Here is a 952161-nt window from a genome sequence, read left to right on the forward strand (position 1 = left end):
CTTTCCTCCTAGAGGCACTTTCCAGGCTATGGTGCAGAAAGGTAGTACCCAAGCTAAGTACAGTATTCTCAGTGAACTGGGGAGACTAAGCTAAAAGTTTGGGAAGGCTGAGGCAGCTGTTATTTGCTGGGTATAGTACTAATGAGAAAGGAGCTGTACATAGAAATTTCTAGACATTTATTTAGGTATATTCTAGAGTAAATAGCTAGATGCCAACCTACACATATGTGGAATGAAACTCAATGAAGTTGGGCAAAGACAACTACCAGAGACATGTAAGCTGGACCATTCTCATAGCTTCCACAGGATACAATATTTAACCAAATAGGGTAAAAGGGTTTGATGAATACTTGAGATATTTCATAGAGACCCCAAAAGAGCCATATGTTAATAGTAAGGGTAAGCTAACATTACAGCAAGAACTACTCTAGACTCATAATCTTATTTTAACAAAGCTTATTTTAGCAAAGCTTGAAAAGAAGCATCCAAAGCATCAAGGGGAAGCATAGGTAATTTAGCTGCCTATAAGAAAAAACAAGCCCTCTAACAGAAGAAAACAAGTCCAGATACATCAGTGTAATAATAACAACATCCAACACATAGTAAAAACACTCAAACAGGTATTCAAAGCAGGAAATCTTAATCCATAAGCAAAATAAAAGTCAATGAATGACCCAGAACTGACAGAGATGATGGAATTAATAGACAAGAACTTTAATAACTTTATTATTTTTTAAAGATTTTATTTATTTATTTGACAGAGATAGAGACAGCCAGCGAGAGAGGGAACACAAGCAGGGGGAGTGGGAGAGGAAGAAGCAGGTTCATAGCAGAGGAGCCTAATGTGGGGCTCGATCCCACAATGCTGGGATCACGCCCTGAGCTGAAGGCAGACGCTTAATGACTGCGCCACCCGGGTGCCCCAGAACTTTAAGAACTTTAAAGCAATATTATAAATATGTTTAATGACTTAAGGACAACATGAACACAATGAGAAAAAAAATGAAAACCATAAACAAAGAAAAAGATGAACCTTCCAGAGCTACAAAAACTATACTAAATGAAAATTTTATTGAATAACTTTAGCATATTAGACACTGCAGAATAAAAAAAATAAAAACTTGAACATAGCAGTAGAAACAATCCAAACTGAAACACAAAGAAAAAGGCTAACAAAAACTGAAAAGAGCATCAATTCCCTGTGAGACAACATCAAGCAGATTTTTTTTAATTATTATGTTAGTCACCATACAGTACATCCCTAGTTTTTGATGTAAAGTTACATGATTCATTACTTGCGTATAACACCTAGTGCAAGCAGTTTTATATGCATTCTTTAGAGTTACAGATAGAGAAAGTAATAGAAAAAAAAAATCACTGAAGAAACAAAGGCAGAACATTTTCCAAGCATGATCTGAGAAGCATAGCCAACCCACAGCAGGCTAACAACACACACACACACACACACACACACACACACACACACACACAGCATAATCAATTTGCTGAAAATCAAGGGTCAGGACAAAAATCCTAAAATTACACAGAAGGTAAACACACACACACACACACACACACACACACACACACTATTCACACACACACATTCACACACACACACATACTATAAAGAAAAAGCAAATTGAAAATGACCACTGACTTCTCAGAAAAGCCAAAAGAAATTTGCCGAAAGAAGAAAAAATATTGTCAACCTGAATCCTATAGCTAATGAAAACATCCTCAAAGATTAAAGGGGAAGATAAGGCATTTTTCAGACAATTATGACAGCTTACCATTAACAATCTTGAACTAAAAGAAGATATTTAAAGGAAGTTGTTTAGGCAGAAAGAACATGATAAAGGATGGAAAATCTGATCTACAAAAACTTCAAAAATGGTAAGTCTTGGAGAAATATAAAAGAATTTTATTTTCTAATTAAAATGTGTGTCTATGTAATGCAAAATTAGTAACAAAGTATTGCAGGGTTTATAATATATGTAAAATAAAATATATGTCCACAATAGTACAAAGGAAAGGAGGGAGGAAAAGTATAATACAGTTTTTACATTATATGTTATATATTTAATATTATTTAAAAGTAGTCTGTGGTAAATTAAAGAGGTATGCTATAAACTGTAGATAACCACTAAAAACTTAAATAAAATGGCATGTCTACTAAGCCAGTTTATGGGATAAAATGGAATACCAAAAATAATTAACAGAGAGGGAGGCAGACCATAAGAGACTCTTAAATACAGAGAACTGAGGATTGCTGGAGGGGAGGTGGGTGGGGGATGGGCTAAATGGGTGATGGGTATTAAGGAGGACACTTGTTGGGATGAGCACTGGATGTTATATATAAGTGATGAATCACTAAATTCTACTCCTGAAACCAACACTTCACTATATGTTAATTTGAATTAAAAAAAAAAAAGGCAGCAAGAAAAGTGGGAAAAAATAGAAAATAAAAAATTAAAAAAAGAAAGCCGGTAGATTTAAACCTTATGCTGATAATTACATTAAATATAAATGGTTTAAATACTCCAAATAAAAGTCAGAGATTGTCAGACTCAACAAAAAAGCAAGATCCAACAATATGGCATTGGCAAGAAATGCCCTTTAAATATAAATATGTAAGATGAAAATTTTTTTAGAGATTTGTTACACAATGTGAATATACTTAACACTACTGAACTGTACACTTAAAAATAGTAAATTTGGGGTGGCTGGGTGCTTCAGTTGGTTGAGCGTCCAACTCTTGATTTTTGCCTCAGATCATGATCTTGGGGTGATGAGACAGAGTTCCACATTGGGTTCCATGCTGAGCATAAAGCCTGCTTGGGATTCTCTCTCTCCCTCTCTCACTGCATCCCCTCTCCCCTACCCCATTTGCACTCTCTCTCTCTCAAAAAAAAAAAAGGTAAATTTAATGTTATGTGGGGTTTTTTACCACAAGAAATATGTATATTAGTAGTTTAAAAGGATAGAAACACAGCTAAACCATGGAAAAACTAATAATAGAAAAGGTAGGCTGTCTACCTTAATATCAGAAAATTTAGAATTAAAGTTGATTAACACTAATAAGGTACATGTCATAATGATAAAAGCGTCAATTTATCAAGAAAGTTAGCAATCCTAAGTGTATATGCACATAATTACAAGTCTCCAAATAAAGCAAAAATTGATAAAACTGAAAGAAGAAATAGACAAATCCACAGATATAGTTGGAGATTCAGCACTCTTAGTTATTATAAAATAAGTAAGTAGAAAGTAAGGATATAGAGGATTTGAACAACACTACCAGCTAAAGTGATCTAATTGATATTTATAGAACACTAGTCACACCAACAACAGGACACATATTCTTTTCAAGTGCACATGGAATATTCACCATTATAAAATACATGCCGAGTTGTAAAATAAGCCTCAATAAATTTAAAAGCTTGAAATTATATAGAATATATTATCTGGTATTAAATTACCAATCTCAGTTGAAAAACAGATAAGCTAGCTGTAATACCCCTAGATATTGGGTGGTTAAATACACACCCACATTACTAACACATGAGTTAAATTAAAAAAGTATTTTTAATAGGATGATTGTGAAAAGACAACATATCAAAATTTTGTGGGAAGCAGCTAAGTGGTGCTTAGAAGGAAATTTATAGCTGTAAATGTTATGATAGCTAAGAAGTATAAAATCATGAATGAAGTTTCCTAGGAAAAAAAAGAGCAAATTAAATTTAAATTGATTAGAAGGTAACTAAAATAGAAAATGGAAAAATGTAGTATAAGTATCCAACATTAAGCTTTAGATTGACAAGACTTCCATTTCAAAAGACGTTCATCTTGAGTAAACATATTGTCAGCTACTAGCAAAACCACCAGATAAAGGATTAGTTTGCCCTCACACATGAAGGTCCCTCTTTCAGAAAGCCCAGATAACCTACACAAATGACTACTTGAGTGACTCCACTTCTCACTTCCTTTGCTCTAATTCCTACTTTTATCCTTTAAATTACCCAATAAATATTGAACCCTCAAAACCTAGACATGCCACCCCCCCAACCCTAATAAAGGCAGAATCTCAGATGCTTTCTTTTTCTCTCTGTCTCTCTGTCTCTATGTGACCTCAGTGTGTGGCCCTCAGTTAGGCTGTGTACCCTCCAGGACTTATGAGTAATAAATCTTCTTCCTCAAAGTTCCCTGATGGTTTTTGCTGTTGTGCATCCCACAATCACAGTAAGAACCACAAGGACTGATCCAACCACAACATTGGCCTGGGTTGGGGAAATGTCTGTGGGGGTTCACTGTACAGGCAGGTGCCTCAGGCATTCCTAACTGATAACATCACTATCAACAGGCTGGAACTGACACAACAACACAGCAATAGAAAAGAATAAGTGAAACTAAAAACCAAGATCATTGAAAACATCAATGAAATTAATAAATGTCTAGTTTAAGAAAAAAAGTGAAGACACTAATTACCAATATCAGAAATGAAAGAGGGGACATCAGTACAGATCCTACAAATTTTACAATAAGAAATATTATTAACAATGTTAAGCTGGTAAATCCAAAAACCTAGATAAAATTGATAAATTCCTTGAAAAAAACATTACCAAAACTTGCACAAAAGAAATAAAAATCCTAATAGTCTTTTATCTATTAAAGAACTTGAAATTGAATTTATAGTTTGAAACGTTTCTTTATAGAAAATTTCAGGTCCAAGTAGTTTTATTGATGAAATACATAAAATATTTAAGGAAGAAATATCAATTCTACACAAACCCTTTCAAAAAAAAAAAGAGGGAGCACCTGGATGGCTCAGTTGTTTAAACATCTGCCTTTGGCTCAGGTCATGATCTTAGGGTCCTGGGATGGAGCCCCATATCAGGTTCCTTGCTCAGCAAGGAGTCTGTTTGTCCCTCTCCCTTTATCTCTGCCCCTCCACACCGCTCCTGCTCTTTCTCTCTCAATCTCTCTCTCTCAAATAGAATCTTTTTTAAAAAGTAAAAATAAAAGAGAAAGGAACTCTTCCCAACTTATTTTATGAGAACAGTATTTTCCTGATGCTCAAACCAAAGAAAGACATTATAATAAAACTATAGGCTAATATCCTTCAAGATTATAAATATAACAGTCCTTGACAAAATATTTACAGATTAAATTCAGCAAAATATAAAAAGTAAAATATATCATGAGCAACTGAAATTTAATTCAGGAAGGCAAAGTTGAAAACCATCATTCTAATTCACCATTTTAACAGACTCAAGGAGAAAAAGCATATGAACATCTCTAAACATGCAGAAAAGGCTTTTCACAAAATTCAACAACATTCATGACCCCCCAAAACTCTAAAGAAACAAAGAAAAGAAAAAACTTCTCAAACAGATTTTTAAAATCTATAAAAATCCCATAGCTAACATTAAATAGAAAAAGGCAGAACTCTTTTTCCCCAAGATCAGCTACAAAACAGAAATGTCTGATCTCACAACTTCTAAGCAACATTGTTCTGGATGTTCTAGCCGTGCAATAGGAGGGGGAAGAAAAACAGATTGAAAAGAAAAAAGTGCAATTGTCTTTATTTTCAGATAATGCTGTATTTACAAATCCTAAGAAGTATGGCAAATGCTACTAGACCATAAAAAGAAATGAAATAATGATAAATGTTACAAAATGGATTAACTTTTAAAACATCAAGGTAAATGAAAGAAGCCAAACAGAAAAGGCCATATATTTTATGATCCCACTTATTTAAAATAACCAGAGTAGGTGAATCTGTAGACATAAAGTAGATCAGTTGTTGCCTAAGGCTGGGGGAGGGGAGATTGAGGTGTGATGAAGAATAAATGCTAATGAATACAGGGTTTCTTTTGAGAATGATAAAAATGTTCTAAATTTAGATAGTAGCGATAGTTGAACAATTCTGTGACTATAGTAAAAACCACTGATTTGCACTTTAAAAGGGTGAATTTTATGGTATGTGAATAATATCTCAATAAATCTGCTAAATTTTTAAAAATCACTTATTAAAATATTAATAAGTGAATTCAGAAAATTTGAAGTTATACAGTCTATATACAAAAATCAATTGTATTTTTATATGCTAGCAATAAACAATTAAAAAATGAAATTTCTTTTAAGATAACATTTACAATAGCACCAAATAACAGAAAATAAGTAGAAATGTAAAAAATGCGTAAGATCTGTATGCTGAAAATTAAACACTCACGGGAAAAAATTAGGAAGACAATAAATGAAGAGATATATCATGTTCATGGATTGGAAAGCTCACTATTGTTAAGTCCCCCTCCCCCAACTGATCAACAGGTTCAACACAATCCTAATCAAAATCATAAATAACAATACCATTTACAATAAGGATTACCTTTAGGAATACATTTAACAAAGAGTTACTGAATACTGCACATTATAAAATATTGCTGAGAGAAATTAGAGATAACCTAAATAGATATACCATGTTCATGAACTGGGTAATTCTTACAAAAATCATTAAGATGTCAATGATTTCCAAATTTATTTATAGGTTCACTATAATTCTAAATAACACTCCAGCCAGGTTTTTGGGTTTTTGTTTTTAGGAAAAGTTGATAGCTAATTCTAAAGTTTTTTTGGAATATTAAAGACCTAGAACAGTGAAAACAATTTGGAGAAAAAAGAATAAATCTGGAGAACATACATTACCTAATTTCAAGACCTACTCTAAAGCCAGATACAGTAATCAAATAGGGTGTATATACGTAGACATATAGATCAATGGAACAGAAGAGTCCAAATATAGACCCACATGATAAACGTATAAGGTCAATTGATATTTGACAAACATTTTGAGGTAACTCCATACAAAAAATGAGTAACCCATTAAGGATGACCTTTAAATGCTCTCAGTAAATCTTGCTGAAACAGTTGAATACCCCTATGTAAAAAAACTGAACTTCAACCTCTTTCTCATACCAGATGTGAAATTAATTTGAAAAGCAGGCAGGTATAAAGGCAAAAGCTGATGTATAAAATTTCTAGAGAAAATTTTAAGAAGGAAGGAAGGACCCATGATTTATAATAATATTTGTAATTAACAAGGAAAATAAACCTTAAACTCATCAGGAAAATTAGATTTGAAGAGACACTAGAGGAAATCAGGGAAATGAAATGTATGAGTAAGGCTGAAGAAAATTTCCCTCCTTTTCACCCTATCCTAGAAAAGAGCTAGTTTAGTGTTGGTTGGTTTTAATGCTAAATAATTAATAGCAGTTGGGTCAAGCAATTTGCTGATCATTTAGAAACATCTGTTAACACTTTTGTAGAGAAATTATATATTCACGGTCAACCATATCTCAACACGTATATTTGTATGCATATTCTAGAGCTGTATATGAACATATTTATGTCAGAACACAAAATTGTAACAAAGATCTTAAAAGTCTACTTTTGGAGATATTTTTGGCACTGTAAATATTTTTTTCACTTGTGGATGCAAACCATTTGAAAAGTGAGCCAAAATTCAATTCTTTTTCAAACACTATTTTCAGAACTTGAAAAGAATGAATCTTGACATTTACAATGACATGGCTGGAGCTAGAGAGTATTAAGCTAAGTGAAATAAGTCAGTCGGAGAAAGACAAATACCACATGATTTCACTCATATGTGGAATTTAAGAAACAAAAAAAATGAGTAAGGGAAAAAAAGAGAAAGACAAACCAAGAAACAGACGCTTAACTATAGAGAACACACTGATGGTTACCAGAAGGGGAGTTGGGGGAGGTGGGTGGGGAGATGGTTGAAATAGGTGATGGGACTAAGGAGGGCACTTGTGATGAGCATCAAGTTTTGTATGGAAGTGTTGAATCACTATATTATACACCTGAAACTAATTTACACTACATATTAACTAACTGGAATTTAAATAAAAGGTTAAAAAAAAGAATTGCTAAGAAAGAGTATAATGTGCCCAGATGGGTTATTTTTACCTGAAAAAGAAATCATGTTCTTCAGAGTAAATGCTCCCACCCATCAAAAATTGTATGACGTTGTGTCAAATGATACTTCAAGTAGTGATCATTCTTAGAAATGCAAAACTACTTGTTTGCCATCTTGAATGGCATTATTTTTATTTAAATAACTGCTTTATCCGTCCCTTTTATATTTCTACAACTCACTTTTGGAAAATAACAGATTATTTTAGTCAAAACTTACTGAATTTTCTAGGTTATTAAAAAAAAGGGCCAATAACACTATATAAATACATCCTGGGGATATAATGTACAACATGATATAGTTAATATTGTATATTTGAAAGTTGCTAAGAGAGTAGATCTTAAGAGTTCTTATCAGGGGCACCTGGGTTGCTCAGTTGGTTAAGCATCAGCCTTCAGCTCAGATCATGATTCTAGGGTCCTGGGATGGAGCCCCTTTGTAGGAGGTCCTGCTCAGTCGGGAGTCTGCTTCTTCCTCTCCCTCTGCCCTCCCCCCAACCTGCTGCTTGTGCACTCTCTAATAAATAAATAAAATCTTAAAAAAAGAATTCTTATCACACAAAAAATTATAGCCATGTGTGGTGATGGATATTAACTAGACTAAAAGTCACAATAATGTTAATCATTCTGCAATTTGTATAACTATTGAGTCATTATGTTGTACACTTGGAACTAATATAATGTTTGGTCAATTATATCTCAACTTGGAAAAAGGAACAGGATTAAGAAGTCTCCAGTTATTTGAACATCTATAATTTTATTTTCCCATTATGGGAATGTTTATTGGACTTCCAAATTGAAAATAAGAGCAATCTTACTCCAGCTAATTTATGTCTCTGGAACAGAATAATAAACTTAGACCCAGAAAGGACATTGATAAGCCAACTTAGTCACTATTTTGTTTGCCTTTAGGTAAAACAACACCAAAACCTTCTTAGAAAAATAAGTCCTTCTTTTGTATGTGTCATTTATATTTAGAAAGTTGTAATTTTCCTTGTTAAGGAGAACAAGTGGAGTGTAAACCCCCATGCTGAGCCAGGCAGGGAAGGTGCTCAGATGCTGGTCCACCTGACCTTGCCTTTCCAAATCTGCCCTGGGCATGAGCAACAGGGATTCCACAAAGCCTATGCATCCGCAATGCTTCCAGGATGGGACAACCCCCTCAGGGATATCAATCTTCTTTGCTGACCGGAGGCCCATGTCTGTGGCCATGGCCATCAAGTCCCCTACTCATGGACCTTGGGTGACGGAAGAAGGAAGGGAGTGCCGCTGTGTTTTCTATTTCACTGCTCAAGGCTATAGTCCTGGGTGCTCTCACCTCCTCCAGCTGCTAAAATCCTTCCTTCCTCTAATACCCACATAAAAATGGCAGAACACACACCCAACTATGGAAAATCCAGCATCCTTCAATTTATCCAAGGATTTTCAGATCTTATGTTTCTCCTATTCATCTCGGCTCCTATTTCCCACCTCAAGTAGATCTTTCATTTCTTTTTCTTCTCCTTGAAGGTGTTTCCTTCTCTCTACGTTTCCTCAACTTAAACTCGGAAGATAGCCTTTTTTCTTTGATTTGCTTAAATACCTCAAACACAAAACAATTATGGCTTTTTTTTTAACTGAGTATTTGAAATTAGGAATGAAGATGGGTAAAGAAGGGGAATTATGTTTGTACAAATGGTAAGAAGACCAACTATCCCAGTTTACCCAGGACTGGGGCTTTTTCCTGGGATGTGGGATTTCAGGAGAGTTCTGGGTAAAGTGGGATGAAATGGTCATCCTAACTAAGTTTGACTGCTACAGAGACAGGACTCCACATGACAATGCTTCTGCTTTTACAGTTTATTGCAGGAAAAGGATATAGTCTAACAACAGCCCTAAAGTAAGGTGATACATCACAGTCAGAGGTTGCCCCACAGCAACAGGCCCACAGCGGCCAGGCACCAGCTCCCAGGGTCCTCCCTCTGTGGGAGCCAATGCAGACACTATTTCTCTGTCTCAGCTCAGGAACCACTGACTTTTGCGCGGAATACCTCAGAACCAGAATCCAAAATGTAGTCCCAGCTGTTTCCTATACCTTCTAGGCATTTTCTTGTTATATAACCAATCTAAATGGCAAGGCACACTAGGGACAAGAGGGTCTCATTGAGACAAAGTGTAGATCATCATTCTTACTGTTATCAATAAACAGTGCTGACAAGCTGGTACAAACTTAGTATTTCTTTGTAACTGTAGATCTGCTATCACTCAGTACATTCCATACATTGACCAGGGGTTAATGCCCTGCATGGACTTTAGTAAAACAGTTCAGGTCAATTCCAGGTCTGCTGGAGTAAACCCTCACAGCTCACATTAGATCAGCACAACAAGAGACTTAAAATAGAGTGGTAGGTGCTTTTATCATTATAAGTCTTTTGGCTTTTCCTGCCAAAGGAAGCTTCCGTTTGGCCTCTTCTTGGGCTCCTGCTTCCTTACCGCAAACTCAGCCCAGTTTCTGTCTTCACTTCTCATTCCCAACCCAGGCTTCCTGTTTTCCTAGCCTTTTTACTTTACTGCTCAGTATGCTGCACAGCCTAAAAATTCTTCATATTTTACTTTGCAAAGCAATTTGCTTCACTTTGCTGTACTCCGAGTTCTCACAAGCAGTGTCCCACCTCTTCCTCTTCCTCTTCTCCTTCTCCTTCTCCTTCTCCTTCTCCTTCTCCTTCTCCTTCTCCTTCTCCTTCTCCTTCTTCTTCTTCATCATCATCATCATCATCATCATCATCAGAATTACTACAACATCAACAGGAGTGGCAGTAGCAATGCTTAATATAGGCCTTATCCTGTCCCAGGCTCTAAGCATCTTACACATACTATCATATTTAATCATCACAACAGCGTTACGAAGTAGGGAGTATTAGTACCTCCATTTTAGAAATGAAGAAAGTGAAACAAAGAAGTTCAGTAATTTTCCCAAGGTCACTCACACTGTAAATGATGAAGCCAGAATTCTAAGCCACGCACTCCAGCTGCCACATCTATGCTTTATTTCACTGTACTCTCCAAAATGGCCCATCAGGCTATTTCACAGACACTACTCTCTAGTAGTATCCTGACACTTTTAATTAGTATTTTGGAAAATCAACAGCATAGAATACAAAGACTAAGTTTTTAATAAAATCACTTCTAAAAATACACCAAAAACTTGCAAAAGAAAACATTTGTTTTACAAACAACTGGTTATTATATATTCAAATATTTTTGAGAATACATCCATAAAACAAGGAAAGAGTGGTATGAAAAGGACAAATCAAAGAACATGAAAGAGTTAAAAATTAAAAATATTGCTAACATAAAATAAAATACACCCACAAAAGGGGGTTTGGAAGATAAACTTTATGCAATGTCCTAGAATATAGAGGAAAAGGAAGAATCAAACTATGAAAGAAGAGATAGAAGATACAGAGGATCAATCTAGAATGTTCAACATCCAATTAAGAGGAGTACAAGAAGGAAGAGACAGGACAATGAAGATGGAGAATCTAGGAAAAGTATTCGGAAGAGTATCAAAGCCGGAGAAAAGCACAATCGTCACTGAAAATAACTTATTATTAATGGAGACCAAAATGAAAAAGAAAAGACAGTTGTATAACTGACTGTTAGACTGGTACCACCATGTGACCTACCTAGTTAACCTAACCTCTCTGTGCCTTAGTCTCCTGATCTGTAAAAGGAGGGTAAAATAGTATTTCCCTCAAAAAAAGTGTTGTGAATATTAGTAAGAATTTTGGGAAGATGACAAAGTAGAAGTATCCTTACCCCATCCCACGAACATACCAAAATAACAGCTACATGTAGGTGACTAACTCTGAAGACAACCTGAAGACTATCAAAACAGACCTTCCATAGCTAATCACAGAGAGGAGGCCACATCCCAAAGGGGTGGTGGGTTAGAGACACAGTTGAGAACTAAACCCCCCAATGAGACTAACCACAAATGGGAGGGACATTACAAGCATGAGGAAGTGAGAGCACAGGTCTCAGCACTGGAGACCTACACAGGGAAGACAAGCCCCCATAATGTCTGTCTTTGAAAACCAGCAAGGCTTTTTTTTAAATAATAATAATATTTTTTTTATTATATTATGTTAGTCACCATAAAGTACATTCCTAGTTTTTGATGTAAAGTTCCATGATTCATTACTTGTGTAAAACACCCAGGGCACCATGCAATATGTGCCCTCCTTAATACCCATCACCAGCCTATTCCACCCCCCCCCCCACCGAAGCCCTCAGTTTGTTTCCCAGAGTCCATAGTCTCTCATGGTTCATTCCCCCTTCTGTTTACCCCCCCTTTCTTCTTCCCTTTCTTCTACTACCCATCTTCCTACTTCTTATGCTCCATAAATGAGTGAAAACATTTGATAATTGTCTTTCTCTGCTTGACTTCTTTCACTTAGCATTATCTCCTCCAGTCCCGTCCATGTTGCAGCAAATGTTGAGAAATCGTTCTTTTTGATGGCTGAGTAATATTCCATTGTATATATGGACCACAACTTCTTAACCCAGTCATCTGTTGAAGGGCATCTCGGCTCCTTCCATGAGTTAGCTATTGTGGACAATGCTGCTATGAACATTGGGGTGCCTATGGCCCTTCTCTTCACTACGTCTGTATCTTTGGAGTAAGTACCCAGTAGTGCAATGGCTGGATCATAGGGTAGCTCAATTTTTAACTTTCTAAGAGACCTCCACACTGTTTTCCAAAGTGGCTGTACCAACTTGCACTCCCACCAACAATGTAGGAGGGATCCCCTTTCTCCACATCCTCTCCAACATTTGTTGTTTCCTGCCCTGTCAATTTTTGCCATTCTAACTGGTGTAAGGTAGTATCTTAGTGTGGTTTTGATTTGAATTTCCCTGATGGCTAATGATTTTGAACATTTTTTCATGTGTCTGTTAGCCATTTGTATGTCTTCATTGGAAAAGTGTCTGTTCCTATCTTCTGCCCATTTTTTGATTTGTTTTTTGTTTCTTGTGTATTGAATTTGAGAAGTTCTTTATAGATCTTGGATACCAGTCTTTTATCTGTAGTGGCATTTGCAAATATCTTCTCCCATTCTGTGGGCTTCCTCTTAGTTTTTTTGACTGTTTCCTTGGCTGTGCAGAAGCTTTTTATCTTGATGAAGTCCCACAAGTTGTTTTTCTTTTGTTTCTCTTGCCTTTGGAGATGTGTCATGAAAAAAGTTGCTGTGGCCAATGCCAAAGAGGTTGCTGCCTATGTTCTCCTCTTGGATTTTGATGGATTCCTGTCTCTCATTGAGGTCTTTCATCCATTTGGAGTTTCTCTTTGTGTATGGTGTGAGAGAGTGGTCAAGTTTCATTCTTTTGCATGTAGCTGTCCAATTTTCCCAGCACCATTTATTGAAGAGACTGTCTTTTTTCCACTGGATGTTTTTTCCTGCTTTGTCAAAGATTAGTTGCCCAAAGAGCCGAGTGTCCATTTCTGGGTTCTCTATTCTGTTCCATTGGTCTTTGTGTCTGTTTTTGTGCTAGTACCATGCTGTCTTTGTGATCACAGCTTTGTAGTACAGCTTGAAATCCGGCAACGTGATGCCCCCAGCTTTGTTTTTCCTTTTCAACAGTTCCTTGGCAATTCGGGGCCTTGAAAGTGTTTTTGAAAGAATTCACTCCCTTCACTAGTGCCCAAGCAGTGGTTTCCAATACCCAAGTTCCTAATGGTTTATTTTCACTATTCTGCTATTGGATGAAACTTTCTTTAAATAAAAAAAAATATTTTATTTTTTAAGTAATCTCTGAATCCAATGTGGGGATTGAATTTACAACCCTGAGATCAACAGTCCTATGCTCTATTGACTGAGCCAGCCAAGGCAGCCCCCACCATTTACTTCCTTTATTGGATGAAACCTTCAACTCTTCATACTGTTTTTACTTGCTGAATTGACTAAATGTTTTGTTTTGTTTTGATATTTTATGATTTTTACTTTTTTCTTGGAACTGCTAGAATTAAGGAAAACCAGCCACACCATCAACTGTCAATTACCATGAGGCACAAATTGCTTTCATTGCTTAAGTAGACTCAAGATGGTAAGCTGTGATAAATGAGAAATAAACACTTGGGATGAGAAATATGATTATGCAAGCTGAGATCAATGATTCATTTGTTAACTGTGCATTTATAGACACTGATTTTTTTTAAAAGATTTTATTTATTTATTTAACAGAGAGAGAGACAGCCAGTGAGAGAGGGAATGCAAGCAGGGGGAGTGGGAGAGAAAGAAGCAGGCTCCCAGCAGAAGAGCCTGATGTGGGGCTCGATTCCAGAACTCCGGGATCACGCCCTGAGCCGAAGGCAGACGCTTAACGACTGAGCCACTCAGGCACCTCTGATTTTTTTTTTAATTAATGAGTTGTTTCAAAAAACACTGAAACAGAAGAAATTAAATTCCCAAGATACCTCTTTCAGATCATTATGCAAATATATTTGAAAACCAAGATTAAATTAATAATTTCCTAGAGAAAATACAGGTGATCAAAATTGACCCTTATTAGATGTACAGGTTTAAAGAAATGAATTTCCTGGGCTCTATCCCAGGTCCCGGAGAACATGACCTACGTTGAAATCAAGAGTAAGACAATCACCTGAGCCACCCAGGTGCCCTAATAAAGAGACAATTTTAAAAGCAGCAAGAGAAAACAGTTACATACACGGGAAACCCCATAAGGCTATCAGCTGATTTTTCAGCAAAATTTTGCAAGCCAAAGGGGAGTGGCATGATATATTTGAAATGCTGAAAGGAAAAACAACAACAACAACAAAGAACAAAAAAACTACACCAAGAATACTCTACCTCATAGTTATCATTTGAAATAGAAGGAGAGATAGTTTCCCATACAAACAAGTTAAAAGAATTCATCAACACTAAACTAGCCTTACAGGAAATGTTAAAGGAATTTAAGTGGAAATAAAAGGCCATAATTAGAAGTAAGAAAGTTTTGAAAGAGAAAAAGATCTCACAGGTAAAAGCAAATATATAGTAAAGGTACTAGATCAATCACTTATAAAGCCAGTATGGAGGTTAAAACACAAAAGTAGTAAAATCAGCTTTTTCAACAAAAATCAATCAAGGGATACACAAAATAAAAAGATGTAAAATATGACATCATATATATAAAACATGGAGAGGGGAGTAAAAATTGAGTGCTTTTAGAATGTACTCAAACTTCAGTGACCATCAACTTGATATAGACTGCTATGCATATAAGATGTTATATATGAGCCTCATTGTAACCACAAATCAAAAACCTATAATAGATATACACACAAAAAGAGAAAGGAATCCAAGCATAACACTAAAGAGAGTCATCAAACCACAAGGGATGAGAGCAAGAGAAGAAGAAAGGAACAGAGAAGACCTATTAAACCAATCATAAAACAAAATGGCAATAATTATACACCTTTTAATTACTTTAAATGTAAATGGTCTCAATGCTCTAATCAAAAGACACAGTATGATGGATGGATAAAAAACAAGACTCATCTATATGCCGCCTAGAAGAGCCTCACTTCAGACTTACAGACACATACAGACTGAAAGTGAAAGGATGGAAAAAAATATGCCATGCAAATGGAAGCAAAGCAAAAAAAAAGAGTGGGGTAGCAATACTTAGATAAAATAGACTTTAAAGCAAAGACTGTAGCAAGAGACATAAAGAAGGTCACTACATAATAATAAAGTGATTAATCCAACAAGAGGATAAAACAATTTAGATATCTATGCACCCAACACAGGAGCACCTAAACACATAAGCAAACATTAACTGACATGATGGTAGAAATTGACAGTAATACAATAATAGTAGGGGACTTCAACATTCCACTTACATCAATGGATAGATCATCCAGACAGAATGTCGACAACTGTGTAGTGACTATGAATGATACATTAGACCAGAGGGATTTAACCAGTATACATTCCATCCAAAAGCAGAATACACATTCTTTTCAAGTGCACATGAAACATTCTCCAGAATAGATCACATTTTGGACCATGAAACAAGCCTTAATAAATTTAAGAGGACTGAAATCATATCAAGCACTTTTTCCAACCATGATGGTATGAAATTAGAAATCAAACACAAGAACAAAACTGGAAGAAAAACAAACACATGCAGGCTAAACAACATGCCTACTGAACTACCAATGGCTCAATGAAGAAATCAAAGAGGAAATCAGCCTCTTAACTATAGAGAACAAACTGATGGCTATTGGAGAGGAGGTGGATGGGGTGGACGAGTAAAGCAGGTGATAGGGATTAAGGAGGGCACTCGCTGTGATGAGCAGCAGGTGTTGTATGGAAATATTGAATCACTATGTTGTACACCTGAAACTAATATTACACTGTATGTTAACTGGAATTTAAATAAAAACTGAAAAAATTTTAAAAAAGATGAAATAAAAAAATACATGGAGACACATGAAAATAAAAACACAATGGTTCAAAATCTTTGGGATTCACCAAAAGCAGTTCTAAGAGGAAATTTTATAGCAATATGAGCCTACCTCAAGAGAAAAGAGAAATCTCAATAAACAATCTTATACCTGAAGGAAATAAAAAGAAGAAATAAAGCCCAAAGCCGGTAGAAGAAAAGAAATAAAAAGTATTAGAGTGGAAATAAGAGGAAATATAGACTAAAAAAATGATAGGAAAAAAAATCAATAAAACCAGGAGCTAGTTCCTTGAAAAGGTAAACAAAATTGATAAAGCTTTAGCTAGACTCATAAAGAAAAAGAAAGGATTCCAATAAAGTAAGAAATGAAGACACAGAAATACCAATACCACAGAAATACCAATACCACAGAAATACAAAGGGTATTCTCCTTTTGTTATTTCAATACTATTTATTTGAATCCTTATTTGAAAAATTATATGCCAGCAAAGTGGACAACCTAGATAAAATTGATAATTTTCTAGAAACATACAATTTTTCAAAACTGAATCAGGAAGAAATAGAAAATTTGATCAGAGTGATGACTGGTAATGAAATTAAATCAGTAATCAAAAACATCCCAACAAACAAAAGTCTGGGACCAGATAGCTTCACAGATGAATTCTACCAAACATTTAAAGAAGAGTTAATACCTATTCTTCTCAAAACTATTCCAAACAATAGAAGAGGAAGAAAACTTCCAAATTCATTCTATGAAGCCAGCATTACTCTGATACCAAAATGAGATAAAGACACTACAAAAAAAGAAAGATACAGACTCTGATGAACATGAATGCAAAAATCCTCAACATAATATTAGCAAACTGAATTCAACAATTCATTAAAAAAAAAACATTCACCATGATCAAGTAGGATTTATTCCAGGGATGCTAAGGTGGTTTAATATTTGCAAATCAATGTTCTACTTCACATTAAGAAGAGGAAGGCTAAAAATTGATCATCTCAATAGATGCAGACAAAACACTGAAAAATTCAACACCCATTCATGATAAAAGCTCTCAACAAAGTGAGGTTAAAGAGAATATATCTCAACATAATAAAAGCCTTATAGGAAAAACCCACAATTAACACCATAGTGGTGAAAAACTGGAAGCTTTTCCTCTAAGATCAGGAACAAGACAAGGATGTCCTCTCCTACACTTTTATTCAACATAGTACTAGATGTCCTAGCTACAGCAATCAGACAAGAAAAAGAAATAAAAGGTATCCAAAGCAATAAGGAAAAAGTAAAACTTTCACTATATGCAGATGACATGATACTATATAAAGAAAATTCCAAAGACTGCACCAAAACCTGACCAGAACTGATAAATGAATTCAGTAAAGTTGCAGGATACAAAATTAATATAGAGAAATCTGTTACATTTCTATACATTAATAATGAAGTAGCAGAAAGAGAAAGTAAGAAAACAATCACATTTACAATCACACCAAAAAGAATACCTAGGAATAAATTTAACCAAGGAGGTGAAAGACCTGTACTCTGAAAACTGTAAGACACTCACGAAAGTAATTGAATACAACACAAACAAATGGAAAGCTATTTCATGCTCACAGTTGGAAGAACAAATATTGTTAAATGTCCAAAGCAATGTATGGATTTAATGTAATCCCTATCAAAATGCCAAGAACTTTTTTTTTAAAGATTTTATTTATTTATTTGACAGAGAAAGACAGCCAGCGAGAGAGGGAACACAAGCAGGGGGAGTGAGAGAGGAAGAAGCAGGCTCCTAGCGGAGGAGCCTGATGTGGGGCTCAATCCCAGAACGCCAGGATCACACCCTGAGCCGAAGGCAGACGCTTAACGACTGTGCCACCCAGGAGCCCCCAAGAACTTTTTTTTTTTTTAACAGAACTAGAACAAATAATCCTAAAATCTGTATGGAACCACAAAAGACCCTGAACAGCCAAAACAATCTTGAGAAAGAAGAACAAATTTAGAGATATTGTAATCCTAGATTTCAAGACATACTACAAAGCTATAGTAATCAAAACAGCATGGTAATCACACATAGATAGATAGATAGATAGATAGATAGATAGATAGATAGATAGATCAATAGAACAGAATAGACCCCCAGAAATAAATCCAAGCTTATATGGTCAATTAATCTTCAACAAAGGACGCAAGAATATACAATGGTGAAAGTACAGTCTCTTTAACAAATGGTGCTGGGACAACTGAACAGATACAAGCAAAAGAATGAAATTGGACCACTTTCTTACACCATACACAAAACTAAACTCAAAGTGGATTAAAGACCTAAGTGTTAGACCTGACACCATAAAACTCTTAGAAAACATAAGCAGTAATTTCTTTGATACCGACGATAGCAACATTTTTCTAGATAGATCTCCTAAGGCAAGGGAAACATGCAAAAATAAACTATTGGGACTACACTAAAATAAAAAGCTTTTGCACAACGAAGGAAACCATTAACAAAACAAAAAGACAACCTAGTGAATGGGAGATGATATTTGCAAATAATATATCTAATAAGGAGTTAATATCCAAAACATACAAAGAACTTATACAGGTCTACACCAAATAATAATAATAATCCTATTAAAAATGGCAGAGGACCTGAGTATACATTTTTCCAACGACAACATATAGATGGTCAACAGACACAAAAGATGTTCAACATTGCTATTCATCAGCAAAAATGCAAACCAATACCATGATGAGTTATCACCTTACACCCGTCAAAATGAGTAAAACCAAAAACAAGAAATAATAAGTGTTGGAGAGGATGTGGAGAAAAAGGAGCCCTTGTGCACTGTTAGTAGGAGTGCAAACTGGTGCAGCTACTGTGGAAAACAGTATAGAGGTTCCTCAAAAAATTAAAAATAGAATTACCATATAAACCAGTAATTCCACTACTGTGTATTTACACAAAGAAAATAAAAACACCAATTCAAAAAGATATATGCATAACTACATCTATTGCAGCATTATTTACAAAAGCCAAGATATGGAAGCAACCCAACTCTCCATTGATAGATGAATTGATAAAGAAGATGCGGTGTATACGTATGGTGGGATATTACCCAACCATAAAAAAGAATGAGATTTTGCATTTGTGACAACATAAATGCATGTAGAGGGTATAATGCTAAGTGAAATAGTCAGAGACAGATGAATACAAACGATTTCAATCATATGTGGAATTTAAGTAACAAAGCAAAACAAAATGAACAAAGACAAAAAAAATAGACTCTTAAATAAAGAGAAGAAACTGCTGTTTGCCAGAGGGAATGTGGGTGGAGAATGGTTGAAATAGATAAAGAGGATTAAGAGTACCCCTATCTTATTTAATAGTGTTGTATGGTGACATGTGGCGGTTACACTTATGGTGAGCATAACATAATGTATAAACTTGTCAACGATGTTGTACACCTAAAACTAATTCAATATTTTGAATCAACAGCACTAAAATAAAAAAAAAATTTCAATTAAACGGAAAAAAAGAAGACACTTATCTTCATGAACACTGAATAATGTATAGAATTATTGAATCATATTGTACACCTGAAACTAATTTAATGTTGTATTTTAATTTTACTTCAATGAGAAAAGAAAAAGAAAAAAGCTAGTTAACTATATCTACGGCAGAACAAAAATGTGAATGACAGCAAATGTGATGAATCTGAAACCATGGAGTCCTAAGTGAGGCAACACATTATTTTTCAAGGGCTGAAAGAAAATTGTCAATACAAAGTCTACAATCAGTGAAAATATCCTTCAGGGATAAAGGTGAAATAAAGTCCAATGTGCATGCACTAGTAAGAGCTCTTATAGGTAGATTTTCTCTAAGCAGAGACCCAAAGATCCAGGATACTTCCATCTTATGAGACCATCTTCAGCATGTGTCCTTGAAGGAGAAGGATATGGGGATATTTTTGTGATCCACCCCTGGGTATATATTCTTACTATTCAAAATATGTGGTCCACAGACCAGGAACGTTAGCTTACCTAGAATCCTGTTAGAAATTCTTGTTAGAAATCTGAGGCCCTACCCACACCTACTGAGTCCAAATGTGATTATTAACAAGATCTCCAGATCATTTATATGCACACACCATTTAGAAGCACTGTTGGGTATCAGTTTGTCATCTCTGCCACCATTCAATTTTGGCCAGACTGGTTATTTGGTACTACCTAAATGGACTATGTAGGCTCTTGAAATGTAGTCTATGTCTATGGCTAGGAGGAAAACAAAACAGTTTTGTGAACACATAATACTGAACCATTTTGTTCTTTTCCCTACACAGAGAATACACTTGCCTCTCCCTAGAGGGGATGACCCAAAGTTTTTTCCAGTCACTGCATCCACTGATACTAGTTTTCTCCAAGTGTCCAACTTAACTACAGTAAGTATAGTAGGCAATGTTCAGTTTTCTCCATCAGTTCCAGACGTGGCCCATCCTGCTACGGTCACCTATGATCTAAGAGAACAATCACCTACCCTCTTCACCACACACACAGAATGCAATGGTGCATTCAGGAAAACTGCAATAAAATCTTCCATTTGTAAAAAAGGAAGACCGAAGACACACAGCCATCACTGGTCCACATGAAGGAATCCCACAAAGTAGGTACGGTGAAAATTCCTTTATCTGGAAGTGGGGGACATCCTTAATGATGCTGTGGATTAGCTTTTGGAAGGACCTCCTGTTCATTTCCTTTTCTGTCTCCTCCTGATCTGCGAGGTTCTTTATGTGTTTGTTATTCTCCTCAATGACATCTGGAGAGGGGTTGGGGAATATACCCTTCTTAGGGGCTACACAACTTTCACAGCCTGCTTTCTGTAGGAACAAGCTTGTTTCAGATCTCAGCCAATAATCTGTGTACAAGTCTGTCTCAAAGTTTCTTTGACAATATAATTCCATCAGAATTTTAGGAGGCTCCTAATATACTTGCCTTCAGTCAGTGTCATGTGTCATTAACAACACTCAAATTCTTTCCTAGATACAGTCCTCAAATCTGTTTCTTTTTCTTCATTCTTGCCCACATATCTCTCTCACCTTAATACTAGGGAACTTGAAGTTATTAAGTGGGAAAACCATATTGTTAATTGGATCTTTGCTGTGAGGCTCACTCTGTACAGCTGAAAAATCTCACTAAGTCCATGCCACTTGAAGGCTTTTAAATCCCATGTCTCACCACTTAAAGTTAGCTTTTCAGTCCTTTAAGATCCTTAATCTTTGCATTCTCCCTTCTCTTTCCTATCTGCTTGCAAAATGGCCAATTACTCTGAATTCCTCTCTTTCCTGCAACATCTTGCCAAATGCATCCAATGACAATATTCTGTCCACTTACATCCTCTAGAGCCACTGGCTCACCGAGCACATGGCCTGCTTACAAAGTTATTACAGGTGACACTTCTGTCAGACATGCACAACAGGAACCTCCATCTTCTCACAGCCTGGTATCAGTTTTCTTACAGCCCACAACTTGACCACTGAGCCAGTGTTGCATGCATTAGCCTGCAGTACTATTTGCAGCACCAGTTTCTGAACTAATCAGGATTGGCAACTGCTGTATCGAACAATTTCCAAAAACCATAACATCCATTTCTCAGTCACACAAAGGTCATGATCCTGAGTGGCTTTTGTACAACTTGCTTCTCAAATCTCAAAGACCTAGACCTCTTATATCTTGTGACACCACCTTCAACACAGGGCTTCCAATGCTGTGATGGAAGGAGATGACCATCTGGAGGAATTCTGTTTGGAGTACAGGTGGAAATGGTGTATATTACATCGGCCTACATTTTACCAGAACCAGACACACTGGCCAAAACTAGATGCAAAGAAGCTAGGTGTAAAAACATCTTCAAGAAGCCTAGGAAGTTAAAAAAGCAGCAGCAGCTTGGAAAATATCATCTTTCTATGTGACAAGGATGAAACGGACACAAAGCAGATACAGATTGGAGCAGGAGATCATAATGGTCTGAAAATAAAGACTTAAAGAATTAAGAGAATTTCGTACAGTAGATACTATGATTGAGAAGTGAGATCGCATGGAAGACATGAAAAAGGCATGTATTTCTTCTATTAAGAAAAAAAGAAAAGCAATGAGAAGCCTCCAGAAAACCCAAAAGCTATAGAAGAAAATTATGCTCTGAATATGAAGGAAAATAAAAAGTTGTATGACATTGAACATTTGATGGCATATAAAAGAAAAGATGGAAAGAGGAATAGAAAGAGTATGTTTGTCCTCAAAGACGATCATAGTTTTGTTAAGGAAGACCCAAGGCCAGTGAAATGAACAGAGAACTGTAGAGACGGAAAGTTAATCCTAGAATACCACTTGAGTCGGCAGGGAACAGGGAATGGATGGAACAAAAGGAACATAAATATTGTTCATTGGCTTTCAATGCATAGGCTCAACTTGCAATGAAGCACACAATGCTTAGAATACAAATATTAACAGCTATGAAAATGTAAAGCAAAGGTGTAGTTAATAGAAGAGGAGATAGGTATAGGGAAATATAGGTATAATTAATAGGAGGAAAATACAGAAGCATTCATTTACATAATAGAGTTGTTTTGGACTGAACTGTTTCCCTAAAATTCATGTATTGAAACCCTAACCCCTTGTGTGACTGTATCTGGATAGGGTTTTTAGGGAGATAATGTTAAAGGAGTTCAGAAGGGTGGGGCCTTAATCTGATAAGGCTCCTGTCCTCCTAAGAGGAAGAGACCTCAGAGATCTCAGAGAAGAGGTCATGGGAGGACACAGTAAGGAGGTGGCCATCTGTAAGCTACAAGAAAAAACTTCACCAGAAACCAAACCTGGCAGAATCTTGATTATGGACTTCTAGCCTCCGCAACTGTGAGAAAATTAATTTCTGTTGTTTGAGACTCCCAGTCTGTGGTATTTGGTAATGGCAGCTCGAGCAGACTAACGGAAGAGTCAAGAGATTAAAGTTGATGGAAGAAGGGTAAAGGTTTAAAAACATAAAGTTATGATGAATCCACTAAATTCTACTCCTGAAACAAATATTACATTATATATTTACTAACTAGAATTTAAAAATTTGGGGAAAAAATAAAAATATAAAGTTATGAAGGTAGGTAACCAAGAGAAAAATTTTAAATAATTATCAAAAATTGAGACCAAAAAAAGTGGGATAAGTATCAAAATGAATGCTTATCTCAAGTAGGCAGAAGAAAATGCATTAGGAGGGAGGAAAGTAAATGGTCCTGCTCTCGGAGAATTTCCTCAGAGCTCTGCAAGGACATGGAGTCTGAGCATCCTCACCCAAGACAGACATGGTGATTGGCAGCTTCTAAGGTGTTATGCAGTGGTCCCTGCTTCCTGGTATTCATGCACTTGTGTAAATGTATCCCCTTGAATATAGTCTGCACCTAGCACCTTGCTTCTAATACATAGAATATGGTCAAAGGTATGTGGGATGTCATGAGGTTAAGTGACAAAGACTCTGAATTTCATCTGGCCATCTTTCTGGTTCTCTCTTGCTTGCCCTGATGAATGCCGGCTGCCACGTCGTGAGCTACCCTGCGGGAACAGTCAGTCAGAAAGTTGCTAAGGGAGGCCTCTAGCCAACTGCCAGCAAGGACTTAGCGACTTTAAATCTGATGGCGTGTGAAGACTTGAATCCAGACAACAAGCACAAGAGTGACACATCCTCCTCCGACTGAGCGTTCAGATGGGGCGCAACCCTAGACAACACTCACCTTGATTGCAAGCTCGTGAGATACCTTAATCCAGATAAAGCACACCTGAATTCTTGCCCCACAGATTCTGTGAGACGATAAACGTTTGTCATTTTTAAATTTCTAGTATTTGGAGTAAATTGTTATATGGCAATAAGTAACTAATAAAAATGTCTTTATCATTTGTAAACTTAAAATTTGATTTACTTTTCTCATCCAGAGTTGTGGCCAAAGTCACTGTACCATCCTTCTCACATCTGGGGTGTGGCAGAGACTGCCATTTGTCTACCACAATCACTCTCATGTTCTGTATTAACACAGTCTGATTATATTTACCACATTTCTCAGCTTCCTTTGAAGATGTCTATGTGATAACTTTAGGCTAAACAATCTAAAAGCAGATTAGGGGAGGGGGCAATCCGAGAAAGACCCTTAAGAGAGGACCATACCCAGTTGGCACATGTGTTTTGCTGCTTGCCCTTTCTTGCTTCATTCCCACGTGGGCCTGATGCTGGAGTCACAGCAGCCATGATGTACTGTGAGGCAACAAGAACATCCTATAAATGAATGAGCAGAAAGACAGGAGTCCAACCTGCAATGGCATCCTGGAAATATATACCAGCCCTGATCTGACTACTATAAAGCCACTAACTTGGTTAAGCCACTGTTTGCCAGCTTTGACTTTCTTGCAGCCAAATCTAGTTCCTAACTCATACACAGGGTCTTGTCATGACTGCTGCTGAGATATACATAGTGCAGCCCGAGCTCACCACTTTATTAAAAGCATTCCCTGTGCCATACATAACAAATCCAGTTATCTACTGATATCCCCAATGAAAGAGGATTTATCTCAAAAGAAACTTATTTTCTAATTTTTCTGAAGTTTCTGTTTATAATAAAAAGCATGATTATTCTAGAATATTTAGTATAGGGGAAAATAATAGGCTCAGGGACCATCAGCATACTGTAGCACAATATAACACCCATTATGGTCCTTAGCCAATAATTAATAAAGGATTAAATTATTTCAATGCACATCTTATGCTTTAAATATATATATATAACCTTAGGCACAGCAACTCCTCTTGCACTTTTAACCTAAGGAAATAATTGGTAAGTGGAAAATACAGGTGCCATCAGGGAACTTTTCTGATAAGCCATGGGAATTCCGAAAGACCTTTTAAATTTCTATTTGACTTAGAATAGCCCTATTCTGCTTAAAATCTTTGATGACTTCCTATTGCATTTAGAATTAAATACAAATCCCTACATTGGTTTTCAATCACAGCCATGGGGTCCAGTCCCTCTTTCCTTTCTCCCCACTTCCCTCAGTTTCTTTTCTACTCTTCCCCACTCCAAAGTTCTTATTCACTTCTTAAACAGAGCAGAACCATCTCCTTGTATGGTCTCTTCCCACCTAAACCACTAAATCTTCACCTTCCACTGCCAAGTTGTTAAGATATAATTTACCTCCCTTTTTATGGGTGCCAGCTGTTCATTTTTTATCCTGCTGCATTTCCTAAGATAACTCTGCTGGTAGCTGTATCATGCCATTCTTTCTTGCTCAGAAATACTATGTCCAAGCTCTCCAGGATGGTATTCAAGTTCTTTTACCAACTGACCCAACTCACCTTTCTAGGTAGACTCATGGCTGTTGTTAAATTGACCTTAATGTAAGCTGATCTCTTTGTGCTTTTTCTCATTATAAAGATAAAAACCATGAATATGTGGGTATGTTGGGAAATGTGATCGCCGATTGACCCATGAGCTGGACTGGGGCACTCAGAAGCTCCTCACTCCTTCCCCTGTCCCGGAATGTGGGTTCCACTTGTCTTTCCCACTGCCAGAGGCTGCTCTAAGGACAGAGCCTTGAGATGGTGATGTGATGTTGAAAACACCTGCATGGTGTACATGACTGAGCCCAGTTAGGGCCTGTTTACAAGCTTTTAAAATTTGGAGGGCAGTTGCGGGGATCCAATCATCTTGCTACCGCCAAAGACAAGCCTCGAATGTATGTTCCCTTTGCTATTATTAAAACTGCCACCAACCAAGCTGGAGTGGCCTGCCTCTTTGGTCTCTCCTGCCCTCTGTGTATGGGGCCAGGTTTCAGGTTACACCAGGAAAGCTCCCAAGAGGGCTGTGAAGCTACAGCTGCAGAACCCTGATGGGCCCACCATGCCAATGTACCTGTGCACACACATCATCTTCAGGTTAAGAAGAAGGTATATCTCGACAGTGGCTATGATCGTTCTTGGTAACTCTTCAGAGTTGTATTCACTATTAACAGACAACAATAAATCTAACCAATATCGATCATCTCTCTCTCTCTCATATATATATATATTTTTTTTTCCTGGAAAATGCTGTAAAAAGATGTGTATGAAGTGAGCCAAGCAGAAACCAAGAAATGGCAGAACATATTGAAAAGGGATTCACCTTTTGTCACAACTTACCGAACTCCCTCAATTGTTGCCATGGTTGCAACATCACACAGCAGCCTGAGCCTGCAAGGATCTGGGCACGTTCCAGCAATAACTCTACTATTTCAGGTTTTGCCAAAGATACACTAAGTACGAGGAGGCTTTTGCAACAGTCAAATGGAGCCACAAGGGAAGCAGCTGAGCACACAGAAGGAGCACTGAGAGAAGGGGCTTCAGGTGATCTCATCTGGTCCATGGTCTCTACGTAGGTAGATGATCTTGCTTAGGGGACAGCCGAGTGAAAAGAGAAGGAAGCTGAGCCCTGCATCTCCAGGGGGGGTCTTAACTTACTTGCTGTCTTAACCCCCAAATCTTGAGTACATGTCTAGAATACACTACTACCCTAATAGTGTTTGGGGAGTCAGGTGAAAATGCCTGGGTTCTGTCTTGGGGTCAGCACACACAGAGTGACTAAGTGGAAAGGAAACTCGTTCAAGGTCAGCAAGAACACCTCACTGAAATCTCCAAGAGGGGGCCCCGCTGCCAGCAGGAGGTGGGAGGGGGAGGGGAGAGTACTGAGTCAATGTGAACTAAATGCCAAGTAAGGAAGGTGCCCCCAGCTGCCATGGGGGTTACACGGGCGATTTTCAGGAATGCTGGACTCATCAATGCCTTTACATGCCTTTGTAGTAAATATTTATTATGCAGCTATAACCGGACACACATTTTGCTACACCCTAGGGTGACAGCAGGAAACATGAAAAGCCAGTTACCTGACATCATACAGGTCACTTCCTGGTTAGGGAAAAATTATTAAATACATGATTTACTTTGACAGAGTCTTGCCTATTCCCTAAAAACTATCCTTTCCCAGCCGCTGAGGCTCATTGAGAAAAGATTGCCTGACACACAACTAGCCCAGCTGTGGACCACCTTATGTAAATCATTTGGGAAGATTTCGTGTCCCAAGGCTCCCTGTTAAAATCTCATTTCCACTCAGGAAATCTTCTTTGGAGGCTTCCTCGTGGAGAGGAACTTATGAAAGACATCTGCTGTCTCTTGCCAGACTGCATCTCTCCAGGCTGACTGCTCAGACTTGCTGTTGTTGTTTGGCTTAAGAAATAGGACACTAGGTGGAACCTGTGTTCTGTCGGTGTCCTCTCACAACAAGCCAGCCACAGCTGCACGTGGCTTACGGTGTTCCATCCATTTCCCGGAGTTCCGCACTCGGTCCACCACTGGCCCCTGCCCTAGACAGAATGAAATGCAATATTTACCAAGAAACAGACGATGGCACATAAATGATAAGGTTTTCCCTGCATTCATTTTATCCCTTAAGTCAGGGTTTTGTCCCGTTATCCTAAAGACTCTATTTATGCCACCTTGTTCAGAGAGACCACCCACATGTGATGCTTTGAAAACTAAAAACAGGGACGTCTGGCTGGCTCAGTTGCAAGGGTGTGTCACTCTTGATCTCAGGGTCCTGAGTTTGAGCCCCATGTTGGGCGTAGAGATTACTCAAAAACTTAAATACTAAAAGCAAACAAAAATTGATGAAGATACCCTTAGAAAAGTCTCTTTTCAAGAATTTTGTCTCTGGGGATGCCTGGGTGGCTCTGTCAGTCATGATCTCGAGGTCCTGGGACGGAGTCTGGTGTAGGGCTCCCTGCTCAGCGGGGAGTCTGCTTGCTTCTCCCTCTCCTTCCACCTCCCCTCCTCCCCACTCAGGCGCTCCTAGCTCTCTCTCTCTAGCTTGGTCTCTCTCAAGTAAATAAAACCTTAAAAGGAAAAAAAAAAGTGTCTCTGCAGAACAAGGAGGACGGCCCTAGGGTCTCTTGGAGTTTTACCATGTAGGAATCGTCATTTCTGTGCAGATAGGCGGGGGCTCTGGAGAGACACGGGACCACCGACCCTGGGGACACACAGCCACAACCAAGAGCCCGCGCAGCACCTACCAGGGTGTGTGCGTGAGCTGGCCAAGGGAGAAGGGAAGCCGGCCTGAGGAGGAAGGTGGTCCTCTGCGTACATCTAATCTAGGACCATTTCCTTCGTGCTGAAGCGTCTTTCAAACTTAGGCGATTTCCTCCCCTCGGGCTACCTGCCCAACAGCCCGAGAAGCCAAATACCACACCCAAGGGGAAGGAGCAAGCCTCCTGAAGCGTCCCCAAAGCTCAGGGCAGGTTGAGGCCCCGTAAGCACACCCTGCCCCAGCTGCTGCCAGGCCACCTTGATTCCCACTCCTTTTAACGATCCTGGGTTCCTCTCCGCCCCCTCGGGCGAGTGCGGGTCTCAGTAAGGGCGGAGCGGGACCAAGGCGGGGTTCAGCCGGGAGGGGCAGGGCAGCGCTGACACCGGGCTCGGGCGGAGTCGGCTAAGCGCCCGTGGGGAGGGAAGGACTGAGCGGGGCTTGGACCCGGCGCAGGTGTGGAGGGGAGGTGCAGAGCACGGCCTGGGCGGGGCTTGGACGGGGTGCAGCTGGAGAGGGGAGGAGCAGAGCAGGGCCTGGACAGGGCTTGGACCGGGCGTAGGTGGAGAGGGGCAGGGCAGGGGTGCCAGGGGCCCGCGGACGGCTTCGCTCCACGCCCTCCTTACATCTCTGGTGGGAAGGTCCACAGTGGGGCGCCCGGGGTGAGCGAAGGAGTTTGGCGACTGCGTGGGCTTAGGTGTATGAGCCGCGCCTGCCTGTCAATCCGCTAAAGAGAGGCAAGTGCCCGAGAACCCCGTTGCACACCGTTTGTTCCTGGCAGCCTGGGGGTAGGTCAGCTCTGGGCAGAGGGTTGCCTTGGAGCGCAAAGGGAGATGAAGCGTCACGGAGAATGTTCTGGACACACTCAACCTTCTCCTTCCTCACCCTTCCAAGCAGCTCCTCAAAAACGCCCCCAACGCAGCGGTTCTCAGGGCGGGCTCCAGCGTGGCCATGGAACTTGTCAGAAACCCCAGATCTACAGAATCGGACTCCAGCGGTTCCCCCTCCCACCGATCTGTGTTTATTCATTGTCTCCAGGTGATTCTTATGCACGTAGGAGTGCAAACCGGCGCCCATAGAGCGCTATATGCAGAGAGCACACGCAGGGACTTCAAACACAGACCCACAAACTGGTCACACCTTCATGTGTTTCGCTTTTTACCAGTTTAACTAGCTATTTAGATGGAAGTCCAGATATTGCTGAGCTGTGAGTGTAGATAGCCATGCCCTAGAAACACTTTTCCCAGAAACTTGGATAATGGAGAACTTGAAAAGAGAATTCTTATGTCTCAAATCACTGTATAGGAGATTTGGCTTTCAAGATAGCAGGTAAACCAACAGAGTCACTGAGCCAGATGTTCTATTTCCTCCTCCCCCCGAAAATCACACGCGTGAAATATATTTTTCCAAAGCTTGGTGTCTGGTCTTTATTTTGTTCATGTTCTTTAGATATTTAAAATTTTAAAACAAATTTCTGAAGCTTCTGGGGCGCCTGGGTGGCTCAGTCCTTAAGCGTCTGCCTTCGGCTCAGGGCGTGATCCCAGTGTTCTGGGACCCAGCCCCACATCAGGCTCCTCTGGTAGGAGTCTGCTTCTTCCTCTCCCACTCCCCCTGCTTGTGTTCCCTCTCTCACTGGCTGTCTCTATCTCTGTCAAATAAATAAATAAAAAATCTTTTAAAAAAAATTTCTGAAGCTTCTAGTACAACTGGTAAGAGCAAATGTATATAACCCACTTTCTTCACTTGTTTGATCACATTATTTTGATTATTTCTCTGAAATGGGATTTCTTCTCTCCCCTCTTTAATGGCCTCTTTATGTTTGTTTTGATAGATGCATTTGATTGTCTATCTTAGATCTAAACTAGATGGGAGCAACATTCAAAATTCCAATCCATTCATGTTTTTCTTCCTCCCATGGTCTAGTCTATGTTTGTACTTCCCACAAAATTCCTAACTCGGGTTCTCCTCCTGTACTCTTGATTTTCCCCCTTGGCTGTGGTCTCTTTGCTTACCAAACTCTACTGCTTTTTGTAGGCACTCAGTCCTTGTCCCTGTCCCCTCCTAGTAATTACTTCAGGCATGTGTTCAGTGATGGCAGCCATCTGGTCAGGACCTCATGCTCTTAGCATTCTTGATTAGCCCCGTTTTACAGCTGGAGTAAACTCAGTGACAGTCATCAGCAAACACTGGGCCTTCCTGTCTCTCATATTTAGATAGATATGTGAGTTAGTTTGATAACTAATAAAGCCTTACATAAATAAAAACAGGGAATCAGAATTCATTCACTGTGTTGTGAATTGTTCTGAGTTAGGAAAAAATCTACAGGAATCTTTGCTCCTGAAATATTGATTGAGGAACTTTGGAATGCTGCAAGTCTGAGAAGAAGACACCAGGGGGCGTGAGAGACTTTTTGTTTCCCTCTGGTCAGCCCAGTCCCCTCGTTTATGAAGAAAGAGCACTCACTTCCCCTCCAATGCTATGTTTGTAACTTTTCCACCTGGGAGATCTGTATTTATGTTTTTTTCAGTTTATATATTTTCCTATTATGAATCTTGCTTCCCTACTCCCTTCCCTGTGTAAAAATCTATCTGGCTACATATTAACTGAAAATAAAACATCTGAGCCGATAGATTAGTATTAGTCTGTTTCACATAACTTACTCCCAAAGCAGTAGCTGAGGCCCGGGCATACATTATCTCCTGTATCAAGCAACATCCTTCTACTTCAGAATATTAGGATGTTCAAAAGGTGCCTCAGGGGAAAAAAGATAAGGTAATCTTACTCATGGAGTAGGAGGTATTTCCTAGAAAATACTTCATGGGAAAATAATCCCACCAGTAACTAAAATAAAATGACAGGCATTATATGGTTTTCAATAAATATTAGTTACCGGGATGCATTTATAAGAGGTGCTTTAGGATTCGACATTTTGAACCACATACATTCTGGGATGAAAAATACTTTTTCTGTCTTTTCTTGAATCATGTTGGAAAATTTCAAAAGTGATGTGGATGTTTCATTTTCCAAATCCTCAGTGTTTGTATAACAGTGAGTTTTATACCTGCCCCCTCCAGAGACTCTGAAGTCCTGCCTGCTTTGGTCGGGGTATTATCAGCTTAGGTAGTGAGAGCAGCTAAACTGTATCATGTAACAAATAGAGACAAATGACAAAGGTTCAGTTTGCTTCTGTTTTCATTGCAGATCAAACTCCCTGCCCTCTTTATCCACCTGCCCAGGCTGTCTTCGAACTTCTGGTAGAGTTATCTATCATCTATGCAACCTTGGCAGACTATGGGGGTGACAGTTGAATTGCCTTGCCCCACCTGCAGAATCCATCCCACCTGACCTCTCCTCCTTGCCCCAGTGCCCAGCACCCCTCCCCATGCTCTTCCAGTCACAAGGCCTTTGCACAGGCTGTTTTCAGACAGGTTGGCCTTCTCAGAGTCTCCTCTTTTTGCCTGAAATTCCCACTGCCTCTTCTTCATTCTGCTTAGAAGCCTCCTCTCCAGTCTCCTCACTGTCTCTCTCTTCTGAGCTCCATTGAACAAGATTTGTTCTAGCATTCATCACACCTTATCTGCATCCTAGCTAGGTAAATGAAATTATGGCTACATTAATGGAATCGTCCATGGCTGAACTTTTCTGCAGGTTTAGTATCCTTATATCCTGTGAATGATTCACAGTGTTTAACTTGACATTTAAAACTCATTCTTATGGACAGCAAAGAATTTAAAGGGAAGAATTCCAGATCGGAGTAATCACGTGAATCCGTCCTGTCTATTATATGAGGGCCTTTTGATTTCTGTCCCATATTTTAGACAGTGTTCCTGAATACATGGACACACTTCACTCCAGCCAAGCATACAGCAAGGAGCACACCTTCCTAAAATCTGCACTCGCTGATTTTCATCTTCTGATTCCACAATCTTTCAAGTACATACAAGCTAAATTTCTTGAGACTGATTTCAGAAGTAGCTTTGTAACAATTAACTAAGGATTAGGCTATTCCAACAAAAAACTCCAATACAGGAAGTAGAATTATGTCACATTTCTTCTCCTGGGTGTGTCATTTCTTTCTTTCTTTTTTTTTTTTTAAAGATTTTATGTATATATTTGATAGAGAGAGAGGCAGCCAGCAAGAGAGGGAACACAGGCAGGGGGAGTGGGAGAGGAAGAAGCAGGTTCCCAGCAGAGGAGGAGCCTGATGTGGGGCTCGATCCCAGGACTCCGGGATCACGCCCTGAGCTGAAGGCAGACGCTTAACGACTGAGCCACCCAGGCACCCCAAGAAAAGGATATTTTGAAACTGTTTTTCCTGTACGTAATACATAATCTCGTCCTCCCTCACAAACTCTTTTCTTCTGCAGTTTCAAAATAGTAACTACAGCTGCCAATAGAGACCCTTCCCCAGGGATTTTGAGGCCACTAATCAATGTCACAGCTGGAGGCAAAGCATTTGGCTGGGAAATATTTTTTGCATGACATACAAGATGCTCTGACGTAGTGGGGCAGCCAGAGGGTTAAGCTTGAGGAGTCAGGGAAGCTGGAGCAGAGTGAGGAGGTCACAGGGGGGCTGGGCTCCTCTGCTAGTTACTTTTCCCCTGCCTCCTTCCATTGGTCACCAACTGAGCTAGGGAACGAGGAGACTCCAAGGCCTCCACCAGCCTCAGGGAGCAGAGAGCTGGGCTGCTTGGTCCCACCTCTCTGAACTGTGCACAAGACCCAAACTTAAAGTGCATAAGGAAGAAAAATCTTCCTTTTGGATGACACCTTCCCCTTCCCTGGTGGTTCTTCACCTCCGGTGGGCATCAGAACCACCTAAATGGTTTGCTGAAACCAAAGACCCAGAGAATGGGCAGTTCTCACAGATTCTCCGATGATGTTGATGCTGCTGACCCTGGAGCCACCTTGAGAGCCACTGCTCTTCTCTGTCCGACCAATGTACTGTCTTTCCCTCGAACATTTACTCACAAGAGAGTTTGTTGCTCTGTGTCTCTCCTACAAACACACTGCTTCACTCCCAACATCTTTCTTCAAATGTCAGTTTCGGCTAATCGGAGGAAGGTGTTAGACTAACAAGCATATGGTTAAATAATTACTCTTGCCTAATTTTAGAGTAAATGTGTCAGGAGAATAACAGAAAGAACTGTAATATAAAATCATAAGTTTAACAGATTTCCTTTCTTTAGGCTGCAAAGCACATTTCATTGATAAGGGAATTTCATGAGCTCAGTACACTTACTGAGCATCTGAGCAGGTCTGTGCTGGGGTTACAGCATTTCCTTCCATCCAGACTCTCTTTTCCCAGAAAATCAAGTTTGTTTTCATGCACAGATATCAGTTTCCAAAAGGAAGGGCGCTTCTTCACATCCCACCCAGCATACATCGTCCATCAGGCCATACGGTGACTTCTTAGGAGTGAACATCTCCATTCCTGTTGAGTTCCTCCCAGACACTGTATAACTCAGTGGTTACGAACACCGTTCTGGAGGCAGATAGATCTGACTTGGACCTGAGAAATCTTCCAAACCCTCGGTCGCGTGTGTATGTGGTTTTTAAGTTACAAATTGGTGATGATGATTCTTAACTCCTGGAGAAGCACCAAATCCATGCTTTGGTTGAATTCCTTATGGTCAAGTCACTGAAGCCAAAGCCAAATATCACCATCATGCCATGGATTTCTAGAATAAAAGAAGAAGCCTGAATTGTTCTTAAAAAGTACCCATTAACTGTATCCGTTATGTATTGTCACAACACTGCTGCTCAACCCCAAACTTCAGGGGCGCACGATAATAAACATTCGTCTTTCACCATTCTGTTGGCCGGCCGGTGGTTGTGCTGCTCCCGGTCAGACCCAAATGATCTCAGCTAGGTTCGAGTCTGCTCCCTGACACGGCTGTGGTCCCCTGGCAGGCCAGCTGCGGCCTGCCATCCCCTCTGACATCTAGTCTCTGCTCTGAGTGGTCTCTCCTATTCCAGACGATGGTTGAGCTGGTTCTCAGGGCGTGGCAGGGTCCAAAGAGTGAGAGCAGAAGCATGCTGACCCGCGAAGTCTAGAGATTAGGCTTAGCACTGGCATTCTCAGTCACTCCTGCTGTGTTCTGTTGGCTAAAGTAAATCACAAAGCTCCCCAGATTCAGAGTGGGAAAATAGACTCCACCTCTCCAAGGGAGGGTCTTCAAAGTCACGTTGCAAAGGCTATGAATAAATGTTGGGGTAGAGAATTAGAGTCTTTTTTTTTTCAGTCAACATGTTACAGTAACAAGTTTTATTATTCAGATTTTATCAGTCAAATGTTATAAAAAAATTTTTAAAGATTTTATTCGTTTATCTAGAGAAAGAGTGCACACTCAAGCAGGGCGTGGGCCAGAAGGAGAGGGAGACAGACTCTTAAGCAGGCTCTGCACTGAGCACAGAACCCAATGAGGAGCTTGATCTCATGACCCTAAGATCGTGACCTGAGCTGAACCAACAGTCAGACCCTTAAGTGTCTCAGCCACCCAGGTGCCCAAATGTTATAAATTTAACATTAGGTGAAAGAAACAATAATTTCTTCACTGTTGGCTACTAGATTTCTGGTAGCTACCTACATTTTTTAAAAAAGATTTTTACTCACCTGAGAGAGAGAGAGCACGCACACACAAGCAGGAGGGAGGGGCAGAGGCAGAGGGAGAAGCAGACTCCCCACTGAGTGCCCCCGCCCCCCCCCCACAGGGCTCCATCCCAGGACCTTGATATCATGACCCAAGCTGAAGGCAGATGTTTAACCGACTGAGCCGCCCAGGTGCCCCTAGCTACCTATATTTTTCAATACTGGATAGAACCCATTTTTGCCTTTGACTGGTAGAGAAGCAAAGTGTTTGAGCAGCTCATTTTTAAGTAAATACTCTGTTCTTCTTTCGTTAGTTTTTATTATGTCTAGCTCAGAGATGATTTATCCTGGATGTTGCTGCAGAGTGATTTGGGAGTTTTTCCTGTGAAATTTTTAGTGGTAAGGTTAACATGCTGATTTTAAAGCATCCATAAAAAAGTTGAACAATTTCTAAAGAGTATTTTTCCTTAAAGGATCATGGCTTACATAGAATTTTAAAAAAAGAAAAAAGAAATACAGTTCTTACTTGTCACTTTATTTGATTTTAAGAATGCTAGTACACAAAAACAATTCCACAAAGTCTACAATTATGATATAATTGATAATCCTTATTATTCTGCCTCGTATTTTCATTTCAATTTGCACGAACATTTGTTGACTCAAAAAAGGATGTATCTTGAAGTTAACATACTTTCTTTCATATAATCTTTATGATTTTCATACTCAGCATAGTCTTACTATAATAAACATAGTTTTATGCTTTAACTGACTGATAGAATTCCAAACTCTAAATGCACAAGAGTGATTTTTGGTCAAGTTCCATGTAGAAACACTTACCCACATTGGAAAGTAAGTGCTCTATTTTAATATTAACAACTCATCCAAATGTCACACCATGTTTGGTTTTCTACAAACATGTTATAATGATTAGATATGATGATAGACTATGCAAGAAGATGACCACTGGTCATACAAGTTCAGGGATGCTGGAGAGACTGTTGAAGCAGGCTTCCGAAGTTGATGCCAAAGGCAAATGATAGATTTCAGCTGGACATGGAGACCAAAGCCGAGCTATGCATATAACTATACTCCCAAAGGGGTTTTGGGAGATTAAATGAGACAACGTATATAAACAATCTATGGCACGTAGTAGGTCTTCAATAAATGACAGATATTATTTTCCACTATTTGCGCCTTTTGTTGGATTTATACTATTGCAATGTATTTTGACCCCAAGGGAAACTTACCAACAAGCCTTCTTGAATCAAAGCAGACACAAAGTTAAGAATGGGGGAATGTTTGCGCAAAAATCTGGTCCCTTGGAGATTTTAACTGAATGTTGTATAAAAGGCTCTATCCACATTATCTTAGTTAACCAATACCTCCATGTTTCACTCTGGTGTGACTGTCAGTACTATGGCATTATGACAATGATTTTGCCTGTTTTAAGGCTATGTTGCAAATATGATTAAACCCAGAATAGGCTTTCAAAGGGTATGGGATCTGTAGAATTATTTATGATAATGTTTCAAAACCAAACAGATATCTTATTGATTTTGGACGTAAAGTATATACTTTTTACAGCCCATTCCAAGTTGAGAGTATTAGGATTCTAAGTAGATAATTAGTTTCTGCAAGTAGGTTGGATTGAAATTGAAAATATGACTAAATAGGCATGTACAACTTTGGCTACAGAAAAGCTATTATCCTCGGTATTTTGCTATTGTGTCCTACAGTCATTTATTACTTGAATATTTGTATTTCAGATTAAAACTTTAACAGTGTGCCTGCATGTGTTAAACAAAAGCAAAGAAATTAGTTTCTCATTCTTCACGCATTTGACAAGCAAGTCTACATCTTATGGATGATGAAAAGGTAAATTGGACTCTCTTCTTACCTTCAAAGGGCTTAGATTTCAGAGTAGTGATTTGGAGAAAAGTTACCTAAAATTTAGAGTAAAATCATGATGATCAGCTGATTGCTCCCCATGCCTGGCCTCCCAAGCTTTATCCGCACTTCATTCTCCCCCACCTTCATCACCCACTGGGTCATCAAACCTTGGAGTGGGTTTCTGGGATTGACATTCCAGGTAAGCAGGGGTGCCATTTCAGCCTGTCGTCGTCTTCTCTCTTGTGGATTGCTCTTTTTCCTGTGGATTCTGTCCATTTTTGCTGGCAGAATGTCAATGCTTCTCTTCTTGTTTTAATCTTGTGCTGCAGAGGCTCTGCATTAGGCAGTTGATTGTAACGGTTGGTGTGTTCAACTCAACTGTCTCACAGCCAACTTTTAGCCAGAAGATGGAGTGCAAGAGCCAAAGACGGAAATCTTGGGAAGTTTACGGCTGTCACAGATTTTCTCTGTATTGAAAGACTTGAAATGTTATTCTTTGCTGTGACACTTAGAACCCAAAGTTTAGCATCATAATAAGTGTAAAGTTAGGCAAGCTGTTAGGGGCAAGCTACCCAAATAAGTGTGTTTAGATTTAATAATGATTTAGATTTAATATGATTTAGATTTAATAATTTGTTGACAAGGGGGAAAATGTATCAAAGACCAGCATCAGAGAATGGGTTTGGTTTTGTTCTAACAAGCAAGGTACAATTAAATTAGTGCTGTTGGTGTTTTTTGTCTGCATGTCTGTAGGACAGATAGTCCCAAATCAGAAGGAGCAAGGTTAAGCCATTTTTATGAGTCATTGTTTGGACATAAAACAGATTTCTCAAATGTTAACAATTGACGAGTATGGTGAAGGGGTACACGGGAATTCTGTACATGATTCTTATCCGCGGGGCCCTTTCTCCAAGCTTGAAATTACTTGCAAGTCAAAAGTAAAAACAAAAACCGCCCAGATTTCATAGTTTATTCAGTCAACCAGACTTGGTATGATTTTATCATTTGGTTAAAAACAACAACTCTTACATTGCCTAGATCTTCCATCGTAGGGGAAAAAACAGTCAAATACAGGAGTTTGCCGACATCTACAGCCAATTGTGAAATTAAACACAATGAACATTAATTAAGGGAGTTGGAAGATTTGATGGGTCAATTATCAGAATTCCAAGTTTTCATTATCTTGGAAATTTGGAATCTTTCTGAGCTGGACACATGACAAATAGTGTCAAAATACTTGCATAGAGAGGCAGTGTTGGCTTTCTGTGACACGTGGAAAGGGTGAGGAGTCTGCTATTGGGCTTCTCTGCTTGTGTTCTAGAAAGAATCTTCAGCTTAGTGAGCCTGCTCTGTATTCATGACTCAGCCCCTGTCATTTCGGCGTGTGTCGGAGCACTCTGCTCCTTGAGTCTGAACTCAACAAGTGGGGGGCTGTGCTTCTCATATGGGAGGCTCGATCTATTCCAACACTCAGACTTTAAAGCAAACCAAGCCCCGCTCTTCAGCGTCTCCTCCAACACTACCAAAACAGGACCGACCATAATGAAGAAAACAGCAGTGAGTACTGTTTCTTGGAACCAGTTACCCATTTTTTTATTACTTGGAGGCTGGCTTAATCCATCTCTTCCTATCAAGCAACACGTGGATTATATTTTCCCCCAAATTAGGCAGAATTTGGCAGCCTCATATAGATTCTGGAAATGTATGAATGAGTTTAAAAGGAAGTGTTTTTTGTTGTTTTGTTTTGGTTTTTGCTTGTTTGTTCGGTTGTAGTTTCTGTTTTGTTTTGTGTCTTAGCACTTATTATTCGTTCTCTACCAAAAGGATATTGAATATTCAAGTGCATCTGAAATAACACTGCAGAAGTTGGAAGTTCGATTTAAAGAGCTGAGTTCACCTCTCCTGTGGTTTTAGCACTCAATATCACGACCACGCATTCAATCCAGTTGGCAGGATTTCTCCGAGTGGAGTGAGAGATATGGGTTTTACTGCACTCTATAAATATGACCATTTATTGGCCCCAACATATTTATGTTCCCATTCATTCAGTGCTCACTTAAACTGTCGAATTTGCTTGACCCAGTCTATAAATGTAAATTGCCTACATCTGAAACTCACCCCGGATGGCTTTTGAGCGTGCAGGAGTTGGAATCGTGCGACTTCCACAGACCAGACCAGGTCTCAAGGTAACCTGGAGGCAGCAAGTCGCCTCCCACTCTCCCTTTCCTCCTGCTCAGAAGCACTAAAATGCATATTATCCCAGAACCTTTAAATATTATTGGAAGGGCATACCAGATACATTAATAGAGGCAATAATCTTGTCTTGTTTTAAAATATTTTATTTGCTGGAGGAAGTCAGGAAGCTTGATCAATGTCAAAAGAACAAATATTAAACCTGTTTGCTGTTTCCTTTACTATAGGCCTAAAACTTTTATGTGGCATGGTAAGATTTGAGGAATACTCGTAAGGAATCTCAAGAATTTAACCAGTTCTGGTTGTGTCCATTGACACGGTTGTCCTGAGAACCCCCTCCTCCTTACAAGGCTGGAGTTGATTGAACAGGTTCCTAGGGAGCTAGGGGTTGGGAGTTTCCATTACTTCCTCCATCATCCACATTACAACTTCTTCATCCACACTGGTTAGAGAATGCTCTTTAAAGATCAGTTTCTGTAATGTGACTCCACTTCCCCTGGTTTGTCTTCTCTGTACTGGGGGGCTAAGCGCTCTCCTGAAACAATCCTTCACGCTGAAGGATTTTTTGAAACCACCTCCTTCACCTTATTTTCTTTAGGCATAATATTCTCATCATCTTAGACCTTCCTGTACTTTTCTACTTTCTATTTTTCTAATATTTTCTTCCCGGCCTCGTATCTCCAAAGTAAACTGACCTACTTCCAGAAATAAAATAACTAAAAATATGTGCACCTTATAAAATCAAACCAGCATGCGCCAAAAAGGAAATTGGTAACAAATTAAGAATGCCAGTGATTTGTGTATTTTTTCTAAGACATTTCATCTAATTTGTGTAACATTAGAAGCGGGTTCATTGAAAATAAAAGCTGGGAAAGGAATACTAACAGTGTTTGTATTAAAATTAATTGGATGACATTCTGCATAGGCTTTCTTTTTTTAACTCATTAGGAAATTTAGAAAAGTAGATGAATTTAAACCTTTTTTAGCTTATTAATAACATATTCATTTTAAGAGACACTATAATGCTATCAAAGAATTTAGCACAATACCTGTGGCACGTACCCAGACACTCAATAAACAGTAGTTATTAACTGATTGGGCTTCAGTCTTAGAGCTATTGAAGCATATTTCTTAACATGAAAACATTTGGGGGAAAAAAACAAACAACCCTTTCCTTTTAATTAAGTAATGAAGGCTAGCAAACTGGAGACCCTGCAGATAACTGTTACATTGTATAAGAACTCACCCTACCAAGCAAGAAGTATCTGAACGATGTAGAGTTTGTAAAGTGGCCTGAAATACTTAACAAATCTTAAGGAGTTATCAGGACGCTAACATTTTTAGGAGATGGAACTCATTACACATTTTTCTGCTCATTTGAATACTACACAATGCAGAACGTTCTTTATTCTTCCAGCGGAGACGTCTTGAGGAAATGCAGATGTGAGGCACTAACCAAGGACTTTTAAACAAATATGAAGTTTAATTCAATTGTTTCCTGAGAGATTGACTTCTTGCAAAAGCCAAAGAAAATCTCTTACTAATCCAAAAGGTACAAAAAGAAGGTTGAAACCATAAAACGGGGGAGGGCTTGGTTTAGAAAAGTTAAAGTCTTTGGACAGGGATAATTACCGGGAGACTGCGCTGTGAATTCCATCATTCCGCTTCTGCTAAAATAAGCAGCACAATGGTCCTTTTATCTTTTTATGTTTTTACCAGGAGACTGGTGAGGCAGCTTTGATGAAGGAAATTCCTATTTACATCAAATCTAAACACCCAGGATAAATGGGCTTTTTTCCCCCTATGACCGGGTCATAAAAACGATGATCTTAATAATGTGAAATCCCAAGGAACCTGTGATCTAAAGTGCCTTCTGAACTATTTTCATAAATAATATGAAACTAGATTGAAGGCATCTAGTTTCTTAGCCTGGATGTGAAACAATGTAATTCCTTACTACATAACAAGATTAGATATTTCTCCACCCTCTCTTGCTCTGGGGGAGGAGCCCACCCCACCCAGAAATTCCTCTTAGTTGTGAGAATCCCCCCCGAGTGTCCCCTTCTAAACTCATTCTTCTGGTACCCACAAGGCTGGTGCGGTTTCCTTGTGGCACCTCTAGCTCTCAGCAGTACCACCTCATATGCTCAGGACAGAAGTGATACCCCTCGTGCCCGCAGAAGGTGCTGGCAATGACACTGCCCCCACCAAACCAGGTGCTGAGGCAAAATCAAGACCACCGATGGTGGCACAATGGAGCTTCTCCTGCTTCGTCTGAAAGCTGCTGGCACAATTCTGCGCCTGGCTTACATGTTGATTTTCACATGGTGACATCCAGAAACAGTCTGTTCCTTTCTTGCATCTTCTCTCATTGGGAAACATCTCTCACCCTAAGTCTTTCAAATGAAGGTTTGTGCAGATGGGGCTGGGGCGGCTCTGGCTAGGAATTCCCTCCCTCTGAACTCACTCACTGTCTAAGGATTTCTTCCCAAGCACCACTTTTATGTTTTTTTAGACTAATCTTACCAGATATTTTATATCCAAGCTTCGATACCCAAAATGGCTTAATATTTAGGTAAGTTATGTTGGTTTTATTTTATTTTTAAAGATTTTATTTATTTGAGAGAGAGAGAGCAAGCGAGAGAGCACAAGCAGGGAGAGGAACAGAGGGAGAAGCAGACTCTCCATTTAGCAGGGAGCCCAATGCGGGATCAAGTCCCAGGACCCCGAGATCATGACCTGAGCCTAAGGCAGACGCTTAACCAACTGAGCCACCCAGGTGCCCCAAGTTTTATTGGTTTTAAATTCCTTACAATTAACACTTCAATTCAATATTGAGTGTTTTTGTGCCTGGCACATACACATGCTTAATAAATGTTTATTGACTGGGAGGCCTGAGCCCATTCTATGTCCCACACTGTGGGGACTCAAAGATGAGTAAGATTCAATAAAATGTTTGGGGGGATAAATTGAACATGGATCTGTGGGCAAGGCCACTTTCAGCAATCAGTTAGCTCTACTCCACCTTCCAACCATTTTGAATCAGCACACATTTACTGTATCTTATTCTAGATGGTCACGCAATTTTCTCCAACTGTTTTTAGCACATATCCCTGTCACCTCAAGTCCTCCCTCTATGGTGCAGAGATAGAGCTCTGACCCAAGCTGCCTCCCATTTTAAAGAAGACCTCACAGTTGTCTTAGGGCATTCCTGATGTTAGTCAGTTGGAGGGAGGTGGGGGGAGCAGGGTATATTAGTCTGCTCAGGCTGCCATTACAACATACCCCAGACTGCGAGGCTTAAACAACAGAAAGCTTGAGGTCAAGTGCTGGCAGGATTGCGTTTTCCTGAAGACTCTCTCCTTGGCTTACAGATAGCCACCTTCTTCTGTGTCTTCACATGGTCATGCCTCTGTGCACACCTATCCCTGGTGTCTCTTCCTCTTTTTACAAGGACACCTGTCCTACTGGATTAGGGCCCCCCTCTTGTGAACTTTAATTATCGCCCTAAAGGCCCTATCTCTAAATACAGTCACATTGGGATTAGGGCTTCAACCTATGAACTTGAGGGGGTGGAGATGCTATTCAGTCGGTAACAAAGGATTTGCAACATTAATTTAAGGGCTTGGAATTATACTCGGAAGTACCTGGCGGTGTCACAGGACTTCTTAACTGATACTCTTATAGTACTGTTCATTTCCAAGAGAACGGAGACTTGACATTGAAAAGCCTGCTTCAGGATCCTCATGTGATATCATGGGCAGGTGACTAGTTTCACAGGCGGAGGCTTTTTCTTTTAGTTCTCGATTCTTTCTTACTGTGGTAAAATAGACATAACATCAGTTTTACCACTGGTGAATTTGGTGCATACACAGTGTTGTGCAACTATCACTAACATCTAGTTCCAGAACATCTTCGACCCTGGAGGAAGATTCGTACCCATGAAGCAGTCACTCCCTTCTTCCCCCGCACCCCCGCACCCTCCCGCCCCCATAGAGATTTTCTGTCTCTCTGGATTTGCCTATTCTGGACATTTCCTAGAAATGGAATCACACAATATGTGCCTTTTGTGTTTGCCTCCTTTCACTTAGCATAATACTTTCAAGATTCATTCGTGTTGTAGCAAGTATCAGTTCTTCATTACTTTTCATGGATGATTAACATTCCGATTGCATGATATGCTGCATGTTTACCTGTTCATCAGTTGACGGACGTTGGATTGTTTCCACTTTTTGGCTATTACGAATAATGCTGCCATGAGCATTTGTGTACAAATATATACAGGGAGATAGGTTTTCTCTCCTTTCTTTTTTTTTTTTTTAAGATTTTATTTATTTATTTGAGAGAGAGAGAGAGCATGCTGGTGGGGGTAGGGGAAGGAGAGAGAGAGGGAGAAGCTCAAGCCAACTCAGTGCTGAGTGCAGAGACCAACATGGGACTCTATCCCACAACTCTGAGATCATGACCTGAGCCAAAATCAAGTGTTGGACACCTAACTGACTAAGCCATCTAGGCGCCCCCAGGGACTTATGTTTTCAGTTCTTTTTGGTATATTATTTTGAGAAACTGTCAAGCTGTTTTGTACAGTGGTTGCACCATTTTATATTCCCACTAGCAATGCGGAAGGGTTCCCATATCTCCACATCCTCTCCAATCTTGTTTTCTGGTTATTATTATTTTTATTATTGCCCTTCTAGCAGGTGTGACATGGTATCTCATTGTGATTTTGATGTGCATTTCCCTAATGACTAACGATGTGAGATATCTCTTCATGTGTTTGTTGGTTGTTGGAGAAATGTCTACTTAAGCCCTTTGAGTTTTTTAATTGGGTGGTTTGTCTTTTTCTTGTCGATTTGTATATATACTCCGGATACTAGACTCTTATCAGTTATGTGATTTGCAGATATTTGTTGTACGCTTTTGATGCCAGGTTAATTTTGTTTATGCCACCCTTTTCGATATTCCATCCTTACCGGAAGTCCCGGCTGGCTTGTAACTCTATATTTCCAAAAAGGAAATCTACCAATAGTAAACATCAAAATCAATATAAAAAAACTCTGGAGTTAAGGGTGAGGATGGGGAAGGGAGAGAAGTATGTCAAATGTTTAAAGTCAATGGTAGATGAGAAAAAAATATTTTTAAAAAATATTTATTATGTATTTGAGAGAAAGCAAGTGCGTGGGAGGTGCAAGGGGGGAGGGCAGAGAGAGAAGGAGAGGGAGAGAGGGAGAGAAGCAGACTCCCTTTGAGCGTGGAGCCCAAATGCAGGACTGGAGGTGGGGCTCAATCTTACAACCCTGAGATCTTGACCTGAGCCAAAATAGAACATCTGTCACTTAACCAACTGAGCCACCCAGGCATCCCGAGAAAAAAAAAAGAATTTAAAACATGGAATTACTTTGCTGAAAGTCGGTATATTAATTACAAGGAAAAAAGCCAGGAGGATGAAAGATGAGAAATTTAAAAGCAACAAGAAAGATCTTTTTTTTTCAAAATTTTATGACCATTTTTATTTTCAGATGAGGTTAGGTAACCACGAGGCAAAATAAAAAGAAATGTAAATTAGCATATTTGTTTGGGTTTGAGGTCTCATTTGTTAACACAAACACTTTAACTTAAAAGAACTTCTGGTAAACCAAATGTGAATTTTCAATACTACTCCTATTTATAAAAAAGGAAGGAAAAAAATGAATGAACCCAGTGAAAGCCATTCTTCCTAAACAGACTGCTGACTGGTGTACAGATGGTAAGAACCTTCTGCTCTTGCCGGAGCTTGCAGAACAACACTGTGGCTCTGGCGTCGTTTAGAACTGCCAGCCATGTGAAGTATGATTACCTCCATATGATTTGTGTCAACTTCAGTTAGTAAAGGTGTAAGTAATCATTTCTTTAGTTATAGGACTTTCTACTTGTACTTTTGAAGATATGTCAGCAGTTTGCATTTAAATCAATTGCATTTCATTCATATATACAGGCACAGACTGAAAGACAAAATTACCTGAAAATGTACTTCTGCAGTGAACGTCTATAGAATTAAGCTTTTTGAAAGGGAAGAGGGCACTCTTTCATATGTGTTTAAATACATTTTGGCAGATTGCCTGACATTTAGTTTTGATTATAATAAATTATTATTATTACTACTACCTATGTGTTATGATTTCTAGTTACAATTTCTCAGAAGAGACTGGTAAAATTAGTTTAGGCTGTCTATTAAGGACAGTGAGGGAATTTCTTTTTATTTCTTATGGAAGGAACAAGACCAACTTAATATCTCCCAGTAGCACCTCCCATAGAGAAGCTCAATAAGTATTTGGCAACTTATTTTATAAAATTTTAATACGACATCCTAGAGACACAAATTAAAAGTAAAAACAAGCCAGAGAAGAACAGAATGATTTAAAGAATCTGAGCCTTGAAGACAATCAACCACCGCACGAACTAACTACAAAACAGGACTTTTCTCCATTTTTTAAAAGGATTTCATTTATTTATTCATTTATTTATTAGAGAGAGCAGAGAGAGCACGATTGGGGGGTTGGAGCAGAGAGGGAGGGAGAGGGAGAGAGACTCTCAAGCAGACTCCTGGATGAGCACAGAGCCTGACACAGGGCTCGATCTCAGGACCCTGAGATCAGGACACTGAGGTCACCACCTGAGCTGAAACCAAGAGTCAGAAGCTCAACCGACTGAGCCACCCAGGTGCCCCAGACTTCTTAATTTTCAAGAAATAAAAGAACACAGCAATAAGAAAGACAATGAATTTGTTATGAACTCTGCTCTTCCAAGTTTACTAACAGTGTCTAAGTTGTGAAGTTGTTTGGAAAAAACATACTGAGTTGAAACTGTGGCACTACTAGTTTCACCCAATCAATTCGAACATGAAAATGCTCAATGTTGTTTTCTTAATAACAAAACACCAACCAATTGTCAGTGTTTTGCAGAGGAGGATAAATGGATAGTGGAAGAAGAGTATGGTATAGGTACTGTCTGGGGAAATGTACAATTGTTTTGCATTGCATTTGTATTTGCATTGCAAGTATTAACCCTCTAGACACCACTCTAATCCATAGGGAAATAACGATACGTAAGCATCTGGTGATTGGCATAGAGCTCACCGTCAATCCGGGGCTTACTGCAGTGGAGATTATGGGGACTGGCAGTGTGGTGGAGTAGGCCAGAACTTGGTGCAGTCCAGGCAAACAGACAATTTCTATCTGCATGGACTGGGCAAGTTGTCCTCACTAGTAAAATGAGCATAGTGACTATGTCTTCTTCATAGGGTTATTGTGAGGATTCCATGAGGCCATATATGTAAACCTCCGCACAGGGCCTGGTACAGAATAACCCCTCAGGAAACCTAGGTAATAGGATCTTTTAAGAAAATGACTCAACCTGAAATAACTGGGTCTTTCCTCACTTACTTCTGGTCTAACTTAATGCCATTCCTCTGATGATTTTTCTGACCTCCCGAGCCTCCTCACCCCTAGGTTATGTGCTTAAATTGACCCAGTACACCACCAATCACAGCTTCTATCAGACTTATATTATCTGTGTTTATTCAACTCTTTGTATCTCTGTCCAATTTGTCTTACCCCAGAGACCTTGAGCTCGGTTTGAAGGGAATGTCGGTGATGTCTGGATCCTCGATGAATCCACGGTACCCAACAGAGTACAATATACTTACTGTAAGACCTTAACACGTGTTGTTGAATGAAAAATTTGACATTGAAATTTTGTTAACATATTGGGTTGAGAAAAGTTGGTGGCTGGTGCGTTTAAAATACATAATTTTATGAAGCTGAAACTAACCCCCCAAAAGCAATGAAATTAATTGCAATCCTTGGAGAGAGGCTTAGTGAAAAGAATGAGGTGTCCATTGAGGATGGAGGAGAGGGTAGGTTTTTTTCTTTTGATTTGATTGATTGTGTTGGGCCGAGTGGAAGAACATTAACCACGTCTGAGTCTATGCATTTACCAGGCATACACAAGTGCCCAGTGGTTGTGTGAACAGCAGTGTCTTTGCTGTGAATGCAATTGTCTTGTGCTCTACGGTCGAGGACTTGGAAGGGACCTTAGTCACATCCCAGGCTCCACTTTAAAGAGGAAGAAACTGAGGCCAACAAAATGCAGTACTTCTTTACTGGTAGGGCTGGGCCGAGGTATCAGGTCTGCTGACTTCCAGACCGTGTCGGAAGGGTCACTAGTTCTTTTAAAAATAATCACTGCTGCTTTAATAGCATCAGCACCTGTTGTTTTAGCTTCCGCAAGGGAGAAGCTATTAATTTCTCCTTCATCAAAGCCGCATTTCGGGTCTGTCTGAACCTTGTTTGCTTCCTCACTGCAGCTGTCTGCACCCGTAAGGCCAAATGTTGAACGGAGGCACCTTTCTGCTTAAACCCAGTAAATCGCCAAGGCCAAATATGGAAAGAAAAAATTCGACACAGATCATCTAGACAGTGGCCAAATTTATAATGTTTTTCCTGTAGTCTCTCCATTCCACCTGGCGGAAGCCCGGAGCCCACCAGAGGCAGCCCCAGGCGTGCCAACCCTTCCACAGACATCCACGTTTGTGGTCTGTGACCAGTCGTGGCCAGGACACGAGCTGGTGGAAGCTGAGAGAGACAGTTAATCTGAGTGGCAATTTCACTGTCTGTAAAATGGGAAGTAATTATAATCCTTCCTTGGGGAAGTTTTAAGAATCAAATCGAATGCCGAGGATCTTCCATAAGCCAGCTTAGTCTGCTTTCATTACCATTATCGCTGTTCTTGTGTTAGCAAGGCCCAGATCGTTGACTTCTGTTTTCTCCCTCGCCTATCCCAGCCGGCTGCCCGCGGCCCCACGGGCGTCGGAAGGTGAAGGGCTCCAGGCGCCTCCGGGAGTCCCGGGGAGGAGGGAAGCCCGCGCAGCGCGCATGCGCTTCCTAAGAGCCGCCGGCCCTTAAGAGCGCCGCGCATTGCCACGGCGAGTCCAGTCGGAGCTGGCTAAGTGCCGGGTGCTGTGAGTGTGCAGGCGGCTGCCGCGCTCGGCTTCTTCCGCAGCCCCAAGGACTGAAACTTCGTGGGAGTCTCCCATCGGTGCGCCCCTCCCGAGGGAAGCGGCGGCCAAGGCGAGAGGGAGAGCCGGACGGAAGCTGCCCGGCGCCCGTGGGAGCGAGCTGCAGCCGGAGAGGCGGAGCAGGGGAGCCGGGGGCCAGCCGCCCGCTTGGACCCGCGCCCAGCAGCAGCCGCGGCCGCCGCCAGCCGGGCAGGCTCCCGGGGCTGCGGCGGGGGCGCGCCGGACCGTCGCTCGTGTCCCGAACGCCGGCGTGCGCTGGGAGGATCGGCGGTCAGCCCCGCGGGGCGCAGCGCTGCCCGAGCCATGCGGACCGAGTTCGGAGCTGTGGAGGCTGAGCACGGCCGGCCGATGCACTTGCTGCCCGGAGCCCTGCGCGCGCTGCCCGCCTTTTTGGCCCCTTCTCGCCTCCCGAGAGGGGAATAAAGGAGGGGAGACGCTCCCCGACTCGTGCGCGGGACCCCGAGGCTTAAACTCCGCGGCAGCGACCTGGCTTCAGGTCCGCAGCGGGAGTGAGCATCCCCTCGGGGATGCGCGGGGAGGCTCCTCTCGCGGGTGAAGCCTCCAGGGGCTGCGGGACGGCAGCTCCGGGACCCCTCTGACTCTACGCCCAGAGGGTTACGTCAGCGAGTGTCCGCTCTCCAGGCAGCCCCACCAGGGACCGGGCCGCCCGGCCGAGGGAGGGATGGCTTAGGACCCCTGCCCCGGCAGCCCGGCGTCGTCAGCTCCTGGACGTCGCGGCAGAGGGCAGAGGCCCCCTCGGAGAGCGCCGCGGAAGGGACGCTCGGGCGTCCAGGACCCGGCCTCCGCACCACTGGGAGCCGGCTCGCCGGGACCGCGACTTCCCAGAGAGCGCTCTGCGCCCGCTGGAGCCGCGCCGCCCGCGCCCAGGGTGGTGCCATGTGGGGCGGACGCCGCTCGCCCGCCGCCTCCCCTCGGAACGCCGCGTCGCTCCTGCAGCTGCTGCTGGCCGCGCTGCTGGCGGCGGGGGCGCGGGCCAGCGGCGAGTACTGCCACGGCTGGCTGGACGCGCAGGGCGTCTGGCGCATCGGCTTCCAGTGCCCTGAGCGCTTCGACGGCGGCGACGCCACCATCTGCTGCGGCAGCTGCGCGCTGCGCTACTGCTGCTCCAGCGCCGAGGCGCGCCTGGACCAGGGCGGCTGCGACAACGACCGCCAGCAGGGCGCTGGCGAGCCTGGCCGGGCGGACAAAGACGGCCCAGACGGCTCGGCAGGTAGGACAGGCGGGTCCGGGCCCGAGAGGGGAGGGAGGTTAGCTTCGCCCGGGCAGCCTGGGGACGGGAAAGGAATCGGGAGCACTGGAATTTCAGAAAAGGTCTTGGACCAGGAGGTGGTGTCTGCATCCTGGCCCAGCTGTTAACTTGTGCCAAGTGGAGCACCACTTCACTGCCCTGAGCCTCAGTTTCCCCATCTGCCACCCAAAGAGTGGGTTGGCTTGGATTTTCCGGAGAAAATCACATACGTCAGGCAGTGTGGGGTGCAGACACCGCCGCATTCCTCCTGGCCAGGGACCTCTGTTTCCCCTCCCATACCTCCTCTCTCCGCGGGCCTAACTTCTAGTAAGGGTGAGTGTCTTGATGGTACCCCAGGAAGTGGTGAGGGCGCGACCCCAGCGACAGCGTTGGTGGGGGGAGCTTCCGTCCATCAAGGCTCCGCAGAAGGCAGGCAGCTCCTCAGGGCCTTCTTGTGGGTGATGCGCTGTACCAGACCCCGCGGCATTCTCATCCTCTGGAGCACTTGGCTGCATGGCCTCTCTGGTTTCTGGACAGTTCTCCTGACCACGTCAGACTTAGTAGGTGTAACATTAGAGCAGTGCCCAAGCTTGCTCTTTGTGGCTTTGATTTTTTAAAATTATATTTTTTTTAAGTTGCCAGAGCTGGAAACATAAACAAATCCAGGAACGAATTTGATAGGTTCTACTTCCTCCATTCTTCAGAAACCTCACAGACTGCCTCCCTTGAGGGTCTACACGACTGTGTGTGTGTGGGAGGGAGGAGTTAGCACCAGGCTAGGGGTAGAGGTCAAATGGCAAACATGTCACAGAATGGGTGTCTCCTCCTTTTGCAGCTGGTTATGTTAAGGAGGAGACTTTTTACCAGCACCCTGAGCCAGGGTTTAAGCTCCCTGAGCTTTGGCGCTGTGTGTTTACAGAACTGTCTCAGGGGCCTGGTAGCAGGCAGCTCTCTTCAGTGCTGTTCCCTTTGCAGGCAGGCATTTTATGAGCAAGCTACTCCTATTGTTCCGCTGCCTTAAATCTGAGGAGTGGAGAACTGAGGGTAATCATTGCAGAAAAAGTGCCATCTTAAAGCTGGAGCTCATGGTTGCAGGGGTGTGTGGTGGCGGACTAAAGCCTGAAGAAATGAGCCAAAGACGGAACTGCTACCTTGTTGTATCTGCTAAGTTGGGCTCATTAGTGATCTCTACAAAGTTGGGTTGACTTTGGACAAATCAGGAGGCAGCCGACTCCTCATGAGGCCGTGTGATGTGCGTGGGTGCCTTCTTCACTTTACTTTTAAATCTTTTTTCCTAAAAATTCTGTTCCTCTCACTTCTTTTCTGCAGTCAAGGACCACATGCCTATCAGGCAGTGCAGAGAGTATGGGAGCGCAGCATTCCTTACCTCTGTGTGGTTATATACCTTCCCAATTAAAAATCCTGGAAGGAGAGCAGTTCTTTCTCCCCGAAACTCATTCTGTGGACTTATCCTGCTTTCAGCTAGTTTCTGCTGTCATGTTTGAAGTATTCTTTTTTTTTTTTTTTACTTTTGTTTGTTTACATCCTAATAACATTTAGGCTGGTATCTTAATTTAATGAAATCTTTATCACCTGCGTCCACTGCTCCAGGACGTTATGGCTAGCCTGTTATTAGAACAGTCCCATCATCCGAAGACGCGCTGTGCTCACTGCAGGCCCTGGAGCCAGTGCTCCCACCCACTGAACGGGCACCATGTAAATGTAGTATTTATTCTTCAGCATTGAAGGCTTAGGAAATCTTCAAATGTCAGCCTTCGGTGAAATGCCTGTAAAGTATGTTTTACTTCACCAGGGCATGATTCTTCCAGGACTCCACGTGGCACTATATTCTAAAAACCCTACGGTCAGGAATATCAGAGCCGTAGAAAGGAGCATAATTAGAAAGCCCGCTGCTCTAGCAGCCGTCCAAGGGTTTTTCACGAATTTGACCTCAGAAGTGTGGGAGAACTGGGCTTGTTCCCCAAGTGCTGCCCTGTACCACTGCCCTGGCCCTGGGCTTGGCTAGGACTGGGGAGCCCTAGTTCCTGTCCTTACGTATTTTCCAATCAAATAGTCGAGGCAACGGGAAGGGGCGCATCAAAAAACCGGTTCTTGGTAACATGGGGTGGAAGTTCACAGAAGCGGCTCTGAGTCCTTCTGCAGCCTCCTCTCTCCCCATTCTCTGCCCCCATCAGTCAGTGTGTCTAGCTTCTGAAAGCCCTAGAGTGTTAGCCCTATGGCTTCCAGAAGCTTGTTTCAAGTAACACAGTGTAAAAATGGGACTCACTACCAACTAGAGGAAAGTTGTTCTTTTCATCTTTCACATTATTTTTCAGAATACACCTCACGTGTTAAAGATGATGCCCACTGCTTTATGGTCTGCAGGCTTTCCCGATAGTTCTGCACACAGAACCCAGTGTTGTTAAGTCCAGGTGTCACTGCTGAGCTCCAGCCACCCTGGGCCCACCTGGGGGCCTTCTTGAGCACTGGGGGCTGCTCTTCTTCCTGGAACAAATGTCTGGTTGCTGTCAACATTTGTTCTTCTTGGTACATTGCTTCATGCTGACCTGTGGCCTCAAATAGCTTCCCCGTACATAAGTCACTCCACCTTTCCACTCCAGTGCGCGTGGGCCCAAGGACCAGCCCTCAGCTGGGCAAGTGAGTACAGAGGTGCTTTTTATGTCTTTTTTTTTTTTTTAACCCTTTTTTGACCTTTGTATCTTACATTATAGATTTGGAAATGGGCATGGCTAGACCTAAATTTTTTATTTCTTTTTTCAAAGATTTTATCTATTTAAGAGAGAGAGAGCACAAGCTGGTGGCGGGAGGGGCAGAGGGAGAGGGAGAAGCAGACTCCTTGCTGAGCAGGGAGCTTGACCTCAGGCTCACTCCCAGGACCCTGAGATCATGACCTGAGTCGAAGGCAGACGTTTAACTGACTGAGCCACCCAGGTGCCCCTCAATTTTTTATTTATTTGCCTGAGAAAAAAACAGTTCAAAAGTGGCAAAAGAGGTTTGCAAAGAATATCATTTTTGGGGGAAAAAAGACTTAAATAATGTAACTCATTTCGATGCAGATCCTGCACCCATCTGTTAGGGCAGACTTAAGTTTAAGCCACTGAGTTATTGTAGGACTCTTAGAAGTCTCAAAACATTAAATTCATATTTTTGCTAAATTGGACATTTGTCTCAGCCAGTGTTGCAGTTGGTGAGCCTAGCTGTGAAGGTTAACCATTTTGCTTTTGGGGGTGCTGATCTTCCCTGCCTATAGGGCCCTAGCACCTTTCCTAAGGGCCTGATAAAGGACGGTGCATCCTGTGGACTGCTAATAAGCTTGCAAGCCTGCCCAGCAACGGGAGGCCCCACACTGGTCGTTCAGTTCCGGGTGTGCACGTCGCTCATTTGTGGATCTCCGCTGCCGAGCACCGGTTCTCACTGCATTCTGAGAGTAAATCCTGATGATGTGTTTTTATCCTTTAGTCCCCATCTACGTGCCATTCCTCATCGTTGGGTCCGTCTTTGTCGCCTTCATCATCTTGGGGTCGCTTGTGGCTGCTTGTTGCTGCAGATGCCTCCGGCCTAAGCAGGAGCCCCAGCAGAGCCGCGCCCCGGGAGGGAACCGCTTGATGGAGACCATCCCCATGATCCCCAGCGCCAGCACTTCGCGAGGGTCATCCTCCCGCCAGTCCAGCACAGCGGCCAGCTCCAGCTCCAGCGCCAACTCAGGGGCCCGGGCGCCCCCCACAAGGTCCCAGACCAACTGCTGCTTGCCCGAGGGGACCATGAACAACGTGTATGTCAACATGCCCACAAATTTCTCCGTGCTGAACTGTCAGCAGGCCACCCAGATTGTGCCCCATCAAGGGCAGTACCTGCACCCCCCCTATGTGGGGTACACGGTGCAGCACGACTCTGTGCCTATGACTCCCGTGCCCCCTTTCCTGGATAGCCTGCAGACGGGCTACCGGCAGATCCAGGCACCCTTCCCTCACACTAACAGTGAACAGAAGATGTACCCAGCTGTGACTGTGTAACTCGGGGCGCCGGCCAGGTCCCTTTACGAGACCCAGGAGCCCAGGGAGGCTGTAGACTTGGAAAGGATTCTCTACGAGGAAGTCTGCCTGCCTTGCTGGTGCAGACAGCCCCGTTCTTTTGGATCGCTTCATTTGGCCCCCAAGTGTATGAAAGCGTCTCTTCCCGAATTAGCCTTTCTGGATACGTTTCATCCTAGTGCATGATCGATTTATGATGGAAAAAAAGCATCATTTGGAGATGACTGTGTTGTTGCCCCTGGTTGTGTGACAAATGCTTGAGGCCTTAAGTGCCCTTGAGGCATGGCTGTCAGAAGAATTTTGTAACTGGGTAGACTAAGGTTTTTATTATATCCTTATTAGTGTTTCTTTTTTTGTTTTTTACTGTACAAGATCAGAATACCTATTTTCTCCCTTTGACCTGGGGACGATTTGTATAAGCATCCAAGGTTCAGGGGAAGACGTAAAGAACAGAACTTTGATGAAAGGAAATCCAGTTGGAACTCCCTAGATTAGTCCTCCATCTCAGTGTTTCCTAGGCACATCTTAATTTCATTGTAAAAAGATATATATATTTTGTCTATTTTTGTGCTTTTTTTCTTTTTTGGTCTATTTTGTGCTTTTTTACCTTGTGTAGAGATCTTATTACAAAGTGATTTTCTACATTAAAAAGAGACTGAAAGAAATTGTATAGTTACTTAACTAATGACATTTCAGAACTCTGGGATTATTTTAAGCTTGGAAGTAGCAGGGGTGTAGTAATACTCCATTCATCTCATTCTCTATCGTATCATCTGATTTGCTGACTTTACAGTGACATCTGAGAAGCAGCAAGTAGATGTTTTTATATTGAAATCACAAACTGTCACCTGCTACTTCTCCGGGTTACTTTGAATTTTACCGTGTGGTACGGCTTGGCATTCGTTCTGTTCGGCTTTCGGACCCCATGTCTATACAGCACCGTGTGCAGGTAATTACTGTTACAGATGAAGATCAGCATTACTGCCTAGATCTGATCAAACGTTTTCTTGTTTTCCTATAAAAATTCAAAGAAATGCTTTACAAAGATACTTCGTCTAGCTTCTCAGCCATAATCTGAGACTTGGGATGAAATTTAAACCACAAATAGAATTTCCTTTGCAAATCATAAGGTTTCTTATACTCTTGTTATCAAAATGGCTTATTTTTCAGGCAGTGGGGACTGTTGAGTCAAGAGAAAAGCTTTTCAAAGAGATATTGCCTTTCTTTCCCCACAAAGTTAGTTTTTGTTTTCCTCTCTTAGTCCTCAACAAGCACTGCATTCATTACTAATGTTCTGAATTATGAAATTCGAGTGAGTCCGTGTATCGTTTACTTAAAAGAAATAAGTCTAAGTATGTGCAAGCAAATTTCCAACTGCTGGCAAAACTGAGGTTTGCAATTAAAACATTGTAAGGTACGGTCTTTCACACGTTTATATCTATATTTATCCGTCCACCCGTTCATCAGCTAGCTGCCGTAGTCTCCTCTCTATATCTGTCCATCATCTCGCGCCCTCTCATGACTGAATGATGTAAAACCATTGTTGGCAAGAGATATCAAGGAAGATGCTCAATCAAATTTTTTTTAAATAACAAAGGCAGGGGAAATCATTTTACTTATTAATAAATATTTTATGGTATGAATTCCAAGGGAGTTGGGTTTTTTGTTTTGTTTTACTTGGTAACTTTTCAGATGATCTATTTAGCCTGTTAGCATCATAAAATTGCTAAAAATGATAAATATTGCTTTCTAGAATCAAGAGCTTACCTTTAAAAGTAATCAATACCTGGGAAGTTTATATTCTAGGAGTGAGTGTTATTTTACGTATTCCATGGGAAGTGTTGACAACACAACGGAGACAGTCGTTTGGGATCATTATACTATGGGGCTAATGCATGTTCCATGCCTTCTCTTTGGGGGAGGAGCCTGATTATCTAAGGAAGTAAAATTCCTAGAAATGTGGAGGTGAAAAGGACCTCAGAGATTACTCAGCCTAGAGATTAGCAAACTTTTTTTTTTTTTGTGGGAAGGAGCCAGAGAGTAAATATTTTAGGTTTTGCAGGCCAGATGGTCTCCGCCAGCTACGCAATTCTGCCATTGTCACGCAAAGCTGCCGGAGGGGATACATAAACACATGAGTGTAGCCGGGTTCCAGTAACACCTTACTGATGGACACTAATGTTTGAATTTCATACTATTTTCACATGTCACAAAATACTTGATTTTTTTGTTTGTCTCAACAATTTCAAAATGTAAAAATCATTCTGAACTCTTGGGCCATAAAAACCAGGTAGCGGACCAGATTTGGCCGTTGGTCTTAGCTCACCCATCCCTCATCTAGTCCATCCTTACCTGATGCAGGAGTCCCTCTGTGACATTTTTCACAGCCTTTTCTTAAACATGGAGGGCTGGGAGTACTTGCTTCTCTAAGACTAACTTTTCCTTCTTTTCTCTGTGGTATTAAATATCACGATTAAAGCATAAGGGCACTTTAATAAATGAGCTCTTCACTTAGTGCTACCTGGTCTTTCCAAAAGTATGAATAACATCACTGAAGCACCCTCAGACCTTTTCAATTTTGGTGAAAACTCGAGAAGTTTAACTGCCAAAGTAAAAGTTCAGACAGCTGGTTTAAGGATACCTTCCTTACTATTGTGAAATCAGAATCTGTATGGTGTTTTGTACCCAGTAGGAATATTTTAATGTCTGCTGGAAAAAAAGGAGCAGTTGCAGATGGGAAAATAGTTTGCTGCTGTACATTTTCTTCTGTATCTAAACCTTTTGTTCATGATGGTTCTGGGGATTTCTGTATCCCTCTGTGGGGGGCAGAAAATCAGACCCTCTGGGGCGCCTGGGTAGCGCAGTTGTTAAGCGGCTGCCTTTGGCTCAGGGCGTGATCCCAGCGTTCTGGGATCGAGCCCCACATCAGGCTCCTCTGCTGGGAGCCTGCTTCTTCCTCTCCCACTCCCCCTGCTTGTGTTCCCTCTCTGTCTGGCTGTCTGTCAGATAAATAAATAAAATCTTTAAAAAAAAAAAAAAAAAAGAAAATCAGACCCTCTGATTGTAAAGAAGAAGAAATTAACCAGCTCTTTCTGTCCATTTAAGGGCCCCTGGGAAACTAAGCATCTCCTATCATTCCTGCTGTGTCTGGAAAAGTTACAATTTCACAGTAATACCAACGTCCAAAGTGGCAAGAAGACCATTAAGACAAATGCATGTGGGTCTGGCCCATCTACTCTGCGATACCCCCGGTTTCAGGCTAGTGCTCCACTTCTGATTACGTTCCTAGATGCATGACTAATACTTCCTGTCTTAAATGTACTTTGAGCTTGTTTTTCTCAAGATTGCACAGTTTTATTTCATGAATTCTATGGCTGATCTTTTCTCCTTGTTTGGATACAAATTCAGATTTCAGGTGCCTTCAGAAGTATTTCTTGAAGAAACCATGACCATCAGAACTAAGTTGGTGAGGAAAGATAGGGCAGAAGTCCACCAATGGACTGGACACAGGGGAGAAAAGTTTCAGTGGTGCTCACGGTTGGGGCAGGGAAGGGCTTGCCCTCAGCACTGCCCCCCCCCCCCAGGGCCTGGTAACAACACTCAAACACTCACACTACTCCCCGTCTTAGTCAGAGGCTCTGTTTCCTGCAAATTCATATTCTGTCTCCCTACCACGCAGACCCTCAGTGATTCATTTAAAAGCCATTTAAATGAATGAGCAGCATGCTGGCTTTCCATTGCTTCAGCTTTTCAAATGCTTAAAAGGAATACGTTTGTTTCTGTTTAAGGGACTTGGGCGTCCAGACTTCTCACTAATTTGGCCTGGGCTCCCACTGCCAGAACTGCCCCATTAAAACGTGTCATGTGTATTTCCCTACACTGTCCACTGCAAACCTCTGCTTGATCTATGCTCTTGGCGGAGCTTGGCGGAATTTGGGGAGAGGGGTTATTATGATGGGCAGAGAAATCCGACTAACCTGTCAGTCATTAGGATGGACAGGGAGTGGCCCAGGAAACTGCCCGCCTTCCTGGACTTGCTGAGTTCCTGCTAAGTAAATAATGGATCAGTGGTTACAGTTAAGGGAACTTTCTAGGATTTTATAATCTGTGATCTCCTCCCCATTCTGCTTCTTTCCCTCGCCTCTTGAGGAGATAAATCAAAGCGTCCGAGCAGGCTGTATAATCTTGAGTGGAGGGAGCTCAAGGCCGGGAGCCGGGCAGTGGGTCTGGACCTGGCCACGGGGGAAGGCAAACCCCTTGTGTTCAACTTTTAGAACCCCTTTCATTTTTAAAAGGAGCAGCCTAAACATTGCAAGGAGGAATAAATCATGCATACAAATGAGAACACCTTTCCTCATCACTCAACCTTAATCCTCCTTTTCTTTTCCTTTTTAGATGCTAGAGCCTTGAGGACAATTCCACCCGGCTACCCCTCGCCCTTTCTCTCTGTTTTTTTAAGAGCCGGAGATCAGCTATTTTCATTCAGCTTATTCATTCCAAAAAACTTATATAGAAAATTTCTTTGCCTTCTGGAGTTTTTTTCTTAAATTGAAAACATGAATGTTCCTGGGCTTCAAGTGCCTTGAAGGGGTTGAGTCGGGGAGAGATGACAAAGAGTTAGAAATTATTAACTTTTTTCCTAAAAATGAAAGATACTCTAGGTCAACATTTTTTAGTTCATGATTTGCATTTGCTTTTCTTTGCCCTCTGTTGTTCCGGATAGAATCCTCTATCAGTGAGAAACGGGAGAATAAAACCCGAGAGAAACAGTGACTCCTGTCGAAGAAGTTCAGTATTTTTGACTGTTAACTATAAGCGCACAGTACCATGACCGCATAACTTTGAGATAACATTACAGTTTTACAGAGGGAGTTGGCAGTGAGGGTCATTGTGCTTTTTACAGTTAAATCTTCAGAATGCCTTCAACATTTGTACCTCAAATTGAAGGAACTAGACTCAAATCGAGAACAAGAAATTTAAGGGGCTCTTCGGTGGCTTAGTCGTTAAGCGTCTGCCTTCGGCTCAGGGCGTGATCCCAGCGTTCTGGGATCGAGCCCCACGTCAGGCTCCTCCGCTGGGAGCCTGCTTCTTCCTCTCCCACTCTCCCTGCTTGTGTTGCCTCTCTCGCTGGCTGTCTCTCTCTGTGTCAAATAAATAAATAAAATCTTAAAAAAAAAAAAAACGGAACAAGAAATTTAAAGTTAATGCTTTAAAAAAAAAGCTTTTAAATGAGAGATGATAAAAGGGGTAAAAAGTGTATGGTGGCGGCCTTAAGATGGATTTTAAACAGAAAACTTGCATCTCAGTTTCAACCATCTTGAAGTGTAGGGCTTTCCATTTAGAAAAATCATAGGTTGCACAAGACATTATTTACTCAGTAGACATAATAGCTGCAGAAGACTGATTACCATCTGCAACATGTATATAAAATTACCACGTGTGTATACATATGTGTGCAGAATGATCACAGGAACATTTGAAACAGAAATAACTTATTATATGAGGCTATCTCATCCAAGACTCTCCTATCAATTCTTGACTGATTTTTTTAAAACCGGAGCTGGTTTGCAGCCCTCAGCTGTCCTCGTCTCAGCTGTAACTGGTTGTATCGAACTTCCTCTGGAGTTGGGTGGACCTAAGTTAGAACCCATCTCTGCCAGCGATGGTGTGGCCTTCAACGTGAACTTTCATGTCTCTGAACGTCAGCGTGCCTCTGGGAAAGGGCATCAGCAACACCTACCTCTTCGGGTTGGTGTGGAGAAAAAAGACATAACGTACCGCCCAAGCTAGCAGCGTCTGGTAGGTTTTTATAATACACATATAATTTAATTTCTTTTTTTTTTTAAGATTTTATTTATTTATGTGACAGAGAGACAGCCAGGGAGAGAGGGAACACAGCAGGGGAGAGGGAGAGGAAGAAGCAGGTTCCCAGCCGAGGAGCCCGATGTGGGACTCGATCCCAGAATGCCAGGATCACGCCCTGAGCCGAAGGCAGAGCTTAACGACTGCGCTACCCAGGCGCCCCTATAATTTAATTTCTTTTCAGATTTTTTTAACCTGCCCGATACAAAGAAATATGTAATTTATATTGACAAAATATGTCAGATATAGATAGATAGAACATTAGGAGGTTTTTCTTTTTTTTGTTTCAATAACTGGTTTTACCTGGGTTAGTCTATATTTCTAGTGTTTTTAGGTTGCCTAAGAGACTTGCACAGAATTGGCTTTCTCTGACGGTGAATCAATACCACTCTTTGTGATGCCCTAGGTGGCCTGTCTGATTCCTCTGCACTCAGGATTTCTCTCCTCTGTCTCCACTGCGTTTGGCTATACCTACGGAGCCTTCCTAGTCTGCCAGTTGGTATCTCTCTGAACCAACTGGTGTTCAGTCAGGAACACACACTGAATCATTTTCTGTGCACAGGAAAGCACACGAATTGTAAATGTACAGCTCAATAAACCATCATCAAGGTCAAGACACAAAGAATCTTGTTGACAGTCCTCTTCAAAGAGAAGGGTTCCGCTGATCTCTCTCGCCGGAGATTAGCTTTGCCTGGTTTTGAACTTCACACAAATGGAATCACACAACATGTAGTCTTCCGTGTCCAGCTTCCCTCACTCCGTGTTGTGATTGCTGTTGAGAGCAGCTGCAGATCCTTTTCATTGCCGTGCAGTATTCCATCATAGAAAAATACCATAAATATACTGTATTTATCCACTCTACTGTTGATGGATGTTTGGGTTACTCTCAGGCTGGGGTGTTAGGAACATCTCTAAACATATATTTTGGTGAACACAGCCCTCAGCTCTCTTGGGTGGAATTCCAGGAGAGGAATTGCTCTAGCCGAGGATATGTGGATGTTTGCCTTAGTAGATATGGCCATTGTCACACCAATTATTTGTAACAGAGAATTTGTAAAAAGCATGGGTTAAACAGGTGTTAGGGAACTGAAACAGCAAAGGGGGAAACTGAGGCAATGCAGAGCTAGTGATTAACTGAGGCAGTTACTACCCCTAGGTTCAAAGGAACAAAGGGAAGAAGTTGGGAGTGTTAGAATCCAGATGCTTGAAGGAAAGGCCCTGTCATGCTTAGAGAGGGGGCACCTGCTGACCGGGACCCCAGGAGGACACAGTGTGGTTGGTTCTGGGAATGCCAAATGTTTTCAAAGCGGGAAACTGGTGCCAACTGCTGCCAGGGTGGAGGTTGTGTCTGTGGACATGGACAGGTCAGGGGGCAGACAGGACCTTGCCCTTCTACTCTTCCCGCCTTTCAGGCTCCGTCTAGCGCCCCCTGTTGGCAGAGCCTAGCACGGCCAGCAGGCAAAGGGTAAGGGGCTTGGCTGCCCCACCACAACATCACAGGGCAGGGGCGGAAGCGTGGGGTTGGAAGTCAATAACCGGCATCTTCAAGCTGACACTGTGTTTTGTGATCCCAATGGCTCCTAGGACTTTCCTCTTCTTTCTGACTGTATGTCGCAGATCTGCTAATCTACTCATGACAGTTGTGTATCCAGTGGGTGACTGAATTCGGAGTACTTAAAATGTCTCATTTCAAGGCAAAAATAAAAGCTAAGTGTTCCATTGGAGTTGGGCAGCTGCATTGGTGGGGACTTCGCAGGCGTCTTCTGGGAGACCTGCTTCAGCACAGCCCTTTGAGGTAAATCAAACATGGGCCTGGGAGGAGGTGGGAGTTGGATTCGAGTTCCTCTTCCACCCGTCACAAGCCTATGTGACAAGTCAAGACACCTCTCGGAGCTTCAGTTGGTCAAAATGGGACTCAGCATCACATCCACTCGCGGGCAGTGGTGTGGATTAAGTGACATACTAGGACGGTGGCTACCTCAGCTTTCTCCCAACATGGGACTGGTTCTGTAGGCTGCTTTCCAGCGGCTCGGTTCTATTAAGTGACGGCTTTTTGGCTAAATTTTAAACTATCTTTAAAACCTCACCTTACCACACTCTTTGTTGATCCTTTGTTGTTCCTGTTTTCACGTTCTCCAATAATTCATAGAGACTGGGCTATGGGAACCGAGAGCGGTAGAAACCGGGGAGGGGACAGTGCTGTTCTCTGCTCCTTTCACACACACTGGGTGTGGATTCCTCTTTGTTCTCTACAGCACTTGCTGGCCCCCTTGCGTCGTGGTGCTTGGTGCCGTGTTGAATCGTGTACGTGTCCCCTTCGACGCCGAGTTTCTCAAGGCTAGAGACCAAGACTTCAGCTCTAAACGACGCCTCGGCGCCTAGCACGATGCCTGCGTCCAGTGCGCATGCGCGTGCGCTTTACCTCTGCAGGGTAGAAAATGTATTTGGACACAAAGATTCTAAGTATTCAAAAGGAATTTAATAAGAGACGTCCTTAGGCCAAGGCAATGCCACATGTCCTGAAAAGTAGCATCCAAAGAACTTGACATGATGTGGACTAGCACACAGATTTTTCTTCCCTTACAAAAATTTTCAAATAGCCATTCAGTTAACAATGGCCGAGACAGAATAGAAATGTAGTCCTGTTTGCTTTGTTCTTGGACCCTTCTCGTGGTGACCTCTGTAAGAATGATATTTGCTGCTTCTATCTAGATTTTTGTCACAGGTTGACTCCAAATATTTGGCCCAACAGAACTATGTGAGGATAGCAAAGTTTGAAATCACTAGCGCCACCTTAAAACAATTTCTCCTGATAACAAATTGGAAGGCTAAGAATGATCTATAGTGATCACTTTTTTTTTAACCAGTCCAGAATTTCTGTATTAGTTTTAATTTTAAGAAATTTTATATCCAGGGGCGCCTGGGTGGCACAGTCGTTAAGCGTCTGCCTTGGCTCAGGGCGTGATCCCGGCGTTCTAGGATCCAGCCCCACGTCAGGCTCGAGCCCCAAGTCAGGCTCCTCCGCTATGAACCTGCTTCTTCCTCTCCCGCTCCCCCTGCTTGTGTTCCCTCTCTCGCTGGCTGTCTCTATCTCTGTCAAATGAATAAATAAAATCTTAAAAAAAATTTTATATCCAATGAAAAATGTCTTAGAACAGAAAGACTCGTTTGTTGAATATCTAATGATCAATATTCTTTCAGCAATCTTTTATTGAGAAGTATCAGGAACTCATGTGATTCAGTGACTTCTCTTCTTCACAATGTACTTATAAGAAAGCTCTGTGATTGACAAGCAGTATTTAAGCCCACATTCATCTCCACGACTAGTAGAAAGTGAGCTAGAACTATGTTAGAACCTCATGGCTACAATTCACTTTGGAGCGCACTGGCATTCAGTGCGTGTTTGTGGCCTTAATTTGCCGTACAGTGGAATGCAGAGTGAGGGGCCCCACTTGGACATCATCCACAGGGCGCTTGGTTCCCGAAACGCATGCATATCTCTCCACACGTTAGGCTTGCTGCAGTCATTCCTAGGTTATCAGTCAAGAATAGGCTTTCCCCGGACCAAATCAGCAGGCCCCTGATCTTGGTCTTCCAGCCTCCAGATAATGTTTGTTGCTTATAAGCAAAATAAATGTTTGTTGCTTAGAAGCTGCCCAGTCTATGGTACTTTTGCTGTAGCAGACCCAAACTAAGACACCATCTATGCTGCAGGACATGGTGTCAGATTATATGTTCTTTTGTTTATTGTCTGTCTCTCCCACTAGAATATAAGCTTACTCTGTGAGGCGGGGACTTTGGTTCACCTCTACATCTCAACACATCTTCCGTGTTGGAAGATAGCTCGTATTCCAAAGGGCAGTGAGAAAGGGTGCCTGATGCCCTCCCCGCTGAAGCTCCCTGGGATGGGCAGAGCTCAAGATCGTTAGCGGGTCTCCCTTGACGTCAGTCAGCGCAGGACCACACCTGAACTGCACCACCCATTGCTCTTGCACGATGCCGGCCCACGGAGGCCCTGCTTTGGGAGCAGGGACCTTGGCATTTTAGCAGTGAAGGCCCCAGGTTCTCAGACAAATGTTTGGCTATGTGGCCAGGCTGATAGAGCCCTGCCACATTTTCCTTTCAGCGCACACAGTGGCCAGGAGCGGGTTTTCTCCTGTCTTCTAATATAAGAACTGCTTTAAGCCTTATACCCTTTCCATAGCGTTGTTGCAGGTTGCTGCCTTGCGAAGTTCTCGAGGTTAAGAAGGATTTTTTTCTTTTGTGTTCACGTAGCTTTGTGTCTTCTTCTCTCCCACAGAGCTGGCGTGTGTGCATGCATGATTGCGCACACATGCGTTTATCCACACACGATTTCAAGGGCCTCCTGCACGTGTGACTGAATCTCCCTCACGCACCAGTGCAGGTGGTTTGGGGGCACCCTCAGCTCCCCGCTCCCCAGTGATTCCCGTCAGCAGCAAGCCTGCCGGGGCTCGTCACTGCATCCACAGAAAGTGGGAATCCATTAGAACATTTTCCAGCTAAAGTATCCAAGAAATTCACTTGGAGGTGGTTTCTTTTACAGCTGAGTAAGGGTCTCCCCCAGCCCCGCTCTTCCCACCCCCATCCAATTTTAAATGTAATCGTGAGACGAATCCAAGGTCTTTTCCTGCAACCATCTTTGTAAGTAATTACAAGAAGCAGGCAGCTTCTCTTAAGGACACGGGGAAGGGGGGAAATGACATTAACAGCTTTGTTTATGGCTGAAGGCTGTTCTATCCACACCCTCCACTCAAAGCCATTTGGAAAGCAACAGGGACAACCATGGGTCCCCCCAGCCACGGGCAAGATGTGTTAGGTCAGCAGAAGAGCTCTAAATCAAATAAAACTTAATATAGGCACAATTGCCATTTTGAAAGTCGGGAGAAAATCAGGAACTTTCTTGGTAATTAGAATATTTCAAATCAAAACACGTTTTCTTTGGAGCAGGGGAGAGAGTACAGGTAGCATTCAATGTCGACAACTCTAATAGCGACTGCCAGGACAGACCCTGCCAATTCACGGCTCAGGCCAAGGCTGTGGCTCTTAGGGTCCTTGTGCAGCTTTCTTTAAACTTCCATCACTCTGCAGTCGAAAGTCAAGGACAGCACAGTTTCTGGAAGAGGCAAATCGCTGAAGGTGGAGCTTTGGGGCCCACCCTCAAGAAATGTAATTTTACTATGTGTATAATAAAATAAAATTGTATTTATGTGTATGGCCTATTTCAAGAAAATGAAAACTTAATGTTTATGAGCTGGACTGTGTGTGTTTGGTGCTTCTAGCCTTGGTGGGTGAAGGGATTTTATTTTGTCCTCTTCTGGGAAAAAATAAAGTGCAGACCTCACCCATAGTCCCAGTTACAGCAACGGCTGGCCTTTTCAACAATTGCTGGAAAGTTCCCTTGAAAGAGTCATATGTGGAATGGAATGTAGGCAGAAGATTAGAGGCTGGAGTGGGTTCCTGTCGTGTGCCCTGTTGCTTTGATATACATTTCAATCCCTCACATTATATATGTCTCTTACACAAACATGTTGAAAATAAATAGTGGAATCTGAATGATTTTTCAAAGAAGCCGGAGTCTTTGTCACAGGGAAAACTATTCTAAAGAGTATTGCTGTAGGCAGAAATGTAGGGTCTGCAAACTGTCTTCAGCTGCTAATGGCCTCTCAATGATTCAAGTTTATTCTGGTGAGCACAAGTGAAGGATGACATCTCAAAAAAATCACTGCCGCAGCAAAGGCAGATTTTGTAGACACGACCAAGAAATGGCAAAGGTTTAGAATATAACACTTTCCTATTGATTGTATTAAATCATTTTCGATTTTGCATGATTTAAGGAAAATAAGGCTGGGCCTATGCAGAGCAGAAGGAAGTCCTTCTCCGTTCTGCCCTAAGCTGCAGAACTCTGCCTGAAATGTGGCCCCGCCTCCTGTCCTTGCCCGCGCCTGCAGGTGTGGCCACCGAGGTCATGACTGCCTTAAAATGGCCAAATTCAGCTGTGATAAGATTATCTGGGAGGAATCAGAGTCAGCTCTGCGAATCTATAGTAAATCTGAAGTGGGCTGTGAAGACATTTTGGGGTTCCAGACGGGTGCCTCTGCAGGGAACGACCTCTCGAAAGCTTTCTTTCCTTTCTGTCCTCCACCCCTGGAGTCTGTCCTCACTGCACACAGCTGAAGCAAGAACTGCCCACACAAAGCCAGGCAAGCAGGTGATACACCAAGCCTGAGGCTGCTTTCCAGTGAGGAAGGGCCCTGCCTCCGTGCTTCCCAGGCCAACGTCTGGGTCCTCCAGCTCCCCTTTTACCCCAGGTGCAATGTGGCCCCTGCCGTGTGACTTGTCTATCCCAGGGAAACTTGACACAGTGGATGCTTACCTAAATGTGACTTAGGGTACCTTCCGGGAACAGGCAGGTGTCCCCTTACTCTCTTTAAAATAACGGAAGGGAGAAGAAACATCCTTCCTTCTACTAAACTCTTAGGTTCTGTGGCTGGCCTAAGAATTTAATTGACATAAGACAGACTAACAGGAGAAAAACGTACATGTTTATTTAATATTTTTACATGTACATGGGAATCTTCAGAAGGAAGATGAAGACCCCGAGAAGCCATTAGATCTAGAAGCTTATACACCTTTTCACACAAAGAGAGAGAAATTGGGAATGGGACCGGACAAAGGGGCTCTGGCTGGGGCAGTAAACTGTCGGACCGTCCTTGGGAAAGATACAGGGGAAACGAATGGAAGGTCAGGGTTATTTCAGTAGGTTCGTTTGTACAGATCCATCCAGCGTCCACCCCCTCTCTCCAGTGATAAGAACATTCTCTTCCCGGTGCAGGGAGTGTACCTTTCTCAGTGGCAATGTTATGACCTGCTTTTAGGTAGAAGGGGGAGGTCAAAGAGCCGTCCCTGCATCTGCTGTTTCTCAATGGCCTTCAATTCAAAATAATCAATATGTCAGAGAGGCATACTCTGGGTGGCATGTTCGGCACCCCTTCAGGGACGGTGTTGTCATTTCATGCTTGACAATAGAATTTGAACTGTTCACATCTCAGTTTGCAGGGAAACGGAGATAAACCAAGGGGAGTCCAGTAACTGATGGGAGACGCCCTTAGATGCTTGATTCTTTCCATTGTGTGGTCAACCCAAATTCATTGTGGCCTCTTGGACTCTGCTCTCATGAGGGGTCCCGGGACTGGCAGAGCTCATGTTAATCTACAGTGCACATTTTTCTGCGCTCCTCCATTGAACAGCGTTTCCTTGGCCATCGGCTCTTGGGGCAGAGCATATACATGGCCTGCACCTGCTGACAGAACCCCTGTATTACGTCCCAAGTCCCTACGGCAGCAACTGCTTATTAGTGCAAGAGAAAATTCCAAAATAAAACACGGTCCAATCATTTACTTTAACAAAAGATTTATTTGAAACAGGTTTGTGCAGACATATACCAGTCAACAGGATTGATCAAAGCCACAAATCACTACATTTTCCAAAACCTCTAAAAATACAAGTAAATGCCCTTCATTTGTATTCACTCCAGGAGGGAACCCAGCTCCGCTGTAACGTGCGGCTGTAATTTAACAACCAGAGGACATTAATAGGACGTGAAAATGGTAACACTTCTAGAGGGAGGGAACAAAAAAACCCACACTCCATAGACGCACTCACTACTCTGCTGGGAGCCAATTAAACGTGCCCCCACAGCCCCGCTTCCCTCTGCATAACCAGATTAAAACCTCCCTGTCGCAAACAATATTTAAGCAATCTGAGCACAGATGTGACAGCAGACAGGAGGGCACACGGCTTTGCTGGCATGAGAAAGACACCAAAAGATGTTGCCTTCAGACAGCAATTCAGTGACCTGCGGGAAGGATGACGCAGGCAGGCTACAGACCTGGCCACTCCTGGCGGAGCCCCCGCGGGCCCCACCCCTGCAGCTGGCTGGGCTGCAGCTGGTAGCAGGGCCCTTCGGAGGGAGGCTTCCTAGGGAAGCAGCCGGGCACACTTCTGAACTCAGCAATCACCGGCAACATGGGAGAAGGATGGTGGAGGAATGCACGTGTCAGCACACACACTCATTTTATTAATGACAAACCTGCAAAGTATCTACTTGTGCAGGGATCTTGTGGGAAGGAGAGAAGCCCTAGGACAGGGCAGATTTTCTTTTTCCACTTTTTAACTGGTGTTTACTGATCCATCTGTAGTTGCGTGGCGGTCTTCGGCGGGGGGGGGGGGGGCGGCGGGGAATGAATCCAACGTCATCGGAAGGAAGTGGGTTCACATCCTCACCTTCAGGCTGTCCCCCTCCATCTGGCCCCTTCTCTGCCATACGGAAGAGCCTGCCTATAAAAGGCTCTTGATAAGCTCTCTTGACCCCTCAGTTTCCTGGGCAGGGTTATTTGGATAGCGCTATTACCTCAACTTTCTTCTTCCTATTTCTGTCATAAATCAAAGCCACCTGACACTTCGTTCCTGACTTGTAAAAGGAACAGGTCTCCTTTCTTTCTTTAGCCAGGTCAAAAGAAATGCGGATGGGCTAATCTTGGGAGCATGTTTTTCTTGGTCTGGAGCCTGAGAGAAAGAGCAGAGTGGATGTCTCTAAGGCAACTAGGGCAAGAGATTGTCATTGAAAATGAGCCAGCCCGGTGTAAAAGAATCACTCTTTTGTCTCCCCTCACTCAGGGGAGCAGAGGTGTTTGTCAGAGTTAACAGCTATGGATTATGCCCAGGGTGGGGTAACAGGGTGAGCTCGCCCCTCTTTTCTGCCCCTTTTTGTTTCACAGCTTCTGAACACTATGTTGGCTCAGTAGCCTTTTCTTCCCGTTGAAGACTGCATGCCGGTTGGCCACACTCAGACCCAACAAGCTAAGACAGAGCTTTCCACAGAGTGCTAGTGGAGGCTTGGCATTCAATGAAGCTCTTGTAATGTCAAGGGAAATGTGTACTACGGGACAACACGGGTTGCTGAGAAAAACATAAATGAAGAGTACAACACATCAAGGTAGAGTATTTCAGGTCTATTCCTTTCGGGAATACTTATTAATACATTTTGGGGGACCTTGGACTCTCACCTCTACGACCCACGGGAAACCATTCTCACCATCCTCATTGCCCCTGAGGATGGGAAAGTGGCCAGGATGAGGCTAAATACTCTCCTCCAAGGCTGTACTGAGACAACAACTGTCTTCAGCCAATGGAGAACCAGCAACAAAGCCAACTGATGTATGCTTTCCCTCTCAGGGGGGATGGGTGTCCTTTTACTATCTCCATCATTACTAAATTTGCTAATACAAGCATTGGCATGAAGAAAGTATTTAACGAATATGATGGGGGATGCCAACCTTTACCTTGACCTGATAAATTCATTTCTTTGCCAGGTGATTATTTCGGGCTCTGCTTCACCACAGTTTCCCTGTTCCCATTTTTTATGGATCCCTGGAGATGAAGTCTACCTTTCAAATGCTGAGGCTGAATCGCTCCTTGAATTACCTTGGGGCATTGACCCTTGGCAGTAAGCCAAATGCCAGCTGAAATGTGTGCATTTCCTTCCCATGTTCAAGACCAAAGACTACCTTATCCTCTTGCAGAGTTTTGCAAACATTCTATTCAACGTATAGTCTAAGACATAAACCCCTAGGAACAGAAATAGGATAAGAAATTCTCTTCAAAAAATGAGATTAAGGGTCATTATTATAACAAACGGAGATTACAGACTATACCTTTCTTTTAAAAATATTCAAACGTAAAGCCTGTAATATATACATCTATATGCATTTTCAGACATTAGTTACTCATACTCTTTTTTTTCATTATTCACTGCTTCTTGACAAGTTATCACTGATTTTTACTGCCAGCTCCCTACAGCAAGACTTGAAGCCTTGTCAAGGAAAAGAAAATGTCAACAGAGTTCCCAGCCATGCTCTGCCAAAACTCAGGTTCACGTTTTAGGATATGACTCCACGAATGTTAAAGCAACAGCATATCCTTTCTCCAAAGCACAGGTTTTATATGCTCTACTGACCCCCCCCCCCAAGATGATCATATGTGTGCCAGGAGATGGCAGAACGTAACATGGTCAGGAAGTCCTGAATATTCCACAGATAGGCAGGATGGACACATCAGCCACACCCCAAAATTATGACCAAGCCCATTCTGATCAGCAACGAAGTGCTAACCTGGACAACCAGGCAGAAATGGTTGGTTTATTCTGTTCTCCGATCCCGCCTTTTCAATGAGCACTTCCACGGCCCCCCTTGATCGTCCGTGCTGGCGTGTAGTGGAACTCAGAGCTAACGCACGGAAGGGCTGCTCTTTTCCTTCTACAGACTCGGCGAGAACGGAACACACTCTCTTAAATAAGAGTCGGCAGGCCTCAGCGGAGTCCGCTACGTTTGCCCAATCCAGAGGCCGGCCCTATAGTGCTGACCAAGTATGGCCTGCTAGCCCGTATGTCACTTACCATGAGGCAGAGTGACATGTCCCATGTGGCATTTCCACAGAGCTGACAGCCAGAGTATGCAACTTACTCCAGTCCACCTTGCTCCCTGGGGAGGGGCCTGTGTGACACTCTGACCTCAGTTTGAAGATAGGACAAATGACACAGCCCCTGAGTTGGCCACGGCTAAATATCATACATCACACACAGTGACAGCTGCTCCTCCTTGAAGCCCAATTTAGTCATTTGGCCATCAGATAGCTTAATCGCATACGAGAATTGATAGAATAGAAAGGTATCCCATCTAATGTTTTCTTCTGTGTGCACATTTCATTATTGTAAACACTGTTAAGTCCAGTTGTCAAAAGAATCGGAAATTATACTTGAATCTCAGAAAATGTGAACTGTATTTTAATGTAAAAAATAAACTAAAAAATGAAAAGCCCCAAACAAAACATACGCAGACTGTAATTCACAAATCTAATTCAGAAGGCTTCAAGTTTAAGAAAGAGCTAAGTGTCTGACAAAGAATGAGTTTGAGTCCCCTTTGCAGAGGCTTAGTTCCAAACGAAACCAAAGAGTCAGGATGCCTAATACACATTCAATTCAAATTTTCATCTCTCCTCTATATTTAGGACATCTTCTCTCTGGGTGTCCAATGAAGACCTCGGTCTGGTGTGTTAATTCCAGGCACATTCCAGGGGGTTGTAATTCCTACATGATGGTCCTTCAGGGATTCATCTCACCGGGTACTCTAGTATTTAAAAATGGTTTACCACCTCGGGGAGGAAGGAATGGGAATTTTCTAAGCCTCACCTGTTCACTGCATTATTCTGCTTCCCCTTAAGCCCTCCCTGGATCCTGGTCACATCATAAGTAAAGGATTAGTTTTCTTTGTCAATGCAAAACACAGTTTAAGTTATTACAATGCCCAATGAGATGTGGATGCTCCAAAAATAAAGGATAAGGAAGGAAAGTGCACTATTGTTTTATTTCCCAATTTAGTGCAGCCATCCCCCAGAACTGTGCCATTTTAAGCAGTAACAGCTGTCCAGAAGTATTTATGTTAAGCCATCCAAAAATCTGGTTTGGCAACCAAAGCCGAGAGGAGAGAACGTGCCTCCAGGCTGGCCATTTATTAAGGGCTCCAGGTGCTCATATTCACGCCCGAGGGCACGCAAGTTCCGTCCAAATTTAGAAGGTGGGACTCCGCAGTTTGGGAAGTCAGTGACACAGCACTTCTCCTCCATGTCTTAGAGTCAGGACACTTTCTTTTCAGAGGTGCCTGTGTCTCCCACTGACTGGATAAGAATGGAAACCTCATCCATATAGAAAAGGGCATTTTGTTGAAATGTCTGGAATTCTTGCTGATTAAAACTGCATGTCAAAGTCTTGTCTAGCCTCCCGCGGGCATTCTCACAAGTGCCTGGGCTTCCGGGCTTGATTTCAGTATCTACTGGGGAGACTTGGCTAACATGTCCTCTCTGTCCTCCTCCCCGGGTCTCCGTGTTCCTCGCCTCTCGCTGTCCCCTTCGATGGTCATCTTCCTCCACCAGCCTCAGGGGCCCCTCCTCTCCTACTGGGTACACTCATTCTGCCTGATTTTAGAGTTACAGAGTGACAGGTGTGTCCCTTCGCTAGGGAGACATGCTATCTGTTCACTGGTTTCCCACAATGAAAATCCAAAATGGGCTTTGAACTCCCGCACAAACACGTGTGGGTCTCACTGAAGTAAATGCCCAAGGTCCAGTGGCCTGGAGGATGGGGAATGAGTATTGAGAGCCTGACCAGAGTGGAGCGCCGACACGAACTACCACACACTGACCTTCAGCCTTCTCTGTGGTCAGGAAGAGGCAGCTCGAATAGCTATGCTTCTTTTCCTTAGTCACGGGAGGAGAAGGGCGGTGGTAGAGGGGATATCTCGCATCATATCTGAATCTGTGTTAGGACAAGAAATCATGCACGTTTGGGTAGTTGCCCACCAGCTGCCATGCGCTGAGCACAGCGGTCAGCCATGCAGAAGGTCTGAGACGAGGGAAGCCCGACAGCCCGGAAGGCACCTGGGAAGAGTGCAGGAGAATGCTAGAACACGGACCCGCCTGCCGGGAGTGTGGCTAAGAGGTTCAGAGACGCATTCTCAGGGTTACCACCCTGATGATAGACATTTTTGTGACTTCACTGCAATCAAGAAGTTTATGTTCACTTCGTACAAACAAGACAGGAATCAAAGCAAGGTGTCAACCTGCCTACAACGGAGTTCACATGCAGCTGGTGGACTTCATCTGTGAGCGAACGAAACAGGAAGGAAGCCTGCCCCCACTCCAATTCCACAAGATGGGTTTCTCACGCAACATAAAACTCCCTTACCTTTCTCCCAGAACAACTAGTACGGATGTTTAAATATTGATGAAACAGAGCGTTTTTAATTTCACACCTCACAGAGCACAGTTGAATGCTTCATAACAACGTAAACAGAAGTTAGGCCAAGCACTGCGGACGGACCGGAAGGGGCAGAACAGCTTCCCCTGCGGCATCTACTCCAGGTTTGCGGGGGAATGTGTAACTAACCGGTTGGCTAAGGCCACAGAACTGGGTTTTATGGTGTTTTGGCTGCTGACACCAGTCTCTTCTGACAGAGATGTGTTAACACTGGGTGCAACAAACCGCATCTCTTTCCTGGGACCAATCAGGACGACTCCTGTCTTATTTCTTCCTCGATTTCTTTTTGGTGGTGTCATAAGCACGGACTATTTCTTCCTGAGTAACAGCTCCATGCTCTTCTTGAGAGAAGGCATACCCATCTGCAAGAGGAGCACACACGGGGGTTGGTAAGGAGGAGAATCAGGGAGCATGGGGGGTTTAGAAGAAAACGCTTTTGTGGGAGATGGCAGCTGACCTTTGCCACACTGGGCTCACCAGCCTCAGGCAGGTGGGGACCCGGGACGGACCTGTGGCTTGGAAGGGAAACGTGGGCAGAGTGTGGGGTGGAGCAGGACAAGGCCTGACCAGACAGGGCCTGACGGGTTCTGGCTGCTGATGCCGAGGCTGGGATGGGAGGGGTTTGGCCACCCTGCCGCTGAGCTCAGCCTGGGAAGTGTAAACAGTGGGTCACTGGTACATGTCTGTACTTTCCCAGTGCCCATCAAGAGGGAAGGCGACTTGCTCTGCTCCAGAAGTGTCTCAAGCTGCCTGAAACTGCAGGCTGGCTGGGCAATTGATGAAGCTATAAACAGGCCTGGGAACACCCACGCAACCCTAGTAGGGAAAACTGGCCATGGGAACGTGATGCTTTTACATGGGACTGATGTGGATGGGTAATCAGAAATTACAGAGGGTTTATTATTGTAGAAATAAAGGAAAAGTTCACAAAATAAAGTCAAGAGGCCACAGGAAGGCCAGTTCTTATAATCAGTTCCAATAATAAGAATAATACTAGCAGCAGCCGCCAACCACGATCAAATGCTCTGTGTATTGGGCCTGTTCTATGTACGATGCACAAACAGCTCATTCGTTCCCCCCAACAGCCCCATGAGACAGGTGATAGTATTCTTCCCATTTCACAGACGGGGAAATTGAGGCAGGGGTGATTCCCCCCCCCATGACTTGCCCAAGTTCACAGATCTAGTGAGTGGTAGAGCTGGGAGCCAAACCCAGGCAGTGCTTTTTCAGGACCCACACTCTTCCTGAATCTCTAGTTTGAGGGAGAGGTTCAACATTCAAAAACCCAAAGTAGGGCCCTCCTTCCTATCTGGTCCTTCCCACTGAAGGAGCATTTACAAGACTCTCTCTCTGTTGGCTAACCTTTCTGGGTCTGGGGTATGGAAAAGTACCACAGCTGGATTCGACTTTCTGACCCAAAGACAACCACAGTAACATGTCTGACAAGGGTAACTCCCATCCACGTGTATATATGACTAGTCAACGGACAGGTTAGTTCACCGTCACATTCTTTAAAGAGGAAAAAGAAATCAGAAATTGTGCCCATGTATCACCTCCTGGATTGCTAATTATTTTACTCAGACACTTGGCTCACAAAGGAAAGTTCCTGAACTATAAAGACATAGAACAGCCACGTGGAACGGAGTCTTGGTGGGGGTAGCAGAGAAGAGGCCCTGGTAGAAGACGCTCAGGGTGACTTTGCATCCTGCATAGGCTTGTAACCCAGGGTCTCTGACCCAGGGCTGGCGACCCCGCTCTCCTGGCCACCGCCTGAGGAAACCCCGGGGCTCAGGAGGGCCACACTGGGAGGTGAGGGTTTGTCTGCGCAGCCGGCCTGGGAGGCAATGAAGGACCTGGGCTAGATAGCAGGGGCTGGTGGGAGCGAAGCTAGAACTAGTGAAGGATTAGGACAGAAAGGAGTCTTCCACAGTGGGGAGATCTCCGTCTACTGGCTCACCACCATCTCTAACAAAACCAAATTCACCAATCAAAACATTGCACTGTGTGGCAGCTGGCAGCCGTGGTGCAGTCTGGCTGCCTCCAGGAGCCCGCAGTGTCCCTGGGCTGCGATGTAGGAACAGGCCCAAAGAGGGAGGCCCTGAGGGTGCTGGGTGAGGGGCACTTGAACTTCCTTGTGATGGCTTTCCACACAAGGAGCCTTCAGAGGCTTCACGGGATCTGAGGAGGAAATGCCTCCTTTCTCCTCCGTTCCTCTGAGAGCTTTTAGATTTTCCCGGGATGAGTTGATCAGTGAGGCCCCGGGGACAAGGAGCCGTCCTTTGTCTGGCTTCTGAGGGGCGGCTCCCTCCCTCGCCTGTGCTGTGGTGGCCCCTCTAAGACAAGGTGCTCTTTGTGCAGCTTTTGGACTGCAGTCCGAGACCAGACGCCTTTCCTTGGGATGTTTCAAAGCAGAATCTAGCAAACCACACTGTTTCCTCCAGTCACAAGGCTGTGTTCTGTGGTCAATGTGCATAATCTTTATTCTTTGGTCTTTAAAGGGAACATTTCTAGTAAACATTTGATGTTTTCCTGTGGGGGCCACACAGTGGTTGTCCTGTGGCCTGCAGTACCACCCCAGGTGGATGTGGCTCTGATCTCAAGCAGGGGGGCCCCTTCTACATGCTCTCCAGGAGCCTTTCTGGTGGCAGGCTGAGGACTAGTGAGCTCTCCACCCTGAAGGCGGCGTTCTCCTCCTGCTTTGCTTCCATCTTGGATCCAGGGGCCCAGAGTCTGAGGTAAGAAGGATGCTTCTATTCCTTGCCTGGCAGTAACTTGGCCACAGGACCATGGGTTCTTTAAGTTCTTTGGGTCTTCTTAGTTTACTGTTCTGTGAAACAAAGGGCCTGGGACCAGGTGAGGTCCAAGTTCCCTCAGAGCTCCCGTCCACCCAACGGGCACCAGGTTTCTCCATGGCTAAATATACCCAGGCCATAGAACCCTCTCCTTCATTCAGGGGTGATTCACACTCAGCACCAAAGGAAGAAGCCTCTACCTCCATACCAAAGAAGGGCATCTGTCACAACAACCCATCCAAATAGAACAGCTGCTACCTATCTTTTTTAGTGGGCTTTTGGAGGGGGTCCTGGTGGAGAGGAAGAAATGAAGGGGACTTGTTGAGACAAAAAAAAAAAAAAAGAAAAGAAAAGAAACATTTTTTGGGAGTTTCCTTTTGGGAAAGTTAGCTTAGCATGTAGAATTTCTTACTTCTCGGGCAAGTGGAAGGAGCAAAAGCCTTGTCTTGCTTCTTCTGTTTTTCATTTGCATCCCGCCTATGCCTACTGGGACAGAGACACAGCTGATAGCTGGAAGGCATCTGTGGGTTGTATTTGTCCCACTGGCACAAGGGTCTTCTGCTGGATTACTCATCCACTCCAGACTGGGAAGGGTTTCTGGGTATCTACTTGAGAGGACTTTCCCAATACCAAATCTCTCCTCTCAGGGTAAGCTGAGTACCCTGGGGTCACAACCAAAGGGCTTGTCCCGCAGTTCCCATTGGTTGCATCCACCATCTTGTTTCCAGAATCTTATGCATTAAGACTTTCCTCACTAGACTTTCTTAGCCTCCACCAAGACTTGAAGTGAACTCTGCAACTCATGAAGAAAGGAGGATGGCTTGGTAGGGTTATATTGGAGCAGGCGTATCTCCCTGGTTCAGATACAATATTTTCCTCTCAGAAACTGGGCCTGGTGGGAGTTAGGGCTGTAATGGGAAAAGCTTCAGTGGGGCAAGAGAGACTCTAACCACCCAACTAGCCTCCACTTGTCCAGCCTACACCCCCAGCCTGACAAAGATGCACCATCAGGTCACCAGCTTCCGCCTGATGAACATTTAGCCGCCATTTGCATCCAAATGGGGAGCTCAGAGGAAGCCTCCAGCTCTTAGCCTTTCCCACTTTCATTCATCTTTCAGGAAGTCCTGACAGCCAGAAAGTAATGGTGGGGGCCCGGGAAAGCCGTCCATGGACCCAACTCCTGAACTTCCCCAGGCTGGCTTCCCAGTGTATCTGCTTCCTAAATGCTCAGCTGCAGCTGGAATCTGGGGGCAGAATGGGGGTAGGTGAAAGGAGATGGAGGGGAGGGGAGTGTCTTAGTTGTTTTGTGTTCCCCTGATAGAACATTTGGTGAAGTCCATAAAACCATGTCATTTTTTCCCCCATTATTTTGTAATAGAACTCTCCTTAAGTAGCTCTGATAACATCTTCATGAGAGTTGAAGTTTCCTGTCTGGAAAAAGATTCCTGACCAACAGAAATGGGGACGACCATGAGGACAACAAGGAAATGAGACAGTAGGAAATGCTGATCTCATTTATGAATACTGTGTGTTGGTGTCCTGTAAGGAACTAAAAATGCTGCCAAGATGACAGATTTCCTTCCAGTTTCCTGGGAAGACAGGCTCAGGACAGCGGAAGGACAGACCCAGAAGGATAGCTAGGCGGAAGCTGAGAGGAGAACGCAGAACTTCTCACAGACCAGGACCACTCTGGTTGCTCCACGGCCTTCTCTGGTTGTTACTGACAGAACGTTTGGTTATCGATCGGTTTCTATTCTATTCTATTCTATTCTATTCTATTCTATTCTATTCTATTCTATTCTACTATTAGTTGATGGGTATTTTTAAAATGTGGTGTGATTTTAGAGGTTTTTTAATTTCTTGTACTTGTTCATTCTAATTTTCTTTTGTCCTTCAAAATCCCAAGTTTAGAAAATTTTTTTAGTAGTTGTTTTAAGACATTTTATGACTCTCCTGTAAAAGTTCTTACTCGGTCTTTGATCTTAATATATGTATCTTATATATTCTTCCTAGGGTTATTATGAAATATTTATTTGAGAAGCAACAGGGCTCCATGGCATGAACCTCACTGTTTACAGAATCAGTACTCATTTTCTCTGTGTCTGCTAGAAAGAAGCACTTTATATACATTGTCTTGAAGCCTCACAAAGACTGTGTAAGATGTGTACTATTTTTTTCCTTTTAGATGTATATTATTAGATTTCTTTTTTTCTCCCAGTGGAGGAAACAGAAATTTAGAGAAATATATACATCGCCCAAAGTTACTCAACTAGTGGCAGAAAAAAACCAGTAATACCTCACATTTATTGGACTCCATTATTGTCAGGTACTATTCTAGGCTCTTTGTATAAATGATCTAATTTAATTCTACCCAAAAACCCAGTTCTTACATCATCTCCATTTTACCTATATAGAAACAGAGAGGTTAACTTACCTAAGTGCACAAAAAAAGTGACAGAGCTGGAAGAGGACCCCCAGGCAGCCCAGCTCCAGAAGTGGGGCCCCACAGACCTTGCTCCCTGGACTGCACCATCAAGCCTCATGACTGGACCTCTCTCCTGGCTCAGAGAGACCATGGCTGCGAGGCAGATCACTGGGCCCCACTGGGCCAGTTACTATAGTGACCTGAGCCTCTGCCAGGTGCTCTTGGGGCTGAAACCTCCTACTCCCAGGAACGGCACACAAAGCATGTGAGGCATCACATGGAGCTGTCTGCCATGTTGGTATTCCATGTGGGGAAGCGAGGAGAGGGAGTACACCCCTTTCCTTCTCTCTTAGAAAATCTGTGAAGATCTATTGCTGGGTGGGGCTCAACTGAACCTGACACAGACCCCTCAATGCCTGTACTATGGATACAAAGATTCCTCACTTCTCCTAAACTGTTCTTGTTTCCTTCTGAACACCTCAAGGAGAGAAAGGGAAGTAGGAAGCAGTGTTGTTGAAGAGATGTGACATGCATGTGTAAGAGAGGGGATTCTGGAAAAAGAGGTGGGATTTGGAGGGGCAGAAGCAGGTGACAGATGATGACATGCCAACAGGCCTTACCTTGGGGAAGGCAGATGACCCCCTCCTGAAGGAAACCTATGCTAACAATGCTCCCCCCTCCCAAGCAGGGATTCAAGTGGCTGAATTGCTGAAATAGCCCCACAACCTCATGAGCTCTGCCACCATCTCTCTCTCATGGCCTCCTGCCTGCTCCCCTGGGTCTGGCGCAATTCCACCGACCCTGGCTTAGGTCTGGTCCCTTCAGCAGAAACCAGGCCTGGCCTCTGGTGTTGAGTGGGGCACCAATGCTAGATGTGGGGCAGCCTTCCTGGGAAAAGTACAGAGATTTTTTCCCCCAGTGATTGTCATTGTTTTAATTAATAAGCTTATATTAACTAAAACAGTGCATATTGCTATCTTTGGGGGCAATAATCTAAAAGTACGATCATTTCAGCCTTAGAACAAAATCCTATTGGGAGGCTGACAGAAGGATCTCAACTACGTCAGGATTTTAAGTTTCAGGATTTTTGTCATTCAGGCATTTGATGGGGTCCCAGGGAATTACCTACACTCAAGCCACGTTCGCATCGGGCCAAATACACAAATTCCCCTTCCAAATGTAGCACTCTGGCTTGGCAGCGGTTGGGGTCCAGCCCTGTCAGCACCGGCATGCTTGAACGAAGCCACGGCCTTCCCTGCGTGCCCGGGGTCGGGCTGACAGAACGTGACCAGGGCTACTTACGGGGGACACACTGCTGGATGGAGCCTCCCCGGAAGAGAGTGGGCGGCGTCTTCCTGCTGAGCCTCTTCAGTAGGCGGTCACGTTCATTCATCCTGTAGGCAGATCAAACGCAGTCAGTCCCGATTCATGTGCACACCTCTCAAAGGGCCTCACCCAGTGACTTGAGGTTGCAAAAATAAAATAGACAGGGGAAAAAGGCTTCCTCATGTCAGGAAAAATGTCCAGGTTGGCAAGCAGCTCTATTATGTACAGTAGATGCTATCTCGACACCTTGAGTGCGCTGCTCCCTCTTCTAAAAGGCGCTCTGTTTCCAGTCTGTCCTGTACAGAATGCCTCTCAACGCTGCCTTCCTCTTAATTGAAGTGCACTACAAGTGCCCTTTCATACCAGTCACACCCTTGGCTTTCCAGAAGGCTTCTGCAAGCAGTGATCTGTTTCTAGGGTAAATGTCTTAAAGCCTCCGTTCCACCTGCAGCTGCCTCTTCCTGAGCCAATAAATTACAAGGGCAAGAGCCTTGGGTCTCCAGCAAGAGACCGATTTCTTTCTGCACAACCTGACTGTTATTTTGAAACAGTTAAAATCAAGGTGAGTTTTCTTAGAAAACACAAGGATTAGGAGCTCTTCTTGCCTTTCCTGGAAATGGTTCCCTTCAAGTTTGCCACTACCGTAATGAAATATGGCACACAGCCGCTGTTTATTCCTATAAAGCAGAAAGGGAGTGGTTCAACATTTGCAAATCTATCGGTGTCTTAGATTTTATCCAGAAAGAAAAAATCAAAAATCATATTATTCTCTCAATAGATGCAGAAAAAGCATTTGACAAAATACAGCATCCTTTCCTGATTAAAACTCTTCAGAGTGTAGGGATAGAGGGTACATTCCTCAATCTCATAAAAACCATCTATGAAAAGCCTACAGCAAATATCATTCTCTATGGCGAAAAGCTGGAAGCCTTTCCCTTAAAATCAGGAACACAAGGATGCCCACTCTCGCCACTATTATTCAACATAGTACTAGAAGTCCTGGCAACAGCAATCAGACAACAAAAAGGGATCAAAGGTATCCAAATCGGCAGAGAAGAAGTCAAAATGTCTCTCTTCGCAGATGACATGATACTCTATATGGAAAACCCAAAAGAAGCCACTCCCAAACTATTAGAAGTTATAGAGCAATTCAGTAATGTGGCGGGATACAAAATCAATGCTCAGAAATCAGTTGCATTTCTATACACGAATAATGAGACTGAAGAAAGAGAAATTAGGGAATCCATCCCATTTACAATAGCACCAAAAACCATATGTTACCTTGGAATTAATTTAACCAGAGACGTAAAGAACCTATATTCTAGAAACTATAAATCACTCTTGAAAGACATTGAGGAAGACACAAAAAGATGGAAAAATATTCCATGCTCATGGATTGGAAGAATTAACATAGTTAAAAATGTCCATGCTACCCAGAGCAATCTACACTTTCAATGCTATCCCGATCAAATACCGATAACATTTTTCAAAGAACTGGAACAAATAGTCCTTAAATTTGTATGGAACCAGAAAAGGCCCCGAATCTCCAAGGAATTGTTGAAAAGGAAAAACAAAGCTGGGGGCATCACAATGCTGGATTTCGAGCTGTACTACAAAGCTGTGATCACAAAGACAGCATGGTACTGGCACAAAACCAGACACATAGACCAATGGGACAGAATAGAGAACCCAGAAATGGACCCTCGGCTCTTTGGGCAACTAATCTTTGATAAAGCAAGAAAAAACATCCGGTGGAAAAAAGACAGTCTCTTCAATAAATGGCGCTGGGAAAATTGGACAGCTGCATGCAAAAGAATGAAACTTGACCACTCTCTCACACCATACACAAAGATAAACTCCAAATGGATGAAAGACCTCGATGTGAGACAGGAATCCATCAAAATCCTAGAGGAGAACATAGGCAGCAACCTATACGACATCGGCCAAAGTAACCTTTTTCATGACACATCTCCAAAGGCAAGAGAAACAAAAGATAGAATGAACTTGTGGGACTTCATCAAGATAAAAAGCTTCTGCACAGCCAAGGAAACAGTCAAAAAAACTAAGAGGCAGCCCACGGAAAAGGAGAAGATATTTGCAAATGATGCTACAAAGACTGGTATCCAAGATCTACAAAGAACTTCTCAAACTCAATACATGAGAAACAAATAAACAAATCATAAAATGGGCAGAAGATATGAACAGACACTTTTTCAATGAAGACATACAAATGGCTAACAGACACATGAAAAAATGTTCAAAATCATTAGCCATCAGGGAAATTCAAATCAAAACTACACTAAGATACCACCTTACGCCAGTTAGAATGGCAAAAATTGACAAGGCAAAAAAACAACAATTGCTGGAGAGGATGTGGAGAAAGGGGATCCCTCCTACATTGTTGGTGGGAATGCAAGTTGGTACAGCCACTCTGGAAAACAGTGTGGAGGTCCCTTAAAAAGTTAAAAATTGAGCTACCCTATGACCCAGCCATTGCACTACTGGGTATTTACCACAAAGATACAGACGTAGTGAAGAGAAGGGCCATATGCACCCCAATGTTCATAGCAGCATTGTCCACAATAGCTAAATCGTGGAAGGAACCGAGATGCCCTTCAACAGATGACTGGATTAAGAAGTTGTGGTCCATATATACAACGGAATATTACTCAGCTATCAGAAAGAACGAGTTGTCAACATTTGCTGCAACATGGACGGCACTGGAGGAGATAATGCTAAGTGAAATAAGTCAAGCAGAGAAAGACAATTATCATATGATTTCACTCATCTATGGAACATAAGAACTAGGAAGATCGGTAGGGGAAGAAAGGGATAAAGAAAGGGGGGATAATCAGAAGGGGGAATGAAGCATGAGAGACTATGGACTCTGAGAAACAAACTGAGGGCTTCAGAGGGGAGGGGGGTGGGGGAATGGGATAGGCTGGTGATGGGTAGTAAGGAGGGCATGTATTGCATGGTGCACTGGGTGTTATATGCAACTAATGGATCATCGAACTTTACATCAGAAATCAGGGATGTACTGTATGGTGACTAACATAATAAAAAAACATAAAAAAAAAAAGCAGAAAGCGGGGGTGCTTTAAAATTGCCCAGGTAGGCCAGAGGGCTTTGATTTCTTATCATTATGACGTCACTTTGCTTGCCACAGGAGATTCCTGGTGTGTGGGAGTTTGCCAATGCCCTCTGATATGGGCTGAACTGTGTTCCCTCCAAATTCATATGTTGAAGTCTTAACCTCCAGTTACCTCAGAATGAGATTGTATTTGAAAATGGGGCCTTTAAAGAGGTAGTTAAGTTAAATGAGGTCATTAGGGTGGGTCTTAATGCAAGATGACTTGAGGAGAGGGGATTAGGACACAGACACGCATGGAAGGAAGACCATATGAAGACTAAGAAGACTATCAGCCTCAGAAAGAACCAACACTGCCAACACCTTGGTCTTGGACTGCCAGCATCCAGAAGTGTGAGAAAATAAATCCCTGCTAAGTCACTCAGTCTGTGGTACTTTGCAATGGCAGCCGTGGCAGACAAATCCATGATCTGCTGTTTGTGGGAACATGAGGGCACAAGAAGCTGCAGTTGCCTGCTGTCCCGAGCACCTCCCCCTGTCCCATGTCTGCAGGCCTTGAGCTCCTGACCGGAATTCACTTCCCAGCAACCTCAAGAGCCTCGAAAGAAGAACGGTGCCCAAGGTATTCTCCATATTCTCTGAGCAGAAGTTCACTTTGCACTTGAATTTCCAGAACATTTTCTGATTATGTTGGTTGAAAGGACAATGTTTAATTCATCACCAATTAAAGGTGAGCCTCAGCTAGCTAAGCTTGGCAAAATGTCTGAGGGCTGATGAGGAAAAACACTTTCTCTATCCCTTCACACTGGCTTTCCCTTCTCCCTCATGTCTTTTTCTTCCACGGGCTAAATTAATCTCACTGGGCCCTGCTGAGCAACTGCCCTGGCCAGCAGGCAGACAGGAGCAGATGAACGAGGAGGAGCCTGTAAGTGTGCCATGTGCCGTCCCTCGGGGAGTTTGCTGCCCCCTGACAGGCTGGGGCTCCCTGTGCTGGCTGCTCTTAGCACATGGGGAAGGTAATGAAGGGCTCTGCTCCCTGTGTGACCCAGCGCTGGTCAGGATGCCTCCATGGAAGGCACTTCCAGGCTCTGCCCAGGGTGTGTGTGAAGCGGGGGCTCCTGAGGGCTGGGCTGCAGCTCCCTAGGACAGGCTTTCCAGCCAGGTTGTGGTCAGGGAAAGGCACTCCCTCCCCAGGAACCTAGAGGACAGTCTCAGCCTAGGCTCTTCTAGCACACCACTCCTCTCCCTGGCCATCCCTGTCCCTCCACACTCAGGTCCAGAAGCTCTGCTTAGCGGTGGGGCGAATGAGAACTTCACAGGACCACACAAGTGGGAAATCACACATCTTGGTCTCTCAATGGGCAGGTGAGGAAACAGATATTCCGTTGTACCAAACACAGGGTGCCTTACTGGCACTGTTCCTGCCCCTGCCTTTGTGCTGGGCAGATGTCCTTAACCTTCATGAAATGATGGATGCTTCTCTCTTTTTTAAAATGAAACACTCCAAACACATAGAAACTAGTACAGTGCATGTCCACTAACCTGCTGAGCATTAGCAAATGGTAGCTCCACCATTTGACCCCTTATTTTAGAGGGACCCACTCTGTCCTGCAGCCCTTCCTTCCATGTGGCAAAGGGTACATAGGGCCAAGGAGATATGTCCACCCAGAGCCCATGTCTGTCCCCCAGCCCAGGTATTTGGGATGCCAGAAGTCCCTGTTGAGTGATACCTCTCCAAGCTAGCATCCAAGGCCAACCTGATCTCCTCACTAGCTCTATTTTCCTAAGAGCAGACCCTATAGCCAGTGTGCACTCTCCTAGGCTTGTGGGTGGCCAATGAGTGGTTTTTTGCATGGGATATGTATGGATGGGGATGTCCAAACACATGTGTGCAAACTCCCTCACAGTGTATACAAAGCGGGGGTCTGCCAACTCTTCTCCATGGCACCACTTTCTGGCTCCTACCCCCAGAGAATCTGGGAATCACAAAGCACCACAGTCATTTTGAAGGTATGTTAATCAAGGTATATGGCTATTTGTTAGCTTGACTTATAACTTCCACATAATCAGGCGTGGGACTTGGTTTCCATTTGCACTCTTGCACCAAGTCCTGTCCTGGTTGTGAGAATTACTTCAAAAAGATATTTAAATGTATTTATTTATTTATTTTTTGTAATCTCTATACCCAATGTGTGGCTTGAACTCATGACCTTGAGATCAAGGGTCACATGCTCCTCTACTGAGCCAGCCAGGCACCCCTACTTCAAATTTTAACAAAACAATAAAATCTCAAATATAAAGTCCCTATAATATTCCTCTCAGATCTCATTCTTTTCCCTTCAAGTATAATAAGGTTAGAAATAATCTTCTATCTATATGTCATACTTTTGTTTTACATATATAAGCAACACAAGTAATACTTAATCATGTTCTAAAATATGTCTAGGTAGTATCGTTTATTTTATGCTTCTTGTGTATCACATTTTTCTTTGCTCCTTTTCTTCTTTCTTATATTCTTTTTAATTATCTACTCATTTAGAGGACGAGTTCTTTGCAGGTAATCTGTCTTTCTCCTTCTAGATATTTTTATAATTACTCTGTCTTTGGTGTTCTGCAGTTTTGTTACAACACTTAGTGTGACGAGGTGCAGATTTGGTTTTATATCCTGCTCAGCTGCTCAGACCTGGAAAGTCACTATAACTTGAAAGTTTATTTTCACGTATGGAAAACACTCTGAATGCTGCCTGTCCCCAGTTCTCTGTTTTTTCTTATTCAGGGGCTTCTTACAAATAAAATTCTATCTTCCACATCCCTACATCTCTACATTTTCCATTTCCTTTCTTTCTTTGGCTTTATCTAAACTATTATTCAGCTGACTGGCATGCTTTAATTTAAATTAGTACCCTTTTCATATTTACCTTCCAGACCCACCTGTTTTTACATACTGCCTTACTCTTTGCTTTTTGATTTCTGTATCTTCTTTCTTCAGTATTTTATAGATTCTTTCAGACATCCCTTGCATCTCCTGTTCTTGTGGGGGTGGGGGGGGCGGCGACTAATAAATGTCTGCAGTATTCCATGACTCTCCTTCACTGTGGTTCATTTACTGTGTGTATTCTAGTTACGAAATCATTCTTCAGAATGATTTTCTTTTGCCTCTGCCAGGATCCTATGGGTTACATCAATTTTTATATTATCTTAGCTTAGTTCCTATAGCATTGGGAGTAGTCTAAAATTGGACCTCATGCATAAGCATGGGCTTCCAGTTTCTAGTGGGTAATTCTTTCCTCTGCATTGCTGCTTTGTCAATCTACTGAGTAAAACGTTTCTAGTTTCTGTTTCATTAAAATAGCAGCCGAACCAAATTTGCAGCATTATGCATAGGGTTCTCTTCTATCTCATGTGGGACTGACGTTTTATCTCCTCTCCCTGCATTAATCTCTGAACCATCAGTCGCCGAGCCTCTTATGTGCTCTGATGTCCCTTCTTCAGCTTCATCTCCCTCTTAGCCCACTGGCTTTTGTGTCCTTCCATTTTTGGCACCTAGGTTTCTGTGTGTTTCTTTTGAACTTGTTACATACTAAAAGCCTTTCTTTGTTCATATTTCACTGAGCATTTCTATGCATCTGGAAAAGTTCTGAATCAGTCTACCATATTGACTTTATCTGGTTTCTGTGAATAATTTATATTCCCCTGACCCAATTACTGGAAAACATTATGGCTACAAAACAAAGTCATAGAACTGTTCTTTCTCAAGTCTTGCCATCCTTAGAAACAACTCTTTCTGGAGACCTTTAAAATAGCAACACGTTTGACAAAGCTTTTTAATAAAAAGCGTCCTGGAGCTTATGAAACACTGAAGTGGAGATGTTTGAGCCACTGGCTTCTCTATGTGTTCCAATGTCAAAAATGCAAAGGAATATTATGGGGCGCCTGGGTGGCACAGCGGTTAAGCGTCTGCCTTTGGCTCAGGGCGTGATCCTGGCATTATGGGATCGAGCCCCACATCAGGCTCCTCCGCTATGAGCCTGCTTCTTTCTCTCCCACTCCCCCTGCTTGTGTTCCCTCTCTCTCTGGCTGTCTCTATCGCCTGCTTCTTCCTCTCCCACTCCCCCTACTTGTGTTCCCTCTCTCGCTGGCTGTCTCTATCTCTGTCGAATAAATAAATAAAATCTTTAAAAAAATGCAAAGGAATATTATTTTCCCAATTTCCCTTTTTCTTCTCTGTGGAAGAAAAAAAGCATTATGAATGAATATTATTAAAATTTCTCATGAATGATAATATTGAAAAAGCTCAAGATAGAAAGGGGTGATAATAACGTTTGCCCTTCATAGTATTCTGTAATCTACATATGTTTTGGAAGCTTTCTACTCACAAAGACATAGGAAAAAAGGTGAAGGAAATACAACCAAATATTTGGTTAATTTTGAATAATGGGAAGAAGAGAATAAAGGAGTATATATTAGCACAGGGGAGGACTATTTAAATCTATGAGATTTTAGTTTAAAAAAGGAGAGAGAATCCTCAAGAAACTACTGGCAAACGGAATTCAGCAGTATAATAAAAGGATTATACACCAGGACCAAATAGGATTTATCCCAGCAATGCAAGGATGGTTCAACATACAGAAATCAATCAATGTAATATAAGACACATTAACAGAATGAAAGAAAAATATCACATGATCATCTCAATTGATGCAGAAAAAGCATTTGACAAAATCCAACACTCTTTCATGATAAAAATACTCAGCAAACAAAGGATAGAAGAGAAATTCCTCAACACAGCACAGGTCATTTATGAAAGACCCATAGCTAGCACCATATCCAGTGGTGAAAGACTGAAAGTCACATCTCTATAATTAGGAACAAGACAAAGGAAGCCTGCTTTCACCACTTCTGTTCGATGAATTTGTTGGAAATTTTAATCAAAGTAGTTAGACAAAAATCCCAATAGTCTTTTTTGCAAAAATGGAAAAACTTATCCTAAGATTCATAGGGAACTGTAAGGGACCCCCAAATTGCCAAAATAATCTTGAAAAAAGAACAAAGTTATAGGATGCATACTTCCTGATTTCAAAACTTAATACAAAACTATGGTAATAAAAACAGTATGGCACTGGCATAAAGCTAGACATATAAATCAATGTAATGTGATTAAGAGCCTAGAAATAAACTCATGTATATCTATGGTCAAGGTTAGTTGGGTTTGGTTTGGTTAGGTTACCAAAATCATTTTATGAGGAAAGAATAGTCTGTTCAGCAAATGGTGTTGGGAACAACTGGATTTCCAAATCAAAAGAATGAAGTTGGGCCCTTACCTGCAATCATATACAAAAATTAACTAAATATGGATAAAAGATTGAAACATAAGAGTTGAAACTATATAAACCTTAGAAGAAAACAAAGGAGTTGTTTAATCTTTATAAACAACTACACATCTTTATAACCTTGGATTTGGCAATGGTTTCAGAAATATGACACCCAAAGCAAAGGCAACAAAAGAAAAAACACACTGGATTTCATCAAAATTAAAAACTTTTGCTCATCAAAGGACATTATCAAGAAAGTAGAAAGGCAACCACAAAATGAGAGAAACTATTTGCAAATCACTTATCAGATAAGGGTCTAGTATTCTGAATATATCAATAATCCCCAAAATTTAACAACAAAAAAGACAAACAACCCAGTGCAAAAATGGGCAAAAGACTTACATAGACATTGATCCAAAGAATAAACATGATGGTCAACAAGCACATGAAAAGATATTCAACATCATTGGTCATTAGGGAAACACAAATCAAACCACAAAGAGACAGCACTTAACATCTACGAGGATGGCCATAATTTAAAAACAAACAAAAAACAGAAAATAACAAGTGGAGAGGATGTGGAGAACGTGGAAGCCCAGCACGTTACTGGTGAGATTATAAAGTGGTGCAGCCACTGTTCCTCAATAAATTCCACACAGAATACTGCACCACCCAGCCATTCCACTCCAAGGTGTACATCCCAAAAAAATGGAAAATGGTCTCAAATAGATACTTGTGCAGCAGTATCTATAGCAGCATTACTCACAAGAGCCAAAAGATGAAAACAATCCAGATGTCTATCAACTGATGAATGGAAATAAACGTGTATATTCCATACAGTGGACTATTACTCAGCCATGAAAAGGAAACAAATACTGAGATGTCCTACAACATGGATAAGCCTTGAAAACATTATGGCAAGTGAAAGAAGCCAAACCCCAAAGGCCATGTATTACATGATTATATGAAATGTCCAGAATCGACAAATACGTAAACAGAAAAAAGAGTAGTGGTTGCCAGGAACTCTAGGCTGGGTAGGTGGAGAAGGGAAATGGGAAATGACTGCTTAAAGCATATGAGGTTTCCTTTGGGGAGGTGAAAATGTTCTGGATGTAGACAGAGGTGATGGTTGCACAACATTGTAAATGTATTAAATGCCAGTGAATTGTACACTTTAAGATGGTTAAGTGTGGGGCGCCTATCTGGCTCAGTTGGTAGGGATGCAACTCTTGACATCGGGGTCATGAGTTCAAGCCCCATGTTGGGTGTAGAGATTATGTAAAATAGTTAAGTTTCACACGATGTGAATTTTCCCACAATTTAAACGAAAGAAAACTCAAGTAAGCAGAAAGGAGAGGGAATGGGTCCTGAATTGAAGTAAATTCCCTCCCATAGCCTGAACTGTTGCTAATGATGCCATCTTCACATTTTACTTCTCTAACGGTGGGGGATGCTGGAAATAACTTTGATTGTGTCCTATCCTAGCTGAAGTATGCACGCCAACTGTGACCTACTGATATGAAAGGTAGATACAGCATACATTCACTAAATGTACGTGCACTCTGGGTGCCTCCCCAGTAATGACAGTGAAACTTAATATCATGGAACTCCATACAAGCCAGCTCTATTAAGAATCTGACATACCCTAAAGGTAGTGGTGCGCTCCTGTCTCAAAGATTGAGCAGTTTAGGAAGGAGTGGGGGAGCTGAGAAGCATTATGTTGGGGAATAAATAATAAACTCATGTCCACATTACTGTCAGGAGGCTCTTCCTGCAAAAATCACATATGCATAGCTGCCAAAGAGCAGGAACATGGAGAAGATAGCAAATAATTGCAAATCTGTTTTTAGATCTTGTCAGTAGTTACAGCTGCTGGGAATCACAGCTGACATACAGAGCCAAAAACAAATAGGTATTTTTAGAAACTTATTTTTCATTTACTGCTGGACCATATTCAAAACATAAATCTGACAGTTTCCTCTAGGAAAAAGCTAGTCCAAAGTTCCTTTCCTTCAGGTAAGGCTAAACATCTACCAATCTATCAGACTACTGAAATTCTAACCTATTTTTAAGGATCCCTAGAGAATGAGATTTCATAGCCTCAATTGGTAACTTATTTTACGCCTTATAATCTGAACATCAGAAACTGAGAAGCTTGCAGGCTCAAGTGCATTCCAGACCTACCTAGACCTTTGTAGGATCAAAAACTTTGCCTTAGTTAAACAGACTAACACAATGAGGGAAAATAATAAGAATAAAAACAAAATAGGTTTTCTAGCCTAAAATTCCAATAAGATAGGAGTTATGACCCTGGAGCTAGAAGCCCTTCATAAATTCTGTTTCATTAAATGGCAGTAATTATTCTCTTTTTTCCTTTCTGCCAATCCATACACATTCTGCTTTTAAAACATGACTTCCTTTCATTCAGCAATTCTGCTGCACCTGTTATGTGGGAGATCCAGTGCTGTTTCTGCCCTTATGAAGCTCATAGTTTCTGAGGTGATCTTAGTGTGTAGACACATATCATGGCAAAGGTGATGAGTGCCATGATGAGAATACATGGGCCTCAAAAGTGATCAAACTGAGGGGTGAAAACTCGGAGAAAGCTCAGGAAGGCTTCAAGAAGAAATCGCCACTGAAGCTGCATCCTGAACAACAGATAAGTCCTTGTCGATCATCCAGATGGAAACACAGAAGAATAGATTTAGTGGGAAAGACAATGAGTCCAGTTTAGGATGTGAGGCTTTGAGTTGCCTCTGGGACATTCAGAAGGCCATGGGATATTGGGTTCTAGAGAGGTCCAAGCCAGAGATGCCACTTTGGATTCCTCAGGCTGTAGGAACCCACGGAGACCAGGGAGGGTGAGGGGGCACCATGAGGGGTGACTCCTAGAAGCACAAACATGCCACCTGAGTGTTCAACCAGAGGGTTGTTCTCTCAGGGACCAAGTCATACTGTCTCTGCATTCTGCACAGTACCCACCCAGGGCTGAGAACAGAGGATGTGATTACATACATAAAATTGCATTTGTGCTCTGTATTTACTGATTTGGATGTTTTATTCTATCTTATTCTCGTGTGTCTCCACAGCCTGATTCTGCCATCATTTGTCTCTGTATCTGTCCCAATGGCCAACACTGGGCTAGGACACAGTGGGCTTTGTAATAGCAGCCAAGATGAATTCCTCTGTATTATTCTTTACAGATGACAGAATAGGGACATCATCTCAATTCTCTTCCAGAGGAGGAAACCTCCCTCCAAACTCTAGAAGAGACTGTGAGAAACAAAACCTAACAAAACAACTCTGTGGCCTTTATAGGTATAAGACATTGTATTTTGTTAAGAATTCAGATTACATGGAACAGTTGAAAGACAGTCTGGCTGAAGACTCAAGGTTAACTAACTTAATACAAATTTCATTAAAAAAAAAAAAAGATAGGTCCCTCCAGTCCTCCCTGGTCTCAAGTCTCCTCTGACCATCACAACTGGGAATGGGGGGAAGAAAGGCTTATACTAGCAAATGTGCTTATGTTCTTCTGTCCAGACAAAGTTTTGGAAAGGGGTAAGGGGTAAGCGGACTGTTCTGGGTGTTGGAAGAAATGTCATTCTCTTATAATGTGGATTAGGTGATTTCCTATCAAAAAGACAAGTTTGTCCTCCAAGGAGTTGTAGTACCAAATTAAGCAGTGAATTTGCAAGAGGAAAAAGCAGATTTGCAGCCTCAAGATAGATGGGATCTGTCTGTTGACAACCACCCTGGGTCAGAACATAGGTGATCCACATAAGCCAACCCTGCTGACGGACAGAACTGCAAGCCTTTAACAAAAAGAGGGGCAGCTGACATTGAAAAGATTTAAAAGCAAAAACAGATAACACGTGATTCTTTTCTAATTTGTCTGCTAGCAGGAGTGATAACTTAAATAAACCAATGCAGTTGGGAGGAAAGTTCAAGAAGAAATAGAAACTAGCAGCTGGCAACCACATTGTCCTTTCACCTAAAACAGCAACTTGGATGAAATTGGTAAAAATGGCTTCTCCTGAAAATTAGTACTGCATCACCATATCCCACTGACTTTTAAAAAGTTTTTTTTTAAACCATTTAAAAGACATTTTTGTCTAGAGAGACTTCTGCTTTTAGGAAGATGGGATAGATGTATTTTCCCTGTTCCTCTTGCTAAGCACAGCTGACAACCCTGGACATTATATATAAAATGAATAGAAGACACTAAAAAGTGGAGAGAAGAAGGAACCTCAGAGCATGAGAAACCTCAGTTTTCTTTTGGCTTCACAGATCCCAGACTTGGAACTGAAAAGCCTGGCAACCCAGAAATGCCATTGGGTGCAACCAAAAAAGCCCAGAAAAAAGCCCGTTTTCTCTAGACAGAGGAACAGGAAAGGGGCAGCCTAGCAAAACAAAAAAACTTTTAGAACATAATCACGCTACCCCACCCTAACACCACAGAAAAAAACCAAAAACCAAAAAACAAAAAAACAAAACCAACTGTGGCTCCACTCCCACTCATGCCAGCAAAGACCAAGTGGTGAGCCTAGACTTCCACTCTTATGAGGCTGCAACCAGGCACCTCATAGCCCTACTGAGGTGGTGACAGAGGAGACCAAGTAGGGACCTGGGATTCGCATCCTCACCAGCTGATAATGAGGTCTCTGGCCCCCTGTGGTGTCTGGAGAGACAACATGGGAAGAATGATCTTCTATCCCCCACCCAATGAAAGGAGGCATTCCTTCTCCTTCTCCTCAGCGTGGTGTCAGAAGAGGCCTAATAGAGAATCAGGACTTTCATCAGGGCCCAGTAGTAACAAGGACATACCCCTGCCTCCTGCCCTGTGTCCCACCTAACTACCCCAGCAGTGTCAGTGGAGATCGTGTGGACAGCAGGAACTCCCATCCTCAACTAGCAGGCTTCAGTGGAGATCAAGTAGGAGATCTGGATGACTTTTACTTGGCAGGATCCAGAGTCAGATAACATAACATCTAAGATGTCCACGTTTCATTTAAAAGTGACTTGTCGGGGAGCCTGGGTGGCACAGCAGTTAAGCGTCTGCCTTCGGCTCAGGGCGTGATCCCAGCGTTATGGGATCGAGCCCCACATCAGGCTCCTCCGCTATGAGCCTGCTTCTTCCTCTCCCACTCCCCCTGCTTGTGTTCCCTCTCTCGCTGGCTGTCTCTATCTCTGTCGAATAAATAAATAAAAAATCTAAAAAAATAAAATAAAAAAAATAAAAGTGACTTGTCATAAGAACACCAGGAAGATGTCCAAATGAATGAAAAAAGATCAACTGATGCCAACACCAAGATGACAGAGATGGTGGTATCATCTGACAAAGATATTAAAGCAGTCATGATTAAAAATGCTTCAATATGCAGTTAGAAATATGCTTAAAACAAATGAAAACAAAAGAAGCAAGCCTCAAAAAAAGAAATAGAGGATATAAAGAAGAACCAGTTGTAAATTTCAGAACTCAAAAAAAAAACAAAAAACAATAACAAATAAAAAGCTTGGTGAATGGGCTCAACAACAGGACAGAGAGGACAGAAGAAACAATTAGTAAACAGGAAGACAGAACAGTGGCAATGATTGAGTCTGAACAACAGACAAAATAGACTGAGGAAAAAACTAAGAGTCTCAGGGACCTGTGGGAATAAAAGAAGATATAACATTCATGTCTCCCAGAAGGAGAGGAGAAAGAAAAAGCACTCAAAGAAATAAAGGCTGAAAACTTCCCAAATTGGTGAGAGACATAAACCTGTAGATTCAAGAAGCTGCACAAATTCTAAATAAGATAAGCCCAGAGAAATCCAGCCCAAGATAGATTATAATTAAATTTCTGGAAACTAAAGACAAGGAAAAGATCTCAAAAGCAGCCAACAATAAATAATAATTTACCTGCAGGGAAAACCAATTGGAATGACAGTGGGTTTCTCATCAGAAACTACTGAGGCCACAAGAGGCATAATATTTTTCAAATGCTGAAAGAAAAGAACTGTCCACTCAGTGGAAATATCTTTCTGGAATGAAGAAATCAAGAGATTTTCAAATGGAAGGACCTAAGAGAATTTGTCATCATCAGAACTGCCCTACAAAAATAGCTAACAGAAGTTTTAGAAACAAAAAGGACATGATAAAAGAAAGAACATGGTAAGCAAAAATATGGGTACATACAATGGGCTTTTCCTTTCCTTTTGAAGTCCCCAAATTATGGTTGACTAAGTTAAAGCAAAAATTATAGACGGTCTGATGTGGCTCTAAATGTATATAGAGAAAATATTTAAGAAAAGTATATGTGGTGGTGGGTTAAGAAATGAAAAGGGGGTAAGCTTTCTGTACTTCACTCAGACTGGTAAAATAATAATACCAGTAGACTATGATTAGTTATATATATAATACATAGAACAGTAAAAAAAAAAAAAGGTATACTGTGAGGCACTTTCAAAAATATAATAGATAAATCAAAAAGGAATTCTAAAAAATGTTCTCATAACCCACAAGAAGGAAGGAAAACAAAACAGAGAAATGAAAACCAGAACAAACAGAGGACAAAAGATAAAATGGAAAATTCTACTGGATTCTATTCTCTCTGGAGAATTCTACCAAATACATTTAAAGAAGACTTAACACCAATTCTACACAATCTTTTCCAAAAAATCAAACAAGAAAGGACATTTTCCAATTAATTTATGAAACTAGTATTACCCTGAGAGCAAAACCATTTAAAGACATTAAAAAAAAAAAGAAAACCATAGCCAATACTCCTCATGAATATAGATGCAAAATTAAATGCAATTCAGCAATAGATAACACTAGCAACACCACATGAATAAGTGGGCTTTACTCCAGGGATACAACACTGGTTCAATATACAAAAATCAATCAATATAATCCATCGTACTAACGGGCTAAAGAGGGAAAAAAGCACATGATTGTATCAGTTGCTACAGTAAAACACTTTATAAGATTCAACACCCATTCATGCTTAAAAAAAAAAAAAAGGTAAAACCTCCTAGCAAATCAGGAATAAAGGGGAACTTCCTCAACCTGACAAAGAACATCTATGAAAACCCCACATCTAACACCATACTTTATGATGAAAGACTGATACTTTCTCCCTAAGATAGGGAGCAAGGCAAGATTGTCCATTCCTACCACTCTTATTCAGCATGGTGCTGAAAGTTATAGCCAGTGCAATATGGCAAGAAAAGGAAATAAAAGGAATATGGGTCAGAGAGGAAGTAATAAAAATGTTTCCATTTGCAGATGAAGTGATGGTCTAGAAAATCCCAAGAAATATAAATATAAATAAGAAAATACCAACACACACACACACACGCACACACACACACGCATATAAAACTCCCAGAACTAATAAGTGAGCTCAGCAAGGTTGCATGCTATAAGACCAACATACAAAAGTAGGTTGTATTTCTATGTACTAGCAATGAATTCATAAATCCTGAAATGAAAAATATGATGCAATTTATGATTGCTAAAAATACAAAATACTTAGGTGTAAATCTAGCAAAATATATACAGGACTTATACACTGAAAACAACATAATGTTGACAAAAGAAAGATCTAAATAAATGGAGAGACATGTCATTTTCATGGATTGGAAGACTCAACATAATAAAAATACTAATTCTTCCCAAATTCATATATAGGTTTAATGCAATTCCTATCAAAATCCCAACAAGATATTTTGTAGGTATAAACAAGACAACTCCAAAAAATATACAGAAAAGCAAAGGAGCTAGAGTAGCTAAAACAATTTTGAAAAAGAATAAAATGGAATGGCTCAGTCTACCTGATTTCAAGGCCTAGGATATGGTAATCAAGACAGGCTGGCATTGGTTGAGGGAAAGACACAGACATTAATAGACTAGAACAGAGAACCCAGGAAAAAGACCACAAAGACCTACCTAATTTTGGACAAAGGTGTAAAAGCAATTCAATAAAAGATACTCTTTTCCACAAATGATACAGGAGCAACTATGCATACATAGGGAAAAAGCAAACTCTCTATATAGGTTTCCCCCCTTATACAAAAATTAAGTCAATATGAATCACAGACTTAAGAACAAAATATACAACTATACAACTTGTAGGAAAAAAAATCAGACAATATATTTGGGATCTAGGACTAGGCAAAAAGTTCTTGGACTTGACACCAAAAGCAAAATCCATAAAGAAAAATTCATTTGGGCTTAAAATCCCCCCCTTTTTTCCCCCTGAGAAAGATTCTGTTCCAGAGGCCAAAAGGACAACCTATAGAGTGGCAGAAAATATTTGTCAACCACATATCTGACAAAGGACTAACAGTCTAGAGTATGTAAAGAACTCTCAAAACACAACAGAAAAAATCCCCAAGGAATCCAATAGAAAATGGGCAAAAGACACGAAGAGACATTTCATCAGAAAGGATATACAGATGGCAAGTGAGCACATGTAGGGAAATGCAAATTAAAACCACAACAAGCTATTACTACACACTTACCACAATGGCTAACATAAAAAAATAGTGACAAAAATGCTGGCAAGGATGTGGAAAAATTGGATCACTCATACATTGCTGGTGGGAATATAAAATGGTATGGCCACTCTAAAAAACAGTTTGGCATTTTCTTAAAAAAACAAACACATCACAACCTTGTGAATAAACTAAAAACCACTGAACTATATACTATAAAAAGGTAAAGTTTCTGTATTTGAATTATACGTAAAAAGAAAAAATAAGATCAGATAAACCTGAGCTAATGCGCAGCCCAAATTACCACCCCACAGAATGGAAGCTAAAAAATGGTTCTTATTTAAAAAAAGGAAAAAAAAAACTTACCTAAATATGCAAAGACCACAAACCCAGCAGTTGCACTCCTGGACACTTATCCCAGAGAAATAAGGACTTACGTTCCTGTAAACGAGTGTTTACAGGAACTTTCCTCGTAACAGCCCCAAGCTGGAAACCCAGATGTCCTTCAACAGGTGAATGGTTTAACAAAGTGTGGTACAGCCATACCATGAAATACTACTCAGCAAGAAAGAGGAAGAAATCATTGATAATGGGTAAGAACCTGGATGAGTCCCCCGAGAATTATGCTAAGTGAAAAAAGGTCACTCCACATTGTAAGACTCACGTATTAACATTCTTGAGATGACAAAATCATAGAAGTAGAGAACAGATTAGATTAACAGCTGCCCGGAGCTAAGGAGAGGGTAGAAGGTAGATTTGGCTATAAAAAGATGTGAAGATCCTTGTGGTGACGAAATGTTTCCTATTTTGACTGCATCAGTGTGGCTTCCCTGGCCATGATACTGTTCTATAGTTTTGTAAGATGAGGGAAACTGAGTAAAGGCTACAAGGGATCTCTCTGTATTATTTCTTAAAACCACATGTGAAGCTGCAATTAGTTCAAAAAGGTTTGAACAAACCAAAAAATGTATGCATGTCCTTCTATTTTGTGTTTCTCTGCAGTGTGAGGAAATGCTACCTCGCTGGGCTCCCCGAAAGGGGGTGGGAGACTCTTATCCTTCTCCCGCTGCCGCCTACCCCAGGGAGAGGCAGTCCACCCCAGGCGGAGCCGTCTGACCTGATTACCAGAGCAGGCGAAGTCCAATTTGAATGACAGCCCTGGCACATATGGAAACCATTACCTCATTTTGCGACTTGTAACGGGGTAGTGAGGCTCCCCTTATACAAGGCTGAGTTCCGTAGTCCAGTCTGAAAGCCTCTGAAAAGGTCAGGTCAGAGTCACGGGGCTGTTAGGAACAGATAAATTATCAGGGCACCTGGCTGACCCAGCGAGGCCCTGGTGAAATGCTGGGTGGGGGGCTGAAAAGCCCCCAGTGCGCAGCAGCAAGTGAGGAGTGGTTTAGGCTCCGTGCGTTTCCTGATGGGGCATTTGGGAAAGGACAAGGCCGAAGAACTCAGGGGTGATGTGCCAAACTGGCCAGGAAGAGGCAACTTACCAGGCATAAAGTTCTGTGAAAGTTCTATTTCTACCCATTGGACCTTGCCATTTCCCTGTTCCAAATCATACACTAAATGCAAGACCCTGGCTTCTTCTCAAGCCCAATCCCCTACTATGCTTCCCCTCCCTCCCTCTGCCCCAGCCACATGGCCCTTCTTGTTTCTTGCCATTCCCAGAACACTAAATCGCTTCCCACGTCAGGGTCTTTGCACTTGGCTGTCTCTCAGTCTGGGATGTTCTTCCCACGGTAGCTCTGGCCTCCAGAGCAGCCTTCCTCCGAGCAGCTTGCTGTAAAACCTCCCTGCCTCCTCACTCCCCACACCTACACCTTGCTTTCTTTGTCTTTGTCTCCCTTTTCACTCCAGAGTTTGTGTCGACTTTCAGTGCCCCACTAGAAGGTATGTTCTCGGAGGGTCAGTTCTAGCTATGTCTTTCGTTCACCAAAACCAGTGCCCAGCACAAGGAAGATGCTCAAGGACCATTTGTGGAAGGACTAGAGGGATGAGGAGATGAAGAATAAATGCAGGTGGGCCAAAGTACAAAAGCAAAGACAAAGATGAAAATGGCCAGGCCACAGGGCCCTCCAGTCTTTCTCCTTCCAAAGGCCGTGCGGGCACATTGTCATCCTGGGGGGGGGGGGAGGAGCTGGTGTGACCTGCCAGGATCTCGTCAAAAGGAGAGCTTCGCTGTAAAGAAGAGCGTTTCCAGGGCCACAGGACTACCAAGTCGACATTCTCATTCTGCCAAAGAAGGGTCAACACTTCTCAGACAAACAAGACCAGCCGAGAGTTACTTTCTTGTACAGTGGAAACGGTGCATTTCAGCTCAGGTCCAAAGTGCACCCTCACGTGAAGTCTGAAAACAATGGCCTCATTTAAGGGTGTTAAATTAATGAAACAAGGAGGCCCTTAGACTGATGTGGTTTTAATGCCACGGTGGCCTATGTAGGCAAACCAACATCTAAGCTTGTAAATACTTCATGGTTATGAAATTGAAACCTAAGGACAACCAATCACAAATCCAACTTGGCCTTAGGCGATAGCCAATCCATAATTTCCTTCATTTGCAGCTGCCTTGTCTCTACAAAACTCTCTCCCTGAGCTCCTTCCTGTTGGTGGAGGGCTCCTAAAACCACGTCTGGTCTGTTGCTTCTGATTCAAATTGATATTTGCTCAAATAGACTCTCTCAATTTTAAATATGCCTCAGTTTATCTTTTCACAAGGGTCAAGTATGTAAATGTGGCGAAAGAGGGAAGACACGTGCTTGGAAGGGTGGAAAGAATATTTATAAAAAGGCGATGATTTTTAAAGGGCTTGATGCTTATAGATAATAGCTGGAAATAGCACAGGGTGCTGGGAAGAAGCAGAGGGAAATTTACGCCAGGTATTAAGGACAGTTTTTTAACAATGAAACCTACTGGGTGAGAATATAGTTAACAGCTTGAAAATCAGCTGTGACTTGACAGAACATCTAATATTTGACATGAGGATAATGACTTGATAACAGAATTTAAACAATTAAATTCCTTGAATGTGAATTTGCCTTTATATGTAAAATGACACAAGTTTGCCTATTTGAGCTGAAGAAGATTTGGGTCAAGTTTGAAACCATTGAGATTGTTCATAAATACTAGTTTCTTTTAAAATAGCAAACTTTCTAGTTGGCCCATTAAGCTGCAAATTAATTACAGTAAAAGTAACCAGCCCCACACTTTGCTCCTTCTCTCCTAGGACCCCTCCAACACACACAGCGTCTGGGGCTGGGCAATAACGTCTGACTTTACCAATTCAAGTAAGAATGCAAACAGACAATTCACAGTTGGCCCCAGGGCCCCCCTGACTCAATTGTCGAAGTAAGGAAAGGTAAGCTTCACTACCGATTAACCTCCTAAACACTAATTAAAGATAATGAGGGATCAAGGTACCTGGCACAGCCTGACCTCTGTGTTCTCCCACAATTCACAAGAGTCTGATGGTCTGTGTGAGACTCACAGAGAGGAAGAGCGTAAAGTGGAAGCAGGTGTCTCCATCATACAGTCTCCCTGGGAAAAGTGCATGGCCCAATTGGTGGGGAATACAATAAACTCTTTTTATGAGAATTACATAGAGGAAAATATGCAGATTTTGGCCGAGGGTATTTGTTGATAGGACTTCAGACCATGAGTGAGTCACTCAAAGTTTGGCCCAGCCCTTGGAGAGAGCTAGAGGCCTTCAACAAATTATCTTTCAAATTAGAACACTTGATTCATGTTTTTGAGGGGCTTAAAGTCCATTCTGGAACAAGGTGAGGTGTGCGTAAGTAAAACATTATAAAGGGGTGAATGAACCCATGATCATCTATACTCTGGAGTACAGCCATGCCACCACCACCATTTGCAAGTATTCTCCTCTACCCTTCTTCTACCTCATTCCACGTGGAGCAGTGTAATATTATCATTTAAGTCCCAGGCAGAGGCAGACAAAGCCACTGGAAAAAGTAATCTCTGTGCATCTGAGCTTCTTTCCCTTTTCCAGTGAGTGTGTGGTAAGTAGAATGTAGCACAGGGCCTAGCCCTTCCTACCTGTGTGTGGCTGTCATTCTCATCACTCGTGAGTTAATGCCTTTTCCCAGCTCTGCATGCAGGCGCTCAAGGCCAGTGTCTTCATTCTCAGGGCAGAGATGGCCTCTGAGTCATGGGACACCGCAGGACAGATGGCCACCACAGCCCCTGAGGCTGGCACCCACGCTGAGTTAGCCAGTGCTGGATAGTCAGGGGGTTCAGCTGGGCCCTCCTCAGTCACTAATCTGAGTCAGGTCTCCATTAACTAGCTGAGCTGCTTTGGAGTCAGAGCTAAAATCTCGTTTTCCATAATCCTTTATGGATACTTACAATTCTGTTTCCTGTGGCCAAGTGGTCAGGCTAAGTACCTAAAAGTGTCTCTTGAAAAATGTCTGCTTCATCCCCCCCCCCAAAAAAAAATTAACCCACATTCTTCAGCAGAAAGTGTCTATAAACAGTGGGTTTTCAAATCAGCAATTTCCAGAGAACAAGTGTGCAATAATTGTTCAAGTGAGGCCACACCTGCCGGAAAACTCTATGTGCAACAAGCAGGAACCATACCACAGCTACCTTTTAAAATTTGTGTGTTGATTGTTAAGGTAAACAGAAAAGGAAAATTAACATTCAGTTATCTGGTGTCCTTTGAAGGCTGTCCAGATTGAGAACCAGACCTGGGCTGCAGAGGGCTGGGAAATGTGACCCCCAGCTCTACTTGGCTGGTGGCCATGGATTGTCTTGGCAACCCATTGAATCCTCTCTGGGTCTCCTCTTTAAAGAAGCGTCTTCAGAGTGAACATGAGGAGTGAGGCAACATCACACAGACTTGGCCAGGGTCTTCTTTCATTACTTCTAAAGCAGGATTTACTGAAAACTGATAAGCGTATGGATAGACAAGGCTGAAGGGGCTCTCCAGGGGTCAGGTCCTTGCCTTCTTCCAGGTAGAACAGCTGTTAAAGCTGCCTTGTATTTCTGGCAAACCATTTCTTTTCAAATTTCAAAATAAGGTGATTGTCCATGTCATTGCTTGCTCATGTTTTCCAGGTTAGAGAAGAGCTCTCATTGAAAAGGCTCACCTGGATCCCACACTGTGTGGCTGTTCTGACAGGTCTGGCCAGATTACCTTACTCTTGCTTCCTAGCAGTCTGTGGAAAGATTCATGGCAACGGATGTTGGGATGGCATTAAGAAAGATGTGGTAGAAAATAAAACTACATGGGGCACAGGACAAGGAAAACATGTTTTCCTTCTCTTTCCCAGTGGGGAAAAAACCTGTGGATTATGAATTTTTTAAAGAATGAATTGGATGTTTGCAATTAATTATTCATGTGTTATTACTTAGCCTCTCTCTGGATCATCCATGAAAATTGTGAAATAGTGAATTAAAACAATAATTTATCTCCAGTGTTAGATGGTGTGATTCCAGAATGGAGAAAGAGCACAGGACAACGCCAAAATCTAAGAGAAAGTTGTATCTCTGCTCTGGAAGCGATGTCATTTTTCTGAGATGAAGAACAACAGTCTTCAGGGCATTAGCGAATCCCCTAAAAATCGAACGCAAAATTGACATGTAGAGGGATGGGGCATAGCTTTCATCAGATGATCAGGAGCCTGACGTGGACATGTGACTGTTTCTACCAACAACCACGTCTTTCCTCCCTTGCTGAGGAGCACGCCTCACCAGAGTGACACCCTGCTACCCCAACATTCCCACACGGATGGGTTCTGGTAATCCAAACCTAAACCAAGCCCCCGTGGCATTTCTCCTACTGTAAGGATTTGCACAGGATGGCCCCTTCCCCTTGTAGAAAAACAGAAACTTGTGAACTGCTGGTCAGGGGCCAACTCTCCTTCCAATGGTGTGACCAAGGTTCATGTAGGGTGACTTCCCCAGGATCATCACAGGGGCTGAAGCAGACTTCGTATCGAGTGTTGGAGCAAAGTGAAAAGGCAGAAGGACACTGGGTCCTGGTGACGTTCCTGGCCAGGGATGCATCAACCATGACTGCTCTCCAGTAGGAGGTTCAAATTGGATAAGCTGGGACCTCTCATGACCTGAGGGGTGGTTTGAATTGGGGCCTGTTTTATTTGCAACAGGAAGCAGCCTCTACGGATACGAGATTTCTTGTTCCAAAACGATTACTAGCCATTGGCCCAAGGACAGACTTTAAGGAACCGAGAGTGTACGCCCAGGAGAGCAACAGGGACAGTAACCTGAAAGGGTAAGGAGAGGATGCGATGGGACTTGGCTATTTATTCTTGGCCTTGGGGCCTCGAGGTACATCTTGCAGTTATTTGTTGAAATACAGTTTTGGGATATAATTCATAACAGTAATCTAGGTTTTACCATCTTTTTCATTCTTAAAACCAGCATCTGTTATTTATAGCTGGTATGTTATAGGACAAATAAATCTATGTCATGTAAACAGCTACCCATTAGGTCTTGTGCGAGAAACTGCATTCCCCACATAAGCAGTGCCAGGAAGTCCCCAGGGCTGGAGGTCAGCCCAAGGGAGCATTACCCTAAATTTGCATATTTGGTTCCTGGTGCTGCTCTGCCAGGCAGTTAGTAACCTACAATTTCCTTTTCTCCTTAAAAAGGGTGTGAAACCACTATAAGAAAGCTTTCTTGTAATGTAAATCGTCCTAGAGCAGGGGATCAAATATGCATGTCCTGGCACGGTCCCTGTGGGACAGAGGCATTCTGGGGACAACTATACGTCATTTTTGCACAGACAAACTGTAGAGACCTTGGTGAAGAAAGGCCAAGTGGCTCTTTTTAATATTCTCTACTCATGAGATCTCATTCGATAGCTATTTCTAATTAGTCAGGCTTTTAATGGCTCCCTGTGGCTCACAGAATAAAGCCCCAGCCTCATCACGGGTCATATGATTTGGTCCTTACCTATTTGTCCAACCTAACCTTTCACCACCATGCTGGACTCCCGGCCCACCATACTGAACTTTTCATTGTGCTGGGAGAACTCTGCAGTTATTCCAGCAGCCAGAATCCCCTTTCCCTGCCTCGCTCCCTGCGAACAAATTCTAATTTGCACTGGGCTCTCCCCTCCCGACAGTCTCTCCATCATTTTCTTAAAGCACTTTGCACACTGTATTCCCATTCTCTATCTACTCATCTGACATCATCGCTTTACTCTTTTCCTGTTCATCACCTAGCATGATCTCTCGCAAAATGCAAGGCTCAATACATGTTCTTGCCTGGGTTAGCATCACCACAAAGGTTGACAAAGGACTGACATCTCTGAGTGATTGAATACATATGAGCAACCATGCGTGGAAAATTCTCAGAAATTCCACTTTTATTCAGGCTGACCCCTGATGCTTAGGAAGAGAATGCACCAAGGTTCTGTCAGAGAAATCTACTTTTATAATGTAACCTTCAACAACAGGATATGCCCACTCACAGACATTTAAAAAAGTCCTGATACTACTTGTCAGCAGTTTTGTACAAAATGTAAGAGTTTGGATATAAATGGGTAATGGTTTATGGAAAAAGAAATAGGGGCGCTTGGGTGGCTCAGTCAGCTAAGCGTCAGGCTCGGTTTCAGCTCAGGTCATGATCTCATGGGTCCTGGGATCAAACCCTGCATCAGGCTCCGTGCTCAGCAGGAATCTGCTTGAAGATTCTGTCTCCCTCTCTGCTCCTCCCCCCACTTGCAAGCACACATGTGCGCACTCTCTCTCTCTCTCTCAAAGTCAAAGTAAGTCTCTCTCGCTAAAATAAATAAATCTTTAAAAAAACAAAACAAAAAGAAGAAGAAGAAAAAAAAGAAAGTAGCATCATGTCCTGTCCTGCTCACAGATGGGTGGACACAGTTTTGGGAGAACAAATGATAAACCTCACTATAAATTCAATGATCAGGTTTTTCTTTTGTTGTGACTTCATTTTCTTTTGTTGTTCTTATAAATGGCAGATGTTCTTTTGTTACAAGTGGTAGAAGCAGATGAGAAATGCTGTGTATACACACACACACACATTATACACACACATCTCAGTTGTTAGAAAGGTGAAAGTATTTGCTGTGGACACTAACATGAACAGTGGCCCAGAAGGTGCGTCTCAGAGCCTGTGCAACGTTTCTAATGATGTCCTCAGTTGGACGTGCTCCAACAGAGCCATAAAAGAACAGAAGTCAGAAAACGAAATCCACGCATGGTTCAAGTATAACTGCTGTGTTCAAGAAAGAAATCAATGCAAGGAATCCAGCAGTGACAGAACGATGAAGTAAACTTGAAGGAATGATGTGGTTATGTCCTTTGAGAATACTACATAAAAAGGAAGAAGAAGAAAAAGTTGTCTAAAGGAACAATAAGAACCAAGCATCTAAAGTACACAGATGAGGACGTCTGCTGGGCCTAATGGAAGAAATCCCAGAAGAGCCTCAAGAAAACTCTTTATCTGGAATGAGACAGTGCACTTTTCCCAGAGACATTCCTCACAAAACAGCACAAATACAAATTAATTGCTTTTGAGGCTGTAAGTGTATTTTCATTTCTCCATACTGAAGAAACTGAAGGGAAAAACTTTGAGGAACGGCAGCAATGGGGTCTTCAGCCAGTTGACCTCGGACTGCACACTTTGCAGGTGTAAAGCAGCAGAGGCCAGAATGGAGCAGAAACATGTGGCTGCCACATTTCTCTGGGTTATCCAAAAAAAGCTCCCTGGGCTTCTACTCTGAAAAGTCACCGAGTCTCCAGTACTGCAGCACACAGCATATCTGTAGATGGCTGGTCAAAGAATACAACCAATTTGTCCAGCAACATGGCGGCAACCAGGCTTGCTCACAATCCAGCCCCATCCCTCTTTGCTCTCTCTGAGTGCCTCAGTGTTTTTGATCTCCTGCAGCCAATGAAAGACACTGCGTGAACCGAGGGCATGCAAACGGCTTTGTCTCCAGCCTGTGGCAACTTGGATATTTCTTCAGTTTTCAATACATGTGCGAGCATGGCAGGAAATGATAGCATGGACAATGATCCCAAAGTTGCATGTGACAAAAGCGCTGTCAGCAAGTTCCTGTCCTTAGCTCTTTTTAGAAAAGCAAATGCTTTCTGAACAGGTAGGATATAGCCAGGACAAGAAAAGGTCTGGGTGACATACCAAGGCTTTAATGAACAAAACAATGATCATTCTAGAAATACATGGAATATCTAAAATTTTTTCCATCTGAAATCTTGACTATTTGTGATGAACTGGGAAAAAGAAATCTATGGCAGAATTGGAATTTTTTATTCCATCAGTGATGGAAAGTTATATTTACCCATAAATTTAAAGAGGGCACATAAAACTCCTAAGTTATACTTTTTAATTTAAATGCCCTAAATTAAGTTATTCATTTTATATTCCCTTCACTAGATGTATAAGCGATATGAAACTAACTACATGTGCTTTACTTTCTCTGCAGTGTCTATCTTTACCGGAGTCTTCAAAGTTTTTGATGAATGTATGCATTTGGGTATTGTGACTAAACTGAAATACAGGGATAATATATGCTTTTAAGGTTACAGCACTGTTTACTATTTTTCAACCACTAGTTTTAAAAGATTTTATTTATTTATTCGAGAGAGAGAGTGAGCCAGCGAGAGGAGGAGCAGAGGGAGAGGGACAAGCAGACTCCCCACTGAGCACAGAGCCCAACATGTGGCAAGATTCTCAGGACCCTGAGATATGACCTGAGCTGAAATCAAGAGTCAGACACTTAAATGACTGAGCCACCCAGGTGCCCCTCCACCGCGTTTTTAAATTGCATTCTCTATACATTATATATTTTTAAAAACATTTAAAATAAGAACCTTTAAATATTTCACGTAATGTACATCAAACCTTAATATATTAAAAGCCATAAATGTTTTCAAGTTAACTTGCTTCTATAAAGATTTCAGATTAAAGTTTTTTATATTCGATCTTATAAATAGTTCACTTATAAGAAAGGTGGTATTATATATTGTTGCTTTTAAAAAAGCATTATATGTCCATTATATATAAAATAATACTGGTAATTAGCCTTTTCTGTTCCAAGTGTATTGCTTGACCATATTCCTGTCTGCAAAAGTCAGTTATGTAACAGGAGGACAATCAATATCACATGAGGCTATTTTAGAGAATTTTAGTGCTTATGTAAACCGTTGGCTGCTTCTTTATATGACTTGAGACATTTATAAGAAATGTAGGCAAATTTATCTTATTGATATAAATTATTTCTGTATTGGGGCGCCTGGGTGGCACAGCGGTTAAGCGTCTGCCTTTGGCTCAGGGCGTGATCCTGGCATTATGGGATCGAGCCCCACATCAGGCTCCTCTGCTATGAGCCTGCTTCTTCCTCTCCCACTCCCCCTGCTTGTGTTCCCTCTCTCGCTGGCTGTCTCTATCTCTGTTGAATAGATAAATTAAAAAAAATTATTTCTGTATTATTTCTATTTCTATTTAATGATGATTACACAATTATTTAATAATACATACTTATAGATTATTATTTATATTGTTTCACATATTAAGCAAATATATTATTACATTAAACATAAGAACCAAGGAAAATTGTCTGAGGTTACGAGGTGAACCATGAAACACTATTTTTTAAAAAGATTTTACTTTTATTTATTTGAGAGAGAGGGCAAATGGGAGAGCACAAGCAGGGGGAGTGGCAGGCAGAGGAAGAGGGAGAAGCAGAGTCCCCACTGAGCAGGGAGCCCAATGCGGGGCTCGATCCCAGGATCGATCGTGGGATCATGACCTGAGCCAAAGACAGACACTTAACTGACTGAGCCACCCAGGCGCTCCCATGCAACGCTATTAATATGGCAACTGATCTTTGTACATCAGGGCTTTTCTCAATTCAGCCAAAAGAAAATAGAAAAAATTTGGATAAGACATCTGTCCTCCGTAACATTTATTTCAAATTTCTGTCATTTTAAAAATCATCTCAATATTACTACTAGTTGGCTTTAAAACAGATGTATTAATTTTAACTGTTATAATAAATTCATACTAAAAAATACTTTTTTACTTTTTTGTTCTTTCATATATATATATATATAACTTTTTAAGAATGGGATTCCATGGCTTTCAAATGGCATGGCAATCACATATTTTACAATACTGGGTCATGCATTTCTCTTAGCCCTTTGCATGGCTCCTGGTGGCTGAAATCCTGCTCCCCCGTCCTTACCTACAAATTCTCACATGAGCTGGCCCCTGGGTGATTTTGCCCTGTACTTCGCAGCACCAGTCAGACCACCAGCTCTTCCTGCCGTCTGTGATATGCCTTCCCCAGATCTTTGTTGAGTTGGCTATGTGTTTTATTTAGGTCTCTAAGAGACATCTCGAGAGGCTTTCCTGACACGCAAACCCACGGCAAATCTCTGTTCCATGTTCCTCACAGCGGTCATCACTGATTCTCTTGTTTATTCACTGTTTGTTCACTGTTACCCTCCCTGGAATGTGAGCTCGAACACGGTGGGGACCTGTCTGTGTCATCTGATGCCACACCCTGACCTGGCACGTCCTCGGTTTTCAGTAAATGTCTTTTGCATGATGAGTAAATGACTCGTCCCATATTAAGCCAAACACTGATTTTATTTGCTATGAAGCCAACATGTTTACTCATTAGCAAGTGTGAATTCCCAATTACCACCACCTAAGGTGCCTTGAGCCAATCCTAATTGCTAGGGCAAGAGAATAAACACTGAATAACCATATTATCACTGCCTTGTTAGAAAGGGAAGACTTAATTGCGACTCACTGAACAGCTAAACCACCAACGCTCTAAGATAAGCAGCCGTCCCGCACCGGCCTACAGAAAGATTTACTCTTTTGTGCACTAGAGAGACACATTCGTTTTCTTCTGCTCTTATTAGTAGAGAAATCTCCCCAAAAGTTCAACAAATCTACTGCTAAATGCAGCAGTTCCCACTACAATGATCAGCTCTGAGCGATAACTTTTACAAATTCTCTGCGTTCTAAACTGCAAGGCTAATGATGTCATACTCACCTGTGGCCACATGGCCCTTAACTGGCTTTCCAGATGCCAGGCCCAGAGATGGCAACCACTGCGCCTTACCACAAAGACCACACCTGGCACCTGGGTGTGTGTGTTTAGAGTAGCGTTGGGTGCAGAAACACACCAAAAATAAATATGTCCAGCACTGGCTCTCGAGTTCTTTTTTCCTCAAAAAGTCCAATACATCCAGGGGATTCAGTAAGTCTCTTAAATGCACTACAGAAGCAACTTTGCCTGTACTTTTGGGCCGCTAGAAGGTCTATACTTCTTTCCTCAGCCTCCCTAAGGATTTAGGAACGGCCCATTGAGAAATGAGCAGAGGAATCTGGCTGTTCCTGGATTATGTTTAAATTGTAACTCGATTTCAGAATGGGTGTCCCTGGTCATCCGTTTTCTGCTGGCTGGAATGCTTTACTGTCACAGTTGGAGGTAGGGTGGAAAACCGAGTCACACTGAAAAGCAGACACTCACTGATAATGAAGTAGAAAAGTGATTAGCCAAGATCTCAAAACCTCCTGAAGAACTAATCTCTGTTTGGAATGTGAAATATCGCTATTCAAATGATAAGACCTACGGTGTGAAAAAAAAATTATTTAAAAATTTACCTCTGCATGTTTCTATTGTTGTTCAAATGGGTTAAATAAAACTGACTTTCAAAAAAAGCGGATTAGAATATTTCAGACTGCTTTACAAGGCATGCGACGAGCCATCTAGCCATCAGTACCAGTTACAGACATTAACCACTCCAGTAAAAATGATTTTTGCAAAGGGGCCTTGCTGGCAAATACAGAAAGCTGACATTAAACTAACCTGCCTTGATGAGAAAAATAAATTTCCTCAAGTCATCCCGGAACCAGAGTCTAAGGACGTGTTACCAGCACACTGAGGCCTGACACTAACCTGCTTCCACGCCCATCAGCTCACCTCCCCGCAACCCAAGTTAGACCACGGTTTCTTCATCTTCCAGAGCTGCATAAACATTCTGCAATCCTTTCAATCCAGCAACAGCCAGTGGGCACAGCTCCCGGGGTGTCTACGAGAAGTCCTTTTCTTGCTTCGTAACATACGACAAAAGGTATTTGTAGAAGTTTTCTTAAATTATTAAACACCCGTCCATAACAACAACAACAATAATCCCAAAGGCACTCAGGATTTACTATCCATAAAATAACAGAGAACCAATTACCTTCCGTTGACACAGGAGGCTTAGGCATTAGGTAAATGCTAATTAGGTGTTTTACTTCCTTAAGAGTTGACTTTCCTCATCCTCTCCCTTTCTTGGGCCCAGGATGCAAACAGTCACCAGAAATCCCCATTTGGGTAATCCAGTGAGCCTTTCTGTAATTTCCTGCACCGTTTACTCTCTTTGTTCTACTAATGCATTTCCTCACCTGTTCTGAGTATTTGTCAGCAAGGCGGCTGGTTTCACTGGGCTTGTGTGGGGGTGCGGTGGACTCTCGCACTGTTCTAAGAACGTTTCCCTGTGGTCTCAACCATCATGTGTGTCTTGGCCTTGCCCTGGCTTCTTCCCTACACAGGATTAAATCCACTCAATTAGTTTCTTTCACAGACCATCTTACTCTCCATTAAGGTGATTCTGGCTGGAAATCATCTTCCTCAATAAGGCTTTTCTTTCCTGAATCCTATCAAAGCCGCTGAGCGCCTTCGTGAACTCCTTTGTATTTGCTCTGAAGTGGACGGACTGTTCGGTTTCTGTATTCCTGTAGGGGAGGGCAGAGCCTCTGTGTTCTCTTTACATTTAGGGGTGGGTAAGGCACCAACATTCAACTATAATTTTCTGGCTTCCTTGGAGTTCTGCAAGTGATGTTATCAAACTGGCAGACTTTGACCTTTCCCTGCAACCTCCAGTCAGATTCTTGCCGTCAGGAGGCCCCCCCTCCTGGTCTCTCTGGGGGCTCCAGCGCTTTCCACGCACGCCAACTGAGACGCAATTGGAAATGGAACCACTTGGGTAGCTCTCAATACCCTGGCGTTGTGGAAGGAAGCCTGGAGTCAAAGATGAGGGTCTGGCCTCTGCCTTTGCTTGGGTGATGCTGGGGGTGGGGGGTGACCCCACCTCCTTGAGGCTGAGCCCTCTCTTCTGCATAGGAGCAAACTCATTCACAGCATGTAGTGATAATCATTGTGAGAAAAAGAAAATGGAGCATAACTTCTGTTAAGCCCATGGCATTAAAAACAAGGAAGAGAGGGGTTGGAGGGTGGGGGTGCTTCTAGGGAGTAAAAGAAACTTAAAAACACAGCAACCAGAGGTAACATGTGGCCCCTGACTTGATCCTCATATAAACCTAATAAATCCCTAAAAAGAGAGGGTTGGGAGGACCCAGAAAATCTGTTTATGGACTGGGTATCAACTGATACCAAGGAATTATTGTTAATTTTTGAATGCGATAAAGGCCTTGCAGTTACAGTGTTTATATGTAATAGCATAAACAAGAATAATACGTATTAACAGATAATACCTGTTAAAATGGATGATGTGATATTTAGAGCCATATCCTGAAGTATGTGAGGGTGAGATGCTGAGGATTTGTGTATATGCTTCAGCGAAACCCCAATGGGGCCAAAAAGGAGCCAAAAGAAACAGTTGCGGCAAAATCTTGGTAAGGGTTAAAATTCTGGGCAGAGGACATTTGTACTAGTTGTTCTACTGCTGTGTATGTTGAATATTTGAGTAACTGAAAGAAGTTTCAAAATGAATACATTAAAGGCAGCCCAGGCTGACAACCTAGTGGCAAGAAGTCAGAAACAACTTAGTCACGGCAGAGAGTGTGTCTGGAGGTGGAAGCATTTGTCCTCAGGACTGTAGGTCCCTCCAGGACAAGGGTCTGCCTCATTGGTCCCCGAGGACCCAGAGCTCAACCCAGTACCCACACTGTTGTCTAAAACCAGCCAACAGAGAAGGGCCAAGAGGCACCACCAGCCACAGAAAAGCAGGCCCAGCACAGAAAAGCCTGGGAGGGCAAGGGGAGGCGGGAGGCCAAAAGAGGGAGAGGAGGCGTTAATCACTGTGTGGCCCGCGTCCGCACTTAGTTGGACAGCTAATAGGAAAGGTTCTAGACCAGGGAGTGGCATGAGTAGGGCTGTGCTTTGGCAATCGGCTCAGCTGTGTGGAGGTGGAGGGAGGCAGGAAGGCACCACAGCAGCGAGATTAGTCAGGGGGACAGAGTGGCAGAGAAGCCACTGATCCCGGGAACGGTGCTGGCCTAGGGGCTGCAAAGGTGGCCTAGTTCGGAGTCCTGGTGTCTTGCTGAAAGTGGCAACAGAGAGGGGACAGGATGATGCCAAGAGGGTGTCTGAGGTGCTGCAGCAACTCATTACTGATGGGGACAGGAAACTCCGAAGGCAGGGCTGGTCCTCAGCGGGAGATGGCCAGCTTGGGCATAGACGTGCTGCGTACAGACGGTCTGGATGTGGGACACAGCCTGGCTGGGAACATGCCCTTCTTGGAGTGGAGTTAGTGGAAGCAGAAACCCAAGGCTGACTTAGGCAACTGTCAGGATTGTGAACTCTCCCCCATGCCCCTGACCCCAAACTCACTGTGGCTTCCTCCCGCTGTTCTGGTGTGTCTGGGGCTCAGCTGGGTCTGTGCCCTTCGCCCCAGCCAGGGGGGCGTACCATGATGATGCAAACCAGTGTGTGCTGTACTCACGCTCTGAGAGCTCTGGGAAAAACCCACATGTGTTAAAACGGCCAGTGAAACTTGCTATTCAGCTTCTATGCTAGGGGACAACATGGTGTTACCGCTTGCCGAACGTCTCCATATGCTATAGATTTAATATGTGTTATTTCCCTTAAACCTCCAAGTCACTTGATGATGAGAAAGCTGAAGTTCAGAGAAGTGAATAACCCAGCCAAGGTCACACAGCTGAGTGAGTGGCAGGGCTTAGAGCCCAACTCAGGTCTGTCTGTCCCTACGCTCTGTGCTCTTTCTTCGGCTTCATGACACAGTGGTGGAAAAAATGCAGCTGGAAGTGAAATAAATCTTAACCAGGTGTTGGAAGCAGACATTTGCCACCTGGCCTGGAGAGGTTTGCTAAAATGATGCCATAATTTCCTATCGTTTTAGGCTAATAAAAAACTTACAGATACTTTAGGGAGGAAAAGTGTGGGAAGGGGAAACAAAGGGAAGACAGAGAGACATGTGCTGCCAATAGCCAAAACTAGGAGGAAAAACTATTTCTCCTGAAATGATATAAAGTCTAGATTGGGGAAATAATATACGATCAAGCTGGTGTACCTCCTTTTTTGAGGCTTGCTTGCACTCATCTTTGACTCAGCATTTATGTAATTTTGACTTGGGAGGTGTGACAATACCAAAAAGCTTTTAAACATTATTTTAAAGATCAAAGGATTTCTCTTTAAAACTCAAAACATAGTGGCTATTTCTTGAGTTGCTTTCGCACCTCAAAATGTATCGGGGAGTTTTTTGTTTTTTTTTTAACATAATTGGTTTTTAAAAGAGCACCAGGTGAGTGAGGCCTGGTGTGGAGGAGTAATCTTTGGTGTGTTGGAAAATGGTGCTGAAGTGTTTCAGGCTCTGGCCTCTATTTTTCTACTGATAACACTCCATTAGGATCCCCAGACGGCTGGCTTGGACCCGTGGTCTGCCCATCTGCACAGAGGTAGCTTTGATGACATGGACGCTGCGTGAGCACAGGCTGTGGCACCCAGACACAGGAGTGAATCACATTTCCCTTCTGAATTCCCAAGAGACAGACGGGCTGTCTAGATTACCCAGTGTGCGCCGGCTCGGCCCCGGGGTCACAGAGCCCTTGTATCAGCATTCACAAGGACATAAAACCAAATAAGAGATTCAGTGATCGCTCACCATAAGGCAAAGACCAGTCACCCGGCTACCTTTACCAAGGGCACAGAGTAAACTATACTCCAGGGAAGCACTTAAGTGAAAGAGAATCCCATCGCCTTGTTGGTGAAAGCCAAGGGTAGCAACCAGAGCTCCTTGACCTTGAAACTGGAGAAAATCAGCCCAGGGCCTACCCTACCCCCTCATCCCCAACTGCAATGAACAGAAAGAAGTTTTAAAACAAAACAAGGGTCTCCTTGCGGTTTATTCAGATTAGGTATAACTGGAAAACTAGATGTTTTCATCAAATATATTCACCTTTCTTCTTGACTGTAATACCCAGAACGTCCGAACACCTTCTACCTTGCACCAAGGAAGGAAAACAATTTAAGGGGAAAAAATTCTGTTTGTCACCCATACATGACATCTTCGGCATTTTTTAAAATTATATTTGTAAAGGTATGTGGCCACCTGTAGATTTTCTTCCACCAGAGGAAAAAAAAATTGCATGAGTTACACTTTTGGAATAAAAAGGGAGAAAATATTACCAGAACATTGAAAGAAAGAATTCTTCCCTTTAGCACATTTTTTTTTAGACACGTACAAAGCACTGACATACATGACAGATTCTATTCTACACGCAGACCGGTAGGGATATCTCTTGGTCAAGATTTTTGGGGAAGATGGTTTGGGGAAAGCTATTCTGAACAATACAAATATTAACAGGTGTCTAGTGTTTGCGAGGTACACAGACAACATATCAAGAAAAATGTTTCATCAGGAAAAGACAAAATAAAAGACAAAATAAAAACATTCCTGTTCGCCACCTGAAGCATTTTATTTCCCTGTACTTTCTAGATATCTCATTCACAGATCTCGTCTTTTCTCTTTACCAGCTTGTTTTCTCTAAGTCATGAGCATAGGCTCATGTCTTTTGGAAGACAAGATTTACTAGCACAAAAGTGCAGGAGCATGCTAATGGAATTTTCATGTTTACCAAAATAATGTAAGAGTTTGGGGCTTCAACAAGATCAATAAAATGGTAAATTGAAGTGTTTTATTGAATGGCTAAAGGGTGTAGAGGGACACTTAGAATTCCTAGCTACCGTTTCAAAACTGTAATTGTAAATTTGGCACGAAAGTGGTTTTTTTTTAGATTAATGCATAAAAATTTTTGTTCTATTTCTTATGAGTACATTCCTGAGAAAAACTGCTAGAATATTTGCCAGTGACTTGGACCCAGGTTTTATGACTTGGCAGGGCGTCCTGAAGGGGCCCTAAGGAAGGCTTTCAGCACTGAGCTGCGTAACTGTCCTGTGGTTAGGGATGCTGAGGACACCTGGCGAGCAGAGGCCCTGCTCGCACTGGAAGGCGGGACGGGTGGGAGGACTGGCTCCCAGCCTACTCATCTCTGCGCGGGTAGGCGATGCTCATGTCCCATGCGTCTGTGAATCCGTTAGCTCTATTCTGAGGCCCTGAGATAAACAGCCCCCTCACACAGGCCGAGTGGCCGCCTGCCTCTCTCTCAGCATCGCTCTGTGGCTACTCTCCATGGAGCCGACACAACAGGCACGGGCAGGTCTGCACAGATAAGGCCAGTTCAGCCTCCCTTCCTCACCACCGACTCACTGGGCTTTTGCATTTCCAGTCAACAAATATTTACAGAGCTTTTACTATGTGCCAGCCTAGCAGCTAAAGAGGGTGCACAAGCACCTTGAAATGTTAGATGGGGGTGGGGAATAAGGAACAAGGAGGTGTGAGAAGAGAAAGTACTCAGGCTCTCTCGATGAGGGTGTCTCTAAAGCTTTCCAAGGAAGAACCGAGCTCAAGAGACCTCCGCCCCCGCCCCCACCCCCGCAGCATCCCGGGCTTACCCTCCCCCACCCCTCACCAGCACCAGAGGCCCACAGGAATCCAGGCAGGTGTGAAAGAAGCAAACAAAGGTGATAAACGAACAGTTGTGAGGCCAAGCAGGACAAAATCAGAGCAGCCGGTCACCACTAGCTAGTTTGCAAAGGGACCACCCAGAAAATCTGGGAGCAATTAGGAGGGAGAAAAAAACAAATGGTGGTGGTGGTGGCTGGGCATTCTTGGATGTTAGGAGGAGGGGATCACATGAGTAAGGCAGGACACTGGGACTAGAGGAGATGAGTCATGGGGTGGAGGGTTGGGGGGCACACTCCCATTCATGCACTGTCACCGCAACTACGAAGTTGCAATATTTACAAAGTGATCAGAAAACAGATTTTAAAATGCAGACAGTAGGAAACCACATGTAAACTCTAATTATCTTCTGATACTCATTGGAACATTGAAAAGTGAATTCTGAACAGGATAGGGGAGTCTTAAAAAATTCCATTCTTTTTATCCACAGTAAGGAGGGCTCCTACCCCCTCCAGCCAAACTGAAGACTAGCAGCTGACATTGTGCCTTCCGGCCACGGGTCAGACAATATGCCATGCTGTTCATGTTGTTTCATGAGCCCCCGCCCCCCTTCCCCCACATATTAGTCCTCTGTTGTGGACGGAGAGACCATCTCGCCGTATGAACTAGCTTGTCCAAGGTCACGTGGCTGAGCAGTAGCTGAGCCAGAATTCAAACACAGGCTGCGGATCCCTGTGGGTTGCACCACGGCCCTCAGTCCCACTACTGCCTCCGCACAGGCTGCTCCCTCTGCTGGAAACACGCTCATCATGTCCGTCCACTCACCTCCTCCAAGCCCTGTTTTCCATCCTGCTCCCCCGTGAAGCCCTCCTTCTCTCAAGCCAGCTGGCCTCCCGGATTGCTGCCTCCTCTGAATGCCTCCACGCTACCCATCCCAGGTCCAGCCCTGTTTTAACCTCCCTGGCCAGGACCAGTCCCTGGTCAGATGGAACATGGTAAAGCGCGTTCTTATGCCATGTGAGCCAAGGTTTTCTTGTCCAACGTTGGAGAAGAGTTTCAGAATTTGGCTTTGAAGTTCTCATTTTACTTAGACATTACCCATGATCTCTCAGCAGTTACTCTGTGTATGTGAGCGCTCTTGAGATCTAAGAGGCCCTGGGAGCTGTTTCCAAAGATGCTAAAACTGAGCGTGCTTATTAAGCGTAGCACTTACTAAGACTGATCTGCGTTTCGTAGAGTTTTAAGCCTTTGTTAATTTCAATTTGCGGAGGCTTCTCCCTATTTTTAAAGCCCACCAACACTTTTTTTTTTTTCAGGTCTCAAGAATTTTTGCTAAGTCCTTGAAAATCTAGTAGGTTCTAAGCACTGTGCCTGAAGCATCTGACGGACAGAGCAGACCTTAGCCATGTGCTTGCCCTGGTAACGGTTATCTACAGATCTGTTTCAAGCCTTGCCGCTGTCCCCACACACTCGTGGCGTTCAGCTTACTGAAGACAGTGATTTTTGTCCTGTTGACAGATTATTTTTTAGAGTGACGAGCACAGCTGCCAAGTAATGGATGCTAATGGACTCACTTGTTAAAAAATGTCATGAACAAACACAAAAACTACAACTTCAACTACGTACTCTACCACCCCTTTCCAAAAACATCTGCAGTTATTGAAAGTTATATTCCTAATACTTGTCAAAATTTGGACTCTCTTTCCTTAAAAAAAATGCTTTGTCTTCATTGCTTTGAAAGATGGTATGAATAAATGGAATACAAACGAGACACATAGTAGGAGCCTCTAGAAGTATTCAACTCATAGATTTCGGTTTCCCCAGCACTTAGCTACAGATTTCCTGCGAAGCATTTATAGGAGAGCTGTACTTATAATTTTCCAGACATGCTATGTGTCTAAGACAGCAACACGAACTTGCTCTTGGGTCCAGGTAGACCTTCTCTGCTGGTAGATGGGCTTTAACTAAATGCAATCTGTTAACACTGTAACAAAGGCGTTTCACACGCCTCACTGCTGGGGGCGGGGAAGAGGTGGCTGAGGTTCTCCCACATGAAAGGAGAGGGAACGACAGCATTTGTCTCTGAACCAGCCCGTACGGCACGCGATAGTTTTCTCAACACCCGTAGAAAATCATAATGCATTAAAAGGAAAACAAAAAGGCCCAGGTATACTTGCATGAACTGTGACCAGTTTTACGATTTACATGAATAACAGGCGTTACTTGGTACGCAAACCTTCATGGTAGATACTCATCCTTTAGTTGCTAATAATTGGCCCTGATATCAAAAGGCCTAGTTTTTAAACACTCTTTCGTAATATAACTAAACCAGAACTTTTCCACCTCAGGATAGTATTGCTACTATTCTGTTTACTACATGTGGGTTGTTTTACCCAGACCCAATAAAAACCCCAGCTTTACCCGGGGACAGGCCGGATTTCATATGGCCACTGAGAAAAATGTCATTTAAATCTCCCAATGACAGTATTCTTAGAGAATAACCAAAAATGCTTTAAACTGAGTAGTTTGTGCTCACATGGAAACCCGAGACGAGAAAAAGAAAGCTGGGAAGGAAGGGTAGGGAGAAGGGCTGGGAGGACCGGTGCTCCCCACACACTCGGCCGGTGACGACCCACCTCTTTCCATTACTGTCCCGAAGCATCGCCTTCCCCATCACTCTGGCCTTCGTCTCCAGCTCCTGAACCTCCTCCAGCAGCGTTTTCTTGCAGGTGTGCTGGGCCCTGTGTCACGAGAAAAAGACAAAAAGCACATGACACGTGAACCTTACACAGATGTAAAGACTGGCTGCTCCCTTTGGGACCATATCTGGATGCCCCTCGAGGCTGAGGCTGCAGCTTCGGACATCCCGGCACACTCACAGTCCCTGTGTATGGCCAGGGTTCCACCGCCATAACCTGGGAAGCATCCCAAGTCTTGCAGAACACACTTGGACCATGAACCTCCGAAGTTGCCCCACATCCCTCAGAGTACATTGCTTATTGCCGACCCCTGCCATTGAGACCACAGACTGGGGTTCACGGATAGTCATGGGTCTATCTCTAAAGCTTTTCAGGGCCTAAGAACCCAGAAGATGCTTTAAATCCTTCACTAGTGGATGTATGCCGGTCCCTCGGCCCTGGCCCCTACTGTGACCCCAGAGCCCTGGGTGAGCAGTGTGTTCTCTTTTTAGCGTGGAAAGAGCCACTGTCACAGCAGGAATGGGACTGATAATGCTGGAGGTCATGTTCTTCAAGCCGAACCCTGTACCTGAAATTGAGGGTCAACACAAATATCCAGGCACAGCTCTTCTTGCAGAGATTTACCCTTAGGGCCCATATTTGTGGGCCCCCACGGAGTAAAACAACTGATTTAATAACAAAAACAGGCCAGCCTCTCCACCGCAGCTGACCCCTCAGCCTGGTCCTGTCCCTCCCCTTGAACTGTAGGAAGAGCTGCCCGCACCCTTTTTCTGGTTAAACGAAGAATACCTTACAACGTTCGAATAAGTGGCTGATCTAGGGCCTTCCTAGAATTAAGACTACACACAAAGCTACTTATTGGAAAGGATACAGTTGAAGAAAGGCAGTTAGCTAGACAAGGGTATGAAGCAGGAAAAGAAAAACTCAAGAAGAAGAAGGCTCCGCGCTTAGCAAAACAGGGCAGTGTTCCTTATGATGAAAAGCTTTTCATTGGTTTCAGTGTAAACAGATGTGGAGATCCTGTTAAGGACCAGGGCTCAAGACAGAATAGGAGCAAACACGGAGCATCTCTGCAAGGGAGTGAGCACGGCGTAGCGGGACCATCCGGGAGACGTGAGCTGTTTGAGGGGAATCACGTACCCCCGCCCACCCTCCACCTTCAAGGGAAGAAAGTCTGTTAAGATAATGCGAAGTCATCCCCTAACACTCCAAGTTAATCTGTAATGGAGTATCAGCGCTAAGACACTGTGTATGTGCCTGCCATTCCTTCCCCCAAAGTAAACACCAGAACTTGGCCGCACAGGTCTTAACACATAATACCTTAATTACATCAAGCCGAGTCCGAGGACTCAGTAGTGATAACATACCACAGTTCAAAGCAGAGGCTGTGGAATTTTAATTTAAACAAGAAATGAGAAAACATTTAACGTTTTGCTGGAGACAGTCAAAAAGAAGGTTAAAATTTACACTGTTCCGTATTATCGAATATGCTGGGCCCTCACCTTTCACTTTCATGTCATGGGCTCACGGCGCTAGAATGGTAACAAGGCAACCGAGTGGCCCACCGCAGTCCAGCAGGATTCACCCTGGATATACAGGCCCCAGGAGAACACGTGTGCCCCTCCCGAGGATGAGTGTGTGCTCTGTTTCAGACCCTCCTCCCTCCACCTCTGTCCTCCCCTCCTTCCTTTCTCTTCCTCCCCGCACAGAGCAGGCAGGGCTCTCCAACCTCTGGAACAGCCCTGGGAGTTCTCTTGTGGGCTGGGTGACAAGGGCATCAACAAGAAGTAGGCCAGGAACAGGAAGGCTGGGCCAGTGGGCGCAGGGCACTGGAAATCTACACCTTAGGCCAAGGGAGACAGAATCTGGCCCACTGCATTGAAGCTGCCGGTTTGGGCTCCTTCATAAAATCACCTCAGAAGGAAATGATCTGAGGATGCTGATGCCACCAGGCACTGTGTGTGTTCTCGGTGGACCAAACTCATCTTTGTCCAAGGGTTACTCAGCAATTTTTTAGTATTTTTAGTATTTAGACTAGCTCCCATGACCACTCTATGAGAACGCTGGGGGGCAACACTGGGGATGATTCTGTGAGTCTTTCTGCGTGTGGCTCTGGGGTAGAAGCAATGTTAGCAATGTGACACTGCTTTCTCAACAGCCTTTACCTAATAAAGCCTTAAGTAGATAAATGATACCGCCCCCCACCCCCACCCAACAAAGTCCACCTGTGAAAAGACAGTTTTGAAGCATTAGCCACCGGCATGCAATTTAGGTCTCACCAGGAGCTGGGGTTTGGCTTGCTCTCAGTCACAGCTGTGACAATGTGAGCCCCATTACCCAGGAGCGGCTTATCCCCGGTGCTCCGGGGCTGCTCCATCTAACCCCGCCTCAAGAGACCAGATGACCGCAGAAGGGGCAGGTGGGGGTGCTTAGCCACGGTCGGGGTGAGGGTCATCTGTGAGCCCAGGTATAGCTGTGCACAACTCCAGGTTATGAGGGACTTTTAAAATAAATAAATTGGCTTAGGATCTTGAAATTTTCATCTTTTTTTTTTTTCCTGGAAACTGTTTTCCTTGGCTCTTTTTTTTGCATGATAAAGTAGTAAGTCAGAGGAAATGTTCAACTCTAAATGTGGATGAAAATGTAAATACAATGTGCTTCATATGAACTTCATTTAGGTAGAAAGTTGTTTTTTTTTTTAAATCAAGACTCATTTGTATACAGAAATTTCCTTTTACCTTTTATTTCCATTTCAGTGTCTATCTGGGATTATAATAAGGAAATGAAGTCGTTCCGGAATTGCTGAACGTATTGTGTGCTGGCTGGTAAAGTATAAGAGATACAGTTAGATAAAAGGAGGCTGGTTCCTGTGTTCGGTGGCCTTGAGCTTTACGTTATTTTTATAAAGCAACTTACGGATTTCTCCTAAATGAGAATAAGTACATGGCAGCTCACCTAAGAATGCTGTCATGGGTAAACATTTTGGAAGTGTGTAAGCTAAAGGATATTAAAGTAGTTTTGGGCAATTTAAACTTCATGCTCCTAATAAAAATACTCATTAGCCAGGTATCACATATAATCAATCAATTATTTTAGTAAAAGATGTGTTAGTTCGGTCCCTCGTGAGAATTATGATTAACAGGATAACAGAGTAGGTACTTTATGGCGTCCAAATCTGACTTAAGATAGCCTAGTCATGGATCTTCAAGCAGAAAACTCACAGACTTCGTGGAAAAAATGACTAAATTACCTCATGCTGAGTTTCTTTTTTTCTTTTTCTGATTCTGAACAGTCTAGGTCCTAAAATGGGAGAGAGGGACTGGGCAAAGTAAGGGGGGAAATGCAGAAAGAGAGAGCAGCTCACTTTGCTAAGCACTGCTAGAAAGACCCATGAAAAGGTGGGCCTGCATTCTGCTGGTATTTAAAAGCTCTTCCAAAATAGAGTTAACCATGAAAATGCAAAGCAAAACAAAAGGTCTGCAAGATTGGTCCAAAGCCAGACGAGAGATAGTGACCGCACTGCAGACATGGCCGCACATCGCTGTCACGGCACAAGCTCTTCGCGGGCCCTGGGCTTCCGGTTCACTTCATTCAAAAGTCTCCTGGGAAGTCCAAGGACAGCCATACTAGCACACCATGTTTCAATAAAGAGTTGACAACTGGAACCAAACGAAGGGTGGCTGTGGGCAATCAGGGTTCATGTTTTTGTTCAGTGTGTAGGAAGGGAAAACAGAACACATTCCAGGAAGCAGAAGCTCAGAAAGAGAAATCACAATCCCGCACGGTGGCCTCACCAGAGGTGAGCAACTCATAGTTGGCTTCCACTTCCTGGAGAAACCTCTGATTTTACTGGACCCAGAAACATCTATTTTAGGTTGGGAGTATAATATAAGATAAAACCTGGGCCCCACGATCTCAGGGAAAATTCCCAAATAAGCTTCCCAGATGTTTGTCTTTGAGGAGAGAGGTGACTGTAGTTGGGACATTAAATGTGTATTACAAATTGAGCATGAACTCTGGGTAAATACTGCCTGGGAGAGCCAATATATACCATCCTCCCTGGCTTCCCCAAATTAAACAAGACAAAAGTACATTTCTGTAAGTGCCTCTGGAATTCAGCAGGAGCCTTTCCAGCTCAGCCCAAAGCTGAGGTGCCGTCTGCTCTTGGGAAGGACTGTTTTCTGGGCCTGTCCCGGGCGGGAGGCAGCAGGTAGCAGGAACAGTGTCTGGGGTCTGCCTCTGCTGGCCCCCGACCAGCACCTCCTTCGTAGTGCATGGTCCCTTCTCCTACCTGGCTGGCAAGCTTCTCGGAAACAAGTGACTTTTACTCTTTCCATATGGTGGAGGTGGAGGCAGTGTCCTTTGATTTATCCTTGCTAAAATGTAAATGGTGCTAATTTTATAGTGCCAGGGAAAACCAAAAACAAGTCCTGTTTGAAGGAATAATTTGCCTCATTGGTGACTGGTAACTTTTACATGGAATGGACTGGAAAAGATCCAGAAGACTGATGAGGAGGTAGAGACATCGTAATCTGCAACCACTTTTTGAAATGGTAGAAGGATACTTCTGCTAAAGTCTCACTTGGCAAATACACAGACTCGGTAAACATTTTTTTTTTTCCATGACGTTAATCAAGATAGTTGAATTAAAATAGGCTGAGATTAATTTATAATCACATTCCTATTCTCAATCACTATAAATTGTAAAGTGATCTGATGTTGCCAGTATCATGTTGTATTTACCTAAAACTAACCTGTCATGTAAAATTGAAGAAATTCAGCAAGGTAATAGAGCATGCCACAACGGGGCTATGTGCTATAAGAACAAATAATAGAACTAGCATTTTGCTTCAGCGCATTTATTAGATTAAGAAAACATCTTCCCTGGTTATAATAATTTCATTTCCAAGGATTCCAATTCAGCTATTTATAGAATACAGTTTTAGCAGATAAAAGGGAAGTAGTGGTTAATCAAGCCATTTAATAAATTAGCACTTAATTTTTACTAATAGTTGCAAAACTTAGTGAAGAGGGAAAAAAAAAAACAACACCCAAAATATGTGCTATACAATTCTCTCTCTTCCTGTCTCTCTCTGCATTAGGCATCACTGGTTGTCAAGGTAATGCCAAAATGAAGACTTTTTCAAAAGACATTCTTAACTGTCAGGCAAGAACAATTCTCATTGAGTGTGGGAGGAAGGGGGAGATAAAAATGAAATCTGATGTCTTTTCCTGGAAGGTTTGGATTAAAGTCTCAATTCTCTACCTCAGGGCCCCAAAATAATTATGCTTTGCCCAAAGTAAAACCAATCCAGGAGTCTCAATTTTCAGGGAAGTTGGCAACTATTTGTAGGAGGAATCAGCCTACCCCAAACAAAAATCAATATTATCTCTTTTGGAGTCTTCCATCTCTTTCTCAGGGATGAAATTAAAATTAACATTATTTTGGAACTGAGTTGTTTTGCTTACCTTGTGCACAAGATATTTCGGAAACAATATATTTTGAAACACATAAGCAAAAATTGAGCATGAATTATTTCCCACTTAACCTACATTATAATTTCATCTTTGTAACTAATCTTCTCATAGATCTGCACACTGACACGCTAAATAAATTATGTTTGAAGGATTCCTACTGTGAATTATTGGAAAAATGAAGAATACTTCATTCCAAGTTATTTCCTAATTTGAAATGACTTACATCTACACAATTTTTGTTTAAGTCTGGGATTTAAAGCCAGGGTATATTTGTGACCGCTTAGCCATTGATTTTTAGATAAAAGGAGAAACGAATTTTGAGTTACGCTTCCTAAACCCGATGGAATGACTCTGTACTTAGAAACCCTCCTTTAAAATCATGTACACGCACCACACCTGTTGACCTTCACACAGCCTGTCTCGGGACTCCTTTTTTTTTATATTCTCCTATCAAGGTGAAGCACAGGTGAAAAGAAAAAAAGAAAACCACAAGCAACCAAAACCCCCAACACCCTTTACATCGGCTGGTGGCAGGTAGCAGGAGACCTGTTCCTTTCAGAAGTCCCACAGCATGAAATACCCTGTGGCCAGGGTTCATGACAGGTGACTGCAAGGACAGATGAGCAAGACTTAGGGTGACTACGTCACTTTTCACTTACGCTCTCCATGCTACGTCTTCCATCAAACATGCTGTGGGCACCAGAAATAATCCCAACCAGAAGTGTGCGGAGCTCAGGACCATTGTTGCCTGCGAGAAATAGAAGTGACACGTGTGTTAATACTTGTTCTTTCAAAAGCAGATGTAATTTAATCAATGTGAAACATTCCACGACACAAAAACGACAGACAGCATTAAATTCAATCACAGTGAAAACATACACCTGGGAAGGATCAAGAGGACCTGACGTGGTGAGTGCCTCTCTGCTGATCTCCATCAGCCTTGCCTCCTTTTATTTTAACAAGTGTTGTTGTCTCCCTCTGTCTATAAAGTGCTTTTAAGCCCCCTTCTGGTCAGAAAATTGACCCTAAAACCCTACTTTACAGAAAGCTGGAGGCAGACTCCTATCAAATGAATTTTTCTCTGCTAGGCTCCTCATATCCACCCCACCCCCCGTGCCCACCATCGATGAGTTCGTGTTCCTTCACTGCTCCTTCATTCATGGAACCAGTACCTGGTGCAAGGCAGGGAGATTCTCAACACCCAGCAGAGGAGAAGGGATGGTTATAGTCTTTGCCTTCAAGAAAACTAAAATTGTAAGTACACACACACACCATTGTGCAGTATAATCTACAGATTTTCCTTGACTTACGACAGGGGTCACATCCTAATAAACACAACATAAGTTGAAAATATCCTAAGTCAAAAATGCATTTAATACACCTAACCTACTGAACATCATAGAAAATTGGGCAAAACCATCTATTATGAAAGAGGGTTCCACAGTAGTGATGTGGAAGACTGCATGGAAGTTTCTCAAAAAATTAAAAATAGAAATAACCATGTAATCCAGTAATTTCACTACTGGATATTTACCCAAAGAAAACAAAACACTAATTTGAAAGGTATATGCACCCTATGTTTATTGCAGCATTATTATAATAGTCAAGAAATGGAAACAACCTAAGTGTCCATCCATAGACGAATGGATATGAAGATATCGTGTGTATGTACACACACAATCACTCACACACAATGAAATATTACTCAGTCATAAAAAAGAACTAGATCTTGCCATTTCTGACAACATGGTTGGACCTAGAAGGTGTGCTATGTGAAATAAGCCAGACAGAGAAAAACAAATGCCATAAGTGAAATCTAACATTTGGAATCTAAAAAAAGAAACGAACAAACAAAAAAAGTAAAAAAAGACCCATAAGTACAGAGAACAAATTGGTGGTTGCCGGTGGGGGGGGGATGGGCAAAATGGGTGAAAGGGAGTGGGAGATACAGGCTTTCAGTGATGGAACGACTAAGTCATGGGGATGAAATGTACAGCATAGGGAATGTACTCAATACTGTCGTAACAGTGTTGTACAGCGACACATGGTAGCTACACTATGAATAGACTTGTCAAATCACTATGTCGCACATCTGCAAATAACATAAGGTGGGAAGGTGGGTCACCCACACTCCAATCAAAAAAGAAACAAAAAACAACATTGAAAATACAATAAAGTGTCCGGTAGCTCATGTAATGTATCGAATACTGTACTAAAAGTGACACACGCATGGCTGTCTGGGTGTTGGTTATTTACTCTCATGGTGATGTGTCTGGCTAGGAGTGGCCAGCGCCCAGCATCATGACAGAGGACCGTGCCATATAGTGCTAGCCTGGGAAGAGATACAAATCCAAAATTCCAAGTTTGGTTTCTACCAAATGCGTGTCACTCTCACGCCATCATAAAGTTGAAAAATAGTTCAGTTGAAAGTCCATCTGAAGTCAGGGACCATCTGTACACTAGACAGGGTGGAATTTAAAGTGTATCATGATCACATTCTATGGGGTTTCAGAAGGCTAGAAGGCTGGTAAGACTTCTTAAAGAAGATAGAATGTGAGATGTGTGCAGAAAGATAAACAGGATTTCCAGAGCTAAAGAGGGGCAGAGGGAGAGCAATTCCAAGGGGAAGCCTGGATGACAGGGACTGGCAGTGAGGAGCGCAGGCTTTGATGAGATTTACTTGTTCCTGGCATGCTGGGTCACAGTTTTGGGCAGAGGGTTTCAAGGACTAGAGTTGCGGGGCCAACTTAAATGTCGGGTGTGGAGTCAAAAAGAGAACTTAGGGCAAAAGCAGAGGGAGGGACAAGTTTCCTCTGAATAAAAGTGGGGACTGGACAGCCCAGAGTTGTTGGAGTTAGGTTTCCAGTGAGCACGGCCAGGAACTTGGAGCTGGCTGGCCACTGGCAAGCTGGCCTGGAAGGGTGGGCTACTTAGAAAGGAGATCAAAGTGACAGAACCCTTTACATTGATTGGTTGGCTTCTCTGGAGGCCTCACCATGTGGTTCCACTGGAATAGATAGGCTTTACCACAACTCATCACAAAGTGGCACGAGGCTTTCCAAGGGCAGGTGCGCAGTGGGGCTGAGCACATGTGAGGTGGGGGACACTTGCAGGGACTTGGTAGGGCTGAGAATCAAGGGGGGCTCAGAAGAGCTCTCTTCCAGTGCGAGAGGGTGGGGTTCACCATGACCCCAGTGTGGCAGGCAAGCTTCAACTCAGTCTCTGGTTTCTACCTTCTGTTCTGGGGGGCTGGCCACACCCACGAAGCCCTTGTTGCTCCATCTGACTGCACCTGAGCAGGGCTTCTGTTTCTGTGCCTGTCCTCCCATCTCCTCCATCTGTCTGCACCCCGAATCCCTGGCAGCCCTGGCAAAGCCCACGCCTGACCCCACCTGTTTTGCCTCTGAACTCTGACACTTGGTACTTGGAACTTGACGACAATGAATCTGAGAAGGGAGGTCTGGGGTGGAGCCGAAGGACTTGCTTTCCTTTTCTAAACAAGAGTGCCAGCTTTCTGAAAGAACAGTTTTAAACCTCAAAACTATGAGAGTACACGGTGACCCATCAGTTGTATCTCTCCAAGTTCATCCTAAGGAAATAAGAAAACATGAGAAGCAGCAAGTACAAGAATATCCACGTAGTGCTGCTACCAAAGAAAGAAAGAAAGAAGTGTCCAAGAACAAGACTTGACTCTAGGGGGTACCTACACCCAATGGGCTTCTGTGTAGCAATGAAAGTGATCGAGAATTGTATTCATTGACATAGTGAAATGTCCTGTTATACTGCTAAGGAAAGCTCCAGGTCCTGACACCTCTTACAACAGACCTACCATGGCAATGGGTGGGGCGGGAGGGAGAAATGGCGTAATTAGGCCAAATCTCGAAATTGCACCTGAGATGCCATGTCCTGATGCAGTCCACCACAAGTTCTCGTGTCTAAGCATTAAGCATTATACATATAGCTACATATATCAATATAGACTCTAAGTTTTGTAAGTCCTACTATAGGATTTCCACACCTTTCACAGACACATCCTGGGACTTCGAACACAACGAGGGGTCCCGGCCTTGCAGGACTTGAGACTACCACCCCGTGGCATCGTGCGTGCTTACGTGCTTGGGCATAATGCATGGACTGGCACGGCAGGAGGGGTATGATAGCTGATTATTGTTTGCCTATCTCTTTGGCTCTCTCGATTGCCTCTTTTTTTCCTACAGAAAGCATGTCTTCCTCACATGAAAGAAACATGCAACTCAAGCCCATCCTCCGTCCCCCAAGTGCACCACAGGAAGGAGCTCCCTCTGCGAGTCCAGCCTTCCACCGACAACCCTCTTGCCTCTGGGGCGGGCCGTGTGGCCAGTCGGGTCGCAGCGCGGAGCTGGCACCTTGGGTTTTGCTCTCGGCTCTGCCTGCCCAGGGTGGTGCACGGTCCCCGGAGGGTGGACTCCTTCGAAGCTATGCTGATGGGGCTACGTCCTGAATCATCTGCCAGGTATATTTATCAAAGAGTGGGCTCATTGAAAAAGAACACTTTACAACAACAAGGTACTATGTAAAACAGATTATGGAACTAAGAATTTTAGCTGCTGAGGGAAGTCAGGACAATGAACTTTGAACTGCCTGTTGGAAATATGAAGCCCCTCTCAAATGAACAAAAGTTAGATAGAGATTTGCAACTATTGTTTTGTCATTGGTGTTTAAAACTTGGAGCTGGGAAGATTTCATGTATGTAACCTAGAGGTGTGTCTCCAGAAAGGTTTCTACACATTTTTACAGAATGACCTGGGTCCAAAGTCCTGAAAGCTTGTCTAAGGCCACAGCTTTAGGTATTTACATTTAATTACATTTTTCTTGTTCTCTCAGCATAGCAAAAAAAAAAAAATGTTTACTGAGCTGGGCTGAGTGACTTAAGTTACCCTCTGTCCTCACCCTTCCTAAACACTATTGAGTGAGGTTTTAAAAGCATCCTTTTGACGTGCTGTCTACTGGGAAGAACGCACCCCTCAGTTAACACATCTTTACGAGCACTGACCGGAACCACTCAGGTGCCAAATGCATAGGAACCCATTGCAGGTAAACTGAGGCTCAGGTGGGTGAAATGAGTTGACACATTAGGGCACGAACAGGTGAGAGCCCTGGCAGGACTGGAGGCTTGTCTGATTGTAATGAGCTGCCCAGCACAGCCGTCGAGTTAGAACAGGAGTATTAACCAGGGACACCCATCATGGGAGTGATCAGGGATTAGTGCATTCAATTGCTGCAGTGTGTTACTCATCTCACACACACACACACACACACAGCCCAAGTCCAGCCACCCAAGAACATGGTGATAGATGAGAAGATGTTTTGTTTTATTTTTTTAAAAGATTTTATTTATTTATTTTTGAGAGAGAGTGAGCGCACAAGCAGTAATGGGCAGAGGCAGAAGCACGCTGCCCGCTGAGCAGGGAGTCCGATGCGGGACTTGATCCCAGGACTCTGGGATCATGACCTGAGCCAAGTGCAGACACTTAACTGACTGAGCACCCAGGTGTCCGAGAGAAGTTTTAAAAAGGAAGCAGAAGTAACCAGAGGCAGTTAAGGGCAGTTTGAGCTCCCAGCATGGGGTGCAGGGGAAACAATGCTGACAGCGAGAAGGGGAGGGCTCGGCTGCCAGGAGAAGGAACTAGGATATGCAAGCAATGAACCATGGAACACTGCATCAAAAACTGTTAATGTACTGTATGATGACTAACATAACGTAATAAAAAATTAAAAAAAAAAAAAAGGAACTAGGATTTCCCTGTGCATTACTAAGTGCCAGGCCTACCCATTTAATCCTGCACAGTTCCCATTTCACAGAAGAAAATTTGAGTCTGCAACTTCCCCCAGGACCTGTTGCCAGATTCAAACACATGTTGCTTGGCCCCAAGCCCTACTCCCTCTCCCCAGCAGGAGAGGAATGAGGAGCTTCCTTCTCCCCCCATCCGCCTGTCCCGGGGTGGGAGAGAACATCTCCAAGTGCAGACTCGGCACCACGCTCCTGGCATGAGTCTGACTTCGATTTAACACCAGAAACCCAGGGCACTAAATTCAAAACGGAAGTAGAAGAAAATCTGGACAGCTTTCAATGTCACAAAAACCACAAAGAAAAGCTACCCCAATCCCTTCACTCCCACCGGGCCACAACGACAACAAAATTTACCCAAACCTTAAGGCCCATCAGCCTGGTAGGAAGAGTTGTACTTGACTCTTGCTTACCCCTCACCTTGCCTAATTTTTTTTTTTCCATTCAAAGGCCAAGGGAGCCCTAGTTTTGTTTCTGAGCTCTGGCTTTTTGAAAACCTTGTTTTCCATGAATGTGCACGAGGCAAGTTCACTCCACTCTTCTCCTTACAGGAGCCCTTTTTAGAAGGGCGGCAGTGTATGTTTGAACACTATTTGCTCTGGGTGACAGTGCAAGGGTGCACGTGTTTGGGAGCTGTGCACGCCTCCCGAGCCTGGGCTGAGAGGCAGGTGCGCTGCACAAATCCATCCACCACGGGGAATTCTCGGGGCAGGTGTGGAGTCTGCGGTGCAGTGGGAAAGAACTTCCCGTGGCCCCGTAAAGGACCGAGTGGGACCATATTCACTAGCCACAGGAGGGAGGATGCGAATTCAGGCTGAAACAGGGTTCCTTTCCTGTAATCGTGCGTGCCCACTCGTCCCCTGTACAAGCAGCCAATTTTAAGCTCAGAACCTTAAAGACATCTCTCAGTTGTTTTCCATGGAACATCCTCTGAAGATTACCTTGCCAAGCACTCTCTAAACGCAAATGCATTTTTAGAAAAACCACCAAGTGATCCCAGAAGCACCTCCATACGTGTGCTAACTCAGAAACTACCCCACATGCCTAATCCTGATATTTAAATGCCAGTCCAGTGGCATTTCCGGGTCCACCTGCCATAACCTCCACCCTGAAATCTGCTGCCTCAGCCTCCCTCTGACCTGCCCCTGATGGAGGGACACGATAAGCAACCACTTAAAAATATCATTCCTACTAATGTAGGGTCATTCGAAACAAAACGTGTAACACACACTCTCTTTTTGACAGTGGGCTTCATTATTTTCTTTTCTTTTTTCACCAAAGCATAAGATTGCCTTATCAATGGACACTACTATTTTGAAACCCTGAAAAGTTAGTGGTGGATGATTAACATAGTCACGTGATATGGGTTTTTCAAAAACATCCCCTTATGCTCTTAAAAAAGTATATTCGCCCTCCAGGAGGATAAAGGAATGCTTTCAGGGGGGTTATAACTTAAATACACGCAAGTGCACAAATCTTAAGGATTTAGTTCAAAGAGCTGTGACAATTGTCTACATCTGTATGACTTCATCTGTATGCGCAGACGGAATATGCAATCTCTGCCCTCACCTCAATGGGAAAGTATTCGTATGTTCCAATCTGGCTTCTTTCACCCAACATGATGCCTTTGAGATTCATCCATGTTCTTGCACGTATCTATAACTCACTTTCTAAAAATTTTTTTGAATAGTATTGTCATGTGAATATATCACAATTTGTTTAGCCAGTCTCCTATGAATGGACATTTGGGTTCTTTCTAGTTTGGGGCTATTATTAAGAATAAGGCTGCTCTCCACATGCTGGTACAAGTCAATTTTTGTGTACATATGTTTCTGCTTTTGTGGGGTACACACCTGGGTGTGGGGCTGCTGTGTCACATGGAAAGTGCAGGCAGACCTCAGAGATATTATGGGTTCGGTTCCAGACCACCGCCATAAAGCGAATATCGCAATAAAGCAAGTCAAATGAATTTTTTGGTTTCCCAGTGTATATAAAAGTGATGTGTAGGGGCGCCTGGGTGGCTCCGTCGTTAAGCGTCTGCCTTCGGCTCAGGGCCTGATCCCAGTGCCCTGGGATAGAGCCCCACATCGGGCTCCCTGCTCCGCTGGGAGCCTGCTTCTTCCTCTCCCACTCCCCCTGCTTGTGTTCCCTCTCTCGCTGTCTGTCTCTCTCTCCGTCAAATAAATAAATGAAATCTTTAAAAAAAAAAGTTATGTGTATACTATATTGTAGTCTGGTAAGTGTGCAATAGCATTATGTCTTAAAAAACAATGCACATACCTTAATTTAAAAATTCTTTACTGCTAAGAAATGATTACTGATCTGAGCTTTCAGCAAGCCAACATCTTTTTGCTGGTGGAGGGTCCTGCCTCCATGTCAATGGCTGATGACTGATCGGGGTGGTGGCTGCTGAAGGCTGGGGCAGCTGGAGGAGTTTCACAGAAGACAACAGTGAAGTTTGCTACACTGAGTGACTCTCTCTTTCATGAACACTTTCTCTGTAGTGTGTGATGTTGTTTGGTAGCATTTTACCCACAGTAGAACTTCTTTCAAAACTGGAGTCAGTCCTCTCAACCCCTGCTGCTGCTTTATCAGCTAGGTTGATGGAAGATTCTAAATCCTTTGTGGTCATTGCAACAATCTTCACAGCTTCTCCACCAGGAGCAGATTCCATCTCAAGCAACCACTTTCTTTGCTCATCCACAAGAAGCAGCTCCTCATCCATTCAAGTCTGATCATGAGATCCCCGCACTGCGGTCCCATCTTCAGGACCCACTTCTAACCCCAGTTCTCTTGCTGTTTCCACCACCCCTGCAGTGACTGCCTCCACCGATGACCCGAGCCCCTTCAAGTCCTCCAGGAGGGTGGGAACCGACTTTTTCCAAACTCCTGTGAATGTGGATATTTTGACCTCTTCCCATGAATCATGAATATTCTTAATGGCATCTAGAATGGTGAATCCTTTCCAGAAGGTTTTCAATTGACTTTGCCCAGATCTATCAGAGGAATCACTCTCTATGGCAGCAAGAGCTTTTCAAAATGTGTTTCTTCCATAATAAGACTTAAGAGTTGACATTATTCCCTGATCTGTGAGTTGCCCTATCAATATTGTGTCAGCGGGCATGAAAACAACATTCATCTCATTGCACATGTCCATTGGAGCTCTCGGGTGACCAGGTGCATTGTCAGTGAGCAGTAATATTTTGATAGGAATCTTTTTTCCTGAGCAATAGATCTCAACTGTGGGCTTAAAATATTTAGTAAACCACGTTGTAAACGGATGCGCTATAAACAGAAATGTTGTCGGACAGTCTTTCTTGTTCCATTGATAAAGCGCGGGCACACTGGATTGAGCATCATTCTGAAGGGCCCTAGGATTTTCGGAATGGTCAGTGAGCACTGGCTTCGACTGAAGTCACCAGCTGCATTAGCTCCTAACAAGAGAGTCAGCTTGTCCTTTAAAGCTTTGAAGCCAGGCACTGACTTCTCTCTAGCTGTGAGAGTCCTCAGTGGTATCTTCTTCCAGTAGAAGGCTGTCTCGTCTACACTGAAAACCTATTGTTGCGTGTAGCCCGTCATTACTATGGTAGCTGGACCTCCTGGGGAACCTGCTGCAGCTTCTTCACCAGCACTTGCTGCTTCACCCTGAACTTCATGTTACGGGGCTGACTTCTCTCCTTACACCTCATGGACCGACCTCTGCCAGCCTCAGACTCTCCTTCTGCCGCTTCCTCACCTCTCGCAGCCCTCACAGAATGACAGAGAGTTGGGGCCTTGCTCTGGGTTAGCCTCTGCCTTGAGAGGCTGGTTGTGGCTGGTTTCATCTTCTGCCCAGACCACTCCAAACTACTCTGTATCTGCAATAAGGCTGTTTCACTTTCTTATCATTTGTGTGTTTGCTGGAGCAGCACTCTTAACTCCCTTCCTATGCATTCACAGCTTGGCTGTTTGGGGCAAAGGGCTACGTTTTGGCCGGGCTCAGCTTCTGGCATGTCTTCCTCACTGAGCTTAATCACTTCTAGGTTTTGACTGAAAGGGAGAGATGTGCCAATCTTCCTTTCAGGTGAGCACTTAGAGGCCATTGTAGGGTTATTCTTTGGCCTAATTTCAATACTGTGTCTCAGGGAACAGGGAGACACCCGAGCAGGGGGAGAGAGAACATCTGGTTGATGGAACAGTCAGAACACACACATGCATGGATTAAGTTCATGGTCTTCCACGGGTGTGGCTTGTGGCGCCCCCAAACAATTACAAGAATGACATCGAAGATCACTGATCGCAGATCCCCATAACACATATAATCCTGATGAAAAAGTGTGAAATACTGTGAGAAGCACGAAAATGTGACACAGGCGCAAAGTAAACAAATGCTGTTGGACAATGGTACCCACAGACGTGCTCGAGGCAGGGTCACCACAGACCTTCAGTTTGTAAAAGATGTGATACCTGTGAAGCAAAGGCAAGGCGTGCTTGCATGCGATCGGCCTTAAAGAAATGGCCCCAGTGTCCACCGAGGCAGTCGTATGAGTGAAGTGAATGGATGAGCATTCCTATTGTTCCAAGTGTTCACCACATTTGGTAATGTCAGTAATTTCTATTTAAGTGGCTCATTGTGGTAGTGACGTTGTGCCTGTGGGGTCCACTCTGACAAACATTATCATCATCACGTGAACTACTCATGACAGAAGCCACAGGACTGGGGGCCTTTCCCCACTGACTGGCAGGGCAGCTGTGACAAAGTTAAAAGCTCCAGAAAGAAAACTCTGAAGCCAACACAGACTCCCCTCACCGCACCCCACCTCACCCCACCCAAAGGAGGGCACGTTATTTCAGGGCATGTAGAATGGGGTGATTTTTTAAAAACTTGTGGCAACATTTAAACTCTTACTTACTCCCCACCCAGTGAGGAGATACCATCTCGCAATTTCCCAAACAGGCTGTTTGGCAGAGAGCGGAAGGGGAGGCTTGACGTCCCTTGGGTTATCAACGTACCCTTTTCCAGGTAGCGGTCATTATGATTTCCCATTTTGTTCTTTAGCACCCCGTTTTAGGGACCACCAATTTCCTGAGATGGTTTTTTGGATGAGAAGACAATTTTTACCACTCTGCACGGGGCCTGGAACACGAAATCAAGGCAAGGAAATCGGCTATCGCTGCTTGGAAATGTGCGACTCATGTCCAAGGTGAGAAGAGGTCAGGTTTAACACTGGTTGCGTATAATTTTAAACATATGCAGCCTGTACTCTCTTCTACCCTCAAGAACCAAAGAAGCGACATTCACTGAAGATACTTGTAGCCTCTGTCTTCTGTGTCTTGGGGCAGTTGTCCTGCAAGGGGGATGGGGAGGGCTGCAGGGACACCATGGTACCAGTTGTGACTCTCCTCCCGTAGAGGTGGGCCTGCTGGCTTCCAGAAATTATGCTGTGGGTCTGAGTGTCTGTGGCATAGTGTTAATTTCATGTGTTTATAGATAATTTCAACAATCACTATTTCTTTCTTTTTTTTTTTTAAGATTTTATTTATTTATTTGACAGAGATAGAGACAGCCAGCGAGAGAGGGAACACAAGCAGGGGAGTGGGAGAGGAAGAAGCAAGCTCCCAGCCGAAGCGCCCGATGTGGGACTCAATCCCGGAACACCGGGATCACGCCCTGAGCCGAAGGCAGACGCTTAACGACTGCGCCACCCAGGCGCCCCCAACAATCACTATTTCTAGATTGCAATTCTCGTGTGGTTGTGCAGAAAGCCAAAAGAGTCACTGTGTTGTCACAGAAAGTTATCCACTTTCCTGAGAGAAAAATCAGATGCCTCACAGTTGCAACAACTATGGTAATTTAGAATATTAGGTTCGACTTTAAAGCTCAGTATTTAGGACAGATAGGAATAAAGACAGTCCATCTCACCTATTCACCATCTGAGGAATGAGCCCATGATGATTATGACTAGCTGGCCCCTGACTCTAGAAGGTTCAGAGACACAGGGACAGGCTCCAAGTATGGCTAAAGCTGCCCTCTTGCCCAACAGAGCCCAGGCTCTGGAACAGGGGAGTGTTGCTTTCACTTCAATCATTCCTTGTCCAGCCTGTGGGACCCCTGCTCTTCCTGTGGTAGAATAAGGAGGTGAGTGAAACCTCACTCCGCCTCCCGCAGAGGTGGATGAAAGCAAGGTCTCGAATCAAGAGCTTGGCAGAGGCACTGCTGAGGAAGGGCATCTGAAGGACCAGAGAGACTGAGCAGCAAGTGTTTCTTGAAAAGCTGAGGGGCTCCAAGGGCTTCTGTGGGCGGCTGGAGCGTGCAGTGTTTAAGAGCACTGTCTGCCAGCTTGAGCTGCCGTAAGAGCAGGCCACGACTGCGGGTGCAGACCACAGACATTTATCCTCATAGTTCTGGAGGCCGGACATCCGGGCTCAGGGTGCCAGCATGGCTGGTTTCTTGTGAAAGCTCTCTTCCTGGCTCGTAGAAGGCTGCCTTGTCGCTGTGCTCACATGACCTGTGTGTGTGTGTGTGTGTGTGTGTGTGTGTGTGTGTTATATGCGTGCACACGTGCAAGGAAGGGGAGGGAGAGAGAGGAGGCAAGCTCGTTGACGCCTCCTCTTACAAGGGTACTGCTCCCATCACGAGGGCCCCCACCCCCACCACAGGACCTCATCTAAACCTAATCACCTCTCGAAGTCCCCATCTCCAAATGTCATTACATTCAGCGTCAGGGGTTCAATATATGAATTTTGGGGGAACACTAACATTCGGTCTATAACAAGCACAGACAGCCTGCCCAGACGCCAATCCCAGTTCTGCCACTTATTAACTACCATGCCTCAGTTTCTTCCTCTGTAAAATGGTAAAAATATAATACCTCATTAGGGATACCATGAGGCCTAAATGAGTTAATAAATGTAAAGCACTGTAAAAGAATGCCCAGCATGGGATAAGTCCTATACACATTCCTATAACTACCTAATTTTTTTATGCTATTGATATAAGCCCAAATCTTACTTGGATATCCTGAAAGTGGACCATAGTGATGCGGAGTGATTCTGGAGTGAGCTTTGAGGGAGATCTGGGTGACGAGATTCTGCTCCAGCTGTCAGCAGGTTTACATCCCCCCCACACCCCCGCTCTCTAGTGGGTGGACAGGTGGCACCGTCTGATGCAGAATTCCCCAATTCAATTGCAAATTGGTTGCTTATTGGTGACTGGCAGCAAGTGTTCACAGCGAAAATAGCTAAATAGTGAAATAGCCAAATTCTGTTCTTTCTGCACAGCTATAAGTACCGTTCACTTGGGCTTACTGCCGATAGGGTGTCTTCTATTTTTAACTGATCAAGGTGAACTTCCTCTCATTACACCAGGCCAAACACTGCTCTTATCTCTACAGAATGCCACTGAGAGCACGGACTCAGCTGTCTCTTGACAATGATGAAAGATGTCCGCTGATAACTTTGTGCCTGAGCAGAAAAAAGAACAGCTGCTAATTGTTCATGAAAAATGTTCTCCATGTGGGTGCATGTCAGAAGGCTAACTATGGGGCCTGCCTGAGTCCTGGCTCAGGAAGCTGGGGAAAATTCTCAACCCCGACTGTGTCAAAGAGCCTAAGCCGCTCCCATGGGGCTGAGGAGTGAGCGAGGTCTCCCTAGTCCTACAGAACTGAACTGTTTTAGAATAAGCAGCCCACAACCATCCCTATCCTTCGCATGGATGGAAAGGAATTCAGAGCCGGAAGATCCTGGAGATCCTGTTGGCCTTTAGGTTTTTCTGTAGGCTCCTGGGTGGCAGGAACAACAAACTAAAAATATATAATCATTGTTTCACGTGATGATAAAAACTTCTACCCCAGGAGAGGGTCCTACAGGTACATAGGGCCGATAACCACTCACGTGGCCTGCCAGGAGTGACCCTAGGAAGGACTGTCTCCCCAGCTTTTGTACCTGAAATTAAAGGAGACGTAGACAATGGGAACTGCATCGTTAATAGAATGTATACACTCTCACACACATATAAAAGTCCTCATTTAATCACTCCTTTGTGCCTTTAAATAGAATACCTTTAAAAATGCTAATATGACCTGGAAGATTTGTGCAGTCTAAATTAGAGTAACAACCACAGGATACACAAGACACATCATCCTAGACCTTCAATCTCACCTAAAGATTTGAAAAACGCATCATTTCATGTTAAAACCAAGAAAAGAGGATAAGGGGAAAATGGCAGAGTAGGACGGCCCTAGGTTTGTCTCAGCCCACAAACACAACTAGATAACTATGAAATCGTCCTAAATACCCCAGAAATTGACCTGAAAACTGGCAGGACAAACTCAACACCTAAAGGTAAAGAAGAGGCTGCATCTAAGAAGCTAGGACGTGCAGAGACATGACTTGGGAGAGAAGAGCTTGTGGCCGTGCAGAGACATGACTTGGGAGAGAAGAGCTTGTGGCCACTGTGGTGGGGAGGGAGCCACGGTTGCAGAGAAGGGCAAGAGACAGATTAGCCCACAGGGGAGCGAGCTCACGGGAAACAAATCCCCACAGCAACTGGCCTGGAAAGCTAGAGGGCTGGAAACAATGCAAGGCCACAAGATATATCCCCGGGCTTCCCTGGGGAATGCTTGTCTTCTCTTCCCTCCACTGTCAGGGGTGTTCCATGAACAAGTTTAAGGAAAGTAGTGAACAGTCACAAAAACATATCTGGGTTTGAAAATAATTTGTACATTAGATGGCCAATCAGCAGGCATAGGGCATTCCCAGGAGTTTTAAGCAGAAGCTCCCTGGGGGTGGGAGCAGAGGTGGGTGCCGACAGGGAAAGCCCTTGAATCACCAAGCTTTCACTACATCTCACTTTCGCTCAGGTCCAGGCTTCGAGTGGCTCTTGATCACTGCAGTGGATCAAGGCATCTCTGCACCCTGTTGGGGTGGTCCTTGGGGTGCTTCTCAATCTATTTCCCAGAATGGAGATCCATGACTGGAAGGATTCTCAGGAGGAGAGCGACGTCTCCTGGGGGATACAGACACTGTGCCCCATTTCCTCACAAAGTCACAATGAACATTTACTGAGGTGGTGGAGTTCTAGAACCCAGTGTAGCAGCCTTGGGCTAACTCCTGACTGCTCCTGCAGGGATCTTCCTGGCCGCTGAATATGGTACTGAGGAATGAGGGCTTTGGATTCAGAGGGAACTGGGATAGAATTATGCCTCTAAGCTTCAGACCATGACACTTACACGGGGTTAATTAACCTCTCCGTGCCTCAGTTTCCTCCACTGTAGAACCAAGAAGGCAGCAGCACCTCCCTCCCAGGGCTGTTGTACCCATAACCCAGTTAGCTGTGTTCATCCACATTTCCTTTCACTGAAATCCCCAAGAAGCCCTGGGCTCACCCTTCAAAACTAAGTATGGCCTTCTTCCTTCCACTCTGCCTTGTGTCCCCCACCCCCGACCATGTGCACAGTGTCTCGTGCTGATCCTGAAGCAGCTCTGACTGTAAAAATGACCCCAGGTGGAGCAAATGAGCTCACTGGCTGGTGCGTGGCACCCGGCCGTCGGAGCCCCCGCCAGCTGGCCGCGGTCCACCTCTCAGCTGGCCTTCTCACGGCACAACAATCCGGGGACCCCTCGATGAGACATTTTCTCCAATATTTTCTTTAACTCTGACAACTGCAACTGAAATTTAGCAGCAGCGTGCAGCCCCCCAGGGACGCCTTCTGCACATTTCTCTCGCGCGCTCACTCTCGCTGTTACTTTTTACTGCTCGTCCACACCGAAGTTCAGATTTCCTTTTTTTTTAATAGAAAAAAAAAGTTCTTGCGGGGGGAAAAGACTTGATTTAATCAAGTTTTCATGGTAAGCAGATGAGTATTGCGAAATACCCATCCCAAGTACCAAATTAAGAAATTAAAATAATGCTTTCTACTCTTCAAGTGGATTTCTTCCTTTCACGGAAATAGGAGCTTCGCAGCAACGCCCAACCTGCCTTCCTCCCTCCAGCAGTGTTTGAACACTCACTCCGTGTCAACCTCGCCCTTACTCACGAGAGAGACAAAGATGAAGGCAGCACGCTCCTCCCCTAAGGCTACGTCCACAGGCCTCTGCGCACGTGGACAGAATGCAGCGCGTTGGGTTAAACCCCATATTCATCTCTAGGCATACGCTGCTCGCTGCCCTTATGGGCTCAAAGCACAACCTGCGATACCTCCAAACTCCCAGCGAGGGTATCCCAAGCAATATAAATGTATATTATTACTCTAAAACCAACCCTCACTTCTGCCCAGCCCTTCCCTATTATTTTCTATCTTTCTTAAAGACACCATTGGCCTCAGGCACAAGTGGGAGGTGGGTCTTTATTTGAGCTTCTACTCTCCTCCATGGAACACCTCTTCCTGGCTACTCCCATGTGTATTATTTCTAAGCCCCACAAAAACACCTGCAAGAGAGAAACTAATTGTTCCCATTTTACAGATGACGCAACTAAGACTCAGTGGTTAAGAGACCAGTTCCTGGTCACATGGTAAGGGTCTGAGTCGGAATTTGAGGCCAGGTCTCTCAGACTCTAGAGCCAGGACCTGCCTGTCCCGTGGTCTGAGAGTCATATTCGTAACAGACAATGGCTGTGCTGTCTACTCAAAATTGACTAGTATTTTATTATGATTTGTTCACACTTTAGTAACTTTCCTTTTAATAAATTGCAAGCCTTTATGTTTGTATAATTCAGCTTCCATTTTTAGCTCAGAAATCCTAGTCTGATTTTACATAAATTGTTTCATTGCATTTCTGACCCTTACCTTTTTCTATTCTGCTTGAAATGTCACATTTTAAAATGATAAATTTAAATACGGTAGATAATTGAATTATTTCATGGCAATGTTGTCATTTCCCCGGCACAGGACTGTTGTGCTGAGCAAGCAGTCACGCGTCTTCACTCAATAAAGCAAAAGCTGCCATATCTCGGTGCTCAGTAACAAGCAACATGGGGCACGTCTGCTAATGGATGGCCCCCAATCTACATAGGCTGCAGGAGCCAGGCTGGCTCAGTCAGTGGAGCGTATGACTCTTGATCTCAGGGTTGTGAGATCGAGCCCCACACTGGGTGTAGAGATTACTTAAAACAAACAAACAAACAAACAATAACTAGGCTGAAGGATCTGTTGGGATTTCATGGTTCCTCACTATTTCTCAGTAGGACAAGTCTTATAATGTTGATACCTATGAAGCGAAAATTAGATCTTGGCCTTCAAAGCATCCCGGAGGGCATCGAAAGATTAGACAATAATCATTTTTATAAAACAGAAGTATTATGAGAGAGGAGAGGAGGCCTCCAGCCAACTGCCCAGCAGTTCTCCAGAGATCTCTGGCTTAACTATACCGGCGTTCTTATTACTCTGGGGCTCTCCAGAGAGACAGTGTCTGGTGCAGGGATCATGGAGCATCTCAGACGCTCTCTAGGTTCAAACCCATTTGCCTAGAAGCACATGCTCGTGTTTCTCTACATGTGGCTAGCAGGGTATCCCCAGCTCCTCTCTGCTCAACCTGCCCCCGAGATGGAACACGAGAGAGGCTAGACATGCAGAATCCTGCATGACAGGACTAGAGACCTAGCGGTCGGGTAGCCTGCACATCAGCAGGGGGAGGAGGGCTCACCAGGACATGGCCCTGCTTATCGAGTTGCGAAACATCCAATCGTCCCTGCTTCCCATCACAGACACAAGTTGCTCCCAAGGCGACAAGCAAACCCTTAAAACTTGTAGAAGAAAATGGGGAAGAATACCCTTATGACCTTGACCAGCTTTTAGAAAATTTAATACAAAACAGCAGAAACTGTGAAGGTAAGAGATGAGTTCAACTGCATTACCATGGAAAACGTTGCATTAAAAGACACAAGTTTCAAGAAAAGTCACAGATTGAGAGATTCCCAATGCACATTCCATTCCTGGCTATATACTCCAGGGAAACTCATATATGTCCACAGACACGGACAGGAAATTTTGCTGTAGTATTTCTGGTAATGGCAAAGAAAAAAAAAGTAACTTAAATGTTTATCAATAGGAGAATAAATAAATTTGGGCATATTTATGTAACTGTAAATAGCATTAAAATGGATGAACTACAATTATATCACTATGGATAAACATCAAAAGCAGTTTTGAAAGAAACCCCAAAACAACCCAGTGTTGAAGAGAAGGGTATATATGATACAATCTATGTAAAGTTTCAAAACTCTGCACAACTCAGCACTGCACATTGTTTATATTTTCTATAGGTTTATATATACACAATACATGCATGGAAATAGTCAACAGTAAAGTCACGAGAGTATTTCTATCTCAAGGTGAACGAGATTGGGAGGGCCACCGGGAGCACTCAACAGTATGGTTAACATTTTCAAAAAGAGATGAAGAAAGTGACATGTTAATATTTAAGTAGGCTGGGTATTTGATTCCACGGTTTGCCCTTACACGGGAAGTTGCCACACTGTTGAGAAATTCCATTCTGAGGCCACGGTGGCAGCAGCATATGGCGTGGCTGAGTGTGGCCCGGTACAAAGTGCTAGATTTAAAGGCGGGGGAGGGGGGGTTGTCCAGGTATGAATTCACAAAGCTCATTTCCGTGTGTGATGCTGCTAGGCCCACATGGGGAGCAAGGGGGGCAGGCCTGTCCTCTCGCAGCTTCTGTTTGGCAGAGGAGGACAAGATAGACATGTCTAAGGCAAAGTCGAGTAGTCTGTAGGAGGCGTGCTTGTGTGGGGTTCGCTGGGATTCTATGAAGTTACAAGCAATGAGAAGCCCTCCAGCCAGAAGAAGAGCTGGAACAAAGACCCAAGTTGGGAGTGTGATGGGAGCACATTCTGCAAGAGAAAAATGTGCTTGGGTTTGGGCCATGTGTAGGGAGGCAGGCCTGAATGCTGGCCTGAGGGGTTTAGATTTTCTGGAGACAAGAGAAAGCCACAGCAGGCGTTTGGAACAGGGAACATTAATCAAGGCACTAGTTTGTAGGAGCGATCGAAGTGAGGGCAGAACCTGGAAGGCTGAAACGGGGCCTCTGAAGTAGCCCAGGAGACAAAGGACAGCCTCCAGGAGGAGGAGGAACAACAGAGGAGCTGGAAGTTTCTGGAGCATGGGGAAGCAGCAGGAGCCAGCAAGGAAGGGGAAGGTGGGACCAGAGGTTCTGAGGCTGACTGGCTCTCACTGGCTTTGGAGGGAGGCTGAGGAAATGAGGCCATGCAGCTTATAGTAAGATTAACACATGGACACTGATGAGCACGGCCATGACAATGAGGGGAGAGCATGCCGTGTGCCTGGCAATGGCCTCAGCCCTCTGCACACAGTGGCGCATTCCATCCTCCTGCAACCCTGCGAGGGAGGCACTCTTGTCATTCCTGTCTAACGGGTGAGGTAACTCAGGCGAGAAAGGTCACGGGACCCAGCCAGGGTCATGCAGCTGGCACATGGAGAGCCAGGGCTTGAACCCAGCCGTCTGACCCCAGAGTCCAGGCTCTCTTGCACGAGAGGTGGGCGGGTCTTACGTATTGAAGTATCCCTTGTACCCCTGTGATGGGCAAACCCCTTGATTTCTGGGAGCAAGAAGACTGAACAAACTGATAGGAAATGACCTCAATCTCTGTAAGCAGAAGGTGGAGTCATACATCCAGGACAAAGCCATCTGTGGCTACAGAGGCACAAGAAACCTTAGAAAATGCTACTTGGAGAATGGGAATTCAGATAAACAGATCTTACAATACCAATGAGAGTCAACTATTAGCATAAACAGAAGAATCTGATGCAGATACAAAGCATCTGACTTTCTCTAAAACCGTGGAAAAACCTAAGAGCACAGAGCTGAGCAATCAGATGGTGGCGAGGGACGGTGGAACTATCAGAACAAAAGAGGGCACAGAACTTAAGGACAGGAATGTACAATCACTTAAATAATTGATTTTTGAGCCCAGCTGGGAAAAGGAAAGACGAAAGCTGAGAGAATGGGTAAGAGAACATTCGTAGAGTATTTACTGGACATCAGCTACAGGGTTGAGAGACTGATAATGACGGTGAAGGTGGACAGCAGGGTCAGTGGGAATGAGGGTCCAGAGGCGGCAGAAGAACAAAGGATTGCCGTGAGCCCAGGGGAATCAGATGCTAAGATCTCGCAGAAGACACAGATTTCAGTGACCAGGTCAGGGAGGTGTAGCAAGGCCAAGGAAAGGAAAGGTGGCCACGGAGAGCCTCCCAGGCATTGAGGAGGTCAAAGGATTATGAAGACCTGAAAAAACAGAAGAATCATCTGTGTAAGTAGAAAACTTCCCAATGATGGAGTTGAAGTCAGGAGTGAAAAACCAGGGTGTGACTATGACGAAGGTAGAAGATGCTAGAAGGAGACACATGAAGTGGATGAGAGATGGCCTGTACAATGCATCAGGAAGCAGCATGTGGACTCCTCCATCCTGCTCCTATGTCTGATGGGAGACATGGAATATACAGCATATGGGTTGACCGGAACCTTTTAAGAAAGCAAACAACCAAAAAAAAAAAAAAAAAGCAAAAGCAAACAACAACCAGACAGTAGGTTGGATGCTTTAAAAGGAAAACGTTGTATTTTAGCTCCTGTAATGAGCCCAGTATGAGAAGAAGTTTATAGAGAGGAAAATGGATGGTAATTGGGCAAAAAAATAGGGGTAAAAAGAGTATATTAGAGAGATACAGAGTAGTTTACATGAGGCAAGCAAAAGGAAAGGAGAAATTCGAGTGGAGACGTATTAAATCCAATGTGTTGTCTTGGGAATGTACTATAGACTTCCTTCCGTGTACCCAGGACACTCATGACTTCTTTACAACTGTTAAGAAATGCGTGTATCTTCCCAGTGCGTTTGGTGAACAACTGGACTTTGAATCAAAGCCTGACTCCTCCTCTACTCTCCTCCAAGGCGCATGACCGTCCCGGGCTTCAGTGCTCCTGGGTGACTTGTGAAAGGAGCAGGCAATCCATTACGTGTCCTGTTTGCACCTTTGTTCCCATTACAACCGTAATTCAGACGAAACACACACACACGCCTGCATGTTTAGGCGTGAAAGTTAACACCATATACAGTAATATGAAATACTACATATGTGCACTGGGGTTAATTTACAGTTACTGCGGGATCTGTAACTTTGTAATTTCCTGGCTTTGGTCTGTATAGTTTTTCAGACTCGACATTTTATTAACTTTTTCTTTAAACCAGCTATCTGTCTTTTGGCTGGTATTCCCCAGCGTATTAGCTTGCATATTTCCAAGCTGAATATCATGTTGTAAAAGTCTGTCTATTTCCCCTCATCTCTCTCAGTCCATCTGTATTTTTTTACATCTAACCTCCTGGGTCTTTGCCTTTTTTGGCTCTGTGAATTTAATTAATGTACTTTTGACTTTCTTTACCAGGTCACTGTTGAAAATTTACATAAAACAGATCCAATTTTTTTTCATCATACCCTAATAGAAGCACTTCAGCTACATTTTCCTTTCCCATATATCTCAATTTATCTTTTCAATACAGCTTCCTTCACTTAAGAATTCTTAGATGGAATCAAACATGAACACTTTTGACTGTTCTTTCTACACAGAGCCTGGTACACTTGTGGCATTCTCCCATGTTAAAATCAGGTTAATATGTAAATAGCATTTGATGTCATAACGCTCTTCATACAATCATCCAGCCCTTCTTTTTGTCTTTGTTTTTCTTAATATTGAAGTGTCTGAGGGATTTCTTTGCTTTTGTAGAATTGTTCTCTTATATTGCTCTTGATTTGGGAGAGGAGAAGCAAAATATAGGTATTAGACTTCTTCCTCATTTTCTCAAAAACAAAACCAACAAGGTTACTTTGAACTGCTATTAAAAAAACAAAGAAACAAAGCCCTCCTAACTGACTGAATGAACAAATTCTAATGTATTTGAGATTTTGAATCTTAGAATGTTAGTTGCAAGGATCCATTATGTTCTTCTTCATATTTTTGCTGCTTATTCACTATGGCATTTAATGCCAATGATATATAAATTTACGTCTTTTTTATCTCTTTTTTCTTTAAAAAAACATTCACTAGTAAGCTATTGTCAGTTCCTTTGTTCTCCATATTAACAATGTGCTTTCTTCCTAGCAGAAACATTTTTATGTTTACACTCAGAGAAAGCAACATATATGCTAGCCACATTCTTGGAAAAGACAAAAAACTCAACTCTAAGGCAGTAACATCTGAGCTTCCACTTTGCCTGTAATTCTTACTGCTGATATTCTTAACAGGTTATAAATACGTTAAAACCAATAAAAGAGAAAATGCTGGATTCTATTCTTCTTAGAAACCCTATTTAAATACTTCACCTGATTTCTAAATTTTCTTTGATGATCTTTATGGGTTGAAACAATTCTAATTGTATCATCCCTTCCTTTTTGGCTCTTTAAACAATCTGAATTTTTTTTTAAAGATTCTATTTATTTATTTGAGAAAGTGAGTGAGTGAGAAAGCACAAGCATATGGAGAGAGAAAAGCAGACTCCCCGCTGAGCCGGGAGGCCGATGCTGGGCTCCATCCCAGGACCCTGGGATCATGACCTGAGCTGAAGGCAGACACTTAACCAACTGAGCCACCCAGGGACCCAAAACAATCTGATTTTTTAACCAACAGTGCACAGACTGAAATGTACCAATGAATACAACTGGATTGCCATGAGAAGGATCAAACTGAATTAAATCTATGGAATGCTATTCGAAAGACTTAAGAAAAAAGGGAGTTCCCTTCTGGTTGGCTTTCCACAGAGCACTGCTACAGTAAGAGCTGAGGATCACAGCGCTGTGCAGGGCAGACACAAGAACTGCCATAACCTACAGCCTCCTACGGTTTGGACTGTGACTCAGAGGGCCTTGGACAGTGAGCTGAGCATTGGACAGACAGTACCATCAGTGGGGCCAGCTAGAAAGAAGTTCCAGGATGGCTCCAGGAAGAAATAGCTTCATATTGTATAGGGGTAAATTGAGCCCAGCCTTGAAGGAATTTTCTGGAAGTTGGGGCGGGATGGGGGTGGAGGGGGCAGCCAACTTTCCAGCACCCTGCAAATGGTCTTCCAATGCTTTACCGTGGGATCCATTAGGGGATTCTACTCTGACACATGAATGTATGATCCTACTAAGTAATTCATAGATGAGAACGTAAATGAAAATCTGTAGGATTAGGTTCCCTCCCTTCTCCTTTTAAAGATGATTTATTATTTTTCTTTTAATTAAAGGACAACAGGAAAACATTTGTTTTGAGTCCCGATACACAGGCCCACCGAGGGGTTCTATTTCATAGAACTTCTCACTGAAGGTTCAGCAGGTCCTGTCTGCGTCTCCACAATGAATTACTTCCGTGGACACGCGGGCCCACAGCCTCCCCAAATCCTTCCTCATAATCCCCAACATCTGTTCTATGTCCAGTGCTGACCAACATGGGAATCGGCAAGTATTGGCTGTCAGCATCGACACAGATGAGCAAACTTGCTCACAGCGTGTCAGCTGGCCCTGTGATTTCAGCTGAACACGCCGGACATAAGCTAGGCTCTAGTTTAAACCATTTGTGACATAGAGGAAACACCTGTTTAGAAGTCATCCAAAATAAATGGTGTTGAGTAATTTGAGGGGTTGAGGTTGATAGCAGCAGTTCATTGCAGAGCACTGGGTACTTGGGCGCCTTATATACCCCAGATCCCTAGGGTTGAGGCTAACATGTACTTCTCCAATGTTTGGAGTGAGGATGGTCCATCTAAAGTTGGGTTGAATCTTATTCCTTTTTGGGTGACACATGGAATTTTATGAAATCCATAGCTTCAAGCTCAACCAAATGTCCCATCTTCCCTTATTTTGGACTCAAGCCTAATACCTATCATTAAAAAAATTAAAACATAGTGTGCTGTTTTTAATAGAATGCTAGATTTATTTGAGGAGAACAACATGACCCAAAGGAAAACTGGATCTTTGTATATTAGTGAATTACATTGTATTGTGAGCCACGTCTCCCTTTCTACCTAATCAAATGCCCGGCTGGGGAAAGTGACCAAACTCACTCACGTTAATCTGATTATCAGTGGAGGCATTCTATTTATTTGTGGTGTTGCTTTGTTCCAAAGGTATTCAGGGAGGAATAACAAAGAATATGAAACAAAAAGAAAAATAAGGCAACACAGTTTAACATGAAATACCAAATGGGACAACATGTCCTTCAGATATGCAGCCTGTCTAACTCACCATAAGCTAATATGGTGAGTTTAATGATTAACAATCTCCTTGAGTCCAAGTTTGCAGCATCTGATAATATATGTAAATAGCCTAGGATAGTACTTGGCACTGGAATTTTTACTATACTGCAAACTTCGGCAAAATCTAACTCTCTGGCATTGAATGCGCGGCTATTCACAGTCCAGCTCCTGTCTATCATCAAGACCCTGCTCTTGGCCTTTCATCACCAGAACCCTGCACTCCAGCCATGCCGAACTGTCTGCATGTCTCCCAATCCTTGATATTCTTTTTTTTTCTTTTTCTTGGCCTTTGCCCAGCTTGTTCTTTGCCCAGCTGACATGACCCATTCTGCCATTGCTCTAACTTTGAGAATGCTTCTTCCTCCCTCAAGATGCAGGTCAAATATCACTTCCTCAGCTTCTCCAGGCAGGATTATATACTTCCATTTTTTTGCACGGCTACCATCAGGCCCTGGACCCATAACTTGCCCTCCCTCATTTAATACACAGGGATGGCCCTATAAAAATCACATTATCCTCCAACTTACAGATGTGAAAGTTTGGTTCGGAGAGGTCACATGATCTTCCTAAGGTCACGCTGCTGGCCAGAGGTCAGAAGCCTTGTTTGCTCCGGGCCCATCGACCCTGGAGTGCCTGCTCTCCACTGTACCCTGCGATACTGCTTTATGTGCAATGTTCCGTTCTTTGCCTACCCATCTTCACTAGACTGAAAGCCTCCTAATGGTAGGGACGTGATCCATCCGTATCTGGGCGGCTGGTTTGTGCAGGTAGCCGCTCACTAGCAGATTCCCTAGAGACCGTGAAGGGGGACCTATTTTCCACACAGGCTGTGCACATGCACCATACACTTGATACCACCTGCCTTGCTGGGCTGTAAACACCTGGACAGGAAGTGAGAGCCTCGCACGTGAGTACCATGCAGGGAACACCTGTTTGTAAGTCTTTAGCAACGGACACTAAATGTTTTTGTCTGGATTCTTAAGGCTTCTTCGATCAACAGGTAAACCTTCCCTCTTGGGTGGCTTTCCAGCGGTTAGATATTAGGGGCCTCTCAGCACACGGGTCTGTTTTAGGCTGACTAGCTAGCAGCATACACTCTATGAAGTGCAGCGCGCCCACAGTCAGGCCAGCCCGCCTCGGCCCTGGCGGATACGGCCAGGATCCTGGCAATAAGTTCTCCTGGACACCTGACTCTGGTATTTTCAGAGCAAGAGCCCCACAGTGTAATCACAAAGTGGTTCCGGTTCAACTTACTGTAAGAGTCCCTGTCACTGCGGTGACTGCCGGGAAAGCGGGTCACATGACAGAGGCTCCTGTGACCTTAGAGCTGTGTGTGCAATCTCTCACGTGACTTCCGAGGCTTGTCTGACCGACTTGTTCACAGTCTAGCAGCTGGGCCTAGCTACTCCATGCCTCCGCGAGGGGCCACCGTGCACCACGCTTCCTGTCCTCCCTGGCCTGCTGGCCGCTGCTCACGGAGATGTGTCTGTCTGTGTCCCGGGATGGTCGGGATAATTGTTGCCATTTACTGAATACTCCTCTGGAGCCAGGCACAGTGCTAAGTGCATTACCATGAATTATTTTATCGCATTAACACAGCCAACGATAAACACAGTACAGTTTCCACCACCAGGATCTCCCTTTGTAGATGATATAAAAACATAGGAAGAGATCAGGTGACTTGTCCAAGGCCACGTAGACAGGAAGTGGTCTAGCTGGGAGAGCCTGTGCTCCAAACTGCCACGCTGCACTGCCTCTCAGGCAATCCTGGGTCTTATTAAAGCAAAGACCGTCAGTGAAAAGCAGGAAAGGGATCCAAGAACATGACTGCCAAACCAGGCTGGAAAATTGGGCTGGCCTCGCCATGTAATCTGGTATCAGGGGAAGAAGCTGAGTAAACAGAAGTCAGAGTAGGAGTTCATGTACAGCTCACAATAACGCACTGGTAATGGGAAACCTAAATAAGAAGATAAAAAGTGAAATTTGGGGGGCATTAAATATGGTTCTTTTCAGGTCTAAACCCCATGACTGACTTCCCCAGCAGGCTTTGAGCAATCAAAACACCCAAGACAAATCCCATAAGCATACCTAATTGAATAATCCAGATTCTGTTTGCTTGGGTTTTTGAAGCATCAAAACAGTTCCTTTATATGCTGACTTTGGCTCCCCTGCAGTTTTAATTAAGCCTCCCAAGGCTCGCAAGCATATTAAAATGAGGCAGAAAAAAACCCTGCGGCCTTTGATGCCAGTGACCACAAGGTGCAAGGATTCTGGTTTGATCTGCACTGGAACAGCTCGGGCTGATGCTCAGAGCCGACCCAAAGGGAGAGTTCTCTGTTTATTTTCCTTTGTGGGGAGGGGGCGGTGATTACTCAAGTGATGAAAAGGTTTCTTTCTTGTGGGAAGCTGCAACAAAACAGGCACCAGGGAATCCCCAGGCAAACGGGCAGTTCCGCTTTGACCAATCCCGAGAGCCTGGGGATGGGAGCTCTTCTGTCAAGGACCACACTGGGGCTTGTCCCTTGTTGCTCCTCTCTGAGAGCCATACGCAGCACCACATCCACTCAGCCGGCTGAGCCAATATACTTCAGGGCTTTTTTCCTGCTTTAGGGGAATGAAGTCACAGCAGGCCCACCCCTTCTGGGTAAGTTTATCACAAAACCCTAACTCTCTGGCTCTCCCCTATCTTGAATGCCGCTCAGGACTTCTTATCAAGTATCTTCTCCTCTGGGGTTGGCTAAGAACTTCAAGATGATTTCCCAAGTCTACCTGAGTTAGGTTCGTACGTTTCAAACAGGTCAGCTCACTCTCCCTGCTTCGATGGAATGCTTAGCACCACTGCCCCAGCCCACCTGTTTATCCAGCAGGCCGACCACCCAGGCCCTGTGCTCAGTAGTGTACTGGGCACTGAGACCAACGGGACACATTCTTCTCCAGCATCTTACGTAGACCATTTCTGTCTAGCAGAGGATAAGCTCAGAAATGATATAACAATGTACTCTGGGAAGGCAAGGGTGGCAGAGACCACTTCCGGTTGGTCCAAACCCAAAACGCACCCTAAAGTGACACGTACTGGACTAGTAAAGAATGGGTAGGGTCGCTATATAAAAAATGGCAATGAGAGGGACATTCAGGTGGAGGACCGGGGCAACAAAGGGATGCCACCGCAGTGAAGAGTTCCATTTGCTCATCACACATCACGTACGCGGACATTGTGAGGGAGGAGGCGGGAAAGGTTGGTGGAAGTCAGACTCTAGAGGCCCCGGAGCAAAAGGCTGAGGAACTGAGATTTTATCTGCTAGATGGTGAAGACAACCTTCATTTGTTATTCATGCAGAGAGTACTTTAAGGTCCATGTTATAAGCAAGATACCAACGTAACTGCTGGACACACAATGCAGAAAAAAACTCGTAAGTTTCCTCAACTCAAGGTGCTGACATTCTAGGGGTGGGAGGGATAGAAAATTAAACAAATAACACAACTGACATTCTTGTCATTCATGGCAATGAAGGAAAATATTTCGATGTGATTACAAAGAATAATGAGGGGTCCCAGGGCTTCTCTAAAGAAGTATCGTCTGAGCTGAGCCCAAAAGAAGGGTTAGAAATTTCCAGAAGAGTTTGGGCAAGGGGTTTGGAGTACTGAACATGGAAAGAACAGCACATGCAAAGGCCCTGAGTGGGAAAGACCTTAGTCAATGTGAAAAACTGAAAGATGAGACATACCACCGGACAGTGTTTCACGATGCAGCTGACAAGATGCACGGGGCTAGATCAGGCTGGGCCTTGTCTATCATGTAAAAGATTCTGGCTCTATATAAAATTCTAAATCATTAAAGGGTTTGAAAAAGGGGAGGAGCATAATTTCACACTGTTAAGAGAACATTCCAGATGCAGTGCAGAAAATAGGGAGGAACAAGATGAGAAGCAAAGAGCCAAGCTGAAGGTGGTAACCTGTGCCAGGGTGATAGCATGGAAATGAGGGTAAAGGGACAGACTGGGAAGATATTTGGGAGGAAGAATGGACAGGATTCAGTGCTGGATTAATTGTGAGTTAGGGTGAGGGAGGTGTCAAGGTGGTGGTCTGATAGGTAGGAGAGACTCACAGAGAAAAACCAATTAAGATATTCCTGCACTTACGGGCTACCATCAGGAAGGCAGGAGTAGAAATATAAACTGCAGGAAAGGTGTGAGAATTTTTGCTGAGGGAAAATGGGTAAGATTTGATGTTTGAATATAGAGTTTGCAGGAAGAGGATGAGGAAGATTCTAGGGTGACTTGAAGTAAAGATCTACAAACTAGCAGTTGGAAACAGAGACTACTTTCAACACTGGGCCAAAGTGTCCTGAGACACGGTCATAGGAATAATATTGGAATCTGGGTTTAGAGTAGATGAGACTGGCAGGGGAGAAAGGGAAGGGACAAGAGAGATGTGACAGAACGTTGAGGGACCCCTGTATTTCAGGGAACAAAGAAAGATGAGAAACAGAGGAAGACCAGAGGGTCAGAGGAGAGCTTCAACATGGCAGGAGAAGACAACGTGTCAAACGTTGCAGAAAGGCTGAGGAACAGCAAGACCAAGACTCATAGTTCCAGAGACTAGAAAGACATTTTTGACCTTGAGAGGAAAGGTTAAGTGAGTGCCAGGGGTAAAGGAATGTGAGGGACACAGGAGGGCATGTATAGGTTACTTTCACCAAGCTTGGGAGTGAAATGGAGCATAGAGTACTTTAAGGGGGGAAAGCCAAAGACGAGGAAGGTGTTTGGGGAGCTCATGTTAGGGAAATAGCCAGTGAACATAGAGAAATTAAAAATGTACAAGAAGTCCCAGGATTAGGCAAAGTTCTTATATTTGCTTTGTTTTGGGGGAGAGGGGAGTACACACTAGGTTATACTTGTCCACATGTAACAAAAAATTCAACAAACAGTGCTCAAACAACGAACATTTACGGACTGTTCTCCCAAAATCCGGACGTAGGTCCTTGCTCCTCTGCGCTACCAAGTCCCCAGGCTTTTCCTGCCCTGCAGCAACACCACCCTCAGTGTGGACTTTCTGTCCTCTTGCTCTGGCCTCACAGTCCCCAAATGGCTGCAGAGGCAAGGCATTCTATCCGCCTTCCAGGAAGGAAGAGAAGGTAGCTTCACTCAGCTCCACTCTCATGAGGGAAGCCAGTGGCCAAGTTTCCCTAGTGCTTGCCAGCCATTTCTGGCTCACGTGGCCACGTATCACTACAAGAGAGGCTGGCGATCCAAATGTTTGTCTTTTCAGCACCCTTCATGGGCAGTGGTAAGAAGGAAAGATTTGTTATTGGCATCTGAGTTAGCCACAGAGATGCAGACTATGATCTGGGGAAGAGGTAGTTAGCCTTACACACATAGAGAAGGTACCGTTCCTGAGAAGGGAAGGGAAGATGGGGGATACAGAGGTGTCTTGAGAAAGCGAAGCATGAAACTGGAGGTGGGTGAGATGCGTGGGTCATCAGCGTGGGACGTGAGACCGTCCTCTCAGCGAGCACGAGGGAGGGAGGAAGAGTAGAGTTACACAGTCTGGAGAGAATTTCAGGACATGGGAATCTCACCTGGGGCCAAATGACAGCGAGTCACCAGAATGGGGAGCCCACAGAGGCTGGCCGGCTCTAGCATGTGAAGCCTAGAATAGTGTTCTGCCACTGAAACACCACTGTTCGATATCAGTTTTCTTTGCATTACTAAGAACCACCGTTTTATTTTTCTTAAAAGCTTGGCTCGTGAGGTTGGTTCTAAAAGATTGGCTATATTCCTGAAATATTTAAGGCACTGGTTGAGGCACTTCTAGAGAAGGAAATCTCAATCACTACAGGCCTAATGTGAAGCAGGGAGAGAAAACGGAGGAAAATGGTTAACAATTTTCATTTGAACGCAGAAAAGTAAGCGGAACAAATAATTCTTCACATTCTTCAATGACAGAAATGATGTAATTTCGAATCAACTGAAAGGATTCTAATATCTCTTATTCAGAAGGGCATCTTTAAATGTGCATGTCTGCGGACTCTGCCTCTTCCTCAAAACAGGCCCCGCGGCCATGTGCTCTGGGCAGCCCGGAAGTGTGGGGCAGGCCGTTAGTTCTGCCAAGCTGGAGAGACTTTCTAACTGACAGAAAATGTGGGCTTGTAGAACTTACCGATTGTTTTCTCTGGGGTTTGAAACCATAACATTCCCATTCAGAGGAAATAGTCTAGGATGTTTATTTTTTCAGACTTCATGAATATTAAAAGCCCCATAATTGAAGCCAAAACATAAGGAAAATTAATGCAGTGATACCAAACGTGGGTGTTCGTTCTGCCTTCAAAGTAGTCTTCATCCATGTAAAATGTTTGAAGCAAGGGAAGATAAATGGTATACATTTACCACGAAATTAAATGTAGTTCTGGAGACCAAGTGGTCACAACTGGATCTGGGCTCGTGCCATCCCCCGGGATGGAAGGCGGCCTGAGTCAGAGACGCGCTGTTAGCGGAGCATACACAGACAAGAACGAGCAGACGTGTCCTGGAAATTCAGTGTGCCGTTTCTTTCTCAAAGGTTCGGATTTATTCAGCCCGGATACACCATGAACCTCTGAGGATTTACATATCTTGAATTTAATGTGAAGAACTAATAACCAGTGAGTGGCTTAGATAAGAGACCTTATGAATATTCAAACCTTTTAAATCTCGCAGGGCCAAGACACACATTTCTCAACAGGAACCCCTGTACGATAGCACGCGTCGTGTTGTTTCTTGCCCGATGCTGCTGGTGCAGGAGCGGCCCCACGGCTGGAGAAACACTAACTGGCATTATGACAAAAACAGTTCAGAATGCTGACTTAGACAGCTACCAAGCCTATTTCGGGACTGAGAACGATTCGGGTTCTGCAAAAAGAGTCACGATTTTTTTTTTTTTTTTAGAGAAAAACCAAACACTAAATCACTTCTGAAATGAAGGAGCCATTAAAATTCATTCAATAAAGGTGATAAAATGCAGAATTCTAACCTTTTTTTTTTTAATTAAATGCTTTCCCCAGTGTGTTGAGTAGTACAGGAGGGCTGTGGGAATCCCCATGCAAAGACCAGCCGTGCAGCTGGCGTAGGGGGAACAACACTGGCCTAAGGTTTACGCACTTGCATGAGAACCAATTGTGTAGCTGACACCCAGGAAAAGGGAAGAGGGAGTGGGCAGGAGGAAAAGAAAATACCAAATAAGCACACAGAGGAGAGAGGAGAGACAAGGAGAAGGAAGCCCACGAGAATCTAGGGAGTGCACGTCTCCTGCTGTTCCCGTGGTCCTCCATGGCTTTCTGGCTTCAAGACAGGTGCTGACCACCTCGTTTTTCTGTTCGTTGGTTCATTCTTTCACACTTTTTTGAGAGTTAACTAAATACAAACTGTATTAGTTTTGCAAGAATATAAAGTTTAACTTTTTTTGTGTGACTGGTAATAAATACTTGATTTTTATTTTCTGGGGCGCCCGGGTGGTACAGCGGTTAAGCGTCTGCCTTCGGCTCAGGGCGTGATCCCTGCATTCTGGGATCGAGCCCCACATCAGACTCCTCTGCTGAGAGCCTGCTTCTTCCTCTCCCACTTCCCCTGCTTGTGTTCCCTCTCTCGCTGGCTGTCTCTCTGTCGAATAAATAAATAAAATCTTAAAAAAAAAATTAAATAAATACTTGATTTTTATTTTCTAACTTTACACTTATTTTTGAGACATAATCCATCAATTACACGTTTCTCATTCATTCATTTGGCAGAACATCCACGGGACACCTGCTGTATGCCAGACATGGTACTGTGTGCCAGAGATATGGTGGGCTTATAAGGAGACACAGTTTATGCCCTCCAGAGCCTCCTGTCTACTGGAAAAGAAAGATAATCAGGGAATAAGTGCCATGGAAGTAACAACGGGGACAACCACATGCTCCGGGAGGTGATGGCAGCTGAGGCAGGAGGAGCGAGCCATCAGGAACTCTCCCCCCCATCCCACCCCAACATGAGCACTTTTCAGCAGAAGCTTGATGGAGGAGGAGGAGTGGATCAGGTAACAGGGGAAGGCATGCCACTGGAAGGAATATAGGGCACTGTTCCAGGCCTGGGCAGAGCCCCAAATGCTGGAGAGAGCTGGAACATTCCAGGGGCTAATATGGCGGAGTAGAGACAGCAAGGGAGAGCTGATGCAAAGAGAAATTAGATTGTGGAGGGTCTTTAAATCTTGTTAAGTATCCTGGACTACATCAAAATGTCAAGATGAAGCTATTACGGGGTTTTAAGCAGCAAAATGACACACTCCAATTTACATTTAAGAAAGATGATTTCACCATGGAAATTTCCTGTAACAGTTGAGCACTTTAGCTTGAAATCTTCAACTCTAAATCTTTTTTATACTATTAAGTGTACCTACAATCATACCCATATTAACTATTTTCATTTTAATCTTAGACACAAGGTATTTCTCTTCTTGTCCAAAGCCACTGTTTTATTCCGAACTCTTGATTCCACTTTTTTTCTCCTGAGTCTATTCATTACTCTTGCCATGAGCCCCTCCCTGCCTACTTTATCTTCCATCCCTCTGGTCCTAGAACAGTTCTTTCCCACGGAAGTGCTTTCCCACTTCTTAAATGCTGGGGGTGTATGGGGGGATCTCTATTTTCCTTCAGGAACTTGCTGATGGGAGTCATGATTATCCTTAAAGAGTCCCCCAAACTCTTTTGACCCCACCTCAAAGTTGACCTTGTCCTTTTGTAGCTTGAGTTCATTAGAGTTCATATTGTACTATGTTTTCTTCACTCATTCTTTGAGGACAATAACCACACATTTTTATATTCTCAGCACCAAGGTGAAAGCCTGACAAAAAGAAGACCTGCTATTTTTTTTTTCACCTGAATTTAATAAAAACAGCAAGCATTTGAAAGTCCTTGTGACTCCCCAAATGTAGATGAGAGATGATTCTTCTGCGGAATACAAGGGCTATACAATTTATAAAACAAGCACGATCCCATCTTTCCCTGCTTAGTTCTTAGTGAGAATTAATATATAACAGGAACGCAAAATACTACAATGAAAAATCAATTTATGATAGTGTTATAGGTTGAATTATCTCCCTCCCAAAATCTTAAGTTAAAGTCCTAAAACCTAGTACTTCAGAATGTGACTTTATTTGAAAATAGGGTCATTGCAGATATAATTAGTTAAGATGAGATCATTAGGGTGGGCCCTTAATCCAGTGACTGGTGTTACAAAAAGAAGAAATTTGGACACAGACATGAACACAGGAAGAACACCATGTGACCATGAAGGCAGGGACCAGGGTGATACTCAAGCAAGCCAAAGAACATCGAAGATTGACAGATACCGCTAGGAGACAGAGTCATGGAAAGACTCTCCTTCATAGCTCTTGGAAGGAACCCACCCAGCCGACACCTTGACCTCAGACTTCCAGCCTCCGGCTGTGAGAGACAAATTGGGTTAAGCCATCCAGTGTGTGGTACTTTCCTACAGCAGCCCTAGGAAATGAGTGCAGATATTAGGAGGTGGTCAGCTATTCAGAGTTGAATGGCTCGTGCCAAGCCATTAGTCACCGCGCTCTGAATGGGAGAGGCACGGCAGATAACAGCAAAGGGAGGGTAGAAACTGTTTTATGGGATGTACCCCATGGGACACTATCAATCCACCATCAACATTGTCACCCGAGTCTTGCAAAGACAAGGGAAAGTAAGTTGAAGGGCACCTTGCTGGCTAGTATTTACTTCCCCTGTTCACGTCAGCTACTTGGAAAAGAATTATCCTTTGACAATGACACAAATCCATCAATTAAAAAGCCAGACACTGAAACTATACCAACAAATTCTGTGGCGTTTTATGCAGCCAGAGAACAACTTCAAGGTCCATGCTAAAAATACATAATGATATCTTGATGACATTTTTGGAAAAATAAAGCCAGAGGGGATTTACACTGTTCAACCCTCTGTGTATAGAAAGAAAGATTCTATCATGTGTGTGATGTGCCATTAATGAGACTCCAGCCCGGGACGCCATCTCCACGAGTACGGTAACCCCAGGGGCAAGGGGCCTGAGGACCATCCGCCGAAGGAGACTCCAGCCCAGAGTTTGTGTGATCCCAGGCTACCCTGTCAGTCGATGGTAGGATGGGCTCTGGACCGGATCCGGGGGACTTCAGTCTGAATCATTTTCCTAAAATAAATGTTATCTGGATGCACATCAACATGGAGAGTCATTTTTCTTAACTTAAATATGGTAATGGTAAAAAGCAGAGAAAGATTTCATGCATTGTGCATTTCGTGCTCTTTAGCACTTGGACGGGCCCCGGTGGCCGCAGAGCGCGGCTTACCCTCGGTGTCTGCAGCGCCCAGAGACGCGCTGGCTTGTAGTAAGCGAACAGAATAAATGTTCACAGCGAGCGAAATAAAAGACTTTAATAAAATACTATTTTAGAAGACTCCATGAGCTGGCAAGAACACTGCTTCTGCTCTTGGCAGGGCTGTGCTGGTGGATCTGGTTATGGGAAAACTTTACTACACTGTTCAGCTAAATATGATAACTGCCCAACCTTTTCTGATGTGAGGAGGGGCACTACTTTTTATTCTGTGTTCCTACCCAGACATGTGTTTCGAGGTTGCTCCCTTGCTTTCTAAAGTAAACAGGGTAGCTGAGTCTGGATCTGTTTAACCCCACCTGTCCTTTCCCCTCAAGTTGATAATAAAAAGAGGAGATTCCAGTTCAGATCTAGACCAACATGGCGCAGAGCCCAAGACTGGTTCCCTATAAAAGAAGGCGTTCCCTGGGCTTTCTAACGGGCAAGGCTCTGTGTACAATTATGGGAATGAGGTTACAAGGATTAGAATTAGTGCATGTCACAGTCAGAAAGTGTGGCTGGCTGACAGTTGCCTGAGATGTGAACAGATGAGCAGCAAATGTGTGTAGCAGACCAAACCTCCCCCTTTTTGGGAAACCACACCCCAGCGAGGGATATTTGGACACAGGCAGGCATATTAGATGTGGCATACTAATTCTAATAGCAGACCAAAAAAAGAGTATGAGGAGTTGCTAACCCTTCTGCTTAATGCTTTCTGAAGGGGCTCCACTATTGCTTATTTATAACCTCTGAGCACTTGGTGGCCTTCCATGGATGCAACAAGCAGCTGCCTGCAGGAAACCAACTGCCCTGCCCGCTGACTGGAAACACATGCTCCCTTCTGTCATCTTGGGGAACAGTTGCGATTCCATAATGTGATGGGTGTCAACTTATTTCCTTCTATTGGTGGTTCACCGAAACTTCAGGACCTAAAGCTCTCATCATCCTGTCACCAGCCGCTATGAATGCCTGAAACAATTGCAATAATAAGACCAATCAGACTTATTCTTGTAAAATCATCCCTTTATTCTAAACTCCTACAAATTCACATGGGGCCCCTGCTCGGGCTCACTCAAGGTACTCAGACTCTGAATGCTAGAATAACGTTCTGAACGTTTAGAATAAAAACTCTTAGTGAGCACAGTGAACTGGCCACAGAGATTTTTTTTTTTAAATTACATGTTACTGATTAGGATGATGGACCCATTAGAATTTAAGAGTTGAAGAACTCTCATTTGATCACATGGCACACTTCTGCGTTCTTATTTTATATATCTGATATAGGCAATTGCTGTGCCAGGATTTTCCTATTCTAGTCTACAACTCTGAAAATGCAGCTAATTCTGACTCTTCACACTTTGGAGAGTAAGTTAATTCTTACTCTCCAAACCTGACAAGAGTGTCACTCTTCTTAGATTTCAAAAGTCTTAAGAAATTAAATTGTAGAAGGAAAGATATTCTCTACCTCAATAAATTATTTAACTTATTGGGGCACCTGGGTGGCCATTTGGTTGGGTGTCTGACTCTTGGTTTCCACTCAGGTCATGATCTCAAGGTCATGGGACTGAGCCCGGGGTCGGCCTCTGTGCTCAGTGAAGAGTCTGCTTGGGGATTCTCTCCCTCCCCTTCCTCCCTCCACTCACACGCATGCATACTCTCTCTCCCAAATAAATAAATAAATCTTTAAAAAATTACTTATTATTTCTAGCTTAGAAAAACTGCGATATACTTTTCGCTTTTACACACATATGATCAAAAAAACACCAAAAACTATATTTCAAACTATAAATATTGTATTGTTTTATAATATGTAATCAATCAAAACACCATTTCCTGGCTTTAAGGCTTAAATCTTTCATACCAGCACAAGATTTTATAAGTAAATAAATTAAACAGAACACATAAATATGAATTTACCCTCAGTTTTTCAAATATCTGATAATCTTTCACACATTTTAAAGGGGAAAAGGCTCAAAGCATGTTTTCCTTGATACTCACACTAGCTTATTCTGTTGGAGGTGAAGTCTTTTAGCCTTGCTGTTGAAATTCTTTAGATCTTATTCATTAGACATTGCTTTTATGGGTATGTGGAGAGGGAAAACAGGATAGAGTTACTTTTTGGGATACAAGGGAGGGGGACAACGTTTCTGTCCTCTGGATCCTTACAGTTTTGTTCTGAGCACAAATAAGTAAAATAAGAAAATGTTGGGAATATTCAGGAAAAGGAGTCTGTTAAAAGACAGAGGAAGGGCATCGCAGCTGGAGAAGGCTGGGGCCAATGACCACACTGTAGGACGGGGCCTCCTGTGACCACCACATTGGCCAGAGATGGTGAGATGCCAATGAGGCCATGCAGAGTAGAATGCAGGGAGACATGGCAGAGTTTCAGAGGTGGAATTACCAGACTTGCTGATGGATGAGCCCGGCAAGAGGGAAGATTCTGGCTCCTGGCTATGTGAGCTGGTAGACGGTGGTGCCATTTACAGAGGCAGAAACATAGATAGGTGAGGGGGTGTGCAGGGGAATGTGAAGATGTCTCATACATGCTCGGCTCAGGATGTGTGTGTGTGTGTGTGTGTGTGCGTGCGCGCCATCCAAGTTGGGAAATCTGGAAGGCTCTGGGTCACTGAGTCTAGCACTTGGACCACTGATTTAACCTTTCAGAGATTTAGTCTTGACACTCCTAAGTACATAGGTATTAGTGAAAGTCAGATGAGTAGATGAGACCGTTCAAGAAGAATGAGCCAGTGGCTAAGGACAGAACTTTGGGGAACTTCAGCATGTAAGTTACCCAGGAGGAAAGGAAGTCTAGAATGGAGAAGCAAAGGGCTGGCTGGAGTATAGACAGAATCCCAGAGAAGACGGTTTTAAAGAAAAAAAAATAGAAGTGAGTTTTATTTTGTATCTTTTATTTTTATATTTTTCTTCTGAGAGAGAGAGTGCGCTCACATGTAAGCATGGGGGTGGAGGAAGAGGGAGGAGCAGAGGGAGAGAGAGAAAGAGAATCTTAAGCAAGCTCCACGCTCAGTGAGAGCCTGACACTGGGGCTCCATCTCACGACCCTGGGATCATGCCCTGAGACGACATCAAGAGTCAGATACTTAACCGACTGAGACACCCAGGCACCCCAAAAGAAGTGAGTTTTAGAAAACCCAGGGGTGCCTGGGTGGCTCAGTCAGTTAAGTGTCTGCTTTCAGCTTAGGTCATGATCCCAGGGTCCTGGGATTGAGCCCTTCATCGGGCTCCCTGCTTAGTGGGGAGCCTGCTTCTCCCCCTCTCACTGCTGCTCCCCCTGCTTGTACTCTCTCTGTGTCAAATAAATAAATAAAAAACTTAAAGAAACCCAACAAACTACAGAGAGGTGGGTAAGAAAGAGATAGAAAATATTCTTTGGAATTGTAATTAAGAACTGGTTACAAATTGCTGAGAATAGTTTCACAGGAATGATGAGGGGAGTAGCCCGTTCTGACAGGTTAAGAGCTAAACTGAAAATGAGGAAATGGGTTGAATAAAGATGAATTCCCTCTAACAGCATGGAGTCTCTTAGGACTATGGGGGGAGGGGGGTAGGGGTGTAGAGAATCCAGAGGGCTACTTTACCTCACTGCACTTCTTAACTTAGAGCTTAGAGAATGCACGTCTCTACTGGACCATTTTCCTCAGCACAGTAATATATTAATTTTTTTTAATATCCTAAAACAAACATAAAACCCAAATAACTCAAATCTCCCGGGCATAGTGATCAGAATATAGTTAAAAAGGAGGTGGTACACCTCAGCTAAGAATCACGCCAACCCTTAATGTTAAAAGTTGTTATTCCTGGCCAATGGCTTTACTGTAATTTGTATAAGATGTAATATACATATTATAAGAAGTACACTTAAGTATTTGAAAGAAAAATATTTTAAAACTGAAATTCAAAATACAGTAAAAAGTTTGCAATCAAGATGATAGTCATAATAATAACCAAATAAAGTTTCATATTTAAAAATTAACCCCTGGTCAATTAAACTGTAAGCATAGAGCTTTGCAAATAGTAGATCTGCAATAAATGCTTATTGAAGTGCATTCTAGGACACCATTGTAATTGTGGGTAAATCTCTGAGTCCTAAAGCTATTTGTAGTATCATACCAACAGGTTAGGGAGCAAGACTTCCTGGGGGGGTACAGGAAGCCGATCTCACGGGGATGACCACCTTTTATGAATACCTATAGAGGCATTAATACTCCTAGGAAATGGACTAGCTCTAGCTTTCCTGTACCTTACTAAAGTGTGCGTGTGCGTGCGTGTGTGTGTGTGTGTGTGTGTGTGTGTGTATCTAATGATGTGTGGTTGTGTGTGTGTATAGCATTCATCAGATATAACTTTTAGAATATCTAGCAAGAGTTCAATGTCATGATGTGCCTATAGTCTCAGATCCTATAGTTTACTCTTGAAAAGTATTCACGAGGTCTTTTTTCCACCTGTTAGCTCAAGGCTCAAATACAAGGAATCAAAAAAAAGGAGGATGAGTCATTTGCCCTAACGCTGAATGCCTTAGCCAAGACTTTTTGTGTGTTTTTTGCCCACATCTTAGTCTTAACTGTGAGCTTACCTGAACATTTCCAGTAAAAAGGACAATGTATAATTTTGGAAGAGAATAATTCAAAACATGAATGGCTTCATATCTGGAAAAAATACACATTTTTTAAAATGTGAATTTTATTCACTTTCCAGGCAGCATTTAGTCCAGTTTTAAAAAGCAAAGTCATTATTTCTGATCTTAGCCAGCTCTGTCCTCTAATTCAGTCACTGTGTAAGGTCTCGAGCAACACAGGTACCCATACTGACTTTCAGGACGTACATGTATTAATATCCCTGCCTAAGAGGAACAGTGTTTTAAAACTCTTCTTCCTGCTGCTTAACTCCATCCCAGTGCCAAACCCTAGATAGCAATTTGCTTTCTTAAATAATTTTTTAAGAAGAAAACAAGGAAGTTAGTTTAAAATCATTGCAGTAACAAATATAGTACCCCTAACATCAGTTACAAGTGAGGTCCAAAGTGAAATGAAATGTCCGAGGATAAGCTGTTGAGATGGATGGGAGACAAGTGCCAATCATGATATTGAAATTCATGCTATTCTTGCTTTCACTGTGCCCAAATCTTCCCTGTACTGATTCATTAATTTTAGGGGGTGGGGGACTCAAATGTTCACAAATTAGAACAAATCTTTAAAATAAGCCATTGTAGGAGTGCCTGGGTGGCTGAGATGATGAAGCGTCTATCTTTGGCTGGGGTTCTGGGATCCCCGGGTCCTGGGATCAAACCCTCTGTTGGGGTGCCTGCAGCGGGAGCCTGCTTCTCCCTCTCCCTCTGTGGTTCCCACTGCTTGTGCTCTCTCTCTCTCTTTCTCTCTCTCTGTCAAATAAATACATAAAATCTTTAAAAGAAAATAAGCCATCGTAATATTTTCTCATGTAAACTTCTGCTCATGCCATTCTGATTTGAAAGCGGGCTCTCCTTTCAAGGTTTCCCTTTGACGCCACGGGCAGCACAGTTTTCACACTGTTGAATGCTTTCCACCACATTGGTCTTTTCCTCCTGTGGACCTGGCTCCTTGTGCAACAATGTAGTCACCAGCAAAAAGGAACTTTATAATTGGAACATCACATAGTTGGAAGGATACACAGTCCAATCAACAAATATAACATTTTGGCTTCTTCATTTCCTGTTACAAATTTCCCTCCCTCCTATTTTAGTGATTGATGTTCTTCCCAAGAAAACCTCCTATCTATCACTCATGTACCTCTAGCATCTTGAAGTATTTTGTGTTTATCGGAATATATTGGGAAACCTATCCTTCAGGCTCTACCAGTGCCTTTTCATTTCTAGAATGCTCCTTATCTGGCAGTCAGTTCAAGCCCATTTATGTGGTTTGGCCAGGATTTCCACTTCATAAAAGATGAATTCACTGAATCTAAAAACATATGTCCTTCTACAGATAATTACTCTCTTTAAACATCCGCCTTCTCTTATTTTCTCTCATCTTCTTTCTTCATGGGCAACAATTTTTTGAGGGGCCCCTAATACTCAAAGATTAAAAGTGTATTCTGTGCTTTTAAGAAATTTTAGAATTAAATAAGTTATCTTGCTCTATTACAACTCATTGCTATGAAATATCAACTAACATTTTACAATAATATATCCCATTGTGAAGAAATTATTTTCATACTTACTGGGGGGAAAAGGATACACGTTTCTTTAGATACTTATCAGCATAGTAGAAGCCATGTTATTTTTAAGCTTTGCCAAGACAGAATTTTCTAGCAAATAACTTAATGTCAGCATCTATTAGTGATGGTTTCTGAAACTATAGTGATTTATATGAATTCTGATTGGTATAGCCACCAGTTAAGGATATGTATCATAACACTGTAGAGTGATAACACAGTGTAGCCGTGAGCAGTCTGAAAGCAGTCAGACCTGGGGCTGAACCACAGCAGGGCATCTAATATCTCTGCGATACTGGCTAAGTTACTCTCTCTCTCTCTCTCTCAATTTCTTCACTAAGTACAGAATCTAAAACTGGCACTTCAGGGTTACTGTGAGGACCAGATACAATCAATGTAAAACAACTGGCATAGTATTTGGCTTGAATTAGACATCTACTAATCTAACCTGCAGAATTAGAGTTATAATCAGTTCTCTGCAGGTATAGAAAGTCTTTCAGTGGGGAGAAAGGAAAGGAAGGGAAGAAACAGGAAGGAAGTAAATGAGGATATCATGACGTCATCATGCTAAACGTCTGGAGTCGGCTTTGACGAACCGCATCCATCCTGCTGTCTGGGACAGAGGAGACCACTGCTCTGGCCAAGAGTTGAATTGGATGACGATCTCAAAGACACGGAAATTCTACGTACATGTAGAGGTCGCTACCGGGTATGGGTAGCTAGATACAACCCTCCCGAGCTGAGTACGATCTGTTGTGCAGTAAAGAGTCAGGTGCATGTGGGATTTAAGGAGTAGGGGGTAAGAGCAACTGGACTGAGGGAACGACACAGGTGCTGGAAAAAACACAGGAAACGCAGATCCAGGACACTGTCTGGAGCCCAGCACGTATTCCATATATGGTCTTGGAGTCCAAAACTAAAATAAGTTAACAAAAGGGATATACAGAAAAAAATGAGTACACCTTAATTAGAAATAAGGTGAGACACAGAGAAAGAGGAAAAGCAAATGAATTCACTCATATGGACAATAGCAACACTGCAACATTCTGTTCAAGGGTAGGGTTTCAAACAACTTCTGGAGCTTGTATGGGAAAAGAAAACAACTATGGGCAAGGGACGGCATGAGGTGCCTTCTAGGCCCCGTATGCTGCCAGCAAGTTACAGGTTGTGAGCAACTATCAACCTTTTTCTGAGCTTCAGTTGCTCACGTGGAAACAAAGGGCTTGGGATGTTCTCTAAGATTTCCTCTGACCCTGCTTCGCCACATGCCTTGAATACTAGATCCCATGACATGTTTGAAGTTGCAACCCTGTTTCCAGCCATCCGATCTAGAGGATTTTGCAGCAGTCAGGCTCACCAGAAGAGTAAGTCTAAAAGTTGCTTCGTAAGCAAGAGCGTGGCCTCTGAGAGCGCATGCATCTGAATTTCACGACCACGGGTGCTGCTGTGGGGACGGCCTTTCTTCTTTGGAATGACTCGTCTGAGGGAAAGCAAGACAACTTAAGAAGGGAGGCTGGGACTGGCTACCCAGCCTTGCACCTCAGACCTGCTGAACTCTCTACTCACAGTGAGCGCACCCCACTCCCAAAGCCCTGAGGGGCGCAGGCGAGTCTGGCCACAGACCAGGGTAGGAGCCTGTTCAAAGGCATATTTAGGATGAGTTATGTGACAATTGCCCACAACAACATTTTTTTTCTTTTTCTCTCACATTGTTAGCATTTATTAAATCAATGTCTCCATTTCCCTTCCTGTATTTTAATCTGACTCACAGTTGGTAGAAAAGTTTTCAAAACCAACCCAGAGCTGATAAATAGCACTGGCTTCATGTTACTAAAGGAACAGGGTTGAGATTGAACTAAAGCATGGGTTTAAGTAAATAATTACATAAAATCTATGATTTTATAAAGAAAAATTTCATGGAAATGTTTCATGTTTTTGTTTCAACGTTATGATAAATGGAGGTAATGCACTGGTAGTGAAAGCATAATTTTAGTCTTGGAAGGAAACTTTAGAGCTCATTTCGATGCACTAAATATTTATTAAAGCTTTCTTGGTGCTAGGCACTATGGTTTCAAAAGCAAGTCAGATGAAGTGTCTGTTTTTAAGTAACTGTACATATGTTAAGGAGACAAGATACAACCTGTACCCATGTTTGGTCTCTCCTGCACTCAAAGCCCTTCCACATGGCCCTGTTCTGCTCTGTTTCACAGGCCTGAGCCCTGTAGGCTGCAAGTTCTGGTAGCTCCAACTGGGTTCGCCCATGGGAGCTTCTGGCAAGAGATTAGAGAGCGGGAAGAAGGGATAAGCCAGGATTTCTCTCCTCTGCCTGAAGGTCTCCAGAAGTGGCCATGTTTGCCTTGGGGATTTTGCTCCAGCTGGACAGACCCATCAGGATTCCCATCAGTCACCCCGCTCCTAGGCTGATACCATTGCCTCTTCCCTTTGGCCTCCCAGCCTAGGGTGGTGGGGACTCCCTATTGTGAGTCAACTCTGTGTTCTCGCTCAGATCCTATTACCTCTACAACCAATTCTTTGAATTAAAATATAGTATTTTATTTTTTTATTTTTATTTTTTATAAGATTTTATTTATTTGACAGAGAGAGAGAGAGAGAGAGAGCACAAGCAGGAAGAGCAGGAGAGGAAGAAGCAGGCTCCCCGCTGAGCAGGGAGCTCAATGCAATGGCTTGATATCAGGACCCTGGTATCATGACCTGAGCAGAAGGCAGGTGCTTAATGGACTGAGCTACCCAGTTGCCCCAAAATATGCTCCTTTAAATAATTAGTCTAGCTTCTATATTCCTGGTTAGACCCTGATATACAGCAAAGCATAATAGACGTTCTTCTAGCAGAAACACTTAACAGCTACAGTAGGTGTGGAGAAAAAGATGAATTTTGCTGGGAAGTCTGGAAAACTCCACCCAGGTAGAAATTCCTGCCATGGTGAAACACTGACTAATGATAAGGGTTTGGTTCTTGAAAGGGGAGCCAAATCTTAATGGTTGAGGGAGGAGGAAGAAGGGCATTCCATAGGGAAAATAACATAACCTGAAGCCTGGAAATGCATAGCATGTCTCTACACAGGGTATAGTGAAAAAAGAGGTAGTGAACAGGGTACAGAAAGGTTCTACTGTGAGGCTCCTGAAAGCCCTTCCAAGGAGTCTGAGGTTAACCTGTAGGTAACTATGACCCTTAATGAGTTTCTAAGCAGTGACCAGTTCGCATTCAGGGTAAAGCATGGAATGAAGGAGGTTATGACATGGGGGTCAGCCAGAGTAACTGCTAGAGCTGAGCAGAAGGTGAGGAGGGCCACAATCATCATGATAGCAGTTGAGAATGGGAAGAGAAGTGGATTTGCAAGACATACTGGTGAAGAGAAGGATGGGATCAGGAAAAGATGGATGTGTAGGTCAGGGAGGAGCAAAAGCATAAGAGAAATCCCACGTCCCATGTTTAAGCACAGAGATAAATAATGATGTGTTAAGCACACAGGTTGTAGGAATGAGTTAGATTTCTGAGTATGTTGAATCTTAGGTGACCATATGAGGGCAAGTGTGAGAGATCCTTAGAAATGCAAGTCTGGTACTCTTGAAGAGGTGAGGGTTAGGGATTTAGATTGGCAATGTGAATATTTATATTTGGTTGGAGCACAGCAATGGAAGAGACGGCCACAGGAAGTGATAAGAAGTCCATGAAGGATGCAACTGAACTCTACGGAACACCCCATCTAATGGCCAGGAAGGAAAAGAAGAACCGGCAAATGAGGTGGAAAGACATGGATAGGAAATTAGGCAAGAGAGATAATTTGGGTGTCAAGAGAGAAGAGTTTTAAGAAGTAGAAGGTGGCCATGAATATATAACAGCATAAATGTCTAGTAAGATGGTGACTGGAACATCTTGTGGTCTGGCGCTGTGACAGTTATTTTGTGGGTCAACTTGAGGTTTAGGAGGTCATCTTCCTCTACCCTTCATTTTACAGTTGAGGGAACAGATCCGGCTAAACTCCCCAAGGACTCAGAACTGTGCAACAGTAAAGCTGGACCAGAACTTTGGCTTTTGCTGACCAGTCAGAATGTGTCCCACCCAAGAGTCCACTCTTCATGAGAAAAACCAAGGTTTCTCATGGAGAATCTCAGAAAGACTTAGTACTCTACATCATCGCCCTAAGTCAAGTCACTTCAAGAAATTCAGGTGCTTCTGTTGTTGTTGTTTAATTTGTTGGTCATTTTTTAACCCAAGAGAAGTTAATTCTTAAAGCCCGAACCTATTCAGCAGATCGAACATCCGAACGAATACAAAATCAACCTCTAATTGAGGCATTTGAAATGAACAGACCCTTCCTACTGCGTTGAGGTGTTAGCACGCTCCCACGCAATCTGGGCAGAGATCGTACCTTAACTTCATGGGAAACATACAGCTATCTTAAGAACCAGCAATTAACACTCTGCTTAAATGTTTTCTTTTCCCTGAGAGAAACTTGCTAGAAATAAATGAATTTCTAGTTCTATGAAAGGAAAATAATTTCCTGACTCAGATGAGAATGTACTTACGAATTTTTGGTTATATTTGACATTTTTTTTCTCCTCTCCTGTTTTTAAAGATGAAAGCAAGCATTACTATTTTATTTTTCACCATTTTCAAGGTATAGTCACATTTAAGCTCTAGGGATGGATTACCAATGGGGCATCCTGGAAAAGCACAGGCTCGAAGAGTCAGACAGCAGTCGGCACGGTGGTCTCTATGTCCACCGTTCCCTGGCTTCGCAGTCGTGGGGCAATAAGGACAACAGAAGGCGCAGTGGGTGCCACTACTCACCCAGGGCCACGTTGAATACAATAACAGATGTGCTCATTTAATCTACCTCTGCAATTACTTTACAAGGCACACATTTTACTCCCCTTTTAAGGCTGAAACTTAAGTTTGGATATCTTAGGAACTTGTTTAAAGGTCGTTCAGTTAAGATTAGGACCCAATTCTGACTGACCTCCAAGGTAACAGGACCCAGTGCTGGCGTTTCGGTGGTCTCACCAACACTCCTGCTTAGATTGAGCTGCTCCAGGGGAAGTGCCAACACAACGTAGCGTCCGGAGGGTATTATAACGGGGATAGGGAGGTGCTAGTGCAAAACCGAACCCTGATGAGAATTAGGACATAAACTGCAAAGTGGGATTTGCTTAGGTAGCATGCACCATGTCATCCCATCCCATCCTGACAGGTAATTTTTTAAAAAACAAATTCTCCAACAATTGCAGTACGAAATTACTTGTAAGATAGCTAATGATTATGATAATAGAGAATGAAGTGACACCAAGTTTTGGGACTCATTTGGCCCAACATTTGAAATCAAAATGTCCATTTTTATAAAGGTGGGGGAGACTGAAGTATGGGCTGGAAATGAACCTTTGCGTGTAGAGGCTTTGGGATGTTTCCACCTGGGCTGGGACCCTTTGCCCCACATCTTCTCACTGACCACATGAGTCCTAAACTGCCAAGCTACTAACTAATTTCTTTCAAACTCCTAACTCATTCCTTTATGCACTCCTTTAGGATTCCGAGGATAAATTCTAATGGCGCTCAGCACATTTCCTCCTGGGTAAGCCCAAATTAGTCCCCTCTCTCAGACTCCCACTGGGCTCTCTTGGTACTTCACAGAACGCTGGCTGAGAAAATCTCCTTTCAGTCCCTACAAATCACCCCAGTACCTGCTACTCTGACTGGGCCTGTGCCATTATTTATTACAGAATAAGCCCTAGCTGTTGAGGGTCAATTATTCCATTGACCAGGCATTACAATAATTCCTGGTAATTAAAAGAGGTACTTAATGTGAATCTGGGTGCATATTGAAAGAAACATTAGTCCTTTTGTCATCTTGGCAAGTCTATTGTTCTGAGCCAGGCCCAACCAATTAACATCTTTTGCCAATCCCTGTCAGCTGGAGCTTAAAAAAGGAGAGGAGGGGGGTCAGTCAGATGCTAATTTAGATACAATTGTGTCAGGGCTGTTTGGAGGGGACTGGCTCTAAAGCAGCCACCAGGGTTTAATGAAGCAAACAGCTTGGGTCCCAGTGACCCTGCAGGGGTAATTTTAAAAAGACCCCTCTGTGTTCCTGTGCCAAATAGCAGAGGGGCATCACAAGAAGCCCTTCCTTCAAAAAAAATGAAGAGAGGGATAATCACCCGTTTAATCTGCTCATTAAACAAATCTCTCAGGCGGACTTAACATGAATTAGCACTTCTCTAAAAAGGTAAAATGTGACATACAGCAGACAGTTCAGATAATTTGAAAGGTCACAATTCTTTATTATAAGCTCAGTTGTTGTTAATGTATTAATATTCGATGATACTGAGCAAAGACCGCCACCTTCATTCAAACTTGGGACAAAATAGTTATGTTTTCTTGACTGGAAGACAACAACAAAAAACACATTCATCAGGCCCCAGGACGGATCTAAGCACAAGTTAAGTACAGAAGACACGTTTTGTTCCGTGGTTTTCAAACCCAGGAATTAAGAAGGGGTCTGTTCACTCCCTCCACTAGCTTTCCACCTCAGGCAGGCTAGGCTCACACATGTGTGCTAGGAAGGTGACAGTCGGGCTTTAACGAGACAGAGAACCTCAGAAGCCCAGGGCACGCATTTCGGGGGCCACCTGGTCTAGAGCACCCCGGCCTGGACACAGAGATTCAAGGGGCCGAGGCCCCAGGAGGATTCCTGACTGACAGTGCCTGGGAGGCAAACTTCCTGGAAAACGGGAATCTTTGGTCCGCAAGCAAGACACCACACTGGCACAAACACGTCTCTCACAAATCTCCCAGTGTTATCTGAGGGGATAATTAGTCTTCTCTCCATATTTACTTAATCATGCCGGGGTGCCGGGAATGGCCTTGTGATCATGCTAGGATGGTGTTTACAATGAGGCATGAAGACTCACACGGTTCTCTAACTAGTCAACCTAAACCTTCACACAGGAAGCTCAGACCCACTGAATTGTTAATTCATTTGAAAAGAACAAAAGGCCAATCCCGGACCACTTTCGGAAGAAACATTTAGTATGTCCTATTATAAGGAAAAGAGTAAGGTGTATTTCAAAATAAACTGGCCCTAAAACAGAACCTTGCACACCAGTGTTCACAGCAGTATTATTCACAATGGCCAAAAGGTAGAAAACACAAATGTTCACCAATGGATGAATTAACAAACAAAATGTGGTATATGGTCATGGCATTCAAGACATTCTGCCTGGAAAATACGGCATCCAGGCATATTAAAGATTTGATGCTGAAGGAGTTTGAGAAAATGGCGGAAGGGAGGTTCTTTCTGACCTCCTCCTGCCCTTCTCCCCTGAAGCAGGTCATAAGACTCTCAGGTAAGAGGTGTCCTCCCTGTACCCAGAGTAAAGAATCATGGACACACTGGGAAGAATCCAAACACACAGGCCTTGCTAAATGTGCCCCAGTTTACCCCACTTAGCTCATACTCTGTGCCCCATCATATCTTTCCGATCTCCCACTCTTCACCAAACCTAGCATAGAAACATTCAGGTTTTACCATTTCTTTGGCTCTTTATCTCCTTATGATGGCTCCTGTGTGATATCAAACTTACATAAGTAAACTTGTATGCTTTCCTCCTGTTAATTGCCTAATTTTCAGACCCAGACAGGGACCCTAAGAGGATCAAGGAAAACTTGTTTCCTCTTCTACAAAACATTCAGTGGAGTAACGTTTTTCAGTCTTAAAAAGGAAAGGGATTCTGACATGTGCTACAACATGGAAGAGTCTTGGAAACATCATGCCAAGTGAAATCAGTGGGACACAAAAAACTGCTATCATGGAATTCTATTTTATATATGAGGTACCTAGTCTCAGTAAATTCTGAGGGACACAAAGTATAATAGGATCTGGGGACAAGGAGGAATAAGGAATTATTGTTTCATATGTACAGATTTTCTGACTGGGATGATGAAAAAATTCTGGAGATGGACAGTAGTGACGGTTGTACGTTATGAATATACTTAATGTCAATGAATTGTACACTTAGAAATGGTTACGATGATTAGAATATAAAATAAAATATGACACAGATGGTCAGTCATAATTATATTTTTTATAAGCTACATTATTCTGGGATCTCACGTCATTAAGGTTGTGAACTACTACCTGGAATAATTATTACTATCATAACATCGACATGTATTCAGGGTTTTCTTTTAAATAAACTAAGTAAACTATAAAATAAGTCAACAACTCCAATGTATATTTGCAAAGTTTTCATACTCAGCTAAAATGTATCAGATTTAAATAAAGATTTAATATGCAGATATTACTGGTAAAGAAATAACCTCAAAGCTCAAGGCAAGCCATGAATAAGATATTTAGTTTTTAAAACACTCCTTAATACTGTGTGCTCCTCTTATCATCCAAATAATATTTTCTACTCTATTGGCTTGTTGTTTAAAAGTGAACCACCACACACAAAAAATCAAAATCATTGAGTCAAATGTCCGCACTACGAAAGGGCCAAGAAACTAAAATGCCGTCCAAGTAAATGGAACCAGGATCATGATTGCCTGGAAGAGCTGTTCCTCTAAAGGCAAATTCTTTGGAAGAAATCAGCAGTCAGTTGGCATTTGAAATGTTTTCTCTCTTTGGAAGTTGTTGCCTGAACAGTAAGTCATGTCAGCTTTGACTCAGTCCCCTTGAGGCCTGAACCAACTGAAGCCTGAAGTCACCATTAAGCAACTGCAGCAGCCATGGGGCGTCTGGAATTTGTCGAGTGCACTGAGCCTTAAAACAGAACAGCTGTTGTGGAATGCTGTTACAAGACACCTACAGGGGACTCGAGGCCTCGGGGACACCCTGGTCTGTTCTGAATAGGGAGGCCAATCACTGCTTTGTTACTTCCTCGTGAGACAAAGAGTTGCAGAGATGAAAGAACTCAAGCGCAGGCCTGGACGAGACAACGCGATGAGTGAAACTATGTTCCACACACCCAAGTCACCATTACCACAACCCAGCGTGCTCAGAAGAGAGCTGCACATGCTGCGGGCACACGGGGGTCCTTGACTTTCAGAAATGATTGCAACCAGGACGTGAAAAGATCTGCTGTAATAGACATAGGGGCAAATCAGTGCATCTCAGCAGGAAGCCATCAGGCATGGAAGGGTTATCTCTACGTGAGGTTTCTAAGGTTGATCTCAGATCATGGTATTTATATAAATTATTTCAATGATGAGGGTCTGATAGGGGGACATACTAAACCACAAAGCTGTTTTGTTATCACAGAACCTTCATCTGAAAAAAAATCTGCCAAGGATATAGAAATAAGTCAAAGTCTTAGGATAAAAAAGCAATGCAAGAGGACAGTTTAACTCCTGGAAAGAACTGGTAAGATCCTACTTCTACATTAAGAGCTGCCTCTACCATTTCATGCTTTGGTCCATCACAGAACTCAGACAAAATGTCTGCTGGTTCCGTAGTCTACTGTGCTGGTTTAAGAGTGTCGTATGATGGGGCGCCTGGGTGGCACAGCGGTTAAGCGTCTGCCTTCGGCTCAGGGCGTGGTCCCGGCGTTATGGGATCGAGCCCCACATCAGGCTCTTCCGCTATGAGCCTGCTTCTTCCTCTCCCACTCCCCCTGCTTGTGTTCCCTCTCTCGCTGGCTGTCTCTATCTCTGTCAAATAAATAAATAAAATCTTAAAAAAAAAAAGAATGTTGTATGATGTGTGACGGCTGAAAGCTCAGGGGCTGAGCTTTGGATTAGACATAGATTTAGGATTAAAAAAAAAGGAGGTGGGGGTAATAAAGAAAGACAGTAATAGCAAAAAGAAAATTGGAAAACAAAAAATCTCTGAGGGGCCTGTTAATCAAGTAAGGTCGCTGTGTTCAGAAAATGTCATTGGTATTGTGCAGCTGAAAAGGCCCTTAGAAATCAACATGTCCCCGTCGTAGGGATTCACGAAATGGTTGCTGATTGGCTGAGTCAATAAGCTCTTATACTGGGCAAATAAAAAAAAAAAGAAGCAAGAAATAGACATCTAAGACCTCTGTCCTGGAGAAACCCACTGAGGTGGCCAAGATTCCAAATGATTGTTAGTAAATGGTTATTGAACTGGCAGTCTGATTATAATTTACCTTCTTTTCAAAGTTATCATTTCTTGGAAGGCAACAACACACCAGTTCCTTGAATGTTTTCTACCTGTTTAGACTGCTCATCAACAAAACCTATTTATCAAGGACCCTGCGGGAGAAACAGACAAAGGTCTGAGGCCAGGTCAGGGAAGCTCACCGGACCATCAGGTCACAGAAGAGAGCCTATGCTAAGGCTCTCATTTTGTCATCTCGATAATGAAGTAGAAAAAGGACTAGGAAAGCTAAGACCTGTGGAGGAAGTACTCACAAAGGAACAAAACTGAGAAGAAAAGGTAGCTAAGGGGAGGTGGGGAGAAGGAGGGAGAGCATTTTATACTGGAAGAACAAAAGCATTCCTAAGAAGGCAGAGAAGAATGGAGAGGAAGGAGTCCCCACTGCTAGGGCAGCAGGGTACTGGGGAGTCTCTAACATGGGATAGGCTGTGGAGAGCCTAGAACTGGGCAGAGTTACTTGAAGAAAAATAAGGGAATCACTGCCACCGAGTGACTACGGGATCTTAGAAAAGGCACCAGTTGTCCTTGTGTGCTCCACCGAAGGAGAGGCTGAAGCCAGGAAGACGGAAGCAATAAAGGATAAGAAGGTTCCAGTGGAGGGGAGGGAATGAAAGTCAATGAGGTGCGGAATCTGATCAACTGTGAACGGCAAATAGGGGAGGGGGCTATTGAGATGATCAGAGGCTTTGGGACACCAGTCAGAAGAGGAAGGACAAGAGCAGAGACATTAGGAAGGATGTATTTGGAAGGAGGTGAGGGAGAGAGAAGATAAGGTTTAGGCATGCAAAGCTGAAGGTTAGAACACATCAAGCACATGTTTAGAAAGTACAGACAGAGAGCAGAGATAACTGTCACCCTGTCACCAGGTTTTCCTGAGGAGTGGCAACAAAGAACAAAGAGGAAAGGACCAAGACTTGGGAACAAGGCACGGGAGTGCGCTGAATTGAGGTGGCTGTAGGCTTTCTTGCCAGGGCTGTCATTCATCATCCAGCAGCCTGGCAGGGCTGGGAGGACTGACAGAAAGAACATGGTGGAAGAGGTGGGAAGAGGACCCAGGGCAGCATGGCCTCCCAGGAGACTCTCTGGTGCCCTCCAGGGAAGCAGAAAGCAAGAGGCTAAGACTATGTATCAGCAGGAGGGGAGAACCTGGATGGGGATGGGCACCAAGTCTGGGGTTTGATGGCAGCTGATGACCTCCACATTCAGAGTTGTGAGGAAGCAGAGGCAACAAGCAGAAGCTTGGTGCTCAAGCTGATGAGGGCCAAGTGGCAGAGGGAAGGAACAGCAGGCAGAGCTCAGCAGAGGGGAGCAGGCAGGCTTTTCTTTTTTCTTTTTTTTAAACTGTTCTTTTTTTAAATGGTAGGAGAGACCAAAATATTAAAATACAAAAGGAGAGACAGAGACAGACATGAGCGAGACAGAGATATGAGAGAGAGACCATGTGGATGGGGATTAAAACAGAATCAAGGTCCACCAAGAAGTGACGGAAGACAGAATCAGGGAACAGGAAGAAAAGTTGAGTCTGGACAGGAAGAGAAAATCTTATTTGTTTAGAAATGAGTATGGAAGAGATAATGCTTAGAAAGTCTTCCTTTAAAAAAATTTTTTAAGTGGGGCACCTGGGTGGCCCAGTCGGTTAAGTGTCCGACTCTTGATTTCAGCTCAGGTCTCAACCTCAGGGTCATGGGTCCAAGTCCCACGCTGGGCTTCCAGTGAATGAGTGAATGAATAAATGAATGAATGAATGAATATTTATTTATTTAAAGTGCCTAAGGAGGTCATCTGCTGAAAGAGAGAGTAGTTAGACATTAAACTGGGGGCAAGAAAAGGTGGTAAATTGGCAGTAACGGAACAGGACCAAGGGACCAGGACTGGACACACACGCGCGTCTTCTTACAGGTGTCTGTGTGTATCCATGCAGGCATCTAGCTACTGAATACTCAAGAAACACCAAAAAAGAGATCTCACATCATTAAGATAATTTTTGTTTGGGTATATGAAGAAATTGTATCTAATAATTTGCTAGATGTTGAGGATAAAGCAAAGGACATCCCTGTAATCTTTTAGGAGTTTAGAGTTTACTGAGGAACGGTCCCGCTTTTTTTTAAGTTTTATTCATTTAAGTAATCTCTACACCTAATGTGGGGCTCGAACTCATGACCCTGAGATCAAGAGTCATGTGTTCCTCTGACTGAGACAGCCAGGCCCCCCAAGGGGCAGTCCAATTCCAACCGAGTATAAGGATAGGATAGACAATGTGCTATAAAAGTGACCTGTAATTATTGGAATGGTTGTGGAGAAGTGAGGGTATAAGGGAAAATTATACTTAACCACTGACATTTGAATCAAAATGTTAACCATAAGCAATTCACCCAGCAGAGAGTGTGAAAGAAGCACTTCAGCAGAGAAATGATACACGACGCATGTGAAACAAGGTGACACGCTAGCAAAGACACAAAGGTCTCCATTTGAAAAGTCCCCCAGGGGTCTGATTAGCATAGGGTCTTGACTGGCACCTCAAGGAGTTTGGGCATGCCTCCACAGGAAAATGGAGAGCTGTGGAGGACTTGACGCTGGGGCCATCTGTGGTTTGAGAAATCTCTCTGGCAGCAATGGCTCCCAACTTGGGCTGGGCACTGGATCGCCAGAGGACCTTGTACAAATATTAACTTCTGGACTGTACAGCCTGAGGTTCTGATTCAATAGGTCTGAGGTACAATTTGCACAACAGTGTTTTTAAATGCTTTCCAGATGATTCTCATTCATTTATTTCAAGACTGTCTATTTAATTTCTATTATTTTAAGCTGAGAATGCAACAGAGAATAAAATAGACAAAAATTGCCATCATAGAGCTTATATGTGTGGGAAGTCAAATCAAAGACACGTACATTGTAAGGTATATGAGAAGGTGAGCGGAGCTATGAATAAGAATTCAGCCTGGGAAGGAGGATAGGTGGGCGTGTTGCATAACACGTATACTGTGTTGTTGAGGAGGGCATTGGTGAGAATTTGAGTAATGACCTGGAAGGGGTGACAGTGCCAGGACACTCATTTCTGAGAAAGAAGGCTTTTGTCAAAGGGACCAGCAAGTTCACAAGCCTGAGGCTGGAAGATTCCTCAAATAGTTGAATGACAAGACCAACGTAGTAGAGAAGAATGCGTGAGGGGGCCGGTAGCAAAGGATGGTCATGAATGGCCTTATAGACCATGATGAGGACTTACTCTGAATGAGGTAAGAAGCCATCAGAGGCTTCTGAAGAGAGGAATGGCATGAGTGATTTAGGTTCTTAAAGGATCCTTCAGGTTGCTGTGTTGAGAACAGATTTAGAGGGGCCAGGATGGAAGCAGGGAGACCGAGTGGGTAGCGGTAGAGTTGGTGAGAAGCAACGGAGACTAGATACATATTGCAGGGAGAGCTAAGATGAAGGGAAGGAAGAGAGAAGCAGCCAGACTAGTCATGAGGTCAATGCTATGGTTGAGGAGACACTGACAAAGGTGGTAGGAAGGGAAGACTCATCAGAAAGCAACGTCAGGATTAACACTGCCATGCTTGAGGACCCCTTGCACAGAGGGTGACAGGTCAAGAATGAGTGTCAGGTTCCTGGTTTGAGTTACTTGAAACCAAGACAGGATTTACAGCATGAGTTTCAGTTCTGCTGTCACCCCACCCCCACCCTGGTGCATGCGTGTATGTGCGAACATGTGTATGTGTGTTTGGGAGGTGCATAAAGTCAGTTAATAATTTGATATGTTGATTTTTTGAGTGGCCTAGAGATCAGGAGACCTTTAGGAAGAAATGGCCAGTTGAAAAAGCTGGAAATTCACTCCCTAAGTATGGGCCTGAGGCTCAAGAGGTCTGAGCTGGAATAAGCAGAGGGACAGAAGATATTGCAGACCAGCACCTGGGACATCAACATTTGAGGGAAAATGGAGGAAGAGGACCTTTTATCAGCATGATGCCTACAGACACACACACACACACACACACACACACACACACACTTCGGAAAACCTTTTTTTTTCTTTTTAATGGATACTCTGTAGCTATGATGTGACAAAGTCTTTCAAACAAACGGTTATGAATGATTATTTCAAATACTCATGATCCAAAATATAAGTACCCAGACATGTAGTATTTATTCTTTGCCCACTGGATATGGGGATTCCTATGGATAGAAGCTGGGTTTCCTATTTCAAAAATGCTGGTCATTCAAACAAATAACCCAATCTGCTTGTACACAGTAATGTCCAATGTCCCCCAAAGCTTTGGGGAAGGGAGTAAAGACATTACTGAAGCTTCACAGCAAGTAATTAAAAAAAAAAAAAGCCAAATAGACCATTAGCATCTCACTCCACAGTCAGATGTCTTCTGGCTGGAATTGGGTTTGGCTTTGAAATACAGAGATAATGGTGGGAAAAATAGTTTCCTGAGGATCTGTTGAGCAATCTTTCCTTCCTGCTCAGTGAAATTTTTATTGTCCTTTTTAAAAACCCCATGCTCTTCTTTCATTTGATTGCCAAGAATTTTTTATTTTGTTATCCTTTTCCATAAATACTAGTGTAGTTACTGAACAGATCCCTAATCTACATTATTATAACTAAATTATTGTGAATTATCTTTACTTAGGAATCTTCCGATTTCATAGATCAGCTAGTATTTATAGGCTTGTACATATGACATTTTCATTCAAATTGTCTTTATATAAGTGTTTAAAAGGAGCTGTTCCCCTGAGCACCCAGTGATGAGCTACTGTCAGCAGAGCAATGATCATTTACAAATAATCACCATATATCCTGTTTGGAGATAGTTTCCCAGCTAACAGGCTACGGAGTGACTGCAGCTTCACTAATAAGCTCAGGAGTGAAATCTAATCTAATTTTGAAATTGGCCTCAGTGGCAATTTAAAGTACGCCTATTTACACCTCCCAGAAACTGACTTCTGAAACTACTCTGTTCCTGCCACTAAGATTTGTATATGAAAGTAATGGAAACATAATTAAACTTTTAAATTTCTCCTTTCTAGTTGATTCAGTTTCTTCTAAAAATCACATTTCAAAGTACATGTATATATTATACCTATGAGTTTGTATTCATAGCTGTGATAAATTTTTACATTAAGATATGCATCTACTGAGTATAAAATTTAACTCTTTAGGGGTGTCTGGGTGGTTCAGTCGTTAAGCATCTGCCTTCGGCTCAGGGTGTGGTCCCAGAGTCCTGGGATCGAGCCCCACATCAGGCTCCTTGCTCCTCTGGGAGCCTGCTTCTTCCTCTCCCACTCCCCCTGCTTGTGTTCCCTCTCTTGCTGGCTGTCTCTCTCTCTGTCAAACAAATAAATAAAATCTTGAAAAAAAAAGATAAAACTCTTTAAAGGCATATATACATGCATATAACACTTCTTTTCCCCACATAAGATGGGATTTTTTTTTTCTTTTGCTCATACACAGATGCTACAGGAGCTCCTTAAGAAAAATTCTCCAACGCCACGAAACTCCCAAGGCCCTTCCAGTTTGCGCCATTTTCCTTTTTCCTCCTCTTCAAACTAACTCTCAGCCTCCCTTACCCCAATTCTACTTACCAAATCCCTTGGCCCAATGCCATTCATCAGCACCACCCAGGCTGGCAGAATCGTGCATGAGTTTCTTCTCCCAGGTCTGCTGTTTTCAGCAAAGCTTGTCACTTCTGTGAATCGCCCACTTGAGATAGTTCTGTGCAATCCCAGCATTGTCTCCACTACCCTATTTCCCTTTGCCCCTCTGCTTCTCCTTTTTCACTACACCTGGGGCCACCTCCAAACAAAACACTAACCGTACTACCCATTTGACTCTACGATGGGTCATGCCTTAGATACAGTCCTATATCAAATGGGTAGTTAGCCCTTTCTCCCACCCAGATCCAAACTCCATGAAGACTCACTGATTCTCTTGCTTCTTCTGTATACCTCCTACATTAGCAGCTAACATGGTGAGAATAGAGTAGTTGATTTCCCTCACAAACCTCCTCTTCTCACAGTGTTTCCTGTTTTGTACCACACTGTCTCCCCCTTGCTCAGATGAAATATCTACAGGATATCTTGGATTCTTCCCTTTCTCTAAGCCTCTCATCCAATCCCTGTGCAAGCTCTGTATGTCCTGAATACATTTCTCTCCCTCCACCTGCCACCCCACTCCAAGTTCTCACTGTTGAAACTGAACTGTCTTGGAGGCCTCCCTGCCTCCCTTCTTCCCACCAATTTCCTATGTAGCAGCAAGCCGACCTTTTAAAATGTATATCAAATCATGCAATTTTCCTGCTTAAAACTCTTCAGAGACTTTCCATCCCATTTAAAGTACGATCCAAGTTTCTTATTTTGTCCTCTACAAAGGCCCCCAAGGTCTGGCCACTGCTCACCCCATGCTCTCCTTTCCTGCCACCCTCTCGTACTCCCAGTCTAACCAAATTGACCGCTGCTCTGTACTTAGAACACACCTCTTTCTGCACCTTCTAATCAGTTCCTCTCTCCTACCTTGGGGACCATGGGATCCTGCTTCCCAGTCTGATCTCAGCCAAGATGACGGCTCCCCTAGATGCCTCCATTACTACTCTATCGGAAGGAAGTATACAGTCACTTTTTGTAATTCTCTGTATAACTATGATACAGTTTTTCCCCCTGTTTATATATTATTCATTAGTTTCTGCTTGACATTACCAGAATGGAAACTCCACGAGAACAAGGCCCTTAGTCTTCATCCTGGTTGTATCGCCAGGTCCTACAACAGTATCTGGTATCATAAGCATAAATGAATTTGTGCTGAATGGCTACATACAGAGTTTTTGACCAAAAAAAAAAAAAAAAGCTCCAAAACCATTTCTGACAGGTTGATACAGTGAGAAGAATCCCATAATAAGTGCCATTTACCAAGCAACTGTCACAGGGACTTTACCAGATACCTTCATGTGTTATCTCACAAAATCCTTAATAAATTGGGTCCTGAATCCTCCATTTGTCAGACATGCTCAAGAGATTAAGTTGTGGCATGTGCCACAGCAAGGGGCAGCTCCCTGAGCAGGGCTGAAATGGCGGCCCTTCCTTACGTAAGCTCGCGGTGGCACATTGGTGGGCCGTCCCAGAGGTGTCTTGGCTCTATGGAGCACCAACATTCAGATGAGGAACTGAGGAAAGTGAGCATCGTGCTTCCAGTAACAAGCTTCCCCAGACCTATATGAAGGCAGTATCTGATTAAGATGTCCAACACGTTTGATGGAAATAGTCCCAAACCCGGGCCTACCTAATATTAACTACCACTTAATACTTAGCGCTTAATACTTAATGCTTTCAGCCCCAGGTAGTGTTTGAAGAATACTTTCAACTGGGGGTCACTTAGTGATCTAGCCCTCATTTTTATGCCGGAAACAACCAGCACACAAAACAACACCTCTGTGCTTTGCACTGAGGCAATCTAGCTTGTGACCCTGTACAAGACACCTGTGACATTGAACGGACCATTGCAGAGGAGAGGGGAGTTTCCTGCGCTCAAGGAGAGAGATCTCTGCACAGGCACGCACAGAACTTGCCTGAACATCTCAGTAACGCAGGTGGAAGAAAGCAGAAGGGTCACTAAGGGGTGCATGTGTGAAAACAAAGTTTTCGGTCAATGTTTCCATTGCCTTTAACTTATTTTCCACAGGCGTCAAGAAAATTCCACCCCTAAAGCCAAAATGAATATCACATAACCAAGGAGATGCCACACGATGCCAACATAGGCTCTGCATGGTAGGCCACTCAAAGCAACACACCCTACTAAGAAAAATAAGAGAAAGATTTTAAAAGGCCACACACCTCTGTTTTTCAAAAGGATGTGAAGCTTCAAAATTGAGCAAACAACAGCAAAATGCCAGATCAAAATCAATGTCAGATAGGTTACCTTGGGATTTTTTTTTTTATGTCTTTCTCCTTTTTTGGCCTTTTCCCAGCATGCTACGCTTCGGCTCTACCTGGAGAAACATTCATAGACTTAAGTACAGAGCCAGAGACTGTGGTGTATCCCCTCCACAGTTAGAACCCACCACAGAGAGCCCCGAATGTGAATTCTATATAGTTTTTAACTCCTAGACGTAGCGGTGGGTAGTAGCAGGGATCAAATGGTTCAGCTCTAAGAAACAACCCAGTTTCACTTGGTTCTGAATTCTGTAGGCTTTAACATGACCATTTTTGAGTGGTATAACTTGGCCCTAAAGAAACTTCAAATACACTTTGAAGAAAAACCACAGGGTTTCCTGAGTGAGAGCAACGTACAGGATCTATTAAGACACATTTTTCATTAAATGAAAGTAAATCTCAAAGACAACATGGCTTGCATTTTCAGCTTCACTCTTTGGCTTTACTCAGTCGACTCAGGAAGAGAAGCAGGCTACTTCTCAAGCAATGGGAGTCCATTTCCCCTTCCCCAGCCCATCGCACAACGCGAGCTCTCTTTATCGCTGCAGACCCTCAACCGAGGAGCTCTGCTGAGTTGTCAAAATGTGTTCCAGGTTGTCACTTGGCAAACATGACTTAACCTGAGAGAAATGCTTTAAAACAAATTTTCATAACATCTGCCATGTCATTTTTAAGCAATACCTTCTGTTTCCACAGAACTTAAACACAGCTTTGTTTTTAAAAGCTAAATTTCATAGGACTTTCTTCAGCTCTATGGGATATTCACTTCTGGCAATAAAAGGCTCCCACTAGGAAAAAAAAAAAAGGTTCTCAAATGTTTTAGCATTTCTGCTCCATGGACTTATGTTTAAAATCAGTCTGTCCCACAAGAATCGGGGAAAAAGAAATTCTGCAAAGTGTCATCTCAATCCCCCAAATGCACTTCCACAAGAAGTCTGAAGTCTGATATGCATCTTTAGCTAAAAATGCACCAGTTGTGAGGGGGTCTGCTGATCATCACGACAGAAGTATCAGGGAGAGGAAATAACTGTCTTCATTCTTCCGGTACATCCTAGTTTGCGGGTGCTTTCATTAGAATGAAATCACAAAGCTGAACACAAAAATTTAGAACATTTACGGTGGTGAGCATGCTTTCCATCCATCTGGTACTATGCACCAGGTGGTCCATTAGGTATTTAAAGAGATACAGAGGATGAAAAGATCTGTCTCCATTTTCCAAGTAAATTGAGTTGTAGACAACTATAAAGCGTGGGCCTAAAGATATATAGTTGGAAGTTGATTATTTTTAGCTGGAAATGAAGCCTTTGGTGTATATGATGTAACATAGGGAGAAAGTTCAAAAAAAAAAAAGAAAGAAAAAGGTGAGCAAAGGAGCCTTCAGACCATTTCCATTTAAGGGATAGGACATGGAGTAAGAAAGACCAATGAGATAGAGTAAAGCCACAGTCAGGAGAGATAGGAAATGATTATGTTTCAGAAGCCAAAAGGCAGAACTTCTAGAAGCAATGAGTGTAGAGTGTTGCCAGGAGATCAACCACTACGAAGGTGAAGAAGAGGTTACTGCATTAGGGAGGAAGGATGTGAAGTGGTGTTGATAATATCCAACAGGAAAAGAGCTCAGGTTTGCATAAAAAACCATGGTGAGCCTAAAATAATAGTCCCCTTAAAGAATATTTTATTAATCTGCCATTGAGCTTCGAGCAAGTGTGAAGAGTGTTATGATCAGACCACATCTCAAAGACTTCTTTTTTTTTTTTTTTAAGATTTTATTCATTTATTCGAGATAGAGCGAGAAAGAGAGGGACAGAGAGAGAGCTCACAAGCAGGGGGAGCAGGGGGCAGAGGGAAAAGCAGGCTCCCTGCTGAGCAGGGAGCCTGATGCAGGACTCAATCCCAGGACCCTGGGATCATGACCTGAGCTGAAGGCAGAGGCTTAACCGACTGAGCCACCCAGGCGCCCCTCAAAGACTTTTTATAAGAGAAGTGAAGTCATTTCTTAAAGAGTCCTGTAGACAAGACAAAGGTGGGGGGGATGGTGATTTAAACAAAACTGATTCACATAATGCTCTCCCCAGGGAATTTTCACCTTTCTGAAGTCTTTAGGCCTTTTATTATTTTTAAAAAATCATTTAAATTATATATATGACAAATGATGATAAAACAAATTTAACAGCAATGAATAGACACTGGTCTTGGATGGGAAACAGGGAAGAAGACCAGAATTGAAACAACAATAAGCAACAAAAACAAAACAATAAAACCAACCATTGTCTGAAGATGGTATACAAATAGCGCTTAATTATTTATAAGAAGGAAGTCTCTCTTATGTGGTGAACTTGAATAGTTTGCTTCCTGGCAATGGTCTTCAATAGGTCATAGAAAAAAATGCCATGTTAAAGTGGAGAAAAAGAAAGCTTCAGAAGCAGTATTTTCACATAAAATTAAACATGTGGAAGGAAATGCACCTACAACAATAAAATTTCCATCTATAAGAAAGACACCATGAGCCCACACACTTTACACACCACTGGGTGACCAGCCCGGCACCAACACTTGAGTGCACTGCGTGAGCCAAGCGATGCTTTCGGCTCCGTTCTGCACACCATGCCCGTATGTGGTTGCCTTCCCTTTGGTTTTAAGCTTTTTCTGAGCTTGGTAAAGGCAAAAAAAAAAAAAAAGACATTTTCCTTGTCAGTTTCAGAAAGTTTATACAAAATATCTATGGGCACACTGTAAAAATTCTTTGGCGAGGAAAACTGCAGTGCTGCTAACTTGTTCATCTGGGAACTGTTTTGGTCCTGACCGAAAATTTCAGGACAAGGAATTTTATAGCAGCCCAAAGCTATTTCACTTTTTTTTTTTTGAAGATTTAATTTATTTATTTGAGAGAGAAAGTGCGCATGAGTGGGGGCGGGGGGAGCAGAGGGAGAGGGAGAAGCAGACTCCCTGCTGAGCAGGGAGCGCAATGTTGGACTTGATCCCAGGACCCTGGGATCATGACCTGAGCCGAAGGCAGATGCTTCACTGACTGAGCCACCCAGACGCCCCAAAGCTATTGCACTTTTTAAAGAGAAAACAAGATGGAATGCTTCAGTCTTTATAGAGTGTTCATTGTACTCTGCGTAGCTCACTTGTGCTACCTTCGGTGAGCAGAAGGTTGTCTACCTGCCCTGTAGATGCGAATGTTCCCCCGAGGTTTGGGACTCGGTTCTTTTTTTTTTTTTAATCTCTTTGCCCACCTACCTATCTACTCCCATAACTCGAACAACCATCCAAATAGTGGTAATTTCCAAGTCAGGATAGTAAAATAAATGTCTTACATTTTTTACATTTTACATGTTTTATATTATACATTACTCAATGCATAAGCAGCAATGGAAATGTTTATTCAAAAGCATTCTGCTGAGATTCAAAAACATATTGATATAGTTATCATTATTCCGCTAAAAAAAAAAATCAAGCTAAAAAGGCAAGCTGGGAACCCTCAGTAGAAAAAGCAAAACTTAAGGAGAAGAGTTATGAAAAGCCAAGCCCTGCCTGGTGGGCTCAGATGGCTGGGCATGCGACTCTTGATCTCGGGGTTGTGAATTCGAACCCCATGCTGGATGTAGAAATACTTAAAAATAAAGTCTTTAAAAAAAAAAAGTGAAGTCTTTGTAGGGCAGATGGGAAGCAAGTTCCCATCTCAGGGGGCTGTCCACGGAAACACCCACTTTGATTTGTGGCTGCCTTCCCGTTCCTTTCGACTGAATTTGTTATTAATGAAAGCTGGATTGAGGAAAGTTTTTCCTTATGTGATGGTCATGTTTTTAAGTGTAAGCTTTTTATTGAAGTACGATAATATATACGACAGCAAGGTGCACACATCATAGGGGTGCACCTCAAGTGACTTTTCATTTTCACACAGTGAGTACGTGGACACGGCACGCAGATGAAAACCCAAACCCAAATCACCCAGAAGCTTAGCAGAAACCTCCTCGCGCCCTTTCCGCTTTGTACTCATCCTCCCTGCACTCAAGTGCAACTACCATCCTGCCTTCTAAACACCACAAATTATTCTGCAAGTTTTTGCACTTCCTACAGATGCAGTCACGCGGTGTGGATGTTCTAGGGACCTCCTAGACTTCATGGAGAGCTGACGAATATACGGAAAAATGTTCTGTCTGCTAGTTGACTAGATGTTCTCAATGTGTAAGTTGATTCCCCTTTTCTTTGTAAATGTGATTCTAGAACGAACCACCAGCAATACCACATACACAAAGTCTAGGGAACGCTAAGGGGTTAGAAACTGGAAGCCTCATCATATTTTTCTCATTTTTCCGCTCCCATGGCAGTAACTCTGACGGTCCCTCCGGAGAAGGCCCGGAGTTTCAGAACATTTGTCCCACAAGCCACTCAGCAGCTTCCAGATGGTGCACAGGCTCTGAGCTGCTGCTTGGCATGGCGTTCCCTGCAGTGGCCCAAGGAGGCACTCTGCCCCGGGAGGGTGAGCCCTCAGGGCCTTCCCTCTCTTGCTGTTGGCCTTCAGCACATGTGGAGCGTGTACAGCCATGCGTGGCGCCAGCTGTATTTCACGCCACTAGTCTGGAACTAGTGACCTGTTTACAAAAGGCAGACTGCACTCGCAGATGTGACAAAAAATAGGGAGGCCAACAGGGTGGGCAATACATGACAGGCACTGTATATAAAGCAGAGGCACAGAATCCCCTTCTAATTATAAAAACACATAAAACATGTGCAGCCAAATCCAGCTTGAGCCAAATGCCACCACTTCCACACTAAGAATCTTCCAGAAAAAGAGCTGATTTAGATTTATGACCTAATGCCAGTGACAAATGCTTTATTCTACCATCACCACCCCCCACATTCCAACTTCTGTTGTGGGGGAGTGGGTGCCACATTAGGTAATTTGGAAATCTCAATGTCATTGTTGATTAGTGACAGGTATATAAAAACATAGCCCTTCCCTAAGAGGTGATATAACATCGCCAGCCAATTTCAGAACTAGCTACTGTGATATTCTCAGAGGAAAAAACTTCCTTCAGACCAAGTGTAGCTTTCAAGCAATGGCGAATGAGCAGAGATAGCCAGCGATGTGCTACCTTGGAAGACTGCCCTCTTAAATCAGTTCTTTTCCCACGTCATCTTTGGCAGGGTTTTAATTCAGTTTCTCTCAGGAATTTTGAACCTGCAATTCCCTTTGCTTTTCTTTGAAACATCCCTTCCTTCAATAGGCATCCTGGTTAACACAAGTTAATATTGGATTATCACAGGGCAAGAGAGAATTGTATGGGTCGAGGTAAATAAACATATCATTAAGGAGTAACGCATGGAAACAATCCCCATGACTCAGTAAAAGGCCAATTTTAAAAGAGAAGAAAAAAATGCCTTGACTCGACAAATACCCTCTTCTGATCGAATTCCCCTCCTATCAGGTTGTGCCTGTTTTACTGTAAGAGAAACCAGACTAACAGAACGAACAGGAAGAAAATGGCATCATGAGAAACAGCGGGCCGCTAAGATTGTTGTGGGTCAGGGCTGATCTCTTCAGGCTGTGGGTGACTCTCCCACCAGCCACCACTGTCTGTTCTGTTAATGAGCTGGAAAGGGCAAGCGATGTTCCTCAATTACCTCAGACCCAGTATTAGCCTTTACACTCCCCTCCTGAAGGAGCATGGCTCTCATGCGGGGTGGAAGGATGGAAGGATGGAAGGAGAGAAGGGCAGGGTCCAGGAAAGAAACACAGGAGAAAGACGCAAACGGAAGGGAGCCCTGGGCAAAGCAGGAAGCGGAAGCAAGAGCGGGAAAGTGTGCCTGCTCCAATGCCCTTGCTGCAAAGACCAGGGCCCAGGAGAGACAGACAGGCAAAGGCCACAGGGCCAAGTCCCTTTCTTCTCCTCAGAAAGTTCTCTTGGTCTCGAGGAGTAAACACTCAGCAGAGTGGGGAGAGGGGTATGAGCAGACATAAGAGGAGATGAAGAAGGGATCTGAGAAGGCGCAAGGGCGGAGGTCAACAGGCAAGAGAGAAGCAGAGGCATTAGGGCAACTGAGTTCTGTTCACCAGGATGCTCTGACTTGGGCCCTGTTCCTCAAACATCAGACATCTCAAAGCATGCTCAGGATTTTCTCAAGCCAAGGTGGGGAGCAAGAGCTTGGAAGTGAAAGTAGCCATATCACCTGAGGAAACATCAACAGAGAGAAGCGTCTTACCACAGCCCCAGCTCAGGTGAGCAGGTCACAAGATCCCACTCCCTTCCAAGGAAGCCGACTTGAAGCGCGAGCCAAAGCAGACCCTGATTCTAAAATCATCCTCTTCCTTCCATAAGCTGCTTTCTGAGAGCCTGCTAATGAGCAGAAAAGGCTGGAAGAGACAGGCAGGCAAAGAGAGTGGGAGCAGAAACAGGGGAATGGCACTTCTCCGCAAATAAATCAGTCCCCGAATATTGGGGAGCTGGGTGTGTGGGTGATGAGTGACAGAGAGTGAAATCCCGAGATAATGTTTTTTTCCTCCAGCTCTGTTCAATTGCCGTCCTCAAGCCCCAAGGACGGACGTGATTTGCGGAGTCCCTTTGCAACACTGCTGGCCAAGGGAGTAGAGGCCAGCCCACTTCCGCTTGTACTGTCTGCTGAAGGCCGCCCACCCTCCCAGACGGGGCTCCTCACAGCAGGCAGGAGCGAGACACCCACTGCCCTTTTATTAACCAGTCTCCCACGATGCTGTGCAAGCAGAATACTGAGGGCGGGCTAGACAGACAGGCCTGAAGAACTTGATTCTCATCTTTTTTTGCCTCGCCCCCTCCCCCTCCCAAGGGAAAGCCCCGTGTGTACAAAAGTGAGGAAATAACCAGAAATGAAAACTCCTTGCTTTGCTTCCCATCGCTCTCAGCCAGAGTTTAAATCCATCCTAAGCTAAAAGCAGCATGTCTGCCAAGACTGTCAGTCAAGGCCTCAAGGACTTGCAAGATTTTTCTGTGTGTCCCCTTGACTTACACATGCAGGCTGTGTCCAGGTTAATGGGAGTTCCATGTGGGTACAGGAGACCACGAGGTGGTCTCTGGGTTTACCCATAGTGGCCTATAGGGGAGGACTTTTCTATAGCCTTTTAAAGAAGGAATAAAGTCAAGAGAAAGGGCTCTCCACTCTTCCCCAGAATGCCATTCAGTGTTGGTAAAGCTCAATGACCAGTAAGTCCCCTTACAGGGCACAGGGCAGGGCACAGGATTAAGGACACTGGCCTGTCAGCATTTGGGAGGAATTAATTTCTGTTCACCGAAGGCCTCGTCTATGCCAGTCCCTGCTCTAAAATTCCCAACAATCCAGTGGGTGAGAGACTTGTGTACACATTAGTTTGTAATAGTAAAAAATGTTTTTTCATAACAAAATTATGCTGAAGGCTCTAATTGCACAGAAAAGACATGTAGCACTCAGGGGACGGCGTGCTGGGGGGAACACAAAAAGTGGGTACTGTGGCTTCCTGAGGGGTGAATGGCTGCTGTGAGGAGCCCCCAAGGCAGCCTGAGGTCAAATCTCGGGTCCCCTCTTGAACCCATGATCATGGGTAGGCTCCTCAACTTCACCAGCACTTGGTGTCATGTCTATAAAATAGGAATTGTAGTGAAGATCAAATACATAAAACATTCGATAAGGCGCCCAGCATTTGGTTAGCGATTCTTATCATCATCAGCATTGGCCTAAGCACAGAGGCATTAAGGAAAACATTTCTAGATAAAATTAAGGAATATGACTCTTCTCAGTATAGCCCTTCCTTCAGTGAATAAGGGACTAGGGACTCATGGCTGATTTTTAAGCTGTAAAGCAGATGTTTCTTCGGAATAAATAACATTCAATGAGCTTCTAAAAATGACAGTATGCAAACCATCTTTTCATGGTTAGGCGAGCATTTTTGCCACGCCACATGGGGTTTAGTAAACATTAAGTAGAGATGATTGCTCAGCCCCCCCGAAACAGTTAAAGAACACGAAGTGCCAAAAACCAAACCTATGAACATATTGCAGGTGTGGGGTACACACAGGAGTTGCTCCTACCCTAGAGAACTCAATTTTCCCTTCCCTGTTTCTCAGGGACTCCGTTTCTCAGGGAAAGGGGGACGTGAACAGGTTATTTATTTGGAAATGTGGACAGCCTGCGTTGGACCACTGTCCTTCTCCTTTAACCCCTTTGGAAATCTGATCTGGACGGATTTAAAGAAAGGAGGAGGGAACAGTCAGGCATGCTTAATCTTTTCAAATAATTAAGATTTTATCTATGTCTCGCACAGCCTCTCCTGTTCCCCTTGGTTTGGCACTTAACTCTGCATTTAAAACCTCCCTAACACGATAACGATAATGCCATCTTCTCCCCGTCATTATCTTGTGGTTGCAGGGCTATCTGACTGATCCTCAGTCAGGTTGTCGCGGCCGCTGGCCCCTGCATTCCTGCCCAAACCCCGCAGGAAACAGAGCCTCCGCAGCTGCCGGCGCTGAGTTACACACATTCCTGCCCCAAATTGAATTAACGAGCATAATTTAACTCAGGCGATGTCCTCCCTGGCTCCCTTCCTCTTTGCCCCACTGGCCAGCCTGTCTTCTCCCTCACACCCTCCCTGGAGATCTTACTGGAATGGACTCAGGCACTCTGCTAGCATGGACAGAACCCCCGACTTCTTCACCTTCCGTGTCCCGTGAAGCACATGGGGGCTCTGGGCAAAATGCAGATTCTGGTCCAGCAGCTCCACACGTTGGGGCCTGAGACTCAGCATTCGAACAAGCCCTCTCTCTGGGGAGAATGACGCTGCCTGTCTGGGGGCCACACTGGGAGTAGCAGCTTTACCCAAGGACTCACCTGCACTGACTAGAGAAAGCCAGGTCCTTAACGAGTAATCGAAAGGCAAATGCTAACTTCTGATCTGTCCGCTCAGTCTGATGTCATGGGAGGTTTACCAAAAGCATCCCCACAGGGGATCTGTTTACCTTGTCTCTTCTCCCCGTGTGTGCACAAAGAAAACAGAGTGAGTCAAACCACAAGTCCCATTAACTCCTACACGCAGCCCTACACAAATTCCAAACCTAGGAGCTAAAGAAAGTGTAGAATTGGAATCCTGGGACCCTTAACTTTTACACAAAAAGCCAAAGTAACCCCACCTAAGAAACTTCAGCGTGGATGTGGTTAGATGCAGGAGGTCTGTTTATTGCATTGGGCAGACCAACGAGGAATTTCCTGCACGCTATGCCAAAGTCGGAGTGCAAGGAACTTTCTCTGAAGTCTGTGCAATGAAACCAGCAGATCTCTTGTGTATTCACACATTGTATACCTTTGCTAGTTATCCCTGGCAAAAATCCTTCCAAATTCTACCAAGTGTGGAAAAGGATTAAAAAGGGAAGGAGAAAAACATTCCCCCTAAAACAAAAGAAAGTAAATGAATATATTGGAAAACCACGTCAATGGGTTGGATTTTGTTCTTCCTGGATACGAACACATGTAATACCGCCAAGCAATAAATATCCTTAACCTTGGACCCAGAACTGTCTGCCCAGGTCCACACAATAGAGAATGGCTTTCATGTCCAATTTTGCCCAGAAAAGTAGATTTGGGAAATTTTTTTTTTGAGGAAAGATTGAATTTATCATGAAATATTTTTTACCGAGAAACCAGTAAAATGAACCACCCTTTTACCCAAACCACAAAGACTGCAAATTCCTTTGCTAGAAAAGTTGGCTGCTTCTGTTGTAAAGATTAACTTATGCTGAAAGTTTCTGGGGGCATGCAGGGATAGATGAGCTTGTTTTCCGTTTAGGGGTACATAACTTGTAACGACAAATAGTAGCTCCTGGGAGAGGAAAAATGGTAGCTGATCAATACTTCTCCCTTACTGTAAAGGTTCTTCCAGCAGATGTACATGTATTAATCTGAATGTATTGCAGAAAGATCTTCACAATGTCTACATTCTGCAAAAACAAAGCTCTTCTGGAAGTTTTCACTACCACTTACAACCTCATTGTCAGGATTATAAATGGGGTAGCAACTTCCCTTGGTTTCAGGAACTATGTCGCTCAAGCCGAAACTGCCACAGTCTTTTAATTAATACGACGAAGTAATGCTAATCACATTCTCTCTCTCTCTCTTTTTTTATTTGCTTGCTCCTGAGAAAACCAAGAAATTACACTTTTTAATCTGATGGACTATTTCCCATGAAGCCAGTGTGCTGAGAGGCAACCTTCTCTGGATCAGCTGCTGGATTTTCTTGACGCGCAAGGAAAAGGAAGATTGTTATTTGACTTGCTGTAAACAATGGCAAGTTACAGGTAATTATCTATCTATATATCATTCATTTCTGATTTTAGGATCATCTGAGATCTGACTATCCATCACAGCCCCTCTGCCCCAAACAGGCCACGCCGTGGACAGTCCCTCGTCCCTGCAGCTTCTGTCCTGGATGATGCCGCCTCCTCTTTACCATCCACATTTTTTAAAGATTTTTTAATCTATTTACTTGAGAGAGAGCACAGAGGGAGTGGGAGAAGCAGACTCCCCACTGAGCAGGGAGTCCGGGGTCATGACATGAGCTGAAGGCAGACGCTTAACCGACTGAGCCACCCAGGTGCTCCCACCATCTACATTTTTAAGCATACCAAGCTCAGGTCTGCCTTTCCCCCACACTCTAGTCTTCTTTAAGTTTTCTTACAGGGAAGTCTCTCGCTTTGTCTCTGCTCATTACTGAGTATGATAATAGTGTGACTGTACTTCTTGAATGTATTCCGGGTACCTGTTAAGTTAGGCAAATTTGTCTTCTCACCGAGAGAAGCTGTTCCAGAAAAGGTCTAGGATTCTCCTCATCGTTCTCCATATGGAAGCCTAACGGAAAAGATGTTTCTCCTTCCTGTTATCTGCAGGAGAATGTGGGTACTGCCAGGATCGTTATAAAGCACATTTGGGTCATTTGATAATAAATCGGCTAGAGAAATTATCCATAGATAGGAAACGGCTGGTGCAAGGCAGGAGACCAGGGCTGGTCTGTCACATGCTCACACCTGCACTTTGGGGACCTCAAGGATTAGTCGCAGGAGTGGAGTCCAAAGTCCATCATTAGCAGAGGCACACAGCTAACGGCCGTGGTGCCAGGTTGCGTCCTGACCACACGGTCCCAGGGTAGCCACCATGGCTTCCACCAGCTTTCTGAGCCTGGTTCCCAAGCCTTTCCATACATCCTGTGGGCTGCATCATTTCCTTCCACATATTCCTTTTCTGTTTATCAAGTCAAAGCCAGTTTTCTTTTCCTTTGTTCACTGCAACGAGGACCCTGACTAGTATAATTAATTAAAAAAAAAAAAAGTTAAGCATGTTTGGGTTATAGCCCCCAAAAGGCAAGGTGAAGGCTAATGGCCCATAGAAGAGCCTGCTCTCCATCAGAAGACTTCATGTAGCGTCACCACTGGAGATATTTTCCTGGTTTAGAGAAGAATTTCTGAGAAAGAGACACTAGCAGGGAATAAGAGTTTAAGTTTAAAGATTTTTTTTTCCTCATGGAAATGAGCCATAACAAAAGACAATATCAGAGTCTTGATTCTTTGAGTTTCCTTAAAATCTTGTCTGCAATGCCAAATCCTCTCTCTTCTGCTGCCACTTCAACATGTCCTATAGACCAGGTATGTGTACAGAGCATGTGTGCTCTATTGGAGCAAATCACATAAAATACCTGCTACGAGACTGGTGGGACACTGTAGATCCTGTAACATAAGTCGACCGGCACAGGTGAAAATCTCAATGTGCCAGGTGGAGCTCCAGCGATGAGGCGGAATGGAGGGAAGGGAGCCTAAACGTTGCAGCCTGTGTGACCATGGAGGGTGGTGATGGCCCCGGAGAGGGGAGCATGAGGGAACGCACGGGAGCCAAAGGAAGTCAATGAGGATTTCAGAGGCCAAGCCTGGGTATGACACAGAACTAGGCAAAATTATTTAGGTTCACCATATGGTTAGTACCGTCCTATAATATTATTCGTTAGTTTTGATACAAACTGTACAACAGAGAACAAGGAACCCAGCCCATCAGAGGGAGCCAGACTGGCGATGACTGGGGAGGGGGCAGCTCATCTGGCTTGTATTCTAGCCCTCCGCTCCCACGTCAGTCATCTGTCCCCTCAAAGCTTACTGAATTGTCTTCTACATGACAATGAGTGTGCTGTCCTCAAGTTTTCCATCCCAAGGCAAGAACCGAAAACCCAGTTTTCTCCAATGCTGAGTGGAAGTGTGTGGTTCAACTACCAACCTTTTGCTTACAACCTATTTACCGAATTATTTTCTTAGGTGATCTTCTAAGATTGACACGATTTCAGGTCTCGAGGGCTGTCTCTCTGTGTACAGTAGAGGCTCTGTTAGGACGCCATCAGAAAAGGAGCATTTTCCCCTTTGATAGCAATTGCATGTAATGAATAGTGTCCTCATGAGCTCTTAATGAACAAAATTACTTTCCAAGCCACATCTGAAGGGTTGAGGGGCTTGTAAAGGGCTTCAGAATTCATGGAGATAGTGATTTGAGTAGTAAACAGCCCGAGAAGGGCTTTCTTGGTAAAACTGTGATCAATAAACAACAATGTAAACTTAAGCCATTATAAGCAGCGGACAAAAGCTTAGAAAAACCCTTCCTCTAAGGAACAGGGGAAAAGATCTCCTGGAGGAAGGTCCTAGTGAAAGGTGACTTGAGTTAAGAGACAGGGAAGAGCAGGGGTGGCAATGACAGAGAACTTCGGAAGGAAAAACAGTCAAGAACTAGTTTTAAAGAAGGCAAAAAATATATAAAACTAATGAAGATAACCAGCTCTCTATGAAACTGAAAGCAAAATGACATGGAGAATTCCGAAATAACACAGCCTCAAACACACCACCTTGTCAGTGAGATGTTCGACGGTTACAGTTCTGAAGCTCATTTCACCCCACCCAATTCAGAGGATGAAGAGGTAGGCTCTGGAGACCATCTGAACCCAAACTGCGAATTTCTAGAACAACCACCATCCAATCCTGCAAGGACATAAACAACATCGGGGGCTAAAGGAGTAATTCCATTTCTTTAAAAGATAAAAGGTTGTTTTTGGGAGAAAGTGTCCCTAAAATGGCATCTATCACTAGTAGGTGACGATCGGTCACTAAGACCTGTGTCAGAAGGACATCAAAAAGGCTTGAGCAGAATTCACGTTCATGCCGTGTATGACAATACTATCTTCATTAGGGCACTCCACTAAGTGTGAGCCATCGAAAACACGAGGGAAGAAAGGTTTAGTTTTTCTTCTAACAAAATGAACAAATCCCCAAGTAGACAATTTCACTAGTTATCTAAAATTGCTTCTTGATTTTATATTTCCTGTTCAAAACAAACTATTCTGACATAATAAGCTGTTTTCTAAAATCATGGCCATCTCAGATTTTTAAAATCTCATTTAGAACCAACCAGTTTATATTACAGAAAAGTACTACAATGCCCTAATGCAATTCTCTTTGAGTGATGGAAGAATTCAGTGTGTGTGTGTGTGTGTGTGTGTTACCGCCCAGACAAGGGCTTTTTTTTTTTTTTGGTTCATTTTAAATGATTTAGTAGTCAGATAGGTTAACACAAAATAACACTCATATGTCCTCTATTTCCTTTTGTTTCTAAGAATTACTTTTCCCACATTAATCATAAAAAGGTAAGATTCTGACTTACTGTCTTACAGACCTTTATTCATGGTCAATTCTTCTCTTTCTTGATGCCATATCTAGGAAACTTTCTCAACCACCTTGCAGTTTCCTTCAGTGAAATGTGAAAACACTCTCCCTCCCTCGCCCCACCTGGCCTTCTCCATCACACTCAGACTACTGGCGCTGCCTGTTATCAATCATCATTCCCTCCCTCATTCTCTTCCTCCCCTCTGCTGCTTCTGGTTTTACTGGGTGTAGAATCACTTTACTTACTGCTTTTCTTTCCTTTAACTATGATGCTGTGCTGGAGATAGAAAAGTTTCAAATCGTATACTTTTTCTTTTCAAGTAATACCACTTTACTTGATGCTAAAACTCTATGCCCCCACTCGGCTCTTGGTGCCAGATCCACGCATGCTTTCAATCTCTCTTCTAAGGCAAGCCAGGAGCCTGGAATGTTCCACCATCTGGCTGAGGACCAGTCCCCCCACAGAAGGTCTATTTCTTCCATGAAATCATCCCAGATTTATCAGAGGCCAGCTGCCACCTAAACTCTCCCTAAACTTGACTTTTTTTTTTTACCAAAACCTCCTCTTCAACTATGCATTTATATCTATTACTCCAAACATATCAGTCCTTTCAATATAATAATGAAAATGCCACCCAATGATGTAATGGGTTAGAGAACTGAAATTTCTCCCAGATGCACTGTCTTCATCAGTTTTATCTCCCATAATAAGACCACGGGATAATGATTAGCTTAGCACTTCCTTAAATTACGTACTCAAGAATCTATTCCATTTTTGCCATTCCTTTACCAGCAGTTCCAAACCAAACACTTGTCATGAAGCAATGTGACCTTACTATCAAACTTTTAGAAATACCAGTATCAACAAATACTATAAACCAGATATCACCCATGTAGCTAAAATAGCTCGAGTACAATTTTAACTGGAAGTGTTCTAAAAATCTTTTAACTGGAAACCATTCTTTGGGTGGGAAAAATGCATGGTTTGTGCTACTGGTTTTTAGCACACTTAAGAAAAAAGTGCTAATTCATTAATCTACCCATCACTTCTTATGTGCGGACCCCTGCTAGGCGATTTCCAGATGTTTGAGTATGTGGCACTTGCCTTCGTTATCAATTCAGTAAACAGATATTAAGAACCTATTGCACAAAGCCAAATCCATTCCCCAGTTCTACATGAGAGGTGTTTCTTTCAATTTTATTAATTCGCTCATTTAAGTATTTACTGCATGCTAAGAAAGAGGGGAAATAAGTACCAAGGATATATTGAAGAGCATTCACGTTCCTTACAGCTTGCAGTTTAGAGGAAGAAAACGGACATAAACTATGAAATCACATAAATGTACTTAAAATACATTTTTAAAAACTGCGGCAAAAAAACGTAACAAATTCATCATTTTTCAGTACGTAGTTGAACAGCATGAACTATGTTCGCATTGTTGGGCATGACATCTCAAACTTCACCATCTTGCAAAACTGACGCTCTGTTATACCCATTAAACACTCCTTCCTCATTTCCGCTCACCGTCCAGCCCCTGGCAACCACCATTCCACCTTCTGTCTCTATAAACTCGACTTCTCTAAGTAACTCATGTAAGTGGCACTATATTGCCCTTTTGTGTCTGGCTTATGTCAGTTAGCATGACGTCAAGGCTCACCTGTATTACACCACATGATGGGACTTCCTTTTTTTAAAAAATATTTTATTTATTTATTTGACAGAGAGAGAGCACAAGCAGGGGGAGCAGAAGAGGGAGAAGGAGAAGCAGACTCCCCGCTGAGCAAGGAGCCTGACGCAGGGCTCAGTACCAGGACCCTGGGATCACGACTAGAGCCGAAGGCAGATGCTCAACCCACTGAGCTACGCAGGCGCCCCAGGACTGCTTTCCTTTTAAAAGCTGCATAATATTCCTTCGCATATATAGATCACCTTTTGGTTATCCATTCACCTATTGGTGGACATTTGGGTTGTTCCTCTTTCTTGGCTGTTGTGAATACTGCTGCTATGAACAAGGGTGTGCACATATCTCTTCAAGAGCCTGCTTCACATTCTTGTGGGTATATGCCCAGGAGTGGAATTATGGGGTAATATGGTAATTCTGTGTTTAATTTTTTTACTTTATTTATTTAAGCCATCTCTACACCCTATGTGGGGCTTGAACTCATAACCCTGAGATCAAGTGCTGCGCGTTCTACGAACAAAGCCGGCCAGGCATCTCTCTGTGTTTAATTTTTTGAGGAACCTCCATACCACTTTCCACAGTGATACATCTGTTTTACATTCCCACCGACAAGGATTTCATTTTTCTACATTTTCATAACACATGCCATTTTTGTTTTTTAAATAGTGGTCATCCTAATGGGTGTAAGGTGTTACCCTGCATTCACATGTAAACTTTTAATTGTGGTAAATGCAACAAAGGAGAGGTAAGTCATGTTAAGGACATGTGTCCTAGGAGAATTTAACCTGGTGAGGAATGCAAGGAAAGATACCCTCAGGAAATAATGACTCATGTGCGGTCTGAAAACTAGGTAAGCATCAGCTAGGCGGAAGGCGGAGCCCAGGCTATTCAGGAAGCAAGGGGCGTAGGTGCAAATGCATTGTGAGAGTACAGTGGATCCTGGCCAGGAAGCAAGAGAAGACCAGTGTGGGCAGGGTGAGGAGTGAGGACAGAGGAACAGTACTACAGGAGAAGAGGTCAGGGCTTGGCAGGGCCTCAGGGACTAGGAAAGTAACCTGGAACTTTCTCCTGAGGGCAACAGGAAGCCAGGGGGACAAGTACATCAGATTTGTGTTCTGAAAGACTGTTTTGACTACAGCAGAGCAATGGATCCAGACAGACCGGATGCTAAGTAGCTAGTCAGGAGGCTACTGCAATAGTCCAGGCAAAAAATGCTACAGCACCAACTAACCGGACAGGATCAGAACTGGAGAGAGGAAGATATATGTTAGAGATATTTAGGAGGTAAAAATGACAGAGAGCTTGTATTAAGCATCATGATGGAGAGAAGGGGCCTGGAACTCTGGAAGGAAAAGAGGACAAAGGGTCACATGATCTTAGAAATGACATAATAATCCTACTTAGAAACTCCCACTTATTGCACACATTAACCATTTGTTAGGGGCAGATCTAATTTATTTTTGGTGCCACAAGTTATTATTGCTCAGCTGGTTGCAGCATGACATAAATGTGACCAAAGTCCTGGATCCTGACCTCGTCCCTCCCACAGTCAGGAGGAAATGTCTGGGGTATTAGCCAACACTTTGGAAAAACTACTTAAAATCAGACCCACACTTTATAAATCATGGTTTATAAACTCTGCTTAAATCAATTAATAAGCTTAGATTAACAGCTTGGTTGTCCGAGATTTTATTTTTTAGGGAAAGCCTTGTGTAAGAGCCAAGACCCTTTGAAGTGCAAGCGACTGAAATGAAAGTCAGGGAGGCCCCACCTGGATGCAGGGAAGGGACTGGGGGACCAAGCTTCTCCCAGGTCCCAATCCCATCTGAGGCTGGGTTTCCTTACCTCTTAATCTTGCTTGCACTAAATTTAGCTTTGGAGAATGCATCTGGGTTTCCCAATCTCTGTTGGTCAAGAGCTGTACCGTCCAATAGAGTGGCCACGGGCCAGAGGTGGCTACTGAGCCCTTGAAGGAGGTCTGGTCTGACTTGAGATGTACCGTAAATCTAACACATGCACTGGATTTCAAAGATTTAGTACAACAAAGACCATCAATTATCTGACTAATAATTTCTTCTAACGTTGATCACAAGTTGGGCTACTTAGATTAGTGAAACTAATTTAATTTTTTTAACTTTTTTTAATGGAGCCACTAGAAAAGTGAACGTTATCCATGTGTGTCCCATTCTATTTCTATTGGACAGCACTGCTCAGGACCATTCAACACTGACGCTTTGAATTGTTGGCTGCCAGGGGAAAAAGGCCTCTCTCAGAAAAGCTTCCATTTCTTAACATTCCTGTTTCAAACAATTAGTTCTACCCAAGCCTGTTTTCTTGTTCTTGGGTGGGGAAGAAGGGGAGGGAGGCTACAAGAAGTAGGCAATGTCCCTTGGCACTCAACTTGGAGACACAGTAGGAAAAGTTCACAAGCTGCTTTTCTACAACATAACAACGACTGCCAATTTTCCAGAAAGGAGAGTTCTATCTTCACTTAACCCAGTCAGTTTTACCTTTTGTGTTTGTGACTTAGCAATTTCTTCATTTTCAGAAGTAACAGAAATTCAACTTGAATGGTCTTAAGCAAAAATGGGAATGTATCGGTTTATGTGTATCTAGAAGTTCAGAGAGATCCCTAGCTTCAGGCAGAGCTGGATCCAGCAGTGCGCTCAATGCTGTCCCCCCCCCCCCCCAGGTTTCAGCTTTTCCTCTGTGCTCTGTTCATCCCAGCCAGTATCTCTCTCTGACAGCAGCCACTGGCAGCTCCAGGCTGACGTCATCCCTATATAACAAACCCAACAGCAACAGTGCTTTCCCTTATTAGTTTCCATAAAATAATCCTTGAGGGGCGCCTGGGTGCCTCAGTTGGTTAAGCATCTGCCTTCGGCTCAGGCCATGATCCCAGAGTCCTGGGATTGAGTCCCACATCTGGCTCCCTGTTCTGCGGGGAACCTGCTTCTTCCTACCGCTCCCCCGCTTGTGCTCTCTGACAAATAAATAAATAAAATCTTTAAAAAAAATCCTTGAACTGATCCTAAGTGAGCTGGTGTGGGTCACCATGTCCATTTCTGAATCAGTCATGGTGGACCCCGACATGAACATCCTGGCTGACCAGTCCTGGCTGGCAGGTCCAGACCCAGAGGTGGTTCAGAGGAAGAACTAAGTACATGTTCCGGAAGAAGGGAAGGGATTTAGCGGCCGTGGCCGGAAAAACAGTTAATGGGTATAGGGCAGGTGGTTGGTGACAAGACGCTCTTGCACCCAGGATGCAAAAGGCATGTTCGCCAGGACTGAGCCGAGTGCGTGGGGCTCGCCTTCACGGCACGGCCAGAAGTCTACACATTTAAACGTGTCTGCCTTTCAGTTTCTATCCTTTGTTACAATCAGGTTGCAGTAATTAAACGACTAAAACAAAACTGATGAATGAATGTGCACTATAGGCACGGACACAGGTCACCTACATTTCCCTTTTCTTGTCTTTAGCCGAAGGAATGCCAAGCGCTGATGACAGCTGGTGAATCGCGGTTCAAAAAGCATTAGATCTCCTTGACAGATTCTGATATCTTACGAGCCAGAGGCCACGAGAGTCACTGAAGAAAGAGCTAACTTCCTTTAAATCCTTTCACTATTTTGGTCTTCTTGGATTCTGGCAACAGCAGCCTTGCTTCACTGTTTATACAAAATAGGAAAGGCCTGGCATGGGCTTAATAGCATGCTGTCATTCTATTTAGTCTAACCTACCCTCTCGTGCCAGGTTATCTTTCCTTGCACAAATCCTTTATCTGCTGGCCTTTCTCCGGCCACTCTCCATCTCTTAAATCCAACAAACCTAAAGAAAGATGTCTCTGGGCGGGAGCGTTACGGTCCCCCGCTGTGGTCACCAGACGAAGCCATTTTCCTCTGCAGATGTGGGGGAGTAAACCCCTGCATAGAATCTCTCAACCCTGCACCGCACATACACATTTCCACATGTTTGGAGAAAGGAAAAGTTCAAAACCACATCAAACATACTCCGTGACCGCGGAGTATAAATATTACAAACAAACAAAATCAGCATGTAATGTGTACTTTAATTTGCTGACAGATATTTAAAAAAATTAACATCCGAATGAATGGCAAATGCCAGCACCACAACAAAACCTTTCACCGAAGAGAAAAATAACTCACAATCAAAGCCGCCTGGCCTCTAATTAGCACACAGCATCCTTGAAACGAGAGGCCAAAATAAAATAAACTGCCAAAAGAAAGAGAATGGTCGTGGTGGGTGGGTGTGTGTCTGGGGGGGGGTGGGGGGCAGGAACTGAAAAATTAGGGCTTTCCACGATATACTAAAAAAAAAAAAGACATTGTCTGAAACCTACTTTCCTGGGGTTCAAGGCCAGAAGACTGCAGCTCAAACACAAAGTATGTGTATGTTTCTGACTCTACAATTATGTTTAAAAAAAATTTTTTTTAAAGATTTTATTTATTTGACAGAGAGAGAGAGCACAAGCAGGGAGAGCAGCAGAGGGAGAGGGAGAGCAAGGCTCCCCACTGAGCAAGGAGCCCACAAGGGGCTCGATCCCAGGACCCTGAGATCATGACCTGAGCCCAAGGCAGACACTTAACAAACTGAGCCACTCAGGCGCCCTATTTTAAAAATTCTACTACACTGCAGGGTAAGTGTCTTCAGATGCAAATTAATAAAAGCAAAATTTTAAGGAGATTCGACTGACACTCAACACCTGGCTTGTACCAAGCATCAGCCTGTGGGCTCTTCATAATGACCAAGGAGTCTAGCAGACTTGGCAAGTCCCAGCTACTCCACTTCAGAGCCTGACCAAGGTGCTGCTGCTTTCTTCCCAAGCCTCCGTATCTTCCCACAGCTGGCAGATTATCAGGTGAGCTAATGCCTGATTCACTGCATAACTGTAAATATACAGCATATTTATATGAAGGTGCATTTGTCTGAGACATAGTAAGTTCTCAATAAACAGTACCTACTATTATTTACATGCCTTCTTTTCTTCAATCTCCCTATTAACTCCAAAGACAGATACTATCTGAGGTTCAGAAAAACACAGTCACAGAGATTACAAACAATGAACTCAACTTTACGTATTTATTAGGCGTTAGGTTAACTGGGTCCAAATCCCACTTTCAGTGCCAGGATTTGCACTGAAGAGGAGAGAGGTTTGATTCCGGTCACTGGAACCCAGACCGCTTCTGTGGATCCCGCCAGGCCTGGCACAGAAGCGATCAGGAGGAAGAGGTGCTGGCCCCATTCCTGCCTGTAGAAAGAATCTGAAATTGCTTTAAGGAGCTCACACATTTTTAAAAATGTACTTTCCCCCTTGTTGGGAAATCAGAGAAAGGCAAACAAAAACAACTTGGCATGACATGTAACAACTATGAAGGCCATGTTCTGAGGGAGCTGTTATTCGATGCCTGAATTTTCTGATTTTAGAGCCCAAGTATTTATAGGCCTGGGAGAACTCATCTTGACATCCCTGATCAAGCGAAGGTTTGATTTTCTTTTCATTATCAATAAAGAATTTTTGGTTATAGTTTTAAAGCATTTCAGTTCTAGTGATTGTCTCTGACAGGGATTAGTGTGGGGAGCCTTTAAGGATGGCAAACACACACGAGTGGGGGACCCCTGGATGTGGGTGACAAGAGTTAGTGATACAGGAGAAACCAGGGAGTCCTTCTTAATTTTGCTTATATTGTTACTTATTCAGATAATAACGTCATCCAGAAACACAGAGAGTCCATCCTATTATTACACAAAATGTACAGGTTTAAAGGCCAGAATGAAAACTGGACTTCAGCAAATAATTTGGCCAAATTCAATAAACAAGAAAACAATACGAAGAAGATGCCAGAAAGTTATTTCAAGCCAAGAAGGAAGTCTCTGTCGATGGGACTTTCTACCTTATCCAGTTGGCCACTCTTCACACAAGCCAGGCACAGGCTTGTGAAGTACATTATCTGAGGAAAATAGGACCTACTCTATTCAATATGACTGTGTTAAAGATAATTCCAATAAGCTTACAGTATTCACGTTAGGTGTTTCTGGGATGTTATTACCTAAAGCACTAATAATTGTGACATTAAAGTAATTCTTTACCAAATATTTTATTTATTTATTTATTTATTTATTTATTTATTTATTTATTCATTCATTCATTCATTTTTAATTTAAATTGTACTCACTTAACATACTATTGCACTATTGGTTTCTGGAGAAGAATTCAGTGATTCATCACTTACATACAACACCCAGTGTTTATCATTCCTTAATATCCATCACCCATCTATCCCATCCCCCCACCCACCTTCCTCCATCAACCATCATTTTGTTCTCTATCATTTAGAGTCTTTTATGGTTTATTGCCCTCTCTCCCTCCCTCCCTCCCCTTCTCATATGTTCATGTTTTCTTTCTTAAACTCTGCATATGAGTGAGAGCATATGGCATTTGTCTTTCTCTGTCTGACTTATTTCACTTAGTATGATATACTTTAGCTCCATCCACGTTGTTGCAAATAGCAAGATTTCATTCTTTTTGATGACTAATATTCCATTACATATACACCACATCTTCTTTATCCATTCATCAGTCAATGGACATTTGGGCTCTCTCCATAGTTTGACTATGGAGAACATTATGGTTGATAATGCTTCTATAAACTTCCGGGTGCATGTATACCTTCAAATCACTATGCTTGTATCCTTTGGGTAGTAGTGCAATTGCTGGGTCGTAGGGTAGCTCTATTTTTAACTTTTAGAGGAACGTCCATACTGTTCTCCAGAGAGGCAGCACCACTTTGCGTTCCCACCAACAGTACAAGAGGGCCCCCCTTTCTCTGCATCCTCGTCAACACCTGTTGTTTCCTGTGTTGTTAATTTAGCTATTCTAAAGGTGTGAGGTGGTATCTCACTGTCGCTGAGCATTTTTTCATGTGTCTGTTAGCCATCTGGATGTCTTCTTCGAAAAAGCATCTGTGAAGATCTCCTGCCCATTTCTTAATAGGATTATTTGTTTTTTGGGTGTTAAGCTTGATAAGTTCTTTATAGATTTTGGATACTAACCCTTTATCCAATATGTTGTTTGCAAAAATCTTCTCCCATTCCATAGGCTTTCTTTTAGTTCTGTTTATTGTTTCCTTTGCTGTGCAGAAGTTTTTATCCTGATGAAGTCCCAATAGTTCATGTTTGCTTCTGTTTCCCTTGCCTCTCGCGATGTGTCTAATAAGAAGTTGCCACGACCAAGGACAAAGAGGTTGCTGCCGGTGTTCTCCTATGGATTTTGATGGCTTAACAGTACCATACTGTCTTGATGACTACAGCTTTGTAATATAGATTGAAATCTGGAATCGTGATGCCTCCAGTTTTGTTTCTCTTTTTTAGGATTGCTTTGGTTACTTGGGGTCTTTGGTGGTTCCATACAAATTTTAGGATTGTTTGTTCTAGTTCTGTGAAGAATGCTGGTGGTATTTTGATAGGGATTGCATTAAATGTGTAGATTGCTTTGGGTAGTATAGACATTTTAATGATATTTGTTCTTCCAATCCATGAGCATGGAATGTTTTTCCATTTCTTTGTGTCCTCTTCAATTTCTTGTTCTAAAGGTTTTGGAGTACAGATTTTTTTACCTCTTTAGTTAGGTTTATTACTAGGTATCTTATTGGTTTTTCGTTTGTTTGATTAGTTTTTGTTCTGTTTTTGTTGTTGTTTTTAACCAAATCTTTAAATAAATCTATAAGCACCCAACTTCGAATATTGTATAATATGCAATGTTAAGCCTTAAGCCTCTTTTTTAAAAGCACCTATTTCGTTGCTTGACTATATGCTGAGGACTATAAAAGAAACATCCTACCGTCTACGTGTGGGTGAGGTGCCTTTCCTGTGCACCCGCTACTTACAGAGGACAGACAGCACACACATGGGTGCTCCTTGCAAAGCTAGCATGGATGTAGGGTGGAGGGGACTTCAAGGCTGGCTTCATTTCGTGGCTCAGCAATCACACAAGAGACTCTGGTTGTTTTTTGTCTTTAGAGCACATGTTTCATGGCAACAGCAGGATTCTGGAGAAGGCTTTCCTCCACGTGTTTGAACTGCTCTGGCCATCAGAGTAGCGACTACAAGGGAAGGCCATCTCTTTGATGGACTTCTTTCAGGAGCAAACATGCTTCCATCTCAGAAGCCCCCAGCGAATATCTCCTGTGTCTCCTGCAGGGTTTCTGAATCACTTACTGCAGCAGGGGCCAGGATCAAGCTCTCTCCTAGAGTCAGGGGTGGAAATGACTCCCCAAAGGTGCTGGGCCTCTTACACAAGGTCTGGTATTTGCCAATGAACTGGGCCCCTTCGGAAAGGGTGGTGGAGGATGGATGCTGGGGGTAAAACAACCATGTCCCAACCAGGAAAGTTAACCCGGGAAAGTCCCCTCCTGGGCCTTGGGCCAGCCTACAGAGATGTTCTGGAACCCCAGCTGAGCAAAGATGGTGGCCGATGGAGCCGTGACCCTCTTCCCTCTCTTATCTCCCAGAACACATGCCACTTGGAAACAAAACCCCCTCTCTTTTACATTTGGTGTGGAAAATACCTGGGCCTGAGATCTTACCAGGCTGTGAAGTCCAGGAGAAAGCAGTCGCTTAGGGAAGATGAGTAGTGGATCGCTTTGACCGACAAGGGCCCAGCGACAATTACTCCTCCTTCTGTGTACTTTTAGTCCATTGGGATTTGCACTGTGTATACACAAGTGTGGGTATAAAATTCAAACATAAACCCATTCCTGTCTTTAGGATAAAAAAAAAAAAAAAGCCTGTCATATGCCAGAAACTGGCTGGAGCCTGGAGCTTGGCACTGCACAGAGTTAGCAGTTTGTAGGCTTTGAAGTGAACGTTTTTTCCCCCTCTTTTACTAGCAATGAAAAGAACGTTAAAGGAAAAGCACCAAAGTTGATGAGGAATATTTTTCCATGGTGAACGATGTAATGTCTTTCAGTATAATTCTCTATTTAGAAAGCGAGGTGCCTTAACGCAGTCACTGGCGGTAACTGACATGTCTTACATAACCACTGCCCAGGAGACGTAAATCATCTGTGAATATTTTAAATATACCATCTTCTCCTAGAACACTCTGCATGACTCAAACTCTGTGATGGAGTAATATTTTAGGTGTTTTGGAGCTGTGGTTCTCAAACGTTTAGGGAGGAATAGCTTGGAGGTTTAATAAAATTCAGAGGTTGGGGCTACACACCCAGGGACTGCGGTTCTCTCTCGCTGTGTGTGTGTGTGTGTGTGTGTGTGTGTGTGTGTGTGTGTGTATTGCAAGAACATATTTTCTGTTTGGGGAGGAGGTGTTTTTTAACAAGCAACCCAGATGATTCAGATGCAGGTGGTCACTGGACCTTACTGAGATACATCACATCTAGAACCTATAAAATGTTAAAATTCTTTGGCCAAAAGAATTAGGAGTTGAAGTCACAATATTTCTATTTATAAAAGCTCAAAAATAATTGGTTACTCCAGAAAAAAGAGCAGGCGTGTTTTCCATTTCCCTCGGGTTTTCTTATTATGTCGGTACCGCATTCCTCTGAGATAATGAGGGTAGGTAATACTATTCTGACTTTGCTGATAAGGAAATTAACATAGGCTAAGTGATTTACCAAAGGTTACAGAGCTAGTTGGGGCAGGTCTCTAGGCTTTTACACAGACGTTGAATGAGATGGCATCCCCTCAGACACTCCCCAAGTCAAAAAGCCTTGAGAAACACATGAAGAAAATAGAAGTATGTTTCCTGATCCGGTTTTAGATAAAGTTTTCCTCATCTCTGTAATCGAATGTTCCCCTTCAGCAGGCAACTCCGAGCTAAATGAAGTTTGTAATTTTCCACCTTCAAGCACTGGCTTTGGGGACCCATTATGGAGACACTTGTAACCTACCCATGGTTATGCTATGGGGAGAAAGAAAAACAGATGGTCCCCTATGGAAAAACCTCAGCACATATTTTCCCTGGTAGGGGGCTTTGGCATTAGCCAGGATAGACACAACTTAGTTTTTAATTCGCTTTAGATCTAGGTTGGACCTAGAAAAATGGAAAAACAAGGTGTCTCTTAAAATCCCACAAATGTTGTGTATTTTCAGGAAAGGGAGTCTACAGAAGACTTCTTTGATTTCAGAAACTTCCCCTGGGACTTCCGGGCTCACTGTCTAGTTGGGTTTTGTGTATCATATCATGAGGTGCTGGAGGGAAGATAAAGACCCTTTGACAGTGGAAAATCACTCTCATCTAGAGCCTTCTCCTGCTTTGCCCTCGAGGGAAAACCTGCCTTCTCCCTCATGAGAAAAACTCCAGATATAAATGGACGAGACAAAGAAAGAAATATTTAACCAAATCCGTTAGGAAACCCCAGCAGAAACAATGCATCTTTTCAACAGTTTAAGATGTTCTGAATAGACGGGATGTTTTGTGTGGGGCGTCTGTCTCAGACTCCCGAGTGAGAAATGCCGTTTGCCATTAGACACTAGTTTAATTCCAAAGCTCAGAAGAACCGTGTTCATTTGCCAAAATCCTATTGCTCTGTGAACTACAAAAAATGGTTTATACAAGTCACTAGAAACATATCATCATCATCATCATCATCATCATCATCATCATCATCATCATCGAAACAGTCTTTTCCCAGAGTACCCCTCACACTTCAGCATTCGCCAACTATCTCAGCTCAGGCTGCTATAACAAAATACCACAGACAGGTGGCTTATCTACCACAGACATTTATTTCTCACGGTACTGGAGGCTGGATGTCTGAGATCAGGGTGCCGGCGTGCTGGTGAGGACCCTCTTTTCGGCGCAGACATCTAACTTTTCATTGTATCTTCAACAAGTTAGAAAATGAGTGAGCTAGCTCTCCAGCCCCTTCTTAGAAGGGCACTAATCCTCTTGAGGACCTAATTACTTCCCAAAGGCCCTACCTCCAAATACCATCACACTGGGGGTTAGGGCCTCAATATGAGAATTTGAGGTGGGGACACAAACACTGAGTCTATAATATCAACCTAGAACCAGAGGAATGACCGTGGCTAGGTACTATTTTCAATAGTACCCCCAAGGAGCCCTGTTCCTGCCTGTACCTGAGCCCAGCTCCCATCTTTCTTCACAATAGCCTGTAATTCCTTCTGAGGCAGCAAGAAGTCTTTGGGAGACCTCCGGCTAGTTTTGGCCACTCTCCATGTAAGGGCTTCTTCAAAAGTGTTCAAAGAATGAACAAACCGTTGGGCAGCAGACACCAGGTGAAAGAGTGTTAGGTTGGCTCTGACACTGTTTTCTGACACCCTGTGCCCACTAAGAGGTCTCCCCTGGAGGAAGACGAGTCGATCATACACAGCTCTTCACACACACAGCAGAATAGCCACTCAGAAGTTCTGTGACATGAAAACTACATCAATCATCTCATTCAACGTCTAATGAGAACCTCAGTCTCAGCCAGCTATGTTTGGTTTCAAAACAACGTCATTTGCTTCATGCAAACCAACCAACCAACAAGAAAGTTAGAACGACAGAAAATACTTAAAAAGTAAAAAAAAAATTATATCAAAGTGAAATGTGATTTGACATTGCGATTTATTTGCTTTGAGATGGTTGGAATACCTCGTTAAATGTGTTGGAAAAGTCCCCATTGACAGAAATTTCACCATTAAGCCGAGCCCTCACACCACACAGACCAGTGTCCAACTTGGATAGTGACTACGTGGCACGTTAGTAGTGTCTGCTTGGCAGATCTGGCCTCTCTGCCCTTGGAAAGTAACTTGTTGCTTGGGGTGACAGTCAGGAACCAGCCTAGCTCACGCACCTCCCACCGGAGTTGCTGCTGCACGTGCCCACAGAGGGGGCGCACTAGAGCATCTCTGATGAGGGCCCTGGGAGGGGCTTCCAAAAGAACGGGTTTCCTTGGCCTGTCACACACAGACTGATTCCATTCTGCCAACTGTCACTCTCCTCTCACCTAAGAAACTGTCTGCAGCTATCGGCTGTTGTCCTGCACCATAAAATTCCCGGATAGAAACAGTCAGGAGGCCACACCTGCCCTCGCCCACACCTCACCCAGAAGGACGAGAACGAGAAGCAGATATTCTAGGCACCACAGCCTTGCCAAGTGATCATCGTTGTTGTGAATACTTGTCTTGGTTTGTTTTTTGGTGATGAATCACATTGCTTTAAAATATAACCGATTTCCTTAAATTCTCTACAATCTTGATTCATTCAATGTGCTATAATTTCCGCTATCACTTGCGTTTGGAAAAGAACTGGAAAGTGTGTTACGGGTTTGTCCTCATTCCTTACAGTGTAGCTGCATTAGGGGACATGCATGCCTACTTCTGTAGCACATGTCTGACCCGCCCAGCACCCGCACTTGAGGAGGTCTGGGACACCGTGGGGTATGTCGGCTACTGATTTGCCAAGGGAACAAGGCAAGCGGTGCCACCCCTAGATTATCTCATATGACACAGCTGCTGCATGTGTATTTAGAGTAGACCCAGGAGTTTGGGCATATTTCTGCAGAGCAAGCAAGGCTAACATAGTAGCCACATGTGCCGTGCACAGGCCTGGTCCTAAGATATGCATTCTTGGGGCAAGAACACCAGTGCAAGCCCCTGACCCATAGGCCTTCTTTTCTCATCCTTGGTTCTGTTCCATACCATGAGCTGTGGGTATATAGATGCAAATATCCAACTGGCCCAATGAATGTGTCTTGCAATTAGCTGCCCCTTGGGCCAAGGGTATTCACAAAGCTTGGATCTGGGGAGAGGACCAGCAGGCCTGGGAAGTAGGCTTTTGTGGCTATTGGGGAAGGCAACTCAAGATCCTAGGAGCCCAGGGAACAGACTAGAAGTAGGGTTCTGGTTCTGTGTACCATGGGCTTCTCACCCTGTGAAGAGGAACATACCCAGCCAAGGCCGGCCAGCTCAGAGGCCTCCAAAGCACAGAGCCTGGGGCAGCCACTTGCTGGGATCTTAGGGCAGTGCTGGATATGGGCGGGCCCTAAAATGGGGGTCTGTGGGGTGAGCCTGGAGTGTCTGGGCCTACTTAATTTATAAAATGAGGTGGTTCAGAACCTGGAATTGTCAAACTCCTCTCCAGACCTAATACTATAGGGTCCTATGATCCAGCTTGTCACTGTTGATGGCTCAGTCTCAAACACTGGGTAAAGATAATACAAAAGAAAAGAAAATAGTAAAAAAATTCAAACGAGTGTATAGGTCTTCAATCTCAGCCTCTCTAATTCAAGAGATGAACAATGAGATATTCTGGTTAATCAATGATCTGGCTAATGGAGTTGTTAGATTTCTCTTTCACAGGTGACTAATAATCAGAACATAATAATACACTTAACCTCATGACTACCATCAACATAATCATTGGATGGTGAACAACTCAAAACATCTCCAGTTTTCCAAGGGCCACGAACTACCTAGACACATCAGAACTGTGTGTAATTAATACACAATTCATTATGGAAATGTGGACGTGCTGGGTAGGCCAGCAGATTTAAGTTGACAATCTCCAATAGTTAAAATTTCAAATGCCATTTCTGTGGACAAGGCAACCTCTTCCAGGTTCTCTGATTTGGTCTGTTTCCCTCCTGATGAATTTTGATGGAAGCAGGCCATACCAACCTCTCCTAAAGTTCATCGGTGTCATAAGATACAGAAAGCCCACACACAGAAAGCATCATTGTCATGAGACAGGGAAAGCCCACTCACAGTGAGGAGCACTGACCTGTCCTTTCATATCTGGAGCAATGGGAATGGTGGGCCAGATGGTTGAGTAGACGCCAAAAAACACCAGCCAGATCAGCATGCTTCCCCAGACAGCCAGATGACTGAACTGCAAAAGGAAACACAGACTCAGGCAGGGCTTCTGTGTCCAGGCCAGCTTTCTTCATGGAAACAGTTTGACTAGTCACCTGTCATTAGAAAGTGCCATCTTGTAATTATCTTGTCTTAGAATGTTACACAGTGAATTTAAGTAGCTGGAGGCCCCAAACTACCCTGAAGATCAAGGTGCTTTTGCTGCCTCAGCAGATTTTCTCCTAGATCCATCGCACAGTTTTAGCTGGACCCTTGCTGGTCTTCACCAGTGTTTGTTCCAACTTGGAGCTACACAGACCAGTTCTTCTTAATCCAGTAAGAAAGCACCAGATGGACAAAAAGAACAAGATGTTCTTACTTATTGTTTTGAGACTCTGATTATTCTTTTCATTTTCCAAAGACCTTTTTACAAATCTGGGCTGGATATTACATCTTAACAATCCTTTAAGCATCTGCTAAGTTGTTAGCTTTTTCTCCCTTGTCCTCTGAATATGATGACCCTTGACTTCTTCCTTTCTTCCTTACTCCATAATATAATCCATCATCAAAGTCTGTTAGCTTTTCAAAAATACTACTTCTGGAATCCGTTCATTTCTCACTACCTCTTCCTGTAAGAGCCCAGGCCAAGCCACCATCACCTCTTGTCTGAATTAACTGCCATTATCACCTGATGGATTCCCTACTTCCACAATCATCTCCAAACTCCTCCCTCATTTTCCCAGCACAGAAGTAGGAGCCTATTTAAATGGCAGTGATAGACAAACACGAAACACGGGTTATGATCTTGAAATGTGGCACGTCACCAAAATGTCTAAAATTGGGGAATGATTAAATGGCGGGATATCAATCAAACTTAATACTCTTTAATCATGAACAAAGATTTTGTAGAAGTATACTTTAAGGTGTGGAAAATGTTCATGATCTATTTTTAACTGAAAAAAAGATCACAAAACTATATGCTCTGTAAAGCATTATCTTATTAAAAATATACACGGGGAACAAAGTCTGTAATGTTATCCAAAAAAGTGTTAACAGTAACTGTCTCTTGTTCATAAAGTTATGGAAATTAAAAATTCTCCTTTTTGTCCTTCTGTATTTTCTGCCTTTTTTTTTTTTTTTTTTACAACGAGCATATACATTTGAAATGAGAGGACTGTTAATAGCTTAGAGCTGTTGGGAAGTGCCAAGCAAATGAATCATCAGAAAACTGTGGATTGCAAATTTGCCCTGATACAGATCAAATGGCAATTTTTACATGCAAAATTTAAATGAGATAGCTAGATACTGCTGATTGGTTTCCCAAGGCTTAAAAAAAGATCCATGCCATCAAAATATCTATAGCGGGTAGTGAAACTTAAAGGGAAAATTAAAGGGAAGCTTCAGAGAGAACTTACTTTAGTCCATGCTGTGGTCTCCAAACCAGCTTTCAGACACACAGTGACAACAACATACTGTGAAAACAAACAGGAATTGGAGAAAATATATTATCCTCGGTGACTTATTATTACTTTCCAAGAGAAATCCCAAGTCTCCACTCCAGAGGCGGTGGGAGTGACTTTTGTGCTTTTCTTAGCTTGGAAAGATTTGGGCAAAATCACCTTCTTCAGTGTTGCTTTTTTCACAGATGAATGTGAAACTGTCATTTGAAGAATGGGGTGACCTGGTAATCACCTGTCCAGAAATCTTGACTCTGCAAAATCTCCGCTAGGAAATGAGGTAAGCATTTCACAACCATTTTGAGCCTTAAGGAATCTAAACTATATAGTTGAAAGATTTAAAACTAATATAAAGGAAGGCCTTATAGAAAGGGTTTCCAGAGACAGAGCCCACATATATACCACTTAAGAACAGTTCCGTAAACAGAGAGATAAACTTACCGTGTAAACAATATTTCCAACAAATAAATAGTCTGTGGCATGGCCACTGGCCAATGCAGTATCTGAAAAACAAAGAAGTTATTACTAACTTCTGGGGAAGAGCACTGCGATCTGTTTTGTTCTGAACATAAAAACAGAACTTAGAAACATTTATCAAATTGTAAGGGAATTTAAAAAATTGTATCATCTCTGATTCTAATGCCTCCTTTTTCTAACTGTGAATTTTTTTCATCTTCTATTTTCTCCAAATGAAGCAAACAAACAAAATCACATTTCCAACAAACTGAACCAAACACTTGATCTGTATTGAAATTTACATTTTTATAAAGATTAAAATCTCCCTTTGTTGGGTTAAACAAAGGGAAGAGTAAGAACATAATAATCTATCTTTATTAATAGCAGCATTAGACTTTTTCTGAGTGTTCTTTTACTGTTTATTTTTAATTTTTACAAATTAGAACTATGGGCCAATAAAGGAAGATAACTACATGAGTGCAAATCAATTCATAATTATTGAACTCAGAGAATTTGGAGGGATATTCACTATCCATGTTCTCATATGCAATTGCATGAACTTCTGAGGTCTATAAATTGGGGGAACGCAAACAATCCAATGAGAGACATCTAGGAAATACAGCTAGAATTTTGAAGCTTTAATTTTCTTACCTCTTCCATTTTTTCCTTTTATGGATGACTGTTATAACGTATAAAACAATCGCTAAGGCTGACCTCTAATAGAATTATCTAACTTCCATCAGCTAGCCTGCCGTGAAAAGTCTGGTTATTATCCTGAGGGGTCAAAGCCTGTTTCAGCATCAGGAATGGTTTCTTTGGATGGCACTGCTAATCTCCTTTTATTCCCTTTTATACTCCAATTCAGATCTGTGGCCAACAGGCTGAGTATTATAGGGATTTTTGTGTTCAAATTTCCAACCCAGTAGCTGCCATACACACATATTTGAGCTGGCTGATTTACCCATCTGCTTGTGGAGGAATCTGGCTCTTACTAAAGATTCAAGATCTGCTTAGTTTTCTAAAACATCAAATGACCAAGTAGCATCATAGGCAGAATCTGGTCATTGTGAGGCCATAGATGGAGCTCTGGGGCATGGCCTTTCTCCTGATTCTAGATAGGTGTATTTGTGGATATAAGGAAAGATGAACTGCACACTGACATAATGGGCTGTATTAGCTATACACCTAAGTAAGGGACTGCTGTTGGGGACCATACGAGTTATCCAATGAGAACAGAGAGATGGCCACTGACTTACAAAGGAATGATCTGGAAATTTAGGGGAGACACTTGAAACTTAGGCAGAATTTCATTAAAAGGTAAGAAAGGCAAAAGTTCAAAACACCTGTTCTTCCACTCTTGAGCAACAAAGAGGAATGAAACACTGAAACATGCTATAACATGGGTGAACCTTGAAAATCTTGTGCTAAGTGAAAGAAGCCAGTCACAAAAAGCCATCTATTATAGGATTCCACTTCTTGAACTGTTCAGAAGAGGCAAATCTACAGAGACAGAAAGTAGACCAGTGATTGTCAGAAGGTGGGAGTTTTTTGGGGGGCAGCAGAATGGGAAGTAATGGCTCATAGTTAATGGGTTTTCTTTTGGGGGCAATGAAAATGCTCAAATATTCATTAAGGTGAAAGTTGCACAATTACATGATACATTAAAAACTGTAGAACTGTACCCTTTAAATGAGTGGATTATAAGGTATGTAAATTACGTATTGATAAAGCTGTTATAAAAAAAATCAGTTCCTCAGTCACACTTAGTCACATTTCAACCTTCGATGGCCACACAAAGTTCCACTGGACATTGCAGGCCAGAGAGGCTATGCTGGAGGAGGAAAGAAGTGGTAGGAATTGGCACATATTTTGAAGGTAGAGATGATAGGATTTAGGATTTGGATGTGGGGTGGAAAAGAACATGAGGAATCAAGAGTGATTTAAGGTTTTTGCCTGAGTACCTAGGTAAAGTGATATCATTTACCTGATTCTTATCATATTAATATAGGAATATTGATTAAAAGAGTGACACATTAAAACTTGGTACTGAGTGATCAATATTTTAAATTCACAATAGGAAGAACAGATAACGAAGAAGCATGATGTTATTAAGAGAGGAACAAAAGCATATAGAGGAAAATGAGGTGGTGAGAAGGAGTCAGGTTAGTGGGGAAAAAAGTCCCGCAATGAGTATTAGAAGACCATATTCCAGCCCTGCTCTCTTGTTCCAGCTCTACCATTATTTAGTTCCTTAAAATGTTTGGTTCTAAGTCTATTTCCACATTTCTAAAATGGGGATTTTACACTAGATACAGATGATGATGATTGAATTATCACCAAGGTTCCCCTAAGATAGAAAATTCTATGATAAGAGCTGCATTCTTTGCTGCTATGTCAGCCCCAGGTGTGTAATGGTAGAAGCTGGAGAGTTTCAGATCTCTTTCCCGTTCAGTGTATCTCAGCGGGTTTTCCTAGTCTCAGCCCATGTTCCTGAATGGAGAACAATGACCTGAGTGTCCTGAAGTTCTCCCTACACTAAAGCCCTAAAGGAGTCCAGAGTCAATAGTCAACGCTGACCGGATGCAAGAGTTAGAAGGGGTGTGAGACCAAACTGAAAATCAAAGTTCACAATCACGGTTTGACAACTTTTTGAATTTCCCTTTAGTACTAATGTTTCAAATGTTGACTGATGCAGGTACTAAAAGAAATGAACTATACAAAGCATTTGTCTAATATGAAGGGCTTAGAATGTGTGTCAGATTTTATGGACATAAACAGAAAATTGTTAAGCATCATAAGAAATTCTACATTGAAAAGAGAGAGCATATGATTCTATGACTCACTCTATGAGCACTTTACCTATATTCATATACCTACTAATGTATGTGATGCATGTAATACTCATATATTACATGTCATTAGTGTTATTAATATGTAATAATACTATATGTAATACTCTTTTGCTATTCTAACAACTATATGAGATAGTATTATTATCTGCATATTTCAGATGAGAAAACGAGGGCAGCAAAGAGAAGTCAAATGACATGAAAAAGGTCATGCACTTAGTAACAAACTGTAAATAAGGGTTTGTTTTCATTACTAAGCTAGAAAAATAGATCCCAAAGAATAAAAGAAAATTCCAAGAGGAAACCAAAATTATTAAAAGGTACTCCTTTGAAATACCAACACCTGATGGGAAAGAACTTCCAGGAGAGCATTAAGGAGGACAGGTGATTAGATTCCTGTGACAGAGATTCTGGGCAGCATAGGTTGTAAATGAGGCGCACAGACCTAGGGGGCAGCAGCAACGCCCTGAAACCTGAGTTAAGTTTGCACAGCAGCAGTCCCGAGTTTCTCAACCTTGGCACTGCTGACGTTTTTCCAGATAATTCTTTGTTGCACGGGACTGTCGTGTGGATTGCTGAACGTTTGGCAGCACCCCTGCCTCCACCCAGTGTATGCTAGGAATCCCCACTCCCTAGCTATGACAACTAAAACTTTCTCCAGATGTTGCCAAATGTCTCCTGGGGATCAAATCGTCTGGTCTAAGAACCACAGCATTGGAGGTAAGACAAAGGAGGAACTGGAATATCCAGAAGTGTACAGAATATACTGACGTGAGAGTGTCTAATATATGAAGGGAACCTTCTTCTCTCTAGCCAGACTAGAAGAGAATGCCGTGATCCCCGGTTGTCCTACTATTGACAGGAAGAAACAATGGGAACCTTTAGTACAAAGTGCTGCCACTCACAACACCAGATGGCCTTTAGAAGAGAGCAAACTCCAGGATTACTTGTGGGACTGAGAGCTCACTTATGAGGACAGGACCTCCATGAGGACCCTTAAGACTACTGAGTGCTCTGCGGGCAACTTGGCATGAAGGGAAAACAGGGAAGACTAAAAGACATTTTCCAACCATAGCTTCTAGAGTTTTATAATGCATTAATTTCTACCTTGTCAAGACGGTAAAATGCTCACTGGCAATAAATACAATGTTTACACTTGAGGTCATCTGAACACACTTAAAATAACTTTTAGAGAAGACAGGATAAACCTTTTATTTCTGTTCATCATTTTGGAAGGACAACTCAACATTGCCTCTTAGTTTTCTGCTAGGAAGGAGTATCTCCTGCCCCACTCCAAACTCACACCATCTGGAAAGAATTTATTCCTTGAAGGAGAAGCTCCTAAACCAACTTGAGATTCTGGGATATGCCAAAAGTCTCGAAAAGAGAGCATCCTTTAGACAAAGCACAAGCCATCACTCTGCACACCCTGTTGGGGAAATTCCCATGGAATGGATTGTTCTGTTACGGGTTATATTTCAACTGCTTTAGAGGCAAACACCTGTGGGCCTCATCTTTGTTCCATCCTGCCAATAACATACTACTGAAGAAAAGATCAGAAGTCCTAAGAAATCACTGTGAATGAATGCAGCAGTATGCTACGGCCTTCTGATAATTCAAGTGTGGAAAAGCCCATATAGACTGGCCAGTGTATTCCTGAAGCACGGTGCTGACAAATTATTTTTTCCACTTTGCTTAAATTTAACAGCACTGTTATGATTCTGACGATCCACTCAGGAAAACAATCTTTCCTGCAGTTTAGCTGTTTTTATTTTAGTCAGATATTTAAAATCGCAAGTAATTTTTCTTTTTGAAAGGGAAAAAGTAACCCCCAAACCCAGGTGAGTGGTAAAGTTCCCCAAGCCAGCCTTCAGAACATTATTTAACCACCATCTGTATAAAGGGGAGTGAGAACATTACTTCGCACAAAGCAGCAAGGGGTGGTATAGTTGGTTATTTGGGAGGAAGGGGGCAGTGAGACGGGAAAGGACAAAGCAGGCAAAAAGGAAATCAGCCTGCGCTGAGGCATGGAAGTGAACCTCCCTCCCCCCAGCTGGGTGGAGGGCTGTGCTGCGAGACGTAGGGTAGGACCCTGGTAGTGCGCGGGCAGGGGCCAAACCGTGCAAGGCTCTCAAGGGGTCCCTCATAAGAGAGATCCATCAAAAGTGCCTGTGGAGAGATGTGATCTCACCAAACCTTTGTTTTCCTATCTTAACCAGCATGAAGCTAAGCACTCCCAACAGAAACCCGTCATTAGCACACAAAGGCTTAACCGAGCAGGAAAGAGGTAAGAAGGATTAAGCGGCCTATTGCACCAGAAGAGCTGGCACTGAACTGAACTGGGACCACGCAGCCTTCTGCAAATCAAGGATCAAATTCACCCAGATGAGAGATGAAATGAGAGAGGAGGGCATTGCCTCTCCCAAAAGTCCGTAGGAAGATTTCCATAGAGTGAAAGACCTAAAAGAGTAGGAAAAATTCCCCATCTACTTTGATGAAACAGAGTCCCATTTAGAATGATTTACATGTGATGTAAAACCCAATATAATGTGGTGTTTACTATAAACATCGAAAGTGTTAAACAAAGTGACAGAGTTGGGGACACTGTCCTGAGTAGTCAGCTCATTCTCTAAGAGGCCAATATCACGCTGCGGCTTCAGGACCCAAGGACCCACAGCCGCCGTGTCACTGTCCTTCTAGACTTACATTATACGCAAAATCTGCTTGGATCCAGGGGCCAACATAAAGTAGGATTAGCCAAATGTGGTTTAAAAAGAGTCACTAAAACAGACTCTTGTGAACAACTGTGACAAAACCACTCGGACCCTCCACACTAGTAGTGATAGTCCAAGATGGCTGCATGCAAAAACCTCTCTGCAAATATTTGTGGGAAAACCCACGATCTGTAAGGAAAGTATGTCTCATTTTCTAAGCAGACGGAATGATCAAGGAACTTACTTCAGAATATTCCAAAGGGCTAGGTTGGTGACATTTTATAAAGACGCCATTTCAATTAAACGCTCATTAAAAGCATTACATCATGACCCAGCTAAACCACAAAAATGCATCCAGAAATGGCTCTGACAAAAAGCAAAATCTGAAGACAAAGTTATAGCATGGTCCCATATGGTCAAAGACAGGATTTAACGATCAAGAAAACAGATGGGGTGGATTTATATGTGCATTTTTAATGAGGTAAGAATCCACGGAACACCTGAATTACAAATCACAGGCACCTCACTCACATGTGACTCAGGAGGGAGGACTGAGGTGGAGGGTACCATTCCCTTGACATCCAGGCACCTGCCAAGAATTCTGGCTGGAGAGCAGATGCCAAGTTTCTCTTGCTTTCCCGTTCCCGCCTTTGGCTCTCAGCAGCTCTGGTTGAGAGCAGCCCTTATTCCAGAACATGCGTGGGGTGTCTCTTTCCCATCTTGCTCTCTGGGCCTCTCAAGACTGCAGACGTTTGAAGGAGGCCTACACCAACCAGGTATTATTCGATTAGTATCAAGAGGGAAGAGGTATTCGAAGTTCTAAGTAACTCATTTACAAACAAACTTTTACAACTCACCCTGGTTAAATGCCTGGACTGCCTGGACTATAACTGAAACTATTCTTTTTCTTTCCAATGCTATGTATTCATGAAGAGAAAATTTATTTTTTCCTTTCTCTGTAAAGAGTGGTATAAAATATTGGAAAGAGTTTGTAGAAGGTAGAGTTTATACAAGTGTTAGTGATTATAATTACATTCATAACCAGTGCTGGGTTAAGTTCCTGGTTATATAAGCCTTTTTGCTGGATTTTCTCCTCTCTACTGCCATTACTGATGGATAAAGCGAAGGATACGGAACTCAAATTTCAATGTTTCTTTTTTTTCACTTTTGTTTACTAAAAATGGATTTTAAAAAGGTAGTTTAAAAAAAGGGTGGGAACAATGATGAAAAGTGAACTTGATTGCCAATGTCAAACAGCCACCTGTGTGGCCATAGACATATCTCTTGTTCTTGGGAGCATAGTTAAGTAATATTCCCTAGCTCCTTGTACCCAGGTGAGGCCCTGTGACCAGTCCTTGCCAATCAGACATCAGCAGAAGTGATGGATCACTTCCTGCCAGAGATGGTCAAGAGCAACCACTCCTTCTCCTGGCTCTGTCCCCTACTAATGTGAAGGCTGAGAGTACACTCAGGGGTCAGGCATGAAATGGAGGCCCACTGTATTGAAATGGACCCAGAATTAGTTTTAACAAGGTATGGTAAGATATGTAGACATGGAAATGACTGTCGGGAAGGAAGAAGTTTATACTTACTGATCCCTAGAAACAGGAGGCAGGGATGCCATGCAGGGCCACAAGGGGAAAGCACCGGAGTCAGTAAGAAGGCAGAAGAGGAAAAGGAAGAACATGGTTCAGAGCCTTTACTGGGGTTTTCAGGGGATGGAATGGACAAAGCAGGGTAAGTATGTGTAAGCTTAGGATTGGACAGTGTGAATAATTTCAGCAGGCTCTGGGTTATAGTGGTGATCCCTAGTTGTCTGGTATCTGGCCCCGGGGTGATTTAGGGCAGGGGGAATATTGCATTGGTGAGTGAGAGTTCATAGAGGAGATGGTTGGGGGTGTGGCCTCCAGAGGGGTTGAATGAGTATCAGAGACATTCTTGCAGGCGAGTCCTTTGCTCTCCCTCAGAATGCGGAATGCGGTAGCCCTGGGAGGGGCAGTCTCTCCAGGATCAAGGCCCCAATTATCAGAGCATCAAAAATGTGGGAAAAAATATGGAACGTAAGAAACTATGCTCAATGCACTCCTCCAATTGACGGTGACATGAGTAAGAAATAAGCTTTTATTGGGATACGTCCCCAAGATTTGGGGGTTGTTTGTTACAGGTTATTCCCACCCCAGCTAAGGCACCTCAATTCAATTTCCTGATAAAGTTATAAGGGTTAGTGAAATCGGGGAACTCTGGCTCATTCTTCTTACAGCATTACACCAACCTGACTGTTTCAAATACATATACACGGGGTTTATTAAAAGAGACACTGAAACTTAGGACATATTTAACGGAATGAAAACAATGGGCCTCTAGCCCAATTCTGTGTTTCCAAACACCGGGCTACAGATCTGTGAGGCAGAACAAAATGTCCAAGCTTTCCCTCCACAGGTCATCGTGTTTAAAACAAGCCCAAATAAAACAAAAAGTGTTCTGAATTTGGAAACTTGGTTTTATTTTAAGTACATTTCAATGGGGTTAGCAATGAGGTATTTAGATTTATAAGCTGTAATTTCATTTGTATGAAAATCTAAAAAACTTCCAAAGTATTCCATCTTTCTAGTTTTTAGTGAACAAGCCCCCTTCAATTGACTTACATATTTCAGGGTCTTGGGAAGACCCTCCAGTACTCTGTCCCCCCAGCAGGGGTTCCAGATGGCAGAGGCCACGTGGAGTAACCACTCCCCTTTCTGTCCCATTTATCATTTAATGTTCATCCCTAGGTCTTTCCGTTGATTTCAGATCTTTTCAAATCTGGGCGCAGTAGGGTAGTAACTTGTAAAGGGGAGCAAACATTGTCTTACTGTTTCTCCTACCTTACTTGAAAATACAGCATTTTGTTGGGAAACTTTGTGGCTGCAATAGTACATTCTCCCAGCAGGCCCAGACTCTAGGGCCATCGAGTAGGTTAGGGCGGTGCCCACTAACGCAATACTGGCTCCCTGCGGGATGCCCAGAAGCCACTGTGGGCCTGGCACAGAGAACAGACTCATTTAGCTGTTCCTTTTTAATGAATAAATAACTGAATTTAAGAAGTTGCAGTCTCAAAGAACAATGGCAGTCTTGCCCAAACTTAGCTGAATGTGAAGCAAGGCAAGTCATTAGGATTTACGTGATATAAAATTGCTAAATTTGCAGTACAAGGTACAGATCAGAAATAATTCAAGCTCCAATAACCCATTAATGCCATAAGCAGAGACAAGAAGGCTGCATTTCATCTTATACATGTGCAGAGTTTATAAAACTGATCTTCTAGCAGCACGTTTATTAGAAAGTATGAAATAGCCTTTTCCAGAAATCTCAAAAGACCTTGCTGCTTAATTAGTGCCAACAGAATAAGTATCCCTATGGTAATTTTCCTTCTGAAGAGGGGTGGGAATGATTTCCAGGGTGTGGACTGTGAAGAATTGAGAAACAAATGTTTTGAGGAATTTTTTTCTGCTGCTAACTATATGCTCTTTCTCGTCACTCCCCTCTAAAATTTCATCAAGAAAAAATCTGAAAATTTCCTTTTTTTTAAGTCAAAACTGATTTTACTTCCTTTTGCCAATAACCACATTCCACTTCAAGGAGGATTACTCAAATATGCAGACTGGATTCCACCAATGGAAAACCTGAGTGTGCCCTGACACCAAGGGTCTTGATGAATTTCGGTCCCCCCAAAGGTGACATCTCCAGTTTTAACCTAGACTCACTTTCAGATCAAAGGGTGGAAGCTGTAGACAGCTCATGGGACTGAGCGTAAGGTTGTGATGGTTGGAAGAAATCTGATTTGCTGAATTGCCTGAGTGGAAAAATTTATTTTGAAACTTGAAATGAATCATCACAAACTCCATCAGCAAAGGAGTGCTTTGAAAGGTCTATCCAAAACCACGCAAAAATAAGCAAAGCAAAATTCTTGGAACCTTTCTAAGGAATGAACGATGGGCTCACACCTTCTCAAAAATATTTCTTCCCAACAATTATGTGCCCAAATTGAACAACACTGGTATGTAAGCCTCTAAGTCTCTCTTCATGGATAGTGGAGAGAGAAGCCCCCAGTAAAATTCACCATCTTTGTGACGTAATCCACAAAGTGTGGAACAATGAAATGAGGGACTCTAAGGACCTTAGCCCGTCAAACCTCCTTTAGGGCTCTGGGTGTGGGGCAGAGTCTGGGGGACAGCTTCAGGTGGGACTTAGGGGTGGACAGAGGCACTCCTCTGTTATATCAGGGTCCCCCAGGCCTTGAAAGTGCCTCAGTTCCCCTCAAACCAGTGCCAAGTTCCTGTGTTTCTTTGGGGGTGGAGTGATACATCATTCTAAATGGTGATTCAAAGTGTAACAAGAACTCATTTAGAGTTAAGACAGTAAATCAGCACACATAAGCAAGTAATCCAAGCAGTAGCCATATCCCTGTCTTCTCAAACTTGCAATGTTTCTTGATTTCCACCACTGACTTTCTTTCTCCACCCCCACCCCCCAAAAAAACTCATGCTTTTGCCAAACATTAAGTGTTTTTCTACACAGCAGTCTTCCTACCTCTCCGACCCCTCAGAGAGAAAAGTCCCCACCTGGGTTTTCCTGATCTGACCCTCATCTAACCCTAGCCTCCCAGCCCTCCTTTCCAGCCACTCGCCGCCACCCCACCCCCCATGCTGTAGCTGTCTCGACTAGGGGTGCCATTGCTGACCCCAGAGGGGATGTTGGGAATATGCGAAGACAGGTTTTAGATCTATTATAGTTGCACAAGGATAGGGAAAGGAGGGAAGGTTACCGATATTCACTGTCCAGCATCCTGAAATGCTCATCAGGGGGCCAGACAAAGTCTGGAATCCAGGTCCCCCTAGTCTATATTAGGAAATACTGCCCATGGCCTCTTCAGGTTCTTGTGTGTCTGCCTGGTTGGGCCAGGAATGCTCTCTCCCCACCCTTCCCCACACCTGCCCTGCCTCACTTGATCAGTCCTTCCTAATCTTTCAAGAACATAAATGTCACTTCCTCAGAGAAACCTCTTCCTTGACCCGCTGGACAGGGCTGTGTCCCTGTAGCACACTGGCCACGAAGCAGTGATATATGCACCTTCTCATCCTCAGCTCTGACCTTCCGGAAGCTGCTGGCGGGCAGGAGAGGCAGAACTTCTATGTGTGCACTCTCGGGGTCTGGCACCTCACAGATAGCCTGTGATTCTGCTGAATCAAGAGGTTCTCAAAACACGCTCCCTCCTCGTCAAGCACATTCCTGTTTCCTGGGTGTAACTCTCCTTACACACTCCCTGCAATACCTGGACACACACCTAGTGTTCTTCCCTCTAGCTCTCCTACCATTCGCCTTACCTGGACAGGATACATTTGTTCCCCCAAATGGATCTGATCATGACACGCTCCTTGATTTAAAATTTAGGCTGACTCTTTACCTAACATCTTAAGTCCTAACTTTTTTTTTTTAAAGATTTTATTTATTTATTTGACACAGATTGAGAGAGAGAGAGAGAGAACACAAGCAGGGGGAGCAGCAGGCGGAGGGAGAGGGAGAAGCAGACTCCCCACTAAGCAAGGAGCCTGATGTGGGCCTTGATTCCAAGACCCTGGGATCATGACCTGAGCTGAAGATGGACACTTAACCAACTGAGCACCCAGGTGCCCCTTGAGTCCTGACTTCTTAACCTCACATTCAAAACCCTGAGCTGTCCAGTTTTCACCCACCTTCTCAAACCTTTTCCTGTCTTCCACCCTTGAAGGGATCGACTCCTTGCAGCTTTCCACATCTGCCCTGAAATTCCCCACTTTGTTCAGCTCTTCCTTCCATTCCTACACATTTGGATCCTACTTGAACTTCCAGGCTAAGGCTGGATGTTACCTCTTCTAATAAGTCATTAATAATCCCAAATGAAGGGCAGTTTTCTCTCCGCCCTCTGAACTCCCATAGCACATTATCTGTATTTTACTCGAGGTGATTATTTTCTACTTTGTACTAGAAATTTCCATGTGTGAATCTAATCTCCCTACCAGACTACAAACTCTTTGACAGTAAGACCCACATTGATTCATTCACCTATCACCCTTAGAATCCACCATAGTGTCTTAGACATAAATATTACATGAATACAGTTAATGAACAATGATGCAATCATTTTTGCTACACATTAACAGTGAGAATTTAGGAATTAATTCTAAAATATTCATTTTAAAGGAAGTCAACTAATGACCAAGAACACCAATGGCTTTCTGTAATTCTCTGCCAAATATAATTAATATTTGCAATTTATTTCATCTCACAGAGTTTCACTCAATAGGTTAATGTTTACAACACAATTAAAAGAAAACCTCTACGCTGAAGGCTTCATACATATATGAAATAATGGCCTGATGAGGATAGTGATGATAATACACACTGGAAAAACTTATCCTCTGGGCTGCCTACTAGGCAAATCGCCAAACTTGAGGGAAGCAGATAAGGGTGGCAGAAATGTACCTGCAATTCACTTGGTGTTATCTCTCAGGTAAATTAATAACTTTTGGGAGTCTGTCTGCTTTTAAACACAGGCTCTTTCAGGTGAATGAGCAGATTTCCATCGTGGCATCCAGGTAGACTATAGCAATTCCACCATACACAGCAAACCACACTGTCAAAGCATATAATCCTAACTCCAGGATTGGAAAACCATCGCCTCTACTGCAGAATGGGCCACATTAGTGCTTTTTGAAGCAGGCAAGTGAACAACCATCTTATAAATCTTCTGAGAGTCCAAAGGCAAGCACTTCGGAGTTAGGACCAGAGTGCAATGTCTAGAAAAGAGGGGTAAGGGGCCTGAAGATGGTACTTGTGGTCTAGTCCATGCTAGTCCCTGTGTCTTCCTAAGTATGGGCTCAGGGATAAGAGGACAGCTGTGCAAATTGTTCTTACGCTCATCAGACAAATTGCTTCCCATCCCCAGTCCATCCTGCTATAGTGATGGCGGCTTCTATCACCAAACTGGCAGAGCTTCTAAAACAAGCCACATTCAACACTCTTCTATTTGTAGCCCCTACTCACTCGAAATCCATAAAAATCCACACTGAGTAAAGATGAAACACAGGAGAGCTTTAGAGTTCAAAGAAGACGATTTTGCTAGAATGCCCCTTGTGGGGGGTGGAGGGCTAGAAGCAGAAAATTTTATTTCCTGATCTAGAGACTTAGGGACCCTTGAAGGAAAAGGAGGTCGATGAAACTCAAAGAACAGGTCATAGGGTGTAATAAATTGGCTGTGTATGCATTTTCTCTAACTGTCAGTATTTAATAGGTTAAAGAATATCAGTGAGGATGAATCATTTCTGTTTGAAGCACAAAACAGATTGACACAGAAACAAAGAGGCTTGGAAGCTTTATATTCTTTGGTTCTCTGAACAATAAAAGGCCTTGTCTCGTCAACATTTGGAGTCATTTTTCCCAGGGGGATGATTACTATTTGAGCGGGATGAAAGAGTAGCATTCTCATGATCCATTTTCCTTTCCTCAGACTAAAAGATGTGTCTCTTTAGGAGGCAGCTCTTTGGACGCATTAAGGAGTTTGAGCGAATACAGGCAGCCACGTGTCTCACACGTCCTCTTCCAGCTGGAGGAAAGACTAAAACCAGCCGAGAGAATCAGGCCTCAAACTTTCAAAGTTTGCTTGAAATGTGTATGTCAAAGAAAGGAGACGCTTTCAAGAAACTAGGTGTAAGGTTAGATCCTCCCAAGATTTGAGTGATCCTGCATAGCTGTATGTGAGGTTAGAAAATGAAAGCCCAAGTAATTAACAGAAAATGTCAAACTCGCGGACGAGAGGCATCGATGTTTCATTACAGTACAGTGCTTGGCTTCAAGATCCTCAACTCAAACAGTTATTAAAAATAAAGTGTAGAATTCCTAGCATTTAAACTCTCCAGGCAACTGGAAAGAAAATGGGCTCTCAGAGCCAGAATGGATGAAACCTACAAGCTATAAACCTGAGCCCTAGCTCTCATTAGATTTTAGGTATGTTTTTCTTCTAAAATGTGTTCGTGTGATCTCTCAGTCTGCAGAACTGGGAAAAAAAAATTTGTGAACAACTGGCACCAGAGGGACTGCAGAGCTACTTGCTGACAGTTGAAATCATGAAGCCATTACCATGCTCCAGCGCTTTCATGGGAAACCAGAAGAGGATGAGGGAGTGGACCAAGGCGTTGATGCAGTGACCCCAGAAAACCTAAGGGAAAACAAACCAAGGGAGTCAGGAGCTGCCCACAACTCTTGACCTCTGTGCAACTCAACAAACGCCTCATTGTGAAGGATACTGGCAGCGGGCTACGTAGCTCCAGAAGCAGCGTATTATTCTTGAAGTTAAAAAAATACCGATTTCCTCATTTTTACATACAAATGACTGGACTATCTCCAGATAATATTACCTTGTTGCAAAGACCTAAATATATATGCACAGATACATAGACCAATACACAATCTGCCCACATCCAAAAAATGCATTATAATCCTTTCTTTAGAATCATAAAAAAAAGACAACAGACTTTTACAATCATCTAGAAAGAGAAAGGTATTAGGTCAAAATTGTTAACAAGAGACAGGAACTGTGGACTTTCTGAAAGCATTAAAAACACTTTAAATGTAGATTCTTACAAGGCGCTCTGACTTTCGTTCTGCTTTTTAAAATCCCTCCCGAGCAACTTGTTAATTTCTAAGAGTTTGGTTAATATCATGCACGTTTAAAAATTCTCTTTAAGGACTTGAAAGGTCAAACAGAAGAACACAAGTTTAGTTCCTCCTAAATTATAGTTTCATAAATGCATTTCAATGATCTTTTTAACTACTGAGATGACAGAACTATTACACTAAAGCCAGCTCAAAATTATTCAGAAAATCTACAGATTGTGCTGGGGATTGTCATATAGTTTGATCCTAAATAGTGGTAGGGAAACAAAAAAAAAACAAAAACAAAAACAAAAAAAAGAAAAGAAAAGAGAAAAAATTGTAAGCTTTTTCTGTTTTTAAATGTTCAGTTTTTTTCTTCCTTCTCCCTGACCTTCTCACCCACCCCCTCAAAAAAAAAAAAAAATTCTCAGCTCTACTACCTTTTAAGTGGGTCCATTCCCTACCCTCTTTCCATCTTACAGGGTCTTTGAATTCAAGCTCTGTAAAAAAACCATGTTTATGTAAAGAATGCAGAACCAACAGGCCATGCTTCCCATTGATAAAATCATAGTAAACAGGGGCTGATACAATTTTTCATTCGAGTCTTCCTGTGTATGGAAGACACTAGAACCAATAGGATCCATTTTGTTTTTTCCAGGCTCGAATGCGCCTATTATGCTCTCCCCAAAATAAGGCAGCTCTGAAGGAAGACCATCAGTAATACCTGGGTCAAAACGAAGGCTTCAGAGATTGTTCTCCTACAGAGGACACCCCTTGGCATCCTTACCAAGGCCCCAATGGCTACCCAAGCAAATCACGCACGCGTCCCATGCCCAGGAATTTCACCGACCTCTGTTAAAATGTTTCAGTGAACCTCTGTTTCAACTTCCTAATCCCCTCCTGCACAAAAATCTAAGACAGAAACATGGCAATACAGGCATCCTGCACCGAGCCAGGCACATGTCTTTCCTTCTGGCCAGTGGCCCTCAACCACTCTGCCCCCTAGCTATGACTGGCAGCCCCGTGAGATTCCCTTTGCCAGTCCTGACTGCGAATCCTGGCAACACGGAACCCAGCTTCTGCTTGGCCCTTCACAGGATTGCTTATGCCTTTTAGGTCTAGGGGCTTTCTCTCCTCTGATTCTCCAGTCTGAAAAAAAAAAAAAAAAGGTACCTAGGACTGACTTGGTTCCTGTGTTGACATTTGGCCAATTTTTCTCACTAGCGAAAGAAACATTTTCTTTTAAAGGAAAAACCAAGCATGGTGGAGAGAAAACTCTGTTAGGCAAGCTCCCAGCCCACCTCAATGCAGGGCTTTATGAAGGGTAAAGGGGAGTCTCTGATAGCTGATCCTAAAGGCCCCGGGGCCATGGGTGCTGCTGGCCACATGTGGACAAGAGGAAAGGAGTCGACAAGCAGGAACTGAACGTGCAACATGGAAGCTTCCTTTCCGAGCTGCCATCTTGAATTCACTGCCTTGCTATACTGGGAGAGGGCAGGGGTCTCACGTCTTCTCGAATGTTCTCTCTAATGCATTAGCTCTCTCCCAGGCAGATAACTAGAGCTGGAAGACATACAGCAGTGCTTATGCCCTTCTGAGCTGACAATTGTGCAATAACACTGTGTACCTTTGTGTTGAAGCCTTCCGCGTTCTGGGTGATTTTGTAGAGCTGTGGGAACCTGAGCATGCTCTCCTGGGTGCAAGATCTCTCGAAGATTCCCAGCGTGAAGGGTGGTAGTGCGGTGAAAATCTGTATGGAGAACAATAAGCCATTAAAAGAGGACGTTCTGATTCGCCTGGCTTAGGTGTTTCCGTTCTATGGAATGATGACTTAATTTTAAGTCAAGTCCGAACCTGAGGTTCAATGATTCACAACTCCCCAGACACCCTCCAAACAAAGAAAGTGCATGAAAGACCATTTTTAATTGTTACTTTAATCAGCATAAAATGAATCCATTGGACATTAAAAACAACACCATAAATATTCGATTAGCTAAGAAATCATGTTAAATTAACAACTACCTTCCTTTGTCAAATGAGCGGTGATTTAGGTGGCTTTGTGAAGTGTCGTGCTTTCCGTGAGCGTCGGCTGAGGCACAATTTTACAACTTCCCATCCTGATCTTATACTCAGATTTCAGGAAGCACGATGTACTTCATCCATTTATACATCTGACAGACATTTATTGGGAATGAATTATGGGCCAGACACTGTGATAAGCACCAGAAATAGGTACGGAGATTTAAAGACAGAAGAAGAAGGAAAAGAAGCAGGTCCCTGACCTCCAGGAACTCCGTCTACTACAGAGGTGGAGACGGGCAGCCGGCAGCAGGCGTATAAATAAACACATGAAACACAGCGCTCTGTAAAACTACTCATCGGCGTGAGGATGGAGGAGGAGAAGGGAGAGTCAGGAAAGGATTCTGGGACCAGAGTGCCTGACCTGTAAGGTTCCGGACCTAGGGGATTTGGCAGGAGGAAGAGGGATGTCGGGGAGAGGGGCACAGGAGGAAGGACTCCCCTAAAACAGGCCCCCCTCACAAAGCTTCAGGTCTGAACACATGTGGTACGTTTGGGGGTAGGGGTTGGACATCCAGGGTGGTGGCTGGCTGAGGACAGGGCACAAGATAGGGCTGGGAAGGAGCCAGCAAGTTCCCATGACAATGAGTTTCTTGGGCAGATGGTTCCTTCTGAGACTTCTACCTTTACCTGTAATCTACAGGGGGTGGACACACCCTTGTGTTTTGGAAAGAGAAAGCCAGATTCTGAAGAAGAGGTTTGGAATAAATACGTCATTCCAGCCCAGAGGGTACAGCAGTCCTGCAGGTCATTCTCTTGGTTCTGGGAAGGGCTCGGAGACTGGGTCGCTCGTTGTTTAGCATCAGCTTCGAGCAAATCCATGCCCACAGACCCAGCAAGCCCTCAAGCCCGTGGGAACTGGACGTGTGCCTCTGAGAATGCTGTGGACACCAGTTACTGGGAGCCTGAGTCCAGATAAATAAGCCTTTTCCAAATCTCTTAGGATAAAGCAATCAGAGATGTGGTGGAGGAAGGCCAATAAAACTTGCAGGCTCCGCTCTCACCCTGGAGCAGAAAGGAAAACAGCCCTGGGTCGTCAACGTTCTTCAGATTTCAAGGATAAAAGGATCAAGAGTGGCCATACTCATCTCTCTCACAGGAATACGAGTGGTCTGTTCAAGGGAGGTACTCCTAACAAACATCTCAGAAGCTTTGCACACTCTTAGTACATCAACTCACCCTTGTGCTATCGTGCACACTTGATACTGCCATCCTTACTTTTTTTCCTTTTTTACTTGACTTGCTATCCACTTCAAATCGTCCCAACCTTCACCAATGGCCAACCGCCCGGTAGGACCTACCATATTTTCAGCCTGCTTACAACATACCACATACACATACATATACTCTTTGGGGATCATTCTTTGTTGTTACAGAAACAAGACATTATTACACATTTTTCTTCCTCATATTTCGCTCACAAAACAATGCATTATGGGATGCCCTTCAAGTCCACTGGGTCTGACACTACACAATCTTTTTCGTGCCCACCTGGTAATTCATAGTAGGAATGCACCGTATTTTTTAAGCTCTTCACTACAGATAGGCATTCATTTGTTTCCATTTCTTTGTTCCAAAAACACTATATAATAAACATCTACAATATATTATAACATATATACGTTATCTTTTATTTATATGGGAAGGTTTCCCAGAAACAGGGCTGTGGGGCAAAAGGCATTTATTTAAAAATTTTAATTTTAAAAACAAGATGCTGCTTGGTTGCTTTCAAAAAAGGTTTACCTTTCCCTTCACACAGGACAATAGTAATCTTGTCCCTGCTTCCCTATCAACAATAGGTGTTATATTTAATATTCTCCAGACTAAAAAAATCAGAGATATTAACTCTTACTTTAAAAAATTTACACTTCTGGGGCCCCTGGGTGGCGCAGTCAGTTGAGCGTCCAACTCTCGGTTTCAGCTCAGGTCATGATCTCAGGGTCCTAGGATTGAGACCCATGTCCAGCTCTGCGCTCAGCACGAAGTCTGCTTAGAGTTTCTCTATTTCCGTCTCCCTCCGCCTCCCCACTCCCTGCACTGGCTCACACACACACTCTCTCTCCCTCTAAAATAAATAAATAAATCTTTTTAAAAAATTTACATTTCCCTGACTCCTGGTGTGTTTGAGAATGTTTTCATTTATTTGTTGGACATTTGGATTTGCAATTTTGTGAACGGTCTAGTCAAGTCCTTTGTCCATTTTCTATTTGTGGTTTATCCACTTTCCTGAGTTCTTAGAGTATAACGGATATCCATTCTGTCTTTATATTATAAAATGCACTCTGTCTCCTGGCTTTCTTTACAGTTTCTCTTGTCATATAAAAGCGTTTACTTTTTATATGGTCAAGAAGAGCTTTGAGTGTCCAATTATGGTTATGAAAGTTTTCAGGAGTTTCTTGCAAGGAAGCTTACAGTTTTCATTTTTCACATGTAAGCCTTAACATATCTGGAATTTATTTATGTATGTGATATAAGACGGGAGTCCAGTTTTATTTTTTTCCAAATGAAGAGCCAGTTGTTAGAACACAACCAATGCAAACTTTTCCCATTAACCTAAAATAGCACTTTTGACATTTATTAAATTCTCACATATTACAGATCTGGAATCCAAAACTGGAATTTACTTTTGGATTCCCTAACTTATTAGTCCAGTTTCGGGTCAGCATCACATTGACTTGGTTACAACAGGTTTGTAGTATAGTCTGATGGTCAGTAAAGAGAAGTTGACCCTTACAATTGTTCTTTTTTGTACTTTACATGTTTATTCTCAGGTATGTGTTAATTCCATTTATACTTCGATATCATTTAATGCAACTCCCTCCCCTCCACCAAACAATCACGGAGGTTCTACTTGGAATACATAAATTTATATATCAATTTAGAGGAGTTTTTTTTTTGTGTGTGTGTGTGTGTGTGTGTGATACAGTCTTCTCATACAAAAGAATCATATGCCTTTCTATTTGTTCAACTCTATTTTGTATACTTAAAAAGATTTTGGACTTTTTTTCCTATTTGGTACTATAAAAATTATTCCTATGCAATGTATATGAAAGTGATTATTATACCTTTGCATTTCCAAGTGCTCATTGCTAGAGTTTAAAAAAAAAAAACTATTGATTGCTAGGATAGAAAAAAGCTATTGTTTCTTATATATTTATTATGGATCTAGTCACCTTATAAATTCTTTTATAATTCTAGTATTTACTTACTGGTATCTTTTGGATTTTCTAGATATACAGCCATTTATGAACACATTTAAAAGGCCACTTTTTGTGTGCATATTTGTATAAGCAGAGAAATCATTTTTTCTAGTATTTGTAATAGTTATTTTCTTGGCAGTTGCTGAAAATTCCAAAAACAATGCTGAATTATATAGTGATTTCAGGCATCCCTGACTAATTTCTTATTTAAAATGAAATCATTTAAGAATTTTACCATTTATGGCAAGATGCTTTTCTTTCTTTCTTTCTTTCTTTCTTTCTTTCTTTCTTTCTTTCTTTCTTTTTTTTAGTAGTCTGAATTATAGTTAATTGGCTTCTTTCTTTCCTATTTTACTTAGAGTTCTAATTTGGGGAATGGCAGCTGACTTGCCTCAAATACTTTCTCAGCATCTACTGATGAGATCAGGTTTTTCTTTTTCTTTTGTTGATATAATGATATTTAGAAATATTTAAAAAGTTTGAACCTCCTATATTCCTGAAATAAACCCTACTTGGTCAAATATTTTACTCTTTGGTTGAACTCTATTTGCTGCTATTTTATTTATAATTTTTATAATTCTGTTTACAAGCGAGGTTGGCTCACAGTTTTTTCTTCAAATTATGCTGGCTTCATAAGATTAAATGGGATAAATTTTTGAAACAGTTTAAAACACATTAAGAGTTATCTCTTAATAAAATAAGAGATGAAATATAACTGAAATCCATCTGATCACAGTGGTTCTTGTAACCATAAAATAAAATGATGGAGAAATTTGATTATGGAATAACGAGAATCCAATGGGATGGCATTCATTCATTATTCTGAGAGATTTAAGAGTTTCAAGTCAGTTTTAATGCTATTTAATCTGCTATGAGAAATGATGACTCACTACTTTAGCTGGCCTGGGGAATCAAATATAAATATAAAGAGTAAATACAGAAGAAGAAAAAGCAAGACAAGCAAGACAGAAATACTGTTTGGAGAAAATGGCAAGAGGAAATCCAGCCCAGAAGAGGGGTCACTGGTGAACATCTCAGATGTCCCAAACTGCCTCTTGTACCATCCTGTACTCTGTGCAGTGAGGCTGGAGTGGGAAAAACCTACTAAATAGACATTATTGGAACAGCAATGGCAAAAACTGGAATATGGACTCACATGCATCAGTAATAGTATTGTATCCATGCTAAACTTTGGATTTCAATCACTATACTGTGGTTAGTTAAGAGAATGGTCTTAGCATCTATGCACCAAAGTATTAAACAGTAAGGGGGGCTGATGTCTTATTTTCAAGTGGTTCAGAAATGAAGTGTGTTGGTGTGTGTGTACCAGGAGGGCCCGTGGAGGTGTGTGCATACACACGCATGTCTATGGTGTGCACACGTGTGCCCGCGGGGTGTGTGCACACACATGCATGTGTGCGGAGAGACAATGCAAATGCGGACAAAATGTTAATAACTAGGAATCTAATACAGGAGTTCTTCATACTCTGGCTGCAATATTTCTCTAAGTTTCAATTTATTTCAAATAAAAGTTACCAAAACAATATCTCTTTTTAAGATTTTATTTATTATTTGAGAGAGAGAGAACACGAGAGAGGCACAAGCAGTGGAGAGGGAGAAGCAGGCTCTCCACTGAGCAGGGAGCCCGACATGGGGCTCGATCCCAGGACCCCAGGATCATGACCTTAGCCGAAGAGATGAAGGCAGATGCTTAACTGAGTGAGCCACCCAGGCACCCCCCACCCCAAAACAATTCCTATGGGAACAAATTTCCACTTTCTCAAAAGCTTTGACCCTTTTGGCATGATTGAGTTCTGGAGACCAACACCTTTTTAACACCACTTCATAGACCCTTGACCATCCCAACTCTGCCACCACTGGTTGGCATCTCACTCTAACACCTGTTCTGTGGACCTGTAGTGACATAGGGCCATTTCACCTTGCAATTCACTTCTCTATTGCAATATTCTCTTTTCTGTAGTCTGGGGGACACAAAGAGCATACCACACATTCCCAACTCTGAGATCAAAGTTTATCATGGGTCCTAAACTTTCATATGCACAACCATGACTAAAAAAAATGTATTTAAAATTTTGGGTTTTTTTCAGTATCTCTGAGAAACTCTGATGGGGCTTAGGAATCTGCATCTTCAAACAAATCCTGGTTATTCTAAGTGGTGTGTGGACCCTGCTTTGACCAATGCTGTCCCCTAGCCTATCAGCATCTTATGCATAGCAGGCCCTCAATACAAGTTTGTTGGATTAATTTGAATTGCCCAAGGCTGCACGGAGCTAAGAAAAGAAACCAGCTGTCATGCCTGAGCATAAAAGTAGGGCTAGCCTCCATGCCTCGTGTGACCAGGTGACTTGTATTCCAGTTCTTAGCTCTAAAGTACAGTCTCACAGGTCTCGGCTTCCTATTTATAAATATGTATATGGGCATGGATTTGGCCCTTTCTGGCACTAAATCATTATGGAGCAGTCAGCATAATTTTAATAAACTCAAAATAGTTTTAAGTTCTGCAAAGTTGACAATCTGTCTGAGGGGAGGTCCCTGAGCTTCTATCCATGTGGTAGATGAATTAGAGTAGCTGTTTTGGCACAGTAATGAACGGGCATTGATTCAGCCCTGCTCGCACTATGGTCACCTTTGCCTTTTGAGCCTAAGTATTAGCAACAAATGTGTTAGCACACTCGGTCGTGGCACAGTTCCTAACTGGCCAACACTGTTTAAACTCAAGACTGAACTCAGGCTCAGTGGCCGCTTAGTCTATTCATTTGACCTTTTTAACTTGTCAAGCTACACAGGGCTGGAGCAACCTATCATATGCAGCATTTTATACCCAACACCTAGAATGGTAGATGCTAAAAAATAAAAATAAAAAATAAAAGACTGAGTGGACAGATGACTTGAACCTGCAGCCACAAACGTGTATACAAGCTGTAAATATTTATAGCACTATGATGTATCCTGTATGTCTGGTAACTGCCACCTATACCGACCCCTGATGGCTGCTTCTGACTATAAACTCCCACAGGGCAGGCAGTGTCAGAGTTAGTGTCCAAAAGACATGGGAAAGTGCAACTCGAAATGTTGCATGCTGGATCTCTAAAGCACCAGGCTATAAGCCCCTTAGTTCTCGCTGACCAACAAAAAGCTAAGTAGCTACACTTCGTCATTTTTGGCTTGTAGTTTATATTTATTTCTAGATTTTGAATCCACAGTAGTGAAGTAATGAAAAAAGAACTCTAAAATCATGAAAAATACCGAACAAGCTGATTACCATTCACCATGGGAGCTGGAAGTCAGCATTATTTTAGCACTAGCAGCGGAAGAAAACATTCTTCCACAAGGACAGATACTCTTTTAAGAAGGACAAAAAGGACAGTAGATTACATACTATATATGCGTGTCTATGCTTAGGAATTCTGAAATAAAATTATGAAGTGAAATGGGTTGAGATGTAGCTCAGAAATTTTTACTTGAGCTAAAAACATGGAAATGTTGTGCAGGCATTTAGTAAGGAGGTAACAAGGGTCTATTATCAAGATATATGGGTTAATAATTTCATGGGGTTATTCAAGAATGATCTGCTATGATTGAAACCATGTGTGGAGAGCTTGGGCTTCTGCAGGATGTGTCGCAGCAACAAAGGCTGTAAAGATGTATTTGTGCCGCCTGCTATGTATACAGATGATTGACTTAGATACACTTCCCAGACATAAACAGTAAAGGAATGTCACTGAAGTTCCGCATGCTATCTGATAGAGATGGAGAATGCTTACCACATTGTACAAGCCGATGCACCAACGTTCAAATAAAATCTGCCCAGAAAATCCATTAACAAAGGCGAACCAAAGCTGAAAGAGAAGAAAGTTCAAGAAGTTTTATATCAATATTGACCTAAATGTTTCCATTCACTGAAGAAGTAGCGGGGGAATGCGGACCACCAGCTGGACACAGCTGCTGAGGGATAAAGAGCCACAGGACGTGGCGGTCATTCTTTCATAAAATATAAGTTCCCAATATCACACTTACTGATATTTTCAGGGACATTTATACTGAAGGCATACATCGATTTGGTAATGTGCACATATTTACAGAAAAGCAACTTATATTTAATTTATATCAAACATGTTTTGTGGCAATACCTTCTCATTGACTGGAAGAGTCTCAAATTCATGCTTTTTTTCCCTATAAAATTGATTTGATAAATAGGATTTATCTTTGTAGGACTTTCAAACAGATAAAAACCATAAATAAAAAACAACAAAAGCTCCTTTCTAGGTCATTTGTGTGCTTAGCTCATAAAATATCGACCTTCCTTAATCAGATGTCCACCACCTCAGTGAAGGTCAAAACGCGGTAATATGGAAGGAACATGCTCAAATCATCTTCAGAAGTAACGTGGGATGTATAAATAAATAAAATGTAGACAATTGTTTATGTCTTCAAGCAGACTATAATTCTAATTGATTAAGCAAGACTGACATAAAAACAACTGCGGAGCAAAATGCCATGGCATAAAAATATTTTAGAGAAGGAGACATCAGGAAGCATAATTAGAAGATGTGGAGCAGGAAGAGTGCAACAGAAGAGGGGCGAGCCACCACAAGGATGGACAAAAACCTGATTTAGAAGGGAGCAAATATGGAAAAATGAAATACAACATGCCGCTGCTTAAAATCATCTAAATTTATGGGGTACAACAGGATTCCAGTGATTTGGAGGTAGACTGTAAAGCAACCTGTGTGAATCACAGAACCCACCTTAGTGGTAAAAACCATGACAGACTGAATCTATTACTAGAGTAGAACTACAATGGCAGCACAGAACAGCTACCCCATGATAATAAGAGCTGAGATCAGCTCTGCTACTGAAATTTTACTGACTCCAAGTCAGTTTCTTGAATCCACCAGACTAAGCTTCTTGCGAAAGGAACTGTTCCCTACTCTGCACAACTGTACTGAGTGTGATACCTAGTACAGAGGATTCACCGAGCCCCAGTGGGATCATATGAAACACACCTCAATTCAATTGCCAGATGAAGTTTTCCCAAGCACAGCTTTTATTAACTCATCCCCTGGTTTAAAAAAACTACTACGGATCTCTCCTAAACCTAAGATAAGCTTGCTGACCTTGCTGACCTTCAAAAATCCTTCCACACGCCAACACACTCTTAAATCCAACTGTCTCCTAAGAGGTCCCCATGAGGCATGGCTGTTCTCAGTCAAGAAATATTGATGGGAGACTAAGATTCAGAAGTTTGTGCTGTGTTCTGCACTCAGAATATTTTTTACAACACCTGTTCAAATATTAGCTGTCCCTAAAACAACATTTCCAATCACACTGCTTTCTAACCAGTAGAGGCCTTGACAATCAATACTTCAACCAAGCTTTTAGTTCAGTGAGAGCCTGGATCCACATCTGACTTATTTCAAGAGTTGTAACCTTATTTCCCCCCAAGATTGTGTTATACTTCTGTATCCTACTCAAACAAGTGAGTGAACACTGATAAATATCTAGTGAACACTTAACTATTTTATTGCTTAATTCAGTTAATTCATCGTCTTTTTTTGAAGGTAGAGTAGTGATATTTCTACAGCTCTCCCCCCTCCCCAACTATCAAGTTAAAACAGCAAAAATAATTGAAAATAGAAAATAGCTACTTTCAATGAAACTATGGGATAGCCTTTATTAAATACAGATCACACAGAATGGAAATAACAAACACAAGATTAGCTCAAATAAGGGGTACTACTGATAGCAGATAAAACCTACAGAATAAAGTTTTCCAGGAAATAGGGGAAACAATCCAAGAAACAGCTGAACCAACTCTGTTTAAAGGGTGAAATCTAGAAGCAGGGCCAAGTCATGGCTGAGGTCCCTTGTCCCATTCAGCATAGCAAGCAAACTGAGGTTGAGGGGCAATGTACACGCATATGCCGTTCCCCCCAAGAAGCAGTGAGGAGGATGGCAGGGTAGAGTAGGGAGCATAAATGACCATCAACTGGGCAGACACTGATCAAGGGAACCTGAAAAGAAATACATGCAAACTCATTTAACAGAAAACCCATAACATACACACATTCAGTGTGAGATATACGACTCCCCCCAACTCGCCAGAGGAGAAGAAATGGCGGTGAGGGAGGTGCTTATTGCTGCAAAGCGACAGGTGATCAGTGCGGAAGAGGCAGAACATTTGATGACAAAGTGTTCCGAGACAATTTTGCAGCCCCTCTTCCCTAGACATCATCAGAAAATAAGAAGGAAAACACAAACATATATGTCTATGAAATAATATGATAGATGACTAAATGACAATGATACGAAATAATCTCTACAGAAAGAACCAGGTCACAGGGCAGAAGAATATCTTGAATGCTCTTGACAAGCACAGAATTACTCAAGAAAATATGGCTTTTCATTGAAACAAGAGCTAAAATAAGATGTCTAAGATATCAAAGAAGGAAACAAATAAGAAATAGTCAATGGAATATTACTCAGCTATCAAAAAGAATGATTTCTCAACATTTGCTGCAACATGGACGGCACTGGAGGAGATAATGCTAAGTGAAATAAGTCAAGCAAAGAAAGACAATTATCATATGGTTTCACTCATTTATGGAACATAAGAAGTAGGAAGATCGGTAGAAGAAAGGGATAAAGAAAGGGGGGGTAATTAGAAGGGGGAATGAAGCATGAGAGACTATGGACTCTGGGAAACAAACTAAGGGCTTCAGAGGGGAGGGGGGTGGGGGAATGGGGTAGGCTGGTGATGGGTAGTAAGGAGGGCATGTATTGCATGGTGCACTGGGTGTTATACACAATTAATGAATCATGGAACTTTACATCAAAAACTGGGGATGTACTGTATGGTGACTAACATAATATAATAAAAAATATTATTATTTAAAAAAAAAAGAAATAGTCAATGTTGCAGATAAAAGGCACATAAAGGGGGATAGCTCTCGGAACTGATACTGCTGACACCACACTTAGGGATAGGGAGGGAGGGCTTGGGAAAACAAATGTCAAACAAAGCACAAAAGGTTAACAATCATTTTAAGAGAAACTGACAGGCTCTCAAAGATAACCAAAAAATTCCAAAAAGGCGTAACTTAAAAAAACAAACAAACAAACAAACCTGGAATAGAAAAAAATGTTCAACGATATAATAAAAGAAAAATTCTAAAATACTCTAATACCTTACTCAGCCAATAGGGAGAGGAACGTTTGTCCCCAGGAAACAAAACCACAGATAAAGATTAACACCTACTGGTACCCTGATATGTGAATTAATGAGTTAAAATTTTATAAGATTGCTATTTTAATATATTCTGGCAGAAAAAGCAGCTAACCTACAAGGGGAAAGATCAATTGGCTTCACGTTTCTCCCCAGTATACAATACCAGAGGCCAGTGGGAATGTTTACAAGTCCTTAGGGAAGTAACACAGGACAAGAATTTCAACAACAGATAGAAACCAAGGAAACATTAAGAGCTAAAAACATGACAGAAAATGTAACGATGGAAGTAATAGTGTGTCTGTTGTACTAATAATACAGAAAATTTAAAATTTTCAGTGGATTAAAAAAATCAAAACATATACTATATATAAAGAAACATGTGAAACCCACATGAAAAAGAAACACTATTTGAATAAGATCAAATTCATAGCCCTGACTCACAAAGCCCTACAGACCAGGTCCTCGCCTGCTGTCCAGACAGCGCTGCTTCACCTTCACTGAGTTATAATAGCCCTCTCTTGGTTCTTTGCAAGCACCAAGGATGGATCTATCTTTATTATTCTGTACCCAAATATGAGGCAATTTTATCAACAGCATGATACAATATTTAGAAAAAATTATACGGTATTTTGGTCTCACTCTAAATACTCAAATGAATTATAGATGGCTTGAATAGTTAAACATAAAAAACCAAACTCAAAGCAATAGGAGAAAACAGGGGGAAAAAAGCACTTTTGTATGTAAAACTCTGTAGACTTTAAGTTCAGAAATTGTACCAAAAGAGGGCTAAATTTGAAACAATTCATTTCTATAAAGAAAAATGTTAATAAATTTTAAATAAAATAAATAGTGCAAACATATTTGTAATATCTAAAATGACAAAGGATTAACTTCCTTAATATATAAAGAGTTCCTACAAATGAAAAAGAAAATGCTCAATAAGCTGATAGGGAAATAGGCAAAGAATATACGCAATATGATCACAGGGGGAAGAAAAACAACTTATAAATACAGGAAATCTCACTTTTTATGACATACACACAGAGAGGGGTATCATGAGCAAAGACTTAAAGTTTCATAACCTGGGGAAATGGCTACCCTCATACCCAGATGCTAGTGTAACACTGTCTACAAATATGTTTAATGTACTTTTCCTTTGATTTAGTGATTCCATTTTTAGGGAATACGCTAAATGATATCTTATAGTTGTAATCACATAGTATTCAACATGAAAATACAAGGACGTTTACCATGGCATTCAGAAGGATAAAAAAAATTAGGACCCACATGTACACAGATAGCTAGTTAAATGAATTATGGTTCATCTGTAACAATGCAACACTGTGCAGACATTAAAAAAGAGTAATATAAAACCGTAAGTGCTGTAATACAAAAGTCTTACAGATACATTAAAATGAAAAATATCAAGGTATATGTTGAATGGTCATGACCGTGCAGAATAGATATATATGCTTTTACAGGACAACATTCTGGAAGACATATGAGAACCGTAAAATTCATTATCTTTAGGCAGCAGAAGTGTTCTTTAGGAGGTAGTATGGAGTCTCATACCTCTTGTACAATTTTGAACTTTTCAAAACATGTTCCTGTTCTATTTACATAACTGCTTCAAGCAGTAATTCTCAACTGGGGTTGGTTTTTCCTCTGAGGACACTGACAATGTCTAGAGACCTTTGTGAGGGTGCTATTGGCATCTTGTGCATAGAGGCCAAAGATTTGGCTGCATATCCTACAAGCCCCAGGACATCTCCCTACAACAAAGAATTATTTGGTCCAAGATGTCAATCAATACTGCTACTATTGGGTGAAAAATACATTTATTAGGTCAACCTGATAAAACTTAGAAATCTCGGTGTAACAGATGTTTATTACAAGCAAAAGAATATGTGACAGATTGCATGAAGGCATGCTTCTATCTGTGTTGACAGGCTGTGGGTTAAGAACGCTTCACTTCTTTTAGAGTAACTCTGGCCTGGCCTGACCTCATACATACAACCACAGGCTCTAGTCTTTAGAGGCCATGGTAGTACCGCATATGAATCCAGAACTTCACAAATTTAGATCCTTAAACCGGAAATAGATCTTATTGCTAATGAGAAATTATTCTAAAGCCTGAGTGAGTTTCATGTAACTAAGACACTCATGTTGTGGAAAATACACAATAGGAGAAAAAAATCTGAAGAAATCAACCATTTCTTTCCCAGCATTAACCTCTGCTCCAAGCAATCCTGAACCATGTAAAATATTTTAATTTTTACTTCAGATTAACATCCTTGATTAGCTGAATGCTGGTATATTTCCTCTAAGCAACCAGTGCTCTGATTCTGTCCAAGTTAGTACTGGCTTGGCCACATGTCTCTTTAAAGATTTTTGATATGTTTGTACTAATTTTTATCAGTTGCAGGTGGTGCTGCAGCTTTTTTGAAAAGGATAAACAAGCTTGTTCTCAACATTTCCAATTCAATTTTAATCTTCATTCAAATGATCCATCGTTAGACGATCAGACCTGTTTTCTTCATTGGAAATATTTGTAGAGAAAAAAATTAAAACCAAAATAAATGAAACAAACAAACAAAAGTCCATCTCCTCATTTCAAAATCCACAAGCTGGTTTTCTCTAACATTGTAAACACTCAAACTTGATTTCATTTTGGCAAGAGTTCCATAGGTGAAATGGAAAAAAAGTATGAGAACACACTGTATTTTTAAATAATTTATACAAACGTAGTTTTTATTTTATTCATGAAACAGGTACGCAATGGCTCCCTGACCCACTATAAAACAGACTTTCACACTGGGTAGCCATCTAGAAATGTTAATTCATATACAAAAAAAAAAAAAAACCCTCCCTGGCTCCTGATCACGAAGGTCAGCTTTGGTGGACCCCAAGCTCCCAGCTGCATACACCCAACACACAGCCCTCAGTGCAAACGCACAGTGCAGTTACTCGGACCACGGCTCGCTTAGAGCTGCTACACTTCACTCTTCTGGATTAATGGGGAGAAAGATTCCTCTGCCTTCACTTTCTTGTTAACTAGGAATGCTATTAAATGCATACAGTCAAAGCGGAGGGAGCCAAGTTCTGCCTGGCCAGCCTCAGCCTTGGTGAGTTGGTGGGAGGACCTGCCAAGCACTGACGACTTGCCAAGCTCCTGGGGTTTTTGGTCCTCAAATGTAGGGCTGTTACGAGCAAACTGACTCAAACTTATTAAATGGCTTTTCCTTCTTGGAAAAAGATCCTTCTTTGCTTTAACTGCTGTCTCACTGCCAAAAACGCAGTAACCGTTTTGGCTAATTGCAGACTCCCGTCTAGAGGTCCTGGCCGCATTGCACCATCTCAGCGGGCCATACCTGCTGCCACTCAGAGTCTCAACTAACAGCCTACATACTTAGATGACTGCCTCATGTGGGGAAGGGAGGACCTGTTCCTCGATTGACTCTGTTCTTCCAAGACCCAGGGTAGAGGACTGAGGTGGGAAAGTACCCTATAGGGGATAATTAAATAAATTAGCCGTATGGTTTCTTGCTAAAGCGTCAATCACATCATGATCTACTGATTTGCATGTCAGGTCTGAGCTGATTAACTGGCATTACAGATATCTGTTTAAAAGTCAAAGTGCTACAATCTTTCTGGAATTTGCTCTGGCAATGTGTATTAGGATAAAAAATAAGCATATACTTCATCGAAAAGTCCTATTTTTAGAAATTCATTCTCATAAATGTAATTACCTGTATGTAAAAATCTACCTTGTTTTTCAGAATGGGTAATAGTGGAAAACAAAACAAAGCAAAAAGCAGAGGGGAAAAAGCCCCTGAAGTTCTTTATTAGGGGGTCAATGAAGCAAGTCTGTAAAACAGTAAGCACTTATCTTTTGAAATGTTAAATCTATAGGTATGTAAAGCAATGTATGCTAAAGAAATAATACTAGATTGACAAAAGAAAAGACAAAATAAATAGGTAAGTTGATAGATAGGGAGGTAGGTAGACAGGAAATCAAGGGAAAAAATCAGGGACGCTATTCTAGACAAAGGGTTGTCAGAAATAATAAGGGTAATAATAATAATAATAACAACAACAGTAGTAACAGCAAGATACTCTAAAAACTTCCCCCTCAAGTGTCTTCAGTCCAATAAATTATGGGATGTAGTGGTCAGCATTAAATAGTGACTACTGTAATAAATGGGCAGGGTTTCAGCTCTAAAATCTTTGGAGAGTTTTGCCTTAGTAAGTCCTGGACAGGTACGATGCGCTAGCAGCAAACACCACATACTTAGAAAACTGGTAAGGACTTTTTAAGGCAAACAAATAAACAGAAAGTTATGGAGTAATGTGTAGAGGATCCACTTTTAAAAATTAATTATTTTTTCAAGTAAGCTCCACACCCAACGTGGGGCTTGAACTCACAACCGTGAGTGCAGTCCAGGTGCTCAACAAACGAATACATGCAGAATATTGGCTCTTAACATTAAAGAGAAAAAGTCACTCAAATGGAGCACAGGACAGATCACAGATTTGACCAAACACATTTCATCCTAGTTTGAACACGTAATTGCTACGTGAGCACAGGCAACTTCCTTAATCCCCTAACTTCCATTTTTATTTATTTTTTTTAATGAACAAATGGAAAGAAAGCCACATACAGCAGAATGGTTATCTTGGTATTTTTGATGATGATAAAAGCTAACGTACATTCCGTGCCAAGAATCTTCACAACATTCCAAATGAATATCTCATTTAAATCTCATAACAATTTAACAAGTAGGCATTGTCCCCAATTTTCACAAATGAGGAAATCAGGGCACAGGGAAGATCACAGATATTATGGCTGGTACCAAATAGGTCGTTGTTACCACCAGACCCTATATAACACGTGAATTTTTTAAAAACATCAAAGTTAAGGTGATTCAGAGTTGAGTCAACATTTACGGCCACTAATTTACAACACTGATGTTTTAAGATTGTAATGTGAACAAAATACTTTACAACTATAAGCACATAAGCAGATCAAAAAACTTAAGAAAACGACCCAAATCTTAAGCCTCTAATGCCATGTAAGGAAGCTACCGGATCCTTTTTGCGTTAGAGTATAAAGTGTTTTTGGAAAACAGGCTCCAAAAGCTTCCCCATTTTGCATAATAAAATGCAGTCACTCTGATTTGAAACATTTTCTTGCAATATTGTGAGCTAAAATATTATGATCTGTTGCTAATATAGTTGAAACCAAGCTAGGAGACAATCAAAAGCAACCCTCTAGCCTTTCGTTATCCAAATTATTTGACTAAAGGGACAACACAAATACTAATGTGACAATCTAAGTCTTGTTTCATGGAACTAGAGCTTCAAAAATATAAGATAGAAACTGTTCATGAAAATAAATGCAGCATATGATGTACACATACACATTTCTTACTTTCTTTTCCATTAAAATCCTAAATGATACAAAATATTAAATCTTATAGTTCAAAAGTCATAAGAGTTTAAATAAAGAAAAGTCTAGTAAACACTTTTCAAGTTTCTTTAATCACTAATTTTTCAGTGCTACAGAATTCCCCACCTTTTTATGAAATGACGTGTTTACCCAATAGAACATCAGGTGAATACAAAATCGTGGTTCCTTCCCATAAAAGACCATAATACCGACCAGATGGCATATGCACAATTCAATTGATTTTTAATAAGGAATTCTTGGCACTATAGAATGTAATCACTCCAAATTATGTCAAGGACTACTTACATTTTTTTATAGTTCAAGGCTTAAACTCTTCAGTCTGAATTCTGTGCTACAGGGTTAGGGAGCAAAACAGCTCTGGAGACCAGTAATGAAATAATGAGCCTTTCATCTGGAGGTCATTGGTTAGGATCTGGTATCGTTCATTAATGACACAGTTGTTCCAAACTGTGGTGTTAGAACAGCGGCAGGGGGTTTATTATAGAAGGAGTGGCAGAAATATGTATAAGATCATTTCATTTATGGACAAAACCTATGTCAAATATTCAAAAAACATGTGTTTTATAACCAATAAAGTAATGCTTTTAACATATTGACGATAAGATTTAGTGCCTGGCTCCACAGGCCTGGGTCGTAAGAAGGCAAGTTTTGATACTGTTTCTCCATCCTCTTCAGTCACCTGATGCCTGTGGCCTGAGCAAGGTGTGACATTTTCTTATTTTCTTGTTCTGGAAAGCGGGGAAAAGGTCTGCCTTCTGTCTCAGAGGAGAATTATGAGGAAATAATCATCCATATTTTTAAAATTCAGTTATTGAACTATTTACTAAAATCCTGCTTCAAGTTATGCTCTGTGCTATGCCTCTGAGTTACAACGATGAAGCGTATACCATCCTTGCCCTTAAAGAATTCGGTCTGGCCGAGGACAGGTTTGGAATGCATCAGAGGTATGAAAAAGTTCTTTGGGAACACAATAGAGGGAGAAATGGGTTCTCTCTATAGGAGCAGCTTTTCCAAAGGTGGTGGGTACTTGGAATTTCAGATTCCATCAATCAATTTGGTGGGAGCGGGGAATGGGCATTACAGGTAGGGGGAACAACTTGTACATAATTATAGCAGATGTGGATTTCCAGGTGGCTAGAACAAAGAAAATGAAGTGAGAGGAGAGGCCTGGGTCCAGACTGTGAAGGACACTGGACAGGTGTTCTTCAAATATGTGAGCAGCTACGCATGTATTGCCTAAATGTACCTTGAAATCTGAACAACTCTCTCAATAGATTTTTATTTATTTATTTTATTGTGGCGAGATATATATAACTTAAAATTTACCCTTTTAACTATTTTTAAGTGTAAAATTCAGTGGTATTAAGCACATTCACACTGTGGTAAAACCATCACCACTATCTCTAGAATTTTTTCTTCATCCCAAACTAAAACTGTTCCCATAAACAACTCCCCATTTTCCCTCCCTCTTGCCTGTGGTAGCCACTCTTGTACTTTCTGTTTCTGTGCATGTAACTATTCTAGTCATTTCGTGTAAGTGGAATCATGCAGTATTTGTCCTTTTGTGTCTGCCTTGTATCTCTCAACATAATGTTTTCAAGACTCATTCACGTTGTAGCAATTATTAAAATTTCATTCCTTTTAAGGCCACATAATATTTCATTGCACATATAGACCACATTTTGCTTAGCTATTCATCCACTGATGTCTCAACTTGGGCTGCTTCCATCTTTTGGTTACTGTAAATAGTATACCTATGAGCCCTGGTGTTCAAGTATTTGTTTGAGTCCTTGTTTCTAATTCTTTTGGGTATATATGCAGAGATAGAAGGGCTGGGCTATAAAGCAGTTTTATGTTTAATTTTTTGAGGACTTTCCCACCTGCAAGGCACAAATATACAATTTCTCTACATCCTCACCAACACTTGTTATTTTCTGTTTCTTTCTCTCTTTCTTCTTCTTCTTCTTCTTCTTCTTCTTCTTCTTCTTCTTCTTCTTCTTCTTCTTCTTCTTCTTCTTCTTCTTCTTCTAATAGTAGACATCCTAGTGGGTATGGATTGGCATCTCACTGTGGTTCTGATTTGCATTTCCTTAATACACAGAAATGTTGAGCATCTTTTCATGTGCTTCTTGGCCATTTGTATACCTTCTTTGGAAAAATGCCTATTCAAGTTCTTTACTGATTTTTGAATTGGGTATTCTTTTTGGGTTGTTGGAGTTCTTTATATATACTGGATATTAATCCCTTATCAGATACGTGATTTACAAATATTTTCTCCCATTCTGTGGGCTGACTTTTCATTCTATTGGTAGTATTTTCTGATGCACAAAAATTTTAATTTGAAGAAGTCCAACTTATCTGTATTTTCTTTTGTTGTCTGTACTTTTGGTGTCAAATTCAAGAAATCATTGCCAAATCCAATGCCATGCTTCTCCTCCATGTTTTCTTCTAAGAGTTTTACAGTATTAGGTCTTTGATCCACTTTGAGTTAATGTTTCTTTATGGTATAAGGTAAGGGTCCAATTTTCTTTTGCATTTGGATATCAAGTTTTCCCAGCACCATTTGTTGAACAGACAATCCTTTCCTCATTGAAAGGTTTTGGCATCCTTGTCAAAAATCATTTGGCCATATATGTAAGGGTTTATTTCTGGGCTCTCTATTCCATTGCTCTATAGGTCTATCTTTATGCCAGTACCGCACTATTTTGATTACTGTAGCTTTGTAGCAAGGTATGAAATCAGGAAGTGTGATTCCTCCAACTTTGTCCTTCCTTTTCAAGATTGTTTTGGCTATTTGAGGTCCCTTTAGATTCCATAAGAATTTTAGGATGGGTTTTTCTACTTCTGCAAAAATTGTCATTAGGACTTTGATAGAGATTGTATTGATTCTGCAGAGTGCTTTGGTCTCAATATATTTTTAAGGTAACATAATTTTTTTAATGATGAGGACAAGTAGTTGTGAAGGATATTTCTGGCATAATGTAAATATTAACATTTAAAAATAAGTTTCATTATTCTTTAATGTACCCAATGGATTCTAAGTACTACAAGTGCATGCCCATTATAACCCCCTTTTAAGAAAGCCATGAACAAACACATAGCAGTCAGAAAGTTTATATCACATTTTTGTCTTGAACTTGCTTTCCATTACACTTTACTCAGATATACTTTAACCCTAATTTAGTGTACTTTTGTTTTAAAGTCTTATGTTGATCACCCTATCATACTGCACAAGAATAGAAATCAAAATTAATTTTCTTTTAATTCCTTGAGGCTGTATAGCTCTAAGTGATAACAAGTTCTTCTGGATTCAGTTTTCATTACAATTACTAGTAGTATACAATTGATAAAAATATACATTTGATAATCATTAAATCATAAATAAAATTTTGTTGGAAATACATCTTTTTAAAAATATTTTATTTATTTATTTGACAGAGAGAGAGCACAAGCAGGGGGAGAGGCAGAGAAAGAGTGAGAAGCAGGCTCCCCACTGAGCAGGAAGCCTGACGCAGGGCTCAAGTCCAGGATCAGGACCATGACCTGAGCCAAAGGCAGACACTTAACTAACTGAGCCACCCAGGCACCCGGAGATACATCTTTTAATGAGATAAATGTTGCCAAGTACTCCCTCTGCCCATGAGTTCATGTAACTGTGGAAGAATATGACCTATTACTAGACTGAGACAGGGTTCAGCATCATTTATATTCTATAGATTTAAGTCCTGACAAATCTAATTCACATAATAAATGAGCCTATAAAGTTTTATTAGAGAAATATCCACCAATACTTTGGATCTCTGAGTCATTCGCCAAAAAAACAAACAAACAAACAAACAAACAAAAACCAACCAAAAAACAGTGTTCTAATACTAAAGTTACTGGAAATAATCTACCTGCTGACATTTTGATTAGGGCCTTTTTAAAATTTTCTGAGAGCAAAGAAACAAAACACATTGACATGCAAAAGTTTTTGTTAACTAGTCACCAGAATAATTTACTTTTTAACTTCTAGGAAGTATGCCTAAAGGCTATACCAAGAATTGTCAAGTGGGGCGCCTGGGTGGCACAGCGGTTAAGCGTCTGCTTTCGGCTCAGGGCGTGATCCCGGCATTCTGGGATCGAGTCCCACATCAGGCTCCTCCGCTATGAGCCTGCTTCTTCCTCTCCCACTCCCCCTGCTTGTGTTCCCTCTCTCGCTGGCTGTCTCTGTCTCTGTCAAATAAATAAATAAAATCTTAAAAAAAAAAAAAGGATGTTTTCTTTAAAAAAAAAAAAAGAATTGTCAAGTAACTTTCAATATTCCTCTGTGTTTTCATGTAATAGACCTTTATCACCCAATACAATTAGAGCCTTGCCGTGAATATGGTATCTACGTGAAATATGGGAGAGTTGCCTTCTGTGTTCCTCACTGAGATTCTCTCGGAACAATTCCTCAGGAGCCATGTGTCACTGACCACTGTGTGGGGTAGAAAAGGTAGGGTTTTATTGTTTCAATAAATGCTGTCTCCTTGGTTTGTGTCTAACATCTTTTTGTATCATGGAGCATGCCCCACAGTGAGATTCAGAAAAGGTGAGATGTATGCTTTTCTTTCATAAAGGAGTAAATGTTATCTATGGAGAGGGAGGTAGGAAAGAGTCCCTGGAAGTGACCTCTGGGAACAGACTCCCATGGGAAGTCTTCATACGCTCCCAGGGGTACTTTCTGCTCTAGAACATGTTTTCTCAGGGCAACTAGGAGGCCAGGCAACTGCATTTAGGCAGGAATGTGGCACAAGCCAGTCACCTTTCTGGCAGTTTACCTAGAAAAGTATAGGAGGCAGACTTGAGAGTGATGAAGGAAAGGAATCACCATTGGAAACAGTCTTAGAGAGAGATCCTGAGAGGTCCTGTTTGATGGAATTAATATGGAGTAACAGCCACAGAGGATTCTGAGAGACCTCTGAAGGGAGACTGGAGCCACAGTCATGACCATGAGTAGAGGTGAAGGTTGGTGCTGAAAGGGTGGTAGATGAGCTCATTTTGGGGGCATGTGAAATGTACAGTACCTGTGGGCTCTCCAGGAAGAAATTCAAAGTGCAAGGTTGATGCTCAGGGGTAAGTCTTAGATAAGAAAAATGTATGCAACATTAGTAAACAGACAATAATCACATCAATGGGAACAGAAGTCATCCAGTGAGGGAACCCATACAAGGAAGATAGAAGAAAGCAACATTTTTAGATCAGGGGCAAAGAAAAGGTACTTTGCATTAAATTTTATAAATGGTACTTAAAGTTTATAGTTCATTTACTTTAACACTAAGTAAATATGTATTCATGTGCCAGGCACATCTGGAAGTCCCACCCAGAGACTTCCACTTACACATAATGACCAGAACAAGGTCCCACAGCCACCTCTGGAACAGTCGCAGAGAGTGGCTACAGGAAAGGAGGTTACAGTTAGGTCAAGTTAGTCTGACAACCCTGTCTGTCCCATCAGAGCAAAACTATATGACACAATAAAAGCTAAAACCATGCCATATTTTGTAAAAGCACCCACTGACTTGACCCTTTTTCCCTAGATGTTACATGCAATGTTTCTGGCCATGAACTCTGGCCCTTAGAAATGGCATCTTCTCCAAAGATCCCAGACTGAGAGCTGCTTCAGTAGGCTTAGCTGTACAATCCCTGAACTAACTAAAATGGGACACAACGTCAGGAGCAACACTTATTCTTCATTAGCCCCACTAACCTGGCCCAGGCCTTACAAAGTTGTCAATATAAGGCAGAATGATGTGGTCAATTAAACTTAGAGGTTCATGTGGAATACCATCCTTGAACACTTTTTACTTTTTCTCCCTTCTTTTTTTTTGCTCTCAGCTTTTATTTTCAGAATGAACAAGTAATATTTCCTTAATAAATTCATAGCAATCAAGATCCTATGGTAGTCATTTTATTGCCCTATGCCCAATTATGGCATTATTTATATTTAGAATAGAACATTATTTATTTAATATAATTTTAAGGTATTGATACAGCTAACTTGTCCATTTTAAGTGTATATATTTATGATTTCAGAATAACAGTTTAACTACTAGCAGAAATATATTTTCAATCTTGCCAAAAGGCCTAGAATACTAATATAGAGTACCAGCAGTTGCTGAAGATACTAATTACTGTATGGTACATGTTTTACGAAGAGTTAAATTCTCAAAATATTCTTTCTTGCTGCAGATACTTGTCAATCTTAGACTTCCACTAAATAAGCTAATACATAATTTAACCTGAATGTTATATACAACACAATTAATTGTTAACATCTGGGAAAAATTCCAGAATTCATTCCAGAGAAGGTCCTCCTAGTTACTATCTAAGTCTGTATGAACATATATAGTATTAATGATGTGTTCTTTATACTTGGATGATGTAAAACTCTCTTTCACAATAGAATCTGAAGAAGCAGGTATAGTGCCTGTCGTTATCCAGATGTGCTAAGAAGTTTGCTATTATTTTCACGTCTTTTTTGGGAAATTCTTCCAGGAGAGGAAAAGTAAATGTGATAAACAACTGGAAAAGCTGTCACTTGGCCAAATTATTATAGGCACACATTAATTTTATTAAAATCTGAAATGTATTAAATATTCAATATTTCGACGTTCGCATTATTGGTTGAATGTTAAAACATGTAAATAAGAAATAAAAGAGCTAATTACAGAAAGACTAAAAGCACATATTGGAACATCTAAGAAGAACTTTCAAAAAAAGAAACCCAGATAAAATGGAGAACTGGGGGAAGAAAGAAAACTTCAAATTAATTTTATGTCCCCAAGGAGACCTAATTAATATATTACATCCATAGACTAAGATCAGAATGTTACTATAAAAGTAGGGAGAAAAAATGAAATGAAGGACTTGCAAATTAAAAAGAAAAAAAAACATTAAAAAAAACCCCAAAGCCTCAATAGTGAGGGGCTAGAGGTAAGTCAAGGAATCTCCAAGAGGGCAAAAGAGTTAAATTACAGAAAATATAAGGAGACTGGGAGATAAATCCAGAAGGTTCAATACATAACTGTAGAAAGACAAATTGCAGAAAATAAAAAGGAGGATATTACAAAACTCTATATATAAGAAAATTTCCCAGAGTAAAGAAAACCAGTCTCTAGGTTGAAAAGGCACATGAAAGAAAGGACACACACACACACACACACACACACACACCCCTTTGCAAATTTTGGAACACTAAGCAAAGAGAAGACAGAAAAATATTCTGGAGTGTAAATACAAAGAACTGAGAATCAGAATTGCATTGAGTTTCTCTTCAGCCAGCCAGAAGGAGGCTAAAGGACAGAGAGCATTCAGAGAGAAAGAATTTCAGCCTAGAATTTTATACCCAGCCAATCTACCAAATATAATCACAGAATAAAGACACCCAATGTCTCAAATATACTGCTCATGTAATACTTCAAGGATCCACTGATGTAGTGCTTCAGGAAAATGAGTGAAGAAGTCAAGAATGACAACAAGGAGTTCAGGAGGCAAATAGCAGGAGCAGGAAGAAAGTCTAGGGAATAGGGAGTCCAGGTGGGGCCGGAGGGAGAGGGGGCTTTATAGGGAAAGAGGAAGTGGACAAGAGGTTCAAGAAAATACATAATATAATGGAATTTCTGGAGAGTATTAAAAGTATGTGGAATTCAGTTACGGCAAGAGACAAAAAGAACGGCTTTTTGAAACTACGGGAAAAACTGAAACCTGAGTAAGAAAGGAAAAATAATCATAATACACTTTTGGCTCTTCAGTGAACACTATTTACATATTGTTAAAGAGGTTAACATAGATCCCTGAATTAACTAAAATGATAGCTGTAACTATATTGGAAGGGAGTAGGAGAGAGGTCAGACAGTAATGTATGGGAGGGAAATCCTTACTTGCCAAAACAGGAAGTTGAAAGATAATGTCTGAAATAGAGAAATCAACACATAGCACAAGGCACATTACTTAGAGATAAGCAGATAGCTTCCAGAAGAAACATCTAAAAAAAATTTTCTTTTGGGATTATGACTAGAGATACAAGTAGGGGTAAGGATTACTATTTAAAATGTCTGAAAATATATACATACACATGAGGTATAAACATGTGTGTGTGTGTTTACATGCGTGCATGCGTGCGCACACACACACACACACACACACACACACACACACACTATGCCTCCAGGTCCTAGGACTTTCAAATAAACTACATATTTTATTTTGATTAAAAAATTTAATATAATTGACTCTATTTCCCAAAACATTTTATCAAATTATCAACTATCTGGTCCTGGTTTTATTTCTGCACTGACATTTGGATTATATTTCTATTTTTCTATTGTCAAGGTTATGCCACTGCTACTGCTCTGTATTTCACTGCCAAATGCCTTCCACACTCTAATTATCAATTTAAACTCATGTTATTACATCCCACTCAGCATAGCTTATATAATTAAGAGGGAAGAAACCAGGAAAAGAGCTGCCTCTTAATTAAGACGACAGAGTCTTTTAATATAGTATGGATATTTTTTCTTTTAGGGGAGGCAAATAGCAAAAATTTTGTATAACTCTCTATTAAATTCATCCCTTAATATCCTTAATTATAACATTGTGCACAAAATTTATAGAACAAGTTGAAAACAAAATGATGAAATAAAACATAACCATGATTCTATCCTTTAATATTTACTTTCCAAAGATTTGGCAAAATTCATCAACAACTTAATGGTATTAATATACCATAATCATTTCAATAATTGTTTTCAAAAAATCAAATGGTCAACCTAGGAAGCAAATGTCCTGCCTGCAATTCAAGGTTAAACCTGGCTTCTCCTGGAGGTGTGCATTACCCTGTTCCTCTCATTGAGCCTTTCATTCATGCCCCTATGTTTGAGATTTCTGGAAATTTACTTAATATTACAAAGTCACATATTACGGCTGCTGGAAAATGGATTCATGAATTAGATATCAACATTTTAAAGCTGGTTAATTGATTCAACTCATTTTATTGAATGCTTCCTAGAGATACAAGGTGTTTAAAAAAAGACTGACACATTCTCTGGCCTCCGAGAATTTTTTAGACTGGGACTGGGCCCAAAAGAATATACCACTAATTTCGTTACCTATAACGCGATAAATGCTGTTAAGGACAGTAAAGGCTGCTAAGGACACGAAACAAAGATTTCTTGAGAAAAGACCACCTAAGCTGAGGGTTGAGAGGTAGGTGGTAGTTAGCTGCAAGGATCAATAGGGAAGGTCAGCATTCTCCATTCATATTGCAATTTTTAACTTGCTATCTAAAGAAATAGAATCTTGTGTAAGTTAATTAGCAATAAGTGTAAATTCAGAAACAACAGGAAGCCTCATTCAGAGAAAGTGCTTTTCCCATAACAGTCCATACTGAATGAAGGTCACAGCCTTAGATAGCCTACTCTGGGGCAATATACTAATTATGGCTCTACACATATGCACATCCTCTCAGATTCTCCAGGGTTTTGATTCTGGTTACAACTCACCACCGTTTGATCATTTATTGGACACACATTTATGGGGCACCAACTGTGTACTAGGCTCTACTCCAGGTACTGGAGATTTAGGGGGAGAGATAGATCTTTGCCTCTAACGCAATTATGGACCAGTGGGAGACACAGGTAATGCAGAAATAAACCTACAAATTAGAACATCAGGGCTATGAAGAAAATAAGCAGGGTGATATGAGCTGGAGGTGATAACAATCAGCCTTTCAAAGAGGGATGGAATGGCTCAGAGAGAAAGGAGAGTTTGGTCTATTCACACAATAGTAAAGAGGGCATTTGGTCTGAAGCTTAATAAGTAACCGGGAGAATGGCACAAACAGCTGGGGGGGTGGACAAGAATAGGTTCTGAGAAGAAAGAATCAACAGCTGTCTTTTAGACATGTCAGGTTTGAGAAGGCAAAGCAATGTAGATTTTAAATAGGTGATGGGGATTAAGGAGGGCACTTGTGATGAGCGCCGGGTGTTGCATGGAAGTGTTCGATCAATATACTATACACCTGAAACTGGAATTTTAAAAAAAATTTAAAAAAGAAAAAAAGTTATTTTTAAATAAGAAACTTCATTTTAAAAAGCAGTATTCCACTGCCTAATAATTTAAAAAATTTTAATTCCAGCATAGTTAATATACAGTGTTATATTACTTTCAGGTGTACAATACAGTGATTCAACAATTCTATACATTATTCAGTGCTCACCATGGTAAGTGTACACTTAATCCCATTCACCTATTTCATCCACCCCCCCTCTGGTAACCATCAGTTTGTTCTCTATTGTTAAGAGTCTGGTTTTTTTGTCTCTTTCACTAATACTTTAAAAGCTAATATTATTTCATATACAAGCCAAGTCATTGTCAAAATCTGGTAATTTACAATGTAGCATGTGAGTAGTCACTGGAACCATAAATTTTTGAAATATTACATGTTTTTCATGCCTCGCTTTTACCTAGGACACAATCCTTCCTTCTGAGATTTCAATTCCTTAGATCTCTTTCAACTTTTTGGAAAATCTCTGGGCTCTCTGAAAATATGGATTCCCAGTTTGGTTCTCAAGAGATCTCTTTGTTTATAAGGTCACAAAGGTTTCTAAAAGTTAAATCATGGGAATTAAAGTATAGATATCTGAAGGATTTTTTAAAAAAAAATTTCAAGTAGAAATATGCTTTAAATAGATATTTCAGGTATAAAAAAAGTCTTTTGGGAGCAAAGAAACTGGCTTGAACTTGGGTTCAAAAAAGGTTTATGTTTTGTTCAGAATGTTCTTTTCTTGCTCTTAAATTAAGGTAACTTGTGATTCAAAGTTCTCAGGGAAGAATTTATAAAAGTGCACTCATGTGCACAGCTGGTGTGGAGCCTCAGAACCGCACTCAGTAAATCAGTGGCTTACAGCAGAAACAGGGACAACAAAATGCAAAATATTAAAAGGAAATTTAACCTTTGCCCCTTCCTCTGTGCATGTGTGTAAAGTGATTTTAGGGGTCCTGCTGCTTTGCCTATTCTCTCTGTCTTCTGTCTTCTGCAGAATATAGGAAAAGAAATGAGCAGTATGAGCAGAGGGGTTTTTTTTTTTGTTTTTTGTTTTTTTTTTTTAAGGAAAGAATAACAACTGTAAAGGAATTAAATGGTCTAAGTCTCGCTCAAGGGAAATATGGCAAAACATTTACAGTGAGAGGTAATAGACACTTTTCCATTCTCTGTTTTCCACATGGATTTATTAATGTGACTAAGTTAATTGTCTATTTGTTTTTAAAGAATTTTTAGTTTAAACATAGAGATCAATAGAATAGAATTGGGAGTCCAGAAATAAACCATCTTATGTTCAATTGGTTTTCAACAAGGGTACAGAGACAATTCAATGATGGAGAGAACAGTCTTTTCAATACATAATGCTGATGCAACTGGATATCTATATGCAAAAAAATGAAGTTGGACATCTATCTCACACTATATACAAAAACTAATTCAAAATAGGCAATAATCCTAAATTTAAGAGCTAAACCTACAGAACAACTAGAAGAAAACATAAATACATTTTTTTGTGTGTGACCTCGGGTTAGGTCATAGTTTTTAGATAGGACACCAAAAACGTAAAAGACAAAAGAAGAAAAGTTGGACTACATGAAAATTAGAAACTAAGCTTCAAAGTATACATTCAAGAAGGTGAAAAGACAACTCACAGATAGGAAGAAATATTTAAAAATCACATAGCTGATAAGGGATTTGTATTCAGAATACATAAAGAACCCTTACAACACAAGAATAAAAAAAAAACCCAAATAATTCAATTGGCAAAGGAAAAAGAGGCAAAGGATCTAAACAGACATTTCTCCAAAGAAGACATACAGATGGGCAACAAGCACATGCTCAACATTAGTCATTAGAAAAACCCAAACCCAAACCACAATGAGGTACCACTTCACACCCACTAGGATGGCTATAACCCAAAAGAATGATAGTAAGTGTTGGTGAGGGTGTGGAGAAATTGGAATCCTTGTATATTGCTGGTAGGAATGTAAAATAGTACAGCTAATTTGGCAGTTCCTCAAAAAATTAAACATAGAGTTACTTCATATATGATTGAGCAATTCCATTCCTAGGTATATACCAAGAGAACTGAACACATAGCTCTATACAGAAACTTGTATATGAATGTTCATAGCAGCATTACTCATACAAAAAGTGGAAACATCCCAAATGTCTATCAATGGACAAAGGGATGTGGTAGATCCATACAATGGAGTATTATTTTGCCATAAAAAGAAATGAAGTGCTAATACATGCTACAACATGGATGGACTCTTGAAAACCTTATGCTAAGTGAAAGCAGCCAGACACAAATGCAAGATACTACATAATTCTATGTATACGGAATGTCTGGAATAGACAAATCCACAGAGACAGAAAGTAGATTAGAGATTGCCAGAGGCATTTGGTGGCAGTGCTGGTGGGGTTGAGGGGTGATTAGTGACTGTTAATAGATATGGGGTTTCTTTGTGGAGTGATAAAAGTATTCTGGAATTATATAATGGTGATAGTTGCGCAAGTCTGTGGATATACTAAAACCCCTCAATTGTATACTTTCAAGGGTCAAATTTTACGATATGTGATTATATTTCCATCTACAGCTGTCTACCAGACAGACATCTCATCGGAGCAGCTCAAATTCCGCATAGCTGCAGTGATGTAGAAGGAGAAATATAAGATTCGCCTGAGAGAAGTCTCCTGTAATAGTCCTGATTCTGCCCCTAAACAGCCATGTGACTTCAAGCAATCTATAGAACCATTTCCTATGCCACTCTCCTTTGAAATAGGGATGGGTTGGGCCTGATAATTTCTATGGGATCTTTTGAATTAAAAATGATGTCTCTATGCAGTATATTCAGATCACTTCACTGCGGGGGACTTCAAATGTAAATGCTTCAAAACTTCATCTTAACCATGATCCAGTTAGTTGGCCCAACATCTCAAACATCAAAGAATTGTCAAGTGGGTTGAACTCTTACTTTATTAAAGACGTAGAGATGATATAACTTTAATCTCCCCATCTAGTTTCTTTGTAACCCCAAGTCTCTGATGGCAGGCACACTAAACCACCTTACATATTTTTCTGTTTCATCCATTTTCCAAATCTTTCCAGTTTCTGGGCTAACTCTTGATAATCAAGTTCTTGGGTCCATTTCCATCTTTTTCTACCATTTTGAATGTCCAGCCTTTACCAGAATTTTGGCTCTTTAGCCTCTTCCTATAAATACAATTTCTTCCAGAGATTTTTAATTAATTAATTACGTTTTTAATGAAATTTATCAACTTAAACATTTAAAAAATATTTAGATAGGTTTTCCTTCTTTCTTAATACAACCAATGATTTAATATATGTTCTTTGTGCATATTTCATTGTGTTTTGCGCTTAGTATTATTATTGTAGGGCTTTGTAAGATTGTTAGTTTTTTAAATTTAATTTCATTTTAATTCCAGTATAGTTAACATGTAGTGTTATATTAGTTTCAGGTGTACAATATAGTGACTTGATAATCCCATACGTCACTCAGAGATCATGGGAAGTGTACCCTTAATCCTCTTCACCTATTCACCTATACTGTTTTCCACAGTGGCTGCACAGTTTGCATTCCCACCATACATCTTAAAAAATAAGGACTGTTCCTCAATTCTCTAAAAGGAAAGCTGTTTCCTTCCTAAAAGTAACCTATACTTGTAGCTTCCATTTCGAGATCAACTGAGTCTTAACCTCTACAACCCAAATGTAACTAGGATGGTATTAAAACTATTCTCTCTGACCCATTCTTTCCCACCTAATCAACCAATTTTAATGGCCATTTTAAGTCCTCATGATCCTTTACCTCTTTGGAACATCAGTATTGACCTTTCGGGGTCATCTCCTTCTTGGCTGCTGTGCTGAGCTACTTGTATTCCTCTAATTTTTTTAGTGTCATTCCTTTCTGGTCCTTGCTATTTCCTTGTCATAGGGCAGACCCCTACCTACATGGGAATATTGCACGGCTGGGTGCTGGGCCTTCATGTCTTTCCTTTCACCATTCCCTGTCAGAGATCATTTACTCCTGGAGCCCCCGATGTCCCTCTATATTGAAGTCCTTCAAACTGTGTTTCTGACATCAATCCTTCACCACCCCTGGGCTGCTGACCATCTTCACGTATCACTGCAATTTTAAAAAATAATTAATAGACCTAATGGTGTAGAAAAATTGAGATTACAGAAAAACTACAGAAAAAATGAGCAGAAAGCACAGAAGTCCCACCCTAACCACACATACCTAACACAGTTTCTCTGATTATCTTCTATCCATGTGGCACATCTGTTGCAATTGATGAGACAATACTCATATATAATTAGCAACTAAAGTCCACAATTTAAACTAGGGAACACTCTTTGTATTATAGAGTTCTGTGGGTTTTGACAAATCCAAGATACCATATAACATCCCAGTATCACGCAGACTACTTTCATTGCCCTGAAAAGCCCGTGTTCCACCCCTTCATCCTGTCCTAAATCCCACCCAACACTGCAATTTTAACTCCTCTAAAGGCAACTTGTCACTTTTTACCCAACCAGATTTCTCTCTAGATGTCCCCACTGGAAAGCTTAAAATCTCGAGTTCAAGATGCCTCTCCTTCTTGCTCCCTTCTCATTTATTCTCTTTGTGGTGCGTCTTTTGTTTCCTCTACCTTTACTTTTCTTTGTTGTTCTATTCTACTGTAAATTGTAAAATGTGATTCAAGCAGGGAATTTATTCACCTATTTGTACAGCAGGTATCTCTAGAGTCTGAAATAAAGTCCGTCTTCAAGCAAATGAAAAATAACCTCCCATTGCATCACCAGGAGCTTGATCTTGTGATCTGTTCTCCAAAGTAGCAAGTGCTACATTATGGTAAGTGTATATTGCTACTGTTGTTGAGGTTAAAGTGTTTGCATTTCTTCCCACTTTCTTGTAAGTATTAAGAGATATGTGCAGTGGGTTAAGTAGTCCAGAAAAAATGAATCCCTATATTCCCAATCACTTAGTATCTATAAATGCCTTCAAATCAATGTTAAGAACTTAACAGTTGTAAGAGCTGTAGCCTTCATTAAGACAGTAACTTAATATTTCCACAGTTTCAAAATTAAGTGCCACATGCCATTTTATAAACATACTTTTTACTTACTTTCTGAAATGCCAGTATGGTTTTCACTATGGAATACCTGTGGAGACTGTAACCAAATGCATAGCTTAAGATTTCAAACATGTGACATTAAAAAGTGTTTCAAGCATGTGGAAATTTCAAAAAGAAAACTTGCTTTTGAATAAATTATACATATCACAGTTCTTTTATAACCAAATAAAAGGTACTACCTCATTATCCTTAAACAAGGGTAAATATGAAAAAATAAGCTACCTGTAAATATCTACCTCTAAAGCAAAGTCGGAATCTGCAGAAAAATGAATTCAAACAAGAAGAGATATTTTAACAAAATCCGTAGTCAAACACATGGACCGAAAATTAACAATCAAGAAAACAGAACCTGGCAACTAAATGTTTAATGTCCATGAGTTGGACAACTGCTACATTCTGGACCTAAGACCTGAATAATTTGGAACTATTAATCAATGCTAAAAATCTGACGGCAGTGTCTAACTGTTTAACACCTCATTTTTCTCCTAAATAAACATCTTAAACCTCCATTAGCTTCTGCTTTTTCTTTATGCTAGAAGTTCCTTTGGGTAAAGGCTATGATTTTAAGGTCGTGGAATCCATTTTTCTACACATGGAGTAAGGAAGTCATTTAACAGGACCACCAAATCCAGACTGTGGCAGCTTGGTGGTAAGGCCACGTTCCGTTCAGAGTATTTCTCCCTAAGGAGCCCCCTTTATAGTGAAGAAAAATGCCGGCCAATGGAATTTTTGCCTTAGAGGAAAAAGGGTTAAAGTTCATTTTTAAGGATACTTTGAGATTTAGAATGTGTTTACAGAAAGTTCTTGACAGTTTTTGGGACCCAATAATAATGGAGAAGCTAGCCACATATACTAGTTCTATAAATGGAGACACGAGCATTTCTATTTCGCTGTTAGATCATACAGTTACACAGTCATAAAACTCACCATGTGAACTGGCTAATATCATAGAAGATTAAACTCCAAAACACATGGAGCTTAGAGCTCAAAGTTAAAATTAGTGTCCCCATCCCCTGTTAGAGCAGGTAGCTTCTGAGTTTTATAGCTTTCCAAGTAGGTACCACTTATTTCTATCTTCACACTTTTTGTATAAGTTGTAATAGTTACTAATACTTATTCCCAACCAAGAATCTTCTCCATGTTAATATCATGCAAGTGACCATTCCTCATGCCCTCCAGGAAATGATTATAAATTAAGACAAGCATTTTTTAATATCCTAGCAAAATCTGAAAGGCTAAGTTTAAACAAAATGTTTTGCCAAAGTATATAGTGCACTATGCATACAGGCAGTCACTACTCCAAGAGAATATTAGTAATGTGTTTTTTCCCCTCAAAAAATGAGTATTTATGCTTGCTGTGGATAATTCTCTATTTTATCTTCTGATACTTGCTGTTCTCCCTAGTCTTCCAGTGTGTGTGCTCTTACATAAGTTAGGCAAGGGTACCAATGACAGTGTGCAGAGCAACAGATGTTGACTGCATGCGGACAAACACACACACACAGAATGAGTACATCATCACTAACAGGAGTCCAAAGATCACAGTACCAGGGCCAACTCTAAGGAAAACAGTGGGTAGTACTGCAATGTATTATCAACAAACACATTTCAGGAGTCTACTGCAGCTCCACACAGAGAACCTAGGAAAGCCTTTAGGTAAAAAGTAATATTGGAGCCGGCTTCTGAACGATGGTAGAATTTCAATACTAAGAGCAGGCAAGCAGCATTTTGGGTTCAGATGCTTATACAGACAAAAGCATGAGAGCAAAGCAGTACCTATATTCTGGGTGATAATTATCCAGTGAAGAACTGCAGCTAAGTAAGACTTATATCTGGGCCAAGTCTTCACAAATATACTATTTAGTAATATACATATACACTTTATATAGTACAGGATATCCCATAAAACGACAGTATGAACCTCCATTAAATTACTGTGCCATATACTTACTTGTACCCCAAACACTGAAGTGTAATTTTTAAAAAAAGATTTTATTTATTTATTCATTCACTTATTCATTCATTCATCTGAGAGGGAGGGAGAGAGAGAAAGAGAGAGAGAGTGAGAGAGTGGGGGAGGGGAATAGAGAGAAAGGGACAAGTAGACTCTGAGCTGAGCATGGAACCCGATGTGGGGCTGGATCTCATGACCCTGAGATCATGACCTGAGCTGACATCAAGAGTCAGATGCTTAACCAAATGAGCCACCCAGGCACTTCTCAAGTGTAATTTTAATGTTCAGTTTCAATTATATTATGAAGCTCATTTCAGCAATCTATTACATTCCCATCATCTGATGTAGCTGAGGCCTGTGGGAAGTCAGTTAATTAAAAAAGTAGTCAAGCCTGACAAATAAATTTTTCACTTTGAATACATAAATGTCGATTCCTTCACCAAAACTTGATTCCACAGTCAAGAATGGCTCTCCTGGTTCAAGTTTTCTCCATCACACTTAGATACTACAAACTATCAATAATATTCAATTACAAAACACCCAGTTTCAGGGTTTTTTTAAGTGAAGGGAAAACCTGAGAGGCAATCTAAGTGTAAATCATTCATGATTTTTTAAAAAATTCACCAGTTTTTCATTTGTCTGACTAATTGGTTTAAAAAAAAAAAACCCTCACCTGTGAGTCTTTCCAAAGCATACAAATTAGTTTTCATTAAAACAACACAACTCCCTGACTTTCCACACATGTATCTCATCACTTCGTATAATAGTTTGTACTATATGGCTATAACCACTCACACTACTACTAAGGAAGGAACAACTGAACGGACACATGGAATGAAAGGGAAACAACTTCATTTTTCTTCCTCACGACTGGAGGAGACACAGTTTCCATGTGGAAGATTAGAGGTTTACTTTTATGATGAAATTAAAAACAAGCCAAGTTTGGGACACCTGGGTGGCTCAGTTGGTTAAGCATTTGACTTTGGCTGAGGTCATGATCATGGCGGTCCCGGAATCAAGCCTGCATCAGGCTCTGCTCAGCAGGGAGTCTGCTTGTCCCCCCCACCAAGTTCATGCTCTCTCCCTCTCTCAAATAAATAAATAAAATCTAAAAAAAAAAAAAGCCAAGTTTCAGATTTATCTATTGCTAAGTTAATATCTAGCATCTAAGCCTTCTACCTGAAGAATAAAATCACAACTGGCACACACTGGATCACAGAATTCCAGTGGTTACGTTTTTCCATGACTTCCCAGTCTGCTGTTTTCAGTCTGACTTGAGAAAAACTTCTCCAGTACAGTTAGCTCTCCGGTGCCTTTGCCTCCTCTGGAGGGAGAGGACAGAGACGACAGGAGCGGCTGGTCTGCAAGGTGTCGGGGAAGTTGCCGCTACAGAACCATGCCCAAGTACCGCATGTGGATCGCTTTTTCTGTTTCGCTGCAATTATTCATCGTGCAGATTTGTAAAGACAAGTTCTAAAATGACGTATGCTTATTTTTAATAATGGGAAGTGTCTCCAGCGCAAGGCAAAAGTTTTAAAAGTTCTATTATCCACATAATGAACCTGTAATTAATGTGGATCGCACTGTTAATATTTAAACAGTCAAGTAACATTTGTTTGTGTCCAGCTACTTAATTATCTTCAAGTTTCAAAGTGTCTTTTTTTTTTTTTAATATCCAAGTACTCTGGCAAGGGGAAGGAAGACTATCCAGAAGCAATTCCTCTCTGATCGTTCTGGAACTCTTCGCCATCTTCACGAGTGTCCCACCCACAGACAGGGACGTGGGAGGTAGATTTTAAGAGCAGCACTGGGTAAAGTTTACCTGTATGAGCTTCCAAAAGAGTTATGTGTTTGGCCAATAGGTTAGAACGATGGAGCAATACTGCAGCCTTAAAGAATTTGGCTTGAAACTGAGAAACAAGGGGATTTTTATTTGGGTCAGAACACTAACACATTCTAGGTGAGCGTGTCTGGACAGCCTACCAGACATGGAGGATGTCCTAGGGAGAGATGCCCTGGGCTCCACAGCCAGCCCAGAAGAGAGAGCATATATTCCATATGAACCTAGAAAAGTATGCATTGTCCAGAGGTGAAGCACCCAGAGAGGCAAAATCCCCATCCAACAAATTGTAGCTCTCTTTCCACAAGGCAGATCTCTTTTCTGGTTGTAACTATCTGTACCTTATGGAACAACAGACCAATGGGCTCCTATAGACAGACATCAGAAAACCAAGCAAGATTAGGGCTTGGATTTAGGTCCCATGGCTGAATGGGAGTATAGTTTCACCCAGGGTCAAAATCTCAACAATTCTTGGACCTGAAAGATGCTTTTTGCTACTTTTGTACAGGATTAATACAGATTTGGGCAACTTATAGTTTTTAAGGAAACTCTTAGAATCATGAGCCCCTGTGGCTACTGAAACCATGTCCTAGTAATGCTCTATGGCTAGTCTTGCTGTTGCTTTCTGAGAATTTTACAAAGGTAAAAATTTTCCAGCATAGACGGAGATGGGGAGGCAGGCAAAGTATGGCTTGGAGATGGAAAACCACAACACAACTGTGACAGCTGGGGCACTATTTCTTAGCATTGAGACACACACACATTTTTTGTGAAATGCTCAGCTCCTTGGATCAGCAATCTCCTCCCTGGGGACAAGTTTTTAGGGAAAAAAATCCATATAGTGCCTCTAGGTGTTCAGAAACCTTCTACATAACCCCTTTGAAGTCAAAATGAGTGGCTGTACCTTAAATCATATGCAAGACTTTGGAAAATCACTGGAAAGAAGATTATATTAGATACCAGGGCTTGATTCAAGTGACTGTGTGGTAATTTCCAGTGTATCTTTTCCTTGACTTCTTGGGATTGACCTGTGATCCAATTTGAGATTCTAGGATCACATACCAGTGTTTGTTAACTGTCTTTATTCCCCTTCCCGTTAGTAAACAACAGACCTGAGCTTTGTTCTGATCAGCTTAGTGCAGATGCCTGGTCCTCATTCTTACTGTATTGAAAAATATTTGGTATAGACAGGAGTTAGTGCTCTAGAATCAGAATGCCTAATATAAAATGTTGGCTTGGCCATTGTTTGACCATGAATGAGTTACTTAACCTGTGCATGCCTTGGTTTCCTCATGGAAAATGGGCATAACGGTAGTAAACATTTAAGAGGGGTTGGTAAAGCACTTAAAATGGCGGATGGTACATGAGAAGTCTCAGTAAATATTAGCTACTATTGTGACTGTAATTACTACAGAATATAGTATAGTCATCAGTGGTGCCTGGGTGGCTCAGCCATTAAGCATCTGCCTTTGGCTCAGTTCATGATCCCAGAGTCCTGAGATCAAGCCCTGCATCGGGCTCCCTGCTCGGCGGGAGGCCTGCTTCTCCCTCTCATACTCCCCTTGCTTGTGTTCCCTCTCTTGCTGTCTCTTTCTGTCAAATAAATAAATAAAATCTTAAAAAAAAAAGTTTAGAATATAGTATAGTCATCAGACAATATTTCACCTTTTTAACTTCCTTGAGAGAACGTATTACATTTCCCTAAAGATCTGGAGGCTCTATTGGACATGTCTGGATCTTGTTTTCATGCAGAACAGTCGCTCAGAGGAGTAGACTGGTATTTGGCACTTAAGAACATCCTCATGCCCTAAAATGGCTTCGTCTGGCATCAGTAAGAGCAGCTGAAATCCTTGAACTAGAGAGCTAAATTGAAAGGAATCCTTAAAAAATACAATTCAGAGAAAAAGTCCCTTGGTCTTCTGAGTATATTTGTGGTTGGGAGCAGCTCACGTGGATTCCTTGGTGCAGGTCCCATTTGTCCACATCTACCCTCCAATGAGGCAGACTTGTTTACGATTATTTTCAAGTGATGAATGTCCATCATACCCAACGTAATCATCCACCAAAATGGCGGTACTTAGACTCTGGAAAGAGCTCACTTGCCACAACTATCCTAAGAGGTTGGTTAAGTCCCATTTTATAACTAGGACACCAAAGGGCAGAGAGATTACACAACTGGAGTATGAGTCAGAAGTCATGCCTCCTAGTCTCTCCCTTCTAAAGACTAGCCTTTGTAATACCCCTTCCAAATCCTGTCTTTAACAAACAGAAATCTGATATTATTTTCTAAGCATTTAAAACTGCTTGATATACTCTTTTTCCACTGAGGACTGGACACACGGTTAAAAAAAATGTATAAAAAGAAACCTTTACCCTCTGTGGGCCAGGTAGACAAGAGTCACATCAAAGTATATGATTGCTTCGTGGCTGTGTGCACCGAATCACCAAATGTAGATACCTCCCACCATGTTCCTCTGCCTCACCCCAAAACATACACAGAAAGCAGAAGAAGTTCTTAGAGAACCAGGTGACATTTTCCACAAATAATAGATGTTTCCCTGAGGGAGTTTCAGAGTTACATGAATTGCTGATCTCTCTGTGCTAGGTGTCTTCAAGGGAGAATAACTACTATTGAAACAAACACGGTTTGAGATTAGTCTGGAAGCTCATTCCATGACACATGGAGGCCAACAGTCATGTGTATCGACTGGAGAGTCTCAAGGGTGAAAGCACCTTGTGCTGAGGGTAATGTAGTCTTGCCAAATTAAACACAGAAAATAACACAGGTGCTAAAGAATTCTTGAAATGAAATTAACCATGGAACACAAAAAGGGATTTGTTACTATTGGATATAGATCCAATCTGCATAAATTAAGCATCTACAGCTCATTCATCTCTACCTGGGTCAGATTTACAGGGTACCCTTCCCATGGATAACCATTTGCAATTCAACAGGATGAGTTTGTCAATGTTACACTGTTTTTCCCTTTTGAATGTACTAAAGTATCAAGACCTTTAATTTTTTATGAATGCAGCACGGAATGTTTAACACTTCAAAAATGTGCCCTTATGAGTGGCACTGAAACAGCTAATAGCCCTTGGAAATTGCACCCATAAACAGTCATGCTGTCAAATAAAACTAACTTGGCTCCTCTAAAACTCAAAGATACAGTAGAAAATAGAACTTAAACTGGATAAAACCTGTAGTAATAAGGCAACCTATACATCAGATTCCTAAAAAAAAAAAAAGTGCATGTGTACTTGATAGCCTATATAGTTGCAGATGAAATAGTTTCCTTCGAGTTAGTTAACGCAGAGCTTTATTTGGATTAAAGCTTCTCTTAAACACACCAGTTACGATGATCAATTACCATTCAAGTATACATTTTCCAGTACACATTTTTAAACTAAAAGGGAAAAATTAATATAGAAGAACTCAATAAAATACAACCCGTCTGACTGTAACGGGACCTAAGCTGTTCCAGGTATGATGTCCATATCTGATGAGCACTGTGCCTGAAGCTCAAAGAGTGAAATATGAAATTTGTGACTGATGCACACTTTACCTCAGTGTTGTTTTGATTATCCTGCATCATGGTAAGTTTGCATTATTACTTGGGTGTGTTCCGAACTCAGCTCATGCAGAGGTATGAACCACCTAGTGTCTACTACGTTTCTTGAAGAGATAGTTCATGAAGCCTTGGTAAGCGGGGCGCCATTTTGCAGAACTACTTATTATTTATCTTTCAGGGAGGACTATTTGTAATAAATATGTACTGCTGACAGCAAAAGGTATTATAATAATGTAAGATTCCCTAAACGATGCTTTTCCCATAATATCCTGATTTTTGTTGCGATGGCCTAACTTTTGTCTCTATGGGTTTTCTGGGTGATTTCGCTTTTTAATATGCATGTCAACTCTAACTTCTAGTTGTCTTTTCCCTAAGCCCTGTCATTACAGCATCTACTCACACGTGTATAAATGGACATTTTCTGCATATAAAACCAACCTACCATTTTAGAACATTAAAAAATATCTATAAAATACATAGAAAAAATCATCTATACATTTACTGACTCAAATTTAAGTATGAATATATTGGGGTTATTCTTGTCTGTTTTATATGCCCACATATTTGCACAGCTGAGTTTATGTGGTATAAAACACTGTCACTATTTATCTCCACAAAGCTTTCTCTTGGTAATTAAACATGTTCGGTAATCAGATTTTTAAATACAGATTTATAGTAGCCCAGTAACTGCAAATCAAGTTTCAAAATGCTTCCTAACCATATTATTCTTTTTTTTAAAAAGATTTTATTTATTTATTTGACAGAGAGAGAGAGAGCCAGAGAGAGAGGGAACACAAGCAGGGGGAGTGGGAGAGGAAGAAGCAGGCTTCCAGCAGAGGAGCCTGATGCAGGGCTCGATCCCAGAACGCCGGGACACTTAACGACTGAGCCACCCAGGCGCCCCCATATTACTCTTTACTCTCAAAAGGATTTGACACAAGCTGAGACCAAGGGCGCAATTTGGCCAAAGGGCACAGTTTTAGGGTCAGAAGTGAAGCTGTGAATAGGCACTTGTATCTGCAAGTACGTTTTAGTAGTTTTATTTTTGTATTCTTTTTGGATTTGTTATTATCGTCATTATTTACATTACCGTGCTAGGCTTTTATCCCTGCGGCTGGTTATGGTAATGATGCCCTGGGGCCTCCTTCCATCAGGAGGAGAAAAAAGCCTCCTGTTTTGACAGCCAGGTGAGGCTCGGGATGGTGTGGGACAGGTACAAGGAGACCAGAAACCGCATGGGTGCAGTTCAGCCACCCAGGGCTAGAGCTCTATGGAACCAGATTTCCCTTCCCACAGGACATTTGTGGATTCATCTGAAAAAAACTCCACTAATGATCACACCAAGGAGACTGTACTGTTTGTAGGCACTTGAAGGACTGATGGTCCCTTAGCAGCTGTTAATTATTTTCCAGAGAAAAATTAAAACTGCTTTCTTTTATAATAAGATTTACTTTCTTTATTAATTTTATAGTGTTTTTTTCCCTCCCTGGCTCCATGACTTTAAAGATCTCTCCTTGAAAATCTTCCCAGTTTAAAAGGAATCAAGTTAAGACAGGCCAGGTTGCTATGTGGTACAATGGCCATTCAAAGTGAGTATGAAGAAATATATCCCTTTGGGCCAGTGCTGAAGATTAAGAGAGAGACAGTCACCTAGGAAGCCGGGCCTATTCTCCAGTCTGAGAACAGCTCTTCCCTGCTAGGTCCTTAACTAATTTTATCCTCTGGGAGCCAATGTGGGCATTCCTCACATTAAAAGTGATTTAACATGTATCCCACTCTCCCATCTCAAGTCCTCAGGGCTCATACACAGTAAAGAGATGGTCCCAAATGTTCAGAGGCTGAAAGCAACACACAACCTTCTTATTGAGCGATTTTTAGTACCTCCAGGTGGTAACTAGGTCACAAGCACACAATTTAGCCTCCGATCCTAATAAAGTATTCATAAGAAACCCGGATCTCATTAAGTGATCACAGTTCTTACATACGTCAGGGAAATATTGTCCTGTGAACTCCAGATTTTAGTTCAATTTCACAAGTAACTGTAGAGAAATGCCTTTTCTATCTACCAAGTTTTGAGCAGTCCCTTTTCCCAAACATTATCTAAGTAATAAAACACAATAAAGAACCAGAAACAATTCTAAACTATTTTAAATTATTATTTTTTCTCTAACTTGGGCCACGAAGATTGAGATAATTTCCTTTTCTATTTATTAACGTGTCTATTCTAGTAGATGTTAGAATATTTTTTAGCAAGCTCCAATTTTCCTCTTTGTTTTATAAAATACTTGCTAATAATTACAGGTTAGGTTGACCACAACCAACAAGGGAAAAAAAATTCTATAGGTTTGACACTTGGAATAACAGTTCTTCTCCCTACTATATTTCTGAGAAAAGCTCCCCTAAAAATCATTCATCCCCACTAAAAATATACATCTAACACAATCTGTGTCAATGTGCTGACAATCTGTCATCCTAAAGCAATTCCTTCAGCTGTCATTGAACAGATAAGGAAAAGGAATTGACTAAATATACTAAATGTGGGCACAGAAGGTGTTTGCATTTTTGAATAGCGGTTTATGATTTACTCTAATATTCATATTTGAAGGTTAAGGAAATGTACAGAAACATAAGCATTTTAACTATATTCTTACAACTCAGAAATAATGAGGAATATGAGGCTCTGACAGCCCAGTGATACGTAAATAAACTCCTGCCGCCATACCTTTGAGCCCTCTAACCTTGCAGGAACGAGAAAACAGAGTGGGAGAAAACTCCTTGCTGCTGTTCACATATGCACACGTAATGTGCATGCCTGACTTTTCCAGGCTTGAGTGTCTCGAGGAAGACTAAGCTTCGTTTTGTCAAATGTTCTCCAGGTCTCTACGGTATAGAACCGATATTCTGATCACAGCCCTACTTGTTGAATCAAAACGTGGGCATAGATGGATGGATCACCCTTAGCAGGCCTACCCAAAAATAAAGTGTGGGATTACAAAAAAGTGTGGGATTATGGGAGAGAGGATGTGTGTATATGGGGTGAGGGGTGGCAGAGAAGGGAAGGAAAGGGAGAAGCTCAATATAAACAAAAGACTTCTGATAGATGTGGCACTAGGCCTGATTCAAATATCTAAGAGCCATTACTAGAATATCTCTCTGCTTATTAAGATATAACTTGTATACAGTTCAATTCCCCTTTTTAAAAGTGTACAGTTTTAGGAGTTTTGACAACTGCATGCACTTGTGGAGCAACAGGAAAATCTGATACTTCTTGATCATCAGAAAACTAATGGTTTCGGTGTCATGGTCAGGTCCGGGGCGGGGGCGGGGGGGAAGGATCCCGGTGTATGGAGGGTAGATAGCGTTCACGGCATTGGGCAGTGTGCCCGGTGCCTGATCACTACACCTCATGGTGACAAGGTCCTTGAAACTAGGTTTCTTTCCAATGACTTTATCATCTGTACAAAAAACTCATCCGCATCCCCAAAAGTGACTGGCTCAAAGGAACACGACCCAAAAGATAAAGAAACTTGTTGGCCTGATGGGACATTCATTAATTTGCTTGAAATAAAAATTGGTATAACTAATTGTTTTGGGGATTATGGTAACTTAACGAGTTACTCCCTCCACCCCCAAACTTTGTGATTCAAAACAATGACACCATTGATTCTGCTTACAGATCTAGAACGGGGCAAGGCTCAGCAGGGATCGCACATCTCTGCTCCACTGCTATTTCTAGGAGACTGGGGGCTGGAGTCCTCTGAATTTTGCACACGGACACAGCTGGCAGCTAAGACCTTGGAGAGCCTGTTGGCCACAAAGTTTCATGTGGCTTCTGCATGTGACCTGGTCTTCCTACAACAGGTTGGCTGGGTTCCAAGGGAACCTACCCTTGGAAGTCACCTGGTATCTACTGCTTGAGGCTGTTACAAAGGTCCACGGAGATGCAAGGGAAGGGAACACAGTCCCCACTGCTCAGTTAGAGAAGTATCAGAAGCAGTTTGTATGAAGAGCATGGGACTTAAAAGACATATTGGTGTAGCCACCTTTGGAAGATATAATCTGTGGCTCTTTTATGAGCCACCAAGATGAACAACAACAAGAATGATCTTTCCGAAGTGCAAGTATCATCACATCACTCCTACTGTGCTTAAAATGCCATGACTCACACATATCCAAGGCTTAACTGATGTCATCCCAATTTTCTCTCTCACACTTCCCATACCCAACCTTCAACCATTCAGAGCTCCTTGCAATTTTGCAGACTCACTTGTATACCCTCTTCCTAGGGAAAGCTTCCTTCTTTGCTTTTCTCTGTTTACTCTGAGCCATGCCCTTCTGTAGGATGTTCTTCTTGGAAGAAGCGGCCTGCACCTGTGTTATGCCAAGAAAAGGGACCTGTATTCTCACCCTGCCTTTGGCCCCCGGCCAGTTGTCTGACCTAGGGTTTTATTCAATTACCTGAGCCACAGTTTCTTCGTGTTTCCATTCCTTCCCCTTGAAAGATGTTGATCTCAAGGGCACTCCTTAACAAAATCCCTCATGCTAAACAACAGCTGAGTCTCCTTTCCAGGGAACCCAACCTGCAACGAACAGTTTGGAATGATCCCAGTCTTTTACTACAATGAAAAGTAAAATGCTTACAACTCATGCCACTGACAATGGGCTAATCTCCCCCAATATATAAAGAACTCCTAGAAACTAAAAAAAAAAAAAAAAAAAAAAAAGAGTGGAAATGGCAGTACTTATCAAAATTATTAATGCATTTACCCTTTGACATGGAAGTCCCACTTCTGGGAATTTATCCAACACTGAAGCAGAATTTGTTGAAGGAAAATGTTGAAGTTGGAAATAACCCAAGTGTCCATCAATAGGGGACTGGTTAAATAAACTATTTACCTAACCGAACACTCTACAGTTGCAAGAAGAATGAGGAGGCCCTCAGCATTAATGTGGAAAGTCCCCTGGGATATATTTTAAGACACAAAAGGAAGGGGCAGAACAGGTGTCTAGAATGCAACAGGTGTCTAGAATTTTGTGTAAGAAAGAAAGGCATGATGGTGAATGATCACACAAGCTGGTGTCTGCATGAACAAATGCTGGAAGGATGTACCAGGGACACCTCTAGAGGGAAGGGGGCAATGATGAGGACAGACCCAGAGATAGGAGATTTTATTTTGTTTAATTTTCACTGGGGTTTTAAAGTCTAGAACCATGTGAACACATTACCTTTTCACAGCAAGGAGTGTTTGTGGTTTTTTATTTTATTTTTTTTGTTTTGTTTTTGTTTTTAGAAAAGAACCAAATAAAAACAAACCCAGATGACTGGATTAAGAAGATGTGGTCTATATATACAATGGAATATTACTCAGCTATCAAAAAGAACGATTTCTCAACATTTGCTGAAACATGGACGGCACTGGAGGAGATAATGCTAAGTGAAATAAGTCAAGCAGAGAAAGACAATTATCATATGGTTTCTCTCATCTATGGAACATAAGAACTAGGAAGATCGGTAGGGGAAGAAAGGGATAAAGAAAGGGGGGGTAATCAGAAGGGGGAATGAAGCATGAGAGACTATGGACTCTGAGAAACAAACTGAGGACTTCAGAGGGGAGGGGGGGTGGGGGAATGGGATAGACTGGTGACTACCGTAAGGAGGGCACGTATTGCATGGTGTATTGGGTGTTATACGCAACTAATGAATCATTGAACTTTACATCAAAATCCAGGGATGTACTGTATAACATAATTTATTATATTATGTATAACATAATATAATAAAATAATAATAAATAATAATAAAAATATTATTATGAAAAAAAAACAAACCTCAGATCTATTTGTCATTAATTTTGTCATTAATTTTGGTGGAAAGAGCAAAGTAAGAATTATGAATCCAATGTAATATTTTTTCCAAATGACCCCCTCTTGCCCTTCACCATCTATGTAAAATATCTTTTACCCACTCACTTCAAATGCCAGTTTAATCATAAACCAAAGATCCGGCTGTATTTGGTTTTTGTTTGCTCTCCTTGATTCTACTGATCTGCTCATGCGTAGTCCCCGACTGCTTTTATTGCTACACCTTTGTACTACGTGTAACATCTGGCATGACAAATCCCCTTCATACTTTTATTTTTAAGATTTCCAGGCTATTTTTTTCATATATTTCCTTATTATCTTCAGTATTTCCTTGTTTAAATAATCACTTCGATGCTTGTATGTGTATATATGCATGTGTATGTCTCTGTGTGTACAGATTTCTCCCCATCCCAGAGTGGGGCAGGTCTTTCTGTTTATTCACATTGACTTTCACAGTGGGACTTGTCTTATTGTAACTCTAATTTGCTTAAGTTCGTTTTGAGTATTATGTATTTTTGATTAATATTTAACTTAAATCTTTTCTGACTCATGGTAGGCAGAAAAACTTGATTTTAATTATCATTTTAATTTTGTCCTTCAGAATTCACTCTACCAACAATAAAGACTTGGTTGTTTTAAGGAGAATTTGTTTTTTTTTCCCTCAGTTATGCTCACTGTTTAGAAACCACTGATTATCAACTCTTGATGTGGGCAGATATCACTTGTGAGATTAATGTTGCGACAGATGCCATAGAAGCAGGAAGAAAAGGCGAAGCAGCAGTGAACTCCAGCTAGAGGCAGGTGGACCATGGTGTTGGCTATAGTTACAAGAGTAGCCGGCGAGGAGAGGGAGGCAGGCAGAGGCATCCTGTGAGAGCTCCTCTGGGAGGTACCCCAGGTATTTCTACACAGACAGATTTCTATCGAACCACACAAACAGAGGAAAGAAAAACAAAACCCCAAGAGCATGTGTACATACATGGTTCCTGTAAGTATATGGCAGTGCTGATTCCAGGAAGCACTGGAAAAACAACGGTCTCAGGAGACCGGGGTAAAAACAAAGGCCATATGCTTGGGTGGGAAGAAAATTCCATAGCTGCTACAGAACGTCCCTGTAGCGAGTATTCCCAATCTTTTCAGATGCATTTAGGGTTCATGCTACAGAACGTCCCTGTAGCGAGTATTCCCAATCTTTTCAGATGCATTTAGCGTTCATGCAACAACATATTAGGAGTATGTAATGTGAGCTTTTAAAATTTCCAACAAGAATGACCAAGTCAAATGCATATTTTGCATCAGCTAATGATTATGAACAGATCAAAAACAAGAGAGATACCAAAGAGAAAGACATTTTTCACAGCATTACATTTTGGCTAAGTTTCTCTGGCTAATCTCCCCCCACCAAAAAAAAAAAAAAAAAAGGCAGCATATACAAAATGCATCCAGCTTTTATAGATTCAAAATAATCTCAGGAACAGAAACAGCAGTGAGTTCAGGAAAACTTATTTTCCACTTTCATATCAACACATACTAGCGGCCAGGGTATACTGACTGCACTGTTGTTTGCTCTTATGGTGGAGTGTTCCAAAGCAGGTGAGCTTCAAGCACCCTGAAGGCTGGCATAATTGCTAGAATTCCTGGATACTTGAAGGCTATAGTCAGCCCTGGTAAAAAAAATACCCAAGATCAGCCATAGCACTTTACCCACCTGAAAGTACTGGCATTATCTTTGTGGACAGCACAATTCCCACCTGCTCTGTACGCATAGAGACAGAGACTTGTGTTTTCAGGTAACCAGCAGGCACCTGGAGGAGGTGATCTTTTTGGACTCTAACACAGGGATACGTCTTGGTCTGGCCCAGCCTGGAGGACTAGCTTCAGTCAACATGAGATGGCTTGGCTTTGAAAGAAACGAGCGAAGCTCATACTCTGGGAGCAGAGGAAACTCTCTCACATGGAGTCCTTCCCGCAAACCCCAACAGAGTGCACTGTTTAGGGCCTGGAGTTTTAAGGGACAAGGACATCAATTTCAGTGTTTCATTTAAATGCTTTTGATGGAACTCAGGCAAAGTGTGAGAGCATCAAGGATTCTGGGCTAATTAATGAAATCTGTAAATGCCATTCTGGGTTGGGAAGAACATCAGGCCACAGATGATGTTAGAAAAACTATTTCTCAGTTATAAACAGATGACCACATTACTGGAATACAACTACTTATTAGCACCTGAATTGTTAGCAATACACACACAGGAGGCAAGCAAACTTCATTAATCTAGCAGATTGAATCATGGTTCTTCTGCTCTACAGTGATTCCATACAGTTGTAGAGTATAAGAGGGGCTACATTTAAGGTAGAACTTTTTAAAGAGGTAGTAAAAGTGAGACTTACCTCATCCTGAAAGGTTCCCAGCAGAGGGTGGACTGGATGACTGTCTGCTATTGTAGGGCAGAATCCCATTCTGAGAGGAAGGATGAACTAGAAAAGCCTCGAGCCCACAACACTAGAGTTGAAAGACTGGTCAAATATTCAATATCTTAAAATAATGCTAAAGGGCTAATTTGAGGACTCTATGTGGTTTGGCCCCATGCTAAAGGCTTTCCTGTATGGTTTTACTTAATCCTCACAAACTCTTTGATGTACGTACATTATTGTCCTCATTTTACAGGGAAGGACACTGAGGCTGGGAGTGGCCAGGAGGCATGCCCGGATTTGCAGGGCTGGCACAGGAAGCAAAGCCCCCAAGTGGCCTGACTGCAGAGCCTCACCCTGCCCTAACACTGCTGCTGTCTGCTCATGGCCACCGCCAGTGAGACGGCAAATGGAAGACTGGTTGTAAGAAGACAAGTCTATGGGCTCCTGGCCCTTCCCCTCTCCAGAAAGGTTAGCAGAAAGTGTTCACCAGGCCTACTCACCCCTCCACCACCGTCATCTTGCCTTGTTATGATCAGTGTTACTCCAGTCAAATTGTATTCATGTTCTTCCTTAAACTATGATGTCCAGTGACTTCCTGGGCCCTAGTTCACAACCCCTTGGGACTGGGCTTCCGGAACTCCCCAACCATGAGAAACCCTATTTCCAGAATGGACTACAACTAGGCACTACAAAGAATAAACCACTGATGCTCACAACAACATGGATGAATCCAGACGCGTTACGCTGAAGACCATGCAGTGGTATAATTCCACCCTCAGGACCTTCTCAGAAAGGCAGAACTACACAGTCAGGAAACAGACCCGTCACTGCTAGGGACTGGGTATAGGGCTAGGGTGGGCTCTACAAACAGGGCCGAGAGAGCTTTCTGAGCGCTGGCGCTGCTCTTTAACGGAGCGTAGCGGTAACGACACCACTGTGTGCATTTGTTAGACTCACAGACCCAGGAGAGACTGTGGACTCTGGGAAACAAACTGAGGGCTTCAGAGGGGAGGGGGGTGGGGGACTGGGATAGGCCAGTGATGGGTAGTAAGGAGGGCACGTATTGCATGGTGCACTGGGTTATACGCAAACAATGAATCATGGAACACTACATCAGAAACTAAGGATGTACTGTATGGTGACTGACATAATAAAAAATTATTATAAAAAAAAAGACTCCTAGACCGCACGCTGGAAAGGGCTTATTTTATTGCATGTAAATTACACCTCATAGAAAAAGAAAGTGGTCTATCAGTATACCATACTAATAAATACCTTCAAAGGAATAAAGAAAACCAACACGGCAAGGCTAACAAGGAGGTAAAAGTTCCTAGTTAGTACTTAACATTACAGAGAAGCAACTTTCAGATTGATGAGGGGTTGACAAAAAGATTATCAAAACAACACGCAGCTTAGTTAAAGGAGCAATAATAAACCTCATCCTATAACCTCTGGATAAAAGAGGCCAACACTGTAATCAATATCCTTTTATCGGCATGCTCTGGAGGTACAGGCGGTACTTAGTAACACTAATCTACTTTGACTCCCCTCACTTCGAAAGATGAAGCAAGAAAGCAGACGCATCACTTCTTGCACCTTCTTTAAATAGTCCACTGGATCTGCCAGGGCACTGGAACGAAGAAATGAAGGGCACTCTAAACTCCCAGAACACCTGTTGGAAACCAGTATCGTGGCTCAAGTGAAAACCAATATACTGGCTCCAATGAGTTGTCAGAAGGCAAGGAAGATTATTTACCACTTAAAAGTACAGGCATTCACTAGAGGAGAGATGAGTTTTCTGATGTGATACTTATTCACAGCAGCTATTTTAACCGAAGGTCAAATCCAAAAGACCCCTAAGTACAAGAAAAAGAATGACGAATTTCACTTTCATAATCACATTTTACTTGCTTGTCAAAAAGTATTTTAGAACTATGGGCCAAGATCTATTGTTCTTTCCTAAGTCAGGCTGAGCAATTTAGAAAAAAGGAGAAGAGAAGGTGCCCTGCTCCTGGTCCTCTCAAAGCAAATGGAGAGTTATCCAAAAAAGAAAAGGCGATCATTTTCCATCATCGGAGGGCTACGTTACAAACTCCCTTTGCCCTCTTCCCACTATCTTCTCCTTCCTCTGCTATAGAAGGTATTCTTTCTGTTGTCACCTTAACTTTTCCACAGCCTATAACTGAAGTCTCTGTTCTCAATCTTGGAGTCTCAACCACCCTTAATCAAATGTCACTGAAATTTACTTGCTCAGAATGGTGCTACGCGGGTGTAGAGAGATGAAAAGGGATAGATAGGTGTGATTGGGGGATTTATGCTTAGACACTTTCCCAAAATTAATTTTAAGAATTAAAGGGTATCTGGGGCGCCTGGGTGGCTCAGTCGTTAAGCGTCTGACTTTGGCTCAGGGCGTGATCCCGGCGTTCTGGGATCAAGCCCCGCATCAGGCTCCTCGGCTGGGAGCCTGCTTCTTCCTCTCCCACTCCCCCTGCTTGTGTTCCCTCTCTCGCTGGCTGTCTCTCTGTCAAATAAATAAATAAAATCTTTAAAAAAAAAGAAAGGGTATCTGATTTCAGAAGTCTTAGGAAAGCTGGTCTCTACTAGCAGAAAAAAGGACAGGAAGAAATACAGAAGAGCAACACAAACGGAGTAAAATGGCAAGAAAAACCTAATTGGTAAAATCAACTTCACCAGAGTGAAAATCTAAGAGTTTCAGGTGAAATAAAAGGTAGTCTAAGGTAGGAATGGGTTTAAAGAATGCAATCAAAGGGACGCCTGGATGGCTCAGTTGGTTAAGTAAGTGTCTGCCTTCGGCTCAGGTCCTGATCCCAGGGTCCTGGGATTGAGTCCAGCATCAGGCTCCCTACTCAGTGGGGAGCCTGCTTCTCCCTCTGCCCCTCCTCCCCACTCACTCTCTCTCTCTCTCTCTCTCTGACAAATAAATATATAAATAAATCTTTTAGAAAAAGAATGCAATCAAATTAATCTTTTATTCTCTCTCAAAAGATGAGGTTAAACAAATTCTAAATCTGAATTAATCTTCTAATACTTAGAGTGCATAGTTCTCTTATGAAAATTCCACCAGGAAAGATTGAAGTTAGACCAGAAAAGTATTTCCTAAATAGAAAGCAGAAATATAATATGCTACTTAAATAATCTTGTCTTATATTCTAAACACACACACACACAGTCCAACAGATTCTGACATGTCAGCCTCTATTGAAATGTGTTCAACTGATTATCTGTTTATTGAGCACTGTGCATTTAGTCCTGTCTGGAGGCAAAGTCAGAAAGAAAGGGTTCCTGCCCTTAGGGAAGTCAGAAGCAACTTGATAAATAGAAATAACATTCACCGTGACAAGCACGAGTACTAAGTTACGCAGGTGCTACATCTGAATGCAACAGGACCTAAAGGAAAGGAATAAGAGAGGAGTAAGTTGGAATAAGTGAGCTTTAATACATGCGGTGATGAGCTGACCCCTCCCGTTGCTGGGGTTGCTTCGTTTCTGCCACAGCACCAGGAGGGGAGGAAAGAGCAGGCACCCGAAAATAAGGCCCAGCTTTGCACACAGCAGACCTCTCAAAGTTCACATCACCCCTGGAGTCCCTTGCATTGATTTGTTTTTGGACCTGTACTTTTTTCTCCCCCCTCAGGGAGGTTTTATGAAGTTAGAGACTCAATTTTTAAAACATCAATGGCTAAATACATTTTTTTAGGATGTTGGATCTTTATAATGAGCCTTTCAGGTAAAACAGCTGCAAAAACATCATTAAAAAAGCATATATTGTCAGATGTAAAAGGCAGCAAGCTAGAGTCTATTTTTATAAAGTTCAAAGTGATGGTATATCTTGTAAGGGAACTCCCTCCAGACTGTGAATATTTCTCTGGCTTTATAACAACTCCTCCCTGTCACCCCTCCCCCCCTCCACCTTTTGCTGATAAACTCCCAGCTCCATAAATGGGCAGGAACCAACTGGGCTTTGGGAGAACATTCCAAAGCCCAAGCGCAGCCAGTTCTGCAGCCATCTTCCTACTGAAACATAAAACCTAGCAAACTACACTTCTTCCCTCTTGTTTACTAAGGGCCTGGTGACTTCTGACATTTATCACGGAGCTGGAATAAACAGAGAGGGTTAAGTGGGACAGACAGGTGCGGGCCTCTCTCTGGCATGCCAACCTAACCCTCTCCTCCAGCCCCCCTCACTTGATCGGCCCCTCTTCATCCTTGAGGGCTTAGCTCAGTTCATCCTGGAAAGCTGAGGCTTCCACGGCTGTAAAGCAGCACTTCTGAGAGTCCTCATTGTGCACCGCACGCTGTCTTCCTGTAAGCCAGCACCCCGCAAGCTGCACTGTAACTATGGGAGTCTAATCTGCATCCCCTACTCACTTCCAAGGCTGGGGGCTCATTCTGGTTCCTGCATTTGGATCCCACGACCCCAGAATGCTTGACTTGGAGAACAAGGATGCCTGAGGCAGGGAAAGTATTCTTCAGAATGTCCCTACTTCTAGCTAATTCCCATTTGTAAACTACCCACTGGAAAGCCATTCTCAAAATAGTTTTTCTTCCGACTATTAAAATTGTAATTATTGCTCAACAACTATCGGCCCCAAATAGGAACCACCCAGGTAATCACTAACTCGACAAGCTGGGATGTTCGTGGAAAGGGTTTGGCACGAGACTTGTGCATACAGCCACGTGCTGTGCACGTCGCCAACACTCCCCACCAAATGGGGAACTTTGCAGAGCTTATCCCAGGGCCCCTGGTCCTAGCATTCCACCTGCCATGGAGTCGGTGGTCAACACCTGCTTAAAGCTTTTACTAGAAAATGGATAGGTTCATATTTGATGAAGTCACAAACTCTACAGATAGGTCTGTACGTTGACTGTGCTTTTCAATTCACCTTCACCTATTAACATGCTACCATTAAGCCCATGACTCCAATCTAGCCCCTCAAAGAAGGACTCTTTATCAGGAAATACAAAGCTGCCTCTGACAACAAAGATGCACGGGACAGAAGGCGAATGAAGCTTAGCTCTCAGGAATTTTGTCTTCTACCATAAAGAGATCTCTTATGTGTCAAGAATGATATACATTTTTTGAGATATATTTAAGTTGTGCATTATAAGCAAAAAGGGGAAAAGTATTGGATAATGTTTTAAAGTTTTAAAACATCTATTCTTCATTGATTCTAACATTTAAAGCAAAATCTACCCAAAGCTAGTGCTTTCTTTCCCCGTTTACAAGGCAGTCTGGGTTACTCTCGGGAAATAGATGCCAGTTTGGAATATGGCTGAGCAAATCCACAGCATCTTTGTACATTAACATATTTAAATTAGGTCTCCACAAATAAGAAGCTAGTCAGACAATAAGTGAAAGAAGGAGCTGCCTTCAAGTAATTTACATATGATTATTTTCAAACAATAATGATCTGAAAAATGGAGGAAAAAACCCCCAAACCTCTCAGAGGTCCAACAACAAAAAACTGTAACACAGCTAAAAGGATTACGTATATGTTCTCAGAAAAAATAAATTCAAAGTACTTCTCTGAGAGTATTTTGGATTAGAATGGCAGTTTATGCAGGAACTATAATTCATTTTACTGTTTTAGATTTAAGACACAGGAAACAAAGTGCTGGTAAACCTTCTGGACTATTCTAGAGCACAGGCTTTTGCTTGTTTGTTTTAGACTTGTCAGATATTGATAAGTCTTAAGTAGCTTTCAATGAAATTCTGTTGATTGGGTTGCATTTGGTCTCAGATTGCTGTGGTTTAAATCTCTGTCTCATCCTGTGATAATATTCCAGACCTCTATGCTAAATATGCATCCCAGTTCCTGGCCAGTATCCCGTACCAGTTTAATGACCCCAAGAAAACTTTACTATTTCTTATATATGGTGCCAAAAATAAACAGACACTCTAAGTGGTATAAAATTCCCATTTTTTCACATCAAAGCCTATATGTTATGGTTATTCTCTATATCAGGAGCCACCAACGAATCGTCGTCATAATTTCAAAGTCTCATCTCTTTTTCAAAGATGATTTGGTGTCTTTTCTTTACATTATACCAAAGTTGATAAGGGATCTGTACCATAATTTTTTGAATTGCAGGTTAGATTCAAGTAATTTTCCCTATTGGTTTCCTATTTGCATTATATTATCACTAACAATTTTCTCCATTCTAAATAACCTTTTCTCAGGGGTTCAGAAAGTCTGTGGACAAACAAACGCACACCTAGTAAATGTTTAACATGCTGAGGCTGTGATGCTTGAAACTCTTTGTTCTGTTTTGTACTCTATTCAGGAAATTCTGAATAACAAACGCCTAGTTTGTTCAATAGCGTAGGAACTTTAAAAAATTTAATCAACTCTTCTCTCTTTGGGCATTATCACAGAGCAGTCACATGAGGACCTCAAAAATGTGTAGGAATATTTCTCCAATCTTTACATTTAAGGTAAATTCCTCCCATTGCCCAAATCAAAGAGTTTTAAAAAATCAGTCGTTTCTTTCTGCTTATAAATTATGCTGGGAAATGGTTACATAATGGTCATGATTTATGCCCCAGGTTAAAACTACAAAATTACATTAAAGGTCTCTGCATACCATCTGTCCTACATACTGACATACACATTTTCTGAAATTGCTTTTACTGTGGCCCTTGCCTACTCCAGAATGAAAAAGGAATGCCAGCCTCCAACAGCAACAGAACTCCTGTCTAGTTATTTAGATCCCCTTCCCAGGCCACTTATATAAACCATCCAGCCCTATCTTCTTGCCTTGGTTAACTTTATTATTTTATTTATTTTATTTTATTTTATTTTTTATTTATTTTATTTAATATTTTATTTTATTTTATTTTTTTAATTTATTTTTTGCCTGCTGCTCCCCCTACTTGTGCTCTCTCTCTGCCTTGGCTAACTTTATTCCTTTTCCTGCCCCCCACCTCAGACACCAGGAAAGCACCCCCTCTAGCTGGCGGACAGGAACCCCATCTGCCCCACAAGGCAATGACATTATGCATGGGTCTAGCCCACAACAGAATTTTACCTTCTGAGAAATATGATCTTTCTGGTCACAGCCACAAAACTTAGCATTTAATTGCTAATACAAAACAAAATGACTTGTCAAGTTTGTTCTCCAAACATTCAGTGAACTCTCCAAAGCATTTGGAAAGCCTGGCTGCACATTTTTGTTTCCCTCCACGTGACTAAAGCCACAAAGTGCTTGTGATACTTTTTAAAATGTTTTTAGGATTCTTTATTGTGGTAAAATACACACAACATACAGTTTACCATCCTAATCATTTTTAAGTGTACATTCACGTCTTTGTCATCTGTCTCCAGAAACTCTTTGTGACATTCTTGTCATCGTCTATGCGAGGCAGGCAGAAAACTGCCAGTTAAGTTTCTAACGATAAAATCTAGTTTTAATTTATAGAACTGTATGCCTAATAAGGGTGTATCTAACTGTGTATTAATTGTGCTTCGATAGCAATGATTAAAAACAGAATCAGGAGGGACACGGTGGGAGATGAGGCTGGTGACAGTCAGGATCCAGACCACGAGGGGCAGGGGCATGAAGGGGGACATGGGGATTTCATCAGGAGCCACCGGAACCTTGAAGAGTCCGAGGAGGACGATGGCACTCACTGCCAACATTACTGAGCACCTATGTTCCAGAAACTGCGCCAGCCACTGGAATCACGCACAGGTGCATTCAGGAAGCTCATCCTGGTTGCATTCCAGACGGCTGATGGGGCAAAGCTAGTGGTCTTTGCTATCAAGCAGGTGAGATATAGATTAAGGCAGCAATGGAGGGAATGGAGAGCCAATGTTTATGTATTTTTCGTTTTGCCTATTGATAGGGTAACCACGAAATCAGATTCCATCATTTTGTTCCTATTTTTTCATCACTTGAGCCAATGGTTACTTCAGCCTGAATAAATTTGATGTGACACATCAAATAGCACAAAGGCCGGTCAGCAACAAGGAACCTGGGGTACAGATAATAATACATAAACCTGATCGGGTGTTATATTCAAGGCACTGTGGTAGTAATGCTTGAATTAGATCACTGTCATTTGGTAGAATATTTATGGCTGCTTAGAGGGACGGCTGTTATTCTATAAGGCTCTTTGTGGGTAAAAAGGGAGATGACTTGAACATTTATCAATATAGGAATGGTTAAAGAGATTGTAGGAAAACATACTGTGAAACACCAGGCAATGAACCCATATGTAGTCACGGGGATGATTCCCCCAAATACACTGGTAAGTTTCACTTCAACTGCAGAACATATTACAAAGCATGAGGATATTTATGTAAAAATGTTGATTTGTTTGTACATGTAAACGGCTCTATAAACACAGGAAAAAGTCATAAAGGAATATACCTGAGGGCTGGGGATGAGAGTGGAGGGAGCTTGCAGGTGGTGTTCCATATTGCAGCGAGGACAGAACCATGTATTGCTTCCACAGAAAACTCAAGTTTTAGAGGTCAGTGTACCAAGGGAGCAGATCGTATTAATTATAGGCTCATAGGTCTTCCATACAATCTTTACTGGTTATTCGAATCACGATGATCCTCATAATAATGGCCAAGACTCTATGAGTATGTATGCACACATGCCCACTTGTGCAGTTTTTAATCTGCCAAACTGCTTTTAGACTGCATTTATAAATGACTGACAGTTACTTATATCAGAGGACATTGAGAAGGGAACATACTTGTTGTTGCAAAGGGTTTCTTCTTGAGTTACAAGAAAACCATTGAAGAATACAATTTATTCTCAATTAGTTACAAGGAAACCTTTAGAATGCAAAACTATTCATTGCAAAGGAGCAAATCAAATTATAATAACCTTTGATCTTTTGGTTCAAAACACACTAAAATACCATCCAAGTAGAACTTTCCTGTTTTTAAAGTTATATTTGAAATGCATGCTGATGCCACAGAGGTTGGGCAGACACTGAGTCAATGCTTTCTGGGCTCAGTTGAGGATTTTGTTTTTTCTTGATTTTCAAATTAAATCTCCTCAAAATACTAAGCAGAAGACTGAGACCAGAGTGGTGGAGACTACTTAATTTTTTAAATTTTATCAAGAATGTTTTTAAAGGCTGTTTACAAAAGACCATGTACAGCTGTGGTTCAGCTACAATTGAAAAATTAATTTAAGGAATTCACATGGCATTTTCAGGGCCTCATTCCAAATGGAATTTTCCAGACAGACAAAAATTGTACTCTTCTCATCCTTAGTCCTCTTGAAGTTTTTTTTTTTTTTTTTAAAGGCAAGATAGGAGGTGTAAATGACTAAGAAGGGCCCCGGAGGAAGTTCTGGGAAGCTAAAGGGTTGGGAGCTTCATGTAAAATGTCGTGATAAGAAGTCTAGACTATCTGTAATTTGCTGATTTTGAGGAAAACCAGATTATTAAGAAATCCTGTGAAGCCAACCACTACAGTAGGAGCTGAAAATGCATGTGGGACTTGGGATGGCATGTGGGAGCAGGGATTCCCACACTCCTTTAGTCCACAGCACTGATTATCTATGACCCCAAGTGACATTCAGGAGTGACTGCTATCACGGAGGCAAAAAAAAAAAAAAAAAAAGCCCCAGAAACAGAAGGACAAACACACTCAAGTGCCAAAAAAAGAAAAAAATAGCAGGAAGATAGAAACTATAAAATCTGTTACACACAACATCTCGAAGTTCTTACTTGGAGGGGACTGAGTTGAGTATTATAGCCTGAGATGAGCAGACAAGGCAAGCAGGATGCCCTTCGTGTAAATGAGAACAATGTACAACTTGCAACACTCAGGAAAGATACTCATTAGTAGTTTGGTTACAGACTGAGTGATGTGAACCTTTATGTTTCACCTGAATATTCTATAGGAAAGAGGGAGACAATTGGGTAAAGAATTGTGTAGTTACAGTCACATTAGCAAACCACTTGTTAAATTCCCTGAGCTGCGTCAGGACCACATCAGATAAAGTTCATCTATGTCTTGGTTATTATTTCTGCCAAGAGTTGAGAAACCAGACACAAAATAACTCATAACAGACTGAGGTATTAACACCAAATGCAATTAACATTGCTTTTCTATTTCTTCACAGAGTGACCGCCTGCTTCCTCTTTTCTCAACATACTTGGAAATCTATTAGTCACGTTGGCCTCAAAAGCCACACCTTTGCAGCAGAGCAGTCCTTAAAAAGGAGGAAAGATGTAGCTGGTCTTCCCACTGAGTTCAAACAGAAAGTGCCCATTCTGCTTTTTCTTGCCCCTCCCCCCTCCTACTCTAGTCCCTCTAATAAGTAAAATAAATGTGCTTGTAATTGAATCAACATCTTCTGAAAACCAGCTTGACAACCCAAGAAGTTCACGGAGATATTTTTAATTACCTTATTTGTTTACTTCCCACTTACTCCCACACCTCCCCCATTTAAATAGTATTGTCCAAATATCCCAGAGGCGATGAATCAATGCTTGGGTAACTTGCAGATGCCATGAGAAATAGAGCAAGAAATCAGGCCCTCTCGTTCTAGGAAAGAAAAGAACGACCGGGTTGCCTGGAAACGTCCCTGTGCCCACCAAGACAGGTGCGAGCATCTGCTGCCCAGGCTCTGACCCCCCTGGGAGGAGCAGGCTGTGAGTGACAACATGCTACGTGGGCCAAGGACACCAAGGCTGCCCGCATTGTTTCCTCGACATAAGGACCTCGACCTGTGAGGTGTCCCCTGCTTCATGGAGGTCATGTGTGTCACAGTTTCCTGTCTGTCCCAGCAGGACCTTTTAATTTCACATGAACAAAATCCTTTCTTGCAATTACCTAAAATATGTGAAGATGCCCTTTGCAAAAGCCGCCCCCGTTTCCCCCCTACTTGAGGAAGAAGTTGGCCTGGCTCACCTCGATAATGTAGAGGACCACGTTCTTATAGAAACAGTACAGGATGCACTTGGTCACCCGATTGTAGCTCCAGGCGCCGTGGACCAGCAGCAGCTTCTCCAAGTAGGAAAACTGAGGGGGGAAAATGGCAAAGTTCAGGAGTGTCCATCCTTTAGGAACAAAAGTCACAAAATGTCCTTTGGGGACAGACAAGGTTGAGGAAGCCAGATTCTGCAGAGAACTTGAGAAAACCATTCACTTCCAGAAAATAAAGACAGAGCTTTCAGGTCCAGTGAGGACAACTGAACTCTCCTCTTAAATCTACAAACTTAATATTTCCCCCAAAGGCCAGTGTGGACTTCTCATTGTTGTTCTTGTGAATTCTGTTTACACAAATACTTTTTTAGGGTCTTAACTCTTAGGAGAAGGTGACCTCTTAAACTGGAAGAAAAGCAAAGCATGGTGGCAACCAGATGCTTCTATCCCATCAGATCTGATGGTGACTTCAGGAACAAGGACAGGAGCCCTCGCACACCAGTACCTTTTTTTTTTTTTTTAAAAAAAAGGATGCTCATAGATACACGACCTATTTCCACTGTCAGCTCACACATTAAAAGCAATTGCACATGCACAGAGATGCAGAGACGCTCAGGCACAAACACACAGCCTTACCCGCCACACCATTTTGTTCTCCTTTTTTGCTTCCAACTAGTACAGAGTACCTCTTGCTAGAGTGCGATGCAGTCAAGAAAAGCAAGAAGCCAACAAGCGGCTGATACTAAGGTGACAGGGATGGAACGGCTCTTGCAATTTGAAATACTGAGAACTATTCAATAAAATCCCTGAATCCTCTTTGGGCAGGGGGTCTTTGGGCACCACTTGAATCCTATCCCCTCAGCCTTCTCTTTGCCTGGCTTCACTTTCGGAGCCTACTTCACAAAGGTCCCCCAAAGCATGAGCTGGAGGAAGGGAAGTGAGGAGTTTTTTGTTGTTGTTTTGTTCTGTGAACTATGATGCGCTCTGGCATGAAGGCACCATTGGGGCGATCCTGTTTGTTTGTTTATTTATTTATTTTGCTTTTTATTTTTTATTTTATTTTATTTTTTTAATGTTTTTTTATTATGTTATGTTAGTCACCATACAGTACATCCCTGGTTTCTGATGTAAAGTTCGATGATTCATTAGTTGCGTATAACACCCAGTGCACCATGCAATACATGCCCTCCTTACTACCCATCACCAGCCTATCCCATTCCCCCAGCCCCCTCCCCTCTGAAGCCCTCAGTTTCTCAGAGTCCATAGTCTCTCATGCTTTATTCCCCCTTCTGATTACCCTCCCATTCTTTATCCCTTTCTTCCCCTACCGATCTTCCTAGTTCTTATGTTCCATAGATGAGAGAAATCATATGATAATTGTCTTTCTCTGCTTGACTTATTTCACTTAGCATTATCTTCTCTCTTAAAAAGTTAAAAATTGAGCTACCCTATGACCCAGCCATTGCACTACTGGGTATTTACCCCAAAGATACAGACGTAGTGAAGAGAAGGGCCATATGCACCCCAATGTTCATAGCAGCATTGTCCACAATAGCTAAATCGTGGAAGGAACCGAGATGCCCTTCAGCAGATGACTGGATTAAGAAGTTGTGGTCCATATATACAATGGAATATAACTCAGCTATCAGGAAGAATGAGTTCTCAACATTTGCTGCAACATGGACGGCACTGGGACGATCCTGTTTAAATTCATGATTTCTGCACACTGATTAGCCTTGGACTGCACTGACACCCCCCTTGGTTGCCTTGAACTAAAACCTTAATTCCCCCGTACCAAGTCCCAGGGCAGTCCTTGGGCTCGTTCTCTTAGAAGAGATAATCAGGCTAGATTGAGAACATCCATAAACTTCAGAAATGCTTTTGCTGTTGCAAACTTCCTATTAATTTCTGATTACTTTTGAAATTAAATTTAACTATCGGTAGAAAAGAAAGACTCTGATTGGAAATGTAATTTTTTTAAGGAAACATTCTCTTTCAAGAAGAAGCCACATAATAATTTTCATTAGCCCTGAAGAAGGGATCTTAATTGGACATGACATCACATTTCGTGAGTTCTTCCAGGAGATCGGGGTAAGGCGGGTCACTCAAAAGCTATATGGCCACTTCAGAATGGCAGGAGTAGGTGCATATGGAAAAATAAAACTCTCCATAAAAGCTCATTAAGGATTCCAAAGGGGAATGGGGAATCATAAAATAACTGGCTAAACAAATAAAAAGGAAGTTTGTGTTTGACCCGGACCCCCTGATGTTAAACTTCAGTGGGCACAGAGAACACCTGCTGGAGTCATCCGGAATGACTCAACGTTAGCGCTACAATGATTTGTTTTGAGGGGAAAAAAAATACATATATCCTAAATCAAAATGCTATTTTCAGGAGGTCATTCAAAAAATGTTAAGAAGGTAGGGGATGGGAATGATCGTCTCCTGAGGAGAACAGGCAGCTGGGGCCAGAGGCACCATATCCTCCGGCTGCCAGCACAGGCCACCCATGGTCAAGGCAGCATATCAGCAGGCGGCTGTCAGTTCCAGGGGCTGCGCTGTGGATAAAAGCACAGGCAGGCAGGGAAGAAGTAGAACTGGAGCTTTGCCTATTTCATCATTTTCCCCAAGGACTGGGAGCTAATGTTTTTTCTTCTGTATATAACCTTCCAGGGCACTGCCTCAAAAACCCAATCAAAAATGTATTCATCCAAATGCAGTAAAGTGACAAAGCCCAAGATGTTAACTTCAACCAGAGACATTTATCATTTCATTGGGGGCAAACAGACGCATAAAATTGTGGCCTCTCTTGCTTCTAACTGAAGTGCAGGAGGCACTGTGTCGGGTGGAGACGGTGTAAGGCAAAGAGCAATGCTACCCTGAAGCAACAGGACTTCTACCTGATCGTGGGCAGGACCACGGACAGGAGAAATGAAGACCCACAGACACGTGCGGCCATTCGTCACTTCCTCTGGCAGTGGTGACTATTACACCGGTGGGGCAAGAAAATCCCTAACTCTAACTACCTCTCCCCGTCCTACGCTTCTTTGATGCTTTTAATTTGAAGAGAGCAATTGCTCCAGATTCCACAGCCTATTAGTATGCAGTTTCAATAAAGCAGGTCATGGAATCTCCCTTCCCCAGACATTTTAAAGAAAAAGACAGACAAATATTTGCCTGGAACTCCTAGGAAACCTCTAAAGATCCCTGCCAGCCACATGATGCTATAACTCAAGTATTTAATAATGCTGGGGTGTATAACATCTACAGTTGCTGACAGACTACAGGAAGCAGGAGTCCCACAGGCCTCGGAGTGGCTGACTTGGGAAAGTGAATGGGCAGGTGTGCAGGGCTGGTCCCCAAGGTCACGTCCAGGTCTGGTGTTCTCTGACCCTGGATGCGCGGACCTGAGGCAGGTCACCCAATGTGAAGGAGCCCCAGTGTTCCCACCTGTACAATCAGAATTCCTTCCCCTACCTACTTTAGCAATTATCTTGAGGATTTATTTGAAATCCACAGAGAAACAAGATTGATTTCATGTACTTTCCAGAGCCATGAGGATTTTGTAATTCCTCCCTGTGTTTGCGGAACCACGAGCTGGGAGGGAATCTGAGAGGTGATCTAATGCAGAGCCCCGCTCTGGGGCGGTAGGCCCCAAAGCTGCACAGGACCAGCCTGCAGCCCTGGGTTGTTGGCAGCTCTTTCACAGTTTATATGCAGCCCCTGATTTCAGCTTGCCAGGATAAAAAGCCATTATTACCTTTGCTCATGTGATTAAGGTTAACACATTCTTCAAATGACTAAACCCTGGAAGGACATGAGGGAACCTAGCTAACCACCAAATAAGCAGGCATTTTACCATGACATACTGCAGTCTGTTGACAGGAGGAAATGATCAGTGCCCACTATGAGGCCTAGATTTTCTGGACGATCAAGCAGGCCAAATGATCTAGATATGTCACCTAAGGCCGGGAGGTTGGCTATTTTCCTTCACTTTTTGGCTGTCATTGAGGAGTAGCCTTGCTTTCATCCTCAGGCCATCTGTTCAGTGAACTACAAAGTGCATCAGGAACCTCTGCAGGCAGCATCTGATCCAGAGAGGAATGGGCTGAACTTGGCCTAACAGCAGGAGGCTGTTTGCCACTGACCGGGGGTTATGGCTACAACACCCTGGTTATGGCTACCAAGAAGGTGGCAGTTGTAAACCACTGCTTTCCTCTGGCCTCGAATGCCTGAGGAGAGAATTTTCTAGCACCTTCTGAAAAGAGGACAGATTCTGGGATGGGGATGGTAGAGAATGGATGTAATGAGCACAGCCATTCTTTAGCAGGGGATGGCTCAAGGAAAAGCCCATGCAGCAGATGTGGGAGTTGAGATTGAGAGACTATCATTAGTAGGATCAGACACCTATCTGTCAGGAATGACGCCCTGCCTGGAGGACAGAAAGCTTGGCCAACCTCACAGCTAGCAAAAACCACCACAATCACCACAACAACCAGCAGCACAGGGCCTTTAAACTGCACAAGATCAAGGCCACAGAGAAATCCGAATACTCTGGTAATTTTGTCTAGACACAACCTCAAAAGGGGTGGCAGAGTTCTTACGGCTGGACTGAAGGTCAAGCATCAATAAGACCTTCATACCCATTGGATGCCTATGACAAGACAGCTGGTCAACCATGCCTCTGACCTGAGCGATGGCATAATCCGAGTTGTTGGTTGCCTGCATGCCTTCATTCCCGCTGATTCCTACACCCACGTGAGCTGTCTGGATCATTCCAACGTCATTGGCACCATCCCCAATGGCGAGGGTGATGGCCTTTACTCGCTTCTTAACCACATCCACTATCTCAGACTTCTGCAGAGGAGACACCCTGTAAGAGAAGAAAGAAATGATGACTATATGCGTCTTTCCAGAGGAAACGGCTGTAATCTACATTTAGCTGCATTAAAAGGGCAGTTATTGGACAATTTCCAAATCCAATACATACATTTTATGCTCATGTGCAAAGAAGCTTTCAGAAAACAGTAGCTTGTGGCTTTCAAGTATTTGCCAACTACACAGATGAAATACACAAGTCAAAACTAACTTAAAACACAGCCTGTTTGTAATCACTCTGCCCAGTGGGAACCATACGTGCAAACTCCTCAGAGGCACATGTGCCCCCCCTGCATGATAAAGGCCAGGAAGCTAGTTACAGAGGGCTTAGGGAATGTCTTCCGAATAAATCAGAAAACTAGCACAGACCCCATATTTGCTTTGCTGTTCATCACATACAACCTAGGGCTGGCAAGGGAATTTTCTGTAAAACCTGCTTTCACAGAACGGAAAAAAAATTGGCAGGACTTGAGAAGTACAGAAAGAGGACCAGAGTGAGAGAGAAGAAGAAAGCCTTCCCCTTCTCCCTCTCGGAAATAGAGGCAGTGTCTGAATGGCAGCCAAGGCAGGAGGATTTTAAGAAGAGGGGGAGGGTGTTGCAGGGACAGAAGGTCTACCAATGCTCAACTGTGCAGAAGCACAGCCCAAAAGGGGGTCTTTGCTGAAGAGGGGTTGTTTCTGTAAGGAATCAAAGAATGTGAGCTATTTGTCATAAGCCCTCAAGTCATCTGGGAAGAAGACCCAATATAAATCTATGGGGTCTAAAGCTCAGCAATGTTAATTATAATGAAGTCTTTGTTCAGAGGGTAAGACCAGACAACACAATGACTTGATAAAACTACTAGTACTTCAGGACTGATTTATTTTAAATTCTGAACTGGTGAGCTGATAGTCACTTTGGGAAATTTACAGGTAAACTCCTGAATGACTAAAACACACACACACACACACACACACACACGCAAACACGCGTGCACACACATACCACACATGTGTGCACGTGCACACACAAACACACAGTAAAAGGCCCTTCCGGGTTTCCCAGAGATATACTAGCTGCACCCACATACGCACTATACTTGTAAACTAGAATAGACACTTAAAGACTTTCTCAGTAGAACTATGACCTCTCATATGGCCTCTGTCAAAATATCAGTTTCCAACAAAAAACTTAAAATTTACCTTACATTTAATTTTACCAACCTAGAGACCTATCTGTGTTTGGGGAGATGGCAAGTTGAATTTAAAGCACAGTTACTCTGAGAGTTCTTGCTCAAAGAAATGAAAATTAGCAAGTTAGAAAAACAGAATCTATAGGTTGAAAGGCCTTTAGGAGCTAATGTTGTATGATCTACTATCTCTTTTATCATTTTCACAGTGATTTTCAATAATGGGAGTTTACTGCCTCCTAGGGCAATTGCAACCATTAAAAATTATTATTATTACTTTTTTGTGGTTGATAAGCTGAGCATACCTCAAAGTACTAATCCTGTCCTCTGGGTTAGGCTAGAACAAGTATAACTCTTTTTTCAAATATTAGGAAGGCTGAACTAGAAAGACACCTTATCAAATCCTTCCTCCAAAAGTTCAGTATCTGCTAGCTCACCCATGATTTAATAGGCATGCTTCAGAACTTACAAATAACTTCCAAGTACGATCTTCCAGACAGCTACAAACTGAGCAGATCAGAACAGAATCACCATCTCCCTGGAGCAGATTACTAGACCTAGGTAATATATATATATATATCCTAACAGGAAATCACTGGAAGCTTTACTCTGTCCATGACTGACCCTCCAGGCATCTAAATGTAAGCAATTTTCATGGACAGGGATATAAGCTGTAGCTCTTCCTTCCACACTTGGGCAAGGGCTACTTGGAGCCAAGGGCTGACCTGGACATTCCTCTCTCATTAAACTCCTGATTGGCAGACACAGCTCTCACAATTCTCATCTGCTACACAAATGTGATTTTCCATTTCATCTCTAAGCTCAATAGAAGCAGAGATCAAATATGGTATGGAGAAAACAATGTAGGATTCGAAGTTAAATAACTGGGCATGACCTTCTCCTGTTCCCTATACTACTTAAAAAGAGGAAATAATTCTGAATTCTTGTCTTTCCATCAGTAAAAATGGGGAAATGAGAACCAGCCACCTCATGAGATGGTTGATATATATATGTGAAATCATTATTTTAACTTGCCAGTGTGAAACAAATGTTGTCTCCTACCCCACCTGCAAAACTTTTATTGCTGGAAAAAGAAAATTGGACACATCTGAGAACTGCATACCATCTAATCCATGGTTCCCTGTAAGCATCATGGGGTGCTGCAGTGGGAAATTATTGATTTTCAAGGAAAATACAGCAATATCTCTCACATAGCACAACATACTAGCTCAAAGTAGCTCACAGTTTCAATGTTAGATCATGCTACATTCCTTTTTCTTTAAAGATTTTATTTATTTATTTATTTATTTATTTATTTATTTATTTATTTATGAGAGAGAGAGAGAGAGAGAGTGCGTGGGTGAGCCCACACACAAGGGAGAGGCAGAGAGAGAATCTCAAGCAGACTCCCCACTGAGCATGGAACCTGACGCATACCTCAATTTCTTGACCCTGGTATCAGGACCTGAGCCAAAATCAAGAGTCAGATGCTTAACCAACTGAGCCACCCAGGTGCCCTACTACATTCCTTTTTATGACATATCTTTGTGAAGCTGAGTTTTCACAGCTGCTATGACACAAGCAAATAGCTTGTGAAAAACCAACGTGGAACAGGAAATGAGGGACACAGCATTCGTGCTTTCTCCAAGGTTGGAGAAGGTGTACAACGCCCAACAGGTGCACATACCATAGCACTGGCAAGTCATTATGGTTATTTAAGGACGAAAGAAAGGATGATTTCTTTCTGGCTATGTGCGTTAGTGTTTCAAATGCCTGCTAAGTTGTTAGGACATAAATACTTCTTAAATTGTCTGACCTTCCCTTCCTAACAGTTAGAACTGTTCGGTGTTCTTTCTCAGCTTATGGGCTTTGCAAAGGAATTACTGAGACACTAGGGTACGGTGAATGCAGAGAATCTGGGAACCTCTGTGTTGATCCCTTCTCTCCATGGTTACATCAATCACTCTTCCAGTACAATCATTCACTCACTGAAGTAGAGCTTCACCACTATTTAATCTCGAACTCTTCTTTTGCATCCACGAACATATCACAGGAGCACATCAGACCGACATTTAAACAGCACTCGGTAGCCTGAGGCTGTGACTCCTTGAGATTTCACATGCCACCCAAGTAATCCAGTATGCTGGTCTCTTTATCAGCTGACCTAAAGTGATGTAGAGCCAAAGGAGGTCTATAGGGCAAAAGGGGAGTGTGCAGGGCAGAAGGCTCAACCACACGAACATGGTGCTGGGGAGGCAGGAAGGGCTACGGGGGTGGCACGGGGAAGCTCCTACACAAGTCCATGGTTTTCTTCAAGGTTAAAGTTGGTGCTTTTGTGTCAAGGGGTTTAGCAATAAGCCAACCAACAAGCAAGTAGCAAGTCAAATATACTCTCTACATTTGCCACTCTGGGATTTGAATCTCCAGCAAATCAAGTCATGATTGTGATGACTTTAAGCAAAATCTATGAAAGTCCAACAGCTGCCTTTTCCCAAAAAGCAAGAATAAAGGGAGGACCTGACTGGGGTATATAAACCAAGTCATACCCCAGCATTTTAGAAGCATGAAATTCTCATCAAGGATTTATTATGCCCTCAGCTGTGATGCCTTGAGAAAATATAATTCTAGCACACACGAGGGGCTCAAAACAGATGTCAAACAGCTAATTTCTACAGAACTGAACAGGCACCATTACGCTTCAGCCATACATACTATTTTAGTATGCCAAGTTGCCATGAAGCACAAACCAGCTCTTTTTTAATCTTAATTTGTAACCTGGAGTCACATGCCACACTTAAGTATTCCCAGCATATAGTACATTCAACCTATAAAATAAGAATTTCAGACCACAACTGAGCTAAGCTAGGCACTTGGGACAGTTCTATAACCTATTTTAGTGCCTTATGAATAAAAACACAAAATCAAAGATCTTTAATCAACTGGAGAGATATTCTACCTACTTTTTTGGCTAACACAATAGATTCTAAAATAAAAAATAAGTTTTCCTTTAGAGACTTAAAAAAATTCAGTATCCTGAAGTATCGAATTTTATGGGATATGTGTTCCTGATATATTTTTTTAAAGATTTATTTATTTGAGAGAGAGAGAGAGAACTTGGGGGCGAGCAGAGGAAGAGGGAGAGAGAATATTAAGCAGGCTCCATGCTAAGAGGGGAGCCCCACATGGGGCTCGATCTCACGACCCTGAGATCACGACTTGAGCTGAAACCAAGAGTTGGACATTTAACCAACTGAGCCACCTAGGCACCCCTGTGTTCCTGAAATTTTAAAACTTACTTTTTAAAATTATTTCAAATATAATAGTTAAATAGAACTTTGATAACTGCTTTTCTAAAATTAATGATCACGCATTAATTTATCTGATCTACAAAAGCCCTCATCTCAAAATGAATTTCTAAATTCTGAATTGCAACATCATCTGAGAAAACTTAAATCCCTTCCCTTCTCAGAGCTCAGGGGTCTCTTCTGTCAAAGAGGGGTAGACCTCTATTACTGATTTGTAGACTGACCTCAGTAGGGCCAGGGGAGTCACAAGAAACTCCACCCAGGGGCACACAAGAGAACTTCAACTAGAGCCACAATACTTACTCGTTAACCAGATTCACTAAATGCTTTTACTAATTGGACTCCCAAACTTCTTTATTCCATATAGAAAGTCCTTATGACAGAAAAGGAAGTTTAAAGACCACTGACCTAGATCAATAAGTCTCGAATTTTAAGTGAGTATCAGAATCACCTAGAGAGCTTGTAAAAATATAGGTTTTGATTCAGAAGTGTGCATTTAACAAGCTCCCAGGTGATGCTGACACTGCTTGTCTATGGACAACACTGATGTAGTTAGCACTGACCCGGACAAGATCACAAGATCCCTCTGGTTCAAAGTTTTAATTAGCTAAGCTTACATTTCCATAGCATAAGACACATGTAAAATTTTCATAAAGTGACATTTAACAATTACCAGGAACACTGAATCTCATCCCCTTCTTTCAAGCTTTGTATATGTTGGTTCTTCTTTGCTTTTAACCCCCAAATAGTGAGTACAAAATAGGGTTGGAATTTCATTTAAAATAGTATTCCAATCTGAGTGTCTCACATAAGAGGCTGAGAAAGAGGAAGTACTAACCAAAAATATGATCTACAGGACTTTGTAAGCTTTTTTTAGTGATGCAGAAACCAACGACTATGATTTAAGGAATGAAAAATTCGATTTTCCTGATAACTTAAAGATAATTATCCTTATGAAAGTGATTCTCTTTCCTTAAAAAAATTAAAATATTATACCTTATTTCTCATAGCAGCCAGTAATCCTAAATGTTTCGAAAATTGCAACATCTTAAAAAAAATCTCAGTTTGCAGATAAATGAACACCTTAACATAGAGATCTAAAATCTAAAATCAATTAAACTACCCTATGTATCTGTTTAATAAGTGCTTCTGTGGCTGACCAACACCCATTCTGACCCCTGTATTCTTTCCTTAGATGCATTTAGTGCACTGATGCAGGGCCAGTTGTCCAGGTCTCCTGGACAGTTTTACCTTTCTGGAACATTCTATCCTGGTGCTCTGACCCAAAATGTATGACTCTCAAATTTAATCTCATGCCTCAGCTCTTTAAGTGCATCTCACCATAGCCTTTAGCTCCAAAAGCAGATCATGTTGGCAGCTTGGGACAGTCCCTAGAGCAGAGCGGCAGATGGGAGGCTTCAGGGGAGAGGGGGCCGCAGGAAGGGGTGTCTGGGCAAGCCCAATAGGTACCTGAGGCTACCTAATGTGTAGGCACAAAGAAGTGAAATTTAAACTCCCTCACTCAGTGGTTCTCAAATAGACTTAAATGCCCCTTCATTATAAAAATGTACACATAGAGAAAGAGCTATCTTATACACAAGGAAGCCATAAGAGATGGTGTCTCAATGCCTCACAAAGATGTAATTGAAGATGTGGTTCAGGCTTTACTTCAAAAATTCAGTGCCTGACCAAGATGCGGCCTCATAGGGTTGGGGGTGGAGCAAAACATTCTCAAAAGCACAGAGGAAAAAACCATCCATGAGATAATGGGTTTGAGAGGGTAGCACCACGCACCTAGTTGCTAAATGAGCGACATAGACAGACTTTCAGGGATGAGCGTCTCTGGCTTTGGTTGCTTTGGCAGTGAAGGGTTCTATCCTACCGCAGCATTTCCTCCAAAAACTGAGATGTTATGGAGGCTCTGCTGTGGAAGGATTTCTCTCCATCCTTAAAATGTTCAAACCACATTTGATTGGCAATATAAAAGATGGGGTTTCCTACAAAATGCCATATGACCGAAGTTGCTATTCTTTCAATAACCTTATAAAAAGGCTGCCTCATAAAAGAGAGGACAGGATGACAGACCACAAGGGGGAATGTCATGGACACCAACGTTTCAGGAACTGATCCTGGAATGATTTAACAGGTACGTCTCTTTCAATTAACTCAATGTATGCAGTGTAATGATTATACCCGTTATGGGGGATGTGTTTGTCTCCCTCACCTTCCCCTTCCCCTTCCCCTCCTTTTCCATCCATCCCTCTCACACCCCACCCCAAATGCTAACCCTGTCATTTTTATGGCAGATGTTCAATAAACAGTGACTACCGAAGTCATGATTCTAAGATGAATTATATCTCTAATCATAACCATGAAGAATAGGAAAAAAACACGATTCTACTTAAAAATACACTAACTTTCTTTCTTTTGTTTTTAAATATTTTATTTATTTATTTGACAGAGAGTACAAGCAACGGGAGTGGCAGGCAGGAGAAGGAGACTCCCCACTGAGCAAGGAGCCCGATGTGGGACTCAATCCCTGGAGCCTGGGATCATGACCTGAGCTGAAGCCAGATGCTTAACCAACTGAGCCACCCAGGTGCCCCCATGAACTTTCCTATAAATGGGAACATGCTATTGGTGTATAATTCTGAAAGACTACTTCTACTCACAGATGGAGATAATGAAAGCAATACAAAAACAATGGTGCACCTCTGTGAGATCTAAGTTTATCACCCACAGAAAGGAGTTAGAAAGAGCCCACTATTCCTGTGGTCTAGGGTTGGACACTGTTTGCAAACTTCCTCACTGAATACGCCAGTGGCCTTGATTCTGTTTTCTACCAATATCCTTAAAAACGTTATAGGCTTATTATAGGCTTTTTATGACAGCTCTTAATGACATGTAACAGACAACAATCCTTGGCTTCACATAGGGCTCTCCTGGGAAGGGCTACCACATAAGCCTGGGCTTTTGTCCCCTGCCTCTTTCGATCCTCATGCTTTGACTACAATAAGCCAACAGTTAGCTCCTGAGTATCATCTTGCATAAGCACTTTGAGGGCTTAACCCATACCAGCTTACCAAGTCTTTTCTTACCCAGTGTCTCAGGGATGTCGGGCAATGAAAATCATCCAAACAAAGTCTTTACATTTAAACACCTCACCCCGTATTTGCTCCTTGCAGCATGATTTCAGTCTTAAATCACCTTCTATCATAATCTCGAATACCTACATACCTTTGTACTATTAGTAACTTTTCAACCCAGTGCCCAGTAGAATAAGCATTGACTTTGCTGGCAGAGTGAAATGATGGACCTAGATCTCATTATTGGTGATACAAATCTGCATGAAATAGCTATGAACCCGGATATAATCCAGCCACCCTTGAGACATACAGGCCAGTATGCCACCAGAGCTGCTAAGCAACTAATCGAAGAGCCCAGATGTTCTGATGGCATTGCTTATTTGGGGATGTTCTGACGACATTCCCTGTGTGAAGGCTGGCTCCCTTCGGTTACACTGTAGGCCGAATACACACTGTTGGTACAATGTGACAAGTCTGACTGTGCCAGGTCAGGCAGGAAACACGTAGCTGTGTCATCATTCTGCTTTGTAGCTTGGTGGTGGAATTCCACAGTCATTTTAGGAATTTAACACATATTTGGGCATATATCAAATTCAAATTGCAGAAAGCTTAAAATTTCCATCCTAAAAGCACGAAGATTATTTTCGACATGGTAGAAGAATTCATTTTTTTCAAAAATACTAAACTTAAATCTTTCCACACTCCAGTAGAGACCTCAGCTTTCAGAAAGAAGAGATGAGCTCTCCTTCACACTCTGTCATAAAGGGGGAGGAGAACGGAGGGGCAGCCAGGCAGGCTGAAAGCGAGAGAGAATACGAGAGCTTTTTAAAAACACTATTTGTATAAATTGGCCACTCTGACCATATACTAACAACTGCTAGTAATAATTTCCTTGTTGTTTAAAAGGTTCCAATATTTAATACTGTAGCTAAGGGGTCACTGATTACCTCAGTGTTACACACACTCATACACACACGCACTGCACAAAACGTGGTCTTGATTCTCCTACCTTTTAGTTTCAAACCTTGAAAAGCAACCTTGCCAGTGTCTTAATCAAAGTATCGTACACTTTCACCTTAGATGCACTGTCCGGGCTTTAAATATGGATAATGTTACGACTAGATACTAGTCACTCGAAGTTACCCTTATATGGCCCCTAAATCTTGATTTCAAAATCCAAATAACTTCTCAACAAACAAGAATTCTCAAGGGGTGGGGGGGAAACAAACTCTACGGACTGCTTTGGGGATGAGGTGCTACATTTATCACTGACCTTAATTACTATTTGGTGACTGCCGTCACCGGCCTGTGAGCCTTCTCTTCTATCCAGCCTGGGAGGGAGCGATCAACCATCGTTCAGTTGTGAGCTGTGAGGGAACCCGATATTCTTTATTCACCGAACAAAAACCTTATAACCTGATCCTGCCTGTGCTTTGGCCGTAAATGCTGCCCGCGCAGCTGAGGCTTTCAGAGGGGCTCTCTGGGAAAGGGAGGACACCCTGTCTGCCCGAGATCAGCTTACTCCACAACCAGAAAGGGCTCACTTTGAAATAAGTATCCCCTGCTTGGGGGTTCAGAATTTATGCATCCGTACTTGTGTCCATGACAATTTTATTGCATGTCTAGGAAACAGAACAATTAAAGGGGTGCTCCTACAGGAGTCTAGCTTCTGAAAACCTAACATCTCCCATGAAATGATACAGAATATATCAAGATCTGGGCAACCACACTTGATGTAAAAATTTAATAGGTCGTATGTTGTGAATTACATACGGGTTTATATTCACTGAAGTCAACTGGCTATAGTCTGTTTCTTCCTGTACTAGGCTGAAAAGAAGGGCCCAGACTAGGAAGGCTGGGATTTAAATAAAAGATATTAGATCCTTCTGTTCCCAGGCTGAAACAGGGATTAGAATAACACATTTAAATACCTTAATGTTTTTAGCACAAAAAGCATTAATTCGATACTCTGCTTCCTTGAAATGCTTTATTAAAGCCCCCCAAACTCTCTCAGGAGTGTCTGCCTTCCTTGGAGTTAACATACATTTATTGTTCTCCACTGAAAATTTCACTAGTATTTCAAAACAGCGTGCCTGGCCTCTGCTGTGGGGATGGTGGGAATAGGAAATAGAACCGAGAGGAAACCTGAGAAGGCTTTGAGTTTTGACATTTTAGAGCAAGATTATGGCTCCTTCAGGACCACGGATCATGAGCTCATGCACCACTGAAAATAAATGACGACCAAGACGCTTAATAGAATGATTTTAATTAGACCTGCCCTTCACCTGTCGCAAAGGTCACCTGATAACCAATCCAATAAATAAGCTGAGCTGTAACTACCTGTACTCTGGAAAAAGTGGGGCAGCCTGTCTGCCTCTTGACCTTCAGCCCAGGCCCGATCCAAGCAACTCAGAGCCTTAGAGAGCCACAGGGGCGGCAGTGACCAACACCATGTACACCCACTCTCCCAAATTTGAAAATCTGAGAGTGGAATTTGTTGGGTGGAAATGCAAAGAAGTTAGACAAAGCTCTTTCTTCCAAGAATCATATGCCCCTTCTCAAACCTAAAGCCTGTATTTAATACACCACAAATTCTTGATGTCAATAGTAAGAAATGATAATGCCTTTCTGGAGCTACATTTGCCCACGGAATGGGAGAATATATTTGCAAATGATGCTACAGATAAAAGACTGGTATCCAAGATCCACAAAGAGTTTCTCAAACTCAATATGCGAGAAACAAATAAACAAATAATAAAATGGGCAGAAGATATGAACAGACACTTTTCCAATGATGACATACAAATGGCTAACAGACACATGAAAAAATGTTCAAAATCATTAGCCATCAGGGAAATTCAAATAGAAACCACACTAAGATACCACCTTATGCCAGTTAGAATGGCAAAAATTGACAAGGCAAGAAACAACAATTGCTGGAGAGGATGTGGAGAAAGGGGATCCCTCCTACATTGCTGGAGGGAATGTAAGTTGGTACAGCCACTTTGGAAAACACTGTGGAGGTCCCTTAAAAAGTTAAAAATTGAGCTACCCTATGACCTAGCCATTGCACTACTGGGTATTTACCCCAAAGATACAGACGTAGTGAAGAGAAGAGCCATCTGCACCCCAATGTTCATAGCATCATTGTCCACAATAGCTAAATCGTGGAAGGAACCAAGATGCCCTTCAGCAGATGACGGGATTAAGAAGTTGTGGTCCATATATACAATGGAATATTACTCAGCTATCAGAAAGAACGAATTCTCAACATTTGCTGAAACATGGACGGCACTGGAGGAGATAATGCTAAGTGAAATAAGTCAAGCCGAGGAAGACAATTATCATATGATTTCTCTCATCTATGGAACATAAGAACTAGGATGATCGGTAGGGGAAGAAAGGGATAAAGAAAGGGGGGGTAATCAGAAGGGGGAATGAAGCATGAGAGACTATGGACTATGAGAAACAAACTGAGGGCTTCAGAGGGAAGGGGAGTGGGGGAATGGGATAGGCTGGTGATGGGTAGTAAGGAGGGCACGTATTGAATGGTGCACTGGGTGTTATATGCAACTAATGAATCATCGAACTTTACATCTGAAACCAGGGATGTACTGTATGGTGACTAACATAATATAATTTAAAAAACATTAAAATAAAAAATAAAAAATAATTTAAAAAAAGAGTGAACTCTAATGTAAACCATGGACCCCGGGTGATAAGGATGTGTCAGTGTAGGTTCATCGATTGTAACAAATGTACCACTGTCGGGGGGTGGATGTTGATAGTCGGGGAGGCTCTGTATGAGTTGTAAAAATCTCTGTACCTTCCACTCAATTTTGCTGTGAACCTAAAACTGTTATAAAAAAATAAAATCTATTGGGAGGGGGAAGCGGCAGCATTCTACCATTGCCAAAGCAGAACATGAAAATGACTCCTACTGGTTCTATACATCTGCTAAAGTCCCAGAAAGTGACAGAGAAAGATCAACAGACATCAGGCAGATGGGACAGGAGAGCCTGGGTGGGGGAGGGGCGAGCATGAGCACAGTGACCAACCATGTGAACGTCTGTGTAAAGAGAGAACATGAGCCCCAAGACACTGTGCACCCACAGGAGAAATCAATTACAACAGCTAAGTATAAGAGTAGTCAACTTAATCTACTGCAAACTTAATTTGTAACTTGCTCTTCTGACTGATTAAGACTATTATAATAGCACTTCTTTGGACAAAGCCTGGTCTGAAATATAGTTGGCTGTGTATTTCTATCTCCATAATTAGGCTGTCAGCTACCTGGTCTTAGGGATTTCTTTTACTCATCTTTAAAAGCTGTAGCACCAAATACAATAGGTAACAAACAAATGTCTCTTGAATTATCCATTTTTCAGTGATTGTTTTGGACTTCAAACACAGCTCTCCTTGTCCTCCTTCTTAACTTTAATTGTTTTCATTTCATGTTTAAGAATATACTTATCATACTAAATGAGTAATGATCATATTTCAGTTTTGATCAAAGAAAAAGAAAGATTAAAGTATTATTCATTACAACGCCTATTCAGAGAGGCCCAAATCTCAACCTTCAAGTCCACCTGGTAGCTACACTTTTCAGAGTAAATTAATACACCAACAACCACATTTATCAGGTAACTGCCTCCTATAAGCAGGGCCACCACCTAAAAATCAAGTTTGCCATTTATGTGGTTTGATAGGCGGGGTCAGTGCAACTAGCACCTGCCCCGTTCACCTTGGCAGCTGCAGTGGACAGGTAAGCAAGATCACGCTGCTGTCAGGACAGAAAGCCTGATGCTGAGCTTGGCCAGGAGATCAAGACCCAGAGCTAGCGACATACATGCCTACTCGCATTAGGGCTACAACCAGAGGGGAGTTCAGAATGAAGAAAGTTCCAGCCAAGAAACCTGCGAAGTCTAGGGGATGTATCAGGAGCACATTCAGCAGAGTCTCCCAGCTTTATGCATTTTACTCCTTATCCCGTAAAAGTCTAGAAATACAATGCAGAAGGTGAGAAATGCTTAAATCTTGCAGTTATACCCACCTCACTGTTGAGAATGGGAGTCATTGACCAAACTGAGCCTCAACTAAGGGTGTGTGTTAGGAGAGGCTAAAGCAGTGTTATAGCAAGCAAAGTTAGAGAGAATACCCTCTTTTTCTTTTATTTCTAACATGCAAATACATAGTATCTCATGAAATTGAATTGATATATACTATAGATAGAATCTAAAGCAGTGATACAATTTGATGTTACAATTTTTAAAGCAATGTCACAAAATAACCCATCACCCACTTAGAGTGCAGTTTCAAAGGCAAAGTGACAAGTGCATCCCAGGCCTTCCTTTGGGCTCCAGGGACATACAGGTGATAAGAGCACGCACTGGGCCCAATGAAGCTTATTTTTTGTGGGGTTTTTTTTCCCCAATCCTATGGCCCACACCCAGATTCTGTGACCTGAGGTCCAAGGTGATCCTAACCTACATGTGGGGAAAGCCTTTATGATCCTGCAGGTTGCTAAGAAAATCCTAGCCCTCTTGCAGCAGCCGGAGAGTCCGTTCTATTCCAGCTGGGTTCAAGCTGTGGAGGGCTCAGGCTGTGGAGGAGGGAGGACAGAACTCAGGTGATGACCACGTGTGATCGGATGAGCAAGGCGGGATGGTGGGGAACGCTTCACACGAGAGGAATCCACGATTAGGGCAGACCTGGCATCCTTGCCTCCACTCATTCAGACAGACAACCTCCCCAGTTCTGTGTTCTTGCCACTGTGACCAACAATGAGGGTTTCTAATGTTTCTTAATATTGCTTTTTTAAAAATGGAATGCTTCACAAATTTGTGTGTCCTCCTTGTGCAGGGACCATACTAATCTTGCCTGTATTTTTTCCAATTTTAGTATATGTGCTCCCAGAGCAAGCATTAAAACCTATACTTTAAAGATGAAAGCAAAAATATTTTATTATTTTATAATAATCATCATCATAAAGGAGCAGCAGCAAGTGCTGATTTAATACACACTACTTATTCATCAGTGACGGAGCTAAGTACCCTCCACACACTGGCTAATTTAATCCTCACTGCAACTCCGAGAAATCAGTAGTGTCATCCTGATCAACTCAAGGGCGAGAAAACTAGGCTCAGAGTGGTTGACACAGTATGCCCAAGGTCACAGAACTTAATAAGCAGCCAAGACAGGACCCAACTACAGCTGTCTCACCCCAAGGTCTGCCTGCTCAGCCACTCTGCTCCACTCCTGGCTACTATGCAAACACCCATTAGAGAAGCTTCACCTACTTCTGCTGAGCAATCGGGCCGGGCCAGGCCAGGCTGGGGGACAGAGCACAGGCAAAGGATCATCCGTACCCAGCACTCTGAGAACCCCACGAAGTTACCTGATCCTGAGTCTCGGTTCTCGCCTTTGACTTGCAGGTGTTCCCGCTGCCACATGCCTCATGAAGACCAAATACATGCGAAAGGTGGGTAAGCATTTTGAAAGATGGGGGAAAAATCACCTCTTAGCTTCTTCCTGACTCTTGGATTAAGTGCCAACCACCCCTCATCACCCATCCATTGAGGTCACCATCCAGGCTCCATGCTAGTCCTGGCTAGGAAGACTCTCCCCTAAGTTCCTGGCTTCAGGGCCCCCCCAGGGTTTCTGGATGGAGGTGGGATGAGAAACAGCAGAGAAGAAAATTTTGGCTAGTGTGTCCCACAATCCCTTAAAGTCCTGTATCAGATTGTTTTCATGCATAACTTTACATAATTCTTTATATAACAACCCATTAAATTGCATACTAATTCACACTAATGTTCATACATACTGAATATGAATGTATGTAAACACTTAAATAAGACTGTGAGTTCTTGCAGAGTAAAGATTATGTCTTCAGTTTTTAATTGTCCGTACATCCAACAAAGTACTTGGCACACCATGGCGGCTGCCAAGTTTCCCTCCACGGGTCACATTGCAGAAATAACAGAAGCAGTTCTGCTAGATGCTGTGAGGTGAATGGAGCACGTGGAGGTTTGGAGAAGTGAGCAAATGGGAACAAAGAACGAACAACGGTCAGCACACCTCTCTCAGGAGCTTTGTGCCTGGGCAAAGTTGGGAGTTAAAGTGGGGAAAGCCTGCCTCTGCAGATGGAATTGTAATAATATCAGCACTTTTCTTGAATGATTAGAACTGTGTAATTAGCTTTAGTCTGTCCTGATACCCTACAATCACATCAGCTGTTCACTAGGACACATTACAAACACAAAAAATGTGTAACTGCCACCAGCACGATCTCATGATCAAACACGGAAGCATGATTCTTTCTCATTTGTGTACTAGAAATAGTTTTTCGTCTTACTCGTCTCCCAAAATGAAACGAAACAGCAAATAACCCAATAGGGATACAATTAATAAAATGAAAGTCCATAATCCATTTTACTCTTTCCAAAGAAAAGGGACAGAAATTGATAGAAGACAGATTTCAAACAAGCTTAACCATGTAAAATAACACCAATGAATAAGTTAAACACAGAACTACCCCCTCTAACAGATGCCCATGTTCAGTTAGCCTAAAAATCCCAATGAAAACTGTAATTACGTATTCTCTTCCATCACAGATGGCCTGTTACTATAGTAAAAAATAAAATTTAAAAAGCACTTTATCTCTGAAATGATTAAATATTATTAAAAAAAAGTTAAAATCTGAACTTGTTTACATTTGATCTGAACAAATTTTAAAGCTAAAACCTCTCTGCCTACTTTTTGACATCAGACAATTCTCCAGGACGCTTTACTTACCTGAGGCTCTCTGTGAGCTCCAAACCTGTAGGTAAAGTTCTTCTAAAATTGAAGATATTCATTTTTACTCAAAGAAAAATACTTTTCAACATTATTGCAAAGGTAATTTTGGCTGATTTTTACAAAGGTAGAGCGCGCAGTGGTTCTCTCTCTCTCCATATATATAAATATATACCATTAAATCAGATTAGTAAAAGCTCAAAAAATATCACATTCCATTTGAAATGTTTAGAGTTGAAACTTTCCTAAGAAGCAAATAGAAGGCCATTGTTTCCTGGGAAGATAACGGTCTGATGGGTCTGGGCAGTGAGCACGTTCTGTTTGACTTGCTCTCTGATAATCCGAGCAGTAGTAAAGCAGACGCCAGGCCAGTTAGTTTAATAAGCCACCAATACTCTTTGTCAGCTTTCTTTGTACATTCTGGAACTCTTTATTGGCAGGTAATGAAGTTCAGGTCATTAACAAAACAAAGAAAAATATATTCAATAATCCAGCCACACAGACTGTAGCAAACTAGCTAACCAACATAAACGTGTCGGGCAATTAAGTTAGATTTGTAACGATAGCCTGACACTTTTGAGGTGCTACAGCGATAAGGCGGGGCTCTCAATCTCCACGGAGTCAAATGGTATCGGCAGTGCGCCTAGCGGCTCTTGGAACAAGTCAGACACACATGATGCTAAGTGCAAGGGGAGTAATTTCTTTTTTCAAGTCCTTGAGTGAATGAAGAAGAGAAAAGTATGCATGAAGGCTGGCTTAATACACTTTAATGGTCATTAGGAAATAGCTATTCTCTATTTCTTCCAGATGCTCTGTTAACTAAGGAAACAGACTTTTCTTTAACTCTGAAGGCTAAGTTTTGACACACGTGGTGCTTCTCTCTCTCTCTCTCTCTCTCTCTCTCTCTCTCTCTCTCGTGCACACCCACCCGCCCAGCACAGTGGCAAAGGAGACCCTTCCCACAGTCAGGGAGACGCTTCACTCCAGAACATTATCCCACGAGTCTCACGGCGCTGCCAGTTCTCGTGACAACATGTCTCTAAGACAGAAGCTGGGAAACACCATCCCAGACATGGAGAGACCGTCCCTCCATGCTGAGGATAACTTTCCTCTGTGGTCCCCCAGTGCAGGTCGGCACCACACGCGCTGTTCTGCAACATGCCCCAGTGTTCACCTCAATACCTGGCACGTGGCTGGCATTCAGAGAGTATTTGTGGATACTCTTCCCCGCCAGAATGAGTCTCCAAATTTACAGTGACACAGGGCTCTAAAAGGCAGAGCACGGTATTCATTAAAGGGATGGGGAAATGAATAACCACACACCCAGAGTGTCTGGCCAACACTCGTATGACTCAGCAACTGAGCTGGGCGGCTGAATCAGCTGAAGGTGGTTTTCTAAATGTGTGTGGGTTGAGCCAAAGACAGCTATGGGACCAGCCCCTGGGGCGTTATCACTCAGGCAGCAAGTCCCAGTGTGCATCGTCGGGTCTGTTTGTGATGCCACTTCCCAGATTTACTTGCTTTTTTGCCCATACGGTGCTCTTGAACATGCCGTGGCCACTACTGGCTTTTCCAATAAGCGCGCTAAGACCTATTTCTGCACCACGCCGGCCAGCTGCCCTTCAGATGAAGACTGCCCGATCCTAAGTGAGCAGCCAAAGACACAGTGGAGGGTGGTGAGTCCACAAAAATAAATAAATAAATAAATAAATAAATAAATAAATAAATAAATAAATAAATAAAATAACAGCTGTCTTTCTCTGTGCTCGTTCTGAGAGAATGGAAGGGGATGGCAGGCCAAACCAACCAATGAACAGTCCAGGAGAAGGCAACAGCTTGAACAGAGTTTGTCAAAAACTAAATACAATAAAAATACACACGTTGACATGTGGGTAGATAAGCACCTTAATCTACTACCAACGCACATATAGGACCATATATAACTTCTGAACAGGAGAGCTAACTGCACGAATGTACGCCAGGAAAGTCACCGGATCAGCAGATGAGGTGCTGGGCCTAAGACAGCCCCGAGGGCGCCATCTGTAAGCACCACACCATCAAGAGCGCCGTAGGTCTGAAGTGTGTCCCCGTGGAACTGGGGCGTACATCCATGGTGTACTGCAGCATGAAGACAGCAAGCTGAGAGATTGCACATCCAGTGGCGTCTGGCTGGGGACGGGCAGTACGTAGACACACACGTGCACATGCAGAGATGAAAGTGCAGGAGAAAGTGGTTATCTCTGACAAGGGCGGATCTAGGCAAATTATTTCCTCCTTTTTGTTCTCTGTGTTTCACGTTGAATATAGGTACTGCTATTATCATGACAAAGCAAATAAGTTCTTAAAAACAAAAGCTGATTAAATACCCTTTGAGACCTCACTCAACTGTACTCGTCTTTAAAATCTTTCGTGGCCACCGTTGACCTTGAGCGTAGCCTCTTGAGTTACACTACACTGCAGGACATTTACAGACTCAGGAGGTATGTCTCAGCATTCTAAATACCGAAGCATATGAAAAAGTCCTGCAAAACAAGAGGCTGATGTTTCTTTGCCCCCTGCCTCTATGCCCCCCATTCCTGGCAACCGTCTCTTACCTACAGTCTCAGCCTCACTAGACATCCGCTGATGAGGCCGAATTCAAAATAATCCAAGGGTGTGCGATTAACTTAGTTCCCTTCAAATAAATACAGAGAAGGTTGTAGGAGACTCAAGAACACCCCCCCCAATAAATCATACAAGTACAGTAGGCTCCATTTCACCAGGAAAATGTGGAGTTTGTACCCTGAAGACAGCAGAGCTGGCTGTGAGCTCACCAGCACCGCTGTAGACAATGAACCCGGGCCTCTCAGTTTTCCAGTATGCTGTGACACAGTCCAGAATTTTAGACCCCACACAAACAGAACAACAAATCCTCGGGCTTCAAAAACAGATACGTTGCTAATACTTTCCTTTACCTAACTACCAATGTAATCCCAAAAGGACTTCTAGGCTTTTCCAGAGCAACTCTTTCAAAATCGAAATTTTATACGAGGAGGAGCTCTCTACACACAAATAATTATTTTTAAAGTAAACTTAGATGTCACTGATCAGGAGACAGTATTACAGTTATCTCAAATAATTCATTCTTCTGAATAATGACTGGAGCTTCCTGTCTTAATTTCCTTTTCATTTTTAGAGAAAATCTGCAGAAACCCCATGGGTTTGTTGCCCTCCACTCCTGTCTATGCTGTAGCCTTGCCTTACTCATAAGACCATTCTTCCTACTGCACTTTCTTGAATTCCTCAGGGTCCTCCCCCACCTCCCCCGGGAATGAGCCTAAGCTTCCAGAGGCTTCCTGGTCACACTTTAGGAGGTGTGGGTATATGTCCATTACTTTGACTGCGTTGATGGTTTCATGGGTGTTTGCATTTGTCCAAACAGCAAATTGTACACATTAAGTATGCATTGATTTTGTATCTGCATGATACCTCAACAAAGCTACTAAAAACATGCAATAGTAACGGACTCTGAGGGGAGCATTATGTCTGTATCTCGAATTGTCTGTCTTCCTGTGGATGCCTAAGTTTTATTTCCTGGGTTTCTGAGTCTCTTCCATATTTGGGCTGCAAACTAATATTTCAAACACATAATTTCTCCTTTATTTCTCCAAACTCAAAACACTATATTAAATTACAATAAATCTTTCTTTTTAAAGAGGTTTCCTGAGTACCCCAGTGCCTAATGAGGCTCCTTTCCTGACACTCCCTCCCTGACAATGCCCACGCCCCATCCCCTACCCACCCATGGTCCTGCTGCCCTGCTTTTCCTCCTGACAAATCTGTTCCTCCAACTCCCTATCTCCCCCCTCTGCTAACTTCTACTCCATTTTGAAGACTGGCTTCAATGTCACCATCTCCCTGGGAGAGGTCTCCCCCAACCCCGCCCACCTAACCTAGCCAGGCCCCTCTGTTCTGGAGCCCCTGGTGAATCCCTCAGTCAGCACACTCACCTCATCACCCTGAAATGATCACTTATGTGTCTTTCTCAAGGAACTAATTCCTGGAAGGCAAAGACTGTTTTCTTTTGTATCCTTGGTGCCTAGTTCAATGCATGACACAGATAGCACCAATGATAATAAGAGCACCAACTTCTATCTCCTGGAAACAAATAACCCAACTACAATTCTCTATTCCCAAGAACTGCTCTTAGAACTTCTCTCTCAGTTGGCATTATGATCCCATTGTCCTCTAATGACAAACACCGGTTCCTCCGTGTATTTTAGATTTCAAACTTCACAGAAATTTTGGCATAGGACCAAACTAGGTTTCCGTATTCTGATTTCCACAGATCGAGACAGAAATGCCTATGGTTTTGTAAGTGCGGTGATGATGGTGGGGGCGGCTCTTCGCAAATGCTAAAAACGTTAAAATAAAAAGAGGAGGAAAAACATTCTGAAAATGCTACAACCCAAACCAGAATAGCTGCTAATACAAACAGGCCCCTTCCCAAATGTAAGCGGGTCACAAGTAATGGCTCACCTCAAAGCGGCCGCAACGATACTGTTTACTCTCCATTTGGGGCTTAAAAGCATTTTCGTTGATGAACAGGCCCCGAAGCAGAAACATCTAAACCCATGCTAATGCCCAGCAGAGCAGTAACTTCTTTTGATTAATTTACCAGTACTGAAAGCACAAGAAAGAGATCAAACCACGTTCTGTACTAAACAATTAAACAAGCAGCCGATGCCTCCAGGATGGTGTATGTCAGGATGAAAGCCGGTTGGGGTCGAATGAAAAAGCAACAAATATCTTACATTGATTAATGCTTATAGGATTTTTTCCCCTTCAATGTCATAACATTTCATTCAATGGTCAAACCGAAGAGTTTATATAACATTGAAAACAGAAAAAAGTTCCAAAACTTAAGAAAATTCAGATGTGTGGTGAGGAGAAAAATCAGGTCAGTTCTTCAGAACCTTCCAAACCGTGTGGCGGAACGCTGAGCAGTCTGCTGAAAAACCTTCTCCATGAAATAGCACGGGGGAGAATCTCATCACCTCCTTTCAGCGAAAAATAATTTCCCTACTATGAGATTTTCTTAATTTACATTATTTAGTCCATTCACAATGTTCAATACCATCTGTATAGACTGTTTTGAAAACAGAGCCAAAATATAGTACAAATGTATCTCTACTTAATTTTTTTTCATTGGACTTTAAACCAAACTGATTCTCAAATCAGAATGAACTACAAATATGTTAGTAGTTAACCCTCAGATTTTCTGAATTATCTGAATCAATTTTTTAAAACCCAATGAATATCTTTGTAAGAAACAAAACTAATTTATATACTTGTAGAAAAATAACTGAACCAGACCAGCTAAAAATGTCATCTTCCTGCAAAGTCACAATTTTCTAATTTTAGATCCCCAAGGAACATTTTTTAGGTAATTCAATATTATCTTAACGAATTTACTGAATTTACTTAACGAATTACAGTAGGGCTACTCCCTACTTCTCTTTCCTAATCTATAAAATGGGGATGATGACGCATGCCTTGCAGGATTTTAAGATTAAATGGCATAGTAATATATAAGCATAAATCTTCAAACTGTATCATATTACCTCCCTCCCCACACACTCAATACCAGTCTATGCTAGATTATTTGCAGAGCATTCCCTCTGCTTAGAATACAACCCCTTGTGGCGAATTCCCCCTCCATGCTTGGGGCTCGCCTCTTCTGTTTTCACACAGATCTCACTATATCATAAGGGCTCCTTCAGAGACAGACTTCAGGGCAAAGATTGTTCGGCAAAGGTTCCCTGGTATGTGGAAGACATTATGATACCCTTTACTACTTGTCGAAAAATTAAAACTGAATCCCTTCATGTTTTTAAACTCTTATATGGAAACACCACAAAATTTGGAAATACACACCTGAAAGCTGACTCTTCTACTGACCTTCCCACAATTCTTTCCCTCTTACGAAGATATATTAACCCAAAGAGCATGGACATCTAGGCACGTTTTCCTACTCAAACACTCTGGCTCTAATTGGCTCTGATCCCTTTTTACTACTGATGGAGAGAATAAATGGGTTGTAGTTGAAGTGAATGTAAGTTCCTACTGATCCCCATTTCTGATCTCTTGTATGTGTACAGAAACACAAAAACTGCTATTCTAAGTCTTCTCAAAGGTGGTAACATCCTCCTTTGTCAAAAAATACTTGAAAAACTCCTGGGTGCGATCAGGAAACACAAGGAAGAAGGGTCTCGTTTTCCAGAGGAAGTAGAGGACCGTACCACAGACTGAACATGATCCTTGGCGGTCTCCGGGATTCCCCCCGCTGGAACTAAACGCATCCTCTCTAAGCAGCTCTGGTCACAGGGCTATTTTGAAAGCACAGGCAAGAAAAGCTGGAGATGATGCCACAAGGTTGAAGTATAGAATTAAGAAATACATGTGAATTATTCCACAGTGATTTTGACTGGTTTAAAAAAAAAAGGGGGCTTTCACTCGGACCTGTTTAGACAGCTCAGTCCTTTTTTTTTTTTCCAAAGATTTTATTTATTTGACAGAGAGAGAGAGAGCAGAGGCACGGGGAGTGGCCGAGGGAGAAGCAGGCTCCCCACTGAGCAGAGCCTGCCTTGGGACTCGATCATGACCTGAGCCAAAGGCAGATGCTCAACTGACTGAGCCATCCAGGTGCCCTTCTACAGCTCAGTCTTAAATGGACTTCTCTCTACATACTCCTCAGTGGCAATGGTCAGATTTTCAGCTAGCGAAGAAACGTTTTGCTGCTATTGTTATGGAGGCATATATAACATCCGTCCAGGGGAGAGAATGTGCTCGTAAAGTTCCCTTTCAGTACCTGATCACCAGGATCTCTGACAAGTGAGCAGGGAGCATCATAGACTCAACCTGGGTTAACTGTTTTCTAACTACAAGGAAATCTCACACATATTTGAGCACCTAGAGTATACAAAGTAGCCTCAAATACTATCCCTAAAGAAGAGATCCTTACAATGTATAAAAGGGACCATAAAAAAGCCCTAGTTCAAATTCAAATTCTTTTAACAGCTTCATTACTTTATTTGCCTATGCCCTACGCTCTTCTTATTTCCCAGGTTAAATAACCGAGAAAGATGCCCAGGTCTTGTCATCCATTCTGCGTTAAGTTTACGTCAGTATGCAAATTCCTACAGCCTGAATGCTCTGTACAAGTCTTCCCTGTTATCACGGGAGTTTCTGTTTGTTTTTAGGGTTTTAGTCTTGAGTGGGCTTTTCCCATTAGCTCATCGAGGATGTCATTAAGCAAGCCTGCCAATTTCAGCTGGAAAAATGAGGAGTACAAATTACACAATCTGGATTTTAAAGTCTCTTCTGAAGAATATTTGCAGTGGAGGATCCTCTTGGGTACTGAATGGCATTTTTACAAAGGTTCATAGCAGAAGAGTGAGAAGTCACCCCCTAAGGTATCCAGAGTATGGTGAAAAAACATAGGGCACAAACGTAGGATTTAGTCAGCCTTCTGCATGGCATTCTTTCAAACCCACGGAAATCTATTCTTACGCGATTTCTCTTCTACTACAATACCCTCTTTGGAACGTACACACACACACACAAACCCTAGGAAACAACTAGAGGATGAAACTCAGGTGTGTATTTGCTTAAAAACAGTCTTATTTTGGGGGCGCCTGGGTAGCGCAGTCGTTAAGCATCTGCCTTCGGCTCAGGGCGTGATCCCGGGGTTCCGGGATCGAGTCCCACATCGGGCTCCTCTGCTGGGAGCCTGCTTCTTCCTCTCCCACTCCCCTGCTGTGTTCCCTCTCTCGCTGGCTGTCTCTCTGTCACATAAATAAATAAAAAAATCTTAAAAAAAAACCAGTCTTATTTTTAAAAGCATAAGCCATGAAGTTCTACCAGCGTTAGACATTGGGGGTGCCTGGGTGGCTCAGTCGTTTAAGCATCTGACTTCTGCTCAGGTCATGATCTCAGGGTCCTGGGGTCGAGTCCCGCATCGGGCTCTCTGCTCAGCAATGAGTCTGCTTCTCCCTCTCCCTCTGTGATCTCTCTCACTCTCACTCTCTCTCAAATAAATAAATTAAAAAAAAAAAGAAATTAATCCTCACCCTTATTTCATTCATGTGATGTTCACTTCATTCCTTAAATACAACCCCATTATCCTGTCTTTGTATCCACTATGTATTGGCTGAATTCACATAGGTAACTCTATGTGAGAACACCCCAGCACATCCCCAGTCACCAGGAAAGTTCCACACTCAGTCTCAGGGCGGATATGGAGTTCAGAGCTCAGATGGACTCAGACAACGCAAATGAGATATTCTAAGTCCTCGTGAGACAGTCCTGAAAATGATGCCAGATCACCTGCCCAGTTTTTAGAACCAGAACAGGACATAAATAAAGACAAGTTAATTGTACAATTTGCTTTGAATTCTAGGCTGGCTTCCCTGTCACCGAGCGTGACACTTCCCATTGCCGTCAATCAGCTTGCAGCATAATGCACATGGCTCGTCATTAGCTTCAGGAGAACAAGTGGGGAAGTGAATTATGTACTATCAACACCCCCACCTAATCCCTACAATTCTGAAGCCAAATCAGAGCAGGTGAGTCCCTTACCCCCGTGCTGCCCTACAGATACATACTCCTCTCGATCATGTAACACGCCAGAATATCACTACAGCCTTCTCCCAAGGTGTTAATTTCCCTTTCCCCCATCCAGCTTTTCTGAGATAATTGACACCCGACACTGAGTAAATCTAAGGCAGACAACAGACAATACGTTGGTTTCGTACACTGATAGACGGCAAAATGATTACTGCCACTGTGTTAGCTAACAACTGTATCGTATCACATAACTGCTGTTTCTTTTCTGTGGAGAGAACATTTAAGATCTACTCTCTTAGCAACTTTCAGGTGTCTAACACAGTACTGGTGACTCTAGTGACCATGCCGTACATTAGATCCCCAGAACTACCTCATCTTACAACTGCAAGTTTCTACTCTCCGACCAACCCCTCCCCTCTCCCTACGCCCCAGCTGCTGGTCGTCACCATTTTAGTCTTTCTTTCTGGGAGTTCGTCTTTCTGAGATTCCACGTACAAGTGAGAGCATGCAGTATTTGCCTTTCTCTGACTTAACGATTTCCCTTTGTATTGTCTGCAGGACATGGGACCATATTCTTCAAAATATATCTAAGGTTCTTTCCTCTGAAAATGCAACCTAACAAAGATAAGAAAACTCCAGTATTTCCCTCTGGATGAACTCACTTTGGTTTTACAGCATGCCTTGTAAGGAGTTTGTTATTACAAATACTGTCTGGGGCAGGTTACTCTCAACCACAGTGGCTTTTGAGATTTCTAGCCAGGGTCACATAATGAGGACACAGCTGAGCTGGGATCAATAATGCCATCTGGATTCTCAGGCTAATTATCAACCTGCTATTACCTCCTCATTGTTAATATCGCTGATGGAACTGAAGTGATCTCATAATCTCAAAATATGGAACCATGTGTATAAAAACGAAGTTCTGCCCTTCTTCCAGCTTAGTCCTTTCAAAAGGGCCAAGGGAAGCGCATTCTAAATGCAATGTCCAAAAATACATTTGTATGTATAGCGTGCATTTCCCACTAGCATCTCTGACCCCACAAACATTCATATTTGGCTGATACACGCATCTAGGGGAGGCAGGAAAGAGCAGGCAGGAGGGCAAATGCAAGTGTCACCATTTATTTTAATACAGACAAAGACAGATGAGAATGAAGAAAAATATTCTGCCTCCAGCTTCAGGGCTAAATCACATCTACTGCCTTCATAGCAGATTATAAGCTGAGGAACCGGAAAGAACTGGGCAGTTGCCCAAGGAAATTCATACTTGGGGTGAATGGACTGCAGTCTTTTCCCTCTCGCAGGATCAAGGCACGCATTGGAGAATGTTGGTTTACAAAAATTACTAAACCAGATCCATGATAGAAGATAATTAATGACTTAAAAGTTTCTGCTACACTAAAAGACAGTACATACTTTTCCTTTCGTAAGTAATAGATGTAGTCAACAGGATTAACTTACGTCCTACAACATTTCAAAAACTTGCCTTATAACCTACAACATGCTTTCCAAGGACATTCCATCAACGAATAAATCAACTGTTAACTGATGGTGTACATATTCCTTAGAGGACCTTTACCTCATTCATCAATATAGGTTTTCATAACTAATTAGCATTCTTGCTAAGGTTCAGAAAAACTCAGCAACAGGTGAAGTGGATGAAATTGATCAACCTGCTGAAAGCTTGAGAACAAATCACTGCAGAGCTCTTTCAATGGTGCTGGTTGACACCTCAAGACACATTCGTCTGATGTTTCTTTAAGCTTTTCCAGTCCAACATCTGTCAGAACCTGATGCAACGTCCACCATTACCAATGAAAAATGTGACTGGTGAATTACATATGTAAAAGCGAAGCAATGTTCCCAGATTCTGTGGCCACCCACAATGGAAGCAAGTCCTGTTATCTCCTCTACATCAAGCTTATTCTCCGTGCTTCCTTTCCTGTGACTGGACCATCCACCACTCTGTAAGAATCCTACAAAAATTTCTCCTTTGTGACACCATCTCCTTTGGTATTAATCTCCTAGGGCTGCCATCACAGAATGCCATAAACTGGTTGGCTTAGAACAAAGAAATGTATTATCTCACAGTTCTGGAGGCTAGAAGTCTTAGATCAAGGGCTTGGTAGGTTCCTTTTGAGGACTGTGAGGGAGGACCTGTTCCATGCCTCTCTCTTGGCTCCTGGTGGTTTGGTAGCAATCTGTGGTATTCCTTAGCTTGTGGAAACCTTACCACAATTTCTCCCTTCATCTCTACATCGTGTTTTCCTTGTGTGCCTGGGTTCAAGTTTCCCTTTATATAAGGGGAGTCCTTCTATTGGGTGAGAGACACAATTCAACCCATAACACCCCTACATCTTCCACCTCTTCAAAACCCCTCCACCTCCCAAAATGGAACCTGACTCCTCCCCAGGAAAGTCCCCCCAAACTCTTACATGCACTACACCTCACCCCACATTACAGACCCTTGAGATTGAGAAGGACAGCAGTGGTCTTCCTTCAACCTCCAACGGCCATTTCTAAACCACTGTTTCTTCTGCCTGCTCTAAAAATCCCAGGTTATGAGGTCTCGATGCATATTTCTCAGAGTAAATGTCCAAAAGATTCACCGCCAATAAGAAAAGTCAGGAGGATTCAAATAAGTCAAAGCCTTGGTTTCTTATTAGTCCCCACCTTGTCAGGCAACTATCTAGTAATGAAACACGTGTGTGTCCCTCTTTGTTATCTGCTTTAGTCTCGTGGTCTCTGCTGACCTTAACAATGTATTTTACATAGGTATATCTCATCTTACATCCCTCATATGCATCGAGAACTTTGACTCTTAGAAATACCTCTAAGAAAGGTTGCTGAGGTTTCTGTCGATAATCATCTAGACCTCCTGAGTGTCTACAATGAATGAGAGGAAGGCAGGCACCTGCCCTCAGGTATGGTGGACTCGGGTTCAGACATCTCCAGAGCCTTGTCAAAGCTCACATATTCAAGGGGCTGATCCAGCCTCAGAACACAATTCTCCTGATTCCTGGGCCCAGTGCCTTTCCTGGCATGGACATGTCATGTCATCAAGCCCTCAGTTCGTAAAAGTTGCATTTTAGTTGAATCAATAATTAAACTTTCCTAAGCTTTTAAATTTAAGAACTAAAATTTTGCTTGGGTGGATGTTCCAGCTATCTTAGGGACACTTCTATTCTGGATACGCTGCTCGTTAACTGCTAATTACTACCAAGGGAGACCATCACTCCTAATATTCCAGACACTAAGCAACATTCTGATTTCAACTTCACACATCATCAGCATTCTTAGAATGTTCAATTTACTTCCAGTATTCATCCAAATTTCCATGATTTTCTAGAATTAGTTGATTTTTAAACTATTTTTTCAGATAAACTAAAATATGAGAACTCATTTTATTCTTAAAAAAGTTATTTTCTTATGTAGTTCTGACAAACTGCATGTGTTCGTTAATGTCTGATTTTCTAAATAGATATATATTTAGGAAAGGTGAATAAGCACTGTCTTATGGACGGAAGGAATACTTAAAGACTGGCTTTCTTGTTTTGGCCAAGGTGTCTGAGATTCTCACATTTCTCAACCTTCTAGGATAAAAACTAAAGGTCTACACAATATAATTACTTAACATTTTATATCGATCACTGACACACCTTACAGATTAATTCAGTAGGACTAAACATCTATTTGTGTACTAGAAACTCCTAAAACTGAATATCTCTCTAGCTTCCACAAATCAACAAATAAGAGATTCATTGTCTTTCCTCCCAACTTGGACTTGCTTGCCATAATCCCTCTTGTGGGTATTACAATGTCCACCCGGGTCCACCAAGCCCCAGCAGTGAAGCCATCTACAATTTCGTTTGCCTCCCCCTTCAATCTTCAACCTCAAGATTTCCTTGAGGTCCATCTATTTTGATCGACCCCACTATCATAGTATCAATTCAGATCTTCCTCACCTCTGCTGTTACATCCCCATCCTCCCTGCTGTTATGTTGCTTTCTACCAATGACCGCCTTCTGGTCTCCTTAGCTCTTCAACAGCGAAATTATGGAAACCAAAACAAACACTGCTGGTTATCTTTCCTGCAAAACAAACCATCTCTTTATTGAGGATGAGCAACGTAGGGGGCCCCTAATGGTCCGTCCATTGTAGTGTACTGTGGGGGTCCAGTGGATACTTCCAAAGATTGCTATTCTTTGGCATTTTAGTACACATTTCTTCTGTTCACTTGGATTCTGCATTTCACATTATGTTTCCCCAGTTGCACTGAGTGTGCATTTTCCAAGCTGTATCTCATTTTGTTATTTCCTGCCCATATTTTTAATCTCCTAAAGGTATAATTACAATATTTCTGTCCTTCCAGGTTTCTGAAATCTCCTCTGATTTGGGATCATCTGCCAACTTCATTAACGTGAAGTTTATTTCTCCTAACATAAAATGGGATACAGCATACAAATCCCAATAATATCAGGCTACAAGTGGTAACCTTGCCATTTAGGTTACATTTTATTTACTGTCCCTCTACTATTTTCCATCTGTGTGGCTCTTCTCCAAGCCAAGCTGGACTTATTTTGCAGTGGAACAGGGTCAAAAAGTACTATTAAAAAAATAATAAGAAAAAAAAATCCTCCTTCCACACTATACAAAGGTCGTTCTCAGCTCTCAGTTTACCTAGTTATAGAGCAAGAAGGTTAACAACTGTAGGTTTCACTCTTTAAACTTTCTGTTCCCATTTTAATATAATTTGACTGAGGGAGAAAAGAACTTCTTTTGCAAGTGAGAGCATAAGGTCAAGAAGCTCCATTCAGGATAAAGGAGGAGTGAGATGGGATGTAGTGAAGGCCTCTGATGGGCAAGGAGCAGCTGCTCCCATTGCATCCCTAACGCACTGCCAAGATGCCTAGGGACCCGTGGTAGCAAGCACGGTGGAGGGCTGGCACTCCCGCATTCAGGCTCTGACCAGGGAGGGATCATTCAGACATGTGAGAGAAACTCCAGATGATTTCCTTCCCCTCCTTAAATGCGTGATGTGACTCTCCCGCTCCAGAAGTTCAAGAGAAAGGGAGAGTTTTTACTCACCAATTCCACGTGCCCATCTCTCTTTCCCTCCCACGCTCACGAGCCAGGTAAGAGAAGTTTACTTGCCATGATGAGTCCAATTACCAGCCCGCTCATTTACACTAGTTTTAGACTTTGAAAGTTTTGTGTTTTCATGTTTCTTTTTAAAAAGGAAACCAATATCCACATATCCTGTGCTGAACAGCTGTAACAGATGCAGCCTTATCTTGCCACCTCATTAGGAGAAACAAACAACTATAAATCTTGTATTACATCCAGAAAGTTGTCAGCTTGAAATAAAAGCTGGCAGGGATCCAAGTGGCATGCGCCCTTGATTCCAGTCTTTTTGCCTGTAGTTCTTACATATGTAAATTGAGAAACTGTTAGCAGAAGCAAGCCAGCTAAAAACAGATGTGTTTAGGGTACACAGACACATTTGAGGGGCCCTCCAGGCCCAGTCCCCTCCTCATCCTTCACCACAAATCCCTTCTCCTTCCTATTCCGTGTCCTCCCTCCACACCCACACCCTCTGCCTCCCTACCTTCCTCCCAACACAACACATTTTTATCATTTACTACTGGCTAAGTTCTCATGCCCAGCCATGGTGGTAGACCTCAGAATGAAAATACAGGATATAACAAAATTCCACAGCCCTGCAACCTTCCTGAAGTTAAAACCATAACAACCATCAGAAAAAGAGATGGGGCATGGGGGAGGTGGCAGAGACTGTATGACCAGACAACGCAATAGGGACATCACACCTGTGTTCCAGATTTGCAGCCAGCGCCCCTCTACTTGTGAGAAATCTCTGGGATATGGGAGTTTAAATCCCAGCCCGCCACTTATTCTGGGCTGGGAGGGGGGGTCATCTTGGACTCTACTAGGCTTTTCTCATGGATAAGATGGAAATGATACTTCTGAAATCAGAGGGCTGATTAAATGAGCTAGCATGCTTGATGCTCTCGGCCCAGGGTAGGACACAGTCCTCAGACTTAGCAAATGGTACCATTATTTAGGGAAAGTGTTGTCTGGTTTTTGAAAGTGAATGTGACAGTCCCTAGGGGCAGAGCCTGCTGTAGGTTACTTCTGGAAGGGAGGTTCTACCTGCATCCTCGTAGACCAAGAGCTAACTTAATCTTCTTGGTCAAACCAGAAAGGATTCTCTTAACTTGGGATTTTACAAAATAACCAAGAGAATTGGCTCGGGCCCAGGTGGGTATAGTTTTTAAAAACTGCACGTAAATACAAGATGCTAATTCCTGAGTGTGAGTTTTGGCTCGGGCATGAGTAATCTGCTTTACCTTTGTGAGAGTCTGCTCCCTCATATTTCAACTTGGGGTAAAAACCCACGCCCTTACTTGCTCACCCTTTATTTACTCTTCAAGATGCTTCTGCCCCTACCACCCACCAAAACTTCCCTCCTGCCTGATAGATACCACGACATCACTACCCCAGCACTTAAGTGATCTCGGCGGACTTTGACCCACACCTCTAAACACTGAAAACCTCTCCCCACTTTGCCTTGATGGGTTCTCATTTGTTGGTTTGTCTTTCTTTACATTTGCTGGTCCTCATTCCCCGGGGCTCTGGGTCAGGCCTATCCACACAGCATACACTCTGATCCACTCCTATGATCGACTACAGTCTCCATATTGAGAACTATCTAGACCAGGGGTCGGAAGACCCATGGGTCAAATCCAGCCCACTGCCCATTCTTGAGACTAAGCCGCCTGTATGGTCCACGGTTGCTTCTGTGCCACAACAGAATGGACATGCAGAGAGATCGTGAAGCCTGGGATATTTATGATCTGACCCTTCAAGGAAAATGTTTGTCAGCCCTTAATGCAGTTTGTATCCCCGGTCATACCTGTATTTGTGACTCCAACTCATCATGCAGACCATGTCTCGCAGGCCACTCTCCAAGTGTCTCCAAGTGACCACTCCACCTGTAAGCATCTCACCCTCGTGTTGCACTCAGAGCTGATGGAAACAGGACCCACACCCTAGAAATGTGGGGTGCATTCCAGAAAGGGCCTTCTTTAACCACATCCATTTGTGACAGTTAGGCCATCCTTGTTCCTGCTCTCAAAATCCCTAGCCTGGCCCCAAGCCCACTGTTGTCCAGCCATCGCCCAGGCTACCATCCACACCCCCTTGGAAGGTTCCACATATTTCCTATTTTCCTTGTTCCCCCATTCATCTTCCCCCCTCCCATCAGTTATCTTTCTAACTTAAAAATTACCAACTTCTATTTCTCACTCAGTGTCCTTTAAGACACAGCCCCTATCTCTTCGGATACATCGAACCTTGTTTATCCCTTCACATTCAACACTCTAGCTAGCCAGCAACCAGCAGCCCAGGATTTCCAAGAGGGAAGATCCAATACCCACCTTCTAGTAAGGGAATGTAACCAAGTAACTCAGTAAATGACATTATATTTTGGGTAGTGTGTTAGAACCCAGGTCAACAACCACCTTTTCTTGAGTCTCCCTTGACCATTAGAAAGAACCAATCACTCATTCCTTTCTGCCACCACTGCACCTTGATCTGACCTCTGTTAGAAAGCTTATCACAATGGCTCATGATAATTTATTACATTCTGTTCGACTGGACTCTGAACTCTCTAAGGGTAAGAGCTGCTTTAAGCAAACCCTGAAGCTCCTATATCTCACCCATTGGTAGCGTGTAGTAGGTGCCCAAAAAATGTTTGTGAAGACCTCACATGCTTTGTAAATGGCAAAGTACAACATGAGTACCAGTTGGAAAAGAGACAAACCTATGCTCCCTAATGTCTTATGTTCAGTTTACTCCCCACTTCCGATGCTACAGGCACAGACCAGAGATGGGGAAAAGCCCTTGGCTAAGAACTTCACCAGGTCCTTACAGATAGGCTTTCCAAGTATTATTTCAGCAATGGGCCTGGTTCCTAGCCCCAGCTGGACGCAGACGCCTTTCCAAGTAGTACTAACCAGGAACAGAAATGGGGACCAGGTTGGGGAGAAGGGAATTAGGAAGGAAGGTGAGACTTCATGTGTACAACATCTCACAACCAATACTGAAGTTTATCCAATCAAACTTTATTTCTGAATGTGCACCACATGTTGGGTGCTCTGTTTGTGGTCTTCATAGCAAGCCTGTCATGGTAAAAGAGGACTAAAAGAAGAAATTTAATGTGAAAAGAAAGTTAGAGGGTAACTTGATCTTGTTTGTTCATTGGGAAAAGGCAATGTTACAAAAGAGGTAAGCAGCTGCTCCCCATCTCCAAAGGAGAAAAATCAAAAAGGAAAGGGGTTAAGCTGTGCCATAAGGTATTGAAATTAGGTAGAAGGAATAATTTGCTGACATCAAAGGGTATTAAACACTATTTGTGGTTTACAACTTTATTGTCAGGAGATCCTTAAACAGAGAGCAACTGGGCAGTGGTAGCTGAAGAAAGGAGATAGAACAGATAAATTCTCAACTTACCTTTTTGGACCACACCGATTTTTTTTTTAATGGGCCCATGGATAAAACAGATTAAGTGACTCAGCACCCACAATTACTGTACCCCATACCCTTTGAAAAAAACTATAAAAATCCAGTAAGTGAGAGGGCTTACAAAGTATGAAGAACAGAATTACTACTAAATTAGCATGAATTAAAAGGTAAAGATTCCTCATGAAAAGAATATAAGTTTGGAGTCCTCCTGCCCTAGGTTTTCCAGTCTGCACTTGCCACTTATGACCTATTTGACTTTGTGAAAAATGCAAGATACAGAGTACATCATGAAAAACAAGACACGTGCATGCAAATATAAGTACGTGCAAACAATAAGTGTCATAAAGAAATAACAGTAGTTGTTTGAGAATGGTGACAACATTAGTGACTTCTATTTCCTTCTTCTTCTTTTTTTTTTTTTTCAAATTCAACAATATATACTACTTTTACAGGAGTGGGGAGGAAGAAATTGCTCCCCTCCCCCCTGCCAAAATCTGTCTTTTCCGGGCAATATAATCTTTCATGCCATTCTTTATTATGCTATAAACTAACTTCTCTGTTAACCAAAACACCTGCTGTTAGTCCGATTATTTCCTTATTAGGCATTGAGGCCCTCCATGACACACATCTCCCACTGTCCATATTTCATCACAAAGGCATGTATGCTATTTTTCATAGATCCAACCCATTCAATCTTCTCACATGTGGGGAAATTACACCTCTGAGATAGAAGAAAAACCACAGCCAACTCTAATAATTCTACATTTGGGATGGGAACAAAAGAAGGGTGGAAGTTTTGTACTACATTTTCAATAAATTTTCAATAACTTCCAAATGTTTATGCTTTCCAGGTTTTTTCACACCTGTGGGACAAATAGGCATAATACAATAAAACAGGGTATATTTTTTCAGCCATAAGTTACTCCTTTTACTGGAATAAATTATGTATTTTTTTGTAATTTTCATCCCTTCGAGACCTGACTGATTGATTCATAAAACAAAACATCCATTCTGTTATCACTTAGTTTGTTAGACCAGCTCAGCTCATAGACACACTGAAATCCACTGAAAGGACACAATGAAAAATAAAACATTTCAAGTAAAATACAGTCCCATAGAAACTAAAATAACACTTCTTTAAATGTTCATTTACATCAGTGAATATTCTTGGCCATGAACGACATATTAAAAATAAATTCAGGAGACATTTCATTTATGTATCTTAGGTATTAAAATTTAAATAATATCTAGACCTTTGGAACAACAACAAACAATACCTTGGAGATCATATAGCCTATCCCTCTGACTTCACAAACGGGAAATGGAGGCCTGAAGTGTGAACAGTTTGCTCAACGTACTGTAGGTGGCTAGTGACAGAATCACTGTGTGGCCACCCCCACATCTTCTGAGTTCTGGTATGGATGCCTTCCCATCATGCAATGCTGCTCACCTCTGCCATGACATTGGAAGGAATGGCCAGCAAGGGACCATTAGTACTTCCACTTCTAAACACTATTTTGGGGGAAAAGTTGCTTCTTTCCTCTAATCCCGATGATTGGGAGTAGGGGTTTCTTTCGTCTTGGAAAAGCCTGGCCCTTTGGGGTGGGGAGAGAAAAACCTGGTTTTATCCCGGCATGAGGGAGATAGAGCAGGATGCCTGAGGTACATGAGGCGACGAGGGACGGGAAGGCTGGGAGGGGAAAAGCGGGAGTCCAAAGAAGCAGAACACAGCACTGGAGACCTCTCAGGACAGCAGAGCTGGGAGGATACGCTGCCCACCTATGAAGGAAGTCTTGTCTCTGGTTTTATATTTTCACCCACAAATCAATCCCTTATTTTCAGAGCCTAAGGTTTTCGTAGCCTCCGATGTAAGTGAAATCAAGTTTCGGATGTAGACGTTTACAGTTCTGCAGTACACCCTCCTCTGGGTACAAAGGGCAAGTCAGTTGCTGTACATGTAACAATGTGTTTTCCCAGTTCTAAGGGGCACCTTCGTATGAGTCACCTAATGAGCCCCACTTCTCGTGTGTATGTGTGTCGTGAGATTCTGCCACACATCCCTCCACATTTTAAAAAAAGCTGACCGAGCATTATATGCTACCTTCTGTGAATTTGATTACACCAACAGGTATTCCACTAACCATCTAGGTGATGCTAAATATTGTATGTTGGCTCTCGAGGACTTAGTCCCTTTACCCAGAAAAATGAAAATACAAAACTGGACAGGGAGCCCTCCAAATAAAAAGCACTCTATGGCCAAAAAAGTCTGGGCAGAAGATGAAGAAAACCACAGGCACAAGAATCAAACTAGACAATATTTTAAGTATTATGGCTTCAACCAATTAAACAATAAAAGTCCAAGAACTCCTCAAATCCCACCTTACATAGTAAGCTTTTCCCAGATCAGGAAATTGAGCAGGGAGTCTACAGTTGGCCTTCTTTACAGCATTCATGTTAGGTCTGTTAAACCTGAAAAACTGCAAAGTAAGAACATAGAAAGAAGTAAAAGAGCTCAGCCCATACAGAGAAATCAGCACTGGGTACTACTTGTGAGTCTGCGAGGTAGTGGACCAGCAGAGGCTATAAACTGCGAAGGGCAGAAGCCACTCCATGAGCCCTCTTTCACACGTTAACTACATTTTAAACACCAGCAGTAAAAGCAGAGAACACCAGTATAATAGCAGGTAATCCTGACACACAGCTGACACTTGCAAGACGAGCTGACACTTATGAACCATGATTCCTTTTTGTTCTTCAACACTAAAAGCAATTTGATGGAGTTGAAGGCAAATCTGCCTAAATCTTGGTTTGTGCTTTCTAATAAATTAAGTTAGATGTGGGCAGACAAAAATAAGTTTGTGAAGTGCCAGTAAGCACATTAAAGACTCAGGGAAAAAAGTCACCAAGTTGAACACTTTCTTTCACATTGCCATTATTCGCATCCTGAGCAATTTTCCCTTAATCGTAATTGAAGAAGTACAAAGTAGGATGAGTACCTAAGTCTCTTGTACATTTTTATCACCAGTTCTAACTTTTTCAGTTTAACAAAGTCCTCTAAAAGCGAAGGGGAAGAAACAAACCAAAGAAAACAAGCCAATCAAGTGTAGGACAGGACCAACTTCATCCAAGCCTTGCTAGGGCAATAACAATAATAATAATAAAAATAATATCAAACCAAAAAAGATCCAGGTGTCACAATAGACTCTAAGTAATGATATTGTAAGTTGGACTCAGACCTGAATTCTGATCCTAAAGTACTTACTCCAGCTCAGTGGGAATATCAAGGCCTGCCCTGAGGGGTGCTACTCAGGGTCACATGAGAACACACAGAAGCACCTTCACAGTGCCTGGTCTGGCCACCCCACAGGCATCTCACCCACATGGTTTTCAGACGATCATCTCAAATGTCTGCCAGCAACAGTGTCATGCCCTCCTGACCACATAAAATGTCTACTTGCTCCTTTAGACATTTTCTCTGTCTTATGGATCCAAGTAATATCCTAAGTTATCCTGGAAAGTAATATGACTCTTAAGTACAGGTGACTTCTACTCAGGATGCAAGGCCCAGCGTAGATCAAATAGACAAGACTTTTACTTTCGTTATTAAATGGGGAATTGTTATTAGCCAGGCTCTGCACTGAGCACCTGACATTTGCATGGCTATGTCCATGAGGTAGATGTCCCCACTTGATACAGGAGAAAATGCATGACTCTAGCCAATTCCCTGATGCAGGCCCATGGCTGGTAAGTGGTGGAGGCCAGATTCAAAGCCAGGAGTGTTTCACTTCAAAATCTTGTTCCTTTCGTCTCTATAGTTTCAAAGTTTGTTCACACCAGGAATTAAGATATTGTGAAACTCTAAATAAGAAATTATTAGTAATTAGTTTATTAATAAATAGGTTAAATAAATTAATAAATAAGAAACCGTATTCCACATTTTGACATTTCATAAAGATGATAAAAACAGGTTTTGGTTTTAACTAATCCAGCCTGTGGTTCTATGACAGCTGAGCCGTGTGTGAGCTAAGAGCAGGAAAGAGCCTTGTGGATGACCGAGCCCTCATCACGCCCTGGGGACAGAACTGTGGGGCACGGGAAGCCACGCTCGGTGAGCAGGCCACGTACTACGGGTGGGCCTCCACGCTGGGACCAGAGCACAGAGGCCTCAACTCCAGATTCAGGGTCTGGCCAATTTAAGATTTCCGTCTGGGGCAGTTTCCCATATGCAGACTTTGCAGAGTTAATGTTCTATCCATAACTGGGGTAAATCGGTAGGAAATTACAAAGGGGAGTATATTCCCAGTGCTTTGTCATACTTGAGGAAATGAAAGGATTTAAGCATATCTGGCTTGAATAAATATTTTCTCTACAAAAGTTAATCTACAATTACATTTAATGTGAAATATTATATAGAAAAACATCCCACGTGTTTTTGTTGCTGGAGGATACTTTATAGTTTGTGTTTTATTAGCGGTCCCCCATGGAAGCCTGAAAAATTCCCTCTGGGGAAGTTCACTCTGGATAATGGCTGACTTTAGCCATGAGCATTTCCAGTCAGCCAGGACACAGGTTCTCAAGTTGTGCAAAGGCCTGCCCTATTTGCTTTTCAGTATTGCAGATACAGCTCTTACCATGCGGTGGGTGCTTTGGCTTTGACAAGAGAGAATATGAATAATGCCAATGACAAAATCACCTCCCTGGTTGTGCACAGGACTATGTAGTGACAATGTTTCTGCAAAACTACACAACAACAGCAACAACAACAACAACAAAAGCTCCAAACTTCTTCCTGTAATGTTCCAATAAACAATGTTTCTTGGACTACTGAAGTTTGTTGCACGTAAGGGTTAAGCCTGAATATTTTCCAAGTTTAATGGTTTATCTTGAAAATTCGGGTGACCTTCACACTCTCCATCATACCACTGAGTTAGGCTAATTTAGGTATAAACGCTTTTCTCTGAGATCTGAAGGGACGATGTGCCCCAGATTTTGTGGCTTTGCTTACCCCGGCTCTGCACACAGGTACGCACACTGTGTCCCAGCTAGAGGAGGGTGGGGATGACATGCTAAAGATACCAGATTACTGCACTGAAAATCAACACAAAGAAAAAGAAAATCAAGGTACACACATGAAGCCGTGCCACACCCCCCTCCTCCTCAGGGCCATTCTCCATGGCTTTTCCCTGGAGAGCCTCCCAGCACTCCTGCCTGGTGGCTGGGATTTCCTCCAGACTCCCGGAGCTCTCGCTTTCCCATGGAAAGGACTCCTTGCAAGTGATCACTTATCATGTGCTCTCCGGCTGCAGAGTAACTTCCTAAATATGTCCGCATCCCAGAACCTGCAAATGTTACCTTACCCGGCAAAGAGGAACTTTGCAGATATAACTAAGGATCTTGAGACAGAGAGATTTTCTGGGGTTATCTGGGTGGCTCTAAGCGTCATCACAAATGTCCTTAGAGGGCGATTTTACTTCAGAAGAGGAGGAGGCGACGTGATGACAGAAGCAGAGGGTGGAGTGATATATTGTGAAGGTGGAAGAAGGGACCACAAGTCAAGGAATTTATTATTTAAAGAAATCCTTTAGAATTCAGCATCTACCGGAACCTGCAAAAGGCAAGGAAACGGATTCTCCCCTGGAGCCACCAGGACTGTAAGAGAACAGATTTGCGTTGTTCTCAGCTACTCAGTTTGTGGCAGTTGGCAACTGTGACCCCCACCTTCCAGGCGTCGCCCTGCCCGTCCCCCAAACCCCCAGCCCCACCACGTTTCATACACCTAGTTACAGAGACACCCTCGTCTACCTTCTCAGGCACTAGGGTACGTCTGCTCGTGCACAAAACATCATAGTCTATTTTACACAAATCAGAAATTCATTCTCTTTGGAAAATAATTCTCATTATTAAAGGATTTCTTTAACTAATAAACACCGCTGATGACGTTGAGATAAATAAGTCTACAATATTTTGCCTTAGCTTTCTGGTACGTGTATTTCTATCTCTACCCCAAGGGTAAACACATGTTTAGCAATAGTATCTGCTTGTCAAGTTACTTATTCTCCCTGAGCTTCCGTTTTCTTTACCAGAAAACTGGTGTTGCCACGTGAATGAAAAAAACACCACATACAAAATTCCTAGCATAATTCCTGGTGTATAACAAGTGCTCAGTACGTGCTGGTGTCAGTCATTGCCACAGTAAATGACATTAACCGTGAGGTCCTCAGGCTGACCTCTGGGCTCTCTATGGAGATAGGACCTAAGTCGAAAGCAAATCAGTCTGATTTCCTTCTAGTCTTACCACAGGTGCACTCATGCTCTTTCCCTCCCTTAGGCTAGTTACTTCTTTGTGCCGTGAGAAACAAAAAAGTCGTTTACAATGCAGGAACTCAAACAGGAATGAGGACCTGCGGGTACTGTGAACATCAGGAGCAAACACAGGGTGGCATGAATGATAGTGAGACAGAGAAAAAGCGAGGTGGGGAGCAGTGTGCAGAAGTTAACTGACCAGAAGTGCAACGTGCCAGGAAGGAACTCAGAAAAGCATCCAGCGAGGCAGGGCCAGAGTGTCCACAGCTCGGGCTGGCTCAAGGACCAGGCTGTTTAACAGTTCTGGTCAAGCAGAGGGTCACCAGACTGGTCGACCCAGATCTGTCTGGGAGTCATGCCCAGGAGCCAGGCTGCCTCAGTCAGACCCTCATGGTCTACGCACAGCACAAAGTGACAAGAGGCATCGAGAAGATCTGGCTCACTTTTTCCTCCCTCCACCCTCACACCCAGGTGAGAGAAAGTTCACTGGTGGCCTTGCCACTGGTCTTTGGTCCCTTGGGTCTAGGAATGCCCACCTCAAGCATCAGCACAAATTGAACCTTGGGTGTGAAAAGGAGCTGAGATCCCACCCTGGTCAACTGTCACTGCTTCTAACCCTGGTCTACAAGATCGGCTTGTAGCTCCTCGCTCAGAGTTGGCCGCAAACGTCTGGGTCCATCCGTCCCGGCAAGCGGGGAGCCTTGCGGGATGATTTACCAGACATGTCCGTGGAGGATGAGAAGGGAGAGTGCAAAATAGTTAAGAAAAATTGCAAGGTTTAAGGGAAAGGTTTTCAGTGTCGGGCAAGTTTCGTTCCTGTGTTTTCTCCTGTTGGCGGAGGAGGAATGTTTCTCTAGGTGAGCAACGGCCCTCAAATAAGTGACGTAACAGAGAAGGCAGCACACCGCACAGCTTCTGCTCGGAACTGGTATGCACGCTACCCAGCCTGACAGATGGTGGGCTCGGGGAGGGCAGGGGAACCGCCTATACTGGGTGACATTTAATCTCCAGGTGCTAGCACGAAGGCCGCTGGATAATTAGTACTTCAATCACTTGTTCATTCCAAGAACACCTATTTATTTAAGACATCTAGAAACCGGAACAATCATTTTCTGGGCTTGATACAGGATGAAATTCGTCTGAACTTTACATCGATTGTCCTTATGTTGGCTACCTGACTGTCCAGACCCTTTGTGCACCCGCCCTCCAGTCATCATCCTAGGATACCAAAGGCACAGGTCTGGTTTTCTTCCTTTTGTCCATTCTTAATACAAGACATTTCTACCAAAAGAGAAATCAATAATCGGCATTTGTTTCTCTTCCCTACTCGCAAGAAATGACCTGTGGACAAGGCAGCAGTCTGTTTCTGCCGTAGGACCGTAAGAGACCAATGTGAATTTTTTAAATGGAGAAATAACAGCAGATGAGATCACCGTGTATTTCCGAAAGTGGTTAGTATATAACACATGCTCAGCTCGTAAGGCTGTTACAACTTACCAACAGGATAAAGCTTACATAGTTTTTGTGACTTACATGGCTCTGAGCTCTACCTCTTCGCCCATCAGACCCTCATTCACAATTCCACAACAGGCAATGTGAGCGCTGCCCAACTCTGTTCAGCCGCTCTTTACCTATTCACTCTCTTTCCAACTGACCACATTTACCCTCACGTTTCTATAGCAACAGTTGTAAATCTATCCCCAGGCTAGATCTTTCTCTCAAATACAGGTGTTGATTCCCAATTACCTTCTGGAAATGCTTGAACACTGTCCCAAAGGTCTCTCAAATGCAACGTGACTGTATTAGTTTTCTACTGCTAGATAACAAATCCTTACAAACTTAGCTGCTTAAAAGGGCATCCGTTTAGTAGCTCACAGTTGTGTAAGTCAGAAGTCCAGGTCCAGCCTGACTGGGTTCTCTGTGCAGGGTCTCCTAAGGCTAAAATCAAGGGGTCAGCCAGGCTAGGTTCTCCTCTGGAGCTCAGGATCTTTTTCTAAGCTCATGTGTCTGTGGCAAACTCAATTCCTTGCACTTGCGGGAATGAGGTCTGCATCTCCCCATTGGCTGCATCTGGGGCCACTCCCAGCTCCTGGAGGTTACCTACATTCCTTGCTAGGTGGTCCCCCTCTAACTACAAGCAACTGCCCATTAAATCCTACTCAGATTTTAAATTTCTCTGACTGCCCCATCTCTGACCTTTAGAACCACGTTTAAAGTGCTCACAATAGGTCAGGCCTACTCAGATAATCTCTCTGTCTTAAAATTGACTGGACCATAAAGCATAACCTAATCATGGAAGTAGAACCGTTATATTCCCAGTCTTGGAAATTATGCAGGGGGTGTCCACCAGAGGGTGGAGAATCCTGGGGCCATCTTGGAATGCTGCCTAGTACAATGGCCACATGCAAATCCATTTTTCCTATTATTCATGAACCCCAAACAACAATCAATCACCACAGCCCCTGTGGAAATGGGACAAAATTCTCCAGCTACACAGACCCTCCAGCTGGAGTTAGAAACAAAAAACTAACAAAATCCAGCTAGATGATGTTTAAAAAGAATACAGAAAAGCCGAAAGTAAAAAGAGAAAAGGATGTGCTAGGCCGATGCTAACTGAAAGAAATTCATCATAGCCAAATTAATTCAGATACAAGACTGAGGCAAAAAGGCATGACTAACAATAAAGTCCTCTCATTAGCAAGAGAGAAAATATAAAACTGAAACAAGGAGATAAGCCATTTCATACTTGCAAGGTTGGTAAGATTAAAATACCTTAAAAATACAGGTCTCGGCCAAGATGTAGATCAGGGAAAACTTTTATAAATCGTTGGCAGTTCACTTAAGAATATAACTTTGTATTAGGTAGTGAAGTTGAAAATGCACATTTCCCAGTACCAAGCAATTCTACTCCCAAGTACTACATCCTAGAAAAATATCTGCACGTGTGCACAAGTAGACATTTGCTATTTTCTCAGCCACATTGTGTAGTAGTAAAAATCTGGCAACAAGCCAAGTGCCTATTGACAGGAGAATAATAAAATTAGTTGTGGTAATATTCATACAATGGAACTTCATGTAGCGTGAGAATGAACACACTAAGGCCACGTGAATTAACATGGATTAAATTTAAACGGCCTTGAACAAACTAAACGATATTGCAGTGCAATTCCATTTCCTCTATATTCAAATACATGTATAGGAAAACGATATGAATCACATATGGGTAGAAACTATGAAAGAAAGCAAGCGAACGACCAAACAAAATTGATGAGAGTAGTCACCTCCATGGGATAGAAGGGGTGATGTGATCCTAGGTAGAGAGGAGTTTTCAACAGCATTGGTAAGGCTCAGTTTCTTAACCATGGAGTGAAACAGTGGCATTTACTGCGGTTGTTATATGTAACATGCATTTTTGGTATGCACAGACAAAAGCCCAAATAGATAACAAATGCCAAACAATAAGTTAGTGCTAAGTGTGTGTTGGTAATAACAAATGCTGAAGGGTCATGGAAGAAGTCCATTCCATCTGGCAGAGGCAGAGAGGGTCCCATGGAAGAGAAGAAGATTTGGAAGAACAAAGGTTCAGAAGTATGAACATATTTAGCACTGACAGGTTATAATAAATATACCAGTCTCATTAGTTAGACAGTCTCCACTCTGCCTAAAAGAAGAGTGGAAGGCAAGGCTGAGGTCAACAACAGTGTGTTTGCAACTCCAAAGAAACATAGACAGCACCCTTGTCTGGGAAGCCCTTAGGACCAAAATGTCTTTCAGTAAGGCTGTGGAAGGGCAACCTGGATGGAGCGCTGAGAAGCAAAAGGGATTCCCGTGACCATCAAGGAGGGAGGGGAAGGCACGTGGGAGGGGCCATGAGCACTGCTGGAGGTTCAGATCCCACGGTCCCCACAGGGCTGCGCCGCTCACACCTGCTAGGCTGGCTATAGTGGCAAAGTCAAAGTGGAACGCTTGCATGCTGCTGGCAGGGATGTCAAATGGTGTGGCTGCTGTGGAAAGCATTCTGACAGGTGCTCAAGGCGGTTAGCACACAGTGACTCCACAAGTACAATCCCGGAGAAGTGACAACGTATATCCACATAAGAGCTTGTACACGGATACTTATAGCAGCATTATCCGTGGTAGCGAAAAGGTGGGAATAGCCCGAATAGCCATCAGCCAATGAATGGGTAAACAGAATGGGCCGTATCCATACAAGGCAATATGACTGCACTACACAAAGTAAACAGTGCTAAATGCTCTGACATGGATAAACCCTGAAAGCGCTCTAGGCGAACGAAGCTGGTCACGGAAGACCTCATGTTGTATGATTTCATCTACACGAATGTCTAGAATAGGCATACCTAGAGGGACAGAGAGTAGAGCAGTGGCTGCTTAGGCTGGGGGCTGGCATTCCAAGTATACAGGATTTCTTTTTGAGATGAAAATATCTGCAAATTGGCTGTGATGATGGTTGTAGGTATCTGTGAATATACCCACTGAACGGTACACCTAAAAGGCTGAATTGTTTGGTACAGAAGTCAGAGCTGGGCTTCGGCTCCCGGCTCCAGGACCAGGGCCAGCCCTGGGACTCCACAGGGTCAGGATGAGGATTTAGTAAGAGAAGGTACATACGCTTCTGAGTGGAGGTCATGGCACGATTTGCTGAAGTCTGGATGAATAGATAAGAAAAGTTAGATTTAAAAGAAAAAAATCAACAAGAATCGAGAACTGCTAATGGGGAATTTGTAAGACGGATAAGAAGAAGGAGATACACAAAACACTGACGATCCACACGGGGGGACAGGGAAAATGAGACTGTCATCAGCAACATCTTAAAATTACAGCAGCTAAAATCGGCGGGGCGGTACATGTTCTTGGACTGCTTTCCTGGGAATTCTTTATCTGTCAATCTCTCTACCTACATAACCTATCAGTTTTTTTCCAATTGAAGAGGTAATGTCCACCTCACCCTCAGAGCTGCTCAGCCGGTTCCTCTCACCGACTGTCCACATAGGACCAGGCAGGCTGCAGCTCCCTAGGAAAACCCACTCCCTGGGTCTGAGAAAGTCAGTCTTGCCAAAAAAACGGTTAATCTCATTTTCCTTCTCCTTTGTGAATGGACTAATTACAATGTTTGTGGCAAACTCTGAAGGGAACGAGCAGCTGCCCAACCAGCACAGGGGTGTGATGTGGCCGAACTGCTTTCTTTGGGAAGAAATAAAATGGGAAGACATTCAAAATTAAAGCCTAAGGTCAAATCATGAAGTCTTTCTCTGGCACTGAAGTGGATTCATGAAATCTAAGTGCTTAGCTGAGGAAGTCCAGGCTGAAAAGCATTCGCAGAAACTGACCTCTGAGCTTTACATACAAGTTCAAATTCAAAAAGGCAGAACAAGGCAAAAGTCTTTTAAAACCCTGCAATACATGCCTGGTGATGGGTATTAAGGAGGGCGCGTATTACGCGGAGCACTGGGTGTTATACGCAAACAATGAATCATGGAACACTACATCAAAAACTAAGGATGTACCGTACGGTGACTAACATAACATAATAAAATGAAAAATAAAAAATAAGATAAGACCCTGCAATACATAGAAAATGTCACTGCGTATTCATGTGCAAGCACATATGTTTTACGTGCACAATGGCCATTCCCTTGGAGTCCCACTGCCATTTTGCACCAACTTTATCCATCTGTCCGTTCGTTCTTTCGTTCATTCATTCATTCCATCAGTTCTAACCAATGCCAAAAGCCAGTTAAAAAGAACAAACAATCCCAAATTTCATTTGTCACTAGATAAAATGGTACATATTTGTAAGTCTTTATTTCTAAAAAACTTTCAAAACTCAATTTAAACCAATTTGCTGGTGTTTTAAACTTTCATTGTTATTCTTCGCTTTAAAAAACAAAAACAAAACCAGTCATCTGTTGAAGGGCATCTCGGCTCCTTCCACAATTTAGCTATTGTGGACAATGCTTCTATGAACATTGGGGTACATATGGCCCTTCTCTTCACTACATCTGTATCTTTGGGGTAAATAAGATGTTGTCGATATATACAATGGAATATTACTCAGCTATCAAAAAGAACGATTTCTCAACATTTGCTGCAACATGGACGGCACTGGAGGAGATAATGCTAAGTGAAATAAGTCAAGCAGAGAAAGGCAATTATCATATGATTTCTCTCATTTATGGAACATAAGAACTAGGAAGATCGGTAGAGGAAGAAAGGGATAAAGAAAGGGGGGGTAATCAGAAGGGGGAATGAAGCATGAGAGACTATGGACTCTGAGAAACAAACTGAGGGCTTCAGAGGGGAGGGGGGTGGGAGAATGGGATAGGCTGGTGATGGGTAGTAAGGAGGGCATGTATTACATGGTGCACTGGGTGTTATACGCAACTAATGAATCATGGAACTTTACATCAAAAACCAGGGATGTACTGTATGGTGACTAACAAAATATAATAAAAAATATTATTATAAAAAAATAAAAAACAAAACAAAACCTGATTTTCTTTTCCTGATTCATATTCTGTTTCACGAGGCTGGGGCTATGATTGGTGTTCTTGGCAGATGTTTCCTAGATGGCTGCTGGACTTTTAGCAGTATCTCTCTCTCTCTATTTTTAGTACATATTGATTTTTGTAGCTCATTAGGCAAAGAAAAATCCATATTCCTCCAGACATAACAGATTGGCATAAAAATAACAACAAATAGGCTCTCAATTTTGTATACCAGCTGGCATCCATAACCACAAAAGTGATAAACAGGTAAGAACCACAAGATTCAGAGTAATAGGTCAATAAAAAGGAAACAGAAGTTAAAAAAAAATTGTAAATAAAAGACTCATATGTCTACTCATTTACAATTTTTCTGACCCTAGTCTCAGAGATATTAAAACGTTTCTTTATACATTTTATAATTTGAGATTTGCTCCAAATCAAGGAATTATACAAATGTCGGTTTTAAAATAGTTGCTGGCTTTTATTATTATGACAAAAGAGTGATCTTGATGAACTTTCCTAATGTCATTATCCTACTCTAAAAGATAGCACACCACCACACAAATTAAAATCCAATGACCTAACCAGTTCCAACGTCAAGGGAGTAAATTGCCGGGACACACGTGGCATAATTTACGAATAGGCAGCATGCCCCATGTCCCAGAGTCCTCCTGTCATCTGTCCCTCCCAACCCCAGGTATTACTGATGATATCGTCTCCCTTTTCTCATTATCCAGACTTTTAAGCACTATAATAAAAAAACATACACCATGGAGTAAGAGAAAGAAATTAAAATGCCAACGATAAGCGAGGTTAAGCTCAATTCTTAAATCCAACTTGTATATATCAGGCACTCCCCACACCAGAAGGACCTGTCCACCCAGCACATGCTATAAGACTAGGATCAATTATACAAAGAGTAGTGTTCAGATTAGGGTTTCTCTCTCAAAGAGGAAGCATATCCACCAAATGTAGTCATTTGTTTATAGAGTCAGTGATATTATGGGAAATTTAAGTTTTTTGATCAGTTTTCCCTTGAAATTTTCTTTATTAAATATTTAATTAGGACTATTATGTATTTTTTCATTCAATCTTCAGATACTTTTTGAAAAGAGCTGGACAAAGTAAAAGAGTACATGATAGTAGTAAAAGGCACCATTATTTATCAAGTTTCATAGGTTTGTGATCCAGGGCAAGTGACTTTATCTCCCTAAACTTTGATTTTGTCTTATGGTGGTAGCGGTAGTTCCTGCTTTGGGAGGGGTTTTTGAGCACCTCACCACATGAAACAATGTTGGAAAGTGCTCCATAGAGAGCCCATTCTCACCATTCAGTAGCTGTCATCACCATGGAAATACTGAATCCCTGATCCCATTCTTGACAATTCCCTCTTCTTCCCTCTTATCTTTCAGACTCGATTACAAAGTCCTCCCCATTTACATCTAGATCTTCCTCAAATATGTTTCTCTTCACCTCCTTAATCCCAGCTACTCTGAGCTAATATAGATGAATGAATGAAAGAGTGGTCATTCTTTTAGTCTGTCAGTCTGTCAATGCTGCCAGCAGTTGGATACACACATTAAGTGAAACTCAGAGGGGAAAGTAGCATGCAGGCCTCAATGACCCTAAAAAGACATCTTTCTTTCCATGGGAGACTATTCACCCAACTCCATTCTACTGGACCTGTGTGACTTGGCATGTTCAACCCAAGTGTTGAACACATCTGAAACTAAAGGGAAAAAAAAACAAACAAGAAATTCACATTTTATGAATTCAATAGCCACATAATTTATGTGTACAACATCCCTGTTTTTTCTTCCACAATTAATCATCACCTCATTTGCTTTAGTCTTTTTCCAGTTAGATTTGCATCCTTGTCCTCAGTCCCAGCACAAGGCTGGGCTACATCTGACCACATTGTTTATCACCACGGATCCAGTGCCCAGAAAGAATGTTTAACACAGATAAGAGCTAACCAAGTATTTTTCCAGTTGATCTCCCTTCCTCTACTCTTACCCCTCCTTTAAAGCACACCGCTGCCATTTTGAGTGCATTTCTAAAAGTAGAAATCTGGCCCAGACCATTCAGTGGGGAACAGTCTCTCCAACGTGTGGTGCTGGGACAACTGGATAGCCATGTGAGAAAGAAAGAAGAAAGAAAGAAAAGAAAAGAAAAGAAAAGAAAAGAAAAGAAAAGAAAAGAAAAGAAAAGAAAAGAAAAGAAAAGAAAGGAAAAAGAAAAGAAAAGGGAAAAGAAAAGAGAGGGAGGAAGGGAGGGAGGAAGGGAGGAAGAAACTGGACTTTACCTCACACCATATACAAAAATTGACTCAAATGAATCAAAGACTTAAATGTAAGAGCTAAACTGTAGCTCTAATTAGACAACATAGGTGTAAATATTCATAACCTTGGATCAGGCCATACCTTCTCAGACTTGACCAAGAGCATATGCAACAAAAGATAAAGTTGAAAAATTGGGCTTCATCAAATTTATAAACAGTTTATACTGCAAATAATGCCATCAAGAAAGTGAAAAGACAACCTACAGAGTGGTAGAAAATATTTGCAAATCTTACATCTCATAAGATACTTGTGTCCAGACTATATAAAGAATACTTACAACTCAGTAATAAAATGACAACCCAATTTAAAAATGGGCAAAGGATTTAAATAGATATTTCTCAAGGAAAACATACAAATGGCCAGTAAACACATGAAAAGATGTTCAACATCACTAACAATCACGGAAATGCAACACAAAACCACAATGAGATACCACTTCACACCTCCTAGGATGGCTATAACAAAAAACACTGATTAGTTTTGGCAAAGATGTGGCGAAATTGAAGCTTCATACATTGTTAGTGGGAATATAAAATGATATAGTCACTTCAGAAAACTATCTGGCTGTTCCTTTAGTTTTAGAAAACAGATTTACCGTATGACCCAGCAATTCCACTCTTAGGTATATACCCAAGACTGTATACATTCATACAAAAGCTTGTACATCAATGTCCACAGAAGCATTATTCACAACAACCAAAAGGTATAAATAACCCAAATGTCCACCAACTAACGAACAGATAAACAACATGTGGTATACCCAATTCTAAGAAGTAAAATGGCACAGCATGGATGACCCTTGAAAACGTTACGCTTAGTGATAGAAGCTAGTCACAGAAGACCACATATTACATAATTCCATTTATATGGCAAATGTATAGAGACAGAAAGTAGACTAGCAGTTGCTGAAGGCTGAGGGTGGAGGGGAATTGAGAGTGATTAACAGGTGATACAAATTTGGGGGGCGATGAAATTGTTCTAAAATGGACTCGTGACAGCTGCACAATTTGGAATACTCCAAAAAGGATTAAATTATACACTGCAACTGTGTGAATTGTACCACATGTGAATTCTGTCTCAGTTAAGCGGTTATTAAAAAGTACATATTGGAGCACCTGGGTGGCTCAGTCAGGTCAGCATCCGACTCCTGATTTTGGCTCCGGTCATGATCTCAGGGTTGTGAGACTGAGCCCCACACGTCAGGCTCTGTACTGGGCATGGAGTCTGCTTAAGATTCTCTCTCTCCCTCTGCCCCTCCCCCACTCCCACTCTAAAAAATAAAAGTACATATCTGATCACATGATTCCTTGGTTAAGAATTTTCAAGGCTGCACACTGTGGTAAGGCTCAAGTACAAATCCCAAGGTGACTGACAGATCCACGTGACTGCCGCAGTTTGTTCAGTTTGCCTCACTCTCCTCAACACAGTGCAGGTACCTAGTGGCTGCTCGATGAACTTTAGTCTAATGAACCAATTTTATGGTAGCATTCAGCGGTACCAGTTGTCAATGAAGCCCCTTAAGAAGGGACATGAACATGAGGAAGGGAAAAGCAAGGTATGTAACTTTCAAAGAAGCATTTATTCACATGTCCAGTCAATGCTTTTTTTTTCCTGTTTCTAGTGCCCAAGTGAAGATCCTATGAGCGTGCTGAACTCAGAATTATATGCTAATTCAGATACAAAAGGCTCTTTGTTTTCTCCTACAGCTTTTATGTTCTCTTACGTTGACATCTATCTTCCACACGCACGTAGGTAGACCAGCTAAGCAGGTGCCCCTAAATTAGAAAACTAACGGAAGGAGAAGAGTTGACTCTGACACCGTAAATATTTTCTTCTCATTTTTACATCATCAGTGCTGTCAGCGTAACTTCAGCAACTGTCACAAGAAGGGAGTTGGCTGCCTTCTGGAAAATAAAGGTTTAGGGAGAGTATCACATTGTTCATTCATTCACAAATATTTATTGAGCACTCACTATGTGCTGGGGGTCATTTTAGGCACTGTGGATGGAGCAGAGGACAAAAGACAAAAAAGTCCTGCTTTAATGGAACTTACATTGTATTGCGTGGAGAGAGAGTATCAATAATTAAGAGTATAGTAAGTCAGGTAGTGATAAATGCTATCCTTATTTAAGCTAAGGAAAGAGGGAGGGGCACTAATTTAGCCGGGTATTCAAGGACACACTCACAGAAAAGCTCATATTTGGGTGGACACCTGAGTCAAGGGAATGTGTTCGCCATGTGGCATCTGGGCTGAGGGCTTTACAAGCAAAGAGAACAGATCCCGTAAGGGTCCTGAGTCAGCAGCCTGCTCAGATTGTGGAGGGACAGAAACAAGTCCAACGTGGCGGGGCATGGTAAGCAAGGGCGAAGCAGTGTCCCATTGAGGCCTTTTATTCTCAGAGAGATGAGAAGCCTCTGAAAGGTTTTTGCTTGTTTTTGTTTTTGTTTTAGCAGGAACATAGGGCTTTTCTTTTCACCAAACTTCGGACCAATCAAAGCTGATGGTTAAGGGTAGACACAGAATCTGCATCAGCCTTCAGCATTAGAGAAGCTGGTGTCTTTAAGAATTCAATCTATATACTGAAATACAAGAGACGAAGCAATAAATTCAGAATTATACAATCCACATAGTTTTTACTGTCCAGCCCTTCCTCCTCCAGACCGCAAGTGCCACAGAGACGGGGGCCATGCCGATCTCTTCCCCCATGGTATAATTATATCCCCAGGACAAACCAGGAGCTGATGGAAGTATCTGACAGGAAACATTGTTGTAACACATACCTTTAATTCATTCAGCATATATGCAGATTTCATTTTGATTTTCATTTCTAGAAGCACAATGTGACCTACATTTGAAATAATCCTTAGGAGATTTTGCAATTTGCTGGAATAGCAGCAGAGAAAGTACTAAGGTCTAAACAGGAAAATTCACAAATTTTTAACAGCTACTAGGTTCAGGTCGGGCTTTTCTAGAATCGTGACTAAGAATCTCCATTTAGGGCAATGAGGACCTTTAAATTTTTCTACAGAATATCTACATGAAAGCTGCAGCACTCAGAGTAATACTGGTTAACTTGAGGATTTTCAGAAGTGGGTTAGTATAAATGTGTTCTAAATCACTCTCCCTTCATACACAAAGACACGCTTAAGCGGCACAATGCATGAAAACTGGTAAACATTTCTAAGCCAATAAAACTTACCTCTTCATTCTATCTGAAGCAACAGACTTAGTAAGAATGATGAAATTTGTTACACATAATTGTAAAAATGTCTTTCAAATTGAAAAAAAAAAGCAATGTCCGCTTTTTAAAACTTACATTGGAACTGAAATATGGAATGAACAAAGCTGGGAACTTAATGAGAGAGAAACAGACATCTTTTGGGGAAAAGAGGGAATTCTGTACAATGGTCACTGTCTATATTTTTAGGGATTAAGTTGTTAAACTTCCCTTAAAACAAAATCAATCAGGCTAATCCTGGGGTAGTTTTAAGGGAAGACTGGTGTAGGAAACTAAATACAATATTACATTTTAGCGCTATGAAAATATTCCTTACTTTTGCTTTTACCACATAAAATGACTCATCCTTTGTTGGAAGGGCATAATTTTATTTTATTTATTTTTAAATATTTTATTTATTTGACAGAGACAGACAGCCAGCGAGAGAGAGAGAACACAAGCAGGGGGAGTGGGAGAGGAAGAAGCAGGCTCCTAGCAGAGGAGCCTGATGTGGGGCTCGATCCCAGAACGCTGGGATCACGCCCTGAGCCGAAGGCAGACGTTTAATGGCTGTGCCACCCAGGCGCCCCAAGGAAGGGCATAATTTTAAATACAGAACATTCCCAGGCTTATTCTGGGAGGAAATAGTCTTAAGCCTATCATATCCTACTCATGCGATTCTTCCCTCCCATCACTCACTGTCCCCTTTCCAATCCTTTCAGATTCACAAACTCAGAATTCATTAGGGCAATTCCAGCTGATTAAGAAGAAGGGAGGATTTTATTAATTAGCTTAGGCAATGTAGGAACAAACCTAAGTTTGTGTATTAGTCAGCTCAGGCAGGCATAACAAAGTAACACAGCCTGGGGGGCTTAAATAACAGAAATTTATTTTCTCAGCTCTGGAGGCTGAAGGTCCAAGACCAAGATGCTGGCCAATTTGGTTTCTGGTTTCTCCTTCTTGGCTTGCAGATGGCTGCCTTCTTACTGTGTATTCACATGGCAGAGAGCTCTCTGGGGTCTTTTATTATAGGACACCGATCCTATAGGATCAGGACCCCACCATTAAGACCTCCTTTTACCTTAATTACTCTCCTAAAGGTTCTATTTCTAAATACAGTCACATTAGGGGTTAGGACTTCATATAAATTTGAGGAGGACACAATTAAGTCCGTAGCACTTAGTATCAGATTTGCTCTCACTGTGGTTTTTGTCTTGGGCAAGGACTAGGGGAGTCACTTAGATCCTTCCTTTCAGTATTATCTAGACCCTTTGAGTCCTCAGAACTTTAGCAAACAAATAGGATTGGCCTTGCTACAGGTAGCGTATGGATCCTACTCCGAGTGGACTTACTACTCAAGCAAGTCTGACTTCACCCAAAGCCCAGACTCTCAGTTACATTGACTGAGGGACTGAGTTAATGCACAAACCTTCACCTTTCTCAACATTTTTTTCCTGTTCTGAGTGTGTCCCTAGAAAGAGGGATTTCCTACAGGGTCAGTTCTCCGGGCTCTGGAGTCCTAGAGGCCATGGTGCTAACCAATGAAGATCATCTCAACACCTTGAAGGTGAAGACCAACTTGGTCTGTGCAAACCAAGAGGAGTTCAAGAATCTTGTTCTCATGGGGGAACTGCTCACAAAACCCTGGCTCAGAAACCTGAAGTCAAACAGCAGCCTAGTCAACATCGTATTGGAGCAAAGTAAGTTGATGGAGGAGAGCACGTCTTTTGAGTGTCTGCTTATAGGTACTGTTTCATACCTCATGAAAATTAACACGAGAAAAGAAGTGCCTCCTCAAAATCAACTATAAATAGCTGCCATTTCTTTGTGGTTATAAAAGGGGGGGGGACCAATGTGTTCTATGAATGAAGATGACACTTCATCTAGTGTCCCAAAAGGATGTGTCATCCAGTCTCCTAGATTGTTCCAACTGTGAGAGTTATAGTCCTTCTGAAGTCTCGCCCTTCTCAAATCCAGCCTGGTTCATCTATGAGGCAAGTGTCTGCCTCTCCCCATGTTTGAAAACTTCTATCACCATCTGCAAAAGGTAAACAGAGCATGCCTTCACTGGAAAATGTCCCCTGATTAGACAAATTCCGATAATAAATACTGGAACTTACAGCTTTACAGTATCTAACTTTCAATCAGTTCTTGTCTTCTGCATGTATGGTTTTATGTATTTTCTAAAGGCATGTTACTTTCTTCCACAAGAACCATAAGCTAAGGGAGACCATAAGCTAAGTATCTCTGACTCTTTCTCATTTTCCTCCCATGGCAGCACAAACTATAGTGACTGATCCAAAATGGTCATTCCATACATGTTAGTTAGAAAGCAAATATCCAAGAAGACATTTTCCATAGCTTTAGACAGATGAACAGACTATCACCATGGAGATCTGGACTTGGTGGACGCCCACCTGCACCAGACCTGAACCCCTGGCAGCTGCTGGAGATTATACAGCACCTAGAAATGCTGGAAATTAATTCCTCCTCTTGTATCCCCTCTGACGTGCCCTGTCCTACAGCAGGTCTTAACTTCTCCCCTGTCTTACCAGACCCAACTACATTCACTTGCTCACTAGAAGTTATTGATTCTAATTCCTTCATGACTGCTAATTTGGATCACAGTCCATTACAGAAAATCTGAAAATTCAGTCCAGCAGTTGGTTGAATATCTTCTTTGTGTCAGCGACTCAGGCTACCACCACCCTGCTTGACGTCCCCACTATCGTGAAGTTGAAAAATTGAAAGGGCCTCCTGCCTCACATACACGGTCTATATGGACCTTCATATTGTTGTCTTTCCTAAACACATGCGAGCTCTGCTTATCTGCACAAAAACACTTCAGCCCCTCACCATCATCTTTAGAGTAGTTTTCCAGCATCAACTCTGGAGTTAGGTTGCCGGGCTTCAAACCTTGGACCTATAAGACTCAGGGTAAGGTACTTAGCCACCTGTGTCTATGCTCTCCAAGCTATAAGGTAAGGATTGTTAAGTTTCCCCTCTGCAGGACTGCTTTAAGGTATCTCTGAGGGCGTAGATGCTAAATGCTTCCAGACAGTTTGGACACAGTGACAACTTGAGTGTTAGCACCAATAGCATCAGTATTTCCCACCAGATACCCAGCCCTTGAGCTAATGACACCCCCTCGTCTTCCTAGATTTGACTTTTACAGTACCTCACAGTGATCTGTGCTACCATTTGTCCTTTACAGGCTGGCCCTCCCGCCACACTGAGTCCTCTTGGCATTTGTGTTTACTCATCCATCTTCATCAGTAGACACATCCTTGGCCGGGCCACAGTGCGGAGCCTGGTCAGGCCAGCAAGCTGATGCACTTACCTGGGCCGTCATCCCGAAACCAGCTTATTCCCCCAAAATAACAGGATCCAGTACAACAAAATAGATCTTAAAATAGGCCTAGAAGATGTAGGAAAAGTCCTCTTGTTCTCCACAATTTATCTCAACACACTCACAACACTTAATCTAAGAAATCTTTGACTTGAAACAGTCTTGAGTATAAATGGAGAAAGGCAAGACACCCAACAATGGACTCACACCCAAGAATCTTTGCAGCAGTTTTCCAACAAAGGAAACACGAGCAGAACCACAGCAAACCCCTACTTTATTTCTTTCACTTCTCTGATTATAAATATTTTCAGACTTGATGAGATGTTGGTATTAACACTAAAGCATCCACCATTTATTATTCTGTAAGTGGCTATGTTTATACTTACAGGTGTTAACATACAATTACAGTTACATAGCAATATCAGTCCAGAGCCCAAGTGTTGTTCGAGTACATGAACATCACTCAGCACTTATTTGTTTTCCATTTTTTAAAAAAGCTTCACCACCTTCTATGTTAATCTTATATTTGTTCCCAGATTTTATCATTCAAAATTCACAGTCAGATGTGAGCACAGAGTTTGAAAAAACATTGAACATATCCCTACCCAAATACTCAAATTATCTATAAATAAGCAAGGATCCCTGTTGTAATTTTCTGTTTGAGAAAAAAAAATTCAATGTACACTCGTCATGATTTTACAAAGAAAAAACATGAACCCAAGTTTCAGTTATCTGTGAACTGGCAAAATACCGTGATAACAGAGGCCTGCTAATTTCTCAAGCTCCAAAATTTTCAAACAACACCTATCCACTAAAACAAATAAAGGTAAGGAAAAAATGCACAAATGATTGACAGATGGTTTTAACTTGGCACTTGTATATTTGAGAAAGGATTATCTTCAAGCTGGTGTATTTACTCTGGTCTTTAATGACTGCTATGTCCAAGTGGTGAAAGGACACTGCTATGAATACTTGCTTAGCAGGAGAAAAATGCTGGCTCTGTGTTTCTCAAGTGACCCAGGTGTCAAGGTTTTGATAGAATAGTGGGGGCGAGGGTAGTTGTCTGTCCATCCGTCCGCCTGCCTCTTTCCATTTGCTGGCCTATCAGGAACAAAGCCACCGAAGCCTGCCTGGCCCTGGAACTGTGATGAAGCTCAGTTAGCTGATTAACAGGAAACAGCAGAAACTACATCTTTCAGCAGAAGCTCTTAGTCTCTGCTGACCCAGCAAAGCTGTGCAGATGACAATGGTAATAAAGCTCGCCAACCATAAAAGTCAAATCAAGCCCAGCTTCCAAAATTGAGCAACTTCAGTTAGCTCCATCAATCTGACATATCTTTTGTTGTTGACAATTTACCTGTTGCCCTAAGTGGGGCTGAATATAATATTTAAGGACTTAGAGAGGCCAAGGATGGAACCATTCATTTCTTGTCATTTGTTTCGTCTTTAAAGTTAAACAAGTGAGAAACTGAATCAGAGACGCTTTGAGCAGAGAGGTCCTCCTACCATGGTGACGGCATGGATGGACCTGGAAGACATTATGCTAAGTGAAATAAGTCAGTCATGGGAGGACAAATACTGCATGATTCCGTTTCTGTGAGGCATCTAAAAGGGTCAAAGATATAGAACTAGACAAACAGTGGTCACCGGGAGATGGGGGAGGGGAACTGGGGAGTTGCTGCTCAATGGGGAGAAAGGTACAGTTACACAAGAGTAAGTTCCAGAGATTGGCTGTACAACACAGCGCCTCCAGCTGACACTAGAATGTTGTGCACTTAAAAAGTTAAGAGGGTGGATCTCATGCTGAATGTTCTTACTGCATCCAAACACAAAAACAAAACAAAACAAAAACACAGAAACACTACCCAAACCAAAGGGACAGAAGGGAACTTTTGGAGGTGATGCCTATGTTCATTACCTGGATTGTGGTAATGGTAACAAGAGTGTATATATATGTTCAAATTCAAATTGTACATTAATTATATGCAATTTTCTGTATACCAATTATACCTCAATACAGCTGGAAAAACAAACAAATAAGCAAACAAACAAAACAGAGAAGGCTTCAATCTGTGTGTAGTTGCTAACTATAACCCCAGGGCTCCCTGTTCAAATTGGAAACAGGAAAGCTTCCGGGGTGGAGTATTCCTGATGGTTTTCAAAGTCAGAGGACAAATCCTGGCTGTCAGAATCAGGAAAGGGAAAGCATCGATAATTCAGCAGGTACTAAATGAGGGAAAGTGTCAGATGTATAGACAGGAAACTGGAAAACATAATTTTCTTTGGGACCAATTAACGTAAGAGCTACTTTGCATACTCTCGATCAGAAAGGTGTCAATGTTGTCAGAAGAAGTGAATTTTTTCCTAATGAAAGTTAACATGACACTTGTATTAATGAAACACGTTCTGAACTACTTCACAGGAAAGAGAAAAAAAAACACCTTAAATACAAATACTATCACAAGGCAAGACTTGGGGATATAAATATTTATGACATATTCCACATGTTTAGTTAGGCTCCATTCTTGACTTTTTTTTTCATGGTTTGTTTTTCTAGTAGGAAAGATGCCAAATATTATGAACTTCTACTTCAGAATTTTGGACCCCAGTTTGACCTAACATCACCTTGTTTCATTTGGCAAGCACTATTGTCAAAAATGACACACACTGATGAATTAATCATTCGTGAAAAGAGGAAGAGGAAGAAACACAGGAAAAAACTTGAAAAGTGATGTGTCTATGAGCTCTTCTGGCATCTCATGGGGGCTCCAGTGTGTTGAAAGCAGCTGAGGGGATAGATGGGAGATCACACAGACCCTGTTACCGTAATTCTTAGACTGCTGCCTTACAAGAAGAAAGGGCCTCGTTACTTCCGCTGTCCATTTTGTGTCTAGGCTTCTGTATCGACCACACACTAGTGTGAAGATTATCAACCCAAGGGAACTTCTACCAACCACTTCTCAGCACTGTTCAGAATGACAGCTCTACTACAGAAGAAAAGTGGTATAACACCAATTTTATAACCAAAAAAAATTTCCTAAGACATGTGCTTCCAATTATACAGCATATTATTATATATCAAAGCCTATTACAAAATGCCCCTGGTTGAGATTTCTGTCTCGTTCACATGCCACAAGTGCTAGCTTTTAATTTGGATTACTTAATAATGGATTTTCTTAAAGAAGAGCTTTCTGTATTCCCAATCTTATACTAAAATATGTGCCCACAGTTCATCACATGTACGGTATTCCTCACCAAAGTATTTTGCTAGTTTGGGACACAAGCAACTAAGGTGACAAGTTAATTTATTTTTCTATTTCTCACCTGCAGGAGTTATATGTAAATAGTGATAATATGTCACTTTTAAAAGGCTGGAGAAAAATAAAAAAATATTAGAAATCCTTAATAGTCAAGCGTTGATATTCTACAGTGATTGGTATAAATTATTTCCTGCAAGAGTTATTTAAGATAGAAATAGTGCTCCACTTCTAAACATAAGTCATCATGAAAATTGGCTTTGATTCCAAGAAGTTTAATAAAATGTTTTTTTCTAAGCTAGAAAGAATTACTTAGAAAAGGATTCCTTGTTCTACTTTGTATTAATCCTGCAAAGTCTCTAAATATGCCAGTCTATACAATGATTAAGTAAGCTATTTCTACACAGTACCGGATCTACACCAATCTAATTTTCACTCTGAATAAATACTGGTCAAACCTGTGGATGGAAAAACATTTTTTAAACTGCGGGCTTTTGGATATTGTTTTTATTCAACATGATGCTGAGAACCATTACATCCGAGCACGCTCACCTTTAGCAGAGCAACAATAAGGCCAGTTAGGACCAAATAAAATTGCTGCAATCATTCAAATAATAGCATTCATTTTAGAGCTAAACGAAAAAAAAAAAAAACAAACCCTGTCTAAGAATGAATTCTACCTTAATTGCATTTAATCAACAAATGGGCAAACATGCTAAGCTGTAATCCAAACAACCCAAGGATCGGTTTACAACCTTGACAAGTTAATAATGTTCTCTGGAATAAGATGTCAACGGAGGAAGCTGACTTATAACTAAACGTGTATGATGCTGAGAAATCATATCATGAAGGAAACTAAAGAAAAGTTTTATTTTTGCAAGTGTATGATTGGACCCCTTACCGATGCGAAGGCCAACCAAAACACAATCAGTGGTACAATTCTAATTAGTGTGTCTGAACTCTGTTTTGGTATCATTCTTGTGTGTGGTTCACAGGCTGAAAGATACCACACACAAAATGCATAATGTTCTAAGATTTCTTATTATCCATCATGCCTCATTAATGTAAAAAGCTAAGCTGGAGAGGAGGACAAATTAGAAGAGCCAGTTCTTTTCTATCCTAAGTTGTCTGAAGGTAAGACTGATGTACAGGTTTTTGGATGCAGGCTAAGTGAGTCACAGACTTAAGAGAGTCCAGAAAATGAGTATAAGAGTGAGCCAGCTATGGAAATGATATACCATCAGTGTATAAAAATGCTGTGCTGATTTCTTTTCAGACCCTACTCCTCTACGCATCTTGTCACAAAGTAATCTCTTAACTGCTCCCCTTTCTTAATGAGGATAATAAGCCCCAGACTTTGCTGACTAAATGGAGGAGAACACATATGTCCCTGCAGGGAGTGAGCTACGGACCACAGCTCTCTCACTCCAAATCAAATAACTTCACTTTCTTAGGTGAAGGGTACAAACCCTTCTGCCAATTTTTAGGTGGCTTGTTCTTGAATCCATTATTATTTTATGGAAATCATCAAATGTCTTTACAAAGATTTAGCTATAAAAATCTTATTACACTGATAATAATAATAGTAAAAAAAATAACGTGTTAACCCAAATATCCAATCCATAGATTAATCACTGTGTTTTTATATAAGAGAATACTCACGAGCTTTTAAAAAACACTTTGTATTACTATTTGACATAGAAACTAAACCTTTATAACCCTTTCTTTTCAAGATTTGTTTATTTGAAAGAGAGAGAATGTGTGCGTGTGTGAGCACAAGTGGGGGGAGTGGCAAGGGGAGAGAGAGAGTTCTCAAGCAGATTCCCTGCCGAGCACGGAACCCGACGTGGGGCTTGATCCCATGACCCCAGACTCTAAGATCATGCCCTGAGCCAAAATCAAGAGTCAGATGCTTAACAGACTGAGCCACCCAGGCTACCCTATCACCCTTTTAAGGGTTTATAGCCTTTTTCATTTCACATTTTGTGAATAAGCTAACCCATTTCCAATAAAGAGTATTTTAACCAAAAGAGATCTAGATTTAAATACCAATTGCATGGTGCACTGGGTGTTATATGCAAGTAATGGATTATGGAACTTTACATCAAAAACTAGGGTTGTACTGTATGGTGACTAACATAATATAATAAAAAATTATTATTAAAAATAAATAAATAAATAAATAAATAAATAAATAAATAAATAAATAAATAAATACCAATTGCGAACAGTGATGAACTCTGGTTGGTGGGATTATGAATTGTTTTCTTTTTTTCTTGCTTATCTGAATTTTCTAATTTTTTTCTACAAGAAATATAAATCACTCTTAAAGTTAGAAAAATAAACCCAAAAATTTTTTAGAAACATTCATTGTGCCCACTCCGCTTTCTTCTCTTGACTGTATTTCTATGGTATCACAATAGGTTCACACATGTTTATCTTTGAATCTACCCTGAGAGACAGAAGTCAAAACACATCCAAGAAAATAAATGATGTTTTCCGAAACCCTTCATTTGCACATGCAGTGGGAATCCCTGCTGTGGTGCTTTCCTCCCACTCCATCTCCTGCCCAGAGACATACAGCCATAAATCATGTCTGCTAATATGGCAGCACTGGGGACAATGAGCATCACCTGTGTTTGCAGGGAACTGTGGCGGGGCCATCAACTAACTTCCTCACAAGGGGAACCCTGATGATTCTTTCATGACTCTTTTCCTGATGATACACGTTAACTTTCAAAATTTCTGAACGTTCTCAAGAGGTCAAAGACAGTCCCCCACACCCCACCAACCCAAGCCTGTGCCTATAAAATTTATCTACATTTTGACAAAACTAAAGAACTTCAAAGAAAAAGGAAAAATGAGAAAACATGAAAGATGGTAGTTCCAAGGACACCAGGAAGAGAGAACAGAGACCCCTTCTTGAACGTATAAAAAATGGTTTACACATTTTCTACAGGACTTCTTGGAGAAAAGCAGATCCTACACGCTAAACAGGTTTAACCAAAATCTACAGTTTGAAAAATATGTTAAAAGCAAAAACTTCATATAAAACTCAAGTACTAACAGTAATAAACACTTGACTATAAATTAACTGCCACAGCCTTGTGCTGCTCATATCTAGGATAAAGAGACAATGCCTCCATTACTACTAGGTGAGACAGTGTAATTGTCCTGAGGCCTTTATTTCTTCACTTATAAAAACAAAGATAATATTTACCAAGGATCAACAAATTAAGACAGTGCAATTTCTTTTTTTTTTTTTAAGATTTTATTTATTTATTTGACAGAGATAGAGACAGGGAACGAGAGAGGGAACACAAGCAGGGGGAGTGGGAGAGGAAGAAGCAGGCTCATAGCAGAAGAGCCTGATGTGGGGCTCGATCCCATAACGCCGGGATCACGCCCTGAGCCGAAGGCAGACGCTTAACCGCTGTGCCACCCAGGCGCCCCTAGACAGTGCAATTTCTGACTCAATATAATAATTAGCTCATATGATTTAGTCTCTTACAGTTTCCTTAAATCAAAATCATGCCTCTTATGCTACCAAAAGGCTCTGGCAGCTGAGAGGCACACGGTACCATCATGTGAGACAGTAAATTCAGAAAACCAGTAGAGAAGACCAGAAGGAATGAGGAGGTGCACAGATGAGGGTGTTATGACTAATTCGGTTCATACATTTTGAATTTAAGGTGTCAAAAGAATGTCAGTGTGAAAAAGTCTCAGATGTGGGTGGAGCTACAGATCTGCGGCTCTAGAAATGGGTCATGCTGGACATGCCGACGGATTGGGGAAGCCATCTATTCTCAACCCCGAATACCCATTAGAATCAACCAGGGGGTTGTATAATCCCTAGAGTTCTAAAATGATTTAATTGTCCTGGGGTAGGGCCTGGGAATCCATCTTTTTTGTTTCTTTCCATAAAGATTTCATTCAAAAGAATGAAACTTTCATTCAACTTTTCGTTTTGTTCATTCAACAAACATTTCATTTACATGGATGAATTATTTTATTCATTTGTTTTTTTCTTAAGATTTTTTTTTTTTGACAGAAAGAGCACAAGCAGGAGGAGTGGCAGAGGGAGAGGGAGAAGCAGGCTCCTTGCTGAGCAAGGAGCTCCACGCGGGACTCTATCCCAGGACCCTGGGATCATGACCTGAGCCGAAGGCAGACGCTTAACCGGCTGAGCCCCTCATTTCTTTTTTTTTTTTTTAAGATAAAGTTCAAATCACATAAAACTAGCCATTTTAAAGTATATCATCTCAGTGGCATCTAGTATATTCACAATGTTGTGCAACCACCGCCTTTATCTACTTCTAAAACACTTCCATCATCCCAGAAGGAAACCCTGCACCCATTAAACAGTCACTCCCCATTCCTCCTCCCTCAGCCCCTGGAAACCACTAACCTGCCTTCTGTCTGTATGGACTTACTCTGATTATTTTATTAATGGAATCATATTAATACATAGTCTTTTATGACAGCTCCTTTCACTAGGTATGTGTTTGAGCTTCATCCATATTGTAGCATGTGTATCTGTGCCTTCTCCTCTTTGTGTCCAAATAATATCCCACTGTATGGATATACCACACTTTGTTTATCCATTCATCCGTTAATGGACACTTGGGTTGTTTCCGCCTTTTGGCTGTTGTGAATCGTGCTGCTATGAACATGACCATGCAAGTTTTTGTCTGATTACCCATTTTTAATCTGTGGGTTGACACCTAGCAGTGGGATTGCTGGGTCCTATGATACTCCCATTTTTAAATTTCTGAGGAGAACAAATTGTTTAAGTTCTCTTGGTGATTCAGTGTAAACCTGGAGTTGAGAATCACTAATATGGAAGGTAAATGAAATCATGAGAATAATGGAATGCACCAGGGAGAAGAGATGGGTGGGAATACGATAAGGCCAAAGGCGAAACCTTGGAAATAACATTTCAAAGGCTGCTGAAAAGATCCCATAAGGAAGAGACATATGTAGGAGGAAAAAGAGGTGTCACAGAAATAGAGGCAAATCCAGTGGGGGGAGCCACTGACATCAGCTGCTGAGGAGGAGTCAAGAAAGAAATTGAGAGTCTGTTGCATATGGCAAGATGGAGGTCACTGGCATCTGGGGATCTCCTGGCTTCACTGAAGCCCTGCTTTCAAGGAGTTGAGGCCCACATGAGATGCAAAGTTGAAGAGAGGCGAGTAGTGTAACATACTCTTATTCATTATTCCATGACACCCAGAAACATACAGGACAGATATCAAGCCTACCACACAAATGTTATTAGACCAACAAGTTTCTCCCTCAACGAACAATGTGGCGCTGTCCCTGGCAGCTACAACAGTAAGCCACAGTACAGTACTGACCTGTACCTGTTTGGCTGACCTTTTCATGACCTTTCTAGGATTCTAACTACATGGAAAATATTTGGGTATAATAATATACAATTAGCTAAATTGTTTGGTCTAATGCCAGCAAAATATTTCACAAATTCTTACATTATTTGCCCCATTTTCTGCCTAAAACATTATTTTAGCTTAAAAGTATTTATCAGTTTTTATAAAACATTCACTGGTCTCCGAATCAATATCGATGGCCGACAGTGCTTCATGATTTCACTGAAGTTATTTTCCGAAAGAAATTATTTTCTTCTATTATTAGAGAAAAGGGTAACCTTTACAATGATTGCATTTTAAAGATGAAAAGTGAGAATTAAGGTCAACCTTATGTTTGAAGTCATATTAAATTCAACTTAGGTTTAAATTCTCAATGAATAGTAAGCAACATCTGAAGTACACGAGTGCTTTTATTTAAAAAAAAAAAAAAGTATGTGTTGGGTTTTTGTTTTTTTTTTTAATTTTGAGTATGAGACCAGCCAAGAAATGTCTCCTGGAGCGGTAAACTAGTACACTATCCTAGATTCCTTTTTTCAATTAGTGCTTCTATTCTGTAGACAGTAACAGTATTTAATTTGAAATTTCCTCTTTCTGTGCCAATTCCAGTTTGAACTCCTTCCTGGGAAGTCTTTGAGTGCACAGCTTTATGTGACACACAAAGCCCTCTGAAAGCAGCCAAAGAAAGAAGGGGAAAAAGATGTTTTTCTTTAGTATCAAGCACCTGGCAAGCAAAGAACGTGTTCCTGTAAAGCCTTGAAGGCATTCCTGCTCTCCCCGGAGAATCCAAACGGTCTCGTTTTGATTTCCCTTTGAAAAACCATGAAGTGAGAGCACGTTTGCCTTGATTTACAGTTTACCAGACTTTTCCGTGTTGTTTCTTGTTGCTTGTTTCTCCTCACCAACAAGTCAGGGTGATGGTCCCTTGACCAACTCACAGCTGGCAGAGAGAGGGACTCCCTCGTCATGACTTCTGGCTCAGGGTGGGACAGTGACATCCCCCAGTGCTAAGGACCTCACAGAAATCACGGACCTACTCAGCAGCTTTATAACACAGACACAAAGAAGAAATTACAAGAAAAGAAGATTTCACCACAATTCCTCCCCTTCTTGCCATTTGCATGTCCCTGAGTTAAACGGCCCAAATAGAGCCCAGGAAAGAAAGCACAATATCAGCTACTTAACAAAGGGAGCCATTAGACAGGACACCGAAGCACAGGGTAAAAGAATAAACAGATACATTGGACTTCATCAAAATTAAAATCTTTTATGCTGTCAACAATACTTTCAAGAAGACGAAAAGACAGCCAATAGAATGGGAGAAAACATTTGTAAACCATATTTCTGATAAGGTACTTGTATTCAGCGTACATAAAGAATGCTTACAACTCAATAACGAAAAGACAAACAATCCAATTTAAAAATGGACTTGAACAGACCTTTCTCCAGAGAATATATACAAATGGCCAATAAGCATATGAAAAGATGCTCAACATCATTAACCATCAGGGAAATGCAATCAAAACTATGAGATACCACTTTACAACCACTAGGCCAAACAATGAAAAAGGCAGATAATAACTGATGGTTGGATGTGGATGTGCTGGTGGGAATATAAAAGGGTGTAGCCACTTTGGAACCCACTCTGACGGTTCTTCAAGACATTAAGCGTAGACTTACCAGCTGACCCAGCATTTCTACTCCTCAGTATATACCCAAGAGAAATGAAAACAGATGTCCATACAAAAACTTGCACATGAATCCTCATAGCAGCATTACTCTGGTCAAAAAGTATAAACAACCCAAATGCAAATCAAGACAGATGACTAACAATGGTATATCCATTAGCCATACAATAGAATATTATTCAGCTGGGAAAAGGAATGAAGTACTGATCTATTCTACAACGTGGATGAACCTTGAAAACATATGCTAAGTGAAAGAAATCAGAAAAAGACCACATCTTATATAGCTGCATTCACATGAAATGTCCCAAATTGGCAAATCCTTACAGACACGAAAGCAGATTTGTGGTTGTTTAGCACTGAGGGAGGTTGGGGGAGGGTGAAGGAGGATGGGGACTGATTAATAATAGATAAGAGGGTTTCTTTTGTGGGTGATTAAAATATACTAAAATTTGTTGTGGTGATGGTTACAAAACTCTCTGAATATACTAAAAGCCATTGAACTATACACTAAATGGGTGAATTGTATGATAGGTGAATTATATCTCAATTAAGTTGAGATTGAGAGAAAAGAGATTGAGAGAGAGAGAGAGAGATGATCATAAAACCAGGAAGCATGGCCTTTCATTTCCAGATACTCTGGTCATTCCTCACTATCCCAGTTCCCTTTTAGCTGTACCAAGTTCCCTGACTTAGACATAACACCAAGTTCTCTTCACTGTTTCAAACACATTTGAATTTGTTCCTCACCCCGAGGTTCTTGAACATCCAACAACCAGAACGCAACACCTACATTCCCTTCTATCATGGAGCCTCCACCAGCTGCCACCCCAGCTCTCCTTGACCTTTGATGACATGTCCCAAATTACAGAGAGGAATCAAGAGAGCAGGATAAAATGAGAGAGAACTAGCATCATGTGAAGACAGCTCAGGGTTCTGAGTAGGGAGATGTATTCATGGGGAAACAGCAACAAATTGTTTGGTCTCAGATACGAACCACTGGGAGTGGGGGGCAAGGTTGGGGAGACAAGGGAGAGACTTTCCTAATAGCTTTCCCCCAGACTTATGGGCCATCCCAAACAGGCAGTGTCATGAGAGGTCTGGGTAGAGAGGCATAGGAGATGATGTCACTAGAGACTTTTAATAAGGCAGAAGCAGCAAGACCATCTTGTCAATGTGACAGCCATTATTCCGAACAGACCATGATCGAATCCCCAACAGGCGTTCTTAAAGGATTAATGCAGGAGGAATTTAAAAGCATCCTGATAACTGACTTCTGACAAAATACCCAAGAAGACAATGTATAAAAACTGTGTAACCGTAAAATATAAGAGCAAGCATAAATGAGATTATTAATGCAATGATATGGATTGTGCATTTAACCATGTACCAGGTAATGCCTAAGCACAGTGTTTTCAGAAATGAGCAGCTCTCCTCTCACCTTTCAAGTTGTTTGCTGCACAATCAGGGTGGTGCTGCACATCTTTCTAGTAGTTTATTTTCTTTATAATTCTGACTCTCAAATCTTGACTATCAGAACTGGACCTCACATAGCCAGTAGTCATGGAATGTAGCAATGCCCACCTTCAAACACCTTCCCAGATTTCATGAAAGAACAACAGGACTTCTTCAGCAGAAACTAATATAACACCGTATGTTAAGTAGTCGGAATTAAAATAAAAACTTAAAAAAAAAAAAAACCAACGAAGTTGTCTGGTTAGATCCTGACATAAAAATTGGAATAGCATGGACCCAACCAAAGTTCCTTACTGACTGACTAGAAATAGCCACTGTATATATCCCACAAGTCTTGGAAGCTGAACTCGGATATCCAAAACCAAGGACCCAAGTACGTAGGGCTCTTCTCACGTCCCACACCGGCTCGTGGCAGACTTATTCCCATTAATCTCCCAGGAGAGAGACCCTGACTCTTCTTTTATCTTCTCAGAAGGCAATAAACCAAACTGTAAAAACCACTAACTGCTTCTCTGCAAATCTGTGAATGGACAGTTAAACTAGTATTTTTATTTTGCTGGCTTTTTAAATGAAACTTGACCCCTATAATTTCCACGCAGTCTTCTTTAATAAAAGCACAGGAGATAGCCATGTTGGAATGTGAACCACGCACAGCCCGTGCATGCCTACCTGCAGCATATGACCGCTTTGCAGGAGAGTGCCAAATCCAGGAAGCTTCTCCTGACTTCAAAGGACAGCGCATACTTCAGTGTGTGGCCATCGATGATGAGGGCCACGTCGTTCTCCTTGCCCAACAGATTCCCAAGGTCAGTGCAGTGCTGCGTAATGGCTGCCCTTGTTGCCTGAAACAAGAGGGGGGGGGGTCATGATTTTGTGTGTTCCATAGATCAAAAACAGAACTTAAGAAAAAAATCAAAATTTCCTTAAAGTGAGAACATTCCCATTCTAATGTAAAGCATACAGAGTTCAATTTGATGTGAGTGTATATAAATGCACATTAAAATTCCACTGAACTGCCTGCTAAGTCTGTTTTATGGGTGAAAACATCCCCTTTAAAGATATTTACATTTGATATTTACAATAACCTACTCTGGGTGCATTCTAGGCTGAACTAGAATATTCAAATTCTTTTCCACTGGAACTTTCATTGCTAAGGTTCTTATGACTTTTTCTCCCTCCTCCTTTATACTACATATATATTATTCTTGGTGCCTCTAGAACAGGAAACACCATATAAACAAATGTGTGATTTTTTTTTCCAAAAGATAAAATTGTTAAAACCTAAATGGCAAATATTTCTCAGTTTGCAAAGACAATCTTTAAACCCTCCAAAAGGTATTAGGGGATATACACAAAAGATTAATTTCTATCCTCTGCTGAGATCTTCAGATTAAAACACTTCTTTCCATGGGTCATCAGAAGAAGACACAAACTGATCATTTTTTCATGTTACAGAAAATATCTAATCAAATTAAACATTTTAAAACAGCACTTTTTGGGGCGCCTGGGTGGCACAGCGGTTGGGCGTCTGCCTTCGGCTCAGGGCGTGATCCCAGCGATCTGGGATCGAGCCCCACATCAGGCTCTTCTGCTATGAGCCTGCTTCTTCCTCTCCCACTCCCCCTGCTTGTGTTACCTCTCTCGCTGGCTGTCTCTATCTCTGTCGAATAAATAAAAATAAAATCTTAAAAAAAAAATTTAAAAAAACCAGCACTTTTTAGGACACTACTACCAGCCTAAACAAGTGCCTTGGTGTGATGTCTTAATCAGATTCAATTAAAGCACAGAATCTTTCTTTGGATTTTTTAAAAAAAAAGTATGTCTGACTTCCCAATGAATTTATGACTATGACTAGGATATCTGGTTCAAATATAAGAATGAAATTTTTAGTTCATAATAAAAAAATGTGGTTTAAGTTGATCAGGGGAGCACAAAGTCTGCTGAAATTATTCTGTCAGGACAACCTTTGGTTATTAAACTACACTTACATATAATTTACGCCCCTGATAACATAAATTACCATCTTGAAGAAGTATGTCGAATGGACAGGAATCTTTCTATCTCTAGTTAAACCGAGGATCAGCTACCATCACAAAGCAAGGTCCAACTGCTATTGTCTTACTGCTCAGTTTTCATTCTCAACAAGGCACTTGAGACAACACTTATCAGAAAGATGTGTTTGAGGCATAATTGTGGTCTAGAGCTCCGTTCTGTGGTCAGATGTCCCAGGGTCTTCTCCCAACCCTCTACTTAATACGTCTGTGACCTTGGGCAAATCACTTAGCCTCTTTCAACAGCAATTCTTTTTTTTTAAATAATATTTTTTATTATATTATGTTAGTCACCATACAGTACATCTCTGGTTTCTGATGTAAAGTTCCATGATTCATTAGTTGCGTATAACACCCAGTGCACCATGCAATATGTGCCCTCCTTACTACACATCACCAGCCTATCCCCTTCCCCCACCCTCTTCCCCTCTGAAGCCCTCAGTTTGTTTCTCAGAGTCCATAGTCTTCTTAAGTGTAAAACAGAGCTAAGAATAAGTACCTCATAGCACTTTTGTTACGAACAAATGAACTAATCGGTACCACCTGCTTAACACTCAGCTTGGCACATAATAAGCACTCAATGAAGCCCATTCTTCCTCTGGTTACTATTTATGCACTAAGAATTTCCTACATCTAGGAAAATACACAGTGGTGCTACTTCAGGTGGTGACTAAATGCCATCACTGACAATGCCTTCTTTGTCAATGTAATAACAGAAGCATAATTGATGGAAGAGTGTCCTAAGAATAAAAGTTGACTTTTAGTAAAAATAAAGGAAACTTTATACTTTTTCACTCTTAATTAGTTGCATAATTCTGAATCTCAAACAAAACATCTATGTTTACCTTATCTGTACAAACAGCCTGCCCTTTAGAATCTGGGTAGAAAAAATCCCACCCACTCAGGGAAATCCCGGTGTGGCAGCCTGGGTGTGCTCACCGGGGAGCTCAGACAAGTCTGGGCAATTCTGAGGAGTGTGTTTGCCAGGGGTCGGTCTGTGGTGGACAGAAAAACCTCCTGGGAAATATTTTACTAAAAGGGATGAGGCAAGCTATGCTGATCTTTTCCATGGTCAACATGCCAATACTGTCGTAGAGGGACCGTCTAGCCCAGTGTCTGTTACTCCCGTTGCCGCCCCCTCCGCATGGACTTATGGAGGAAAAGGTTGAAGAATACGAATCTCTGAGATAAGGAGACCCCTGCCTGTGGCATCTTTGTAAGGGGGCACAGTACAAATGAAGATATGCATCAGTTAGTAATATTATGAAGGGTACTTTCTCCACATGGGGGTATTTCTGGACCACTGAGAAAGACAGACTGAACCCTTCTTCCTCAGCCGAGTGTTGGCAGCTGACTGCCTGTTGGTGTGTGAGGCTCTGGGGCACGAGCAGGGAGGGTGCCCAGCACTGGGACTGTGAATAGCAGAAATGTGATTACTGAGACATAGACAATCTTCCCCTTCCCCACATAGTCAGTCAATCAATTGTGTAGGGAAGGACCTGAAAGGGAGCTGGAGTTTCAACAGCGGCAGGCAGGGACACAGAGTCACCCACATGGCCCATCTTCCTGAGAGCTTCCTATGCCCACAGTGGCCTGGGGAACATGGATGATACTAAGTTGAAATATTTTCAGGTTGAACCACGCAAAGTGCTATGGACAGAATGTTCATATCCCCGGAAAATGCAGACATTGAAACCCTAATCCCCAGTGGAAGAGTATTTGGCGGTGGAGCCTTTGGGAGGTCATTAGGTCACAGGGGAGAAGCACTCAGAATGAGATTAGTGCTCTTACAGGAAGCTACCAGAGAGTTTCTTCCTTCTCTCCCTTTCTCTGCCCCTCCAGCCACAGGAGGACACAGCATGCACACAGCCAGTCCATACCCCAGGAAGAGAGCCCTTGTCAGACAATGGATCTGCCGTCACCTTGATCTTAGACTTCCCAGCCTTCAGAACCACGAGGAATAGATTTGTGTTGTGGAAGCCACCCCGTCTATGGTATTTCTGTATAGCGGACTGAGCAAAGACAAAAGCCAACTCCTTGAGCCCACTGGTGATGCAGCACTACAACTCTTGGCATAATGGATAACGGAGATGAAAACATGCGGCTTGTGCCCAAGACAATGTGAGGGCACACAGACTGAGCGCGCAATAACTGCTTTCGTGTTTATTGTCTAATAAAATGTACTAACTGCACAACAGATACATGTGTCGTACTGAACATGGAAGAGAAGACTGCTAATACATGGGCGGGGTGGGAGGACAGCAGAGGCGTCTTGCAGCAGGAGATGCCCGCGGGAGTGAATGATGCCCCAAGGCTGTGCTGAACTACAGACTGTTAGAAACATGGCAGTCATGCTGTCCAGTTGCAAAGAGAGCACCAAACGTTACTAAGTTACCATGTGGGCCATTCAGCCTTCCTGGGACATTTTGCATTACATTTTCCTTTCCTTTTTTTTCCCCCAAGTTTTTATTTAAATTCCAGTTAGTTAACATTTGTATAATATTAATTTCAGGTGTAGAACCGGATGATTCATCACTCAGATACAACAGCCGGTGCTCATCACAAGTGTTCTCCTTAATCCCCATCACCTATTTCCTTCACCCCCCCCCCACTTCCCCTCCAGCAACTCTCAAGTTTGCTCTCTGTAGTTAAGAGTTTGTTTTCCAGTTGATCCTTCTTACTCCTCATATCCTACTCCTTTTGCTTGCAACGTTCTCTATTCCTCACCTCTGTTCCTACCTGAACCATCCTGTTCTCCTCTCACTTCATTTGCACAGAATCACACCTTTGCCTGTGAGACTGAAAACCTTCCTCACCACTAAAACCTCTCCAAATCCATCCTCCTAACTCCACCCTTGACTTGTCTCCAGCCTCTACTTTGGTTTTAATTCCTTGGCTTCCAGTGCCCACTCAGCAATAATCTTTGATCAAACCCAGACTAGCTGGGTTCACTGCACATGTGTGGCAGAATATAGGTCCCTTCTGTGCAGTTCTCAAGCAAGCCAGTCGAAGGTATTACTATCACAAACAGTTCCTTATTCTCAAATGGACTATGATTCAAAAGTCTATTTGTAAGTTAGTTATTGGGCACTTAGAATCTATTTTCCCAAAGGAACGATGTTACAAATTGTGGTTGGATCCCAGGGCCTGTTAATGCCTATTTAGCCCAGTCGCTAAAATTTATACTGCAGTCTCTTATTTTAATAAAAAACCAATTACTGAAAGTTACAATGGACTTAGCTGTTATGAGGGGCATAGGGAGTTGGGACCGGGAGTTTCATTCCCAGAAAGATACAGAACATTCCAAAATCCTTCATTAGAATTTGCCTGTTAGGCATTAATATGAAAAAAATCTATTTCCAGGTTTTCATACATGTTCTACAATATTATTTTCCTTCACAATTAAAAACACACACGATTTACAGCCAAAGTGAGCAAGTGCAGCTACCGACTGTTGCCATAACCACGCCACTCACTCACCTGTCCCTCACCTGTGCTGTACTGGGAACCCTACATTTCTTATCAGCAAGCTCAGCACTTGCCTTTGCATTCCCAGCTTTTTAAACAAAATCATGTAAACACCACAGACATGCCACCCTAGAGCTCGGGAAATGGTCATCTGTCTGCTCACAGATCAGAGGTTCACCTGAAGTACAGCCGAAGTTGAACCTGCCCAATTTACACACAGCAGATGGGATCCGAAAGGTCGTTCTACTGTTAATCACTCTGGATTTAATAAGCCGGGAAAGATGAAGATTTCTAGAATCTGGATGCCTGTCTACCAATTTGCAGGTAGCAGGAATCTTTCCTCAAAATGAAACCATTCCAGCAACACTGAAATCTGTCAAGGCAGGTGACCCTCTCCCTCCACGAGCTTGGCAGTGTCATAAGGAATTTCTTAGACGCTGAGCTAGCAGCAGCTGCCTCAGACCCCACTTTGATGTTCTGCAAATTCCAACAGGCTCAGAGCTGACGATGCTGAAAGCCGGACGGTTCAAGTTTCATGAGCAGCAATTCAGCCAAATCTTACTTTGCCTTCGAGAGCAAACTCCCTTCTCCCGAATTAACCTTGGGCTAATGAGTATTTAACCATAATGCTCATCCTCTGGACCATGGGTTCAAAATGGTTTTGTTGTTCTTCCATTCTAGCCATCTATTTTCTTGTCCCTTGCCAACTGTCAGATGCACCTTCTCTCACCAGTGCGCATTCTCCTGTCATTCCCACCGTCCAGCCTCCCAGACCAGCCACAGTGAACATTCTCCTTATTCCGGCCACTTCCATTTGTTTACTATCATTTTCCTTTCCAATATAATCACACCTGTTTTCTGACGGCATTAACACTCTCAATACTTTTGCATTTATAAACCCTAATGGACACAAAAGTTTGTAAAGCTAAAGACAAAGCACAAATCCAGCAAACCCATTCTAGGCAAATAAAAAAGGTGAAGGCTGAAAACAAGATAATTCCTCATGGCCCCTACTGGCAGCTGTTGATGCCAGCAGAACTTATACCTTTTTGCTCTAGATGTTACTTTGTTGTAATCTATGAATATCTCTAAATTTAAAGTTCATTAGAAAGTCAGAGGAATCTCTGTTAAATGTGTAATGTTTCAAGGATTTCCTACGACACTAATAATTCCAAGGAAGATGGGATGCTATCTCACAGGCATCAAGCAAACATTCTTAAGAGATAATCTGGCTTCTTGCCACCAAGCACCCACATACCTGTTTGGTACCCTCAGGTCACTTCTACTGCCACTCCCATCAAGCATTCTCCACACTGGCCATCTCCACCTCCTACAAAATGTTTCTATTTCTGATTTTAAAAAATTGTTTATCTTAGATTACTGAGATTACCCAATTTACTGAATTCTCTGTAACATACAAACTTTAACGGAAATGACGTTTTGTTAATCACCTTCATCGAGTTATAATTAACATACAGTAGAGTTGGGCCATTTAAGTGTACAATTCAATGAGTTTTGGCAAAGGTATGCAGTCCTGTAACCTCCTCCATAACCAAGGCACAGGACATTTCCATCACCCCAAAACGTGCCCTCCTGCCCTCCTGCACGCAATCCCATCCCCCTGCCCCGACCCGGCCCCTGGCAATCATCGAACTACTCTGTCACTAGAGTTTTGCCTTTTCTAGAATGCCACATAAATAGAATCAGACTTTACAGTCTTTTCTGTCTGGCCTATTCACTTAGCCTAAGGCTTTGAGATCTGTCTGGTGTTTCTGTGCTTATCAATTCCTTTTTGTTCCTGAGTCCACTGTATGAATATACCACAATTTGTTGAATTCACTCACCCATTATTACACATTGGGTTGTCTCCAGTTTTAGGATATTATGAATAATTCTAGAAATATTTGTATACTGGTCTTTGCATGGACATATGCTCCTAACTCTCCTGGGTAGATACCTAGGATTGGAATTACTCTGTCAAAACCCCAACAGACACACAGAGCAAGTGTACGTCCAACTTTACAGAGATGGTAAGGCTGTTTCTAACAAAAAGACCTGGTGGTGGCATTTCGCTTTGTTACCAGCCCTGTGTGCATGCTTTGGTTTCTCCTCATGCTTGTCAACACTGGCACCATTGGTCTTTCCGATTCTAGCCATTCCCATGGGCGTGCAGTGTTAGATTTGGTAGTTTGCATCTGCATTTCCCAAATGACTAATGCTATAGAGTATTTTCTAATGCTTACAAATTAAATGAATTTGTTTGCTGGGATTTTAAGATGCACGAGTAAGCAAAGTAGAATAATGCGGGTGGTACATGGGGGCCATTCCTGTGCAGGGTGATAACCACTGCGTCCACAGGCGAGCCCCAAGAACCCCTCTTCAGGGGAGCTGCAATATCTTATGTTGCAACTCCTTCTTTTTACCTCTCACATCTCTAAAAGATCTATGTTTTCCTGAAAAGGCATCCCAGGCAGTGTGAGAAGAGCGATGTAGGAGGTGGGCGATATGGAAGAAAACTGGCAGCAGCTGTTAATGAGCAAGTATCATTTATTAAAAAAAGAGAGAGAGAGAGAGACTATTTATTCACATAGCCTCCAGCGCCTAGAAAAAGTCTGAAAACACACAATCACTGCCACTTATTGAAAGACAATTTGACTAACAGTTGTGACTGAGCTCAAGTCCTTGAGGTCAAAAAAGTCCCTGAAACTAAGTACTTTCCTTTTCATGAAGGATATTAAATAGCAAAGCTACTAGGCTTCCTTTATTTTCTTTCAAAAAACTAGATTTTGATTTTAGCACTGGGAATCCTTTTACATGCTAAGTAAATATATCCTTGAATAGCTGTGTACAAGATCTCAAAAATAATTTATATGCTTTAACAAGCATTGCTATTCCAATCTTGATTTTTTTTTGCAATTTTTTAAAAATGTGGAATTCTTCTTAAAGTAGATAACTCTTTTCCTACAACAAAATGATTTTGCAGTGTGACCCTCCTGCAAGAAGAAAGCAAAATCAGCATTTGTAAGTGATCAGTCAGCTGTTGCATACAATGACCCTCCCATAATTCCACGGAACAGTTGCTTGTCACACATTTGCCCAGACTGCCTCTCTGGGAGTCACTGTATACTTCAGAGAGAGAGTGAATCGCTGCCACGGTTGATATCACACTAACTAGGAATAATTTTACTATGAACATAACCACTTTAGCTTAATTAATTTTCTGACCTTTTGGGATTTAAATTTTTAACATTCGATGTATCAATGAGACAGCCACTGCGCAATTTTTAAAATCTGCTTGGTTCCTGGAGTTATTGTAAAGTCCCCAGACCAAACACAATGGTGACCAAGTTTATAAATTTAAAAAGAAACTACTGCAGAAAATGATCTCTAGACAATTAAAATTTGCAGAGTGCTTTTAAAGACTACGTGATTACGTACGTCAGATACACTTTAGCAAAAGAATATAGAGTGCTACTGATCTCACACAAAAAGATAAACTACCAGCTGCATACTGAAGATCTACATTTTGCTCACAGAGACAAATGCTGGTATCCATTATGTCATCATAGAAAACGTAACATAAGTGATGCAAAGTCATCTCAATTCCTGAACTACTTATTTGCTTAATGACAAAACCAGTTTCTTAAAAAACATATGCTCACTTTTTGAACAACCCCTTACAGATGCCATGCAAAAAAATGAACATAATAATCTTAATTTCCTGCCCTTAAGGACTTAAATTTTAACTTCAATATTTCAATAATGCAGCCACTGCACTTACTCCTAAAGTCTTCTTGACTCTTAGAGAAATTACAATGTGTCCAGAATGTGTTTAACTTCTGCAAACAACAAATGAAAACAGTAAAAAAAAAAAAAAATCCCAAATCCATGTGTGGCAGCTGCAGGCTGTGTGAGGGAGTAATAGGCATAGGGAAGGTTGCAGCCACATGAAGAATATGCAATCTTGGGCTCCCCACTAGTACCTACTGAAACAAAAAGACTGCACACGAAGGGCTGAGACTGGCCGCCACCCACAGCTCCCAGGCTGCAGCTGAACCACCATGGGTAAGTTCTGGAAAGCACCTGCCAGCGGGACCTCCTCAATTTTCCTTGAATCATAGACTTGGGGGTACGGAGAGAATGATGTGAGAGCGAAGACCAGCTGTACACAAATCCTCTGCTATGTTGGGAAAAAATCTCATGTTTATGTGGAACACTGTTAGCACATGTAAAACCGGGAATACTTCCTAAATGACAGTCTCCAGTCGGTAAAGCCAGTGGCATACTTATTACATAGATACAGACTTTAAAAATAAAACCAAATAAATAAGCAGAAAGTGTAGAAAAAGTCCCATTTCCGCTGGAGACCGCCACGCTGACAGATGAGCAAGGAGGAACTCTCAGCACATAAAACCGGCCAGAAGGCTCCCCCAGGTGTGCCTAATCCATAACCAGCTAGGGTAGGTGAGGGCAGGCTCAGGGTCAGGCTGGAATACACTTCAGCATTCTCTTCTCTACACAGACTGCCCAGGATTCAAGGTTACGGAGACAGAAGTTTACATTGAACCATGAGAGACTGTGGACTCTGGAAAACAAACTGAGGGCTTCAGAGGGGAGGGGGGTGGGGGATTGGGATAGGCCGGTGATGGGTAGTAAGGAGGGCACGTATTGCATGGTGCACTGGGTGTTATATGCAAGTAATGAATCATAGAACATTGCATCAAGAACTGGGGATGTACTGTATGGTGACTAATATAACAAAATAAATATTATTTAAAAAAAGTTTACATTGAAATATAGAGGAAAAAAATCCTTTACTTAACTTTTAGCCATTAAGAGCCTATAACGTGCACAGGTTTCTAGGGGTGGAGAGGCCCCCCAGAGAAGGAAAGAGCGCAGGGAGGGGGCACACAATAGCCTGAAACCGCTGCATGCCTGGCACAGAGCAGCAATACCTTAGCCGGTGCTGATGCCGGCCCGGAAGGCAAGAGGAAGCCCAGGCACAGCTCGGATGGTACTGGGGGCGGGAGCCTGGGCAGACAGCAGGCAGGACCGGAAGCCTGTGCACAGGGAGCCAGCAGAGACTCCGGTGTGTACGAATACCTCACTCAGATGTTCATATATGGAAGCTCAGCCACCAATAGTAGAGATGACGGATTGGACTAGGAGACAGACTGGCAAGAAGATGATGAGTCTAACCGCTGACTGGGATAATAGAGACAACACCAAGAAATGCATTTCAGAAGAAGGAGACGCAGTGCCTGGTGAATGGTCGGAGGGTGAGAGAGGATACGGGGATAAGTAGTGTCTGGCCTGGTCAGGGAAGGAGGCCCGTTGCTGGGAAAGGGACAGAGGAGGACGGGTTGGGGGGGGAGAGCCTGTGTTTGGGGGTCAGAAGATATTTCATTTTGACTTTGCGTCCAGAGAGTCAGCTCTTTGGTTCAAGAGCAACCTACCATTCCCTGCGAGACTGGTGAGGAGGCCTGGAGGGACAGTGGGGGATTAGGGGGCCTCTCGGGCCCTGGACCACCCGGCGCTGCTCTCTGAGGACCCTGCTCCTCAGAAGTCCCTCCGCCTCCTGCGCCCCCATCCACGTCTGCAGAGCTCTGAGTGAACATCCGGCAGCCATCCCTTGTCCTTTGTGGATCATATAACCTCTCAATCAATGCTGGTTGAAGAATGGAAAAAGAAACCATTTGGGTAGTTTCCTTACCACTCCCTCTGGGTGAAAAAAGCAAACAAACAAATCACTCAGCATACAGCAGGTGCTGAGAAAATGCTTGCCACCCCTTGTCTGGGGAATATTTGCTGCTTCCTGAACTCCTGACCCTGGCAGAACAATCGCTCACTGTCTGTGGTGAATCCTCTCTTCTCTGCTTCTGCTGGTCTCTTCTGCACATCACGGCACTCGCCTCATGACAATGGCCTTCTATTCATATTTTGTAAAGTATCTGAGACCTCAGCTTGGTGGACCACTCACACAGTGAGTAGCCATGGGACGCCCACGGCGAGGACGCCGCCATGCGCAGAACAGCAAAGGCCCTCTCTCAAGCAGCTTACGTGTTGGTGAGGAGACAGGTATGAAGCAAACAGATACCTGACACATGCCGCGTGTTACGTACCATGGAAGAAAGGCAGGTAGGGTTTAGGAAGGAGTCCATCAGGAACTGGACAGGACGGGTCTCAGACAGGAAGACCAAGACTGGCTTACGAGCAGAAGTACAATAGTTTGTGCTTAAGTGGACAAAAGGTCCCAACGGTCAATTTGGGTGGCCAGGAAATCAATAGGTTGAGTTTAGGTAATTCATCCCATATTTAAAAAAAGTGTTTGTAGCCAAAATTTAAAAGCCAGATGATGTCACATGAAAAATTTGATACCCAGCTTTTCTTGAAAAATTATAGTACCTGGGAAACTTAAACCAGTGTTCCTGCAAAGCAACACCCAGCTATACGTAACAAATACACGCTGGCCACAACGCCTCCCAGTCCGAGCCCCTTGCCAGCGCTGGAATGCCGAGTATCACTGGTCACTGCGCATGTGCTGCTCTGTTGCTGTGACACACCCGTCCATTAAAAGTGGGAATAAAACTTACCAGGGCAGGCCAGAGCTTCCTGGTGAGGGGGACACAGAGCTCCGTCAGCATTCTCACCATGTCCCTGGCCTGCGGGCCTGTGCCATAGCCTCCCAGCTTGGTGAATGCAGTATTCCTTAATTTCTAATGGGACACAACTCGGGGTCCTACCAGAGCTCCGCCCAGATTCTCATTAGGGTTGTCATGGACTGCTAATACAGGCATGGTGTCAGACCCTTTATTTTACCTAGTGGCTAAAGGTTCAGTCCCTAAATTAAACTAGTAATACTGAGAAAACATACAAATTCCCAGATTTAAAACCCAAATCTATCCAGAGGAATGAAGATTTCCTGAAGCTTCTTAAATTGCTTTCTGTAGAGATTTCACCTTTAACACACAAACACACACACACACACACACACACACACACACACACACACAATTTTCCAGATGGCTAGCATTTCTACAGGGAACAATCAAGTGTCAGCTTTAGTATTGAAAATGTTGAATAAGATGGCATATTGGAGGGAATTAATAACTTCAAAGGTGCCAATGAGAACTTCTTTCTTCATACATACATTTTTGGGCTCCTAAGCCTTAGTGGTAAATGCTTAAGAGAAGAGATGAAAAGCTATTGAGAAAAAAAATATATATATACACATATACATGCACATATATATACATATACATACACAATGTGTTTGATATACTAGAGAAAAGGCATAAATATATAAAATATTTATAAAATATATATTATATACTACACCAAATATGTGTGTATATATGCGTGTACCTATATATATATAATACATACATATATATGGGTGTGTGTATAATATAAAACAGAAACCAACCACTTTGATGAACCTTAAGAAATCAAACTCAATTCTACAAATGCTATGCTGTTACATGCAGGTGATATTCAAAGTACTGGGGACAAAAAGACGGAGAACCCCCTTGCCTTCCACCCCAGGCGCACATGAATGAAAAAACAGGCTAAATACTATTATGGAAGACTGTGAAGAAAAGAACAACAATGTACAAGACGGAGACACAGATTCTAACAGGGGAAGGGGAAGGAGCAAGGAATACTACCAAAAGGAAAAGGTAATATGGAATGTTTAGCAGAGGTTAGGGAGGATCAAAGGGCACTCTGTCAAAGAAGACAATTACGCAAAAGAACTGCAGCTTGACCACTGTCCTCACCTGTTGATGTATAGACGAGGAACACCTAGAGACACTCAGGGAAGCTGGGCTGGGGACAAGGAGGAAATCCTGCATTAAGAAAACTCTTTCTGAATCTTATAAGAAAAACGATTCAGGGCTCAGTCCAAGGACTTTTCCTACCTGTATCTTTGGGGATCTCAGCTGGTCTTCTGTCCTTAAATCCATTAGACTCACAAATGTGTATTTCTAGGTGGAACCTCTCCCCCAAATTCCAGACCCGAATATCCATGACCTAAGTTGGTATCTCCAGTTGGCTGTCTTGTAAGGCACTGCAAATATATCATGTCCACACTGAGCTCCTGATTCCCTCCTTCCCAAGCCTGCTGTTCCCTGTATTAAATCCTTTGAGAACACCAACAATGGGGACACAGCAGGGACAACTCCAACCTTCCAGATACTCAAGCCAAAAACATGGTGGTTATTTTTTTTCCAGATTTTATTTATTTATTTGAGAGAGAGCACGAGCAGGGGGGAGAGGGAGAAAAAGGCTCCCCACCAAGCAGGGAGCCCAATGTGGGGCCCGATCCCAGGACCCTAAGATCATGACCTGAGCCAAAGGTAGATGCTTAACCAAGTGAGCCACCCAGGCACCCCTATGGTGGTTATTCTTATTCCTTTTTTGCACACCCTAAATAATCAATCCATCATCCAACAATGTCACCTGTGTCTTTGAAATACATATAGAAGCTGGCCACGTCTCACCAGTGCCCTGCGAAAGCCACCCCCAGACCATCACAGCAGGCTCCTGAACTGCGTCCCCTCTTCCACCCTCCCCCCACGCCCACCCTGTGCTCTTTTCCTAACATAACAGAGTCCTGGGAACAAGAAGGGCAGATCCTGTCACTCTGTTCAGTCTTCGGAAGCTTCTGAAGATCCAAAGGGCCTTACCATGCCCCATGGGGCCCAGCACCCCCTCTGAGCATGCTCGGGCCACCGGCACCCACTGACATCTTGGTGTTACTCCAACACACCCTCCTGCTACCTTCCAGCCCTTAACACTAGAATGCTTAGCGGAAGCAACAGGTTTCCAGTGGCTCCTCCCCTCTTCTCAATGTCACCCTTCTCAATGACCCTACTTGAAATCATACTCCCCTGGGCACACCCATTTCCCGCTCCTGCTTTATTTCCCTCAGGGCACTTATTTGTCCAAATTTTTCTTGAGTAAAAGGCCATGGGAAGCTGGGGGACAAGTGCAGACACCATGCCAACACCCACACCTATGGCAAGGCCTGAACTGAGGAAGCGACAGGACTGAAGACTTTTCAGGGGTAGAATGTACAGGGTTTGGTGACAATGTGAGGGTCATACATGGGGGCTGGTAGCATGGGCAAAGCTTGACAACCTTCATGCATATGGACAAAGCCAGGGGGATGAGGGGTGGGGAGGACACAGCAGTTCAATTTCTGAGCATGTTAATTAAAAAAGGCCCATTAACATATGTATTACTATGCCCTTCTCAGATATAGCTCAAAGCCTAATAAACTCCTCCAAGAAAATTGCTAAGGTTTAAGTTACTCCTAAATTTCATAACCCCAAAGACTCACAAGGGCTCAAATTCACTAGGTATAAAGGCTTCAGGTAACACTCCATCCTCCAGAAAAACAACAACAACAAAAAATTGCAAACACCAGAAGAATGTGGGAAATGATGATTTGCAGAAGACCAGAGTGTCTCTAGTGCTTGAAACTATGTAGAGAATAAAAAAGAAGTGGCTCTGTTCTCCAGACTTACATTTAATAGGTTCTAAATCCAGCACAGATTTGACCTTTGCTTTAAATAGATTTTCTTGGAGAGGAGGGAAGAAAACATTGATTCATCCGAGACTCCTGAACAACCTACTGTTCACATTAGTTGAAATAAAGTCTGCTTTAAATCAGAATTCTTGAGACACAGAAATAAATATACCAAGAGGTTTCTAATTCTATGCTTTCGCCAGCTGATTATTTTCATTCACAACAGTGGACGAACTCGATATGGTCTTTCCAGAAGAAGGCCCATGGCCACAGAGAGAGCACACAGAGGAATCAATCAGATCAATGCCATCCGGGCTCAGACTTCAGCTTGTCTTGCGATCAACACTTTGAATAGAACAAATAGGAGAAGTACGTGAAATGGAGATGACTTTTTGGGGGTTTCTAAAGCCCATGTTAATTTAGCAACATTTGAGGAATAAGGGAAACCTAGGAGCAAAAATGTTTCCAGTGAGACTGAAAAAGGTTAAACCAGATTATTCAATACCAGGATTGTTCACTCAGGAAACGGGAAACATACAAGCTTTCCCACTCTGCTAAACACAGTCATCAAGATCAGTGCCACAGATTTAAGGGCTAATTAGGCAGTTAATGTATAATCCTGGCCCTAAACCTTCTTAATCTATTTGTTAGCAATTCTGAGTGTTTCCCTGCTCATTTTAAACCATAGTCAGAAGACAACTGAAGAGACAAAACACAAATCTACATCAAACAGAGGTATGCCTTACTATCTATTTGCTTCTGAGGAAGAATTTGAAAATGTGCTTTGGGTACCAGGTAGATAAATGACCTCAGGGCACCAGACAGGTAATAAAGGTACAGCTGCAACATTAAGGAGCATGGGGTCTGTAGCCAACTGGGAAGTGTCTGTCCCACCTACCGATATTCACAGTGCTATCCAAACACGACACTACTGCAGGCTGCATTTGGCCCACTGACCATCAATTTGACACAAAAATCAAGCATGATCAGAGACTCACAATTTAAAGAGGAAATGATAATTTATATGGCATTTTCCCAAAATGGTGACCATTTCTTTTTTTTTCTCCTACGCAAGCTAGTGTGTCTTATTTGTTTATTTTTATTAAGTTTTAAATTTTAATTCTATAGTAAAGTTAACACAGAGAGCTCCATTAGTTTTAGGTGTGCAGTACAGTGATTCAACAATGTCACTCAGTGTTCATCATAATAAGCGTACTTGTTTTCTCTGAACAACGAACATCACAGCATGCTTTCCGAGACGCCACCACCTGTAATCACATGTCACTCTCTTATCGATTATAGGAAAGGAATGCTCTCTGGGCAATTCAGTTGAGATGAGGACTCATACCTATGGTTATTTCAAAGTTCTAACGTCAAGAATCAAATACAAATCTGTAGACCGAAACAATGAGTAAACACACAAACTAACACACATACCCACCCACAAAAGTACACACTAAATCCAGAAGTACATTACTCTCCCACCAAATCAAGCATTTTGAGAATCTAATGTGTAGAGAAGACTTAACCATCACCAGGACCAACCATGGTCCATATACCCAGGCCTGATGTGTAGACAGAGTAGAAATCGCTCACCTACACTCTCAAGCAGAGCCTCACCTTGGAAATTGCAGTGCCCACCAGCTTCATGCCAAAGGGCAATGTGTTCACACAGAGCCTCCCTCCTAGTCTTTTTGTCTACTTCACCCTACACATGTTACTAAAATAACCTCAAATTGTACTATTAGCACATCATTTTTCTGTTTGTGGTCTTTTGCTCTCAATTTATGTCCTATCAAATGAAATATTTGGAGATCAATTTAATGTTTCCTCTTCTTGTTTGTTTTATGGTTTACAGTATTAAAGCTTCCAACCTTTTATAGCAAATAACCACAGAATCTCTCTCTTGTTGCATTAAGAATTTCTCCTTTAAGTCCAAGGGAAGACTATTAGGTATAAAAGAAAGTCATAAGTGCGCATGAAACCAGCCAGAAGGGACCCGGCCCGTACCGCCGACCAGCCCTGAGCTCCTGGCCCCGTGAGAGCACTACCTCATATTCCTTAAGTAACTTACCCATCTACTGTGGGGAGAAAGCTTTAATGTTGCTGTAAACCAATACACACATGTGAATCCTCAAAGCAGGCCTCGCAGTATAAGAACTTTCGGGAAAGACACCCTGCAGCTGAGAACCAGGTTCCACGTTCCTTAGGGTGTAACCCAATCGGCCAGCCTGCACAAACTCACCAAAGGACTGCTTGCTGAAGAAACCAAGCAGAGGAACGTAGCAAAGGGTGCGGGCCTCATCACCCGCAGTATGCCCCATGGAGGGAAAATAACCCTCAATAAAGAAGGTGGGGAAAATTACTCTTGTATGAGTTTTAAGGGTTTCATGACAGATGAAGAGAACTGTGGCCAATTAAAGCAGCAATACAACTAAGAAAAACAACTGTCGGCTGGCAAGCCAGGCTGCTCCAGTCACTCCGTCTGGAAGGTGATGAGGGTCCCAGAGCCAGACTATGGGAAAGGATTTCGTTCCTGATTATCACCTCTCAAAACTAGAAGGTGTTTGGAGAGACTATGGAAGAAGGATCCAACTGACAATAGGAGCCCACAGGAGGGTTGAGAAGAAACAGACTTTGGAAATGGAGCGTGGCTGATACCAACCTCACTAAATCTAGTAGCTTCACTAAGGCTCCATGGCCCTTCTTACTAATAGAGTCTAAGTTACAAGGAGTGGCAATCATTCTTTTTTTCAAATTTCACTTCCCTTCAGCTAGAGTTACACACATACAGCTTCACACGGAAACTGATATGTGGTAATTTTGCTTCATTTTGATGTTTTTCTTCTAGGCGCTAGCCAAAGACCAGAGTGTTCTTTGGGGCCTGGATTATATCCAAACACAGTCACTTGGTAAAGACTCATTCTTCTATCAGAAGGTGAACCAGATCATATCCGAAGCAGTCGGTCCAAAGTTTTCCTCCATTCCCATCTGTTTTAAACGGTACACAAGAATGCAACCCCCGAGGTTTCCTTTTTCCAACCTCTTAGATCACTGTTTTCACACATCTTCAGCAAATAAATCATTCCGAGGTGTTCTCAAAGACTTGTTTGCTTTGTTTTGATAAGGGGTAGGAGGGAGGTAAAAAAGCAAAAAATTAAATACTTGTATCTACGGAGGAGGAGGAAACAAACCTGTCCACAAGTTCACATTGGCACTCTTTCTCTTTTCCACCAGAAGCCAACTGCCATTCCTGTAACAACACTGGAAATTGCACGAAGGGCTCCCTGCAGGCTTCCTTCCCTGGCAATGGGCTGAGTGACAGGAACCACTGCCCTGAACCCCACAGCAGTCAGGACTGGAGGAATACACACAGGTCATGGCACTACCCAAAATTATGTACCTATCAACCTCTGCAAAAATTAGGAGTGTGGAAATACCAAAGTAAACACTAAGTGAGGGGTGCACAAACATTTCATTCCGCCTCCAATATGGGGAAAATCTTCTAAAACATTAGCACTAATCCCAAATTCATTTCTGATGCAGGAGCTCTAGGGTAACAGATTAAAGACGTTCATTTTCCTCATATCCAAACTGTCTGGAGTCTTGGGAGAGAAAGGCAACCGAACCCTGCAGGGCCTTCTGCCACCTCCCTGCCCTCAATTTTGGTTAAGTTGAGCACAACTTTTTCTTTCTTTTTACATTTTTCCCCAGTTTCCCAATCTTCAAAGACTCTCTTCTCCAGAAAGCAGTCTAGGATTTCCAGTTTTTATGGACACCCTTGCAAAAGGAATCAGTCACTTTAATACCAACTGTTTCTCTCTCTTCAGAAATATGTACTAGGGCATACTGCTTGAGTGCATTCTCTGCAATGAGAATTAAGGCAAGGAGTGGTTGGCACATTGAACCCATTCAACCTGAAGACTGCTGTCCTATTAAACGCACAGGGCCCCTTGTATAATACCTGCAAAAGAAACCAAATGTCCATACCAAGTGCAACCTAAACCCAAATAGCCAGGAACTAACAGACCAGAGATGAATAAAACCTGGAATGCAGATAGTGCCTCATGATGATGGTGAAAATCCCCCACTATACTTTCGAAGAAACTGAGGTACGGACAGCTCATGGTGATGTAGCCAGTTAGTTGTGGAGGCTGCAGAACACTCCCCTTATCTAGAGGCTTTTAGCGCTCAACATTGTTTTCCTTACTCCATCTCTCTCCGCTGTTCTTCAAATCTTGAGCCATATCTCACAGCACCTTGGTTTCCATGACCTTCATTTTCACTTCCCTTTAGCCACTATCAGTCTCCCAGGGCTGCCATAACTGACCATAAATGAGACAGCTGAAAACAACAATAACAAAATTATCTCCGTTCTCAGGGCTAGAAGTCTGAATGCTAGGTGTCAGCAGGGCCATGTTCTCTCTGAAACCTGTAGGGGAGAATACTTCCTAACCCCAGCCCCTTCCTACCTTCTGGTGAGTTGCAAGTCAGGCTTGCAGCTACAGTGACTTCTGTCTCTGCCACCACTCCCTCCCTTATGTGCATGCATCTTGTCTCTTCTTGTAAGGACACCAGTCATTGCACAGGGCCTGCTCGACTCCAGCATGACCTCATTTTAACTAATTACATCTGCAATGAACCTATTTACAAACAAGGTCACATTCTAAGGCCCAGGGGATTAAAACTTCAACATATCTTTTGGGGTGAGCACAACTTAACCCATTAAAGCCACACAATTAGCACAGTCATACCCAAGAAACTATAACATGAAATTTCCCTTTTGTTCCCTCTTACTCAATTTCTTCTACCCCCTTCAACACTGCCTGCCTTGTTTTCAAAATGCGTTTTGTTCCATAAGCCACTGAAGACTTACTCTCAGGTCTTTCTTGGCTTGGCCTACCTCTCCAGCTATGCTGGATTTCACAGATACTGATGCTGTCCTGATCCCCTTGACCTTCTGTTATTTCAACATTTCCTAATACACCATCAACAATCTGTATTCTCAACTCACATTGTCAATCTACAGAGCATCAAAGGAGAAAGACACTAGCAATATCAACTGGTCCTGTTTAATATCACTTGACCTGAAAGGGCCCAGGATAATAACCCTGAGTCAGGCCTCCCTTGATCTTCCTCACAGTGACCTCAGTTTCAGATCATTCATTCATTCAAAAGAATATTTACAACTATTTACTGTGTGCATCTAAGCATTTAAACTTACGTTCAAGATTGATAGTACACAAGATAATACAATTCCTCCTTCCCAGAATGAAGCATATATCAGGAATATGAACAAGTAAACATGTAGTGCTAAGTGCCATGATTCAGGCAGGTAAGGAAGCTACAGATGCATCAAGGAAGACTTAACACCAAAGGAAGTTAAATTGCATCCTCTCCCTCAAGAGTCTGATCTGACTCTGGCCTTCTTCTGATATTTCTGCCTTGGTGACGGCATTCAATTCCAAAATTGCCGACACTGCTTCTAGTGGTTGGCACTCAACTCCAGCCTTCATTTTTCCTCTGTGCTTCCAACTAGACTTCTCCCGGCTGTTTCTAGAAGGATGTTCCAGCAGTACCTGGAACTCAGTAAGCCCAACACAGAGACCATCCCCTCGATTGCCAGTCTTTCCCTGCAGTACTATCTCACTACCACTATGTTCTCAGTCTTTCAAACTTGGAATCCTGGTATCCTTCTTCTCTTTCATCCTGCTGCCTCACCCCTGTGCTTAACTGGTTTCCTAACTGGTTTCCAAGTGCAAGTTTTAAATTCTTACTAGAAAATTTTACATCCAGGGATGCCTGGGTGGCTCAGTCAGTTAAGCGTCTGCCTTTGGCTCAGGTCATGATCCCAGAGTCCTGGCGTCGAGTCCCTGGTCGGGCTCCTTGCTCAGTGTGGAGTTTGCTTCTCCCTATCCCTCTGCCACTCCCCCTGCTTGTTCTCTCTCTCTCTCTCTCTCTCTCTCACAAATAAAATCTTTAAAAGAAAGAAACAAATAAACAAGAGATGTAAAGTTTTCTTTCGTTCTTTTTTTTTTTTCATTGCCATAGCCTGGGCTCATGTTCTCATTAATTTATTGTGTTTATTGTAAAGATATCTTCACCAGCTTTCCTTTGCTCAGATCTCTACCCAATGCAATCCAATTTATAAGTAACTTGAATTTTTATAGCATGTTAGAGCTTATAAAATGTTTTCACAGAACTTGCTTTTCATCCCCACATCAGCCTACCCTGATTGATAAAGAATTACTCTTCTCAGAAATGACCTGAGAGGTTAAGTGACTTGCCCAAGAGCAAGTAGTGGCAGAGCAACCATTCATTCAATACTGATTTCAAATGCAGAGCTCACCAGCTACACTGCTGCCAAAATCATCTTCCCAAAGAGTATTTCTGATTCTTTCTATAAAACATGTGTTCAAAAGGCAGCCACTCCCTGGGAGATGTCGTCTAGAGATGGCTACAGAGGCCCTCACCTCTACTTGGTTCCACCAGCCCTGCCCTCCTGCCTCGGGAGAATCCCTTCCACTGGAGCTGCTGTGAGGCCAGAGACAGGGCTGGGAGGGAAGTGCCAGTAGCTGAACCAGCGACGTTTACTTTGGCACCTTGGGTCTAGGTAATTCAATAAACTCAGCAACTCTCCAGTGGGGCCTTTTAATTCCATAAACTCAGCAATACTCCCAGCCACATACACCCCCTGCTGCCAGCCCAATCACTAAGGACCTCTACCTTTCTCCCCCAACCCCTCCATTCATTGCTGAAATTACCGCCCTAGGCATGGATATCTGTTTGGCACCATACTCCATGACTACTCAGTTTGGTGACATCAACCTTCCGCACACAGGCAACAAACATTTAAGAGCAATCCAGTCATCATCAAGGGTTTTGCAGGTGCTAGGAACACAAAACTGAGGGCCAACTTCTTGCCACCATGAACTACCTGTGACTCCATTTCCCTATCCACTGCATCCTGTGGAACCTGAGCTGCCGTGGGTCATCTTCTCTTCATCTGAAACTTCTTTTTTTTTTTTTAAGATTTTATTTATTTATTTGAAAGAGACAGCCAGCGAGAGAGGGAACACAAGCAGGGGGAGTGGGAGAGGAAGAAGCAGGCTCCCAGTGGAGGAGCCCAATGTGGGGCTCGATCCCAGAACTCCGGGACCACACCCTGAGCCGAAGGCAGACGCTTAACGACTGAGCCATCCAGGCGCCCCCATCTGAAACTTCTTAAATCCCTGCATCATGGTCATGATTAAAATCTGACTTGCCCTCAAGGCATCATTTGTCTCATACCCCTGTATCATGTTCTGTCTCTCTTGCACTTCCTCTCTTCTTTGTACCAGATCAGTGCGGTGATCCCTCCAGAATCTTTGGACCTCTAAATTCCCATCATCACCTCTCCTCATTTTCAAGAACACGTTTGTCCACTAACACCCTTGTCCCCATCTTCTTTGCAATTATTGAATCAACTCTTTCATGTTCTCTCTTTAAAGACAGAGGAAACTAAAGATCATTAAAGATGGTTCAATTCTAACATTGACCAAAGACCATGTGAAGACACTTTCTTATATAAATCCCTAAGAGAGGATACAGGCCACCTGTCTCTCACCTTCCCTATATTCAGCTTATCCTTCACCAGAGATCCTCTATACTCCCCAAATGATCTTCACATTCACATATTTTCCCAGAACCTTCTACCACCTCCTGCCTATTGGAACACCATTCATTCTTCAAAAAGAAATAAAATGCCTCTCCTCTTCCACCAAGCCTACCCTGAGCACAAGGATTTTTCTGAAAACCTTCCAATCAATTATATTCAATCTGTACAGATAAGCAAGATTTGGGGAAGCTTGGAAGCCAGGCTAAGGGGTTCACATTTAAGCCCTAAGAAAGAGGAAACTCTTAGGGGTGTTAGACCAGCATTGCTCAATAGAACTTTCTGTGATGATGCAAATGTTCTTCTGTACTGTCCACATGTGGCTCCTCAGCACTTGAAATGTGGCTAGTACAATGAAGAAACAAAAATTTTAATTTTATTTAACTTAATTGAAATAGCCACATGTGGCTAGTGGCAACCATAGTGAGCAGATTTCTAGGCTAAGTTGATGCCATTATAGAAGAGTGTTTAGAAAGGTGAGTCTGATGTAGTAGGGATAGAAGAGAGTGTGCTGGGAGCACAGTAATAGAAACTAGCTAGCTAGGAATCCGTGGCAGTGATCTGGGTGGGAGACTTTCCTTTCTCTTGAAAGGAGAAGAAATACATGACTCTGCCCTATCACCAAAGCACTAGGAAAAGAAAAGCACACATACAAAAAAGGAGTTAGAGGCTATCTAAATCCCATTTGAAAAAATAAAACTACAGAAGACACTTTTTTGTTTGCAAGTTTTAACTTGTCAAATTGAGTTTCCTATTGAATATCGACCATAGTTTCATCAAGTCAAATACAAAAATAATTATTTTCTCGAGAAAAAATGCATAAAATGTAAAATAATCATTTCATATGCTATCTATTTTTTCCTTTTCACCTTGGCAAAATTCAAACTTTCCGTTCAGGCACACATAGAACAATAGGTTTCTGATGGAGCACAGTGAGTCTGGGGAGAGACAGAAGGCTGTTACGATATGCACACATAAAATAAACCTGTTGCCAGGGAAATGATTAAAATGTCCTAAGGTAGAATTCACGTGTGGTCTCTGAACCAGATTAGATCTCACCCTTCTAAACAGAGCCCTGAAATGACTTGCTTGTTTCCTTTCTCTCCTCCACCTCACACAGTGGTCTGTACCTTTCCAACACAACTCAACTCAGAGGGCGAGCTACTGAGTAGAGCCAATTTAGAAATAGCTAAGCCAGGTGGGAAAAAAACAATCTAGTTCATCCTTCCTCAGATACCTGTGAAATGTAAGGATGTTTTAAGATATGTTTAAGCTCTCAAGTTAGAAACATGTTCCTTAATTTGAAATTTCAATCCTCTGATCTGTACTGCCTATCAGATTATCTTATAATCATTACCAACTTGTCAGAATATCTATCCTCCAAGGCAATACTGGTTTTTAAATAAATAGATAGGTTAATTAATCATATCAATTTGATTTATATAATATAAATCAAAGGGAAAAAGCACTAATTGGGGGATTTCCACTTAAAATGTTCTTTTTTGATGAAAGGTTCAGCATAGGGAATACAGTCAATGGTATTATAATAGTTATACGATGACAGAAGGGAGTGCAGCATAATGTGTAGACTTGTCCAATTACTATGTTGTACACCTGAAAGTAATGTAGCATTGTGTGTCAACTACACTTTAATGAAACAAAGTAAATGACAAAATAAATTAAATGTTCTTTTTTGAGGCCTATCAATCCACTGGAAGCATCTGGCCCGCCTGCCTCCTAAAGGTGAGCTTACCCAACTCATGGACTCCAGCAGAGCCTGGGGAACTACTTCCAACACTCTTCCAAATACTGTCATTCTCTCAAATATACTCGTCAGAGCAAAATTATTGCCCACATCTTCTAAATTTGTGCACATGATCTTGTTCCATAATCCTTCCCTACGTAGAGTAGAATGATTTCACATTCTATCAAAAACACACAAGACATTAACTAGAAACAGTTGTGTCATCACATTTCCCAAAATATTGAAATGAGAAGGCTACTTCATGAGGCACATAACTTCCACATAGTTGCCAGCAACTGAAAATAATTGGAGGTGTTTCCCAAGGTGCCGCTCTGCACCTGGTCCGATCTGTTTCTGTCTGTCCTGTTCTACAGCTCTCCTATCGACCAGGCTTGACTTCAACAGCATAAATGTGTAAACACAGGATGCCCTCTGGAAAGGAAGAATGTGAGACATTTTTAAGCATTTGAGATTGACAACTGCGGTACAGTGGCCCCGGAGAAATTTAACTTGGCTCCTGCTCAGCCACCTGGCATTACAGGTCACGCAGTGCAAATCCTAAGGACAAAGCCAACATGACAGACATGTACATTGTTGCCATTCCCAAAATTCTGTCCCGCTAGGGCCTCTCTGTCACCTCAAGAGGACCGTGTCTCCTTCATATGTTCACCTTTTCTTATAAAACCTGAACGCTAACAAGCTGGCAAGCGCACTTCAGGGGAGCGATCAGAATTTAGGGACAGAGGAGTGAAAAAAAGCAGGATCACCCCATTTGGTTACAGAATTCTCCCATGAAAACAGAGAAGTAAAGAGAAAAGGGAAAGAATAAAGCATCTTTTCAGGCTGCCTTATATTCACTTGGTGACTGCAGTTTGCTTTTCAATTACTCAGAAGAATAATTCGTGAATCTGGTATGTGCAAAAGCTCACTAGTGGGGCACCTGGGTGGCTCAGTTGGTTAAACATTCAACTCTTGATTTTGACTCAGGTCACGACCTCAGGGTTGTGGGATAGGGCCCCAAGCCAGGCTTAGCATGAAGTCTGCTTGAGATTCTCTCTCCCCTCTGCCCCTGCCCAACCCTCACCCGCTGCCTACTCCTAGCCCCCCACCTGCATGCACACACATGCTGTCTTAAATAAATAAATAAATAAATAAATAAATAAATAAATAAATACATACATACATACATAAATACATAAATACATAAATACATAAAATCTTTAAAAAAAAAAAGCTCACAAGTAAGATCACCTTCAAGAGGCCAGAAAAAACTAATGTAGACTGGGTTTAAGCCCACAACCAACTGCTGGCTTCCCCAGGGCTCCCAGTTCAATTCTATTCGCTATTGTAGTCACATTGTAATTCTGAAAAATTATTCAAGTTTCACTTTCTTGGTAGCCAAGACATGGGAAGAAACGTACTGGTGAGGACTTAGGGGTGCGGAGAACAGGTCAATCAACACTCTTTCTCATGAAGTTTCACTCTCGTTTTGCTCTCCAAGTCTGATGGGAATTTTATAATCTTTGGAGACAGAATGAGTAAGAAACTCAAGTCTCTTGCAGGGATTGTAAAGCGACAAATGCACCACTTACTCAGAGAGAAAGAAATGAGAGGCCAGCTGTGGCAGGGAGCCCATTCCAACCTTCACATGTTGCAAAATGTGGGCCAGCAGGCATCAGAGATATTTCAAAACCAATTTGTTTCAAACAATTCGAGACCTAATGACTTGATTTGGGGGCCTAAAACTGACTGGAATGGAAACAACATACTATTTGAGGTGGCATCATTTACAAAAATGCTGAATGTGCATGATTTATCTCACACATGACTGAAGACAGAAGAAAGTGCCGTAGGTCCTCACAGAACAGGTAGTTTCTTGGGGGCATGCACCTGGACCCTCAGTGGGAACCCTGGCAAGACACCATGAGCAGGATGGACTTCTTCACACTAACCCAAAAAGAGACGGACGTCTGGTGGCTTCTCTGAGTGCAGAAATATTACTTTGGGCAGAAAATGGAGCTGTTCTAATGGCTGGGTTGTAACTTAAGATGTCAACGTGATGAAAACTTCTAAACCATTCCTAAGATTCATTCTAATGGGGGGATATAGCAGTCAAGCTCCTGACTATTACCTGCTGAACTGCAGAAAAACAATTTGTTTCAAAAACATAAGCTTAATGATGATACAACAGCATATGGACTACATAATTTTCAACCAAATGTTTCGTACCATTTTTTACTTTTTTCCCCCTAAAATCCTTTTCATCTTTTTCTCCTGTCCCTATGTGAAACCAAATACAACCAGGACCACACAAGCAAATAAATATACATTTTGGATTATGGGGTTCTTTTTATAAGTTAGTTCAGTAGCCATTTTTCTTGTGCTAAACTGTGAGTCATCCTTTATCCGACTAAACCATTCTCCCTACTCACTGATAGCTGTTTTGATGAGGCAGACGGAGGGGCATGATTAAATTCGTGTCTGGGGTAAAAAGTGAACTTACTAGAGGAATAAGCAGGGTAGACAGGGAGCAATAAATGGCAATTTGTAAAATATCATGAAATTAGTAAATTAGTCAGTAAGGTCACAGGACTTTCGGTATCATGTTTGTTGGAATATTTTTTTACTTCAAGCCCTATAATTACATCAGTATTATGTGGGACAGGATTAGAGTAATGAGACTCGATTTCCTGTGTGGAATATGGAAACCAGAGTCACTGCTTTGCAGCTATAGCAATTGGTCTCATTTGCCACATCATGGTAATCTTGTAACCCATCCAGAATCTGTGTGAAGTTCAACAATTATCACGTAGGATCACATGCAAATGTACAGAAGACCATCAGCGTGCACCTGGGAGTAACTCCTACCGAACTCTGCTAGCAGGGCAGGCTAGAAGCCACTGGGCAACCAGAGATAAAGAAGAATGCATTCGGCCCCTCCTCCCTCTCCTTGCCTCTCCTGTCCTGGTGGGAAAGAGGCAGGACTGGAAAGGAAACGCAGTGCTAATGCAGGAATTCTGGGCTTTTTGAATCTAAAACACTCTTCACATTTTCATTTGGAAGAAGGAACCTGCAGAAATTATTTTCAGGGAATACTGATCATAAAAACTACCAGATGAACAAACATTTTTGCTCTGTCCTGCTCCTTTCATCTTTTCCAGCAATGCCTTATATTATCTGTGTCTCCCAGAGTCTCCCAAACCACTCAAGTCTGTCCACTCCTACTCTGTAATTGCCTCCTTCTTCCTCTGTGACCTGGGCTTTTCCGGTCTTAAATAAGCATGTTCACAGTCTTGAAATGTTTTAATAGCTATCATATGCAAGGGAAATTAGATTGAATATATTAGCTTAAAAAGGCAGAACCGAGACCTACTGGTACAGATTTTGACCCTGTCCTACAGTCAACTTCATCTTTACTCAAAGAGGAATAAAACCCGTGCTCAGCAACCAGGATAGGCAGCTCCAGAATTGCCACAAAACCAACTTAGAAAATGAAGAAAATAAATGGGAGCTGGAAAAAGTTTGGAAGTGAGGAAAACAGAGGCACACATTTAAAAAAATGAATTCTTTATACTTTTGGATTTAACTTCCCTTGCTAAATGTGTTAGAAAAACCCATCTTCCTACCCTCAATTCCATCCTCAGAGAGAAATGGAAAGACTTTGCTAGCACAGCAGCACATAAAGGTGATGCCATGAGAGGCATCCAGTACTTAAGAAAAAGGTTATAATGCTACAGTCTGAAAAACAAAAGACCTAAGACGGCTTTTCTAAGGTATCTTATAAGAACAGCTGAAGTGGAATCGTATCCCTGGATATCGTGTATTATCCCTGTAGGAAAAAAAAAAAAAACTAGAATCCTCAAACAAGACAAAAACATGTAAAGAAGCAAAGAAAGAGATGAGAAAATAGACAGGCAGACACTAACTCCTAATAGATGCCCATGCAAGGTGGACGCTATGGCCTACAAGGTCCCCCATTGGACAAAACTGCACCATGCTCCTTGGTACGTCTCCAGAGGCTGAAGCACAGCTGAGGCATGACGTATGATAGAACGGTGAATAAGAAATGAAGAAAAACAAAAACATAAAAACCCCAACTCTCAGTAATGAAATGGACAAGGCAACAGCACCATGATTTCACACAGGGTCCAAGCCTTCAGTGTTAGGGACCCAATGAAAGTTGGAAAACCATAGGTTGTGATTCCAGGTAAAGCCTTTAGATACCATAATGTATCTAAGCACATAGCTAAGCTGTGAGGAAATCTATAAGTTTCTATTTAAAGTATCAGTAGGAACATCCCTGAAGACATTGAAAGTTGCTACCTACCAGGTTTTTCCCTCAGGAAGTCAAAAACCCAAACTAAGAGCTCTCCCAGTCAGGCTTAGCAAATTTATTTAAATTTAAAATCACACCATCGGCTAGATTGGCTTGACAGTTGAAAAATCGTAAAACATTCCTCCAAAAGTTTCTTTTTACATAGCTAAACTCAAATACTCATCTATTTGGCAAACAATAGTAAACACTTACATTTTTTTAAGATTTTATTCATTTATTTGAGAGAGAGGGAGAGTGAAAGAGAGAGAGTGTGAAAGAGAGAGCACACAAATGGAGAGGGGCAGAGAGAGAAGGAGCAGACTCCCTGCCAAGCAGGGAGCCCTACACGGGGCTCGATCCTGGGACTCCAGCATCATGACCTGAGCTGAAAGCAGACACGTAACCAACAGAGCCACCCAGGCACCCCAACAGTAAGCATTTAAAACAGTAGGGCACTATGCCAAGATTTTCAGAGAATGTCAAATGAACCAATATATGCTATCTTCATATATCTTAAAGTCCAAGAGAAGAGAGAGAATATATATTAAAAATAACTATAATACAAGGTACTAAAGTATTAAAAGCCAAATAGTAGTAAAGCTAATAAGGACTTTTTTAAGTAGATATTAACTTTAGCAAAGCCTTCACATCTGGGCTACGTTTTAAGAGAGAGGTAGATCATGGGCACAGGAAGAAAAGAAGGTGAGGAAGGGGGAAATTGGAATAAAAGAAACCACAAAATGGGCACCCTCCATTTCTATAGCAGGAATGGTCACTCTCTTCATTTAGTGGGAACAGAAAGAAATATAATGGGAATAAGTGGGCAAATAAGACTAGGCTAGATTATTGGAGCATCTTGAAGGGGAGCCCGAGAAGTCGAAGCTTCTTTCTGAAGTTATTAAAATGTATTTTAAAAGTCACCAGATCGAAGTAGTGCTTAAAAAATATTAGACAGGTCAAAACACTGAACAGTAGAGTGAAGAATGGAGAAGCCAGGGGCCTGAGGCTACAGTGACAACACAGGAAGAAGGCTGAGGGAGAGTCAACTAAGGAACCAGCAGCAAGAGGGAAGGAAAAGAGCACATTTCATCTCCAACTCAATCTACACAGCTGCGGGACCTTGACAGTGGGGCAAGAGGCTGCTGCACAGAACAGCTTATTTAATAACTCCCAGGCAGGAAAAGATTCCCAGGCTCTGAAAGGCTGCTTTAATAACAGCATGTTTAGATAAAAATATTACTACTCAGATTTGTATGAAGTGGGAATATCATCCTTCAAAAAGTAATTACCTGCACTTATTAGAATGGCCAAAATCTGGAATGCTGACAACATCAACTGCTGGTGAGGATTTAGAGCAACAGGAACTCTCATTTACTGCTGGTAGGAATACAAAATGGTGCAGCCAATTTGGAAGACAGTTTGGCAGTTTCTTACAAAACTAAACATACTTTTACATAAAATCCAGCAGTTGCATTCCTGGGTATTTACCCAATAGAGTTGAAAACTTATGTCCACACAGAAACCTGCACCTGGATGTTTATAGTAGCTGTATTCATAACTGCTAAGACTTGGAAGCAACTAAGATGTCCTTCAGTAGGTAAATGGAGAAACTGATACATCCAGACAAAGGATGTATTATTCAAGGATAAAAAGAAATTAGTTATTGGCCAGGAAAAGACATGGATGTGTCTTAAATGTGTATTGCCTAAGTGAAAGAAGCCAATGGGAGAATCTTACATACTGTGTGATCCCAACTATATGACATCCGGAAACATTGAAAACTAAGGAGACAGGAAAACAAACAAACAACATTGCTTACCAGGGTTTGGGGGAGGCAGGGAAGAATACGTGGAACACAAAGGATCTTTAGGGCAGTGAAACTATATGATACTGTGATGGTGGATACCTGACATTATACATTGGTCCAAACCCACAGAATGTACACTGAGAGTGAACCCTAACATAACGATGGGCTTTGGGTGACAAGGATGAGTCAATGTGGATTCACTGTAACAAATTCAGCACGCTGGTGGGGGATGGTGATAGTGGGGGAGGCTCTGCATGTGTAGGGCTAGCAGCTCTACAGGAGATCTGTGCCTTTCCCTCAATTCACCTGTGAACCATAAGCTGCTCTAAAAAAAATTAAGTATCAGTTTTAAAAAATTAAAAAATGACCAAAGAAGAAAGTAAGTCCCAAGTTATGTAGCAGAAAATCGTGGAATAGGGTGTGAAAAGAAACAGTTCCCCTACTGAAGCAATGATTAAGATGGAAATACAGACACAGTCAACTTCTTGGCACTCTGGGATTTAATTTAAAAACCTGCAGTAACAAGGGGAGTTCTTAGTGAAGATAAAGGTGGCAGAATTTCATTAATAAAGCACTGTGGCCTTTTTGCATACTTGCCTGGCATTCCCTGGCACCACGCTGTGGCCATGAGGATGGTGGCCCACATTCATAGTGAAGCTTACTGGTGCCAAGGGGCTCATATGTATCTTATTCTTCAAATACTGCAGTTGTGCATTTTGACTTGTCCTGAGGTTCCCTGAAGCCACTGGTGCAGAGGCTGACCTTTTTTCACACCACCCTGCTAGCCTTGGGCTGGAGTGGCTTTCCAGGTGGTGGTGGCACCCGTTATAAGATTTAAAGATTACTCCCTCTGCCCACCTGGGACAAAGGACAGCAAAGAGGGCAAGCAGTAGATAGACCCGAAAGCCTGGGAAGCGAAAGGCTAAGGAGGAAGTCTCCTGAATGAGTAAGGGCTTGGAAGGGACACCCAGGACTGATGCACATTCAGAAAAGACTTTAGAGGGCCAAGACTTGTACTTCTCGCAGTTCTGTCAGTGCCACACAAACAGGAGGTAAAGGTTAAAGCAGAGTTGTAGATGACCTAGCTTTCACATTAAAGGAGTGCCCCAGCTCATAGCTAAGCTAGAAAGACAGGGAAAATATTTATTTTCTTTTCGGCTCCAGACACTTAAGGAAATCTGACAGGTCACTGGATGACCAGTGAGAAAACAACAGAGCAGAGACTTGAGCAGCAACACATCAACAGAAGAGAGACTTCAGTGATAACACATGACAAGGAACAGAGTTTTTGCAAAATAGATAAGCAAACTCACTAAACAAATGGCAGTACTCAACAGTTAAAAACTAACCCTAGCTATGCAGACAATCTGATTTCCAGATCTATCATGTTATAATATTTAATATAACCAGTTTTCGATGACAACAACAAAAATTACAAGGCACATGAAGAAACAAGAGAGAATGTCCCATTCAGAGGGGAAAAATAAATTCAAAGAAATCTTCCCAGAGGAAGAAACACTGAACTTACTAGACAAAGATTTTAAATCAACTGTCTTAAATATGCTCAAAATGCTAAAGGACACATGGACAAGAAGTAGAGGAAATCAGGGAAAAGTATGACAAATGGAGAATATCAGTAAAGAGATAGGAATTATAATAAGAAACCAAATAGAAATGGAGCTCAAAAGTAACAGTAGCTGAAATTAAAAATTCACTAGAAGGGCTTAACAGATTTGGACAAGCAGGAAAAAGATTCAGCAATCCTGAAAATAGGATAACTGAAATGATACGGACTGAGGAACAAAAAGAAAAAAGAATGAATAAAAATAAATAGAGCCAGAGGACATGTAGGACACCATCAAGCATAGCAGCATACAATTTTGAGAGTCCTAAGAGGAGAAGAGAGGAATAAAGAAGAAGAAAAAAAAAAAACTTGAAGAAATAATGGCTGAAAAATCCCAATGTCCATAAAGCCAACAAACTCCAAACAGGATAAACTCAAAGAGATGTACATTAACACACATTATATTCAAACTGTCAAAGACAAAAACAAAGAGAATCTTGAAAACAGCAGAAGAAAAGTTACTCGTCATGTACAAGGCATCTTTAATAAAACTAACTGCCAATTGTTCATTGGAAACCATGGATGCCAAAAGCAGTAGAATGACTGTATTTAAAGTGCTGAAAGAAAAAAAACCTGACAAGCCAAGAATTCTATATTCGGTAAAAGTACCATTACAAAAATGTAGGGAAAGAGGCACCTGGCGAGTTCAGTTGGTAAAGCATATGACTCTTGATCTTGGGGTTGTGAGTTCAAGCCCCATATGGGTGTAGAGATTACTGAAAACAAACAAACAAAAAAGCCAGAATAATTAAGACATGCCCAGATAAAATGTGAATTCATCAATAGACCTGCCCCACAAGAAATACTGAAGAGCAGTGCTTCAGGCTGAAATGAAAGGACACTAGACAGCAACTTGAAGCCCTAGGAAGAAGAGCTCCAACAAAGGTAACTATACAGGTAAAACATAAAATCCATATTAGTGTATTTTTGATTCGCAACTCTTTTTATTTCCTATTAAAAGATAAATGCATAAAATAATTATCAATCTATATTAATGGGCATACAATGTCCAGAGATGAAATGTGTGATAAGAACAACATAAATAAGAGGCAGAGCTATATAGGAGCAATTTTTATAAGCTATTGAATTTAAATTGCTATCTATTTAAATTGGACTGTTATAAATTTATGATGTTGGTTGTAATCCCCACAGTAGTCACCAAGTAAATAGAAAATGTATGGAAAAGGAAATGAGACATGTCTTCGTCTGCTCAGGCTGCTGTAACAAAATATCATAGACTGAGAAGCTTATTGAAAAGCAGAAATGTAGTTCTCACAGTGCTGGAGGCCGAAAGTCCAAGATCAGAGTGCCCACATGGTTGGCTGAGGGCCTCTGAGTCCGAAGTGAGGGCTCCACCCTCAGGACCAAATCATCTCCCAAAGGCCCAACCTCCTCATACCATTACCTTGAGAACTAGGATTTCAACATATGAGTCTGGGGTGGGGGGAAGGAGGACACACACATTCACACCAAAGCAGGGATGGATGAAAAAGGTATACTAGAAAAAAAATCAAACACAAAAGAAGGCAGCATTGGATACCAAGTAAAAGAGAGACAGAAAACAGACTTGCCAGGGGTGGAGGATTGGCGGGGGAGGGGGTGTAGTAAATCCTTAAGGAGCACAGTGTTTTATTTTGGGGTAATAAAAATAATTTGGATCTAGACAGAGGTGACAGTGGTATAACATTGTGAATGTATTAAATACTACTGAATTATTCACTTTAAAATGATTAATTTCACGTGAATTTCGCCTCAATGGAAAAAAAGTGAGCAGGAAAAAGAAAAATACCTCTAATTTTGTTTTCATTCTTCCAGTAGCAAAAGCTTATCCCTTGTAAGAACAGAGTGGACAAAATGGTCTTCTAAAGAACGAGACACCAATAGTAATTTTAGAATCATCTCAGCCTTGCCTCTACCCAGAAAATCTTAATCAAGTTGCAAATCCATTTGGAAGTTTTACCCCTTTGTTCTCATCTCTCTGAAAGCAAAGTTAAAATGCATGTTCATTTGTCATATTGAAGCTTGGTGTCATCAAAAGGCTGAGAGTTTCACATATACAACAGTGGAAAAAGGGGAAATACCAAAAATACCCCCTGTTAAACCCGCAAATTCAAGTAATTACTATAATAAACTCCAATATTTCAGAGAGCAAAGTTTAACCTGAATTCATTAATTTAGAAACTGTTTTTAAGATTCAACAATTAAAATGTGCCAAGAAAAAGCTTCTTCCCATTATGTTTAAAACCTATGTCAAACCACGTCAATATTTGGAAACATAAAGGCAAAGCAGCCTTGGCCAGGATAAACATTTTATGTTTGGCTTGCAATCCCTTGATGCCCTTCCCATTGGCCAATAAAAAGAAAAAGATAGAAACACTCATTAATAATCTTAAAACCTCTGCCACACATTTTATGAATATATAAGGCTTAAAAACCCAGGTCTGGATTAAAGAACCTAGCCAACATGGTTATTGTGTGCAACTTTAAAACCCATGATTTCTGGAATTCAAGACTGAATGACAGGAGGTGTGAACGGATTCAGATTAAGCCCTTACCTGGTACCAGCACGACTGTGCAAACACATTAGTGTTCCTCCCCACGAACCCCATAATGCTGCCCACGTTTCACACATGCTGCGAAGGCCAGAATCAAAGTCACGTACGAGCGAATGAAAGTTTACATGTAGCGTCTCTATGACTGATAAAAATAATAAATTGTCCCAATTCTGACCCACGTATCCTAAAATACTCAGAAGACTTGAATGAGCTGTCACAGTTTCTAGTTATAATGACATAATCCTGAAGAGCTGGATATGAACTTGAAAAATCAGGGCTGCCCTTCCCTGAGAGGGAACATGCTGCTTCCTGCGAGGCTGCACCTCACTGAGTACAGAGGCTTCCGCCACCCCAGACTCTGAGGACGCAGCCTTTGTGGTTCCTACTGCCTTGGACACCTGAGCTCCGGAAGAATCCATGGCCATGCTGCTCCCAGGATCTCAGGCTTTGGTTATCTCTAATGCCCCAAGAAATTATTTTCTTAATTCTCCAACATTCTAGACCAAAGTGTGGACCTTCTTCTTGAGTGCATGTAACAGACGTCTTCTTACGTGTCATTCTCCTCACGGTGAAGGCTCTCTCTACCATCCAAGAACATGTGGGTGCCACCACACGTTCCTTCAAGGGGATGGGGGTACGTACAGTCACTAGATATGCAGGAGAAAATGAACACCAAGTCAGGGACCCAGAAACCGGGGGCAGCAACAGCAATGTGGCAAACCTTTCGCTACTTTTTGATGGTATTTCTGGTTCTCTCTGGAGGTCTTTCTCTATCTACTTGATCAACTGGTTCTCTCCCCCCTCCCAGTTTTGGCTTCACGGATCCATCATAGCCAAACCAATCTAAGCTTTATTTGGCTTTCCAGCTCCACTAACCCCTGCCCCCTGGCAACTGCATTCTCTGTTTTGAACAGTTTCTCGGGGCATTCTTTTTTTTCTCTCCCAACTTCTCCGAGGAATAACTGACAAATAAAATTGTGTATGTTTCAAGTGTACAACATGATTTGATATACATGTACACATGAAGTGATTACCAAGATCACGATAGCTAACACATCCATCACCTCAAGGACACAGTTAACTCTTTTATTTATTTTTGTGTGGACAGAACGCTTCGGATCTCAGCAGCCTTCAGGTATACGACACCGATTTAACTACAGTCGCCATGCTGTACATTAGATCCTCAGCAAGTTACTCTTGGCACTGAAAGTCTGCATCTCGGGGCATTCTTGTTGGTATAGCCTGTCTTTTGAGTCGGTCCACGTCAGAACCCATACAGACACCTCCTGACAGTGACATCCAAGATCCTACTGGCCGTGAGGACAGTCATGTGACTCACTTCCATGCTGAGGGAGATAGGGATGGGGAAGACAACAACAGAATCTCAAATACTACCACCATTCTTATTTCATAGTCTCTCCTACCACCTAATCAGTATTTCAGGCCTTTCACTCAGCATGCAAGAAAGTCAATCACTATTTTAATCATTCACCTTGTAACTTCTGTAGTTTCTAATTAAACTTCAGAATTCCCCCCCCCCCATTCTGCTATGGCAATCCCCAAAAGTTATAGGTTTGACAAAGGTTTTCAATCATCGGTGGTTAGCAAAGATTCCTATTTCAGGAGATCTCTAAGAATGCCTTTGACCTTGAGCAAAGGGTTAGAATAGAGGCAAAATTCATATTAGTTCTGCACATAATGGGTTGTCATAAGGTCCTATTGCCTGATACTGACCAGGTCAAAAATGCTTTATCTCTTTATATTTATATAACGGGTCTAGAACAAGGAGGATTCTAGTCCTGAAAAAGAAGCTTGTCTGCAATCCTTGAAATAGAGAATTCAGGACGCAACTCTGGAGATTAAGGGATAAAAGTCAGTAGCCCAACTTGGCTTCAGTGAAACATAAAAGAAAGTGGATTACAAGGCTATTTGAATATTACATCAGGTAATGAGGTTAAATTGAGACATTCTTACTCTAGTTACTCCATTTCTATTGCAAAGGTGACTTGAAGAATACCGCTCCCTATCTACAAACTCATAAATGACACTTGCTCAGTAATAGGAAAAAAAAGTTCAATCCAAATTCTATGAATATAATGAACCTGAAATAATGCACAAGAAAAAACTGAATTAATATTGGTGTAAAAGTCCCATCTGCACCAAATTAACTTCTGGAGGCATTAGTCGACTATTATGAAACCCACATATTCAGGAACTTCATCAACTTTGGAGTTGAATTTGAATCCTGACTCTGCCATGTACTGTTTGTTATCTCGGCCAAGACACTTATCTCCTCTGAGCCTCGATTTCTTCAATAGGCCAAATGGAAACAGCACGTCCTGTTTTGGACGCCTGTGCATGCTCACTGGAATGATCACCTACAGGCACCCAGCACAAAGCACAGGCCAGGGCAAGCAGTGAAACGTCCACCTCGCTCCCTGCCTGCTATTTAAGTTCTTAGGTGATCTCTTTTCCTTTGTATTTGATCTGCTGCCCTCTGTTTGCTGACAAGGTGCTTGCAAATGAGTTAATATCTGTGTCTAAGGGTTTTCTTCTATATTGTAAGAGGATGTTGCCTGCAAATATTACACTGTACCAGAATACAACCTTAGCACAGACCCAGGTTTCTTTAAGGTTTTCAAGTGCACCTAGTTAAATCCACTAGGTAATAGTTTTCAGGGGTATTTGCAGCCTAAGCCTAAAGACTACACATAAGTACCCTGATGTGTAAGGTTTATTTGTTGCCAAGGGCTCATTTTCTTTTTCTAGATTAGATTAATCACTAATTCACTTTATATCATGAACTCGAGCTTCCCAGAATAATTGTTTCAGTCTGCCGAGGCTCACTGTTAATTTCCAGTCGGGTTTTGTCAGTTACACAGAGCACCTCAAGAACGTTCTTATTTTTATACCCAAGAACCTAAAAATTAGTAAGTCCTCTCTCCAGTTCAATAAAATTAAGGAAAAAAAATTCAATAGGTAAAGCTAGAGAACAATGAAGTTAATCAGGGAATCAGAATCCCATATAGAGGCTGTCAGAATTGAGTCTTATAACAATCACATGCTAGGCCTATAAATTCTTTTTCTAAAAAAAAATGAGGCACCGTCTTGGGGCACCTACTAAACTTTGCTAAGGATGTAGCCCTATAATAACTGCATCTCTGATGCTGTGAACCTCCTCTGTGTCCTAGTAAACTTTTGCTCATTAATCACAGCAAGTGACAGTAACCAATGTCTATGGTTTTTACAATATGCTTTGCATTCTTTTAATGTGGGTATCTTAACTCCCTTCAATCCTCACGATAATCCTATGAGGTAGATGTTATTATTAACACCATTTTTAGAGTCAGGAAAATCGAGGCACAGAGTTTAAATGATTTGCCCCAGGTCACAGAGAGAGGAAGCAGCAGAACCAGGATTCAAATTCAGACAGTCTGACTTCAGAATGCTTGTGTTAATCACTACCCTGTGCTGCCTCGAGTGTCCTGAAAACAAAGATGCTCAAGGTACATAATCCTCATTGTTCACACTCCTTGTCATCTCCCATCAAAGAAATGATTCCATGCATGTAAGTCACAGCTTCACACAATCATTCCAATTAGCATCTGATCCTTTCTTTTCACTTTAAAATCTGATACCTTATTTTTTTAAATTAACTTTATACAAACAACAAAGTGACTCATCACCCCTAAAGAACACGCTTACTCAAATTCCAGTGCCCATCGGGGTGTCAGAAATAGGTACCGAAGGGAGGCCTCACTAGTCACGATTTAGATATTAAGTCTCACATCTTTTAAATTTCGCTTTACAAAAATGATATTAGGAAAGATGGTCTCTCAAGAGCTATGCAAATTGATTTAATCCTGCTTAAGCTCCTAATCATTTTCCCACTCTTTTCTTAAAGCAAAGTTCACTTTATTTAGTATATAATTGATATATCACAAGCTGATGAGCAAGAAAGGAAAGATAAATCTCGCGTTCCACTCAGTGATCTATATGAGTAATTATTCAAAACCAAAAACTGTGTATCTGTCCTAACCAGGGCCAAAAGACCAATCAATGAAAATGAAAAAACAAGCAAAAAACAAACAAAAAACCAGAGAGGAAGGCAAACCAAGAAATAGACTCTTAACCATAGAGAACAAACTGATGGCTACCAGATGGGAGGTGGGGTGGGGGATGGGGGAAATCAGTGATGGGGATTAAGGAGAGCATTTATGATAAGCATTGGGTGTTGTATGGAAGTGTTGAATCACTATATTGTACACCTAAAACTAATATCACACTGTATGTTAGCTCATTAGAAATTAAATGATGAAATATAAAAACACAAAAAATATATATACTACTAAAAAAAAGAACAAATATCATCTGAATCACGAAAGGTACTAGTAGAAAAATAACTTTGACCCTTAATGCCATGCATTCTTTTCAGGCTCTATAGACACCTAGACTAGGTGGGGGTAGCCCTAGGCAGCAGCAGATTTTTTCAGAAATAGAGTAAAACACATGGTTCCCACAGTCAATATCTGATAGGTAGGCCAGGTTATACTCCTCTGTCAGAGAACCTATGTACCATAATATTCTTAGACTTCCAGGAACTCACATTCCAGCAGAGGAATGTAAACACCATGCATACATATAAAGTTAACTCTCCCTGTATCTCCCAGACCCACGTATACATGCAAATTAGCCATCACTACAATTTCCTGTTAACATATATTCAAAAATGTAATACATCGCATACATTTGCTATGAGGAAAGATAATTCTTCTAAAAGTGCCCAGCATGCAGTAAGCACTCAACAAATCACATCCATTATTATAAGAGGGTCGTTACAATCAACCTGAGAAATACAGAGTAATGTACTTATGGCTGGAGTCAAAGACTTTCTATCAGCTAAAATGCATGTATAACCATATGTTATAAGTCTATTGTTTGTCCCAATTTGCTGAAAATATGCTGAAAGGATTTTTCTTTAAAAGCCCAAATGTAATCACCCTAGCACATTAAAAAAAAATGTGTACATTTTCTTACACATCCACACAGGGTAGTTCACACACTGCCACTTACATTTATAGTATTCATTAACCTACCTTAGCAAATGTGTGGGCTTTTACTAAGTAGGTGTATTAGTTGCCAGAAATCAAAAGACAACCTGACAGGCTCAGCTCTCAAAGAGGCCTTGTTACAGTATGGAAATATTTCTGGATTTGTGACTTGACTTATTGCTTCAACCTGAGCGTACTATCTTTTTACTCTTCTACTGTGCTTCCTACAGTTTGAGAATTTGTCATTTTTAGTTAATCTGGAGCATGTTTTTTATTTGTCTTAGGTTTATAGTGTGGGATCTAAATGTTGGCTCCAAATTGCCATTTATCTATGCCAATATCATTCGTGAACAATTCTTGGGTCTTGTTAGATAATAAAATAGACCCGCTTTGCTAGCTAGTGATTCTCCGCTGCCCTCTGGGTTTCTATTATTTTATGTCAGCCCCAGCACCATATCACTTTAAGGACTAATGTTTTAAGTTGAGCTCTAGTATTCCATGGGTTCAACCTTTTCCCCAGATCTGTTGTTAGAGTATATGCTATTGGACTTCCTGGTCCACTTATTTTCTGCATGAATTTTAGAATCACATCATTTCAATGAAGATTTAGGTTTCGCTTTAGGGAAGAAAACTCAACATGTGGAGGCACCCATACATAAAGGCAGAAGTAACGTTAACGGATTTTCCCAGTCTACATTAAGAAAAAAAAAGAACTTGATACTTTGCAGAAGCCTTAAAATGCCAAAATTTAGAAGAGTAAGATGGGTCGAAAATACAGGGCCTCATAGTAAAAGATGCTGAGTTCCTTTCTTCCTGCGTACTGTAAAACAACTGGCTCCAACTTGTTCTAGTCCATTAAAAATAAAAGGGAAAAAATGGCTAATAGCAAATTCAAGAGGGTAGCTTGGCTCTTGGTAATTTAATTCTAAATGTAATAACATGCTTATTAAAAATGGAAGGTCACTCTTCCAAAAATTTCCCTAAAGGCACAGCTGCCAAATTGACTTCTGATCTAGTCTTTACAACATTATTAATTCAATGACATAATAAAGCTGGCAAGGGAAAGCTTCATGTCTGCCTCACAAAGGGAGAGAGCAGTGCCTGAGAGAGAACTTTGCATGTTTCCTAGAAAAGTGACCTGAAAAAAAAATTCAGCTTATGTTGTTTTGTTTGTTTTTTTAACTGCTCTGATAAAGGACTGAAAATGCTTTCCTCTCACCTTTAGGAAAAGCCTAGCAAACTGGAATTCCTACTTCCCTTGCCTTATATACTTTGTGTTGCCTTCATGTGTTAGCAACAAAGCATTCTACATCCAGTGGCATAGAGATAGCTTATCCCAGGATGAGCCCCAGGGATTTGGTCTAATAGCAAGCTGGCCTGGAGAAAAAGCAGAGCCTCCTTGCGGGTTCTCCACATCCCAGGCTGAAGACCGTCGAAAGGCACCTGGCTTGGAAGTCGGGCTCCAAACTATGACTTGGCAGCAAACTCTAATTAAATGAAACTTGACCGCAAAATGCTTGTTGATCTTCACTTGTCTAAAGTTCCAGACTCTGCCGGACAGCAGGTTGAAGCCTGCTAGTGTTATAATCAGCACAATCTATAGCTTTTGGAAAGAACTTAGTCTAACTAGGTTTCAAAGGGTCATGTCCTCCTATTTGCAATGTGAATCACACTACGTCTGCCCGTAGACACTGACGTGCTTTCCCACATGCCTTAGCAGTATCTTATATATACCCCACCTTGAAAGGGAGACAATTTTTGAAACAGCTTTTATTCAAATGGATCATTCAGTCTTTAACATTAACCCCCCTTTACAAACTTTTCTGTGTCTTCATCCTTTAATTTTTATAAGTACCAAAAAGTAAATAACTGCATAATATTATCATGAAATCTTACACAGGTATCAATACCGTCATCCACTGGTCACCAGGACAGACTGGCAGAACCATGCTAGGTTTACTGGCTTGCTGTAATCAGGGAACCAGGCTGTGGGGGGCTGTGGGGTGGCTTGTTACCAATTTGGGTCCTGTTAGGTGATTTTAAGAAAGGTTCACAGAAGCATCATTTGCTCTGGATTAGGAACTGTCAGAAAGCAGGGGGAAACCTGTGATGGGGTGCCTTGGTAATTTTATCTAGAAGATGGGAAGACCAAACAAAAGCTAAATTGTTAATGGGAAAAGAAGCAGCAGTCATCATATCATCTGGGAAAGGAGAATGTCTGGTCATTTTTGTGGTTTGGACATAGGTCATTCTAAGTGTATATCTGCCTACATGGTAAACTTACCAATTCTTAGAACTTCTGCAAGTAATACAACTTAGGGAATCCGCTACAAACACCAAAGAGCTGTTGCTGAAGCAGCCACTCAACAATCGGACTGACTCTCACTTACGCAAAAGACAACAGGCATAGCCATACCAGCCGGCTGGGTGCCAGCGGTCCAACAGAGTCTGCTGTCTCTATTAGTTCCTAAAGCTTCCAGAACTCCAGACTCCGAGCCATTAAACTAACGTTCTTTAGGAGATGACACCATCATTTGAACATGAACAGCAGAAGAACCAGAAGTAATGTTTCCTTTATAAAACTAATAGCATCTAAAAGGCAAAAGATGACCATTCCAAATATTTTACGGGATGGCAACTTGCAGCTTCTGGGACACATCTGACCTGCAGCAACTGTTCACTCAAGACCATGCTCCCTTAAGTGGGTAGGGATTCACCCATTAGGTGTGCCCTGAAGGCTGATTGTGCAGCAATCTTAACTAGTCCACCAGACACCGTTTTAGTCAGAGATGCTAGTAAAATTACCTGTTATCTTCAATCCTGGTGTGCTACATGTATCACAAACTTTTTCTTCTCATTTCAGAGACTGACAGCTAGTGGCCTTAAGCCTGGATCTAATGTAAAGACAGGACTTATTTGGGCCATGTGGAACTCTTAAAACATTGGTTTCCAACATGTCAAAATCTGAGATTTTAAGTAAAAATCTGGGTTTCTGTCTTCTCTTGTCCCAGCCCACTGCAGGCACGTACTTTGCCTGTCTCGCTCTGGATGCCTTCTGCACATGTAAACTCCCACTTTGCAGAAAGGGACACTGAGGCACAAAGTCAACTTCTAGGACAGGAGGGAGAAAATTCTCCAGTGTGTTGCAGCGTGCTCATTAAATCATGCTGCTCCTAGGACTTCCCTGTTCTCAGCACCCCACAGGTCTCCAGACCAAGCATCTGGAAGAGAAGCACTTCCTCCCTCCGTGTTCACACCCTGCTCTCCTGACCCGAATGCCAAGGATCAACCCCCAATTCACTTTATATGGCTCTCTGGAGTTAAAAGCAAGTATAGCCCCTATGTCAAAGCTTTTCCCCAACCTCCTTGGACACTTGATATCTTAAATTAGTGAATAAAACATACTTACATAACAGATTGTGGATTTTAGTGATCTGAATCCATTAGGACTTTTAAGGAAAAAATAATCAAAATTGAAATAGTACAATTCACTAAGAATCATTTCATTTAAGATAGCATTTTGGTCATAAGTGAGAGCTACATTTTAGGAACAACTTCATTATAATGTAAGCTAACATTTCAGTGTTCATGCTTTGTCAGACACAATTCTTCATGCTTTTCCGTGTATGAACCTATGTAGTTCTCATAACTTGCCTGGAGTACCATTATTATCCCCATTTTAGCAAAAGAAAAACCAAAAAAAGAATAAAAAGAAACTGAGGCACAGAATGTTAAAGTAATGGGCCCCTAGTTACACAGGATGGAATCAGGATTTCAGGCCAGGCACTGGCTCTATCTATGATTTCCTGCTATTGCTATTCCATTTGTCAAAAGACTCTTAGAAATTAGCAAGTGGTGTGGCACTCGGGAAGAAGGGCCTGTTTATAATATTCCTTGAAATCAGGTGACCTAAACCATGACAGCTGATGAGCCAGCAAAATGGCTGGCACTCCCAATCCATCCTGCATGTTTGTATACAAGTACTGCTAGAACAAAATATAAATCACACAGGGTGCACAGCACATTCACTGCGATAAAGTTGAACCAGGATTCATTTACACTACAAAAAAATGGAGAGTTAAATAATTATGTTGCAAGATCTAATACAGTTGATTATTTCCTTTAGTGACGTGCTTGGGGCCATCACGTTGGGAAGCAGCACGTTGACGCTTTGGTTTAGCTCTGAGGAATCTAAGGGATCTCCTTCCAGTCAGAAGTATTTGGCAGCTGCTCGGACACTCCCCAGAGGGGTCTCACCTGTCTACCAAGAGGGATAATCGCGGCGGGGGAGCGTTTCAACAACTGCGCAACATCACCATCTCCCACCGTGCCTAGCCCTGCTGGTATCAACAGCAATGGTCATATTCCGATGATGTCAGGAACTCCACTGAGGAAGCAAGGAGATTAGATGCATCGCGGGCGATAGCACATTGCACCAGCAAAGAATGGGAAGCTTTTCCAATTCTCCCCTCACCTCAGACACCACCTATAAAACACTTAGTTTCACTGAGAGGTTCGTCCTGGCCTTCTTCCAGCCATTTTCACCATTGTCAGTAAACCAGGCAATTCGTGTAACCCTGAACAAGGTTTGGAGGCTTCTCTTAAACATGGTGGAGTGCCAAAAGGTACCCTAAGGAGGGCAGATATCTGTGGAAAACTCCTCAGACTCATTGGATGATCAAAACCACGTCGCCGACAACGGTTTCAAGGAGCCACCTGTACAACATCACCTGCAGAGACTTCAAAGTGGACCCCAGTGAGAAGACACTGAAAGGAGAGAGACAGGCACCTGTCTATACCTACAGTCCACAGGCACAGAGAGGGGCAGACACAAGCTCTTCATTCAAAGATCCACCCACCCAAAAGGACACCATACATTAGCTGGGGTCTGAACATAGAATTCCCACATTTTCTATTTTGTAAGGCCAAAGGACAGCCTAGTGATTCAGTGCAGTGACTTAACATCCTAAGAACTATTTTCAAAATGCTGTCACAGTCTTTATTTTTTTAATTAATTTATTTATTTGAGAGAGAGAGAAAGCACGCATGCACATGTGAGCAGGAAGAGGGGCAGAGGGAAAGGGAGAGAATCCTCAAGGAGACTCCCCACTTAGTGCAGAGCACAACGTGGGGCTGGATCCCATGACCCTGAGATCACGACCTGAGCCAAAATCAAGAGCTGGACGCTCGACTGAGCCATCCAGGTGCCCAAAACACTGTCACAGTCTTTAAAAGAAATTCACTAGAAAGCACACATGAGCAAACTAGAACTGCTCTCTATTTGCACCTGAAAACCATTTTGTTAGATCTCGAGGCAAACAATAATTTCTAAAGTGCGCCCCTTCATGCATTATCTTCAGGGTATATGGATAGAAAGCAAATGTCACCATCTTTCTCCCCACCTTTCTCCCCATGGCCAGTTCTTCTGCATGTACCCCAATTCACCCAGCTCTCTCTTCTACACCTGCATCTAACTGGCACCGAAACTTCAATCACACCTCTTCACTCTGAAATCTAATCCTGATTCTCCGTTCCAAGTAAGTCTACCTAAAGTTCACATTCCTCTGCCTGGAGAACTGCAGCAGACCTTCCCAAGCTTCCTGACAGTCCTTCTTCTCTTCCGTCAGAGTCTCCACATTGCCAGATGGCTGCTGCTAAAACACAGATCCACACATTAATTTAACCAATGTATCGAGTGCCCACTGTGTGCCATGTACTATGTGTTGGGAGACAGCAGCAAAAAGATCAGAAACTCCCCGGCCCTCAAGTTGCTACAGTCTAGCAGGGACAAGTGACACTAGATGAGTGGTCACAGGGAATAAGCCATCAGGATGGAAGACGGGCTGTTCCAAAGTATACGGCAGAGGACAGAAGCTAGTGAAAGGCTCCAAGATGACATCTTAGGGGAAATGACAGCGCAGCTGAAATCTAGAGCTTGGGGAGTAATTAGCGAGAGTGGGGGAAGTAGTAGAGAGGACCACATGTAAAAGGAACAGCAGGACAATTCAAGGACAAGTGACACAGTTCAGGAAATGAAAGAAGTCCGACGGAGCCCAGATGCAGCGTGTGCTTTAACCACTCCGCTGAAAGGGAATCGAGGGCTTTCCTATGCACCAATAATAGCCAATTAAAACCAAGAAAATGTCATTGTTTTCACCAACTCAAAGAGAAAATGAAAGAAAATTCCATGACAATGAAAATCCACACATAGAAGAAATAATCTTAACAAGAAAGGGATGAAAATTACACAAAAAAAGGTGATAATGTATAACAGACCCTGTTTTGAGTGACATGTTTAAATGGGAACAAACACTACATTATTCTGAGTGGACAGATGAGAAATGTTTTTAAAAGGAAGAGTAAGGAAGATGGTAGAGCAGTCTCACCCGACAGTCAAACATGTTCTAGAGCTCTCCTCCTGTAGACTGTGACGTTGGCATAAGATCACACTGCAAACAGAGCCCCATAACGGTCTCTGGACACCCTGGAGTTTAACACATGGTAAGGGAGGAATCTTAAATGAGCAATGAAGGAAAAGATTGCTCCATAATTATTGCTGGAACAACAAAATATACCTTTATCGGGAAAAATATAGTTAAATCAGTCTTCCCCATCTCTGCTTGCACATCACAAGCTCTTTGTGATATTTCTAAGAAACAAACATTCTACGATCTCACCACCCCACTCCACCCCATCCCCAAATTTAAGATTCAATAAGTCTAGAAGAGGATTGGGTGAAGCTCTTTAGAGGAAGAACTTCAGGGGATTTGATCATGAAGCTGGAACACTGAATCATTGTTTAGAGTCTTATTTCACATCATAGGTCAGATTAAAATTCAAAATAGTTTTATTAGACATACCATAAAATTAAGTGAGAAGAAATTTTTAGATCTTTAATTTCTAGATAGAAGATGGTTCTCTAAGTTTAAAAACAATGAAAGAAATTACAAACAAAAAATCTGACTAAAAATGAAAGATAACCAGAGAAAATCATTTACAACCAAGTTGTCAGTTAGATGATGAATATCTTCCATACATGAAGACACAACTTGTAAGAAATGATAAGAAAAATACTTGCATCATAATTGACAAGAGAGAAACAGACATGTACAATTTAACCCCAAAATGGCTTTCAAATAAAGCCAAAGCTTATTCTTTAAAAGGTCTAACAAATTCCCGCAGTAACACTACACTACTAAACAAAATCTCAAACAAATAAATCAAATGAAAATGAGAGATGCTACCATCATAAACCTGAGAATCATAGCTTTGAACAACTTCAAGTCAATTTTGTTGAAAATTTAATGATATAAATAAACCTGGAGGGGGCAGAGGAAGTATAGCCTAATAACCTGACTTCCAAAGAAAAAGAAACCTGAGTAATCTTATGATTACGGAAATTGACTCAATAGTTTAAATCTTTCCACAAAGAAATATCCAGGTGAGTTCTAGGAAGAAATAATCCCAGCTTTATCCAAACTAAGTCAGAGCAGACTAAAGCAGGGACCAGGTTCCTAAACCATTGTGAGTTACAGAACTCTGATGTCATAACCCAATAAGGACAATTCAGGAAAACAAAAATTTTAGACAAATTATACTCGAAGATAGGTATACTATTTTAAATAAATATTTACACACGAAAGTCAATAATGAATAAAAAAAGTAATTCATCATGACCCAGTTGAATATTTCTAAAAATGCCTGATTGGTTTGGTAAATGTAATTTAAATATCAAAAAATGTTTAAAAGTTATATAAAAAATCTATAATAAGCATCATTTCTAAAAGTAAAACATGGGAAGAATTCAGGTCAGAGAAAAGCAAAAGTAGCCCCATGACTACTTCTACCTGGCAGCATGCAAGAGGGCCCTAGTCCACAAGGTAAGTCAAGAAAGGGAAATAAACCACCAGGACTGGAAAGATGTACCCAAATATCATTCAAAGGTTGTCAAGCAGAGAAAGACAATTATCATATGGTTTCACTCATTTATGGAACATAAGAAGTAGGAAGACAGGTAGGAGAAGAAAAGGAAGAATGAAGGGGGGGTAAACAGAAGGGGGAGTGAACCATGAGAGACTGTGGACTCCGGGAAACAAACTGAGGGCTTCAGAGGGGAGGGGGTGGGGGATTGGGATAGGCTGGTGATGGTTATTAAGGAGGGCACGTATTGCATGGTGCACTGGGTGTTATACGCAAATAATGAATCATGGAACATTGCATCAAAAACTGGGGATGTACTGTATGGTGACTAACATAACAAAATAAAAATTATAAAAAAAGGTTGTATTATTATTTACTTTAAAAATTCCAAGGGAATCTAATATTAAAATTAATATTAGAGCCTAGCAAGTTTCCTAGATTACAAAATAAAATACTAAAATTTCATTTAGAAATATCAACAATGTACATAGAGAAAATAAAATTATTATGTATCATAGCATATAAACACAAGGTATCCAGAAAGAAATCTCAAACTGTATGGGAACACTTTAAGGAGAAATTATAAAATTTTATTGGAAAGACATTGAGGAAATACTAAATATTTAGATGATGCCATGGATTATATGACTTTAATATCAAAGATGTCATTTCTTCAGAAAATGACCTATAGATTAAGTGCAATTATATGCGAAATCTCACCAGAGTACTTACATAAAAGAAGAGACAAGTGTCAATGAAAAGAAGTGTCAGAAACATATGCACACATACGGGCACTTCACTGATAAAAGAGCTGATGTTTATGATAATCAGGGAGAGAACAGATAACCATTCAATTAATGGTGCTCATACAATTTTACAAAATTGCTTGTGCCCATAGAATAAAATCAGATTGCATCTTCACATCCTGTACAAAAATCAATACAATACTTACGTGTGAAAGACAAAACCGCCAAAAACGATGTATAAAACTACCTTTATGATCTCAAGGAAAGGGTTTCTTAAGACACAGAAAGAATGAGCCATAAAAAGGAAAACCACTGATTAACCTGACCGCATCAAAATTACAAACTTTCCTCCATCAAAAGAAACCACAGAGAGAGTGCAAGACAAGCCATGAGGTAGGAAAAGATATTTGCCACATGTACAAATTAATAAAATTTTAATATTCAAAATATATAAAAGAATCTCTACATATTGGTAAGAAAATTATAAGCAACCCAATAGAAAGACAGTAATAAGCACTTCACAAAGGAGGTCGCCAAATGCAGACTGGCAAAAATTAAGTCATCTTTTCTTATGAGACCGAGGGTTGGAAAGAAGGAACAACAGAACCTCTAATGCAGGAAAGTATATAAATTGCTACCACCACTGTGAAAAGCAGTTGGCATCATCTCACAAAGTTGAATATGCTCGAACATGATGACCCAGCAATTGCACTCGCGGGCTTACACAGAGAATGCCGCACACAGCCAGGCCCGCATACAAGCATGTTCATGAAAACCCATAACAGCAAAACACTGCAAGCACCTCAAATGTCCATCACAGGAGAAAAGGTGAAAACACTAGCCTCCAATGCCATAATAATATTCAGCAGGGAAAAGGAACTACACCTGTATCAAAACATGGCTACATTTCTCAGCAGAACTTTGCGTGATAATGAGCAAAGTCCAGAAAAGTACATACTACTTAGCTTCTAACGCTCACAAACAAGCAAGACATACATAATGTGGGTAAAACTATTATTCTCTGGCGTTTAAAAACAAACACTAAGTTGAGGCTAGGGGCTGGAAGACAGGAGAAGACGGTGGTGGGGAACATCACTCAGGGGGATTCAGAAAGAGCCCCATCTGGGTGCTGGGTTCATGGCTGTGCACACCTCACAGCCTGCTGTACTGACTTTGTGCCTGTTGATACCCTAATTCAAAAAATGGTAAGATGGTATCTTCAGGAAAACTAAGACGATTGGATAAATTCAAGAATGCCACCTAAAAGCAAAAATTTACAAACATTACATGTGGCTTGGTGGGGGCAACAAGACTCTCCATGCGACTCTTGGGAGGTTTGGACAAGCATCTCAATACACTACCATTCCTCATGTGAGCTGAAAGCAGTCATGGGTACGAGGCAGCACCAAGGCCTTGTATATTATCAAATATAATTTAATCAGTCAACTCATATTTCTTGCCGTCTATTCAGTGCCAAGCCAGCATCTAGTGGAAACACAACAGGGAGGTTTTAAAAAGGCCCTGCTCCGAGTAAGAGTATTTGATAATAAGTTGCTCAAGACAAAAAGCTTCCAGAATTCCAAGATATTCCTTCTCTATCCTCCAGATCCACTCCCCAAATACTTCTCCATCTTTCCCACCAATCCTTGAGGTCTTAGCACTGGGCCTCCACCATTTGGTGATCTTGGCACCACCCGCGTCTCTGCCCTCATCCTGCCTTCCCTGATCCAGCCTCCAGGCCTGCAAATCTGGACAGGAAGCTTCACTGAATCCCCACAGAACATCAGGGAACATTCTTCTTGCTTAAACAATCGTGCAGAAGCTCCATTTACAACAAACGATCCCAGTCTCAAGATAGCTTGCATTGCTGACTCTCCATTAAGCGGGGAGTCCCTGGAGGGTTCCGAGAAGCCAGTCCCTTCCTTCTTTGTCTCTCCAAAGCAGAGTGCCTCAGCGTAATTACAGCAATTCTGTTTCTGATAGGGGATGTGAAGACACCAACATTTTTACACAAAGGAAAAATTCAAAATTGGAGCGTGGCCTAGAAGACTTCCTATCGTCTGGCTCAGGCCAAGTTTTGCAGCCCCTCTTCCACCACCAGCAGACAGTACTTCCTGAGCCACTGAACAGAAATCATTCTGCGGACTAGTGCAAGGATTCCATGTACAACTAAATTTAGAAAATGCTGGATTAAATCAACGTAAGCTGGTTTCTTGGCAAGGGGACACCTCAGAGACTTTTGAAGGGTTATGTGCTCTGAGCATCTGCAAAAGGGAAATCTGAGACGTTTCACCCTCAAGCTCACTTAGCCACAACTACCCTTTCACACAGAACACATATTTACAGCCTGCAGCACAAATATCTAGCAAAACGTCCCCCAAACATCTCCATACCCTTTAAGGAATGGTTTCTTGTTCCTCATTTTTCCCCGTATGCTTCTCTCTAATTTATTTTGTCAGGCTTAACCTTCCCAATTTTAGCATGCTTCTGTCCTGAATTCCCCCTTTATTCCCACAGCACTCTAAATATCTGGTTATGAGTTTTCATTTTTAAAATGTTATATGCGTCCTCCTCCCTTCGCCTGAACTCTATTAGGTGGGCTGATTCTAGTTTCGCACCTCAGCACAGAGCAAAGTTCCCGGCACATAGCAGGAGTTGTCACATGCTAGTGACACTGAAACAGCACACACACATTAATGCAAATTCCCTTTTTTCCCTAGTTTTGCTCTTGTACTTCTTTTAAATTAGAAGGAACATTCCTCAGAGCAATTTCAGGAGATATTTTTCAGCCTTTCTTAAAAGAAAAAAAGGCTCACTAATGATCTGATGATGGTTTTTATGGCTTCTAAACCAATTGCTAACCACAATGGTTAAGTGTCAAGGAGATCAGCCTTCACGGTCGTAACCTTCAGGGAGGCCGATGCGTGGTCAGAGACCAGAGAGTTCCACGGGCAATTCTGAATCAACTTAAACCAACTTAGAGGAGGCAAATGGAAGAAATGTTTGGTACAGGTCATCTTTCAGATGTCTTTTCACTGAAAACAAAACAACCAACCAACCCCCCCAACCACAGGAGGCAAGGGAAAACAAAGATGTGTAGACTTACTACAAAGATGCGTAGACTTATTTTCAATGTCACCATTTGGCACAGGAGAATTTAAAAGAAAACATCAGTTCACACCTCCTAGGGGAGTCTTAAGAGATTATTTCAGTCATAATTTAAAAGCCCTAAATACAAACTGTGACTCATTACATTTTGAATTTTTGTATAGCTTAGGATGAGTGTAGGACTTGTTAGAACTTTGTGAACGTTCACTTTCTGGGCCTGACGAACACACACACACTCTAACAGCGCTTACCACAGTCAGAGCATAATGTCCCCATTTTAAAGGGCTAGTGATGTTGAGTTACTAGGTATTTACTTTCAAGAAATCATTAATATTCATGGGTTCAATTTATTTGATGCCTACTCCATCAGGAGCACAGTTCCCGATTGTAGCCAGAGTCCCTTGAGAGAACCTGACGGCTTTCTGACAACTCATTTTGAGATGTTGTCTCCTGAAACAACCAACTAAAAGTAGAGGCAGCTTATATGTGTGTCAAGCTTGACTGAGTTAACCTACTTTAAATTCTTACGTTTTCTGGTGAAATTCTCAGTAGGTTTGTAGATACAGCCTTAAAGTTCATTTTTTTCCCTACCTACTTTTAATATTCAGGTGGTTTTTCCATCAACAAAAAAACATTTGCAAGGCATTCTTGACGTCACTCTGATCTTGATTTTGTTGGCTATATTACATGTACCTTCTCTCACACCTAAACTCCCGGATACAAGCTTCCCCACAGACACGCCTGCATAAAGTGGTTGTTACATCATCGTCGTCATCATCATGGTTATTTTATTGCTGTGGCTGAAAGGGCATAGTAAGAAAGTAAGTTTGATGCCCACATGTAAGGTTTCTAAAAAGACAAAGGGTTGATCTCATGCATACTCCCTGGTGCATTCTCTTTCTCTTTTTGAAAAAAAAACAAAAAACGAAAAACAAAAAAACAAGGCTGGAGTTCAAACGGGGTATTCTGAGGCTGATGATGCATATTCTCCACCCTTAGGTTCTTAGAAATCATACTGTAAGATGAAGACGCTTAAAAACGTACTCATGAATAGTGAATATAGAGTATATAATGAATCTTCCAGGAAGGAAGGAATTTCTTTACATGTCATTCTGAAAGAGCAATAATTGCTTACTTGCTGTGTATAATCTTGACTCTGTAAAACGAAGCATACTTGGCCAGATCTACATCACTCTCTGACGGTTATTATAAAGCCTATCGCCAGGCTCAAGAGAAATCGAACTTCATTTTTCTTTGCTAATGTGGAGACATGGAGGCTTGAACAAATCATCGGGATCTTCTTCTTCAGTACTTTGAGAATCAGTGAAACATTCTTAGATACTAACTATATTCCCATGACTCAGTGCTTTCATTTAAAAGGCTGAATTATAAACAGCTTGTCACTCAGGCGTAACAGCATAAGCAAGCTACTGGTAGTAAATAAGCTGTGTGGCTCTGAGGTGCCTTCCAGGGCCTCCGCACTGGGGAAGCAACAAAACACTTGGAGGGGTGAGCAGAGCACAACCTCTTTGCTCTTATACTTCCCAGCTGAGGTGGAGAATTAATAAGGTGACTCGTCACAGAAGACACAGGTTCCCACTCTTCCTCCAACTCTCTGCTAAATTAAAGATACTCTCCCACCAGGTACCGTACAAAGGGGCTCAGGATTCTACCTTTCATGTAACTCCCGCCCTACCCAATGAGCTACTCTTGTGCTATGATCTCATTCACAGCCTGCAAAAGTCAACCAGGCAAAACACAGCATGGGGTGAAGAATAGGAGCTTTAGGGCAAAAACCAGGTTAGTTGAGGATACGACATAAAGCTGAAAGCGGGGAATGACTCCTATGTTGATGGTAGTAGTATTTTTAAGATACTTTTAAAAACAGTAATAATGGGGCACCTGGGTAGCTCAGCTGGTTGAGCGGCTGTCTCGATTTTGGCTCAGGTCATGATCTCAGGGTCCTGGGATGGAGCCCCACATTGGACTTTAAGCTCAATGGAGAGTCTACTTGAGGATTTCTCTCCCTCTCCTTCTGCCCCTCCCACCACTTGTGCTCACTCTCTCTCTCTCTCAAATAAAGAAATCTTAAAAAAAAAAGTCACTAATGATGTCCCATGGGTCACTCTAAGGTAAATCAGCATCAGTGAGAAAGTATAATGCCTAATGCAGACATAGCATTTGTACTCTTGATCTTGTGAATGAAGCTGGAGACCACCAAATTATTCTTCACATATAAGCAGCAAGCATTTTCTTTTAGGGTCAATGTAATCATCAACCAGCAACTGACAAAATGATGTTGTATAAACACAAAGTTTAGACGACCGCAAAAACATAAGCCTCTTCTCAAATCAACTTAAGACACAAATACAAACATCCTGGAGAAGAGCTAAGTACACTAAATTTATTCTGAACCATCAGGTAGAACATTCTTCAGTCATCAAGAAATATTATTCTAAATCGACACTGTCCAATATGGTAGCTGCCAGCCACATGTGGCTAGTTACACTTAAATTTAAATTTAATAAAAATTTAGTGTCTCAGTTGTACTACCCACATGTGACCAGACATCGCCGTATTAAAGAGCACAAATGAACATTACCACCACTGCAGAATGTCCTGTTGGACAAAGGTGTTGTAAGTTCTGAAGACTAGTTTTCCCCATGCAGAAAACACAAGTAAGGTTTTCTCTTACCTAACAATTATTTGCCTGCTTGGTAAAAGCTATTCGCTTGCTTGGTCAGAAACTGTAAAGCGAAACTCTGTCAAAGTCTCAGACACCCCGCAGTCAACAATTCAAGATGCAAATAATGTAATTAAGCTATGACAACAGAGGCTCCCTGGCATTTCATAGGTGAAGCCTATAGCCTCCGGCACAGCCAAAGGTCTTTGAATCAGACATAATCCCCAGAAAATACTCCAAGTCAGTCCCAGAAGCAATCACTGTTCTTGTAAATTAAAATGAAGGATGAGAAATAGGACTCTAAGGACTTTTTTTTCAATAGATGATGCAGTTTCCTTTGGTATGTCCAGAGTATTAATAGAGAATAAACATCCTGTTCATTAGCCAATCACACTGCTCAAGTTATCAGTCAACACTCCATTTATCTGATTACCATGAACATGTATTATTAAGAAGCATATTTTACATGTATCAACATAAGAGCTGTCTCAAGATTTCCTGTAGAACCATTCCCTCAAGGAAATATTTGGAAGATCTTTCTATTCATAAGCGAACATAAGCAGCAACTAGCTGCATTTAGCAAACCACAGCTCCGTCACTTAAAATTGTTAGCCTGCAGCCAAGCTTCATCAATGAGGGGATGAACACCGATGCATGTGAAATGAGGATTAGGGCTGAGCATATTGGCAGGGAAAATCGACACTGTGAAATAAGTGTCACACCAAATAAATGTTGTCACATGAACAAGGGAAAGAGCTTAGTCTCAATTGATTAGTCATCTCTATGGAGATCTGCCACTTCTCTTGGATACATGACAGCACCTGGAGTGGGCTTTTTTGCCAGTGGGTCTGTGTGAGTTATAAATTGTTCTATGAACACATTATTTGCCACTAATTGCAAGAAAACTAGAAACATTTCAAGGCCACAAAATTAAACCTCTGAACCACCTAGCTTTGGGTTTATATGACCATATGGTCTCAATTCACTTAGAAATAAAACATTAGAAGCAAGCACAAAAAATCCTAGGCCTGGTTTTCCCTCCCTGTCCCCTGTTCAGGGAAGGTTAAAAAAAAAAAGTGTCTTTAACAGCATGAGGGTGGTGTGCACGTCTATGATAGAATAATAAGAAGTTTCTTTGAAAGAAGTTGCCAACACAAAGCTTTCAGTATTATAAATACGTCACCATTTCTAAAGTCATTGATTTTGCCATAAAACTAAACTGTGGCTGCCATATGAACTGCAATATTATATTACCCCATCCTCCCAAATCCTAAGTTCTCTCTCAATTATCAAAATAAAAGTATTAATATAAAGTTGTCATGAAAAACAGACCAATCTATGCTGTGTGTTAAACCAGCATTTGTTCCTTTGAGGTCAGGGGTTTTATACTAGAAAATTGAAGCCACACCAGCCTCAGCAGAGAGAGAAAGCAGAGGGAAAGCAGTGGGTGGGTGGGAGAGGGGTTGGGTGATCACTGAGGAAAGGCAAGAACATAGGAGGACACTTGGATGGGCCCTCTTACTAGTTTATACATCTCATTCACACTAGAACAGTCGCCAAAACCTATTGTGGTTTTCCACATATTATATGGATCATGTAGCCTAATGCAAAATATTTGGCAGCTCTTCAAATATCAGATGAAATAAGATATTTTGACCTATTATTTCAAAATGAAAGAATATTCCTAAAGAAGATTGGAAGAAAGGTATTTCTGAAGACTATGTACAAGATTAAATGACTGATTAAAGAAAATAACTTAGCCGGAAAAAGTAAAAGGATCCAAATCAATAAGGGAGAAGTGCAATTGTCACTATTTGCAGAGGACACGATACTATATACAGAGAACCCTAAAGACTCCACCAAAAAAAATTGTTACAATAAACAAATTCAAAAATGTTCTAAAAAAGATACAAAAACATATTGCGTTTCTATGCACTAATAAAAAACTATCAAAAAGAGAAATTAAAAAAATTTACAATTACGATTTACAATTACATCAAGAAGAATAAAATACCTAGGAAAAAAATTAACAAAGGAGGGGAAAGACCTGTACACTGAAAACTACAAGACAGTAATAAAGAAATTGAAGATGATACAAATAAAGGGAAAGATATCCATGCTCATGGATTGGAAGAATATTGTTAAAGTGTTCATAATACTCAAAGCAATGCAGTGATTCAATGCAATCGCTGCCAAAATTCCAATGGCATGTTCACAGAAATAGAACAAACAATCCTAAAATTTGTATGGAACCACAAGAGACCCCCAAATAGCCAAAATAGTTCTCAAGAGACAAGAACAAAGCTGGGCAACAAAGCACCCCGATTTCAAACTATACTACAAAGCTAGAGTAATCAAAACAGTATGGTATGGCACAAAAATAGACACGGAGATTAATGAAACAGAATAAAGAGCCTAGAAATAAACCCATGCACATATAGTCAATTAATTCATGACAAAGGAGCCAAGAACATACAATGGGGAAGAGAGTCCCTTCAATAAATGGTGTTGAGAAGACTGGACAGCCACGAAGAACAAAACTGGATCAGTTCCTTACACCATACATGAAAACTAACTCAAAATGGATTAAAGGCTTGAATATAAGACCTGAAACCATAAAACTCCCAGGGAAAAACATAGGTGATAATAGGTGATAAGCTCCTCCACATCAATCTTGGTGAGGATTTTTCTGGATCTGACACCAAAAGCAAAGGCAACAAAAGCAAAAATAAGCAAGTGGGGCTACATCAAGCTGGAAAGCTGCTGCACAGCAAAGGCAATAAAAAGAAAAGGCCACCTACTCACTGGGAGAAAATATCTGCAAATCACATATAAGATAAGGAATTGATATCCAAAATATATAAAGAACCCAAACAATTGAATAGCAAAAACCAAACAATCTAATTAAAAAATATGCAGAGGACCTGAACAGACATTTTTCCAAAGATGATATCCAGATGGCCAACATACACATGAAAGATGCTCAACATCACACATCATCAGGGAAATGCAAATCAAAACCAAAATGAAAAGCACTTAACACCTGTGAGTATGGCTACTATAAAAAAGATAATAACAAGTGTTCACAAGGATGCAGAGACAAAGGAACCCTTGTGCATTGTTGATGGGAATGTAAATTGCTGCAGCCACTATGGAAAACAGTATTAACATTCCCTGAAAGTTAAAAACAGAACTACCACATAACCCAGCATTCCACTTCTGGGTATCTATCTAAAGAAAATAAAATCACTATCTCAAGAAGATATCTGCATCGTCATGTTCACTGCAGTGTGCAGTGCGTTGGTATTATTTACCACTCATATTTTATTATTATTAATACCCAAGAAAATGGAAGCAACCCAAATGTCCATCGATGGATGAAGGAAGGACATGGATGTGCACGCATACATGCACATGCTCACAGGCACACACCATAGAATATAATTCAGCCATAACAAAGGAAATCTTGCCATCCGCAACAACATGGATAGATCTTGAGGCTTTGAGGGCATTTTGCTAAGTGAAATAAGTTGCATAGAGAAAGACAAATACTCTATGATCTCACTAATGTGTGGGATCTAAAAACAAAGAAACAATTTTTAAAAAATGAGCTCACAGATTCAGAGAATAGACTGGTGCTTTCTAGACGTGTGGAATAAGGGGTGGAGGAGATGGGTCAAAAGGTAAAAACTTCCAGTTACAAAATTAATAAGTCATGGAGATGTGGTGTACAGAACAGTAGCTATAATTAATAATATCATATTGTATATTTGAAAGTTGCTAAGAAAGTAGATCTTAAAAGTTCTCAGCACAGAGTGTTATACATAAGTAATGAATCATGGAACTTCACATCAAAAACTAGGGATGTACTGTATGGTGACTAACATAATATAATAAAAAAATATTTAAAAAAGTTCTCAGCACAAGAAAAAATATTTTTGTAACTATGTACAATGATGCATGTTAACTAGACCTACTGCAGCAATAATTTCACAAGAAAAAGTATATTTGGGGCACCTCAGTGGCTTAGTTGGTTAAGCATCCGACTCTTGATTTCAGCTTAGGTCATGATCTTAGGGTCATGAGATCAAGCCCCATGTTGGGCTTGCATGGAGCCTGCTTAAGATTCTCTCTCCCTCTTCCTCTGTCCCTTTGCAGAGGTAATCACAAGCAGGCCCTAATCCAAAATGACTGGTATCCTTATGAAAATGGGAAATCTGGACCCAGACACATACAGAGGGAGAAGAGTGTGAAGACACAGGGAGAAGATGGCCATCTACAAGACCAGGAGTCTCTGAGACCACCAGAAGCTGGGAGAAAGGCTGAGAACACATTCTCCTTCAGAGCCCCCAGAAGGAACCAACCCTACTGACACCTTGGTCTTGGACTTTCGGCCTCCAGAACTGTAAGACAAATTTCTGTTGTTTAAGCCCCCCAGTCTGTGGTACTTGGTCCAGCAGCTGGAGCAGACTAATGTCAGCAGTGTGGCTCCAGCTGAGTCGGAGAAGAGAAAGGGTATGCCCACACAGGGATCAGGGCGAACAGAGACAGGAAGAAATGAAAACAAGGCAGTGTATTACAAGTGTGGACTACAGAAAAAGAGCCTTAGAGTGGTGATTGGGAGGTTGGAGAGAGATTCTAGAACTTGAAAATGCAGTATGATTAGTTAACATAAAGGATCAAAGCAAAGTTGTGTGACATTATTTTAGAGAATGAACAGCTCGGACAAGAATTTGACTGAAGGAATTAACGACAAGGAAGAAAACACTGTGAATCAGAAAAAGGTTGGTCTAAAGAAAAGGACTATAAAGATCATTTGAGGCCAATAGCATGGGTGCCTAATCAACAAGGGTGAGAGCCCTAGGAGTGTCCAGCCAGGCTTTGCAGAAGTTTCACAGAGACCTAGCCATACCATGAGATGCTTTAGACATTTAAATTTTAGAACAAGTGCCCTTCTATCTGGAGTCCAAGTTCACCCAGCAACTTTCTGGGCATCTAGATATGGCATCTCAGACACTTTGGTCAGCACAAGCCATATACTCAGCTTGACAAAGAAAATGTTTTTTTAAGGTTTTATTTTTAACTCCAGTTAATACAGAGTTATGTTAGTTTCTGGTATACAATATAGTGATTCAACACTTCCATACATCTCCTGGTGCTTATCACAAGTGCCTTCCTTAATCCCTATCACCTATTTCACCCATCCCCCCACCCACGTCCCCTCTGGTAACTATGAGCTTTTTCTCTATAATTAAGAATCTGTTTCTTGATTTGTCTCTTTTCCCCCCTTTGCTTGTTTGTTTCTTAAATTCGACATGAGTGAAATCATATGGTATTTGTCTTTCTCTGACTTATTTTGCTTAGCATTATACTCTCTAGTTCCACCCATGTCCTTGCAAATGGCAAGATTTCATTCTTTTTTATGGCTGAATAATATTCTGCTCTGTGTGTGTGTGTGTGTGTGTGTGTGTGTGTGTGTGTGTGTGTGTGTGTGTGTGTGTAGGGGTATTTACTCCATCTTCTCTGTCCATTTATCTATTGATGGACACCTGTGCTGCTTCCATACATACCGCTGCCATTGTAAATAATGCTGCTATACACATGGGGGTGCATGTATCCCTTCAAAATAGTATTTTTTTTTTTATTCTTTGGGTAAATATCCAGTAGTGTGATTGCTGGATCATGGGATAGTTCTATTTTTAACTTTTGAGGAACCTCCATACTGTGTTCCACAGTGGCTGTACCAGTTTGCATTCCCACCAACGTGCAAGAGGGTTCCCCTTTCTCCACATCCTCACCAATACATGTTGTTTCTTGTGTTGATTTTAGCCATTCTGACAGGTGTGAGGTGATATCTTATGGAAGTTTTGATTTGCATTTCCCTGATGATTAGTGACGATGAGCACCGTTTCATGTGCTTGTTGGCCTTCTATAGGTTTTCTCTGGAGAAATGTCTGTTCATACCTTCTGCCCATTTTTTAATTGGATTATTTGTTTTTGGGGTGTTAAGTTTTATAAGTTCTTTATATATTTTGGGTACTAACTATTTATTGAATATGTAACATGCAAGTATCTTCTCTCATTCTGTGGGCTAACTTTTAGTTTTGTTGTTTCCTTCGCTGTGCAGAAGCTTTTTATTTTGATGTAGTCCCAATAGTTTATTATTTTATTTTGTTTTTCTTGCCTCAGAAAAGATATCTAGTAAGAAGTTGCTATGGCCCATGGCACAGAAATACTGCCTGTGCTCTCTTCCAGGATTTTTATGGTTTCAGGTCTCACAGTTAGGTCTTTAACTCAATTTTTTTTTGTATACGGTATAAAAAAGTGGTCCAGGGGCGCCTGGGTGGCACAGCGGTTAAGCGTCTGCCTTCGGCTCAGGGCGTGATCCCGGCGTTATGGGATCGAGCCCCACGTCAGGCTCCTCCGCTATGAGCCTGCTTCTTCCTCTCCCACTCCCCCTGCTTGTGTTCCCTCTCTCTCTGGCTGTCTCTATCTCTGTTGAATAAATAAATAAAATCTTTAAAAAAAAAGTGGTCCAGTTTCTTTCTTTTGCACATTGTTTTCCCGTTTTCCCAACACCATTTGTTGAAGAGACTGTCCTTTTCTCAGTGGATATTTTTTTCTGCTTTGTCAAAGATTAACTGGCCATATACTTGTGAATTCATTTCTGGGTTTTCTATTCTGTTCTAAGGTCATTGTGTCTATTTTTGTGCCAGTACCATACTGTCTTGATGACTACAGCTTTGTAATGTAACTTGAAGTCCGAAATTGTAATGCTTCCACCTTTGTTTTTCTTTTTCAAGATTGCTTTGGCCATTTAAGGTCTATTGTGGTTCCATACAAATTTTTTTCAATTTTATTTTATTTATTTTTATTAACATATAATGTATTATTTGTTTCAGGGGTACAGATTTTAGAACTGTTTGTTCTAGCTCTGTGAAAAGTACTGTTGGTATTTTGATAGGGATTGCATTAAACATGTAGATTTCTTTGGGCAGTATAGATATTTTAGCAACATTTGTTCTTCCAATCCATGAGCGTGGAATGTCTTTTCATTTGGGTCATCTTCAATTTCTTTCATCAGTGTTTTAAACAGTTTTCAGAGTACAGGTCTTTCGCAAACTCTTGGGTTAGGTTTATTCCTAGGTATCTTACTATTTTTGGTGCAACTGTAAATGGGATTGTTTTAATTTCTCTTTCTGCTGCTTCATTATTGGTGAATAGAAATGCAATAGATTTCTTTACATTGATTTTGTATCCTGTGACTACTGAATTGGTTTATCAGTTCGAGCAGGTTTTTGGTGGAGTTTTTCAGATTTTCTCTATATTGTGTCATCTACAAATAGTGCAAGTTTTACTTCTTCCATACTGATTTGGATGCCTTTTACTTCCTTTTGTTGTCTGACTGCTGTGGTTGGGACTTCCAGTACTACACTGAATAGAAGTGGTGAGAATGGACATCCTTGTCTTGTTCCTGACCTTAAGGGAAAAGCTCTGTTTTTCTCCACTGAGGATGTTAGCTGTGGGTTTTTCATATATGGCCTTTATTATGTTGACGTATGTTCCCTCTAAAGCTACTTTGTTGAAAGTTTTTATCATGAATGGATGTTGTACTTTGTCAAATGCTTTTTCTGTACCTATTGAAATGTTCATATGGTTCTCATCCTTTCTCTTATTGATGTGATGTATCACACTGTTTGATTTGCAAATATTGAACCACCCTTGTAACCCAGGAATAAGTCCCACTTGATAACAGTGAATGATTTTTTAATGTACTGTTGTATTCAGTTTGCTAGTATTTTATTGAGGATTTTGCATCTGTTTTCATCAGGGATTTGGCCTATAATTCTCTTCTTAGTGCTGCCTTTATCTGGTTTTGGTATCAGGGTAATGCTGGCCTCATAGAATGAATTTGGAAGTTATCCCTCTCTTCGTATTTTTTGGAATAGTTTAAGAATAGGTATTAACTCTTCTTTAAATGTTTGGTAGAATTCGCCTATGAAGACATCTGGTCTTGGACTTTTGTTTGCTGGGAGTTTGATTACTGATTCAATTTCCTTGCTGGTCATTGGTCTGTTCAAATTTTCTATTTCTTCCTGTTTCTGTTTTGCTGGTTTACATGTTTCTAGGAACTCATCCATTTCTTCTAGGTTGTCCCATTTGTTAGCATGTAGTTTTTCATAATATTTTCTTATAATTGTCTGTATTTCTGTGGTATTGGCTGTTATTTCTCTTCTCTCGTTTATGATTTTGAGTCCTTTCTCTATTTTTGATGTCTTGCCAGAAATTCATCAATTTTATTGATATTTTTCAAAGAATCAGCTCCTGGTTTCATTGATCTGTTCTATTGTTTTTTTATTGCTACTCCAGTTTTCTTTTGACATCTATTTGCATGATAAATGTTTCTCTGTCCCCTCACTTTCAATCTGCAGGTTTAAGTCTAAAATGAGTCTTTAGGTCTAAACGATTAAAGGTCTAAAATGAGATCTAAAATGAGTCTCTTGTGGGTCTTGATTTTTATACATTCTGTCATCCTGTCTTTTGATTGGAGCATTTAGTCCATTCAAAGTAATTATTAATAGGTATATATTTTATGTCGTTTTACTATTTGTTTTCTGGTTGTTTCTGAAGATTTTCTCTGAGCCTTTCTTCACTTGCTTCCATGTTTTGTTGATTTTCTTTAGTGATATATTTGGATTTCTTTCTCTTTATTTAACAAAGAGAATTTTCACTGCCAATTGTGAGCCATGGTCATGTCTGAACCCAATAGGATAGAGTATATATCAGTACGCTGAGGTCTAAACATTCAGCCAGAGTGGCCAAAGGAAATAAAGCATTACCCACCCACCCCCAGCAACTTCCCCAACTCAGTAAATCGCAGTACCTGTCAGTGAGAGGTCACATTACATCTAGAATCATCTGGTCTCCTTCCAAGTCCTATAGTACCCTGTGTTATGCGCTCTTCCCTCGCTTGCTTCTCGACTACCTCCAGCACTAGGAGGTCTTCCTCCCTAGGCTCTGCCTCAACCACGGCCTCTGTGTTCTGCCATGCACTGTCTGGAGCAGGGAGGGCTTCACTGGCCATTTCCCTGTCCTGCATGCTCCTGCCCTCGCCCCACCTCATCATCACTGGTTCTCAGGCCACAGGTCACCTCCTTACAGAGAGTCCTTGATCACTGTATCAGAAGGTCCTCTCCTTTATTCCCCAAACCACTCAATACACCAGCCTGTTACTTGTCCTTCAACACACTTAATGCTATTCTGGTTGATTCATTTGTTTTATTTGTCCACATCTCTCCAGTGAAACTGGGAGCTCCACTTAAGGGACCATCTATGTCCTTTTTAACCCCTTACTCCCAGTTGCCTGTAGGTGTGCTTAGTACCCAGCAGGTGTTCAATACATTTGTTGAACCAAAGAATGAAACTTCCTGTTTAATGAGTATCCCATCTTTATTCTTGGAGCTTGGAACGGCAAATCAAAATAACTTTAGATACATCAGAATAGCTCAGATATAGTAAAAAAACAAACAAACAAACATGCGGAGCCAGCAAAGCTAGTCTCAGCAATTCTAATTTGTGTGACCTCTGATAAATCATTTCTGAGCCCAACAGATCTATGTGTGCAACAGTGACAGAGCCAGTCACATCATAAGCTCTGGTGAGCATTAAATAAAAATAACTGAGTTACGGACCAATGAGTGTTTTCAGTTCATAAGTAATTTTATCTAATTTCTAGTTATTCAGAGATCAACACAAAACACAATACTGTTGAGTGATGCAAGAGATCTCTGCTTTTTTAAAACATCCTCTGGAATAAAGTGTTAATAAAATCTCCAGTCATAGAAAGGAGCAACAACCCATAAGAGCTCTGTAGCAGCGAAGCTGTAATGAGACACCCGTCACCCCTGCTTCCCTGAAGACCTTCACTACCCACTGCTCCAATGCATTAGTGTGGGTTCCCACAAGAAGGTGTAATTTAATAATCTTTGAATTGCTGAGGACTGTGTATTTTTAAACCTGAAGGCTCAATTAGCAGCTGCAGTTCAATCACTATAGTAGCACTTGTAATTTTAGACAATTACTTCATACTGTGTGGAAAACTGCAGATGTAAAGAGCATATATTTTAAGTCACATTTGCACGACCGCATTTCTGCACCCTTTTCTGAACAATTGATGTTTTCAAAGACTGCATTTGTCCTACCTCAAAAAGGGATCTGATAGAGTAAAGAGCTTTCTCTTACTACATGACACTTCTCATGTCCTTTGATTCCTAGGCTCCAGCTTATGCGTTCCTCCTGACGAATGGTGTCTCTAATTCTCAGCCTGTTGAAGCAAGCACCATCTTGGAATCTGTACTGATCTTTTTCCTTCCACCACTAAATGTACATTTTCTCATTGCCCACCCTGGCCTACTTAGAGTTCTTGTCCCCCAAAATGTGGTACCTATAATAGACCGCACACAATCCATTGTTGTTGTCAAGTCTTCCTTATATCAATAAATAAAAACGTAACCTTTTCATGTTTTTAGAGATCATTCAAATGCAAAAACCTTACAGCTCTCAGCTGATTCAAGTATGCCATAAGCAACACACTACTGCAAGTGGAAGGGACTTCTTTTAAAATGGTATAGTTGTAAAACTTCCAGGAGCTGAAAGAAGTGAAAAACTTAGAGGGGTGGTCATCAGGAAAATTGTACTAATCACTTTATTTGGGTAAATTGACTATTTCTGGAAAGGAGCTCACACTGGCAAGACCACCCCCGGGCAAGTGTAATTCACACAACTTGTACTTACCCAACTAATAGCCAATCACCAACATGATAAACACATAATTACATACATACTTCAACTGCCTTTAGTACATATAATTTGGGGAAATATTGTAATTTGTACTTGGAACGTACATCATTCAACTTTCAGGCAATACTCCACAATACAGGTGCCATTGAAAATACACAGAAAGACTCACATTCAGTATCTTGTTAAAGTTAACTGGGTCTCCCAACAACAAAGCAAAATACAAATTGAGATGAAATTTAAAAAGGTAAAGCACTTGCCTACAGTAACAAAAACCAGAGACTTAAGGTTATAACTCAATCAGCCTGAGGCATTCAATAATGAAATTTCCTCCAAATTTCTCTCCTTTACCTCTTCCGTATTCTTAAACCATGAACTATAAATAGGTGGTAAAGGAACTCTAGGCCTAACCTGTGATCTCTTTCAAAGCCTTAAATGCCATATGTCAGGGATTCGCACACACCAGCAAAAGAAAGAAACATGAAGGATATACGAACTATTCAAGTAGAGAAAGTTTTCCATTGGACAATATGTTTCTTAGGGATTTCAACTCAGTGTGTGTCTTAAGCACCACTTATGTGCAAACTATTTTAAAGTTCCCCAACACCAAAAAATGATGTCTTAAACAAGCTTACAGTTCAGGGAAAGTAATGGAGCAAGAACTCCACTGTATCATTAATAGAGGGCAGAATATACCCCCTAAGATAAGTACATGGAAATCTAAATCTAGCTGAAGAAATGGGGAGAAATAGCAAAATAAGTCAGGAAGAAATGACATTTCCCATGAGTAGGATTAGGGCTAGTGTTTTAGGGGAATCAGGAAACAGAACTTACAAAGTGATAAATTCATGCTTTCAATCTGCCGAGTACCTACCATCATGTTAGGCAGTGTGCTAGATGCTGAGAATATAATGGTGATACAACACAATTCTAAACAGAGTTATAGAGAAAAGGAAAGGAAAGATAGATTTAGACCTGTTTTGTGAAGCTTCCTACACTATGTGAATAGTTAGAATAGTATTATTTCCAACAAAGTAAAAACCACGAATGTCCAAAAGTCCGTGAAGGTGATGAATCCAAAACAAAGAAAGAAATTGAGATAATAACATAATAATAGTAACAACAGATAATAACAAGATCAGAAAATGAGATTAGTTAATTAGAAAAACTACATAGCACAATATATCTTTAGTGAATTCATAAAATTTTTCTACCATTCAAATCCTTCCTTAAAAAAAAAAGCAAAAACAAAATAAGGAAAAAAAAAAAAACCCTTTTCATCACTTCCGATTTGACACTGAGAAGAACCTTCCAAAACAAACAAACAAAAAAAATCATGGTCCTAGTTATTACGTTCAAGTTTAATTTGGTGTGGGGAAAAGGGGTAACAGTGCATCTTAGAATATATTTATAATTCACTTGCTCATAACTTAATTTTTTTAAACAATTTTCTTTTTTTTTTTTAAAGATTTTATTCATTTATTTGACAGAGATAGAGACAGCCAGCAAGAGAGGGAACACAAGCAGGGGGAGTGGGAGAGGAAGAAGCAGGCTCATAGCGGAAGAGCCTGATGTGGGGCTCGATCCCATAACGCCGGGATCACGTCCTGAGCCGAAGGCAGACGCTTAACCGCTGTGCCACCCAGGCACCCCACTCATAACTTAATTTTAACAAAATATTAAAAATATTTGCTTTAGAAGATTTCTAATAGATTTACATCTAATTTCAAGAACACATCTTTGTTAAACAATTTTTCTCTTCAACTAATATGATGACTTAGATCTGTAATGACCCTAAAAGGAACATTTGTTTCAGATCATTTCACCCTTTCCTAAAGTATAAGAGGGGGAAGAAGGCAGGGTAAGACAGGATTTGTTACTTTTTTAGGTTTCAAAATACAGCAATTTTATATCTCAGCATTCCCTGTTTCTTGTGATATCCCTTCTCCTTGCTTCTGCTCATCATCTCTCTTGCACTGGTGTTTATCTCATTCTATTCCCATTTCTTTCTTAAGAAACTAAACTTGCCAGTTGCCAAAAATCTGCTTAACTTTAATTATACATTTTCCACTTGGCATACAAATTCCCTGAAGGTCTTAATTTATAAAAATAACACATGGCTCAATGTGTGATTGAATTATATCCACAGGACAAAATTCAGGGCCCATTATAGATTTTACAAGACATCAAACTTTGGGGTAAATTTGCTTGAGATTCAGTGCAAATTTGTTTTCTACCATTTTTTATTTTGACTACAACCTTTCAATACTCCAAAATAAACAAACAAAAAACCAATCTCCACATTCCTAGAGGGCAATCCATTGTCACATAAGCAAGCCTACATTCCCTGTACCCCACTTCCGATTTTCTTAGTAGTATCAAGACTGGATTTGGTAAATATCAAGCCAAGATGAAGCTAGAATGAAGAAAAACAGGCTCACTCTAAAAAGGTGAGATGGTTTTGGACCTCACCAAAACAAACAAACAAACAAAAAATCTACACAAATCTATAAAGAACACCTCTGGCTGGAAAAACACAGAGATAAGATATATAAGACATTTTGGATCATTTACTCAAATACAAACTCAGAACTAGAAATAACCTAGTGAGGTTCCTATAGGAAAGCACAAAAAGCAAATATCTTTTGCCCCATGAACTGAACTCATAGTTAATGAGTATTTGCCACATGCATGCAATTGAAAACAAAATCTACAAGATGAGCAAAAGAAGAATTGCCCTTTTTCGGAACTTTTAAACATAAACCTAAAACTCCAGATGCACACATGCCTTATAATACAAGAATAAAAACGCAACCATGGTAAATTTACTGTTTGCTAATTATATTTCAATAAAAAATAAGAGTGCATTAAATAAAACCCAAGAAAACTGTACTTAAGAGAAAGGAGCTGACCTCTTAGCTCTGTAAGGTATCTCAAGAACTTCTGAGATCAACACTGACAGACAGTATCAGCCTCAGATAATACTTTAAAATAAGTATATTTAACTTTTACAAACCCAAGATGTTAAGAAAACACCAAATAGCAGAAAAGATTGAGGAAAATAAAAGCAGAGAAATGGACAGACTTAATCAAAAATAGGTCAATCTCATGGCTAATTTGTCCTCCTGTGCCTCCACCAACACTTCGCCCAATGAATAAGAAATCTGACATTTGATACACTTATGTAGATTCCATACTTATTAATGCATAAAAGTTATACACAGAACATCTTTCCTAATTATGAAGTAAACATCTCCTGACACAGCTCAAGGTACCTTCTTGTGCCCTGAAGAACAGCGCAGATAGAAGAGGACCAGGAAAAGATTTCTTCCCCAGATGCTGAGTCTAGTGGGTAAGCCACTGGGACCAAGAATTCTAACAGCAAGGGAGATGCTCAAACAGGTGTCAGACAGCAATGTCAATGGCCCTTCTGTTTCCATCGGCAAGCACACTGCTCAATTCTCAACTCAACTTCCCACAAACAAACTTAGGATCATAATGATGTGTTGAGGTTTTTGCTGTTAATTTTAGGTCTCTTTTCCCTCTATGGCTTCATATAACTTTACTAAAAACAGTAAATGGTCATGATTGGTTCACTGACTTCCCTTTTTCCTCCTTGATTACAGGAATCAAGCAATATGCTTCACAGTGCTTCTTTTTTGTTTTTAAGATTTTATTTATTTATTTGACAGAGAGAGACAGCCAGCGAGAGAGGGAACACAAGCAGGGTGAGTGGGAGAGGAAGAAGCAGGCTCCTAGCAGAGAAGCCTGATGTGGGGCTCGATCCCAGAGCACCGGGATCTCGCCCTGAGCCTAAGGCAGACGCTTAACGACTGTGCCACCCAGGCGCTTATTTCTAACATTTTATTCTATTATTCTATTAAAAATGGACTAAATGGTTTTTAGTCTTAAGATTCCTACCAACTGTAAAGCTGTTTGTGCTTGAAAACTATTTCTGAACATGAAGATTTTAAATATCTATTTCCCACTCTTCTCCACCTGTAGGCTATTGTTGTATTATACTCCAAATTCTATTATACTCCAAATCGATTTCACTGCCTCCTACAGATAGTGTTGAATATATTCAACTTTAATCTAGGTTTTATCACATATTTAACACTTTCTTCACTTTTTGTTTCTTTGCCCAACTCAGGTGTTCCACCCGAGGTCATTTTCTTTCTCTGTAAAATGTAACTGTAACAATTTCCTTTAGTAAGGGTAAGCTGGAGGCACACTCCCAGCTTTGTCTCTGTGTTTTGATGTTAAATCATTCTTGAAAGATTTTTCTGCCTTTACAGCTCTCAGTTGGCAGGTATTTCCTGCCAGCACTGAAAATATCATTCCACTATGTTCTAGCTCCACTGTTGCTAGTGGGAAGTCACCTGTCTCTCCTAAAAAAGTCATCTCTCTAATGCCCCCTCCTGTTTTCAAAACCTGGCTTTGTGCTTGGTGTCTGGAAATACCCAGTGGTATTTGGTAGTTTCACAATGATGTATCCTGGTAAGGATGTTTTCATTGACCTTGTTTAGGATTTACTGGGCTTTTCAAATCTATGGAAAGATGACTTTATCACTTCTGGAAAATTCCTAGATATTATTTCCTCAGATACTTAATCTGGCCTATTTTTTCTCTTCTTTCCTTCTAGGACTGATTAAGCACATGGCAAATTCTTTCCTTCTGTCCTTTATGCCTCAGCCTCTTCCGAATTTTCTCTCGTTCCTCCTCTCTATACTGTATTGTAGATTGGAGCCAGGGAAGAATGGCCTGTGGGCCTAATCCATCCCATGGCCTGTTTCTAGTATGGCTTGTAATCCAAAATTTTTTTTTTACATTTTTAAAGACTTTAAAAAAAATAAAAATAAAGAAGAATATGTAACAGATACTGTATGTGGTCCACAAAACCTAAAATATTTACTACTGGAGCTTTACAGAAAAAAACTGTTGACGTCTTCTATTCTAGATAACTTCTTACCTATATTCTGCTTCACTTTCATTCTAGAGTTTTATCTAATACACTGTTTAACCCTTAGAATTTTTTATTTTTTCATTTCCAGAAATTTTAGGGTTATTTCTCCAGTTATATTCAATTTTCCAGTTATTGTATTTTTCATTTCCAGAAATTCTATTCAAACATTTCTCGTATTTGTTATGCTATCTTTTATAGTTCACTGTTCCCTACAGATATGTTTAGGTTTACTGTCTTTTTTCTTATAACATAGCATGGTCATTTCATATTCTATATCTGATTATTCTATTATCGTTAATCTTTGTAGCTTGTTTCTAGGATTTTTATGCTAATTGCGTGAGGTGTCTTTTCTCCTGTGCTTGATTATTTCTGACAGTGAACTCATTTTTTGCACTTAGACTATCCTCCTATAAAAAACATCTGACTTTGTTGCTGGGAGATGCATGGCTTGAGGGTCCCTGGACCATACAAGTGAGGAGAACCCAGGTGTCAAATCCACAGGAAGCCAGTTTTAAGTGTAGCTCACTCTTACCCTGGGGCTGTGGCCCTCCAAGGCCCCCAGCACAAAGCAGCTTCATCGTTCCAGCACTCCTCATGTCTCACTGGGTTCCCGCAATCCCTTCAGTTTTTCCTGAGATTCCCTTACTATCTTGTCTTCTCTTCAGTGCTTTTTAAAATGTATTTTTTAATTATTTTATTCAACAGTTGTACTTGTTTTCAGTATGGGAGCTGGTTAGGGTAACCTCACCTACCATTATTGGAAAACAAACCCTAGTTCAAGTCTTTAATTACATTGCTGCCATTTAGAGAATTGGGAGTTCTTTCCATTTCGATGCTAAGAGGCTGGTTATGCAAGCTCCTTCTCATCATCCAAGAACCTAATAAAAATGCATGTTGGATGTAGTCCACAAGAATGCTATTCCACATGTTCCTGCAAGGCCTTAAGGCACCTACTGGCTACCACTAGGCATCACCTTTTTACCAGCAGCATGAAATCTCCCCGTCTCAAATAGGGAATCCTGCTGAAAAAGGAAATTTTAACTACTAACAAAACCTTAAATCCTACAACCTCTAAAGAAGGACATGCTCTCCCTTTTTGAACAAATTTTATTATCATTAGTGTAATTCTTCATTGCTCTAAAGCTTAAAACAAATTTCCTAATGAGATTGTTTTCAGGTATCCTAAACAAGTATACTCACAAGGTAAACATAAAGTTAGCCAACACTTGCCAATCTCATGCCACCTCCCTGCTTGATTCCCATTCCACACAGTTCCTTCCCCAAGTCTACAAATCTTTCCAGATAGCATCGAGGTGGTCTTGGAGCAGTAACAACATCTTGCATGAAGAACCATCTACTCCAGTGTCTCTTCCCAACATTGTCCCTCCAGATTCCTCAGCTCGCAATTCAGAGGACAGCTCATATGATTATGCTCACACATGTAAAAGCATATGCTCCTAACCAACCCTGGGCCAGTTACCAAAGTCACTCTCAAACCTGCCTGTTCTATTTTAACATTTACAATTACTGAAGTCCTGGAGTGTAGAGCAGTGCCACTGACACCCAGACACTGAGGGACAAAATCAGAAATCTAAGTTAAATATAGAGACTTATGCCGTCAATATCTTGAGGATGTTGAGAAATCTCCTTTCGAAATCTGTAAATATCTATTTACACTGATGTAGTCTTTCAGCTCCTAAAGAGGTTTTTATAGGGTTGGCACCTAGACACAAATTCTAACACTGCTCTCATGAACTTATTTGCTAAGGACTTGCACATAACTTATAAGCCAATAATCCATTTCTATATGATTTAAGTTGATAATATAAACATGGCAACCCATAAATTAGCTAATATAAACAATGTGTCACGAGGAGTTGGTAGATTAAATGAATAAAAAAGATTTGGCACATTAAATTCTAAACACACATATCGCATCACCAATTGCTATCTTGCAAAAATGTAAGAAGCCCTCTCCTCTCCTTCCCTCTATAGGTCACTCATCTGCTGTGTGTATTTTAAGAGTAGATATTGAGACTGATGAGGGCAAGACCAGAAGGAAGAATAAAAAAGGAAGGGTGTTTCTTAAAACATTCTCAAGACTGCTCTGATCTCTCCAACTCTGCAGGAATGAAAGGAAACCATGGAAAAATTTTAGTAATTCAGTAAATTTCACAATGGAATTCTAACAAAAATAAATTCAAGAAATTCCTAAGAAAACCACCATCAAACACAAAGTCAAGGTCACACCAAGTAAGAATTGAGTCTGCAAGGTCAGCATCTGAGTCCTCTTCTCTGTCCCTAAGTGTTTTTGTCAGATAAATCAGATTTTAGTTTTATTCTGCCAAACTTTTCAAGTCATCTCCCACACACAAAGCTATCCTGTCAATTCTCAAAGGAGAGGACTGAAATAACAAAAATTATAACTCATGTATTCAATGGAACAGAAAATTCCCAAATTTAAAGAGCTATAAAAATAATCAAACCCTAAAACTAAAATCTAATACCCAAGTTCTATAAATGCCACATGAATAACAAGACCTTCAGACTCTCTTAGACAACGATAAAGAAATTGTATACAGCAATGAAATAAAAACTTGCCATATAATGATAATCAAAAAATTAACTGTAAGGAAATGAAACTTTTTACATTCAGCTTGGCATTATAGCTTTTGTTATTTCCACATAAGTGCAGCAGGCATTTTAGTCTGACTTGAATCTCTTTGTGGAGATTTATCAATTCAGTCTTGTCTACTACTAAAACTATAATTAAACTGAACAGTAAGCTATTTATATGTCTGCAATGATTTCCTTTTCAAGATACACCAGACTTCAGTTTTATTCTGCAAAATCATTTTCAATTACATATTTAATCTCTGTGTTATTGCTTAAATTACACGTGCACCACCCTCCAGCTCAGATCCTGGCTGCATTCTCTGGCAGCAGCTGCCACGCATGTCAAAAGGTTGGTTATTACGTTCAATAGGAGCCACATGCGCTGGTCGGCCACAGCAATTTGTACCCTATGAGCTAATTCAATCTATCAGAGTTTGCTCATGTTTTGTTCAAGGAACAAAGGGTGATTCCTAGTATTCATGATTCAGAAACAAAATAAATGTTCCAGAAGTGAGGCATCCTGGAAGTAGCACTGTCTCTTGAGATCCCAAAATGAGTGACTATTTGGGGACTTGGAGAACGGGACAAGATAAGCCATACCAAATATTACTGCTCTGAAAATTTAGATTTCATGAAGTCGTCACTAAAGAATAGAAAACAAGAACAAAGTAATGGCTGTCGGAGGGGATGTCGCTGGGGTGGGGGGGACGGGGGCGGTGTTGGGTGAAACAGGTAATGGGGATTAAGGAGGGTACTTGTGATGAGCACCAGGTGATGTACGGAAGTGCTGAATCACTAAACTGTACACCTGAAACTAATATTACACTGTATGTTAACTAACTGGAATTTAAATTAAAAAAAAAAGAATAGAAAACAAGGAAAGGATTCATGTTCATGCATTTGAGGGGGAAAAAAAAGGGGTTGCTCTGGAACAATCTCACCCACTAAAAAAGGATGGGGTAAAGCCACCAAAAAGTTATATACGGCATACTGGGTTCAAGACCGGTAAGAAGAAAACAACGTTTCAAACACTGATACCAATTCTTCACACAGGTGTGAGGAGACTTCTGGTAGATCAGGATGAAGTGACCTGCTACAGACTTTTCTCCCAAGCAGCCAACAAGCAGTAGAAGATTCATTAAAAACTGACACTCAGTCTTTGGCACAGATAACAGAGAAAACGGACATCTTGCTCTTCCTTTTGCCTGAAGGACTGAGCACCTGCGTTGATGGGGATATGGAGCAATAAAAATTTATGCCCACTCCTGCAGGAAGTGAAATTGGTAGAACCATCCTGGTGAGAAATGAGGTAATATTGAGTAGCTCAGTTTCTGTTTCTAGGCACACACCTGATAGATTCCTGCACATGTACCTAAGAGACAAGCACACACAATGCTTTCTGCAGCACTTCTGATAATCTAAAAAATGCAAAGCAATCCGAAATGTCTGCCACCAAGCTTTAAATACCAGACAACTAGAACTAAATTTATGAACATAAATGTCAAGAACATGAGTGAAAAAAAGCAAACAGCACAAAGATACATACAATATGATTTAATTTACATAAACATGAAAAATCCAAAATAAGTTTGTATATAGCTTATGGATACATACACAGGTATGGCAAAGGTATAAAAAATTCCAGAGGGTGGTGGTTTTCTCTAAGGCAATGGGATGAAGGAAGAGAAGTAACAGCCCTTCAATTATCTGTAATGTTTTGTTTCTTTTAAAACCCATTTTGGCAATCTGTCTTATCTCCTAATTATGATTCATCTGTTGATTTTCTTGCATCTTATATGTAGACAGTCATATTATCATATTATTAATGAAAGTTATCTATTTTAATCCTTATACCTTTTAACTTTAACTTGGCGCTAACACCTTTAGTATAGTGTTAAAAAGGACTGCTGGCAAGGAACGTGCCTATCTCATCTTTATTTTAAAAGGAATATTCTATCACTTCACCGTGAAGTAAGATGTCTAACATAGGTTTTGGTAAATGCACCTTATCCGGTTAAGAACGGCTACTTCTATTCCAGGATGAAAAGTTTGTTGTTGTTGTCACTTACTGATAAATGCTCATTAAAAAAATTTTTTTCTGCATCTAATTAGATGACTGCATGTTTTTTTTTCCTTTTATCTATTAATGAGATGAAGTACACGATCAGATTTTTTTAAAAAGAAAATACATGTCTACGTTCCTGGAATTAAACCTAACTTAGATCATAATGTATGGGGTTTTCTTGTTTTGTTTTGTTTTTACATTCTTGGATTTGGTTTGCCGTTCTTTTATTAGAGAATTTTACCTCTTACTAGAAGAGTCATTTCTCTAATACGTGTCAGAACTTAGGTTAGGAACTGGCTTAGACTGATCAGGAAGACACGTCCCTTGTAACTGATTATGTTGAAGTTAAAAATCAATGCATTTTAATGACCTTTTTTAAACACATACTACGTGTACAATGCTATGCTGCAAGTTGGGGGGGGGGGCAAATAAAAATGAATCAGATAAAAATTCCTATCTTTAAAGAGAAAAGAAAAAAAGACATTTACCTCTCGGTTCACAACTAAGATTGGCCTACAATTTTCTTTACCATTCTGCCCCTCCGGGTTTTGAGTCGAAGCTTACATTAGCATCGAACTACATTGACAGGTATTGGCTTTTACTTTCTGGAAGATTTTTGTATAAAATTGCAACTGTTCTTTTAATGCTTGATTAAACTAGACTATTAACATTGCAAGAGTGGTGTCCTCTTTGTAGGGAAGATTCTAAGTAGTGGTATCACTTCTCTAATAGTTGCGGGGTGATTCAGATTTTCTATTTCCTCGAGTCTGATTCTGACAGTTTTGTATTTTTCCTGCTGTCATTTATAACTATGTCTATAATAATAGCAATCTGGCCTACTAAAAGCACTCAAATGTTTGTTGATTTAATATAAATTTGGAAATTAAACATGCATTTCTCTACTTTCTGAGCATTCTCTTTCACGCAATTTTTACATCAATCAAGAGGAAAACCCCTATTTTTAAAAGCAGCATTTCTAAATCTGTGCTCCTTGTCACAAGAGTTACTCACCAAAAAAGAATTCAGAGGTCAAATAAGTTTGGTTAACAAAATATTCTATATCTAATGCTTTAATATTTACAGTACAATAAATTTATTAAAGATTGCATTAAATTATAGTAGAGAAACCTATTATTTATAACTCTGTATCTCCCCAAAATAGCCATAAATCTCATTTCTCCCATAATGCTGAACATTTCAAAACATGTTTTAGAAAAATGCAACAACAGTCAACTAAGGAACACATATGTTGCATTGTGAATGAAAAGAACCAAAAATATAAATATCAAATATAAATATATAGATATACAAATATATATTTACATAGAGATATATAAATATATAGATACACAAATATGTAGATAAAAATAGATCTACAAATGTATATAAACACATATAGATAAGTATATATCTATACAGAGAAATATATTAATATTTATATGTATATATGTGTGCATAGATATAAAATATATGTTTCTACTTGCCTCAGAAAGGAAGCTCTTAGACTATTAACCAAATTTTTCATTGTAATTCTTTGGGTAGTGGTATTTCAAACAATTTTATTTTATTTTTTTTGTCATTTATACCTATTTTTTCTTCTACATTAAATGCATTGATTCCAGAAAGGGAGTAAATGAGGTTTAAAACTATTAGATTGCCATAAAATCTATATTATCCTCAGAACAAAGGGTGATGGTTACACTCCTGCTAATCGAGTGAACTTCATCAAAGGTGCTATCTTAGATACATCTTGGAAGTCATTCCAAACAAAACATGCTCAGGTCTACCTAAGTTTCCTCCTACAGGAACAACAGTGCTTAGAAACCTGACACAAAATCAACTTTGTTGATGAAGGAATTTGACAGACTTAAGCCTCCAATGTAATTTTTCCTCCTATGATACCCTGGCTGTATTGTCACAGCAAAGAAGGTTGTTATCTCAGGCTAAGAACTGCCATCATTAAGCACTTGTCATGATATACCTTTATGATACACCATGCAATTACCGATTATCTTCACTTAGGCAGTCAGCAGTGGTAAGAGTCATCAAGCTCTTTGACAGGGTATGCCTTCCTGTTCTCTATGCTGTTGATGCTTTCAAGGATACCATTAGCACTAGAGGTGGACAAAGCCTTCTAAGTCACCCCCACCAAGGCTGGATTCCATAGACATGGATGATCATAAATAAACCCATTGGACGGGAATAATTTTTGCCATAGCTACAGAACAAAAGAGTACTACCAGCTCTAGTCTGTAAAAAAGTAGGTTTAAAGTTTTGATTCAATTATTTCAAGACCATTTGTGATAAATATTTACCACTTTCACTTAAACAGAAAATGTTAAAAGCATATTCTTTTTATTGCTAGAGTTTATTTTTTTAAATCACAATTTGTGATACATTAATAGAAGAATAAATTACCCATTAACTTGCTTATCAGAATAAGGAAAGATGTCACCACACTAACCAAAGATCTGTCAAAAGTTCCAGTAAAACTCACAGAAATCTCTATACGTTTTTTCTCCCATTCTTCTCCACCCAACCCTTTGTACCCACTCCAGTCAGGCATTCATCTCTACAACATTCCCCAAACAATTCTTGAAATGTCACTGTTGACCTCCACATTGCTGAATCCAGTAACAAATTCTCAGACCTCATCTCACTGGATCTATAAAGCAGCAGCTGATACAGTTGTTTCTCCTTCTTGAAGACCTAATTCCATATTTGGTTTCCAAGATATCAACCTCTTGTTTCTCTTCCTACTTCAATGACCACACCCGCTTGACCTCCTTTGCTGGCTCTCATCTCTTAATCTGTTATACAATTAAGCTCCCCCAGAGCTTAATTCCTTTTCTTTAAGATTTCATTTATTTATTTATTTACTTGAGAGAGAGAAAGTACGTGCAAGCAGGGGGAGGAGCAGAGGGAGAGGGCATGGAGCCCGATACAGGGCTTGATACCATGACCCTGAGATCATAACCTGAGCCAAAATCAAGAGTCAGATGCTTACCCGACTGAGCCACCCAGGTGCCCTCTGCCCTAGAGCTTAATTCTTAACCTCTTTGCCATCTCTAATCAATCCTAGGGGTCCCATCAAGTTTCATAGTTTAAAACGGTACACTGACTACTCCCAAGAAACTCTCTCCATCCTAGACCTGTTCCCTGAATCCCAGACTTGTATGTTCAACTGCCTGAATATCTCATCACCACCTCAACCCTAACATGCCCTAAAAGACTTCTGATCCCCCCAACCATAGTTACTCCTACAGTCTTCATCTCAGAAATGGCAACTCAATCTTTCTAGTTGCTCAGATCTAAACTCTCAGAGTCCTATCCTTCTTATATACCACATCAATATATTAGCAAATCCTGTCAGCCTTACTGTGAAAATACTATACACCCAGAATCTCACCACCACCCATCACCAATACAGCCAACACTCAGATCCAACTTTCCCCATCACCTCCTACCCGGTTTATCACAACAGCCTGCTAACTGGGTAATCTGCTTCTGCTCTCACCTCCCTTTAGGTCTTCATCCACCCCAGCAGCCAGATACCATTAAAAAGTAAATCACATCATATCACTCTGCTGCTCAGACTCCACCAATGACCCCCCACTCCACTCAGAATAAAAGCTAAGTCATAACAACAAGCTATGCAACTACAAGGTGAAGTTCTTGCTATTTCTCTGACTCTGTCGTCTGCTCCACTGCAGCCACTGGCTGCTCAAAAGAGTAGGAAGAAATCAGCCTTGGGACTTGGCACTTGGTGAACCACCATCCTGGGACACTATTCCCCCAGATAATAATGACGATATGCCAGAACAACAGGTATACACTAAGACTATCCCCGGCAAAATGAGATGTGTAGTCTCCTGTCTAGACAGCACCCTGGCTCCCACCCTCCTCATCTGCCCAAATACCATCCTATCAGAGAGAATTTCTCCAACCAAGCTATGTAACAGAGTAACCTCTGCCCTTTCTGCTTTTCATGTCCCCTTCATCCTGCTTTACAGTCCTTGATAACACTTAACAGTTTTTCTGCCCTTTAAACACTAAGTACTTCGAAGGATTAAAATAATTATTACTCGAACATGCCTAAATCAAATTGGGGAAAAACCTGCTCAAGCAACATTTCTAGTATAGCACAAAAAGATGTTGAAGAACAAATGTAGTTATAAGGTGATCTTACCAAGTAGCTAAGTATTATCAGGATGACAGGGGGGAAAAGGGAGAGGAATTTTTTTTAACTATCTTAACACCAGCCTTAAAAAAAAAAGTTTCACTACCTCTAAGAATTGCTAGGAAGTTTAAGAGCAAGAACTAATGCTAAGGGTCAACAACTCATGAAGAAACACTCAACACACATGAGCTTGTAACTGGAGAAGCTGTTTAGTCCATGGCTTAAGAGATGCAAGCCACGTTTTCTCATTGCAAGCATTTCTAAATATATCTTTCTCAAGTGTTTTCTCCATACTAAAAAAACCCGTCATCATATCACACATTAAAACATCACTTCCATCTTCTTTTTTATTATTGACGTATAATTGACGTACAATGCTGGTTAGCTTCAGGTGTACAACACTGACTCCACGGTTCTCTGCATTACTGAGAGCTCACCGTGATCAGTATAGCCACCATCTGTCACCAAACAACATTATTACAATACGAACTATATCCCCTACGCTATTTCTCTGACTTTTCATCTCTGTGACTTATTTACAGATGGCCAACAGACACATGACAAGGTGCTCAACATCACTCATCATCAGGGAGGTACAAATCAAGATCACAATGAGATATCATCTCACACCTGTCAGAATAGCTACTATCAAAAAGAGGTGTTCGCAAGGATGTGGAGAAACGGGAACCCTTGTGCACCACTGGTAGGGATGAAATTGGTACAATCAACTGTAGAAAACAGTATGGAGGCTCCTCAAAAAAGTAAAAACTGAAACACCGTTTGATCCAATAATTCCACTACTAGGTATTTACCCAAGGAAAATGAAAACACTAATTCAAAGGGATACATTTACCCCTATGTTTACTGCAGCATGGTTTACAATGGCCAAGATATGGAAGCAACCCAGGTGTCCATCAACAGATAAATGGATAAAGAAAATGTGGTACATATATACACACCCAGAAATATTAGTCAGCCAATTAAAAAGAATGCAATCTCCCCTTCGTCTGGAAGCAACAAATGATAGTATAATTGTGGGTATGAATATGGGCATGTGCTTACACATTGTAAATGTACTCTAGGTAACTTACCAGGGAGCCACCTATCACTAGAGAAAAAACCAAATTAGAAAAGTGGGCTTTTGTAAAAGAAAAATAGAAAATACATAGTAACTGTGACTTACTAGGAGAATTTGCCATGAGAACAAAGAGAAACAAACTTCGGAGTGGTATATGAAACGTTCATGGTGACTCTACATATCATTACAAAGTAAAGAATCTATTGTATGTTAAAGGCCTAACTTTTATGAAATCAACCACATCGGTGAGATCCTATAGCATTCTGTGTACTCCTGACTCCCAGTTCTTGCCTACGAATTTGCCAGTACCAGATACTGTTTACTGACGGATTCTCACTATCTATTTCCATCCTCTTCTATGTTTTTCTCTACGTGGCAAGGCCTGCAAAGCTAAAAACAGCATTTACCAGACTCCCTTATTAACAGGATTCAGGGTGGGTTCTAGCAGCAAAACACATTTATGTAAGATTTGGAAGACAGAAGGAAGAGAGCTATTCCTTTACACCAGGGGAAGGATTCCACATTCTACCACCCAGCACGAGCTTCACAGGTATAGGAAGCTGGAAGCTCAGCAGTGATTTCCTCAAGTCTCCTGGGATAGCAACTACCGTGTCCTGACCTTGAGAATAAACGTATGGTGCGTGAACTGGAAACCCACCTATGACATGCAGACGTCTGCTCCTTCAGCTTTTCCAGTAATTTTGCAAGCATCTAATTTACTGTTTTAACTTTCTTTATGCCTGAGCTTAGTTTCTGTGCCAGTTACTAAGTTAACAACTCAGCCTCAAGCCTACCCCGCTATATGTAGTTTGTGATCCTGGAACAGGAACTCTACAAACCACACTCCCCATTTGCCAGAGAGCTCCATGCTAGGCTCTGCCAGTAGGTGGTGCAAGAGGAGAGGAGAGAGGCTCCAATCTGGAGATGAAATTGCTCTTTCCTATCTGTCTCCTGTGGGTTTCCTGTCTGCTACCAATTCCCTTGAGAGCTGCTTCTTCACCCTGGCAACCACAGTTCCTTCCAACGCAGAAGACGAATCCAGGTTTCAGATTTCTGTAAAACTTGGAAAATTATCTTCATTGTCTTCTACCCCAAAGGCAGAGACACAAGACCAGCCAGGCATCTCCCCTCTTCAGAGATCCAAAGATCAGCTTTGAGAGTCCTGTCTTTGATGTTTAAAAGGATTAATAATTCCAATCTTTTTCCCTGTGTTCCTCAGCCCTAGGAGTGGTCACTGCTTCCTTCAGTTGCCACTATAAGGTACCTTAGGGCAGGCGAACTATTCTAAAAAGGACAAGACAGTAAATACTCTAGGATTTGTGTGCCAAAAGTCTCTAACGCAGTCTCTAATTCACTCTACCACTGCAGTATGAAAGCAGCCACGGGCAATGTGGAAATGAATGGGGATGGTGGTGTTCCAGAAAACTTCATTTGTGAAACGGGTTGCCTCCAATTTTTCCTAAGGGTTGTTACTTGCCCTAGAATTTTCTTTTTACACTTTTTGTTATCTAATTAACAACTCCACACTTAATTCTCAATTTCGTATATTAAAATCACTCTGTTCAACTAACATGTGGGGTATTTATCTCCTGATCAGACCTGACTGTCACTATTTCCTGCACTGAATCCTGACTATTCCTGTATTAGGTATCAGAAGCCGTTCTAAGAAACAGTCTAAAGATGGGAAACTGGGATTAATTATTTCACCTGCTTGGGTTTCAAGGCAGTGATGATGATCTTATCACCAGTGGGGAAAAAGTGCTAGTTGTCCATGACAAGCAGTACTCAAACATTATTTAAATTATCATCTATGATATTCTTTCTTTGATTTTCCATCCATCCTCTTGCTTCTTCTCTGGAACCCAGAGGTCATAACAACACTCTACACTTCTTTTCTTTTCTCCTGACCCAACTGTTTCCCTAGAATTCTCAAAATCAGAGACAACTGTCCAAGCTCCAGGACCAGCAAAGAAAAATTCAAGTGGGTGCAGACCTTTAAATTTGAAATGAGTATTTCTCAAAGATGACCTGACAGCAGCAGAAGTGGTCAATCAAATTCTGCTTCCAGGCATCATTCATAAAGTAACTGAAACAGTAGACTTGTAAATAACTAAAAAATTGGGAAAAAAATATGAAACGTTGGACAACAGGCAACGCAGGACTAGGATTCTTTTAAGAAGTAAAGTGAATGAGATGAGCTTCCGCTTATATGTGAGATGAAGTAAGGGAAGCTAGACCCAACACTTTTAATTCTGGGACCATTTCCTTTGATTGCTTCAACCTCAGAGCTCAACATGAAAAGCTCAACTTGGGAGCTCCACAGGGATCTACTATATGCCTAACTTATTTCCCTAGGACTCTGCTTTCATTCCACACCTACCAAATGAAGTATTTTGAGAACAGGAATGCCTTCAACCTAACTAAAGAATGAGGGGGAGGGAACCAGGTGAAAGGGGATGAGGGGGAGGGGAAAGAGGAGAAGGACTCTCATCAGAAATATGGAATGCCCCCTGGAGTATGGATCAAAAAAGGGGCCATAGAAATTGCACCTCTGTCCATCAGATACTGAGTACGTGAAAGCCATTATACTTGAAGATGATGTTCCACACTGGTTAGGAAGAAGAATTCCTAACAGGTGCCAGGGGAAGCCAGGCAGATTCTTTGAAACTTGTTTGGCTTCACAAATCACTCCATGATCTAGATCAACCAAAAGTCCCAACTTGTACTTATGGCCTTACACTGTTATGTTGAGTCAAAGTCCGTCTCTTGATTCCCGAGAACACCTGGCATAAAAGGAAAACACAGCCTCACTTCTGAGTTACCACCACATTAGAGGCTTAGTTTAAGACTGTGGGTGCCTTGGGTCTAGAAGATCATCAGCAAACAAGGAAGCTCCTGGCACAGACATTCTGGGTGTGCTCACAGGCTATTTGGATTTGTCCAAGGGTGAAGCTCCCAAGCCATGGAGCAGTATCTTGCCAACGGAGCCTTGGAGGCACACAGACTCACCCCCTGACTCCTGCCTTTGGAGTCCTGAAGAGGTAAGTGTGTGTTGGCCTTCAAGTAGGATTCAGGGCCTCCTGAATCTGCAAGTAAAAATGTCTCTGTACCACATCTCATCCTTTTTACTAACGCTGTCATTTGCTTCTATATAAGAGGCTTTAAATATACTGCGTGAAGGGTGGCCTTGGGTTCTGAGCAGTAACAAGCCCTTGTTATAAGTCCTGACAAATGGAATCTCATAGCTCAGCTGATATGTTCACATCAAACTACTTCCCAGGTCACTGGTTAACCTCACATCTGTTCCCACCCCTGGTCTCATCAGAGGCTTTAGGCTATGACTGGGTGGGCGCAGGTCTATAAAATGCTCAGAGATCCATGCTGTTCAATCCTTCATGAGCTGGTGGCATTGGAATGTCACAGGAATTAAGTGCATATGTAGCCTATTCTTATATAAATCCAAACAACCCCTGACACTTGAGTATTACTGTTATATTAAAGTTTGTGCCAGAAAGAAAATCCTCCAAGTCTCCATATTAATCTACTCTGGAGTGAACCATCACCACTTAGCAAATCAAAATAGGTTGCATTAACATTTTAAATGCACAATTCTAGATAAATAAAGGAAAGTATCATGAAGCAGTGTTCCAAATTTACTATTTTGGTGTTTAAGGATAGGAATTTATGACATCTGTTCATAAATAACAAAATACACATAAAGAATAGTTTTAGAATTGTTTTTTAGTAAAAAAAACCTTGTTATCAGTTATAATAAAAATAAATAAAGGAAGAGTTTAATACAGTAATAACAAATACAACTTTCGAAAAACTACTCACATCCAAAGAATCCTCCTTCAACAGGATAAGGGCCATATTCTGTGATACCAACCGGCAGGAGTATCCTAGAGTAGAGGAAAGAGCAACACAAGTGAGTTTACCATTCCTTCCATGAATTCATTGCTTTCCAATAGCTATTTAAATTCAGCTTCCCTTCTTATGTCTTCCATATTACCTTTTTAAGCCTCTTGGGGAAGACAGAGGAATTGGACAAGTGTGTGGGGTAGGAAAAGTAAGTTCTTTAACAGATTTGATTCTTGCAGACAGCGTGAATAGAATTGGTTGGGGAGGTCTTCATAACTAATGACTAAAATAAATATTGGTCAATTTTCTGTGGATTTTTCTTTATGCTTGTATAACAGCAGGATAAGCCTTGGACTATCTTTAAAAAACAGCTAACACTTCAGGAAGACACATGGAATCTGATGATGCTTCCAAATCAGCATAAACGAGTCTATCCTACTATCAAGATCCCTCATTTATTTGTTTAAAAAGTAGGTAATTCTCGCAACAGATTTCAAAGGAATGCTATCATACGTAGAGGGAATCACTTTTCCTACCCAAGTTCAAAGCAATTCCCATTTAAAGAATTAAACTTGAGTTAAAAAAAAAAGTTTGTTTAGAAAAATATGTCTTCCAAAACCAATTCTTATCAATGATTTCCATCGCATTTTAAAATAGTTATCGTTATACGCTAAGCAAGATACTCTTCTACTCTTCCTCCCAGAAGGTGAACATGTTTTCTCTGAACCACTTTCCTACCCAGGCTTTGTAGTCCATGCCAAAACATCTGGAGACACTTGGTGACACCCACAACCCAGGAGGAGAGCCTCCCCCCTCAAATCCACACACTCTGGGAAAGAGCAGCTCCAGCAAACCCTAAGACCCTGGATGTCTGTCAGGACTCTACTCTTTCCTTTCAAACTACCCTCCACCCTCTCAAGTGCCCCTTGAGAGAACTGGCGCTTTTCATCAACCTCTAATCTCAATTTATCTCATTGAGAAAAGGTAAGAAAAGAATCCTTCCACCTAGAAAATTGCTTCTTTTTCCTCAGCACCTGAAAATAAAGGATTAATGATCACGGAAACATGAAACAAATCATCAGCACAGAGAATTACAACCGTCAAGCAAGTACCTGGGTGACAATCTCAAGGAAGGGGCTTAACCGACACTGTTCCTAAAGCAACGAGGAGCCTGGATTCCCCTCCACAGAACAGCTAAAATATCCATTTGGGCAGATGCTATATTTAAGTGGAAAAGGAGACAAGCATTTAACTAATGGGCAAGTCTCAAGAACTACAGCATTTACCTGACAGTTCTACTCAGCAGGGCTTCCCACAGCCCACCCCCTCCAACCCCGTGCTGAGGAAACCCTATTAAAAGCCACCAAATAGACTTCAAGACAACACAAAAAATAAGACCAAGAAAAACCTTGTTTTGTTGCTGTTGTTTAGGAAGGAGAGAGACAATAAATATTTATTTTGGAATGTACAAAGTATATCCTTAACTACCGTCATCTCAGAATATTTTGTAGATCACCTCAGAACACAAGTCTTCAAGCACAAACATGGCTTTTAATCCAAATATTTTTTTAAAGCAATACCATAAAGATATAGTCCAGACGGTTAACAATAGTTACCTCAAGGGAATGAGATTATTTTGCTTGCTAAAACCACTGCATATTATTTTAAAAACCAGAACTGAATAATTTAAAATCATAATACCACATGGGTAAATACCTGTTTAACCCCTAAGACAAAAAAAAAGGAGGAAACATGAAATAATATTCTATACATTTTCAAACTTGTTCAAGTCTGTATTTTAACAATAGTGATGAGTAAAAATGAGACTTTCCCAGAATGCCATTCAAAGTTCTGCCTGATAGGATTGACATAATTGAAGTCTTTGTTTACCCTTAAAATTTTACAAATGTATTCTTCTTTCCTATAAATTCTTAGATCAGGTCCAGAAGGGAGGTCTATACTTTATTTTCATTCACAAAAGGGGATGTTGCAACTTTAATTATTTCCCACTATGGGAGGCTTACTCTTTCTTTATATCCCCAGAGACTTCCAGCAACTTCATGCAACATAGACTGTTACAAATTTAGTATAACTAATGCAAAAGGATTTGCTGGTAGTTTTTGATTTGAACAACAGCTGCAGAAGCAAGCTATAATTTTTAAGCCCTAGCTTGCTGCTTCATTTTATATTTTTCAGTTTAAGCAAAATGCTGCTTGACAACTGAAGCTGCACAAAGATATTATGGAAAAACTCTTAAGTGTTTTTTTTAGCCGTTGCAGGGAGAGGGCAAGAAATAAAACCACTGACACGTCCATGAATTTCAATGTACAAAACTAAAGGCTTCTGGAAATAGGTTTTGTTTGTTTGTTTGTTTTTTAATTTGGAAAACGAAGTGAGATTCTGCTTAGAGAATTATCACACAGAACACCTGCACTGTACAGAACATGGAAGTTTAACACAGTTAATTGTGACTTAGCGAATGTAGCAAATTAAATTATGTCAACCCTAGTTTGGTGTGCTTGATTTCTAATGTTTGTGGATAAAATGAGATCAACTCTTGGAGAAGAGCCAGGTATTGAAATGTCAATCCACGCTTCTAGTTCTTTAATCTTGCAATCTAACAAAACAACCATAAAATCACTGAGAAGAGAACCTCTGGGATTTCACTTTTTACTACACCTGAAATTAACAGCACACCCTAAAAGCATTTGGTCTTTCTACTACCTGAGTTTAATCAACATTCAAAGAAACCAAACTATTACAGACTCTATGGTACTTAGAGCAGGACTTCATCTTAAGAAAATTATTATCCACGCTAGAAAGTATCACCAAACCAAACTTCTCAGATCTTGCAATCATTCTTTCTCTGTTTTGAGATAAGCTCACATTGTCAAAGATACCCAAATCCAGATTTCCTTGGAGACATTTCTGGAAGGGTTAGGGACAGTTTATCCTTACTAACCATGCATTTTAGGATTAATAAAGCTACCCATCACTAGCATTCGACATGGTTCCAACCCACAGTAAGTGTGTTGGTCCTAAATATTTTCAGGGACAGTGTGATCAATATTTGAGTATGAGTGTATGAAACACACTGCCAGACATCAGGAATGGATAATGAAAGATGGTATTCTTAATCTATTCCAGATGGGGCCAAAGAGGCTCAGTACAAAGTCCATCATCCAGAGAACCAGGAAGCTAAGGACTCATCCACAGAGCCACACACCTGGGCACCTTTCCCTCCAGATCCTTCTCAGGAAGGATCCATCACATGTACGAGCACAGGGCCTCAGCCTTGCCTCACAAACCCCTCCCCACACCAAGCTGGGCTGTCCTGATCCATTCTATGCTCAGACTTTTTTTTTAATTTAATTAGCCAACCTATAGCACATCATCAGTTTCAGATGTAGTGTTCAATAATTCATCAGTTGTGTACAACACCCCATGCTCATCATATCACCTGCCCTCCTTAATGCTTTTTTTTTTTTTTTAACAAATTCTTTAAAAGGCTCAAGTTTTAAACCTATGTCATCCATGAAGCTTCCCCAGTCTTTTTTAACTCAGGTATCTTTCCTTCTAGGAAGTGAATACCAGCTGTCACAGGCACACACTCAGATTTTTGACACAGTCTCTTGTGACCTAGGCTGAGCTGCTTGGTTTTCTGTGCCTCAGTTCTATCTTTAAAGAAGGGATGATGGCTACCTCCAAGGAATCAGAAAACTGGCAGAGAGGACTCAGCACAGTGTTTCGCACATTCTAGCTAACCTTCACTCAGTAACTAACACCAGTCATACTTAATATCTATCCTGTGCAATTAGTACTTTCTCATCTATGTTACTCTGTTTTGTCTCAGAATTAACTCATGCCCCAATTAGGGGATGTAAGTTCCCTGAGCCTAGAGAAGAGCATCTGGCAACAATGCCAGCTGCATGTAATCAAGAAATAATGTGTCTGACTTTTTCGTAAAAAAAAAAAAAAAAAAAAAAAAACACAAAACACTCAGATTGAGACCACTACCAAACAATGTCCCAGCTTCCCTGAAAACAGAAACAGGTCTTCCCTTCGACAGGCAAGGCAAACTATAGGCAATAATAACAGCAGCAAGCACCATTATTTACTCACTTTTAAAAATTAAACTTCTAAAACTGTAAGAAGTGGTTTAAAAGTATTAAATGAGTCACAACAACTTAGAAATGTTTTAATGAAAGCTCTGTCCCACTTAATGACTTTAAAATGGATTTTGTTCTCACTCATCCTACATCCATTCAAACAAAATTATAGATTCTGTAGACTTCATATATGTTGTCTATGTATTTAATAGACGTCTTACCCAGTGGTAATAAGGAAATGACACGATTCACAAAAGCTACATCTGAAATTTCACTTTAGACTAACAGATGCCAAATCTTTAAGCTAAAAAAGAAAACTGCCAACTACTTGAAACACAGCTAATTAGCATAAATTCAAGCCCAGCACAGTTGGATTCTGGCATCATGCCAGTTCCAAACTACCTAAAACCCACCGGCAAGAAGACCGTCTATCTAGTACTCATTGATTCCTAAGAAACACAAATACGCTGGAACTTAATTTGACTAAATATTTGCAAGGTATGAACTAAGAGCTACATTTTACAAATGCTTCTTTTTTTTTAAAGATTTTATTTATTTGTTAGAGAGAGAGCACGAGAGAGACAACACAAGCAGGGAGAGTGGCAGGCAGAGGGAGAAGAAGACTCCCCACTGAGCAAGGAGCCTGGCTTGGGACTCCATCCCAGGACCCTGAGATCGTGACCTGAGCCAAAGTCAGATGCTTGGCCGACTGAGCAACCCAGGAGCCCCTTACAAATGCTTCTTAAACTATGATAAATAAATCCAATGCCGGGGAAAGCCAACAACCCCAAACACCAAACATACCAATTGTCGCCTCTACAGGTGAACTCTTACCATAAGTACCCCTAGGACGATGCAATTACATAGTAGGAGTCAACAGCTGCAAGACATTCCAATTTCAGGGATGTTGACATAGGACAACAATGGGCATCCAGGAATGGCTGAAACACAGGACCATTGTCCCCCAGTCTTCGAGTTTCAGAGAACAGTTGTATGAAAGCTACGTGAATCTGTTTAAAGGGAGCCCCGCACCAGAAGTGAAGAGCCCTGGGACCTCATGCCAGCTTGGTCATGAAACAGAACCTAACCTTTATAAACACTGAATTTCCCCCTTGAGCCACTAGTGAGACCATTCGCATATAACGCCTGAAGACAGAATTCAGAAGGTACTCCTAGCAGAGTGCTGCACTCAGCAGACATTCGTTCATTTGCTCTCTTGTCCTTCCTTCATAGAGAAGTCGAACTGCTAGACACCTGATCTTCCTCCCAAATATCTTCTGGGTGCCCGAAAATGCACACAGAATGCACTACCATGGGGACACCTGGGTGGCTCAGTCATTAAGCACCTGCCTTCGGCTCAGATCATGATCTCAGGGTCCTGGGATCGAGTCCCGCATTGGGCTCCCTGCTCAGCAGGAAGCCTGCTTTTTCCTCTCTCACTCCCCTTGCTCGTGTTCCCTCTCTCGTTGTCTTTCTCTCTCTCTCTCTGTGTCAAATACATAAATAAATAAATAAATCTTTTTTAAAATAATTTTTATTTTGTTATATTAGTCACCATACAGTACATCCCCAGTTTTTGATGCAATGTTCCATGATTCATTATTTGCATATAACACCCTAAATAAATAAATCTTAAAAAAAAAGAATACACTACCATGTACAGAATATCCAGTATTATGGAAAACAGATCAATAATGGCTCATATTACCAAGGGGTTGAGGAATACAGTACGAGTAAACTGGCATACAATCCATGCTGTATCTGGGGCACGACCTTGTGCTGCGTATAGCTGTCACCTGTGGTCTGCAATGGACAAGTCTGATACAATGTCTGGACGCCTACACTTTTTGCAGGCTCGACAGATATCCTAAATCAGAAGATGACATTTAATCCTTCCACACTGCCCGGGATTACCATTAAGTTCTGAATACAAAGTGAAAAAGTAATTCAGACAGAGCTCTTTCAAAGAATATCTGTTCCCTGGCTGTTGGCTGCATACTTAATAATACCAAAGAGATGTTTGATTCTGATACACTAGAAAACAAATGGGAGTACAAAAAAGCCTTCAGAAGATAAGACTTGGGCGAAGTCATCAGCTTATATAAGCAGGAAGCATCATTTCACTGTGGTCTTACAGAGTATTTGCTAAGAATGATCAATTTTAAAATATCTAATGCCTATAAATGCTTCTGGTACCAAAACTACAGATGTTGCTATACTCACTTTGAAAAAAAGCACAAAATAATATCACCATTATTTTCACAAACTCTTCGGATGGGCATCAATTATCTTGTAAGGCTCAGAGAAGCCTCATGGCATTCAAGTCAAACTTTCCTTTATGAATTATAACCCATTTGTGTTTTCTGGGTTGATTTTCAAGCCTTTGTTTTCCTTTGTGTTTATTGCAAACTCCTCCAGACCCTGATATGCTCAGGTATGACAAAAGGAACAAAGCAGGAAAAGGGACGCGTGGGCTGCCCAAGGGCAGGGTGATCTGGCGCAGAGGCTATGAGAGGGACAGTGGCCTTTTTCCAGCTAGCACAATGCCAGCAAAGTCACACTCGCTTCTTACAGCAAACACAAGAAAGCACTTAAGGGAGTCATCTGGGGCTAGGAGCATAAAAAGGTCATTCGTCCAGCAGGAACACTCAAGCTCTGTTTTCCAGATCTTATCATTATCGTGCAATTTTAACTTGAGGGGTTACTCACTTCTTAGATACTGCTCTAAGAGGGCAGAAAGCATTCCCTTAAACTGTCAGCATTTTGGGGCAGCCGTCAACTTTATGTGCCCTGCGTGAGCCACGGGAGCCACATAGCAGCACCAGGGTTTCAGCCCTGAGAGAAATGTCTATGAGAAATCATACCTGAAGGGGCAACATATATACACAGACAGAGGCACAGTAAACCAAAAGCAGGGGCTTACCTTCATTTTACAAAACACTGCTGACATCACCCAAGGGCTACACACTCTGGGTTTTTATTTTCTAATAGTAGTGAGGGATCCACACAGAAACATCATTTGACTTTTGTCCAGAAACACGCACTTGAAAGACAACACAAATCCACAAAGTCTGCAGCTGAAGCTTCCAAGACTGTTTATGAATCACGTGTCACTCGCCTGTGACTTCAATTTCACTTGTGTGGGAGCCCAAAGGGCACGTGACTAGCTTCCGCCTTGCTAAGAGGTGATTAAACTGAGTCTGGTTCATTAAACAAAACCAGCGTTCGCTTCAGAGGGGAGGTGTTTGTCTACTACTGAGGTTATCCAAGAGACAGAGCTGCTTCGGAAGGGAAGGCTTAAGGAAACGGGCGTGCCTGGAGTCAACTGATAATATTCCCAGGAGACTGCTCCCAATAGGGCAACAGTCATTTACATGTGGAGGTTCCAGCATGTTTCTTTCTGAAGGGACCTGGGACACAGTCTACTTCCACAAATATATCATGAGTCATGCGGCCCTTGCACACTCTCGATCACGTATGTACCGGGCTTCTGATGCCATCACGGCACTACAGAAGCACCAGGTAACTCGAAAGTAACTTCAAGAACCAAAATCAGATCTTTTAAAATGAGTCATTTCACCTCCTTTCAAACTCAAAATGTGCCTCTTTAACATTAATGTAAGTTATCTGGACTTAAAATTCCCTTTCTTCAACTTTAATTTCTGTGAAGTTTAGCAAGCAAAGAGGTTACCAACCCACACACGGGAAGGAAAGAAAGAGACGACATTCTTAGAAGACCCATCAGTTGGTAAAATCATTCAAGTGGTTATAATTATTTAAAATTATCATGCATATTAAACTTGGTGAAAACATGATCTTAGTCTCAGACTACAATTTTGTGAAGAGAGCAGTAAGAAAAAGTTACCAAATCTTGAATTCTGTATCCTATATAAGTGGGTTTAACACAATTCAGGGAGACATAATAGTTTTAATGTTTATTACAGGCAGATAACACTTATAAAAGATCTTCATTTGATTCAGGTAAACTTTCCTTGGCCTTAAAACATCATCTGTCAATGCATTTGAGGAAGCCTTAGGCACTTCTACAAGATACTTTAAAAATAATACAAAGCCAACACCGGGAAAATTTACAATTAATTACCTATATTAATTGCAGTTTCTTGTTTATCTCCTGTCAACACCCAGATTTTAATTTCCGCCTTCAACAGAGTTGCTATGGTTTCCGGAACGCCTGCCTGAAGGCGATCTTCAATGGCGGTGGCTCCAAGTAACAGTAAATTCTAGATTGAGAAAGAACTGCGATTACAGACTGGTACAGCCTTAAGAGCAGCATCAGTGACAAAACTGATCCCAAAAGGTAGTCAAATATTCTGACAGTTCTCTTATTTCCTGTACACTAAACCTTCGTTTGCAGATAATTAATGGTATCTAGACGTGCGGCATTTTGGAACTATTTGCAATATTAGAACCACCTGAAACACATAGGCAACCCAGCATTGATCATTTATTTCTTGGACCATGGGCATGTTAGAATAGGAATCACCTCGCAGTAAAGCATACGGGCAAGTTATCCTGAAGATATTCACAGGAGGTGAGCCTTCCCCTCTCACTCCACTGATGAGTAACGTACATATTATAGTATGGGTAACACGGGAAAAAAACTGATTCTAGATGATAACACTCATCTGACGATACAAGACTAAGAGACAGCTGATGCTAACATTTCAACAGCCAGAGAAGAAAATATCAAAGTATCTTAAGATTGAGGAGCTATCAAATGTTGCTCCTGTTAAACTTCTTCCAGGAGCACAGAGGGCCAGTTCACAGTGAGGATGGGTGTGGACATGTGGACAGGTGGAGACTGCCTGCTGGCCTGGCAGATTCCAGAGCCCCTGCACAGAGCACCTACTTCCCCTGAGTCCCCCCATGCTAGGGCACCATAGCTTGATGACCCGACTGTGGGAAAAGAGATTGACCTCTGCTTGGTACCACACGGACCCATCACCTATGTAATCGTTTTCTGATTCTAAAAGTAATTTTGCTTATTTCCAGTAAAGCAGAGCAAATGAAACTTGAATTCTGTTCTACTCCTACCAAATTCCATTAAAGTGACAAACAAGTAAATAGAAAACTCAGACAAAAGAGGAATATAAAAAAAGCCAAAAAGTAATTTTAAGAAACACAAAGAATGGGGGCGCCTGGGTGGCGCAGCGGTTAAGCGTCTGCCTTCAGCTCAGGGCGTGATCCCGGCGTTGTGGGATCGAGCCCCACATCAGGCTCTTCCACTATGAGCCTGCTTCTTCCTCTCCCACTCCCCCTGCTTGTGTTCCCTCTCTCGCTGGCTGTCTCTATCTCTGTCGAATAAATAAATAAAATCTTTAAAAAAAAAGAAAAAATAAACACAAAGAATGAGAAAAGCTAATGACTTCAGAGTTCTAGAAACTAGAAAACGAATGGGCCGATGGGTGCTGAATGAAACGGAAAAAGGTGAAATCCAACTGCCAGATTTGAAGGAATCCAATACGTAGAAAGCTACCTAATGCTTTGGGATAAACTGCAAAGACCAGCAACAACAAAAATCAAAGTAGGCAATATGGAGTAGCAATGGCAAAGGTAGCTATTATTAGAGTAAGTGTGAACATGCTTAGAATGAACAATGTCCCACCAGCTTACGCTTTCTGAATGCTCCTGTAACTCAATAGGGTGAACAATCTCATTAAGCCTAATCCTAGGTAAACCCCGAGAGTCACTGACACTGTTTTTGACCTGATACTTCTTAAGATACCATTAACACTTAGCCAAAGGTGGCTCGACCTCTCAGGTGCCCATAAAAACGAAGTGTTTCTTAAAGCAAAGAAAGACCTCGTTAAAAGCTAATGCTTAAGATATGTACAGGAAAAGGGAACATGGCTATATAGTGAAATGATTCCTGTCCAAAGACTGTTCAATACTCGGAGCTCCTCATTGGGCATGCAACAATGGTATCACAGGTAATTACCTTCTCTATGATCTCATAGCACTCTTCCAACCGTTGAGCTCTGTCTTTCAGGATGGTGCTGGCTTCCTGATAGACCTTCAGCCACTCCTCATACTCACGCTCAGAGAGGTCAGCGTAAGCCACACAGAGAGTCCTCAAGCCTGCAAAACAGCCACAGCATATCCAGCGATGGAAGCAAGCAGGACACCCTGCCTCCTAGGTGACATCATGGGGCTCCATTTTAAACCAGCATGCTCAAAAAAATTAAACTATCTGCTTTTTAGGTCACTCTAATTTAACTTTCACACATCTAGAAAGGGAATTGAAGAACAACTTCAGTGCGTTTTGCTGTAAAGTACCTCGTGTATAGATGTGAGAGTACGTGGAAGCCACGGAGTGAACTCCCCACAGCAGAGAGTAGAGGAGCTGGGCACGCACTCTATGTGCATGAGCAGTGAGCAGGTATCAGCAAGCAGAGGAGGCAGGAGGGACATTTTGAGACAACAATAAAAGCCCAACGTGCATCACATGGACGATCCGGACCAGCAGACACACGTGTGTACAAATACACACATGCATGCACACGCACATGTGACCAGAGGAATGCACAAAGGTGAAAAAGCTGCAGTCGGCACTTCGACCAGTCCCCAGGTTTCATCACCTTCCCTTGCTGGAAACCCTGATGTCAGTGTCATTCGAGGCCTTTCAGAGAACTCCTTTCCTAGTCTCTACAGGCTCAATGAATTATTGTTTCCTCGAGTCATGGATAAGCCAGTAGTCATAAGGATAACAAGAGGAGGACAGAGACATAACCTCATGAGTTTTCTGAGAAGAGGAATAATAACTACAAACTGATTCTACGTGTGGTGAGCTGGCCTGCCTGTTCCTTCCACACTCCTGGTGAGGAGTCAGCAGAGTCCCAGACAGGTGGCGCACATCTTGTCACTGCCACAGGCACAGAACACAGAGGGAGGGGACCGGGGGAGCACTAGAAAAGTATATCCTATGAAGAGAGCCAAGGACTGCACAAAACACACGTGTCCATTCAGAACATGACTGCATCAGCCACAAACACATGAAAATACAACTTCAATGGTTAAATACATTTCCAAATTTCACTTACCTTCTGTGGCAAAATATTCCAGGTGGCACAGTGTTTCCTCCATATATTTTGAATCTTTTGAGAGTCTCTCAAAAATGACATTATCCTGTAAGATAGAGAAACCCTGTGACTGGCAATCCCTTAAGTAAACCTTCCAGTCAGCATTCTAAACCTGGCTTTGTTGTAATGCTTGTCCAGTGTGCATGAGAACACCTGAGTGGGCAAGTAGAAATACAGTCTTGGCCAGATTCAGTCATGAGCTTTGGAAAATAAATCGGGTATGGGTGTGTCCAAAGAAAAACCTTTTGGGGAGAACCGTAAGTGTCAAGAGAATTATCAGGGACACAATGCTGCCTACATTTACCCACATTTGCAAAATACATGCCCAAGTTTATACACCTTCATGCAGGAGTGGAAAGAGTAACAGGCACGTCCTAAGCTGCTCAACTACACTCTTGCCTCCTGACCCTGGAGGAGCTCCTGGCAAGGGAGTGCACAGCCCACAAGGCACTGAACCCAGTTCGGCTAAGAAACACTGAGGAACACAGCTCAGAAAAGTTGTGACAACAAACAAACCACAACAACTACAAAGAGCTGCTGGCAGACACACATACACACACACACACACACACACACACAATCTCAGTGTACTTAAAAGACTATCACAGGTCCATATGAATTATTCTATCTTCCCAAAGTCAGAACACGCTCCAAGGATTTCACACAACACAGCGAACTGCTGTCTCTGAAACCAACTATTGGCTAAAAGCAAGCCTTTCACAGGCCACCATTGCCACACTGGCCTGAACCACCACTATTTTCAGTGGGCTGTTACTACCAGGTCAGTTTTATGGTCAATCTGAAAGAGCCTTTCAACCTCGGGCAAACGTGCAGCGCATGATGGGGACAGTGGTGGAGAGCAGCAGTGGATGAACGACGTAGCCAGCAAGGGCGCCCTGCTGCGCAGGACACTTAGGCGGTACTTACAGCCCCCTTACAATAGAGCCGAAGTTGGCCTGACGGAGTTCGAACAATTACAGACATTCTTTTTCTGTCACTGCAAGGGTAAGAAAAAGAGAAAGAAAGGAAAGTCGTCATTGGTCTGTATGACAGGACCCATGCCCTATGATTAAGCACCAAACAAATCAAAAGATGATCTGAGAGCCCTAAAAATGGCAAAGCTCCATTTTCCTTACTTTTCCTTCAGAGCTGGACTTTAATTGTGTATCTACTACTCTTTTTATTTACATATAATGGACATAAACCTATTTTTCCCTTCCCTGGAAACTGACTAGTATAGCTATTTATAGCAGGAGAGCAGAAATGGAAAATTTGACCATCTATTATGCACATTTAATTTACTTCTGATAATACTGTGTAGAAGTGTTATTTTACAGCTCAAAATATTAGTCATCTGTGCCGTAAGTAGCAGAGGGGAGCTTCAACATAAATCCACTTAGTCCAAAAGCCCCTTGTTGTATCTTCTATTAAGGGGAGTAGAAAAAAATTAGAAATTCATAGAACACTCCTGATTCAGCCCTTAGGTGTGCCTGATTACTGCCCCTCCCCACTCCAACACGGACACTTCTGCACTCTTCTTTCATCGTGGCCCGTGCTCACTCAGGGAGCCTTCAGTGGCTCCCTACTGCCTACAGATTCCAGTTCTTGCTGACCTCCCCTCACCTCTGCAGCCTGGCCTCATTCCCCACGAGCCCGCCCACCCACCCACCTGCCGGCCTCCCGCACACCAGAATACACACTACACTCGCACTCTACACCTTCTGTCCCTGCCTTTTGCAGACATTCTATCCTCCTGAGCTACCTCCCAACCACACTAGGCCCCCGGCCACCCATGCCAGTAAGGGGATTCCCAATGGACTCTTCGCTCCTAAGACTAAGGCACACGCTCTCTCCAGCTTCGTGTAAATTCCCACATCCTAACCCACAGCACTCTGTCTGACCTGGATTTGAATTCTCCCTCAGCTACCTAGTAGCCAGGTACTCTCAGCAAAGTTGGTTACCCAGCATCTCACTTTCTGAGTGTATAAAGCAGGGCTGTCACCAAGGGCTGAGAAGGAGTGCTGTCAGAATTAAGTGGCACCTGGAAAAGCAGAGTCTACTAGAAAGAAAGAGAACCACAGCTATAACTCCAAGGACTTTTCCAATCCCTCGTATTCTCCCAGAAGTTTTTAATACATCCTCATGTCTCTATCCATATCACCTGCTTTAATCGAATTCCCTTTCCTCCTTCTTGTCCCTGTAATAACTGCTGGTTACCACTGCCACATAACAGCACAGTTTCCAGGACATCCACAAGAGATGGGGCACAGAAACGCTCGGAGCAGTGTTTAATGTGTTCCTTACCTCCACACACAGGGACCCTGGCCCCTACTCCCCTACATGAACCACTACTGTTATCAACCATCGTTCCTCCCCTCTGACTCGCCCAGCCCCAAGGGCTCTTGACCTACCAAAGTTCAAGTTTGCGGTCCTAAAACCAAAGTCTAGGACTGGAAAGCATTTCCCACAAGAGGGTTAAAAATTGATCTTTTTCAAACAACTTATAAAGCAGAGAAAATAAAGCGTGAATCATTTAACAAAGGTTATTGAAAAACTCCAGTTTTACTAATGGGAAAACATGCTTTTGAGGTAGCGACAGAACCTTGCTCTAGTGTTGACATCAAGTTCAATGTTAAGAAGGAAAGATACCAAACATTAAGATATTTTTAATGACAAGGGAAGCAAATGATCCAAGAAATATTCCTGGGTCTTAAATTAAATAAACCACACTGGGGAAGAATGAGCTGGAGTATATACAAGAGAACTGCCCGACTCAGACAAAGCCTCTGACAGGATGGACGGATCTTATCGACCTCCGCTCATCAGTTTCCCAGGCCTGACACGAAAGTGCTCACATGGAGCACGAGGCACGACCCCATGGGACGTGGGAAAAACCAACAGAAATAGGGCCCTCGTCACATACTCCAAACTATGCAGACATGTCTGCAGCTGCTGATGCCAGAACAGCAGGTCTGGAAATCTAAAGAAAGAGGAGGATATGGAAGCATAAGGTTTCATTTGGAAAAAAAAAGAAAAACGACCTACTTCACTTTCTTTAATGAAAGTCACAAATTCCAGCAAGGAGAGGGTTTGTGGAGATATATTTACTAAATTCAATACTTAGGTACTATATTTAATCATACTATACAATCTTGCAAACACTGTGATGACGTTGTGAAATATATATGGAAGTATTTTATTTCAAGTGCACGAAAGAGAAACATACCTAGAAAATTCCAGGACGTTAAGGATTCCAAATGTCTGTTCCTGTCCCATCTAAAGGAAGAAAAGCAGGCTCTTACCTGAGGTGCAAAGTATTAAAACCTTGTAACAACAGTCTCCCCAATCATAAACCTCTCTGTACACACATCTCCCCATCCCGCCAGCACTTTCTCTCTCTGTACATAATACACATACACATATATCCCTCTCTCCCTCTCTCTGTAATATAATACACACACACACATACACATATATTCTCTCTCGAGCTCTCTTTCTATCCCCCTGTAAAGGCCTTTTCAACAAAAGCTACGGTTTTCCCACATGCCAGTCCGGTGGGGTCATAGCTCCCCCTTCTGGTAGAAGCTTCTCATGCCTCAATAGGCTGTCGCAATAGCTGGCCGACACAGTCCCTTCCAAGACAGGGAAAACACGGGACACAAGCTACACAGGTCCACTTGAAACCCTGGGGCAGGTCATGCGTCCAAACTCAGAATTTTACACATTTTATAAAAATGCACGCATACATCATATGCCATAATTTCCCCTGGGGAGTCTGGGGCAACACCCTGTGATCCAACTCATCAATTTTCTACAGCGTAACGTAGGACTATCCACACTGAGGTTCCGAAGACCACACACGGCCTCATGTCAGTTCTGGTTACATGGTGCTGCCAAATGCCTAACTCCCCAAATATGGGGGAGAAACTCAGAATTCAAAGCTTCTTGGATTTTGGATTTAGAAATAAGGATTATGGATCTGCAAAAGATTTTAGGGCAATTAATCAGATGTCACCAAGTCATCATTACTGCCCTGTCCACAACTCCCCACTCCTTCTCCTTGCATCCTGAAATATAACCAGGAACCCACCTCATCCAGCCTTCATTGGCCTTTATTTCCCTCCTTCTGCAACCACCAGTTCTTTTTCCTCACCCTGTCCCAACCTGGTCAGATGCCCATTCAGAAATGTGCCCACTGGTACCGCACAAATCAGCACGAGTGCTATGACTGCCAGGAGCCAACCTCTCTTTGCTATCCCATCAACCACTGTGCAACCAGGTGCAGCCCACAGACTCAGCCATTAAGATGACCAGTTGGGCCACTTCATGGCTGGTAACCAACACAAAAATGCATGGTTTGAGGATATTCTGCTATTGGTGGTTAAACAGGATTTTAAAGTTATTAGTATGAACCTTAAGTAGTCATGTAGTCTTATTTACTCTCAGAAACATGGCCTTAATAGTTTAATAAAATGACGAGGGGGTGTCAATCCACTTTTAGTCAGCCTCTACCGCCATGATGACAATGCCAGTGGGCTGTCTAGCTCTCCATATTTATCTGGTACTGTGAGCAAAGCAGAAGCAGCCATGCTCTCTTTGTCTCTCCCACTTGTGTCCCATCAGTGCACACCCAATCCCTGTCCCCATCACTGCAACGCAGAGAAAACAGCAGCACCCACACGACAGAAAATTCTACTGTGATTGTTACCAATCTCCTCAAACTGAAGGGGGTAAAGACTTCATTAATGAGAAGCTTCTATGAAGGAAATTGAATACTCAGTTACTTTGTTCTACTTTAAAATAAAAATAATTATGCTTTGATCTCTGTACTCCAGAAGACAAGAACGTGAACGTGCCAAGAAATAGGCACACTGTAAAAGGTCTGATATTTTTCTAGGTTTTACATATAAGTACCCAAAAAATGGAGTACCACCAAGTCAGGAACAATAACAATTTATTATATAAATTAGAAGTGAATTTCAAATGCATTAAGAAGGCCTAGAGATACAAGGATGCATGAAAGCAAAAACTGTTATAATACATGAACCCGCCCCAAATTGAGAGGTGAAGACAGGCAGAGGAGACAGAAGACAGTTGTCTCCAGGCCCTCATCAACTCATCCTGCAGCAAATTGCAGCCCCCCTAATCAGTCAGCATTAAACACACCCGCACCTTGCCACTCCTAACCAACAATTCCCCCATTGCCCACCTCAAGGGTCCTTCTTTATTGGCTGTTATTCTTGACTCACATTTTTTCCTATCACCAAATTTCTCTCTCAGGCTTCCTGAGCAGGGAAACTCAAAAACCAATCATAAAATACAGGACGCCTGAGTGGCTCAGTTGGTTAAGCGTCTGCCTTCGGCTCAGGTCATGACCCCAGGGTCCTGGGATCAAGTCCTGCATTGGGCTCCTGCTCAGTGGGGAGCCTGCTTCTCCCTCTGCCTGCTGCTCCCCCTGCTTGTGCTCGCTCTCTCTCTCTCTGACAAATAAATAAAATCTTTTTTAAAAAAATCAATCATAAAATAAATAAAGCCCCTAGCCTTAGGAAAAAGAAAAACTCCTACAGATGACAAAGGTCTTCAGTGCCCACTTGCATCTCCCCAGTCGGGGAGACTGAAGCTAGTGCGCCGAGGGCTCTGCTGTGCACATAGCCCGGGTGCCAAGGCTGCAAAGACAGAGCCGCAGATCCTGCCCTCAAGACACGTGGGCCATGTGGTTATTCCCCTGACTGTTAGAGAACGAAGAGCAAGCTTGCTAGCTTCTGTACTACAAATCACACCAGCGTATGAAAGACTCGTGGAGAAGCCTCTCCGAGAGACAAAGATGCCGGTAACACAAACACGACATGAATAAGCTGATATCATCACAGGATACCCGCGGCTTCCCAATGGATCTAGTTTCTCACAGGAAAAAAAAAATGTTTCCATCCTCTCACGTTTCCATCAGACATGCTATTTCGAACAGAGAGTCTTCGAGAAAGTAGGTGAGGTACAAGGCGAAGAGGTGCCCAGGCTTGTCACTTACTGCTTCTATGATGACCGAGTATGGCGTTCTGGCCGTGAAGACAAAGCCCAGCTTCCTGGCGCCCTTCACCAACGCAGCTTCGTCTGTCAATAGAGGTGATGAGGCACTGACTCTCCACAGGCAATGGCAGACTTCTGTTGAGCACGTGTTATTTCTCAAATCAACCAAGTCCCCAGCAGCTGGAGGGGCCTGGCGCACGGGCGCAGTGGTGAGGACTCGGCTCTAGGAGGCACGCGCTCACTCCCAGCACCCGGGTCCTGACGGCGGCGCTTGCATGAGGTGGGAAGTCGGGAGCTAAAAGGACGCTCTGGGGACAAGAGCGATGGCATCCCTGCCATTCTCGGTGGGGGTCAAGTTCTCCCTAAGGAACTTAAGTAACCTTCCCACGACTTTCTGACTAAACGTCTTCTCCGAGTGAGGCAGTGTTTCTGTTCTAGCACAGAGTCAGAGCTCCAGGGATTCAGAGCTCCAGGAAGTGGGTTCAAGAGTTAGTACCCAGCTTAGCGCCATCAGCAGCTAGAAAATCTATGGTGGGGGGAGGGTGAACAAAGAAGCCAGTCCACCCTCCCCTGCGAGTTTTGTCTAGTGCACGGTCTTCCGCTAGCAGACGCAAGATGGCCTGGGGTCTCGCCCTGCTGTCACAGTGTTACGGAGTCAGGAGGGCTCAGTGCCACCTCTCTGGGGCTTTAGCACTTGTCACCATAACCTGCAAACCGCGTGAGGCCAGAGACAAACAGTGGAGTCTTTGTGGGGCACGCCACCCCACCACAGCCCCCAAAGTAACTGCAAACACCCAGAGAAGGGGACGTCGGGGCACACTCAGCCCGGAGCCCTCACCTGGGGAGGAGGCCTGGTAGATGATGTTCTCTCCATCCTTCTCGGGGACCACGGTGTGACACACAGCCAGGAGGGTGAGGAACTCCTGTATGCACGGAGCTGTGGGCTACAGACATACAGGCAAGATCCTCTGTTACAACACTGAGGACATATACCACAGTTAGAGTCAGCCGTCCTGGGCTAAGAGGCCTGCATTGGCTTCCCGCCCCTTTAGAACAGAGGTAGAGGTCCTAGCCTGGACTCCGTGTTCCCTGGGATCTGGAGCTGCTTACCATCCAGCTCCTCCTGCCTCTTCCCCCCTGCAAGCTCCACCCACCACTCTGGTCTGTGGCTCCTCACACAGGGCTCCACCTGCCCCGCGGCTCCATCACCACCCTCCCCCCCGCTTGCAGCCAGTTCTTACTCATCCTCCAGGCTGCAATCCGACAGCCACTTCGTGGGAGAAGTCCACTATCACCCTGGTCTTGGAACATCGTTCTTGACGTGCTAACCCTGGGGCCAGCTGAGAACAAGGAGCCATGCGCCCTTCCCAGGGCTCCCCCAGCACCTGCCCCCCTTGTTCCAACACTTCAAGCACTCCTGACGCTCACATGCTTCCCCCACATCCGTGAGATCCAGGAGCGCCAGCAGTCATCTGCCTTCCTCACCAGTGTAACCCCGGGCCCCACAAACAGAAGGCACTCAAATCTATGTTGGGTCAACCAAACAGGTGAGCCTTGTTCTTCTCTTCCATTGTTCTGGCACTTACTCTACACCATATCTGTTCCTTAACTTAATAATTGCTTAAAACCAGTAAGGCAGTGTATCCCATGCTTACTACTTTAAAAAAAAGAAGAACCATTGGTTCTTGTTATTTATTTCTCCCATCCCACACACACTCCTTATAATTTTCACTGGGATTAGACTAGGACATCTTAACACTGTTTACCCATCTAAGAATACAGAATGCTTTCCTATTTATTAAAGGCTTTTAACACTTCTAAATACAGGTGCTGGCATAGTTTCTTCTTATAATTTTTTATTCATTCAAAGAATAGGTACATGCCTACCATACGTGAGGCACTGCACTAGGCATTTTATTTATTGCTTCTTATATCATGAATAGAATCTTGTTTCTATTACATTTCACAAGCGCCCATTCAGATGTAAGTAAAAACACTGAATTTCATAAATGAATTTCATGTGCAAATGTAATTAACCTCTTCCTTGCTCCCCGAGTTTCAGTGGACTCTCCTGGGTTTTAAGGCAGCCAATTATTGTATCATCCACAGATGACGACATTTTCCTTTTCTTTTCTAACATATACACTTGAGTTCTCACTTGCACACTAAGGCTAGCACTTTCAGGAGGGTGTTCAACGCCAGGGGTGACACCAGGCCTCCTTGTCCTCTGGTTATTTTAACGCTGAGGTCTTTAATTTTTCACTGTTTGGTAGGCAGCTGGCTATGCATTCAAGAGAGAATTGTATTTGCACATTCAGGAAGCAAATCTGTTTTCTAATTTTTGCAGCGTTTTTCTCTTGGCTTTTTAGTCACAAATGGACGGTGACTAATATTTTAAAACGTTCGTAGTTTCTCCTCTGACCTGTTAATGTGATTTAAGAGCAGCTGTATGGAAGCAAATCACAACTGTTCTCATGGCTACTTCTTATCAGCCATTGGGAAAAGGACATGCACAATTACAGTTAGTGAAATCAAATAAGTTAGGGGATTTACAAGTTCCCCAAGGCCTATACTATAAAAATGCTAAGAAATTTTGCCCAAAAGCACTGAGACGACTAGGCTTCGATTCCAGATTGCCTTCGCCACCTGCAAACATCTCCTCATATCTCACTGGCCAAAACGGTGTCAGGCTCCACGCCCCTGACCTAAGCACTGTGGCTGGAACCAAGCCCCCAAGCCACCTAATCGCACCTTGTCCAACAGGGTGCTGGGAATCAACCAAGGTGACGTCAGGTAATGGAATTTTGAAAATGAAAATGTGACCGTCTCTAGGAATATTAGTTATTAGTGTTTGGTGGATATACTTACAACATAATGTTAATTTCTTGAGAAGGCAGGATAAAAAAAAAACTTCATATACAGTATGATCTCAATACCTGCAGTGTGTTTTTATGTGAGTGTTGCCATGTATGGAAAGGAATAGACTGAAATGTTAACAGTCATTTGCAGCAAAGGACAAAAAGGGATTTAGGGGATTAAATATATTTCTCTTTATTCTCTAAGTTTTCTGCAATGAAAATAAATTGTTTTTTATGTAGAGGCCACCATTCCTTCCAAGTTTCTGCGAGTCACCACAGCAGCCTAGTGAACTGGCTCTCCAAGAGAGGGCATTCTGTTGACTGCCAACAACAGAAGAATCCCACATTCCAACGCACTCTCCCTCGTGCCACTTTCTGTCACGCCCGCTCTCAGGCACGCTCTCCCAGCCCTTGGTGGTGTGAACTACCAGGCCCTGCAGCCCCTGCAGTGAATAATCCCTCTTCCAAACTGGCAGGGCCATCATCGCTCCAGTCTGCCATGCTGAAATGTGCCCCCAGGTTTATCTAGTGGAGAAGGTGGGAGGTGGGGACAGACCCTGAGGAAGATAAGCACTTTCTGGCAAGACATCTGCTTTAGCAGAGACCTGATCATGGAAGCACAGGGAAGCTACCATCTTCTATGAAAGGCAGAAGACCACGTCCACAGGCCCACAAGTTCCAGAGGAACCTGGGGGTCTCAGGTTCTTGGGTGCCGCTACCCAGGAGACCCCAACCCTAGTCCCAGGGTCTCCTTCCTACTAGACTTTGGTGCAGATGATTTTGTGAGGCTGCCAATTCAGCCTTCTAAGAAGTTCTGCCAATTTTACAATTAGGTCTTGGGCCTGGTCTTTGGCAGTATTGGCCTTGGAGGCAGGAGTTGAAGGAAATATTTAAAGGCTGCCAAGGATGACTTGGGGTTCCACTCTGGGCCTTACGTTGTTAATTCACTGACCTGGGCTCACTGTGATCAGCAACAATCAGTTGCACAGACAATTCAATGAAAAAGAGACACATATATAAAAATGTAGTAAATGGGAAGGAAAAAAAAAGATTGCTTTCTCCTGCATCTGAGAGCCATGGAGTCCAGCACATCACCTCATCCCACAGTGAAACATGAAAGAGGGTCTTTGAGTTCATAGTAAATCGTAAAATATTTCTGAGAGCTATAAGGAGGAGCTGCACACACTCGCAAAGTAGTGGTAGGCCAGACAACATTCCTAAAGATAAAAAACAATCCCTAAGACAAAACCGTTCTAACTTTGGTTCTCTAGTTAACCTGACACTCTATAATAAATTAGAGAAAGGAGACAAACTCCATTTGCAGCCTATGGATAAGATGTTTGTAATCTATTTTAAACAAGAGCTCCATGTTTGAAAATAAATTTTTTTTCTGTAACTTCCAAGAAAAGTCTTTCATAACTTCAAAGACCTGATTGTTGAAGACTGTATACATGTATGTGTGTGTGTGTGTGTGTGTGTGTGTGTATAAGCTTTTTAGAAGTTAAAGTTTTTATGTGTCGAAAAATATACATATACTCTATCATTTTAACCATCCGTAAGTGCATGATTCAGGGGCATTAAAAACATTCACATTGCTGGGTACCCACCACTATATCTATACCCAAAACTTCCATCTTCCCAACAAACTCTGTACCCATCAAAGAGTAACTCCCTGTTTTCACCTTCCCCTAGCCCCTAATAACCTCTACTCTGCTCTGTCTCTATGAATTTGCCTATCTTAGGTACCTCATAATCATAAAATATTTGTCCTCCATTTAACAGATTTTAATCTACACGAAATGCTTTATATATGTAGAAATGAGTATTTTTTACTTGATGAATGTAAAAAATAGAAAACTTGGCATGTATAAAATTGGAACACCAAATCACAGCTATCAAGTATTAAATGTACATATAAAAGCAATTTCTTCTTGAAGACTCAGCTCAAAAGTTCCAGGCATAATGATTCAAAAAACAAAAAAAAAAAACCTGTATGTTCTTCCTTGGTAAATCTTTGAGAAATTATCCCACAAATAGGAAGTCATGGGTTAGTAATGTAATCAAAGGACCACATGAACCATTTCTTGAAATTTTCCATAGGTTGCTTCTTTAACAGGCAAATTACATCTTGGCTATCAGCCCACACAAAGCTTAAAACATAGTCCTAAAGGACCCAGAAAATCAAAAATGATGACCCAGGAAAAACAAAAATTCTGTAGCAGATGGAAGTACTCTCTTGGGAGGAAAGTAAAGGTTTTCTTGGTCCAAATGCTTTAATTTTAGTCAATGGTCCCAAGAAAATTTAGATAAGAATGTGGGATATCCATAGGCTAAAATCCTGAAATGCTTCTTCCCTTTCCTCAACCATATTTTGGCAAAATAACCAAGTGATTTAAAAAGCTCTATATTTAAAATGTTTTAAAAATCCATTCGGTACACTTAATCCAATCTCACATTTTCTGAAAGAAAAATATTGGAGCCTATGGTCTTCATTATTTATAGTCGAACTAGATGTTAAATGTCAATGGGATAATTCACACAGTAGCCAAGATGAAGAACACTTCAGAAGGCTTCAAACATAGCTTTAAAAAACACTGAACTTAGGCAAATAGGCTTTTACTAAACAATTAGAAAATAAATTCTCCTATCCATGGCCACATTATGCATTTAATGAACTGTGAGTGTCCAGATGATTAAAATATCCTTTAAAGTCTTCACGCTTTCAATGATGCTTATGATAACCTAAGTCAGGGCTTCCTGTTCGTAAGGGCTGCATCTGCCCCCACTCTCCATGGCCTTCCCATTGGAATAAAAGGAAATTTGGCTCAGGAGGGTAGAAGGTGAGGGGGGAAAGGAAGAAAAAAGGAGCTCACTAACTTCTAGAAGAGTGGAGATCCTTCTGAAAATGCCTGACATTGGTCATGGGACAGGAAATGCTCATTGGAGGATCCTGATCCAAGCTCAGAGCTCCACTCAAAGGTCAAGAGAGGACAGGCTCAAGAAGAGCATGTGATCAGCGGTCAAAACCCCAGCACACATGGTTCAGCTTTGAAGAGAACGACTTGTAAGCGTATGTAAATTAACTGAGCTCAGTATTTCCAGATTCCAGAAATCACGATCCCAGCAACAAATAGATCTCTCCTCCAAATGAGATTTGCCCCCTGTCCACTGGTTTTCTATACCAGCCCAAATTTTAGGTGGATGCAAACACCATTCAGTGTGGGTGCCCACAATGTCCACATTGCAACAGTCATGTTAACCCTAACACCCACCAAAGAGATCAGACTCCTTTATCTACACAAAACAACATCACTTTCTCAGGGAGCGGTACCATACCTATCCTGATGATGTAAAGGTATACAATGGCTCCTAGTGATTTCACATCTGTTTCCCCAATTAATAGAAATCCCTTGAGTGTTTTTTATTCATTTCTGCCCCTAGTTCCTACCAAGGTGACTGATATAAACTACCAAGATGAATGAAAAGATAAATGAGTCTCTTATTTAAACAGGGATCCACGCATGTGCTGCTGTTTCTGAGTCCACGCTGGGATCCCAAGGAACTCCATGCACTAGGCTCACCTCACTTCCTCTGCTGCTTTCTCACCTACTGATCAGGCCAGGAAAACAAACTTCATGAAAGGACACTAAGAGCAGTCTCCTAAGCCTCTAGGACGCCCTTCCACCTTATTTCTCACTCACCACCCCAATCTGAAAGGACACATTTAGTCAACCTAAACACTCTCTGAGTACTATTTGAGAATACCTGAGTCCTCTTTTCAGAAAGCAAATCCTCACAAGGCCCAGGTGTCCTCTGACATCCTTGATTAAAGCTACCCTCTTCCACAGAAGTTTCTTCCGAGATCCTACCCTTCTGCTTGGAGAACCTCTCGCCTGGTAGCTCGACCTACCTCGAACATCAAAATTCAAAAGAAAGACCACCTCCATGCCTATGAGAGTAACACAGAGCATGGACTTCAGCACACCCACTGTGTGGTGTGGGACCACTGCAGCAGTATCGCCGGGGGCTGAAGCAGAATGTCTGTATCCCAGCCTGTGGATGTGGGTGCCTCACACACTCACATTGGAGAACCATGGCTGAGAAGGTTCCAGCATCAACAAATGGGCAAGTGTAATAGAGAAGAGGAAATTTCCCCACTGAGACTTCAGAGAATATCTTAAGTATATTTACACCTTAACCAAATTTTGGAATGAAAAAGTTTTAATTTTGCCCAAATGTACCTAGCTTTAAAATGTTTTCCAGAAAAAAAACAATATCAGATCTAATCTATACTGATGAAACCGGTTATAAAATGTTTCGATCATTAAATACTTTTCTAAGTTGGTATTTTTCAAAGTAGCTTTTAAAACAAATTTAGGCAATCCTATAGTTAATCCTGGTTTGTTGGAATAATTGAGATAATGTGATGTTAAGAATCCAACAGACTAAAGTTCTTTGTCTCATTTCTAGATTTGTTTGGTGGTTACTCTTGGCCAAATCAATATTTTCACGCAGCTTCCTAGCACCTCTCTGGGGAGACTCAAGTGCTAGAGGAAATACACATCAAATGTTTGGTACACAGGAGAATGCTATATATGCCACATGTTGTTCTGCCTTACTTTCCTCCCCTAAATTATCCTGGTCCAAGCATACTGAAATTGCTTTTCAAATTGCATGACCTCTTAGATTCAGAACTATGAAGAAAGAGTACTGCAGAAATCTTAAAAAGCAAAAGAAATCCACAATATTAAAGAATTTCGTGGTAAGATTCATCTTAGTCTGGATGTGCAACTTTCTATCTTCACCACATATTTAATTCAGCTTTTCATTAACTTATGCAGAGTGTTAACCACATACCATTTAAGATCACTTCCCTGAATACTAACACCAGAAAAGTAAAACTGCATCTCTTCCCCAAGGTCTAAAATTACAAATTTCAAGACACTACACATACACATAAATACAAGCGCACCCTAAGTTATGTAATGTCCTAGAAGCAAAATGGTGGCCTTACGTGATGATCTTCGATGTTCTTCAAGAGCCTGGGGTCATCAAAGTCACATGAGTCACTAGGGGTAGGAGGCATCCGGCTGTGAGAGAGAACAGAAAATACTTATTCAGTTCAGGGGTTCCTTTAAAATTAGCCCAAATCTAGTAAGAATCTGTCTTCAAGAAGAACTACACCTAAAAAGCCTACAGGGGCGTCTGGTGGCTCAGTTGGGTAAAAAGCCTATAGATTTATATTAAACTTTTAAAGATTTGGAATACTGTATATTATTTCAAACCTTGAGAGGGAAAAATTTAGCCCGACTATAAGCAAAATATTTTATAAGTTGTTATAAACAATGACATAGTTACAAGGAGAAGTAACAGGCAGGGGTCAACTCTTTGTCACTTTGGTTGATCTATTTAACTTCTACCAGGGAAAACTTCAGAATATCTGCTCAAAGCAGGTAAAATAAGAGGAATGACTGCATTGCATCTGTGCATTCATTTATGGCCACAGCTGATATGCAGGAGAGAGAAGGAGGCAAATAATTGTCAGGAAGAAAGTTTGATACGGTGACTGTGTGCTATCACACTGAAGAAAATGCAAACGGTGAAGTATATTCCTATATCCCCACCTCCTCCTGAAACTCCTTCAGAACAAATACAACGGAAAGAGTGACCACAGTCAAGGTGATGGCAGAGTTTTAATACAGCGGAAACCAGCAGCTTACAAAGGGATGCACCTAGAACGCAGGCTGATGACCCCAGCAGAATCTTGGGAACTCTGAGGAAATGGCAGCCCAATGTACCTGTCTGATAAAGGGACCGTGGAAAGCAGGAGAGGTTCCAGGTCCATCTGAGGAAGAGTCAGCCTGCAGGAACCCTCCCTCATCCCTCACAGCCAGGCAACTGAACCTTTGGCACCCAGCAAGCCATGGAAGGTTTATCATTTAGAGAGGTTAAACCAGAGTAACCTTGGACCCAGCCACACTGGGCATATGAGCAGGTATAGGGTAGGGAATTCTCTCCAAAGACAGGAGTTGTAAGTGAAATCCTTTATACTGTGATAAGTATGATCACCGGCCCTCTACCTCCACTCAGCTCCCATAACAGCTGCAATAGCCTAGAAAGTTCTTCTCATGAGAAAAAGTCTGAGCAGTTCATAAGAAAGATAGATGCTAACATCCAGGGACCCTCTAATAAGACAGTGGGTCCTGGCTGATCATCATCCCATAGGGAAGCCAGTCAGTCATCAACTACACTGTCTCCCTACACACACAGCCCTGGCAATCAGCTTTGTTAGTATATAAATCTTAAAATATGAGCACACACCATCACTAAACCTAAGAGAAATGCAAATCAAAACCAAAATGAGATATCACTTCACACCCACTGGGATGGCTATTATATATAGTAAAGAAACAGAAATTTACAAGTATCATGAGGATATGGGAAAATTGTGTGTTACCGACAGGAATGTAAATGGTACAACTGCTGTGGAAAACAGTTTGGCGGTTCCTCAAAAAGTTAAAAATAAAATTACCACACAACCCACCGATCCCACTTCTAGGTATAATCCCATAAGAATTGAAAGCAGAGATTCAGATACTTAAATACCAATGTTCATAACAGTATTATTCACACTAGAAAAAGTAGAAAAAGTCCAAATTCCCATCACCAGATGAATGAATATACAAAATGTGGTATACACACACAATGAAATATTATCCAGCCTTTAATGTGAATAAAATTCTGATACATGCTACCATATGTATGTTACAACTGTGAAGACATTATGCTAAGAAGTCAGAAGTGAGTGGGAAGTACTAAACCAAGGACTTACTATTTTTTTGTTAAATCCTTGTAGTTCCACTACACTTTTAAAACCATATTCATGTTTAAAATTTTAATTTAGTTCTCTCTTGGAATAACAAATATGAAATTTTATTTACAAAATATTCAGGTAAAAATGCCAATACAGAATTATTCCTTCCCACTAAAGCATCAAGAAGTGCTAGAATCCACTTACCAAAAATCATCTGAGGATGGTTCTCTTGTCAATTCTGGAAAATGACTGCCAGAAAGAAGGAAACAGAGTGGTCACAAAACTGTGATCAAAAGAGGCACTCCCACATAAACATTCTGCAGGATAGATCACAGACAGGCCATAAAACAGTCTTCATAAATTTAAGAAAACTGAAGTCCTGTCAAGCATCAGTTCCAACTATAATGGTATGACTAGAAAACAATTACCAGAATGAAACTGAAAATTCACACATATGTGGGGACTAAACAATATGCTACTGAACAACCAATGGGCCGAAGAATAAATCAAAAGAGAAACCAGAAAATATATGTTAAGACAAAAAAAAATGGAAATACAACATAGTAAAACTTATGGGATGTAACAAAAGCAGTTTTGTTTTGTTTTGTTTATTTATTTATTCATTTATTTATTTATTTGACAGAGAGAGAGACAGCCAGTGAGAGAGGGAACACAAGCAGGGAGAGTGGGAGAGGAAGAAGCAGGCTCCCAGCAGAGGAGCCCGATGTGGGGCTCGATCCCAGAGCACCGGGATCACGCCCTGAGCCAAAGGCAGACGCTTAACGACTGAGCCAGCCACGCACCCTGTAACAAAAGCAGTTCTAAAAAGGAAGTTCACAGTGACAAACGCCTACATCAAAAATCAAGAAAAATCTCAACCTAATTTTACATCTCAAAAAACTAGAAAAGGAGAACAAACGAAACCCAAAGTTACTGTAACGAAGACAGTAGCAAAAATTAGAGCAGAAATAAATGAAATAGAGGGAAAAAAAGATAGTAGAAAAGATAATGAATCTAAGTGGTTCTTGGAAAAGATAAACAAAATTGACAAACCTTTAGTTAAACTCACCAAGAAAAAAAAGAGAATTCAAAATCAGAAATGAAAGAAGAGAAATTATGACCAATAACAGAAATATAACAGATCATAAGACACTACTATAAACAATTATATACCAACAAATTGGACAACCTATAAAAAATGAATAAATTCCTAGAAGCATACACCACACAAAGACTAAATCATGATGAAACAGAAAATCTTAGATTGATTACTAGTAAGGAGATTAAGTCAGTAATCAATAACCTCCCAACAATCAAAAGTCAGGTTCAGACAGCTTCACTGGTGAATTCTCCCAAACATTCAAAGAAGAATACCAATCCTTATCAAACTCTCCCCAACAACAGGAGAGAAGCCCAAACTCATTTTGCAAGGTCAGCATTACCCTGACACCAAAATCAGACAAGGGCACCACAAGAAAAGAAAATTAGAGGCCAATACCCCTGATGAACATAGGTGTAAAAATCCTCAGCGAAGTATTAGCAAACCGAATTCAATAATACATTTAAAAAATCATACACCAAGATCCACTGAGATTTATTCCAGGGATACAGGGATGGTTCAACATCTGCACTCAATCAATGTGACACACCACATTAACAAAATGAAGGATAAAAATCATCTGATCGTTACACTAGCTGCAGAAAAAGCTTTAGACAAAATTCAACATCCATTTATGATAACAACTCTCAACAAAGTAGGTATAGAGGGAACATACATCAACATAATAAAGGCTATATAGGACAAGCCCATAGCTAACATCATACTCATTAGTGAAAAGCTAAAAGCTTTTCCTCTAAGATCAGGAACAAAAAGATGCCCACTCTTGACACTTTTATTCAACATAGCACTGGATGTCCTAGCCATTGCAATAAGGCAAGAAAAATGAAAGGCATCCAAACCAGAACAAGTAAAACTGTCACTATTTAGAGATAACATGATACTATATACAGAAAACCCTAAAGAATCCACCAAATAACTGTTAGAATGAACGAATTTAGTACAGCTGCAGGTTACAAAATCAATACAGAAAGTCTGTTGTATTTCTATACATTAGTAATGAGCTATCAGAAAAGAAATTTTTAAAATCCTATTTACAACTGCATCAAAAAAATACCTAGGAACAAATTTCAACCAAGGAGGTGAAAAACTTATATACTGAATACTGTAAGACATGAAAGAAATTGAAGATACTAATAAATGAAAGATATTCACACTTGTAGAGTAGAAGAATTTATATTGTTAAAATGTCCATACTACCCAAAGCAATCTACCGAGTCAATCCAATCCCTACCAAAATTCCAACAGCATTTTTCACAGAAATAGAACAAACAATCCTAATTTATATGGAACTACAAAAGACTCAAATCACCAAAGGAATCTTGAGAAACAAAAACAAAGCTAGGGGCCTCACACAATCTTATTTCAGACTATATTACAAAGCTATACTAATCAAAATGGTACACTATTGGCATAAAAACAGACTCATATAGATCAATGGAACAGAAAAGAGAGTCCAAAATTAAATCCACACACTTAGGGTCAATTAATTTCTGACAAAAGTACCAAGAATATTTAACAGGGAAGAGACGATCTCTTCAATAAATGAGAAAATTGGCCAGCTACATGCAAAATAATCAAACTGAACCACTATCTTCACTATATACAAAAATTAACTCAAAATGGACTAAAGACTTGAATGTTAGACCTGAAACCGTAAAAATCCTAGAAGAAAACATTGGTAGTAAGCTCCTTGACACTGATCACAGTATGATTTTTTTGACCTGACACCAAAAGCAAAGGCAGCAAAAGCAAAAATAAACAAGTGTGGGACTACATCAAACTAAAAAGCTTCTGTACAGCAAAGGAAACCATCAACAAAATGAAAAGACAACCTACATATGGGAGAAAATACTTGTAGATCCTATCCCTGGTAAGGGGTTAATATCCAAAATATATATACATCTATCTATCTATCTATCTATCTATCTATCTATCTATATATATATATATATATATAAAACTAACCCATACTACTCAATAGGGAAAAAAAAGCCAATCTGATTAAAAATGGGCCGATCTGAGTAGACATTTTTCCAAAGAACATGTATGGATGGCCAACAGATACATATAGATATGTTCAACATCACTAATCATCAGGGAAATGAAAATCAAAACCATAATGAAATATCACCTCCTACCTGTTAAAATGGTTAGAAGAAATAACAAGTGTTGGCAAGGATGTGGAACTCTTATGTGCTACTGGTGGGAATGTAAATTGGTACAGCTGCTATGGAAAACTGTATTGGAGGTTCCTCAAAAAATTAAAAATAGAACTACCATATGACCCAGCAATTCCAATTCTGGGTATTTTTCCAAAGAAAATGAAAATATTAACTCAAAATAATACATGCACCCCATGTTCACTACAGCATTTTTACAATAGTCAAGATATAGTAAAGATGGGGCGCCTGGGTGGCACAGCGGTTAAGCGTCTGCCTTTGGCTCAGGGAGTGATCCCGGCGTTATGGAATCGAGCCCCACATCAGGCTCCTCCACTATGAGCCTGCTTCTTCCTCTCCCACTCCCCCTGCTTGTGTTCCCTCTCTCACTTGCTGTCTCTATCTCTGTCAAATAAATAAATAAAAAATCTTTAAAAAGAAAAAGATACAGTAAAGATGTCAGTCTATCAATGAATGAATGGATGAAGAAAAGATGGTACATATACACAATGGAATATTATTCAGCCATAAATAAGGAAATCTTGCCAATTGTGACAACCTGGATGGACCTTGACGGTATTATGCTAAGTGAAATAAGTCAGACAGAGAAAGACAAATACCATATAATCTTACTTACACATGAACTCAAAAAAAAAAAAAAGGCAGTAGCTCATAGATACAGAGCACAGATTAGTGGTTGCCCGAGGCAGGGGTAGGGAGTGGTCAAAATGGATGACAGGGGGAAAAGTTACAAACTTCCCCTTCTAAAGTAAATAAGTCATGGGAATTTAACATACAACATTGAGACTGTAATTAATAATAAATACTATATTGCATATTTGAAAGTTGCTAAAAAAATAGACCTTAAAAGCTGCATCACAAGAAAAAAATAAATTTTGTAATTATATGTGGTGACAGACGTTAACAAGATTTATTGTGGTGACCATTTTGCAGTATATATCAATACCAAATTATTATGTTGTACTTCTGAAACTATTAATGTTACATATCAAACACCAATAAAAAATGTTCAAAATCATTAGCCATCAGGGAAATTCAAATCAAAACCACATTGAGATACCACCTTTGTCCAGTTAGAATGGCAAAAATTGACAAGGCAGGAAACAACAAATGTTGGAGAGGATGTGGAGAAAGGGGATCTCTCTTACACTGTTGGTGGGAATGCAAGTTGGTACAGCCACTTTGGAAAACAGTGTGGAGGTCCCTTAAAAAGTTAAAAATTGGGGGTGCCTGGGTGGCACAGTGGTTAAGCGTCTACCTTCGGCTCAGGGCGTGATCCCGGCGTTATGGGATCGAGCCCCACATCAGGCTCCTCCGCTATGAGCCTGCTTCTTCCTCTCCCACTCCCCCTGCTTGTGTTCCCTCTCTCGCTGGCTGTCTCTATCTCTGTCAAATAAATAAATAAAATCTTTAAAAAAAAAAAGTTAAAAATTGAGCTACCCTATGATCCAGCCATTGCACTACTGGGTATCTACCCCAAAGATACAGACATAGTGAAAAGAAGGGCCATATGCACCCCAATGTTCATAGCAGCATAGTCCACAATAGCTAAATTGTGGAAGGAGCCGAGATCTGCCCTTCAACAGATGACTGGATTAAGAAGATGTGGTCCATATATACAATGAAATATTACTCAGCCATCAAAAAGAATGATTTCTCAACATTTGCTGCAACATGGACAGGACTGGAGGAGATAATGCTGAGTGAAATAGTCAAGCAGAGAAAGACAATTATCATATGGTTTCACTCATTTATGGAACATAAGAAGTAGGAAGATCGGTAGGAGAAGAAAGGGAAGAAGAAAGGGGGGGTAAACAGAAGGGGGAATGAACCATGAGAGACTATGGACTCTGGGAAACAAACTGAGGGCTTCGGCGGGGGGGGAATGGGATAGGCTGGTGATGAGTATTAAGGAAGGCACGTATTGCATGGTGCACTGGGTGTTGTATGCAAGTAATGAATCATGGAACTTTGCATCAAAAACTAGGGATGTACTGTATGGTGACTAACATAATAAAAAAATATTATAAAATTGAAAAAAATATATATCACCTGCATTAAAAATTACTAAACAATTCTGAAAATTAAAAAAACACCAATAAAAAGACAGGCATTCAGATCAAAATATAAGTAAGACATTTATAATTATTAGACTATAAATATGAATTTATAGAATTAAAGTTTTAAAATTAAATGTATAGCATTAAATCCAGGGATTTCTCCCTAGTAAATATTTGCAGAATAAACTGGCTAACTGTTCCAAGTTGAGACCCATTAAATTTTAAACACAATCAGTAGTAATTACATATATAAATCCTTTATAAATATCCTTTGAAAATATCAAGAAGGCATTTGGCTAAGCAGCTAAAAATAAACTTATTTTGTTGTAAGAACACAAATCAAATTTTTAGTAAGTGATAAACATATTTACCCATACGTTACTCCAGCAATGCTGCACTTCTTGAAGTTCATGATATTGCATGTAAGAGTTCCAGTTTTATCAGAAAATAGATATTTTACCTAAATCAAAGAATGGAAGAAACGTACATCAACAATGTAGCTAAGATGCAGAGACCAATAGATAACGTCTTTCCTTCTATAGTTCTCAAAATTTCTATTAATTTTAAAAGTAAATTTCCTTACAGTAAAATACATTTTATAACTATATATTACAATTATATGTTATTATAAAATTAATATATTTTAATGCTTATACCACTTAAAAACCTTTTCCACTAACCAATCCTAGAATCAAACTGTATGGAAATGTGTAAAGGAGGCTTCAGTAACAGCCCTGGAGCCACGTCAATCTATAACCATAAGCACTAAGTTCTGCTACAAGGCATCTCAAGACACAGATTACTCTCCAAAATATTCCCATGATCTCATAAAGCACTCCATTCTAGTGTTCAATATATCAAGACAACAAGCTCAAACTTTGGCAAACCTCAAAATATTTTTTATCACTTCACTCCTAGTTGGATTAGGAAGGTATATCCTGAAACAACACAGAACAAACAAAAGTCCTCCATCACAGTAACAGTTAAGATTACATGAAGGTGTCCTAGGACTGCTATAGATTATATATAACTTTCTAAAATACAAAGTTTTATAGATTTAATACACCAGGTTCTGAATATACAAAGGTGAAAAGAGAAAATTTCTAGAGGTCAACAAGCCAACCATTTTAACATAATTAACTGAATGCAAAAGAGATGAACTCCAAATGCATATGTGCTGTATGAATTATGTTCTCCTATGTTCTCTCCAGTGGATCATGTGATAGGGAAGAAGGAAACGAGTTCAAGATCACAAGAGGACAGTAGCCCAGTTCAGGCTCTGGATACTAACTAGTCATGTAGACTAGAAAAATCATCTCATCCTTCTTGGCCCCAATTTCCACATCTATGGAACAAAGAATTTGGCCAGAAGATATAGAACATCATTTCATGTCTAACATTCTGGAAAATTATGTCATGAATTGGTGAAGGGAGAGTAACTAACAGAACTGTCTCCAGTAAAAATTCCTGTTTCTCAGGTCATGATTGCTGCTGGATGCTGGATGTACTCCAGGGATCACAGGGGAAGCCATGCTTTACCGGTTTATGGAAGAGGGATTAATGCTGTGAATTATTTATTCTGTACTTTTTCTTAATGATACAATATAGGCAAATACACTATGACTTGTTTTTAAAGCAATCAAAGGTCTGTCAAGTAAAGGAAAATTATCAATGTTCCTAAAGAAGTCAAATAGTACATAGAAATAAAAAAATAAGTAAGCTATGGGTAATTAATGCCCCAAGTATAAATAAGTTTTTATATACTTTTTATATGCAGTACTTCTAGGGGTATAAAAAATTCAGTAGAATCAGCCTTCCAATAAAATGTTTCCTTCTACCTCTTTTTAAGAAAATTAAAAGATTATATCAAAATGTTAAAAAATGAAAAATTTCTAATAAGGAACTCTCATTTTCCTATTGAATTTTAATTTATCCTTAGGTTCTAACTCAAAACTTTTTGAGCAAGCAAACTTTTCCCATATTCCCAATTAGGATGAATTATTATCCTGGGTACAACTTGAGCACTTTTAATCCTCCAATTACTGGGACCCAGTTTAATGGATCCTGAGAGCAATGGTATACTGAGCATTATGCTAGACTGACCAAGGCAACCAAAGACCTCATCCCAGGCATGTCCATACTCTTGAATGGGCTTGAAAGGCTCAAGATGGAAACCGACACCACATCACTATCATGTCTCTCACTTTATGGTATTCATAATTGGAGAGACTGTTATGGGGACATAGAAGAAAGATAAGTTAACTTTACCCAAAAAACTGTAAAAGGGTTCAAAGAGGAGGTAAATTTAGTCTGACATATATAGCACCCAGCCCCTAGGGCTGTTGGGATCTTTAAATAAGATGTATAAAATAAAATTATAATCTTTAATTGCAACGCATTCAGAAGAGGATATTCCTTACAGTAATTTCAACATTAGATGAAGATATAATGCAAAATGCGACTCATTTAAGGCCAAAGGAGTTTCAAGGGTGATGGCAGAAAAGAAACTCGTTCCCTGGAAAGCTCCAGAAATGAAATCTAACACATGTGAGAAATTTAATAAATTTATGTCCTTCGAATTAGCTCCCCCATGTTTTGTAAGAATACCCAATACCCACATATCCAAACCACTATTCTCCCCATCATTTACTCCTGATAAATAATTTTAATGTCCAAAGTAATTTTGCACTTATTTTTTGTATTATTTTTCTATAGGCACCTTCTAGATAATGAAATACATTGATGTCTCAAAAAGCAGGTCAAAGCCAACTAACACTTCTATTTCACAATACTTTCAAATGCGATATATATAGCTCTTCAGACATCAAAACCACATTCGTAGAGAACTATTCTCCCTAAATCTCTCATGGTTCTAGCACTGGTCTCCCCTGATGCTGGAGTCACCACTACCAAATTTCCCAAGGAGGCTCTCACCTGCCCAAGCTCTTCATTAAGGTTTGAGGTCCTGGCCATTGCAGGAGTATCATTTCCTAGATAATACATGTCTGTGTCCTGAGAGAGAGAAGGAGTGGAGGGTGCTTCAGAAAATAAATACCATTAATCCTTCATTTAGACTAACACAGAAAAGAAGATATAACAGATGACTTAATACTAATGCTCATTTTTAATTTGGGAGTGAAAGTGCAGTGGCTATTAGTATAGAGAAACACTGTGCTAGAAGAAAACATGCAATTTATACACAGAAGATTTGGTTTCAAGATGATCATAACCCATACTTCTGAGCTCAGCCAATACCTCCTTCACGGGATTGTTGTGAAGATCAAATAAAAACGCACATGAAAGTGCCCAGTCTACAAATACTGGCTGCTGAAGTCCAGTGCTTAATGGCATGACAGTTCCTTTAAAATTCCACCTCCACTCTTGCAACAGAATCCAAGTTTACGGTCCCCATGACCTTTGACATGTAATGCACGCTGAAATAGACACACCTCTGAGACTTTTCGTGCAGCACATTAGACTGTAAAAGCAGTAGCAGCATTTGCAGCATTTTGTCCCCATTCACCAGAAGGCGTGCACCTGCTAAGCACTCTGCTTCCATGATCTCTACAAGAACCCCTTGAATAAATAGGCACCAACGTCCTCCTGTTTCATGGACCAGGAAACTGAGGTGTCAGGTAACCAGTCATTGGCATCACCAGCTCAGGGACAGCCTTGCCAGAGATCCCTTGCCAGTTCACTGGCCAGTTTAAGTCCCAGACCCAATCATAAATGAACCATAGTCGTCCTTTTCTGGGGGCTCAGCTGAAGGACTGATGCTCTGAGAGAGTATGAGAAAATAATGGTTGACATTGCTCCAGCTGCTCAGCTTTGAGGTTCTGCTGTGATACTCACCCAGTTTATAAAAAGGGCTTGAGTGTATTTCACAACCTCAAGGGTCACCAAGAGACTGATGGGAATAAGATTGTTGTACAAGATGATGAACGTCAACAAGTTATATCCGAAATTATCCGAGGTCGTGTCTGTGAATGAAAACCAGAGTATCTGTATTGCTTTAGTTCGTCTCATTCAGTTCCCTGAATTATTGTGGACTTTATTATTGTGGACTTTTTCTAAAAGATGTTCACCAAAAAGAGTCTACTGGTTTATGTATAAATTTAGAGATTTGAGTTAAAACAGTTACTGAGCTCTTACTACGTGGCATGAACTATGAATGCAAAGACTATTAATACAATGTCTTCTAATAAAGAGCTGGCTTCTAACAGGAGGCTATAGGGGAGGGGAGTAATCAGGAGCAGGCAGGAGCGAGCAGGCCCCTCCCTGACCATGTAGCAGCATACATCTACTGAGGGGGAGTTCATAGGGCACTGATGAAACCAGGACAGGAGGTTTATTTTAATGGGAAGGCATGGTCACCAAAGGCCATCCAGAAGAACAGAGGCTTTAGTCAAGTTTTGGCAGAAAGAGAGAAGACAGCTAACTAAAAAGGATGCAGAAAAGAAGACAGGCATGTCAAACGGCTGTAAAGAATATCTACAACCTCACTAAGGTAAGAGTCCATCTGGGATACTCCAAAGAGTTTATAAGAAGCAAAAAAGTATCAGTGGTAGCAGGCAAAGAGAGGGAGGCAGGAACACTGGAGCTATTTATTGAAGATAACAGAAGAACATCTTAACAGAAGAGGACTCCTAATGATGGATCAAGACTCCTAGGGGACAGAATCCAAAGCAGAAGTAGAGTCAGCTTAGACAGGAAGAGGAACCAGGAGAGAGAAAAGACGTACAAGGTCCGTATCAAAAGAGAAGTATTTTTTCCCGATGACCATGACACCCTGGTTGAAGGAAAGAGCAGTAAAAGATTAACTTAGCAAGAGGCAAGGGAGGGTTGCAGCAGGTTAAAAGGTATTAAGGATGCCTCTTGAGGGGAACTGGTATTTCAGGATAGCAAAAGGCTAGGACTGGAGATTAGTAATTTGTAAGGACTTCAAACCACAGTTGAGTTTTTCCCCCAGGAAATTAGTCAAATGGTGGTGGTTTGACTCAGCCTGCGAGTTCTCAAGGGTAGTTGTGCTGGCAGGATAACGGGCTGGTAAGGGATAACAGGGAGTAGGCACAGGCTGGTCAGTAGTTTCACCTTCCTACCATCCCTTTATTTTCTTCTCATCTACCAAAGCTTCTGTTTTTCCTGCCAATTGCTTCTTTTCTTTCTGACATGTTACTTTGCTACCTTGTTCTTTTGAATCAAGTAGTTATTAAATAGGATCTCTAAGTACGAATAGTTAACAAAAGTCTCTAAGGTATAATTTCCTTAGGCACAAATATCTGCCAATTAGAATTATGTATTAAGAAATTTAAAATTTCAATTTTGAATACAGGCCAAAAGCTGTTCTGTATCATCATATATATCATCAGGAAGCAGAGCGCATTCGGGGAAGACTCTATGTATAAAAGTTCATTCAGCCAAACAAAAACAATCAAGTGGAGATGAACAAGGACAGAACCTGATAGAAATTGAAGTCAAAGCTCCAACAGTGACAATGCAAATGTGAAGTCTGATGGCTTTTAACAGAGCTACTCCAGCTTTTCCATAAGAAAACAAAGCAGACAGCATTATGGGTGGGACAAAAAGACCATTCTTCCATCATAAACCATGCAGCTAGTACTAGAGTTTGACAATAGGCAATTAAATGCCAGCTTCCACAAAGCCCGCAGATTGTGCCAATGCTGTTATTTACCCAGATCATGACATTTTGAAACTATGTATGTACACAAAGTATCAGTCTTCATATCGGAAGCTAGACATATAAGAGGGTCCAAATCCAAATTTTTAGAAGCAAAACCAAGAGTTCTGACCCAACCTACAACTCGAGTCCCAGTCATATTTGTAAAGTGGCAACAATAGTTTTCCTGGGCAGTTAAAAGTGTTTGATTTTTCTGCCCGAGATAATTAGAAAAGGAAAAAATGTTTTGATCAGTTTAACCAAAATATATTAAAAGAGAAGAATAACAAAAACTTCAAGCAAAGTTTCTAAAGTTTTAAAATTCAAATTTATTTTTTAAAATATTTTGTCATTAAATTTTATTTCTTTTCTGGAATTGCTATGTAAGGAGATTGGCAAATCTCTCCAAAAAAGGAAGCAATAAAACTGAACAAAATTATCAAAAACAAGGATTTAAAGTGCTTGGAAACTGATCACAGTGCATACAAAAAATTCAAAAGCATGTATTCAAAAAAATCTACTTAATCTAAGTGGAAACCTTTGGCATTTAAGTCAGAAGCAATTTCCCTCTCCTTTCCCCTTGAGCCATAATGCTTAAATTCTGTTCTGGGTGGGTGGTTGGGACTGGCAGCTTGCATCCCCCTTCCCCCCTACCCTTCCAACACTCCCCCCCGCCCTGCCCCGGTGACTCCAGCTCCATATTGCAGAAATTCCTTCCCAGGGTGAGGCAGGCTGGTACTCTAGAGTAAGGCAGGTTGTCAGGACAGGAACAGCCTGAGGAAGATGGCATTATTTGGAACAGAGCATGAAAAAAGCCATGCCAAGGGCACTGTCAAAAACAATAGAGATCCCAGTGGCTAATAATCAGGGAAGACAAATATCTCACAATACTAGCAGGAGCAAACAAACCAGAAGACTAGCCAGAAATTAAACAGGGTTATCCATGGAAAGAAATGGCCAAAGAAGCCTTGGTACAATCACACTGAACCCTGGTGGTCCAGAAGGTCATGTCCATGCACAAGGCTGCACCTGCTTAGGAGAGACCAGAGAGGGTACTTGTGAACTACTCATCCCTGACTGAATGTGGGCAGACTTTAAATTCCCCAAACATTGAAGGCATTCCACAAGCCACACATAGGTCAAACAACCTCTGACCAATCACTGACTAACCTCTAAGCTATGCTGACCCCTAGTAATCCAGGCTTAAAAATAAAAACAAGGAGACGAGTGCTGGCTAATGAGGACAGGGTTTCTTTCTGTGGTGATGAAAATGTTCTAAAGTTAGGTAAGGGGTAAATGTTGCACAATCTGTGAATATCCTAAAAACTACCACATACCTTAAACTATACACTTTAAAAGCATTAAAAAGTCAAAACATGGAAATAAAACTGACCAGTAACAGCAGAGGCTATACACTGCAGGAGAAAACAACATACTTCATAGAATTTTTCCTGGCAAGTCACTAAACAGATAAACAAGAAACAGCAACAAGACCCAAGAGGAAGAGGAAACAGAATCCAGAATTGCCACAGCATATTATCTAAAGCATGCAGTTTTCAACAACAAAGAAATATGAAACATACAAAGACACAGGAAAAAAGCAACAGAAACTACCTTTGAGGGGGACCCAAATGATGGACCAAAGACTTCAAAGAAGCTATTATAAATATATTTAAAGAACTAAAACTGTATTAAGAATTAAAAGAAAGTATGATGACAATGACTGTTGATCAGAGAACAGTAAGAAAGAGATAAAAGAAAGAACCAAGTGGAAATTCCAAAATTGAAAAGTATGATAATTGAAATGAAAAAAAATATCACTAGTAGAGCTGAAGAATAGATGTGAGCTAGCAGAAGAGAGAAACAGACAGACTTCCATAGAGATCGATAGAGATTATGTAATCTCAAGAACAGAAAGAAAACAGAATAAGGAAAAATTCAGAGCCTAAGGTCGTATCATGTGGACTAACATGTACCTAATGGAATTATCAGAAAGAGAAGGGAGTGAAGATGTGGCAGAAACAACATTTGAATAAATAATAGCTGAAAACTTCCCCAATCTGATGAAAAATATTAACGTACACATCCAAAAAGCTCAACAAACTCCAAACAAAGTAAACTCAAACTTATTGAAAACCAAGGACAATTCTGAAAGCAGCAATAGAAAATGACTCCCATACAAGGGAAAAGTAAGATTAACAGCTGACTTCTCATCAGTACAATGGAGGCCAGAAGGGAGTGGGATGGCATATGCAAAGTACTGAAAGGAAAGAACGTCAAGAATTCTACAAGAATCCTGTATCAGCAAAACTGTGCTTCAAAAACAAAGGAGAAATTAACACATTCCAAGATAAAAACAGAGAATCTGTTGCTACCCAATCTGCCTTACAAGAAATACTAACGGAAATTCTCCAAGATGAAAGGAAATGACACCAGACAGGAATTAAATCCATATAAACAAAGGATAATAGTAAAGGTAATAACACAGGTACTTATAAAAGACAATTACATATTTTTTTATCCTTTCTTTTGGACCAAAAAAAAATGGCAAAAATGATTATGAAAGTGCATCACTGGACTTATACGCAGATGTAATATATATGACAGCACAAAGGAATGAGAGGATAAAACTACAAGAAGCAAAGAAATAACACAAGCTAGTAACTCAAATCTACAAAAAGAAATGAAGAGTAGTAGAAATGGTAAATAAGCAGGTTCATGTAAAACAACTCTATAAGTATATTTATTTTCTTTTTGCTTAACCAACATTAGATAATATCAAGCAACAATTATAACACTGGAATCCTGGGTTGATAACATGGATGTAATATCTATGATAATAGCACAAAGCAGGGCAAGAAATGAATTATACTGGAGTAAAATTTCTGTATTTTACTGAAATTAAGTTAGTATTAATCTAAAGCAAATGCTGATTCTCTAAGACATTTATTATAATCCCTAGAGCAACCACTAAGAATAACTCAAAAAATAGTTACAAATACAATCATTTGAATATAAAACAATCCCCACATGTGTCCATCTCCATTTCATCATATGACTCCTAATCTTTGAAGAAGGCTGGCCTCTTATAGAGTAGCCAAAAGAATGAAGGATAGCATGGCCACCATACATAAATTACACTTGGAAGGGTTTTCCAAAGTGGTTTCATCCTATTTCAACAAGCACTCCAACCCAGCACTTACCCATCTTCTTGATGTACCAGTTCTTTCCACCTTGAGACCCATTCCAGTACAGGGCCCCCACTGAGCTCACCAAGGCCATGACCAAGAGGATGCCAAACAACACCAGGATCTGCACATTAGTCACTTTCTCAACATTCGATCTTTTGAGAGGTGCTTTCGTGGAATTCTGTACAACAGCATTGAAAAATGAATTAGAGTCATAGAACAGGCTTGGGGTTAAGGAGTGGGGAGAAAAGGAGGTAAGTTAACCAAATTCAACAAATAAAAAGTAAAAGAGTGCATTTTTGCCAAATAACTAATGAAATTAAAAAGTGTACCATACTCCTGAATCAACAGCTAGTTTTAAATAAAGAACACATTTTGACTCCTCATGAATCAATCTATACTTATGATTACATTTTATTATAAAATTAGCTACCTTTGCAATCTTAGAAAACAAGTTCTAAATCACTTAAATCAGTTTAAAAGAAATCAGGATGTCATTAATTCAAGAGAAACTTAAAGATTTCTCAATACCATAAAAATCTAGGCTGAATCTTCAAAGTAATAACAGAGCTCTATAACTAATATATAAAGAACTATTTTTGCAGTATATATTTTCCCCTCAAAAATGAGGAAAAAAAGACATACACAGACACATACACATCCAAAATGCAAAATAGGTGTTGACATCAATACATATCAAAATAAATGAATGGACAGAGTTCATTTGGAAAACTGGGAACAAGAAACAAGTAGGAAAGTCAAGAAACTCTAGTGACTGCGAGAAATCTGAGTGCAGTCTTGAGTCATAAAGAGGATGTAGACAGGAAAGTAAAACAAAAGTGGAAGACAGCTTAGCCATCTATAAACATTCATGGTCTGATTTCTCACTGCAGGTAGGGAAACCATCCCAGCTTGAACAGAAGCTAGTGTTGGCAAGTGAGTTCAGAAACATTCAGTATCTGGGTGGCTCAGTAGGTTGAGTGTCTGACTCTTGCTTTTGGCTCAGGGTTATGAACTCAGGGTCCTGGGATGAAGCCCTGTATTGGGCTCCATGCTCAGCATGGAGTTTGCTCGTCCTTCTCCCTCTGCTCTCTACCCCCTCCCCCAACTGTCTCTCTCTCTCTCTCTCTCTCTCTCTCTCTCTCTCATAAAAAAAAACAGTTTAAATTTTAAAAAATTAAGATATTACTTCTGGAAATTTTCTTGGATTATGCAAGTAGGTCCAATTTAATCACATGGACCCTTAAAAACAGAAAATGAAGAGATTCTTTCCTGGCTACAGTCGGGGGAAATGTGACTACACAAGAATAGCCCAAGAAATTCAATACTGCCAACTTTGACAATGGAAAAGGGGGTCACGAGCCAAGAAGTTTGGGCAGTGCTAAAAGGTTGGAAAAGGCAAGGAACAGATTCTTCTCTAGAACCCCCTAGAGTGTTCTAGAAAGGAATGCTGCCCTGCAGGCATCGTGACATGGATGAGACCCGTATCAGACTTCTGACATACAGAACTGTACCATGACAACTTTCTGTTATGTTAAGCTACTAAGTTTGTATAATTTGTTATGGCAGCAATAGGAAACTAATACAGTAACCCAGAAGATAGTAATAATCCATTCCCGGAGATGAGCAGAGCCTGGATAAGATTGAAAGCCGGGAGATATGAACAGACACTTTTCCAATGATGACATACAAATGGCTAACAGACACATGAAAAAATGTTCAAAATCATTAGCCATCAGGGAAATTCAAATCAAAACCACACTAAGATACCACCTTACGCCAGTTAGAATGGCAAAAATTGACAAGGCAAGAAACAACAATTGCTGGAGAGGATGTGGAGAAAGGGGATCCCTCCTACATTGTTTGTGGGAATTCAAGTTGGTACAGCCACTCTGGAAAACAGTGTGGAGGTTCCTTAAAAAGTTAAAAATTGAGCTACCCTATGACCCAGCCATTGCATTACTGGGTATTTACCCCAAAGATACAGACATAGTGAAAAGAAGGGCCATGCGCACCCCAATGTTCATAGCAGCATTGTCCACAATAGCTGAATCGTGGAAGGAACCGAGATGCCCTTCAACAGATGACTGGATTAAGAAGTTGTGGTCCATATATACAATGGAATATTACTCAGCTATCAGAAAGAACGATTTCTCAACATTTGCTGCAACATGGACGGCACTGGAGGAGATAATGCTAAGTGAAATAAGTCAAGCAGAGAAAGAATTATCATATGATTTCTCTCATCTATGGAACATAAGAACTAGGAAGATCGGTAGGGGAAGAAAGGGATAAAGAAAGGGGGGGTAATCAGAAGAGGGAATGAACCATGAGAGACTATGGACTCTGAGAAACAAACTGAGGGCTTCAGAGGGGAGGGGGGTGGGGGAATGGGATAGACTGGTGATGGGTAGTAAGGAGGGCACATATTGCATGGTGCACTGGGTGTTATATGCAACTAATGAACAATAGAACTTTACATCAGAAACCAGGGATGTACTGTATGGTGACTAACATAATATAATAAAAAAACATTAAAATTAATTAAATTAGATTGAAAGCCAGGAACCAGATAGAGGCAGATGGACGCAGAAGCTTAAGTCTACAGGTCTCCCTCCATGAGTCACAAGCTTGGTCTCTCTACTGGCAACACCGATTTACAAAAATCAGGTGATCTGAAAGCTTGAAAGGCATTAACTGGCCATAAATATGGTGCCTTGTGCAAAACATAAGTCAGCACTCTTCACTGTTTTCATCTGATCATTAAAAGAGCTAGAATGAAAATGTCTCCAAAAATAAGAAGAATAAAGTTACAACATAAAAATAAAATCAAATGAAAACAGGGAGCTTGAAATGAAAACTTCCTTAAGTTCCCTAAAGAAGCTCATACCACATCACTGAAATGGTTACCTGAATTCTATCAGCAAACCCACAAATATTACCATCATGGCCTGGTTTTCTGCAGGTGCGGGGAGGTGGGGAATCAGTTTACTGGCAGTTTTGAAATGTTTCAGTATTTAAATAGCACAGCAACATCTTTCTTTATATTCTTTTCTCTCTTTATATTTTCTTTTCTCTTTCACTTTCTCTGAATTTTTTGTCATTTACAGACTTAAAAAAAAAGTCCTTTAAATTTCTAAATGGAAATCTATTAGGGAAGGCTGACCCATTGATCAAATCCCATCTACAGGTAGATGGAGACAACATATCACCTCTGGTCTTACGGACAAAGCCAACAGACCAGTTCCAAGACTGCCAATCCCAATCTTTTAAAAGTCATGATTTTTTTTTCATAATAATATTTTTATTATATCATGTTATTCACCATATAGTACATCCCTGGTTTTTGATGTAAAGTTCGATGATTCATTAGTTGCATATAACACCCAGTGCACCATGCAATATGTGCCCTCCTTACTACCCATCACCAGCCTATCCCATTCCCCCATCCCCCTCCCCTCTGAAGCCCTCAGTTTGTTTCTCAGAGTGATCTTATCAGTTTTAAGAAACAGTCACTGGAGCACAGGGAGAAAAAAATTTACAATAAGTATTATTTCTATGACTCCACTAGTTCATTGGCTTCTGATCTTTCCAATGGTTCAGTCGTGGCAGGCAACAGGGTTAGGAAAAGTTATCTTTCATCCAATATAAGAGCCCAAAACTTCATCACACACACTTTGTGGAAAGTCAAGCTCTGCTTACTTGCCCCCATTCCCTGAACATTTCAACTTACAATGATGAGCTTGTAGTATTAAATTCTGACTAGCATTTTAAATTCTTCCATAAAATTCTTAGAAAGTACTGTGCTTTTGAGTAATGGAGTTCTTAACAGAAATAAGCATTTTTCAACTAACATCTTTCATGAAGATGTTAGTGATTATATGAATCTATACACATGTTAAACCACATAGAATTGTATAGCAAAAAAAAGTTATTTTTATGGTTTAATTCAACAAAATTTTAATAGTGATAAAAATAATTTAAAAACCTGAATTAAGTGGCTATATATAATTCCAGAACCATCACTATTGTCGTTTAGGTTTCTTAGAATGTTTTGCTATTAAAAACAACCATGGGGGCGCCTGGGTGGCACAGCGGTTAAGCGTCTGCCTTCGGCTCAGGGCGTGATCCCAGCGATCTGGGATCGAGCCCCACATCAGGCTCCTCCGCTAGAAGCCTGCTTCTTCCTCTCCCACTCCCCCTGCTTGTGTTCCCTCTCTCGCTGGCTGTCTCTATCTCTGTCTAATAAATAAATAAAATCTTAAAAAAAACAAAAAAAAACCCAAAAACAAAAAAAAAAAAACAACCATGAAACTAGTGCTGATAAATGTATTTAATAAAAATTTTACTTAGTTACCAGAAAAAAGCCAAAATGTCAGAGTTTGAAAAAGTTTATAACTGACCTGAATTTTATACACTTTCTGCCCTCCCAAGAAAGTAGTTGGTAGAGTTGCTAGTGAGAACATGAACTCAGGAACCAGACTGCCTAGGTTTGAATCCCAAATCTCTTTCTTACTGGGTGGGTGTGTAACCTCAGTAACTACTTAGACACTGGATCTCATTGTCCTCATCTAGAAAATGGACACAATAATAGTATCTTCCTCAGAGGGCTATTATGAGGAATAAATGAGTTAATACATGCAAATTGCTTAGAACAATGCATGTGGGCACTAAGTATTTGCTGTAATTAAAGTGATGATACCTCTTTTCCTTTAAATCAACCAACAGAAACAGTAATATTGAAAATATTTCCACGTGTAACTATGCTGAATTTGAAACAAGGGAACTCTGAAGAGAAGACACTGAGGTAAGAGTTTACAGAACAAACAAAAAAGTAGAAGAACCCTAAAGTAATCGTGCTTCCCCTCTGTGATCAAGCAGCACAAACACAGACAAAAAATGTTATTTCACAAACAAGATGGCTTCCAACTATAGGTGTTATATTACATTCCTCTTGAAAGCTCATTATTTTTATTTGTTATTTCAGTCCTAAAGGCACAGCAAGTCTAGTGCAGATGTTTCTGGATCTTTCCATCATTCTGTACTAAACAGTCAACACATAATAAGCCTTGAATGGGCTTAACACACGTAGGTGCAAGGAGAAGTACCTATCTCACTCACAAGATGCAAATTTATGAAGTAACTTTGTGCACACCTTGCTCACTGAAAAGGTGATGGGATCATTTTTAGGTATAGCTTGTTTATCTCTTACACCTTAGCTACAAAGCTGTATTACCAATGTCACCCTGAAAAGAAAAAAAAAAACAACTGGTATACAAGAAATCTTGGAAAGTAGCTAAATTTGTAATATGCACAATCTAAAAACAGGTGTTGGGGCCCTGCCTAAATTTGAGCTAAGTCTTAGTCATCTCTGTCTTTTCCTCATAAAAACAAAAGCGATCTGTGGTTAGAGCTCCAAGTGTTAGGTGTTGCTGCTGGGCCTGGACTGGGAAGTCAGAGGATACTGAGTAGGTGGCAGAGCACTAAACCATTCATCAAGGTAAAGTCTCCACTTACAGGCTGCTCAGAACCAACAAACTTTAAACTTCCTAATCAGTCCTGAACCAGTGAGGACCTAGCAGGAAGGACAGATGAAACACACCTCAGATACACTGCATAATCTTGATCCATCCAAGAGGGGCCTCAGCATTCACCAACTATTTGTTCCTTCAGCTGCCATGGATCCCCACCCTCACGCACACACTCCCTCTGTAGCCTTGCCAAAACACCCTACCATCCTAGGACCAAAACTTCTCCATGTCTTCATCCTCCTTTGGGAGCTTTTCTTCCCAGCTGAGAGCACTCCTTCCTTGAAGCCCCTCAAGCAGAGGGTGCTCCAGCAAAGTCTCACATGCCTTGGAATCTGAAGCCAATAGTACTCCTGACACTCTATGCCTCTAATGCCATTTTAAAACACTCACTCGTGAAATTCATGCCATCTGGCTACACTGCCTTCTGCCTCTTCCCTCAACAAATCCACTAACCTCTCAGCCACGTCCCTCACTCTCTAAAGAGGTGAGCAGTTGGCTTATGGTATCCATCTTGGCCCCTGCCCTGCCATTATCCTGTCTTCAAAATCACAACATAGAGCACCAGAAGTATTGTCTCTCAGTCCTTGAATGGCCTCCCACAGCTCTACCATTAGTTTCCTACTCCCATGGCTCACTCCCTGATCTCTCCACCCCAGAAACTCCAAGATAAGTGCCCTACACACTGATCAGCCTGTTGAGAAGCAACAGCAATAGTCTTCAATGTCATGAGCCTCTGAAGACTTCTCATGCCCACCATCTCCCCCACTCCCTGCCACCCCATCTCCATTGCTTTTCCCAGCTGGGGTAGACATGGGGTCTATCATCTCATCTGTTCTATTCAACATTTAACTCTCTCCTCTTCTGTCATCTGAGACAGTGGACCAACACAAGAGCCCCCCTCTCTAACTCTCCATCTAAAATGGGTTTCTAGTATCTAGTCAACCAACAGCCCCACTCCTGGGTTGCTTGGCCTTTCTGTAGAAACCCCCAGCACTTTGTAATGACACATCCAGCAGCGATTCTCATTCTATCTGGTAATTCTGTATTACTCCTTAGTCTTCGTGGCTCCCAGAGGGTCAGCTGGGCCTTTCACTATTGTATCCACACAGCCTGCTTCAAGACTTGATGCGTGGTGGCCACTAAATAATTTTGAACTAAGAAATACAGCCAAATACATGCTTTGGAAGTGATACAAAAGAGTAGATAAGCTGAAAAGCTGATCTCATGAACAGCAACCATTAGCAAAATAAGATTCAAAAGATACCAAAGAAATATAAGAAATGACACATTGGGACACTGATTTATACAGAATTTCAAAAGCTGTCTGGTAAAATACGTCATAATACAAAAATGCGGGCTGCCGTAAATTCACAAATATTTTGAAAATCATTAACAGAGAAAGAGCAAACTCATTTTAACTTAATTTTTTGGTGTATGAACTTTGGTGTATAAATATTAGTTCAAAAATAACTGATTTTAAATTGCCAAGGATTCAATTAAAAGGACAATTTACTATAAAATCCTAATTTGTGGCATGAGGAAGAGAAGAAGAGATATAAGGAAGATAGAATGAATCTCTGCTTAAGTCCAGAAGATACAACAAGTTAGAACGGATTGTCCCCCAAATCTGGAAAAAACAAAGACCATCGATATATCAAACAAGAGGTAACAAACATCTGATAGAATAATGGAAATCCAGGAAAAACTATCCAAGGAACCAGAAATAAAAGGTACTTCCTTTCTAAATTTAGGTTCACAAACAAATTTGCGCCCCCTAAATGCAACACCTGCATTTGCACTCTCTATTCCATAAAAATGGACAGAAAAAATAAAGACTGAAATCAGCATTGTTTTTCAGCATAGAAATGTTTTACCTGCATGAGTTTGGTGTCGTGTCCAGTATAAACAACTATGCCAAAGACCCACTGAGTATTTCTAAGCTGTGTACCTCTTAATAAGATCTGGTCAGGCCCAAGGGGAACAGGGCTAAAAATAAGAAACAACATTTATATTTAATGATAGTTTGACAAATGAGCAAGAGCTTTCCCCCTTAAACATAAACCCACAATTAATCAATTAATTTGATCGTTTCTTTTAGTCAAATTTGAATTATTTCACTGAGACAGAGAGGCAATAAAGGTTACCATTGCCTTCCACTACAAAAAAAAAAAAAAAAAAAAAAAAAAGGACCCACAAATAAAAGTTTTATCCTATCCATTCATCACTATCCATGTTAGAGGGAATTGCATTTTCTAAAAACCCATTGGTATAAAACTCCACACCCAAAAAGGACATTGCTAAAATAACCAGAAGCGTATTTATTGGGAACCCCAGTTTATTTTATAGACTCTAAAGTTAGAATATCAAATTTGTCAAGAATGACTTAATGACTAAATAAAAGGATGAGTGGAATGTAAAAATTCAAAATGGGGAGCCTATGGAATGGCTCTGCATGCTAAAAGAAAACCAAGAAAGCAGTCACAGTTGTCATAGTTATTTGGGGTTGATTCCCGCGGTTAGGTGCTTCCCTTTGGGTCTGTTCAAAATACAAAGGTGGGAAGCATCGGTAGGGAGCATGCAGATTAAAGATGGGTAGAAGGGAGAAACTGCACCCCAACATAATGACAAAAATGACTGTCCAACAATCAAACAAATGCCAAGAGGACGAAGACAACGCAATATCGACAACAGGGCGGTGAATATTCTAAAGAAAGAGTAATTGCTGTTCCTTCCACTCAACTTTATAAAAACAAATGCTACTTAGAAGAATGTTAGTCAAAAAAAAAAACAAACGGATGTTTCTCTAATTAATAGATTAGCTCTTAAACGTTTGATATGCTTCTCTTCTGCTTTTCTGGACAATTTTATGTACCCCAAACCACCTCTCCTTCCTGACAGGTAATACACACAGAAAAATAGCCGTGCCTTTAATCTCATTTCAGACCCTGGGGCTGTTTTTCCTGCCAAAAATCAGTTCTTTCCTTAAATTTAAGGAAGAAGGTTTATATCGACTGAAATTGTGCTTCAGGAAAAGCTCAGTCTCTCATATCTAAGCTAAACATAAGAAATCTCACAGTTTTAAAATATTTTGAAACCAAAAAACAAGCTGATATTTTACCAACTCCAGTAATTCTTAGTCCCATTTAAGAACAAAAAAATAAATGAAATAAAATAAAATAAAAACAAAACTAAGAAAAGTGAAAGTGATACCTTTTCCCATCTACGTGCAAGTTTCCAGTGAAGTCATAGAGATGGCGGTTGGGTCCCTCACATTCTATAGTTCCAGATAACTTCATCAATACTTCCCTTGTTTGCATGTCAGCAGTGTGACTCAGACCCTAAAATGTTAAACCAAAAGAGGAAACAGTCTTCCAGGTTTGGGGACAACATTCACAACATTCAGCATCCCCATCGTTAACCCAAAGGAAATAACGAATCATCTAAAATGGAGTCACTGGGGAAGCTAAAAAATCAAGGTACCAGCCCCTCAAGATAGACTTCCCAGGCAGCCTTTGCCATAGCAACCTAATGTAAAAGTTTCCAAAGAATTCGATGAAGTGCAAAGTGAAGATTCTCCCACTGTGCTGGGAACATCCACGTTCTTACAAGTAACCACATACTCAAGCACCTTGCAGAGAGCACTCTATTAGCTCTACTTTCATTCAAGTCATAAAAACAGAATAAAGCATTCTTTTAATATAATGTTATATTAGTATTATAGCTAGTACTCAGCAACTCTTCTTTAAACGGAAAAAAAAAAAACCCTACCTAATTCAAATATCTAAGGTAGAAAAGAAAGACAGGTGGATAGAATTAACAAATTCAACTTTATGCAACAGAAAATTTGAGTGTCAAATGCTTAAAATTCGTGTTACAGTAAAGACCATTTTTCATTCTAGAATTAAAATGTATGGTAAGAACAGACTTAAGGCATAGAAATTTTATATTTAATGTGTTACTCTCTAGAATTAAAGTCTCAGTTAAAACAACAATGTAAAGTAAGGTACCCAGAGCTTGTCTACAGTATCTCTCCATAAAGATGATGCCCTTTCCAACACACAGCTCAACCTAGCTGAAAGGATCTCTTTCCACCTGCACGAACAGACGTAGATCTAAGACATAAATTAAGGCAGGATACGCTTCATGACCCATACTTGGATGAAGCTCACTTTTTCTAACCTGTTGTCTCTCTCAAGAGGTTCCCTTCATAATAAAAGCCGTGTTCTTCCCATGGGTTCCATTAGGGTTAAGACATAACCCTTTCTAGCAGAACATTTTTCTCTAGAAAAAGCACTGACTAGTACAGTGGACCAAATTTTCAATTTGGGCCTCCATAACAACACGAGTCATAAAAGCTTACTTTACCTGACGTATTTTAAGGTTCGTCTCCCCATCTAGATTGGCTGTTTCAACATAGCACATTGCCTGAGGTTCACTATGGAGAGAGAAATTTAAAAAGCCAAAGTTTAGGAAGATCCCCTCCACAAATTCCCAGCTCATAAAGTCTCTACCATGGAAACTGTGTCTGCTGACTGGCCCTTCAACCACTTTCATAGTAACTGGCCAGAAAGCGCACCTCTTTGAGGCTCAACACCAACACAATTGTATTGTGTTTTCCCAATGATCCACCCTTCCAGGCCCCACATACTGGCTGCTTGACCTTAAGTAGCAGAAATAATGGAAGAAGAATGAGAAGAGGACTGGTGGGTTAAGGGAAACACAGCATGTTCCAGCTAAGACCCCACCACTGTGTTTGGATGACCATTAGAGTCTGAGACTCGGCCGCTCCTGACCAAAAGAGCAGAGCTAGACACAGCCAGTACAAACACTTCTTTTGAAAAACATTACAGCCAGAGTTCAGCAATCGGGACACAGGCTTGGCAAGCCTTCTCTTCCCTGCACCTTTTACTATGTCAACAGGTAACTTTTTAATCAAAACATCCAATTTTAAGGACAGACACTTAACTGTCTGCCTTCAGCTCAGCCTATGATCCCAGGGTCCTGGGACTGAGGCCTGCGTCAGGCTCCCTGCTCAGCGGGGAACCTGCTTCTCCCTTTCCCTCTGCCTCACCCCCTGCTCGTGCTCTCTCTCTCTCTCTCTCAAATAAAATCTTAAAAAGAAAAAACAATAAGCATGGCAGATACTGTATTGTTACTTCTAATCACTGGGGTTAGGTGCATAGTTAGTGGTCAAGAGAAGTCTATAACCCACTGACTAAGTTAAAATCTCCTACTGCTACCTTTGTGGGCTGTGTGGACTTGGAAGTTGTTTAATCTCTGTTTCTGTGTTTTCTCACATATAAAGGAGGGATACCAAGGGTTTGGGGGAAGAGTAAATGGGATAATGTACTCAGTGGACTGCTTAGCACAATGTACAGACTCAAACAGTAATGAGCATCCTAGAAACATGTTGTCAGCTCAAACCATCTCATACTAAAACCAAGTTTTCTGAGGGTTATGGTGAAAACTCATGCTCCAAACTGTCAACTGATCTACATTTCACTATTTCTCTTGTTACCAATCAATACAGACATACATGAGTCCTGCCCTATGTATGCTCTTCCTTCTCTATGGGCCTGGGATCCTATTTTTAAACCTTTTATCTCAAGCAGAAAATTTATGCTAAGGCTTAGAATCCAATGTAGGATCAAACCCAATAAAAGCAACACTGTCTGCATTCAAAGAAAATGCCAACAGTGTGAGCATCTAGGAGAGTCCCTAGATGCCAGTCCCTGCAGCACATAAACATAGGAAGTTTTAGTCCTATCACAGAAATTAATCTTGAACTCATGAAAAGAAATTTATTCATATCCTAATTATAGCACTCCATCTTGGATATATACTTTTATGTATCAAGCCAAGGAAAAGTCATGGACTGCTCGGTCCATTATTCATGTCACTTAGTGATTGGTGACACCTTCCAGCATGAAACTACCTGGAGAACATGGCAATGGCACTTGGGCAGAAAGGGGGATACAATGTGGATGAATGAAGGGGCAACACCAACCACAGGTCATGTCTCTGCTGTGAACATGGCCCAGATCTCTGAGCAGCTAGTAAAGGAGGCCCTGGCTCCATGGGAAGGCTCCTGGCTGGACCCACCAGAAGACTGGTTCTCAAGCCTCAGAGAGGCTGCAATCTGCATGTTACTGATGGAATCACTCCACTGCTCTGGGGAGTCTCCTATGAAGGAGGAATAGCCCAGAACTGCTACGAGACTAAAATGAATCAGTACATCTAAAAGAGTTCTATGAAAGTACAAGGGAATGGAGAAAGAAAATTTAGGATTAAGGCAGGAACAAAAAAAGGCAAATGACAAGTAAGAGAAGAACAGGCTGGTGAGAGAAGGCTGGTGTCTCTGGGGGATGGAAGGGAGAGGGTGGCTTGTGATTCCTGTAGTCACCACTTCATGTTTTATACACAGTTATTTCAAACAATGTGCCCACTCGCACACCTGACCTGGAGGACAGCAGGGCCATGTCTGCTGGGAGGTACTGCCCATTGACGACCTTCACAATGTCTCCCACTGCCACCTAGAAAACCAAGGACAAGGACAGAGAAGCGTGAAAGACAGGAAAGCACAAACAGTCATTAAGGTAGTTAAATATTTGAAGAAAAAATTACTACATAATTATGCCATGACGCTTAAGGCAAAAGCCCAAATTATTTTCCTTGACAAGAACAGAAGGAAAACATTTCAATACAAATGATAATATTGCCTTTCTACAGTGATGTTGAATAAAAAAGAAACAAAAAACAAAGGGACAGTAAGAAAAGAGAAGAGTCAGAACAACTATCAAGGTCTCACTTTCTTACGATTATTCCATCTACTTGCAAATCCCCACTTTTGAACTTGGGAACAATTGCCAAGCTGTACACAGTAAGGGAGACTGGTTAAGTGCACAGCTCCAGAGCCAGTCTGAATGCCAGGCTCAAGTCCCCAGGCTGGACTCCTTGCTAGCCCTGAGTAACCCGGAGCAAGTTAGGTAAACTCTGTGGGCATCAGCCTTCTCATCTATGCATATAATGAGGTTGACAGCATATATTTCATGGGGTTATTGCAAGGGTCAATTGAGTTAACACACCTAAATTTTCTCCATTTTACAAATGGGGAAACTGAAGCTCAAAGAGAAATAACTTGATCACGGTCCACACAGCCCGTAAGTGTTAGACCCAAGATTCAAAACCGAACAATGGGCCAGTGTGGTCTGATTACAAGGCAATACTGAATTCATCCATGAACAGTACATCTAAAAGGTCCCCTGGAAACACACCACTTAAAACAGAGAAGATTTGTACAGCCTCAAGAACTTGCCAAAAAGAGTCACAGCCAAAGTCAGAGACCACCTAGGGAAACAGACTCTCCAGACACAAGACCCCAAGCTAAAGAAAAAGGCCTTAATCCGCTGAACATGGGCACCATGACCAAGAGTCTGTAAATGCTTTACATGACGTCACAGAAGTACCCAGCTGGGTAGAATACGGCTTTCAAGTCAGGCAGGCTGAGGTTCAGATCTGAGCTTCACCAGCCCTGGGATCTTGGCAAGTTCTTCACTTCTGTGAGCTCTAGCGTCCTCACTTATAAAATGGAGAAAGACCAACACTTACCTTGTAGGGCTGATGCAGTGATTAAGGAAGTACATGCAAGCACCTGGCCTGAAACAGGCACGTGCTAAGTGTCAGTCTCTGCTAGCAGGGGTATAACCGAATGGACACTATGAGTGTGAAAGTCCCAGAGGCCACGATTCTCAGAGAGCACAAGAACAAAGGCTGTTCTCAGCACATGTAAGTAAGTTCAAAACTCAACATGGGCACTATGCCTTCCTTCTTATTCTAATGCATGTTACTATTCTCTTAGAAATCAAGAATTTCGAACCGAATACTTCAGAAATACGTATGAAAGTAATATTCATGAAAGACTCCTGGATCTTGCAAGCTAGGAGAATGGCACTGGCAGGTGACTATATTTAACTTTTTATTAGGAAAAAGGAGGGTTTACTAAAAACATGTCCTGCTAGTGTTTTGAAACGAAACACTATCAAAGCATGTGGGGAAGTAAGAAATCAGGCTCAATGTAAGGAAGGGGGGTAAAATTTAAATTCCAGAACCACTGTATGTTTGAAGTTAGTATCAACTTAAAGCCAAAAGGAAGGCCTATAAGTATATTCCACATTCCACAATAAAAAGAAAATCAAAAAATAGGGGCTACTGAGCTATTTGAACAACCATCAGTACAAAAGTAAGGAATGCTTATGAAAACTGAAAATGTTTTAAATGTAAAAGAATTTTACGTGAATAGTTTAATTATATTAAAAAAATCAGAAGAAGCTGTTAGTTAAAAACTAGAAAGGAAAATTGGGCATGTTTTCAAAAGAAAAAAGGCAGTGGATTTTTTCTTAATTCAGTGGGAGGACAAGGGAAATTATGGCTTTCTCCTTCCTATCTTAGTTATTTAAATAAACATTCATATCCCAGTCACAAAGTTCCGAGAAGTTCCATGCACATGAAAAACGACGTGGTTGGAAATGTGTTTGAAAATGGTTTTCTATTTGGTAGTCTTATGCATGGTTGTCCCTTGAGTGTGTGAAGTTTCCCAAATGAGAATTCTTAAGATGAGAAAGAACCCCCTCTAGATCCCTGAATCCACTCTAGCCTCAGAGGACTTCTCAAGCTTCTTAATTTTGAAGAGTAAGCTCAAAGGCCTTCTCAAAGTCACCCAACGCTATGGAGTTGCACTGAAGAGCTGCCTCCCAGCCTTCACTAACTACCGTGCTACAGCCCAAAGGACTGCCAACGCGAGCTCAGCGTTTCGGATTAGAGTTGTATTGCTTTGGGAAGCTTAAAGATAGCCAGGCCCACCTTGCCTGACATCTCTGGTATTTGGTACCTCTTATCACCCTTCTTCTTCCATATTCTCATCCTTGTTCTGAGCCACTCTGCAGATGTGTCTGGCTCTGCTTCCCATACACCTCAGACTTTCACCCAGTTCTCTCTGGAACAGCATTTCCCTCTTAAAATAGTCACCTCTCATTCATCCTTCAAGAGAACACCTGAACATCACATGAGGGAAGCCTGTGCTCATCTGAACCGATGGGTCTAGACTCGCCATCCCTCCCCTTTGTTCCAGAAGCATCTGAAGCATGCCCCTGCACAGAGCTCAGGACCGCACTGCATGCTATCCAGCTGCCTGCCACTCCCATGACACCAGTGGTTCGGGCCAGCGTCATCAGCCTCACCTGGGAACTTGTTACAAATGCAAAATCTAGGGCCCAGTGGAACTCCCAAATCAGAAATTCTTTTTTTTTTTTAAGATTTTATTTATTTATTTGACAGAGAGAGAGACAGCCAGCCAGAGAGGGAACACAAGCAGACTCCCAGTGGGAGGACGTGGGGGAGCCTGATGCAGGGCTCGATCCCAGGACTCCGGGATCACGCCCTGAGCCGAAGGCAGACGCTTAATGACTGAGCCACCCAGGTGCCCCCCAAATCAGAAATTCTGAGGGGACATCCCACACAGCACTCAGTGTTAGACCAGCCAGTCAAGCTACTGGGATGCCCACTGAAGGCTGAGAACAATGGTAGGCAGCTTCTTAAGGGCAGGGGCCGTGCTTTATTCTTACTTGCATCCCCAATGCCTAACACCATCTCTGGGACATGCTAAGAGCTGCATTTAAACAAACAAAAGCATTTTAATTGAAACAAAAATATTTGTGGCAAAGCATATAACAGGTATCTGGTTTGGGATTTTTTTTAACTTCAAATGTGTGTAGGAAATGTTAATGAGCTTTAGGAGTCTGTGAGGCCATCAATTCCTAGACCCAGAATTCAGAGACCATCACTTCATTTTCTACTGTTTCATGTAATGCAAACATCCAAATCCCAAGCATTCTTCCCTCCAGCCACTGTTCGTACCTTTCTGGGCCAGGGGAAGGTGTCAGGAAGCGCTTGGAGAAACAGAGGCCATTCCTAAGTGCAGTGGGAATCCTTGAACCCCCACAGCACTGAGCATTTCTAACCTCTATGAGGTCAAGAATTTCCAACCACTTGACCAAGAACCACAGACTTCTAATAAGAGGGAGGTCAATTAATATTGGCATTACAGGACTTCTAGATTGCTACCACGGTTAAGGTGTTATCACAAAACACTATAAAAAGACTTCACAGTTCTCTTATAACAAAGGAAACAAAACACAAACGAAGCTGAGAGCTGCAGTTACTGTACCACAGGTATTTTGCAGAGTAAAAGATCATAGAAGCATATTTAAACACTGCTTGTTAAATGGTTAGCAGGAGAAACTATTGGTAAGTGAACCTTCTAAAAAGTAGTTTTCTTTTGAAATCATGTTAATCAGCTTCAAATCCTGAAGTCAAGAAAGTCATCTCCCCCAAAAAAACATCTTGCAACCATTAAGAAGGTCCAGGTAAAACAGAGGCTCACTTAAAAAGCTAACTTTATCAGATACAAGATACCCAGATGGCACAGCATATTTCTTCTACATTTTCTATTCATCACTATAAACAACCCAAAAAACCCTCACCATCCCCAAACCCTCCCAACCTCACGTTTCCAGAGACGTGGAGGCAAGCCCTTCTCACTACTGTAAAGTTAAGAGCAGTGACTGCTGGTCATGACAAACAAGTTCAGGATCGAAACAGGCTGGCCTCCAACCCCCACTCCACCTCTGTTTACACTTCACAGTAAAACCTTAAACCCAAAACTCTTTCCACCAAAAACGTTAGAAGTGAGATTCTCCAAAGTTAGAAAATCTTCAAAAAAAAAACAAAACAAAAACAAAAACAAACCAAAAGCTGGATTTCAGTTAGGAGAACAGAAGACCAGGGAAGAGGTTTCTTGGATTAGAGTTGGAAACTAGAGAATCATTTGCTATTTCAGAAGTATCCAACAGGATCAGTGAATTTCACAACTGTGAACTGACAGAATGAGCACTTTCCAGAAGAAGCAAGGAACTGAGTCAAGAGGCAGCAATTTGAGTAAACCTCATGGGAAACTTCACGATGTAAAACTTACATGAAAGATTACTGATGTCTTAACCCGGACTTCATCTACTGCGATCAATACTAGCAATTACTTACAAGTCCCCAAACAGTACCTTTTCTGGCAGATCTTTAAAATTAGTGGTTTTTTAAAATTTTTTATTTAAATTCAATTAGTCAACATATAGTACATCATCAGTCTCATATGTAGTGTTCAATAATTTATCAGTTGCATATAATACCCAGTGCTCGTCACATCATGTGCCCTCCTTGATGCCCATCACCCAGTTACCCCGTCCCCCCACCCACCTCCCCACCTCCAGCAACCCTCAATATGTTTCCTATAGTTTTTACCTCTTTCCACATAATGGTATGCCACATACCATTTCTTAACACTGAAAAAGAAAAAACAATGTACCAGTTAATATTGGTGATAATCAAAATAAAATCAGCTTTTCAAAATCTAAAAGGCTCCTTTCAAAATTTCACTTACTAATTTCAACATACCATATCTTCAGACATAAAGTCATACCACACCACTCCTCAAAATGGAGCCCCAATCCACGTACCATATATACATGATAATGCATACACCACACATATAGATACATGCATATAAGTTAAAACTAGCTGTATTTATCCCAGAAGAAAAATATCACCCTGATGTTATGAGATTAAACACACACACACACAATATGGACCTAATGTTCTAGAAATCAATACAGTAAAAAATAGAGAGGTAGGTAGCAATTATAAACCAAGGATGTGAATGGTTGGACTTTTTATAGGCCTAAAGTATGTCAAGTTCCTGAAATTTACCACCTTTTCTAAGCTTCTAAAATAGAAAAATTCTGTTCAAATCTTAATAGCCTGCGCTCACATTTTGTTGGATTGGTTTGTAATTTTGCTATTTCTTTAAAATATTTTCTAGATCATTTCCCTCCACTTAATACCATTAGCTACTTATTATAAATGCTTTAAATGTGGGTCTAGAGTTTTCTAGTGGAAAAAGTGATTCAGCCTGGTGTCTTACCTATTGTTTTCTTTTTGTTCACTGCATTGTCTGCCTTATGCCGCTTCTGTTACCAGAAAGAAAAGAAAGTTTTTAGATTCAAAAGTTCCAAATGCATAATTGAAACAGCAACAATAGATCAGGAGAGAAACAAGGCTCCAGGAAATGGACCTGCAGCAACGCAAACACTGTGAAGCTCGGCTCAGAGGTTTGTGACCCAGCAGCACTCACTAAACTCAGTAGACAATTGTCACAAACATGGATGCCTTCTACTCTGGTGTCAGCCAGGACATTTTGGCTCCAACAAGAAAGGAGCACTCTGAAGTTTGAGGCTTCTTTTTTTTTTTTTAAAGATTTTATTAATTTATTTGACAGAGAGAGACAGTGAAAGAGGGAACACGAGCAGGGGAAGTGGGAGAGGGAGAAGCAGGCTTTCTGGGGCTCGATCCCAGGACCCTGGGATCATGACCTGAACTGAAGGCAGATGCTTAACGACGAGCCACCCAGGCGCCCCAGAAGTTTGAGACTTCTCATGCGTTGCTTCTTTTAGGTGAGACTAAAAGAATTACTCAGTATGATAAACCCAACAGCAACTGAATTCATTTTACTGGTAAAGAACTTTGAGAGATAAGTACTTCTGATTTGCATTCCATTTATTTGTTTACCTATTCCCAGAAAAAATGTACATAATGTGTGCTAGTGTATGTGTAAGCCTGAGAAAGAGAGACGGATGGGGGAGGGAAGGAGAGAGAGAGAGAAAGGGGAGGAGGGACTGAGGGGTAGAGAGGAAGAGAAAGACCCTGCAGACAAGACCATAGACTGAGAAAAGGGGAGAAAGCATGAATATGATTGTAGCCAGTGAACTTGGAGATACACTGAGATAAGTCTGGGGAGAGAGAAGATTTCATAAAATCACCCCAGGCACAGCCGGCCCAATGCTGCTATAAGAGGCAGCAATACCACCTTTTTGCTACCCAAATTAGCAAGCTCTAAAGAAGAATTTAAGGAACATCAGTGATAAAAATCAAAGAGGGTTCACAGAGCTAACATTAGAAAACACAGTTGGAACTACTTCTGTGTCACTGTACAGGTATTTAAGACACTGAGTATACACACTCCCTCCCCAAAATACCATCATGAACCTTGAGAGGTTAAACTACTGACCAATTTCCTATCTTCAACAAAGAAAAACAGAACAACAAATAAATTACAAGTTATACTCAATACAAGGTTTTTATTATATGAAAGCAAAAACTTACAAAATCTTCTACAATCTCTTTGATGCCTGCAATTGTTAAAATAATGATCAGTGGTACCAGGGTGGTGTATCTTCCCGTTGGAGACACATCTGGAATTTGCTGTAAGACAAGAGACCAAAAGAGGGAAGTTGACAAATTAACATTTTAAAATCAAAATCCTCTCTACAAAAAAGAAAATATGACACTCAACACTCACTCTTTGGACTTTTCTGTTCCATTTCTGTTTTACCAAAGTGATTACCTTCTTTTTAAAAACTAGCTACGTGTTTTACATATTTTAAAAATTTCATCTAACATTGCTATGTGTTTAAAACTGAAAAGGGGTTAAAAGTATGACTCTAGGGCCACTTTTCAGTGCCTGTTTTAGTAACTGCAATTATCCTTATGGCAATATCTAAAGAAGTCTGCCTTTATGCAGAGTTCATGTCTGTGCATGAAAACGATGACTGGATGAGGGGACAAATTACATTCAAGTATGATGACACTTTTTCAGTTAAGTGACCTTTCAGCAAAATCCCATTTTGCATGCAATTAACATTATGAATTTTAAATCACTTTTAAAAAAGCGTTACCTGTAATAAGGCAATGAAGAGGAAGAAGGCATTAGCAGCTCTTCTAATCTGCTCATACAAGAATCGAGGTAGAAACGTCAACACGCTGTACTTGGCCGTACTAAAAGTACAAAGAAAAATGCTACTGTCAGCACAGATGTAAATTCTACAAAGAAAACAAAAAGTTGAGAGAATTTTAAAAGTGGTTTTAAAAATAAAATATTTCAGAATTTAGGACAAGAAAATTGCTGTGCTGGCCCTGTCCCACAAAGATTTTGTAAAAGGGCACACCTGACAAGAAAATCTAATGTGATCTTTGTTTTCAAACTTAGATATATTTACTATTCACACACCGTAAGCAGAAAGATTTACCCGCCTTCTAAGAGCTCCAGTAAGCACGTCAAGAGTATTTGCTGGGCGTCTAGGTGGCTCAGTCAATTGAGCGTTCGACTCTTGGTTTTGGCTCAGGTCATGATCTCATGGGTCGTGAGATGGAGCCCCTGGCGGAGCTCCGTGACCAGCAGAGAGTCTGCTTGAGATCCTCTGCCCCTCCCCCTGTTCCCACTCTCTCCCTCTCTTTCTCTCTCTAAAATAAATAAATAAATCTTTAACCAAAGAAAAGAATATTTGTTAAAGGAAAATATGTTTCAAGGGTCCCAAGACAGAAAGAGGTACACATTCCAAATACAGCAAAAGACATGAACACTGAAATAAAGAGTGAGATAGAAACATTAATTGAGGGGCGCCTGGGTGGCTCAGTCGTTAAGCGTCTGCCTTCGGCTCAGGTCGTGATCCCAGGGTCCTGGGATCGAGCCCCGCATCGGGCTCCCTGCTCCGCTGGGAGCCTGCTTCTTCCTCTCCCACTCCCCCTGCTTGTGTTCCCTCTCTGGCTGGCTGTCTCTCTCTCTCTCTGTCAAATAAATAAATAAAATCTTAAAAAAAAAAAAAACGTTAATTGAGCGATCCTCGTGAGTAGAATTATCCCTGGATGTGTGATGTGTGACAATTCTTAATATAAAGCCACTGATTCGACGTAGCAAGTCAACTCCATAAAGGATGCGCTGGGTCCCAGGCGTGTGTGTAACAGGTCAGTGTGTCCCTCTAGATCCCTACCACAGGGGTTTATTCTTTCAACCACACTGGAATAAACTCCATTCCTATCACACCCTTTATTTGGCCACCTTTGCTCATGCTTGTTTGGAATTTTTTCCAGTCTTATTGAGGAATAATTGACATACATCGCTGCACAACTCAGGCATATGGCAGGATGTTCTGATTCACTTATATTGTGAAATGGTTACCACAGCAGGTTCCGCTAACACCCATTTTCCCATGTGGGTACAAGAAAAAAGAAAAAAATAATAACTTTCAGATATATCATGCTACTGCCGCATGTTGTATACGACGTTCCTTGTATGTATTTATCTTACAGCTGGAGGCTGTACCTTTGCGCCACCTTCTCCAATTTCTCTCCCCCCCACTTCTGGTAATCACAAATCTTATCTTTTTCTATGAGTCTGGATTTGTTTTGTTTTGTTTCTTTAGATTCCATGTGTGAGATCATAGAACATGTCTTTCTTTTCTGATTTACTTAGCATGCCTTCAAGGTCTATCCATGTCACAAATGGTAGGATTCTGTCATTTTCTGTGGCTGAGTAATATTCCACTTTATGTATATACCACAACCTCTTCATCCATCAGTGGACACTTCAGCGGTTTCCATGTCTTGGCTATTGTAAACAATGCTGCTATGAACGTGACGGTGGAGATATCTTTTTAAGTTAGTGTTTTCATTCCCTTTGGATATATTCCCAAAAGTCGAACTGCTAAATCATAGGGTAGTTCTATTTCATTTTTTGAGGAAACTCCATACTGCTTCCCGTAGTGGCTGCACCAGCTTATAGTCCCACCAAGAGGGTTCCCTTTTCTCTCTATCAATGCCAGCATTGTTATCGCTTATCTTTTTGATGGTGACTATCCAAACCGGTGACACATGATAGGACCTTATGGTTTAATTTGCACTTCTCTGATGACTAGTGATGCTGGGCATCTTTTCATGTGCCTATGAAAGCTTTTCATATATCTTCTTTGGATAAATGTCTATTCAGGTACTTTGCCCATTGTTTAATTGGGTTATCGTTTTTGGCCATTAAGCTGCAGGAGTTCTTTGTATATATTACATATTAGCCCCCTATCAGATACACAGTTTGCAAATATTTTTTCCCATTCCAAAGGTTCTCTTTGCACTTTACTGATGGTTTCTTTTGCTGTGCAGAAGCTTTTCATTTTGTTGCTTTGCTTTAGATGTCACATCCAAAAAATCATCACCAAAACCATGTCAAGGAGCTTTTTTCCTATGTTTTCATCTAGGAGTTTCATAGCTTCGAGTCTCATGTTTTAGTTTTTAATCCATTCCAAATTAATTTTTGTAAGTGGTGTAAAATAGGGGTCCAGTTTCATTCTTTTACATGTGCAAATCCAATTATCCCAGCACCATTTATCTAAGAGACTATCTTTTCTCTCTTGAGGATTCTTGGCTCCCTATCCAAGTATCAGGGGACCCTATATGTTTGGGTTTATTTCTGGGCTCTTGATTATGTTCAGTTGGCCTATTTGTCTGTTTTTATGCCAATACCATACGTTGTGAGGACTATGGCTTTATAGTATAGCTTGAAATCTGGAAGTGTAATACCTCCCACTTTGTTCTTCTTTCTCAGAATTTCTTTGGCTATTTTGGGTCTTTAGTGGTTCCACATAATTTTAGCAGTGTTTTTTCTACTTCTGTAAAAAAAATGCCATTAAAATTTCAATTTAATTTGTGTTGAATCTATAGATGCTCCCTCTTTTGCTTCCACCTGGGACATCCTCCGCATCCACATGGTGTCTCCATAACTAAACTGCCCTTCCCATCTTCCTCTCCCATTCAAACTCATATCTTCCATTGAGTTTGATCAAACCACAAAGACTCCTCTTCCTCCAAGCCCACAGGATGGTGTTTACACCTATATTATACGGTCTCTGCTTTGTTTTATATTTTATTTATCTATCCCCAGAATAGATTCTGGGAATATTAAGAATGCTTACTTCAACTTTGTATGTTCCCACCACAGAGCAGATAATCAATGAACAATGAAATAATCTAAAGGCATAAACTGAGAAGCCGAAGGGGCAAAATGAACCATTCCTCTTTTGGCTGCTCGAAGATTTACCCATAAAAGTACCTGCTTGACTTCTAACTTGCCTTCCGAAGACATGATTCTGAAACAACTCTTACATGAAATATATTGTAGCAAGACTATCTAGCAGGTTTCGAATACACAACAAATTAGAAGCACCAAAATAGAAGAGCAAAGGGTCTTCTTTTGCTTAAGGTATTAAATATACATATTAAATAAAAAGTATATGGAACCACTTTTAAGACAGTTCAAACTTAAAGATTCTGACACCTGAAGGGATATCCCTGAACTAGCTAGAAAATGTGCTTGCATGGAGCCCCTACACACTTATGTAGCCCTTTGGAGTACAGGTTGTCACTGTGAAATTTTGCCAGACAGAAGATACTAGCTCAAATCAAGCTTATTAAAGCATAGGGAAACTATATCAAACTCATGCACATGATAAGCTCACAGTGCAAAGTTCTCTTAATTGCAGTTTAGCGGACAAATTCGAACAGAACACCATGCATTCCTTTATGGTGTACTGACCACTGAAATAAAGCAAACAACATTATCATACAGGAAACATGAAAATTCACACACTCTAAAACTAGAAAGCTTCTTATAAGGTAGTCTGACTGTAACATTTGAACCCCAGATTCCATCTGTATGAAATAGACACACACACACAGTTGGCACATGACCCCATCTTTGTGTGAACATTTCCCACTTGAGTAAAATACTAAGTATGCTTAAGGGGACCTACATGTCTCTGAAATGCCATAAAGGTAGAAGGTTGGATAAGAAAAAGATCCCAAACCAAAGATAAGATGGGGAAGGAAAGCAGACTAACTTTGATTCTAGTCGAAACAGAAAAGTGAGTCTAAAATATTTTCAGACTGAAATAGAATAAGCATAATCAATAATTCAGAGAAACTGACGTTCATGCAAGAGATGGCTGCTGTGTAGTAGTAAAACAATGCTGCTGGTCCAAGGACCACACCCTGACTGGCAACCGCCCTTGCACAGGTAGATTGGTTCAGATCTCCTATTTGAAGTCAACCCAGCTGAACACTATAAGACACAAAAGGATAAGAGACATTTACCATCCACTGTAGCAGGGGAAAGAACAATCCACAGGGTGAAATGGGTCAGTGAAGGAGGTTCCCAACAGAAGAGTTGTTCACCCAGGTGAATGAGTCACCCCTTAAAGATGCCCACTCGGACCACATGTGTCAGCATACCTACGAGGATGGCTGTTCACAGTGAGGACAGGCCCGGGCTCCAAGTGGTCCTGGGTATTTAGCACATCTTAGAGCCTGGGGAATGGGGACAAATGACCAGGAGAAAACCAGGGTTTCCTGTGGTTTACTCAGATTCTCTCTAAATATGTTAGACGGCTATTTCTTGAAATTAGGTGGCATGAAGAATGATCAGGGATTTGTCAAAAATCCATTCAGCCTTCCTTCAACGGATGTTTACTGAGCCCCATCTATGTACTATGCACTGTACCAGGCACTGCAGGGAACCAACTGGTCAAAAATGCATACCATCAAGAGAATTACATTCTAGAAGAAAAATCAGCGTGAAGAAAAATATATGACAGGATACATGTGCTAAATACCGTGGAGGAAAATCCATCAGGGAAGGAGGATACAGAGGGGTACACAGGTGGGATCCAGGGGAAGGGGCACAATTCTCAATGGCGCGATCAGGGAATGTTTCACTGAGAAGGCGATGGGTGTGCTGAGCCCTGGAGGAGGTGAATCAGCAGGAACATCTCTGCATGGGTACACAGGGCAAGAGTGTCACAGAGTGAGAGAACAGCACATGTGAAGTGTGGAGTGGGAGAGCTCCTGCTGTTCCTTCTGTGGGAGGGGCAGGAAGGGGCCAATGTGGATGGAGCCACGTGGAGCAGTATGAAGAGACCAGAACGGCCACATGCTGGCCTTTTCTTCTCAGGAACGGGAAGCCTCTGGAAGCCTCTGGATTCTAAGAAGACAAGCTCTGACAACAGCAACAACCTGTGAAGTCCCTCCCCTGGGGAACGTGGCTCAGCAGGGGTAGCACTCAATTATGTGTATGGTGGGCGTGCTTCTCTTGGACACTCGTAGGATCTGGCAAGTACGGGAAACAACCCATAGAGAAAATAGGGCCTGGCAAAAATGTGGGTCTGGGGCCAAGTCTGCCACAAATCACAAAGCACTGTGGAAGTCTGATCTCCGGAATCAGCACAAAGCAAGAACCCAGACATGACTCTTGAGTACAATTTTCTAGCTGTGAGAAAAACCCGAGTTGACAACTGTTCTCCAAAGGAAAACCAAAAATGTAATAATTGCTCAAAGTGCAACTTCCCCTAAAACAAGCTTCCAGAAACCCAGAAATTAAACTAGCTTGACACTCCTCCCTGAAATGTAAGCAGTAAATCCACCTGAGGTATACATACAGTCAGAAGCATTGTTTTTATTCTCCTGCATTACATGGACATTACATTCTCTTGTATGTGCCCAATGAACAGGAAGTGTTCAATATTGACTGAAAGAGAAGAGGGCCCTTTTAAATAACTCCACAGGAGGCTGACTGTGAGCTGAACCAGTGCTCCATGATCATGCTCTGGAAACTTCCATTCCACCCAGGTCCTATAAGATGCCATTCACATTTCTCCTCTCAAAATAGTCACTCAGCAAGGAGTTCTGGATTATTGAAGGTGGAAGACAAGAAAACACAGTGTCCTAAGAAAGTTGTTCATGTTCATTTCATAAACAACTTAATTCATTTGTCACTTAGTGTATTAAACTAACTCACAGAAAAGACCAAGAGTGAGTGAGACACTACATGCAAAGGCCAGGGGACCCCCTGCCATTCCTGCTGACGATGGTCATCAGGACACAGCTGGGAGTCACCCAAGAGGGGGTGCCAATGGACAACAAAACCTACGGCCCTTCCCAGGTAGCACGGACTCCTGCTGCTTTGCCAACCAACCCCCCTAAGTTATATTCTGGAAATCCTCTCCAATATAGAAACTGCTGCTGATAAACAGGGATAGGACCACTTCACTAGAAATTTTCACTTCATTTGCCTGAACTACTGCAATTTAACCAGTTGCAAATAAAGGTTAAGAAGCTCATTTGAAAACAATGATATTGTTATTTTCGACACTTTTCCTATTTCTTAGTCTACAGCTGGGGAAAAACACTGCCTTATCTCATAGCTTGCTCCCAGAATGCAGGAAAGTGGACCTAGACTGATGCTGTCAGTGATACACCTCTTCATAGCACTTTATTATGGCTTACCTAGACCCTTTTAGCATATTCTTTATAATACACATCCAATGAGAAAAATGAGCTGAGTTCTAATCAACTTATAAATATACCTGTGAACATAACTGCATCAATTAGAGATTCCCTTTAATTCCTACTATATCGTGAGTCCCCATATTTTCAAATCTGTTCTATTATACATAATGTATTATTCAATAAAGAGCTCTGGACACAAAGCATTTATTTCAATACTTCCATGGAAACGTGGACAGGGAAGAAGAGAACAGAGAGACAATAACATTTTGAGCACAAAGCATGCTGCCAGGGAAACCTTCCACCACGGATGCCTCTCAGACAAGCAGTTCAAAAATGCAAGACACGCTGGGTGTTTATGGCTACTATCTTTAAATGTGGCACCTCTGAAAAGCAGGTTTTGTTCAATTAATTTACCAGAAAACCTGTGAACTTTAGGATATAAAGTCAACAGAAAAGAAGTTGTGAGACTCTCATCTTCAATAAAATGAAACAACAACTATTATGAGAATGCCTGACCTAAAGGCAAACAGGTCCCGGAGTCACAAATGAAGCCCAGTCCTGCCACTGCCCCAGAAGAAGCAGAACAGGTCCAAGTCTATTGCATTTCATTATACCTTTGGTCCTTCACTCAGAATTCAATATATTCTTTCTGAACACAGGGGAAAAAAGCCCAATCAAAAGGTCTTAGGCTGTCCTGAGGGCTGACATACTACAAGTCAAACAAGGTGTGAGAGGACTCTGAAATAGAGTCATCACAGTAGAAGTGTCTAAGGCCTGCTCACACTCCAGAGAGGCTGCTCTCAGTCGAGGAGGCAGGGCTACCGCTGGTTGCAAGGGCAGGTCGAAACTCATCAAAAAACCTCACTTCCCAAGCAGCCAGAGCCAGGAACTCCATTAATGAGCCAGACCTACATGGGATGGTAACCGAAGCAGACAAACTGGGAAACTAGCTGGAGATGCAGGGTTCGCTAGTGTGGAACGCACAAAAATTTCATTTAGGTCTGGATATAAAGCAAAAAACTGTGAGTCCTGTGTGCTACAAAGAGGCCAAGGAGTTTATGAATATCAAAACTCCAAGTGAGCAGTATCATTTTTAGAGTCGCACATAACTGCCAAACTTCATTCAAATGTTTAATTTTAATTCAAATTTTCCTGCTAGGTTTTCTGCCCTTTCCAGTGTGCATGAGGAACGAAGTATACGGCTCAACTTCTCATAAGTGAACATATCCATGTAGTCGTCCACTTGAAATTTCACATAGAGACGTGAGGAACTTAAGATTTTACCTGTGGGGTTCTGATAGCAACAAAGGCCCAAGCTAAAAAGTACCTGGCTTCGGACTCACAATTGTAAAATGGACACACACATTTATCACCTTTGTCCACTCAGGGACCATAAATTAGTAGAAAGGAATGTAAAAACACACAGCCATGGTTTTGAAAATGAGGAATGGAATCATCAGCAAAGAAGATTTTTCCCCCCTAAAATAGATTCTTTTCTGCTTTTGGCAAGATAGTTGTGTGTGTCTCTCTACGGTACTTTCTGAATAGGAGCAGCTGTGAGAGAAAATCTCTGGAGGGCACCATCACCTGGGGAGAGGCCCTGCTCTGAGGGAGAACAGGTTCCACTCTCAGAACTGTTTTCTGAGAAGATAAGTCAACCCATTTTTAAGAGAGTACTTCAGTTCTAGTAAGAGGGTCACTGCATTTGTCAAGACTCTCCAGAGAAATAGAACCAACAGAATGTGGATGTAGAGATATGGTGAGATTATAAATTGTTCACACAATTATAGATTCTGACAAATCCCAAGATCTGCCATCAGCGAGCTGGAGACCCAGTGGTGTAGTTCCAGTCCAAACACAGGAAAAAGGATGCTGTCCCAGTTCAAAGGCTGTCAGGCAGGAGAGGTTCCCTCTTACTCAGCCTTTTTGTTCTACATAGGCCTTCAACTGACTGGATGAAGCCCACCCACACTGGAAAGGGCAATCTGCTTTACTCTAGGATTCAAATACTAATATAACCCAAAAGCATCCTCACAGAAACACCCAGAATAATATTTGACCAAATATCTGGGCACTCCATGGCATATACATAAAATGAACAATGGCTGTCACTTAACAGACAGGGCAGAGGCAGGCACACCCCACTGTGTCCAAGGGGCCTGTGGACAGGAAGAGAGAGGCATTAGCCTACAAAACAGAGGTGGCTCAGGAGGTGGAGACACGAATGATGGAAAAAGGATGGAGGCCAGGAGGGAAAGTAAGGCGAGCCAAGCCAGGAGATCAAGGTTAAGAGTCTGGAGAAAATTCAGGAGATAAACTATAAAGGGCTAAAAGCAGAGGCTTAAGAAAAGCAGCACTATTCTTCTCTTACAAACCCCCTTCTCCTGGCTGCTCAGAAAGTCCACACAGCCAGACTCCCTACACCCATGGCCAGAGAGCCAAAGATCATGCTCCAGCCAAACACTGAAACCTCAAGGAAGACAGAAAAAAGTCCTCCACATACTCACATTCAAAGTCCTTCACCTAAAGTCAAGCTTGCTATCTGAACCATGATCACAGAGCTCCCCTTGGTCTTCTGTGCTCTTTGGAAAATTATGAGATATGTGCAGAAATTTCCCATTATGAAAAAGAGATTCAAAAATGAAAATGAAAAAAAAAAGACTAGAGGAAACACAGTGCAGCAAACTTTAAAAAGAATACTTTTTAAAATGCTCACATCATCAGTTATCAGAGGATAATACATTCATATAAAACCAGGGTAAGGTGCTATTTTTAAAATATAACAGAATAAAAGAGCTATTAGGAATTAGAAGTACAACAGTCTAAGATAATCTAATCATAGAAGTGAAAAATAAAAGTAAACCTCCCAAAAAGTAGAACAACAAAAAAAGATGAAAAGTAGAGACCTAACAATACTGATACGAGAGTCAATATCCAACTATTAAGAGCTCTACAAAAGTTAGGGCAAGAAAACATTTTTTAAAAATATACGAGAAAATTCATCAGAATTCTAAGATAGAAGGTTTCTGATTGAAAGGCTTCACCAAGTACCTAAAACAACAAGAGACTTACACCAAAATTTAAAATTACAGAATATCAAGTATTTTTTAATTGCAAGATTATAAAAATAACTTATTTATAAAGGGGAAAAAATATCAGTGTTGAACTTAACAAACAGCTAGAGCCGTACTTCAGATTTCTATACCTAGCCAAACTATCAGATCCTCAAATTTACTTTTCATGTAGGCTTTCTTAAGAAACTGCTTACTGCAAGATGGGCTTCAACAATACTAGAGATTAATCAATAAATAAAACACACACACTCACACAGTATCCGAAAAAACAGGGAATTCAACTCAAAAGAGCAAGGCAGTTCTAGCATGATTGTTTTACAACACATCCACACAACAGCCCCTTTACCTAGGAAGGATGATGCTGAGGGGAAAAATAGAACTGAGACACTATTTTGAGATATTTCTTTTAAAATATAGGGAGAGGTTGATAATAGATAGCAATCTGAGGGGAGAAAAAAGGATATGCGAAAAAATGTTCTAGTAGAAAAATGAGGCAGAAAAAGCAAGTTACACTAGCTTCCTAGTGATGACATGATATACCATGTCAGTACTTGGCACCAAAGTCAAGAATTTAAATCTTCATCTACAAGAGAATTCAGAAAGATCATTTCTAAACCTCATTTAGAAATATGGTAGAAACCACAAAAGAATTAAAAACAGAATGAGTTCAAAGTGGGTGACTTTGGTAGAACAGAACCAGAATGGGAGAAATGGGGAGGGGGGCTACTGATTTGCATGGCAAACTTCCACACTATTTCAACTTTTAACAATTTACATGTATTACTTTAATAATAACTTAATATTTTAAATTAAAATTAGTAGGATCCAGATGTAACTGTCAAGGGACCATCAGTTATTTTTAGCTCATTTCAGGAACGGCGTACATAAGGAGCTGTTTATTAGAACATGAAATTAGGCTAAAGACCTAATTTATTCTTACACTGCTTCCCACCACAAATGTTGTAGTAACCACTCATATGTGATATTAACCCCTACAGTCACTCCCTCCTGCCAGCAACGACTGGGCCCTACGTTAAAGAAGGAAATTCTAATCTACCCAACTTGAATCTAACAAGAAACAAACATCAGTACGACATCAGAGTATAACACTTTTACACAGTCGTTCCTTTGGGAAGAGCAGTCTGGCTTTCAGCACAAGAGTCTTTACCCTGTAACTCAGCCCACAGGAAAAAATGAGAGTAAAGTTCCTCCCCCTTAAATAGAAATCACTCTATGGTGAAGAGTATTAGCTTTTTAAGTTCTCTTACTTCCTTTAATCTCCTGCCAAATTCCTAGAACATCTTTCTTTCCTCTTTTCATCAAACCACATCCTTCTCCACTTCTGAGCCAACAGCCCAAGGGGTCATCTTCTCTAGCAAGCTTTTCCCTAATCATGTCTACCCAATGCACGATCTGTAATACACGCATTTCAACACTCAGTTTCTCTGGTGCGTGTGAAAGAGATAAAGCAGGAGCGGGAGGCAGGAAGAGAAAGCCATTTCTTCTCCTCTTACACACATACACACAGAGCTCTGGAGGGCCACATCAAATATCTATTCTCTTAACCACCTCTACGGCGCTTGTAGACAGAGCTAATCGCACATCTAGACTGACAGCATGGCGCCCCCTGCTGGCCAGGCATCATAGCAATGTTTTCCAAAATGAAAACTTCACTGGAGCGACACCTCCAGGCCAGAGGAAGATACGTTTCTCAGCAATTTTCTAAGGCAAGTCGTGTTAGTATAAAAACACAAGGCACATAGGGCCGCCTGGGTGGCTCAGCCGAGTTGAGTGGATGGACCTTGGTTTCCACTCAGGCCATGATCTCATGGGTCATGGGATTGAGCCCCAAGCCAACTCTGTGCTCAGCGGGAAGTCAGCTTGAAGATTCTCTGCCCCCTCCCCCTTCTCTCTCTCAAATAAATACATACATCTTTAAAAAGAAAAAACACAATGCACTGTAGTTCATTCCAAGTAATCCTAAAATGTTTTCTTGTCTTTTCATTTGGTTTACTCACTATATACCCACACTTAGATACAGGATTTGTGGGGCTTGTATACAATTTGTATACAACATGCATACAATTTGGGGATCCCACTTAAAGAAAATTACGAAATGACAAAAACAAAATAGAACACTTACTTAGAACAAGCAGAGAAATCACAACATAATTCATAAAACCTGAAACACACTGCATTGCAACTTCCAGAAAACACAGTATTTTTATTATCTATCTGGTGTTCTACAATACTTTCTCCCTTGTATTTCTTTATTTCATTTGCTTACATCACTTCTTACTGGACAATTTGTGTAATAGTTTTTGCAGAAAGATAATTCATTCTTTCTTCTATGGTTGAGAAGTTATATTTCACTGATCTTTTGATAATGTTTCTTTCCACTTCACTATTCATGAAGAGCAGTAATGTCACAAAATGTTTATGATTGTTGTCAAATTCAGAGAACTTCTATCAAATTTTGTTTATAAATGAAACTTAAAATCAAAGATTTTTCTACAGACTACCTTCTGGCCCCAGACATTTCAAACATTGTTCCTGCAATATGACCTACACACTTCCGTGTAATTTTGATACTTCTAACTCTGCACTGCCCTCGCACAACCCCAGGTGAGGAGATGACAGTAGGAACATTTCTGATACTTACTCCTATGCAGGGACAGTTAATAATTCATTCACAAAAGTGACTGCGTGCCACATAAATATATCTCTAAACCCACATGAAATGTTATTTCCTACTTTTCCTTACCCAGATCCCTACAATGCCATCTAACGAAAGAGGAAGTGTCATAAAGGGTAAAGTCCAATTGAAAAGAGGCAGTGGTCCTAACTGATCGGGGTTCAAATCTATTTCCTATACAAAAGTCATTGGCCATATAAGCATGCGGTAGCCTCCCTCCCGGGGCCTGGGAATGAGCAGATGTCCTGAAGCTTATGCTCCATTAGCTTCAAGTAAACCTGCCTCTCTGGATATATACATAATCCAATACAAATATATAAGCAACCTACACATGATTATTTAAATAACAACCTATATGCTTTTCTATAATTTTCTCTAAGCTTATAAAATCCTACAAAGACATGGATACATATCTACACGTAGACAGTTCCCCATATTCCACAAAAATGGGACAATATGCCATTTTCTGAATTTTGCTTTTCTCAACACTGCAAAATCCCTGCAAGTCAAGGGTACAGCTCTAATTCATTTTTTTAAGATTTACTTATTTCAGAGAGAGAGAAAGAGAACTCATGAGCGGAGAGAAGGTCAGAGGGAGACAGAGGGAGAGAATCGCAAGTCAACTCTGCATGGAGCATGGAGCCAGCCCAGAGCTTGATCCCACAACCCTGAGACCGCAACTGGAGCCAAATCCAAGAGCCAGACATTCAACCTACTGAGCCACCTAGGTGCCCCTGCTCTGGTTCATTTTTAATGACTACATAATATTCTTCAATTTACTTAATCATTCTATGATGAGCATTTACTTTATTTCCTGACTTTCATACCCTAAAATATGTCATTGTAAATAGCCATGTTCCTAAAACTCACCCATGATTGCTGGTGGGTTTATTGCTATGAGATAGATTACCTTAAGTGAGATTAAGAATCTAAGGATCATGTAGCTTTTAAAATTATTAACCAAAGCCCACACTTCAGATCTCCTAAGTTGCTACCTAACGTTTTCTGTTGTCAGAGGATCATAAATTTTTAATTTTAATAGATGGCAAATTATTTCCCAAAAGCATTTTAAAACATTTCTACCAGCAATATACAGGAATATTCCTTATCCCCATATCCCTGCCAATAACAGGTATCAACAGTCAATTTTACGGCACTCAGACTTCTGTCAAATAACATATCATTGTTAAATTTATGTGCACTTCTTCAATTATAACAAAGTTGAACATATTTTCATACATTTGTGGGCCACATGACTGCTCCATTATCACTTTCTTAAATACTTGGCCTATTTTCCTATTAGTTTGGTGATCTTTTCAGTGTCCATTTGTAATAATTCTTGGTATAAATTAACTCTCATTTACATAAAATAAGATTTCTAGACTGCTCATTTACATAATGAGTTTTTTAAATGGTATTTCTGACTTACAAACTGGACAATGCAAATGTTCCCAAAAAATTTATAGCACCTTGGTTTAGTATTAAGAAATTCTTCCAGGAAAAAAAAAAGAAAAATCCTTCCTCATCCTTCCATTACGTACATGTAGTCACCAAGATTTTCTTTATAGGTATTTTTATTTTAGATAGATATTTTAGATAGATATTTTAAAGTCAGTCTTTAATTTTTGCAATCAGAATTTATTTTTATATATGATGCAGGAAGGAGTTCAATTTTGTCTTTATCCTGACAGACAGGCATATTATTTAATAAATGATACCAGCACAATTATTAATTCTACCTAATGGAAATATCGCTTTGTAATACAATGGCATGTATTTAGTTCCACGGATATCTTTATCAGTCCCCATGCCAGTACCATTTTGATTTACAGTAGTTTTGTATAGGCTCTGACATTTGCTAACGTAACTCCTCCCCGATACTCTTCCAAAATTGTCTTGTTCTCCATGGGAAACTAATACCACAAAAAAATGCATTAGGACAGATGCAAAAGGAAGAGCATTCGTTTTCCTATCTGTTTTTAAAAATGGTTATTGTGGATTTGAAGATGATCACTTGATGAAATAATGCAGAGAAATTGGCTCCATCTTAAGTGCCTCTACTGATTTTTTTCAAATCATACACATACATGCTTTATGCTAGAGTACAAATTCCCAGATGAGGATTTGGTTTCCTGATCTGTTTAAGTCATCCTTTTAAGGAAATACACCTGCATTTTTCTAGAATTTTTTGCATGATTAACAATTCCAATTAGTAGTAATATTTTGATAAATAGAGCATATTTTGGGGGATGGACATTATTATGAGCGAGTGGCAAAAGAGTCGCATGATTGTGGTAATAAGACAAAAAGTCAATCTAAGACCGATCCACAATATTTATACAATATTATGGCCAATTTCTCAATCTTGCAAATTTTCAAGTGTAAAGCACATTATACGCCATTACTAAGAGAATCCTTTTGATTGAAAGCCAAGGAGAATGGAAGGACAACTGCCAAAAAAGAGGTTTTGAAAGGCAAACATGAATGCAAGTGAATTCTCAGAAAAGGAGCAGATACTTTAGTTAGAATAAAAAATATTCTTAATTAGAAATTGGATTCTGCTCCTTGTCGCAAAAATTCATCTAAAGCCACCGAAGCCACCTGAGGGAAAGGAGATGTTTTCCTCTTATAACAGAAATTCTGGAGATAGGCCATCCAGTGCTGATGCAGCAGCTCCCCAAATGTCAGCATCCTGGGTGTCCTCTCACATTGTGCCCCACTATCGTCACAAAATAGCTGCCTCCCCTTCAGATTCACGGCTGTGTTCCACACAGGAGAAAGGCTCTGCACCTTCGTTGAGAAGTGGAACGTCCCCGGATCCCTCAGTCGATGGCTCATTGGCCAGAGCTGCATCTCACGACCCTTCCTCCTTCCGAGCATTTATACACACCTGGAATAAAATTGGTGGGTGGTATCCATCTTAATGCCATTTTCTGAGGTAAGCAAATGTCTGAGACATTTTGTGGCCTCTTGGTTTTATGAATGGTAGGTTGGCCATGTGGCACATGCCTCTAGTCCATGCTCAGTAAAGAAATCAGCAGGGAATGAGGTTAGGAATTGAACTGAGACTATGCAAAAATTGATTAGATTAGGAAAGAGTAGACCTATTAGTGGTTTGTGTTTGAGGCATGACAAAAATCACATGCCCATTAAATTTTCCATACAACGAACTCAGGGGTGGAAAAACATGTCAGATCCCCTCAAATGAGACTGAACTAGAAAATAACCAACTTTCAGCGATGAAAGCAGGAAAGGCTCTAGACATAACAAGTAGGTATTATCTACAATAAACCCAAAATTAGAGTTTCAAAAAATCTAAAAACCATTGTCCTTTATATTGAAAAGTCATCAAGACTTTGTTAGATGTAGTTTCCTCTGAATAACAAAGGAGGAAAAGGCCCAGTCAGGGAGTATGGAGAGCTGGTTTCTAATCCCAGCTCCAGCTAGTAGAAGCCACTTGACCCTTCTACAGTCGTAAGACTACTTTTTTTCCTTTCTATGCCACAGGTCTTAAAAGGGTATACCTAGTTTATAATTCTAAGGCAAGAAAGAACACCTGTAGAGGAGAAGACAAAGAAAAATAAGAGTATGCCTGATATTAATAACAATACCTTAATATTATATAATATTAAGTAGTATATATTATATAGAATAATAATATTAAGATCTGATGGAAGTTGGCTGGCACTGGCTCTGAAAAGGATATAAATGGACAGGCTCTCATCATGAGCAAGACCTAAACAGCTAAGAGCCAGAAAATCACATATTGCTGACAAAGCATCTCTACATTAGATATACTGAAAGCAAGAAATATAAAGAGCTGAGCATGAACTAAAAAGGTAAAGGACTCACAGTAGGCTGTATTTTAAGAAGTCTGAGGCACAATCTCACGTGTGAGAGTGTCTCTGACACGTGTTATCAGCCGTATAACACAAGCTGGTTTTACTACTCAGACTTTATAACTAACTCCAGACATGGAGGTTATCTCCTGGAAACCAGGGAGGGAAACAATGGTCTTATGAGGAAAAATAAATCAAGGCCGTGTATATAATTTTGACAAAAGAAACTGAAAGAAAGAGGGAAAGGTGTATGTCGATAGGTCTCTTAAAACAGAGAGAGAGATACAGTCATTTCCAGTGATGAGAAAATAACTGTGACCCAAAAAAAGGAGAAAAATTCTGGCTAACAAACCTAAAGAAAATAAGTCTTATCATCTGCAAGCTTGAGACCAGGGGCCGAAGCAGACAGTCTCAGACACATTCAATCCAATCATCCTAAAACCAACAGACACTGTTCTTGGTAAAGTGACTACCACCAGGATATTACCCCACATAGGGGAAGATAGAGAAGCTTCCTTAATGACTATCAGTCCTCATTCACAGTGTCACTCTGAGAACACAGGCCAAGGTTAATAGCTTCAGATGACCTCACAGCTGCCAACCCAAGCAAAGATTTTACAAGTAATGACAACAGCTGCATTTCTGAGCATGCGCTTACTAACGAGGGGCTATAAACTATACATGGCCTTTCCCATCACATTACAAAGTGACAGTCTGAATTCACATTATCTTTTTTAAAGGAAAGGAAAATAAAATTTGCTCTTAATGAATAATACCCCATAACTACAACTTCAAAAACAAAAAAATGAAAAACCCATACGGAATAGATGTCAGATGAAGAAGAATATTTTTAAAGATTTTATTTATTTATTTGACAGAGGGGGGAGAGAGAGAGAGAGAGCACAAGCAGGGGAAGCGACAAGCAGAGGGAGAAGGAGAAGTAGACTCCCCACTGAGCAGGGAGCCCAACATGGGGCTCAATCTTCTTGACCTGAGCCAAAGGCAGATGCTTAACCGACTAAGCCACCCAGGCGCCCCTGAAGAAGAATTTTAAAAGAATAGGGTACCAATTCAGTTGTGCCCTTTCAAAATGCTATACCAATCTTTGAAAAATTCTACCAAGATTGAATCCCCATATCTTTCATATACACAATACTCAACAGTGACAATATTCAGTCCAAAACCTGACTCGGGGGGAGGTGGTTAGACACACAATAAATACCACTGAACAACATTCCATTGGCATGAAGCAGAGGAAAGTGACCACAAATTCCCCACAGATGCTTCTACCACGCTTTCCAGCATACAGGATACCTGTGTCCACCATGGAGTCATCTCCTCTTACAGCGTGACAAAGTCATGAGCTCAATATCTTATATGAGAAGATTTTTTTAAAAGATCTACACACCTTGTTTGGTCTTGAGACTGGGCTACACCAGCTTCCGTACACAGAGTTCTCAGCATCGAGGAGGGCAGAGGCTGAAGCTGCCAGGCACCTTGAGGGGTAGGCTCTGTCGCAGGCACGGTATCACTTTTGCCATTTTTATTGGTCAAAGCAAGTCACAAGATCATCCCAGGCTGTTCTGCTGTGTCTAGTATGCATTCACTTGCTCATCTTCATGCCCATATTTGCTGAACGTCAGCAACAGACTCATAGCTACACGGCACCCTAGCCAGTTAAGTATTCAGTCTCCATCCTTGTGGGCTTGTTTTTTTAACCCGAGGTCTTTAATTTTCTTCAAAATTTACTGTATGATGATCCATTTCAGCATTATGGGGGGGGTGGCAAATATTCAAATGCAGGAAGAGCCACAAGAGAAGTTTTCCAGAGTGTTTCATTATTTTTATGACATCTTAATACTTCCAAGAGGATGTTCTTTCTTTCTACTGAGCAAATGAGGCCTTGTCCTGGGCCCGTGTGGAAATAGATGCTTAGTTCTTACGGATTTGGTCCAACTGTCTAAGTATAGAATCAATACCGAGTATTTTACCCAAAGAGCTAACGCCCACTTTAGCACAACTCTTAAACTGGAAAGCTCTTTATGAATTCTATTTCATAGCTCATTTGTTATCACCATGCTGACCTCCTTCTCCAACCTTACAGCTGGTAAGATTATTTCCCTTTTTATTCAGTTCCCTAGTGGGCCACCCCACTTGGATGTATCACCAATTTGACCTCAACCAGGACCCAGTCCTGGAGACACTACACAGAGTAACCAGGCGAGGTCTGATTGAACCGTCACTCAGTTGTCACACCAGTTTGGGGAAGCATCTTAATCACACAATCTCTGTTTTAATTGTAGAAGGCATGGTGGGGTGGAGCTAGCTCTGATACCAGACAGCGGCTTCCATCTGGACAGAACACCTGGCTCTCCACATGGGTCGTCCTCGACATCACAGCCCTGCCTGGACGCCTCTGCGACAGTACATTCACCTGCCAAAGCAGCCCAGCCCTCACCCCCAAATGCTCAGTCAGGGGGTGCCTGAGTGGTCTCTTCCCTAAACTAGTAAACTAAAACCTCGCCACTCAGGTTCCTCAACAGTGCCTCTTTATGTGGAATGGCCAAACAGCATCTATGAAACACAGTGTCTACACTATCATACTTAACAGGATGCTGGTCTAGAGACAGTGGCAGACAGGCAATCACACGGGCAATTGTAAGTACCATGGCCATGACAACTGTGTAACACAACACATACACACAGAGAGAGACTTCTGAGCCCAGAGGACACACAGGAGTGAGTTCGTCAGTGTTTCAGGCAGAGGAAGGAGCACATCACAACCTCTTGAGTCTGAGTGCCCTCTTCTGAACGTTATAAGAGTTACTACTGGCAGCTTAATTAATTTGTCTTTTATCACCGCTCCCCCCAAAATGGCAGAGGTAGGATTCAAACACAGCTCTGCCCAACCCCAGACTCTGAATTACTTTTGCTATGTTCTAATCCCCTTCGGGAATAGAAAGAAGGTAACAGAACCCCCTCAGCAGAAAATGAGCATATGCCCATTTGCAGCATTTTAGATTTCAGTCTTTGACAGTAAGTTCATTTTGCCAATAACATTATGATGATAGTACAACGAAGCTCAAAGCCTAAAGTCTTTTCTGGATAAATTAATATAGCCAAATGTCTCCCATCATTTTCTTTTTTCACTCCCAAGCCACGATAGCCTACTGGTAAGCCCCCATCATCTCACACCTGCTAACCAATGCCCCAGAATTTATCCCATACAAAGACACCTGACTGCTCTCTGACACACCACATGTCATATTCAAAAACACCCGAGAATCCAAATAACCACCAGTATTTGCTTTTGAGCAGCAGCATCAGGAAGCCCCATCAGGGGCATGGGGTCTGGACTCACACTGCTGACAAACTCCTAATGCTCGCCAGCCTGGAACTAAAAGGGTCTAACATCCTGTGTCCAGGCAGGTCTTTCTACCATTGATCTCTCTCCAGGGCAGCCCCTGCTTCAGACACACTTGCCATCCCTTTCCCCTGAACTCACCATGATCATTTCTCTTCTTTCTCCTTTAATCATGCTTCCCTCTAAAACCCTTGACTCTTCTACCCATCCTTCAGGACCTTTCCTCAGAGCCCAGGGGGGAAAAGACCCCTTCTCTCAAGTCTGAGGAAGTCCAGCTCACCCTTTCAGCCCTGGTCCTTACACTTCACTCCATTACAAGTTATTCACGTCTGTAGGCCCTTTCTCAGTTTGATTATACATAACTAAAGGCTTCCCATCTTGAATCAACTACACGTTCTTATTTCTGTATCCCTGATGCTCTGGCATGTGGGGCATCACTGGCCATAGAGGACTTCCCCTCTCAGAGTTAGTTAATGCCTAGAGATAGCAAGCAGCTTTCCCAGGACCATGTCCTGCATATGCAAACCAACCAACTGAAAGCCACCCCCTCCCCGCCAACTACTTGCTTTACTGAACTGCCACACACCAAGATGGGCCTGCTATCCTCGCAGAGTCAGATACCAGGCAACCAGGGGCAGCCCCTTGTCCCAGAGCCTACTGAAATCATCCAACTATCCCATCATACAACTGCTTATCATGCCTTGTCTTGCCTTACCACAGCAAAAGCTGTTGGCTACGCTTTCCCCTCACCCCCTCTGCCACACGAATGACACTGGTGTTTCCGTGTGGCCCAGCATGGCACACCCCGTCTCCTGCTTCTCGGGAACTGTGAGTACAAACTTCTTCCTTCCAACACCAGTCCTGTGTCTGCTTGTCTCACTATACCTGATTAAAACACATAAATTGTGTCGCTTTTAGGATTCCCCCTTCCTACCCAAACACACAACTAAAAGTGTCACAGTAGGAGTCAAATATGTCAAAGGAATACAAACATGGATCCGAGGCAAAAAGACTTGAAGTTTTCAGATGTGAAAAATACCTAAAGCATACAAATCAAAGATGGCATATGGAATGTATCTATGCCTCAAAAGAATCAAAATATAAAGATTTCTATTGGGTCTCAAGTATCGGGTGTTATTCTCATAGTCTATTTCCACTTTAACTCCATTTTAGTTTGCTTCCCTAGCGCTGCACGAAGCCTCCACAGAAACAACCTCACAGAGCCGATCTGCACACACACAGTAACACCAAGGACTTTTTTGAGTTTGATTAAGCCATTTAAATCTCTTTGGTAAATTTAAAGGTGCTTTTTAAATGAGATAGAGCTTCTATGCATATCCTCTCATGTTACACCTGAGTATTTCAATTACACCGTCAGGAAAGCTCTATAGAAATATAATTGAGTTCACTTGGCTTCTCTATGGGAATAAGGGGCTTAGACACCCTAGTAAATTTGTAATGACTCATGTGGCATCTCATTCACTCTACTGTGCCTTCAATTCAAGTTCAAGGAAAAGGGAATCTTATTTTTACCATACTGCAAAGTAATACAGCATTAGGCAGTGCACTTTTGGAGGGCACCTTGGTATCTTTAAAAGGAAGGGTTTGTAAGGAAATAATTTACTCTTACCCACTGGGATGCATGCACCTTGGTGAACCGAGGGACTGTTACGCTGGGGAGTCCTGGCTAGCCTGCCCTAGGACCATGGGGTTAAGAACACATTGCTGTGAATAGCTGGGGTAACCCTAAAGGTGATGGTGGCTCCCCAGCTCCCTGATCTCACCAGGAGCAGCTGCTCCATTTTCTGCTCCTACCCTCTAATCAGTATCCTTCCCACCGCTCTTTTCTAGGTGGTTGGTCCTTTCTCTTCCTCATATCTTGATACACATATCACCTCCAGGGAGACACTGGCTGATCTTCCCCCACCCCACCCTGACTATTCCTTACATTCTCTTATTTTCCTGATAGCCTCTGTTACAATCTGAAGTTTACCATTTACTGTATCTTCCTAACTAAATCAGACACTCAAGTATTCAACAAATATTAAAGAATACACTGGAGAGGAGAATGGGTACCTATTCTGGCAGAGTGAGAAAATAGCTATATAGCTCCTGAATGGTAGAAGACAGTGCCCATATGAGGAATTGTTGCCCACCAATTTAGTAATTAACATATGCCCAGCAATTAACCTTTGGAACAAATCTGTTTGCTGGCTACTAATTTATAAGGATGGAAACACTCTCAAAGAAGATATTGGACTTGCCTGGGATCACATAGCTAGTCAACAGCTAAGCCAAGATTCAAACCAAGTATGTTCAGTTCCAAATCTCATATTCTGAAACAATACACAGACATGGATTAAGAACTACGAACTGCAGGGGCACTTGGGTGGCTTAGGCTGTTGAGCGTCCAACTCTTGGTTTCAGCTCAGGTCCTGATCCCATGGGTCATGGGATTGAGCCCTGAGCTGGGCTCTGCACTAGGGGGGAGTCTGCTTGAGATCCTCTCTCCCTTTCCCCCTCCCCCACACTTGTGCTCTTTCTCTGTCCTGAAAAAATAAATAAATCTTTAAAAAAAAAAAAGAACTAGGAACTACATCTGTTGTAGGGTCAAAAACCTACACTTTTGTAAGCTACACCCAAGGTCCATATTCTTTTAGGGTTTTTTTTTTTTTCCTTATTGGAATACACTAGCCTTTGCACCAAGACTTCCTTAAACATTGTGTAAGGAATTTAGTGATGCAATACTGTCTTATTCCATTCAGGCTGCTCTAACAAAATACCACAGACTGGGGGACTTATAAACAGCAGATATTTCTCAGTTTTGGAAGCTCACAGATTCATTGTCTGATGAGAGCCAGGTTCCTAGTTCAGAGACAGCTGTCTTCCAGCTGTATCCACACAGGGCACAAGGGGTGAGGGAGCTCTCTGGGATCACTTTCATAAGGGTACTAATCCCTAAAGCCCTCATGACCTCCCAAAGGCCCCACCCCCAAATACCATCACATTGGGGATTAGATTTCAACATATAAATTTTGAAGGAAACAAGCATTTAATCTATGGCAGTTGCTATATATCAGAGAGTCTGTGTCCCTAGCTGGCCTGACTACTTCAGGCCACCCACTTAGGCCAAATAGAGGGGCAACAGCTAGCATGGGGATGGGCAATGGGGAATGGATCCTGGGGGACATTTATCCTCTCCCATGTGGTGCTACTATTTTATTGTCAAAAGTAAGGGATTTCGGTCTGATTTTCCTTAGGCAAAGTGTCCATGGTCTCATGTTCTGATTTGAACAAAATATCATCAATACCTGCATATGAATTATCTCTGGATATAGGACTCAGTATCATTCCAGTAATAGATGTGGCATGTGGCTAAAAGCATGAGATCTAGAGCCAGACAGCTGGGTTTGCTATGAAGGAAAGCAGAATACATGACCCCAAAATATGCCAGTTGGGCATACAGATTATTTTGAGCTGAAGGCAATCAAGAAAAATCTTCTTCTCTCCCTTAACTACCTAAAAGAATTTAGATAGGGGGCCTGGCTCAGAGAGAGAACTATTACTAGAGATAACCTTTATCTGAATGACTTATTTGTATGGTCACTGAATTAACAAAGATCTGCTCTTATGTCCTACGGATTACTCTCCTCTCCTTTGAAGCCCCGAGCCCCTGTCCCATCCCTCAGCTCAGGATGGTATATAAGCCTCAACGGCATGACTTACACTTGAGCACCATATTTTTATGGGTCTCCCATAAGTACAAAATTAAATTTGGGGTTTTTTTGTTAATCTAATTATGTTAACTTAATTAGACCAGCCAAAGAACCTAGAGGATTAGAAGGAATATTTTTCCTCCCCAACACTAAGAGAACCCTGAGCCAGTTATTTTATCACCCCGTGCCTCACTTTCATCATCTATAAAGTAGCAGAGTTAAATACTGAGTCAATAGAAATCGCAATTGGCATGCAATAAGTTCTCAACAAATGTTAGATCTTACTACTACCGTTCTCCAAAACCTCTACCTTCAAATTTTTACTCCAACGCACCTGCAGGGAAAGAAAAACCTTTTGAAACTAGCTGTATTCACCCAACATTATCTTCTGAGCTTGGCCAAGGTATATTATTAACAAAGCCAGCATTATCCATATCGGCCTATCCTATAACCAAAAAGAAAACTTTTATACAGAGGCTTAACTATCAAGCACATCATCAGTACAAGAAGAAAGTAGAGCGCATGTCTGAGAGAGTAAACCTGTAGTATCATTTGAGAACTTGTGATTACCAGAAACACTCACGTATAGAAAAAGAACACTTTGTGAGAAGGATGATTATTGAAGGAATAGAGTCCTTTTACAAATTACAAAGCTTACTGATTTCTATGATGAGAAATTTTACAGATAAAATTTCAGATCCTATTAATGAAAGTCTGCCATCTAAAATTCTAGTCAGGCACACAAATATCACTGCTATATTTGCTGACCTCCTACTGACATTCTTCTCACAAATGTCTGTCACACGATGGCTAAAGCATCTGCTTCTTTCTTCTGCCATGCCAGTCCCAACCAATTCACCTTTGGGTCCCCAATGCAGAGCATGATGCCTGGCCCCAGTGGATACCCAACATTCAGTGTGCATATCCCTATGTGTGGGTATACAGCTTACAAGTCAGGTAAAATAGGCAACAATTATGATAAACAAGTACCAGAGAGTGAAAGTTTTATTTTTATGTCACTATCTTCAAGAAGGAAAGGAGACCTGGAAAAAAACAATGGTCTAAATTATAGATATTCACTTTCATTGGCTTAACATACCCATAAATTCTCCCATTAAAGGAAAAATATCATAAAATCAAAAATATTCCTAGGAATTTATCTGAAAACAAAATTTTATTCTCCCCTTAAATCTGAATAAACTTTTGTCTAAACCAAATTAGGCTTTGTAAGTTCAATTTTCATTCAGTTGTTCAAACTTATTTCCCTAGCCAGAAATTCAGTAGGCAATGATTAGTCCTAAAACTAACAATTATTTTGAATGTCTAAACCAATCCTAAAAAGTGGTAACTTTAGTTACTCTATGTTTAATTCAGTCTAAATGGGTATTACATTGAAATGTGAAGCTTATAATCTTCCCAAGAAATAAAAGCTCATTCAGTGTCTTTAATCACACACAATATTCCCTCCATCTTTTTCTGATACTAACGGCCTGCCTTAGACTTCGAAGAATTCCTCAAAGCAGCCAATTTAATCCGTGTTGATTTACCTCTAAAATCTAATAAAATCTGACCCTCCCTTTGTCTCTTCGTACTTGCCTATGTTTTTAATCCATAGTTTGCTTGTCCTGAATCACAATTCCTCCACTATTCCTAAACAAACTCATTTTGCTAATAGAATAACTATGTTGTTTTTAAGGTTGACAGAAATATTTCTCAAGAAATGGAATTTTGTTCAAAGGGCTGCCAGTGGTCCTATCACATGACAATCACCAAGCTTCCGTTACTTCCCATTTTACCAATAACAACAAAGACGGTGTTGACTGAAAATCCCAAGTGTCCCAGACACTATTCCCTGTGTATGTTTGTGTGTGGCGGGGGGAGGTTTGCATCATGTATTTAGTGTTTAAAAATCCCTTCACAGGTAAGATCAACTTCATTTTCTCTAGTGAGGAAGTTGAGGTCCATTTAGATTAAGTTGCCTTTATATATATTTTTCAAATCTCTTTAACTAAAAACTGTTTCTGTCAGGGGTTTACTAACCTGAGAACAAAATGGTTTCTCCCTTTTAATGCATATCTCATGTAGGGCTTTGAAATAAGAATCGATAGAAAAACTATGCATTCGTCTAACAATCAAGTGGGAGATGGCAAGGAATTGGCAGGTCCAGAGAAACGGAGGTCAACCGGACTGCACAACTTACTCAACCATTTTTGAAGATGTTCTCAATCTTTTTTCCCCACACATAGTCTCCTCTTCAACAACTATTCATTTGGAGGACACCATGCAATTGCATTATGTCTTTAATTGTAGAATTAGCCTTTTACAATAAAACTTAAAATAGTCTAGTAAAAAAAAAAAGCTGACCCTCTTTTACTGCAGCATTATTTACAACAGCCAAGCTATGGAGAAGCCCAAGTGTTCATCGATAAACGAATGGATAAAGATGTGGTGTGGGTACACGTGCGTGCACAGACACACACACACACACACACAGACACACACACACACACTGAAGTATTACTCAGCCATAAAAAAGGACATCCTGCCACTTGCAACAACATGGATGAACCTAGAGGGTATTACGCTAAATGAAATAAGTCAGAGAAAGACAAATACCATATAGTTTCACTTCTATATGGAACCTAAAAAAAAACAAAACAAATCAGACTCAGATACAGAGAATGAATTGGTGGTTGCCAGAGATAGTTGTGAGGGGGATTGGCAAAATAGTGAAAGGGATCAAGATGTACAAACTTCCAATTATAAAATAATTAAGTCATAGGGATGCCATGTGCAGCATGGAGAAAATAGATAATAACATTCCATTAACATATAAGCCCACATAGGTGTTAGTTGTGGGAGACAGTTAGCTCAAGAGAAATCTAAGGAAACAGCTAACCCACTCTGTGAACAGGAACAGTAAATAGATAGAAGAAGTGAAGCTCTGAAAAGAAAGAAGACTGACCCCAGAGATGCTAGTTAGCGAAGACCACTAGGGGACTGGAAGAACATGGTGGCACTTATACAGTAAACCCATTGGTCCCTGTATTTGCTGACATCACTGCTAAAATCATCAGTGTTAACTTTACTACTGCTAGAAGGATTCAGATAGAAGATGTCCGAGAAAATATATAGGAAGGTAAAGTTAACTGTGCTTAAGAACAATTATGGAACACTACATCAAAAACTAAGGATGTACTGTATGGTGACTAACAACATAATAAAAAATTTAAAATAAAATAAAATAATAAAATAAAATAAAATAACAGCTATAAAAATATCAGACTCTTCAGATCAATGTTTAGCCTTGTGTTTTCAGTTTTTTTAAACATAGATGAAGGTCCAGTGAGTCCCAGAACAGCTATTCTAAAAACCAGCAGATACCAAGCATCCTTGCCCCTTAAAAACAAAACAGAAAAATACAAAAACAAAACAAAACAAAAAAATAATCAGCTGTGTTCCCTACATTCTCCCCCTCTTATCATAAATCCTTCCTGCATTCATCTCTGCCAAACAAGCTTTTATACCCTTTGCAGCATGGTTTTGTTCCTAGGAAACCTAGTAAAATATTTATAAATGATTCAATATTGGCAGCAAGAATCCTCTGCAATGGCGGAAAGGTCAAAGCTTTCACACATACCCCAATATACACAAAGCCCCCACTTGGAAACTATACCTACAATCCACAAAAAAAGCAACAGACTCAAACTGATTCCATGTGGTATTTCCCCCAACAAAAGATTAAAAAACTAAAGTAGAGTATTCAACAAAGCAAAATTAAGTGGGTCCCTTCACATAAAGTAACCTATGTGCGTTTTCCAAAGTCACCTAAGTTCTCCATGCCACTGAGCCTGGACAGCTCCCTCTCCCAAGCACTACTGGCTGATCCAACCCTTCCACGTCCTCAAACTCTCCACCCTACCCTAACCCCCTGCCATCCTCCCACCTCTCATTTAGCCTTTAACCTACACTACCTGGCCTCTGACACTCTCATTAACAGAAATTGTTCAGTGACCTGACTGTCACAGTGGAGGATTCTTGCCCATGTCTGACACCATTACTTCCTTCCATGAGGAGCCATCCTGGGTTTCTGCAGCCCTCTTTTTCTAGTTATCACCTCTCCCCTGGATGGTTAGTTTTCTTTCACTGCTGGATCCTTGAACAGGGATCCTCCCTAAGGTTCTGCCCCTGGCCTTATTCAACATCCCATCTTTTCCACTTCCACAGCTCAAATTACCACCACTGTGTCCATGGTCACCAAATCTACCTCCAGTCCCAATCTCTATACCACAGCCCTCTCTAGACACACCTGCCCGCTTATCCCACACCCTCTGCAAGGTCAATGTGGCCAAAATGGATGGCTCTGCTCCAGTTTCTTCCATTTGTTTAGTAATCCCACAATGAATTTCATCAACCAAGCCCAAGAGTCAAGGAAAAGGTAAGCAAACAAAAATAACAAAATGATCAAGATGTTATAAAAATAGGTCAAGTCCCCTACTCAATGGAAAAAGGATCTCTGAGGGGATTCTGTTATTCAACACAGAAAAATTTATGAGCAAAACCATACAACACAAATATGAACAAAAAACAAACAAAGGCTGTAATATTAACATACAATGAAGTTTAGAACCAAAATAACAAAGGCCAAAATACTAATTACAACTATGTTACCACCAGTGAGACAAATGCTACATACTAAATAATGCAGCAGATAAAAGATGCAAAACAAAAATAATAAGCAAATTGATCAAAAACTTTGTAATGGGAGACTAATGCTATTACGAGACTAATTGGATAGACTAAGAAAATAGACTTGAAAAATGTAATTAAGAAGTCTCAACAAATGAACTCTGGATCCTACAGAGAATACATCTTTCTTCCAAGTGCAGAGGGAAACCTAGAATAACTCCCTCATTCGTAGTCCCAGGGACTAAAGCAGCAGGGAATAGATTACCACATCCATGGACTAATTTGAACTTTTGCCAATGGGCAAGAGAAACTGGCTCCCATTGCATTAGGTCCTGGGGACCAGCAGGAGTAGAGGGTCACAGCAATAACTGGCCAACAGGTCAACCCAAACACTGTTCTGCCCGTGCCAGGTCCCCAGCTTACAATCCATTCAACTACAGGATTTCACAACTGGAAGAGACCTTGAAAAGGCCTGGAAGAAACCAAAGCCTGGAAGATAGGGTGCTACATCTACATACATTGACACAAGGGCAGGAGCAACTGCTGCTCCATGGTCAGGGACACGTGAGAGTCCAGAGCCAGGTCAAGGCTGGCTCACCAGGATGCCAGCTATAGGCAGTGACCCACCCACCCGGTGTGTGTCTGACACCCAGAGGAGAGTGGTTTGGTTTGGTTTTTTTTTTTTTTAAGATTTTATTTATTTATTTAACAGAGACAGAGACAGCCAGCGAGAGATGGAACACAAGCAGGCGGAGTGGGAGAGGAAGAAGCAGGCTCATAGCAGAGGAGCCTGATGTGGGGCTCGATCCCATAACACCGGGATCACGCCCTGAGCCAAAGGCAGACGCTTAACCCCTGTGCCACCCAGGCGCCCCTGGTTTGGTTTTAAAATAGCCCCCTCCTTAATTTACAAAATTACTTTCAATAACAATCACGAAATAAAGACAAAACCGACGAGGAAAAAAAAGACTCAACAGCAAACATTGTCTTTATTAAATTTTTTGTAACCATGTCAATAAATTTTTGCACAACTATTTATTCAAACATTTTTATACCATAACAGTTTGAACTTTAATCCTTTGGTCATTGGCTGCTAGGATACTTATGTCAATAACTGTCAAGAAACTAGTAAGTGGGGGCACCTGGGTAGCTCAGTCATTAAGCGTCTGCCTTCGGCTCAGGGCATGATCCCAGAGTCCTGGGATTGAGCTCCACATCAGGCTCCTCTCCTGGGAGCCTGCTTCTTCCTCTCCCACTCCCCCTGCCTGTGTTCCCTCTCTCGCTGGCTGTCTCTCTCTCTGTCAAATAAATAAATAAAATCTTAAAAAAAGAAAAAAAAAGAAACTAGTAAGTGAAATTTAATAAAACCAAAATGTCTACAAAAGGTATAACTTAGACAACTACTAAATAATACCACTAATGTTACATTTTATTGCCTTCATTGAGTCTTCAATTTTAAAACCATGAAGAGGGGCACCTGGGTGGCTCAGTTGGTAAAGCATCTGACTCTTGATTTTGGCTCAGGTCATGATCTCAGGGTCATGAGATTGAGCCCCACATCAGGCTCCATGCTGAGCATGGAGCCTGCTTAAGATTCTCTCTCTCTCCCTTTGCCCCTCTGCCCCCCTCTAAAAAATAAAACAAAAATAAAACAAAACCACGAATAATTATGAAAAAATTTCAACTTTAAGATTATTATTTTTTTAAGATTTTATTTATTTGAGAGAGAGAGCATGAGGAAGGGAGGCAGGGAGGGGCAGAGGGAAAGCAGGCTCCCTGCTGAGCAGGGAGCCTGATGTGGGACTAGATTCCAGGACCCTGGGATCATGACCTGAGCAAGAGGCAGGTGCTTAAGCAAGTGACTGAGCCCACCCAGGCACCCCAATTTTAAGATTATTATTAATCTAGCCTATGTACATGCCTGGACATGCTAAATGTCTTCTATCTAGAGTACAGTACTTATTTAAAATAAAAGTATGCTCATTTGAAGCACATGTATTATATACATATGTATAAAATCTTTCAGAAGAAATAATAACCACGGCAATTATTTAGAACTTAGTTCAACTGAAGACTTTCTGAGGGAGACTATCTTTATTGCCAACATTGCCTACAGTTCCTGGTGCACAAGGCTAATAAAAACCGTTCAGGCGGTCTCATGTTTGCACCTCAGGCAGGTCACTCCTGGGTCCTGGGAAGCCTGTGGGATCTTGGGCAAGTCACGCAACCTTTTCTTGTTAGTTTCCTGGTCTGGGAGGTGAGAGCACAGGCTGGCAGCAGTAGCTCTGCCTGGCCCACGCCTCACTTCTGACCTCTCCTTAGGAGGTGCAGGTGCAGATGTGGGAGCCCTGGCTCTCTAGCCTAGGAGCTATTTGCACCCCAAAGTGAGCCTAAGAGGACGTGCCGTGGAAATGAAAGTATAAATGGGCCAACCTCTTGAGTGATGGCATGGTGCACCTACGGCTGGGGAGAACACACCTGAACGCTGCTCTCACTCTCCTGGAGCTCCCCCCTCCTATTTTTTTGGAATTTATGTATTTATTTGAGGGAGAGAGAGTGCGCGCATGCAAGAGAGAGCAGGAAGAGTGGGGAGCGGCAGCAGAGGCAGAGGGAGACGCAGACTCCCTGCTGAGCAGGGAGCCCAATGCCGGATTCTATCTCAGGACCCTGGGATCACGACCCAGGCTGAAGGCAGATGCCCGACCGACTGAGCCACCCAGGCGCCCTGTAGCTCCTCTTTTAGGAGGCTGAGGACCTGGGCTCAAAAGCAGAAGGGGCTACACATGTGTTCTCTAAGTCCTCTTTCTCAAACCTACCCAGAAAGCTAAAGAGAACTATGGGGAAAGGGAAGAAAAAAATAGTAACAAGAGAAATAGAATCATAAATGCAGAGGTCTTGCTTTCCCACCACCATATCCCCAACACGAAGCACAATGACCGGTATGTACTAGGTATTAAAAATAAATCTGATGAATGAACAAATTTTAAACTTCAACTGATATAAATGACTAATGATGCCAGCAATCACATTAAATCCCAAAGGCACCTGCATTTGAGGGCAGACATCAATCTGTTAAATCTGAAGAATTGACATTAAGAGCATTTAACTCAGCAGCCCCCTAGTGAGAGTACTTTATATATAAAAGCACATCGAAACCACATAATACATCAATTTTTGAGGCTTAAGTAACTGCTTTGGGGGATCTGCACTGTTCAAGAAGCAATTAAGTGTGAAGGCAAATCTTAGAACAACACATTAAGCCAAGTCCTATTTTCTGTGCAATTCTGACCTTCACCTGTACAGCAAAGTCATTCGGCCAAGATTTTGCATTTCCTATTGGCCAGAACTGTGTTCGGTGCTGGGAGAACACAGCATAAAACAGACAGACTTTGCTATCAAGGATGATACAGCAGAGCTGGAGAGTCAGAGACACAAAAATAGATATGATGCACTGTGCTAAGTACCACAACGAAAGAGTGTGCAAAGCTGGGGCACGGGCAGGGGCGGCTCAACCTCTAAAGGGTGAGGATGCAGGACAAAGGAGAACATGCTGGAGAGGCAGGAGACCTGAGCCTTAAGAGACAGGACTGACTAGGTGGAAAAGCTTCTGTAGAAAAAGAGAGCACTCTAGGGAAAGTACTGTGAGTCAAGGCCCGAAGGAGTACTCCCTGCGCCAGAATGCAGGATGAACAGGGACATGGGGAGCTGGGACAGTCAACCCGGGAGAGAAGGAGAACAGCTTCATGTGTCTTATTGAAGACAAAACAGAAGTAGCAATGTCACTGAACAGGGACTAGCATAGCGCCTTGACTACTTGTGGACCCGTCACCTCCAACAGTCTAGATGGGAGGGAAATGGGTGTGGAGGCCGGCAGTCGTGGTAGAAGTGAAGAAGGCAGAGCCTGAAGCTGTGCCATAGAAACCACCTACTTGACAAAGCAGATCCGGCTTAAAACCCCATGCCAATCCCCCCACATTCCCTCCTCAGCCCTCTGGTTTTCCATCCTGGTCTCAGAATTTCCCGCCTTTCCCAGGATCATCAGGGAAGGAGGGGCATGATAAAGTCAACCACCCTGCAGAAGTGGGGAAGAAAAAGAATCATGTGAATTTCCCTTAAACGTTTAGATCTATTTTTTTTAATGTTGTTCACTGTGACAAATCAAACCAGGAGACAAATCAAGCCAGGAGACAAATCAAACAAGAATTAAAGGATGGAAACTGACCACTTGATAGAGAACCAGATCTCCCCATAGCAGAGGAGAATTGTAATCTCAAGGAGCAATAGGGCTATTGCATGAGGTACCCAGAGTATCAGGTTCATAGAGACCAAAAGGGGAATGATGGTCGCCAGGAGCCGGAGAAGTAGAGGAACAGGGACTTGTTTCATGGACATTAAGTCTCACTACTCTGGGAAGATGAAGAGGGTTCTGGAGATTGGTAATACAACAATATGAATGTATTTAACACTACTGAGCTCTATACTCAAAAATGGTTAAGATGGTAATTTTTATGTTATGGGTATTTACCACCATTAAAAAGAGCAATAAGCCTATCTAATAGGTTACGGAAGATGGGATATACAATATCCATGGTGCATTACATTCTGGACATTTTCACATTTATAACCTCACTTAGCTACATGGCAAGCAGTCAAGGAAAGTATGCTTCCCACCCGACAAGTGAGGAAACACAGGCTCAGAGAAATTATGGGTGAAAGGTCATTCAGCTAGTCACTGGTGGAGCCAAGACTTCTAGGCTAATTTTCCTTTGCCCTTTTACTTGACCTAATTACCTTCCCTCTCTGGCAATTCAAACAAAACAAAACAAAACAAAAACCCCATAGTTTACACTGCTAGTTTTTCCATTGCCATTTTTCCAGTAAATACTTAATAATTTAAAATTATCCACGATAACCTCAGGCAAATACTAAAGTTAATCTTAATCAGGTTGCTGCAAAAAGAGAATGTTTGTGTTTGTTCCTTAAATACACTCATCCTACTCAATTTGCACATTATTTTTTAATCCCCCTGAATGCAATTCAAAACCTGGTTGTTTTTAACTCAAATGATATGTAACAAGCTTGGTGAGAGAGTTATTGCCAAACATATAATCTAAAATGCAAGCGACAATAACATCAAAATCCATAAAGCACCCAGCCAGGCACTGTTTAAAATGCTTTATACTTAGGGCTTCAGAGGGGAGGGGGCTGGGGGAATGGGATAGGCTGGTGATGGGTGGTGGGGAGGGCACATATTGCATAGTGCACTGGGTGTTATACGCAACTAATGAATCATCGAACTTTACATCAAAAACCAGGGATGTACTGTATGGTGACTAACATAATATAATAAAAAAAATTAAAAAAATAATTAAAAAATAAAATGCTTTATACATATTAACTCACTTAACTGATCTTCACAATAATCCCATGAAGTATGCACTGTAGCTTGGGGATGACCATAAATGAGGACCACCTTCAACAGAATCCCCTGGAATGTTAGTTTCAAACAGAAATCAGCCTTGCCCCAGACCAAATAAACCTAGATTTTTCTTACAATGTAAGATTTAGAAACAGTGAGCCATAAACAGACACATGAAAAAATGTTCAACATCATTAGCCATCAGGGAAATTCAAATCAAAACCACACTAAGATACCACCTTACACCAGTTAGAATGACAAAAATTGACAAGGCAAGAGACAATAAATGTTGGAGAGGATGTGGAGAAAGGGGAACCCTCTTACACTGTTGGTGGGAATGCAAGTTGGTACAGTCACTTTGGAAAACAGTGTGGAGGTTCCACAAAAAGTCAATAATAGAACTACCTTATGACCCAGCAATTGCACTATAGGGTATTTACCCCAAAGATACAGACGTGGTAAAGAGAAGGGCCATATGCACCCCAATGTTCATAGCAGCATTGTCCACAATAGCCAAACTGTGGAAGGAGCCAAGATGCCCTTCAACAGACCAATGGATAAAGAAGATGTGGTCCATATATACAATGGAATATTACTCAGCCATCAGAAAGGATGATCACCCAACATTTGCTCAACATGGATGGAACTGGAGGGGATTATGCTAAGTGAAATAAGTCAAGCAGAGAAAGATAATTATCATATGGTTTCACTCATATGTGGAACATAAGAAATAGCAGGGAGATCATTAGGAGAAGGAAGGGAAAATGGAGGGGGGGGAAACAGAGAGGGAAATGAACCACGAGAGACTATGGACTCTGGGAAACAAACTGAGGGCTTCAGAGGGGAGGAGGTGGGGGATGGGCTAGCCCAGTGAAGGGTATTGCATGGAGCCCTGGGTGTTACATGCAAACAATGAATCATGGAACACTACATCAAAAGCTGATGATGTACTGTATGGTGACTAATGTAACATAAAAAACAAAACAAAACAAGAGAAGAGAAGAGAAGAGAAGAGAAGAGAAGAGAAGAGAAAAAAGAAAAAGAAAGAAAAGAAAAGAAAAGAAAAGAAAAGAAAAGAAAAGAAAAGAAAAGAAAAGAAAAGAAAAAGTGACCAATTGATTGGGGTCTCACCAACCAAGTGACCTTTATACGCAGGCAACAGGGAAGGAGAAGCTCAGCACAGCCTGTGGCACGCAAACATGACAAGAATGACAAACTGAGGGCAAAAGTAAATATCACCACAGATAGTATTTTGCGAGGATTCCACAAAAATGCACTGGATGGTTTTTAGGTACATAAACCTTGGCAAAAAGATTTTAAGATAATTCACTTTTTAGTCAGAGACTATCTTTAGTCTCACAAGTACAGTAGAAGTTACTACATAACTACAGCACTCCTGTAGAACTCAACCACAGCTCTCTTCTCTTATAAACAGTATCCCATGGGTGTATATGGACCCATCTGTATGCTGTTCTATTTTTTTAAAATACTCAATATATTTTCAGGAAATAAAAACCATAGGAGTTTCTTTAAAAAGGCTAGATATTATATTTTCTAAAGATTTTATTTTTAAGTAATCTCTATACCCAACATGGGGCTTGAACTTACAACCCTGAGATTAAGAGTCACATGCTCTACTGACTAAGCCAGCCAGGCTCCCCAGTTATTATATTTTTTCTAATCATAATATCTCAAAATGTCAAAACTCATGAGGTCCCTTAGCACAATAGTTCAAAAAACAATTTATCTTCAACTGCTATGTGAGAAAACATTTGACTGCGAAGAATGTTAAATCAATATTTTCCAACTATTTACAGAAGTTTTAGGATTTAAAATCAAAATCTGCAAGTTTCTTATAGTCTACTATGCCAAAATCCTTAAATATAACGGGTTGATTTCTGTAAGACACTTTACTCTCTCACAAATCCCAACACTGTATTAAAAACAGCTTATCTAATTAAGTGTATGACATACGATAAAGTATTTTTGAAACATTGTGGTGTGCCCATGTGCCATCCAAAGAAAATACTAGCAAATGGACCACAAAACTAGGAATGCATGATCCGAAGATATTGGAAGAGAAACACATGAAAGTATTGTCGGTTGCTGACTGACCACCTCCAGCTGTCTCTGCATTTTCTCAAAATTCATACGATACTAAAATCCTTTCTCTACAGCTGAGTCTATGACTATTACACTAAAGATTAAGGGCACTATTAAATGCATGACAGTTCATCAATACTAATTCAAATGTGATATCAGAATATTTTGTTATAGTGACTAAACTATTTACAGCTCCTTATGGGCCAGTTGCTGCTTTTTATATGTGGGAATCACAAGAAGCCTCAGTGCAAAGGGAGAACTTCCCCATCAAGTAAGAACGGCCTAGATTGGTTTACCAGGGGATTTAATGAGTTCCCAACATAGGCACGTGTTCATGTGTAGGACAAATGAATTATAAGCATTAAGTAAGAATTTCAGGGTGTGCATAAGTGTGAATACGTTTACACAAAGTGGTGGAAGAAAACTGGTCAAGGCATCAGTAGGAATCTCCCATTACATTTATTTTTTGCTTTGGAGTTCCACGACTTTATAATCTCTACAATGCTTGGCTTACAAATATGCCTAACCCACGTCAAGACCTCCATATAGAGAATACCGGTGGTATGGTAGACACACACTCCCTCCCTCCTATATTTAAAACTATATCTCTTGTAATGTCTAAGCTTATGTAGTGAACAAAACGTTATAAAAATACAAGTAGCAATGAAACTGATGACTGGTAGCAGGCAAAACAGTAATACTGAGAGAAGTGAATGTCTCTGTCTGCCCTGGGCATAGTCATTATATGAAATAATTAAATTCACTGATACATCAATACTAGAATGATTAAGGAACTCTAATTTATAAAAGTAACATTAAAAATTAATATGAGACAGTTTTAACAAAGATGGAATACTAGGGAAGTAATTACAATACTACTCAGCAAATAACCTTACTGTCTCAAAATAAAGAGCTCTATTTTTAAACTGTCAGGGCTTTGGTAACACGTTTCATATACTAGACAGTAATACTTTCAAGACCACCACCCTTTCCTGGAATACAAAAAAGGAGTAATATTTTAGATTGGATAAGAATATTCCTTTCTATAACTGAATCTACGATGAAGTATTCAAATTAAATGTGATAGACAGTATTCCTTAGGGAGAGTCAAAGCACAAGCCAAATGGCCAAAAGCTGACTGTCCAGAGCAAGGAAGGAAAGAGGAAAGGAAGGGGGGGAAGAAAGAGGGAGGGAGAGAAAGATACAGACTCTACATTCACCACTCAATAACATTCTAGTTCTCCATTTGCACCAAGGATAAGGTTTTCACCATTCTGTGGTCAAGAATCTTCACTGGTGTTTGGTTGCAGAGGGAGGTCTCAGTGAGTTTGGTGTGCACTTACACCTGACTCTGTTCTCTCCATACAGCCAAAAGCAGCCGCCCATTTCCTGATAGAATGGTGATATAGACGTGCACACTCAAACACATCTCAGTTATGCTCTCAGTACAGCATGCTTGCCGGTAGAAGTTGCAGACTAGAAAAAATATACAAAAGCCCCTAACACCCTAAGTCTGCCTTGTTATTCTTTAACCTGCATGTTCACTCCTTGTGTACTCAGTCCCTTGCACAGGGTAGTACTCAAGTAACTTTCCTTCCCCCGCCCTCCCATTACAGCTTATCAACTGAACGTACGAGCTCCCAAGTAAGTGGCTAGTGAGCAACACGAGTTGCAGAAAGGAACATTAGTGATCACTAGGAGATTTTCAGCTACCCTTTGGACACAGTATACCTAATACCACATCTTGGGTTATACACGTACTCTCATCAAATTCCTACCAGTCTAAGACGTACAGTACTATAGTGTCTGCTTACTGAGTCAAATATCTTGGAATCAAACATTATCTCGAGGTAGAGAAAATCTGTCAGAAGCTGGGGTGACTCTCTGGTAGAGCTGGTGCTGCTGCCACCTTGCTGCTGGAAGATGGAGACAAAAAGATAGCTCCACACCTTCATGACTAGGCCAACAGAGGTCACCATATATACCTCTGATCCCCTGCGGTGGGGTAATACTGAGGTAAAGGGAAGTTTGTGCTATTTTGAGGTCAATGACCTTGCCCTAACTCACTGCTCAGTAGAGTTTAAAAAAAAAAATCCTCCAGAATATGAGAAACAGTGTCACCCCCTTTTCTGCCCCCAAAACTGGACCATGAGGACCAGGCTTGTCTATTCCTCCACCCACTCACGACTTCCCATCTAACCACCCCAGTGACTTATGCTTCTATAATGCTACAGCCCCACACCTCATCTCGGACAATTACAACAACTCAAGTCTGCTCTAAATAGCAGAGTGTGCTGGAAGGTTCTCAAGCACAAATACAATACTGTTACTTGAGCTTTACCAAGCTTCTCCTGGCTACACCTAACCCATCTCCAGTAGCCTAGCTTCTCACAGCATATCATCCATGTCCCTGCTTGCTTCCACATCCTTGCTGGAAAGACACACATTCAGCTTTTCTACGCCTCTGCACCTTCACATGTGCCGTTCCCCATACCAATGATGCCCTCCCCACATGAACCACACCTTGTCTTTCAGGCTGACCTCTAACTCCTCCTCCAGGCCAGCTTACTGATCACCCACCTGCAAGCTTGCCCCTCTTCTGGCTGCCTCACCCTGCAGTGCAGCCAAGCACCCAGCCCCAATTCAGCAGGCTTGATAAAAGGGGGCTGAAGTACATTTCTTTTTTTTTTTTTAAGATTTTATTTATTTATTTGACAGAGATAGAGACAGCCAGCAAGAGAGGGAACACAAGCAGGGGGAGTGGGAGAGGAAGAAGCAGGCTCATAGCAGAGGAGCCTGATGTGGGGCTCCATCCCACAACGCCGGGATCACGCCCTGAGCCGAAGGCAGACGCTTAACCGCTGTGCCACCCAGGCGCCCCACTGAAGTACATTTCTGGTATATATCAAACACTGGGTTAGAGATGGTGCTAAGTCTCATTGCTGTGATCAGTCTCAGTGCTGCTGAGGTCTGAAGTCAAAACTGGAATGGGTCAGATCAGATAGACTCTGTTCTTTGGAGAAAACCTAAAGCCGGTGGCTCCAAAGTAGAAGGTAGGAAGAGATAATCAGCTTACATGTGTGTGCACCTCCAATAAGTGAGATTTAATGACCTTTATCGAATAGATTGGCACTGGGGCCCCCACATGGTCCTACGTAATATGGTATGAAGGAAAGCTCCCTAAGCAGGAGAGAGGGAGTTGGGGATGCAATGAACCCCTGAAAATTGATATGTGGAAGCCCTGCCCCCCAATGTGATGGTACTTGGAGATGGGGTCTCTGTGAGGTGATGACATGGAGATGAGGTCATGAGCATGCGGCCCCATAACAGGCTTTTTGCCCTTATCAGAAGGGACACCAGAGAGCTAGGTCTCTCGCTTCTCCATGTGAGCACATGGCAAGGCAGCGGCTGTTGTAAGCCAGGGAGAGGGCACACACCAGAACCTGACCATGCTGCCACTAATGGCCTTGGACTTCCAGTCTCTAGAACTACAGGAAAAATCGTGTTTATTATCGTGAGAGAATGTTGTCTAAGCCACCAATGCTATTCACAGTGGCCTGAGAGGACCAACGAGGAGTGATAGCGGTACCCTCTCCCGTCTGTTCGCTCCACTTATTACTACATATTTCCATTTCTGTATCCAGTTAGGTGCGTTTATGGAGTAATTTAGCTTATTTCAGCTCAACTACCCTCCCAAAAACAAATGGCTTGAGAATCATGCAATGAAACCAACCACAGGGGGCGCCTGGGTGGCTCGGTCATTGAGCGTCTGCCTTTGGCTCAGGGCGTGATCCTGGCGATCTGGCCACCTTGGACTCCTCCGCTGGGAGCCTGCTTCTTCCTCTCCCACTCCCCTGCTTGTGTTCCCTCTCTCGCTGGCTGTCTCTTTCTCTCTCTGAAATAAATAAATAAAATCTTTAAAAAAAAAAAACAACCACAGATTGAAAATAAGCAAATAATCAAAAAGAACGATTTCTCAACATTTGCTGCAACATGGACGGCACTGGAGGAGATAATGCTAAGTGAAATAAGTCAAGCAGAGAAAGACAATTATCATATGGTTTCTCTCATCTATGGAACATAAGAACTAGGAAGATCAGTAGGGGAAGAAAGGGATAAAGAAAGGGGGGTAATCAGAAGGGGGAATGAAGCATGAGAGACTATGGACTCTGAGAAACAAACTGAGGGCTTCAGAGGGGAGGGGGGTGGGGGACTGGGATAGGCTGGTGATGGGTAGTAAGGAGGGCACGTATTGCATGGTGCCCTGGGTGTTATACGCAACTAATGAATCATCGAACTTTACATCAGAAACCAGGGATGTACTGTATGGTGACTAACATAATATAATAAAAAAAAACATTAAAAAAAAGAAAGAAAGAAAATAAGCAAATGACAAGGAAAAAAGCTGAACTGACGCTTCTCTTCCTAATAAAAGCTCTTCAAATCCATTTTACTAGGCTAAACATTAGAATAATTAAATCAAATCAGATGAAGTCACCCAAAAGTATTCAAAACAATCAAAATTATTAACATGGATTGACATCCAGTTGTTAACTGAGAACCTTGGTAAATGCACGTTGAGTCTTGAGCTAATAACTAATGATAGTAATATATACACAGATACTTAATATACATATTAAAGTTTCATGGTAGAGTGTTTTACTAATGGGACATGCGATCAAAACAGTCTGGAGACCACGGACATAAACCTAGAACTTCTATGAGAGCAATAAACCCACTCTCAAGTGGACGTCTTCTCTCAGGCAGTCCTGAAACGGAAACCAGCCAACGCTCCTTCGGAGTGGCAGTTTCTGTATCAAATACCAAAGATCCATAAAATAATTCTCAGAATGACCAACAACATCCCAAATTCAACCCCAAATCCTTTTTTAACTGTATTTAATATAAAAGAGTAAGTGTAGCTAAAAACCTACAATTCAAGTTTTGACGAGCTGGCTTTAAGAGAAAAGGGTAGGTCAGCATTTAAATGATCAAATCCAACCTCATGGATTTCAGGAAATTTCTCTGTAAAACATCCCTGCATGTCTGACCCCAACAATGGTCAGACCTCTCCTTTTGTTCTCTGTAAGCATTGTCCCTCTTAAAAGGGATGCTGATGAGCATTTCTGAGTAAGCTTTTGCTGTCTGTTGAGTGACTCAGCCATGAGTGGAATAAACACTTAGATGCTACTTTCTAGAGGACTACACAAAGGCTCACGTGACTAAACTCTGACCACAGAATTTTCTGCATTCACTTTGCTACCTACTTTTCAACTTCTGTACAAGTAGGTCAGATGTTATGCAAACAGACTCTCCGTGTTGCCATCTGAGGGAACGCTGTTTGACACCCAAAGAGTAAGTATTCTCCCATCTAATTAGCACAACAAACATGTCAAGAGATGGGTCTGGTCTCCTCAGACCATCATCCCTTCAAAACCATGTCTGTCTCCAGCAAAGGACCCAAACATTTCCCAAAGCACCAACACAAAGAGAGGAGTGTAGTATTCAGTTCCTATTCTCCCTGACACTTCTGGTTAGTTTTTCATATATTTTGAGGTAAGTTTGTCCTTACAGAAGAGTCACAAAAAATAGTACAAAGAGTTGCCATATGCCCTTCCTCCAGTTTCCCCACAATGTTAATATGACCATAGCATAAAGATCAAAACAAATAATATTGGATGTCACCTACCTCAAAAAAATTACTACAGCAAATATGAGCATAACACTGACACAATACTAATCCAGCTATATCATTTATTCAAAGTTCAGTTTTTCCACTAATGCACTTTTTCTGTTCTAAGATCTGATTCAGAACTCACGCTACATTTATTTGTCCTAGGTCCTTAGTCTCCTCTAATTCTGGTTCAATTTTAAGTTGTTTTTCACAAATCCTCATACTCAATTCTTTTTATTGGTAAGAATCAGAAATGCTCACAAGCTCACAGAAGACAGTAAGACTTAATAAAATTTGGGAGTAGGGGAGAAAGGAAATAAGTTACTAGCTAAAACTCTCAAGCCAAATGCCTCTACCTACTTTCACCAATGAGAATGGCATAGATGTGTCTTTGATCAAATTCAAGGTATACTCCATATCCATCCATATAAGGGTCAACTTGATAAAGAAATTACCATGTGAGTCTGTTCTCCTAGACATTTGCTATTTCCGTAGAAACATCAAATACAAAACTGGCCCAAGGCTGACACGATTTTCTGTCTCCAAAAATACACTTCAGGAAAGCTCATGCTTTCAATGGTTACCTGAAATACCGTGCTAAACGTCCCTGCCTCAAAAGCCTCATCCAAGGGTGTAAACCTGATAATGTTCTAATTACAAGAACCTTCTGTGGCATCAGTTGCTGCTGGTTATGTACAAATCAAGGACGCCCAACATGCAGTGATATTCATGTGCAGAAAATACCCAAGCCTGGTTTGGAGATTAACCAAGTGTATTTACCTCTAAACTAAAAGTGAAGAAATGAATGAGTGAACGGTCACTAAGTGAGGAGATGAGATTCGCTTGACTAATCATTTCACTATGTATACACACATCAAATCATGTTGTACATCCTCAATATATGCAAATTAAAAATATATAAATAGATCAATAAAAGCAGCGTACATAGTACATCTTGAAGCAGTTTTGAGGTAGGTAACAGGAATGCTTTCAATAGAAATTACCCTTTTTAAAAATATTTTATTTATTTAGTTGAAAGAGAGAGAATGAAAGAGAGCACAAGAGCACGAGCGGGGGGCGGCGGCAGATGGAGAGGGAGAAGCAGGCTCCCTGCTGAGCATGGAGCCTGATGTGGGGCTCCATCCCAGGACCCTGAGATTATGACCTGAGCTGAAGGCAGACACTTAACTGACTGAGCCACCCAGGTGCCCCAGAAATTACTCTTGATGAGGATTTTTATGTATTTTACTTTTGCCAAACTTTTACAGGAATAGCTGTCTCAGATATGCAAACTTTGGTTTTTCAAACTATAATCTTCATGTGAACCAAAGGGAAGTTATGATTCTTACCAGGACCTTAATACTGTTTCTGTTAAGTTTTAAGCAGCTTATGTGCTATGACCAGATGCTACCTAAATTCCTCAAGCTTTGGAAGACAATCATGCATCCTTTCAGCACTCAGTAACAGTAGATCTAGAACAATATATGTCATCTGTCACCACTATTCACGCACAAACTGCCATCTGAAGATTCTGAGCCCTTCAGTCCTTAAGACAAATATGCCCCCTCAGACAGTAAGATCCCAGCACAATACTGTAAAACCTCAACACTGTCAAACCTACCACACGGTGCTCAATTCCTTTTTCTAGAAAGGCAACATTCTATTTTACACTTATCTTAGCAAAAACAATATTAAGCAATTTTCCTTTAAGACAAAGCAAGAAGAAATGCAATAGCTTGACAAAGCTCAAGTTATTGCTTTAATGAAGATTTTTGCTAACTAGAACTCCCACCTGAAATGACTCATTCAAAACAGAGTATCTATAAACATGCCCAACTTGCTTTGAAGACCTCATTTCAAACTGCCTCACAGCCTGAAACTCACTATTCCAAATGGCCTGCTGATAATCACATAAAAAGACTGCATACACCTGATCTTGATTGAATCCCTTTGCTCATTCCTTCAATCAGTAAATTTCAAGGTATTTTCTGGAAAAAAAAATTTGACTTTAAACATTTTTTAAAATTTAGATAATACAAAATTAAAGATTCACCACAGGTTGCTCTAAATAGCAGGCTTTCCATAAGCATTTAATATTTAAGTTAAAACACTAAAGAGGAAATGATATCATTCATATGAAATGTCCAGAACCAGGGAAATCTACAGAGATAGAAAGGAAATGAGTGGCTCCTCAGGGCTGGAGGACAAAGAAGTAGGAAGAGGGCAGCTAAAGGGTATGGGATTTCTTCTGCAAGTGATGAGAATGTTCTAAAATTGTGGTGATGGTTGTACAACTTTGAATATACTAAAAATCGTTAAATTGTGGGGTGCCTGGGTAGCGCAGTCGTTAAGCGTCTGCCTTCGGCTCAGGGCGCGATCCCGGCATTCCGGGATCGAGTCCCACACAGGGCTCCTCTGCTGGGAGCCTGCTTCTTCCTCTCCCTCTCCCCTGCTGTGTTCCCTCTCTCGCTGGCTGTCTCTCTGTCACATTAATAAAAATAAAATCTTTAAAAAAACAAAAAACAAAAAAAACGTTAAATTGTATACTTTAGGTAGACAAATTACATGGTATATAAAATATATCTCAATAAAGCTATTAAAAATATTTAATAGGAGGCTGTACACCAGAAAAAGGGGATCTTGTTAGGTGGACATATACACAATACTACATATGTATGTACATTACAATATTCCATTAATTACTTCTCATTTCTAGAGGGTGAAGAAGAGGGTGATTGTCTTCATAACTAAGGCCCTAGAGAAATCAATGCTGAGGAGAAAAAGACCCTGTCCTACTTCTTCACAATTACAATAATCCAAATTCACTGGCTTCAATAACGTTCTAAAATTGACTTACACCTACCACAGCTTCAAATCAATCACTGGTGTTATTTTCAGTGCCGAGAACAAGAACAAGGTTTAGAGAGACATCTACTGACATGGGGCAGACCCTCCCAGAATTTCAAGGAATTGCTTGGGCTTTGGAGTTACCCTAAGGGCGCCAAGGCCACAGTCAACTCCAGCTGTGACCTTACTCCTACTCTCCAGGCCCAGCCTCTTTATTGGATACATGAGTTGAAATATTAACCCTAGACTTTCAATGCCTGTCCTGAATTGTACCATTCAACCCCTCACCAACCTTCCCTAATACCTGACAACCACGTCCCTCCTTAGCAAACTCTGATCCCTTTTCTGAAGTCAAAATGCCAGGTACCCATAAAGGCAGTCACAGTGCAACTACCATGATCCAAGGCTCCGAGCCAGAGAGGGCCTGGGGTGGGGAAGGCCAGTGAGAAAACCAGCCTTCTGAGGTATATCGCAACCACAAAATCAGTACTCTTGACTCCTGGGTCTGTCCCACCTGATCTCTCCTTTTCAAAAACTGATTTAGAAGTAAACAATCTGGGGGGGCGCCTGGGTGGCACAGCGGTTAAAGCGTCTGCCTTCGGCTCAGGGCGTGATCCCGGCATTATGGGATCGAGCCCCACATCAGGCTCCTCCACTATGAGCCTGCTTCTTCCTCTCCCACTCCCCCTGCTTGTGTTCCCTCTCTCGCTGGCTGTCTCTATCTCTGTCGAATAAATAAATAAAATCTTTAAAAAAAAAAAAAGAAGTAAACAATCTGGGATAAATACTTCATGCCCCTGCCTCAAAAAGAAAAGAAAGTTAAACCTTTCTCAAGAAAAATTTAAAAAAAATAACTTATCAACTCCCTTTTATGAAAATATTCCTTTGAATAGTTTTATCAACTTTTAGCAAATTTTCATGGCCAAGAAAAAAAGTGTTATTAAAAGAATTAATATTTTTTTTAAAGTGGCTATAAATCGTATTGCCATTCCCCTTTTTTTTTTTTAAGATTTTATTTATTTATTTGACAGAGATAGAGACAGAGAGAGAGGGAAGACAAGCAGGGGGAGTTGGAGAGGAAGAAGCAGGCTCATAGTGGAGGAGCCTGACGTGGGGCTCGATCCCACAACGCCGGGATCACGCCCTGAGCCGAAGGCAGACACTTAACCGCTGTGCCACCCAGGCGCCCCCAAAAGAATTAATATTTTTATAAGACTTGACTTCCGCAATATTAAAGTATGAAAATAATGTGGCTCAATGTTTTATAAAATCCTTAAGCTTTAATGCCAAGAAGTTGTTTTTTTTTATTATAATAATACTTTTTATTATATTATGTTAGTCACCATACAGTACATCCCCGGTTTCCGATGTAAGGCTCGATGATTCATTAGTTGTGTATAACACCCAGTGCACCATGCAATACGTGCCCTCCTTACTACCCATCACCAGCCTATCCCAGTCTCCCACCCCGCCTCTGAAGCCCTCAGTTTGTTTCTCAGAGTCCATAGTCTCTCATGCTTCATTCTCCCAATGCCGAGAAGTTTTATAATCAGTTCCTTAATAAACTAGAATTCACATTAACACTAGTAATTCTCCTAAACATAGAGTGGAGGGAAGCAAATACTCAAAAGCCATTTTACAAAATAGCAAGGGCCACATTTTAATTTCTTAGATCCTATGCAGTGTATTCTGAAACTTATGTTCACAGTATAAGCCATGAACACAGAAATTGTACGAATTTTAACATTTAATATATATTTCAACTAATGCAATTATATTCGTATACAAGACTTTAAATAGAATAGCTGGTATCTACTTACTTTATTCCTAGCCAACCCCACTGTATATTCCCATACTTATTCCTCCCCCAACTCCAAAAAAGTACAAATGCAACCATACAATAGATAGCCACTTGAAAAATCAGATAATAAAATCAGCCTCAAAAGTCAGCTTTTCATCTGGATTACAGAACAAGTAGTGAAGCCACATTACCAAGGCTCTTAAAAATCTTCACCTTCCATATAATAGAAAATGTAAACAAAACAAAGACCTTTATTTTCTCAACTGTAAGCATGCTTAAATGGATATCAAAGTCAAAGAAATTAAGAGGAATTAAGCAAAAATACTACTCAAAAACTTCCTAAAATTTAAAAAGAAAATTTTTCAATTCTGTATCTTTATATTGTGTGTGCACTAGCCTACACATTCACTAAAGTGTATCGTATGGTAAAATATATAGTACAGTACTATATAAATTTCTTGAACCCCAAAATCAAGAAAAGAAAAAAGAGACAGGATATAATCTCTTTTAAAGTAACCTTTCCATCTTTTTAAAAACAATTGAATAGAAACACATATAAGGTATGAAGAAATGGAAGCGTATCGGCAAAAAAGCATTCCAAACGGTTTTAAGTATATTCACAGAGTTGTGCAATCACCACCTCAGAATGAAACCCCACATACAGTCGCAGACACTCCCACTTCTCAACCCCTTCCCGCTTCCCTAGCCCTAAAAGTCACTTATCTATGTCTCAATGGATTTGCCTCTTCTAGACATTTCCTGTAAGTAGAATGAGGCCTTCTATGTCTGGCTTCTCTCACTTAGCGTAATGTTTAAGTCTCACCCTTATTGTAGCATGTACCTATATTTTGTTCCTTTTTATGGCCAGTAATATTCCATCGTATGGATAGGCCACATTTTATTTATTCATTCACCAGTTGATAGACATTTGGGTTGTTACACTCTGGGGCTATTGTGAATAATGCTGCTCTGATCGTCTGTGTATGTGTGTTCGTGTGCACATAGGTTTTCCTTGATCTTGGGTAGATACACCTAGGAAGATTGGTGGGTCACATGGTAATTATATATTTAATTTTGAGGAACTGCCAAACTGTGTTCCAAAGCGGCTGCACCGTTATTCATTCCCATCATCAGTGTATGGAGGGCGCCAATTTCTCCACATCCTCGCCAACACCCAACGCCTGTTATCTTTTTGATTAGAGCCATGTGAGTGTGTGAAGTAGTAACCCACTGTGGTTGATGCTCTGTATTTTAAACCAAGCCCACCCATTCTTGTGTGGGACCTCGGCTACTCTTCTAGGCTACACTTTTAGGTGAAGAATATGCCCCAATAGTCATTCTTAAAATCCAAAATAAAGCCAGGGTGATCTAACACTCCCTTAATAAATGAAGGTATCACCTCCATATAAAATGCACCATTATTCTACCACAAACTCTATCAAGCTACAATCATGCCCAACAGCCAAACCTTTCTCAATAAAGATGTCAGGCTAAGCAGCCTATGTAAGTGCTAATGCTGTAATGGAATACTTAAACATGCAACGAGGTTTTACCTAGAGCTTTCCAGAAACACTGGATTGGAATTCAAGCTTGTCAATAATCTATGTGTAACCTGATCATTTAAATCGTCTACACCTGAGCATGGAGTTCTGAGGCACACACAGAACTACATCCTCTGAAGTCACTCACATAAAGTTGTGTAAGTCTGAGAGTCTAATGAAATTTGAAAAAGTACTAACACCCATGCCTAAAGACCTAGCTTCACACGGCAGAAAGAATTTGAGCTACAGTAGTCAGGGAAGGCAGGTGCTACTTGCAGCTCTGTTAGCAGCTGTATCACCACAGGTACATTATTTAACATCTTTCTATCTCCGTTTCCTGATCTGAAGGTAATGCCTTCGAGAGGTACGAGGATTCCTTGATCCAGTACAGCTAAAGCATCTAACACAGTAGCCAGCAAGAAAAGTAGACACTTAAATGTTAGTGGAAAGATGGATGAAAGCTAACTCTGGACAAAGTTTCCCAGCAAATAAAGACCTCATAACCAATATCGGGGACCACTTAGGGCTGAATGTGAGTCCTTGTGACCTGTGGGATTCCTTTATAAAGCACTTTCCCGCATTATGGTGTGCAAATTGATAAGGAGAGCTACCATTTGGCTTAAAACAGGACTAGGAGGAATTCTTGGGAGGGAGCCCAGGGATGAAAAGATAAGAGACCTCATTTTTGTCAGGGACACAAGACTAAAAACTTCCTCAGGGCTCACAGAGAGCCTGAGCGCAGAACAAATCCCACGGAGAGAAAGGTAAAGGCTGTATTCACATGACCCCATTGGCAGCGCAGGTAGAGACTGCCGGGCTCTAGGGGGACGGGGGAAGGGAAGGGGTTGGAGGAAGAGAGAGGGGTGGGGGCTGGCTAGGTGTGTGGAAAAGCTGCCAAGAGGAAGACGTACCCCCTCCCAGCTGTGAATTAACTGTCCTTGCGTCTCTCAGCCGCCTTCCCCTACCTGATCTGGTTGTCACGGAATTTGTTGAGATGCGGTTGGTTGAGGTAAATGGTGCGGGCTGGTGCCTCCAGCTGGTCTCCAACAGACGTGGCCCGGGACATCTCATCCTCTGCCTTCTTGTAGCCCGAAGAAGGACGAACAGGTCCTGCAGAGACGGGGCGCGGGCAGAAAACAAAACACAAAGAAGTCACGCCAAGCAAGAGGCAGCGAACACGGGCTGCGGGCTGGCGGGCGGGGACCAGCTGGGAAGGATGCTCCGGGCGCCGCTGGGCCCGCCTATGTACCTTGGCTCCCCCTGGAGACCTGCCGCCGCAGCTGCTCACGGCTCCGCCCCGCCCCCTCCCGCGCCCCGCCTCCCGCGCCCCGCCCCCCGCCCCGGCCCCGGTCCCCTGGGCGCCGAGGAGAGAGCCTCTGCCGCCGCCGACTCCGCCCCGCCCCCTCCTGCCCGGCTGCAGCGTGAGGCCCGGCTGCCAGGGGCACCGCTGCTGGCTGCAGGGGCGGGAGGGGCCACGGGGACAGTGGGGCCTGGGCCTCGCCCCACCGTCCCCCGACGAGCTCCCCCTGCAGGCCCAGGGACTGCGCTCCGGAACTGGGCTGCTTTGATTGTGCTTAGGACAAAGATACCAGCAAAGGGGATGTGCCCTGCATTCCGTCACCACATAAAAGGATGGTGAAAGCATCTCCATGCCCTACAAACGAAATTCCCAACCCTCCGGGTGATGGACTTGGCTATACCGTGATCCTGAATGCACCGGCGGCTTTTCTCCCCAGAAGCGCCCGGCAACCTGAGTGTGGTTAGCTTTACCAATCCCAGCTCACGGAGGGATGCGTGATCTTTCATTTCATTGCTCATTTAGGTTTCTGTGGTTAAGACACAAGCAAGTCTGTCTCGGTAAGAGTGGATTTCAGTCCTATCGTCAAGCCTCTCTGAGCTCAACCTCCCCATAACCTTCGCGTAGGGAGGTGTCGGCATGGAGAGTAATGAAATGCCCCTTACTCACACAGCTACACCTGAGCACAGGCAGCCAGTCAACCCGGTCGCCAACAAGGCGCAACCTCGTCACAAGGGGCAAACCACCTCAAGAAGGGACCTTCAGGGACGGATGCCTGAAGTAGAGGATCACAGAAAAATAAATGCCCTGCAAATGCAGCCTTCTCTCCTCTCCCTTACATATATTTCCACTCTAATATCTGCCATGCTTTCCCCTGTCAAAGAGATCAAATCAAAACCACACTAAGATACCACCTTACGCCAGTTAGAATGGCAAAAATAGACAAGGCAAGAAACAACAATTGCTGGAGAGGATGTGGAGAAAGGGGATCCCTCCCACATTGTTGGTGGGAATGCAAGTTGGTACAGCCACTCTGGAAAACAGTGTGGAGGTCCCTTAAAAAGTTAAAAATGGAGCTACCCTATGATCCAGCCATTGCACTACTGGGTGTTTACCCCAAAGATACAGACGTAGTGAAGAGAAGGACCATATGCACCCCAATGTTCATAGCAGCATTGTCCACAATAGCTAAATTGTGGAAGGAGCCGAGATGCCCTTCAACAGATGACTGGATTAAGAAGTTGTGGTCCATATATACAATGGAATATTACTCAGCCATCAAAAAGAACGAATTCACAACATTTGCAGCAACATGGACAGCACTGGAGGAGATAATGCTAAGTGAAATAAGTCAAGCAGAGAAAGACAATTATCATATGGTTTCTCTCATCTATGGAACATAAGAACTAGGAAGATCGGTAGGAGAAGAAAGGGATAAAGAAAGGGGGGGTAATCAGAAGGGGGAATGAAGCATGAGAGACTATGGACTATGAGAAACAAACTGAGGGCCTCAGAGGGGAGGGGGGTGGGGGAATGGGATAGACTGGTGATGGGTAGTAAGGAGGGCATGTATTGCATGGTGCACTGGGTGTTATACGCAACTAATGAATCATCGAACTTTACATCAGAAACCGGGGATGTACTGTATGGTGACTAACATAATATAATAAAAAAACATTTAAAAAATAAATAAATAAAAATAAAATAATAAAAAAAAAAGATCAACGATGTATCCTGTTTAGGAAATGGACATCTCATCTCAGTCAACATCTACTTCACAGCTTCAACAAATATTCACTGACAGAGAAAATCTTGAAATAGAAAGTTTTGGCTATTGAAGTATGTCATCTTTTTTAAGTGATTATAATCCTATTATAATCTTTATCATAAGAGGGGGACAACCAAAACGTGTAATCGGTTGAGAGCTGACGTATCCCGAAGAGTATTCATAGCTGGGTCCTTGGTCACAGCACCCTCACTATTCCCCAGTAAGGGACTCCATCCTCAGATCCCTACTCCCTGCCTCCAGCCTCCACTATTCCAGGTTCCTCTGGCTTGGGGAGGGGGGGGGCGGGGAACTACTCTGTCCTCTGCTTATGAACAAGGGGCAGCAGAAAGCAAAAGTCCCTACTTCAAGTCTGACTGGCCTGAGAGCTCAGGCTCCCATACTTCAGTCAGAGAAGGCTGGGTTTTAAAGCATTTGCCGATTTAAGGCAAATAGGCTAGTTTCAAAAACATTCCTTATATAAAAATAGTGCTTTTCTCTTGGTCCACTTACCCCACTTTATCTCCAGCATTTATCATCATTACCTGACTTTATTCATCGATGGTCTATCTTCCCATGGCCAAGCACAGAAGCTCCAGAACAACAGGACATGTTTTGTTCAAAACAGTGATCTCAGCACCTACAACAGTGCCTGGCACATAATGGGCATTCATATTTGCTAATCAAATAAATCATTTTGTTATAAAGCACATTCACTTTGAATTCTCCAGGCAGAGATGCAGTGATATGCACAGAGGGCTCAAAGGCCATACACTCATACAGGTCAGAATAGTTCATTGCTTAGACTGTGTTCAATAAGTGGCTCTCCACCCTTGCTGCACATTAATATCACCAAGGGAGCTCCCACGATTAACTAGATCGTGGGCACAACACTCACAATTCTGACTTGTTTTACTCTGTCTTAAAGTAACTTAAGAGAGGGGGGCCTGTTAGGCACTGACTCTTAATCTCAATTCAGGTCTTGATCTCAGGGTTATGAGTTCAAGCCCCATGTTAGGCTCCATACTGGGCATAGAACCTACTTAAAATTAATTAATTAATTAATTAATTAATAATAAAAAATAATAAATAACTTAAGGGATTGGACTGGGCAGCCACAGTTTAAAATCACTTGTTATATGCTGCTGAGAACACAAAAAACAAAAGATCTGGCTCCTGCTCTCCAAAATTTTAACTAGTTTAAGGTGCTACGGTATAATCACGGCTACCAATAAGCCACAGTTAATGACAAGTGACTAAGAGTGGGCTTGAAGGTGCTGAGGAGGGCCAGGAGTCAGCAGCCTGTTTGTGCTTGAGGGGAGCTGGTCCGAACAGAGTTTGAGGACAATTATAAAAGCCTTACAAGTATGGGTAAGGTTTCTATTAGGAAAGAGGAGGACAAGGACAGTTGGGGGAAGAACAAGAGCTTAAGCAAAGGTCCAAGTAGACAAGATGTATGTCAAGCCAATTAAACCAAACAAACAAAAACCAGCACCGCGGGTCCAAAGTGGGAAACAGAAAGAAAACTCAGGTGCAGGGGCAGGGAGGAGTGCGGAGGGGTGAGAGACTGGGGAGGACTTAAATGCCAGGCAAAGGAGTTTAAACTTCATCCTGAAGGTCGTATGAAGCCACAGACGGTTTCCAAGCAGGGGAGAAATACAACTGGCAGTGATATACAAGTTGGAGCGGAAAGAGGGGAGAATCTGTAGATAAGGAGATCAGGTAGGAAATTAATTCTACATCTAGAAGCAAGACGTTAAAAAGCAAAAATCAGATGGAGAATGGGCAAAAAAAAAAAAAAAAAAAAAAACATGGACAGAAGAACCATCTCAAAAGAAAACCAAGCAAGACTTTTTTTGGATTGAGTGTGTGGGCCAGAAAAAAAGAACATTGGGTAATTGGGATTTGAAGAAGAGAAGATTGGGACCAAAAAAGCACTACTGATAGAAATGAGAATGGAAACAGTTTTCCCAAACAAGAATGTAAGTGTTGGATAACAAATATTGGGGTGCAAAACAATTACACAGTTAGTGATAGAATTACATGAAATAATGCCTCCCAAGTACACACCATACATGAGGCCAGCTCACCTTTCTACACTACAACAGGGCCAGCCCTAGAATTTTATTCTAGGTAGCAGTCACTATAGCTCCCCCCTACCTAAGACTCTGATAACTTTTTCCTGCCTCAGTGGCCTCATCTTGACCCAACCCTGCTTTGGAGAAAAACATTAATCTTTTCAAAATATCACACATCTGTTGAAAAGTATCGCCTAAAGAAAACACTATACCATATATAGTGAAGCACGTTATGACTAAGGTTTCAAATTCAGACTCATGAGACGAATACTGAGCTAATGCATTTTGAAAATACCACCATGCAAAATTAGAGTAGATGCTTACAACTCCCCCATATAAACAAGCACAGTGTCAGCAGACGGTGGGAGTTCGATAAATATCTGTTGAGAAAGAAACCAAAGTAAAAAGGATAAAGAGAAACAAGAGTAGGCAAATGGACAAGCACTAAGCTTGCGTACTACAAAATGGAAATGCAGACAAGACAGCTGGTGGCCAAGGGCACGAGGGCAGGGACTTCGTCTTGCTCATGGTTCTAGAGCCATCATCCTAAATAATGCCAAGCACACAGCAGGCAGTCTGTAAATACAGCCTGTAAATAAAAGGCTAATGTAGCAGGTGCCTTTTGAAGATGCCCACCCAGCTGCTGAACCCCAGACTCCCTTGTCTGGTAACTGAATCTTTCCCCTCCCACATATAGGCCAGGGAGCCCCCAGACACGTCTATAAAATGCAATCTCCTTCATCCATCACAGCCCTTTGCCCCAGGGACAGTTACTTGGTCCAATGTGGACCATTAGCAGTCTTTTGGAAACTTTAATAGGGGACCTAAGGAAGATGGTTTCTGCATGTGGCTGCTCTACGAACATATACACTCTGGGTCTCTGATGGCTATCTGCTACCCATGGAGTAGGCAGGGAGCTAAAGTGTTTCTTTTGGAATAAAGATGAAGCAGTTTCATGGAGAGCAACAGAAACTGTCCCAACAAATTCCTAGATTCTGGGTAAATTTCCCTCCTAGATCCTAGCTATATTAGGGTCTTTGGGTTCCATGACCCACCTTGAATAACCAGAAATGCCAACCAGTACCGTAAGGGAGCACACAGAGAACCTATTTTTCCCTTTAAGACAAATGAACAAGTAAGGTTAACGAGGAGGGAGAAATATCTATTCATTTATAAATTGCCCTGGGAGGGGGCAAGGTTTTAGATGCCTCTGGCACAGGTGTTCTTAGATGTCACAAGCCACATCCAGGGAAGCCAGATCTGGCAGAGGAACACCTGCATGGCAACATTCAGGTTGCTTGGTTTGGATAAAGCCCAGAAATAGGTGGAAGATGATTGGCTAAATAAAGAAGCCCCTCCTCCCTTGAGACTTTCTGCCAGGATAGGAGAAAGAATTCTAAGACACAGAGATAGATAACAGGCACAGTCTCCTTGTGGAGGGCGTTCTCTACGAGGACAGATAAAGAAGAGAGAAGGGGCAGAGGAAAGCAGGCTAGTTCTACTGCACTTGCCACTGACACCCACAGCTCTTCCACGGGCTCCAGCCACACCATGGCTCTAGCTTGCCTGTGAATCTCTCCCTACTCACTTTGCTCATGTCCTGGCCCAGTTTCTCATTCCACTCACACAACCTATCTGTGGCAACAGGGATGTGAAGTCACAAGCTAGGAAGCAGGGACAATGCTAGACCTCCCACTGGCAGGTAAGCAGATAGACATGAGGACAATGCCTCGTTTCTCCTCATTACATAAATTAATTCCATGGAGATTGTTCTGGGAAGAGAATGAAAAATCTTAACAGGTTTCTGAAATTATATATTATTTTATGACTATTTATATAATATACATATTAGTGTGAATGAAATTGGTCCAGGGGGTTAGGAACCTTAAAGATTTAAACACAAAAGGGGACTTAATGTAAGGCCAATTTTTACTAAGCATTTCATTGCCTTAAGCAACACAGAAATAAAATCCTTCACTCTGAACTGCAGTATTTTTCTCTAACTCAGAACTCTAGAAGATGCTTGTGACTTCTCTAGTCCACATCTCTTGCAAAGAAGTCTTACTATCTCACAGTAGCAATTCTTGGGAAAGAAATACTCGTCTTCCAAAATCAGAAAGCTATTAAAGTGGTGAGCCTTTTCCCAGAACCTCTGTAACTAGCTCTATGGGAAGTCAGAATTTGGTTGGACATTGCTGTAGGATAGAGAATCTGGCTGGTTTCTATCCTGGTTTTCTGGGGAAACTTCTAACCCATTGGAACTATCCCAGTGACTGCAGTGTCTTTGTCATTCATGGTGTGGCCTTGGGGCCACACCCAGTTTTATGCTAATGAGGTGACCCTGATGGGTCCCTAGACCATTTTAGTTTTATTTTATTTTTTACAGATTTTATTTATTTGACAGAGAGAGTGAGAGAGAGTACAAGCGGGGGAGTGACAGGCAGAAGGAAAGGGAGAATCAGGCTCCCCGCAGAGCAGAGGGAGCCCCATGTGGGACTCGATCCCAGGATCGTGACCTGAGCCACAGGCAGTCACTTAACCAACTGAGCCACCCAGGAGCCCTGTCCCTAGACCATTTTAGAAGGGGGGTTGACCTTGCCGGAAAACCAACCATGTGATTTACAGGGTTGGGGTCTGACCTCCCAACACCGGGGAAGTAAGGGGACTGGAGACTGGAATTCAATCACGTGGCCACTGATCCGATTAATGATGCCTATGTAAGGAAACCCCAATAAAAACTATGGACAAAGCTCAGGTGACATGCCCTAAGGACACAGAAGCTACATATGTGGGGCCCTCCCCAACCTCTCCCTGTGTGTCTCTCTCCATTTGGCTGGTCCTGACTTGTATCCTTTAGAATAAAACCTGTAATTCTGAGTATAGTGCTTTTCTGAGATCTCAGTTTTTCTAGCTTATTATTGAAACCGAAGAGGTAATGGGAATCCTTGAATTTGTGACTATTTGCTCAGAAGTACAAGTGGTCTAGGCATCCCAGAGCTTGCAGCTGCTGTCTGAAGTGAGGAGGTCTTGCAGAAAATTGTGCCCTTAACCTGTGAGGTCTGAGCTAACTTTGGGTACTTAGTATTACAACTGAATTGCAGACGTTACTCTGTGAACTCTAGAATGACAGAACCAAAAGGGAGACTTTATGGACAATCAGAGAAGTACATTAGGTCAAACCCAAGATAGGATTAGAAGCCAGATCTGCAGAAACTTGAATCCAATGCTCCTTCCATTAGGACAGGCTGCCTCTATAAGCTTCGGCAAGTCAGGACACCATCTGAGCCCTGGTTTCTTAATCCGCAAAACAGAAATCAATGGTATAAATCAAGGGTTGGCAAACTTTCTGTAAAGGGTCAGACAGTAAATATTCCAGGCTTTGAGCTACATATGGCCTCTCTTTTTTTAAGCACAAAAATCTTAAAAATGTAACAACCATTCTTTACTCACAGGCCCGATTTGGCCCACAGGCCACAGTATGCTGACCCGTCGTACGAACTAAGTTCTTTCACAGTTAACAACCCAATTACATCCCAACTCCCACCTCAAAGAAATATTAAATATCTCCCGTATCAACAAAACAGGACATAAAATTCCTAGTAAACAGGTTCTGCGGGCTTTTGTTACTGGAGTTCAGTTGACTATGTATTTTTCTCCTAATTTTGTATGTATTTTAAAAGTAGGTAAAAGATGGTTCTCTTTGCCTCCAGAAAAATTTCCAGGAAAACAGTACAACCATCATAGAGCTTCATAACAAGAGGCACATGCGTGTGCACGCACACACGCGCACCTCCGCTTCCCAAAAGGGTTTCAAGTTCAGCTCTGGCCTCTACTCTATATTTACAAAGATGTTTCGTAATCCTTCAGAACACAGACACAAAGCAGTCCAGCAGCTGGGGAAGCACTTGAGCTGCTTATTTCTCCTAATCAAACAAACACAATGAAAATGCAGTGCAAATGCGGGATGTGATTATTCTAGCCCTGGCGGACACGTTTTGGAGGCCTTCTCTAGACCCCACCTGGCACAAACCACATCTCTCCAAATATAGCATCTGTGATCCATTTCTACCCAAGAATTAAAAAGAAACACAAAGAGAGAGGGACACTTTTTGCTGCCAATACTTATTGGCTTCTCTTTTCTCTTTTTCAGGGATAGAGAAAGTGAGAGGGGAAGTAACTGGCCCTGGACTATCTAGGATTTGAAATACTGTTGGGTGTTGAATTTAGTTAAGCATGTACTGGGCCCTCCTAGATCTAAGTCACTTTGCTAGGTGGTGGAAGGGAAAGGTATGCAGTGCAAGCCACGGACTTACACTCTAGTAGAAGCAACAGAAACAAATGAGACCGAGAAATAGGAGAACCCAGAGGACAGAGAGGAATGCCAGTCTCATCTAGGGCCAAAGAACTGGGTGACTTCATGGAGGAAGCATTTGAACAAGGCTTACAAAAATGAGTATGATAGTCTAATTGGGTTGCGTGGAAGAAGAGTGTCCCAGGAATAATGGTGTGTGAAAAAGGCACATGCCAGTGATACTTTATATACAACCTAGTTGGCTCCAGCACCGTGGGTGACAGAGGAGCCGCGTAATTTGAGGCTTTGTTTCCAATAAGGACAGCAATACAAATCAGTCTTCTGTTCCTCGAAACCCCCATTTTTACACCTTAGATCATTTACTAATTCACAAGTGATGAATTTTAATATAAGTCAAGGCAAATGTATTTTTGAGGAAATATCTTTCATACATAAAAGCAAAACAACCAAAAAGAAATGCTAGGTTTTACAACATGCCATTCAGAGGGTTTTTCAATATGGACTGGATTGGCTGAGGCTTAAAACACAAGCCCAGTGGCTTCTCTGTAGCAACTTCCTGTGTTGCTAGGAGAGATATTCATTACTCCTGGGGCCAGGAAACTGGGCGCAAGTTAAGGACACCAACCTGAAAAATCCTGATTCAGCATGCGTGAATGCAGCCTTGGAACCGTGAATCCTAGGAGAGGTGCAGCTTTCTCTGAAGGGGTTTGCCTGTCTTCTGCATTTGGAAGACACACATCTTGGCCAGGGGTGTTTACATTCACTGCACTTTGTCCCACAGCCAGCCCACCTGTCCAGTGTCATTAGCGACCAATCTCACTCTTGCTCACGGTCATCAGCCACTTATCATCAGCCCTGCCAGGGTCAGCGCCTGGAAGATCCAACAGCTTTTCAGTCTGGTCCCAGACCACATGAAAAGTACAGGTGGGCAATTCAGGAAAACGAAACCTCGTCTTACTCCTGTTTTATCCTCAGGTATGTCACATGTCTCCCCTTTGGGGAAACTTCCCCCAGAGAGAAAAAAACTATGTTTCTCTTCAGATTGATTTCTTCTCTCCCCACCCCTCCGCCTTCCACCTCCTAGAGATCAAAAGGACAGGCAAGCTTTTCCGTGTACGTCCCTGACATCATCCTCTTTCTGGATCCCAAACAACCCTTTACAAACCCATGTGGGTAGCTCTTCTTCAATGTAGAAAATGCTGAGAGTCAAGCCCCCAAATTCTGTTGTAAATACTACAAAAGGAGAGAAGAATTAATCTACAGAGTCTCCTCATACACAAAAGGCTAGCTTGCCTATTTACTGCTATTTTTGAAAGGGATAAGGTGAAGACACCCTGATATTTCTCTTGGCGGATCTTCTAAACTTTCGCAGGGAGGTGGGCGCTCCAAGTGCATAGAAATCAAATGTCAAGTACAAGAAAAGGCACATTCATTTGCTCCAGCTCCCATCCCGTGCCACATGTCAATCCGCCTGTCATGTTTGCTTTGTACCACTGGTCATGTGAACCTAACACCCTTTATTTCTATCAACAATCTCAATGTAACCTTCAAAATTACATGCAATCAGACTTGAGTCAACAAGGAGGCCAACTTTATTCCCAATCCCACTGATACAACACATTCTTTTCCAGTGTGATGGCTTTTCCTGACTTTCTTGTTGATGTGACATTTTGTGTATCACGTTTCTTCTCAGACACAGAAGTGAGAAAGTTCCAAATATGGAAAAATCTTTTAAAAGGAGGAGCGATGCCAAAGACATGCAGATGGAGTCCGTTAACTCCCCAGCACCCTCTGCCAATTCGCGGTGCCAAACCGATTAGCTGCCTTCGCCATGTCACCGAGAGGTCGTAAAGAGTTATGGTTAAGAAGCACAACAATCTTTGGTTGAGCCTGGTCTAAGCACTCCATATGTATTAAACCATATAACTCTCAAAACAATCATGAGGAGTAAGTTCATTTTGGAAATAATGAGAATGAGGTAATTTACCAGCTAGCTCAGTATCTATGAGAATTGTGTTCCTTACAATACAAGTCATTGATAGGACCTGCATTATAAATAATTTGGGGGAGGGGCTTCAAGGAGTTTCCTAAAATAGACAAATATTTGTTGACTGTCTTTTAACTTACTAGGTTTCAGTTTATTTTTTTTTCTTTAATTAAAAGTATATCCCCAGCGTCTATACATAAAAAAAAAACCTCCCCCAAATGCCAGGCTCACGGGCAGCATGGTTGTGGCAATAGTGATTATGGGACTGGATGCTTAAACTAGGAAACTCAAGTCTCTAGAGATTCAAGTGCCCCGAAGGCAGGAACTTGTAGGAGAAATCAGTAAGTCAAGCAGGCAAGCAAAAATATTGAGGCAGACCAGAAGTCATTCATACATCCAAGGTTCAGAATATTCTATGTGCACAATACCAAAGTCAAAACTCTCTCCCTGCAATCAGAGAGCTTGTAATCAGGTAGGGAAACGATAGGTGCAGAATAATACAGTGCAGAATGTGAAAGGTTTCCTTTCACCTGGATTTTCTTTCTTATAGGGTGTTCTCTGCCTGCAAACAACTCATCCTTAAGCCATAGCTCAGGTTATCTCTCCTCTGAGAAGTCTTCACTCACACTTCTCCAGGTTGGTTTAGATGTCCCTCCTCTACATACAGGACCCTCAGACATGGCCAGGCAGGGAATTCCTCTGGGGGCATTTTTCGCAGTCTCACACAACCTACATAACCACATGCAACTGTCCAGTCTGTGCATTTTCTGTGTCATAATTACTGTTTATGTGTCTTTCTGATTGTGTCTCCAATTGGAAAAGTACTGACAATGCCTTGTTGATCTTACTATCCTCAGCATCTGTGGGAGGGGAAGAAGGGACAGTGAACGCTATGGGTATGTGGGGTCTAACACAAAGACTAGTGCTTCCAGCTGGTGTAGAAAGGGGGGTGGTATTGGTTGGAGAGATTTAGATCTCTCACTATAAAGCCAACAACTGAACTCTATGTGAAGGGCTCTAAAGGGTAAAGATGGAGAGGGACATCCACAGAGTAAGGCAAAGCTATGGGCAAATATGCGATGTGAGCAGCTCTCATGCAGCCTTCTAGGATGTCCTCTGAGGACGGGGCCCTACTCCCCTGCACACCCAGACAGATACACAAGAATGACGAAAGCTCCTAGTTTTGCTTCCCTATACAACACTGCCTCTGAAGACCAGAGCAAAGAGTAAGGAATGGAAAGACCATTTTGATCAACAAGGTGTAAGAGGCTAGATGACCGAGAGGTGAAAACATGTACAAAAGGACACAGGTGCAGAGTAAGAAATGCTGTGCCAGAGCTACACGTCAGGGACGATGCTCACCCAAAGGAAGGGTCTCTAGTTGTAGGTTAGAGAGCCATGGGCACCAGAAGGACGGGTAGCTGATTTTAGAAGCAGTTCAAAGGAATTAATGAACAAAGGCTGGCAGCTGACTGGCTGACGGGGAGGGGAAAGACCAGAGGCTTGCCATTTTCTGATGCTCTTCCTTTACCTATGGATTTCTGATCGTATAAGCAATTAGTTCCCCCCTTGAATGAAAGGATTTTCACAATGGATTATGAAATTGTAGAGTTAATACTATCAAATATACTATATATGCAGAATATCCTTATGACCAATAATTCAATGAAGATGAGGGAATTTGAGGCCCAAATAATAAAAGCATTGCACACTACTCTTGGACAAGAGCTCAATCTACCAAAGACACTACTTAAATGGACTGAGTATTACAAAAACCTGCCAGAATTATCCCAAGTTCTCAGTAACGTCTGACATACAATCCTGGCTCATAACTACGTTTCTCTGGCATACTCCACTCTGCAAATCCTTTGCTGATGCACTAGCAGCAAGGGTGGTCATAACCAGAGTCCTGAATTATTTCCAGAGCTTCCTTTTATTACCTTTTACTCTGCTGACAATCCAACTCAGCTCTACATACCTGTGGTTGAAAATCTTGGGGTAGAGGAAAAGAGCACTAATCAAGAGACTACACCACTACAGAATTTAGGGACCCCCTCTGAAATGGACCTCCTTGCAAGGAGATAAATGGACTTATAAAATGGAAAGAAACACACACACACACACACACACACACACACACACACACACACAAAACAACCACTCCAGAAGATCAGTAAATGTGATGTTACTAAGACCAAAGCAGCGCTTAAAGTTCTGTGATTTGTCCAAGCCGTTAAGATGGTGACAGACCCACAGGCTGGAACTTGCCAAGCCAGCTCTAAAGGATCCCACTGGACCAGCATCACAGCCCAAGGCTCTGGCAGCCCAGCTCTGCTGCCTTCCCTCTTTTCCATGACAGGCAGCAGATCAGCACTGCTGTAAGAAGGCTCTCTTGGCTCACTCCCACAGCACCACAACCCCACCTGCATCTTTCAGAGGCATTGCCCCTAAGAAAGCTCTCCTACTCCTAACCCCATCTCAGTGTCTGTGGTCCCTAGATCTAGTGTGCCCTGGTTGCAAAGTGCATTTTCCCATCCACAGAAAGAACAGTTTCTGCTTTCATTTGAATAATCACAGTAATGGTTGGACTGCTATACAGTGGGTTGACAGATGTACGAACAACAAAGTGAAACACACACAACACTTGCAAAGAGATAGCCAAGCAACAAAGGATCAAGCACCAGAAATAAAAAGACCATACCATTTACCCCAGAGAGACACAATCCCCCAGAGGATCTGGAAATGGAAAGATAAAACCACCAGTGAAGCTCGCCAAGTGCTTAATGAGACCACCATCAGAAGTACACATTCCATGGCGAAATAATTCCTCTTCGATCTTCAGCCCTTACGCACATGGAACACTCTCTTAGTAGCTTCAAACACCAAAGCTGGTTGACAGAGTGAGGGATGAGGTTATTTGAACTTATTTTCTTAAGATACATTTCTTTTTTTTTTAATTTAAATTCAATTAGCCAACATATAGTACATCATTAGTTTCAGATGTAGTGTCCAATGATTCATCAGTTGCATATAACACCCAGTGCTCATCACATCATGTGCCCTGCTTAATGCCCATCACCCAGTTACCCCATCCCCCCATCCACCTCCCCTCCAGCAACCTTCAGTTTGTTTCCTATAGTTGAGTCTCATGGTTTTTCTCTCTCTCTGATGACTTCCCATTCAGCTTTCCCTCCCTTCTCCTATGATCCTCTGCATTATTTCTCATATTCCATATATGAGTGAAACCATATGATGATTGTCTTTCTCTGCTTGACTTATTTCGCTCAACATAATACCCTCCAGTTCTAGCCACATTGATGTGAATGGTAAGTATCCTTTCTGATGGCTGAGTAATATTCCACTGTATATATAAACCACATCTTCTTTATCCATACATCTGTTGAAAGACATCTGGGCTTCCTCCACAGTTTGACTATTGTGGACATTGCTGCTATGAACATTGGGGTTCAGGTGCCCCTTCGTTTCACTACATCTGTTTCTCTGAGGTAAACACCCAGTAGAGCAATTGGTAGGTTGCAGGGAAGCTCTGTTTTTAACATCTTGACGAACCTCTATACTGTTTTCCAGAGTGGCTGTCCCAGCTTGCATTCCCAACAATAGTGTAAGAGGGTTCCCCTTTCTCCTCATCCTCGCCAACATCTGTCATTTCCTGACTTGTTAATTTTAATCATTCTGATTGGTGTGAGGTGGTATCTTATTGTGGTTTTGATTTATATTTCCCTGATGCCAAGTGACATGGAGCATTTTTCACGTGTTTGTTGGCCATTTGTATATCTTCTTTGGAGAAATGTCCGTTCATTTCTTGACTGGATTATTTGTTTTTTGGATGTTGAGTTTGAGAAGTTCTTTATAGATCCTGGATACTAGCCCTTTATCTGATATGTCATTTGCAAATATCTTCTCCCATTCCGTAGCTTGCCTTTTAGTTTTGTTGACTGTTACCTTTGCTGTGCAGAAGTTATTTATCTTGACGAAGTCCCTATTACTTAAGAAAAATGCAAATAAAGTACAAATGCTTTTCAAGTGCATGGTTTGAAATATATTACCTCAACTCTTTGTAAGTAGAGATGCTTTATTTAAAACTCATTACCCAGAATATATCAAGTGTTGCTTAGATTCAAACATCTCTTCATTCAGCCTCATGTCTTACTGTTCCAGCCATCGCTCAAACTTGAGACTTCTTGGGCCACTTGCAGTGGCTGAAAGAGCTCAGTCCTCTTTCACAGTGTGACACCTGTAGCTCCTACTTCTTTCTTCACTTGGGAAGCAACAGATAGGAGACAACACAAACAGAAGGGCCCATGCTGGGACCTTGCCTCCCCATACTTCCCCAGCTCCTGCACTTGTGAGTGTGCCTTCTCATGCATGCTTACCTTTCCCACTTTTGCTTCTCTTCCTCGCCGGTCTCATTAAACTCTCAACAGATTGCTAGGTCCACCTTGGCCTGTGCTTTCAGAAGACAGGCAAATCTGGACCCAGGGACTTCCAGGCATTGAGGCAGAGCACACAGAAGAGGTCAGTGAGCCTAGCAGGTGACTGGAAGCACCACCCCGACCACAGCATATATACTGAAATTCTGTGATAGCTGGTAATGCCTTTCTTCCTGTGAAAACCTATTTTAGGGCAATCATAACCTACGCAGCTCAGGGCTAAGGTGGAAGCAAGGAATAGTGTCAGCGCATGAGCAGCCAGACACCAGAACAGTGTCTGCTCAGGCACGGAACAAAAAACAACCTTGTATCTTTCTGCTCCTAATTAGATTTTATCACGTTCTGCTGAAACAATACAGATTGAAATCTAAGGAGGAAAGCTTGATTTATAGATCTTAGCTTGATTTATAGATTATAGATTTTAAATACTGTGAACTTTAATAATGTGTAAAGTATTTTTCAACTTTAATTTTTTGAAATATTATTTATATAAATTCCTTCTTTTTGCGTATGTCATAGGACATGCATCTCTAAGCTTTATCATTGCCAAGGTGTACAGAGAAGAAAAGTGTAAGTTTATGAATATAAAAAAGAAGCCATATAATTCAAATAGGTAATGACAAGGATAATAAAAAGTAACTTTATTCTTCACTCCATGGACAATAGGGGAACACATTCATAAGAGCCAACGACACCCACCATGCTTCCTATTTGTACCTCCGCCTGGATACTTTCTCTGCCAGTACTTTCTCCTCTATTGGCTTTAATTCTCTCCTCCTCTTAGAGAATAACTTGAACTTTCTGAAAGTCCTGCTTTTGGGTCCTTGAAGTCAAGGACTATTTCATTTCCCTAGAATCTCTGGCATTTAACATGTGCTCAAATTGAATAAACGGATTGTCTTTATATTGTGGAGGGCAGGGAATCCCTCCAGGAATGACTGACCTGAATTAGAAGTAGTGCAGCATCCTCCCTTGCAATTTCTTCCCAAATATTTTGATTTCTCTTCCAACCCACATCCAGTCTGTAAGGAAATACCATCAGTTTTTTTTTAATAAAAATTTTTTATTATATTATGTTAGTCACCATACAGTACATCCCTAGTTTTTGATGTAAAGTTCCATGATTCATTACTTGTGTGTAACACCCATGCACCATGCAATACGTGTCCTCCTTAATACCCACAACTGGCCTATCCCATTCCCCCACCCCCCTCCCCTCTGAAGCCCTCAGTTTGTTTCCCAGAGTCCACAGTCTCTCATGGTTCATTCCCCCTTCTGTAACCCCCCCCCTTTCTTCTTCGCTTTCTTCTACCGATCTTCCTACTTCTTATGTTCCATAAATGAGTGAAACCATATGATAATTGTCTTTCTCTGCTTGACTTATTTCACTTAGCATTATCTCCTCCAGTCCCATTCATGTTGCAGCAAATGTTGTGAATTCGTTCTTTTTGATGGCTGAGTAATATTCCATTGTATATATGGACCACAACTTCTTAATCCAGTCATCTGTTGAAGGGCAGATCTCGGCTCCTTCCACAATTTAGCTATTGTGGACAATGCTGCCATGAACATTGGGGTACATATGGCCCTTCTCTTCACTACGTCTGTATCTTTAGGGTAAATACCCAGTAGTGCAATGGCTGGATCACAGGGTAGCTCAATTTTTAACTTTTACTCCACACTGTTTTCCAGAGTGGCTGTACCAACTTGCATTCCCACCAACAGTGTAAGAGGGATCCCCTTTCTCCACATCCTCTCCAACAATTGTTGTTTCCTGCCTTGTCCATTTTTGCCATTCTAACTGGCATAAGGTGGTATCTCAATGTGGTTTTGATTTGAATTTCCCTGATGGCTAATTATTTTGAACATTTTTTCATGTGTCTGTTAGCCATTTGTATGTCTTCATTGGAAAAGTGTTCATGTCTTCAGCCCATTTTTTTATTTGATTATTTGTTTCCCGTGTATTGAGTTTTAGAAGTTCTTTGTAGATCTTGGATACTAATCTTTTATCTGTAGCATCATTTGCAAATATATTTTCCCATTCCGTGGGCTGCCTCTTAGTTTTTTTAACTGTTTCCTTGGCTGTGCAGAAGCTTTTTATCTTGATGAAGTCCCAGAAGTTCATTTTTTCTTTTGTTTCTCTTGCCTTTGCCATAGCCGATGTCAAAGAGGTTGCAGCCTATGTTCACCTCTAGGATTTTGATGCATTCCTGTCTTACAATAGCACCAAAAATCATACGTTATCTTGGAATTAACTTAACCAGAGACATAAAGGATCTATACTATAGAAACTACAAATCGCTCTTGAAAGACATTGAAGAAGACACAAAAAGATGGAAAAATATTCCATGCTCATGGATCGGAAGAATAAACATAGTTAAAATGTCTATGCTACCCAGAGCAATCTACACTTTCAATGCCATCCCAATCAAAATACCAATGACATTTTTCAAAGAACTGGAACAAACAGCCCTTAAATTTGTGTGGAATCAGAAAAGGCCCCAAATCACCGAAGAATTGTTGAAAAGGAAAAACAAAGCTGGGGGCATCACGTTGCCAGATTTTGAGCTGTACTACAAAGCTGTGATCACAAAGACAGCATGGTACTGGCACAAAAACAGACACATAGACCAATGGAACAGAATAGAGAGCCCAGAAATGGACCCTCGGCTCTTTGGGCAACTAATCTTTGACAAAGCAGGAAAAAACATCCAGTGGAAAAAAGACAGTCTCTTCAATAAATGCTGCTGGGAAAAATGCAAAAGAATGAAACTTGTTCACTCTCTCACACCATTCACAAAGATAAACTCCAAATGGATGAAAGGAAATACCATCAATTCTACCCCCGCTCCTAACCTGAACAGATCCCGAATCAGACTACTTCTCTCCCCGTCTGCTGCTACTACCCCAGATCATCCCATCACCATTCCTCACCTGGACACTGCAGGAACTTCTAACCCATCCTCCTCCTGCCTTCCACACAGGAGGCAGAGTCATATTTTTAAACATAACCCCAGATCTGGTGGACCATTTCTCCATTACGCTTTGAATAGAGAGCAAACTCCCAACCATGGGTTAGCAAGGCTCTATTCCAGATGCACTGGCCTTTTCTCCTATCCCTCATATATCTCCAGCTCATGTCCACCTCAGCTCCTTAGCTCTTACGATTCCTTCTGCTTAGGAGTTATCCAGAGCTGGAACTCCCTCCTCCTACAACTTCACTTCTCTGGTGTCTTAGTGCTTGGGTCTCTGCTCAGTGTCCCATCTTCAAAGCATTCTTCTTTAACTGTGCTATCCATAGTCCTTCTTCCCTTTGGGCATTTGCTATCCAGGCTTTCTTTTCTTTAGAGCGGTGATAACTCTTATAAATATCATTTATCCACATGTCATCTGTCTACCCCTCCAGAATATAAGCTGCATGAGCTGAGCTTTTCTTGTGCTCTGCTCTCCCTCCGGTACCTGGTGCATGTGTTTGGTACTTGCCTTTTGAATGGTTCCATGAAGTCAATCTGCTTTAACAAGTCTTAGCAAATAATCTATTGCTAAACCCAACTCTGTTGCTAAGGTTCATTAATCATCTAGCATATATCAACATTACCCATATCATTGTTTCTTTTCTCTATCACCATAAGTAGACATTTTGTCCTTTGATAGGTCAGGCTTTGAGCCTCATTTTACTAATTTCTCAAACCCACAATGTTTAACCTATAATTGAAAGCTATATCTATGAAATTTGACTTCTTTATCTGAGCGATGAAGATAATACTTACTTTGCCTAATAATTTTATAATGCTAAAACTGAGACCTTGGGTTTGAAAAAGGTAGGTAAACTATAAAGTTCTATAGTAAAATAAGGAAGTTATTGTAAAATCACAGAACACAGTCATTAGTGACTATATGCTAATAATTAAACACCCATTTCCTAAGACCTCCCCCCACTGCCAGAAGCTGTCCGCACAAACTCACATTTAATTCACAGCCACCCTGTGAGAGTTATCATCACCCTTTAACAGATGAGAAAATTGAGGACTTGTGAGGTTAAACTAAAGTCACTTAACTCATAGGTGATAATATTCAAAGTTCAGATCTAGATGTGTCTGGTTTCATTGATCAGGCTCTGAAATTAGACAATATTGTTTTATAAAGATGTTCCATGGGACACCTGGGTGGTTCAGTCGGTCAAACGTCTGCCTTCGACTCAGGTCATGATCCTAGGGTCCTGGGATCGAGTTCCGCATCAGGGTTTTGCTCAGCGGGGAGCCTGCTTCTCCCTCTGCCTGCTGCACACACTCTCTCTCTCTGACAAATAAATAAATAACATCTTTAAAAAAAAAAGATGTTCTGTAGTAGTAAGCAGTCATCCAAGAATCTATATAATACTATTGGCATGAGTAAACGGAAGAATTTTTTAATGTAAACACAGTGACACAGGGAGAAAGTGTTCCAGTCACAGAAGGCAGTCAGGGGAGTTCTTCTGGTGTTCTGAGTGGTGCCATGGTACCCACCTGCATTTTTGGAACAGGAAGAAGACCATGTATTACCCATCAAAGCCATGAAGACCGTAAGACAAATACCCGTGTCCAAATGTGATCCAAATATAAGAATATAGGGCAACAAAAAGTTCTGGAAACATGAAGAAATATGGTGAATAAGAAGACAGGGTTTGAAAAAGGAGCCACATTGAGACAAAGCTGCACATGTTTCAAGTTACTTGGCCAGCTAGGTCGAACAACTTACACTAAGAGATTTTAAAAACGTAATATCTGAAAATAAATGTGCTAGAACAGTGCTGGTTGGCATCTTAGTTGGCCTCAGTAACTTTCAAAATGAGACCTACTTACTTCCCATTTTGAATTTTATGATCACCTTGAGAACAACTTGGAAATCAGAGATTTGCAAAAACATTAAGCAAACTTTCACAAGTCAAAAGTTAATGATCTAATAAGCAGCCAAGCCTGCTTTATAAGAAGATAAAAATTACTAAAACCAATCCCCCAGAAAAGAATTCCTTGAAGGTGGTATAAAATGTAACTACATGAAACATACAACGATTCATCATCACAAGGGCCTCACTCCACATCACATGTTTGCCTGGCTCGGTGCTCTCCCTGGCTCCACTACGGTGTGAAGCACATATCTGCCAAGTGGCTGCTCCCCTAGGTTAGTAACTCAGTCTTAAAGCTACTCAACTCTACAGAAAGCTCACACACCTAACACTGACATTGTTAATACAATGATCTCATTACAACAGCCGCACCAGGTGTTACTCAAGTCTAATCCAGAGTCCTGAATCCACCTCCAACTTGACAAAACCAAAGAACAGGTCTCTCCATCTTCCCAACCCCAAACACGGATACGCTCTCCTGAGAGGTGCTGGATACAGGTATCAAAGGCAATTCAGTTAGGACAAAGTTTTTAATTAAAGAGTCTATTAACGGATAAGGTTGTAGTCATCAAACAGAAACGTCACATGACAGCACTTGCTAAATATCTGAACATCAGCCCCTGTAATGCCTCAAAGCCCACGTAACGCTCTTTCTGGCAAGAGTCATCATTCCCAAGAACTTCTCCGTATTTACTTAGTTTATGTTCCAACCAGGAATTCTTTGAAGGCGGTCCACTTAGAGTCTCAGTTTTGTGTTTCAGATCCCAAGGGCAATCCCCATGTCCACCCTTCCCTTCTAATAATATCACTCCTGTACCTTAGAATTCTAGTTAAATCCCATATTTTCCTTGAGCAAAAAATCACTTGCACATTAACCCAGTACCCTCTTCTTTTTCCTACTGTGCTTTTCACAGCTCATGTTGAAAATCTTTACTATGTTTAAGGTTGCCCTGAAATTTTTATCATTGAGAGGCACTGCATTATAAGGACCCTCTGTTAATTACTCTAGCAGGTATAAATATCCTGACTAGAATACTGAGAAGTATAATTATGAATAACCAAAAGACCAAAGATTATTTCATTATGGCTATCCAAAGTGCATTAAATATGGCTATTTCTTTTTTTTTTAAGATTTTATTTATTTATTTATTTATTTGACAGAGAGAGACAGCCAGCGAGACAGGGAACACAAGCAGGGGGAGTGGGAGAGGAAGAAGCAGGCTCTTAGTGGAGGAGCCTGATGTGGGCCTCGAACCCAGAACCCTGGGATCACACCCTGAGCCGAAGGCAGATGCTTAACCACTGCGCTACCCAGGCGCCCCTAAATATGGCTATTTCTGAACACTTTCCTCATACTGCAATTTGTGTGTGCACGTATAAATTTTGAATAATAAGAACGATGTTGATCAGATAACAGAGAGTAATAGTGTGCTGTCCAATAAGGTAGCCGCTAGCCCATGTGACTACTGAGTACTTGAAATATTGCTAGTCAGAATTAAGATATGCTATAAGTGGAAAATACACAGCAGAATCTGATATTTTTATTTTATATTAAAAATGGACATAAACTGTCTCAATGTTTTATACTGACTAAACACTGAAATGACATTTGGGATTTATGGAGTTAAATGAAATATACTGCTAAGGTACAAATATGCTCACATTAGATTTCTACTGTACAGCACTGGCTTAGCCGTTATAACTTCATTATTATCTTAGCTGTCAACATATCCCACAGCCTTCCCCACCCCTCAAACTCACAATGTGTATCTAAAGGAGGAAAAGTAGTTTTAAGACCAGCTTAAGGAAAACTTACTAGGGAAGAGAGATATATACCCAAAATCACTGCATGAAGCTGGGTATGAGCACTTTGCCTAGCTACAACTTAGCCTACTGGCAAACACCCCTCCAGCTGTGATTTAGGGACCAAAATGCCTGTCTGTAGAGAAACCCAAGTTGATATAAGAATTTTTAACTAATATCAAAGCAGTTTTCCTATACAAGAACTTTAGTCCTGCCATAGAGGTAAGTACATATTTTGTTTATCCTTGTTTCTAGTAAAATTAACAAACTAGACGTTCCCTTACCTTAGAGACAATTAGAGGGAAAAAGATCATTACAGTCAGCCACACATCAGTCAGAAGTGACTGTCCACAGCAAGGAAGGCCAGAACTGCACAGGCCCCACAAGTGTACCAAGCACAGCGACCCTGAGGCCATTCTGAGTCATTAAGAAAAGTCTGTGTAACACTTTACCAGGGGTCCTGATGCTTTGCCCAAAGTTATTTTTATTTTATTTTATTTTATTTTTTAAGATTTTATTTATTTATTCGATAGAGACAGAGACAGCCAGCGAGAGAGGGAACACAAGCAGGGGGAGTGGGAGAGGAAGAAGCAGGCTCATAGCGGAGGAGCCTGATGTGGGGCTCGATCCCAGAACACCGGGATCACGCCCTGAGCCGAAGGCAGACGCTTAACCGCTGTGCCACCCAGGCGCCCCCCAAAGTTATTTTTAATTCAAAACTTTCTTATTACGCTTTGATAAATATTTTTCAGAACAATGTTAATTTATCAAAACTGAATTTTTAAACAATTTTAAATGGTTAATTTAGTATCTCTGATAGATAAAGCTAAAGAAGATATTTGCTGTCTGAAATATTTAAGATCTTCCTAAAAATACAAAATGTTTAAAACAATATACAGTAATGTACCTTAAAGACCTCTGTGTCTATAACGCATTTAGAGCCAGTGAACTACTATGTACTTAATACAAACTTAAATAGCATATCAATCTTTAATACCCCTTGTCTTTAATAATTAATAATTATTTACTTAATTATTTAGTAATTAACATCTTTAATACCTCAAGCATACTATATTGACATTTGCTTCATACAAAAATGTCACAGCCAAGCGGACATAAAAACCAGTCATAAGATTATAAGGGAAGAAAAGCACCTAAATAGAATTTAGTAGAAAAATTCAGGATGATATTCTATGGTCCCCAAAGACTAGACTGTAACATCCTCTTTCTACCCTCAATAGGGAAGGTGCCAGAGATAAGTGTGCAATAGTTCCCTACTTTTCCATGCCTCGTGTCACAGCAGTCACTTGTGTGTCTACCACTTGAGCTAGGCCGTGAGCTTCCACTATGTTCTTCAACTAAAATTTGTGGACTTCTTAAATTCATGAAGATGTATTTGCATACAGAAGAAGATAGCTCTTCCCTTTTTAAACTCTACATTGAAAACTGAACCCAGCAGGATGTCTGTGGTTTTGGTAGGGTGTGACTTCCCACCACTGTAAGAACCACGCAAGTGAGAGGATGTCCAAGCAACTGGCCCCTCAAACTATACCATGGTAAGCCCAGGAAGTCTAAGCTAATTTAGAAGACAAAAAGTACACATCAACCACCAAATATAAATCAAAATGAGAGCTTGTTTCACAAATTGATAGTTTAAAATATACCAATTGGGATTTCTGTTTCTGACCATGAGGGGTATAAGGAGGTCCAGACTAGCACCCCTCCACTAAATGATTAGAAAACTAAAGAAAATATAGGAAACAACTATTTCTGATACCAAGTGACAGACGGTATAAGTAATCCTTGAGAGAAAAGAAACAAGGGGAGCGCTATGATCATACCTCTCTACCTGAAAACAATTTCTGGGCCAAAGGGCAGTGAGCAGAGAACCCAAACAAAAACCTCACAGTCTCATCAAATTGAGGAGACAAAGATCTCAGTGTGAGGAGGCCAAAATGCTGAGAATTTACAGGACAGAGAATGGAGAAGGGAATGGAGAGCTATGCAAAACAGAAGCTCCAGAAATTTGCATAAAGTTCACCTTGAATCTTCAGCTTTCCAGTCTGCACATACATATGGCAAAACTCATCAAGGCCAGGGAAAGAATAATTATCAAAGAACTGTCGGAGGAACAATTTCCAGAGTTCACATAAAGCCAGGAAATTGTTAGAGGTGCCATGAGCCACAATAGAGAGGCCTCATTAACTACATTGGGAATCCTGTCTGAGTTGTGAGACTAGAATAGACCTATAAGAAAAGCTACTCTAGACCCATTGCATTACAGCTTAAAAACTATCCTAAATAGGATCAAATTAATCTACAAATAACTAAGCAGAACAAAGTCCAAAACTCCTGATAGGAATTAAAATCTAGCAAACAGTTCACAAGGTATGGTATTCAATCAAAAATTACTAGACATGCGAAGACCTAGAAAATCCATATGAAACAAATGCTCCATAAGCAGAAGATAATTCAGTAATGAAAACAGACCCATAAGCGAGAACAATGTGGAATTACCACACAAAGATGTTAAAATAACTAATATAAGTAGATGCAATTTGTTCAAGGATTTAGAGTGGGGGGAAGAATATAATAAGAAATGAGATATAACAAATGGAACTTCTAGAGATAAGAACTAGAATATCTGAAATGAAAATGATGCTGGGTGGTGTTAAAATCCAATCAGGCACTGCAAAGGAAAGAACTCATGAATTTGAGGACATAGCCACAGACCTATCCCAACTGAAGCACTGACAAAAATATATCAACAGAGCATTGGTGACTTGTGAGGCAGTATCGGGGGTCTACAGTATATATAAGTGGAGTCCCAGGAACAAAAAGGGGCAGGGTGGGGGAAGCAAGGAGGGAAAAGACAGAAATAGTTGAAGATATAATTTGGAAAAATATTTCAGATTTAATGAAAACTATAAACCCAAAAGGTCCAGAAGCTCTATGAATCCCAAGCAGGATAAACAGAAACACATCAGGGCATATCACATTCAAATGACAAAACCAGAAATAAAGAAAAATATCTTTAGCCGGTAAGGACATAGTGCTTATTGAAGAACAAACATAAGAACTTTCTCAGACTTCTCATTAGAAACTATGAAAGTCTAAAGAAACTAGGATATCTTTGAGGTTTTTTTAAATGTTAATTTTGAATTCCTTATCAATCAATAATATCTTTCAATAACGAAGGTGAAATAAAGATTTTTTTTTTCATATAAGCAGAAGCTGATGGAACTTACATACCACAAGTTAAAGGAAGTGCTGTAGGCTAAAGAAGACTATCAGATGGAAACTGATCCCGTACAAAAACAAGCAAGGTCTAAAGTTGGAAATACCTAGGTAAGTGAAATATTTCCTTTACAAATTCCTAAAAATCATTTGATAGTATAACAGTGTATTGTGGGAATTACACTTAGAACTAAAATGGATAGTGCAACAGATAAAAGGGGAGTGAATAAAAACATACTATAATAAGGCTCTCATACTAGATATATAACACCATATTGTTATTTGATAGAAAGCAACAAGTGGAAAGATGCACATAAGGAAATCCTGGAGCAACCCCTAAAAATACAAAACAAAGAGCTACAGCTGATAAGCCTAGAGTGGAGATAAAATGGAATATCTTAAATGCATAATTAATACTTTTTAAAAAAGCAATAGAAGAGGAAAGTAAAGAGCAAAGAAGAGACTGGACAAGTAGGAAGCAAGATGAGACTTAAATCTAACCACAATGATAACTATATTAATTATAAATAGTTCACATACTCTAATTTATCCAATTGTCAGATTGAATAAAAAAGATCTAACTATAGACAATTCGCAAGAAATCCACCTTAAACATAAAGCACAAGTAGGTTAAATGGGAAATGGAAAAAGTCGTCACGCAGACCATCAAAAGAAAGCTATAGCATCACGGCATCAGACAAAACAGATTTTTAGAACAAGAGTATTGCCAGGGTAAAAAGGCACATTTGATAATCATAAAAACAGCAACTCACCAAGAGGACTTAATCCTAAAGCTTCATGCATCTAATAACAGATCCAGGAAGCAAAACCATTAGATCTGCAAGTAGAACTAGACGAAGCCACACCGATACTCGGAGATTACACTAGTTCTTGGTAGTTTATACACCAAGAAAGAAAATCAATAGTGAAATACAAGATGTGAACAACACTATAAAGCAACCTGACAACACTTCTAGAACACTCCTTCCCAACAAACGAGAAACACACACAGGCATTCAACAAGATGAACTACAATCTATACAAGTCGCAACACATTTAAAAGAGTTGAAATGATGTAAAACACGATCTGACCACAATTAGAAATAATGGAGAGCTCTCTGAGAAAAACATCTAAGTGTCTGAAAATGAAACACACTTCTCAACTATAGGTAAAAGAAGAAATTAAAAGAGAAATCAGAAAATATTTTGAACTGAATAAAAATAAGGCTCTACTTAGGGGCCAGGAGGCAGGGCAGCAGTCTGAGAAGTAGACACATGAAAATCTTTAAAACGACTACTTCCCTCACCTTTCTCGAGATTATTTAGGAGAAGGTAAGTAAAACATGTAAAAATACATTCTGTGTTGCATCACGAGCACCAAGAGTTATGAAGAATGCCTTCAGCAATCGTACGGCTTGGCCCTCTGTGCGTGGTCAGGAGAAGACGAGGCAGCCATGGACATGTGGAGAAGGGAGGGAACAGTCCAGCAAGGACTCTGTTTCCAGCAAGAACAGAAATGAAACCAAAGCGTCGATAATACCAATGCTGGCATCTGGAGCACATATTGTGCTTTATATTCATATCCTCTCATTTATAGCAACTCCAGGAGGTAGGCATTAACTTCATTTTCTATATGGGAATCTTGTAAGCTGGTTAACTTGTTCAAGGTCACAAGAGCTGTTAGAGCTGGGAAGATGTCAGAATCCAAGTGCTTCATCGCTACCTCCTTGAGAACCCACAGATGGTTTTTCAGTGGGCGGACATCTCCAGGCCCCCCACGATCTTGTCCCATCAAGTTCACTTACTCTGCCACTAATCCACCAGGCACACTCAGCTTTTGCTCCTGCTCCGCCCAAATGCTTCCCTCCCGCAGCCATTCTCTACGTGAGCCTTCCTCACTGAGACCGAAAAGGCCTCCTCTATAACCTTTTCATGGCCCACTGGGAATTTAAATTGTCTTTCTTTTATACGGTCTCTATTTAAGAAGCACAGGGAGAGCTTACACCAATATGTGAAGATGTATATTTTAGGTAAAAGAAATTTTGTAAATACTTGATTGAAGTCAGCAAACTTCAATTCCATCAATATAACTAGTGACTCCATGTGCTCAGAGAAATGAGGTGCACTCAGGACAAAGAGGAAGGAGACAGACGCTGCCCTTCATAGATCCCCCAGTTCAGGGGAAAGGAACCCAATACGCAAGTAATTTCCAAAGAGAATATCAAGTGCTACAAGGAGCTCAGTTTCCAGGGTCCACGGAAGCACATCAGGGGCCTCCTACCCAAGTCAAGGAAGGATAATACAAAATTTCTCGTAGGGGGTAAATAGCTAGGCCCATATTTAAAGGCAAACAATAAACAGAGAGGCTGCAACAAGACATTCTGGATAAAAGCAGCAATATATGTAATTCCTCCAAGGCACTAACAAATATGCGACATGTTCTGGAGGCTGCAGGAAGATCCGTGTGGCTAGAACACAGGGTCTGTGTTACGCATTGAAGGAAGAGGAGAGCAGTAAGTGGAAACCCAAATCTGGAGGGCCGTGAAAGCCATGTGAGGTCATCAGGATGTTGTAAGCCAACTGAGAGGTAATCATTGGAAAGGGGGAAATAAGATGTGATCAGGCTTGTCGGCATTGAGCAACGTCACCCTGCTCAGGTCAGAGGGTGAGAAGAGGGAAGCCTGGGGAGGATGAGGAGAGCGAGAGGCAGGTTAAATCACCGTGGTGACTAACCGTGTAAGGGACAGTGGCCCCAAAGAAGGCAGTGGAAGAACTGAAAGCAGCAAAGAATTTTGGAAAAATCACTAAGTCACTGGGCTCAATAAAGTGACCATCTGAGGGAGGAAAGCAAGGCCACGAAGGACACTGTTTGGGCATGAGCAATCAATGCGGAGACCACCAATCACAGCGGACAGAATGACGTTGGGGTATCTGAGTGGGTGAAAGGGATGCAAAGGGAAAAAGCATGAAGGAGACAGAAGAGAGAGTTAGTTGCTGTTTTTTTGTTGTTTAGACATGTGAAGTTTGTGGTTGCTGTGAAACCTTCAAGGGAGATATTTGGCATACATTTAAGCATTTGTGTATAGAGGCTGGAGTCGATCTGGAGTAGAGATTAAGGAATCACGAGCATGGACAAAGGTCGAAGCCTGGCGGCAGCAGGGCCTACAATACAAGGACAAGTTGCTAAATGAGAAAAACAAGACCAGCTTTAGATACGTAGTGTGCTTAGAGGGAACGTAAGCTTTAAATGCTTATATTAAAAAAGAAGAAAAGTCTAAAATAAATGAGCTAAGCTTTTATCCTCAGAAGCTAGAAAGAGCAAATTAAACACAAAGTAGAGAAATAGAGAAGGGGGGATAAAAACAATGAAATAGAAAGTAAACCATAACAAAGACCAACAAAAGATTTGTAACACATATATCTGAGAAAGTGAATACAGAAAAATGCCTACAAAGCAATAGCAAAAAGAAAATGTTTACAAATGGGCACCTGTTTCTGAGAACAAAATCTTTGTATATACCTGAACATAACAAAGATAAAATTAAATATGATCTAGGAAAATAGAAAACTTTCCCCAGTCACCCCTCCAAAAAGATATTATACCAGGTAATTCACTTGAAAATACACTCAAAGCAGAAATACAGCCTGCAGAAAGAGCAATGGCACGGCTGCAAGGTGGCTTCCCTGCCTGACCGCATTGTAAGAAAGAAGCCCAACACTAGGAGAGTTTGGGAACAATTTCAGTCGAAGTCCAGTGTACAGCAACCTCACATATTACCAGCCATTAATGGCGCACAGCAGATGCTCATTCCAACACCCCGATGGGCTGGGGCATGAAGGCCACAGCCCCTGCCTCCTTCAGCACCTGGGTCAGCACATTAGAAAAATAAAATTATAAGAGCTTATAAGAAAGTTCACAAAGGAAAGGGGAGGGGCAAACAGGAGAAGTTATGTCCAGAATTTGTGAAGGAGAAGACAAAGGTTCCAAGTCCAAGTTCAACAATCTACTCACTCCCAAATCACCTGCCCCCTTACTGTAGCCAATAGGCCATATTCTCTTAACGTTAGGCAAAACGAAGTTCAATTTAAAAAAAAAAAAAGTCTGTGTACGTGAAAGTCTGTATAAAAAGAGGCCTTGTGTCTTGGTCTTATCCTTAAGAAAGATGTTTGGATTCAGTACTTGCACAGAATTAATTCTTCGAGTGTCGAATTTGAGTTCATTTTATTGTGCTAACTGCATTTATGCTTCAATATCATTCCAGATAGGCAACGTTTTTTAAAACAGAACACAAACAATAATCTTTGAAGTAACCTTGATCAATTTGACTTCATCGAAATTAAGAACTTTGATTCATTAAAAAATATTAGGAAATGGAAGAGACAAAAAAAACTATATTTGCAATATATGTATCTGACAATAGACTTAAGCCCAAAATAAAGAATGCATACAAGACAGTAAGATGTTAAGACAAGATGAGCAAAAGACTTGAATAGGTATCTCACTGAGAATCCTCAAATGGCCAGTAAGCACGTGAGCAGGTGCTCAACCTCCCTCATTAGAGGAATGCAAATTAAAACCACAGAGGATGCACTAGACACCCACAAGTGTGGCTTAAAATGAGAGGCAGGGGCGCCTGGGGGCCTCAGTCAGTTAAGCGTCCAACTCTGATTTTGGCTCAGGTCATGGTCTCATGGATCGTGAGATCCAGCCCTGAGTCAGGCTCTGTGCTCTGTGTGGAGTCTGCTGGAGATTCCCTCTCTCCCTCTCTCTCTGCTCCTCCCCACACTCGTGTTCTCTCTCTCTCAAATAAATAAAATCTTTATTTTTTTAAAGATTTTTATTTATTTATTTGACAGAGAGAGAAAGAGAGAGAGAGAGAGAGAGCACAAGCAGAGGGAGCAGGAGAGGGAGAAGCGGGCTCCCTGATCAGCCCCAATGCGGGGCTCAATCCCAGGACCCTGGGATCACGACCTGAGCCGAAGGCAGACGCTTAAACGACTGAGCCACCCAGGCGCCCCATAAATAAAATCTTAAAAAAAGAGAGAGAGAGAAGCACTGTTCACCAGAATGGGAATCAATTGCTGTGAGAATGTAAATCACTTCCACCACCCTAGAAAACCATTTGGCAGTTTCTAAAGTATTTATCTCTCCTGTGAATTAATACTATTCCTACATATTTTATCCAAGTTATGTCCACAGAGAATACATACAAGAATCTTATTCACAATAGCAAAAACAAAAACCCTCAGATATCCATCAGCAAGGCAGTGGATAAACAAATGGTGATCTGGGGCGCCTGGGTGGCTCAGTCGTTAAGCGTCTGCCTTTGGCTCAGGGTGTGATCCCAGGGTTCTGGGATCGAGCCCCACATCAGGCTCCTCCGCTGGGAGCCTGCTTCTTCCTCTCCCACTCCCCCTGCTTGTGTTCCCTCTCACGCTGGCTGTCTCTCTCTCTGTCAAATAAATAAATAAAATCTTTAAAAACAAAAAACAAACGGTTATCTATCACACAGTAAAACACGCAACACTCACATGGCTAGATCTCACAGACATGCTGGCTGAAAGAAGCCAGACAAAAGAGTATATCCAATAAAATTCAATTTAACTGAAGTTCAAAGGCAAATAAATCTGTGGGTAATAGAAATTAGAACAGTGATTACATCTGGCAGGAAGGGGACTCTCTGGAGAGGGGCACAAGGGATCTTCTTTTTTTTTTTTTTAGAGATTTTATTTATTTATTCGACAGAGATAGAGACAGCCAGCGAGAGAGGGAACACAAGCAGGGGGAGTGGGAGAGGAAGAAGCAGGCTCATAGCAGAGGAGCCTGATGTGGGGCTCGATCCCATAATGCCGGGATCATGCCCTGAGCTGAAGGCAGACGCTTAACCACTGTGCCACCCAGGCGCCCCCACAAGGGATCTTCTAAGGTAGAAATCGTCTACATTTTTATTTGGGTAAATGGCCCCCAGCATACATATACATAATATTCATTGAGCTATAAACTCTAGATTTGTATGCTGTATATTAAATCTCAAAACGATATTAAGACAAAATATCCCAAATGCATTTGTCCTCCAAGTGACTTATTTTACTCTCAATACTTTATCACTGCACGGATATTTGCTGATCACCTACCATGTACCAGGCACCCTTCTTGGCTAGAGCTACAGCAAAGAACAAAACAGAAGTCTGTGCCCTCGTGGAGCTTACACTCTAGAGGGAAAAGACACAATGAAGAAAACAAGTTGTATCGTATTCATAAGAACATAAGATAGCAAAAAAAAAAATTATAAAAGGAGATGAGGATAGGGAATGGGGGAGTGTATTACAACCTAGGCACTGACCTCATTAAATTACTGTTTAAATCAAATCATGACAGACAGGCACATATAATAAATTACATGTATAGTTTTTTAACTGTGGTAAAACATTTATCTTAACCATTTGTAAGTATACAGTTAGTAACATTAAGGACATTCACGTCGTTGAACAGCCATCTTGCCTCAATTAAACACTAAGTCCCAGGCCCCTCCCCCCAGCCCCTGGCCACCACCCTTCTACTTTCTGTCTCTACGACTTTGATGACTCCAGGCACCTCCTTTAAACAGAATCCTACAGTACTTGTCTTTTGTGACTCTTTCCCTTAGTACAAGGTCCTCAAGGCTCCTCCAGGCTGCAGCCTGTCAGAATCGGCTGAGTAACATCCTACTGCATGAAAATACCACATTTGTTTATCCAACCTCGGCTGCTTCCACATTTTGACTATTGTGAATGCGTGTGCAAGTGTCTCTTCAATTTTCCCGTCATCCAATACTACTTACATAAAGTAAGCAGGCGACGATCGTTAATTTGTGCCTAAGTTGCAAAAACCTGAGTCCCACATTGTAGCCAGGTTGAAAACATGAATGAGGAGACAGGTCATGAGAAGACCAGACAAGTGAAGCAGGGAGGCTCCCAGAATACTTTGCAGCACAGCCCGCACAGACGCGTCACCACACACACCTGGCATCAAGAGGACAGTACCCCAGTTCTGTACCCCAGGCCCCAGTTCTGTTCCGATTGTCAGGTGGGGACAAAACCAGTCAACTGCCAAAAGCAACAGGTTGTGACAAACGATGCTTTAGATTCTTCTCCCTACTACAGTTTTCAGCAGTTGCAACTTTTACCAGTTAAAGGAAGTCATCTACAAAGTCAGAATCCACGTGTTCTTTGGATTTGTATATTTTAGTAGCCATGACATCACTGTTCAAATTAAATACCTGACAATTTGGGATGATATTTAAACTCCTAGTCCAAAACCAAATTAAGAAAAAGGATTTTTAAAATAAAGTGACTATCATGACCCCCAGCCAGGAGCTTATAGTTTTGAGCTCACGGTTTTCTTTTTTGGTGCCCACGGAGGTAAACAACCTATTCTAAGACAGAATATCATTAGACCATTTTCACATGTAACTTCTGGGTTTCTGGCTTCCTATGTACCATCTAATTCATCTAAAGGTTTCACCTAAATATTTTTATTGCAAAACACTATTTTAAGGCTCTGAACATATTTAAAATATATTTGGCTAACATTTACAAAAAGAAAAAAAATTCCTTGACTCGCCTAGGCTGTTTTTGCTTCTTGGTAAGCTATAGGACGAATAATCCTTATCGCCAAGGCAGAGGCTTGAAGAAAAGCTAGCTACAGGTAACCGTCTGCTCCGAGCGTGGGTGCTCTTCTCGCGGTGCTCCGTCGGCCACGCCTTGGGTGGGCTGCACCTACAGCCGAACACCGTACATGGAGTGCGTTACCTATGGCACAGCATCTCCTCCAGCCGCAGGTCAGGGCCATGGTGCTCAGTCCTTCACGCAGGGTGCGTGAAGACAAAAGCAGCCGTAACTGTTTGTAGATGTCTAGGCATTAAGAGCTCAGAGCTGATCCCCAAGATAATCTGAGAGAATTATATTGTGTCCTGAAACTGTCCTGTTCTAATTCACCTGGCATGAAGCATCGCTCTTGGGTACAAGAAATTTAGGATGGAGAGCAGAAGGTTAGAGAAGTGGGAGCAATTTTTAATGAAAAAACAATTTTTTTTAACTTTTTACCTACCACAATAGCAAAGGAAAATATTGAAGAATACTCACTGGTTATGTCTTGCTGGATTACAGTAAAATTTCTAGATAAATGGAAGCCCTCTTGGCTTGCTTTAGTCCCAAGTCACATCTGAGGAGGCATCTTTGAGCCTGCGAGCAAGTTATGAGGAGAACCACAGCCAAGACCCCGGCGGCCCCAGCATGACACTGGAGCTCCTTCCCGTTCACCGCATCTCCACACAGAACTCAGCCACGCCAAGGCAAGCACCATCATCACGTCACCTAAGAAGGGGTCAAATGGGTGACACAAGCAGCCCACAGAACTTTTCTCTGGTCAACCTCTGCTCATAAAATGGCGGCAGATGGCAAAGATTGCTCAACACGACAGCTTTTGGTAGATATTTACGTGGAAGAAAACATATGTAAGACCCAAAACTCAGCACACTTAACAAAACCCTATACAAGATAGTTAAAATCCATAAACAGGTTGGAGGGGTGGGGAGTCAGAGTCATGTGACTTTATGTATGTAGGTATGTATTTTAGGATCACGTGACATTTTCAAAGCCTACCAGTAGTAGAGGATGTGCAGAGGCAATGGCAAGGTTATCCTTGAATGGATAGCAAAATTAGACTTCCTTCTATAAAATGGCCTGATGGATTCTACAGCCCCACATGGATAACATTTACGGAAATCAGTAAGTGGTGAGTGGAGTTCCACTTTGTAATTTTTCCATCCTGAAGCACCTCCGACCTCCTCGGAAGATTTAACCCTGTCTCCCTGCATTAGGGAGACGCTGCAGCAGTGCCCAGGCCTTCTAACAGTGCCCGGACCATTTTCCAGAATTGCCCCTGCCTGGTCCTGGCACGCAGCAGGCGCTGGGGGAGCTCGCAACTGACTGGTGTGTCCCCAGGCAACACATCATTACATTTGCTTTAGAGATGGTGCGAAGGCTCTGGTCTCTTATCACAGCACCATTTGGGATTCCTAAGAGAAATTCACATCTGGACTCTATTGGAAATAGCTCAGTGTCTCCAGAGCAGAATTTCTCCTCTAATGGACACTAATTCTCAGGACTGATCATGCCTCCTGTTTGCTTTGGCTACTTAAAGGATGGAAGCCAAATATATTTTGACTTCTGATTTTGTCTTTTTCTTACTCCTATTTCCTCTTATCCCCTATTTTCGCACGTATTTCCAATTGTGACATGCCATGCCATGTTGACACGTGGGATAAATAATTCTTCCATAAAAGGACTAATAAAATATAATTAGCAACACTGAAATAAAAGCCCAGCATAAATGAGGCCGAGTTTGATAACAAACTTGGTTCGAAACTGGGAGACTATATTTTCTAATTCATCTCTTATGGTCTTTGATTATTTATAAAAGATAAAAATCCCTCCATAGAACTCATCCAAAAAAACTGGTAACACCTTTAAAAGCTCTTTTGAAAACACAATTTTTTAGAGATGGGCATCTTTTTTAAAGATTTACTGACTTTGCTTGGTTGCAAATTTCCTACTCAGAACCTCCTTTATTTCTCATCTGTCCTCGGAGTTTAACTGTCCCACAGGTAAAAATCCACTAAGGATTACAGAATGCCTTAGAGACATTCACAGATCTAAGATTTTAAAATTGCGACTCTGAAAAACAGCAAAACAAACAGGGAAAAGAATTAAGACTCTTCATATTCCTAAGCGGATATACATGAAAATGTTAATAGTAGTTCTCTTCTTTGGACTTTAAGACTATAAAGGACTTGTTTCTTCTTTATTCCTGGTTTGTTTGTTTGTTTGTTTTTAAGTAGGCTCCAAGCTCATTGTGGAGCCCAACCCCGGGCTTGAATTCACGACCCTCAGATCAAGACCTGAGCTGAGATCAGGAGTTGGACACTTAACTGACTGAGCCACCCAGGTGCCCCTTCTTTATTCCTGTTCTTATTCTCATTTTCTAAAATGAGAACATTTTATAATCAGAAAAAGATTAAAATAGGAAGGTTGTTTTCCTTATCACTTTCTTATTTTTTAAAAGCTGCCTTCTTCACATTGGATTAATAAATTAAGGCTGCCTTATCTTATCAATATATAGTATTCCGTATCTAAATTGGCCAAGAATCCTTTTGGGAATTATGAAGATCCCTGAGTGTCCACTTGTTTAAAATTTACCTCAGTTTCCCTCTAAAGCAGAGTATACACTCCTTTAACCTCCTCTTCCCTACCCATTCTTTTAGATTTCAGATAAAGTAGAAGCTTCCCTTAATGTAGTTTCTTCAAAATCCATTTGTAATCCTGACCAAAAAATACACAGCTCTCTAATCCTGTTTAATGGTGATGTTATTACCATAAAGAAACTGTTAGAAATACTAAACACAAATCCCTAGCAATACCAGGAAAAGCTTTATTTTAAAAAGAGTGGTATTGATTTTATTTACACTATTTCCTGAAATACCACAGCTTCAAAAGCTTTGAAGACTAATTTTATAGGGCTTTGATCTGTTGAAAAACCATCAGATTTCTTAGCATAAACATATCCCTGGGAGGAAAAAAGGCAAAATATGTAACCATCTGAGTTTTTAAATTAACGTTAAAGCAGTTATTAGCAATGAGGTCTAGATGGTCAAAATATTGCTCTGAATCCAAATGACTAATTCTGATGCTAATTGGAAGGCAAACATTTTCACGAGATCCGTTTAGCCTGTAATTTAAGATAAAATTAGGGGAAGAATAAATAAGATTCTGGCCAAATGATAGTTCCAAAAATTAACAGTTTACATTTTATTTCCCATTTCTAATGCGTGAGCATTCTGTGTGCAACTCAGCCCCTCAGCCAAAACTCAAGAATCAAGCCTGTGCACTTGGCTGTTACATAGTTAAGGAACGCTCTAAGAACAGGCTGGAACAATGTGAACTGTAGGACACACCTGAGATTGTCAGAGGAAGTCCACACCACTCCTTCCTCCTCTCCCTACCCACACACACACAAGTAGAGGAATAAACGTATTATAAAATGCCTTCTCCATGTAATCGTGGAAAGGCGTGGGCCAAAGCTTAGGAACTCAGACCTTGCAACACCTCACAGATTAAAAACAAAAGGAAAAAAGAATTAGAAGTCATTCTCCAGACTGACTTAGATTTCTCCTGAACTGAAGAAGTACACGAGGAGCCTCACTACAGCTGACTACTCCCCACTCCACGCAGAGCCAAGAAAACCCCAAGTTTGGGTGTACCTCTTTAGATAACATGACCGCTGGAGGATTTTGATCATAAACTGTCCTGCCACTTACGGAGAAGGAAAATGTGTATATTTAGGGAAAAAAATATAAAATCAAGGGTGTTAGGCTCTATGAAAGAACACTGACCCACCTAAGAACACAGAAATACCTGGAAGCCCACTTAGTTATGAGTCTTAAAGGGTCTTTTCTGGGAGTGCTCCCTTTGAGAAATGTAAACGTGGTCACGTCATCCACAGAAAAGTGGACAAGAAGCAAATGAGCAGGCTAGACTGCTTGTGCGAACCCCAGGGACATGACCCTGGTTGGCAGGAGCCCAGCTCCCAGCTGGGGTGTCCCTAGCCGGGAGGCTCCATCATACCTCCAAGAATCCCTCCCTGATCAGCTCACATACATGTGACCAGATGCAGCCCCAAGATTTTGCTGGGAACCATCGAAGCTCCCAAACTAGTCACTATTCACACCAGCGGGGGGCAGAAACGCTCACTTCATGTTTAGGTAAATCCAAAGATCCCCAATGATGAAAGTCAACTGACACATTGCATGGGGTTTCTGCTCCATCCCAGGGGCCCCAGAAACACCCTAGCCTGGGATCAACTGCAGAAATCCCCCAGCAGTCCCGTGGCTGTGAGCACATAAGCGTGCAGATATACAAGGGCCTCAGGGGTTAGTCAGCAAAAGAACCCCAAGTACCAAGGGATGAGGGCTAAGCTGACAGCACAGCTTCTGTGTGGGCTCCCACATGGTCCTTCATGCACAGAGCAAGCCCAAAGCTTCAACAATTAAAACATTAAAAATCAATCACAGGCATGGGTAAACAGAATGTGGTATATCCATACAATGGAATATTGTTCGACCATAAATAAATAACAGTCTAATTCATGCTATAACACAGATGATCCTTAAAGAAGTCAGACACAAAATACCACATACTGGATGATTACATTTATAGGAAATTTCCACAAGCAAATCCCTAAAGACAGAAAATAGGTTAGTGATTGCTAAGGGCTCTGGAAAAGGCAGAAATGGGGAATGACTGCTGATGGGTATGGAGGTGCTTTGGGGGCAGGGGGTAAAAATGTTCTGTTATTACATAGTTGGGGTAGCTACTTTGGGAAGGTATTAAAAACCCACTGAAGGGGGCACCTGGGTGGCGCAGTCGTTAAGCGTCTGCCTTCAGCTCAGGGCATGATCCCAGCATTCTGGGATCGAGCCCCACATCAGGCTTCTCTGCTGGGAGCCTGCTTCTTCCTCTCCCACTCCCCCTGCTTGTGTTCCCTCTCTCGCTGCCTGTCTCTGTCAAATAAATAAATGAAATCTTTAAAATAAAAAAAAATAATAAATAAATAAATAAAAACCCACTGAAGTGTTCATTTTAAAGGAGTGAATTTGATGTATGATTGATAGCTCAGTAAAAAACAATCATGTACTTTTCAGTATGTAGGTTATACTCAGTGAAGAATTAAACTTTAAAAAATGCTACAAGTTCACATTTCACTAAGAAGCACCTCATATTAAAGCACAATCATTGCTTAATTAGAAGAAATCAAGTTAGTACTAAAAACTGGATCTCAGATAACCTCAGTAGAGCTGAGGGAGGGGTTTGGCAGGTAGAATCAATTCCCATTCTACTGTAACTACATGGGATTTTCCCGCACTGAAGTTAAAAAAGCAAATAAAATTAAGTTTAAGGTTTTCCAGTCCATTCAAAGGCTTTTTACAATAGTCAGGAGACAGGTATAGATATATGTGTCCATCATATGTGTAATTTATATGTTATAGATGTACATATGTATATTGCGTATGTATTACACAATGAATGCCCACTTTGTAAAGTACATTTTAGGTCAGAATATACACTTACACAAAGAGACACAATACCAACTATTCCATTCCTGTTAAACATGTTCAATTGTGTACCACAACCTTCTACCTTATTCATCTCTCAGAACATCCTGAACAATCCTCATGTCTAACCACCATTCCTCAACCCACTATCGTGACTTCCTGCTACCATCTTCTGGAATCATTCTTCTAAGATCAAGAGCAACCCCTTACCTACCAAATCCAGTTGACCACATGTTCATTCCCACAAACCCCTCTGCAGCATTCAGCCTTATAAAGCACTCCCCACCCCCACCCGCCATGTTGCAACAATCCCTGTTTGGGGTTCTAGGAATCTGTGTGCCCAGCTATCCTTACAGGTGTTGTTTTCTTCTCCTTCCACACAGGTGCCCCTTCTGATGATCCCCCACATGTGAGGTTCCCCCTAGTTCTGTGTGCAGTTCCCTCCCGTGCCGCACACTCACCTGAGGTTATGGCCTCCTCTTCCAAGCTGGCCTGGGTGCTGGACCATTTCCACAGACACGAACCCACATTTCCAGCTGCTCACCAGACATCTCTACCCCGAGGTCTCACATACTTCTCCAACTCTCTAAAACCAAACTGAATGAGCTTTCCTCATTAAATCTGCTGTTTATCTAAGCTCTTCAACCACAAACATTAGAGCCATCACTGATTTCCTGCCTCGGAAGCAACTCACTGGTTCCATCTCTACAAGCCCAGCCCCTCCCCACAGTCCCCGCAGCCATCCGTCTCCAGGGTCTCATCCTCCCAGTCCGGACCATTGCACACCTGCCCACTCCTGCCCAGACCGCCTCCCTCAGCCCCAACACCTGACCCATCACTCCAGGACTGTGATAGCACCTCCCACTTCCCTGGGCCCTCCTGGCCCACAGAAGGGACCTGAACACCTGCGTGAAACACAGAAGGCAAAGCGACTTCTCCTGCCTCAGTTGCCATTCCACGCAAGCACGTGAGCAGTGGGTGAATCCCGAAGGCACCAAGTTCCTGCATGACCCCTGCTTTTCACAGAGTATTTGGCAGTCTGTTTCATTTACCAATTTCTTGAATAATTAATACACTTAAAACGGAAACACTCAAGGAGTACAAATGGCTATAGCATAAAGAATAGCCCATCTATTCAGCTGCCTGGTTTCCCTCCTTGCCAATGACAGCCAGATTTGGAGGAATCCTTCCAAAGAATGAACACGCTTGAAGTCTTCTATTTAGACTCTAACTGCCTAGTTCTGCTGGAATCTAAAAGAATTAAAAATAGAAATACTATATGACCCAGTACTTCCACTTCTGGACATTTACCCAAAGGAAATGAAAGCACTAATTCGAACAGACATATGCACCCCCGTGTTTACTGCAGCATTATTTACAAGAGCTAAGACATGGAAGCAGCCAAGTATCCACTGATAGATGCATGGATAGGGAAGAGGTCACACACACACTGGATTATGTAGCCGTGAAATAGAAGGAAATCTTGCCATTCATGACAACATGGATGATCCTAGAAGGTTATTATACTAAATAAAATAAGTCACAGGAAAAGAAATACAATATGATTTTGCTTATATGTGTAATGTAATAAAAAAAACTAGACTCAAATACAGAGAACTGGTGGTTGCCAGTACCAATTCAAATGTCCCATATTTTATCAAACTTTTGCTTCCCAAGGAAATCTAAAGACTAAAATTCTCTTTAACACTTCCAACAAGAAGAGGGACCCTTGGGGGTCAGGAAAGCAACAAGCAAAAAGGAATTATACCCACATACCTAATTCTTTAGAGAGTCAAATTATATCCTCTACACACACACCCCCAAGCATAAGACAGAAGATTTAATAGAAAAAGATTAAAAACAAGAGATCCGTTTTATTCAGGTTCAGTGATAAAGCTCAAATAGGGTGGGGGTGGGGGTACAATAAAAAAATACTATCAACTTTGACTTTGGTCCCAGGAGTCTGTCCAGCTTCTCACCCTCTGTTAAACCACATCTCAATAGATCTCAGCAAGAAAGCACTCTGTGTCCTCCGCAGACTTTTTTTTTTTTTTTTGGAAGTTTCTAGCTTTAAAATGGAAAGATTGATCTTGAACAAGAGTGGGAGGAAAGGCAAATGGGAAAAACGTATATTCAAAACACAGCAGTAATGGGACACAGACACGAATGCGCTAATGGTAGCGGAGGGAAAGAGAAGCCCATTTGCAGACTTTCCCAGAGCATGTGTTTCAGGTTGTGTGCTCTAGTCAGGCCCTTAATTTAAGAGATGTGTTGTGCTTGGACTATCAAAAACCATCCATAGCTAGTAAACAAGATGAGGGGCAATGATCATCACTGGAATGCCCTAGGTCTATGAGGAAAACACTCAGGATACATTTTTAAACACGTAAGCCACTCAATAAAATGACTTGGTTAAGTGAACTTGTTTCCAAAAAAGAGCTTTAACTGAGTATTTTACAATTAAGCTTCAAAGAAATCCTGTAGTCACTTTAATCTGTTTTGCCATACACTTTATGTAAGAGTAATAGAAACCTAAACATGTGTGTATGACTGGAACATTCTGCCCAGAAGTTCCTGCAGGGACCCAGCAGCAGTGTATGGGAGACACAAGAAAGCAATCACCAATCAAGTCCCCCCTAAATCGGAAGGTCCCTAAAATCCAAACCACCTTGCTTGACAACGTGGTTATAGAGACCATAAGGTTCAAACTGCTTTTAGAACCATCAGCTCTAGAAGAAATGCCACAGGGTTTGGAAGAGTGAGTGGCAGGTGAGGCTGGGGACTGAAGCCAGAATCACAAAGTCAACACACATTACCACAGAATAAAAAGCACATCTAGGAGAACAGATTCACTGGGCCTCACGGAAGACGCCGCTCCTCCCCGGCCTCTGACAGCTGACTCCCATCGCTTCCCTGCTCCACTTCCCACCCCTCCCCACTCAGGAGCTTCCCCAAGGACCACAGGGCAAGGCACCTTTCCAAGGCCCCATGTGCTGACAATGTCCTGCTGCTACCTGGCCCTGCCCATGGCCTTGCTATTTCCCACCTGGAAAAGTCTTCGCACTCGGCTGAAACCTTACCCTCCTGAGATCCCTGTCCACACATTCCCTCCTACCAGCTTCACCCACACTCTCAAGGGAATGCAGCTCATCTTTTAGGATGATTTGTGTTCCCCTGCTGCTCACCAGCTTGTGTATTCCTTAAAGAGAGACACTTAACCTTCTTAAGCTCTAAATCCCAAGCACCTACTAGTCCTTAGGACACAGACTTCAATTATCTTGTTGAAAGCAAAGCTCTATGCCAAACAACTAATCGCCCACTAATGAACTCACCAATGAGCAGAGAGATGTTCAACACTCGTGATACACAACTGACAATCAGAAAGTGTCTGACAGCCTTTAGATTGGTACAACCCCAAAAAACTGGTTGACAGTCAGTGTTCCCAGGGCTAAGTGGAAAAAGAGTCCTCTCCTAGTTGGTCAGAAATATAGACTGGGATGGCCTTTAGACAAAGAGCATGGAAGTACACAACAAAATCCAAAACACAATCCCACCTTTACAACTCCTTAATACAAAAATATTTTAAGATGTACAGAAAAAATACATAGGACCAAGGATCGCTCACCACGCTTTGTAAAAGCTAGACATCCTAGAAGTTTACCAGTGGGGGAGGGATCATTGAGTTATGGTGGCCCACACATCCCATGGCATTTAACACACCATAAAAACAGACTACACATACAAACAAGGGAAGACATCAAGGATGAGTTAAGTTGCAAATATGTAGAGCTTGACCTGATTCATGTAAAAACAAAAGACCGGGTATTTGTGAGAAGGCAGAGAAAGAGCCCGGAAGGAGAAGCCCAGCAAACCTGAGGCACCCCCCCTCCCAGAACCAGAGTGCAGAAATCCGTGAGCATTAGCTCTCGTGGGGGGGGCCAGAAGTGAAGGAAGAAGTGTGAGTCAGTTTCACAATCTTACTGATAATAGAACTATTAATGGGACTTGCTTATGACATGTATTTAAAGATCTTTTGTTAATTTTTTAAGTGTCCAAAGTGGGAAGGCAGGGGCGTTTACGGACAGAAGTCTGCAAGGACAAGGAGGATTCTCAGTCCTAGGTCTTAAGGGACCAGTCTCTAGGTAGAGGGTATAGCCGACCACACCTGTGCACCCCCAAACCTCAGCTCCTCCCTCAGGTGAGGCATGAGAAACAAGTCAGCGCTTTTCAAATGAGCGTCTCAGTCTACAGAGCAAATGCTTTTGTCAAAATACGCAGATAAAGAGAACAGGCCTTCAAAGAGCCTTTGTAGGTGTTTATTAAGTCCTTACCGAAGTCCTGATTCAGAAGTGTTTGTCTATGTAATACTACACTTAAGGAATAAGCCAGAAAAGGAGTTACACTGCTTCGTCTTTCCTAAGAACCGGAAAGCAAAGTCTGAGCCCTACCCCTGCAGGTCTGTTTCAATCACTTACCAATAATTGCTCATTATCACCATTTTATAACTGATGGGACCGTGGGGGGCGGGGCGTGCAACAAGAGGACTGCCACTCAGCCCAGCTGGGGCCCTGCCTGCGCTGACCTTCCTCCAGCCAATTAATTCTAAAGTGGTTCTTTATAAATGGTTCTAAAAACAAAGCAAAAATAAATAAATTTCACAAAGAAAGGGCTGGGCCTGAAAGGAAAAGGATGAGTCCCTTTCGGCCCTCTCCCCACCCTGAAAATGATGTGAAATTCTGAGATGTTCCTGAAGCTTTCGTTTAAAGGCTGTTCTTGTGACCGGGACCCTTTAATAAAAAAGCTGAGAATTCGGCGGTGATGTAATTTACTCAACCAATGCACCTGGGCACAGGAACGCACACAGGCACTCGCACACTTGCCCACGAGTAATCTAGGGTAGTCCTTCCTAGAGCTGGTCACACACCTGCCGCAGTTCTTTGCTCCCATTAATCGGCAGCAGAGTCCTAGCCCAGATGGCCCATTATCTGGATTGTTAAGAAGTCTGTACAGGGAACCAGGACTCTTTCCTGACCACCTATGGCGTTTATCCTTTATTGATGCTCTTTCACGGCACTGGGTCCTGCTTTACTCTTGTAGTATTTCCTTCCTGTTAAGTTTATATTTGCACTTAGATATAATAAATACAAGTGCCCTAAAGCAAGGGATCATGTCTTCATAGTTCTTTAGAGGTCTGCACGAGATCAATGGTTATACTAAATACACTGTAGCTGGTGGGAGGGGGCAGGGAACTAACTGACTGTTCCCATTATTATTCCTTATTTGAATCCCAGCACTTCCTCTATTACTACAAACTCAGGGAGCCTAGTGAAAGAGCACCCAGGGTGTTGGTTAAACTTTTCTGGTATTTTTTTATTTGGACAATGTCAGGGTACACACCCCTCCTTTAGCCCCCACTCCTTGATGGGGACCCAGGACAAAGGGCAGCAGAATGGAGCAAACTCACCTTTGGAGAGCACCTGCTGAGTGCCAGGTACTTGACGTGTCATTTCATTTAAACTGTACAAGATCCTAGGATGTGAGGATTGTTATCTGCGTTTCAAGGATGAGACCTCTAGGACTCAGACAAGTGCAGCGATCTGTCCAGTTCGCACACTACAACAAAGGAGCGCTAGAAGGGTCTGGATCTAGATTTTTGTGCTGTCTGCTCTCAGTAGTGAAGAACCAAAACCAGCAGCAAGGACTGGGGAATAATCCACAAAATAATGAGAAGAACCGATAACACAACGTATCATTACATATAAAATGCTCCAGTGTGACTATCCCAGCTGATCCTTACCCAGACATTGTACGACAGGCACAGCGTAGTTTCCCACATTTTAGATGAAGGTACCTAAAGTTAAGTAATCGGTCCAAAGGCCCCAAGGGGTGCAAGTAGTTCATTAGGACTAGAATGTGGGCCTCTAGGGATAGGCCACAAGTCATTGCTTTGATTGATTAGAATGAATGGACACCTGAAGTGTCAGAGCAGTCCCATATCTCAACAAGGCAGCAGAGAGCTTTTCCAAAACACATACACACACAGCCCTATCGGTGATTCTGATACAGCCCTCCCCTACCTGCATTCTCCTCCTTCCCCTCCCCGCCACCAAGTCAACTACCGGAAGGACCCCACCCTTCCTTAGCCGCCTTGCTCCTGTTTTAATACAAGGGCTTAGTTGAGAAAAATCTCAGAGCAGCCCAATTTAGCATAAATTCCCTTCTGCAAATTGTTCAACATAAGTGCATAAAGCCCAAGCAAGCACAATTTGTGCTTCAATAGAAAACGATGAATTGTTGAGCTCATGTCTTTCCAGGTTATTTGATTTTCCCCTTTTCATTGTCTTCGCGTTCTGTGAATTGTAGATAACTGAAGACAATTCAAAGTAATTCTTGTCTGCAGACACGGAAATGCTGCTAGGTGGCAGACAGTTCAATTTACCCCCCACCCCCATTCCTGCAGAAAATGCTACTGTTGCCTCTAGATGCACATACACTTCAATATCCCTGATCTCTAAATGTGTCTTCTTTGGATTATGCTTTGAATGGACTGTAACACCTTCCTGGCTCTCTAACACTATCTGTATGAGAGTCATGATTTAACTTAAAACAAACAAAAATCCTTTAACAGAACGAAGTGAGAGATGAGGAGGCGGGCAGCGCAGCCTTGTCCCGAGGAGATGAGAGCTCCCGAGTGGAGGGCTGGCAGCTGCAGGGCTGAAACCCTGTTCACTAGCTCCTGCAGAGTTGCCATTTCTGCAGAGGCTCTTCAAGACTGCAAGAAAGCCTCTGCTGACTCCTCCGTGTCACACAGCTTCCCTTGGTTCTATGCACACCTTAGATACATTAATCCAGAGGGGTTGGGATCCCTTTGTACAGTTCCCGTTCCTCCACATTTGAGGGTCTGTATTCATAGGCTGCAGGCAGGGAGATGCTGGTGGCTTCCTACACTAGGCCATCGAAGGAAAAAGAGGGTTAGAAGAAGCTGTTAGTTACAGGGGAAATGATAGTTTATTAGCAGTATGGATGGTCTGAGAGGTGTGCAAGGCAAAATCTGAAAGCCTCGGGCACTAGGAGGGAGACCTAGGAGCGCAGGGCAGAGAGCACCAGTTAATTTCACTTTCAGACACTCGAAGTGCCAATAACCGGCTCCACAGTAAAGCTGAGTTTCCCGTTCTATCAGTGTATAGACTGCCACCTATTTATCTATGCTTGAAAGTTTTCATTCTATTGTTGCTGGTTATTTCTGACAGTTGGGTTGTCCGTAGATTGAGCCAATAAACATTTCATGGACGTCTATGCTGTGCAGGCACTGGGTTAGCGAGGAGGCAGTGTTTCTCAAAGTGCAGGCAGCAGACCCCTGATCAGAACTGCTACCAGTCCTTGTTGGAAATGAAGATTCTTGGGGTCCCCCCCAACAGTGAGTCTGCAATCTCCACTTTGAATGAATTTCTTATTTATACACACTGAAGTTTGAGAATCACTGACAAGGAATAATTATACTAACTGGTTGAAGCAGAACAATTTTGACTACAGAATCATGGTTGATTTGAAACCTCAGGAACTTCCCAGATGAAATCTGAAACTGGCCCCCATACCCAGAAGGCAAAGAGAGACAGAAGAAAGAGGCAGACCCTCCAGATCGGTAGGCAGCAGGTTTCATGACATACAAATCTTGTCTTGGGCGGCCACAAGACAAGGCCCCTACACCGGCCCATCAAATCTTCAGTTCCTACAGAGGCCTTCATGGGGTTCAGCCAGTAGACTGATGTCCAGTGCAGATGTTCTCAATGCCACATCGCTATCTCAAGGCTCGGTCCTTGCGGCACCTTCTGGGAGCAGGGAAGGCAAATACAAGCCATATTCCAAGGACAGGGGAGGAGTGAGGAGCCTCCGAGTGCCCAGGCCCAGCTCACAGGTCAACCGTGTTCTGCTGATGACCCTTCCGTAACAATCATCAAATATGGGTTGTTGGGAGGGCCTTTTATCCCATCTGTAACCACAGAGCCATATTACCTGCCTCACAGGGCTAGTACAATAACCACATAGGTAATATATGTGAAGGTTCTTTGTATGCTGTGAAAGCAAATATCATTACGCAGCTCCTTCAATTCTTTCTGAAGCAAGTGAGACTATCAATGAATAAATGAGTCAATGCAAAGTTATCCAGTATCTGAGAATTTGGTAGAAGATAAATAGTTGTTGATAAATGAATTCACCTACAGCTTGTCTAATATTGTCTTATAGATGAAGAAACTGAGTAACAAAATATCGAAGTAACTTGGCCAAGATCACAGAGTTAGACCATGACAAAAAACCTGCGTACGCCGAAAGGACAGGGTACGAGGGCCATGCATCCGGAGAAGTGGAAGAAAACAAAGTAAAGTGAAGGTTATTGTGTAGTGAGGGCACAGCTGCATTATACCAACAGGCTGAAGACGGAAGGAAATGTCTGGTTCAGCGTAAACTGGGAAAAACTAAATCACACCTGCCTTTAGTAATAGCTGCAAATTTATGGAACACTGGGGACAAAAGAAGGTCCCAGGGGACAAAAACATGCTTTCAGACAAGCAGAAATAAACTAAATCTTCTAACACTTCATAATTAAAGTATCAATAAATGGAGTCACTTAATCTGGAACCCAGTTCCCTACACTGCCGCCCACGGTGGTCCAAGTTCTAAGCCACATGGCAATTCCAAGCAGCAAAGATGCGCAACCCCTTGCACCACAATTCCGGGACACAGGCTGTCAGGACGCACTATGGGTGCAGCCATTGTTTCACTCAAATGCCTTTAGTTTGTGCATGCCTCAATATTTACAAGCTGAAAATAGAAAAGAAAAGCTAAAAGAAGCCATTCAGAGATTAAATATTAAATAATCATAAAGTTAGTCATTCTGGAAGAACTACTGACAATGTATGCTTCTCCAGTTTAAGTCTTGTGATACAATAAACTAAACAAATAATGACAGTAATGGTCTACAGTTAACACTCCCCGAGGGGCTGCAAATCTGTTCGTCTTGAGGGGAGTCGGGGAGACTGATACAGCCTCTACAACGTCTGTAAAGGAGGTAGCTACGGAGACACCAAAGCTGCCCGGAATCCAAGCACACTGTCTGGGCTTGCTCCGGCGGATGCTAGAACACAAGAAAACACCCCCAGGGTTCTCACCTCTGACTCATGCCAGGACTTCCAAGAGGCTTTCATATAAAACCTAGAGAGAAATTTTTATAAAATAAATGGGGGTGGGGGTGGGGTACAAGAGCAGCACAACCAAACCCAATGACAATAAGAAAAAAACAAACAACCCTAGTATTTTACCATTTGCATGTTGCCAGTGCCCTTTCAGCCCCAATATGCTGCAAGGCTTTTGGCTTTAGTAGGAATTTTAATAATTGCAATATAGTTCTCAGAGAATCCCAATTGTTCATTTAACAACTATTTGTATTCTGGGGAAAAAAAAAAACCAATGAACAAAACCCAAAGCCTACCTAACGGAGCCTGCAATTTATTCGAGGGGTGGGGGAAGATAAACAAATACATATATAATATATGCCATAAAGCAAAATAAAAGGTAAGGGCAGAGACAGTGATGAAGGAGTTCAATTTCAGCCGTAGAAAATGAGAAGCCTGGTGAGGGAAGCGCACCCACAACGAAGAGAGAAGCAAGTGCAAAGGCCTGAGACAAGGGCCTGTTTCCTGCATCTGAAAAACAACAGGGAGGGCAGTACACCCAGAGTGCTGGCCAAGAGGAAGAGGCTGGTAGGAACAGGCTGAGGGCCTGGTAATAAGGACCACTCCTGTGGTACATTTTATACTATATTCCATGTGGGATCAGAAAACCACCTTACTATTTGAGCAGGCACATGACATGATCTGAGTCAATCATGAAAGGATCAGTCTGGCTGTGGGCCAGAGAATACACGGCTGGGGAAGTGAGTTAGGAGCGAGTTAGGAGACCGCTGCACACTCCACTTGAATGATGCTGCCTCGGACAGGAGCCTTAGCTGGGGAGGTGAGAAGTGGCTCTATTTGGGACAATATTTCTAGAGTAGAATCCACAGGACTTGAGGGATGGGTTCAAAGTGCTGTGGGAGAGAACAGTCAAGGATCGCTTCAAGAATTCGTGCTCCCTAACTGGATAAATGGTGGTGCCGTTTGTCAAGAAGGCGAGCACGTGCGATGTGGGATGTGTTCAATTTAATATACGTATGAGATTTCCAATGCGTTCATGTTCACAGGCAAACATGACCGTGCATAACACTCTGTGCTACGGGATCTATGATGGCGGAAGTGTGAATCTAATGAAAAAGCTTATAAACTATTAGAGCTGTCACATTCTGTTTACTTAGAGCGTCAGTTTTCCCAGAAACCACCCATCTTCAGCATCTCCTTGATCGGCAAAAGCACCATGCTCTTTGGCTTCTTCCCTGGCAAATTTCAAGTACGCGCTCTCCTGGCTAATTATTTACACAGTACCTGCTTGACAGACCCTGTGCCACCAGAAACTGACAAAAGAACAAAGGAAGAAATGGAAGAACAGCTGGGTTGTGGCCAGGGCACAAAAGGAGGGAACAGACAAAAAGGAATCAAGGGCAATGCTCAGAACAAAATGTACATTAGCTAATTAACCACAAATCAGGCATAAAATTCAGCACCATGTGTGATTCTGAGGCACGGAATTAATATTACAATTTGGGTTATTAATATGTAGGAAGCCTCAATTAGATAGATGGAAGCAATCAATTTATGGAAAAAAGGCATACAGAAGATGATCCAGGGACTGGTAAGGACATTTCACATTATGTCCTTGGCCAAAGACCAGACAGCTTAATCTCCTAAGATGTAGTCTATTTCCTCTAGAGTTTAATACAATTGATACTTCTGTTTAGAAACACAGTCCTTGTGATAAAAGAGTCACAGAGGCAAGAGTCTCAGGTGCCAGTCACAGCTCTGATTTTTGACAAACTACCCCAAAGACAAACTCTGATTTTTGTTTGGTCTTTATGGGTCTCTGTTTCCCACTATGAAAGTGAAAGTCATGCCCAGGGATCACCAAGGCTCTTCTGGCTCTAACCATCGGTGGTTCTGCCATCGGTCGTGATTACTCCACATGGCCAACCCTGACCCGTCCTCCCACTCACATCACTGCCCTGATGAACAAGAAAGAGCCACGCACTTAAGATTTTCAGTCAACCTGTGAGAAAATGATAAACCTCATCAGTAATCAAAGAAATACCCATTAAAACAGAGAGTTATTGAGGAATAAAAACACAGCAGCCTTCTGGGAAATGAAGAGCCTTTATTCTGAAATGGTGACCAGTTCTTAGGTTAGTGAAGGAAGAGGATGACATCCCCAGGTGAGAAGTTCCTTATTCCAGTCCTGTCAGCCTCGACATCACTGCAGACTTTGGGCCAGTCACAGAACACTCTGGCCTCCATTTTCTCAATTTAAAAAAAGAGTGAGTTGATCAAAATGGATGAAAGACCTCAATGTGAGACAGGAATCCATCAAAATCCTAGAGGACAACATACACAGTAACTGCTTCGACATCAGCCACAGTAACAAGACACATCTCCAAAGGCAAGGGACACAAAAGTAAAAATGAACTTTTGGGACTTCATCAAGATAAAAAGCTTCTGCACAGCAAAGGAAACAGTCAACAAAACAAAGAGGCAACCCACAGAATGGGAGAAGATATTTGCAAATGACATTACAGATAAAGGGCTAGTATCCAGGATCTATAAAGAACTTCTCAAGCTCAACACTCAAAAAACAAATAACCCAGTCAAAAAATGGGCAGAAGACATGAACAGACACTTCTCCAAAGAAGACACAGAAATGGCTAACAGACACATGAAAAAATGCTCAAAATCACTAGCCATCAGGGAAATATAAATCAAAAACTATAACAAGATACCACCTTACACCAATTAGAATGGCTAAAATTAACAAAATAAGAAACAACAAATGTTGTCAAGGATGTGGAGAAAGGGGAACCTTCTTGCACTGTTGGTGGGAATGCAAGCTGATACAGCCACTCTGGAAAACAGTATGGAGGTTTCTCAAGATGTTAAAAATAGAGCTACACTATGACCTAGCAATTACACTAGTAGGTATTTACCCCAAAGATACAGATGTCGTGAAAAGAAGGGGCACATGCACCCCAAAGTTCATAGCAGCAATGTCCACAACAGCCAAGCTGTGGAAGGAGCCGAGATGCCCTTCAACAGATGAATGGATAGAGAAGATGGAGTCCATATATACAATGGAATATTACTCAGCCATCAGAAAGAACGATTACCCAACATTTGCATTGACATGGATGGAACTGGAGGGGATTATGCTAAGTGAAATAAGTCAAGCAGAGAAAGACAATTATCTTATGGTTTCACTCATATGTGGAACATAAGCAATAGCATGGAGGACCATAGGGGAAGGGAGGGAAATTTGAAGGGGGAGAAATCAGAGAGGGAGATGTACCATGAGAGACTATGGACCCCAGGAAACAAACTGAGGGTTTCAGAGGGGAGGTGGTTCAGGGGAGGGAGTAACAGGGTGATGGGTATTAAGGAGGGCAGGTGCTGTGATGAGCACTGGGTGTTATACGTAACTGATAAATCATTGAACACTACGTCAAAAACTAATGATGTACTATGCAGTGGCTAACTGAACATAATAAAAAAAATTAAAATTAAAAAAAAAAAGAGTAAGTTGAACTCCATGCCACATTTTAGCTTAAACAGAATCAGTAACCAGACTCACTTAATTTTTAACTTAGATTATCACATTACCAAATCAGGTTGTAAATCTTTGGAAAAAGAAGTCTGACTACAGGTATAAGAGATACTCTCACAATAACTACATGATTGATTTACTGGAGTACTGCACATAAAATCAAGCCTAAAGTTAAATTTTGTTTTCCCTTACTGAGTTAACAAATAGATCTGTTTGGCATGACGAGGGTACACCCATGTGTGTCCTGCCTGAACGCTGTGACGTCGAAAAGAGGACAGGCTGGCGGGGGACCAGTCAGCTCTGCTGGTCCCCTGGGGGTCTAGAGTCCTCATCCTCCAGGTGTCTGGCTCCTTCTTGCTGGTATGACGAGATCCACGACACCTGAAGTGGACCATCTCTGTCTCTTGCTCAAGTCCATAGGTCTCGAGACACCATGAAGGCGGCTCTCATAAGCCTCCAGCCGCCACTGGGCCAGCAGCACTATGGACAATGAGAAGTTTAGAACTCTGCTTCCCTTAAGTGAGTTACTTTGGCCCCTGACAGATTTTGAGCACAGCCTGGGGCTGTGGAAGGCGGATGGTCTCTAAACAACCAAATCCCGTCTCCATGGGAAATAAAGACATTGTTTGACAGGTAGAACCTTTTAGCCACCAGTCCCCAAATACTGCAGCTTAAGCGGTAGATTTTGCAGAGTAAACGATTCCTTCATTCTTAGCATAGTTTTATGCATACTACCCGTCCTGCAGGAGCGTCAGGTGGACTACTGCCATCATGAAACAGCCCGGAGCTACGCCCCAAAGTACTCCATAAAGAGCTGTCCTTCCTCCCGGTCCAAGCAGCTCACCCGACTCACGCCCCTACTCGCCCCGCCGGCCGGCTGTCTGTCTCTGGGAGGTGTACCCCCACCCCACCCAGCCTGTTAATGCGCATTTGCAGTTTCCAAAGGAGCCTATATTTTAAGTTTCCCAACATTCCCTGCAAATTTTGCTAAAAAGCAATCTGTAGGGTATGTTGGCCTAATGCAAGAACAGAAAGAATTGCAGACAAAAAGCACATTTTATTTATGTAACATGAGAAGGACAAGAGTTTGGGTGGGAAGATTTATAGTCCTTTTTATTCATTTGTTTTACACGCTGCAAAAGAGAAGGTAGAGGTCACCCAGAATCCCAACAATTTGCAGAAATGTCCCTACGTGAAATGATAGCGAGCTTCCGTTCTCACGCCACACTCGCAGCTCTCCGTAGCCCCTTCCAGAGCCCGCCCACTTTCTGTGTGCACATACACGTGCACATGTATACAATTACACACTGTTTCACACAAACTAGAACTATGGGCTAACTCTTTAACACACATTCTGAGCACCTGCGCAGAGCCGCAACGACGGAGCCACAACGTGTGACACGCTATCACGTGGATACACAGCATTCGTTAAACTGGTTTCTCCCCGGTCTCCTCACAAAGGTAGAAGACGTTTTTGCGAACAGGTGACGCTTTCTGAGGGAGACAAGGACGGTCGGCCCTGTTTTATGTGTAAGAGAACTGAGGCTGAGGAGGGTAAGTGCCTCGTCGGAAGTCACAAGGCTGCTACGTGGGGAGCAGGACACCGACAGGAGAGTCTCCCCGTTAATGCCGGCCTCCTCCTGCCTCCTCTCACTGACCACTCACCACGTGGAAATACGCGTCTGACATTCTCCTTCCGACCGCCCGGGACTCAGCGTGACCCGCCCCAGGAAAAACCTGAGTCTTTGCCGAAGCAGTCTCCCTCCTTAAAATTTAGGAGGAGTATGAAACTGATAAGAGGAGATGCTTTTTTTATTATTATTTATAAGCTTAACAACATTTAAATGAGCCCCTATTTTTGGCTAACATTGTCCAAGCGGGCGGTGTTGAAGACAAAGGATAAGGGAAGAATCCAGTTTTGGAGGTCGGGAGCGCAGAACACCAGGAAGACAGTCAGTAGAAGAACCAGGGCTGTGGAGAGGAGAGCAGAACCGGATGAACCTAGCAGGATTGTATATACAAGAGTGTTAACAGCAAGAGCAAGGAAATTAAGCAAAGGAGTGGTCATGCAAACTTGGAAGCAAGCTGCAGGTCCAGAAGGAAGCCAAAGCCAGTTCAGGGAATTTCCCAAAGTGGAATTCCTGGGCCGATGTTAGCTCAGTGGACTGCCAAGGGGAAGGGCCAGCAGTGTAGCCCATCAGTGATGGGGCACTTTCTTCCAGTCTTTACTGCAAGGCTGAGCAGAGCACATAACGCTCACACAGCGCCTTACTCACAAGGGATATTGAAAATCTATGTGTTATTTAGGAAATATACAGTGAAGGATTTAGGAGTAAAGGAACATGATTATGCAACTTCCTCTCAAATTGTTTAGAAAAACATGATGGGTGTACATATGTATACATCTATGCCCATAATATATATAGATAGATAAAGAGAATGAAAAAATCAGCACACAAACTGTTAAGAGTTGGTGGACATGAATAAAGTATTCTGAGTTCCCTGCACCATACTTGCAAAAAAAAAAAAAAAAAAAGAAAAGAAAAAGAAAATCTATATGTTGATTCGACATGATCTGCTAATACCTGGGCATTAATCCTTTACTTTGTTTAAAACTAATTTATTTCTCCAGCAAATACAGAGGGCCCTCTAGGTGCCATACTCTGTGTAGAGCATTGAGGATACAAGTAAAAATTAGATATAGTCTTTGAGTTCAAATAAGCTGAACTCCAAAGGGAGAGACAGGTGTACAAATGAAAATTTGGCAGTGAATTTGACTTCTACCTGGAAACAGACAACAGTGCAGCAGGACTTTTAGGAAGAGTTCATCCGTTCTGACAAGACAAAGAGGAAAAGCTTCACGGAGGAAACAGCATTTGACCAAGGTCCTGAACACAAACATGAACTCGAGAATCAGAAACCGGAAGGAGAACATTTATACTAAGTTGAAACCCACCCTAAGCACCGCCTGCATAAACTCACTCGCCCTTGGAAGCGCCCTGGCTGATGTGAGAAGCTAACAGCGTTTGTGCTGCGAACCAAACCACTGCAGCAGGAGCCCCACACGAGACAGACTGCACCTCGTATCTCATTAATTTCGGAAACGCACAGTGCTAATGGGTTCAGCCTCTCTGGCCATTTGGAGTCAGAAAATGCCCTAACCTCTGCTACTTGCTGTAACAATAACCAGGTGTCAGCACAAAATGAAAATTCTATTATGTCTACTGGCAAAACGTAAGGGTCTCTAGTTTCTCCTGACGGTCAGGCAGTATATGCTGTTTCCGGGCTGAATATTAGTTTTTATCTTTAGCTTTTTCCATCCTTTTCCCTAGTCATCCTCACTGATTCAAAGGCGGCACAACGTTTGACCCAAGCTTCATGGTGCTTGGCTCAGTGTTTCCTGTCTCTTTGAAGGTCATGATGCATCCTTACAAGAGCCTGAAATAAAACATGATCATTCTCTTGAATCACTTTTTCCATGTACTCTTCCAGGTTATCGATTTTACCATCTCTTTCCTATTTCGGCTTAGCTATTTGCTATGGTATTTGGGTTTTTTAATCTTAGATCTTGAGCCTCAGATGTCCGAGATCTTATCTCGTTTCACGTTCCTCATGCTTCATAGAGATCATGCTGAGAGTGATATACAAATGTCCATAACCATCTCCTTCCTTCCCAAAAGGAAATGAAGCCCCAGCAAATTCCTTTTCTGTAAATAGACACAATAGACATTATTACTAAGCCTGCAGACTTTAAGTCAATACTTCAGTAGACAGAGCGTATCATGGCAGAGAGGGGATGAAAGCCAGCCTGCTGGTCTAGCCGGTAGTGATGTTCCCAGAAACTGTTTACAGAAAAAGAGAGCTTTACAGGAAGATCAAAATAGAAAAGGGCATATGCCAGTACAGGCAGGGAACAGAAAAGTAAAGAAGAAAGAGTTCTGAATAACAATTCCATGAGATGGTATATGAATTTGCAATCTATTTGCCAATATTAAACTCAAGAATCACAACTATGCTTTATTTCTCCAGTGTTATAATTCTCTGCATGTTTGTAGAAAGCCCATTATTTCTATATTTGAACTGCTCCTTTTGCAACAGTCCAAGAGAATCATAGTATCGTTCTGTATCTATAATCAGAAATTAAAATTATTAGATGTAAAATTAGTTTCCTTGAACTATCCAATCAAGGAGCCCTGAGGGCTGTCCCAAAGCATAAGAGATAGGAGGATTCCCTAGTTAAACAGTCTTTTAAAATAAGGCCAAGATTATTTTGGGAGAGACAAGAGTTTAAGCTAATGGCTTAGTCTAGATAACCCATAAATAGAACTCATTAATAAGACACTCATAGTATACTTTAATTTTTTTATTTAAATTCAATTTAATTAACATATATTGTATTATTAGTTTCAGAGGTAGAATTTAGTGATTCATCAATTGCATACAACACCCAGTGCTCATTACACCACGTGCCCTCCTTAATACCCATCACCCAGTTACTCCATCCCCCCCACCTCCCCTCCAGCAACCCTTAGTTTGTTTCCTAGAGTTAAGAGTCTCTTATGGTTTGCCTCCCTCTCTGTTTTCTTCTTATTTTATTTTTCCTTCTCTTCCCCTATGTTATCTGTTTCGTTTCTTAAATTCCTGCACAGCAAACACTCAACAAAACTAAAAGGCAACCTATGGAGTGGGAGAAAATATTTGCAAATGTCTTATCAGATAGAGGGCTAGTATCCAAAATCTATAAAGAACTTATCAAACTCAACATCCAAAACCCAAAAAATCCAGTCAAGAAATGGGCAGAAGACATGACCAGACACTTCTCCAAGCAAGACACACAAATGCCAACAGACACATGAAAAAATGCTCCACATCTGTCAGCATCAGGGAAATACAGATAAAAACCACAATGAGATACCACCTCACAGTGGGCAGAACAGGTAAAATAAACAACCCAAGACACTTACAGTACACTTGGAGAATTTTTACTTTGCTATTCTACAAACCTAGTCACCAAGTAAATATCCACCTACTGCAGACTGGGAAAAAATGTCTTTTAACAAGATTAATACACCAACGTGGTGATCCTGCCGTGAGAAACAGGATCTCCACGGCCAGAGTCTCCACAGCCCCCTATCCTGTCCCACCAGCACCTCAGAGGGCAGGGCACATTTATTCTGGAAACCTGATCAAAGGTTTTAACACCAGAGGAATGAGGGCCCTCTCTGACTCCAGTGGGAGTGTTATCTTTGGCCACAAGAGACACGAGCTCCACATCAGTGAAATTAGACAGGTTACACCAACTGTGTGACAGCAAAACCAGCCTGCATCCAGGCCAGCTCATCTCCTGGAATGGAGGCCACAAAGTGGCAGTGCGGTGCCCGACAGCAGCAGCCATAACAGGTGGACCTTAGCAGCCAGCACAGAAAGCAGGGCCGGGGAGGGAGGAGTCTGCAGAGGGAGGCAAGAGTGGGAATGAGTTCCAGTCATTTGGCTCGTGGGCATTCAGAGCCTGAAACCAGGGAGAACTGTGCCAGGTTGCTACAAAGGTAGGACGATAGGCTCTTATGGTTAACAAGGAATTCATCTATCCATTCAAATAGGATTCAAAAAAAACAAAAATTTCATAATGGGCAGAGCTTTAAAGGGATGAAGATTCTGTCCAGGAGTGACTATCAAATTCACCGTCCAGTAGACACTGACCCTCTAGATATCCCTATGTCCTTTACTCCTGTCTCTGTACCTCTAGGCATCCTGAGGATGCTCAGAAGGGTCTGAAAAAGAGGCTGGGATAGTATTTAGCACTAAGAAGAAAGGGGCTATCAGGCCACGAAAAGACATGGAGGAACCTCCCACGCATATCACTAAATGAAAGAAGCCAATCTGAAAAGGCTGCACACGGATGATTCCAAATATATGACATTCTGGAAAAGGTAAAACTGGGGAGAATAAAAAGATGGGTGGGTGCCAGGGTTAGGGGGAGGGGGGAATTTTAGGGCAGGGACACTATGCTATGTGACACCATGACAGTAGTTACATGTCACTACACGTCTGTCAAAACCCACAGAATGGACAACACCAAGACAGAACCCTGATGTAACTAGGGACTTTGGCTAATACTGAGGTGTCAGTGCCAGTTCATTGACTGTCAAAGATGTACCACCGTGGTGTAAGAGGTTGATGGTGGGGGTGGCTGGGCAGGGGCGGGGGCAAGGAACTCTAGACTTTCGACCACTTTTGTTGTGAACTTGAAAAATAAAGTCTATTGAGAGAGAGAGAGAGAGAGAGAGAGAGAGAAGTGGGATCGGGGCCAGATCCAGAGTCCAGAGGATGCAGGAAAAGGTTAAGGAGACAGCTGGAAGGATGGAGACTGGTGTGGTCAATGTCAGCTGGGCCAGTCACAAACTGTGAAGTCAGTGTTCCTTGCCGCATTGATTTTAGAAAACTGTTTTATATGAGAGTAGTTCCTTCCCTCCGCTGAATGGCATTGAGAGATGATGCCGTCCATGTCCCTCAACTCAAGCTGTTCCACACAGAGCCCTTTTATGGTTCCCACAGGTCAGAGGCCTTGTCTAGGGTCGCCCCACATCACTGGCGTGATGCCTTCCACCAAATATATATTCCCATTAGTCGTACAAGGAGAGTCTGCCGTCTTTCTTGGAAACCTACCTGGAGCCTCCCAGCGTAACACAGGCAGGAAGCCTTCCCTAATGGCAAACATCCTCTTCGATTTCAATCCTTTCTTCTAGGCCTTTGGTTGTTTCCCTACTCTGAAATTTCTTAAGATCTGCCTATCATTTTCCTCTTAATGCCCTTGTCTAATCGTCCTCTAAATCAAATAATCCCCACTTTCCAATCCCACACGTGTTTCCCTAGACCTCAACATGAGGTAGAGATGAGGGGGAAGATGGCTTTCCTCTCACTCCTCACTAACTTCACTGCATGTTTGGAGTACAAGTTTCTGACTTAGATGACATTTTGGTATTACTATCACTCATTCTAATTGCATTTTCCAAAACACACAAAGTTGGAAGAGTTTGGCTTCTTAAATTTGTTTCCTCATGGATTTTAACACTTAATAATGAGTAAGGGTCTTCATAGGGAGCACAAAAGTCAACCAGCCCTCTCCCTCAAGCGTCTGGGCACAGGGTAGAAAAGAAGCAAAGCCACAAGGCTTGCCTGTCTCTCTGGCCTGCCGCAGACAGCACAGCTTCCCTCCTTCCCCGCAGCCCACGTGCTGTCAGCTCCACATTCCCACACCTTTCTCTCAAGTCACTCAACTAACTGATCTCTGCTAAATGGGGACTGATGCTTTCCAGGTGTTTACATTTCATAGGGGACCTCAGATCTAAAAGAATGAGATGAACCATAGTCTCTCCTCTACCCACACCTACCACCTGATCATGACATCAGCCTTGTCTGGACATCAAGGCTCCCCAGAGCTCCTCGGGAAGAAGAATGGTGCCTCCTTACACAGGGACCAGTTCCTAAACCACCAGGTGCAGCCAGGCAAGTGAGGGAAATGGTCCCCTCTCAACAATGCCATCGCTTTGCCCACAGTCTGGCAGCGGTGGAAACAGGCCGAAACCAATCAAGAGGGTGGCTCTGTCCGTGGCATGAGCGTCTAAGAGGCAGCCTGAAAACACGCCCCACGTGGAAGCCGCTGCTTACGTGGACGCATTAGCCATGCAACAGCACTGTTCAAACAAAAATATCTTACCTGGAGGAGAGGATACATTCTCTAGGAAGGGTGGCAAAACGGTCTCACCCACTCCTTAACCTAGAATCTGATCCTCCAAGGATGAGATGGGTGCCCTTTCACCCATGCAGAAAGACACACTGACCCTCACACACAGAGGACCAGTGGCCACGAAGCCAGTCTGTGGCTGATACACCTTGGCCTCATAGCCACTCCCAACCAAAAAGCACGAATCTTTGTCACTCACATCTAGCCTAAACTGTATTCGTCACTAAACAGAGAACAGCTGGAAGCAAGAGCGTAGCAATGAAAACATGGTTATTTGGGGAGAATAAAGCTTTTGGCTGCCACTTAAAGAAACAAGAGCCTCCTCACTCCACCCTGAGCTAGCGTGTATTCATAATATTGCTGCTAGCCTTTCTTTTCAGATTCAGTTTATAACCCGAGAGATAAGAGCACCTGCTATAGGGTACACCAGGCTGAAACTGTTGGAGAAAATGCCACTTGTGTGACAGCGTCATGCCACTGATCTGGAGACCCTATTTCTAACACTTCCAGTAAAAAAAATAAAATAATGATCCCTTTCATTTGTAAAATACTTAACCATTTTAAAGAGCTTTTGTGGGGTGCCTGGGTGGCTCAGTCAGTTAAGCATCTGACTCTCCATTTCCACTCAGGTCATGATCTTAGAGTCCTGAGATCAAGCCCCAAGTCAGGTTCCGTGCTCAGTGGGGAGTCTGCTTGAAATCTCTCTTTCCCTCTCGCGCTGCCCCTCCCCATGCCCATGCACTCTCTCTCTAAATAGATCAATCATTAAAAGGGGGGGGGGCATTTGGATACTTTTTCATTTTACCCTCACTACTCAGCAGTATCGGAAGGGCAAGAATGCCCTCAAGTCTTCCCAAGAAAATACCAAGTCTCAGCAAAGCGAAGGCCCTGAGTAATTTCTAAGCTGACCAGCACTCACTGTATGCCTGCTTCATCTTGTCTGAACCCGGAGTGCTTGGCAGTTGTTCAACGAGTGAGTCAAAGTTAACAATTAATGATGGCTAAGGAGTTGCTAATAAGAGGAAAACACTAAATAATAAAACCTGCCCAGAACTGACCTGGGCAGTCACAGAACCGATGTGTGTTCAGGGTTGATATGTGTAGTACAACCCTACTGTTGTTAAAACGTGGAAACGTTCCCATGCCAACCGGTAAATCGCCACCATCCTAAGCTCCTAAGCGGCCCTGTGTGGCTGGGCTCCTCTGACCCTCTCTCAGGTACCCCGGGGCCTCCCCATGAGCCAGGGACGGCTAGGTTAGTCCCGCCAAAACGCAGGCCTCCGGGGTCCCTCTCCTTTGCAGGACGGGAACCTGGGCAGCCGGGAACCTGCCGTTCGGTGGTGACCGTGCAAATAGCGGCCGTTCGCAAGACCACACAGAACCATGGAGGATGCTCATTACGATAATCCTGAGTCATCAAGACAGGGTTCAGCAGGGTATTCAGAACCCTCGTGAAGAAAGCAAAGAAATGCAGGGTTCATTTTAGAAAGTGTTCCCTTAACACGGTTTAAAGAAACAAAGGTCTGGCCTTGGGAGAGAGCAGCTTTCATTACCTGGTTAAGTCATTCACAGGGACCACTCTGCTCCTCAGAAGAGCCAAGAAATCGGGGGTGATCTCTCTCATACACCAGTGATTCTCCAAGGGTGGTCAGCAGACCGGCGGCAGCAGCACCCGGGCTGTGCTGGAAACAACTTCTCAACCCACCCCAGACCTGCCGAATCAGAACTTCCGAGGCCGGGGGCCAGCTGCGCACACTTCAACAAACCTCCAAGTGCCTGTGGTGCCCACTTGCGTCTGAGAAGCACTGCTCTAGGCCAGAGGCCCCCATCCTTGGCGGGATCAAATCCCCGCGGAGCTGGTTAGAAGCACAGATTAGATACCCAGCTGCCGTCTCTCGGGACTGTGCCTCGGCCAGTCCACAAATTGGCATTTGGTGATCTGCAAACTGCAGCAAACTTTTCAGACAGAGGTAAAGACTTCTCACAGTAATGACATCTTATCCATAGTTTTACAAATGCACAAAGCCGGGGGTTTATGTCTGTCCCCTGCCTCATTTCTTTTCGCATCCATTACTTCAGTTAGGTAAGGACACTTCATAATAGCATCGCTTTCTCTTGTGAAGTCTTCTTGATCTCCCACCCCGGGCAGAATGCACACGCTTCCCTGCCCGCCTCTCAAAATCACGCATATCTGTTAACAGAATGTATCATGTTGTATGGAAAATATTCTATAAAGATCTTCCTCTTCTCCTGAGTTCCTCAAGAACAAGAAGCACGTCACATTCCAATTTGTATTTCCAGGACTTGCAGCACAGGGCATTTACTCAACAATGTTTACTGAGCATCTGCTTACACCAGGCACCAGGGGCACAGCAGTGAGACAGAGGAGACGCGGGCTGTCCTCACGCACCTGTGGCCTACGGTGGCAGCCATCAGAAGATCCCACACAGGGAAGTACAATGGCTAATTATAAAGGAAAATTCCAGGAGGTTGTAAAAAAAATCCCAATTGTTATGGACTGAAATGTTTGTGTCCCCCCCAATGTCCAGATCTTGAAGCCCTACCCTCCGCTACAAGGGTATTTGGAAGTGGGACCTTTGGGGGGTGATTAGGTTTAAGGAGGTCATAAGGATAGTGCCTTTGTGATGGAACTAGTATCCTTACAAAGAGGAAGAGGGGGAATAGGTTCGGGGGTGGGAATTAAAAAAAAAAAAAAGAGAGGAAGAGACCAGAGCTCGCTCTCTCCATCATGTAAAAACACGGCAAGAAGACAGCTGTCTGCAAGTCAGGAAGCAGGCCTTCATTGGGGAACCAAATCAGTCAGTACCTTGATCTTGGACTTCTCAGCTTCTAGAACTGAGAGAAATACATGTCTGTTGTTTAATCCACCCAGTCGGTGGTATTTTGTTACAGCAGTCCAAGCTGACCAATGAACACCAATGAAGAGAGAAACTGATTCCCAGAAGTGGGATATTGTAAGCTGCCAGCCCTAGGGACACCTGGGTGGTGCATTTGGTTGAGTCTCTGACTGTAAGTTTCAGCTCAGGTTGTGATCTCAGGATCAAGAGATGGAGCAGTGTGTCAGCTCCACGCTCAGCAGGGAGCCTGCTGGAGAGTCTCTCTCTCTCCCTCTGCCCCTCCCCCTGCGCATGCACAATCTCTGTCTTTCTCTCTCTCTCTCTCTCTCTCTCTCTCTCCCCCCCTCTCTCAAATAAATAAATAAATCTTAAAAAATTATAAGTTGCCAGTCCTAAAGTGTGAAACATGAGCTGAGTCAAGGTGGACAAGGAGGACCCTCCACGCCCAATTAGGAAATGGCAATCATCTTCAATGGCAGCAAAGCAAGCAGGTTGAAAGGTCCCGGTGCATCTCTGGATTTCTACCACCTGCCCATAGAGGCTAGCACTTTAGGACTTGAAAAATAAGTATCAGGATGTTGGAGGTGTTGGCGTCGTCTAGTGGACTTTAGTAAGGTCCTATAAGAAACAGACAAGGTTTTTTTCTCAGTTGCCTGGTCTGAAAGTAGAAAGGAAAGGAAATGCAGACTTGGTAGAAGCAGGCTTTCCAACTATAGCTCGGGGTCAGCGTTAAAACTGCCAAGATAAAGTTAGTACTGTTAGGAGTTAGTTGGATAGTTAGGTAGTGAGGGCCAGGTCCCCAGTGAGAAAATATGGAGTCAGGACAGCTAAGACAAAACAGCACTGACATCCCGTTTTGCAGCTTGGACAGGAACGCACTAGCATTCTGTTTTGCAGCCTTTGCAGAAATGAGTGCTGCAAAACATCCTAAAATAAAACAATTCACCACAAAGCATTTGTCACTATCTCAAGCTAGGGGCAGTTAAGACAGAAGCCCCCAGATGTCAGCCCAAAAAGACCATCGGCACATAAACATTAACCTAACAGGTAGACAAATGCATGATCAAAGCCCTGGTTGGCACGACTCAGCACACCCGAATTGCTAAAGATCGCTCTACAAAGGAGCTCATAAAAACCCCTGAACTTGGAAACTCCAATGGCAACCCTCTCGGGTCCCCTCCCTCTTCGGGAGCTTTCTACTCTTGTTTAATGAACTTTGCTTTGCTGCCCGCCACTCTTCGTCTGGTCTACCTCTTCAGTCTCTGAAGTGGCATGACCGAGAATGACAGGCACTGAAGGAGTAGAAATTCTGCAACAGTACGAACACGGAGTATTAATGCATCCAAGAGCATGCTCGTGGTCACAGGCCATCTGAGGTCAAGGACACATTAGCTCACCTTACTAGATGTCCAGGCCAAGAGAGGAGCCACAGAGCCGAGGGTGAGGATGACAAGTGGAGCCCCGTGGTCTTCCTCCAAAAGAGAGAATCCCCCAGGCTGGAGACAAGATCTCTGGCTTTGGTAACTAGCTTCCGGAGTGGACAGACGGTGGAGGGACCAGTGGTCTGCGGAGAGGTGGCCCGAAGAAACGTCAAGCCTGGATCTTACTTGTGTCATCAACCTGGCCAGCAACTGGTCTCTGCAGCCTCCAGCTTTCTGCTTATCTCTGCCAGTTCTGATGGCCTCCCCCTCAGGCTAGTGGGGGGAGGGAGTGGGGGCGGGGGCACAGGGTAAGCCTGCTCCATGGTGGTGGGGCTTGCAGTCTTCTTTTCTGTTGGTTTTTGGTTTTCTTCTTTTTTCTTTTCTTTCTTTCTTCCTTTTTTTTGGGGGGGGCTTTTGTTTTCTATTGTCACATAAAACACAGATACCAAAACCTACACAAAGCAAATGGATGGCTTAATGGCTTATCTGAAAGCAACACCCTTGTTGATGTCTGCCTGAGGCCAACTTCCCTGCCTCGCCACTAATTTCTGATGAGCTAGGAGCTCCCCTCCGCCGGAACTGTCCCCCCTCTCTCAGCCTACTCATGGACAGATCAGGCCATGTCTGATCACACTGTAGACGGCGCGCCCACCCATCTGCAGCCCGTAAAGGAGACCCAGAAAACCAAACCATCCGCTGGAATCTTTCCGGCCTGTTAAGGATGTACTTACCAGGTGATGGCAACTATACTGATCACTCACTTAAGTTAACTGTTTGACAACAACCAAAACAATAAAAGCAGTTATTTATGGAGTAACTTCCAAAAGCCAGGTGCTGTCTACATAGTCTAGTTGCTCTCAGTGATCCTGAGAGCGTAGTCACATGTTTTAAGTTGGTAGCCCGAGTCTGAAAAGTTTCATAGTTTTCCCAAACTCTCGGGAGCAGACTCCGGGATTTGGAAGCCTAGACTCTCCCCCAGTTAACCCCACCGCCTTGTTAGCGAAGGGCAGAGGAATACGCCACCGCAAAATACGCCTCTTTGGCATAAGGATTATTTTGAGAAACTGTAGACACCGGAAAAGCTCTGAAAACAGAATAGCAGTGACCCTTTTGGAAGGGAAACTTACATTAGAAATGGGGCCATACCAGGAAGAGAGCTATTGCCAGAAATAACTTCATCACCTGAGGGGTAGCCTTTGTTTGCCAAGTATTTCCTCTCCTCACCTTCCTGTGAATCGCCTCCCCTCTTTGAAGCCCCAGACCTTTCCTTAGTTCAGGAACTAGTCATCTGGCTGCCTTCTGAGCCTCCCATCTTTGTGGGGTTCCTGTGCATACTCACACATGTAATTAAAATTCATCATCTATTTCTGTTAATTGATCTTTTAGTACAGGGAGAGGGTTCTCAGTCAAGAACCTAAAAGAGTAGAGGGAAAATTATTTTCTTTTAGATGAGATTTTTTTTTTAATATTTATTTATTTGAGAGACAGAGAGCGAGTGTGAGCAGGGGAAGTGGCAGAGGGAGAGGGAGAGAAGCAGACTCCACGCTGAACGTGGAGCCCGATGCAGGGCTCAATCTCATGACCCTGACAATCGACCTGAGCCAAAATCAAGAGTCAGACGCTCAACCAACTAAATTTTCAAAAATTGTGTACTGAGCATCTGTTGGAGTCAAGGCCCATACAAAATGTAATGAAGCCCAGATGAACCCCCTCGAGATGATGAAGCCAAATATCAGGCTTAAAAAATATCAGACAGGGAAACACATACCGTATGATTTCACTTACATGTGGAATCTGAAACACAAACAAACAAAAACAGAAACAGACTCATGAATGCAGAGAACCAGTGGTTGCCAGAGGGTAGGGGTGAGTGAAAAAGATGAAGGGGATTAAGAAGTACGAACTTTCAGTTATAAAACCAATAAGTCACAGAGAGGAAAAGTACAGCATGGGGAACATAGACCATAGTATTGCAATAATGTTGTTTGGCGATTATATGAGTAATATATAGAATTGTTGAATCAATATGTCGTACACATGAAACTAATATTTGTCAACTATACTCCAATTTTGAATAAGAAAACAAATGACCCAATTTAAAAATGGGCAAAAGATCTGAAAAGACACCCCAGCAAATAAGATACACAGATGACAAATAAGCCGATGAAGAGATGGTCAACATCATCTGTCATTAGAAAAATGCGGGGAGGGGAACCTGGGTGGCACAGGGGCGCCTGGGTGGCACAGCGTTTAAGCGTCTGCCTTCGGCTCAGAGTGTGATCCTGGCGTTCTGGGATCAAGCCCCACATCAGGCTCCTCCGCTATGAGCCTGCTTCTTCCTCTCCCACTCCCCCTGCTTGTGTTCCCTCTCTCGCTGGCTGTCTCTATCTCTGTCGAATAAACAAATAAAAAAATCTTTAAAAAAAAAAAAAAGAAAAATGCGGGGGCGCCTGGGTGGCTCAGTCAGTTAAACGTCTGCCTTCAGCTCAGGTCATGATCCCAGGGTCCTGGGATCGAGCCCTGCATGGGGCTCCCTGCTCAGTGGGGAGCCTGCTTCTCCCTCTCTCTCAGTTGCTCCCCCTGCTTGTGCTCTCTCTTTCTCTCTCTCTCTCTCAAATAAATAAATAAAATCTTTAAAAAAAAGTGAATTAAAGGCACAAGGACATACCACTGCTCACCTACTGGAATGAGTAAAATCAACAACAAAACCAAATGCAACAGGGACTCGCTGCTGGTGGAAATGCTGCTGCTGGTGGAAATGCAAAATGCTGATCCCGGTCACTTCGGAAGACAGTTTGGCAGTTTGTAATCATGGTAAAACACCAGACAAACCCAAACTGAAGGACATTGTATAAACTAACTGCTTAGTACACTTCAAACCTGATAAGTTCATAAAAAAATAAGGAAAGACAGAAATTGTCACAGCTGAGATGAAAGAGCCATGACCAGTAAACACAATGTGGGATCCTGGGCAGGATCCTGGCACAGAAAGAGCACAGCAGGGAAGAAACTGGTGAAATCCAAGTAAAAGGTGTAGTTTTGTTAATTAGTATTTGGACTAATGCAACACAGTTACGTTAGATATAAAAATTAGGGAAGCTGGGTGGAGAAACACCTATGTGCTCAAACCACAGGAAGTGACTGAGGTCAGCCTCCTGAGACCCTCTCAAGGGACCTCCAGGACAAACCACCACCACCAAGAACCAGAAAGCCGGTTGAGGGAAGGCACGCAGGCCATATTTTTGAACAATCAGATATGGAAGAAACATAATGTGTTAAGGGGTCTTTCACATGTCTTTCACGCGTCTATGTGGAAATCAGTGAGCCTTAATTTTTACAAGCAAGCAAACCCTGAGACGGGCAACCAGGCTCTGGAGACGCACTGGCAAGCACGCACTCCCCTTCGGCTTTTTGCTTACAATCCCCTGTAAACTGACAAGCTTTGGAGCAGGTCTTTCAGAGCAATCTGAGATACTGTCTCCTGGCCTACCGTCCTCGCTAAGAGAGCGGATAAAACATTTACTAACCTACACTGAGGTTGGCTTTTTTTTTTTTCCAGTGGACATAACAAAACCCTGTATTTATCTCTGCAACTTTTCTGTAATTCTGAAATTATTCCAAAATAAATAATTTATTAAGAAAAGAAACCCCAGGGGCTCCTGGCCGGCTCGGTCAGCAGAGCATATGATCAACCACAGGGCTGTCGATTCAAGCTCTACGCTGGGTATAGAGATTACTAAAAAACTTAAAAAAAAAAAAAAGGAACCCCACAGTGAGAAACACACCCATGAAAGTGCCTAATATTAAAAAAACAAAACAAAACAAAACCCAGTATGTAAATAATCCTGAGAAGGTTAAAAAATAGTATATAAGAATTCAAAAGTGGTGAGCATAAATTGCCAGGGTGGCTCCGGGAAAGAAAAGCTCATTCATCTTGATCAACCATGAAGGGCTCCATGGAGGAAGGGACATTTGGAGCTGGATGGACCCGTGCAGATGTACAAAGGAAAGGCACAGTATGTGTAAAAGCAACAGAATTTTCTTCTGACTGGAGTGTCAGACACTTGCCAGTGTGGGGCTCACCATCAGTCACTCGCGCCACACCAACTTCCACCAACCTACGCCTGACTACACCTCACACTGCCTGGGCTCAGCACTACACGAGTGAACCCGGGATATCCTGGTTGCCTTTGTCCATCCACCTTCATGCAATGGAATTTGATGGTTTTATTTATTTTTAATTAATGAACTTAACTATTATTGTATATTATGATAGACTGGCTTATTGGTAATTTTCAAACTATTTTCTCAGCCACAAACAGGTCTTAAGTAAAATGTAACCGCTGCCCACTGTGACTTTCCCTGAGCCCCACACCCGCTCAAACAGCCTGCTCAGGGTGCCTACCGTGGCCAAAGTTTCTTCAGTATGGCATCCTACAAGGGCAAAAACATAAACATCGATACAAATAGGTTCCATCTCTTTCCCAAAGACCAAAACGAACCTAAATGGCTCCAACTATTTTTTATACTCGTTGATCTCAGGACATTCAAGGCACTGAAATGGAAGGTAAGGTGATCTTCCTGTCCTAAAGGACCCACATCAAAAGTTAAATAACAATTCAAATCATTATATGATAAGTCTTTTTACTAACTGTTGATGTTCCTGTTATGTCCTGCGCTAGACTAAGAACTTCTAGGGGGCAGGGATTATGATTTTTAATTTAACATCACCATAACTCAGTGCCTGGCACTTTGAAGGCTGAGTGATGAATGAACAGAATAAATCAATAGATGATGGAAGAATGGATGGATAAATGATGGATGGATGGATGGATGGATGGATGGATGGATGGATAAACAGACGGGCAAAGAAGGGACAGAATAACAAGAGTCCAGGGTGGGGAGACATTACTGCTGGTTGGTTATAAAGGGGGAAGAAAGGCTTCAGCTGGACTTACCGATAATAAAAATGCAGATAAACCCTCCTATTCAGGAGGCTTCCTCTCTGATTTACTGGTTCTGCCCAGACTCAGAAACCCTTCTATTCTAGCTCATGCCACTCTACCTCTGAGTCGCCCTGTCCCCTCCCCACCACCACCTCCATCTAGATCTGCCCATTCCTGGAAAACTAACTCAAGGAAACGGGTGAAAGGAAAAACAAATCGTGGCATATTCATACAACGAAACGCTAGTCAGCCATAGGAAGGACGTGCATGAAGCTCAAAAGCAGAATCCAAAAGGACCCAAACACAAAAGAATGCAATACAGACGATTCCATTTGTCTGGCATTCTGGAAAAGGCAAAACTACGGGAACAGAAATCGGACCAGTGGCTGTCAAGAGCTGGGAGAGGGGAGGGAACTGGCCAGAAAAGAACAGGGAGAACCTCGGGGGTGACGAAAATGGTCTGTGTCGAGATGGCACGCCACTGTATGCGTTTATCAAAATCGTCAGGCCAGGCTACACACCTAGAAAGGGTGAATTTCACAGTATGGAAATTATACCTTAATTACCCTGACTTTTTAAAAAACCAAAAAATAAAAAACCTCACTCAAGTGGTGCTCTGAAAAGCATACCGTGATCAGGCCCGGCTTCAAGGGTCCACTTATCACCCTCTGAACTCACTCAGCGATTAATCAGGCCCCGTGGGCACCTCTTCTATTATTGTCTTGAAATAGTATTTATTTTTATTACCTCCTTTTTACATGTCCAGCTCTTATCTCCCCAACCAGGTGGTAAATTCCCTGGAAATAGGAACTATGTAGTAGCATGCCTCCTTTAGCCACAAAGTACCCAGGTCACTGCTTGACACATTATACACAAGAAAGTTTCAATAATTATCTGTTGATTTCCAATGAAAAGCAGCTAGGTGAAGTTATTTTGTGGACTCCTTCAATCCAAATTTGTATGATAAACAGACTCACCAATGCCTTTCTCTGTTCATCACCAAACACACTTTTTCCTGCAGCCTCGCAGAGTGTCTCCGTCATTCGTATATCTCCCCCCCGCCCCTGCCCAGCTCTCTGGTTGCTTTAGCACTGACATAAGATATGAGACCGAAGATGTCCAAGCGAGCCTAGATCAGGCTGAGGACGGTTCCCAGAAAGAGCTTGGACTTTCTGTGCTTTCCCACGATTACTGACCTCAATTAAGCCCAGAGCCTATGAGACACAACAAAATCACATTCCTATATTTGTAACATTACAAAAGCCCACAATTTCTATTTCATTCTCCTTACATCTAAAACGCTAAGATTTCCAATTTCCAAACTTGCCTATTTTCAGTAGCTGAAAATGTAACAATGGCCACCTCTCTCCCTGTATTCCCTCAAATTTCACAAAGAGCTGCTGTCATAATTAAATTGTTGTTTGTCTTATCACACCCTTCTAAAGGGAATTCGTCTGTGGTGGGGGGAGGGGACAAGTAGTTTGTCCTGTACTCCTTTAATCCCATGTTAGCTGCAGAACGCTGTGCTTTCACACTGCAGAGCTTTGCCCTGAGTCTTTTTACTTTATTTATTTATTTGAGAGAGAGAGGGTGCGTGCAAGAGTGAGGGGAAGGGAAAGAGGCAGAGGGAGAAGCAGACTCCCCGCTGAGCAGGGAGCCCGACGAGGAACTCCAACCCAGGACCCTGGGATCATGACCTGAGCCGAAGGCAGATATTTGACCGACTGAGCCCCCCGGGCGTCCCTGCCCTCACTCTTAATTGTCTTAATTGGTTTCCCCTCAGATCGCTCTTGGCCACCCTCAGGTGAACTTACTTTCCATCAAACAGGTAGAGAGACATTTTCTTTAAGCACATTTTCCAGGCACACCTCTCCTCATGCACTTTCCCTTCCACCCATGCCCGCCAGGAAGCTGCTCCTGTGTTCAGGCCGCCCCTCCCCCCTCCTGACCACAGGTACTGTGTCCTTGACAGGCCCGCTAGCAAGTTTTCCATCTTTTCACTGAGGCAGGACCCTTTCTACCTGCTTGTCTTCCTCCTTTCCTTTCTTCCTTTCTTCTTTCTCACGCTAAGATAACACAACAATGTCTCTACCAGAACAACCGTGACCACAAAAATATTTTAAAATATTAATAAAGAGAAAAAAATTAATCTATAGAAACATTTACGTTGTATTTAATACATAAAAATACTCCCAGGTTAAGGAAAAGAAACACCTATTTTACAATTTTCTCATTTACAAAATTTTTTTCTTTTTTTTTAAGATTTTATTTATTTATTTGACAGAGAGAGAACACAAGCAGGGGGGGTGGCAGAGGGAGAGGGAGAAGTAGGTTCCCTGCTGAGCAGGGAGCCCGACATGGGGCTCGATCCCAGGACCCTGGGATCATGACCTGAGCCAAAGGCAGACGCTTAACCGACTGAGCCACCCAGGCGCCCTACAAAAACTCTTATAATTACAAAATTACCATTAGAGTTCTAGAAAGTTATAGCTGCAAGTGATGTTTCAGGTACTTCAATAGTAACTTGGTGAAAGGCTTTTTATTTACACCCATTTTAGAGAACAGTGACGCACCAAGGCCGTGAAGTTGTGCATAAACACCCAAAGCCCACCCACCTGAAGCACGGACGCTGGGAGATGAACACCTCCAGGGCTTGGCCCCACGTCTCTCTCTCCACCTGCTCAGGGCTTCACCTCCCACAGCAGAAAAGTGCTAAAGCCAACGAACAGCGTGCATGTGACCCTCAGCCCACCTCAGGGTGACCTACAAAAGCAGAGGCAAGTGTTTAGAAATGAATACATATAAACAAAAAAGGGAAAAGAAAAGTTTAAGATGTGGAAACACATGTTGGTTTAGACCCTGCCACACAGAACTGTCTGCACGATTTTAATTCCTGAGAAAACACATAGCTGGAGGTTCATGGCTGCTCACACTGCCCTGAGAAATTCTCAGTGGCTCTCTAGGCCCTGGCTGCCTCGGCCACGTTTTCTGGAGTTACTCAGGACCTCAGCACAGAATGAGCCTGTTCTCTTTATTTCCAATGCTAAAGGAGTGGTCCAGAGAAACAATGATTTCATCCTGTATTTACAAGACCAGCTGAGAAGCCAGAGGGTCCCTGAAAGATATGCTCTGTAGTGGAAATCAAGGTTAAAAGAGAGAGAGAGACCATTAAATTGTTTTAGAATCTGGAATATATGAGGTTGCCACACCTCCCATGTTTAGTGATGAGAGAAAACGACAATTTGGATTCCAAGAGGAAAAACATCCATCCTTGTTAATGCTCAAACTACTGCTTAGCATAGTTTCAGTTCAAAAGTACAAGTCTGCAATGGCGCCGACTCAGCATGCCTGTATCCCTGCCAGTGGCCGGTGTGGGCGCGGGGAGGTTGGGTAGCAGGGCTCTGCACGGTCACTATTCCTCGAAGTTTACCAAAGCACCCTCATCAGGCAGAAAACTGGCTTGTTTCACAAGAAGAGACAAATTCTCCCATGCATTTGCTGACACGAGAATTTTTAATGCTCTTTAGAATTAAGGCCACTACAGGAGAGCCTGGGTGGCTCAGTCAGTTAGGCATCCGACTCTTGATTTTGGCTCGGGTCATGATCTCTAGTCAGCAGATCAAGCCAGCATCGGGCTCCCCACTCAGCAGGGAGTCTGCCTGAGATGCCCTGTCTTCCTGTCCCTCTGCCCCTTCCCCTGCTCATGCACTCTCCCATGAGCTCTCTCTCTCTAAAATAAATAAGTCTTTAAAAAGAAAAAAATTAAGCCCACTGAAATTGTCATTTGACTTTCCAGACAAAGACTTCGGTATCCATATAGGGTTCATATTAAATGGAGAAAAGTTCACAATCTACTTATGAACAAAATAAAACGGGGAGGGTCAGAGCCCTAGATCCCTAGCATATTACTCTTGAAATAATTACAGTAGCATTTTATGTCATTGTTTTTAATTATTAATTTTATAATTATTACTGAGTAACAGTAAATTTCAGGCAGTGGTAGGTGCTCCCTGTGTTAGCCAGTTCAAGGCCTCTCAGTAATCAGCCGGGTGGGTATTATTATCACCTGCATTTTATGGACCAGGAAAGAAGGGCTGATGGAGTCTGGTCACTAACTTCCCCATGGACACCCAGCGAGGATGTGTCAGGGTCAGAACTCAGAAGCAGGTCGGACTGGAGTCATCTGGGCTGCATGCCTGCCTGAAGTCAGGGCTGTTTCAGCCTAAACGACAGCACAGATCAAATGAAAACAGAGTAGTGCGCTGGCTTCCCCTCTGCAGCCAGCAGGCATGCGGTCCAGCAAAAGAAAGAGCAGGATAAACAACTTGCACGACTACTGCGGTCCCGAAGGACACCTGGCAAGGGTTAAACCACGGCCACATGGGCCATTTGGAAACTGACCAACACTTTTCCTTTGGAGACCGCTTCTTCCTGTTCATGGAACACAGAGCTGTTCATGTGGAAGGAAAGGAGCAAAGAGGCTCAGCAGACCATCCGTGGAGGCAGCCCACCTGGTAGCGTGTGTGTGTGTGTGTGTGTGTGTGTGTGTGTGCGTGCCCTGCACTCACTGAAGATAGTGCAGACTCCCTGCAGCTCTGCTTTGCCCCCTCTGGGGACCCTCAACTGAAAAAAAGAAAAAATGAGTTCTGGAATCATAAAGTGCTTAAGGTGCATGAACAGCATGAAAAGGAGAAAACAAACAGAACTCACGCTCAAATGATAACACCATCAGAAAAAGGCTTAGAAACGTGTGATTCACATCCTCCAGGAAAGGAGAGCGTTCAATACCTTATGCGATACTAGACTGTTCTGAAAAGAGAATCAGTTAGAGACCATGAAAGAAATCACATAGCTGTTGAAATAAAAAGCCAACAGTTATAAACCAAGGAGAAAGACAAAGCTGAAGAGTGCATTAGTGAACTGAAAGGTAACACCTTTCAATGATACCAAAATGGGACACTAAGGGATAACGAGTATAAACCCAATTAAGGAGCTTGCGGGGAGCGACAAAGTGCCAACAGCCATATGGAGGAGTTGTGGGCAGGAAGGGGGAGAATACTGGGTGGAGGGGGTAACTGACAGCGCTAGATGAAAATGCGCCCCCCAAAAAAAGAAAGAGCATTCTCAGATTAGAAGGGCCCTCCAGCGCTGAGCATTTGATGGGGAAAAGAAAATACTTAGACCATCACATTGAAACTTGAGAACATCAAGGGCACATATATCATTAAAAACTAATCAAAAAGGAAAACAGCTTCGCGGCAAAGGAACAAGGATCAGATGGATTTAGATTCTCATCGGCAAATCTGGGCACAGGAAGATAATGAAGCGATTGCCTTAAAGTGCCAAAGGAACAGAGTTTTGAGTCTAGAACTCCGTATTCAGCAAAACTATCGCTTAATGGGGAGGACGACATAAAAGCATTTTGGGGGACAGGAAGAATCAGTTTACACTCACCGATGGTCACTGGGAGATCCTAAGGGATCTACCCCAACGAGAGAAATGGCGCACAAGGAAGGCTGTGAGCAAACAGAGCTGTGCATACCACTGGTTCACCAAGCTCCGGGGCCAACTCGGGATTTCGGCAGAGAAGGGAAGGGGGTGGGAGTCAAACTGCCAAGGATTTTGTCTTCGTTTTGTCTGCAGGGCTCAGTGTGAAGAGGAAAAGGATACATGTGCTGATTAATTCTTGCCTATTTGGGGGGGGGAATAATATGTGTAATTCGCAATTTAAAAGTACCCTCTAAAAAAATAAAAAATAAAAATAAAAGTACTCTCTAGAAAAATAAGTTTACACCTAATAAGCTTCAAAAAGCTAAGGAAAAATATTATAAAAGAAAACTTGAAACAAGAAGAGCATCATCTATGAAAGTACACATTGATAAGTTGGATTTTGTTAAAATTAAAATGCTCTGGGAAAGACACTAGGAGAATGAAAGACAAGCCACAGACTGGGAGACAATATTTGCAAAACCTATCTGATAAAGAACTTGTATCTAAAACGTACAAAGCATTCTTCAAACTCAACAGTAAGAAAACACACAACCTGAGTTACAAATGGGCAAACGATTCGAATAGGTGCTTCAGCGAAGAAGCTACAGATAGATAAGCATACGAAAAGATGCCCACATGATGTGTCATTAAGCAGCTGCAAATTAAAACAACTATGAGAAAGGCTAAAATCCAAACACTGAGGACCCCCAGTGCTGGTGAGGAAGTGGAGCAACAGGAATTCTTATTCACTTCTGGTGAGAACGTAAAATGCTACGGCCACTCTGGAAGACGGCTTGGCAGTTTCTTACCAAATTATACATACTCTCATTATATGATCTAGTTTACCCAAAGAAGTTAAAAACTTCTGTCCACACACAAACCTACACACAGATGCTTACAACAGGCTTATTCATAATTGCCGAAACTTGGAAGCAACCAAGATGTCCTTCAGTAGCTTAATGGATAGATAAACCGTGGTGCGTCCAGACAACGGAACATTACTCAGGGATTTAACATTAGCTATCAGGCCATGAAAAGGCACGGACGAACCCTACAAGCCTATCACTAAGGGAAGGCAGGCAACCTGAGAAGGCTGCATCCTGTCGGATTCCAAGCGAATGATATGCTGGAAAAGGCAGGACTGTGGAGACAGTAAAAAGACCAGCGGTAGGCAGGGGGGTGGAGTCGGGGAGGAGGAGCTCTGTAAAGCTGCGAGAACGCTGTGTGATGCTGCGATGGTGGGTGTATGTCAGAGGCACTTGTCACGGTGCCACACGACAGTGCCCACCTCACCTGTGACGACACAGCACCGAGTTAGTTCAGAGGTGGCAGAGACATCACCACATCCAAGGTGTCACCTCCCAAGCCTCAGCACGACACGGCTGGCATTGCCCTGGTATATGCTGTCAACGTATCATTCTGCACAACAGAGCCTGGACGGCAAGCCTGGAACTACGGACGACCTCTCCTACCCTGGGTGTCTTCGGTCATACTCTACAGCCATGCTCATCAAGCCAAGACTTCTCCTGAAATATATCAGAGACAACAGACAAAGCTCTCCATTACACAGACTCACAGACTGAGTCAAATCATACCCCTAGGGGCGTCTGGTGGCTCAGGGAGTGAAGCATCTGCCTTCAGCTCAGGTCATGATCCCAGGGTCCTGGGATCGAACCCTGCATCGAACTCCCCACTCAGTGAGGAGCCTGTTTCTCTCTCTCCCTCTGCCTGCCGCTCCCCCTACTTGTGCTCGCTCTCTCTCTCAAATACATAAATAAAAATCTAAAAAAAAAAAAAAATCATACCCCTAAAACAAAACAACCACAACCCACTGGTACAAGATATTAGACTGCTAACAACAACACAAGTAACACCTCAGTTACCAAGCCTGTATTTAGTATCACAGCCCATAATTTCATCAATGTTAAAAGAAATTCCTAAAAACTCAAAGTACAGGAACAATCTAAAAAGCCCAACTTCATCCCCTGGTAATAAAACCTACTTTGTCTTTTCAACAAGACTCAGTGCCACTGACAGCCTAATGGTGTTTGAGCACAGCCTTTGGATTATTTTTTCTTTTGTGTTTACTTTCTCCATTTCTGGGGGACACCCTTTTGAGAAAGTTATGAAGAAAATATACACTAAGAGGGAAACATTTTTAAAATGTGTTTCTTTAAAAACTCAACTCAACTCCAATTACCGACTGGCCTCTGGGAAGAGGAGATCTATACCGAGATGCCCACCGGGTGTAAAGGACGTTGTCATCTGAGCGGTTAAGATTTGCCAGCTGCTCTCTCTAGACCATGGAGCACGTGGCCAAAGTTCATTTAATCATAAACTGCAGGTGCATAATATTTGAAGATCCTCTTTGCAAACACTGACTGATGATCTCAGACGACAAACACTCAAGCAGGTTTTAGTAGATGTTAGGTTCAAAGAAATATAACAGGATTTTGCAGTATAGTAACCCCCCCTTATCCACAAAGACACGTTCCAACACCCCCAGTGGATGCCTGAAACTGTGGATAGTAGTCCTGAGCCCTATGTATACTATGTTTCTCCTATACATACACACCTACATACTTGCGATAAAGGTAAATTTATAAATTAGACACAGTAAGAGATTAATAATTACTAATAAACAAACCAATGTAACAATATGCTATAATAAAAGTGATGTGAATGTGGCCTCTCCCCCAAAATATCTTATTACACTGCACTCCCCCTTCTTCTTGTGAGGCTGTGAGATGATAAAATGCCCACACGATGAGACGAAGTGAGGTCACTGACACAGGCATTGTGACGTAGCGTTAGGCTACTACTGACCCTCCGCCAATTGGCCAGAACAAGGATCATCTGTTTCCAGACAGCATTTTGACTGCTGGTGACTGAAACTACAGAAAGCAAAACTGAAGACGTGTGGGGCAGCGGGGGAGGGGGGGGCTACGTACTGCAAGCCAGTTAATTTTCAGAAGAAACTTCAGGTGGATTGCAGAGATTATGCCCAAGAGAGATTTTCACTCAGTGTAAAAGACAGACAAAATAACCCCGAAAAGAATATTGGGCTCTGGGCTGTCACTACCCCTGGAACACTGGGCAAGTTCCAGGATGTAACCCTCCATAGCCTTGGTTTCCTCCCCTAGGAAGGAGGGTGTTGGGCTCCCAGAAAATTTTATTTCTGAAAGTCTGCAATTCCATGAAGGTCAATCACAAATGTTTGGACAAGATCATCAATAGTCCAAGCTATATACACCGTCTTAAACTTCCTAGTAGCCACACTAAAAAAAAAAAAAAAAAAAAGTAAAAAGCCACAGAAAATAATGGGAATAATATATTTTATTTAACCCGACCTATCCAAAATATCATTTCAATATATAATAAACAGAAAACATTACTAATGAGATGGCCGAGATTCTTTTTCCATAGTAAGTCTTCAGACTCCAGTGTGCTTTCTACACTTTCAGCACCGCTCAGTCCGACTCACACCTCAAGTGCTCAGTAGCCACTTGTGGCTAGCGGCCCCAGCTGGGACCACTCAGATCTAGAAAGTCACCTTCGACTTCGATAGTGTCCGACTCTCTGAGTATTGCCAACACCCTGAAAAGCATCTGGGCTCTCAAAGGACAAACAGTGGACAGGCAAAGATGGACACATTTCTCTACCTGCCTGGTTCCATCTCTACACCTTGTCGATCCCAACTCAGCTGTGCTTCCCACAGTCATTCCCTCGTTGCGTCTCTGGTGCTGCCCTGGCCCAGGCCCTCATTATTTCTCACCCGGAATACTGTCACAGCCCCTAACCGTGCACCGCATTTGTGACCTTTACTGATGCCTTGTGTTTACACGCAGCCCGATTTACTTTTACCTGAGGCCCCCTCCGTCTCTGGCCCACACTGGTGCCTTGCCTTCCAGAACACTGGCCCACCCCCGAACATCTGAAAATCAGACCGTGGGAGAGTTAAATAGAGTTGAATAGATGCATTTCCAAGCATCAGGAAGGGTCAACACGAACATGAACGAAGAGCAGATCCAGAGAGCAGCTTTCTAATATTCTCGCCAGCACCAATGCACAGCGTCGGTAACGTGGGGAAGGGACTGGGGGGGGGGGGGCACAACAGAAACACTGCACACTATCTCACACCCTTAGCAGTTTGGTCCTTTCAACTCAGCTGCTGAGCAAGGCTCCCGAGATGCCAGAGGACAAAAGGTCACTTCATTTGTTTGCTACATAAACAGGAACTACCTCTTTGGGGGTCCAAAGATAAAAATTCTGTAGATGTGAAACCAAAGTTCTGTTTCCTCGGTGCATTAGAATAAAGAAAACAGAAAGAAAATGGAAAAGAGCCTTAAATAAGGATAATCGTTATGTGGCTAAAAATAGTTCATAAGCGGCTTGAGCCCATGGAGCACGAAGCTGAGCAGCTTAGCAGCCACGGTTTTCTCCCCCTGAATGTGAATGAGCTTCTCTGCAGTTTGACGGCATCATTTAAGGCCAGGGAAGAAAGCAACGCTCCCTGAACTTAGGATCTGGGATGAGATTCCGAATGTCCGAGTAGAGAGGTCCTTCCTCCATGTGGTATTTGCTACCCTCGTTCCCCGTAGGACAAGCCTCGGTGAGGTACTTAAAATATTGACAGTAATCCTGGAGCCTCAGTGCTGACTATAGCCGACACAGTATCTCCAGAGACAGAAGACGGAGAAGCAGCCCCCAGACACTTCACCGAAATGTGTGAAATGTGACATTTGCTTATTATTTGGCACAAGATTGCAAAGGACTGGAAAACGTACTTGCAAATGTAAAACCTCTAAATCAAAGTTAATCAGAACTAGATCACTTTTTAGGGTGAAATGTGATGCTATGTCAGATTCCGGTTCTTACAGACAGTGAGCAGTGGAAGATGAGCTGTCAAAGCAAAAGACACACGAAAACAGCACATGCACACACACACAGACACACACACCAGCCACAGGAGTATGCTGACACAGTGAGCCCTCCCCAGTCACTGCTGATGAAGGAACCATATTATTCGTGCGCTCTTATGAATACGTCTTTGCAGGGAGACGCAGGTATCCGTGTGTGACTGTGTCCGCATGGGCTGTCAGGGTATTTTGCGTGAGCAACTAACCATCCCGCTTCTCTTGCTCTATCCTGGCAAGGGCTCTCTCTCAGCTCTTGTTCCTGTGTTCGTCCTTAATGATGGGGAAAAACTCCCAGGGCATGGATATGAGATCACTTCTATTTTAGTCTTTCTTAATGGTTGTTAACACTTGCCCTGAGCGCTTTTCCTGGCCTAAATGGATGTAAATAATATCTCGTATTCAGTGTTGTATTGATCGGGGGTTATATTTAGTAAATGTAAAGATCCAAGGAAGAAAGGCAGAAACTCATCTTTAAAGGTGTTCTATACACATCCTCCCATAACCGTTTGAAAACGCTTTTAGAGAATAATTTTAATTTAACCCCTTGGTCTAGCCAGCACCTCTGTCAAAGAAGGGTTTACGATAAAACGTCCACTGCAAAAGGAAAATCAATTATTAAGCAACCAAAGCCATCACCTGAGGCGCTTACTGGCCACCTGTAGGGTAAAAAAATGGCCTTGAAGGCAGGACAAGCAAACCGAAGGTGAGAGCGTCCAGAGACGCTGGAGGATGAATTCCTATCTACCATCCCGAGCGCCTGGTGGGTGATCACAGACACCTGGGTAATGACACACAAAGAATGCTTAAAATCCTCCAATAATGACTCCTAGTTAGGCCTCCATCGTGAGATTTAAAGCGGGAAATAACGACAGGGGAAATTTTTGCCAGTCCTGCCGGCTTGCAGGGTAAGCATCTGGGTGCAGGAGTTTACCTTGAACGATGATGGGCAGCGTGAGAAAGATCTGACATTGTCAATATGAGCTTGATTACATCACAAAGTTCTCTTAATGTATCAAATAATTAATGCACACACCTTTATACACATTACTTACTAATCACAACTACCCTGTGAGGTACAAAACTTATTTTCATCCACGTCCGTAATAGAAATAAAGGGAGCTTTCCAATGTCATACCAAATTGAATCCAATTCTCTCCAGTCCAAAGCTGGGTGTGTTTTAACCCTGATGTATACTGTCATAAAGAAACTTCCAAACATAATCTATACCATTAGACCAAGTTCAAAAATTAATCCATAACAGAGCTCAGTCAGAGCTTTATTTATTGAGTACCCACAAGATAGATGGTACAGAAAACAGAAGCAGGGGGAATTAGGCCTAGCTCTTTATGTATTTCCATTTGAGGAACCGAAGACAAAAACAGAATGTGATCCTTTCAACTTGGGTGTGATACTGAACCAGGCGTGCTGGAGGGGGCGGAAAGCACCCTGGGCTCCACGATTAGCTGGTCCTGCTGGAAACTAACCAGCAAGCAAGGAATGTCTCTGAATTGTTTTTTCTCCTCTGTGAAACTGGAGGATGAAGCCATTTCTGAGATGTCATCCAGCCCTTTGTGCTAACAAACAACGTTTGTGTTTCTGAGTTGCTGTCTAGGTATTTTACAGTATGACATGCCGGGCTCTGGGCATGTCGAGATGGACTTGAGTTTAGGAGTGCACCATCAGTTCCCACTTTGCTTGTCCCAAGGCGCCCTTTAAAATAACCACTTAGAGTTAAGGTCAAGAAAAGCAAGTGCCCTCCACCCCAACCACCTTGCAAGTCATAGGTGCTTGTACCCTGTTCTCTGTGTCCTGTTCACTCATGACCTGGGATAGAGGGCTGCCCCTCCCCCAGCTCACTGCACCCCAACCCTGTTTCTGGGATTTGGAAGTAATACGTCTTGTGACCACTTCCCTGTTTAAGTGTACTGAAACTGCATCTTCAGTCGAAATGACCCTGAGGGTTTCGCTTTCCCAAAGCCCTCGCTGGGGTGCTGAAGGAACTGCCAGCCAACCTCAGGCAAGCGGCTTGTGCCTCCCCACTCAGCAGATCGTGATCTGCATATTCTGAATTCAATACACCGCTCTGGCTTCCAACACACCCTCACGTTCGAATATTAGAGCTCTTTGTACTTTCAACTGCCCTCATTTTCCTACTTATCCCCTTGAACCTTGAGGCAGGTTGTTATGGGAAAACTAAGTCCATGTAGGAAAGCATTTTAAACAAAACACAAAGAAAAACACCTTTGCTGACCAGGAGAGGACAGAAGAGATAGATGGGTCCAACGTGGGATTTGGAAGAGGACACACTAGGGACAGTTTCTGGAAGATGTGTACTCCTCCAGGTTCTGTATTTGGTCTTTGTGCTTACTGCCCACCAGCTCTTCATTGCTAATCTTGTGTCATTTAAGCCAAATCCCAAAATTTAATAAAATAGGGAGGATGTTTCTTCCCTAGATATTGCTGACAACATAGTCTATGAGAAACAACTCCCCTTCCTTTCATCCTCCCTGCTCACCTCCACCCCCCGCACACCCATACACACATACCCACTTCACTATTCATCTGTGTGCACTGTCCAGGAGCATCACCATCTGTGAGTGTCACTGTCCATGAGTGTCACAGCGAGTCAGGATAAGAGAGTTGAGAGCACTGACCCCAGTGGGTCGTAACCAGCCACGAGACCACAAGCTCCCTGAGAGCATGCCTGCTCTGCTCGCCGCTCCATCTCCAGCCCCAGGGGCAGTGCCTGGAACACGGCACGCACTCAACATAGATTTGTTAAAATCGACAACTCCAGTTCCACTCTGTCTCCCTTACTGGACAGAAAGGCTCAATCTTGAGCCAACTGTAAGCTCCATATAGGCAGGGGGACCGCCCCTTATTAGTCTTTGCATTCCCACCGCCTGGGAAACTGTCGGAGATACACTAACACAAAATATATATTTGGAGAAAGGTGGACTTTGCAAAAGTACCACTGAATATCCAGATTAAAGGAGGAGTCAAAGATATCTCATTAGCAAAAAATAATAATCCCAGAATTATTTTCCTAAATAGTAGGCAGCTGAGCACATAATCTTGATCTTTGATCCTTTCACTATGATTTTTTTAAAAAATGAGATAATTCGAAGGGAGCGCACCAAGGTCTGAGTTCACCCCTGCCCCAGACCCTACCAAGATACATCAAGCAGGAGCTGATGCGCCAAGCACGAAGATTCTCAAACACAGAGGTTCTGCCGTGTTACAGAAACAGGTGGTAAACAACATAGTTGCCCTGAGGGAACAGCCTATCAATGAAATTATAATACTATCACTCAAATGTCTTGAATTGAGAGTACAGTACCATTCCTGAAATCTGATGACTATTTTCTTTTGATAAAAATTACTATGGTTTACCTTTTTTTTTCCATTAACCTTTTTATTTTGAGATTTTAGATCCACATGCAGTTGTAAGAAAAAGAGAGATTCTATGTACCCTGTACCCAGCTTCGTCCCGTGGAAACATCTTGAAAACTATAGCACAGTATCACAACCAGGATACCGATGTCGGATACGTCAGGACGTAGAACTATTTCTAGCACCACCAGGATCCCTCATGTCCCCCTTTTATCTTTCCCATCCCCACACCTTCCTTCACTCTGGCAACCACTAATCTAGTCTCCATTCCTATAATCTTGCCATTTCATGGATGTTGTATAAATAGGATAAAATGACGTGTAGCCTTTGGGATTGGACTTGGACTTTTTTTACTCAGCTCAACTCCCTGGAGACCCATCCAAGTTGTTGTGTGTGCCAGCAGTTGGTTCCTTGTCATTTCTGAGTAGTATTTCACATGTGGATATACCACAGCTTGTGTATTCTTTCAGCTGTCGAAGGACGTCCATGTTTTGGCTATTATGAATAGAGCTGCTATGGATATTCACGTATAAGTATTTGTGTAAAGATATGTTTCCATTTCTCTGAAAGCAAAGCTCAAGACTACTATATCAAATGACAGCTGCATGTTCAGCTTTATAAGAAACTACCCTACCCAAAATATACGAAGAGTTTATACAATTCAACACGAAAAGAAGTCCAATTAAAAATGGGCAGAAGACATGAATAGACGTTTTTCCAAAGAAGACATCCAGATGGCCAACAGATACATGAGAAGATGCTCAGCATCGCTCATCACAGAGAAATGCAAATCAAAACCATGATGAGATGTCCCCTCACACCTGTCAGAATGGCTCAACTAGAAAAGATAAGAACTAACGAGCGTTAGTGAGGATGTGGGGGAAAGGGAGCCCCAGTGCACTGCTGGTGGGAATAGACTGGTGCAGCCACTGTGGAAAAAAAGTACGGACATTCCTCAAAAAACTAAAAATAGAAATATTATACAATCCAGTCATTTCACTACTGGGTATTTACCCAAAGAAAACAAAAACACGAATTCAAAAAGATATGAGCACCCCTAGGTTCACCGCAGCATCATTCGCAACAGTCGAGACACGGAAGCAACCTAATTGTCCGTTGATAATCGTGCACTGATCATTGAAATGGATAAAGAAGCTGTGGTCTATGTAGACAGTGAAATATACTCAGCCATAAAATGAAGGGAATCTTGCCATTAGCTACGACATTGATCGACCTAGAGGGTATTATGCTCAGTGAAAGCAGTCAAAGCCAAATACCATATTATGTTATCTATATGTGGAATCTAAAAAAACAAAACAAAAACAGCAGAAACAGATCCATAAATCCAGAGAACAAACTGGTGGTTGCCAGAGGGGAGGGGAGTGGGAGATGGACAAAATGCATGCGACACAGGCTACCAGCTGTGGAATGAATAAGACGCGGGGACGAAAGGTACAGCACAGGGAATAGAGTGCGTAGCACTGAATGCTGACAGCTGGTAGCCACACTTGCGGTGAGCACAGCATAACATATAGAAACGTCCAATCACTATGTTGTACACCTGAAACTAATGTACCACTATGTGCCAACATTACTTCAATTAAAAAAAAAGAGAAAGAAAGAAAGAAACCTCCAAATCTTCCCGAGTGGCTATGCCATTTTACATTCCCAGCAACCACGCAGGCAGGATCCAGTTTCCTGCATCCTTGCAAGCGTTTGCTGATGTCACTAGTTTTTATTACAGCCATTCTGATGCATGCGCCGCGATTCACTTTTAATGAACACAAAGACGCAGAGAGGAAAGGGAGAGACCTGACAACCACCCAGGTATCTTTAAGTATTTTGCTGGTCCCGTATGATTATCTTAATATGCGCAATAAATCTGCCTCTGCCGTAAATGAAGAACTGGGTAGGAAGAGCAGAGTGCTTCCTTAGAGTAATACAGACCAGCTACCATCTCCAGCGGCAAGTATCACCCTGCGCATGAAATGCTGGAAGCATTACCTTTAATGTTCTAAGAGCAAAGCAAAAATGGCACTTCTGGTCAAACTTTCTATTGGCAGTACTAGCAAATATCATTAAATAAGAAAAATATTATGAGGTATAACAATGATAAAGGAAGAAATGAAATTATTACTTGCAGATAATGAAGATGTCTACACACAAAAAATTAAGAGAATCCTAAACTTTTTGAAAATTTATGACAGTTCACAAGGTTGTTGATACACAACATAATTCAATAGCTTTCCTAGACATCAGCAACAATCCAACTAAAAATGCAATTTTTGAATAACCCCATTTATTCTAGTAATAGAAGTATCTAGCAACAAATCTTTGAAAATTCTTAGAAATCTATGGAGAAAATTATACCACTTTAACAAAAGACCTAAAAGAAGACACATAGAAATGGTGAGAAATACCACATTTATGATTAAAACAACATTTTTTTAAATGTCTACTCTCTCCAGACTACTCTGTAAATGTAATGCAGATTTAACCAAAATTCTAAAAGGATGTTGTTTCATTTCATTTTAAAACAGGTTCTTTTAAAAATACACGTGGAGGAGTAAAGGACCAAAAGGAGTGAAGACACTTTACAGAATGGGTGACAAAGGTACCCAAAGCTTTGAGCGCTGGCTGTGCTGATGGCAATGTCCCACTCGTGGCGGCACACCCCTGTCAAGTGGAAAGAAGTGGTTTCAGAGCTTAGGACACTCCTAGGCCAACCCTCCAGCACCGACCAGCCCTCCCCTTGCCGCACCCCCAGCCCCAGCACTTCTGTCTGCCCTGGTCCTCATCCAAACTCAGCCTATCAGGCCCTTTACCCTTGTTCACCGGAGTGTCTGGAGTGTCTGGAGCCCACACTATACAGGCCCCCCCTTCTTCCTCACACCATATGCAAATTCTTCACAGGGACTCCACCTCTTAGAACCTTCCTGTCTTCTGAAACTTGCAGCCTTTCATTAGCAAATACCCTATCTCCCCCACCTCTGGACTTCATGCCTTCACTGTTCTGCTTTGATGATCCTGTTCTTCATTGTTGATCTCAGATCACTGTCCCTCCTTTCTCTCTAAAAACCCCTTACTTTGACACTCACGCCATCAACTGTATGATTGTTAACACTAGTCTTAAAACAACCTCTCTGGAACTCACATCTTCCCCTCCAGCTACCATTCAATTTGCTCTCTCCCCTTTGCTACAAAATTCACCCAAAAGCGTTTTCTGGACTTGCTGTTTCCAATATCCTCTTAGGTCTCTCTCTCTGAAGCTATTCTATAGACGTTCTTGCCCACTCTTTACACAAAAACAGCTCTCTGCAAGGTCATCTGTGCCTTTCATGATAGACTCTTCTCGGGGCTTGCGTTTCCTGAGCTCCCAGCAGCACTGGGCATGGCTGAGCACCACTGCCTTCTGAACAGTGGGCTCACTGAGCTTCAGAGCTCTGCTCTGGGCTTTTCCTCGGACCTCGTTGGCCATCCTCTCAGCCCCTTGGCTGTTGCCTTAACCTCCCTGACCTTGAAATGTCCATGTACCCAGGCCTCTGTCCAAGGACCTTTCTCTTCTGGGCCACGTCTATACACACTGCTTACATAACTGGCAGGTCCCACTGCAAAATGAAAATACAGGCCCCTCATTCAAAAAGTATTAAGGCTTCTAAGACAGCAACAGCACAGCATTAGAGCAATCGCAGGACTCGTCCAAGAGCTGGGCTCTGAGCAACTGCTCTGCCACACAGCCACAGAGCTGGTCCTGCCCAGGACCCTTGAATTTACATCTCTGGTCCAGAGGACTCCGCTGAACTCCCGGTCCATAAATGTAAACATCTCCACTCTGCTCTCTCGCAGGCCCTTCAAAACCAAATTCCTGACCGCCCCCCCTCCACCAATGAGAACCCTATTCTTTCTGCAGTTTTCCCCATCTCAGTGAGTGGTTTGTTCAACTTTCTTTTTCCTCCTAGCCACCCTTTGATTCTCCTTTTACTGAAACCTCACATCCAAATATGAACAAATGCTGTTTGGCTCTACCTTCAAACATATGGAGGACATGCCCACTCTCCCCCCTTCCACCCTAGCACTGTCACAGGTACCATCTGGCACCTGGATTACCGCTGTCCCCTCCCAGCTGGTCTCCCTGCTTCCGCCTGCACTCCCCGCAGTCTAGCCTCAGCCCTCACCCCGCCATCCTTTCACACTGGCATTCTCCTCAGGTGGATCTGAAGGTGCCCTGAGTTACTCAGAAACACTGGTTGAAATGACCTGATGTCTCTTCCCATGCCACATGACTCAACGACAAATATAGGAGAGTCATTTATTTCCATATGCCTATTTTCTCAAAAGAACAACAAAAACCTCACAGAGTACAAGTGCCCCATCCCCAAATTGCAAACCCTGTCCCCTCCTCTCATCCAAGATCAACCTACAAACTTGCAGGCAGTCCTGAAATGGTAAGAAAGCTAATCATTCCTGAAGTTCCCTTTCCATTTTTCATTATCTAAGGGTCTGGTTAACGCATCGTGGATCACAATCACATAACATCCAGCTTAACATGATTCGGGTTTCTAAGTATGTTCTGTAAGGAACAAGACGCAAGTGTCTAGACTCGAGGTGCGGCGGGGCTGTGTCTGAAGCACCGGGGTGTTCGGCTTTAGAGGTGTGGCGTCCCTCCGCACGGGCGCTTCAGTGCAGTGTGGGGTGTGCGGTGGCCGCGCCGGGTGGTCGGAGCGACTGTGTCGCCGCCGTGTGAGCGCGAGCCCCGCGGGCCCAGGTAGCGACAGACGTTCGTGTGACCCTTTGGCTCCCTAGGGCTCTGCCGCAAACACCGCGCAGGGCGAGGGCAGACGCCAGATGGTGTCTCAGCCCCCCGAGTCGGGGACCCGGCACCCCCGCGTAGGGGCGGCCGGGCATGCGCACCGCGGCTCGCACGCACACGCACACACACCGAGCGCGCGCACACGCATCCCGGCCCCGCGGGCGCACTGGGGTCTCCAACGCCCCCGCCCCCTGCCGGCGGCACAGGTGTTGGGCCGCCCCGCCCCCCAAGTGCCGGCGGCTCGGAGCCGCCGGGACCCGCGGCCACGGACAGGCCCCCGCGGAGGGAGGCGGGCGGAGGGCGGGGCGGTGGCTCCCCTCCGCGCGCCCCCGCCCCGCCGACCCTCCCCGCCGCGCGCCCCTCCCCTCTCACCAACGGACGAGCGGATCCGCGACCTTCGGGGCAGGGACATCTTAAGAGCTCTGTCCAGGCCAGAGGCGTTCGGCATCGCGCCCTAGTCGGGGGCTAGGCGGCCCCCGGGCGAGCGGCGGAGACTGCGCGCGGGCCTGGGCGCAGGGGCGGCGGCCCGAGGGCCATGGGTGGGCGCGCTCCTGGACCGGACTGCGGGGCCGCCGGGAGCGCCGGCGCCTGTGTCGCGGCCGCCGCCCGAGGAGGCTGCGCCGTCCGTGCCGCAGCCGCCGGCCAATGCGGCAGCGCCCGCGAACGCCACCGCAGCGGGCCCCGCTGGCCCGGCGGCGGGGGAGGGGTCCGGCCCTCCGGCAGGGAGCCGGGCGGGAGGAGGAGCGGGCCGCGGCCGCGGCTGGGAAAAGTCTGGAACCTTAAGCGGGACGCGGGGCTTTTTAGGTGGCGGAGGAGGCGGTGGGTGGGGGAGGATGGATCGGTGCTGTAGGGGGCTCTTCTAGGATACAGGCGCGCCTTGGGGTACCCTTTTCTGTCTGTGCCAGTCTGTTACCTATTTTACCTGTCACTTGTCTTGCGGTGCAAGTGTCCCGTGCGAACCGTTCCGAAACTTCTCTCTTTTCTCTGTTTCTGTTCTGTGTCTATTTTGGTGGATCTGTATAGGTTCTTCCAGGAACAGGTATTTCTAAGGTGTAGGGCCTGAAACGAAAAGAAATCCTGGGTCTCCAGTCTCCTAACCCCCAGCCCGCTTAGAATTCTTATTAGTGGCGTGTTAATACTGTAAGAAGCCCCTAGGAATACTTCGCTCGCGCCGCACACACCTTCCATAGGAAACAAAATCAATGAGAGATGAGGTGACTTGTCCAAGGTCACTTGATCCATATTTTATTGTTTTTACTCATCAGTGTTTAAACTGAGCTTGGTTCTTCTGGGCACAGTTCCATAAAGAGAAAAGGGAAAAAAAGCTGAATCTGTTTAATATCTGATGAAATTCTGACCTCAGAATGAAAAGAGAAAAATGATTCAAGAAGAGTCTGACCTTACATTTATTGATGTGATCATTACGCTAAATTTAACAAATACCAGGGGCTGACAAGGAGAAGAAAGACGCTCAGCAGAAAGAATTGGTGCCCCGTGAGAAAACACCGTGCAGTCCCTCAGGCTCCTACTGGCTAGCCTCTGCTCCAGATTTTCTTAGAAAAAATGCAGAAGGGATGGACAGTAGACTGGCAACTTCAGCTTCAATTAGGATTCCCTGCCTGTTCTGGGCCCTCAAAAAAAAAAAAAAAAGTGTTTCTGGTAAGAAATAAGTCTTCAGCAGGATGTTGAGGAAGAAAATTTTCTAAATTGTTGAGCTGAGCTTCAGGGTGGGAGATGTTTTCTCAATGGGTCTTTATAGCTGCTGAGGGTGAACTTAAAGCCACTTCATCCTAGCAGTGAGTTTGTCAAGAACTTTGTCACTAATGAGTCCGTTTTCTATCGGTGACAACCCCTCGAAGGCTAAGCAGAACTGAAGAGGACTTGAGTGAAAAATACGAATTTTTCAGCCCCAAATTTTAAGATGAAAAATGTTTCCACCATAACCAGATGAGAAAAGAAAGAGTAGATAGACTTATTTTTAATTTTTAAGAAGCTGAGTATGTTAAATATAGAACACTGCCTTACCCACTGTAGACTGACCCAGTGCCTTACCCTGATTTTGTGCACCCTTATCATGAAATGGGTGGGCGGTGGGGAGCACTTCTGTTTCTGTATTTATCTTCTGATAACCAAAACTGTCCTAACAACCTGGTAGATTGTTGAGATTCAGATGACGCACTTTGAAGATGACATCGTAGATGCAAGGATGGGTGGCTCACTTGAACTTGTGTTCTCTCATTGACTGCCATGGCTAATTTCCCTGATCTGATTGGCTGGTATCTCTCTTGGGAAGTTAATTAAGGATGGCCTTTGAGCACAGAATCCAAGCCTAAATCTTATCTTTGAGGTCTTCTAAAGATATATATGCACAAAAGATAAAAACTAGCCAATGACCATTATTTACTATTAATCTTAGAATCCAAATGCCAATATGGATCATTCAGTAACCTGTGCTTGACCTCTCAGAGAAATGCTTTCACCCTTGCCAGAGGCAGCCTAGGCTAGATTCCAAGGAGACCCAAGATGCCTGTAAAAAGAAGAGCCAATGCAAAATCAGAGCAACAGGGGTAGTCAGAGAAATGTATTTTGTCTCTACCTTATAGAAGCAAGAACTTCTCAAGAAAGAGCATTTGCCTCAATTCTATAGAGTCACCACCCCAAGCGCTCACAAGCCAGGTGACAGAAGCAGCCTGCAGAAGAAAATATCCCTCAAAAGACAGGTCAAGCAGGACACACAAAGCCCCTAGCACTGTGGGTTGATAAATTTCATTGAGCTAAGTCAGAGTAGCCCTTTTTGTCCTAAGGGATGCTGTAGAAGAAAGAAAGGGGATTAGAGTTTTCTTTCCCTGAAAGCCAGCTGTCTCCGTCCTCTCTATTCTGTGTGCGTCCTCCCTAAGCAATGAGATCGGCCAAGACAGACCCAGTCTCCCAGAGAGAGAAACCACCCCCTCGTGGTGTGACTGCAGAAAGGCTGACCATGTTTTCTCCCAAGATTTCCAAGGAAGGAAAACCGCACAACGTCCCTTGCCAGCACAGTGCTCGAGATCTAGGGTTTTTAAGCAGTTCTTCCCTATGACCATTTTAAATTCTGTTTTAACTTCAGCCCATTCTTATTTAATCTTCATGGTTCTAAAGAATAGCCAGCTCCCATTCTTCTCAAGAAGTTCTTTCATACAGATACAGACTTTGGGCCATTTCTTAAGTCCCTTTCTTCAAACTGAAGCCCCATTTCCTTTTAGAACGTTTATACATGAAAACATGTTCATGCATGTATACATATATGTGTATATCTCTTACATGTGTACATATATGCCTATACATAGGTAGACATTTTAAAAAAGGAAATGGCATATATATGCCATATATAAATGTATAGATATGCATATAGAGTTCATCCTTGTCCCCAGTTTAGGGAATATTATAGACAGAGTGGAAGCCACTACTAATCCCTAACCCCTTTCCTTTCCCAGATCAATTTCCTTGTCACCAGATCAATTTACTTTTAGGTCTCCTTCATAGGGCCTCCATCTTTTCCTGTTATTTATCAACAGGCTAAAAGGCAACCCTGATAGTATTGGGCAAAGAATCCAGGAAGGAAGATGATTTAATAGAAAACTTTATTCTTCTATGGCAGTCTCATGCAGCATTCTGTAAATGCATTCTGAGGACTCCAAATTCCTCTCATTTTTACACATTTTCCACAGTGTCCCAAATTGGACATAGAAGAAGAAATATTCAGTAGAACGGTCATCTATCTTCCTAATGACTGAAGGGGCAGGTGCCCCAGACTCCTGCCCCTTGATTACTCCTTAGCACTCGTGTGTAGCATGTGATGCTGGCTGCCCCTGGAATCTTAGCAGGGGCTGTCATCTGGTAGACTTCATCGTGTCCTCTCCAGGTAGCCTGGGCTTCCTCACAGCATGGTGGCTGGCTTCCAAGAGTCCCAGGAGACAGAGCCAGGTGGAGGCTATGTCACCTTTTCTAACCTCGCTTCAGAAATGACGCAGTATCACTCCCACCACAACCTGCTAAGGCATCACAAAGGCCCAGTCAGTTCAAGAGAACAGGAAATAGACTCTAGCTCTTGCTAGATTCTGCTAGAACATAAGGATTGGAAACACTGCTGCAGCCATTTTTGAAAATACATCAAAACTAGCAACAAATTTTAATTTTAATAAAACATAATTGCACCAAAATCATAAAATATTTTGTGGAAAATAATGAAAGACGTGCAAGATGTTCACCCAAAGAACAAAATGGAAGGACATACATTACCTGATTTCAAATCTTACTATAGTACGAATGCTTGTCACAAGAGTGTAGTGTAGACACATGAGTAAATCACTGAAACAGAGTCCAGAAATAGGTCCATGTGTATTTGGTTAAATAATTTTGACAAAGGCATCAAAACAACTCAATAGGGAAGATATAGTCTTTTCAGTAAATAGTGCTATAACAGGGGTGCCTGGGTGGCTCAGTCAGTCTCAGGTCATGATGTCAGGGTCCTGGGTTGGAGCCCTCCACTGGGATCCTTGCTCCCACTGAGTGTGCTTCTCCCTCTTTCTCTCCCCCTGCTCATGTTTTCTCTCTCAAAATCTTTAGAAATATATATATAGTGCTCTAACAACTTGATGTTTATATGGAAAAAAAAATTAAATAAGCCTTGACCCCTTAACCATACACAATAATTAAAATGGATAGGGGCGCCTGGGTGACTCAGTCATTAACCATCTGCCTTTGGCTCAGGGCATGATCCCGGTGTTCTGGGATCGAGCCCCGCATCAGGCTCCTCCGCTGGGAGCCTGCTGCTTCCTCTCCCACTCCCCCTGCTTGTGTTCCCTCTCTCGCTGGCTGTCTCTCTCTCCATCAAATAAATAAATAAAATCTTAAAGAATAATAAATCAAATAAATAAATAAAATGGATCATAAACTTAAAGTGTAAAAAACTAACCACACAAAGCTTCTAGGAGAAAATATTTCTTACACAAGACATAGAAAGCAGTAACCAGATAAGCCGGTGATGGGTATTAAGGAGGGCACATATTGCATGGAGCCCTGGGTGTTATATGCAAATAATGAATCATAGAACATTACATCAAAAACTAAGGATGTATTGTGTGGTGACTAACATAATAAAAAATTATTTAAAAAGAAAAGCACTAACCATAAAAGAAAAAACTTATACATTGAACATCATCAAAAAGAAGACTTCTGTTCATCAAAAAAACAATACCAAGAGAACAAATAGGTAAGCCACAAACCAGGAGAAAACTTTCACAATGCATACATCTGACAAAGGACCTGTTTCTAGAATATCGAAGTAACTCCTACGACTCAATACTAAAAAGACAAATCTAATTTGTTAATGATCAGGAAAATGCAAATTAAAACACAATGAAATTCCACTACACACCAGGATGCTGAAATCAAGATTAACAACTCCAAATACTGTAGAAGACGGTGAACAACCAGAACCACACTTGCTGGTGGGAGTGTAAAATGTTATAACCACTTTGAAAAACCTGTAATTTCCTATACAGTTAAATGTACACCTTCCCTATGACCCAGAAATTCTACTTCTAGGTATTCACCCAAGAGAAATGTACACATATTTACAAAAAGACTTCAAAAAGAATATTAATAGCAACTCTATTCATAATAGCCTCAAACAGGAAACAACCCAAATATCAACAGGTAAATGGATAAACAAATTGCCATGTCTTCATATAACAGACTATGACTCAGGAATAAACAGGAATGAATTACCAATGTATACAACAACGTAGATGAATCTCCAAACATTATGCTGAGTGAAAGCAAGACCCAAAAGAGGATAATCCCAAAAGAGTGCAGAAAGTAACCAGATAGGGTCCAAACTGAAGTTCCTCATGCTAAACCCCAAGTAAGCAAACCAAAACTTAACTAAGTTTCTATGTTCTGCGCTTCAATCCCCCGGAAAAGAAAGGCCTAGGCCAGCCAATCAGCACCCATCTGTCCAGCACAAATTACCTAACGTGGTTCCAAAATGTCCCTTTGCTCCATATAAGGAAAGTAACCCTGGTTTAACCAATCAGCGAATGCCCAGTACATCTTCCTTGTTCCTGCTCACTTTGATTTATAAAAATTTCTTGCCAGGTGTTCAACATCACTAATGATCAGGGAATTGCAAATCAGAACCATGGTGAGATAGCATCTCCCACGGCTAATACCAAAAAGACAGGAAACAACAAGTATTGGTGAGGATATGGAGAAAAGGGAACCCTTGTGCACTGTTGCAGGGAATGTAAATTGGTGCGACTACTATGGAAAATAGTACGGAGGTTCCTCAAAAAATTAAAAATAAAAATGCCAGGGGCACGTGTGTGGCTCAGTGGGTTAAGTGTCCAACTCTTGATTTCAGCTCGGGTCATGATCACAGGGTTGTGAGATGAGCCCAGCATAGGGCTCCATGTTCAGTGGGAAATCTGCCTGTCCCTTTCCCTCTGCCCCTCCCCCTATTTACAATAGCCAAGATGTGGAAACAACCGTTATATATATCATTATATACATAATGGAATATTACCAAACCGTAAAAAAGAAGGAAATCTTGCCATTTATGACATGGATGGACATCGATGGCATCATGCTTAGTGAAGTAAGTCAGACAAAGAAAGACCATATGATCTCGCTCATATAAGCATACATCAGAGATATTGCAGATTTGGTTCCCAACCTCTGCAATAAAGCAAATATCACAATAAAATGAGTCAAATGAAATTTTAGGTTCTCCGGTGCATATAAAAGTTATGTTTACACTATACTGTAGTCTGTTAAGTGTGCAATAGCATTATGTCTACAAAAATATGCATACCTTAATTAAAAATACTTTATTGCTAAAAATGTTAACCATCATCTGAGCTTTTAGCAAATAGCCATCAGTGTTCACAGATCACTGTAACAAATGTAATAATAATGAAAAGGTCTGAAACATTGCAAGAATTACCAAATGTGGGGGTGCCTGGGTGGCACAGCGGTTAAGCGTCTGCCTTCGGCTCAGGGCGTGATCCCGGTGTTGTGGGATCGAGCCCCACGTCAGGCTCCTCCGCTATGAGCCTGCTTCTTCCTCTCCCACTCCCCCTGCTTGTGTTCCCTCTCTCGCTGGCTGTCTCTGTCTCTGTCGAATAAATAAATAAAAAATCTTAAAAAAAAAAAAAAGAATTACCAAATGTGACCCAGAGACTCAAGGGAGCAAATGCTGTTGGGAAAATGGGGCCAATGGACTTGCTCCACTTATAAGAAACGTGATTATCTGTGAAGGACACAGTAAAGGACAACAGAACAAGATATACCTGTATATGGGGCCATGGAGTGGGGAGTGGAATGGATGAAGGTGGTCAAAAGGCACAAACTTCCAGTTATAAAATAAATAAATCCTGGGGATGTCATGTGCAACCTCGTTATAGTTAACAAAACTGTATTGTATATTTGTAAGTGGCAAAAAGAGTAGATCTTTAAAGATCTTATCAAAGAAAAAATATTTGTAACTGTGTATGGTAACAGATGTGAATTAGACTTCTTGTGGTCATTTCACAATATATACAAATATTGACTCATCGTGTTGTACCCCTGAAACTAATATGTTACCTACCAGTCATACCTCAATAAAAAACAATCTCTTGCCTCGTACAGCTCTGCAAAGCTGCTTTCTAATCTGCCAGACTGAATGTTCCTTGATTCATGAATTGCTGGACAAAAGCCTACTCGATCTGGTAAATGGATCTGTAAATCATCTGTGGGAAATTTTCTTTTAACAATTCCCTTTAAATGAAGTTTAAGAAAAGGCAAAAAAAAAAAAAAATCTAACGGTCACTGAAAAGGGACCCAAGAGAACTTCCTGGGGTGATAGGATTTGGGGGGTTTTCTTGACAAAGGAGTGGATATTGGGTGTGTGCATTTTCAAAAGCCATCGAACCGTACAGTGAAGATCTACGCGTTTCACTGTAAACTATACCTGAACTTCTACAATCCTAATAAGGAAGTCGGTTTTTAAATGCCTGCACTAGGATACACATAATAATGTCTTTTATAAGAGCAAAAACTTGGAAAACAAGCCCGATGACAAAAGGATGAGGAAGTATGTTAAAATTCTTTAAAAAAAAAAAAAACTAATTCTCTTTAAAAATAAAATTTTCAAAAAATATGTAATGGCTTGAGAAATTATAATGTTAAATGAACAAAGGGGAAATGTAAAACTATATATGTTGTGATCTATTTTTAATATACATATATACACACAGATATATGATTAATATACACATATATACACACATGTTAAAATGTTAACTGTAATTATCTCTGGTGGTGATTTTCATTTCCATCTTATTCTCTTTCAAACTTTGTACAATCATTCTCCTTCAATGTAGGAATATAGTGAGTTCATCAGCCAAAGTTGTTGCTTTGCTATAATTCCAGTTGGCTGAACATGTGCAAAGGATGATGTCAGAGTGATCAAAGCAAGTGTTGGTTGCCAGGCTGAACTGGGGGACCGGAAGCGATGGCAGAATAGCCGAGTACAGCACCTCTTCAGGAAATGCAACACAGCTGCAGAGTACTGGGGAACTCGACAGCCTACACGGAGACTGATGACAAGTGAACAAGTCTAAAAGCGGATGAAGTAGTTTTATAATAATGATAAAAATAGCTAGCATTAGGGCGCCTGGGTGGCTCAGTGGCTTAAGCATCTGCCTTCGGCTCAGGTCATGATCCCAGGGTCCTGGGATCGAGCCCTGCATCGGGCTCCTTGCTCAGCGGGGAGCCTGCTTCTCCCTCACCCTCTGCCTGCTGTTCCCCCTGCTTGTGCTCTCTCTCGCTCTGTCAAATAAGTAAGTAAGTAAGTAAATAAATAAATAAATAAATAAATAAAATCTTTTAGAAAAAGAGCTAGCATTTTTAAGTACTTACTCTGCGCCAGGCAATAAGCTCAATGCTTGCTTTTATTTTCTCATGTAATTTTCAAAACAATACAAAGGGATAAGTACATGATTCTCCCCATTTCGTGGATGAGAAAATTCAGGGTTAGAAATGTGCAACAATTTCCCCAAGATCACACAAGTCGGTAGTAAGTGCAGCCAGAAGTGAGCTGTTACCAGTTCTGTGTCTAGTGGCCACATTCACAATTATGATACCTCCAAAGAGGCCTTTCAACAGAGGAGTAGAAGTAAAAAGAAAGACAGACAGACAGAAAGAAGGAGAGAAAGAAAGAGTTTCTAAACAATCATAATAACACAAAGCCAAAGCACATTTTTATATGAACTGAATGAAAGACTTTAATCAAGTATCTATATTTTCTTCCACCAAAGGTAATTACAGCTTTGAGCAGATGCCCTCTCATATCCAGTATGAGTAAAGACTCATATTCTACTAAATTCTGGAGGTCATCAGATGAACATCTGTTGCCTTGTCATCTTTTATGACCTGCTGTGTCTCCACAACAAGTGATTTGGAGGGAGAGAGCTAACAGCTTCACAGCCCACGCCTGCTATCATTGGAGTGGCGAAGGAATCATTCTTGACCGATCAGACTAAGTCTCCCTGGAAACCATGCTTTATCTCTGAGTAGGAAAAACCAGAAGGCTAGCCCCTTTAGCAGCTCCTTAAAAATGTCAACATAAATTTACCCTATAACCCCAGCAATTTTGCTCCTAGGAATCCACCAAGAAAAATGAAAACCTCCGTCCCCACAAAAACTTGTACACAAATGTTTATAGAGCATTATTCATAATAGCCTCAAATCAGAAATAACTGAAATGTCCATCGAGCGCTGAACAGATAAATGTGGTGTGTCCATACCTGGAATACTATTCAGCAATGAAAGGGAAATAAGTATTTTTTTAAAAGATTTTATTTATTTATTTGAGAGAGAGAGAGAGAGCATGCATAGGCAGGGTGGGGGGAAGAGGGAGAGAGAGAAGCAGACTCCCCACTGAGCAGGGAGACCCACGGGGTGGGGGGGCGCTCCACAGAGGCTGGATCTGAGGACCCTGAGATCAGGACCCAAGCAGAGACTTAACCCACTGAGCCACACAGGAGCCCTGGAAAGAAATAAGTATTAATTCACGCTACCATATGATGAACCTCACTGACATCATCAGAACCTAAAACCACCCTCTTGGCCAACTGGCTCCAGAATATTGAACCACTTGCTCGGGCATAACTCGAGGACAATGCTATGAGAAGTTAACATTTAATATTTGGTTTGCTATCTGCTTTATCACCTCGATGGGCTGAAGATACTTTAGAAACATTAATGCTCCCACCATATTAAACACTTTTTTCCTTGCTGTTTTCTACTTTCTCGCTCTGCATTTAGCAGGAGCGGCAAAGATAGATGAACATTTTCTAAATTATTTAACAACCAGAATGCTCTAGGTTGCATTCTGGCAGAGTAACAGAAGCACACTCAGGCCACTCTAAGCCACCGCCCCGTGAGGGCAGAGAGCGGCCGGCTCTCTGCAGGTGTGCTCCACGTAGGAGGCAGGTGGAAACGCTGGGACGGAGAGAAGACCGACCCCTTGGGGCGCTGGAAGGTCGCGAGTGGCAGGTGGCCTCCGCTGGAGGTCCCCCCACTGCGCTGCAGCCCAGCTGCGCCCCACTCCTACTGATCGAGGAGCACCGTTTACACAGCAGGAGTATTCACCGGTGTGCATCCCAGGACAACGGCAAGATACACCAGTTCGTTTACAACTGAACTTTGAAAAACAAGTCTATCAAATATGCCTAGCAAATAGCCCTCCCCCCCCCCCCCCCGGTTATGGAGAGTGAGGTGCACGTTTTCTAGCAGAATGTGGAATCCGGCACCTAATCATTGAAAGGGCCTGGGCGCCAACGCCCCGCATGCATAGGGGGTGTCGTCTCCCCAGGCAGCTTTGCCAGGAACAGCCCACGGTGTACAAGCAGGTGACCAGGCCTGGAGTCAGTCCCACGCGCGCCCTGAGCCAGGAGAGGAAATGAGCACAGACAGGGTATATGGAGAAGAGGGGGGAGAAACATGGCAGGAATTAGGGCAAAGGGAGCAGGTCCTTCCCCTTCCTCCCAGCCGCCCTCCCCACCCCACCCCACCCCCGCGCCCTAGAGGCCGCCCCCAGCCTGGAGCTCCTCCACCGCGGTTGGGCTTTCATTCCCACACCGGCAAGCTCTGGACACGGGCTCACCCTCAGCCTTGCACACAGACACATGCGCATGGACAGACGCAAGCCCTCTCCTGCACCGGGCATCGCTTCCACTTGTCCTCCCCTGGGCTGCCCCTACCGCCTGCATGGCCCTGGGGCTCTCTTTTCCTTTTCTGGGACCCTTCCTGGGACCACCACCACCTCCAGCCCCAGGCAGCTCTTAACGCCTTCCTTACCCAGGACACCCTGCCGTGCGGGCAAGTGTTACAGAGGCGGACGGGGGACCCTAGTAAAGCTCCGAAGAAAGAGCTGTGTCTGCAGCACTAGGTGGAGGATGCGGTTCTAGAATGTGGACTGGGCCGTGTGGAGCAGAGGGAGGCTGAGATGGAGGGAGCCCAGTGGAGGGGTCCGGGGGTGGGCCCCGGCTGGCTGAGTGCCCAGAGCAGAGGTGCAGAGAGCCTCAGCTTAACCGGGCTCCACAGCGTTCCCCGCTCGAGGCCAGCCGGGGTCTTGCAGATCTCCTGGGTATAGTGTGTCACAGCTTAGAGACAGAGGAAGGCACACAGCCGGCCAATGGACAAGGCACCGGAAAACAGAACCAAACACCCAGAAAGGTAAGGAAATAGAGATTTGCACTTTAGAAAAGATTTCCTTGAAAGGTGTCAACTGTGCCTTGGAAAATACAGCCTGTGGTTTACTCTGCCACCAGGAAAACCTAATAGATGTTAAGTACTTATTTTTTTTAAGTTTGCATAGCTTTGCTTATTATAAAGAATAAACATCTTTTCATGTATTTATTGGTAGTATTTTCCTTTTGTGAATTGGCCATTAATGTTGTTTATTTATAACGGAGCATTTATTCTTACTGTAAATGTTTTCCCATTGTATTTTTTTTTTCAACTAGTTTAGCATGTTTTATGGGAGGAGGGGAGCAGAGTGAGGCAAGGAATGTTTTCCCCCAATCCAGATCTCCATTCGCTAGTGTCCTCTGAGTGCAAGCCATAAACACTGACTCGGGCTAACTCACACAGAAATGGAATTCATAAAAGGACAGGGGCCCTCCCAGAACCACAGACAAATGGGAACTCCAGAGCCTTGGGAAGGGCACACCCCTGGTGATCTGAGGTGCAGGTGCTAGACGGTCTCCTCAGGGAACTGCCACCACTTTCAGACCCTGTGGACCCCAGCTCCAGAGTCACACTTCTCCCAGATGCGGTCAGCAGCCCAGACTGCATGGACACACAGTAAAAGGAGTGTGGATGGAAGGGGCTAGCCCACACAGGACAGCCACAGGACCCCTAGTATCCAAGGAAGGAGGGGATCATGGGAAGCAAGGCCAAGCAACCCCAAGAACAATGTTCGGGTAGTCAACTTCCTTATCATTTTTGCCCTTCAGCTTTCTGAATTCCATGACATTTTTAAAAAGCACTCTTCACCTCCAGATTAAACTTTAAAAAAAATGATCCATTTATTTTCATATTTTTGTGTTTTCCTTTCTCATATTCAGTTTTTCATCCCACCTGAAATTTATTTCGCTTTCTGGAAGGAGGCAGGGGGCTACCTTTGTTGTTTTCTAAATGGCAAGCAGAATGCACACACTCTTTATTGAACTAACCATTTCTTTCACACTCATTGGAAATGTCACCTGTCGTGTGGCTCTCTATTCTATACTAGATTCCATAGAGACATCTGTCTGTTTCTGAACACTGTCTTTTACACCATGGACAAAGCTCTGCAGGCTGGAAGAAGCTGCAGCCTCTGGGTGAGCGGAGACAGGGACAGGGTCAAGGACAGAGCCTGTCTGCCCACCAGAACCCAGGGAAGTTGCAGAGCTCAGAGCTATGAGCGTGAGGGAGGGCAGGATGAAAGAACCAGTTGCAAACAACGGAGCCCCAGTAGTCTACACAGACGTGTGCATGCACAAAAATACGTGCACACACACCCAAATGCATGGAACACGTTCATACATGCACACGTGCATACGTGTGCATGCATACACAAGCACAGATTCAAACCCACATACAGACACATCTGCCTACATGATGCACAGAACACCCAGCAGGGGTTTAGAGAAATAAGAGAGAAAGGATAGAGAATTAGAAAATTAATGATTATTAACAGAGGTTCCAGAAAAAGAACACTGAGAAAATGAATAGATGGAAAATAGTTCTTTATATATTTTTAAAGAAATAGTTTAAAAGACCAATAAAGGACTTACAAGAGAGACAGCAGAGTAGGAGGACCCTAAGCTCACCTTGTCCCATAAATACAGCTAGATAATACCTACATCAGTGTAAATAACCCAGAAAATAATCCGAAGACTGGCAGAACAGACTCTCTACAGCCAAATGTAGAGAAGAGGCCACACGGAAGAGAGTAGGAAGGGAGGATATGTGGTCCAGAGTGAAACGGACCCATGAGACTGTCCCTGGGTTGGAGGGATGCCAGGGGCCCTGAGAGAGGAAAGAAACAGACCCTCACACTGGGCACCCCATGCACGCAGAACCTGTGCAGGGAGGACAAATCCCTGTAACATCTGGCTCTGAAAACCAGAGGGGCATAATTTCGCAAGTTCTTGCTATCAGTAGGGCTTAATACCTGGAATTTTAAAAATCAGCCTGTTTGGCTCTAGGGAAGCTGGGAAAGTGAGGGAAGACTGAGTCCCAGCCCTTAAAAGAGACAACAGAACAAACAACCCCATGGAGATACAGCATAGAAGCAACATTTTGAAAAATGCCTGGAGTATATGGGAGGGACATTTATTCACTAATCTCAGAGTGCGTGCTAGAGAGGCAGGGATCGATCACTGGGAGATTTCTCCAAGAACAAAAGAGCTGGCAGGTGCCATTTCCCTCAGCCACCCCCAGCCTACACCCAGGGACACGTGCGGGAACCGGTGCAGTGCCAACACTACCTAACTTGCTAATAGCATGCCCCACCCCCATGTTCTGCCAACATGCCCCCTCTAGCCAAGCCTTGGGTCCAGGTGCTCTCCCACAGCAGACCTACCCAAATGTTGCCAACACTGCACCCTTCCTCCACCCTGCCCTCTCTACAAGGCCCTTGGCAAGAGCCCACCCAAAGCAGTGCCATAAGCCTGACAGTGTGCAAGCAGCCCAACAAGGATCAACACAACCTCAAATTGACTCCTACTCCAGGGAGAGGGGAAGATAACCACAAACATCAGTTTGACTGCAGCCCCAGCAGTGGGCTGGGGGCAGACATCTGGTCTGACTACAGGCCCTGCCCACAAACAAAGGCTTCTCAAGGGACAACACAGGGAAAGTGCCCTGCAGTTCAGGGCTACCACACCTCTAGCAAATGCCTGGTCTGACTCAGCTCAAGCCCAAGACAAGCCCAGACTGACCAACCTAACAACACAAGGACTAAACTCTGCCCACAGGCAAACAGAGCCACTGCAGACGACTGGACTGAAGGCAAATGCAACTCGGCCACAATAGTAGGGTGAAAGTAACAAACATAAGAGACACCCCTGAAACACCAGGGCACTACACAACCTCTTCTTCATAAGGCCACTTCTTTCAAGAGCAAGAGAAGTAGCTGACTTTCCTAACATATAGAATGAGACACAAAGAGTTAGCAAAATGAGAAGACAGAAGAATATGTCCCAAATGGAAAAGCAGGACAAAATCACAGCAAGAAAGCTAAATAACAGAGATAAGTCATATGTCTGATAAAGAATTAGAGTAATGGCCATAAAGATACTCACGGGACTTGAGAAAAGAGTGGACGACCTCAGTGAGATCCTTAAGAAAGAGATAGAAAACATAAAAAAGAACTAATCAGATTTGAAGAACTCAATAAATGAAATGGAAATACACTAGATGGAATGAATTGTAGCTTAGAGGAAGCAGAAGAATGGATCAGCAGCCTGGAAAACAGAGTAATGGAAAGTGGTCAAGCTGAACAGAAGAGAGAAAAAATAATACTAATAAATGAAAATAGACTTAGGGAACTCAGCAACACCACCAAGTGAAGTAACATTTACATTATAGGGATTCCAGAAGGAGAAGAGAGAGAGAAAGGGGGAGGGGGCAGAAAATTTATTTGAAGAAATAATAGCTGAAAACATCCTGAATTTGGGGAAGAAACAGAAATCCATATCCAGAAGTCACGGAGAGCCCCAACAAAATCAACCCAAGGAGGTCCACACATAGAGACACAGCAATTAAAATGGTAAAAAGTGGTGATAAAGAGAGAATTTTAAAAGCAGCAAGAGAAAAGAAAACAGCTACATAGCAGGAAAACCTCATGAGGCTTTCGGTGGATTTTACAATAGAAACATTGCAAGACAGAAGGGAGTGCCATGATATATTCAAAGAACTAAAACAAAAAAAATCTCAGCCAAGAATGCTCTACCCAGCAAGGCTACTATTCAGAATAGAAGTAAAGATAAAGAGTTTCCTAGACAAACAAAAGTTAAAGGAATTCATGACCACTAAACCAACCCTACAAGAAATGTCAAAGGGGATGTTTTGAGAGGAAAGGAAAGACCATAGCAGGAGTGAGAAAATTAGGAAGCACAAAAGAAATAGTATTAGGTACATCTATAAAAATCAGTCAAGGGACTCACAAAATAAAAGGCTGTAAAATATGCCACCAGATACCTAAAAAAGGGTGGGTAGAGGAGCAAAGAATGGGTTCAAACTTAAGTAACCATCAACTTAATATAGACTGCTACACACATAACATGTTATATATAAACCTAATAGCAACCGCATATCAAAAACTGATAGTAGATATGCATAAAATAGAGAGGAATCCAAGTATATTGCTAAAGGAAGCCAGCAAACCATGAGACAAGAGCAAGAGAAAAAAGAAACAGAGATCTATTAAAAAAAATACAAAAAAAACATAAAACAAGTAACAAAATGGCAGGAAGTACATATCTATCAGTAATTACTTTAAGTATAAATGTACTAAACACTCTAATCAAAAGACATAGGATGATGGAATGGATAAAAAAAAAGTAAGACCCATGTATACGCTCCTTATGAGAGACTCGTTTCAAACCTAAAGACACCTACAGATTGAAAGTGAGGGGATGGAGAAACATCTATCATACAAATGGAAGCAAAAGGAAAGCCAGGGTAGCAATACTTGTATCAGACAAAATAAACTTTAAAACAACAGCTATAACAAGAGACAAAGAAGGACACCATATAATCATATAAGGAACAATCCAACAAGAAGATATAACAATTATAAATATGTATACACCCAATGTGGGAGCACCCAAATATGTAAAACAGTTAATAACAAACATAAAGGAGTAATTGATAGTAAAACAATAATAGTAGGGGACTTTAACACCCCACTCACATCAATGGATAGATTATCCAAACAGAAAATCAACAAGGAAACAATGGTTTGAATGACATATTGGACCCAATGGATCTAGCAGATATATTCAGAACACTCTATCCTAAAACAACAGAATACACATTCTTTTCAAGTGCACACAAAACATTCTCCCAAATAGATCACATATTAGGCCACAAAACAAGTCTCAACAAATTCAAAAAGATCAAAGTCATACCATTCATCTTTTCTGACCACAAAGCTATGAAAGTAGAAATCAACCACAGGAAAAAAATCTGGAAAGAACACAAATACATGGAAGTTAAATTACATGCTACTAAACAATGAATGGGTCAACTAAGAAATCAAAGAGGAAATAAAAAAAATACATGGAGACAAGTGAAAATGAAAACATGACAGTCTAAAAATATTTGGGGATGCAGCAAAAGCTATCTTAAGAAGGAAGTTAATACCAATACACTCTTAGCTCAAGAAGCAAAAAAAAAATCTCAAATAAACAACTAACCTTATACCTAAAGGAGCTAGAAAAAGAAAAACTAACAAAACCCAAAACCAGCAGAAGGAAGAAAATAAAAAAGACTAGAGCAGAAATAAACAAAGTAGAAACTAAAATTAAAAACACACACACACACACACACACACACACACACAATAGAACAGATCATTGAAGCCAGGAGCTGGATCTTTGAAAAGATCAACAAAATTGATACACTTTTAGCCAAACTCATCAAGAGACAGAGCGAGAGGGGCGCCTGGGTAGCGCAGTCGTTAAGCGTCTGCCTTCGGCTCAGGGCGTGATCCCGGTGTTACGGGATCAAGTCCCACATGGGGCTTCTCCGCTGGGAGACTGCTTCTTCCTCTCCCACTCCCCCTGCTGTGTTCCCTCTCTCGCTGGCTGTCTCTCTGTCACATAAATAAATAAAATCTTTAAAAAAAAAAAAAGAGACAGAGCGAGAGAGAACTCAAATAAATAAAATCAGAAATGAAAGAGAAATAATCACCAACACCACAGAAATATGACAGATTATAAGAGGATATTATGAAAAACTATATACCAACAAATTGGATAAACTAGAAGAAATGGATAAATTCCTAGAAACATATAACTTCTCAAAACTGAATCAGGAAGAAATAGAAAATTTGAACAGACTGATTACTAGCAATGAAATTGAATGAGTAATGAAAAAACTCCCAACAAACAAAAGTCCAGGACCAGATGTTTTCACAGGTGAATCCTACCAAACATTTAGAGAGTTAATATCTGTTCTTCTCAAACTATTCCAAAAACAGAAGAGGAAGGAAAGCCTCCAAATTCATTCTATGAGGACATCATTACCCTGATACCAAAACCACATGAAGACACTACAAAAAAAAGAGGACTACAGGCCAATATTTCCGACGAACATAGATGCAAAAATTCTCAACAAAATATAATCAGACCAAATCCAACAATACATTAAAGAGGTCATTCACCATGATCAAGTGGGATTTATTCCTGGGTTGCAAGGGTAGTTCAATATCTGCAAATCAATCAGTGTGATACCCCACATAAAGAAGAGATCGTTTCAGTAAATGCAGAAAAAGCATCTGACAAAATACAACATCCATACATGATAAATACTCTCAACAAAGTAGGCTTAGAGGGAACATACCTCAATATAATAAAGGCCATATATGAAAAACCCACAGCTAACATCATATTCAATGGTGAAACACAGAGCTTTTCCTCTAAGATCAGGAAAAAGACAAGAACACTCAGTCTTACCACTTTTATTCAACATAGTCCTGGAAGTTCTAGCCACAGAAATCAGACAAGAAAAAGAAATAAAAGGCATACAAATTGGTAAGGAAGAGGTAAAATTTTCACTATTTGCAGATGACATGATACTATATAGAAAACCCTACAGACGCCACCAAAAACTAATAGAACTGATAAATAAATTCAGTAAGGTCACAGGATACAAAATCAGTATAGAAATCTGTTCCATTTCTATACGCTAATAATGAAGTAACAGAAAGAGAAACTAAGAAAACAATCCCATTTACAATAGCACCAAAAAGAATAAAATACCTAGGAATAAACCAGGGAGGGGAAAACGTTGACCCCCCCAAAACTGTAAGACATTAATGAGAGAAATTGAAGATGACACAAATGGAAAGTTATTACATGTTCATGGATTGAAAGAACAAATATTGTTAAAATGTCTATGCTACTACACATGTAATGCAATCCCTTCAAAATACGGAGAGCGTTTCTCACAGAACTAGAACAAATAATTCAAAAATTTGTATGGAACCACAAAAGACCCCAAACAGCCAAAACAATCTTGAAAAAGAAGAATAAAACTGAAAGTATCCCCAGATTTCAAAATATACTACAAAGAGCTCGTGGAACAGAATAGAAAGCCCAGAAATAAGCCCAAGATTATATGGTCAATGAATTTTTGACAAAGCAGGAAAGCATATCCAATGGGAAAAAGACAGGGTCTTCAAAAAATGGTGCTGGGAAAACTGGACAGCAACATGAAAAAGAATGAAACTGGACCACTTTCTTACACCATATACAAAAATTAACTCAAAATAGATTAAGGACCTAAATATGAGACCTGAAACCATATAAATCCTAGAAGAGAGCACAGACAGTAATTTCTCTGAGATTGGCCATAGCAACATTTTTCTAGATATGTCTCCTGAGGCAAGGAAAACAAAAGCAAAAATAAACAGTTGAGACTACATCAATACAAAAACTTCCACACAGGAAAAAAAAAAAAAACTAAAAGAAAACCTACTGAATGGGAGAAGACATTTGCAAATGACATATCTGATAATGGGTTAGTATTCAAAATATATAAGGAACTTACACAACTCAATGCCAGAAAAACCACAAATCCAATTTAAAAATGGGCAAAAGGGGCGCCTGGGTGGCGCAGTCGTTAAGTGTCTGCCTTCGGCTCAGGGCGTGATCCCAGCGTTCTGGGATCGAGCCCCACATCAGGCTTCTCCGCTAGGAGCCTGCTTCTTCCTCTCCCACTCCCCCTGCTTGTGTTCCCTCTCTCGCTGGCTGTCTCTCTCTGTCAAATAAATAAATAAAATCTTTTAAAAAAAAATGGGCAAAAGACATGAACAGACATTTTTCCAAAGAAGACATACAGATGGTCAGCAGATACATGAAAAGATGCTCAACATCACTCATTATCAGGGAAATGCAAATCAAAACCACAATGAGATAACACTTCATACCTGTCAGAATGGTTAAAATTGAAAACAAAAGAAACAAGCATTGGTGAGGATGTGGAGAAAAAGGACCCCATGGGCACTGTTGGTGGAAATATAAACTGGTGCAGCCACAGTGGAAAACAGTACAGAGGTTCCTCAAAAAATTAAAAATAGAATTACCATGTGATCCAGAAATTCCACTACTAGGTATTTACCCAAAGAATATGAAAACTCTCCTTCGAAAAGATATATACACCCCATGTTTATTACAGCGTATTTACAACAGCCAAATTATGGAAGCAACCCAAATGTCCATCAGTAGATGAATGGATAAAGAAGATGTGGTGTATATATACAATGGAATATTACTCAGCCGTCAAAAAGAATGACATCTTGCCATTTACAGCATGAATGGATGCAAAGGTATAATGCTAAGTGAAATAAGTCAGTCAGAGAAAGACAAATACCATATGATTTCACTCATGTGGAATTTAAGAAACAAAACAAATGAACAAAGAAAAAAAAGACAAACCAGAAACAGACTCTTAACTACAGAGAAGAAACTGATGGTTATCAGAAGGGAGGTAGGTGAGGGGAGGGGTGAAATAGGTGAAGGGTATTAAGAGCACACTTACCAAGATGAGCACAGAGTAATGTATAGAATTGTTGGATCACTACATTGCACACCTGAAACTAATGTAACACTGTTAAATATTCTGGAATTTAAAAATGTTTTAAATAATAATTTTTTTAAAAAGACCAACCAAGTGCCTAAATCGGGAATTAAAAAAAAAACTCTGTATCTAAACAAAATACTGTGATATTTCAAGATACCAACAAAAAAAGAGAAGATGCTACAGGCTCCTAGGAAGAAATAAACCAATTACTCTGAAAGAAATGAGACTTGGACAGGCAGAGATAACTTTCCTCCTCACTAACATAATGCCAGAAAACAAATTAATGAGGCCTCCAAATTTCTAAGGCAAACTATTTTTAACCTAAAATTTATAGCCAACCAAACCTCTAAGTAAGTATGAATGAGGGTATAATAATTAAGAGTGTTTCTAATTTGTGTGTGTCTCTCTTATTTTTTCCCTTTGCTTATCTGTTTTGTTTCTTAATTCCACATATGAATGAAATCATATTGTATTTGTCTTTCAAACTGATGGTTATGACAGGGGTGGGGGGAGAGGGGTGCAATAGGTGATGGGGATTAAGGAGGGCACTTGTGATGAGCACCAGGTAATGTATAGAAGTGTTGAATCACTGTATTGTACACTTGAAACTAATATAACACTGTGTGTTAACTAACTGGAATTAAAATAAAAACTTAAATAAAAAGATGTGGAATATATATACAATGGAATATTACTCAGCCATTAAAAAGAATGAAATCTTGCCATTTGCAATGACATGAATGGAGCTAGAGTGTATAATGCCAAGCAAAATAAATCAGTCAGAAAAGACCTATAGAGTATCCTGGGAAAAAATTCTAAAGATGAAATCCATCCAACCAAGAGAGGAATCAAAATGGAGCTCACAGCACCAAAGAATGGTGAAGTTCAAATAATTAAAGAATTATGGATCAGTAATCATGGAAACATTGTTCTACAACAGTAAGTGATGAAGCCATATCAACAAAAAGTAGCAGTAGGACTTTTGTAATATAAAAATTGGGAATAGAAAGAAAGTGAGAGAAATTATATGAAGTTACTTACCTGCTTTCTATCACTGTTCACAACAGGAAGTTAATATTTACTGTTTAAAATTATAGCATGAAGCGAAATATGTATATAAAGACTGTAGCTTCTCATTATATTTTCCTACTTATTATTTCTTCATCTTAAAGAACTCATTTAGAAAGCAGTGGTTCCTGTGTGAAGAAATATTTGAGTTTCAGTATATCTATTAGTTTCAATTTGGTTAGGTTTTTATCCCTATGAAACTTGAGGGGAAAATTAAATAGTTTTCTTTTTTTAATGTATGCATTGTATGGCCTTATTTGTAGAAAAACTATTTCTTCTACCCAACAACTGTTTCCACTTACCTACCTATTTATATGTTAAAGAGATCTGTTTGGAATTATGTATGACCAACATTAATGATGGTTATTTGTAGTAGGATTGCAAGTAAGTTTGAACTTGCATCTTTGTGATTCCTCATATTTAAAAAAAAATAGTAACTGTGTTGTTTTTCTAAAACAAGAGCCATTTAACACTACTAAAACAAAATGAGAATGCTAACAAAAGGACATCAGTTTCAGACAAAACTGGATTCAAGGACACACAATATTAAATTGGACAAACAACTACTTTCTACTGATAAAAGTTTACAATCCTCTGAAAAGACAGAACAGTAAACATTATGTACATAATTGCATATGTTTTGTTTATTGTTCAGCTAATGTAAGGCTGAGGATGACCTGAATAATACATTAAAAAATTTTATCTGATTTATCTGATATTCACCCAAGGGGTTACCTCTAGAAAGGGGAAGAAATTAGGAATGAGAAGGGGCAGAGAGACACAATTTTCAATTTTATTCCACGTATTATACTTCTCATATTAAATTATGCCCTCTAGAATTTTTCCCATATTATTTGAATAATATTTAAATAAATAATATCACTTATATTTTTACTTCTTTGACTTATGAGTGTGGTAAGGTTTTTGAATAGATTTCCCAAGAATGAATAATCCTCATCTTCTTAGAATAGCTCCATTTGCTTAAGTTGTACCATTTATTAATGTTCTACTAGATTCGATTTGCTCATATTTTACTAGAATATTTACATTAATACCATGGTTGAGATTGTTCTGTGGTTTTCTTTTTGTGTAGTGGTTTTACTAGACATTTAGATATTTTACTAGATATTTATGTCTTTAAACAATGATTGGACAAGTTTCATCTTTCACTGTGATCTGGAATAGTTTAGGTAGCAAAAGGATGAGGTGGGATAGCTTGGTGGTTGAGTGCAGCCTTTGGAGGCAGACTGCCTGGATTTGCATCACAGATCTGTCATTTCCTAGTGGTGCAATGTTGGGAAAAGTCATAATTTTGTGCCACAGTGTCCTCATTTATAAAATAGGGGTGATGATGATATGATTTCGTAGAGTCATTTTGAAAAATCCTATAAAGCATATAGTAAGCTTTCATAAGTTCCTTAAGAATTTGTAAAAATTCATTCATGAAAGAGTCTGAGCCAGGTCCTTTTGGGGAGTATAACTCTTTCTAACTTTTCTACTTAGACATAGTGATAATATAGATTGAACTGCTATCAAATATTACACGAATACAGCACTACTATTTATCCATTTCTACTGATAGACATTTAGGCTGTTTCTAGATTTCACTATTACAAACCATGCTGCATCAACATTTCCTCTGCTTCCTTACACATATAATGAGCATTTTTCTAGGGTCTATAGCTTGGAGCCAAATTGCTGTGTCTTAGTATATGTGGATCATCAACTTGAGCAAATATTTCCAAATTCTTCTCAAAGAGTTACTTCTGTTCTCTTTTATTTTTTAATTCCCTATATATGCTTTTGCCTGCACTAAAATTTCCTCCTGTTTTTCACTCTATCATTCATTTTGACTTCTAGAATTTAATGTTTATGATTACGTTCCAAAACTCATGTTTGTTCAACATGTTGATTGTTCCTACTTTATACCTCAGTTGACTGGATTACATCGACAAGTAGAGTTTTCAAGAGGAGAGCATGGGCAATATACTTCTCTCAACTCTTGAGACCCATCTGCCACATTCCTGAGTTGAAGCAGCCTCTGACTGCACCCTCCTCAGAGGTCTAAGCACCAACTCTGTGGGTCTCCCTTCCAAATTTCTACATTTTCTATCTCTTCGTTTATCTCCCTCAATCCAGGCATGGTAGCTCCTTCCTGGTTATTTCTCCAGCTTTGGTTTTTGCTCTCTTAGCCCCCAGCACCTATGTAACCAATTCTTCACATTAAATCCCTTCTGTTGATATACCTTCTGTGTTGTTATATGTTTGCTGACTCTACTGTGGTCATGAGCTGAAGAAACATCGGTTTTATCTACATCTTCTTCCAATATGACCAAATTACATTCTGTCTGACTTGCATTCTTTGGAATTGATAGCACGAATTTGAAGACTTTTTAAGTTTTAACATAAATATACATTTTTCTTTTCTATTTGTTTCTTTTTAAAATGTATTTTAGCAAGTGAAGTTCTTTCTATGGAAAAAAGAATGAAAGAAATATGCTGAAATTTTGAACTGTATCATCTCTGAGTGATGGGCTTTTTTGTGTGTTTTTAAAGTGTTCATGATAGGCATGTATTACTTCTATAAGCAGGAGCTAAGAGATGTTAAAATTTTTTAGAGTAGTTTTTGGTAAAAGCTATTTCCAAAAATAATGATGGAGGTTCTTGGGGGGCTCAGTTGGTTAAACAGCCGATTCTTGATTTCACCTCAGGTTATGATCTCAGAGTCATGGGATCGAGCCCCACATCAGGCTCCTTGCTCAGCAGGAACCTGCTGGAGATTCTCTCTCTCCCTCTCCCTTCATTCCTCTCCCCCCACAAAATTAAATAAATCTTAAAAAAAGAAAACAAAAATAATGATGTATATTCTGGATGTTGATCACTTAATGTACAAATTTTGTAGGTCAATTTCCTTCACATATTCACTTAATCCATCTCCAAAAAAAAAGAAAAAGTTGTCCCTTTCTCACATGGAACAAACAAACAAACCAAAAAGATAAAACATGCCTGGAAATGTTATGAACTCTGCAAGAGAAATGTGATAGTATGGGGGTTTTTTAAAATATTTTATTTATTTATTTTAGAGAGAGAGTGGAGGGAGGGATAAGAGGAGGGGGAGAGAGAATCTCAAGCAGACTCTGTGCTGAGTCAGGGCTTGATCTCTCAACCCTGAGATCGTGATTTGAGCCAAAATCAAGAGTTGGATGCTCAACCGACTGAGCCACCTGGGTGCCCCCATGGTGGTTTTATAAAGTGGAAACATAGGGGTCATTCTTGGTGTTTTAAAGATTTGGTCCTTAAATAACAACCCATTTGCAGACAGTAATTATGGAGCCATGAAATTAGCACAAGGGCAGGTTTCTTCAGAATGTAAAATACTCAACCACCAAAAAGAGCTCATGGAAAAGTCAAATCTTTGTCTAAAACTTAGGAACACAACCGCTACCAACAACCATTATCTTATCTTGTCTTGGAAACTGGGCTGTTTGTTTGGCATTTTCAGTGACTGATGCCTCTGGCCTTCTTGGAAAACAATCTAGCACAGACAGCCCAGCTCTTTGTTTTTCGGTGTTAAAACAAGATGGAAGAGGCACCCCTCAACCAGGCAGCTGCCACCGCTAAGTGAATTATAACAACTCCCTCCACATGGAATGCTATTTGTACACGATGTGTCCTCCTCTGGTTGGAGATCTCTCAAGCAGTGAAGGCAGGCAGCACTGAGTAAATGTTGGTCTGGGGGCCATATGCATGCAAATGCACAGTGGGCAGCTGAAAGATTCCGACTCCGCATTTTCAGTCACCCTGTTTGTTTCTTTTCTGGGACCATCTCTATGGTACAGGATCTGATTTGTATTTTTCAAGATTCTCTCCCCTCTTCCCCCATACCATAGAAAGGATACTTTGCAAATCTTCAGAGTCATTCTAAAGATATAGATCAGTAAATTTACCTTCAGTGAAAGATCTTTAGGAAAAAGTGGATTTATATAAAAAGGACTCTCCCCAGGGGTGCCTGGGTGGCTCAGTCGTTAAGCATCTGCCTTTGGCTCAGGTCAAGATCCCGGGGTCCTGGATCCAGCCCCTGCATTTGGCTCCCTGCTCAGTGGGGAGCCTGCTTCTGCCTCTCCCTCTGCCTGCTGCTTCCCCTACTTGCGCTCTCTCTCTCTGTCAAATAAATAAATAAAATCTTAAAAAAAAAAAAAGATGCTCCCCCAACCCAACCAAGGTATTTCTCTAACTTTTCCAGTGTAGCCATGCAATGAGCACAACTATGAAAGAAGTTTTGTCAGAGATTTGAATGGCAGTGCTATATACCAGCTTGTGAACTGGGACTAGTAACAAATTTCTCTCTCTCTCAGCACAAGACATTAATCATTCTATCTTGAAGAGAAATTGGAAGGTTCAAATTATGAATATAATATTAAGAATTAAAAGGCCAACTCTATCACCAAAAGAGTGAGTAAAACTGGAAATCAAGTGCAGTGGAAACAAGCATCAGTTCAACCCTACATAAGACAAAATAACTCCCACTGTGATTTGGAAATGGAGGGTCAGAGGTATATAGATAAGACTGAAAGCTTATAAATTTAACTCAGCAAAATGCCTACAATCCAAAAAACAGGCTGTTAGGACATAGTGTGAGGCTCAAAGGAAGAATTTAAAACATCTTCCCCTATGGGTCAAAACAGTCAAAGACACAATCAGTGCTCCGTAGAAATTATAAACAGATGATGAGCCTGCGTATGTGTCATCAGTCTTGTTTATTGGGAAAGCAAATGAACATATCATGGAAAACTCTTCCTTATTCCCAAATGGGATCCTGATGTAAAAAATTAGGTTTCCCTGCCTCTTCCACAGAGACATCCCATACAGTGCATACTCTAGATTAATTTTCTATCCCTAGTCTGGTCTCCCTCATGTGATGGGTAATACTCACATAAACACTCAAATAGCCAAAGTCTATTATAGTTAACTGTGCCTTTTTCCTACATTTCCCAATCAATCCCATTTATTCATCCTACCTTCTTTTTGTGGCCAGGCTAGAGAAGGTGGAATTGCCTGGTGATAAAAGAAACAATGAAGGATAAATAATGAGAACTTTAGGACCTTCAGCTGGAAACAAGCAGACACGGCCATCATCATACCATTTAAAGCATTACTGAGTTCACAGGGAAGCATCAAAAGCTATCAAAGAAGGTGAGATTGGGGGAAGGATGGGGGGGAAAAGGTAGAGAGCCAAAATGAGAATAGTAGGCAACAAGCAAACAAATTTGCAAGATAGGATTTGCCCTGGAAGCAGCACCACCTCCTGAGTTGAACCTTGAACTCCCCCTGTTAGCTGAGGCCTTCGAAGGGAAAAATTAAACTTGAAGCTGAAATGGCAACTTAAACTGAGAAAAGGCATTAATGACCAAATCCAAAAAATGTTATTCAGAATTACAGCATAGAGAGCAAGGAGATGGAACAAACTAGTCATTAAGAATCACAGCAAGAGGGGTGACGGGGTAGCTCAGTCGTTAAGCGTCTGCCTTCGGCTCAGGGCGTGATCCCGGCGTTATGGGATTGAGCCCCACATCAGGCTCCTCCGCTGGGAGCCTGCTTCTTCCTCTTCCACTCTCCCTGCTTGTGTTCCCTCTCTCGCTGGCTGGCTGTCTCTCTGTCGAATAAATAAATAAAATCTTAAAAGAAAATAAAAGAATCACAGCAAGAGCAGAATTCCAGGGCACTGAGGTCATGGGGGTCATCTACGCTGAATGTCCCTACACATTTTCCAGTAACATAAAGCACGAGGAGAAAGTAGCCCAAATCCCATGCTGTCAGCATAACTAGATGACAGAGATTACAAACTTCAGATCAACTGTGTGTGGAAAATAAACTATGGTTTCCAAAGAGATATACCTCAAATTCCCAGCACAAGATTTTGTGGAGAGCTTTGGAGGTTCCCACAAAAGAGAAAATAAAGGAACAAAGAACTTACTATTCACCTAAAAGCTCCCAAAGACACGGAAACATCACCTCAAGAATGAAAATATTGAAAAAGCCTCCTAGCACATCAGAGCATTGACTTAGAGCATTGACAGGACTTAAAAGTACCTTGAGCTCAAGGTGGCAGTCACATAAAAACATCACTTCTGTAGGAAAAAAAGTGCTCGAAAAAGATAAGCTAGTCCCCTTTGGAGGCTTGGAGAAGGAAAAAATAACTAGAGGGGAAATTTTAGGATCCTCAAAGGTAAAAGTGAACCAACCATTGAGGAACACATACCCCCAGCCTCCTTTGTTCTTCTAAAAAAAAAAAAATCCATTAAAAAACAGTAGTTTCTTATATATCCATTTGCTACATAGAGAGAAGAGGGTTCTCTTCGAATTAGTGATTTTATGTAGAGATTATTCACAAAGATTGAAGCCACAATTCCTCCTATTTATCTGTATGCCCTTTGCAATAGGATTTAGCACCTTATTTTTCCTGTACCTTGAATCTGGGTTAAGCTCATGATTTGCTTTGATTAGTCGGATGCGATAGAAGTGACACTGTGTGGTGTCTGAGCCCAGGCCCCAAGAGTCTGTGCAGCTTCCACCCTCTTAGAACACTGCCTTCAGGATGAAAGACTCAGGAACAGAGTCCCGGCGGTCCACCCCAGCTGAGCCCACCCCAGCCGGCCCATCAGCCGGCCCATCAGCCGGCCCCTCAGCTAAATGTGACTATGTGAATGAGCCCAGGTGAGATAACACACACTTACAAACCACTTAAGTTACTGTTTTGGGCCCCTAAGTTTAACAGTACTATGTTGTACAGCAAAAGATAACTGATAACACACCACAAACAAACAACCTTGCCCCTAAAATGCATAGATGTAAGCAGTCTTCCTCTATACAAAACTTACCATAAGAGGAAAAAAACATCAGAAAGTAAGAATCAAGCATTCAACTAATGAACCCAATGAACTGCTTTTTCCTTGACAAAAGCAAACATCAGAGGGCAAGTGTAACACAATACTCCAGACAGAACTAAATCATCTCAAACTAGCATTCGGGAAAATTAAAAAATACCTTTAATGAGGAACTTTTATTGAAAAAAGAGGAAAGAAATGGATCCAAAACCAAAGGAAATAAAATGAAATTTAATTAAAATGAGGAAAGAAAGGCAAGCAAAAGACAAAATCATATCAGACATGAAAAGTTAAATTGCAAAGTTTCTGAGAGAAAATAGACTCTAATGAACATTTACTAAGGTGCATTGAAGAGATGCAAAAAATGGAAAAAAAGTGAGATGAGGTTTAAAAAGAAGAAAATTGGTTGACACAGAATATGGGAAAAGAAGATCTAACATGGGTATAAGTAGAGCCCCTCACTGAGAAAATAGGAAGACTAAACCCTGGATGAGGAGGAAGAGAAAGAGGACAAAAGGGAGTAAAGGGGACACAGAAGAAGGGAAAGGAGTTGGTGCAGGAGGGACAAGGCAGATGATAAGGAGAGCACGCTAACATAACTCATCCAGGGACGAGTTAAGATGGCGGCGGAGTAGGGGACCCCTTTTTCAGCAGGTCCCCTGAGTCAAGCTGGATAGGTACCAGACCAGCCTAAATAACCACGGAATCAGCCTGAGACGCAGGAAGATACATCTGGATCTCTACAAATGAACATCTTCAGTGCTGAGCATTGAGGTACAAAGCGGGGAGCCGTGAAACCCGCACAGATATTGGAAGATAAACGGAAGGGGGAGGGAGCCGCCACGTTCGGGTCCCGGGAAGGGGTAGCCACCTGCATGGGGGAGCGGGCGGGCTCGCGGACCAGCACCTGCGAGAATACAGACTGGGACCGTGAGCCTGGGAATGCCACATGCGACCAGACTGAAAATCGGAGCTCTAGAGCGCCCCTGAACCAGACTGAAACAGGGAGCTCCAGATTGCGCATGGGGGCGGCTGGCGGCTGGCAGCTGGTGGCGTTAGAAACACAAAGGACAGAGTCGTGCTGGCCCTGGAAGTGAGGGCTGGGACACCAGCTGGGGGGCGCTCATCCCGGGTCACTGCAGGGTTTAGCAGCACCAGCAGAAACAGAGTTAAAGAGGCCAGGAGAGCTTAGTCAGTGGAGAACGGGCCGCAATCTCTCTGTTCTGAGACAGAGGCTGAAATTCAGCCGCTGCTGCTCTGACTCTCAGAAGAGGCATGGCAAACCGCCAGGGAAAGCCGCCAGAGAACAAAAGCCTGGAAGTACTGGCTCACAGCATGCCCATCCCCATCCCCCCTCGCAGGGGACACGGAGACTCTACCCAAACAGGGTTGCCTGAGTATCGGCTCGGCAGGCCCCTCCCCCAGAACACAGAAGGCAGTCTGAAAAATTAAGAAGCCCACATCCCTAAGATCCCTATAAAACAAGAGCACGCTGTCTGGGTCCTAGTCAATAATTTGGGCTCTGGGCAACCCCGCAACCTCTCCTCATCAGAATGACGAGAAGGAGAAATCCCTCCCAGCAAAGAAAAGATAATGAATCTGTGGCCTCTGCCACAGAACTGATGGATATGGATATAACCAAATTATCAGAAATGGAGTTCAGAGTAACAATGGTCAAGATGATGAGTAGACTTGAAAAAAATATTAACGAAAATATTAACGAGAATATAGAATCTCTAAGGGCAGAAATGAGAGCAAATCTGGCAGAAATTTAAAATGCTATGAATCAAATACAGTCAAAACTAGAGGCTCTGATGGCCAGGGTGAATGAGGACGAATTAGTGAATTGGAGGATGGGATGGTAGAAGAGAAAGCTAAAACAGAAACTTGGCTCAAAAAAATCCAATCTCAAGAATGTAGGTTACGGGAGATTACTGACTCAATGAAACATTCCAATGTCAGAATCATTGGCATCCCTGAGGGAGTGGAGAAAGAGAGAGACTAGAAGAGATATTTGAACAAATTGTAGCCGAAAACTTCCCTAATCTAGCAAAGGAAACAAGCATTCATGTCCAAGACGCAGAGAGGACCCCTCCCAAATTCAACCACGACAAACCTACACCACATCACGTAATAGTGTAATTCACAAATATTAGATCCAAGGATACAGTATTGAAAGTGGCCAGGGCAAAGAAAGTTCTCATGTACAAAGGCAAAAATATTAGGATTACGTCAGACCTGTCTACACAGACCTGGAATGAGAGAAAGGGTTGGGGGGGGGGCATTTTTAAAGCTCTTTCAGAGAAAAACATGCAGCCAAGGATCCTTTATCCAGCAAGGCTGTCATTCAGAATTGATGGAGAGATAAGGACCTTCCAGAATCGCCAGTCACTGACCAATTTTGTAACCACAAAACCAGCCCTACATGAGATATTAAGGAGGGTTCTATAAAAGTAAAAAGGGCCCAAGAGTGATACAGAACAGAAAGTCACAATCTATAGAAACAAAGACTTTACAGGCAACATGACGTCATTAAAATCATATTTCTCAATAATCACTCTCAATGTGAATGGCCTAAATGCTCCCATAAATGCCACAGGGCTGCAGATTGTATAAAAAGACATGACCCATCCATTCTCTGTCTACAAGAGACTCATCTTGAACCTAAAGATACATCCAGACTGAAAGTGAAGGGATGGAAAACCATTTTTCACGTCAATGGACCTCAAAAGAAAGCTGGGGTAACAATTCTCATATCAGACAGATCGGGTTTTAAACTAAAGACTGTAGTTAGAGATACAGAAGGACACTATATTATTCTTAAAGGATGTATCCAACAAGTGGATATGACAATTATAAATATCTACACCCCCAACAGGGGAGCAGCAAGATACACAAGCCAACTCTTAACCAGAATAAAGAGACATATAGATAAAAATACGTTAATAGTAGGGGACCTCAACACTTTACTCTCAGCAATAGACAGATCACCTAAGCAGAAAATCAACAAAGAAACAAGAGTTTTGAATGGTATTCTAGACCAGATGGACCTCATAGATATATATAGAACACTACCCCCCAAAACAAAAGAATACACATTCTTTTCGAATGCACATGGAATGTTCTCCAGAATAGACTATATGCTGGGTCACAAAACAGGTCTCAACCGATACCAAAAGATTGAAATTATTCCCTGCATATTCTCAGACCACAATTCTTTGAAATTGGAACTCAATCACAAGGAAAAATTTGGAAGAAATTCAAACACTTGGAAACTAAGAACCATCCTGCTCAAGAATGATTTGATAAAATAGGAAATCAAAAATAAATTTAAACAATTTATGGAGAGCAATGAGAATGAAAACACAACGGTCCAAAACCTATGGGACACTGCAAAGGCAGTCCTAAGGGGAAAATACATAGCCATCCAAGCCTCACTCAAAAGAATAGAAAAATCTAAAATGCAGTTTTTATATTCTCACTTCAAGAAGCTGGAACAGGAACAGAAGAATAGGCCTAACCCACGCACGAGAAAGCGGTTGATCAAGATTAGAGCAGAGATCAATGAATTAGAAACCAGGAGCACAGTAGAGCAGATCAACAGATCTAGAAGCTGGTTCTTTGAAAGAATAAATAAGATCGATAAGCCACTGGCCAGACTTATCCAAAAGAATAGAGAAAGGACCCAAATTAATAAAATTATGAATGAAAATGGAGAGGTCACAACCAACACCAATGAAATAGGAAGGATCATTAGAAACCTTTATCAACAGCTTTATGTCAATAAATTAAACTACCTGGAAGAAATGGATGCCTTCCTGGAAACCTATAAACTACCAAGACTGAAACAGGAAAAAATTGATGATTTAAACAGACCAATTAATTATGAAGAGATTGAAGCAGTGATCAAAAACCTCCCCAAAAACAAGAGTCCAGGGCCTGACGGATTCCCCGGGGAATTCTACCAACCATTCAAAGAAGAAATAATAGCTATTCTCCTGAAGCTGTTTCAAAAAATAGAAACAGAAGGAAAACTACCAAACTCATTCTATGAGCCCAATATTATCTTGATCCCCAAACCAGGCAAAGACCCCATCAAAAAGGAGAATTACAGACCGATTTTCCTAATGAATATGGATGCTAAATTCTCAACAAGATCCTAACTAATAGAATCCAACAGTACATTGAAAGGATTATCCATTATGACTAAGTAGGATTCATCCCTGGTGCAACGGTGGTTCAACATTTGCAAATCTATCAGTGTGATCATCGTATCATCAAGAAAAGAGTCAAGAACCATATGGTCCTCTCAATACATGCGGAAAAAGCATTTGACAAAATACAGCATCCTTTCCTGATTAAAACACTTCAGAGTGTAGGGATAGAGGGTACATTCCTCAATTTCATAAAAACCATCTATGAAAAGCCTATAGCAAATATCATCCTCAATGGGGAAAAGCTGAAAGCCTTTCCCTTAAGATCAGGAACACGACAAGGATGCCCACTCTCACCATTATTATTCAACATAGTACTAGAAGTCCTTGCAACAGCAATCAGACAACAAAAAGGGATAAAAGGTATCCAAATTGGCAAAGAAGAAGTCGAACTGTCTCTCTTCACGGATGACATGATACTCTATATGGAAAACCCAAAAGAATCCACCCCCAAATTACTAGAACTTATTGAGCAATTCAGTAATGTGGAGGGATACAAAATCAATGCTCTGAAATCAGTTGCATCTCTATACACGAACAATGAGACTGAAGAAAGAGAAATTAGGAAATCCATTCCATTTACAATAGCACCAAAAATCATACGTTATCTCAGAATTAACTTAACCGAGACGTAAAGTATCTATATTCTAGAAACTACAAATCACTCTTGAAAGACATTGAATAAGACACAAAAAGATGGAAAAATATTCCATGCTCATGGATCAGAAGAATTAACATAGTTACAATGTCTATGCTACCCAGAGCAATCTACACTTTCAATGCCATCCCAATCAAAATACCAATGAGATTTTTCAAAGAACTGGAACATACAGCCCTGAAATTTGTGTGGAACCAGAAAAGGCCCCGAATCACCAAGGAATTGTTGAAAAGGAAAAACAAAGCTGAGGGCATCACGTTGCTGGATTTCAAGCTATACTACAAAGCTGTGATCACAAAGACAGCATGGTACTGGCACAAAAACAGACACAAAGACCAATAGAACAGAATAGAGAACCCAGAAATGGACCCTCGGCTCTTTGGGCAACTAATCTTTTGACAAAGCAGGAAAAAACATCCAGTGGAAAAAAGACAGTCTCTTCAATAAATGGTGCTGGGAACATTGGACAGCTACATGCAAAAGAATGAAACTTGACCACTCTCTCACACCATACACAAAGAGAAATTCCAAATGGATGAAAGACCTCGATGTGAGACAGGAATCCATCAAAATCCTAGAGGAGAACATAGGCAGCAACCTCTACGACATTGGCCACAGCAACTTTTTTCATGACACATCTCCAAAGGCAAGAGAAACAAAAGAAAAAATGAACTTGTGGGACTTCATCAAGATAAAGAGCTTCTGCACAGCCAAGGAAACAGTCAAAAAAACTAAAAGGCAGCCCAAGGAATGGGAGAAGATATTTGCAAATGTCACTACAGATAAAAGACTGGTATCCAAGATCTACAAAGAACTTCTCAAACTCAATACGCGAGAAACAAATAAATCATAAAATGGGCAGAAGATATGAACAGACCCTTTTCTAATGAAGACATACAAATGGCTAACAGACACATGAAAAAATGTTCAAAATCATTAGCCATCAGGGAAATTCAAATCAAAACCACACTAAGATACCACCTTACGCCAGTTAGAATGGCAAAAATTGACAAGGGAGGAAAAAACAATTGTTGGAGAGGATGTGGAGAAAGGGGATCCCTCCTACATTGTTGGCGGGAATGCAAGTTGGTACAGCCACCCTGGAAAACAGTGTGGAGGTCCCTTAAAAAGTTAAAAATAGAGCTACCCTATGGCCCAGCAATTGCACTACTGGGTATTTACCCCAAAGATACAGACATAGTGAAAAGAAGGGTCTTATGCACCCCAATGTTCATAGCAGCATTGTCCACAATAGCTAAATCATGGAAGGAGCCGAGATGCCCTTCAACAGATGACTGGATTAGGAAGATGTGGTCCATATATACAATGGAATATTATTCAGCCATCAGAAAGAATGATTACACAACATTTGCTGCAACATGGATGGGACTGGAGGAGATAATGCTAAGCGAAATAAGTCAAGCAGAGAAAGACAATTATCATATGGTTTCACTCATTTATGGAACATAAGAAGTAGGAAGATTGGTAGGAGAAGAAAGGGAAGAAGAAAGGGGGGGTAAACAGAAGGGGGAATGATCCACGAGAGACTATGGACTCTGGGAAACAAACTGAGGGCTTCGGGCGGGGGGGAATGGGATACGCTGGTGATGGGTATTAAGGAGGGCACGTATTGCACTGGGTGTTATACGCAAGTAATGAATCATGGAACTTTACATCAAAAACTAGGTATGGTGACTAACATAATATAATAAAAAATATTATTATAAAAAAATAACACGCAAACACACACACACACAGAGAGAGAGAGAGAGAGAGAGAGACAGTTCCAGAATGGTAAAACAAATATGGCAAAAAAAAATGGTAAAATTTGTGAAATGTGAGTGAAAGGTATATAAAGTCCTTGTATTATTCTTGGAACTTTTCTGTAAGTCCGAAATTATTTCAAAATTTGAGATAAATATTTCAAAAGTTGAAAAATAAAATAAACAGGACCAGAAAAAAAAAAGAACTGTTCTCCAGGAGGACTCTCATGAAGTAGAAGAAAAGCTGATTATACTTATTGAAAGGATGAGTCAGATAGCTGGGAAAATTAAGAGAGCCTGGCAAAACTGTTGGAACTTTAAAGAGAAAGAGAAAAAAAATTCTCAGGGCCTCCAGGCAAAAAACTCAAATAACTTGTAAAGGCAAAAGAATTAGACTGCTAGCTAAAAGCAATACACATGGGGAAACCGCACAGCTACAGGCAAGAACCACTTTCTTGGGGCGCCTGGGTGGCACAGCGGTTAAGCGTCTGCCTTCGGCTCAGGGCGTGATCCCGGCGTAATGGGATCGAGCCCCACATCAGGCTCCTCTGCTATGAGCCTGCTTCTTCCTCTCCCACTCCCCCTGCTTGTGTTCCTTCTCTCACTGGCTGTCTCTATCTCTGTCGAATAAATAAATAAATAAAATCTTTAAAAAAAAAAAAAAAAGAACCACTTTCTTACACCATACACAAAATTTAACTCAAAATGGATGAAAGACCTAAAAGTGAGCCCCAAAACCATAAAACTCCTTAAAAAAAAAACAAAACAAAACGAACACAGGCAGTAATCTCTTGGACATTGGCTTCAGCAACATTTTTCGAGATACATCTCCTGGCTAAAGGAAACAAAGGCAAAAATAAACTATTAGGACTACACCAAGGGAGAAAGCTTCTGCACAGCAAAGGAAAGCATCAACAAGACAAAAAGGCAATCTCCTGAATGGAAGAAGAAATTTTCAAATGACATATTTGATAAGGGTTAATATCCAAAATACATAAAGAGCTTATACAACTATGACACCAAAAAAATAAACAATCCAAATTAAAAAATGGGTAGAGGACCTGAATAGATATTTTTCTAAACAAGACATAGAGATGGCCAAAGGACACATGAAAAGATGCTCAGTATCCCTCATCATCAGGGAAATGCAAATCAAAACCACAAGGAGATACCACCTCACACCTGTCAGAGTGGCTCATACCAAAAAGATAAGAAATAACAAGTGTTGGTGAAGATGTGGAGAAAAGGAAACCCTCAAGTGAAATCATATGGTATTTGTCTTTGACTGACTTATTTTGAGTAGCATTACACCTTCTAGATGGAGCCATCTTGTTGCAAATGACAAGATCGCTTCCTTTTATACAGCTGAGTAATATTCCATTGTATGTATGTACCACATATCCATTCATCTGTCAGTGGACACTTGGGCTCCTTCCATATCATGGCTGTTGTAAATAATGCTGCAATAAACATAGGGGAGCATGCATCTTTTCAAATTAGTGTTTTCATTTTCTTTGGCTCAATGTCTAGTAGTGGAATTACTGGACCATATGGTAATTCTATTTTTAATTTTTTGAGGAACCTCCATATTGTTTTCCACAGTGGCTTCACCAGTTTGCATTCCTACTAGTAGGACATGAGGGTTCCTTTTTCTCCACATTCTCGCCAACATGTGTTGTTGCTTGTGTTTTTTATTTTAGCCATTCTGACAGGTGAGGTACTATCTCATGGGAGCAACATTTTAAAGAAATACAAGGAAAAACACTATGAATCAAAGTATGTAAAGAAAATGTGAACCAATACTGATCTAGCCAAACTCTTTCAAGCTCAGAGATTATAGAAAAACAATATTAAAAATGCAAACTACAGGATATAAAAAACAAAATAGATATAAACATATTAATCATAGGAGATTTTAAGATACCGCTCTTACTACAAGTTAAGTCAAATGGACAAAAAATAAAAATAATAAAGACCTAAACAATATAACCAATAAAGTAGGACTTCTTGGATATATATAGAGCTTCATACATTAATACTAGAGAATATATCTTTTACTCAACTGCTCATAGAACATTCACAAAAATTTATCTTAGGTAATAAGGAAACATAGTAGCTTCCATAAAATACAAATAATATGAACGATGCTCTGGTCACAGTGTAATAGAATTGTTAATTAGTAACAAGTTTTTTTTTAAGAAATATCACCATTTAATTGTGACACTAAATATGGCTATGAAAGCTAAAATATACAAAGAGAATCTTTTTATTATTCAAGACACCAAATGCACAGAGGTTAAGAGCATAGGCTCTGCCATTTATCAGCTCAGTGAGCTTAAGCTCAACTATGATAACCTTCCTCTTCTTCATCTGTAACACAGAATTTAAGAGAATTAAATTAAGTACGTCACTGAGCTCACTGCCTGCATACTGTGAGCACTCAGTGATTAACTGTAAGCTCTAGCCATTATTAGGGGTTGATAGTGATCTGTAAATCTCAGTAATTGAAAATTATAGATTTGAGGGGCACCTGGTTGGCTCAGTCGATGAAGTGTCTGCCTTCGGCTCAGGTCATGGTCCCGGGGTCCTGGGATCGAGCCCTAAGTAGGGCTCCCTGCTCAGTGGGGAGCCTCCTTCTCCCTCTCCCTCTACCTCTTTCCCCCTGCTCATGCTCTCTCTCTCTCGCTCTCTCTCGCTCTCTCTCGCTCTCAAGTAAATAAATAAACTCTAAAAAAAAAAAGGAAAAGTATAGATTTGACAGAATCGGGACTTAAAAAATCTTTTTAAGTGTAGGGAAATTGTACTCTGAAAAACAGAACTCAGTCTAAAGCTAGGAAGTTAAGAATTTACATTGTGGCTAGCAGAGTTCTACTTCATAATGAAAAATGGATGTGCCCCCAGGGAAACTCAAAACTACCACGAGATACTACCTCACACCTGTCAGAATGGCTCAAATCAAAAACACAAGCAACAACACATGTTGGCGAGAATGTGGAGAAAAGGAACCCTCATGCACTGTTGGTGGGAATGCAAATTGGTGCAGCCGTTGTGGAAAATAGTATGGAGGTTCCTCAGAAAAGAATTACTATCTGATCCAATAATTCCACTAGTGGATATTCACCTAAAGAATACAAAAACACTAATTTGAAGGGATACATGCACCCTGATGTTTATAGCAGCATTATTTATATCAGCCAAATTATGGAAGCAGCCCAAGTGTCCATCGACTGATGCATGGATAAAGAAATACACACACACACATACACACACACACACACACACACACACACACCGGAATATTATCCAACCATAAAAAAAGAGTGATTTGCAATGACACAGATGGAACTAGAGAATATAATGCTAAGGGAAATGAGCCAGTCAGAGAAAGACAAATACCATATGATCACATTCATATGCAGAATTTAAGAAACAAAACAAATGAGCCAAGGGAAAAAAAGGTGGGAGAGAAGGAGGCAAACCAAGAAACAGACTCTTAACTAGAGCAAACAAACAGAGGGTTGTCAGAGGAGTGGTGGAGGGAGTGGAAGAAAGGATGGGTATTAAAGAGTACACTTATCATGATGAGAACATTAAGGAAAAAAAAATGGTTGTGCCTCTAAAAGGATATTTGTGTTATTTTTGACTAGGCTACAAATGAAACTGAAGGTTAATTATGATTTTCCAGTGAAATTGGTAAGGTGACACTTAATAGGACCTGGTGGGATCAATGTTTAAATTTTTTCTCCCTCTGAAAATTTTTTTAGGAGACTTGATGAAACTTAACCAAATGTAGCATACCCAATAAATTAAAGTCAGATAGTGAGCTTGAATGTGTGTCTGCGTGTTTCTTCCCCTTTAAAAAGTCCTGGCAGAACAGACATATTTTAAAAGGTCCTTCCAATGGAAATTTAAAACCTTGTTTTTAACAACTCTCATGTGAAAGCGCAGTTTTTTAAATTACAAAGTCTCCACGGAATAGTTACTGAAAAGCACTAAGAATCAGAATCTATGAGATACTTTTAAAGATAATGATAAAATCTATAGTCTTAAAACATATACCAATGAAAATGAAAATTAAATTATTAAGCTAAATGCTATTTATAAGAGACATGACAAAAATATAAGGACACCGAAAGTTTGAAAGCAAAGGAGGGAAGGTTTACATTATACAGATATTAACAAAAAGAAAGCAAGAGTGAGTGTTAATAAGAGACAAGACAGATAATAGTAATATTACTAGAGGTAAAAGGGTTCTGCCTAATGATAAAAGATTCAATTCACCTAATATAATAGCCTTAATGTGTATAATGAAAACTTGATAGAACATCAGTGTGAAACTGACAGATACATCCTTACTGTGGGAGATTTCAGTACCCGGAGTTCTTGTCACATGGTATAATGCAGCAATCATAGGAAGAACACGCAGTCTGCAACGAGAGTCATGAGTGATTCCTTACTCTGGTACCTACTAGCTGTGTGATGTTGGACAAATTACTTGATTCCTTTCAGTTTCCTCATTGGTAAAATGAAGGTACTGATATTCTCACCTTAAAGGGTAGTTAAAATAATTACCTAATAACTAATGCAAAGAGCCTAGAACATCACCTGGTACATCACCTGCTATGTAATTGCTCATTATTTCATTGTCAAGGTCAAGTGTACCAAAAACAAACAAATGTACAAAATGTAGAGGATTTAAACAACATAAATAAAAGTTTGATTTTTTAATAGGCATTGAAATCTTGCACTCAACAGAGAATGTTCTTTTCAAGCACGCATAAAAACAGAGCAAGTGCTATATCAAAGGCTTCAAAAAGAGTACAGACCACGTGCTATGACCACAATTCAACTAAGTTAGAAATGCATAACAAAAGTAAATATGTGTATTTTAAAGAATATGGTTGGAAATGTAGAGACTCCCTGCTAAGTAACTCATGAGGCAAAGCAGAAGGCATGCTGAACATGAATACTTAGAACTGAACATGAGTAAAAATGATCAAAGTTTGTGGGATAATGCTAAATTGACACTAGGAGATAAATTTGGACACATCACGTTTATGTTAGAAAAACAAGAAATGAAAAATAACCCAAAAACTAATTAGCCTAATGTCCATTTTTAGACATTAGGAAAAGAGCAACAGGGAAGACAGAAGATCCAAGAATAGGAACCGAAATTAATGAAATAGGAAAGAAAGATATGATACAGAGAATCAACAAAGTCAACCGTTTATGCCTTCAAAAAACTAATAAAATAGATAACTACCAGTGGGATGGGGAGAGTGGCGGGGGGGGGGATAGAGAGAGACACAGAGACAGACAGAGAGACACACACACAGACACACAAAGAGGAGGTAGTTTATAAAAAAGATAATACATTATGACCAGGTTTGATTTATCCTATGAATGCAAGGGTAGTTTAACAGAAAATAAATGAGTACAATTTAGTACATTAACAGATTAAAAGAGAAAACCTTTATCATCTCAATCGATGCAGGAAAAGGAAGAAATTCAATACCTATTGATTTTTTTTTTAATGTACACACGGGAATTTGCTTACCTAGATAAAGAGAAACTGTAAAAAATAATAATAATAATAATAACCTTTAAAGGTGAAATACTGACCAGGAAAAAGACAAGAAAGCTGACTATTATACCTGCCCCTATTTAGCATTGTACCAGTGAAACCAGCCAGGGGGAAAAGAGAATAAAACCAGGTGAAAGGTCAAAGGATTGCAAAGGAAGAAACAAAATGGATTATTTGCAGAGGCTGTGACTGTCAAAGGTAGAAATGTCTAAGACATATATAGATGAATGATAAGAAATTATTAGAATAGGGAATACAAATTCATTATATGAATTCAAAATTGCATTTTATACAATAAGAAAGGTTAATTGTTTCCTTTAAAAAGTGAATACCATTTATAATAGCAATAAGAGCTTGTGAATAAATCTAACAAATAGTGTGCAGGTCCTATTATGGAAAAAGGTTATAAAACTTTATTAAAAGACATTAAAAAGACCTAAATAAATGGAACCTTATACCATGCCACTTGATAGAAAAATTCAGTATTATATGATGTAATTATCCACAAATTAATCCATAGATTCAATGGAACTTAAGACAAGTTTCCAACAGGAATTTTCATGAAACTTGAGAAGCAGATTTTCATCCTTCCTAAAAAGGGCCAAGAATAAGCAAAACAGTCCAAAACAAAGAACAAAGTAGGAGAACTTAACCTACTAGACATATTATGAAGTTACAAAAGTTAAGCTTGTAATTAGTTTCTGTAACAGTTAAGTCAGTGTGTCATTGATGCTGGAAGAGCTGCACAAACCCATGGAGCAGAATCGTGAGAAGGCGGTGTGCACATACGTGAGCTGTGATCTAAGCCAGAGGCTGTGCGCTGGGCAGTGGGAAAATAATAGATTATTCAATAAATGGTGCAGAGTTTCCATGTGAAAAAAAATGCAATTGTGTCTCTCACCCCACACCTGAGTTAGTTCCAGGTGGAAAGAGCAAAGACTGTTATGACTTCTAAGTAGGGAAAGATCTTTATTTTTTTTTTTTAAAGATTTTATTTATTTATTTGACAGAGATAGAGACAGCCAGCGAGAGAGGGAACACAAGCAGGGGGAGTGGGAGAGGAAGAAGCAGGCTCATAGAGGAAGAGCCTGACATGGGGCTCGATCCCAGATCGCCGGGATCACGCCCTGAGCCAAAGGCAGACGCTTAACCACTGTGCCACCCAGGCGCCCCTGGGAAAGATCTTTAAAATAACCCCCCAAAAACCTATAAAATCATAAAGGAAAAAAATGAATAATTTTAACTACATTAAAACTAAGAACTTCCATTCATCAAAAAACACTCTAGATGAAAAAGACAAGCCACAAACTGATTAAACACTGCAACATATGTAACCAACAAAGGATGGACAGCTGGAATTTATGAGTTAATAAGAAAAAGATGATAGAAAAAAATGGGCAAAAGATATCACTGATATTTAATTGGAAAGAAAAATATGAATGGCCCATATACATATGAAAATATTCTCAACCTTATTAGTAATTTAGTAACTAAATATCGAAACCACCAGGAGACACCATTTAATACTAATTAGACTGACAAAAATTAAGGAATTTCTCATTACCATAGCTAGCGAGGATGCAGAAAGAGAGACTCACAAACACTGTCGGTAGGAATGTAAATTTATAGAACTCCTGTGAAAAACAATTTGAACATTTGCATAGTCAAATACTCCACAGAAGAATAGCTTTAAATCTTGTGACTATCAGTTGCAATAATATATTTTATATCCCAAACCAGTACAACATGCTTACAAGTGAAAATAGTGTTCTATGTGGTATGCTGATATTTTCTATGTTTTCACACAAAAGTCTTCATTTCTTTTATACAAGCCCTGCCATGAATTTATATAGAGTCAGTCCCAGCCATTTAAACCTCTTACTTTGGGCCTTCATAAAGGCATTATTTTTATATAGAGCAGGCTGGTGTCACAATTGAACCCCATGCCTTTCTCTCTTGACTTCCATTTTTGTCTGAGCATTTTTTTTTCACATTTCAGTAAACTCCCTCAGTTCATTATAACTGAGTGCTTATAACATACACAAGTCACACATTACTTCTGCTAAATATCTTCCTTGATCCAACAATTTCACAGCAAAGGAAACCATCGACAAAATGAAAAGGCAACCTACTGAATGAGAGAAAATATTTGCAAAGCATATATCTGATAAGGGATTAATATCCAAAATGTATTTTTAAAAACTCATACTACTCAATAGGAAACAAACAAATCAATTTAAAAATGGGCAGAGAATCTGAATGGATATTTTTCAAAGAAGACATGCAGATGACCAACAGGTACATGAAAATGTGCTCAACATCACTCATCATGACGGAAATGAAAATCAAAACCACAAGGAGATATCTTCACCTTACACCTGTTGGAACAGCTATTATCAAAAAGACGAGAAATAACAAGTGTTGGTGAGGACGTGGAGACAAAGGAACTCTTGTGCACTGTTGGTGGGAATGTTAGTTGATGCAGCCACTGTGGAAAACAGTATGGAGATTCCTCAAAAAATTAAAAATAGAATTACCAGATGACCTGCCAATTCCACTTCTGGGTATTTATCCAAAGGAAACGAAAACACTAATTTGAAAGGATATGTGACAACCCCATGTTCATTGCAGCATTTTTTACAATAGCCAAGACATGGAAGCAACTTAAGCATCTATCAATGGATAAAGAACATGTGTATATATATATACACAATAGAATGTTATCCAGCTACATAAAAGAAGGAAAATTTTGCCATTTGTGACAATATGGATGTACCTTGAGGGCATTATGCTAAGTGAAATGTCGGAGAAAGGCAAATACTATTTTCTGTGTGAAATCTTAAAAAAAACAAAAAACCTGATAGCTACAGAGAACAGATTAGTTTTTGCCAAAGGTGGCTGTGGGGAGGTGGACAAAATTAGTGAAGTTGATCAAAAGGTACATGCTTCCAGTTATAAAATCAGTAAGTCACGGAGATGTAATGTGCAGCATTCATGTGAAAGTTGCTAAGAGTAGATCTTAAAAGTTCTCATTACAAGAAACAAAAAATTGAAACTGTGTGTAGTGATGGACACTAACTTGACTTATTTTGGTAATCAGTTCATAACACATACTGATACTGAATCATTACGTTGTACACCTGAAACTAATATGTCAATTATATCTCAATTAAAAAACAATTGCTCCTTGAACTCACTAAAGTTTTCTATAAGTAAGGTAATATCTCTCAAATGTATCTTCTTTTTGGAATTTGCCCAATGTTTTACATATTTCATGCTTTACGATATGCAGCTATATCTCGCGGCCAAATTTTATGCATTCTAAGCTTTATGCTCTTCATAAAAATTCAAATCAAATCAAATGAATTTCAGAGTGTTATTTTGTCCCAAGATCAAAAGTATAACTATTAATCATTTCTGATTTTATTAGGGTTCTCTAAATATTATAAAATGAAGATTTAAAAAAAGGCAGAGGTCAGATGGTGTACTCCTCCATAGGAATCCCCCAAAGACTTCCCATCTCACCCAGACTGAAAGCCAAAGCCCACGTCGTGGTTTACAGGGCCCTACACAGTCCGATGGCATTTTATTTCTGATCTTCCCATAGGTTCCTACTCTCCTCCCTCTCTTCATTCTTGCCATGATGCTCTTTGAATGAGCCACTGAATCTTCCTTCCTCTGATACATTTACACCATTTCCCCAGTCTGCTCTTCCCAAGTCTCTGTAGGGCTCCGGCATCACCACCTCTTAGCTTCACTCAGACCCCATCTTCTAGGTGGGGCTTCTGCAGCTACTTCCTCTCGCACTGGAAGCCTCACCCCCAGCACTCTCTAGCGATCTTTCCCACTTTATTTCTTCCATGCGTTTATCACTGCCTCACATTCTGCATATTTACCTTCTTATTTTTTATATACTGGGCGTCCCCCGACTAGAATATATATTCCATGAGGGCTGGAAGTTTTGTTTGATGTACTTACTTATTCCAACACTGAGAAAGGTGTCTGGCACATAATAGTTGCTCAACAAATATTTGTTAATAGAACGAACACAGGAACGGTGTATGCTTCCTAAGAATGAAGTGCATAATACGCAGATTGCCGATAAGCATAGGAAAAGATGGTCAACATCTATGTTATTAGGGAAATTGAAATCAAACCCACAATGAGACACTATTTCACTCCCACTAGGATGGCTATAATATTTAAAAAGACAATAACAAGATATGAAGAAATTGGAACCTTCATATCCTGCTGGTGAGAATATAAAATGGGGCAGCTACTTTGGAAAAGTTTGACAGTTCCTCACAGTGTTAAATAGTCACCATGTGACCCAGTAATTCCTTCCGAGGTACACACCCATGAAAATTGAAAACATGCATCCACGCAAAAACCTGTACATAAATATTCACAGCAGCATTATTTATAATAGCCCAAAACTGGAAACAACCCAAATGTCCATTAATTGATGAATGAATAAGCAAAATGCATTATATCCATGCAATAGAATATTATTCAGCAGTAAAAAAGAATGAAGTACTGATATATCCTATAATACAGATGATCTTTGAACACATTATGAGAAGTGAGAGATGCCAGTCGCACTTACATGAAATGTCCAGAACAGGCAAGCATATATATATATACATATATATATGAACAAAAAGGAGATTAAAGTTTGCCTAGGACTTGGGGTGGGAGTGGCAGTGGTATGGGAGAATGGGGAGTGAGTACTAATGAGTATAGGGTTTCCTTTTGGGGGGCCAAAAATATTCCACAACTTAATGGTGGCATTGCATGACTTTGTGAATACACTAAAAACCATTGAATGTATACTTTAAATGGATAAATGTACAGCATATAAATTATTCGCAGTAAAGCTGCTTTTTAAAAAAAGAATGAGTTGTATACTTAAAGTTAACGAATATTTAATTCGCTGTACTTGGTCAACTGCATTTTGTATGAACTTTTCCTACTCCATCTGTAAATTTCCCCCAATTCCTTACATTACACTGAATTAGTAGCCTACTTCCCAGTTTTTTAAACCACTCTCAGTAACTGGTTTATGATCCATTCGATCATCCGTAAACCTCAAAGGGCAAGTTTTCTTTACTGAATTCAATTCATCTTGACCAAACTCACTCTAGGCCTTCTAGTTCTGTTCTTAACTAGTGAGGTTCATAAAATGATTATCAGAAGTTCCTTGTGAAGCGGATATCTGTTGATTCAATGACTGCTCAGAACTGGATTTTTCTTCCTACTCCGTCGGTTTCTATAACACTGGGTTTTCGGAATCCGGTTAAAACCTGTGATTTGTTGCCTGAGAAAAAAAGAAAAATAGTTCAGACTGCATTTTGACAATTACAATTGTTACTATTTATTGCATGCTTAGCCTGTACGAGGCACACATGGAAGCACCTTCTATGTCTTAACTCATTTTAATCCTCATGGTCAACCTGGAAGACAGATGTTATTGTCTCTATTTCACTAATGAGTCACTTAAAAGACAGAAAGAACTTGGCCAAGGTCATCCACCTACAAAGTGGTGGAGCAGAGATTCTAACCCTAGCAGCATGGTTCCAACACCTATGCGGAGAAAAGTCAGCAGTGGGTCACTGAATTAACTCACTCAGTTCATAAATATTTATGGAATCCAATCAAATGAAGACACAAAAACAAAACAAAATAATGAGACAGGGTTCTTATTCTGGAATTACACAATCTAATGTGGGAGAAAAATATATTCTTGAGCACAAAAATATAATACGGTAAGCCTGTATCATAAGGTCCAAAGTCAAACCAGAGCGAAAGGTGCATATCAATTTTGCTGGAGATGGTGAAAGATGAGGAAAGATGGCACTGAGAGGCAGTTTACGCCAGACAAAAGAAGCAGAGGGTACAAATGCAAAGTGGTATGAAAAGAACATGGTGTCCCGGAATGGCCTTGGTGTGTGAGAGCAGCAGAAAAGGGCTGGTCAAGTGGATGCCTGGCTGTGAGGGACCCTGTATATTCTGCTAATGCATTTGGAATAAAGAGCACCAAAGAGTATGGGCTTTATATAATCTTATTTACATTTGGAGGAGGTACCTAAGGATTCCCATCATTGACAAGGGAAGAGACAATGAAAGGGTAGAGATGGCAGATAGTAGGCTGGTATAACAATTGACCTTCTTACACTGTTGGTGGGAATGCAAGCTGGTACAGCCACTCTGGAAAATGGTATGGAGGTTCCTGAAAAAGTTAAAAATAGAGCTACCCTACAACCCAGCAATTGCACTACTAGGGATGTACCCCCAAAGATACAAATGTAGGGATACAAAGGGGCACCTGCACCTCAATGTTCATAGCAGCAATGTCCACAATAGCCAAACTTTGGAAAGAGCTGAGATGTCCATTGAGAGATGAATGGATAAAGAACATGTGATATATACACACACACACACACACACACACACACACACAATGGAATACTACTCAGCTATCAGAAAAGATGAATACTTACCATTTATATCAACGTGGATGGAACTAGAAAGTATTATGCTTAGTGAAATACGTCAGTCAGAGAAAGACAATTATCACATGGTTTCACTAATATGTGGAACATAAGAAACAGAGCAAAGGATCATGAGGGGAGACTCTTTACTACAGGAAACAGACTGAAGGTTGCTGGAGGGGAGGTGGGTGTGAGGATGCAGTAATTGAGTGATGGGCATTAAGAAGGGCTGATGATGTAATGAGCACTGGGTGTTATACGAAACTGATAAACTATTGAACACTATATCTGAAACTAATGATGTGCTCTTAAGTTGGCTAATTGAACTTAAAATTTAAAAATGCAAAAAAAAAACCCCAAAAACCTCCGCAATTGACACAGATTTTTTTTAAAGAAAGAAACAATTTAGAAGTTTGTAGTTTATTTCTCTTTTTAGGTTTATGATAAGCCATTTGTGGTCCCAAGACCATGGTTAGTACTATCTAAAGCAGTACTGTCCAGCAAATATAATGCAAGTCACATATGTAATTTCAAATTTAAATTAAATCAAATTAAAATTTAGGAGCCCCATTAAAACAAGTAAGACAAACATGAAATTACTATTTTATTTAACCCAATACATTATCATCTCAACATGAAATCAATATAAAAATATTAATATTTTATTCCTTTGTTCATGCCAAGCCTTCAAAATCCAGTGTGGGTTTTACAACTAAAAGCTTCTCAGATGCTACTTTGGAACTACTGGATCTACATGTAGATTTCCTAAAATTTACAATCAGAAAGTAGACTTGTATATCTGGGTTTTTCGAAACACACTTAAATGTTGCCCAGGATTTAAATTGAATGTCCATTTTCAAATTTAAATTGATTCAAATGAAATTTTTTTCTAAAGATTTACTTCTTTATTTTTTAGAGAGAGAGAGAGCACAGGCAGGAGTGGGTAGGGAGAGGGAGCAAGAATCCCAAGCAGGCTTCAAACCCAGCACAGAGTCCTTTGTGGGGCTTATCTCACGACCTTGAGATCACAGGCTGAGCCAAAACCAAGAGTCCAAGGCTTAACCATCAGCGCAAACCCAGGAGCCCCTCAAATGAAATCTTTAAATTCAGTTTCTCAATCACACTAGCCATATTTCAAGTGCTCAGTACCCACACATGGTGAGTGGCTACCGTTTTAGACAATGCAGATTGAAGTACTAATTCTGAACCAAGGCAGAATGACTTACCACACACTCCTGCTTGGCTTATCATAGGTGTTCACTAAATATGTTTGTTACTATCAGAAAGCACAGGATTTAAAAAATAGAGAATCTGGGCCGCCTGGGTGGCTCAGTCAGTTAAGAGTCTGCCTTCAGCTCAGGTCATGATCTCAGGGTCCCGGGATCCAGCCCCACATCAGGCTCCCCACTTGTGAAAAGTCTGCTTGTCCCTCTGCCTCTGCCCTTCCCCCCTGCTCATGTTCTCTCTCCCTCTCTCTCAAATAAATAAAATAAAAAATCTTTTAAAAAATAAAATAAAATAAAATAAAATAAAATAAAATAGAGAATCACTGATTCTAAACCAACTACAAATAAAACCATGTATAAGATGGGAGGAATTCTTTTAGAAACCAAAAGGAATAAATGTTGGGCACATTATTTTTGACTGTTATTTAAAAGCACACTTTTCTTTAGACCAATCCTCTCTTCGGCTACATAGAAAATGTAGACCATGATTAGAAAGAATTATTCTTTGTTATTAATGTACCTACAAAGTAGTAAAACACAAAAAACCCAGTCCCAACAGGTCAGGAAATTTACACTGTGCCTTGGATAATGGTAGAAGAAATATCCCACTAGCCCTCCTGCAGGAGGGAAATCATCTCCCCTGCCCCCTGCTGTCAGCTGCCCTGCACTGCAGAGCTCCAATTCTGGATTCACTGCGTTCAGAGGGATGACAGATGGCCAAAGTCCTTCCACAGCACCAAGAAATTTGCCAGATGGTGAATACATTTCCTTCCTTATGATTATTTGAGAGCAGACTCACTCTCACATCTCTGTGAGTAGGGAAGGCTGGGAGCCTGGCTTCCTGTGAGTTGGTTTCCCCACCAGTCATGGCACTAGTAAAGGAGAATGTAGAGAGGACTCCTATGACAGTTAAAGGAGAGAAAAGTAATGGACAAGGCCAGTGTGCACCAGAGCAAATGATTATACTGGCACAGCAGGTCATTCAACAAGTGGGGTGAACGTAAGAGACAGCTGGGAGCAGTGTGGACTGGGGAAAATCGGAGGGTCAATGACAGCTCGGAAAGGGCAGCTCCCTGAGTAGGTGGGGAGGCCAACCACTGTTGCCAGATCTGTCCACTGCCTGTTCACAAGAAGGAGATTTGGGATTTCATGTAAAATCTGTTTTTTAAAAATCAGCAAATATTCTGTGGGCCAAACCATTCAAGTTGCAGGTCTCTAGTTTACAACCTCTGAACATAAAGTCACAGAAGGTCAAAATAGGGGCACCTGGGTGACTCAGTCGGCTGAGCATCCATCTCTTGATTTCGGCTCAGGTCATGATCTCAGGGTCATGGAATCTGTCCTGTGTTGGGCTCCATGGTCAGTGGTAAGTCTGCTTCTTCCCTCCCCCTGTTCACGCTCTCTAAATAAAAAAATCTTAAAAAAAAAAAAAAGTTCCAAAAAAAAAAAAAAAAAGAGCAACACCAGAAACAGGGTTAAAATAAAAGCTATGTGAAGGATAGTTATTTAGAAGAAAGGATAATGCAAACTTGATCATAGACAAGAGAGAATAAAATCACTGCTGGGATAGATGCAATCTAGGTCAGTTTATATCCATATCAGGAATAAGATAGATTCAGTAGAATATATACCCATAACAATCAAGTAAAGGCCCTCCCTTTAGAACTATATTTGGGGGCACCTGGGTAGCACAGTCAGTTAAGCATCTGACTCTTGGTTTGGGCTCAGGTCATGATCTCAGGGTTGTGAGATCGAGCCCTGCCTGGGGCTCCGTGCTCAGTGAGGCGTCTGTTTGAGATTCCCTCTCCCTCTTCCTCTGCCCTTCCTGCTTATTCTCGCGCACTCTCTCTCTCTCTCTCTCTCAAATAAATGAATAAATCTTAAAAAAAAAAAACCACTATATTTGGATTAGATCTTTCAAAATACACTCCCACTACAAAACACCTGAAAATGATGGGTAGAATTTTTTAAAACAGTTTAAGTAGGCTCTATGCCCAATGTGGAGCTTGAACTCACAACCCCAAGATCAAAAGTTCCATGCTCTACTGACTGAGCCTGCCAGGCACCCCTAAAAACGCCTTAGAAACTCATAGCTGAGCTAGCAAGAAAAGGTAAATTCTTAGAAGTCAAAAAATTGAAGTGAAAGCTTGAGGAAGGGGGAGCACAGAGGCTGGTAGCTGCCAGTGATCTAGAGGGCTTAGCAGATGCTGAGGGGACAGGCCAAGGTCCAGGAGCCTGTGCAGTCTACCAGTTGTCCCCCAGAAAACATTGTCCCTTCTTCTTTACCAATAGGAGCTTTAGCTCAGGCCTGACCACCTACCAAAAGACCTATCCCAGCCTCACTTGTAGTGACCAGGTTCTGGTCACTGTGATGTGGGCAGAAGTGACATATGCAACTTCCAGATCACACTCTTAAAAGGAAAAGAGGTATTCTCTCCATGCTTTCCCTCTTCCCATGAGCTGGTACCCAAATATATTCCATTGTGCAGGCAAGAACATTAATCTCCAAATAGCAGAACAACACTATTAGGAGTCTTGTCCTCTGAGTCTGCTGAGCAGTCACGTCAAGCCTGGATTGCTTGCTTGGACCATTGGATGAAAGAGAAGTAAACTATCTTTTTCAAGCCACTGCATTTTGAGGTCTCTTAATAAAGCAGCTTTGCCCGTATCCAAAGTAATATGAGCCATAACAGTAAGGAGATGAGAGAACCCCCACCCCCCCGCTTCGTAGAACAGGGACACCAAATGTCTACACTAGGAACCACCCTTTTTATCTAATGGACCAGAAGCCAGTGATTAGTTTAGGCTTTGTAGGCTGTAGGGCCTCTGTCCCAACTAGTTAACTCTGCCATTGCAGACCAGAAGCAGACACAGACAATAAGTAAACAGATGGGAATGGCTGTGTTCCAATAAAATTACTTACAAAAACTGTAAGTGGGCTTGAGTTGGCCCACAGGCTATAGTTTGCCAACCCCACTGTCAACATATTACTAAATAAATAAATAAGAAAGTATCTGATAAAGATAAAGTATCTGATAAAGAAAGTGCCTGTTGTCGCCTTGGCTCTCTCAAGTGAAAGAAAATTCTACTGAGAATTCATTACTCAGAATTGACTCTCAGAAGGGTTGCTGGCGGGAGGGGGGGTGGGAGGATGGGGTAACTGGGGGACGAACATTAAGGAGGGCACGTGATGTAATGAGCACTGGGTGTTATATAACACTGATGAATCATTGAACTCTACTTCTGACACTAAGAATACACTATATGTTAATTGAATTTAAATTTTAAAAATAATGAATAAAGAAAATAAAAATTAAAAAATAAAAGATGGTCTAAAACCACAAAGACAATGAGAATAGGAAAACTTCTGCAACTGGGGGTGAAGAAAGGACTGAAAACAGAATTGACTAAAAGCTTTAAAGGTGAAAAATGGTCACTTCCAAATGGAGAAAAGGGAGACTGCTGCTTTTGTAACAAGGCTTTTAGAAAAAGTTGACTCTTTAAACTGTGTCATGTGATTTTGATAAGAAATAAGAATTAAAAAATGAAAATAAATTCTGATATTTTCAAGAGTAAGAAATTCACTAAACCAGTAATTCAGTTAGAAGAGCATAATACTGATATACAAAAATAGATAAAAATGTCTTTAAATGTTTATGTATCATCAAAAATAGGGATGACTTTCAATGATACATTTTCAATCTTATTTATATATAAATGATTTTAATTATATCTGTATACACACAAACACATACAGACACACACACCTCACACACAATCAGTTTGGGGGAAAAAAAATACAAATAAGACCACATCCACACAGGCTCAACACTACCTACATAAGGATTCTTAAAGTGGTAGTTTTTAGAAACTTCTTAACAGATTTGAAAAATAAGATAAAATCAGTCCATCAAACAAGGGCTCAGTATAGAAGGTCCAATTAAAAGATAGTTTATTCCAGTTCCCATAGTGAACCTATACAGTTCACCAAGTAAGGTAAGAATAGAATTTGTCATTCGTGTTGTTTACCTAAGAGTTGGTGTCCTTGAATCAAGTTATCATGCTATATAGGAGAAAATTTTTATTTTTTATTTTTTTTAAAGATTTTATTTATTTATTGGACAGAAAGAGACACAGCGAGAGAGGGAACACCAGCAGGGGGAGTGGGAGAGGAAGAAGCAGGCTCCCAGGGGAACAGGGAGCCCGATGCGGGGCTCGATCCCAGGACCCTGGGGTCATGCCCTGAGCCGAAGGCAGACGCTTAACGACTGAGCCACCCAGGCGCCCCGAGGAGAAAAATTTTTTAAAAATGCATTGGCCACAGAGATTTAACTTTTCTTCTGCCTTCTCAATGTGTAACAATATAGAAGGCTTAAATTTAGAAACGACACTGAGCTGAAAGTACCATCATTTAATAACGGGTTTCTAAGAGACTCCACTAGAACAACACCTGGGATATTGGAGTCTGAGTCTTCACCATCATCACTGAGCACTTGTGTCATTTGGGGCAAATTACTTAGTTTCTTCTCCCATCTCTAAAAGAAAAATGATATCACCCACTTTAATGTTACTGGAATGCTCAAAAACTTCATGATTGTCAGTGCACTCTAGAAAGTGGTATGCATGGTCTCTTTTCAGTCCTGCCATTCTCTAGTTATGGCCTGGCACCAGCCACCTAGCTGAGTCTGCTAAAGACGTCATACAATTATGAAGTTGTAATGGTAAATAAATACAAGACTATAAATTGTATAACTTAAAATGTCTTAATTCTCTTTTTTTCTTCTCATTGACTTCTCACTCATTTGGAGAAGTCATTAAAAAAAAAAAAGACTAATAAATTTTGGCAACATAAAAAAATTAAAATTTCTCCACAGCAAAAACAAAAACAACCCTAAAGAGGTGAAAAGGTTAACTGTGAAACATTTGCAATACCTAAGAAATGATATAAAATATGAAGAAAGTTTGAAAGCAACATGAAGGGGGGATGATGACGTAAGTTTCATTTTAAAAAGTCACATGGATCCAAGACTAAAGGTTTAAAATTGTTAGTTTTTCCGAACGTCTCTACAAATAGAAAGTGATTACATCCAAAGAGCTCTTACAAATAATTTTTTAAAAGATGGCTAAATAACACACAAAAATGTTCAAACTCCCTCATAATTAAAGAAATTAATAAAACTAGATACCATTTTCACCTATCCTACTAGAATTATTTTTAATAGAAAAAAATAGAACTGATCTAAATATTCACCAACACAAACTGGTTGTTAAACACAATGTGGACATATATGCTATGCAGCTATGAAGAGAAACAGGTCCCAGAATGAAAAGAAATGTAACTGAACCTTCCTCTTGCCTTTTATTTTATCCCTTTATGTTGTTCAAATGCAAAATTATCTTTAATTAAATAAACATGTGGTTCTTTAAATTCCAATTGTTAATACTTCATTAAAAATAAATCATATTCCAGGGCACCTGGGTGGCTCAGTCGGTTAAGTGTCCGACTCTTGGTTTCTGCTCAGGTGATGATCTCAGGGTCGTGAGATCGAGCCCTACGTCGGGCTCAACACTCAGCACGGAGTCTATTCAAGATTCTTTCTCCCTCTGCCCCTCCCCCTGCTCTCGTGCACTCTCTCTAATAAATTAATAAAATCTTTAAAAAAAATCATATTCACTCATTGCTCAAAGCCACCTACAATTTTTGAGTTTCCCCAAGCCAAATTAGTATCTCCTCTGTGCTCTCAATAATTTTCTTTGTATCTTTATCCTATCACTTAAGAAGAAGCTCATATTGTATTATACTTATTTACATTCAATAAGAGTTAAAATCCTGAACTCTAGAAAAACAGCCTGGGCTTACAGGCCCATCTACTTACTAGTGACCATTAAAAGTTACTGAACTTCTCTGTGACTATTTTCTCACTTGTAAAAAAGAAATAATAGCATCGACCTCACCAGACTGAGGAATAAATGAGCTCATATATGGAAAGCTCTTAAGAGTAGGCGGGTGCCTCCACTTAGCACCGGATGTTAGCAGTTAGTGTTGAGCACAGAAAGTACCCTACTCATATTTATATTCCTCTAAATTCCCACCAGTGACTGGCATACAGCAAATATTAATAAATGTTGACTGAATTCAACTGACTTGCTACCAGGCGATTCAAACAGGGTTGAGGATGACAAAAACAAGGTCTCTGCAAGTTAAATTTACAGCCCACTCTTGAGCTCTGCAACCTTTGTGAGTCTGGTAGGTGTTTTGTTGGGCTTCATTGGCAGATTAGGTAGAAGAGGAAAAGTGCATTAGATTGAGTAGAAGGCAAAACACAATTTGGACCATGACCAGCTTTTCCAGTAATCCCTACTCTTTCCTCTATCTGCTGCTGTCTCTGAGCACCTAAGCTTCTCGCCCATTTCCAAGGTCTCCTCGGGCCAGTTGAGGTTCATCTCTCTGTAAAGAGAGATCTCGTCTCACGCAGTCTGAGCATGTAGCGCGCTCTCGGGTTCCAGGAGTCAGGCAAGCCTTGCTGGAATGGCTTTCTTGTTAGCCTTCTTACTGTCCTAAGAAGTCCAAATTACTCCCCCTTACCATTTTCAAGGTGAGCAGAACACCCCTCATGCTGGAATGACTGGCTTTTCTCTGAGCCTCTTCACGGGGAAGCAGTGGGAAAAGGGGGCTTATGGGAGTGCAGCTGCTGCTTCTTCTTAATACTCTTTACACCCTCGATGTGATTATTCACCCTCAAGTCCCATAGCCCTTTGTACTTACCTTGCCTTGATCTATAGTTTGTCTACTTGGAAATTCCCTCATGTAAATCATGTAATGTCATTACCCTCAGTGCCTTTGAGAGCCTAGGCATGGCGATCAGTGTGCTATTCCTGTTACCACAGAAAACCCAGCGCCATGACTTGACAGCCATGTGACCTTCCAGTAAACCGCTTAAATTAATTTAAACCTCAGTTTCTTCATCTAGGAATTGGAGTTTTCTGCTTTATAGGATAATATTGCGATTAAACAGGGTCAAGAATATGCGCCCAGAATAGACTACACACTCAGTAAGTGGGTGATACCCATAGGTAAAGGTGACTTTGTGAATGAGATTTAAACCAGGTCCTCCAGCTCAGATTTTTCAGGACAATTGACCCTGTGTCACCGAGTCCCAAGGTTGTGTCCCCTAAGTAATAATTTTGTGGTGTGAGCTCCAAAAATACAGTGCAGCCAGGTCTATACATGGTGAGACTGGAACGAGGAACAGAGGGAAGGGGATGCCAAAGCAAATGTGATAAATCATTCAAACCCAAATATTTCACACATAAAAATCCCATTATAATGTTGCCAAAAGCACTACTCAAATTCCCTTGTTGCCAAAAAACACTACTTGAGATTAGGAAGACATTAACTTGGCTTTATGTACCATCACAGAAGAACAGTTAATCTGCTTCTGTAATAATGCAAATGACCTTGTACCAAGTGCAAGAAAAAATCCACACTCAGAAATAAAATCAAGATGCTGTTAGGAAAAACACTTAACCTAGTATCTAATAACACTGTAAAACCTTGCTGAAAGAATAAAAGACCTAATAAACGCACATATCGTGCTATCCATATTAAGATGTCAACTCTCCCCAGATCATATTTTATTTGTATAAACCCAATCAAAATCCCAATAAGGTCTTTTAAAGAAAAATATAGGTACTCAAGTTAATTTTATAGAAAAGAATAAGTGTCCTAAAATAGCCACTCCACACAAAAACAAAAACCAAAAAAAAAAAAAAGAAGAAGAAGAAAAGAAAAAAAAAAAAAAAGGAGTAAGGTAGGGCAGCTTCCCTATCAGGTACCAAAATAAAGCACCCAGCTCTAGTGATCCCCGGCAGTGAGGTACTGGTGCAGAGCAAGAGCAGCGATGCTGGCAAAGTATCAGGGGCTCATGTCATCCAAGTGCTTTACAACAGATTCCATTATTAATACAACTACCAATCTTCATTATCCCCACTTTTCAGATGACAAAGCTTCAGGTCTAGAAAAGTGAGTAACTTGCCCAAGATCACACAGGTTCAAGGCAAGGGTCTGAAGCCAGCTGACTCCAGGAGTCCAGACTACTTCACAAGAAAAATATTAATGTCCACTATCTACAGAGATCATTAAGAAAAAAAAACCCTACTAAATAACCTAGTATAAAAATGGACAAAGGATATCAACATGCAATTACATTAACATGCAAATGGCTAAATATATATTAAAAAGCTCAACCTCACAAATACTTATTATTAGGATTAATAATATCTAGGGTTACAGAGAATACTTGGAAATGGGTACTCATACATGCTGCAGAAGTGAATGACTTACACAGCAATTTTGGAAGGCAATCTGGCATTAAAAAATACAATTTGTATGCCTTTTCAGTAATTCCTCTTCAAGCATCAATCCCAAAGAAATATTAAACGTAAGCACAAAGAGCTACATACAAGGATATTCACTGCAGCTTTTTCTGTAAAACTGAAATACTGGAAAGAACCAAACTGCCCAATCACAGAGACTATGTTACAGGATGGTACATAAAAAGCAAATTACATAGACTCACAGGGAAAAACACTGGTGATCTATCGTTAAAGGGGGAAAAAAGCAACTCACAGGGAATACAGATTTTTAACCCATTTGTTAGAAAAAGAAAAGGTATCTGAGAATAAGAAAATGTGAGAAAATGAGAGAGAGAAAATAAAAGAGAAAAGAAAGAATAAACATTTGTGCACATTACATGGAAAATGGCATTTTTTAAAGGGGTCGCAAAGGATACACACCAAACTATGAAGAGTAGACACTCAGGGGAAGAAAGTGGGATTAGGGCCTGGGAGTTGAAGGGGACTTTCACATTCTACCCAATATTCTTCTATATAACTACGTATGTTTTTGTAATCTTGACAGGACAAGAGCAAGTGACAAAGAACTTACTATCTTGTGTTCATGCTGTAATTTTTTAAAGCAGCAATATATTAAACCTGGTAAAAAGAAAACACTAAAAACTGACCAAAGAGAATAAAAGAGCAATAAAATGAAAATTACATATTAAGAACAACTATTGACACCTATAAAGATTCAAAGCAACTGACACAATAAATTTTATTGTTTACATAATGATAGGCTCTGGACAGAGTGAAGACAACGGCGACAATGACAACACATTTAAACTCCTATCACAAATTGATCTGTTACAAATTTCCAGTGGTTCAACATATTAAACTGTAAAATATATAAAGAAAAAAATAAGGAATATAAATATTCAGATTTTTGCAGCACAATGCAACATCCTTTTAAAAAAAGTTTGCTGTTACTGGGTATTTAATTCTGACAGTAATTCAAAACACAAAATCCCACATTTTCCTACTCTTCCCCAAAATCTGGATCTGGGGACTGCAGTATTAGAGAAGTATGCAAAAATAAAAACAACTTCAGTGCTCAGAAACAAAGCATTTTCCTTATTTTAATGCATCAAGGCGCAAAAGTTTCAATTCCAAAAAGCCAATCATTGCTATATGCGGATAAATAAAACATTTAACAACACTTTAATAATCAAACCCAACTAACATTATACTAAAAATATATATGTGTGTGTGTGTGTATATATATATATATGCAATACCTATTTTAGAAAAAAAGGTGCCTTGGTGAAAATGATTCTGAAAATATTCACTTGATGCACATTATGTACAAAACCTTCTATATAAAAAATTAAACTATTTTCAATGAAATTCCATGTTCACATCCCATTTGAAAACTGTACTTGAAAGATAAGTAGTTCTACCTAATGGTTTCTGTCTGAAATCATGGCTAAGGCAGTTCTCTTTCCAAGGGCCCTCTTTTTCACCCACTCTATGTCACTAATACTAATATAGACAAATATTACACAGATGCAGTCTGACATGCCTATGTGTTACTACCTGGAGTTCTGTTCACTGTTAAAATGGGACAGTTTTTAGTTGCTACAAAGAATACTTTTTTTCTTAAAATATATTGTTTCTCTATTCCAAATTAAGCACTTACTTAAGACATTAAGAGGCTGATAAAACCACTCCATTTGGTGTCAATATCAATAGCCCTATAAGAAAGAACTCTGTATTGGAATAGCTAGAAAAGTTTCCACTAAAGTAATAGTGCATCCTTCACCTGCATAGAATCAATTTGGCTTAATAGCTCTTTGCCCCTAGACACTAGTCTAGAGTTCAAATATGCTCTTGAAGGTTCATCTCAGATATGAAAAAAACAACTCGTATAGGCAATATGAGGGTATATGGGATAATAAAAGTTGTTACAATCTGTTCAATGATTCTTACAGCACCCCTCATTCAGAGTAGCTGCTAAAGGTTAAGGTGGAAACAAAAATGAAAAAGACTGGGGGCAATGAAGCGGAGCTGGTCAAATATTTACACCAGTAATCATTTCACTAAGTCTTTAAGCAAATAACTGCAATGACCGGGTACCTTTAGCTCATCATTCTACAAGCACTGAGGATTTGAAGCTTAAAAGGTGAAAAATAGAATACCCTTAGAAAAGGGGAACAAGTCTGAGGCAAAAGTTGTAGGTCTGTAAATATATATTTTATATGAACACACAACTGTGTGTATTATTCTGTATATATTTACATATATATTCACAAGATGCCCTGCAGTGTAGTTCAAAAGGCCTTTATCAAGGAACAAACTTGATTCTAGTATAGGACTTAGAGTTCATACCATCTGTATAAGAAACAAATGTGCATATATTCACATCATGTAAACCTTATCGACAAAAACACTGCTATGACACTAGGTTAAATAGGTTTTACTAATCAGTGATGTAATCAGAACATTTCTTACACTGACAATCAAAATAATGAAAAATACACAACTGGGTTTCAAATTCACAAGAAAAAAGATGTTTCGCATGGCAAACAAGAACAAAGTTCAGATTCCAGAGTAGGGAAAAATATCAAAACTTTATAAATCTCCTGGGATGCAATTTAATTACTGCATCGATTTTAGAAAAATAGACTCAGAATGAACGATGCTGCTATGAATTCTCTCAACCACATCAACCCATATGTTTATCTTTTTCCTCTTTTGTTTCCAGCTGGAGGTTTCTTCAACTGAAGGAGTTGTCCTCCTGTTCCAAAACCTGCAGAGGCAGGATTGGACACCCCAAATGTCAAACCAGCTGATGCCGTGATGCCAGGATTGCTGAAGTTAAACCCAGATGTACTTGAGCTGCCAAAGCCTTATGTTTAGGGAAGAAAATATTCATATCAGAAGTTAAATCACAAAAACAAATATAAAAAATGGGGATGAGAGGTAAATTTCTAGCTAAAAGAATACATAATTTGTAAAAATAGCAAGTATCTTAGAACCCTTAATTTGTAACATGGAATTTTACAGGAAAATAATTTAGCTAACAACTAAGAGGCACCTTTAAAGACAGAAGTTTAGTGATCCAGGACAAAAGAGAAACCTTAGCACAAATAACTGAACTCTACAGAAAACTTCAAGTTGATACTTTCCTGTTAATTAAATAAGCCATGGTGCTTTCCTCCTCAGCCCCTCTAGAAACTATTACCAACATGTAGAAGAGAAACTTCACAACCTTTGGACGCTCCTGTAATCCTAAATCCTCCAAGAAGGCCTTAACCCACGATTTTCAGGGCCATGAACACACCAAAGAGTAGTATCAATTGTTCTGATTTTATAAGAACCCTTGCAACACTAAGATCAAGAACTAGCACAGCCTACTTAACTAAGAGTACCATATTTAAATTATAATCCTCAAACCACTGAATTCTGTTATTTTACTCTTTTGGAACTGCTGATTTTAAATACCACTTAATATTAAACGGAATTTCCTTAAAACTCCCTCAATTTAAACATAATTTAATAAGTATTATGTCATTATTTTAGACATGTTATTTATCCCTACACACTGCACGTTAAAGCAAGCCATTATTTACAAACATAGAGAAAATGGAGAAGAAATCTTGAATTTTCTACTCGAAGAATCAAAAGAATATATACCTATTTCAAATGAACAAAGAACCCAATTACCATCATCTCTAAGCCTGATGTTCTTAAAACCAAAGGGACTGATAACTAAAGAACATCTCTTTGGGAGAAAAATTATCCTCCTAAGTAAATAATGATAAAAGCTGGATTAAAACCTTTATTATGATGGGTTCTTTTTATAATAATGAAGAGACTTGTTTAACCATGAAACTAGCCTTTGGGTTTAAAAGACTCTCTCTCTACTTAGTTAAAACAGGACATAATTACTTTTTATATCAAACTAATAAGTCTTGTTGGAAATATTTTACAAACCTGACTTTTAGTTTGTAAGAGAGAGAAAACTATATAATTTGTTAGGCTTGCATGCTTCATTCAGGGAGTAGAAAACAAATCAGGGATCATTTTTGGATACTGGAAATAACAATACTTATACTTTTAAATTAAATAATTTGCATCTTTAAATTTGCCTGAAATTCAGGCCAAAAATACACAAACCTGCACTAAGACTTCCTGAGGGTTTATTTGTTGTTCCAAATCCAAATGTGGAGGCCCCTGTGGTGCTGCATCCAAAACCAGAGCTAGTTCCAAATCCTAGTGGAAGGGTAATAGAGAAATATACAATGGTATGTAAAACACAGGTTAAAGGATACTGATAAATAAAACCGAAAATCATCAAAGGTCTAATAAATACAGTGCGATTTACTCTTTCGATTAAGACTTTTGGAAGAATCAGGTTAATTCTGAAATAAATATTTTGTATGTATTTAGACTAAATTTATGACCCTTTAGTAATTTTAAAGAACAAAGCCATAAAGAACAAGATCATATTAGTATTTTCTCTCCCAAATGGACTAGAAATGTTAGTGACCATTCAAATATGATGTCAAACAGATATAAACATACCTACTTAGGGATATTTCTTTAAAAAAAAAAGACTGACTAAATTCATAAATAAGCATGACATGCACAACAATTTAAACACCAAGTACCATAAGGTAACTTTACTCTGCTTTTTAAAAAAACGTTTTCACTTACAAACCTTTACCATTGAAAAACTGCATAATTACCACATAGTCAATCACGTTAAATCTACTCAGTACAGTAGGCTCCTGTCACATACCAGCCGATGTTAGCAACTGAGAAATTCAGAGTGGGAGCATCATGGTTTTTCTCTTAATGCTACTATTCACAATTTAAATATAGAAATATTCTTCATTATATAAAGTTGAAGAGGTGATTCTGCTAAGTAAAGACTTTGTTTCCATTCTCTTAAAAGTCAAGTGCTCTAAAAATAAAATTCAAATTCTTCTTGGGCTACTCTGCAACAACTTACCTAAAATACTGTTTGACAGTATTATGGCCTATAACACTAAGAAATATGATAGCAAATTGGATTATAGATCATAGGAAATATGCTGTCTGCCAGAATTCTATTAATTACAATTGAGTCTACTATATTAAGTAACCTTGAATGCTCATTGGCTTCCCTCTTATGATGATGTATTTTAGTGGAAATAAGGGAATCTTATTCATTATATGACAATACGCTTGTCACAATACACTCCACTCTCAAGTGCCCACACCAGAGAATTGTGAATACGTTTGTGTTTGGCATGACGACCTGCAGAAGACTTACCTTACTAGTTAGAATTAACTTATAAAACTATTAATTACTATATATACAAGTAGGCATAAAGGCAAATATGCCAAAAGTGCTCAGGAAAAGACAGAAGCCGAGCTGTTCAATTATAATAAAATTATTTCCCCATTTAAAGTGTTCATTTACAGAAAAAGAAGATAACGATTAGTAGGATGTATGTCCAGAAGCAGTTCGGACTCCAAACCGATGCGATGTTAAGACTACTGATTTTTTAAAGTTAATTAAATTTATTAAAACTAAGTAATTTTCAAGTTCACATTTTAGCATATTGCTTTGAAAATATGAACATCCCTACCAATTAATTTTACTACATTTATATTTACTATTCACCAAAGATGAAATGATTTTTTAAGTTCTAAATCTAATTCTAGAAAGCACTAATTATGTTTGGAGAACTGTTTTTGTCAGATGGAACCTTCACTTCCAAAATAGCAGACCCTCTTAAAAATTTTTACACGCTACTATCAATTCAAATGTATAATAGCCCAATGCAATATTAGAAAAGTGAAAGTGTACCTCCAAGGTTTGAAGAACCTAAGCCACTTGATTGCAAGCCAGTGCCAATACCTGAGCCGAATGGCGTTCCAAAACTAACTCCCAGAGATGGCTGTGGCCCTGGTATAACAAAAAACAAAACAAAACAAAAACAAAACAAAACAAAACAAAAAATGGGGGGGGAAAAAAAACAAATTTGCCTTACTCTTTCAAGATTAAAGTTTCCTTATGAAATTATTTTTTAAATAAACAGTGATTAATTTTGACAAATTCTATTTGCTAAAACTCAATTTTCAGGATGTCTCCCCAGCCTGATTTATCTATGCTGATTTACCTATCCAAAAAAAAAAATTGTTTTTAAGTGACTTGTTCGTGCCATACAATTAAGAGGCTTACCACACTGAAAGATGAATGTTAATTTAACCTACTAAATAATTTGAAATCTTTAATGTATTGTAAATTATAATTCTTTTAGTTTTACTTCTAGAATGGTTTTAGATCTCCCCACTTGTTTTCTAATAAAATTATTTGGTGTAATCAGTAAAGGTTTTTATTTTTTTTCTTTTTAAAACAAGCTCCTTATCGTTAGAGTCAAGTCTCAACTGATCAAAGAGACTGACACTAACGTGGCAAAACTATCATGTTACTTCATAAGAGTAAGTACCCAAAAACTAGGCATCACTTTATATGAAATATAAATGATATATACAATAAATAGATAAAAAACAAGACAATGTTTTATTTTATTAAATTTATTGTTCATTTTAAAGCAAATCAATTACACAGTAACATGACAATTCCAACTTGTTCACAAAAAGTGATAACTGAGTTCTATTATTAAGCTCTGCTACATTACACCACTTATCACCTGATTAAATAAGATAGATAATGAACATTTACAAAGGCACCGCTGTGTACCTTGACAGATTCAATACATTCAAGATTTCAATTCAGAAGTTTCTTTCCAACATTTTGGAAAATGTACTCAGATGCAGAACAATTAGTCATCCTTTTCCCGTTTGTTACTTTAAAGATTTTGGCTGAGTTTGTTTGGCAAGAATAGCATCAAACTTACTAGCCTCTCTTTTTAACTACTTTTTTTCTTTAACTAAGCAGAATACAAAAATCTAAAAATCTCTCATTTGATAAATAATTTATGAAAATTATTCAATAAATTTCATAGTACAATCTTCAGTCTTGTCTTTTTCAAGCACAGTGATCAGTGCATCTCAAAGTTGAGGGAACTGCCAAAGTAATATACAGATTGAAATTTAAACTTTTCAAAAAAATCAAAGCCTTCAAGTTGTTCAATGAAGAATGAGGTTTGTATATTCAAAAGGTAGTGTAAAATTATAAAACATTAAAAAAAAGAAAAAGAAAACTCAGGAAACTACATTTTGCTACACTGGGACAGAAACTGGACTTTTCAAATAGCTTCTACCCAGAAAATAAAGAATAAGAACTAATAGCAGCTGGAGTTCTTATACTATTATTAAAAAATAAATTAAAAAAGGATTTAAATTTTTACATCCAGTTTGAGATCAATTTGAGAATAAAATACCTGCCTAGCAGCTCTTTTGTAAAATGTTACTATAGGAAAAAGAAACTAAGCGTATTACTCTCTTATTTCTAACAAAAATAATACGTAGAAAACACACGTCCAGTTTCTTGAACACTGAGAGACTTAAGTATCACATGTTGATAGGAGGCACTGCTGGTGGAAGACCCTAAAGAATAATGCACACCACAGCCCTCAACCCTACAAGTCATAAGAGTTACTCAAATAACATGCTTTTTGTTGTGTGTGGGTCTGTTTTTAAGAGTAACCCTAATCATCGATATTCAGGATCTAGGTAATCAAGAACTCTGACAATGACAAGACTTTCCATTGCACAACAGGTACATGATACTTTGAGTTTTGTACCTTCACACAAATTCTGAAGGCAACATCATTTATAAAACTAGTAGGCAAATGTATAACATTTTTTTAATATTAAAAACTCATGATAAATATCTCCCATGCCAAAGTATTAGCATATATTACACTCTGGCCACCATATAAATTAGTTTCACTATTAGAAAGCAGAATCTAAATCCTTCAGGCAAAAGTCACGTAAACAATTCAAGAAATCTGTTTCAAAATCTGAATAGTCATTCAATGAGAGGCTTAGTTCCATAAATAAAACCAAGTTAGTAGTAATATATCCCAATAATTGCCCAAAGTGAAATCTTCATGTAGAGTAACATTTTACAAAAGTTACCGTATAATATATTCACACACAACAAAATCAAGTTTAGCACTGTAATTCATATTTTCCAGAATAAATTCTACTTTCTTAAAAGTAAAACTGCATTCACAGGAAAAGGACTAAAGTGCTAAAATTTTTTAATAATTTTCAATAATTACTCAAAATACCTAATGTAATTAGTATGATTATTCCTAAGTCATATTTTAAAAATAATTTTTTCTTAGAAACAAAAAATGCCTTTTCCCCAATTCGAAAACTTTTAGTTACTGATTTAATGGGGAATGTTCCTTTGGTTGTTAAATACAACAAAACCACAAAACTACAAGAAACTAAAATGAAATACTTAAAATTTCCTATTTAACACTACATCTTAAATGTCCAAACCTACACTAAAAGCTAGAAATTAGGAATTCCTAACAAAATGTCTCAGCTCTCCTTAAAAATAGCAGCTAAGTCACATGAGAATAGTCTTATTATGTAAACATCAAGAACTTTTAAAAGTGTCAAAACACAACAGCAAAACTTAATCCCAATACGTTAGCTTAAAACAATCTATCCTAAGTTAAAATTATACTGATAATCCTAATGTAAATGTCTTAAGCTTTTTAAGAGGCTTCAAAAGCACTGATGGACAAGTGTACTCAAGATCTACTAATATGTCATTTATCCATGTATTGATGCTTATTTCATACATAATTAGCCTGCTGGTTTTTCATCAATTCTCTTCAGCCTTCAGAAGCAATAACCATAAATCATGCAGGCCTAATCTCTATTATATTTTTTTCATTAAAAAACACCAAAGAAAAGTTAAGAAGTCACTTAAATTCATACCTTCACCTCCAAGAAAGACCACACAGAAACCACCTTCAGAAGGTAGCAGCCTAAGAAGCGATCTGCACTTTTTACATTAATGAAGTCAAGAACCCATATGCAACCAAAAGCAAAACCCCTGACAACTCAAATCTTGCACAGATCAACAGTGATGTATAAAAATAGCACACCAGCTTTACCTAACTGAATCTACATGGTCTTTTAAAATTTGTTATTGGCACTTAAAAAAAAAGAAAAGATGGCCTCAAAATCATGAGACATAAAGAATAAGTCACTGAGTACAAAGCACAACGGAAGAATTTCTCAACAGGCTATAACTCATGAAATCAGTACGTATCTAAGAGACCTGCTCATCCATCTCCCTGTAGTGGTGACATGACTAGAATAACTAACATTCTGACTACAAGATGCATAAAGGAATGCACTATCAAGCTAGGGAGGCCTTCAAAGAAACAAAAGGAAAAAGAAGACATAATGCAGAATTGTTACTACTATTGTTTAGCTTCTCAGTTCTAAAAAATATACACAACTCAAAATAAAAACAATGTAAGACTGTTAAGGTTGATAAATTACAATTCCTGCCAGCTGATGAGGAAGCCCTTAAGTGGGTTTCAAAACTGCAGGGAACACAGAAAGCACAGTCAAGTTTCCCTGAAGCCTGGCAAAAGTCACAGATAAAATTAGATGAGCAAAGGCTCCTCAAGTTGATTACTCTAAATCAAGCTAACACTCTCCACAACAGATAGCAAACACCATACTCAACTCATATAGTTTACCTTTGTATCCTTGGAGCCTAGCACATAGTAGGCACTCATATTTATAGAATGAACATATATCTTATGTCCATGAGCCCAAAATGCATGACCTCTCAAGACTGACTACATAAGAGAATTAAAAACAACAACAACAACCCTGACAAGTGGTTTTGCTTCAAATTTAGTTGTATACCACAGAATATAATTCATTTATACCATGACATTTTAAGTTACTGACCTTTCTCAAGTTGTATTTATTAAAATGGAAATCCCTTATGTTTTAAAAACATTTAACCAAAACCCATGCTTATCTCATCTTTTGTAGGATTGATATTGGCTCTGAAAAGTAAATTGATACTATGTTGGTTTGATTAGCTGGTTAAATAATCAGGAGAACTGATAATCATTAATTATGGGACTGATTCCTATATTGACTTGATAGGAATCAGCCACATAATGACTTTTTTCCCCCTCCGTGACTTGAGAATGGAATCCTACACTCCAGCCAGCTAGAGAACTACTACAGAGTGCCACTGTGAGCCACTATTCACATGGGTCCAGCCATGGAATGTGGACGATTTGGCATAAACCAATCATCAGCCATTCACTGATGGTAAGTCAATTCTGTCATCTCCAAATGTGAAGAATAATTTTTAAACTGCCAGTACTGAAAACCAGAAAATGCTTTCCTAGTAGAGGCAGCCTAAATGCAATCTAGATATGCCTGTTTTTTACTCTTTTTGTACTATAATTTACTACTGGACTATATGGAACTCTTAGAAAGACACATGCTATAGGATAATAAGCATTACTCAAAAATTTATGAATGAGTAAAGTAAAAAATCAATATCCATTAAGACTATATGTTCTATGTCATACTTCAAGCCTGACAAAAAAGAGACTGCAGGAGTAAAAACAATAATCTCCAAAAGACACAGGACCAAACTCCACACTGCAGAACGAGACCACAAAAATGTTTCTATCTTTAGAAGTGGAATTAAACCAAGGACTAAAATTATCTGCTTCCCAGTATCTCATCAATTATTTTCATCATTTGCCCAGCTTCCCAGTTCATACTTCTTAATGTGCAATCCAGAACATCTCAAAACATCTTTTTCCTGCTCTTGCTACTGTTCTGTTCATTCTGAAAAGGTACAAATAATTCTAGCATGTACTTTCTTCCAAATTTGGTTAAGAGGACCTGTACTCTGTTTTCAGTCATTATGCATAAAAACAACCAACTGATCTTCAACATACCTTCAGTTATAATAATGTACTTCATCCTAAATGTGGGTAACTCTGTAATCACTATGTATGAGGAAACGAGAATGCACCATCTATCAGTATCATATATGAAAAATGCTATGTATGGCTGGATTATCTCTGACTTTAAAACAATAAATGATACAATCACAATTTTAGAATCTATATTCTTAAATGTAATTCGGTAGTGAAACACCATGTTCTAAAGGGCATTTATACCAATACAGCAAATAACATTAAGTAATTCACAATATTCAATATCTAACTGATGAATAATTATTGCTAAGACTACCCTGCATTTTTCATCAGGTATGTTTATAATTGTGTCCATCACAATTTTTAGATTGTACTGGAATAGCTACTCATAGAAATTTCTTCAGTGCTAACACAAAAGGAAGACTTATAAAAATGCACATCAATGTTCTGCATTTGAACAGTAAGAAGCTATAACTTGAATGCATTCAGACCTGTAGCAGGCTGTTGCTGCTGTGTAAGTGTTGCAGCCATGGCAACGGCTGCTGCATTTGGCATGTTGCTGAAAGGGGTGGGTCCAGTAGTAACTCTGGGTGCATTCTGCCACTTCTTGGCTTCTGCTCGCCTGGCTTCAAACACATCTACAGCATCTCCCAAGAACATTTTCCTGTAGCCAAGGTACTGTTCTTTTAGCACCTAAACGAAAGAAAAAAAGAGATGGTTAATAAGTTCTCTGTTGACTTTGGGAATATATGAATAATCTAACTAGGAAATAAGTAAGCAGACAAATGAAAGACACTTGCCAATATTATACATTCACCCTAAAGTGCAAATCAAAGTGCTAGTGAGGCATGGTGTGGGAAGTGATGCATGCAAGCTCTATTACTCTCTTGAGTATTTTCTTCCCTATTTTTGTCACATCTTTACAATAAACTGCCTAAAATATTCTGGCTCCCTGACGCCCTCTTTAAAATGAGTTAGCAAAACTTTTAGACAAGCAAAGTAGTATCTAAAATTCCATTTTCAATATTCCGGTTTTTCGCCTTTCCCCCTCCAACATCCAACGTTCGGATTCAGAAGGCTAAAAACATGTACTACATATTTATCTTTAAAGAAGGTTTATAGCCTTCTTTAAGAGACCTGGGTGACAAAAGTTAAAGTAAGAGGTTACGTTAGCAGAGAAAGCTTGGAGGGTATAAAGAGAGCTTTTACTTTATCAATATAATTTGACTATTTTACAATGAGAAAGACTCATGTTGCTCTTGTGTCACCAAACTGGGCGGGGGTAGGGAGGGAAAGTGAGCTTATAATTTCAGAGTAAGAAAGAAAAATTACCAAGTTCATAAAGTGGACTAGTTCACACAGTGCAACATCTTCTTTGATTAAGACCATTAATAGGAGCGATTCTACTTCATATCAGAATCACTAAACACTTTCATTAAAGGTTTAATCTAATTTAGATCAGTTTTAAACAACTTTTTGCAGAGATGTAGAATTTTCAGATTTCCTACCATTCTCAGCAGAAATTATTATGAGTCTTTTTGGTCTTAACAGGTAGAGCATTTAGAAATCTTACTGTTAATTACAGTATTTAAAAGTTATCATCCCCTTTTTGTGTGGACATAAGTATTTGATGTTCCAGTCCCAAACTTTCCTACCTCTATAATGTATTGAAGCAGACCTGCCAAGAACTGAAAACTGCAGGAAATCCAGTCAGAAGTAGGGTATGTCATATCAGAAGAATGAATTTTATTAAAATTGATCTCCCCCTAATCCATCCTCCCTTTTCTCCGTGCAATCATATGCACATACCCATGCAATGTCTGGCATCGACAGCCCATAAATTTTAATTCTACTTCAGGTACTAGAAAATAATGACCTACCTTAGAAACTTGAAAGACAACTGGTTTAACGGGGGGGGGGGGGGGGGGGGGGAAGCTGACCTCAGCCATGATTTATGTAATTACTGATACAATGTTCAATTTTGTTGACTTCCTGGCTCAGGTAGTTTAAGCCTGTTTCAGCAGATTATCTCATGAAAAACAATACACCAGGAACAAAAATAAAAAAACACCTCTTGTGAGATTTCTATAAGTCAGTCAGTCTAGAATTTAGTTTGCTCACTAAATGCAGCTGAAAAGAAATGGCAACACAGCACATCCCCTCACAGAGCGTCCTCTGGTTCTTAGGAATGTGCATTACCAAAAAAAAAAAAAAAAAAAAAGTAGGTCAAATTGTCACGTCAAGTTTATCCAACATGATTAGAGGTGATTTTGTGTGAATCTGTCTCACTGTTTTATGGTCATTACTGAAAAGGGTAGTTTTCAAACCAGAGAGGAGAAGCTGCCACTGAAAAAGCATGTATACTTACAAATGACCTGTCTGGAATTTGTTTTAAAATATTCCAAGGGGAAAAAGCATCTCTGTGTGGAAAATTGATAAAGCAAGACCAGCAGGATCTTGATAATGGTTGAAGCTGAGTGGTGAGTAGCTGGGCATTCAGTACAATAATGCCCTACTTTTTGTGTGTATATTTGAAAACTTTCACAGTAAAAATTAAGAAAAAAAAATCTGTACAACACAGACTTCAAAGTATCAAAAGGGAATCATCTTTAGCCCTTTAAAAAACTAAAATAATATTTATTACAGACCTATAAAGTTCAAGAAAATCTGACAAAAATTCCTTTAAGACTAAATTATTGAAAAAATTTGGTTTAGAATTTTAAATATATTAAAGCAAAAGGTCCAAAGTACGCTCATTTCAAACACGGTATAATTTAAATGGTTAACTTTTTAAAAATCTATTACCATGTACCAGATTAAAATAAAAATGAAAATAATGACAATCTCAAACTTTATTCTATGCAGTTACTAATTTATTTAGGCTCAGGTTTGGATACTTTGAATTTTAAAGGTTTTTCTGACTATATAACTCCAAGAAAGAATTTAATTATATTTGTCTGACTAGTTGGAAAAAGTATACTTACGTTTAACATTTCGCGTAAATTTTAAAAACTAACATTACACAAGGTACAAAATATTCAGTGACAAATTATTTTATTTGTTACTTAATAAACACAAACAGGTCCCTGTATTTAAAAGGGAAAAATGTTGTAAGCATTTGATGACCAACAAGTATTTAAAACATACCTAAAATTAAAGCAGTGCAAAATGATTTCGCTACTAAGAATGTTTATTTTCTGTAGTGCTGCTTATAGTGGAAGAGATGGAAACAGCCTTAATGTCCAACAAAAGACAATTGGTTAAGGAAACTATGCAAGTATATACAATGAAAACCTACATTACTACTAAAAATGATGCTGAAGAAATATATGTATTAATGTAGAAAGTTGTTTAGAATATACTACTGAAAAAAGTTAACATAGCTGACTACATAGAACACTTGGATCTTTTTGGAAAAAAATAGATCTGTGATTATGTCTGAGTATGATTATGGATTATTTTTGTTTTATTCTTTTTCACTTATATGTAATTTTAGCTAGTGCTGTAATAAGCATAAATGCTGTGCTCTGCACATAATCAGATACTTCACTTGGGTCTAGATATACAGATATGTGAACTGGTAATGAAAACTTACCTTTACATTTTCATGAATAGACTGAAGTTGTGCAGCTAAAGCTACAAATGTTTGATAAATTTTCTGCATAGCCATTGACAAATCTATAAAAGAAAATTATATTATCACACAAGTATCTATGTAACACAATCAGTATTATTTTTCTATTACTTGAGTCCAATTTTTGGTACAGTTTAAGGTATAGGAGGAAAAGACTACAGGAATATTTGCATGAATAAGAGAAGACAGCACAGTGAGCAGACTAAGAGGAGGGTGTCTGCATTAGTCATCAGGGGGAAGGGAGGAGGCTCTGAGACTTCTGCCCTAGTTAGTGTAGTAACAATTCATAATAAAGCACTTTATATTTATAGAGAATAAAGATTTAATCAAGGGCTTAAGGAAATTTTCTTATAGCAGCTTGAGACAACTATTAGTAGTTATTTAGAATATCTATTATATAATAACAACTTAACCTCTCTCACCAAAAAACAGTGCTATCTGAAAAAAAAAAATCACCACAGAAAGCATGTTACCTTGAGGAGTTATATGGGAGTTATTTGCTTGAGTGGCAAGATGGTTTTCTAGTTCTTCAATCTGCTGTCTGTACTGCTGAAGCTGTACCTCAAACTGCTGAACCAAGACTCTGAAGTAGCTATACAAAAACATTTACAAAGTCAGATCAAAGTTTTAAAAATATTATTTTCCTTAACATTCAAAATACTAGATAAATATATGTCCCCATATGACTTAGTCTGATGACCTAATGACGTAGCACAGATATTACTGAAAGAAAAACTAAAACTCGTAAGTTACCAAGGGATCAAGAACAGATGCACATCCTTACTCTAATCATGAAAAATCCCAATTAAGGGAAAATCTACAAAATAGCTTTATACTCTTCAAAAGAATCAGGGTCATGAAAGACAAAGACTAAGTAACTGTTACAGACTGGGAGAGATTAAGGAGAAATAACAACTAAATGTAAAGTGAATAGGATCCTGGAATCGGAAAAGTACACTAGTAGAAAACAGATCGGATCCTGGAGAAGAAAAAAGGACTTTAGTGGCAAAGTCAATAAAACTCAAATAAGTTTTGCAGCTTGATTAATAATATCGCACCTATGTTAATTTCCTATTCTTGGTGGTTACACAGTATGTTAACGTCAAGGGAAGCAGGGTTAAGGGATATTAAGGAAATTCTTTGTATTACCATTTTTGCAAGTTTTCTTAAGGTCTAAAATAAGTTCAATAAAAAGCTGTTTTTTTTTAAGCTACAATTGTCAATGAGATTTTACAAGCAAGTACTTATGGTTCTTATATTTATAATCTGAAAACACTATAGTGTTTACAGAAAGAATGTGTAATACTACTACTATTCTGATAAATTTAACCAGAGAATGCCAGAAAGATAAAAGGAATCTTGAATAGCATGCAAAGCATGCTGAATGTTATTCTGTAAGAAATGGAGGACTATGAAAGCTTTTTGCAGTGGAAAATGATATAGTTCAGCCCATTTCAAAACTAGTTCTGATGGCAGCACGAACAAGACAGGGATAAAATACTAGAGGAAGTCCACGGAGGAAATACAGACCATGCTAATCTGAATAAGATAAAAGGAGCATCACTGTCCTTGTTAACTTCCTGATTTTGATCACTGAATGGTGGTTATGTAACAGAATATTATATTTACAGAATATATTATATTTAAGGAATACATTATATTTAAGGAATATATTATATTTAAGGAACACACACTGAAGTACTTAGCATAAAGTACATGTTTGCAAATAACTCAAATTGTTCAGGGGGAAAAATATGTATATGCATACAGACAGCAGGGAACAAAACAAACATAGTTAAAATATTAACATGTAAGGAAACTGGATAAAAGACATGGGAATTCTTTGTTTTATTCTTGAAACCTCTCTATAAGCCTGAAATCATATCATAATAAAAAGTTAAAAGAAAAAAGAAAATGAGGGACCAGGAGTCAGACAGACCTATACCACTCACAAGCTCAGGGCTTCACCTCTTCATGCCTCAGGCTCCTCATCTCTAAGAATGGAATAGTAATGGCTGTAGAGGTTTTGTGGAAAATGAGATAAAGCAGGTAAAGTGCTAAGCACATCACTTGGCATCAGGTAAGCATCTGATACATATTAGCTATTATTATCTCTACCAACACAAAAGGATATTAAGAAAAGAGACAAGATAGAGATCACAGGGCAACTACACAAATACACAACCTAGGTGATGAGACTGCAGATGGATTTTTTAAATTTTAACTTATCTACATTTTCTAATTGCTCTTCCTGAAGACTTATCACCTATGTGAATAAATCTACGCAAATAAGTAAAAGGGTTAAACTATTTCTAAAATGCCCTGTTTAAGGAAGGGACTATCATAAAATTATTTTTAAATTAAAAAGTCCTTATTGGTAAAAAATGTAAGTTTCTACTACCTGCAAAATTTAATATAGTGCAATAGGCCCTGTATGTAACAGGCAAACAAAGTGTAACTGCATAACAGTGGTTAAAAGCTCAGATCTTAGCTGTCACTTACCCTCCAATAAAATGAAGGTAAGAACTGCCTTCTTAGGGTTATTATGAGAATTAACTGGAGAAATCCATGTTAAATGCTTACTAACCCAGGTTTGCTACAGAGTAAACTAAAAATTCTTAGCCTGTGTATTATACTGTTCTGCTTTGTTAAAGTGAGAAAATCTAGTAACTTACTCAGCAGGAGCTGTGTTTTCATGTTGGAGTCCAGGTGGTGTTTTCTGGGTTCTTAAAGCTATTTCAGCATTCTTTAACTCCTAATAGAGCAGAGGTTTAAAAAACAAAAAAAAAAAAAGACCAGTTAAAAATACTAATCTTCTCTGGACTGAAACTTCAAACAACGCCACTTTCATGCTATGAGAACATGCTATGTTTAACCGGCTTTACAAGTTACTAAAACCTCTTCCCAAAGAAGACAAAGTACACCTTTAAAAAACTTTTTTTTTTTTTAAGATTTTATTTATTTATTTGACAGAGATAGAGACAGCCAGCAAGAGAGGGAACACAAGCAGGGGGAGTGGGAGAGGAAGAAGCAGGCTCATAGTGGAGGAGCCTGATATGGGGCTCGATCCCGTAACTCCAGGATCACGTCCTGAGCTGAAGGCAGACGCTGAACCGCTGTGCCACCCAGGCGCCCCACCTTTAAAAAACTTTATGATACATTTATAATGAGCTGCTGATCTTAGAACTATGGACTTTGGGGCACCTAGGAGGCTCAGTCGGTTAAGCAGCTGCCCTTGGCTCAGGTCATGATCCCAGGGTTCTGGGATTGAGCCCCACATCATGCTCCTTGCTCAGCGGGGAGCCTGCTTCTATCTCTCTCTGCCTGCCACTCCCCCTGCTTGTGCTGTCTCTCTGACAAATAAAAAATAAAATCTTAAAAAAAAAAAAAAAGAACTATGGACTTCTAAAAACTCATGAAGTTAATTCATCTACAGCACAAGACTCTGCTATTACTTAAAAATCTTGAATATATAAACATAGAAAATGCTGTTTTAAAAAAAGCAAGGTAGTCACAATAATAATGTTGAGGCTGATGCAGCAGCAGTTAACATTCTGGAAGTGAAAAGGAAGCACTATGCTAAAGGCTTTATGTGTTCTATATCATGGTTCATCCTCAAAAACCACCTTATAATGTACGTGATGTCTCCCTTTATACTAATGAAGAAGGGAAATTACAAGGACATGAGGTAACTTGTTCAGACCCATGTAACTGGAATACCTGAGAACTGCATCAAAGCAGCCCTATTTTAGAGCCTACACACCTAACCATTCTTATATTGCCTTCTTCTGTTCCTCAATGCCATTCCTATCTTTTAGCCAGTGGTTTTTCCGGACTGATACTGTGGTTTTACCCCCTTACATCCCACACTATTACCTCACTTACTTTCGACCTCTATTTAAGTTCTCTTATTTAAAAAAAAAAAAGTACCTTAACTTTATATTCCTTGCAGCAACCTCCTGCCCTCACTTCACTGCCAAACTAAGTCTCTAACAGTCTCTACCTGTTCTTTCCACTTCCTTTTCATTCTTCATCTCGGTCTTCCAACTTATCTGACTTCAGGACAAATGCCCTGCAGGGATCTGGACTATTAATGCTGAACCCTGCCTACCTCTTGCCAGGCCGACTCATAATCAGTGCTCCTATGATACTAAACTGCTTACAGATCCTCAAATGTGCCTATTTCATGGCTCCATGCCTCTGCTTGGTATTCTTTCTACCAGCCTGGTGAGCGCTCATTATGTTCAAGATACAGCACAAAGGTATCCTACTCTGGACAGATGATAAAAGTGCCCACTTGAGCCCTTTGTGCCTCTGTCATACCTCATACCTGGAACATGTTACCCATCTAACTCACTCTCCCTAATATATTTTAAGTCTTTTGATCCCAAACGCTTCTGTTGAACTGCTCTATGTACAACAGATCCTTAAAAATGTTCACTGACTACATGTAACCTCAACAAACCACTGGTACCTGCCCTACCCAAAAAAAAGAGACTTAAATACCCCTCATATTTTAACTCTTGAGTTATGTAACCAAAAAAATGAAGGATTTAAGAGACTTTGCTTCCATAAGGTTCTAGTCTTTGAAATCACAACACTGCTCCTCAGAATTGCCTGTATTTCCCAAAAAGGCTTTCTTTGAAAAAAAGGTTTTAGTGTTGAAGAAGACTGATAACTACTTCACTAGGAGTCAGAATATTTTCTCAATTGATAATTCACTAAACTGTGGGTAGAGCAATAATTTCTGTATTAGAAGTAAGAATCTTAGATCAAATTTCTTTGATATCACCTATCAAATTTTCTAAACTTGACTTAGATGACTTTTTCCTTACGGAAACTTTCTTTGACTCATCCTCCTCTTCGTTTACCACCTTTATAGTCTACCCAATGTTTTACTATTTCATTTGCACCACTAGTATCTTTGGGGTTGGGTCTTTATCTCTGAAAGACTGTTAACAAGTCTGGTACATAAAAGGTATTCCACAAATATTTATGAGTAGAATCATCCAGTGCTAGCGTTACAGTGGATCCCATTTTAGCATTTATTTCTCTTTTTCCTGAGTTTGCCTCCTCCATTACTGTGCTAATGACGCCTCCCATATAAATAATTTCATATATTTCACATAAGAAATTTGCAATTTCATGTAATGTTTAATTGGAGTCTAAACATTCTCCACTGTCTAAAAGCATAACATTTCCTTCCTCCTAAAAAGATGATACATATGTATCTGATGATGTATACAGAAGGGTAAGTGGAAAAGAAACATGGGAGAATATCTTAATCATATTTAACTAAAGAGCTTGTAGGCAACCAGGAAATCTGAAAGCAGACAATAAAGGCTTTTGAATTCCTTTTAAATATCATAGTTTAGAATAGCTACTTTAGTAACATATTTTTATTAAAAACATCACAAAGTATTCTCTAATAGTTGACTGGAAGACACATAAGCACATACAAACTTCTAATTTTAAATCAAGTAAGTCCTGGGGATTTAATGTACAGCATAGTGACTATAATTAATAATACTGTATTGTATACCTGCAAATCGCTGGGAGTAGATCTTGAAAGTTCTCATTTTTTTTAACTAAGTATGGTGGTAGATGTTAACCAGATTTGTTGTGGTCATTTGGCAGTATATACAAATACTGAATCATTACATTGCATACCCGAAACTAATTGAGTTTTATAAGTAAATCATATTGCAATAAAAAAGGACATATAAGCACCTTTAAAATTTTTACTTAAATTATTATCACTTTATTTATGAAGCATAGCACTCTGATAAGCCCATGTTTTAAAAAGGCATATTACAGGGCCATCTGGGTGGCTCAGTTGTCATGAGATCGAGCCCCGCAATGGGCTCCCTGCTGAGTATGGAGCCTGCTGGAGATTCTCTCCTCCTCTCCCTCTGTCCCTCCCACTGGTGAGTGTGCACCCTCTCTCTCTCTGGCTCGCTCTAAAATAAATAAATCTTTAAAAAGGCATATCACATAAAGCTCTTTAACAGATGAGGGAAAACTTTAGTGAAAGATTTCTAGACTGCCATGATCAGATCAAGTATATTTTATAATTGTGAAGTATAAAACAAATCATCAACCATCATTTTTCCCCAACAATGTAGATAAAAACTATTATATATTTTATATTTATTATACCATAGTAACAAAAAACAAGTACACATGAATGACAAAAAACATGAGCCTCATTAACATTTTTAACTAAGACATAAGACTAGCAAGTCATCAGAATATTATTTATAAAGTACAATAGTTTTTATTTAATCACTGACAGATTTTTAAAAACATATTTTTCTGCCTAGCTTGTATAATATAGCAATTTAGCCAGCAAGCACTCTTATGAAGCAAACTAATTAAGAGTATCAGCTCTAGAGTTGGATTATGAGGGTCTGAACCCAAACTCTTCCATTTATTAACAAAGCTCTCTACCCATTTTCTTTTTTTTTTCTCTGCCCATTTTCTTATTTATATAACGAACGTAAGAGTGCCTACCTCATAGAGCTGTCATGAAAACTAAACTGGACTAATACATATAAATTGCTTAAAATACTGCATCATAAATAGCAAGCACTCAATAAAAACTAGTAACTACTATTATTACAGCAACTTAAAAGTACACAAGCTATACAGTTTTCTTATAGTGTATTTGTATCAAGTCTTATAATCTATAAAAGAATGATTTCCACTTAAATTAAACAAAACAAAACCCTACAATAAAGTGACTGTAAGTTAGTTTACCTGAGCAGTTTCTATTTTCAACTTGTCAATATTGAGGGTGTTTCTCTGTAATCCACTGGCAGCCAGTGACAGAAGCTGCTTCAGAGCTTTAATATCTTCTTGTACTTTAAGCATGGCTTTTGAAGACATTCTACTAATTTCTTCTTGTACCTGTTTTTGTTCCTTCACAAATTTCCTAAAAAGATACATAAAACTGAATTAAAAAAAAATACACCTTTGGTTTCCTACAGGAAAAAAGTATATTTACACTAGGTTGGTCAGACTCCTAGTGTTTTAAGAAGGAAATATTAAAAAATCATCTACGGCTCACATGCTTTTTTCAAAATGACAATAACAAAGTTTTAATTCCTATTATTCTGCTTTCTCTCAATTTATAAAAATATTAAAATTTTTACCCAAGTTAAAATGTTTAAAAGGAAGAAATGTTCCCCCTAAAATATAATCTAACATTCTTCAACATGATTTATCTAATTACATTTGACACACTTACTGGAGATTTTCAACATCCTGGCAGATGACAGGAGGTAGATTTTCATCCTTCAGTGCTTTACTATCCCTAAAAAAATGCCACAGATGTATTAAAGCCATTGAGATTATAAAAAGCTGAAAGTTGAGTTCCACTAGAGTATGCGTTAAAGGGGAGGAAATAAAGCAAATATTCCCCATTTATAGCTTTCATGGTTGATTTCAAATCTCTTTATAAAAAACTCTAAGTTTCCTGACCTTTAAAATAACTTTAACAATTCATCTGACAGGGAGATTTCTTTTCTAAAAAGACTGGCATCTATCATAAGTACACATAAATGCATCTGACCAAATGTTTAAGAAAAAAATGAGAAAATACAACAGATTAAATACTGAACTAAGCTCCCCTGGCTCAAAAATTCTATGACTGACTTTTTATTCAGTTTAAAAATATTAAAACATGCATTAAAGAAAGTCTACAAAACTTCTCATAACAAGATGCTCACTATATTTTACTTTAATTATTTCAATTTATTCTTCAACAAAACAAAACCTAGGAATGGGCTAAGGGAATCATAAATATTTAATGAGGATAGAAATAGGTGAAATTTGGCATGCTGTAATGTAATTATGAGTTAAATTTTAGTCAGAGATTGGCTACTACTTCCTTGATATAACCCTAAGCAAACCTCAGTCTCTTCCAGCTTTCTCATTTATGTAATAGGGCTAAAATATTCACAAGATGTTTTGGAGGCATGAATTTGATCATTTATTTACAAATGTCTTATTTAATGTAATACAAATTAAGTAAGAAAATATAAGTGTAAAAATAGTGATCTTCAAACATATATGATGTATATGGAGGCTTTTCTCCCTCTTCATCATCAGAAAATGGTACGATATAGTAATTTATATATAAAAGGTGTTTTATACATAAAATTGAGCATAAGACATCCTAGAATTGGTTATAAATTTTCCTAATGATTAAAAATTAAAGATTTGACCTTTCAAAATCTTTCCAGAGCATATATTTATTATTTTATTTTAGACAAAAAGTGAATCGAATAATTTTTCTTCTAAATGCCTATATGGTTTCATTTACTTCCAATACCACCTGCCTATAAATTAACAAATAAAATTCTTCAATTAAAATATTTCAAAAGTTAAATTGTAAACTTACTCTGGTCTTGTTCCCGTTTTATCACCTAGAAAATTCAAGAAGCTTCATGTAAAAACAAGTCATTTAATAATGTAGTCTAAACACAAGTCTTAATTTAACACAAACTAAGGTATAAATAGAAACTGCTAAGCATTTTTTAGGCCTCTTACACATCATGTGAGGTCATGACTTGTCACAAACTCCAAACACAGCATGTTATGGAGACATATTCGTGTATATATAAACACACAGTTATGTATCTGATTTGTATCTATTTCTTTCAAGGGCAAGAATCTTCCTCTTTCAACTATCTTCCATGAAAAATATTCTTGCACAGTACAGTTTAACTCCTGAGAGTTTTACCTGATGCTTTCTCAGGTTCTACCAGTTTAGAATGCTAAAACATGTCAGATTACCTGGACGTCTCTAAATATTTTACAAAAGCAGCAATTTTTTTTAAAGATGAAGTTTTTAATGTGTGCAGATATATCAACAACTTTTTACTAACACCTATTTAGTGGTCATCACATTAATAGTATATGTCTAAAAACAGAAAAGTAAAAATGCTCTGTCAGCAAAATGCAATGACTCACTTTCTACTTTTCCAAAATTTATTTCACACTACAAAATAAGACCTGCTTAATTAAGAAAATACAGGAACACACAAAACTTCATCCCACCAGAGAACCTTAACGGTTCCTCTTACAACCTATTTCTGCACTTACACACATTTTTAAAAGCAATCAGGACGACTGTAAGTTAACATATCTTCTCAGCATGTTGTAATTGTCTTTTACATGTCACTTAACATGATTTTAAATGACCACAGAATACTGATGACATAGCTGTATCAGAACCTTTATGCCCAACCCTCTTCCTAACATAAGAGCATTCATTATATAAACAATGTTGCTACAATCAATGTCTTTATCTCCAAATACTTGTGCATGACTTTATTTGTATTCCAAACAAAGAGGAATTTATAGGTCAAAGATTCCATCAGGAAAGGCTTCTGATATATTATCAAACTGATCCTTTAAAACAATTGTTCCAATTTATCTTCCCACCTACTATGAATAAGAATACCTTTTCCATCACACCCAACAACAATGAACTTTTTTAAAAAATAATCACTGCCAATGTATAGACAAAAATGCCACTTCATTATAATCTAAATTCATATTTCTTTTTTTTTTTTAATTTTATTTATTTATTCGACAGAGACAGAGACAGCCAGTGAGAGAGGGAACACAAGCAGGGGGAGTGGGAGAGGAAGAAGCAGGCTCACAGCGGAAGAGCTTGATGTGGGGCTCGATCCCACAACGTCGGGATCACGCCCTGAGCCGAAGGCAGACGCCCAACCGCTGTGCCACCCAGGCGCCCCCTAAATTCATATTTCTGACAGTACTAAGTAAAACATTTCAAATGTTAATTAGACAAGTATATTTCTCCTTTAGTGAATGGCCTATTCAGGCTATTTATACATCTTTGAGGAATGTTTCTCACTGACTTCTAAGAGCTATTTTAAAATTAAGCATATATATATTTCATGTGTCTATTTCTAAAATCAGACCCTAATTTTAAGATACAACTCAATTTCAGATGTTAAAATGTGAAAAAATAAGCATCTAGAAATCAAGTATTTTACTTCCAATTTCTCATTTACCTTTTGCCTTTGTCCATGGGGATTCTTTTGTTTACCTCTTTAATCTAACTATAATTTATTTTTCCATATTTTGTATTTCACTAATTCTCAGATCTTTCTCTTTCATAGCTTAACATTTCTGAAATGTTCTACAGATGGGGGTCTTTGGATGAGACACAGTAATATAAAGTAGGGATTTAATTTTTTTTTGAAATAGTGCAACTTTTTTATTCATTAATGTACTATTTTGCTCTTTCTTTGATATTCCATTTTTATTATATTTACAGAAGTTTATATACAGACAACCTGTGTATATAAAACTTAGGCCTGTTTTTAGCCTACCACAGGCCCTGACTAGACCATCTAGCTTAGCATCTGTAATACCTGTGGACTGCTATAAAAGCTCCCTAACAGCACTCCGTATCTGTTCTTGCCCTCCTGCACATTATCTTCCATATGGCTGCCAGAATGCTCTTCTTCAAATATGTATCTCATGTCACATTATCCACATCAAAACGCTAGTGGGTCTCAACTGTCCTCTGTGTAATTATAAAACTCCTTAAAGTGGCACACATGGCCCTTCCCTTTATGATGTCTGGAATCTGATCTTCCCATGCTGTAGCTCACTGGTCTTCCAGCAGTTCTTCAAAAGAGTAAAGATCATCCTCATCTCTAGGTCTTGTTCCATGCTCCCCCCACTTACAGAACATTGCTTCCTACCACTCTTCATCTATTAAACCCAATACTGCAGGTCCAGGCTAATTGATATAGCTACTAGAGAAACAGAGAAATCCTTTAGATTAAAAAAGAACCCCTTCACATGTATAGCAGGTTAAAGGGAACCAGATGTGGGACATCAAGTCATGTGCACTTACTCTACATATTCCTTTTGTTCAACTCTAAGGAACAACCTGAGAGGAGGACAATTGGGGGGGGGGGGGATTAACTCCTTATATTTCTCTTACTCCTTTGCCTCAATCAGCTCTTTTACATGGAGCCTTAAAGCAATTACAATAAAGAGAGAAACAGTTTCATAATTAAAATCAAAGTAGGTGGAGGGTACCAGACAGCTCCAGCCGAGTAAAAAAATAAGCTGTTAAAACATCTAAGATTATTTTTCTAATTTTGAAGTTGCTACAAAGAAAACTAAGTAAAAAACAAGAGATACACCCCAATGTTTAAAAATCAATTTTCAGTCAAAGAAACATAATCCCAAATTTTCTAAGTTTAAAAGGATTTTAGGATAGCCGGCTTTTAAAACAGTACTTCACCCTAGAATAGCATCTCTAATAAAAACCACATCCAAATCAAAAAATTCTCACATAGATATATAGACTCAGCATGTTTTACATCTTCATCTATTACGTCATTCTAAGTTCTTCAGAGGGGTTCAGTGCAATATGCATGTATATACCCTAGTGAAACATCCTTTCATCAGAGGCAGAAGAGACATTGCAAGACAAAACAAAAAATCATGCACAGGGAACCAACAAAACTAACACACTTTTCAAAATGAATCTGGATTGGCAATTTTTAAAAAGAATATTCAGCATGGCAAGAGCGCAGAGAGAAGGGCATTTTCATATTAGCTGGTGGGAAATAAATTGGTAAAACCTTTCTGGAAAGTAATTTCACAATATATACCAAGAGTCTCCAAAACTCTCCTTCTCTTTAAGCCAATGATTTAATTTTCTAGGTATTTGTTTAAAAAAAATAACCAAAACTATGAATGAAAATTTATAATAAAAGGAAACACCTAGACAGCATTTACTATGTGCCTGGCTCTCCTGAAGTTTTATAAATAGTAATCCTCAGACCAACACTGTTCTTTTCCCCCACTTTACAGATAAAGAAACTAAAACAAAGAGGGATAAGTAACCTTAATAAGGTCACTAAGCTTGTAAATAGTTGGGGAGATTTGAAGCCAGACAATTTCAGCTCAAGTCTACACCCTTAAACTACAATACTATGTTGCCTCTCCCTATAAAGATGCTCAATATGTTGATACTTCCCAGAATAAAAGAACTGAAAACAAACATTAATAATAGAATGATGGTTGACTAATGATACATTGATTCATAAAGGTGATATTAAAGCAGCAGTAAAATATTCCTAAAGAATTACTGAACTGACAAATACTTGTGATATAATACATGAGAATGAACAGGTTACAAAGTAGTACAGTTGACCTTTGAACAATGCAGGGATTAGGGTCCCAACCCCCCAGGCAGTTGAAAATCCGCACATAATTTTTGACTCCCTAAATTTTTGACTCCCCTAATTTTTGACTCATAGCGTACTGCTGACCAGAAATTTTACTGACACTATAAAGAGTCAATTAACACACACTATGTACTAAATATTGCATTCTTACAATAAAATGTTATTAAGGAAATCATAAGGAAATCGTAAGGAAAACACATTTACAGTACTCCACTGTTATTTACTGGAAAAAATCCACTGTAAGTGGACCTAAACAGTTCAAAGCATGTTGTTCAAGGGTCAACTTGTACACTGTATATGCATGCATGATCCCAACTTAAGAATATATATTAATACACACATTAAAATAGCTACATAAGACATATGCACATACAAAACTCAGTTTTCTACAAAAATAAAATCTTAAACACACAGTACACACAAAATTTGTGAAATATAAAGCAAACAAATTTAAAAGTAAAAATTTTACTAGTGAATATATAACTAAAAATGTTCCTGACATAGGAATTTAAGTTACTGTTAGAACATAACATTACTTACTCTTTTTATCTGATGAGCTACTAAAATCTATACCACCAAGGCCTTCATTGCCTGCAGTTGAAGTTGCTGCTGTGGTTCCCAAAGTCAAGCCTAAAGCATTCTGTCCAAGTCCTACAAATAAGCCAAATATAATTTACAAAGTTCACTGAAACTCTTTATAATGATTTTCCCTTAATGACCAAAGCTCTCAAATGCTTTTAAGTTGGATCCCATTTTTCTTCATACTTGATTTAAGCAAATGACAAGGAATAAGTCTAGAGCTGGGATTCAATGGTATATGTAGTTTGGATGATATAATTTTAACTTCTTTACTTTTTAGGTAATTTTTTTTAAGTGTAGTTGACACACAATGTCACATTAGTATACAACAGTGATTTAACAAGTCTACGCATTATGCTATGTTCACCATAAGTGTCACTACCCCATCTGTCACCATACAACCATATTACAATACCACTGATTATATTCCCTAGGCTATACTTTTCATCCCTGTGACTTACTCATTCCATGACTGGAAGCCTATACCACCCCCCTCCCCTTCGTCCATTTTGCCTGTCCTCCCTACCCTTTCTGGCAACCATCAGTTCTCTGTATTACGGGTCTATCAATTTTTCTTTACTAAAAAAGTCAGAGTGTATCTGTTAATTCAATAAATGTGAACATACTATTTGTTTTTTAAACCCTCCTAAAAAAGCAGTTTTAGTTTGTATATTTTAGGTGAATACTTCTTGTCTTCCAGTCATGCTTTGGAATTGTATACTTTTAAAATAATCTAATATTGGATGTGTTAATTAACTTCATGGGCATTTATAATGTGCATGTATATATGAAATCATCATGCTCTACACCTTAAATATCTTACAATTTTACTTCTCAATTATACCTCAACAAAGCTAGTGAAAGATAAATAAAATAAATAAATAAAATAACCTAGTAACGATTTATAAGATTTCAGTATAACATAAAGCAAATAGTTTTACTATTAATGAAATTTAAAGAACTAAGAGTTGGAAGCCTTACAGTTCAAACATCATCAAAATTTCAAACTCCTAAGCTTTTTTAACAAAACCTTAATGAAAGAAGTAGACTTCATTTATTTAAATCCTACCTCACACAAAAGGAATTGAAGGGGCTAAACTATAATTAACCTTAAGTCATTAATGTATGCTTGTGAATCAAGTAGAAAAATTTTAAAGACCATGCACTGGTAAATTATCGAAGTCCATGCATTTCCAAGCCGACACACTGTGGTTCTTTTTGGACAGATGCTATTTACTTTAAAAGCAGAGGAAACAGTAGGATATACTGGATAAGAGCATGGGATAACTGAAAACTGCATTTAAATACTGGCAATGTGTGAAATATAGCTAAATAAATGTCCATTTTTAAAAAAATCAATGGCATCTTTAGGTTAGCATAACCATAAATCAAGCACTGACCTGTATCTAGAGTCTCAAAAAAATTAGAACAGGCCTAAAAACTCATTAGCAAGACACAAAAACAATCCTCCACCTCCCTTTTCTGTTATTTTTGTGTTTTGCTCTAACAGGAATCTTTGGGAGAGATGTTTAAATACTTATCCTGCAAAGAAATGTTACAGTCATCCAGTGATTTGGTTATTAGGAGACATTTTGAACAGCTACAAGGTTAGACAATAGTGACAAAAATAAGTATTTGAAAGATCACTGCAAACTTGAATGCTACATATTTTTACAGATTATCTTCACCAACTGTTTTTTTCCCATTCCACTGACCTGGAGTTTCTTCATTAAATTTAGTATCTGAATAGAGTACATGGAAGAACCATTTAACTTTAATAGAAAACACCAGGTCATACTCCTTCCTCTCTCCCACATAACCAGGTATTAGACACATATGATGTCTTCAGTAAAACTTCTGAAATTAAATAGCCATTATAAATGAACATATGCATTATTAGAAATTCTGTGATTTCAACATGTTTCAATGTTGAAAAACATGTTTTTCCTAATGCATAAATTGTTAAAGAGAAATTCTTGATGTTTTATTGCTATGTGAGATAATTATACAATGTTTTCAAATCAGCGGAAAGCTTTTCTCACTCCTACGTTATATTATTATATTACATTACATATAGTATCATATTTCCTCTATTATTCATTCCCAATATTCAAAACATCTGTAGAATCCCTAACATGAGGCTAATTTCAAAATAAGCATGAAATGAAAAATCAATCCAAGACAGAAAATATTAAGTATTCTCTGCCAAGTGAATTGATAATTTAGTATTTCGCCTGACTATCATAAATTTAATACCTGTGTTCTAAAACTGCCTTCAAAGCATGCTAATACCCTCTCCTGATGTCTGTAATGGAAAGCCATTCTTAAAACCAGGGCTTAAAAGTTTAAGTTGTTTTACAATGGACTTAGATACTAAATGACCCAAGACTATGCAACTGCCATTTATTAAAAAGGTAAGTTTCTCTACAATAGTTTACAGGCTCCTTAAACAGGCTCTTCTTTGCTTGATCTAGTCGGTCAATATTGAGAAACAGAAAAATTTATTTCTACAATATGGCTAAGATGTCTAATTATGTACGAAAAACATTACTTTTTATTCAGTTTTCATACTAAACAAAAACCATACAGGTTAAGGAGACAATGTGGTCTGTTCAAAAGGTCAAAATACAGATAAAGTAAATTTAAATATAAATATTTATTATTCCGGAAAATGAATACAATCAATTACCTGATGTCGCTGTATTTGAACTCTGGAAAAGCGAACCTCCCAAACCAGCTAAGGCTCCCCCTAAGGAAAGGCTTGTTGATGCGGTGGTAGTTGTGGCTGTTGTTCCACCCAAATTATTGAGGGTAAATCCTGTAGATGCTGTAAGAAGTGAAACTGTAAGGCTTCACAAGGAAACATCACTTCTAAGAACACCAGAAAAAAATACAAAACACTTCCACCAAAAACAAACCCCCTCATGTCCGTGATAAAATTCACTCTTAGGGAAAACTACTCGCTAAAGATAAAACTATATGTACTTAAGAATAAAGAGAAATAGTACCTTAAAGCAAACGCTAGTGACAGAAATAAGAGTTTTGGGTAATACTAGAATGGTATCAAGTAACTGATTCCAGACAGTAATAAAGAGTTTTCAACCCAGGACACCAACTTCGCCTTCAAAATGGAATGACTCCTAAGCCAGGCAAGGTTTATGCAAACTCTTATCCTTCCTTGTCACCAAAATGCTCCTTGAAAACAAAGTGGATATTAATAGTTTTACATGTTACCTCTCACCCTGTCCCTGCTATGCTCTGTAGAGATCAACTTCTAGGATGGCCCCTGCTGCTTTAAAGCCCAATGATGATCTTCTTCAAAAATCAGCAATTTAGTAGGTCAAAACTGCTGAGTGATTAAGTGTTTGTTTGTTTGTTTTAAAGTTGGTTTCTCACGGGGTAGGGAGCCCAATGTGGGGCTTGAACTCACAACCCTGAGATCAAGACCCGAGCTAAGATCGAGAGTCAGATGCTTAAACAACTGAGCCACTCAGGCGCCCCCCCCACTGAGTGATTAAAATAAAAACTTTCCAAAACCAAAGTTATCTTTAATAAAGGTGGATACCTATATTCACTAGCCAAAAACAAAATAAAATTCAACCACAAAACATGACTTTTTCCATTCTGCCTTACCTGCTGGAGTTGATGTCAGAGCAGACGAAAGAGTAAGACCACTAGCTGAGGTAGAAGTAATAGGGAGAGCAAATGGTGTGGCAGATGCGGCAGGTTTAGTGAATCCTAAACTGAAACCTGTTGTAGACGCAGATGTAGTGGCTGGCGTTCCTGTGTCAAACAAACAAACAAAAAAACAAATCCTATTTTACCATAACTGTGTATGTACCATACCAGTTTCAATCAGGATCCCTAAAAGTTTGTGATCCTACTTTTGTAGATAGAAGGATACTTGGATATGTATGAAAAAGGAAAATATACAAGTTGGAACCAAATCATGGCGGATACTTAAAAGAGGACGCTATGATTTAGGAAAAGCAAAATAAAGTCCAATCAATGTGGTAATATTGAAATCCAATTTCAGTTCGACCCCTAGATTTACCTAAAAGAGCATTTACCCTTCCTTTCCTTTATACTCAGCAGAAAAATATCCCTCCCCTCCAAGGCTAAACCACCATTCTCTACTGCTTCCTCTTCCTTTTGTGTTTCTGTCTGCTTCTGCTACTCCTTTCAGTCTGCTTTTGTCCATCTCCTTCCTCTGTTCACTTCTTATATGATACTGCTTATGGCTCCAGGCCTGCTCCCATACTTTCCAACTGCAGAATTTCAACTAGAGGAACATGGGTCTAAATCCACACCTACCAGAGTCTCCACTGGTTACCTCTACCTGGATGTCCTTTCCCTTTGCACCTCTTCATCTCCCTATACAAAAAAAAAACTTTCCTAAATCCCCAGCCGTGGTCCACTCAGTTGCTCAAGCCAGAAACCATAATCACCCCTGACATCCCTTCTCTCTCCTGCACTCCACTAGTCACAAATCCTGTTGATTCTACTGCAGAAATAGCCCTGGATTACAAGCATCCTCAAAACCCTTAGTTCAGGTCATCTCCCTCTCAAGTATAATTATAATAACCTCTTAATTTGTTTCTGTGCTATTGGTCCTTCTAAACTTTAATCTATTCTTGGAATTATTTCGGTTACTTAAAAATGAGAGAGAACACCAACAAAAAATAATACCCCAGTGATTCTCCCTGACTGAAGGTTCTTATTAGTTCTATACTATCTCTACACCATAGAGTCGAAAGGCATGGCACACAACCACCTTTCCTATCTAGTCCCAACCTGCTCCTCACACCCCCTCTCCCTATCATTCACACTTCTGAATCCTAAACTCCAAGAACCAAGTACTCTTCCTATTTCTCTGGATCCCCTTATGACTGGGCCTTTCCACTCCTCCATCAGGAATGATGTTTCCTGCCCCCAATATAAACTCCCACTCTTATCTTCCTCTGCCTTCCTTGGTGCCTTTCATACTTGTTAGAGTATTTACCAGATCACACAAGAACATATTACTATTCCTGCCAGTCACCTTCACCTCATAACCCACTGAATGCCTTACTCATGTACTCAGCAGTTCTTGGCATCATCAGTACCATCCTCACCACCTGTACCATCACCACACCAACAGCTAATGTTAAATGTTCAAAGCATTATGTGTACCTAAGGCCACAGAGTTAGGAAGTAGTAGCTGATCAAAAACATTAAATAAAGAAATACATAACGACCTGTATTTTGGCTTCTCCTCGAGGCGCTAAGAGAAGCAGCTGCCAGAAATTGAACTTCGGACTGCCCTTACCACAACCAGAAATTCCTGCCAGAGTACAGTGCTTTGAAATCCTGTATGGGTTCTACAATCTCAGAAAATAAGAGAATCCAACTGTTTGCCCTTGAAGCCAATCCTGTCCAAAACTCTGGTAGCAAACAGATGTGTTACACTTTCTGCTGATAACAGGTGAGTAGCATCCAAATGAACAAAGTCCACCACTCTTTAATTTCAATTTTTATTTTAAATTAATAAATTTAACTGAGTTTCCTCACTGTCCTTTCATTCATTCATTTCCTTGGACATTATTAACTGCCATCCTACTTACTCACATTCCCTTTAGCATATCACTACAGAGACTATGATGTTTTTGAGATGGAAGGAAATCCAAAAACTTTTTAGTCCAATACACTCGTTTTATAGATAACTAAAAGCTGCCAGATACTACATGACTACCTGAGACCTCACAATGATTTGGAGGTACAAGCAGGGTTTAATTCCAAGACTTCTGGCCTATAGTTTGTTGCTTTTTTTCACTAAGAGGATTCAAACAACTACAAAATACAATGTGAAATAAATCTCCACAGAAAAACCATTTCTGTATTTAAGGTGTTTTTTCTGAATTAAAAAGTCATTGACTTTTTTAAAAACTCCAATACTGAAAGGTCCTGTAATGAGTCGGTGCTGGCGATCTGTATTAGGTTCCTTACATGCTTCCTTCCATACCCCAGCTCTGTGAGATATTAAGAAAGAGAAAAGTAGAAAACCACAGATCTGGGGTCTTTCCTCAAAAATTCTTACCCAGAGTTAATCCTGTAGTTATGGTTGTTGCTATTCCCGGGGACAAAAAGAGAAATAAAATTTAATCATCAATGGAAGATGACATTTTGGGGGGTTTATCACAAGGGCAGGACTTGAAGTCATCCTCAGGGTGTGATACTACAACAACCAGTATCTTCCACCATAACCACTAATACAAACGTTCTTCCTATAGCACTGGTTTTCATATTACAGGCTGTATAGAATTTGATAAATTAGGGAATAAGATTTATAAATGCAAACAACTACTGCTTATAGCAACATTAGGCAAGGACAAAAAAAGCTACTCCAAGCAAACACTGGCACAGAGAATTGTCTCAGAAGCTCACTGGCTGCTCTCATATTTACTCCTGCAGTTCTTACATTTTCTATGTGTGGCTGTGAAAAGTTGCAATCAAAGCTGGAAGGTCAATGCAAAAAGTGGTAACAGAGACCAAGAGGCCCTGAATGGAGAGAATAGAGTAAATAAAGAAGTAAAGTTTTTAAATGGCAGCACCAGTGAAACATATTTTTAACTTAATAATAACCAAATATCTGTTAAGTATTAAAAAACAAACAGCTTTTTATTATTGAAATGTCTACCAGAAACCTTGACCTCTAGCCCCTTCCCCATCGAAACAACTGTTTTAATTATACAAAAACTTAAAACATCTCTTAAGAAGGTAAATTATAATGTTATAGCAAGATAGGATTCTGACCGTCCCACATATGCTAAATTAATAAATATCCAAATTGGTAAACTTGACTTATCTTCACCAAGGTAACACACTGCATTATATAATCCAATATAAAAATTAAATTAATTCTTTAAAGAAGTATATCTTCTATGTGTCAAGTATATTAAAAAAAGTTATTTAAAAAGAGACTTTATTTCTTTAAATGTGTTTTCCTTCCCCCTTTTTTTTTTAAGATTGATTTATTAATTTTTGAGAGAAAGTTTGAGTGTATGGGGGGCACAGCAGAGGGATAGGGAGAAGAGAGAGAGACTCTCAAGCCGACTTTCCAAGGAGCCTGAAGCCCAAAGCAGAGCTCATTCCACAACCATGAGATCATGACCTGAGCGGAAATCAAGAGTGAGACCCTCAACCAACTGAGCCACCCAGGCGCCCCTAAATGTGTGTTTTCCTTTACACTAAAATAGATCATAAAGAATGTTGGGCCTATCACTGGCCCTTAATTCCATATCCCTATATATTTTTTCATCTTACTATTTACCATTTTTCAGGTCTGCCACCAATGACAATCCCTGTAAAGGGAAAAGATACAGAACAGAACTTGAAACAGAATATCCCATACCTACTCCCTGCAAATGTGACAATCATCCTTACCTGTATTTGTTCCTCCTAGAGTGAACCCAGTGGTAGGTTTTGATCCAAAGAGCCCAGTTCCAAAACCAGCTGAAGGAGCAGATGTGGTTGCAGGAGTTGCAGTGCTTCCAAGAGTTCCAAAATTGAGCCCCACAGAAGGGTTGCTTGTTTATAAAAAACACAAAATAAAGTCTACTAGAGCCAGTATTTCCTTAAGAAAAATAAAAATTAACTCTTCAAGGTTAAGTATCTTCTTTCATTTAACATACTCAATATATTGCCAGACTACAAAAGGAACTATTTTTAACCAACCAAATTCAAATATTTTCCTGTTCTCTTCAAAAATATGTCACATACAAAAGATTTCAGATCCCAAGTAATCATTAACAGTAACACATACTCTGCTTTTATAAGTTTTATTGAAAGCTAGCATATTTTAAAATGGCCATAGAGAAACCCTATGAATGTGGATCATTTTCCTCTTGAATGACTCATGTATAGTTTACACTTCTAAATCATTTGTTCTTCCCCAACTACTACTAATATAAAGAAAAATAAAACATACTCAGAAATAAAAAAGTTATTCTAAGTTGTCTTTGCCACCTCTCTGTTGCTATATCACCATAATCATGGAGTTGGGCAGGAAGAAGAAGATGCAGTTAGTTTTCTTGCCACCAAAACAGCAGTAAGAACTGGGGTAGGGATGGGAAGAGGAAAAGGACTAAACATAACCTGGCAAGAGTAAAATACAAGGCAAAATTACCCTCTATCCAGATTATGTTTTCATCAGCAGAAATCCTCTTCAGAGTTTTTGAAAGCTTAAAAAGAACAGCTGATAATAGCAAGTGATGTGAACAAAGTTCACAACTTTCAGCTATTCTTATCAAAACTCAGGGGCTCATATTTGCTATCTATAGTGGGAAAGCAAATATACAAATAAACAAAAAATCCTGACAACTTGACACTCCAAAAACTGTGTAGGAGAGTTAAGAGAGATGTTAACACATAACATAATGGGAGCTACCATTTATCCTATATAGGTATCCTCATTCCGTCTGCCTGCCCTTCCAGACACAATCACCGTTAAGAGAAGCCAAGGTCAGTTTTAAAAAGCTTGAAAGTCTGGGACATTTCAATTTAAGGAGGCAGCAGTCTTATGGCTGGGTTCCAGTACCAGCTCCCCAGTATCCTTGGGACTTGTGTGACATAACTTAGCTCTTTTGATCCTCTATTTCCTCATGTGCAAAATGGGAATAACTTGACAGACTTTTTGCAAAAGATTAAAAGATTATGCATGGTGAATTAACTTCACTTAATAAATGCTGCTACTACTGTCATCATTAGGAACTTAAATTCAACTAAACACATTATATACAAGGTATTATGCCAGCCAATCACTGTGAGGGGAACAGAACTTGAAATCAGCCATCAACACCAAGTAGGGGGAAAAAAGGGAGTGTGCCCTGTGTCTTAGTTTATCACTGATTTTAAAACGATCTCTAGGAGCACAGGTGTGTGAAGTACAGAGGGTTGGCAGAACAGGGTTGCAAAGTCTCAAGAACAAAGCACAAATCTTTAAACATTTAATCGACTGAATTAAAAAGGTATTTTAATAAACAATTATTGGCAAATTTTGACCTCAAATTAAGAAAATGGTTATTATGCTCTCCTCCCTCCCAAATAATTCAGTGATGCCATTTGATTTTACTGCTACTCCATAAACATACAAAAGATGTACAGTGAAATTATGTATTTTTAGACAATTAAAATATTTAAAATTTCTTGACAACTTAAAATAACTGAAGACACAATGAAGTGTTTCATAATTAAATATGAAAACATTACCAAAGAAACACATCAAAGTGATATCTTCTTACTCAGAAAAGCAAAAGAGAAATTTCTCTGCCGCAGAGAAATTTACTTAGTTTAACAAAAACTACCCCAGAAAGGACCACGTTTTGTCTCAACCCACTATTATCTGCCAATGACTCATCAGGATATGTTAAAGAAAAGCCAAGTTGCCTCCAACAGGTCAGGAATACTGTTTTAACTTCTCCAGCATGCCCTAATGTGGACTCAGAAAGTAACATTTATTGAGCACTTACCAAGTGTCAGATATGATGCCAAGTACTTTACATGCTTCACCTCATTCAACAACTCTGTGAGGTAAACCCCTTTCCAGATGTGGGAACTGAGACTTGGAGAGTAACTTCGCTAAAATGATTTACCTAAAGAGACTAAGTCACCAGAAGGCACTAGGGGAAGTCAGGTCTCCAAACCAATACTCCACCAAACAAATGTTAGACTGTTTCTCCTTTCATTCATTTATCTAAACCCTAAAACTCTAAAAAACTTTAGAGGTTTTTGTTTTGTTTTGTTTTAATTTTATTTAAGTAATCTCTATACACAGTGTGGGGCTTGAATTCACCATCCCAAGATCAAGAGTTTCATGCAGTTCTTACTGAATCAGCCAGGTACCCCTTACCTAAGCCCTTCTAAAGACTGTGTACATGTTTCTAGCTGATAACTAATAATTCCTTTACTCAGTCATTCAACAAATATTTATTAAAGCCCTCTTCATGTACCAGGAACTGTCACAGGAATTGAGGATGGAGTGGTAAATAAGACTCAGATCCTGCCTTCAGTAAATTTCCAGATTATTCAATCATTCATTCAAAAAATGTGTACTGAGCTCCACCATGTCTACCAGGGGAAAAAAAAATACAACAACCAGTATGAAAAGGTCTTTGCTGTCACGGAGCTTCCATTCTATTGCTGGGATCAGAAAATAAACAAGTCAACAAAAACACAATGAACTGATTACAACTGTGATAAATGTTATGTTACAGAGTACTAAGAAGATGGAAACATCCTCTACACTTACAGATCTAAAAAGGCCTCTGTGGAGATGTCGACATTTGAGTCCCAAAAGTAGGCACTAGCTTGGCATATGAGGCAGGAGGTGGTAGGGGAATTCCAATCAGAGAGAACTGCCCCCAAGTGGGAAAGGGTTTGGCCAATCCCACCTGAAGAACTGAGATAATGCCCAAGTTGCTACAGCAGTATTTTTCAAACTAAGATTAGGATCCATTAGTATAAAATCAATTTAACAGATCACAACTGGCATTTTAAAAAAATGAAATGCAACAGAAGAGAAAATATCAAAGTGCATCACATAAATTAAGGATAAATATCTTTCTTTGAAACTCTGTTTCAGTTATTTCTTTGCCTGTACCTATAACGAAATAATTTTTTTCATGGTAGGTCTGTATCACTAAATTGGAACAAACTGAAATGAGGAGATGGGCTTAGGATGAGTCTGAGGAGGTTCCAGATTATTTGGGTCTTGTGGATCACGGTAAGATTTATTTTTACCTCATTCCAAGGATAATGAAAAATCATTAAAGGAAGGCAATGGGATTTTTAAAAAAATGACTCTGACTATAATGTGGTAAAAAGGTTTTTTTTTGGTTTTTTTTTTGGTTTTTTTTGTTTTTTTTTTTAAAGATTTTATTTATTTATGTGACAGAGAGACAGCCAGCGAGAGAGGGAACACAGCAGGGGGAGTGGGAGAGGAAGAAGCAGGCTCCCAGCGGAGGAGCCCGATGTGGGACTCGATCCCGGAACGCCGGGATCACGCCCTGAGCTGAAGGCAGACGCTTTAACGACTGCGCTACCCAGGCGCCCTAAAAAGGTTTTTTTTTTTCCAAAGTAGATTTTTGAGACAGGAATTGCGATTCCATTGAACTAATCTAAGTAGATGATGGGAACAGTTTTCATCAAATACCAGAAGGGTTACTGGGTGAAAACCTGAAAGAAATCCTAAGTATTTTTATAAGAATGTAAGCTTCAGGAGAGTAGGACCCTTATTTATCTCACCATCTAAAACAGAATCTATTATACAGGAGGGTGTTCAGTAAATATTTGTTCCATGAATGACAAGAGCTTGCAACAGGGTGATGGCACTGGAAGTGAAGCAAATGGAAACTGAATAATTAAAATTATCAGGCCTGGCTGATTAAGGGTGCAGAAAGAAAAGGCGGTATTAAGGTACATTCCCAGATTTTTTACTTGCCTATGTAGTCTGTACCCGACCCCCACCCCTGCCGCTTTTTAATACAACGAAGATATTTTTGCCTTTTTAATCTACAATCACATCCCTCAAGCTTCAGGAGATAGCCTGTAACACTTTCTATGCACACTTCTTGATGTAATGAACTCCTCCACTTTTACCTTAAAAAGATTGAGTTCTAAACATTAAATCTCTCACCATGAAAATGACCTTTAACTATTTTAATGGTCTCTTTCTGGACCTTTGCTAGCTATATTTCGTCACCGCCTGAAGTGGTGGTTTTGCAGGTTGCACAAAAACGATAAATACGCTACCTACATTTTTCAATATAAGTAGAAGATAATGTGAGTCATTACAACACTCATATACTAATTTGCACATACTGTTCAAAATTATCGCCAATAAATGACGCAACACGTATTTAAAACAAGAAACTACAGTAACAAAGGATAGGGTTCCATTAAGTACAAAGACGTGAGCTCGTTTAAAATACCACCAAATCATTAAAGCAGTGGAATGTCCAAAACTGTGTATCCTGCAATGGAATCTGAATTATCAGAGATAATCTTGTAACTGTCCTCCTTAAAATTTTCTATTGTCTTTTCCTGCAACCCCAGAAAAAGCCACAATGTCGTTCATTCGTTCTGTGCCTCAGACTACCTCACTGCTAGGACTCGGCGTGAAATCCCGGGCCTTTTCACCCAGCCAGACCCCACTCGGTAGAGACACTGTGTGAACCATCGTGGATTCTGGGGACCTCACAACCCTGTGACAATCCTCCCGACTAGGCCGCCAAACGGCAGGACTACGAGGCTGGCGCTGCGCAAGTTTTTTGTTTTTGTTTTTTCCAGGCCCACCAGAAAGGAAGCCAGCGGGAAGAGAGAGGGACGGGCCCACCCAAGAGTCTCGCGGGGAGGACCCCGGCCGGGAAGGCGAGGAAGCTCGGTTACCTAGATGCCCCGGTCCCGAAGGAGAAACCGCCGCCTGCGCCGGTCCCGCCGGCGGCTACAGTGGTGGAGCCGAGCGTGCTGGTCCCGAAGGAGAACCCCGCGGACATGGCTGCCGGGGCTCAGCGCCGTCAGGAAGCTGCAAGGGGTCTGGGACGCTCCTCTCTCAAAGCCACGGCAAGCCCGGTAGCATCGCTCTCGCCCAGCCGCGACCTGGCGGGAACTTCAAGCCCCAGTGACTGAGAGGACAAGGCCAAAGTGGGTGGGTCAACCACCCGAGAGCACGTTACGGCGCCTGCCGCGCGCACGTAACTCACCAGGAGCGAGCCCGTCGCGCAAGGCACCCTGGGATGGGGGTGGGTCGGCGCGCTGCGCAAGGCATCCTGGGAGGGGGTGGGCTGGGGGCGGCTCCGGCCCTCTTAAGCGGTAGGCGCGTAGCGGTAAAGACCAGCGAAACCGTTTCCTTTAGTCCTGTACTGGCGTATGCGTTGACGTAATCTGTACTTTATTGCTGTTGAATCTTAATTATTGCTTATGTCCTTTCCTACTGCTAAAAGGGATGGGCGGAATCCCAGAGTGGGGAAGGCCCTATTGAGCAATCCAAGCCCTGCTATAGAAAAGGAGGCGCGCTCAGTCTTTGGTTGGCTGCCGTCCTTTCCCGGAGAAGGACGGGGAGACTGCCTGCTCCCTGACAGTTCGGAAATCGATCGATAATAATTCGTTCATCCGCTTCACAGCGTTTGGAGCCAGTTGCGAGTTGCCGCCCAGAAGGCTCAGAGAGCGTCCTTTGCTGGGGGGGGGGGGGGTACACCCTGTTGGTAGTGCTGCGCAAACCCCCTGGACGTCAAAGGATGTGGTCAAGTCCACGAAGTTTTACAGTGTATCCCGCTGGGTAGGAGTTTGGGACTCCCGGCCAATCGCGGGAGATCGCCCCGATAGCTGCCTTCTGGCTTTGGGCTTTGCCTTGCTCTGACGCCCCTTTGCTACCTGCTGGAGGAACCGCAAAGTGGAAAGGATAGGTACGGAAACAAGCACAGTATAGTGAGGAATTTAAGGGTTCCATGAGCGACCCTTAAACATAAGAAAAATGTAGATTTAAGGAAGAAATCCCCTCTTGTAGAATGATCAGGAAAGGCTTCGTGTCAGTGGTGCATTTGAGGTGCTGTCATCATAATGTGGGTCTTCATTCAGAGATTGTTACATTACTCCCACAAGTGGTTTTCCTACCTGTGATTTCTTACAGTAAAATTCATCCCATAAGCAACCAGCAGATTTGCTTTCAAACATAATTCTCACCACTGCACTGCCTTGATGGAACACCCAGTGGCTCTTTAGTGTAGCACTCATTCTCCGTATGACAAATCTTTCTAAGCTCACGTCTCACAACTCCTCTTAAAGCAGCACTTTCTTCTGTGTTGAGGTTAGGATTGCTGCCTCCTGTAGACTGAATTGTGTCCCTCCAAAATTCATGTGTTAAAGCCTTAACCTCCAATGTGATGGTGTTTGAAAATAGAGCCTGTGGAAGGAAATTAGGTTTACATGAGGTCATGAGGGTGGGGTCCTCATGATGGTATTAATTCCCTTATAAGAAGAGACATTAGAGAACTCTATTTCTCCACTTCTGAGGACACAGCTAAAAGGCAGCCTTCTTAGGCAAGAAGAGAGCTGATGGTCATCTTGATCTTGAACTTCTCAGCGTCCAAAACTGTGAGAAATGAACTTCTGTTGTTTAAGCCACCCAGTCTGTGGTATTTTGTTATGGCAGCCTGAGCACTTATACATTATCTGGGTTTGTTTAATTAAAAACTAAATATCATTTTAAATATTATGGGAGTTACCATAAGAATAATAAAAAAGGGACATATTTGAACTGTAGTATAAAGAAAAATTTCATAGTGATTGAACAGGAGGAGAAAAAATATTGAGGGTTTTAGAGCTTCAGTGATCTAGAGAATGATATCAGTGAAGACTTATGAGATGGTCAGTAAGAGGACTATTGGGGGAAAATCTAGGGTACTTTCACCGGAAAAAAAAAAAGATTCAGATGATTTTTGGAGGAAGAGAGAATATGGCTCCCTACATCTTTTAATTCCATTGTGTATTCTTTCCAAAAGTTTTGAAGAATATCAACATAAAATTAGATCAAAATGCTTGGCACAGGGGCACCTGCGTGGCTCAGTTGGTTAAGTGTCTGCCTTTGGCTCAGGTCATGATCCCGGCACTGGGCTCCTTGCTCAGCGGCGAGCCTACTTCTCCCTCTGCCTCTTCCTGCCACTCTCCCTGCTTATGCTGTCTCTCGAAATCTCTCTCTCTGTGTCAAATAAATAAATAAGATCTTTTTAAAAATGCCTGGCACATACAATTTATATGTTAAGTAACAAAACATGTAAGATTAGCTGGAAGGAAAGACCATGTGAAATGTAGTAGGGACTAATATGTTCATAATAGGGGAAACTGATGTGGGCTATATAGGAATTATCTTTGCAATCATTCTGTAAATCTAAAACAGTTTTAAAAATAAGTTTGTAAGGGGCACCTGGCTGTCTTGGTAGAGCATGCAACTCTTGATTCTCAAGGTTGTGAACTCAAGCCCCATGATGGGTGTGGAGTCTAGTTTTAAAAAAAAGCTAAATAAATAAAAATGAGTTTATAAAAGAAAGTAGTGAGAAATATGACTTAGATAAAAGTTTGAGTTTTGGGGGAGCCACTCAAATTAACAAATTATTCTTTTAAGTTTATCAAAGTTTTAGTATGGCATTTTGGTCTAGTAGTTGGCAGAGTAGTTTAAATTATGCAGCAGTAACTCCCAAGATGCCACAGAGAGGAGCATGCAGAGATGGAAAGTGGACTACTTAATGAACAGTAGTATTACAATCTGTTACATGCCTCTGGATACACGCAGTATAAGATTGGATCTCAAAGACCTTTTCTCCTATAGCTTCTTCTGTTTGTCCTATTAGCAAGAAAACGCTTTACATCCTTTGTTCTACAGAAATAGAACTCCAAAGAAAGCAGTTTCTATAAACCAGTTAATTGGTTACTCAGTGGAAAGCTTGATATAAAATGTCAACATAAGCTTCATGCCTATTTAAGCCTAAAGCCTGTGCAGCCAGGCAAAACCATGGAGCACAGGTATTTGGCTTAACCATACTTATTTAGAATAACACATTCTACTCCAAAGGATGTTTCAGATATTCCTCTTTACCATTGTGAGACCTGAACCCATGTATCAATTCTATGTGAATTACTGTTTTCCAAGGATGAAGCAAATGATTCAGATTCAAAATTATACAGCAAACCACTTTGCTTCCCCTTGTTTTTCTCTATTATGAGAATCATGCTAAGAAACCCCATCTTTTGCTGATTTACTGGCTGTATGGTGACACTGTTAATGTCATAATTAAACTGAATTATCTGAAAGGCAATAGCACTGTAAAAAATTTTTAATTTCAACTTGCATTAAAATGTCTAAAGAGGCTTGTTTCCGTGGTAAGTTTAGATCAGGATAACTCTGAGAAGTATCATTTGAGAGGTTCTAACATAGAAAGGAAGTTGGAATCTTAAGTCTATTTAAGAGGATCTGCAATATATATGGTCTGATCCTCTGAAATATCCAAGAGAGAATTTATAATTTAGAGCCTATATATAACCAGTTGACCTCTGTCTTGAATTTATTCCTGGGGATCTATTGACTTTAAAGATTTAGATAGTGTCCTTCCTTTTTAAAAATCCTATTAAGTTTTCAAAAGATCCAACAACAACAAAATTTATGGAGAGATAGATCAATAATGAAAATGTGAGAAAATGTTAGTAATTGGTGACTCTACAAGAAAGATATATGGTTGTTCATTGTACTGCTCTCTCAACTTCTCTATAGGTTTGAAATTTTTCATAATAAAAAGCTGGAGCCTAAAGCTAAAACAAAAGTTTCCAAGAATAGATCCAGTAATGATCTGTTTTCCTGATTAAGTTTTCATCCATCACCCATGAAATGAAAAAAAAAAAAAAAAAGGAAAGGAATATAGGGAGTTTTACATGAAGCTAATTTTATTTTTTAATTTGTTTTTAAACATTTTACTTTTTTAAGTAATCTCTACACCCAATGTGGGGTTCAAAGTCACAACCCCACGATCAAGAGTCACATACTCTATTGACTGAACTAGCCAGGCATCCTGAAGCTAATTATATTTAATTTAAAGTGTGGTTATTTGTTTTGAAATTATGTCCTTCCTATTGGTGAGTGTGGGGGATGGGACATGAAAAGGTTGCTTTCATGACCTGATAATGATAATGAATAACAATAAGATCAGGAAAAGAAACTTGGCAATGTCAGCATAAAATAAATAAGGGAAGCTATCTTGTTGCCATTCATTTTCATGCTTCCCTTTTTCCTTAAAAAAATCCCAATATTGTTCAGTGTGGTACACATTTACCTATGGCCAATTAGGTGTATGGGGGAGACTTGAGATGAGACTCACCTCACGTATGAACATGACTCATTTAAAGGAGTAGCTGCCATACATCCCTTTTGCCATTCTCCTCCTCCTTCTTTCCTGCTGCCTGGGACTTAGACACATGGCTGGGTCTCCAAAAGCCATCCTGGTCTGTGAGGAACTTGAGAATGAAACTTACATGCTAAGGAGGTGTAGCAGAAAAATAGTATCATAGAGTCATCATATCAGCCATGGTTTGCCTACCTTCAGACTTCTTTTATATTTTAAGATTTTATTTATTTATTTGAGAGAGGGAGAGAGAGCACGCTTGAGCAGGGGCAAGGGCAGAGGGAGAGGGAGAAGCAGACTCTGCCACTGATCAGGAAGCCTGACATGGAGCTCAGTCCCAGGACCCTGGGATCACGACCCGAGCTGAAGGCAGACGCTCAACCAACTAAGCCACCCAGGCTCCCCTTCAGACTTCTTTTAAATGAAAGAAAAAATCAACTTCTGTGTTAAGTTATCATAGTTGGGTCTACGTTATTCATAGCTAAATTTAATATGCCAGTTTAAGTAGGAACCCACATTAAAAGATACATTTTACATGTGTTACTGAAGAAACAGGAAATATCCAAGATGAACCAAGGTCCAGATTATCTATAGGACTGCAATATAGTGATACAGGCAACAACAAAGTATCCTGTTATCTAATTGTTTGGAAACATGCTAGCAGAAGGCACAGTCAGGTTCTAGTCTCAAAAACATGGGAGCCAAAGAGGGAGAATGTATCTGCATTTATTGCTCTCATATTTTAAGGAAACAAGTCACTGTACCTGATGGACTCAGTGTCCACTGTCATGAAGCAGAAATGTATTCAGTGACTGTTCATAGCATGCACAAAATTTCCCTCAATTCTCTTTGATCGGTTTTCCCATAGCTTGATTAGACCTCTTTTGGTTACAGGGAATAGAAATCCTCTCAAAGTAGTTTAAGCAAAATGTATGTGGGGGAGATATGGGAAGATAGAGTTACTGGTATGTCTTGTTATTGAGACACGGGAGACAGACATGGAATACAGAGAAGTTTCAAGTGAATCTAGACAAAAAGGAATAGCCAGGCCTCAAGTATATCAGAAAGCAACAGCTAGCTCGTAAGAAATGAACTGGAGAGGGTTGCCTTTATTTTAGAGAACTGAGAAGATCTGGAGGTCCCAGAGGATGGGGGAAGGACTAACCAACTGATTGAGTGCCCAAGGGAGACAGAGGGGCATTCAGGCATCTGCTGCACGAGAATCTGAGACCCGACTCTCAAGGAGCAAAGGCTAGTAAGCAAGCGGGGAGAAAGTGAGACAAACTTGGCAAAACAGATTTCCCCCCACCCCTTCCCCACCTCCAACCCCACTGCTATCAAACCAGGAAGGTAGAGGGGAAAAGAAACATTGAATAGGAGCAAATTTATATTTATGTTAGACTGAACTCTGACTCCTAAAAATGAGATTTTTCTAAAACCCAGAGTAATCGGTATAAAGTTATCTAGAGATAAAAGGAGAGACAACAAAGAGCCTTAAAGGGTAACTGTGAAGAAAAAGCTGCTGCGTGTTTTACCCCGTAAGAATCCAGTGTTCAATGAAGGATTACACAGAATAGAGCACTACCGACCACTGTATAAACCAATGTTAATAGCCAGTGTTAATGGACAGAAAGATCCAACATGGATACCAATTAGGTAAATCATCACGATTTGCTTATCTAAAGGATTCAGAGAGTCACACAATCAGGATACATTGAAAAATGATGAGTAATTTTCCTTAAGACAGAATGAGAAGGAAGCCTCCAAATCCTCAAATCCTGAGAGAATGAGAGTCATACTAACCTCTGGAAATATAATATTTCTCCCTTCCAGTATGAGACTGTGGCATATCGGCTAACTTGGCTATGTGCACTTTGCTGGGCCAGTGCACGTCCTCACCTGCAGTTATAGAATACATAATGTGATCACTTGCATACAGCGTACACTCAGATAAGCACAAATGTTTCATCCATCACCATTCTCCTCAAATGAACACAGCCTGATCCAAATAAATTCCTAAACTCAGTGCTGAAGAGTTAGAATGAGGATCAGCAGGTATGCAGACGTCTGCAGGGATTCTAGGATGCATTCTTCTTAAAACACACGTGCACACACCTCTTATTTATTGAGCATTCATTGAGGCCAGCTACTAAGCTTGAGCATTTCTCTTCATTACTTCATTTAATTAACACAAATAACTCAATGGAAAAAACGACGGTAAATACTGCTACTTACAAATAAGTAAACCAAGAGTTAGAGAAATTAAATAATTTTACTAAACTCACACTGATGGTGAACAGCAGAAATGAGATTTGAATTTAGATAACTTTGATTCCAGAAAGAATTCTGATCATAGATTTCATCTTCTGCAATAATATACCCAAAAATAAAAGCTAAGAAATGGAGTCAAGTGAAATATTCCTGTTTTTTTTAATGACTTATGTTTGTTTAAGAAACACCCAAATTAAGAAGTATACTTGTCTGGGGTGCCTGGGTGGCTCAGTCATTAAGCGTCTGCCTTCTGCTCAGGGCGTGGTCCCGGCGTTCTGGGATTGAGCCCCCCATGGGGCTCCTCCGCTGGGAGCCTGCTTCTTCCTCTCCCACTCCCCCTGCTTGTGTTCCCTCTCTCACTGACTGTCTCTCTCTGTCAAATAAATTAAAAAAAATCTTAAAAAAAAAAGAAGTATAATTGTCTTTACAACACCTCATTAGATGGCAAATAGTAAACATAATCATAAAAGCATCAACATTTACTTTTAAAATATGAAACGTTATCTCACATGACAATCATAGTATCAGACACCTCTTAACACATTTTGTAAGGGAATTAAGTGATTTTTTAACAGTGTGAAAACAAACATTAAGCATAAGGGAGAAATGAATGCAGGAGGCTCTGAGTCCTCATTATTTCAAAACACCATGATTGTTTATTTAATATTTTGTTGTCTATTTGTTATTTTTGATGCAAAAAACCACCATCTTTAAATAGAAGTTCAATTAAGAAAATGCCATTTCATTAAAGTCATCAATAACTAGTCACATCACTATTGTAAGTTGTTTTTGTAGGCGCATGGAAGGCAAAATCTAGGTGTCCCCTAAGACTAGGATGATAAAGGAAGTTACAACTATACACATCAAAACAAAACTAATCAAAGCACAAACATTTAAGGACTCCATAGAAAGTGTGGCATCTTGATAGGAACTTAGTTGGCTGAATGGCATAGTTAAAAAAACAACAGGGCCCTCAGAAGGGGCTTTTTCAGTAATAAAACCTAAATTAGGGTTACTTGATATATCCCTATAATAATGAACATTCAGGGCTGCCTCCAGAGGCTTCCCTGGCCCAGAAACACTACTATTTGTCCTGCAACTGATACATCTCAATAAGATTTACAGATGCATCAAGATTTTGGCTGAATGAGAACAGCTTATCACAACATTTTTTCCCTTGCTCTGAATTCATGCTAACTAAGCAAACCTCTCACTGTAAAGTGTCTGCATACATTTATAGGAAGAGAATATGTTGACCTCATTACCGTTCGCTTTAAACTCTATTTCTCATGGTCAATGATTAATTTGGTATTTTTATATTCACCAGTGTAACTAGCCCTAAGGAAGAGATCTCTTCTTGGCTGTCTGGTCTTCCTTCGGGTTAGTCTCAGTGGACTCCTCCATTGAAAACTATAACTGTTAGGGGCACCTTGGGTGGCTCAGTCCTTAAGCGTCTGCCTTTGGCTCAGGGCGTGATCCTGGCGTTCTGGGATCGAGCCCCACATCAGGCTCCTCTGCTGGGAGCCTGCTTCTTCCTCTCCCACTCCCCCTGCTTGTGTTCCCTCTCTCACTGGCTGTCTCTCTCTCTGTAAAATAAATAAAATTAAAAAAAAAAAAGAAAACTGTAACTGTTATAAGTGCCCTATTTGCATAAGTGATGAGATGAAGACAGCAGGAAATACTTAATCTAATTTATTTTGTTGTGCTCCCACTTTTTTATTGAAAGAGAAGATTTAGGAACACTGGTGCACATTGAAGTCCTCTTAAACTGGACCATATGCTTGATGAACATTAATAAGAATGAAACACATCTAAATGAATGAAACTCTTCTCCTTTCTAGTGTCTCTTTATTTCCCTTGAGTGAACCACTCCTCTGTAGTGACAAAGGAATTAGGGCTCTTTGTTTCTTGCGTAATCGCTAGGGGTAGAGCTACTGACAGAAACAAATGGCCTGGATCCTTTGGATTTTTCCTGTGGTGCCTAACTGGGGTTCTACTCAGTCTCTGCTACTGCTGCTAGTAACACATCTGTTTCCAGACTTCCTTGTGCCCATTCAAATGCACAGTAATGGGGGGGGATCCCCAACAAATTTCCTATGTCATTTTCATCGTTCTATAGTTTGGCTTGCCAATTGTCAAACTCTCCTACAAAGATTGTTTCTAATTAACATTTTCTTTCTTTCTTTTTTTTTTTTAAGATTTTATTTATTTATTTATTCGACAGAGATAGAGACAGCCAGCGAGAGAGGGAACACAAGCAGGGGGAGTGGGAGAGGAAGAAGCAGGCTCATAGTGGAGGAGCCTGATGTGGGGCTCGATCCCATAACGCTGGGATCACGCCCTGAGCCGAAGGCAGACGCTTAACCACTGTGCCACCCAGGCGCCCCAACATTTTATTTCTTGAAAGGATGGTCAAAGATCATCAGATATCAGAGAACAGTTGTGACATGAAAGTCAGAAACCAAAACAACAAACCTAGAAGGAGTCTAGAGGGAATAGAGATAATTTAGGAAGCAAAAATAAATAAACTTATTTATTTATTTTTATTGTATCTCACACCTAGAGATATGAGATCTGCAAAATCAGAACCAGGTGCTACTGAAAAAAAATTGGAAAAAGGAAAATGTATTTAACCAAATGAACTCTTAGCCTGGAAGGAACAATATTACGTAGCAGTAGGCACACCAGTGCTCAGATCTTGCATTCTAATATCATTCCAGTTAAAATGACTAGATCTCCTTCAGAAATGGTTAATTCTAAGAGCTGGGGTGGAAAAGATGCAAGATGAGCCTGGAACAGTGCCAGAAAGTCAGGAAGTGCTCAAAAACAAAAACTAAAACAGCCCCACCTATATTGATGAAGTATGTCAAAGGGACATAGGAGCCAAGTGAAAGAGTTCCTGATGGCCAAAGCTGGAACAGTTCGAGCAGGAAAAAAAGGAACTCTCAGATTATAACCAAAAGTTTAAAATGAACATCCATGAATCCATACTGACGGAATAATGACGGAATAAATGAATGAATGAACGAACAATGAACAAACAAACAACTAGGGAAGAATAGGAAAGTATCTTATGCCGAAGAATTCAAATAATTTATGTAGAAACACTACCCTTCAAGAGAAGAACAACTTCTTACTCTGTAAGCGTAGACTGTGAATAGTGATTTCTTTCAAAAGAGAACACTATAGAAATAGGGGAAATAGTACCTTTATGGTGGAGAAGCTTGACAAACATTACCTCAGTCATGTGATTAAGGTGAACATCAACAGTTATTAAACACGTTGGGGTTATGTACCTTTGACTTGATGTGATAAAAATGGCATTTTATCTCTGTGATCTTCCTCCCCCAAATCCGTAACCCTAGTTCAACTATAAGAAAAACATTAGGCAAATTCCAACAAGGGTATTCTACAAAATCCCTAACCAGTCCTCTGCAAAACTGTCAAGGTTATAAAAAGACAAAATCGAAAACTGTCATCTTCAAGAAGTACATGACTCCTAAAAGTAATGTGGTATTCTGGATGGAATTCTGGCATAGAAACAGGACATTAGATAAAAACTAAGGAAATCTGAATAAAATATGAACTTTAGCTAATTATAACATATCCATATTGGTTCATTAATTGTAACAAACATATCATACTAATGTAAGATACTAATAATAGGAGAAACTGGATATGAAGTATGTGGGAACTCTCTGCCTTACCTTTTCAATTATTCTGTAAATCTAAAGCTGTCCTAAAAATAAGGTCACTTAAAATTCAAAAAGAGCTATTGGAAATTAAAAATATAACTGCAGCAATTAAAAAATATTAGAAACAATGGACTATAAATTTGTAAGAATTTCCCAGAAAGTATATTAGAAAGACAAAGGCCTAGAAAATAGGAATAAAAGGATAATAAAATTAGAGTCACACCAGGAGTGTTCACATCTGATAAGAGAAAGAAAGAAGAAAGGGAGGGAAATAGGAAGGAAGAACGATTTGGACAGAAGAAGAGAGGGAGGAAAAAAAAAGCAGAAAAAAAATAGAGAAAAAGGAAGAAAGAATAATTATCTCAAATAATACAAGAAAATTTCCCAGAATCAAAGAAAATGTGTTTTTAGATTAAAAGAGCTTAGCATGTATGTAAAACACAGGATGGAAAAAAAGGAAAAAACCAAGCTTCCTTATTTTAAAATTTCAGATTACGGGGGTAAAGAGATCCAAAAAGCTTCCTGAGAAAATAAAGCAGGGACACCCACAGGGAAACGAGGAAGTCCTCAGATTTCCAGACAGGTACATTGGAAGTTAGGATGTGTTTCTGGTAGCTCTCAAAATCCTATGAGAAATTTTTTTTCCAGCACAAGATTCTAGACCCAACCAAACATCCAACAAAGATTTGCCTTTCACCTTATTTCAGGAAGTCAATAAAGAATATACTCCATCAAAACAAAACAGAACAGAGTAAGTAAATCAAGAATAAAACATAAGATCTAGGAATTCAACACAAAAGACTTGCTAGGACATTTCCCTGGCTGATGGTGTAGGGGAGTCCCAAAGACAATATCCGTTTGGTAGGCCCAGAGAACAACTTGACCAGACTGGAACAAGAGAAGAAGAGGTTCTTAGAGATACCTAGGGACCTCTAGAAAGATGTCTCAAGGAAAAACAAGGGAACTGAGAGATTATCTGCCAGCGTTAACCAGGAGGAATATTGGATCTAGTGTGAGGCTAGTTAACACGAGAGTCAAAGAAAGCTAAGCAAGTTACTCCAAGAGGCCATTGAGCCAGGGAAAAAATTTCAATTATATAAGAAAGGAAATGTAAGTAGTGTACTTAATTTGGATTAACAGTGAACAGAATATAAGAATAATTATGATAATATGAATGTGCATTTAATTTTTTTTAAGTGTTAAAACTCTAGGAGGACAAGAAGAGGGAGAAATGTGAGTCTGGGAGCAGGGATGTTATAAAATAGCGAAATTCTGACTTTCGGTGAAGGAAGTAAACAGAGATCATCTAAAACTGAAAAAAAAATCAAGGAAGAGTCCCATAACTATCTTACTTAGACATATGTAAGTAAAAACCGAAGAAAAAGACAGAAATCAAGATGAGTGCTTTGGGGAAGTAGGGATAGTGATGAAGCATGGGATAACCAAACTTTGTCATAAGCTTTATGCTACTCTTGAACTTTTTTTTTTTTAAGATTTTATTTATTTTATTCGACAGAGATAGAGACAGCCAGTGAGAGAGGGAACACAAGCAGGGGGAGTGGGAGAGGAAGAAGCAGGCTCATAGTGGAGGAGCCTGATGTGGGGCTCAATCCCATAACGCCGGGATCACGCCCTGAGCCGAAGGCAGACGCTTAACCGCTGTGCCACCCAGTCGCCCCACTCTTGAACTTTAAAAACCATTATATATTATTTTGGAAAAAAGTTCAAATTTCCTACTTCATAGACTTTTCCCAATTGTGAAAATACCATACTTGCAGAAGAATGCATAAAGTATGTAAGTACTGTTATAAACTAGACACCCTCGTTTCTAAACACCACATTGTAACCAACACTCATATCAAGAAACTGAGCTCTGCAAGCAACTTAGAAGTTAGAAGCCCTTCCTCAATCACACTCCAATGGTAACCATTATCCTAGCTACTGTAAGGATATATTCTTTACTTTTCTTTATAGTTTTAACACCTACCGATCACCCCTAAACATAGTTGAGCTTTGCCTATTTTTGAACTATAGTATAAATGGAATTATATCATACGCATCATTTTGTGCCTTGTATCTTTTTTTTAAATTATTTTTTAAGTAGGCACCACACCCAGCATGGGTGCCCAGAGCAGGGCTTGAACTCACAATCTTAAGATCAAGACCTGAGTTGAGATCAAGAATCAGATGCTTAATTGACTGAGCCACCCAGGTGCCCCTACGCCTCACATCTTTTGCTCAACCTTATGTTTAAGTTTCACCCTCGTTACATGTAACTGAAGATTGTTCCTTTCCATTGCTGCATCATATTCCATTTTACGACTATATCACCATTTATTTTACTGGTGCTATTGTTTATAGTTTGAGCTATTAGAATGGGGCTGCTATAAACATTATTATACATGTATCCTATTGCATATGCTTAGGATTCTCTAGAGTCCACATTTAGGAGTGAGTTGATGGTTTCTAGGCTATGTACATGTTCCATTGGATAAGGGGATGATAAACTGTTTTTGAAAGGCTTTGTAACAAATTATACTCCCACAGCAACCATGGTCTGAGAGTCCATGCTGCTACATATCCTTGCCAAAACATGTTACTGTCAACATTTTTTAATTTTCCTGATTCATAATAAAGTTAAGTACTTTTACATATATTTATTGAACTTTTGGCTATCCTATTTTGTGAAGTCCTGTTCAAATGTTTTTCCCGTTTTCTCTGTGGAGTCTCTGCCTTTTTCTAATTTATTTGTAGGAGTTCTTTATATTTTCTGAATATGAATCCTTTTTATATCATATGTGTTAAAACTGCCTTACACTCGGGGCGCCCGGGTGGCTCAGTCAGTTAAGCCTCTGACTCTTTATTTCAGTTTGGGTCATGATCTGGGATCAAGCCCCACATGGGGCTCTGTGCTTGGCGCAAAGCTTGCTTTTCCCTCTCCCTCTGCTCCTTCCCTCCATTTGCTCTCTTTCTCTCTCTCTCTCAAATAAATAAAATGTTTTTGAAAACTGCCTTACACTCCATGGTTTGCCCTTGTACTGTCTTATTGTTGTCTTTTTTTTTTTCAGGAATAGAAATGTACAATTTAAATATTGTTCAATTTATTATCTACAATGTTTGTATGGTCTGTTTTAAATATTTTTCTCTATAATAAAGTCATAAGAATATTCTCAACTACCCTTCAAAAGTTTATTATGCTGCTCTTCACATTTGGGTCTTTAATCAACATGGGAATGCTTAGTGTGGGGTAAGGATCAAATTTCATCTTTTGACCTGTATAGATAGCAAATTTTCTCAGCCGCATTTACTGAAAAGAGAGTTTCCCCACATTAATCTGCAATATCACATTTTTCATAAATCAAATATTTACATACATGTTGTTTTATTTCTGAACTCTCATTCTGTTTGCCTATTCTGGCAACACACCACCTTAATCACTGTAAATTTGTAAAGTCTCGAAAATTCCCTTGGGAAAATCTTGCCTTCTTGTTCTTCCTCAGAATTATTCTTAGCCCTTTACATTACCATATATATTGTAGAATCAGCTTATCACACATACATACTGACAATTCCTCTGTACCCCCAAAATACATACACGCACCAACCTGTTAGGATAGTGATTGGGAATACGTTGAATTTGTAGATAGATTAGTTTGGGAAGAATTGATATATTTTTAAATTGAGTTTTCTATTCCGTAAACATAGTGCATCCTTCCATTTATTTAGGTCTTCTTGTGTGTGTGTGCGTTAGGGAGAGAAAGAGAGAGAGATTGAGATTGATCTATCTCAATATATCTAATATAGCTATCGATCCATCCATTTATGAAGTTTTATAACATTCTTTATAAATATCTTAAACACATTTTGTTAAATTTGTGCGTTGACATCTGATATTCTTTTTATGCAGAGGCAAATACATCTTTTTAAAATTTCATTTTCACCTTCTACTAAATTGGAACTTATATGCTGTTTCTATTATTTTAGCAGTTACCCTAGCAATTAAAACATATAAATGCAACTTTTTTTTTTGAGAGAGAGAAAGAGAGTTGGGGGTGTGGGGGAAGGAGCAGAGGGAATGGGAGAGAGAGAGAGAGAGGATCTTAAGCAGGATCGATCTCACAACCCCAAGATCATAACCTGAGCCAAAATCAAAAATGCAATGCTTAACTGAGTGAGCCACCCAGGCACCCCTAAACACAACTTTTTAAGACTCAAGTTAATCAGCATTCCTACTCTTAACCAAGATGATGCAAGGATCCTAAGATACTTCATTACACTTCTCACTCATATATTTGAATTGTTTTTTTCAACTTTAAAAAACTTTATTATTATTGTTTTATGCAGTGTTTATTTGCATTCACATTTCTTCACATTTAAAAACATATTCATTTCTTTTGTATCTTAGATCTTCTATCTGTGATCATTTTCCTTATTCTAAAGTATAATTTAGAATTTGCTTTATATGGGTCATGGCAAACTTAGTCTTTTTGTTTCTGTTTTTTGGAATATGAGACTTTTCCCCTACTCTCACTTTCTGAAAGTTATTTTTTCCTGGGGAAAGATATTTTATTTATTTATTTATTTATTTATTTATTTATTTATATCTGTTTTTTAAAGATTTTTTTTTTCTAAGTAATCTCTACACCCAACTTGGGGCTCAAGCTTACAACCCTGAGATCAGGTGTCACATGCTCTACCAACTGAGCCAGCCAGGTGCCCCTGGGAAAAGTATTTGAGATTGTCAGTTGTTTTTTTCTGTATATGGAAGATACCGTTACAATGTTACATGGCTTCTATTGCTGATAAGAAGTCAGCTGTAAGTTTAATTGTTGATCTACTGGAGGTAATTTGTACTTCTATTCTGGATCCTTTTAAGATCCCCATTTTCGTCTCTGGTGTTGCCATAATGAATTCACCATAGTGAACTTGTAGTTCACTATCATGTGTCTAGAGATGAATTTCTTTGTATTTATCATACTTAGAATTTGTGGGCTACTTTATTCTGTGGATTGGTGTATTCCATGCATTCTGAAAAAAAAATGTCAGGCATTATCTTTTCAAATATTATCTTTGCCCCAGTCGCTCTCCTTCTCTCTCGTGTTTTTGTGAAACTATGATCGGATTTATGTTAGATCTTTTCATTCTATCCTTCATTTTTCTTAACCTCTTTTCATATAATCTTTTTGTCTCTCTGTAATCCTTTGTGGATAATTTTCTTTTAGTAATTTCTGGTTTTCTAATTCTTTCTTCTAATTTGTCTAATCTGTTAGACCCATCCAATGAGCTTTCCATTCCAATTTGTGTATTACATGTGTGGAAGTTATATTTGGTTCTTCTTCATATTTGCTATATCATTCAAAAATCATTTTCCCATATACTGCAGACATTTTAAATATCTCTCATTTCTTTAAACACAACAGCTGCTTTATAAACAAAGCCTGATAATTATAAAATCTTTTATTGCCATTGTGTCATAACTGCCAATGATCTCTTGAGAATTGTTTCCTTGTGTACTAGTTTTTTTTTATTGTGATGAATATTTTCCTTTGAAAACTAATTGTGAGAATTATTTGACACCTATTGTAGAGGGATAGTCCAACCAAAAAGGATTTGTATTTGTTGTAATAAGATTCCTAGGCACTATTAATTCCAAACATTTTCAACTATATCCACAGCTTGACATTTGAGGCAAGTTTTTTAGGTGGTAGGAATCTAGGCTGTAAATCCATCTATTAACTTTTTTGTGGTTGTAATATTTCCCAAACAAGCAATTTCTCAATATCAGTGCAAATTTCCTGACGTATTCTAGGGGTTGGGTTGGTTGCATTTCCATATGGCCCTGGCTTTATGTAGGAAGAGTGCCTCATTAGACTCCCCACCTGAGTGGGTCCTAAATTTTGACTTATGAACTTTGTGTCCTGTAAGAAATGGAAACGGTCCTCTTGCCACAATTTCACTATCCTGCTTATCTCTCTGAGTATACACTTTCCCTTATATTTTGCACTTGTAATTCTCACTCATCAGTTACCTGGTACTTTACAGAACTTGATTTCTACTTTGTTATTTTAATTTTTCTTAAAGATTTTATTTATTTACTTGACAGAGAGAGAGACGGCGAGAGAGGGAACACAAGCAAGGGGAGTGCAAGAGGGGGAAGCAGGCTTCCCACCAAGCAGGGAGCCTGATGTGGGGCTAGATCCCAGGACCCTGGGATCATGACCCCAGCCAAAGGCATACGCTTAATGGCTGAGCTACCCAGGTGCCCCTGTTATTTTAATTTTTTAAGGCAGGGTCATTTCCTAGCCTATTATATTATCATAGATAGAACTTTTATACGGATTTTGAAAAACAAATCAGTATAGAATAGCTGTTAAGAACACAGACTCCAGAGTCAGACTGTCTGGCTTTACATCATGGATCTAAGCTTTATCTTCTCTGCGATATTGGGCAAGATACTTAACTTAATTGTATTCCACTTTCCTCATCTTTAAACTGAGGAAAGGAATAGTATTTCCCTCATAACACAGGTGAAGCATTTGGTACATTTTCTGCCTCCTGGTAATCACTTAGTAAGTGTTAGTTACTGTTATTACCTCTCCACGAAAATTGGTGAGAGAGAAAGAAGTGAGAAATGACAAGAGAAAGTAGGGAGGATAACCTGGTATGTGAGGACAAACTGTAGGGGAACAGGAAATGGGAAAAATGACAAAAGATGTGGGAGAAATGGTATACAAAGAGGCTTTATCAAGGAAGTCCTGATGTATGTTATTCAATATAATTCACCCTATTCTCTCTCTCAAAAGATCTTCAGTAAGGACCTACATTAGTTTTCAATTTTTTTTTTTTGGAAGCAGGATTCGTGTTTCTTTTGGATATGATACTGTGCCAAGACTGGTGTCTAGGTGGCTCGATCTTATTCCTATTTCATACATACCTACAGGAGTAAGTAATTTCACCACAAAGACTGCTGTGTTTAATAAGTGCTTGCTTTGGCAATCTGTCTGAAGCCTAGCAGGCATTCAAAAAAAAAACAAAAAACAAAAAACAAAAAAACCCAAACCAAACGCACCAACACCAAGACAAGTTGAATTAAGTAAGTGAATGAAATGCTGGCAAATTTTTAATTAGAAAAAAAAACTTTTCTAGTTACAATAAGTGAGAGTGCTTAGCACAGAACACTGGAGAAACATAAAGCAGGGTTTCTCCACCTCTTCTCAGTTGACATGTTGGTCTGGATAATTCTTCATTGGGATGTATGCGTCTGCCGCAAGGTAGGACGTGCAGCCGCAGAGCTAGCCTCTACCCCCTAGATGCCAGTAGCACTCTCTGCACGTGCAAACAGTTGTGACCACTAAAAGTATCTCCAGATACTGTCAAATATCCTCCAAGGGGCAAAATCTCTTCAGACTGAAAACCACCAAAATAGAGGAATTATAAAAAATCACCCACAATCCTCCCATCTAGAAATGTAAACTTTTTGTTTATTTAAATAAACATTTCAAAACAGAGTCACATTTATCTTATCATTCTATAGCCAGCTTATTTTTCACTCAGTCATACAGCATCAACATTTTTGTTATATAATAGTCCTCTGTAGCATAATTCTTTTTGGTAGCGAGAGTACTTTATAACAAAATAATCCTAATTCCTCCTTTCTCCCTCCCATCCCTTGTATCGTTGCTGTCCTTCCCTTCATTTCACTTATACATAAACACACACACACACGCACACATGTGTGCACACACATACATAATCAGATATATTATTGCTATTAGTATTTTGAGCAAAATGCTTTTTATTAGGTCAATAAAGAATAAGGAAATGTTTTTATTTTACTTCCACTTATTCCTTCTCCAATGCTCTTCCTTTCTTTAGGTAGATCCAAGTTTCTGACCTGTATCATTTTCCTTCTCTCTAAAGGACTTCTTTTAACATTTTTTTTTCCAAGGCAGCTCTACTGGCAACAAATTTGCTCAATTTTTGTTTATCTGAGAAAGTCTTTATTTCACTTTACTCTTTTCTTGCTGTGCAGCCTCATCACATCTAAAGAGAAGTCAAATGTGATTCTTATCTTTGCTCTTCTATTGGTAGACTGTGTTTTCCCTCTTTGCTCTTCTATTGGTAGACTGTGTTTTCCCTCTGGCTTTTTCAGGATCTTTAATCTTTGACTTTCTATAGTTTGAGAATGATATGCGGTTTTTCTGACATCTCTGCTGCTTGGTGTTCTCTGAGCTTCCTGGGTCTGACTTTGGTGTATGACATTAATTCGATAGAGTATATCAGACATTATTGTTCCAAATACTTGCTTCTGTTCCTTTCTTTCTTCTTTGGATATTCATTACGTGTGTATTACACCTTTTGTAGATGTCCCGCCATTCTTGAATATTCTGCTCTGGTTTTGTTTTTCTGTTTTTTTGTGTTTTTCCCCCTAGTTTTGTTTTTCAGTTTTGAAGGTTTCTGTTGGGATATCTTCAAGCTCTCTGAGGATAGAGAGCTCTTTCCTCAGCCATGTCCAGACTATTAATAACTTCATCAAAGGCATTCTTCATTTCTTTTGCAGTGTTGTTTTTTGTTTCTTTTCGTTTTGTTTTGTTTTATCTCTGTCATTTCTCTTCAGTTCTTTCTTAGAATTCCCATCTCTGTTTATATTGTCCATCTGTTCTTGCATGTTGTCTCTTTTATCCGGATAAATTAGAGCCTTTAGCATATTAATCCTAATTGTTTTAAACTTTCAATCTAATAATTCCAACATCCCTGTCATATCCAAGTCTGGTTTTGATGCTTGCTCTGTGTCTTCACACTGTTTTCTGCCCTTCAGTATGCCTTGTAAGTTTTTCGGGATTGTTGGACATGATGTACTGAGTAAAAGAAACTGCCCAGCACTGGTTGGGCCCATAGGATTGCGGCTTGGCACTAGATCCCAGGGAGGTTATTGCTTGTGGGTTTCCTATTCTCTTAAATTGTGATTCTCTGTATTTGCCTGTCCCTCTCTCTAATTCTGGAGGTAGCGGTGTGCCTGGGACCTCAGTTCTCTTGCAGATCTAGGAAAAGTTGATGATTTTTAGTTTGTTCGGCTTTAACTTGTTAAGATCTACCGCATACTTTTTTGCCCATTGAACATTTGTTTATTTAAGATCTACTCCATAACTTTTAAGGGATAACTTGTGTGCATGGACATACTACACTTTTACATAACTAATTGTGTAGTATTGGGAATTTTGATTGTTTCAAATAAGGCTACAGTAAATAAACCCGATGATACTTAGAATAGATTCTTGTGGGGGGGGGGGAGGGTTGGTGGTGATGAGCCTCCACATGCAGGGGGCGCTGTAGGACCCACGGCAGGCCGGGAAGAACCAGACGCCGCTCTCCCTCGGAGGACACTCTGCCCCGCGCGTCTTCTCCCCTCAGCTGCCGCGGGCTTGGGGAAGTGTTTCTAGGAGACGGCGCCGTCGGCTGCGCCTGCGCGGTTGACGCTAGCAGGGGGCGGGCTGACGGGCTTCGGCGCAGGCCGGCTGGTAGTTCCTGCTGGGCCTGGGTCGTTGGGCCCGCCCTGGTTCTCTCGCTCAATGGTACGCCCGTGAGTCGCGTTGCCGACGGACGTCTCCTCGGGATGGAGCACATCCGTACGACCAAGGTAGTCCAACGTGGAGAACTGTTAGGCTCTAGCCACGGTCTGACCCGGCAGAGGTTGGGGGGCGACGGTAGCTCGGCTGGCCGGACCAGGGGGCCTGCCCTGGCCTAGTCTGGGAGGGCACGGGCACTTAGGGCCCGGGTGGGTGCGGAGGCCTCCTGTACCTGTGGGACTGGGCGTCCCGCTTTCACTCCTTGGTGTGGTGTGGATGATTTGGGCTGCTGGGGGTTAAGTCCCATGAAATTGGTCGCCGTCCTCTCAGCGCTACACTTTCTTGGGCAAAATTGGGGCTGCTTTAGCTTCGCTGTTTTCAGGCGTTCGCCTCCCCAGAGACCGGAAAACGGGTGGGTCCTTAAATCAGCGTTGCGATATCGTGTAAGCTTTTCCTTGTTCACCATGAATTGTCTTGTGTCACAGATTCTTGATGCAAGTTTTGGAGGCGCTGAGATCAGCACTCTGCTCCACCTCACTTTGTTGTCTCGGTCTCCAACCAGTCATTTAGATTTGGTATTCCGTCTTTGTGCTTCAGAACTTCATTGTCTTTAGTGCCAGTAGTCAGTTTAACAGAGGAGTTACTGAGAAGGAAAACGTTATCCCATATTTTCAAGTGTCTGATGGAACTCTTTTTTAGTTGATCTTATTAAGTCCCACGCTTAATTTTTGGGTGCGAAAGGCATTTATTTTTAGGAACGAACAAGTATTCTTATAATTCCATGACAGATGTTGAAACGGAAGGAAATGGCATCAAAATATTACCAAGTTACGTTGCCAAGAATTAAGTTCAGCTTCAGCCTAGGGAGGGAGAAGACATAAATCAAGACAAGAAGAATTGAATAACATGATTTTAAGATGGCCTGGAGCCTAACAAAGTCAGGAAGAGGACCCACTGTGAATCTTGACTCCTCATGTTTTGTTAAAGCCATCACTTAATTCCTGCGCATCCTAAAGTTACCGTTCATTTGGAAGAAATAGCAGACATACGTTGTCTTCATTTGTTCCATGGAGAATTCGAGGTCTATGTCCTTAAAATGTTTCACGAACCTTTTTAAGGTGTGAGGGATTTTTGTTAGAGCTTGTTTATAACATTGCACATACTATAATAACTGAAGGTTCTAAAAACTAACCCCTTTTTGAAAATCTCTTTTTTTTTTTCTTAAGAGAAGAATGGTAAAGTAACTGTATAATTCAAGTTGCTGGCTCTTAAAGTTTGAAAATAGAAGGGTGGTTAAGTAAATAACCAAACTAGTAGAAAACAAAGATGGAAAAGAGGACCAGAGCATGCATGAGATCAGGTTCTTGTCCTGGTTCCAGGGTTCCAAATGTGTATTATATAGTAGTTTTTCACAATGGGCCTATCCTGATGGTTTAGTAAGGTGCTTTTATGACTTTTTAAGGGGGAGAAGATTTCTGAATACTTTTCTATTAAAATTATTTTTCAAGTTGTGCTCTTTTATTACTGAGTTATTCTTCTAGCATAGGACCACCGGTACTCCAGAATAATCGTAAGTGGCTGTAGGTAGACTGCAATTAAACTAGTACTTAATAGGTCCCAGTTATTTGCCAGGCACAGGACAGACACTGGCTATAGACCAGTGAGCACGATAGACATGGACCTCACTGTACATTCTGATAATTGATGTGTGAATTATAATATTTTCTTAAATTATGACTTATTCTTAAAAGATATTTATGAACATAGCCTATTGCATTATTTTTTTAAAAGATTTTATTTATTTATTTGACAGAGAGAGACACAGCCAGTGAGAGAGGGAACACAAGCAGGGGGAGTAGGAGAGGAAGAAGCAGGCTCCCAGCGGAGCAGGGAGCCCGATGGGGGCTCGATCCCAGAACCCTGGGATCACACCCTGGACTGAAGACAGACGCTTAACGACTGAGCCACCCAGGCGCCCCTAGCCTATTGCATTATTATACTATTTTCCATAACCTTCACTTGGACATGGTTAATTTACTGCAAAAATGATTGTATTTCAGAACTAAAAATGAATTGCTTTAAGTTTACTTAGCTGTTTTGAAGTATGCAGTTTAGTCACTATGATAAAGTAGTCCTATGTAACTATTTGTTCTATATTGAGACAGCTGTATTTGAAAGGTAGTAATTACCATTTCTTGAGCAACTCTATGTCAGTGTAACCAACTGTGCAATATTACTTTACAATATTTATAATTTCACAAACATGCTAATTTATACACAGTTGTCACTAATTTCTTAAATAACCCTACCAGTTGGGTACATTGTCAGCATTTGCAGATGAGAAGAAAATAGGCTTGGAGAATTGAAGTAATCTGCACAATTATCTCATGAAGGGTAGAGTTAGGATTTAAACCAAGGTTTGTCATATTTTTTTTTCATTACTTCTCTAATTTTAATCTAATTGTTAAAATGTATTAATATTCAGAAATGAATCCTAATAATAATAATTCTAAGAGCTTTTTTCCTGTAAACCTCTTTTTGACATAAGTAAATTATGTGATATTATTTTTGTATTGTTATGGTCATTGTGTGTGTGGGTTTTTTTTACTATTGCTTATGAACCAGAGATTTATCAGATAAACATTTGGTTTACTTACTATATGGCATAACTAAAGGTGTCAAGTCTGAATTTGAATTTCTGAAAGACTGTTTCCAAGCTCTGCCTATCATTTTCAGCTCTGATTTCACCATAATGAGATAGTCTTGCCAAGAAACAATGGGAAATATGCAGAGACAGTTCTTCTTTATGCAGTCTTTCTCCTTTCCCTGCCAGGCTCCAGTGCTTCGGCTGACATCATCTATTGATGTCGAATGATGTTGTGCTGTTTGTGAATGGAACTTTACAGAATGTAATGGAAGAATGTTTTCCTAAACTATATATGGAAGACTGCTTTCTAGAATCTGTTAAGGAATGGAATGTCCCATGAAAATCTGACCCCAGTAGGGCTCAAGTTGAATTATGCCTAGTAATGCCTAGTTTGTTCTTAGCTTGCTACCCATTTTTGTCATTAGAATGTGCGATCATAGGTGTATGTACACAAATATGTGTAATCAGTTACAAAGAGATGCAAACTAAGAATGACTAAGAATAAGAGCCAGTAGATTGTGGGGAGCACCTGAATGCTTTTCCTCACATAAAGTGCTATTTGACTCACTCATGTTATCCTATTATACAGGTGAGAAAACTGAAATTTGCAGAAATTAAGTAACTTATCCTGACTCAAACAGCTAGTTCTAATAAGGAAGAGGTGGAGCTGGGGACTTGAATCCAGGTCTTTCTGATACTGGTCCTGTTCTCTTAACCATAACACTCCTCTGCCTCACAGAGTAATTGTCTAATCAGGAGATTTGAGTGGCGCCTGGGTGGCTCAGTTAGTTAAGTGTCTGCCTTCAGCTCAGGTCATGATCCCAGGGTTCTGCGTAGAGCTCCCTGCTCAGTGGGGAGTCTGCTTCTCCCTCTGCCTGCCCCCACTCGTGCACCTGTGCACGATCCCTCTTCCTGTCTCTCAAGTAAATAAATAAAATCTTTTATGAATAGATAGATAGATAGATAGATAGATAGATAGATAGATAGATAGATTTGAATAGTGAAGTAGGTCAGTGTGAGTAGGACTGGAAAGAAGGTAAGGGATGGAGGAGAGGAACTTAGGGGGTAGGATTTTGTCTAGTAGGTAGCCTATTATGAGGGTGTAGGGTTAGGGAAAAGGTGTGCTCCAGAAGAATAGATTCGGAAGTTGTCACTGTTTAGGTAATCATCAATGTTTTGTTTTTTTTTTTTTAAAGATTTTATTTATTTATTTGACATAGAGACAGCCAGCGAGAGAGGGAACACAGCAGGGGAGTGGGAGAGGAAGAAGCAGGCTCATAGCAGAGGAGCCTGATGTGGGACTCGATCCCACAACGCCGGGATCACGCCCTGAGCTGAAGGCAGACGCTTAACTGCTGTGCCACCCAGGCGCCCCATCAATGTTTTCTTTTATGGATGAGTTTATGCGAGGCGTATATATAGAGGCTCTGTGGAGAAGAGTGTGAAGGTTAGAGCCCTGGGAATACTTAAAAAGGGGCAAGCAGAGGAAGAGGAGTCAGAGAAAGAGTATTAGGGATATAACGGGAAGAGGGGAATCACAAGGAGGGAGGTCTTCCCTATTCTAATTTCCTTCTTTGTTCCCTCTTCTCTGCTCTCTCCTTTTCTTAGGGCCTGGTACTGTTCTGTGTACTGGGGAAATGGTGGTTCCCAGACAAAAGTCCCTGCCGTTCCAAAACTTATTTTCTAGTTGGGGGAGACATAACAGTAAACAAAGTTAAAAAGTCAAATATATAATATGGCAGATGGTAGTGAATGCTATGGAGAGTGCCAGGGTGAGGTTGGGGGAGGGCAGTTGTAAATAGGGAAGTCTTTACAGAGATAGGGACACTTGAATACAGACTGAAAGAGAGAGCAAACCATCTTCACAGGGGCAGGAGTTGGGGAGGGGAGGCTGGGAGAATCCCAACAGAGGGAACAGCAAGGACAAAAACCCTATGGTGGGCATGCCTGGTTAGTAAAAACTAGCAAGAAGACCAGTGTGGCTAGATCAGAGTGAGTGAAGGAGAGAGCACAGTAGGAGATTGAAAGTTGGGGACGGGCAAGTCTTGAAGATGAATGTGAAATCTTTGCTTTTATTGAGTGAGACAGGAAGCCATTCATGGAAAGTCACCTGTGTCCAGTGCTGCAGAAAAGCAAAATAAGATAGGACTGAAAAGTGCCCTTGGTTTTATGATCTGTTTTGTTTGGTGAGTTATGCAGCCAGACGCTGTTGTAGGAACTTGGGATACACAAACAAAGAGAGATGAAAGTCTCTGCCCTTTTGCCTTCACAAAGGCAAATTGAAGCTCTTTCTTTTTGAAAGATGTCAGTGCTATGGAGTATGGAATAATGATACTGAGAGTCCCGAATGGGTGCCTAGCTAAAGGGGCGGCTCACAACAGGTGAGAGAAACTGTGACAGTGTGTTTTCTGTCTGCTTCAATAGCCCTTGTCATGTAGTTGTAAAGTACAGCTGTTGGCTACAGAACGTTGATTGAATGAAGATGGCCATTGGTCCTTTCTAGTGCCAGAGGCCACTTGGTGTCCGAATTTTCAGGATGTAATACCGAGTATGTGAGATATCCTGTGTTTTTTCATTTCCAGCTTTTGTAATCAGCTGAAATTTGATCTTCCTTTTCGAGTACCTTTTAGTGCAGGCCCGGAGTTGGCAATAATTCAACTAAATGGCCCTTAAAGTAATGTGTTGGCATTTCCCATCCTTACCATAATGACTATACCCTCCAATTCTCTTCTCCCTACTCTGTTTCTTCTTTGCTTATTTTTTCTCTTCCCAAAACCTTGTTTTTCTTCCCCATTCTCTTTTTGCCTGTGATAATACCTATAATTAAAGGGTCCTACCACTCTTTCCATAGTGTCTCAGTGCTGGGAACTTGAAAGAGTCGGGATTGCTTCCTAAATACCTGATTTAAAACATTTCCAGGAAAGCATTGGGAAAAATCTGTAGCAACATCTGTAAAGTCAGTTCCTTGGTGATAAACAGAAATATGAGGCAGCAGTTGGTGCTTACAAGTTGGCTAAGTCTCTGGTTTGAAATTTGTATGCTGATAATTTTAGCAAAGAAAAAGCTCTGCTCTCTTTTGTTTTTTACATTTACCTTGGGACTTGACAGCTAAGAACAGAATAATCAGTAAGTTTTCTCAGAACCTAAAGTTTCTCCAGAACCTAACGTACTAAATAAATGTTTTGCAATAATGTTCAGATTAATTTTATTATCAGTCATATCCATATAGCAATTGCCATATTGGAGCAGTCATGTAATGATAGACTTTCTATTATATTTTCTTGATTTGAATATAATTTTCCATTTACTAGGGTAATAATCTTCAGTTTATTAAAGTCCTATGTAGTCTCTTTTCTCTCAGATTTACATTTCCTTTTATACCGTATCTTAGTGAATGGCAACCAGTCTGACAAGCTTAATATACATCTTCAAGAAGGGCTTCCTCTTTATGCTGTCTATTGCAGCTTAATCTCGGCCCTTATCATATCTCTCCCAGGCCCCCCTAGATTACTTCATTAGCCTTTTACCTGGTTACCCACCTCCTGTCTCTTCTCTACTCAACATTTTCTCCACATTGCCATTGGAAAGATCTTCTTAAAAAACATACCTGGTCATGGGCTACTGTGCTTAAAATCCTCTGTATCCTTTTATCTACAACATAGATGCTGTACCTTACAGGTGTTTCTTTTTCATTAAATGTTAGTGCCTCTCCCCTTTTGTGTTCTCTCTCTTCTGAGAATTCTGTATTTTCTGTGTTAGAGTTAAGAAAATTTTGTTCAGCTTTGCTTTCAATATTATATTAGGAAAACAGTTTTTTCCAGCTGTAGGACACATTAGAATATTGAATTTGCTTTTAAAGGCTATGTGCCTCCTCTGTCCTTTCTCCATTTGAATTTGAACACTAGTTTAATACAGAGGACTGTCAGGGCTCAACTTAACCTCATCAGCTTATTAACTTACTAACAGTAGTCATTTTTGCAAACATCTGAGCACTTTATTGCAAACGTGGGGTAAAGTACCTATATTTATTATCCAACCTTACTACAGCCCTCGAGGAAGAGATTGTTGTCCTTATTTTATACATAAAGAAAATGAGACCCAGACTATTTGGCCTTTAGTTGATAGCCAGTAAATTTCTGTGGAGTGAATCAGTAAACTCTCTTTCCTGAAAGTGTATATTTATGTGGATGTTCTTCAAAGATGTGTGTGTATGTGTGTGTGTGGGGGGGGGGGGGTAAACATATACCCATAATGCAGTTGTATATTTTAAGGGACCATAGTTGTAGGAAGTTCTTTTTAATGGGAGGACTACACAAGCTGGGGCCTTAAATATTTGGGAATGGAGCATAAAGATAGAGAAGGAACCTAGCCTAATGTGAGTTAAGAGCAAGAGGGATTAATTTGGAGTTAGAGTTAGAAGGAATATCAGTTGCATAAAAATGACCTGATGAGCTTCTTAAAAATACAGATCTTTGGGGGCACCTGGGTGGCTCAGTCGGTTAAAGTGTCTGATCCCAGGGTCCTGGGATTGAGCCCCACATGGGGCTCCCTGCTCAGTGGGGAGTCTGCTTCTCCTTCTCCCTCTGCCACTACCCTGTTTGTATCCGTGCTCTCTCTCACTCTCTCTCAAATAAGTAAATAAGTAAATAACCTTTAAGAAAAATACAGATTTTTGGAGATGAGTGAAGTTGAATGGGGCTTAGGATTTGTATTTATGCAGAGTTTCAGAGATGATTCAGATGAACAGCTAGGCTGTGGGACTTGAATGTAGGTAACCAGAATTAAAAGATCTAATAAATGGAATTTCAGATAATTTTGGATGTAGAAATTAGGGGGAATCAAGAAATAGGCGTGGAGTGTTAGGAAGAGTATTTTTAACTTGAATTTCCAATCTTGATAGACAACAAGCCCGAAAGAACTACGTAGTGTTATGCAGCTCTAGAGGAAGAGTGACTTTGTCTTAATTGGGTGATGGGGTGGAAATAGCAGACTGAGAGTCCACACGTGTATTTAAAAACAAAAAAAGCTGAACTATAACTATACGCTCTTGGTAATTTTTCTACTTATTTTAAGTTTGTTCATTTATTCGTAAATTACTGAATATTTACCGTTCATGTATGTGGGGAAAAGGTGGCAGAGAGAAATGAGGGACAGTATAATGTAACAAAGAAGAACTTTATATAATAAATCTCTTGGATGATTTCAGCAAGAGACCACTGGTAAACTGTGGACACCTTCTGTTTTCTCCCTGTGGGAAATGTTTCTATGGCCTTTCACCCTAGTTCAACGAACATTTATTGTGTCAGATGCTATATTAGTCATTAGGTAGTCAGATGTAAATAAGAGACGGTTCTTGCCCTGGGGTATGTTATGGCTTTAGTGGGAGAGATGTACACATTAACAGTTGCTTTATAATGTAGGAACTATTCTAACAGTAGTGGAAGGTTCAGATTTTAAAAATATTTAAGCTATAAACTTGATAGGAATTGGTGATTAATTGAATATTGGGCGGTCAAGAGGAAGTTGTAAGATGATTCCCAGATTTCTAATGTGGGTGACTGGATGAGGATGGAGTCATATTAGATCAGAAATACAGGATTAGGAACCTTGTGAGGGGTGAGGGAAAATCAGTTTCATTTTCTGTATGCTTAATATGAGTCTTAAGATATCCAAGTGGGGCAGTATAGCATGGTGGGAAGGTGTTCTACCTCAGGAATCAGAACTGTAACAAAGGGTTATTACCGCGCTATTCCACTTACTAGATGTTACTAGCTGTGTGGTGTTGGGACATTTAACCAACTTCTCTTAAGTCTCAGTTTCTATACAGAGATTAATAGTACTTACTACATAGGAATTGTGAAAATTAAAAGAAATAATGTATCTTAAGCACTTATCATAGCACTGGGCATATAGTAAGACCTCAGTACTATGTCAGGAATGATTATAGTTATTATGTGTATAGCAGGCAGAGCTCAGAGTTGGGCACTTAGTTTGGAGAGTCATTAACGTATAGGTTAAAATAATGACAGTGAATAAAATGCCTATAGAGAATGGAGCCCCTGAGGATGAATAGTAAGGAATAGGGGTTGGACAGAAGAGGGTTAAAATTCAAATGAAAGTGATGTGATTGTTTTGAGTGTAGATAATTGTGTGTGTAGAATTTGTGCCTTGTCAAAAAATTATTTATGGCTTATGATTGAAGCATAACAAATATTTATGACCTTTTGAAAATCCACAGATTAAAAAACTTCATATGGACTTGAAAAAAAACAAACTTAGTTTTCAGTTAAATTACTGATAATAACATCAGCCACCACTCCCTTTAAACTACTTGCCAATATCTTTTTTTTTAATCTTTTTTGAGTACTATGTGAAGTGCTACAAAATGATGTTGGCACAAATTGTTTGCTTGAGTAGTGTTGATACTTCATGGTAACCTTTATTTCCATATATATTCATTAATTCTCTTTTCTTTAGAGCCATTAACACTTCGCTTTAATTGCTTCAGAGGTAAGGCAGGTGAGATTTATATTATGGTATTGCTGTTGGTTGGCTTCAAGTCTAGCACAATTGAAGAGGAGTCAGCAGTAGCTGATCCCATTTTCTTTAAGTGTTTACATTTAAGGTTTTATTCAAAGTGGGTTGTATAATGAAATTAGATTTTTATTTAAGGAAGAAATGGTCCTAAACAATGAAATAAATGCTGATCTCCAAGAGAAATTTTCATACAGGTTTGTAAGAAGGAGGTTTTCCTGTTACCTTAAAGGGCAATGTGTATAATGATCTGACAGTTTTTATATGTCAGATCAACTGTCAGACTTGAGCTATATAAATTAGATCATATCTCTGAGTTTCCAGAAAAAAATGTTAAAACTCAATTCATTGCTGCCCCATACAAATAAAATTTTGTATCAAAAACAGGTATTTTAATTTTACATTTAAATTTTAACTTATTTGAACAGCTGCTGTTATAAGTAAAAAAAAAAAAACTCTGGAATTAAATTTCTTTGGGAGAGCTAATTAGCTTTTTACATGGTAGTTATTATTTTGGAAATAATAATTTCATAATGGGGGCATTTGCTTCTTCAATTTTAGTAAGGGAAAAAAAAATATATGTGGGGGGGAAGTACAGAATGAATGAGGTAATTGTTAGTAATCTGGCTTTGAAGACCTACAAGTTAAAAAACTGTCTACAACCTGCTGTTATAGCTGTGGATTAAAAATTTTAAGTTGGTAATGGTTGTTTTACTCTTTTTCCCTCCCCAAAAGAATGGGCACAAATAAATAATTGTGTTTTCAAAACAGTGGTCTCTTACACAGTCCTGGCCAACTGTAACCCCACTCTCCAGTGGCAACCTCGTGTGTGTGTGCGTGTGTACTATTAATAAAGAAGTACTGTGTACCTCACTGTCTCAGCCACTAGAGGACAAAGAAGTAGCACATGATATAATCTGTGACAGGGAATTCAGAGCCAGGAGGAAGTAACTACAAAGCTGAGACATTAAGTAAGTCAATTAATTTTCTGAGAAGTATTCCAGTCAGGAGATCGGGCATCAGTGAGCCCCGAAGAATGCTTAGCACCTAGCTAAGCAGAAGAGACTATCTTAGGAAGGGAGAACAGTATGAGTAAAAGCACAGAGCTGACCACAAAACATTGTCTTGGATGGAGTGGTGAGGAGAATATAGAGATTAAGTTGGACTTTGCAACCATTTAAGTGTTTCTTGATATAATTTTTCTGGTAATTTACCTCCATGATGCTAGATAATAACTGTATATATCTATTACTTGATTTGCTAATGACTTAAATACATGAACTCTTGCATCTCAGAATGGCTAAAATTAACACAGGAAACAACAGGTGTTGGTGAGGTTGTGGAGTAAGGGGAACCCTCTTGCACTGTTGGTGGGAATGTAAACTGGTGCAGCTACTCTGGAAAAACAGTATGGAGTTTCCTCAAAAAGTTAAAAATAGAGCTACCCTATAATCCAGCAATTGCACTACTAGCTGTTTACCCAAAGGATCCAAAAATACAGATTCGAAGGGGTACATGCACCTCAACGTTTATAGCAGCATTATCGACAATAGCCAAACTATGGAGAGAGCCCAAATGTCCATCAACTGATAAATGGATAAAGAAGATGTGTATATATGCAATGGAATATTACTCAGCCATCAAGAAAATGAAATCTTGCCAATTGCAATGACGCGAATGGAGCTGAAGGATATTATGCTAAGTGAAATAGAGAAAGACATATACCTATGATCTCACTCATATATGGAATTTAAGAAAGAAAACAGATGAAAATAGGGAAAGGGGAAAAAGAAAAATAGGGAAATAAACCATAAGAGACTCTTAATGATAGAGAACAAACTCAGGGTTGATGGAGGGAGGTGGTGGGGGATAGGCTAGATAGGTGGTGGATACTTAAGAGGGCACTTGTTGTGATGAGCACTGGGTGTTTTATGTAAGTGATGAATCACTGAATTCTACTCCAGAAACCAGTAGTGCACTGTATGTTAACTAATACTTAAATTAAAAATGTATGGACTCTTGGATATGAAAACTGTTTGTTTATCATGTGCCTCCTTCCTGTTTCCCTTAATATTTGTGTTATTTTTTTTTTTTTACAGAGTTGCTTTATTGGTTTTATTTCTAACTCTAAATAGTACCTGTGTTACTTGTGGTTTACACAGTCCCCAAGATATGTGAAATTTAATGTTCAACATTAAATGAACTTATGTTTTTGAATAAAAAGAGGAAAAAATTTGAAAACGGTACATTTAAATCCTGGGATAACAAAGAATTTGTATTACTTTTGAAATGAGAAATAACTTTTCTTTTTTTTAGGTTGAGCAAGTGAAATTACTTGATCGATTCAGTACCAGCAACAAGTCACTAACGGGAACACTCTATCTTACGGCCACACATCTATTATTTATAGATTCTCATCAGAAAGAAACCTGGGTAAGAAGGACATCTGCTGTACTGCAGTAATGGACTTGGCCTCTTGCTGTATTTCATTTTAATCATGTACAAAAAATTTAATCATTGGTTACCTGTTTCAACAAAAAAATTTTCAAAGTCACCTGATCACTTCTACCTTCCCTCCTAATAAAACAAGGATACCATGTAGAATGTGGAGCTCTCTTGTAAGATATGGCAAGACTCTTTTTATCTGCATTAATAATTATAAAATACCTACTTGTTCCTTTTAATTTTAAAAAATTTGAGTAATATATGTACATATTTAATAGTTCAAATGGCATAGTCCACTGTATTTTTTTAAAGATTTTATTTATTTGAGAGAGAGTATGAGAGCTCACCCCATCCATGTTATTTTTATACCAAATTGCAGTTATGGTGTTTTTTAATTGATTGATTGTAGATCAAATAATACAGTAATGGATATTTTGTATATATTTCTTCCTGTATATGCCTGGGAGTAAAATTACTGGGTCTTAGATAAGTGCATATTTTTCTTCACTAATGTGGCCCCTCTCCAAAATAGTTGTCTCAAAGTATTCTCAGTAGAGTGTGATACATTGTCCATCAGCAGCAGCAACATTGATATTGTTAGCTCTAAAATTTTTGCCTCTCTGGTGGATGTGCAGTTGTGATTTTAATTTAATTGTAATTTTAATTTACAAGGAAGTCGTCTTTTCAGATATCTTGGCCTTTAGATTTCCCTTTATTTTTCTCTTGGGCTGTTTGTCCTTTTATTGGCTTTATAAGAGTCTGGTTGTTAATGTTTTGTCAGGTATGTGTGTTGTAGGTAATTCTCCCAGTGTGTGGCTTATCTTGTGTGTATACACGTCTTTGAATTAGAGTTTAAAATTTTAGTGTATTAGATTTTTCATTTTTTCTTTCATGGTTTATGCTGTTTTCTGACTTAAGGGATTCTTAAAGTTATAAAGATTCTCCTGTACTTTTTTTCTAAAAGCTTACATTTTGTGTTTCAAGTATAAGTTGTTAATACATATGGGAAATATTTTCTTGGATGATATAACTTAGGGATTCATTTTTATTTTTATTCTTTTATTTTTATTTTTATATAGATACTGGTGCCGTTTATTGACAGTTTCAATGCATTAATGTGTAGTATCAACTCTGTCATAAATAAAGTGAGGGTTTGCTTTTGAACTCTGTTCCGTTCTTTTGATATATTGATTCCGCTGTATAATAGCATACTGCTTTGTTGACTGTAGCTTTTATTTATTTATTTGTTTTTTTAAAGATTTTATTTATTTATTTGACAGAGAGACAGCCAGTGAGAGAGGGAACACAAGCAGGGAGAGTGGGAGAGGAAGAAGCAGGCTCCCAGTGGAGCAGGGAGCCCGATGCTGGGCTCGATTAACGACTGAGCCACCCAGGCGCCCCTGACTGTAGCTTTTAATACAATCTCTCTTTTATTGTACTCTCTTGATTTCTCCAGGAAGGCCATCCAGTTGATACGTGATTGCAATAAGTAAGTCAAGATATTTACCTGAGATGTTGATCTCAGAGAAGTTGTATTCCCTTGAGGCACTGGTGCTTTTCCCCATCCAGTGTTGGCCCAGGAACTGTCAAGGGTTTCACCTAGCAGGGCCTTCTTGTAAAATCATTAGTCATGTTACCGTCCACTCTGTCTACCCTTCCTTTGTCCGTATGCCTCAGTATCTTCTCAGTATGTTTTCCGTCTCCTAGAGATAGGGAAGTTTCCCGTAGACCTCTTCTTGGAGATGTTGGGAACATAGTTTGGGGGACAGTGAAAAAACATGTGTTATTATCTCCTATTATTGTCCTTAAAATGCCTTTTTATCAGTATACTCCCATATGTCTCTCCTGAATGAAATCTGTTTAATACACTCGATCCATAGAAATGAATATTTTAGATCTAGAAGGGGACTTACTAACTTTATCTTTTTTCTTATTTTACAGATAATTATTTTTTCAAGATCACATAACTAGTTAGTGGCAGAGCCAGGTCTCTTCAAGAGTAGTAACTTGGCACAGCCCTACTAATATAAATGTTAATAGTGCTAAATCTTAGCCATAAGTTGGGCTATGTGTAATGTGTACTAAATATCTGTGTTATGTATACTTTTAATGTCTGTAGAACAAGTTCTTATCAATTTTTTTAAGCTTTTCTTGGTTATTTTTTGCATTTAGTCTTGCATGAGAACTTGAGAAAATATATATAATTATTATGATTAATATCAACATTTAATATTATAATTCTGTAATATATATGTATGATATAAATAATCATCCATCTCTTACCCTGCCACAGAAAAAGGCAAAAAGCAGTTTGGAATTTTTTACTGAACTTATATTAAAGTTTTAAATTAATTTGGGATGAATTGATTTCTTGTCATGATATGAGTTTTATCATTCAGGAACCTGCTATGACTCTAAGATCCTTGATTTTCTAGAAAAACTTTCTATAAATATTTTAAATTCAAAAAATATATAAATAAATATTTTAAATTCAAAGGAACGGTATTGAGAAAAAGAAAACTTTTTTTAGTAGCAAGCAGAATATTAGAACTGATATGAATGGTTATCATATATTTAAAATGCCATTAACTAGTGAGTTTATAGTAGGACTTTCTATTCACTCATTCATTCAGTAAACATTGTGATGGAGGTATAAGCAATGACACTTGTATTGCTGACTTGGTCAAGTTTTAAGTTTGGGTTTATAAGATATAACATTTGAAACTTTTTAAAATTTAAGTAGGGTCATTGTAATGCTCCAGATACTGTGTTAGGGGCTGGAGATAAAAGGGTGCTCAACTTAGCCATAATATTGCCCCTTACGAAGTTCCCAGCCTCTGGCTGGAGAAATAGACATTCACTATGCAAGGAATTACTCATGTTCTAAGTGCTATGAAGGGAAACTATAGGCATAAGAAAATGGGGGGGACCTAACTTACTTGGGAAAGGCTGTGGGGGTTGTCAGGCTGTTCTTGGTGATGAGATTTAAACAAAGGCCAGAAATAATACTGGAAGTTCCTAGGTGAAGAAGTAGATCTACAATTTCCCAGTTAGTAGGAGCAACTCTGTGTGTGTAAAGGAGATTGGTGCATTTGAGGAGCCAAAAGAGTACTCTGTCACTCGAACTTGATGTGGGAAGGGACTTGAAATGACTCTAGAGCCAGAGTCTGGGAAATGACATGACTAGATTACTTTTCTTTAATCGCTTTTTAATGGTCTCTCACCTGCCTTATAGAAAATGGATTAGAGGGGGTCAAGAGTAGATATGGAGAGAGCTGTTAGGAGGCTATTTATAGTTACCCGGTGAGAAATAGTGGAAGCATTGCAGCTAGGGGAGTGACAGTGGACATGGAGAGAAGTGGACAGGTTACAGAAGTATGCAGGAGATGCAGTTCTCGGGGTTTGATGGTGTACTGAATATGTGGAGTGATGGAGGAGGTATCAGCATAGTTCTGGCTTAGGCATTCAGTCACAAGTTTTGAGTACTTTGCTTGAAGAGGGCATTTCTAGCATTTATGTGCTCTGGAAGAGAATACAGTATTTAGTGCTTTTTTATGATGATGATCACATTTTTTTCATGCTGTAGATATTGCACCACCATATTGCCTTAGTAGAGAAACTAGCTTTGACTACTTCTGGATGCCCACTTGTGATTCAGTGCAAGAACTTCAGGATTGTGCATTTCATTGTTCCCAGAGAAAGAGATTGCCATGATATTTACAATTCTTTGCTACAACTCTCAAAACAAGGTACTGTTTTTAGAGACCAAAGCTTACTTAATTTTGAGATGGATTATCTAAGATACTTAATATGCCATTGTTACTTTTTGCTTGAAGTTACTCTTAAGTTCTTGTGCACTCTATTCCAAAAAATTTGGCTTGGAAATAATTAGATACTTCTGATCTGAATTGTAAGAATGGTTTCCACAGAAGGGGTAGGAGTAAGGAAAAAGTTAAACATTTAGAGTACAGATTTTAAAAACCATAGATATATATTAGTTTTTAAAGTTTGTTGGTAGCCAACAGCAGAGGTTTTTTTTTTTTTTTTTTCCTCCCCTCAAGTGGGTATCCACAACCAAGGGGAATAACTTGGAAATTGATTGCTAAATGAAAAGTTAAGGAAGTTCAGGCTCCTCTGGTAGCAGTGGGACCAATGAATTTAATTGACCAGAGTGGAGCATAAGGGAGATGATCAGAGGGAAAAGAGAGGGTGAATCCTACTTTACTAAAGGTAGGAGTGAGAGGAGTGTAGGCTGGAAAAAGGAATCCTGTCACTATGCCTTTGGGATCTGGAGGCTTCCTTCCCCCAACATGACTTGAATTATGTAGATCTTTCCAGGGGACAAAGCACACTGGTTACTGAATGTTACTTTGTCATTGAACACCTGGACTGCAGTGGTCTAGGTATATATACACCCTTCTTTCCTAACACATAAAGCCTGTAGCATTTATCCCGTTGTCCCAAGTTAAGCCAGATCTTATAGTAAAGATAGTTCTGTCACTTTAGGGGCTTAATATTATTCAGGAGTAAGTGCTTTCTGGAGCTCTGGGCAATCATTGCCAGTTTTGGTCGACACTGTCGTGTGGGAACATTTATGCAATCTCATGTTCTATATGCCATCTCTAGTTTTCTATCACAACATTAGTATTTCAATTTTATATCTCATTTGGGAAGTGTAGTGGGTGAGCAGTGTCTGTGTCATTAAAATTATACTTTTAAGAAAAGGAAATATTATACTATTTAATATAAAAGTATTGTTTCTTAGCTTTTGTTGATGATATAAATTGAATCTCAGATTGATATGTATGCCTTTAGATGCGATCATTTGAATTAAAGACCTGAGAAAATAAATTGAGTTCAAATATGTTCAGGTATTAGTTATCTCTTTGAAAATTTTAAAGAAAAAATGGAGGGATAAAACTGAAAAATTACTGTTATTTGTAGAGTTTTAAATCCTAGTCGTATCATAACATTTATGTATTTTGTATACTATAGCAAAATATGAAGATCTCTATGCATTCTCTTATAATCCCAAACAAAATGATTTGGAACGACTACGAGGCTGGCAGCTCATTGACCTTGCCGAGGAGTATAAGAGGATGGGAGTGCCAAATTCAAACTGGCAGCTGTCTGATGGCAACCGAGAATACAAGGTAGCTCAGCAACTTTTTTTTTTATATTCCAGTTAACATACACTGTGATATTAGTTTCAGGTGTACAGTATAGTGATTCAGCACTTCCATACAACACCGGGTGCTCATCATGACACGTGCCCTCCTTAATCCCCATCCCTATTTCACCCATCTCCCCACCCAACTCCCATCTGGTGACTATCAGTTTGTTGTTTATGGTTAAGAGTCTGTTTCTTGGTTTGCCGCCCTCTCTTTGTTCCCCTTTGCTGATTTGTTTTGTTTCTTAAATTCCACATATGAGTGAAATCACACAGTATTTGTCTTTCTCTGACTTATTTCGACTTAGCAACCCTTTGGAGAAATTCAGAAAGTGTTAGTACTGAGAGAGTGTCATAGTAGTAAGTTGTCTATATATTGCTATGTACTGTTCTTGCATTTAGTAAGTTTTAAAGTTTTTTAAAGCTGTTTTTTAACTTCATAGTTTTTGAACTGTGGGTAGAATGGTTATATTTTATTTGATTTTTACAGATTTGTGAAACTTATCCCAGAGAACTTTATGTTCCCCGAATAGCAAGCAAACCGATAATTGTTGGTAGTTCCAAGTTCCGGAGCAAGGGAAGATTCCCAGTTCTTTCCTATTATCATCAAAATAAAGAGGTAAGAAGAGATTTTCTTTTTCTTTTTTTCTTTTACAAATGTGGTATAACCCCCCTTCAGGTTTAAGTATCCAGTGAACACTCATTTTTACATAGGGAGGTCATTATTACAATGTTGCTGATAGAGAAGTGTTGGCTTTTCTCTTGATTACGTTTTTTGAAATTTTAAAATTACCCTGAGATATAGAAACTTTTATACTTGTCATTGTTCTTTCCTCCCCTATCCTCCTTCAGTCTTTCCTTTCTTCTGGTAGGGGTTTGAAAATAATGAAATTAGTGAATAGTTAGGTTCTTCTTTCTTGTGGTTCTCTTTTGATCCTGCTTATATTTGGGGAAACCAGATGGTTTTGACAAATCAACTATTGAGAAAAAGAAGAGAGCCAAGGGTATTTCAGGCTCACAATTTTTATAGAAAGCTCTTCCAATCAGAAGGATTTTGCAATACGGAGAGGGGGAGGAGACATCTTTATACTGAGATGCTTTAATAGGTATTGCTCATTACAGCAAAATTTTCCTTTGTAGCTTGTAAGAGTAGGCCACAAGGTACTATGTGTTAGATGCTTTATATGCGTGAAGTCCCATGATAATTTTATAAGGTAGGCTCTGCTAATTGTCACTTTCATCCTGTAAAGAGAGGGTAAATCACTTTTCCTATATCTAACAGCTAGCAGGTTGTGGAGTTCCATGCCAGTACTGACTCCCACTGCTTTGTGACCTGATTTTTTCTCCTCAGGAAGCTTTTAGAATCTTTATTCCTCAGTGTTCTGAAATTTCACAGTGAAGTGCCTTGGCGTGTTTTTTTTTAATTCTATCTGGGAACTCACTTTTGGGAAGTTACTTCTCTATTTCTGTGGTAACTTCCTCTCTTCTGTTACTTTTCTTTGTACTTGTGTGTGTGTGTGTGTGTGTTAGTTGGCAAGTGGGCTTCTGTAAGCCTCCGTTTTTCTTAGTTTTCTCTCCGATTTTCCATCTCTTTCTAGTTTTTAGAAAATTTCCTCAACTTTGTTTCCAGTCCACCTCTTTATTTTTGCTCAACCATTTTTAAAATCTAAGAACTCTTTCCTATTTTCTGAACTTTTTAGACATTTTTCTATTCTTGGCTGTGATGACTGGGTTCTCTGAAGACATTAAGAATTTTTTTAAAAGAATTCTTTTGCTCCCCACATTAGTTGTCTGTTGCTCACTGCATTAGTTGTCTGTTGCTCAGAGTTCCTTTTTGCTGTTTATTTTGCTTTTTTTGTTTTTCATGTCTTTCAGATATCTGATTCTTGGCTGGCCTCTCATACTTAAAGAGTGAGGTACCACAAGCTATTTAGAAGTTTGTGTGCATGAGTGATTTCTGTCTTTGGATTCTTTCTGTTGTTAATTTTCATCCCAATATGTGTGTTAGTTCTGTCCAGGATTCAAGTGTGGGAAGGCAGATTCGAGGATCTCACATTTTTTTGTAGGCTTTACTTCATCCTCTTGTTTTGGGGGGGTATAGGGCTTCGCTCCCACCCACATCTGTGCATATTGTCCAGAGTCTTCAGGTTAATCCTTTTCATAGAATAAACTTTGTCTTCAAGGTGAGGGAAGATCGGGGAGCCTTAACTAGTCTCTATCTGAATATTCAACCAATTCTCTTTTCAGTTACACTCCAGCTCAGGCTTTCAGAGGTACCAAATCAATGCTTGCTTATTGTTGACTTATAACAACTTGGCCACTTTTTTTGTTCTGGTAAATTGGTCATTACTAACTTGTCAATCGATTGCTTTCATTTCCTGAAATTTTATTAACATCTCTACTCTATTTTTCTCTCCTTTTCCGTTCTCTTTAATCTTTTGATTTATACATTTTAGATGTCTTCATTAGAACTTTACTTGGGTTTTAGAAGGGAGCCAGAGGTAAAAAGTAAAACTTTAAACAGAAATTCCTAATCTGTTCTTCATAGCAAGTCATAGGGAGTTATGACTGGTTATGGCCTCTGTTTGACACACCCATGTTTGTGTACATTGTTTATTGGAAAGCTGGGCTGAAAATAGATATTCAGTGCCTAACTTAGAAAGTACGTCTGAAAAGAATTTTATATTTTATATTTTATTTTCTTCTATTTTACTAAATTCTCATGGTTTTATTTTGTATGTATACTTTTTTTTTTCCTTAATGATGCTATGGCTGGAATGATTGGGTATGGTTAAGTTGGAGTTGGTATTGATGAAATTGGAGAAAAAATATATGGGTCTAAATCTTCTAATCTTTTTTTAAGACTTTGAACAAGAGTAAATATCTAATCCACCATAATATTGGGAAAACTTATGTAACATCGAGATGTTCACGTAGTGTTTAATTCAAATAGGATGTCAAGGTGAATATCTTCTAATTGTCCTGCCAACTTAAACAGATTACGCATTTGATTTTAACTTTTGTTTTTCTTTTAAGCATTTTTGTTTAAGACATGTTTTAGACATCTTTGGATAATCTGTTGTTTTCTGTCCTTTTAAAATTAGGCAGCCATTTGTCGATGTAGTCAACCACTATCAGGATTCAGTGCCAGGTGCCTGGAGGATGAACATTTGCTTCAAGCCATTAGTAAAGCCAATCCAGTCAATCGCTATATGTATGTCATGGATACCAGGCCCAAAGTATGTGTCTTGAATCTAGTACAGTCTGTTAGTTTAATTATCTTTGATACTTTAATTAATGAGAGTTGATCAATTTACCCATATTTAACCTATCTGAATCCCAGTTTTAAATTAACTGAGGCTAATGATACTGAGGAAAGCAGTCTTTTAAAGGATACCAGCTTAGGAGACCTGTTTCCCAGATGGTGATTTCTCATGTCTTCTGATTTATATATAAATTTAGAAAAACAGATTTTTATATTGGAAACTCTTGATAGTGTGGAAGTCTTATATTATTATGAAGAAATATTAAATAGTGTATGTATTGTGAAAAATTAGAAAATCTTATTCTTTTGGTAGAATTTTTAATTGTCAAAACACTTTGTGTTAAAATAATGGGCCTTAATTTGAAATATTCAAGAAAATAAGGAAAATAGTGAGTTAGGAAACACTGAACTAGAGAATTATAAATAGTGAACAGGAAATAGTTGTTCTGTTAGGCATCTGTAATGTTAGGTTCAATTTTTATCATTGAGACAAATGTCAGAATCCCTTTTTCTTTTTATAAACACAGTTAAGCAACTAATTCATATAGGATCCTGAAACTAAAGTAGTTAAAATCCTGAATGGTAATAGCTAACATTACTTTTAATTTTTATTATAGCATCGAATGCAGAGCTGGTGGGCTACACAAAAGGACATTGGCAGAATTATAGTGAGGATTTCTTCAAAAATCTGGAATGATGAGAAAATAAGAGAAAGCGATGAGAAAAAGCGAGTGAGCGATATAGAGCACAATTTTAGGCAGCTTTGTTGAAAGGAATGGTAGCTGTTTTAGAAGTTATTCTCATCATTATGCATTCTCACAAAAAATAATGGAGGAAACAGAAGATGAGATTAATTTGAGTAAATTAAGAAGTATTAAAACCTAGAAATTGATAATTTGATAATTTTTTATCTTGTTAACAAGAAAAGACTTTCTTAGAAGTCAAGAATGTTGGTGATATCTCTTGTAAGACAAATTTTATTTTTCTTCCTTGTTTAATCTGGGTGGGTTCATTGGTCAGAATTACTTCCAGGTGATACTAGATATAAAAGATGGTTGTAATACAAGACTTTCTGAATATGAGGCCTGAGGGTGATCTGTTCCCAGGACCTAGTACCTCTTATTTATATAATTGACTTCTACACAGAAAATAGGCCTTTCTTTGGTAGTTTTGTTTGTACTATTTAAACTTCAACTTGACTGGTAATAATGTGGAACCATTTTAATATCTAACTCTCACCTTTGTCATCATAGGTGCTGAATAACCAGTGAGTCAGTAGGTAGAATTGAACTGTTCTTGTTACCAACCTGGGCCCCCATCTACTGAATGAAAAGTTACTTTTTCTTCCAATTTAGGTTTTGTTTCATCCAAGTTCATAAGAATATTTTGTAAACTGTAGTAATGTGCAATATGAAATCCTAGTCTGAAAGAATTAAACATACCAAATCTTAAATGAACCTCTGATAGCATTTGATCTAGTGACCAAAGACCATGGGCCAGTGGCAGTCTGTTTTCTCCTTAGAGACCAGTTTTGGCCCAATTTTTGGAGATGCATCGAGCTAGTGGATTATATGCCATGGTATGTACTGTGTGGGCCTCCAGTAATCTCTAATATGGAGAACCTCAAATAATCTGACGTCTATTTCAGATCCAAATTTTTCAGGGTCCCTGTGGCTCTCTGAATGATCTTGTGTTCCACACAGGCTTGCTCTGAAGTGAATCTAATAGGTTCATCCTGTAACAGAAAACTTCCCAGCTCGGCTCATCTCTGAATCATTTAGGATTCAGATAAGAGATACTTTTCTTTTTTAAATTTTGAAATATTATAAACATATGGAAAACTAAAAACATAAGTGAATTAGTTTCATAAATTATTTGTGGGGGAACTTCTTGTCTGACCTTTCCATTATATAGCAATTGTGTTGTTACTTTATATAAAGTGTCCTTACTCTTAATAACATACGTGACATTTTTACTTGTTAAAAATGGTAGCATATTCAGTTTTGAGGAGTTCTTTAAACTCTGCTAAAATATGGTTTATTTAGTATTTTCATGATGCTTTGGTAAACTAAACAAAAGCAATTTGTCTCTAAATTTCTAAAACTTTAAATTTCAGCTGAATGCTATGGCCAACAGAGCAGCTGGAAAAGGTTATGAAAATGAAGACAACTATTCTAACATTAGATTTCAGTTTGTTGGAATTGAAAATATTCATGTCATGCGGTCCAGCCTTCAGAAATTACTGGAAGGTATGATTATTTTTTGCCTTTGAGGCAACTTTTATCTAATAGAAATATAATGTTAGCACATTATAAAATTTAAAACTATGTAATTTAAAATTTTCCAATATTCACATTCAAAACGTAAAAAAAAAAGTTGAAATTAATATATTTTACGTAATCTATTAAAAACATGTTAACATGTAATCAGTGTAAAAAATAAGTAGTGACACATTTTAGATTTTTTTCCTTTAAGTCTTAAAAATTGTCTAGTATGTATTTTACACTGTTAAATCACATCTCAGTTTGGACTACCCATGTGTCAGTTCGGGTAGTGGCTACTGTGTTGGACAGTACAGTTCTAATGGTTTTGCAAAAAAAAATGGTTATTATTAGATAAAAATTTTTGCTTAGTCTGTACAGTGAAGATTAATAGTAATGCTCCATTTAAGTATTAAGGTATCTTTCCAGTTGTGGTGCGGAATTTTAAAAATTAACATATCAGACTTTTAAACACTTAGTCCTCCAAATTTTTTTTTTTTAAAAGAGATTGGAGCTTTTTTTAAGCACAAAGAATGACAGAAAAATGAACCCCAAAAATCCAATATTGAGGTTCTAATAGCATCTTTTCATTTACAGGGTCTTGTTTTTTATTTTGTCCTCTTCCTCCCATTCACTCACTCAGAGCTTGAATAGGAGAAGTGGAGATTCTAGCCGCATTCTAATGAAATGTTTTTTTTCCCCTTTTTAGTCAATGGTACCAAAGGGCTTTCTGTCGGTGACTTCTACTCTGGTTTGGAGAGCTCAGGATGGCTTCGCCATATCAAAGCTGTTATGGATGCTGCAATCTTCTTAGCCAAAGTAACTCTTCTTCGCTCATATTTTGTTTGCGGATTTATAATGGTTGGGAAGGAATGCATTTATTCTGTTGGGTGCTGGTACCCTTTCCAGTCAGATAACTTTTATGTTTTACTTCTTCAATGAGGCTTACTTTAATTCAAGCTTTAAAAGATCATGTAGCACTTCATGTAGGGACTTAAAAAGAAATCCCCAGACACTTGGAAACAGCAGATTTGGTTTTGTTTTTTGTTTGCTTTGTGTTTTGTCTTGTTTTTTGGAAGTTATGCTGTGACAGCATTGTCCTTGCTCTTCCTTGTAATGCAGTACTTGCTATTATAGTTTTTGAGTCAGTAGTACTTAACTGATATACCTAAAATGTATTCTGCTGTAATCTAAGTATGTGATCTTCCTTTTCAGGCAATAATGGTTGAAAATGCAAGTGTGTTGGTCCATTGTTCTGATGGTTGGGATAGGACTTCCCAGGTTTGTTCCCTTGGCTCTCTTTTATTGGATTCCTACTACAGGACAATCAAAGGATTCATGGTAAGGAGTGATTTGGCTAGACCAGTGATTCTCAAATAGGAGTGATTTTGTCCTCCCAGGAGACATTTGGCAATGTTAGGAGACAGTTCTGGTTGTTACAAAGAAAAGGGTGCACCTGGCACTTAGCTGGTAGAGGCCCAGGATGCTGCTAATATTCTGTCCTGCAGAGGCTAGCCCCTGCAGCAAAGACCTAACTGGCCCAAAAGGTGTATAGTGCTGAGGCTGAAACACCTTGAGTTAGACTGATTTCCATTTGTGCTATCTCTTTGACAATAAGTTTTAAATTTAAAAGTATTTTTTCATCTACAGCCATACCACCCTGAACGCGCCTGATCTTGTCTAAGTTTTTTTTCTAAAACGTTACAGTAGAAATATTCAGTATTTTCTCCTTCATTTTTATCCAACAAATATGAGTGATGTAAAACAAGGCACAAATGAGAGTACTTAAAAATTATGTTCTAGAGGAAACTTTCTATTTAAAATGCCTTCATTCGCTAATTGTAATTACACATTAGTTAGCATGTTTTATATCCGAAGATTAAATTTCTAGTTGAACAGATTTTCTGCTTTGTGAAGCTAAAGCCCTGGCTCCTGTTTTTTGTTTGTCTTTTAACACGTGATCAGATTAACTTATGTTTTCAAAATTTACATCTTAATTCATGACAAGTAAAGTAAGTAAAGAGATCGTAGAAAGTTTTCATTAGTTTAGAATAATGAAATGCAGTGCCATCTTGAAGCAGGGGAAGATTTAACATCACCAGCTCCCTTTCAGCACCATTATTTGGTGGCACTGACATACTGAATCTTAGGCTGAATGGAAGTGCTGCTAATAAAATTATGTGCAGCTTACCTTAAGAGTATAAGATGAGGAATATGTTCTTTGCCATGTTTGGCTTTAATTGTTTGCTAGACATTCAAATGAAATCATGTAATAAATGCCCAGGGACAGTGTGAGAGCTTCCCAGGCAAAAGGAACAATGAGAACCAAAGCATAGCTCCGTAGGCTGAATGCAGATGATATGTGATGGCTGGAGTTCAGGGTGTTAGAGTGGGATGCTTGGGTGCAGAAGGATATAGTAGGATGAAGGGCTCAGGAAGAGGAGACTGGAATTTGGCCTTTACCCCCTTTGGATAGTGAGAGCCATTAAAGGGCTTTAAATAGAGGAAACAGTAACTTGCTTGGGTCTGCTTTGTAAAAAGATGGCTTGATGTCTTCAAGGTGGAGGGTAGTGGAAATGGAGCGGGGAGACCAGTGTAGAAACTGGTAGGATAACTCAGGAGAGAAAAGAGGGCCAGGAGTAAGGCAGTATCACATGAATGCAAGAGGAGGTAATAGGTTCAACCTCCAGGGATGCTGAGAAAGTAGAATCAGTAAGAATTGTTGCTGGGTTGGATGTGGAGAAGAGAGGAGGCCTTTTCCAGGATGATTTCCAGTCTCTGGACTCAGGTGCTAGGATGGATGGTGCTGTTCTCTTGCTCTCTACTGAGAGAAGCAGAAGTCTCAGTGCAGTGAGAAAGATACTGAGTTAAGTTTTCGATGTGGGTGTGTAGAGGACCGGCAGACGGCCTGCAGTAAAATCTGGGGCTCAGCCTGAAGACCACCTGCCTGAGGTCACACAGTTGTGGAAGCAGCAAAGCTAGGATTTGAGCCCATGCAACATGGCTCCAGAAACTGTATCTTTCCCTGTCACGTTATATGGCCTTCTGCAAAATTTACAACAAAGAAGCTAAAGGTGGCTTTTTAAAAAAAATCCCTGGCAGTGAGTACTACCTCCCTCTACCTCCCTTCTTTCTTTTGGGGTGAGTTTCTCCATCCCGTCATTTTGTCCGGTAGGAATTTAACCTCCCTGTTCTAGAGTGTGTTTAGCTGAGAATAAGGATCATGTTGCCTCTTGGTGCTTCTTCAATGATGCTTCTTCTCTCCCCTTAGTTATGGAGTTTGTTTTGTCAGTCTTCAGGCGATTTCTGGGGTATTTAGGATGATTTGATCATTATCTATTTGTGTTCAACTGACAAGACCAGCCTGGGACCCTCCTACCCCACCGCCATCTTATCTCCCCCTACAGGTGGCAGTTTTGGCACTGTAAAGAATGTACTTGGTGATTATGTAATGAAATTATGAGATATATTAAATACTAGGAAGGTATGTTGTGTAAGTTAGACTGACAAAAATTAGAAGCCTATTACTTCAGTAGAGTTGTGACAGACAAAATACATAAAGAGAGTCCATTCAAGAGGTTGGATATTACCGTCTGAATTTGAATATACACTTTTTATTGGTGTCTTTATCATTTTTTTTCTGGTAAGTACTGTATAAGTAATGTACCACAAGTAAGCCAAAAGGTTTAAAGCATACACCCCAGTCTACCACCCACAGTTAACACTGTTAACAACTTGATTTACATTTTCGTAGCCTTTTTTCTATGCAGATACCATCATTAGACATACAGAAATGTAAATGTGCTAACGCTTTATAACATGTAATTTTCACTTAAAATACAATAAATACAACCGAAATGACTTATGTCACAGGATTACTATATTTCTTTTCTGTGTCATTTTTAGTCTTTGTTAAACCAACCTCTACTCCAGGTTCTTGCTGTCTTTTGCCTATAATTGAACAAAAGTTTGTTTTGTTTTATTTGCAACCATAAGTTAAAAGGGTAAATGCTGTTAAGATAATAGGATTTAATCCATGTTAAACAAAAGGAATTGAAAGTAGTTGTAAAATGGGTTTGCTTTTTCTCATTAAGGTTTTAATAGAAAAGGATTGGATCTCTTTTGGACATAAGTTTTCAGAGAGGTGAGTCATAGTTTTTACATTTATATATTTTGTAAGATTAGTAAAACCATTTTAGAGTGCCAGACTGTTTCTCTTCTTCATGAACTTGCATATCCAGTGGTAGGTGAGAGTGCTATCGGTTTTTTTGTATGAAAACTGACTTAATTTTTTCTGTCATTTCTTTCAATTCTCATACCTTTGTTAATTTTTGTGGCAGTTTATTACCTTCCTTTTTGTCTGGACTGTGGTACTTAGAAGGTAATCCTTTACAGTTGTTGAAAAACTTACAGATTTAAATTGTTTTTAATAAAAACATTATGCTTTTTTTATGACAATAGAGTAGTGTTTTAGGTTCATGTGTATGTGTTTAAATTTGATAATACCGGAATAATTGACTTCTTTCAGAGGCATTTTTAAAAGCTTGTACTTTCTGGGGGGCTAGGTGTGGCCATTTGGATGGTGACCCAAAGGAAGTCTCACCGGTGTTTACTCAGTTCTTGGAGTGTGTGTGGCATTTGACCGAACAGTTCCCACAAGACTTTGAATTCAATGAAGCATTTCTTCTTCAGATCCATGAACATATTCATTCATGCCAATTTGGAAACTTCCTTGGAAATTGTCAGAAGGAAAGAGAAGAGCTCAAGTAAGACAGTTTGCATAAAATGGGCTCTTTTTTCCCTACTTGGTTGAGGTCTAACATAAATCATAGTGGAATATAATAAAATATCTTGACAGTATGTAATAGAACTGAATTTTATTGTAAAGATTTTATTGACTGGTATTTCTGAAGCTAAGTACCCTCTATCCCTCACATCCTCAGGTTAATAGTAAAAACATTTTAAAAATTTGTTTTGAAATGTAGCATACATACAGAAAAGTACATATGGCATAAGTGTGAAGCTCAATAAATCTGAAACTCATCCATCTATGTAACCAGCACCCAGAACAAGAAACCTTACCAACACCCTGGAAACCGCCATCCTACTCCTCTCTAGTCTGAATGTATATTTAGAACAGAAAAATCTTAACATTATTTTATTTCTTAGAAAGTAGTGGTCATTAAGCTTTAAAGTTTGGTAAAGGATTTAAAAACTGTTGGTTTTAAGGTAAGACGAAGCCTTATAGTTTTCCTCACATTTCTAAGCAGATAATTTTTTGGGGAAAATAGATCTATGTTGGCTGTAGTGTCTGTCCCTGAGTTGGGTCTCATGCCTCTTCTTTCCTAATCAGTCTTTGGGGAGTAGGGGTTTCTGGCTAAATTTTGATACAAAGGAAATGTGGGATAAGGCTGTGAGAAGTGCTTACATATAAATTTTTTTTAGGTTGGGTTTCTGAGTTTAGATTTCTTACAAGTCAATAAAGAGCAGTTATAGATCCTTGAATGTTCAAGTGACGTATTAGAGAAGCTAAATCTGGTAGTAGTTTGAAGATAGCCACATGCTCTCACTTTCAACAGAGTTGAAGGCAGAACTGGGAGCACTTGGAAGATTCTAAAGACGTGTAAAGGGAACTACAAGTGAAACAAGAGTATGACAGAGGTGCAAATCAAAGAGCATTCAGACTTCGCTCTGTGCTATAGTAACTCACAGTAGTGTATCATAATTTGGAGCAGGCGACTCCGAGAGTACAGAGCTCTTTTAGGAAACACTGTTCTCAGTTAGTGCCAAACGTCCTCTACAAAGGAAGATGATAATAAAAGCACTTATTTCCTAGTCGTCTTTCTCTAAGAACTTACTTATTGGTCATCTTAGGGGTTTAGAAAAATGAGCAGACTCTCCATTTTCCCCCTGTACCCCCATCTATTTTATATTTATTTGGTAAATATACTATCTAAATCATTCTACCCTTTATCCATTTACTTTACCTAACTTACTCTTAGAGTTGCAATATGATTGGCATCTTTTTACTGTTGAATAATGTCCTGATTTTTCCTAATTCCCTTTTTTGCTACTCACTCACACTTAAACTTGTCCCTGCTCTGTAATACATGTTACTACAGCCCAGATATAGGGCTAAGAGAATGAGGCCAAAGAGTGATACAAGTGTCTTACTCTATATACATGTGTATGGTGATTTGAAATAGGTATGACAGAGACCATGTTTATGAAATTGTGTGAGTCGAATCTCTTAACGTGTATGGTTGTGAGAGAAAATGATAGACCTGTGTTATGTTCAGAGAGACATGGTTTTATTTATTTCATGATTATAAGTGAAAGGAGAAAAGGGAGAATACAGAATTCAGAGACAAGGTAAGGTTAGGTTGCAAAGAGAAGGAAAAATTAAAAACTTAAATCTACTTGAGAGACAATTGCCTGATTGATAAAAATGAGTATTAGCATCTGTGGGATAGATCTTTGTTTTTCTCATTACACTAAGGTTAAAGGAAAAGACTTACTCCCTGTGGCCATTTCTCCTGGATGACCAAAAGAAGTATTTAAATCCTCTCTACAGTTCCAAATCTCCGAAATTTGCAGTTTTGGAGCCAAATACAGTATCTTTCAATTTTAAGTAAGTTGGCATCATTGAGGTATTTATACTTGATTTTTCTCAAACACAATTTATTGAGTTGTTATTTTTTGTTTTTGTCATAAAGGTTTTGGAGAAACATGTACCACCAATTTGATCGAACATTGCATCCTAGACAGTCCGTGTTTAATATAATTATGAATATGAATGAGCAAAATAAACAGTTAGAGAAAGATATTAAGGACTTAGAATCTGTAAGTATCCTGAAGTGTCTAATGCAATATATTTGGAATATTAAATTAGTGTATTTCCTTACTTCTGTTCTCAGTGTAAATTAGTATATCTAGAAACCTCCTGAGTACGCGACTGCTTCAGAATCACATCTCCTCTACTTTCAGTGGGTTAGTTTGAATTGCTTTCCCTGAATTGCAACATTGAAGTATTTGAAGTACAATTGACCCTTGAACCATATAGCTTTGAACTGCACAGGTCCACTTATAAGTGGATTTTTTTCGATAAATACAGTACAGTACTGTAAATGTATTTTCTCTTGTGATTTTCTTAGTAACGTTTTTTTTCCTCTAGCTTACTTTATTGGGAGAATACAGTATTAATACATACAACTTACAAATGTGTGTCAATGACTTTATGCTATTGGTAAGGTTTCTAGTCAACAATAGACTATTAGTAGTTTCATTTTTTGGGGAGTCAGAAGTTATATGTGGATTTTTGATTGCACGGGGTGTTGGTTCCCCCAACCCCTGTGTTGTTCAGGGGCCAACTGTATGTAGAAAAGTAGAGATATGAACATAATATCAGGGAATCTACCACTAGCTTTGTGAGATTTTAACATTTATCATATTCATTTCAGATCTTTCATGTTTTTGTTTTAAGAAATGAAACATGATAGATATATTTGAAGAAATATACTCCTCCTTACCCCTCCCCACCTACTTTGTACTGAATTTGGTGTTAATTGTTCTTGTGCATATTTCTATATTTCTACTATATTATATATGTTTTTTATCCACAATTTATAATATTGCTTTGTGTGATTTGAAATATTTTTATTTTATATTGAAGAAATACAAAAGAATATATTTTTACAAGGTATAAAAGAGCAACAGAAACATGAATGCACATATACCCTTCACCCAGTGTAAGGAACTGCGTGTTTATAAAACTATGTAAAGGTTGTTACATTGTCATGCTTCATTTACTCAACGTTGTTTTGAAATTTATCCATGTTGATACATGTAGCTTCGATTCATGTGTTTTATTAAATAACTACTGTATAACATTCTCTTATATGCATCTATCACAGTCCATTCAGCTACTACAGAACATTTAACTTGTTTTCAGTTTTGGATTTACATGATAACAAAGGAAGTTAAATGACTTTTCATATATTTGCTGGCCATTTAGTTTTTCCTGTTCTCTGAATGGCTTATTCAAACCTCCATTCATTTTTCTGTTGGCATATTTGCCTTTTCCTTATTGATCTGTAAGAGTTCTTTATACACCAGACATCAATTCTTAGTTAGTCATATATATATATATATCACAACATTTACAAAAGCATGGTTTCTTCTTTCATCTAACCTATATTGAACATGTAGTGTGTGTAATTAGTAATTTTTTTCAAATTTGGATTTTAGAAAATTAAGCAACGTAAAAATAAGCAAACAGATGGAATTCTCACCAAGGAATTGTTACATTCAGTTCATCCGGAATCACCTACCCTCAAAACTTCCTTGTGTTTTAAGGAGCAAACTCTGTTGCCTGTGAACCATGCTCTTCGAACTATAGAGGGCAGCAACCCAGCAGATAATCGCTACAGTGAATACGCAGAAGAGTTCTCCAAGTCGGAACCTGGTGTGGTCAGCTTGGAGTATGGTGTGGCCAGAATGACCTGTTAGGTCTGTAGAGTATTTTCTGGACTGACTGTAGTGCGAGAAATGGATTATTGTGAGAATGATCTGTGCGCATAACCAAAAGGAATTTGTCGAATAATGATCTTACAGTTTAAAAGTTGGAGAAAGGATAATAACTGCTCTTGTGAGAGAAATAAGTCCGTTTAATTGCATTTCCAGCAGGGAATGACTTTCAGTTCTTTATGAAACGAGTGGTGGTGGCAGATTTATTCAAAACACCATTTGTAATGTATGCTAGTGAATTGACATTTCTGTATGATTTATATGTTAATTACAGCCAAACATGAATAACCTTCCTTAACTGTAATTTAATTGCCAGGAAACAAACCTCGACAAAGTTCTCTCTTACTTAATAATTGACATGGCATGTACTTTTGATTATATAATTCTGTAACTATGAATATTTCCATATTTTGCCTATTAGTGATGTTTAATGTTGAAGTGCCATGAAAAATATTCTAAGAAAGCCTTAAAATCTGAATTTATTCTTCACTCTTAAGTTTTATAGGCAAGAGCAGGTTTTTGATTCTTTGGGTTTTTTTCTTTTGGTCAGCCTTGTTTTATTTGTAAAGAATTGCACCGTCGTTTCTGCAGGGGCTGCATGCTACAACACTCCTGTATAAACAGATGTGGAAGTGCAGTGTTCAGTTCATGGTCAGCTGCTCCCACGTCCATATTCAAAATTAATGAAACTGAAGGTTTCGTTCCGATTACAGTTTCTGCAGTGCTACATTTGATGACCAGTTTATTTACGACTAAGATTATTGATTTTTTGAATATGTGTAAACATATCTGACTTTCTTTTATGTATGGATTACTGCATTCTTTGATTCTTACTTTGTGGTTGGCTTTATTCCTTGGATAACTGTGTAACTTTAAAAAGCTAGGCTCTAAAACTGTTCCTAGAAACCATTATCTCTCAATGAGTTGCTCTTCCCAGAACAAACTTTCAGTTTCCCCCAAATTTTGGGGTTAAAAAAAGGGAAGTACAGATAGTTTAGACTTTGCTTGGTTGCATGAATTTTAAAGCAGCCATTTCTCTGTGGAACCTTTTTTTTCTCTCTGTTTACATAGGAATAAAAAAGGAAAATTAAAGATAGCCTAGTACAAAGTTAATGTTTAGCAAAAACAACTTAATGCTAAGAAAAGTTTCATTTTGCCATGTTTTATTAACTGTTCTGTGTGCCAGTAACATATCTGTAAATGACAAAAAACACAAAAACAAAAACCAATTCACATGCAATTGACAGTATCACCCAGCTGGCTTTAAAATTGAAGGTTTAAGTAACATGACTGGCAAGAGGTATGATTCAGGGGTAGTAGGAAACCTGGGTAGGATCCCTAATGCTTCTCTTTACTGTACGTATATCTATTATATTAGTTTTGAGCATAAATATCTTTTTCAAATGGGAAAAAAAGCTTTATTGTATGAGAACTTATCTAATCCTGTTTATTTTTCCAATGCTTTTGTGTAATGCATTATGTAATAAGAAAAATACTCCTTTTTAAACAGTAACAGAAATGTACTATAAAATACAGTTTGTGATTTAGCCAAGTCTATTTCCATACTGAAGCTCTGGGGCAGGAAACTTAATCTTTGTGACCACAAAGGGTAACTTTTGTGCCTTGTTACTTGGTTCCAGTTACTGATTATGGTTTTAGAATCTTCCATGGCAGACTTCTTATATTCAACTTTTTTTTGGTTCATTATCTTCAACTTCAGGCATATATATGTGTGTTTATGTGCTCACACATGGACTGAGAAATCAGTTACCATCTTAAGTGACCTACAGGGTATATGTTGGCAAAAAGCAGATTGTGTATATGTCTTATAAAATTTACTTTCAATGTGTTTGGGAATGTATAGCATGTAAATTATTACATATTATTTAAAGGTAATTAAATGTTCGTATTTTACTTTGGACGTTTTTCTTTTGAAAAAAAAAAAACAAACGGGATCAAGTTGTGATTGGTTTTTTTCTTTCCTCACTTAGGCAAATGGACCTGCACATTATACTAATCATAACACTATAAGGTTTGAGCAAGTCATTTTCTAAAAGGTTGATGTTGATAAATAATAACTGATATGTAAAAATAATTTCCAAAATATTTAAAATAGGTATAGTGGGCTAAAAGGTTCAGCATAGGTGATAATATCACTTAATTTCGGTGGAAGGCAATGTCCAGTATATACATTCAGGGTAAAATGTCTCACCAAAGGCAGATCTGGAGATAAACATGATGATGAAGATGACTTGCAGGAAAGAGTTTATATGGGAGTGTTTTGAAAGGTTAGCTCGGCTAGAAGCAGCTCAGAGAGTCTTGACTAAATAAAGATGGAGGGAAGTGCTTTTTTTTTTTTTTTTAAGTTCTCTTTATTTGGTGGAGTAGCAGGGCAGGGGGTAATATCAGGAACCCTCCCCCCTTTTTCAAGACTATTTTTTAAGAGAAGTTTTAGGTTCACAGCAAAATTGAGAGGAAGGTCCAGAAATTTTTTATATACCCCACCAGAGTAGGACCTTTGTAACAATTAATGAACCTGCTTAACACGTCATAATCACCCCAAGAAGTCCATAGTTTACCTTAGGGTTCATTCTTGGTGGTGTATATTCTGTGGGTTTTGGACGAATATATAATGGCCTTTATAGTATCACACAGGGTATTTTTCATGGCCCAAAAAATCCACTATGCTCTGCCTATTAATCCCTCCCTATCCCTCAACCCCTGGCAACCACTGATCTTTCTATTGTCTCCATAGTTTTACCATTTCTAGAGTGTCACATAGGAGGGATCATATAGTGTGTGGCCTTTCAGATTGACATCTTTCACATAATAAATGCATTTCAGGTTCTATGTTTTTTCATATCTTGATAGCTCACTCATTTCTTTTTTAGTACTGAGTAATATTCCATTGTCTAGATGTATCACAGTTTATTCATTCACCTATTGTAGGACACCCGACTTGCTTCCAAATTACGGCAATTGTGAATAAAGTTGTGTTTAAACATCCGTGTGCAGGTTTTTGTGTGGACAGAAGTTTTCATCTCCTTTGGGTAGATACCAAGGAATGTAATTACTGGGTTGTTTGTCGTAAGAGTATGTTTAATTTTGTAAGAAACTGCCAAACTGTCTTCCAAGGTGGCTGCACCGTTTCCCCCAGCAGTGAATGAGAGTTCCTGTTGCTCCACAGCCTCACCAGTGTTCAGTGTTGCCCGTGTTGCCAGTGTTCTGCATTTTGACCATTCCAATAGCCTTTTCTGACGTCTTTTTAAGGTCAGCTTGAGAGTACTGAAAATTTTTCAGTTGGCATTCTAAGTTGTATGAAATTCTGTTCATTTACAGAACTATTGAGAGTAATTGCAGACTGTTATCAGTGATGTTGATCCATTTTCATTGGCCAAATTTTTGTTGTTTTGTTGGCTTTTCCATGCAGTAGTCCAATTGGCATTAACATGTTTTGGTTAGTTAAAATGCAGAACCTATTTTTAAAAATACATAACTATAAGCTTTAGAAATCTGTAGAAAAAGATCAACTGTAATCTAAAATCATTGAATATCTGAAGAACAGAATATATGCTGTTGTACTTGTCTTCTAAGAAAAAAACACCAATTTCTGCCATTTTTATAAACACTATAGTGCTACTCTAGTTATTTCTAAGCAAGTAAAATATCCCTTTGCACAGCAACTTCTGCGAAATAGTGGAACGTGTAACCGAAAGCAACTTTCAGAAGCGTTTGCATCTAACAGTATTTTGGAGATTCTGTGGCAGAATAGTGGGAGAATCACACTCTAAACCACCCACCCCAATCCGTAAGCATCTCTCTTGCTCTTAAAGGAAATGCAATTCCTCTTGTGTGAAGAGCAATAGCTTGAGGGCATCATATTTATGAAACTGCTACACAACAGGGGTGAGAAATTAACCTTTGTTTTAGGCCACTGAGAATTTGGGCTCTTTGTTACTGTGCTATAACCTAGTTCATCGTGAGTGATGAAACCATTAGCACACCTCAGAAGTTAATAATCCTTTGATTTCATCTAAAATTCAGTCTTCCATTGACTCCAGATGGCCTTTGGCTCATTTTTGCACTCCTATCCAGTTAAGGTTCGCGCATGGCATTTGCTTGTAGCTCTTTAGCCTCATCTTGAACAGCCCCTCACCTTCCTTTGCACTGATGTCTTGAACCAGACCAGCTATGGAGTATCTTACCACTTAGTGCATTTGCCCAGTTGTTTCCGCCGGGTGTAGTTTAACTTGTCCCCTATCTGCTGTACCTCCTAGAAAATAGGCATTAAATGAGATGCAGATGAAGCATTTTAGGAAAGATGCTTTGCATTTCATATTGAATTACTCAGGAGGGTATGATAGGCTGTTCCACTATTTTGATGGTGTTTGGTCACTTGGTTGGCCTCTCCTTATAAAGGTATATATGTATTTTTTCCCTTTGCACTTACCAAATGCTCTGCCAGGTGTTATTTTGACATCAAAATGAATATCCCATTCCCTAACAACCTGCCCATTGATAATATTTGCCTGAATCAATTATTTTCATTAGGTCTTCCGAAATGGTGATTTTTTAAATTTGTCTTTCCTTTTACATTTATCTGATGGTATTGTTTATTTTTTTTTAAAGATTTTATTTATTTATTTGACAGGGAGAGAGACAGCCAGCGAGAGAGGGAACACAAGCAGGGGGAGTGGGAGAGGAAGAAGCAGGCTCATAGCAGAGGAGCCTGATGTGGGGCTCAATCCCACAACGCCGGGATCACACCCTGAGCTGAAGGCAGACGCTTAACAACTGAGCCACCCAGGCGCCCCCTGATGGTATTGTTTAAAGAAATGCTTTCATTCATCAAATCAGAAAATTCCTCTGAAGAAAGATGTGATAAAAGCTTAAATCTTCCCTTTAATCACTAGTTTTCAGAATAAGGAGTTGTGATGGTCACCTCCAAACACTAGTGTTCTCTCTTTCTGTAGGATGTGTATTTTTATAATCAATTACAGTAATGCTCTTTTTGCTCAAACTGTTCTAAATCTGTCCAGAAGAGCTCCAAGGTCCTTCCATACCCTTTTCACGTACCAGTTAGTTTTGAGCACATCTTTGGTTTCTGACATGAGCAGGTGTCCCAAGCTCATCTTGTGCTTTCTTTACTCCAGTTTTGGAATCAGCCATTTCTTGAAGGAACCTTTGTTCCTCTTAGTGGGGAATGATATTTAAACCAAACTCTGGACATATTAGATGTGCTCATTGCTACTGGGGCATCATTGCTCCCAGGCCCTTTCAATGGACAGAGCTAGAAAATGTATTTTTAAAAATAATGAGTTTAAATCATAGTAATTCAAGTTATTATTACCACAGTGTTTTCTTCTTTGATGTGTATCTCTATTTCCCTTATACTAAAAATCTTAGTTTCTCAGGGTGCTTGTGTGGCTCAGTCGATTAAAGTGTCTGACTCTTGATTTCAGCTCAGGTCACGAACACAGGGTTGTGAGATCGAGCCTCACACTGGGCTCTGTGCTGGGCATGGAGTCCGCTTGAGACTCTCTTTCCTTCTCCCTCTGCCTCTCCTCCCCCTCTAAAAAAATACATAAAAAATAAAAATCTTAGTTTCTAATAGCATGTGTAAATTGACATTTTTTGCTTTATACTAAGACATTCAAAGTATAGCTTCAAAATTATAATTAGTACTACTACTAATAATAGGAATACTGAGTAAAATTTAAGATTTCTTTGCAGTTCTCTTTATCCTTATATATATCCTACCAAGAATGTACAAAATACTGTATTCAGAAGTCACTTGAAATTTCTCTGTATGCATTACGGTCATACCTCAGAGATACTGGGGTTTGATTCCAGACCACTGCAATAGAGTGACTATCACATTACGTGAGTCTAATGATTTTTTTTGTTTCCAGTACATATAAAAGTATTTTTACACTATACTATAGTTATTAAGTGTGCAATAGAATTATGCCTATAAAAACAATGTACATACCTTAATACTTTTTCGCTAAAAAATGCTCACCATCATGTGAGCCTTCAGTGAGTTGTAATCACTGATCACAGCTCACCATAACAAATAAAATAGTGATGAAAAAGTTTGAAACATTGTAAGAATACCAAAATGCAACGCAGAGATATGAAGTGAGCAAATGCTGTTGGATAAATGGTGCCAATAGACTTGATGTAAGGTTGCCACAAACCTTCAATTAAAAAAAAAAAGCAGTATATATGAAGTGCAGTAAAACAAGGTATGCCTGTAGAAATTTGAAATACAACTGAGATTTTGTTTTCAAATTTAGGCTTTCTAATTTTGATTTAGTGGATTTTTAAATAGGTAAGACAGTTCAAAATTCAAATTTATATTAAAAGGTATATCCAGAAGTCTTACTTTCATTACCTTCACTTCCTCCTTGTTTTTTTCCATGACTCTTCCATCCTCCCCACCATAGGTAGCTGCTTTTATTGGTTTCTATTACCCTTCCAATGTTTCTTTTTGTAAATATATGTGCATACTCACATCATGTATATACACATATATATTTATTCCCTTTTTTCTTTTTTTTTTTTTTAAGATTTTATTTATTTATTTGACAGAGAGAGAGGGAACACAAGCAAGAGGAGTGTGAGAGGGAGAAGCAGGCTTCCCACCAAGCAGGGAGCCTGTTGGGGGCTCAATCCCAGGACCCTGGGATCATGACCTGAGCTGAAGGCAGACACTCAACAGCTGAGCCATCCAGGTGCCCCATTCCCTTTTTTCTTGAACAAAGGATACATACTATATATATTATTCTATATCTTGAATAGACTATATATTCTATATCTTGAATAGATATATACTATCTATATCTAAAAAAGCAAGCTTTTTTTTTTTACTTGACTCTTGGAGATTACTTCATATCATTACAAATAGAGCTTGCTCATTGCTTATTTAAGGCTGCATAATACTTCATTGTATAGATTTTATTAAACTAGTTAATTCAAGTCGTTCCTATTTTTAAAACTTTATTATGCAAATGTCCAAAAGTTCAAAAATAACAGTAGTACAATGAACCTTCATGTTCTCTCTAGAATCAATTTTTAATGGCAGTTTGCGAATCACATTTGATTGACAGTCCACCGTTTTTATTGTTGGCATATATTAAAACAGATTTCAAACATGCTATTTTACCCAAATAGTTCAAAATGTGTGTGTGTGTGTGTGTGTGTGTGTGTGTGTGTAGATAGGTAGGTGATAGATAGATAGATAGATAGATAGATAGATAGATAGATAGATAGATAGATAGATAGAATAGATGATAGATAATAGACAGGTGATAAGAAGGCATGGTAAAGATACTGTATATTGATGGATGAGGAATCAATATATTTTTTCTTTTTCATATATTTAAGGCCATTTGCACTTTTCTGTGAGTTGTGTGTTCATCGCTTGCCTGTTTTTTTTCTGAACAGGTTCTATTTTGTCTTAAGAGCTTTTTATATTTTAGGGAGACTAACTCTCTATGATATAATGTGCCAAATATATTCTCCTTGTTTGTCATTTGCTTCTGGTGCTTTTTGCCATGCAAGAGAGTTTTATATTTTGGAGGTGGAATGCTATTCATCTTACACTCCTTGTTTTGAGTGATAGTTAGACTTTCTAATTCTAGGCTATAAAATAATTCACCCATGTTCTTTTAGTACTTACAGGTTTGTTGTTTTTTTCCCATTTGACTCTGATCGATTTGGGGTTTGTTCTGGTATGTAAAAACAAATATGGATCCAAATTTATCTTTTCCCAAATGGTTATCTTGTTGTTTCAGTCATTTATTAGTAAATCCATCTTGTCAGTGATTTGAGACATCATGTTTATGTACTTCCGGATTCCCTTCCTTAGCATTGGGGTGTCTATTCATGCACCAAAGCCATAGAGCTGTATTTATCAAGGCTACAGGGTAAAGCTTACCCCGCCTTGTCACTTTTCTTTCTCAGGGTTTTCTTTACTATTATTGTTATTATTTATTTTGAGACAATCTCAACTATGCAGAAAAGTTGCAAGTACAGAAGGAACATTTTTCCTGAACCCCTGTGATAGTAAGATGCCGACATGCTGTCCATTCTCCTTTAGGCCTTTAGTGTATTTTCCCTACAAAGACATTTTCATGTAACCACAATGCAGCCATTAAAACCAGAAGATTAACATAACCACTCTATAATCCTCAGACCCCCGTTCAAATTTCCCAGCTGTCCCCTAAATTATTTGAAAAGACAACCCAGCTGTTGAATCCACATTGAATTTGGTTCTCCCGTCTCTTTAGCTTCTTCAATCAGGAGCAGTTTCTCAGTGTCTCCTTGAATTTCATGAGTTATTTTGTACTATCAGGTGAAATCAGTTTATTCTGCCACTGGGGATATTCATTATGATGCCTTGTTTAAAGTGGTATGTCCCAGGGTGCCTGGGTGGCTCAGTCGGTTGAGCCTCTGACTCTTGGTTTTGGCTCAGGTCATAATCTCAGGGTTGTTAGATTGAGCCCCACATTGGGCTCCATGCTGGGTATGGAGTCTGCTTCAGATTCTCTCTCTCCCTCCCCTTCTACCCCTCCCACCTGCTCTCACTCTCTAAATAAATAAATAAATAAATAAATAAAATCTTTTAAAAAATTCTCTCCTCTCTCTGCCCCCCACTTTCTCTCTCTAAAAATAAATAAATGATAGATAGATAGATGATAGATATTTTTAAAAAGTGATATTTTCCAGGTTTCTTCAGTGTAAAATTACTTTTTCCTCTTTAAAACTAATTATATTAGTATTTTGTGGAAAAGTTCTTTGAGCCTGTGTAAATTTTATCATCAAAATTTCAATTTATTCATTTATTTATATTAACACGGACTCATCTTTGGTGTTAGCATTGCCACAATTTATTACTTTATTGTGTGTAACTTACTGCAGCTTTCTGTATTTACTGTATCTTTTTACTATGTAGACTTTTTTTATTTAAAAAATATTTTTAAACATTTCTTTTAGCTACTACATATTTGGACTTGTATTCAAATGGTTGCCTTTTTAGTGATACTTTATATGATGCATGTAGTTCATTTTTTTACCTTACTTAGGTGTCTGATTTTTTATTGTCCTCTATATGTAATAATCCTTGGCTCTCATCTGCTACTTACGTGTCAATCAATGAGTTGATTCTACTCTTCCCCTTCTCTCTCACTTCTCCAGCCTTGTTCAGCTGTTTTATTTCCACTTTGTCAGAGCATATGACATTACCAAAATATCCTTCCACCCTTATCCTCAGTTTTGTTGTACTCTAGAATTTTTCACTAAATATCTTAGATGCTAAACACCAGTCTTTTACATCAAACACCAGGGATGTACTGTATGGTGACTAACATAATATAATTAAAAAAATTATAAAAAAATAAAAAACACCAGTCTTTTGCCAAAGTTTCCCCAGTGGAGCTTATCCCCGAGAAGATTCTTCAAAAGGGCTGCTTGTAGGTACAATCTTTCTGTAGTTCTTGTGTGTTTCAAATATTTTCTATAGATTTTATTCTTTCAGGGTAGCATGGCTGGATATAAAATCCTTTGCTCACACTTTCTTTCCTGGAGTTTCTTGAAAATGTTGCTTACTTTATTTATTGTTGAAAAGTCTGATGCCAGCCAGATTTCTTTTCGTTATAAGTGACCTGGTCCTTTCCCTGGAGGTCCAGTGCATTTTTTTTTTCTTTTTAAAGTCAAGTTGTTTTATAAACTTATGTCTTGCAGTTACCTCTTCTAGGTCGGTTTTTCCAGTTACACTAGGGCCCAGCTCAACATAGAGATTCAGGTCTTCTATTTCAGCAAAGTTTTCTTGAATCATCCTTTAAATATTAATTTTATTGTTTTATTTTACTTCTTCAGGGGTTCAAATTTCCTAAGTGTTGGATCTTTTCAGTTTTCTGTATCAGTTTCTCTTTTTACCATTTTATCCATTTCTGCTTAATTTTTTACATTTTTTATTTCTTTCATCTATGCTGCTTATTGTGTTTTTAGTTATTCATATTCTCCTTTTGGAAACTTAAAATTTAATCTTTGTTTCTGGAATTATTTTCTTTTGCATCAGTTTCTTTTTCAAGTTCGTTAATTCTTGTTTCACATCTTTTTGTTTGTCCATTTCCATTCTGAGATTTTGAATTTGTGATTAGTGGTTGTTTATCTTATCAGCACTTCTTTTAATTATATTTTAATGCATGTTTTAGTATTACTACAGTTTGCCTTTACTTGTAGACTTTCTCTTCGGGGTTTCATCTACTGAAAAGTTTTAACTCGCATCTTTGTTTTCCTCTTATAATAACTGCACATGGATGCTTGTTTTTTGTTTTCATAAGTATTTGTGCAGAATTTTCTTGAAACAGTTGTAGCAGGTGATCCTATGAAGAAGAATGGAAGAATTAGCACGTCATACCAGGTTTCTCAGTTCAAGAACTTCCTCTTTTGTTGCTGTAGTGAAGTACAGTTTCTTTAATAAATGTGCCTTTGTTGTCTGTCCTCTGATTTATTTATATTATCTTGTCTCAGTAAAAGGCTTATCTTTAGTTGTCTTCTTTCCCAATATCTCCACCTTTCAAAATGCTTTCTTTCCCCTAGAGGTAACATCTTCCTAAGATCACCACAACATATGTTCCAAACCCCTTCTTTTTGACTCTATAGTTTCAGAAATGCTGTCAATATTTCTTCACTTAGATAGGGATTCTCTGTCTATGGGCATGAACTGTAGCTGGTGTTAACTGTCCACTGAGACCTCATTGCACTCTCATTCATTTTCCATCTGACTCTCCACTGTTGGTGTGTACTTTGGAAATTGGAACCAACTCTGCTGGCCTCAGATCTTTATTTCCCCAGTCACATTTAAGTTGAAATTTATAAAATTTTCTCAGTTATGCTGCAAGTGAGTGCCAAAAGGGACTTAATTAGTCCTCCCTGTTGATCTTAACAGTTACACTGATGAATTTGTGGAAGTTCTAATGGAAGTAATTGGATCTAAAGGTGGCAGGGGTCAAGTGGCTGCACTCAACTGCCAAAGGCAATGTGGGTATGGTTACTGTAATGGACGGTGGACTCAAAACAGCAATCAGAATAGTCTGACTCATAAAGACCTATGGCATTGGCTAGTTGATAATAGTGTTTCTAGAAGTCAAATAGATAGGAAACCTACTAAATTCTTACTTGATCTGTGTAAACAGAAAAGTTTATGCTCATTGGTCTTGTCATGTTCCCTAATATCCAGAAACACATGGCTTGATAGAACAATGGAATGGCCCTTTGAAGATTCAGTTGCAGTGCCAGCCAGGTTCCAATGCCTTGCAGGGCTGGGACAAGGTTCTCCAGAAGGCTGTATATGCTCTGAATCAGTGTCCAATATATTTTGTTTTTAATTCCATAGCCAGCATTCACGATTCCAGGAATCAAGGGATTGAAATGGGAGTGGCATCACTCACTATTACTCCTAGTGACCCATTAGCAAAGTTTTTGCTTTCTATTCCCATGATATCATGCTCTGCTGGTCTATATAGGCTTTTTAAAAATAAGTATTTAATTAATTTATTTGAGAGAGAGAGAGAGCACACAAGCAGGGGGAGCACCAGAGAGAGGCAGAAGCAGGCAACACTCTGAGCAGGGAACCTGGTGCGGAACTCGATCCCAGGACCCTGGGATCATCACCTGAGCCAAAGACAGACACTTAACCAGCTGAGCCACCCAGACAATCCTGGTCTACATGGTCTTAGTTTGAGAGGGAGGAGTGCTTCCACCAGGAGACACAGCAATGATTTCATTGACCTGGAGGTTAAGACTGCCACCCAGTCACTTTGAGCTCCTCATGCCACTGAATAAACCGGCAAAGAAGGGAGTTACTATGCTGGCTGAGTGATTGAACCTGGCTACCAAGAGGAAATTAGACTGCTGTTACACAATGGAGGTAAGGAAGAGTATGTCTAAAATACAGGAGATCCTCGTGAGCATCCCTTAATACTACCATGGCCTGTGATTAAGATCAGCGGGAAACTACAACAACCCAATCCAGTCAGAATTACTAACAGCCTAGACCCTTAGGAATATAGGTTTGGGTCACTCCACCAGGAAAATAACCATGACCAGCTGAGGTGCTGGCTGAAGGCAAAGGGACAACAGAATGGGTAGTGGGTATACCAGAAATGACCATGTGACCATTTATAGATTGAGGACTGTAATTGTCATGAGTATTTCCTTCTTATTTTGTTATGAATACATTTGTGTATATATATATATAAAGCAAATATCTTTGTTTTCTTTCCCCGCCTTATTCCTTATTATATAACATTTAATGTATTGACTGTATTGTAGTATCTAAGTATTGTTAATTTTATATCATAGTGTTTAAGTTCCAGAACATCAAGGAAAAGAGCAAACATCACTCAAGGACTTTATTTCCTTTTTGGGGGAAGGGGTTAGTGCTTTTTCAGTTGTATGCGGTAGAGCTGTATCATGTTAGGTAGAATTATACAGTTATTTCTTTATTTGAAAATTAAGTATGGTTTAAGGAGATGTGTATGGGTGCTAGGTTGACAAGGGGGTGGGCTTGTGGTGTTAGTTTTACGTGTCAACTTGACTGGGTCATGGATACCCAGATATTTGGCTGAACATGATTCTGGATGTTCTGTGATGGTGTTTCTGAGATTAGCATTTGAATTGGTAAAGCAGGTTGCCCTCCCCAATGTGGGTGGCACCTTCCCATCCACTGGGGGCCTGAGTAGAATAAAATGTGGAGGAAGAGAGAATTTACCTTCTTCTTTTGCCTGAGTGATTTAGCTAGGACACTTGTCTTCTCCAGCCCTAGGACTGGGGTTTACACCATTGGGTCCCCCTGATTCTCAGGCCTTCACACTTGGACTAAATTATATCACTGGCTTTCCTTGGGTCTCCAGTTTGCAGATGGCAGATCATGGGACTTCTCAGCCTCCATAATCGTGTGAGCCAATTCCTCATAATAAATCTCTTTCTCTATGTATATCCTACTGGTTCTGTTTGTCTGTGGAACCCAAACTAATAGAGATAGCTACAGTTAGCCCAGAGGAACCCAGAAGTCCTGCATTTCTTCTTTTTATGTTATTGTTGTGGTAAAATATACATAACATTGAGTTTACCATTTCAGTTGTTTTTAAATGTACAATTCAGTGGCATTAAGTACATTCACAATGTTGTGAAACCATCACCCCTGTCCATTTGCAGAACTCTTTAAACATCCCAAACAGAAACATCCCAAACATTAATCAATAACTCCCCAGTGCCCTCAGCAACCGTTCTTCTACTTTCTGTCTCTATAAATTTGACTATTCTAGTTACCTAGTGTAAGTATAATCATGCAGTGTATGTCCTGTTGTGTCTGGTATATTTCAGTTAATGTATTTTTCATTTTGATTCATTTTGAGTGAATTTTTGTATATGGTAAGGTAAGGGTCCAACTTCATTCTTTTGCATATGGATACCCAGTTTTCCCAGCATTGTTTGTTGAAAAAAAACTGTGCTTTCCCCATTGAACAGTCTTGTCACTTATTGAAAATCTAGTAACCATATATGTGAGGGTTTATTTCTTTGTTCCTGGTCTCTAAATTTTACCCCAGTAGTGCACATATTGGCCTTTATGCTACTACAACACTGTTTTGATTATTGCAGTGTTGAAGTAATTTTTGAAGTCAGAGATTTGAGTCCTCTAACTTGGTTCTTTTTTCAAGGTTGTTTGGTTATTAGGATCCCTTGAAATTCCATGTGAATTTTTCGATGTGCTTTTCTATTTCTGCAAAACATACTGTGGGATTTTTGATAGACATTTTATTGAACCTGTAGATTGCTTTTGATAGTATTGACATCTTAACAGTAGTAAGTCTTCTGATCCATGAACATGCGCTGTCTTTCCATTTTTTTGAGCTTTCTTTAATTTCTTTCAGCAACATTTTATAGTTTTCAATGTGCAAGTCTTTCACCTCCTTGATTTAAGTTTATTCCTAAGTATTTTGTTCTTTTTGATACTATTATGAATGGAATTCTTTTCTTTTCTTTTAAGATTTTATTTATTTATTGACAGAGAGAGAGAGAGAATGAGCAGGGAGAGGGGCAGAGAGAGCAGCAGAATCCCCGCTGAGCTGGGAGCCAGATGTGGTGCTCAATCCCAGGCCCTAGGATCATGACCTGAATTGAAGGCAGACGGTTAACCGACTGAGCCACCCAGGTGCCCTGAATGGAATTGTTTTCTTAATTTTCTTTTTAGACTGTTCATTGCTAACATATAGAAATCCAGTAATTTTTGTGCATTGATTTTGCATCTTACAAATTTGCTATATTCATTTATCAGCTCTAACGTGTGTGTGTGTGTGTGTGTGTGTGTGTGTGTGTGTGTGTGTGTAGAATCTTTAGGGTTTTATACATGTAAGATCATGTCATCTATGAACAGAGATAATTTTACTTCTTTGTTTCCACTTTGGATACTTTTTGATTCTTTTTCTTGCCTAATTGCTCTGGCTAGAACTTCCAGTACTATGTTGAATAGAAATGGTGAAAACAGGCATCCTTGTATTGTTTTTAATCTTGGGAGGAAAGCTTTCTGTCTTTCACCATTTAGTATGATGTTAGCTATGGGTTTTTCATATATGGCCTTTACCATATTGTGGACATTTCCTTCTATTCTTAGTTTGTTCAGTGTTTTTGTCATGAAAGGGCATTGGAATTTGTCAAGTGAATTTCCTGCATCAATTGATCATGTGATTTTCTTCCCTTTTTGTTAATGTGGTGTATTACACTGATTTTTGTATGTTGAACCACATTTGCATTCCAAGAATAAATCCTACTTGGTCATGGTCTATGATCTTTTTAATGTGCTGTTGAACTCAGTTCGCTAGTATTTTGTTGAGGATATTTGCATCAATGTTCATAAGGCATTTTGCTCTCTAGTTTTCTTTTCTTATGGTGTCTTTGCTCTGGCCCAGTCATTCTCTAGTGTTGGCTCGGTATAGGTTGAAAAGCTAGAGGAAGAGTGACCATCAGGAAAAGCTGACACTTCAGCAAGGAAGAAGAGAGAACAGCATTTCTGAGCTGCATTAACTGAGCCATCATCCTTCAACTCATCTTAAATTTTTGTTTTGATATGGTTACCAAAAAGATGAAAATTAAAATAAACATGGCTAAACGGATCGTATAAAATATATAAGAAATTCTAGACTCATAATCATCTGAAAGCAAACACAATATTGTAAATGAACTGAAGTTGGAGACAAGTTGAATAGCACACATGAGTGTGAAATTGGGTGAGTGAGAAGCTGCTATATTAAGATCATCTGATGGTGTTATCGAGGATATTCCTGTGGTAAAGTCGTCAAGGAGAAACAGTTGTAAGGAAAGTCCAGATTAATACTCTTCTATAGAGGGGTGCCTGAATGGCTCAGTTTGTTAAGTACCTGACCTTTGATTTTGGCTTTGGTCATGATTTCAGGGTTGGGGGATCAAGCCCTGGGGTGAGCCCTGCATTAAGCCCTGTGTGGAGCCCTAGGTCAGGCTCCGCACTCAGCAGGGAGTCTGCTTGAGATTCTCTTCCTCTCCCTCTTCCTCTGCCCTTCCCCATGCTCATGCTCTCTCTCTCTCTCTAAAGTAAATAAATCTTTAAAAAAAATTTTTTAATTCTCTTCTATAGAAATATAATGCAAGCCATATGTGTAATTTTAAAATTTTCTAGGAGCCACATTTAAAAAAGTAAAAAGAAGCAGATGAAATTAATTTTTATGATAGATTTTATTTAACCCAATACATCAAAAATATTATCATTTTAACAAGTAATTGATATAAAAATTATGAATGTGATATTTAACATATTTTTTATACTAAATCTTCCAAATCTGGTATATTTTACATTTACAGCACATATCAACTTGGACTCACCACATTTTACAAGCTCAGTAGCCACATGTGCCTACCATATTGGGCAGTAAAAATCTAAACAGTGGGATCTCACTTGTCCAGGTCTGTTTATCAGTTTAATTTTCCAGAGCTTGACAGATGAAAGTGTTAGTTTTTCTGCTGTCTGTTCTTAACAGATCCAACTGTATGCTCTTCTACAAGGTGGTTCTGTAGGAAGGTATCAATCCTGAAATCTCTATCTAATGATGTATTCTTTAGAAATAGCCGACATTGGACAGACTGTCAAGAAACAAGTCCTTGGCAAGCAATCTTGGCATGTGTGGAGGGGGCAGGAGGTCTGATGGCTAAGTAGTTGTGGCAGGTGAGGGCCTAAGGGAATTTGTTGAGGATTTTAGGCTCACTGGATCCAGCAGGAGGTAGATTTCTTGAGCAGTTGGTAGATAGGGGAACAAAACATCAGGGGGATTGGGAACAAAAGTTGAGGGGCCGGGGAAGCTGGCCTTTCTTCCCTCTTTCTGTGCCCATGTGAATATGAGGGAAGTGTGTGGACGTGGGAGTGCAGTCTGCAGGACCTTGGGTGTCTGGATCCTACGTATACAGCAGCAGCAGTTCACACAAGTCCCTGTCTGGAGCTGTTTCCCTTCCACCTTACTTATATTCCACTCTCCAATACATCCATTCAGAGTGTTTAATGGGTGTCATTCTTGTCCTTAAAAATTGTGTGTTTTACATTTATGTAAATGCGTTGAGCACTCCTTCCTGCCTGTTTTTCCTACCTTTGTCTCACTCATGCTGCCTTCTCACTATCTTTTCCTTTGATGCTTTTCCCACTTCAGTGCTTTTCCCCATTTCTTTTCTTTCAGGCATTTGGCATTAGCTGAGCGTCTAGTGCATGCCATGTAGGATGCTGGGTACATCACAGATATCGTTTCATTGAAGTCTCTCAGTAACCCTGCAAAGATGGTGACATTTTCCTCATTTCGTGAAGGGACCAGCTTAGAGCAGTTTGGTGACATGCCCCCTATCAGACAGCTAGCGATCTGGATTCACGCTTCACCTTTCTGATTCCAAAATCTGCTCTCTTTCTGTTATTCCAAAACCCTTATTATTTAGACAAAAATTTACACATCCCTCTCTTAAATGAAGAAATACAAGCCAATTTGGCTATCTCTTGGGATGTAGGGAAACTAGCTATTTGCAGAGTTGTGATAAGAGCAGCTAACATTTATTCAGTGCTATGGAAGCCACCATAGAGCAGGGATTAAGTGCACAGATGTCGGAGCCTGGCTGATCCCAGCTCTGCCCCCAAGCCCCTAAGTATCTGTAGACTTTGGGCTGGTTGTCAAGTCCTCCCTGGAGGAAGAAGCCAAAATCTATGTGGTAGAGAGAGTGCATAGTAAGAAAATAAAGGTTTGCATATTTCTCATTCATTCATCCATTTGGCAAATATTTGGCAGGCCTACCATGTACCAGAGATTACTCTAGGATTATTCTAGGGGCTGGGGATATAGAAGGGAACAAGGTATAAAAAGTCCCTGCCCTTGAGAATCTTACCTTTTAGTAGCAGCAAGCAGGAAGGCTGATACTAAAAGAGGGATGGGGACCTCAGCTGCAGGAGGAAACAGTACTAGGCAATAACTGTAATTTACTGCTGTCTGTGTAGAGCCTGCTTCTGACCAAATGCCATTATCGAAGGATAAGTTTTCATTGTTTCTCAGCTTTATTGAGGCACAATTTGCACACTCTAAAATTCAACCATTTTAAGTGTGCAATGATTTTTAATAAGTTTATAGAGCTGCGCAACCCTCACCTTAATCCAGTTTTAGAACATCTTCATCACTCCATACAGCTCCTTCTTAGTAAGAGCAAGGTGTTTTTGTTTTCTTGATAAATGAAGGGAGGCCATCTTGTGTGTGGAAGGAGCACTGACCCAAGGGCCAGGAGAAGCAGGCCCTAGTCTTAGCTCTGCCACCGTACGCCGGGCAAGGCTCTTACTTTCCTCACGTGTAATGTAAGGGACAATGCGTACTAAGTCTTCCTACAGTTCTAAGATCTTAAAATTTTCTTTAAGAAAGATCGGAATATCTGTGGCACTTAGAAAGGATTAGAGAAGAGATACAAAATATAACAGGAAAGGGAATGTTGATCAGAAAATTATTAGAAGGCATTCATGTGGCAGTATGGTGGCGATTAAGTAGCTCATCCTTTGCCTTCAGCACTTTGTCCAGTGACATTAGAATCAACCAACCAACCTTGTTATATGCCTTAGTTTTCCAAAAATGTTCCAAAATATCATCTGCAGAGTCATTTAGTATCTTACTTCTTAAAATTGGTTAATTAGGAGATCTAATGCAGCCATTTTGCCTCTTTCTATAGATGATTCATACCATGGACTATCAGTGCTCTCTTTACTACTGGAAATAGATTCATTAGCATCTTTAAACCAATGATTAGAATGCCAATTCCCCAAACCCAAGAACCAATTCAGAAAACTCATCCCTAAAATTCTGTTCTTCTAGAGACACTCTTGGTACCAAAATCTGTGAGTGTTAGGGTTCTCCAGAGACACAGAACCAACAGGACATACAGGTGTACCTCACTTTAGCTTATTGTTTCCAGATACTGTGTTTTTTATACACTGAAGGTTTGTGGCAACTCCATGTCAAGCAAGTCTATTGGCACCAATAGCATTTGCCCACTTTGCGTCTGTGGGTCACGTTTTGGTAATTCTTGCATTGTCTCAAACTTTTTCATTATTATATTTGTTAAGGTGATCTGTGATCAGTGATTATTGATGTTACTGTTGTAATTTGTTTGGGGTTGCCACGAACCATGCCCATAGAAGACAGCAAACTTAATCCATAAATGTCTGTGTTCTAGCTGCTCCACTGACTGGCCCTTCCTCCATCTCCTTCCCTCTCCTTGGACCTCCCTGTTGCCTGAGACACAACAATATTGAAATTAGGCCAATTAATAACTCTATCATGGCCACTAAGTGTTCAAGTTAAAGGAAGAGTTGCATACCTCTCACTTTAGATCAAAAACTAGAAATGATAAAGCTTAGTGAGGAAGGCAGGTTGAAAGCTATGGCAGACTGAAAATGAGGCCTCTTGTGCCAAACAGCAAGCCAAGTTGTGGATGCAAAGGAAAAATTCTTGAAGGAAATGAAAAGTGCTACTCCAGTGAGCACATGATAGATAAGAAAGTGAAACAACTTTATTATTGATACAGAGAAAGTTTGATTGGTCTGGCTAAAAGATCAAACCAGCTCCAATATTCCCTTAAGCCGAAGCCTAACCCAGAGCAAGGCCCTAACTCTCTGTCATTCTGTGAGGGCTGCGAGAGGTGAGGAAGCGGCAGAAGGAAAGTCTGAACCTGGCAGAGTTCGGTCCATGAGGATTAAGGAGAGAAGTCAGCTCCGTAACACGAAGTTCAAGGTGAAGCAGCAAGTGCTGGTGGAGAAGCTCCAGCAAGTTCCCTGGAAGGTCCAGCCACAATAGTAATGATGGGGCTACACGCAACAACAGGTTTTCAGTGTAGATGAGACAGCCTTCTACTGGAAGAGGATGCCATTGAGGACCCTTATACTTAGACAGGAGAAGTCAATGCCTGGCTTCAGAGCTTCAAAGGACAGGCTGTCTATCTCATTAGGAGCTAATGCAGCTGGTGACTTTGAGTTGAAGCCAAACGCATAGACCATTCCCCAAACCCTAGGGCCCGAAGAAATTATGCTCGATCTATTCTGTCTATGCTCTATAAATAGAATAATGAAGCCTGGATGACAGCACATCTGTTTACAACACGGTTTACTGAATATTTTAAGACCACTGTTGAGATCTATTGCTCAGGAAAAAAAATTCCTTTCAAAATATTGCTGCTCACTGACAATGCACCTGGTCACCCAAGAGCTCTGATGGAGATATACGGTGAGATGAATGTTGTCTTCATGCCTGCTCACACAATATCCATCCTGCATTCCATAATAAAATAATAAAAATAATAAATTAATAAAACATATTTCATAAGGCTATATAGGTGTCATGTAGAGTGATTCCTCTGATGGATCTAGGCAAAGTCAATTGAATCCCTCCTGGAAATGGGATGCCATTACAAACAATTGGAAGGGGTCAAAATATCCACATTCACAGGAGTTTGGGAGAGGTTTGTTCCCACCCTCACGGAGGACTTGGAGGGGCTCAGGGCGCCAGTGGAGGTGGTCACTGCAGAGGTGGTGGAAACAGCAAGAGAGCTGGAGTTGGAAGTGGGGCCAGAAGATGGGACCGCATTGCTGTAACCCCATGATAAAACTTTAACAAATGAGGAGCTGCTTCTCACGGATGAGCAAAGCAAGGGTTTCTTGAGATGGAATCTGCTCCTGGTGAAGATGCGGTGAAGACTGTTGAAATGACCACAAAGGATTTAGAATCTTACATCAACTTAACAGATAAAAGAACATCAGACTTTGAAAGGATTGATTTGCATTTAGAAAAAGTTCTACTGTGGGTGAAATGCTGTCAAATAGCATGGCAAGCTACAGAGAAATCATTCATGAAAGGAAGAGCCACTCGATGCAGCAAACTCCATTGTTGTCTTATTTTAAGAATTGCCACAACCACCCCGGCCTTCAGCAACCACCACCCTGATCAGTCAGCAGCCATCAACATCGAGGCAAGAACTTCTCCCAGCAAAAACATTGTGATTCGCTAAAAACTCAGGTGATGATTAACATTTTTAGCAATATTTTTAAATTAAGGTATGTATATTGTTTTTAAGATATAATGCTATTGTCCACTTAAAAGACTATAGTATAATGTAAACATAACTTTCATATGCACTGAAAAACCAAAAAATTCCTTTGACTGACATTGTGATATTCACTTTATTGCAGTGGTCTGGAACTGAACCTGTAATATTTCTGAACTATGCCTCTGTGTGTGTGTATTTATATAGAGAGATATAAATTTTATATGGACTTTGGAAATTTATTATGGGAATCAGCTCATGCAAGTAGAGGAGACCAAGAAGTCCCACAGTCTGCTGTCTTCTAGCTGTTGAACCAGGAAAGCTGGTGCTGTAATTCATTTTGAGTCCAAAGATGTGAGAAAGAGGGAGAGGGAGGCTGATGATGTGACTCAGTGTGAAAGCTCAGGCTGATGTCCAAGAGCAGGAGAAGACAGATGTCTCAGGTCAAGAAAGGAGAGTAAATTCACCCTCCCTCTGCCTTTCTGTTCTATTTGGGTCCACAATGGCCTGGGTGATGCCCACCCACACAGGGGAGGAACATCCGCTTTATGCAGTCCACCAACTGAAATGCTATTTTTTTTCTGAAAATACCTTCACAGACACACTCAGAAATAATGTTTTACCAGCTATCTGGGCATCTTTTAGCCCAGTCAAGTTGGCATGTGAAATTAACCATCACAAGGGGCAGGACTGTTAAAGGCCTTCAAATCCAGGTCAAGGATTTAATTCAGTTGAGTGTCATAGGGACACCATTGAAACTTTTGGCTATTGCTTTTATATGTCAGCGAACAATTCAAGATATGGTATCCTGGAACAAGGCTCAAACTTAAATCCTACCATTCCTATCTGTGAATTTGATAAAATTAATTTCCACAACCTTCTATTTCTTTATCTGTAGACAATACCAACCTTACTGAGCTTAAGATAATTGACAGGTGTGTGTGAAGCACATAGTTGTGTTTGGTGCCAAGTACTTGGCATTTTAAGATTGTAAAAGGTACTTTATGCATATATTAACTTGGTGGCAAAGTATTGAGTCAACTGATGAGAAGCCAGTTCGATGTTCACTGTTTTTCAAAATATGGTTCTTAGATCAACTGTGTCAGAATCAGTTTGAATATTTTGTTAAAAATGTAGTTCCTGATCCCAGCCCCCAATCTGATGAATCTGAATGTTGCAATGAGCTTTGGAGACCATCATTTTAACATTCCCAGGTGATTCTTTTACACATTTAGATTTGAGAACCACTGTGACTGGTTTGCCCTCAGTAAATATTACATGTTTTATTTTTGCTGCTGCTGGGAGTTATTACCATCATAGCATAAAGAAATCCTAGCCCAGCTTGGGGAGAGGCCATCAAAGGCTTTGTTCTGAACTGTTTGCATGAATGAGTAGGCTTGGGCTAGATTTATAGGCTTTGGCCAGGTAAAGAAAAGGGGAATGTTATCTATTTAGAACAAAGGCACAGAAATATGGGAGAACATGGCTTTTGCAGGGAACCCCAAATAGTTCAGAACATGATCATAATGAAAAGTGTTACTAGAGAGTAGTAAGAGTTGATGTTGGATGTTATGTTGAAGAAAACGGAAGGCAGTTCAAAGTTGTGGTTTTAAGCAAGAGTGATGTGAAGTCAGATTTGTATTTTAGGATAGCTCTGGACTGGAGGGAGTCAAAAGGAGGTTGCTGAGATAACCCAAGAGAAAAGGTATGGAGACCTGAAATGAGATTTTGATGAAGGATAAGGCAGGATCTGAATAGAGAGAGAGCTAGAGTAGACTGGGTTTGCTGACCAATACATTGCAGAGAGCCTGAGTGTGTGCGTAGGCACAAGTCAGTGACGACTTCCAGATTTCTCTGGTAGGGTAACTAGGTTGGGTGGCACTACCCTTCACCTAGGTGGGGAAGAGAAGGGGAGAATCAGGTATGTGGGGGAAAGATGCTCATGGGCTTAGTTATATTACACTGGAGATATTAATGAGACATCTAAGTGAAGATATTTCTTAAATATGGGAATACGAGGCTGGTATTAAGAGGAAAGACCTCAGTTAGAAATGAAAAGTCTGGAAGCCACCAGTTTCTAGTGGAGGATTAAGATATGGGTATTCACAAAATTTATCAGAAGGTCTTAGAATAAGATAAGAGATTGGAGATTGAGACCTTGAGAAGGAGGCAGAGGAGAAGCCCAAGAAAAAATTGCAAAATAGCGAGAGCATTGGAAAATCAAAGTCAGATAGGCTCCAGGGAAGAAAAGTCTGAGAAAGTTATTTACTGTGTCAAATGCCATAAAGGTCATTTAATTTAAAGAGTAGAAATTGTCTATGTCCTTGTCATTTGGCAAGAGCAGTTTCAATATTAGATCGTGGAGGCAGAAATCAGATTTCAGTGGCTTTATGGCTGAATGGGAGGTGAGCTAGTAAAGACCATGACTAGAAACTATACTTATAATTGGGAGAAAAAAAGAACTTATTTAGGGGCGCCTGGGTGGCATAGCGGTTAAGCGTTTGCCTTCGGCTCAGGGCGTGATCCCAGCATTATGGGATCAAGCCCCACATCAGGCTCCTCCGCTGTGAGCCTGCTTCTTCCTCTCCCACTCCCCCTGCTTGTGCTCCCTCTCTCGCTGGCTGTCTCTATCTCTGTCAAATAAATAAATAAAATCTTTAAAAAAAAAAAAAAAAGAACTTATTTATATAACTCTTAAAAAAATCAAAGTATTAAAGTCACTGATTTTAAAAACCCAAATGAACATATCCTATAGAATGTACATGGAAAAAGAAAAAAATGTCCCATAGGGGATTTTGGTCCTGGACTACAAGCCTTTTGATAACAAGGAGTGTCTTCCTCGTTTTATCCACAACCCCTGAGCATCTTGCCAGGCACCCAGCAATTGTGCAGGAGAGCTTTATAGATTGGGTGGGTAGATGGATACAAAGGCCCAGAATTTATTTATTTGTTTTACTTACTTACTTACTTATTTAATAGGCCCAGAATTTTTAAGATTATTTTTTTTTCTAATTTCAAATGGAGTCAAAAGAAAGGGAACTAAAAGGAACCATGTTAAAATATTGATACATACCAAGAATGATGCTTTTAATTTTCAAATGGCCTACTTTTTCCCACTTTGCCAGGATTGCTCTCTCTCTCTCTTCTAATAAGCTCTCTCTCCCCTCCGTCATAATTTCATGTGAGTATTTAATCTAAATATTTTAGTATCTTCTAGAGCTTGGAAGTGAGTTACGATTTTAAAATTTGTATGTTGCTCCTGGACAGTAAGAACATCGGATCCTAGCGGGGATACAGCTAATGCTGCTCGGAGCCCTGTGTCCTTCTGTGGAGATGCCACTTAGCAGGCTCGTGTGCTCTGAAGCCAGCCTCCTAGCAGGCGGCGCTGGGGCCACTGCTCCAGGAGTCAGGCCAGGTGGCTCTTGGCCAAATGGTTTCTGAAAATGGGCAATATTAATAAATGTTTAATGCTCCTCCTTCTCGTGCAGCTGCTACAAAGTGCTGTCCTCTTTGTGAAGACCTTGTGTTTGGTGCTGTTTTCCCCGATTGTTCCCATCGAATGTTTTAATCCAGTTTCTTATTCTGTATTGCCATTGTCTCCATTTGCCCTTGTCCCATGCTATCTCCGAAGCCTCTGGTTTAGTGTCCATTTTCAAGTTTCCGGGGATTCTGAACTAGTAACATTGACAGCAGTTGCTGTTACGGGACCATAGTTGAAAGTGTCAAATGTAAGAAGAAGAGAGAGAAGCTGCTGTCTATGCAGAGAAGGATAAGCGGTAGAGGGATGGAACCTTCAGCTGTTTGTATCTGACTCTGTTCATTTAGTACTTCTCTGACCACGTGATGGCAGGGTTCAGGTGTACTTTATTTGGGCATGTTTTTGATTCCTCCATGCACTTATATGACACATGCATTAAATGCTTAGCAAAGTGGCTGTGTTGTTATTCAAGAAATATTTAGTGAATGACCCTTGGGTCAAACACTGTTTAAGTCACTGAAAATAAAAATTAAATAGGGCATAGTAGTCCCTTGACCTCAGGGGCCTCACAAGACAGTGGGGAAGGGGGGCACACATGTATAACAAGAGATAGGTGGAAATACAAAGTGTGTATATTATTCCCCCTCTAAGATTTCCTTATAATTACCTGTTATTGGAGCAAAGGAGGGGAGCTTTAGGTCTTTGTGGGCCAAGCTGGGGGGCATCAGGAAGGTTCTATAGGAGAGGTGGTAGTTGGGTTGGGTTTTAGATGGTAAGTAAGAATTCACCCAGTAGAGAACAACATTTAAGATGGAAGGATGAGCAAACACAGAGGAGAGAGAAGAATCACGACTAGTCCAGGGGGAACCTCTGGTATGGCTGGAGGCCAGGGCATTGGTGGGAATGGGTAGGTGGGAGGGGAGGTCAGGAAGGCTGTGGTGGTACGATCACGCAGGCTGTATACTCTGTTCTAATGGGTATGGGTGCTGTGTTGTAAGCTCACTCAACTGGAGGATTTTAAGCAGGGGAGTTACATAATCAGATTTATATTCTAGAGAGACATTTTAAAGAAAGGTGGGTTCAACAGGGTAGGTGTCAGCTATCGCTGGTACCTGGCCCCACACCTTTTCACCCTGGCTCCCAGGTATAGGAGATTTGACACCCTCATGGTGAGGAATGGGAGCCAGTGGCTAAATGCCTCTCCTGTTCTCTCCTCAGTGAATAATTCCGAGGGAAATCTGCATGTGTCTGTGAATGGGATCAAGCCCCAGCTACCCACAGAGGTGATCTTAGTCGCCTATCCTTATATTGGCTTTTGCTCCCACCACTCTCCCAGCTCCCTCATTCCTGCTGCCTTGAGCAGGTTCTAATCAAACTCTGCGTTAGGACAGGAAGGGGGACACCCGGGCTGGGTCAGAAGGTAACCAAGAGGAAGATCTTGCCGTAGTTCAGGTGAAGATGATAAAGGATCAAAGAAAAATATTTCTTTTCTTTTTTTCTTTTTTTAAAGATTTTATTTATTTATTTGACAGAGAGACAGCCAGTGAGAGAGGGAACACAAGCAGGGGGAGTGGGAGAGGAAGAAGCAGGCTGCCAGCAGAGCAGGGAGCCCGATCCAGGGCTCAATCCCAGGACCCTGGGATTGGGCCCTGAGCTGAAGGCAGACACTTAACAACTGAGCCACCCAGGCGCCCTGGATCAAAGCAAAATATTAATTGCCAGGATGTCAAATCGGGGAAGGAGTGGAGAGGGTTGTAGGAGTGAGAATGGAAAGTTCTCGATGGCCAATTCAATGTGTGGGGTGGAAAAGGAGGGACTTCTGATGTCTCTTGGATTGCTGAGAAGGATGGTAGAGTCATTAACCAAGTTGAGAAATAAAGCTGTTAGAGCAAGGTGTATGTGGGGGAGAATATGGGTTCTAATTTCCATGTGAAGAATTTAAGGCATTGTGGGAAATACAGATAGAGATGATTAGTAGGAAGTTGGATTCAAGAGTCTGGAGCTCAGGAAAGAGGTCTCTGCCTGGGAGTTTTGTGAATCGTAAGCATACAGGAAGGAGAGGGCACCTACATATATTGAGGGTCTAATATCAGTTAAATGTAGCTCTTTCCCCAGACTTTGAGAGAAAAGGTCAGGGTATGGCTAAGAGTGCCCTGAAAGTACCCCTATTTCCTGCATCCCATTGTTTTAAGTTCCCATCATGCCACTGTTTTGCTTTTGTTTTCATTTTGTTTTACTAAGACAGTGTTCGTTTGTTAAAAGTTATGTTATCATACTTTTCTATTTAAATTTGTCTTCCTGAGAAAGGGACTCATGATGAAGTTCCTTGATCACATTTGAGAGCAGTGCAGGAGGGAGAGGAGGGCAGAGAGGCAAGTTCACAGGCTAGGTGCTTGGGTTTTATTCCAAGAGTGCTGGGAAGTCATTGGGAAATGCAGCCATCCAAGGGTGGTACGTGCTGGGGAACTGAGACCTGCCTGGAATCGGGGGAGTTTATTGGCTCTGCCGGTGTAACCCTTGTCATACTCCCTCTTGTCACTCTTCTTAGCTAACTTCTCACCCTTCAAATTTCCTCTGAGGTTAGTGAACCCTTGAACTTGTGATCAAACAGGACTGGTTCACCTGTGATCCCCCAGCAATTCGGATAAATCTGTGTATATCTTCAGCATAGCACTGTGGAGTGAAAATGTCTGAGTCTGCCTCAAGTATAAGTTCCTTGAGGACAGGGGCCAAGGCTTATTTCATCTTTGTTTCCTCAATGCCCACATATCTAACATATCACAGGCACTAAATCAATGTTGAAAAGAACCAAGTATGACACCCAAGGGAATATGTAAAGTATGGGTAGGACAAGAGATACTGGAGGAGACTCAAAGGAGCTGCTAGGGAGGAAGGAGGCAGTCAATAAACTATAACCATTGAAAGTAATTTGTATTGTATGGTAGAAACTGGTAAGTGTTATGAAAAAAATTGGGCTTAGGAGGAGGGGAAGGCTGTGGGTTGCATAGGGTGATAACAGTGGCCTCACTGAGGAGGTGGCATGGGAACAGAGATGGGCAGGGGATGAGGAGTTCGCCATCAGATAGAAAGACCCCAAGGCAGGAGCTGCCTGGCAGGCCTGAGGAACAAGGGTGAGGGTGGGTGCAAGCTGACACTGGTTTCTGTGTGCCCCATTTGTGCCCATCCTTTTGCTCCATTTGCAGCATAGCCCTTAAACTCTCAGGGAGCTCCCGTGAACATATCTGCTCCATGATGACAAGGATGTTCGTGTGTGTGATGTAACGCAGGGGCTTAGTGTAGAGTGGACACTCGAGGATTTGTTGAATGAAAGAGCGAATACAGGAAGTCAAGAGGCGGCAAGGTTTGGAAAAGGAGAATGATCCATAACGTGAAATGCAACAAAGCAGCAAAAGAAAATACCCCCTGAAAAGAACCTTTGACTTTGGTAACCTCTCCATGATGATAGGTTCCTATAAAGAAAAAAAAAAAAAAACTTCTGAGTATAAGGCAAATTTTCTGTGTGATTGGAAAATTAAACCGTCTTCATCCTTCTCTGGTCGCTTTATTTACTTGTGAAAGGCTATCTCTTCTGGCTTCTGTGTCTTGATTTAATATGGGCCCAGTTAAAATTGAAGCTATAAAGAATTTTTTCTTATTCATTTGAATTATCTATTTTTGTCATCTTCTATTTACTTATGGTCTCAAGGTCTGACCTAGAGAATGTTCTGTTGTTCTCCACAGGGGTTTTACCAGTGTGTTTGGAAAATAGGTGAGAATAAGCTATTTAAAGAATTATTTTTAATAGTCCTATCACAGGGCTCAAATGCAACATTGCAAACATCCCCACTCAATGGTGTGGCTTCGCATCCACAATCAAATACAGTAGGTCACTCCTGGAATACAGACTTCTTGTGTCTATTTTTTCATAGTGTACAGCTCACAGTTCACATTGACATGAAAACGAAAGAGGGTCAAATGTCTTTTCATAAATAGTAATGTGGCGAAACCTAGGATTCTAGTCTCTGGCATTCACTTTTAAGATTCAACTCATAACTAGGTCTCAGTCATAGAGATTTGACATTATAGGCAATGTGCAAGGGGAAAATGTCTCAGTCTTTTAAGAGTGACAGTCAGTCATCAGAAAGCCAAAGGATAAGGTTAAAGGTGATGTCCGGGGCATACAGGCTACAAGGAAGGCTTTTAAGTTCTGGGATTCACTTTCGATGGTAAAGTACAGTTGTTTTGACAGGGAGAGCCTGCTTTTAGCCATCTCAAATATTCATGTACTTGACTTCTATTCAACTCACCCATAGAATAGGAGTACATTCATTTATTTATTTTTTTTTAAAGATTTTATTTATTTATGTGACAGAGAGACAGCCAGCGAGAGCAGGAACACAGCAGGGGAGTGAGAGAGGAAGAACCAGGCTCCCAACGGAGGAGCCCGATGTGGGACTCGATCCCGAACGCCGGGATCACGCCCTGAGCCAAAGGCAGACGCTTTAACGACTGCGCTACCCAGGTGCCCCAGAATAGGAGTACATTCAAAGATAAGCATTGAAACCACAGGGAAGGGTTGAGGTCCCTGATGGGGAGTGCTAAAAATGTGTTCTCAGGAAGGAAGAAACATGTTTTATTCAGTAAAAGCAAAAGCAAGTATGTAAAATAGCCTTCACTAGTTTTTGCAATTATAGGGATATATGGAAGAAGAAAAATATCAGAGGTCCACATCAGTGAAAGTCAAATAATTTCCAAATACATTAAGTCCAATTTCCTCATGGAAGATGAGGCCCTACCTCGGTGGGTGGTTCTGCTTTGCTTAGGAATGTCGGGAGTATGGTCCCTGCTGGGTGACCCACTGCTCAGCCTGCTCAGTCTGTCCATCTAAGCAATCCTTGTTACCCTCTGCAGACCCTGGGCATCTGGTAGACCTTTCCAGCTACCTGGGTTCTCTCTCAGTACCAGCTTTAGAGTGCGATTCAGTTTATCCAGCTTTCATTCTTACATCCTCTGAAACAAAAGCACACATGTGCTATGAGGATTGACTGCTACAAAAACTTTGAAATGTCAAGGGAGTTTCAAATGCTCAAGAAATCTCAAAATGATGCCAACCACAGTAGCTGATGGTCTTCCTTTCAGTGTGGGCCCACTTGTCACCTTTCCTCAAACCTCCAACCTTCCCTGTGCCTCCTTCCTCCCAGGTGCTGACCTGCCTGCACTCACTGAGGTGCCATCAGAAAAAGTGGCCTTAGCTTCCAGCTACCCCCAATCTCCCTGTTGCCACCTCCAATGGCCAGCTTTCATTGCTGCCCTTATCTAGTTTTCTAGGAATATTGAATATATGTAGTCATCCCTCCTTCATGGAAATTTTTCTGCTGTCAGCTTCTGTAAGTTCTTCTGTCACTGTGTCTGGTTGTGGCCCTTGCTGCCTCATTTCAGCGGGGCTCTCACAGCCACCAGTTCTTCTTGGCACTGGCTTCTAATTTAGAGTCTAGAGTCCATGTCCTACTGCAAGGGGAGGTGGGAAAATATCTGGGATTTCCACTTGAAATAGGGTAGACAGGTTGTGTTTCATATGGTAAGGAATTCCTCAAACATAACAGGGTCCAAAAAGAATAACAATTATCCACGTGGAACCTTGACCTAGTGAAATCTGGACCATTGATGTGATGCCATTAGCACCCCAACTGGCAGTGTCTGCTGAAACTAAGATTTTGTTTCCTATCAGGCTTATGGGATATACTGAAATCTCTAAATATCTTTGATTTTAAAGAAAGCAACAAACAAATGAGCTAAGAATCGGAAGAGCAAAAGGACAAGAAATAAAAGAAAAATAGAAAAAAAATCACATAGGTAAAAACACCATTACTGAATTATTGACAAGAGAACATCAGAAGAGTAAGTCAGGAAATGCAAGAGTTGTTTCGTAGACAAAAGCAATCAAATAGGCAAACTTCCAGAATACCTGCTCAAGGGGGAAAAGAACTCGAACACGCATTGAGAAAAGGGATATGGCAACACTTTCACTTCTTGCCTGGGCAGCCACCAAACCCCTTAACTAGTCTCTCAGCTGCCACTCTTATTCCCTGCCCCAACACTCTGAATAACAGCCAAACAAATATTCTGAATATATTGAATCATGCCCAACCACGCATAAAACCCTCTACTATCTTCCCATTGTGCAATGGCTGAGTGATTTCACCTGTGCCTGCCTCTTTGGCCTCCTATATCATTACCTGCCTGCCCTTTCTTCCTGTCCTTTTTTTGCTCTTTATCCTGCCATACTTATTCTGACTTTGGAGCCTTGGCAATTCTTGGCCTTTGGAACCCTGCTTCCCATGAAATCAGCTCCTCTGGCCACTGTGTTCCAGGCAGGCATGCTTGCCCATGTCTCACATGATCTTGTCTTTTCATCTTTTTGTCACTGCAATCAATCTGTTTACTTCATCTATGGTTTCCACCAGTAGGATGTAAGCTCTTATTGGAAAACACTTCTCAAGGCACATTCACAACTGTGTCACCAGCAGCTAAATCAGCACCCGGCACAGTGATTGAACCCCTAAAATGTGAAGTCTCCATCGCAGACATCTTACTGTGAATTCAATCTATAAAGTCAGGTTCAATCGCCATTTGTTGAGTGAAGATACAAATGAATAAGTATAGTGGAGTTTTGAAATATTATTTAAAAGCAATAAATGCTAATAAATAGAAAAATCTTTAACTGGACAAAATGGGACACTTGAATAGACTAATAATACAAAATAAATTTAAAAATTTTGTTACAAATGTATTTCCCCCAAATTCTGGAATAAAAAACAGTAGACCAGACTCACTCTTTTTTTTTTAAGACTTATTTATTTCTTTGCGAGAGAGAGAGAAAGAGAGAGAGAGAGCATGCAAACAGGGGGAGGGACCAAGGGAAAGAATCTTCGGGCAGATTCCCTGCCCATCGCAGAGCTCCATGCGGGGCTTTATCTCATGATCATGACCTGAGTGGAAACCAAGAGTCAGATACTCAACTGACTGAGTCACCCAGGTGCCCCCAGACTCATCTTTTGAGATAGATGTGAAATCCTATGTAAAATACTAATAAATTAAATTTGACAGCACATTTAAAGAACAATTGATTATGATCATGTAGGATTTATTACAGAAATTCAAGAATAACTACATTAAACTGTATTAATAAACCAAACCAATAACTTAAAAAGGAAAAAGTTTATCTTGTTAGATGCTGAAGAGATATTTGTGAAATTCAAGGCTCTTCTTGTCCTATTGAGATAAGAAAATCTTTAAAACACTAGGGATATGAAGGTGCACATTTGGGATAGAATATATAATTTTATTGAACAACAGCTAACTTAAATATGAAATCCTAAAAGTATTTCTATTAAAATTGTGGGGGAACCTCAAGGATGTCTGCTGTTACTATTATTCACCATTACCTGGAAGTTCTGGGCAATAAATTAAATATCAAATATAAATAGGATAAATAATTATTTAAAAGGAGGAAAAAATTGCAATCAATATTGTCTACTTAAGAAAGTGCCAAATAGTCAATTAAAGACCCATTTCATTTGATAAAGAATCAGCAAAGAGGCTGAATGCAAGATAAATATCTAAAAATTGATGAAAACTTGCATCCATACCGGTAAATCGTTGCATTCTTTACCTGGTCTGAAACAAACAGTTTGTCATAATTCCAAAGTGGAACCAGAGTTGCCTTCACTAAGAAAATATTACTATTCCCCATTGATTGTGGTTTTGTTTTTCTTCTTCTCTCTAAGAAGTCCACTGCCCTACAGAGAAGTTTGGAGGCTAAGGAAGCAGTTCTAAATCTTAAAGATAAGAGCCACTTAGATAAAGTAGAGGGGCAAGAACATAGTGTTCTTGCACACCCAAAACGCAGTGTTCTTGTGCTATGTAAGGGTAGCTTGCAAAAAGAATTACCCAAGGAGTCAATATCAATTGGTGCAAGTTGAATAATTTAAGACCTCTAAGTGTTCCTTTTTGGAAAAAGAAATCAAGAGTTAATTGATCTCTGGAAATGATGAACCCTATGAGGCAGTGAAATTGAATGGAAGAAGGAGGGTGGCAGCCTCTTCCCAAGCAAAGGCATCAGGAGACTATGAGTTTAGCAGTCCTTACCTTTTACTGTAGCAGATATTGCAAATCAGAGGTTTCCGCTTGCAAGAAAAGAGCAGCACACACATTGAGTGCAAAATTCTATTGCTTCCACATCACGCTCTCTATCCCTTCTAGTTAAAAAGAGAGTTTCTATTAGGAGGGTCATCTCCTGGCCCAGTGGCCCCAAACACTAGCTAGTCTGTGGGCTGCTGCTGGCTTCAGGCCATCGTAAGGTTTTCCCAGTCTTTGGCAAGATGATTGAAGGACAGCGTGATGTGTACAGATGTGTTTGGATCAGGCTGCGAACTGTCTTCTCCTGGGATGGATGATCTTTGTTTCTGAGAACATGTCATCTCTACATTTTTAGCTGTTATCGTCTCCTTTCTTTGTTTTCGTTTGCTCATTGCTTGATGACCTTACTTGGAATCATGGGATGCTACCGTTCTATCTGCCTAACTTACTTTCCCTTTTGGTCTTTCTAATACATCTTATTGTATTTATTTATTTATTTATTTATTTATTTATTTATTTATTTATTGCTTGTGTATTCATTTATTCCTTTATTCAACATATATTAACCAACCATGGGATTTGGTGGATCTCAGGCCAAAAGGGGAAAAAACAACTTGGCCCCTATTGAAACACACTTTGAGCTTCATCATTTCCTTAAACTTCAATGTGGGTAAGTTTTAGATTCTCTCCTGAGAGGCTGGAGTGGAGAGAGAGAGAGAGTGAGAGAGTTTGGAATTCTAAAGAGAGTGGAAAAGATATGGAAAGATGCACAGGAAGTCACCAAATCAAACTTGGCCATGGTCCCAACTTTCCGGGCATCTGAGTGGATGGGTGTTGACTTTGGTGGGTTCACTAGCATCAACCGAAGAAGTTGTTCTTAATCACACAGACTTTAAACGTGATTGAAGGAGGCTTTAACACATGAAAAGCTGCAGGATCTCAACACCAGAGAAAATTTGGGTATCATTCTGTAGATGTTCTAACTTGGGGTGAGCTTATAAAACATATAAAAGCCAGATGAAATTGGAATGAGTCATTCCCAACCAGTACGCATTCCTGCCTCTCTCCAATACGAAGCCGTAGGCATCTTAAAGGCAGAAGCTGAGTCTTGATCATCATTATTCCTGGTGTTTAGCACCGTGCTTAGCACATTGCTAGTACCGAATCAGTACTTACTAACTGATGAAATGAACAAGTGCTGCATGATAGCCCAGAGTGCCAAGATCCTATTCTCGAATTAAGCCTTGATTCTGTCTTATGCTGGGATCCCATGAAAATAGCTGCTTGTAGGGTAAACCTTTCAGGAAATCAAGACATTGGGAAATTGTTTCTTTTGACCCCAATTTTCTAACACGTCATTAAAATTTATGAGGGAGAAGACAGAGCCAATAAACGTTCCCCCAGTTCCAGGCAAGTCTCTTAATTTCGCCAGCACACACTGTCCCTGAATGGCTGCACCTTCCAATGACTTCCCAGTGCACTTGGAATAAAATCTAACCCCCCTCACTGCATATGTAGCCTTTCCCTGCCAGTCTCCTTCTTGTGCTACACTAGAATGTGATAAAAAGAACCTTTGTCCTCTCTGTGAATCCTTTCTTAGGAACGCAAAATCAAATACACTGTCAAAACCACGATATTACCACTGTTCGGGTATGAATGCTTGCTCGTTGAAAAAGACAGCGATGGCAAATGAAACAGTGGGATGGCGGAAAGAAGGGGGACTTTCACAGCGCCCTTGGCCTGGCCTCTTCTCTCCTCTCAGAAGGCCTGGGAAAAGAGCTATGCTTAAAGCCTGAGCCGGCTCTGAAGAGCGGGGCCTTCATTGTGTTGAGCTGGATTCCCCACTGAGCTGCCACTCAAATGGCAGCGTGACTGGAAGTCAGCAACCCCGTTGCCATGGCCAAATGGGCGTCTGGGTACCATCTCCACTGGGAAGCCACTGTGGGAAAACGCCGCTGCTCCGACCAGCATCCCCAGTATCAACTTCACCAGCACTTTTGGAGTTAAATCCCCTTTTCTGCTCCCATAATTTAGGATTAGTTGCTGCCTGTGGTGAGTTTCATCTGGTAGCCTGAAGGCAGGAGAGAGGATGAGGGATTGATTGGCCATCCTCTCCTGAACCTTAGTCTTCTTCCTGGAGGAGAACATTCTGATTCACATTCTTTTGGTATCATTGCAAATGCAATTCACAGTTCAGAGATGTATTCAACTGGGATTACCCAGAAGAAAAAGAAGCAAAATCTGCAACTCAAAATTCAAATTGAATCATAGTCTAGTTAATCTTTTGTAATTAATTACTCCGAGTACTGTCACTGATCATTTCAAAATCCTAAGTCCCAAATCTGAGGTAATTAGCATCTGGTAATGTCATTATCGTCTTTTGATTCCATTTGTGTCATCCGCACTACTCTTGAGGGTACAGGACGGAGGTGTTGCGAGGCTTAGACTTTGTCAATTTTCCATTTCTTAGTCTTGTATAAATGATTTCATGCTGCTGTCGCTTAGGCTCATCTAATTGTTTAGAAAACGTTTGATTTCACAATAGTCTTAGGCTGATGGAAGAGGTGCAGAGATGGTCCAGAGACTCCCATCCCCGTAGCCAGGATCCCGTTGTTAACTTCTTACATTACTACGGTGCGTCTTTCGCAACTGAGGGGTTCACATTAGTGTGTTACTACTTAACCGTATCCTTTACTCAGATTTCACTTGTTTTCTCCTAATGCTCTCTTTCTGTTCCAGGATCCTATCCAGGTTACTATATTCCATTTCAGTGCGTGTCTTCGTAACCTCCTTTGGTCTGTGACAATTTCTTAGTCTTGCCTTGCTTTTCATGACCTTGACAGTTTTGAAGAGTACTGATCAGGTATTTTGTAGAATATCCCTCTGTTGGGATGTACAAAATCTGACTACAGTGAGACTACCCCAAGCACAGGGAGGGGCCCTCGAGGATGAGAAGCCGGGTAGAGGCGGAGGGGCCTAGAACCCGGGGACCAGATGTGGGTGTGAAGAAGTTGTGTCGGAAGCAGCTCCTCCAGCTCCAACCTCCCACTTGGCGCTCCATGGATCAGAGACACATTGCTCCACTATGCCTTTCTGCACTGTGAACAAAATAAAATGGTAATTTCCAGAGAGTAAGTTTGGGGGTAGTTTTGGAACTGTTAAAAGGAAATTATTCTGACATGTGAAAATGGCATAAAACATTTATTCAAAACAATTGCAAATAGAGTGGACTATTGCAGCAGGGGAGAGAGATTGAATGCAACTGGGAATACAATAGGAACAAGTGGGGATTTATGACCAACTGGCAGGATGAGACAATGGATGGAAAATTACTAGGAGGAATGTGGTTACGTATTGAGGTTGAGGGGCTGGGGAAGCGGAGTTTGCTTGGATCTCAAGAGTGGGGGTTCTCAATAAGCCGACTTAGAGTCATCCGTAAAACTGGACTCCAGAGACCGAGGACGGGGCCAAGGACGAAACCCAGTCGAAAAGAGGACTGTGGAGCCTGATGGAAGTTTGGTCAAGGAGAACCATCCTTGTCTTGCTCAGCAATGGAGACCAGAGGACCGGAGTGAAGATGGCTGGAAAGCATGGCAGGGGGTGATCTGAGCTTCCCCCGAAACCTCCTGGCTCCAGACTCAGGAGTGACTGGAGGAGCTGGACTCCTTCCCTCTGGCCCCAGGAGGACACTTGGCTCAAAAGACAATCATAGGGGCACCTGGATGGCTCAGTTGTTAAGCAACTGCCTTCAGCTCAGGTCATGATCCCAGCGTTCTGGGATCGAGCCCCGCATCGGGCTCCCTGATAATAGGCAGGAAGCCTGCTTCTCCCTCTCCCACTCCCCCTGTTTGTGTTCCCTCTCCCACTGCCTCTCTCTCTGTCAAATAAATAAATAAAATCTTTAATTAAAAAAAAAAGACAATCACAATGTCAGCACATTTCCATCTTTTAAAGAGAGACCAGGGAGAGGAAACTTGGGGTAATCACCAGAAAAGCTGGTGCCGTGGTCGAGGTTGTGCTGTGTGTGGACGGACGGGTGAGTGATGGTGTTGGGAGAATGAGCCCTGCGCTGGGGGCCGGGCAGGGGGAGCAAACCCTCAAGCTCCTGCTGAGCGGGGTCTGAGGCGGGCTTCAGGGGAGAGCTCATATCTGGGATCTTCACTTTATCTTATCTTTTTGACAGCGAACTGCTCATTCACCTCTCTGTGAGTGAAAGGGGCCCAAATTGTGACCCAGGACAGCAATCCCAACACCCTTTGCTTGTCCTCATTTGCACCACTATCCTTGATAAACCATCTGCCATAAGACATACTGCCTATAATGACGTCAGTCTTCCCACTGCCATTGCTGAGAAGCAGATGCGTTTTCTGTGAAGGTATCTTTGTAATTATTGCTGGTCCCCAGTGAATCCCGTTTGGTATGGCAGGAGGCCATGGCCCAGCGGCCCCTGTGGGAGGGTGCTGATGAGAGCCCACTGACAGGTGCAGGCCTACTTAGTACCAGGGGCAGTAACGAGGACCCCTGTAGAGGGTGTTGGCACATCCCTGCCCCCACCCCCAATCCAGACAGGTCCTGTGATCCTCAGCAAATGGGGAATTGGCCCCATTAGCCCCTCTTGTAGTCATGACCAGAGGGTCCGTGGAAGGTGCCAGGGGAGACAAGATTCCCCAGCACCACTGCACACTGTCATTAGCTACGCCCACCTCTCATTCACCGTCTTGGAGAAACGCAGGAAGAGGGGGGAATACCTGAGAGACTCAGCATTTTACTTAAGAGACTGAGCATATAGCAAAGGTGATGCTTGAATGATTATATGAGACTGAATGTACTGAGTCTGGGGAAGTGTAGACCCCAGCTTCCCTCCCTGCACGGAGAAAGGCTTCATTCTGGAGGAGGGGTAAAGGTGGGCCCTGCTACACAGGCTCTGCACCCCAGTATAGTTTTCATCCTCTGCCACAGCTATGGCGGGGCCCCAAAGCCATGGTCTAACTTTCACATGCCAGTACTTCCATAAGTATCAGCAGTGTAGATGGACTTCTGTGCTCCCGAGTTATAAATTTCATCTTTAATCATCACTCCCCCTGAAAGGGACTCAGCACTGGTTTCGAGATAATCACTGAATAATGTGACGAATGGAGCGCAGAACTATAGACCTACTTTATGTGACATGAGCACCGTGGCTTGCCTAATGAGTTAGATGATATATTTATGACCCTCATGTTTCACTTTCAACCCAAAGCCTAGAATATTTCATAAATATTATTTTATATCAAAGCCTGCGGAATCACTATTCCAGAAGTATTCTATCGGTCATATATTTTCTCTCTGCAATTGCTCTCGTGAGACCCGAGTTATGCGTGGAGCCTCACACTACACGTGCAACAGGCAAGACCCTTTCCTTTGGCCCCAGGAGCCGTTGTATTGAGAGCCGCCCCCGGAAAGGAAACATTGGCTTCCACTCCACTCCATCAGCACCAGTATCATGTGCGGGAGGGATGAAGTCTGAACTAGAACCGGAAAAGACCTTTGGGTAGGTCCAGTTCTCCCTCCCGCCCAGGGGGCACACAGCGAAGCAATTTACGGAGCCATGGAATGAGAACAGCAGAACGGGGCTCCCCACCCCCAGGGGGAATAATGGCCTGAGATGTTCCGGTAGAGTATCAGGGGTACAGAGCTCCCCAGGGACGGGCTGTGCTGACTCCCGCATTGCAAGTGAGGAAGAAGAGCCTGAGAGGTCCCGAGACTTGGATCAAGGTCCTACCCTGGGGCAGCTGCGTGGGTACCAGGGCTCACATTCACCACAACCCTATAGATTAGGTGTAGCAGGAAGGAGTGTTCTCACTTGAGTCAAAGAATGGAAAGCTCAGAAAGCCCAGCGACCCAGTGTAAGCTGGTGCTGAACCTTGCTCCTGGCTGCGCCATGTAGGGCCCATTTCCTGAGAGAGAGAGAGAGAAGGGCCGCCTGGTCATGGCCAGGCTGGCTGCGGGGCTGCTTGTTCTGCTATTTCACATCCTGCTCTGTCAGTGTGTTGTCTCCTCTCCTCTTTCCAGATCACAGCCGTGATGGAGGAGGGCTTGGTGGACTAACCAGCCCCCAACAATCTGATGTGGTCAGCCTGACTCCCTGAAAGTTGCTTTCCCCCCCACTCCCAAAGTTTAGTTTCCTCCTGGGTACACTGGGGCTGTAATAAATAAATGCACCGTGCACGCGCACACACATCCGTCCTGAGTGTGCTGCGGGGATGTGATAAGATGGTTTGCTGAACAGTAACCCCAGTTAACTCCCACCGAGCGCTTTCCCGTGGGCTCGACATTTGACATGAATTCTGTCACTTGATCCTTACAACCCCCTGAGAGGGGTAGTATTATTATCCTCACTTTATGAAGGAGAAAGTTGGGGTGCAGGGGGTGAGGTCCCTTCCTCAGGTCACCTGTCAGCGGAGCGGTGGACAGGTGGTCAGTCCTACCTCTCAGGGTGCCTGGCACATGGTGAGGCCCGGTAGGGACAGAGGCTCCCGGTTTTACAGCCCTCGTCTGCTACACAGAACCAGGAGATTCAGAACATGCCTCTGCCAGCCCCATGGGGGCGGGGTGGCCTCTGAACGTAAACCTAGGAGAAAGCAGTTTCCAAGAGTCCCCACGTTTATTCTCTCTCTTTCTTTTAAAGATTTTATTTATTTATTCGACAGAGAGAGAGCATGAGCAGGGGGAGCGGCAGGCAGAGGGAGAAGCAGGCTCCCCACTGAGCAAGGAGCCCGACGTGGGGCTCGGTCCCAGAACCCTGGAATCATGACATGAGCCGAAGGCAAACGCTTAACCGACTGAGCCACCCAGGCGCCTCACCCATGTTTATTCTCTTGTCAGAGAATCTACATCATTATGCTCAGTTTGTGGAAATTATTTCTTTTATAGAAATGGCTTATTTAAGAGGCTTAACACTGCTGTCCATACCACTTTTCTGGTGGAGAGCCTTTGAGAACATTCATCTTTAATGACACAGACTAATATTAAAATGTAATTAAGATGGTAAAACCAATCATTTTATGAGAAAAATTTCCTAAAATGACTATCTCTTGGGCGAGCACGGGATGTAATGAAATGAGTCCCCTGCGGAAGCCATCAGTTTGTCCCTGGCCCCTCCTATTATGCCTGTAAGTCAGTGGGTGGGAGAGAGGGAGCTGCGGACCTCCTCCTCTCTCCGCCCTCGCTCGCAGTAGTCACTGTGAGCCCGCTCTGGGCCAGCGCGTGTGCTGGTTACTGGGGTGGAGAAGAATGAGAAAGATGAGGTTGTGCCTCACGAAGTTTTCAGTCTAAAAGGAGAGGACCATTACACCACGGAGAGCGTGTTTCCAATGGAGGGACATGCTGTGAAGGCACAGGGTACCTAAGAGTTTTTAGCAAGCGACCTTCTTAGAGAAGGTTCTCAGGGTTGGCAAGCTGTGAGCTGAGCCCCAGACTCACCTGGAGCAGGATGTGGGAGGGGGTGTGAGGAGCTGGTGTATGGGGAGACTGAGGTAGGAGTGGGTGTGTGCTCAGGGCCAGGTGGCTGGAGCCTAGTGGACAAGGGGACAGTGGTAGGAAGTGGAGGACAGAGAGCCAAGGGCCATGTCATCAGGGAATATATGGACTAGGTTAAGGATTTCAGACTTGATTGTCCTAAGAAAACTGGGAAATGACTGGAAGGTTGTAAGCGGGAGAGGGGCTTTATTCTCAGAATCTCACCATTTAGAAGAGAAGGAGCCGCTAGTGTGGCTGTGTGCAGCTTCTGTCACCCTTCTGGTTTTGGGAGCCCAGGCCGTCCTGTAGGAGCGTCTTGTCCCCTGTACAGGTCATCTCCCTTAAAGGGGTCTGGGTGCAGCTAACTGGGCTGGGGCAATCATCTGTGAGGAACGGCGAGGTTTCCATTCGACAAAACTTACTGAGTCCCTCCTGCGGTAGTGACATAATGACAGCTCCAACTGGCTGAGATGTAAGAGCTCTTTTTTAAGCAACAATTGTTTTGTGGGTTGTTGTGTATTTTTTCCCCATTTGTCATTCAGATAATTGGACACCCTCCCTCTCCCATTTGGGATGGGGGGGGGGGAACCAAGGAGAGTTTCCAGGGCAGACCAGTGGTGACTTTTGTCCCTGCAGACCAATGGCTGTTTCTACCTGACAGAGATAAGTGTCCAGGGTGTCAACGTATGAAATATAAGGGAAAACAGAGCTAGGCCAATTTTCCCTCACAAAACATCCCTTTCCACATGCATAATACATTCTGGAAGGAAATGAAGCAAAGCTGAGGCCAGGTTACCTCAGCCAGAGTGGTGAGGAGAATTCTGTCATTGTGGAGAGTCAAAAAACTTCATAAAGTCTTCTTAAGCTTCTTTATCTAAATGCCCTATTTTTGTGCTCTATTTTGTTTTATTCAGATTATTGGGATAATTTCTTTTAAGGCTTGTGAGTCTGGAGTCAAGGTTTTGTTTCCTGCCAGGAATTTTCCATCTTGGATCCATGTTTCTTCCTGAGTGAGTTCAAGCTGGGTAAAATTCTTCTCACTTGTACTAAGAATGAGCTGTTGAGGGAGGTGTGGAATGAAGTGTTTCATAGCTGATTTCAGTTGCCGCCGTCTTTGGGTGGTTCCCATGCAGTGTGTAACAGCCCAGGCAGTGGTGATATAAAAATAGTAAATATGAGCACATAATAATTCTTGGAGTGTAATGTCCAGAAAGTAGGGCAAAAAGTAGGAAAAGTCATTCCTCCTTTTGGAGGTGTGCTAAAATTATATTTCTCATGTCGGGTGTGAAGGATTCTGATAGAACACATGAATCAATTGGACTCCGAATGATGTCACTTTCTAAAAAAATAATTTAAGTGATGTTCACTTGAATCCAGCATCCAGTCTTTGATTTGGCCTTGAATCAGCTAGCCAATTAGTGGCAGCCGACCCTTCTTGATTATTCAAAATATAACCAGCAAATGTTTTGGCACAATCACTCATTCTACAAAATCTTGGCACCTTTCTAGAAGTCCCATTTCCTTCCCTTGGAATGCATCTGAAACCCTGGCACACAAAAGCCCTCACATCTACGTGGCTCTTTTGGATAAATCATGTATGACACTCTTTATAGTCACACTTGGCCTCACATAATTTTATTATTTTTCAATTTTAAAAGCCAAACATATGGCCACCATTGTCCAGAATGTAGGCCTTGTCCCAACTGCTCGGGCCTTTGACACCCCTGCCAGGAGCATACAGAGCTTGGTTTGGGGTTGGCCTCCACCTTCAGAAGCCCCGGGGCTGAGGGGTGCTGGCAGGAGAGTTTCAGGTTGTCCTGAGGCTGCCTGTCTAGAGAAGACCAGTGGCATTGAAGACGGGCACTGTCATCCACCTGGCGAGGACCCAACCTGCACCCCCAGGTGACCCCTGCATCTTTCTCCCATCCCCATCAGGAAGCACATGGCCTTGTGGTCCTTTCTCCTTCCCTAAGGCCAGCGAACATCTTTGTAATCTTTCTTCCTTTACAGTTCACTTGTTTTTGGTTTCAGTTTTTCTATACTATTTTTCTAAGGTGTAAAATACTCCAGGTAGAACGGTGACACGTTCACACCATGTTGCTCCTCCCGAGACCTCACACACTGGCACCTAGTGCTAATTAATTATGTGTTGGATGAAGCCATTGAATGAATGAATGAATGAATGAATCTATATTTTGGCCACACAGGCACACACCATCTGTACCAGAGTCCTCACAGTAACAGCATTCATGTACAGAGATCTGGAACATACCTCACCATCAGAAAAATGTTCTTATTGATTTGGGATCAAAATTGAGAAGCAATAAATTGAAGAAGGTTAAAAAACAGTTACGGACTGAACAATGATCTAATGAGCTATCAAAAGGTACTTATATGGTTACTTTGTGTAAGGAGGGCTTATGCATGGGAGATGTGAGGAAGTAAAGAAAGCTGGTACGTGTCACACGGCAGGGGCTTAGGAGGACAGGGTGGGAGGCAGGCTGCTTCATTCTGCAGGACAAGCAGCTCTCAGAACAGGACAGCCTGGCCCCGAGGCGGGGGAATGCAGCCTCGCTGCCCTGACGAGGCACCCAGGTGATCAGTTCTCGGTTTCTGATACTAGCAAGCTCATCTTGCTAGACCGCGGAACAACTTCTTCTAACAAGGAGTCTTCTGGCCACTGCTCCCTCCCTGCACTGTTTTTGCAGGCTCCTGCCCTGCTGGTCGTCTCCGTTGCCTGCCCTCTGTCCTGCACTTGGCTTCCTCTCTCTTCTGATAACTCCATCCCTGCATTTCCCATTCAAACTCCCCGAGAGGAGAACCGGGTTGATCTAGGACAGTGGTGAACATTAAACGAACCCCCAAACCCGGAGCATGGATATTCAAACTAATTAAAACAAGCCACACGCTGACCTGCTGAAGTGTTCGTCAGAAACCAGAAAGCAGGAGGAAGCAGAACTAGAAGTCAAGTCCCCGGCTCTCCCAGCACACGGCCGGCCCCTGCTCTCCACCTCTTTCCTCCTCCTAGCTGCCATCTCCGTATACAGAGTCTCCCCACTCGGGCGGGTCGGCGTCTGCCCGTGCTGCCAGAACTCCGACACCCCTCACCCCTCACCCCTCAAGGTGCTTCTGGCTTTCACAGTCTGGCCCAGCCCTCCTGCTTTCCACTCTCTCCTGGGCATATTCTCTTACTACTTCGCCGCTCCGGGAGTCCTCAGCAGCGCCCCCCTCCGGCTGGAGAAGTTGGAGGGAGAGGCAGGCCGGTGGACAGCGCTGCCCAGGGGAGGGGCCTGGGCACGCCAATGATGGATGCCCAGGTGAGGTGCAGGGCCTGCCCCCTGCGGGCTTGCGTCTTGGTGTGGCACCCCTGCAGTGGCTCCCGCTCTCCGATTCAGCCTGGTCAGGGACTTCAGAGGGGCATTTGTTGTAGGAACAAAGCCTATTTAAAGTGCAGAACTCACTCATGTGTCTCATGATTTGCCCCCCCCCCCCGGGGGAAGAGTTACGAAGTAGAAGGAGGTGGCATTTGTCTTTGGTGCCTGTGGTGACAATGTGCTGGTCTACCAACTTCCAGTCATTTCGTTCCCCTGTTAATGAAGTCTCAACTTTTTTCTAGGATTGGCTGACTGAAGGAAAATGGAAACAGCTCCAGAGGATGAATCATGACTAGTCTAAGACTAGCCCTATTCCCTTTGTTAGTGATCGGTCGGGGCAGGAGAGGAGTGGGGGCATGTGCCCCTTCTCTGGCCAATGAAATATAGAGGAAAGTCTATTGGAGAATTTTGGGAAATATTTTCCATTCTGAAGAGAACAGAGGTACATGAAGTAAATTTATCTTTTCCTCCGTGTCTTTGTATGTTATGGTGGATGATGTGATGTTTGGAATTGTGGCAGCCATCTTGTGACCAAGAGGATCATAAAAAAGAAATCAAGAAAATGTAGAGAAGTTGACTTAGAGCTCTGATATCATCAAACCACCAGATCAACACGGAACTTTGTCCTTCTATACTTACTATACATAATCATAAACCCTTACTGCTCAAGCCACTCTTAGTCAGATATTCTGTTGCTTGCTGCCAAAAGGTCCTTGACTGGTGTATCAGGCACCAACATGCCTTTGAACCTTCTGGGAGAGGCCCACTCCCAGTGGTGGATTTAGTCTGAAGAACCTTTTGCACACATGGCAGACAGGAAGGATGAAAGGAAAAGATGGAACAGGTTCCTTTTTGATAATCATTAGCTAAGAAATAGCAGTAGCCCTCACCCCCAAGAAATGTCAGCATCTGTTGTTGTCCCCACCCCATCCCAGATTATCACCTCAGTCAAATGTACCTACTTGTCTCTTGGGAGAATTTGGAAAGGAAACAAATGAAGAGACCCCAAAGTTAAGGGACACCCTCTATCTTATTGCTAGGGCATTGGGCTAGAATGAGAGGTGGTCTACCCAGAAGAGAGAACCAGACTGGAGCCATCTTAAAAAGAACTTCATCTGAGAAAGCCACAGGCAAGGACGTTGGGGCAGCAACAGAGAGTCTATGGATATGTGCATGGGGATTGCACTGCTGGAAATCTGGAACATGTGGGGCTGGGGAAGATAACAAATGGTCAGCCTATGGGGGCATTGCTCACATTAAGGGGCCTGTGGGTGAGAGAGCCCCAACAAAGAAGAGTGTCCAAAAATTAACATAAAATTCACCCCTGCACCCAAAAAAAGTCAGCTTTGAATACCTGCCTGTCCCAGAAAGACTTTGATCCCAAAGGCACTTGTAAGGTTGGTTTTTGCAGGGCAGGCCAGCAGCCTGGAGACCCAGGAAAGAGTGGAAGTTGCAGCTTCAATCTGAAGGCAGACGGGACACAGAATTCCCTCTTCTTCAGGGAGCATCAGGCCTTTAACTCCTTCAACTGATTAGATGAGCCCCACCATGTCTTGGAGGGTAATCTACTTTACTCAAAGCCTACTGATTTAAATGTTAATCTCATCTAAAATATGTCTTCACAGAAACATCCAGACTAGCATTTGACCGAATATTGGGATACCATGGCCCGGGTAAGTTGACACGTAAAATTAACCATCACAAGGCCTTACCTAGAATTAGAGAAGGTGGGAATCATCTCCACAGCAAAGGGTGACTGCACTGCCAGCTAGAAGACCTGTAACAAATGCCAAGTCAGTCGCTCTCCAGCCTGAAGACATGTTGAGCGGGAGACGAAATGACAAGTGGAACTCTTACTCCCCTGAAGAAGCAGGTGGGGCCAGCCTCCCCGGGCTCCGGGCGAAGGTGAGGAGCTCACTAGTAACTGCGGTATGGGGATCTGCAAGGCCTATGTGGAGTGAACGTGCCTCAGGGTTCCTCACAGCTGCCACTACCTTGAACACTTGGGCGGCCCGGTGGGGTGTCTGGCGAGGACATACACAGCGCTGGAGCGCCCGTCACTTGCCTGTCTTTTCCCCTGGGCAGCAAGTTTGATGACAGGGCCACAGCGTCTCTGACACTGCTCTTCCCCTGCCCGAGCACCCGTGCTGGCCTTGACCCTCAGGGGGCTGATGGAATGCCGCCGAAGCGTCGCTGTGTCCCTGCTGGGGAAGCCCGAGAGCCTCCCATCTGCGCTCCCGGAACCCAGCCACCGTGCTGTGTGGACGTCCGAGCTGGCCTGCTGGACAGAGGCCACGCGGGGCGCGCGGAGCACGAGGCAGCACGTGAGCAAGGAGAGGCCTGGCGGGGGGCGTGTGAACTGAGGCACTCCCACAGACACGTGGCGCCGGCGCCCCGCCGTGCACAGAGCTCCCCCGGCCTCCCAGGCCAGCCCCGACCCACACCGACACCTGAGCGCGAACCATCTGCAGCGAGAAGAGCCGCCAGGCGGACCGCAGGGTCTCGAGAAATCAAGTGTTGTTTTAACCCCTGTGCCTTGGAGTGATATGTTATGCAGCCATAGATCATCGAAACACTCAGAACAGAAAATGGCCAGGGGCCAGATTAAAGAAATGTATTCAGGAAAACATTCTGCCCTCATAAAAAAAAAAAAAAAAAAAAAAAAAAAAAAAAAGGAGAATAAAGATTTCATGTAAGAGAATGATTCACTCACGACCTACTTGGACTTACCCAAAGACTAGGAAAGGGTCTGATCATTGGAGCAAGAACTGAGCTGGGGGCACTCAGGTTCTGCGATGCCAGAGAGGATCTCAGCTGTGCCGTCACCCCCTGGGAGACCTTGGGCCATAAATTTTCTGACTTGTGGCTTGGAAAAACACCCCTGGAGTTGTAGCTTTCAGAGCTGCTAAAGGAAGGCGGTTTGTCATGCAGGAGAAAGGGCTCTGGCGAGCAGCGAGAAGACATGGGACTGGAGCGCCCCTCCCCCGAGCTCGGCAGGGGTAGCGGGGAGCTCCGGTAAGATAGTGGAAGAACACAAAGACGTTCTGATCGAATGTCATGCTCCTGGTGGGAGGACTTTGGGAGTCAGGAGCCCAAGTATAAAGCACTGAGGAAGAAGGTAAACCGAGGTCTGGTTATGGTGGAGCCCCGACAAGCGTGTGCATTCCCAGGGGAGCCTGAGCTCCTCACTGGCTACTTCCCTGACAGCCATTAAGAAGTTAAACCTGGAGAGATGAAGGCAGGTGGGAAGCAAGTGAAGTTATTAGCTGCCTACAATGGAAAGCTACACCTGTCTCTGTAATCCAAAATAAAAAATGCCCAGAAGCTTGCTAACACCATAGTCAAAGGAAGTACTTTGCAAAAGGCCTTTCCAGCAAAGATGGGGAAATCAGCAGGCACTCTGGCTCGGGGTGTGAAGGGATATACTTCATTCAGGACTGAGAGCACAACGGATAGAATCTGCATCCTGCTGAATTTCCTTAGCTGTCTTCCCTATGGAATCGCAAGGACCAGTTAGTTGATGGCAGTGTCTTGGGGAAAGGTCCTATGTGTTGGAGGTGGGGGTAATTAACGTTGGAGGAGATTACATTTGGAACAGTGAAAATCAATGTTATCCTGTTACAATTTTAGCATCTTATGTTTTCAAATGTTTTTTAATTTTTATATGTTGAAGATGTTATAATTTTAAGATACAATTTTCATCTCATTTATTTATGACAATATTTTAGTAATTTAGTAATTAGTAATTTTTACATAATCAGAAATTAGTAATTTTTATAGAATCAAATCTTAATCACTTCATTTCTTCACTATATATATATATATATATTTTTAAAGATTTTATTTATTTATTTGCCAGAGAGAGAGAGAAAGAGAGAGACCACACAAGCAGGGGGAGCAGCAGGGAGAGGGAGAAGCAGGCTCCCCACTGAGCAGGGAGCCCGATGCAGGACTCGATCCCAGGACCCTGGGATCATGACCTGAGCCAAAGGCAACCGCTTAAACGACTGAGCCATCCAGGCATCCCTCCTCACTACATATTTTTAATGGACTTTATTTTTCTTGAGTAGTTTTGGGTTCACAGCAAAAAAGTGAAAAATATGGAGATTTCCCACATACCTTCTGTTCCTACATACCCATAGCCTGCTTGCTAGCAAAATCTTGCACCAGAATGGTGCCTTTGTTACAATCGATGAACTTGCAATGACCCATAGTTACTGTCCAAAGACTCCAGTTTACATTAGGGTTCACTCTTGGTGCATTCTATCAGTTTTGACAAATGCCTAATGACATGTGTCCCCCATTATAGCATCATACAAAGTAGTTTCACTGCCCTAAAAATCCTCTGTGCTCTGCCTATCCATCCCTTCCTCCCTACTGACCCCTGACCACCACTGAACTCTCTACTATTTCCATAGTTTTGCCTTTTCCAGAATGTCATATGGTTGAAATAATACAGAATATAGCCTTTTTAAATTAACTGCTTTCACTTAGTCATATGCGTTTATATTTCCTCCATGTCTTTTCGTGGCTTGATAACTCATTTCTTTTTATTGCTGAGTAGTATCCCATTGTCTGGATATAGCACAGTTTATTTACTCACCCATTGAAGGGTATCTTGGTTGCTTCCAAGTTTTGGCAGTTATGAATAAAGTTGCTATAAACATACATGGGCAGGTTTTTGTGTGGATATAAATTTTTAGTTCGTTTGCATAAATACCATGGAGAGCAATTGCTGGATCATATGGTTAGAGCATGTTTGGTTTGGTAAGAAACTTCCAAACTGTCTTCCAAAGTGGCAGTACCATGTTGCATTCCCATCAGCAATGAATGAGCGTTCCTGTTCCTCCATATTCTTGCCAGCACTTAGTGTTGTCCACAGTGGATTTTGGCCATTCTAATAGGTGTGTAGGGGTATCTCACTGTTGTTTTAATTTGCGATTACTTCACAACATACAATGTGAAGCATTTTTTCATATGTTTATCTGCCATTTGTATGTCTTCTTTGGTCAGGTGTCTGTTCACTTTTGCCCATTTTTTAAATGAGTTTCTCATTTCCTTATATGTTGAGTTTTATGAATTCTTTGTATATTTTTATAACAGTCCTTTATCAGATGTGTCTTTTACAAATATTTTCTCCCAATCTGTGGCTTATCTTCTCATTCTCTTGACATTGCCTTTTGCAGAGCAGAAGTTTTTAATTTTAGTGAAGCCCAGTTTATCAATCACTCTTTCATGGATTGTGTCTTTGACGTTGGATATAAAAAATCATTGCCATACCCAAAATTAGTTAAACTTTCTCCTGTGTTGTCTCTAAGAGTTTTATAGTTTTGCATCTTACACTTAGGTCTATGGTCCATTTTGAGTTACTTTTTGAGAAGGGGGTAAGGTTTGTGTCTAGATTCATATTTTTGCATGTGGATGTCCAGTTGTTCCAGTACCATTTATTGAAGACTGTCTTTGCTTCATTGTATTGCCATCGCTCTTTCTGTTCTATTGATCTATTTGTCTTTTTTCTATCCATCCATTTATCCTTCCTCCCTTCCTTCCTCCCCTCCCTCCCTCACTCCCTTCCCCCTTTCTTTCTTTCTTTCTTTCTTTCTTTCTTTCTTTCTTTCTTTCTTTCTTTCTTTCTTTCTTTCTTTCTTTCTGCCAATACCACACTGTTTTGATTACTGTAGCTTTATAGTAAGTCCCAAAGTCAGGGATTGTCAGTCCTCTGACTTTGTTCTTCTCCTTTATTGTGTTGGCTTTTCTGGGTCTTTTGCCTCTCGATATAAACATTTGAGTCAGCTTGCTGATATCCTCAAAAAGACTTACAAGGATTCTGATTGGGATTGCATTGAATCTATAGATCAAGTTGACAATATTGTGTCTTCTTGCCCATGTGCATGGAATATCTCTCCATTAATTTAGATCTTTGATTCTTTCATCAGAGTTTTGTGTTTTTCCTCATAGAGATGTTATACATATTTTATTAGATTTTATTAGACCTCATTTGGGGGGTGCTAATGTAAGTCATATTGTGTTTTCATTTCATTTTTTTAAGTAAGCTCTAGGCCCAACATGGGGCTTGAACTCATGACCCCGAGATCAACAGTCATAATGCTATGCTGACCGAGCCAGCCAGGCAACCCTTATTTCAAATCCCACTTGTCTGTTGCTGATACATAGAACAGTGTTGACTTTTATATGTTAACCTTGTTTGCTGCAGCCTTGCTCTAACTGCTTATCCGTTCCAAGAGGTTTTGTTTGATTCCTTCAGACTTTTTACATAGATATTCATGTCATCTGTGAATGAGATAGTTTTACTTTTTCCTTCCTGGTTGGTATACTTTTTATTTCTGTTTCTTATCTTACTGTATTAAGTAGGACTTCCAGTACAATGTTGGACAGAAGTAGTGAGAAGGGACATACTTGCCTTGTTCCTAATCTTAGCAAGAAAACTTCTAGTTTCTTACCATTAAGTGTGATGCTAGCTGAAGGCATTTCATGGATCTTCTTTATCAAGTTGAGGAAGTTCTCTTTTATTCCTAGTTCTCTGAGAGTTTTTATCACGAATGGGTATTGGTACATTTTTAATTAAATTCACTTATGATTTTTTTCTAGTACTTTCATGGTTTTTAAAAAATTTATTTTAAAAATTATGTATGTATGTATGTATGTATGTAATCTTTGCATCCAATGTGGGGCTCAAACTCATGACCCTGAGATCAAGAGTCACATGCTCTACTGACTGAGCCAGCCAGGCACCCCACTTTTATGGTTTTAACTTAAAAATTTTGGCCTTTTTTTTTTTTTTTTTGGTATACATTGCCTTAATGGTATCTTGTTTTGTTTTGTTTTCAGATTTTATTTTTGAGTAATCTCTACACCTAATGTGGGGCTTGAACTCACAGTCCTGAGATCAAGGGTCACATGTTCCATTGACTGAGTGTCCAGGTGCCCCAGTCTTTTATTACCCAGAATCTGAAAGAATTTTCAATGGTATAAATGCGAAGGAGAGACAGAGGAGGAGACAAAGGAGGAGAGAGGAGAGAACCGTGGGTGGGAAGAGAAGAGGAAGAGAATTTGAGAGGAAAGATGAATCTAGAGAAATGGCAATTGGTCAGAGGGGAAGTGTGGAATGAATGGAAGAGCACCAGGTTGGTATTTCACTGGGGTACCACAGCAGCAGATTGTGGCACAAAGATTTGGGTTCCAAGGTTGGAGGCGTTTGTCTACCCGTGGGTGGTGGGAAGGGTCCTGGCTTCCACTGCTGGAGCCAGAGCCAGGGAGACTCTCCTGCTGATGCTCTGATCCGCATCGACACATTCCCGGGAGATTTGTGATGGCTATTCTCCTTTCTGTGTCCTTCCCCCGACGCCTGCCCTGAGGCAGAGCTGTACCGGACCTGGATTACAGGGGCTGTGTGGGCCTGATGGAGGGCAGGCTGGGCACTGCGGTGCCAGGGTCCTGGAAGAAGACAGATTCAGACTATTGGTCACAGGGAAGACCCATCAAGAGTTTCCTTTCCCTTCGGCCTGGTCCTGCTTTGTCTTCTGGAGCTGCCTCCAGAATCCCTCTTTCTATAGGAGAGAGGCTTCAGCAATAGGAAGGGGCTTTCCATCCCAACCACTCCAAACAGTCTCAGCCTCATGGCCACCTCAAGCACGCCCACCTTTCCTGGTCCTCCCCCAACCCAGGGTCAAATTGCTCCTTTCTTAGCACTCTCTTAAAATGCACCCCCCATCACCCAGCACCCCCTTTCTCTTCCTTGGTTTCTGGATTTTTTCACATGGTACATTTCATTTCAGATCCTGACAGATCCTATGTCCTCTTTATTTATTTGCTTTCTGCCAGTTTCCTCAATAAGAATGGAAGCTCCCCAGAGGTAGGCAGGCCTTTTGTCTCTCTGTTACTATTCCATTCCCAGGACCTACCACGGTGCCTTGTTTTTATAGCTTTCAGTATCTGTTGACTAAATAAATGCATAAATGTGAGGTACTTCTATTTGTCAATTAATTCAGTCAGAATCATGTAAATTTTTGTTTCCTTTACCACAATTTAAGGATGGAGATCCTGCTGCATTTGAACAATGTTCATTTATCTGATACATTTTTATTGAGTGGCTGCTATATGCTCTCCGGGCACTGTGGGAAGCATAAGAGATACAGACTTGGCCCCTTTTCTCATAAAATTTGCAGCCCAGCCATGAACACAGATGACTAGGGAATAAAAATTAAATGGGATGATTATTTTACGAGGAGATTCACCCTTCCGCAGGTTAATGTAACGCCTGACACTCAAGTTTTATTGAACCAAACACTCCTTCAATGCAAGGGATGATATTGATGTCATATTCCTACTGAGAGATTATAGGGAAATTAATTTCATGCTTGTTTTCAACTGCTCCCGTTTCAACCTCAGAATTAAAATAGAAGTAAAAAACATTAATCTAGTGACACACTTAAACTGAGCTAATATGGATCTTAAATCAGCTTATGCATTAATATGATGTGGGCATCTGTTGTCTCTCAGAGGACCCTGCTGTGTGCCCACTGCCCGATCTCCAGGACGTGTGCTTGCCTCAACAAATGACACAACAGCAGTGCAATATTGTCTCCCTCTGAAATCGGACTAAGTTCAGCGACCCAAAGTCAACGGCCTTCTCCTCTTCTCTCCCTAGAATCTTCTCTGCTGAGGATTTTCAAAGCTTGGGTGAAAAGCTCCCCATCTGGACTAGTGTGCTGATTGCGTGCTGGGCTAATGCCGTATTCCTTCGTCGCGGGGCCCCACCCAGACTCTGGCAGCACATCTGTGGTTGACAATAAGTCTGACTTCACATTTTGGCTCTGCCGTAGGCATTGTCATAGGAACTGAATGCGTGCCCAAAGGATTGTAAACAAGGAGCTATTCAGTAACAAATATCAAAAAGAAAAGAAAAGAAGCTGTTTGTCTTTCTCTGTTCTTTCTAGTTCCCCAGGATTCCTTCACGGGTTTTCATGAAAACCCTCCACCATATTGGTTTCCACCTAAATGCTCAAAGGCTTCTCTGGAGAGACACGGCAGCCTCTGTCTTAGGAGAAAATGTGTTCCCTCCAACACGTTGCCCTGTTGAACTTGGTCCAGCTGCCCCAACATGAGATAGCGGAGTGTGGGTAGATAGGCCAAGACTAAGAACAATGCTGCTGTGGTCACCAGCAGGAGAATGGGGGGGGGGGGAGCACAGGAGTGGCCAAGCAGAGCGCTGATCCCTGCTGCCTGCTGATGAGAGTCAAGTGTCATTAGGGAGAATTATGGGCTGGTAGAGGTGAGTCGAGAGAGAGAGAAGAGGCAAATGGTGCTCCTGGGGCAATCCTGCTACTCCCAGAGCACTCCCGTTCACGCAGGCACCTCTGTTCCATGTTTTCTTCTTCCTCCCATCCATGGGGTTTCTGGAAGGTCTACCTCTGAGCTTGTCTTTCCCTGAGTCTGACCATATTCACTTTGGAGTACTTTTTTTTTAAAAAGATTTTATTTATTTATTTGACACAGAGACAGCCAGCGAGAGAGGGAACACAAGCAGGGGGAGTGGGAGAGGAAGAAGCAGGCTCCAAGCAGAGAAGCCTGATGTGGGGCTCAATCCCAGAACGCCGGGATCATGCCCTGAGCCAAAGGCAGACGCTTAACTACTGAGGCACCCAGGTGCCCCTCACTTTGGAGTCCTTAGGGACTCACATGTTCAAGATGTGGGTCCTGAGCATACTGCTTATCAAGGGGGTTCATTCAGCCTCTTTGGTCTTGGGGTACACACAGAAAGGTGAACAAAAGCCACAGTTTGTTCACATAGGGCCCACAAACAGGGGTGCATGTCTTTTCTTCTCAAAATACACATGATACTACTTCCCTTGGTGGAGTGACCCACTCATCCTGGTCTGGCAAGGATTTTCCTGATTTTAAAATTGAAAGTCGCACATCTTTCAGTCTCAGTCAAACCAGAATGGTTGGTTGCTATCTCTGCAAAAGGAATTTGGAAGATTTCCATACGGTCTCCTAGGTGAGTCTGTGTTTCCTTGATCTCCGCATCCCCTGAACGGAGCCTCCAGCCTCACACATGGCAAATAGTGGCTCAGTGATGATTTGGGAGGATTTCCCCTCTGGTAGCACAGATGCAGTGTGCTGGCCATCATGCTGTCTCAGCAGTTCTCTCAAATGGAAATCTTGCATGTAGGACATAACCAAGTGAGAGGTAAGTCAGAGCCCATAGGACAGAGATCTTTCCTACGTAGGAGACTCTGAAGGGTGCCTGGAGCTCTGGAACTGCCTGGCTCAGATCCTCCCCCCTGGCTGGCTGGACACCCTGGGCAGAGGCAGAGACAGAGACAGGCTGTGCCTCGATTTCCCCATGTCCAACACCGGGAGTCCCTGCCTCTTTTGATTGCAAGAATTAAGTGAGAATATAAACAAAGCACTCGGCATAGGGCCTGACGTATAGAGCAAGCACCCAGCGTTACCCCTTATCGTTATTAGTGGTAGTAGTAACCAACCAGGGTACTTGTAAATGGAGCCTGTGTTTTCTAATATGTTTGAAATCAAATTAGGTGAAGGCAACCCTCTCTGGTCCCCTCCCTTTTTGGAAACTTTTTACTATGGCTCAATAAACTTTGCTTTGTTGCCCATCAAAAAAAAAAAAAGTTCTCTCTCTCTCTCTCTCTCTCTCTCTCAAATAAATAAATAAAATCTTTTCTAGAGAGCACAAGCAGGGAGAGGGGAAGGGGCAGAGGGAGAGGGAGAAGCAGACTCCCCACTGAGCAGGGAGCCTGATGCGGGGCTCGATCCCAGGACGCTGGGATCATGGTCTGAGCCGAAGGCAGATGCTTAACCGACTGAGCCACGCAGCGTCCCTAAGTACATAAAATCTTAAAAAAAAAAAAAAGAAAAGAAATCAAATTTCGTGGGTGAAACACAAAGCCCTCTGAAGACAGGAATAGATGATATGTGAGAACAGCCTAATATTGGGATTATTATTTAAAAGATTCAATAAATGAATCAATACACTCCAAAGGGGAAGAATGATTTTATCTCAGTGATTTGAAAAGGCGGTGGAAATACTTCATAAAGAACAATCTTGACTGGCAGAAGACGGACAGATTCAATGGAATGGTCCCTTCAGTCTCTGGGTTTTAGAGGCTTTCCCACCATTATGAAGATGTATGTATCTGTGGGAAATAATTTGATATAGTTTAAAGGTTAAGTAGTGAATTTTCCTGGTTTATAGTATACGAGGCCAAAGGGGAGAAACGGCTTGGTCTCCAGCTCACCCACCTCGGCCTGTCTCAAGAGACATCTGTATATGGTAACGTTTATTATTCGTAAAATAAAAAAATTTGAGGCTCGTATAAGATCTCTTGGGACTAAGGGGCAACTTGGACACAACTTATTTATAGTAGTCAGTAAAAGGTTGTGAAAAGGGAGCATGACTGGTTTCTTTTAAAGGCATCGCTCTTCTGTCTCATCTGAAATACTCAGTTTGGCTGAGGAAAATCAGTTCCTTTCCTAAAGCTTTGACAAAAATCATAGAAAGATGTTGTCTGGCTCATGTATCACAAAATAGGGCACATATGCCACCAAGTCACAATTCTCTATTTATTCTGGGATTAGACATAGGGCTAGACCAAGAACAGATTAAAATGATCTGACTTCATTAGCTTAATTAGGGAGTCCCAAATTAGATTTTTGCAGCTAAATTCTTCAGTCACTCAGGGCGAGCAGCTGTCGCCAGGCGCCGGCCTCAAAGGTAGAGCTCCCAGCGCGGTCTGGCGAGCCCCCGGCCCTCCCAAAGCTGACCTCAGTGAAGGATTGGGGGAAGCCCATGGGGCCACATCCTTGCGGTCCTGGGTTGCTTTGACCTAAAGAGCCACTTCAAACATTGTTTCCGGCAGAGACCCCACTGACCTTTTCCATTATTACTGAGACATGTGTTTAGCTCTGCAGCAGGATCGGCTGCATAATCTGCGGGCCCAGTGCAAAATAAAAATGCAGGGCTCCCTGTTCAAAAAGTGTTTAGAATTTCAAGACGCAGCAGCAGGACATTAGCCCAGCGTGGGCCCTGGGACACGCCCAGAAGCTGGCCCTGCCTTGCAGTCTGAGCCGTTCACAAACTTACCAGCTAGGATGTGGTCCCTTCTCTCTGCTTTTCATATACCCTCTAGGATAGGTCCCTACTTGTGATGGTTCAATTTACCATTTCTGACTTTACGATGGTGTGAAAGTGATGCGCGTGTAGCAGGAATCGAACTTTGAATTTTGAATTTCAGTCTTTTCCGGGGCTGGTGATACGCAGTAAGGTCCTCTCTCCCGATGTGGCAGCAGCCACAACCCCCAGTCCAGGCGTGCCATCGCTAGAGTAGACCACCAGCCCGTGGACAATCATTCTGAACCCAGACGGCCACACTATTTGTCACCTTCAGCACAGAACTCAATACATTACATGAGCTATTCAATACTTTATTATAAAAGAGGCTTTGTGTTAGGTGATCTTGCCCAACTGGAGGTTAGTGTAAATGTTCTGAGCACCTTTACGGTAAACTAGGCAAAGCTATAACGCTCGATAGGTTAGATGTATTAAATGTGTTTTCAATTTATGATATTTTCACTTTGTGATGGGTTTATTGGGACATAACCCCATGGTAAGTGAATAAAGATCTGAACTCAGGAAGTGATGGCTGAGGTCCACAGTAAGTGCATGTTATACATAATGCATATAAGATTGAATTATTTACCAGGTGGGCACCATTTTTTTTATCTCCATATACATAAATACAGCATGACACAACCCCTAGAAGTAGTATTCACAAAAGGAAATGCACTATCACAAACCAGGAAATACCAAAAGGTACACCAGCTTAGGGTTTGATTATCATTGAATGACTCTGAGGTAGCCTGGAAGACATAAATACTATTTATAGAGTTCTGGAAGCCTAAAAATGCATGGTTACCATCTGATTTAAAAACAAAAAAACAAAAAACAACAACTTGAGGCTTAGCAAGCTCATGGACCAAATTCTACAAGAGAAATTTTGTCAAAGATCTTTCTCAGCAAGAGTAAATTCTATTCCTTGGGCACCACAGTGTCCAGTGAAGTGGAGCCAGAAAACCCAGACAAGCAAGCCGGAAGGTCATTTGGAACATTATCAAGCCAGCTATGTGTTGGTGTGGCATCAAGTTCCAAGCAAGTTAAAGGTCAGTTGAGCAAAGCATCAACCAACGATCTTGATAACCTGTCTCCTTACAGCTCCTTACCCGCAGCCTTTCTCTGTCCCTCCTCTCTGCTTCTACGTTATCCTTTCTTGGCAATTTCATGCACCCCCGTGCTTTGAGTCTTTTTTTTTTTAAGATTTTATTTATTTATTTGACAGAGATAGAGACAGCCAGCGAGAGAGGGAACACAAGCAGGGGGAGTGGGAGAGGAAGAAGCAGGCTCATAGCGGAGGAGCCTGATGTGGGGCTCGATCCCATAAAGCCAGGATCATGCCCTGAGCCAAAGGCAGACGCTCAACCGCTGTGCCACCCAGGCGCCCCTCCGTGCTTTGAGTCTTATCTCCAAGAAGAAGACTCGGGGATGGATCCCAGCTCTGGTGTCCCTGGGTGTTAGCTGTGCACCTGCATGTGCCTGCAAGGTACCTCCACCCTTGGGTGCCAGGTGCTCCTGAAATTCCGTTAGAAACCAATAGCAGCTCCCCACTCTCCTGGTCATGAAACCTCAGCACACTTTAGTTCCCATTTCTCTTTTCCTCTCTTCTTCACTTTCAACCAGATAATGACAATCATGGCTCCACACCCAGAGGGTTTCTCGAATCTAGTTTCCTTTCCCATCTAGAACCAGACCTGTGACCGACCTCCAAGTCCTGGCTTTGCCTCCTTCAGCCACCTGCAATAGACGATAGTAAACTCTCTTCAGCTCCTCGACACCCCTGAGCCCACGGAGTAAGTTCACTTGCACGTATAGCTCCCTTAAACTGATCTTAATCTACCTTCACATTTTCTCTTCCAGAAAGGACTCCTTTGTGTGGATCTTACCCTCCAGCCCAAGCCACCACTCGTGACTTGTGAATACACTTGATACTTTGCTGGCCCCCTGGTATTCCTATCCCATTTGCCAGAACTTTGCCTAGAAAGGCTTCCTCCCCTTGTATCCTCACCAAGACCCTCATCCTTCACAGTTCAACATGTCTGGGCCTGCTCCATGGAAGCACTCCTAGATTGTCCCAGGAAGTGATCGTTTTCCCTGTTGGAAAGTTTTAATTCCTCTGTGTTGTACTTCTCAAGGCACTAGTCACATCCGGTCAGACGCAGAATCTTCCATTTGAGGTTTTACAAGCAGTTTTGAGGATAGGCCTTTTGTCTTATTTTCCTTTACTGAGCTCAGTAAATTACTGACCAAATAGTAGTGATTAAATATAGAAGTGGTCCTCATAGACATCACATCCAGCTTTGCAATGGTTAATGTTTAATTTAGGAGGGATTGTCACTATGAGGGCCGAAAACTCAGTCTGTTAGCACACGTTGCCACCTCCCACTGCCTCTGCTGCCCCCACCTTAGTCCAAACCGCCAACAGCCCTCCTTGGATTGCTGGACAGCCCCTAAGTGACCTCCCCATGTCCGCCTTGTCCTCCAAATCTAACCTCCACATGTTGACCAGGAAGTATTCTGAAAACATCAGTTCTCGTCACCCCCTTGTTTAGAACCTTCCGGACTTTCTATAGAGCCAGGGCTTAGGTCATAACCTGGTTGGAAAGGAAGACTAGGAGAATTGTCTTGATGGTGTATTTGCACCCCCAAGAGCACTGCTTTTTTAGTCAGGGTATAAAAAGTTGAGGCTGCTTCGGGATGGCTGATGGAGAAAGCTAAAGTATTCCCCACACCACATGGCTGCTGGGACTTGGTCCCCGCTGGAGTGTGTCAAGTGAGAAGAATCAGAAGGGAGGCCGAAGACTGGGTCCTGCCTTGGTTTGGAATCTACCAGAGGGTTCTCCCTCTTGCTCCCTTCTCCCTCCTTCTTTTGTGGTGGTTCGCTTCCTGACTCTCAGCTGTGCTGGCCTTCCTCCCTGTCCTTCCTGGGGGCTGCAGGTGGAGCCGTGCTCCCTTTCTTTTCCAGCACCTCCCTCAGCGTGTACAAGAACAGAGAATTTTTGCCCGGCTTCTCCGCAGGCGTTGCTCCTGCCTGCCAGGGGGAGTGCGGAGAAATGGCAGCCAGCTCAGGAGATCTCCTATAAAGTGAGAGGAGCAGCGCTCTGTAAACACAACGTTTCACACATGAATGAGGGCATCCCCCTCAGTGGGAGTAACAGAGAACTATCATTTTCACAGGTGCAAGAAGAAAGTCTTCTCAGCTTATGCAGAGAACCAACCTCTTGTAATGATTTGAAGACTTGAAAGAACAGTGTCTGCTCGCACCACCTACAAGCAATTTCATGCCCCTTATTAATGGGAAAACATTTTCTTCTACTGGTTCATGTTGTTGGGGGGAGGAAGAGAAGAGAGAAAGGAGTTGGAGTCCCGCCCACCTACAAGCTCTCTGTCTATCCTAGGATGAGCTGTGAATAGCTATTGTGCTTCCCACACAACCACCACAGTAAGATTGTGTGTGGCTGCGAGGTATTTCCGTGAAAATTCAGAGACACGGCTTCAGATGGAAATACCAGCGGCCCTTCCCTGTGCTCACAGATCCTCACATTTCCCCAGGAACCAGGCCTGCGAGCTGCACAGAAGCTCCCTGTCTACATCCAGGGTGATGGTTATGGATTAGTCAGAAGCTAAATGTTTAGCAGAGGAAAAAAAAAGAGAGAGAGAGAGAAAGAGTTTGCCCTGGTTAACTCCCTTCATCTGCTAGGCTTACAAAAGAAGAGAAGTGGGGTACACTATACAGCGCCCCTGGCGGTCAAGCCCGTGGTGGGGAGGTGAGTTGCCACCTGAGCGCCGGGAGGAACCAGCAGGGGCAACCCGAGTTTCGCAGCCACAGGGGTCCAACCGGCGGAAGCCCTGTCCTGCCAGAAATCCCGCCCAGGCGCCAGGTGTCACGGAGCAGTCCGGCAACAGGATGAGAAGTCGGGTAACCAGTCAAGCTTTCACTCAGAGGCTGGTGGTATCAGCACAAGTAGGAGGGCCGGCCGGGCATCGTGAAGGAGCGGGGCCGCGTGAGGGCAGGGGTGGGAGCCTGCATTTGCTGTCCCGTGCTGGCTTTTCTTCACTTCTTGACCTTAATTTTTCCAAATGATATTACCCTCCTAAGAACTTGGGCTCCAGGTATTGTCATTATCTTTAAAGACTCGGAAAATATAGTGATATATAAAAAGAAGAACAAAAATCTCAGAGCCCCATTACGAGAGATGGCCACTGCTACCGTGGGATTAAATTTGCTCTTTGATGTATATACTGTTTTACATAGTTGAGATGATACTGGGTAGAATTTTAAGATTGTATCTTGCTTTTTTCCTGTTTAGCTTGTGTTATCATAAGCATTTTCTCATGTCATAAAAAATTCTTCGTACAGTAATATGAGAGGGAAATGTATATTATTAGCAACTGATACAAGAATTCCTTTTAGGGAAAAATTCGCCTTTATTGAGAAGAAAGCTCTGGGGAGAAGCAGGGGGCATACTTTGTCAGTTACTCCAGGGGGCTGAGGGAGCAAGCGTGTGAGAGTGGGGGGGAGCCGGCTTGCACAATCTGCCCCCCCTTGATGGCTCCACACAGCAACGGTAAATAATCGAAATCACAGAATGCTTGTGGGAGAGTGGAAGCTGAATGAGGCAGCCCCGGACAGAGCACTGAAGGAAAAAAAGCACTTGGAAGGAAGGACGCTCTTGGTAATCTACACAATTAGTGGGACAGAATTGCCTTGTCATAAACTGTGGAGCGGAGAATCAGGCCATGTTAATCAGATATCTGCGAGACAAGGGGAGGGCCTCTTGGGTCCCGGAGCTGATACCAGGTTGACATTCAGTCTTCTGGTGGTTGCCTGGTGTTCCATTAAATGGCATTATCACTTAACATTTTGAATAACTTTGTGTTTGGATTAATTCCTTGGACACTGAAAGCACTAGGTCAAATGGTATAAGCATCTTAAAGGAGTCTCTTACACTACCCCCTGGTTGTTTTCAAGACCGTCTGCAAGCAGGGAGGGTGAGAGCCACTTCCTTGCGTCCTCGCCAGCACTTACAGCTATTTCGGATCTACCCCGCATGCCACTGCCTCCAAGAACCTTTTTTTTTTCTGCCCAAGTAGAAATAATTTGTCTTATAAACCTAGTAATGCCTCACTTTCAGCCCCTAAAGGCAGGGGTTATATTACTGTCATTACCATACACACCTCCCCCTTGAACTGTAGTGGAAGCTGTTTGAGGGTAGACTCTGCCTTTCTTACGGTGGCTGCGCTGTCACTATTGCAGGGGGGCGGAGCCCACGTCGCTGGAACACCGTGCACAGCACCTGACACTCTCACTCTGCGTCTCCTGACCCAGATTCGTAAGAGGATCAGGTTCTAAGAGGTGCTGTGGTTTCATTCCGCGACTGCGCCACTGGGGTGATCTCTGGGGAAGTCCGGAGAACAGAGAAGTGCCCGAAGGCTGCGTATGGGTGAACAGGGGGGTGGTGTTCAGAGAGCGGCCGCAGCTGGGGGCGGTGGGGCAGACTGTGGCGCAGAGCACTAGCAGAACAAACGATCTGGGGGGGGGGAGGCTGCGATCGGGACTCAGCAGGGGCTCCGTGAGAACATTCAGACTGACTTAGTTTCTTTTGCTGCCAGTATTCTGGTTGGGGTGCACACCAGAGAAATGCGAAGCATGGGAAGTCTCTAGAACCTGGTGGACGTGCTAGCAGTGGGTCCTTCTGACCCTCCTGAGACAAGATGTGAGAAGGTGGGTTGGATGCAAAGCAAGACAAGTTGGTGAAGCCACAGATGCCCGAGGAAATCAGATTTGCCCTACCGGTTTGCAGTCATGCAGATCAACGGCCAGGTGTTCCTGTGGAGAGAGATTTTTTACAGTGGTGCTCCTCAGAGCTTTCTTCTTGTCTCTGAATGGTGGGCGCATAGTCTCATCAGGGACTTGGAAGAGGATGTGGAAGGAAGAGGAGTCATGAGTCAAACGTAGGTTCGGCTGAAAGCCGCGGAGGAGCATGAAAACAGTGAAATCAGGATCTGGAAAGGCCTGACGACTCGGAGCGTCAGACCAAATTCTATAAAACGGAATTTAACTTGGGCCCCTCAAAACAATTGCACAGGGGCGGAGTGAAGGGCAACACATTTCAGGTGACAGAATTTCCATGGGATGTCTTGTGGCAGTCAAAAACTCCCCTTTGGTTCAATAGCCATACCTAGAAGACAGAGGTGATGGTCATTCTGTTCTGTACCCGCCTAGGCACCCCCTGGAATATGACTCTAAATTCTGGGGTCCATCACGGGAAAATGATAGGATGATAAGGAATAGTTCAAGAACAAAGAAGGCTATCTGAAAAAACCAAAGTCTCAGAGATACTTGAAAGGTAGCTTCCAGAAGAGGTACCATTTGGGAGTACCTATGAACTTATTTTCTAGAAAAAAGAAGTTACAGCAGTTTTGGTAGACGGTATTCTCTGTTGGTCATAATAAGCCTTCTCATCTCACATGTTCTTTTATGCTATGGTCTTGCCATTCTCCAATAAAGACATCGAGTTTAGTTATCCTTCCCTGGAAGCCAGGCTACCCCAGGACTAATTGTGACCAAAAGAGTGGGTGGATGTGGTGATATATAACTTCTGAAGCTGGCCCTTAACAGTTAGGCAGCTTTTACCTTTGCTGATGGCAATGCTCGCTTTCGGGGTTCAGTTCTAGCTGCCCTCACACCGCAAACCCTGGCAGACCTCAGTGGGTGCCAGGTGGAGCGGAAGATTCACGTCGCTGAGTCCTGACAAGATATCTGATCACAAAATTCTGAGCGAAGAAGATGGTCATGGTTTGAAGCCACTAAGTTTTAGAGTGGTGCCTTATTCAGCAGCGGATCATCAGAACAGGGAGCAAGAAGGTAGACGATGGAGCCGCACTGTGCGCTAGCCATTAGATCTTGAGCAAATCATTTAACTTCTTTCCCCCAGTTTCCTTTTCTGTAAAATAGGGAGGACCAACCTCGCGATTATTGTGAGGATGAAAGCAGGCAGGAGAATCCCTTGGAATAATACCTGGCCCATAAAAACTGGTCAGTACTAGCATAGTAATAGCACTAAGGGGGTGCGAGCTATGAAGATACAGAATAATTCAACTCTATTTAAAAAAAATTCTCTAATGGAACTGTCCAAACATGGAGAAAGCTGCTTCTGGATGTGGGGAAGCCCCCTTCCCTGGAGAATCCAATCATGAGTGGGGGGCTCTTGGTAGAGTTTGGGGATGGATGACCCTGTCAACCTTAAGAGTTTATGTCCTGTCATGGTAGGGCCACGTTTTTGATGGAGGAGGCACTCAATTGTGTTCAATACGCTTTTCCTGAATTGACTTGAGCTAGATAGAGAAGAAAGACGTGCTCATCTGGCTAGATCATTACAGTTTTGAGATTACCAACATATTTTACTTGGCATAATGTTTTCTCATCAGCCATTAATGTTCCTGTACGCATCCTTAGGAGGTCAGCATCACCATTCCTGTAAGATGAAAGACTTGAAGCAGAAAAGCGAAGTGGCTTATTAATTATTGAACGAACTGCTTAGAGCACCTTTCCGCTTGTGAATTCAAGCAGGAACACGAGGCCCAAGCCACCCAGCTTCCTTGCCCAGCAGGGTGGTATGGAGACCATCCCGAGCTCCCCGAAGGCAGGGGCGAAACGGCACAAAGACGCAGGGCGGATCTTACTTCTCTCCAGCTTCTGAGCTCAAGAAGCATCGCCACACAAGCCCCTGAATTACAGAAGCTCAAGAAGGGAGGGGCTGCCTATTCAGAACTTAACGAAGGAAAAGGAGGTCTGGAATGGAGACTGTCCTGTCTTATGAACTAATAAAATGTCCCAGACCCGCTCCCAAGGGCCCTGAGAGATAACAACCCCAAAGTCACTTCAATTCAGCTGACTGTTTCTTTGCTGGGTCATTCTAGGGCAGGGCACAAGACCGGGAGAGAGAAACAGGAGGGCAGAAGTTCTGGGCGAGCCGGGGGCGGGGCCCCAGCTTGCTTCCTGTGCTATTCAGTTTCTCCACACACTGGCATCAAAGACAGCAATCTTGGGGCTCTAAATGAGGACAGACTGACCCAAGAAACAGGGACAGGTGGTCACTTTGCTACTCACTCTGAAACCCCACATGGGGTATTTTAATAGTGCTCTCCATCTGTCCAACCTCGGGGGCTAATCCCTTCCTAATCTGAGCTGTAATATAATAATTGGGTAATCAGACAAGACACTGCAAAAAGCTCAGGCCATAGTTTTGCTGTTCTTTTTGGCTAGACTCTCTCTTTATTAGAGCAAAGTATAACTGACCTAGAAATTTCCCATTTGAGCTTCAGTCTTCGCTAAACAAAAGCAGATACTCCGAAGACGTATGCATGTTTAGAAAGCACAGCCCTCCTTCTTGAGGGTAATTTCAGTCCCTGCTCCCTGTGCAGACAGGAATGAGCTGCTAGGGGACCACATGATCTTGCTCTGTGCTGCAAACTGAAAAAAAAGGAGAAGAAAAGAGGGGGAGAAAAGACTCATGGCTAGCTTGGGCTAATGAGCTCACTGGTGTGTGTCCAGGAAACATCCCAGAATGAATACATCTGCTGAGATTTCTCTTTTGAAAGAAGTAACCTTGTTGTGGATGGAAATGAAACAGAAATGCAAACTGCATGAGGCGGGGTCAGGGACTGAACCTGAAGCGCATGCAGAAAACTCAGTGGGTGGTTAGGCGCTGGGGGAAGTAAGCCTGGCTATTTGGGGATTAACCCATCATGGAGGAAAACATACATTTTTTTCCCCAAAAGAGAAAAAACGAACACTTAAACTGCTGAGGTCTGATCGCACTGGCCTGGCACCTGGCAGGAAACAAAGGTGCTGTCAGTCCACTTGGCTGGAGGTTTCACATTGAACTAAGGCTCACACTGGGGAGTCTCCTGGTTGCCATCAAGAGCAGAGTCATAGCTTATTCATGACAGACCCAGCACACAGTAGGCACTCAATAAATGCTAATGGACACAGCTAAGGCCACATGAAGGCCCTTCCTAAAATAGTCTGGAGGTGGCAGTGGCCGCAGTCAGGTGTTCATTCACTTAAGTCTATTTCAAACGTTTGCTAAATGTATTTGCTTTAACCAAAAAATATTCTCTCCGCAGGAGAAGGCTAAAGGAAATGGAGAGAGCTGGGAGTGGGTGCTAGAGACTGGAAAGTGGCGGCCAGGAGATCGAATGCACAGTCTTGTGGCAGGAAGAAGCATGGAGGAAAGTGAGCCCACGGGGGATGTGGGATGTTTCCTTTCCCCAGAATGGCTGCAGAGTGAGCTGATTTGCTAGCAAATTCTGCTAGCTGTCTGCTCTAATCTGTTTTCTTCTTCCATAGTAGTAGGGATGTGGCCAGGCACACAGTTAGAGCATATTTCCCATGCTTTCTTGTAGCTAGATGCGGCCATATGATTAGTTGTCACCATTGGAACATGAGCAGAAGTGATATGCACCAGGTCTGAGTCGAAGCTTCTTCCAGTATCTCTCTCCCAACAGTGAACTAGATGTGGACAGTGGCAGGACCCCAGGGGAGATACGAGGCTTGAAGCCTGAGACCCTGGGTGATCATGTGGAAGAAACCCCCGCCCTACTGACTTGGATACCTACCTAGAGCTGGTGGGTGAGCAAGAAATAGACTTCTGCTGGGTTGAGTCGTTATTTTGGGAGACATGTTACGGAAGCTAACACGATCCTAAGTAATGCTTCAATACCAAGAGATGTGCCCCCCATCCCATGTAACTCAAAAAGGGGAGATGGTGTCCCCAGAAGGTGAGTTATCAGCCTCTGACTGAGATGACTGAGCTACTCACTTGCGGCTCTGCTAGTCGACGGCTCTGCTTGTCACAGAGGGAAGAACTACACTCTTCCTTGTCGACACAATCCTCAGTCCCTCCAGGTCAGTCAGGGTATGGGAAGTGGGTCCTGGGGCACCATCATGATGGAGGCTGTGCAGAAAACGCCCGATCGTGTGTGACGTATCATGGGAATCTGCTGCACCTCATAGACACACGGCGGAATGGGGGTCCCAGCCGTGACGTGGGGAATGCACGGGATACACGAGCGCGCAGGGAGACGGTAGTTCTGCCAAGTGAGAGCTAGTGGTTGTGCGCAGCAGGTGGACAGTGGCAGATTCTGGGAATTTGCTAAGACCTGTTGGAGTGTAGGCTATGAGAGCAAGTGTGCTCGTGTGTTGTGTGCAGAGGGCTACAGATGGGACAGGGCTGCGAAGTTAGAGTAGAAGAAGTCGGCAGAGATGCGTAAAAAATAAAAAAAAACAAGAGAACTCTTTTTGAAGTTCGAAATAAGCTTTTAAAGCCCATGGCAGTATCTTTGGGCCTAAGGGTTTTTTTACTTGCATGAGGCAGAGTAATTTAAACTTTAAGAGCCAAGGTTCCAACTTCAGCAATAAATTTAAAAGAATACGCGTGTGTTTTGCTGGCCCAGACTACTTAAGACCCCAAAGCTTTGGGGATGGGAGAAAAGAAGTTGAAGAGGAAGAAAGAGTGCTGAGTCATTAATAAGAAGGGGCTCTGCTCCCTGCACGGTCCATCCAGGTTAGCTCCCAAGGAGTGGACATGACACAAGCTTCCCCATGTCCCATGGGCTTAGGAGCCAAGACCAGGAAGGACCCTGCTGCTATCTGTCTGGAGCCTTTATGTACATCCCCTGTGCCATCATGGCAGGGACAGGGGAGCAGATGTTATGATGTGGGTCAGAGACAGAACCAGAGTAGCATGGGAAAGCAAGGGAACTCTGCATGTTTCTGAGACCAAGGTCGAAGTAGCCGAGAAAGGGAGCCGGCAATCCAGAAGGTGTCATGGTTGTGATGACGAGATGCGGTGGCACTGAGCAGGTTGCTTGTGTGGCTGGAAACCAGGTGGGAAGGACAAACCCGGGCAGAGGGCCTCCCGCCCGTGCATGGGCTGGTTTGTGCTTCCTGTCATTCTGCTGAGAGGGCTGGACCAACCCCGTGTGTGATGCTCTGTGTCATGAAGCAGAGATACGGTAGAATTTCTTGGAGATGAGAGGAAGTACACCCAAGGGGCCAGACGCTTGGACTTTAATTCATCTCCTGGAGCCCCTCTAGGCTCTTGCTCTTGAATTCCTTGCCTTACGTCCTCACTAACGCCTGCGGGGCACCTCTTGGACACTGGGTGTAGTTTGCTCCCTCTGTAGGGCCAGATGATTCCCACTGCTGAGTCTGGCAGCTCCCTAACGCGCATCAGCCATGCCCAAAGCCCGTCTACATGGCCTCTGCTGTCCCACCCCATTCTACTTGGTTTTGGCTTCCTTGAGCCCACCTTGGCACTGACGGCTTGAAGGAACCCCACCCCGCTCTGCAATCTGAGATGGAATATTTTCTAAGAGTAGCTCTGGCCAAAGACCGGGGCAGGAGAAAAGGGAATTATGGGGAGGAGCAGACCAATGGTCATGGTGAAACCTGTTTCTCAGGCCACCCTGGCCTACGTGCAGGAAATTGGAGAACAATAATAGCCACCATGTTTCTCTTATTCTTTCCTATCCAGACGGCCCTCAAGATTGCTCCCGGATGGTCCCAACAGACCCAGGGGTCTCACATGTGTGTGCCAACATCTAGTCTTGGCTGACGTCATTTTCTTTCTTGTGCGTTCTGGCTGGCGACAGTGCTGTCCCCTCACTGTTGGCAACCCCAGGAGTGCCATCCATGACCTCGAAACCTGCTGAGGGTCCACACTTGCTGGAGCAGCCCACGCCCAATTTGAATCCACCAAAGCGAGTCCAAGCACATTACTGTCTGCCAAGGGCGCTGGTGGCTGCGCTGGAAGGATAGAGGTGAGGTGGATGCTGTCGCCACTGCTGATGGTGGTGCTTGTTATGGGTTGAATTGTGGCCCCTGAAGATACGTTGACATCCTAACCCTTGATACCTGCAAATGTGACCTTATTTGGAAATAAGATCTTTGCCACTGTGACAAAGATATAAATTAAGATGAGGTGATGCTGGAGTGCGGTGGGCCCTTGGTGCCACATGACTGGTGCTGCCATAAAAGGAGAGGAGACACAGACAGACATTTGAGGGAGAACATCATGTGAAGACGGAGGCAGCTGGGAATGATGTGTCTAGTAGCCAAGGAATGACCATGACGGCCAGTGAGAACCAGAAGCTATGAGAGCGGCATGGGAGCTACCCCGATGCCAGCACTGCCACTTCCGCGTGACCTGTGCCCCCCTCGACATTGCGGAACCCAAAACACTGCACCCCCTGAGCTTCCTGGCCGTTCCAGAGCCCATGTGGGGTTCTGTCTCCTCTTGAGAAGAGCTCTTTCCCCTCAGTTGCCTCAGCTGTGCTCCAGGGTTGATGTGGAAAATTACGGATTGGGGGCACTTTTTGCATTGCATATTACTAATTAGAAAAGAATTTCTCCTCTTTGTAAGCATATACCCAGAACAGCTATTACCCCACCCTGAAAGCCAACGTTCGGGACAGATCAGGAATCAAGCTATGCAAATGAGAACATAAGCACGTCAGTCTAACCTCGGCTGACTGTGCTCAGACCTCTCCAGTCCTTGTCCGCCAAGTGCTCACCTAGAGCTTTGTCTCCCACAGAAAGGAGGGTACAGCAAAATGCCAGTCGCATGGACCCCTGGGCCAGGCTCCTCGGTAAGGGGCATTCACACATTTCTCCCCTGGCAACTGTGCACGTCACCCTGTGGTCTCAGCTTGCGTGAGGCCCCTGGAGGGAAAGGGTACGCCTTGGTCACATGGGCAGAGTTAACTGCAGAATGAGGGTCAAGGTTGGCAAAGCTGGGGCTCCTCCTGATGGTCCTCATAACAGAGACTTTGGAGGGTCTTTACTCAGCTCACCCTAAAGGATAATCATGGTGGGGTGGGGGGTGGAGATGGACAAGAGCGGGGAGGCAACATGGCCAATTGGGCTGGGGCCTAGAGCAAGCTAAGTGGTCTGGAGATGGGAGGTGTTGGTCCCAGCTCAAGTATCGTTTCCAAATATCATTGACTAAACATTATCCCTTGAAAAACCATAGGCAAATGTAAGGTAAAGCCAGCAGCCTCCTTAATGGGAATGCTGTGACAAGGGGAGGTCCACAGTAGCAGCTGCACCCTGGCTTGAAGGGTAGCTCCTCCCCCAGCCTTTTCTGTAGAATGTTCTGGGTGATTCCCCTCAGAGAGAAAACTGTACCCAATAAGCTTAGGACACAGACTGGAGCTAGGCTGGCCAGAAGACACTTTGAAAAGGGAATTGATGATGATGATGATGATGGTAAGCTCTCAAATGATTCCTCCTGTGTTTCTCTTATCTTTTTTCCTTGTTTTGATTATCCTCCTCCAAAGACGCTCGCTACCCAGAGAGAAAAGCCCTGACTGAATAATAAACAGACCCTTGTGCCAAAAAAGAAAAAGCATGCACATGTCTCCAGCAAAACCCGCTTGCTGTTCACATTTGCAAACTATCCTATCATTCTGGAACAGCATTTTTCTGAAACGTTTCTCCTCAGCTCCTTTCTACTCTAGTTTTCTGTGTGCTCTCTCAAATGGCAGGTTTGGGGGATGGGTGGGGGCAATAGTGGAGTTGGGGAGAAAGAATGAAAGAGGAAACTATAACCCCAAACAGTGATAAAATTATCCTCGCTGGTAAAATTATCTGGTAAAATTATCTTCACTGTCATGATCTGTCTTTCAGGGACAAAAGTCACCATTTTGTGCAAATACAGGTTTTGCTTCCCCGACTCATGTCTGTGAAGAGTGATTGAAGGTGTGAGTAAACCCTCCCGATGGTTCGTAGCAATGACCTTTGGCTTCAATCTGCCTCCAGCAGTTGGCCTGGATCTCTAACCATCCACCTCTCTCCCCGGCTCCTAGGCCCTGGGAAGGGGTGCTCTTCCCCCACATGTCTGATTTTTCTGGCAAGGTCCCTGCGGGCTGGCCACATTCTCCTTTTGCTGATAGTCCCCAAAACAAGGACCTTGGGTTGGAGAATATTTGAAGGTCCGCATTCACACCATGGCTTCTAAAGGTCCCCTTGCCTGGGACCTTTGGATGAGGATGATTCTGAGTGTCCTTGTTTTCTTCTGCCTCAGGGCCAAGGACTTGCCACCCTGGCATCTTCCCCAGGCTGAAGACTGCTTGGTCCCTTTCTCTTTGTTTGAGGTCTGTATCTCAAAGGAATTCTACCCATCCCAAAGTCCTGGCCACATGTTTCTGGGAGTGGGGGTGGGGGGCAAGGATTCTCATGTAAGTGAGAAAATGAGACTCACATTGGCCTGTCCGGGTAGGTCAGAGTTCTGCGGTGGATAAACAGTCCACCTTCTCCCAACATCAGGTTCAGGGATGGGGAACGGGGGAGTTTTTATGGACTACTTCATTTTTTCCTGATCCTAGTCATAAACTCTTTGAGACTGACACTGTTAAGTAGTAACCCACCAATTGGAGCAATTGTATGGTGTGTGTGAAAGAACCGAAAAAGATTTTTGGCTGCCTTCAGAAGCTTGTGAAGGAATAACAAATGCATTTCTCTTTGTAGTTCTTCATACCTCTTCCCTCCCCACGGCAGTGAGGACCCTGATTCTTCGTGGCAGGTGGTCAGGTAGAACTGGCAAAAGCTGGTCTCAGTTTTATACCCTGTCCCAGAGACGTGTGTAGCGATAGTGGCAGAGACCTGGTCAGATTCAAAGGCTGAGAAAGCAGGCCCCTGTGTGGCTCAGTAGGTTGAGCGTCCAGCTCTTGGTTTCAGCTCAGGTGATGGTCTCCAAGTGGTGGGATCAAGCCCTGCATTGGACTCCAAGCTCAGCAGGGAGTCTGCTCAAGATTCTCTCCCTTTCCCTTTGCCCCCTCTCCACTCATGTCCTCTCTCGTACGCTCGCGGATGCGCACGCTCTCTCTAAAATAAATAAATCTTACCAAAAAAAATGCTGAGAATGAAAACCTCTCCTGAATCCAAACTCCTAATTTTTAAAAATTTATGAAACAGTGTTCTTGATAAAAATCAACAGAAAAGGGCAAGTATACAGCTAACAACCCCAGGCCTGAATTCAAATCAACTGTGTTCCATGCTATAGAGCCTGCAACGGCCCACATGTTGTTAGTAAAACTCTGACTTCAACCCATAGGGAATGGAGTTTCTGGGTATAATGCAAGTAGCTCATAAAAAATGAAGCTCGAGATGATTAGGGAAAAGACGGATAGTCACATATATGTAAATATCACATATTGCTAAATAATGTTTATGAATAAAATAAATGATATATTAATATTATACCTTTATTGCATATTATTAAATATTAAACATATATAAATTATATATCTATATATATGTACATGCTTCTTCAAATTTCTTCTTTTTTTTTTTTTAAGATTTTATTTATTCGACAGAGTTAGAGACAGCCAGCGAGAGAGGGAACACAAGCAGGGGGAGTGGAAGAGGAAGAAGCAGGCTCATAGCGGAGGAGCCCGATGCGGGGCTCGATCCCTTAACGCCGGGATCACGCCCTGAGCCACTTAACTGCTGTGCCACCCAGGAGCCCCTCAAATTTCTTCTTTTATTGCTAATCAACTTTCAGTTAGGATCAGGAAATTCCGTGTTGAGGTTACAATATTAGCAGTCTTGGGGCGCCTGGGTGGCTCAGTCGTTAAACTTCTGCCTTAGGCTCAGGGCGTGATCCCAGAGCCCTGGGATCGAGCCCCGCATCGGGCTCCTCCGCTAGGAGCCTGCTTCTTCCTCTCCCACTCCCCTTGCTTGTGTTCCCTCTCTCACTGGCTGTCTCTCTCTCTCTCTCTCAAATAAATAAAAATCTTTAAAAAAAAAACCCAACAACAATATTAGCGGTCTCCTTTGAAGTCAGTTTACAGAAAAGATCCCCAGATCGGGCTGTTGCCTGGGACAAGGTTTCCATTTTCCCTAGATTATGTGGTTCAGAGAAGCTGCAGAGACTGCTGGATACTCAGGGACCCTGCCAGGCTTCTCCCTGTCCCATAGGGGAAGGGGGCTGCAGGAAACCCTGGGGGATGGGGAAGGGGGACAGGAGTAATGTCTGTGTCCTGCCTAATGGAAAAGAAGGCAGACCCTGCACTCCAAGGACCACCTGTGGAGCAGACCTGAGATTCTCAAACTGTGTCCTCCATCTTCCACTCATCCATTGTGACCAAATGCAGGCTAGGCAGTGGCTTCTGTGACCTAAGTAAGCCCCAGGAGCTGGACTCTGGGATAAAAGCCACAGTTGTCCCTAAGGACCAGTCACCTTCCACCTTACAGAACTGTTGCACATTCCTTGCAGAGAGTTGCTAATTGGTATTCGGCTGATGGCTCGTGTTTTTGCAGCAAGAATCAGAACCGCAATTGTAAGGATTCAACATCGACCTGGATATTGTGCTCAGCAGTGGACAAGACACAGATGTAAACAGACACGCTCCATGCCTGCTGGGCTTGGCGCCCAAATGATAAGGACAGACATGAAAGGCTCGGGAAAGACATAAAGACTCATGAAGTCCAGGATAGGCGCTCAGAGGAATAACCATTTTGTGTTGCGTTGAATTTCTTTGTCCATTTTGGAGGGGGGGAGGTATCCTGTGATCTATGATTGGGCTTCTGGAAAAAGCCTATCTAGAGGAGGAATCTGAAGGTGGGTAAGATTGGATGGAATCTGAATTCCATAAAGACGACTCTGATTTCTGCAATCGACTGGAGGCTCTGTTGCCTGCTCTTGCCACACACAAAAAACTATGCAGCACAAAGCCAAGTCGGATCCGAAGTGGGTTAGGGTATTATATAAACCCTTGGCGGGAGGGGAGATGGTCTTTTATGTGTGTTTCTTTTGCTGCAGCGGCGGCGGCGGCGGCGGCAGCAGCAAGAGTGGCTCAGGTTGATTTAGAATACGGATGACAGTGGCCTGGCGCGAGCCCACGGCTGACGAAAGCTGCTTATCCCGCTCGGTTTCCATGGAGACGAGCAGGAGCAGCGGCGGCGGCGGCGAGGCTGTCAGCGAGCGCGGCGGCGGCGGCTGCGGCGATCGCGCGTCCGCGGGGGTCTGCAGGAGGAAGGAGGAGGCCGGGGCCGGGACCCTCGCGGCAGACATGGACTTGCATTGTGATTGTGCTGCCGAAACGCCGGCCGCCGAGCAGCCGTCGGGGAAGATTAATAAAGCTGCTTTCAAATTATTCAAGAAGAGGAAATCGGGTGGCACCATGCCCAGCATTTTTGGGGTCAAAAACAAAGGGGATGGGAAAGGCTCGGGTCCGACGGGCATGGTGAGGAGCCGGACCCACGACGGCTTAGCCGAGGTGGTGGTGCTGGAGAGCAGCAAGAAGGAGGAGCCGCGCGGCGGGGGCGACAGCGGGGGCGGCGGCGGGGGTGGCCGCAGCGGGGGGCGGCCGAACCCGGGTCCCCCCAGGGCGTCCGGGACCGGAGTGGGCTCCCTGGCTAACAGCTCGGTGGCGAAGTCGCACAGCTTCTTCTCCCTGTTGAAGAAGAACGGGCGATCGGAGAACGGCAAGGGCGAGCCGGCGGACGCGAGCAAGGCGGGCGGCAAACAAAAGAGAGGACTGAAGGGGCTCTTCAGCAGCATGCGCTGGCACAAGAAGGACAAGCGGGCCAAGGCGGAGGCGAAGGGCGAGCGCGCGGGGGCCCCGGGCGGCCTCATTCTGCCGGGCTCGCTCACCGCCAGCCTGGAGTGCGTCAAGGAGGAAACGCCCGGACCCGCCGGCGAGCCGGAGAAGCCCAGCAAGGACGCGCCGCGAGACCCAGCAGGTGAGCTCGGAGGGGGAGAGCCGGGGCCGGCCTCCGCCGATCGCGCCCACGTGCCGGACCGCCGAGAGGCCCACAGCCCCGGGGTCCCTAAGGCCGAAAGCGCCCGGGGAGAGGACGCCGCGGGGCATCGGCGCGCCGAGAAGCCCCGGGCAGCCCCCGAGCTGGGCGCTGGGGAGGTCCAGACGGCTGAGGATGCCTCCAGGACAGGTGACGTTCCGGTAAAGACCGTCCCCCTTGTCGACTCGGAATGCGGCAGCGGCAGCGGCCGAGCGGCGGCCGTCCCTGACCCTTCCTCTGTTGATCCACCCTCAGACCCATCGGCAGATCGTATTTGTTTGATGTTTTCTGACGTGACTTCACTGAAAAGCTTTGACTCTCTTACAGGCTGTGGAGATATTATTGCAGACCAAGAGGACGAGGCAGGTCCCAGCTGTGACAAGCATGCCCCCGGGCCAGGCAAGCCAGTTCTCTCTAAAAAGAACCCCGGCGTGGTGGCCTACCAAGGAGGAGGGGAGGAGATGGCGAGCCCGGATGAGCTGGACGACACCTATCTCCAGGAATTCTGGGACATGCTTTCCCAGACTGAGGACCAAGGACCAGGGCCCCAAGAGGGAGCGGCCAAGGCGGCAGCAGCCCTGGAAACCAAGGTGGTGGCCGAGACGTCCAAAGACGCCAGGTGTGCGGAAGGGGCCAAGGACGTGTCCTTGGGCAAACACAGGAGGCTCAACCGGATTCCCATCGAGCTCCATCCCAAGGAGGAGCCTAAACAGCCGGAGAAGGAGCAGCAGGAAGGCATCCCCAATAGTGACGAGGGCTACTGGGATTCCACCACTCCGGGCCCGGAGGAAGACAGCACCTGCAGCAGCAAAAAGGCAGGCATCCCCCGGGATAGCTACAGCGGGGACGCGCTCTACGATCTCTACGCGGATCCGGATGGAAGCCCGGCGGTCGTTCCCGCCAACGAGGAGACGTCCTGCTTGTCCCGGTTAAAGCCTGTGTCTCCAATCACCATCACCTGTCCACTGCGAACACCAGGCAGTTTGCTGAAGGACTCTAAAATCCCTATCAGCATCAAGCACCTGGCGAACCTTCCATCCAGCCATCCCGTAGTGCACCAGCAACCAGTCAGGAGTGAGATGCCCAGAACAAAAATCCCGGTTTCCAAAGTGCTGGTCCGCAGGGTCAGCAACCGGGGTTTGGCTGGGACCACCCTCCGGGCGGCGGCGTGCCACGACAGTGCCAAAAAGTTGTGAGGTCTCGAAGCCAAGGTGGATGGACCCCATGTCAAGGAATATACAACTTTCCCTGGAAACCACTCAAATAAGTTTTGCTTCTTCTAAAGAAAGGCTTGTAGGACCATCCCTGCTCCACAGCGCAGACCGAGGAGGTCTCTGTGCTGCCAGCAGGGGCAGGGTACTCCAGAGAGGGGGTGCTACACGTGGGATTCTCCTTTCAAGATAAGTTCCCTGAGAATTATTTTCAAGCACTTTTAGTTTTTTACCTTTTAAAAAAATCACTTTTTTCTTTTTTTCCTTTGATGCGCTGAACACTTGGAAGTCACCTTTACTTGCCTTTGCAGAAAACAGGACTTAACCAAACCTAAGGAAGCATCATGCCATGATAGTTGGTCCAGAGTGCCATGGTCCAGAGAGGGCCTGGAGGACCCACTGTCAACACCAGAGGAGCCCCTCCTCTTCCATGACACTTTCCTTCCTTCCTTCTTTTCCTTTTTCTTTCCAGGAAAAAAGAGAGAGAGAAAAGAAAAAAGACCCTTTGCTGTATCACTGTGTGGGAAACACCTGCAAAGCTGAAAGAGCCAGGTATTTACCTGATGAGCAGAGGGGATCATTGATTGGCCGAAAACTTGCCTACTTTCAGTTGCTGGGTATGCAAATAGGTCAATATCTACCACTAGGACAATAAAGGAGTGTTTTGGTTTGGTTGGTTTAGATCATTTGTTTGGGGAGAAAGAAAAAGCTCAGCAGAGCAGGTTGTGTCTTTTTCTTTTTCTTTCCCACTCAGTGAAGAAATAAGGATCAGGGAAAGATTTCACTAAAATGCCAATAGACACAGTATTCGAGCATTTATGAACTGTAACTTTCATGTGTAGATAATGCGCATTTTATAGTTTATCCAGCTGTTAGCATTTTTTAATCTGTCAGTAACCTCGAATTTAAAATCCGGTTTTATAACTAGTTATGGTAACTGTCCCTGAATCACCGATGTTCTTTTATGTACTGTAACCTAAAGCAATTGAGTTTTTGTTTTATATGGGTTCTCTGGCTCTCAGTGCAGGAAAAAAAAAGTCTATTGTGTTGATGTCCCAGAGGAATGGTTCTGTCTTGTCTTGGGTAAGAGACTATTCGCTTCTCACTCCTAATCCTGCTTTTCAGAGATTTTTACCTTGGTTATAAAAATTTTGGATTCAGCCATTCTACAATAGTCCCAAATGAGGAACGTGTTTTAAAAACCCAATAGAAAAATACAGTTTTTCATGTTATTTGACTTTTGCTTTATAGATTCGTGATTGAGACAGGTATGTTCAGAATATGACACTGGCACGCGTATGTATCGTAAACACTCTATGTCGAGATATTTTGAAAAGTGGTTTCCTTGTATGTATATTTTCTATTATTTTAGATGAGACATTTATCGCAGAACGGGTTACCATATGCCTGGATAGTTTGAGTGATTAACTGAAGCAGTTCCTAGAATGCTATTAGCGTCTAATGATTATATAATATCCTCTTGGAAACGCACTTCAGTGTGTTTAATCAAAAGACCGGAGCTTCTACTAGGAGTTGATTCATGGTATCAGGAAGATTAGACATTTTCAAGCAAAACTACACGCATACGAATGGCACAAACACTTCTGTATAACTCCCATTTTCCCAGAGAGATTGCCTAAGTAATGAACTGATAGTATATGCTTTCTAAGTTTGTTTTCTGTTTCATAAAGGAAAGAAAGAGGCAAGTTAAGTATATGGAAACCTGTTTTAATAGTATGAAAGGAACAAAATAAACGACATCAAAGGCAAACAAATTTGAGCCAGTAGCATACAGCAAATTGTTCCCATTTTAAATATGCAGTGATTCAGTTAGAAGAGGTGGTAGAGATTTGTTGAATTTCTTTAGTAGTCAGATGACTGGCTTTTATTGCATTGTGTCAGATCCTTAATGTTCTTTCAAAGTACTGTTTTAATATTTAATTTCCTTATATAGATGAGGTCCTATAATCAGACATAGCCTTAAGCACTCTGAGCCCACCACCAGGAATTCATAAAGCCACTCACATGTGCTTCTGAGCTCAACTGAGCACAAACTAACAGACAAAGACATGTACTGCACACTCGGAAATATTTTACAAACGACTTCTGTCTTGAGAAAGGGATTTAAATTTGATTCCACGCTGATAGTACTATTTAGACTCCAAATGCATTCATCTTCCCCCAGTGAATGTAAAGAACATAAATTTTATTTCTAGCCGTAAAACAAAGGATGTTTATTTTCTTCTTGTGCATTTGCTCGTGAGGGTTACCTCCTCCACTGTGTGGCTCGGTGACAGAGTTATATTTGTTCATTTGTTCAGCTGTACAGGGAAGTTAGGAGTACCTGAAGCACTGAGGAGAATATTCTGACAGTAAAGGCAATCTATGGAGAACTCTATTTTGTTAGCACTGGGACAAACTATTTTTGCTTTCACAATTTGGGGGGCTTATTTCTGCCATTCTACCACTATGCTATGTCTTCTTTTTATAAGTAAAGGAAAAAGTCAGCAAAGCCTACCTTCATTTCCCCCTGCCTGTCAATTAACCAGTTATACAAGATGTAAAATATTTTCTCTTTTCATTCTTTTTTCCATTTGCTTCCCACTTTTTAAAAAACTCTCTCTGAGAATTCCATCCACACCAGTCAAATGAAGGATGCAGGCAGTTAATTAAATGGCCTCAGTGGGTAGGTGGGAAATTAGGACCAATGCAAGAAGCCTGCATCTTAACCTTTTCCACCCACAGAAAAGGGTTCACAATTGCTTTTTTTGTGCCAAGGGCTACTTCTCTCATTCATGTTCCTGGAGATTGCTCCCCCCCCAGCATTTTAATAGATTTATATTCCAATTATTATTAATACATTTCCTAATTTGGCTATATTTGCTGATTTTTTTTAATGGGAAGGGTTAAATATGGGCTGATGACACCTTTGCTGTGTGTGTCTGATTCTGAGATGCTTGGTTGATTAGGTCTCTTTAGTCAGTGAGCTGGACAAATTAGAGAGGAAAAAGTCAAATCCATCGTTGGCCCTGAATTTATCAGTGAGCTTAATAGCTCTGCCCAAAGACAGCCTGACTTTAATAACGACATTACACAGACAATGTCACTTGAACTACTCTGGCATCAGTACTGTTGGCAGTTGGATGCTTTTATTCTTCCATTAGCACCGACTGGGAGAAATTTTACTATAGCATTGTCAATAATTGCAAGAGGAAATAGATTTTTATTATCACCTAGTAATAACAATGACATATAGGACATTAAAGACTTCCTTTAGATACGTTTTCCGCAAATTATCTGCCTATTTGAATACAAAGTGTTTAACATCTATGAGAGTGATGACTGACTGGGTTTAAAGCATTTCTTCCTTAATCTCAGAAGTAGTTTTGAAGTATTGCACTTAAATGAATATTCAAATAACACTTTGTTTACACAGTTAGCCAGGTAAAAAGACTATATTGGATATCAAGATTTCTTCCACTGATCTTTCTGAGTTTTCATTGTTTACACCTTTGTCAGATGAGTTTTCAGAGCCTTTTTACTGTTAACTTTGTGTGAAGAGATCCATTAAAGTAGCTTTCTGTCCTCTCCCTTCATACCCACCATGTTTGATGTTTGCTTGGTGCCCTCAGATAGCCGTAAGGGGACACTTCTCATGATGGTGGTGTCTTTTGATGCTAGTGGAACACATTTCCTTATTGTAGTCATTCCAGATTTCTCTCCTGAATGATGACAATCTGGCCTTGGTCCCCTGTGCTGGGTTTCTAAGAAGGCATGTTCCAATATCTTCACAGATACTTCGCTCCCCTTATCATTCTTAAGAAATTAATTCAAGAATTTTATACTCTTAAACAAAAGGAGAACACATCACAATTGCCTCTTATCACCATTGGGAATGACCAGTTAAAAATACCTTCATGAAAGAGGAGAAACCCAAATACCTCGGCTCTACCCATTTCCCTCCCTCTTTGTCAGGCAGACCAAGGGATGAACAGCACAGTTCTTGTTTGTGGAAACTCGGCCTTAGGAATTTTCGATTGCTTATACACAAATATTCATGACAGTTTGGGACCCGAAGCTAGCGTGGCGGACCGGTGGCTTATATATCTGCGTGGGAAAGCAAGAGGCCAGCATTTACTTCATAAAAGGACGTGTCTGTAACATTGTCAGGTGGTAAGTGTGATTCCCCCTCCAGGGCAGTCTCCTGTCTGTCCACCTCTGAGGATTTCGTGATGGCCATCATCAGTTGCTTCTCAAAGCCTTTGCGCTGTGCTAATGCTTTAAAGGAGATGGTTTGTTGCAACTATAGCCACTTAGAAAGAATGTTATTATCTCACTCCAGAGAGCGCTTTTAAGGAGTGATTCAGAATGATAGTTCCATGATTATGGAAAAGTGTTCTTTCTCAAACTGAAAAAGGAAAGATTAAAGTAGGCACAAAGCCTCCAGAACGGAAACTGGGCACATTTTATGACCAACGTTTACTTTAATTCAAAGCAACCTGTGCTCATGGAGCATATACTGCGTCTAATACTTCATAAAACCCCCTTCAGTCTGAGTTCAAACATAGCTGTACCGTGACTGGACTTTCTTAACAGTCATGAAAAACATCTTTATTTTATTTTACCTACTTTTTTTTTTGCATTTGTTGCTTATGGTTTGTGGGGTGAAGCAGAATGGTGTGAACTTGAACAGGAGTGGAATGGATTAAGCCACACAAATTCCTCTCAAAATAATAATAGTACTTATAACAATAATGAACATTTGTCGAGTACCTGCTAGGTGCCAGTGGCCGCCTGGAGCTTTACAAATATTGACGTGGTCCTCCTAGCAGCCACGTGGCTTAGGCACTATTATTTCCCTCATGTGCCATCTTTAATTCATTCTTTTTGTTTGTTTCCATCCCATCTCATCCCCCCTCCCCGTTCCCCTCTTTCTCTTTCTCTCTCTTTTCCCCTGGCCTCTGAGATGGGAACATAAACTCTTCAGTAACTTAGAGTAACACAAGAGCTAAGAACTGCTTAATGTCACGACCAGTTCACTTCCAATAGAAACAAAGCTAGCCCATGCCATGAAGCTGAAAATTGGTTTTGTGTCCGAGACGATGGTGCTCCTGTCACTATTAGAGAAACCAGGCACAGTTAATAGGCAAACACTCTGCCTTCTTTTGAGGATATCCTCTCCTTCTCAGGATTAACAGCAAAAATAGAGACAGAAATCTCTCCTGTTGTCATGGTAATACTTCTTCCCTGTAGGATGTCAGTCACTCTAAGCACATTACACTGGTTTTTCCACCATAAGCCCAGTCTGGCTTGCTCCGGGTGTTCCATGGGGTTTGTTTAAATGGCGGCTAGCTGACTGATCCCTTGCCTTGCTAAGGTTCTGAGCTTCAGAGGTAAGCTCCTGGCTCTTTCCAAAGCAGTGAGTGCATCCTACATTCCGTCTACGGCCGTTGAATCCTGGCTCATATTTTCCCATTCATTACTTCATTCAGTGAATATTTATTGAAGACCTAGAAGTCAGTCATGGTGAATTTGAGTATTTTATATTGAAGGAAAATAACTAACCTATAGTGCGTGCGTGCTCTGTGCCAGGATGATGCTCTGTGCTTTCTTTCACGTTGTTATGGCCACTGTTCACAAGGGCGCGGTGGGTATTGGCTCCACCCTGCAGAGGCAGCAAATGGTGCTCACGAAGGTGAAATACCTTGTCCCAGGTCACCCGTTTCCTAAGTACCGGGCAGAGTTTGAATCAGAAACCTAACTTTATAGCTTATGCTTTAATTATACGGGTTTTTTTAACCGTATGATTCAATTTCTGTAAAACTTGTTTTAAGTAAGAAACTGATCAAAGTTCTGAACCGCAAGAGCCAAACGACATTTGTATAATTGTCGGCACCATCCAACTGATGGCTATTTTAGTTACAAGTGAACTTGTATTTTTTTTTTTAATTCTTTGATGGCTTTTATACATGCAAGCCTAAAAGGTAGAGCTCAGAGACTAGCAGGTTTTTTCTCACCTGGGCCAGTCAAAATTGTGCACTATATTCATCAATTACTTTAGAGTTACATACAAGCAGGTCTATGTACAGATTTTGTAACTTGATGTCTGTTTTGCCAATAATAAAACCAAAAGCAATTTCAGTAGCGAACCCAGCAGCGTACAACCTGTGTTTTCTCACATTCTGATTCTGTTAATACTCCCAATATCTAGGGAAAATCTGTTTGAAATTGCATCATGGTCATAATTAAGGTGGTTATTTTCCTAATATATGGCCTGCCTGCATTTGGTAAAATGCTTTTGAAATGAATTTTGGGCCTCATCCTAATGAGACGCAGTGGAAGGTTTCAATAACAGGTGGTCATTCCATTGGAATGTAAACTGGGATAATTTGTGATAATTACCCCAGTTGGGCTAATTGGTAGAGTAACTTTCTGCTTTGTGTGAGAAGATAGCATTTTTAATAAAATATAGCCGAGGTGACTGGTTATCGGAGACATATTTAACTTTCTCAGATACCTACCTGGATCATCTAATAGGCTAAAGCAGAGATACTAAAAATACCTGGTCGGATTGCATAGGGGCAGAGAGCGGACACACAGTAACTACTTGTAACATGTCATGAGATGGTCCTACTCAGCCTGAAGGAATTAGTGAACTTTCTCAAATATCTATGCTGCAGCCATTTATCCCCCACTACACAGTTATTTCTAAAGAAAGGAAGAGAAACTCTCATAAAGTAATACAATAACATTGCTTCCAGAACAAATTTAACTGAACATGAAGGATCTGGGAGTGGTCATTTTATCAAGAACATCAGGGAAAATGGTTTTGATGTTATAGGCAAAGTAGATTTTTGTCATTTTTACTTGACTCCAGCTATCTACCAGGCTCAGTGCTAACTTCAGGTTTTTGACCAAGTTATTTATATGGAATATCTCAGTGTAATATAGGGAATTGCAGATTATTTGAAAATAATGACAAAGAAGGCCGAAAAGAGAAATTCCATTTCTATAATTAGTTTTCCTGAAAGTCAGGCATGTCTTTGAGGACAAGCTTTTGGCTGTATTATTTTTGTGCACAGGAGGAAAATTGTTAGTAGGTTTATAGATATTATTTTTATAATAGAATGTTAAATTCCCCCCAAACATCAAAAATCGTCTCCTAGAACTATTCTATGTTTTTAAAACTTGTTTTAAAAAAGGATTCTAAATAGCAATAGGATCTTTTCTCCTTTCTCCACTCCAATGATTTAATGGGATAAATGAACCAATGTTTATATTTTTAAACCTGTAAATATTTTATTTTGGGTATTTTGTATATTTGTTGATATAATTCCATTTTGTGCATATGTATCATTGTGCATGTTGCTGTTTTTGATAGTCACTCTTTTAATGAATGTAAGAAGCTTGGACTAATAGCACTTTTCTTGTTTCATTCAAACATCTTAAAACGAAAATACAACACTGCCATTTTAACTGTTGTGTTTAATTCAGTCAATAAATTTTGTTGCTCCTTTACTTTTAAAGTGAAATCTGTTGGTTGTTATTTTTCCAGGAGGAATTTTATTTCCAGCTTTTCAATTTCTAGAATTGATACCAATGATGCTGATAATGGCAATGTGATGTGTGTGTATGAAATTGGTGGAAAAACCGATGGTGGGCCTGTATTTCTTTCCACACTTGGTAAACAAGTGAAAAATTATTGTTTGGTTTGGGCAGTTGCCTTTCAAAAGCCTTGATATTCTGACGTGGATCTGACTTAGCCTTTTACGCAGAAACTCTCCATTCCTCGTAAGCTCACGAAAGTGAGGCCAGCTAATCTGCTGTGATTGTTAGGAGCAGACACCTGGAGTCTTTTTTTAAAGAGTTGTTTTCTGGCTTTTATTGTTCAGTTGCGGGGTGGGCGGAGTTGTTAAAAAGCAAAATTCAGCCAAGTAAATTTGAAAATCGAATTAGCTTCATTAAACAATTCGTGAATTAGGCAGCATCCCTTCCTGCAAGTAGAGAGGTGCTCTGAGGCATTGTACAAAATAGAGGGTTTTTATAGGAAGGAGGGTGGGGCAAAGAGCTATTAGTAAAAGAAATTAAAAGGATTATTTCAAGCAAGTTCACCTTCCCTTAGGGGGAAGGGCAGTGGGTTTTATTAGGTGGTTGACCTCATCTTCCTTTGGGGGATGGGGAGGGCCCATGTGACAGATTACCTCAGAGGCTGACCAGAAAATTCCTGACTGCCCAATTAAAACTTAAAATATCTGGGAGAGGCACAGGTTAAGTACTAAGTCCTGGTACGGTGACTTGGCCTGAGTGCTGCCATTTTGGACGGTGGTTTTCTTTTGAACAGGGGTATGTTTTCACTTTGTATGTTTAATGGTTTAAATCCATAGTGGCTTGAAACTCAATGTAAAGACTAATGAGGTTGTGCCCTTTTATATTTGAAAAATAACAATCGATGACTGCGTAAATTGTTTTGAAGTATGCCTCCCTTAAAATAGGCTTGTTCATACTACACTTGCTTGTGTTTCTCATAAATGACAAGAAAAATTCATATTAGTCTGTTGAACATGATGAGGGTAGACTTCCAAAGGGAGATCTGATTAGTTACGGTAAGCAGAGTAAATACACATCAGTAGAACCACACATAGGGAGATAAGAAACTCACAATGCCTCTACTCCCTTTGTGCTGTGCCGCCCCCTTTCTCCCAGCCCCTTTGACTTCCCCCTCTCTTCTTCTCTTGTCCTAGAATTGACACGGAAGCACCTCACAATAACTGAACTCAATTTCCCTTTAATGGGGAGATGAGGAGGCTAAAGCTCATAGATGCTAGGAGACTCACTCTGAAGTCTTTGAAGCAGGAAGGTGTAAAGAGAGACCAAGTTTGGAAACCGAACAGAATCTGGGTTTGAATTCTGGTCTGGGTGCTTACCGCTCTCCAGGCACTTTAACTTCTCTGAGCCACTTTCCTACTCTATAAAATGAGGATAACAAGATTTAATTTAGAGGATACTTGTACCATTATTAACTTTCAGAAAGAAGTCTAAAACAACAGTATGTTTTTTGCATACATTTATATAGTTCCTCTTTCTTTAAAAAAAAAAAAGCATTTACAAAAATTAAAACCTCACGGGCTGGTGTTGAAATATCTTGAACAGAGAGCTTGCTTTGATGTACCTAGCAATAAGCATGAGCCTCCTGGATTGGGGTGGAGGTGTAGAGTGGTGAAGTACGCTTATATACAAACAAGGAAACAAATGGGAGTCAAGGTGGTCTGAAGTGTCTTATTCTGAGACACATTATTCTGAAATGAAAAGCTTGCATACACTTAGGAAAGACTAGGGGGAAAAGCCTAGTCTTTGTGGAAGAGGTCAAGAACAGTAGCTGAGCCGGTTGGAGAGTTGGCAGCTAAAACAACAATGACCAGACACAATGGCGCTGAAATCAGAAAGGAGCTTACTCTCCCAGACACCAAACAACAGGCTGTAAGAGACAGCACCACCATAATTAAGGTACTGGGTACCTTAAGTAGCTGGGTGGTTTAGTACACCCACTTAGGGGAGAGAGATCATTGATGTATTTAACCTGAAAAAAAAAAAGTAACTATATGGGTTTGAGAGATAGAAAATAATTTAAGCAAGAGGACAATGGCCTCTACCATTTCAAGCCACGGATGAGCAAGGCTTCTGTTCTGAATCAGCCTCAGTTCCTGAACACTTCTCTCAGAGCACCACTCTACACTGACTGGGATGTGGATTTCTGGGATGTATTGATAACACCATTTTCATATGACGTAGCAGCCAAACTCAGTCAGAGAAACTCATCTACTCTGACACGGAAGGAGTAGTTGGCCTCACTGAACATACTGAGATATGTCAGTCTCCATTGTGAGCCTGCACAGGAGAGTTTTAAGGGCATACACAATTTTCTCCTTTTATGCTGTTTTCACTGTGTGGAGAACTTTAAGCTGAAGGTTTAGAATCCTGAGGAAGCTACTGTGAACCAAAGGGGAGTGAAAACATGTGCCTCAGAAGGAAGAGGTTAATGTCATAAATCTAACAAGAGAACAAAGCAATGGAAAACTGCCCTTGAATTTTCCTATCCACCTGTGCTTTGTACTCACAGACTCCTGCCCACTCCAGAGTATGTCAGGTGCTCATGAACCAGCAGTGAGATGAAGAAAGGGATATTCCCAAGAAAAAATAGAAATCTGGTCAAAGACCAGGACCCAGGGCTGCAGACACACCCCTTTATCTTTGTTATTTCCCTGGTGGAAGCAACAAAGTATGCACTCGTGTTCCATCAAGGAAGGGGTTCCCTTTTAAGATCATTTAAGATTTTATGCTTTTTTTGGCTTCTAAGTCTATGATTTGAGAGCTTAATTTCCTTCTCGGCTCCTGAGATTTCTAGATTCCCCATGCCCTGCATGTAAGTGGCCTTTTAGAAGTAATTGAGAGTCATTGACTGTTGTTCTCAGTGCCAGAACTGCCTCTGTGTTGGCTTTGTTGCCCAGGGGATGTAGATACTTTCTAGAGGACTCTAGTTCTCTTGGGCAGCTCAGGGACAACTCTTTCCAGGTGCTCCAGTGGTTCCACGTTTTAAGTCACAGTCTAGCTGCAGCTTTCCATCACCTTATGAAAAAGTTATATCCATTGTATGTGACAGAAAATAGATCCATGCCATTTGGTTTAGCTCAACAACCATCGACTATTTAATGTGTTAGGTTCATGCTCAGCTTGGTGGGTACGAGTGAGTGAGATATAACACTCCCTGCTAAGGTCGCTGAAACTTCCCATCAAATTCCCCGAGTACAGATCTCTGCCTGGTGTCATTTCCTGGGGGCCCTTAACCTCAGATATTATTATTTCCTTATTCCAATAAAAAAGTGAGGCTTAGAGATGTTATGTGTTTCTGGCAATACAGAAGTTTAGATAGAGTTTTAAAGAATCCTTGTACGAAACACTTAAAAATGCCAGACAAGGTTCATTTTCATTTCTCTGTATGCATTGTTGAGCTATCACAGGAGGGAGGCCGGAAATCCCTGGGTGTACTACTGATTCCTGGAGGCTCAGAACTTTTGTTCCATGGTCCAAGAATGGGCCAAACAGGAGACAGTTAAATCCACAAGCAGAGCGGAAGAGCTGTTTTGTAGACCTTTTTGGTAATTGAAAGATCAAGCAGGCACAAAGTCAGTAAGGATAAAGATTTGAGAAACACATACATATTTGGATACATATATAATCCTGGATCAAACAATTAGAGAATCCACATTCTTTTCAAGTACAAATAAAACAAATAAAATTTACGAAACTTGGCTACATCCTAAGCCGTGAAGTAAGTCTTAAGCTTTAAAAAAAAAAAATTAGTTACATGCAGAACATGTTCTTTTCCTACAAGTATGCTAGAAATTAGTAGATGCAAGATAACAAGATAACTAAAACCATTCTGTCCATTTGGAAAAATTTTAAGTGCACCTTTCAATAATTTATGGGTCAAAGAATAAAAGAATGGATACTAGAAAACAAATAGAAATGGATAATTTTGAAAACATATATTAAAACATGGAATATAGCTAAAGGTTACTTAGAAGGAATTTTACAGCCCAAAATGTTTAAAGCAGAAAAGATAAAAGGCAAGGAATTAATGAGTTAAGAATCCATTTTAATCAAATGTAAGAAATTAGAAAAAGAATAACAGAATAAACCCATAGAAAGTATAAGTAAGAAGTAATATAAATTAGCAGAAAGTAATGATACTGGAAACAAAGATACTCTAAAGTGGATCAACAATGACAAAAAACAATTCTTATGAAAAATGCCTAATAACATTTATCAAGAAGAAGAGAAGATAATAGTAGGATTCCGAATGAGAAGATGGGTACAACTTCTGTGCGCCAAAGATAAAAAGATAAAGAATGCTATAAAGCTATGCCAATAACTTTAAATTTTAGACAAAATACGCAAATTCTAAAAAATATATATAAATTGCCAAAAGTGACCCAAGAAGAAATAGATAACGTAGAGAGTCCTAAAATTATTATAAAGGCATGGAATTGGTAGTGAAAACTCTCTCTCCCCCTCCAAACAAGGCGGTAAAACCAGATGGCAGAATGAATGTTCTACCGAATAACTAATGATCAGATAATTCCAATCTAACACAGCCTCTTTAAGAGAAAGAGAACCATTCCTTGTTGTATATACCTGAGGAAAATGAAAGCCATAATTCTATTATGGAATTCAATGTTTCCATATAAGCTATTTGCAAATTGAATCTAGTAGTCTGTAAAACCAACATTCATCATATCAAGTTGGGTTTAATCCAGGACTGCAAATATGGTTCAACATAAAAAAGTCTATTACTATAACTTATCCCATTAAGAGATTAAAGGAGAAGCATATGATATCTTAAAGCTATAGATTCACATGCCTGAAGACACTTCTTAAAGTTCTTTAACAGGGGCGCCTGGGTGGCTCAGTCGTTAAGCATCTGCCTTCGGCTCAGGCTCAGGTCATGATCCCAGGGTCCTGGGATTGCGCCCCACATCAGTCTCCCTGCTTGGCAGGAAGCCTGCTTCTCCCTCTCCGACTCCCCCTGCTGGGGTTCCCTCTCTCACTGTGTCTCTCTGTTCAATAAATTTTAAAAAATAAATAAAGTTCTTTAACAATTCTAGAAATTGGACACCTAATTCCATTTCATGTTCTTCAAGTATTCAAGCTATTTAAGACAATGGGGTTCTTTAAACTTTAAATGTGTTTGTGTAATAACATTATTTTAAGCAATTGCCCATATTTCATCCAATCTAAGGTTTTGTAGATGCACATTCTCTTATGCATCATAAAGAAAAAAACGATTCTGGCAATTATAATTGTGAGACACCACTGATTCAAATATGTACCCAGTTTTAGAGATGTAAAATTATGAAAATATGCATCTTAGAATGGATGTAATATTGGTGTATTTGTTAAAAGTTTTAATAATATTAATATTCTTCACTTACCAGGGAAGTGAAGTTTTATGTGAAAAAAGATGGTTATCTAAATGTTGGGCCTACAGATACCAATGGTCCATATGTTTGGAAGCAACTAATATTTAGTGAAGAACATATCAAACAGATACAATCAAGGTCTCAATGTTTAGGAAAATTGTATATTCCTTTTTGTATGGAATTATACACTTTTCATGAAATGAACATGAAAAAAATTCACATTTATACAGGGTTAGTTTTCACACTTCCCACTTTGAAGAAAATGAAGACCTGTACATCTGACATCTTTGCTTACCAGGCCCTCCAATTGGCAGGCAAGAATACAGTGATAATCGAAAAAGATCTTTCTCTGCTAGCACATCAGTGTTTCCCAGAAGAGACCAATTTCTCATAGATCTATGTCTTGCACTTACTTCCAGATGGTAATGTGTTTTTTTAACAAGCCTTTAAATCTTTTTTTTTGCCCATGGGACTACATTTCAGAAGATTCTTGTCACATCTTGTTTTCTCAGTCTGGCAGATACGCACCAGGCCTGATGCATGACCATATCCATCAATTTGTGCCTGCCTGGTAGGTGTTAGGTAGATTTCTTCTAAGTGGAGAGCCCCATCAACTGGTAAGTCCAAGTCCTACATTTTGTTCAAGAGAATATTGGTCTTCCCCTAGTGATATTGATGAGGTTGTAGAATACAGGTGAGGTTCAGTGGGGTGGAGTCCGGAGCCGACGACCAAGAAAGAATTCTTGAGGCGTCTTTGGTGCAAAATGGTGGTTTATTAAAGCACAGGGACAGGACTCATGGGCAGAAAGAGCTGCTGCACCGGGGTTGTGAGGAATGGCCCGTTGTATACCTTCAAGTTGGGAGGGAGTTAGGGATAGCGTAAGTCTCTAAGGAATTTTGGAAGCAAGGTTTCCTGGACCTTGAGGGCCTAGCTGTTTTTGGGAAAAGGTCATTTATTATTGTCTAATAAAACCTGAGTCATGAGACTCTTCAGATGTATATCGGTGGGCCATATGCTTGGGGGATGATTGCCAACATGTATCTTGGTGGGGTGGGGGTTAGAGGTAAAGGAAGTTTCCAAAGGAATTTTTATACGTTAAAGTAGACTTACAGGATCTTGGTGGAGGGGAGGGGGTCAGGCTAGGGCTGCCTTTTGCCCTTAGCAAAGTATTAACATCGAGGCCGCTGAGTTCCCAGAGGAATGTCACCGTGCCTGTTTCAAGGACTCGTCAGTGGGCTGTAGGTAGTAAGGAAATTTCATTGTGTCTGCATACATTCCCTTCTGGAAGCCAGGTTACTGATCTGCTTTGTCTTCAGCTTGCCTTCCGTTCCCTCATCAATATCTCTCAACTTGTAGGTCTTTAAATAGTAATAAAAGGTGAAACCCTACTTGGCTCCATTCTTTCTGATGGTCTATAGTTTCCCCACCCCAAGGACTTACATCTTTTAATCTTTTTTTTATGACTGTGCATTTTGGTTTTAAGCTTTCCTTCTTCCTGCCGTCTTTGTTTTTTGTCCTCCTAATATCCTGCTCTCATATGACATTTAGCCCAGAATTATCTTCCCAACAGTTCATTTAGTCTCTTTTACTGGAAAATCCACATAATACCCGCTTTTTCTGGAAGGATTATCCTGAGAGTCTTGTATCAATAAACTAGTGTTGTTAGGGATTATAATAGAATTTGTCTGGTCTTGCTTCCTGAAAGATAACCTGGAAATCTTTGGAATTTCCTGAGTGACAGGAGTGTTTTTGTTATTCATGGTGGGCCCCTCATCCACACCTGAGCTTATGGTAATGAGGTGACTCAGGGACTGGTCAAGCCGGAGAGACCAACCATGTGATTAGAAGCCTGGGGCTCCAAGCTTGTGACAGCAGACTGACCTCCCCACTTCCAGGGAGGAGAAGGGGGCTGGAGATTGATGGAGTTCAACTTTGAAGCCAATGATTTAATAATCATGTCTAAGTAATGAAACTCCAATAAAATTTCTAGACACCGAGGCTTCTGAGAGTAGCTTCTTTTGGTGACTACATTATTATTCTGGGAAGGGTGACAACCCCAAGTCCACAAATCAGGACACAGAGGTTCTGTGTCTAGGACCCTCCAGACCTTGCCCTATGTGACTCTTCACTTGGCTGGTCCTGATTTGTAGCCTTTTTCATAACTATAACTCTAAGTACAACACCTTCCTGGGTTCTCTGAGTCATTCTAATGAGTTATCGAACCTGAGGGGGTCTTGGGAACGCCCCAAACTGGTAGCCAGTTAGTTGGGAGTGCAGGTGACCAAATCTGTGGCAGGCATCTGAAATGAGGACAGTTGGGGACCATGCCCTTAACCTATGGAATCTATGCTGACGCTGAGTGGCTAGCATCAGAGTCAGACTGCGGCATTACAGGGAGGCAGAGGGGAAAAGGCTTAATTTTATCAGGCCCAAATAACACTTTTAAAAAGTTATTTTTGTTACAGCATCTATAAATAAAGAAATAAAAATTGATACCATAGTCTCATAACTTACATGCCCCGTTGATCTACCAGCTACACTTGTTTCTTATTTTATGAGGTGGTTTCTCTGAACCTTTCAAGAGTTACTTTCCCACTCCCTGCTTGTGGCTTTAACTGGACACTCCTCAGAGGTATGCTTGGAGGAGCTGATCTCCAGCAGGGCCCAGAGTGGCTGGCCATACCCTGGTTTGGGGATCCAGAGAGTGGCTTGGACAGAGGGTAGAGGGCCTAACAGCATTCCACGGTACTCATGGTCCTGAGAACACATGGAAAAGCCTGGGACTCCCTGCTGTGCTAGAAAATGCGAGCAAGGTGATCCAGCACCTGGAAATCCCCCTCCCCACTGCTGCCCACTTGATGGACAAAGAGGGGAGATGTGAGCGAGTCTGTGTTGGAAAGGGACAGGGGGCCGTGTTCCATAGCCCCAGGAGCAGCCCAACATGGGGCAGAGGACGGCTTGGCTGGGCCCCCATCTCTGTGCTCCCAGTTAGCATGCTTCTGGCCAAGGGCAGTTTTAGCAGACTCGCTGTCTTCTGAGTGACTGCTCTCATATATGCGAGATACACAAAGGAGAGCTTGCACTGGCGAAGTCCTTGGGGTCAAGAAGTCCAATTGGGTCCGAGGTTCCATTTGCCCTGATCAGAAGAACTTCCACCACAAAAGAAAAGAAGGCGCTGTTAGACTCCTTAAACCTAATTTCAGCTGTTATAAATGTTTGAAAGGTTTGCAAAATGGTTTTCAATTTTTTATCACCCATTTGGGTGAACACGGTTCCTTCTCCATGGTGACTATGAAGGGGTAGAAAAGGAAGGTGGGACTGCTAAGGCTTAGACCCTGAGAGGCATGCCATGTACAAGGAGAGCCAGCTCCGAATTCTCAATAAAGTTCTTGAAAATTTTTTATTGAAGACTTTTATGGAAAGTGAGCATTAAATATTTTGTCTGTTACTTCCTATCTTATTTTTCTTGACATAACTATATGATGTAATGTGAAGAAAATGTCATGTTTTTACCAGGCCCCATGGAGTTGTCCCTGGCTCCCCTCTGCTTAGCCCCACATGTTGCCTGAATATCATCATTGTCCACAGGACTATGAGAGGAAGGGCCCGGGCCCCCAGCTCTTCACATGGTTATGAAGGCCCCAGCCTTCCAATGGTAGGAAATCCAGTTAAGCAAGGAAGTGGTAGTTTCTCGAAAGTTCCCTCAGCCTGATTCCACAGGGAGCTCGGAAGAATATATTTCACTGAGCAGTCCATCCCACCTTGCGGCCAACGGGGTTTCTGTACACCTCACCAGTCATCCATTAGCTGGGAGACCAAGCAGCTTTTTCTGTATTCATTGGCCATTTGGGTTTCTTTTTCTCTCCATTGCCTGCTCGCGTTTTCCCCTTGGTTACTCCACGTCCCAAATGAGCACGCTCTTCCACCATCCTGAGACGGGCTGGTTCAGGGGTTTTCCTAAACAAGTGTCTCCCTGATAGAAAGCTGGTGAAAGTTACTAAAATACTTTCCCCACCCCTGTTCCCTAAGAAATTGAAGAAGAGAAAACAATATAGGAGTGAAGAGAGGGAGGCTGTGGCAGGTGCTAGCAGAGCCTTGCCCAGGTCCCCCAGGAGTCTGTTGTTCGGGTGCTGAGGCTAACAATGACTCAGACCCACAGCCTTCTCTGAAGTTCTGCCTGCCCGATTGGAGCTGGCTCTCCAGGCCTTCCTGGAAGCTGCCCCCCAGCCCATGCCAGTGACTGGAGAGGGTTCCAATAGCCCTGCTCCCTGGGCTGAATATATGTGACTGTGCTTCAAACCCCTGACTTAGGAGATTTAAATCTTTAGGCATAAGGATTCATTGCTATGAATTCATCAGTGTCACCTCCAACTGGCAGTGAAAGGACAATCATTTTAATGTTTACACTAACCCCATGAGATAAATGGGGTGGGGAAAGAGTTGTTGGAACTAGAATTCCAGACTTTTGAGCTGGAAGGGCCTTCAGACGATGTAGTCTAAACCCTTCATTTTAGAAATGAAGAAACTGAGGTCCAAAGAGGGAAAAATGCTTTCTTCCTGGTGAGTGAGGTTCCGTGGTGAGGGAAGGGATAGGTTTAAAGCCAGAGCTGAAGTCAAATGCTTGTCTGGTTCCCCGTTCCAGTGATGGATGGAATGGAGAAGAGCATTTCAGGCTTTGGTTATGATCCAAGTAAGTTGTCCACATTTCCTGGAAAGGGCTTCTTAATTAAGGAGCTTCAGGGGAGGATGGAAAGATACAGGTTCGAGGGAGACTCAGGAGGTATTAACAATACTTGATGACCCTTTGGATATGAAAAGAGGGAGAGATGACAGACAACTCCAAAATTTCTGATTTGTTGAAAGATAGATAGTAATTCATTGTAATAGGGAATATTGAACAAAAAGCAAATATTAAAGATGAGTTCATTTGAGGTATGTTCACTTGTGTTGTTTTCAGGACTTTGAGATGCAAATGCCTTTTAAAGATAACAAACAGGGTCTGGGTAGGATTAGTGCTTGGGAACAGTTTTGGATACCAGCAGATAACACTAGGTCATAATTAATTTGTTCCTCTATCCCTGGAATGCGTCTTAAGAAACTGGTTTTAAGGTAGTCACCTACTCAAATCTATGTGCCTCTTTCCCAGAAGATAAACTACACGAAAGCCAGGAGAAAATACAACACTGACAGAGGTGCTCAAAATCATGCTTGTGGGAATTGAGACAATTGCAGTTACGTATGACCATTTGAAACTTCCTTAGATGAGATAAATGAATAACTGAAGATCTCAGTTGAAGATCCCAAGGATCAAGAGTTCTGTTTCTAAAGCAGAATAATAGATATATTTTTAAAAATATTCCCTTTGTGGACAAAAATACCAGTGTCCACCATTTTGACAAAATGAGCTAGATTATCTGACAGTGGACAATTCCATTTTTAGTAGATGACCAGAAGCAATGCGAGTCATTTCAGAATGTTGTTTTACATGTTTTTAGATAGGGAAGAAAAAGACAGTGTTCTTCTTCGTTCTAAATAATCCCTTTGAAAAAGTTCCTTTCAAATGGACTATGTCTTATGTTGACTTGAGCCTCCTATTCCATTGGGTGAAAATAATTAGAGTCAGGTTTATTGCAGACCTAAGGGTCCTAAGCCAAGGCAGTAATGGAAGCACAGAAGTAGGTGAGATTATCCAAAGGGAATCTGGAACAGAAGGCTGGGAGTAGACTTCGCGTGTAAGGGACAGCTCTGGAATGTGCCTTTCCAGCATCCATTCTCCCTCCTTTGGCGAACAACATACTATTTCCTCTGGAGAGCACCTCCATTCCAATATCCTTCAGTCCAACTTGTTCATGTGGAGATGGCCCCACATTCTGGACCCAAGACTGGGCACACCACTCAAACACAGTCCGTCAGAGCCCTGCACCCGCCAGTCACAATGGTGGATTCAGGGAGGAGCGCCTGACTCACTGGTCCAAGGAGACATCACTCCAGGTCTTCTACTAAAACTCTTTGGGAAAAGGGGCTCTTTGTCTGCTGGAGTTGCTGTACTGGTGGGACTATGAACAGGGAATTGCTCTTGGGCAACTAGTCACTGCAGGGCGATTTTGCCTGAGATTGAAACAGTGGGAACAGAGCTACAAGAATGAGAGAGATCTTGAGTAAGCAAGCCCTGGCACCCAAGATCATGGACACATTGTGACAAAGCTAGCTCTGTGTTTGAACTTTTTGTCTGAGCCAGTGAATTCCTCCTCCTATTAAAGGCAATTTCAACTGTGATCTGGCGCTTGTGACCAAAAAAAAAAAAAAAAAAAAAAAAAATGACTAAAGCAGGATTAAATGTTAACATTAACATTTAAAATGTGTTTCTTAAATTTCAGTCTTTGAATTTTGCATTTCCACACACTTGTGGATACAGTAGCTCGATTAGCTTGACTCTCTCCTGCTTAGCCCCCTTTATATAATGCAGAGCTGGAAAGGTAGAAACGACATGTCCCGCTCCCTTTGAAGCCAGGATTCTGCACGAAGACAGGCTCTGCCGGAGAGATAAGCTTGGGAGAGACCTTGCGTGGAAACTGGGTCACCCGAAGACGGTGGACCTTGGGAGGGACTTGATCTGGGTGGAGTTACATGAGGAGAGAAGCGTGGGGTGCAGGGACCACTTTGCTGGCACAGTTCCTGCTAGAGCTGCTATGATTTCGGTGCCAGCAGCTCGGGGATGACTTTTATGTGGGCGCTTTCTCACCGGCAGGGGCAGAGCAGCTCTAGTGTGTGTTTAGGGTTCCTGGAAGTTTCACACTCCCAACCTTTATGTGAACTGTCTGTGTTCTCAGGAAAAGCCTTTTTTGATTCTCCTAGCTGGAGTGTATTCTCCAGTTTGTTACGAACAACCTTGATCAATACCACGCAAAGTACCTGTTTCTAGGGAAACAAAGCATAGGCTTTGTCCATTTTTCAACGGGTTTTGTAATCCAGAAAAGGCAACACATTTGTTGGCTTGAGGGATGGGAAATGGAGGAGAAACCACTGAAAAGGAGCAGTAAGATCTATGAGGGAAGTGCTCAACAGGCCATTTAGAAGAGGATAAATCAGTAGAATCAACTGTAGCAGAGGAGGAAAATGTTGAAATTAGGCCACTGCACTTGGCAGTTTCAGGAGAGTAGAGGGCAGAATTCTAATTGCCATTGTGAATCGAGAAGTGAATGAATGATAAGAAAGTACAGGGAGTATAGAATATTTCTGGAAGCAAACACGTTGTGAAGTGAAGAACAAGGAGGCTAGATTGATTTTCCAGAAGAAGCAAAGTTGTTTTCCTTTCCTTTCCTTTCCTTTTTTCTTTTTTCTTTTCTTTTCTTTTCTTTTCTTTTCTTTTCTTTTCTTTTCTTTTCTTTTCTTTTCTTTTCTTTTCTTTTCTTTCCTTTCCTTTCCTTTCCTTTCCTTTCCTTTTCTTTTCTTTTCTTTTCTTTTCTTTTCTTTTCTTTCTTTTTTAGTTCGTACACTCAAAGAGCCACTGGGGCAGAGAGATTGGAGATAAAAGGAAGAGTGAGTAACTGATAGAGCTAAGTCCCAGAGGAGGGCAGGGGGGACACGGATCCAGAGCAGAGGGGGCCCACTGCCTGTGGACAGGAGGAAGTACTCCTTTGAGGCTACTCCAATGGTGATGGAGGTGAAGATAACTTGAAGTCAGAGAGAAGTTGTGGACTCTGTGCAGGCTGGCTTCTCCTCGATGGAGTAGGAGGCTGGCCACCTGCTGCACAGAGCAGGGTTCTGACAGGGTCTGTATGATGAACTGGGGAGGCTACAAGGGGGAATGGAAAAGACGTTGGGTGTGTCAGGCTTGGCCAACAGCAGGTGACAGAAAACCTTGTTCAAACTGACTGGAACAAAAAAAGGAACACCCCATACATGCAGTGAAAAGCCCAAGGACAGGGCTGCATCTAGGAGTTCAAACAACACCATCAGAACTGGGTTTCTTTCCCTCTCTCTGTGAATGCTGGCTCCGACTCTCAGATGCCACGGCCCAGTCCCTGACAATGGACTCGTCCTCTTGGGATCAAGTACAGCAAAAAAGGAGAGGTTTCCTCCTGGAGGGGATGCTTGAATCCTGGCATGGGCCTGGACTAGACCAACCTGGGTCTTAGCACGTCCTTGACCCAATCACCTTGGCCCGGGATTTGAATTATTCTGATTGGCTAGCCCCAGGGCATGTGATCTCCTCTGCCCCAATCATTGCAGCGAGGGCATTTCGGTGGGGCTGAAGAGCCAGCCCTAAGACTGTGCTGGAACCACGTTCAAATCAAATTTCCCTGAAGAGCAAGGAAGAAGGTGGGAAAATCGCTTTAGGGGAGGCAAGGACCGTTAGTGCGAACTACAGGTGTTGGTTTAGGACATGGAGGGTTCATATGCCAGGGAGGAACTTAGGGTGACTGATAGTCTGAAACAGCCGTGCGGGGACCCAGAATTGGAGACAGCGAAATATGAATAAAAGGATTGCGAGGAGGGCCCTGAGGTTAGCGTAAATACCTGATTGAGTCAGTCAGCACCCTTATGAGACTTATTTCCCTTTTTCTTTTCTTTTCTTTTCTCTTTTCTTTTCTTTTCTTTCTTTTCTTTTCTTCTCTTTTCTTTCCTTCTTTCCTTTTCCCTTCTCTTTCTTTCTTTTTCTTTCTTCCTTCCTTCCTTCCTTCCTTCCTTCCTTCCTTCCTTCCTTCCTTCCTTCCTTTCTTTTTTTAGCAGCACTTGGTAGCTAGCCCCGCAGTATGGGGGTGGGGGCAGAAATGTTAATAGAAATACCCGCACTGCAGACAGAGCCAGAACCAGGCTGTGGAGTGCTGTACAGCAGCTCAGTGCGTGATTCATGGGAAATTCCTGGCTTAGCCTTGAAGGCACTCGTTTAGGACAAACGCAGACCAGAGGAGAGGAGCAGATGTGGCCTCCAGCTTCCTGTGCAGGCAGATTTTCTCCCGGGAAAAAATGTAATGACATGCTTAGGAATGATTCCCCAAACAGTGAGGAACGAGTGAGGGGTTGTGACATGCGTGTGTTTTTGGATTCGATGTGCTCCTCTTAATCACACGAAGCTAAGCCAGTACTTAAAATAGCTGGGCCACCAGGGAATTGCCATGCCATTCACACAAATTCTGCTTTGAGTGTTAATTTTAAGTCGCTCCCTTTAGGGTATTCTTAATAGCTGTGATGTTTCTTGATTCCTGAACTTATCCCCACCCTCAGTCTCAATTTTTCTCATTCATTCCTTAGAATAACCAAAATCTTCTCTACCAGAGATCTATAGTTGAGTCAAGAAACATTGAGTGGTGAAATGGGACAGCGAGGGTTCCCCAATAATCCCTGTAGGACAACTTTGAGAATAGACAGGGAATACATCAGAGTTTATAGATGAAGTTAAGTGTGGAACGTAATAGTCAGGAGTAAAGTCCCAGAGATATTCCGTGCTGGTGTGAACCTTATGGAGAGTGAGAGCATCAAAATGAATCCCGGTGAAGTTGGTCCTTTTGTCTCCAAAATAAGAGCATGATTAATGAAATCAGTGGGGACATAGTGACTGTCCTGTGCTATCAGGATGTCCCTGGCCGAAGAGCTCATCTTCTCTGCATGGGTGCTCAATGGCCAAGAGGCCAAAGCAGTGGGCTTGATCAGCCATGTTCTAGAATAGAACCAGGAGGCAGATGCTGCCGACTGCAAGGCCTCAGACCTGGCAAGAGAGCTTGACCTCAGGGACCTGTTGCGATGAGAGTGGCAAAATTAGCAATTAATTGAAGGGTGGAGGTTGATTTGGTAACAGGATTAGCCATAGAAGAAGCTTGTTATGCTCAGACTATTTCAACAAAAATAGGCTTGAAGGTCTTCTTGCTTTTAGGGAGGAAAAGTCTCCTCACTATGAAGGAGAATAGAAGAAACAGAAATCTTGGGGTGCCTGGGTGGCACAGTGGTTCAGCGTCTGCCTTCGGCTCAGGGCGTGATCCCGGCGTTCTGGGATCGAGCCCCACATCAGGCTCCTCCGCTATGAGCCTGCTTCTTCCTCTCCCACCCCCCCTGCTTGTGTTCCCTCTCTCGCTGGCTGTCTCTATCTCTGTCAAATAAATAAAAAAAAAAAAGAAAGAAAAGAAAGAAGAAGAAACAGAAATCTTTAAATTGCCAGTATAACAAATGAAAGTACTTCTGGAAGTATCTTTCAGACCCACATATGCTTCAGCACCTGGAATCCCAGTGACCAAAGTGAAGAGTCAGTTATCCATGTAGTGAGTGAAGCACCTGGAGTGGACCCATATGTGTACTTTGTTCAAATGTGTATCAAGTCATATTCGTTTGGATTTATAAAGCTAGTCATGTATACTGTCAAAAACAGATTTAAAATTCGGTACACATTTTTAAATACCTCCTGCATACAAGGCTTCCTGGTCTTAATTTTTAAAGTGAATAATTTATACATTGCACACTCTAGGAAATAATATTGATTATATGTCTACTTGCTGCAACATGAAATAAAATTATTTCTATATACCAAAAGCAAGCAAGCAAGAATCAAAGCAAGCAAGCAAGCAAGCAAGTCTTACAGCCATAGTGAAAGCTCCTGCCGTCAGGCATCCCCATGTGAAGTTCAATGTCATGACCACCGTATTCCTCCGCTGTCCTAGAGAGAATCATTGTCTTGAAGCTGTTCTGTGCCCTTGCCATCCATGTTTCTATGTTTTTGTTAATTATATGTTTCGATAGACACTGTATAATATCATTCAAGGAGATTTAAACTTTTATATCAATTAAGTCACACTGTATGTATCATATCCTAACTTGCTTTCTAATTCAAAGTTTTTGAGACTTATCCATGTTCATAATGTAGATCTAATTCATCCACTTATTTCAAGTGCTGTACTGTATGCCCATGTATGGATACATCAAAATTTATCCATTCTCTTAATGAGGAACATTTATTTTGTTTCCGTACAATGGTGTGACAAGTGCCCTTAGGCCTGCTTCCTCGTGCGAGCATGTGAGTTCCTCTAAGGCAGTGATTCTTCAAAATTGTGTTCTGTTACATATTTTGAAAACAAGACAGGGGCGTCTGGGTGGCTCAGTCGGTTAAGCGTTTGTTTTCAGCTTGGGTCATGATTCCAGGGTCCTGGGGTTGAGCCCTGCATGGGGCTCCCTGTTCAGCCAGGAGTCTGCTTGGTTGGCCCTCTGCCCACCCCTCACCCCCCTCGTGCACTCACTCTCTCTCTCTTTCTCTTGCAAAAATAAATAAAATCTTTAAAAAAAAAGAAAGAAAACACTACAGATAAGTGCAGAAAGTAGTGAAACAGAAAACACAAGTGTTATGATTATTTAGCAAATCCCTCGAGAAATTGCCATCACAAGGCACAAGAGAGAATTTTCTCTCGGGTTTCACAGTTAAGAAACACTAAACAACTGAGCCACTCTTTTTTTTCTGTCAACCTTGTAATAATTGGGGTGTGCTTTTTGCTTGGGCTGTGAAGAAGCCTGGCCCCAAATTTGTAGGCCACCGTGGGAATTCAGAACACCACATGGCATGTATTCTGTGTTCTAATCTTTCCCTCTGTGTGTGTGTGTGTGTGTGTGTGTGTGTAGTATATGTATGTGTGTGCTTCCTGGAAACATTTGTGGAGTGCAGCACAAATGAATCGATGAATAAATAAACAGATTATTACAGCAAGACAGCAAAACTAGACAGGATAGAATGGGCAGATCAAATAATCTCTACCCATTACAGAAGTCTGCTTTAAAGCTAATTTTTGTCAAGGCACATTCCTCTTTCATAAATAATGTAGCTTATAATTTCATAACTTTGGCATTTCCTAGTAGGGAACTAAGCTCATTCTAGCTCAACCATCTCAAAGATGAAAGGTTAGGTTTTCACGTTTCCTTGCACTGATCAGAGTGTTAATATATAAATGAAAAGGACAATTTGTGAGCTTGCAAATATCCAGTGGTTAGGGGCAGAAACAACAAAAGCTGCCACAACTAACACATCTGAAGGAAGTCCACACTGTTAGTCAATGGATCCTTCTCTTGTATGTAAATCACATGCAAATCACCCCCACTGGGCCTTCAGTGACGGAGAGCAGTTATCCTGTCTCACAGGCTAGTTCTTTAACAGTATTTTGGGAGCTAAGCCATTCTTTGGCCTTTACTGAATAGGACTTTTGAATGTCTTACCCTGATTAGCCTTTTGTGTTATGTGTTTTTAGTCTTTTTCCACCTCAATTTAAGGATGTCTTCTAATGTTCAGCCACTTCATTTTGTTATAAATGTCCTATTATTATTTTTTTTTTTGTCATTTTGGAAACTATCTGTCCTATAATGTAGAAGGTATTTTGAGTGCTTGCTTTTTTCCCTCCGACCTACTGTTCTGCTTTGGTTCTGTTTTACACACAGATTGCTTTGGCAGTTTTTAATGACTTGGCAGGTCAAAACAGTTTCTGGAAAAAAAAAAAAACTTAAAAAAGGAAAAGCCAGTCAAACCAGAATTTTTTTTTGTCCCAAGTGACCTAACCAGTCATGGCGATTGCTGTCATTTTCTGGTTTAGTGAACAATGAAGTAAAAATTAAATGAATATTAAAAACCCTACTTAAATTATTTTCACATGGATGGATTTTCTTGCCCCTCTAAATGTTGATTTCTCTTCCTGTGATTCTAATCTCATGCATTTTCAAAGTGCGTTGGGTGTGGACAAATTGGCCCACCGGGTGAGTGCAGAGAGTTTGAAGGTCAGTGAGTCTCCAAGTGCTGGTTATCTTGTTTAAATTGCCAGCTGAATCTTGTGCCACGGACTGGGACAATTTCTTTCCTTTCCGTATGGCCCAAACCACATTATAGGAAGATGTAAAATGTAAGAGAATTGTCTGAGATCATACTCTCCCAATAGCACTTCTTGTTTTTCTTTGCAGAGAATTTATCCACAAGCATACTTTTTACATAGTTGCCTTCCACACATTTTTTTCCTCGCTTAATAAAAAATATCATTTTATCTGTGAGCACATACGTGCTGGAGACACAGTCTGTCTCAGGGTTTTCTACCTCAGCGCTATCAACATTTTGGGTTGGATAATTTTTGTTGCGGAGGCTGTCCTGTTGTCCGCTGTGTGATGTTTGGCGGCGTCCCTGATCTCACCCACCAGATGCAGCTGTGACAGCCCAACATGTCTCCAGACGTTGCCAAATGTCCCTGATGGGTGGGGGACTTCATAAGATTGCCCCAGCTGAGAACCCCTGGTGTGTTTTTCTTATCTGAGAATGAGACCCCATGTCCAGGCAAGGCAGGAAGAAAGGAGGGTCCAGTGTGGCGGGGCCCGCCTCTGAGGAAGGCATGCAGGCTTTTTCAACTGACCCTCACAGTGAAGCCAATCAGATAGGTACAGGAACCCCCAGTCCAGCTCTGGACCAAACAACTCCGTTGGGAATGTGTGTTGCTTCAGGCACTGGATCTTACCCATAATTCTCTGAGGCAGGTAATATTATCCGAGTTTTACAGGTGGGGCGACTGAGACCCGGAGAGGTGAAGTAAACTTGCCCACTGGCAAGTTGGGGAGTTCAGCATTCAAACACTGAGCAATAGGGTGGTAAAGCTGATAGTCTACCTTCTACCATGACACAGAAGGGTGGTAGGTGGGATCCAGGCCTGCAGGGGTTGGCTGCGGAGGTAAGCTAGGGAGGAGGCTGAAAGAAGGCGGGGTCTGGTCTGCCTAGAAACCATCTGTTTCGTTCGCTTACTCTTAGGAGGTCAAGGGCCTGGTACTCTGGTTCACTTTATATCATGACTGATGGGGGGAGGTGATTTGCACATCTCCAATATCTTCCTCAAAATGCACCAGTGCAGGATGGGCCAGAAGATCCACTTGTCTGCTCAGAGCCCAGGGGAAACGTGCAGGACGGAAGGGTAAGGCCTTGGAATCATGGGCCCACGCGGGCGGCCCTGAACCCCTCAGCCATGCAAACTCGAGCAGCCCCAGAAAAAGTGTGAATGGAACTCGTCATGTCTCACATTGGGGTTGCCTTGTATTTCTTCCTCCCGTGAGGACAGGAGAGAGGAGAATCCCGGAGAGAGCTGATCAGGCCACAGTGGTGGGGCTTCAGAACCACCCGGGCTATTGGCAGGCGGGGGATTGGCTCACTGCAGCCCTGTGTTTGGCAGTGTGAGGCCTGAAGCTGAGGGCGGGGCTGGATTGCTCAGGGCCTCAAGCCAGGTCTTCAGAATCTGCGTTTCAAGGGAAAGAGAAGACGTGAGGTTGATGACAGTCGAGGGAAACTTTTGAAGAAAGAACTGAGGTGTTTAATGGGGAATTTTATTGTTTCTGCTGTAGGTCGGATGCTGAGACCTCTCTATGGAATCCTTGTAAAGTAATATGTGGCTCATTATTGCATCATGGAATTGGGTCAGCCCCTGGAGATGGGTCACAGTGCTAAGGTCTGTTCAGGGGGCATAGGAAGAGTGAGCAGAGGCAGCCCACGTGGCACTGGTCCATCTGGCTGTAAGGATGATCGTAACATTTTATAGGACAACCTGTTATAAGACACACAGAACGCTTATGACAGAATCTCCAGGGGCTTCTTGTAGACCCCACACTCTATACTCTGTGGTGGCTGCAAGCCCTCATGACTACTCCATCATACTATCTCCTGAGGAAGAAGAGTAGGACTGGGAATTGTTTTTGTTCTCAGATTTCTTCACTAGGCAGAGGTGTCCTGGATACTCTACTGAGGCAGAGACACGAGGGTCCCTACAGGGACCCCACATAGGCCAAGCCCCAGCCTCACTTTGTGGGAGACAAGGCAGGTCCCCCATCAGTTTGTGTCTGTAAAGCTCTTGTTATAATTCTGACACCTGTCCTAATCTTTCTACCCCAGAGTCCGGCAAACATACGACTGTAGTCAGGCCCTGTTTACCTCAGGAACATTTGTAATTCTTTCCAAGAGAAAAAAATCAGGGTGTAGTGACTGCACTATCAGTCCCTTCAGCTGAAATCTACTTGGGGAGCTACCATGTTGGTAAGCCCATCAGTAGAGCCAGTCTCCAGCCTTTTGGCCAGTCTTGCTTCTGTTGACCATGCTTTGGTGTGCAAAGGCCAGACCAGGACCCAGTGGACCAGAATCAAATTGGAGAAGCTGAGAGCAAGAATCTGAGAGGACTAGGAATACGTAGAACTATGAAACACTGTTCCCACCTTCATGGAGCTTCATGGAGCTCATGCACTCACCAAAAGAAAACTCACCAGATCTCTCAACAACTCTTTGAATTCAAAAGAAGATAGTGAGAGCCTTCATATTCATTCATATGTGTGTGCAGGTGTGTATGTGTGTGTGTGTGTGTGTGTGTGTGTATTTGAAGACGATGTCAGTATTAGAAGACTATATCTGTATATAGTGTTCTATGTGCTAGCATTTTTTCAGGTGGGATAAAACAATGGACAATATACAAAAAAAAAATCCTTGCTCATGTGGAGATTACATTATATCTCTATTTCCGTATAAGCATGTATAACATGTATATATGTATGTATTTAGCAAATCTCATCCTCTTGAGACCATTCTAGTGGCTAATAAAGTATGGATAAATTGCTGTTCCTTCTTTAAAGAATAGGTGACAAACATGAACATTTACCTGACTGCAAATTGTGTTGTAAAAATGCAAAAGCGCTTGCTTCTTACAGGTTATTATCTTGTTTATACTACCAATTGATTTAGCAAACTTTTTATGAAGAAATTATGCGGCAGAAGGTACATTTCAGTTCATTACGTGTTCAAATATCATGACGGAAATCAGACTTTTGAATGATCGAGTTTTTACTGCAGCCATTTTCAGCTGAGCAGGGTGGGGCTTTGGGATTTGCTGAGTTTGAGCTAGAGTTTATGAACGCATGGATTGCCTCAAGGTGTTGACATCCTTCAAATAGAATGAAATATGTATGGGAATGACTCATCACTCAGTCAAAGCTTTTTTTATGGAAGTCAATCTAGTTTCCTATTTCAAGACATGGGAAACAATCCACTGCAGTTGGAAGGGAAACTGTTGCCAGTTAGCAACCAGACTTCCTTTCCCTGAACTTCGTTATTCCTTTCTTGTTACTAAGAAGCAACAGCGCAGAACTGTACTATTACAGGGTTATGACACACTGCATTTTCCAAGACACTGCAAACACTGACCGTGGGGGGCTCTCTCTCATTGCTGGTGGGAATGCAAAATGGTGCAGCCACTTTGGAAGACAGTTGGGCAGTTTCTTACAAAATGAGCACATTCTTACCATACGATCCAGCAGTTGCGCTCCTTGGTTTTCACCTAAAGGAGTCGAAAACGTCTGTCCACACAAAAACCTGCACATGGATGTTTATAGCAGTTTTATGCATGGTCGCCAGACCCTGGAAGCAACCAAGCTGTCCTTCAGTAGGTGAATGGACAAATAGGATGGCATATCTAGATAATGGAATATTATTTAGCACTAAACAGAAACGAGCTATCCGGCCATGAAAAGACATGGATGGATGCATATTGATAGCTATGCATATTGACAGATGCATATTACTAAGTGAAAGCAGCCAGTCTGAAAAGGCTGTATACTGTATGATTCCGACTATATGACATTCTGGAAAAGGCAAACCTGCGGAGACCGTGAAGGCATCAGTGGTTGCCAGGGGTTGGGGGAGTGGGGTTGGGGAGGAAAGAGTAGGGAGAGCGCGGACGATTCTAGGGCAGGGAAAATACTCTCTATGGCACCATAACGGTGCATACGTGTGTGTCATTCCTCCTTTGCCCAACCCCATAGAGTGGACAACACCCAGAGTGAACACTAATGGGAACTACGAACTTTGGGTGATAATGTGTCAGTGTAAGTTCATCAGTTAGTTTTCTTTTTTAAAGATTTTGTTTCTTTATTTGAGAGAAAGAGAGACAGAGCATGAGCAGGGGAGAGGGGCAGAGGGATAGGGAGAAGCAGGCTTCCCGCTGAGCGGGGAGCCCAACGCAGGACTCGATCCCAGGACCCTGGGATCATGACCTGAGCCAATGGCAGACGCTTAACCGACTGAGCCACCCAGGCGCCCCCAACAGTTTTTTCATAAGTGCATCAGCTATAACAAACAGCACTCTGGCAGGGGGGATGTCGTCAATTGTGAGGGGGATTGTACAAATGTGGGAAGAGGGGGTATATTAGAAATCTCTGTGCTTTCTGCTCAATTTGGTTGTGAACTTCAAACTGGTGTAAAAAATAAGCTTTATTAATTAAAAAGAAAAAGCTTAAAAAAAAAAGCTGACTGTGGGTTTAGTGAACCAGAACTCGATCATGCAAATATTACCAATCGGATAGCTCTTTTTCAAATATTGTCCAGGTGACTGATAACAAATCTGTACAGAAATGTTTGTTGGTGGGGCATTCAACTCCCTGAACATGAGTGTCTTTTTTTTTTTTTTGCCGTCAGCGAGATGTGCTGGTGAGGCAATGGAGCACCCCCTCTGTTTTTCTGCCCTGAAAGCAGCATTGTGTGAGTTCAGCCTCCGTGCCCGTTGGCAATTTTCACTAATTGTTTACAGTGCTCTAATTTTTACACTCTCTTTAAAGGATCTTTGTGTGTGCTGATTGCAGAAGGTAATATTTCGGGCATCAGTAACCATGGCAATGAATCATTCTCCTCTCCGAATTGGTGCCAGCTGCAGTAGCGTCTAGATAGTAGCACCCCGGTGTTTTGCTAATGAGCGACTTTTCATTTGCTTCTTCACATGTTTGCTTGTGTTTTCTTAAAGGCTCTTCCTTGAGAACAACATGAGAAAAAATAAATCCCATTTGGTAAAACCTTGATCTCAAAAGGAAAACCTTCCTCGTTCCAGAAAGCAGAGCAGGCAGAATGAAAGCCTTTGAAGGTTCTATGGGGAGGCCATTCCCTCCTGCTCCAGGCTCCAGGCCTACTCCCCACCCCACCCAAGCATCGATCTGTCTCTTTTGGGCATGCACAGAGCGCTTTCCATCAGCATTCTCCTTTAAATACTGGAGAAAGGAGTTTAAATATTTCAAAGATTTATGTTATGAATAATTGAAGAGAAATAAAGCTCCTAAACTCTCTTTGAGTTATGTAATGGAAGCTTTGAAATATGCTAGCATTTTGCTTGATCAGATTAAACTGTTTTTTTTTTTTTTTGTGGGAAGATTGAAGTGGAACTGTAAGCTATTGTCGCCCTTTATTTCACTGACTAATGATGATTCTAGGCGAGACAGAGAGCTTCTTAACCTTGCAAGAGATAAGAGCCCTGTGGTAATGGACCCTCTTTCCATCTACTCTATACTCTATTTCCACGAACAATTGACAGGATACTCTCACCAGCTTTTAAAACATTTGAATCCCATACCACTGCTACTTCTAGCCTGGGTGGCATTTTGAAGACAGCTAAGGAAAACTGATATCCAGAATACCTGCTGAGTTTTCTTCCTTCCCAGTCACTTAAATGGGGACACCTGATCCTATGATTCTGGTGTGAATAGTGACTCTTATGCTGAACCTTCAGTCTCAATGATAGCTTCAGGAGAGGCAAATGCGTGGTGCTTTACACGTGGTCTTACGTGCTTTACGTGTGTTAACTCATTTTATCCTTATAATGACTCTACAATGTACACATTACTTTTTTTAGATTTTATTTATTTATTTGAGAGAGAGAGAGAGAGAGAGCTCAGGGGCTTGGGGGGGAGCCCAAAGTGAAGCTCAATTTCACAACCCTGAGATCATGACCTGCGCTGAAATCAGGAATCAGACACTCAACCAACTGTGCCACCCAGGTTCCCCCAATGTACGCGTCATTATTTCCATTTTACAGATGAGGAGGAAGGCACAAAGAGGTTGGGTAACTGGTCCAGGGCTACCTGGATGGTAAATGGCAGGACCAGGATTCACATCCAAAAGTCTGAGTGCAGAGCTCTTGGTATTACCCACATACCTGTATGCCCACAGACCCATCTCAACACTCTACCATGTTAGGAGCACACAGGAGGGCTCACTTTGAAATCTCAGCCCTGGGGCGCCTTGGTGGCTCAGTCGGATACGTGTCTGCCTTCGGCTCAGGTCATGATCCCAGAGTCCTGGGATGGAGCCCCGTATCCAGCCGCACACGGGGCTCCCTGCTTAGCGGGGAGCCTGCTTCCCCCTCTGCCCCTCCTCCTGCTCATGCTCTCTCTCTCTCTCTAATGTTTTTTCTCTCTCTCCCTCAGATAAATAAAATCTGAAAGAAAGAAAGAAAGAAAGAAAGAAAGAAAGAAAGAAAGAAAGAAAGCAAAAGAAATCTCAGCCCTGCCGCTTGCCATTTGCCCCATATAAATTCCTCTCTCTCACTGCATCTCAACTTCTCCAAGAAACGGAAATCACAGCACCTGCTTCACAGGGTTCTTGGACAATCATGTGAGATTAAGCATCTGAAAGCTTTTTATAAATGCTACAGGTGCTATGCACGTGGGCATATAAGGATGAAGATGAAGAAGAAGATGATGATGATTACTGGAGAGGCAGATCATAATGACAACACATATCCCTAAAGAATATTAAAATAAGTGATAATTAAATTATTCAAATTTCTCAGAATTGTGTGATTAAGAACTCACCTATTTCAAAATATTATTTCTGTTGAGTTAACTTGGAAGTTTACAACACATGGTTCCGGAAGATGTACGAGACGGACTACTTAAAAACGGGGTATTCTTGGGGCACCTGGGTGGCTCAGTCATTAAGCATCTGATTTCAGCTCAGGTCATGGTCTCAGGGTCCTTGGGATTGAGCCCCACGTCGGGCTCCGTGCTCATCGGGGAGTCTGCTTCTCCCTCTGCCTGCTCCTCTCTCAAATAAATAAATAAATAAAATCTTTTTTTAAAAATGCGATGGTTGTCATTGTTATTTTTTAAAAATACCCATCCTTTTCGGAGAGATTAACATGTCACTTGAGAAAACAAACAGCAAATCCCTTGAAACAAGTGACCCACAAGTGACCTGGGACAGTGCGATTGGGCCATTCGTGTCCAGGGTGACACAGGAAGGCATAAGAGCACAGCTACAGAAGAGGAACCTGGAAAAGGATAAAACCAAGTGGTGTAAATGTTACCAAATACACGGTTTAATGCTTAGTTAGCAAGATATATTTGAGAGAGAGAGGGGAGAAAACAAAAAGGGAGAGAGGGAAGGAGAATCGGAGACCGAGAGAAATGATGGCTTTCATGTTTAAGTCTCGATTAAGGTCTAAGGGTCCAGCTACAGGAGGTTCAGTTTTCTTCCTTCCAGAAATAACCTGACTCTTGATTTTTCCCTTTGGACATTTTACCCGTAGAAAAAATGAGCTACAAGAATATTTAATATACTTACAGACTTCTCCAAGTGGGCTAAAATAATCACTTGCATTAAAGTGGAGATTTGGTTCTTGAACTCAGCTGTGCATCACCAATCACGTTAAATCTTTTATTACTGTAACTATATTCCAGAATCCAAGTGACAAGTGGGAAATATGGAGGCTTTGGTCTTTCCAACAGTAAACCACAGTGGAACCAGCTTTACTGGTACTTTCTTTGAAGAGAGCACGACCATATTCCCTTAAAAAGTCCATTGCGGTATTGCATCCATGAGTCACGAATACTCCTGCTTCTGAGAAGCAGAGATCAGGTAAGAACATGCTTGCTGGCACTGGGGAGGGTGTGGAACAGAACAGCCCTCCTCGTAGTGAAGCGTTTTTTCGCGCATTTATCCCACTTCAAAACCTGTGAACGTCTTGGAAGGGATCCACGAACGCACGCTCAAAGGGACAGATGGTGAATGAAGGAGAGAATGTTATAGTAGAAATGAATTTGCTTATTAAGAAGTCAGCTACTTGATATAACGTGGCATGTTTCCATGGAGTACTGCATGGGCTTTGACTCAAAGACGAGAGGGCTTTCCCAACAGCTCGCTCCAAAGCAAGGGTTTGTGTTTGGATCACCGTGATTTACAGTCATTTCACAAAAGCCTCCCACGCAGAGTCTAGGATTCCCATGGTGAGCCCTCTGCTCTCCCCGCCCCGACTATTCCTCTGTGCCCCTGCTTCCCTCTCCTCTCCATTTAGCTCCTGTGCAAGGGTGCCCAGACTGAGAAGCATCGATGACAGCTTCTCCACTCCCAGCGTGGCACTGGGCTCAGAAAGTAACACAGATGCCTAAAAGAGACACATTCTCATGGCGCTCACAACTTGGAGGAGGGGCAACACAGGAAAGATGTCATTTCTGGGAGGCAGGGTAGGAACAAATGAAGAAGCCAGGTATGAGGCATCAGGGAGTGGTGGGTATTGCAGCCATCTGGGAAGAGCAATGGGAATATGCAGATTTTTGTGTGAAAATGTCTGAGTTTTAAAACACTTACGGCAAAGGGAAACACACTGAATTCAGCCCGGAGCCTGCCAATTTGTGACAGGTGGGAGATATCTGTGGCTTGCCGGGACATATCTCCAGCAAGAAGCTGGAGTACAAATGGCCCAGAACACACCAGTACCTTCCTTTCTTTCTCCTTGGCACAGTAGAGTTAGGACGGTTATTTTATTTTATTTTATTTTATTTTATTTTATTTTATTTTATTTTACTTTTTTATAATAATTTTTTATTAAGTTATGTTAGTCACCATACAATACATCCTTAGTTTTTGATGTAATGTCCCATGATTCATTAAGGACGGTTATTTTAAACAAACAAAGCAAAACACTCTAAGGAAAACAACAAGAACAAAAAGCAAGTACAAACAGCTTAAGATCCTATGAGGCATAGGAACAGGACCATAAAAACCAGAGAGTCAGGGATGGCAGGATGGCACTGCCTGGGTTTAAAGCCTGGTTATGGGGCTTGCGAGCCGTGTGGGCTTGGGGGGGTCACTTCACCCCAAGACCTCAGTCTTCTCATCTGTGCAATGGGGAGAATATTAGTCACCACCTTACGGGTTGTGAGGATAAAATTACTTGATACAGATCCAGTGTGTCTGGCACCATATAAATGTTGGCTGATAGTCATTCAGACAGATGATTTCGGACTGTCAGGATCTCAGAAAATGCAACGAAGAGGTTTACGTGACGCAAGTTGGCTTCACCCTTCAGACAGTCCTTTACAGCAATATCGTCACATGTTCCATCCCCTCCAACCCTTGTCTCTACCTTCCAGTTCTTTCCAGCTGCGTTCCGGATCATACCTTCTTTCCAGATCTAGACTTTCCAAATCTATCTTAGGCTGTATCTCCTTTCCAGACCTAGACCAGCACTGCGGAAGCCGTTATGGGCGTGAGTCACCTGAAGATCTTGCTGATAATGCACGTTCTAATTCTGTGCCTCTAGAACGGGACCTGAGATCCTCCACTTCTAACCAGCTGGAGGGTTTTGCCAACTTTGAGAAGCTACAAAACTGAACATGCTGCTTCAACATCCTCTCCCAAACCAAGTTTTACATCAAAACTTGCTTTTTCTTTATTTAAAGATTTATTTATTTTTAGAGAGAGAGTGAGCACGGGGAGGGGCAGAAGGAGAGGGAGAGAGAATCTCAAGCAGACGCCTCACTGAGTGTGAAGCCCGATGCGGGGCTGACGTGGGGCTCGATCTCATGACCCTGAGATCATGACCTGAGTTGGATGCTTAACTGACGGACTACCCAGGCTCCCCTCAAATCTGTTTTTTAAAGTTTGAAGTATCCTTTAACCCTGAGGTCTAGCCTATATGATGATACCCTCCCTTCCTATCTCACAGCTGTCTTGCAGGGCAGCCATGGAAAATGGACCCTGCGCCCATAGAATATTCCAGCTTTTGTTAGCTCCATCTGCTTCTTCGTGTTTTCCGTGACTCAGGCACGAACCTTCTCCTGTGGGAGTGTTCTAGTAGGTGTCTAGGATGAATAGAGCTCTCAAAATTATTCTCCAATCTCATGACACTGTGAGGAAAATCATTTTTTCCCAGAATAGACACAACAAAACAGAACCTTATGTTACAGGGTATTATATTTGCCTATGGATTCGTCTTCTTTTGAAACAATAATTTCATAAAGGTGAGGACATCTTGTTCACTCTGAGTCCTTCCACCTTCGCTCTGTTAGATCCCCTGCATACAGTCAATCCTCAACAAGCGTGTGAGGAGGGTATGAATGCATTTCCACACTGCCTGAGCAATTTGACCACGTTCCACACCACGCTTTTGTTCCAAGATGCCCAAGCCACAGATATCCTATGAATTTATGAGGATGTCCCAATTCTTTTGGTTCAAACTTCCCCCCAAACCCAGGAAAATGGAACCACCAGGCTTCTCTACGTTGACTTGCACACATCCCAGACACAAAGTAGCAGAAAAGAGTGTTATTAAAAGAAAGAGAATCTGTGAGTATGTATTTTAAAATGGGAAAACAACGGGGTGCCTGGGTGGTTCAGTCGGTTAAGTGTCTGACTCTTGGTTTTGGCTCAGGTTATGATCTCAGGGTCCTGGGATCGAGCCCCATGTTGGGCTCTGTGCTCAGCAAGGAGTCTGCTTGAATTCCTTTCTCCCCCTCCCTGTGATTCTCCCCCCTACACTTCTTCTCTCTCTCTAAAATAAAGAAAAATAAATCTTAAAAAAAAATAAAACAGGAAAATGACAATAAATTAAAGCATGGGAATATTACACAGTCTTCCCAAAGCTCAATTGTAACTGACCCCTGTGCCGTATATTCTTTGCACTAGAACCAAGGGCACTCTCGGGGGCTTTTATGGTGGTCCCTATCCCCACCCTGAACCCACACAGTTCCAGGCTTAGATATGACATCAGTGACTCTCCCCTATCTCATTCACTCATTCATTGATTTGTCCATTCAGCAAATGTTTATTTTAGCCTGTTCGCTGGCTGACATGTGGGAGCAGACAGTACAGTGGGTTTGTGTTAGAACAAGAGGAAAAGGTGAGAACTCAATTAAACACAGATGATGTGTGTACCATGTGTTGGGGGAGTTTGGGAAGGACAGAAGTGAAGTTTGGTGTAAGTCTTGTTCCCCAGCCAGCTCCTTTGGGGCTGCTGCGAGGACCAGCCTGCAGGTGTGGCTCCATGTCCTGTGTTGCGAGGTTGGCAATGGCTAGTATCAGCTCAACCAGGGTCAGAGAGAGTCCGAGAGCAGTGAGTGCAGGGGCGGGGTGGGGGGAAGGGCAGGAGTAAAAGCACCAGTGACCCAAGCTAGGACAAGTCCTCGGACCCAGGTGAGGTTCCCCTGGGGACTCCATACTGCCGGGGTGTCCCACATCTCCTGCAGACCTCTCTCCTGACAGCTCTGTGTCTGTGAGGGTTGGGTTTCTTGAGGACAGTGACAGACCAGGGGCCCAGAAAGAATCTATTGGAGAGAAATGCAACCGAATTGAGATGTGGCTGACAAGTGCCACGTAGAACCCAACACGCAAAGCGACCGTTTGACTTTGGGAAAAATAGAGAAAAAAACACGCGCCAAGAAGATGATGGACATTAGAATACAGAGAGTAACTTAGACATCGCAAAGACTCTGCGCCCACATCCTCCGAACACTTAGTGAAGAATCGAGACCATTTTAGTGGGGGACACAGAAGTGTCACAAGGAATAACAGGTGCGTCACTCACAGCACCATGCTGAGGTTCCACAGCCTTTCAGCTCACTCCGTGGCTGGACATAAGGGTCTCTCCTCCCCACCGAGGCCCTGGGACGGACCCGGGGAAGGTGCTGTTCTGAGCTAACCCGTGAGAAGCCACGCGCAGCTCCTCAAATGCTGCGCACAGATCACCCACATCAGACTCAGGTGAGGAGCGTTTGTGAAACATCCGGGTCCTGGTCTCCGTCAGACGCGCAGGAACTCGCGTTTTAACTACCTCGCCCGGTGATTTGTAAGTGCGCTCAAGGTTGAGAAGCTGTGGCTCCAGAGGTTCAAGAACTTCACACACATACACACACACACACACCCCACACATACACACAACACACAACACACACAGACACAACACACATACACACCGCACACACATACACACACCACACACACACACACCACACATACACACAACACACACAGACACAACACACATACACACACCACATACACACACACAGACACACCACACAGACACAACACACACAGACACACACCACATAAACACACACCACACACACATACACACACCACATACACACACACAGACACATACACACAACACACACAGATACAACACACACAGATACAACACACACTGACACACACCACACACACACACACACACATACACATACACACCACACACACATACACACACACAGACACAACACACAGACACACACCACATACACAAACACACACCACACACACATACACATATACACCACACACACACACACACACCACACATACACACAACACACAGACACCACACACACAGACACACACCACACATACAGACGCACACCACATACACATACACACACCACACACACATACACACCACACACACACAGACGCACACCACACACACATACACACCACACACACACACCATATACGCATACACATGCCATGTACACACACACACACCACACATACACACACCACACACACATATGTGCACACCACGCATGCGCACACACACACACACACACACAGAGCCAAGACTGGAACCCAGCTCCTCTGGTCCAGCGGCTTTCCCTCTCAGCCCTCTGTGTCTCACGAAGTCCTGGTGCCCATTGCCATCCATTCCACACCGGAGTTTCTGAGATGCTTATCACCGCTCAGATCCTACCTTTATACCTTAGGGAGCAGGGTTCAGATGATTTTTTTGGAAGGCATATGAGTAAAAGGTGAGTGTCTCTTTTTTAAAAAAAAATTACTTATTTTTATTTGGGAGAGAGAGCGTGAGTGGGAAGGGGCAGAGGGAGAGGGAGAGAGAGAATCGTCAAGCAGACCCCACGCTGAGCGTGGAGCCCAACATGGGGGCTTGATCTCACAGCCCTGAGATCTTGACCTGAACCTAAATCAAGAGTTAGACACTCTACCAACTAAGCCCCCCGAGCACCCCAAGATGAGTGTCTCTTAAAAGCAACTCATTTTTCATTCAGAACAGCTTTGTGGTCTTTATCATTTGGTGTTTTAGAATCTGACCCTCCATCCATATTTTACCGCAAAGTGAAGGCGGCTTGTCGAACACAGAAGTTAAACGATACATTTGTAGTAAAACTCTTGTTTTACTTATGAAACCTGCACATTCTATGTTGGGGTGAGGGTCCTTCTCCCTCTTGATATGGAGGGGGTGCCTTCATGCAAGCCTCAGCACCTACTCTGTCCTGACGGGGGATATGGGAAGGCACAGCCCAGCCTTCTCTCCTCCTCCCCTTGGTGGCTGGCTCCTTGGTGGGAAAGAACATTCCACAGGTTTCCTTGTGCTACAGGTTTCAGCAGGGTCTGCCCAGGAGATGGATGGGGTGACCCCACAGATGGACTCCCCTGTTCTGGGTTGACATAAGGAAGCCCACTCTTCCATAGACATAAGCCACATTCTCTGTAATAAAGGTAACATTCTGATGTCTGCCTGACTCTCTCTGGTAGAATTGAATTACCTGTATTTAATTGAATTTCTGATTCTTTCCACTAAAAATTTTCCAGAGCTAAGAGGAAACAGAAGCTTGCCTCACTGAGTTATTTGCAAGAACCCCAAATCTGCTTTAATGGATGCAGTTAACAAGGAGTTTAGCTGGGCAAGACTTACTCTTCGATATTATGTGCTATTACCGAGGCAGCCAGATTGTGGCAGCCCCGAGCCTCCCTCCTGTGTGCAGAACACACAGCAACAGCCCTTATAAAATAAATAAATAAATAAACAAAAAAATAAATAAATAAATAAGTGCAAGAATTCGAGCCAAGATGACAGCCACACTTTGGATGACTTTTGTAGAGCGCTGTGTCTGTGGTCATCTGAGAATGGTCTTCATTGCCTCTCCTCCCCCTTCCCTTTCTGTCCATGACTTCTTTTATTGGAAATCAACTTAAAAAGTGGTGTGGTCTCCCAATTTTGCTAACAAACTCAGGACATTCGAGTACTGATAAGATCATAGTACAGGAAGAATGACTGAGTCAATCACGCCCTCATAATCAAGGCAAGTACTATATTCTAATTTTCGGAGCATTGGACGTCCTTATGTTGCTTTCCTGACTCTGGGGCCTTTGTCACTTTGGGCCTGAAGTCCCCCTGGGAGGCCAGAGACTTCAAACATCGGCCAGGTGTGAGTGAGTGACCCGATTCTCAAAGACTGCCTGGCGCCCTCTTCTGTCTCAAAACTCCTAGGGGCCCCCAGCTGTCCAAGAAAGTCCTCCATTTAAACATAAGCTGAGTGTAGATGGCAGGGCAGATAGTATGTGGGAGAGGCACATATTCTAATTAGAGAATTACAGTAGGACATAAAGTATTAACAATAATAGAGGGGGCTAGAGAGTGACCAGCAAGCACTGAGTCAACGGAAAATTATGACAATAAATATTTGGGGGATTTGGGATTTGGGGGGAAAGAACCTATAAGGCTGGAGGGTTCAGAGAAAGATTTTAAGAGCAGGCCTTGCAGAATGGATAAAATGAAGATTTGCATATAGGAAAAGGAAGGCCGTCCTAAGCAGGGAAAGGTGAACCCCTGCCCCCTGCCCCCTGCCCCCTGCCTCACTGTCATCAGCACTGGCCTTGTACGTGTCTTCCGATTTTTCCAGCATACTGGGCACCAGCTCGGTCCCGAGTACTGACTAGTCCATCTTCGGCTGTAAGTCGTGAGGGGCCACAATCCACAGCTGTGAGAAACCGGCCCAGTGCGGGTGGAAGCCCGTCCCCTCAGAGTATCCAGGGAGGCCTTACTGTGTGGCTAGATGCTATGTGTGTGTGTGTGTATGGCTGTAGTGGGTGTCTCCCTGGGTGTCTTGTCTGTGTGAGTCTATATGTATGTGTCTGTGTGTCTATTTGCATATCTGTGTGTCTATGTGCATGCCTGTGTGTATGTGTCTGTTTGTGTGTGTGCATCTGTGTATGTCTTTGTTTTTATATGTGTGTTTATGAGTGTGTCTCTCTGTGTGTCTGTCTGTGTGTGTCTCTGTGTCTGTGTTTGTGTGTCTGTGTCAGTGTGTGTATCTCTGTGTCTGTGTGTGCGTGTCTGTGTGTGTGTTTGTTTTTCTGTGTGCGTCTGTGTGTCTGTGTATGTGTATGTCTGTGTGTCTGTGTATGTCTGTGTGTGTTTGCGTGTGTCTCTGTGTGTGTCTGTGTGTGTCTGTGTCTGTGTGTGAGTGTATGTGTGTGTGTGTGTGTGTGCACACATGTGTCTGCACGCTGGCAGCCGGCCCTCCCATGCCTTGAGGAGCTCACCTTCAGGCCCTGCCATCCCCGACGAGGGTCTCCCTTGCTGTGTTATTATCTGTTGGTTTGGAAGAGATCCATGGCCCCTTTTTCCTTCATTCTCCTCCTCAACTTGAGGACTGTCATCTCCTTCCTGACTCCTCTCCTTCTCATTTATTACCTGGGAGTGTCCTTTTCTCTTCTTATTTTATACGTTCCTTCTGAGCGGTCTGACCCACATCGAAACAGTTACGACTATCCCCATATACCGACAGCTCCAAAATCAATACCTCAAGCTTTGTTTTTATTTCTTTTTTTTTTAAAGATTTTATTTATTTATTTGACAGAGAGAGAGACAGCCAGCGAGAGAGGGAACACAAGCAGGGGGAGGGGGAGAGGAAGAAGCAGGCTCATAGTAGAGGAGCCTGACGTGGGGCTCGATCCCGTAACGCCGGGATCACGCCCTGAGCCGAAGGCAGACGCTTAACCGCTGTGCCACCCAGGCGCCCCTGTTTTTATTTCTAAATTGAGCTACAGTCACATTTCTGTATTTCTTCTTCCTGAGGGACATCATCAGGTATTTCAAACTAAACATGTTAAAAATGGAACTCACTTTCTCCTTCCTAAAAATGTCCCTAATCTCTTTCATCTTTCACCTTCCTTATCTTCCTTATTCGACTCATTCCAAATTGTGTCACTGTATCTCGGATTTGTTCCCCACACTGACCCCACTTCTTATCCCGGGTCAGACCCCCTCTCTGGAGGACAGAAGCCTCTAACTCAACTCACTGCCACCAGAATCTCGCCCCTTGGGTTCATCTTTGACCTTGTTACCAGAACAATTTTCCCAAAAATAAATTCTTTCTCTAAAAGGCTTTAGTTGGCTTCTAGCTTTTATAGAACAAAGTTCCAATCTCTCCCTGCAGACTTAGCCTCTTCAGTACCACCGTCCTCCTGTCCCCATCCCATATCTTACGCCCTCATGATACCTAACCTCTCTCGTCTCTAAGCCATGACGAGTCATGCCTCCGTCCATGCTGTTCTGGAATGCCTTTCCTGTCACTGTTCACAGGGAGCTCCGACTCATCCTTCTAGACCGTGTTTTGGTTGGAGTCCCTTCCCTGAAGATGAACGAGGCCTGGCCCCAGCTCCACGCAAGCAGAGCACTTCCCCTTCCTCTTTCTGCCAACTGTCTCCCAACCATCACCTCCACGTCTTCGGTTCATGGAATGGACAAGAGGAGACCTAGGACCCGGGAAGCGCACGTCCCGTTCCCTCTCCTGCCCGTCTTCTTGCTATTCTCAAAGATAGTATCTCCCAGTTGATATTCTTGGTCTGCATTGGGCAGGGTGATGACCACATGCTCCGATGGCCGGCGCCCCCTTGCAAACACATCCTCCAATGCCACCTCGGATGGGTGGGGACAATGCTGAGTTCAAGAGGCCATTTCCTTCCTCTGCCAGGAATGCCGGGCCCCGGCGTGGAGAGATGGAGGGTAGAGGGCGGTGCTGTCTGGGGACACTGATCCCAAACAGGTGCCTGGACAGACAGCTCTGGGCTCAGTGAGTGGAGCAGGCTCTCACCTTCAGGTGCAGAACATTGAGTGTGGACTGGTGAAGTCGTATCGGCATCCTCACTGCCTCGGGAGGGGGTCTGCCTTGTCTTCCAACCGACGGTGGACAAGTCTATCAATCTCTCAATTCCCCAGGCCTGCGTTCAACGAATGAGTGTTCATGTAATGAGGGAATGGGTCAGTTTTTCACAAGAGCTTCGGGGATTTTCCTTGTTTTTACTTTGAATAGTGCTAAGAATGGGGCAGATTTTTCCGAGACTCGCACTGCCCAAGGGGTGTTGACCACGCTTGGTGCAGGAGTTCCGGCCCCGACACACTGACGTCCACTCCCTTCTTTGACCGATGGACCGGTGAAGGGGATCCAGCAGGCGTGAGGTCTTTAGCGTGTTAAGGAACATTTCAAAGATCTAATTGGCTTGATTAGACAAGTCACGGATCCAGCAGCATCCAAGCTAGTAAGTCGAGAGTCGAGAGGAGCCCTGAGGAGTTGTACAAAATGGAAGGTTTTTAGAAGGAGGGTGTGGCAAGAAAGTTATTAACAACAAGAAAAGGATGGTTCCAGCCAAAGCCCCCTTCCTTGAGGGGCGAAGGCAAGGGGTTTTACCAAGCAGATTTCTCATCTTCCTTTGGGGGTCAGAGAGGGCCCCCGGAGGTTGATCATACAATCCCTGACTGACCCGTTTCGCCTGCATCTCTAGGCGAGCTTGAAACTGCTGGCAGCTGAGGTGTTAAGCCCCAGTTTGGGTCTTGGTCTGAGTGGCACGCATTTGGGGCCTACGGTTTTCTTTTTCACGGCAGCGTCACCCCTGATCAGGGCCGACTTCCGTACCTCAGAGAGGAGGAGTCTGTGCTAGACGTGGCCCAAAGGACAAAGCTGATGTTACCACTTCCTACCGGGAAGGCCTGAATTGAACGGATGAACTCTTCTGAGCCTCAGTTTTCTCCTCTGTAAAATGGGACAGTAATTCCTTTAGAATTGCAGACTGCGGGAGCCAAGGGGGCCCTGAAGCCAGTCCCCTGGGACCATGACAGTAACTTCTGCCCAGCGGCACCAGGGGAATAGCAAGCATTTTGTGGGTATTTTGTATGTCTGTCTCCCCCACACAACCAACTCTTCTCTGTCTTGGAAACCTCAACGTCTGACACCTAGGAAGGGCTCAGGCAAATGTTTGCTGAATAAATAAACAAATACCAGAAGAAAGAGAGAAAGGAATAGTGAAGTATAACACAACCTTCACCAGGCCCTACGATGTACTTCGTTGTGTTTTGTTGATGGGTTTCTCAAATCCTACTCATGTGCTGAATTGCTGGTACCAAAATTCTGAGTATTTAGAAATTACTTTGAAGAGGTGGAAATCCAACCTGTGGATTTATTTCTCGACCTAGAGAAGGAGGTGCCTTCAGAGGGCCCCGAGGGACACAGACCTTAGAGGGTGGATGAGTGTCTCCACAGCACAGGGAGCAGGGGTGGTTCTAAATGGAGAAGATGTCCCAGACTGGGGGATGGGTGGGAAATAGAGGGAGGAGGTGATTGAGGCCTGAGCCCGTTCTGAGCAAGCTCTTAGGTGTCCGTGTTGGACCCAGGGGATAGCCCTGCATGGGAACCAGCTGTGGCCAGGCTCTTGGCAGTACTTGGACTAGAAGTCTCTGCCCACCCTAGCACAGACCCACCCTCAGGCCAACCGCTGCTCTCGAGCCAGGCTCACCCTCACAGTGGTGCTGGGGACCCTAAATTGTGTGAGTCGGGGCAGCCACTCCCTTCCCTGGGTCCGGGGTTCACTTGGAGGACTGCCTTTCATTTTTTTTAAAAGTGTCTTTTCAAACTCTGCACAGAAAGTTTGCTGGGGAAACAGGAAGCATGGATGAAAAAAAAATGTTAACTCAGAAGTGAGGATAAGCCACTGTGGAATTTACCACCTTATCTTTGGCTAATAAATAAAAATAAAATTCTTCCAGAGTGAAATAAGAGGCGCACCTAAAACATCACGACCTCGCAAAGAGAGATGCCACTGTCTGCAGATGTTCCAGCAAAGTGCTTCCTGCTTTGACATCACCACGAAACACAGGACTGTCTGCAAAGCTGATCTGAGGGGAATTGGTGTTCCACTACTAACGTCTCAAACAACAATGTCAAATAGGAGCTTGGGAGTTCTTAATTGCTAAACCATATCACATAAGAAGGTAGCGATTAAAAAAAAAAACAACTCCGCATGGTAATACTTAAAGGAACCTTAGCGAAAAATCTAGTCCAACCCCCATATTTTCAGACAGAGTAGAGGTGTGGACCGGCCCCATGGTCTTGACTGCAGAAGGGGGATTAGCATCCCTGATTTGGGCCTCTTTCTGCTATACTAATGCTTCCCTGAATAAGGTGGATAGCAAACTATCTATTTTGTGATTTCTAAATATATATCTAGACATTCCCATAAACCTGTGGCTTTCTAAGTTTTGCTTACAAGTTGCACCTAATAAATTTTGCTGAAACGAGATCATCGACATTTATAGGAACAGAGCTTTTCCTAAAAGGGATTAACCCTGACACAAAACTTGTTTTTGGGGGGAGTTCATCAGCAGCATTTAATCAGGAGCAGAAAACCTGGGGCTCCTGGGCAGCTTAACTGGTTCAGCGCCCAACTCTTGATTACAGCCACATCTTGACCTCAGGGTCACGAGAACAAGCTCTGCACTGGGCCCCAAGCTGGGTGCAGAGCCTACTTAAAAAAAAAAAAAAAGAAAAAGAAAAAGGAAGACTTTCCTGAGAAGTAATTGAGACCAAGAAGCCTTGTCAGGTGGCTTAAAGACAATATCAGAAGGGGGAATGAAACATGAGAGACTATGGACCATGAGAAACAAACTGAGGACTTCAGAGGGGAGGGGGGCGGGGGAATGGGATAGACCGGTGATGGGTAGTAAGGAGGGCACGTATTGCATGGTGCACTGGGTGTTATATGCAACTAATGAATCATCAAACTTTACATTGGAAACCGGGGATGTACTGTATGGTGACTAACATAATATAATAAAAAATCATTAAAAAAAAAAAAAGACAAATGCCCCCTGGGGACTGTGCCCGGCCTTGCTTTGGGGGCGGCAGGAAGTGGGGCGAGCAGGGAGCAGCTGCACTGAGCAAGGGGACTGAGCGGCCCCAGCGAACTGGCTCCCAAGTGTGTGGGGAGTGGAGGCCGAGCAGGGTGCCGGTGGCCGCTCATCAGGACAGAGAGCACAGGCCTGGTGCCCCGCCCCCACGCTGAGGCTGCTCAGCTTCAGCGCTGACTGCATCCGATTGAAAGACAGACGCCGGAGCCCGACCCAGTCATGGAGGCACGACAGCCCGGGCGATCGGGAAGAGCTGAGCAGAGCGGCAGACTCTGACGGAAGACGAGAGAACATGAGAGTCCTGTTGACAGGCAGCGCTGGGCTCTCCAGAAGGCAGATGGGGCTGTCAGTTGGGGCTTTGGCAGGATGAAGGGTACAGGAATGAACCCCCTCCACCAAAGTCCTGATTTGGCAATAAAAATACAGAAAGAGGCTGTTTTGATGTCAAGAAATGTGCACCTGTGTCTTGTGCATTGACTTCTTTGTCCCCTTATGCGGTTCTGCAATGTTTTCAGGGCTTCGGTCCTTGAACACCTTAGAGCCCGGGACTGAGTTTCCACGAGGGCTCCCCGAAGACAAGGAAGCCAAACCACATTAGGCTTTGGAGGCACTCAGGAGAGAACGCCCCTCCTGAGCTGTGGTCAACTGTGGAGATGTCCCAGTTTATGCCAGAACTCCCCTCCCCACTTTTCCACACTGCCTCCCCCTTCTCCAGTGTCATTGCTCAGAAAGAAGGATTTGTCCCAGGACACCCTTCCCATGGCTTATTCTGTGTGGACCAAGGGCCTTCGGAGGAAATGAACTTTTCTATTTAATTAAATCATGGTGCGTCTTTTCTTATCTCATGTTCCGCTGATTTTTTTTTAAAGATTTTATTTATTTATTTATTTGATAGAGAGAGACAGCCAGCGAGAGAGGGAACACAAGCAGGGGGAGTGGGAGAGGAAGAAGCAGGCTCCTAGCAGAGAAGCCTGATGTGGGGCTCGATCCCAGAATGCCGGGATCACGCCCTGAGCCGAAGGCAGACGCTTAACGACTGAGCCACCCAGGCGCCCCTGTTCCACTGATTTAATTCCCCTTCCTACAGATTGTTCCCGAATCCCATCCCTCATCTGACCGTTCACTCTTGACCCAAACCCTCGCATCTGAAGGTCTGCCCATCACACTTCTGTCTCCCTGTCACTTCACGTCATTGACTTTCCAAGTGCACACGCCACCTTGCCCACCAGACCAGCCCTGCCGACTTCGCTATTTCCATTATCGGCACCCCCAGCTCCTCGTCATCTCAGTTTACAAGCATAGATCATTTTTTATTCTATCTTCTCTCAATTTAGTGCTTGTGCTCTGTGAATCTTTCTTTCCATTGTCTTTTCACATCTGTACTCTCCTTTCTAGAAACAAAATCGCCTGGAGAATTCAGGCCGTTGCATTCAGAATTAGTTCACTTTCAGCAATTTACAGTATCAGTTATGCAATAAGGGTTTGCTCAGAGAAAGGACGCAAGAGAGAACCCAGAGTTTGCCAACCTTCATGAGACGTGAGTCATCCCGGAAGGTGGGAGCAATGTCTGAATTAGCCCCGCTAAGTAACTGGCCCAGCTGACTGAATGCTAGTTAGAAGGAAGATACAAACAGACGTTTCCTTCGTCTTTCTTCCAATCTCTGCGCCTGTTAACCCAGCCTATTAAACTTCCATGAATAATTTATATTATTAAGTTTCTCCTTTCTTCAAAAATTTCAGTTTCCTATTAAAAACTTCCTTTGTGCGTCGTTCAAGAACTTATGCATTTGGCTTCAAGCAGAGGAGAGAGAGGAGTGTATGTGTGTGTCTGTATGCGTGTTTGCATTTGTGTGTGTTGGTGTGTGTTATGTGTAGTGTCTGTACGTGTTTCTGTGTCTGTGTGTTGGTATGTACGTTTGTGTGTTTGCACTGTGCAGACGTGTGTATGCATTTGCATGTGTGTTTGTGTGTGCTGTGTGTTTACATGTGGGTGTTTCCGTGTCTGTGTGTTTGCACTTGTGTGTGTGTTTGTGTGTGTTTGTGTGTGTGTTTCTGTAGCTGGGGGACAGAAAAATGGTGAGACTAGACTGTATAAGGAGGTGGCGGGAGGAGAGGAAATTATCCACAATCCCACACGTGTCCCTCCCTGCAGTGCAGGTCATAGAGCTTCTGAACCTTGAGGAGGACTCGATTGGCCAACAAGCATTTCCTCTGTTTATTTCCAGCACAAGTGCTCTCTTGAGCAACCTCCTATGATGGGATTTTTACTCTATTTTTACATTTGGCGGAGAATCTGCCGTCAGCGACAGCAAGGCTTTCCAAGGTGAGCCGGTGACTGCAGGCTGGGCCTCTGAGAACATCTCCTGCACGGTCACTGGGTTGGGGCAGGCCGAGGCGGAGGGCGCAGTCACTGGAGCCGGCCACCGTGCGTTCTCCTGGGTGCGCTCCCGAAACAGGCTGGAGCGCGCACTGAGGCAGGGCGGGGAAGCACGATCGCTGCTGAGCATCGATGACCTTGACAGCAGAACCCTGCGGAGCAAGCTGACATCCCGGAGAACTGTTCACGTCTGCACCTGGACGACTCACTCGTGCCAGGAGCTCAGGCAGCGTCCGGGAACAGAAGACTCGGCCAGTGGTGGTTCAGCGGCTGGACGCAGAGAGAGGTGGAGGCAGGCGTGGGGGATGGGCTGAGACGGGATTTCTGGGCTCTGATCCTATTCAAGAGTTGAATGGCCAAAGGGAAGGGGAAGACCGGATGGCGTTTTTACGTCTGGATGGATTCTTTTCATTAGCTATTGCAGTCATTTGTAAGACAGCAGAAATGATGCCCTCCAGTCCACGATGGATTCTTCATTATTTTCTTCTCATATATCAGAAAGCCAGTCTTTTCCCTCTGTAAACACACCTGGCGCAACAAATGTAGAGACGTTGGCTTTTTCAATAACTGAGATTAATTATTTGGAGGGCATTTGAGTTTTAAAACCATCTGGCCAATATTGCAGAGACGGAAATCTCCAGCAGATGGCAGCACTAAGACAGTAGCGCCACATAGTCGCAGACTTGAAAGCTTTCACCTTGCGAACAGCCGTGCTCCTCTTATTGGAACCTACCTGGGTTATGACTCGCTACCAGTGAAAATATTCACTATATGTAGTATAGTCATAACAGGATGAGTCATTCATTCAGTAATATCGAGTCATAAAATAAGAGAAATAAGAAAGACCATTTTTCCTGCAAGCTCTAAACCAAGGACTATGTGTTTCTATCCCAATTTCCAGAAAATAAACACTGCAAATACGTTGAAATTCATTGCTTCAACAAGGAATAATATCTATTGTTTGGAAAATTGCTTTTGCTGCAAGATCTGGAAAACTGAAGTTTTTGATTTCTCCTATCTAATATAGACTTTTGGTAAAAGGGAGTCTCAGTATTTCGGGTGTCTCAGAAAGGATACTGAAGATTGAACTTAGCTGTTTTAGTGACAGTTTAAGAGTTAATTGTATTCTTAGAAAGACATCATTTGGTGGCATTGCATATGCTCTTTTTGTTGAAATAAGTAGGCTGAAGTATAAACTTAATTATTATTCAAAAAGAAATGCAGAGTTTCTTAAATATGTCTATGAATCCGTGTAGTTTATAAGTGTATATATTTATAGTTCAAGCATATTTTTCTTATTTAGGAGATATATATATATCCGCCATGAATCTCTCATATATAAATATAGATCATAATTCACACCATAGGAAAATTCTTTTAAGTCTAATTTCATTTTATATTTAGACTGTAGATGGCTGCTGCCTTACAGGTCTGTACTTGAGCCACATGGTATTTTTAAAAGCAAGCCAGGCTATGTCTAGCTGCTTATAGCTGGCAAATCCCAGAGCCAACTGTGAAGCACAGAGCACCTTACCTTAGTAGACTATCCTGAGTGATGGAAATTGCATTTAGGATAAATGCCAGTTCATCGGGATGTACCTGAAATTCCTTAGAGGGCCACGGTGGAGAGACTTAGTTGTTCTCTGAAAACGGAATATGCTGAGTCTTGCTGTCCAGAATCCTCTGTGTGTCCTGTGCTATTTGGTTATCATACGTCTAAGAAAAATCATTTTTACATTTGCTTCGACTCCGTTGCAGAGGACCCAAGTCCCAGTCCCACCAGCAAAACTTCCAGACAGGTTCTGTAAGTGGCACTCAGGACAGAAGGGCTGACAAAGGGTCTAGAAGCTTTAACAAAAGTCACATTCAACCTTTGTCTCAGGCTCCTTGTCTGTAAAATAAGGGCAGTGGATGGCACGGCTCCTAAGTGCTCTTTCCACTTTAACATTTCAGTATTTCTTCTTCTGGAGGTACTGGGAGAGGATTAAGGATTTACCTCCTCCCCTTACTTCTGCGCAACTCTGCCAGAAGTAAGAGAGAACATTCTCTTTGTTTCAGCACCTTCAGATAAGCTGGCTCAAAGGACAGTATCAAAGAAACAGAGGTCTTCATGATTTCCCAAAATCTCAGTCCTGATTCTTAACATACAGCTTTTACTACTAGCTCCCTAAGTCTCAGATCCTTACAAAGGTAAATATTGTGTTTTCTGGAACTACATTCAGAAAAGCAATTCTCTGTATCTGTGTGTATTGCCTCCTGGCAGGAAGCACATGTCAGCTCATTCCTGTGTAACTGATCTGCACCATCTAGTTTCAAGGCTTAGCCAAAGTAGTTACTGATAGATTTTAGACGACAGATATGGAATTTTCTTCTCTCATCCTTCAGTGGAAAAATCAGGACAGAGCTGTGATGGTAGGTTTTGATGCCTTCACGGTAATTTTGGGAAAGCTGAAAACAATGTTAAGGAAAAAAATATTGGAAGATGTATGTATCAGTGTTGTTTCAGTCGTCTTTTTAATGAACACACATTTATTGATTTGGCAGGTGAGCTCAATTTATTTGCATTATTGTCAAGTCTCATTAAACTGGGGACCATGTATAAAAGCACCAGAACAATGCACAGAACAGTCACTCAACAAATGTTAATACCATTTTGTACAAAGCGTACTTGAAGGGTGATTATTTGTAATCATCTCAGGAATAGCTAGATTATTTACATCACAGCAGCTCGAGTGAGGAGACTGAAGATAAACAGATTACCTTAAATAAATGTTGGCTGGTCTCACACAGTATTTTCTTAGACCTTAGTCTAAGACTTAAATCTGATAAGGCCTGAGAACATTTTTTTTAAAGATTTTATTTATTTGAGAGAGAGAGACAGAGATAGTAACAGAGGTAGTGAAAGAGAGCATGAGTGGGGAGGAGGAGAAGCAGGCTCCCCACTGAGCAGGGAGCCTGACTCGGGGCTCGATCCCAACACCCTGGGATCATGACCTGAGCCGAAGGCAGACACTTAACTGACTGAGCCACCCAGGCGCCCCAGGCCTGAGAACCTTGAAGATAAATTATCCTGAAATATCCAAGGTATGTGTGGCTCACGCAGCCCATTTCATCCCCTCTGATCTGCATTCCTCTAATTTCAGCTACAAATGCTCAAAGATCAATGACTCCAGGAAGTTTGGGTCTTGAAGCTCTCCTTGTGAAGCCTAGAAGTCACGGGAAACGTCACATTGGTACCAAGTGTTCACTAGATTTTCTAACGTCGTGAAATCTCGAGAAGAAATAAAATGTACTACTGCCAGAGATGGAGTTAAGGGCACTCGCTCACAGTTGTGTTTTCACAGGATCTGCACCAAGAGCCTGTCTCTTGATGGATAGCTGACACTCCTCTTGGCGATTACTGAACAGCAGGGTCGCAGCGTTTATGAGGTGGCCGAAGAGACAGCAGAGACGCTCTATTCATTCTCAAGGTGCTTCGAGATGCAAATGATAGGAGTGAACACGGGGCGCAAAGATTCTAGGACTGGGGTGTTCATCGATTACGACCAAAGAAAACAAATGCCTTTTTGTTTGCGAGATTGCTCTGACAAAGCACGTGTCAGGGGAACGCAAGTCACAGCCTACGCTATCTTCTGTCACCATAGTTACTGATTTACAGAGTCGTCTTAACTCTCTGAAGTATCAATATGGAATGACTTTATTTTTCCATTAAAAGCCATTAGCTGTGCTCTGTTGAACACCCCCACCCTTGCTCTCTGGCCAAGTCTGGCTTAATCAGTCCAATTATATAAACCCTTAGTATTTCCAGTTACTAGAACAGTCTAATTCTAAGGTAACCAGTCTTGTTTATTTTCTTTGAAACCACGTTTTTTGTTATTGAGGTAAGCTTTATGCTGTAAAATGTATTGTATCTTACATGCAAGATTCAATGACTTTCAACAACTGTATGTATACCTATGTAGGTGCAAAATGAATACACAAAAATCAATTGTATTTCTGTACACTAACAGTTAAAAACCTGCAAATAAAATTAAGAAATGATTCCAGGGGTGCCGGGGTGGGAGTCTGCCTTCTCCCTCTGTCCCGCCTGCCACTCCCCATCTTGTGCTCTCTCTCTCTGTCAAATAAATAAATAAAATCTTTAAAAAAAGAAAAAAGAAAACAATTCCATTATAGTTGCGTAAGAAAAGAATAAAATATTTATGAATCAATTTACAAAATAGTGTAAAACGGGTACCCTAAAAATGATACATTCTTGAAAAAATTTAAAGAAGAAAAGTAAAAGAGAAGACATCCCATGTTAATAGATTGAATAGCTTGTCAAAATGGCAATATGTTACAAATGGATCCACAGATTTAGCATGCCTCCTATCAAAATCCCAGGTACCTTTTTTTTTTTTTTTTGCAGAAATTGACAAGCTGGTCCTAAAATTCATCTGGAAATGCAAGGAACCCAGCATAGCCCAAGCAATCTTGAAAAATAATAAAACTGGAGAACCCACACCTGCCAATTTCAAAACTTTACTTTAAAGTTCTAGTAATCAAGACTGTAGGAGGCTGGCATACGACGGAATTAAGTTCGGCCCAGAGATAAATGCTTGCACTTAGGGTCAGTTAATTTTTGACAAGGGTGCCAAGACTATTTAATGAGAAAAGAACAGTGTTTTCAACAAATGGTGTCAGGATCACTGAATATCTGCATTAAAGTAAACTGAAGGATGAATTCTACTCACACCACATACAAACATAACTCAAAATACATCATAGACCTAACTGTAAGAAAGAAAACTCAGGAGTAATCTTCATTAACCTGAATTAGGTAATGTTTTCTTAGCTATGACACTAGAAACACAAGCAAGAACAACAACAAAAATAGAAAAACTGCGCTTCATCAAAATCAAAAACTTCAGGGGCGCCTGGGTGGCACAGCAGTTGGGCGTCTGCCTTCGGCTCAGGGCGTGATCCCGGTGTTGTGGGGTCGAGCCCCACATCAGGCTCCTCCGCTATGAGCCTACTTTTTCCTCTCCCGCTCCCCCGGCTTGTGTTCCCTCTCTCGCTGGCTGTCTCTATCTCTGTCGAATAAATAAATAAAATCTTAAAAAAAAAAAATCAAAAACTTCAGTACTTCAAAGACCACTACCAAAAAAGAAGGGGAAAAAAAATTACCCATAAAATGGGAGAAAAAATACACAAATCATATCTTGAAAGGGACTTGTCATATAAAAAACACAAGTCAAAATGAAGATTCATATAGACATTTCTCCAAAGAAGATATGCAAATGACCAATAAACACATGAAAAATGCACATCATCATCAATTACTAAGGAAATGCAAGTCAAAATCATAGTGACGTGTGCAGCAAAGGAATCCATCACAACAGGAAAAGGTGACTCATGGAACGGGAGAACATACTTGCCAATTAGGTATCTGACAAACGGTTAATATTTAAAATACACAGAGAGCATATACAACTCAAGTGAAGCAAACAAGCAAACACATTAAAAATGGGCAGAGAATCCAAATAGACATTTTTCCAAAGAAGACATGTGTGTGGCCAAGAGGCACATAGAAAAATGCTCAACAGCATTCGTCGTCAGGGAAAGGCAAATCAAAACCACAAGGAGATACCGCCTCATACCTATTAGAATGACTGGTATCAAAAAGACAAGGAATAACCAGTGTTGGCGAGGATGTGGAGCAAAAGGAACGCTCGTGCACCGTTGGTGGGAATGCAGCCTGGAACAGCCACTGTGGAACACAGTATGGAGCTTCCTCAAAAAATTAAAACTAGAACTACCATATGATCCAGCAATTCCACTACTGGGGATTTCTCCAAAACAAACAAAAACACTAACTGGAAAAGATGTCTGCACCCTCAGGGGGCAATGCAGCATCATTTACAATAGCCAAGACCTGGCAACAGCCTAAGTGACCCTCAGTGGGTGAATGGATCAAGAAAATGTGGAACATATATACAGTGGAAAATTATTCAGCCATTAAAAAGAAAAAATACTGCCATTTGTGACAACATGGATGGACCCAAGGACGTTATGTTAAGTGGAATAAGTCAGAGAGAGAAAGACAAATACTGTATGATCTCTCTTATATGTGGAATAATCAATCAATCAAACCAAGCTCATAGATATAGAGAACTGATGGGTGGTTACCAGAGGCAGGAGGATGGGGATGAGAGAAATGGGTGAACTATTTTTGGGTTTGTTTAAATAAATTGAATTTTAAAGATTTTTATTTATTTATTCATGAGAGACAGAGAGAGAGAGAGAGAGAGAGAGAGAAGCAGGGGCAGAGGGAGAAGCAGTCTCCCTGCCTGATGCGGGCTCCATCCCAGGACCCTGGGATCATGACGTGAGCCAAAGGCAGACGCTTAACCGACTGAGCCACCCAGGCGCCCTAAATAAATTGAATTTTAAAATAATTTCTCCCCGAATATTATAGTCATTACTTCCCCCTCTACCTCCATCATGACTGCCGCATGTGATCACTTCCCTGCTATCTTCCTAGCTCAAAAACACACCATCGCAATAATCTAACTCAGTGATTCGCAACTCTGGTTCCACGTTAGAATCACCTGGAAGAGCTTTAAAAACATTCTTAAGTTGGATCCCAACCTCAGAGATTCTCGGCCAGGACGGGGCTCCAATATTGTCATTAAACAAAAAACAAAAAACAAACTGCTGGGGCGCCTGGGTGGCTCCGAGGGTTCAGCGTCTGCCTTCGGTTCAGGTCAAGATCCCTGGTCCTGGGATCGAGCCCTGTGTCTGAGCCCCGAGGGCTTCCTGCTCAGCAGGGAGTCTGCTTCCCTCTCGCTCTCTCTCCCACTGCCCCTCTCCACTGCTCTCTCTCTCTCTCAAATAAATAAATAAAATCTTAAAAAAAAAAACACCCAAAAACGTGCTGAGGTGATTCTAATATGCAGCCAGGTCTGAGGACTACTAGCTAACCTTCAACGTCTCCCCACCTTTAATCCACTTCGCATATTAGATATGATCGTAAAGGATTCTTTCTTCATATACACCCACTCAGAAGCTTTCATTCATTAACATCTCTGTGAGAATGTGCAAACTCAGTTTAACTTCTGCCCCCCCAAAATCTGACCCTTCCCCCCCTCTGAGCATGAGTCCGCGATTTGCTGGCACTTTATTCCCTGAACAGGCTTTGCAATTTCCTGCCTTCGTACGTTGTTGACACTCTTTCTCCGTACCTATTTCTGCCTCCTGAGAATACGTTCAGCCTGGCTGTATTTCCAGCCCAAAGCCTTTCTCCGTTTTGCCACCTGACTGCGTTTTCCCCTACAATCCAGATCTTCTCCAACTTATGCACAGACTCTGGGCACTCTCCTCACCAGAGCCTTGTGGTTGAAAGTTCAGGCTTTTGCAACACACACAACCAGTTCTAATTCTGGTTTCTCTGCTTCTTTTGTGACTTTGGGGTGCAGTGGGGTCTCCTCGAGCTTTGTATCTATGTCTTAAATGAGAGCACCCGCGTCTCAGAGTTGTGTGACGTCTAGATTAAGTGCAATAGCGTGTGGAGTGCTAGATGAGTGCTGGCTGTCTATCAGTTTTATCGTTGTCTCACTGCGTACGCGGTCCATCACCGCAAGCAGGTTATGAGACATTGGAGTAAAAGAGCCTTACAAAACCTCTTATGCTCAGAGTGTCTGTTGTTCCTTGAACATAGTAAGTGTTCAACATGCATATTTATATATAGTTTTATAGGTAATTCTAAATATATCAAAGGCAATTTAAGTGACTGGCCTGGCTGTAGTGCCCTTTGGTGGTGGAGAGACTATACATAATATTCTGATTAAAAGCTTATCTTTACGGGATGCCTGGCTGGCTCAGTCAGGAGAGCGTGTGACTCTTGATCTCGGGGTTGTGAGTTTGAGCCGCACATTGGGTGTGGAGATTACTTAAAAATAAAATCTTAAAAAAAAAAGCTTATCTTTTTATAATATAGTTTTAGAAATACAAAAATACCACGAAGCATTTAAAAATGTTTACAATTCCCTGGGTGTAGTTCTAACGTCACTCTTTCAAGATGCCTAAGTATCCTAACTGAGATTCTGCTAACTATATTTGGTCTGTCCTCCCCCAAATGAATGATCTTACGATCCTAACAAAAATGGACCAGCCTCAAAATGAGGTGGAATTCTTTTGAGGCTTGTTTCCTGATTTTTATGTGTTCTTTACCTCAGGCAGCATTGGTATTAGAAAAAATGACTATATTATCATTGGCTGTTTTTTTTTTTTTTTAGGATCTTATTTTTAAGAAATCTCTACATCTAAAGTGGGGCTTGAACTCACAATCTTGAGATCAGCCAGGTGCCCCAGCATTGGTTTTTAAATTTCACATTTAAATTGGTTCTCACTAGTATCTAGCAATACAACTGAGTTTTAGATTTTGACCTTGAATTGAGTGGCCTACTGAATCCACTCATAACTTCTATTTGTTTATGGTCTTTTGGCTCTTCGATGTATGCAATCATGTCATCTGTGAAAATGACAGATTTACTTTTTCTTTCCTGTCTTTATACTTTAATTTCTTTCTCTAGCCTCATATAGGTTAGGTCTTCCAGTACAATGTTGAACAAAAACAGTGATAATGGGTATCTTTTTCTTATTTCCTATTGACGAGGAAAACATTTAATATTTCACTATTAAGTATGATATCCTAGATTCTTTGTAAAAATACTTTGTTTCTAGTTTCCTGAATATTTTTTTAAAGATTTTATTTATTTATTAGAGAGAGAGAATGAGCAGGGAAGGGGCGGAGGGAGAAGCAGACTCCCCACTGAGCAGTGAGCCACCCAGGTGTCCCTCCTAGGTGTTTTTTATGACTGGGTCTCAAATTTTATGAAATGCTCTTTCAGCATATGCGAATGTATGACTTTTCTCTTTTATTTCTGTTATTATGATGAACTACACTGATTTTCAAATGTTAAACAAACTTCATTTCTGGAATAAGCCCCAATAATCCTTCATTTTGACAACATTCCTAGAAAAAGGAGGTTTCTATATAAAGGAAGTTAATTAGCACCTTAAGAACAAAACTCTACTACTTTTTTGGAGGAGGTGGGAATATTTTTAAATTGTTTTGCTGGCTTTTATGCCCCTTTAATCATAACATACTGAACATAATTACATTTTTTTCCTACTGAATTATCATAGTCATTGACATTTATTCCACAAATATTTATTAGATGCCTTTTATTTATTGTTCTGGTTAATGAATTAATGACCATTAGTTAGAATGTGCTGGGATAGGGTCGCCTGGGTGGCTCAGTCGGTGAAGCGTCTGCCTTCAGCTCAGGTCATGATCCCAGGGTCCTGGGACCAAGTCCCACCACAGGCTCCCTGCTCAGCGAGGAGTCTGCTTCTTCCTTTCCCTCCCCCCTCCCCCTTGCCCCTCCCCACTCCTCCCTGCTGGTGTTCTCTTTCTCCAATAAAATAAATCTTAAAAAAAAAAAAAAAAGATGTGCTGTGATATACAAAGGATATCAAGTGTAGTCAATACCTCCATCACACACTAGGTTTGGTTTTTATTGTTGCCGCTGATGTTATTTGTGTCGAGTATTTATGCTGCTTTTTGCCTGTTTCTTGCTATTTGACTACCAAGTATTACTCACTGCTTCTAATGTACTTGTTTCTGGCATTTTGTCCCTTCCTCTTAATTGTTTTTTTTAATAAGAAGGAAATAGCTAACCAGCCTTGTTAGGCCTGTATGCAAAGTAAGAGTAACTTGGTTCTGAGTGATGGTATATCCACTGTTCTGGAAGAAACAAATCCATGGTCTTTGTACTACTTTTTCTGACTGCCTGAGACCTTGTTTGCTTATTCATACTTCCTGTTATTCCATTCTGTATTAAGTAATTGAGATTAGTGAATAAGTGACTGTTATGATATTTGAATATATATCACAGACCAAGCAGCATGGACTCAATTCAAGTTTGAATAATTGAAAGCAATAACATTCAAGTTAAATATCAGTAATATACGCATTGTATAGAAATCATAAAAAATTTTGTATAAAATATAAAACCGACATTTTGTATATAACATAATTTTTAAATTAGAGCTTATAAATTCAGTTAATAAGTTCTACTTATAATAACAAACCACATCAGTTAGAAAGATTTAAAAAAAAATACAATTCCCCAAGAATAAATTATATGCCTTTGTCACCAAACTTAGCAATCACATAGTGCTGCTTTCTTTATCAGATTGTTTTCCTTTATACTTTGCTTTACTTACAGCTCTTGGTAGGGTCTCCAACCTAACCATTCAAGTGTTTATTAGACACTATGTCAAGTTTTTGTAGTCACCAGGAACACCAAGTTGAAAACACTCCTGCAATTGTCCACAGTCTAACGTGATGGTGCACATCTGGGGGGCTTCTGTGTGCTCCCTCCTGCCCTCGGGACGTTTGGCAATGTCTGGAGATGTTTTTGGTTGGGTTGTCACTAGTTTGGGAGGCGTGGGCCATGTTTGCGTGTGAGCTCCTGGCGTCTAGTGGATCGAGGCTGGGGCTGCTGCTGAGCCCCCGTCGCGTGCAGGCCAGGCGTCCATGAGGAGTACCCAGGCCCAGCTGTCAGTCGTGCCGAGGCTGAGAAATCCTGCCCTGAGGTGACAACGATCACACAAATAGGGATAAAACAAAAGGACATACGTGGTAAACCAGTGAAGGGCTGTTTTTGGAAATATCTTTTTTCTTTTATAGGTACATTAAAACTTTGTTCATCATGGAAATTTTAAACATACACAAAATAGAAGAGAATAACATACCCCATGTATCAGCTCCAACGATTGTCAACGCTTTGTCAGTCTCCTCTCAGCTCTACCTGGCCCCTCTTACTCTGACAGATTATTCTAAAGCAAATGCAGACATCATCTATTTGCATTTGTAACTATTTCAGTATGTACCTCTAAAAGATGAGGGGTTCTTTCTAAAAACATAACTCTTTATTTTTAATCACAACAACAACAACAAAAGGTCCTTAATACATAGATGCGTTCTTCACGGGAAGGAGCCCCAACTCTACAGATTTTTTTTGTTCAGTGTTATTAATAGATATTTGCACTCCTGTATCTTCCAGTCTTGAAGTGAACGGGAGGAGAGTTGAAATCTCTTCTTTTTGTGTATCTTATCAATTCGTACAATCCATCATTCCATGTTGGTGAAGGCTATTAGAGCAATGATCTAACCTGCAAAGGTTTTCCATTCCTTTTTACATTGGCATGATCCATACATCTGATGAAAATTCTGCTGCATATCCAAATTGTCTGGTTAAGACAAGATTAACAGCTCACTGTGTCCTTATTCCAAGTTCATTATTCATGCATCAGAACAGGATGTAATTTCTCAACGTGCTTGGCTGTCTTCGCTAGGAATAAATTAGTCCTCACATAGAATTTCACTTGGCTCTTGCCCTGGGGGGTGGGAGGGGTGGGGTGACATTTGTATTTGGTGAGAGAAGCCAACAAGGGAAAATCCACAATGGAGCTCATGAAAATGAGTCAGTAGAGGCCAAAGACATTAAAATGTCTCCTGAGTCCCTTTTTGTGGAGTGTGTCTAGGGAATCTGAGTGTAGCAGAGAGCTCTGAGGGTGTCCCAAAGGTATGGCGTCCAGGGCTCCGAAGTGAAGGGTATTTGAGATCTCTTTTTTTCCTTGCTCAAGTAACTACCACTCCCATGTCTATTCCCTTACCTCTAAAATATACAAAGAAGTGTTACCTGGCGGTGAAACAAAATGAGAGAATTAGCACAGCATGCTTCTGATGGTCTTTGGTAAAATAAATGCATAATAAACAAAGTAGCCATTATCATCTGCTGGAAGAAGGTGTTTGTGTTCATTCTAGAAAATGGATGTGGGAAGTGGATGTCTGGGCCTCATTGTCCAACATGCCAAACTAGCCACATGTGACGATGGAGCCCTTGAAATGTGGCCAGTCTGAACTGAGATGTGCTGTACGTGTCAAATTACCACCCAGTTTTGAAGTCTTAGTTTGATTTTTTTTTAAGGTTTTATTTATTTATTTGAGAGAGAGTGAGCCAGAGAAGAGAGCAGGGTTAGAGGCAGGGGCAGAGGGAGAAGAAGCAGACTCCCCGCTGAACAGAGATCCCTATGTGGGGCTCGATCCCAGGACCCTGGGATCATGACCCAAGCCCAAGGCGGACACTTAACCCACTGAGCCACCTAGGGGTCCCTTAGTTTGATTTTTTTTAAAAAGAATATAAAATACCTCGTTAATAGTCTTTATATTAATCACATGTTAAAATGATGATATTTGGATGTTTTGGCTTAAAGAAAACCAACTGTTAAAATTAATTTTACCTCTTGTAATTTTTTTAACGTGGCTACTAGAACATTTGAAATGAAACACAAGGTTTGCATCATAGTCCTCGGCCACAGCGCTGGTTTCGGGCACTTCGGAGTCGGGGTGCTCTGGTCTGAGCATGACCTTAAGCCTACATCACTGTTCTTGTAGCCTGCAGTGTCCAGGCAGCGGAGAATCAATTTTTTACATCTTCCTGCCATGAGGGTTTGGAGCCACGGCCGACTTGGGAGACGGACATTGCTGCAAAGGACCGGGAGGAATCGAGGGCAAGGGGGGCAGTGAGATTAAGTACTCTAATAAAACACAAAGTAACTCATCGGAGGTTTGCTCTCAGCATACCCGCGATCAGTTTTAGGTCACAAACCATCATTTTCCAGCTGCGCGGCTCACGCTGTGTCCTCCTCTCTGCAGCGGTTCTGAATGTGCTCATGAAGTGCATAGATGTGGAGGAACCGCAGACAGACTTTCCCAGCCAGCACAGCGCCCCGCAGCCGCCCCGCCCCGGGGGTGCAGCTGCTGCCTGGCGCCTGTGACCGACCCCAGGTACCTGTCCTCAGGAAACTGCAGGGTTGGATGGATGTGGCCAAGACTAGACCTCATGCAACATTTTGCAGTATTACAGTGTGTATGTGTGGTCCATATATAATGCGTGCAGCGTTTATCAACTCTTTCCACAAGCACCTACCTGGGAATTGAACACTAGACTGAGATGTCTTTATTTTTAAAGCTATATTACTTACATATAAATGTATATATCCTCGATAATAATATTTAATATTTAATGAAATTTTGGAAAGAATATGATTTTCAGCTTTAGTTAATTAATTTTGAATTTCAAATTTTGATATTAATTAACTGTAAGTTGTATTTTGCCTTTACATTGGAATAGGTAATCTTAGTATATTTTAATAAAACTAACTTTTTGGAAAATATGTATTAAAAACAATTTAATTTTTTCATTTACTCTACGTTCTAATAATATATTGAAAGTTATCACACTTTTAATACAATTAAATTTTATTTGTCATCCCTTAGATTTTATATTAATGTCTTTTTTTTTTTAAGTAATCTCTACACCCAAAGAAGAGCTTGAACTCATGACCCTGAGATTGAGTCCCATGCTCTTCTGTCTGAGCAAGACAGGCCCTTCCATGTTAATGTCTTTTTTTTTTTTTTAATAATTCTTTTTTTTTTTTTAATAATTCTTTTTTTTTTTCAAGATTTTATTTATCTATTTGACATAGAGAGAGAGAGAGCACGCACAAGCAGGGGGAGTGGCAAGCAGAGGGAGAAGCAGGCGCCCCGCTGAGCAAGGAGGCTGACTCAGAACTCTATCCCAGGGCACTGGGATCACAGCCTGAGCCAAAGGCAGCTGTTTAACCAACTGAGCCACCTGGGCGCCCCCCTATGTTAATGTCTTAATGATAAACAGCTAAATTTTTGGACTTGAGTCATATAAAAATCATAGCTCTACACATATTTTCCTATTCCTCTGCTATGCAGCTTTATCTTAAGGTAATAGATACATCTTATTTGACTGTTTGTTATGTTGATTTATAACTTTTAATACTTAGACATAAGTAGGCCTCTGTTCTCTTGACTGTGGGTCCATAAATATCAGCTGGGCTAGTGCCAGTGCTGTGGGCTAGGTAGACTTCTGGGGGCCTACTGAGTTTGGAAGTCTGTTACATAAGCTATTTTATAAACTGCATCGGAAAGAAATAGCTCCTTTGCAAATGCTGTGGTATATCCTTGGATGATTGGCACTTTTCTCCCCAACTTCTTGCTTCGATCCGTCTGCCTGATGATTGTAGTCAGACTCCTGGTCCAGTTCACATGTGGGACCTGGCGTTATGTTAGAAATGTCAAAGTCTGTTTCAAAGCGTGTGCCGTGCCCAATCTTAGTGCTTATGTTATCTTTCTAATAAGTTGCCCTGGAAGCTGTTCTGTGGTTTCCCTGCCTACTGACTTCCTGCGCTTAAAAGCACTGTTGTGTCCCTTCCTCGAATACTGCTGAGCACAGCACGAGGTAGAAAGCCCACAGTACCTGTCCTGGTGCTGTTAGAGCACCTCATTCCCCTTTGGTCTAAAGGCATTCATGTAGGTGTGGTCTGCCTATGTGGCTTAGGAAGTCACAACTGTCCTCGATGGAGGCCCCAGATTTCTAGCCACTTGGTCCATAAAGCTCATCCCCAGCAGATACACAAATTTTGTTCTAATACACAAAGGTCCTTGCCGTTTATAAGAGAATGCTGGTCTCAAAATCCGTGCAGCCTGCTCCTTAAGATGATACCCATGATAAGTATTTTTAAAAAGGTAAAGCCAATAATTCATAAAAATACCCCATCTCATGGCAAATCATGGTTTAGGCAGAAACACCGACAAACCCTTAGCAAAGCATATCCTGGGTCTTTTTCTCAGTGCTCGTCTCCGTTAGGCTGACTGTTGGGTGACATTGCTCACCATTTTCCTCAGACTGGGAGTGAAAGCCAAGGGATGGGACAGATAGCTCATTGCTTTTTGATCCTAATCCAAAGTGCTTGCCAATGTGCCTCCTCACAAATCATTGCAATAAACGTTATTTGTTTATTATAATGGCTGTCAGCCCAGGCGGTAGATCCCAGTTGGGTCTGGGTTCTCACGTATCCCTGGCTGCTTTGTGTCAGCACACGTGGCTCTGTGGGCTTCAGAATAGTGGGTAATTATATAGACTTGTGTGCAGTTTTATGTAGAAGTCTTAACGGACATTTGATTTGGGAGTGGAATAGTCACTTTTTATTTAAAAGCTTCTTCCTGACTTGACTTATCCAAAAGGCCAATGGTTAACTATTAACTGGCTAGTGTCAACTTCTGTCCAGTGATATGATCAAATTTGACATTTATTTTCTGATTGAATTTCAGGCCAGTCTTTCAGAAGGCAGGCCTGTCATCTACATGGGCTTTGGTCTCCTTCGGGGAGTCTAATTACTTCCCATCCCCCGTCGATTGCATTGCCCAGAAAGCCCCAGGGGCTGTTGCCTTGCACACTCAGTACCGTCCGTTCGAAGTGATGCTCTGGGCAGGGGTTACCCAGTGAGCTCTTGGAAATGGGGAGCATTTTACGTAGCATTGAAATATCCAGTATTTCTCAGTGGTAGGGGCAGCCATTGGTTGCCAGGGGGAAATTGAGAATCCACGTTTCTCTGCTGCAACCCTGGGCCTTGGGTGGAGGGATGAAGTTACCCTTTTAGGGGCACATTTTCTCCTCTTGTTGTCAACCTTTAGGCCGCGGCCATTTTGCTTGCCCTTCCCCAGTGGACATACTTTAAGAGAAAGTGTAGCGAAGGAGGTAAGAATATTTTTCTGTCAACATTTTAATTTATTGGAAACTTACTGTTTGAAGGGTCTCTTGATGTATCTCCCTCTTTGTGTGACAAACGTTCTGTATCGTGACTATGTGACTGCAGCCTGTACAACTTACTTAGTGCTCACTTCTCCCTCTGGGTCCTGGGTACAAGATTCTGGGCAATATGACTCCAATACTCCTTTAGAGGATTGTGTGGAAATGTCCAAATGGAGGGGTCCAGTATATGTTTCATTCATGTGACAGTTCAGTGCAAGTGTTCCCAGCTGGCGAGCAGCTTTGTTCCTGGGTGACTTGGGGACCCAGGATTCTTCTGTCTCTGATTCCTCTTTCTCTTGGAAAAAAGAGGGATTGGAATCCCCAGAGGGATTGGAATCCTCTGCCTCTAGGAGATGAAGAAAGGGAGGATGGAAAATACATCTGTTTCTTTCTCTCTCTCTTTATTTTAAGACTCTTTATTTATTTATTTATTTATTTGAGAGAGAGAGAGAGAGAGAGAGCATGAGCAGGAGGGAGGAGCAGAGAGAGACGAAGACTCCCTGCTGAGTGGGGAGCCGGATGCGGGGCTCAATCCCAGGACCCTGGGATCATGACCTGAGCTGAAGGCAGTTGCTTAACTGACTGAGCCACCCAGGCACCCTGAAAGTACACCTGTTTCTTAACTGCCTTGCTTCAAATGACTCATATCACTTCTACTACTATTCCGTGGGTGAGAAACAATGACATGCCACATGCAACAAGGAGCTGGGAAATACAGACTTTGGAAAGGGAGCTACTTTCCAGAGACAACTGTATTCCATGGAAGGGAAGGGATTGTAAAGTCTGGTGAGTAAAGTTCATCAAATTCTCTTGACCTGTTACCCCTATTTTCTTCTTTATTGTTTATCAAAATCCTACTCATCTTTAAAGGCTCGGCTTAAACGCCACTTTATTCACAAAGTCCTCCAAGATCTCACTGTTGGGAATTAATTGTCCTTCTCCTATACACTTGGCCCGTGCCTCTAGTATGCTACAAGAAGCTACCTGTTTCCCCATTTGCCTCCCCAACTGTGGAGGGTGCTCCTTAAGACCGTAGACTGGAAGTTATTTCTTTCTATACCTCCCACATCACCTAGACTTCTCTCCGCACACTCAGATCAGTGTTCCCTCAGCTATTCTGAGAAATGTCATTAGAATTTAAGCACTTGAACAGTAATATATACAATTCCTCATATACTGGCCAACCAGTAAGCATTTCTTAATCACTTGCTATGCGAAACCCAGTTCCTATATTTAAGATGCTTATAATCTCATAGAGATATCAGTTGTAAGCCCTTTAAAAAAAGAAGGAGAAGAAAATATTTCAACTTTTGAGGTACTGCTGACAAGACCACCAGCAAACCGGTATTTAGCACCCTGGAAACTAGTCATATCTGAGGGTGGAAGTGTTGTTATATACACAATATGCACATCAAACATTATCTGTCAGTGAAAAAATAATAAAACTCAAATCCTTTTTCAGATTTTTTTCAAATATAAACATTCTGATTTTATGAGTTTTAAAAATCATTTAAGTATAATTGTACCGTATATACAGAATATACGCAACCATGGGGGCGCCTGGGTGGCGCAGTCGTTAAGCGTCTGCCTTCGGCTCAGGGCGTGATCCCGGAGTCCTGGGATCGAGCCCCACATCAGGCTCCTCTGCTGGGAGCCTGCTTCTTCCTCTCCCACGCCCCCTGCTTGTGTTCCCTCTCTCGCTGGCTGTCTCTCTGTCAAATAAATAAATAAAATCTTTAAAAAAAAAAAAAAGAATATACGCAACCATAATGAAGTTCTCTGTGATTTACCTGTAGATTGAATCCAAAAGCTAAAATCCATAAACAGCATTTATATTATTATGGCTACACATCTACACATTTTGTGCAGATGTTTATATGTATGTGCATACGCACTGCATATATAGTGACTCTCTTTATATATATAGCATATTGCTAAGTATACAATATGATTACACTTCTCTCTATGGTGCAATAGCATGGCTTCTGCTCTTCTCAAAGGAAAATGCTGAAGTGGGCTATCCTTTCACACATTTCACCAGATGAAACATTAATGAATGTAATTATAATATGAATGTTTATATTAACTTATAATACCATGTAAAGAATGAAAAAATAGTGATAGCTAGGGATAGGTGGGAAAGGATAAATAGAACATATTCTCAGCTATCACAGCAAAAAAGTCAATAGTTACATTGCAAGGTTAATAAAGCAAGAAGTAACTGTACAATTATTATTAATGAAAACCAATTACTAGAAACACTAAGAACAAATGGCTAAATACCTGATAAGAAGTTATTATCCAACATATATGAGGAGCTTCTACTAATCAGTGCAAAAAACCCCAAAAACCCTCTGAAAAGATGCTCAACGCCAATACTTACCAGGGAAACGCCAGTCAAAACCACAATAAGATATCACCTCACAGCAGTTAGACTGTTGGACTTGGCTATTATCAAACAAAACAAAAAAAGTGTTGGTGACAGTGAGGAGAAATGGGAACCCTTGTGCACTGTTGGTGGGAATGCAAATTGGTGCAACCACAATGGAAAACGGTGTGGAGGTTCCTCAAAAAATTACAAATAAAGTTACTGTGTGAGCCATCGATCCCACTTATGGGTATACAACCAAAGGAATTGAAGTCAGGATCTCAAAGAGATATCTGTACTCTTGTGTTCATTGCAATATTATTTACAGTATCCAAGAGATAGAGGCAAATTAAATGTCCATCAATGGATGAAAAGATAAAGCAAATGTGGTATATACATAGAATTGAATATTATTCAAACTTAAAAAAATAAGGAAATCCTACTATTTGAGACAGTGTGGATGGACCTCGAGGACACTATGCTAAATGAAATAAACCAGGACAAATCTGCATAATCTCACTTTTATGAGGACTCTAAAATAGTCAAACTCATGAAACCAGAAAGTGGTGGTTACCAGGGACTGGTGGGGAGGGGGAAACAGGGAGATGTCAGTCAAAGGGTACAAAGTTTCAGTTACACAAGATGAATAAATTGGAGATCTCCTTACAACATGGAAGCTATAGCTAACAATATGGTGTTATATACTTAAAAATCTGGCAAGGGGGTGGACTATATGTTCAGTGCTCTTACCACAAAAGGAAAAAAATTAATTAAAATAAATAAAAGAAGGAGAAGGAAACTTCTGCAGGTGATGAATGAGTTAGGGTCTCAACTGTGATGAGAGTTTTAGGGGTATATACTTACCCCCAAACTCACCACATTGTATACATTAAATATATATAGCTTTTTGTATGTCCATCATACCTCAGTTAAGTGGTTTTTACAAAGCAAACGGTTGAAAGTGAGTATCTTTGTGATCAGAAGCAGACATAGCTATCTACCCAATTAGACTTTTACAAAATTATGTGTGTTTGTATCTTTGATTAGTCATCTTTAAAAAACCCATAGAATTTAAAATTATGTTATAATTTTTAAAGTGTTGGTGAGTTTATAATAGCTATTTTATTATTATATAATTTACATAATGATATCTACATATGGTATAAATATATATCTATATATGATATAAATATAACATAACTATATAAAATATTTAACAAATATATAATGAATAGTCTAATATGATATATTTATATTCTCTTGAGGTCAGGCTGGAAATTCACGTGTTAAGTATGAGGTTTATACCCAAAGGTACACAATCTTAATCTTGGGACCTAATGTAGCTACATATCTAAGTAACAGACAATCTGAAATAGTTCTGTTTAAGAAAACCTTCTAAAAAGGTCCAGCCCTACAAAGATCAACTGGGAAGCTCTGTTAATATTACAGAGAATTCAGAAAAAGCCTTCTTTAAATCATGGTCTTCATTAAAACAAGATTCATTAGAGGTTTAAAAATTAAATCAATACACAGCTTTTTAGGAACATACCATCATTTCAAGAACGCAGTCTTGTAAAAAGCAAGTGCTAGGAAGGGTGTGATTACTTACAAATGTGTGGTGAATTTTCTGCCTCATTAACAAATGCAGAGTGCTCTTTTCTTTCAGAGAAAGGCAGCGCAGTAAAACCATTGCAATGTGTAAATGGATAGGAAAGCAGATTCACAAAGATGCGAATACAGACTAGCTTTTATTTCCTAAAGACGCTGCTCATGGGCTATCCACTTGGGTGGAGTAGGACTGGGATGGAATCAACAAAATTCTGGGTTGGAGACACAGGATTTAATCTATAACTTCACTGTGAAATTTCCCCAGAAGTTTTGAGGACTGCAATCCCATGCCCAGTGACACTAGGGCATTTGATACAAGGCTAGACCATGCATTAAAAGGTAATTTCCACGGGACAACCAATCTGTCCATTGTGTTATGGTTTGTAGAAAATCTTGTTTGTGGCTGGAAAACCAAATTGATTTCTGTGGGAAAATTTGGCCTGGTAGGAAAAGAAACTGAATAGATCAAAAGGATATATTCTTTCCAAGATGCTTCAGAGTCTATATTGGCATATTATGTGGTTTAATGAAATCTCTCGGTCACCATGGTTTCCAAAATAAGAAGGAAAATAAATTCACTTGTCTAAATCCTATCCTTTTCTCTCTTCTCTATTGTGGAGCTTGCTTGCTTTCTTTTTTTTTTTCCTTTTCTTTTTTTTTTTTCATTTCATGATTTCCACCAATTACAGGTTTGAATGCTCTGATCTGCTAAAGAGCCAAAGATCTGTAGAGAATGTCTAGTCTTAGATGCTTTTGTAGATAAAATTTAAGGTTGTCTTATGCACAAATAAGGCAGAAGTAAGTTCTTATGTAAAAAAAAAAAGAAAAAATGAAAAATGAAAAGTGTCAAGCATGGGCTGTCAGGCTAAACTATGGCATACTATTATTGTCAGTGGTGTTGAATTGTATGGTGGGGTTGCAAATGTTGCAACTGCATATATTAACTTGTCCAAATAGAGAAGTACAAAATTACGCTTTGTACTTGTCCAAATAAGGAAGTACAGAAATGCACACTTTCAAGGCTATGAAAATCAGTGTATGTGAGGACTCAAAGCCAATGAACAGAGAGGATCCATACTTAGGGCAATTCTCATGGGTCAGAGATCTGTGGGGGGTTAGGAACAGAATAAAATAAAGATCTAATCACATCTCATTAATGAGGCTGGGATGCAAAGGTTTCAAAATCTGCTCTTGTCTGTTCTCTCCGAATGAGGACAGAAAATGCTCATCGTACAACTTGGGGGACGGTGGATGTGATGAACCCATTGTAAGTTAGGCAGTATTTCTGAAGTAACACACTAATATCCATCATTCTGGGGGTTTGCTTTTAAGAATAATGTCTTTATATTTTGAAAAATGTGGATGGGGATATAGTTACAGAGTTCGACACCTTTCCAAATAGAAGAAGGTAAATGATGACAAGCCCCCTTCCCCCTTCAGTCCCTTATCCAGCCAGGGGTCACCACCCCTCACCTTTGTCCTTCAGGTAACCACTGTGATTAGTTTCTTGCCTAATGTTTCAGTGTTCTTGTTTATAAACAAGCAACTGCAAATATATATATTCTTTCTTTCCTTTCTTGTTTACGCACTCTACCCCCTCTTCAGAACCTTGCTTTTCTTCAGTTAGCATTTCCGATTCACTTCATGCCAACGAGTACAATGAGCACATTTTCAGTGTTTGTTTAGGCTACAAAGTATTACACTGTAGAGATACATCATAATTTATTCAATGGCTTCTCCATTGTCAGATATTTAGATTGGTTTTGGATTTTGCTGTTGAACACAATAGTGAGGTTGAAAGCTCATATAGACATAATTTCTCACTTGTGCAAATATATCTGCAAAATAAATATACAGGAATAAGAAAGCTAGATCAAAGAGAAAATGCATTTGGAATTCTAATAGATATTGTCAACAGCCCTCCGTAGAGCTGATAACAATTTATACTCCTAAGACCTGTACGTGGTAGAGCCTGTTTGCTCACAGCCTCACCAGGAATACTTCTTACCTGATAAGTGGACAGCGATTTCTCAGTGCTGTTGTAATTTGCATTTCTTCTATTATGAGAAAAGTTGAGTATCTTTTTTCGGTTTAAAACTATTCTGCATTTCTTTTTCTCTTAACCATCCTGGTCATTTTTCTATTGGGCTGTTGGTCTTTTTTTTCTTATAGGTCTCTAGGAGCCTGTTGTTTGATTCCCACCTGACATTTTACCATTAATGCCACTGTTTTTTGGTAATACAAGACTTTAAAAATATGTTTATGACTTCTGGATTTTAATTTATAATTAGAAAGATTTTTTCCACTGCACGATTATAACACGTGCGTTCATATTTACTTCTGATACTTTCTGACTCCGTTTTTACACTGAAATCTTTGATTCATTTGGAATTTATCCAGATGTGTGTTGAACTGCATGGACTCAACTGTATTTTTTCGCCAGAATGCTACCTGTTGTCCCCAAAACATTTATTAAGTAGTTCTTTTCCCCATTGATTTGAGATGCAATTTTCTCTTTTAAATAGGTTCTATTCCCAAGGTGGGGCTTGAATTCACCACCCCGAGATCAAGAGTTGCGTGCTCTAGGGACTGAGCCAGCCAGGCGCCCCTTGAGATGCAGTTTTTATTGTAATGTCTTGTAAGTATTTGTGTATATTTCTGGGCTTTTTGTTCAATTACGTAGGTCTCTCCTATTCATGCGCCAGGACCACAGGTTTTTAAAACATTAATGACAATTTTATGTTTTAATATTTGCCTTTCTTTTTCAGAGTTTTCCTAGCTATTCTTGTTTGCTTGTTTTCCAACATGAATATTAAAACTGATTTGTTTAATTAAAAAATGAAAAATAACAATAATAGCAACAAAACAGTAGAAATACCTCTTGCCGTTTGATTTATAAATTAACTACAGAAGAATTGACATCTTACAATGTTGAATCTTTTTGTTCAAATACATGGATGTCCTTCCATTTGTCTAAGTCTTTTTTTGTTGTTGATTTTGAAGTGTTTTTATATAGCTCCTGTAATTTCTGGTTTGCTAATTCCAATGGAATTTTTATTTTTTGTTGCTCTTATGAGTGGGCTCTGTATCAGTAAGCGTTCTAATAAAGAAACAAATGGGACACCTGGGTGGCTCAGTCAGTTAAGCGTCTGCCTTCACCTCAGGTCATGATCCTGGGATCGAGTCCCGCATCAGGCTCCCTACTCAGTGGGAAGTCTGCTTCTTCCTCTCCCTCTGCTCCTCCCCCTGCTTGTTCTCTCTTTCTCTCTCTGCCAAATAAATAAATAATCAAAAAAAAAAAAAAAGAAAAAGAAAAAGAAAAGAAACAAACAAATGGCACCATTTCAGTTGGGTAACTTGAGACAAATAAGAGAAAGGGGGTATTTACAAATATCTCAATAAGGTATAGAAGAAGCAAGAGTACAGAATAGTACCTTTGGGATAGAAACAACAGTTCTAGGGTCCTTCATTTTCACACTTAGGCTTGGATTACTAAGGGCAAAGAGTTGCTGTAACCCATACACACAGCTCCTATTGGAGATAGGAGTTAAACCTTGGTCCAGAGACACCACTAGCCTGTTGTGGTCCCAGCAGACAGAATAGAGGTAGAGGAGGAAATAAATATGGTACCTCCCTCTAATCCCTCCTGTCGGAGTTTTCCATTGGCCAAACCCAATCAGAGGCAAGAGGACAAGAGAGCCCATTGATAAAGTCAATAGGCAATATATTTAAGCTATCTGGGTAAAGAACAGGGTGGGACCAGGTAGAGAACCAATCAGAGGATACCCAATACATTGTCCTTTCTTCCACCAAGTCTTCTGGCTGATTTTTAAAAAAATTTATATATGTATTTTATTTTATTATTTTTTTAAATATTTTATTTATTTATTTGACAGAGAGAGAGAGAGCACAGAGGAAGAATGAGAGGGAGAAGCAGACTCCCCACTGATCAGGGAACCCGATGCGGGACTCAATCCCAGGACCCTGGGATCATGACCTGAGCCACCCAGATGCCCCTTATATATGTATTTTAAGTAATCTCTATGCCCAGTGTGGGGCTCAAACTCATGACCCCAAGATCAAGAGTAGCATGCTTTACCAACTGAGCTAGCCAGACAACCCTGATATTTTTGTGTTTAAAAAATATTGATTTTTTGCAACTTTTGAGATAAATTTCTATCCAATAAAACTCTTATATTTTAGAAGTATAGTCCTATGAGTTTGCGAAATGGATACAGTGATGCAAGCCCCACCAAAATAAAAATTCCTTTGTATTCCCCTACAGTCAATCTCTTCTTCCAGCCCCGGCCCAAGACAATGAGTGATCTGCTTTTTGTCAGTATGATTTTGCCTTTTCTAGAATGTCATATAAATAATGTGTTGTCTTTTGTGTCTGGTTTCCTTCAGTTGGAATATTTTGGAGTTCCCTCCATGTGCTCTGCATGTATCAGTAGTTCATCCCATGCTCTGGCCAAGCAGTGTTCCATTGTCTGGATATACGACCACTTGTTTACCTATTTACTAGCTTATGAATATATTAGTTGTTTCCAGTTTGGGGCAATTAAGAATAATGTTGCATGACCATTTGCATATGGCGTCTTTGTGTGGATATATGTTTTCATTCTTGGTTATCAGGCTAGGAGTAGAATTGCTGGGATGGGTATTAAGTATGTGCTTAGCATTTTAAGAAAACGCCAACTTGTTTTTCAAGTGGATGTATCATTATGGTATAACCGCTAGCAATATGTGAGTTTTCCAACTGCTCCGTCTCCTTGCGGTTACTGGATATTGGCAGGCTTCTTAAATTTGAGCCATTTTAGTGAGTGTATAGCAGTATCTCAATGTTGTTTTCATTTGTTTTTCTTTGATAGCTAGTAATGTTGAGCATCTTTTCATTCCTTATTGACCTTTTATATATATTCTCTTATGAAGGGTCTGTTTAAATCTTTTGTCCTTTTCTTGACTGAGCTGTATGTCTTCTTATTGGTAAGTTGTAATAGTTCTTTATATATTCAGGACACAGGCCCCTTGTTGGATGCTTTGCAAATTTTTTTTCCCATTTTATTTTTTGAAGAGAGTCTTTTGAAGAGCAAAAGGTTTTTGTTTTGAAGAAATCCAATTTATCAATATTTTTCTTTTGTTTAATGTCTTTGTCTTCTTAAAATTTTAATTAATTAATTACTAATTAATACCTAACCTAATTAATTAATTCATTTTGGAGAGAGAGTGTGCAAGCAGTTGGTGGAGGAGCAGAGGGAGAGAGAGAATCTCAAGCAGACTCTGTTGAGCTCGGAGCCCGACTAGGGACTCAGTCTCATGACTCTGAGATCCTGACCCGAGCCGAAAATAGTCAGATGCTCAACTGACTAAGCTACCGTGTATTCCCATGCCTCTGTGTCTTAATAAATTATTGCCTGATCTTATATTACAAATACTTTCTCCTATGTTTTCTGCCTGAAGTTTCTAAGATTTGAGCTTTTAAATTTAGGTCTATGACCATTTTGAGTTAATTTTTGCATATGGTGAAAGATAAGAGTCAAGACTTTTTTTCCAATTGGACAGTGTGGTGTGGTTCCAATGCCATTTGTTGCCTTCCCATCATTCAATTACTTTGACACCTTAGTCAAAACTCATTTGACTATATATATTTGGATCTATTCCTGGACTGTACTCTGTTCCACTGATTGTGGGGCCTTTCTTTACACCTGTATCACCTGTATTACTGTAGTTTTACAGTGTCTCCATATCAGGTGGTTTAAGTCTTCCAACTTTTTTCTTCTTTTTAAAACTGTTTGGCTATTTTAGGTTTTTTGCATTTCCATGTCAGTTTTTTTAAAAAGATTTTATTTATTTATTTATTTGAGAGAGAGAGAGAGAGAGAGCACAAGCAGGGTGGGAGTGGTAGAGGCAGAGGGAGGGAGACGCAGACTCCCTGCTGAGCAGAGCTCCCAGGGAGGGACTCCCAATGGGCAACTCGATCCCAGAACCCTAGGATCATGACCTGAGCCAAAAGCAGACCCTTAACCAACTGAGCCACCCAGGCACCCCTCCATGTCGATTTTAGAATCCATTTGTCAATTTCTAAAAGAAAATGCCTGCTGTGCTTTTGATTAAGACGGCATTGAATCTGCGGCACCTGGCTGGCTTGGTAGATAGAGCAAGTGACTCTTAAATCTCAGGGCTGTGAGCTCAAGCCCCACATAGGGCATGGAGCCTACTTTAAAAAAAAAAGAGAGAGGGATAGAGATTGCATTGAATCTACTGATTAGGGGTGAATTGCTATCCGAATATTAAATCTTCCAATTCATAAACATGACATACCTCTCCATTTATTTAGGTCTTCTTTAATTTCTCTCAACATTGCAAAAATCTTCTACACCTTTCGTTAAATTTATTTCTAAAGTTTTTTTATGCTATTGTAAATGTGTTGTTTTTTTAATGTCATTTTTAGTCGTTTACTGTTAATATATAGAAATGAAATGATCATTGCTTATTGATCTTCTATCTTGGAGTCTTGCTAAATTCATTTATTAGTTCTAGCAGATTTTGTATATTCTCTCAGGACTTTTTATATATGTGATCACGCTGACTGTAAATTCAGTTTTACTTCTTCCTTAACAAACTCTATGCCTTGCATTTTATGTTTTCTTGCCCTTTCACCTGTTTAGGACCCCCAGCTGAATAACAATGCTGAAAACAAGTTGCAAGAGTGTGTACCTTTGTCTTGTTCATGTTCTTGGGTAAAAGCATTTACTTTTTCAACATTCAGTGTGATATTCGTGCTAAGTTTTTTACTGATGCTCTTTTTCGGGGTTGAAGATATTTCATTCTATTCTGAGTTTGCTGAGAGTTTTATCAGGAGTGGGTGCTGAACTTTGTCAAGTACTTTCTCTGCATCGGTTGAGATGATCGTATGGTTTTTCTCCTTTATTCTATTAATATGATGAATTACATTAATTGATTCTCATATATTAAACCAATACTACATTTCTTGGACAAACCCCATTTGATTATGATTCATGATTCTTTTAATATATTGCCAGGTTCAGTTTCCTAATATTTCCTTAAGGGTTTTTACATTCATATCCATGATGGATATTGGGCTATAATTTTTTGGTTATGTCTTTGTCAGGTATTAAATCAGAGTAATGCAATAAAGTATATTCTTCTCTTTTTTCTGATATAATTTGTGAGAAATTGGTATCATTTATTCCTTAAATGTTTGATAGAATTACCATGAAGTCAGCTGGAGCTGGGGTATTCTCTGTGAGAAGGTTTTTTTTTTTTTTTTTTAAGATTTTATTTATTTACTTGAAAGAGAGAGAGAGAATGAGTGGGGGGAGGGGTAGAGGCAGAGGCAGAAGCAGACTCCCCGCTAAGCAGGGAGCCCGATGCAGGGCTTGATCCCAGGACCCTGGGATTATGACCTGAGCCAAAAGCAGACGCTCAACAAATTGAGCCACCCAGGTGCCCTTGTGAGAAGGCTTTTAATTAAAAATTTAAAAATTTTATTTGATACAGGGCTTCTGTTTTCCCTGAGTCTGTTTTTTTGTAATTTGTGCCTTTTGAGGAGTTTGTATATTTCATGTCATGAATTTTTTGACATAATGTCATTCACAACATTCTTTTATTGTCCATCCTTTAGTGAGTGTAGAACTGTAGTGAGAATCCTCTTTCAGTTTTTCATCTCATTGGTAATTTGTGCATTTGTAATTGACCAGTTTGCTTAGAAGTTTATGTGTAATTGCTATCTGACAGGAGCAAGCTTTGGATTTCATTTTCTCTTTAGTGTGTCCATTTTCTGTTTCATTGATTTCCATTGTTTATTATTCCACCCTTATTATTCTTTCCTTCTACTTCCTTTGGGTTTAATTTGCTCTTTTTCTACTTCTTTAAGAAAGAAGTTTATATCATAGGTTTTATTCATTTCTTCTTCTTCTCTGTTACAAGTAATGCCATAAATTTTCCTCTAAGCATTGTTTTCACTGTATCACATACATTTTGATATACTGTTTACATTTTTGTTCAATTCAAAATATTTTCTAGTTTCTCTTCTGACTTCTTTTTTTCCTCAAGGGTTATTTAGAAGCATGTTGAATTTCTAAATATTTGAGGGTTTTCCAGGGAGCTTTTTGTTATTGACTTCTAGTTTAATTCTGTTGGGGTCAGAGATTATACTCTAGGCAATCCCATCATGTTTGTATCTATTGGGACTCGTTTTATGGCTCAAGATACTCTCTATTGGTGAGTATCCCACGTGCACTTGGAGAGGACATATTGCTGTGGCATGTTCTATGAATGCCAACTAGGTCAAGTTGGTTGATGATGTCGTTCAGGCTTTATCTATCATGACTGATTTTCTGCCTACTTTATCAATGCTGGTTGAATTTTCTCTATACGGATTTTCCATCTACATATTCTGTCATTAACTGAGAAAGAATGGTTTCTTCTCTAGCTAAAATCATGGATTTGTCTCTTTCTTCTTTCCTTTGGTCAATGTTTCATGTTTTGGAACTCTGTTATTAGGTTCATACACATTTGTAGATGTTCTATAGTCCTGCCTTTTGATCTTTGTATTATTTTGAAATTCTTTGTCTCTAGTAAAACTCCTTTCTTAAAATCTATTTTTCTATAACAACATAGCTACTTTGGCTTTCTCATGCTGACTGTTTCCATGATATGTCTTTTTCTGTTCTTTTACTTTCAACTCATTTGCATATCTGCATTTAAAGAACATCTTTTGTAGACAGCATATAGGTTGGTTTTGTTTTTATATTCCATCTGCCAGTCTGTCTTTTGATTGGAGTGTTTAATCCACTTAGATTTAATTCTTGATATGAATTATTTTAAGTCTGCCATTTTTCTATTTGTCACATCTCTCTTTTTTTAAAATTACTCTAGTCCTGATTTTTTTATCCTGCTTTTTATGTATTAAACATTTTTTTAGTATACTGTGTAATTAATTTCTTGGCTTTTAAGTTAATTTCATTAGTTTTTAGTAGTTGCTTTAAGATGACAATATTTGCTTCTTAAATGTCATTTTCAATCATTTGCTGTTAATATATAGAAATAAAATGACTATTATATATTGGTCTTTTATTCCTGGTGATATTCTGGAAATTTTTTGCATTCTTTCTCACCATACACTCTTCATAGATCTTGTCTTTATTTAGCACATGTGTGGTGGTCAGTGTTTGTGTGGAATGGTATCATTTTCAGGGATAAAATGCCCTTTAAATAGCTGCATATTTATTTATTTCCAAAAAACACATTCTTAATTTTTTAGGGAAAAATTTTCCAGTTTTCCTCATTGTGTAGTTGCCTTCATTTGCAATTCATCCACAGAAACACTTCCCACTCTCACAATCTGTCAACATCAGCTAAGCTTATAGAAGCTTTACCTTGTAATTGAGATTTAGTCTCCCTATCAGATAACAATTTGAAGCAGATGGCCTTAATTATGAACGATGGGGAGCTGAACCCATCAATTAGAGCCCACGAATCTGGTCTAGGATATTGTCAGTATATTGATGAGTGACTAGGAGAAAGAAGATACTTTATATCTTAATTCTACAGTCTGCGTTGTATAAAAGAAACAAGATCACAGCAAACATATGAGGAATTTAAAATATGAAGTGTGTGTATGTGTGTAAAAGGATGTTTACTACAATATTATTGCAATTGTGAGAAATGGGTACAGCTTAAATGTTCACTAAGGATATGGTTAAATATATTATGATAGAAAATATGTTCTTTCAATTGAGAAGATATTAATAGTGATTTGCAAAAGCTTATTAAATCCATTAGCCATCCATTTATTTTTAATTTTTTAAAAGTTTTTTACTTTTTAATTTTTTTTAAAGATTTTATTTATTTATTTGAGACAGAAAGAGAGAGAGCATGAAGGGGGGAGAGGGGCAGAGGGAGAGGGAGAAGCAGACTCCCCGCTTTGCAGGGAGCCTGATGTGGGGCTTCGTCCCAGGACTCTGGGATCATGACCTGAGCCAAAGGCAGATGCTTAACCAACTGAGCCACCCAGGCCCCCTAGCCATCCATTTAGACATGACTACTACTCAGACATAAAATGGAGCAAACTCCTAATACAGAACATAGATGAAACTCAAAAATACTATGCTCAGCAAAATAAGCCAGGCACAAGGGAACACATACCGCAGGATTCCATTTTTGTAAAGCTCTGCAACATCAAACAGTCAACACTAATCTATGGGGATAGAAACCAAAATAGTGGCTGCTTCTGGGTGGGGAGGAGGAGAGTCATGAGGAAACATCCTAAGGTGAGAGAAAGGCTCTCTCTGTTTATTAAAGTGGCAGTGACGCAGGTGTATACATTTGTCAAAGCTTACCAAAGTACATTCAAGATTTGTGTGTCTTACAATATGTGATAAACCTTTTTTTTTTTTTAATGACTACTACACTAACTCAGTTCCCTTAAGGCTTTATCAAGAATTTTACATTTACTAAGGAAATGCTTTCATAAGAGCAAGCTTTTCTTCAAAGAGATATGTTTGCTTAATATATCTTACCTCTACTAACACATGGAGAGGTCATGAAAAATGTGCAAGCTTAGAGGTAAAGCAGTTTCAACCAGCTATGTGAATTTCGCCAACTTAATTTAAACCCCAGACAGTGGTTTTCCTAATTGTAAATTGGAGATAATGAATAAGACCTTGTTGGGTTGCTGTGTGGAGTCGGAGCTATTATTACATATTAAGGGCCTAGCAGCACATGGTTGGTGATCAATAAATGGTAGCTAGTCCCGTGTACAGCAAGGGAATCACAGACAGTACATTTTTCTTAACCTTACAAGGGTAGAGTCTTGGCTCTAAAGAGTTCTGTCTTGCATCTGGAATAATCACACAGAGATATTAATATTCTGTCTGCTTATGCAAGTTGTCCTCTTAGAATGTCGTGGCCCCTCTTTTTGTAGGGCTTGGCAGAATGTGAGAGTCGAACTTTCTCTCTCCCAAACTATTACAAAAGCCTCAGTGGTCTACTCGCAACTTCCATGACCCCTCTCCACCCGGTGCTGGACTGTTCCTTCAGAATACCTCCCCCTTCTACCCCAGGCCTCTTCAAAATGTTCAATCTAAGAAGGTAACTCTATAACATTGTCTACTCAGTGCTCTGAGCTTGCCCACCTCTCCTGGGTCACTGCCTATCAACCAGAAAATCATACTTGTAATTTCTGTACATCGATGCTGTAACATTTACAAAAATGGCCACTAGCTGGTCCCAGGTAAGCCCTGGCCCACCCCAAACCATCTGAAGACTTTAGAAAGCCCCAAACCATATTTTCTAACAGCTGCAGTGACCGTGAATTTCATGAGGGCTCCACTTCCAAACACAGCTAGCCAGTCCTCAGTCTGCTTATCCTGCTTTACCCATTCCTTCCCATGGAAACTACAAGAAAGACCCCAGTCCTCAGGTGGCTCTCTCCCTCAGCCCTGTCTCCAACCCCAGGGCTTCCCCTGAGTGTCCTGCCTGGTGTGCCAAGAACACAGGGCACCCCAAATCTAATCACCCATAAAACTCTTTCTGGTCTCTTGCTTTACAGTCTGGCCTCATCATACCCATCTCCCCAAGGTAACACAGTTAAAGCACCAACTCCCTTCGAGACTTGGCAGAAGCTGCAGGCCTTGTCATGAGCACTCCTTCCTTCCCCTGGGAGCAGGGAAAGCCCTGGCTTCCTGTGCTTCCTACCTGGAGCATCACTTACCCAGGGAAGACTTTCCCAAGTCCCTGCTCCGCCCAAAGCCCCCGCCCATCTCTACAGGCACCGTGTCCCCTCCCTCACCGCACTGCCCACCAGTGTGATTTCACAGTTGTTTGTGTGACTAATTAAGGAATCTATCATTTCCAACAAACCGTAAGCTCCAAGAAGACAGAACGGCACATCTATTTCTGCTCTTGGTGGTGTGGCCAGCCCCCGGCTGTGCGGAGCCTGTACACACTGCTCACTACCTGCTTGTTGAGTGACAGCTCCTGAGCCCTTGTGCCACAACATTTGGGGCATGAAAGAGATCAGGGACCTTTGCGTGAAGCTGCTGACGCTCATTTATAGGAGAGATCCCAAGAGAATTTGGAGGCAGATAAAAGAATTTTCAAAAGTAAATGAATATTTGTTTGCTCAAGAAAGAGTAGAAGATTAATTCAAAGACAAAAGGGGCAGGGGAGTTAGGGTTAAAGAGATTTAAACATTTTTAACACTTTCCTTCTCAATTCCTCTCTTTCTTAATTTCTTTCCCCATTCTACTCCCCCTTTGCATGTGCATGCTCATGGGCACACAAACATACTATTTTTTTTTAATTTTTTTTTAAATAGTCTCTACATACAACGTGGGGCTCGAACTCACAGCCCCAAGACCAAAAGTCTCATGCTCCACTGACTGAGACAGCCAGGCACCCCACAAAGATACTACTTTTTGGGGGGGGAGGAGCAGAGGGAAAGAGAGAATCTTAAGCAGGCTCCATGCCTAGCCTGACACAGGACTTGATCTCACAGCCCTGAGATCATGACCTGAACCGAAATCAAGAGTCGGACACTTAACCGACTGAGCCACCCAAGTGCCCCAATATACTATTTTTATACAGTTTTTTCTTTATGGGTAGCCAGTGATCCTGTCCTACAGATGACCAACACTCTCCCATTTGTCACTTGTGATGCTTTCAAGAAAACCTTTCTTTTTTAACTTCTCTTTGTTGGTGTGACCCAAGAAAAACTAGAGTCATGGAATTATATTACATATTTTAAGTCTCAAATGGAATTAATTTTTAGTCTTTTTGAAATGAGATCTTCTTACACTGTAAGTTTGGATTTAAAAAAATTTCGTATTGCAACAGTCAAAACTTGTTAAAAGTCATATTATATATTATATATTATATGGTCTGGAGACATTTTTATGGGTTCTTTTAGATCTTATGGCCTCATTAAAATCTTATGAAAAGTATAGGCTCTCTGGATAAAATACACTGACGCCCAATCTCAAAAATTTTGCTTACGGGGCGCCTGGGTGGCACAGCAGTTAAGCGTCTGCCTTCGGCTCAGGGCGTGATCCCGGCGTTATGGGATCGAGCCCCACATCAGGCTCCTCTGCTATGAGCCTGCTTCTTCCTCTCCCACTCCCCCTGCTTGTGTTCCCTCTCTCACTGGCTGTCTCTATCTCTGTCAAATAAATAAATAAAATCTTTAAAAAAAATTTTTTTTGCTTACAATTCTAGGACGGTCACAAAACTAAAGTTCATTCATTAACAACAAAGATCCAATGGTAAAATTCCCTGTTCAAGAGTGACCTAAATCCTACCAAGGAATGTAATTACAAAGTCAGTTTTGCAAACATTAAAAAACATTAACATTCAAACAGGAACATTTTGTAACAGCTCTACGAGTACTCTGTAAATGTCTTTCACATACAGAGCTCCGAGTAGCACAGGGCACATGTTAAGTTACAAGTTGCATATTTATTTGGACCACCTCCTGGGCTGATACCAGCAACAGCAATGACGACCACCGTCACCATGACTGCGTGTCCTTCTGCACCAGTCTCTGTGCTAAGCACTTTATAAATATCGTCAGGAACCCGTGTAACAATCTGGTAAAGTGGGGATTTTAAATTAGTTTTTATTTTTATCAAAGTAATGTATGCACATAGCTTAAATATTCAAATGTGGAAGGCTCAAAACAAAATAAAGCCATTCCCTGATTTTGCTTTTCCCCATTGCCATCACCTGCCCTTTTCAGAGGCAACCGGTTTTAACTCTTTGAGATGTTTGTTCTGACACTTAAACATGCCCAAAGTTCTAAACAAGGTATGTATATTGGTTTTTTGAATCAACGTCAACATGAGTTTTGACTTTCTATACTTCTGATCCACCATCATGTTCTCTGCCTTTTCTTCTTTCATTCAAAATCGTTTTAATTTTTTAATTTATTTTTAATTTTTTAAGATTTTATTGTCAAGTAATCTCTACACCCAACATAGGGCTCGAACTTACAACCCAGAGGTTAGGAGTTGCATGCTCTACCAACTAAGCCAGCCAGTGCCCCTCAAAATAGTTATAATTTTAAATTAAATTCTATGTTCAGTGTCCATATTTTTCTGCTTTTGCAACTATTAATCACAGTTAAGTATTTAGTGTACTGTGATGATTTCCTTCCTTTCTTTTCGTTTTCTGGCTTATCAATCAATTACTGATTTCCTCATACTCTCCAATAGCATCTCCTAGGGCTAAGGAATTCCAGGGCTCCTTGGCTGCGACCCTCCTTCGAAGCTCTCTCCTCCTAGAGGGGTGACGGCTGTCCAGTGTGCTACCGTTTGGCGTCTACCTTTTTCTGCCCTCTTCCTCCATGCATTCCCCACTCCCTGGGGCTCATGTCTCCGTCTGTCTTGCTTCAGTCCCTTGTTTTGCAGGGGCTCATCCTCCAGGTCGCTCATTAAAAGTCAGCACAGGGGCAGGCACCGTGCCAAGTGCCCTGGGCTCCATCTTTGCGGCTTACTGGTGCTGCAGGCTGGACTGACTGCACTCTGCACCCAGGGATCAGTTGTCATCCTGCATCGGCCCTCCCTGGAGTCCTTTTGCTGCTCTTCTCCTTGGATCCCCTGTCCTCCATCTCACTTTTATCTCTTTTCCAGTTTATTTCCTCATTTGAGTAGAAGACATCCTTAAAATACTTACCATATGTACCTAGTTTAGAAAAAGGTTCAAAGACCAAAGGAATGGCCTCAAGTCTCAAACTGGTAAGTGCCAGCTGGACTTCAAACCTGACCCTTTGTTGACTTAAGTGCCCGCTCTTTCTGTGGCTTCGCGTGGAGTAGGCCAAGGGGGAACAGGGGCATCTTGGTCTGCGATGAGTAGAGACTCATGGCCCCTGCCCAGGTCCCCTGACAGCGGAAGGGAGACCAGGGCATTTGGAGCAGGTGTCCGGGCTCTTGGAGATCCTATCTGATTTGGAAAATTGCAGTAGAATCCAGTTTCAGTGCTCAGACTTAGACTGGTCAGGTCCCAGACTGAGCATGACTTAGCTTCCTGCTTTGGATCAGCCCAGAGAATTGGCTCTCCTTCTCATTTTGCTGGCCTCCGGGTTCATCACTGTTACGGGTCTCTGGAGTGCAACCAACACTACGTCTATGTAACTTTCTTTTATTTTTTAAAGGAAAACAGCTGAAGAAAGGGGCAAGACATTGACATACAAGTGACTAAAAAACAAAGGATCTGGACTAGCAAGGGTTTAACTGACAGTATTAAGGAAAATGTAGGCGTTCTCTTGTCTACTATATGTCCCTATTATAATCTCGTATATTTACATCTATCCGCATTAGTATATTTTTCTCGCGTAATTTTTATGATCATGTACATGCAAATGGGGCTTCCCTCGACCAGGACGTGTAAAGAAAAAAATAGCAAATGGGATTTGCGACGATTTAATTTAGCCAGTTAGGCGTGCCTGGGTGGCTCAGTTGTTTAAGTGTCTGCCTTCGGCTCAGGCCATGATCCCACGGTCCTGGGATCGATCCCCACGTCCAGCTCTCTCTGCTCAGCTGGGAGTCTGCATCTCTCTCTCCCTCTGCCCCTCCCCACACTCGTGTTCTCTCTCTCTCAAATAAATAAATAAATAAAATCTTAAAAAAAATAATTTAGCTAGTGTATATATCTCATGTAGCCATGATCTTTAGAGAAATATGATTTGGCTTCCCTTGTTACCCTAATGTGTATGTGTGTATGTGTTTGTTGCTTATATAATTTATCTGTTCTCTGCCTTTTTTTCATTTAAGGATGAAATTGAGAGGAGTTTTGCCTGGTGTCAAAATACAGATTGTTTTAGAAACTTAAATAAAAAGATTCAGTAACTTCTTTATGAGGACACAATGACCCTCTTGTTCTCAACAAAATCTTGCAATAGATTGAAAACATTGGAATACTCTATTTGAAAGTGGCATGGTCAGAAAAATCTAGAATGTCAGGCTGCCAAAAAAAAAAAAAAAAAAAAAGCAGCAGCAGCAGCTAGGTCTGTTCCAGATCACTCTCCATTCTTCTGTCTCTGAATTCCTGCTACACTTCTTATTTGTACTTATAATAATAATAGTATTAATAATAGCTGATATGTACATAAAAGCTTACTATACACCAAGCTTTGTTCTAAACCTTAACAAATGTCAGCTCATTCGATCCCCAGAACACTGTGAAATAGATCCAACATTATTCTCATTTCACAGAAAAGGAAACCAGCGCACACAGGGGCTAAGTAACTTGCTCAAGGCCACACACAGCTGGCAAGATGCAAGAGGCAAGGAGGGCCGCCCCATACAGGATTTCTTATCATGTTCTCTCCTCTCAGAGCCCCCTCTCCAATTTCCACCTGCTCAAATCCAATCTCATCTTTCATGGCATAATTCAAATCCTTGAGAAACACTGGTGGAAGGCCTTTTTCTGAATTTTCTTAACAATTACAGGGACATATTTCTCTTTTCCACAGCCATTCAATGTCCATGTACTTAAATGCCTTTGTATACCAGATCTAGGACCCTTGGGTAATTCCTGCCCTCAAGTAGTTCAGTCTGGGGAGCAGAGAGTGGGTAGGTGAACGACAGGCCATTTAACAGTGAAATTAGTGCTGTGTGGGAGCAGGGCCAGAGATGCTCGGCTGAGCCAGAGATCCTGGGCTGGGAGGTCAGAGGACGCCTCCTGGCAGTGGTCCTAAACTCAGCCAAGCCAGTAGTCGGGGGAGCTAAAAGGCTTTCTTGACTGAGGGTTTCCAGTATGCCATGAGAGAAACTGCAGTGAGTTCAGCGTATTAGAAGCTCAGAGCGAGACCCTAAGGGGTGTATTCACTGCACAGGACTGTGATGGGCTGGCTGGGGTTTTAGTCACACCACGGCCCATTTGGCCTCACTGAAGCTTTACTCAGGGTGAAGATTTCCCAAGAGTAGGAAGCCAAGGTCACCCATGACTCCTCTTGGCTGGGAACCAGATGGGGAAGGGACTCACTGCTGTGGGAGAGGGGCAGTTTAGGGTACAAGGCTGTTAGGGATTTCTGGCTGGGGGCGAAGAGGGGTGTGCGCTGTTGCTCACTGGCCACTTCAGTCCACCAGCTAGACTTGTGCCTTTCTTCATCTGAATCCATTTCCTCCCCCTCCCTGGGATTCAGGTGTGGCTTTGAGGCTGTCTACATCTGGGAATGTTGTTTGCACAAAGTGGCAGACGTGATGTCTTTCCAGCCTCACCTCAGCCTCTCTCCTCCCTCAGCCTTTTTTCCCTGCTGCCTGGGCCGGGGTGGGAGTCCCGTGAGACCAGTAACTGCTGTGCTCCTCCTCCCTCAGCTCCTGAAAGTCAGGGGACCTCAGCGCTGCAAGGAGGTGGGGCCTTGGCAGGAGGTCCACAGCCAGCGTGTATGCTCGTTCCAGAACATGTCAAGTCTGATAGAATTCGATCTGCAAATCACAACACTCAAAGCTGTTGAAATTTTCTCCATTTCACATCCTTGTCTTCTCTCTATGACATTTACTGCTCCCGAATCCATTATCAAACGCAACTTCCTTTAACGATGAGTCATCTCAGATGACTTAACACAGGGATCAGGATCTGGCATCAGGCCGCACAGATTTTCAATCCAGGACTAAGATGCCGAGAATCCTCAGTGGGTCCTATGTCCTGAGGTCTCCTTTATGTCTACATTGTTGGTGTTTTTCCTTAACTAACGACCATGGCGGAAAACAAAAGTACATGTCTTCTAGCTGCTCAGCATCTTTCTTTCTGAACATCCCCTAAATTCATGGGGAATGGTCGGAGACATTTTGTATCTTTCTCCTTCTAAGTTCATCAGGATTGAGGATCAAGTCCTACATTCTGAAATTCAGAATTCATTCAATAAATATTTCTTGAGCAGTTATCACATATTCTAGGAGCCAGAGACAGAACAGAACAAAATAGACAAAAAGCTTGTCATTGTGGTGCTTAATTATAGTACAGTGGGAGGGGAGAGGCAATGAGCAAACAGGTAAGCATATAATATGTCAAGCGGTCATAAGTGGGATGGAAATATAAATATGAACATGTCCTGTGTAGTTTAATGGACTAAATGCAACAAGATTGCTAGTTAAATGGCATAAATCCATGTGTTTTATTTTATGTTTTCATTGTTTTGTCTTTATTCGGGGCATAAACACTTTGTAACTGAGTATGTATCCTGTGTTCCTGAAAGACAAAGACGACTTCTACTGTGTGGTGTCTCAGTTTCCACGAGGAGGCTCGTGGCGTCTCCACAGGTGCAGCAAATAGCCTCTGTGGTTCTCCGCCTTCTGAGCAGGCGTCTCAGGGTAATTGTAAACGTGCTCCATCGAATGCTTTCGGGAGCTTTCTCCCGTCGGGGCAGCCAGAGAACTTCCAGCATCCATGAACTGAAATCACAGAGTTCAGAGTGGCTTTCATTTCTCAAAGGGAGAAGTCAGTTGCCGACAATATCCTGCTTGGCGGTAGGTGCTGCTGGGACTTTTCTCTCTGGCCTATCACTGATATTTTTTAGATCTACTCAAATCTCTTACAAGAAAACACATATCCTTTTAAGAACAGTTAGCTGTCACGGCCTGCATTCTTAAGTTATACCTTCCAGGCTGGAGGTTTAGTATTTATGAAAGAATCCAGCCGACTTCAGCCCCAGCCCACCAAGCGGACAGACACAAACGGGCGCGTGCGCACAATACGCGATCAGGGCGCACACACGCGAGCAGGTCGTGGGACATTTTCTAGAGTGCTAGGTTCCCAACATCTGCAATTCAAGAGAATTTCAAAAGAAACTAATATCAGGTCTACAGGGCATATTGCAAAATTATATGTGAGATTGATATCTAAGAGCGAAAAAGCCTGAGGGCACAATCTTTACTTTTTATGATGTTGTGTCCACAGTTGAAAGATTCTTCAATGCCGAGAACGATATAACAAATTGCACATTTATTTTTTAAAAGATTTTATTTAGGCATGCCTGGGTGGCTCAGTTGGTTAAGCGTCTGCCTTCAGCTCGGGTCATGATCCCAGGGTTCTGGGATCGAGTCCCCATCGGGTTCCTTGCTCAGCCGGAGCCTGCTTCTTCCTCTACACACACACACACACACACACACACACACACACACACACACACACACACGAGCAAGGGGGGAAGGGCAGAAGGAGATGGAGAAGCAGACTCTTCGCTGAGTGGGAAGCTCAACAGGAGGCAAAAATTGTACATTTAAAAGGTCATGAGTCTAAAGAGGCTTCCATAAGGGGCTGGATAAAAAGATAAGGATTATTTATATTGAAAAACTAAGAAAAAAATAATAACAAAAGATCATCGAAATTTAAAACATCTAGACTGGAAGTGGCAGGCAAACTCCCGAGGTATTGCATATTACTTTAGGAAGGCACTTTTCTTCACTGCTTCCACAACACCTCGCTCAGACACTCCGACTTGCGTTCCAGCTACAGTGTCAGTTTTCCCAGTCTGTCTCCACCATTAGTCTATGAATTCCTCGAGAGCTGGAAGCACGTTGCTTTGTTTCTTCGGCGCGTGGCAGAGTCCAGCGCACGGTTTGTGCTGAATCAATGCTCGTGGAGCAAATGCGTGAGTGAAGGGCAGTAAGCAGAGTGCTGAATGAGTGTGCACTCTGTGGCATGTTAATATCCTACACACGCAAGCAAAAAAAAAAAAAGGCATTTTACATTTTACAATGATTGTAAAGAAGACACAACTCATTGTTTCCAAGAATAGGCACAGGCTAAAAATAGAAACAGTTCAGAAAGGATTTAAATAAGCTAATGGCTGACGGTTCCACGTGGATTGTTTGAAGGAAGCTAGGAAAGGAAAAGGTAAAACGTCACAAAGTTGTGTGTATCCAGAGAACTGAACAAAGGTGATGGTGCCAGGTATGCAGAAGGTGTCCGATGAGATTCTTGTCACCTTCCCTTGTTGGTTACACGGCAAATAGTCCTGGGTCAACTGGAGGCTGTCGCTGTAAAGATACTTCTCTGGAAAGGCTGCTATTTTACATTGGCAAGGAGCGCTGGCTCTCAGAGCCTCTGGCTCTGGTGGTTAGTGAGGCTCCCCTGCGTCCGTGGAACTTGAACTAGTGGAATCCGGACGGATCCGAGTGTGGTGTGGAGCGGCTGGCAGAGAGCTGGGTGTGCTTAGCCCCTCTCCATTTCCTGGCATCAGTCTCCCTGAGCACGACTCCTTTCTCCCCAGGTCCCTTGAATCCGTCTGAATCTCTCCCTGCCCTGAGCCCCAGCCCCATGGGGTCAATTCCTGATGAGCAACACTTGTGCTCGTTTTTCTGCTTTCAGCCGCGTGGCTGTCAAGATGAGAGCCATTACTGAAGACCTTTTTCTTTTTTTTTTTTTAACATGGAGGGTGACAGCGGTCATTTAATCTCCCTGCCTTAGACCAGAGGCCCCTTCTAAACTGGCCTGTGGCAGCTCCTGCTCTTCGGGGTCCCATTTCCCACTCTGTGGCCTTCTCCTCACCCTCCCATCCAGTGTCCTTGTCCAGGTCCCTCGCTGTCTCTGATGCCCTCCTCATTACTTAGGGGAACTTTCACAAAGAAATCTGCCATTCCTCAGCAACCTCTCAACCTTACAGATGTGTGTCTTTATACTGAAATTCCAAGTTACAAATTAAGACTGTTATTTGTATTACAGTTGGATTCTTTGCTTTATAAAAGAATTTTTCACAGAATTCTTCAAATTGTTCCTTTTTTAAAAAAAGGTTTATTTATTTTAGAGAGAGAGCGAGCAAGCATGCGTGCACGAGCAGGGGGGAGGAAAGGGGCAGAAGGAGAGGGAGAGAAGCAGACTCCCCACTGGGCGAGGAGCCAAAGAGGGGGCTCCATCTCACAGTGTAGACATCATGATCTGAGCTGAAATCACGAGTCTGACACTTAACCAACTGAGCCACCCAGGCACCCCACAAATTGTTCTTTTAAAGTTACATTTAAACAACAATTTGATTTACAGAAAGTAGATTTACACATATATATTCTCATTATATTTTCATGTCCTTATGGACAATGGTTTTAAAAAAAATTCCCATGTGCCTGGCATCTTGCTTCATACAGAGTTATGCAATACACAGTTGCCAAGTGAATGAATGAATAAAAGTCAAAGTGAGGAAGCACAATTTGTTATGACCTCTTCAACAGCGACAGAGCCATGTGCTGAGCTGCTTTTGGGGGAAATCTAACAATTGGTAAGGGCTTCCTAAGGAGTGAATTTACAAAGGATCTTTAATTCATTTCTCTTTCTCCTTCCTCCGTATCTACCTGGTAGGCTGAGGGCCAGGAGGTGTTTGTATGTAGCAGCATATCGTAAGGGGATTCTGTGTCACAATGATCAAGTTTGATGTCGGTGGTTAATAGCACTGTCAGATCTTGTCAGTTTTGTTTATGAGCTTATTTCTCAGGGGTGCACAATGAGAATGATGAAACGTGACTTTAATTAGGATCCCAAGGTAGAATGCTCTTTTGATGCCTAGATGCATTGAGAACAGTGGACATGCATAAGTCTTTATTACCACTCCCCCTTGGTTTCCTTTCATTTAATTCAAGTCCCAATAATGCACTAGAGGAATTTGTGGGAATAATATTACATTTGGAAATTGGAGAGATTCTAAAGCACGTATTTGTGTTGGTATGCAGTTTAGAATAAAAAACTACCCCCATAATTAGCCTAAAAGTATTTGCTTATTAACTTGGGAATCCAGGAAAGGGACACAATGCATTTCTGTGTATTTCAAATGCAGAAGAAATTCTCATCCAAATTAATTAACCATACATGATCCCAGAAGCTGAAAAAAGAATTAACAAGAGTGGTAACTGAGCTAAATCTTATAGACGACAATATCTAACAAAGTAGTGTGTCCATAACAAGATTCAAGATCTCCAGACAAGTGAACAAGTATTTTACTGTATTTACTGCACGCTAGTAGGAGGTATCATTCGTGTCCGGCCATCCTTTGTGAGCTACTTACTTAAGATCTAGTTGGCACCTCCACGTGTGGCTGAGTACCCGTTATCTTTCCTGGAGTCCCAGGCATTGCTGATTCATGCCCCTGGGCCACAGGGCTGCCATTGATCATGGTCTGGCCTCCCCCACTCCAGCCTCCCTTTCCTCCACTTCAGGCTCTTCCTAATCCTTTGTGTGAAGGTCTGTCTCCAATCCAGAAGCACTATCTAAATGCTTTCAGAGACAAATTTATGGCCAATGTCAGATATGGTTCTCAGCGAGCTCCCAAAGTGTGCCTACCAACAGAGATGGGGGAATACCCACTCAGAAAACACTAGTCAAAGTCATTCACAGGAATAAACAAAAGAAGAAGAAAGGCTAATCAGCAAGTTAGTTAACAAGTACTTACGGCTCACAGGATGTACAATCCGTATTAGACTAGAACCAGGGGGAGTGGACATGCTTGCTTATTCCAGGGTCTCTAAAGTGATTTTATTTACTCTCAGAAGGGACTACAGTGCTAAGGAAAAACAGCTACATCCACACACACACACTCACACAAGTATATTACATTTTTCTCCTATCATCAGGAAACAAAGCAGTCAATGTTCTGAAAGTGCACAAAATAAATATGTACAATGTAAAAAATTAATTATAATTTTTGCTTTCTGGAAACTTGTAGATCTCTTGTTTTATCACAATTCCATCCTTCCTCCCTAAATATAATATAGTTTTTCAGGGGCACCTGGGTGGCTCAGTCAGTTAAGCGTCTGCCTTCTGCGCAGGTTATGATCCCTGGGTTCTGGGATCAAGCCCTGTGCTGGGCTCCCTGCTCAGTGGGGAATCTGCTTCTCCCTTTCCCTCCGGCCCTGTGCTCTCTCTCTCTCAAATAAATAAATAACATCTTTCTAAAAACTAATATGGTTTTCATGAAATACATCATGTCTTTTTACTTATTTTAAATGGGTGAAAGATTCATTTTTGCATGGTTTGCTTACATTGCTTTCAGAGTTAGTTCTAAAAGGGTCCTGATGAAAACAGATATAAATGCATGAATTTACATAGATATAAATATATGAATGCCTGTTCATCTTTTCTGTTCTCATTTCCCCTGTGTTATATTTTCCTCATCTGCCTGTTTTTAATTCTCTTTCTTGTTCTGTTGGATTGGATGTATTTATATGTGCCACCTCAAATTCTTTCTGGACCAAAGCATGATTTTCATAAAACAATAAACAGATTTATTCAGGACAAGGTGACAACTAACATCGGCGTTTCCAAAAGTTTAAAGTAAAAATGGATTCCAACATGTATACCAGAAAATAATGCTTTAAATAACATCTCCCCCATAAAACTAAGTATGAATGCTTAGAGAAGCGAACCACAGATGCGGCATCAAACCTAGAAAAGAAGGAAGCAAATTAAATTCTTTCTCAATCTAAGTAGAACATTCAAGAGGTTTATTCTTAGATCTGCACACATTAATTTAAACAGAACCCTTACTCTAGGCACCTTTATCCTCCAAACTCTTCCTTTCTTTTCATTGACCTCTGATGGCATTTTCCTATTTCCCTGATGCATGGGAGGGCCACCTATTCTTATGCACTTTAAAGCCATCTCACGTGGAGGGATTGCTCTAGAAACTGCCTTTGGAACCTTGGAATATTTCCATGCTTTTTCCTTCTGGGTCCTTCATCAGAAGACCTATTTCTGGGGCGCCTGGGTGGCTCAGTCGTTAAGCGTCTGCCTTTGGCTCAGGGCGTGATCCCGGCGTTCTGGGATCGAGCCCCACATCAGGCTTCTCTGCTGGGAACCTGCTTCTTCCTCTCCCACTCCCCCTGCTTGTGTTCCCTCTCTCGCTGGCTGTCTCTGTCAAATAAATAAATAAAATATTAAAAAAAAAAAAAAAAGAAGAAGACCTATTTCTAGGCATTGGGCTCTGGCAATGTCTGGTGTTGGGCTCTGGCAATGTCTGGTGTAAAGACGTCTGTATGTCTTCCTTCCATGTTCTTATGTTTGGAAAGTGGGTGATGAGTGGAGTTGTTTTGTGGGGAAGATGCACCTCCCTCTCGTTTTTTGTGTAAGAAAATAATCGCATATTATTGTTACTCTATTATTGTTTTAAGTTTTTATTTGCATTCCAGTTAGTTAACATACGGTGTGATATTAGTTTCAGGCGTACAGTATAGTGATTCAGCTCTTCCATATAACACCGGTGCTCATCAGGACAAGTGCCCTCCTTAATCCCCATCACCTATTTCCCTCATCCCCCCACCCACCTCCCCTCTGGTGACCATCAGTTTGTTCTGTATAGTTAAGAGTCTGTTTCTTGGTTTGCAACTCTTTTTTTCTCTTTGCTCATTTGTTTTGTTTCTCAAATTCCACATATGAGTGAAATCATCTGGTATTTGTCTTTCTGTGACTGACTTATTTCGCTTAACACAACACTCTAGCTCCATCCGTGTCGTTACAAATGACAAGACTTTTCCTTTATGGTCAAATAATATCCATTGTGTGTGTGTGTGTGTGTGTGTGTGTGTGTGTGTGTGTACACACATATGGCACATCTTCTTTATGCATACCTCAGTCCATAGACACTTGGCTGTTTTCCTAATTTGGCTATTGTAGTTAATGCTGCTACGAGACATCAGGGTGCATGTATCCCTTTGAATTAGTATTTTTGTATTCTTTGGGTGAGTGACTACTAGTGCAATTGCTGGGTCATAGGGTAGCTCTATTTTTAACTTTTTTTTTTTTTTAAAGATTTTATTTATTTGACAGAGAGAGACACAGTGAGAGAGGCAACACAAGCAAGGGGAGTGGGAGAGGGAGAAGCAGGCTTCCTGCTGAGCAGGGAGCCCAATGTGGGGCTTGATCCCAGGACCCTGGGATCATGACCTGAGCCAAAGGCAGACTCTTAACGACTGAGCCACCCAGGTGCCCCCTATTTTTAACTTTTTGAGGAACCTCCATACTGTTCTCCAGAGTGGCCGCACCAGTTTGCATTCCTACCAACAGTACTGCAATTCTATGATTAAAGAAATGGCAAATAAGGAGAATCTTTTCCTTTTGCTTCCCAGTGGTTTGTTTTGCCCAAAGTAGCACATGGCATGAAGGAGGCTGGGGCTTGGGCTACAGCAGAGCTTTGGGAGAGAGGGGTTCGATCCTAGCTCCACCGTGTCACGTGCTGTGAGCTGGTCGCAAGGAAATTGACCTCTTGGATCCTCCTTTGAATCTGTACAACGGTTAGTGGTAGCTATGACAAAGAGATAATGTGGGTAGTGGGCTAGCAGGGTCCCTTGGTAACCATTAGCCTCCTGCACTTACATCCTACTTCCCTTTGTAGGGAAAGAATTAATTACAAATGAGTAGTAAGAATTAGAAAGCGACATTAGTCTTATAATCAAACAACCACAACTTTCAAAGGATATGCCACCGGGCTATCCTCCTGAAGGCAGCTTCAGTGAAGAATAGCTAGCCCTGTGATTTTTTTGTACATGATCTCATTTAATATTCTCAGCAACCCCCGAGGTGGCTGTTATTACCCATGTGTACAACTGGGGAGACCAGAGTCAGAGATGAAGTGTCCTGCCCAGCTGATGCATTTAGAGCTCAGGCTGACATCAGCATGTGCTTGCTGACCATGCAACACTGTCAGACCCTCTGAACCTCTGTGTTCACTCAGTCCGTACCACAGCTTCCTCTGTCCACTCTAAAAACTGCTGGAAACAGAGACTACTCTTTGTTTGTCTTGATGAGGAAACAAACTCAGCAAGGCACCCATGTGCCCATATACCTAATTGGACCTAAAACCCTATCAGAAAACCTGGACTTAGTCTTAGTTGGTTCCATCAGGGAATTCATGGCATTTCCATACTCTCTGGGGCTTCCAGCATCTACCTTTCTAAATAGCTTTATTTGTCGTTATAGCTTTATTGTCTTTATACTGTCTGACTTTTGTTTGTAGTCTGTTCTGCACTCAAAGCTTGGTTCCCAGGGCAGGGACCTGGGCTGTTTCCTTGTCAGTGGTCTCCCCAGCACCTACCACCCACCAGTAGATAGGCACCAGTGAGGATTTGTGGAGTGAGTAGATTTCTGAAGTCTGTCAGTCTAACCACCTGCAATTGCTGAGGGGTAATGAGTACAAGCCACCTCTTTGAGCTAACAAGGGATTTTTCTGTAGCACTGCAACACAGAGGATTAAATCTGGTTGTGAGAGCACTGTGGCAGCTTTTTGAGG

General features: G+C 41.4%; 5 protein-coding genes, 1 non-coding gene and 1 pseudogene across 8 annotated transcripts; 4 read left to right on the forward strand and 3 right to left on the reverse strand.

Moving 5' to 3' along the window:
• The first annotated feature begins 48925 nt into the window (after positions 1-48925).
• SHISA2 (shisa family member 2) lies at positions 48926-55631 on the forward strand. The gene is made up of 2 exons (XM_045797079.2): positions 48926-49539; positions 53038-55631. The coding sequence occupies exons 1-2, from the start codon at positions 49206-49208 to the stop codon at positions 53589-53591; spliced, it is 888 nt and encodes a 295-aa protein (XP_045653035.1). The 5' UTR covers positions 48926-49205; the 3' UTR covers positions 53592-55631.
• Positions 55632-72095: 16464 nt separating this feature from the next.
• Positions 72096-636860, reverse strand: ATP8A2 (ATPase phospholipid transporting 8A2). 2 transcript variants are annotated; one of them, XM_045797080.2, is made up of 37 exons: positions 636646-636858; positions 549957-550101; positions 501800-501899; positions 501228-501326; positions 499990-500035; positions 499311-499351; positions 494421-494494; positions 492327-492396; positions 491172-491299; positions 489836-489947; positions 482446-482611; positions 477418-477545; positions 476500-476577; positions 473937-474025; positions 468410-468454; positions 466406-466481; positions 459372-459477; positions 458535-458617; positions 455736-455785; positions 453437-453506; positions 452471-452555; positions 451369-451508; positions 449512-449650; positions 441277-441341; positions 358149-358321; positions 291263-291446; positions 286559-286669; positions 235853-235927; positions 228416-228538; positions 226273-226351; positions 212541-212602; positions 212058-212114; positions 210572-210679; positions 123384-123472; positions 117184-117288; positions 78880-78971; positions 72096-72722 (listed from the first exon to the last, which is right to left on the reverse strand). In XM_045797080.2, exons 1-37 carry the CDS (start codon positions 636719-636721, stop codon positions 72625-72627), a joined length of 3567 nt encoding a protein of 1188 aa, XP_045653036.1. In that variant the 5' UTR covers positions 636722-636858; the 3' UTR covers positions 72096-72624. The 2 variants fall into 2 exon arrangements, with proteins under 2 accessions (XP_045653036.1, XP_045653037.1); XM_045797081.2 differs by lacking the exons at positions 72096-72722; positions 78880-78971; positions 117184-117288; positions 123384-123472 and adding an exon at positions 201512-202075 and having other exon boundaries at positions 636646-636860.
• Positions 304829-304936, reverse strand: LOC123792015 (U6 spliceosomal RNA). Its single transcript, XR_006779606.2, has one exon. It is a non-coding gene; the product is annotated as a U6 spliceosomal RNA (small nuclear RNA).
• A 56769-nt stretch (positions 636861-693629) lies between the features above and the next one.
• On the reverse strand, positions 693630-732985 carry NUP58 (nucleoporin 58). The gene is made up of 15 exons (XM_045797083.2): positions 732681-732985; positions 727680-727822; positions 723891-724040; positions 722947-723084; positions 720219-720329; positions 715832-715856; positions 714677-714742; positions 714187-714361; positions 710103-710182; positions 707901-708019; positions 707389-707471; positions 704285-704486; positions 698741-698839; positions 697060-697155; positions 693630-695788 (listed from the first exon to the last, which is right to left on the reverse strand). The coding sequence occupies exons 1-15, from the start codon at positions 732785-732787 to the stop codon at positions 695619-695621; spliced, it is 1764 nt and encodes a 587-aa protein (XP_045653039.1). The 5' UTR covers positions 732788-732985; the 3' UTR covers positions 693630-695618.
• Positions 732986-752604: 19619 nt separating this feature from the next.
• On the forward strand, positions 752605-786563 carry MTMR6 (myotubularin related protein 6). 2 transcript variants are annotated; one of them, XM_045797085.2, is made up of 15 exons: positions 752605-752782; positions 764209-764325; positions 767924-768086; positions 769333-769490; positions 769998-770126; positions 772612-772746; positions 773390-773503; positions 774889-775021; positions 775743-775852; positions 776249-776374; positions 779128-779177; positions 779599-779799; positions 781533-781664; positions 781750-781876; positions 783281-786563. In XM_045797085.2, the coding sequence occupies exons 1-15, from the start codon at positions 752759-752761 to the stop codon at positions 783539-783541; spliced, it is 1980 nt and encodes a 659-aa protein (XP_045653041.2). In that variant the 5' UTR covers positions 752605-752758; the 3' UTR covers positions 783542-786563. The 2 variants fall into 2 exon arrangements, with proteins under 2 accessions (XP_045653041.2, XP_045653040.2); XM_045797084.2 differs by lacking the exon at positions 773390-773503 and having other exon boundaries at positions 752608-752782.
• Positions 786564-855734: 69171 nt separating this feature from the next.
• Positions 855735-859275, forward strand: AMER2 (APC membrane recruitment protein 2). The gene has a single exon (XM_045796738.2). It carries the CDS (start codon positions 855735-855737, stop codon positions 857853-857855), a length of 2121 nt encoding a protein of 706 aa, XP_045652694.2. The 3' UTR covers positions 857856-859275.
• A 16217-nt stretch (positions 859276-875492) lies between these two features.
• On the forward strand, positions 875493-880756 carry LOC123791813 (methylglutaconyl-CoA hydratase, mitochondrial pseudogene; annotated as a pseudogene).
• The last annotated feature ends 71405 nt before the right edge of the window (positions 880757-952161 follow it).

The sequence above is a fragment of the Ursus americanus genome, chromosome 10 (assembly GCF_024610735.1).
Source record: "Ursus americanus isolate L20-20 chromosome 10, mUrsAme1.1.p, whole genome shotgun sequence".
Taxonomy (NCBI): domain Eukaryota; kingdom Metazoa; phylum Chordata; class Mammalia; order Carnivora; family Ursidae; genus Ursus; species Ursus americanus.

Excerpts from the sequence above, each read along its gene's own strand:
- ATP8A2 (XM_045797080.2), bottom strand. The coding sequence starts at position 636,721 with ATGCCGAACGCCTCTGGCCTGGACAGAGCTCTTAAGATGTCCCTGCCC. Across the intron at positions 453,507-455,735 it reads AACGTCCTGGAATTTTCTAG|TGACAGAAAAAGAATGTCTG; the intron begins GTATGTTTCTCT and ends TTACCCTTGCAG. Across the intron at positions 358,322-441,276 it reads TGAAGGAGGATTCTTTGGAT|GCAACAAGGGCAGCCATTAC; the intron begins GTGAGTAGTTTT and ends CTCTTGTTTCAG.
- MTMR6 (XM_045797085.2), top strand. The coding sequence starts at position 752,759 with ATGGAGCACATCCGTACGACCAAG. Across the intron at positions 768,087-769,332 it reads GCTACAACTCTCAAAACAAG|CAAAATATGAAGATCTCTAT; the intron begins GTACTGTTTTTA and ends TGTATACTATAG. Across the intron at positions 781,665-781,749 it reads ACAGTATCTTTCAATTTTAA|GTTTTGGAGAAACATGTACC; the intron begins GTAAGTTGGCAT and ends TTTGTCATAAAG.
- NUP58 (XM_045797083.2), bottom strand. The coding sequence starts at position 732,787 with ATGTCCGCGGGGTTCTCCTTCGGGACCAGCACGCTCGGCTCCACCACT. Across the intron at positions 723,085-723,890 it reads TCTGACATCAACTCCAGCAG|CATCTACAGGATTTACCCTC; the intron begins GTAAGGCAGAAT and ends CACTTCTTACAG. Across the intron at positions 695,789-697,059 it reads CTCAGGAAGTCTTAGTGCAG|GCTTTGGCAGCTCAAGTACA; the intron begins GTTTGTGTATTT and ends CCTAAACATAAG.
- SHISA2 (XM_045797079.2), top strand. The coding sequence starts at position 49,206 with ATGTGGGGCGGACGCCGCTCGCCCGCCGCCTCCCCTCGGAACGCCGCG. Across the intron at positions 49,540-53,037 it reads CGGCCCAGACGGCTCGGCAG|TCCCCATCTACGTGCCATTC; the intron begins GTAGGACAGGCG and ends TTTATCCTTTAG.
- AMER2 (XM_045796738.2), top strand. The coding sequence starts at position 855,735 with ATGACAGTGGCCTGGCGCGAGCCCACGGCTGACGAAAGCTGCTTATCC.